A 1,153,433-nucleotide genomic window follows, 5' to 3' on the forward strand; every position below is an offset into this window, starting at 1 on the left:
TACACCTATGGTTTCTGTTCAAAGAAACCTACGGTGGTAAGGGATTCGGGCAAGCTCCGTACCATCCTTGCCGCCTCTGCGGACAGGACACCGCACACTGGCAAGGTTGTTTTTATTGCCGAGTGCGTGTGGCAGCCGCACCAATGAATCTACAACTGGTTATGGAGGCCGAATGCATACATCCCGAACATTTTATGCTCCATAATGCTCCTTGCACCGAATATATCGGCAAGGAGGTTCTGCCTAGATTCCAGCGAAACCTGTAAGTTCACCGCTTAGAACTATTGTATCTTCTCCCTACTCCTTTCTATTCTTAATAAACAAATAAATAATAAAAAAAACATCAAAAAACACAAAACGAAACAAAAACAACAAATAAAACAAAAAATAAATAAAAAATAATAAGATAAAATAAAAGGTAATAAAAACACCAAAAAAACTTATACAGTAGCGCTCGGAGAGCGCTAGTCCCTTGCTTTATTAGCAAAGGACTTCAAGGAGTGGGCATGTCACGTCGATACTAAGAGAGCGCACGTGACGGATCATGGTAACTAATCAAGTGTCACGAGAACGCACGTGATGGGCTATGGTAACTAATCGATTATCGGTAATTTAACTTCCTATCATACCAATTGTCAACCTTCCCGGGAAGATTTGTAAATCTATCTCGCTAGATAGATTTACAAATCTTAGGCTAAGCACATTAAAATTAGGCTAACCACGTTGCCCATAATAAGTCCGCGAATATTATTTACCGCATATTAATTTAGCAAAAAACAAGGGAAGAGGCACGTCAGCCTATGGTATAAAAAGGCTGGATCAGGATCCGCGATATCTCATTGACTCACTCAGTAAGAGAGTAGTAACTCAGTAATTCTGTAGTTTAGTACGGTTATTTCTAAGTTTCGCTACTCGGCTACTCAGAACCAGAATTTTACTGTGCTGAGACTGTTTCATAAAATCTCCTCTGAAGCCTAGTCCTAACAAGGTAAGAAACTAAGTTATCTACCTAAACACACCACATATAATAAAGGCGTTATCCCTGTAACCAACCTCTGCTTACTTCCTGACTAAGATCCAACCTTTACCAACGCGACAGTATTTTAAACATTATAACATCTAGCTATAACATGTAACGGTCCTATATATGAGCTATTTATTAAATTATTAAATGACTGCAACTAGTCTAACGTATTTATCTGTTTAGTCAAAACAATACATTAAGCGGCGCTACCTCACTGTTTACGCGACTGTATACAAATAAGAGTCGAGTCAAAACAAATAGCGTGACGTCACAAATAATAGACATAGATATAATGATCCATAATATTGAGAAAAATATGTTAATTATAGATAATTTGAATATAACAAAGTATCGATTATATAGATTTTAACATATAGATTCACAACATCTCATTCAATTATAAATTAATAATGAATATCAATATGTAAAGTTAATTTATTTATTAACATATGAAATATTAGAAAAATATAAATAATTTATATGTAAAATGAATAAGCATAGAACATGAGTAAGAATTGGTTTCATTAATAACAGCTAAATAACAACTGTTATTAATAAATAAACAATTAATAATTTATTTAAACAATATATAGAACGAAAATATTAAGTTAATACATGATAATGACAATTTTATGATTTAGAAATCTTAGATAATTAATCTAATAATCGCATATTAAGATTAGAAGAAAACCGTTACAAATATGAAAAATTAATCATAATTCAAATGTTATTAATTAATTTAAATAATTAATTGTGGAAAATACTTCCAAAATTAATCAACTTTAAGGTTATATGAAATTTTAACAATTTTCTATTGTAAATAATGTAATATCACGTTAATTAACTTTATTAGTTAATAACTTTTGACGACACTATTGGCGATAATTGTATACTGTATAAAATCAACAAATAACTAATTCTGTAAAATTTACATGTGTTAAAAACTTAATATTAATGGCTATTTACTTGTAAATTAAGAAAAATCATTTCTCAAAATTCGCGAATGTCTCTCGAATTTTCGATGAAATCTCTCCTGCAATAATAAGCGGGAAAATCTGTGTATAAATAGGCCCACCTTTGCACAGGCTAGATTCATTCACTTCTAGCCTTGCAAAGTGAGCGCATGAGTCTGAATAAACTTGGATTAACACCTAAGTTCTTTCTCTCATTGTGATTTACTAAGCAAGACTAACCTTTCCTTATAATTTGAGCTCGACTTATAGAACATCTCGCGCTATAAGAAACTTGGGCCGAATTATATCCTATCAAAGAAAGACTTTAGCTCTGCTTATGGGACAATTCGCACCATAAGAAACTAGGGCATTGTCTGACTTTCCTCGATATATCGTAATTCCTTATATATATTTGATTTACTTATTTATTATATTTGTTTCATTTATCTATATTCTTGACAATTAGAGTAAAATCATCGGAAACAAATTCTTACTCATTAGCTACATTACGGAAAATACTTCCAAAATTAATTATTTAAATTAATTAATAACATTTGAATTATGATTAATTTTTCATATTTGTAACGGTTTTCTTCTAATCTTAATATGCGATTATTAGATTAATTATCTAAGATTTCTAAATCATAAAATTGTCATTATCAAGTATTAACTTAATATTTTCGTTCTATATATAGCTTATTGTTTAAATAAATTATTAATTGTTTATTTATTAATAACAGTTGTTATTTAGCTGTTATTAATGAAACCAATTCTTACTCATGTTCTATGCTTATTCATTTTACATATAAATTATTTATATTTTTCTAATATTTCATATGTTAATAAATAAATTAACTTTACATATTGATATTCATTATTAATTTATAATTGAATGAGATATTGTGAATCTGTATGTTAAAATCTATATAATCGATACTTTGTTATATTCAAATTATCTAAAATTAACATATTTTTCTCAATATTATGGATCATTATATCTATGTCTATTATTTGTGACGTCACGCTATTTGTTTTGACTCGACTCTTATTTGTATACAGTCGCGTAAACAGTGAGGTAGCGCCGCTTAATGTATTGTTTTGACTAAACAGATAAATACGTTAGACTAGTTGCAGTCATTAAATAATTTAATAAATAGCTCATATATAGGACCCATACATAGCCCCCCCTTGAGACTGAATGATTTCTGATAAGAAGTCTCATGAATGAGTTCCTTATGAGCTTTTTATTATATATGTGTTTTAAAATTTATATTGAGGGAGGAAGATAAAGTTCTTTACATCGGACAACCATCCAAGTTGATTTTATCTCTCCTTGTCTCAAAATTATTAGCACATTTTCTCCAATATTTACATATATTGTAAATTTGTTTGGAGTGAAGATAAATCTTCTAGTAGCTAAAATTGGTATGGATTTACAGGTAATATCTGTTTTGTGTAATACTTCGTGTACTGATATACATCGCAACGATTTATTGTTACAGCTACTTTTTTACGAAGTTTGTAGATATAAAAATTTTCCTGTAACATCTTTGTAATTTTTCTTTTTCCAATATGATCATATACTTCATGTATTTTTTGGACTAATTCTTGAACAATTTTTTCTGGTAGTAATAATTTATTGTTAATTTTATCTTTTTTATATACTAAATTGTTATAAACTATATATCTATGGTTGAAATTTTCTTTATTTCTTAAATTTTGTATAAATCCATCATTTTGTTGTAATGACTCCATATTCTTGAAGTATTTCATTAAATTTTGTGAAGGTTCTTTCATCAACATAGCAATTTCAATTTCATCTGTATAATTATTACTGCAGTCTGTGATATGTCTAGATAGAAAATCGGCGGCTTTATTCTTATTTCCTGGTAGATACTCATACGTAATGTTGTAGTCTTGAAGAAACAAGCACCACCTCACTAATCTCGCATTTGTAAATTTACAAGTCGTTAAAAATTTCAACGCTTCGTGATCAGTACGAATAATTATTTCTTTCGCACCTCTTAGATACGTTTCTAATTTTAAACATGACCAAGCTACAGCTAATAATTCTTTTTCAGTAGTAAAATAATTTAATTCTGCTCCTTTTAGAGTTCTAGATATAAATGTTATAACTTCTTCATCACCTTCATTATTTAATTGTGACAAAGCAGCGGCTATTGTATGATAACTGGCATCAGTAGTTAATATGTAAGGTTTATTAGGATCAGGAAATTTTAAAGTGATTGTATCAATAAATATTTTTTTCACATTATTAAAAGCTGATTCATGCTCATGTAACGATTGATAGCCTCTACTTTGTTGCAATAAATTCATTAAAGGTCTACATATTTCAGCATAATTTTTTGCAAATTTTGTATAGAAATTAACAAAACCAAGAAAGCTTTGCAAGCTTTTCAAATTTTTTGGAGCTTTATAATTTTGAATTATTTCTAATTTGCTTTTTTGAGCTTTTATACCTTGTGGAGTTATAATATGTCCCAAAAATTCAATTTCTTCTTGAACTAATTTAAACTTTGAAAATTTCAATGTATAATTATCTCTTCGACAACATGTAAATAATGTTCTTAAATGATAAATATGTTCATTGAAGGTTTTATCATCCACAAATCATCCACAAATGGTATAATGAATTGTTTTAAATCGCCAATTGACAAATTTAAAGCTCTCACTAAAGCTGCTGTACTAGTACATGTACCGAAAGGAACTACATTAAATTCGTATGTATTGCCCTCGATAATAAATGCTGTATATTTTTTACTTTCTTCTTCGAGAGGAATCTGCCAAAAACTACTTGTTAAATCAAAACTAGAAATAAACTTTACTCCAAAACAATGTTGAAAGATATCATCTATATGTAGTGGGGCTTCATAATCTTTAACTAATTTTTTATTCAATTTTCGAGCATCTAAACAAAATCGCACTGATCCGTCTTTTTTAATGCTTATAACAATTGGATTAATATAATTACTAATTGATCGACGAATAACGCCATCTCTTAGCATTTCTTTGATTGCAATTCGAACATTTTCTCGATAATTTAACGGTATAGGATACTGTTTTGAGAAATATGGCTCTTTATCTTTTAAAATCAATTTATGAGTATATACTTTCAATAAACCTAATTTTTTACGAAATACATCTTTAAATTCGTACACAAGCGAAGCTATCTCATTTTTTTGAGCATCGGTAAGGTTAGAGCTTTCATCAACTTTCTCATTAATTTCCCCTCGAGTTAGATTATCAGAATCATCATTTGTGATGCCTGCATCTATTTCATTACGAGTTAGATCAATGAGTGATGGAATGTCATCCCCAAAATCCGAGACAGTATCATACTGAATAGTTAAGCTTTGATATGTACTTTCATCTATAAATGCATCGTTATATTTCATGTTTTCCAAAGTATTATTAATTTCAAAATAAATTTGCACTTTAAATGTGTCAAGTTTGAGCTTTATATTTTTCATAGTATCATAACCGATAATACAATCTTTTATTAATCTAGGAATAATTATGAAGATAATATCAATGTATTGACTACCCCATTTTACATTCAAATAAATTTGTTTTTTCAATCTCACCGATTTTTGGCCTGTAGCTACCTTAATAACGTGTCCACTAATCGGCAAAGTAGGTTTATCTTTAAAATTACTTAAGTTTTGATTGTAAAATTCTTCTGAAATAGCAGAAACTTCACTACCCGAATCAAGTAGAGCTTTTACTGGAATGTTTTCTAATAAAAGAAATATTTCAGGACAAGTTCTGCCCCCATTGCTATTATCGTTATTTGATAATTCACCGTTAATTTCATGTCTAGGATCTTCAAAAATAGTTAATAATTCTTTTGGTAATAAATCGTTACTTGATTTTATTGTTGCAACTCGTTGCAAGCTTTTGCATTTATCCGATTTCCGAGAAGCAACATTTACTCGTTTCCCGAGGAAGTACTAGGTACATCTTGTAAAATCGGTTTTGCAATATTCTTATTTTTATTTGCTTTATTATTTTTATTATTCGACTTACTATTTTCAATTATTATGCTATTAATTTGTTGTTCTCCGCCGCTATCTTTTTGAGCATGGCGTGAACTAATATAATCATCATTATCCAAAGAAGATAAAACTTTAATAAATTCTGATATCTTTTTTATATGTCTAGCTTGAACTAATAAACGCACATCTCTATCGAAATGTCGAGATAATTTATCTATTAATTCTTCTTCATCTAGATTTTCATTTATATCAAAAGCTAAATTAATTTTACGTATAGCATAATTATAACGTGATAATTTTCCACCAAAATATTTTCCAAATTCTATTTCGCGAGTAATATTTCTACGTATTTCAGCGTTCCAAAATTTCTCTTTAAATAACATTTCAAAATCTTCAAAATTTCTAATTTCCCGCTGTACTAAATCATACCAAGAAGAATTTACTCCCGTCATAGATTGAGATAACAAACATAACAATTGAGCGGTATTGTAATTACTTGCTTGCAAATAACGTTTGAGATCATTTAAATATTTTACTGGTCGATATTTATAACTATCGTCAAAAACTGGACACGTTAAAGCAGGTTGCTTAATAGTTTCAATAATAGTTTCATTAACAATTGATCTATTTTGTTCATTATTCTTAATTTTATCAATATTCTCACGAAGTACTGAAAATGTTTCATTCATTTCCATAGTAACATTATTTTTCGCTCGAACAATATCATTAAAATTATCTTCACATCTATCTTTTAAAATAGCAATAATTTCATTTGACTTTTCTAAATTTGATTCTAAACTCTTAATTATTTGATCTTGTTCAACCATTTTATTCGTTAATCTATCAACTTTATTACTTAAATTGTTGATAGTTTCACAAATTGTCTTAAAATCATTTTGTAATTTAAATTGATCAGTATGAAATGTCTTTAATTCATCTACTACGGCTTTTTCCCATTCGTGCGTTCTTTTTTGTTGCACGGTCAATTCTTCACCAATTAGTGATTCACTAAGTTCGTTGAGAATTGTTTCGGGAGCACATTCAGTAGAATTATACATTGAACGTTTTTCGTTTGACATTGTAATATCAACAAAAAAAAATCCAAAGCATACAATTAATTCAACGCCAATAATAAATAATATATATAGATGATATTAATCAATCAATTTTCAATAATAAATAGGATTTAACAAATAATTGAACAAATTCAAATTATATATCGTAGTAATCAAATTTATTATAAATAATAATACAATTTATGCGCCTGGAGCAGGCCTAGATACTAACATATGTTCTACGGTGTCAGCCAAATGATTTAAATCAGAGCTCATATTTCTCAAACTAGTATCAAATAATTTCATGTTCTTTTTGTAATTATTGCCTAAATTAACAAACGATTCCGCAAGTTCCATATACAATGTACGCAGTTCACTTATTTCTTTTTCCAGTGACGCATTTTTACATAGTACTGCTCGCATATATTCACTTCTAGCCTTGCAAAGTGAGCGCATGAGTCTGAATAAACTTGGATTAACACCTAAGTTCTTTCTCTCATTGTGATTTACTAAGCAAGACTAACCTTTCCTTATAATTTGAGCTCGACTTATAGAACATCTCGCGCTATAAGATACTTGGGCCGAATTATATCCTATGAAAGAAAGACTTTAGCTCTGCTTATGGGACAATTCGCACCATAAGAAACTAGGGCATTGTCTGACTTTCCTCGATATATCGTAATTCCTTATATATATTTGATTTACTTATTTATTATATTTGTTTTATTTATCTATTTTCTTGACAATTAGAGTAAAATCATCGGAAACAAATTCTTACTCATTAGCTACATTACGAGAGTTCGAATTATTTTTATTTATAAGTGATACGAACATCACATTTGGCCAAATGTGATGTTAACATCACAAACACCTCCTCGTCTAGGCATAACACTTGTAAGTTAACATCATAATTCTTAAGAAATGTTATATCAGATAATTTTCTTATAAAGTTCTTCCATAATCTAAATCCATATACGTACATCAAGAGGTTGTATCTGACTAGTTATGCCTTCTGGTATTGTTTTCAATACGATACTTCTTTCATTTGGTATAGCTTCGTTAACAGTTTTTTTACATTGTCTGCTCTATAAATCTAATAGCAATATGAGTGCATTGTTATTGTGGACTAAAAATATATTTTCAATCTAATTTTAAAATAGGTCCTTGGATAATTTTCCAAGGGCAGATGACGCTTCTAGGTATATATTTCGCGGTCTAAATAATGTTTGTACTACTCTAGGTCCAAATTCGCCTTTACTCTCCTTATAAAGGGGACACGAGCTTTCCCTCTGCAGATATAGTTGGCTGTTTCTCACCCCTTTGATATATTTGGATCCCTGAACTGCGCCTGAATACTTACTATAAGAAATAAATAAGCGATGATTTTATCAAGAAATTGTTGATCCAATCTCGAAATATTAAAAAAATTGGTTTTTGGGGGTGTTTAGAGTTCTCGCCCCCTAAACATATTTGGATCACTAATTTCTGCTTGAATACTCATTTTTTTATAAGAAAAAAACAGGCATAGATTTTATCATCAAGAATCTCATCAATTCTCGAGATATTAAAAAAATCTATTTCAGGGGTGAGTTTTAAGGGTGGTTTCCCCCCTAGATATACTTATACATGAGCATTCGGACTCCTAAACTTCATCCAAATACTTGTCTTTTTAGAAGAAATAAGTAGACGTTGGATTTTGTAAAAAATGTTGATTCAACCTTGAAACATTGAATAAAAACGAGTTTAGGGGGTTAACTTTAAGGGTGGTCTTCATCCTTTAAATATGAATACCCGCAAATAAAAAAAATACGTCTCAAATATTTTTCAAAACTCTACCTCTCTGTGATGTTTCAGAAAAATCGGTATCGGAGGGCAATTATCTCTCCCTTGTGAGTAAAGAAGTTGATGCACATTAAAGTCATAGCAGTCTGGCCATATAATTCTTCCACTCTGGCTACAAATTTTTTCAGAAACTTATTAACATAATCAAGCTCATCATAAGATATTGAAGTTTTCAGTAATATATGAATTGATTCGAGAAATAATTAGCAATGATTTGCATATATTACAAAATCTAACATCAACTTGAGTATTGGCTAACTGTGAAATAACAACCAGTCTTCCCACTCTCTTGATGTCCAATTTTCATTCAACTATCATTCAAGAAACAAGATAAGCATGTCATTTCACTAGGTGTTTGAATTTTTAATAAGATATTGTTTATTTCTCTCATTTTATTCTTGAGTGAAAATAGTGTATTAACCATTATCGCTCACAGGATGGTTTTCCGGAAGCTGAGTTCAAATTAATACCACGTAACGAATTTGAAAGCCAAAATTTCGGAAACCACTATTCCTAATATTTTTAAAGGTGCTCTTTCGAATGATATAGGTTAAAAATCCTGCCACGAAAGTTTTCCCATAAAAAATCGAAAATAAATAAAAAAAGCTTAATTTTTCGTTCAAATCAAATTTTCAATCCTGTAACATGTTTTTATATGCTCTAATCCCCTATAGATCGGCCTCGATATCTGAAGTAAATATTAGTAAGGTTACTCGACTATGAAAAATAGTTGTTTAAACAAAATAGCGTCCGATATGAAATTTTTTTTTATAATTTGATGATTTTTTTACTCATTAACCAAGCATTTTTGTAGAAGTCTTCTAAGAACATAATCATCTTAAACTTCATCAAAGAATATCCTCAAATTTTTTTAGAATGGTCTGGAAAAGTTTTTGAATTTTTGAAAAGTGCCAAAATCAAAAATTTCAAAATTATATCGGAAAATTCTGAAATAATCCCAGGATATTCTCCGATCAATATTAAGACATTTTTGTACTTGGAAAATTTTGGAAATTGGCAACATTTGTATAATACGAGGTGTGTTCAAAAAGTAAGGTAAATTTTTATTGTTGTGAAAAATTATTTATTTATTCATCAATATTTATATTGTCCCCTTCAAAGTAATCCCCCTCAGATATTATACACTTGTAACAACGTTTTTTACAATCCACGAAGCACTTCTGGTAAGCACTTTCTGGTATAGCCTTGAGTTCTTCCAGCGATTTTTACTTTATCTCCTCAATCGTTTCAAACCTCCATCCTTTCATGGATTTCTTGAGTTTTGAGAACAGAAAAAAGTCGCAGGGGGCCATATCCGGTGAATATGGTGTCTAAGGTATGATTGTGATTTTGTTTTTGGTCAAAACGTTCGACACAAGTAACGCTGAGTGAGTAGGTGCATTATCGTGATGCAAAATCGATGAATTGTTTTTCCACAATTCCAGACGTTCTTTTCGTATTGCTTCTCGCAAACGGCACATAACTTTATGGTCATAATCTTTATTGAACGTACAACCTTATGGTAAGAACTCTTAATGTACTACGCCACGATAATCAAAGAAAACAGTGAGCAAAACCTTGACATTTGATCGAACTTGACGTACTTTTTTCGGTCTTGGCTCTTCTGGAGTCTTCCATTGGGACGATTGGGCTTTAGTTTTGACGTCATAACCATAAACCCATGATTCGTCACTAGTTATGACTCTTTTGAGTATATCAGAATCATCATTGACGTCGTTTAACAGCTCTTGAGCGATGCTCCTTCAACGGTCCTTTCGTTCAAAATTAAGCAGTTTTGGAACAAATTTTGCTGCTACACGTTTCATTCCCAAAACTTCGGAAAAAATTACATGGTACGAGCCAACAGAGATGCCGACGTCTTCAACCACTTCTTTAATAGAGATTCGACGATTTTTCAACACCATTTGATTCACTTCTTCAACACTTTCATCAGTTATTGAAGTTCTGGAGCGTCTTGAGAATGTCAGTGATAAGTGACAATTCGCGCAAGGCGAATTAGTCTCGTATGTAGGCCTTTCAACAGCCGAGCGGCCTTTAACTCGGACGGCAGTCAGACTCTCGTAAGATATTCGATCGGACGTATATATATATATATATATATATATTTACGCTCGTTTATATAAAAAAGAATGTAATAGAATTGTTTTTAATATAACGGGGAAACATATGAATACACCTAAACGCGTTTATAATAATTTATAATATTTATTTTAGTAAGTTTAAGTGCATAAATAAATAAACCAAAAATAGAAAGAGATATATATAGACGCGTAATCTTCGCCTCACGTTGTCTATTATTTTAAAATAAATGGTACTCACTTAGTATCAATAAAATTAGTGCTATTCGGTCCTTGGTGTTATATGATTAATTTATGAATGTGGTCTTCCTTCCTTTTCGATCAAATTTACTGGTCCGTTAAATGTATATATTTTTATCCAATTGGTAGCGGCGATTTCTATATTTTTGAGCTTATAGTGGTGGAAACAAATTATCTAAACGGTTGCGCTCAACGCCCTTTCTTTATTTTCTATTAAAGACTCAAACTCTGACGAATCAAACGTCAATAAACTCAAACTTTAATAAACAAGATACTGAATAAACTCTGACGAATCAAACTTTAATAAACTCAGATAGATAAACTTTGATATAGTAGGAAAAATCGCAGCCTTCTTAGTCGGGCGCTCAGTCCTAACTAACTAATATGCTCTGGTCGTTCTCACCAGTTTGTTATATATCCTTTGTTTTCCTCTCATCTTTCACACTCCATCTCTCTCTAGTGCATACGTTTTAGTCGTTTATGCGTTTCTAATCGCTTCATATTACTTAGACTAACACACTAAGTGCAGCATGCTGTCACACTCTAAAATGGCAGCTATAAATTTAGGGCAGGCTAAGGCAGATGGTTATGATCTAAATGCACTGAAAATCCTATAACTTTAGAACCAGCGACAGATTAACTCAAGTGCGCTATAACCTGCAAGCTCAAAACCATGACAGGATTGCTTAAGTGCGCTATAACCTACACTCAGCTTAAAACCACGACAAGTTAACCTAAGCGCTCTATGACCCGCAAGAGGTTAAGCTAAGTGCGTTATAATACGCGGCTGGTTGACTCAAGTGCGCTATAACCTGCAAGCTCAAAATCACGGCAAGTTAACCTAAATTCGCTATAACCTGCTACAGGTTAATTTAAGCGCGCTATAATCCGCAACAGGTATATTGAGTACGATATATCTTGCAAACTAGAATCCACGACAGTATAACCTATATACGCAGTAACCTTCGAGCTCTAGACCACTACAGGTGAACTTACGTTCGCTATGATCTGCGAGCGCTAAACTCACAACAGGTTAAACTAAATGCAGTGAACAGTGAGGGTCAAGCACAGGACAAATTAATTTAAGTGGACTTTAATTTAATTGACTGAGAAATGTTTTTGTTCGTTAAAAAAACTTTGCAATTATTGATTTTTCATCGTAAACAGTAAATTTCTAACGCTCGTGACGTGAGCGCCGCTACTTCACATTATTACGCTATTAGCCAACTACTGTCCCATAAGCCTTCAAAATATGTGTTTTGGGAGATAAGAATTTGGTATGGTTGTTATCGATTACTTTTAGTTCAGCATAACATTCGTCTCCTTGCGATACTTTCACATCAACGGGTATACACTTAACGATGTACACTACCTCTCCTGCTGTTACAGCCATGTATCCGGGTCCTTTCATGAGATTATAGGCAAACTGATCGGGAGATTGACTAGCAATTGCAAGTGCATTTTTCAAAATTTCGCTTTCTTGCTTACAGCGATGTACGACAACATCCTTGTACATACGACTTAATTCTACTTTTATGTGACGTTCTACATATACAAACTTAGAATTTACATATGCAAATATATCTAGGTTATTCATTGATATTTTCTTACTTAGAAAAAATGCATTATTTTCGACAACATAAACAAATAATTTTGGGTGTTCGGTAACTATAATTTCGTAACTACATAGATTACGTTTAGATTTGGATATTAAAGAGAAAGCAATGTCTTGTGTTACTAACGAGTATAAAGTTTGTTCTATTTCACCTTCAATTTGATTAGCTGCTACTTCATACAATATTTGATACCGATTAAATTTGCATATATCTTTAGGTATACTTTCCCAAAAAGTGTATCCTCCTTCAGAATCTATACAATGTTCACTACCTAAAATACATCTAATGCCACTACGTAATATTATTTGGTTATTATCTAAGTCGACCGAAGCGGTATATTCTTGTAAAGATACTTTTATTTTAGCTTGGACAACTACCGAACTCCAGCTTCCATAAGCATCGGAATAACTACCATAGGTACATTCTCCATTATGATCTACGCTTCCTGCAAGTATAGCGGGTCTAACTGTGGTTTGATTAACTTTAATATCTCGAAATACATGTGAATTGTCAAAGTAAAATGTACCGCTTTTGTGCAAATCATAACACGTTTGTTGGCTTACATCCATTAAATATTCTATTGCGCCATTCTCTATTATGGAATTGTGTGAATGCATTCCACAATAATAAACAGTACGGTCTCCTTGGACTTTACATTGAATCACTTGAGCAGTTTCATAGTTATTTAACTGTAATAATTGAATGTATTTTCTTGTTACGTTTATTTTTGTAGAAGGCATTTCACATTCTTCCACGTTTAATAAAGATATAGTGGTTATATTAAGAGATCTTGCTCCGCAGTTGTATCCTATGATGGCTGTAACTGGATTAGTTATTGTTAAGAATATCAGTCATAACAGAGAAGAATGCATCATGTTTTCGGTTCTGTAATCAGAAAATATTTCATTATATGTTTCTTTTATTCAATTATCTATTGTTTGTTTCATAATATATATATTTTATGATTTATCTTATTTTATTTTATATTATATTATATTTTTCCTCTTTCCTTTTTTTTTCTATTTTGGCTTATTTTCTTTGGTTGATTTGTTTATATGTGAAATTCGGAGTCTATTTGAATGAACTATTTTTGTGCCCTTTTTAGTCTCTATTTTTATATTATGTTTTGGAAGAATACCAACTATTTTATAAGGCCCTGATTTTAAGAAAACGTAATCACCTAAACTAAAGTCTTTTGGATTTATATGTCTATCATAATATTTTTTTAATTTTTCTTTAGAGCTAACTAAATTTTCGTAAGCGAATTTTCGTATACTATATAAACGCGCAACTAAATCTATTACATATCCTTTATAAGTAGTTAACGTATTGCTTTCACGAAGGGAATTATTTGAGAGCATTCTAGCTAAGCGGCCAAATACAACTTCATACGGCGTATGTTTGGTACTTTCTTGTACACCGGTATGGTAGTTTAGGATAGCTAGGTCGAGCCAATCATCCCAATCGTTGTCAAGATCGGTGTATTGCTTTAAGTACTCAATTAACACGTGATGAGATCTCTCAAGGGATCCGTTTGACTGAGGCATGAATCCTGTGGTTTTTAGTTTCTTTATTTTGAATCGCTTGGAAATACGCGTCATTAGTGAACTCAAAAAATTTCTGCCTTGATCAGTAAGCACAGCTTTCGGACATCCAAAAACACAAATGAATTTCTTAAAAAATGCGTCCGCTATTGTTGATGATAAGGTATCTGCTAATGGGACAGCTAGACAAAATTTACTTAATTGATCCTGTAAGGTTAAAATGTATTCATTTCCTTTTCTTGTTCTTTTTAGAGGGCCTACAATATCCATAGCAATTTTGTCAAACACTGTAGCACATGTATCAGTTATTATCATGGGTTGTTTGGTCTGTAAATGAGTTAATTTCTTCAATTGACATTCTAGACACTGTTGGATTCACCTTTGTATATCGTCTTTTAGATTTTCCCAATAATATTTTTGTCTGATCCGGTGAAAGGTTTTTGAAACGCCACGATGTCCTCCAATTGGAGATTTATGGAATTCATAAAAGATTCCGTTGCGTTGTTCTAAGGGTACATACTCTAACTTATCCGTACAAATTATTAATTTTATTCCACTATTTCTAAAGACGCTATCTAATAAATACTCTATTTCTGATCAACTTAAATTCTCTATATGTTTACTCTGAGCAATACAGACTTCAGTTTGATTAGTATTAATTAGCAAATCTCTTAATATTTTTAAAGTAATATGTATATAGTCCTTAACATGAGTTAACGATTCTGGGCGGTCTCCTCGTATGCAGAGTCCAAATTGATGATAGTTCTTCTTCTTATCTTTTTTTTTTCTTCTTCTTTTCTTTTGAGACTTCACCCACTTGTAAGATTAGTTTAGTATTAATTTTCTTATTTTCTATCAATTTTCAAGCGCCTTCTTCACAACAATATCCATTGCTGCTTATAAAATAAGCAACATTGTCGTTGCGCACATGTATGGCTTCTTTAACCTTAACTATATTAGCGGTGTCATTGTCGTTATTTACGGACTCATCCGAACTATTATTCATTGAGTCTTCTTCGGTATCAGTCTCTTGTATATTGTGAGGTAGATTCTGATTGGGTTGCACAGGTATTTCGGGTATAACTCGTGCCTCACCTTCAAGTTCACTGTCGTCTAGATCACTTTCTACGTAATCAGGTATCTTATTTCGAGTTCTTTCGGGGTAACGTTTTGAAACAACTTCGACAGATTCTGGTATGGACAACTTCTCGACAGGAGGTGTTCTTGGGTGTGGAATAATATTTTTATTATCATTATTAACAGGAATTTTCCGGGGTCGTCCACGTGGACGTTTTATTGGTTTGATTTCTTCAGTTTCTTTTTGAACTACCACAGGGTCAGATGACTGTTCCATTTGTTGTCTTTGCCTTCTAGTAACTACATTTATTTCAGGAATTTGATGAGTTTTGTTTGCTTCGGTGATTACTGATATGTAACTATCATTCTCTTGTGTTGGTATTTTCCGTCTTCTAAAAGGAATGTAAGTGTCTCCTATTTTTATTGTCTTTGTGTCAAAATTAACACTTGCTTTACTAGAAAAAAGGAAATCAGATCCTATTATGCCTTCACAATTTACAGGAAAGTCATTTTGTACAATATGGAATTTCATTGGTATTTCTAATAATTTCAGTGTTATTGATCCTAAAGTTCTATGGGTTAAACCATTAATATCTATTAGGTCAATTTGATCGGTCTCATCACGAATTCCTAAGCATACCTTTCCTTTATTAGACTCTGTTCAGATAAACTATTAATCATATACTGTGTCCATCCGTATTTTGGATTAAATATATTCAATAAAGGAGGTTCTTCGTCAACGAGAGGCGTATATAGATTATAAATTTTCCTATATTTTTGCATGTTACTCTCACTAATAACAGGTTTTACTGCGTTACTTTCGTTTATGCTATGGTTATTATAGTTTATCCTCGTACTGGTGTTGTACAAGAAATTTTTACCTATGATTCCGTGATATGGCATTTGACAATTTGCAACAACATAAAATACTATTTCATTTCCGGCTATTGTTAACTTGACAAATCCACATTCTTGATAACCATCTTCAGCAAAAATACTCTGCATGGGTAAGATATTGGACATTTGTATGGGTATATCGTCTGGTACACAGCAGGATTTAATGATATTGGTAGTGGAAGTAGAATCAATTAAGAATTGAAACTCTTCACCTGTCTGTTTGCTAATGTAAGAGTAAACTAGATTCTTAATTTCTCTATCATTCTGACGTATATGATTAAAATAACTGGTTCTATTGGATTTCGTGATAATGCATCGGCTGTCGCATTGACTTTACCTGGGTGATAAATTATCTCATAGTCATATTCAGACATTTGAAAACGCCATTTCAAAACCCTGGTACTGAGGTCGGCTGACTTAAACCAAACTAAAGGTTGGTGATCAGTAATAATAGTGATTTTCCTTCCAAAGACATATGATTTGAATGCTTTGATACTGTGAATAATCGCAAGCGCTTCTTTTTCGTACACCTCGTAATTCAGCTCCGGACCACGTAGTACTCGAGAGGTGTATGCGATAGGTTGGTCCGATCCAATAGTGCCTTGTGAGAGTATTTCTGCTATTGCAATTCCAGAGGCATCAGTACGAATTATGTAATCTTTATCAAGGTTTGGGAATTGTAATAATGGAGCGCTACACAGCAACTCTTTAAATTCACAAAATAAACTTTCGATTTTGTCTGTCCATTCAAACACCGTATCTTTTTGCAAAAGCCTGGTCAAAGGTTTAGCAATTTTCGCAAAATCTTTAATGAATCTACGATAGTAACACATAACCCTAAAAATTGACATACAGCTTTAACCGACTTTGGTCTTGGGAATTCCTTAACTGCTTCAATTTTTTTCGGATCTGGCTCTAGACCATTTTCACTTATTATATGACCTAAGTAATTAACTCGTCGCATTAAAAACTTGCATTTTCCAATCTGCAATGTCAATCCTGCCTTTCGTAATCTTTCAACCAACATTCGGAATTTGCGATCATGTTCTTGAAGTGTATTTGCATATATAACTATATCGTCTAAATACACGAACAGATTTAGCTTTTGAAGTCCGCGGAGCAACGTATCCATTAAACGTTGAAAAGTCGCGGGTGCATTCTTCAAACCGAATGGCATTCGCACAAATTCATAGTGGCCGAAAGGAGTACTGAAAGCCGTTTTATGTGCATCTTTTGGGTGCATCTTGATTTGGTAAAATTCCATGGCGAGATCGAGTACGGAATAGAATCTAGCATCTCCTACTTGGTTAAAAATTTGTGTAATGTTAGGTATTGGATACGAATCAGCAATTGTTTTTTCGTTCAATCCTCTCATGTCTAACACCATTCTTCCATTACTGTCTGTTGCCTTAGGTACGATCTATATAGGGATATTGTATGGTGAAGTAGATTCTTGAATTATACCAGCTTTTAGTAATTTTTCGACATGATAGTTAATCTTATCCTTCATAGCGTCAGGAAATTGATACTGTCTACTATTTACTAGTACGTCATCGATTGTTCTTATCTCATGCAAGACAAGATCGGTTCCCGGTAACTTGTCGCCAAGAAGATAGAAGACATCTCGTACTTCCTTAATGAGATTAACAATGTAACTCTTTTCAGTATCGTTCAGGTGACTTAAATCTAAATAATCTTCTATGCTTTTATTACTATCATCGTTGGTTTCATCTAAGATTACGTCGGCTATCCCTAAATTATTGTCTATATCTTCTATATCTAATTCCTCGTTAACGCTGTCTTGTGCAATACTATAAACGTGTCTGACGGCCGAATTAAACGGTACTCCAAAATCTAAGGGTATCAATTCGTTTAATATTCTGCCAAACTCGTCAAGACTAAGCTACACCTTATTGATTTGTGGTCTTGGCATGATTTTTCCGAGGTCTCGTTCTAATAATAGAGGTACAACAAAGTTTTCTCCTCTAAAATTATTGAACCTAAAGTCTATAATAGCTTTAGCTTCTTCGAGAAATAAAGAGCCTAATATTCCTTCATAAGTCATTCCAAAAGCATCATCGACTACATGAAAGATAGTGTAAGTGTCAAATATCCTTATTTCGGTTGTACCAAGGGTTGATATTATTTCTTTTCCTATTCCTCGGACTTGCGTTCTTTACGTGGTATCAATTTCATTTCCAGGTGACAGAAAACGTTTCTTTATTAGATTGACTTCGGACCCGGTGTCTATTAGGAAGTATTCTTTGGTCCTAGTTGATGAATTCAAAACTTTGACTTTTGGAGAAACGTTTTGTATTGCATTAATACTAACTTCTTCTATTTCTTCTGTACTATGTAAATAACAAAAATTGCTACATTGAACATCATTTTCTTGAAAATGTATAACATGATCTCCTACAATAAATTGTCACGTTGCGAAATTTATTACAGAATTGCTTTCTGAAAAACATGTAGCCCCTAAAACTACTTCACAAGGTATTGGAAAATCATCTGGTACTAATTGAAATTCCGTCGGTAAACCAAATATCGATAGTGTTATTGTTCCTAACATGATAAAGACCTCTGAGCCTATTCCCTTTAACTGTTTGCATCTAGTACTATTTATATGTTCTGTGTAACTTTGAATCATTCCTATTTTCATTATGTTAGCTTCTGAGCCTGTATCAATCATAATTTGAAATTTGATATCACCTAAGAAGTTTGCATTAATTATTGGGACTTTAGCTGAGATTTTTGGTTCATTTTTTACGGTATAAGACTGAGCGATACCTCTGCCTCTTGTAATTGATGCGCCTGATTCGAATTGGTCCTCTGCATCGCGCTCTGATGAGAGGACTGCTGACCATTTCCCTGAAACTGATGGCGATATGGTTGTCTTTTTGGACAATTAGCGATAGAATGGCCTGGTTACTTGCAATAAAAACAATTAGTGTTTGGAGTAACACTATTACTATTATAACATTCTTTCGCTGAATGGTCTGACTTACGACAAATTTGGCAAATAACTTCTGTATCACGGTTGTTGCTTAAATCTCTGTGACACTCTTTCGCTGAGTGGCCAGGTTTATCACAAATTTGACAAATAACTTGATTTATCATTCTTATTTGTGTTCGAGTTTGGCAGTCTGCAGCTATGTGACCGTTTCTATTACATATTTGACATTTGAGATATCTTCGACAATCACGAGCAACGTGACCTTTCCTATTGCAAATTTGACATGTTGTAGTATTATTCCTTAACTTGGAGAAGCATGAATTTTCTTCGTGACCTTCCTTTTTGCAGAAATTACATCGTTTATTATTACTTTCTCTAGTTATACTATTGCAATTTAGGGCCTTCTTTATTGCAATTTTGACAGAGGGTTATTGATCTGAAAGAACGAGAACTATTAGAGGCTCGTGCTCGCAACGTTGATTGTAATTCTAGGTCCTTTTCGACTTTTATGGCATTCTTTAGCGCTTTTAGGATGGTGGTGTCACTAGGTAAATTTAACCGAATTTCAGGCCTTAGTCTTCTTCTAAAGCATTAAAATATATTTTCAATTATCTGTTTTTGTGCAGGCGTTAAAGACTCTAGATTCTCTTCTTACTTTTTGGCTTCAATAATTTTACTACTTAACAGTCGTAACCTATTTTCAAAAGTTAATACCTTTTCCTCATTCCTTTGGAATTCATTGTCTAAATCACCTAATAATTGATTTAGTGTTTGAATAGGACCGAATATCTCAGCTAAATGGTTTAATAATTCATCTACACTAAAAAATGTTTGTCCTACTACTGTAGCACGTGCTTCTCCCTCTAATTCCGATCTTACGCGTTTGGTTAGATTTTCCTCTATATTTGGTGGTATTATACTTAGTGCTTCTTTGCATCCTTCTACGAATTACGTCCACTGGCTTGGTCTTCCATCAAATATTGGCACTACACTTAATGCATCATTTAATGATACTACATGTCGTGGAACTACTTTCATTTCGGCATGTGTAACTCCCTCGGCATTATTGCTATTATCTAATTTTGGCAGCATTTTACTATTATTCGACGGGACTAAAATATAAGAAGGATTTGGTGGACTTATACTTGTATTAATATTAACTAAGGACTGTGTATTGGACACAGCTTCGGTCCTTTTCTTTTCTATTCTAGTTAGTGAATTGTTTCGATGTAGATTTTTATTTGTATTCCGATCTGAAGTAAAAACGTCTTCACTTTTCTCTATATTAGGAAGTGACTCGGTTGATCGTCTTAAATTTCCGCTAGTTTTACCTATAGTCCAACTAAAACTTTTATGTTTCAATTGACTACGCGTATAACGTTTATTATCTTCGTTATCGCTCATAAATATTACTATATGTGAAAAAGAAAGGACAGAGGAAAGGAAAAAAAATTAAAAGATAAAGTTCTTTTCTATTTTCGTAATATTGAATTTTTTTTTAGGCTTTAGGTCACAAAATAAAAATTTATACAAGGAAATTAATTTTACTAGTTTTATTATAAATTTATATTACACAACTTACAGCGATTTTTTGAATTGCAAAATATTATTTAAATTAGATGTTCGCTAAGGCTTCTGGGAATAGAGGGCCTTCAGGCTTCATAATTTTTTTTATTTTCTGATTTTCTATTGCGCGTAAAGATTTTTGTATAATTTTGTAAACCTCGAGGCTTACTTTTGTACCATCCTTTAGTATTTTAAGTTTCTCGTCACTTTTTACAACTTTAATAACAGCATCTTTAATATTATGCTTTTTTTTCAAACTTTGATTTTTGCAAAACAGTATTTTGTATTCCCTCCTAAATGTTCGTTGACAACGAACACACCTTTCCGGGATAACAAAATGTCGACATAAACATCTTCGAAATTGGGTGACCTTTTCTTCTAATGTTGTAGGCAAGTTACTTGATGAAGGTGCAAGTTGTTTGGATGGATCCTGTACCTTGTTTTTTGGTGTTGACCAAATCTCTATCGGACAAGCTAATTCTATTTTATTCTGCGTAAATATCTCTCTTAATCCATTTTCATACTCGTCCTTTGGCAATCCTAACTCGTGCTTCCGAATCTCTTTGCCGAGAGCTCTTCGTTGTGTTTTAGTTAGCCGTTTTCTAGTTGTTCTATATCCTAATTCCACTAGAACAATATCGAAAATACCAAACACTTAAATTTAATAGGAATAAATTTAACTATTACGCACTAAATTCTTAATCTCGACTTTATTTTTGGGCTAACCCTCACACTTACTATTTTTCTTAAATAAAGATTTATTAATCTAATGGATTTTAATAGCTAAATATTTTATTTCCCTTTATAATTATACTTTTTGTAATTTATTTATTATTATTTGACGTTTAAGAGTGTTAACCTGTCTTTTTAATGATTTATTTGATTTAATTAAGTCAACACAAACATTAGCTAAGCTAGCTATTTGATCGATCCTATTCTTATTTTCAGATTCTAATTCAACAACGCGAAAAAGATTATGACCGTTAGAATTTATTTTTGCAATTTCGGAATCGTGTTTATTTACTACGTCAATAGTTGTTTCTAAGCCTTCGTTTATAGACACGATATCTTCAACTGCTTGTTCAACCGTATCAATTATACCGTTTGTAGAATTATGAAAACCGACAAATTGTGGCATAGCTAAACGAAAAGAGAGAAGAAAAAACTGTATGTGAACATTTTATCAAAATCTTATTTTTACAGATATATTACGGCAATTCATTCCTTAAATATAAATTTTGATTCTTAAAAAAAGATATTCATCTTTATTTTTACTTAAACTTTGTTTAATTTGAATAGTGAAAGATTGCTGAAATTAACTGATCTAAAACAATCTACACAAAAAAAGGTTTTTATTAGAGAGCAAGGCACGTCCGACTTCTTCGGCTATTAATTTCAGAGAGAGCTACACAGCAGCGAGACCACCAGTGGCACGCGTGTGGCGCATGCGTCATATACATACGAGGTGTGATCAAAAAGTAAGGTGAATTTTGAAATTTAGCGGGCTACGTCCGTTCGATCTTCGACTTTTTTATTTGGTTATGTCGGTACACTCGTCTAGAACATACGTTCCAAATTTCAGCTTTGTAGTATGTTTGGTTTGTTTGTGAGAGGCATCAAGGTTAGAAGTGTTTTGCGTGCTCCACGATTTGCTGCTGTCTAAAAACATGGATCAAAGAGTTTGCATTAAATTTTGTGTGAAAAATGGAATCAAATGTTCCAAAACACTTGAAATGCTGAAAGTGGCATACGGTGAGTCTAATTTAAGCAAAAAAATGTTTACAAGTGGTATAAACTCTTCCATGAAGGCCGAGAAGACACCGACGACGAACCTCGTTCTGGACGCCCCAGCTCATCAACAACTGATGAGAATGTTGAAGAAGTGAAGAAAATAGTGTTGGGAATGCGTATATTTCTCTTATCTCATATTGATTTGTATCTTTAAAACCTCTAGCTACGATTCTACATTTAAATTATTGCTTATCGTCTGTATCTAATTTTATTTTTAAAAATCCATCTACTGTTAATAATAATTGGTTTTCTACCTTTTGTATCTACCTTGGGTCTTATTACAAAGGTCCAAACTTTATTTTTATTCATTGAGTCTAATTCCTTTTTAGCTCCAATTTTCCAAAATTCTCTACTATCGCTTTTCACGGCTTCTGAGTAATTTAGAGGTTCTGAATTTATTAGAAATTCATTAGAATATACGTTTTATCGTTTTCATCTAACTCATCTACGAGGTGTGTTCAAAAAGTAAGGTGACTTTTCAAATTTCACGGGCAATGTACTTTCGATTATCGACTTTTTTGTTTTGTTATGTTGGTATACTCTTCCCTAACATCTGTACCAAGGTTCAAGTGTATAGCATTTTTTGTTTGGTTGTGAGAGGCGTAAAGGTTATAAGTGTTTTGCGAAAGTTTGTGTAAAAAATAAAATAAAGTGCTCCGAAACACTTGAAATGTTGACGGTGGCATACGGTTAAACTGTTCTGAGTAAAAAAAATGTTTACAAGTGGTACAAACTCTTCCAAGATGGCCGGGAAGATGCCAATGACGAGCCTCGCTCTGGACGCCCAAGCACGTCAACAACTGATGAAAACGTTCAAGCAGTGAAGAAAATTGTTCTGGAAAATCGTCGAATCACTATCAGAGAAGTTGCTGAGGATGTTGGTATATCGCTTGGCTCGTTCCATGAAATTTTTTCTAACGTTTTGGGCATGAGACGTGTGTCAGCGAAGTTTGTTCCGAAATTGATCAATTTCGACCAAAAGAAACGTTGCATGAGCATCGCCCAAGAGCTACTGAATGACGTCAACGATGATCCAGATTTACTCAACAGGGTTATAACAGGTGACGAAACATGGGTATACGGTTATGACGTCGAGACTAAGACTCAATCGTCCCAGTGAAGGCATTCTGGATCACCAAGACCAAAAAAAGCACGCCAAGTTCGATCAACTGTAAAGGTTTTGCTTACAGTTTTCTTTGACTGCAGGGGCGTGGTGCATCATGAGTTCTTGCCACAGGGTAGAACAGTAAATAAGGAATATTACCTGCAAGTTATGCGCAATTTGCGCGAAGCAATCCGCCAGAAACGTCCGAATTTGTGGAAAAATAAAAATTGGCTTTTGCACCATGATAACGCCCCTGCTCACACATCGTTGCTTGTGCGCGAATTTTTGGCTAAAACCAACACAGTAACGATGCCACAGGCACCGTATTCCCCAGATCTGGCCCCCTGTGACTTCTTCTTGTTCCCAAAACTGAAGAGGCCCATGAAAGGATGGCGTTTTGCCACGATTGAGGAGATAAAGACGGCATCGAAGGATGAACTAAACAAGATCACAAAAAATGATTTTTTGAAATGCTTTGAGGATTGGAAAAAGCGTTGGCACAAGTGCATTATATCCGAGGGGGATTACTTTGAAGGAGATAAAATAAAAATTGATGAATAAATAAATATTTTTTGAGAAAAATAAAAATTCACCTTACTTTTTGATCACACCTCGTATATCAAGAGGGCTCGGAAGCCTTTATTTCAACACTCCCTCCCTTCTGAACATTCTTGATACAATTATAAGTGCTTATACTATATACTAATACAATTCAACTTAACATAATAGTAATACAATCTTTCTTGTTTGATCACAATTTCAATGAACTGCAACGGTAGTCGATTCAATTAATCGAACCGTTCGCGATTCTGATTTTCACGCGTTAGTTCTAAGTATTGAGAGAGAGAGAGGGGGCGCGCGATCTTTTAAATTAGCCGTTACATCTCAGCTGTTACGTGTGTAGTACCGCCAAAATAGTTTAGCACAGTGTTTCCAACGATTTGCCAATAAAAAAAGTTTACTTGGATTTTGGATACGTGTGCAAGGGTGAGCGAGGAAGCAGCAACAGTAGCAGCATCACGAAAGCAGCAGCAAAAGTGACAGCAAATATACAGCAGATTTGCGAACGAGGCAGCACAGCTGATTCGGATCTGAGGAGCACCTTTAATTTGCTTCAACAATTACGGCTGATCACCGTAATTGCACCGCAGGGTAGGTGCACCTCCCTTAATTACCGCGTGACAAAATTCATTTAGTATTTTGTTCAACCGTGTTAGCGTTGACAATTTTTGTATTCGCGTCGAGCGTTAGATCGCGCCAATTTTCGTATCTTCTCTCTCTCTCTCTTTCTCACCGAAAGTTATTTATTTGTAAATCCTATTCGCGTGCGTCAGTCTTTCGGCCCGACAAAGACTGTAGAGATTTTTTATTAATAAAATCTATTAAACATATTCGTCGATTTCGTCATATAATTTTTCCCAATAGTTTAAACAATTGAAAAAGGGTTAGGTTTTAATCCGATTATAGCTAGGGGATTAAGTGTATTAGGAGCAAAGTCGATTACACTTAAAACTCATCGAGTATCACAAGGCACGTTACTTAAGGTGTGTTCAACTCTGCTTGATCGAAGACAACTAAGTTAAGTCAGCTGACGTTAAGGCGAATATACGTATTAACATACGTGTTAACGGAGCGGCGGTTTGCTCTGCATCGTGGGAGTTTGCTCTTAAATAAATTTCTCATTTTGCAGCTGTACCCCCCCGTTACAGAACACATATGTGTCAATCTGTCTTAATAATAGTGTAAATAATACAAATAATTAAATCAACATATCATCTAGTTAAATCTTTCAATCTAATTGAAGAAACAAAAGAAACATAATTTTTTTATTTTATCATCTGTTATCAAAAAAAAACTCTAGTATCAAATCTATAAAAAAATCTAAAAATAGTCTATTCCTTCATATTTAAATCTTGATTTTGGTCTTCGGATTCTGGAAAAATAAACACACATAAATTACATCTATTGTTAATTACACATTTAGTAATTTATCTCTAAATGTTTTGAATGCATCAAAAGGAAGAGGCTTTGTAAATATATCCACTATATTTTCTTTGGTTGAAACCCAGTTTACTCTAATTTTTCCTTCAGATACACACTGCTTAATATAATCACCATGAGATTCTGTAAGATTTGCCTTCACACCTGATTTTTCACGCTCTTCTAATTTCATTCTAATAGTTGTCAAGTCATCGTCAAAGTTTTTAAGTTTATGGCTACCCTCTTTCTGTGTGCAATCTCTAGCTGACTCATTGTCACAATACAGAGTTATGGGATACATTGTTTTACCTAACATGTCTCAAAGTGCTTTATCTAATGAAATAGCTTCGTCACATGCCTCACTCATAGCATAATATTTAGTGTGACATGTGGATGCCAACACTCTATTTTGTTTGTGACTTCTCCACATGATAGTATCACCAAACAAATTTATAGCCAATCCACTTGTTGAAGTGGAATCAATGTTATCTTTGAAACTGGCATCAGTATATATTTTCAAATCATCTTCTTTACTTCTAAAAATCAATCCTAAGTCTGACGTACCTCTAAGATATCTAAATATTCTCTTAACATCAGTTCAGTCATCTAATGAGGGATTAGATTGCTTTCTAGAAAGATAATTTACTGCAAATGCGATATCAGGTCTAGTGCCATTTGCGAGATAAGCTAAGCTACCTATTGCTTCTCTATATGGGGCGTCTATTTGTCTGTTCTCTATTTTCTTATTTTCACTCTCATTGTTTCCTCTGCTTCGAACTTGTCTAGTGATCATAAGAGTACTTTGTGGTTTGCTTTCGTTCATATTAAATCTCTCTAGAATTTTCTCTATATATTTACTCTGTTTTAATATCATTATTTTATTCTTTCTATCTCTAGTTATTTGCATTTCAAGGTATTCTTTGGGTTCACCTAAATTTTTCATTTCAAACATTTTGCTAAGATGGTCTATGATTTCTTTTAACTTACTCAAATTGTTTCCTGCCAATAAAATGTCATCTACGTATAATAGTAAGATAATAAGAATACCAAGTTTTCTATAAGTGAATAAACACGGTTCATTAATATCTCTTCGAATGCCCAGTTTTTCTACTTCTTCATTAAATCTTTGGTTCCATTTCTTAGGACTGACTCTAAGTCCATACAGAGCTTTACGTAATTTACAAACGTGCGTTTTTCTAAATTCTTCATTAACTTCTACACCTTATGAAATTTCCATATAAATTTCTTCATCTAATTCGCCATTAAGAAAAGCAGTTTTTACATCTAGTTGATAAATTTCTAAGTCTAACTTATTTACTATTGCTAACATTGCTCTAATTATTGAAAGTCTGGCAACTGGTGCGTATATTTCTCTTATCTCATATTGATTTGTATCTTTAAAACCTCTAGCTACGATTCTACATTTAAATTATTGCTTATCGTCTGTATCTAATTTTATTTTTAAAAATCCATCTACTGTTAATAATAATTGGTTTTCTACCTTTTGTATCTACCTTGGGTCTTATTACAAAGGTCCAAACATTATTTTTATTCATTGAGTCTAATTCCTTTTTAGCTCCAATTTTCCAAAATTCTTTACTATCGCTTTTCACGGCTTCTGAGTAATTTAGAGGTTCTGAATTTATTAGAAATTCATTAGAATATACGTTTTATCGTTTTCATCTAACTCATCTACGAGGTGTGTTCAAAAAGTAAGGTGACTTTTCAAATTTCACGGGCAATGTACTTTCGATTATCGACTTTTTTGTTTTGTTATGTTGGTATACTCTTCCCTAACATCTGTACCAAGGTTCAAGTGTATAGCATTTTTTGTTTGGTTGTGAGAGGCGTAAAGGTTATAAATGTTTTACGAAAGTTTGTGTAAAAAATAAAATAAAGTGCTCCGAAACACTTGAAATGTTGACGGTGGCATACGGTTAAACTGTTCTGAGTAAAAAAAATGTTTACAAGTGGTACAAACTCTTCCAAGATGGCCGGGAAGATGCCAATGACGAGCCTCGCTCTGGACGCCCAAGCACGTCAACAACTGATGAAAACGTTCAAGCAGTGAAGAAAATTGTTCTGGAAAATCGTCGAATCACTATCAGAGAAGTTGCTGAGGATGTTGGTATATCGCTTGGCTCGTTCCATGAAATTTTTTCTAACGTTTTGGGCATGAGTCGTGTGTCAGCAAAGTTTGTTCCGAAATTGCTAAATTTTGACCAAAAGAACCGTCGCATGAGCATCGCTCAAGAACTGTTCAATGACGTCAACGATGACCCATATTTACTCAAAAGGGTCCATAACTGGTGACGAATCATGGGTATATGGTTATGATATCGAAACCAAAGTCCAATCGTCCCAATGGAAGAGCCCAGATGAGCCAAGACCGAAAAAAGCACGCCAAGTTCGATCAAATGTCAAAGTTTTGCTCACTGTTTTCTTCGATTACCATGGCATGGTGCATTAGGAGTTCTTACCATATGGACGTACGGTCAATAAACAGTATTATCTTGAAGTTGTGCGCCGTTTGCGAGAAGCAATACAAAGAAAACGCCCAGAAATGTGGAAAAACAATTCATGGCTTTTGCATCACGATAATGCCCCTGCTCACTCATCTTTGCTTGTGAGAGATTTTTTGGCCAAAAACAACACCACAATCATGCCTCAGCCACCATATTCACCGGATTTGGCCCCATGTGACTTTTTCTTGTTCTCAAAACTAAAGAGATCTATGAAAGGATGGAGATTTGCAACGATTGAAGAGATTAAGACTGCATCGCTGGAAGAGCTCAAGGCTATACCGAAAAGTGCTTATGAGAAGTGCTTTGAGGACTGGAAAAACCGTTGGCATAAGTGTATTGTACCGGGGGGAATTACTTTGAAGGGGACAACATAAATATTGATAAATAAATAAATATTTTTTCTTAAAAATTCAAAGTCACCTTACTTTTTGAACACACCTTGTATATGATAAATGGAACCTTTTCTGCTCGTTTGAAATTTAAGAATATTATTTTTAAATAGCTCAATCGTATATGTATATATTTTCAAGCAATCTATCTCATAGTTCTTCAGCTTTGCTTTTTCTTGAAAATAGTGTAGACAAAGATATAATTTGTTATGATTTTTTGTAATTTGATTTCTAACTAATACAGACAAATTTTAAATCCATACGTAATGAAATTTTAAACTGGAATTTTCATCATCATATAGTCCATTTTCTTTATCTTTACTTTCTTCATCAATATAAGAATTTTAAATTAATAAAAGATTAACATGCTTATTTCGTTTTAACTTTATTATGTGACACGAAGACTTTTCAAATCATTTACCATTTATTTTAGTATATACAAATTGATTGATATGTTATTTAGTTTCTTTAATTTCTTGATATGTTTGATTTGAACTGGAAAACTTGTGATGTTACCTTTTACCTATTATTTGTATTTAATTTGTACTCTGGTGGTTTGTCGTGTTATTAAGTAAAAATTCTTTTGAAATAGAAGTAATGATATTAATAATAGAAAATTAAACTTTGTAACAGGCTGTCATTTAGTCAATAAATCGTTGAATCCACCTAAAAGTGACTATACGACGCCTTGTTATCTAAGTGCACGAAGCACAATCACCTACCTTGCCCGAAGTGCGCCTGCGCAGAGTCTCCTCGATGTTCCGAGTTGGGTTCCCCCAACTCGCCACTTGGCGGCGCTGTCGCTCGTCCTAGTAGCGCTCGTGCGGCCGCCTCCGGAACCCAAGTCGTCGATTCGTGACTACCTATACTCGCGCGGTTCGTGCTACGTAACCGGCGAATTCGAATCGAATGTCAACACTGGCACGACCTCCGGACAAAGGCAAAACACAATAACGGGAACTCGAAATAATGGTAAAGATTCACTTTATTACGCTAATCAATTTACACGGGAAATTGGCCGAGAGACTAACGCGCGCACGCGTGAATGACAATACACGCTTTACGAGAGAGAGAGAAAAAACCGCGATGCCGCGAACTACCTGCTCGCACGCAAAACAATAAACTCCTCGCGCTCGCTGCGCGGATTCGCACGCAAAATCAACAACAATTGACAAAAGGGGAAGGTGCACCTACCGCAATACCGCAGGGGATACGGTGGCCAACCGTATCCAAAAGACGAGGGCTGAAACGCCGCTACGCTGCTCTGCCTCTGATGCTGTTGCCGGTGTTGTTGTTGCCGCTACTGTCGCTGCTGTTATTGCCGTTGCTGCTGTTGCTGTTGCAGTTGCCGCTGCTACTATTGCTGCTGCTGCTGCTGCTGCTGCACCTCACCCACGCACGCTCACCAGGAACAATGTCCAAAACGAAAACGACAAAAATACTCGGGACGGATGGAGGTTAGGCGCACGGATCGACTGAGTAGCACAGTCATACTGGCGCTCGGAGCCTCCCCTCCCGGTCGTTGCCCCTTACGCGCTCTCTCTCTCGCGAACCGAACGCGGCTCACCTCGCTTAACCGCTAATTACATCGCGCGAGTCGAACGATTTTCGGCAATCGTTGCAACTTATGCAATGAAATATATATATCTGGTTGTTTGAAATGAAATTAAGGATAGATAGACTACTCTAGTTTCTTATGGTGCGAAGTATTCCATAAGTTGAACCTAAGCCTTTCTTTGAAAAAGGATGTGATTCAGCCCAAGTTTCTCATAGCGCGAAGTGGTCTATGATGCGAGTATGAATCACAATAGGAGAGGGAAGACTTGCTCAGCTAATCACAAGAGAAAAACAACTTAGGTATAAACCAAGTTTATTCAATCTCAAGTGCTCACTTTGCAAAGCTAGGAGAGAATACCTCTCACTTATGCAAAATCCAGCCTATTTATATACGAATTTTAGAGTCCCATTTACGCAGGATAGCCCTTTTTACGCTGTTTATGCAAATGTGCAAAATCATTTTCTCTTGTTTACAATAAAATAGATAGCGCTAAAAAAATTTAAATAATGTAAAAAATACATAATGTAATATAGATAATTTAAGCATAATTTGCACTTATCGCAAAAATCGTAGCAAAAAGTTATTAACTAACAAAGTTAGTTGATTCAATAGCGCAAATTCTACAATAAAATAATTAAAATTCTTTACATATAAAAATAACTTATCGCTTATAGACATAATATATAAGAAATACTCATATTGTTTAATAATATTTGAATAATAATTAATTTATGTTTTTGGCCAAATTTTATAATGTAAACATAAAATTAGCTAATTAAAAATTATCAATCCTAACAATTTTGTCAGTAAGTACAAAATCAACACTTTCGATTAATATACTTTTATTTGTTTAAATAAATTATTAATTATTTATTTATTGATAACAATCGTAACTAAGGTGCTATCAATAAAACGAAATCTTACTTATGTTCCTAGGATTGCCATCTCGAGCTCAGAGTATTCGTTTTATTACAATAATTAATATTTGTAAAGTTATAAATAATTTAAGGGAAGGGAGAAGAAGGGGAGGCCAAAAGCGAAAGAGAGCTGCAAGTCGCTGATAATGGCTGCAACTATAGCTGCTGCTGTTGTCGCTGCCTCTCCTACGCGGTAATTCGATCGTGAAAGCTACTGGGGAGAGGTAGGGTATAGGCTACGCAAAGAAAAAAACGCAAATTATCGATAAAAAGAAATCCATTTACTAATAATTTGAGGAATTTCCTAGATGGTCTACTCAAGGTCAAGTTAATATTTCCGAATTAATTAGTCCTATGTTTCTTTACTACTTAGTCTGCCCAAGGTCAAGCTATGCTACATTCTTAGCTGTTACAATGCTCCTATGCTAAGTGATCTGCCAAGGTCAAACTACTTAATATTCCTATCTATTACTGTTTTCTATCCAACTAGTCTGTCGAAAGTTAATTTATCCTATACTCCTACATTCGCGTTATTTATATTTTATTAGACGACGCGGATCAATCTAGCTATCTGCGACGACCCTATCTCCGTTGCAGCACATGAGTCGCTTCTTTGTTAGGTGCACCGTGACACGATCGCAGCGCGCACTTGCGATAATTGCAGGTTGGTCGATTGGTTGGTCTGAGAACGAGCGAGAATAAAGACGACAGCTTAACACGTACCGTGGATTTACCGAGGGCCGGTCGGAACGATTTGTAAGTCCGCGAAGCCGATTATCTTTCCGAGCACTTCCATTTACGATTTAATCGTAATGGGTACTCACGTGTGTTTCAGAACCTCCCAGTCTGTAGCTCTCGCCTTTGTTTCTCTGGCTCACGTTCATTCTAATGGCACTTGTCACTTAGTCGGCTCGTACTTGCTAGTCACTTCCGTCCTTGGCTGCAGTTTCCAGGGGAATATGCCGCGGTTAGCGAGGCGTCGTATCACGTTCCTCCGATTACCTATCCTCTTTTCTTGCGGATTTTTATTCTATTGGTCGCAGGTGTCATCAACCCGATCATCAGCGCCGTCTATTTTGTTACTTTATCCCGCGTAATTTTGCTACTGGCTAGTTCAGTATTGTCGATTTTATCCTATTTGTCAATATACCCCTATCTCTATTATCATTGGTTAGTTGAGAGTATGTGCGCCAATCGGTCTAGCGTTACCCGCATCGTTATCGTCTATGCTTTACTCTCTCACGCTCATTAACCCTATCGGTTATCCCTACTTAGCATCTCTGTCTCTCTTTTTTGCTCTCACTCACTCTCTCTCTCTCTCCGCTCTCTCTCTCTCTCTCTCTCTCTCTCTCTCTCTCTCTCTCTCTCTCTGTGGCTCGTGCTCTTTATCGATCGAGTTGCAACATGGCCGCCGCTCAGTTCACGCGTCAACGTCGCGTCCCATTGCCCCTCTTCGTAACTACCTGTTAGTGCCTGGAAGGTCGGTTAGTGTATGCGTGTATGTGTGTGCATCGGGCTGTATTTCGGGTGTGTTGATTGAATGGCAAGCGGTGTTAATGTACGTGCGGTGTTTCTTACGAAGTCAGCTACTAGGATCAGTTGATTTCGGCTGTGAACTTCTTCGTGGTCTAGCTTCCTAGGGGAGCGTCTATGTGTGAAAGTGCGTGTGCGGGGGTTGGGTGTAAGGGTGGTGCGTATCAGTCGGGCGGATCCTGAGAGGTCGTGATTCGCGGAATAGAAGCGTATGTGAGCTAGTAGGATCAGCTGATCGGTTAGTTGCGTTTTCTTGAGCGAAGAGGATTTCCTGAGTTAGAAGTAGCATAGAAAATAGCGGGCATGTGATTTTCTAGTGATAACACATTATTACAAAAAAAATACTTTGGTTCATTAAAATTATTCTTAAAAACGCATTTTACTTTAACAATAAAAATTGGCACACCTATATCTATAAGTAGAGTGATGTCACGCTCCTTTTATGGTCCTAAGATTTGACTCTTGCTTTAATACAATCATGTAATACGTGAGGTGGCGGCGTTTAATATACCATACAGTGAAAATGAGAAAATAATCTAGGAGCTCATAGATAGGACTGTTACAATCTTATACCATGAAACTCCAGTTCATTTTCATACTTTTTATATTTATTCACATTATATCCACTATTACTTAGGTGAAGTGCAGATAGAACAGCCCTTTTATCACACTCATTGTCATCATTTTTAACGTTAATTCAAGCTTTTTTTATTTATTATATACGATGGTAATGGAAAATATAAACCAGGTTTGATAGATTATGCTTATTTATATTGATCGTTAATCAACTATTGTTTTCAGAGTCCAACCTGAATCACATTTCAAATTCTTCCATATCGTTTAGTATTATTTGTTTGATATCATTTTCAAAGCAAAAATTGCGGTCTACATATATCGGGTGGGCCATGTTAAGTGGACCGGTAGGTTTTCTCGGTAACTATGAGAGATAGCGAAATATTTTTCAGACAAAAGTTGCTTAATTTCGAGGAGGTCAAAGTTCCATGACCTTACCTTTAACCTTGGAGGTCATGTTCAAGGTCATTTGAAGGTGAACTTTGTTTTTTTAAATGGGAACCTCTATTTTTGACCCCGGATGCAGAAAGAGCGGGAAATTCTACGTTCAGATGATGTAACATATGTGGGGTCCGATTCACCACCCAAGGTCATGTGAATGTCAATTTATTTTTTTTCTTAATTTTTCCACCCGAATGACTGGGTAAGGGTAATGTTAACCAAAAAATATTTTAGAAAAAAGTTGCTCAACTTCGACGGAGCCACATTCCCATGACCTTACCTTTAACCTTGGAGGTCATGTTCAAGGTCATTTGAAGGTCAACTTTGTTTACTTACATGGAAACCTGATGGACAGGATCAGGATCACATGTCAGAGTATACCGGAGGATGTACTACTGAGGACAGTAGATAATTTTCATCGGAGAATCGAGTTATGTATTCAAGGAGATGGAAATGTTTTTGAACACTTACTGTAAAAATTCACTAATTCGGTAAATAAATGTAATAAATGTTATTTTGGTAAATAAATAATAAAGCTAAAATACTTTAATCCCTTATCTTTTTTATTTATGACATTGAATAAATAGAGCAAAAGAGACCGCGCACATGACGCCTAAACAAAAAATTGGGTAGAAATTCCCGCTCTTTCCGAATCCGGGGTCAAAAATAGGGGTTCCCATGTAAAAAACAAAGTTGACCTTCAAATGACCTTGAACATGTCCTCCAAGGTTAAAGGTAAGGTCATGGGAATTTGACCCCCGCGAAATTGAGCAACTTTTGTCTGAAAAATATTTCGCTATCTCTCATAGTTTCCGAGAAAACCTACTGGTCCACTTAAAATGGCCCATCCTGTATAAGAGATACAGATATTTTTAGTATTAAAATATTTTATCTGAATCTCCTCTTCATACTGTTTTCGAACAGTGAATCGAGCTCCCATCTCAGTATTTATTTTTAAAGAATCATAAATGGAAAAAAACTTTTTCACTTGTAGTTTTAATAGCTTAAACGCTTCAATTGAAAAAGAATTGCAATCTAAATGAATATGATTAACTATGATAACTGTTTGAATTCGATTCTTGAAAGCATATTGTATAGGTCGCCATACAACTCCATCAATTTCTTCAAATTATTGATGAGAAGTAGAAGACTGTGTTACTGATTATTACCACCGACTTGAATGAAATGTGATGAAGTTGGATATTTCTCAGCAATTACTCTTCTAAAATTAGCATTGGTTTAAAGACATTTCCTAATATTATTTAATGTAGCCTTAGTTATATCTCTCCATCGAATGAAATCTTCAATATAAAAAAAATTTCGTTACAAAAGGTGTTCTCCATAAGTTTTTTATCGTATATTCAATATATATAATAGACGGTATATTATATAGATATATAAAATCATAAAAATATCACAATTAAATGCACGATATATGTGTGTGTGTGAGTATGTGTGTGTGTGTATGTGTGTGCGTGCGTGTGTGTGTGTATGTATGTATAATGTGAATGAAAAATATATTAATAAAATATTCAAGAGCACAGTTCTCAGTCGAGTGACTTAAAAAATTACGTTGTCTAGGAATGAGACTTACCTTTTTATAAAAAATGACGGCGCTAGAAACAGCGGTTTCGGCGCTGCTCATCCTGGAAATGAAATTAGAATGGTAGGATGTGAAGTAGTGGGAACTCTCCCTTTTCCTCCCCTTCTCTCTCGCTCTTTCTCACTCAGACATTATTTTATATTTTTTCTTTATTATTCAATATTATATGTTATTATTTTATGTTATTTTATTTATTTTTATTTTATTTTTTACTTCACATTTTACCGCTTTTTTTACTAGTACTTTTATTAATATTTCTTTTGATGAAAGAATAGTCTTCTGATTATTTAATTGTAGTGTTAGTTGGATCGTCGATAAATAATCTCTATGCATCTGTAAAAAGAAAAAATAGAAATAAGTATTTCAATGTATATATATTGAAATTTAAGTGATATTTCAAATATTAGTAGCAATCTCAAATACATCAAAATTCAGACAGAAATCTCTAAGATACATAGTTGTAAAGTATACTAAATATCAAAGTTTGCGACGATATAGATAAGATAAGAAGGGAAATCGTAAGGGAACCGACTTAACAGCAGTTATGGGTTGCCGAGAAAAAGGTGCGCATTATAATTGATAATAGATATAGTAGAACTGTTAGCTTTTTCACAGTTTACGAAAACATATTGAAATCTTCAAAAATACTTAGCTATAGATACACTACCGTCCATAAAGATTTGCCATCCCCTTGCTGAAATCATCAAAACTTTAGAGTTTTATGGCTCAGTTTCTATAAGAGCTAGAAAATCCTGCGGGGTCTCATTTGAAAGGTCTTGCCTAGACCTTTCAAATGTTGTAAAACATAATTGATTTTATTTGTTTTTTGTACAACTTGTGACGTCATAAACAGATTGTTTTTTTTTAATTTTTTCACATCAACTTCGACCCCGATTTATTTATATAACGGATTCTACGATGGAAAAACTGTATAAGCCATTCGATAGAGCTTTCAAAAAGCTACAAAATCCATATTCGGAAAATTTTTTTACCTTTATTTTTTATGAGCTATATGGTATTTTATACAAAAACAAAGATTTTCAAAAAATGGGCTGTATTTTTTTTATTTTCAACTCTAAAGAAAAAATGTAGTTTTTTGCAAGAGCTATCAAATACGCTACTCAGAATTAAAAAAAAAAAATTTTTTTTTTCACGTTTTTTAGAATTGAAATTTTTCTAGAAAAGAAACTGAAATTACATATATTTAATAAAATTAGTAAGTAACTAGTATTTATAACTGAATGGGCTTACAAACAATGATAACAAGATATATTTATTGTATTCGACGTTTGTAACAGAGGAATTTGCATTGTTTTCATTTTTAATGACTTTCTACAGTATTGTGCTCACCGATAATCACTGTGATAATCACTGAGTGTTTACGTGGTATGATTTACTTGACTTTCATGAATGTATACATATAGCAGAGAATATGTATGGAAATTCAGTCTCTTATCAGCTTTAATGAGTGAAATATCAATGTGTCCAATCTAGTCAGTAAATTATGCATGTATTTTTTGTTCATTAAAAATGACGAAAAAAAGAAACTTAAGCATTGAAGAGCGATATGAGATAGTAGCCTTGCATAAAGTGAATAAAAGTAATAATGAAATTTCGAAAATTTTGAATATGCCAAGAAGAACAGTTGATTATAACATTAAAAAATTCATAACTCAAGGAAATATCAAAAACAAAAAAATTTCAAGAAGACCTAGGAAAACTACGAGCGCTGCTGATAAACGCATTTGTAGTACAAGTACACATAATCCAAGACTCACGGCACCCGAACTTGCTGTTGAAACTCAAAAAGCGTATGATGTTAAACTTAGTGTTACTACGATAAAGAGACGACTTCATGAAGATGGACTATACGGTCGAATAGCAATTAAAAAGCCTTTACTAAAACCGATTAATAAAAAAAAACGATTGTCTTAGGCCAGAAAACATAAAATTTGGACCATTGATGATTGGAAAAAAGTTTTGTGGTCTGATGAGAGCAAATTCGAGGTTTTTGGTAGTAAACGCAGATGTTTTGTGCGGAGAAAAAATAAGCAAAAACATTTAGAGAAAAATATGTGTGCTTCGGTTAAACATGGTGGCGGCTCAGTAACGGTATGGGGTTGTTTTGATGGTTCTAAGGTTGGTGACCTTCTTAAAATTGAAGGCAAGTTGAAAAAAGAAGGTTACAAAAAAATTCTTGAAAAAAATGTTGTATCTTCCGGAACAAGAATAATTGGTCGCAAATTTACGTTCCAACAAGATAACGACCCAAAGCATACTTCAAAGTTATGTAAAAGTTATCTTGCTCAATTGGAGAAGAAAAAGAAATTAGTTGTGATGGAATGGCCACCGTACTCTCCTGATCTTAACCCTATCGAACTGTTGTGGGATGATCTAGATAGAGCTGTAAGGAAGGTAGGACCTACTTCCCAGAAGGATCTTTGGAATATCTTAGAAAATGAGTGAAAAAAAATAAGTGCAGAAACTTTAGAGAAACTTGTAGCACGAATACCTCGAATTTGTAAAGTAGTTATAGCAAACAAAGGTGGACATTTCGATAAAAAAAACGTATAAATAATTAGTATTGTTTCGTTTTTGTTTACAACTGAAATTTATATTCAGATTGTGATAATATATTAATTACAAGCGTTATTAGTATTATAAAAAATGAAATTATTATTGTTATGTTATTATTGAAACGTTGTAATAAATAAATTTTGTAGAAAAATTGTAACCAAATTATGTTAATCTATTCTGAGTAAGTAATAAATTATGGTTCAATAAATGTATCTTGTTATCAGTGTTTATAAGCCCATTCAGTTATAAATACTAGTTACTTACTAATTGTATTAAATATATGTAATTTCAGTTTTTTTTTCTAGAAAAATTTCAATTCTAAAAAAAGTGAAAAAAAAATTTTTTTTTTTAAATTCTGAGTGGAGTATTTGATAGCTCTTGCAAAATACTACATTTTTTCTTCTGAGAGTTTTTTCTTTAGAGTTGAAAATAAAAAAAATACAACCCATTTTTTGAAAATCTTTGTTTTTGTATAAAACACCATATAGCTCATAAAAAATAAAGGTCAAAAAATTTTCCGGATATGGATTTTGTAGCTTTTTTAAAGCTCTATCGAATGACTTATACAGTTTTTCCATCGTAGAATCCGTTATATAAATAAATCGGGGTCGAAGTTGATGTGAAAAAATTAAAAAAAAACAATCTGTTTATGACGTCACAAGTTGTACAAAAAACAAATAAAATCAATTATGTTTTACAACATTTGAAAGGTCTAGGCAAGACCTTTCAAATGAGACGCCGCAGGATTTTCTAGCTCTTATAGAAACTGAGCCATAAAACTCTAAAGTTTTGATGATTTCAGCAAGGGGATGGCAAATCTTTATGGACGGTAGTGTATATGTATTGTATATGAACGCATTAAGGGTTTTGCTGGCGACATTCTGCTAGACATTATGATAAGAAGGGCCTTACTATCCATATGGAAACTTCAAATACTACTATAGGGTATTAAAGCCGCCTCAACTAGTCAAACGATAGTCGAACGATCACACTTATCTCTATCTCTCTATTTCTTTCTCTCTCTCGCTCTGTCGCTCTCTCAAGATCTCCGAATCAATGAAGCTAGCTCTACAGGGCCTCCTTCGTCTGCCGCATACTATAGGTCGCGTCGTCTTCAACTCTGTTGTAGCACTATGCTAGCGTCATCCTCTCTTCTCCTAATCTTACTAGCTCCTCTAGACCTATAGGACCCTATACACTCATGCTACGCTGTCATCGCATATATTACAAGGACGCTATCAATTTATCGCCAGCTCCCATCATCGTATCTTGATGTCATCGCCACCGCGTCTAACTTTCCCTCCCCCCACCTCCGTTATATCAAGTACATCACTCATCAACTCCCGCTATATCTTCATGTCACCGCCACTTCTCACGTGTACCACTTGCGCCATGGGCTAGCTCCCATCGTATGATTACGTTATGGACCAGTACCTATCGTATTATTACGTTATAGACCAGCTCCCATCGTATCATAACGATTATTAATTGACTATTTTTTTGTAGTATAATTATTGTCTGCAATTACATTCCTAATATTCGTTCTTTTTTCAGAATATGTTGCAGTAAAAATCTCTTATTGTCAACTATTGTTGTATTAATTCAACTCTACCCTTTTCATACAAACAATCAAATATTTATACTAATCATTTAAATATAAACTTATAACGTATAAAAAAGATTGGTTCAGCTTAACAATAGTAGAGAAATGACAGTCACAGTAAATTTAAATATTAAATATTTAAATTTGCCGTGTAATGCAAAAATGTAGTGAATATCACGTCGCCTAGGGCACGAGTTACTTATACATACCGATGTTATCGTATCCTTCTCTTCATCTAAGTAGTGCTTGCCCTTTCACTAACTTATACCTGTAACCCTTTTTATGTATTGCTTTTGTTTCATTAAACTAATTTATTTTGATACTAATTTATTACTTTCGCTATTGCCGATTTTTTTGAGCCACATATGTATACGACACATTATCGTACAGAGCATGAAATATTTAAAAATGAATCTTTCAAGAAACATTTTCCTGAAATATTTCTGGAAGGGTTTTAGAATATTTCAAGAATATTTTTAAATACATATTATTTTAAACAAAATATTCTGAAAGATATTTAAAATATTTTCTGAAATATTTCTAGAAATCTGACTGAAAGCTCTCATGAAATATATTTGAAACCTATTTAGAAACAGTTTATATTATCGTCTATAGACGTTGACCGATAATGCTCTTTCTATTACTAATTGTTTTAAAACGGGAAAGGTAAGGAAGGCGGTAAGTCGTTTTCAGCAGAGGCAGATAGGAAAGGTGGACACAAAAGACAAGAACAATTTATAAAACTCACTTTGCATTACATGCGTACTTTCTTAAGTGTCGAAGGAACATACATGCTCACATAACCTAATTAATAATTCAAACTTATTCTAAGACTAGAGGACCGACACGTGACCACCTTGTCCTCTCGTAGATGGGCCCAAAAAAATCGCGATTAATCCATAAGTAGTAGCTGCATCGGCTCGAGAGGAGCCTTGCGCAGTAAACGAATCGTAAGATGCCAGAGAGATTTATTAAAAGAGAGAAAATGACCTGATGAGTAAGGCAGCGAAGATAGCAGTTTGGCAGAAAGGTACGTCGTTGTCTAACATCAGGAATTGCTGTCGCACGATGATGGTAAATTCTATCTACTTCAAGGTCGGTGACTTGCGACGATCGTGATGGTGCGGCTGATAGATAGCGTTTTACCTCCTCGTTTACAATGACGAGAGTGTTCGCCACGGCTTTTCACGCTTTCTCTCCCCACTCTATTGCCTAGTCGGCAGTATACGATACAGCTGAGCTCGGCTGTTGCCGCACGCCTTGCCTACCGCCGCTCTAGTTGCGACGCACACTCTCTCTCTCTTTCTCTCTCTCTGGTAAGCATCACAGCATCTTTTCAACGGCTCTTCAACAAATTCAGTTTATTTAATCATCTGGCATCATACCTTCGAGCAAACTGTTCCAGGTAGTGCATCTTCCACGGGGCTAACAAGTGTACGCTGTTTCATGCATAATTATTTGCATTCTGCCCTGGAATTTGCATTACTTGTGCAACCAGCATCACCTAACCTCTTTCACCTGGATCAACACTGCATACGTTACTCTACTAATTGAATCAATTTCTGCATCACAATTGCACCAGGACATCTCATCACCTACCTGGCCGTTCTAGCTCTACCAACAACGAATATCATCGCTAGAACAACTATTTTCTCGTCGGTTAAGTGAGGAATATCTTGTGCTGCCTACATTTTGCCACTACTTGTATTGTTCATTTTTCTTTATTATTTGTCATTACTGCGAACCTGTAATCGATCACTTTAATTTTTAAGACTACATTTCATCTCGATTCATCTAGTGTAATTTACATCTTCATCTTTATTGTTATTTTCATAATCATTCATTTTAATCTTAAGTTATAACGTATATTTAAGTCGGGTTGCGTCATCTTGCGAATTTTCCGCGCCAAATTTTCCCCCTAATTTCTATTTCGCGTTCCGCATTACTGAGAGCATCATCTTCGCGCGCAATTTGATTTTCCCGCCACACCCTCTGTGATAATTCGCTTTTCCTCGGTAGAGGTCACTCTACCGAGTTTATCATAGCTGGTTGGTTGCGTGCGCATCCGCGCCACTTGAAATTGCGCGCGAACATTCAAATTATTATAGACACTTCATTTCTTTCTAAACCTATCTCGCCTATTTATGTCAAGCCGCGTGTGTGCCAAGTGTGGATTGATCGTGCGACGACCTGATCAACTCCTCCTCTGTAACTCCTGTAATTCCCTGTACCATAACTGTTGCATTTCACCCAACTCAAGACCAGCCAATCACAACTCTGCAGAATTTAACTGCTGCCTCAACCGCTCGCCGAAGGTTGATACTGCCTTAGCCAATACCGTCTTGGATATCTTCGCTACGCCAACAGGACACTCCCCCTCTATTATTACACACGCCAGGAAACGTCTAGCCTCACCAACTCAGCCATCATCGCTGCCGATCACCAAAGCCTGCAGATCTGAGCTACCTCCGACTACAGGTCGGAACTTCGATTGTTCGGCAATGTCTGAGGCACCTGAGTGGTTCCGCAGGGAGTCGCAGCTTAACGCGGAGCGGCATGCGAGGGAAGCCCAACTCAATTCTGAGCGCTTTGAGAAACTTTGCGGACTCTGGACTAAAACGCAGGATGAGTTTCGCGAGCGTGACGTCCATTTCGCAATAGTCGACGAGCCTGAAATCTTGGTCCATGGGTTACCAGCGGAATTTCAAGGTTCCCTCTTCCAGGCCGCTACTTCTGTCCTCATTGCGCTGGGCTTTGGCGGAGAGCACAACCTCCCTGCGATTATTGCGACAAGGGAGTGGAATCCCACCGCTGCCTCTCGCTCTACTGCGCCCACGGATCAGTCGCAGTCCTTCTCTCACTCGACCCAAAGTGCACGAAAGAAGTCCTTCACCTTCCTGCTGGATTCGCCATCCTCTCGGGACAGAATAATCAAGCTTTCGTCCAGACTGAAGGGGCATACTGCCCAGACGATCTTTGGCTGTGGAGGTGGTATACGAGTACTACTGCGTCCAATCTACCCCAAGCCTGTCTTCGAGCTGCTATCCAAGGCCAGAAAAGTGAGTGATGACCTCGGATACGCGTGGCCTGTGGTGCGAAACTTGCGGGTCTTCTGCCGCGCCACGCCGCAATCAGAGCTGATCCCTATTGTCTCTGAGGCTGATCTACGTGGTTTGCCGAGGCTGGCATCTCGCCAACCAGTCGCATCCTCGGCGGGAGCCCCAGGCCACCCTCACCCTTCGGCCGCGCCTTCCGCTCCTCTTAGCGGTCCCCTTCACGATCCCCGACTCCCTCGCTCTGATCTTCATATCCGACCGCCTGGAAATACACCAAGCTTCACTTTATCTGCCTCCTCTTCTCAGTCGCCAACCCGTAACCCAGCTCAAACTTCATGACATTCAACGGTCCCACTAAATAATTCTGTTACCACCTCCATCCCATCTCGATCTTCCCTCACCGTTGCGCACATCAACATAAACGGCCTAAACGTACCGTGGCATTTCTCTCTCTTAGAAGCACAGGCACATACAAGTTCATATGACATTATTGCCATCTCCGAAACCAAACTTTGTAATGTCATCTCTGATGACCACCTCGTACTAGCCAATTACAATTTTTTCCGACTGGATCGCGAGGGCAAGGAGGGTGGTGGAGTTGGCTTCTATTGCCGCAATAGTTTGACAGTAAAATTACTCGCTGCCTCTGATCCCACGTTTAACAACTCACCCGAATTCATGATAGCCGAAATCCAAAATAAATGCCACCTAAAACTTTTATTTGCAATTGTCTACCGCCGTCCATCCGCCAAAATCCCATCATTTTTCTTCAACACCATCTCTTCCTTTCTTCCTCTCTTCAATGATGTCATCATCACTGGTGATTTCAACTCCGACCTTACATCACATCTTCCACACGTCCTGGCATTGCGCGATCTCATTGATTCACATGCACTTAGGGTTGTCTCCACCGAGCCTACACACCATCCCATTACTGAGAGTGGAGTGACCACACATACAGCGTTGGATCTTTTTATAACAAATCCCTCAACTCACATCCTTAGCTTCACCAAATCTCTCTCCCCATTTGTACCTTATCATGACCTAATTGAGCTATCCATACTTTTTTCCTCGCCCCAAGAACAACCTAAAACCTTTGCTTCCCGCTCTCTCCATCGTCTTAATAAATCTGTCCTGAACTCTCTTATCACCACCAAGCTCTCGGTCTCCCAGGATTACCTGGGTGATTTTCTTCGTCGAGATACTCCCTCAGTCGATCAACTTGAGCGAACTTTCACCCTTGCGGTTTGTGGAGCTTTTGACGAACTAGCCCCTTCTCGTCTGGTTACCATCTCCTCCAAAAAGAAGCCGTGGGTGACTGATAAGCTGCGTGTCCAAATGCGGATCCGTGACGCAGCCTACAAACGCTTTCGAGCCTCCAACTCATCCTTAGCCCTTCAACAATATCGCTCTCTAAGAACTGCCATTTCAAACGAGCTCGATACTGGGAAAAATAACCATATCCGTCATAATATTGAACACGCTAATAGCTCCAAATCCAAGTGGAGGACTCTCCATGACATCGGCCTAACCAAACGACTTCTGCCGTCACCACTGCTCTTTTTCTCAGCTGACGAACTCAATAAATACTTTGCTACAGTTGTCAACAGATCTCCAGCCCTAACCCTCACTACATTTGACAATATCTGCAGTTCCCCCTTGCATTTGACCTTTACTTTTCCTCCTTTTGTCTTTTCAAAAATTAAACAGGCTGATGTTGAGAGCGAGATCAGGGTGTTGCGTTCTAGGGGCAGGGGTTGTGATGGACTTACGGGAGGGATGCTTCTCCTTGGACTTGACACCGTAGCTTGCAACCTTACTGATATATATAACAAGTCCATTGAAACATCTACTTTCCCAGCCACGTGGAAGCGCACCCTTATTCGTCCTCTTTCCAAGGTCAGATCACCCCAGTCTCCTTCTGATATTAGGCCCATAGCACAGTTGTCTGAACCTTCAAAAATCCTTGAACGATTATTGCACCGACAATTTTCTGACCACCTGGAAGCTAATGACCTTCTGGATCCCAGACAGGCTGGTTTCCGTAAGGGACACTCTACGGAGACTGCTTTAGTGGGCGTCCTTGACGACATGCGGTTTGCCATTGATAGGAGGCAAATTACCATCCTTGTCCTTTTTGATTTTTCAAAGGCCTTCGACGGAATTCCACATGACTTGCTTATTAATAAGATCAGAGCTTGTCACGTTGGTGACTCCGTCTTACGATGGTTCTTTAGCTATCTTGTCGACAGGGTGCAAGCTGTCATTGAACATGGGGACACCGGTGGGAGCGTGCCCGGACGGGTGTCCCGCAGGGAAGCGTCCTTGGTCCGCTACTGTTTGCCATCTTCATTAATGACCTCCCACGAGTTCTTTTTTTCTGCAAGCATCTAATTTATGCTGATGATACTCAGATTTACCATCACTGCGTCCCTTCCCAGATTGTTGAGGGGCTTGAGAAGGTCCAATTGGATGCGCAGGCGGTGGCGGATTGGGCGCGAGCGAACGGTCTCCAACTCAACGTCGCCAAAACAAAGGTCATGATCGTTGGTAGCGAACTTCACGTCCTCGCTATTGACCTAAACTCGTTGTCCAGGCTCAAGATTGATGATGTTGAGATTCCATTCTCATCATCGGTCAAAAGCCTTGGACTTACTATCACCTCGACCCTTCAATGGAAACCCCACATCTCCGACATTGTTAAGAGAGTTCACCTTGATCTAAATTCCCTTAAATTTTACAGAAAATCACTCACCATTGAAACAAGGAAATACCTGGTTCAAACATTGATCTTTCCCCACTTTTCTTACGCCTCCATAGCCTTCATGCACCTTGATAAGTCCAGAACTCTGGCCCTTCAAACAGCTTTCAATGCCTGTGTCCGATTTATTACAGGCTTTATACCTTTCATCCCCACACCAAACATTGATTCCCATGTGTCCTTCCATAGATTGCGTCTAGGCTGGCTATCTCTTGAGAGTCAGCGCAACATCTCTCTCATCCTTCGTACATACAAAACCGTATGCTGTCAACACCCGTGCTACCTTACGACTTATGTCAAAACCCCAAATCCTCCTAATCTTAAGCACTCCTCCCGCAATCCCCCGATGGCCTTCTCCTATCCCGCTCCAAGAACTGAGGCTTGGAGGTTCTCGGCGGCGGCCTATGGCATGTATCTTCTCAACCAGCTGGCCATAACTGAGTTTGATATTACTCGCTATGTAGAGCTCAGGCGCTGGCTCTATGACTATTTTATGGTGATCGAACAGCTCCTTTTTCGCCACAGGGTGGACGCCGAGCACCTCACAAATCTCCTCTTGCTCCTGAAACTTCCTTCTATCCCTCTTCCTTTCAACGTCTCCGCCTTCACTTTCTCATCAGAGTACCTCTTATCACCTGGTCGCTACCTGGTCTGTAATTTTCCCCCATTCAATTCCAAGTTGTAACACCGACCGACACTTCCACCCTGATCCACAATCTACCTTCACAGTCACTTCATCATCTCTCCAGGCTTTACGAGTTAGTTCTTAGTCTTGAATCTGCTTGACCACCATGCTTATTAACTTGTTTGCTGGCTCCAATTACCCTCTTTGGCCGGTGATTTTATTTAGTGTTTATTCTGGCCTCTTCAGCATAACGTACTGTGTTATGCTTGCCTGTTCACCACTAGTCACTTAAGTTCATCACATCGCATTTAGTACGCCCTGCTCTGTGATCTCATCTATCTTGTCACCTAACCTATTGTCAATCAACATATCTCTATTCTTTCCATCTCATGCGAATATTGTATCATTTATTGCTATGTATGCTTCATAATCTCACACTCATTCTCCTAATTATATTGTTTAACTTATGTTCATCTTAAATCACAATTTATTCGTATAACTTTATCTCTTATTACTGCGCTCTAAATTAATGTATCTGCATTGTATTCTGCTCATAGCCTACGGGGTTATACCCCACGGCTTAATAAAGCTTATTCTATTCTATTCTATTCTTGAGCGATACTTTCTCTCTTTCTCCCTTTCTTGTCGCCCATACTCGCTGCACTGTCTTTCTCCGTCTTGCTGGTATTATAGCTAGCTCTAATATTGAAAACAAAGGCAGGCATCAGGCACGTGATCACAAACATGCATCTGACGCCGGCCGTGAGCGATCATCTGACGTTAGAGAAAGAGAAGGACTCAGGGTGTAGGCAATGATCAACCTACACCGTCACAAGTTCGGAACTTTTCCAATAAATATTGTTTTTTTGCTTTCACGAAACATTCCATCTAATATTTTAAAAATATTTCGGAAAACATTTGGACAAGATATGAGATAATATTTTAGAAATATTTCTAAAAATAGAGTTGAAAGATTTCGTGAAGTATTTTTGAACCATTTACAGGAAAATTCCACTTTAAAATTTCTAAATGATTATAGTAACGTTTTCACGAAATATCAATTTTTCCTTTTATGAAATGTTTCGTGTAATATTTTCTAAAGGTGTAACGGAGAATTTTGGTTAGGCCAATTTCGTCCGTTTAACTCTTGCCAATGTACGCGCGTCGCGCCAAGCGGAAAGTGTGTGCGTGTACCACGCACACTCATGCTTGGATTTTGTTTTCGAGGTGATGTGTACGGACTGAGCTGACGGCTGGAGCGTTCGAGATGGCGCGGAAGAGAGAGATTAGATTAGATTAGATTAGTTCGTTTATTGCGCCAATGAGGTGGAACCCCGTCTGGCAGTTTGGAAAATGTACATAACAAAATAATAACAAAATTTAAACATGACAAAAGACGAGATGCAAGGATGAAAAGTGACGCATTTGACTATTTGAAGGAGATGAATTACGTGAAGCTATGTGAGTAGTATATACGGTGAGCAGCGAGTTTCCAATGGCATTAACAGTAAACACTAAGAGCATATATGTAAAAATAAAATAGAATTAAATATGAAAATATAGTAAAATAAAATATGTAAAGAACAATATAAATGAGTTATCAGATAAAACGACAAAGTTAACAATAATAAAAGATGAAAAATAATACTAAGATAATGAAGACAATAAAGGTAATAGAAAACAATAAAAATAGTAACAACAACAAAATACTAAAAGTAGTAAAAAATAATAAAAATAGCAAGACTAGTAAAGACGCGAATGGCTCCTGTTTTACAGAAGGAAGGTCTGAAAAGAGGAAATGTATAAAGACGGATCGACGTGCGTTCGGCTAGAAAATAACCATTCAATTGGCTATTTCATGAACCATAGGTCGATAGAGGGGTAAGTGTGGGACGATGGATAATTTTGGGAGAACGCGGCTGGATTGACCCTGTTTGGTATGCGAGTATAATCGGACAGTGCCGGTACCGGCATTAACTTCTCACGAGTCGCCCTCTCAATCCATGCTCTAGCCTCGTAGTTCAAGAATAGATCACGGGTCCAATCCCTGAAGTTAGGGATCCGATCGGTGGAGAACAGGGTCACGCTCAGTGAGTTGAGTATTCTCTGAGCAAGGATAGCAAAGGAATGGTTCCATGCCTCGGTTCGAGGGGCCTTGTATTCGAACGCCGACGGCGGGTGGCGACCCGAGCGCCGGATAATGACACCATCGAGCAGGACAGACAGGTTTTTAGCCAGGTAATGCGGCGATTTTCTGGACACAACGGAGTAGGCCAGAACGGCAAGGGCTCTATAACTATTTAGGGTGAGGGATAGCCAGCCCAGGGCTAGTCTATGGTGCGTGATGTGGCTGTTTATGGATAGAGACGGTATAAAAGGGATCCATCCTATTACGAAGCGTACGCAGGCGTTTTGCGCAACTTGAAGCTTAGACGAGCGCTCTCCATCAAGCTGAATACAAACCACTAAGAGGTAATCAAAATGTGGGAAAACGAGTTGCTCGACAAGAACTTTTCTGAGGGTAGTCGAGAGAGATTTCCTGTGGAAACGAAGTGAAGCCATACAGCTGTATGCCCTCCTCGTCACGCCTCTCACATGTTCGGACCAGTTTAATGTGGGAGTAAGTGTCACGCCCAGGTTTCGAGCACTGGTAACATAGTCGAGTGGAACCTCGTTGATGGTGATCTTCACGATGTCATTCAAGTTAATAGCCCTAACGTACTGTTCGCTGCCCAGTATCATGACCTTGGTCTTGGTGAGGTTCAGGGAGATACCGTTTCCTAGTGCCCAATCCGCTATAGCCTGCACATCAAGCTGCACCCTCCCCAAAGCCTCCGCAAGGCTGCCAGGATGACAGTGGAGATAGACCTGCGTGTCGTCGGTTCATTTCTCTTTTCTCTTCTCTCTTCTCTTTTCTCTTTTTCTTGCATGTTTGGGCGCCAGCTGATGGTGATAGTGTGGCAGATCTACCGGCTATCCCGTTGACGAAACGACGGTGGAAATTGTTTATTGGGTATTCATTGTAATAAGTAGAAAAGGGAATCGGTAGACTGACAAGCCACTGTTTCACCTTTGCGTTCGCATTTATTATTTTACCGCTAGTAGTATATCGGCGTGAGATAGCCGTCTTGTAGTCGATTGTTGGACAAGTAAAGGATTAGTGTGTTAATCTGGTGTTGTATTTATTCGCCGCTGTATCACTCCTCATCTCGATTTCGAATCCGTGCGGCTAACATGGTTTTGTTCTACGCGTTATTCAGTTGTGGGAAAGTCTTTTGCTTTCCGAATCTTCAAATAAATAATTTGTGCGGATGGCCACGAGCTACCCAGATGGGAACGGCTGCTAATCTCCGTTACAAAGGATTAGTGTAATATTTCAGACAATATGTCAGAAATATTGCTAGAAAAATGGCTGAAGGCTTTTCTGAATTATTTCTGAAAGATTTTAGAAACGTTTCTTTTAGAAATAAAATGTTTCTTGCTTTCATGAAACATTTCACTTAATATTTTAGTACTACGTATTTTGAATGGTACGGTACCTAGATATTTATCAAAATACTATTTTAATTCTTGAATATTTAATTAGTTTTTAAACATAGTTATTATTTATATAAATGTAATTGAAGTATTATTTAGAGTAATTACCATATAAAACATTTATTTATATGAAATATCCATTTGAGTTTGATAAAAAAATTTTGTAATAATGCAAAGATATTTAAAAACATTCAGTGGTTTAATATTTCTTCAGTATTTTTAGTATTTCATGTTAATACAATTATTTATAAGTAGTATAGCAATGTATGTTCCAGCACACCTGCGGGGGGTCTGTAACCCTTTGACCCCACCGGGCTTAACCCTTTGGCCCCCCTGGCTTAACCCTTTCATGTTAATAATAATTGTTATTGTTAACAATTATTATTAACAATATTCGTGGGGGGTCCCTTGGTTTAACCCTTTGATTCCCTGGCCTCTATCCCTTCCATGTTAATTATTATTATTAATGTTAATAATTATTTATAATTTTTGAGGAAGTTTTCTAGGGCTCCTAGTCCCTAGGGACCCTATACCTAGTGCTTTCAGTCTAATTAAATTTAAATGTTTTTTTTTTTAAAGTTATAAATATATATTATTAACAACTTATTTTCTACATTGAGAATGAAACGAATATAGAAAATAGCGACGATTTTTTGAAAAAAATGAAAAGACAGACCGGAGAATCGAACCGGAGTCCTCTGGGTTGGCAGGCTAGTGTTCTACCACTAGAGCCAATGCCACATGTACCTTAGAGGATGCATATTGTGTATATTAGCTACACACGTATACATTTAGTATAGGGCCCGAGCGTGCGGAGGAGGAGGGGAGGGCATGCTGTCTATAGTTCTGGTCTGATGGGGATGCGCTACTATAGTAGTAAACGTATGCTCTCTCTTTCTTTCTCTCTCTCTCTCCTACGCTCTGACTCAGCGTGGACCACAGTGCGTGGAGGAGGAGGGGAGCGCATGCTGTCTATATTTCTGGCCTGATGGGGATGCGCTACTATAGTAGTAGTAAACGTGCGCTCTCTCTCTCTTTCTCTCTCTCTCTCTCCTACGCTCTAGCTAAGCGTGGACCATGGTGGGCGGAGGGGAGTATGCTGTCTATAGTCAATACGTGCTCTCTCCACGAAGGGAACTGTTTTCGTGAGAATGCTAGAGACTACGAATGCAGTCGCTCGACTGACACCTCCTTGAGATGTTTCTCCTAAACATCTCTGCTAGGAGAGAACCTTATTCCCATACATTTCACGCTTTCTTACAATCGTTATAATTATTTTACTATTTAAAAAAGCACACATTTATTGTTTATTTAATATTTATTATTTTTAATTATACATTGAATAGAGTACACTTTGTCTATAATTTTTATGTTCAGTGTCTGACAGCTATTTTTAAATATTCAGTTGAATTTTTATATGAATTATAGTCATCTGTAAATCTTTCGACTGTGTCGATCCCTTTTGATTTTGCTTATTTTTTTCTTTCCATCATCCAATCGTGTATCTTTTGTGTATTTACTGCAGCACATACTATATTCTCGCGATTTTGTCTATGATATATGCATGATGGTTTAAATTTAAGACTTAAATCTTCCAATCGCGGACATCTCATTTCAGTTTTGATATCTAAAATATTTCTGTAATTAAAAAAAAAAACTAATTAAATTCGAATTTAGAATTTTGTACTGTTGTATATTATTTGAACCTACTTTTCAGGAATAATTTTTTTGAGCCATTGCTTCTTTTGTAATCCTTTCACATAAATATTTCTACAATTATGTAAATGACTGCGTATAGTACAATTTAAAAAATTATATGGTAAAATACGATTATATTATTAACAACTTATTTTCTACATTGAGAATGAAACGAATATAGAAAATAGCGACGATTTTTTGAAAAAAATGAAAAGACAGACCGGAGAATCGAACCGAAGTCCTCTGGGTTGGCAGGCTAGTGTTCTACCACTAGAGCCAATGCCACATGTACCTTAGAGGATGCATATTGTGTATATTAGCTACACACGTATACATTTAGTATAGGGCCCGAGCGTGCGGAGGAGGAGGGGAGCGCATGCTGTCTATAGTTCTGGCCTAATAGGGATGCGCTACTATAGTACTAGTAAACGTGCGCTCTCTCTCTTTCTCTCTCTCTCTCCTACGCAGCTATACTTACTACCTACCCTCTTATCTTAAGTTGACTATGTTTATCACAAATGTAGATCACAACTAGTTTGAGGGTGATGAAGCTTCTCCACTACTTTCTGGAAGAGAGAAAAAGAGAGCAGCTATGTTTTACTACCAACCCTCTTTATCTTATACTCATATTGTAGAAAAAATATTACCTGTTAATATTACGAGCGTTCGGTAGAATTTTCAACGGTCAGTCTCAAGGGAAACTTTGAGTTGGTCACAGCACATTGTGAAATAAGTTTTCTCTATTTATTTGTAAACAAATTTTTGTTGGTGAAAAAGAAAAATGGAAAATATAGTTAGTGTTTGTCAGCTTATAGAAACCGTAAGTAAACATTTTAAAAATAAAAAATAATTTATGTATATAATTTTAATAATTTTTATTTATAATTTATAGAATACTAATGATATCCCACGTTAGCTGCTGTATCGGCTGCTCATTGTTATTTTAAACGCAGTAAGGTCTTTTTTTATATTATTTAATATTTAATATTTGAATATTTATTTATTTATTTATTTTCAGTTGCTTAGGTGTGCAGGCAACGCACAACACGTTGCCCAACTAACTCAAATTATAGCGATTATTCGTGAAGTAAGTATATTAATATTATTATTTAATATACATGTACATATACAGATTTTTCATTTTTCAGTGGATCAAAGAATCAATGACGGAAAGATTGGTCGCACAACAATTGGCCTATCAGATTGAGAAGACCGTAGAAGAGCGAGTGAGGGCGCAGCTATGTCGCCAGAAGCGCGCTGAAATAATGAGGAAAAAACAAGAATTCTCACGATTGGAGCGCAAGAGAAAAGCTGAGCTGGCCAAGACGGTGCAGGATGAATTAGCGGCGGAAATAAAAAAAAGATTAGTTGCAGCAGAATCATCGTCATCAGCGTCGCCCTCATCTGCATCATCTTTAGTATCGGAGACGTTGTCATCGTCGTCTACGTCAGCATCGTCTACGTCTGCGTCATCTACGTCTGCGCCTGCAACATTATCGATGCCTTCGCTCGACATTTTACCTCATGATGAGGCAATTGATTTGTCTACTAAGGTAAGAAAACTATATTATATAATAAATTTTATAATAAATATATAAAATATATTTATTATAAAATTTATATATTTCATACGTTTATTTTAAACAAAATTAATTAATATTTTTAATATTTTACAGAGAATTGTGCCGAAGAAGCCGCAAATCAAGAGTAGTGAGGCTATTCGGCGTAGAATAATTATGATTCCGGCTGAACCGACAACGAGAAAGCCGACTCGTCCCCTCAAGGTAGTAGGAACGTATAAGAAGAAAGAAGACAAAATAAAATAAAATAATATTGTTTGTAATAATTAATATAAATTTTGAATAAAATAAATTAAAATAAATAAAATGCTTAATTTTTTTAATTAGAGAGAAAGAAGTAAGAGAGTGAGAGAACTAATGGTAGAGAGATAGAGAGAGGGAGAGAGAGAGAGAGAGAGACCTTCACATCATGAAGAGAAGATGTGAAGTCACCGCTGATTGGATCTGCCAGTGGGCCCTCCGACAGAGTGCCTTCCCCAACCACCCATCCACCTACTCCACCCACCCACACTCTCCCACCCACCCACACCCGTCAACCTACCCTCACCCACTCACCCACCAACATTCACCTACATAGGTTGGTAAGGTAGGATGCTGTAGAAGTTGGTAGGGTATTTAGTAAGCTATATGATGGTTTCTCTCCTTCTATAGTAGGGAGCATAGTAAGCTTATGCTGGCTAAGTTTGGGCCCTCGGAGAGGGGGTAGCGTCTCTAGCTTACTAGGTGCGTACGCCGTTTAGTGTGGATGCTGTTCTCTCTCTCTCTCTCTCTCTCTCTCTCTCTATGATTATAGGTAGTTTGTATTAAATTCTAACAATATATAGTGTATATGTATATATATATAATTTTATTTTTTTATTGAAAAGCATTGTGTACATTGATCATATAATGTCTTGTTAATTTTAAACTAATTTTTTAACATCACCACTAATTGGATTATATTGTACAATACGATCATGTAATATTAAGCAGTAGGCTGCAGTATCTTCAGGAAAATCGGTTCGAGTTTCAAATTCTAGGCGAACATCGACTGGAGCGCTTTTTAATGTTTCATTTTGTTTGGAGCAGTCTATAACTATTAACGGCACTTTATTAATGAAATCCTTTTTATTGAGTAACAGCTCGTTTTCTTTATCATAGTAAGCGTTTTGAAAATTAGTATACATATCGTAGAGAACAGCAAACTGATTTTGATTGATATTTGAATTGAGATTTCCATACGGATAGCATTGTGAATTGAGGAATAGCTTCACATTACTAATATTACAATGATCAAAATTACTAGAATTAACACTTGCTGAACTTTTACGTTTAGTTTGAAAAGCTAAAATAACAAAGCGAGGCTTTTCCAATTGATTGGAAGTCTTAACACTCCAAACATGCTTTGATGTACGAGGTAATTTTGGATACTCATACATTTCCCAAGTACGATAACTCATAGTAATTGCACGATCTCGTCCAATCTGATTGAGTAATTTGATTTTTTCTTTGTCTGCAACCATCACATATGGCATCAACCATTCAACCTTAGTTAAAGTAATTTTTTATTTTTCTGAAGCAGCAGGATTCCCTATTGGAGCACACAAAATAGCATTCAAATCATCTCTTGATCTTGTGAGAATAAATTCATGCTTGACATTGACTACAATTTTCCGATAATCTTCAGTAAAGCCCATCAACATACTGAGAGGTGTAGTAACATCAAAAAAACCTAGAGCATTACATATTAAAACTTCATTGTTATCACCATGCCATCCGGCATTTTCAGCGATAGAGCCATGACATGGATTGAGTGAAAGCTAATTTTTTATGAGAGTTGTTAAGCCTACATTTTTCACTTTATCAATTTCAATAGCATTTATTTCATATCGTATTTCCTAGAACAAATGACAGAGGGCGTTGTTGACTAAAAGTTCTCCACTGGCGTAGTACCGTCCGGCTTGGTCAGCCGACCACAAATATGAATCATCCTGCGTGATGGAATCAGAGATAAAGCTTGATGTTGAATTGCTATATGGATTTCATCACTATTATTGAAATATGATAATGAATAAGACTGATGCGTATGAACTTCATAATGAGCTATAGACTCATCGAAAGCGACACCTGAATGAATGTCTAGAATTCCCTCCATATTGTTGTTGTTTTTTTATACAGCACACTAATATGCACAATATTTTCTTCCACGATTTTCTACGACTTTCAGTCCCAAGCTTTTCAGGAATTGACAGTTCTGAGGTGTGAGCGGTCTGATAGCTCGCTGTTAACTGATTGTTGATTGACATTTTTGTCTCTTAATATAGCCTCGACCGGACTTTATATTGTAAATGATACCCATTACTAAGATATGGTCTTTATATGTACTCGCACTGTGATGACTTCTCCTCGAAAGTCAACTAGGTTTCCGTCTTGATCAACTATACGAATTTGAAAATGATCAATGCTCCTCACAGCGACTGGAAGGTAAGTGACTTGAGAGGGAACTTCTATAATCTTAAATCCAGGTGGGACTGCAGGGAAAAATTCATGTATAGTATGTACTTTGCGATCGTTTATGTAAGAGCCTGTAGTAATATTACACTCTACACGTAAAGCGTTGACTTTGAGAATAGTGACGGGTAAGTCAGAACTATGTGTTTTGTTTTCAACGAGCGTACGTCTAGTGAAGCCTAAAATTGTTCCAATAGAATCTTCTGGTTCAAAATGTATTTTTTGACTGCACTGAATGACACAACGTAAAGTATTATTATTTGGTTTCAGGCTAAACGATATACCTTTAGATGCTAATGCTTCTTGGAGAAAGCTTTCAATATCTTCTATTTCGTAGCTACCAGTTGATAAAGTGATAGCTTCTTGACCTTCAATGTAAAACTTATTATAACCAACGTCAATGTTTGGTATTGAATTAAATGTTAATAGCTCAACTAGACCAAGAACGTATTTTTTGTTTGGTATCAATTCGATCGGTGGAAAATAATATGTTTCGAGTACGGATGATGTTCCTGAGAGACTCAATGTCAGTGTATTCTCCATGACAGATGCATGTCAAATGATAGTCATTCTTTGAACGAGTATTTTATATACTAATCGTCTTTTCTATAGTTTGTTTAAAAGAAATTTGAGACAAAGATGGCCGCAATTATAGGTATTAAAATCTTGATATCTAATATAATTATACATGATTCTATTAACTTTGAGATAAAGCAATAGATCTATAGGTGGTTGTAGATTACCAAAACTATCAAAATACATAACCTCATCGCCTTTCTTTTTGTATGCTACCCAATGAGTACCTGGTCCACGTTTATCATCTAAATTTACAATAGCTGCCTCTTTATATCGTGGTCCATCAGCTGGCAGAGCATTACGCATGAAAACACCTCGAAAATTTGCAATTTTTAGTATTTTAGCATATTTTCTTAGATCATGATCTGTCAGTGCTCGATTAGGTAAAGTTATTTCGAGCTTTTTTTTTTTAAACCTTTTCCACTTGAATATGTTTTCAAATGAAGACCATAACCTTTACGATATGGTTTCAAATAAAGTCCTTTACCAATAGCAATAGCGTCCATAGTTTTATTATGTCTATGAGCTTCTTTCAATTGATTTTGAGCGGCCTTAGCACTGTTAACGGCTTTTGCTATTGAAGCAGCTCCGCCAGCTAGAGCTCCAGTGGCGCTTAAAGCAGAAAATAATGGAATTGAAAAAGGAATCGCTCCACCAACTTTACTGGTAATAGGTAAAATACGGGATATATTTATTTTACTTCTACCGCCAGCCTTTTTCACAGCTTCATTGGCTCCTTTTATAGCCGAACGAATAACTACAAGAGCTCTATTGTTAGGCACACTACTTTTCGAGACCGTCTTAATAATTTTATTCAATGTAACTGACGGCTTTTTGATTTTTCGACATTTCTTTCGTGCTTGACGTTTTTTAAATCCTCTACCTTGTTTCTTACTACCTTTCTTCATAGCAACACCCATACCAAGCTTACTTTTAACTTTCATAATGTTGGCTACAGTGACGGCAGCTGCCTTCTCACCAAAACTGCTATCTTTAGCTTGTACTCTTTCCCAAGCTTTGTTAGCTAGAATTTCGTCAGCTTTATTTCTTGTCGCAATATCCTCCAGATTTTGCGCATAAGCAATATCGTGTTCTTTACAAGCAACGTCTAGTGGATTTTTACGAGGATCTCCACGTGCCAATCATTTGTTCAATTTTGTACCAGGACTACAATACTGATATCCAGGTAAGTGAGCTTCAATAGGCAAGTTATTTATAATCTCGTTCACTAGATCACCACCAGTCTTTCTTTTATAGTACGTGATCATACTTCTTCGAAAGACAGCATGTTAATGAAATAAAAGATATATAAGCAGACTTTTTATACCTAACAACTCATTCATTGAGGTGTCAATGATGAGTAAACAACATGGATTTCCAAGAACAACCTCTTAAGCTTCAAGTCATTAATTTCGATAGAGTGGTGGAGACGGAAAAACAAGAAAAAAGACATGGTGAACCTAATAGTATCCGTGCCGTTTTCTGCGGACCTAGTAATTGTGGAAAAACTAATTGTTTATTAACATTAATAACTCATCCTAATGGTCTTAGATTTGGAAACGTATATGTCTACTCAAAATCCCTTAATCAGCCTAAATATACATTTTTGAAAGATTTATTAGAGCCTATTAATGATATAGAGTATCATGCTTTCAGCGAGCATGAGACAGTTGTTTCACCAGATAAAACACGACCAAATTCTATCATGATTTTTGACGATATAGCCACTGAGAAGCAAGATAACGTAAGAGCATTCTTCTGTATGGGTAGACATAAAAAAGTAGATAGTTTCTATCTCTGTCAATCGTACGCTCGCATTCCGAAGCATCTCATTCGAGATAATGTGAATTTACTTGTTTTGTTTCGACAAGATGGCGTGAATATTAAGCACATTTACAATGATCATGTTAACTCAGATATGTCTTTTGAGAAGTCTAAAGCAATTTGTTTAAAATGTTGGAGAGACGATAATCATGGGTTTTTGGTTATCGACAGAGACAGACCAATAAATCATGGACGATATAGAAAGGGATTTGATTCTTTTGCTATAAATATAGATGAGTGAGTGGATGAAGATTATTTAACTACAGAAATTAGAAGCGTAAACATGGCTGACTTTGAAAGAGAAAAGAAGGTGCTCGAGCAATTATCCATGGCTCTTGATGCCATAAGACGCAAGTATCAACTAATAAAACGTGGTAAAGCTGATTTAGAAAAGACATTGCATGAAACTTTTAAACCTATGGTTGATCCATTGAAGAAACTCGTAGAGGCAACTACTGATAAAAGTAACACTACTACTGCTGAACAGCCAACGAAAAAGAAAAAGAAAATCGAGTTCGATAATGTTTTCAAGTCAGAAGTAGCAACTGACACTCCCTACAAATATAAATATTTCAATAGTACTGCTAATGAATTAAATTCTACATTACAACCGCTTGATACTACATTTGAGTCGGCTATTTCTATTGATGATAATGATGATGATCATGATGAATCATCACTTGATACAACTGCTAAAAATTTGAACAAAAGTAGTTCAAATGTAACTACAGAACAGAGGCAACAGCTATTGGATGATTCGATTATACGAAACTATGTTCGACTATTGCATGAACCTCAGCAGAAAAGTAATTTAGACAAGACATTTGGTGTTCGCTTACATGAAAATACATATGTCATAGGCAATTCTCCAGTTTCCTTCCAAAACGATAACGTGACTGTGAATGATAAAGCATACAGCAAGACGCTTGGTTTAATGGAACTTCTCTTTCGTAAAGAACCTGATTCTAAATTAATCAGTTCATTGGATATTGAAAATTATATAAAAATTCTCGAAATCACTAACGCTCATCGAAAGAGATACGAAACAAATGGAGAATATCGCAATAAGCATGTAAATAAATTCAAAAAGTATATTGGACCAAATTTATCTTTGAGCAGTAGCGCTAAAAAGCGAAAATCGACTATTGATGGAAGAGTTCTTTTTCCTAACTATAAAATAGCTAGAAAAGGAACGTTATTTGATTATGTATATTGGAATGATCCAAACGAGCTCGTTGATCGATTGAGATTGCTTATCGCCGAACAAACCGCTGGTAATCCTAGTCACATTAATGAAATTCATTCAATCATTGAAGAATTACGTGAAGCTGGCTATATATATTAAGACAATTCTAAATATTCCTCAGTAATAAAATAAGTGTTGATGTGTTTGGACGTACATTGAAAAAAAAAAAGGAGGATAATAGAGGTCCTCCTGGTATAGGGTATAATATCACTGAAGACGGACAATACGACGCGAATGACAAAAGAATTTGTTATATAGCCGATCCTCAGGAGAGTAACGATGCTGTAAACTTACGAACGTTGCGAAAAACTAGTGAAGCTAACGTTATTGCGCTTACGAGTATGATAAATGATCTCTCAAAATCATTGGATACAATAAGATTAGAATTAGTAAAGCATCGAGTAGTTATTACTCAGTTAGAAAAAGATAATAATAGTAATCATAAAGAGAAAGAAAAAACTATTGGACCGTTTGACATTTTAAAAAAAACTTTAAAATGAAACATCAAAGAGTGGTGGGTGAGTTACATAAACCAGCACGTCGAAACTATCCCCGTAGAAAAGTTGATGTACGCGGAATAGATGAGACATGGCAAGCTGATCTTGTAGAGATGCAAGGCTACTCGAGAGAGAACAAAGGCTTTCGATATCTATTAACTGTCATTAATATATTTTCAAAGTACGCTTGGGCAGTTCCTGTGAAACAAAAAACTGGTATAGATGTTGCTTATGCAATGAAGTCTATATTAAAAAAAGGACGCACTCCTAGAAATCTACATGTGGATTATGGCAAAGAATTCTACAATTCAAATTTTCAAAGACTAATGACAAAGTATAAAATAAATCTATATTCAACCTATAGCAATCTTAAGGCAACTATTTGTGAACGTTTCAATCGCACGCTAAAAAATGTCATGTGGAAAAAATTCAGTCTTCAAGGAAATTACAAATGGATCAACATTCTAGCTGATTTATTGAAATCTTACAATAATTGAAAACATCGTACGATAGATATGAAGCCAAAAGACGTAACTAAAGATAATGAAATGCAGGTGTTGAGACGATTCTCTTACGACCGACGTCTTTTCGTTAAGAGCCCTAAATTTCAAGTAGGCGATAAAGTACGTGTGAGCAAGTCTAAACACGTTTTCGAAAAAGGATACACTCCTAACTGGTCTACTGAGATTTTTACTATTCAACGAGTTGCGAAGACAAAGCCTATCACTTATCATTTAAGAGATTATAAAAGCAATCCAATTGTTGGAAGTTTTTACGAGCAAGAACTACAGAAAGCTATGTATCCTGATGTATATCTCATTGAAAAAGTTTTAAGGAAACGTGGTAATCAAGTATACGTTAAATGGTTGGGATTCGACAATTCGCACAATTCATGGATAGATAAGACTTTATACGTATGAAAAAATAAAGACGTTTATGTAAAGTAAATTTTATTCAAATAAATATCACAATAATAATAAATAATTTTTGTTTTATTTTAATGGTAAGAGCCCCAACCTTCGCTCTCACCTGTGAGGTACTTCCATTTGAGCATCATCACTTGTGAGTCCATTAGAACAAGTCGAAACTTGCTTTAGTAGAAACATCTGTGACTCATTTACCTCTCCACAATATATTTTATAATAAATTTATTGTACATACTTTATTGAAATAAAGATACATTGATGTTACATTAAATAATAAATTGAAATCTACCAGCGCTATGATATTCAATCTGTAAACAATATTTTTGTACATGATCTGAAAGTAATATATAAAGATCATTATGTTTCATGATGGCTCTTGAAATTCGATCTGGTAAAATAAGTTGGAATTCACAATCGAGCTCGAGAATGATTCGATTGTTATCTTCTTCCTTAAAGTTTGTTACTAAATAACAATGATTTTCTTCAAGTTCATAATGATTTTTCTCCGGTAGTGGATCAAAGGGCTTCATAGCTATTTTATTTAACATTTCTAAGTCCATATTGCTATCGAAGACTTGAGAATAGTGGAGAAGGAAGTGGATACTGCTGGTAATGATTCTTCTAACAGAATGACGTTTTCCGAGCTCTTCTCTCTCTCTTAAGACCTTTACCCCACCTACACTTTTTCTAGCCGGCACGGCCGCCTCCCTCCACTTGCTACTTCTTCCACCTCGACTTGCTGCTTCTTCCACCTCCACTTAGATTTTTAGTTTGTTAAGTGTATATACTATACAATGATTTTTTAGTATAGGTTCAAGAATATGATTCATCATTATTATACGTTTTTTAAATAGTGCTCGCGATATTATACTACTTAGTTGCATAATACGACGTTGGAAGCGTTTTCGATCTCGTGCAAGCTGCTCCCACACTCCTTTTCTCGAGTCTTTGTCTTCAATAGGAAGATGATGAATTTGAATATTATCTGAGAACCATACGAGTACATACTTCGAAGCGCGAATGCTCTTCTTGTTTCTTCTAATAGGCGCCATGATGAACCACAAGAGGATAGTATTGCTATAGCTATTTCTTCTCACTGAATGATGGTAAAGCAAACTGTGCAACCTTCTTATAAATATATTAGAACTCGAATGACTGCCCTCTATCGGAACTTAAGGTTAATTATAGGAATAGTGAGAGCCCCAACCTTCGCTCTCACCTGTGAGGTACTTCCTTTCGAATGAACGCTCATGAGTCACCTTTACATTGAGATAAAATTCAATGGAAAGGGCTACATTAAGAACTTTTTTTTTACCTCTCCACAAAAGGAAATAAGAAGATAGTTAAATAAAGGAAAAAAGGCTATTTAATTAGATATATTTTTTTTATTATTCATAGTGTAGCTATTTACATTAGTATTATAATACATTTAATTACTATTCGTTGAAAATACAATTATGTTTAAATTCGAAGTTTGAATCGACAATATGGTAAATAAATAACTCATCCTTCTCCTAGTCTGATATAGGTTGTTCAACATTTCTTCATCTTTTTCGAGTACTATGTTAACCCTTTTAGGCAGGAACACATCAAATTCGTCGTCAATTGTAATAACAACGCTAAATCCATATTTCGTTGTTAATGATCTAACTTTAGTAATTTGATATAATGTGTTCGATGTTAGTTGGGACATCGCCTTCCGAGGAAGGAAAGACGTCTTGAAAATTTTATTTATTGCTGAGAAATCCATTCTGTAAAATAAAAAATCAAAGAATTAATTATTTATTTATTTATTACTAAGGTATTAAAAAACTAAAATTATTTAAATATCTTACTTGTTTCAATAGTTAGTGGAAGACGTATTAGAGGTAAGAATGTTGCTTGAGTGAGAGCTGAGCAACTATTTCGAACAAGAGTGAGCTCTTAGTTTTATAAGTGGCATCCCCACTCTTAAAGCTCAAGCCGCCGTCGCCGCTTCCCTCTCTTTCAGTCTCCCCTCTCTCGTGATTCTTCATCTACAACCATTCTCCCACTCTGTAGACTCAGATATCCATTGTTTTTCCCTCTCTATTACTAGTTATCAGCGCCATCTAGTAACTGTCGAAGGAGTAGAATTCTTTCGCTAGTGCTGCCCTCTAGAATTATTTTCTTCAAATCTGAATCTTTTCATATTACTATTTTGTTCTATCACTTCGTCTTCTTCTCTATACCTCTTTCTTCGTAACTGTTCAACTCTTTCTTTCATTTCAGCAATTTCGAGAGTTTTATAATGCCTTCACGGAAGTGTGTCCGGATTATTATCAAAAATACATCGTTTACCATCGTGAGGGCTTAGTGCTGTCTTTTCCTCTCTCTCTGTTAATACTTGATGTAATTTAGATCGAATATTACATTGAGTACGTTTAATAATTTCCATTTCGTTTAAACACCTTCGATAATCTGAGTGAGTTATTGTATTTTCTACTGTATGTTTTTTCACTCCTTTTGCCTTTTTGAAGGGATCCTTATTTATTATTTCAATACTGTATAGTTTACTTCGTAACCCAATGTACTCCCTCATAATAGCAGCATTACACTCATTCTTCATAACACCAAGAACTTTTTTGTTAGCTAGAGGCATTCCAAATTGATTATCAGCAGGATAGTATTATAATACATTCCTAAATCTATTTTCTTCCAAATACTACCGAAAATATTCCATACGTTTTGAGCATGCTTATATTCTTCAGTAGGAATATCACTATCTGTCAATTGACTATGAAATTTTTGAATAGATGGTAACTCTGTCTCAGTTAGTCTATTTAAATTTTGTATGTATTCATATGGGAAAACTCCTTTTCTTTTGAGTAAATTAATCTGTTCTAAAGTGTAATTATCTTTCTGAAATTCTCTCTGTACAATATCTAGCTGAGGTAAATAATATGTTAATTTATCTAGAGATGTAGGCATAAATCGGAAGGAATCAATGAAACGAAAGCTAATTCGACTGTTTGCAACTTTTTTTGTGAAGGATATGTATCGCTCCTTGTTTTCAGAGAGAACAGAGATCTTTCCTTCAATTTCTGAGTTAGTAGCAATTTCTGTTATAATAAAATGTGAGTCATAGCCTGTAAAGTTATGAAATACGACTGGTATGAAAGCAGCACTTTTATAATTCAAATTGCAATGATTGTGAGCTGCACTTCTAAATTTTCCTGTTAAATGACAATGATCACGAACTCGTTTTTGGTTATCTTGAAAATATTGGTTGCAAATATGATATTTTCTTGCCGTTTTGAATGTCTGTTCATTAATAAATGATAAATCCATTTTTATTGCATTATTATATATCTTTTCTAACTCAATCACTAGGGACTTCAATTGCTTTATAAACCATGATGGTGGCGATTCGTCTTCATTTAATTTTTTTCTATATGACTTATATATCGACTTACATATAATCCAATGCTATAGGCTTCATGTTCTTGGAAACTATGTCTCTTAACATTGAGATTTCTATTCGGATCTTCTATAGGTTTTAACAGACATTCAAAATCCGCGTATATAATAAATGGAACTTCCTCTTTATGTTTAAAATTTTTAAATTCTAAAGTAGCATCGTCAGGTAAATTAATCCGACACTTATTTATTTTGGAACAGTCAACTTCATGAGATTTCAAATTTTCCTTGTTAGTAAAATAATGAAGGCAACGTTCGCGAAGATAAATTTTTTCAGTATGTTGAGTAACTTGTCTACGAAGGAGAGCAGATAAAGTTTTAATCCATACGTAGTGAGTTTCTAATTTGAATTTTTCATCATCTATTGATATTCGTGGTCTATTAGTCTCATTTTCATCAATTAATTCGTTTTGTATTAAGAGTAAGTTCACATGTTTAGTTTGTTTTAATTTCGTTATATAGCACGGTGAGACTTCATATTTCGATCCATATTTTTTTAGTATATATAAATTTACACTTATATTATTCAACTTTTCAAATTTAGGAATACTTTTTATTTTTACAGGGAAGCTTATACCATCAAAATTCAGTTCATTCTCATAGGGCTTGTACTTAATTACTCTGTTTGGATTTCTTGCAACTGGATGAAAGCATGAAAGTATAGCCCATTTAAAACATTCATTGTCTTCATTTTTTACATTAACACAGGCTCTTTTATTATCTATGCTTGACGGCAATGGTATATATGAGCATGGTTTAAATGGATTATACTTATTTATATCAATAGTGAGACCGACAATAGTTTTTAACGACCAGCCTGAGTCTCTTTCTTGAAATTCTTCGATTTGTTTAAGTATAATATCTTTAACGTGATTTTGAAACCATCTATCAAGATCAGTAGTCTTATAAATGCAAACATTTTCTGTATTGAAGTACTTGATTTGAATATCTTCTTGATTTTTCTTTATGATAAATTGTGATGCCATTTCTGTATTTATTTTTAAGTTATTATGGATAGCAAGAAATTGAGGTATTTTAATTTGTAATAGTTGATTTGCGGCAACTAGAAATGTTTTTATATCTAAATGATGTTGATTAACTATACAGACTGTACTAATTCGATTTTCAAAGGCTGAATGAATTGGTCTCCAAACAACTCCATCTCCTAGATTTTCATCCTGAATAGCTGTTAATGGTTGTATACTTCCACCAACTTTTACAGTTTTACTTAAATTGTCTTCAATAGAATTCAAATGACAAGCACAAGTTTGACACCTTTGTCGAATTGCTCTACTTAAATCAGATCGTTTCATAAATTCATTAATTGAAATTATAGCATTAACTGTTAGATTTCTCCATCTAATACAATCGTCTATATCTAAATCGTTCGAATGGTTATAAGCTTTCCATAAATTTTTAACTGTTTCTTCAAAATAGGCGATAGAAGTCATGTTGTTAGTTATCTAGTTTTATTGTCTTGTACAGTCACTTGTCTATAGTTGTATAAAGGATTATTATGATGAAAGGATGGAAAAGGTAGTGAACAGCCCTTAAATGAACTTGTTCTCAGTTAGTAATGAATATTGATTTGTTTAACAAATCAATAAGGATTCAACTAACTACTGAGGAACTACTTGCAAATGGTGTAAGGTAAGGCAAGCTTAGCTCGCAGGCTGTCTCGAGAGACTGCACTCTTTTGCTAGGCCAAAGCTACTTTTAAAGGTTAAGTGAGGGCGCTGTCAGCAAACTGAGGGCGCTGCCAGCAAACTGAGGGCGCTGCCTACAAAGTGTGGGCGCTGTAGGCAGTATATGGAAGGGTTAGCTCAAACGAAAGAGTGGGGGTGAACCGACTGTATCACCATCTAACTTATTAATTTAGTATTAAAGGGTTTATATATAGATCTTCAGAATAAAAATATAGTCATTATTGCTTTGAGATACGATTCAACTCACACATTATAGAGAATAATGCGATTTATACTCTAAGATGGACTATATTTTAGATATTCAAGGCTTTCAGAGTCTTAATATTACTTTTATTTGTAAGGAGTTTGCCTATTTACCAGTATGTTCTAATACTTCACCTACAGTACTACTTTTTAAACCTCCATATCATTGGCTCAAACTGTCTATTGAATATCAAAGTGTTAATAAGTGGTTGGCATTACATCATCATGGTATTTATTTTTATTATCTTTAATTAACATTGATTTTATTTGAAATATTTAATATAATCAATTTTATCGGTATGTTATAGAGAAATCGTATTTTACCATATAATTTTTTAAATTGTACTATACGCAGTCATTTACATAATTGTAGAAATATTTATGTGAAAGGATTACAAAAGAAGCAATGGCTCAAAAAAATTATTCCTGAAAAGTAGGTTCAAATAATATACAACAGTACAAAATTCTAAATTCGAATTTAATTAGTTTTTTTTTTTAATTACAGAAATATTTTAGATATCAAAACTGAAATGAGATGTCCGCGATTGGAAGATTTAAGTCTTAAATTTAAACCATCATGCATATATCATAGACAAAATCGCGAGAATATAGTATGTGCTGCAGTAAATACACAAAAGATACACGATTGGATGATGGAAAGAAAAAAATAAGCAAAATCAAAAGGGATCGACACAGTCGAAAGATTTACAGATGACTATAATTCATATAAAAATTCAACTGAATATTTAAAAATAGCTGTCAGACACTGAACATAAAAATTATAGACAAAGTGTACTCTATTCAATGTATAATTAAAAATAATAAATATTAAATAAACAATAAATGTGTGCTTTTTTAAATAGTAAAATAATTATAACGATTGTAAGAAAGCGTGAAATGTATGGGAATAAGGTTCTCTCCTAGCAGAGATGTTTAGGAGAAACATCTCAAGGAGGTGTCAGTCGAGCGACTGCATTCGTAGTCTCTAGCATTCTCACGAAAACAGTTCCCTTCGTGGAGAGAGCACGTATTGACTATAGACAGCATACTCCCCTCCGCCCACCATGGTCCACGCTTAGCTAGAGCGTAGGAGAGAGAGAGAGAGAAAGAGAGAGAGAGCGCACGTTTACTACTACTATAGTAGCGCATCCCCATCAGGCCAGAAATATAGACAGCATGCGCTCCCCTCCTCCTCCACGCACTGTGGTCCACGCTGAGTTAGAGCGTAGGAGAGAGAGAGAGAGAGAAAGAGAGAGAGCGCACGTTTACTACTACTATAGTAGCGCATCCCCATCAGGCCAGAACTATAGGCAGCATGCGCTCCCCTCCTCCTACGCACGCTCGGGCCCTATACCAAATGTATGCGTGTGTAGCTGATATACACAATATGCATCCTCTAAGGTATATGTGGCATTGGCTCTAGTGGTAGAACGCTAGCCTGCCAACCCAGAGGACTCCGGTTCGATTCTCCGGTCTGTCTTTTCATTTTTTTCAAAAAATCGTCGCTATTTTCTATATTCGTTTCATTCTTAATGTAGCAAGTAAATTGTTAATAATATATATTTATAACTTTAAAAAAAAAAAAAACATTTAAATTTAATTAGACTGAAAGCACTAGGTATAGGGTACCTAGGGACTAGGAGCCCTAGGGACTAGGAGCCCTAGAAACCTTCCTCAAAAATTATAAACAATTATTAACATTAATAATAATAATTAACATGGAAGGGATAGAGGCCAGGGAATCAAAGGGTTAAACCAAGGGACCCCCCACGAATATAGTTAATAATAACTGTTAACAATAATAATTATTATTAACATGAAAGGGTTAAGCCCGGTGGGGTCAAAGGGTTACAGACCCCCCGCAGGTGTGCTGGAACATACGTATGTTTGAGCACACCGGAGACCCCCCGCAGGTGTGCTGGAACATATATTGCTATACTACTTTTATAAAGTTTATTATAATTTTTCAATATTTAGTTTCCTTTTTTATTGTTGTAAATTTGTTTTCTGGATCTTCAATGTTAAAAGTTGACTACTAATTCTAAGTGTTGCGTTAGCGTAGTTAGTAACTGTGAACTACTTCTTGCGATTGTAAATGTTTAATTTAAGAAATTGATTTCGTTGTAAGAATAAGAATGAATAAATGTTGCAACAGAGCTTTCGGCGGTTTACCATTTACCTGTTAGGAAAAACTTCGAGGGATTTTTCGGTTTGCAGAAGGCACGTAAAGGGACTGCATTTGACTTGGATCTGTTCGGTGTTTCGCGTGCAGCTCATGCTCACGTGGCCAATATACAGTATGATTCTGTTGAATGCAGTTCCTGTGACGTGCTGTTTGTTCTATCGCGTTAATAAAAGAGCGATGGGGAGATGTTACGCAGAACAATAGCTCTAGACTAAAGACTGACTAAAGACTGGACTAAAGATTTAAATTTAAAGATACTGTCGCAATCCTTGCTTTCTTATTAATTAGTTTGAACAGAGATACATCTTTAATATCTTTAGTATTGAAAAAGAAATTAATCTTAAAAAAAGTATAAAAGACACGGATAACAGTTTGGCACTGGAATCAAAAACTGGAACATGGAGTAGACGGAAAATAAAATTTACAAGACTAACTTCATCAGATATTTTAGATTTTCCAGAAATGATAGAAAATGATTTGAAAATTTTTTTTCGCCGGGACATATCAATTAGGACAAGCGATTTCCTATTTAGCTGGATTGATTGATAAGATTGATGTGCTGAATATTAATTATCTAAAGGAATCACAATGTATACTCAAACTTCAAGTTCAATCTTGCCATAGAAATGCAAAAAAGTATAAATTTTACATCGAATACTAATCTGATGTAATAGGATCTGGTGGAATCATAAGATATTACTCCAGTAATAAGCTATAGCAGTTCTAAAATATTTGAGTGCTCCCGATGACGCCATCCATGTTTTAGAACCGCCACCGGGTTTACACGAAGCCCAATACAGTTCTTTATGAAAAAACTGTATATAATAGTTCGTGAAGACGCCCCTATCCTAAAAATGCAATAACAAGACAAAAATTTATTTATTATTATAAATAAATGACAATGATAATTCCGCACTGAAACAGCTTTCAGACTGTATCAGCTATTTGATATGCCTTTGAGAGGAATCTTGTCTCTATTTATAAAATTAATGTTAAAATTTATTTATAAATAAATTATATAAAGAATGTACCAGAATAAGACGTTGAGTTGAATTTGATCAATACGTTAGTTGATGAATGAATATTAATTATTTTTTGTTTTCAAGGAGTTGCAGAATCCTTTTTACGGATTCCCCTTAGACTTGCTGACTAAGGGGTTATGTGGAACTCTCAAAAAAAAACAACAGGCCTATCCACTAAACCGCCACCTCCTTGATGTCCTGCCCCCCGCCAGGTACTATGTTGATATTACTTCTGACTGGAGGTTCTGTCTGTGTTCGTCCGTTTGTGTTATTTCTTCGTATCTCGTTAAGTCACGTCACTCCGTCTGCTCAGTCATCTGTCATGCAGTCATCCGCGTTCTTACATCTCAGTATAGTTTCCGTATAGGTAGCGACTAAGCGCTACCATTTGGGTTCATGCAGCATCACCTCCACAATGTTATCAGGGGTGATGCTGCCGATCGTTGTTTCTAGTTCTCGTCTGTGTCTTGTCCAGCGGTCACACGCGAAAAACGTGTGTTCCGCGTCGTCTCGTTCGTGTCCACAGTACTTACAGTCGGGTGTTCGTACTCTGTTCATATTGTGAAGGTACCGTCGAAAGTACCCGTGACCCGTCAAGACCTTGGTGACGTAAAAATTTACATCACAAAATTTCCTTCCAAGCCTCAGTCTCAAGTCCCGTATTAGTCGTCTCGTCCAGTAACCACCTCGTTCTTCTATCCATCGGTCTTGCCACATGTCAATTGTCCTGTCACGCACGGCGATTGCCGCGTTCTTTCGTCCTGTGTCCGTGCTGCTCCCGTAGATCCTTTTGCGTTCAAAGGCTAGGAGATCCACGGGTATTACACCAGTCACCACCAAAATTTTTCAGAATAATTCTTTCAAGTACTTTTAACTTCACCTTGTTTTCTTCTTCCTACTTCGTATTTATCGTTGAGTTTTGTATATCTATTACTCTGGTTTTGTCCTATTTTATTCGTTGATTGGCTGCCAGTTCATATGTATGTTATCAAGATAGAACTATATTATCAACTTGGCGCTGTGTAGTACACACTGAGGTTTGAATGATCTATTGTGATGTGAATACAATATAACTGATTTAGCTTCTTCTGCGGTTCCGTAGCCGAGATCGTCAATGTTGCGAACAGGCAATTGAAATCTCTCTAGCCACTCCTTATTTACATTTCCAGAGACAAACACTTTTTTCGCTTTTTCCAAAGTTCCTTTGATGATTTTACCAATTACGTTGTAAGGCCAGTTACCCGAACTCCAAGAGATTCCGTAAAGATGACGTTCACACCAAGAGTTCTCTTCCTATATTTCTGTGTTAGTCTTTTTCAGGAAAAGGGCGGCTCGAAGAGTGACACTAGAGGTTCTGCGTCGTACTTGAAAGGAATAGTGGCTTGAGAGAATGGCTTTAGAATGAAATCACTTTCGGAGTGCATGAATCCTTGCACGTCCACCACGAAAGACATTTGAAATATAAATGTTTGCTCGTGCTGCATCTGATTTTATACCCTTATCCCTTCCCATCGAGCTACCATTTCAGTCAATCATTACACCATTTTTTTCACATCTCCACTAATATGATTGTACTGTACAACGCGATTATGTAGAATCAGACAGTAGGCCCCTGTATAATCGGGAAAATTTTCTTTGTTCTCAAATTTAAGTCTTACGTCAAACGGCGTACTTTTGAGAGATTTGTTTTGTTTCGAACAATCAATCACTATGAGCGACGCTTTCTCAAAGAAAATTTTCTTGTTGAGGATAGGCTCCGTATCTTTACTGTAGTAAGAATTTTGAAAATTCGAAAACATACCGTAGAACCTGGCGTATTGATATTGATTGATGTTAACATCAAGATTTTTATATGGATAGAACTGCGAATTGAGAAACAGTTTGACGTTCCTGATATTGCAGTGATTAAATTTGCTAGCATTGACAGATTTTTCATTCTTCTGTTTGGTTTGAAAAGCGACGAAGTGTGGTTTTTCCAGCTGATTGAAACCTTTGACGGTTCAAACGTATCTCGATGCGACCGGTAACTTTGGATATTCATACAAGTTCCAGAAACGGAAACTTATAGTAACTGATCGATCCTTGCCTATGCTATTCAGCAGTTTAATTTTTTGTCTGTCTTGTGACAGGGTTGATAGCGATACTCGCTAACCCTGTGTGCGGCACTCTCCTCGCACGAATGTAGCGGCCGAGCGTGGCTATGGTTGACATAGCATTCACGCGCTCGTGTCGTTGCAGGGCCTGGAGAGGGGAGAGCGCGACTGGCGGAGAAGACGGTGCGAGAAGAAGCGAGAGCGCGAAGAGCGTGAGAGAGAGCGAGAGAGAAAGAAGAATAGGCGAGAACGCGGAAAGCGCGGCTCGCGCCGCGAGAATTATGAGAGCGGGAGAGAAATTGAGGACAGTTGGAGAGTGACCGTACGCTAAAGAGGTCACGGCGCGAGAGAAGTCTGAGACGACGCGCCAGGAGAGAGGAACCCCAGGACGAGAAGTCTTCGCGTGCTAGATCTCCGGCTGCTGTTCGAGCAGCCCTTCAGCGATCATCATCAGGCGATCGAGAAGCCGATCCCGGCCGCTAGCTGCCAACCAGCCGCCGCCGGTGATCCAGCGAGCCTCGCTGCCAGCCGGACTGCGATTTCGCCGTCGTCGCCTTTCCACCAGCGAGCCGCGGGAGGAGCCACCCGGTGGGTTTGTTCCCTCATTATTGTTTTGCGGATCTCTCTCTCACGTACCAGCTCTCGCCCGGTACAACGCCGCGAATTGAGTTGTCGCGATTATTAGTTGAGCGAATCCGCTCCTAATCATTGTATAATTGTCGCGTATAATAGTTGAGCGATTACGCTCCTAATCGCCGTTTGTTGTCGCGTTTTGAGGATTGAGCGAGCGCGCTCACCATTTCGTTTGTAAGAAACCGTAGCTGTGACTTTTATTGGCGTAAATAAAAGGGATCGCCTCTTTGTACTTATTTCGATTCTGTCAGTTCACCTTCCCCGTCATCGCGGTAGGTTTGCTCCTGTGGAAGTCAGCGCCGGCTTCCTTCACCGGAAAAGGACCCTTAAATAACTCGCAGGGGGCATAGCAGTGGTGCACTTCGCTATGTTCCGAGGATAAATCCCCCCCTTTGCATGGCATCCCTTGTGTTCTTTCGGCGGGAAAATCTTTCGCATCGCTTTGTTTGACGGGAGGTGAAAGTGATCGCGAGTGCGGTTGGGAAAATCGCGTTTTCATTGTGTCAGAGGCAGTGCGGTATTTTGGTCGTCTTGTGCGTTTTCGGCGAGTTCACTGAGTTGCGGGTAAGTACCGGTGAGACGCTGAGAGAGGCCAGAATTGTATTTTGAAATTAAAATTTCTTTGTTGCTATGTCGTCAACATGCTAGGCTCGAGTTACGCCAGAGTCCGAACGTTCCAAGAAGGGCAACAGCGAGAGTCGCTTTGTTTACATTGCGCGATTAGCGCTGGTAATTTGAAATATAGCCTGGAGTTCGGTGCGACGAGGCGAGCCTGGTGTTTTGGCTAATGTGCGTGATTGGTTTGTAATGTGTGTTGTGTGATTGAAGCGTGTGTTTGGTATCATCACTTCTGGCTGTTTAAATTTGAGTTTGTAGGGATTAAGCGATTAAGACTTTGTGTTGCGTGTTCGCACCAAAGTCATCTGTTAAGAGACTTAGCGCGCGCACGGATAACTGTTGCGAGTCGCAGAGCATTTCTTAGCGGGTCTGTTTGTTTACGCCGGACTAGGCGTGTAAGACGATGCCTCTGGCAAGGTCGCCGAAACGGCCGAAGCCAGGCGAGTCGCGCGCGCGACCGGAAACCTTTAGGCGACGAGTTATGAGAACGCCGGAGATAAAGGAACTATGGGAGCGCGTGCGCGAGACACGTTTAAGCGACCTGCTAGCATGGATGGCGGCCCAAAGTCTCGCGACGGAGGGGACAACAGCGACCGTGCAGGATAGGGCATTTCGCGTATTTTTATTTAGCGCGCGCCACGAATCGGAGCCCCCAGTAAAAGCAGAGGACTACGTAGCGGGTGAAATCCCGACTACCGTTGACGCGACGCTCGCGTCAGCGGCGCGGGATGGCGCGTTGTTGGAAGCTTGGGAGGCGGCGGTGCGCGCAGCGGTGATCGCGCGGCGGACGATGGTCGAGCACTCACAACGCGGCGACGCGGAGCCGTCGGAAACGCGTATTCGCGTAACCGACGGTATCACTGCGAATGAGAAGCCGCTGGAAACAAATGTGAGGTCGGCGCTGAATCGGTCGGCTCCGGTGGGCCACGCGCGACCAGAGGGTCTCGCCGACGGACAAACCGAGGCGGCGCGGGTGCGCGGACAGCAGCGACCGACGAGCTTTCATGGGCAGGAGCCGTCGATTTGGCGGCGTGCAGTTAGCTTAATTTGGCCAGTGCGAGAGACATTGCCGGCGCGCGAAGCGCGAAACATCGTGGGCCAGGGCGAGATGAATAACGCACTAGAGTACGAGGGGGCGCGCGGCCCAAAAGACACCAGTACTCCGGCGCGTGGAACGCTCAACGCGAGGCCCGTGGCGAGGCGCGAGTCTGCGCGGCTGACCGCCCGGGCGCGCGAGAATGAGCGCCCGGCACCGATGGGAAATGCCGCGATGAAAATGCGTCAGTACAAAGACGAAGAGGAGGAGTCAGAGCATTCAGAGTCCGACGAAGCGAGTTACGACTTAGCGCTCGAGGACGATGAGGCGTGGAAGTATGACTCCGATGACGATAGGTGCGTAGGAAGGCCAAAAGCTCGTTATATCGATGGCCGGCCGGCAGACGCGGTGTCAGCGTTGAAAAACTGGTCGGTGGTATTCACTAAAAAGGGCGGGCTGACGGCGGAACAATTCCTCCAGCGACTGCACGAAGTGCAAGCTTTTTATAGATTTCGCGACGCGGAGATGTTGTCGGCTTTGATGACCGCGTTCGTAAGCTCGGAAATGATGCTCTGGTGGGAAACAAATCGTCCGAGTTGGCGAGCGCTGCGCGAATTCAAGGATGAGTTTCGACGACAGTTTTGCTCGCGACGCTCGCGCGAGGACGTATACGACGCGCTGCGCCGCCGTACCCAAGGCGAGGGTGAGCCGCTGGGCCAGTATCTGACAGCTTTTCTGTATATCGCGGGTAGGCTGGAGCCGGGACTCTCGGAGCGGCGACAGCTCGAGCTGATAAAAATTAATCTATATCCGACGCTGCGGAAGTTTATCAGGTCGAAGAAGGTTAAAACGTTGGCAGAGCTGCGTGCGTGGGGAGAGAAATTTGAACGTCGGCGCGACATTGATGATGTGTATCGGCCGCCTCCTACGCCGCAAGAATCATTGATGCCGGAAGTAGCGTACCGAGGATATACGGCGAACGAGAATGCGAAACCGGGTATCAGAAACGCGGGCCCTGCGGTAAAAGAGTCTGTCGCGTCTGTCCAGTCTGCGAATGGGAAAGGTCAACGCGGCAAGACGGCAAGGCCGGCGTCGAAGTTTGGAAGCGACAACGGAGGCCCGAGCAAGGAAAGCCCGTCACAACAGGATCCGGCGGCTTCGCCAGACATGTTGCCGACAGATGTGGTGGCTGCGTTGTCGCGGCTGCTGCGGATGCGCGGCGGGACGCCATCGGGAAGCGCAGCCCCGGCGGCGAGTAACGCAGCCGGCGGAGCAGCGTTCCAGGGCGTATGCTATAAATGCGGGGGGCGCGGACACCGTAAATCTGAGTGCGCGAGCCCGCAGGATGCGCGGATTCCGCAACAGGCCGCGGGTGGGCCAGCAACCGCTGAGGCAAGCGGTAGCGCAGGTCTTAACCAAGCTGCGAGACGCGGCGAGGATAAGGGCCCAGTGCGCTGCTATAAATGCCAGCGGCTTGGTCACTATGCCAACAAGTGTACGTTGGGGACGCGAGCCTCGCGAAGGTGCCAGGGTTGCGGTTCGGATAGTGGAACCCTTGAAATATGCCCGGAATGCCGAGGATGGATCAGGGCGATGGGAAACTCCAACGCGGGCTCCGCGCGCCCAGCGGGCCCCGCGTAGTGTCGCATGATAGGGCACTTCATCCGGGTGAGATCGCGTTTAATAGATTGTTAGAGGGCGGACTCGCGGAGTACCGCAGACTGACTGAAACACGTCGATCAGAGCATCCGGGAGGTGAGGACGCGAGCGGTGCGCGGACAAGTACTCCAGAATATCGCGAGTACACAGGACGCGAAACGGAGAGTGTAAGGAAGTCGTTCGATTGGACTGGGTTTAATGAGCAGTGGCTGAGGATGCGTGAGACCGAGTCGGCGCGCCAGAATGAGAGACAGGCTGCGCAAACGCTGAATGCAGACCGAGGGAATATCCAAGGGTGTTCGAGGGATGGGCGCGGGTCAATCGGGAAGGATTTGACGGGAGCGCCAGTATCGGACGATGGTATTCGAAACTCGGGGGAAACCGTGGAAACCACGCGGTCTTTGAGTAGTCCGGGAGTAGGTGCGAAGCGCGTACTACAGGCCCCGGAGCAGGCTCAGGCCGCGAAACCGGGTCAGCACGACATGAGACGAAAGGTAGACGACCCTGGCAGTGTAGACGAGACGTCGTCGCGATCTGCCACCTCGTCGAACGAATTCATGGTGCTGAGCGGTACGGTTGCGGTGAAAGCATCTTTGCCGGGAGCGTTAGGCGGACCAGGGCGTGAACCGATGCGTAAGGAATCGGTGGGAAACGCGGTTACTGGAGCCAGCGAGGAAGTCTCGCGCTTATGCGTGCGCGTGTGCATGGGTGAACCGAAGGCGGACGCCGTGGAAAACCGCGCGCTTTTGGTAGTGCACATCGCGGGGAGACCGTATAGTGCGCTTTACGATTCTGGTGCGATGCTGACCATCGTAGGATCGCGCGTACGAAGAGAGTTTGTGGACCACATAGAGCCGTGCGATGTGGCATTGTTTGGTTTCGCGGGAGCAAAAGCGAAAATTATAGGGAAACTTCGTCTCAGAATTGAAATTGACGGAGTAGTACGCGAGGTAGAAACGCGAGTCGTGGACGCGCCAATGCAGTACGATATGATAGTCGGGATGGACATCATCGAGAGCTTCGGTATTGGCACGGAGCATGCGGAAAGGCGTTGGCATATAAGGAATGGCCCGTGGCACTCGTTTGCAGAGTTGAAACGCGAGAGGGTGGAATTTCCGAGCGACTCGGGATTCACGCGTGCTCGCGTCAGGGCTGAGGTCGCTGGACTTTCTGAGTTGCGACCTTCGCAGCGCGAGGTGATAGAGCAGCTAGTGCGGCGGATTGTACCCGAGAAATCGCCGGCATGCACGCATTTAATCCGGCACGAAATAGACGTGCAAGGTGCGCGGCCGGTGAAGACCCCTTTGAGGCGATACTCGCCGCAGGTAATGGACTTCATGCGCGGCGAAACGAAAAGGTGGTTGGAATCCGGGTTGATTCGAAGGTCGACTAGCGATTGGAGCAGCGCGCCGGTGATCGTGAAGAAGCAGGACGGCACAAACTGAATGTGTATCGATCTGAGACCGGTGAATAAAGCGACAAGGGCAGACGCATACCCGATGCCGAGTATCGATGCGATCCTTGATCGTTTGCGAGGGGCGCGATTTATTTCGACGATCGATTTGAAAAATGCATATCTACAGGTACCGTTGAGCGAGGAAAGCAAGAAGTATACGGCATTTGCGGTTCCAGGGATGGGCCTGTTTGAATGCAATTATATGATCTTCGGGTTGATAAACGCGCCGGCAACATTCATGCGTCTGATGGATGCGCTATTCGGTCCGGAATTTGAGCCGTTTGTATTTAAGTATCTCGACGACGTGATAGTCGCGACCGAGACTTTTAGCGATCATCTGGTGTGGCTCGAGCGGGCATTGGAAAGACTGGTTAACGCGGGACTCGAGGTAAACGTAGGGAAATGTGAATTCGGATGCTCGGAGGTGACATTTTTGGGATACCGTCTGGATAGCCAGGGGCTGCGACCTGACGCAGACCGGATTCAGCCGGTAGTTGACTTTCCTCAGCCCAGAAATGTCAAACAACTGCGACGCTTCCTCGGCATGTGCGGATGGTATGCGCGATTTATTGAGCACGAGAGCGAAATGAAAGTGCCGCTAACGAAGCTCACGCGCAAAAGCGAACGCTGGCATTGGGGATCGGAGCAGGCCGAAGCATTTGAAAAACTGAAGAAGGCGCTAACGGAAGCGCCAGTGCTGGCGAGACCCGACTTTGCGAAAACGTTCTATATCCATTGCGATGCGTCGTCATATGCGCTAGGAGCGTGTTTGATGCAGAAGGACGCGGACGGTTTCGAGCACCCCATCTGCTACGCGAGCAGAATGCTCAACACGCATGAGCGAAATTACTCGGTATCAGAACTGGAGTGCGCGGCAGTAATAATGGGTATAAAGAAATTCCGCCCGTACGTTGAGGGAACGCATTTCGTGGTGGTTACTGATCACACAGCGCTCACGTGGCTGCGGAATAAGAAAGAGCCCGCAGGTAGACTCGCGAGATGGATTCTAGAGCTTCAGCAATACGATTTTGAGATCGTGTATAGGAAGGGTCGCCTACATCATACGCCGGACGCGTTATCGCGCGCGTATGAGGACGGCGAGGAGGTAGCGTCATTCGCAATCATCACGGACCCAGACTACTTACAGCGCATGAGAGATGTTCTTGCGAGACCGGATAAATTCCGAAATTGGCGAGTAGAGGACGGAATGTTGTATAGATTCTCTTCCGATAAACTACTCGATCCAGTCACAAATCGCGAACAATGTTGGCGCTTAGTAGTACCGCTAGAGCATAGGGCTCGAGTGATGCGAGACGCACACTGCGAGCCATCGGCAGGACATTTCGGTAGTGATAAAACGTATGATAGGGTTGCGAGGGAGTACTCCTGGCATGGGATGTATCACGATATCACGGAGTTCGTGCGTTCGTGTGAGGAATGCCAGAAGTACAAGATCGAACAGAAGCTACCGATGGGATTGATGAGCAGACGTGTAGTCGAACGACCATGGCTAGTGGTAGCGGCGGATGTAATTGAACTGCCAAGAAGCAAGAATAGGTTTAAGTATCTAGTCGTATTTCAGGACTTATTTACGAAATACGTGGAGTTTAAACCTCTCGTGTCGGCTACAGGGAAAGCTCTTGCGCAAGCTCTTGAGGAACTGATTTTATTTAGATGGGAGGTTCCGAGCTACTTAGTCACGGATAATGGAAAGAATTTCTGTGGAAACGAATTTCGAGCGACGTTGGACGAGTACAAAATCGAACAGGTACTCTGTCCGCCATACCACCAGCAGGCGATCTTCGCCGAGCGAGCGATTAAGACGCTGAAGCTGATGGTGGCGATTTTCGTGGATCAGGACCACATAAATTGGGATAAATATTTGCATGAATTCAGACAAGCAATGAACACAACAATCCAGGCGAGTACGAAAGTCTCGCCGGCGTTCCTAAACTTCGGGCGTGAGCCGCAGCAAGCTAAGAGTCTGCGACGCGAAGTGGAAGCGCGAGCGCCGATCATCCGCTCGTCAATAAAAGATTGGAGCGAGCGAATGGCGAGGCTCGACGCGCTGCGCGACTTGGTTATCAAGCATATTGAGGAAGCGCAGACACGCCAGAAGAAGCATTATGATAGGAAACGGCGTGAAGCGGAATTTTCCGTCGGGGACTTGGTTTTGTGACGCGCGCATACGTTATCAAGTGCAAGCGCGGGGAGAAATGCTAAGTTAGATCCGAAGTTCATAGGCCCGTATAAAATTTTGCGTGTGGTTTCACCGGGAGTGTATATTTTAACCACGGACAATAAGAAACAGGTACCAATGGTTCACGTGACCGAACTTAAGAGGTATATACCTCCGCGTAATGCGGGTAGGGACAGCCGGAAGTAGATGTTACTGTGTGGAGTGATTGTTGTGTGTGAGTGTAATTAGCTGGAGACAGGACTATTGACGACGGGACTATCATGGCGATACGAAACAATAGTCATACGTTTTCGGAATTGTTTGCTAATTTTATATGGAATTTTATTACAGAGGACACAGCGATGCATACGCTGGAAGGTGTGGCGCCGGAATCAGTGGAAATGGCTCGGCCAGAGATCGCGTTGGTAGACGCGGATAGAACCGCGAGCGAGGATACGTCGAGGCGGAGTGAGGGCGAAGTCGCCGAACTCCTGTCCGACACGGGGACCGAGGTGGAGGTCGTCGCGGATGCGCGAATCGCGGTGGGGCAGTCGAGCACGGACAGCGCTGTCCGTGTGCCAGGTCGTAGTGCCGCTGTTGCTGCTGTCGCCGCGGCCGCCGATGCGAGGGCGAGAGACACGGAGCGCGCGCTTGATCCCCGTGTCAATATGGTAAAACCGTCGGTGAGGCGCGGATTCAGCAATGAAGTCGCGATGGCGGAGCCGCGGGGCCAGATCCTGCCGGTGGATACGCGACCACTTACCACAGGGGCGAGTTCGCCGAGTGTGTGGGAGGGTCGCGAGACGATTTCACCGTTGGTTATCGCAGAGGTCCGACGCGGAGTCCCGACTCGGGAACAGCGAGACGAGCTGCGTGGACGTATCGGGTCGGTGGTGGACGAGCTCATAACGCCGCGAGACCTGCTGCCGCAGCGTCCGCTGCGATTCGGGGTAGCGGAGACCTCGCCCACATCGGATCGCCAAGATTCGGGGGCCCGGATGCCGCCGAGTACGGCAGCTCGCGCTGGCTCGAGCGGGGCGCCGCCGCCAGAGTACCTGCAGGAGCTCCGGAAGGAGGAAGCGGCGGAACGCTAAGGTACTTCCAAAAAGAGACGTCGCAATAAGAAGACGCCGGATTTCGGGGGTTATGAGCCCGGGTTTCTAACCGTTGCTCCGGTGGCTCATAGTACCCCTATGGTGCGGGACGTGACGTGGGAGTTACCAGCGCTACCGTGGGAGCCCCAAAATTTGTCTCCGATAGCGGAGGTGACTGATAGTCACAACGCGTCGGGTTCGGTTGCCGGTTCGCAGAGCGAAGATCGCGGGACGACCGTGGAGGATGCGGTGTCGGCGGACTCGCAGGTAGCGGAGCAATCGCTGACTCCAGGACCTTCGGAAGTGGTGCCGGCTAAGCCATATAACGTGGGAAAGGGCAAGGACAGGTACCGTGTGTTCCCTGATGGAACACGCGTGCCTGCTCCGCGAGCAGGAGTTAGGGTGCGCCGTCGCCGCGAGATGCGCGAGGCGAGAGGGGCTGAGGCAGCGTCAGCGAGATCGCAGCCGCGGCCTCAGAGCGTCGATCGTCGCGCAAGCGAGCCGACGCATCGGCAGCGTCAGGTTGAGCATGGTACTCGAGAACGTGATCCTGTCGCGGCAATTCTGGCTGAGATGGCGAGACTCACACCATCCCAGCGCGAAGAAGTTGCGAGGGCGGAACGCCAGGCGCGCGAGCTCGCCGCCTGGGCGTTAAGCCGTAGCGCAGCTCAGGAAGACGCGCAGGGTGATTAAGGTACCAACATGGATGACACTTATAATTATGTTCATTTTATTTTTATATAACTATTTTGATTTTATTTTCGTGATTGTGCTATATTTGGTTTCTTTCTTTTAGCATTGGCGAACCGTTGTTTGTTTTATTTGGTTTTATTTTGTTTTATGTTCTCGTACTGATATGTGTTTTAGTCAAAACCTCGGCCTTGTGTCCGGGCGAGGGGAGTTGCGTGGGGTAACCCTCGGGTGCCTCCGGCTCCCGTGGCTTAGCGGGGGGCTGTGACAGGGTTGATAGCGATACTCGCTAACCCTGTGTGCGGCACTCTCCTCGCACGGATGTAGCGGCCGAGCGTGGCTATGGTTGACATAGCATTCACGCGCTCGTGTCGTTGCAGGGCCTGGAGAGGGGAGAGCGTGACTAGCGGAGAAGACGGTGCGAGAAGAAGCGAGAGCGCGAAGAGCGTGAGAGAGAGCGAGAGAGAAAGAAGAATAGGCGAGAACGCGGAAAGCGCGGCTCGCGCCGCGAGAATTATGAGAGCGGGAGAGAAATTGAGGACAGTTGGAGAGTGACCGTACGCTAAAGAGGTCACGGCGCGAGAGAAGTCTGAGACGACGCGCCAGGAGAGAGGAACGCCAGGACGAGAAGTCTTCGCGTGGTAGATCTCCGGCTGCTGTTCGAGCAGCCCTTCAGCGATCATCAGGCGATCGAGAAGCCGATCCCGGCCGCTAGCTGCCAACCAGCCGCCGCCGGTGATCCAGCGAGCCCCGCTGCCAGCCGGACTGCGATTTCGCCGTCGTCGGCTTTCCACCAGCGAGCCGCGGGAGGAGCCACCCGGTGGGTTTGTTCCCTCATTATTGTTTTGCGGATCTCTCTCTCACGTACCAGCTCTCGCCCGGTACAACGCCGCGAATTGAGTTGTCGCGATTATTAGTTGAGCGAATCCGCTCCTAATCATTGTATAATTGTCGCGTATAATAGTTGAGCGATTACGCTCCTAATCGCCGGTTGTTGTCGCGTTTTGAGGATTGAGCGAGCACGCTCACCATTTCGTTTGTAAGAAACCGTAGCTGTGACTTTTATTGGCGTAAATAAAAGGGATCGCCTCTTTGTACTTATTTCGATTCTGTCAGTTCACCTTCCCCGTCATCGCGGTAGGTTTGCTCCTGTGGAAGTCAGCGCCGGCTTCCTTCACCGGAAAAGGACCCTTAAATAACTCGCAGGGGGCATAGCAGTGGCGCACTTCGCTATGTTCCGAGGATAAATCCCCCCCTTTGCAGTCTAAGAAAACGATATAAGGATTTAACCACTCCAATTTTGTCAGTATAATCTTGAAATCGTCGTAGATCACAGGATGAGTTGCTAAGAGACTTGATGTAGATTTTATGATGACAGTATTCGATTCTGTTCTTCATCATATGATAATTAGTTTATGCTTTATATGGACAACAATTTTCCGATAGTCTTCAACAAAATCCAGCAACATACTAAGTGGAATAGTGAAATCAAAATATCCAGTGTTATTGATTAGATTTCTCGTATCATTATTACCACACTATCTAGGATTTTCGCTAATTAAACTTTGACTTGGATTGAGTGAAAGCCAATTCTTTATAGCACTAGTCAATCTCACATTCTTTGACTTATCAATCACAATGGTATTGATCTCATAGCGAATCTTCTCGAATATATGACAGATGGCATTATTGACAAATTTAGATTTATTCGTTATTGTTCCATCCGGTGTTGTAAATTTGCCAAAGACATTAAGAATGTTGCATAATAGTAGAAAACACAAATCTTGAAGTTGAATTGAAATCCAAATTTCGTTGCTGTTGTTGAATAACGACGATAAGTAAGATTGGTGCGCATGAATCTCATAATGAGCGATAGATTCATCAAACGCGACACTCGATTGAATGCTTAGAATTTCTTGCACTTCGTTAGAAACGACAAAGTAGTATACAGGGTATCTTCCACCATTACTTATGACGTTTAGGCCGAGACTTCTCAGGAATTATATGTTTCGACGTGTTAGCACTCCAGTTATTCGCTGTCGACTAATGTATCGTTGACATAGTGGACTACTTATATAGCCACTCTCAACATTTCTATTGAACACCAAGCCCTGAGCCCATTACGCTATCATCTTGATATGAACTCGTATGGTGATGACTACTTCTCGAAAATTTACCAAGTTGCCGTCTTCATCAGCAAAACGTATTTGTAGATGATTAATGGACTTGCAAGTTATCGGATAAATTATATGAGAAGGTACTTCACTGATTTTATATTCCGGTGGGACAGCAGAAAAATTCGTGAATGCTATGTTCTTTATGTTCATTTATATTTGCTTGTGACGAGAGCAAGCGACGCGCGACGCATAACCAATTAACGCATTGGTCGCGCGCCGTCTGATATGTAGGTCAAGTGGGGAAAAAGAAAGAATAGCGGTAGGAAGCTGTTGATTGCGGAAGCGAGTGGTAGATGGGTAGAAGTCGGTCAGCAGTGTAGAGAAGCACAAGTCATTTAGCCGAACACGCACACGCCACCCCAAGGAGCTGAGACGAAAGCTACGAGACAAAGGACGAGTGCCCTTTTACCAGCACCTCTACGAGGAACGCTACCGGAAGAAGCCGGCTATGAGTTGCCCAGCGACGGCCAGCAACACTATCAGCAGAGCGCAGCCAGGCCGCCTCAACGTCCCGTATAGTAAAAGTCAAGACTATTTTTATTTTTTATTTTTCTCTCTCTCTCTTTAGCGCATAATTTTAGTTCATTTTTCTCTCCGTTCTTTGTGTGTTATATGCGATAATAAATTAGTTGTGTTCAATATTATCTAAGGTTTTGTAGTGTTTGTGTTAATAGAGTTAGACAAAATAATTTAATAATTTTTCTGAGACGCGAGTGCAGTGTATTACTTGACCTTTCCTTCCCCCTCCCCCAATGCTATGAGCGAGTACGCCTCACTTGCCCATCCAAAGAATTGGTTACGTGCAATATCGTTATATAATAATACATATAATAATAATAAAGATACAAGGAACTAGTATCTCTCCTCAGGGAGTTCTTTTCTTTATTGATGAAAAACTTATTTTATACAGACGTCTGCCATTTCTTGTTGACGTTGAGTTACGTAGTTGACAGGTTTATGCTTTCTGATCCACTTTAGAATTGGAAAAAGAGCTAAAATTAAAACTAAGCTAATATTTAACAGAATGAAAGAAAGAGAGAGAAGGCTATATTGCGATGTCTGCGATGAAGTTGTTTGTCCAAGATAGTTTTGAAATTGATTATATGATGATTATGTCTCTGTAATGTTTGACTGGAGCGGAATTCGCATATGTAGCCTTGTCCTCACTTTTTTTTCTATTTGATAGTGCTAAAACCGCTGCATAGATGTAGTCCCCACTCTTGCTATATCACCGAAAGAACTATTTTTTTTCAGGTGATGAAAGCCCTAACCTTGCTCTCATCTGTGGAGCACTCCATTTATTATTGCTCCTTCAATCATTTATTTACAAGCTCACAAAACTACTGTACAGATAATAAAAAGGACCCCGCACTATCCTTATGGGAAATGGCTTTCGGTCAAAAATTTTGAAACTCAGCTATTTGGTAGATCTTGGCACATAGATCAAAAGTGTCCATGGGCTCAAAGCTCAGAAGTTAATGGTTCAGGATGTACAGGTCCCCGAAGTTGAACTTTCCAGGATATTTTATACACAGTAAGAAATAGGTGACTCGGGTTTATTAAACTATGTAAATATTTACGTACGCGAATATAGTTATACATGCGTCAGTGTGGTCTCTCTCATTCTCTATTATATATGTATATATAATAGAGGATGAGTATATAACATGTGTGTGTGTGTGTGTGTGTGTGTGTGTGTGTGTGTGTGTGTGTGTATAACGAATGATCTCTGTATAATATATATATATATATATATATGTTTAATGTTTATTGACCAGACAATATATATATACATATATATATATACATATATACATATATATATATATATATACATATATATATATAACGATTGGTCTCTTCAGGATAGTTGGTCAGAGTATCTCTCAAGAATTGACAAAAATGCAATGTTATGTGTGCAATAGACGACTAGATGCTAGGCAACTGGCGTTTATGAATGGCGATCAAAATATTATTAAGCGACAAAAAGCTATCACAAGACGTGACGAGCACCACCATCTTTCTCTAGAATTGGATGAGAATTCAAGAATATGTATTAATTGCAATCGGTCAATCATTGATGAGATAGCTTTAGAAGAACGAGATCCAACATGCCTACGGCTAAATGTCCTGACTCAAACCGCCTCTCAAACGTGTCTCATTTGTCAAGCACAAAATGACGTTCATAGACTTACATTGCAATGTAGAGTTCAGGTAATATTAAAAGAAATATATTCATCCCAGAAAATGTGCGATGCTGCGTACATCATCTTGATCAGAATGGTTTTTTCTTCAACATACTTTTGCTTGGTTTACAGTAAATCAACCAACCGTATGTTATCAGAGGACAGCAATTACAAGTATTTTTTGAAGAAATGAGAAACCTCGCGTTAAATAGAGGTTCGGGTATTGATTATAACAACCTATCTGATGACGATTTTGAGTGCATAGCTCCAATTAATAAAAATCAATTCGAAGACCTCCTGACCTATTACGATCCAGTAGTATTGCATGGAGTGCTGAGGCATATTACTAGGAAAGATTTATTGATTTTTTTGTGTAAGATGAGACAGGGACTAAGCGATGAGTTTTTAAAAGTGATTTTCAATGAATCTAGTAGACAAAATGTCAGTTTGATTGTTGATTATGTTAGATTGTCACTATTGCAAAGATTTGCTCCAGAAAATATTGGACCTGAATCTATAACTAGAGATCAGTTCATTGACCAACATGTAACCGAGTTTGCCAACGAGCTCTACAATCCTGTACCTGGAGAGAGAAGAGCAATTGCAATAATTGATAGTACATATGCCTACGTACACCAGAGTATCAACTTTCGAGTGTTTTCAACATGGGATGCTATGTTAAAGTGTACAAAAATTGAGCTAGAACTTTTAACCGATATAGACATGGTTTTATTCATCCAAAAAGGCATTCGAGGAGGTATTAGTCAATGCTGTAATAGATACTCAAAAGCTAATAATCGATATATGGGCTCAGAATATAATGAAAAAGAACCTAGCAAGACTTTGATGTACTTTGACGTTAACAATTTATATGGATGGGCGATGACGCAATCATTACCATATAAAAATTTTAAGTGGGTCTCTAACATCGATGAGCCTCATTTTTTCAATGTTTCCGATAACAATGAGGTTGGATATATTTTAGAAGTTGATCTAGAGTATCCAAAAGAACTACACGACGAACATAAGGACCTTCCACTTTGTCCTGAACACAACACACCACCTGGATCAAGTCAAAAAAAACTTTTAACAACACTGTATGATAAAGAACGATATGTCATTCATTATAGAGCGCTAAAGCAGGCTAATAAATACGGACTCAAAATAAAACAAATACACAGAGCACTTCAGTTTAATCAAAAGCCTTGGTTTAAAACTTATGTAGATTTGAATACAGAAAAAAGAAAACAAGCTAAAAATGAATTTGAAAAGTTATTCTATAAACTCATGATTAATGCAGTATACGGAAAGACTATGGAGGATGAAAGGAAACGAAAAGACGTTAAATTAATTAGTACATGGAGTGGTAGATATGGAGCAGAAGCACGGATCGCACAACCCAACTTTCATAGTAGTTCAATCTTTGATGAAAATTTAGTAGCAATACAGTTATCATGGACGTCTATTAGTATTAAAAAACCAATATATATTGGACTTTGTGTGCTAGATCTCTCAAAAACATTAGTATATGACTTCCACTATGGCTACATAAAAGACAGACTACCTCATAAAGCAAAATTACTTTATACTGATACAGATAGCCTCGTATATGAATTTAAAGATGTTGATATACACTGCCGGCCAAAAGTTTGGAAACAGTGTTGAAAAAATATGTATTCATGAATTAATTAGGAAATTTATTGATTCACTTGTTTGAAACATAGTATAACAACAAAAAATGTATATTTTACAACAAGAAAAAATATATCTAGACAACAAGAAAAAGTGTATCTAGACATAAAAAGAAAAATACAAAAGTCTATAAAGAAAAGTTATTAATATATCAGATTTTTTTTTCATCAAAAAATCCACCCTTGCTTTTGATGACTGCTCTCACCAACCGTGGCATTCTTTCGATAAGTTTGTCCATAGTTTCCTGTTCCAGAGAAGCTCACGCCTCTCTTAGCTTCTCCCATAAGTCTCCAGCGGATGTTGGACAACATGTTCTTATTTTTCGATCGAGATCTTCCCACAGAAGTTCGATCGGGTTGAGGTCTGGCGATTGCGGCGGCCATGTCATATTTTCCAAGACACCATCAGCTTTTTTTTGCTCTAAATAACTGCGGCAGAGGATCGACGTATGTTTTGGGTCGTTGTCTTGCTGGAAGACAAAACCACGGCCGGGTCCTCTTAATCCAGAGGGAATCGCATGACGAACGAGAATATTTTTATATTGCTCTTTTCTCATTATTCCATCAATTTTCAATAAATCTCCGGTTCCATGGCCAGAAAAACATCCCCACACCATCACTGAGCCACCTCCATGCTTCACAGTAGGCACTATACACTGAGGTGTCATTTTTTCGGACGCACTTCTTCTCACATAAATTCTACGTCGAGAGCCAAATATTTCATACTTGGATTCGTCACTCCAGAGCACATTTTTCCATTGATCCATCGTCCAGTTTCGATGCCTTTTAGCCCATTGTAGTCTTTTCTTTTTATTCTCTTTACGTAGTAATGGTTTTTTCACTGCAACACATCCTTTGAGTCCGGCAGCGTTTAATCTTCTTTTTACAAATGTTAGTGAAACCGGTTTTTCACGACTTCTGTTGATGTCTGCGCATATTTCGGGAGCTGTTAACCGTCTATTCCGTTTACTGGTAACCACTATATGCTTACCTTCGCGAGAAGTAGTTACTTTTGGACGTCCGGTTCGAGGACGATCGTGATGATTACCCGTGTCTTCAAATCTTTTGATCGTTGAATTCACACCTTTCAATGAAATTTTCAATTTTTTGGCAATTTCACGATATGAGATACCTTCATTATGTAATGCCAATACAGCTCCCCTTTTTTCAAGTGGAATTTCTTTACGTTTTCCCATGACTGAGCCGTATAATATAAATATGTAAGCCAAAACTTTTACAAATTCCTAAATAAAAAAAAATATTCGAGACAACTTAAAGACGCTTACAGTTTTGACTCAAATGAGGGAAATCAAATACAAGACTTATAAAAAAACAATACTGACAAACCAAAGTAATATGGATAAAAGTTTAAAGCCAAAAAAGGAAACAAAAGTAGAACATCACAATAAATTTCTCATCGATAATAAACTCTCATATCGTCAATATTATGAAAACAAACGGACTGGCAAAAATTCTAAGTTCATACTACTTTTATCTAAAACCTTAACCCTCAAGTTACCTGGAAAGGCTTGATTCTGTGTCATTATGAGCAAAAAATACTTTTTTCGAGGCAAAACTCCTGGAAAAATACATATTTCGAAATCCGAACGAAGTGTTTCCAAACTTTTGACCGGCAGTGTATATGAAATAATGAAAGAAGATATCAATAAATTTGATACATCAGATTACTCAGAAAATAATCAGTTTAATATGCCGTTAGTTAATAAAAAGGTTCTCGGTATTATGAAAGATGAATGCAATGGTAATATTATGAGAGAATTCATTGGACTTCGAAGTAAAATGTATAGTATACTAATAGAAAACCATCAAGCAATAAAGAAAGCAAAAGGCGTAAAAACACATACTGTCATAAAAACAATAGATCATGAAGATTTTCGAAACTGTTTATTGGATTTAGAAATTATTAGGCGTGAGCAATGTAATATACGAAGTGTATTACATCAAGTAAGAACAGAAAGAGTGCAGAAAGTAGCACTAAGTCCATATGATGATAAACGATGTATATTCGATAAAAATCCTGATACACTTCCATGGGGTCATTACAAAACTATTGAAACGTCAAAGCTTAAAATCAAGAGTGCGGAAGAACGCAGGAAAAGAAAGATCATAGAAATGGAAGAAAATCCTCAAGAAAGTTGTAAGCTTCCTCTAACCTCCGACAGAAGTCGCTCAGAACAGAGTAGTATGAAAGAAAGTTGTAAGCTTCTTCCAACCTCCGACAGAAGTCGCTCAGAACAGAGTAGTAATAGTGGGGAGGAAGAAGGCTCAGTTAGGAAAAGACTAAGGATAGAATAGTGAGAGAGTGGGGACAACGGTAGAGTGGGGGACAACGGCAAACATGGCGACTGAAGTCTAAGGAGTATGGGCAATGGAATCATATGAGAAATTACTCAAGTGGGGATAAGGCGAAAAGAGAGGGAAATTACGGCGGCTCGAGTTCTCCGAGAGGGGACGCATGGTACAAAACGGAGAACACACCTCAGTCCGTCGCAGTTCTTCAGCAATAGGTTGAAGCAACAGCAGTAGTCTCTCTTCCTAGTTCTCCTATTAAACTTCTAGAGTTTCTCTTAAAAGTAAGTTTCTTGTATACTAGTAGCTCTCTAACTATATATCCTAGTAGTATTAATTATTGATTGATTTTTTGTTATTGTAGAATGGACTTTTCATCAATTAATAGAATAGCCAAATCGGCATTTTTACCAAGAAAAACGATGGCACAATTAGAGAATAACTGTACCTACATGATAACGAGATTAAGATGGCTTAATACTCGTTATGGATTTAGTGTAGTTATAACAGTAGACGACGAATTCGAAATACTTCTACCTAAGCGAGTAAGCTTAGAATTAGAAAAAGATGAAGATGAACTGAAAAAATTATTCGAGACGATGGAAAGAAAGGAGTTGTTTATTTACCATCGAGAAGGCTCGAATTTTGAATTTAAAAATTAATCTAGCATAATATTTAAATGTATAAATAGTAAATAAATTTATATTTAAAATTTTAATTATCTCTTTATCCTAATTTAATTATTCCTTCAAATCCTTTTTTTTTTTTGGAGAGGTTGAAGTAATTCCTTATGCGTTCTTTCTGCTGAGTTTCGACTTAGTGTAAAGGTCTCATAAGCAATGTTAGTAGTGGAAGCACCTCACAGGTGAGAGCGATGGTTGGGGCTCTCACCATTCCCTAATAAAACATAAGAAAGAAAGAGGGGGGGGGGATTTCGGCGGCTCGAAAAGCGAAGTAGTGGGGTTATATTCTAAAATATCGATAAGATGTTAATAGGAATACCATTCTGTTCGAAGCATTGGTAAGAAGAAGAAGTAGTAGTAATAGTAGAAGCTTAGCCATGCCAGCTATAAAAGACAACAGGAGATCTCACTCCTCTTCTAAGCATGTATGGTTTGCGAAGAATGTTAAAATACATCATCTTCCATACTAAGAAAAAGACTCTAGAAAAGGTATTTGAGAGCAAATAGCACGAGATCACGAACGTTTCCAAAGACGTATTGCTGAATTGAATAAAGTTATATCACGAGTATTACTCAAGAAACGTATATTGATGATGAATAGAATGCTTGGTCCTATATTAGAAAATCATCACACTATATACATGTCAAATAAAATGGAAATCTAATTTAAAGTAGAGGGAGGCGGTTGTGGCGGCTCGAAAACCAAAGTAGTGGGGAAAGGTTTTAAAAGAGCTGTGAGCCTCGAAGAGCTTCATTCTGCCTCAAGAATCGAGTAGTAGCCGTAGTAACAGTAGTAGCAGTAGTAGCAGTAGTAGCAGCAGCAGCAGCAGTAGCAGCAGCAGCAGCAGCAGTAGCAGTAGCAGCAGTAACAGTACAAACAGCAGTGAGAGCAGTAGTAGAAGTAGTAGTAGAAGTAGTATTAGAAGAAGAATACGTAACATTCTAGATTTCTTTACCTACAGCAAGATGAATTTTGAAATGTTGAATAACATTGGAATGAAGCTTTTCGATATACTTCCTGAAAAAAGTCATTATGAATTGCATGAAGATGAGAATTATCTAATAACATTCATGAGACAAGATGAATCTCGAATTATTCTTGAACTCGATTGTGAGTTCGAAATTGTTCTACCGGACCGAATGTCAAGAGCGATAATTCATCATTTGGATCTTTTTATTTATCTTTCTGATAGAGTACAAAAATATGCATTATTTATTCAATATTATGGATGTGATCGATTTCAATTTAATATTAAGTAAATGTATTTGTATATCTTATTAGATCTCAATAAAGATTGTATTATATAAATTTATTTTCTGGAGAGGTAAATGAGTCATTAGTGTTTCTATTAAAGCAGGTTTCGACTTGTCTTAATGGACTCACTAGTGTCGAATATAAAAAATGGAAGTACCTCACAGGTAAGAGCGAAGGTTGGGGCTCTTATCCTTAAAATAAAAAAAAATAATGTAATATTTATAAATGAAAACAATTATTTAATTAAATACAAGCTAGATACATATAAATTTATATTTGTAATTCATTGTTGTATAGTCTCCTTATTTATCCAAGAATTGTGAGTATTATCAAAGCCAAGCCATTTTACATAGACTTCATTACCCCGTCTTCTGAGAATTTTTTCTACAAGATAAATATCAGGATACATAGCTTTCTGTAGTTCTTGCTCATAAAAACCTCCAACAATGGGATTTTCTTGATAATCTAGTAGGTGATATGTTACAGGTTTAGTTCTCGAAATACGATGAATAGTAAAAATTTCTGTAGACGAATTAGGCGTATATCCTTTTTCAAAAACGTGTTTAGACTTGCTTACTCGCACTTTATCTCCTACCTGGAATTTCGGTTTTTTGAAAAGACGTTGATCGTAAGAGAATCGTGTCAAGACCTGCATTTCATTTTCTTTAGTCACGTCTTTAGGCTTCATATTTATTGTACGGTGTTTTTGATTATTATAAGATTCTATTAAACTGGGGAGAAAGTCAATCCACTTATAATTTCCTATTAAACTGAATTTTTTCCACATAATATTTTTTAGTGTTCGATTGAAACGTTCACAAATTGATGCTTTAAGATTGCTATAAGTAGAATAAAGGTTTATTTTATATTTTTTCATTAAACTTTGAAAATTTGTATTGTAGAACTCTTTGCCTCTATCCACTTGGAGATTTTTAGGAATGCGTCCCTTTTTTAATACAGACTCCATTGCGTTAGTGACATCTGTAGCAGTTTTCTGTTTTACTGGAACTCCCCAAGCATATTTAGAGAACGTATCTATAATAGTTAACAGATAGCGAAAACCTTTATTCTCTCTAGAATAGTTTTGCATCTCAACAAGATCAGCTTGCCACGTCTCATCTATTCCGCGTATATCGACTTATCGACGAGGATAGTTTCGACGTGCTGGTTTGTGTAACTCATCCACCACTCTTTGATGTTTCATTTTAAAGTTTTTTTTTTAAATTTCAAACGGTCCAATAGTTTTAAAAATGTCTAACGGTCCAATAGTTTTTTCTATCACTTTCTCTTTCTCTTTCTCTTTATGATTACTAATATTATCTTTTTCTAACTTAGCAATAATTACTCGATGCTTTACTAATTCTTATCTTATTGTATCCAATGATTTTGAGAGATCATTTATCATACTCGTAAGCGTAGTAACGTTAGCAATAATAGTTTTTTGCAACGTTCGTAAGTTTACAGCATCGTTACTCTCCTGAGGATCGGATATATAACAAATTCTTTTGTCATTCGCGTCGTATTGTCCGTCTTTAGTGATATTATACCCTTGTTATGTCGCGACTACGTAGCCGTGACGTGTATTTTTAAAATATATATGATCATTCATTTATTAGTAAATATTATAGTGACAGGAACTTACCTGGGTTATTATCTCGAGTTAAGTTGGCTGTTTAGCTTTATCTTGATAAAGTATATATGAGGTCGGTCGGTAATGATGCACGAACACTCGATTTAAGTAATTATTTATTTATTCAATGACAGAAGTGGTTTCTCAAAAATAACAGTAGGTGAATTATACGTTGTTCGGCTGTCGCGCGTCGCGAATCAGTCCGTAAGAACTTTAACAAATTTTAATGTTATTGAGCAGTCGCGCGTCGCGAATCAACTGCCAAATAGTCGAGTCTTCTGTTTTTATATTGACTCTTCGGCCCATATTAATGTGTTGAGTAATCAAAAAATCAAAATGTCGGGCGCCCCAGATTTTCGGACTACTCATCTTTTAATTTCGCTGAGTTTGTATTTCGTAAAAATGCCGTTCGTTGTTTATACATTATTTCGTTTTTCAATTGATTGCTGATGAAATCAAAATGAAGAAATAGTTACGTCTCGGGACGTAACACCTCCGTGGCTAGATCGTTGTATATCGGTGTGATATCAACGCAAAATAAACAGAGAGAAATGAGAGAGAAAAAAATAAATAAATAAATAAATAAATAAGTAAATAAATGTGCGTTACTCTTAGTTATTCGGCAATCGATTGAATACGCTTTAATTTTACCTTAATAGTACTTTTAATGTTACGCGGACAATAATACTCCGTATCACGGTATAGTAGAGCTTCATTTCAGGATTCGATATGTATATATATAACAGATTTGTGTTTTTAACTAATGTGATTCTAATGTGAAAATTGGAATATGTTGCTTCTTTCTGGTGGAAATTTCTTTAGGAGTAGAGACGGGGGATGTGGTGTTTAAGGTCTGATTCGTGAATGGAGTTATTGCTTGTGGGTTCTCATTTTTTTGTTTGTCTATTACTATTTCATCCAATGCATATTCTTCCTCTTTTGACGGAGTTTGGTTTCTCTGTTTGAGCAGCGGTTTGTTCAGTGCCACCAGTAATTGTGTTATTGAACTAAATATGGCTCCTAGCAAGTATGCAGAAATTCCATATATAGAGTGTAGAGTATAGCCTCTGATTATTACATTGATTAGACTTTTACCGCATTGAAATATAATGGCGGTCATTATGATGGCAGAACTTATAGAACCAAATTTAGTTAGTTTGGTGATGAACTTATTCCATGTGCTTCCAGCGATGTTGGTTAATGTTTGTTCTGTCTGTATTAGATTTGATACTAATCCTCCCTCTACACTTTCGTCGCCTCGTATACTTCTCGCGATTACGTTGAGGAGTGATGCTTTCTCCATGGGAAAGAGGATGAAATTTTGTAGTTTTTGTAGGTCTTCTTGGGAGTAGATCCCACTGGTTGCCAATGATTCTAGTTCCGTCGGTTTCCATGTTATTTTGGTGGTCGTTCCGTTCGTATCTATTGTACGTTTCGCGTCTTTGCAAATACTCTCTTCGTTACAAATACCACCAATGTCTGTGTATTCGTTATTATTAAATGAAAATTCGTAATTCTGATCAAGAGTAAAGTCCAAATCTAGTAATGAATTTGAGTGTTCAAAATTTTGTGTTAATCGTTTAAGTGGATTTTCTACAGAGTTGTTTACGTCCAATGTATTAAATACTTGTACTTCTTGTACCGTGTTTTCGTTAGGTGTTACTATATTATTTAATGCTTTTTCCGTATTTTCCCTACTAATTCCTTTAGGAGGAGAGTGTACTAATTTCCTTGATCGTTTACAAGGATCTATAACGGATGTGCTCGGTTGTACTATATCACTTTCCAACTCTGGTTTATTTTTTACCTGAAGCCGCGTCAGTCGTTTTGCTTCAATAGGGCTAGAGAGGTTTTTGTTACTCATTAAAATGTGATTTCATTTAGAATGTTATTTTATATAAAACAAACACCCATTTAGTACCGGAACCAATTTGTTATGTCGCGACTACGTAGCCGTGACGTGTATTTTTAAAATATATATGATCATTCATTTATTAGTAAATATTATAGTGACAGGAACTTACCTGGGTTATTATCTCGAGTTAAGTTGGCTGTTTAGCTTTATCTTGATAAAGTATATATGAGGTCGGTCGGTAATGATGCACGAACACTCGATTTAAGTAATTATTTATTTATTCAATGACAGAAGTGGTTTCTCAAAAATAACAGTAGGTGAATTATACGTTGTTCGGCTGTCGCGCGTCGCGAATCAGTCCGTAAGAACTTTAACAAATTTTAATGTTATTGAGCAGTCGCGCGTCGCGAATCAACTGCCAAATAGTCGAGTCTTCTGTTTTTATATTGACTCTTCGGCCCATATTAATGTGTTGAGTAATCAAAAAATCAAAATGTCGGGCGCCCCAGATTTTCGGACTACTCATCTTTTAATTTCGCTGAGTTTGTATTTCGTAAAAATGCCGTTCGTTGTTTATACATTATTTCGTTTTTCAATTGATTGCTGATGAAATCAAAATGAAGAAATAGTTACGTCTCGGACGTAACACTCTATACCAGGAGGACCTTGATTACCCTCCTTTTTTTTCAATGTACGTCCAAACACATCAACACTCATTTTATTACTGAGGAATATTTAGAATTGTCTTAATATATATAGCCAGCTTCACGTAATTCTTCAATGATTGAAAGAATTTCATTAATGTGACTAGGATTACCAGCGGTTTGTTCGGCGATAAGCAATCTCAATCGATCAACGAGCTCGTTTGGATCATCCCAATATACATAATCAAATAATGTTCCTATTCTTGCTATTTTATAGTTAGGAAAAAGACCTCTTCCATCAATAGTCAATTTTCGCTTCTTAGCACTACCACTTAAAGATAAATTTGGATCAATATATTTTTTGAATTTATTTACATGCTTATTGCGATATTCTCCATTTGTTTCATATCTCTTACGATGAGCGTTAGTGATTTCAAGAATTTTTATATAATTTTCAATATCTGATGAACTGATTAATTTAGAATTAGGTTCTTTACGAAAGAGAAGTTCCATTAATCCAGGCGTCTTGCTGAATGCTTTATCATTCACAGTCACATTATCGTTTTGGAAAGAAATTGGAGAATTGCCTATGACATATGTATTTTCATGCAAGCGAACGCCAAATGTCTTGTCTAAATGACTTTTCTGTTGCGGTTCATGCAATAGTCGAATATAGTTTCCTACAATCGAGTCATCCAATAGCTGTTTTTGTTGTTTTGAACTAACATTGTCTAAATTTATTGCGGTTCTATCAAGTGTTGATTCACTAGTCTTACTAAATTCGTCTTCATCACCATCATCAGTAATAGACATAGCGGATTCAAATGTAGAATCAAGCGGATGTAATGTTGAATTTAAGTCATTAACAGTACTATTGAAATATCGAGATTTATAGGGAGTGTCAGCTGTTGTTTTTGACTTGAAAACTTTATCGAACGTAATTTTCTTTTCCTTGTTCGTTTCCTGTTCAGTATTATCGTTAGTTTTATCAATAGCTACCTCCACAAGTTTCTTCAATGGATCAACCATAGGTTTAAAAGTTTCATTCAATGTATTTTCTAAATCAGCTTTGTCACGTTTTATTAGTTGATACTTACGTCTGATGGCATCACGAGCCTCAGATGATTGCTCGAGCATCTTCTTTTCTTTTTCAAAATTAGCCATTTGACGCTTGCAATTTCTAAAGTTAAATAATCTTCATTCGTTCACTCCGTTATATTTATAGCAAAAGAATCGAATCCTTTTCTATACCGTCCATGATTGATTGGTCTATCTCTATCAATAACTATAAATCCATGATTATCGTCTCTCCAACATTTTGAACAAATTGCTTTAAACTTCTCAAAAGTCATATCTGAGTTAACATGATCGTTATAAATATGTTTAATATTCACGTCATCTTGTCGAAACAAAACTAGTAAATTCACATTATCTCGAATGAGATGCTTCGGTATGCGAGCGTATGATTGACAGAGATAGAAACTATCTACCTTTTTATGTCTTCCCATACAGAAGAATGCTCTCACGTTGTCCTGCTTTTCAGTGGCTATATCGTCAAAAATCATGATGGAATTTGGATTAGCTTTATCCGGTGAATCAACTGCCTCATGCTCGCTGAATGCATAATACTGTATACCATCAATCGGTTCCAATAAATCTTTTAAAAACTTATACTTTGGTTGATTGAGGGACTTTGAATAAACATAAATGTTTTCAAATCTAAGTCCATTAGGATGTGTGATTAGTGTTAGCAAACAGTTAGTTTTCCCACAGTTACTAGGACCACAGAAATCTGCTCGTATACTATCAGGCAGTAGTTCACCATGTCTTTTTTCTCGTTTTTCTGTCTCAACCACATTATCAAAATTTATGACTTGCAACTTAAGTGGTTGCTCTTTGAAGTCCATATTGTTTTCTAATCACCGATCGAAGGACGAATGAGACTACTAACTATAAAAAGACTGTTTATATATTTTTAGTTTCATTAAGACTTTGTCTTCTGATGACGTATGTTCATTTGTTACAAAAGAAAGACTGATGGTGCTGGCTTAGTGAATAAGATCATTAATAACTTACCATTCGAAGCTTATTTGCCTGGTTATCAGTATTGCGGACCGGGAACTAAATTGAAATAACGACTTGCTCGTGGTGATCCTGGAAAAAATTCGCTAGACGCTGCTTGTAAAGATCACGATATTGCTTATTCTCAAAATCGAGAGAACATTGAGGTGAGAAACGAAGCCAACAAAATTCTAGCTAAACAAGCCTGGGATAGAGTGCAAGCGAAAGATAGTAGTTTTGGTGAGAAAGTTGCTGCATTTGCTGTAGCCAACATAATGAAAGTTAAAAGTAAACTTGGTATGGGTGTTAAAATTTTAAAACGAGGAAAGAAACGAGGTAAGGGATTAAAAAATCGCCAACAACGACGACAGCGACAAAAGACACATGTAAAAAGTAAAAATCTATTGATTGCATTGAAAAAAATTATTAACGCTGCCTCGAGAAGTGTTGTACCTAGTAATAAATCACTCTTTGTCATTCGTTCGGCTATAAAAGGCGCTAAAGAAGCTGTGAAGAAGGCTGGAGGAAGAAGAAAAATAAATATTCCTCGTATTCTGCCAATTCCTAGTAAAGTGGGTGGAGCTCTTCCTTTTTTAATTCCATTATTTGCCGCTTTGAGCGCCACTGGAGCTTTAGCTGGAGGAGCTGCTTCAATAGCAAAAGCCGTTAACAGTACTAAGGCCGCTCAAAATGAATTGAAAGAAGCTCATAGACACAATAAAACTATGGAAGCTATTGCTATTGGTAAAGGACTTTATTTGAAACCACATCGTAAAGGTTATGGTCTTCATCTGAAACCATATTCAAATGGAAAATGTTTAAAAAAAAAGCTCGAAATAACTTTACCTAATCGAGCACTGACAGATCATGATATAAGAAAATATGCTAAAATAATAAAAATTGCAAATTTTCGAGGTGTTTTTATGCGTGATGCTCTACCGACCGATGGGCCTCGATATCAAGAGACAGCTATTGTAAATTTGGATAATAAACGGGGGCCAGGTACTCATTGGGTAGCATATAAAAAGAAAGGCGATGAGGTTATGTATTTTGATAGTTTTGGTAATCTACATCTATAGATTTATTGCTTTATCTCAAAGTTAATAGAATCATGTATAATTATATTAGATATCAAGATTTTAATACATATAATTGCGGCCATCTTTGTCTCAAATTTCTTTTAAACAAACTATAGAAAAGACGACTAGTATATAAAATACTCATGCAAAGAATGACTGTCATTTGATATGAATCTGTCATGGAGAATACACTAACATTGAGTCTCTCGGGAACATCATCCGTACTCGAATCATATTATTTTCCACCGATCGAATTGATAGCAAACAAAAAATACGTTCTTGGTCTAGTTGAGCTATTGACATTTAATTCAATACCAAACATTGACGTTGGTTGTAATAAATTTTACATTGAAGGTCAAGAAGCTATCACTTTACCGACTGGTAGCTACGAAATAGAAGATATTGAAAACTTTCTCATAGACGAATTAGCACCTAAAGGTATATCGTTTAGCCTAAAACCAAATAATAATACTTTACGTAGTATCATTCGGTGCAGTCAAAAAATACATTTTGAACCAGAAGATTCTATTGGATCAATTTTAGGCTTCACTAAACGCACGCTCGTTGAAAACGAAACACATAGTTCTGACTTACCCGTCACTATACTCAAAGTCAATGCTTTACGTGTAGAGTGTAATATTACTACAGGCTCTTACATAAACGATCGCAAAGTACATACTATACATGAATTTTTCCCAGCAGTCCCACCTGGATATAAGATTATAGAATTTCCCTCTCACGTCATTTACCTTCCAGTCGCTGTGAGGAGCATTGATCATTTTCAAATTCGTATAGTTGATCTAGACGGAAACCTAGTTAACTTTCGAGAAGAAGTCATCACAGTGCGAGTGCATATAAAGACCATATCTTAGTAATGGGTATCATTTGCAATATAAAGAGCGGCCGAGGCTATATTAAAAGACAAAAATGTCGAACAGCAATCAGTCAACAGCGAGCTATCAGACCGCTCACACTTCAGAACATTCAATTCCTGAAAAGCTTGAGACTAGAAGTCGTCGAAAATCGTGGAAGAAAATATTGTGCATATTAGTGTGTTGTATAAAACAACAACAACAACAACAATATGAAGGGAATTCTAGACATTCATTCAGCTGTCGCTTTCGATGAGTCTATAGCTCATTATGAAGTTCATGCGCATCAGCCTTATTCATTATCATATTTCAATAATAGCGATGAAATTCATATAGCAATTCAACATCAAGATTTATCTCTGCTTCCATCGCGCAGTATGATTCATATTTGTGGTAGGTTAACCAAGCCGGACGGTACTACGCCAGTGGAGAACACTTTATTAGTCAACAACGCCCTCTGTCATTTATTCGAGGAAATACGATATGAAATAAATGCTATTGAAATTGATAAAGTGAAAAATGTAGGCTTAACAACTCTCATGAAAAATTGGCTTTCACTCAATCCATGTCAGAGCTCTATCGCTGAAAATGCCGGATGGAATGGTGATAACAATGAAGTTTTAATATGTAACGCTCAAGGTTTTTTTGATGTGACTATACCTCTCAGTATGTTGATGGGCTTTGCTGAAGATTATCGGAAAATTGTAGTCAATGTCAAGCATGAACTTATTCTCACAAGATCAAGAGATGATTTGAATGCTATTTTGTCTGCTCCAATTGAGAATCCTGCTGCTTCAGAAAAAACAAAAATTACTTTAACTAAGGTTGAATGGCTGATGCCATATGTGATGGTTGCAGACAAAGTAAAAATCAAATTACTCAATCAGATCGGACGAGATCGTGCAATTACAATGAGTTATCGTACTTGGGAAATGTATGAGTATCCAAAATTACCACGTACATCAAAGCATGTTTGGAGTGTTAAGACTTCCAATCAATTGGAAAAGCCTCGCTTTGTTATTTTAGCTTTTCAAACTAAACGTAAAAGTTCGGCGAGTGTTAATTCTAGTAATTTTGATCATTGTAATATTAGTAATGTGAAGCTATTCCTCAATTCACAATGCTATCCGTATGGAAATCTCAATTTGAATATCAATCAAAATCAGTATGCTGTTCTCTACGATATGTATACTAATTTTCAAAACGCTTATTATGGTAAAGAAAACGAGCCGTTACTCAATAAAAAAGATTTCATTAATAAAGTGCCGCTAATAGTTATAGACTGCTCCAAACAAAATGAAACATTAAAAAGCGCGCCAGTCGATGTTCACCTAGAATTTGAAACTCGGACTGATTTTCCTGAAGATACTGCAGCCTACTGCTTAATATTACACGATCGTATTGTACAATATAACCCGATTAGTGGTGATGTTAAAAAATTAGTTTGAAATTAACAAGACATTATGTAATCAATGTATACGATGCTTTTCAATAAAAAAGAAAATAAATTATATATATTGTTGGAATTTAATAAAAACTATCTATAACCATACTATATAGTGTCTATGACGCCCTATACTTTCGATTGGTGAGGTATGGTGACTATGGCGCCCTCTACTTTCGAATAGTGAGGTATAGGCTTTATATAGAACAAACACGTGCCTCTACTCTCATAACGGTTTTGGGAACTAGTAGAGTTCACATTAACTTCAGCATCTTTTCAAATGGATTTCGTAATAGATTTTGAAGGTTTTCAACGTTTAAACGAGACTTTTGTTTGTAAAGAACTAGCATATCTACCATTAGATATAGATACTGTTCCAACTGTGTTTTTCTTCGAACCACCATGTCATTGGTTTCAACTTCCTATCAAGTATCGAAAAGTGAATCATTTCTTAGAAACGTGTTATCATGGTTTATTATGGAGATCCGGTCTTATTCCATATAAAAATTTAGCACGTGTACTAAACAATCATTTAAATAATTCTAGAAATATTTATGTAAAAGGATTAACAAAGAAACAATGGTTACAAAAAATTTTACCTGAAAAGTAAGTATTTTTATTTATTTATTTTTTTGTTAGAAATTAAAATCATTATTAATTAAAAATTTTTTTCCTTTTTTAGAAAAATTTTAGAACTTGGAAGCGAGATGAGATGTCCGCCAATGAGCGCATTACCTTACCCATTAGAAACAATATGTACATATCATTATAATAAACCAGCTAACTTTGTATGTGCCGTTACAAATGCACAAAGATTGTTTTCATGGATAAAAGCTAGACTGAAGCAATCTGAAATGGAAGGTATTGATGAAGTGGACAATATTACCTATAAAAATTCAATTCAATATTTCAATATAGCGATGTCAACTACTGAAAATAAAGATTATAGACAGACTGTATTATATTCAATGTATAGTTGAATGAACAATAAATTAATAATTAAACGAAAATACTATAAGTTTTATTAATTAATATTCGAATAAAATAATAATCGAGGTTGAAAGGTTCCCGAAATCTAATGAAAATTTTATAGCGCTTGCTTAGAGAAAGAGAGAGAGAGCAGCATATAGCTTACCAAGCTATATGCTACCCTCTCTCCAAGGGCCCAAATACCCTACTATTAAAGGAGAGCGAGAGAGAGAGAGCAGCATCTACACTATTCAGCGTATGCGTCTAGCAAGCTAGAGACGCTATCCCCCTCTTCAAGGGCTATACGGAGCACGCTCCTAGCAAGCAGCTAGAGACGCTACCCCCTCTCCAAGGGCTATACGGGGTACGCTGCTAGCAAGCAGCTAGAGATGCTACCCCCTCTCCTAGGACATGCATCTAGTCAGCATGTTTACCGTTGAAGGAGAGTGAGAGAAGAATGGAGAGAGAGAGAGAGAGATATTTTTTTTAAATTTAAATCAATTTATTTAATTTTATTACATTACATTTAATTTAATTAGATTACAAAAATTTTTTAATTTTCAATTATTTTTCCTACCATATGGTTTGGTAGGTCGTGTTGGTTTCCTGCTAAAACAGGAAAATACACTAGGGTCCTCGATTATTTTAATACATTTTACTTTAGGTACCACTTTTTGCTTGCTCGTGGTAGGTAAAATTATACTGTTGCTGCTGCTGCTGCTGCTGCTGCTACTGCTGGTAGCGATGACTGCCGGTGGAAGGGCATTTTCGATGCTACTCATGGGGCATCTCGATGGTCCATTTCGATCCGCAGCATCAGTAGCAACATTCATCTAAAAAATAATATTTATTTTAAAAAAAATTTAGTTATTAAATAAAAAAATGTATTTATCTATAATAAATAATCTTACCTTAAGAAATTTCTTCTTTGGCGGAAGAGATGTAAACGCTGCTAACGGAACAGCGTTTAGACATCTTTTCTTGGCTGCTTTTACGGCTGTCGTTTCGTTCGCAGCCCTCGCAGCCTTTTCGGCTGCAGACTTTGCAGCCCTCGCCGTCTTCTCAGCCACAGCTTTATCAGCCCTTTCAGCCCTTTCAGCTGCATATTTTGCAGCCTTTGCTGTTCTTTCAGCCGCGGCCCTTTCGAGCTCAGCGGCCCTCTCGCTTGCGGCCCTTTCAGTTGCAGCTTTTTCGGCTGCAGCTCTTTCGGCTGCAGCTCTTTCGGCCGCAGCTCTTTCGACCGCAGCTCTTTCAGCCACAGCTCTCTCGACTGCAGCCCTTTCTATTCTCTGAACATCGCTCTGTAACTAAGAAAACAATATATACTTATTTAAAAATACTTATTTAAATATAATTATTTATATACATATCTTTATGACTACTGTTAATATCTGTTGAATATGTCGCCTATGCGACGGCTCCGTCACGATTATATTTAGCTGAAAAGCAAAAATAAAAAGATTAAAAATAAATATATTTAATATTATATAAAAAATACTTACCACTCTTAAAATGGCAATAATTAAGCATTAAAATATGCTAGTTGGTAAACTAGCTAGCAGGATCGGAGGAGTCTGAAAAAATAAAAAATTTATTATAAAAACTGTCTTAAATAATTAATAGAATATATAGATAAAAATACTTACATTAACCATGAAAATAATCATGGCATTTATTGTAATTATTATTTGTACACTATCCATTTTAATTTTTTATAAAAAGCAAAGAATAGTTACTAAAAATATTAAATGCTTCGTCGATGTATACTTCTTGAGCACTACCGAACGATTGACTCCGGAAAAGATTTTCGGAAAAATCAGGATGATTCCTACTCTCCAAAAGAAACTCTAGTCAAATTGATAAAAATCTTTAAAGGAAGAAGAACATTGATTTCGCTTTAGACGCTCAGCATGTTGGAGGATGTTAACGCAACTAAACAAGGCTAACTCAAAAACCTTATCTCTAAGGCAAAAAAAAAAAAAAAAAAAAAGCAATAAAATGACTAACAGACAATTCATCATTAAGATTACTCTATCTCCAATCACCTGCTGCGTACATACTTTCGAACGCATCTTCATTGAAAAAGGAACATCGAATGCGTTTTAACCCTCAGCATGAGGTAAAGCGTTATTGGAGAAAGTGCAAGCTGGTGTGGGTGGTCGAAAGTTTCCTAAATTATATGTGTGTCCCTGAAAAAGGATAGTGCACGCTGCTAGAACGCATCTTTATTTAAAAAAGGAACATCAGTTATGCTTTAGACTCTTAGCAACGACTTCTACAGCAACCTACCTTAACAACCTCTGTAGGTAGGTGGGAGAGTGGGTGAAGTCAAAGGTACATCAAATGCCTTTTAGACACTCAGCATGGGGTCTCACTCTGTCGAAGGGCCCCATAGCGCCCTACTATCGAAGGAGAGCGAGAGAGAGGGATAGAGAGAGAGAGAGAGAGAGTGAAAACAGCATCCTCACTATACGGCGTACGCGCCTAGCAAGCTAGAGACGCTACCCCCTCTCCGAGGGCCCACACTCAGCCAGCATAAACATATAGTTTACCAAACACCCTACCGACTTCTACAGCATCCTACCTTAACAACCTCTGTGGGTGGGTGGGTGGGTGGGTGGGTGAAGCGCCCTACTATCGAAGAAGAGCGAGAGAGAGGGATAGAGAGAGAGAGAGAGAGAGAGAGAGTGAAAACAGCATCCTCACTATACGGCGTACGCGCCTAGCAAGCTAGAGACGCTACCCCCTCTCCGAGGGCCCACACTCAGCCAGCATAAACATATAGTTTACCAAACACCCTACCGACTTCTACAGCATCCTACCTTAACAACCTCTGTGGGTGGGTGGGTGGGTGGGTGGGTGAAGCGCCCTACTATCGAAGGAGGGGGGGAGACTGGCCCCCTCGAAGGGCTCACTGGCACGCGGGGGGTGTCGAACGAACATCAAATGCAACACTCGGCATGGGGTCTCACCTTATCGTGATTAAAAGGTGTCACTACCTTCACAACTTCATCGGGCGGCTCCTTTCTGTCCTAGAACATACACGTATCCTTATACATTGGCGGCGCGCGCGAGGTGTCAAACCAACATCAAATGCCCCTTAACACTCAGCATGGGGCCCACTGGCACGCGGAAGGTGTCAAAGGTACATCAAATCCCTTTTAGACACTCACCATGGGGTCTGACCATTAATTAAAAGGTGTCACTACCTTCACACCTTCATCGGGCGGCTCCTTTGTGTCCCAGAACATACACGTATCCTTATACATTGGCGGCATCCTTTGTCGGCTCCTTTGTGTTCCAGAACATACATTGCTTATCTACTCCCGAGTCACCTATTTCTTACTGTGTATAAAATATCCTGCAAAGTTCAACTTCGGGGACCTGTACATCCTGAACCATCAACTTTTGAGCTTTGAGCTCATGGACACTTTTGATCTATGTGCCAAGATCTGCCAAATAGCTGAGTTTCAAAATTTTTGACCGAAAGCCATTTCCCATAAGGATAGTGCGGGGTCCTTTGTCTCCTTCGATGTAATCGATGAAGAGTTTATAGTGGTGCATCTTCTCGAGCAGTTGTGACAGGGCGAACAGCGATAATCGTTGGCCCTGTGTACGGCACTCTCCTCATACGGACGCAGCGACCAGGCATGGCTGTGGCAACATGGCGTTCATTCTTGGTTTATTGCAGGCCCTGGAAGATGTGAGCGTGACTGGAGGAGGGGGTGATGAGGGCGAGACCGAGAAGAGCTGAGAGAGAAAAAGAGAGCGACTAATTAGCGGAGAGAGGGGGTTAATCGGCGGATTCATAAGTAAGGGAATTCGCGAGAATCCAGGGAAAGAGGAGTTAGAGAGAGAGAGTTAAGAGAAAAGCCAGGAGAAAGATCCAGCAAGATGCAAGCAAGAAAGTCCGGAAAAAAGTTGGAGAGAGAGAGAGACTTAAGAACTGTTGTATGTTCGAGCTACCTAGAATACTTTCTGGAGGGGCAGTGCCGTGAAACTCCAAGACACGAGTCCGGCACATGTCCATCGCTGCCGAGGCAAAGGTGCTCTTTCCTGAATCTTCGAGGCTGGACAGCGACGTGGGTGTTATCCTTCCTTGAGCACCTCTGCCAGTTGAGCTGTACTTCCGTCGTCTTTGGGCTGTCATCTGCGAGTGGTATACTCGTACAATGGAACCTGGTGGGTCACTTTCCAAAGCATTTGGATTTCTTATCTCTCTGTACCACTTCTCACTCGGAAATACGCGGCCGTAACTTCATCCGTTTGCGTCGAGGATACTGAGCGAATTTGCTCGTGTTCTCTTTGTCTAAATTACGCTTGATTGTCGTATTTTCGCGAGTCAGCGAATACGCTTACTCTTTGTAATTTTTATTTATTAATTCGAATTTGGTTTATTTGTTAATCACGAGTCCGCTCACTTAACCTATAAATAATTGATTCATTTTATAATTAATATTATGAAGGCGTAAAAAGAAATCGCCGTTTGTATGTATATACATAAAATCGACGTGTAATATTCCTTAATTGCCTGGCTTCAATTTTTCAGCCATTCGCAGTGAATTTGTGTTTGTGGGAGTTATCACCGGCTTCCTTAACCGAGATAGGACCCAAAATCACGGGTCATAGCTGTGGCGCACCGTATTTAATGTTCCCCTTGCACAGTTCATCGTAGAGATAGTTATTCTCCACCAATGCTCTGGAAACACAGTTTGGGAGAGACTTGAAACTTTCTTTTCAGTTTCACCACAATCTTAGTTCCAAATCGGGTAGCGACCTGTCTCAGTATGGATACGATGTAGAGGGTACCATTCTTCATATTACTTAAGTCCTTCTTGGGGAGGAACGGACCAATAGCCACTTTATTCAAGCTTTGAAAATCCATTCTATAACGAGAGAAATTTATTAGAGCTCTGCTTATTGTTCTCAAAGCGTTCTCGTAGTTGACGTTGCCTTATTCTTATTCAGAGTTTGTATTCACATTTAGAATCTCCTTCTTGAAGGTTCTTTACTGTGCTACTGCTGCTGTTGCTGCTGCTGCTGTTGTTACTGCTGCTGGAACTTGTCCTCACGGCTAGAGTTGCTTTTCGAGCCAACCCCCTACTCCTAAACATCGAGCCGCCGAATCCATTTCTTGCTCTTCATCATTCTCTTTTATCTTGCCTCGAAAGTGAGCGACAACATTCTCTTTGAGCTCAGAGGACAGATGACTCCTATAGCACTCCCAGGGAAGTATATCTGGATAACCGAGCATTAAGAACGCTTTACATTATGCGGACTCAGCTCCACCTTTTTTCCCGTTCCATCCGAAACCGATAGCATTTACTGCGGACAGTAAATTACTCTATTTTGATTATTTCTTTCTCCTCCAAACAGCATCGCTAATCTTCGATGTTAATGCTGCTCTTTACGGTGTGCGAGTTGATTCCCTTGATCTTCTTAATGGAATCCTGACCTTCTATGCTGATAGCATACACTTTTTTTATTAATATCAACGGAAGTAGTTTCCTGTACAAAATAAAAGATATAAAAAAATAACAGGTGAAACAAAAATACAGCTAAATTATACAGGGTGTCCAAAAAGTAACGATACACCTGAGAAATTTTCTAAGCCGGTTATTTTTTTAACCGGGTGAAGGCTGTTCTTGAAGTAACTTTTTACGAGGAATCCGATGGTAACCTTGGATTTGACCTTGAACCTCATTTTGGAAACCCCTATTTTTTATGGCGGAATCGGAAAGAGCGGAAAATTTTACGTCCAGATATGTATTGAGGTATGAGGTTGAGGTAACCCCTAGAGGTCAACTAGAGGTCAAAGTATGAATTCTTAAAAATCTCGCGAATTCAGTGGTTAAACAAAACAAACAAAAGGATAACCCCAGGTAACTTTCAACGGTGCTTTTTAATTTGTCCTTGAACCTGATTTTCAAGGTTATTTTGAGGTCAACCTCATTTTTTTTAATGGGTACCCCTATTTTTTATGGCGGAAACGAAAAAAGTGAAGACTCACGTATGGATGAGTTGAGGTTTGAGGTTAATGTGACCTCTAGGGGTCAGATGAAGATCAAACTGTGGCTTTGTAATAGTACCGGGATTTTAGTGGTACAAGGAAGCAAATAAAGGTCATGGAAACCCCCATTTTCGACAGCGGCAATCGAAAGAGCGGAAAATTTCACATCCAAATATCTACTTAGATCATAAGTCAAGGGCGAACTTAAAGTTTAAGGTCAGTCGAAGGCCATCCAAACTTAAAGACGCCCTAAAATTTTTTAAAGTTTTTTTCATAATGGAGAAGGGTATTTATTTAGTAATTGCCCATCGGAGATCCGTGACCTTGAATTTAACCTTCAACCTCATTATCAAGGTTTTTTCAAGATCAATTTTTTTTACTTTTAGCGTTACCCAGGAACAACGACGTGGACGTAGTAAAATCTGTCCCTTTGGGGTGCTTTATTTTCGTGAGTTCCCCTCGCCTCTCACGATCGGGGTGCTTGATTTTCGTGAGTTCCCCTCGCCTCTCACGATCGGGGTGCTTGATTTTCGTGAGTTCCCCTGGCCTCTCACGTATGATTTATCTTACATCAGCACATCTTATTTTAAGTGCTCGAATTGTTCACCGTTCACTTCTTGACAGTAAGCTAATCGGTGGTAAAAAGCATCAACAGCATTTTGGATCATTTCAGTGGGAATGAGAGCTGATTCGTCTATGATCCTTTGACGTAATTCGTCCATGTTTTGGGGTTTAGTTTTGTATACCCGATCCTTTAGATAACCCCAATAGAAATAATCTAAAGGCGTCAAATCGGGGGACCTAGCTGGCCATTCAATTGTGCCTCTCCTTCCTATCGACCGATTATCAAACACCTCATCTAAGTAAATTCGAACGTCTCGTCCATAGTGAGCTGCAGCACCATCCTGCTGATACCATGTATTTTCGAAGTTGTCTCCGACTATTTTTCTAATTGCTGGAACTATTTGATTACGAAGCATCTCTTCATAATTTTGAGCGTTTAAGTTACCATCAATAAAGAATGGCCCTATGATTCGATTATTCACTATTCCAGCCCAAACATTCAACTTCTGCGGATATTGCAATTTATCTTCTCGCATCCAGTGTGGATTTTCCGCAGCCCAGTACCTGCAATTATGTCGATTTAATGTTCCGTCAAGTTGAAAAGTTGCTTCATCAGAGAAAACTATGTTTGATGGAAGATTTGGATTTTCAATTATGCGTGCCATCATATCTTCACAAAACTCAACACGACGATCGAAATCGTCTTCATTCAACTTGTGAACCAGGTGTACGTTAAACGGATGGAATTTTGCTGTTTTTAAAATGATATGTACGGACGATGTACTTATGTCATGCTCTTGAGCAACTCTGCGGATGGAATTATGTGGATTTTCAGTGAATGATAATAGAACATTTAATAAATTCTCTTCATTTGTTGCTGAGCGTGGTCTGCCTGACTTAGGTAGATTTCTGACATGACCAAAATTTACAAATCTTGAAATAGTATTCTGAACAGTAGACACAGCAATTGGAGTTCTATTAACCCGAAATGTCTCATTAAAAAGATTTCTCACTGCCCTGTAAGATCTTTCTACTCCACCCAAGCCTCTCATCATAAGAAGTGATATTCTTTCTCGTTCAGTGAGGCGTTCCATTTTAAGTCAGCGAATCGAAATTTACTCAAAAATCAATCAGAATTAAAAACAAAAAGTTTGCAACCCAAATAAATGTTTTCAAAAAATGAAAATTATAATTTGAGTACTTTTACAAAAAAGTTCTACTACAGTCCAACTAATGCACTAATGCTTTATGGAGATTTTCGAATGGTAAAATCTTTTCAAATATGTTGCTTTTTTAAATATTAATTTTTGAAAATGCAATTGTCCCGAAGAATAAGCTCAAAACGATAAAGTTAGGCATAGTACATTTCCTAAGGATAGAACCAAGTGAAATTGTTAGTGGATTATCAATGAATAGGTATGGGATAGTAACCTTAAAAAGTTTAACCCGCTAATCAAGTTATTAAGAAAATAAGCGTAAAAAATCATTGTTGATAGGCGAGGGGAACTCACGAAAATCAAGCACCCCGATCGTGAGAGGCGAGGGGAACTCACGAAAATAAAGCACCCCAAAGGGACAGATTTTAGTACGTCCACGTCGTTGTTCCTGGGTAACGCTAAAAGTAAAAAAAATTGATCTTGAAAAAACCTTGATAATGAGGTTGAAGGTTAAATTCAAGGTCACGGATCTCCGATGGGCAATTATTAAATAAATACCCTTCTCCATTATGAAAAAAACTTTAAAAAATTTTAGGGCGTCTTTAAGTTTGGATGACCTTTGACTGACCTTAAACTTTAAGTTCGCCCTTGACTTATGATCTAAGTAGATATTTGGATGTGAAATTTTCCACTCTTTCGATTGCCGCTGTCGAAAATGGGGGTTTCCATGACCTTTATTTGCTTCCTTGTACCACTAAAATCCCGGTACTATTACAAAGCCACAGTTTGACCTTCATCTGACCCCTAGAGGTCACATTAACCTCAAACCTCAACTCATCCATACGTGAGAGTCTTCACTTTTTTCGATTCCGCCATAAAAAATAGGGGTACCCATTAAAAAAATGAGGTTGACCTCAAAATAACCTTGAAAATGAGGTTCAAGTACAAATTAAAGAGCACCGTTGAAAGTTACCTGGGGTTATCCTTTTGTTTGTTTTGTTTAACCACTGAATTCGCGAGATTTTTAAGAATTCATACTTTGACCTCTAGTTGACCTCTAGGAGTTACCTCAACCTCATACCTCAATACATATCTGGACGTAAAATTTTCCGCTCTTTCCGATTCCGCCATAAAAAATAGGGGTTTCCATTTAAAAAAATGAGGTTGACCTCAAAATAACCTTGAAAATGAGGTTCAAGGTCAAATCCAAGGTTACCATCGGATTCCTCGTAAAAAGTTACTTCAAGAACAACCTTCACCCGGTTAAAAAAATTGGCTTAGAAAATTTCTCAGGTGTATCGTTACTTTTTGGACACCCTGTATGATAATTTACAAAGAAAAATTAGTACGAATAATGAGAAAAAAATAGAGAATTAATAAATACAATAACATATAAAGAAAGTGAAGGAAGGAAAAAGAAAACAGCAGCCAATAAACGACAGCCTTAAAAATTAAACTATAAGTAAATAGGATGGAAAAATGAGGAATGGGAATCAAGATACATATATACGAGGGTCGTTTGAAAAGTCCGTGCAAAAATAAAAACTGCTTGATTTTTTTTAATAAATCTTTTTTATTTTTCAACATAGTCTCCTTTAATGCAGCCTTTAATGGTTTTATCCTTTTCCAGATAGTCGATGAAGATTATTCCTTGCGAATCCCAAAAGACAGTCGCCATAACCTTCCTGGCTGAAGGAATGGTCTTCGCCTTTTTCGGAGCAAATTCCCCCTTGGTAACCCATTGTTTAGACTATTCTTTGGTCTCAGGAGTGTAGTGATGTATCCATGTTTCATCTACAGTGATGAAACGATGCTTAAAGTCTTGCGGATTTTGCTGGTACAGCCGCAAACCATTCTTGCAACACTTCACACGATCTCGTTTTTGGTTAATCGTGAGCAATCGCGGCACCCATCTGGCGGATAGCTTTTTCATGTCCAAATATTGGTGCAAAATATTATGTACCCGTTCGCTCGAGATGCCTCCAGTACTAGAAATCGCACACACCTTCACTCTTCTGTCAGCCATCACCATATCATGGATTTTATCAATGATTTCTGAAGTGGTAACCTCAACAGGGCATCCAGAATGTTCAGGGTTTTTTGTGCTCATATGGCCACTCCGAAAATTTTGAAACCACTTACAAATCATTCTAATCAAAGGTGCACAATCACCATAATGTTTATCAAGCTTCTGTTTAATCTTCTGAGGCGTTTTTCCTTTGAAAAAGTAATGTTTAATCAATACACGAAATTTTTTTTCGTCCATTTTTTTACAACCACTCAAATTTCTTTGATAGAAATGAATGTAAAACGCAAAGTAATTGGCCGATCTGGCTGAAACTTGGTGTGTGCTCTTCCAAGATATGCCACTAACAGAAAATAACCTTGATATGCAATAGTAGCGCCATCGCTCTGACTTTGCACGGACTTTTCAAACGACCCTCGTATATACGAGGTGTGTTCAAAAAGTAAGGTGACTTTTCAAATTTCACGGGCAACGTACTTTCGATTATCGACTTTTTTGTTCTGTTATGTTGGTACACTCTTCCCGAAGAATATCTGTACCAAGTTTCAAGTGTATAGCATTTTTTGTTTGGTTGTGAGAGGCGTAAAGGTTATAAGTGTTTGCGTGCTCGGCGATTTCTTGCTATCGAAAAATATGGATCAAAGGATTTGCATCAAATTTTGTGTAAAAAATAAAATAAAGTACTCCGGAACACTTGAAATGTTGACGGTGGCATACGGTGAAACTGTTCTGAGTAAAAAAAAATGTTTACTAGTGGTACAAACTCTTCCAAGATGGCCGGGAAGATGCCAATGACAAAACATGTAACATATGTTCGAAAATGATATTAAATTACCTCTGAATACAAAAGGCATAGCTGTCTACAGTGTGGATAAGGTCGACAGTCTTAGCAGAATATCATTTTTGCTGATTTAATAATGAGTTTAAACTATTTTTAAACGTATAATACATGTTTTCGATGTATTTTTTTCCGTAAAATACAATGGTGGTATTTATTTTATCGTAGGTTTAACCTACGCGGCTCTAGAGTAAAAAAACTGTATTTTTTATCGGTTTTTATTTTTTTGAGGGGGTTCCACCACTTTTAAAAATCTGAAAAAATTCACAGACATTTCTGGACTATAAATACATAATATATATTTTTTTCAGAGATGAGTCTGTCTTTGTTTTTGAAATATCGCATTTTGAAATATTCGAACGGCTCTAAAAATTTGAATTTCCCGCCAAAATTTTTTCGAGTTACCCCGTTTTATAGGGTTTAAAAAACTCTACAATCAAAAAAAAAAAGAATTTTCTATCTCAAAAATTGACTGAGATATCGTCGAAAAACTGAAAATCACAAAATAGGGCCTTATACGGCCCCATTTGAACTTAGGGGTCTGAAAATTGGGGAATCTTAGTTGTTTTTCATGCTGAACAAGATAGTTGATCCACTTTTTCAAAATCGTTGGGGGCACTTTTGACCATCTTAATAGGCTAGACCCTTTATCGTCCTGTAACGTCGGGCCATTTATTAGCAATAAATTATTTTTTTTTCCTCATGTACTTTTGCGTAGCTTAAATTTTAACTCGGTAAACTAGCAAAGGAGAGCCTTCAGCTGAAGCAGCTGGAGGACACGTGAAAATAGCCGTCCCTTTGTCGCGCGCTTTCCGAATTTTACCTCGAACGATCGTAAAGTTTTTTTTGAGTAGGTTTAGATATAGAGTAAAGGAGCCGCGGAATTCCGCCTGCATCCTGTTATTCGATTTCACCCAAAAGTTTTCCACTTTTAGAAGCTAAAACTTTTGCTATATAAAAAAAAATCTTAATAATTAATTTTACACAAATGAATCGGGAAAATAACAGCATGATAGGAAAATTTCGCAGCTTCTTGAAACCTCCCACACACTTTTTGATTAGAAACATAGGTACCGCGCAATCATTGAAAATAACTCAAAGTTTTAAAATTATAAATTAAAAAATTAGGTAAATAGTCGAAAACAGTTACTTGAATGAATTTTTAGCAAATCAGTTATACAGTCAACAATTAAATAATACCCCTTTTTCGTTCCATATTATTTAAACAACGAAGTGAGTTAATTAATTAAGTTACTAATTGTAAACATGTAGGATCAAAAGATTTTCGCGTAAAATATGTTAAATAATAAGGAACTTGCGTTATTTTTAAGAATTAATTGTAATAATTTTATGTAATAAATAAATTAATAATTATAAGAGAAACTGTAATAAAAATGGTACTTGGAGAGTCATCTAACGAGATAAGGCCCAAACTCTTGAACGCGCGCCCCCAATTCTCACCACGCCCCTGAACCAATTAGGGCCCGAAATCCGAAAGAGAAAAGGAGGGAAAATCTCGGTTGGCCAATTAGAATTCACTGGCATTTCCACTCTTCCCAAATTTTGAGGGACTGAAAGAGGGATTTTCCTCCCAACCACCCCCAGGGTTTAAAAGGGCGTGCGCAAGCGAAAATCGCTCTCTCTCGCTCCTCGCAAGCTTCAAAGTTTACCTCGGTCGACCAAGTGCCAGGTCCAGATTCATCTCTCCAAGTACCAGTCAATTATATCAGTCAATTGTAGTCAGTGTCCAAGTATCAGTACATCGAATAAAAAGAAAAAGTAAGTTGAAACTAAAAATTTTTATAATTATCTCTCCTTTTCCTCTTCTTGTTAGAGTAGCCGATCGAAACTCGTGAGAAATAGGTCTTCAAAAAAGTATTTCAGCAAGAATTGGGATACTTTTTCAATAAGACAGTCGCGCCGTTAAACAAAATTTAAAATACTTTTTATGTGATAATTCCGGCAAGGTTTGGGATTTTCACATCCAAGTCCCAATTCCATTGGACCCTGGTGTTTGATGGAAGGCTTGTAGTCAAGTTTATTTTTCACTCTTTTTACGCGAAACGCGAAGTAGAAAAGCTCTAATTCTCCAATCGCTCGTCCCGGTTTAAGCGTACGCACGCAAACCAAATAGAGCGCCTGAGATTACGTCCGCCTCAGACGTACCTGAGATAGTGACCCGGACGTCACAGTCCTCTGCTGCAAAATGTCTCAGTCTCAATTCAGCTTAGCTTGAGAGAGGACGTATCCGGATTACAGCTTGGCTTCATGTATTTTGAATCCACAAGTAATGAATGTGTGCGAGCCGAGATATTTTTCTTGCCGTACTAAAGGTCCTATCAATACCAGTGATGCTATACGTAAAATTTCTGTGGTATAAGTCATATTTTCATCGAAGCATGCAAATAAAACAGCAAACTAACTAGTGATTCGTTTAAAAAATTTTGATTCGCAAGCCAGAACAGTTTCGACATCTCCAGCTCTTTCGATTTCACGTAATGGTTTAGTGGATAATCCTACTAATCCTCCTAATCCGCCTAATCTAAGCACTAATTAGCTAATCAGATTAGTGCTGCTACGTTGTTGTTGGAAAATATGAATTGCTATTTCGATCCAAAATTTGAGGCTCTGGCTGCAAAATCCAACAAACTAGCCGATATCACCGATAATCTAATGACTCTTTCTGACACTATCGAATCGAGGATTGCCATTCTGCATCATGATATGACAACGAAGACCCATCAACTATCTCTGGAAATTTCTTCTGTCCTTTCGGAGCAAACTTCGCGTATCGAGGATAGAGACAGCAGAATCTCAGCAATCGAGAGAAGCCTCTCAGGTTTGTCATCCGTTGACGAGAATGATATTCTGGTCGAGATAAACGACCGCAGGAAAAGAGAGCGTAATGTCATACTTTACGACTTTCCTAAACGCTCATCTGCATCATTTGACACCACTAATTTTACGTCGCTCATTGTTGAAGCAGATTTTAATGTCTCAAAGATCTCCATGCTCCGCCTTGGCAAGCGGGACACAAATAGGATCAGACCACTTGAGGTTTTTCTTCGGCCTCCTGACGATGCCTTATGAAATACACACCAAGCTCCGGGTATTTGTGAATCGATCCCTGGTGTAAAGTGTGGACTAGACAGGACTATGAAATACCGCCAATAGCTTCGCAATAGGATAACGGAACGGAATGCTTGAATACACGCACTCAAGCAGGACAAACGTTCCTCAAAATTAAATATGTTAATGGCATGCCGAAGTTTGTCGCGCCAAAAAATCAGTAGTTGCAGCCAATAAAATTCATAGTTAATCAATTTATTACCAAAACATAGGTAGTGTAAAATCCAAAATCGATTCATTTCTCCAAAATGGCATTACTAATTCCTAAAAATTCCGGATAGTATGTTCCCTAATAACGTCACAGTGAATCATGGTCGGAATATGGCTAATCTTTTCACCGCGTGATTCTCTTCTGTTTTCAACTCGCCGTCAGTTTCTATCGATTTGTTTGATACGATTGACTCAGTTATTGGCACTACTGTGTCTTGCTATTGAGGAAGTCAAGAATGGTCATAGTCTTATCATGTCTTCGTCTGGTGCCGGCTCTGATGGCTTTCCATCGGTTCTTTATATATTATATTTATTTTTTATAAATTATATTTATTCTTTATAAATTATATTTATTCTTTATAAATTATATTTATTCTTTATAAATTATATTTATTCTTTATAAATTATATTTCTTCTTTATCAATTACATTTATTCTTTATCAATTATATATATTCTTTATAAATTATATTTATAAATATATTTATAAATATAATATATTATTCCGGTTTACAAAAATCGTGGTAATAAGCCCAATATTTCCAACCATCGCCCAATAGCAAAATGGCACGTACTTTCTAAATTATTTGATCGCATCGTTTCCATTAAGCTTTCATCCTTCCTCATCCGTACAATTAGTTCTTTGCATCAATAGTTTTTTCTCAAACGCTCAAACACTAATAATCTTGCTATATTCATGGAATGCTTGGTCGATGCATTTGTTGATGATACCCAGGTAGATAGAGTCTACACTGATCTTAGCAATGCATTCGACTACGTCAATCACCCTTTACGGTTATCTAAACTCACGTTCTATGGTGTTTATGGTTCCATTCTTTCATGATTTTCCTCATATCTATTTGGATGTCAGTACTCTGTCAGGCTTCTGTAGTTCGTCTCATCCGCGTATACGGCCTTATCTGGTGTATCACAAGGCACTGACCTTGGTCTACTCTTTTTTATCATTTTCAGTAAAGATGCAGTTAATGTCTTCTAGGATCTCCTTTTACACAGACGATAAAAAATTGTTCAAGCCTGTCAATTCTCTAGCCGATGCAATGGACTTACAATCAGACATGGAAAGATTCCGTATTTGGTGTATGCGTAACAGGTTGATGCTGAATGTTGCTAAATGTGTCACTCTATCTTTTTAGCATAATAAGGCACCTGTGATCTACAATTATGTCATTGATAATAAGGCTATTAACTGGGTTTCTGAGTTCAGAGATTTAGGAGTGCTTTTTACCGACACACTAAGTTTTGTTTCACATTTTAACCAATCGTGCTCGTCGGCCTCGCACGCCCGCTCTCTTGTCTTCAGAAATACCGCGCCTTTAATGAGTCAAGCTCTCTTATTGCTATCTATAATGCTTTTGTTAACACAAGACTCACGTATGCATCCTTGGTTTGGGCCTCTCAATACAAAATTCAATCTAGATCGCTTGAGGTCATTCAGCATTGCTTTTTGCGTTTTTTATCCAGTAAGGTTGGTCGTCTATAAATTTATTTTCACACGACTATATTAGCACAGTCATATAAAATACCATCGATATCAACATTTATTCAGTACCAATCCGCTCTGTTCATCTACAAATTATTCCATAATTTAATAGATTCATGCGACCTTTCCAATCGTATCTTTTACGTAGTTCCACGTCGTTCTTTTCGGTCTCGTCACGCAACCATCTTTATCCATTCCTACAAGTGTCCCCAGTCATATTTCTGTCACTGATCGTTCCTGAAATATCGTCAACAATATCTCATCCCTCATAGATATCCATTTAATTAGTATTGGCGCATTTAAGGCTATTGTAAGATCAAATATCTTTATACGAAGTGTATTCAAAAAGTAAGGTGACTTTGAATTTGTAAGAAAAAATATTTATTTTTTTATCAATATTTATGTTGCCCCCTTCAAAGTAATCCCCCTCAGGTACAATACACTTATGCCAACGGTTTTTCCAGTCCTCAAAGCACTTCTCATAAGCACTTTTCGGTATAGCCTTGAGCTCTTCCAGCGATGCAGTCTTAATCTCTTCAATCGTTGCAAATCTCCGTCCTTTCGTAGATCTCTTTAGTTTTGGGAACAAGAAAAAGTCATATGAGGCCAAATCCGGTGAATATGGTGGCTGAGGCATGATTGTGGTGTTGTTTTTGGCCAAAAAATCTCTCACAAGCAAAGATGAGTGAGCAAGGGCATTATCGTGATGCAAAAGCCATGAATTGTTTTTCCACAATTCTGGACGTTTTCTTTGTATTGCTTCTCGCAAACGGCGCATAACTTCAAGATAATACTGTTTATTGACCGTACGTCCATATGGTAAGAACTCCTGATGCACCACGCCATGGTAATCGAAGAAAACAGTGAGCAAAACTTTGAGATTTGTTCGAACTTGGCGTGCTTTTTTCTGTCTTGGCTCATCTGGGCTCTTCCATTGGGACGATTGGACTTTGGTTTCGATATCATAACCATATACTCATGATTCTTCACCAGTTATGGACCCTTTTGAGTAAATATGGGTCATCGTTGACGTAATCGAACAGTTCTTGAGCGATGCTCATGCGACGGTTCTTTTGGTCAAAATTTAGCAATTTCGGAACAAACTTCGCTGACACACATCTCATGCCCAAAACGTTAGAAAAAATTTCATGGCACGAGCCAAGCGATATACCAACATCCTCAGCAACTTCTCTGATAGTGATTCGACGATTTTCCAGAACAATTTTCTTCACTGCTTGAACATTTTCATCAGTTGTTGACGTGCTTGGGCGTCCAGAGCGAGGCTCGTCATTGGCATCTTCCCGGCCATCTTGGAAGAGTTTGTACCACTAGTAAACATTTTTTTTACTCAGAACAGTTTCACCGTATGCCACCGTCAACATTTCAAGTGTTTCGGAGTACTTTATTTTATTTTTTACACAAAATTTGATGCAAATCCTTTAATCCATATTTTTCGATAGCAAGAAATCGCCGAGCACGCAAACACTTATAACCTTTACGCCTCTCACAACCAAACAAAAAATCCTATACACTTGAAACTTGGTACAGATATTCTTCGGGAAGAGTATACCAACATAACAGAACAAAAAAGTCGATAATCGAAAGTACATTGCCCGTGAAATTTGAAAAGTCACCGTACTTTTTGAACACACCTTGTATATAAATAGTTTTAGTAGATTAAACGAGCCTCAATTACCTTCGATAAAAGCATTTTGTCACGTCGATACGTAAGAAAAAGTACGTGACGAATTATAAGTTATGGTAACAAATCGGGTATCGATAATTCAGTTTTCTATTATACCGACCCTCCCGGGAAGATTTGTAAATCTATCTAGCGGGATAGATTAGTCTAAGCACGTATCTATAATATTTCCGCGAATATTACTCACCGCATATTAAATTGGCGAAAACACAGGAAGGGGCATATCAGCCTACGGTATAAAAAGGCTGGATTGGAATTCGCACAACACAGTACGCAGTACACAGTTGACGATTCAGCAGTTTGGTAGTTTCGCAAAGTTATTTTTTAAGTCTAACTATCCGGCTACTTAGAACCGGGATTATACTCTGTTAAGTATTATAACTAACTTTAAACAATAAACCTTAAATCAAGCGCAAACACCTGAGACTGTTCGTAAAAAACCGCTTCTGAAATCCAATCCTAATAAGGTAAAAAACTATTTTATCTACTTAAAACGCCCTACGTATAATAAAGGCGCTATCCCTTTAACCAACCTCTGCTTAACTCCTGACTAAGATCCAAACTTTACCAACGCGACAATACTTGAATATATTATTACGTCTGGCTGTACCATCTCCTCGCCTAGACATAACAATTTTATAGTTAATTAACAAATAGGGATATCTATGAAGTCAAAGATCATTATGCATAAAATGTTTTGAATACTTTTAATATTACAGATTTGTAAATGTACTCTGACTTATATTTACAAAGCGATGAACTATTATTATCTGATATTTTTGAAAATTTTCGTAAATCGTGTATGCAATCATATAAACTTGATCCAGCAGATTATTATACAATACCCGGTTTAACAAGGAATGCAATGTTGAATTATTTAAGAATTGAGCTCGAACTTCTGACTTATATTGATATAGTATTATTTATTCAAACGGTATACGTGGAGGTATTAGTCAATGTTGTATTAGATATACAAAGGTTAATAATAAATGCATCGGGACACAATTCAAAGGGGATGAATCAAGTAAAATTTTGATATATTATAACGTTAATAATCTTTATGGTTAGGCTATAACACAGTCTTTATCATACAACAATTTTGAATGAATTATGAGTATCGATAATACAGACTTTTTTTATGTTTCGGATGATAATAGTGGATACATTTTAGAAGTAGACTGAGAATATCCAAAAGAGCTACATGATACTCATAAAAATCTACCTATGTCTCCAGAGCATAGAGCGCTACCTGGTTTCAATATGAAGAAACTTATGACAACACTATATGACAAAGAACGCTATGTCATTCATTATCAAGATTTAAAACAGACTCTGTAATAAGGATTTAAGCTAGAAAAGATATATTGAGCTTTCGATTCAATAAAAAATCTTGGCTTAAGCCTTATGTAGATTTTAATACCGAAAAAAGAAAACTAGCTACACATAAATTTGATAAACTGTTTTATAAATTTATAGTGTTTTATAAATTTACGGCCCTTTGCCAACTTCGACTGGAGGAGTCAAGTATATTTTGCCCACCATTGAGGCTTTCAGTAAGTTTGTCGTAATATATTCAATACGACGTGCGACTACCTATACAACTATTCAAAAGATTTTTGACGAATTCATCATTGCTTGCTCCCCCCAATTGATCCGATTGGATCCAACGAAATCAATAATCTCCGTAAAAAGGTGCATGAGAAACTCAACAAGAGAGCTTTAGCACATAACATCAGTTCATATCATAAACCATACAGAATAAACGACATAGTATTGCTGAAAAGCCTTAGTTCAACGGATAAATCGGAAGAATGATTTAAGAAATTCATGAAATTATATTAAGGTACGTACATCATACACTTAAGAAAAGGTTTAGATATGTATCTACTCCGTTACAAGAATGGAAGAATTCGAGGAGTAGATCAGGAGGTTGAGAGAAGGTACCACCATCAAGGACGACCTGTCACTATAGCCGACGAGACCACCGACACCAGGAGCAGAATGGCCCAAATAATATAAAAAATGTAAATAAATGAAAAAAAAAAAAAATTAAACAACAAATCAGACACCATTGGAAACATTAGAATGGCTTGTCTTATTTGCAAGTCTAATGGGCGGCTATGTAACGGTCCAGTTTGATTTGCTTTTTCTTTCACTTCCCACTACAATACAGCAACACGTCATGAATAGGAAAATTGAAGAAAAGCGTCATTAAAACTACGGCGCTACTTCACATGTACGCATAAATGTGTTAGGACAGTTCTTCGAAAATCAAAACCATATAAGGAGCACGACGTCACGAGCGTTAGAAATTTATTGTTTACGATGTAAAATCAATAATTGCAAAGTTTTTTTAACGAACAAAATATTTCTCAGTCAATTTCTATGCGCTAATCTCGAATCTCGAGTTATTATAATCATTCCATATGTATTTGTTAACTTAATATAATTTGCAAGTAAATATCGCTAGTAGTTTTGCAATAAATAAATATGATGCGAATTCGAATATACAACAGCGATCCTGGCATCTTAAAAAAGAGAAGCAAGAATTTGATACTTTGATTACTGATTTTTAACTGAGTTATCAATATACGTATATAATATACGTAATGCATTCTGGCCGTTCTTTAGCACTTGAAGGAGAAACGCAAGTACAGTTTCTTGTACAATCTGTCTCGTCAACTACACACAGCTATACAGTACAACCAATGATATCAGCAGAGGGACAGTTATTATCATCTTTATTCTTAATTTTACAAGAACGAACCGGAGATTTTGGACCAACTGTCTCACAAAAAATATTTAATCCTCCAAATATGTATGTTGCCGCTTCAAAGTTTGGAAAAATGAATTCAGATAAAATCATGTTTCACATACTTGTAAATATAGCAATTCAAAAAGGACAAATTTACAGATCTCTTCAAAACATGGTTGAGGGAAATATATTTTTCAAATGTTGGATCTACAATAATGCTATTACATGATTCATGGAGCGGACACTGTCCAGAAGCTCTACATCATGCCATGCCACGTAATAAAACGGTCCATCTGAAACGAATACCTACAGGAACCACTAGAAATATTCAACCATTAGATGTTTTTGGATTCCGTGTTTGGAAAAATTTTGTCAAGCAATTTTCAGATAGTATTATGTATTGTAACGGGGTTGCTACCGTTTAATTAATTTTATCCGCGTAATCGTATTGAATAACGCACGTAATTACCTATGTTTAATACGGAAGTTGGAGAGCAAGAGGGAACAGGTATCAGTCAACCAACAAATCTACAGGAGTGGAATCAATACGGAATAAACACGTCGAAAGTACTGGTTAATATCACGAACGAAAACTCTTTATTGTCCTCTCTGAATGTTACACTAGAATTGGCCCGCGTGTTTATGTTTACGGTGGCGCTCGCAGTGTCGGATCGCTCGCTGCTCTTTGTTAGCAGAGCTATTACATGCACGCTTCGCTTCAAATACGGAAAATTAGTTATCATGCATGCAATCGCGGTCGCGAGATTAAGCTGGCCAGCTTACCTTTATTCTGCAGACGCACGAAGACGAAGGGAAGAATTCGCACTGCGGGAAAGTCTGTCTGTTCTTTTTGTCGCGGATCGCGAATTCGCGCGCACGTGGTTTCGCCCTCGATAGCGAAACCTCTCACACACACATTCTTGATGTCGCAGGTAACGATGCTCTTCAGCTGGCTCAGATCTGCACGCCGTGTAGCTCGATGACAATTATCCTGGACTCTGGGACACGTATATGGGCAATTAGTTCGAGATTCTCGACTTTTGTGGCTTCCGCACCGGTAGCTGGTTCTCCACTGGTTCGTTTTCAATCGCGCGTGTTCCGTCTGCTCGAGTGCCGAATTCCGTTGTTACATTTTTCGTCTCCCGGTAAGTGCTGCCCCCGCAGGCAGCTACTAGGTTAGGCAATTAGCGCTAATTTGACGTTTACGGTCACAATATATAGATCATGATTTAGAGTTGCATAAACGAAATAACATTATCAAATTACAGTCAGTCGTTCATAACCAGTTTTTATCCTCACATTATAAGAATCTATACAGGTATGCGTGGTATAAAAGTGGGTATCTTGTAGATAAACCAGAGGCATTTGAAAATCCCGTAGATTTGAGTTCGGAGATTCATGTGGAATGTATTGTGAAATAGACGGTTGTAAAAAAGTGGCGGTTGTGCGTTGCGATTGATGTAAAAAATCTTTATGTTTCAAGCATTTGTTTGAATAATATCATTATTGTTCTGCTTATAATCCATAAATTTATATGGATATTCTTAATGCATTTTGAAAGAACTGTTTTTATTTAAAAAAATTAATAATGTTGATAGATAAGTTTCCCAACAATAAGAAGTAATATGGAATATTATCTAGTGTAGTATTAAAACTTAATTCTGCTTGCTTATCGTAGCTATCTATTGTAATAAAAATGAATATTCAACTTGAGAGGATGGATAATAAATAAATGTTCAAGTAAATATTTATTTTCTCTTTACCCTCTAATATATAATTTAAAAAGAAAATTAGAAATACATTACCTGTAGTTTTCAATGTCCTTCCGAATAAAAGAAGTTTCATTTAGTTTGCAAGAATAAAATTAAAAAAAAAATACTTTGACCCTTGTGAAAAATAAGAGATGCAACCCCCTGGATCCGTGGTATAACTTATAACATTATGACATGGTAACAACTGATTGTCAATTGGTTTCAAGAAAAAATGTCTTATAGTAAAGGAGATATACTGAAAGAACGGTTCTTGGGGGTGAACATGATGAGTAGTTTCCACCCCTTAAATGGTTTCTTCGCCTCACGAATGAATACTTCTGGCTTTTTGTTAGTCGTGCATAGTATATTATAAAGATTCAATGTTAGTTACATCAATTTCATTTATACAGTTAACTCAAAGCGCTTAGTTTCAATGAAAATTAAAAAAATTAATTTAAGGGTTTAACCTTAAAGTAGAAAATAATAAAAAACACAACTTTGATTCTTGATGCCCTTCTAAATAAAAAAAGTTAGGAAAGGATCGAATTCAATTCACAATTTTAGCAGACAAAAATTTAGGAAAAAAATCACTTTCACCCTTATAAAAAGTAAGGGTTGCAGCCCTCTGGAGCTTTAGTACGCTAGATGACACTGTTATTGAGTAACAATGTATATCCAGTTGATTCCAAGAGATCTGATTTAGAAGAAGAGATATATTTTTTGTGCTAAAATACTTCATTTTAATTTTCATTAAAAGCAGTGCTTTCTTTGCCACTTTTTGAATAATAAAGTCTTCTTTTAGCTCAGTATTTATCTTGACAGAACTGTACCTGTTGAGCACTAGCTTGATTTCTATTTCGAACATAAGACATACTGCATTTATGAAAGAGATTATGCCCAAGTGTCCACGATTAATGATAACTCCAGTGCGAATTCGATTGTTGAACGCTGATTGGATGTCTTGGCAAATGACTCCTCTCTCATCTAACTATTGTTGTGATGCTGCGCCACATCTTAAGCCATCTAGTCTATTTTGAATAAAGAGAAAATGACTCATGTAGTTCTGATATCTTTGCCTTTCCGATCTGTTCAAGTCAGTGTGTAATATAAACAGACGAAGGGCTTTGTGAGCCTTCTCCAGGATATTAAGCCATCTCGTGTAATCTTCAGAATCAACTTCTTTCATCCTCGCTAACTTCCAGAGCTGCTTTACCGTCTTCGAGTAATAGTTCATAGTTGACATCTTGCTGCTCATGCTGATGCTGCTAGTTCTGGTGCCGAGACTGGAGCTGTTCTAGTGACCTGAAGCTAATGATCTCTGAGAGCTTCGGCTCGGCTTTTTATTCCCAAAATCCGCATCTACTCGGCGATCTAGCGGCGACGGCGTTGTAAGCTGGAGTGGAAGTGTGCATCTGCGGAGTGAGCTAGTGGTTAAAAGCGTCGTGAATTTTGCTATAAAAGGCAGCTCGTGCAGTCAAAGTCTCATTTACAGCAGTCGATTGAGTTGGAGAGGACCCTCTTCTTTATAGCATCGGCAACGATAGTAGCATCAGCAGAACCAAATCTTTCAGCACGAGATACATCATTGATATACAGGATATCCAAAGTCCAGCAGTTGAATTTATCTTTAAGGAGTTTGCTTTAGTTCCTATTAAATGCAATACTATTTTGAAGGTGTACCGTTTCTTACCACCTGAACCACTCAATACACTACTTTTCATTACAAACACGATTAAGTGGATTGAAAGAAAATATTACGGCATATCTTGGCAAGCGAGAAACATTTCGTACACGGAACTTATCATCGTGCTGCAATTAAATTTACTGCATTGCGAAAAGGTGTACGTCAAGGGTGTGCAAAAAATAAACTTGTAGAGCCTACATCTGCGTGGATGTATATAATTATAATTTCAAAGGTGATCAATTAATTTACTAATCGATGCAATGTTGTCTTTTTTTTATTATAGATCAGTTGTAGACATGGAAGCTAACATGGATTGCTCATTTCTCAATAGTCTTTCTAACGATGATATGACATTTTGTGTATATTATCGCAATTGCAAATGTAGTTCTCTGCCGATGTGTGTATTAGAGAATGTCAAAAAACTGTTGACATGGATGCTGAATAAGAAGGAGGAGAAGGAGGAGAAGGATGAGGAGAAGAAGAAAAATACGAAGTGGAGCTGCTATCAGTGTGATTGTCCTCTGCATGACCGACGTTGCACCGATACCCCTAGCACTGATTTCACGGGAGTCAACGAAACCAACTACTATCACATTTGTATAAAAATAATAATAAATAAAAAGGTAAATGTATGTTTGTGCCTCATAGATGGCAGCGAGGTCGGGGCTGCCATTTAAAAAAAGGAAAAAAACGAATTAAAATTTTAACACACTGACTAAATGAATTTTTAAATGGCGCGCCTATAAGAACATTCCATTAAAAAAATCGAATTTTAAATTGTATGTTAAGACCGAACATATTTTCTAAAATGAATATTGAAATTGCACGCCTATAAGAAAACTCTACTAGAAAATCGATTTTTAAAATACGCGCTTAAAATCAAATGATGTTTCAAAAATTATATTTCATAAATACGTACCAACAGGATCCAATTTTCAAAAAAGAATCTAAGATGATCTATATTTACTCACCCAGCCTCTAGCTATTAGAATCTTAGATGATCTGGATTTTCTCAGTTAGCCTCTCGCTGTTCTCGCTAAATATGTCTCTGACTGCTGCATTATCCCATGCTATACGTATATATCTCCGACCACTACACCTATCTAACTAAAATTTTGACTACGTCGCGCTCGCTTTTAAACTCTTAAGACCCAATCAGCGTGCGAGTACTTATCTTTATTAGCTAAGGAAGAGAGGGTGTTTGCTTTTTGTGCGCGCCTCTAACGGGCGAACTTGAAAAAAATTTTCGACAAGCCTATTCAAACAGATTTTCGACTTCTACGGTTACTGTCTGTAACATCTGTTACGGCTCGTATTCAGTGTCATCCTCAATTATACGTAAGGTATGTTTAATTTCGTCTGCTTTTAAAACCCCGTAGTGCGCGCATGTGCGATGGTTTCTTTTTATAAATTTATTATACAAAAGATAAATTAGAGCTAAATCGTTATGAATCGGTCTTTGTTGGGCTGATTTTTTCTTTTTTCTTCTTTTTAGTTTTGTCGTTGTTGATGCTGTTTTGTTGCTGCAAGCATTACTGTTGCTGCTATTGTTCGTATTGTTTTTTATTGTTCCTATAAGTTGTTGTGATGACAGTAAGTCATATTTTATATTTATTATTATTTCGAATATTATATATATATTTCCTTTGTTCACTTTCCTTTTTGCCGCTGCTGCTGTTGTGTCTTTTGGTGTTATGCTGTGCTCGCTGCTGGGATTACTGCTGCTTGTGTTGATACTACTGTTGTCCCTTACAGTTTATTTCAGATAAAGTGAATACATATTTAATATATATGAATAATATAAAATATATGTATAATATATATAGACAGTCGCGATGTCGCCGTCAAGCGGTGCGGAGGTGCAACCGCCTGACGCATCATCGCTACATAAGCATTTCAAGTGTCATCCAAATACAAAAGTTGGAGCAGTTGTGTGTTTAGTATGTGGTAATTTCTATCATACAAGTGAAATAGTAGCAAAAATCAATGCAGGAAATGCAATCAAACTAATAAACAGCTCATTCATAATATGCCAGGAGCATCCAAATTTTGCACTAACATCAAACTTGCCATATGGGGACTTAAGTGAACAAGCTAGTGCTTTTATAACACAATTCAAACTTGTAAGTAGAGAACAATTAAAACAGGAAATATTAAATGAGCTTGTGCATGAAAAGCAAATTTTAAATGAAAACGATGTTAATATGGATGTAACACAGATCAGTGATTTGGATGAATTACAACAATTAAAAGCCGAAAATAACCTATTGAAAGAACTGTACAAAGAAACAAAAGAAAAAAATGAATTGCTCAATGAACTACTAATTAAAGAAAAACAAAATAAAAATGCAAATACTAACATTATGAGAAAAACATATGCTGAAACAATTGCACTACCAAAACCTAAACCCAAAAGAATACCAAGACTAATAATAAAGAAAAAGAGTAATGATAACATAAACTTAGAAAATCAAGTAGCACATTACTTAATTAAAGACAAAAACATACAAACAAAAAGTGTACAAGTTAAAAATACTGACACAATAATTGTCAACTGCATGACCGAAGAAAATGTCACAGTATTAGAAAAAACTTTACAAAAAAAACTACCGGCACTTACTGTTCAAAAAGAAGAAATACGTAAACCGATAATTAAAGTAGTAGGAATTTCTAAAGCTTTCACAACAAATGTAAAAGATATAGAAACTGATATTAATGCAAGAAATTTTAGTCAATACGAAGAAAAATGCAAAGTAAACCATGTATTTACAAATGAAAAAAATAAAACAGTAACTGCAATAGTAGAAGTTCCATCTATTTTATATAAACATATAAAAAACAATAGTAACAAATTATTTATTGGTTGTCAAAACTGCAGAATCTTCGACGTCATCAATACATATCCGTGTTATAACTGCTCAGGTTTTGGCCACGGCGGCGGAAAGTGTGAAAAAGCAAAAAAAGAGCCAACGTGTTATAAATGTGCAGGCAAGCACCAAGCAAAAATGTGTAGTAGCAGCATACTCCAATGTCCAAACTGCATTTTCCACAATGAAACATATAGTAAAAACTACAACGTAAACCATAGTGCAATCGACAGCGAAATGTGTGAAGTTTTAAAAATGAAAATAAAAAGGTATATTGAAATGACAGATTATCCAATTCAACCAACTTATCAAAGATATTTTGGTAGAATAAACTTTGAAACAAACACCCGCAAGATATATAACCGTCCGAGAATAAATAACAGTTTATCGTTATCATCGTTATCTACACCAAGTCCAACAGGTAATAAAACCAGAAATACTAAATAGTTTTCTGCAATATTACAATATGGATAACAATTTATATGATATTATATTTGAAAATGAACATAAAACAGATAATATTGATGATCTAAATAAATATATATGTAAGGAAAATAATATCATTCTATGTATAAACATCAGAAGCCTAAAAAAAAATTACAATAAATTGCTAGTATTTCTGAAGAACCTCGATAAAAAACCATGTATAATAGTATGCACAGAAACATGGTATTTAGAAAATCATGAAATGTTCAATATTCCAGACTATAAAATATATTATAATGAAAGTAAAATAAACAAATCAGATGGTGTTGTTTTGTACATGAAAGAAGAAATCATCGAAATTACAGAAATTCTTGAAATAGATAAATTAAAAATAATTAACTCTAATATTACACTAGAAAACAACAAAAATTTGGTGCTGTCTGCAATTTACAGATCCCATGATTTATCTAAATCTGAATTCCTTTTGAATCTCAAAGAATTATTGAAAATAAATAAAAAGTATAAAAACAATATTTTAATGGGAGACTTTAATTTTGATATATTGAGAGAAGAAATACTAGATCAAGATTTTCTACAAGTACTGCTAGAAAATGGATATTGCCCAGGTCTACATACCATAACAAGACCATCCAATATTGATATTAACAAAGGTACATGTATAGATAATTTTTTTGTTAGGCTAGAAAAAGTCAAATATAAAACTTACGTCCTCAACATACCCTTCAATGATCACTACCCAATAATGATGAGTCTAAGGAATAATTATAAATGTACACAAAAAACCCATTTCAAAATAATAAACTATTTTAAACTAAAAAATAAAGCCAAAAGAACTGTTTGGGCTGACATACAAATAATAAAAGACCCTAACCTAGCAACGAACAAATTAATAGAAAAAATACAAACATGTATCAAGGCATCATCTAAAAACAATAAACACAATAAGAATAAAATGAATCCAAGGAGTAATTGGATAACTAAAGCAATAATGATATCATGTGCACACAAAGAAAAACTTTATAATAATTGGAAAAAAGATCCCAATAATACAATAAAAAGAGAAAAATATAAAAACTATGTAGAAACTTTAAAAAAGACCATAGATCTAGCTAAAGAAAAATATGAAAAAAATCAAATCAAAACAAATCAACACAATCCACGAAAATTATGGAAAATAATCAACAACAAAATTGGGACGAAAACCAATAAAAACAATAACATAAATCATCTACTAATAGGTAATAATAAAATTACAAACTCAAACGACATTGCAGAACAAATGAATACATTTTTCAGTACAGTAGGCAAACAGATATATGATAATATTAGACAACCAATAAATAGTAACATTACTCTACCATCTATGAACAACAACAGTATTTTTCTACATTTAACAAATAGAATAGAAGTTCAACAAACAATAAGAAAAATGGGCAACAAAAATGGAGGATCTGACGGCATCAACACTCAGGTACTAAAGATAATAATAAATCACATAAGTGATCCGTTGACCTATATCTTTAATTTATGCTTACAAAAAGAAATATGGCCTGATGAATTAAAAAGTGCTGAAATTATTCCTATCTATAAAACTAAAGAGAAGTATCTACCAACAAATTATAGACCTATATCTTTAATATCAAATATTGCCAAAATTTTTGAAAAATTAATACAAATCAGGATTACAAGTTTTTTCAACAAACATAATTTATTTTCTAATAAACAATTTGGTTTTAGAAAAGGTCTTAGCACCAAAAATGCCCTATACTACCTAACCAACTCAATATACAATCAACTAGACAAAAGTAAATCAATAGCAGCAACTTTCTTGGATCTAGCGAAAGCTTTTGACACTGTGGACCACAAAATTCTACTCAAAAAACTTTATAGATATGGAATTAGAGGAAGTGCGTATGAACTTATCAAAAGCTATCTAAGTAATAGGAAACAAAGAGTTAAAATCAATGGTGAATATAGTCAATATCAACAAGTCAACATTGGCGTACCACAAGGTACAATATTGGGACCTTTATTTTTCATAATCTATATAAATGATATGTTACAATTGCTACCAAATGATAGTGTGTCGGCTTTTGCTGATGACACGGTAATTATCGTGAAAGGCGAAACATGGCATGAAGTCGAAAGAAATATGAATTTCTACTTAAACAAAATATCCATTTGGCTAGCATTGAATAAACTGTCACTAAACATTGACAAAACAGTTTATATGGCTTTTGGAAATAACTGCAATAGCAACTCAACATATCTACATATAAATATAAAGGGTGCACCCATTCGAAAAGTTGATAATACTAAGTACCTAGGAGTGCATTTCGATAGCCATATGAGATGGGACCTGCATACAAACATGCTATACAATAGACTAAAATATCTAACTTATATTTTCCACAAATTATCTAGGATAATGAGCACAGATAACCTACGTATGATTTACTATGCACTTTTCCATAGCATAACAACCTATGGTATTATAGCATGGGGTGGAGCATACATTGGAAGACTCAAATATATACAAACTCTACAAACGCGACTATTACAAATAATAAATAAAAACAAGTTTATAAATGAAAAAAATCCACTAAACATAGATCAAACATTCACCATGGAATCTCTAGTGTATCACTATGTCAACCTGCAAGATATGTTCCTAAAGAAAAATTCCGTAACAAGGAAAAAAACTATACAGCCCCTTAAAAGAAAATTAACAATCAGCATTAAAGATAGCTATACAAGAGCTTTGGCCACCTTCAATCAACTACCTTCTCACCTCAAAACTTTAAACAGCAATATAAAAACAATAAAGGACAAAATAAAAAAATGGATCAAAGGCCATCCATACTAGATTCTAGATACAGGAATACAATGAACCACAAAATACACTGCAACAATTTACAACAAATCTATTACAAACTAAAGCAACAAGGGAACTTTGATAGTCTAAATTCAGCATTGGAAGTCCATGTGGATGAGGATAAGGATAAGTTTCTCTTGGATGTAAGGACATATTTGTGTTCACAAGGCACTTGTACACTTCATCAAAATCGTTCTCATCGTCGAATGTCTGAATATAACATGAAAAAAATGAAAGCATCAGATAACTACAGAAAAATAATTGAAACAATTGCAAATGTGATTGACATAGCATGGAACTCACAACGGATAACTATTAATACCAAAACAAAAAACGGATTCAAAGAGGGAAAAAGAAACGAAACTTACATTCTAACAAAAACAGATACAACCAACATACATTTCATTAATAAATGTGAATACTGCACATACAAACAATTAATTGGTAAAAAACATATACATTTCATAAAAGAAGAAAACAAAGAAGTTCTCAAAGAACCAAATATAGATAAAGTAAGATATAAACCCATAGAAACAGTATTTAAACAAATAGATGACATTGCAGACAACAATAGTATGCAAATAGAAACAAGTAAACCAAAAAATACATCAGGAAAACCGATTCAACAAACAAATAATATTCGAATGACCTATGGAGACATCAATTATCTTGGAAACAATAAAGCATTATTATACTTTTATAGAGGTATCAGAGGATATCAAACTTTCACTAATTCATTGCACTCACTGGAACAACAACCTAAATATAAAGATTTGATAGTCTTAGATGACATAGTATTCACAGCAACATGTAAATGCGATTCACATAAACAACATACTGAATTATTCCCTCATTATAGAGTCACGTGTGCTACAGGACTTACTTGTCCAGCTAGACTAAATACATATGAAAGAATATCATATGCAAGAAAAATGAAAGCATCAATGACGACAATCGTAACGGCCAGACAAATGTTAATCAGATATTGGAGATAGAAGAACAAAATTTAAGATATTAGTGAAGTAAGCTTTTATTGGAAGCATTCTTGCTACCAATATTAAGCCATACTTCATTTGTGAAATAGTATAATCTATTATACAAACCAACTCTTAGTTTTAAGTTTTTTGTTTTTTTTTCTTAATTTTCTTTAAGTGTTTAGTAGTTTTAAAATACCAGACCAGCGAACAGGTTTATCCTCTGCCGGGTTACAAATTTGTAATGTATAATTGTATAATTATTACTACTTGTTGTAATATTTTGTACTATACTCTGGTTAATAATAATAATAATAATAATAAATTTAACTTTTCTTTCTTTTCCAGATAATAAGAGCCATTCTGGAGGAGATAACATTGCCTCATCCTCCCATGGAACAGCCAATAGGGAGATCAATTTTTGATCCCCACTTTGTAGATTTCCGACTATACACAGGATGTGGTCGGATCTTATGTGATCTCCCGCTACCATCCTTTGCTTTCTACCCGGAACTTATAAAGTTGGCGGTATAGAAGCAAAAGCTGCTGCACGAGAAGCAGCAATTGGCGGAGTTAAATGTAAATTTTACTTTGCTTTGTGTGTGTGTGTGTGTGTGTGTGTGTGTGTGTGTGTGCGCACGTGTATATGTATGTATTTTGCTATTATTGAAGATAATAATTCTCTTTTTTTTCTTTTACAGACTGACGCTTCCTGCTTTGGCTTCTTCTGCGCGCTGAGGTTGACTTGCATACTGATGAAGCTACAGCAGTCCCGAGAGGAGAATCTTGTGCGTTACAACACGTTTGTTATCGTGTGCAAGGCCGAAGTTGTCACCATGCATAGCAGGAGAACACTACGCAACAGACGGACTCGGTGGGATACGTGTACAAGCGCTGTTCTACCGATTCATGCTCCTCTCTTCAATCATTGAAAAATCATTGAAGATCAGGAGTAAGACAAGAGAGCACTGTCTGATGCAACAGTGGAAGAGGCGATTCCGCAGCAGCAGCAGCTGCAAAAAAAATGCAGGATAAGTCCAATCAACGACTCAAACAGGCGGCTGCTCCCTCTCCTGGACTCTACTGAGGCAAATGTGAAGAACTTGCTTTCTTCTCCATCACCACCACCATCGCCACGACCACCACGACCACCATTCCAACGAAAACGTAGCCTAAAGCCCGTAGCTGTTCGTTTTAGCCTATAATAAATTGACTACAAGAGAAATCAGGTACACACATATACATATAGTTTGTCTTCTAAATGACATTTGCAATTTTATTGCTAATAATTTGTTGTTTTTCTGTTAATAAAGCCTGAAGAGGTCAGCAAATGTGCTGACGAAACGTTGCTGAATATAATTAAAATTAAGTGAATTTCCATCTTTCACTATTTCCCTTCTTTCCATTAGTATAAAATTTATCATTGAAGAAAATTATAAGAGAATCAAGACAGTATGTTACGTATTACTGAAACACTATCTGTTTCAGTGCGGAATCAGCATTGTCATTTATTTATAATGCCCAAATCCATCTCAAATCAAGTAGGCCGACGGGTCGCCTATTTCAGAACAATTTGGGATTGAAATAAGTTATTCTTCTTGCAAAAAGAGGAAACCCCTATTTTTTTATTTTTCGATTAGACTAAAATTGTATCCGGTCGATGCAATTAAAGTAAAGCAGGGAAAAGTGCATTTTTAATGGCGTTTTCCTTGAAATAGCTGTGTTTTAGCCATTTTTTGAGTTAAATTTGGTTGGTGGCAGTAGACGGGAAATTACTTGCTCTTTCTGATAAAAAAATTTAATTTGAGAAATATTAAAAAATGACGATAAAAAACACATTTAAAAAAAAAATTCAACGTTAAAAATCTCAAAAACATCATCGTTTATTTGGCTGAAAATTTTATGGGGGGTAGATAATTATAATACCTTTATACGTATAAAAAGCGAATTTGGCATCTTTTCGTTCCCACGGAGAAAAAAATTTTTTTCTTTTTTTTCATTTTTGTTGATGAATGGATTGCTTGTAATAAATAAGTTTCAATAATGTTTAAAAAATGTTTTTATGATGTAAATAAAATATGTAATGTATATTTATATATAGATATTTATGTACATGTAAGTGTGTTAATAATCTAATTAACGTGCTTTTTGGAAGGCTTTTTTTTTATTTTCTTCGTTTTAGTTTTTTTCTTTTGTTTCTTATCTTTAGCTGACTTTTTTTTTAATTTTTTTTACTGACTAGTACTGTACGTTCCTTTTTCGATTTTTTCACTTTCTTAATGATCTTTGGCTTCATGTCGTTGATCACACAGCTCCACAAAAAAAAATGAAAGTCGAGTGTCAGAAACCAAACCCACCCTACCCTATGTTTTTCGGGTCGCTGAATACGAATCCGAAGTCCGTTTCACCCCATCAGGTCCTGATTTCCAATAACCTCAAAGTTCAACCCTAAAAACCACTTAAATCGTGATCTATGTAATTCTCAAGCATATTTACCCACATAACAATATAATTAATCAATACACATACCATAAGCCCTCAAACCATAAGATCCTGTGTCGCCGTAACTTCAAAACCCAGGACCCCCGTAACGCCATAACCCCTTAACCCCCATGAACTCGTTTTACAGGCATTCCGGAAAAAAAATTCCGGAAACCAAAACCTACTTACCCCATAGTTTTCGGGTCGCTAAAAACGAATCTTGTGCTCGTTTTACCCCATCAGATCAGGATTTCCCATAATCTCAAAAATGAAGCCCACGACCAATTGATCCAAATGTCGGAATCTGAAATCGAATGTCGGGAAGCTGGCGTAAACGAATTGATAGTGAGACAAATCTAGTAATTTTCTACGCGTGTTTGCAATCCAGGGCACCTCCACGTGGTTGACGGTGGGCAACGGAGTTGTTTCGCCATCCGGCAGAGACCCTGGATAACGGCGTCTGAGCCGTCATGGCAAACACACGTAGTAAAGTTACGATGCAGGGATTGGAAACCCCAGTATCGGCGGCTGGTCAGGGTGCGAAAGCGGGCCCGCAGGCGTCGTCATCAAGCAACCGCAATTCCAAAAAGGTCGGTGCACCAGCATCGACGAAGACGAAAGTATCGATACATGTTCACGACATTCCCAACAAAGTAAACAATTTCTGTTATGTGTGCGGTCTTTTCGTCGTACCAAGCTGTCGGAAAACCATAACAGATGCTATTCAGAGTTCATACCTCTATTGCTTCGATCGTAATATGTCGAATCAAAATGAAGACTGGGTCCCTCACATTGTATGCACTTATTGTCACAAAATGTTACTTACGTGCCACAGAACTAAGGCCAAATCAAATTCAAAATTCAAATCACCAGTCGTATGGGGCAAACCAGAATCAAGAGATGATTGTTTTTTCTGTTTAACGGAAACCAAGGGATTTAATTCGAAAAATAAATCTAAAATAAAGTATAGGTACCCATCAAATGTTTCGCCTGCTACCTTCCTGGAAACCCCATACTGTCGCCCCATGGAATCAAACAACGTTAGTAAAGAAGCGATGGTAGAACAAGATGAAAATAACGTGAGTACCAGTGGCACTGAAGAAGATGAAGAATCGAACGAAGAATCTAGTTTGAGCGATGACGTCTGTAAAATGACTAAAGTTCCACAACAATTCAGTCAAGATGAGCTAAATGATTTGGGCCGAGAATTGGGTTTATCAAAAGAGGCACATGAACTTTTAGCTTCTAGGTTAAAAGAAAAGAATTTTTTAGAACAAGGTACTAAAATAACGATATACAGAAATCGCGAAAGCGAACTAAGACAGTTTTTTACATATGACGAATTTAAACATTTAGTATATTGTAACGATGTCGCTGGTCTTATAAACAGTTTAAAAGCTGATTTTTACAGGCCAAAAGATTGGCGCCTTTTTATCGACTCATCACTTCGTAGTTTGAAGGCAGTCCTCCTCCATAATACAAATGTCTTTGCTCCAATACCAATCGCTCATTCCACAGTTCTCAAAGAAAATTACGAAAATGCTCAGAATCTTTTGAACAAAATTAAATATTCGGAACATGAGTGGCAGATTTGTGGTGACTTAAAAATCATTGGGATTATTTTGGGGATGCAAAGTGGTAATGTAAAATTCCCTTGTTTCCTTTGCCTTTTTGATAGTAGAGCTCGTAATAGTCACTACAAGGTGAAACATTGGCCCGAACGATCGTCGTTAAAACCAGGATCCGTGAATGTTACGAATCAACCGCTTGTACATCCATCGAAAATCATAATACCACCTTTACATTTAAAACTCGGGCTTATGAAACAGTTTGTAAGAGCTCTTGATAAATCAGGAGACTGTTTCAAGTATATTGCACAGAAAATGAACAAACTAAGTGATGCAAAATTGGAGGCAGGTGTATTTGATGGTCCACAAATCCGGAAACTTTTCAACGATTCATTGTTCATAAATAATATGACGAATACAGAGAAAGCTGCATGGACAAGTTTTTACAACGTCTCAACAAATTTCTTCGGAAATATGAAAAGTCCAAATTATAAGGAACTGGTGAGTGATCTTATTCACAATTTTGAAAGTCTAGGCTGCAACATGAGCGTTAAATTACATTTTTTAGATTCTCATATTAATTTCTTTCCAGATAAATTGGGCGACTTTAGTGAAGAGCAAGGAGAAAGATTCCACCAGGATATCAAAGATATGGAAAAAAGATACCAAGGAGTTTGGGGAGTAAATATGATGGCAGATTACGTTTGGAATTTGAAACGAGATGTTCAAGTGGATAGCCAAACTCATAAGCGACGTTCACTTCATCGATCCTTCGAGAGTAAGCAAGTGAGATATCATAAAAGATGCAAAACAGAATGAAAAACTTTACTTTTATTCTACTTACATTTGTTTTTATTAATTTATATTCATATTTCTATTTGTGAGAGGCAAGGGGAACTCACGAAAATAAAGTACCCCGACTGTGAGAGGCGAGGGGAACTCACGAAAATAAAGCACCCCAAAGGGAACGGAATCCTGCTATGTCCACGTCGTCGTTCCTGGGCTCGGCTGAATGTGGGTATTATATCGAGACACATTAAACACATGAGAAAAGAATATATTTCTCGCTTATCATAAACTAATAAAGTTCCTCACATAATAAGATACAGGACATTAGTTTAGCGTTGGAGACGCAAATATCTGTTGCAACCTCGCGTTGAAGATCTCTGTTGCTGATTAGGCTTGAACGTTTCAGAGTTCTTCGATTTTTGGGTTTGCGGCTCTGGAAAATGATAAAGTTGGGGAGTTTTCAGATTTTGAGCTGATAAATATTACTACACTTCAAAGAGTAGCGCGCATATTTCAACCTCGCAGTGTTTGAGACTCAATTCTTTGTTACAAAGCGAGCTATAAGGTTATACAGTAACCGAGTCACTGAAACTTAATATTCATATTGTCGGGAAATGCCTGTAAAACGAGTTTATGGGCGTCACGGGGTTATGGCATAACGGGGGTATACTGGGCTTATAGGTAACGGTTTTACGGGGTCTAAGGAGTTCAGGGCGTATGGTTTGTGATTCATTCGTGTGTCACGTGGATGAATATTCTTGATAATTACATAGTCACGAGTTATGGGGTTTTGGGGTTGATTTTTTTAGGTTATGGAAGGTCCTGATGTGATGGGGTGAAACGGTCCTCGGATTCGTATTCAGCGGCCCCAAAAACATAGGGTAAGTAGGTTTTGGTTTCCGGAATTTTTTTCCCGGAATGCCTGTAAAACGAGTTCATGGGGGTTAAGGGGTTATGGCGTTACGGGGGTCCCGGGTTTTGAGGTTACGGCGACACAGGGTCTCAGAGTTTGAGGGCTTATGGTTTGTGTATTGATTAATTATATTGTTCTGTGGGTAAATATGCTTGAGAATTACATAGATCACGATTTTAGTGGTTTTTGGAGTTAAACTTTGAGATTATGGGGAATCAGGACCTGATGGGGTGAAACGGACTTCGGATTCGTGTTTAGCGACCCGAAAAACATAGGGTAGGGTAGGTTTGGTTTCTGACACTCGACTTTCATTTTTTTTTTGTGGAGCTGTGTCATTATTAAACTTTGTTCTGCAGTTCGGGCGATATATAATCTTTTGGGACCGTCGTTCTGGGACAAATATCACAAATGAGTCCTCTGAATCCTGTTGTAAGCTTTTACTTGATTCCATTCTTGCTTTTTCTTTTCCCTGAGTTTTTCTATATCTTCACTTTTGAGAACTAATAATTTTATCAATGGTACATATTGTTGAACTCGAGTCACAAATTCTTCTGCACAGTAAATTGATTCCATTTGATCTTTTTTATTTATGGTTATGTACTGTAGCATAATGTTTGAGAATTCCTCCAATAGCATCTACAGGCCCTTTACCATGACCGGTACCAGAAAATAACCACTTAACCAATACTTCAACTATCATATTTTTTATTTCGTGCAGCTGGAATCGTCTGATATTATCGTAATTTTATGTATATCTTCTTCCAGAAAGCAATTTATAATTTTACATAGAGCTAATAGCGCATGAGCTGAATCATGTTTTATATCATCGCTAATGACAGCGTAACTTTTTTAATATTACCTTTATAACATACTACTGTAAAAATTGAGATCTGTTTCTTTTTCTAATGATTACCTTGTACAGCATTTTTCAAAAAAACCACCCAATTTTAAGCGAAATCTATGTGTATAACGAGGTGATAAGAATCAGTTTCTGCAAGCTTCTTCTCCACTCGAATTGCATTACTTTGAATATTTTTTACATAAAGATGTGTCAACATTTTCATACTCCATTCTGCTACTTGTTTTCGAAAGTCTACAATATTTGTTGTTATTCTTACCAAGTCACCATTGTTCCAAAACGCAAAAAAAATTTCTTCATAGTTATCGTAATTATCCAATCCTAATAATTTTAAAGTGATACCCTTATCACCAGGACAGGATGAACATTCTTTTAGAAAACATAACTGCGTGGGAGAAATACAAACAACTGCTGCAAGTAATTGAGATTGAAATTTTTTTACATCAAAACTGCGAGTTTGCAGAAAGTTTTTCACGCCGACTGCATAAAGATCAAAATTTTCGCAGTAGTTACATAGACACATTCCATTGGCGGGAATCTGGGAAACAAATTTTGGCAATAAACTATAAAATTTTGATTTACCAATTTTATTATTAGGTTTTTCTTGGCGAATCAGATCAAATATTTCCTTCATACTACGCGGAAGAAAGCGTTTAACTTTTTTAATTTTGTGGTCGTTTTCTTTTATTGTTCGAAAATCACTTTTGTTTAGACTTTGTACTGTACAATTGAAGTTGTCGTTTAATAAATACTCCATAACAATTTTTTTTGTCTCATTAAATAGGGATGACCCTGGTATGTTTCAGGAACTGCATAAACTCGTTTTTCTGCTTTTATTTTTCTCGCTTTATCAATCATATATTCTGTAACTCCAGGAAATATTGATAAAATCTTGATAAAGTCTTACTTACAGAGGAAGGAATTATTGTTAAAATTTGAATCTTTTCCAATATAGATGAACAATTCTCTAGAGCATTTTTAACTTCATCTATCCACTCATCGTGACTGCAAGTTTTGTTATCTTTTTCAAATTCATTTTTATCAACATTATAAATCTTACATAACTTATTATACGTAGCTTCCAAAAATGACGAAACAACCGCTTTTCTCTTTTTTGAAACATAATTCTCAATAGAAAAAACATTAATATTACCTTTTGAATTCAAAGGAGAAACTTGCTTTAAAAATTCAGTAAACACCGTTCTATTCAATTCTTCTATTTGTACTGACTTATCAGGTCTGTATTCTACTTCTTGATTATCACAATGAATATCAGCACCTAATACTTTTCGATCTTCATCGGAAACTGAATCAGTATCAGAGAAACTATTTTCAGATATGGATTTTAAAGTAACGAAGCATTTTCGACACGCTTCATCTGAACTGTCAAACTTTTTTTCTTTATATTTTTGTCCTAGTTTAACAGCTATATCCTTAAGCTGCCTGAATTTAACACTGCCTGAGTTTTGACACAAGTTTTGAGACGCCGTAGAAAATTCGGAAATTTTACTCTCTTCGTTGAAAATAAGTTTCTTGTAGACATTCTGGTAGTTAGAAAGAAATCCTTCAAAATTACACATGAAGTGCTGTCGATCTTACTACTCGGAGGGTTACCGTGTACTAAATACTATAATAGTAGACTAGGCCTCGAAGTTAGATTTGTTTAGAAACATTACATACGTCGCGTGATCGTTCTCAAGAATGCTGGAATCTTTCTCGAATACTATCTCGAAAATATTTTGCTGTTACACATGCTTTAATGTAATTCAATGGCAGCAATGTATGGAATATAATAGAAAATTAGACTTTCTATCTATTTATCGGCGTTATGAATCAAAAATGAAAAAAAAAAAAAGAAAACAATTTTTTTTCTCCGCGGGAACAAAAAAATACCAAATTTGGTTTTGGTATGTTTGAAGGTATTGTAATTGTCTACCCTCCATACAATTTTCAGCCAAAAAAACGATGGTGGTTTTGAGATTTTTGATGCTGAATTTTTTTTTTAAATGTGTTTTTTATCGTCATTTTTTAATATTTCTTAAATTAAATTTTTTTATCAGAAAAAGCAAAAAATTTCCCGTTAACTGCCACCAACTCGATTAATTTAACTCAATAAATGGCTAAAACACAGCTATTTCAAGGAAAACGCCATTAAAAATGCACTTTTTCCTACTTTTCTTTAATTGCATCGACCGGATGCAATTTTAGTCTAATTGAAAAATCACTCTTGGGAGGTGACTATCTTAGTAGGCTAGGACATTTAACTTTTTTAGCAAGCCATACATGCTTTGAGAAGCAATTTCTTCTACTTATTTTCACAAGTGGCATGATGTTGAATTTCTAAAGATTTGGACAAGGGTTTAGTTTAGGAAGGAGATACTAGTGGTCTCAGTCGATTCTTGTTAGAGAATGATACGAATCTCAACTTTAGCTCATGCCCATCGTCCCTACTCTGAGATGTTTTTCTGCCGCAATCCCGCCTCCCAATTCTTTTCTTCTTTTTATAAATTTTTATTTCTTAGCAAAAATTTTAGCTTCCTGTTGAGAAAAACCGTCTTTGCATTGATATGTTTTACAATAATACCTTTTTAATCTGCGAAAATGAAAAGTTTTAGAAAGATTGATTTACAACAAGGGCTAAAACCTTGTCATATTCTATTCCCTACTTTTAAAAGAAATCTTGAGCTACGAGGTGAGCTTTACATCTCTCTATTTCTTCTTATACATTGCGCTTTGACTTAAACACCTATTTGCAGCTAACAGTGTTTTGGTCGCTAAGTCGCAGCATCATTTCCTACGTACCATTTGATCGTAAAGAATTGATCTCTTCATTCATGGCCCTTTACCAATACTTATTATCTGACTTTGATAACAGTTGAACCATAGTTCACAGATCGGAATCTTCTTTGACTAATTTTACTGTAGCAACATTACTGTTGGGCGACATATCTCTATTTAACCTGTTGAAACGCTTGACCGCTTCTGAATCTGCATTAAGTATACGAACAGTGGGTGTATATTCACTGCGACTGCTGCTGCTTGTTGCATCTGGCGAAATAAAATCCTCAGAATTTGAGCCGTCTTTGCTACGACCTGTACACTTGCTGAAACTGCTCACATTGTTTTAAATATTCTAGATATCTTGATCGCATTGCGGTGTTTCAAAAATTTAATTTCGAACTCTGAAGCATCATTTCTTTCTAAAATATCACTAAGGTGCATATCTTGGCTTATCTTTGTTCCATTAGTCTTTATGTCAAGGATACGATAAGATTTTCACTCTTTTGAATAACCGATGAAAATGAATTTATTGGTTTTAAGGTCCAAAGTTCTGCATTACTGATCATCAATATGTATATATGCTACGCAATCGAAAATGTGTCAAAGCTTTACATCAGGTTTACTGATGGACCATCGTAGGTAAGGTGTCTTCTCTGTTGCTTACGTAGGTAAGCTGTTTTGAGAATAACATGCAGTTTGAATTGCTTCACTCCAATACTTATTGACTAGCTGAGCATTCAAAAGCATCGTGTTGCATCTATTGAATATCTATTTTTCGTTTTTCCTCTGACGTTTTGCAATCGAAAATAGAGTGCTGTATACTTTAGGTGAATCTTTCTTTTTTGGATATTCACATAAATTCTGGTTATTCACGACCTCTCTCTAACCTAATTATCTCTACCGTTATCGTGCATATTAGGTCACTCTAACCAAATCAACAAAGGTTTATGTTTCGAGTATCGAATGCCTCGGGAAGAATGACCAAGATCGCAACCAGCGACAAGTTATGAACTGCAGAAAAGTGCTGCTGATTAGCCCGAGTTACCTGACTCATCTTCACCAGAAATGTTGCCAGGTAATTCACGAAACAATCAGCAGGAGAAGCATTTAAGACAGCTTCGTGTATGTTGACCAACGCATGCTATATGGAGGTTCAGGGAACAACCGATCCTCCTACTGATATCACTAGCAAGATATCAGGTAGCAAAAATACTACTACTACTAAAAAACAAAGGACTACAAACATTTTTTATATTGTAACGAGGTGGCTTAGCTAGTGCATATTGGGTTTATTAAAGAATAAACTCCCACGATGCAGAGCTAACTGCCGCTCCGTTAATCACGTATAAGTATACGAGTATTCGCCTTTACGTTTGATACTTTCTTTCCAATGTCTCCTTTTCGAACAGAGTTGAACTCACCTTAAATCACCTGACTTGTGATACTTGCTTACTTTTAGGTGTACTGAGACTAATGTTCCTTTCCAATATTCTCTAGATGAAATCGGTTTGAAAAAATATCTGGTGACGGATCCGTTAAACTAAAGAGAACGAAATAACGTAATTCGGCGAATAAAATCAAGGTGTTTATAAAAAAACTACAGTCTTCGGTGGACCGAAAGACTTGTGCACGCGTATAGAATTTACAATTTTACAATAATACGAGGAGAGAGTGAGGGAGAATTCCAAATTCTGCAGCGAAATCTAAGGCTCGGCGCGAATACACAAACGGTTGCGATTGACAAAATACTTTCGCGCAGAAAATGGGCGGTGCACCTACCCTGCGGTGAAATTACGGTGATCAGCCGTAATTGTTAATTAGTAAAATAAATGGTGCTCCTGGAGAACTAACTGCGCTGGTTCGGTCACGGAAATCGGTTGCTGCTCCGCTAAATGCTGCTGTTTCACTGCTGCTCTGAGTGCTGCTGCTTTTGTTGTCTCCTAGCTATCACTCGCGCACCTATTAAAAACCAATAAATCTTCTATTAGGCGATCGGCAAAACACAGTAAAAAATATTTGGCGGTATTCTAACGAACAGCTGAGACTTAACTGAAAATTGAACTCTCGCGGGCCCTCTCTCTTTCCTAGACGTTCGCTCTGTGACGGGGCCCTGACTAGAATAACCGGCCCTGTCTGGCTCGTTCTCTCTCTCTCTCTCTCTCTCTCTCTCGCAGCCTCGCTCCTTCGCTGTTGCCCTGGCGAGCGTTTGAAAATTACGAACCGGTACCGATGCTCGCACCGCTTTATTTCACGGCCAATACCTAAGCAAGGCATCATCATTGGGAGCCAATTAAGAGCGAGAGCGGCTACGGCAAGAAGAGAGAGAGAGAGAGATTGACGCGTCGCGAATAGAAAAACCCGCGAAGATACACTCGCGAGAGCGAAGCCGCCGGTGTTGCTCGAGCCGGCGCGGGAACAGTTAGGGAAGAGAGTTCGAGCCGAGATCTTGAGATAGACGGATCGATTGGACGGCCGAGCGTGCGCACGTGAGAGATAGCCGAACAGACAACGACGAGCAGAGTATAGTTCGGAGAGGATTTCCAACGACCCTTGGAGCATCGTAGAATCCATCCGAGGCTGCCACAAGCCTGCCAGCAGTTTAGCCGCACTTCCTGCCAGCAGCTCTAGCAGCAGTTCCTGCCAGCAGCACTAGCAGCGATTCCTGCCAGCAGCCTTCACCAGGTCAGGTCGTCTCTCTCTCTTTCTTACTTTCTCTATTCGCAAGATCGCGACACGATCTTCCGCAAGCACGGCGAAATTAACGAACAGAACGAGTCCCTCCTTTGTAATCCTCTCAAATTGTTGTACTTTGCCCCCGTGCAATTCTCCGCACGAGCGCAGGTACGCGGCCGTCGAGGATGACGCGTGAACTCGCGTCGTCGCTCTTTTATTGTTAAACGTAGAGGAATAAATATTGTTAACGGTTATCGAGAGTAATGATTGTGTACGCCCGTCATTTCTTTCTTCTCAATCCCAAGCCCAAAACGCCAATTTAGTGACTAGGCCCTTAAATAATTTGTGATACGGCGCTTGAGCATGGGCTCTTGAATGGCTCGTGGGAACTACTTTTCCCCAAAACGCGTTAAATTTTATTCATTAGTGTCACATGGCATCCCTTGTGGGGAAACCTGAAAAATTGGCAATTTTTGGGCTGAGAGGAACGGAGTGCGGATTGAAACGCACTTGTTAAATTTCAATATCGAGAAATTTGAGAGGACAAAGGCTCGATAGAAAGCGCGCGTCGAAGCCGCGCGAAGGTCGAACCGCGTGAGTGAGCACTTGTTATGAGCCGCAAGTGGTCGAATAGTGCCGGTTAGTAACCCAAGCGGTTTCTTTACATTCACGGAGGATGGCTGCGCCTTCGAAACGAGGCAAGCTAAGAGCTGGGCGGGCCGTCGATATACCGAGTTTGAATGTGAACGACTGTTGTTTTTTATTTTACTTTGATAGCAAACATCACCGCTTACTTTCGTCGCTGCGCTTGGGCCTGGACGGGTTTGCTTTCGGACTAGTGTTCCGAAGGTCAGTACAACAATTAACTAGTCGTTAATTGTTTTTGTTGTGAGGCGCAAAGCCGAGTCGAGTAGTATTGTTGCTAAGCAGATTAATTATCGCTGAATAGTTGACACGTCTTTGCCTGAGATCCCGGCTAATGCGCATGTTATGAAATTTGACTTTGTCGTGTAGTGTTTGTTGCTAGAAAGAGGGAACTATAGGATACAGGGTAAACACTTGGCGTAAATGCGCCGAATGTGCCTAGTGCGAGAAGGAATTGCGTTAACCCGCAACCTTCTCGAATAGAGTTTTACATAGCCCGACAAGAGGTAAGTAAAGCCGCACCTGAATAATTGTAGAAAGCGTTTTGTTGTGTAGGGTCAGCGTATCTGTACCGAAAAGTTTTGGTCGCGTTATTGAAGGTGTAGGTCACGGATCTAGCCGGTGACTCGCATCAGGAACGGATCATTGCGTCGAGAGGTGTCGCAGTACGGTGACGTCACGATGCCGCCCCCGCGACCGATAAATCCAGTCATGCGCGAGATCTTGAAAGAGCGAGGCGTGCGAGCGTTGAAGCGGCGCATCACCACAACCCCACCGGCTGAGCTTATGGCTCTGTTACAGAGGAGCCAGTTAAGCGTGAGTGGCACGTAAGAGGACCTGCAGGACCGCATGCTGCGGTATATGATCGCGAGCGAGATACCTGAGTTGAATCCGCCGTTGGTTCCGTAGAACCGTGTCGCGCAGCGGGGCGTAGCCGAGGGGCCAGACTTAGCTCGGGGGACCGACGGACAAGAAGCGACGAGTTGACGCGCGCGAATGGAACGTTGGCGACGAGCACCGAAGAGGAGCCGGCTCAAAATTCCGGTGTCCGGTATTACGGACAAGAGGATGAGCCTGGCATCCTAGGTCAGGTGTGGGGCGCGTTTGCGCAGTTGCTGCGCTTAGTGATGCGTCTAAAAGTCCGACAGGCCCTGTCCGGTAGCACTAACAACCTTTGTCGTTTGCCCACTCTGCGCAGTCGCCGTTAGACAGACCGGGATTCGCGACAACCCTACTGGCCTTACCCCCGACGATCGCCGTAATCAGCCGACGGTCTGGCGCCCTAAATAATCGATGGTAGAACCTTACAGGCCTTGTGGCGGAAGAACTCGGAGCGCGGTCAACACCCCCGAAATTCCCCGCCACAAGTGGCAAAGGAGTGCAGCCCCATGGACGAGCGCAACGGGCCTCCGCCGAGCCGTCCCCCCCCCCAACCGTTAGCGAAGCGGAGTCGGAGGAAGAAGACGAGCAGGAATTCTTCTCGGATGAAGAAGCGAGTGAGGCCGCGAGCAAAGTCCCGATTAACGCCGGACAAGAGTCGAGCACGCCGATTGCGGTGGGAGCGCTGGCGGACCCGGCTAGAAGCTTGAAGAAGGTTTTCCGGGAAATTTTGTGCGAGTTAGGCGGAGAAAGGTGAACGGTCCGGGTTAAGGACGAAGGAATCGATGGCGGAGCATATGACCACCGCGAAGAGCGCGCTCGGCATAAGACACGAGCCAGAGCTGGGGCAGAAGAAAGTACCGACCCGCCGGGCTCGGATACGGATGACATGCGCCCGTCCAAGGGGTATAGAGTGAGCCAGGCGAGACGTCGGGTAAGAGCGAGCGCCCGTGCGCCGCGCCGGTACATAGGAGGTAGGCCGGCGGATACGGTGAGCGCGTTCCGTGCCTGGTCGCTCAAGTTTAGTGGGGAGAGTATCGCGGACGCGGACGAATTCGTGAGAGAATTAACGCGATGTCAAAGATTTTACGGATTTACGACGATGAGATCTTGGAAGCGGTGGGTGTGGTACTGTCGGGGAAAGCGGCGTTGTGCTACCGAAATAACGAGCTTAATTGGTGTAACCTTGACGAATTTTTAGAAGAGTTTAATGATGAATTTGGTAAGCATTGGAAGCGATCGGATTTATATCGGGAGCTGCGCTTATGCACGTAAGCCGAGGGAAAGTCCCTAAGTGATTACATCAGCGCGTTCCAATCTATAGTTAGGCGTTTTGACCGTCCTCCGTCGGAATAGAGGCAGGTGAGCATCTGCAAGAAGGGCTTACACCTGAAATTCGCGAGAGTCCTGTACCGCAATTCTTTCTCGTCTATTAGAGAACTCAAACGCAAAGGCTGCGAGTATGAGCGGTAGCTCGACCGAGTGAAGTGTTGGCAGCCACCGCCGGCCCCCGATTGTATATTGGTGGCTAACGCGGCCTATAAGGGCGCGACGAGATACGGGAAAAGATCTGCTAATGCAGCCGCGGCGGAGGCGGAGGAAAAGGCCGAAATCGCCCCGGTCGAGCGATCGGGGAATGCTCGGTCGCGGGCGCGAAATAAATGGAGGAAGAGTGCCTCTCCTTGGTTGTTTGGTGAGGCGATGGCACCGGAGGTTCGAGTGCGGTGGACGCCGCACTCTCGGCTGCCCAGGCGAATGATTAGGGATAGGCACAACAGTAGGGCGCGACGCCACCGAGTTTGATTCCGCAGCAAAGAGGAGACTAAAGGACTGTAGGGTCGTTGCCAAAGACGTTAGTGTATCGGAAAAGGTGGGAGAAGCACTTTTTGTGTTAGTGGAGGGGAAGGTCGAGACAAGCTCGGGAAGCTCTACTACAGGGAAAACGAGTCGTAAGGATGTAGCGCATATAGTAGTAGTCGAGAACAGCTTTTTCGTCACGATTAATATCAACGGTACGAATTACACGACTCTGCTTGATTCGGGTGCGCAAGTGACCGTCGTAGGTGATCGTTATTTCGGTAGCACAACGCCGCTTTCCCCGACAGTACCACACCCACCGCTTCCAAGATCTCATCGTCGTAAATCCGTAAAATCTTTGACATCGCGTTAATTCTCTCACGCATCCGTCCGCGTCCGCGTTACTCTCCCCACTAAACTTGAGCGACCAGGCACGGAACGCGCTCACCGCGTCCGCCGGCCTACCTCCTATGTACCGGCGCGGCGCACGGGCGCTCGCTCTTACCCGACGTCTCGCCTGGCTCACTCTATACCCCTCGGGCGCGCGCATGTCATCCGTATCCGAACCCGACGGGTCAGTACTTTCTTCTGCCCCAGCTCTGGCTCGTGTCTTATGCCGAGCGCGCTCTTCGCGGTGGTCATATGCTCCGCCATCGATTCCTTCGTCCTTAACCCGGACCGTTCACCTTTCTCCGCCTAACTCGCACAAAATTTCCCGGAAAACCTTCTTCAAGCTTCTAGCCGGGTCCGCCAGCGCTCCCACCGCAATCGGCGTGCTCGACTCTTGTCCGGTGTTAATCGGGACTTTGCTCGCGGCCTCACTCGCTTCTTCATCCAAGAAGAATTCCTGCTCGTCTTCTTCCTCCGACTCCGCTTCGCTAACGGTAGGGGGGGGGGGACGGCTCGGCGGAGGCCCGTTGCGCTCGTCCATGGGGCTGCACTCCTTTTGCGGCCTGCTCTACTCGATAAAGGTTGTTAGTGCTACCGGACAGGGCTTCTCGGACTTTTCGACGCATCACTAAGCGCAGCAACTGCGCAAACGCGCTCCACACCTGACCTAGGATCTTATAGGAGTTCATCCTCTTGTCCGTAATACCGGACACCGGGATTTTGAGCCGGCTCCTCTTCGGTGCTCGTCGCCAACGTTCTATTCGCGCGCGTCAACTTGTTGCTTCTTGTCCGTCGGTCCCCCGAACTAAGTCTGGCCCCTCGTGATAGTGAGTACGAGTTTCGAGGATCACATGGCTTAGTTAGGTCGAGTGTTGTGCAGGTTTGTGGAGATAGACCTAGAGATAAACTTAAAAATGTCGGACTTCTTTTGCACCGAAGTTACATATATCGGCTATCGATTAGACTGCGAGGACCTAAGCCCCCACCCGGAAAGGATTCAGCCGATCCTAGATTATCCGGCGCCAAGGAACATAGAGTAATTGCGTCGATTTTTAGGTATGGTCGGGTGGTATGCGCGATTCATCGAGAACGAAAGCGATACCACAGTTCCGCTCACGAAATTGATCAAGAAGAATCTACCGTGGGTGTGGGGCGAAGCAGCAGAAGACGTTCGAACGGTTAAAACGAGCGCTCACGGTGGCTTTTGTGCTTGCACGGCCAGATTTTGAACGAACATTTTATCTGTACTGCGATGGACCTTCGTACGCGGTGGGGGTGTGCTTAGTGCAGATATTTGCAGACGGTGAACACCCGATTTGTTATGCGAGTCGCATGCTAAACCCGAATGAACGTCAGTATACGGTTAGCGAGATCGAGTTTTTAGCGGTTCGCTTTTCAATTGTGACAGGGCTGATAGCGATGTTCGCTAGCCCTGTGCGCGGCACTCTCCTCGCACGGATGTAGCGGCCGATCGTGGCTATGGTTGACATAGCATTCACGCGCTCGTGTCGTTGCAGGGCCTGGAGAGGGGAGAGCGCGGCCGGCGGAGAAGACGGTGCGAGAAGGAGCGAGAGCGCGAAGAGCGTGAAAGAGAGCGAGAGAGGAAGAGGAATGGGCGAGAATGCGGAAAGCGCGGCTTGCGCCGCGAGAATTAAGAGAGCGGGGGAGGTTGAGGACGGTTGGAGAGTGACCGTACGCTAATGAGGTCACGGCGCGAGAGAAGTTAGAACACGCGCCAGGAGAGAGAAACGCCAGGACAGGAGTACGTCTTTGTGTGGCAAGTCTCCGGCTGCGGTTTGAGCAGCCCTCCCGGCGATCACCATAAGACGATCGAGGAGCCGATCCCGGCCACCAGCTGCCAACCAGCCGCCGCCGGTGATCCAGCGAGCCCCACTGCCGGCTGGACTGCGATTCCGCCGTCGCCGGCTCTCCACCAGCGAGCTGCGGGAGGAGCCACCGGGTGGGTTTGTTACATCTCTATTCCGCGACTCTCTCTCACGTACCAGCTCTCGCCCGGTACGATGCCGCGAATTGACTTGTCGCGATCATTAGTTGAGCGAATCCGCTCCTAAATATTATATATTAGCCGCGTATGATAGTTGAGCGATCGCGCTCCTAGCCGCCGCCTGCTATCGCGTTTGGAGGATTGAGCGAACGCGCTCACCACCTTTGTACTTATATTCGTGGATGTACTTTCGTTGGCGTAAATAAAAGGGATCGCCTCTTTGTATTCATATCGATTCTTTCTGTTCACCTTTCCCGTCATGACGGTAGGTTCGCTCCCGTGGAAGTCAGCGCCGGCTTCCTTCAACGGAAAAGGACCCTTTATTAACTCGCAGGGGCATAGCAGTGGCGCACTTGGCTATGTTTCGAGGATAAATCCCCCCCTTTGCACAATCAAGAAGTTTAGGCCGTATATCTAGGGGTTTCATTTCGTGGTGGCAACAGACCACACCGCATTGACTAGATTGTTGAGTAAGCGAGACCTCGTGGGGCGACTCGAGCGATGCAATAACCGTGGTGGACGAACTTTCTGCGCTCCACGTTGCCCGCGTTGAGCCAGAGCTCTTGTTCCCCAGTGGAGTCCCAAATGTAGTAGAAGATATAGCTATGGAAGCGGACAGTGTAGTAATGGAAGACGGGCTGGAAGAACTTCTATTGCGAAGTCCGGTAGCTCCCTCCGCGCTGAGGTTGTCCCTCCGATGGAAGGTATTGAAAATGTTCCAGTGAATGAGGCAACTAGCCGGAGAACGGCGAAGATCCCGCTTCAAGAAATTACGGATAGCCGCCTCGAATTTATTGAGGAAGAAGAAGAGGATACTCAGAGGCCTGAGGAAGTGGTGAAAGTTTTGGTTTCTGTGAAGCCTGTGGAACATGTTCCTGGTCCGCTGGAGTGGAAGCCTCTCCATCTTCTAGCTTTGGACCCGCGATTCTCTTTCCGGCGGCTACCTGCAATGTCATTCCGCCCGTACATTTGCCTGGTATACCCGACGCTCTCCAACCTCGAGCGATCTTAGAGTCCCTGGCTTGAGCGATAGCCACTCGGCATTACGAAAAGGCTGAAAGCGACCCTTTTGCGGAGCGGATGAGGAGCGATGCTCGGGAAGAGCATCGGGCCTCTAGCTCTAACCGCAGGGATGAGGAGGTCGCTCGCTGCCGTACTCCTCCCGTGTTGGAATCACAGAAAATGGTGGTCGATTCGCCCTCCGTCGAGTTGGCCCCGAGCTCTGGTGACCCGGAAGCAGGGTCCTCCCAGGATCAGGTGTAGTTTGACGTTTGTGAGTAGAGTGTTGTTTGTTAGACTTTTATTTATTTCATTGTTTTGATTATTCTCGTGTTGTATGCATGTGAGGGTTGAATGGAGACCGAAATACGCGTAGCTTCGACGCGTGCAGATGAGGCGGAGAACTCTTGCACTCATATTATCCTGTCCTTTTAATGAGCGAACGTTCGATTTGGGCACTCGCAGAGAGAAGCGAGATGATCGTCAGTCGATCGTCGGGAGAGATTGATGACTTGGGGAGGGGGGGGCTGTGACGGGGCCCTTGCTAGAATAGCCGGCCCTGTCTGGCTCGCTCTCTCTCTCTCTCTCGCAGCCTCGCTTCTTCGCTGTTGCCCTAGCGAGCGTTTGAAAATTACGAATCGATACCGATGCTCGCACCGCTTTATTTCAGGGCCAAAACCTCAGCAGGGTATTGTCATTGGAAGCCAATTGGGAGCGAGAGCGGTTGCGGCAAGAAGAAGAGCGCGAGTGACCCGCGACGGTCCGCTCGCGAGAGCGAAGCCGCGGCGTTGCTCGAGCCGGCGCGCGAACGGTTAGGGAAGAGTTCGAGCCGAGATCTTGAGATAGACGGATCGATTTGACGGTCGAGCGTACGGACGTGAGAGAGAGCCGAACAGACAACGATGAGCAGAGTACAGCACGGAGAAGATTTCCAACGACCTTTGGAGCATCGTAGAATCCATCCGAGGCTGCCACAAGCTTACCAACAGTTCCTGCAGTATTTTCTGCCAACAGCAGAATTAGCAGCACTTCCTGCCAGCAGCTCCAGCAGCAGTTCCTGCCAGCAGCACTAGCAGCGATTCCTGCCAGCAGCACTAGCAGCGATTCCTGCCAGCAGCCTTCACCAGGTCAGGTCGCTTCTCTCTCTTTCTTACTTTCTCTATTCGCGAGATCGCGACACGATCTTCCGCAAGCACGGCGAAATTAACGAACAGAACGAGTCCCTCCTTTGTAATCCTCTCAAAGTATTGTACCGTGCCCCGGTGCGATTCTCCGCACGAGCGCAGGCACGCGGCCGCCGAGGACGACGCGTGAACTCGCGTCGTCGCTCTTTTATTGTTAAACGTAGAGGAATAAATATTGTTAACGGTTATCGGGTGTGATTATTGTGTACATTTGTTACCTATCAGAGGAGCGAAAGAGCCTCTCTTTTTTTTCCCCTGTTTAAATAATTTATGATACGGTGCTTGGGCACGGGCCCTTGCATGGCTCGTGGAAAATATTTCTCCAAAACTCGTTAAATTTAATCATTAGTGTCACAGTTCTAGCATCGCGAGTGCTACCGAATCGCGAATGTATCGATTGATCGAATCGACTATCATTGAGATATATATTATTAATTTATTAATAATATAATATTTATAATGTATTATTAATAAAATATAAAAAAATAATATATTATTTTTTAACAACCTATACATTGTATAATTTCAGTGGAGATTGAAAATGATCAAACCCCTATGGCATAGGTTAATTTAATCCCCACTTTTGTTTGAACTCGTAGTATTAGTCGCAAACGCCTCGTACAGAGGATTAGAGAAACTTATGTTATTGATCTCACAGGCAAGATTATTCATAATTTCGTCTTTTCAGTCTACCTATTCGGATTGCTCTCAAACAGCTTAAAATAATATTGATGGACTATGAGTGCAATCCCTTGCTTTGAACGCAATCGAAAGACTTGACACTACCATAACAAAATATATTTTTACCAGAGAGAGAGAGAGAGAGAGAGAGAGAGAGAGAGAGAGAGAGAGGGAGTAGAGGCTATTTACGTTAGCCCTACATAGTTTTGTTTCAAGCTAACCTCATTCTGGTCCGCTCTTGTACATGATTCGTCGGCTTTACTCCCGGGATTCCGATATTCTGAGAAGGGCAATTATTTTTTTCGCAGTACAAAATAACAATCTTATTGAAAACAGTAGTAGCTTTGAGCACACAGAGGAGATCATGAACGAGTACACGTATTAAGTAAAACGAGATGAAAACTCCATCCTTGCTTCGCGTCTTCACTTAAACTATTCGATGTTTATCAGCTATCTGTCATAAAAATTTGTTTTTCGTACTCATGTACACGTTTCTTTGTAAAGTTGCTATCCAACGATGTGATTTTAAGACGCTACTTGCCTCTTTATAATAACAAATATTTTTATTTAAAACGTACAAAAGTGTATGTATTAACTGGTTTTATTGATGTAAAAAAGGAAGCATATGTATCTTTGCGTTAATGTCGAGTAATATGGCTAAAATGAATTATACTAGAGGTAGAGCGCTTACATAATCTTGATATACTTGTCATAGAAGTATTTAATATATATGAGAGGAATCTCGATAATGAATGTCAGTGTAAACAAGTAGCTAAGAAAGTTTATTATTATATTTTGAAAAGTAATATCCAATATTTATTGAAAAAATACATGTATAATATAAATAAGTAACAGTTTCGTCAATAAATGTATCTTTGCGGTTAACATAAGCATGGTTTATTTGTGATTTGTGATGCTTGATGAAGAGAAATTTTTTCTCTATCTATTTGTTCTTGAAAAAAATTCTTTTTTACTAATTGATCATTCTGAAGAATCTGAAACAAATATGATATCGCTTTGTTTACAAATGGATATTAGAGAATACGATAAAAAATAGTTTGTATAAGAATCAAATGAATGTATCTATGTACATGCCTTTCTTTATCTATGTTAAAATTCTCAACAAGAAGAGTATCAGGGTGAGAGGGTACCGATTTTTCGTAAACTTCTATATATTGTTTATATTAACCCTAAGTGTATAAAATAACGTATTTACATTATATACTATATTTTACATGATATCGAGTTTTGAGATTCAAATTTATGTCTTAAATTAAAACAAAAATGACTGATAAGGTATTATCACACTGATTCTATCAAATAAAAAAGTGTATCACTTATAGTTTTAAATATTGAAAAAGTTGATTCAAGAAGATTCTATCATCTACCGGGAGACAGATTTTTTTATAGAAAAAACAATTTAATATTTTTTGTGTTGTTTAAACAGCTATGAGCTATTAACCTCTTCAAGCTTATTATTCGAAAATATAGAAATACTTTTTATGTGTAATATGGATGTACTTATAACAAATAATCAAGTAACTTATAATATATTTACAAAATAGTATTTGAAAAATTAGAAAAATCGATGTATTTTGAAAATATTTGAAAAATGTAACGGGGAAGCTAGTGACCATTCCCTTTTCGAGTAGCTCGTAGCCGTTCGTACAAACTATTTAAAAGGAGGGAATTCGGAAAGCGCGAACATTCCCGCGACTATATGATCCACCAAGGCAAAACGGATCAAAATATGCGTTTCTAAATTCGGAATGAGAATCAGGCAAAAACGACGAATAGGAGTGAACGGGCAACAATTATAATTATCAATAAACTTAACATATAAACAAATAAGATAATATATCCGCAGTAACAACAATTTTGTCGCTAGTTGGTCTACGCACAACAAAATCCTTGGCGTTTGCGACGAAGCACGATTCGATGGTAGGGCTGCCATCCGATCCACTTTCTCCACTCTTCCCGTACTCCGCAATATAATTCAAATGCACCCGTACAAACTCACAAACAGTCACGGTTGATGAGGTAGCTGGCAGATGATGAGGCTACCGGCGTAGTAATGGGGCACGAAACATACTAGAGAAAGAGAGAGAGAGAAAGAGAGAGAGAGAGAGAGAAAACGCAGTACCGACTTCGTCCTCTAGATCTCCTTTTCCCCTCTGTCGTTGTCTCCAAAGTTGCTGTTGATATTGTTGTTGATGTTATTGTTGTGTATGTGGGTGTTGCTGTTGGTCAGTATTGGTATTGTTGTTGGTGTAATTGCTGCTGTGTCCTCTTCGCTGTTATGCTATTGTTGTTATTGTTGTCACCGTGCTTCTCCTTATCCAGGTAATTTTTAGCAAAGTTCCGATTGCTTGGCATACTCCGCCATTGCGGCAATAGCCATTCATACATCTACCAGTGTCACCACGCTGGAACCTGACGCACACCGGAGTCAATTCACTATAATGAGTAGCTGGGTGCAATCCAGCCAATATACATAAAAAACTCCCGCACACCAAACGCCTATCTAAAAAAAACCACAATAACTCGACGAGGGTGCGGGAAAACTCTTTTTATAATGAAGGAATCGGTGAAGAAAAATGGCACGCATGGCGGCCTATGGTAACTCCTAGTATATATTGCCAAATAATCAGCACGAAGTTGCACGCGCAACTTCTTTCTTCATCTCTACCTCTCGTTCTATCTTTTCTCTCTCTCTCTCCTCGCTCTTCTTCCTCTGCCACCTGCACACTCCTCCGCTTAACAAGTAAGAGTGTATGCTTTCAGTACACCCACTCGCAGTCTGGCACAACGCGCAGATTTCAACAAGAGACCGACGGCAGAACGATGGTCATGCCACGATTCATTGTCACAAAAGTCTGAAAATTAAATGTTTATCCAGTATTTTATTCTGTAGCGTATTTAACAACTAAATCTTAAATATTGGAATTCGTTAGTGCGCAATAGATAATAGAAATTTGAAGTGAAAAGATTAAATTTTTAAGATTTTTTTATAATATAAACTATAAGATTTCCTAATTATATTTACGAATATAACTAGGAACGGTGAGACTAGGACTGTCTGCCGACCGTAACTGCTTCAGTTCAACCCATTTTGTAAATATGTCTTGAAATGCGTGGCAAGCTATCAATTAATTTTTGCAACACATCTTCTCCAATGCGGCTCCATTTTTCTTTTAATAATTCCCATAGCTCATTTTTATTCCGTAACTTTTTGCTCCTAATGCTTCCATCCAAATGATCCCATAAATACTCGATAGGTTTACAGTCAGGACTCTCAGAAGGTCACTCCATGATCTAAAGGCTTTTTTTGTTTTTCTTTTGACATTAAATAATTCATACAAAATTTCGAAGTATGCTTCGGGTCATTGTCTTGTTACATTACAAAATTTGCACCAACAAGACGATTACCCGATGGAATCGCATGGTGTTGTAAAATTTTATGATACACACTTTTATCCATTATGCCATCTATTTTAACAAGGTCGCCAACTGACGTTCCAGAAAAACAGTTCGAATTATACAATTTTCACTAATTTTTTCATGAACTTGTCTTCCTACATAAACACGGCGCTTCGAAGAAAATGATTCGAATTTTGACTCATCAGTGAAGAGAACTGTCTTCCAATCTTCGGGTGTCCAATTCTTATATTTTTTTTCCCAGACTAATCTTTTTTTCTTATTAACTTTCCTCAAAAGAGGTTTTTTAGGATCCACCCACCCATTCAAGCCAGCATCACAAAGACGGCGTTTAATTGTAGTAGCTGACACAGTTTGCATATTATCAGCTGCAATACTCGTAATCTCACTACTTATATCTCGCACAGTTTTGAAACGATTTCGTTTACACCTAAGAATAATATGCTGATCTTGTTGTGAAGTGGTTTTATGAGGCCGACCTACGCACTTGCGATCTTTTATGCTATATCCTTGCTTGTACCGGTCTACTGTATATTTAACACCATTATAGGAAATATTAAATGTTTCAGCAATTTTTCAGTACGAAAATCCACTTTTTTGTAATACAAGAATAGCTGATCGTATTGTTTCAGAAAGTTCTAATTTTCGAGCCATCTTAAAGAGAGCATTCCGAGTACTGTACGAGATGTCTATTTCGTTTTCAAAAAGTAGGTAATTTCAAACATATGTGGATAATACTTAGTTGAATTTCTAAATAAAATAAACAAAATCATACGCAGCGGTCAACGTATTAAAAGTATGTTTTATTCCTTACACATGTTCTAAGAATAGAATTATTATGATACAAACGGAAGATTTTGCTATTTGAAGATTACATTTTCAGTCATATATTATTATTTAATTTTGCTCTTATCAAATACGCGTTCTATGTATATATAATACTCCTGTACGATTTTTCATGACTTAGACAGAGCTGGCTAGAATAGTAGAAAAATAAAATTCTTTTCATGAGTTTTGGATTTTATTATTCTATTCTCCTTTGAAAATGGAACATATTCTGTAAGTATCATTTTTTTGTACGGTGGATAATTACGGAATTGTAAACTTCAATTTAGAAAATAGGCTATTCTTTACAAAAATACCTATAACTTGATGAAAAATGGACTTAAAAGAACTTTCCTTAGTTCATTTTGAAACTTTTGTATTCTACTTTGTGATACAATTAGTTTTTTAAAGATACGATAACTTTCGGCTAACATACAAGAAGTTGAAGTGGAATAAAAAATTTTCGAATTTTCGACTTTTCCAGACATGCGCAAAATGAACTGAGTGGATCGTACAAAACATCTGTAAACACAACTTTTGGAGTACTCAACAAGAGCTTAAAAACGAGTTAAGGTAAAGTCTTCTATGATGTTTAATTCCTGAGATATCGAACTTTTAAGATTTCCCTTTTCTTTTCTAGGTGAGCTCAAACTTTCGGATGGTAGTGTAGCTCTACCATGTCAAATAAAGGTCGCCAATAGTACTCCCTAGCCACACAATTATAAGTCTTTTCTCATCCGAAGTGTCCCGATGCCGGTATACAATTAGCATCTTTCAGGACACATTCTCTCCGTTCGAGCGGCATTACCATAAGCCAGAACTTCTCGTAGTTAATCACTGGATCGAACAAGTGATTGCCCACATGATGGTGCACTTCGTCAAACGCGCCGACCTCAAGCTCATCGTCGAACCCGCGGGGAAGAACGTCCGGCACGTGATGCAGCGCTCCTTTCCGCTTCACAATTTCACTGTTCAACTGCTGAAATTCGAGCACCTATCTCTCTAGTCTTTTCGCTAATTCGCGCTTATTAAGGATCATAGTTAACGAGCTGTGATCCATGACAATAATAAAATGCGATTCTTTTATGTAAGGCCGAAACTTCTTAACCGTAAAAAGTACCGCCAAAAACTTGATTTCACTTACCGTATAATTCTTCTCGTGCGCATCTAGCATACGACTGGCGTAGCATACAGAATGCTTGCCATTGTCGAATACTTCTATCAAATAGGCGCCTACCGCGAAGGAAGAGTCATCGTAGTGCAAATACAAGGGACAGAAGAAATCAGGGCACGCAAATACTGGCATCTCTGTTAATGCGCATTCCAACCTCTTGAATGCTACCTGCTGTTCGTCCCCCCATATTCACGGTTAGTCCTTGCGAGTGACTTTAGTCAACGGGACTTTAATCTCATTTTCGTGTTTGATAAAACACGCGTACAGTTCTACTATACCAAGGAAACGACGTCAGTGCGCGATATTACGCGGCGCAGGATATTCGGCTCAACCTTCTCGTCGTCTGGACGCAAGCATTTGTTATCTAACCGGTATCCTCAACATCTGTACAGAAGAAATCGGAGTTCTCTAAATTAATCTTTAAACCTACCTTAACCAAATGTGTCAATACCCTTTCTAGTGATACCATATGACTATCAAAATCCGTGCTAACTACCAACAGGTTGACTAAATATCAGAAACCATACGGCTCATACTCTGGCCCGAACAGCGCATCCATAAAATGTATGAACGTGGCCGAAGCGTTCATCAGCCGGAACGTCATCCGTTCAAATTCCCAAAGACCTAAGCCTGGAACAGCAAATACCGTATATTGTTTGCTTTTCTTCGATGAGGGAATTTACCAAAATGTAGTTCACAAATCTATTTTTGACAGGTAAACCGCACCGCCAAGCCTGTCTAGAATAGCATCTATCTCGGTATTGGATATGCGTCTCTATCTTTGTTACCTTATTTACCCAACGAAAATTCAAACAAATTCTACATCTACCATCTGATTTACGGACTATCACCGGTGCGTTACACCATTGGCTATTTAACGGCCTCATTATTTCTTCCTTTCAAAGGCGCATTTTTTCCTTCTGCGTAAAGGCTAAGATCGGAGGCGATATGCGGCGTGTTGAAGTTTTAATTGGGCGCGCTTTGCCTACATCGATGATACGAGGGTGGTCCGATAAGTACTTAGCCTACAAAAGAAAAACGAAAATTTTGGAAAAGTGACGTTTTATTTTTCAACATGGTCTCCTTTTAGTTCAATACACTTGGCCCAGCTATGCTCCAACTTCTTTAACCCGTCTGAAAAATACGTTTCCTCGAGGTCTGAAAAGTAGACTTCCGTGGCAGCGATTACCTCCTCATTCGACTCAAATTTCTGCCCGGCGAGTGACTTTTTCAAGTTTGCAAACAAAAAGAAGTCGCACTGGACTAAATCTGGAGAATACGGTGGATGGGGCAGCAGTTCGTAGCCTAATTCGACCAATTTGGCCATGGCGACGGCGGAGGTGTGAGCTGGTGCGTTGTCATGGTGGAAGAGCACTTTTTTCTTCGCCAAATGGGGCCGTTTTTTCTGCAATTCGACGTCGAATCGGCCCAATAATTCGGCGTAGTACAGCCCTGTGACCGTTTTGCCTCTCTCCAGGTAGTCGATGTAGATCATACCTTGTGAATCCCACAAAACGGTGGCCATCACCTTTCCGGCCGATGGGGCAGTCTTCGCCTTCTTCGGAGTAATTTCGCCGGGTAAAGTCCACTGTTTCGACTGTTCCTTGGTCTCTGGAGTATACCGGTGGATCCATGTTTCGTCGACTATCACGAAACGACGCAGAAATTCCTATGGATTGCGCTTAAACAGCGTCAGACATTGCTCTGAAGTTGTTTCTCAGTTGCGCTTGTTGTCCGGAGTGAGTAAACGCGGCACCCATCGCGCCGACACACAGTGGGGATTGAAAACGGTCTTCACTAAATTCAACTTTCAAGGCGAACCATATGTGGAAATTCGATGAATTTTTTTTTAAATAACTATTGAATGATTCTGCAGAGATCTCTCGAACCCAAATATAGATATTGTTTTTTATCGTCTCTAACTGACTATGAAAGTAAATAAAAGCAGAAATTCGTGGCATAATTAATTTTTTTTTACGCTAAAACTAATAGTGATCGATCAAAATGTGGCTTAAAATCTCATCTTCTATGAAAGAATACGTGAAAATTTTTTTGACCCAAAATCTAACATGTATTTCTTTTAAAGGTCACTTGAAGGTCAATACTATTTTTTATATCAAATTTGCGGCTCATTGGATTTCAAACATGCTAAATCACTAACTTAGAGTATAATGTATTCTTTTCTCAAAGTAACTGGAAGGTAGGTACTTTTTTCAATATTATTTGAAGGTCAATACTATTTGTTACGATTAAACGACTATTCTTCGAATTGGAAATATACGACATGACTAATTTGGTGTGCAGGAAATGATTTTCTTCAATGCAACAAACCCATAAACCCATTGTTGCATCATTTTTAGCACATTAATGTGACAAATTCTTTGATATTATATATATATATATATATATATATATATTGCAGGGAGTTGGTTTTAATGAGTCAATAAACTGTGTTTCGAAAAACATTCTTTTTATTTTTTATAATTACATTTAGTTTTACGAATTTAAAATTTACAATTTCCACGTATACAAAGTTCGATGTGCATAATAATGAATGTGAAAAACAAGAATGTCATTTCTCCCCATTTTGAAAGGATTCACATTACTAATATTCAAAGTTTAATACAAAAATATATAAATACACATTTTTATACAATGTTTCAATAGCAGTTTTGACCTATAAACCTCAAATCCTCAAATCTCAAATCCGCAAGCGCTACAATTTTTGGGTTAAACCTACTAACCCCAAAGTTTGTGGATTATTCGTTAGGGTTTTTAGATTTGGGATTCCTAGAGTTAGGGTTTGTGAGGGTTTGTAGATTTGTGGTCTGTGATTTGGAGTTTGGGGGTTGGGGTTTGTGGGTTTGTTGCATTGAAGAAAATCATTTCCTGCACACCAAATTAGTCATGTCGTATATTTCCAATTCGAAGAATAGTCGTTTAATCGTAACAAATAGTATTGACCTTCAAATGATATTGAAAAAAGTACCTACCTTCCAGTTACTTTGAGAAAAGAATACATTATACTCTAAGTTAGTGATTTAGCATGTTTGAAATCCAATGAGCCGCAAATTTGATATAAAAAATAGTATTGACCTTCAAGTGACCTTTAAAAGAAATACATGTTAGATTTTGGGTCAAAAAAATTTTCACGTATTCTTTCATAGAAGATGAGATTTTAAGCCACATTTTGATCGATCACTATTAGTTTTAGCGTAAAAAAAAATTAATTATGCCACGAATTTCTGCTTTTATTTACTTTCATAGTCAGTTAGAGACGATAAAAAACAATATCTATATTTGGGTTCGAGAGATCTCTGCAGAATCATTCAATAGTTATTTAAAAAAAAATTCATCGAATTTCCACATATGGTTCGCCTTGAAAGTTGAATTTAGTGAAGACCGTTTTCAATCCCCACTGTGCGACAGCTTTCTCATGCCCAAAATTTTATGCAGGACAGGACCCACGCGGTCTTTTGAGATGCCTACGATCTTAGCTATCTCGCGCACCTTCAATCGTCGATCTACCAATACGAGATCGTGAATTTTTGTTACGTTATCCTCCGTGGTAACCATTTTCGGAGCACCTGGACGTGGCTCTTCAAAAATTGACGTCCGACCAGGTTGAAACTCGTTAAACCAATTTTTGACGGTCGCCATCGAAGGAGAAGAGTCACCGTATACAGCATCAAAGCGCTTTTTGATTTCGTTGCACGATTTCCCTTCCAAAAACAAGAATCGAATCACCGACCAATACTGCTCTTTTTCCATTTTTCAAAAATCAACGGACACACTTGCTTTCACACGCTCTCAAAAATAAACTACAACTCCGATCCGGCTAAAATCCTGACAGTAACCATCGAGAAGGTTGTACTACGTGATAGAATATTTCTTTTGCGAGAGTAGCGCCATCGGGCGGTGAGGCTAAGTACTTATCGGACCACCCTCGTATGCTCGATAACTCGTGTAACCGATGGCGATTCCCCAGGCTCCGGAATAATCCGGGGTACGAGCGTCATGATTGTCTTTCATTGAGCCTGTTCGTAATTGCTCAGACCGGCGCATTCGGCGAACACATCTACTGCATCATTACGGTTTTCCGCTAATTGATACCAATCTCATTGGTTAGCCGAGCACCACGTGCTTATAATTGATGTTGATATTCCAATTGTTCCAAAAATCCGCGACTAATATCAAGTTGTATCTCATCGTAGACACGGCTGTCGCGATCAGCCAATCTGCTTTTCCCCAATTTCAATATTCAATTTTAGGTCGCCTAATGTTCGCGGTCTCTCGCCTGTGATACCTTACACGAAAAACGAATATTTAAACGATCTTTAAAGTGCGAACTAAACACGGCTCTGCTACCGATACCTGTGCACCTGAAACAAGAAGCGCTGTATAGATCTGTTTGCCTATACTTACGTTGATGAAAAATCTGTTTTCAACAAACAAGATAAACACTTTACCTAGATCCCTTTTGGAGGGCCTAACTAACATTGAGCACCGCTCAGGCTCTCCTCTCGACGAAATGGAAGGTACGTTAGTACCGACGATCGTACAACTTCCCAACAAATGGCTTTCATCCTCAATCCAATATATATACAACATTTTCGCGGCTAGAGGCCATGCCTGATCCACCAAGAGTGTGTCTTCGCCCGCTTTGTTGCGTATCCGACTAACGTAATCGGTAGATCCATCTTTGTTTTCTCCAGCGACAGCTTTTGCTGTAGCCTGTGCCGCTGTGAGCGAAAAACTTGGACCTGCTTTCCAAAAACTCACTTTCGGATGCGGCATGTTTTGTATCGAGCTTTCCCTATGTAGGTTACGTCGTGTACCATCCTCGGTAGACGAACTTACCGCTACACGCGAGTCGTCGAACCTGGCCGCTTGCCGTGCGCGGTATGTTCGAACCTTTCACGTATTTTGTTTCTTAACGCGATCATTTACCTGTTCGGTCCTATTCTCAGGATTAAAACCTAACGTTCTGAGCTCATCAAACACTGGAGAAGTGAGTCCGCCCCCGTACTCATTCTTTACTAGCTTCCCTCGTCGTGTATCCGAATCATCGTATTCGACAAAAATTATTCATTTAAGTCTAGGCCTTTTACCTAAGCATTCCCCATCAGCCCTTTCTACGAGAGACGGCGTACAACTGGCAACTTGTGCCGAGTTGTCGCTTTTCTCTGTAGCTAGCTTCCTCTTCAAAGTGCCGTTCCTCTCTAGTACTCTTTCAATTTCTAAAGCCCGCTCGATCCATTTTAAGCGAGAGTCGTCGAGCGACCGACAGCTCCCGCGAAGGGGTTTTCCTGTCTTACTTGGTTGCAAGAGTCGGACAGTCCCTAAGAATAAAATCGACGGTTCCACAAACCTTGCATACTGGAGTAGTCTCTGCCGAACGCCTAGAGCAATTGTTAGCATAATGCCCGAGTTACCGACATATATAGTAAACTACATTTTGCCCTACTCCAGCTACTGGACACTGTGCCCTCTTATGCACTACCTGGTTGTAGTGGAAGCATGCACTTGCAAACGGATGATTCTAGTTGCCTCTGTACGTGCCGGACCTAAGGTCGCGCTGCTGAGGAATCAGGCTCGGGGCTACCATGGTAACCGAGGAGATTAAAGCCTGCACCCTCTGTTGAAGAGGGGCGGCTTCTTTTGCAGGTTGGCTCGTCGTCGGCGGCTGCTGCTTTTCGGCTGCTGCCGCGGCAATTTCGCTTCCTTGCTTTTCACTCCTTTTACCTGCCTTATTCTTCGGTTGCGCTTTCCTTTCTGCCGGAACTAGTGCGAGTACTTCCTCTATCGAGTCATTCAGGCCCTCTATTATATCTACCGATTTATGTTTACCAGAAAGCTTCATCTATTACGTAGAAGCTGATTCTAAAATCAGCATCGCGTCGGCTGCCGGTGGCCGCTGCCACAATTTTCAGCCGGCCATACAGTCTTCTAACGCCATGCCAGCTTCTTTGAACTCGTTAGGTCCGTAAAGATTTTTTTTAAAGCCGGGCTGGTCCAGTGAGTGGTAACACCTCACTGGGCAAATGCTAGCTTCCAACGTCCACGACGTGCCCGGTGGAAACGTTGTCCGTCGCGTCAATGCTCTAAGCAGCAACGCTATAACGGACATGGCCAAGAGGAAGATATGGCTCACAAATGACGCAAAAGATAATGGTATTCTGCCGATGTGTCCAACCATTAATCACTTATACACATACACACACACACTACGCAAACACTCACACACACACGCCTTCTGGCAAACCGGAGAAGTGAATGCTCGGTTACCCTATAAACGAGTCTTACCGAAAAGCGAATGGTCGGGGACTCCTATAAACGAAGCCGCCCGAAAGCGAGAGAAGGGGATATCTCTAAACGGACTCTCCCCGTGAATGAAGCCCGGTTTCGCCTATGGGCACTCACATACACGCACACACCACAGGGGGGAACACTGAACACACAGGGTATACATACAGGAGGGGGACCTCAGGGGCCGTGCGTTGTCCCAGCGCGGTTCGTGGAGTCGCGACCACGAGGGACCTTCAGCACAACGGGACAAAACCAACAACATGAATATGCACAATGAAAACATTGATGTACCTCAAGTGGTAACTCCTTCTCAGGAGGAATCCACCCCGGGTTCCGATCGGGTGAAAGCCCCGGTGGCCACGGGCAGCGGCACGGATTTTGAGGGCCGTACTTTGTGCACGGGAATGGGGAGAAAGACAGGAAAAAACGACACGAACCTACTGAACATACCGAGACGACAGAGGACGGACAGTGGGTCAAGCGGCGGCAGCGGGGTGAGCTACGTCTCTGCCGCTGAGGGCCAAGAACCGACGACAGGACGAACACCGACAAGAACTAATGATACACGAGACGTGACGGTACCGCTGCGGTGCATACAAGTGCCACCTGCGCGGAAAAACGAGGGCTCCGAAAAGCAGACCTCTAACACTGACGCCGACATGAAAGACGTGGACAATAACAACGGACATATGACAGAAAATCTCCAGCTGTTTCGCACGCAGCTCAGGCGCATTGATGCCGCGCTCGGAAAGATGGAGGCACGGACTAAGATACAGAGAAATATTAGTACGGACATAACGACTGGTATGGCTGTAATAAGGGAGGCGGTGGAGATTGCATGGAGTGAATGCGACCGCCTAAATCCTCCCCTGGAGTCCGTAAACGATAGGAGGACAGAAAGACAGAAAAGAAAGAGGGAGGACACGGGGGCCAGCCCTGAGCAAGCCGTGGCCTATCAAAGGGTTGCGGTCGAGTCGGGCTGGACCACGGTGAACTCCGCGAACAGAAAAAAGAGGAAGTCTAAACAGAAGACTAATGACCAAACGACGGAGACGACTTCTCTCAAACAGAAGACGCAAAAGACTACCCCTGTGGTGGCGCTGGGCGCGCGGAGGGAGAGGCCACTAGCTTCGACATCCGCAGCGGCGACGCCTACCCACGGGAACAAACGGTCCGAACTAGACAAGAACCGGCCCAGGGCGGCTGGTCCTCGCCAAACGACGGACGAACGTACGCGGATACCTTGCGCCGATTAAAGACGGAGATTAATCCCGAGGGCTCTAAAGTGAGTATCTCGGGATATCGAAAGACTAAGGACGGAGGACTCCTCATGCGTTTTCGCTGTTACGCAGACGCAAGACGGAAGTTCCAGGAGAAACTTTAGGTTACTCTTGGAAATGAGGGTAATGTACGAGACATGACACACGGACAGACGCTAGAGATACTAGACCTCGACTGTGTTACAGACACGAATGATGTACAGAACGCATTGAAACGAGAAACAGGACAAGATGCGGACTATAAGATCCACATTTTCGGACCGAATAAACACGACGTTTGTATGGCAGTGTTCGAAGCAGACAGAGACACGGCCTACAAACTGCTCAAGAAGGGCAGAATCAAGATCGGCTGGGTCAACTGTCGGCTGAGAGAAAGATTGACGGTCCCGAGGTGCTACCGGTGCCTCGGATACGGACATAGACGAACGGATTGCACAGGACCTGACAGAGGACAGTGCTGTTGGAGGTGCGGGGGGACCGGCCATGTCGGGAGAGTCTGCCCCACCAAACAGCCGACGTGCTTCCTATGTTCCGAGGCGCGTGCAACGGAGAGGGCGCACGTCCCGGGAACAGGAGCGTGCGCGGCCTACCGGGCAGCGCTGGAGGAGTGCCGGAAGCAGACACGACAATGACAGGAATCTTACAAGGAAACCTGCGTAGGTGTGAGGCAGCCCAGCTGCTTGTATCGCAGACAGCGAAGGAACGAAACGTAGACATACTGATACTGAGCGAGCAACTGTGGGACTTACGAGAGCAGAACGGCTGGTTCTCGAATACCCTCGGTACGTTGGCCATATGGGTCAAAGGCAAACCGGCTAGGAGAATACAAGCGTCTGGCAGGGGGGAAGATTACGCGTGGGTGAGGGTTGATTCCGTCACCTACGTCAGCGTATATTTGACCCCAAACTGCACGATGGCAGTGAACGAGGAAAAAGTCGGTAAGCTGGAAGACGCCCTCACAGGTCTCCCGGGTGACTTTGTCGTCGCGGGAGACATGAACGCGAGAGCGGTCGAGTGGGGTATGACAACGACGGACAAACGAGGAAGGCTGCTTCTGGAGATGGCCGCAAGGCTTGATCTGGTAGTGGTCAACCAAGGGACGACAATGACCTATAGACGACCGGGCTTCGGATACTCAATACCCGATGTGACGATGACGTCAGACAGGATCTCGTCGCGGATAAGAGGATGGCGGGTGACCGAGGACTATACAGCCAGCGATCATCAGCACATCGTCTTTGAGGTGACAGATCAATCGACGAACGTACGAAACGGACAAACTAGAGACAGAACTTCAACGTATTGGAACCTACGACGACAAGATAGAGAGCTGTTTGACAAACTGCTAAGGGAGGCACCGTTACCCGCCGAGTCTGTCCCGGCAGAGCTTGGTCTGCGGGAGCGTGCCGAATGGATAACGGACAAGACAATGGAACTGATAACGGAACTGTGCGACGCCACGATGACTCGACGCAAGGGCCGAACGTACAAACGAGCAATGTACTGGTGGACGGACGAGATTGGCCTCCTCCGTGGGGAATGCATTGCCTGCCGCCGGAGGATGAACCGTGCACGGAAAAAGAGCAGACCAGACGCGGACGAACTATCGACAGCGTAAGAGACTGACTACTAAAATAAAGGACAGTAAAAACTGATGCGCTAGACAGTTGTGTGAAGAAGTGGATCGAGACCCTTGGGGACTTGGCTACAAAATTGTGACCAAGAAACTGGGGGCCCTTGGCCCTTCTGAACCAAAAGACAAAGACACCATGAAAGCAATAGTAGATGGACTTTTCCCAAACCAACCAGAGACGGAAGAAATGACGAACGAACAAGAGACGACAGTGCCAGAGTTTGTCGGGGCAGAGCTCACTAAGGCTGTGTCCACGATCAAGCCTGGTAAGGCACCCGGACCAGACGGTATCCCGGGAGAGATCCTCCAGCAGATCGTGGGCGTACGTCCAGGACTCCTCCTGGATAAGTATAACGCGGTCTTACGTGCGGGCATCTTTCCCAGACGATGGAAGACTGCTAGACTGGTTCTCCTGCATAAAGGAAAAGGAGAGCCGAATAGTCCGTCTTCCTATAGGCTCCTGAGTCTTCTAGACACAGCGGGTAAACTTTACGAAGCGTTATTGAAACCAAGACTGACGAACGCGGTAACTGCAAACGGAGGACTTGCAGGAAACCAGCACGGATTCAGACGGGGCTGCTCAACTATAGGGGCGATTCGACAAGTGACCGACGCCTTTCGGCGGACGGGGCGCGTGTGCTACGGAGCGAGGCCAATAGTACTTCTCGCGACTCTTGATGTCAGGAATGCCTTCAACTCCGCTCGGTGGGGGGATATTCTGGAGGCCCTACAAACTTTCAGGGTTCCTGAATACCTGATGCGGGTGATGAGGGAGTACCTACACGACAGATGGATTCGATACGAGACGACCGACAGAACAGTGACCAGACGAATCACAGCAGGAGTCGCTCAAGGTTCAATCCTTGGACCCGACTTCTGGAACATACTGTACGACGCACTACTAAGACTACCGATGCCACCGGGGGTGGAGCTGGTTGCCTACGCCGATGATGTGGCTGTGGTGATAATAGCCCGTACCCCGGAGCTGGCGCAAATGCTTCTGAACCGCGCGATGTTACGAATCAATAGATGGATGACTAAACGCGGACTTAGCCTTGCCCTGGCCAAGACAGAACTCATCCTTCTGACGGGAAGCAGGATTAATACCCTGATTCCCATGACAGTCGGAGAGGTATCGCTGCGGACCAGTAGGGCGGTCGAGTATCTGGGGGTGACCCTAGATACGAAGATGACCTTCTGGCCGCACATACAACAGACAGCGAGGAAGGCGGCAGAGAGGACTTCCGCTCTCAGTCGTCTTATGGCAAATACATTTGGACCGAGACAATGGAAGAGACGACTACTGATGACAACGACCCACTCGATCATGCTCTACGGGGCGGAAGTGTGGGCCGATGCGTTGGGGGTCAAGAAATACTGCAAACGACTGACAAACGTACAAAGACAGGGAGCACTGAGGATAGCCTGCGCCTACAGGACAGTCTCGGCTGAGGTTGTCCTGGTGGTGGCGGGGGTTATCCCGATAAACATGCTCGCCAGAGAGCGGAAACGCGTGTACGAACGAAACAGTGACATGACCAGAACGGCAGCCGCCCAGGACGAAAGAACTAGGACGATGACGGACTGGAACAAACAATGGAGGATGAGCACGAACGGAGCATGGACTAGACGACTCATCGACGACCTGAGACCGTGGACGGAGAGGCAATTCGGGGAAGTGAATTTTTACCTGACCCAGTTTCTTACCGGCCACGGGTACTTCAGGAAATATCTGTTTGACAGAGACAAAGTTAACAGCGCCGACTGTAAATACTGTGGACACAAATGTGATGACGCAGAGCATACATTTTTCAAATGCTCACACTGGAACGACGAAAGGCAAAGACTGGAGACGACACTTGGAAACATCACGCCCAACAACATTGTGGCAAAGATGCTACAAGACTACTGGACGGTAACGGCAACGTACGTTGAGACTATCCTACGAGGGAAAAAGGCGGACGGTTGCCTGGAAGTCGAGTGTTAGACGAGAAGAATGCGAGAGTAAATGGTATGAACAAATGGATGAATGTGAATAAACGGACGTAACGAAACGATACAGGACCCGTGGACAACGAGAGGACTTGACGCGGTTCTCGAGCGGGAAGTAATGCTTACGCGGTTCCCCGCTGAAGAATGGTGTAGGTGGACTTTACTACTCTTCCCCGGACGGTTTACCCTCCGGTTGAAGAGAAGCGGGATTTAGACGGTCAGCTGGTCTTCGACGACCCGGAGGCTCCTTGCGCTCGATTGATAGATCGCTTGAACAGCTTGAACAACGTCACACGGCGGGTGGGAGAGTGTAGATGGGTAGCTTCGGTGAACTGCCGTCACACTCCAACCGTTATGGTCCATGAGGATTTATCCTGTTTTTTTACCACCATAAAAAAAAAAAAAAAAAAAAATGCTACCAACGTTCTGGTAGTAAATAGAAAGAAGATTGGGTATCTCGGCTGCACTTATGTGTTTTTTGTTGAGGTGACGGAGGGTACGCCATTGAAAAATTTAATTTTGAGATCCTTCTCCCCGGCCTGCATTCTAGAATTGATGTCGGCAATGGTCTCACGTAACAACTGCCGCTGAAAAGCGGATCGGTCCGGGCCACACTTCGCGTTCGGCACCGATTTAAGCAAATCCGGTGAGTGACGCAAGAACCACCGCGCCTCAACAGCAGACCGAAGAATGAGTTTCAATGGACGAGTCCTGTCCTCAGCCCTCTTTCCAAGGCGCAAAGTGGTGAGCAATGAAGCATCAATATTCGCCCCCACAAGTAGCGCCGTCACCACCGCTATGTCCTCGGCCGACGAGACATGTTCAGGGAAATTGTATATAATACAATTACATTCCCTTCTCCGCTGCTCGTTCATCTCCGCGAGAGTAACCGTATCAATCTTTGTGGAGGACTCGCCGACACAACTTTCCACCCTTGCCAGCCTAACCTCGTGGTCGTCAACTCGAGTGGCCTGCTCCGAGATAGAATGGTTGACCGCCTGAAATTGTGAGGCAATGGAGCTAGTGACCACCGAAAGCTCATGCTGAATGACGCCCATCCTGGCATCCATGGCATCAGAGCGCGCGACAAGACCATCCGTCACGCGCTGAAGCTCGTCACACCTTCCAGAAATCAATGAGACGATGCTGTTCAATTTCGAATCGAAATATTTCACAACATCGTCCCATGATTCGCAATGCGAGTCATTGAGGGGCTTAGGCGGACACGGATTAGACACTAATCCGGCTTGCGCGGCACTCATGATCGGAGACAACACTGGAGACAACAATGATGCTCTCGAAGATATCTCAAGTCCTCCACAACACTTTTTGAATGACCCATTAGAAAGTTTGGCTGTCTTGCTCGCACAACTCCTGTGATAGAGTGATCGGCAACCCGGACACTGCACGGCATCACTAACGTTGATAGGGCCCTTAGACGGGCACGAAAAACATCTATTGTCAGACATAACTGACGCACCAAACAGTAAGACTGTCAACTGTCACTCACAAAAGTCAAACAAAACAAGTCTACAACAAATTAAGTGGAAAAACAACACAAAATGCAGCACAACAACTGATTTAATTCAGCACGGTAATAACGAAACTCAAGGATTGATTGGCTAATACTTTAACTTTTCGAGTAGAGTGCAACACAAACACGTCTGTTCTCCTCAAGGATCAAATGCCGACTGCATATCATCATTTTCCTCAAAGAGCAGCGGCTTATTTATTGTACTGTTACAGTTCTTCGACCATTATTTTTTTCAACTAGTAAAATAAATTTTTAATAATCTTCTTTTAAATTTTCAAATATTTTCAATGCAAAAATTTCGGGCGCTTTGCGATTATTTTATTCGCCAATACTTCTCCTTAAATCGTGTAAACTGACGAAACAGTAAGGATTCGGATACATTGATATAGCTGTCTGCTGTCTATTTATTATAAGTAATATTATGTCTGTATGAAAATTATCTAAATTTTCTAACGAAAAAGATACGTCAATTTGTTTCTTCTTTACGCTTTAGACAACCTTTGATATGAAAATGAGGGTATCTTTGCCAACAACTGAAACTTTTTCATTGATAATTTTTGATACAATATATTCTTTTTGTTCATTACTTAATGTATTGAGAAGTACCATCATATTGGTGCGAGCGGGAGCATTTCGATTACACTTATTACATATATGTTTTTTACCCTTACACAAGTGAGCCTTACATACATTACACAGTTTTATTGTTACTGAACTTTTTGATTTTGAAACAATTTTAGCAGGCTCTTTATAGTTCTATGAAGTAAAATATTTTCATAATTTGGCATGTCCTAGATTGACCTGTTGTTGTTATTTTGTTTTCGTTCAGCTAAATTCAGGTGACATGTTCTGCATATGTTTAAAGGGAACCTCGTGTCGTTTCCGTCATAATTAGCATTAATAAATATTCTGATAGATTTTTCATGATTTGCTGTTAGTCGATAATTATTAATATTTTTCTTTTCTACTCTTATTTTGTTTCCGTACAGCCCACAAACTTTTCTTTTATTCTGCTTATAAGAATACGCATTATTTTTATATGTTGGCATTATGGATGTATGCATATTTAATTTGAATTGATGTGCTTAACGTGACTACTAAATAGCAACTAATTATAAACTAGATGAGAGAAGGCATAATCGATAAATAGAGGATATTTCGAAATAATTAAGTCATAATTCTTGACTACAACGCAGACTATTTGCAAATAATGATGTAAGCAAACCGTTCAATATTTTAAATATTTAGTCTTGATTGGAATTTTTAATAAAGCTTTCCCCAACAAAAAGGAAATCTTTATTTTTTAATTATAAAATGGTTACATTTAGACGTACAATGGTATATTTGTAGAACATTTAAAATTATAAAGTTGTAATTATTATGTTTGAATTAACTAAAAATCATATAGTGAACGTTTAATAATCGTTATATAGAAGACAATGTTCTCCCACCGATATCGCTAAAAATTAGCAGATATGATTTTAAGAAAAGCATTTTAGAGTGTTTTAGAACTCTAGAAAATCACCGTGTGGAATCTGTCATGAATTCGGAGAATACCCTTTTGGATTCTGTATTTCTTAGCCTGTCAATGTTGCGATTTTTTCATAGTCCAACGATTATGTCTCGGTCCAACGTTGAATTTGCCGAAATTATAACCCGAAAATAAAATAATATTATCATAAATAGATAAAAAAATAATATAAGTTTTAATTTATTGTTACATCATGACGCGAGATCCACCTTGCCTCAAGTGTGCCATGCACAATCAATCACACAGTACAAGCTTTTCAAGGAATCGATGGATATCAATTATAGATATTTAAATGAATAAGAGCGTATATGTCTCAACATTCTGGCTCAATTTATTTCTTGTTTTATATAGAAAAGAAAGAAAAGAAACAATTCAATTTAAACGCAGTTAAAAAGTTATCAAATTGTGACGAGAGCAGGCCGTGTGCCGGTTTCTCATCTGCGTTTCTCCCTCCTCTACTCGGCAAGGCGTGGTGGCCAACGTTAGGCGCATTAAAGTATCCTCCTAACACTTGGCCTTTTTGTTTCAGCGCCGAGAACGAGCCAGCGAAATTGAGTGCAGAAAATTGAAGAGCGCGGAGAGAATGAGAAAGAAAGAGAGAGAGCGAGCATTAGGCCTATGCAGGGATAGGCAGGCGCACGACGCGTGACCAATAAGCGACGCGTTGCGTGCCGCCTAACTAATAGGTCAGGTAGGGAGAAGAGCGAGTGCCGCTGAGCGGCCGCGAGACGAGCGCGAGAAAAAGTGCGTGCTCGAGGCCAGTATAGTATGGTCGTGAGAGAGTGCAGAGAGTGCAGTTTTGGGGATAGCTGAAAAGAAAGCCAACTCCATCGGCAACAGCTTTATCTGCGACCACAGCCAGCCCCACCTGCAAGGAGAGCCAACATCTCCTGCAGATACATCGGCTGCAGATCTTGGCCAGCATCGTTCGGCAGCAATCTGACCAGCAGCGACGACGGACACTCCCTGTAGCAGTGCTTCGTTGGAGGTTCTCTACGTTGCGAGGAACATTAACCGGAAAGGTCAAACCTTCATTTCTTCTTTTTCTCTACGCTCTCTCTCTCTCTGGTGATGCGACGACCGGTACGCGTTGAATAAGATAGCCAGGCATTCACGTGCCGGCTATCTAAAGGTTGGCGCTTAAGTTTAATTCGTAGTAGTGTAAATGGTGACCGGCGAATTGTCCAGGCGCCCACGTGCCGGGCAATTCATCCGGTATAGGTTCGCGTAATTTTTAAGTAAATTTGTAATGGGTTAAGTGCGCGATAAGGTATTAGTTAGGATGAAATGCGGAATATTTATGTGTGATTATCTTAAGTAGTTTACTGTTCTATTTTGTAGTTAGTTGGTCAATAATTTAGATTATGTTATGCGCGCGTATGTTTATGTAATTAGGTATTAATAATAATATGTTGTAAGTTTAATTTGATTCTTGTTTTTGTATAATTTATTTATGACCTGTCCTCTCTTTTCTCCCTCAATTACCTTGAGCGAAAGTGCCTCACTTACCGCGCAAAAGAATTAGTGACAAGGAGAAAATTTTGTCACAAAATTTACAAAAATCTGTTTTTCGAGAATATTTAAAAAACTATTTTTCTAATTTGAAAACTGTAAACAGATAAGTTATAAGCATTAAAACAATTTATCGATTGACGTATTTATTTATTTGAACATTTTTGTTAATTATTAAAAAAACTTTCAAAATACTGGATTTCATAAATTCTCAACACTTTTTATCTGTTTTTTGTATATATAAAACTCTTATTAAACTAAAAAAAATGTTTTCTTTCGCAAAATTTGAAAATATTGATTATATTTTTAGAGATAACGATTTCTGTAAAAAAGTCACTCTGGCAATATACAAACTTGCTAATCGGACGTGCTAATAAACAGTGGTAATTATTGGAATATTTTTTTCATTGAGAGTTGTATTGTCATAACAATGGTTATTAACTGCGGAATTATTTGGTTAAACTTTTAAAAAGATTTAAAAATTTAGACTTCTCTTCGGCACGTTTATTAATCTTGAAAACTTTTTCGAAATTTATTTTATATAATTTTTCTTTTCAATACAATATTACTTACATATTTTAACGGAGCTACATTCAACATCCAATTTTCTCGTCGATAGTCGAGTACATTTTACTTTGGATATGACCTTACTCTTATCGCATTCGTGTACGAGGCACTTAAGCGGCATATACTCCACGTTGTCCTTCTCTTCATCGCAAAATCAGCAATAGGATAATACCTTCTCTTGATTAGATATGTTACGAAATAGCCATACCCACTAAATCTCCTAGTCAGTCAATATTTCATTTCAATGTGATTTTGTAGTACCTACTTCTTAATTTGCTGTATGTTACGTCTTGAGTTGGAAGTATAATAAGTCACGAACAATGTGCGAAGTGAAAGAAAAATTCAGTAATATATAAGACTTGTCTAGCGTAGTAATGATAAAAATAAATAGATATAAAAAAAGTTAATTAGACAACGAGATAGAAAAAAGAATATCAAATTTAACCTCGGGTAATGAGAGTCGTTAGCTCTAATTATTTTGCAATATACTTGCAAAACTCCTGGAGCTCGGTGATATTATTCCCGTTTTACAGATCATATCGCTGGACTAGTAGGCAACTGCATCTTAGCCTTCTCTTTGTTGACGTTATGATTTTTGTGTCACTGTATATATATCCATAGCACGAAAATTCTTGTACAAGTATGCAATTCTGTGCCAATGAAATAGCACAAGCTCGTTGGAGGATAGGCGGAATATCAATTAGTGAAATTTAAACGAATAAAAATGTATCCGTTTCAACACATCTGCTTATTTTATTTCTTGTTATATACAGAAAAGAAAGAAAAGAAACAACTGAATTTAACAGATGAATTAGAAAGTACGCGAGACTTCGTGAGATTGGAGTGAGAGATTGCGTTTAAGAGCTTCAGGTCTGAGTCATCACTCCATTTTATTGATAATTCTCCTCGAAAAAAGTTCATTTTACTGCCTTGGCAGTGATTATTAAAGATCGGAGGTAGAAAATGCAGAATGTGAAAGAGAAAATATAACATTCAGTGCATATTTAAGTGGAAAAGTTTTATAATAGTGAATAAGGAAGAGCATAGTAGATTTTAATAGGAGATAATGTAATAAGAAGGGGTCAAGTGTGGATATAATAGGTGCGAAAGGAACAAAAAAAATTGTGGAATTTTTATTCCAACCCATTCAATTTGTGGCTATGGGCTTTTCATATACTTACCTCAATGCATCGTAAGTTATAGAGTCTTGATTTTTTGGGCCGTGGTAGAAGTGCGATCCATTCATGTCGACGTTCGTTAGTAACAAGGTCGGTTTACGTCTAGGCTACGCTCGTATGTCAATTTTGCTTTTCGCGTAGTACGTTGATTTTGCCTGTCTGATATTTATCTTTATAGAAACTCTTTTCTAAAAAGCTTCCTTACAGTGTGAGTGGCCAGACACTTGCATTGACAGCTTCCTAGTATCGAATTTGTCTATAATTGTTTTTTTACGCTTAATATCGAAGAAACTTTAAAAGCGAGGGAAAGACGATTTTGTTTCATATCATTAAATAAAAATTTTTTTTATTTCCTTTTTTTCTCAGGATGTAAGAACATCGAACATTTATCCATTTAAAGAATTCTAATTCGCTCACCATCTTTCGAAAAGCATCTCCAGTGCTTTTGCTTGTATATGTTTTCTCTTACGTTCATTAAGCGGTCCATGCCTTTCAATCTTTCTCTTGAAACTCTTGGGGTACTAATAGTGTGATGGCATTTCTGTAAACACATTAACCGTATTTCAGGACAGCGAACGCCATACGTTTATTATATACACAGGTGATCTGTTTAAATACCTATGTTTGAGCGCGCATCTGATATTTTATTACATGATATCATTTGTGCGTTGGATAGTCACCCGAGCGTGATATTTATTTTTACTTTTATTTGTTGGTTAATAAAAGAGAGAGAAAGTGAAAGCACAGTACACGCGTGGAGAATTCTGAAAAAGAAAAAAGTCGAGTGCGCGCAGGAATTTTGAGAGAGACAAGATCACAGTAATGAAATTTGAGTACAGTTGTTCGCGGCGACTCCGCTCCCTTATTTTTACAATTACGCGTTCTCTCGCTTCACCTTTTACTTTTATTTCTCGCAGCAAATCACCTTTTCAAAATACGTGCTTATTCTCTAATTGCGCTGGGGATTCCCCAAAAACTTTCTCTAAATGTGCTCATTGTTTTCATCGTACTCTACTTGCAACCGTAAATATTCCGTTTGCTACCTCAGTTTAGGACGAGTTATAAATTGTCTCGGTTCAGAGGAAAAAACTCTCGTAAACCTTCCAAAACACCTTTACGCTCATCCCATCATAAACGAGTTCGGCAAGTCCGGGTTTTCCCTAATTGCCCGGGCCGCTCCGCCCGCAGCGTTGGGCAATAAAAAAGGGGACTCTCTCTCTCTCGCTCGCCGCTGGCCCTCGAGTTGCCGAACTCCGCGCGGACTCTCTTCGCTACGCTCCCGCTAATCTCTGATTGGATCCTGCGAAAGGGGCCCAAAGAGAGAGGGTAGTTTTCACGCCTTTCCGCGCTTTTCGCCATAGTAGCATTCCCAAGAAGACGCCACGTCAGAACTGAGTCTTGGAAAAGAGTTCGACCGGAACGGTAGCCAACTATTACGCTCCTTCTCGTGCGCATCTCTTTTTTTCTGCAGATATACCGACGCGCGATCGCTAACATATTTGTTTCGCGTCGTCTTCGACCGCTTGTATTCTTGTATTCTCGTTTGCTTCGAGCAAAACGCGTGTGTTGTACCGCAGTGTGTGTAACCCTTTGACGACCACCGCAAAGAGACTAGCGACGAATCAACTCGCTGCGCTAGTAGAGGCGACTTCAGTTTCCTCTGGGGTGCTGTCAAACCCCGCGCCCTCAGATCGGCAACTCGGTGACATAGCAGTAAGGGCTGTACCCGTGTCCAAGGCATTGGAGCTGCATGCACCTTTCCTACCAGGCAGCACCTTCTCCCTTCGCTCGCTCAATCATTGTGTGTGTGTGCGTCGTCCAAAGGTAAAAGAGCTCTCGAATTCTAACAAGTGAATGGCCATTCCACCGCAACGTTTGTAAAGGCTCTGCGAGCCTTATCACTTCGCATCAGCGTAATCCATTTGCTTACTCACTCACCCTAGTAATAATAATAGTGCATTATTTTGTAATTCTAATCCCTTATCAATAACTGTATTTATAATTTGCTTCGCCTTTGCGGCTTTTTTCCTTCTCACTTCGAGGAGGTTTTTTTATGCCATTAAACGAAATCAATTTACTCAAATTTTATCCTATTATTTAGCACAACCCATACACGCTGCCTTACCTCACCTAATTTCATCATCATTAAATTAATTTTATTTATTACGTCCTACGCAAACAACAGTGGTTACGAGAGCCGGTGCGTTTATTTCGAACATCCATTTTAAGGTCAAATTTGACTGTTACATGAATTAAGCAGAACTGCTAAGTTTAACATATATTCACGGTTTTGTGTCTTGTTGTCGTCGACGTTTTGAGGTTCCAATGTGTGTTTTGCTTAATACTAAAGAAACAACCACACGCAACAACTGCTGTTTGTTTGATAAAATTATAAATCCAATTAGGTTTTAAGACAAATTGAGAGAAGAAAATAAGGGCAATTCTTGGCTATTTCAAACAGTTTAAAACTTCAAATCACCAATTTTTTTCAAAGTTGGTAGACTTGTTATCTATACAGAGGTCAACATCTGTGCAGAGTTTTAGATCAAAATATTGATAAGGGGCCGACTTATCAACTGTTCAAAAAATATTGGACTTTTTTTTATTAATTCGATTTCTCGGAGACTAATAAAGATATGGACATGATTCTTTTTTTATAATACGCGGAAAGAGTTTCACTTTTAAAATGAAAATAATAAAATACCAAATCAATTATTTATGCCATTGTTATAAACAATTTTATCAAAAAATCGACGATATCTCAAAAAACGATATTTTTTTTTTGTTTTAATTTTTGTACCATCGTGTTCCTTGTCATTTTTTACATAAGAAACCGTTGAGAAAATCGAGTGCCCGCTATTAGGATTAAGATAGCACTAAAATGAAACGAACGGCGCGCTAGCCGCTCGGCCGCCCGGCCGTCTGCTACTCGTGCAGTTCCAACGTTGCTTGCTGCAATTGCCTTCTTTAAAGAATAAATAATTTTATATTCTAACAGTCTATATGTATTTATTTAAATAATATATAAATGTATTAATTAAGTAAGTAATGTAAATGAACTATTTTTTTATACAATCTGATATAATATTGAAATTAAACATTTGCTCTCTGCGTTTGAGCGGGCTTGAGACCGACGCATATTTAGGATGCGGCTGCATGAAAAATGTTTTTTTTGTCGTACCTACACCATAATACTCTTAATAAGCGACCTGCTAATATGGATGGCGGCCCAGAGTTTCGCGACGGAGGGGACAACAGCAACCGTGCAGGATAGGGCATTTCGCGTATTTCTATTTAGCGCGCGCCACGAGTCAGAGCAGTCAGAGTCCGACGAAGCGAGCTATGACTCAGCGCTCGAGGACGATGAGGCGTGGAAGTATGACTCCGATGACGATAGGTGCATAAGAAGGCCAAAAGCTCGTTATATCGATGGCCGGCCGACAGACGCGGTGTCAGCGTTAAAAAACTGGTCGGTGGTATTCACTAAAAAGGGCGGGTTGACGGCGGAACAATTCCTCCAGCGTCTGCACGAAGTGCAATCTTTTTATAGATTTCGCGACGCGGAGATGTTGTCGGCATTGATGACCGCGTTCACAAGCTCGGAAATGATGCTCTGGTGAAAGACAAATCGTCCGAGTTGGCGAACGCTGCGCGAATTTAAGGATGAGTTTCGACTACAGTTTTGCCCGCGATGCTCGCGCGAGGACGTATATGACGCGCTGCGCCGCCGTACTCAAGGCGAGGGTGAGCCGCTGGGCCAGTATCTTACGGCTTTTCTTTATATCGTGGGTGGGCTACTCTCAGAGTGACGACAGCTCGAGCTGATTAAAGTTCATTTATATCCGACGCTGCGGAAGTTTATCAGGTCGAAGGTCTAAACGTTGGCAGAGCTGCGCGCGTGGGGAGAGAAATTCGAACGTCGGCGCGACATCGATGATGTATATCGACCGCTTCCTACGCCGCAAGAATCATTGATGCCGGAGGTGGCTTACCGAGGAAATACGGCGAATGAGATTGCGAAACCGAGTATCAGAAACGCGGGCTCCGCGGTAAGAGAGTCTGTCGCGTCTGTCCAGTCTGCGAACGGGAAAGGTCAGCGCGGCAGGACGGCAAGGCCGGCGTCGAAGTCTGGAAGCGATAACGGAGGTCCGAGCAAGGAAAACCCGTCACATCAAGACCCCGCGGGTTCGCCGAACATGTTGCCGACAGATGTAGTGGCTGCGTTGTCGCGGCTACTGCGGACTCGCGGCGGGAAGTCATCGGGAGGCGCAACCCCAGCGGCGAGTAACGCAGCTGGCGGAGCAGCGTTCCAGGGCGTATGCTATAAATGCGGGGGGCGCGGACACCGTAAATCTGAGTGCGCGAGCCCGCAAGATGCACGGACTCTGCAACAAGCCGCGGATGGGCCAGCAACCGCTGAGGTAAGCGGTAGCGCGGGTGTTAACCAAGCTGCGAGACGCGGCGAAGATAAGGGCCAAGTGCGTTGCTATAAATGCCAGCGGCTCGGTCACTATGCGAATAAGTGTACGTTGGGGACGCGGGCCTCGCGAGGGTGCCAGGGTTGCGGCTCGGATAGTGGAACCCTTGAAATATGTCCAGAATGTCGGGGATGGATCAGGGCGATGGAAAACTCCAACGTGGGCTCCGCGCGCCCAGCGGGCCCCACGTAGCGTCGCATGATAGGGCACTTCATCCGGGTGAGATCGCGTTTAATAGACTGTTAGAGGGCGGACTCGCGGAGTACCACAGACTGACTGAAACACGACGATCGGAGCATCCGGGAGGCGAGGACGCGAGCGGCGCGCGGCCATGTACCCCAGTATATCGCGAGTACACAGGACGCGAAACGAAGAGTATAAGGAAAAATTTCGATTGAATTGGGTTTAAGGAGCAATGGCTGAGGATGCGTGAGACCGAGTCGGTGCGCGAGAATGAGAGACAGGCTGCGCAAACGCTGAATGCAGACCGAGGGAATATCCGAGGGTGTCTGAGGGATGGGCGCGGGTCAATCGGGAAGGATTTGACGGGAGCGCCAGTACTGGACGATGGTATTCGAAACTTGGGTGAAACCGTGGAAACTACGCGGTTTTTGAGTCGTCTGGGAGAAGGTGCGAAGCGCGTACTGCAGGCCCCGGAGCAGGCTCAAGCCGCAGGACCGGGCCAGCACGGCATGAGACAAGAGGTAGATGACCCTGGCAGTGGAGACGAGACGTCGTCGCGATCTGTCACCTCGTCGAACGAATTCATGGTTTTCAGCGGTAGGGTTGCGGTGAAAGCATCTTTGCCGGGAGCGATAAGCGGACCAGGGCGCGAACCGATGCGTAAGAAATCGGTGGGAAACGCGCATACTGGAGTCAGCGAGGAAGTCTCGCGCTTATGTGTGCGCGTGTGCATGAGTGAACCGAAGGCGGACGCGGTGGAAAACCGCGCGCTTTTGGTAGTGCACATCGCGGGGAGACCGTATAGTGCGCTTTACGATTTGGGAGCGATGCTGACTATCATAGGATCGCGCGCACGAAGAGAGTTTGCGGACCAAGTGGAGCCGTGCGATGTAGCATTGTTTGGTTTTGCTGGAGCAAAAGCGGAAATTATAGGGAGACTTCGTCTTAGAATTGAAATTGACGGAGTAGTGCGCGAGGTAGAGACGCGAGTCGTGGACGCGCCGATGCAGTATGATATGATAGTCGGAATGGACATCATCGAGGGCTTCGGTATTGGCACGGAGCATGCGGAAGGGCGTTGGCATATAAGGGATAGCCCGTGGCACTCGTTTGCCGAGTTGAAACGCGAGAGGGTGGAATTTCCAAGCGACTCGGGATTCACGCGTGCTCGCGTCAGGGCCGAGGTCGCTGGACTTTCTGAGTTGCGACCTTCGCAGCGCGAGTTGATAGAGCAGCTAGTGCGGCGGGTTGTGCCCGAGAAATCGCCGGCATGCACGCATTTAATTCGGCACGAAATAGACGTGCAGGGTGCCCGGCCGGTGAAGACCCCTTTGAGGCGATACTCGCCGCAAGTAATGAACTTCATGCGAAACGAAAAGGTGGTTGGAATCCGAGTTGATTCGAAGGTCGACTAACGATTGGAGCAGCGCGCCGGTGATCGTGAAGAAGCAGGACGGCACAAATCGAATGTGTATCGATCTGAGACCGGTGAATAAAGCGACAAGGGCAGACGCATACCCGATGCCGAGTATCGACGCGATCCTTGATCGTTTGCGAGGGGCGCGATGTATCTCAAAGATCGATTTGAAAAATGCATATCTACAGGTACCGTTGAGCGAGGAAAGTAAGAATTATACGGCATTCGCGGTTCCAGGGATGGGTCTGTTTGAATGCAATTATATGATCTTCGGGTTGATAAACGCGCCGGCAACATTCATGCGTCTCATGGATGCGCTGTTCGATCCGGAATTTGAGCCGTTTGTATTTAAGTATCTGGACGACGTGATAGTCGTGACCGAGACTTTTGGTGATCATCTGGTGTGGCTCGAGCGGGCATTGGAAAAGCTGGTTAACGCGGGACTCGAGGTAAACGTAGGGAAATGTAAATTCAGATGCTCGGAGGTGACATTTTTGGGATACCGTCTGGATAGCCAGGGGCTGCGACCTGACGCAGACCGGATCCAGCCGGTAGTTGAGTTTCCTCAGCCCAGAAATATCAAACAACTGCGATGCTTCCTCGGGATGTGCGGATGGTATGCGCAATTTATTGAGCACGAGAGCAAAATGAAGGTGCCGCTAACGAAGCTCACGCGCAAAAGCGAACGCTGGCATTGGCGACCGGAGCAGACCGAAGCATTTGAAAAACTTAAGAAGGCGCTAACGGAAGCGCCAATGCTGGCGAGACCCGACTTTGCGAAAGCGTTCTATATCCATTGCGATGCGTCGTCATTTGCACTGGGAGCGTGTTTGATGCAAAAGGATGCGGACGGCTTCGAGCACCCGATCTGCTACGCGAGCAGGATGCTTAATACGCATGAGCGAAATTACTCGGTATCAGAACTGGAGTGCGCGGCAGTAATAATGGGTATTAAGAAATTCCGCCCGTACGTTGAGGGAACGCATTTCGTGGTGGTTACTGATCACACAGCGCTCACATGGTTGCGGAATAAGAAAGAGCCCGCAGGTAGACTCGCGAGATGGATTCTAGAGCTTCAGCAATACGATTTTGAGATCATGTATAGGAAGGGTCGCCTACATCATACGCCAGACGCGTTATCGCGCGCGTATGCAGACGGCGAGAAGGTAGCGTCATTCGCAACCATTACGGACCCAGACTACTTACAGCGCATGAGAGATGTGCTTGCGAGACCGGATAAATTCCGAAATTGGCGAGTGGAGGACGGAATGTTGTATAGATTCTCTTCCGATAGACTACTCGATCCGGTCACAAATCGCGAACAATGTTGGCGCTTGGTAGTACCACTAGAGCATAGGGCTAGGGTGATGCGAGACTCGCACTGCGAGCCATCGGCAGGACATTTCGGTAGGGATAAAACGTATGATAGAGTTGCGAGGGAGTACTTCTGGCATGGGATGTATCACGATATCACGGAGTTCGTGCGTTCGTGCGAGGAATACCAGAAGTATAAGATCGAACAGAAGCTACCGATGGGATTGATGAATAGACGTGTAGTTGAACGACCATGGCCAGTGGTAGCGGCGGATGTAATTGAACTGCCAAGAAGTAAGAATAGGTTCAAGTATCTAGTCGTATTTGAGGATTGATTTACGAAATACGTGGAGTTTAAGCCTCTCGTGTCGGCTACAAGGAAAGCTCTTGCGCAAGCTCTTGAGGAACTGATTTTATTTAGATGGGAGATCCTGAGCTACTTAGTCACGGATAATGGAAAGAATTTCTGTGGAAACGAATTTCGAGCGACGAGTACAAAATCGAACAGGTACTCTGTCCATCATACCATCAGCAGGCGAATTTCGCCGAACGAGCGATTAAGACGCTGAAGCTGATGGTGGCGATTTTCGTGGATCAGGACCACAGGAATTGGAATAAATATTTGCATGAATTCAGACAAGCGATGAACACGACGATTCAGGCGAGTACGAAAGTCTCGCCGGCGTTCTTAAACTTCGGGCGTGAGCCGCAGCAAGCAAAGAGTCTGCGACGCGAAGTAGAAGCGCGAGCGCCGATCATCTGCTCGTCAATCAAAGATTGGAGCGAGCGAATCGCGAGGCTTGACGCGCTGCGCGACTTAGTTATCAAGCATATTGAGGAAGCGCAGACCCGGCAAAAGAAGCATTATGATAGGAAACGGCGTGAAGCGGAATTTTCGGTCGGGGACTTAGTTATGAGACGTGCGCATACGTTATCAAGCGCGAGCGCGGGTAGAAACGCCAAATTGGATCCGAAGTTCATAGGCCCGTATAAAATCTTGCGTGTGGTTTCACCAGGAGTGTATATTTCAACCACGGATAAGAAGCAGGTGCCAATGGCTCACGTGTCTGAACTTAAGAGATACATACCTCCGCGAAAGGTGAGCACGGGCAGCCGGAAGTAGATGTTACTGTGTGGAGCGATTGTTGTGTGTGAGTGTGAGTAGCTGAAGACAGGACCATTGATGACGGGACTATCATGGCTATACGAAATAATAGTCATGCGTTTATCAAATTATTTGCTAATTTTATATGGAATTTTATTACAGACGACACAGCGATGCATACGCTGGAGGATGTGGCGCCGAATTAGAAGAAATAGCTCGCGTCGGTAGACGTTGGTAAAACCGCGAACGAGGGTACGTCGATGCGGAGTGAGGGCGAAGTCGCCGAACTCCTGCCCGACACGAGAACCGAGGTGGAAGTCGTCGCGGATACGCGAATCGCGGCGAGGCCGCCGAGTTCGGACTGCGTTGTCTGTCCGCCGGGTCGTAGTGCCGCTGTCGCTGCTGCCGCCGATACAAGGGCGAGAGATGCGGAGCTTGCGCTAGATTCCCGTGTCAATATGGTAAAGCCGTCGGTGAGGCGCGGATTTAGTAATGAAGTCGCGATGGCGGAGCCACGGGGTCAGATCCTACCAGTGGATACGCGACCACTCACCACAGAGGCGAGTTCGGCGAGTGTGTGGGAGGGTCGCGAGACAATTTCGCCGTTGGTCATCGCAGAGGTTCGGCGCGGGGTCCCGACTCGGGAAAGGCAAGATGAACTGCGCGGACGGTTTGGGTCGGTGGTGGACGAGCTCATAACGCCGCAAGACCTGCTGCCGCAGCGTCCGCTGCGATTCGGGGTATCGGAGAGCTCGTCTACATCAGATCGCCCGGATTCGGGGTCCCGGATGCCGCCGAGTACGGCGGCTCGCCCTGGCTCGAGCGGGGCGCCGCCACCGGAGTACCTGCAGGAGCTCCAGAAGGAGGAAGCGGAGGAACGCTATGGCATCTCCAAAAAGCGACGCCGCAATAAAAAGACGCCGGATTTCGGGGGCTATGAGCCCGGGTTTTTAACCGTTGCTCCGGTGGCTCGTAGTACCCCTATAGAGCGGGACGTGACGTGGGAGTTGCCGGTGCTGCGGCGGGAGTCCCAAAATGTGTCCCCGATAGCGGACATGACTGGCGGGCAGGACGCGTCGGGTTCGGTCGTCGGTTCGCTAACGAAGATGGCGGGATGACCGTGGAGGATGCGGTGTCGGCGGACTCGCAAGTGGCGGAGCAATCGCTGACTCCGGGACCTTCTCGTAACGTGGAAAAGGGCAAAGACAGGTACCGTGTGTTCCCTAATGGAACACGCGTGCCTGCTCCGCGAGCAGGAGTCAGGGTGCGCCGTCGCCGCGGGATGCGCGAGGCGAGAGAGACTGAGGCAGCAACGGCGAGATAGCAGCCGTGGCCTCAGAGCGTCGATCGTCGCGCAATCGAGCCAACGCATTGGCAGCGTCAGGTTGAGGATAGCGCACGAGAACGTGATCCTGTCGCGGCAATCCTGGCTGAGTTGACGAGACTCACACCATCCCAGCCCGAAGAAGTTGCGAGGGCGGAACGCCATGCGCGCGAGCTCGCCGCCTGGGCGTTAAGACGTAGCGCAGCTCAGGAAGATGCGCAGGACGACTAAGGTACCAGCATGGATGACACTTATAATTATATTTATTTTATTTTATTAACTATCTTGGTTTTATTTTCGCGATTGTGTTATATGGGCAAATCCCAGAAACTTTTGATTTTTGTGTTACTCGCTTCTACAGCTGCGTAGACATGAGTTTGGTCAAGTTGTAATGGCTTAAATTGAAAGGTCTGCAACGTGTGTATCAGGAAAAAAAATATTATTTGTTCAATAATAACCTTTGCATGCAAATCTGAAGGTCAAAAATCCAAAAAGTCAGAATATTGATGAATTTTGCATGTTACTTTGCAAAAAAAGAAATTTCGAATTGCTGTAAAACGTGGAGCATTGTTTGAATTCTATTGAAACTTTTAGAAGTTGTTCTATGTACTATGCCCTTGAAGAAATATCTTCATTTTTTCATGTGCCCATAATAAAAAATAAATGGGAGTAGCTACAAGTTTTGTTACTGGTTTTTTGCCGAATTTGATAATTGTCGATTTTCGCTTATAGCGATTGGAGCATTGAATGAATCATAATATAACAAATTTTTATGTTTAATTGATGCTTAAGTAAAGCTATTTATGTGCCAAAAAAGTGTGTGCTCGTTAAAACTAGCTTTTTAATCGATGTCAAAGATCGGAATATCTCGCGAAACTTTTTTCCACTATCGTCATATTTTAGTAGTACAAAAATAGTAACATGTTAAAACCGTCGACGATCACTGTGCTCTATTTAATATCACCAGTGGAAGCTTATAACAAAATGCTAACTTGATCACTCTTTTTATTAAAAGAATAGGGCTATTATAAATTTTAATGTCAAAAATCATGGGTATCAACTTTTTTATATTAGTGATTAGAACATTGTAGATTAATTTTACATGTTTTAAATATCTATATTTTGTGTTCTATAATGAAAAATAAGTATAAATAATTAAATTAATAAATTGATAATAATGAACATAATAAATTATTATTAATAATTAAAATAATTAATTATACATGATTAAATGAAAAGTTCATATCTGTATTGTTGAAAATATTATGTCGATGACAAGACTATTCTATTTAAAAGTTTAGTAGATTCGAATTTGTAAATATAGTCTGTTTATCAACACGAATACAAATCTGATTTCGGGCGCGAAATATTCGTCTATTAGTCGGGAGTGAGAAATCAAAGTTGAATGAATGAATGAATATGAAACAGTGAATAATAGCAATGAAAAGCTTCGAAAAAAAAGATTGCAGATGCAACAAAAGCGTTTGAATAAAGGCTTGAAACGCGAGCGAGAGAAAATTAGGAAAGATCAGTACAATGAAAATAAGCGAAAGGCAAGAGTGTCCAAAGAAAAAAATGAGTGAGTATGCTAACTATCATAAAAACACACGAATTAAAGAATTGAATTAAAATATTTATTTTATATTTTATTTTATTACGTTTGTAGATCATCACTCGGAGTTGGTCAAATTAACATCACGACATCTACCCGACTGCGTAGTTCGTCAAGAAAAATTAGTTCAACGGAAACTGCACCTTCAAATGGGCAATTCTCAAGTCAAGCGCAGAATTTTATTCCTGAACTGAACGTCCCACCAGGTATTTTCGGTGAGTCTGAAAATTGTACTGCTGACAATTCTATTGCCAATAGCCGTTCGCCTTTTTCGAACGTAAACGAAAGTAACCCTGATCTGCAGGACAGTTTAATAAATATTGTCGAATTGTCAACAAACAATTTTCTTGACTCTAATTCTATTACGAGTGCAGATGATTCACACGATTCTCATCGAGATTTAATAAATTTGCCATGCAAATCTAGCGTAAATCGCGAGGAACACGAGTGCTCTGGCGCAAACGAATCATGTTTATCAAGGCAAATTAAAACTTTGAAAAAAAGAGAGATGAAATTACGTAGAACACATGCAAAAGAAATTGAACAGTATGAAAATAAATTTAAAACGCAAAATCGGCAAATAGCTCGTTGGAAAATGAAGTATTTTCGCTTGTTGAAATCAACATCTGTCGAAGACGAGACTTTACGTCAAGTAAAAGATATTGAACTGAAGGGTAAAAAGGTTGTAAGGCAAGAACTACAGAGTTATATAATTTTAAAGAATCAATTAATAGAGAAAAGAAAACTCTGTAAGACTGAAAAGGAAAAATCTATTTTTGCCCAAATTGTATCTGGAAAAATTTCACGTAGATACCGTAACTTAAAGAAAAGTGCGGCTGAAAATTTAGTAAGCAAATACTATGCAAACAAATATTCTTCTGCAAAATCGCTAATATTCCAACGAAAAGAAAGAAAAAATAAATTTAATATTTTGCAAAACAGCGTTATTAAGTTTTTCGAAAGTGATGATAATTCCTCACTAACACCAGGAAAAAAAGATTTTATTGTTAAAAATAAAATCAAAAAGCGCAAAAGGTATTTATGTGATACTATAGATAATTTGTTTGCTAAGTGTATGCGCGAAGGTTTGTTAAAAGTGTCTCATACTATGTTTTTTAATCTGAGACCTTTTTGGGTACTTGATAAACCTGAATCAGCGTGAGACACTTGCATGTGTGTAGTTCATACTAATATGAAATACATAATTATCAGATTAGCGTATTTAAAAATTATAAATTTTTCATCAGCTAGTAAATTAATTGCTTCCATGGCTTGTAATTTGCACGAGCGAAATTGCTTCCTTAATACGTGTTTACAATGTAATCAGAAGTCTCTTCCTATTGATAAGTGCTTTGAAAACCAAAAAACCTGGTATTATAAATGCGTCACTCGAGAAATAGAAAGGCCAGGTGCAAAAGGACAGTTATATAAAGTAAAAATTACCAAAAAAGAAAGAATAGACTGTTTTGTTAGTGAACTGATAGGAGAATTTAATTCACAATTGCCAAATTACTTAAAACACGTTTATGATACTGACCATCAATATAACGCTTTATTTAATATGATAGAAGATTTAAAAGAGAATGAAGTAGTGCTTAGAATAGATTTTTCACAGAATTATGTTGGTAAGTATGCTGAAGCAATTCAAAGTGCACATTTTGGAGCTTCGCAAGCGCAAATTACATTACATACAGGAGTTTTTTATTATAAAGATAATTGAATTAATAAAAACTATTGTTCCTAATGTAAACACTCTTCATTTCCAATCAGACGGCCCATCTACACAGTACAAAAATAAATCGAACTTTTTTTTATTTAGATATTTTTGTGAAATATTGAATTTAGACCACGCTACTTGGCATTTTACACCCCCCGGGCACGGGAAAGGCCCGGCAGATGGAGTAGGTGGTACTATTAAAAGTATGTGTGATACGGCAGTTTCACATGGAAAAGATGTTATTTGCGCTAGCGACGTTAAAAATGTTGTCGAATCAAGTAACTGTAAGGTGCATATGTTTTTAATTACCGAAGATGATATTAAAAAAGTTGACTCGATTCTCAAAACAGACTTAAAAATTGTACCGAATACAAAGAAAATTTTTGAAATAATTTGGACTAAAGAAAATTGTAAAGCTATTTATTTGAATTCTCTGTCTTGTTCTTATTGTTTGGCTAATCGATTATATAATCCTTCGTGTAAACATTTTGCTTTAACTCCAAACATTTGGTTAGAAAACAATAGTAAAAATGTTAATGTACAAAAAGTCTCAACCAAAAGGCAAACAAAAACTTCAAAGCAATCTGTTAGGAAAAAGGTTTCACCTGTGAACAAGAAAACTTCACGTAAAGTCATAAAAACTACTCGAAAGAGAAAAAATGGTAAAAATCCAGATAAAAATCCAGGTGTAAAACCACCTCAACGTAAAAAAAGAATTACTAAAAATAGCGCCAAAAGAAATTGAAAACTTAGAGACTGAATATTGTTAAATTGGTTATTTTGTTTAAATAAGAAATATTTATTGTAGTTTGTTATCGTTCTATGTTCATTGCAACTTCTTGATGTGCAAAAAGTGATAAATATATTGTTGATGGCTCGTGTTTTATCATGTATTTTCATTTAAGAATCATTTCCAACATTATTGTTAATGAGTGGTGTGTGTGTGTGTGTGCGTGTGTGTGTGCGTGTGTATATGTGTAAGTGTAAGCATGTGTTTGTGTACAAATAGGTATGTATTATATGTCGAGAAATACAGAGATATATGTAATATTTTGAGTACTATTATATTGTTAATGGAGAAAGGGTTGCAGCTGGTGGAGCATTGTATAAAAAATTAAGCACAACTATTCTATCAATTCTTACACTAGTTCCTGTGATCCTGACCAAATTTCACAGGTGTGCTCCAAAAATTGGCCAATTCTACTTTTTTTGACCAAAAATCAAAAGTTTTTGGGATTTGCCCATATTTGGTTTCTTTTCTTTTAGCATTGGCGAACCGTTGTTTATTTTATTTTGTTTTATTTTGTTTTATTTTGTTTTATGTACTTATACTTATATATGTGTTTTCGTCAAAACCTCGGCCTTGTGTCCGGGCGAGGGGAGTTGCGGCTTAGCGGGGGGCTGTGACAGGGCTGATAGCGATGTTTGCTAACCCTATGCGCGGCACTCTCCTCGCACGGAGGTAGCGGCCGAGCGTGGCTATGGTTAACATAGCATTCACGCGCTCGTGTTGTTACAGGGCCTGGAGAGGGGAGAGCGCGGCTGGTGGAGAAGACGGCGCGAGAAGGAGCGAGAGCGCGAAGAGCGTGAGAGAGAGCGAGAGAGGAAGAGGAATGTATGAGAACGCGGCAAGCACGGCTCGCGCCGCGAAAATCAATAGAGCGGGAGAGATTGAGGACAGTGAGAGAGTGACTGTACGCTAATAAGGTCACGGCGCGAGATACGCTAGAGCACGCGCCAGGAGAAAGACACCCCAGAACGAGAGATAGAGTTTTGTGGCGAGTCTCCGGCTGCTGTTCGAGCAGCCTTCCCCGGCGATCATCATCAGACGCCTGAGGAGCCAATCCCAGCCGCCAGCTGCCAACCAGCCGCCGCCGGTGATCCAACGATCTCCACTACCGGCAGGACTGCGATTTCGCCGTCCCCGGATCTCCACCATCGAGCCGCGGGACGTGCCACCCGGCGGGTTTGTTGCATCTCTATTCCGCGACTCTCTCTCACGTACCAGCTCTCGCCCGATGCAGCGCCGCGAATTGAATTGCCGCGATTGTTAGTTGAGCGAATTCGCTCCTAAATGTTATACACTCGCCGCGTATGATAGTTGAGCGAATTCGCTCCTAAATGTTATACACTCGCCGCGTATGATAGTTGAGCGATTACGCTCCTAGTCGCCGCCTGCTGTCGCGTTTGGAGAATTGAGCGAGCGCGCTCACCACCATTGTACTTGTAACATCCGTAGATGTACTTTCGTTGGCGTAAATAAAAAGGGATCGCCTCTTTGTACTCATACCGATTCTTTCTATTCACCTTTCCCGTCATCGCGGTAGGTTCGCTCCCGTGGAAGTCAGCGCCGGGTTCCTTCACCGGAAAAGGACACTTTATTAACTCGCAGGGGGCATAGCAGTGGCGCACTTGGCTGTGTTTCCGAGGATAAAATTTCCCTCCTTTGCAATTTTGATAAATAATTAGGTAGGTAAACGATTTCCTTTTTTTTAAATAGCAGCCTGCGTGGTAAAGGTACGAGATGGTCCTCAACACATGGTTATGAAATTTGAGTCGGTTTTCGCAGAGGTGGGTCTTGACGCACAGTCTTAATCGTACATTACATACAAGGTTTTCGCAAGGATGATGCCGCTTGCATATATATGAGAGTTGCAGATGAGCAACATGTGCGAAAATAAAGACGTTGACATCCTCAAATGGTACGTTGACGCGGCCGGGTTTGAGAAGATCAATGAAATCGTGAAGGTCTTCGGGTTGAATATGGCAAGGGGAAAAAAGCAGTGAAAGATAAAGATTTTAGGGCTATGATTTAAAAGGGTAACCCAATTTATCCGAGCTTATCCTACAAGACGTGTCGGTTGAGCGTAAATTTAAGATAAAGATTAACGTAGACAATTGAATTTAGGAGCTTCAGTCCAACAAAGAGGACATATGAGCAACAGACCTGTCCGAGCCTAAGGGAAACCATAGATCGCCTTGAGCTGCACGCATGCGCGTGAGTCAACGAAGGAGCCCGTCGTGTCTTTCGATGAATATAATCGCTTTTTCAAGGAAATATTTATGACGAAGAAACAACGCGAAAAAAATGCGATAACATTGAACACATCAAAACAAAGAGTGGAGAGGACCCACGATAGAAAACAAGGGATTAATTGAAAGAGGATAATCTAGTGTGCCGAAGTTGTGCGTTTCGCTTAGTGACGTTGTGATTGGTGTTCTTGATGACTGGATGGGCACGGCTACGGCGTCATCCATGAAGGGATTGAATGTCATGGCAAACATGGCTTATGAAGTCGAGGTATCATTTGAGAAACCGGATTCTGTATTCCGCTATAGAGAACCATCAAATATTGATTGTAAGTAATTGCAAGCTTTCCTACAATTTGTATCTCGGCTGCGGCTTTTACAAAACATTCGGTATAGAAATTGATTGTAAAAAACATATCTGATGCGTTATCGAATTGAATGATTGGATCAGAGTGTTTGTGGAGTAAATGGGTAGTTGAGTATTTTTTCCGTTCAAGTCAAGACACAAGCAATCATAATTATCATCGGAGATAGCGAGGTTAACCGCATATGATGAGACGGAGACGAGACCACTGAGGAAATTAGTTAACGGAGTAGTACTGAACAAATTTCCTGCTTACATGAGCTTAGTCAGCCACAGAATCTAGGTAACTGATCTCCGTGTGCAAAAATTCGAATTTGAGGGTATTCCCAATTGATGCTCGATTTTATCTGTAAAGAGGTTAGTAAATGGTCAGAGCGAATCATCATCCGACCTTCATGATAAGTGTGAAGAAAAGCAATCTTTGGATGCCTATCAGTCACATTTTTAGAGTATTTGCTCGACTGCGAGGGACTACGACCGGACCTGAATAGGGTTGAAGCAATATTGGAATACCCGGTGCCCCTGAACGTCAAGCAAATACAACGGTTTTTGGGTGTAGTGGGTTAGTATACCAGGTTCTTCAAACATGAGAATGACATAAAATTCTTCCTTACAATAGTGATATATAAGGATCAGCTGTGGGTATGGGAGGGACCGCAGTAAGAAGAGTTTTAATGTCTAAAAGAGGCTCTCGCAAGTACTCCTGTGATTGTGTGCCCGGTCTTTAATCGCGCGTTTTATGTGTATTGTCACGCGTCGTTAGTTGCTCTGGGGACTTGTGTAGTGCAGAAAGACAATAACGGTTATGAGCATCTGAATTTCTACGCAAACTGAATATTAAACAAACAGGGAAAGAACTGCACGATGACTCAACTAAAATATCTGGGCTTATTGTTTGAGATAAAGAAGTTTAGGCCATACATTGAAGAGGCAAAATTTGTTGTCATCACAGATCATAGCGCATTGACCAGCTTAAGAAATAAGAAGGAATCATCAGGTTCGCAATTAAAGCAGTGAAACTTTAAGATTGAGTACCGGAAAGGTACGAATTACAGCTGCTCGTGTGTGCTGTTACGACAGTTCGAAATTGAAGCAGAAGTAGCTCTGTTTGATATCAATTGTATCTGCAAAGGAAATAAGATATGGTGCCACGATTGGAGAAGTTTAGAAATTGAAAGAGGAAAGACGAACGGTAGAAGGTAAACAAGGGAGGCATTAGCTCAGGGGGTATCAGATCACTGAGCTGATGCCCATGCATCTTTAGCTCAGCACTGTCAACTCACCTCCCCTCCTCTTACGTGCTTTGACACTGTTGACTCACCCCCTCCCCCTATACTGAGCTGATGCTGTTCGGCACTGTCGACTCACTTCTATCCCTCCCCTCCTCCCTTTACTGAGCTGGCCGTGCGTTCTATGTTCTGCACTGTCGCCCCCCCCCCCTTTACTGAGCTGATGCCCGTGCGTTCTATATTCCACACTATTGGTTCATTGTACCGCCCTCCCCTATTGAGCTGATATGCTCTCTGAGCTGATGCTCATGCATTTGCATGCTTTTCGTTCATCGTGTGATTTTTTAGACGTAATAAGGTAAATTTTTATCGAAAAAAATCCGCGGCCCTGGATCTGCAGGTCAATGCTCTACCACTAGAGCCACTGCCACTAGTACCCCGAACAGTTGTTATCGTGTATATTAGCTACACGATTGTTATAGCGCCCAAAAGCGCTAATATATAGAACTTATAATGCTATTATATATATTTATTATAATTAGTATAAAATGAATTTTTTTGCTGTTCAACGTATATGTGCGTGTGTGTGCGTGTGTGACTCATCTACCGAAGATGGTTTAATAAAGAAAGTGCAAGTACCTGTGAAGACCAATATGAACGAAATGCAACACAAAATCCTGCTTACTTTCTTTTATTTGTAGCCTTCGTGATTGTAAGCTACTATAAATAGCACAGTGTAAGAATTATCGAATCATTCATCAACCAGTATTCTAATAAAGTGGATCGCTACCCTAAAATAAAGTACTCTCATCTTCCCCAGGAAGACCCGGATGAAAAGAAGAACAAACAATCATCGACATGGAAACAAACTATTTCCAAATTTTCGAGCAATACTAATAATTTTCCTGGACAAAAAGGCAATCAGCAGTTCAATAACGAAAAGAAGGACTAATAATTATATGTACACATGTTATCATTATACATCACCTCAACTACAATAAATAAACATTTCTTTTCATCTAAATTCTATGTTGTATACATTTTTTTTTTGTTGATAAAAATACAAAATTTATCATAGAAAAATGAACTGTTGCTGCTGCTGCTGCTGCTGCTGCTGTTGTCATCGTCAAAGTCATCGAAGACTTTCGCTGTTGGTTTGGATGGTTTAATAAAAAAATAAAAGAATATTTTTTTTTAATAATTGAACAAAAATTTTTATTGATAAAAAATATAATTTATTCCACGTGTTCTTAAAAAATATATGTTATTCTACAAATTCTTTACTTAAAAAAAAACAAAATCACTATACAAATCATACGACTCCATCACTCTCTTCCCAATCCATACAACAGCCATCAATGTAAAACTTTTTCATTAATTTAACGTTTTGATGTGCTCATGTCGTTACGTATTTGTCGTTATGATTATGGCACACGGTAACTGATTTTAATTTTTTGAAAGGTGAATAGCCCTAATCATTCAAATTGGAAACTTTGAGGCGATATCGTTTTAACCACTCTTTTTTCAGATCACCGGAAACGAAAATTTTTGTGGCATCATAGAGTGTATTTGTGATGATGAATTTATGCTCTTCGAGTATCAAATCACCAGAGTTCCATGTTAATCCATGATAGTAGAGTGATAAACAGAGATTTTCTCGCTTATATTATTCTCCGTTAGTCTTCGCCATGGAAAGGGAGGTTTGAATAAGTGTACGAGTGGTTCTTCGTTGTAGTTAAGTGGAAGTATCGCTAACTCTTTCACAGCATAAGTTTTGTCAGGCATCATGAAGCCTTGCATATCCACTACGTACTCCATTGCGATAGAAAGCTATTATTGAGCTGCTTAAAGAAAGAGTCAATACTTTAATACCCCCTTCCCTCATAAATAAGTTTCTTCACATTTCCAAATATCGGATTATATTGAACGATGCGATTGAGTAGAATAAGATAATACGCTGTAGTTCCTTGGGGAATATTTTCTCTGGTTTCGAATTCCAAGCCCACATCTACTGGAGCAGTCTTTAATGATTTGTTTTGATTTGAACAGTCAATCACTATGAGTGGCATGTAATTTTTATATTCGAGTTTTTTTTTGAATATCGGTTCGGCATCTTTACCGTAGTATACGTTTTGGAAATTGGCATACATATCGTACAATATTGCGTACTGGTTTTCACTAAAATCAATATTGAGATTGCCATATGGATAGCACTGAGAGTTGAAGTACAGTTTTATATTTCTGATATTTAAATGATCAAATATACTAGCGTTAGAGTTTGGTTCATTTTTCGATTTGTTTGGAAGGTTAAGATGACGTAGCGTGGTTTCTCCAACTGATTTGTCGTTTTAACTGTCCAGACGTGATTTGTGTTTGCAGGTAGCGCAGGATATTCATAAAGTTCCCAACTACGAAAACTCATTGAAATACTCATTGAAATCGTTCGTTTTTTAGAAATAGGAGTAGACGTATTTTCTATGCATTCGATGCAGTCACATAGGGCATAAACCATTCGAGACCTGTTACATCAATCTTGAATTCTTCGTAAGCTTCAACGTCGTTGATGGTCTTCTTCGTTTGATAAACTGTATTTACATTGGTACTTGATCTTATGAGAATTAATTCATGTTTCATATTCACTATCACTTTGCGATTTTGAAAAAAACATAGGCACTAACACTAGTTCCCAGTGAATCTAAGTATTAAGCTCAGAGGTATCGAAATATTAAACTCGCCATTTGCATTAGTTATTTTACGGTCCTCTTGTTCTATATTTATCCATCTGGCATTTTCGGCAATTAAAATTTGACTTGGAGTGAGAGATAACCAGTTCTTCATAACTGTTGTGAGACCAAGGTTCTTGCATTTATCTATTTCTATAGCGTTCAACATGTGACAAACATGTGACAAATGGCATTATTAACAAAACTAGTATTCGTTAACAAAGTGATATTATTGCTACATAATCGTCCAAAAATTTGTAATGAGCCGCGAGATGGTAAAAGATACAAGTCGAACGATGAATTGGTATAAGGTTGATGAGCGTGGATCTCGTAACGAGCCAAAGATTCATCAAAGACGATAGATGACTGTATTTCTAGAATGTTCTCCATTGTTTCCTTGAAAGTAGCAAAAAAAATTAGGTAATTTATTTTTCACCAGGAACTACTCTTAGCCCAAGACTTTTTAGGAACTTCATGCTTTGTCGCTTGAAAAGCGCTTTGAAAGCTTTCGCTTTCCCACGACGATTGATAACTGGAGTTTGCCATGATAACGTTTCCAATTTCAGTCGACGACCACTCTTTAAATCGTAAACAATTCCCATCATACGCTTTTGAGCTGTAATCTGATGGTTATGACTTCACCACGAAAATTAATTAAATTTCCGTCTTGATGGACGATGTGTAATTGTAAATAATCTAGAGACGTTTTCGTAACTGGAAGATAAATCACGTGAGAGGAAATTTTAATAATTATATATCCAGGCGGTAATGCTGGAATAAATTCATAAATATCGTGAACAGTGTTTCCGTTCAAATAAGCGTCAGCGGTTATGTTACACTGGACTCTTACTACGTTGGCCTTGAGAATACTGATGGGAAGATCAGAGTTGTGAGAAACGTTTGCCTTTAATGTACGTTGTGAAAAATCGAATAATCGTACAAGGGAATTCTGTGGACGAAAATTGATTGGTTCAGAACACTTGATTGTACAATGCAAGGTGTTGTTGTTTGGTTTTAAACTTAATGTTATATTAGTATTATCTATGCAGAGATACTGCACAGCTCTGTGAAGAAATTTATCAGTGTCTTCGATCATGTAGGTTCCGACAGGTATGTCGATAATTTGATTTGCGATGTAAAATTTATTATTATGTACGTCAATATTAGGTATTGAATTAGGTATTGAACGTTAGGAACTCGACTAAGCCGAACTTGTAATATTTATGCAGTAATAATTCAATTGGTATGAAATAGTGCGCTTCGAACAGTGAATAATTACCCGTGGGAGTCATAGCTAACGAATCCTCCATGACTGTCAAAACATGACTATCAATATTTTCACGTTACTTTTACTTTTATACCTCCGCACAAAAACTGTAAACAAACATGACCGCATACGTGAGATTTGACATATTGATATCTTTGCGTATTATATTTTATCTCGATCTCACCAATATACATCATTAAATCAATAGACGTCCTAAGATCTCCATAGCTATCAAAATATGTGACGTTTTTTCCGATTTTGCGATAAACCACCGAGTGCGTCCTTGTTCCTTCGACGTCATCAAGATTGACTATAGCTGATTCGTGATAATATATTCCAGAACTCGCTTAGTCGTTGCTCATGAAGACTCAGAGAAAATTTAGTATATTCAAAACTTTTTTATATTTCATTAATTGAGTGTTTCTGAGGGCTCTATCCGGTAAATTTATTTCGAACTTTTTTTTAAGTCTGATCCCAGATGAGGTTTGAGATAAAGTCCATAGTCTTTTATATAAGGTTTAAGATAGAAGTCTTTTCCCAAAGTAATGGTCTCCATCGTTTTGTTCTGTCTCTTGTTCTATTTCAATTTCTGTTTTGCATTCTTTGCATCGTTCACAGCTTTTGCGATTCCCGCGGCACCGCCAGCTAGAACACAAGTTGCACTCAAGCCTGTAAAAAGTGGTATGAGGAAGGGTAAAGCTCCATTCATCTTAGTTGATATTGCCAGAATTCGTGGAACGTTGATGTTTGTTTTTCCACCAGCTTTTTTAAGGGTTATACGAGCTTTTTTTAAAGTAAATCCAAGCTGATAGATGGAGTAAAGTAATTTCCCATCAAGGGGCACGAATCCGTGATCGATCCCGATCATGCACTGTCTAATTCAATTATGATTTTCGACGACATCGGATAAATAGAACCGAATTTAAAAAAAAATGGAAAAAATGAAAAGAGTAAAACGAGAAACTATGTAGACTGAAGAATTATTAAATAAACACATACACAGATTTGATTTGAAATATATAAAATAAGTGTATTTTTTGTTTTTTTTTGTTTTTTTTTCTGAAACGTACATTCATACATATTTATGCAGTTGTCAATTCTATACAGCTATTACCTGTATAGATGAGAAATAATTGAAGTTTTTTAGCGTAATCTGCCATATAGGTCAGCAGCTTTTTATTTACGATCAATGCAGTCGATACCTTGTTTGGTAAAAACAGCTGGAACTCATCGTTCACTTCAACTACGACTTTTGCACCGAATCGTGTTTCAACTTGTTTCAATCTGGTGATCATATACTTGGATTCTGTCTCCAATTCACGAATCTTGTTAGTGGTGTGACGGGGCCCTAGCTAGAATAGCCGGCCCTGTCTAGCTCGCTCTCTCTTTCTCTCTCGAAGCCTCGCTCGTTTGCTGTTGACCTGGCGAGCGTTTGAAAATTACGAACCGATACCGATGCTCGCATCGCTTTATTTCAGGACCAATACCTGAGCCGGGCATCATCATTAGGAGTTAATTGGGAGCGAGAACGGCTGCAGCAAGAAGAAGAAAGAGAGAATGGCGCGTCGCGAGTAGAGAGTAAGCGAGCGCGAGTGACCCGTGGCGATTCGCTCGCGAGAGCGAAGCCGCCAGCGTTGCTCGAGCCGACGCGGGAACGATTAGGGGAGAGAGTTCGAGCCAAGATTCTGAGTTAGACGGATCGTTTGACGGCCGAGCGTTCGCACGTGAGAGAACGCAAATCAGACAAAGAAAGCAGAGGACAACGAGCAGATCATAGCACGGAGAGGACTTCCAGTGACTTTAGCATCGCAGAATCCACATTCGAGCCTGCCACGAGCCTGCCTACAGTTCCTAAAATATTTCCTGCCTGCAACGGAATTAGCAGCATTTCTTGTCAGCAACTTCAGCCACAGTTCCCACCAGCAGCATCAGCAGCGATTCCTTCCAGCAGTCTTCACCAGGTCAGGTCATCTCTCTCTCTCTTTCTCTCTCTATTCGCGAGTGCGCGACGCGTCGGCGAAGTGCTCGTGATCTTCTGCGAGAACGGCGAATTCCACGATTAGAACGAGTCCCTCCTTTGTACCCTCTCAAATCATTGTACCATGCCTCCGTGTGATTGTCCGCACGAGCGCAGGCACACGGCGTTGAGAACGACGCGTGAACTCGCGTCCTCGCTCTCTATTGTTAAACGTCGAGAATAAATATTTTTAACGGTTATCATGAGTGATTACTGTGTGCGCCTGTCATTCCTTTCCTCTCAAACCGAAGCCCAAAACGCCAATTTAGTGACGATGCCCATCGTCATCGTTCAGAGGAGCGAAAGAGCCTCCCTTACCTTCCCCTTTAAAAATAATTTGTGATAGGGTGCTTGGGCACGGGTCCTTGCATGGCTCGTGGGAATTACCATTCCCCAAAACGCGTTAGATTTTAGTCATCAGTGTCACAGTGTGTTCGAATTAATGACAAGCTATATTATTCAGCTGCGTGAGATCCATCTGTAGAGAAAATAATATTTAAACTTAATTGACTTAAAGCAAAAAAAGAAACAAAACAAAAATTCATCAAAATCATAATTACCTCGAGTACTTTCAAGCACGGAACTTTTTCTTTTAATTTTAACGACAAAACGAGTTTCCAGTAACTTTCTTTTCCTTGGAGCAAGTTGACTCAAAATGAAATTAGAAGACTGCTGTTGCTGCTGCTGCTGCCGCTCACTGCTACTGCTACGCGTCGTTGTAGGTAACTTTTTCTCGATGAGAATGAGCTCTGCAGCCTCGGGTACTGATTGATATAACCCGTTTCTCATTCCAGTCTTTTTCGGCGGCTCGACCACGACCATTCCCAACGCTTCTATACCCTCCCGGTCCACCAATGGAATACCGTAATAATCCCAAAGAAGTGTATCGGTGGTTCCAAATAGCAAGATGCGTTAATCGTCATGCGCACAATTGTAAGTGCGAACTTTGTTTGTCTCTCGCTGTACAACTGATGATGACGTGACTTATAGTCTTTTACTCTCGGTTTAGAATCACATTTTCTCGAAGACATTTGACGTAGTCCTTGAATGTAATCGTAGCATTCAACACCGAATTTTTTATACCTTTTGCCTTCTTTATTAGATTTTTTTTCTGAACTCTCACACTTTACATTTTGCTTCCGAGTCCAAGCATAAGTAGCTCCGGTATTCTCTTCTTTTATTTTACCAATCACTTTCTTATTGGCTCTGGGAATATCGAAGCGATTTGGTTCTGGAAAATCCTATGTATGAAATATCTCGTCGCATGACGTCATACATGTCTACATTGGTGATATCGTACATCAGATTGTCCGTATCGGTGTACAGAAGTTTGCCACGTTCACCAACAGCACTGGTCATGTAGTCGTAGTGGAATCAATACACGAGAGTTTTGGACAAGTCGAGAACAGCGAGATCTATGTAAATGGGTTTTCTCACTGTGATTTCCGTTCGAAATAGTTGGCTCGCCACCAGTTCGTTGTTGAAAATGTCGCTATTGTTAAAATTTGGTCGAGCTATTGCTCCGTCTCACTATTTGTGAGGGGGAATTTCTAATACATTTCAGGCTGTGATTTCTCACTTTACCCGGGTAACGAAAGATTGGTGTTGGCTAAAATACAAAAAATTTGATGTGTACAGCGCGTGTGCTTTTCTAATCCCTCAATCTAAATCAATTATTCTAGCCTTAATCTTTTCAGAAGGCACAAAGAATTTTCAATTATAGATTCCACTCAAACCTATAAAGATCCTATTGATCCAAGTTCTGAGTGTTAACCTAAGTATCAATTATATCTAACTTGTTTTGCAACAAAAGGGCCGAGCGATACGGATTTGGGAAAATTTTATTTAAAGACAGGTTACAAACAGGAAGTTATGTGATCTATAAGATTAATTTGAACTTACTTTTATTGAAGATTTAAATCATTCCTCACAATTTGAAAGTTAAAGTTAAAACTTTGAAAATTGAGCCTTGCATGCTCACAACTTAAAAGAATTAAATTATGTTTGACTCTAAACTAGTCCTTGCCACTGAGAGAGAGAGATCTGGAGAGCGTGGCAGTCCTGACTATGGATGGCTTAGCAGTGGCAAACAGTTCGCGCACTACTTAACACATTTCCTCAGGATGGGCTCTTTTTAAAAATAAGGTCGCAAGAGACTCTGAAGGATTTGGGAATGAAAACTCCGAAAGTGATTGGTGAAAATTTTCTCTCAAGAGTGACACTGTAGATTGCAATTTTCTCTCAAGTTTTCCAACACAGATGGAGTTACTCATGCCCAATCGTTTACAAAATATGCTATTGTTTAAACTTTTAACGTGCAAGAATTTAACATAATTTTTTTACTTAACTATTATTTATTTTTATTGTCAAATGTATAAATAATAACATGAGAGTTATTTTTAACTTTCAAATGTTATTTATTTATAATCTAACTTAAAATTGATTTATTTTCGTCTTCAATTTTGCTTAATTTTAGTAACAGAAGTGAATATATAAAATCAAATTACTATTGCTTAACGGAAGTCGATTCTTAAACAGAAAGTAATTTGAAACTTAACATTTTACAAATTAATTTTGTCTATTTACGCGAAACTTTACATTGGATAAAAATGATTTCTCTAACTTTATTATTACGACTAATTTCACCTATAGAATGTCTTCATCTAAATGAACAAATTCATAATTTTGTTATCGTAAATTTTAATATAATCGTAAACGGAAAAGTAAAACTCTAAGAGAAACACGTGAGAAGAGTTATATCATATTATATAGTATATTATATTATATAAGGTATTATCTCTTTTTTTTCTGTCTGCGCTCCACATGGTGTTTAAGCGTTGGCACCCCATGCCATAAATTCAAGGACATATGGAAGCGTCCAACGAAGTACTACTCGTAGATTTTTTTCTTATAGCTTTTTTCTAAATTCCAGGCTGTTGTCAGCTTGTCTTCTCTAGGAATCTGAAAGAACCTTGAGAAGAAAAACTTTTCAACGTATTTTCGCTTTCACATTGTGTTACAAATTTTGTACAATTTAATGCGCTTTAGTCGTAATATAAGTAAAAAATAAAATTCAGAATTAATATTATTTATCCGACGTTACACTATCAGCGCTTCGGCACCATATTGCCCCTCCCACTTATTCACCAACTTAACATCGATGCGATTCTTTTCGTTTTCCATAGTCTTGCTGTACACTGCATTGTTGAACAGTTTGTATAGCATTTTTTTAAATTCGTTTTTGCTTCGCTTGTTTACGTATCTCACTATTCAAATCAATGTATGTCTTGAGCCATGGGCTCTGATTAAACTTTAAAACCCGATGTATCTTGGCAAGGTACAAGCCGTGTCTTATTGCTTGTTTCAAAGTTTTATAGTGGATTAGGTAACGCTCCTTATCATCGAGAGTAGTCATGAGCTTTTTCTGTTTGGATTCCTGAGCAGCTTAGTGCTCCGGACAAAATGGCATATCTTTGTGCGCATCGCGAATTTTTTTTTTTGGATATTCCAAATCTACCTTGAGTATGTAACCAAAGAGTTAATCATCGGGAATATCAAAAGTTTGAGACAATCTCGTACCGTTCAAAATCACCGAGTGGAAGAGGCTCGGGCATACTCTAACCTTATAGGTTATTGACGTCAAAATACATCAAATATTTGTCATCTTTCTCTGGATCATAGTCGTTTCCCATGTATGGATTGTTCGCGGCAGTGTATCTGTTGCAACACTGGCTGATTCCACCGCTAATACCCCTCTCGATAAACATAAGCATATCGATATCTGTCAAAAGCTCTAACCTTACACCCGTATAGTTCAACATGGTATTTCAACTTAATCCGGGTGTTGTATAGTAGTGGGCTAAATCCAAGCGATACGCCATTCAACATTTGGCCCTGAAGTTTTCAAAAACTTCGGCCAACAAGAAAACGTCCATCTTGAGATTCAAATTCGAATAGTTGCCCAGATCGGTGATATCGAACGTTGTTCAAACATTTTCTGCGTGACTGTACTCATCGTCACTAATATCTGAATCGTACAGATTGCTGTAAAAATCTTATTTTCGTGGAAGAGTCATCTCCGCGAGTTTTGTCAACGAGGATACATAGTCATACGGAAATAGGAAATACTTCACATCGAGCGATTCATCGCAATTATTATTATTATTCTTTTCGACTACATACTCGGCGTCTAATACGGCATTCACTTTTAAAGAACTATGTTTCTTTAAGGTCTCCTTAATTTGAGCATGGAAAAATGGTTTAGCATGCCTCAAAAATGTAGTTATCCTTACAGAAGGGTTATTTTTAAAAAAATCATGACTTGATATAATAAATAAGTAATTTGATGAGTTTAAACTTGAGCATTTAAATTTCACAAGTAAAATGTCGATTATTTAAAATGCCACTCTTAGCTTTTAACCCAGGATCAACGACGAGGACGTGGTGACATGGCTGATCCCATAAAAAAAATTTTTAAATAAAAAAACAAGTCAACAAAATTAATTTTCATGGAAACAAAATGCTTAACACACTTCATATATGAAGTGATGAAAATTCAACTGTCGCTTCTTTCAATCTTTGCGGATATGAAACGTGTGAAATCAAATTAACTTTTCGTCTTTCCCAAAATTTAAGAAATTCTCGATGTGCCGATTCACTTGCTTGTTCGGACCACAGCCCTAAACCTTGCTTTGAATCTATTTGTTCTAAGCACTGATTGAGATGCTCCAAAAGAACATGGATTTTAAGAGTCTCGGATACTGCTGTGGCCAATAATGCTTTGTGTAAGTCTGTGATTAATGTTCTTATATTCTCAATCGGTTCAAGTCTTTTTAACGAGAAGCATGAATTCACAATCTTGTTCATTATCTTGAATGCAGTAATATATGTCATCAAAGCAAATATTCTGGTATCTTTGTAAATTTCTTTATCATTAAGTTTGTCAGCTTCCTTCAATAATATCCTACAAGCATTTCCTTCAAAAATTTCGCCATGATATTTCTTTGATATTAGATTCAATTTCATAGGCCAAAGCAGAGCTTTTTCTCGGCCGACAAGAGAGACCAGACCGTCCCAAAACAAATGATTAACAAAACCTTGCATTACATGAAGCTCTGGAATAATACATTTCTCTAGAATTCGTAAGTCTTTGTCTTCTGTGAAAAGAGGCTTGTTTATTGTACTATAACAGTTCTTTGATAAATTTTTCTTTTTACCAAGATCCACAAAATTTTTATAATCTTTTTCTAAGTCTCCAAAAGTTTTCAACACAGGAAGTCGAGACTCATTAGGAACATTTTTTTCATCAGAATTTTTTCTCAACTGTTGGTAACTGACAAAACAATAAGGACACGGATACGTCGATGTCGCCGTTTGCTGTCCTTTTATGATTAAAAGCAATTTGAAATCAGAAACAAATTTGAAGGAAATATTATTAATTTTTATCAGTTCAAATAACATTTTGACATTTTCATGTTTCTTTGATGTCAGGCACTATGCATAACATGATCAACTTTTTAACACTTGTTTCTGGACTAGACGCATGAATCTTTCGAGATAATTCTTTTTTTAGTGGGCACATTGACATATAAATCTTCATCAGGTTCAGAAGTTACAGGAATGATCGATAAACAAACCTTAAAAAACCCTTGGCCACCATCTGCCATTACTTTGATCGTATAATTACCAACAAAATTTCGTTTTTCTAATACAGATTCTACGATCTTTTCAGCGTTAGTCCAGATAACAGGCCTTTTTTCTTTTACTTTCGTATTTTTGGTATCAAATTCTAAAGTACTAATTTTATAATTATCTTCTAATAGCTTTGTTCTTTCACTAATATGACTTGAATAATTCGAAGGCACAGATTTTCTGCCAGCAGAGTGTCGAATGAATTTTGCCAACCTATTCATCTGTCGAGCTGAATGGGCAGTATCAGTATGATAATTGTCTAAATTTTCTAATGAAAAAGATAAGTCAGTCTTTTTTTCCGTGAGATATATACGTTTTTGACGACCTCGGGTACGTAAAGTGAGAGAGTCTTCGCCAACAACTGCAGCTTTTTCATTAATAATTTTTGAAGCGACATGCTCTTTTTGATCATCATTCAATGTATCTACCAGCTTCGTCACATTAGCTCGAACAACATGTACACGTGTGCTACAAACGTGCTTTTTACCCTTATGTATTTCACTCTTACAAACATTGCACAATTTTAACACGTCCGATTCTTTTTGATTCGAGTCGGAGGTACGGCTTTTAGGTAGTTCTTTTACTTTTGAATTACGAGAACCTAACAATCCGTTTGAAACTGTTATTTTTGTTGCCAAATCTTTTTTAACTCCTGGTGCTACTGTATTATTGAAATGGCTCGTAGATTTACCTGTCAAACATATGTAGCAGTTGCATACTTCTTCTGATGCACTGGATGATCTTGTACTTTTAGGAAGTATGATGTTTTCATAATTTGGCATCGCTTGTAGTGGCCTGCTGCCATCGTTTTTTGCTCTTTCGGATAAAGTTAACCGACATGTGGTGCAAATGCTTGTAGGAAATCTGCAGTCATTTAAGTCGTACTTTTTTTCCCAATAACTTGCCGATCAATTTCACATGATTTTCCGTTAATCGAAAGTTACTAATCTTTTTTTTTTCCAAGAATCAGTTTTTTTCCACATAGCCCACAAACTTTGCTTCGATTTTCTTCGTGAAGGCATTTTCTACTTGGATGTGCAGGCATAACAGCAGTGTTATCACTATATTGGTTCGATACACATTATCACTGTTGACTCGACTGACAAATAATAAACCAAAAAATATTCAATGTCGGGTATTTGTAAACAACACACTTCATGTAATTTGTATCCGCGTGCTCATGACGACTGCGGGCGAGCAACTGATCGTAAATGTGAACGAATATAATAGTCGAAAAATATAGACAAGGTTCACACGTTTCATATCCGCAAAGATTGAAAGAAGCGACAGTTGAATTTTCATCACTTCATATATGAAGTGTGTTAAGCATTTTGTTTCCATGAAAATTAATTTTGTTGACTTGTTTTTTTATTTAAAAATTTTTTTTATGGGATCAGCCACGTCACCACGTCCTCGTCGTTGATCCTGGGTTAAAAGCTAAGAGTGGCATTTTAAATAATCGACATTTTACTTGTGAAATTTAAATGCTCAAGTTTAAACTCATCAAATTACTTATTTATTATATCAAGTCATGATTTTTTTAAAAATAACCTTTCTGTAAGGATATCTCGAAAGAAGGAGCAGTTACGATTTTGGGATTAACGATTTTGAGTTATTTGAAGCTCAAGGAATGAAACTACGTACGTACTTTTTAGCGTCAAATCCGGCAAACTTTTTGGTCGTATAAAAACACCGTGTAATATAATTACTCCATTTTTTTTGTTTTTGGAGTTATCTTAAGGCTAAAGTGTATAAAGTGAAAGGAAATATCATTCAATTCTCCCTAATTTTTGTATTGATTATTTAAATATTAACCAACTTTAACTTAAAAATATGATATAAGTTCATCATAGTTACGGATTCTTCTTCCGTTAGACAAAAGTTTTGAACTTTTTAAATAAATAATACCAACCTGAAGAATAAAGCAATAAACGCGTGAACTTTGGACCATATTTGTTTTTTATATTAGAATATAATTATAGATTCCTATGTTTAGTTTTAAGTAATTTAATTGATTGTAGCTTTGCGCGCAATTATTGTTAATAATAATTGCTAAAATTTTGACCAAAACGATACGAGTTGGTCCATCTTTTAAGAGAGGCCCAAACCTTCATTCTTGCTCCGCCGCGCTTGCCTCGGAAAACCCACGTCTCTAGTCCAATTAACATGGCCAAGATTGGAGAAGAAAATCCACCTGCCAATGAGGAAAGTAGGGCCAAATTCACAATGAAGTCCTGGCGAAGGGTTGAGAGAGGGAAAAACCACCCAACTATCCCCAGCTAATAAAAGGCTCTGCACAGCCCCAGAGGGCAACACTTTTTCGGACGCCCGCTCTCCAGCCTAGCACCAGACTAGGACCAAGCTCACACCATCGTACGCCAAGGGAACTTGAACTCATCGCAAACGCACAAAGCTGCGATTAACATTGTGTAAAAGAGTCTAAACAACGAAACAAAAAGAAAAAAATTAATAGTAAGTCAAAACCATTTCTGTATCTTTTCTTTCTTTACCTAGTATTCGTGAAACCGTTCCCCCTTCTTCTAACGTCGTTGGCAAGAGTCGCACTTCGTTTTCCCTTTTTTTTTAATCGTGGTACTGTTACGCTTGAATTGAACTTTACCCCAGTTAAAATCACGAACGCCAAAACTTTTTCTACAATACACACGCTTATCCCGGTTTGCACGCGCAAGCGTAGACCAAAAAGAGCGTACCTGAGAAGTAGACCACGACGTAACATTTTTGGAGGGCCCGGAGGGATAGTATTGCAAGAGAAAGTAGTATTAATATTTCCTCTTCATTTTTTTTTCAGTTATTTCAAAATCACATAGAAATTTTTGTGTTACAAGTTTCGAAAAATCTTGAAAAAAAAAGTTAAAACCGTATATATATATATGTATATATATGTATATATATATATATATTTATTTATTTATTTATTTATAGTATATTAATTATTAATTATTTATAGTATATTATTAATTTATTTATTTATTTATAAGTACTTAGCCTCACCGCCCGATGGCGCCAGTCTCGCAAAAGAAATATTCTCTCACGTAGTACAATCTTCTCGATGGTTACTGTCAAGATTTCAGCCGGATCGGAGTTGTAGTTTATTTTTGAGAGCGTGTAAAAGCAAGTGTGTCCGTTGATTTTTGAAAAATGGAAAAAGAGCAGTATCGGTCGGTGATTCGATTCTTGTTTTTGGAAGGGAAATCGCGCAGCAAAATCAAAAAGCGCTTGAATGCTGTGTACGGTGACTCTTCTCCTTAGATGGCGAACGTCAAAAATTGGTTTAACGAGTTTCAACGTGGTCGCACGTCGATTTTTGAAGAGCCACGTCCAGGTAATCCGAAAACGACTACCACGGAGAATAACGTGACAAAAATTCACGATCTCGTATTGGCAGATCAACGATTGAAGGTGCGCGAGATAGCTAAGATCGTAGGCATCTCAAAAGACCGTATGGGTCATGTCCTGCATGAAATTTTGGGCATGAGAAAGCTGTTGGCGCGATGGGTGCCGCGTTTGCTCACTCCGGACAACAAGCGCAACCGTGAGACAACTTCAGAGCAATATCTGACGCTGTTTAAGCGCAATCCGAAGGAGTTTCTGCGTCGTTTCATGACAGTCGACGAAACATGGATTCACTGGTATACACTAGAGACCAAAGAACAGTCGAAATAGTGGACTTTACCCGGCGAAAGTGCTCCAAAGAAGGCGAAGACTGCCCCATCGGCCGGAAAGGCGATGGCCACCGTTTTCTGGGATTCACAAGGTGTGATTTACATCGACTACCTGGAGAGGGGCAAAACGGTCACAGGACTGTACTATGCCGAATTATTGGGCCGATTCGACGTCAAATTGCAGAAGAAACGGCCCCATTTGGCGAAGAAAAAAGTGCTATTCCACCATGACAAAGCACCAGCTCACACCTCCGCCGTCGCCATGGCCAAATTGGTCGAATTAGGCTACGACCTGCTGCCCCATCCACCGTATTCTCCAGATTTAGCCCCGTGCGACTTCTTTTTGTTTCCAAACTTGAAAAAGTCACTCGCCGGGCAGAAATTTGAGTCGAATGAGGAGGTAATCGCTGCCACGGAAGCCTACTTCAGACCTCGAGGAAACGTATTTTTCAGACGGGTTAAAGCAGTTGGAACATCGCTGGGCCAAGTGTATCGAACTAAAAGGAGACTATGTTGAAAAATAAAACGCCACTTTTCCAAAATTTTTGTTTTTCTTTTGTAGGCTAAGTACTTATCGGACCACCCTCGTATGTTATTCGTCTAGCATATTAGTGTGTTACAGCAATATGAACGAAATTCTAAACATTCATTCAGGTGTCGTCTTCGATGAGTCGATAGCTCATTATGTAAATTATAAACCTTATTCTTATTTATTTTTAGTTTATTAATATTATTATTTTACAAATTTACAAAGAAATTATATTTTAGAAAAAACTTAATCACTTTTTCTATTTAAATAATATTTCTTGCAACGGTAGTCGATTTGATCAATCGATACGTTCGCGATTCGGTAGCACTCGAGATGCTAGAGCGAACATCTGAGAGAGAGAGGGGGTTCAACGCAAAAGTTCAAAGTCTTAGTTAAGTCTCAGCTCTTGCTTGTGAAAGAGTACTGACAAATAGATTTCCACTGTATTTTGCCGTTATTTCCATTCGAAAGTTTACCTGGGATTCTTTAATACGTGCGCGAGTGATTGTAGAGACAATCACAGCAGCAGCAAGCGAATAGCATTATATTGTTTTAACTATAATACGAGAGGTATTCAAAAAGTAAGTTTCTCTATGTTAGGACAAAAATAAACAAGTTGTAAGTTAAAGAATACGAGATCTGTCCGGAAAGTATCGGGCCTACCTTTATATTTTCGTGCTAGCGTTATTCTTTATCATCTAGTGGGTGGCATCCTTCAAAGTAATCCCCACTTGATTGAATAACATGGTTCCATCGATGTTTCCACATTTCAAAACAGTCCTGGAACTCACTTTAGGGATAGCCTTAAGTACTCTCGTCGCATTGTTTTCAACCGTTGTTTTGTCATCAAATCGGTGTCCTTTGAGTGGTTTTTTTAGTTTTGGAAACAGCCAAAAGTCACAAGGGGCTATGTCGGGACTGTATGAAGGTTGTCGATGCAATCCGATATTGTGTTTGCTCAAAAACTGCTGCACAAGATTGGATAACAGCGCCGGCGCATTATCGTGATGTAGAAGCCAGTCACCACTTTCCCAAAAGTGCGGCCGTTTTTTTCTTACTGCATCACGCCAACGTTTTAAAATTTGAACGTAGTATTCTTTATTGATTGTCTGACCTGTTGGTGCATATTCGTGATGTACATCACCTTCACAATCGAAAAAACCATCAACATTGACTTAACATTACTCCGACTTTGACGTGCTTTTTTTGGTCTTGGCGATTCAGAATGCTTCCACTGTGAAGATTGTTGTTTTGTTTCAGGATCATAACCATAAACTCATGATTCATCACCTAATAACTTTTCTAAGCACATTATCATAACTCATGATTCATCACCTAATAACTTTTCTAAGCACATTATCATTATTATTGACCATTTGCAGATTGTCCAGAGCGATTTCTAAGCGAATGTTCTGCTCTGCTGTGAACAATTTTGGGATGAATTTTGCACACACGCGTTTCATTCCTAAATTTTCGGTTAAAATTTCTGAAATGATAGTTTTTGGTATCCCAAGACTTCTTCTAGTTCTCGCACAGTCATACGACAATCTTGTTCGATTGTAAGTCGCAGCCGCTCAATATTATCTGCGATTTTTGTCATCGAAGTTCGACCGGAACGAGAATCACTATCGACAGAAGTGCGACCATCCTTGAAACGTTTATACCACTCTTTTATTCGTTTTTTGCTCATACACTCGCTTCCGAAGGCCTTTTGCATCATTTCAATAGTTTCCGAACTCGTTTTTCCGAGTTGAAAGCAAAATTTGATGCAAACTTGTTTTTCAGTCATTTTTGACCATATCAAAATCCGACGAACGCGAAAAAGGCACTGTAAACAAAGACAGGCTGTGCATGAACTATAGTACGTCTGGTAGGTGTCAGTAAGTAATCAATAGATTCGTGAGGCTTTACTGTTGACGTTTCTGTCCGGTAGAGGTCGCTCGAACACTATGGCGCGAAGATATAAACGTAGGTCCGATACTTTCCGGACGGACCTCGTATATATTTATTTAATCTTTGTTTCTTAAACTATTTTTCTACATAGATGCCTAAGATTTGAATAAATTTTTCGCATCTGTTTAAAAGTTTAAATAATCCTTGTTTAAAGAAAGTCATGTCCTGTTTTTGGAGCGATCATTTGGTGAAGTTCTAGGATTCTTTGTTAGAAAAGAAGTGAGGGCAGCCAATCTTTCTTTCAACTTTAGGAAAAGATAATAATCACTCGGTCCGAGATCCAGGTGAATAGGGTGGGTGGGTCCAAAAAGTAGAGTGGGTGCTAAAAAAATTCTCACTTGTTTTTAGTCGTCCTGCACGCTGCTCATCGTGCAGTTCTGTGCGCCCCTCGAGAAAATATGTGCGCCACCTTCGCACCATTTGCACACTCATACAGACACTACCGTAAATACTACCAAATTAACCGTAAATCTCATTTCCATTTAGTCCTTTTGAACTTAAAAAACGGATAACTGTACGTAATTCACAAGTGGACACGCTCTGTAATGACACCTCCATAATTGTTGTGCTCTTACTGCGGAGAAAAACATTTTCGGTCACGAATATCACTTTCTATCTTATCTGTAAATCCTAAGCTACATATATGTTCGGTACGAGCCCGCTAGGTTGTACCCAAGTGAAACGCCAGGCTACAGAAACTTAAATTTTGAGTACCCCCAGCGATGAGCTTTCGGTCATCCATCCGAAACATCTTTTTTTCCTATTCGTAACGCATCTAGGTCTGTTGTACACTTGTGGCTATTCCATCATCATACGGTGTCCGAATTCCGCGTTTTAAGTTCGTTTTGTTTAAAAGAGAGAAAATATGAAAATTCTCAATTGTACAAAATGTAGCTATTGTTTGATATAAATTGATGTCAGCCTCGGGAAGTACTGATTATTTATTTTAATGTAGCCTAGTAATATGAGCAAAAGTCCACAGAAAGAGGTACTTTAACAAATATAGTGTTTATTCTCATAATATTTTTTAAAGAATTAAGAAAAATGTAAACATGTCATAAATTGTCAAATCCTAATTAGTTTATTCTTATTTGAGCTCTGTAAGTCCATAGGTTATATGGTAAATTTAGTAAATTATAATTCTTATTTGAAACAGTTTTAAATTCTTTATTATAGCTAGACAGTGTCTAAAGCGTAACTCTGAACTAAAATTTCTAGAGCAAATTGAACAGAATATAAAGAGTTGACTTTTTTACTGTTATCGTCAGCAGTATGTTTTGACACTTCAGCATTTGGTTCAGAGCTGTAATATCTAAATTAAAAAAGAATTAAAAACAATAAATATAAATCTATAAAATTTTAATAATTAAACATACTTTGACACTGTTTCACAATTACTTTCAACATTTTCAGTGTTAGACTCTGTTTGAACCGAAGTCAACTTTTTCCATTCTGTTCAATTTGCTCTGGAAATTTCAATTCGGTATTACGCTCTAGATATAATTATCTTATATATACTTGTATTAACTCATTTATTGTCAGCTGTTCTAGCTATAATAAAGAAAATGTTTCAAACAAGAATTATAATTTACTAAATATACCATATGACATATATGAATTTACAGAACTCAAATAAGAATAAGCTAATTAGGATTTGACAATTTATGATATGTCTACATTTTTCTTAATTCTTCAAAAAATAGTATGAGAATATAAATTATATTTGTTACAATACCTCTTTCTTTGGACTTTTACTCTTACTACTAGGCTACATATCGAATTGTACTAGAAAATATATAATTAGTACTTATCGAGACTGACATCAATTTAATATGCTGATGACCATACAAGGGGGGGTTAACTGCACCCCACACATAATACGTTATCTGAACGTAGAATTTTCTGTTCTTTCCGAATCCGGGATCAAAAATATGGGTTCCTATTCAAAAAATGACTTTGACCTTCAAATGACCTTGAAAATCAATCTCAAGGTTAAATCGGATTTCAGAGAAAGATTGCCCCCATTGTCCCAAACAACTGTTGTCTGAACAATTTTTTTGTACAACGCCAATCGTCGAAAATTTCGGGGTGGTTCCTTTAAAATGGAACACCCTGTATATCTACAAATTTCAAACATGAAATATTACAAATAAATTCAATATTCATTAACAAAACAAAAAAAATAAATAATATACTATGATATATTTTCAGTCATTTATTAGTAATTTTATATTCGATAGGAAGTTTGAGCCAATGATATACAAGTTTAAAGATTAGTACTGTAAGGTTAGTGTCACGACATACTGGTAAATAAGAGATCTATTTACAAATAAAAATATTTTTAGGAATCTAAAGCCTTGCATATCTAAAATATAATCCATTTTGCACTATTAATCCAATTGTTCTCCACGATATGTGAACTGTATCGTATCTCCAAGTAACAATGACTATATTTTTCGTTTTACAAGTCTATATAAATCTCTTTCAAAAAAAATTTTAGGAAGCTTTAGAGTCGGTTCATCCCCACTTTTATTTTATGCCTCCCGCCCCTCGAACATCCTACCCACGTTATACAGTACTGTTATAGTTACATGTAGTACCATCTACTTGCGCCACCGCTCAGCCTTAAAACCGCCTTGCTCTAACGAAAGAGTGTAGTCTCTCGAGACAACCATCGAGCTACACTTGCCTTACCTTCTCCATTAGTAAGAATTCTCAGTAGTTACTTAAACTAGTTAAACAAATCAATATCCATTGATAATTTAGAACGAACTCATTTTAGAGTTGTTCGATACCTATTCCACCTCCTCATAATAATAATAATAATCCTTCATAAAACGACTCACAAGTGACTTTACAAAACAAATAACTAAATAACTGACAATATGACTTCTATTGCTTATTTATGGAAAGCTTATTATCAATTGAAAGATTCGAACATAGATGATCGTGTTAAATAGAGAAATCTAGCAATAAATGCTATAGATTAACTTAAGGAATTTATGAAACGGTATGATTTCAATAGAGTAATTCGACTAAGATGTGAAACTTGTAATTTCATTTGAATTCTCTGGAAGTCAATTTGTGTACACTACCGTTCGAAAGTTTGAGCTCACCTAGAAAATGAAAGGAAAATCTTAAAAGTTTGATATCTTAGGAACTAAACATCATATAAGACTTTACCTTAACTCGTTTTTAAGCTCTCGTTGAGTACTCCAAAAGTTGTGTTTACAGATTTTTTGTACGATCCACTCAGTTCATTTGGGGAAGTCTGGAAAAGTCGAAATTTCGAAAATTTTTTATTCCACTTCAACTTCTTGTATGTTAGCCGAAAGATATTGTATCTTTGAAAAACTAATTGTATCACAAAGTAGAATACAATAGATTCAAAATGAACTAAGGAAAGTTCTTTTAAGTCCATTTTTCATCAAGTTATAGGTATATTTATGAAGAATAGCCTATTTTCTAAATTGAAGTTTACAATTCCGTAATTATCCACCGTACAAAAAAATGATACTTAGAGAATATGTTCCATTTTCAACGGAGAATAGAATAATAAAATCCAAAACTCACGAAAAGAATTTTAATTTTCTACTATTCTAGCCAGCTCTAACTCATGAAAAATCGTACAGGAGTATTATATATACATAGAACGCGTATTTGATAAGAGCAAAATTAAATAATAATATATGACTGAAAATATAATCTTCAAATAGCAAAATCTTCCGTTTGTATCATAATAATTCTATTCTTAGAACATGTGTATGGAATAAAACATACGTTTAATACGTTGACCGCTACGTGTGATTTTGTTTATTTTATTTAGAAATTCAACTAACAATAAGTATTATCCACATATGTTTGAAATTACCTACCTTTTGAAAACGAAATAGACATCTCGTACAGTACTCGGAATGCTCTCTTTAAGATGGCTCGAAAATCAGAACTTTCTGAAACAATACGATCAGCTATCCTTGCATTACAAAAAAGTGGAATTTAGTACCGAAAAATTGCCGAAATATTTAATATTTCCTATAGTAGTGTTAAATATACAGTAGACTGGTACAATCAAGGATATGGCTTAAGAGATTGTAAGCGAGTAGGTCGGCCTCGTAAAACAAATTCACAACAAGACCAGCTTATTATTCGAAGGTTTAAACGAAATCGTTTCAAAACTGTGCGGGATATACGTAGTGAGATTATTGAAGCTGATAATATACAAACTGTGTCAGCTACTACAATTAAACGCCGTCTTCGTGATGCGGCTTGAACGAGCGGGTGGCTACTAAAAAATCTCTTTTGAGGAAAGTTAATAAGAAGAAAAGATTGGTCTAGGCAAAAAAATATAAGAATTGGACACCGGAAGATTGGAAGAAAGTTCTCTTCACTGACGAGTCAAAATTTGAATTATTTTCTTCGAAGCGCCATCAAGTTCATGGAAAAATGAGTGAAAATTGTATAATTCCAACTGTTAAGCACGGAAGAGCTTAAGTAATGGTTTAGGGCTATTTTACTGGAACGTCAGTTGGCGAACTTGCTAAAATAGATGGCATAATAGATAAAAGTGTATATCATAAAATTTTACAATACCATGCGATTCCATCAGGTAATCGTCTTGTTAGTGCAAATTTTGTAATGCAACAAGACAATGATCTGAAGCATTCATAGAAATTTTGTATGAATTATTTAAGGTCAAAAGAAAAACAAAAAAGCCTTCACATCATGGAGTGGCCTTCTGAGATTCCTGACTGTAATCCTATGTATTTATCGGATCATTTGGATAGAAGCATTAGGAGCAAAAGATTACGGAATAAAAATAAGCTATGGAAAACATTAAAAGAAGAATGGAGCGGTATTGGAGAAAATGAGTTGCAAAAATTAATTGATAGATTATCGTGCATTTGCAATGCTATAATAAGAATTCGTGGCAGATACTTTGCTGAAACTGAGATTTAAAATAAAGTGATTAGTGACTGAATGAGTTAAGACTGAAAAATAAAGAGTTTATTTTATAGCGTTATGGGTGACTATTATAGTTTGAGTGATCTAATTATTTAAGTTATATTTTTATATAAAACTGATTCAATCGACGTATTCTTATAAATATTTATGATTCGTTAATTTCTGTTAGAATATGATGATGAAAACTTCAAATATATTTGTTCATTTCATTCTGTTTACAATTGATTTTTATACCATTTGTATATAATACTCCTGTACGATTTTTCATGATTTAGACACAGCTGGCTAGAATAGTAGAAAAATAAAAGTTGTTTTCCTGAATTTTGGATTTAATTATTCGATTTTCCTTTGAAAATGGAATATAGTCTCTGAGTATCATTTTTCTGTACGGTGGATAATTACGGAAAGAAACTTCAATTGAGGAAATTGGTTATTCTTCACAAAAATACCTATAACTTGATGAAAAATAGGCTTAAAAGAACGTTCCTTAGCTCATTTTGAAGATTTTGCATTTTACTTTGTAATAGAATTAGTTTTTTTAAAGATATGATATATTCCGGCTAGCTTACAAGAAGTTGAAGTGGAATAAAAATTTTTCGAAATTTCGACTTTTTCAGACATGCGCAGAATAAAATGAATGAATCTTACAAAAAAAATGTAAACATGACTTTTGAAATACTCAGTAAGAGCTTAAAAATGAGCGAAAGTAAAGTCTTCTACGATGTTTAGTTCCTGAGATATCGAACTTTTAAGATTTCCCTTTTCTTTTCTAGGTGTGCTCAAACTTTTGGACAGTGGTGAAAGTATAGAATTATTAGAGATTATTCCAGATGAAATTCAAGGAGATGGAGTTATTATAAGACCAATTCATTCAGCATTTGAAAATCGCATTAGTACAGCATGCATTGTCAATTAATATCACTTGAACATAAAATCATTTCTAGTTGCTACAAACCACCTCTTACAAAATCAAATACGAGGGGGGGTCAATAAGTCTTTACAAAAAGAAGGAAAAAGAAGTTTTACGTATGTAATTTTTTTTTATTTTTCAACATAATTTCTTTGAAGTTCGATACATTTTATTAAACGGCCTTCCAGTTTTTTTTAAGCCATCAGAAAAATATGATTTCCGAAAACCCTCAAAATAGTCATTTGTTTCGGTGCTTACTTCTTCATTCGACGTGAATCGTTGTCCGGCAAGCCATTTTGTGAAGTTAGAAAATAAAAAAAAGTCACTAGGAGCCAAATCAGGCGAATATGGTGGATGGTCAAATAATTCGAACTTTAAATCGTTAATTTTTGCCATCGAAACTGCACACGTGTGAACTAGAGCATTGTCTTGAAGAAAGAGACATTTTTTTTTGCAAGCGAGCACGTTTTTCTTTGTTTTTTTCTTTCAGCTAACCTAATAATGACGCATAATATTGTCCAGTTATCGTCTGACCCTTTTCCAAGTAGTCGATGTAGATGATTCCATACGCATCCCAGAAAACCGTGGCCATAATCTTGCCAGCTGACTTTACTGTCTTTGCCTTCATTGGGGCTGGTTCTCCTGCGGTAATCCTTTGTTTGGACTGTTCTTTGGTTTCATGAGTGTAGTGGTATATCCATGTTTCGTCTACAGTTACGAGTCGACGCCAAAAGTCTTCCGAATTACGCCAAAAGAGCTTCAGACGTGACTATGCGGGTTCGTTTGTTTTCAACAGTAAGCAAACGCGGCACCTATCTTACTAATATTTTTATCATCCCCAATTTTTCATGCAAATGAAATGATTGTACCCTTTGATACCCCTGTGGCCTCAACTAATTCTCGCAATTGAAATCTTCTATCACTCAACACCATATCGTAGATTTTGTTGACCATTTCGGGCGCACTCACTTCTACGGGGCGTCCTGAACGACGTTCATCTTTTGTTGTTGTACGGCCGCGTTTAAATTCATTTACCCAGTTATAAACAGTCTTAAATACATTGGCAGACTTGCCATGAACGGTGTTCCACTCAACTGTGATTTCTTTTGGTGTAAGGTCTTTCAAATGAAAATGTTTTATCACCGCTCGAAACTCTGTTTTGTCCAATTTTCAAATAAATCAATAACTTTTTGTTCAACCAACGCTCACAAAAAAACGACTTAATGAATCGAACTGAAACTTTGTACGATATTTAGTTAGTAGTATTGCTTGCCAAAACATCATAATTTAAGCGTGAATGGAACAATTAAAGTAACTTTCATTCAAAAGTTCTGAAACTATCATCAAAGTGTGTTAATTTTCAAGAGAAAGTTCAAGAACGTCATATATTTACATGGGCATATGCATGTACGATATCTAGTTAGTAGTATTGCTTGCCAAAAACATCATAATTTAAGCGTGACGAGCACCATCTCTTGGATTTTGTAAGGACTTATTGACCCCCCCCCCCTCCTCTCTTATATTTTATAATATTTTTTCCCCTATAACAAATTTATTCCTTGCGGGCCAGTCTTATTTCCTATAATGATCATCACGAGCTCTGCTATTCCTTTTATATAGAAAACATGGGATTTTGTAAAATTACTCTCTTAGCCCAAAACGATTGCCCCCGTCGTACTTCAATCTCTAGCTATTTATAATGCTTTAAAGGTAAATAAAGAAATGGCAGCACAATTTATCGTATAGAAAAAACAAGAAGAAAATATTCAAATCAAGTATTTCAATACTGAAAATGTTTGCATTTATAAGACTGCTGACCTTAACAGAATGTTTGAAAATAGTGTAAAAGACGTTATACTTAAGAATATAGGAAAATGTTAAGTAAGAGACTCAGGCTAGTCATTAAATACTATCGTTTGACTAACTATTAATATTTATAAATAAGTACGATCCTCTTAAACCATGCTCATATATTCCATTACCAACAAGCTTAAACAATAGAAAAGAATGTATTAATGTTCAAAATAAAGAAAATGAATGTTTTAAGTGGGCTGTACTTACATGTCTTCATTCAGTTAAGGAACATAGTTATAGAGTAAATAATTATAAGCCTTATAAGAAAGAATTGAATTTTAATGGTATAAGCTTTCCTGTAAAAACTAAAAGTATTTCTTAATTTGAAAAGTTAAATAGTATATCAATTAGTTTATACATACTTCAAAAATATGGAACAGAATACGAAATCTCACCATGCTATATCACAAGTTCAAAATGAACTGAACATGTCAACTCACTATTAATACAGAATAAATATATAGATGAATATGACAATAACAGAACTTGTAATCAAATAGATGATAGAAATTTTACATAAAAATCGCACTGTGTATGAATTAAGAATTTATCTGCTCTCCTTCGCAGTCCAATTATTCAAAATACAGAAAAAATTTATTTATGGGAACGCTGTCTTCGTTATTTTACTAATGAAGAAAATTTTAAATCTCATGAAGTTGTCTGTTCGAAAATAAATAAGTGTCCGATTGATTTAACTGTCGACTCAATTATCAAATTCAAAAATTATAAACGAAAAGAGGAAGTTCCATTTGTTATGTAAGCCGATTTCGAATGTTTATTGAAACCTATAGAAGATCCGAATAAAATCTACCATATTAAGAGATACACTTTTCAGAACATGAAGAACATGAAAATGAAAATTAGACTAGGATTGTATATAAAATGGCATTATGACGATAGTAAGTGTATATATAAGTCTTATAGAAAAAAATCAAATCAAGACGAATCGCCAATGCTATAAAGCAATTTAAGTTTTTAGTGATCGAATTACAACAGATATATAACAATGCAATAGAAAAGGATTTACCATTTATTAATGAACAAACGATTAGTATGGCTAGAAAATGTAATATTTGTAATAAATATTTTCGAGTAAGTAAGAGTTCGAGATCATTGTCAAGAAAATTCAGAAGTGCCCCTCATAATTGATGTAATTTCAACCATAAAAATGCTGCTTTTATCCATTTCGTATTTAATAACTTTAAGGACTATGACTCTCATTTTATTATAACAGAAATTACTACTAATTCAAAATCTGAGGAAACATCTCTGTTCGCCGAAAACAAGGAGCGCTACATATTGTTATATGTCGGACCGTCGAACGTCAAGAAACGAAGATCAGAATGTTGCCAAGCAGTTGTTGTTGTCGTAAAGTTAGTTAGTTGTCGGGTAGCCTTAAATCGTGTCGCTAGGGTTATGTAGTAAATAAAGTTACATCCTTTTTTTATAATTATTTCGTGTTATTTCTTATACGGGAGTTGGAGACCGTTACATTTTGGGGGGCTCAGCCGGGATTTTCTTGAAGACTACTATGTCCGGAAAAACGCCACGAACACCGTCTCGAGTACCATTTCAAATAAAAACGAGATCTCGGACTGCTGCTGACGCTACTCCTGCTGAAATCGAGGCCGAAACTGCTGCCGCTATTGTTGATGTTGAAACTTCTGCTACTGTTGTTGTTGATGTTTTAAAAAAAGGATCGGGAAAGAAATAGATGAGATTTGGACGTTCTTCGGCTATGATGCGTTACGCTGGCGGACCGGAGCTGACAGTATTGCTTTAGTAGCCCCATTTTTTTTAGGCGTGGACGAAAACCAGCTAAGTTAATTTTTATATTTTAGATAGATTGTTAGGGTTACTTGTTAGATTATTTGTGATTTTCGTAATTTAATGAGAAAGATCAGGTTAAGTTTGTAAAGCGTAGTCGATGTTAGTCAAATTTTCCTAGGTTAAGTTATCGCGAGTCACGTATCTTAACTAGATAGGATTTTGGCGAGGCTAGTGACTGGAAATAACACCTCCAAACTTGTTCTCTCACTATTTTTCGATTTTACAGATCTGAAAGTCGTTTGGTGTTCGAGGTCGTTGGGAGCACTCTATACATGTTGATGAGCTTGTCTATTAGTTGATGTGAGGCTTTTTCCTAGAAGTAGACGATTAGGCTTTGCTCGATTGATTGGAGATAGAAGATTCCATTTTATCGATTGGCTGACAATTGAATGTGACGATTTTTCTGCTCTGCTCACGGTTGTTTTGAGTCGTGATTTTTCCGTGAGCCACAGGACGAATGTCGGAGCAGGGATAGAGATGTGGATCCACAACGTGTCAATTCCCCACTCTTATCCAAACAGATGATGCGACGACGATGTTGACGGCGTGTAAAAAGATGTCAATAATGATGATGATGATGTTGATGATAATGACGATGATAACGATGATTATGAAATTATTCTACTATCAAGAGACGGCCCCTTCGATGAGGTGATCGAGTCAAGGATCAGGCCGCTTGTAAGTCAGAAGATTTCGAGATGATTTCAAGAGCAGAGATGAATGCCTATTCAAGAGACGGGCCCTTTTGGCCATGAGCGAAGAATCAGCTCGCTTGGAGAAGATTTTATCTTTGCTTGGATTTGGAAGAAGAGGTTAATTTTTCAAGAGACGGGTCCTTTGGCATGGTGAGTCGAGGATCAACCCGCTTGAAGAAGACAACCTTTCCTTCAGTTTTGAGATTGTCGGGACGACAATCTGAAAGAAGAGGAGATAATGTTAGATGTCGGACCGTCGAACGTCAAGAAAAGAAGATCAGAAGGTTGCCAAGCAGTTGTTGTTGCTGTCGTAAAGTTAGTTAGTTGTCGGGTAGCCTTAAATCGTGTCGCTAGGGTTATGTAGTAAATAAAGTTATATCCTTTTTTTATAATTATTTCGTGTTATTTCTTATACGGGAGTTGGTGACTGTTACAATATATTTCACAAAAGAGAGATTTCTCAAAACTTTAAAGTTTAATATCTCACGAAAAAATTGATGTACAGAGACCAGCCAGGACGCGTTTGAAAGGCTTTTCTAAGACCTTTTATATAATATGTATAGCAAATATGATTAGTTCATTCTCTAATTGTTTCTAACGATAACTCGTCGTTGAAAATTCGTCTGACATTCAAAAAAATTTCAAAGAATCGATAAGCGAATCAACTATCAGAAGAAGACTTCCAGATCAAAGCCTTTTTGGTCGAGTAGCTGTGAAGAAACCTTTGCTCAAAGAAGTGAACAGTGTCACACGTCCATTAATAATTTTGAATTGCGCATGGGAAATAAGCCCGAACAACGTCGCGTCACAAATTATTTTAAGGGGGAAGGCTCGGAAGGCGCATTCGCTTCGTCGCGGAAAATTAACGAGGGCTTATGTCGTCCGGTAGTGTTGATAATCGCGATTTACCTAGTTACGAGAGAGACAGGTTGCACAAAGAAACTCATCATTTCGGATATTTATTTACACTTTATTGAAACAGCAATGTACGTGCTGCGTTTGACGTGTGCATCAGCCAAGTCCGGACTAGTCCATTCCGTGCGAATTAACGCACAGGAAACAGAACATCGCCTTACAACTGTCCCGCGAATTCCCGCGAGTGCAATGCGAATTCACGCAAGCAGTCACTCATCCGCGTCCGGCCGATACGATGCTCAGAGAGAGAAATCGAAGTGCGCACCGAGAAACGAAAAAGGGTACCTGACCTTAGGAGGGAGCGCTGCTGTGGAAGTCTACGTCCGCTGGGCCAACTACGTCGTCCTCAAAAGGTGGAACTCTATGTGGATGCAGATGGTCCTCCTCTTCGATTCCGTTCACTCGGTGGCAATTAACTATTCACGCACTTCTTAGTCGCGAGGCTTAACTAGCTCGAAATTAGTTGCTGGTCAAAGCCATACTGACTGCGCGATCTCGCGCTTTCCGCGATGTCTTACGCGGCCCTCCCTATAGGTACCCAATCGGCCGAGCGCCGCCGGCTATGCACACATGTGCGACTCATGTCGGTGACACTATTTCTCTCTCTCCTCCTCTGCTCCGCGCTCTCGCTCCATCCTTCCAACGCCAGGCTTTATCTTTTCGCTTTTCTCTCGCGTTGATAAAATTTTAATAATTTATTGAATAACTTTATAAATTTATTTCATATTGATTTATATAGGTATATTGGCTAGCACGTGTAATAAAGCAATTGGTATTAATACACTATACCTGTTGACTAGTGTGTAAAATACGAGGTGTGATCAAAAAGTAAGGTGAATTTTTATTTTTCTCAAAAAATATTTATTTATTCATCAATTTTTATTTTATCCCCTTCAAAGTAATCCCCCTCGGATATAATGCACTTGTGCCAACGCTTTTTCCAATCCTCAAAGCATTTCAAAAAATCATTTTTTGTGATTTTGTTTAGTTCATCCTTCGATGCTGTCTTTATCTCCTCAATCGTGGCAAAACGCCGTCCTTTCATGGGCCTCTTCAGTTTTGGGAACAAGAAGAAGTCACAGGGGGCCAGATCTGGGGAATACGGTGCCTGTGGCATCGTTACTGTGTTGGTTTTAGCCAAAAATTCGCGCACAAGCAACGATGTGTGAGCAGGGGCGTTATCATGGTGCAAAAGCCAATTTTTATTTTTCCACAAATTCGGACGTTTCTGGCGGATTGCTTCGCGCAAATTGCGCATAACTTGCAGGTAATATTCCTTATTTACTGTTCTAACCTGTGGCAAGAACTCATGATGCACCACGCCCCTGCAGTCAAAGAAAACTGTAAGCAAAACCTTTACATTTGATCGAACTTGGCGTGCTTTTTTTGGTCTTGGTGATCCAGAATGCCTCCACTGGGACGATTGAGTCTTAGTCTCGACGTCATAACCGTATACTCATGTTTCGTCACCTATTATAACCCTGTTGAGTAAATCTGGATCATCGTTGACGTCATTCAGTAGCTCTTGGGCGATGCTCATGCGACGTTTCTTTTGGTCGAAATTGAGCAATTTCGGAACAAACTTCGCTGACACACGTCTCATGTCTAAAACACTCGTCAAAATTGATTGGCACGAACCAAATGAGATGCCAATATCATCAGCACTTTCTCTAATGGTAATTAGACGATTTCCCAACACTATTTTCTTCACTTCTTCAACATTCTTATCAGTTGTTGATGTGCTGGAGCGTCTAGAACGAGGTTCGTCGTCGGTGTCTTCTCGGCCTTCTTGGAAGAGTTTATACCACTTGTAAACATTTTTTTGGCTTAAAGTAGACTCACCGTATGCCACTTTCAGCATTTCAAGTGTTTTGGAACATTTGATTCCATTTTTCACACAAAATTTAATGCAAACTCTTTGATCCATGTTTTTAGACAGCAGCAAATCATGGAGCACGCAAAACACTTCTAACGTTGATGCCTCTCACAAACAAACCAAACATACTACAAAGCTGAAATTTGGAACGTATGTTCTAGACGAGTGTACCGACATAACCAAATAAAAAAGTCGGAGATCGAACGGACGTAGCCCGCTAAATTTCAAAATTCACCTTACTTTTTGATCACACCTCGTATATATATATATAGTTACATAGTGTTAGTATATGTGGACGCGTATTAATTAATATTGATACATATTAATTAATCTGCCGTCATTATCATTAGTATTAATATTTTATTTTTTTTTATTTCATATATTGTTTCCCTTTAATTTTGTATAATATTTAAGTTATATTTAATTATAATCGCGATCGGAAAAATATAACTTCTTTCCTGTGCTGGTGAAATGCGATACGGGTGAATAGACGCTCGTTTCACCAGCAGGCTAAAGGCCACGTCGGAGACGTGGAAAATTGTTTTTCACACGGAATTTCGGACGCTCCGGAATTCAGCGGAGTTTCGTTTTTGGTCGCGTGACTGTAATTAGAGTTTTTGTTTCTAAGATCGGGTGTGCGCTTCTTCCGTTCCCACATTTTGTGCTTAGTTGACTGACTAGTATTGGAAACGGGAATTTTAAACGCGGCTTAGCAAAATTTCTTTGAGATATTATTTCATGAACGATCGTTCGAAATTTGATGTGCACGTTTGCGAAATATTTCCCTTCTGTGAATTAGACGAATTTATTTTTTTTATTATTCTGTTCTAATATGTAGGTGATTGATACTTGACATTATACCGTACCATCCTGCTATTAAATTTCTCTTAACCATTTTACCCATTTTATTATAGATATACACTGCCGGCCAAAAGTTTGGAAACAGTGTTGAAAAAATATGTATTCATGAATTAATTAGGAAATTTATTGATTCACTTGTTTGAAACATAGTATAACAACAAAAAATGTATATTTTACAACAAGAAAAAATATATCTAGACAACAAGAAAAAGTGTATCTAGACATAAAAAGAAAAATACAAAAGTCTATAAAGAAAAGGTATTAATATATCAAATTTTTTTTTCATCAAAAAATCCACCCTTGCTTTTGATGACTGCTCTCACCAACCGTGGCATTCTTTCGATAAGTTTGTCCAAAGTTTCCTGTTCCAGAAAAGCCCACGCCTCTCTTAGCTTCTCCCATAAGTCTCCAGCGGATGTTGGACAACATGTTCTTATTTTTCGATCGAGATCTTCCCACAGAAGTTCGATCGGGTTGAGGTCTGGCGATTGCGGCGGCCATGTCATATTTTCCAAGACACCATCAGCTTTTTTTTGCTCTAAATAACTGCGGCAGAGGATCGACGTATGTTTTGGGTCGTTGTCTTGCTGGAAGACAAAACCACGGCCGGGTCCTCTTAATCCAGAGGGAATCGCATGACGAACGAGAATATTTTTATATTGCTCTTTTCTCATTATTCCATCAATTTTCACTAAATCTCCGGTTCCATGGCCAGAAAAACATCCCCACACCATCACTGAGCCACCTCCATGCTTCACAGTAGGCACTATACACTGAGGTGTCATTTTTTCGGACGCACTTCTTCTCACATAAATTCTACGTCGAGAGCCAAATATTTCATACTTGGATTCGTCACTCCAGAGCACATTTTTCCATTGATCCATCGTCCAGTTTCGATGCCTTTTAGCCCATTGTAGTCTTTTCTTTTTATTCTCTTTACGTAGTAATGGTTTTTTCACTGCAACACATCCTTTAAGTCCGGCAGCGTTTAATCTTCTTTTTACAGTTGTTAGTGAAAGCGGTTTTTCACGACTTCTGTTGATGTCTGCGCATATTTCGGGAGCTGTTAACCGTCTATTCCGTTTACTGGTAACCACTATATGCTTACCTTCGCGAGAAGTAGTTACTTTTGGACGTCCGGTTCGAGGACGATCGTGATGATTACCCGTGTCTTCAAATCTTTTGATCGTTGAATGCACACCTTTCAATGAAATTTTCAATTTTTTGGCAATTTCACGATATGAGATACCTTCATTATGTAATGCCAATACAGCTCCCCTTTTTTCAAGTGGAATTTCTTTACGTTTTCCCATGACTGAGCCGTATAATATAAATATGTAAGCCAAAACTTTTACAAATTCCTAAATAAAAAAAAATATTCGAGACAACTTAAAGACGCTTACAGTTTTGACTCAAATGAGGGAAATCAAATACAAGACTTATAAAAAAACAATACTGACAAACCAAAGTAATATGGATAAAAGTTTAAAGCCAAAAAAGGAAACAAAAGTAGAACATCACAATAAATTTCTCATCGATAATAAACTCTCATATCGTCAATATTATGAAAACAAACGGACTGGCAAAAATTCTAAGTTCATACTACTTTTATCTAAAACCTTAACCCTCAAGTTACCTGGAAAGGCTTGATTCTGTGTCATTATGAGCAAAAAATACTTTTTTCGAGGCAAAACTCCTGGAAAAATACATATTTCGAAATCCGAACGAAGTGTTTCCAAACTTTTGGCCGGCAGTGTATATATTAACTATTAATAATTAGTATTTTGTTAATAATTATTATTTGAATAATTTCATTAAATTATTCATTAGTAAATTGATCGTGAGTAATTAGTTGAATGATTATTATTCCAATAATTAAATAAACTAATTATTACCTTGTTAGGAATTATTATTATTATTTTTTTTTATTGACAACGAAAAATGTTAATGTATTGTCGTCTTTATTCTTTTTTATTATTACTTTTTTTTTCCTTTCTACAATATTAAAAATAAAAATAAGACCCTGGGCCACATATAATCCATAAACTACTGCCGGGAAAATTTAGTGCGACCTTATATGAAAAAGAAAGCAACGTACATAGGACCGTAACGAAATGGAGTCGGCTACTTTACAGTTATTGACTAGTATATCGGCCAGTTTTACCCTAGAGAATATAGTACAAGGAATTACGGAGTTCGATGGAAAAAATGTGCCGCTTAAAGACTTCATCCAGGATATTGTCAATGGAAGGGCAAAAGATTCACAGGAACAAAATTTTGTCCGTTTAATAATTGCTAAACTATGAGGACTCGCACGTGACTGCATTTATGGAAAATCCATTAAGACAGTTGATGACTTAATCAGAATCTTAAAAGAACGGTTCGCACCTTGCAAAAACTTCGCATACTACGATTCCAAAATCCATAGTCTGCGTATGAAGCAAGGGGACACTGTTGGAGACTTTCACGACAAGATAAACTTCCTGTTGAACCGTGCACAGAATGCGCTGAAAGAAGATCTCGGAGAAGAGTACACCGAGATGATGATGACTCAAATGCGCAACTCGACTATTAAGAGTTTCATAGATGGATTGCCAAAAGAAATTGGAGACTTAGTGGACATTTAACAGCCTAAAACCTTGGAGGATGCTTACAAAGAAGCATTGCGTATAGAAACAAGAAATAACTCAAGGGCAAGGCATGGGGAGTCGAACCCTAACAAATGGACAAATTTATTGCGCAGCCTCAATGTTAACTTCGTACAAGACCAACAAAATGATTAAGAGGAACAACTAGAGGACGCGTGGGAGAAATTACCCGCAGAAATTCAACAATTGTTCGTATAAAGAAATAACGGATAGCAGTCGTATACGAATAATGAGAATAACGAAGGACAGCGACAGAATCGATTTCAAGGGCAGAGACCGTACCAAAGTAAGAACTGGAAACCTCGTACAAAAATTATCAGGATCATGGACCGCATGCAGGACGGTTATATAACCCGGACACAGACTCGTATCACCATACCTCTGGAAAACGTTATGGGACAATAGCCTATGACTAGCAGCAAAGAGGCGAGCTCAGACCTAATCCAAAGTACCAGCAACAGAATAATGCAAATAATTTAAACTCGGATGGGGCTCGCCCAGCAGCGAGTGGAACGGGCCCCTGTTAGAAGTGCCGCCAGAACCAAGACAAAATTCAACACCAACAACCGAATGTGAAGACGATGTTGACCGACATCCAGGAAGAATCAACGTCCGAAAAACCGGGAGTACCTCCAGCAAAAGTGATGACGATACTAAGGAATCCGCAATCGTTAATGAACCAGTCATCGCAGTTGCCTCAAATTGGGAACTTTGCACAGGAAATAATCAGATCTATGCGCCAACAAGAGTAAGGTTTCGCATACCAGACACCTGTAAAAAGTGGACCGTGTTCATGGTTGATAATGGATCAGCCGTGAACTTAATTAAGTTTAGTGCATTAAATTGGACTACGAGGTTTGATCCGAGGGAGGTCACTATCTTGAGCGGTATTACGGCACACTCCGTTCCAACCATAGTTACGGCAATATTAACCATTAATGGAAAATCCGCAAAATTCCACATAGTATGGAACAATTTTCCTATTGAAGAGGATGGAATATTAGGCAGAGATTATTTGATCGATACCGACGCAGTGATTTCGTATTATCTTAACAGCCTAATGGTAAATAGTGATGTAATTAACCCGATACCGTTCTTACCGAATGATGTTCCCATTGACCGACTACAAAATGATCTGATACAAACAATGAGTATTAGAGCTCGTGAGGATGAAATATCGGATATTGAAACTGCAGTGGACCTAGATAGAGGAATAGAACGACTGGCTTTCAAAGAAAGTGTGAGTAATAAGATTACAGATAGCAAAAAGAGATCGGCGGTTGGCACGGTACGATATACATTAGTACCAAGGACTCGTCAAGTTATACAGATTAATTTGCTGAAGAGTACGCTCGCAGAAGGGTATCTACCTAGAATAAATATGGCCGACGAAAAAGTATTTCTTGGGAAAGGTATAGTCATTAATGATCATGAGACCTGCAAGATTATAGCCATCAATACCCATGAGAGAGAAGTAACCATAGAAGTGGACCCAAAGGAAATTATTCCATTAGAATATTACAAATCGGAATTCTTTAGTGACACGAATTCAGATCAGAAAGGTAGCCTTCAGGGATCACGGACTATGGATCAACCCGAGAAACGGCGTAATCAATTATTGCAATTGATTAGAACAGGACACATTAACTCGCATGAACTCAAAGTGTTAAACGCTTATTGAAGAAATATCCGAATGTGTTTTTACTCCCTGGAGAATCTTTACCATGTACTAACTTGATAGAACATAAAATACACTTAGAGAACAGAGTACCAGTTAATACCAAACAGTATAGGCATCCTCCTGTGGACCGAGAATTTATATCGGAGCAAATTAAAAAACGTTTAATGGAAGGAATAATCGAAGAATCTAACTCACCTTATAATTCGCCACTCTGGATTATCCCTAAAACCCCGGCGAGTGATGGCACACCATGGTGGAGGATAGTTATCGAATGTAGAGAATTAAATAAAAAGACTATTGGTGATGCCTACCCTTTACCTAATATTGCTGATATTCTAGATCAGTTGGGAGGTTCGATGTATTTCTCGACGTTTGACTTAATCAGTGAATTTCAACAAATTCCCTTAACAGTTGAGGACAGGGAGAAGACGGCATTTTCAACTTTTCATGGACATTTTCATTATATCAGAATGCCGGAAGGACTAATGAACGCGCCAGTGACCTTTCAACGAATGATGAATGCGTTGCTGCGAGGACTGTTGAACGTAGAAATGTTAGTGTATTTGGATGACGTGATAGTTTTCGCTAAGAATTTACACGAACATGAAGTTAAAGTACGGAAATTGTTTGAAAGACTTACAGACGTAGGATTAGTCTTACAACCGGACAAGGTAAATTTCCTATGTCGAGAAGTAAAATTCTTGGGACACATTGTTAGTGCGCAAGGAGTTGAGCCGGACCTTAAATTGATTGAAGCCGTAAAGAAATTTCCAACGCCCAATGGAGTGAAAAGTGTCAGATCTTTTCTTGGACTCTCCGGATATTACCGTCGCTTTATCCAGGACTACTCGAAGATAGCCAAGCCTCTCAGTGATTTAACGAAAAAAGACCAAGCATATAACTGGGGACCGCCACAGGAAGAGGCTTTCGAAAAGCTGAAGCGGATGCTTTGTGAGGCTCCTATTCTAGCTTTTCCTGATTTTGAGAAGACCTTTATCTTAACCACAAATGCTTCGGATTATGCAATAGGAGCGGTTTTATCACAAGAAGTGGATGGTCATGAAAGGCCTGTAGCGTATCTTTCCAGGTTGTTGAATAAAGCAGAAAGAAACTATACTACCATGGAAAAGGAGTGTGTTGCAGTTTTATACGCGATGAATCAGTTTAGACCTTATCTCTTATGCAAGAAATTTACCCTAATTACTGATCATGAACCTTTAAACTTTATGCATAATCGCAAGGATCCAGGACAAAGTCTAATGAGGTGGATGTTTAATTTCACAGACTACCAATATACATTCAAATATAAACACGGAAAATTAAATTGCAACGCAGATGCACTCTCAAGGAATCCGATTAACTTACAAGAGTATTTAGACGAAAAGGTTCAGAAAGAAAAGGAGCTGAATGAAAATATCCCGAAGATTCAGGTAATGATGCTGAAGCGTAAGACTGGAAGAAAAGAAACAGATGAGAAAGAGAAAGTAGAGCCACGGGAATCGATTGGTAAAAGGAAGAGGGCTCATACTATCTCGAATGAACCAAGGACAAAAGGAAGGCCTGTTGGGAAAGACGAATAACGAAAAACCAAATTTAGATCACAGTACCATTGCTGAAAGAACTCGAAGCAAGAAGTCTATGAAAACCGCAGAAAAAACTCTCCGACTACCGAATGAACCTAGACCCGGCACTTCTTAACTTAAATTGGAAGTTGAAAAATGGGCCAAATTAGACAAGGATAAACCCTTACCCATGATGCTAAAGGCGTTACGAAAAACTACATCTAATGCGGCAATAGATGATTCCGGATTGAAAACTGGTGAATTGGACAAGGAAACCCCGCCTAAAGTTACAGAGCGGGAAGGAGTAACGTCGACTGATGAATCTGCTATCGAAGTTGTCGTGAAGGAGGTCGATAGCAACGAGTTCGTTAAAGATTCGTCTTTTAGACAATATCTGCCGAGTGGACTACACAAACGGGTACAGGATATTTTGGACTGGAAAGGGAAAATATTAGCGCCAGTGTTTTGAATTCTGATAGCGAGATCGGATTGAAACAGGCAAGCTCCTCTCGGGTACCTTTGTTATCCTTAACTAGGATGGAGGATAAAGATTCAAAAAATGTCCAAGACAGTACGGATGACAGACCCCCGATAGAAGATCCGCGACATAGTGGGCTGAGAAAGGAAACCGAAACGGAAGGGGACCTCAAGCGATGAAGTTCAGAGTGATAAATTGGAATTTACTGAACGAATAGAGCTAGAAGTTAGTGGACCTCAAACCAGCGAGAACTCTGGAGAAGACGATAAATTAACAGAAAATGAAAGTTCTACTAAAAGATGGGAAGAACGAGCCCCGGCACAGAGGACTAGTTTATCGGCAAACGAAGCGTGGGAATCAGCAGAAAAATTCGAAGCCAGTTTGCGAAGAGATAAAAGTTCAGATAATGAATCGTACTATTGGAACGACATGGGCCTTGCGCGAGACAACCGAACCACAGAAATGCCTTCTCATTTCTCAGATGGAGACGACCCCCCCCCTCCCCCCCAAGAACTACAAGAGACACTATGGAGGCTTTACCCATATGACGAAATAAATGATTCTGATGAGGTAATGGCGAATAGAATAACGAAGCTAGTGGAAGATTCGCAAAAATTAATGAAAACTCACGTAGAACACGACAGTGGCTCGGACACAGATCGCCCGGATGAAGATGAAAATCAACGTCTCTCGGATAGGACTAAAAAAGAAAGTCCCGAAAGAATTAAGGATGTTGAAGAAATTTTGAGGCAGTCACGATATCGAGAGATATCAGTAACCCCCACTATTCAAACAGGAATACCGGGAGCCAGAAGTACTCCTATGGTTAAAGGACCTCGACTTATGGTAAGATTCGAAGGGCTTGAGGGCATACCCGAAGAGGCATATCCTAAAAACAAGAGCCCTGTAGAATTACACTTTTCAAAAACATCGGTAAATGATGAATTATTCTTCTTGTTACCGCCGACAGGACCAATTAACTAATATCGAAGACCGGAAGGTTATAAGAACCCAATCTCAAGCAGTGAAACCGGAAGCGGAAATTCTTCAATAGGACCTGCAAAATACATCTTACAAAATACTGTAAGCACGAGCCAACAATGTTTAACCTATCGACGATTTAATATTGCTCATTTTATATCACGAGACTGTAATGACCAAACTGCTATCTCGAAATTATTAAGTGAAATTGGGGCTATAGACCTACGCAATATGAAATCTTTGAAACCTAAGGTCGGACAAATACTAACGACCAAATACGGGATGTCCTATTTTAAAGGAACTACCCCAAAATTTTGGACGGTTGGCGTTGTACAAAAAAATTGTTCAGACAACAGTTGTTTGGGACAATGGGGGCAACCTTTCTGTGAAATCCGATTTGACCTTGAGATTTATTTTCAAGGACATTTGAGGGTCAAAGTAATTTTTTAAATAGGAACCCATATTTTTGATCCCGGATTCCGATGGAGCGGAAAATTCTACGTACAAATAACGTATTATGTGTGGGGTGCGGTTAACCCCCACCCCTCTCGCCGAAGGTCATGTAGGGGTCAAATTTATGATTTTCTTCATCTATGCACAGGGATGATCGGGCAAGGGTAAGGTTAATTGTAATAACCCAATAACTTCAATACTCAATAACTCGATAACCCTAATAACCCCAATAACCCAATAACCAAAAGATATTTTGAATAAGGGTCCCCATTTTTTATCTCGGATTTGAAAAGAGCGGGAAATTCTACGTTTAGATAAAGTATTATGTTGGGGGAGCGGTTCACCCCCCCATCCCACCGGGGCAAGGGTGAGGTTAATAAGGTATTGATTACCCAGCCAGTGAAGGCAAGGTATTGATTACCCAGCCAATGAAGGCAAGGTATCGATTACCCGGACACTGAAGACTAGGTATTGATTACCCAGCCAATGAAGGCAAGGTATCGATTACCCAGCCAATGAAGGTAAGGTATCGATTACCCAACCAATGAAGGCAAGGTATTGATTACCCGGCGAAGACAAGGTATTGATTACCCAGCCAGTGAAGTCAAGGTATTGAATACCCAGCCAGTGAAGGCAAGGTATTGATTACCCAGCTAATGAAGGCAAAGTGTGAATTCTTAGCCGATCAAGACAAGACGTTGTCTACAGATAGAGTTATGGTTAAGATTGTAACACAAACATTTATCCCATAAGATGTTCAAAAATACCCCCGTTCAAATTTATGCAGTGTTGAATTCTACGTTCAAAATTTTCAACTATGGACATCAAAACGTGAAGCGGAATAGCTCTGCAAGCTTGTATGATGCGTTGCATCATATCTTACCGGGTTGTTGGTTGCTGTGCATAAACATTTTTCAAATAGCCCCATAAAAAGAAATCTGGACTTATCAGATCTGCTGATCTTGGACACCACTCAGTAATGTCACTACCAATGCCTATCCATCGTCTTCGGTATCGTTGTTTCAAGAAGTGAGGAACCATTAGTGAGCGATGACACGGTGCACCATCCTGTTGAAGCCATAATCGTCTTCTGGTTTCCAAATCCACATCTTCCAATAATTCTGGTAATTCATTCTGCAGAAAATCAAGATATGCTGCGCCGTTGACATTCCCATCGAAAAAATAAGGTCCTATCAGATAACCATTTATTATACCGCACCAAACTACGCGGCTCCATCTATGCTGATTATCAACATGACGTACCCAATGAGGGTTCTGGATAGACCAATAATGACTATTATGGCGATTGAGTAACTCATTACCATGAAATGTAGCTTCGTCCGAAAACAGGACGTATCTGAAAAATTCAGGATCTTCACGAATCCTTGCTTGTGCCCAATTGCAGAATTCGAGACTGCGGCGGAGATCATCTGGCATCAAAGCTTGAGTCAAAGTTATATGATACGGATGAAATCTGTACAGCCGCATAAATCTAGCGGCTGTTGATCTTGGGATTCCCGTACGTCTCTGAATTTCACGCAACGAGATAGGATGATCCAAATCAACCATTGCTAAAACGACGAGAATTCGTGTTTCATCGTTGTTCTGCATCATAATGCGACGACGATTTCTGCGTATTCGGGGTCGACGTCTCTCTCTTTGCTCGATGATTCGGATCCTCACGTGGTTCGGGTAGTGAAGCCTCCCTGGGTAATTTTGGCGATAATACCTTGCCGCAGCACGATATCGGCCTTGACATGCCCCGAGAGACAACAGAATATCAACAATTTCGTTTCTCGAATAATCCGGCATATTCCCTCCTTTTAAGTCGGCTAAGAAAATTACACTTGAATTATCCTGAGAAGGACTGTTCGCAAATCACTATTGTCATAAACAATACTAAAAAAGTGATATTAAACAATTTAGTTGAAACGTTGTAGGCTTGTGCGGAATTACACTAGAAAAAAGAATGGAAATAACATGTTATCCCACAAAATGGAAAATGACATTTCTCATGAAGGCTTTGAATACATGAAGTCGACTTTGAAAATCAAACTGAAGTTTAAGCTCAAGGTCACTGTTGTTTGACCCTACAATTTTTTTGGGATATTGGGGTTATCGGGTTATTGGATTATTCGGATATCGAGTTATTGGGTTATTGGGTTATTACAATTAACCTTACTCTTGCCCGATCATCCCTGAGCATAGATGAAGAAAATCATAAATTTGACCCTTACATGACCTTAGGCGAGGGAGAGGGGGGGGGGGGGGGTTAACCGCACCCCACACATAATACGTTATCTGAACGTAGAATTTTCCGCTCTGTCCGAATCCGGAATCTAAAATATGGGTTCCTACTCAATAAATGACTTTGACCCTCAAATGTCCTTGAAAATGAATCTCAAGGTCAAATCGGATTTCACAAAAAGGTTGTCCCCATTGTCCCAAACAACTGTTGTCTGAACAATTTTTTTGTACAACGCCAACCGTCGAAAATTTCGGGGTGGTTCCTTTAAAATAATATGTATAATACAAGTATACGTAATGGAACTGGTTACACCCCCTTTGAACTAGTTTACGGAAGTAGCGCTCGTTTCCCCATGAAGATACCTAGGGAGGAAAAATTAGGGACCTATAACTAAAACCTAGTCTTACGTTTGAGAGAACTAAAGATAGCGGCGGGTGATAATCAAATTAAAAGTGAAATGGAAAAATCTAAAAACCAATATGATAAACATGCTAAACCCTTTAAAGGGAAAGTCGGTGATTACGCCTGGATATTAAACGAACCTCGGGTAGAAAAAGCCAATAGTTATTATAAAAAACCCCTAAAAATCGTCGAAATTTTAAATCATAAGAACGTTTTATTAGAATTACCCAATGGAAAAACAATACGGAAGCATATGGAAAAACTTAAACTTCAGGCGTAGCTATATAAATTCAATTACTCACTTATCTGTTCTATATTCTTCGTCTATACTATTTACTTTGTTCTGTTCTTTCAGGTACTATTTCTTTTAATATACTTCCTTTCATTTAATATGTATCTAATCTTACTTTCCTTTCTCTCTTTATTCGCCCCGTCTATTATGGACCCCCAAGCTTATTCTATAGAAAAGTTAGACAGCAACCCAGGAATTTACTACGAAAGAACATATCCAATGAGAATAAAGATGGCAGATTGGAAAGTATACATATCCATCAACTTCAATTTGTTCCTGGCGAAGACCACTGCTATAATTGACCTACGCGGTCACTACTACAAAATTGTACTGGGCATCTCAATGAGGAAACTTGCAGTAATATAATCGTCAAGGATCACATTGATCTGAAGACAATCGCTCTTGAACAAATACGAATGAAGATTCAAGGAGCTATTGAGAACATGGGACATATTCAGCCACCCGATGTCCAAGGACCTAAAAATATCAGGCCAAAAAGACTCGTACCTTTTGAAGGCATAGGAAGACTGAGTCATAGTTTATTTGGATTAGTGACCATTGACGAAACTGATAAAATAGAAGCCAACATAAATCAATTATATGCAGACCAAAAAGATATCATGAAACTCTTTAATGATAGGACCCATATAATTACCACAGGAATGGATAAACTATACAAAATGATGGACGTACACGGGGACAGAATTTATAATTTAAACCTCCAAATGCGACAAAAATTCAGGAAATTAGAAAATGAAAATGCCTGACTGGAATACATGTTTTCAGTAGATTCACTTGGAAGAATGCTAGAGGCAAAATTAGATCATTTTATCAAAAGCTCGGAAAAACTTCTTGAAATTATTCATGCGTTGAAAAGGGGCAAAATATATCCGGAGCTTATAGATTCTAATATGTTGCACCAGATAGCAAATGATATAAAATTCATGGTAACGGACCTCAATTTCCCAATTCCAACCAAACACCTCCGAATTGAAGAAATTATTAAAATTTCCAGCATTGACGCGATCCAGCGAGAAAGGAAGACATATATTGTCATTCATTTATCCGTAGTTCACAGAAATTACTATAATCTATACCGTTTGCACTCAGTATTGATACCGCAATCACCAAGCTCAACTGGAAAATCTGCATATATTAGACACGAATACCCGTACGTGGCATTAAATTCGGATCAAAAACAGTATATACAGATGGACCACCATTTATTGCAAGGTAGGTAGGAGGACCTGTTTTAGATGCTAATCTAAATAGTAAATTCGAACTAGGACTGCTATTACAATCATCTAGTCATGAACTATACCATTGTCACATAGTTCTGAGAATACAATGAATTACCAGGTGGAATTATATATCAACGGATGGATCATGGATATACTCAGCCAATCAACAAGATACAATCCCAATTGTCTGCCCGAATCAAGTGGACCATAAAACCGAAATACAAGGGGTAGGGAATATTAAGAATTATCCCGGGGTGCATCGGTTGTACCAAGGATGCGACCTTGTTTACGGAAATGGGCAAAGACAATACAAATGTTTACTTATATCAACCATACTTAACCCTTAACCTAACGAATCTTTACCCAACACTAACCTACTTTTCTGAAACAGATATTAAATTGGAAGAATGGACTCCACCATAAACTGAAACCTGGACCAGCCAACAAAAAACATTAAGCGACATCATGGAAAAGACGGAAATAATAAGAAATCATAAAAAAATCATAACAACACACAATCAGGACTGATTTATGGAGGATGCAGTATTAATATCCTATTCATAATAATTATATTATCAGTATAATGTATAAATGTTGCATCGTACGCACAAAAGCGTTAAATAATACCATAGTACACGAATCACCTCACGTGCATACACCGGATCCTCGACACAAATCAATTCTTCATAGCCTCGGACTGATTACGAATAAGCAAACGCCTGTCCGGATGTCTGAAGAACGATCTAAGAAACAAGCTCAAATAGAAACCCTTTACATTCAACCCTTGAAGAAACCGAAACCCTCCGCGACTATACCTAATCCGTTGATAAAATCTGAAAATTCTTCGGGTTTACAAAGCCAGACAGCGGAATCTGTATAAATTTTTTTTATTCAATAAATTATTGATTATTTGTTTCAGTACCCAATATCGTCATGAGTGACATGTCCGAGCACTTGATAATAGATCCGACTTGCATCAAGATACGGTACTTGAAGCATAAGCCGCTGAGCGAACTCTTGACATAATTAGAGAGTATCGGACCTATAGAGGAGTTTCATTCGCTACAAAATCTCACAAACAACAGTACAAGAATTATTCTCTGCAAATTTACTAGAATTAACTATGTAGTTGAAGTAAGAAAAATAAAAAATTGGAACATAAGCGAGATAAATCGTGCACGTATTGGAAAATCGAAACTGTTACGAACAAACGATTCTAGCCCCACAGAGAAAACTCGACTATTTTGTCGACTTTCCTGGACAATCGAAAAGAGTTATAGGGAAATCTCATTTTTCCAACACTTCGTACAATTCGGACCCTTAGTGTATCATAAAGTGGTGCGAGATAATAAAGAAGCCCTTACTATAGGCTACGCTCAGTATTACAAAGCTGCTGATGCCGCAACAGCCTTAAAAGAATGCGACCTGATTTACGGCGCTAGATATGCTGACATAAGGAAAAGAAGATGGAACCACAGTGATGAAACTAGGAACCACTGGCTTTGCGACGAATGGATAGACGCATCAATCTATGAGGATCACGATACCATCTGCAGGTGGCAGCACCAAAATAAACTCAGGGAAGGAAAAATGAAAAGACAATACCCTAAATCAGAAGTGAGAAGAGTGTAGAAGGTGAATTCTACTAAAACAAGCCGACCTAACATAGGATTAGACAAAAATGGATCCTCTACAGATCTTGTTACGCTCACGGAAATTAAATTAATGGACCCTACTCCTAATCCACGGGCAACCTTACGAAAAGCCCGACGAATTGACCTAACGGAAGAAGACGTGATAACAGGAATTGATCCTGAAGAGAGAAAATACTTCGAATCAGCTGTATAAATTATATGTCGTAGGATAAAAAAAAATTATTGAACCATTCATTTATATTATTATTATTTTACTGAACGGACCCATAACTCTTTAATCTTTGACCTACTTCTTTACTCTTGTTTATGTCTAGTCTTAAATCTTTGTACTTTTTTTCTCTCCCCTCGACCACGCAACTAACTGGACCATATTTCTACCTTAGGATGGAAGAAATTAACGGAATTCGCCTCCGAGTTGTGGCACCAGTAGATGACTCCTCCACTGCAATTCGAGTCAAATTTGATGACCCTTAACAAGAAGCTGCGGTCATCAAATTATTTAATACTGTGGGGACCATACGCTCTACTACAACGATAGCAGCCCCATCCTCCTCACATTATGGAGAAATCATTATAGAATTATAGAGCAACTTAAATAAACGTTATAAGGCGAAACATTCGCCACCTCGACGTCTGACAGCCAAACTCCGGAACAGGTCCATGTACGTTTATCATAGTTACTGCAGACAGTAAGTTACCAAGACAGAATTGGAAGCACATAGGACCATTTGCCAATACCAAAACAGAAATGTGCTGAGAATGCATTGGTTCTGTGGAAGAGCAGTGTATCTTTCCAATTGGGACCAACATTTGCAAGACTGTAATCTAGATACCTACGGGTCCCCCTTTGATAGTATAAACAAGCTGACCATGTTTTTGCAAATCCCCTCAGCCAAATCAAAGGACCAAATTTTGTTACTCCAGGACAAAAATTCCTGTCTACAAGACTTAGAGGGGCTAGATCTAACAACCGGACAGGATAAGCGCCAACTTGCGTTGCGCAAATAAAGAGTGGACCAAATTGACGAGCTTTTACCTGCTTTTATTAACTATTTTGTTTGTATATCAATAAAGAGGACCATTTATATTATTTTACTATTATTATTAATCATTGTTATGTATATTATTATTTTCTTCCTGTACTACCCTAATTGGACCCAAAACGTTACCGAGGACGGCAACGATTATAAGGGGGGAGGGATGCTACGTGACGTTCCATTATGTTATAATTATATTTTACGATTAAGATTTCGCTTTCGAAAATTCCGTTCGGACATAGCAATAAAACACTATAGCTAGCAGTATTCGTGTACGCGGCTCGGTGGGAGTAGTATAGCAATGTATGTTCCAGCACACCTGTGGGGGGTCTGTAACCCTTTGGCCCCACCGAGCTTAACCCTTTGGCCCCTTGGCTTAACCCTTTCATGTTAATAATAATTATTATTGTTAACAATTATTATTAACAATATTCGTGGGGGGTCGCTGGTTTAACCCTTTGATTCCCTGGCCTAACCCTTCCATGTTAATTATTATTAATGTTAATAATTGTTTATAATTTTTTGAGGAAGGTTTCTAGGGCTCCTAGTCCCTAGGGCTCCTATTCCCTAGGGACCATATACCTAGTGCTTTCAGTCTAATTAAATTTAAATATTTTTTTTTTAAGTTAAAAATATAATAAATTGACAATTAACTTGCTACATTGAGAATGAAACGAATAAAAAATAGCGACGACTTTGTAAAAAAATGAAGAGACCGACCGGAGAATCGAACCGGAGTCCTCTGGGTTGGCAGGCTAGCGTTCTATCACTAGAGCCAATGCGACATGTACGTTAGAGGATGCATATTATGTATATTAGCTACACATGCATACATTTGGTATAGGGCCTGAGCGTGCGGAGGAGGAGGGGAGCGCATGCTGTCTATAGTTCTGGCCTGATGGGGATGGGCTACTATAGTAGTAAACGTATGCTCTCTCTTTCTTTCTCTCTCTCTCTCTCTCCTACGCTCTGACTCAGCGTGGACCATAGTGCGTGGAGGAGGAGGGGAGCGCATGCTGTCTATAGTTCTGGCCTGATGGGGATGGGCTACTATAGTAGTAATAAACGTGCGCTCTCGCTCTTTCTCTCTCTCTCTCCTACGCTCTAGCTAAGCGTGGACCATGGTGCGCGGAGGGGAGCGTATGCTGTCTATAGTCAATAGGTGCTCTCTCCACGAAGGGAACTGTTTTCGTGAGAATGCTAGAAACTACGAATGTAGTCGCTCGACTGACACCTCCTTGAGATGTTCCTCCTAAACATCTCTGCTAGGAGAAAACCTTATTCCCATCCGTTCACCCTTTCTTACAATCGTTATGATTATTTTACTATTTAAATAAGCACACATTTATTATTTATTTAATATTTATTATTTTTAATTATACATTGAATAGAGTACACTTTGTCTATAATCTTTATGTTCAGTGTCTGACATAGCTATTTTTAAATATTCAGTTTAATTTTTATATGAATTATAGTCATCTGTAAATCTTTCGACTGTGTCGATCCCTTTTGATTTTGCTTGTTTTTGTCTTTCCATTATCCAATCGTATATCTTTTGTGTATTTAATGCAGCACATACTATATTCTCGCGATTTTGACTATGATATATGCATGATGGTTTAAATTTAAGACTTAAATCTTCCAATCGCGGACATCTCATTTTAGTTTCGATATCTAAAATATTTCTGTAATTAAAAAAAAACAAATTAAATTCGAATTTAGAATTTTGTATTATTGTATATTATTTGAACCTACTTTTCATGAATAATGTTTTTGAGCCATTGCTTCTTTTGTAATCCTTTCACATAAATATTTCTACAATTATGTAAATAACTACGAATAGTACAATTTAAAAAATTATATGATAAAATACCATTTCTCCATAATATACCTATTAAATTGATTATATTAAATATTTCAAATAAAATCAATGTTAATTAAAGATAATAAAAATAAATACCATGATGATGTAATTCCTACCACTTATTAACACTTTGATATTCAATAGGCAGTTTGAGCCAATGATATGGAGGTTTAAAAAGTAGTACTGTAGGTGAAGTATTAGAACATACTGGTAAATAGGCAAACTCCTTACAAATAAAAATATTATTAGGACTCTGAAAGCCTTGAATATCTAAAATATAGTCCATCTTAGAGTATAAATCCCATTATTCTCTATGATATGTGAGCTGAATCGTATCTCAAAGCAATAATGACTATATTTTTATTCTGAAGATCTATATATAAACCCTTTAATACTAAATTAATAAGTTAGATGGTGCTACAGTCGGTTTACCCCCGCACTTTCGTTTGAGCTAACCCTTCCATATACTACCTACAGAGCCCACACTTTGTAGGCAGCGCCCTCAGTTTGCTGGCAGCCCCCTCAGTTTGCTGACAGCGCCCTCACTTAACCTTTAAAAGCCGCTTTTGCCTAGCATAAGAGCGCAGTCTCTCGAGACAGCCTGCGAGCTAAGCTTGCCTTACCTTACGCCATTTGCAAGTAGTTCCTCAGTAGTTAGTTGAATCCTTATTGATTTGTTAAACAAATGAATATTCATTACCAACTGAGAACAAGTTCATTTTAGAGCTGTTCACTACCTTTTCCATCCTTTCATCATAATAATCCTTTATACAACTATAGACAAGTGAGTCTACAAGACAATAAAAACTAGATAACTAACAACATGACTTCTATCGCCTATTTTGAAGAAACAATTAAAAATTTATGGAAAGCTTATAATCATTCGAACGATTTAGATATAGACGATTGTATTAGATGGAGAAATCTAACAGTTAATGCTATAATTTCAATTAATGAATTTATGAAACGATCTGATTTAAGTAGAGCAATTCGACAAAGGTGTCAAACTTGTGCTTGTCATTTGAATTCTATTGAAGTCAATTTAAGTAAAACTATAAAAGTTGGTGGAAGTATACAACCATTAACAGCTATTCAGGATGAAATTCTAGGAGATGGAGTTGTTTGGAGACCAATTCATTCAGCCTTTGAAAATCGAATTAGTACAGTCTGTATAGTTAATCAACATCATTTAGATATAAAAACATTTTTAGTTGCCGCAAATCAACTATTACAAATTAAAATACCTCAATTTCTTGCTATCCATGATAACTTAAAAATAAATACAGAAATGGCATCACAATTTATCATAAAGAAAAATCAAGAAGAAGATATTCAAATCAAGTATTTCAATACAAAAAATGTTTGCATTTATAAGACTACTGATCTTGATAGATGGTTTCAAAATAACGTTAAAGATATTATACTTAAACAAATCGAAGAATTTCAAGAAAGAGACTCAGGCTGGTCGTTAAAAACTATTGTTGGTCTCACTATTAATATAAATAAGTATAATCCATTTAAACCATGCTCGTATATACCATTACCGTCAAGCATAGATAATAAAAGAGCCTGTGATAATGTTAAAAATGAAGACAATGAATGTTTTAAATGGGCTATACTTTCATGCCTTTATCTAGTTAAAAGAAATCCAAACAGAGTAATTAAGTACAAGCCCTATGAGAATGAACTGAATTTTGATGGTATAAGCTTCCCTGTAAAAATAAAAAGTATACCTAAATTTGAAAAGTTGAATAATATAAGAGTAAATTTATATATACTAAAAAAATATGGATCGAAATATGAAGTCTCACCGTGCTATATAACGAAATTAAAACAAACTAAACATGTCAACTTACTCTTAATACAAAACGAATATATTCATGAAAATGATACTAATAGACCACAAATATCAATAAATGATGAAAAATTCAAATTGGAAACTCACTACGTATGGATGAAAACTTTATCTGCTCTCCTTCGTAGACAAGTTACTCAACATACTGAAAAAATTTATCTTTGCGAACGTTGCCTTCATTATTTTACTAACGAGGAAAATTTGAAATCTCATGAACTTGACTGTTCCAAAATAAATAAGTGTCGGATTAATTTACCTGACGATGCTACTTTAGAATTTAAAAATTTTAAGCATAAAGAGGAAGTTCCATTTATTATATACGCTGATTTTGAGTGTCTCTTAAAATCTATAGAAGATCCGAATAGAAATCTCAATGTTAAGAGACATAGTTTCCAAGAACATGAAGCCTATAGCATTAGATTATATGTAAAATGCCGTTATGATGATAGTAAGTCGATATATAAGTCATATAGAAAAAAATTAAATGAAGACGAATCACCAGCATTATGGTTTATAAAGCAATTGAAGTCCCTAGTGATTGAGTTAGAAAAGATATATAATAATGCAATAAAAATGGATTTATCATTTATTAATGAACAGACATTCAAAACGGCTAGAAGATGTCATATATGCAACCAATATTTTCAAGATAACGAAAAACGAGTTCGTGATCATTGTCATTTAGCAGGAAAATTTAGAGGTGCAGCTCACAATCATTGCAATTTGAATTATAAAAATGCTGCTTTCATACCAGTCGTATTTCATAACTTTACAGGCTATGACTCACATTTTATTATAACAGAAATTGCTACTAACTCAGAATTTGAAGGAAAGATCTCTGTTCTCGCTGAAAACAAGGAGCGATACATATCCTTCACAAAAGAAGTTGCAAACAGTCGAATTAGCTTTCGTTTCATAGATTCCTTTCGATTTATGCCTACATCTCTAGATAGATTAGCATATTATTTACCTCACCTAGATATTGTACAGAGAGAATTTCAGAAAGATAATTACACTTTAGACCAGATTAATTTACTCAAAAGAAAAGAAGTTTTCCCATATGAATACATACAAAATTTAAATAGACTAACTGAGACAGAGTTACCATCTATTGAAAAATTTCATAGTCAATTGATAGATAGTGATATTCCTACTAAAGAATATAAGCATGCTCAAAACGTATGGAATATTTTCGGTAGTATTTGGAAGAAAATAGATTTAGGAATGTATTCTGATGTCTATCTGAAAACTGATGTACTTTTACTAGCTGATATTTTTGAGAATTTTCGATCAACCTGTAAGAATGCATATTATCTCGATCCTGCTATTATTACACTACCCCTAATATATTATTACACTACCCCTGGATTAACATGGGTCACGATGTTAAAATATACAAATATGAAGCTTGAACTATTAATAGATATAGATATGGTTTTATTCATTTAAAAAGGTATTCGTGGAGGTATTAGTCAATGCTGCAATAGATTTTCAAAAGCAAACAATAAATATATGGGTGAAGAATTTAATCTGGATGAGCCAAACAAATTTTTAATGTATTATGACGTAAACAACCTTTATGGTTGGGCTATGACTCGATCACTACCATTTGAGGGCTTTAAATGGGTTTCAAATGTGGATATGTCAAATTTTTTCAATATCTCTGATGATAGCGATGTAGGCTATATTTTAGAAGTAGATCTAGAGTATCCACAAGAGCTGCATGATGATCATAAAGACCTACCTCTTTGTCCTGAACATACTAAACCACCCGGATCAAAACAGAAAAAACTTTTGACAACGCTTTATGATAAAGAACGATACGTTATAGAGCGTTAAAACAAGCTCTCAAATATGGACTAAAACTCAAAAAGATATATAGAGCGCTAGAATTCAAACAAAAACAATGGCTGAAACCATATATTGATTTAAATACTGAAAAAAGAAAGCAAGCTAAAAATTAGTTTGAAAAATTATTTTACAAGCTTATGATTAATACAGTATATGGAAAAACAATGGAAGACGAAAGAAAACGAAAAGATGTCAAACTGATCCATCAATGGGGTAGTCGATATGGCGCTGAAGCTTGAATTGCCCAACCAAATTTCCATAGTAGTTCCATCTTTCATGAAAATTTAGCTGCTATTCAATTATCCTGGACAACTATCAGTATTAAAAAACCTATATACATCGGTCTATGGGTATTAGATCTTTCAAAAACATTAGTCTATGACTTTCATTATGGTTACATGAAGCAACGAATTGGTGAAAAATGTAAATTACTTGATACTGATACTGACAGCCTCATTTATGAAATTCAAGATGTCGATATGTATGAGATCATGAAAGTAGATATTGATAAATTTGACACATCGGACTATCCTACTGATAATCAATTTGGAATGCCTCTAGCTAACAAAAAAGTTCTTGGTGTTATGAAGGATGAGTGCAATGCTGCTATTATGAGGGAGTACATTGGGTTACGAAGTAAACTATACAGTATCGAAATAATAAATAAGGATCCCTTGAAAAAGGCAAAAGAAAGAAAAAACATACAGTAAAAAATACAATAACTCACTCAGATTATCGAAAGTGTTTAAACGAAATGGAAATTATTAAACGTACTCAATGTAATATTTGATCTAAATTATATCAAGTAATAACAGAGAGAGAGAGAGGAAAAGATAGCACTAAGCCCTCATGATGATAAACGTTGTATTTTTTATAATAATCCGGACACACTTCCATGGGGACATTATAAAACTCTCGAAATTGCTGAAATGAAAGAAAGAGTTGAACAGCTACGAAGAAAGAGGTATAGAGAAGAAGTCGAAGTGACAGAACAAAATAGTAATATGAAAAGATTCAGAATTGAAGAAAATAATTCTAGAGGGCAGCACTAGCGAAAGAATTCTACTCCTTTGACAGTTACTAGATGACTAGTATTGGAGAGGGAGAAACAATGGATACCTGAGTCTACAGAGTGGGAGAATGGTTTTAGATGAAGAATCATGAGAGAGGGGAGACTGAAAGAGAGGGAAGCGGCGACGGCGGCTTGAGCTTTAAGAGTGGGGATGCCACTTATAAAACTATGAGCTCACTCTTATTCGAAATAGTTGCTCAGCTCTCACTCAAGCAACAGTTTTACCTCAACCTCTAATACATCTTCCACTAACTATTGAAACAAGTAAGATATTTAAATAATTTTAGTTTATTAATACCTTAGTAATAAATAAATAAATAATTAATTCTTTGATTTTTTATTTTACAGAATGGATTTCTCAGCAATAAATAAAATTTCCAAGACGACTTTCCTTCCTCGGAAGGCGATATCCCAACTAACATTGAACACATTATATCAAGTTACTAAAGTTAGATCATTAACAACGAAATATGGATTTAGCGTTGTTATTACAATTGATGACGAATTTGATGTGTTCCTGCCTAAAAGGGTTAACATAGTACTTGAAAAAGATGAAGAAATGTTGAAAAACCTACATCAGACTAGTGAGAAGTAGGAGTTATTTATTTACCATATTGTCGGTTCAAACTTCGAATTTAAACATAATTGTATTTTCAACGAATAGTAATTTAATGTATTATAATATTAATGTAAATAGCTGCACTATGAATAATAAAAAAAAATATATCTAATTAACTAGTCTTTTTTCCTTTATTTAACTATCCTCTTATTTCCTTTTGTGGAGAGGTAAAAAAAGCAAAAGTTCTTAATGTAGCCCTTTCCAATGAATTTTATCTCAATGTGAAGGTGACTCATGAGCGTAGATTCGAAAGGAAGTACCTCACAGGTGAGAGCAAAGGTTGGGGCTCTCACTATTCCTATAAATAACCTTAAGTTCCGATAAAGGGCAGTCATTCCTGTTCTAATATATTTATAAGAAGGATGCATAGTTTGCTTTACCATCATTCAGTCAGAAGAAATAGCTATAGCAAGACTATCCTCTTGTGATTCATCATGGCGCCTATTAGAAGAAACAAGAAGAGCATTCGCGCTTCGAAGTATGTATGGTTCTCGGATAATATTCAAATTCATCATCTTCCGATTGAAGACAATGACTCGAGGAAAGGAGTATGGGAGCAGCTTGCGCGAGATCGAGAACGCTTCCAACGTCGTATTATGCAACTACGTAGTATAATATCGCGAGCACTATTTAAAAAAACGTATAATAATGATGAATCATATTCTTGAACCTATACTAAAAAATCATTGTGTAGTATATACACTTAACAAACTAAAAATCTAAGTGGAGGTGGAAGAAGTAGCAAGTGGAGGGAGGCGGTCGTGCCGGCTAGTAAAAAGTGTAGGTGGGGTAAAGGTCTTAAGAGAGACAGAAGAGCTCTGAAAACGTTATTCTGTTAGAAGAATCATTACCAGTAGTATCCAGTTCGTTCTCCACTATTGTCAAGTCTTCGATAGCAAGATGGACTTAGAAATGTTAAATAAAATAGCTATGAAGCCCTTTGATCCACTACCGGAGAAAAATCTTTATGAACTTGAAGAAAATCATTGTTATTTAGTAACAAACTTTAAGGAAGAAGATAACAATCGAATCATTCTCGAGCTCGAATGTGAATTCCAACTTATTTTATCAGATCGAATTTCAAGAGCCATCATGAAACATTATGATCTTTATATATTACTTTCAGATCATGTACAAAAGCATTGTTTACAGATTGAATATCATAGCGCTCGTAGATTTCAATTTATTATTTAATGTAACAACAATGTATCTTTATTTCAATAAAGTATGTACAATAAATTTATTATAAAATATATTGTGGAAAGGTAAATGAGTCACAGGTGTTTCTACTAAAGCAGGTTTCCACTTGTTCTAATGGACTCACATGTGATGATGCTCAAATGGAAGTACCTCACAGGTGAGAGCGAAGGTTGGGGCTCTTACCATTAAAATAAAACAAAAATTATTTATTATTATTATGATATTTATTTGAATAAAAGATACTTTACATAAACGTCTTTATTCTTTCATACGTATAAAGTCTTATCTATCCATGAATTGTGCGAATTGTCTAATCCCAACCATTCAACGTATACTTGATTACCACGTTTCCTTCAAAGTTTTCCAATGAGATATACATCAGGATACATAGCTTTCTGTAGTTCTTGCTCGTAAAAATCTCCAACAATTGGATTGCCTTTATAATCTCTTAAATGATAAGTGATAGACTTTGTCTTCCTACTTGAAATTTAGGTCTCTTAACGAAAAGACGTCGGTCGTAAGAGAATCGTCTCAACACTTGCATTTCATTCTCTTTAGTGACGTCTTTAGGCTTCATATCTATCGTACAATGTTTTCGATTATTGTAAGATTTCAATAAATCAGGTAGAATGTTGATCCATTTGTAATTTCCTTGAAGACTGAATTTTTTCCACATGACATTTTTTAGCGTGCGATTGAAACGTTCACAAATAGTTCCCTTAAGATTGCTATAGGTTGAATATAGATTTATTTTATACTTTGTCATTAGTCTTTGAAAATTTGAATTGTAGAATTCTTTGCCACAATCCACATGTAGATTTCTAGGAGTGCGTCCTTTTTTTAATATAGACTTCATTGCATAAGCAACATCTACACCAGTTTTTTGTTTCACAGGAACTGCCCAAGCGTACTTTGAAAATATATCAATGACAGTTAATAGATATCGAAAGCCTTTGTTCTCTCTCGAGTAGCCTTGCATCTGTACAAAATCAGCTTGCCATGTTTCATCTATTCCGCGTACATCAACTTTTCTACGGGGATAGTTTCGACGTGCTGGTTTATGTAACTCATCCACCACTCTTTGATGTTTCATTTTAAACTATTTTTAAAGTTGTTTTTCAAATGTCAAACGGTCCAATAGTTTTTTTCTTTCTCTTTATGATTACTAATATTATCTTTTTCTAACTGAGTAATAACTACTAGATGCTTTACTAATTATAATCTTATTGTATCCAATGATTTTGAGAGATCATTTATCATACTCGTAAGCGTAATAACGTTAGCTTCACTAGTTTCTCTCGTTACTCTCCTGAGGATCGGCTATATAACAAATTCTTTTGTCATTCGCATCGTATTGTCCGTCTTCAGTTATATTATACCCTATACCAGGAGGACCTCGATTATCCTCCTTTTTTTTATTCAATATTCGTCCAAACACATCAACACTCATTTTATTACTGAGTAATATTTAGGATTCTCTTAATATATATAGCCAGCTTCACGTAATTCTTCAATAATTGAATAAATTTCATTAACATGACTAGAATTACCGGCGGTTTGTTCGGCAATCAGCAATCTCAATCGATCAACGAGCTCGTTTGGATCATTCCAATATACATAATCAAATAACGTTCCTTTTCTAGCTATTTTATAGTTAGGAAAAAGACCTCTTCCATCAATAGTCGATTTTCGCTTTTTGGCGCTACTGCTCAAAGATAAATTTGGACCAATATATTTTTTTAATTTATTTACATGCTTATTGCGATATTCTCCATTTGTTTCGTATCTCTTTCGATGAGCGTTTCAAGAATTTTTATATAATTTTCAATATCCAATGAACTGATTAATTTAGAATCAGGTTCTTTACGAAAGAGAAGTTTCATTAAATCAAGCGTCTTGCTGTATGCTTTATCATTGACAGTCACGCTATCGTTTTGGAAGGAAATTGGAGAATTGCCTATGACATATGTATTTTCATGTAAGCGAACACCAAATGTTTTGTCTAAATTACTTTTCTGCTGAGGTTCATGCAATAGTCGAACATAGTTTCCTACAATCGAATCATCCAATAGCTGTTGTCTCTGTTCTGTTGTTACGTCATGAGACGTAAATATTTCTTCATTTTGATTTCATCAGCAATCGATTAAAAACGAAATAATGTATAATGGACGAACGGCATTTTTACGAAATACAAACTCAGCGAAATTAAAAGATGAGTAGTCCGAAATTGGGGCGCCCGACATTTTGATTTTCTGATTACTCAACACATTAATACGGGCCGAAGAGTCAATATAAAAACAGAGACTCGACCTTTCGGCACTGGATTCGCGACGCGCGACTACTCAATAGCATTAAAATTTGTTAAAGTTCTTACGAGCTGATTCGCGACGGGCGACGGCCGACGGCCGAATAACGTACAATTTACCTATTGTTATTTTTTGAGAAATCATTTCTGTCTTTGAATAAATAAATAATTACTTGAATCGAGTGTTCGTGCATCATTACCGATCGACCTCACATATACTTCATCGAGATAGAGCTAAGCAGCCAATTTAACTCGAAATAATAACCCAGGTAAGTTCCTGTGACTATAATAAATTCTAATAAATGAATGATCATACATATTCTAAAACTACACGTCACGGCTACGTAGTCGCGACATAACACTATAGTTACATTTGAACTACTTTTGTTCAAATTTATAGCAGTTGTATCAAGTGATGATTCATCATGATTATCATCATTATCATCAATAGAAATAGCAGACTCAAATGTAGTATCAAGCGGTTGTAATGTAGAATTTAATTCATTAGCAGTACTATTGAAATATCTAGATTTGTAGGGAGTGTCAGTTGCTACTTCTGACTTGAAAACATTATCGAACTCGATTTTCTTTTTCTTTTTCGTTGGCTGTTCAGCAGTAATAGCGTTACTTTTATCAGTAGTTGCCTCTACAAGTTTCTTCAATGGATCAACCATAGGTTTAAAAGTTTCATGCAATGTCTTTTCTAAATCAGCTTTACCGCGTTTTATTAGTTGATACTTGCTTCTTATGGCATCACGAGCCATGGATGCATGCTCGAGCACCTTCTTTTCTTTTTCAAAGTCAGCCATGTTTACGCTTCTAATTTCTGAAGTTAAATAATCTTCATCCACTCACTCATCTATATTTATAGCAAAAGAATCAAATCCCTTTCTATATCGTCCATGATTTATTGGTCTGTCTCTGTCGATAACCAAAAACCCATGATTATCGTCTCTCCAACATTTTAAACAAATTGCTTTAGACTTCTCAAAAGACATATCTGAGTTAACATGATCATTGTAAATGTGCTTAATATTCACGCCATCTTGTCGAAACAAAACAAGTAAATTCACATTATCTCGAATGAGATGCTTCGGAATGCGAGCGTACGATTGACAGAGATAGAAACTATCTACTTTTTTATGTCTACCCATACAGAAGAATGCTCTTACGTTATCTTGCTTCTCAGTGGCTATATCGTCAAAAATCATGATAGAATTTGGTCGTGTTTTATCTGGTGAAACAACTGTCTCATGCTCGCTGAAAGCATGATACTCTATATCATTAATAGGCTCTAATAAATCTTTCAAAAATGTATATTTAGGCTGATTAAGGGATTTTGAGTAGACATATACGTTTTCAAATCTAAGACCATTAGGATGAGTGATTAATGTTAATAAACAATTAGTTTTTCCACAATTACTAGGTCCGCAGAAAACGGCACGGATACTATTAGGCAATAGTTCACCATGTCTTTATTCTTGTTTTTCCGTCTCCACCACTGTATCGAAATTAATGACTTGAAGCTTAAGAGGTTGTTCTTTGAAATCCATGTTGTTTACTCATCATCGACACCTCAATGAATGAGTTTGTTAGGTATAAAAAGTCTGCTTATATATCTTTTATTTCATTAATATGCTGTCTTTCGAAGAAGTATGATCACGTACTATAAAAGAAAGACTGGTGGTGATCTAGTGAACAAGATTATAAATATCTATTGCCTATTGAAGCTCACTTACCTGAATATCAGTATTATGGTCCTGGTACAAAATTGAACAAACGATTGGCACGTGGGGATCCTGGTAAAAATCCACTAGACGTTGCTTGTAAGGAACACGATATTGCTCATGTGCAAAATCTGGAGGATATTGCGACAAGAAATAAAGCTGACAAAATTCTAGCTAACAAAGCTTGGGAAAGAGTGCAAGCTAAAGATAGTAGTTTTGGTGAGAAAGCAGCTGCCTTCACTGTAGCCAACATTATGAAAGTTAAAAGTACGCTTGGTATGGGTGTTGCTATGAAGAAAGGTAGTAAGAAACAAGGCAGAGGATTTAAAAAACGTCAAGCACGAAAGAAATGTAGAAAAATCAAAAAGCCGTCAGTTACATTGAATAAAATTATTAAGACGGTCTCGAAAAGTAGTGTGCCTAACAATAGAGCTCTTGTAGTTATTCGTTCGGCTATAAAAGGAGCCAATGAAGCTGTGAAAAAGGCTGGCGGTAGAAGTAAAATAAATATACCCCGTATTTTACCTATTCCCAGTAAAGTTGGTGGAGCGATTCCTTTTTTAATTCCATTATTTGCTGCTTTAAGCGCCACTGGAGCTCTAGCTGGAGGACCTGCTTCAATAGCAAAAGCCGTTAACAGTGCTAAGGCCGCTCAAAATCAATTGAAAGAAGCTCATAGACATAATAAAACTATGGAAGCTATTGCTATTGGTAAAGGACTTTATTTGAAACCATATCGTAAAGGGTATGGTCTTCATTTGAAAAAATATTCAAGTGGAAAAGGTTTAAAAAAAAAAAGCTCGAAATAATTTTACCTAATCGAGCACTGACAGATCATGATATAAGAAAATATGCTAAATTACTAAAAATTACAAATTTTCGAGGTGTTTTCATGCGTAATGCTCTACCAGCTTTCAAGATATTGAAAGCTTTCTCCAAGAAGCATTAGCATCTAAGGGTATATCGTTTAGCCTGAAACCAAATAATAATACTTTACGAAGTGTCATTCAGTGCAGCCAAAAAATACATTTTGAACCAGAAGATTCTATTGGATCAATTTTAGGCTTCACTAGACGTGCGGTCGTTGAAAATGAAACACATAGTTCTGACTTACCCGTCACTATTCTCAAAGTCAACGATTTACGTGTAGAGTGTAATATTACTACAGGCTCTTACATAAACGATCGCAAAGTACATACTATACATGAATTTTTCCCAGCAGTCCCACCTGGATATAAGATTATAGAAGTTCCCTCTCAAGTCATTTACCTTCCAGTCGCTGTGAGGAGCATTGATCATTTTCAAATTCGTATAGTTGATCAAGACGGAAACCTAGTTAACTTTCGAGGAGAAGTCATCACAGTGCGAGTACATATAAAGACCATATCATAGTAATGGGTATCATTTACAATATAAAGTCCGGTCGAGGCTATATTAAGAGACAAAAATGACAATCAACAACCAGTCAACAGTGAGCTATCAGACGTCTCACACCTCAGAACAGATAATTCCTGAAAAGCTTGAGACTGAAAGTCGTGGAAAATCGTGGAAGACAATATTGTGCATATTAGTGTGCTGTATAAAACAACAATAACAATATGGAAGGAATTCTAGACATTCATTCAGGTGTCGCTTTCGATGAGTCTATAGCTCATTATGAAGTTCATATGTATCAGCTTTATTCATTATCATATTTCAATAATAGTGATGAAATCCATATAGCAATTCAACATCAATATTTATCTCTGCTTCCATCACGCAGTATGATTCATATTTGTGGTCGGTTGACCAAGCCGGATGGTACTACGCCAGTGGAGAACACTTTATTAGTCAACAACGCCCTCTGTCATTTGTTCGAGGAAATACGATATAAAATAAATGCTATTGAAATTGATAAAGTGAAAAATGTAGGCTTAACGAGCCTCATGAAAAATTGGCTTTCACTCAATCCATGTCTAGCTCTATCGCTGAAAATGCCCGATGGAATGGTGATAACAATGAAGTTTTAATATGTAACGCTCAAGGTTTTTTTGATGTGACTATCCCTCTCAGTATGTTGCTTGGCTTTGCTGAAGATTATCGGAAAATTGTAGTCAATGTCAACCATGAACTTATTCTCACAAGATCAAAAGATGATTTGAATGCTATTTTAAGTATTCCAGTAAGGAATCCTGATGCTTCAGAATAATCAAAAATTACTTTAATTAAGGTTGAATGGTTGATGCCATATGTGATGGTTGCAGACAAAGAAAAAATCAAATTACTCAATCAGATTGGACGAGATCGTGCAATTACTATGAGTTATCGTACTTGGAAAATGTATGAGTATCCAAAATTACCTCGTACATCAAAGTATGTTTGGAATGTTAAGACTTCCAATCAATTAGAAAAGCCTCGCTTTGTTATTTTAGCTTTTGAAACTAAACGTAAAAGTTCAGCAAGTGTTAATTCTAGTAATTTTGATCATTGTAATATTAGTAATGTGAAGCTATTCCTCAATTCACAATGCTATCCGTATGGAAATCTCAATTTAAATATCAATCAAAATCAGTTTGCTGTTCTCTACGATATGTATACTAATTTTCAAAACGCTTACTATGGTAAAGAAAACGAGCCGTTACTCAATAAAAAGGATTTCATTAATAAAGTGCCGTTAATAGTTATAGACTGCTCCAAACAAAATGAAATATTAAAAAGCGCTCCAGTCGATGTTCGCCTAGAATTTGAAACTCGGACCGATTTTCCTGAAGATACTGCAGCCTACTGCTTAATATTACATGATCGTATTGTATAATATAATCCAATTAGTGGTGATGTTAAAAAATTAGTTTAAAATTAACAAGACATTATATGATCAATGTACACAATGCTTTTCAATATAAAAATAAAATTATATATATATTTACATATACACTATATATATTGTTAGAATTTAATACAAACTACCTATAATCATAGAGAGAGAGAGAGAGAGAGAACAGCATCCACACTAAACGGAGTACGCACCTAGCAAGCTAGAGACGCTACCCCCTCTCCGAGGGCCCAAACTTAGCCAGCATAAGCTTACTATGCTCGCTACTATAGTAGGAGAATGAGGGAAACCATCATATAGCTTACTAAATACCCTACCAACTTCTACAGCATCCTACCTTAATAACCTCTGTAGATAGGTGTGGGTGGGTGGAGTAGGTGGATGGGTGGTTGGGGAAGGCACTCTGTCGGAGGCAGAGGCAGCATTGGATCTGCCTACTGGCAGATCCAATCAGCGGTGATGTGAAGAAATTAGTTTTATATAGTTTACTCTCTAAATAAATTGGAATTAATACAATTAAATATAAGCTAAATAAATTTAAATGTGTAACATACAGTACATCACGTTAAATTTTATGAATAAAAGCATTTAATTTTAAATATAATAATAATTTAATTTTAAATATATAATACCTAATCATAACAGCAGATGTAACTCTCTCTCTCTCCCTCTCTCTATCTCTCTACCACTAGTTCTCTCACTCTCTCACTTCTTTCTCTCCCTCTCTCTAATTATAAAAATTAAGCATTTTATTTATTTTAATTTATTTTATTCAAAATTTATATTAATAATTACAAAAACACTATTATTTTATTTTATTTTGTCTTCTTTCTTCTTATGCGTTCCTACTACCTTGAGGGGGCGAGTCGGCTTTCTCGTTGTCGGTTTAGCTGGAATCATAATTATTCTACGCTGAATAGCCTCATTACTCTTGATTTGTGGCTTCTTCTGCACAGTTTTCTGTAAAATATTAAAAATATTAATTAATTTTTTTTAAAATAAACGCATAAAATATATAAATTTTATAATAAATATAAGTGTTTTCTTACCTTAGTAGACAAATCAATTGCCTCATCATGTTGTAAAATGTCGAGCGAAGGCATCGATGATGTTGCAGACGCAGACGTAGATGACGCAGACGTAGACGATGCTGACGTAGACGACGATGACAACGTTTCCGATACTGAAGATGATGCAGATGAGAGCGACACTGATGACGATGATTCTGCTGGAACTAATCTTTTTTTTATTTTGTCCGCTAATTCATCCTGCACCGTATTCGCCAGCTCAGCTTCTCTCTTGTGCTCTAATCGTGAGAATTCTTGTTTTTTTCTCATTATTTCTGCGCGCTTCTGGCGACATAGCTGCGCCATCACTTGCTCTTCTACGGTCTTCTCAATTTGATAGGCCAATTGTTGTGCGACCAGTCTTTCAGTTATTGATTCTTTGATCCACTGAAAAATGAAAAATTTGTATAAGTACATGTATAGATTTAAATAATAATATTAATATACTTACTTCACGAACAATCGCAATAATCTAGGTTAGTTGAGCAACGTGTTGTGCGTTACCTGCAGACCTAAGCAACTGAAAATAAATAAATAAATAAATATTTTAATATTAAATATTAAATAATATAAAAAAAGACCTTACTGCGTTTAAAGTAACAATGAGCAGCCGATACAGCAGCTCGCGTGGGATATCATTAGTATTCTGCAAATTATAATTAAAAATTAATAAAATTATATATATATAATTATTTTTAATTTTTAAAATGATTACTTACGGTTTCTAGAAGCTGACAAACATTAATTATACTTTCCATTTTCACTAACACAAATTTTTTGTTAAAATTATATATATATATATACACACATAAATTATTTTTTATTTTTAAAATGTTTACTTACGGTTTTTAGAAGCTAACTATATTTTCCATTTTTTTTTTCACCAACAAAAATTTGTTCACAAATAAATAGAAAAACTAATTTCACTATGTGCTGTGACCAACTCAAAGTTTCCCTTGAGACTGACCGTTGACAATTCTACCGAACGCTCGTAATATTAACAGGTAATATTTTTTCTACAATATGAGTATAAGATAAAGAGGGTTGGTAGTAAAACATAGCTGCTCTCTTTTTCTCTCTTCTAGAAAGTAGTGGAGAAGCTTGATCACCCTCAAACCAGTTGTGATCTACATTTGTGATAGACATAGTTAACTTAAGATAAGAGGGTAGGTAGTAAGCATAGCTGCGTAGGAGAGAGGGAAAGAAAGAGAGAGAGCGCACGTTTACTACTACTATAGTAGCGCATCTCCATCAGGCCAGAACTATAGACAGCATGCGCTCCCCTCCTCCTCCGCACGCTCAGGCCCTATACCAAATGTATGCATGTGTAGCTAATATACACAATATGCATCCTCTAAGGTACATGTGGCATTGGCTCTAATGGTAGAACGCTAGCCTGCCAACCCAGAGGACTCTGGTTCGATTCTCCAGTCTGTTTCTTCATTTTCTTCAAAAATCGTTGCTATTTTCTATTCGTTTCATTTTCAATGTAGCAAGTAAATTGTCAATAATATATATTTATAACTTAAAAAAAAAACATTTAAATTTAATTAGACTGAAAGCACTAGGTATAGGGTTCCTAGGGACTAGGAGCCCTAGAAACCATCCTCAAAAATTATAAACAATTATTAACATTAATAATAATTAACATGGAAAGGTTAGGCCAGGGAATCAAAAGGTTAACCCAGCGACCCCCCACGAATATTGTTAATAATAATTGTTAACAATAATAATTATTATTAACATGAAAGGGTTAAGTCCAGTGGGGCCAAAGGGTTACAGACCCCCCGCAGGTGTGCTGGAACATACATTGCTATACTACTGGTGGGAATGAGCGGCAGAGGCTGATTCACGCTGCTGCAGCATGCTGCGACTGCATGCTGCAGTTAGCGTGCTTAGCTAAGTAATACGAGCCGATTAGCGAAGTGTAAACGTCTAAAGCATACGTGCGAGAGAGAGTCGGAATGCGAGGGACAATGAATATATAATAAACCGGTGAAAACAACGGAGCTCGGATTAGTCACGACTGAGCGCCAGAGCAATTAGGCCGCAGTATAGAGTTTATCTCGCCGACTAAAATATAAATTAAGTTTGATTTGTCCGTGTTATTCGGCATCATTATTTTAGTTAATTGGAAGTTTAATTGAAAGCTTCAGTTCAGATCACGTCAGCAGAGTTCTAGTGTTAATAAAAACCCCAGGAAACACAACCGTTATACAGGAAATTTGTTCACGCTATTAGGACCGAAGAAAATATCTTAATCCACTAGACACATAATTATAATATACATACATATAACGGACCATACGATCCACTTGAAAACAGAAAGGAGAAAGGACCAATAAATAGGAAATAATATTAAGATATAAAGGACCAATTGTCAGTAACACTATTTAAAAAATAAGTGAGTACCATATAGTTTATAAATTATAGACAACGCGAGGTGAAGGACATGCGCCTATATTTATTTATATCTTTTTCTATTCTTGCTCTATCATTTATTCATGTACTCGAGCATTAAACAATAAATTTTATAAGTATCATTAAATGCACTCGAGGGTTTCCATATGCTTCCCCATTGTTTATTCTATATATAACTGATTACGGATAAATATGTAACGGTCCTATATATGAGCTATTTATTAAATCACTGAATGACTGCAACTAGTCTAACGTATCTATCTGTTTATTCAAATCAATACATTAAGCGGCGCCACCTCACTGTTTACGCGACTGTATACAAATAAGAGTCGAATCAAAATAAACAGCGTGACGTCACAAAGTAATAGACATAGATATAATGATTTAGGATATTAAGAAAAATATGTTAATTATAGATAATTTTAATATAACAAAGTATTGATTATATAGATTTTAGCATGTAGATTCATAATATTATAACAAAATTCACATTCAATTATGAAATAATAATGAATATCAATGTGCAAAGTTAATTTATTTATTACGTTAACATATGAAATATTAGAAAAATGTAAATAAGTCATACGCAAAGTGAATAAACATAGAACATGAGTAAGAGTAGGTAAACTAGAGGGGCATCAACTCAGAGGGGTATCAGCTCACTGAGTTGAAGCGTGTGAGTTGAGGTGTGTGCATGTTCACCTCACCCCCCCCTCTGCTGATCGGCCCGTGCGCTGTCGACTCACCTCCCCCCCCCCTCCTACTGAGTTATACCGGTGCGTTCTACGCACTCCCCCTCCCCTACTAAGTTGATCTGATGTGGCGTATACCGGTGCGTTCTACGCACTCCCCCTCCCCTACTGAGTTGATCTGATGTGGCTTGATCTGATGTGGCGTGCGTTCTCTGCATTTCCCCCTCTCCCACTGATTTGATTCCTATGCACTGCGCGCGCGTTCTGTGTTACGCGTTTTGATTGTTTTATTGTGTGTGTGTGTGTGTGTGTGTGTGTGTGTGTGTGCGCGCGCGCGTGTTAAAAATTTTTAGATTTATCTGAAAAAAAACGGACGGATCGGGGGATCGAACGCGCGACCTCCGGATCCGCAGGCCGATGCTCTATCGCTAGAGCTACAGCCACTGTTACCACGGGCAATACCGTATTGTGTATACTGGCTACACACGCGATTGATATGTGGGGGGCGGCGGCGCCGGCGGCTGCTGCTAATGCTGCTGCTGCTGCTGCTGGGGAGGGCCCAAGCGCTAATACATACAAATGATAATAAATTTTGATAAATATTTATTATAATTGGTATATAATGAATAATAATTTTTTTATGTTCGATGTGTGCGCGCGTGTGTGCGTGCATGCGTGTCTCATCTACCGAAGATGGTTTAATAGAAAAAAACGTACAAGTACCTGCTTACTTTCTTTTATTTGTAGACTTCGTGGTTGTAAGCTACTATAAATAGCACAGTGTAAGAATTATTGAATCTTTCATCAACCAGCATTCCAATAAAATGGATCGCTACTCTAAAGTAAAGTACTCTCGTCTTCCACAGGAAGACCCGGACGAAAAGAAGAACAAAGAATCATCGACATGGAAACAAAGTATTTCCAAATTTTCGAGCAATACTAAAAATTTTCCTGGACAAAAAGGCTATCAGCAGTTCAATAACGAAAAGAAGAAATAATCATATTTATACATGTCATCATTGTACACCACCTCAACTAATAAATAAACACTTTTTTGTCTAAATTCTATGTTGTATAAATTTATTATAAAAAAGATGAACTGCTGCTGCTGCTGCTGTCATCGTCAGAGTCAGCGAAGAATTTCGCTTTTTTTTTTTTTTTGTTGGATGGTTTAATAAAAAATAAAAGAATATTTTTTTGTATCAATTGAAACAAAATTTTTTTTTATTGATAAAAAATATATCTTATTCTACATGTTCTTAAAAAAATACATATTATTCTACAAAGTATTTACTTAAAAACAAAATCACTATAGAAATCCTTCAACGACTTCATCGCTCTCTTCCCAATCCATACAACAGCCATCGATATAAAACTTTTTCATTATTTTAACGTTTTGATGTGCACATGTCGTTACGTATTTGCCGTTATGATTAGGGCACACGGTAACTGATTTTAATTTTTCGAAAGGCGAATAGCCCCAATCATTCAAATCGAAAACTTTGAGGCCATATCGTTCTAACCACTCTTTTTTCAAATCTCCGGAAACGAAAATTTTTGTGGCATCTTTGAGTGTATCTGTGATGATGAATTTATGCTCTTCGTATTTATAATCGCCAGAGTTCCATGTTAATCCATGATAGTAGAGTTCTAACCAGAGATTTTCTCGCTTATATTTCTCCGTTAGCCTTCGCCATGGAAAGGGAGGTTTGAACAAGCGTACGAGCGGTTCTTCGTTGTAGTTAAGTGGGAGTATCGCTAACTCTTTCACGGCATAAGTTTTGCCAAGCATCATGAAGTCTTGCATATCCACTACGTACTCCATTGCGATAGAAAACTACTACTGAGCTGCTTAAGGAAAGAGTCAATTCTTTAATACCCCCCCCCCCCCCCTCCTAAATAAGTTTCTTCACATCTCCATTTATCGGATTATACTGAACGATGCGATCGTGTAGAATCAGACAATACGCTGTAGTTCCTTCGGGAATATTTTCTCTGGTTTCGAACTACAAGCGCACATCTACTGGAGCAGTCTTTAATGATTCGTTTTGTTTCGAACAGTCAATCACTACGAGTGGCATGTAATTTTTATATTCGAGTTTTTTGAGCATCGGTTCGGCATCCTTACCGTAGTATACGTTTTGAAAATTGGCATACATATCGTACAACATTGCATACTGGATTTTACTGAAATCAATGTTGAGATTACCGTATGGATAGCACTGAGAGTTGAGGTACAGTTTTACATTTCTGATGTTACAATGATCAAATATACTAGCGTTAGAGTTTGGTTCATTTTTTCGATTGATTTGGAAGGCTAAGATGACGTAGCGTGGTTTCTCCAACTGATTTGTCGTTTTAACTGTCCAGACGTGATTTGTGTTTGCAGGCAGCGCTGGATATTCGTACAGTTCCAAACTACGAAAACTCATTGAAATACTTCGTTCGCTTTTTAGAATGTCGAGTAGACGTATTTTCTTTGCATTCGATGCAGTCACATAGGGCATAAGCCATTCGAGACGTGTTACATTAATCTTGAATTCTTCGTAAGCTTCAACGTTGGCCACGGTCTTCTTCGTTTGATAAACTGCATTTAAATCAGTACTCGATCTTACGAGAATTAATTCATGTTTCATATTCACTAGCACTTTGCGATAGTCCTCAGCGAATCCAAGTATGAAGCTCAGAGGAATCAAAATGTCAAAGTCGCCATTCGCATTAGTTATTTTACGGTCCTCTTGTTCTAAGGTATTTATCCATCCGGCAATCAAGGTTTGACTTGGAGTGAGAGATAACCAGTTCTTCATAACGGTTGTGAGACCAACGTTCTTACATTTATCTATTTCTATAGCATTCAGCTCATACCTAATTTCTTCAAACATGTGACAAATGGCATTATTAACAAAATCAGTATTCGTTAACAAAGTGTTATTGTTGCTGCGTAATCGTCCACAAATGTGTAACGAGCTGCGAGATGGTAAAAGGCACAAGTCTTGATGTTGAATTGATATACGAATCTCGTCACTATTTTTGAACGATGAATTGGTGTAAGGTTGATGAGCGTGGATCTCGTAATGAGCCAAAGATTCATCGAAGACGACAGGTGACTGTATTTCGAGAATGTTCTCCATTGTTTCGTTGAAAGCAGCAGCAAAAACAAAATATTAGGCAATTTATTTTACACCTGGAACTACTCTTAACCCAAGACTTTTTAGGAACTTTATGCTTTGACGTGTTAAAGCTTTCGCTTTCCGATGACGATTGATGATTGGAGTTCGTCGTGTTGACGTTTTCAAATTCAGTCGACAACTGATGATGGGTTTGCATTTTTCAATGTTTATATAGTCCCTACCACTCTTTGAATCGTAAATAATTCCCATTATACGCTTTTGAGGTGTAATCTGATGGTTATGACTTCACCGCGAAAATTAATTAAATTTCCGTCTTGATCGACGATTCGTAATTGTAAATAATCTATAGACTTTTTCGTAACTGGAAGATAAATCACGCGAGAGGGAATTTCAATAATTTTATATCCAGGCGGTACTGCTGGAAAAAATTCGTGAATATCGTGAACGGTGTTTCCGTTCAAGTAAGCTCCAGCGGTTATATTACACTCGACTCTCACAGCGTTCACTCTGAGAATACTGACGGAAAGATCAGAGTTGTGAGAAACGTTTGCCTCTAATATACGTTGTGAAAAACCCAACAATCGTCCGATGGAATTCTGCGGACGAAAATCGATAGGTTCGGAACACTTGATTGTACAATGCAAGGTGTTGTTGTTTGGTTTCAAACTAAATATTATATTATTATTATTATCAGTACGGAGAGGCTGCACAGCTTTGCGAAGAAATTTATCAATGTCGTCGATCTCGTAGGTCCCAACAGGTATGTCGATAATTTGATTTGCGACGTAAAATTTATTATTATGTACGTCGATATTAGGTATCGAGTTGAACGTTAGAAACTCGACTAAGCCCAACTTGTAAAGTTTATGCTGTGATAGTTCGATTGGTGGGAAATAGTGTGCTTCCAACAGTGAAGAATTACCCGAGAGCGTCAGAGTTAACGAATCCTCCATGACTGTGTGAACATGACTACCGATATTTTCACGTTGCCTTTACTTTTATACCCTCGCACAAAACTGTAAGCAAAGATGACCGCATACGTGAGAATTGAAACCTTGATATCTTTTCGTATTATATTTGATCTCGATATCGCCAAGATACATCATTAAATCAATAGGTGGTCTAAGATCTCCAAAGCTATCGAAATATGTGACGTTTTTTCCGATTTTGCGATAAGCCACCCAGTGCGTTCCTGTTCCTTCGACGCCGTCAAGATTGACTATAGCTGATTCGTGATAATATGGTCCAGAACTCGGTAAGTCATTTCTCATGAAGACTCCGCGAAAATTTGGTATACTCAAAACTTTTGCATACTTTATCAAGTCGGCATTTGTAAGGGCTCTATCTGGTAAATTTATTTCGAACTTTTTTTTTTTTCTCAAACCTGATCCCAGATAAGGTTTGAGATAAAGTCCATAGCCTTTTTTATAAGGTTTGAGATACAGACCTTTTCCCAGAGTAATGGTCTCCATCGTTTTGTTGTGTCTCTTGTTCTCTTCCAATTGCTGTTTTACAGACTTTGCATCGTTCACGGCTTTTGCGATTCCCGCGGCGCCACCAGCTAGAGCGCCAGTTGCACTCAAGCCTGCACAAAGTGGTATGAGGAAGGGCAAAGCTCCACCCATCTTAGTTGATATTGGTAGAATTCGTGGAACATTGATGTTTGCTTTTCCACCAGCTTTTTTAACGGTTGTACGAGCTTTTTTCAAAGCAGAACCGATGACTTTGCGCGCACATTTACCCTTGGACCATTTGAATGTGGCCGCTTTGATCACGCTTTTCAAATTAACTAACTTTTTCGTTTTCTTGCGTCCTTTCGTCTTGGTTTTCTTTCTTCTCTTCGCGAGACCCATACCAAACTTTGATTTTAATTTCATGGCGTTAGATATAGCGTAAGCAGCTGCTTTCTCATCAAAACTAGAATCCTTAGCGAAGACACTTTTGATCGCTTTTTCAGCTAAAATTTTGTCTGCGATATTTCTAGCCTGGATATTTTCTCGATTTTTCGAGTACGCTATATCGTGTTGCTTGCAAGTTGCGTCGAGAGGATTGATTCCTGGATCGCCGCCAGCTAAACGTGTCTGTAACTTAGTTCCTGGTCCGCAATATTGATAGCCTGGAATATAGAGTTCAAACGGAAGTTTATTAATGATATTATTGACGAATCCTCGTCCTTTCTTTGCTCTTTAACGTTTGCATATGATCATCCCTCGACCAAGTCCAACACACGACTAACGTTTTAAACTATAAAAACAGGTATATATATAGCCATGTGGTCAGTTATCGTTCGAACTCTGTCTCGTGAGTATGAATTTCAAGAAACAAAATGTGAACCTTCCCGTAGAAAATTTTGACGTCATCGTGCGGGAGTATAAGCAACCAAAGCGTCACGGAGATTTACTGCCGAATAGCATCAGAGCTATTTTTTGTGGTCCTTCCAACTGTGGCAAGACCAACTGTCTTTTGGCGCTTATCACTCACCCCAATGGCGTTAGATTCGAAAATGTTTACGTGTACTCGAAATCGCTCGATCAGCCAAAGTATAAATTATTGGAAGAGATGTTAAAGCCGATAGACGGAATGAAGTATTTTCAGTTCAAAGAGCACGAATCCGTGATCGATCCCGAGCATGCATTGCCTAATTCAATTATGATATTCGACGACATCGCCTGTGAGAAACAGGACAATGTACGCGCTTTCTTTTGTATGGGCAGACATAGGAGCGTCGACTGTTTCTATCTCTCGCAAACGTACGCGCGTATTCCTAAGCATCTCGTGAGAGATAACGTCAATTTATTGGAAATTTTTCGACAAGACGAAGCAAATATGAAACATATATACGACGATCATGTGAATTCAGATATGAGTTACAATCAATTTAAAGAACTTTGTGCAAAATGCTGGTTGGATGATAAATATGGGTTTTTAGTGATCGACAAAGACAGAGCTATAAATTGTGGAAGATATCGAAAGAGCTTTGATTGTTTTGTTACAAATATATCACGATAGTAATGCGGTACACAGTCTCTCGATGATCGTCGAAGCGTTAACATGGCTGATCATCAAAGGGAAAAACATGTGCTTTCTCAACTCGTAAAAGCGCAAGACGCGATAAGACGAAAATATAGTTTATTGAAGCATAACCGAGAGTATACCGACGAAGTCTTGAATAAGACATTCAAACCAATAGTCGATCCTCTTAAAGTCATAATAAGTGAGAAGGAACAAAAAAAAATCTTCCCCCCGAAACTCCCGTTACAGTTATTAAAAAGCCGAAATTTCTAAACAAAAAAAAATTAAAATACGAAATCAATTCGGCTGATAATGTCGACAAGTACGAAACCGCTCAGTCTAGTGGCGGAGATAGCGATGCTACTGTCACGTACAATACTACACAATTTTATAACAGTTTATCCGACGAACCGAGCGAGGATGAGCATTTAGCTGGCGACAAGTACACGAATGCATTGGATAAAAGTGATTCGAATTTTGTGGACTTGATTTATGGAGTACGTAAAGAACGAAATGGATCATACACGCTTGGTAAATCTACGGTGATTTTTGACAAAGATAACGTAAACGTCGATGATTTCAAGTATCCAAAAACACAGGGTTTGATGGAGTTACTGGTTGCAAAGCAACCTGATCAAAGTTTAATCACTTCCAATGATCTCAAGAGCTACAAAGAAATCTTGGAGATTTCTAATATTCATAGGAAGAAAAATAATCCAAACGAGGCTATACGAGCGCACAATAGTAATAAATTCAATAACATAATTGGTCCGTTATTTGGTTTGACTAAAAAAAATACAAAAGGAGGCGAGGGGCTGCTACAGACGACTGATACGTCTTTGCCTACCTACAAGATTGCTCGAAACAATAATTCTATGGATTACGTATACTAGGATGATCCGAATGAGCTCGTTGATCGTCTTCGATTGTTATTGGCTGAGCAATCAGCTGGTAACAATAATCACATCAACGAAATTCATTCGATAATCGAAGAATTACGCGAGGGTGGTTATATATATACTAAGAGCACACCTATCGTTCGAGCATTATCAAAATGAACGTCGACGTATTCGGACGTAAATATAAAGAGCAAGGAGTTCACGGTCTTCGCGGTCCGCCCGGTATTGGGTTCAAGCTCACGAGCGAGTACCATTACGATCTAGAGAATAAAAGATTGGAAAATCTTGCTCCTCCGCGGAAGGCTAAAGATGCTATAAATTGGGAAACTGCGGAAAACATTGTTCAGATGGCAATCAAATCTACGAGAGACGTGATCGCACGATTAAGGAGTGATCTTGAGGATTTGGATGCAATTATCAAAGAGGAATTACCACGAATAAAGTCAAGTGTTGAAAATTTAGAAAACAGTCGATTAGATGGAAGCGGTGGTGGAGGAGTTGCACAAACCAACGAGACGTAATTATCCAAGACGAAAGTACGACGTTCGAGGTATCGATGAGACGTGGCAAGCCGATCTCGTTGATATGCAGGCCTATTCTAGACAAAATCGCGGCTATAATTGGCTTCTCACGATAATTGATAATTTTTCCAAGCACGCGTGGACTGTGCCAGTGAAAAGGAAAACCGGTCGCGATGTGACAGCGGCCATGAAATCTATTTTAGCGAAAGGTAGACGGCCAAAGAATCTTCATACGGATAGAGGCAAGGAATTCTACAATACAGATTTTCAAGCTCTCGTGAAAAAATATAATATTAATCTGTATTCTACCAATAGTTCGCTCAAAGCTTCGATATGCGAACGATTTAATCGCACGTTGAAGAACGCTATGTGGAAAAAGTTTAGTCTCCGTGGGAACTACAAATGGTTCGACGTACTACCGGAGCTCACAGCTGCTTACAATAATCGCAAACACAAAACTATTGGTATAAAACCTATCCAAGTTACAGCGGAAAATCAAGCTCAAGTATTAAAAAAATTTATACAATACGTGGGAAGAAGAAAGCCAAAGTTCAAAGTTGGCGACAAAGTCAGAGTGAGTAAAGCGAAGCAAGTATTTGAAAAGGGATATACACCAAATTGGTCAACGGAAATATTTACAATTGTGCGCGTGGCACCAACAAATCCAACTACTTATCATTTGAAAGATTATCAAAATAAGCCTATCCTAGGTGGCTTCTACGTACAGGAACTTCAGAAAACCAAATATCCCGACATCTATCTAGTGGAAAAGGTTATTAAGAGGCGTGGTAATCGTAAAGGATTTGATGATTCGCACAATAGTTGGATAAATAGAACCGTATTGTAGAGAAAAAAAAGAAAAACTATGTATATTGAAGAATTTATAAATAAACACACACACATATTTTGATTTGAAAAAAATATAAAGGAAGTTTATTCTCTTCTTTTTTTTTTTTTTTTTCTTGTTATGCGTACATTGATATACATATATTTATGCAGTTGTAAATTCTATACAACCATTACCCTTATGGCTGAGAAATAATTTAAGTTTATTAGCGTAATCCGACATATCGTTGTACAGCTTTTCATTCACAATCAGCGCACTCGATACCTTGTTTGGTAGAAACAGCTGAAAATTCTCGTTCACTTCGGCTACGATTTTTGCACCGTATCGTGTTTCAACTTGTTTGAGTCTGGTGATCATATACTTGGATTCTGTGTCCAATTCACGAATCTTCATAGTGGGTTTGAATTGATTACAAGCTAAATTATTCAGCTGCGCGAGATCCATCTGTAGAAAAAAACAATGATATTTAAACTCAGTCGACTTGAAACAAAACACACACACACAAAATCACAATTACCTCGTGTAATTTTTTTAATTTTTTTCTAATTTTATCGACGAACCGGGCTTCCAGTAACTTTCTTTTCCTCGGTGCAAGTTGACTAAGAATGAAATTCGAAGACTGCTGCTCGCTACTCGTCGTCAACGTTGCTGGTAACTTTGTCTCGATGAGAATGAGCTGCGAAGCCTCGAGCGTCGATTGATATAACCCGTCCCACACTCCGCTCTTTTTCGGCGACGGCGGCGTCGGCCGGCGGCTCGACGGCGGCGGACGGCGGCTCGACGGCGGCGGTTGGCGGCTCGACGGCGGCGGTTGGCGGCTCGATGGTGGCGGCGGCGGCGGCGACCGTTGGCTCGACTGCGATCATTCCCAACGTCTCTATCCGCCCCTCCCTCTCCACCAATGGAATGCCGTAATGGTCCCAAGGAAGCGTATCGGTGGTTCCGGGCAGCAAGAAGCGTTTATCGTCGTGCGCGCTGAGCGCGATCTTTGTTTGTCTCTCGCTGTACAATTGATGATGACGCGATCTGATGAACTTTTACTGTCGGCTCAAAATCACATTTTCTCGGAGACATTTGACGTAGTCGGCGAACGTAATCGTGGCATTCAGCACCGAATTCTTGATCCCCTTTGCCTTCTTTATCGCATCTCTATTCCGAACTCTCACGCTGTACATTTTGCTTCTGAGTCCCACGAACTCGAGCATGAGCATTCCGGCGTTCTCGTCCTTCATCTTGCCGACCACCTTCTTATTGGCTCTGGGAATCGCGAAGCGATTCGGCTCTGGAAAATCCGACGTATCGAATTCGCGAATATCACGACGCATGACCTCGTACATGTCTACATTGGTGATCTCGTACACGAGACTGTCCGTGTCAGTGTACAGAAGCTTGCAACGCTCCTCGCCAATGGCGGCACCGAGCATGTAGTCGTAGTGGAATCGATACACGAGCGTCTTGGACAAGTCGAGAACAGCGAGACCTATGTAAATGGGTTTTCTCACGGTGATTTCCGTACGCAACAGTTGAATCGCCACCAGTTCGTCGTCGAAAATGTCGCTACTGTGGAAATTTGGTCGAGCTATCAGAGCCTCGGCACCGTATCGCCCCTCCCACTTGTTCACCAACTTCACGTCGATGTGTTTCTTCTCGTTTTCCATGGTCTTGCCGTACACCGCATTGTTGAACAGTTTGTACAGCATTTTTTCGAATTCGTTTGCCGCTCGCTTATGCAACTCGCTATTCAAATCGATGTACGTCTTGAGCCATGGGCTCTGCTTAAACTTTAAAACCCGATGTATCTTCGCGAGGTGCAAGCCATGCCCTATTGCTTGTTTTAGAGCTCTGTAGTGGATTACGTAACGCTCCTTATCATGGAGAGTCGTCATGAGCTTTTTCTGCTTGGATCCCGGAGCGGCTTTGTGCTCCGGACAAAATGGCATATCTCTGTGCGCATCGTGAATTTCTTCTGGATACTCCAAATCCACCTCGAGTATGTAACCGAAGGCTGAGTCATTGGGAATATCGAAGGAAAAGTTGGCGGCGGCGTCAATGTCGCACCATTCGAAATCACCGAGTGGAAGTGGCTCGATCATACTCCAACCGTAAAGGTTATTGACGTCAAAATACATCAAATATTTGTCATCTTTCTGTGGATCGTAGTTGTCGTCGTCGTCGTCTATGTATGGATTGTTCGCGACAGCGTACCTATTACAACACTGGCTAACTCCACCGCGAATGCCGCGCTCGACAAACATGAGCATGTCGATATCCGTCAAGATCTCCAACCTTACACCCGTATACTTCAACATGGCGTCCCAACTCAATCCGGGCGTCGTATAGTAGTGGGCCGGATCCAAACGATACGCCGTTCGACACTTGGCTCTGAAATTTTCAAAAACTTCGGCCAACAAGAGAACGCCCGTCTTGATATACAAATCCGAATAGTTGCCGAGATCGGCGATGTCGAACGTTTTCCAAACGTTCTCCGCGTGACTGTACTCCTCGTCGCTGATATCCGAATCGTACAGACTGCTGTAAAAATCTTACTTTCGTGGAAGCGTCGTCGTCTCCTCGAGTTTTGTAAACGACGACACATAGTCATACGGAAATACACCTTTTCTCTTGAGTAGGGCAATCTGCGGCAGTGTGTATCCGTCATCTTGCTGAAAATGTCGCTCTAGAATATCGTGTTTTTCCAAGTACGACGATAGTTTGTCGAGCGAGGACGCCGTAAATCGAAACGAATCGACGAAACGCAGCTTTATATCGGTACCTTCCACGTACTTCGTAAAAGATATGTATTTTTCCTTGGTTTGAGGAATGAGGCTCACTCGACCGGGAAATTCGATCGCGATTTCCCGGATAAATAGATGCGCATCGTATCCGCTGAGATTGTGAAAAAAACGGGTATAGTTCGCGATTCTTGATAAGCAATGTTACACGTGCTGTGAGCAACTCCACGATACTTTCCCGTAAAGTGACAATGATCGCGAACTTTTCTGTCTTTTTTTTTTTTTTCATTCTCGACAAAAGGCCTATTACATATATGACATAGCGTAGCACGAAGAAAGCTAAATGTCTCTTGAAACGTTAAATTTTCCATAGGCTGCGGGCTTCTGTACAACTCTTGCAGATACTTGGCCAAATCGTGAAGATTGCGAACGAACCACTTGGCCGGACCAACGTCATCGACGGTTTTCTGTCTGTAGCTTCGATAACGCGAAAGAGAGTCATCGTAGCTACACTTGACGAAAAAGCCAACGCTGTACGGTATGTGACGTTGATAGATCCGCTCGTCGTTGGACACCGCTTCCAAGAGACTCTCAAAATCGGCGTACACGACGAACGGTACCGCGCACTCATTTTTAAAGTTTTCAAATTGTAAATATTTATCCTTGACACTGGGAAGCACAACTTTACACATATTCACATTTCTACAGTCGATCTCGTGCGTTTTCAATCTCTCTTCAGTTAGAAAATAGTGCAAGCAACGATCGCATATGTACGACTTACATTTGCGAAATGACAACTGTCGATACATCAATCGACATAAGTCTTTTATCTAAACGTAGTGCACTTTGTATGGTATACCGGGACGTTCCATTTGCTGCTGCTGCTGCTGCTGCTTTTCGTTTACATCGATATAATAATTTTCCACTAGAAGAAGATTCACATGCCTATCTTTTTTCTCATCGGTCAAATGTTGCGGCAACACATCGTAGGATCCATTATTCAAATTTAAAAAGTACACGTTCACTGAAACGTTGTTTTGCTTTTCAAATTTCACGATTTCTTTCGGGTGTACCGGAAATGATAGATTTTTGAAATTATATTTATCTTGATGAGCAGTATAGGCAGTGACACGGCATGCATTCCTTGCGACTGGATGTAACGCCGAAAGGATGGTCCATTTGAAGCATTCGTTATCGTTGTTCCGCACGTTCACACAGGCTTTCTTACTTTGAACAGGCTTTGGCAATTCAACGTAAGAACCAACTCTCATAGGATTGTACTTGCTGATATTTACGGTTAAGTTTAATATAACGCGAAGAACCAGCCTGAGTCTTGCTCTTGAAATTCTTCCGTGCTCTTACTAATTGGTTGTAAAACGTTTTTGACGAACCACTCATCTATGTCTGTGGTTAGGTATATCGGCGCCATCTTCGTATTGAAATGCTTCACATCGAGCTTTTCATCGCAATTATTCTTTTCGACTGCATACTCGGCATCCAGTACGGCATTAACTTTTAAAGAACTATTTTTCTTCAAGGTCTCCTTAATTTGAGCATGGAATAATGGTTTGGCATGCCTCAAAAACGCATTCAAATCCAGATGTTTCAGATTGGTTATCACACCAGTCTTTATTCTGCCTTTGAACGCACTATTGATGTCGTTCTAGTGAACTGTTGAGTCTTGAGCTGGATTAACAACAGCCGGTGTAGTGGTAGTAGTAGTAGTAGTAGTAGTAGTAGTAGTAGTAGTAGTAGTAGTAGTAGTAGTAGTAGTACTAGCCGGTTCGAGACCTTCACCAACTACATCTAAAATAACGAGAGGTTCGTATATGGATTGTTCGCTATGCTTGCTCACCACAGGTTCGGCAATCGATGAGGTGGCAATGGGGGGCTGTGCCAACAGCCTACTCTTGTATTCGTTTAGCAGATGTAAAACGCTTCTAATCATGCACATAGCTGCCTGCAGCTTCTGTTTGCCAGACGCGATCAAGCTAGGCGAACGAGAAAGCTCATCGGCTTTGCGTAAAGCCAATGAACTCAGTGTCAACCATCTTTCGATGTCTTCGACACTAGCATAACCTGCATTCGCTAGACGATGTGCGCGCAAGAGCAACAAAGCTGTGTTCTTGAAATACTCAGCCATGATGCTAGTTACTCAACTGAGCAGATTTGACAAATCCATCGTCAAATCTGCTCAGTTGAGCCAGAAAAGGGAAAAAATACTTACCTTATACTTACCTGCTCGTTTCGCTGAAAATGGAGGGGGGGGGGTTAAGAATAAAGAAAAACACAAGGTTGAATTTATTCGTAATTTCAAATTGTTATTGTTTTAGTACTTACCTTTGCGGCTACGATATATTTGCACATACGTTTGAATAGCACTTAAAAGTGCTGATTTTTTAAAAAAAATTATATAAGTTTTTTTATTAAACAAATAGTTAGTCTATGTTATATTTAACCATACGTTTGAATAGCACTGAAAAGTGCTGCTTTATAAAAAAATAATATAAATTTTTTTTATTGAAAATTTAGCACTGAAAAGTGCTGTTTGAAATTGATCATGATATCGATTAACTGTCGGGATTGTACAGCTTCGTCAACTTGAAAAAAAAAAATGTGGCCCAGAAAAGGGCCGATCGTTCGTTCGCTGCAACTTGTCACTACCAACGGCTTGCCACCACCTACTCTTCGTCCGTTGCGTGAGAAATAAAGAGCGTACGCGCTATCGCGATCCTATATTAATACACATTGGCGTCTCTTCTCCGCACTAATCACATTTTCATTAGCTTCTCCCACCACTAATTATGATTGTCTTATACGTGCGACAAAATCAGTGCTGTCGCGTAGTCTCGCATCCCTACTCCCATATCTTCGACCAATGACCGAAACGCGGCTAGTGTTTCAAAAGATGAATAAAAATTCGAACGCCTTGCAACGATACGTCATTGTGATTTTTTTGTCGTGGAGTTAAGTGAAGTGTTTAGTCAAGTTTAGTTTAGTGTCAAGTTTAGTGAAGTAAAATGAGTGAAAATTTGTTTTCGTTGGACGATGCGTCGTGGCAAGACGCACTGAATGAAGCAATCGAGGCGTTGGGCGAGGACATAGATCTTTCCGAAGATGAAGTCTTCAGATTGATCGATTTACCGGTGCAAGAAGCAGCGGTGGACGAAGTCGTCGTCGAGCAGCCGCGAACACCTTCGCCGAGGAGGAGGAACGACGACGACGACATCCACGAAGCGGCAACCATTCGGATGTCGCTGACACCTCCACCTTCAATATTGTAAGTACATTTTTTTTCATTCTCTTTTACCCTCTCTCTCTCATTCTGTTTTTTATAATTAATACCATTATACTAATAACACAATTATATTTAAATTTTATTAATTTATTAATAAAATGGTATTAGTTATACATAAATTTTTTAAAAATAATAAGAGCATATATGTTCTTAAATTAAAAAAAGAGGTTCTGTTCTTTTTTTCTGTATACTAATAACACAATTATATATCTAATAATATTGTATTAATAAATTGATAAAATTTTATATAGATAATAATTTATCAATTTATTAATGTAAAAGTATTATTCGTTATATAATATGTATGTACGTGTGTATATGAGAGAGAGAGAGTATATACTCCAATTTTAAATTTAACATTCTTTTCTCTCACGTACTTAAAATATCTTATTTTGCGATGTCCGGTTTTCGTCGTCGTAGTCGCGTTATCGGCATAATATAAATACAAGTGTTTCCGATTACAGCAGGCATCGGACAGCGCCACTCGAATTACCGCCATCGTCTCCACGCTCCCGATCGTCTTCAACGGTGAATGTGTAAGTTGAATATTTATTATACAGATAGATATATGAAATGATTTTTTTCAAAATAATCTTTTTTTTTTTTTTTTGCAGGTCTGATGACGACGACGACGATGACGTGGAGATGGTCTGCGAGGTGATTGTCTCGCGTCGACCACCACCACCACCACTACCACCACCATCACGACGCGTAACATGCGTCTATCTGGTGACGCCTCGAGGAGCACCCGTGATCATCGACATCACAACGCCACAACAGCCGCTCTTGGTGAACTTAGTTTCACCACCAGCGATACAAGAGACGTCCTGCCACCAACGAGAACAGGTATGATTCTTTTTTTCTCTTTTCTTTTTTTTTTTAATCGGCAGTAGTATGTTCTAAGTCTTTTTTCATTTTTTTTGTTGCAGGTCGGCGATCACAACAACACCATGCCCGTATGCAAGGGCTGAGAGTGCGCACACTGCGCCGCTGGTCGCTGCAGTCGGCAGCCGCAGTGGGTGGAATCACCACCGCAGCGCGGCAGCAGGCGGCACGTCGATCGGAACAGGCCGGTCAGACAGGTGGTGCGAAGATTATTCGCATCGAGGTCGTGCAGTCCCGAAGATTCCCCCGCTGTGCGCCAGCCTTCTCGGTCGCCGTCGCCAGCTCCGTTGAGTAGGCAGCCTTCTAGATTGCCCGCGGAATTACCCACAACGGCGCTCATGCAGAGTCTCCGCATCGCGGGGAAAAAGCGCCTGCGCGTCACGGACGAAACCGTCGACGGCGCCCCGCGGTATAAAATTGCAAAATTTTTCACCGCTGACGACGACGACGATGGCGACGACGACGACGGCGACGACGTCGACGACGACGACGACGACGACGACGACGATGATAATGATGATGGCGAAAACTAAGCGTCATTTTTTTTTATAAATTTTTATACATTTTTTGTATTTTTTTGTAGATTTTTTATATTTTGTTATATAATAAATAATTATTAATAATAATGTCTTTTTTTATAAATAATTATTAATAATATATCTTTTCTTATTTCAGCGATCAGACACACACACACACACACACACACACATTGATAATATATCTATATAATAAATATCTATTTATAATATTTATTAAAATTTATTGTATTAGCGCTTGGGCCCTCCCCAGCAGCAGCAGCAGCAGCAGCAGCAGCAGCCGCCGGCGCCGCCGCCCCCCCCCACATATCAATCGCGTGTGTAGCCAGTATACACAATACGGTATTGCCCGTGGTAACAGTGGCTATAGCTCTAGCGGTAGAGCATCGGCCTGCGGATCCGGAGGTCGCGCGTTCGATCCCCTGATCCGTCCGTTTTTTTTCAGATAAATCTAAAAATTTTTAACACGCGCGCGCGCGGGCACACACACACACACACACACAGTTAGTGTATGTGTGTCTTCCACACTTTTCCGCTTTGAGGGTGGCGCGGCGTAATCAAACATTACCACCCCTCTCTCTGGGCGCCAATAGGTTGGCATAGCCCACTGTCTTTCACCCCTTCGCTTTCAAATATATTGGGGATCCGGAAGTCAAGTTTGCTACGACATCCCTGGCGCGACTCAGCGAGTCGGAACCTTTTTAATCTAAGGCGGCGACCTCCTCGGAAGGAGTACCGATCTTTTCACGGTTCAACGCTCAAGGAGAGCGGAACTAAAGGTTTGACCCTCGGTTTGGGCGCGACGGGACTCTAGTTGCCCCAACGTCTACTACGTCGGAAGCACGCAGCATACAAATCTTACGAGATTTGCTTGACCTGGTACCACTACCCCGCAGAGGCCAACCCAAATTGGGATGTCAGAAAGGAGATTCAGCCAGGACAGCCAGAGGAAGATTCCTAAGACGATCAACCAACTAAGTCCCCCCTCCTGGGCTCGCTTTCAAAATACATCCCACCCTGCGTACCTGTATTAAGGGATTTCTCCCACGACTCACAGGTCCATCGCTTCGACATACCGAGGTATGTCTCCCCATTGCGTTTCGGTCCAACCCGCTCACGCTGGTGGGTATCCGTCATTCGAAAGGTTGTTTTTACCCCGTTCCGTCCCAAAGTCAGATCTTTCAAAACTTTCAAAACTCTGTCTTTGGTTCAAAACAGGGTTCATCGCGTTCGAAATTTAGCCAGAGCCGCCATTTGGCCACCCTTCTGGGTGTTCACCGCGTCACCCCGTTGAGGCGGAGCAGTTGGCACTTGTGAGATCTGCCGTTCAAAGAGACCTCACTTTAAAACGCGGACACACACACACAATAAAACAATCAAAACGCGTAACACAGAACGCGCGCGTAGTGCATAGGAATCAAATTAGTGGGAGAGGGGGAAATGCAGAGAACGCACGCCACATCAGATCAAGCCACATCAGATCAACTTAGTAGGGGAGGGGAGTGCGTAGAACGCACCGGTATAACTTAGTAGGAGGGGGGGAGGTGAGTCGACAGCGCACGGGCCGATCAGCAGGGGGGGGGGAGGTGAACATGCACACACCTCAACTCACACGCTTCAACTCAGTGAGCTGATACCCCTCTGAGTTGATGCCCCTCTAGTTTACCTACTAGTAAGAATTGGTTTCATTAATAACAGCTGTATAATAACTGTTATTAATAAATAAACAATTAATAATTTATTTAAACAATAATCTATATATAGAACGAAAATATTAAGTTAATACTTGATAATCATAACTTTATAATTTAGAAATCTTAGATAATTAATCTAATAATTGCATATTAAGATTAGAAAAAACCGTTACAAATATGAAAAATTAGTCATAATTCAAATGTTATTAATTAATTTAAATAATTAATTTTGCAGAATACTTCCAAAATTAATCAACTATATAGTTATATGAAAATTAAATAATTTTCCATTGTAAATATTGTAATATCACGTTAATTAACTTTATTAGTTAATAACTTTTGACGACACTATTGGCGATAATTGTATATTGTATAAAATCAACAAATAACAAATTCTGTAAAGTTTACATGTGTTAAATACTTAATATTAATGGTTATTTACTTGTAAATTAAGAAAACTCATTTCTCCAAATTCGCGAATGTCTCTCGAATTTTCGATGAAATCTCTCCTGCAAAAATAAGCGGGAAAATCTATGTATAAATAGGCCCACCTTTGCACAGGCTAGCATTCACTTCTAGTCTTGCAAGGTGAGCGCATGAGTCTGAATAAACTTGGATTAATACCTAAGTTCTTTCTCTCATTGTGATTAACTAAGCAAGACTATCCTTTCCTTATAATTTGAGCTCGACTTATAATAGAACATCTCGCGCTATAAGAAACTTGGGCCGAATTATATCCTATCAAAGAAAGACTTTAGCTCTGCTTATGGGACAATTCGCACCATAAGAAACTAGGGTATTGTCTGACTTTCCTCGATATATTGCACTTACTCATGTATATTTGATTTACTTATTTATTACATTTGATTTATTTATCTATTTTCTTGACAATTAGAGTAAAATCATTGGAAACAAATTCTTACTCATTAGCTAGATTACGAGAGTTCGAATTATTTTATTTATAAGTGATACGAATATCACAAATATATACGTCCGATCGAATATCCCATTGACGTGCGAACGGGACGGGGTGCCGGAGAGGCTGATTGCCGCCCGAGTCAAGGGCCGCTCGGCTGTTGAAAGGCCTTCGCACGGGACAAACTCGTCTCGCGCGAGTTTGTCACCCATTAATCACTAATACACATTTTTCGCTGTGATATGGGTTTTTAAAAAAATTTTAAAATCTACTTTTGAAAAAAAAAGTAATTTGTTAAATATGTTAATATTGATATAAGAATAAGAAATAAAAAAGAAGGTAAAAACGCGTAAAGTTTATCTAAACCTATATATTTTTATTTTCCTATATGATAAAGTGATGCTGAGTGACGTAATTTTATTTCTGACCTGATTAACTGAATTTCGTCACGTGTGTCACAATTATGAGTAAATCGGTCATAATAATAAATCGAACTACTTTACATCTATCAATACAAATAAGTATAATAATTTGTAGCCATTAAACTGTAAATAACTTCCACATTCTCTCAATGGCCTAACCTCAAAAAAAATACAATAAAGTAATCTTAATGCACTTCAATTGCATTTATTTATTGGACATATAAATTAATTGAATATATCTTTATTGTAAAGTTTAACTTCGGATTAATATGATCAATATTGAGAATAACGGTAAATTGATATTTTATATGAAATTCTGCGAATTTATTTCGGTGCAGTCGGCACCGTTAATTTATTTTAAATAAATTTTGAAATTTAATTTATAAATGTGACGGCGGACAATTTTTAATTTTAATTTTTATAAGAATATTTTTTTTTGTGTAGCATCTAAGCCAAGCACAGAATGAGAACAGTTGCTCAATAGCGAGGGGGACCGGGATGAGTGTCGCGATAAGAATTTCCCTCGAAAAGCAATAAAATCCATACTGCATCCGAGCCAGCGTTCTCTCACGCATGCAGATAGCGCGTAGCCCCCTTAGTACATGTTTAACGAGCATCAACATGTCGATGAGAGGAGAGAATCGTAAAACCGCGACTGCATCCTGTATGTAACTTTTCCCAACGGATTTTTCCTCCTTTTAAGATACTCGAAAATTAACCATTGAGGTGAAATAAAATTTAAAATTATCCAAACGTAATTATTTAACTTTCGCAATACATCCCGGATAATTATGACTTCTCAAACCTCTCAACGAGTTCTCAATCTGAAGTACTGATTAGCTAGAAAATAAGAAAAACAGAGAAAATAAAAAAAAAGGAATTATATATGCGCACTATGTTATTACATGAAATTTTATCGTAAGAAATTAGGAAATAATCGCCTTATTAAATTATATAATTTTTTTGCATTAATTCGCCGATTAAAACTTAAAATAAATAAAATTGCATGATTAGAGAATAATTTAATAAACCACCCATAAATCTGTACAATACAGCGTGCGAAATAATAAGATTATACTTTATTACTTATTTTCAATACAAATTATAATCAACTGTAATTGCGAAAAACCCTATGATATTGTCCCTAGTACTAAGTAACTTGTAAGTTATCGAGTTTATACAAAAAAAATAAATTTTAAGTTATTGTAAACCCGCTTATTGGATAAATCTTGGTTGAGAACGGTACTGAAGGAGCCATCTCGCGACCCAAGGCCTGAACCTTTGCGTCCGCTCCTCCGATTTTCTCCACGCCCCCGCTCCAATTAGGGCCCGAAAACCCAGCGAGGAAAATGAGGAGAGACAAACGAGCCAAAGAACGCATCATCGCTTGCTCCACTCCTCCCGAAATCAAGACGCTGAGAGAGGGACTTACCACCCAGCCATCCCCAGTGTATAAAAAGAGCTGTACGAGCCTCGAGAGGCAGTGAGTGGAGAAAAAAAGTTAAGTGAAATGGAAAAAAATCAAGCAGTTGAGGAAATACAGGCAGTGTCAAGGAAAAATCAAGGAATTGAAGAAAAATCACGCAATGCTATCAGTAAGGAGCAGGAAGTCAAACAGCTAAGCGGAACGAGAAAACAAGGGAAAATCAACCAATTTAAAATAAGGACGCGCAGGCCGAAAAAGGCGTTTTATTCAATAAAAAACAGTAAGCAAACGAAACAATTTTTATTTCCTGTTTTGTTAATCTTTCTTTCTTCTAGTTAAGAAATAGCTCGTGCTTGCCTTTTTCTTTTTTTATTATCTGGAGACTACTTTTGATAGGCTCCAGGAATTAATTTTGTTAGGAAAACCCGGGTACTACTATTGATAGGACCCGTGGTGCTTCTCGCCCAAGGATTACGACTTTCGATAGGAATCTAAAGGCAGAAGTATAGGCTCTGTGGCACTATCCCCCTCGGTTAAGCATATTTCTTGACAAGTGATCCACGCCAGTTTAGGCGAGAAATCGCAGTTCTGGCGACATCGAAACCCTGAGACTGCGCTAAGCCTCAGGCCCACCTGAACTGTGGCGTTGCCACGACGTCCCATAAATGTAAACAAACTCTCCAAATGGTTTCAGATGAACAATGGAAAAAACAGTTAAATTAAAATAATATATCTGTTAATATGGAGAAATCCTATGGAAAGTTTGATACCATGAACCAATACGTTAAAAAAGAAACAAAATTAAATTGTTAGGCGCAGCTGACGGTTCTATCCTATCCTTATCCTTGCCTTATATTTATTTTTATTTTTTATTTTTATACTTTTTACATATTTTATTCCTATTTTATCTTTAAAAAAAGATGAGTCGCTGACATCCAAGCGTTGTGATTTGTTGATGCAAAAATAGAACGCGAAATTTTGAATTTTCCTATACTTTGAAATATTATTATTATATATCAAAGAGTGTATGATTTCTATTTTAGCAATAAATTCAATTTATGAATAATTAACATGGATAATAAACTGCAAAAATAGAAATATGTTAGTAAATTGGTTTAAGAACATAATACGTTATGTTTTGAAATTATTGGTACAAATTGTTAATTTTATAACCATCTCCGATACTACAATCAATATCGTTGTGTTAAAATTTGGTAGAAAGAAAAAGAGAATGAATAAAAATAAAATAGAGACTACATATTTATCTTTTGTATATTTTAAATTAAAACGTATGCGAACAAAGGAAATTATTTATCAAAATATTAAACCCGTTAAATTAGAAGAATATTCACGGGTGTTTTCACAGTAGCAGCAAAAAGTACACGATGTTAAATGTATTACTCATACTAATATAACATTGGAGCCATAATCACTACTATTGAATATGTAAGTTTAGTGTTGTATAACAGTGTAATAGTATAATAGCATTATTGATCTTAGGTCGAATTAATCTTTTGTATAATTTTTCCGATATATCTTGAAATGAGTAAAAGTTCATCGATTTTTGAGAAAAATTGGGTGCATGTTCTATTTTTATTCATCAATATATATTGACGTATGTAGTCTATTTTAAACAACATGACTTATTCGTGTCTATATAAATGGCACAATTGGCTATAGAGTGACATCAAACTAGACCTTAAACTCTATTTTCAAGGACATTTCAAAGTCAACTTTATTTTTTAAATGGGAACCACTATTTTTGATCCTGGATTCGGTTATGGCGGGAAATTCTACCTTAATATAATCTATTATGTGGGGTGTATAGGAAATTTTTCAAGGTCATTTCTTCTACATCACCCAAGCGTGTGTTGGGCTGTTTGTTGGTTCACTCTAACATAAGTAGTCAAGTAGGGGCCTGATTCATAACTGACTGCTTGCCTCAGTAACAATTGAAGCTATAATTCACATAGCATAAAAGCCGTGGTTTCCATTCTCTAAGTTAAAGATTGCAGTGGAGAAGGAAATCATCAGATGTAGTCGTCACGCGGGACTTTCTTATATTATCTATAACTTGAGAAGTTACGTTCGAGAAGAGTAAAGGACTTTTTTTTCAACGATTAAAAAATTTTTCACTCGAGAATAGTTTAGAAAATTGTATGTTTTATTGATTATTATTGACACAGAATTACCGATGATCAATTTACCTTATAAAATGCTTCTGTATGTATGTATGCAGAATGGCTAACTATACTCCCAATGAAGTAGTTGACATTCTCATGATGATAGGTGAATGAAATAGGATTTACAGGTTTACTGTTCTGACCTATGCCGAAAGATATCCTAACTAACGCCATCCTTTCTATGAAGAAGTGATAAACATCGAAAGAAGATTATGGAATAATTCACTGCATCGTTAAGGCGAAGGAATACACTCCAAAATAAAAACGATCCAAGGTTACTTCCAATTTTATTGTTGGTACATTTAAATCCACATATTAGTATGCATCAGATTGAAAGGCAAATAAGAATCCCAAAAACTACAGATATAGATTATTAAGATCTGTACGATACTATCTTTATCATATTCATCTAGTACAGCAATTAAGCTCAGAAGATCATGTACTCAGGATACAATTTTGTAGGTGGGCTCTTGACATGTTAAATGAAAATCCCGATTTCTTTTGTTTCTTTGGAATGTTTATTTCAGCGATGAAGCTACATTCAATAGTCATGGAAGTCTGAATAGGCATAGCAGCCATTATTTGTCTCTAGTAAATCCGCATTGCTTTCGTGAGGTGCTCAATTAACATCGTTGGAACTTACATGTATGGGTTGGCATATGTAATGGTCAAGTGATTGGGCCTCACTTTCTTGAACGAACTATTAATGGTCCAATGTATTTTGTACTTCACCAGAATAATTCGCCATAATACCTTGAGAATATTTCGCTTTTATTTAGATTGAATTTATGATTTCAACAAGATGGTGCTCCTACTCACTATGCTCATATCGTACGAGTGTTCGTAAATCAGGAATTTCTAGATCGATGGATAGGGCGAGCTGAACCAATTGCGTGGCCTCCTAGGTCTCCGAACTTGAGCCCCCTTAATTTCTTTTTGTGGAGATATGTGAAAATGTTGTTTTTATGAACCTCCAACAAAACCATTGGATATGATTGATAGAATTAGAACTTGTGGAGCGGTAACTCCTAAAATACTTACAAATATGCAGCAAAACATTCGCCGGTGATTACAGCTGTGTTTGGAGAATAATGATGGATACTGAATATTTAATTCATAATTCAATTTATGCATCTCTACAAGATCTTGCCTCAACTGGTTGGATCTCTACATGACGTTGCCTTGACTGGTTGAATCTCTACATGATGTTGCCTTGACTGGTTGGATCTCTACACTATGTTGCCTTGACTGGATGGATCTCTACATGATCTTGCCTTGACTGGCTGGATCTTTACACGATCATGCCTTACTTAGATTATTCATACATCGATGCATACACACATATACACACAACTTTCACTAGGGGCTGTAAGACCTTGTAGTTAATGGAAAGGCTTCAACACTGAACTTAAGCAGCCAGGACCAGGGATTTTACGCTATGTGAGTTACTCGTTACTGAGTAAGTCAGGCCCCTTGGCTGCTTAGGTCAGAGCGAACCAACAAAGAGCCCAATATACGCTTATGCGATGTAGAAGAAATGATTTATATCACTTATGCAAACTCAAAAACAGGATGACTAGAGTTTGCCGTGCAGTAATAAAAAGTAAAGGCAGACACTTTGATAAAAGTAATGTTTGATTTCTTTCAAAGTTTTATGTTACTTGTTATTAATATTTATTTATTATTATGTTACGAAGATTTATTATATAAGTTTATGTGATTGCTACCTATTCGTATGTCAATTTATGATTTCAGTTAAAAAAAAATTTGTTTAATGAAATAATGCTTATTTTTTTCTTTTGGAAAACTATTATGGTGACTATGAAAATAATAGTTATAAGAGAAATACATTGTTGTATGTGTGGTGAATGTGATAATCTATCAATCTTGTTTAAATAATAAATTTATATGAATATTAAATATTTGTACATCAATACAACAAATCAATACTATATTTATCGAGTGAGTATACATAAAACTAAATTTCATATACATTAAAAAAGTGCAAAGTTAAAAAAAAATCATAAAATATACGTCCTCTTATAATTATGAATTTTTTAATGTCTTTTTTAAGTTATTTCAAGATGTTGCGTACCAAAATCAATTAAAAGTCCTTAAGATGTTTCTTTACCTTTTCACATTTTCACGTTATATTTTATAGTAGTTTACAGATTAATGACTAAGATTTTACAGTAGATATAATATATATAATTAAAATATTATGTAAGATATTTGGCTGACATTATTATAGAAAACCTTTTCACGTAAGAGAAAAAATCTAATACAGGCATTATTTTTCTGATATTTAGTCAATTTTATTTACAAGTAAATTCATACAATAAATTTAAAAAATAACTAATTGAAAATATAATCGAGCAAACGTCAGCGAGCGTGATATTTCCAGTTAGTTCAAAATTAATGTAGAACCAAGTTATGCTGAGTTCTATATTTGTAACTGATGAAGCAATTGTGCAGGTTCACCTGTTATAGAAATACAAAATTTCTAAAATAAAACTAAACTAGTAAAACATATATTGTTAAAGAATCAATAAAGTGAAAGTAATTTGTCAAAAATAACATGAAGTTCAAATATAATATTTAAATAAAAAGTTGTAAATTAATTTACCTTCTTTTACAATAGTCGCTCTCCTCGTACAAAATTAATGTTGGACCAAGTCATCTTGAGTTGTATAATTATAAGTGATGAAGCAATTCTCCAGGTTCACCTATTATAAGAAATGTATATTAACTATTGTTATCGAACATTTCTATAATTAAGAGAAAATATTTTTAATAAATTCTTTTCAATTTTCTGAATTTTAGCTTATTCATTGCTAAAATAATATTGAAATTACTATTTTGTGTTATTAAAAGAATATTAAATATTCATATATGTAAAGTATTCAGTAATGTAATAATACTATTGGATGTCTATCACGCTTCACGCACTTATCGATTTCTTCTTTTTTTGCATTCATTGTAATTACAAATGGTAATAAAAATTGTTATCGGAAAAACTGAAAATTAGAAAATTTAATATACATTAAATATTCCCTTTATATGATTTGAGATCTAGCCATTAATATTATTTATTGATAAATAAATATGCAGTTACGTTGATACTTGTGACTTAAGAAGGTTATAAATGAAGTTTTAAGTTTTTATCATGTAGTTTGCTGAAAAATCATAATTAAAAATATAATTACTAAAAATTTAGTTTTCTTTATATCCTTCACGACGTAAATAACATACATACGCAAGACGTTCACGGTAATTAGTGTATTTTCATAAAAAATTGCTATTATTTTATATATCTTGATAAAGTCTAAATTACTGTATAATATTTTATCCCAATAATTTATCGATTTATAACTTTCATTGCCCACATTGTGTATTCGAACTTTCGTATATAACTAATTTCTTATCGAGGAAGTTGGTTTTTATTTTGAGGTTAGATTGAATCAATTAATTCATTTTTAATTCATTTTAACTACATTGATATACTGTTTTGTACATTTAATTATCTACGATAATCTTTAGCAATATTTCTCAGGGAACACAATTTATACATACTATTTCAGAACAGCTGATCACGTGACTATCATTTAGCCAACTAGCCAATTAGCATATCGATTGTTGCAAGCCTTAGTCGATGTGAGCTGACGCCAATAATGGGTGGTACGTGTTGCTCAGTTCGATACTTCGACGCTCAGTTTAGCTAGAGTATATTTATTGTTTGCTCAATTAAATTTTTCTACCTGTGTTTTTCATTTTTTGTTATATTTTCAAGATAAACAATGTTAGTGTAATAACCTAATGTATTTGTTCTACTGTAACAAAATCAAATAGGAGGGCGCGTGTGTGAATGGATGCGCATGAGTTAATTTACATGAGCGTGAAAGTGTAAGTGGTAGCCTGTGACACCCCGGCACTTCCGTCATGCTCGTGAGAATTGCTGCCAAAAAGTTTTGATACCGAATTGAACGTTCGTATATAGTTTTCTTATAAGCATAGTTTTAACGATTTTTCCCCAGTGACAACAAAAAAGACGCAGCGAAACGTACTGTGCAATCCTTTGATTGTTTTCTCGTTACAAATTTTCTCTCGTTACAACCGATAGTGAGTGAGTGAGTCGGTAATCCACTTTTTTATGTGTATTATGTATAAATTATTGAATAAATAAAAAAATAAAAACATACAGACTGTACGACTTACTGCCGAACCAGCCAAATGACCAATACGTTTTATAAGGATACTCGTAGTTAGCGAGTTTATTTATATCGCAAGCAATTTTGATGTTGGCATAGTCAACATCCACAGTTAACACAATAACCCGCTTCCGAGTATCGCGCTGTTCTTTTCCAAGTACATATACAAATATTTGTCTAAAATCAAGCCTAATTAGAACTTTAAATCTTATGGCAGCCGATCAGAAGACATACGGGCGTTTTTCTGAAAAATTAAACAAATGTAGAAATCGACAGGTTTAAAGGACGAAAACGTAGCTCGAGGCGTTAATATTTTTCTGGACAAAGGCACAACAGCGTAATCTTAATTTAATAAAAGGAAATGGCCCACGTGGCACAGTAATATATGATAAAGCAATACATCAATATAAACGGAAAAGAAAAGTCACAAGGAAAGAGTTAAAAAATATAAAATAAACTAATTTATAGGCAAGTATATCGACGGGCTATTATTAATTTAGGATGAAATGAATGAAGTAATTATCGACGATGAAAAAGAGCGCATATACATACAACATTCTCCCTGAATATGCCATTGTCACGAGGACATAAGAGTAAGATCTTGCAAGAAATTATCGAGCTTGCAGTGAAGCTTGACAAAGTAAGATCTCAATAAGTAGAATGACAAAGATCGTAGAAACAAGAACAGACATGATGGCAATAAACAACGCAAACGAAGACTTAAAATAGATGGAGCAAGTGCAAGCATTGCTTCATCCGATACAAGTTCACGAGCTCGACATATGGGCAAATTCATAAAGTTAACTTTCTTGTCACTCGCGTTTGTTGACGAGAAAAAAATTTTTTCAAGTAAAATTACTGGGAGTATTTGAAAGAGTATTGTTTCAGCAACATTTCTAGTAAATAAAAAATTAAAGTTGAACACAAAATAATCAGTTTTACGAGGATCTACATCGAAAAATAATGAAAATTTGCAAATTTAGCGTGTCACTCGAAAAAATTTGAATTTTCAATTGTTTCATAACTTTTTGAACATTTGGAATATGATTTTGCGGTTTGAGATGGTCAAAGAAGACATACAAACACATCTTTTGAGTGGAGTGGTAAGTATGTGCCATCAAAATATTAAGAATAGCAGCCTATAATATCGTTGTACCTTTTTTTTTGAAATTTCAATTTTTTTTACTTTTTTGTGTATAAAAAATTGAACATTGCCGTGATACTAATTTTTATTTTTTAGAAGTATTCCTCCCCTCCAAATAAATGATTCTTTTGGTCGCTAGTGAGTGTGCCTTAACAAATGAAAAAGTTGCAAGTCCTTAAATTTCCTATAGAACTTGTTTCCTGAAAATTAAATTTATCATTTTCCAACGGTACATGGATAGACTTGACTAAACCATGTTAATAACTTGTTTGCCTGCTGACTTAAGATGTGCAAATCACTGTAAAAAAATGTTCAATAGCTATTCTTTTTTTTTCTGGATTTACGACTTGAAAAATACAATATCGTGTCTCCTTCACTTGTTACTGTTAAACTTTGTTTATAGCGTATTAAAGCTTTTTGAATGCGTTTTATATTTAAATCAATAGAAGCATAGTATTCTGAATCGAAAAATACATTGAAAATATACATAAAGTTTTCGGAAATATTTTTTTTTCTTTTTGGTGTGAGAAAATGAATAGTTACACTGTTAGTCGGGCCTACCGCTGTAGTTACTAATACTACCGGTGCAGTTACTCCAAATAGTTTTGATGCTATAGGTAGCAAAGAACAATCAAAACAAACAGCGATCCAATAACAAAGTCATGATCTTCGTAGAGAAAGCGAAAAGTTATTCAGTGTGCTGGTGTCAGCGTTGTCGTGTGTGTCATGCCTCGATTAAAGCAACTATTCCAGGATTATTTAGCGTTAGTTTATAATTTGAAAGATTGTTTAGCTCGATTTGTATAATTTTGAAGTTTTTTTTTGAAGTGATTTATATTATTTCAAGATATTGTTCGATTTCAATAGCCATTTTGTGATAGCATCTTATAAGAAATGGTATGGAATGTCAAGTACTATTCTTCAATTATTATGGTAATTGATAATAGAATATCTATGGCCCAATCAAAATGTGAGAAAATCAGAGAAAAGCGGGCATAAGCTGCTGAAAAACGACAACAGGAATTGTTACGTGTGAGAAATTACAATACAACACGTAAAACAAATAAAAGTATATCGCCTGATAGTAGCAATGGCAATTCGTAAGTTGAACTTATACGTAATAATATATATTGTTGCAAAGAACCAGTGTTAATAAAAAGTTTATTTCAAGAAACGTGGTTCAGGATACAAGCAACGAACAAACTGACAATCCGACAGCTTCACGCACACGTTCGTCGCTGTGTAAACAAAAACCGCCAGCGGTCACGTCAGCGCCAAGGTTTACAAAAAAAAATGTGTAAGTAATATTGTCCAATAACTGAATTACAATTACATTAAATGGTTTTCATATTATCTTTCCGTGGACATATCAAAATAACAGCGGATAAAATATTTAAAGTATATTACGCAGTACAGATAATAATGAAAACTTGTATTGGCTTTTAAACTTTTAGTATTAAATGTTTATCCGTGATTTAAAATATCTTGTCTTGAATTCTCAGGCAATATCGTGCAAAAGAAGTTGATTTGGTTGGCATGGAAGTCGAGAGCCTTTTGCCTCAGAATGATCTGCATACATCTACATTTAGCAGTGCAAGAACTGAACAACAAATTGTATCTACATCTCAAATTAACTCATTGAATTTAACAGATGAAATCGATTTACCGACTGATGCTCCTAAAATACTATCAAATCCCAGTACTTCAAAAAAACGTAAGTCAGTAGTTGAGAGATTAAAAACGACGATCCGGTATATGAAGATAAGAGAAGTAAAAAGAAATCGATTAAACAAAAAGTTAGTTATTTAGTTAGAAGAAAAAGATAAAGCAATCAATAAATGAAAAAAAAAAACTATAGGTTGTTAAACAATAAAAAAGCCGATGATTCCATTCTTAGTCGTGTCGAAGAAATAAAAAATTCTGGGGCGAAAGAAGTAACAAAACATTTAATATGGGGTGAATTCTATAAAAAATAAATGAGAGATATAATGGAATCCTTACAAACCAAAAGAGAAAAGTCTATCATCAAACAATGCTGTGCAAACAAAATAATTGAAAAGTAAAAATATTTAAAAAACAACCAATATTGGTTTCGAAATATATTAAAATAAAATATGCTACTGCAAATACCATTGTTACAAGTATATCTAGAACTAAGACTAAATCCAAATCATTAAAGAAGATCAGTATAATACATGCATTTTTTGAGAAAGACGAAAATTCGTCATTAGCTCCAGGAATTAAAGACACTATCACCAAAAATAAAGTATCGAAACGTATAAGATACATAAATTATACTGTAGACGATCTTTATGAAAAATTTAATAAGGAAAACCAACTGATAAAAATCTGTCGTACATCTTTTTATCAACACAAACCATTTTGGGTATTAAAACTGAAAACTAATGGACGCAATACATGTATGTGTAAACCTCATGCGAACATGGAGCTGTTACTTGAAAAATTGTTTCTATTGAAGTTAATATCCAGTAAATCTAGTTTTTCACTTATAAAATCGAAAGTTTGCCATATTGAAAGCAAAGAATGTTGTTATGGGCAATGTGGAAAATGTAAAGATAAATGTTTGAATTTTGAAATGAACGATACTGCAACTCATTATTACAAATAGATGATTAATAAGATAACTAGACCGGGTGCTAAGGGTTTAAACTATACTGTCAATATTACGTCAAAAGAGAAAATAGATTGTACTATAAATGATCTCGTCGTTGAGTTCAATAGCCAAATTAATTCATTTGTCAAACATGCTTACGACGCTGGCCATCAACACAGAGCAATTGATAATATTAAGAATAATTTAAAATCCAATGAAGCACTGATTGTTATTGATTTTTCGATGAATTACGAAGGAAAAAGCCATAACGAAATTCAAAGTGCTCATTTTGGTGCTTCCAAGAAACAGTTATCATTACACACAGGAACGTTTTATTATAATAAAAATAATCAAATTCTATGTAAGTCATTTTGTTCAATATCAGTGTATTTACGGCACGATGCGGCGTCGATTTGGGCACACCTAGAACCAGTATTAAACCGAATTAAAAGTACTGTGGAGCAAGTAGATACATTACATTTTCAAAGTGATGGGCCATCTACGCAGTATAAGAATAAGAGTAATTTTTGGTTATTTGAACATTATTGTAACAAAATGGGTTTACGTGTTGCTACTTGGAATTTCACATGGGCAGGTCATGGGAAAAGCGCTGCAGATGGTATAGGTGGGTTAGTAAAGAGTATGTGCAATGGGGTAGTTGAAAGAGGAGGGGATGTCTCTTCTGGTCAACAAATGATAGACGTTATCAATTCTAGTAAAAAACAGAAAATCAAAGCATTTTTGATTGAAAAAGCCGACATAGACTGTGTAGATAAAATGTTACCAAAAACCATAAAAACTGTTCCTAATACAACAAAAATATTTCAATTATTATGGGTCAGTAAAATACCTCATATCTTTCATTTAAACTACCTGTCTTGCTCTTGCATTTATAATAAACTGTATAATTTTGCGTGTAAACATTTTTATTTAGTTCCTACTATATGGTCTGTTTCTCTTAATTCAACTATAAAAGCAAGTCCGAATAATAATTTATTAAAATGTAAGCTCACAAAAAATTTGAAGGCGACAAATAAAAAAAAGGCAATTAATAGCGTCGCGTCAAATAAAAACAAGAAAAAAGTTGTCAAGCAGAAACTGGTAAAAAAAAAAGAAAAACAAAAGAGGGTCAAAAACTCACTTAAACAAGATAATAATAGAGGTACTATTATTAGTTTGAGACCTCGGAGAAAATGTGTTAATAAATAATAATTTTGTTAATAGTTGCTTAAGAAATTTATATACAAGTATATACACATATCTGTACGAATGTTTACTATGTTGTTTTGTTTGGTATTAGTGTTCATTGTTGACTATTATTATTAATATTGCAATAAAATGAAATGTCATTTTTTGTTCAGAAAAAGGTTACAACTTTCCATTCATTTCATCGAAATGAACGATTTCATTTATTTAACCTACTTCCTAATAATAATGATAATGTAATAAAACTTACAGTTTTAATATTTTACAATATTTTTTAATTATGATGCAGTGGTACTAGTATAGATAATTATAATTTTTGAAAAGATAATGAAATGCCTGTTATTTTTTTATTTTTAATTTTTTATTTATTTTATCTCTCTAACATTTTGAACATTAGTTTAAAACGAGATAACGCCTCAAAATCTTGATTTTATGTCCATTTGAAGGTCAAGTATCAACTAAAAAAAGTGTGCCATCACTTTGAAAAAAAAATTTTTTTTTCGTAAAAGTTAACAACTTTATGGATTTGCCCATATATAATAATAATAATATTTCAAAGTATAGGAAAATTCAAAATTTCGCCTTCTATTTTTGCATCAACAAATCACAACGCTGGATGTCAGCGACTCATCTTTTTTTAAAGATAAAATAGGAATAAAATATGTAAAAAGTATAAAAATAAAAAATAAAAATAAATATAAGGCAAGGATAAGAGTAGGATAGAACCATCAGCTGCGCTTAACAATTTAATTTTGTTTCTTTTTTAACGTATTGGTTCATGGTATCAAACTTTCCATAGGATTTCTCCATATCAACAGATATATTATTTTAATTTAACTTTTTTTCCATTGTTCATCTGAAACCATTTGGAGAGTTTGTTTACATTTATGGGACGTCGTGGCAACGCCACAGCTCAGGTGGGCCTGAGGCTTAGCGCAGTCTCAGGGTTTTGATGTCGCCAGAACTGCGATTTCTCGCCTAAACTAGCGTGGATCACTTGTCAAGAAATATGCTTAACCGAGGGGGATAGTGCCACAGAGCCTATACTTCTGCCTTTAGATTCCGATCGAAAGTCGTAATCCTTGGGCGAGAAGCACCACGGGTCCTATCAATAGTAGTACCCGGGTTTTCCTAACAAAATTAATTCCTGGAGCCTATCAAAAGTAGTCTCCAGATAATAAAAAAAGAAAAAGGCAGGCACGAGCTATTTCTTAACTAGAAGAAAGAAAGATTAACAAAACAGGAAATAAAAATTGTTTCGTTTGCTTATTGTTTTTTATTGAATAAAACGCCTTTTTCGGCCTGCGCGTCCTTATTTTAAATTGGTTGATTTTCCCTTGTTTTCTCGTTCCGCTTAGCTGTTTGACTTCCTGCTCTTTACTGATAGTATTGCGTGATTTTTCTTCAATTCCTTGATTTTTCCTTGACACTGCCTGTATTTCCTCAACTGCTTGATTTTTTTCCTTTTCACTTAACTTTTTTTCTCCACTCACTGCCTCTCGAGGCTCGTACAGCTCTTTTTATACACTGGGGGTGGCTGGGTGGTAAGTCCCTTTCTTAGCGTCTTGGTTTCGGGAGGAGTGGAGCAAGCGATCATGCGTTCATTGGCTCGTGGCGTGGAGAAAATCGGAGGAGCGGACGCAAAGGTACAGGCCTTGGCTCGCGAGATGGCTCCTCGAGTACCGTTCTCAACCAAGATTTATGCAATAAGCGGATGTTCAATAACTTAAACTTTATTTTTTTTGTATAAACTCGATAACTTACAAGTTACTTAAGTAGATGAGCAATGTATGTTCTGGGACACAAAGGAGCCAACAAAGGATGCCGCCAATGTATAAGGATACGTGTATATTCTGGGACACAAAGGAGCCGCCCGATGAAGGTGTCACGGTAGTGACACCTTTTAATTTATGGTCAGACCCCATGCTGAGTATCTAACGGGCATTTGATGTTCGTTTGACACCTCCGGCGTGCCAGTGGGCCCCTTCGACAGTGCCTCCCCCCCACCCACCCACAGAGGTTGTTAAAGTAGGATGCTGTAGAAATCGGTAGGGTGTTTGGTAAACTATATGATGGTCTCTCTCTCTCTCTCTCTTTCTCTCTCTCTCTCTCTCTCTCTCTCTCTCTCTCTCTCTCTCTCTATCCCTCTCTCTCGCTCTCTTTCGATAGTAGGGCGCTTATGCTGGCTGAGTGTGGACCCTCGGAGAGGGGGTAGCGTCTCTAGCTTGCTAGGCGCGTACACTGTATAGTGCGGATGGATGCTGTTTTCTTTCTCTCTCTAAAAGGTATTTTATGTACCTTTGACACCTCCCGCTGAGTACCTGAAACGTAGTCGATGTAGCTTATGGGGCCCCTTCGACAGAGTGAGACCCCATGCTGAGTGTCTAAAAGACATTTGATGTACCTTTGACACCTCTCGCTGAGTACCTAAAAGGTAATCGATGAAGTAAAATTAATTCCAATTTTGAGAGCCAATCCGTTGTAAAAATAAATCAAACACTCGTATTAGGTTACACACGTATGTTTCGTTGGCAGATATCCAACCTCATCAGATCTTTATTAACAATAAATGAAAAAATGGTTACAAAAACAAATATATATAAAAAAATTTTTTAAAAATCAAACTAACAAACATTTACCTCAATTTATTAATCACAATCCAATTAACAAAAATTAAAGTATCAAAATCGTAATATATATAGATGAACATAGTAAAACACCTATAGAAAAATCTCTTCCTATTCCGATGTATTTGAAAAATTATCCTTCGCATGCGTTTGATTGGGATAACACAATAATTTTAGATAGAGAGTCGAATTATAAGAGACTGATTTCGGAAATGATATACATTAATTTATCTGACAACACTATAAACAGACAAGAAGATAGTAAGTTGCTAAGTAAGCAATATAAGAGTTTGTTTGATATTTTATCTGATTGACTTGATTGAATGTTTTTGAATGTTATTTTGATGTGCAGTGATGCTGACTGTACCGGTTCTTCTCGACATATGAGAGGGGATACATTTAAGTGTGTATATATTTGTGATTTGTTTTGATATAAAAGGTAACAGACACCGGTCGGTTTGCATTATTTCATAGTTGTTGTCGGAGTTGAAATTTGAATATTTGTGTGAGAGAAAGTCAGAAGATGATTTTGATACTTTAATTTTTGTTAATTGGATGGTGATTGATAAATTGAGGTAAATGTTTGTTAGTTTGATTTTTAAAAAATTTTTTTATATATATTTGTTTTTGTAACCATTTTTTCATTTATTGTTAACAACGAAACATACGTGTGTAACCTAATATGAGTGTTTGATTTATTTTTACAACGGGTTGGCTCTCAAAATTGGAATTAATTTTACTTAATAAATGGAGAGTGCTACATATAATACATGTAATCGATGAAGCTTATGCATTGAAGATGCGCCGCCAATGCATAAGGTATATGCGTATGTCCTGAGACAGAAGCCAGTGGGCCCTTCGACAGTGCCCCCCCCCATTCACCCACTCTCCTACCCACTTACAGAGGTTGTTAAGGTAGGTTGCTGTAGAAGTCGTTGCTAAGAGTCTAAAGCACAACCAATGTTCCTTTTTAAATGAAGATGCATTCTAGCAGCGTGCACTATCCTTTTTCAGGGCCACATATATAATTTAGGAAACTTTCGACCACTCACACTAGCTTGCACTCTCTCCAATAACGCTTTACCTCATGCTGAGGGTTAAAATGCATTCGATGTTCCTTTTTGAATGAAGATGTGTTCGAAAGTATGTATTACGCAGCAGGTGATTGGAGATAGAGTAATCTTAATAACGAATTGTCTTTTAGTCATTTTATTGCTTTTTTTGCCTTAGAGATAAGGTTTTTGAGTTAGCCTTGTTTAGTTGCGTTAACATCCCCAACATGCTAAGCGTATAAGCTTTTTTTTTTGCCTTAGAGATAAGGTTTTTTTTTTAAGTTAGCTTTGCTGTAGTATGCTTTGGATGTAGAGTTAGTACTCTCTATTGTTTTGGCTAATGCACCAAAGGTCTGGTTTATTTGATTACCAATATCGGTAGTAAAGCTGTTTCGGTTGATCTCTGGATACGTTGCATCAGGGTTAGTTACAATGTCTCGATCAGTTAATTCAGGAGCTCTAGTGTTATTATTGTTAGATGTTGCATCGATATCAGGGTCTAAAATTCTTTCGATGGAGAACGGATGGTTTCCACCACTTGATAAAGGCGAGGAGGTTATCACGCTAGTATTAATATGGACGTCTTTATGTTTTGATCCTACCGTGAGTTTTTAGATCTCGAGTCGCTTTGACTCGAGTGATGCGTCCAGTATGATTCTGGCTTCTTTGATGGCCTCGTTGATTTGAGGCCAGGCTTTGGCCTGCAGCTCGGCCACCTTTTCAGCGGAGGCCATTATGGACTCGAGTCGAGTGGCGAGGACAGCGTTGGGATCTTCCCTAGGCGGTGCGCAGGTCGAGCTAGCCCTTTGAGGATGTCGAAGGGGCATTATCATGCGGGGATTACGCGCCCTCGCACTGGTTGTTGCGGTGAGTCGTGAGGAGTTAGATGGGACGACGAACTCGGGGCCCCGGTCGTCTGTTGCCGTATCGGAAGCGGATGATGCAAGGCTTGACGACAATGCGTCACTAGTAACTGTTGAGGGTGCTAAGGAACAATATCTCTATTTAAACATTCGGTACTTAACTCTGATTAATCGCGGATCCGCACTCTATTACTCTAGGATTGTTCGATAGCTATCAAAGCTCTAGAAATTATCATATTTGTTAATATTTATGTATATACCTGTCTCATCCGCCCCCGTCTCCTGACCGACGACGCGGTCCCCCTCCATTGCCTCTCCCATCTCCTGATTAGCCTCGCTGTTCATCTATAAATAAAAATTGACCGAATGTTTCTTCTAACTGTTTATAAAAAAGCGGGCTAACAATAGGCTCCTTTCTTATATCTGTCGGGTACATCCGACAAATACAGTTAGAAAGCCAATAATTAATTGTCCAATAAACCGGTACTGCTCCCGTGATCCCTCCTTTTCTATTGACCATACATAGCGCAAATTACTGGGGAGGGGCGATCGCTCACGTTTACAATACCAGGCTCATCACACAATTAACCGTTAAAGTCGCAAGAGGTGTTGACTATACGTAGTGCAACAACCTCGACTTTATCAGGAGATATCACGAAATATATATACAAATTTTTGGCTCTTAATATCTCTAAAACGGTAAACTATTCTTCTAAGAATTTAAACTAATTTTAAAATTATAATTTGCAAGTACATACATAATTTAATATAATTATTATATATATATATATATATATATATATATATATATATATATATATATATACATATATATATATATATATATATTAGTGTTATATTTATAAATATTAAATGTTGATATTATGTGTATTTAATTTTATTTTGCATATGGTATTAGTTTTATTTTGATCTACATTAGCTTAATCGTAGTACATGTCATGTACGCAGGCAGTCCCATACCGGGTCACTGTCTGGTATTTGACAATTCACTCCAAAGTTGCAGCAGACCTTAGGTTGTGTCACGAGTACCGTTGTGAACACACCTTAGTAGCGCGCGCGTTTACTACCGTTATACTATTCGTTTAGCGCATGCGCGATGCTACTCTTTTATCGCGCGCTTTCTTGTTGCCTCGTGTTTTAGCCGGGTGTCATGGCGTCGAGCCCTTTGTTCAACTGTCACTCATGATACCGACTTTCAATTGCGTTTAATTCACGAACAAAGCTATGTCACTCGCGAGAAATCTAATGTTGCTGTTTCTCTGTATTTACGTTGTTACTTTTAACCTTGATCCAAGCTATGCCTTTACGCCACTGCACGATAAAAAGAAAAACGCGACAGAAAAACCGCACTATTCTGCAATTTTATTCATGTCGTAAATTTACTCTAGAATTCCAGCCCTCTCTTATTAATTCGCTCTAATATATTATGCCGTTTCTTTTCTAATGATTACGCGCTCGATATTTTTATTAGTCTACGACTGACTAAGTGATAAATAAAAAATATTTGTTCTTCGAATACTTTGCGTACTCGGAATGCGACACTTTCCGTGTGCTTATTAGCTCACTTTGCTTTTGTTTGTTATTTATCGCGAGCTCGTGTTGCTCAGGTGAATTCTTTTCAGCTCACATTAATAATTTTTAACATACCTCTATGATTTATAATTTTTGCTGCGCAGCGGAAGCGTGGCAGGGCCGATAACCTGTTGGAATATTAGGATAGATCGGAACAACAAACACTTTTAATTAGATATATATAAATGAAACTATACAAATGATTTATTCTAATGTTACAGCAGTCTCTAATTATTATTACAAGGTAAGTCACAACTCAAAAAAAGGTGAAAAATAGCAAAATGAATAAAAAAGGAAGTTGCAGAGCTCCTCGTCGAAGCGAGGGCACAGCTGGAATGCAGCACTAGTTAGGGCGGCAGTGCAGCAAAGTGAAGATGGCGTGGTGAGTGCCCGCGTACATGCGCACAGTATTTCGAACACGAGGGAAATTCTTATCGCGACACTCATCCCGGTCCCCCTCGCTATTGAGCAACTGTTCTCATTCTGTGCTTGGCTTAGATGCTACACAAAAAAAAATATTCTTATAAAAATTAAAATTAAAAATTGTCCGCCGTCACATTTATAAATTAAATTTCAAAATTTATTTAAAATAAATTAACGGTGCCGACTGCCCCGAAATAAATTCGCAGAATTTCATATAAAATATCAATTTACCATTCTTCTCAATATTGATCATATTAATCCGAAGCTAAACTTTACAATAAAGATATATTCAATTAATTTATATGTCCAGTAAATAAATGCAATTGAAGTGCATTAAGATTACTTTATCGTATTTTTTGAAGGTTAGGTAATTGAGAGAATGTTGAAGTTATTTACAGTTTAATGGGCACAAATTATTATACTTATTTGTATTGATAGATGTAAAGTACTTCGATTTTTTATTATGACCGATTTACTCATAATTGTGATACACGTGACGAAATTCAGTCAATCAGGTCATAAATAAAATTACTTCACTCAGCATCACTTTTTCATATAGGAAAATAAAAATATATAGGTTTAGATAAACTTTACGCGTTTTTACCTTCTTTTTTATTTCTTATTGTTATATTAATATTAACATATTTAACAAATTACTTTTTTCAAAGGTAGATTTTTCAATTTTTTTTAAAAACCCATATCACAGCGGAAAATGTGTATTAGTGATGAAACACGTTTTCAAATTTATGATTTATTATATCAAAAACTGCAATAAATATAATCTTATACTATTTTTTTCTCAACGGGTTAATTTAATATTAAACTTTTATTCTACTTTTATTTTACACATGCAAAAACCAAATTTTCCATTATTAATAAAAAATATTTAGAGCAATTTCAACCTATATTATTTATATGAAACGATTTTTTCATTGTTAGTTTCATATTATGAATGTATAAACAATATTACCGTCTACCTTTTTACTTCCTTATCTGCAAAATTATCCGTATGATAAATTATGATGATTTGAATTTTTATTAGTAAAATCTCAACTCAAAACCACACCTATATGCTTATTTTCCGCAACATAAGTATATCACGCAATTATATCTGAGCCATCAGATCATTATATGCTTCAACGTGGCATCCATCACTTTTTTATAAGGGATAAAACTGAAAAAACAATGAACTACATTATGATTATAAACGATGAATGAAATATTATATTTTTATATTCTATTTTTTTGCTAAAAACCAATTAAATTAAATCTAAAATAAAAAATCAACTAAAATCAATTTAAATTCTCGCGGTTTTATTCATTTGGGCTAATCAGGTCACGAATAAAATACTTCAATATGGCCTCCATCACTTTTTTATAAGGGGAATATGAAAAGAATGAATAATGATCTTTCATAATACTCATAATAATAATAAATTATTTGTTATAAAAATACAACGACAGTAGTCGTCGTACTTTCTTGCAGAGATAAACTCGTTATCTATTTGTAAGTAGACGGAATAACAACTATAAAATTAACAATAACACAGGCCTGCAAAATAGAGAGTCGTCACTGTTCTTTTACAACTTACGGTCATTTCCGAAGTAATTTTTGGCGTAGAATTAGAATCCGTCGTCAGAATTGCTTCATCACGTGAGGTTTTTGAGTAATCTTCCCCTAAAGGTCGAAAAAACACGTTTTTTGGCCATATTCAAGGCTTGATTACATCGTGAGTTTATATTCTTTTCAAAAACGGTTAACGGCATCTTAAAGAAACACTCTTACCCTTTAAAACCCATTTTTCAAATTTAAGATATCATTTTTTTCATCAAGATATCATCAATTGAAGTTTGCCATTTTTGAGGTTTCACCATGAGCTTAAAAGTTCGGCCAATTTTCCTGGAAGAATACGATATATTTCTTGGTTTTTTTTTTATAATGATTCTAGAATCATTATCCAAAAAATACTAAGAAATATATCGTATTCTTCCAGGACAATTGGCCGAATTTTTATGCTCATGGTGAAACCTCAAAAATGGCAAATTTCCATTGATGATATCTTGATGAAAAAAAATGATATCTTAAATTTGAAAAATGGGTTTTGAAGGGTAAGAGTGTTTCTTTAAGATGCCGTCAACCGTTTTTGAAAAGAATATAAACTCACGATGTAATCAAGCCTTAAATATGGCCAAAAAACGTGTTTTTTCGACTTTTAGGGGACGATTACTCAAAAACCTGACGTGATGGAGAAATTCTGATGACGGATTCGAATTCTACGCCAAAAATTACTTCGGAAATGACCCTCAGTTGCAAAAGAACAAAACCTTGCAGGCCTGTGTAATGAATACAATTTTGATCAGCTTGAAATATAGTTAGCAAGCAGCATATATAACTAAAATTTATGCTTGTCTACTTTAATTTAGCCTATAAACCAAAATTGATTTTGTATTCTTATTTTTTAATAATATTAATTTAGAATTTTAAGGCAAATAGATAATGCATGGTTAAAGGCAAATGCAATTGAAATTGCATGCATTGAATAGGTCCAAAGTTATTATAATTAAAATTTATTACGTTTTCAATAAGCAATCATAAAAATATCACAATGATATAAAAATCTGTAAACGACGGTGATAAATTACAAATTATAGTAAATTAACATAGATTAATAGATAATTAAATAAACTTTGAATAAGAAAGGTAAGTGAACGAAAAAAATTGTTGAAAACATCTATTTTCAGTAAAATTACTTTGCAACAGTGGAGATAGTCTCGGCACAGCTTTTCTGACTTTTACAATAACTTTGGATCTAATCTATATTTTTTAATGTGTGACGATTCGTTTTGTATGTTTCAGAAAGATCGTCAATTAAGTACTTTGTCATTTTGTCATGGGATCATTAGGAATAAACATATTGGTAAAAAATCGATAAGATACGGATACCATCAACGTCCTTAGTCATTAATTTTCTATTCCTTTCTTAAAAGAATGATGGATAAAATGTGTCGCCGACATCCGGCATTCTGATTGGTTGAGATTTAAAATGGTGCGGAAATTTTAAAAGTTAGATGTTGTTTGATTTTTTTCATTTTTTAATTTATTTATTATTATTATTTACATGTACGTAATAGCTATAAGTGATTTTAATTAGATTATGCATAAACGTATTTTTCTACACATGGAAAAACGTAGTAATCGAAATTCGAATTTAAAAACTGCAAATAGATTATGCATAAACGTATTTTTCTACATCTGGGAAAATGTAGTCATCGAGATTAGAATTTAAAAACTGCAAATATATAGAAATCCTGACCTAACTCTATGATTGGCACACCTTGACCTTAACTTAAATTCTTTTTCTATTAAGCTAAAAAATGTTTAGGACTCTAAGCTAAAATTGTAGGATCAATTGTAGGATCAATAGGAGAAAGAAGGAAGATGCCTCAAAATAAGAGGAAAGTGTGTCTCTTTATTTAATATTAATAAAGTTTACAATAAACAATGTATGTGTAAAATTAAAATGTATGATGTATGAAATTAATGTGCACATAAATAAAGCCATCTTCAACCATGATCGTACCAAGCCGTTCAATCACGTTCTATAACGTTTAGTTCAAGAAATCTACATCTGAATAATCTTGAAAGATGATTCGAGATTGAAGAATATCAAGCCTCCTATTATATAGCAAGAAATAGTAATCGTTTTTAACCATGTTAGCATTTGTGATTCTAATAACCTGCAATATATTATTTTTCATAATTAAATGCTTTCTGTACGCATATTTATGATTATTAATTACGTAATACTCACGTGATTGACCTTTGCATTTTTGAATAATAAAATTGAATAATCCCACACTTCACGCTGGATTGTACAGCCTGTGCCGTTACTTAAAATAAATTTGAATAACTTGTAGTGCTTATCTTTAACCCTTTCAGGGGCGGGTGCCAGCCAGTATTCTGGCACCCTATTTTTCCTCAGTTTTCCTTTATAGCTTGAATAATCTGAGCTCTAGATAGCTTTAACCTTTTTTGTTTGAACACTGGATACTTAGGGAAAAGGTTTCTTAGGTTGAAATACAGAATAGCACTATATATAATTTTTTATAAACAATTATATATATATATAGTGTTTATAACAATTTATAAACACTATATATAATTCTTTATAATAAACAAAAAAAGGAGAGATTTTTAATAAAATTTGGTTTTGAGCTGACTTTACGACTAAATTCGCTGATAATTGGTATACGGTGGTTTTCAAGATCGCTGATTATGAATCTAGTATCAGATTTTGAAAATTCAAAATGTCGGATCCAATATGGCAGCCTGATTGTAAGGAAAATTCACAAAATTCTGTTATCTTAGCTGTTATCACTTGTTTTTGAGGTCGCCGATGATGAAATGAGTCTTGGGTATAGAAAACTCAAAATAGTGATTTAAATATGGTGGTAAAGTTTTCATAAAATGTACTTATTATTATGTATTTCTTTTCGGCTAGATATTTGATTGCATCCGAATTATCCCAATAGGATGGATTAAATTTTTTTTATTTAAAATTTTTTTAATAACTCAGAAATAAAAATGTATCTACATATTGTGAATTTTCCTCCAAAAACATGAGATCCCATTGTTGGTCAGTAGCATGAAAATCCATTTTACAAATCTTCTAAAAGTGAAAATTCATATTATTAGTAAAAAGTTCTTATTATGTTATTATATTTAGTTCATTTCCCACCGTTATCTACGATATTTCTACGATACAAAATATTTTTTTAGAGAAAGTAAACTAATTATTAGAGTCTGAATGTGTAAAGTATTATTATCTTTTCACGGTTTACCAATTAATATAGTTCAATGGATGCATATATACTTTGTTTTTCTTATCTCCCTCTGATCAATTGATTAATTAATTCAATTACATGATCAACCCGATAACTCAACAATAACAGTACTTCTGTATACATGTATTTTTTGTGAACAAGCCAGAAGCACATTGCTGACATCTGTAGAAATATTGAACGATATATCGAATGCCTTCGATAAGCCCACATGGTTTTCTCTTTGCCTGCGATCTGGGATGCATCTCAAAATCTCAATATTGATTGCTATTAGCAATAGCAATCGATATCAGTGACGAAAACTTCCTAGAATCTTTCATTAAGATAGGTAAAGAGAATGATAAAGACGATGAAGAAGAAGACGGTGTCGAAGATGATGAAGAAGATGACGAAGAAAGGAACGAAGGAAATGACGACGAAACTGATTCTGATGTTATTACAGTGGGTTATCCTACAGTCCCTTCAAAATTTTATCAGAGCGAATTCAACGATTTGGTCAGAGTTTTAGGACTATCTAAGGCGCAATCAGATCTAACAGCATTACGACTAAAGAAGAAAGAATACCTACATAGGAAAACAAAACTTACATCCTATAGAAACAGTGATAAGCCTTTTAGAAAGTATTTCATTCAAGATGATTCTTTCATATATTGCAATGATATAGATGGATTGTTTAGCGTATTCGGCGTTGAACATGATCCTAAAGAGTGGCAGTTATTCATGGATATTTTCAAAAGAAGCCTCAAAGCTGTGTTACTAAACAATAGAAATAAACTAACTTCTGTTCCATTGGCTCACTCAACGGCAATGGATGAAATTATGTAAATATGAAATATTTACTCAATAAAATTAATTACCAGACATACAAATGGAAAATCTGTAGGAATTTAAAGTTGTCGCAATCGTTTTTGGCTAAGAGAGTAATTTTACAAAATTCCCATGTTTTCTATATAAAAGGAATAGCAGAGCTCGTGATGATCATTATAGGAAATAAGACTGGCCCGCAAGGAATAAATTTGTTATAGGGGAAAAAATATTATAAAATATAAGAGAGGAGGGGGGGGGGGTCAATAAGTCCTTACAAAATCCAAGAGATGGCGCTTGTCACGCTTAAATTATGATGTTTTTGGCAAGCAATACTACTAACTAGATATCGTACATGCATATGCCCATGTAAATATATGACGTTCTTGAACTTTCTCTTGAAAATTAACACACTTTGATGATAGTTTCAGAACTTTTGAATGAAAGTTACTTTAATTGTTCCATTCACGCTTAAATTATGATGTTTTTGGCAAGCAATACTACTAACTAGATATCGTACAAAGTTTCAGCTCGATCCATTAAGTCGTTTTTTTGTGAGCGTTGGTTGAACAAAAAGTTATTGGTTTATTTGAAAAAAGGGAAAAAACAGAGTTTCGAGCGGTGATAAAACATTTTCATTTGAAAGACCTTACACCAAAAGAAATCAGAGTTGAGTTGAACACCGCTCATGGCAAGTCTGTCCCTGTATTTAAGACTGTTTATAAATAGGTAAATGAATTTGAACGTGGTCGTACAAAAAAAAAGATGAACCTCTTTCAGGGCGCCCCATAGAAGTGAGTACGCCCGAAATGGTCAACAAAATCCACGATATAGTGTTGAGTGATAGAAGATTAAAATTGCGAGAATTAGTTGAGACCACAGGGGTATCAAAGGCTACAACCATTTCAATTTTGCATGAAAAATTGGGGATGAAAAAAATATCAGCAAGATGGGAGCCGCGTTTGCTCACTGTTGAAAATAAACGATGGCTTTGAAGAATAAAAATAGCACAGCCTCTCAGTATCTTCTTGTAAGTTACCAGAAGTAAAAATTAAGGAAAGAATTTTCGATGGACCTCAAATAAGAGAATTGAAAATCTAGAATTTTCGAAGAAAATGCTGGTGGATGGATAACAAGATTGACAAAGCTTTGTCGATGTTTGCATACAATTTTTAGGCAACAACAGAGATCTAAATTATAAACAAGTAGTTAGGGACTTGATCGTCAATTACAAAGCTGCTGAACGCCTGATGAGTATGAAACTCCATTTTTTAAATTTTTATTTGGATAAATTTCATAAAAATCTTAGAAATTACAGTGAAAAGCAAGGAAAAAGATTTCACTCTATTCATTAGCGAATTCTGAAGATGTTAGTAGTAAATAAAACTTCATAATATCAACACATCCCATTCGTCAAACTTCCTAGATTGGTCAAAAATCAAAAAAGCGACGCGCTACGAGACAAACGACTCTATGAGCTATAGTTTCATGGGCAGTGGTCATATCATCAATGAAAAATTCATTTTTTTATAGTCTGACAATAAATGCTCTCGTATCGTTGAAATCCGGTGTTACTAGTTGACTTCACATTTGACATAATGAAACGACATTCCATTAATGTAACCTTAGGAAAACTCATTTTTATATAAACTACTGATGGTATTTTTCATCTCGCTGAAATCTGGTCCTACTATATCAACTGTAACGGTGCCGGTGGATTCGACCTGCACCGTGTGTTCCCCATCTCTCCCTACCATCGGCGTGGACTCATGGCAGACCTATAGCACATAATTCACGTGCCTGATGCATGCCTGTATGTTTTCAGCATCGCCACCGCAACGAGCAAGAGAAAGAAGGATAGAGAGAGGCAATGGCATTGGTCGGCAAGAGCGCCTGTTACTATGCGCTCTTGTAGGAGAGAAAGAGAGAGAGTGAGAGAAAGAGAGAGATAAGAGGGAAAGAAAGAACGCGATTAGTGTAGGCAGGCGCGTGACACTAGATGCACTTGACGGTGCCGCGTGCCGCCGATTAGGCAAGAGAGTGGGGAGAGCGTGAGAAGCAGTCTCTCACGCACTCGGAAGCGTACTCGCGACGGGCAGTAGAAAGTGGCCATTAGCAGAGAAAGGTGTGCTGACCCCCTGCAGTCAACCGCAAAAAGATTAGAGGAAACCGAGACGACATCAGTATCGGCTACGGATCTAGCTAATCTTCCGCCGAGTTCTTCCGACCACGGACAGATTTGCCTGTAATCAGACGCCATCACCATCTTCGGCGAGGCCCTGCATCGAAGATCTTCAATCGTCAGGTCAATTTTCTAATCTCTCTCTCTCTAATTCTCACTCTAAGGCTACTCACGGCTTGTGCGCTGCGCCAGGCTCTCACGGGCCGGCGCGGCTGGTTTGGTTATTAGCCTAAGTTAAATTATATCGAGTCGGTATCGAGATGGCAAGGCGCTAACGTGCCGGCCATCTCCTTTCAGCGATCGTAGATTGTAGTGTAGATAATAAGACGCGCGTTTAATTGTCCGAACTGTATGCTCAGGGTAGCATGATGTAATAAAGGGTTTACTAAGATATGAGGAATGATTATTGCGTCCACCTTTCTCTTTACTTTGTCAGGAGCGATATACCGCCTCCCTTGCCCTCCCCCTTCTAAATAATTGGTAATAGCGATAGGTGCATCGGCGTTGCAAGCCGACTCTATTACATGGCATCCCTTGTGGGGAAAGGGGCAAGGTAAATGAGAAAGAGTGATTTAGAAAGTGCGCGTAAAATTTAGCTAAGTGTGTGCAGTGCAAAAGTGTGCGCATTCCTTGTGAACAAGGGCAAAGTGCGTAGAACAACGCTTCTTTGTTCAGAGGTGTCGGGTCCCGGCGCGGCGGGTCATTTGGGCAGTGGCGTGATCTTGTTGTGGAATTTGACTGGTTGAGGTATTAAGTTACACCGTATGACGCATTCCTTTATGTTCTTGTGCGAGGCGATAACTTGCCAGCACATGATCCAAGGAAGGCGCGGCTAGTCCAATCCACTGTGTTTATCAGTATTTTTAGTTTCTTTTTTTTTCTTTTCTCGCATGTTATCGAATTCTTAGCCTGTCAGTTACCGCGTTCCGTGCGTTTCTTTGATTGTTTGTTGCCATTGCATTTACGCTGTTGAAAGGAGAAGAATAATAAAATAATTTTTTTTCTCTTTTGACAACATGCCGCTCGCGTGCAAAGATCGGCTTGCGATGCGCAGGTTGCTTCGCGATGTCTGCGTTAAAGAAGTCAAGCGCCGCATCGATTCGACGGAGCCGGTTGCCCTACTTGAGTTAATGCGTTACCGTGGGTTAGCGTTACACGGCGACATGGACGAACTTAGGGAGAGGTACTTGCGCTTCACGATCGCGTCGGAGATGCCAGAGCTTGGGTCGCCTTTACAGTCGGGCGATTTTGCGTCGGGTCGCGTGCCTGATGTAATGCGCGACGAGTCAATGCATAGGGTAATTAATAGCGACAAGAGCGAGAATAGGACGGTCGAATCGGCTAAGGTTGCGCCGCCAAAGGCGGCAGAATGGCGATCACCAGGACAGGCGACGCGATCACCTGACCGCGTTGCCGTTCTGCCTGAGCCAATTCGGCCGCCGGGAGAAAGGGTTATCACTCCCATCCCAGAGGAGGAAATTTTACCCGCCACCGCTACCGCTAGTGCGATAACACCAGAGGTAGGCGTACGCGCTGCGACTGCGCCCGAGTTAGAAAGACGCAGCAACGGTACTTTTAGTCAGGTTTGGGACGCGATAACAGCAGTCCCACGATGGATTTACCGGCGGGAGGTGCAGCAAGGTATCACTGACGGTACTAAGGCATTATATAGGGTAGAGAGAGAAGCTGTGCAAGGAGGAGTAGATCAGGCCTTGCAACAGGCTCAACGGCCGTTGCAGGCCGATCCGTCGGCCGGCCGCGCGGCGCTGAACGTGCCAGCGGCCGCCGGCCCCGTCTATCAGATTCATCCAGGCGTTCCTCCGCGGGGAGAAAGGCCGATGAATCAGATATTATTCCCAAACAGCTCTCTCGAAACTATCTATAGATCGCCCCCGCAACCTGACACAGAGACCTGGGTTCGTGAATGGGAAAGGGCTGTACGCGTACCCTGTAGTAAATACGCGCTCGCATCAGGTTTAGACAAAGTAGGCTCGGGCTCGGAGTCTAGAGCTTCCACGAGAGTGTCGAAGAGCAGGCCGGTCAAGACGAAAATAAAAGTTTTGCCGGACCATGGCAGCACGGTTGACCTCTCGAGCTCCTCCGAGTCAGAGATCGGGGATCGCAAGGAAAGCGTATCGCAGCATAGCGACAGGCCGATTAAAACTAAAACAAGAGAAAAAAGCCCGAAACGCGTTAAGTATATAAATGGCGTGCCGGCCGATGGCGTTAGTGCGTTGACAGCATGGTCGCTTCGTTTCTCGGGCGATGATGACATGAACGCGATGAGTTACTTATCAGGGTTAGAAGACTGCCAGCGTTATTATAGTATTTCGGACGAAGAAATGCTAAATGCTATCGGCACTACCTTCCGGGGCAAGGCGCGTTCATGGTACGAACTTAACCGTAAACAGTGGGCAAATTTCTTAGGATTTAGAAAGAGTTTTTCGGCTAACTTTTGTCGCCGGCTTACTCGAGAACAGCTGTACCGAGAGCTGAGACAGAGGTCGCAAGGAGAGCGCGAACGTATTTCGGATTATGTAGCTGCTTTCCAATCAATTTTAAGATGCTTCGATCCTCCGGTATCCGATAAAATACAGGTATCTATAATTGTGGAAGGGCTACACCCCCAGTACAAGCGCTTTCTAGAGACAAAAAGCTTTAAAAATTTAAGTCAATTTAAAGAGGCAGGATTAGCTCTAGAAGACCGTATGGCGGGCTGGAAAAGGTGGCAGCGTCCACCGAGCGCGGACGTTACGCTCGTGCCGGAGTCCGCTTATTCCGAGCCTAAGAAGCCGGCTGGAAAGAAAGCGATCGGGGCAGTAGAACAGGTCGCGGGCGAATTAGAAGAAGTTTTAACGCTAGAACCGGCTAAAGATACGCGCGCTAGCAGGAAAAGGGCAAAGGCCAAGGGCAAAGGCCCGAAAAACGAAGTTGCCGCGGCTAATGCCCAAAGCACGAAGCCGCAGGCGACGAACCGTTCTTCGCCGCAGGCCGCGCAACCGAACGTTGCAGCGCAACGAAATGTTGCAGCTCAACCGAACGTTGCAACGCAGCTGCTGGCCGCCCAGGTGCCGATGTTCTCCGCGCCGAGCTTGATACCGCAGCGACGTGGGCAAGCGAACGGTGCCCTAGTAGGCAACGCGAGAGGACAACGTCCCTTTGCTGGCGCGTGTTTCGCGTGTGGTCTGGTTGGCCATCAGAGGTCTCAGTGCCCGGCCGCGCAAAATGCGCAGCCGATTGTCTGCTACAAGTGCAGACAACCAGGGCATTATGCAAATAATTGCCCACTGAGACCGACGGGGGCCAAACCAGTATGTCAGGTGTGCGATACCGTCGGGTTTGTTTTCCGAAACTGCCCAGTCTGCAATCAAGTAAGACAGGGAAACTCGGACGAGGGAGCCGTCGACCGCTCAGCGACTTCTGCTTAAAGCAAATTGAACGGGCGGTATGGGTAGAGGAGCAGTTAAAAAGGGAAGGTAGTTGGGTTGGCGCGTCGAAAATAAGGAATTTCGATCGCGTTGAAAGTAGCGTATTGAGTGAGAAGTCGGATACAAACGAAAGTAGGCAAGTCGTTTGTAGGCCGGGTAGTGGAGTCGTTTTTGATAAAGCTGACGAGAAGCTGGGGAGACCAGACCTCGCGGTTAGTGGAGAGTTCATTTCCTCGGCGTTGGACGGGCCCCTAAAGCCAGAGAACCATGAATCGAGCATTTCGCACGGCGCAAATACCTCGGTTCAACGTGTTAGTGCTAGGGCCGGTCATGAACAGCGGGACGAGGCGACAAACGGGATTTTGTCTAAGTACGATGCGTGGGATGCGGACGGAAAGAACAAAACTCAACCGAACGCGGACTCTTCCACATCGAATGACGTAGTGGGCTCAATAAATTCGCGTATAGAAGATACACAAGTATTTAACGAACCCGCTAACACTACAGTTTTGAGCAAGCGTCCGGTTGTCTGTACAGACGCACCGTCCGTTTCGGTGAGGGGGGAGACTGAGGATAGCTCAGTGCCTTTACTAAAAACTGGAGAGTCAGATGAAGCGCTAGTAGCCGTGGTGGAGAATAGATTTTTCCTAAAGGTAAAAATAGGCAATGAAGTCTATACCGCGCTATTAGACTCGGGTGCTCAAGTATCAGTTATAGGACCGAAGCTTGCACAAAGGTTTGAGGAACGTTTAAGGCCGCCTACGATATTTATTCAAGGTATTTCAGGTGAAAAGTCGCGAATATTAGGCGATCTTAGATTGTGCTTTGAGATCGGTGGTAGATTCGCTTGGCTTACCGCGACGGCCGTGTCAACTCTAAAACACGACCTTATATTAGGCGCGGATTTTTGGAATAAATGGGACATTAACATTAATTTCGGAAATCGTACCTGGCGGTCAGGCGATCAAAACGACTGGTGTCAACTAGCCGATACGAATAGCGAGGCAGTTGACGTGTACGCTGAATGCGCAGGTTTAAATAGGTACAAGGAAACTCAGCGCGAGACGATCATGGCGCTCGTTCGCCGGATCGTCCCTGAGCCCGGAGACTCGCCGGCTGTCACAAACGTTATCGAGCATATTATCGATGTAGGTGATGCGCGCCCGATTAAAACGCCAATGCGTCGAATGTCGCCGAAAATCTTGGCCTTCCTGCAGGAAGAAACGATGCGCCTGTGGAAGGCAAAGATAATCAGGCCGTCGAACAGTCAATGGTGTAGCGCGCCGGTAGTCGTACGTAAGCAAGACGGCGGTTATAGATTTTGTCTAGATTTTAGGCCGATTAATAAAGTGACAAAGATTGACACTTATCCAATGCCAAGCATGGACTCAATCTTAGATAGGTTGCGCGGCGCGATTCATCTTTCGAAAATCGACTTAAAGTCAGCGTTCTGGCAAATTCCTCTCTCGGAGATAAGTAAGCAATATACGGCTTTCGTAGTTCCGGGGCTAGGTTTGTGGGAGTTCGAAAGAATGCCCTTTGGATTGGTGAACGCGCCAGCAACGTTCATGAGGGTAATGGACGCACTTTTCGGGCCTGAATACGAACCGCACGTTTTTTGGTATCTGGATGATTTACTAGTGGTTAGCGCGGACTTTAAAAGTCATGTCTTTTGGCTAGAAAAGGCGCTGAAAAGGTTAGCGAGCGTAGGTCTAGAAATCAATCTCGAGAAGTCGGATTTCTTCTGCACAGAAGTAACGTACTTGGGCTATCGCTTAGACAGTGAGGGTTTGCGTCCGGACGACAATAAGGTGCAACCGATTGTAGACTATCCGGCTCCGAGCAATGTAGCTCAGTTGCGTCGCTTTCTCGGGATGGTAGGCTGGTACGCTAGGTTTATCGAACACGAAAGTGATATTAAAGTTCCCCTAACAAAATTAATTCGTAAAGATCAACCGTGGGACTGGGGTGAAGCTCAGCAAGTCGCATTTGAAAGGTTGAAGCGCGCGTTGACTGAGGCGCCTGTTCTTGCGCGCCCGGACTTCGCGCGCCCTTTCTACTTGCACTGCGACGGTTCATCTTTTGCGGTAGGCGCGTGTCTAGTTCAAATATTCGACGATGGCGAGCATCCGATATGCTACGCCAGCCGAATGCTTAACACTCATGAGCGTAACTACACGGTTAGTGAGATAGAGTTTTTAGCCGTTCTATTCGCGGTAAAGAAATTTAGACCGTACATAGAGGGGTCACACTTCATAGTAGTTACTGATCATAGCGCGCTTACGAAAATTTTGAATAAGAGAGAACTTACAGGTCGGTTAGAGAGGTGGGTACTCGAGTTTCAGCAACACGATTGCGAGATAGTACATAGGAAAGGGGCATTACACCACGTGCCAGACGCGCTATCTAGGGAATTCGAAGATGAATATGAGGTATGCGCGTTTGAGGACACGAGCGATAAGTGATATCTGCAACGAATACAGGATGTGTTGTCTAGGCCGAAAAAGTATAGGACGTGGAGAGTAGAAGGTAACATGCTCTATAAGTTTATGCAGAACCATTTACTCGATCCGATCACTAATAGAGAAGAGTGTTGGCGCATGGTAGTGCCGGTCGAGCATAGGGAACGCGTGTTGCGCGACGCTCATTGCGAGCCCTCCTCCGGACATTTAGGCCGGGAAAAGACGTACGATAGGTTAGCACGAGAGTACTACTGGCCGGGCGTTTGGTACGACGTTAGTACCTTTATTGCCGAATGTAAAAAGTGCCAGGAGTACAAAACAGTACAACAGGCGCCGCTCGGCTTAATGGGAAAACGTGCAGTAGAACGCCCGTGGGCCGTAGTAGCCACAGACGTAGTCGAGCTACCGCGTAGCAAGAACAGGTTTCGGTACATGGTCGTGTTTCAAGATCTATTCACCAAGTGGATAGAACTGAAACCGCTTAGATCGGCAGACGGGCCTGCTCTCGCCGCTGCCTTGGAAGAATTGATTCTATTTAGGTGGGAAACGCCAGAGTACTTGATAAGCGATAATGCGAAAGCATACAAGAGCGTGATCTTCCAGGGTATATTGCGAGAGCATGGCATTGAGCACGTGTTGTGCCCTGCATATCATCAGCAGAGCGATCCAGTTGAACGCGTCAATAAGACGCTGAAAACTATGATCGCTATGTTCGTTGATAAAGACCACCGGAGCTGGGACCGTTATTTGCACGAGTTTAGGCACGCTTTGAATACCGCGACGCAATCGTCAACTAAGGTATCGCCGGCGTTCTTAAACTTTGGTAGAGATCCTCGGCCGGTTAAAAGTCTTAGGAGAGAGTTAGAAAAGAAGTTGCCTATCACGAAAATTGATACGCAAGCTGATAAGCAAGATAGATCGGCTAACGCGATTGAACGCGCTTCGAGACCTAGTGGCGAAACATATTGAAGAAGCTCAAGAAAAGCAAAAGCGTCAATATGACAGAGGTAGGAAGCAAGTACTTTTCCAAGTCGGAGACTTAGTCTGGCGGAAAGTCCATTCGCTCTCTAACGCTGCCGCGGGTAAAAACGCGAAACGACCCTAAGTATGACGGTCCGTATGAAATCGTTGGAGTACTCTCACCTGAAGTATACGATTTGCAAACGGATAGCAAACATCGTAGTGCGCGAGTACATGTATCTGAATTAAAGCGATACCTTGCACCTCGAAAGGTTAAAGGAGATTAAGTATAACGTTCACGCTGAAATTAATGAGGTATGTAGTTCGTTCGAGAGGTAATAACTTAAATGTCCGTTGTTTCATTTGAAGGTGACGGTAACTACGTTGCAAAGGAAAAGGGGCGACGGATCTGGCAGCCACAGCACCCTTGGAGCCTGACCGAGCCGCACAGTCATCTACCGCGATTGAGATGAACTCCCCGAACGCGTCGCGGCAGTCGATGGAGTGGGAAGCTGAGGAGTTGAGCCAGACCGAGGGGCTAGCCGCTTTTCCTTCACAAGAAAAGCAGGCGGCCGCTATGGTCGAGGCTCCGCCACAGCTTCCTGGCGCCTCAAGCGAAACGGTCGTTAGTGCCAACCTCGATTCGCAAGGAGTGCCGACTCCTCCACCGTTACCGGTGAGTCCGCTCCCCTATGAGGCGTTGGGTCTGGTAAGCCTCAAGAAGGGTAAGGCTGCCTCGACGACGTTGCGTTTGGCCGCTCCAGTACGGTACTGGGGAGAGGCCGTGCGCAAGTGCGCGTCGTATCGCCTCACGTCTCTCGCGATACGCGAAGCAGCGGAGAGATCGCACGTGGCCTCCGCCGCACAAGGCCTGTATCAGCCAGCGGTCGTGGCTGATGTCCCTTTGGAACCGTCACCGGATCGACGACATCTTTCGATCGGTCGCGCCCCAAGACCAACTTTCGGGAGGGCCGTCAGGACGCGCGCGAATTCGCGGGGACGGGTCGGACGCCTTAGCCCTTCGTTGGGTCCTTTGGGCACTAACGGGCTGCTGGAGATATTGGACGAGGATGGCGATTCGGCAAGGGAGATTCCGCGGGTCTCTGAGGTACCTCGATTGACGCCTCAGAGGCACGTGCATGATCCCTTGCCATGGAAGCCTCTTGCGCTCCAGAGATTGGATCCGGCCTATCAGTTCGTGAGGACTGGCAGACCGGGTGATTTTGCACCTGCTGGTTACTCGGCTGATGAGAGGAGGCGCGAACACGAGGAGCGTGTTAACGCGGGAAGGAGGCGACGGCGGGCACGATTCGACATGTCGTCCTGCAACATCGAGTCGCCGTTGCACTCGCGAAACCCGGTGCCTCCGCTATCGACTCCCTTGGTTGCGGACGTTGCGTCGTTAGAAATCGACCAACCCTCCGTAGCCGGCGCGAGTCGGGTGACAAGCCGGCCGTCGTCTTCTCCTGCCTCGTTGCCCGTCCTCCCCGTGCCGACAACTGAGCATGCCTCTACATCATCCGAGGCTGCCCAGCCTGTAAGGCGCGGGGAAGGGCGCTAAGCCGAGTTGATCCCGGCGAGTGTGCCGGATAGGGCTGGCGCTCAAGGCGCGGGGTTCGGGCTTGTGAGGGGAGCCTTCCTTCGAGGGTTGACGCCTGTGCCGTGGGATGATCGTCTAGATCTCCCACCGTTCAGGTGCTTCAATTGCCGGACGGGCTCCCATCGCAGGGCCGACTGCGCGGAGCCGCCGCTCAGGCGCGATTACTGCCGCAATTGCGGGCGGTTGGACACAACCGTCAGCGATTGTCCGCGGTGTCGCCTGGCGTACTCGCTGGAGCAGGCGAGAATCAGTGCTGACCGGGATGCCCTGGCTCCGGCTTTGAGTGAGCCGCTGTCCAGCGGGCCGTCTGTCCCACAAGACAGACCGGCGCTACAGCAGGCTCCTCAAGGCCAGGAGCCTGTAACGACGGGACGAGCGGCCTCCCTGGCCACTACTCCTGAAGTCGCGCGGAAACCGCGTCATCGTTCGGGAAAGGCCTACCGGAAGAGGCTGGCACGCAAAAGCGCCCGTCAGCTGACGAACGACGCGGAGTCGCGGTCGCGGAGTGATTCCGATCCGGTTTCGTCGGGGGTCGCCCCGATGGATATATCGGAGACTGCTCCGGTGGATACGTCGGAGGCGCCTCCGGCAACGGAGACTGCTGCGGTTGGTCATCGGCTCAGTGGTGTTGGCGCTCTTACACCTGTAGCCGAGGAGCTTAGAGCCCTCAGGCTCAAGTACCTGGAGGCCAAGAAATAGTCGTCGAGCTTTAAGGTATAGTATCCCTTAGGGATGAACACGTGCACGGTTCGCCTTGGCGCGTTGTCGACCCGATAATTTAACTCGTTTTCTTTAAACCATGTGGACTCCGCGTTTGCCCTTGTGATTAACCCTTGTAAATTTAGTCGTTGTTATTAAGTTAAACCTTAGTTCGTTCTTACGTTAACCTAGAATTAAGCTAGTCATAAGTTTGTTAAATTACATTAAGTTAAGCTATTGTTGCGCCGGGCCATGTCGTGAGTCTATGCCGAGAGGGAAAGAGAGAGTCTGGAGATCGGAGTAAGGCCTTGTTGTCCTGAGGACAACTTCGGCCTTCGGAGGGGCTGTAACGGTGCCGGTGGATTCGACCTGCACCGTGTGTTCCCCATCTCTCCCTACCATCGGCGTGGACTCATGGCAGACCTATAGCACATAATTCACGTGCCTGATGCATGCCTGTATGTTTTCAGCATCGCCACCGCAACGAGCAAGAGGAAGAAGGATAGAGAGAGGCAATGGCATTGGTCGGCAAGAGCGCCTGTTACTATGCGCTCTTGTAGGAGAGAAAGAGAGAGAGTGAGAGAAAGAGAGAGATAAGAGGGAAAGAAAGAACGCGATTAGTGTAGGCAGGCGCGTGACACTAGATGCACTTGACGGTGCCGCGTGCCGCCGATTAGGCAAGAGAGTGGGGAGAGCGTGAGAAGCAGTCTCTCACGCACTCGGAAGCGTACTCGCGACGGACAGTAGAAAGTGGCCATTAGCAGAGAGAGGTGTGCTGACCCCCTGCAGTCAACCGCAAAAAGATTAGAGGAAACCGAGACGACATCAGTATCGGCTACGGATCTAGCTAATCTTCCGCCGAGTTCTTCCGACCACGGACAGATTTGCCTGTAATCAGACGCCATCACCATCTTCGGCGAGGCCCTGCATCGAAGATCTTTAATCGTCAGGTCAATTTTCTAATCTCTCTCTCTCTAATTCTCACTCTAAGGTTACTCACGGCTTGTGCGCTGCGCCAGGCTCTCACGGGCCGGCGCGGCTGGTTTGGTTATTAGCCTAAGTTAAATTATATCGAGTCAGTATTGAGATGGCAAGGCGCTAACGTGCCGGCCATCTCCTTTCAGCGATCGTAGATTGTAGTGTAGATAATAAGACGCGCGTTTAATTGTCCGAACTGTATGCTCAGGGTAGCATGATGTAATAAAGGGTTTACTAAGATATGAGGAATGATTATTGCGTCCACCTTTCTCTTTACTTTGTCAGGAGCGATACACCGCCTCCCTTGCCCTCCCCCTTCTAAATAATTGGTAATAGCGATAGGTGCATCGGCGTTGCAAGCCGACTCTATTACACAACTGACTATTTACTATAATAAAATATTCTCGAAGACGTAGAGCTATGGTTACATTATTAATATTTATATCTCCCCGGAAATTCTCTATTTCAGATAAACAAAGTATGAAGCTTACCGTGTAGACGAAATCTGGTCTTACTGATAGATTTGACTTTTTAGTCTATAAGGTAAATTTCTAGATGTTCAAAAGTTAATGATACACTATTACTATGTATGTTAGCCCGTGAAAATCATTTCTGCATTGTCCGATGATAAAATGTCTCGTATCACCAAAATCCAGGCCCACAAGATAACCTAAGTATTCATTCTAACAAGAAAATATTCTCAACGATGTAGAGCTATGGTTGCAATATCACAATTCATATCACCTCTGTCAAACTCTGTAGTCTGTCAACTATAGAGAGAAAAGTTCTTTGATTCCTTCACGGGATTTTTCAAAGAGAGTAAAAGCTGGCTGCGAGCGGGGCTGCGGGCGAACGAAGAGAGTACACAACGGAACAAAAAGACAGAACGGTTAGTGCCTATAATTATAACATTACCATACATAACATTACCATACACACCTCTGTACATAACATTACCATACATAACATTACCATACACACCTCTGTAAAATTTATTTTTTATAGTCTGCCAACAAAAGTTCTCATGTCGCTATAAACTATTAATCCGGAAGGATGTCGAATCTCCGCCAGAACTGGTTTCCAAGAAAATCGGGAATGGTGAGGTAGTGAAGCTGAAAAAAGACCTTTTATTTTCATTTTTTTATCCGTTGACTATAACTAAATCCTTAGTATCATTATATATTCTACTATTTGTTCCACTGATAAATCAATGTCGTAATACGTTTGAAGGGAGTTCGCGGTGCTTAACATTTTTATAAAAAGTAAAGAAGTTATTAAGTTATCTGTAGATAGCTCTCAAGTATCAATATAGACAATGTAAGACAAAATTATAATTCTTAATCGGGCTGCATGCATTGGAACTATACTATATCATTACAGTCTCCTTACTGCATGGCTTTAATTAATTAGTGATGTCGGTCCTGTAAGTATATATTCTCAGCAAAAAGTAATGAAAAATATATATATTTAGTTCAGCAGTTAAAAACGGTGATTCTATCTCATTTCTTGTAGTACTTTTTTATTCATTTAGACTCAGGTAGTGATTTATTCAGTAAAATGATAAGAAGTTTCTTCGTGAAAAAAATCTGTAAAATTTACTAAATGTTAACTTATAGTACAAGAAATGGACATGTTAAATGTTTGGAAAGTACAGCTCACGAGATCGTTTATTTACAAATTTACAATAAAATCATAATTAAAATACGAACGCATATATACCCTCGCGATAATGAGACAACGTATTGACTAACAAAATAACCTACTTAACTCATCGGAACAATCAAAGATGTCACACGTGCGCTCAGATGATCAACTCGCAGAGGATCGCTCGCAACCGTCTCGTCGCACCGGGATTCACCATACTCCGTCTCCCCTTAGAGTGCTGCTCAGATGCTCAACTCAGTGTCGCACGGTGCAGGGCGAGATCCAATAACGACGCGAGTAGCGAGTTGTCGTGATGACCAGCGACAACGGCGGGAATCCAAGACAAATCCGTATTTTCTGTTGTTCTCCGGTCAACGGTCGCCAAACGAGTGCCTCAGCAGCGAGCCGTCTCAATCATCCAGGCGCGAGACGCGGCGAGTCATTTGACTGTCAAAAGTATCGATACTGGGGACGCAAACGGTTCAATTTATATTTGACCGTTACAAATCAGAGATCTGATTAACGGTTACAAGTAATTAGAGTAGTATATTATAGCGTAGGTAAGTAAAAGCACCATTGTCGCTGTATTGCAGTAGTACACAAGTCCAGACCTGGACTAAATAGTGAACATAAATTTATAAATAATACAAACTTTTAGTACTTATCCTACGAAATACCATATCATATAAATAATATAAATATAATATAATATATAATATAAATAAACACGCATCATTCCATATGATATTCATCTACAGCAATCGTTGCCGAGAAATACGTATAGCATATTAGTGATAAGGACCCGTTTTGTCATCATTATTAGCAATTAAAATGTGCACCGATATATAATATTTTCAACGCTTACCTATGATGAAGATATGGAAAATAATAACTACACAATTTAGAAATACTCACCTGAAATGAATGATAAATATATCATAATTGAATTGAAATATGAAATAATTTTATCAATTGTATCATTAATACAGTGTTTGAGCAAGATGATATTTATATAAATATATATGTATTCAAAATAAAAATTTTTTCCTAGAAAAACAACGAACTGTGATAAGGCATCATAAATGAATACTATCAATAAATAAAATAAAAATATTTCCCCCTTCTTTTGACAATTTGGACCTTTATTGTACCTTGGAGATGAGATAGCGTATGACATAGAGGGTAAGCTTCTTTGAAAAGTATATTATGAGAATACAAATTGACGAAATCGTTAAGAATTTATATACAAGCTAGGTAGAATAAATTTTATAAATCAAGTTATGCTTAGCACGTGCCTCGTTGTTTGACAGTTCCGTGATCCGTCCTACATTGATACCCGAATCGCCATTAATATATACAGGGTGATTCAAAAACATGTAAACCCAGATATTTTCAGATTCGTCTAAAAAAGTTATATAAGATGGAATTAATAAAAAAGTTTTATAATAATTAAGTATTGAGATAATTAGCGATTAACAAAAACCAATCAACAGCTAGCTTGCGCCCGGCGGCTGCTTGATGCTTGATGGTGAGCGGGAAGGGGAAGCAGCACGAGCGCGCTGACGGCGATGCTTAATTCGCTACCCAACTAATATATTAGTATATCTATAGCAATTGTTGATACAATGCTAATTATTAAGTATTGGTTTTATTTTCATATTAGGGGCAGGCGTCTATGGAATTCACGTTTAGAAAATAGATTGTGTATAAATCGACAATATAAATCAAAAATATTGAATAGTCGTTGAGATATTGTCGTTTAAAAAACAAATCGATGTAAGCGATCGGAATGCAAATGAATCGCGCAAGGGGCCAGCGAAACTATTGTACAAAAATTATAATATCTTAACGATTATCGCATTACCATCGGTACAGTGCACCTATACCTGTTAGCCTTAGGATTGGCATAATAATCAAGTAGTCTATTCACAGCGCTTATAACAAACAGCTACCACAAATTTTTTACCACATGATATTAATATATTATTGAAGCAAAGCTCTTTTTTTTCATCCAGGGATCATATGTTAGCCATAACTTAGGACCATGACAATGAACATAAATGTGATATTATCACATTTATGTTCATTGTCATGGTCTTAAGTTATGGCTTATGAAAATATGGGAAAATGCCATTTTCGGATTGTCGCAGATTTATTCGGCAGTTCTTTTGACCAATCAAATTTAGGAATTGTACGTCTTGAGGGATAGTATCTAGTCTACCAGTGAGTCATCGTAGTACGTGGACATCCGGTTCTGGGTTAGTCAGTTTTTTCCCACAAGATCCCTATCTATCTGCTATACGTATTTGGGGATGGTCTCCCGTCAACCAGAAAGGAATCCTGGCACCTCGGCATTGGGTAAAAGATCAGGCTCAATCGCTGGTTCAAACCTACATCGACATAGATCTTACTTTCTTTCTCGTCCACTCGTTCACATAAAAAAAATTTATGCTTTGAACATTATTAAGACTTCTTTATTACAAACAATCCATTTATCAGTTCAAAATGAAAAAAAAAACAAAAATTTTTTTCTCCATGGTGTTACGTGACACTTCATTGTGTTATATTTGTATTTTGTCGAATAATATTTCGGACCCAAGATTTCCGTTCGGACATAGTATAGCTAGCAGTATTCATGTGCGCGACTCGGTAGGAATGTGCGGCAGAGGCTGATTCACGCTACGGCAGCATGCTGTGATAGCATGCTTTGGTCAGCGTGCTTAGCTAGATAAGACGAGCCGATACAAGAAGCGTAAACGTCTAAAGCGTATGTGCGAGAAAGACACGGAATGCGAGAAAAAAAAGATATACGAGGTGTGATCAAAAAGTAAGGTGAATTTTTATTTTTCTCAAAAAATATTTATTTATTCATCAATTTTTATTTTATCTCCTTCAAAGTAATCCCTCTCGGATATAATGCACTTGTGCCAACGCTTTTTCCAATCCTCAAAGCATTTCAAAAAATCATTTTTTGTGATCTTGTTTAGTTCATCCTTCGATGCCGTCTTTATCTCCTCAATCGTGGCAAAACGCCGTCCTTTCATGGGCCTCTTCAGTTTTGGGAACAAGAAGAAGTCAGAGGGGGCCAGATCTGGGGAATACGGTGCCTGTGGTATCGTTACTGTGTTGGTTTTAGCCAAAAATTCGTGCACAAGCAACGATGTGTGAGCAGGGGCGTTATCATGGTGCAAAAGCCAATTTTTATTTTTCCACAAATTCGGACGTTTCTGGCGGATTGCTTCACGCAAATTGCGTATAACTTGCAGGTAATATTCCTTATTTACTGTTCTACCCTGTGGCAAGAACTCATGATGCACCACGCCCCTGCAGTCAAAGAAAACTGTAAGCAAAACCTTTACATTTGATCGAACTTGGCGTGCTTTTTTTGGTCTTGGTGATCCAGAATGCCTCCACTGGGACGATTGAGTCTTAGTCTCGACGTCATAACCGTATACCCATATTTCGTCACCTGTTATAACCCTGTTGAGTAAATCTGGATCATCGTTGACGTCATTCAGTAGCTCTTGGGCGATACTCATGCGACGTTTCTTTTGGTCGAAATGGAGCAATTTCGGAACAAACTTCGCTGACACACGTCTCATGTCTAAAACACTCGTCAAAATTGATTGGCACGAACCAAATGAGATGCCAATATCATCAGCAATTTCTCTAATAGTAATTCGACGATTTCCCAACACTATTTTCTTCACTTCTTCAACATTCTCATCAGTTGTTGATGTGCTGGGGCGTCCAGAACGAGGTTCGTCGTCAGTGTCTTCTCGGCCTTCTTGGAAGAGTTTATACCACTTGTAAACATTTTTTTGGCTTAAAGTAGACTCACCGTATGCCACTTTCAGCATTTCAAGTGTTTTGGAACATTTGATTCCATTTTTCACACAAAATTTAATGCAAACTCTTTGCTCCATGTTTTTAGACAGCAGCAAATCGTGAAGCACGCAAAACACTTCTAACCTTGATGCCTCTCACAAACAAACCAAACATACGACAAAGCTGAAATTTGGAACGTATGTTCTAGACGAGTGTACCGACATAACCAAATAAAAAAGTCGAAGATCGAACGGACGTAGCCCGCTAAATTTCAAAATTCACCTTACTTTTTGATCACACCTCGTATAATGAACCGGCGAAAACAACGACCCCAGACAGAGAGAAATTAGTCAGTTAGGAGTGAGCGCTCAACTAAGAAGCCTGCATTTTTCCTACTGAAGTTAAATCCATAATAAGAGTTTGAGAATATAACTGTTCGAGTTGCGATTAAATATTATAAGGTCGAATACAATTGTTTTAATAAATTTGTGTAAAGGAAAATCATAGGAATTATCATTTTCTTGTGTGTTGTTACACTGTTGTATAAAAAATATATTGGACCACGAAAATCATACGAATTATCATTTTCTTGCGTGTTGCTGCACTATTGGATAAAAATATATTGGACCAGTTGATCTGATCAGATTCAAAGAAAAAGTGATTGGCCACATCACGAAGCAAATAATATTTTGGACCAATTTATATTTACAATATTAATACAAAGTGAGTAATACTTTTTATGTAACCAAAAAAATAATAGACATCGCGAGGCGAAAATTACGCGTCTGAGAATTTATATATATATATGTCTATTCTGCTTAACTTATTTATGCTGCGAAAGAGACTAGAATAAATATTATAATTATAAACGCCTATAAGTGTATCCATATGCTTCCCCACTATATTAAAGAAAATCGCTATTACATTTTCCCTTTTAATAAATAAGCGAAAAACGTTATAAACGTTCAATTATTTATTTTACAAAAACGATATCGAGTGTCGAATTATAATTAACGGGGATTTCATTATTGACGCGCGAACGGGCCGGGGTGCCCGAAAGCCTGACTGCCGCCTGAGTCTAAGGCCGCTCGGCTATTAAAAAGGCCTTCGTACGGGACAAACTCGCCTCCCGCGAGTTGTCACCTATTAATTGGTACCAGAGCGTGGTTTCTCAGGCTTTATCTTTTCGCTTTTCTAGCGTTGATAAAATCTTAATAATTAAGAGAATGACTTCACAAAATTAATACACATTGATTAATATAATAAGTATTAATACACTATATTATTAGTATATATATATATATATATATATATATTATTGATTGGTGTGTAATATATAGTATTACATAGTGTTAATATATGTTGATGCGTATTAATTAATATTAATACATATTAATTAATCCGCCGTCTTTATCATCATTATTAATATTATTTTTTTTTTCCTCTCATATCTGACACCTTAGTCTTGTGTAATATTTACGATTAGAAAAATATAATTCCTTTCCCGTGCTGTACGAAACGCGATACGGGTGAATAGGACGCTCGTTTTTGAGCAGGCTAAAGCCACGCTGGAGACGTGGAAAAATTGTTTTTCACACGATCGAGCGCTCAGGAATTCATCGGAGTTTAGTTTTTTTGGTCGCGTAAGCGTGATTAGAGTTTTCGCGTCTGAAACCGGGTGCGTCCTTTTTTATTCCGTTCCCACATTTCACGATTAGTTGACGGAATAGCATTGGCATCGTGATCCTTTTGCTTAAAAATATTTGAAAGTCGAAATGCGGCTTAGGAAAACTCCCTTGGGGTATTATTTATCAACGATCGTTTGAAATTTTGATGTACGCGCTTGTAAAATATTTTATTCCTTTTTTTTTTATTCTGTTGTAATAGGGGACTGACACTTGGCATTATCCCGTACCATTCTGTTATTAAAATTTCCCTTAATTATTTTTACTTTTACTTTTATTACTAAACGATAGATATACATTGGTTAATGGGATATATATTTTATTGGTTAATAAATTAATTTATTAATTAATAATTTATATATTTTATTAATATAATTTATTTATTGATTAATGGAATAATATAAATTAATTATTAAAATAAAAAATTTATAATTATATATTGTAACGGGGTAGCTTACCGTTTAATTACTTTTATTCGCGCGAATTCATTGGAGGGCGAATATAATCATCTATGCTCAATACATAATCCGGAGAGCATGGGGAAACAGGTGTCAGTCAACCAATAGATCTACTAATCTACGAAAATGTGAGTGGAGGCAATATGGAATAAGCGAGTCGAAAGCACTTGTTGACAACAAGAACAGAATCTTTTATTGCCTATCAAATGTTACACTGGATCGGCCCGCGTGTTTATGTTGACATCGGCTCGCTCATCGACAACAACATGCGGTGTCGGGACGCTCGCTGATCTTTGTTGAAAGAGCTATTACATGCACGCTTCGGATGCCGGAAATTAGTCGTCACTCATGCAATTGTATCGCGACCGCGAAATTAAGCTGGTCAGCTTACCTTAATATTGCAGGCGTACGAAGCGGACGATAGAGAGTCACACTGCGAGAGAACTGTTTTTTTTTTGTCAATGCCGCGGATCGCGAGTTCGCGCACACGTGTTTTCGCTCTCAATGGCGAAACCTCACGCACACTCTGCCGGTCTCGTGGAAGGTGATGCTTCTCTGCCGGGTCGGGTCTCTCCCTTTGGCAGCTGTACAGCACCTTGGCAACTGCGATCGCCCCTCTAGATCCCTGGCGCGGACTATTTCCTTTCGATTTCCGATATTGGTGGCTTACGAATCGGTAGTTGTCTAGTAAGCGGACGAGCACGATGATGGAAGAATCCTCACTTACGGGCAAGCGTGATGGTGGTTAGAGCTTCACTGGTTCAATTTCAAGCGCCTGCGTTCCGTCTGCTCGCGTGCCGAATTCCTTCGTTACGTTCCTAATCTCCCCAGTAGGTGCTGCCCCCGCGAGCAGCAATCAGGTTATTTTATTAGCGCTAATTCGACGTTTACCGTCACAATATATATATAATAAATTGTTATTGATTGATAATAATAATTAGTATTTTACTGGTTATTATTATTTGAATAAATTATTATCTTGTTACGAATTATTATCATTGTATTGTCGGCTTTATTCATTTATTATCTGTAATATTAATATATATATATATATATATATATATATATATATATATATATATATATATATATATATATATAAAGGGACCCTGGGCCATATATAATTCGTAAACCACTGCGGGAAAATTTACTGCGACCTTATATAAAAAAAAGAAAGCCGAATGCCTCGTCTTCCTATAGACCCCTGAGTCTGCTAGAGACAGCGGGTAAACTGTACGAAGCGCTAATAAAACCGAAACTAACGGATGTGGTAACATCAATGGAGAACCGCGGACAACCGGCATGGTTTTCTAAGGCAATGCTCGACAATAAGGGTAATACGACAGATCACGGATAGTTTTTCGTAGACAAAGCGCATTTGCTACAGGGCGAGACCAATAGAGACAGTGGACATCAAGATGCCTTAATTTAGCCAAATGGAGTGATATACTTGAGGCCCTTGAAAGCCTCGACTCTCCGTATACCTCATGTGTACGCAGGGATCTATCTTGGATCTGAAATTCTGGAATATAGTATATGACGCATTACTGAGACTGAAGACGCCGTCGGGAGTGAAGATGGTTGCCTACGCCGGTGACATCGCAGCAGTGATAACAGTACGCACCACAGAGTTGGCATAAATGATACCGAACCGTACGATGCTACGAATTAACAGATAAATGTCTAGATATGGGCTGAGGCTGGCCTTGGCTACGAGGCAACTGATCCTTCTAATGGGAAACAGAATTAACACACTATACCTTTATATGCCCGGTAGGAGGACCTGTTTTAGATGTTAATCTAAATAGCAAATGCGAACTAGGACTGCTATTACAACCATCCAAGCATGAACTATACCATTGTGACATAGTTCTGAGAATACGATGAATTACCAGTTGGAATTATATATCAACGGATGGATCGTGGATATACTCAGCCAACCAACAAGATACAGTCCGAATTGCCTGCCCAGATGCCTGAAGAACGACCTAAGAAAAAAAAACAAGCTCCAATTGAAACCTTTCGCATTCAACCCACGAAGAAACGAAAACCCCCGTGACTATACCTAATCCGTTGATAAAATTTGAAAATTCCTCGGGTTTACAAATCCAGACAGCAGAGCCTGTATGAATTTTTTTTTTATCAAAAAAAAAATTATTGATCGTTTGTTTAAATACCCACTATTGTCCAGAGTGACATGTCCGACCACTTGATAATAGATCCGACTTGCATCAAAATACGGTACTTAAAGCATAAGCCGCTGAGCGAACTCCTGACACGATTAGAGAGTATCGGACCCATAGAGGAGTTTCATTCATTACAAAATCTCACGAACAACAGTACAAGAATTATTCTCTGCAAATTTACTAGAATTAAATATGCAGTTGAACCAAGAAAAATAAAAAACTGGAACATAAGCGAGATGAGTCGTGTTCGCATTGGAAAACCAAAACCGTCACGAACAAACAACTCTAGGCCCACAGAGAAAACCCTACTATTTTGTCGACTCCCCTGGATAATTGAAGAGAGTTATAGGGAAATCTCGTTTTTCCAACACTTCGTACAATTCGGACCCTTAGTGTATCATAAAGTGGTACGAGATAACAAGGGAGCCCTTGCTATAGGCTCCGCTCAGTATTACAAAGCTGCTGATGCCGCAACAGCCTTAAAAGAATGCGACCCTATTTACGGCGCTAGATATGCTGATATAAGGAAAAGAAGATGGGACCACAGTGATGAACCTAGGCACCACTGGCTTTGCAACAAATGGATAGACGCATCAATCTATGAGGAACACGATACCACTTGCAAATGGCAGCACCAAAATAAACTCAGAAAAGGAAAAATAAAAGAAAAAACGATACCTTAAATCAGAAGTGAGAAAAATATATAAGGTGAATTCTACCAACAATAGCTTACGACCAGCAGCAAAGAGGCGAAGCTTAGACCTAATCCAAAGTACCAGAAACATAATTATGCAAGTAATTTAAACTCAGATGGGGCTCGCCCAGCGGCAAATGGAATGGGCCCCTGTCAGACGTGCCGCCAGAACCAAGTGAAAGTTCAACCGAATGCGAAGACGATGTTGACCAAAATTCAGGAAGTATCGACATTCGAAAAACCGGGAGTACCCCCAGCAAAAGTAATGACAATACTAAAGAATCCACAATCGTTAACGAACTAGTCATCGCAGTTGCCTCAAATTGGGGACTTGGCACAGGAAATAATCAGATCTATGCGCTAACAAGAGTAAGGTTTCGTATACCAGAGACCTGTAAAAAGTGGACCGTGTTCATGGTTGATAATGGATCGGCCGTGAACTTAATTAAGTTTAGTGCATTAAATTGGACTACGAGGTTTGATCCGAGGGAGCTCACTACCTTGAGCGGTATTACGGCACACACCGTTCCGACCATAGGTACGGCGATATTAACGATTAATGGAAAATCCGCAAAAATTCCACATAGTATGGAATAATTTTCCTATTGAAAAGGACGGGATGTTCGGCAGAGATTACTTGATCGATACCGATGCAGTGATTTCTTATTATCATAACAGCCTAATGGTAAATAGCGACGTAATGAACCCGATATCGTTTTTACCGAATGATGTTCCCATTGATCGATTACGAGATGATCTGATACAAGCTATGAGTATTAGAGCTCGTGAAGATGAGGTATCGGATATTGAAACTGCAGCGGACCTAGATCGAGGAATAGAACAACTGGGTTGTAAAGAAAACGTGAATAATAAGATTACAAATGACGAAGAGGGACTGCCGGTCGGCACGGTACGATATACATTAGCACCAAGGACTCGCCAAGTTATACAGATTAATTTGCTGAAGAGTACGCTCGCGGAAGGATATTTACCTAGAATAAATGTGGCAGCTGATAAAGTGTTTCCTGGGGAAGGCATAGTCATTAACGAGCACGAGACCTGTAAGATTATGGCCATCAATACCCACGAGAGAGAAGTAACCATAGAAGTGGACCCAAAGGAAATTATTCTATTTAAATATTACAAGTCGGAATTCTCTAGTGACACGAATTCAGATCAGAAAGGTAGCCTTCAGGGATCACGGACTATGGATCAACCCGAGAAACGGCGTAATCAATTATTGCAATTGATTAGAACAGGACACATTAACTCGCATGAACTCAAAGTGTTAAACGCTTATTGAAGAAATATCCGAATGTGTTTTTACTCCCTGGAGAATCTTTACCATGTACTAACTTGATAGAACATAAAATACACTTAGAGAACAGAGTACCAGTTAATACCAAACAGTATAGGCATTCTCCTGTGGACCGAGAATTTATATCGGAGCAAATAAAAAAACGCTTAAGGGAAGGAATAATCGAAGAATCTAACTCACCTTATAACTCGCCGCTATGGATTGTTCCTAAAAGCCCGGCAAGTGAGGGGACACCAAGGTGGAGGATGGTCATCGACTTTAGAGAATTAAATAAAAAGACTATTGGTGATGCCTACTCTTTACCCAATATTCCTGATATTCTAGATCAGTTGGGAGGTTTGATGTATTTCTCGACGTTTGACTTAATCAGTGGATTTTAACAAATTCCCTTAAGAGTTGAGGACAGGGAGAAGACGGCATTTTCAACTTTTGATGGACATTTTCATTATATCAGAATGCCGGAAGCACTAATGAACGCGCCAGCGACGTTTCAACGAATGATGAATGCGTTGCTGCGAGAACTGCTGAATGTAGAAATGTCAGTGTATTTGGATGACGTGATAGTTTACGCTAAGAATTTACACGGACATGAAGTTAAGGTAGGGAAGTTGTTTGAGAGACTTACCGACGCAGGATTAGTCTTACAACCGAACAAGATAAATTTCCTACGTCAAGAAGTAAAATTCTTGGGACACATTGTTAGTGCGCAAGGAGTTCAGCCGGACCCTAAATTGATTGAAGCCGTAAAGAAATTTCCAACGCCCAATGGAGTGAAAAGTGTCAGATCTTTTCTTGGACTCTCCGGATATTACCATCGATTTATCCAGGACTACTCGAAGATAGCCAGCGACTTAACAAAAAAAAATCAAGCATATAACTGGGGACCAGAGCAGGAAGAAGGCTTTCGAAAAGCTGAAGCGGATGCTTTGTGAGGCCCCTATCCTAGCTTTTCCTGATTTTAAGAAGACCTTTACCTTAACCACATATGCTTCGGATTACGCAATAGGAGCGGTTTTATCACAAGAAGTGGATGGTCATGAAAGGCCTGTAGCATATCTTTCTAGGTTGTTAAATAATGCAGAAAGAAACTACACTACCACGGAAAAGGAGTGTGTTGCAGTTTTATACGCGATGAATCAGTTCAGACCTTATCTCCTATGTAAGAAGTTTACTCTGGTTACTGATCACGAACCTCTAAACTTTATGCATAATGGCAAGGACCCAGGACAAAGGCTTATGAGATGGATGTTTAAATTCACAAATTACCAATATACATTCAAGTATAAACCTGGAAAATTAAACTGCAATGCAGACGCACTTTCAAGGAATCCGATTAATCTACAAGAGTACACTGAGACGATGATGACTCCAATGCGCAACTCAACTATTAAGACTTTCATAGATGGATTACCAAAAGAAATTGGAGACTTAGTGGACATTAAATAGCCTAAAACTTTGGAGGATGCTTATAAAGAAGCGTTGCGTATAGAAACAAGAAATAAGTCAAGGGCAAGGCATGGGGACTCGAACCCTAACAAATGGACAAATTTATTGCGCAGTCTCAATTTTAACTTCGTACAAAACCAACAAAATGATCAGGAGGAAAAATTAGGGACCTATAATCAATACCTACGCGATCTAGTCTTACGTTCAACAGAACTAAAGATAGCGGCGGGTGATAATCAAATTCGTGAAAAGGAAAAATCTAAAGACCAATTTGATAAGCACGCTAGACCCTTTAAAGGGAAAATCGGTGATTACGCCTGGATACTAAACGAACCTCGGGTAGGAAAAGCTGATAGTTATTATAAAAAACCCCTAAAAATCGTTAAAATTTTGAATCATAAGAACGTTTTATTAAAATTACCCAATGGAAAAACAATACGGAAGCATATGGATAAACTTAAACTTCAGGTGTAGCTATATAAGTACAATTACTCACTTATCTTATCTGTTCTATATCCTTCGTCTATACTATTTATTTTGTTCTGTTCTTTCAGGTACTATTTCTTTTGATATATTTCCTTTCATTTAATATGTATCTATTCTTACATTCCTTTCTCTCCGTATTCGCATTATCTGTTACGGACCCCCAAGCTTACACGATAGAAAATTTAAGCCAAAACCCAGGATTATATTATGAAAGATTGGACCACATGAGAATAAAAAGAGCGGATTGGAAAGTATACATTACAGTTGATACGAAGTACTTCTTGGCAAGGACAACCATAATACATGACCTTCATATATTACTTGGGAATTGCACTAAATACCTAGATGAATGACGTGCAACAACGCGTGTTAAACAAAGATATTTTGGATGTGAAAGAGCTCACGCTTCAACAACTACAAACGGAAATTACTGAATCAATCGGAAACATGGGAAACATCCAACCACCCAGGGTTCGGGGACTCGGAAGCATCAGGAACAAAAGACTAATACCATTTGGAGGGATAGGAAGCTTAAGCCACAATTTGTTTGGATTGGTAACTGTGGACGAAACGAATAAAATAGACGCAAACATCGATCAATTATACCAAGACCAGAAATCGTTAATCAACCTCTTTAATAAAAGGACACACATTATTACCACGGGAATAAACAAATTATTCAAAATGATAGACATACATGGTGACAAAATCTTTCAGCTTGGAACCCAGCTGCAGCAGAAATTCGAAAAATTAGAAAATGAAAACGCACGCTTAGAATATATGATTTCTGTACAATCTTTTGGAAGAATGTTGGAATTTAGATTAGATTATTTCATTAAAGGTTCAGAAAGATTTCTAGAAATTCTCCGCGCATTAAAAGAAGGAAAAGTGCACCCAGATTTAATAGACACTGATATGCTGCATCAAATAGTTAATGATATCAAACATACTGTAATGGACCTTGATTTTCCCATTCCAACGGAGCATCTTAGAGCGAAAGAAGTTGTTAGAATTTCAAAAATTGATGCATCGCATCTTGAAGGAAGGACATATATAGTGGTGCACTTGCCCCTTGTGGACAGAAATTACTACAATTTATATAGATTGAATTCTATATTAGTACCACAATTATCGATCTCTAAAAGAAGGTCGGCATATATAAAATATAATTACCCTTACTTAGCCTTGAGCTCGGATCAAAAACAGTATATGCAAATAGACCATCAATCTCTATCAGATTGCATTCAAACTCACTACACCTTTGTATGCTCAGTAAAAGGACCCCTTCTAGATGCTAATCTGAATAAGAATTGTGAATTAAGAATGCTAATACAACCATCCATCCATGAGTTGTATCATTGTGATATAGTACTGAAAAGTCAGGAAACGACGCACTGGAATTATATTTCGATGGACGGGTCGTGGATTTTCTCTGCTCATCAACTGGACACTATACGAATCGCTTGTCCGGATCGAATGGACCAGATGATCCACATACAAGGGCTAGGGATACTCAAAATCACACGAGGCTGTATTGGATACACGAGCGACGCGACTCTGTTAACAGAAGTAAAAAAAGAATGATACAAACATTTATCTATATAAACCAAATTTGAACCTCAACTTAACGACTCTATATCCTACCGTACATCTCTTATTCGATTCAGATATAAAATTAGAAAAATGGGTCCCGCAAATTGGAATGTGGACTAGCCAGGAAAAGGCTTTAAATGACATTATGGAGAAGGCAGAAACTATAAGTCAACACAATAAAATTACTACCTATCAATCCGGACTGATCTACGGAGGACTAAGTATCAATATTATTATGATAATATTACTAATTGCACTTGCGTATAAATGGTGCACTAACTGCACATGGACCTCACATAGCACTAAAACTCACAAATCACCCGACGTTCGTAGACCAAATTGAGACCCTATCGCAAGAACCACATCGATTTTCCAAAGTCTAAAAATGACTAACAAGGAAGGTACCCGAGGTGTACCTCACCGATTTTCTTGAAATTGTGATATGTTGTAGAACATCAAAAAATATTCGACGCGTATTATTTTATACGTGCCCATAAGCCTATTTAAGGGGTGAAACCCACCCTTGAAGTTCACCCCTAAAAACAAATTTTTTTTAATTTCTCGAATACAATTCGTAATTTTTTACTGAAACAAAGTGGGTAACACTTGTTATTGAAAAGCACATATTTATGCATTGTTTTTAGTCATCAGACTCGTAACCCCCGTTTTTTATTAATGAAAAACTATATTTGATGACCATTTTTTTCACTATACACATTCCAAAATCTGTTAAATCTTGACAAAATTAATTGTTTTATGCACAATAATCAAAAATAAAGTTGACCTGTTCCGGCATTTTCAAAAAAAAAATCCCTTGAGGGGGTGAGCTACCCCTAACATTTATACTATTATATTTCATTATTCCATTACGATATCATGGTGTAAATCTCTTGGATACTATTAAAATTGTTAAGTAGTTGATGTAGTTTGAAATTTTCTGAAATCAGCCCTTACAAATGAATTCATCCCTAAAACTCAATCTCAAGTATTATTTTTTCATTACTTGAAAATACCCTAGGACTATTCAGTGGCGTAAAACGTGTAATAATATTAGTTCACATCCTTGGTATTGAATTAGAATTCTTCACCCCACTAATGTATCAACCCCTATTTTTCAATAAAAAAATGACACCCTTTTCCATATGAAAATACTAGTTTCTTGAGTTTGACGAAAAAAATTTTGGCAGTATGCACAATATTCAAATACGAAATCGACTGTTCTCACCTTAATAAAAATAACCTGTAATAAGGGGTGTACCAGCCCCACAGGAGATATTGTCGTATCTCTATGATTTTATTCTTTTTCTATCGGACTTTCAAAAGTAATAAAAAATTAATGATTCAAAGTACAAAAAAATTTTAAATTTAATATTTCAATAGTTTCGAGTTTTAATGTTACTTTTTATAATCCTGGCAATAATGATAATTATTAAAAAAATGTTTCAAGCATAATGATTTCTTACATCAAGAGCATCTTACAATTGCTGAGTTAGAGCAACCAGGAACTTCACAACGCTCATTACAATCATTACCAAAACTAAAATCTACGGGGTTATCAAATTTATCTGGCTTTGATTCAACGTTGCCACTTTTATACCCTGAATATTTGAATAGGTTATTGTATCGAGGAGATGACAATTGATTATGTACCAAGGATTGGAGTTTTATAATGTTATTTCTTTTATGAAGTTCTATATCCTCATTCATTAATGTTACACTGTCCTCGAAGCGACGGACGTAATTTTTCCACACTCGGAAGCCGAAAGCATCTAGTGGCTGAATTTTGCCTGTTGTTCCTTTTGGAATTATTTTTACATCAACAATTTTGTTTGGAGGTGCTGCTTCCTTTACAGCATCAGGACAATGCCCACTCCACGAATCAATTAATAAGACACTTGAATGCCCAACATTGGGAAAATACACATCCTTCAGCCATGTTTTGAAATGTTCTGTAACCATTGAAAAAACTCATTTTTATTCACATGACATAAGTTAAAAACTGTAATCATCAATAATAAATATCATACCTGAAGTCAGTTTGCCAGAAGCGGAAGGCATCACGTAAATATTTGATGGCTTGAATAATTTGGATTCTACTACCGGTCCAAAGGTTCCTTTACTTTCTTTTAAAACAATGAATAATGGGGAAAGCAGTCTCCCATCACCTGAAATGAGTCGTTGAATTGTGTAACTATGAGTCGTCGAACTTACAGATTCTACAAGACATTCAATTTGCTTTTCGCCTTCAATAGCTAGTGTTCTTCCCGAGTGCATTTCAATTTGAAATCCACTCTGAATTGTAAATTGATTCCAAACCTTTGCTTTTAATTATTTTTTTCACATCTGAAACAAAATCATCAGCTGTTTTTTGTAAATATTCTCTCCCTTCAACAGTCTTTTTTGTTACGAATTTATTTATCTTTCTGCTGACTATTCTGTGAGCCTTTTTAAAATTTTGTAGCCAATGACGTGACGCTTTAAACCTTATATCTTCATGTCCAACGATTTTCTGAGCTTGTAATGCCCATTTTTGTAAATCTCTATCGTGAATTATATAACCGGCATCGGAAGCCGACTGAAAATTATCTAATACAAATTTATTGATTCTTCCAATTTTTTCTTTATAAGTGCCTCCTTTATTCAAAGTATGCGCCCATCGTTTCAACTGTGTAATTGATTGGACTTTTCGAAATCTATGCTGCACAGTTTGCAGAGCGAGATTTTTCGTAACTCCGCTTCTCCAATAGTCCACAGCTTTTCGTTTGTAATCCCAAGATAGATCTTCTGTATCCGCTGTACATACTAGTGAGTGTTCATCAACATCCGCTGACCAGATTTTATCAATATCTTCAACAATATGCATTTCAGTATCCTTAAATGGTTCTTGAAAAGCTAATGTAGATTCCACAATGAATTCTGGATCCTCAAAGTTATTTATACAATCAAGTAATAGTTTTTCTATATTATCCTTCAAAGCAATTTCATCTTTAGTAATGGGACTTTCTTGTATATTCATAGCTTGAAAAGATAATAATAATAATTGTATAACATTTATAGGATTAATAGTCATTTTTCCAATACCTAGAAATAATAATTATTATTTGTTTTTTATATGATGAAATCCGAAGCGCATTAATTTGAATATTTTTTTACAAAGTCAGGCAATAATTTTTAATATCATTTAAATCAACATTACACTGACAATTACGTATCAATTTCATTTCTAATTTCTTCGAACGATAATTGAATATTGAAAATTCCAAAATTTCTTGTCCATCTTTAATCCCTCACCAATTCTGGAAAAAGACCACATAAAAATATGAAGTATTGCATTTTATAACTCTTTATAAGCTATATCTAAATCACTAATTAAAAAATTATTTTCGTCAAATACGATGTGAGTATGAAAATTTTTGAGCTTTTTTCTTCGGAAAAATATTTAATTCAAAAATGTAGAGTAAAAAAAATGATGAAAATAATTTTTTATGGTTTCTTTAGATAGGGCTTGTAAAGAGCTGTAAAATAGAGTACTTTCAATTTCTGTGCGTTTTTTGAAAAATGGCGAGGGCATGTATACAATATCTATCAATTACCGCGTTAAGAAATTTTACGCAAAAGGAAATTTTACTTACAATCAGGAAATAAGTATTGACCAAAAATTATATGGTAGAATTAATATGTACGAATTCCAAAATACTATGTTATACTTTGATGAAATTTGAAGTTTGAAATTTGGTTGCACATTTATTGGATTCCAATGTAATTTCTTGTAAATTCAACAAACACTGCACTCACAATTAATATACTGATTCAAACGAGCTCGATGAAGCTCTGACTAAAGACTGATGATGAGAGGTAATATCGAGTATTCGAGTGTTGTTTTGGCGAGCTGATTGTGAGTTCAAGAGTGTGATCGCATCGTCGAAAAAGGTCTTATCTATCCAAAACATAGCAAGACGATAATTTAACCGTTGAGGTTTTTCCCACCGTCCGATCTCGACAACAACAACAAGAAAATGATAAATTTAATCTTATCTTGTTATTTTAAGCTGTTCACTTCTCTTAATTTGTTTTCCAAGCGTTTATACGTTTATTCTTTGTATGCATTTATTCGATAATTAGTTAGTTCTTCTTGCTTTGAATCATTAATTTTTTATTACTTTTGAAAGTCCCATAGAAAAAGAATAAAATCATAGAGATACGACAATATCTCCTGTGGGGCTGGTACACCCCTTATTATAGGTTATTTTTATTAAGGTGAGAACAGTCGATTTCGTATTTGAATATTGTGCATACTGCCAAAATTTTTTTCGTCAAACTCAAGAAACTGGTATTTTCATATGGAAAAGGGTGTCATTTTTTTATTGAAAAATAGGGGTTGATACATTAGTGGGGTGAAGAATTCTAATTCAATACCAAGGATGTGAACTAATATTATTACACGTTTTACGCCACTGAATAGTCCTAGGGTATTTTCAAGTAATGAAAAAATAATACTTGAGATTGAGTTTTAGGGATGAATTCATTTGTAAGGGCTGATTTCAGAAAATTTCAAACTACATCAACTACTTAACAATTTTAATAGTATCCAAGAGATTTACACCATGATATCGTAATGGAATAATGAAATATAATAGTATAAATGTTAGGAGTAGCTCACCCTCTCAAGGGATTTTTTTTTTGAAAATGCCGGAACAGGTCAACTTTATTTTTGATTATTGTGCATAAAACAATTAATTTTGTCAAGATTTAACAGATTTTGGAATGTGTATAGTGAAAAAAATGGTCATCAAATATAGTTTTTCATTAATAAAAAACGGGGGTTACGAGTCTGATGACTAAAAACAATGCATAAATATGTGCTTTTCAATAACAAATGTTACCCACTTTGTTTCAGTAAAAAATTACTAATTGTATTCGAGAAATTAAAAAAAATTTGTTTTTAGGGGTGAACTTCAAGGGTGGGTTTCACCCCTTAAATAGGCTTATGGGCACGTATAAAAAAATACGCGTCGAATATTTTTTGATGTTCTACAACATATCACAATTTCAAGATAATCGGTGAGGTACACCTCGGGTACCTTCCTTGTAAGACTAGGAGGGATTCTAAACGGACGGATGAACCAAGAAAACCCGTTGGTCATACGTTAAGCGACGGCTCATTGGACCAAAATGAAACAAAATCAAAAGCATCATCTACACCGAAACCTAACCCCCAAAAGCGACACGACAATACTCTTGCACTGCAAACCCAAATCGCAGAATTAACTTAATGACTACTAACATACTTATATGACCAACTCATGATCTGTTTCAGAAAAAAAAAGAGAAGAAAACACGACATGAGTGAAAAAACCAGTAATACGGTACAGGATCCTAAAAGTATAAAAATTCTTTACCCTAACCACCTGCTATTAAATGTACTTCTACGCAGATTGGAACAGATCGGACCAGTTCAGGAGTTTCATGCACTGAAAAAAATGGCCAATAGCAGCGTAAAAATTGTGTTATGTAAATTCGATCAAATCGAACATGCTAGAATAGCTAGGAGGACTAAATCATGGACCCCTGACCCTATAACTAAACATTCATCGCGTATAGAAAGGACCAGAGTCTTTAGGAAATCTTCACCAAGACCAACTGATAACACACGCTTATTCTGTAGACTACCGTGGATTATCGAAGAAAATCAAAGTGAAGTGACCTTTTTCGAGCATTTCGTAGACTTCGGACCGTTGCTAAATCAAAAAGTATTGAAAGATTCGAGAGGATCATTGGCCTTGAGATACGTCCAATACTACGGTGCAGCTGACGCTAACAGGGCAGTAGAAAGGTGTGATCCAATATATGGCGCAGAATTCGCACAGGTACGGAAACGACGTTGGAATCGGGATCATGAAACCAAACACCACTGGTTATGTGATGAACAAATAGAGCTTACGATTTACGAAGACCATGATAGGACTTGCATGTGGCAGCATCAGAAAAGGATAAGGGAGAAAAAGGCTAACGAACGTTATCCAAAATCAGAAGTTAGAAGACCACCGTCTCACCTTATAGTCGTAAGCACAACTAAAACCACAATTGATCCTGAACCCAAGGTAAATACACAATCGATCTCTTCAACCGGTACCAAACAATTAACCACCTTGATTCAGCAGCCCGCGAAAAACGCGAAGTCCATGGACCAAGCTCATACTCCACCTGAAGATGAAATAAGCACAAACATTGACCAAGAGCGAGAATATTTAGAAACTTATGTATAAAATGGGGCAAAAAGGAGAAAGTTGATTACACCAAAACGTTATTTTTTTTTTTTTTTTTAATATAAGCTTTATTAACACTTTTATAGAGGTTATTTAGCTAATACATATTACTACTGTGGGCAAAAAGTAAGGTGAATTTTCAATTTAAACTTCGCGGGCTTAACATTTCGGGCTAGTTCTTTTTTTCTTGAGTTGGTAGGACTGCGAATGACATCTGGGACAAATTTCATGTCAATGTCATCATCAGTAATATATTTACGCTTGTGTTTACCAAACGACCAAGAGTGCATGTTTCGATTTTTACAATGTCTGATTTAATTGAGCAAAGAAGTGCCATCAAATTTTGTTTGCGGAATGAAATTTCGGCTGCGGAAACGTTGAGGATGTTGCGGAAGGCCTTTGGTGATTCTACCATGTCGCAGAAAAATGTTTATAAGTGGTACAAAGACTTCAAAGAGGGTCGAGAACGTGTTGATGACTTGGAGCGCTCCGGACGACCATCGACGTCAACAGATGACCAACACCTCAATAAAGTGAAGGAATTAGTGCTCGAAAATCGTCGGTTGACTGTTAGAGACCTTACTGATATGATTCGTCTAAAAAGACCAGAATTATGGGCCAACAACTCTTGGTTTTTGCATCACGATAATGCACCATCTCACACTGCACTCGTTCTTCGTGACCATTTCGCCAAAAATTCGACGCATATCGTTCCGCAACCACCGTATTCGCCTGATTTGGCTCCGTGTGACTTCTGGCTATTCCCAAAACTCAAGAGACCACTCCGGGGAACGCGTTTCGAGTCGATTGAGGAGATAAGAGCTGAATCGAAGAAGGCGCTGATGGTTATACCGGAAAGGGACTATTTGGCATGTTTCGAGGATTGGAAAAAACGTTGGCATAAGTGTATTTTATCGGGAGGGGATTACTTCGAAGGGGATGACATTGATGTAGAAGAATAAATAAAGATTTGTCATTTTACAAACAAATTCACCTTACTTTTTGCCCACAGTAGTAGAAAGAATTGTAGTACAAAAGCTATAGTAAGAATATAAATAGTATGACTAAAGATAATATACAAATGGACGAATGCTGGAGCATCGGGCCTTATCGCTTGGCTATACGGCTATTTTACATTTCTTAATGAAATTAAAAACAATATCCATAGGTACGCTGTTAGGCTGACTAAGTATACATTTAACATGTAGTGGTAGGTACATTTTCTTTTTATATAATGCTGCCAGCATAACTTTACGTTCATTGTCAAAAATTGGGCACTGCCATAAGACATGGTTGAGGTTTTGAGCCTCTTGTCCGCAGTCACAGCTTGAATCATCAATAATTTTAATCCTTGCCAGGGATTCTTTTAAACTATTGTGATTGCTGCGGTTTCTGAAAATCGTAACAATATAATCTCGACTATGAGTAAACCCCACGAACCATGGTCTAATCGTTTCTATATGGTAGTTTTGAAAGTAAAGCGTTCCTGTAGTTAGACTTTTGTTTTTAATATACTTTGACGTCTCACGGCCTGAAATTGTTTTAAATATTTGTTTTAGATCTGTGAAAGGGATTTGGCGGATTAATGGCTGTTGCTCTGATGCCTCTTTAGCGTATCTGTCCGCAAGCTCGTTTCACGTTATGCCAGTGTGAGATGGGATCCAATATATCGTGATTGAAGTGTTTCGGCAGTTGTTGTTGTAAAAGGTTAAATTCTTTTTGCGAATTTCTAAAAGGTGAAAATTAGAGTCGACCTTATTTTTGGGAAAACTGAGTGCTAAGACTGCACTAAGTGAGTCAGTAAAAATCTCGATATTGCGATCTTTATGCATCAGTGCAACGTCCATTGCGTCAGAGATGGCTGTAAGTTCAGCGGTATAGATTGAAGCTTTGTTTATGATGCTTTTTGTTATAATAAGATTTTCCTCAGGGCATACGCACGCGGTGCCTACAGAAAGACTTTACTCGCTTTTACTGCCGTCAGTGTATATTTTAATGGCCCCGGAATTGTCGAACAACTGTATAAACAATTTATTAGGATTTCCACTTGAGAGTATTTTTCTTCCGAGTTCATGGTTGGTGTTGATATAAGTATTATTGATCGCGTAGTCGTAGTTGTACAAACAGGGAAGCTCATCTACGTGTATCAGTTTTTCTATACCCACTAAGCTTTTAATACTCTCTTTGAGTACATTAGTCTTTTTCCTAATATCTGTAATTATCGATGGTACTAGTTTTTTAACAGTTTCCTTGACTATAGAATTAATAAAGCTAAACGCTTTTAATAAAAGGTTTTTACAATGGGTTTTGACTCTGTGTTGGAGCATAATAATTTTTGATTCATCCAACAAAACATTGATGGGTGTACTCATTCTAGCGCCTAGTGCCATTCTGATCGCCGCATGTTGAATACTTTCAAGCTTTTTTATTTTCGTTTTTTGAGCAGGGAAGTAGGCGAATGAGCCGTATTCAATGATAGGCCTAATAAAGCTTTTGTAAAAAGTGGGGAGAGTGGCTGGATGCGCTCCCCACCAAACACCCCTTAGAAATTTAACTACGTTCAGTGCTCTGTTACTTTTTTCCAGTAGGTATTTAATGTGTCTATCGAAACTTAATTTATAGTCAAAGTACAGTCCCAGAAACTTAACAGATTCGATCGACGTTAGAGTTGTGTCTGACAAATTTATTTCTAAATCACCAGGGTAGAATCCTATATTATTGAAATGAACTAAACTAGTTTTGGCTGGAGCTGCCTCTAGACCTAGAAATCTCAACCTCTGTACTACAATTTCTAGAACTTTTTCTATTTTTATTTTGGCGTTCTCTAGGTCGTCGGAAACTATACAGGGTGTTCCAGACCACCCGTACACCCCCTCTAGAATCCAAAATTTGTTCAGAACAGAGTGGGCCACCCAATGCACCAAAAACCTTTGACCTTTAACCTCATTTTGAAGGTCATTTCAAGGTCGAAGTGTTTTTTGTAATGGAAATCCCTCTTTTTAACCCCGGATACGCACATAGCGCGAAATCCGACGTTTGGATAAGGCAGTTTTTCAAGCATTTGACCTTAAATCGACCTTCTAAAGGCCATGAAAAAAAATTTAAAAATACCGTTTTGGACGTAAAATTTCCCGCTCTTTCCGAATCCGGGGTCAAAAATGGGGGTTCCTATTTAAAAAAACAAAGTTGACCTTGAAATGACCTTGAACATGACCTCCAAGGTCAAAGCCAAGGTCGTACGGATATGTCCCCCTCGAAGCCCAGCAACTTTTGTCTGAAGCAGTTTTTGATTAATCCATTATTTTGGATTCTAGAGGGGGTGTACGGGTGGTCTGGAACACCCTGTATAAAGAACAAGATCATCAGCGAATTGTAAATCTTTGATATCAGGGTCAAGATCTGTCAGTAATCCCACCACATATAAAATATACAGCAGCGGGCTGAGAACTCCTCCTTGGGGAACGCCTTTGTAGATATGCGTGGGAGAATCTTGGTTGCATTCAGAAAAGAGTAGTCTATGTTGAGTTAGAAATTGGATAAATTTTAGTACCTTTTGTGAGAAGCCATTTTCTGCGAGTATGTTTATCAGTATGTGACTGAGTACGTCGTTAAAGGCATTGCTGACATCTAGAAAGACCGCTACTGCGTGCTTTTGGTTACTGATAGCATATTCTACATCGAGCTTGAATTTTGTTAAATTGTCCGCACAAGACATGCCTTTCCTAAATCCGGTTTGGGTTCGTGGCAAGATATTATTTTTCTCTACCCAAGATCTCATTCGGTAGGAAAGCATGAGTTCAAATAGTTTACTAATGCATGAAGTTAGTGCCAGAGGTCGTAGGCCATTTCCGTTTGGTTTGTCCACAAAATGTATATAAGTGCTGATCCAGCTTTCCGGGTAAATGTCATTGTCGTACATTTCATTTAGAATGTCTAAGAGAAGTAAGTGGAAATTTATTGGAATATTGTGTAGGGCTTCATAGTTTATGCCATCAGTACCCGGGGCAGATTTATCACCACCAGATCTTAATGCTGTGTTTAATTCAATATACGTAAAATGCTGATCAAAGAAATCTTTATCGGGAGCAAGAGGTGTAGGGATATCGTCCGGGTCTGTGGGTACCCAATCAGGGCACAAGTTATCTAATGCAGTTTCGATACTTTCTTTTTTAGGTATAAATGCGTTCCGACTTTTAGGGGTGATATTTGTCCAATCATCTTTAAGGATTTTCGCTTTGTTCCAAGTGTAAGTTAAATTGGAGTGAAGATTTATTGTCCCAGCAAAACTTTTAAAGTACACTTTCTTTTTATTTTTGAAAGTCCACTTGGCAACGGCTCGCATCTTTTTATATTCGATATGGTCAGCACCATTGCCGGAGTAAGCCCATTTCTTATACGCCACCTGTCTTCGCCGTTTGGCCCGATCGCAATCCTGATCCCACCATGCGACTGGGTTTCGATACTTAGTTTTACTAAAGGTTTTTTTCTTAGGGGTAGCTTTCAATACCGCGCCTGTGACTGTTTCAATATAGAATTCGTATTTTTCAATGGGAGAGAGGGAGTCGTAATTTGGAGAAAGAAATTCGTTGTATTTAATTTCCAATGATTCAATTACTTTAGTCCAATTTGTGCGTTGGGATTGTATTTTATAAGTTTTTTTATAGTAGCAATATTTACTTGTGTCATAGTCAATAGCTATTGGAAAATGATCGGAACCTAGAGAATCGTCCTAAACTTTAACTTTTAATAGGTGTGCGATATTAGTTGTTGAGAAAGCTAGGTCTATGTTACTTTTACAGTAGTCATCCGATCTTGTACGAGTGACAGTGTTGCTATTATGCAGGAATAATTCGAGTTTTTCAGTTTGATCTAGTAGCCGCTCCCCATTAAGATCCGTTTTAGAGCAGTTCCACGACTGGTTATGGGAATTGAAATCACCAATCATCAAGCACCTGGTATTTATTTTTGAGTTTTCCATAATAATGCTCCACAGGGATTCATTTAAAATGATTTCTGGCGGTTTATAGCACGCGATGATCGTTACAGGTTTTTTGAGGTTTGTAATTTCAATTCCGCACAATTCAGTATGACAGTTCGCTTGTTTTATACCTTCTATTTCCTTATAATTATACGTTTTCCGAACTAAAAATACAATTCCGCCGCCAGTCGCATGTATCCTGTCTTTACGTTATGTATTAAATCTCGGAAACTGAAAATTTATATCGTCCTTAAGCCAGGATTCGACACAAACAAGGACATCAATATCCAAAATAATCTTTGCAATTTCCTCTATTTTGTTACAGACGCTACGAGGATTCCAGTATAGGATACGTAATTTATTAGAACAAAAGGTATTTGGATCCGACGCTTTCATGTTGCAAAAAATTGTATACTTAAACAGTTAAATGGAGCTACTCGATTCGTATTGTTGATCGTCCTGGCTATTGGAGACCGACGATCCGGCGTCTTCAAGTTCCATGTCCTCCCCTGTGTTGTTTTTCATTAGTTGGTTAGTGATTCTGGTAAATCTTGCTTTAATAGTGCTGCAGGAAAGGTTTTTGCGAACCTCGTTAAGCATAACAACAAGTGCCTGCTTATTTTCAATTGAGTGTTGCTCGAGAACAGTAGAAATGTCGGCAATTTTATAACTATAAGAATCGGCTATGAATTTACTGAGGTTATCAAATGACAGAGGAAAGGTGGGTACAAGTTCAGAGGATACTTTGTTGGCAGCCTCTTTAATGAGAGTAACGAGGTTATCCGGAGGTAGATTCTCGTGGGTGGTTTTCTTCTTTTTCGTCGTCCATTTCTCTCTTTTGTTTGTTTTTGCCTCAGTCTCATCTGGAGGTAGCAAATCTGAGTTTGTCGTAGAACTAGGAGGGGCCGTTCTTTTCATTTTCGGAGCAGTTTCAGGTAAGTTTGGTTTTTTGAACAGAGTCGTTCCGTTGAATTCCAATGTTTGCTTGGTAGAATCCGTATTGCTTTGTTGGTTGAAATCAAATTTGTTTACATTAGTCAGTGTGCTGGGTGTAATACTTTCATAATTCCCCGGTTCATTTTCGTCAGTATTTGAAGAGAGTGACTGCTGATCGTTGGTATCTTGAGTGCTATGTTCTTGACTTTGGGTATTTTTGGCGATAGGGCAGTATTTAGCGGTGTGTCCTTCAGCGTTGCAAATAAAGCAGGTTATTTTATCCGTGGATATATATATATATATGGTGAACGGTGTCTTCATGATTTACTGTGAGCTCCTTTGGTAGTTTATTTACATCGGCTGGGCTTATGAACAATTAACGTCGAAAACTAAGAATTTGAGTGAAGTCAATGCCAAGTCGAATAAAACTCATGCTAGACTTGGAGGAGATGCCTTGGAGTTTCAATCCTTCAATAATAAGATCGTGTGGGATACATGGGTGCACATTGGAGAAAATTACCCTTTTAGACTTCAGCACGTACGGCCTCATTTTCAAAGTCTGCCCGTTTATCACGATTTCATTATTTCCCTCTTTTGTTAACTGATCTACTAATTTAGCGTCGTTCAAATAACAGCAAAATCTGTTTTGGGATATTCTGGAGGCTGCAACAATGTTTGTAGAAACAGTTTTCATGGCTATGGCTTTCAAATATGTTTTAATCTCGACTTCTTCTAGAGAGTCCACTATGATGGCTTGATTCTTCATGGGGAACATACTATTAGTGACAACTTTGGAGAACGAAGGGGCTTGCTTCTTTTGGCCTTGGATGCCTGATTGGGTTTCACCACTATTTGGCATTTGGGTAGGATACCCATTGCCGTTTACACTATCATTTTCAATCATCTTGAGCTACAAAACCTTTACGAACAATTCACAAGATAGAATGTATGTACGAGAAAAGCACGCCGCGGTCAAGCCGCGGCGCAAGTAAACAAACACTTACAGCGCCTGGCAGAGCGATCGACAACACGTCTCACTCGCGCGACAGCTAAAACCGTACTGACTAAAACGTTATCTAAAAATAAATATTTTATTTATTTACACTAAAACGTTATCTAAAAATAAATATTTTATAGCTTAAAGGGAATTCTTTCAAACTAAGTATGATCATCTTTGTCACTTTTGTTAATCTTAGTTATATACACGCGCCGACAATTAGATAATACCTTGAATAACTGCATGATTGTAGATACTACCCGTGAAATAATTGTAATACCCCGTCTAACGCTTCTCGTAGTACATTTCGCTTCCGATTTATCTATATTTTATCATTCATCTTTCTAAAGGACCATACTTAAAATTTACAGAAGATCTTTAACATGGACCCACGGCTCAGATATGACGTTGAACCGATGCTTAATGAGAACTATGGGCTTACAATGGTATACATGGACCCAAACAGGAAAGCGGAAGCAATGTGGCTCGCTTGCCAATATGGACGTCTAGAGAAGATGATCGACGTGGCGATTCCCGAGAAATTCAGGGAAAGCCTAGGATGCACGGTCTTCTACTTTGTGAACCCCATTCATGCCCTGGAGGCAATCGAGCAGTTATTCAACGATCGAAAACCGTTTTCCAAGGCAGTTCTAGGACTGGAAGAGGAATTGCCGACTTATTATCAGCTTGAGAAGGCAATATTTGACGACTACAACCTCTCGAAAACCGCCAATGTACCAGACTCATCTAATGACGAGGATGGGTAAAACACCGGCCTGAGTAGTGCCGCTCTGGTCCCCCAAACAAAAAACCTTGGTCCTAAACACGATCGCTTAAATAGGATTAACTTCTTGCTACCCTATAATTGGACCGAAGTAATGGCAAATAAGGACTTACTAAAATTTGGCCCTATGGACTAAATAAATTACGTACCAATGCGGAATGGGAAAGGTTCAATGGGGTTCGCCGCATTTATTTATACCTCCGACGCACAAAAGGTGGTCGCGAATAAGCTTGGCCAGTATTTAAAAGCCAGACTTATTCGCCCCAGGATCGTAAGGTACGGTGAAAACGCGTTGGACCTCTACGAAAAACACAATCTCTGCGGCCACTGGATCACCTCGAATAAACGTAGCAAGCACGTGTTACTCTGCGATATGCAGATCGGAGGTAATTTAAGAAAGCATTACTTCTGCGGCAGGTCCATAGAATTAAGAGAATGGGACCAGCACCTGGAGGGCTGTAGTATTAGGAATTTTGATTATGTTAGTAAAGTAAAACCAGAACAAACATTAATCGACCTCGCTGGACCTACAGAATCAGCGGCAAGGACCAACAACACGGCGCAGGCCATCACGGATGATTTAGCGCGGATAGTAATCTAAGACCGGGTTATTCCCTTATTAAATATATGTACACATCCCCTTCTTTGTACGCTATCATCAATTATAATAATGGACTAGGAATAAAGGACCTATATATTTACTAATTTAGTCACTAATTTATTCCTTACCGACCCATTGCAGACCCTGTGGCACATTGCCGAGGACGGCAACGATTCTAAGGGGGGAGGGATGATACGTGACACTTCATTGTGTTATAATTGTATTTTGTCGAATAATATTTCGGATCCGAGATTTCCGTTCGGACATAGTATAGCTAGCAGTATTCGTGTGCGCGACTCGGTAGGAATGTGCGGTAGAGGCTGATTCACGCTGCGGCAGCATGCTGCGACAGCATGCTTTGGTCAGCGTGCTTAGCTAGGTAAGACGAGCCGATACGAGAAGCGTAAACGTCTAAAGCGTATGTGCGAGAAAGAGACGGAATGCGAGAAAAAAAAGATATATAATGAACCGGCGAAAACAACGACCCCAGCCAGAGAGAAATTAGTCAGTTAGGAGTGAGCGCTCAACTAAGAAGCCTGCATTTTTCCTACTGAAGTTAAATCCATAATAAGAGTTTGAGAATATAACTGTTCGAGTTGCGATTAAGTATTAGAAGTGTCGAATACAATTGTTTTAATAATTTTGTGTAAAGGAAAATCATAGGAATTATCATTTTCTTGTGTGTTGCTACACAATTGGATAAAAAATATATTGGACCACGAAAATCATACGAATTATCATTTTCTTGCGTGTTGCTACACTATTGGATAAAAATATATTGGACCAGTTGATTTGATCAGATTCAAAGAAAAAGTGATTGGCCACATCACGAAGCAAATAATATTTTGGACCAATTTATATTTACAATATTAATACAAAGTGAGTGATACTTTTTATGTAACCAAAAAAATAATACACATCGCGAGGCGAAAATTACGCGTCTGAGAATTTATATATATATATATATATATATGTCTATTCTGCTTAACTTATTTATGTTGCGAAAGAGACTAGAATAAATATTATAATTATAAACGCCTATAAGTGGATCCTTATGCTTCACCACTATCTTAAAGAAAATCGCTATTACATTTTTCCTTTTAATAAATAAGCGAAAAACGTTATAAACGTTCAATTATTTATTTTACAAAAACGATATCGAGTGTCGAATAATAATTAACGGGGATTTCATTATTGACGCACGAACGGGCCGGGGTGCCCGAAAGCCTGACTGCCGCCCGAGTCTAAGGCCGCTCGGCTGTTAAAAAGGCCTTCGTACGGGACAAACTCGCTTCGCGCGAGTTGTCACCTATTAATTGGTAGCAGAGCGTGGTTTCTCAGGCTTTATCTTTTCGCTTTTCTCGCGTTGATAAAATCTTAATAATTAAGTGAATAACTTCACAAAATTACGATTCTTCAAAAAAGACGATAATGGAGAAAATTTAAATTTTATGTTACCAATAGAATTTTTTAATTCATCAACTCGAAACGGATTACCATCGCATAAGTTAAAGCTGAAAGTTCAGGCTGCTGTAATACTATTAAGAAATTAAAATGTTGATGAAAGACTTTGTAATGAAACACGATTGATAATTAAACATCTGTACAAATTTACAATTCAAGCACACATTACAGGTGGAAAAAATATAGGTAAGACTGTTCTTATTCTTATAATATCTTTATCGCCTGCTAAAGAAGATGAACCATTCAATATGCATGTAAAGAATTTCCTGTGAAATTATGTTTCGCAATGACAATATATAAATCATAAGGACAATCGTATCGCTGAGTAAGGGATCATCTACCATCTCGTGTTTTTAGTCATAGACAATTATATGTTGCCTCATCTAGAGTAAAAAGTAGAGCCGATTTGAAGATTTTATTACTGAATCATGCTCTCATTAAAAGGGATGGTGATAAATATAACAATAAAATTTATACCAATAAAATCGTTTTCAAAAAAATTCTATAACATTTACTTCGATTCTAATAATATATCAGCAGGTTCGGAATGAAACAGCAGCAGCGCAATCAAATGTACTTGACTGAAAAAGATCTAAAAAAATCACAGGTCAACGAGACACGATCCTCGAGAACGCTCACCTAGTATATAGTGTGTTCATCGGACAATCCCAACTCACCCTGGAGACAATGTCCAAATGTCAGGATGACCATCCAGGTTGACAATGTATAGGTCCAGAGTACCTCCCCAGGTTTACGGGAAGCAGGTGTCAAAGTGACTCCCAGATCGTCCAGATATCATCCCCAAGAATGTACACCAGGTATATAGTTTTTCTATAGGAAAACTACGACTTATCGGAAGATAATGTTTAGATGCTAGGATGTCTTCCTTAATGGACGAGGTACCGGTGTCAGGATGACCCTTCAGATATTGCATTACGGTAATATGCAACTCTAATTACAAATAAATTGTGCGCCTTACTTAACGTCGAGTAGACGGACGTACGGATATAAAAAGGGCTATCACTTTAATATAATATAAGATAAGATAGGCCCGGGTTCGATTCCCAGTCCCTGCTAATTGATACAAGCACCCCTGAAAAAAGTTTCATGTGCTTTGTTTTCAAACACATTGTAAGCCTCCGTCGCTGATTAGCACTAATGGAGCATAAATAGAGCGACGTTAAATAAAAAAAAAATATATAAGATAAGATAGGGTGATAAATATGAACAGAAGCACGGATTATATAATCCAACTTTCATAGCACCTCCATCTCTCATGAAAAATTAGTAGCCATACAATTAACATAGACCTCTATTTATATTAAAAATCTATATACGTATATCGGACTTTATGTTCTTAATCTCTCAAAAACCATAATGTACGAGATTTCCATTATGGATATATAAAAGAAAGGGTAGCTGATAAAGTTAAATTACTCTATGTGAATATAGACAGCTTCATGTACGAAATTTAAGATGTTAATTTTTATGAAATTATGAAAGAAGACATTGATAAATTTAATACATCCGACTGTCCAGAAAGTAATCAATTTAATATACCCTGAGCCAATAAAAAAGTGCTTAGAATAATGAAAAATGAATGTAATGGAAACATAATGAGTGAATTCATTGGTCTTCGAAGTAAAATGTATAGCATACAAATAAAAGTTTAGCGAACAATAAAAAAAGCAAAAGGAGTTAAAACGCATACTGTTAAAAAAACTATATCTGATAAAGATTATCGAAAATATTTGATGGAATCAGAAATTATAAGGCATGAAAAATGCTGCTTACGTAGTGTACTGGACCAAGTAAGTACTGTGATAGAGTAGGAGATAGCACTAAATCCTTATGACGATAGACATTGTATGCTTGAAAATGATCGAGATACACTTCCATGAGGTCATTATAAAACTGAAATTAGCAAATCTCAAAGTAAACGCTGCAGCAAAGTAAAATAGCAGATTCAACTGTAGTATCTATCGGTGATAGAGTAGTATCTATCTCGTTTATAGTACTATTAAAGTATGAATGTCTCTTAGAACTGTTTGCTTTAGATATGAATATCTTTTCAAAGGCGATTCGATTCTTTTTCATTGATGATTCGTTAGTAGTAGTAGTAGTAGTAATAGCAGCAATATTAGCTTTCTCAGTAGCTCTCTCTAAAAACTATTTTAATAGATCAACAACTGGTTTAAGCGATTCATTCGAAGTCTTTTCTCAATCTGCTTTTTCATGTTTTAATAACTGATATACGTATGCGTCTAATCATACTCTAATCTAATGTAATCACAAGATTAGTTAATTGTTGAAGTACTGTAGTTTCTCGTTCAAAATTTGCCATGCTGTTAGTAGTTGTATTGATAAAAGAGGAATAACACTCGTTCACTCAGTCTACATATTTATAGCAAAAAAATCAAATCCTTTTCTATATCTTCCATGACTTATTGGTCTATCTCTATTAATAATTAAAAATCCGTGATTATCATCTCTTTAACATTTTGAACAAATCTTCTTAAATTGTTAGAAATGCATGTCTGAGTTAAAATGTTCATTGTAACTATGTTTAATATTAACATTATATTGTGAAAATAAAACTAGTAAATTCACATTATCTCTGATAAGATACTTTGAAATGCGTAAATACGATTGACAAAGGTAAAAGCTATCTAATTTTTTTAATTTTCCCATACAAAAAATGCTCTTTCGTTATCTTGTTTCTCGATTGCGATATCGTCGAAAACCATAATGGAATTTGGATGTGCTTTATCTGGCGAGATAACTGACTCATGCTCACTAAATGAGTAATATTGCACTCCTTCTATCGGTTCGAATGAATTCCTTAGAAACTGATACTTGGGATGGTTTAGTGACTTTGAATAGAGATACATATTTTCAAATCTAAAACCATTTGGATGAGTGATCGAAGTTAGCAAACACTTGGTATATCCACAGTTACTGAGTCCACAGATAACTGTCCGTATACTATCTAGTAGTAGTTCGCCATATCTTTTTTCTTGTTTTTTCGTCTCCGATACCCTATCGAAATTTATAACCTGAAGTTTGAGAGGATGCTCCTTAAATTCTATGTTGTTTACTCGATGAGCCACAGACGAATAAGTCTAATACTATAAAGAGAATACTTATATAAGATTTCATTAAAGTGAATACTTATTTAAGATTTTATTGAAGTGTCGGTTTTTGAAGTAGTATGATCACTCATCATTAGCAAAGAAAGTGAAGAAGATCATCAATAACTTATCTTTCGAAGTTTATTTGCCTGGTTATCAGTACTGTGGACCAGCAACTAAATTGAAAAAATGATTGGCTCGAGATGATTCAGGTAAAAATGCACTAGATGCTGCTTGCAGAAATCACGATATTGCATATTTTCTCATTAGAGAGAACATTGTATCAAGAAACGAAGCGGATCATGTTTTAGCTAAAAAGGCTTGGTATAGAGTGAGAGCTTAAAATAGCACTTTTTATGAGAAAGTAGCTACTTTTACTGTAGCGAACATTATAAAAGTGGAAAGTAAATTTAGTATAGAAATTAAAATGTCTAAAAAAAGCGGCAGTAATAGCAACGTGGAAAGAAACGAAATAACAAAGAACGGCAATGACGAAAAAAATGTAGAAAAAGTAAAAAACAAATGACATTTTACAAAATTATAAAAATTGCTAAGAAAAGTATTGTATTTAGCAATCGTTCGCTTTTAGTTATTCGCTCTGCTATAAAGGGTGGTTAAAGAAGCGGTAAAGAAGTTGAGAGATAGAGAGAGGGAGAGAGCGAGAGAGAGAGCGAGAGAGGATGGAGTAGCATGTCCCCCGAACTATCTACTATAACTATATACTAGATATGTAGGACCCAGTATACTATGCACTATAGGTATATTCATACTAGCTTTTCTCAGCTCTTAGATGCATAGCTAATATACCTGGATCAGAACGAGAAAGAGAGAGAGAGAGAGAGATAGATAGATAGATAGATAAAAATTTATTCACCGTGATGGCAAAACATAAAATACAATAATATATAAATATATACAGTAATTGTCACAGCTTTAGTTGACATTATGCCGTACCGGCATCACATTTCATCACAGTTCGATTACAATTTTAGTTCCTCAGTCAATAAATAAAATTATGATAGTAGTTATTACATTAAAATAAATAGACTAGGATTTGACTAGTTCACAGTTCGATATTCCAGAGGAAACAATAATTCTTATCACTACAGTCTAGCTTGCTTATAACTAGTAATGCAGTCAAAAGTTTAGGCTAGTTTTCGTCAAACAGACACAAAACAGCACAAAAAATAAATAAATAAATATAATTCACTACAACACGAAAATAAATAACTGTACAAACATTTATACAGTAATCTAATACAAATAAAAATACTCCAAGGTACCACCCTACGCCCTTAATGACGGAAAGTATCCCCGCGCCCCCCTCTTAAAGCTGCTAAGCGACGGCGCGTGCCGCAGGTCAGATGGAAGAGTGTTCCAGAGATGGGCACCCATCACCTGGAAAGACCTGCGAGCCGTCTCCGTTCTAACCTTAGCAACTCTAAGCTCAGCCTGCCCCGCCCTACCCGGATACCTTGACTTGTGCCCTATGAAGAGCTCAGCCAGGTAGCCAGGCTCGCGCATGGTCAAGCACCTGTACATTAGCAGGGACATGAAATATTCCCTGCGTACGTCCACGCGAAGCCAACCTAACCGCGACCTATATGAAGAGACCGAGACATCACGCGGGATACCATAGATGTATCTTAGAGAGAGAGAGAGAGAGAGAGAGAACTAGCACATGATTTAACCCTACAAAAAAATTTGTTTACAAAGTTCTTTTTTATTATATTTGTTATTACATTTATATTACATTATTACATTCTTTATTACATTAATTGTGTTTTGTGTGTGTACTAAACATTTTTCGTGATTTCGTTAGTTTTTTAGTTGTTGGTAAATCTATAATTTTAATAGATCTTCTAACTGGCTCTATTTTTTTTATTTTTGACTGTCTTTTATTTTTTTCAGTAGATAGCGGCGATTGAGATAATTCGACTTTCTTGTTCTGCAAAAATTGTTAATATAATATATTGGATGTTCGTTATTGTAAAATATAAAAATGAAATACATACCGTTACAAGTATGATGGTAGCGATTGTAAAAGCTGATTATGAGCTTGGTGGCATTATACGGATGCTGGTTATCTCTTAAATTTTTTGGTTAATTCTTTTCAATTTTTGTGCTCATCCTGTTCTTTCACAGCTTTTCTTTTTCAAAATTGATCCATTCTGAAGCGCACAGAATCGAATATTCGTTGCTGAATATGCTCAGTTATTTGGTGAGCTTGCTTTCTATGATTTATTAGGTCTTGCTGCCACTGTAACAAGCCAACAAATTCTTATTACAACATATTACACACACACACACATATATATATATAATATAAAAGCAATATATAACTACTATATCTCTTGAAGTATCTTGATAATAATTAAAATATGAACCTTTTCTGGGTTCACCGCTTTTATTCGTTGAAGCATCTGAAAAAAATGTAAATGATTATGAGCAACGAAACAACTTTAAAAAAGATAGAAAAAAAATACTTACCACAACGAAAATGCTAATTAGTATCTCATATAGTATCTCCAATGAAATCATTCGCGCTGCAGACTAATCCGAATGTAGAATTTCCCGCTTTTACCGAATTAGGTTGAAAGACAGGAGTTCTCATTTAAGAAAATGATATTGACCTTCAAATAACCTTGCAGGTGCTCTTAAGGTCACATTCAAGGTCTCTAATGGATTCCTCGTAAAAAGATACTTCAAGAATGAATTTGACTATTTTCAAAAATTAATTTTTCTGGGAAATATTTAGCTGTTTCCAAACTTTTCAGACATCCTGTATTTAAAAAATGGAGTTTATTAAACCATTTCTGAATTTTCTGAAGAGTATAAGTATATATTTACGTTTTATATACAAATATATAATATATAATAATTTGAAAAAAACAAATAAATATTTAGTCTGCAGCGCGAATGATTTCATTGGAGATACTATATGAGATACTAATTAGCATTTTCGTTGTGGTAAGTATTTTTTTTCTATCTTTTTTAAAGTTGTTTCGTTGCTCATAATCATTTACATTTTTTTCAGATGCTTCAACGAATAAAAGCGGTGAACCCAGAAAAGGTTCATATTTTAATTATTATCAAGATACTTCAAGAGATATAGTAGTTATATATTGCTTTTATATTATATATATATATGTGTGTGTGTGTGTAATATGTTGTAATAAGAATTTGTTGGCTTGTTACAGTGGCAGCAAGACCTAATAAATCATAGAAAGCAAGCTCACCAAATAACTGAGCATATTCAGCAACGAATATTCGATTCTGTGCGCTTCAGAATGGATCAATTTTGAAAAAGAAAAGCTGTGAAAGAACAGGATGAGCACAAAAATTGAAAAGAATTAACCAAAAAATTTAAGAGATAACCAGCATCCGTATAATGCCACCAAGCTCATAATCAGCTTTTACAATCGCTACCATCATACTTGTAACGGTATGTATTTCATTTTTATATTTTACAATAACGAACATCCAATATATTATATTAACAATTTTTGCAGAACAAGAAAGTCGAATTATCTCAATCGCCGCTATCTACTGAAAAAAATAAAAGACAGTCAAAAATAAAAAAAATAGAGCCAGTTAGAAGATCTATTAAAATTATAGATTTACCAACAACTAAAAAACTAACGAAATCACGAAAAATGTTTAGTACACACACAAAACACAATTAATGTAATAAAGAATGTAATAATGTAATATAAATGTAATAACAAATATAATAAAAAAGAACTTTGTAAACAAATTTTTTTGTAGGGTTAAATCATGTGCTAGTTCTCTCTCTCTCTCTCTCTCTCTCTAAGATACATCTATGGTATCCCGCGTGATGTCTCGGTCTCTTCATATAGGTCGCGGTTAGGTTGGCTTCGCGTGGACGTACGCAGGGAATATTTCATGTCCCTGCTAATGTACAGGTGCTTGACCATGCGCGAGCCTGGCTACCTGGCTGAGCTCTTCATAGGGCACAAGTCAAGGTATCCGGGTAGGGCGGGGCAGGCTGAGCTTAGAGTTGCTAAGGTTAGAACGGAGACGGCTCGCAGGTCTTTCCAGGTGATGGGTGCCCATCTCTGGAACACTCTTCCATCTGACCTGCGGCACGCGCCGTCGCTTAGCAGCTTTAAGAGGGGGGCGCGGGGATACTTTCCGTCATTAAGGGCGTAGGGTGGTACCTTGGAGTATTTTTATTTGTATTAGATTACTGTATAAATGTTTGTACAGTTATTTATTTTCGTGTTGTAGTGAATTATATTTATTTATTTATTTTTTGTGCTGTTTTGTGTCTGTTTGACGAAAACTAGCCTAAACTTTTGACTGCATTACTAGTTATAAGCAAGCTAGACTGTAGTGATAAGAATTATTGTTTCCTCTGGAATATCGAACTGTGAACTAGTCAAATCCTAGTCTATTTATTTTAATGTAATAACTACTATCATAATTTTATTTATTGACTGAGGAACTAAAATTGTAATCGAACTGTGATGAAATGTGATGCCGGTACGGCATAATGTCAACTAAAGCTGTGACAATTACTGTATATATTTATATATTATTGTATTTTATGTTTTGCCATCACGGTGAATAAATTTTTATCTATCTATCTATCTATCTCTCTCTCTCTCTCTCTTTCTCGTTCTGATCCAGGTATATTAGCTATGCATCTAAGAGCTGAGAAAAGCTAGTATGAATATACCTATAGTGCATAGTATACTGGGTCCTACATATCTAGTATATAGTTATAGTAGATAGTTCGGGGGACATGCTACTCCATCCTCTCTCGCTCTCTCTCTCGCTCTCTCCCTCTCTCTATCTCTCAACTTCTTTACCGCTTCTTTAACCACCCTTTATAGCAGAGCGAATAACTAAAAGCGAACGATTGCTAAATACAATACTTTTCTTAGCAATTTTTATAATTTTGTAAAATGTCATTTGTTTTTTACTTTTTCTACATTTTTTTCGTCATTGCCGTTCTTTGTTATTTCGTTTCTTTCCACGTTGCTATTACTGCCGCTTTTTTTAGACATTTTAATTTCTATACTAAATTTACTTTCCACTTTTATAATGTTCGCTACAGTAAAAGTAGCTACTTTCTCATAAAAAGTGCTATTTTAAGCTCTCACTCTATACCAAGCCTTTTTAGCTAAAACATGATCCGCTTCGTTTCTTGATACAATGTTCTCTCTAATGAGAAAATATGCAATATCGTGATTTCTGCAAGCAGCATCTAGTGCATTTTTACCTGAATCATCTCGAGCCAATCATTTTTTCAATTTAGTTGCTGGTCCACAGTACTGATAACCAGGCAAATAAACTTCGAAAGATAAGTTATTGATGATCTTCTTCACTTTCTTTGCTAATGATGAGTGATCATACTACTTCAAAAACCGACACTTCAATAAAATCTTAAATAAGTATTCACTTTAATGAAATCTTATATAAGTATTCTCTTTATAGTATTAGACTTATTCGTCTGTGGCTCATCGAGTAAACAACATAGAATTTAAGGAGCATCCTCTCAAACTTCAGGTTATAAATTTCGATAGGGTATCGGAGACGAAAAAACAAGAAAAAAGATATGGCGAACTACTACTAGATAGTATACGGACAGTTATCTGTGGACTCAGTAACTGTGGATATACCAAGTGTTTGCTAACTTCGATCACTCATCCAAATGGTTTTAGATTTGAAAATATGTATCTCTATTCAAAGTCACTAAACCATCCCAAGTATCAGTTTCTAAGGAATTCATTCGAACCGATAGAAGGAGTGCAATATTACTCATTTAGTGAGCATGAGTCAGTTATCTCGCCAGATAAAGCACATCCAAATTCCATTATGGTTTTCGACGATATCGCAATCGAGAAACAAGATAACGAAAGAGCATTTTTTGTATGGGAAAATTAAAAAAATTAGATAGCTTTTACCTTTGTCAATCGTATTTACGCATTTCAAAGTATCTTATCAGAGATAATGTGAATTTACTAGTTTTATTTTCACAATATAATGTTAATATTAAACATAGTTACAATGAACATTTTAACTCAGACATGCATTTCTAACAATTTAAGAAGATTTGTTCAAAATGTTAAAGAGATGATAATCACGGATTTTTAATTATTAATAGAGATAGACCAATAAGTCATGGAAGATATAGAAAAGGATTTGATTTTTTTGCTATAAATATGTAGACTGAGTGAACGAGTGTTATTCCTCTTTTATCAATACAACTACTAACAGCATGGCAAATTTTGAACGAGAAACTACAGTACTTCAACAATTAACTAATCTTGTGATTACATTAGATTAGAGTATGATTAGACGCATACGTATATCAGTTATTAAAACATGAAAAAGCAGATTGAGAAAAGACTTCGAATGAATCGCTTAAACCAGTTGTTGATCTATTAAAATAGTTTTTAGAGAGAGCTACTGAGAAAGCTAATATTGCTGCTATTACTACTACTACTACTACTAACGAATCATCAATGAAAAAGAATCGAATCGCCTTTGAAAAGATATTCATATCTAAAGCAAACAGTTCTAAGAGACATTCATACTTTAATAGTACTATAAACGAGATAGATACTACTCTATCACCGATAGATACTACAGTTGAATCTGCTATTTTACTTTGCTGCAGCGTTTACTTTGAGATTTGCTAATTTCAGTTTTATAATGACCTCATGGAAGTGTATCTCGATCATTTTCAAGCATACAATGTCTATCGTCATAAGGATTTAGTGCTATCTCCTACTCTATCACAGTACTTACTTGGTCCAGTACACTACGTAAGCAGCATTTTTCATGCCTTATAATTTCTGATTCCATCAAATATTTTCGATAATCTTTATCAGATATAGTTTTTTTAACAGTATGCGTTTTAACTCCTTTTGCTTTTTTTATTGTTCGCTAAACTTTTATTTGTATGCTATACATTTTACTTCGAAGACCAATGAATTCACTCATTATGTTTCCATTACATTCATTTTTCATTATTCTAAGCACTTTTTTATTGGCTCAGGGTATATTAAATTGATTACTTTCTGGACAGTCGGATGTATTAAATTTATCAATGTCTTCTTTCATAATTTCATAAAAATTAACATCTTAAATTTCGTACATGAAGCTGTCTATATTCACATAGAGTAATTTAACTTTATCAGCTACCCTTTCTTTTATATATCCATAATGGAAATCTCGTACATTATGGTTTTTGAGAGATTAAGAACATAAAGTCCGATATACGTATATAGATTTTTAATATAAATAGAGGTCTATGTTAATTGTATGGCTACTAATTTTTCATGAGAGATGGAGGTGCTATGAAAGTTGGATTATATAATCCGTGCTTCTGTTCATATTTATCACCCTATCTTATCTTATATATTTTTTTTTTATTTAACGTCGCTCTATTTATGCTCCATTAGTGCTAATCAGCGACGGAGGCTTACAATGTGTTTGAAAACAAAGCACATGAAACTTTTTTCAGGGGTGCTTGTATCAATTAGCAGGGACTGGGAATCGAACCCGGGCCTATCTTATCTTATATTATATTAAAGTGATAGCCCTTTTTATATCCGTACGTCCGTCTACTCGACGTTAAGTAAGGCGCACAATTTATTTGTAATTAGAGTTGCATATTACCGTAATGCAATATCTGAAGGGTCATCCTGACACCGGTACCTCGTCCATTAAGGAAGACATCCTAGCATCTAAACATTATCTTCCGATAAGTCGTAGTTTTCCTATAGAAAAACTATATACCTGGTGTACATTCTTGGGGATGATATCTGGACGATCTGGGAGTCACTTTGACACCTGCTTCCCGTAAACCTGGGGAGGTACTCTGGACCTATACATTGTCAACCTGGATGGTCATCCTGACATTTGGACATTGTCTCCAGGGTGAGTTGGGATTGTCCGATGAACACACTATATACTAGGTGAGCGTTCTCGAGGATCGTGTCTCGTTGACCTGTGATTTTTTTAGATCTTTTTCAGTCAAGTACATTTGATTGCGCTGCTGCTGTTTCATTCCGAACCTGCTGATATATTATTAGAATCGAAGTAAATGTTATAGAATTTTTTTGAAAACGATTTTATTGGTATAAATTTTATTGTTATATTTATCACCATCCCTTTTAATGAGAGCATGATTCAGTAATAAAATCTTCAAATCGGCTCTACTTTTTACTCTAGATGAGGCAACATATAATTGTCTATGACTAAAAACACGAGATGGTAGATGATCCCTTACTCAGCGATACGATTGTCCTTATGATTTATATATTGTCATTGCGAAACATAATTTCACAGGAAATTCTTTACATGCATATTGAATGGTTCATCTTCTTTAGCAGGCGATAAAGATATTATAAGAATAAGAACAGTCTTACCTATATTTTTTCCACCTGTAATGTGTGCTTGAATTGTAAATTTGTACAGATGTTTAATTATCAATCGTGTTTCATTACAAAGTCTTTCATCAACATTTTAATTTCTTAATAGTATTACAGCAGCCTGAACTTTCAGCTTTAACTTATGCGATGGTAATCCGTTTCGAGTTGATGAATTAAAAAATTCTATTGGTAACATAAAATTTAAATTTTCTCCATTATCGTCTTTTTTGAAGAATCGTAATTTTGTGAAGTTATTCACTTAATTATTAAGATTTTATCAACGCGAGAAAAGCGAAAAGATAAAGCCTGAGAAACCACGCTCTGCTACCAATTAATAGGTGACAACTCGCGCGAAGCGAGTTTGTCCCGTACGAAGGCCTTTTTAACAGCCGAGCGGCCTTAGACTCGGGCGGCAGTCAGGCTTTCGGGCACCTCGGCCCGTTCGCGCGTCAATAATGAATTTTCTCCATTATCGTCTTTGGCTATATCTACAGTCGAACCTACGGCACTGCACGCTTTTGGGAGTAGCCGACCTAAGGCACTGCATGCTGGCCGTAGCTAATCACAGCGCTGCGCCAGGTACGGGCATATGTAGCACTTCCAAGAGCCCCAAAAAAATTTTCGCTCAATTGTTCGTAGTTGTTTAATTAAGCAGGATAATTTTTTTATTTAATAGAACAATATTGGATTTTGTCGGCATTAAAATAATTCAATTAAAATTACTTTTTTTAATTTTAATAAAAAATTTGAAAAGTTGAATGAAAAAAACCATTTTAAATACAAAAATATAGGAGTTAAAGCTCGGTAAAGAGGGCCCCCCCCGGTGAGTGGGCTACTAGTGACGGTACTGCGCGGCGTGCAGTTTCTAGGGTATAGAGGCGCGCAGTGACTCGGGCAATGCAGTGCCGAAGGGTGTAGTGCCGTGGGATCGACTGTATACTTAAATATTCATGGCAATCAGCATCCATTATATCTAAAACTTCATTGTTGATCTTCATCACAGTATTATTTGTAGGAGCTGTAATTTACTTTTCAAACAAGACTTTATAAAAGAAGGTTTTTTCAAAGTAATATGTTTTATAACCAATTCAATTATTCAGATAGTAGGTTGCACATAATAAGTTAGGGTAAAATATATTTTACGGCTGATTCCACCTCAAATCATGCAGGGCACCGGGTGACCGGTAACGAAACAACATCAAAATACTTGGATAATGTTCTAGGCCCAAAATAAGACGACCCCTATTTTTTCTTTTCCCCCCAAGATGCATAGGTGCATCAACAACGTACTTGAAAGATGCACTTTCAGAAAACAGACTAACAAAAAAAAAATATCGTATTCAATTTCAATCGATTTGCGCATGCTTATTTATCATCGGAATCGAATAAATCTTTTTTTATACGATAGAGAAATACAGAGCCTTCAAATCTATGCATTAAAATAAATGCACGAATGCATTTCCGAGAAGATTATGCACTTTTTCCAAAAAAATGCATCTCATAAAAAACTCGATTTATTTAAAAAACCCCACTTTTTTTTGCGCTCATAATTTTTATGGAGATTCTCTGATACGCTACCTTCAATCTAGTATAGGTCCCATTTTCGGTTTCTACTTCGTTACTGAGAAAAAAAAAAAATTTTTCAACTAGAAAAATTTTTGTGTTGACAATCATGCACTCATACTCGCAAGCTTATGAATAAAGAAGTACAACAGCTTTTTATTGATTATATCACATTTTTTTATTGTTTGTCTTGTTTCTTTTTACATTCTTTTTCTTTTTAGCCTTCTTGACATTCTTAGGTTTCTTAGACATTTTTCCAGCTTTAACCGAAACTTTCTTTGTTTTACGTTTCCTTTGATTTTTTTTCTTTTTATTTTCTTCTATTTTTACCTAAGAGTGAACAGCAGTGCGAGCTATGAACGATGTCGATTTACCTTCAGATATCACTGACTTCCACATATGACATCGTTGAATGCCTTCAAATTTGTTTGACACCATTCGTTCTGCCATTTTCTGATTACGAAAGTTTTGAACCTCAAATGCTTCCATATAAATCAATTTAATCGACGTAGTGTACTTTTGAACATGTTCAACGAAGCACTTCGCATCTTGAATGGCTTCAAGTTCAGAACTACGTAAATTATGCACTGTGACATAGTGCTTCACCAAACCTCCTATACCATCAACAGCACCTTTACCATGTCCAGTCGCAGAAAATAACCATTTCTTAAATATTTTTGAATTTTTGAATTCGTGCATTTGAAAGCGGTTTTTAAAATGACTCGCAGCTCCATCAGATACTATACTAATAGAATTGATTGAACCACCATTAATTTCCTCCAGTTCTCAGCAAAATCTATATGTATTAGCAAATGTTGGGGATATAATTTTACTCTTTCTTTTTCATTTTTAATTGCTAACCGCTGTACTTCTTTGATTCGTAAATGTGATGTTACTGTAATTACATGATTTGTAAATTCTTCTTTGAACGTAGCGACGGATAATGTTCTAGTTTCTAAGTTTCCTTTATTTCACAGCGCAAACGTTATATTATTATCATTCTCTGTTTCATCTATATGCAAAACGTCAAATGTGACACTCGCAGCACCTGGACACAACTCGCATTCTTGATAGTAACACGTTTCTTGAAGTGCTGGACATACTACAGAAGATAAAACTGTCGAACGTAAACGGCAAACGTCAACACTACTTTTACCAATAAAGTTTTTCAATGCAATTAAGTACAGCTCAAAGTTGGCACAATAAATACATAAGCATACGTCATTCATTGGTTCGATTAGAACATGCTTTGGACGCATGGAATAGAACTTAGATTTGCTAATTTTTATACCCGGATTTTCTTCTTTCAAAGTGTGATATACTTCCTTTAAACTTCGGGTTAAAAAACGCTTGACTTTTTTAACTTTCGTGCCATTTTCTCTTACTGTTATAACATCTGCTTTATTAGGACTTTGTCTCGAACAATTGAAGTCATCATTCAAATAATATTGCATGACAATATCGCCTGTTTTTTTATCCAGTGGATGACCATTGTACTGCTCTGGTTTAGTATAAATACCTGGATTAGAGATAATATAACAATAGCTATAAAAATAAAACACGCAAAAAAATTATGCATTGATTGTTATTACATAACAAAAAATTTATATTTTTACCTTGATTTGAAACAATTTTTCTTGCCTTATCAATCATGTAAATAGTAACTTCAGGAAATAACGTCAAAATTTCGAACTTTGTTAACAAAGGAACGATAATTGTTAAGAGTTTGATCACCTCTGAAAAACATGAGCAATTACTGAAGGCCTTAGAGAAATTTTCTCTCAATTCTTGAGGGAAATAATCATTTAACTTTTTTACAGGCTTCTCAATAGGTACATCATAAATCTTTTGTAATTTACAATTTGTAGCTTCAGAGAATGATGATACAAGCTCTCTCTTTTTTTTCATAACATATTTTTCAACACTTGTATTTTTTATGTTTCCTTTCTTACGCAAAGGAGATACTGGATTTTCTAAATTAGCAATTATTTTATCATTAAATTCATCCATGAAAATTGAGGTGTCTATAAACTTGTCTTCTTCGTCATTCCCTTCCATTGAAATATTGTCATCTGACATTGTTTCTTCTTTTTTTTCTGCTTGTATTGCATCGCAAGCTTTAACGATACGTTTATAGCAGTTACTACACACACTGTCACTAGCTTTTATATCAGGATTTGTAAATTTTCCTTGTAAAAATACAGCATAGTCACCAATTTTTTAAAAATTCACTTTGTTGCTATTATACACCACTTTAGTATGTACTTTGAAATAATTGGGGCATTTTAATCTTTGCGTAGAATACGTTAACATAGCTGACATGTTGTCAAGCAGAAATTCAAACACGCACTGTCGCTACTTACTGAATAAATGATAAGACTATTTATAAGTATCATGGAATTTGTATACACAAACAGGACTACACACATAAAGGTCTATGACAACAGCTGACATCATAACAACTCAATACTCGCCGATTATCATGTTATTTAAATGCTCGTGAGTGTGAATGCAAGATAGTCAACATAAAAAATTTTCTAGTAGAAAAATTTTTTTTTCTCAGTAACGAAGTAGAAACCGAAAATGGGACCTATACTGGATTGAAGGTAGCGTATCAGAGAATCTCCATAAAAATTATGAGCGCAAAAAAAGTGGGGTTTTTTAAATAAATCGAGTTTTTTATGAGATGCATTTTTTTGGAAAAAGTGCATAATCTTCTCGGAAATGCATTAGTGCATTTATTTTAATGCATAGATTTGAAGGCTCTTTATTTCTCTATTGTATAAAAAAAGATTTATTCGATTCCGATGATAAATAAGCATGCGCAAATCGATTGAAATTGAATACGATATTTTTTTTTGTTAGTCTGTTTTCTGAAAGTGCATCTTTCAAGTACGTTATTGATGCACCTATGCATCTTGGGGGGAAAAGAAAAAATAGGGGTCGTCTTATTTTGGGCCTAGAACATTATCCAAGTATTTTGATGTTGTTTCGTTACCGGTCACCCGGTGCCCTGCATGATTTGAGGTGGAATCAGCCTTACGTATGATAGAAATAGAGAACATATAGAATTTGTGCGTGTATAAGAAAAATAATCATATTTGCGTATTGATAAATTAATATTTATATGTTTTATATAATTTTAAATCGTACGATAAGAATTTATTTATTATTATAAGACATTATTCTATTATGATGTAAACTTCAATAATTTATATATTCTTGTCTATTAATTGTATTTCCATTGGAGTTTCTACGTAACTTTTGTGCAATCCGTTTTTTTCTGAATTTATGTACCCGAACAACAATTCTTATGTTATAAAATTTAATTTGTCATACTAATGATTTTATTGATTCCTTTGTTTTATATATTTTTTACATAATTATTTACAAATTTTAACATTCCACACATATATATGTTTTACTTATACACACGAACTCTATATATTATCTCTTTGAATCATACCTACTTTTACATGTACATACGTATACAGGTTGATTCTGAAACATATGAAGAGTTTGGTACCATTCGATTCGTTTTGAAAAATGGAATAAGATGGCAGAGTTAAAATTTTTTTTTGATAATTAGTCAATTAGATAATCGCGATTGAATGTCAGCCAATGAGCGGCTGGCTACGGCCGACGGGCCGCGCGACGGCGAGTCGCGACGGAGAAGGGAGGTCGACTCGCGCATGTTATTCAACAGGTGACAGAGGTGCTCAACTCTTGACCTGTTACTGCTAGCAGCCGTTATGTTGGCGTATTTTGATATTATGAATATCAATAATAATATGGATAAAATTATTAAAAAATACGTTGCAATGTAATAATGCATTACATTGTTTTGTATCGTAAAAAAACATGAATTTTATGAAATCAATAAAAACATGTGTACTTCATGCGCTTTTACGAAAATATTGCACATTGTGCAATTACTTGCATGTTTAATAAACGCATATTAAACTATACGAATAGTTACAATAGGCATTACTTACATTGTAGCTACATACAATACAATACGTGAAATACATTTTTCAAACACACAATCAATCAATCAATCAATAAATTGATTAATTAATGGTCTGCATTAGTTGCAATAGGGTAATGGATTTAACGCTATTTATTTAATTATCTCAACTTAAGCATCGAATTTTCGATAGTTCAAGGATTTGAATATTTTGTAATATGCAAACTCTCAAACAGTCAAACATCAATAGTTCCAAACAAATGAATAGTAATGTTTTTTTTTGCTATTCATTTGTTCATTACTATTGATAGACTTAGTTGCAAAATTTTCTTGACACGGTGTACTCCATCGTTGCAAAATAGCAAGAAGAAATGCTTATTCCAACGAGGAGTACACCGATATGGTGTTGTGCTTGGGCTGGGCTGAGGGTAATGCGAATGCAGCTGCTCGACGGTACGCTGAGCTTTACCCTCTCAGAGCACAACACCCCAATCCTCGGACGATAGAAAATACCGTGAGGAGGTTGAGGGAAACGGGCAGTGTCGTGATCAGGAATCCTGATGGAGGACGCCAACGCCAACGCGATCGCCTTCATGATCCTATCGTCGCAGCTTTCGCCACCGATCCGACAGACAGCTTGCGATCTGTTTCGCGGCAAGTCTCGGCGGCGTTAGGTGTGGCGTGTTCGTACAGCACTGTACAACGGGTCATGAAGGATGATGGTCAACATGCGTATCATCTCCGGCGAGTGCAGTCACTAGGTAAGTGCATAATTTGTTATTTATAGCGGTTATGTATTCGCATGTAACGACAGGAGGTCGATCCTGTAGTAAGTTTGATATGCTGACGGACACAGTATTTATTTTTATGTTTTGATCAATTATATCTCGGTTTGTATTAAAGACAATGGACCGTTTAATCATTTATTAGAACCTGGAGATCCGCAACAGAAATTGAGGTACTGTCATTGGCTTGTGGACGCGGTTGACGAAGATCCTAACATCTTGGATCGCATTTTATGGACGGATGAATCCACTTTCGGGCGAATCGGAATGTTCAACCAACACAATGAACATGTGTGGGCCCACGAGAATCCATTTGCGGTGCGAGAAGGTATATTTTAAGAATAATATTGTATTTGCTTGCACAACAAAATATTTAACAATATTTTTCAACATAATTTAGATCGTTCGCAGCATAGATATGCCGTAAATGTATGGGCTGGTGTGATTCGTGACCGAATTGTGGGTCCATTCCGTCTACCGCGAAACCTCAATGCTGGTGCGTACCTCGATTTTCTGCAACATGATCTGCCAGCTCTTTTAGATGACGTCCTCCCAGATCAAAATAACATCATTCTGATGCACGACGGAGCACCAGCCTACTTTGCGCAGCCTGTCCGGGACTATCTCGACGAGGTAATTGATTACTGTTTGTTTTTTATTAATTTATAAAAAAAAGTATACTGATTTCTATGTTTTTCCAGTCTTACCCTGAGTGGATAGGCCGTGGTGGTACCGTAGAATGGCCAGCACGTTCCCCAGATCATAATCCTTTGGATTATTATGTTTGGGGAACGTGCAAAGAGGCCATCTACTCTAACGGTCCACCTGGCAACGCAGATGGATGCTGGCAGGCTGTTCAAGAGTGGGCAGAAAATGTGGCCCCCGATCAAATACATAGAGCGACGCTCCAAGTTTTACGAAGAGCTCGCCTATGTATACAAATGGATAGGGGCCACTTTGAACAATGCATGAAGGCAGGGGGGGATCCTGGTGATGGAGTAGGCGACGAGGAGCTTGAGGGGGATCCAGAAGATGATAACGATCCAGACTGGGAGATGGACGAATAGAAAGAGGTAAGTCGTAGAAAAGTCGTAAACAAAGTTGTTGGGTTATTGGGTTATTGGGTTCATAGAAAAGTCGTAAAACAGTCGTAAAAAAAGTCGTAAAAAAGTCGTAAAAAAAGTCGTAAAAAAGTCGTAAAAAAGTCGTAAAAAAAGTCGTAGAAAAGTCGTAAAAAAAGTCGTAAAAAAAGTCGTAAAAAAAGTCGTAAAAAAGTCGTAAAAGTCGTAAAAAAGTCGTAAGCAAAGTTGTTGGGTTGGGTTAAAGAAAAAAGTCGTAAAAAAGTCGTAAAAAAGTCGTAAAAAAAGTCGTAAAAAAAGTCGTAGTAAAGTCGTAAAAAAGTCGTAAAAAAGTCGTAGAAAAGTCGTAAAAAAAGTCGTAGAAAAGTCGTAAAAAAGTCGTAAACAAAGTTGTTGGGTTATTGGGTTCATAGAAAAGTCGTAAAAGAAGTCGTAGAAAAGTCGTAAAAGAAGTCGTAGAAAAGTCGTAAAAAAGTCGTAAAAAAAGTTGTTGGGTTATTGGGTTATTGGGTTAAAGATAAAAGTCGTTAAAAAGTCGTAAAAAAGTCGTAATAAAGTCGTAAACAAAGTTGTTGGGTTATTGTGCTTATTGGGTTCGTAGAAAAGTCGTAAAAGAAGTCGTAGAAAAGTCGTAAAAGAAGTCGTAGAAAAGTCGTAAAAAAGTCGTAAAAAAAGTTGTTGGGTTATTGGGTTATTGGGTTAAAGATAAAAGTCGTTAAAAAGTCGTAAAAAAGTCGTAATAAAGTCGTAAACAAAGTTGTTGGGTTATTGTGCTTATTGGGTTCGTAGAAAAGTCGTAAAACAGTCGTAAAAAAAGTCGTAAAAAAGTCGTAAAAGTCGTAAAAAAGTCGTAAGCAAAGTTGTTGGGTTGGGTTAAAAAAAAAGTCGTAAAAAAGTCGTAAAAAAAGTCGTAAAAAAAGTCGTAGAAAAGTCGTAAAAAAAGTCGTAAAAAAAGTCGTAAAAAAAGTCGTAGTAAAGTCGTAAAAAAGTCGTAAAAAAGTCGTAGAAAAGTCGTAAAAAAAGTCGTAGAAAAGTCGTAAAAAAGTCGTAAACAAAGTTGTTGGGTTATTGGGTTCATAGAAAAGTCGTAAAAGAAGTCGTAGAAAAGTCGTAAAAGAAGTCGTAGAAAAGTCGTAAAAAAGTCGTAAAAAAAGTTGTTGGGTTATTGGGTTATTGGGTTAAAGATAAAAGTCGTTAAAAAGTCGTAAAAAAGTCGTAATAAAGTCGTAAACAAAGTTGTTGGGTTATTGTGCTTATTGGGTTCGTAGAAAAGTCGTAAAACAGTCGTAAAAAAAGTCGTAAAAAAGTCGTAAAAGTCGTAAAAAAGTCGTAAGCAAAGTTGTTGGGTTGGGTTAAAAAAAAAGTCGTAAAAAAGTCGTAAAAAAAGTCGTAAAAAAAGTCGTAGAAAAGTCGTAAAAAAGTCGTAAACAAAGTTGTTGGGTTATTGGGTTCATAGAAAAGTCGTAAAAGAAGTCGTAGAAAAGTCGTAAAAGAAGTCGTAGAAAAGTCGTAAAAAAGTCGTAAAAAAAGTTGTTGGGTTATTGGGTTATTGGGTTAAAGATAAAAGTCGTTAAAAAGTCGTAAAAAAGTCGTAATAAAGTCGTAAACAAAGTTGTTGGGTTATTGTGCTTATTGGGTTCGTAGAAAAGTCGTAAGCAAAGTTGTTGGGTTATTAGGTTAAAGAAAAAAGTAAAAAAAATATAATATTTTCCATTTATTTGCAGTGTTTGGCGGAATTGCGGTCCTGGCTGGAGATTTCGTTAAACTTTTTGTTATTGTTGTTAATTTTTTTTTCATTATTTATTATTAATTTATCTTATTATTATGTTATTGTTATTATTGTTTAAATTATTGTGTTAAAAAATGTTATTGTTCAGAAATTGTTTATTATTAATAAGTTTTACAAATAAAAATTAATATAAATAATGTAAAATTATTTTTTAATTCGACGCGCGTTGTCGCATATCTGCGTCAGAGCTAGCCGATATCTATCCGTCGCCATTTTTTCCGCCCCCGTCGAAATCTTGTTAACCAATTCTGGAAAACAAAAACAAGAATAATTACTTTTCAATGATTATATTATTAGATAATATCTTACCGAGTACGCCTTCATAAATGGCTTGCGGAATGGCAACCGTACCGGCTATCCCGGTAGGTGTCATGCGACGAAGCTCATCTTTGATCACCAGCATGTTGATGAGCTTCGTTACCAGTTTTTGTGGGTCCCCTTTGTATTTTTCGGTTATGTTGTCCAATTCAATTTGGACAACATAAACCGAAGAACCATCACAAAGCCGTACCTATAACAATAAGTATTGTTATTTTTATATTAGTTGTATGTATCGTGTGCGTATGAATGTATGTTTTTTTAAGCGTTATGTCCGAGTGTGCTTGGCAGTGTGTGTGTACCTGTGTGTGAGATTGCAAGAGTGCGTGAGCGCATGCGAACTAGCGTGGTTGTATGTGCGTGGGCTTGTGAGCTTGCAAACGTGCGTGAATGCAATGTGCATGTGAACGTGTATACGCATGCATCGGTGTGTGGGTAGATGAGCTTGCAAGCGTGCGTAAGTACTGGCTGTATACAGCGGGTGTGCGTGTGTATGTTTATAAGCTTGCAAGCGTTAGTAGGCATGACCCTGTACGTCTGTAAGAGCTGTGTATGTATGTTTTTTATTGTATGAGTATATGAATGTATGTATGTATGTATGTAAGTTGCCCTACCTTGCCATTTCGGGGTTCCAGTCCGGCAAACTCCTTTCTCAAAATCCTCTTCAAAATAGCCTCCTCGTCATTATCTCCCGAATCTAAAAAATAATCATATTTTTATTAATATAATAGATTAACAATTTTTTTATTTAAATTACCTTCACTGCGCTCATTTCCAAGAATCACCTTACCATCAGTCGAAACTTCCAATTCGTTTAAATATTCCCTGTCATCTAAATAAACATTAAAGGTTAATAATGTGTATATGATAATTGTACTAACTTACCATTTGCTGCCACCAAATCCACTGCAAGCCATTTACGCCCGTATTTTGCCTCGTGCAATACTCCTACACGACGCAAATTCTCGGACGCCACGACACTGCACTATTTACTATTTTTCCACAAGACCAACGAAAACATTCTTGCATGCGCATGTAGTACACAACACTTATTTGTTTTGAAAATATTGTTCAATAAACAATATGAAGTTATCGTTGCTGGCATTTAGTTATTCTTTTATGCCTCGTTCGAAATTTCATCAATGTTTTTATTCATTTTGTACAATTCATGTTTTTTACAATACAAAACAATGTAATGCATTATTACATTGCAACGTATTTTTTAATAATTTTATCCATATTATTATTTATATTCATAATATCAAAATACGCCAACATAACGGCTGCTAGCAGTAACAGGTCAAGAGTTGAGCACCTCTGTCACCTGTTGAATAACATGCGCGAGTCGACCTCCCTTCTCCGTCGCGACTCGCCGTCGCGCGGCCCGTCGGCCGTAGCCAGCCGCTCATTGGCTGACATTCAATCGCGATTATCTAATTGACTAATTATCAAAAAAAAATTTTAACTCTGCCATCTTATTCCATTTTTCAAAACGAATCGAATGGTACCAAACTCTTCATATGTTTCAGAATCAACCTGTATAGTACAAGGTGTCTTCAGAAAGTAAGGTGAATTTTTATTTTTATGAAAAAATATTTATTTATTCATCAATATTTATATTGTCCCCTTTAAAGCAATGCCCTTTAGATATAATACACTTGTGCCAACGTTCATTCCAATCCTCGAAGTACTTCTGGTATAGCCTTAAGTTCTTTCAGCGATTTTTTCTTTATCTCCTCAATCGTTCCAAACCTCCGTACTTTAATGGGTTTCTTAAGTTTTGGGAATAGCAAAAAGTTGCAGGGAGGCCATATCCGGTGAATATGGTACCTGAGACATGATTGTGGTTTTGTTTTTGACCAAAAAGTTCGACACAGGTAACGATGAGTGATCAGGTGCATTATCGTGATGCAAAATCCATGAATTGTTTTCCCACAATTTAGGACGTTTTTTTCGTATACTATTACTTCATATTACTTCAAGGTAATACTATTTATTGACCGTACGACCTTATGGTAAGATCTCTTGATGTACTACGCCACAATAATCAAAGAAAATAGTGAGCAAAACCTTGACATTTGATCGAACTTGACGTGCTTTTTTCGGTATTGGCTCTTTTGGAATCTTCTATTGGCATGATTGGGCTTTAGTTTCGACGTCATAACTATAAACCCATGATTTGTCACCAATAGTGATTCGACGATTTTTAACACCATTTATTTCACTTCTTCAACACTTTCATTAGTTATTAAAGTACTGAAGCGTCCAGAGCGAGGTTATTCGTCGGTGTCTTCTCAGCCATCTTGAAAGAGCTTATACTACTTGTAAACATTATTTTGACTTACGAGTAAAGTAGACTCAGCGTATGCCACTGTCAACATTTAAAGTGTTTTGGAGCACTTAATTCCATTTTTTACACAAAATTTGATGCAAACTCTTTGATCTATCGTTTTCCACAGCAGAAAATCGCCGAACACAAAAAACACGTCTAACGTTTCTGTCTCGCAAAAAAAAAGTAAATATACAAACTGGCTGAAACTCTGAGCATATGTGAGGGATATGCATACCAATATAATAAAAAGATATATCGATAAGATGTTTGATATTTTAATGTATGTTTTTGATGTTATTTGATATTAAGAATTGTTTTTTATTGTGACTATTTTATTTGTTTACCATACATATATGTTGATTTATTAAGTTTTATCTAATTATATTATAGGTGTTTCCACTAGAATTTTTTATTTTAAACTTTTATTGTTTTATAAAATTTTGTGTTTGAATAAACAGTTTCTGAACATGTTGACAAACAGATCATCGCTATGTTGGAATACTTTCAAATTCTTTGTTTGTGTTATTTTAATTTTAGTCTTACTTTTCCATTGTTATTGATTCTTGTACTTTCAATGCCCTATTATATTACTTCTATTATATTTTCAAATTTTTGTTATAATCCACCTAAAAATATAATATAATATATTTATTATACAATTGTTTTTATTTTTTATGATTCTATTAAACCTTTCTGAGACGTTATAAAATTAGTTTTATATTGTTATACAAAATTTATATATATAAATTTATAACAATCGAAATCAATAAACGAACTACTTGCAACGACGCTTGGGAGGTTCTTATAGCTCCCGAATTTCGTTAATTTTTTTACATTTGCAGTTTTAAATAAGTCTTACTTGCGACATCGTAATTTGCAGAGTAAGATATTAGATTGTCGCATATCTGTTTGTGGCGAGAGTTCATGAGAGTGCAATGATTTTTTGCTGATGTGTACAGAATTTGAGTTTCTTTAAAAACTTGAGTTTAGGAACTTCATAATGAAAGTTAACAGACGTTGTAAAATGTACCAGGATTGCAAATGAAACTATGGCTTCAAAAAATACTATCTGAGAAGTAAATATGAAAACATTTATAGAAAAATTTTTGATCTTATAAGCGATATGAGATGTCCACGATTGAAAGAATTACCTTTGTCATTAAAAACGTCCTGTATATATCATTATGGTAACCAAGCTAACTTTCTGTGCCGTAACAAATGTTAAAAATTGTTTACTTGGAATAAAGATAGTCTATAACTTGAAATTGAAGGTATGGATGAAGATGGATGTCAACTACAAAAAATAAAGATTATAAACAGACCTTTCTATATTTAATGTATAATTTAACAATGAATTAATAGTAATTAAATGAAAATTCTGTGAATTCTAATAATAAATATTCAAGTAAAATGAACCATTGGATCGGATTAAAAGGCTTCCGAAATCGAATAAGGCTACGATGCCGCTTGCTCAAATATATATATAAAGAGAAAGAGAGAAATGTTGTAGTCTATCTAACTACAGGATTTTGGATGAGGAGAAAACGTGCAATATTAAGACAGGAGTAGTGCAGAGACTGAACTAGGGCAGCAATAGCGCCTTGAAAATATTAGCTGTCACCCGGCAAACCGTATCCTCACTACGAGAGAGAGAGAGAGAGAGAGAAAGCGAGAGAGAGAGAGAGAGAGAGTAACATCATCTTTCCATCTCGAAGCTATCTACTGTAACTACACACGAATTCTCTAGGTCCCGGTATGAACTATAGGTATATTTACGCTACTCGTCTGAGTCCTTCGATACATAGCTAATCGACCTGAATCAGAATGAGAGAGAGAGAGACAGACAGACAGATAGCACGCGCTTATTAGTAGCTCAGCCGAACACGTGACGAAGCATTCTTTTTATATTCATTATTTGTTACGTGACATTCCATTATGTTATAATTATATTTTACGATTAAGATTTCGCTCTCGAGAATTCTGTTCGGACATAGTAATAAAACACTATAGCTAGCAGTATTCGTGTGCGCTACTCGGTGGGAATGAGCGGCAGTGGCTGATTCACGTTGCTGCAGCATGCTGCGACAGCATGCTGTAGTCAGCGTGCTTAGCTATGTAATACAAGCCGATACGAGAAGTGTAAACGTCTAAAGCATATGTGCGAGAGAGAGACGGAATGCGAGGGACAAAGAATATATAATAAACCGGTGAAAACAACGAAGAGAGATTAGTCAGTCAGGACTGAGCGCTAGAGCAACTAGGCCGCAATATTTCCGAATTCAGATTTCATCTCGCCAATTGAAATTTAAATTTAGTTTGATTTGTCCAAGTTATCCGACATTATTCTTTTACTTAATTAAAAGTTGAGTTCAGTTTGAGTGTTAATAAAAGCCAAAGAAACACAGCAACCATACAGGCAACATGTTCACGCCGCTAGGACCAAGGAAAAATATTTTAATCCACAGTATTAATTGGGCATTTACAAATATACGTGTACATTTGACGGACCTTACAATCCGTTTAAAAAGAAACAGAATGGAGAGAGGACCAATAAATAGAAAATAATATATAAAAGACCGATTGTCAATAACTTTTTTAAAAAAATAAGTGAGTACCATACTGTTTATAGATAATAGACAACGCGAGGCGAAGAACACGCGTCTATATATATATATATATATATATATATATATATATATATATATTTATTTATCATAATTATTATAAAATGCAAGTTTTGCAGTTCAACGTGTGTGTGTGTGTGAGTGTGTGTGTGTATGTATGTATGTGTGTCTCACCTACCGAAGATGGTTTAATAAAAAAAGTGCAAGTACCTGTGAAGACCAAGGTGGAAATAAAAATGCGACACAAAATCCTGCTTACTTTCTTTTATTTGTAACCTTCGTGGTTGTAAGCTACTATAAATAGCACAGCGTAAGAATTATCGAACCATTCATCAACCAGTATTCCAATAAAATGAATCGCTACCCTAAAATAAAGTACTCTCCACAAGAAGACCCGGATGAAAAAAAGAACAAGCAATCGTCGACATCGAAACAAACTATTTCTAAATTTTCGAGCAATAATAATAATTTTCCTGAAGGATAACGAAAAGAAGGACTAATAATCATATGTACACATGTCATCATTATACAGCCCTCAAATACATTTTTTTTCATCTAAATTCTATATTGTATAAATTTATTTTTATTGTTAAAAATATAACATTTATTATAAAAAGATGAACGTTGCTGCTGCTGCTGCTGCTGCTGCTGCTGCTGTCGTCGTCAGAGTTAGCGAAGAATTTCGCTTTTTTTTGGATGGTTTAATAAAAAATAAAAGAATAATTTGTTTGTATCAATTGAAGAAAAATTTTTTATTGATAAAAATATATCTTATTCTACATACTCTTAAAAATACATGTTATTCTACTTATTTATTTAAAAAAAATAAAATCACTATAGAAATCCTTTAATGACTTTATCGCTCACTTCCCAATCCATACAACAACCATCGATGTAAAACTTTTTCATTAATTTAACGTTTTGATGTGCACATGTCGTTACGTATTTGCCTTTATGATTACGGCTCACGGTAACTGACTTTAATTTTTCGAAAGGTAAATAGCCCCAATCATTCAAGTCGAAAATTTTGATGCCATATCGTTTTAACCATTTTTTTCAGATCTACGGAAACAAAAATTTTGGTGGCATCTTTGAGTCTATCTGTGATGATGAATTTATGCTTTTGGTATTTAAAATCGCCAGAGATCCATGTTAATTCATGATAGTAGAGTTCTAACGAGAGATTTTGTCGCTTATATTTCTCAGTTAGTCTTCGCTATAGAAAGGGAGGTTTGAACAAGCGTACGAGTGGTTCTTCGTTGTAGTTAAGTGAAAGTATCGCTACATTTTTCGCAGCATAAGTTTTGCCAGGCATCATGAAGCCTTGCATAAGTACGCCATTGTGATTCAAAGCTATTCCTGAGTTACTTAAGGATAAAGTCAATTCATCAATACTTTTCCTCCCTCCTAAATAAGTTTCCTCACATCTCCAGTTATCGGATTATACTGAACGATGCGATCGTACAGAATAAGACAATATGCGGTAGTTCGGGAATATTGTCTCTGTTTTCGAACTCTAAGTGCACATCTACTGGAGTAATCTTCAATGATTCGTTTTGTCTTGAACAGTCAATAACTATAAGTGGCATATAATTTTCATATTCGAGTTTTTTGAAGATCGGTTCGGCATCTTTACCATAGTATACGTTTCGAAAATTGGCATACATATCATAAACATTACGTACTAGTTTTTACTGAAATTTATGTTGAGATTACGATATGGATAGCAATGAAAGTTCAGGTACAGTTTTGCATTTCAGATGTTACAATGATCAAGTACACTAACGTTAGAGTTTGGTTCATTTTTTCGAGAAGTTTGAAAGGCTAAAATGACGTAGCGTCGTTTCTCCAACTGATTTGTCGTTTTAACTGTCCAGACGTGATTTATGTTTGCAGGTAGCGCAGGATATTCATAAAGTTCCCAACTACGAAAACTCATTGAAATACTCATTGAAATCGTTCATTTTTTAGAAATAGGAGTAGACGTATCTTCTAGGCATTCGATGCAGTCATATAGGGCATAAGCCATTCGAAACGTGTTACATAAATCTTGAATTCTTCGTAATATTTAACGTCGTTGACGGTCTTCTTTGTTTGATAAAATGTATTTACATCGGTACTCGATCTTATGAAACTAAATTCATGTTTCATATTCACTAGCACTTTGCCATAGACCTCAATGAATCTACGCATGAAGCTCAGAGGAATCAAAATATCAAAGTCGCAATTCGCATTAGTTATTTTATGTTCCTCTTGTTCTATAGTTATCCATCCAGCATTTTCGGCAATCAAAGTTTAACTTAGAGTGAGAGATAACCAGTTCTTCATAACTATTGTGAGACCAACGTTCTTACATGTATCTATTTTTATAGTATTTAGCTCATACCTACTTTCTTCAAACATGTGATAAATGGCATTATTAACAAAATTAGTATTCGTTAACAAAGTATTGTTGTTGCTATATAATCATCGACAAATTTGTAACGAGCTGCGAGATGGTAAAAGACACAAGTCTTGATGTTTAATTGATATACGAATCTCGTCACTATTTTTGAACGATGAATTGGTGTAAGATCGATGAGCGTGGATCTCGTAATGAGCAAAAATTGATCGAAAACGACAGCTGACTGTATTTTTAGAATGTTTGCCATTGTTTCGTTGAAAGCAACAACAAAAATTAGGCAATTTATTTTGCACCAGGAACTACTCTTAACCCAAGACATTTTAGGAACTTAATGCTTAGACGTGTTAATGCTTTCGCTTTCCAATGACGATTGATGACTGGAGTTTATCGTGTTTATGTTTTCAGTTTCAGTCGACGACTGATGGTAAGCTTGCATTTTTCAATGGTTATATAGCCGCTACCACTCTTTGAATCGTAAAAAATTCCCATCATACGCTATTGAGGTGTAATCTGATGGTTATGACTTCACCACGAAAATTAATTAAATTTCCATCTTGATCGACAATGTGTAATTGCAAATAATCAAGAGACTTTTTTGTAACTGGAAGATAAATCATACGAGAGGGAGTTTCAATAATTTTATATTCAGGAGGTACTGCTGGAAAAAATTAGTGAATATCGTGAACATTATTTTCGTTCAAGTAAGCGCCAGCGATTATGTTACACTGGACTCTCACAGCGTTCACCTTCAGAATACTGACGATAAGATCAGACTTGTGAGAAACGTTTGTCTCTCATATACGTTGTAAAAAAACCAATAATCGTCCAATAGAATACTGCGGACGAAAATCGACAGGTTTAGAAAACTTGATTGTACAATGTAAGGTGTTGTTTGATTTCAAATTTAACGTTATATTATCATTATTATCAGTGCCAAGACGCTGCACAGAAATTTATCAATGTCGTCGATCTCGTAGGTCCCGACCGGTATGTTGATAACTTGATTTGCGACGTAAAATTTGTTATTTTGTACGGCAATATTAGGTATCGAGTTGAACGTTAGGAACTCGACTAAGCTCAACTTGTAATGTTTATGCTGTGACAGTTTAATTGGTGGGAAATATCTAACAGTGAAGAATTACCCGAGAGAGTCAGAGTTAACGAATCCTCCATGACTGTCCGAACATGATTACCAATATTTTCACGTTGCCTTTACTTTTATGCCCTCATACAGAAACTGTAAATAAAGATGATCACATATGTAAGTATTGAAATCTTGATATCTTTTCGTATTATATTTGATATTGATATCACCAAGATACATCATTAAATCAATAGGTGACCTAAGAATCCCAAAGCTATCAAAATATGTAACGTTTTTTCCGATTTTCCGATAAGTTGTTACGTCTCGTGCATCAACTACGAATAGCTAATGAATGAGACGTTCCAATATGTTGACTAGTGGTCGGATATGTCTCACTTATAATAAATATATGTAGAAATGTATGTCTGATGATTGTACTACCTTGATAATTGTAGCTTTTAATTGTGGATAAAATGTAGCAGGCTCTAACTGCTTGTTGGATTGTATGAGTGTAGCAGGCTCTAACTGCTTGTTGAATTGAATAGGATAGGTTGTTGAATAATACTTGCACGATATTACTTTGTAACAGTCGTGAGTTTATTAAGTAAAATGATCACCAATTGTCGGACCAGTGTGTACGGAGTTGAGTCTTACAGGTACTTATTGACTGACTGACTACTGATCAACTGACTCGTAATGATGTTCATTGCTTTTTATATGTTAATTTTCAGGTCAGTATTGAATTGTGACATTTTGTTTTTTGCTGAATATACATTCTTGTGCTCGGTGGCTTTATTTCGGAGTGCTATTTGTTTTGCGTTTTGTCAGCTTTCTGCTGACGTGTGAATATTTTAGCAGTTTTGAATTTCACGAGTGTGCAGTTGTTACAAAAAGGATGCGTCGTAAGACGTAACACCCCAGGGCCTAAGACATTGCAATATGATTGCAATGTTTTGCATAAAAATACTCCTGAAATTCAAAGCTACTAGTTTGCGGTTTATACAGAGATTTTGTGGTATGTACATTTTATTTAGTATATAAGGAGTGCAGTTGCTCGACTTTGTACAGTTCAAGTTTTTCAGTTTACGATGTTCGGGTTCCCAAGGAAACGTTATTTCATGGTCTGTGTAAGTATCAAAGATTGATTGTACCTCTTATTGCCATGCTTTTTTTTTTTTTTTTTTTTTTTTTTTTTTTTTTTTTTTTTTTTGTTGTTATTTTTATTATATATATATATTTTTTTCTTTTTTAGTTTGCGGATTGGCAGCATTCACGTGCTGTGAAGAAAGCCAGACGAGAGGGCTTGCCCCTTCCTGCCGGGCCGAAACCCGGAACCCGGAAGTATGTGAGGATAGATGTAAGTATTTTGTAATGTATATTGGTATTTTTATATATATGGATTAATTTGTTTCCTGTTTGCTTTGTTAGTTTCAGAGATGGCAATTGGTGCGGACTCTACGGCATTGCGACCGAGTGACGCGCACGGCCTTCTTCCTGGGGGAGTATGGGCCAGACGAAGATACTTGGGGTCTTCGTGACTTATTTTTTTATGATTTGTTAGTTTATTGCAATGGTTTCCGTAGGGTATGCGTAGAAGTGTTTAGTGATTTTTATAATGTGATTGTAGGTCCAAGTGTGGACCACCGGTATGATTGCAATTGTATCTGAGTGTGATTATATTTGCGAATATGCTTGTAATTTTGTAAAAATAAATATATATTTTTTTTCTGTTTTTAGATAAAAAGAACAAATCTTTGTTTTTTTTTATTTCAATTCCTTTGTCATCTCAGCCTAATATCCTAGAGCGAATATCTCGCTTCCCTCCCCGCTTAAAATGTGGCCATGACGTAAAGCATTTGGGGTACTGAACGACATGACAATTAGATTTTTGTTGAAAATAGGTCATGTTTGTATTTGATTATTGTTGTTTCGAGAGGTAAGTTTTGTTGAGGAATAGGACAGTGGGTATCAGGGTAGATTTGTATCTTGACGTCTGTGTCGTTCAGGTTTGTTTGTATTGTGTCTAGTTCAATTTCTGCATTTTGTTTATTAATTTTTGTCATACTGTTGTGGTTTTGTCGTCCTAGTGTCACTAACAGGTGGGTTATTGAGCTAAAGAAGGCCCATAGTAGGTTCATAGACCAGCCATAAACCATGTGCAGCGTATATCCTCTGATGATGGTGTCAATTGTCAATTTTGTTATTTGCAGTATTATTAATATCATGATGATTACTGATGAGATTGATCCGCACATGACTAGTTTGTTGAACATGTGATTCCATGTGCTTTCTGCCAATTTTGCAAGTGTATTTTCTGTAAAAATATTCCCTGTTGTTCCTTCTCCTGATATCTCTTTAGCTATAATATTTAGCAGAGATGCTTTTTCCATGGGGAACATTATTTGTTGTTGTAGTTGATCTAATTCTTGTTGTGAGTATATGCCGCTAGTTGCTAATGACTCTATGGATTCAAATTTCCAATTTATGTTTGTGTTTGGTTTGAGTGTTTGTGGTGATATTGTTTCCGTTGGTTTCGGTGTTAGTTTTATCCATTTGTTATTTACTTTGTAGTATGTAGGTATGATGGAGTTGCAGTTCATTGGAGTACCTCTTCTTTTGAGGATATGCGTTTTTGGAGTAAGAAACCAGGTTTCATTGCCTGAAATTACTGGTAATTCGCTGTAGCATTCGCTAAGGTGCTGTGCCTTCACTACAGTAGGGATGCATTTTATGATATGAACTGCTTCTCCTGCGATCCTGGCAATGTATCCAGGTCTTTTCATGATATTGTATGCGAATTCGTCAGGGGAGAGGGTTGCAAGGGATAGGGAGTTTTGTAATGTTTTCCTCTCTACTTCACACCTATCTGTAATGATTTTTCTGTAAAGATCGTTCAGTTGTCTGCCCAAATGTTTTTCGACATATACAAATTTAGAATTTACGTATGTGAATAAATCGATGTTAACCTTGCTTTTGCTAGTAACCGTATCTTTATCGAATTTGTATCTGTTGAAGTTATTATTTTCTTCCGCGATAAAGAGTTTTGGGTGTTCTGTTCTAGTGAACTCTCTGTAGCATTTCAATATTTTGTCTTTAGCTGTTAAAGCAAAGGTCGTGTCGCTAGTGTTTACCATGTATATTATGTCGTCATTGTGTGTGTTAAAGTATTTTGTTACTGGACCTTTATATAAAATATCGTAAGTGTTAGTAAAACATTCTTCCTGAGGTAAAATGTCCCAAAATGTATAACCCCCGTCAGAGTCTACGCAAGTTGTGTCTGAAAATTTACATATCGTTCCTGAGCTTAAATATAATTTATCATTATTCAGACTAATTTTCGCATAGGCTTGTATTAATGTGATTTTAATTGTGCCTTGAACAAGTACCTTACTCCATGATCCGAACCTATCTGCGTAGGCTACGCCGCTGCAGCTTCCTGCATCGCCAGCGAAGTCTATGCCTTTGGTTGTTGTGGCGTTTATTTTTAAATCAGCAATCGTATGAAAATTGTCATACTTAAAAATTCTCGTTTCGTGGATAGTTTGGCATTGTTCATGGCTCAATTCATACAAGTATTCCTGTTCTCCATTTTGTTCAGGTTCGAGGCGTCCGAATAGTCCGCATTGGTATACTGTCCGATGGATTTCAATTTTGCATTGATGTACTGGAATATTTCTAAATTCGGCTGCTTGGATAAGTTCTATATTTGCTATTGTTGAGTTTATTGTTTCGGTTTTAAAGTCGCATTCGTCAGCGTCCAGTAGAGAGAATGTTGTGATGTTTGTGTTTGTGGTGCCGCAGTGATATCCAATGTATGCATAAGTAATTTGAAAAAATGTAATGAATAACGTTATTTTTGAATACATGATTTGTTTGTCCTAAAACAGAGAAAGGTTTATCATTTTATATACTTTTGTGTAATATTAATTTATTTGCATGAACTGTATTCGGTTTTCCACCCTTATTTATTGTTACATTATGTTTGTCTGTGATATTTAATATTTCAAAAGGACCCAGGTTTTGATTCTTTTCTAATTTTCCCGGTTTAGGTTCTTTAATGAGCCACACTTGATCTCCTATTTTGAAATTGCAAGGGTTTATGTGGCGATCATAATATTTTTTTGATCTTTCTTTAGCTATTATGAGGTTTTCCCGCGCTAAGCATGCAATATCCTGCATGTTTTGTATAAGTGTGGATAGATAATTATTAAATGTTGGCAATTGTTCTGAAGTTTTTAATGGTTCACTAGATGGTAATCGTGGTGGATAAGCGAAGACCAGTTCATGCGGAGTAAATCTATGTGCGTTGTGAATGCTTGTATTGTAATGAAATTGGGCTAATTCTAATAAATTATCCCATTCAATTTTTTTACTAGAAAAATTTTTTAAACATTCACAAAGAGGGTGATGTGCTCTTTCTAGGGAGCCGTTTGATTGTGGTGAAAATGCGGTGGTTTCTATTTTTGCAAATTTAAATCTACGAGCAATGGCTTTTAAAATTTTACTTGTAAAGTTTGCTCCTCTGTCGGTGAGGACTACTTTTGGTGAACTGAAAATACATATAAATCTTTTAATTAGGGCATCTGCAATTGTTTCTGCCGTTTGATCACTGAGTGGAACAACTATTATGAATTTTGAGAGGAGGTCTTGGATAGAAAGAATGTATTTATTTTGATTATTAGTAACGTTTAGAGGTCCTACTATGTCCATTGCGATTTTGTCGAATGTATTCATGGGAGTATCCGTTATTATCATTGGTTGTCTAGTTTTTATTCTTTTTAGTTTGTTTCTTTGACAAATTTCACAATTTTTAATACGGTTCTCTATATCAGTTTTCAGATTTTCCCAATAGTATTTGTTCTTTATTCTATTCCATGTTCTGTTGATTCCCGAATGTCCTCCTAGTGCGCTTGAGTGATATTGGTCGAATATATTGTCTCGGTCTGTGAGTTTTACGTAGTCGATGTAATTTAGGCAAATGATAATTTTAGTTTTAGAGTTTTCGAATGTTGTCGCTAGAATGTTTTCTATTTCAGTCCAGTGTATGTTTTTTAATTGTAGGTCTTTTGAGATGCTGAATGTCTTTATTCTCTTGCAAATTATTAATGTTCTTAATAATTTGAAGAGACTTTTGAGAGTTTCCTTTATTCTCATAGCCGACTGTCTTGTGTCAAGACAGGCTATGAAGATGTTTTTTGTTCTTGACTGTTTTATTTCAATTTCTTGGGGCTGTAGATTTTTGTCTGGTTGTATATGTTTGATTTTCATTAGACTTTCTGTTGTGTTATCTAATGATTGATGTTTGTAATCGATAAAATGTATGATGTTGTCTTTTCTTGATTCGATGGGTTTTTTCGTAAATCTTATGTTATGTTGTTTCCGTGTTGTATTTTCGTCATCTATATGTACTTGTGTTTGTGTAATATTTTTATTTCTATTTCTTTTTTCTTTGTCTTGTTTTCTTATTATTTTGATTTGTTCCTCTTGCGTTTCTTGTTTATTTGTTACTATTTCTTTTGATTCTTGTTTTGCTTTTTGTGCTCTGGTAACTGCGTTTATTTTTATATTTTCTATCGGATTTCGTGAGAGTGCATCGGCATTTGTATTTATTTTGCCAGGTTTGTAGATAATGTCATAATCATAATCTGCCAGTTTTAGTCTCCATTTTTGTACTCTTGAATTGTTGTCTGCTGATTTAAAGGATAACAATGGTTTATGATCACTAACGACGGTAAATTTGTTTCCATATATGTAATTCTTAAATGTTTTTATTGCGAATACTATGCCAAGTGCTTCTTTTTCGTATGTATGGTATTTTTTCTCTGCTGATTTTAAGATTCTTGATGCGAATGCTATTGGTTTGTCGTCACCGATCTCTCCTTGAGAGAGTACACAACCCAGCGCGTAGTTTGAAGCGTCTGTTGTAATGATGAATGGTTTTTCCATATCTGGGTATTGAAGAACTGGAGTTGTGCATAGGGCGTTTTTTAATTTTTCAAAAGCTTCTTGTCTTTCTTCGGTCCAAATAAATGGTTGTTCTTTTTGTAGTAAATCTATGATAGGTTTTGCTATTTGTGAAAAGTGTCCAATAAAGCGTCTATAATAGCTTGTTAGGCCTAAAAATTCTCTGATATTTTTGATAGTTTTCGGGATAGGAAATTTCTTTATTGCTTCTATTTTCTTTGGGTCTGTTTTGATACCTTCTTCACTTATGATGTGGCCTAAGAATTCTACTTCCTTTTGGAAAAATTTGCATTTACTCGTTTCAATTTTTAATCCTGCTATTCTTAATTTTTCTGCTATGAGTTTGAATCTTTCATTATGTTCTTCAACCGTATTTGCAACGATAATTATATCATCGATGTATAGGTAGCAGAACCCTTTTTCCAATAGGTCTCCGAGTACTTTTGTTAGTGCTCTTTGGAAGACTCTAGGTGAATTTATTAGTCCGAAAGGTAATACTTTGAATTCAAAACGTCCCATGCCAGGGATACTAAATGCCGTTTTATGTATATCTGACTCTTTCATTTTTAGTTGATGAAATCCGGAAACCATATCGATAGTGATAAAAACTTTGTTTTTTCCTATGCAGTCGAAAATTTCCAATATATTGGGTATAAGATATGGATCTGGAATAGTTTTTGCATTCAATTTTCGATAATCTATCACCATTCTCCATTTTTTCTTTCCGTCTTTTGTTAATCCCTTTTTTGGCACAATCCATACTGGCGCGTTAAATGCACTTGTTGAAGGTCTAATTAAGTTATTTGTAATTAGTTTTTTTGTCTCATCACATGCGATTTGCTTGAGTGTATATGGCAGAGGAAATTGTTTAACATATACTGGTTTATCATCAGTTAAATTAATTTCGTGTTCTTCTATGTTGCATTGGCCAAGTTTATCTCCTTCTAACCAGCATATGTCTTCAAATGACAGTATTAAATTTTTTATGTTTTCTTTTTTTCGTTGAGTCAGGTGTTCTAAATTTATTGTATCTATCAGTTGCTTTCGTCGTATTGTTGTTTCATGTTCTTGTGTCTCTTTTTGTGTAATTTCGTTGTGCGTAGTTGTAAATATATGTGCTGGTTTTAAATTAGTTTCTTTAGGTGTGAATTTTTCATTGATGTTTTTGAAGTTATTTTCTATATCATTTATAATGTGAAGGTTCGTCATTTTGTCATATTTTCTATCGATCTCTCCTGTAACGTTATCTCTCAATGTGTCGCAAAAATTTGAATAATCATTAATAGTATAGTTCTCCTTGGTTTCATTGGATTCGTCTTCCAGGGCTTTATTTATATTTCCAATAAATTGTGTTACGCTTGAGTTATAGTTAGGTTGAGATATTTTTGTTTCTGGGTTCCCATATATTTGATCATTCGTACTATTTTTCGTTTCTTCTTGTATGTCGCTTATTATATTTAGGATTTGAATTACATCTTTATGTATTGATACTTCTTTGCTGTGTGTAATCGTATTTATTTCAATATCATTTTTGCTTACTATGTATCTTTTATCAAATGCTATGGGTTTCCATGTGTCATGATGTTCATTAATTTCTTTTGAGGTTTGTACTGTAAATGTGTTTGTTTGATTTCTGCTAGTGATTTCTTTTAATGGCACTTTTTGATTATTTATTTCCAAGTATCCTCTGTCTAATCTTAATTTGTGTTTGGATAAGGCATTTATTCCTATTATTCCATCGTAAGGAATAGAGAAGTTATCCGGTGCTACATGGAAATCAAATGGTTCATCTGCAATATACATTTGTGTTGAACCTATTGTTCTTATTGCGTCTTCTGTGATTCCTGATATAGATATTTGTTCATTTCTGTTTAACTGCTTTTGTGGAATGCTGCTATTTTTGATAATATTTAGTTGTGCTCCACTGTCTACTAGTAGTTGCAGTTTATTATTCGAATTTGGTTCGGCTATTTCTATGTACTTGAGCAGGTTTTTTAGTTTAATAATGTATATTTTGGTACAGTCATTTGTAATTTGTTGGTTAATATCAGTGCTATTTTTAGCTATATCTGTCTGTAGCATGGTACTCTCTATTTCCTTTATATTTTCTTTGAATTTGCTGTATGTATCTATGTGATGTTTTGTTTGTGTTGGGAGAGTGAGTGTTTTGTCCTGGAACGTTTTTATTGTCTGCTCATTCTTTAGGCGTTCCTTCCCAAAGGAGCTCCAGAGTTTTCCGAGTTTGTTCCATGTTTGCGACATTGTTCTGTTGTATGACCGACACCTTTACAGATTCTGCAAAATATTCTTTCTTCTTGTAATCTTTTAATTTTTTCACAGTTATCTATGTTATGTCCAGTTTCGTTGCAACCTTCGCATGTGATTGAAATATTTTGAGTTGGATAATTTTTTAGTGCTTGTAATTTCCTACATTCACTTGCTATGTGACCTATATTTTTGCAGTAAGCGCAGAATTTTTTTCTTTGATCATTGTTAAAATTGTTTCTGTATCCGTTGTTGTGGTTTCTATTGTAAATGTTATAGTTTTGCTGATTTTGCTGAGGGTTTGCAGATTGTTGTGTATTCGCGATTTTTCTGCAGTACTTTGCTGTGTGACCTAATTGATCACATAATTGGCATTTGTAACTTGATTTATTTCTTTGTTCTGTGAAATATATTCGCGCCTCTTCACAATCTTGTTCTTCGTGTCCCTGTTCTTGGCATAGGGTGCATATTCTATAAGGTGATCTATTTTTACCTGTTGTGCAAAATTTGATAGAGTGACCTTTTTTATTGCATTTTTTACAAAAGACCTCAGGGCATTCTTGCGTTGAATGACTTCCTTCGTCACAAATATCGCATTTATTTACCTTTTGTGTGATCTTATTTTTACACTTAATGGCTTCATGTCCTGTTTCTCCACATTTCCAGCATTTTATGTAGTCGGCAATGTAGGGGCATTGACCTACCTCATGTCCTAATTCTTGACAGTATTGGCAATGGATATTTCTTCGTTTATTCAGTGGGCAAGCGCTTATTGAGTGTCCTTTTTGGCTGCAGTATTTGCATATCAAATTGATTTTGTCTAATGAATTTTTACAATTATTAGAAAAGTGATCTGATCCCTTACAATAGACGCATGCTGCAGAATGGCAAAATAGTGCTTCGTGTTGGGGGTCATGGCAAATTTGACATATCATGATTTTTTTTGGTAATTCAGGTCTATAATAATCATTGTATTCTGCATATGTGTTATTAATTGTTATACTATCTGTTGTTTTTCTAATATTTATGTCATTTTCAATTTCTATGGCTTTTTTGGACATTTCTTGTAATGTTGTCTTATTACCCAGTTCGTATTTTATTTCCGTTCGCATTCCTTTTTTGAAACATTTTGCTGCGTCCGCATCTAATTCTTCGTAGAAATTCTTCCTGGCTATTTCATTTGTTTCTTGTATTTTATATATTTCTTTTATTTCTAATACCAATTGACATAATCTATTTGTGTATTGGATAATTGATTCTGTAGTTCCTTGTGTTATTTTGCGTATCCTAGCACGCAGTTCGTGTATGTCTTCTTGAATTGGGTATAGACTTCGTATTGCTGTAATTAATTCGTCTATTGTTTCTACACAGCTGTTTCCTAAAGCTTCTTCTGCCTCTCCCTTCATTCTCACTTTCAATAGTTCTACTACATTATGTTCATCTTGGTCTTCTACTAAATTTTTTACTCGTCGTAATCTTCTGATGTACTTTGCGGGTGGCATATTTTTGCCATCGAAGTCCGGAACATAATTTACCAATTCTTTAAGTGATAATTTGATTGGGTGTGAATTTGCCATGTTTATTGGGTTTGTTGCTGGACTTGTGATACGTTGGTTTTCTTGAATTTGTCTTTGAATTTGCTGAGTGTTTCTTTCACTCTCCTTTTCGTTTATGTATTGTGTTTTGTTTGTTTTTCTAATGTCTTTTTTTGAATTTTCGATGTTCTGTTGTTGGTTAATAGGTTCGTCAGAGTTTTTTGGTAATGAGTATTTTGTGTAGACAGATTCTTCGTTTGTGTTTATGCTGAATAATATATCTTTTGGTGTCCCTAATATTAGGCTTTGTTCACCTAAAAATCCTCCAATGTCTGAATATCTATCGTGTTTTTCTGAGTCAAATGTGTCAAACGTCTGGTTTAATAGTGAATATTTGTCTGAATCAGTGTAGTCGGTTTTATTTGTTTGTTTTTCTGTTAAATCAACTAATTGGTCAACTGTTGGTATGATTTTCTTTATTGCTCCTGTGTTTTCCTCTTTTCTTACGATTTCTTCTTGGGTCTTGGTCTTAATAGGCGATCTTTGCAGCTTGTTACTCTTTTTGAAAGCTATCTCATCCAGTCCTTTTTCTAAAAGGTCTTCTAATTTTGGATTCTTGTCGATTTGTGATCGCGTAAGTTTCCTAATTATGGATGATGTGTCCTTCGTTGTGCTGGACTTCTTGCTCATTTATTGCACTTTCGTAATAAACGGGATAAGCAAAGGGAATTCGACAAAATCAAAATAGATGAAGTAGGAAAAATATATAAAATAAGGTAAATTATTGTTAACAAAAAATTATGGTAGAAGTATATGGAAACACAATTTCTTATTGAGATGACAAAAATAAAAGGGGAAAAAGAAAAAAGGAAATTCTATCTACGTATGGTATTTGACCTACTGTCTGAAAATTATTTTTCGGTCACTTGTTTCTGCTGTTGTCTTAGTTTCATAATTTTGCAAAATTGCAATTTTGAAATTCGGTTACTATGAAAGAAAGTGACGTGTGCTGCTTACTTCTGTAATACGACGCCTACTCGTATATCCGCGGTTTTCAAACTCTTTCTTTTATGTTTGATGTGTTAATTCATTAATAAGAACTAAGTTTTAATATGTATAAAAATAATTTCCTTTATCTCAATCGAATGTATTTTTCGTACCGGAACCAATTGTTACGTCTCGTGCATCAACTACGAATAGCTAATGAATGAGACGTTCCAATATGTTGACTAGTGGTCGGATATGTCTCACTTATAATAAATATATGTAGAAATGTATGTCTGATGATTGTACTACCTTGATAATTGTAGCTTTTAATTGTGGATAAAATGTAGCAGGCTCTAACTGCTTGTTGGATTGTATGAGTGTAGCAGGCTCTAACTGCTTGTTGAATTGAATAGGATAGGTTGTTGAATAATACTTGCACGATATTACTTTGTAACAGTCGTGAGTTTATTAAGTAAAATGATCACCAATTGTCGGACCAGTGTGTACGGAGTTGAGTCTTACAGGTACTTATTGACTGACTGACTACTGATCAACTGACTCGTAATGATGTTCATTGCTTTTTATATGTTAATTTTCAGGTCAGTATTGAATTGTGACATTTTGTTTTTTGCTGAATATACATTCTTGTGCTCGGTGGCTTTATTTCGGAGTGCTATTTGTTTTGCGTTTTGTCAGCTTTCTGCTGACGTGTGAATATTTTAGCAGTTTTGAATTTCCTGAATATGCATTTGTTACAAAAGAGGATGTGTCGCAAGGTGTAACAACTTTATTTCGGAGTGTCATTTACCTCGCGTTTCGTCAGCTTTCTGTTGACGTGCGAATAGTTTTAGAAGCTTTGAATTTCACGAGTGTGCAGTTGTTACAAAAAGGATGCGTCGTAAGACGTAACAAAGTCACTCAGTGCGTCCCTGTTCAATCGACGTCATCAATATTGACTATAGTTGATTCGCGATAATACGATCAAGAACTCAGTAACTCATTTCTCATAAAGACTCCAAGAATCTTTGGTATATTCAAAATTTTTGCATATTTTATCAAGTCAGTGTTTGTGAGGGCTTTATACGATAGATTTATTTCGAACTTTATTTTCTTAAATCTGATTCTATATAAGATTTAAAATAAAGCCCATAGCCTTTTTTCAAAAGTTTGAGATACAAACCTTTTCCTAGAGTAAGGGCCTCCATCGTTTTGTTGTGTCTGTTGTTCTCTTCCAATTGCCGTTTTGTAGACTTGGTAACGTTCACAGCTTTTTCGATTCCTGCGATGCCGCGAGCTAGAGCACCAATTGCACTTAATCCTCCAAAAAGTGGTATCCGGATGAGCAAAGCTCCACCCATCTTGATTGATATTGGTAGAATTCGTGGAACGTTGATGTTTGCTTTTCCACCAGTTTTTTTAACGGTTGTACGAGCTTTTTTCAAAGCAGAATCGATGACTTTGCGCAAACATTTACACTTGTACCATTTAAATGTGGCCGCTTTGATATCGCTTTTCAAATTTATTAACTTTTTAGATTTCTTGCGTTCTTTCGGTTTAGTTTTTTTTCTCTTTTTGAAACCCATACAATAATTTAATTTTAATTTCATAGCGTTAGATACAGCGTAAGCAGCTGCTTCTCTCCGAAACTACAATCCTTATCCAAGACTCTATTGAACGCTTTTTCAGCTAAAATCTTGTCTATAATATTTCTAGCCTGTATATTTTCTCGATTTTTAAAGTACGCTATATGCTTGCAAGCTGCGTCGAGAGCATTGATTCCTGAATCACCGCGAGCTAAACGTGTCTGTAACTTAGTTCCTGGTTCGCAATATTAATAGCCTGAAATATGGAGCTCAAATGGAAGTTTATTGATGATATCATTGATCAATTCTTTCTTTGCTCTTTGTCGTTTGCATATGATCATGACTCGATTGAGTCCAACACGCGATTAACGTTTGAAACTATAAAAGCAGGTATATATATAGCCATGTGGCCAGTTATCGTCCGATTTGCTTTTTCTTTCACTTCCCACTGCGAAACAGCAACCCGTCATGCATGAAAAAAACAGAAAAAAGCGGTATCAACAAAGGCGTTACTTCACATGTACACGTAAATGTGTTAGGGCATTTCGTCAACAATCAAGACCATATAAGGAGCGTGATATTACGAGTGTGGAAAATTTATTGTTTACGATACAAAATCAATAATTGCAAAGTTTTTTTAACGAACAATAACATTTTTCATTCAATTTCCATGCGCTAATCTCGAATCTCGAGTTATTATAATCATTCAATGTGTCTTTATTAACTTAATCTAATTTGCAAGTAAATATCGCTAGTAATTGAGAAAAGTAAGAATTTGACACTTTCATAACTTATTTTTAACTGAGTTATCAATAAATAAAAAATTAATAATTTAGTTAAACAATTAAAATTCTGTTGCTAGATAGCGATTCAACTGTACATACATATAAAATTACTGATAACGATTGTTACCCGTTTGTTGATTTTATAATGGCTAAAAAAGTAATTTCCGAATTCATTATTTAATTATTATGCAAAAGCGGTTTGGTGGTTTTTATTTTAAATAATGTTCCGCATATCACGAGTGATTTTTTTATAAAAAAATTTTCCATAAATTTGTTGTAAATTTCGTGTTATTCACTTATCTAACTTTAATCACTTATAACTTTAAGAGGCGATTTTTTCTTGAAAAGCGATTTATACTAAAAAGTTCGTCATCTTCGACTTGTTTTTTTAAATCACCAAATTTTAATTTCAAGCCAGCCATTTCGCGACAAAATCTGTGCAAAATTTATGCAAATATAAAAAATAGCCTCGTAGAGCTACCAAGCATAAAAAGGAGCCTTTTTTGCGAGTATAAACTCACTGCGGTAAGAGGATCTACAATCCTGCCTTGCTTAGCAGCGTGAGCACTGTTTGAAATAAAGTCTCCACTATTTTCTGAAATCGAATTTCTTTATTCAGTGGCTAGCCCAGCTATTCCTTTCCTATATGATGATCTAAGCATTCAACTCATAAGAGTTGAATGCTTAGATCATCTCTTTCCCTCTTTCTAACGAGAAAAAAGCAGCTTTAGACTATCTCTTCTCTTGATAAAATTAATACCGTATAGTGATTCGACTGAGTATTTGTTGCGACGCTGTTGGACGTTTCCTTGATAGATGCAACAATACTTAGCAGCATTTCAAAGGGCTCGTCGAAGTAGCAAACTCCGCAGATTAATACTATGTTCGCTGTTCGATGATTGATTCAATAGCGATTCTTAAATACGCCAACAATTGTTATTTCGGTCATTTCAAGCATTTACTGCTACGTGTCAACTTCTTGCTTGCTCTCGAAAATGCGATTTGCAAATATGACTTAAAGTCCTAACGTTATTATAACGTAGCATAAGACAAAACATTACAATATGAATAAGCATAGAACTGCATTCCTAGGGACAAATCTATTCAGAGAAATACATAGTTATTTACTGAAGTAGGCTATCATGCCCTAGATAGCATCTACGCCTAAAATTTGCTATCTTATATTAACTTTACTGAATTTTCTTATTCAATTCTTTGTAAATCTCGATTTAATCTAGGTGTAAATGAATTTGTTTTATAGTAGGTATATTTAATATTTAAATTATTTAAATAAGTTAATAGGAGAAAAGCCTCATCAGCATAAATACACATTTCTTAGTTAAGTTTAGTATACAAGGAAATAAACTATGGAATCGGACAGAATGACAACGTAGTGACACACACTCACATAGTATATATCCTGGTGGTATTCTAAGATCTCCTATTTCAAAATTAATATTGCCTAGAAATTGAACTAACAAGAAAGTACCTCAGTTGTCCCTCTTCGATTTCAATAATACTAAGATATGTTATAGTGCATCAAAAAATAAAAGACACGTATTTTTTCTTATCGGCGAATATGCCCTTTAAGGGGGTGAAGACCATCCCCGAAAGTCACCATCAAAATCACATTTTTTTCAATATCTTCGGTTCTATTCAACATTTATCAATGAAACAAAATGGAAAAGAATTGCCATGAAAAACGCAACAACAGCATATAGGTTTCGATAATAAGGGTTGGAACCCTTAGATTTAATATGTAACATACACTTAACCGAACTCGGTAACACAAACATAGGATAAGAGAGCAACGACCCGCCGTAGTTCGCAGATTCATAATACGCTTAGGGAAAAATGTAAATAACAATCGCACGCGAAGATAGGATATACAAGAGCTTGGTTGGGCACTCTTACTTTCGCCATCCCAGCAAATTGACGTGATAATCTCTGCTAAAGCGCGATTGAACTTCGTCTTTAAACTATAAGAATCACGTTTAAATAATCATAATACATCCTATCCTATTGGGCCAAAGTGGAGGCAGTTAGAATATTGTACTCCGATGCATTACTCTAACCAGTAATACGTATGAGCACAATAATAAAAAACACATAAATTTCCTAAAATCTAGTTATTTGGAAATTCTCGACGCAAACGACAAGGCTGTTCGTTTGCTTGTCGGAAATCTGTTTAATTGTCCGAATCCATTACATTGAATCCACGAAAACTTCGGGTCTTAAACAACCCTGACTTACCAAGAATAAGTCACAAATTGGTGCCCGATAAGGGACCCGAAGCATAGCTCATTGCGGATGTAGTATTACATTAAGATAGAATATTAAGGATTATTGTAAATATTATTTTTCCGGATACGTTGTATAATTTGATATTGTGAAGAAATAAGTTTGGCAGTAAAATTGCATTTAGTATTGTTTGAAGCGTTTTTTTTCTTATTTAAAGGCAGAAGGTAATTTAGTAAAAACAAAAGAATATCAAAACAGAAACCTAGACTGTAGCACTGTGTAATGGCTAATTTGCATATTTGCGCGACGTGTTGATATACGAGTATCAATGACGGAGATCATACGTAAACAAAACAGAGTGCAAACCGACTGGAGATTTCAATTTGTGAAAACATAGGCATTCAAAAAGTATATACTTTTACATGGCTAGACAAACGACTGCCGAATTCATCGCGCAAAGTGTATCACGGTTAAATCGTCGTATAAATGTAGATGAAAACTGGAAAATAAACACTTTGATTTATACGGTGAGGGTACAGAGTAATAAAATTCGTAAATTGGAATTGGAATTAGCTATAGCGCAAAATCAAACGAACAATTGTAATGAGGAAATAGAAAACTGGGGGAAAAATAGAAAAACGGGATAATATTATTTGGGAGGAAAATTAACTAGAATTAGTTACGCGACAACAATTGTAGGTTACGCAAAAAAGCTGGAATTATCGTTATCTAAGGAAGAATTGGCAAATAAATTGTACACTTAAACACTTTGAAAAGGGAATTCGTCATGCTTTTTCGAGCCAGAGAGTGAAAAGTAAAAATACTCTATTCCAAATATTATTAGATTATGATAATGATGATAGAAAATTTTTAGATAGAAAGCAAAAAAAAAATGTTTAAAAAAAATAAAACAGAACAAAATGACGTAAAACAAGAAAAAACAGATGTTATTGATAAAAATGGAAAACCATGTAAAAAATGGGTAAACGCGGTTAAATGCAAAATAAAAGTATAAACCCGAAACAAATGAAGGAGCAATTAATACCTCCGGTTAGTAAGAAAATAACGAGACAAGCTCATGACATGATTGACATTTTAAGTATTGATCTCGGATCAACATCGAAGGCAAACGATTCTGAATCGGAAAACTAAATACAGTTATATCTCGGGACTCGAAGAGCATGCAAAACAAATGTATGCGAGATACAACTAAGCGATTATTTCCAAACAAAATAGAAGGATTAACGGTTGCGTTGATAGAATCGTGGGCAGATCTAAGCCAAGATATCGATCCAGAAATTAGCCGTTGTCAACAAATACAATGTCCAGAGATCAATATACCCCTAAATAACAACGCGAATGCATTGATTGACACGGGTAGTGAAGTAACTGCTATATCCGAAAAATTCTATTATGAAAATTTAGCATGTTTTCAAAATTGTGCAACTTTGCCATTATGCGGAAAATTTATAAAATCAGCCACGGCCAATAAATCAGTAAGATTAAAATTACGGGTAATGATACCGACACAATTAGGTAAAATAAACACTAATTTAATATTTATAATCGTTCCGTAATTAATAAAACATGTATTATTAACATGTATTATTAACATGTATTATTAACGGAATAGATACACAAGAAAAGTTAAATATGATTATTAACACCAAGCAAAAAACTTTAACAATATCAATAGATGATCAATTTGAAAAATTATCATATAATGATTGTATAGAGATGAAAAATTATGTTTCTTTGATAGTATAATAGAATATAATGATGGTGAAAATGACCATAAATTATTAAATTCAGATAGTGATATAGGCGAAAATGACCAAAGTATATCGCAATCAAAATCTTTATTCGATTGTACAAATTATATAGATAACTAATACAAAATATCAAATGAAGAAATTAAAATTAAACTTGAATCACATAACAATCTAAGCTTTGATAAAGTTGAAAAATTGAAAAATCTGATATTAAAATATAGAAATGTTTGCAAAAACACCAGGTTTAATTAATATTCATATATTCATGAATTACGTATAAAAGACGATAAACTCTTTTTTACAAAACCGTATACAGTTCCTATACACTATATCATATCATCCTATATCCTATATCCTATACACTATATGTCAAGCTTAGATTTAACGAGTAGTTATTGGCAAATCGAGTTATCAGAATAAAGCAAAAAATATACAGCTTTCATGATTTTAAATTGTGTATTCGAATTCAATGTTTCTGCATTTGGTATCAAAACAAGTTCAACAGCATTAATTAGAGCATTTAACGAAATTACCTCCAATTTGCAAAAATTCTTATTGACATTTGTGGATGATGTGCATATTAGATCGGATTCATTTGAAGAACATTTAGGTCATTTAGAATTATTATTTAAAAAAGCAGAAAAACATAATATCACATTTAATTTCGAAAAATCAAAATTTTGTCACAAAACAATTGAGTTTTTAGGATATATTTTAACTCCGAACGGTATAATCTCGGATCCGAACAAAATAACATCTATAAAAAAATTCAAAGAACCAACGAAAGTCAAAGAATTACAATCTTTTTTAGGCTTCATAAATTTCTATATGCGATTCCATTATTAAATCTTTTAAGAAAAGGAGTTAAATTTAAATAGTCGCAGGAACATAGAATAGCATTTCAGAAGATTATTACAGCATTTAAAAAAGATATCGTGTTGATATTGTAACGGAGTGTGAATTCCGTTTTAATTTCTTTGTCTCGCCCAATGCGCAGTCGTACCGGAATGCGCGCGGCGAGATCGAAATACTCAATTCTATTGACTGACCAGCGAGCAGAAGAGGACAGGTGTCAGTCAACCAACTTACTAATAGCAACGACAACAATAGATTAACGTTTCAATCATGCATAGAATAGTTTATTCATCTTGTAATCTACAACGCACTTGGCCCGCGCATTTACGCTTATACAAGGTGCGCGACGATCTTACTTATCCTCAACGGACCTAAAAATTTACCGGGCCTCAGTTTTGCGACTACAATTGAAATAATCTAAACAAAAAAAGAAACTTTTGTACTTATGATTTCTTCATATATTTTCATACATTCTAGTCCACTAAAAACATACTCGTATAACGCATCATGCGAATGAGGTCGCATAAAAACAATCGCTATATTTATTTATTAAGATGGAAACAAATCGCTAAATCACTTATATCTCAAGAGTAACTATAAATGACCATAATAGAATAGATTTTATCATTATTTTATAACTTTATCGAAGTGAAACTCACGTTTAAAAAAAAAATCGACTAGTAAAATTTGCATTTTTTGTAAAAAACATTAAAACTATTGTTTAAACTATTTCTTGCGTTAATTTGATTCGGAAAGAACGTTAGGAAAGATTTATTATAATAATCTTTTATAATTAATTATAATTATAATAATCGCAATAATATTAAATGAATTTTTCGTTAAAAAATATTAGGCCGAAGCTAGCGATGAATTTTGGTCAAGTTGGGCATTAAAGGCTTATAATTCCGTTTTGAAAAAAAACAATTTTGTTTCATTTTTTTTATCGTAATTTTATTTTTTTCATTTTAAATGGAATTGAAAAAAAAAATTTCTTTTCGATGAATCTATTGCTCATTATGAGATTCATACGCCAATCTTCCTCATCGTCGTCATTCAACAACAGCGACGAAATTCGGATTCCAATGCAACATCAAGATATGCGTCTTCTACCATCACACACCATGCTTCATATCTTGGGAAAATTCAACGTGAATACCAGCCCCCATAGGATAGTACTTGCTGATATTTATGGATAAATTTAATATAACACGAGGAGACCAGACCGAGTCTTGCTCTTGAAATTCTTGCGTGCTCTTACTTATTGGTTCTGAAACGTTTTCAATGAACGACTCGTCTATGTATATAGTTAGGTATATCGGTGCCATCTTCGTATTGAAATGCTTCACATCCTGCGTTTCATCACAATTATTCTTTTCGACTGCATACTCGGCATCTAGAACAGCATTCACTTTTAAATAACTATGTTTCTTTAAGGTGTCCTTAATTTGAGCATGGAATAATGGTTTAACATGCCTCAAAAACTCATTCAAATCTAGATGCTTCAGATTGATTATACACCAGTCTTTATTCTGTCTTTGAACGCACTAATGATGTCGTTCCAGCGAACTGTTGTATCTTGAGCTGGATTGACAACAGCCGGTGTAGTACTAGCCGGTTTGAGACCTTTACCAACTACATCCAAAATAACGAAAGGTTCGTATATTGATCGTTTGCTATGCTTGCTTACAACAGGTTCGGCGATCGACGAAGTGGCAATAGGGAGCTGTGCTAACAGCCTACTCTTGTGTTCGCTTAGCAGATGTAAAACGCTTCTTATCATATACCTAGCTTTTGCAGCTTTAAAATGAAAAATCAGTGCGACAACTGGTGGTTAGCGAGAAATTTTCATGGTATTCTGTGGGAATTTGGCGATTTACCGTACGATGACCTTGAAAAAATAATGAAACACTTTTCACAGCAACTATTTTTGTCAAAGTTCTTGGAAAAACAAAATGGTTCAGAAATTTGTTAACCAATGCACAGTAAGTTTCTTTTTGACGCCTATTATCGTAAAAAAAATGAAATTTATATATCTAATGATTAATTTTGCTTTTTTTTTTACAAAACGACTGTGGTTAACGTTGAAGATTTGGGTTGTCCATCACTCAAGAAACTTTCAAACGATAGCATTTTCGTATGCTACATCCACAACTCGTATCTATAAAATCCACCATTTGCCTTCAAAAACGCGCTGGCTATCAGCAGACGAATGCTCGTTCGTAAAAGTCGTGATGTGTAATTTGGTTTTTATATTTAAGTTATAATTTATATCTATATAAAAATTTTAGTGATTTTATTTTTAAATATAAACATATATATATATATATATATATATATATATATATATATATATATATATATATATATATATATCTTGCAACGATAGTCGATTAGATCAATCGATACGTTCGCCATTCGGTAACACTCGCGATGCTATAGCGAACGTCTAAGAGAGAGAGGGGGCGCGCGAGAGTTCAAAGGCTGAGGCTTAATTGAAACCTCAGATGTTGCTTCTAAGAGTACCGCCAAAAGTTTTACACTGTGATTTACCGTTTGCTATAAAAAGTTTTCCTGGATTTTTTGATACGTGCGTGAGTGATAGTAGAGACAATCACAGTAGCAGCAAGCGAATAACAGAATTAAATGTAGCAACAGCAGATTGGTAGCGAGCTGAACCGGTGCATCCTTTCCAGGGAGGAATTCGTTGGCCTACAATTAATTTCTTCAACATGTAATAGCGTCAGCCTCTGATAGCCAAAATTTTAATAATATCACCAATTGTTTAGAAAGGGAAGGCAAGGGAGGCAATATATCGCTCCCAGCAAAGCATAAAGGAAAGGTGAACATAATAATTTTACGCAATTTGAAAGAACGCACTTTATTACAAAGGCACTACCACGAGTACAGGCGAAAATCACTCATATATATATATATATACATACATATATATATATACGAGGGTGGTCCGATAAGTACTTAAACGAAAATTTTGGAAAAGTGGCGTTTTATTTTTCAACATAGTCTCCTTTTAGTTCGATACACTTGGCCCAGTGATGCTTCAACTTCTTTAACCCGTCTGAAAAATACGTTACCTCGAGGTCTGAAAAGTAGGCTTCCGTGGCAGCGATTACCTCCTCATTTGACTCAAATTTCTCCTCGGCGAGTGACTTTTTCAAGTTTGGAAACAAAAAGAAGTCGCACGGGGCTTAATCTGGAGAATACGGTGGATAGGGCAGCAGTTCGTAGCCTAATTCGAACAATTTCGCCATGGCGACGGCGGAGGTGTGAGCCGGTGCGTTGTCATGGTGGAAGAGCACTTTTTTCTTCGCCAAATGGGGCCGTTTTTTCTGCAATTCGACGTCGAATCGGCCCAATAATTCGGCATAGTACAGCTCTGTGACCGTTTTGCCCCTCTCCAGGTACTCGATGTAGATCACACCTTGTGAATCCCAGAAAACGGTGGTCATCACTTTTCCGGCCGATGGGGCAGTCTTCGCCTTCTTCGGAGCACTTTCGCACGGGTAAAGTCCACTGTTTCGACTGTTCCTTAGTCTCTGGTGTATACCAGTGGATCCATGTTTGGTCGACTGTCACGAAACGACGCAGAAACTCCTTTGGATTGCGCTTAAACAGCGTCAGACATTGCTCTGAAGTTGTCTCACGGTTGCGCTTGTTGTCCGGAGTGAGCAAACGCGGCACCCATCGCGCCGACAGCTTTCTCATGCCCAAAATTTCATGCAGGACATGATCCACGCGGTCTTTTGAGATGCCTACGATCTTAGCTATCTCGCGCACCTTCAATCGTCGATCTGCCAATACGAGATCGTGAACTTTTGTCACGTTATCCTCCGTGGTAGCCGTTTTCGAAGCACCTGGACGTGGCTCTTCAAAAATCGACGTGAGACCACGTTGAAACTCGTTAGACCAATTTTTTACGGCCGCCATCGAAGGAAAAGAGTCACCGTATACAGCATCCAAGCGCTTTTTGATTTCGCTGTGCGATTTCCCTTCCAAAAACAAGAATCGAATCACCGACCGATACTGCTCTTTTTCCATTTTTCAAAAATCAACGGACACACTTGCTTTCACACGCTCTCAAAGATAAACTACAACTCTGATCCGGCTGAAATCTTGACATTAACCATCGAGAATGTTGTACTACGTGATCTTTTGCGAGAGTGGCGCCACAGTGTTCCCAATCAGAAACAAATCTCCAAAATGAAATAAATCGCAAACCAATACCCCTAGCGAAATGAACCCAACGGCATTTTAAAGCTGAAATGATGTAGAATAAAGGAAAAATGGTCGCGTATGAATCACTTAAACTTTTGACCTTCATTTTGAAGGTCAAAGTTCAAATTTTCTCAAGAAAAAATTTTTTCGAGTTTTAAATGTAGTTCAGTAATTTTTTTTTAAAAAGTAAATAGGCCATTTTGTGGCTTTTTCAATAACAAATAATAACCTGTCATTGAAAATTTTTTTTTGTTTATTTTTGAATAAAAAAAATTAGGTCAAAGTATCAACATTTTCAACGAGTCTATAATCTCAGCACACAAGACAGAAAATATCTATAACAAGCATATTATATAGATTATTTCTATGTAATTTTTCCCGCTGAATACCACTCCGTAGTCAGAAGTGGCCTACCACGTTCCAGCCGAGCAGAAGAATGACTGGTAATAAATTCCAAACTACTACAGTAGCCAGCGAATGGAAGGGGCGTGTAAAGAAGGAGGGAGATCTGCAGTGCGGACAGGAAGTGGAAAACCCTGCCAGGAGGCCTACCGAGCAAGCAACGGTATCGGCTGCGTAAACCTCTACATCTGATAAGAAGATGGAGGAACGACTGGAGGGCATAGAGAGACTACTGCGCAAAATGGCCACGTAAAGACAGGACAGCCCTCCAGAACAGCGCAAAAGCCGATGGCGTGGGAGAAAGAAGAATTCGCCTCCTCCCAGTTCTGGCGAGCGGCGAGATAGACAGAGGTGGAAGATCGACTTGACAAAGCCTCTTCAGTGTTCCGCTTGTGGCAAACTGGGATTCAGCCGTAAGTTCTGCCCAAATTGCAACAAGGGAAATGGCAAAGAGAGCGAAGAGAAGAGGTCATCGCGCTCCAGTGAATTCGACCTCTCGCTGCGGGTCGTCGACTGGAAAGAGCAAGTTGTTGGCGACCTCGGGATCCAAACAGGTCCAAGTAGGGCATTAAAAGAGCCCGGGACCTAGCGGTACGGTGGAGCAGAAGGCGATCGATCCCTATGCCAGCCCTCGGCAGAGTAAGGAGGTAGTCATCTTGGAAGGACCAGGTGTCCACATACAAGTTGTGGAGAAGGGAGAAGACTCGATTAGTATGAGGATCGAGCAACCCGAAGACCTGAAAGGTTCGGGTCCCTCCTCACAAGAGCTCCCCTGTCTAATGAATCCACGAGTACGAGCAAGCCCATCGTCGTAGCAGCAACGTAAGTAAAAAAGCTGCTGTGATGCACGAAAGATAGAAGAAAGGATGCGACTCGTAGATACGACCCACAGGATGAGACTAGATGGTGGTTGCGGGTAGACATAGGTGACTTTAAGATTAGAGCACTCTATGATACCGGCGCCTCATCTACGGTAATGAGTCAGTTAGGGCTGAGATTGGCATCGGAGATGGAACTGGGACTTAATGTAACCAGAGCGGATGATGCAAGGCTCGCCGACGGGCACTCATGCCCTATCATTGGTCATGTGATATTCCTATTTGAGGTAGGGGAATCACAAGGAAGATAAGAGTTGCCATTACGCCACTGCTCACGGGTGACTGTTACAAAGGCGTGAACTTTATAAGAGAGTTCGGCGCAGTTTTGGATCCCGATAAGGATGAATGATGGCTAAGGACGCCCAGGTAAAAGTACCTATGAAAGTGGCGGGAATTGATGGTACGGCATTTCTCGCACCGGTAGGACTGTGGGAGGCCACGAAAACACAGCTTGAGAGAATTGAGGACCTCGTCAGAAAATTGATTCCTGATGAAGGAGAGTTTATAGGCTATGCCGTGGGGGCTGAGCACGAAATAGATGTTGGAAGTGCTTGACCCATCAAACAGAAGTACTACCTAGTTTCTGACAGGGTGCGAGAGGAAATACACGTGCTGGTCAAGGATATGCTGGAAAAAGATGTAATCGAACCAGCTACCAGAGGGTGGTCAAGTCCAGTGGTAATGGTAAAGAAGGCTGATGGAAAGTATAGGTTCTACGTAAATTACCAAAAGGTAAACGCAATAACTAAACCAGATGCCTATTCTTTGCCATATAGGAGCGACATCCTAAGACGGATAAGGGATGCCAAGTTCATATTCACGCTGGTCTTAAGTAGTGCGTACCATCAGATTTCCCTAAAGGAAGAATCGCGACCAATATCGGCGTTTAAATTACAAGGGTTGGGGCATTTCCAGTTGAAGAAAATTTCCTTCGGACTGTCAAATGCGGGAGCGACCTTCCAGAGGTTTATGGATAAGGTAATAGGCCCGGATATGGATCCATTTGCTTTACCTTACCTCGACGACGTAACTGCGGTTTTCGTCGTCATTTGAGGAGCATAATTGGCACCTGGAAAATGTATTAAAGAGAATTCTGGGTGCGGGCTTAACCGTCAGCAAAGCCAAAAGCCACTTCTGTAAGATGGAAGTAAGGTACTTGGGAGTTCTCGTGAATCAGGATGGAGTAAGACCAGATCCCGAGAAGATACGACCGATACTGGAGTATCCAACACCACGGACAGTCAAACAGATAAAGCGATTCATAAGCATGACTTCGTGATATAGAAGTTTTATATCCGATTTTGCCATGATCGCTGAACCTATAAACCGCCTGGGGAAAAAAAATGTACGTTTCTCTTGGGAAGAGGAGCAAGAGCGAGCTTTCACGAAGTTGCAGGAGGCAATGACTTCCGACCCAATACTACAACCACCCGATCCTAGCGGTCAGTTTTTACTACAAACTGACACCAGCGACAGTGGAATCGGGGCGGTCCTAACGCAGAATGTCGATGGAGAGGAGCCTGTTATTGAATACGTCAGCCGATCACTCAACAGCGCTGAGAGGAATTATACAATCTCTGAGAGAGAGTGCTTGGCAGTGGTATAAGCCATTGGAAAATTTCGACCGTACATTGAAGGGCATCACTAATCATAGTTGCCTGAAATGGGTCCATAGTATGAAAAATCCCACGGAAAGACTAGTGAGTTGGGCGCTAGTATTGCAAGGCATTGTCTTCAATATTAAATATCGAAGAGGAGATCTCAATGTAGAGCCGGATGCATTGTCTAGGGCCTATGAGGAGGAAGTGACTGAAGTTAGTATCATAAATAATCAGCCGGAGACCACTGATGCCTGGTATTTACAGCAATACCAGGAGGTATGCCAGGACCCACATTCACACCCTACATGGAAGGTAGTTGGGGGGAGGTTGTATCACTATCAGTCTGATGAGGACGGTGAAGGATCCATCGACAACGAGAAAGCGTGGAAGCTTGCGATGCCTAGAGAGAAAAGGCACCAAGTGCTCCAGGAGGTCCATGATGCTCAGACAGCAAGGCATCAGGGACGAGAACGTACGTTCTCCAGAGCTAGGTGCTTGTACTATTGGCCTAAGGTGTATTATCAGGTCAGAGAGTACGTAAGGAGTTGCGCGGTGTGTCAGCAATGCAAGATGGAACAAAGGGCACCTTGCGGGCTGATGGGTAGTAGACAATTGTCACGACCCTGGCAGGTGGTGGCCGGTGATATCACTGGCCCATTCCCTAAAAGTCTCGAAGTTTTGAGTATGTCCCAATCTTTGTAGACCTTTCTATTCGCTGGGTGTAGTGCGTTGCGATAGGTAAAGCCAATGGGCAGACGATCGCAAGGGAATTACACGAGCGGATTGTCACAAGGTTTGGCGTTCCAGAGGTATTCTTATTGGATAACGGGACGGAATTTAAGAATCAGGAAGTCGATTCATACCTCCAGATGAACGGCATCCAGCGCGCCTTGACTCCCGTGTATCATCCCCAAGCGAATCCCACAGAGCGAGTAAACAGGACGCTCAAAACCATGATCACGTCGTTCGTGAGCTGTAATCATAAGAGCTAGGATGAACACATGTCAAAGTTCAACTTCGCATTGAACTCGGCAACTCATAGCGCCACCGGGTATAGTCCTACGATGCTCATCTTTGGTCGTCAGCCGGTACCTTCTTTGACATTCAGAATATCCCAGGAACAGCAGGCCCTTGAATGTTCGGAGGGTCAAGCTGTGGTAGATTGGGCTGAACATATGGAGAAGCTCCCTAATCTATGGGAGCAGGCCAACTCCAAATCAAAGGAGGAAGCTGCGCGTCAGTCGGCTTTTTATGACCGGAAGAGACGGCAACCAGAATTTAAGGTCGGAGAGTCGGTATTGAAGAGAAACGGGGTTCTCTCCTCGTCTGCCCAAGGCATATCAGCGAAATTGGCGCCGAAATACGTCGGTCCGTACGTAATTGAAGAGATATTTGGTTCCAACTGTTGAAATATTGCAACGACATGCACACACCTACATTTTCTCTATCTGCGAGGAAGGAACTTTTATGGTCCCCTCGAGGGCCCGAACTTTTATTGCTTGCCCCTTCCACTCAAGGAGTCCCGAAGGATGCATTTTTACGAATGCAAGCAGTTAGTCCGAAAGTAGCCGATGCGAGAGACAGTCGCATCTTGACTGATAATTCCAAATGAAGTGACATTCAATGTTTTTAACGTTATAGAGTGTTTTATATTATTAACTATTTGAGTAAAGACATTACATTCAATTTGTTCATTAAAAAGATTCATAGTGTGTGAACACGTATGGCATTACGTGCTACTTTTATTGTGTATTATCCATCCACTGTATTTTATATTGATTCTGTATTATTAATAAAGTTCCATTTAACAATACATGTATTTATCAATATATAACAACACCAACACGTACAGACTGGATAATCAGCTAGAGATTCTGCCTGAACTCTTCCATGCCAAAGACCTTAAACCATACTATGGTCCGGGCGAAGAAGAAAGCGAGGAAGCAACCGACAACGAACTTTGCAAGCCGCGCGAAAAAGGACCATTGGAGGCGAGCGATTCCGAGAAAGCGTGTGAAGTTCCGGGCGGGGATTTATCAAGCAAGCGGATCGAAATAGCAGCCCCACGGCCGTATAGAACAATCCCAACGACGGTGACGGACGTTCTCCGGGACCTAACGTGGGACACCCCGAAGAAGGCTTCCAGGGACGCTTCGACACAAACAGAAGACCAGGAAGAAGTCAAGCATCCCAAGTCCACCGTGGACCAGGGGGTGCAGACCCTTAAGTCCGGCATACCCCTGATATAGAACAGTTCGAACCAGTGCCCTGGACGTGGACACTGCCCTGGATACTGCCCTGCGACCGCCACGGTGGGAAGCGTGAAGATCACCGCCTTCCAGGGAGTCAGCGCCCAGTAGTCCCCTCGGTCTACCGAGCAGATCAGACCAGATCGGGAGGCTGCTCAGTCTCGATCGCAGCTGAGGGGCTGCTGTGGGGAGTCTTGAGTGACCAACTCCCAGCTGTGCTCGAAGAAAGCTACACACTGGCGCTACCCGAAGCACAGAGCGCCAGGTATAACCAAGAAATAATGTAGACCCTGGATGGCAAGAAATAAAGTAGGATTACAGAAAAAGAGGAAAGGGTTTTTGATCTTTTGGTTCCATTCTTCTCTTCTTTCTCAGGTTCCCGATGACGGCGAATCGCGGATATTCGTCCTGTAAGAGTAGTCAGAACTTGAAGGGGGCTGCAACGGTAGTCGATTCGATCAATCAATAGCGATTCGATAGCACTTGCGATGCTAGAACAAACGTCTAAGAAACAGAGGGGACGCGCGAGAGTTCAAAGTTTCAGTTAAGTCTCAGCTGTTTCTTGTAAGAGTACCGCAAAAGTTTTACACTGTGATTTGCTGTTTGCTCTAAAAAGTTTACCTGGATTTTTTTATATACGCGTGAGTGATAGTAGAGACAATCACAGCAGCAACAAACGGATAATAGTATTAAGTATAGCAATAGCAGATTGGTTCGAGGTGAACCGGCGCAGCTTTTCCAGGGAGGAATTCGTTGGCCTACAATCAATTTCTTTATCAATTACGGCTGATCACCGTAATTACACCGCAGGGTAGGTGAACCTCCCTTTTTCTGCGTAACAAAATACTACCGATAGTATTTTATCAACCGCGACCGTTTTTGTATTCACGCTGAGCGTTAGTTTCGCGGTAGAATTTTGAATTCTCTCTCACTCTCTCTCTCGCCGTATTATACTTACAAATTATAAATTCTATTCGCGTGCGTAAGTTTTTCAGTCCATCAAAGACTGTAGTTTGTTAGATATAAACGATATTAATTTTATTCACCGTATTACCTTATTTCGTTCCCTTTTACTTTAACGGATCCGTCACCGGCTAAGTTTTAAACCGATTTCATCTAGGGAATTAGTTTGAGTAAACATTAGGTCACTCACACCTAAGATAGATCGAGTGTCGCAAGTCAGGTGACTTAAAGTGAATTTACTTCTTTTGGAAAGAAGACATCGGAACGAACGTATCAAACGTAAAGGCGAATACACGTATACTCATACGTGTTTAACGGAGCGGCGGTTAGCTCTGTATAGTGCGAGTTTGTTCTCTAATAAACCAATTTTGTACCAGCGGATCCATTATATATATATATATATATATATATATATATATATATATAAGAATCATAAATCACATTTCTAAAATTTTCAATTAACTTGAACAGATTTTTTTATTAAAATAAATTCAACATTAAATACAAAATATTAGATTAAGAGAAAAAAAGTACACAAACGTGTTTGAAAACAATAGGCACTTTATTAAAAAAATGATTAAATCTAAGTAATTAAGTATAAACACACTTGGTAATACTTCGACAACATGTTGGATAATCATGAATTCTTGATGCACATTCCATGCATACAGCGATATGTCTACAAGGTAAAAAAATTACGGCAATCCTATCTTACAAACTTGTAGTGTCTTACCAACTCCTATCTTACATCTAGTAATTTCAAATTGATGTAAAATATTGACTATATCTCGCTGCGACTATTCAACCTTTTTGTTAATCGACGAAAACATAGGCTCGTCTGTACTTGAAGGTGGATTGACAGTAGGTGGGCTAATCGTTGCGTGCGCTGTCTCTATCCACGTTCTTGCTGCTCAATACTCGAGCTCATATAATCTACAATCATCTCTACTTCTTCAAGAATGTACTGATACGACGCTCGATCCGATCCGCACATTACCACAACTTCGCTCGTATCGCCTTTTTCTTCCACACTTTAAACTACTTGACGCTCAATGCGAATGCTACTGCTAATGAGATGCAACTCGTTTTTTATAGCGGACGATTGAGATTTTCCCCTTCATTCTCCATTAAGAAAATTTCATACATGCCATATATGCCATACAATCCATAAAAGAATTCAATTGATTTGTTATGAGCTATACATAGACGTGCGCACGCGTATGTGTATGTATGTAAAGCATACAACCGAACGATTTATATATACATCATTCAAAACTGCCAGATATACGCATTGATATTAGAGAACATTTTTTTGTTATTTTGAATTATTTTGAATTATTTTGTAATATTATTTAACGTTTTTCTTGTAAAAAAGATAAAAACTTTAGTAGATAAGCAATGTATGTTCTGGGACACAAAGGAGCCGACAAAGGATGCCGCCAATGTATAAGGATACGTGTATGTTCTGGGACAGAAAGGAGCCGCCCGATGAAGGTGTGAAGGTAGTGACACCTTTTAATCGCGATAAGGTGAGATCCCATGCCGAGTGTTGCATTTGATGTTCGTTCGACACCTCCAGCGTGTCAGTGGGCCCTTCGAGGGGGCCAGTCTCCCCCCCCCCCTCCTTCGATAGTAGGACGCTTCACCCACCCACCCACCAACCCAACCACAGAGGTTGTTAAGGTAGGATGCTGTAGAAGTCGGTAGGGTGTTTGGTAAACTATATGCTTATGCTGGCTGAGTGAAGGACCCTCGGAGAGGGGGTAGCGTCTCTAGCTTGCTAGACGCGTACGCCGTATAGTGAAGATGCTGTTTTCACTCTCTCTCTCTCTCTCTCTCTCTCTCTCTATCCCTCTCTCTCGCTCTCCTTCGATAGTAGGACGCTTCACCCACCCGCCCACCCACCCACAGAGGTTGTTAAGGTAGGATGCTGTAGAAGTCGGTAGGGTGTTTGGTAAACTATATGCTTATGCTGGCTGAGTGAAGGACCCTCGGAGAGGGGGTAGCGTCTCTAGCTTGCTAGGCGCGTACGCCGTATAGTGAGGATGCTGTTTTCACTCTCTCTCTCTCTCTCTCTCTCTCTCTCTCTCTCTCTCTCTCTATCCCTCTCTCTCACTCTCCTTCGATAGTAGGGCGCTTCACCCACCCACCCACAGAGGTTGTTAAGGTAGGATGCTGTAGAAGTCGGTAATAGTGCGGATGCTGTTTATCTCTCTCTCTCTCTCTCTCTCTCTCTCTCGCTCTCCTTCGATAGTAGGGTGCTTATACTAGCTGAGTGTGGACCCTTGGAGAGGGGGTAGCGTCTCTAGCTTGCTAGGCGCGTACGCCGTATAGTGAGGATGCTGTTCTCTCTCTCTCTCTCTCTCTCTATCCCTCTCTCTCACTCTCCTTCGATAGTAGGGCGCTTATGCTGGCTGAGTGTGGGCCCTCGGAGAGGGGGTAGCGTCTCTAGCTTGCTAGACGCGTACGTCGTATAGTGTGGATGCCGTTCTCTCTCTCTCTCTCGCTCTCCTTCGATAGTAGGGTGCTTAGTAAGCTTATGCTAGCTGAGTGTGGGCCCTCGGAGAGGGGGTAGCGTCTCTAGCTTGCTAGGCGCAGCCACCACCCACCCACCCACCTCCTACCTTTTGTCTGACTACTCCCTCTTCAACCTACAGCGCCGAAACCGCTGCTTTCAGCGCCACCATAGTGCTTAAAAGCCGTGCTCGATGGGAAAAGAGCGCAGTCTTTCGAGACAGCCCGCTTCACTAGCTTTCTTAGCAGTGACAAGCAGTAGTAGTAGTAGTAGTAGTAGTAGTAGTAGTAGTACTAGTAGTAGTAGTAGTATTACTAGTTGACCTACGTGCATTTTCATTACAATGGCTTCTATTGCTTATTTTGAAAATACAGTACGCGATTTATGGAAAGCCTATTACAACTCAGACGTTAATAAGGATGATTTTATTAGATGGAAAAATATAATAATTACCGCTTTGCATTCTCTTGAAGAATATATGTTATGTTACGGCCTAACTTAAGTAGAGCAATACGACAGAGATGTCAAACATGCGCTACTCATTTAAATTCAATCGAAATTAATTTAAATAATTCCATAAAAGTCGGAGGAAATGTTAATTCATTACGAGTCATTCCAAACCAAATTGAAGGGGATGGAGTTATTTGGCGTGAAATAAATTCAGCATTTGAAAAACGTATCATTACTGCATTCATAGCCAATCAAGAACATAGAGATATAAAGTCATTCTTAAAAGCAGCAAATAAATTATTACAACTACAAATACCAAAATATCTTTCAATTCATAATGCTCTAAAAATAAATATAGAAATGTCAGCTCAATTTACCGTAATAAAAGATAATGTAGAGGACATTCAAATAAAGTATTTCAACACCGAAAATGTTTCTATTTATAAAACGACAGATCTTAAATTATGGTTTACAGAAAATATTGAAGATGTTATACTTAAAAATTTAGAAGAATTTCAAGAAAAAGATTCCGGTTGGACATTAAAAACTATCATCGGTATTACTGTTAATATAAATAAATTTAATCCTTTCAAACCTGGCTCATATATTCAACTACCAAAACAAATAGCAGATAAAAAAGCAATTATCAACGTTCAAAATACAGATAATGAATGTTTTAAATGGGCTGCGCTTGCCTGTCTTCATCCAGCTAGATTTCATAGCGAAAGAGTTCAAAATTATATGCCCTTTGCGAATGAATTGAAATTCGATGATATAAACTTTCCTGTTGAGGTAAAGAATATTCCTAAATTTGAAAAATTAAATAGTATTTCAATAAATCTATACATACTAAAAAAATACGGTTTGAAATTCGAAGTCTCACCATATTATATGTCAACATTAAAACAAGATAAGCATGTAAATCTTTTGTTACTACAAAGCGAATATATTGATGAGAATGAAACAGAAAAATCTAATAGATCAAATAACAAAAATAATTTCAAATTAAAATTCCACTATGTATGGATTAAAAACTTATCTGCTCTTGTTAGAAATCAAGTAACGAAACATACTGCACAAATTTATCTATGTGAACGCTGTCTCCACTATTTTAATAATAAAGAAAAATTGAATACTCATGAGACAGATTGTTTAAAATTAAATAAATATAGAGTTAATCTACCTAATTTTCCTCTTCTGAAATTTAATCATTATGATCGAAAAGAAATGGTTCCGTTTATTATCTATGCTGATTTAGAGTGCTTATTGAAACCAGTAAATAACGGACGATCCTTCCAAGATCATGAAGCCTTTAGTGTGGGGCTTTATATAAAATGTAGTTATGATGATTCCAAATCAGTCTTTAAGATGTATAGAAAAAAACTGAATGAAAAACAATCACCCGCACAATGGATTATCAAACAATTTCAGATTTTGTTAGATGAAATGAATCAAATATATAAGAATGCAATAGAAATGAATCTTTCATGGCGTAATCAAATGGATTTCAAGATGAGCAAAATGTGTCATATTTGTAGAAAATATTTTCAACCTGATGAAACAAGAGTCAGAGATCATTGTCATTTGACGGGTCGATTTAGAGGTGCTGCTCACGCATCCTGTAATTTAAATTATAAGAATCCTTATTTTATACCAGTTGTCTTCCATAACCTTACTGGATATGATTCTCATTTTATAATAAAAGAAATAGCTACTAGCTCTGATCTTGAGGGAAATGTGACTGTTTTAGCTGAAAACAAGGAAAGATATATAGCTTTCACAAAACATGTGGACGGTAGTACTATAAATTTTCGATTTATTGATTCGTTTCGTTTTATGCCATCATCTCTCGAAAAACTGTCTTCATACTTAACCAAACTAAATATCGTAGAGCATGAATTCAAGATAGATAAATATACAAAAACACAAATAGAATTATTGAAGAGAAAAGGCGTTTTTCCATATGAGTATGTTAACAGTTTTGAAAGATTAAAACAGACTCAATTACCACCTATCGAATATTTTCATAGTCAATTGATAGATAGCAACATCTCTGAAGCTGACTATGAGCATGCTCAAAAAGTGTGGAATGCATTTGACATCATTGATTTAGGACAGTATTCTGATTTATATTTAAAAACTGACGTATTACTCTTGGCCGATATTTTTGAAAATTTTCGTAAAACGTGTATGGACGCGTATCAACTCGACCCGGCACACTATTATACTACTCCTGGATTAACATGGGATGCTATGTTAAAGTGTACAAAAATTGAGCTAGAACTTTTAACCGATATAGACATGGTTTTATTCATCCAAAAAGGCATTCGAGGAGGTATTAGTCAATGCTGTAATAGATACTCAAAAGCTAATAATCGATATATGGGCTCAGAATATAATGAAAAAGAACCTAGCAAGACTTTGATGTACTTTGACGTTAACAATTTATATGGATGGGCAATGACGCAATCATTACCATATAAAAATTTTAAGTGGGTCTCTAACATCGATGAGCCTCATTTTTTCAATGTTTCCGATAACAATGAGGTTGGATATATTTTAGAAGTTGATCTAGAGTATCCAAAAGAACTACACGACGAACATAAGGACCTTCCACTTTGTCCTGAACACAACACACCACCTGGGTCAAGACAAAAAAAACTTTTAACAACACTGTATGATAAAGAACGATATGTCATTCATTATAGAGCGCTAAAGCAGGCTATTAAATACGGACTCAAAATAAAACAAATACACAGAGCACTTCAGTTTAATCAGAAGCCTTGGCTTAAAACTTATGTAGATTTGAATACAGAAAAAAGAAAACAAGCTAGAAATGAATTTGAAAAGTTATTCTATAAACTCATGATTAATGCAGTATACGGAAAGACTATGGAGGATGAAAGGAAACGAAAAGACGTTAAATTAATTAGTACATGGAGTGGTAGATATGGAGCAGAAGCACGGATCGCGCAACCCAACTTTCATAGTAGTTCAATCTTTGATGAAAATTTAGTAGCAATACAGTTATCATGGACGTCTATTAGTATTAAAAAACCAATATATATTGGACTTTGTGTGCTAGATCTCTCAAAAACATTAGTATATGACTTCCACTATTGCTACATAAAAGAAAGACTACCTCATAAAGCAAAATTACTTTATACTGATACAGATAGCCTCGTATATGAATTTAAAGATGTTGATATATATGAAATAATGAAAGAAGATATCAATAAATTTGATACATCAGATTACTCAGAAAATAATCAGTTTAATATGCCGTTAGTTAATAAAAAGGTTCTCGGTATTATGAAAGATGAATGCAATGGTAATATTATGAGAGAATTCATTGGACTTCGAAGTAAAATGTATAGTATACTAATAGAAAACCATCAAGCAATAAAGAAAGCAAAAGGCGTAAAAACACATACTGTCATAAAAACAATAGATCATGAAGATTTTCGAAACTGTTTATTGGATTTAGAAATTATTAGGCGTGAGCAATGTAATATATGAAGTGTATTACATCAAGTAAGAACAGAAAGAGTGCAGAAAGTAGCACTAAGTCCATATGATGATAAACGATGTATATTCGATAAAAATCCTGATACACTTCCATGGGGTCATTACAAAACTATTGAAACGTCAAAGCTTAAAATCAAGAGTGCGGAAGAACGCAGGAAAAGAAAGATCATAGAAATGGAAGAAAATCCTCAAGAAAGTTGTAAGCTTCCTCTAACCTCCGACAGAAGTCTCTCAGAACAAGAGTAGTATGAAAGAAAGTTGTAAGCTTCTTCCAACCTCCGACAGAAGTCGCTCAGAACAGAGTAGTAATAGTGGGGAGGAAGAAGGCTCAGTTAGGAAAAGACTAAGGATAGAATAGTGAGAGAGTGGGGACAACGGTAGAGTGGGGGACAACGGCAAACATGGCGACTGAAGTCTGAGGAGTATGGGGAATGGAATCATATGAGAAGTTACTCAAGTGGGGATAAGGCGAAAAGAGAGGGAAATTACGGCGGCTCGAGTTCTCCGAGAGGGGACGCATGGTACAAAACGGAGAACACACCTCAGTCCGGCGCAGTTATTCAGCAGTAGGTTGAAGCAACAGCAGTAGTCTCTCTTCCTAGTTCTCCTATTAGACTTCTAAATTTTCTCTTAAAAGTAAGTTTCTTGTATACTAGTAGCTCTCTAACTATATATCCTAGTAGTATTAATTATTGATTGATTTTTTGTTATTGTAGAATGGACTTTTCATCAATTAATAGAATAGCCAAATCAGCATTTTTACCAAGAAAAACAATGACGCAATTAGAGAATAACTGCACCTACATGATAACGAGCTTAAGATGGCTTAATACTCGTTATGGATTTAGCGTAGTGATAACAGTAGACGATGAATTTGAAGTATTTTTACCTAAGCGAGTAAGCTTAGCATTAGAAAAAGATGAAGCTATGCTGAAAAAATTATTCGAGACCGTGGAAAGAAAGGAGTTGTTTATTTACCATCGAGAAGGCACGAATTTTGAATTTAAAAATCAATCTAGCATAATATGTAAATGTATAAATAGTAAATAAATTTATATTTAAAATTTTAATTATCTCTTTAATCCAAATTTAATTATTCCTTCAAATCCTTTTTTTGGAGAGGTTGAAGTAATTCCTTATGCGTTCTTTCTGCTGAGTTTCGACTTAGTGTAAAGGTCTCATAAGCAATGTTAGTAGTGGAAGCACCTCACAGGTGAGAGCGATGGTTGGGGCTCTCACCATTCCCTAATAAAAAATAAGAAAGAGAGGGGGGGGATTTCGGCGGCTCGAAAAGCGAAGTAGTGGGGTTATATTCTAAAATATCGATAAGATGTTAATAGGAATACCATTCTGTTCGAAGCATTGGTAAGAAGAAGAAGTAGTAGTAATAGTAGAAGCTTAGCCATGCCAGCTATAAGAGACAACAGGAGATCTCACTCCTCATCTAAGCATGTATGGTTTGCGAAGAATGTTAAAATACATCATCTTCCATACGAAGAAAAAGACTCTAGAAAAGGTATTTGGGAGCAAATAGCACGAGATCACGAACGTTTCCAAAGACGTATTGCTGAATTGAATAAAGTTATATCACGAGTATTACTCAAGAAACGTATATTGATGATGAATAGAATGCTTGGTCCTATATTAGAAAATCATCACACTATATATATGTTAAATAAAATGGAAATCTAATTTAAAGTAGAGGGAGGCGGTTGTGGCGGCTCGAAAACCAAAGTAGTGGGGAAAGGTTTTAAAAGAGCTGTGAGCCTCGAAGAGCTTCATTCTGCCTGAAGAATCGAGTAGTAGCAGTAGTAGCAGTAGTAGCAGTAGTAGTAGCAGTAGTAGCAGCAGTAGTAGCAGCAGCAGCAGTAGCAGCAGCAGTAACAGTACAAACAGCAGTGAGAGCAGTAGTAGAAGTAGTAGTAGTAGAAGTAGTATTAGAAGAAGAATACGTAACATTCTAGATTTCTTTACCTACAGCAAGATGAATTTTGAAATGTTGAATAACATTGGAATGAAGCTTTTCGATATACTTCCTGAAAAAAGTCATTATGAATTGCATGAAGATGAGAATTATCTAATAACATTCATGAGACAAGATGAATCTCGAATTATTCTTGAACTCGATTGTGAGTTCGAAATTGTTCTACCGGACCGAATGTCAAGAGCGATAATTCATCATTTGGATCTTTTTATTTATCTTTCTGATAGAGTACAAAAATATGCATTATTTATTCAATATTATGGATGTGATCGAGTTCAATTTAATATTAAGTAAATGTATTTGTATTTCTTATTAGTTCTTAATAAAGATTGTATTATATAAATTTATTTTCTGGAGAGGTAAATGAGTCATTAGTGTTTCTATTAAAGCAGGTTTCGACTTGTCTTAATGGACTCACTAGTGTCGAATATAAAAAATGGAAGTACCTCACAGGTAAGAGCGAAGGTTGGGGCTCTTATCCTTAAAATAAAAAAAAAACAATGTAATATTTATAAATGAAAACAATTATTTATTTAAATACAAGTTAGATACATATAAATTTATATTTGTAATTCATTGTTGTATAGTCTCCTTATTTATCCAAGAATTGTGAGTATTATCAAAGCCAAGCCATTTTACATAGACTTCATTACCCCGTCTTCTGAGAATTTTTTCTACAAGATAAATATCAGGATACATAGCTTTCTGTAGTTCTTGCTCATAAAAACCTCCAACAATGGGATTTTCTTGATAATCTAGTAGGTGATATGTTACAGGTTTAGTTCTCGAAATACGATGAATAGTAAAAATTTCTGTAGACCAATTAGGCGTATATCCTTTTTCAAAAACGTGTTTAGACTTGCTTACTCGCACTTTATCTCCTACCTGGAATTTCGGTTTTTTGAAAAGACGTTGATCGTAAGAGAATCGTGTCAAGACCTGCATTTCATTTTCTTTAGTCACGTCTTTAGGCTTCATATTTATTGTACGGTGTTTTTGATTATTATAAGATTCTATTAAACTGGGGATAAAGTCAATCCACTTATAATTTCCTATTACACTGAATTTTTTCCACATAATATTTTTTAGTGTTCGATTGAAACGTTCACAAATTGATGCTTTAAGATTGCTATAAGTAGAATAAAGGTTTATTTTATATTTTTTCATTAAACTTTGAAAATTTGTATTGTAGAACTCTTTGCCTCTATCCACTTGGAGATTTTTAGGAATGCGTCCCTTTTTTAATACAGACTCCATTGCGTTAGTGACATCTGTAGCAGTTTTCTGTTTTACTGGAACTCGCCAAGCATATTTAGAGAACGTATCTATAATAGTTAACAGATAGCGAAAACCTTTATTCTCTCTAGAATAGTTTTGCATCTCAACAAGATCAGCTTGCCACGTCTCATCTATTCCGCGTATATCGACTTTTCGACGAGGATAGTTTCGACGTGCTAGTTTGTGTAACTCATCCACCACTCTTTGATGTTTCATTTTAAAGTTTTTTTTTTTAAATTTCAAACGGTCCAATTTTTGTAAAAATGTCTAACGGTCCAATAGTTTTTTCTATCACTTTCTCTTTCTGTTTCTCTTTATGATTACTAATATTATCTTTTTCTAACTTAGCAATAATTACTTGATGCTTTACTAATTCTAATCTTATTGTATCCAATGATTTTGAGAGATCATTTATCATACTCGTAAGCGTAGTAACGTTAGGTATAATAGTTTTTTGCAACGTTCGTAAGTTTACAGCATCGTTACTCTCCTGAGGATCGGCTATATAACAAATTCTTTTGTCATTCGCGTCGTATTGTCCGTCTTTAGTGATATTATACCCTATACCAGGAGGACCTTGATTACCCTCCTTTTTTTTCAATGTACGTCCAAACAGATCAACACTCATTTTATTACTGAGGAATATTTAGAATTGTCTTAATATATATAGCCAGCTTCACGTAATTCTTCAATGATTGAATGAATTTCATTAATATGACTAGGATTACCAGCGGTTTGTTCGGCGATAAGCAATCTCAATCGATCAACGAGCTCGTTTGGATCATCCCAATATACGTAATCAAATAATGTTCCTTTTCTTGCTATTTTATAGTTAGGAAAAAGACCTCTTCCATCAATAGTCAATTTTCGCTTCTTAGCACTACCACTTAAAGATAAATTTGGACCAATATACTTTTTGAATTTATTTACATGCTTATTGCGATATTCTCCATTTGTTTCATATCTCTTACGATGAGCGTTAGTGATTTCAAGAATTTTTATATAATTCTCGATATCTGATGAACTGATTAATTTAGAATTAGGTTCTTTACGAAAGAGAAGTTCCATTAATCCAGATGTCTTGCTGAATGCTTTATCATTCACAGTCACATTATCGTTTTGGAAAGAAATTGGAGAATTGCCTATGACATATGTATTTTCATGCAAGCGAACGCCAAATGTCTTGTCTAAATTACTTTTCTGTTGCGGTTCATGCAATAGTCGAATATAGTTTCCTACAATCGAGTCATCCAATAGCTGTTTTTGTTGTTTTGAACTAACATTGTCTAAATTTATTGCGGTTCTATCAAGTGTTGATTCACTAGTCTTACTAAATTCATCTTCATCACCATCATCAGTAATAGACATAGCGGATTCAAATGTAGAATCAAGCGGATGTAATGTTGAATTTAAGTCATTAACAGTACTATTGAAATATCGAGATTTATAGGGAGTGTCAGCTGTTGTTTTTGACTTGAAAACTTTATCCAACGTAATTTTCTTCTCCTTGTTCGTTTCCTGTTCAGTATTATCGTTAGTTTTATCAATAGCTACCTCCACAAGTTTCTTCAATGGATCAACCATAGGTTTAAAAGTTTCATTCAATGTATTTTCTAAGTCAGCTTTGTCACGTTTTATTAGTTGATACTTACGTCTGATGGCATCACGAGCCTCAGATAATTGCTCGAGCATCTTCTTTTCTTTTTTAAAATTAGCCATGTTGACGCTTGCAGTTTCTAAAGTTAAATAATCTTCATTCGTTCACTCCGTTATATTTATAGCAAAAGAATCGAATCCTTTTCTATACCGTCCATGATTGATTGGTCTATCTCTATCAATAACTATAAATCCATGATTATCGTCTCTCCAACATTTTGAACAAATTACTTTAAACTTCTCAAAAGTCATATCTGAGTTAACATGATCGTTATAAATATGTTTAATATTCACGTCATCTTGTCGAAACAAAACTAGTAAATTCACATTATCTCGAATGAGATGCTTCGGTATGCGAGCGTATGATTGACAGAGATAGAAACTATCTACCTTTTTATGTCTTCCCATACAGAAGAATGCTCTCACGTTGTCCTGCTTTTCAGTGGCTATATCGTCAAAAATCATGATGGAATTTGGATTAGCTTTATCCGGTGAAACAACTGCCTCATGCTCGCTGAAGGCATAATACTGTATACCATCAATCGGTTCCAATAAATCTTTTAAAAACTTATACTTTGGTTGATTGAGAGACTTTGAATAAACATAAATGTTTTCAAATCTAAGTCCATTAGGATGTGTGATTAGTGTTAGCAAACAGTTAGTTTTCCCACAGTTACTAGGACCACAGAAAACTGCTCGTATACTGTTAGGCAGTAGTTCACCATGTGTTTTTTCTCGTTTTTCCGTCTCAACCACATTATCAAAATTTTTGACTTGCAACTTAAGTGGTTGCTCTTTGAAGTCCATATTGTTTTCTAATCACCGATCGAAGGACGAATGAGACTACTAACTATAAAAAGACTGTTTATATATTTTTAGTTTCATTAAGACTTTGTCTTCTGATGAGGTATGATCATTTGTTACAAAAGAAAGACTGGTGGTGCTGGCTTAGTGAATAAGATCATTAATAACTTACCATTCGAAGCTCATTTGCCTGGTTATCAGTATTGCGGACCGGGAACTAAATTGAAAAAACGACTTGCTCGTGGTGATCCTGGAAAAAATCCGCTAGACGCTGCTTGTAAAGATCACGATATTACTTATTCTCAAAATCGAGAGAACATTGAGGCGAGAAACGAAGCCGACAAAATTCTAGCTAACCAAGCCTGGGATAGAGTGCAAGCGAAAGATAGTAGTTTTGGTGAGAAAGTTGCTGCATTTGCTGTAGCCAACATAATGAAAGTTAAAAGTAAACTTGGTATGGGTGTTAAAATTTTAAAACGAGGAAAGAAACGAGGTAAGGGATTAAAAAATCGCCAACAACGACGACAGCGACGAAAGACACATGTAAAAAGGAAAAATCTATCAATTGCATTGAAAAAAATTATTAACGCTGCCTCGAGAAGTGTTGTTCTTAGTAATAAATCACTCTTTGTCGTTCGTTCGGCTATAAAAGGCGCTAAAGAAGCTGTGAAGAAGGCTGGAGGAAGAAGAAAAATAAATGTTCCTCGTATTCTACCAATTCCTAGTAAAGTGGGTGGAGCTCTTCCTTTTTTAATTCCATTATTTGCCGCTTTGAGCGCCACTGGAGCTTTAGGTGGAGGAGCTGCTTCAATAGCAAAAGCCGTTAACAGTGCTAAGGCCGCTCAAAATGAATTAAAAGAGGCTCATAGACACAATAAAACTATGGAAGCTATTGCTATTGGTAAAGGACTTTATTTGAAACCACATCGTAAAGGTTATGGTTTTCATCTGAAACCATATTCAAGTGGAAAATGTTTAAAAAAAAAAGCTCGAAATAACTTTACCTAATCGAGCACTGACAGATCATGATATAAGAAAATATGCTAAAATACTAAAAATTGCAAATTTTCGAGGTGTTTTTATGCGTGATGCTCTACCGACCGATGGGCCTCGATATCAAGAGACAGCTATTGTAAATTTGGATAATAAACGGGGGCCAGGTACTCATTGGGTAGCATATAAAAAGAAAGGCGATGAGGTTATGTATTTTGATAGTTTTGGTAATCTACAGCCGCCTATAGATCTATTGCTTTATCTCAAAGTTAATAGAATCATGTATAATTATATTAGATATCAAGATTTTAATACATATAATTGCGGCCATCTTTGTCTCAAATTTCTTTTAAACAAACTATAGAAAAGACGACTAGTATATAAAATACTCATGCAAAGAATGACTGTCATTTGATTTGAATCTGTCATGGAGAATACACTAACATTGAGTCTCTCGGGAACATCATCCGTACTCGAATCATATTATTTTCCACCGATCGAATTGATAGCAAACAAAAAATATGTTCTTGGTCTAGTTGAGCTATTGACATTTAATTCAATACCAAACATTGACGTTGGTTGTAATAAATTTTACATTGAAGGTCAAGAAGCTATCACTTTACCGACTGGTAGCTACGAAATAGAAGATATTGAAAACTTTCTCATAGACGAATTAGCACCTAAAGGTATATCGTTTAGCCTAAAACCAAATAATAATACTTTACGTAGTGTCATTCGGTGCAGTCAAAAAATACATTTTGAACCAGAAGATTCTATTGGATCAATTTTAGGCTTCACTAAACGCACGCTCGTTGAAAACGAAACACATAGTTCTGACTTACCCGTCACTATACTCAAAGTCAATGCTTTACGTGTAGAGTGTAATATTACTACAGGCTCTTACATAAACGATCGCAAAGTACATACTATACATGAATTTTTCCCAGCAGTCCCACCTGGATATAAGATTATAGAAGTTCCCTCTCACGTCATTTACCTTCCAGTCGCTGTAAGGAGCATTGATCATTTTCAAATTCGTATAGTTGATCAAGACGGAAACCTAGTTAACTTTCGAGGAGAAGTCATCACAGTGCGAGTGCATATAAAGACCATATCTTAGTAATGGGTATCATTTACAATATAAAGAGCGGCCGAGGCTATATTAAAAGACAAAAATGTCGAACAGCAATCAGTCAACAGCGAGCTATCAGACCGCTCACACCTCAGAACATTCAATTCCTGAAAAGCTTGAGACTAGAAGTCGTCGAAAATCGTGGAAGAAAATATTGTGCATATTAGTGTGTTGTATAAAACAACAACAACAACAATATGGAGGGAATTCTAGACATTCATTCAGCTGTCACTTTCGATGAGTCTATAGCTCATTATGAAGTTCATGCGCATCAGCCTTATTCATTATCATATTTCAATAATAGCGATGAAATTCATATAGCAATTCAACATCAAGATTTATCTCTGCTTCCATCGCGCAGTATGATTCATATTTGTGGTAGGTTAACCAAGCCGGACGGTACTACGCCAGTGGAGAACACTTTATTAGTCAACAACGCCCTCTGTCATTTGTTCGAAGAAATACGATATGAAATAAATGCTATTGAAATTGATAAAGTGAAAAATGTAGGCTTAACAACTCTCATGAAAAATTGGCTTTCACTCAATCCATGTCAGAGCTCTATCGCTGAAAATGCCGGATGGAATGGTGATAACAATGAAGTTTTAATATGTAACGCTCAAGGTTTTTTTGATGTGACTATACCTCTCAGTATGTTGATGGGCTTTGCTGAAGATTATCGGAAAATTGTAGTCAATGTCAAGCATGAACTTATTCTCACAAGATCAAGAGATGATTTGAATGCTATTTTGTCTGCTCCAATTGGGAATCCTGCTGCTTCAGAAAAAACAAAAATTACTTTAACTAAGGTTGAATGGCTGATGCCATATGTGATGGTTGCAGACAAAGAAAAAATCAAATTACTCAATCAGATCAGACGAGATCGGGCAATTACAATGAGTTATCGTACTTGGGAAATGTATGAGTATCCAAAATTACCACGTACATCAAAGCATGTTTGGAGTGTTAAGACTTCCAATCAATTGGAAAAGCCTCGCTTTGTTATTTTAGCTTTTCAAACTAAACGTAAAAGTTCGGCGAGTGTTAATTCTAGTAATTTTGATCATTGTAATATTAGTAATGTGAAGCTATTCCTCAATTCACAATGCTATCCGTATGGAAATCTCAATTTGAATATCAATCAAAATCAGTATGCTGTTCTCTACGATATGTATACTAATTTTCAAAACTCTTATTATGGTAAAGAAAACGAGCCGTTACTCAATAAAAAAGATTTCATTAATAAAGTACCGCTAATAGTTATAGACTGCTCCAAACAAAATGAAACATTAAAAAGCGCGCCAGTCGATGTTCGCCTAGAATTTGAAACTCGGACTGATTTTCCTGAAGATACTGCAGCCTACTGCTTAATATTACACGATCGTATTGTACAATATAACCCGATTAGTGGTGATGTTAAAAAATTAGTTTGAAATTAACAAGACATTATGTAATCAATGTGTACGATGCTTTTCAATAAAAAAGAAAATAAATTATATATATTGTTGGAATTTAATAAAAACTACCTATAACCATACTATATAGTGTCTATGACGCCCTATACTTTCGATTGGTGAGGTATGCTGACTATGGCGCCCTCTACTTTCGAATAGTGAGGTATAGGCTTTATATAGAACAAACACGTGCCTCTACTCTCATAACGGTTTTGGGAACTAGTAGAGTTCACATTAACTTCAGCATCTTTTCAAATGGATTTCGTAATAGATTTTCAAGGTTTTCAAAGTTTTAACGAGACTTTTGTTTGTAAAGAACTATCATATCTACCATTAGATATAGATACTGTTCCAACTGTGTTTTTCTTCGAACCACCATATCATTGGTTTCAACTTCCTATCAAGTATCGAAAAGTGAATCATTTCTTAGAAACGTGTCATCATGGTTTATTATGGAGATCCGGTCTTATTCCATATAAAAATTTAGCACGTGTACTAAACAATCATTTAAATAATTCTAGAAATATTTATGTAAAAGGATTAGCAAAGAAACAATGGTTACAAAAAATTTTACCTGAAAAGTAAGTATTTTTATTTATTTATTTTTTTGTTAGAAATTAAAATCATTATTAATTAAAAATTTTTTCCTTTTTTAGAAAAATTTTAGAACTTGAAAGCGAGATGAGATGTCCTCCAATGAGTGCATTACCTTACCCATTAGAAACAATATGTACATATCATTATAATAAACCAGCTAACTTTGTATGTGCCGTTACAAATGCACAAAGATTGTTTTCATGGATAAAAGCTAGACTGAAGCAATCTGAAATGGAAGGTATTGATGAAGTGGACAATATTACCTATAAAAATTCAATTCAATATTTCAATATAGCGATGTCAACTACTGAAAATCAAGATTATAGACAGACTGTATTATATTCAATGTATAGTTGAATGAACAATAAATTAATAATTAAACGAAAATTCTATAAGTTTTATTAATTAATATTCGAATAAAATAATAATCGAGGTTGAAAGGTTCCCGAAATCTAATGAAAATACAATATCGCTTGCTTAGAGAAAGAGAAAGAGAGCAGCATATAGCTTACCAAGCTATATGCTACCCTCTCTCCAAGGGCCCAAATACCCTACTATTAAAGGAGAGCGAGAGAGAGAGAGAGAGAGAGAGAGAGCAGCATCTACACTATACAGCGTATGCGTCTAGCAAGCTAGAGACGCTATCCCCCTCTTCAAGGGCTATACGGAGCACGCTCCTAGCAAGCAGCTAGAGACGCTACCCCCTCTCCAAGGGCTATACGGCGTACGCTGCTAGCAAGCAGCTAGAGATGCTACCCCCTCTCCTAGGACATGCATCTAGTCAGCATGTTTACCGTTGAAGGAGAGTGAGAGAGGAAGGGAGAGAGAGAGAGAGATATTTTTTTTTAAATTTAAATCAATTTATTTAATTTTATTACATTACATTAAATTTAATTAGATTACAAAAATTTTTTAATTTTCAATTATTTTTCCTACCACATGGTTTGGTAGGTCGTGTTGGTTTCCTGCTAAAACAGGAAAATACACTAGGGTCCTCGATTATTTTGATACATTTTACCTTAGGTACCACTTTCTGCTTGCTCGTGGTAGGTAAAATTATACTGTTGCTGCTGCTGCTGCTGCTGCTGCTACTGCTGGTAGCGATGACTGCCGGTGGAAGGGCATTTTCAATGCTACTCATTGGACATCTCGATGGTTCATTTCGATCCACAGCATCAGTAGCAACATTCATCTAAAAAATAATATTTATTTTAAAAAAAATTTAGTTATTAAATAAAAAATGTATTTATCTATAATAAATAATCTTACCTTCAGAAATTTCTTCTTTGGCGGAAGAGATGTAAACGCTGCTAACGGAACAGCGTTTAGACATCTTTTCTTGGCTGCTTTTACGGCTGTCGATTCGTTCGCAGCCCTCGCAGCCTTTTCGGCTGCAGACTGTGCAGCCCTCGCCGTCTTCTCAGCCGCAGCTTTAGCAGCCCTTTCAGCCCTTTCAGCTGCATACTTTGCAGCCTTTGCTGTTCTTTCAGCCGCGGCCCTTTCGAGCTCAGCGGCCCTCTCGCTTGCGGCCCTTTCAGTTGCAGCTTTTTCGGCTGCAGCTTTTTCGGCTGCAGCTTTTTTGGCTGCAGCTTTTTCGGCTGCAGCTTTTTCGGCTGCAGCTTTTCTGGCTGCAGCTTTTTCGGCTGCAGCTCTTTCGGCTGCAGCTCTTTCGGCCGCAGCTCTTTCAGCCACAGCTCTCTCGACTGCAGCCCTTTCTATTCTCTGAACATCGCTCTGTAACTAAGAAAACAATATATATATATATATATACTTATTTAAAAATACTTATTTAAATATAATTATTTATATACATACCTTTATGACTACTGTTTATATCTGTTGAATATGTCGCCTATGCGACGGCTCCGGCACAATTATATTTAGCTGAAAAGCAAAAATAAAAAGATTAAAAATAAATATATTTAATATTATATAAAAAATACTTACCACTCTTAAAATGGCAATAATTAAGCAATAAAATATGATAGTTGGTAAATTAGCTAGCAGCATCAGAGGAGTCTGAAAAAATAAAAAATTTATTATAAAAACTGTCTTAAATAATTAATAGAATATATAGATAAAAAATACTTACATTAACCATGAAAATAATCATGGCATTTATTGTACTTATTATTTGTACACTATCCATTTTAATTTTTTATAAAAAGCAAAGAATAGTTACTAAAAATATTAAATGCTTGGTCGATGTATACTTCTTGAGCACTACCGAACGATTGACTCCGGAAAAGATTTTCGGAAAAATCAGGATGATTCCTACTCTCCAAAAGAAACTCTAGTCAAATTGATAAAAATCTTTAAAGGAAAAAGAACATTGATTTCGCTTTAGACGCTCAGCATGTTGGAGGATGTTAACGCAACTAAACAAGGCTAACTCAAAAACCTTATCTCTAAGGCAAAAAAGCAATAAAATGACTAACAGACAATTCATCATTAAGATTACTCTATCTCCAATCACCTGCTGCGTACATACTTTCGAACGCATCTTCATTGAAAAAGGAACATCGAATGCGTTTTAACCCTCAGCATGAGGTAAAGCGTTATTGGAGAAAGTGCAAGCTGGTGTGGGTGGTCGAAAGTTTCCTAAATTATATGTATGGCCCTGAAAAAGGATAGTGCACGCTGCTAGAACGCATCTTCATTTAAAAAAGGAACATCGGTTATGCTTTAGACTCTTAGCAACGACTTCTACAGCAACCTACCTTAACAACCTCTGTAGGTGGGTGGGAGAGTGGGTGAAGTCAAAGGTAAATCAAATGCCTTTTAGACACTCAGCATGGGGTCTCACTCTGTCGAAGGGGCCCCATAGCGCCCTACTATCGAAGGAGAGCGAGAGAGAGAGGGATAGAGAGAGAGAGAGAGAGAGAGAGTGAAAACAGCATCCTCACTATACGGCGTACGCGCCTAGCAAGCTAGAGACGCTACCCCCTCTCCGAGGGTCCTTCACTTAGCCAGTATAAGCATATAGTTTACCAAACACCCTACCGACTTCTACAGCATCCTACCTTAACAACCTCTGTGGGTGGGTGGGCGGGTGGGTGAAGCGTCCTACTATCGAAGGAGAGCGAGAGAGAGGGATAGAGAGAGAGAGAGAGAGAGAGAGTGAAAACAGCATCCTCACTATACGGCGTACGCGTCTAGCAAGCTAGAGACGCTACCCCCTCTCCGAGGGTCCTTCACTCAGCTAGTATAAGCACCCTACTATCGAAGGAGAGCGAGAGAGAGAGAGAGAGAGAGAGAGAAAACAGCATCCGCACTATTACCGACTTCTACAGCATCCTACCTTAACAACCTCTGTGGGTGTGTGGGTGAAGCGTCCTACTATCGAAGGAGAGCGAGAGAGAGGGATAGAGAGAGAGAGAGAGAGAGAGTGAAAACAGCATCCTCACTATACGGCGTACGCGTCTAGCAAGCTAGAGACGCTACCCCCTCTCCGAGGGTCCTTCACTCAGCCAGCATAAGCATATAGTTTACCAAACACCCTACCGACTTCTACAGCATCCTACCTTAACAACCTCTGTGGGTGGGTTGGTGGGTGGGTGGGTGAAGCGTCCTACTATCGAAGGAGGGGGGGGGGGGAGACTGGCCCCCTCGAAGGGCCCACTGACACGCTGGAGGTGTCGAACGAACATCAAATGCAACACTCGGCATGGGATCTCACCTTATCGCGATTAAAAGGTGTCACTACCTTCACACCTTCATCGGGCGGCTCCTTTCTGTCCCAGAACATACACGTATCCTTATACATTGGCGGCGCGCGCGAGGTGTCAAACCAACATCAAATGCCCCTTAACACTCAGCATGCGGCCCACTGGCACGCGGAAGGTGTCAAAGGTACATCAAATTCCTTTTAGGCACTCACCATGGGGTCTGACCATTAATTAAAAGGTGTCACTACCTTCACACCTTCATCGGGCGGCTCCTTTGTGTCCCAGAACATACACGTATCCTTATACATTGGCGGCATCCTTTGTCGGCTCCTTTGTGTCCCAGAACATACATTGCTTATCTACTAACTTTTATTAAAAATATGCGACTTACCATTGAAATTCATCTAAGAACAAAACAAAAACATAAGAAAACAATAGAAAAAATAGACATACAGGAGAATCGAACCTAGCTTCCTTTCATCTACACAGCAAAACTATTCCGTTTGAGCTATTATCACTCTTTCTAAAACTAGTGCGTACTAACTATATATTACTTTATGATTTAGAAAAAATTATCATTTTTTATCATTCTTAATATTAAAAATAACTATTTTAACATAATAATTTTTTAACTAATTAAAAAATACTCACCATACACTTATCTACTCATATCGCTGAAAATAGGATACGAATAAAGAAAAATGCAAGGTTGATTCCATTTGTAATTTTGAATTGTTTTTTTTTTGTTGAAAAGTTTTTTTTTTTTAATACTTACTGTAACGTTTGAGTCTATCTCGCGTTATCAAATAAATAGTTCGGACTCTTTCTATTGTATTTGTAATCGCGTTTCCGAGAGTAGCAAGAAATTGACATGTATATATTCTACAAGAAATGAGATATCAAAATTCATCGAATAGCAAACGCAAAGTTATATATTTCGATGAATCGTTTTGAAATACAATTGAGTGTGATTACATCTATCGGAGAGAAGCCCGACAGCGCCGCAACCAATACTCAATTCAATTTCTTAACAGTTAATAAATTTGAAGAGAGGATATATCTAAGGCTACTTTTTTCTCATAAGAGAGATAGTCTTAAGAGTTGAGCGCTTAGGTATCGAAAGGAGAGGAATTAGCAGGCTAATCCCTTAATAAAGAAATTAGTGTCAGGCAATTGCCGAGCCTTTATTTTCAATCAATGCTCGCGCTGCTAAGCAAGGTAGGATAGTGAATCCTCTTGCCGCAGCGACGAGCGAATTTATACTTGCGAAATCGGCTCCTTTCTACGTTTGGTAGCCCCTACAACGCTATTTTTGAAATTGATACAAACTTTACACATGTTTTGTCGCAAAATGGCTCGATTGAAATGGCAATTTTATGATTTGAAAAGTTGAATATGAAATAACGAATTTTTTAACATAAATCGTTTCTCGAGGAAAAATCGCCTTTTATAGTTATAAGTAATACAATTTGATAATCAAATAACGCCAATTTTACAATAAATTTACGGAAAATTTTTACATAAAAAAATCGCTAGTGATTAGTGGAACATTATTTAAATTAAAAACAATTAATATAGCTATCCACTTTTGAATAATAATTAAAAAACGAATTTGCAAACTTCTTTTTTAGCCATTTAAAAATCAGCAAATTAGTGACAATCATTATCATTAATTTTACGGATATATATAATCGAATCGCTATCTAATAATGCAATTTTAATTGTTTAAATAAATTATAAATTTTTGATTTATTGATAACTCAATGAAAAATTAGTTACCAAAGTGTCAAATTCTTGCTTCTCTGTTTCAATACGTTACGAACGCAATCGCATATTCGAATTAACAATATAATTATTTATTGCAAAATAACTAACACTATTAACTTGTAAATTAAATTAAACTAATAAATACAGATTTGAGAACTATAACAACATGAAATTCAAGATCAGCACATCAAAATTGACTAAAAAAGTGCTTTTGTTCATTTGAAAAACTTTGCAATTGTCGATTTTGCATTGTAAACAATAAATTTCCCACGGTCGTGACGTCACGCTCCTTATATGGTCTTGTTTTGGCTGAGTTGCCCTAACACATTTACATATATATGAGAAGAGCGCCTTCACTCAATTACCGCTTTTCTTTGATTTTGTCGTGCACGACGGGTTGCTATTTTGCAGAGGGAAAAAGGGACAAATCAGACTGGACCGTTACTTTGCGGCTACGATATATTTGCACATACATAAGTTTGAATAGCACTTAAAATTGCTGATTTATTGATCTTTTCGAAGATCATGTCTTCTGAGTGCTACTATCATCGTATGAAGCAGTAGTAGATGATTGTCGCCGAACCGCCTCGAACACCGTTACCGAAGAAGAAACCACATATACCAAGTTGCGACTATCCGGATGCTACTGTCACCTTCACGGTCAATATTGTATGTACCTATTTGCATTCTTGTTTACTATCTCATTCTCTCTCTCTCTCTCTCTCTCTCTCTCATTTCAATTAGAAAGTGTAAAAAGAATCTATTTAAGAGGAGGAAGTGCGTTACGTATTGCAGCGTGTATAGGTTTGGCGGTGATTGTTAGGCAGTACTATATTCCATAAATTAATAAATTTTTTTTATATTCGTACATAATTTATCAATTTATTAACGTAATAGTATGATTAGTTATTCATTGTAACAGTCTACCGATTAGTCGCTAAACCCAAGCAATTATTATTGCCGCAACGGCCAATTGGTGCTCTGTTAACTGCGTGCTTGGAGCACGCTAACTCACCTTATGCCGGTGTGCGCTTGCGCCGAGTTCTCGTCACGAACTAACTCTGATGCTCGTACTGAAAGCTAGAGGTGCTGGTGCGCTCGCTTACCAGCGCACCGCCGGCCGCAGCTGATAACTCGTTTGACGAACGACTCTAACTATCGCACTCGTGGTCTATGAAAAATTCTCGGCGCGTTCAAATCAAAACATAAATACCGGTGTAAGGTGAGACGAAATAATAACGTCGTCTCATATTATGCACGAACCACTTTATTATGATAACTAAATCTTCTACAAGGGATGAGTAGCCGAGAGTCTTAGACGCACGCTATGTATACAAAACTAATTTAACGGGGAGAGAGAGAGAATTAATTTCGCAGACGCCGCTAACCAATCGCACGCGCAACAATAATAACGTAATTCACCGTGCACGCTGCGCGGGATCGGACGCAAAACAAACTCAAAAGTGCAGTGCACTTACCGCAAAGATGATTCGGATACGATGGCCAACCGTATCCGCTTACAAAAACGATGAGCTGCCGCTGCAACCTACTTTTGCTGCTGTTGCTGGGCTGCGCTGCGGATGCTGCTGAAAAGTTGTTGTTGCAGTCGTTGATGCTGTGCACCAGGTGCAGGAAACACACTCACTCACAACACTCGGCACAGAATATCTATTGTCATCCCTGTAATCCCTTGACACTGCTGTGAAGTACTTGGCGAAAAACACGATGTAGCAAGGCTGACGAACACTGCTATACTGACTCGCTTGCCCACCCCTCTCGGTTATCGCCCCTAACGCGCTCTCTCTCTCTCTCTCTAACCTAATCCGATCACGGCTATTTCGCATAGCCACGCTTGACGGTACACGCGAGTCATAACGATTTTCGGCAATCGTTGCAATATTTATATATTTTTTTACTAATAAGGACATATCCAGTCATTATATTAAGACGATTCTCTTCTCATTTAAATTTCACTCTCTTGTAGTTACAAGTTCATATTTTGTTCTATTTCGTATTATTTTCACGATCTATTTGACACCTCAATTTCGTCAGTTCATACACTTGCTTCCTTGTGCACTCTCATTCTCTTTTATATAATTTGAATGATATCATATTTCTCTGGAGCGCTCTATTTCGCTCTGCAATAATTATTTTATTATATTATAGTAGGAATCGGCTGTCTCTCCGACCACTATCGTCATCGAACAGTTCCTGGACATCAAATAAGGCGGTGACTTATGAGACGTCGCCAGATGTGTAAGTTTTCATCTTTTTCATGTTTTGTAGACACGCAAACACACACACACACACACACACACATATATCGTTTTATTAATTTCTTCTACATTTTTTTATAGGTCTGATCACGATGATGATCACGATGTGGAGATGGTGTGCGAGATAATTTAACCAAGGTTCATCATAACTGTCGAACTTGGAAGTCATCACACACCGGTGGTCGACCGTGTCACACCTCAACCGATCATGATAGATCTTGCATCACAAGAAGCAAAGGTATAAATTTTTGTTAGTGTGGGTGTGCGAAGGTTGGGATTGCGCCTACTGCGCTGCTGCTCATTGCATCCAGCGGCCGCAGTAGGTAGAATCTCCACCACACCTCGGGAGTAGACAGTACATAAATCGGATCGGAGACGTAAGGCATGTTGTGCGTCGATTATTTCAATCGAAGTCCTCAACTCCTCAGAATATCCCTGCAGGATACATATACACACAATGAAATGAAAGCGTAGAACACAAAACGCACGGGCATCTTGTCAGGGAGCACATCAGCTTAGTAGGGAAAGGGGAGGGGGACACAATGAACTGAAAGTGTGGAACATAGGTACGGGTAGGAAAATAAGTTGACAGTACCGAAGCGAAAATGCACGGGCATCAGCTCAAGGAGGACATCAGCTGAGTGAACTGATATCCCCTGAGCTAAGGCCTCTCTAGTTTACCTACTTATATGCTACGATAAATACACAAAAGATATAAGATTGGATGATGGAAAGATAAAAACAAGCAAAATCAAAAGGAGTCGTTACAGTTGGAAGATTTATAGACGACTATAATTTGTATAAAAATTTAACAGGATATTTGAAGTAGCTGTGTCGGATACTGAATATAAAGATTATAGACAAAGTGTATTCTACTCAATGTATCATTAAGAACAATAAATATTAAGTAAACAATAAAAATGTAAGCTTATTTAATTAATATTGAACTAATACTTAACTAATTACAATAATAAAATAGTCATGCGTGAAAAGAATAAGGTACTTTCTTAGTAGAGACATTACATCTCAAGGAGGTGGCAGTCGAGCGACTGCGCTCGCAATCTCTAGCTTTCTCACGAAAACAGCTATGGTAGTAAGTGAAGCTCCATTCGCGTAGAGAATGAATGAATGAATGATACAACTTTATTCGCCATAATAGCAAAATATAAATACAAGATATATACAATATTTGTCAATACATATAATAATTATTTCTAAAATCATACGGTATCGCAACGTATCCCAAAACTATCACAACTAAGTCTCTTTAGACAATAATTCTAAAGTCTGCAAACAAGTAAACAGACTTATAAATAAATAGACTAGATTTTGTCTAGCATTATATAATTATTTGTCACTACAGACTAGCTTACGTTTTTTAAAACTAGTAATGCAGCAAAAAATTCATTTTCGACTAGTTTACGTCATGAAACCTTAACTAAACCACACAAATAAATAAATAAATGCTCCTGTGGTATCCCCGTGTTCTACGCGCTTAAAGACGCAAAGTTCTCGCGCGCTTTTCTCTTAAAGCTGTTAAGGGACGGTGCATTACTATGGTCCGAGGGAAAGATGTTCTAAAGACGGGCATCCATCACCTGGAAAGACCTGCGGGCTGTCTCCATTCTTGCTTTGGCAACTCTTAGTTCGGCCACCTTACCCGGACACCTTGCCTTATGTTCTTTGAAGAGCACAGCCAGGCAGCCAGGCTCCCGCATACGCAGGCATTCCCTGTGCACGTCCTCGCGAAGCCAGCCCAAATTTAGTGTAAATAGAGAGACCGAGACATCATGCAGGATACCAAAGATGTATATCACGCATGCATTGCTCAGTCTCTGCAACTGCTCCCTCTGCTCCCTCAAACACACCACAGTATTGTAGTCCAGGTGATACTGGACCAGCGACTTCACTAATTTACACCGGAGTAGCTCTGTACACGGTCTAACAAAGCGTAAGCCGTACAGACCCCTTCGATCGACGTGTAATCTCAACGACAGCTTACTGTCGAGCACGACCCTAAAACTAATCACCTCTTCACTGAAGGATACAAATACCCCTTTCTGCACTTCAACGCCAGGCAAGTCTTCCGCATATTATTATAGCGAATATTATTGCTTTAGTCTTGCCGTAAGAAAACGAAATCTGACCTAACTGCTTAAGCAGTACGTCCCGTTTGTTTGGAGCGAACCTCACTAAAGTTTCTTCGAGTATTTGAAGCATTGTCTTATTCCCACACCTATATTGATACACCCTAATTTCGAGGAATAATTTTTCGTAACCACAGATACCTCGAATTATAGGAGGATTTTTATGCCAAATGCGGGAAAATTTGTAGTTACCAATTTGCTTCGCTTCTAGAACACTCACCAAACTCGAAGTTAATTATAGCACAATAGAATAGTCACTGCTCGCGATAATATAGTGTATAGAACAATTTCAATACTATATTTTCGCTGGAGAATTCACCGTGATTACAGATCATCAGTCGCTAGTCAATTACGAAACTTCAAAAACCCGAACTCACGTTTAAAGAGATAGGAATATAAAATATCGGAATATGATTCTACTATTACCTACAGTCCGGGTAAGGACAATCGCGTTGCCGATCCACTATCATGGTACCCATCGTTACTCGAAGATGTGTTTGTGTTCAGGAGAGGAAGTAAAATCGAGTCAACAAACACACAGCCATCAGTAAAATGTCCAAAACAAATCAGTCAGGATAACGAACTAATATACAAGAAAGGCGAATTCATCGGAGCCAGAATAACAGATGAATCGTTTTACATATGCAAAGCTAAGCAGGACATACGCAAGGGCCAATCCCGAATTAAAATTCAATGGTTACCTCAAAACAAAACCAACAAAGCCCTGTTCGACTCAGACTATGAAGACAGAATAGATTTTGACCGCATTTTGACGAATGTATATCTTTAAAAAGTTCCTGGAACGACATACAGACTTCCAGCCCAAGAATGTAGTAGAATAGAAGAAATCCTGAAGGTCTCCATTAACAGTGAGTTATACGGGAAACCTAACGATGCTACTACTCAGAACAAGAAACAGAGGGACAAACGACTTGATAACCCCACTATAGCCCCCGAGCGTGACTCACCTACGCCAGAGATTGATTTTATGGACTTTGCCATAAACCAAGAAATATCGATCAGTCCTGATTACCGACCAAAAACTAAAGACGATCCTATAACGGGTAATGAGATTCCGATCGAAAACAGACCTTGCACAAGTAATCCAACTTCCAAAACGTCAAGCAATACAAGCCGCGATAAAACAGACGATTGAACTGATGAATAGTCTCACGACAATGATTCATCTGAAGTAGAATATGAATTCGGTCGTAGTGAAATAAATAGACCGAGACCAGCTTGCAATATTATTGAATCTAGAGATAACTTCTTTCTCGCGACAGACAATCTTACTTACATCGTAACCGTCAAAAATCAACCTTTAGATTCTAGAGTCCTTACTCTTCAAAACTACGGTAGACTTCTATCTCATTAAGAACTGACACTTGGTAAGGCAAACGTGTATCAAGACAAAAAAAGTATCTTATAGCGCTGCCTATAAAGGAAAACCTCAGGATAACAATACACCCAGAAATTTTGAAAAGTGTGATAAAATTCCTTCTAGACGTACGAGTATGTCTTTCGCTTAGTTTAGCCTCTATCAGAATAGCAAAAACAAACTAAATTTACGACACAGATTGGAACAAGATCGTCGATCTTCTCAACATTTATTTTAAGGATACTCAAACTAAAATTTTGTAGGAATCTAATACAACTACCAGATAGTACCATGAGAACAGAGATAGTCCGTAACATTCATGAATCCCCGATCAGTGGTCACAAAGGCGTCACGAAAACCTATAAACTCATTCGACAAGACTACTGCTGGCGGAATATAAAAAAGCAAATGCAGGACTTTATTGGCCTCTGTAAAACTTGCGAAATCAGTAAACTCCGTTGACAAAAAACAAAACAACCAATGATTTAGACGGATACGCCAGGAACCTGCTTCGAAAAGGTAGCATTGAATATGGTTGGCCTGCTGCTAAAAACAGGGTAAGAATTCTTATATTCTAACAATTCAATGCTTACTAACAAAACATATTACGTTAGTATCACTCCCAAAAATAACTTCGAAAATTATAGCAAGTGTGTTTTTAAGAAAATTCATTTTTATTCACGGCTGCTCCAAATTAATTTTAATAGATGAAGGAATAAATTTTACTAATTCTATGATAAAATATATGGCAAAACTCTGTTGCATAAAAACATGTAATACAACAGCGTACCAACCACAGTCAAATGGCAGCGTTGAACGGATGCACCACTCAACAACTAAATAGCTGATTAACTACACTAATAATATAAGAGAATGCGACTCATAGTGCAAATGCGCCGCCTTCTCTTATAACACAAGTGTCCATGAAGACACGAAATTAACACCGTATGAGTGCGTCTATGGTAAATTGGCTTGCGTGTCTGACTCAAAAACTTCACTCGAAGAAGACTGTAAACGCGTATTGCGATTACGTAGCCAGACTTAGAGGGCGACTGGCCGATATGTAGAAACTCGCTCGGACAAATTTAATAAATGCAAAGAAACGTTCCAAACGCTTGTATGATAGAAGGTAATCCTTGTATTTTTGAAGTTGGAGATTGCGTCATGCTACGTACTGAAACGTTTGAATCTATCTCGCGTTATCAAAACAATAGTTCGGACTCTTAATATTGAATTCGCAATCGCGTCTCCGAGGAAAGCAAGAAGTTGACACGCGTGTAATCTAAATAACATATGAAAATCTTTCGAGTAGCAAACCACAAGGCTTTCTAACTCGATTAATTGTCTCGAAATGCAATTGAGAGTGGTCGCATCTATCGAGGAGAGACCCGACAGCGCCGCAATCACTACTCAACTTAGTTTCTCAACAGCAAATATATTTTGGGTAGGAAGATGTCTAAGGCTGCTTTTTTCTCATGAGAGAGATAGTCTCATGAGCTGAGCGCTTAGATATCTGTAGGATGGGAATTTAGCAGGCTAACCACTGAATAAGAAATTTATCTCAGGAAATTGCTGAGGCTTTATTTCTCTAACAGTGCTCGCGCTGCTAAGCAAGGTAGGATAGTGAGTCCTCTTGCCGCAGCGACAAGCGAATTTATACTTGCGAAATGGGCTCCTATCTACGCTTCGTAGCCCCTACAACGCTGTTTTTGTCATTGACACAAATTTTGTACATGTTTTATCGCAAAATGGCTCGATCGAAATTGCAATTATACGATTTAAAAAATTAAACTTGAAATGACGAATTTTTTAACATAAATTACTTCTCGAGGAAAAATCACCTTTTAAAGTTATAAGTGACACATTTCAATAATCAAATTACGCCACTTTTACAATAAAATTATGGAAAATTTTTACATGAAAAAATCGCTTGTGGTTAGAAGAATGTTATTCAAGATAAAAATGATTAATGCAGCTATCAAAGTAGATCATTAATTTTATATCAATGTATGATCGATTCGCCATCTAACAATGCAATTTTTATTGTTTAAAAAAATTATAAATTTTTTATTTATTGATAACTTAGTGAATAATTAGTTATCAAAGTGTCAAATTCTTGCTTTTCTGTTTCAATACGTCGAGGTTGTAATCGCATACTCGAAAGAACAATATAATTGTTTATTGCAAAATAACTAACAATATTAACTTGTAGATTAAATTTGACTAACAAATATCGACTTGAGAGTTATAACAACATGAAATTTAGGATCAGCGCATCAAAATTGACTAAAAAATACTTTTGTTCATTTAAAAAACTTTATAATTGTCGATTTTCTATCGTAAACAATAAATTTTCCCACGGTCGTGACGTCACGCTCCTTATATGGTAATGTTTTCGCAGAGTTGCCCTAACACATTTTCATATACGTGAGAAAAGCGCCTTTGCTCCATTACCGCTTTTCTTTGATTATCTTGTGTATGACGGGTTGCTAATTTGCAGAAGAAAATAGGAGACAAATCAGACTGGACCGTTACAGTACTATTAGAATCAAGGGCTGGAAAATACGTGCCACAATATCGAGGCACCTACAAGGTTCTGGAAGTGGAAGATGAATCAGAAAACATAAAGATTACGTACAAAAACGGTAGTCGTCTAATACACCCCAACAAATTGCGCTTGACTCGCTTAAGATGTAGTGAAATCGGTATTACTGCCCCAGATAGTTTCTGTACATCACCCAGCCATGAAGACAATCCAAATACTCTTTCTACCGAGAATGACTATAGCATGCATAATGTCATTACTAATACCGACGCCTCAGTGACAAGTAGATCGTAAGAGTATCTCGTGAAATGGTAGAATTAGTAATTATCGTAATAACATTTTATTGTAAGACCGAAACTTCAAAGAAGTTGAAATAAATAAAATTGAAGTATTACGGCAATATTGTAAGAATACCAAGTATATACTAAAACAACCGGAGATTTTAAGTAGAACTACTGTAAAGTGAATAAATAAAATGGAATGTTTATTTATTTTCTCTTTTATATGTTTCTCTCCCATTTAGATCGCAGAAAGAACGAGAAAATATTGCGAGATGAGAATCGTAACGGCGGTTGTCCTCTTCCCATTCGTCAACATCGCTATTACGCTTACTGCCTACAGATGTGGTGAGGGAAAACCCAATGTTACGACCGTCTCTCTTGTTGATATTGGATCTTGTGATTTGATGATATCAAGCCAGAAAAAACCTCAGTGTACATCCAGTTACTACAGTTAGTTAAATACGAAAGAGTCTTCCTAAGACAATGCAAGATCAGCGTTAAGCGAATCGTACATCACTGCGGTATGTTCTTTCATAATTCTGATGTTCAACAATGTGTCGAGAACTACAGCACAAGGATCTCATCGGATGAATGCTTCGACATAGCGCGGTATGGAGAACATAATATTGGAGAAGCCACCATAAGAAACATCAGAGTAAACACAGCAACTTGTGAAACAGTTACCAGCTATGACTCCTTGTTCGACCGAGGAAAATGTCAAGGAATACATCTAGTAGTGAACGGCATTGAGTATGAGGACGCGTATGCGTACTCAGAGCTTACGATCACAGTACAAGAATTTTACGTTAGTGCAAAAAAGGAAAGGAACGAAATATATCTATCTCTCGGCACACAATGCATTTATACAAACGGCCACTGTTTCACCAACGATAAGTACTATGCCTTTTGATTGACAAGTTTAGAACCTATGTACGATTACAATAGATACGAAGCACTGGACCAAGGTTATGGCGTCAAGATCTCTGACAATCACACACATGCTCTAAACGTTTACTTCGTCAACTCCACTGGAAATATACAGTACAGACTAGCGACAGAAGATTCACTTGATCTATGTGGATATCGCCTTATCCCCACCGAACAGATCAGACTTTTCATTGTAGAGACTCAACCAGATCACCTTTTTCCCGCTAAGCAGAGAACTGATATCAAAGAAATACTACTATCGGCGTATTTTAACATCAAAATGACTTACTTCGCACGGCATGTAAAACTTCAGTTTTTCCAGGTATATAAGGACATAGTAAAGCACAAATGTGAACTCGAACGTTGCGTCATATTAAATTCACTATCGCTGGCATACACTGCACCCGACGAATTTGCCATGGTCATCATGCGACAACCGGAACACACGACAGTTACAGTCGTTGAAGTCACATACATAATACAGTACCAACCCGTCAAATGTCGCCTCCATACATCCGCAAGTTGCTTCTACAAATTGCCAGATTTCTGCAAAGGTGGAAATTTTTTCCTGAAGCCGGAGACGCACATACTACAATTATGCGGAACTGCAAGGGACTGTAATTCGATACTGCCTGCAGCATTCAAATTGAACAACGTGTTGTACTCTCCGCAAAATAAACAATCACTACTCACCAATCCAGTTATAATCCAACCAATCAAAAAGCTAACTTGGCACTACAAGAATATTAAGCGTTTCATTAACGATGGGATTTACTTCTCGGAAGACCTTGATCGCTTGCATCAACATGCAAACTTCCCTATCGAGTAACCAGTACTATTGAAAACGTAGCAAGAAGTTTAAAAGACATGCTGGTCCTCGCAGATACAATAAACCTGAGAAATCTACTAAAAAAAGATACCATAGAAAAATTTATCTAGTCAGCAATACAAAAAACTTGGGGAAATTTCATGAAATTCGGCACTATCTCAGCAAGAGTTCTTCTTTTCTGAAAGCTTGAAACGACAAGTCTTCAAGATCTCGTTAAAAGACAAATTATATTGATTAATCTTGCGATAAGTGATCCTAGTAGTTAAGCGCCGGAAAAATAATACAACACCTAAATCTTAAAGAAAGAAGAAAGGGTTACTCCTCTGGAAGATTTGTCGCCATTCGCGCATTACTTAACGAAACATCACTTCTGTGAAACGTTACAGTTCCCGCTGATAGTTAAGACAGCGGTTTTGGATGTCATGCGGCTCGAGCTATGGATAAATACGAGTATATATAGCTATATAAACACTCACTAATAAAGTTGTGATAAAATTGCCTTATATCTATTTAGAAGTAGTACACCTTTATAGTATCCACCTAGCGGTGGATCTGTCAGCGATTGTCCATACAATACGTAAATAGAGAAGCTGTGTTGGTAGTTTCAAAGTGGGAGCTTCTTTAACAAGCTCCACACTTTCCAAATAGCGAGGGAGGTGTTACGTCCCAAGCTATAGCAGATTACAGACGCTGAGGTGTTACTAAGCGACCACTTGTGTGAGAAATCTCATTTCAAGATTTCTCACGTAAGAACGCCTAAATGTCAGATTTATTACTTTCCGCGATCACGCGATCACGAAAAGGCACACATTTGTCTGCGAGTCAAGGCTGTCTTTTGCAGAAGCAATAAACCTACATAATAGTGCTTGATGTGCACTTTTTGAGTAGAGCACCGTGAGGCCGAGAGAGATGAAATTCTTCCCTCTCTCTCGGACTCTCGTCTCTCTCTCCCTATCCATCTCTTGGATCTCATCTGATCACTCTCTTTAACTTTTGAATTTGCTCTTTCTTTCTCGCTTTCCCGAGAGTCGTCATATGAAAGGAGAAATACGTGGCTTTCGCTGTTGATTTAACAGCGAGGAGAGCGGAGTAATTAGCTGGTTGGCTAGTGATATTGGTTGTGGCGCCAATGAGCGACTGACCTTTTTTTCATTATTGGGCTTGAAGGAAGCTTCGTGTTTTCCGAAACAACGAGCAAAAAAAGGCAAATAGAGTCGAAACGACAGAGTGGATACATTGTCCCAAGTCTCGAGCGAACAGTTTTGCATGAACAAAAAAGCAATGAGTGAAGTTTTTCTGAAACAATTTTAGAGAAATTTATTTGAAAAACCTAAACTCTTCGCCAATTCCTCTCGACTTTTTTTAATTCTGCTAACGTTATTGATTTTTTTAACCTTTTCTTTAATCGACGTGCATACCATCGGTAGCATGTACGTATTAGTTTAAGACTTTTCATATCTTGTTAATCAATTGTGAAGAAGGAAAATGGAACATGTTATTTCGTAAAAAATTAAAACTTGAATTTATTAGAAAATGAGAACATGTGAATCGTGTTGTGGTGCAAAAAATCTTTCGTTACTGAAAATTAAATAGTAGTTCAATAATATCCTATGATTTTCGACCGAAGTTCTTCTTACTAAAAGGAGAGGACTAGGATGTATAAAAGATATTGCGTTCAACTAGCTCAGAAGAATGCCTATCTGCCAAGTGCTGACTAGCTTGCGGATGCAGCGGATTCCACGGATTCTATGGATTTTAAGAAAAATCTACAATGATAATGTAGGCCGCACCTAACGCTATAAACGATTCAGCTGAGATACAACTGTACTTCGTCACTTTATTGAACTTTACTTACTACTTGAAGCACACCGACCGTTGGGTGAGAGAGAGACAGAGAGAGAGAGAGAGAGCTGCTTTCAGCGGAAAGGTTTTCATTGTACAGGATCCGAATTACAGATTTGCTAGTTCATCGCACGCGAGAAATGAATAAGTCATAATCTGATCGGGCATACTTTGCTGTTTCACTGACATTGGAAAAATGTACATAATAACATAGTATAAATACACGTATCCAAAAAATGTTAGCTTCCGTTGGAACGCAATCTTGTACTGTACTCTACAAGTTTTTAGGTGACATGATAGTTTGTAGTTTCGACTATATACGGCCGTTCTTTTTCTCTCTCGTACTTGATGTATTGCATTTATGGTGTATCTCCTGACAAGTTCGCTTTTATGTTGTGCTTTGTTTCATAATACAAGCATTTTATATTTACGAATATTTGTTTTTTTAACTTTATTATAGTTTTTATTAATATATTTTTCATATTATTCGTCTTTGAATATAATTTTGTAAATTTGTTGAATTTAATAATATAATAATTTTCTTCAACTTTTAACATGTCTAGTAGTCATAGACTCAAAATAATAAAGATCGAGCATTCGCTTAACTTAGCCAATGTTAGTTTGAATCACTTATTTCGATGGAGAAAATTGATTTCATAACATTCTCTCATTAGTGCAGCTTTTGATTGAGCATAAAATTTACTTAAAATAACATGACATAAAATTTTGTCTCATACTGCCTTTTTATATAAGGGGCATAGGGTACGGGAAAGTGTTCAAGGAATATCTTTATCTTTTTTCCATGAACGTAACTACCAACATTCTTAATTATTAAGTCATACCACTGACGGAGAGAATCCTTATAAATAAATTAAAAAGATTGCATATTTATGAACATCAGATCTATAGACAAAACAATCATTGTCAGTAATTGGAAACTATTAATACAAATATTTGCTTTTATAATGATAAGTTAAACTTACTTTATCAACTAAAAAAGTTGCAGCTTGCTCGATATTTATATTTTCTTTTGCAGATGTCTCAAACCACCCCACGAAATTGTTCTCTTTACAATACTCTTCGATTCTATTCGATGATATTAAAGATCCATCTTTTTGTTGATCGCATTTATTCGCTAATAATATACATGGTATAGGTGTTCCATCCGGTAGCTGAACTTTTGAATCTAAATCTTGTTTCCACTTTACCACTGCATCAAGTGTTGTACTTCTAGTAACATCAAATACTATGAATGCCCCTACTGCTTCTTTGTAATATACTCTGGTCATATTACCAAAACGCTCCTGCCCTAGGTAACATAAAATTTTTCATTGGAATTAATACATTTCATTGGAATTAATACTGATTTGTGACGGTGCAGGCAGTAAACCTGCTGCTCGTCAGCCTCTCTCCCTCTACCCTCTGCTCTCCGACAAGACATGCTGGCCAGCGTTGGGCGTACAATAAGAATGCACTTAATTATTGGCCTGAGAGTGAGAGAGAGAGAGAGAGACAGACAGACAGACAGACAGATAGAGTAGTAGAGCGGGGTATATGCAGGTCGAAGCAGGCGTGCGATGTTTTTGACTTATTTTGAACTGCATCGCATACTTTCTAAAAAGTGGACTAACTAGAGAAATCGCAAGTGAGTAAGTAACCGCGAACCAGTCGACATTAGTGTGAGCCCCACAATGCGACGTAAACAAGAAAAAAGAAAATTAGACCAACAATGGTTACGAAGAGCTGAGAACAGACGCAGAGTGAATTCTTACTCGGCTGCCCCTGGGTACAAGGTAGGCTTACCATTGCTGCAAGGTAAGCATTTAGGACGCCCGCTGGCTTTCTCCTCGTTCCATACCTGATAAGGAAAAAGGGGCATTAACGTAATATTGCTTGACCCCCTACTTCACCCCATCAACCAGCCAAAAGAAGATAAGGTTTTTGTTCTTTCTTTTCTCTAATTTATCTCCCGTCATGGCAAACCTGTTGCCGCGTTAGTTTAGTTCAATAACACTCGGTAGCTAGGCGTACGTCCGCCAGTTACCTAAGTTTTCTTTGTGTAATCGAGCAGCGTCTTGGTAGGCGTAGTATGGGCGATAGATAGTGAACTGCGAGGGTGCTCATCCGCCTGATAGTTCACACCCAAATTATTAAGTGTAGGCGTCAGGTAACAGTCGGGTAGTTCGTACCTGGTTAATCCAGTCCCGAATACTGCATTCGTATGCGTTCGTTTCTGTTCATTCTTAATAGTAAGATGTATATATATATATATATATATATATATTCGTTCGTTAATTTTGTTATGGATTAGAAAGAAGATTGTGAGTTCTGAATATAAAAGGAGTATTAATTATTACATTCCTCTTTTCTTTCCTTCGATTGTTGAGAACAAAAGTGTTTCTTTTATCCCTCTAAAAAGAATTGGTGGAAAAGCGTGAAGACGCGCCTTTTTGTTACATGGAATCCCTTGTGAAGAACAGCAATTGAAGAAGGAAGAGGAAAAATGGTTAGGTTAACTAAGTTCACGCATTATTGTGTATGAAAAAAGAAGTTCTTTGTATGCTAAAGACAAAGATTTCGGTATTTCGAGCATTTTTGTTATTGCCGTCAACGACTTTTTCTTGGTTGAAGAATCAGGTGACCGCGTATGCGTTATCGAATTACATTGCTCCTTGGTACGAACACATTTTCCATGTCAGTTTTTCTTAACTTAGAAAATTGAAATATTACTATTTTGCTTATTTTATATGATGATTTCTGACGAGTGAATATGCAGTATTTATGGTTTTTTTCTATAGGTTTAAGCCAGGCTATGTCTCAGACCAAGAGCCTAGAAAAAATTAATTTATGGTATTCCAGTTAAGTTTTCGGTTACGTCCCGCGTAATAATTTGACCTATGGGTAATATATTGCCAATATATTTCCCACACCTATGGGCAATATATTGCCAACATTTTGGATCAGGTATTGGCAACATATTAGCAATATGGTGCTTCAGACCACTTAGCAACATTTCGGCAACATGTTACAAAAGTATTGCAAACCTTGCGCCAACATATTGCTAATATATTGATATTTGATTTGAAAAATATTGCCAACAGTTCAGTTTTTATTTTGATTCTAAATATTTCTAAGTTATTATAATACATCGGGAGACGAGAAATACAAGGCACAAGTGATTAAAGGAACTGTAATGCTTTATTTTTATAATTTTTTGAATACAATATATTATTTAATTTTTAAACCTTAATTTAGTTTTTATTTGAACGATTACGTTTCATAAAAAATCCGTGAAACTTGAAATAGTAATTAACACTAATTAATTAACTATAACGAAAAGTAATCGAAATAAGACTCACATTGATTCTTGAAAGGCGTTCAAAAAAAAGTAACGAAAAATAATAGAAATGAAAACATTTATCTTTCTTTGGGGTGGCGTAGTGTGCCACACATGTAATTGACCACGTTTGTGAATTCTTGTGGTTTCAATCTCCTGCTACACTTCTTATTGACATAATCTAAAATTTTTTTTAAATTTGAAAAATTTAAAACAATTATAATTAATACGCATGTAAAATAGAAAGCTATAAAACTTACACTCAACGCATTTCATTATGTCCTCAGGAACTCCTCTGCGTCCTCTAGACTTTCCTCGTGCACATATGTTTTTCAAGTTTTCTTTTCCAACAAGAATTGTTAATAAGCTTCTTGTCATTTGTTTAGGATCCTCCATGTATCTTTGGATAAAGTCCAGTTCGCCTTTGTCAACCCATATGTTATAATTTTTGCAAACAAGAACTCGTCCATCTCCTGGTCCGCGATACATTTTTAAAGGATTTTCCTTAGGAGTACTAGTCGGATTCTGTGGAATAGAATAGAATAGAAAATAATTTTTAGTATTAGTTCGCAAAATGCTCATTTTGCGCACTACTCTAACCTGAAAACATACCATAATTTTGAATTAACCGCACGTCGTACTAAAAAATACTGTTTAACATAAGTGTGAAAATTGATTAAACCTCCGTGCAAACATTTTGCACTCGCTTCGCTTGTGTAAAAACGTTCGCACTAGAATTTAAAAGGTAAAGGTACTATTAAATGCACTTTAAGTGGCGAAATTTTGAAATGAGTTAGAATCCTCGAAAAATAGAAAAATCGCTACGGATTTCCGTTTCACGAAAAAGCCTCGTTTGGAAAATGTTAGTATACCCACCAGTTCCACAGTTTCTTCATAATCTTCTTCTGATAGCATAGAGGGAGAACGATCTCGTGGACGTTTTTTATTTACTTCATCTGCCCTTGATAATGCAGTGGCAAGATGTCGTTTTTGCAAATTCTCTATTTGTGGTGGACTGGTAATTACGTGAAATTGAAGATTGCTCTCCTGCAAAATAGTAGGTAAACTATAGCGGTTCTGCGATGTAAAAACCTATAGCGGTTTTTACTTCTGGCTCCTCCTTTTCCCATCACTCTGGCGCGCAAGTAATCCAGACTCCAGACTGGTCGTGTCAAACTGATGGGAAAAGGAGGCGAAAGTCCAAACTCAAAGCAACTTTCGTGTCTGCAGGTGTCAAGGTGTTAGGAAAGTCAAAGACCGATCAAACTTTTTGCGCGGGTAAAACACTTTTTCTTTAGAAAATTTTCTCTGGCACCCAAAACGGAGCTCAATCGATTGGGTGCTATGCGGGCCCTTTTCAGGGCTAAGTAATCCAGACTGTTTTGTGATCGCTGAACCGCTATAGCTTTTGAGGTCGCAGAACCGCTATTACTTACTCAAAATAAAAAAATAAATGTTGTTGTCGCATTTTTATAGAAAAATAAATTTAAACAATAAAAACAGATAAACACGTGATTAATGTAGTATAAATTTAATCTCATATAAAATATAAACAATCGATTACCTTATTGGCAGTAAAAGTTGACGCGATTGATTCCTTGATCCTTGCACGATCTTTCGATTTTCTCAATTCCTCTATTTCCCTCTGTAATCTTTTTATTTTTTCCTCTGGCGTTTCATTTCTCGCAGTTGATGTCAATTCATTTAATTCAGGCTCCGAATCTTCTGAATTCCACTCGATCGTTTTGTTTAAAGCGTCAGGTTCAGCCTCCGAATTATCGTCACCGCTGTCATCCTCGAAAATTGACCTTTCCTTCATCAAAGTAGCTTTTGTTAGCTTTTCTTTTTCGGCTTTATTTTTTGCAGCTTGTTTTTCTTTATTCTTTATCTGCATACTTAATGCTTCTGCTTTTGAATCTGTTGTGTTTTTCCCTTTCTCCATTATTTCTCCATTGATAGTTACAGGTAGGCACTCTAAGTAATCTTTATCAGCTGTCAAACATAAAATTATTTTCATTTGTAATAATATTATCACATTAGAAAAGTCGTAAGAAAGAAAAAAGAAAATGCATCCTCATGCGAGATAAACAAAATATTTGCGCCGTTCGCTAATAGAACGTTACAAGCCAGAGTTTGTCGTTTCGAGGAAACGTGATTTAGATTAGCACAGGTAATAACGAACGAACGGCTCATTGTGCGAATTTCCAATTTGCGTATGTACTACTATGAAAGCTTGTAATTCTACCGTATTTTCATTGATCAATTCGCTATGCGATGAAATTTATCATGATAATGAAAAAGATATTTTACTTACAACTCTTTCGCAAAATTTTCCCTCGATACAACTTTTTATTTGTGTATCGCACGCTTGTTTCTTCTCCTTCAGCTTTCTCAGGACACAAACTTTCGATGGGCACTATACTAATTTTTTGTATGCCCTTCCAAAAAATCAGAGCAAACATTTTGTTTGTCTTTACCTCAATGCAAAATATAAAACTTTTTCTCAATGCAAAATCTATTGACAAGCGAGCAAAATGTTAACCTGTAAGCGTAGCAAGATACATAACAACAACGTGACGTTTGCAGCTATGATGTGTTCGATAAAGTTTGTTTATTGACAGGCATTCACACATAAAATAAAGAATGTTGTAAAAAGTACACATACTTACTCGTTATAAAAAATGCCAAAGCGTGCTTTAAGTTTTAGTAATTTTTCGCTTGAAATCCAAAAACGTTCCAAAAAGCTATTTTTCAATACTCTGCATGAACCGATTTTCGAACAACCCCTAAAAAGCGAGTGCACTTAACTAGATGTAGATGTAAGTCGTTTTGAGATTTAACAACAAATAATGACTGACTATATACTTATAAAATTATACTTATATTTGAAAAATATTTCTATAGAATCACTCACATCAAGAAAATCTACTAGTAGAAGAAAACATCGAGCAAAATGTCGCTGATAATTTCGATAACCTTTGTAATGGGGAAAATAATGAAATAATTCCACAAATGAATCGTTTTAATTACGGTGTGTACTCATTATTTTACTCACGTGCACGTATTCGCTACTGCTCGCGATTCGTTATTTTATTAGATGCATTCAATACTGCCTTATACTCATAACGCAATTATTTTAAAACAACTTTATTTACAACTTACACCTATAAATTTTATTTTATTTATAATGAAAATAACCAAACAAAATTTAAATGCGCTCATGCAACCATAATCGCGCGCTTGATCGCGCGTATGTATGTACCCATCGAGAAATTCTATGCACACATGTAAACTCCGCTGCGTCCTTATCAATTATGATTATATTATAATTTAACCTTGCTATTATTATTTTTATGATAGATTTATACAGAGATTGTGAGAGTGATGAAGATAGTGTTGACTGTAGTGATGAAGACGGGAATGAAGACGATGAATGGAGCGATGCGCGCAGTACTTTCGATGAAACTGAAAAAAGAGAATATTTAAACTCCGAGCTTTACCCTGGAGCACCTATTACAGTCGCCGAATTTCTTTTATGCGTTTCTGCGATAAAACTACGACATAAGGCATCGGATGAAATTATCAAAGATTTTCTTGCGTTAGTAGATATAATTTGCATAACACCGCATAAATGTCCTACTAGCTTATACAAATTTAAACAGTTTTTTTATAGTACAGACGTACCGATAAAAAAACATTATTACTGTCCAAAATGTATTACATTGATTAATAATTCCGAAACTGATTTACATAATGATGAATCTATCGATAATGAGGCTATTTTAGACAATATTTATAATTGCGGTTGTACTGATTTTGACAAAGACAGTTATTTTATAGAAATCCCGTTAATTTCTCAACTAGAGTATTTTTTTAAATGTTCTGGTAATTACGGTAAAATTAATCGTACTCGAGTAACAGAGTCAACAGGCGTAGATTTACAAGAAAATGTCGATGAAATTACGTACAAAGATATTGACGATGGAAGTATATATAAAGAACTATCGCAAGAAAATGGAATTTTATCTTATGAAAATAGTCTTGCTTTTATGTGGTATACAGATGGTATTCAGATTTTTAAATCATCGAAATACAGCATTTGGGCTTTTTATTTAATTATTTTAAATCTTCCTTTCGAAGAACGTTACAGAATTCAAAATATGATTTTAGCTGCTTTGTGGTTCGGAGATAAAAAGCCTGATCCTAATTTATTTTTAAACCCGTTAAAAAAACCGTTGAAAAATTTGTTTAAAGGCGTAACTATGTACGTGAAAGATTTGAATGATATAATAACATTTCGAGGAATCATTATTTGCGGTACAGCAGATTTACCAGCTAAATCTCTATTTCTACAAATGAATCAATATAATGGTAAATTTGGCTGTCAAGTGTGCACTGATGAAGGCGAAACAGTTGATCGTAGACGCGTTTATAAGCATACGGACAATTTTAAAATTAGGACAGAAGCTGATACTTTTGAACATGCACAAGAAGCGTTAGATAGAAAAGTAGCAGTTTTCGGTGTGAAAGGACCAACTGTAATAAGTAAAATTTGCTATAACTTTATTACTTCCACAATCGTCGATATTATGCACTGTCTTTTTCAAGGTCAAACGAAAAAAATGTTAGAATTGTGGTTCGATCCTAAGTACAAAAATGAAAATTTTTCGATTTACGCATTTTTAGATGTAGTTGATTACAGATTATGTTCTATAAAGCCACCCTCGCATGTACAACGACGACCTAGGCCTATAAAAACACACCTTAGTTATTGGAAATCATCAAATTTGAAAGATTGGCTACTTTATTACGCTCTACCTACTTTAAATGGCATTTTACCCACTCAATATTACGATCATTTTAAATTATTAGTATTCGTTTCATACGTTTTATGTCAAGAGAAAATTACAAGCCGCGCGTTACGTTTGGCTGAGACAGCCATAAACAAATTTTCTTTGCAATTCGAATATTTATATGGGCTTACACACATGTGGTGCAATTTACACAGTCTTCGTCACTTACCTGCCGGAGTTCGAAAGACTGGTCCTTGTAAGGTTACATCTTGCTTCCCTCTCGAAGATTTAAATGGAAAATTAAAAGCATTAATACATGGGAGTAAATCGCCACATTTACAAATAGTATTTAATTTAAGTTTGTACATAAAAATGTATGTTATGAAAAATGATTGGCTAAACAAAAATAGCAGAGCGTCTGCCTTTTGTAAATCGCTTTTATCACCAATGAAAAAACTAATACTGCATAATGTAAATAGTATATATAGTATCGTTGGTCCTGTTTCAAAATTGAAAGAAAATACTCCTTATAAAAATCTTATTACAAACTATTTTGTTCACAGTAATATTTTTGTTTTTAAAAGATTATACAAAAAAAGAATATTATACAGTTCAGAAGTATATCACAATGAGAAAAAAACGCAATCTTACTACGTAAAGTATTTAAGTAAAGATGAACTTAGGCTAGGTATAATAAAAATTCTAGTACGTGTGACTACTTGTAAATGTAAAAATTTTTGTGAATGCAATGCAAGGTGTTTTGCTCTAATAGAAAATCTTGAATTTACGCATCCATTTTCTGTAAACTTACAGAACGCAGAATTATTTTTCATCCATGCGTGCACACGTACTTCGAATACCGTAATCGTAGATGTAAGAAACTTAAAATATGTATGTTTTCAGGTATTTATAAAAGATAGAAATATCTCTTATGTGATTGACCCTGTAAGCACATTCGAATACGAATAAATGTTAATAAAAGGTTGTAAAATAAAAATTAATTTATAAGGTTGTCATGCAAAAAACATTAAAAAAATTAACTAATATTACAAAACGAAGCATTACGGTTCCTTTAATCACTTGTACCTTGTATTTCTCGTCTCCCGATGTATTATAATAACTTAGAAATATTTAGAATCAAAATAAAAACTGAACTGTTGGCAATATTTTTCAAATCAAATATCAATATATTAGCAATTTGTTGGCGCAAGGTTTGCAATACTTTTGTAACATGTTGCCGAAATGTTGCTAAGTGGTCTGAAGCACCATATTGCTAATATGTTGCCAATACCTGATCCAAAATGTTGGCAACATATTGTCCATAGGTGTGGGAAATATATTGGCAATATATTGCCCATAGGTCAAATTATTACGCGGGGTAGTTCGCGATTGAGGTACGTTTTGTCCTTTTTAATTGAAAAATTGAAACTTCATTCATTATAATTACATTAATCAAAACAGTAAAGTTATTTATAAGACACTTTATACATCGTTATTTTGATTCTACTAGAACCATCAGCGCGCGTCGCACGCCTTTATTTTCATTGCTAATTAAGATTAGAGTAGATAAGCAATGTATGTTCTGGGACACAAAGGAGCCGACAAAGGATGCCGCCAATGTATAAGGATACGTGTATGTTCTGGGACACAAAGGAGCCGCCCGATGAAGGTGTGAAGGTAGTGACACCTTTTAATTAATGGTCAGACCCCATGGTGAGTGCCTAAAAGGGATTTGATGTACCTTTGACAACTTCCGCGTGCCAGTGGGCCCCATGCTGAGTGTTAAGGGGCATTTGATGTTGGTTTGACACCTCGGGCGCGCCGCCAATGTATAAGGATACGTGTATGTTCTAGGACAGAAAGGAGCCGCCCGATGAAGGTGTGAAGGTAGTGACACCTTTTAATCGCGATAAGGTGAGATCCCATGCCGAGTGTTGCATTTGATGTTCGTTCGACACCTCCAGCGTGTCAGTGGGCCCTTCGAGGGGGCCAGTCTCCCCCCCCCCTCCTTCGATAGTAGGACGCTTCACCCACCCACCCACCAACCAAATTTGATACATCAGATTACTCAGAAAATAATCAGTTTAATATGCCGTTAGTTAATAAAAAGGTTCTCGGTATTATGAAAGATGAATGCAGTGGTAATATTATGAGAGAATTCATTGGACTTCGAAGTAAAATGTATAGTATACTAATAGAAAACCATCAAGCAATAAAGAAAGCAAAAGGCGTAAAAACATATACTGTCATAAAAACAATAGATCATGAAGATTTTCGAAACTGTTTATTGGATTTAGAAATTATTAGGCGTGAGCAATGTAATATACGAAGTGTATTACATCAAGTAAGAACAGAAAGAGTGCAGAAAGTAGCACTAAGTCCATATGATGATAAACGATGTATATTCGATAAAAATCCTGATACACTTCCATGGGGTTATTACAAAACTATTGAAACGTCAAAGCTTAAAATCAAGAGTGCGGAAGAACGCAGGAAAAGAAAGATCATAGAAATGGAAGAAAATCCTCAAGAAAGTTGTAAGCTTCCTCTAACCTCCGACAGAAGTCGCTCAGAACAGAGTAGTATGAAAGAAAGTTGTAAGCTTCTTCCAACCTCCGACAGAAGTCGCTCAGAACAGAGTAGTAATAGTGGGGAGGAAGAAGGCTCAGTTAGCAAAAGACTAAGGATAGAATAGTGAGAGAGTGGGGACAACAGTAGAGTGGGGGACAACGGCAAACTTGGCGACTGAAGTCTGAGGAGTATGGGCAATGGAATCATATGAGAAATTACTCAAGTGGGGATAAGGCGAAAAGAGAGGGAAATTACGGCGGCTCGAGTTCTCCGAGAAGGGACGCATGGTACAAAACGGAGAACACACCTCAGTCCGTCGCAGTTCTTCAGCAGTAGGTTGAAGCAACAGCAGTAGTCTCTCTTCCTAGTTCTCCTATTAAACTTCTAAAGTTTCTCTTAAAAGTAAGTTTCTTGTATACTAGTAGCTCTCTAACTATATATCCTAGTAGTATTAATTATTGATTGATTTTTTGTTATTGTAGAATGGACTTTTCATCAATTAATAGAATAGCCAAATCGGCATTTTTACCAAGAAAAACAATGGCACAATTAGAGAATAACTGTACCTACATGATAACGAGATTAAGATGGCTTAATACTCGTTATGGATTTAGTGTAGTTATAACAGTAGACGACGAATTTGAAATATTTCTACCTAAGCGAGTAAGCTTAGCATTAGAAAAAGATGAAGATATGCTGAAAAAATTATTCGAGACCATGGAAAGAAAGGAGTTGTTTATTTACCATCGAGAAGGCTCGAATTTTGAATTTAAAAATTAATCTAGCATAATATGTAAATGTATAAATAGTAAATAAATTTATATTTAAAATTTTAATTATCTCTTTATCCTAATTTAATTATTCCTTCAAATCCTTTTTTTTTTTGGAGAGGTTGAAGTAATTCCTTATGCGTTCTTTCTGCTGAGTTTCGACTTAGTGTAAAGGTCTCATAAGCAATGTTAGTAGTGGAAGCACCTCACAGGTGAGAGCGATGGTTGGGGCTCTCACCATTCCCTAATAAAAAATAAGAAAGAGAGGGGGGGGGATTTCGGCGGCTCGAAAAGCGAAGTAGTGGGGTTATATTCTAAAATATCGATAAGATGTTAATAGGAATACCATTCTGTTCGAAGCATTGGTAAGAAGAAGAAGTAGTAGTAATAGTAGAAGCTTAGCCATGCCAGCTATAAGAGACAACAGGAGATCTCACTCCTCTTCTAAGCATGTATGGTTTGCGAAGAATGTTAAAATACATCATCTTCCATACGAAGAAAAAGACTCTAGAAAAGGTATTTGGGAGCAAATAGCACGAGATCACGAACCACGGGTAGCCTGAACTGAGTCCAACCTGAAACTTCTGTCACGACAGAAATTTCAACGGAGCTCCATTCCCACATGTTTACTGAGCCTAAATCTGCTCGAACCAAAATCGTAACACGTGCCCCTCGGAAATGCGACCACATTTTCATTTTTTTGTCAAACAAATTTTCAACTTCGTAAAATAATTATATAATTAAGTTTGAATACCAAATAAAAACATAATGCACACACTCACGTACGCACGCGCATGCAGAGACGCTTAAGCATACATATATATACACCAAACAGTAAGTAAACAAGAGTAGAACTATTTTTAATTTTGTTTATTTCTAACAAAAATTTCAATAAATAATACAATTTTTAAAACAAAAAATGTGGCTAGTATATTAATTGAAACAACAATAAATAAACAATATAATTTATCTACCAAAAAAATTATTCTACACGATTTTAACCAAAAATGAACAGCCGATTCTTACAGTAATTTCTCTTTGGCGTTTCGTTAATTTTTTACTGCGTTTAAACGTGCTTGCTATTGTAGTCACAAACTGATTTTAGTAAGTGATTTTCGTACTCTGGATTGTTAGATGATACTTTGAATCTTGCCCACGTTGCTAAGTAATCAAAGTGCACAGATTCCATGGCTTGTTCAGAGTAAAAGCCAAGCCCCATTTTCGTCTGTTCACAAAAGTCTTCTACGTGATAAAAAACTGCGTGAACCTTTGGAGTAACACGTATTTCCAAGCTTAAATAGCTCTTTTTGAATTCATCGATGCTTGATTTATATCCTGTCTGGAGTTTGTTTCCAAAGCATTTCTGTACAACGTTGTTAAATCGTTCTAATACATCAACATATTTTAGACAACTCAAGGTACATATTGCTCGAAGAATATCAGTCTTGTCCAATAAGATTTTACACGAGTTTCCTTTGAATCCAGTACCACCATACAAAAATTCTCGTTGAACAGCACACTTTTTAATCCATTCATTTGTTTTAACTTCAAACTTTTTAGACATACTATCAACAATAGTATTTACGACTCCTATCATCAAGTGCAATTCAGGGGGAGTGACAATATCCAAAATTTTTGTATCACTTTTTCCAGAAAAGAGAGGAGGATGAATACAATTTCCAAATTGTTTAGCCTTTTCTTTTTTCGATCCTGCATTGTACCAATTTCTATAATTACTTTCACAATTGCCAATTGTACGGAATTCGCCACGCCTTTCTAATTGATCCTTCTTCACGTAACACCAAGTACAGGGGTATGTTGAAGAATGGCTCATTATTCCTAATAAAATATTAGCAAGTTTCAAATCAGTAGACAGGGTATTGGAAAATTGATTGATTCCTAACAATTGCCATAATTCTGACACGTTTTGATAATTCTCTTGCGTGCACGGTGATAACGAAATAATGAATACTTTTTTTACTCCAGAATCTTTGAAGTTGTCCTGACCTATACCATCTACCAATTTCCGCCGTTTCCTAACAGTAGCAGAATCAGACTTGTCTTTACATTGAATTGATAAGCAAACCTTAAGAAAACCACCACCACCATCGATCCCAAATTTATAATGCAGATTAGTAGCATTTCTTTCAGTATTAACGTATGAAATAAATGCAGCAAGATTTTTGCAGTAAACAACAGGTTGATTATTAATAGTTTCTTCGTTTTTTAGCACATTGTGAAAATTAATCCTTTTCACATCAAAAAAACTGTCCACCTTATGGGCATTGTTTATTAATGAGTTTTTTAATCCTGGTTCAATTATTTTACGTTTTCGAGTTGCTGCACGAAGGTCTGATGCTATTCCTGCCGTAGTTTTACTACTCAAATTGTATTTGGTCTGAATCGTACACATATCGCTTGTAGATATCACTTGAGGGTCACTTTTATTTTTGGGTTTCACTGTCACTGGCAATGGCTGTCCTCCTTTTGGTTGTGAAAGCTTGAGACACACATCCGGATCCTTTTTGGAACTATTACTGTTTTTCAGAATATCATTTTTAAGCATTCCAGAAACTACTTGTTGTTTTTGCTGTTCATTCAAACCACTTTTGATATAATTTGTAATGTTATGAACTTGATCAGACTTAGTGCAACGATGAGTATGACCTTTTTGCACTTCAACGAAGCAATCATTACAACGTCTGACTGAATTTTTTTTCGTTTTACCTGGAACATATTGAAAGCATATATTTATTTACTAGAAACTTATTTGCAGAGGAATCTTTTTGGCGTAATGATTTTTTGCTTCAAAAGTTTAACTTCAAATGTCTATATATGTTTTTATCAAATGCTACAATAACAATAATAATGTACGTAATATTCAGAACTCAATTTGCAACGCTACTCACTTGCTCGTTTCCTTTTTTTGCATTTAGAATTTCTAGCTAGCTCACACAAGTAACAAAAACATATTCCTTTTTCATTGGATCTTGTAATTTTTTCTTCACCTTTAAATTTGGATAAATTTGGCAGTTTTAATTTTGTGTTCGACCTTGAATTTTCACTTGACTTCGAAAAATACACTTTTCTTCTACACGCACTACACAAAGCAGCAGGGTAACGATCATCAATAAACTTATTAGGTTTCAGCAAATTTTCTAGAAGTGTTAACAATTTTCCTTCAATTTTGAACATAGTTCTAGTTTTACCACAACACAGTAAGCAAATTTTGTGCCGATTCGCTTCGTGAGAACATGCATGCCTTTTTGATATATTGACTTCCATTTTAACTTTGCACCAGAATGATAGTAGGTCTGCACTCAGACAAGAAGAATCGAAATGTGATTGAGAATAAAAAGCACACCTTACTGAGGTTCGCAAAACATAAACAAAGGCTCTGCCGATAAGGCCGACTTAATCTAAGCAAGAACACACATGTGTGTTTGTATACAAACACCGTTTTGGAATATACTATCAGCTCCGATCAATTTGATATCGGTAATCAAGGTATCGCTTTCAAGCTATTGAATTATAAATCTTAATTTAATTTCTTTCACGTGTGCGTGTGTGTATTCGTGTGTCTAAATGTGTACCTGCATGTTGCGTATATATTAAGTTTTTATTTGGTATTCAAACTTAATTCTATAATTATTTTACGAAGTTGAAAATTTGTTTGACAAAAAAATGAAAATGTGGTCGCATTTCCGAGGGGCACGTGTTACGATTTTGGTTCGAGCAGATTTAGGCTCAGTAAACATGTGGGAATGGAGCTCCGTTGAAATTTCTGTCGTGACAGAAGTTTCAGGTTGGACTCAGTTCAGGCTACCCGTGGAACGTTTCCAAAGACGTATTGCTGAATTGAATAAAGTTATATCACGAATATTACTCAAGAAACGTATATTGATGATGAATAGAATGCTTAGTCCTATATTAGAAAATCATCACACTATATACATGTTAAATAAAATGGAAATCTAATTTAAAGTAGAGGGAGGCGGTTGTGGCGGCTCGAAAACCAAAGTAGTGGGGAAAGGTCTTAAAAGAGCTGTGAGCCTCGAAGAGCTTCATTCTGCCTCAAGAATCGAGTAGTAGCAGTAGTAGCAGTAGTAGCAGTAGCAGCAGTAACAGTACAAACAGCAGTGAGAGCAGTAGTAGAAGTAGTAGTAGTAGAAGTAGTATTAGAAGAAGAATACGTAACATTCTAGATTTCTTTACCTACAGCAAGATGAATTTTGAAATGTTGAATAACATTGGAATGAAGCTTTTCGATATACTTCCTGAAAAAAGTCATTATGAATTGCATGAAGATGAGAATTATCTAATAACATTCATGAGACAAGATGAATCTCGAATTATTCTTGAACTCGATTGTGAGTTCGAAATTGTTCTACCGGACCGAATGTCAAGAGCGATAATTCATCATTTGGATCTTTTTATTTATCTTTCTGATAGAGTACAAAAATATGCATTATTTATTCAATATTATGGATGTGATCGATTTCAATTTAATATTAAGTAAATGTATTTGTATATCTTATTGGATCTCAATAAAGATTGTATTATATAAATTTATTTTCTGGAGAGGTAAATGAGTCATTAGTGTTTCTATTAAAGCAGGTTTCGACATATCTTAATGGACTCACTAGTGTCGAATATAAAAAATGGAAGTACCTCACAGATAAGAGCGAAGGTTGGGGCTCTTATCCTTAAAATAAAAAAAAAAAAAACAATGTAATATTTATAAATGAAAACAATTATTTATTTAAATACAAGCTAGATACATATAAATTTATATTTTTAATTCATTGTTGTATAGTCTCCTTATTTATCCAAGAATTGTGAGTATTATCAAAGCCAAGCCATTTTACATAGACTTCATTACCCCGTCTTCTGAGAATTTTTTCTACAAGATAAATATCAGGATACATAGCTTTCTGTAGTTCTTGCTCATAAAAACCTCCAACAATGGGATTTTCTTGATAATCTAGTAGGTGATAGGTTACAGCTTTAGTTCTCGAAATACGATGAATAGTAAAAATTTCTTTAGACCAATTAGGCGTATATCCTTTTTCAAAAACGTGTTTAGACTTGCTTACTCGCACTTTATCTCCTACCTGGAATTTCGGTTTTTTGAAAAGACGTTGATCGTAAGAGAATCGTGTCAAGACCTGCATTTCATTTTCTTTAGTCACGTCTTTAGGCTTCATATTTAATGTACGGTGTTTTTGATTATTATAAGATTCTATTAAACTGGGGAGAAAGTCAATCCACTTATAATTTCCTATTAAACTGAATTTTTTCCACATAATATTTTTTAGTGTTCGATTGAAACGTTCACAAATTGATGCTTTAAGATTGCTATAAGTAGAATAAAGGTTTATTTTATATTTTTTCATTAAACTTTGAAAATTTGTATTGTAGAACTCTTTGCCTCTATCCACTTGGAGATTTTTAGGAATGCGTCCCTTTTTTAATACAGACTCCATTGCGTTAGTGACATCTGTAGCAGTTTTCTGTTTTACTGGAACTCCCCAAGCATATTTAGAGAACGTATCTATAATAGTTAACAGATAGCGAAAACCTTTATTCTCTCTAGAATAGTTTTGCATCTCAACAAGATCAGCTTGCCACGTCTCATCTATTCCGCGTATATCGACTTTTCGACGAGGATAGTTTCGACGTGCTGGTTTGTGTAACTCATCCACCACTCTTTGATGTTTCATTTTAAAGTTTTTTTTTTTAAATTTCAAACGGTCCAATTTTTGTAAAAATGTCTAACGGTCCAATAGTTTTTTCTATCACTTTCTCTTTCTGTTTCTCTTTATGATTACTAATATTATCTTTTTCTAACTTAGCAATAATTACTTGATGCTTTACTAATTCTAATCTTATTGTATCCAATGATTTTGAGAGATCATTTATCATACTCGTAAGCGTAGTAACGTTAGGTATAATAGTTTTTTGCAACGTTCGTAAGTTTACAGCATCGTTACTCTCCTGAGGATCGGCTATATAACAAATTCTTTTGTCATTCGCGTCGTATTGTCCGTCTTTAGTGATATTATACCCTATACCAGGAGGACCTTGATTACCCTCCTTTTTTTTCAATGTACGTCCAAACACATCAACACTCATTTTATTACTGAGGAATATTTAGAATTGTCTTAATATATATAGCCAGCTTCACGTAATTCTTCAATGATTGAATGAATTTCATTAATATGACTAGGATTACCAGCGGTTTGTTCGGCGATAAGCAATCTCAATCGATCAACGAGCTCGTTTGGATCATCCCAATATACATAATCAAATAATGTTCCTTTTCTTGCTATTTTATAGTTAGGAAAAAGACCTCTTCCATCAATAGTCAATTTTCGCTTCTTAGCACTACCACTTAAAGATAAATTTGGACCAATATACTTTTTGAATTTATTTACATGCTTATTGCGATATTCTCCATTTGTTTCATGTCTCTTACGATGAGCGTTAGTGATTTCAAGAATTTTTAAATAATTTTCAATATCTGATGAACTGATTAATTTAGAATTAGGTTCTTTACGAAAGAGAAGTTCCATTAATCCAGGCGTCTTGCTGAATGCTCTATCATTCACAGTCACATTATCGTTTTGGAAAGAAATTGGAGAATTGCCTATGACATATGTATTTTCATGCAAGCGAACGCCAAATGTCTTGTCTAAATTACTTTTCTGTTGCGGTTCATGCAATTGTCGAATATAGTTTCCTACAATCGAGTCATCCAATAGCTGTTTTTGTTGTTTTGAACTAACATTGTCTAAATTTATTGCGGTTCTATCAAGTGTTGATTCACTAGTCTTACTAAATTCGTCTTCATCACCATCATCAGTAATAGACATAGCGGATTCAAATGTAGAATCAAGCGGATGTAATGTTGAATTTAAGTCATTAACAGTACTATTGAAATATCGAGATTTATAGGGAGTGTCAGCTGTTGTTTTTGACTTGAAAACTTTATCGAACGTAATTTTCTTTTCCTTGTTCGTTTCCTGTTCGGTATTATCGTTAGTTTTATCAATAGCTACCTCCACAAGTTTCTTCAATGGATCAACCATAGGTTTAAAAGTTTCATTCAATGTATTTTCTAAATCAGCTTTGTCACGTTTTATTAGTTGATACTTACGTCTGATGGCATCACGAGCCTCAGATGATTGCTCGAGCATCTTCTTTTCTTTTTCAAAATTAGCCATGTTGACGCTTGCAATTTCTAAAGTTAAATAATCTTCATTCGTTCACTCCGTTATATTTATAGCAAAAGAATCGAATCCTTTTCTATACCGTCCATGATTGATTGGTCTATCTCTATCAATAACTATAAATCCATGATTATCGTCTCTTCAACATTTTGAACAAATTGCTTTAAACTTCTCAAAAGACATATCTGAGTTAACATGATCGTTATAAATATATTTAATATTCACGTCATCTTGTCGAAACAAAACTAGTAAATTCACATTATCTCGAATGAGATGCTTCGGTATGCGAGCGTATGATTGACAGAGATAGAAACTATTTACCTTTTTATGTCTTCCCATACAGAAGAATGCTCTCACGTTGTCCTGCTTTTCAGTGGCTATATCGTCAAAAATCATGATGGAATTTGGATTAGCTTTATCCGGTGAAACAACTGCCTCATGCTCGCTGAATGCATAATACTGTATACCATCAATCGGTTCCAATAAATCTTTTAAAAACTTATACTTTGGTTGATTGAGGGACTTTGAATAAACATAAATGTTTTCAAATCTAAGTCCATTATGATGTGTAATTAGTGTTAGCAAACAGTTAGTTTTCCCACAGTTACTAGGACCACAGAAAACTGCTCGTATACTATCAGGCAGTAGTTCACCATGTCTTTTTTCTCGTTTTTCCGTCTCAACCACATTATCAAAATTTATAACTTGCAACTTAAGTGGTTGCTCTTTGAAGTCCATATTGTTTTCTAATCACCGATCGAAGGACGAATGAGACTACTAACTATAAAAAGACTGTTTATATATTTTTAGTTTCATTAAGACTTTGTCTTCTGATGAGGTATGATCATTTGTTACAAAAGAAAGACTGGTGGTGCTGGCTTAGTGAATAAGATCATTAATAACTTACCATTCGAAGCTCATTTGCCTGGTTATCAGTATTGCGGACCGGGAACTAAATTGAAAAAACGACTTGCTCGTGGTGATCCTGGAAAAAATCCGCTAGACGCTGCTTGTAAAGATCACGATATTACTTATTCTCAAAATCGAGAGAACATTGAGGCGAGAAACGAAGCCGACAAAATTCTAGCTAACCAAGCCTGGGATAGAGTGCAAGCGAAAGATAGTAGTTTTGGTGAGAAAGTTGCTGCATTTGCTGTAGCCAACATAATGAAAGTTAAAAGTAAACTTGGTATGGGTGTTAAAATTTTAAAACGAGGAAAGAAACGAGGTAAGGGATTAAAAAATCGCCAACAACGACGACAGCGACGAAAGACACATGTAAAAAGGAAAAATCTATCAATTGCATTGAAAAAAATTATTAACGCTGCCTCGAGAAGTGTTGTTCTTAGTAATAAATCACTCTTTGTCATTCGTTCGGCTATAAAAGGCGCTAAAGAAGCTGTGAAGAAGGCTGGAGGAAGAAGAAAAATAAATGTTCCTCGTATTCTACCAATTCCTAGTAAAGTGGGTGGAGCTCTTCCTTTTTTAATTCCATTATTTGCCGCTTTGAGCGCCACTGGAGCTTTAGGTGGAGGAGCTGCTTCAATAGCAAAAGCCGTTAACAGTGCTAAGGCCGCTCAAAATGAATTAAAAGAGGCTCATAGACACAATAAAACTATGGAAGCTATTGCTATTGGTAAAGGACTTTATTTGAAACCACATCGTAAAGGTTATGGTTTTCATCTGAAACCATATTCAAGTGGAAAATGTTTAAAAAAAAAAGCTCGAAATAACTTTACCTAATCGAGCACTGACAGATCATGATATAAGAAAATATGCTAAAATACTAAAAATTGCAAATTTTCGAGGTGTTTTTATGCGTGATGCTCTACCGACCGATGGGCCTCGATATCAAGAGACAGCTATTGTAAATTTGGATAATAAACGGGGGCCAGGTACTCATTGGGTAGCATATAAAAAGAAAGGCGATGAGGTTATGTATTTTGATAGTTTTGGTAATCTACAGCCGCCTATAGATCTATTGCTTTATCTCAAAGTTAATAGAATCATGTATAATTATATTAGATATCAAGATTTTAATACATATAATTGCGGCCATCTTTGTCTCAAATTTCTTTTAAACAAACTATAGAAAAGACGACTAGTATATAAAATACTCATGCAAAGAATGACTGTCATTTGATATGAATCTGTCATGGAGAATACACTAACATTGAGTCTCTCGGGAACATCATCCGTACTCGAATCATATTATTTTCCACCGATCGAATTGATAGCAAACAAAAAATACATTCTTGGTCTAGTTGAGCTATTGACATTTAATTCAATACCAAACATTGACGTTGGTTGTAATAAATTTTACATTGAAGGTCAAGAAGCTATCACTTTACCGACTGGTAGCTACGAAATAGAAGATATTGAAAACTTTCTCATAGACGAATTAGCACCTAAAGGTATATCGTTTAGCCTAAAACCAAATAATAATACTTTACGTAGTGTCATTCGGTGCAGTCAAAAAATACATTTTGAACCAGAAGATTCTATTGGATCAATTTTAGGCTTCACTAAACGCACGCTCGTTGAAAACGAAACACATAGTTCTGACTTACCCGTCACTATACTCAAAGTCAATGCTTTACGTGTAGAGTGTAATATTACTACAGGCTCTTACATAAACGATCGCAAAGTACATACTATACATGAATTTTTCCTAGCAGTCCCACCTGGATATAAGATTATAGAAGTTCCCTCTCACGTCATTTACCTTCCAGTCGCTGTGAGGAGCATTGATCATTTTCAAATTCGTATAGTTGATCAAGACGGAAACCTAGTTAACTTTCGAGGAGAAGTCATCACAGTGCGAGTGCATATAAAGACCATATCTTAGTAACGGGTATCATTTATAATATAAAGAGCGGCCGAGGCTATATTAAAAGACAAAAATGTCGAACAGCAATCAGTCAACAGCGAGTTATCAGACCGCTCACACCTCAGAACATTCAATTCCTGAAAAGCTTGAGACTAGAAGTCGTCGAAAATTGTGGAAGAAAATATTGTGCATATTAGTGTGTTGTATAAAACAACAACAACAATATGGAGGGAATTCTAGACATTCATTCAGCTGTCGCTTTCGATGAGTCTATAGCTCATTATGAAGTTCATGCGCATCAGCCTTATTCATTATCATATTTCAATAATAGCGATGAAATTCATATAGCAATTCAACATCAAGATTTATCTCTGCTTCCATCGCGCAGTATGATTCATATTTGTGGTAGGTTAACCAAGCCGGACGGTACTACGCCAGTGGAGAACACTTTATTAGACAACAACGCCCTCTGCAATTTGTTCGAGGAAATACGATATGAAATAAATGCTATTGAAATTGATAAAGTGAAAAATGTAGGCTTAACAACTCTCATGAAAAATTGGCTTTCACTCAATCCATGTCACAGCTCTATCGCTGAAAATGCCGGATGGAATGGTGATAACAATGAAGTTTTAATATGTAACGCTCAAGGTTTTTTTGATGTGACTATACCTCTTAGTATGTTGATGGGCTTTGCTGAAGATTATCGGAAAATTGTAGTCAATGTCAAGCATGAACTTATTCTCACAAGATCAAGAGATGATTTGAATGCTATTTTGTCTGCTCCAATTGGGAATCCTGCTGCTTCAGAAAAAACAAAAATTACTTTAACTAAGGTTGAATGGCTGATGCCATATGTGATGGTTGCAGACAAAGAAAAAATCAAATTACTCAATCAGATCGGACGAGATCGTGCAATTACAATGAGTTATCGTACTTGGGAAATGTATGAGTACCCAAAATTACCACGTACATCAAAGCATGTTTGGAGTGTTAAGACTTCCAATCAATTGGAAAAGCCTCGCTTTGTTATTTTAGCTTTTCAAACTAAACGTAAAAGTTCGGCGAGTGTTAATTCTAGTAATTTTGATCATTGTAATATTAGTAATGTGAAGCTATTCCTCAATTCACAATGCTATCCGTATGGAAATCTCAATTTGAATATCAATCAAAATCAGTATGCTGTTCTCTACGATATGTATACTAATTTTCAAAACGCTTATTATGGTAAAGAAAACGAGCCGTTACTCAATAAAAAAGATTTCATTAATAAAGTGCCGCTAATAGTTATAGACTGCTCCAAACAAAATGAAACATTAAAAAGCGCGCCAGTCGATGTTCACCTAGAATTTGAAACTCGGACTGATTTTCCTGAAGATACTGCAGCCTACTGCTTAATATTACACGATCGTATTGTACAGTATAACCCGATTAGTGGTGATGTTAAAAAATTCGTTTGAAATTAACAAGACATTATGTAATCAATGTATACGATGCTTTTCAATAAAAAAGAAAATAAATTATATATATTGTTGGAATTTAATAAAAACTACCTATAACCATACTATATAGTGTCTATGACGCCCTATACTTTCGATTGGTGAGGTATGGTGACTATGGCGCCCTCTACTTTCGAATAGTGAGGTATAGGCTTTATATAGAACAAACACGTGCCTCTACTCTCATAACGGTTTCTGGAACTAGTAGAGTTCACATTAACTTCAGCATCTTTTCAAATGGATTTCGTAATAGATTTTCAAGGCTTTCAAAGTTTAAACGAGACTTTTGTTTGTAAAGAACTAGCATATCTACCATTAGATATAGATACTGTTCCAACTGTGTTTTTCTTCGAACCACCATATCATTAGTTTCAACTTCCTATCAAGTATCGAAAAGTGAATCATTTCTTAGAAACGTGTCATCATGGTTTATTATGGAGATCCGGTCTTATTCCATACAAAAATTTAGCACGTGTACTAAACAATCATTTAAATAATTCTAGAAATATTTATGTAAAAGGATTAACAAAGAAACAATGGTTACAAAAAATTTTACCTGAAAAGTAAGTATTTTTATTTATTTATTTTTTTTGTTAGAAATTAAAATCATTATTAATTAAAAATTTTTTTCCTTTTTTAGAAAAATTTTAGAACTTGAAAGCGAGATGAGATGTCCGCCAATGAGCGCATTACCTTACCCATTAGAAACAATATGTACATATCATTATAATAAACCAGCTAACTTTGTATGTGCTGTTACAAATGCACAAAGATTGTTTTCATGGATAAAAGCTAGACTGAAGCAATCTGAAATGGAAGGTATTGATGAAGTGGACAATATTACCTATAATTATATTAGTAATCTTGATCTTAGGAGTCGTCCCTATAAATAAACTAAACACTTATTTTATTATAAACGTTTCGCAATTTTATTTATTGCCACCTCAGTACATCTGTTATATTACCTATAAAAATTCAATTCAATATTTCAATATAGCGATGTCAACTACTGAAAATAAAGATTATTAACAGACTGTATTATATTCAATGTATAGTTGAATGAACAATAAATTAATAATTAAACGAAAATTCTATAAGTTTTATTAATTAATATTCGAATAAAATAATAATCGAGGTTGAAAGGTTCCCGAAATCTAATGAAAATACTATAGCGCTTGCTTAGAGAAAGAGAAAGAGAGCAGCATATAGCTTACCAAGCTATATGCTACCCTCTCTCCAAGGGCCCAAATACCCTACTATTAAAGGAGAGCGAGAGAGAGAGAGAGAGAGAGAGAGAGAGCAGCATCTACACTATACAGCGTATGCGTCTAGCAAGCTAGAGACGCTATCCCCCTCTTCAAGGGCTATACGGAGCACGCTCCTAGCAAGCAGCTAGAGACGCTACCCCCTCTCCAAGGGCTATACGGGGTACGCTGCTAGCAAGCAGCTAGAGATGCTACCCCCTCTCCTAGGACATGCATCTAGTCAGCATGTTTACCGTTGAAGGAGAGTGAGAGAGGAAGGGAGAGAGAGAGATATTTTTTTTTAAATTTAAATCAATTTATTTAATTTTATTACATTACATTAAATTTAATTAGATTACAAAAATTTTTTAATTTTCAATTATTTTTCCTACCACATGGTTTGGTAGGTCGTGTTGGTTTCCTGCTAAAACAGGAAAATTCACTAGGGTCCTCGATTATTTTAATACATTTTACCTTAGGTACCACTTTCTGCTTGCTCGTGGTAGGTAAAATTATACTGTTGCTGCTGCTGCTGCTGCTGCTGCTACTGCTGGTAGCGATGACTGCCGGTGGAAGGGCATTTTCGATGCTACTCATGGGACATCTCGATGGTTCATTTCGATCCACAGCATCAGTAGCAACATTCATCTAAAAAATAATATTTATTTTAAAAAAAATTTAGTTATTAAATAAAAAATGTATTTATCTATAATAAATAATCTTACCTTCAGAAATTTCTTCTTTGGCGGAAGAGATGTAAACGCTGCTAACGGAACAGCGTTTAGACATCTTTTCTTGGCTGCTTTTACGGCTGTCGTTTCGTTCGCAGCCCTCGCAGCCTTTTCGGCCGCAGACTGTGCAGCCCTCGCCGTCTTCTCAGCCGCAGCTTTAGCAGCCCTTTCAGCCCTTTCAGCTGCATATTTTGCAGCCTTTGTTGTTCTTTCAGCCGCGGCCCTTTCGAGCTCAGCGGCCCTCTCGCTTGCGGCCCTTTCAATTGCAGCTTTTTCGGCTGCAGCTTTTTCGGCTGCAGCTTTTTCGGCTGCAGCTCTTTCGGCTGCAGCTCTTTCGGCTGCAGCTCTTTCGGCTGCAGCTCTTTCAGCCGCAGCTCTTTCAGCCACAGCTCTCTCGACTGTAGCCCTTTCTATTCTCTGAACATCGCTCTGTAACTAAGAAAACAATATATATATATATATATATATATATATATATATATATATATATATATATATATATATATATATATACACACTTATTTAAAAATACTTATTTAAATATAATTATTTATATACATACCTTTATGACTACTGTTAATATCTGTTGAATATGTCGCCTATGCGACGGCTCCGTCACGATTATATTTAGCTGAAAAGCAAAAATAAAAAGATTAAAAATAAATATATTTAATATTATATAAAAAATACTTACCACTCTTAAAATGGCAATAATTAAGCAATAAAATATGCTAGTTGGTAAACTAGCTAGCAGGATCGGAGGAGTCTGAAAAAATAAAAAATTTATTATAAAAACTGTCTTAAATAATTAATAGAATATATAGATAAAAATACTTACATTAACCATGAAAATAATCATGGCATTTATTGTACTTATTATTTGTACACTATCCATTTTAATTTTTTATAAAAAGCAAAGAATAGTTACTAAAAATATTAAATGCTTCGTCGATGTATACTTCTTGAGCACTACCGAACGATTGACTCCGGAAAAGATTTTCGGAAAAATCAGGATGATTCCTACTCTCCAAAAGAAACTCTAGTCAAATTGATAAAAATCTTTAAAGGAAGAAGAACATTGATTTCGCTTTAGACGCTCAGCATGTTGGAGGATGTTAACGCAACTAAACAAGGCTAACTCAAAAACCTTATCTCTAAGGCAAAAAAGCAATAAAATGACTAACAGACAATTCATCATTAAGATTACTCTATCTCCAATCACCTGCTGCGTACATACTTTCGAACGCATCTTCATTGAAAAAGGAACATCGAATGCGTTTTAACCCTCAGCATGAGGTAAAGCGTTATTGGAGAAAGTGCAAGCTGGTGTGGGTGATCGAAAGTTTCCTAAATTATATGTATGGCCCTGAAAAAGGATAGTGCACGCTGCTAGAACGCATCTTCATTTAAAAAAGGAACATCGGTTATGCTTTAGACTCTTAGCAACGACTTCTACAGCAACCTACCTTAACAACCTCTGTAGGTGGGTGGGAGAGTGGGTGAAGTCAAAGGTACATCAAATGCCTTTTAGACACTCAGCATGGGGTCTCACTCTGTCGAAGGGGCCCCATAGCGCCCTACAATCGAAGGAGAGCGAGAGAGAGGGATAGAGAGAGAGAGAGAGTGAAAACAGCATCCTCACTATACGGCGTATGCGCCTAGCAAGCTAGAGACGCTACCCCCTCTCCGAGGGCCCACACTCAGCCAGCATAAGCATATAGTTTACCAAACACCCTACCGACTTCTACAGCATCCTACCTTAACAACCTCTGCGGGTGGGTGGGTGAAGCGTCCTACTATCGAAGAAGGGGGGGGGGGACTGGCCCCCTCGAAGAGCCCACTGGCACGCGGGAGGTGTCGAACGAACATCAAATGCAACACTCAGCATGGGGTCTCACCTTATCGCGATTAAAGGTGTCACTACCTTCACACCTTCATCAGGCGGCTCCTTTCTGTCCCAGAACATACACGTATCCTTATACATTGGCGGCGCGCGCGAGGTGTCAAACCAACATCAAATGCCCCTTAACACTCAGCATGGGGCCCACTGGCACGCGGAAGGTGTCAAAGGTACATCAAATCCCTTTTAGGCACTCACCATGGGGTCTAACCATTAATTAAAAGGTGTCACTACCTTCACACCTTCATCGGGCGGCTCCTTTGTGTCCCAGAACATACACGTATCCTTATACATTGGCGGCATCCTTTGTCGGCTCCTTTGTGTCCCAGAACATACATTGCTTATCTACTGATTAGTATTATTGTTATGAGTATTTTGTTTAAAATTCATTAAATTATTATATAGATATGTGCTTGCGTAAAGCTAGACAATAAGCTTTTCACGAATAGAGCTCTTTGAAAACATGATTTTTGACTTTATAATTATTCCGTTGTTGGTTTCCAAGGTCAATTTTAAGTGTATCCCATGAGCGTACTCTCGACATTGCTACGTACAATTGACCATGATTAAAAACATCCCTACGAAGATCAATAGCAATATTTTCAAACGTTTGACCTTGAGCTTTATTGATTGTCATTGCAAACGCTAACTTAACTGGAAATTGGCGTCTTTTGAAAGTAAATGGATACTCATTTGTACAAAATAATGAAATACGATTCAAGAATACAATATTATTTGATTTGTCTCCCGTCAGAACTTCGCATTTCAATAAATGATTAGAAAAATCTAACACCCTTAAACGTGTACCATTGCATAAACCTTCATGAATACTTATATTTCTAATTAACATTACAATACAATTTTTTCTTAATCGTAATTCATGTGGAGGCAAACTGGAAGGATTCAATGAGTTTAAGTATTCCGGCAAAAGTACTTCGTCAAATTCACCATTGTCAAAATTTTCGGTGCTATCAATGCCGGTATAAATATGTTCAGTAGATCTATCTAACAAATCAATAACTGATTTATTTAATTCATTTACGTCAATATTTCGGGCGGACAAAATAGCACATTTACTCATTATATCGAATTTCTTGTCTATGATCAATTGTTGAAACACATTACGAACTATATCATTATTTTTAAGAATACAATGTTCAGGTAAAAATAAATTGTCGTGTTGGTCATTCAGAGTTCCATCACCAACTAATAATAAAAATTTAGCGAAATCAATTACATGAGGTAAGACTTTCATATTTGTGGTAGGATTATATTTAATAAAATACCGCCATACTGCACTGTATTTAATAGAAAGGTTTAACGTTTCAGCTCTTGTTCCATTAATTTTGATGGGAAAAAGTTGTCTAAAATCACCGCCCAAAATCATAATTTTACCACCGAAAGGTAAGTCATTGTTCATGATATTTTGTAGAGTTCTGTTTACAATTTCTAGAGCATATCTTGGAGTCATAGGTGCTTCGTCCTAAATAAAAACTTTTGTTTCCATGAGTAGAAGACCTTCCTTAGATGGTGCTGTTATGTTTGATGATGAATCGCTAAACATTTAAACAGGAAGACCAAATGTTTTGTGTACTGTTTTTCCTTTTGGAAGTAATGTTGCTGCAATACCAGTGAAAGCCATTGAAGATACTTTAATATTTTGTGAGCATAATAAATTGTAAATAGTAGTATAAATAAAAGTTTTTCCGGATCCTCCTGAGCCATTGATATATATATATACTATTAGTATCGTGATTATTAGTATCAATAGCTTTATCCAAAACAATATCAACAATTTTTTTTTGCTGTTCATTCAACAGCTCATATTGTTTTTTACCGATATCTCCAAATTCTGTTTGTGATAATTCATTATCGTTTTCTGTCAATACATGTGTAGTCACTGTTTGATCCATGGAAGGAAAATCAGACAAACTTTTACCTTCATAATTTAGTAAATTATTTATCTCAGCGTATGCCATTTGATGACTCAAAACACTATTATTCGTCCGTGCAAAATCCTTAGATAATACATCTTTAAATTTATCGCACAATTCTTCAGGGTGTATCGGTTAGCAGTGTATTAAAATTCTAGTAAATAATTGTCTAAGTCGACGTGGCATCATCCACATTGCTGCTTCTTTCATTGCTTAAGCCCATTCATGATCATCTTCTATTAAGCCCAGTTCTAAGTACGCTGCTGTAAATGTAGGTTGGACTATGCCATTAACTGTTTTTAATGAATCAAAGCTTGTAGCTCCTTTTACGTGCAACAATAATAATCGCTAGTGAAAGAGCTCTACTTGTGTAGGACTGACAGAAAACATTCGTCCAATACAGTTAAACTGTTTTTTACGTGGAACCCATTTAGATGTCATGATCCTATTAATTTTTATTTTGTTATGAGTAAAAAAAGATGGAACATCGCTATAGAAGTACTGGCGTGCATTTTCATTTTCAATGTTTAATTGGAAAAAATCAAGTAACTTACTACTTGCTTGATTCAGATTTTCTACAAAGTTGTCTTCATTAAAAATTATAACACTCTGTTGATTTGGTAAATGAACTGGTAATCTTTCTACAATGTGACTTTTACCTTGTAATGATTTACTCAAAATACGATAACATGCTTCAACGGGTCCAACATATCGAGTTTCAATAAAATTAGAAACCTCATCATGGTTGATAATTTTAGATGAATTTTCAGTTCCAATAGTTACAGTAGCTGCGTCATGACCTTTATAAATATATTTATATAAATACTTGACACCTCGAATACTTGAAACAATTTCCACATTTATATGACAGTTAAACATCTTTAATAAATCACGGCAATGTGGTACAATCCATCGATTATCAATGACGTGGCCATTAGGTAGTTCATGAGTAACACCGTCATTTTTCCTTTGGTAATGAGGATATCTGTTTTCATCCATTGTTATTTCATTTTGAAAATCTTTTGGAAATTTCTTTGAACACTTGTTATCTGTAATACACCAGTCACCACAAGGTCCATGAGTCATGTTTTTTACAACGATGCCATATAAAATAGGATCACGTTCTTTATCGGGAAGTTCAGCTGATATAAATTTGTTAATAATTTCAGGTGTGGTTATTTTATAAGAATGTTTTAAAGTTAACAATAAATGCATATGTGGTAGTCCACGCTTTTGAAATTCAACAACATAGACATAGGATGCTACTTCTCCAAAAAATCTATCCTTTATGATTACATCAAGCAAACGATTTTTTTTCAAATGAAATACGCGAGCTACAATATCAGGTCTATCAGATGCCTGCTGACCTGGTAAAAGATTTTCTTGTATCTCTTTCCATCTAGGATTGCAAGTCATTGTAAGAAAAATGTCCGGTTTACACGTTTTACCGACTATAGCCATTGCATCTTGGTAATTTTGTTGCATGTGGCGAGGGGATCCTATAAAAGTCGAAGGTAAAATGATAGTTTTTCCGACTTGACCATCAATGTCATTAACAGAATTCTGCAAATAATCGTGTAGTCCTTTGTACGTATCTGACTTTATCTGTCTTTGATTATCTTTGCACCGCTGAATTCTGTCTTTTTCAATTTTAACATAAGCATCTACTACCCACAGATTAACACATATTATTTATTTCTTGTTTCATCATCTCATAAGACTGTGCAAAAATATTATTGTCTCTTATTACTTTATCTAACATTGAAAGTGTTTCTTGATCAAGATGAGGATTTTGAGTTATTCTAACATTAAGGGCTTCTTCTTGATCAACAAAAAACAATTGTCCATATGCAGGATTTTCATTTTCACAAGGATACAAAGCTGTATTAATTTGATAGTATATCTGACCATGAATTTTGAAACAATATGGTCCAGGGCGGCGTGATTGAAAATTAACTAAATTAGCATTAAAAGAGGCGAATGAAAGTGAATTGTTATAAAAACGAATATGTTCAAAAAAATTATTTGATTTATAATGACTTCCATCAAATAAAGTGGATAGTTGTGGAGGAAAATCTGGTGTACTTTCTAAAGTTACAGCCCCATGGGAACAACAATCATTAAAAGAAAAACCTTTATTTGCAACCTTCTCTGGTGCAATATGTTTTGCATTGCAATGTACACATAATATATCCATTTGTCCTAAGTAATCTTCCACTACAGCATTTACTTACTGATTATTTACACCATTGTCACTACATACAACTTGTTCATTATTTAGATCAATATGATGATTTGTAGCGTTACGTCTATTTCTCGCATTTTTAGAACGTCTTAAACGCTTTTGAATTTGATAATTTTGTTCCTCTTCTGGAGTACGTATTATTTCTCTTCTACCCATTTTTTGTTTCAATGAAAAAAAAACAAAAAAGAATTACTTGTATGATTATATGAAATAAATAATTATACTAATAAATAACTTATTAATTGAGAATTGAGACGTGATAAATAAAAAATTTTTTTGACCTATTAATTACTTTCAAGTTATTTATTTTTGAAAAAAGCAACACGAAATTTTGTATAGTACAGAACAACTGTCTAATACATGGTTCTAAATACAAATAAAGTTGTATCTATATATCTTATTTTCATGTATATAAAAAGTTCATATTATGCTCATGCGTAATGATAACGAAAAAAAAAATAAAATGCTGGGCTGAGTGTATACAATGAACGTTATTAATACTTTAATGTTTTTTACATAAATATATACAATACTGTATTTAAAATGTTGAATTTGTAAATAATTACTGGATTTGATTTTTTTAATTGTGTAATTTTTTGTGAATTTATGCTAGATTGAATTTTTAGCAAAGACAAATATTTGGTTTGGTTTCAAAGTTTCGGTTTGGTTTGGTTATGTATATGTTGATGGCAATAGTTACGAGCAAAGTTTTAATGCTGAATTTTATACGTTTTCAATATCTATGTAAAATCAATTCAACAGCGATGATACCACGGCAACCTGGAAAAAAATGAACATGGAATATTAAAAAATGTATATAGAATCAGAGAAATTTGAAAATATGATTAGATTATATGATTAGATTATTATTAGATTTAAAAGTTTATTATGTCAAATGAGGACATAATCATCATATCATATATTTTTGGAAAACGTTAACTGTCAACAATATTTATAAGCAATTGCTAAAGCATGTCAATAGATAGAAAGTATAAAGCATGCAGTAAGTAGTAAAAAGTATACCTTCGAAGGAGAGTATCAATTTACACAATGATCGACTCAATCCAGATACAAATAACTAGACAGCTTTGAAATTTTATCATCCAGTGTATCTCTAATATAGCACTTGTTTAATAGTGGAACCCTGTAAATTATAAATGCACTGACATTTTGCAGTAATAACATAAACAAAAAATAAGTTGTACCTGTACACATACATTTCAGTAAAAAATGAAGAAATTAACGATTGAAATATAACAAATATTACATATCAATATTTCTACAAATAATAGGAGGACTAATACATATAATTGATTAACTTAATAATTAAGGGGATGCCATAACGTAACCAAACCTATAAATTCATAAAAACCATAAACCATAAACGTTCTAATCATATATACTCGAAGAATATTGACTTTTCATAGAATGTAACAGTTTTTTATTATTCTTTAGATTGTTCCTCAAGGTCGATGACCTCAGTAATTTATTATTAAAAAATGAGTATTGAATGAATATTGACAATTACAACATCATGCAGCGTAGAGATACTTCGCCAACACGATATCGTAGTTTTCGTTATGCGTGTTTATTATTCAGTTTTTAACAAGAATAAGGACGATCCGCGTTTTGGCATGATTTAAAGAAGTGCGGATGACTGCGATATTTATTGTAAACTATAAATTATTCGCGTATAACGGAAACTACTGAGGTGTGAATTTTATTATGACATTCCCTTAATGTTTAGATAACGCAAAAAATAATTATTTACATCGTGAATTATGATTTTAATATATTATTTTCAATTTAAATTTATTGTTGAATATTGATTGATTGATTTAGTTATTACAAAGCAGGTTAAACTTTTTTTTCAATATAAAATTATATATAGTTTGTCAAGCAGGTTATTCATGCTATTCAGTAAAACCAAGTCATACTCACTGTAAGCTACAGCTATTGAAGAATTGTATTTCTTCTTTTTTTATTTAAGCTAGGATCAATATTTTAATAATGTACGTAATTAACAACGTTTTATCAATGGAAAATAGCGTGGTTGATTGCCGCCATCAGCCTTACTATATATAGTCTATATTATCGATGAATGCGTCTATATTCGTTGATATTATATACAATATAGGTTGGCTCATATAGATCACTATACGCCTGCACAAATGTTATAACTGATGATCATTAGAATAAATTAATTTACGTATCCTATTTATTAATAGATTTTCTTGTTACGATAAAAAAAAGAATTCACCGTAAGAATTTCGATGAAATAATGGAAAATTATTGTTAAAAAAACAATAAGTTTGAGTATAACTTTGGAATAGAAATGTCAGCCGTAATATTTTTTTATTAGAAAAATATTTTCAATATTTTCTGTTATTCATTTTTTATTAAAACAAAAAAGAAGGAGAAGGTGAGATTTTTATTTATGAGTAATGAGATACATATAATGAAGTTTTAAATTCTAGTTATTACACCTTAGTATTAAATCCTTGCACATACTATTTTTAACATATACTATACTTTACATGTCAAAATTAAATTAACATTTGCTCATTGGTTGCAGCATCATTTAAATCACATTTTGAAATCTTAAATCGTTTGATTTTAAAAATAGTAAATTACATAGATAATGAACTATCAAATTTATAAATTATTTGACAACTGTTTAAAAAAAAACATTATATTATACGTTGAGCTTAAATCTGGTGTTTTCTTAAATTAAAAAAAAAATTTATAAATAATCTTTTTCCAATAATAATAATATCAATCTTTTCAACTACAATTAACATCACATATTTTTATTTGGAACTGATTAATAGCATAACGAAGTTAATACTGCTCAACTTTAAGAAGCAAAATATATTCTAATATATTGGGAGTACAAATAGAAAATCGCCGTTTTTTCTAATAATTTGAGGTTTTATTGTAAAAAACTCGTTACAATCTCATTCTTCAAAATAATTTCCATCCTTAGTCACAACTTTTTCCCATCTTTCTGGCAGCTTCTGAATTCCTCTTCGAAAAAACTGTTCGTCTTTTGACGCGATCCACGAATCGATCCAATTTTTGGTTTCTTCGTAAGAACGAAAGTGCTGTTCGGCCAGGTCATGCGTCATCAATCGGAACAAGTAGAAATCAGAAGGGGCGATGTCAGGAGAGTACGGCGGGTGCGATAGGATGTCCCATTTCAAAGTTTCCAAGTATGTTTTCACGACCTTGGAAACATGTGGCCGAGCGTTGTCATGCAGAAATATGACTTTGTCGTGCCTTTCCGCGTACTTTGGGCGTTTTTCCTTCAACGCTCGACTCAAACGAATCAATTGCGTCCGATAGAGGGCTCTTGTGATGGTTTCGCGTAGTTGCAGGAGTTCATAGTAAATTACGTCAAGCTGGTCCCACCAAATACACAGCATCAGCTTCGAGACATGAATGTTTGGTTTCGCTGTCGAAGTTGATGCATGGCCGGGAAGACCCCACGATTTTCTCCGCTTTAGGTTGTCATAGTGTATCCACTTTTCATCGCCGGTCACAATGCGATGCAAAAAACCCTTCCTTTTTTGCCGTTGGAGGAGTTGTTCGCACGTGACGACACGCCGTTCGATGTCCCTCGGCTTCAGCTCGTACGGCACCCAACATCCCACTTTCTGGATCATTCCTAAGCATTTCAAGCGATGGGAAACGGCTTGCTGAGTTACGCCCAATAAATCCGCAAGTTCCTGTTGCGTTCTGCAAGAATCTTCATCCAGCAAAGCCTCCAATTTCGCATCCTCGAACTTTTTTACGGGTCCGGGACGATCCTTGTCATCTACGTCATACTCGCCATTTCTAAACTTTTGGAACCATTCCTGACACGTTCTTTCACTAATACAGCTGTTACCATAAGTTTCTACAATCATTCGACGCGCCTCAGCTGCATTTTTTCCCGAATGAAATGCAAAAAGCAAGACTTCCCGCAAATGTCTCCTGTTCGGCTCGAATTTTGCCATTTTTGCGCACGAACAAAACAAAGCACAGTAAAAATAGACAAGCGAGGTGATGAAGAGTTGTTAACAAATGCCTCAGCTGGCTATGTAACGTTCCTGTTAACAATTTTTTACCGACGTGCAATGCTGACGCCACCTATGGGAAAACGGCGGTTTTCTATTTGTACTCCCAATATATTAGAACGTTTCATCTTAAAAAAAAAAGAACTTTTAAAACGTTGAAAGAAAGAAATAAATAGTAAAACAAAAATAAATAAATAGTAAAAAAAATAAATAAATCTGAACTTCATTAATTATCCTTTTTTGTGCGGTCAACGGTGATCTCGAAGTCCATTTGAGCAGATTTCCTTGTTGAATTGTGCAAGTTATCTGTATTATCCTCTTGCAAGAGGGCTAATGGACGGCGAGGAGATTTTACACTTTTACGCACCTGTTTTGATGTCATTGGTTTTTCACCAAGAAGGACAGAGATATCTACCATGCTCATGCAATGGATTGTAGTGGGTGGTTGTGATGTTCGTATCACTTATAAATAAAATAATTCAAACTCTCGTAATATAGCTAATGAGTAAGAATTTGTTTCCAATGATTTTACTCTAATTGTCAATCAAATAAATAAGTAAATCAAATGTAAGTAATTCGAATATACATAAATAGGTATAATGTTTCGAGGAAAGTCAGACAATGCCCTAGTTTCTTATGGTGCGAATTGTCCCATAAGCAGAGCTAAAGTCTTTTTTTTATAGGATATAATTCGGCCCAAGTTTCTTATAGCGCGAGATGTTCTATAAGTCGAGCTCAAATTATAAGGAAGGGACAGTCTTGCTTAGTTAATCACAGTGAGAGAAAGAACTTAGGTATAATCCAAGTATATTCAGACTCATGCGCTCACCTTGCAAGGCTAGAAGTGAATGCTAGCCTGTGCAGAGGTGGGCCTGTTTATACATAGATTTTCCCGCGTATTTTTGCAGGAGAGATTTCATCGAAAATTCGAGAGACATTCGCGAATTTTGAGAAATGAGTTTTCTTAATTTACAAGTAAATAACCATTAATATTAAGTTTTTAACACATGTAAACTTTACAGAATTTGTTATTTGTTGATTTTATACAATATACAATTATCGCCAATAGTGTCGTCAAAAGTTATTAACTAATAAAGTTAATTAACGTGATATTACAATATTTACAATAGAAAATTCTTAAAATTTTATATAACTTTATAGTTGATTAATTTTGGAAGTATTCTCCAAAATTAATTATTTAAATTAATTAATAACATTTGAATTATGACTAATTTTTCATATTTGTAACGGTTTTTTCTAATCTTATTATGCAATTATTAGATTAATTATCTAAGATTTCTAAATCATAAAGTTATCATTATCAAGTATAAACTTAATATTTTGGTTCTATACATAGCTTATTGTTTAAATAAATTATTAATTATTTATTTACTAATAACAGTTATTATACAGCTGTTATTAATGAAACCAATTCTTACTCATGTTCTATGTTTATTCACTTTGCATATGACTTATTTATTTTTCTAATATTTCATATGTTAACGTAATAAATAAATCAACTTTGCATATTGATATTCATTATTATTTCATAATTGAATGTGAATTTGGTTATAATATTATGAATCTACATGCTAAAATCTATATAATCAATACTTTGTTATATTAAAATTATCTATAATTAACATATTTTTCTTAATATCCCAAATCATTATATCTATGTCTATTACTTTGTGACGTCACGCTGTTTATTTTGATTCGACTCTTATTTGTATACAATCGCGTAAACAGCGAGGTAGCGCCGCTTAATGTATTGTTTTGAATAAACAGATCGATACGTTAGACTAGTTGCAGTCATTCAGTGATTTAATAAATAGCTCATATATAGGACCGTTACATAGCCCCCTCTTGAGACTGAATGATTTCTGATAAAGAAGTCTCATGAATGAGTTCCTTATGAGCTTTTTATTAATGTTTTTATTTGTTTTTTATATCTTTTTTATTTATTTCTTTATTAATACATTATAATAAAAATTTTCCAGGAGTTGGAGGTCGCTCTGGTTTTGTAGATGAAATAGTTTCTTTTATTTCCTTAATTTTTTCCTTCGTCTTGATAATTTTTTCAGCCAGCTTCTTGATTTTTTTCTGGATCCTGCGCTTTTGCTTTCTTGAAGTTGTTGGTAAAGCTGCAGAAGGCACGAGAGCAGAAGGACGTGGTATGTTGGAAGGCAGGAACGTAATTGTAGACTGGTTCCTAGATTGATTTTTATTTTTCGCCTTTGCCACCCAAGCAGGCTTGGATGGTGTCTGTGTGCTTTTGCAGATTTTGAGATGGCACAAAAGGTCTGGCTGATGGTGCTGGAATATAGTGCTTTAGGTCAGACCTATTGGTCTGAGTGCTTTCACTCTTTCCTACCATCTTTCCAGATCGATGGTCTACTCTCTCCAGTGTTTACATATATCATATCAATATGTAAATTTGATTAGAGAGAGAATATATCCCCTAGTGGCTAAATTTGGTACGGTTTTAGTAGAGAAGTATGAAATACACCTCTATCTTTACCATTTTTGTATTTCAATAAATATGCATCTAAGCCAATTATAGATTTTATCATGTACGGGCCTTCATATAATTTTAAGAATTTTTTAATAATTTCTTCTTCTTTATTACTTATATTTTGACTCCGTAATAATACATAGTCATTAACTTTATATTGATAATGACGTATATTTTTATTAAGATTATTTGCACGTTTTATAAGTTTATTGTGCGTTTTTTTCTTGATATCTTCTATTTGATTATAATTTGTTGGTACCTTTGTTTTGATGTCAGGTATCCATCGATGCCAAAATCTATCTGGTTTTATATGTAGGTGAGCTTCTATAGGATTTGTTTCAATTGTTTCATGATACACACAATTCATTATTTGTTGTATTTTGGGAATTAATGGAGCCCAACCTTTATGATTATCGTTTGCATATGCTCTTAAAAATCTTCCCAGTTCTCTATGAATTCTTTCCACGATATTGCTTTGAGGATGACGAATACTAGAAAATATTAATTTTATGTTGTTTGTTAAAAGCTTTTCTTTCCATGCTTTAGCTGTGAATTGTGTTCCATGGTCACATATGATTGCTAATGGTTTACCATAATTTGGTATATAATGTTCAAATATCTTTTTTATAGTAGTATATGTAGTTGATCTTTTTATAGGATACATAACTACAAATTTACTAAAACAATCTATTGTAGTTAAAATATATTTGACTCCACCTTGTGAAGTTGGCAATGGTCCATAAAAATCTATAGACAATAGATCATTTGGTTTTTCAACTAATACAGGCTGCATTATAGTAGATATTTTCTTCGTATAATATTTTGTGCGTTGACAGAGATCGCAACGATTTATAGTTTTAGCTACTTTCTTGCGAAGCTTATAGATATAGAAATTTTCTTGTAACTTTTTAGTAATTTTTTTAGATCCAATTGTAATGCGGTACATTACAAGGCCTTTCCTGAGTGCTGCATTATTTGCAATACCTCAGAAAGGCCATCCCCGTCCTTGCCGCCCCGTAACCGGTTGCATAAAATAAAGATAAGCACGCCCTATTCAGAACTATTACTCTTTTTTATGTCCGAACAACCACGCCGGAGATATGGATGAAACAAACTTGTCAAACGCGATCCGACGGACGCTCAAAGAGCAAACAGAAAAAAAAGGAGCGCACCACAGAAAAAGAGAGCGCACGCACACACTCACTCACATACACTCCCGACCACGTGTTGCGACCGGCAAAAGAAAAATGTAAAACTTGACTGGGAAATGCAACGGAAATGCATGTTGATGACACATGCAGATCCGTTACACTCCCAGACACCAACACGAACACTCACGAGGCACTGACACTCCTGGGGCGAGCACAAAATCGCCGATGAAGTGGCAGCCGGCAATCAGCTGTGTCGGGCTGCCGAACACCATCAGCGACATCCTGAGCGCCACACACACGAATACCAGCAACCACACACACAAACACCCTGGAGAACATCACAGAACCGACACGGGAGCGCCCCAGGAGGCGCTCCAACAACCGGCACAAGGACACGAGACGTACGCGCTAGAAACTGAGCGGCCATCTTGAAGCGCCGATATAGACTGAGAGCGAGCGAGCGAGACAGACTGAGACAGAGCGAGCGAAATAGACGAAACAAGAGCGAGAACAGACGATACAAAATAATAGATAGAATAATATGCAAGTACGAAGATGAGGGCGCTACAAATGAAACGGTGTATATTATATACGTATCTATGACAATAAAATTAAATTATAATTGGAAAATAATGAGCGTGGAATAAATACCGAATTGTAAAATTCGCACGCGACCGACACCCCTATTATGATAGCGAACGACAACTACCCCCTTTAGATTTAAATAATAATTTAACTGACCGAATTCGAACTTCTGACAAAATTCGCTAGTGACGTCACGACCAATGAGCAAATTAGAATAAAATTTGATTTCCGTGCGGATAGACAAATAGATAAGAGTAGTGGTAGATCTTTTCCAACAACTAACGATAGCTACCTTAATGGGGGGTGAGAGAGGGTAAATAACGACGACAGTAGGAGAGTTAAGGAGGGCGCTGTATCCTTCTAATTTACATACGGACCAATAATAAAATATTCGGAGGGCGCTACCGATATCCGAATTAGCATACCGACTAATAATAACATTTCTTCTCGGAAAGAGGAGAAGAAAAGCGATCTTTGACCGCGAGAAGCCGATTCTCGTCCATTTTGCCACTGGATATCTGGATAGAAGGAGCCTCTATCAGCTAATCTCGCTGCCGAATTATTAGCGCTAGATGCCGTTCAGATTCTTTTTGCCAATTTTGTTTGCTAATACCGCAAGGAAAAATTGTAAGTAGGCAAAATGCCATTCATTTTATTTAATCGCGGAGTGCGGGAATAAATCGTTCAGTGCCGTAGGTCGTCGCGACGCGTGGATCCGTCGACGCCGGTGCCTATCGGATCGTGCTGATCTGTCCGCCATTCCGTAGATATAAAGTGAGTGTTAGGTTTTAGGAAAGAAAATTGCGATTTAGGATTCGCGCTGACCTTTTGTTAACTATTTATTAAGTGTTAGATGTTACGAATAAAAATTGCAATTTAGGATATTCGCGTTGACCTTTCGATAATTATTTATTGCGAACATAGGTTTAATAGAATAAAATTGTCTTGATTAGCTATTTGTGTTGACCTTCCCGCCATTTCGCAAACCGAATTTGAGCGTTAGGTCTTACGAAAGAAAAATTGTGAGTTAGGATTCGCGCTGACCTCTCGTTAGCTATTTATTACAAACGTAGGTTTAACCGAAGAAGAATTGTCTTGATTAGCTATTTGTGTTGACCTTCCCGCCATTTCGCAAACCGAATTTGAGCGTTAGGATTAGCCAATGAAAATTGAGATCTAGGATATTCGCGCTGACTTTTCGCTGACAAATTGCCGCGAACGTAGAATTAGCCAAATAAACTCACCCTGCCTATTTAATCGCGCTGACATTTCCGCCATTTCCTGAACCGAGCGTGAGCGGTAAGATCAGACAAAAGAAATTCGCGACTAAGTTATTTACGCTGACCCTCTCTCTTTGTTAATCGAAGATCGACCGGAAAATTATTAACGTTCCGATTAATTTGTATCCTTACGGATTTATGAATATTCAGAATTTTACCGACCATATTCACTCCGACCTCGTATGTGAGAATTATTAATGCATCAATAAAGTGATTAATTATCTTTATATATATAATTTACTTTGATATTCTACCTCTATTGCATGCTAGTGGTTTTCAGCCGCGAGCGGTTACATACGGGTATCACTAATTCGCTATATTTTCGAGACACTCGATAGGTAACATACGCGCGAATTCGAACGTCCTCACGACCTGACTTAAGGAGTCATCACCTGAGCTGCCGGCATACCCTAGTCAAGGAGAAATAGAAGGAGAGTTGGACACCAAGACCTGAAGTGAGGATACAACGCGTATCCCCGATTGCCCACTCTGCGCAGTCGCCGTTAGACAGACCGGGATACGCGACAACCCTACTGGCCTTACCCCCGACGATCGCCGTAATCAGCCGACGGTCTGGCGCACTAAATAATCGGAGTAGAGCCAAACAGGCCTTGTGGCGGAAGAACTCGGAGCGCGGTCAAAACCCCCGAAATTCCCTGCCACACAATATGACCATATACTTCATGTATTTCTTGGATCAATTCTTGAACAATTATTTCTGGCAGTAATAATTTATTATTAATTTTGTCTTTTTTATAAACTAAATTGTTATAAACTATATATCTTTGATTAAAATTTTCTTTATTCCTTAACCCATTAACGTCCAAAATGTCAAAATTTCTTGCACGTTTTCAAAGTAATTTTTTCCTATGTAATTGGCGTTGAAAAAATTCTTGAACCACATATTCTGATGTAAAATTGCATGCTCTTTCAGAATCCGTTGCCAGAATCATGATAAAACTCACAGAAAAAGAGATATGCTCGATTGAAACATAAAAAATACCTAAATTTTCGAAAAAAAAAATTTTTAGGATTTTTTTTCGAAGTGTTACGGTGAAGATATCACCTTGCGACCGTGATCAAAGGTGATCATGGGATTTGAAGTTTAACAGGGAATTTTTTTGTTTACCTTGAACCATCGCTTCTTTACAAAATGGCGGAAAAAACGAATTTTTTTTTTTTCAATCTTCATCAATTTTTTTCTCAAAATCTATGGACTTTAGAAAAAAATTCATAAGAACAAAAATGCCTTAGAATCGCTTGAGGAATATTGTCAAATTTTTTCAGAATTTTTTGAGACATTTTTGAAAATCCCATTTCCCAAGTTTCCCGGAAAATCAAAAATTGTCTCAAAAAATTCTGAAAAAATTTGAGAATGTTCCTCGAGTGATTCTGAGACATTTTTGTTTTTATGAATTTTTCTCTAAAGTCCATTGATTTCGAGAAAAAAATTGATAAAGTCGAAAAAATAAAAATTCGTTTCGGCCGATGTTTTGAAAACCTATTGGTAAAAAAACGTTCTGTCTACGAAAACTCGGAAAAAATTTTAATATTGCTCGAATGATTCTAACTTATTTTCATTCTTTTTTCAAAGACTTATAGATTCCGACAAAAATTTCATCCTTTATTTCCATTTCATTTCGGCAGATAAGCGTAATTTTTGATCTCATGTATTCATGAATATTCGTCTTTTTTTGTTCTCTTCTTTCGTGTTTTTGTACATACGGATGAGTGATAAATAAACGAAATCATTAATTTCATACATTATGTCGCGGAAACGTGTAAGATCTTCTGAATATGAATCAGATTCTTCAGATAGTGATTCAGAACGCAACGTATTGATTCCGGATCCTGACTATTCAGGTTCCGATGATTCTGGTTCCGATTTTGATTCAGATTGCGAACATGAAATACCCAATATCACTTACAATAAAGCTCGTGCAAATTATTCTGAAAAACAAGATAAACTTGAAGAAGGTCATGAATTCACTTGGATAGAGGGTGAAAAGTTACACCCTGATTCTTGTGAAGATAAAGTATTATTGTCCGAATCGCAAAAAAAGAAAATACGTAGGAGCGAACCTTTTCAATTGTTTGAAACCTTTTTTTCTATTCAAATGAAAAAATATATTATTGATGCGTGTAAAGACAATGGTTATGATCTGAAATTGAAAGATCTTGATACTTTTATTGGAATAGTTGTTTTTTCTACATTCAATCCCAGAAAATCACAGAGAGATTACTGGTCATCTGATCCGTATTTATCTAATAAAGTAGTTTCTTCTGCAATGTCTCGCCAACAATTTGAAATCACAAAATCTAAATTGAAGTTTTCAAAAAACAAAGACAAAGATTCAAATGATCGAGGATGGCGCGTTCGTTCTCTACTGAACCTTTTTCAAAATAACATCATGAAATTCGGAATATGGAGAACTGCTCTATCTGTTGATGAGATGATGACCAAATCCTATTCAAAAACTGTTTTGAAACAATTTATTCGAGGAAAACCGATAAGATTTGGTTTGAAATTTTGGGGCTTGTGTACTTCAGACGGCTATCTACTGAATTTGGATCTTTATTGCGGCAAGAATTCTCAAATGGGAGATAAGTTATCTAAATGTGCTTTAGGTTCACGAGTAGTATTATATTTATTACAACCATTTTTTCAAATAATAAGTTATAACTAAATTTCTCAATTTCATCTGTACTTTGACAACTTCTTCACGAATATGGATTTGGTATTACATTTGAAGAAATTGCGTTTGAAATGCACTGGTACTATCAGAGATAATCGAGTCAAAGAAAAAAATGTGCTTGATAAGAAAGCTCCAAGAGGGACATATGGTGAAGCACGACGTAAACAGTGGCATAAATTTCATTACTATCATGGATTCGAAGCCCGTCTCAATAGCTTCAACTGCAGCAGGTGTCAATCCTCTATCTATTTCAAAAAGATACAGCGCAGAGGCTAAATCTAAAATTGAAATACCTTTTCCGCAAGCTTTTCACCTATATAACAAATTCATGGGAGGTGTTGACCTGCATGACGGACATTGCAATGACATACTCCCAAGTATACGATCAAAAAAATGGACATGGGTAGTTTTTATGAGACTTATACAGGCGTCTATTACTAATTCTCTTGTAATTTTCAATGCTGCTAACGATGGAAAGAAAAAAGTTGGAATAAAAGAGTTCACTATTTCGATTGCCAAATACTACTTACAAAAAAGTAGTCGCAAAAGTAAAGCACATGAACGATCTAATAGTGACAAATTGAGGATTTGTTCGAATGGAAACTGTCCAATAAGAACAAAAATTTTCTGTAAAACATGTAATTTAAATATTTGCAATAAATGTTGGCTAAAAAAGCACAGCTAAAAGTATGAATAAGTGAGAGGCAAGGGGACTCACGGAAAACAAGCACCCCGAGACGTAAGAGGCAAGGGGACTCACGAAAAACAAGCACCCCGAGACGTGAGAGGCAAGGGGACTCACGGGAAAAAAGCACCCCAAAGGAGACAGAATTTTACCACGTCCACGCCGTAGTCTCTGGGTAACGCTAAGAGTAAAAAAATGTTCCTAAAATTTGCACAGAAATCGTTTTTTACCAATAGGTTTTTAGAACATAGCGGCCGAAACGAATTTTTATTTTTTCAACTTTATCAATTTTTTTCTCGAAATCTATGGACTTTAGAAAAAAATTCATAAGAACAAAAATGTCTTAGAATCACTCGAGAAACATCCCAAAATTTTTTCAGAATTTTTGGAGACATTTTTGAAAATTCCATTTCCCAAGTTTCCCGGAAAATCAAAAATTGTCTCAAAAAATTCTGAAAAAATTTGACAATGTTCCTCGAGCGATTCTAAGGCATTTTTGTTTTTATGAATTTTTTTCTAAAGACCATAGATTTTGAGAAAAAAGTTGATGAAGATTGAAAAAAAAAAATTCGTTTTTTCCGCCATTTTGTAAAGAAGCAATGGTTCAAGGTAAACAAAAAAATTCCCTGTTAAACTTCAAATCCCATGATCACCTTTGATCACGGTCACAAGGTGATATCTTCACCGTAACACTTCGAAAAAAAATCCTAAAATTTTTTTTTTTCGAAAATTTAGGTGTTTTTTATGTTTCAATCGAGAATATCTCTTTTTCTGTGAGTTTTATCATGATTCTGGCAACGGATTCTGAAAGAGCATGCAATTTTACATCAGAATATGTAGTTCAAGAATTTTTTCAACGCCAATTACATAGGAAAAAATCACTTTGAAAACGTGCAAGAAATTTTGACATTTTGGACGTTAATGGGTTAAGTTTTGTATAAAACCATCATTTTGTTGTAATGACTCCATATTCTTGAAATATTTCATTAAATCTCGTGAAGGTTCTTTCATCAACATAGCAATCTGAATTTCATCTGTATAGTTATTACTGCAGTCTGTGATATGTCTAGATAGAAAATCGACGGCTTTATTCTTATTTCCTGGTAGATACTCATACGTAATGTTGTAGTCTTGAAGAAACAAGCACCACCTCACTAATCTCGCATTTGTAAATTTATAAGTTGTTAAGAATTTCAACGCTTCGTGATCAGTACGAATAATTATTTCTTTCGCACCTCTTAGATACGTTTCTAATTTCAAACATGACCAAGCTACAGCTAATAGTTCTTTGTCAGTAGTAAAGTAATTTAATTCTGCTCCTTTTAGAGTTCTAGATATAAATGTTATAACTTCTTCATCACCTTCATTATTTAATTATGACAAAACAGCGGCTATAGTATGATAACTGGCATCAGTTGTTAATATGTAAGGTTTATTAGGATCAGGAAATTTTAAAGTAATTGTATTAATAAATATTTTTTTCACGTTATTAAAAGCTGTTTCATGCTCAGGTAACCATTGATAGCCTTTACTTTGTTGAAATAAATTCATTAAAGGTCTACATATTTCAGCATAATTTTTTGCAAATTTTGTATAGAAATTAACAAATCCAAGGAAGCTTTGCAAGCTTTTCAAATTTTTTGGAGCTTTATAATTTTGAATTATTTCTAATTTGCTTTTTTGAGCTTTTATACCTTGTGGAGTAATAATATGTCCTAAAAATTCAATTTCTTCTTGAACTAATTTAGACTTTGAAAATTTCAATGTATAATTATCTCTTCGACAACATGTAAATAACGTTCGTAAATGATAAATATGTTCATTGAAGGTTTTAGAAATACATAGTATATCATCCAAAAATGGTATAATAAATTGTTTTAAATCGCCAATTGACAAATTTAAAGCTCTTACTAAAGCTGCTGTACTAGTACATGTACCGAAAGGAACTACATTAAATTCGTAGGTATTGCCCTCGATAATAAATGCTGTATATTTTTGACTTTCTTCATCGAGAGGAATTTGCCAAAAACTACTTGTCAAATCAAAACTACAAATAAACTTTACTCCAAAACAATGTTGAAAAATATCATCCATATGTAGTGGGGCTTCATAATCTTTAACTAATTTTTTATTTAATTTTCGAGCATCTAAACAAAATCGCACTGATCCGTCTTTTTTAATGCTTATAACAATTGGATTAATATAATTACTAATTGATCGACGAATAACGCCATCTCTTAGCATTTCGTTGATTGCAATTCGAACATTTTCTCGATAATTTAACGGTATAGGATACTGTTTTGAAAAATATGGCTCTTTATCTTTTAAAATTAATTTATGAGTATATACTTTCAATAAACCTAATTTTTTACGAAATACATCTCTAAACTCGTACACAAGCGAAGCTATCTCATTTTTTTGAGCATCGGTAAGGTTAGAGCTTTCATCAACTTTCTTATCAATTTCCTCTCGAGTTAGATTTTCAGAATCATCATTTGTGATGCCTGCATCTATTTCATTACGAGTTAGATCAATGAGTGATGGTATGTCATCCCCAAAATCCGAGACAGTATCATACTGAATAGTTAAGCTTTGATATGTACTTTCATCTATAAATGCATCGTTATATTTCATGTTTTCCAAATTATTATTAATTTCAAAATAAATTTGCACTTTATATGTGTCAAGTTTGAGCTTTATATTTTTCATAGTATCATAACCGATAATACAATCTTTTATTAATCTAGGAATAATTATGAAGATAATATCAATATATTGCCTACCCCATTTTACATTCAAATAAATTTACTTTTTCAATCTCACCGATTTTTGGCCTGTAGCTACCTTAATAACGTGTCCACTAATCGGAAGAGTAGGTTTATCTTTAAAATTACTTAAGTTTTGATTGTAAAATTCTTCTGAAATAGCAGAAACTTCACTACCCGAATCAAGTAGAGCTTTTACTGGAATATTTTCTAATACAAGAAATATTTCAGGACAAATTCTGCCCCCATTGCTATTATCGTTATTTGATAATTCACCGTTAATTTCACGTCTAGGATCTTCAAAAATAGTTAATAATTCTTTTGATAATAAATCGTTACTTGATTTTATTGTTGCAACTCGTTGCAAGCTTTTGCATTTATCCGATTTCCGAGAAGCAACATTTACTCGTTTCCCGAGGAGGTACTTGGTACATCTTGTAAAATCGGTTTTGCAATATTCTTATTTTTATTTGCTTTATTATTCTTATTATTCGACTTACTATTTTCAATTGTTATGCTATTAATTTGTTGTTCTCCGCCGCTATCTTTTTCGGCATGACATGAACTAATATAATCATCATTATCCAAAGAAGATAAAACTTTAATAAATTCTGATATCTTTTTTATATGTCTAGCTTGAACTAATAAACGTACATCTCTATCAAAATGTCGAGATAATTTATCTATTAATTCTTCTTCATCTAGATTTTCATTTATATCAAAAGCTAAATTAATTTTACGTATAGCATAATTATAACGTGATAATTTTCCACCAAAATATTTTCCAAATTCTATTTAGCGAGTAATATTTCTTCGTATTTCAGCGTTCCAAAATTTCTCTTTAAATAACATTTCAAAATCTTAAAAATTTCTAATTTCACGCTGTACTAAGTCATACCAAGAAGAATTTACTCCTGTCATAGATTAAGATAACAAACATAACAATTGAGCAGTATTGTAATTACTTGCTTGCAAATAACGTTTGAGATCATTTAAATACTTTACTGGTCGATATTTATAACTATCGTCAAAAACTGGACACGTTAAAGCAGGTTGCTTAATAGTTTCAATAATAGTTTCATTAACAATAGATCTATTTTGATCATTATTCTTAATTTTATCAATATTCTCACGAAGTACTGAAAATGTTTCATTCATTTCCATAGTAACATTATTTTTCGCTCGAATAATATCATTAAAATTATCTTCACATCTATCTTTTAAAATAGAAATAATTTCATTTGACTTTTCTAAATTTGATTCTAAACTCTTAATTATTTGATCTTGTTCAACTATTTTATTCGTTAATCTATCAACTTTATTACTTAAATTGTTAATAGTTTCACAAATTGTTTTAAAATCATTTTGCAACTTAAACTGATCAGTATGAAATGTCTTTAATTCATCTACTACAGCTCTTTCCCATTCGTGCGTTCTTTTTTGCTGCACGGTCAATTCCTCAACCAATTAGTGATTCACTAAGTTCGTTTAGAATTGTTTCGGGAGCACACTCAGTAGAGTTATACATTGGACGTTTCTCGTTTGACATTGTAATATCAACAAAAAAAAATCCAAAGTATATAATTAATTCAACACCAATAATAAATAATATATGGATGACATTAATCAATTAATTTCAACAATACATATAATTCGACAAATAATCAAACAAATTCAAATTATATATTCCAATTAACAAATTTCTTTCATAAATAATAGAACAAGTTAGGCGCCAGGTGCTGGTCTAGATGCTAATATATGCTCTACTGTATCCGCTAAATGATTCAAATCAGAGCTTATATTTCTTAAACTTGTATCAAATAATTTCATATTCTTTTTATAATTGTTACCTAAATTAACAAATGAATTCGCAAGTTCCATATACAATGTACGCAGTTCATTTAATTCTTTTTCCAGTGACGCATTTTTATATAATATTGCTCGCATATGTCTATTTCTTTTTGGCATAATAAAAGAAAAATCTATATATAATTACAAACTAATACTAAATAAATAACAAACACTTAACACTAACTAACGTAACAAGAGTCCTGTCACGGTTGCCAAATGTGATGTTCGTATCACTTATAAATAAAATAATTCGAACTCTCGTAATATAGCTAATGAGTAAGAATTTGTTTCCAATGATTTTACTCTAATTGTTAATCAAATAAATAAGTAAATCAAATGTAAGTAATTCGAATGTACATAAATAGGTATAATGTTTCGAGGAAAGTCAGACAATGCCCTAGTTTCTTATGGTGCGAATTGTCCCATAAGCAGAGCTAAAGTCTTTCTTTTATAGGATATAATTCGGCCCAAGTTTCTTATAGCGTGAGATATTCTATAAGTTGAGCTCAAATTATAAGGAAGGGACTGTCTTGCTTAGTTAATCACAATGAGAGAAAGAACTTAGGTATAATCCAAGTTTATTCAGACTCATGCGTTCACCTTGCAAGGCTAGAAGTGAATGCTAGCCTGTGCAGAGGTGGGCCTATTTATACATAGATTTTTCCACTTATTTTTGCAGGAGAGATTTCATCGAAAATTCAAGAGATATTCGCGAATTTTGAGAAATGAGTTTTCTTAATTTACAAGTAAATAACCATTAATATTAAGTCTTTAACACATGTAAACTTTACAGAATTTGTTATTTGTTGATTTTATACAATATACAATTATCGCCGATAGTGTCGTCAAAAGTTATTAACTAATAAAGTTAATTAACGTGATATTACAATATTTACAATAGAAAATTCTTAAATTTTTATATAACTTTATAGTTGATTAATTTTGGAAGTATTCTCCAAAATTAATTATTTAAATTAATTAATAACATTTGAATTATGACTAATTTTTCATATTTGTAACGGTTTTTATTAATCTTATTATGCAATTATTAGATTAATTATCTAAGATTTCTAAATCATAAAGTTATCATTATCAAGTATAAACCTAATATTTTCGTTCCATATATAGCTTATTGTTTAAATAAATTATTAATTGTTTATTTACTAATAATAGTTATTATACAGGTGTTATTAATGAAACCAATTCTTACTCATGTTCTATGTTTATTCACTTTGCATATGACTTATTTATTTTTCTAATATTTCATATGTTAACGTAATAAATAAATCAACTTTGCATATTGATATTCATTATTATTTCATAATTGAATGTGAATTTGGTTATAATATTATGAATCTACATGCTAAAATCTATATAATCAATACTTTGTTATATTAAAATTATCTATAATTAACATATTTTTCTTAATATCCTAAATCATTATATCTATGTCTATTATTTTGATTCGACTCTTATTTGTATACAATCGCGTAAACAGTGAGGTAGCGCCGCTTAATGTATTGTTTTGAATAAACAGATAGATACGTTAGACTATTTGCAGTCATTCAGTGATTTAATAAATAGCTCATATATAGGACCGTTACATGGTTCTAAATAAAATCGAATATATTAGTAAAATATTCTGTAGATAATAAGATAAATAATAAAAGATTATATACTTACCAATGTCTTTTATGAAACCACTAACAGATATTTTGGTCCCTTTCTTAATTGAAGACTTCTCAAATTGCGTAATTTGTATGTTTATTTTAAATACACCATCAGTGATGGCTCCGATTCCCCAACTTGATATTTTTTTGACGTTCGTTACCAAAGCAAATTCGGTTTTCAAATATCCTTCGATCACTAAAAATAGAAATAACAGACATAAAATTAGTTGCATGATTATAAAAAGAAAATTAATTAAAAGTATTTGAATATTTAATACATACTTATTGGTCCTGTATAACCAACCGTACCCACGAAATCCAATTTTTTTGTAGGCACCTTTGCTGCTTCACCATTTCGTTGACCATGGTATCCACGGAATTCAATGCTAGTTGCGTTTCCAACAATGAGTTCGAAGGGGACAAATAAATCGTCCTTGTGATAATTAGGATTCACAGCCTTGGAGGTAGCTCGTTCAACATGTAGAATCTGAAATTGAAAAATATAGTTCCATTTATATTTTTAAGAGTTTAATATTTACATTTTTTTTTACACTTACACGATTCAAATCAATTTCAGATTGGTGTTTATCAATCACCTCTTGATCCCAAAAAAGTAGAGTAATTTTTCTAGTGCCGTTGCTTAAGTTTATCTTGAATAATTTGAACTTCTTATGTCCACTACCCACATCAGTTGGAGCAACTATAGACTCCACATAGCCAACCACTTCACTGAAACTAATTTATTAAGAGAGTTACGCAGAGTAATACACTATAGAGTATATTTTTCATTATACATCATATAGTATGTACTATAATCATATATAGTATGTTTTTCAGGTAATAAAAATATTATTTTTTCAATACCATTAATAATTATTATTATATTTAGGATAAAACAAACTACTGAAGATTTAAAAAAAACAAAATGAGAGCATAAAATTGATGCAATTGATTTTGTTTTTAAAATCAAACTACTGAAGGTTATAAAAAAAAATCAGAGCATAAAATTACTCTGTAAATAATCACTGAGCATGCTATTTAAAACTTTTAACGCTAATAAAGAAAAGTCAAAAGTTGAAAATGTCGCGAAATAAAATAAAAAAAGAACTCACACGCTCTTGTCATTGTTGGATATTTCTAAAAACTCATCGTCTGTTGTGTATGAAATTGAAGCGTCGTTATCCTGCATGTTGAATTGAATGCTGCCGTTATTTCAAATAGCTGCAATATAAAAAACAGATGACATATTACAAGATAAAAAAAGTTGTGCGTGTTTTTCTTTCTTTCGTCACTGATCATCGTGTAAATTTCTAATGATTTTCAAATTACGTTGATACGAATATTAAAAGCAATTATGTATGCACTTAAATGCACACAACACCTAACCTTTAGTTCGGCAAAGCATTCCATGGAATATTTTTTTCTTTATTATAAAAATTATACAAAAATATTATAGATTAATTACTGTTCTAGATTTCTAAATACAATATTTAAATAAATAAGCTCCGTTCAATTAATAATCACTCAGATCACGATAAATTAATAATGGATTAATCAACTTACCTATCCCTCGTGTCATTAGTCGTACAACCTTGTTGAACTCAAATCTGAAGTGTCACTTTTCGTCTTTTTCTATCTATCTCTCTCTCTCTCTCTCTCTCTCTCTCTGTCTCTCTCACTCACTCACTAACAGATGACGACAGTTTCAACCAATCAGATCGCGAATAAAAAGGCTACAATATGGCTTCCATCACTTTTTTATAAGGGGATAAGGGGATATTTTAATAACAATTGATTCATGAGGACTAAACCAAGCTGTTAACGGTAAATTATATCTATAAATAATATATGGTCTTATCTATATTTGTGGTAATCATGGATACAGATAAGATCGTATATCCTTATTAGGTTTTATACTAAAAAAGTGAGAATAGTTGGATATTTAGATATTCCATGGGCTAATAATAATTTATAAGTTTCTTTGAAATTATATAGTCTAATAATAGATCTCAGTAGGTAAACTAGAGAGACCTTAGCTCAGGGGATTATCAGCTCACTGAGCTGATCTCTTCCCTGAGCTGATGCCCGTGCATCATCAGATCAGCACTGTCAACTCACCTCCTCCTACTAAGGTGATGTCCGTGCGTTCTATCCTCCATATTTTCGGTTCTTTGTGCTCCCCCTCCCCTATTAAGCTGATGTACTCTCTGAGCCGATATCCGTGCGTTCGCATGCTTTCCGTTCATCGTGTGTGTGTGTGTGTTAAATTGTTTAGACGTAATAAAGTAAATTTTATCGAAAAAAAATGAACGGACAAATCGGAAGATCGAACCCGCTTCCTCTAGACCCGCAGGCCGATGCTTTACCGCTAGAGCCGATGTCACTAGTACCCCGGACAGTTCTTATTGTGTATATATTATTAACTCATTTTGGTGTGCTCATATATTTAACAAATAATTCTATTATTATAATTTGTGTGTGTGTGTGTGTGTGTTCACTGAAATGAAAGATATATTATTATTCGTCATTTATTACTATATATATCTACATAATTATTGTAATAAACTTAAAAAATACAAAAATACAAAAGAACAATATATACAAATATACGTACAAAATACAAATATAAATACTAAGTACACGCTCAGTTGTCATGATCGTTATCGTCATCGTCGCAGTTGTCGTTATCTGCGAGGAAAAATTTTGCTATTTTATAGCGTGGCACTATAGGAATTTTCGCCCAACTTTGAACGAAATCAAATAACTCAAGATCTAAAAGGGTTAGAGAAAATCGGGGAACGGCATTTTGAAGCTTTTGTTAAGTAGATTAAGGGAAAAATAGTCCAATTCGAGAAAAAAAAAATTTTGAGCTCCAAATCGAAGGTCAAAACACGAGTTTTTAGGAAAATAAAGCTTTTTTATTTTTTCTAACATACTTACACCATGAAATTTGAAAAAGCAATGCAACAGAAGTGTAGCTCTTGAAAAAACAAGGCAGATAGCATTTTTTGTTTTTTTTTTTTACTTCAAGGTCAACGAAGTAATATTCGTCAAATCATCCACTTACCTATCGTGAGTGATTTAATTGACTTAACACAGTTTTTAGTTCTAGTACGGGTTACGAAGCTCTTGATGTGTGGCAAAAGTTCAAGAAACCATTAATAATAATTTGAAAGTCATTAATACGTTGAAGTACACACACAATTTGAGATAGCTACATTTTTTTACATGAAATAATTTGTTACAAATTCTCGAAACTCGTTGCTCATAAGACTGCGCGCCTGTAATGAACTTATAACCCTATTCATCTTCAGTGTCAGAGTATTCGTCGGAATCTACAATTTCAATTGATGACTTGAGAAGACTGGAAATCATATTTATTCATTCATTTATTGTTTCCATAAAAGTATTGTATCTCTGATTCAATGTTTGATACTCACTTCTCTTGAATATACTTTCGAATATTTGCTGGGATTCCATGTTTTCTGAGAATGGCCTTTCTTCTGATTATTCTCTTCTTTATGCCCATCAGAGATATTGCAGGATCACTCATTTCAATTGCTCTATTGTATAAATCTTGGGTACGATTTTCACGAGAACTTTGACGACAATGATGAGTTGTGTTTGATCTGAAGTATTTATGCCATGATTCCAAACCATCTTCAGCAAAATATGCGATTGGAAGAGGAAAATTTTCTGCTATTTGACATCCATGAATCAATAACTTGTGCGTAGTTGGATTCATTTTTGCCCAGGGGTACAGCGAATAGTATAATTTGTAAGTATCGAAAGTAAAATTTTTCATTTTATCTAAAACGAGTACTTTTTTACTTTTGAATGTGGCAAGAACAGTTGCTATATTTTCGACTAATTTTTCGTCGAGTTCTAAGGCTTCTGCGAACGCTGCTGGATTTCCAAAGCATATCCTAGCTAAATTTCCAGTATTTGTCGTTCCAGTACCTTGGAGCAATTGATCCGCTCGAATCGTTAACTTTTTGTACAAGTTTTCTTTGACAACATTTTCTCTGTCCTTGTATTTATCTGTAAAATAATAGTATTTCATTGCTAGCAATCTGCTTTACAAAACTATTAATCTGTATGTAATCTGGAGAGTGCTAAATGACTCGTGACTTTTTCCATCAATTATAAAGTTTAAGTCATGTTAAACAGTTGAAACGCTGCCCCAAAATATTGAAAACTTATTTATGATAAAAAATACACGTACCTTTGTCTTTGTCGATTCTTTTCCACTGTTGAAAAGGCTTGCGGTAACTCAGATTCATCAAATGCTCAAATGCTTTTATTTGACAGTGTAAAATACCTAATCCGAAATTTAGTGTATCTCCTTTTGATGTAAATTTATTCTTCAAATTACTAAATGTAGATGTTGTGAGCTGACAGCAAGGGCATCTTGACGCAGATGGATTGTTAGTAATAATATTCAAACACTTTCCATCGAACAAAGTAGGGTACACTTCAAACTTGACACGAACTTGTTTTTCATTTGATAAAATGAATTTATGAGCAGTGAGAAATTGTATCTCTTTGATCAACCGATCATACTCGACTTTCACGCTATCAGTAGTTTCTTGTTGATAACAAATTCTCACTGGTCTAAAAAATCTCACACTCATGGGAGTTGGATTTATCCAACTGTGCTCGCCATTTTTCGAGTCAAAAAGCTGAATTACTCCGATGCACGTTACGAATAGTGACAGTTGAGCATTTTTGTTTTCTAATTCTCCATTTTCAAATTTTTGTTGAGGATTTTTATGACCCGAAGAGCTGTCAAAGCCTATCGATACACGCATGTGTAAGTTGCGATATGTATTATTAGGCCATCCGAGCGCTACAGCTTCACATAATCGCTCAGCAGTTATATTGAGTAGCTCTTGCAAACGTACACAAACCTCAATGTCACTCTCAACTTGATAAGCTCGCGGATGACACTTTTTTTTCTCTTGCAGTAGTGCTTGATAGCTGGGATAAATATCGTATCCTAAGCTTTTTGTATCAGATATTAATGCTTCGTATTGATTTTTACTGTAGTCATTTTCTAAAAAAAAACCCAAAGCCGAACTAAGTGTATGTTTTCTTGCCAGTACTTCTTTTTCTCCTTCTTCTTCTGTCTGATCTTCTATGATCTTTTTTGCATTCATCTTTTCTGCCATCGATATCACTTCATCATTGTACTTGGGATCATTCAACAAATCTTTAGCTCGATTTCTTAAAGTAGTTCTTGAAACACGCATCTCACGCACATTGATTTTTTTCCGACCACTGTTAATGACATCTCGTCGGACTTTTTTTGGTCTGCCTCTTCCTTTCGGTTGTTTATTTTTATTCTTTCGGCCCATGGTGAGTTACTACTTATTTGAAAAAAGTCGTGTCTTGAAATACCTGGTGATGTAAGTTTCGTATCGTACAATATTCAGAATACTCATCACGAATTTTCCATTCGTTTACCGTATTACGAGCAGATTTCTTACACGAGATTGGCGAATAAAAATCATAGAAACGCTAATTTAAACTTACCATCAGTTTATGAAACGTCAAATTAGACCATACAATTTTACGGAATTATTACACTCTATTGAACACTGGAAATTATTGATAATCGCAGTTCAATCGTAATGAATATACGTGCTGTAAAACTATTCTCGTACAAGTTACTCACTTGAATGAATGTAAAATGTCTTACATCAGTTTCATCAGGACAGAGGTGAATGATAAAGTCAAGCATGTAAACATTGTATACATTACGATTTCATTCTACTGACCTACTGTTGTACAGTGAAAGAGTTTCTAAGAGAAACTATATAGATTGTGACGGAGAATTTCGGCTCGCCGACTTCTCTTTCGTCTCTCTCTCATCCGTTCGCTACGCCCGGGCTGAGAGTGTGTTGGTATGCACTCTCATGCCTGGTTTTTCTCTGTTTGAGGTGCGGCGAACGGGCGTTGGCGGAGCTGGATGCGGCCGACGAGCTGGCGATCCGTTGCCAGGATCGTCATGCGGGGGAGCGAGCGGAATGGGGAGAGCGCGGCCGAGGGGGGAAATCGGCAGTTTCGTTTGGGCTGGCCGATCGCGTGCGCGCGTTTGTTTTTCGTTTGTCGCCGTTTCGGATCTTCCGTTGGTTTTTGGAAGCGGTGCGGTGCTTCGCCACGTTTTTTGTTTTGTGGATGCGCACCCGGTGTGTGGGCGCGCATCGGTGGTTCATTTTTGTTGTGAGTGAGGAGTGAGTGGCTGGGTCGCGCCCAGCCAAGCCTTGCCGCCCAGCACCGGTGTGCGTGGGTAAGGGCGAAGCCCGTACCGCCGGCGCGCGCGTGTTCGGCGAGCGAATCCGGCGAGCGGCTGAGCAGTGGGACCAGCAGCAACAGCAGCCGCAACAGCCGCAACAGCAACAACAGCAACCGCAGCAGCAACAGCAGTAACAGCAACAACATCAGCAGCAGCAGCAGCAGCAAGCCGCATCCGTTGACCGGGAGCGGCCATCTCCACCTGAGGTCGTCGTTGGCAAGGTCGGTGCCGGTTTTCTCTCTCTCTCTTTCTCTCGCTCTCTTGCATGTCCGGGGTGTTCGCGGGTGCAACGGTGCAGGTCGGGCAGTGATGCCGGCCCCCGTTGCCGGGTTTTGAGTTCGCGGGCGCTTAGGCTTAAGCGGATTATCGGGCAGTGATTGCCGATAATCCGGTTAAGCGGATTAGCGATTTTTGTATTAGGCCGATTTGCGAGACGGAGTGTGCGTGCTCCGTCTAATTATTAATTTGTGTGTTTTTCCTTTCATTTTCTTTTATTGTGTTTATATTAATAAATTAATAATATATATATATGTGTCATATATTATTGCGTTAACCCGTTCGTTTTCCCGATTTTCCTTCAATTCGTGCGCGATTGGCACACACGCTCGGTGTGCCATTCAGTCGTGGGAGCATTCGTGCCTCCCGAGCCCTCCTTTGATAAATATTGTGCGGACGGCCGCGAGCAAGTATTCTTCAACGAATAGTCGGCTTATATAACTCCGTTACAAGATATACATTTTTTCAGTAATTTATTTTTCTATTATAAATCTTTCAATTATAAATATCAGTCTATATTTTATGAATCAGGTTTTCAACTATTATTTCAATACTCATTTCGATAGCATCATATAATTTTGTGTATTTTGTAAATCTAAAATTATAGTTTATGCAAGATTTGAAAATGATAGGAGTTTGTGAGTTTGAGATATTTTTTTGATCAAATTAAAAAAAAATTAAAAGTGGTTCAATAAAGGTTCGAATTTCGAGAATTTGTAACAAATTATTTCATGTAAAAAAATGTAGCTATCTCAAATTGTGTGTGTACTTCAACGTATTAATGACTTTCAAATTATTATTAATGGTTTCTTGAACTTTTGCCACACATCAAGAGCTTCGTAACCCGTACTAGAACTAAAAACTGTGTTAAGTCAATTAAATCACTCACGATAGGTAAGTGGATGATTTGACGAATATTACTTCGTTGACCTTGAAGTAAAAAAAAAAAACAAAAAATGCTATCTGCCTTGTTTTTTCAAGAGCTACACTTCTGTTGCATTGCTTTTTCAAATTTCATGGTGTAAGTATGTTAGAAAAAATAAAAAAGCTTTATTTTCCTAAAAACTCGTGTTTTGACCTTCGATTTGGAGCTCAAAATTTTTTTTTTCTCGAATTGGACTATTTTTCCCTTAATCTACTTAACAAAAGCTTCAAAATGCCGTTCCCCGATTTTCTCTAACCCTTTTAGATCTTGAGTTATTTGATTTCGTTCAAAGTTGGGCGAAAATTCCTATAGTGCGTGGTGCACCGACGACTGCGTCGTCTATGAGCGACTATCTTTTTTCCCCGCGATAACGAGATCGCACAGTAAATCTGAGATGTTCCTAGATGTGGACGCTACTGCGGGGGTATTTTGAAGAGTTGGCGACCTCGATTGAAATAATCGACGCACAACATGCTTTACGTCTCCGATCCGATTTATGTGCTGTCTACTCCTGAGGTGTGGTGGAGATTCCACCTACTACGGCCGCCGGATGCAATGAGCAACAGCGCAGTAGGCGCAATCCTAGCCTTCGCACACGCGCAGTTCATCTTCACAGTCGACCTGCAATAAAAGAAAAAATAAATTATAATAAATTACCGATGAGGAAAAAAAGAAAAAAAGTATTATTTACACTAACAAAAATTTATACCCTTGCTTCTTGTGATGCAAGATTTATCATGATCGGTGGAGGTGTAACACGGTCGACCACCGGTGTGTGAAGACTATCAAGGTCGACAGTTATGATGAACCTTAGTTAACTTACCTCGCACACCATCTCCACGTCGTAATTATCATCGTCATCAGACCTATAAAAAAATATAGAAGAAATTAATAAAACGATATATGTGTGTGTGTGTTTGCGTGTCTACAAAACATGAAAAAGATGAAAACTTACACATCTGGCGACGTCTCATAAATCACCGCCTTATTTGATGTCCAGGAACTGTTCGATGACGATAGTGGTCGGAGAGACAGCCGATTCCTACTATAATATAATAAAATAATTATTGCAGTGCGAAATAGAGCGCGCCAGAGAAATATGATATCATTCAAATTATTCAAATTATATAAAAGAGAATGAGTGTGCACACGGAAGCAAGTGTACGAACTGACGAAATTGAGGTGTCAAATAGGTCGTAAAAATAATGCGAAAGAGAACAAAATAAGAACTTGTAACTACAAGAGAGTGGAATTTAAAAGAGAAGAAAATCGTCTTAATATAATGACTGGATATGTCCTTATTAGTAAAAAAATATATAAATATATAACTAATCATACTATTACATCAATAAATTGATAAATTATGTACGAATATAAAAAAAATTTATTAATTTATGGAATATAGTACTGCCTAACAATCACCCCCAACCTATACACGCTGGAACACGGAACGCACTCCCTCCCCTTAAACAGATTCTTTTTACACTTTCTAGTTGAAATGAGAGAGAGAGAGAGAGAGAAAGAGAGAGTATATCTCGGTTTCGTCAGTTTATTTACTTGTTTATCATCCCCTCTCATTCTTTATTTAATATAAAGAACAGAATCTTTTTAAATATAAAGAACATATATTTTTTATTATTATAAAATTTATGTATAACTAATAACATTATATTAATAAATTCATAAAATTAAAATATAATTATTTTATTAGTATAATGGAATTAATTATATATAAATTTTATAATAATAAGAACATATCTGTTGACATTGAAATGATTCTGTTCTTTATACCATATTATAATAAAAGAATGAGAGAAAGAGAGAGTAAAAGAGAATGAAAATAGGTACTTATAATATTGATGATACAGGTGTCAGCGGCATCCGGATAGTCGTAGTTTAATGGATGTGGTCTCTCCTCGGTGACGGTATTCGAGGCTGTTCGATGACATCGTCCACTGCTGCTTTCTTCGGTGACATCAGCATTCCGAAGACATCATTTTCGAAGAGATCAAAGTCGACATCTTCAAGTGCTACAATGGCTTCATTGAGAGCGTCTTGCCACGGCACAGCGTCCGGCGAAACCAATTGTTCCAAATCTCCAAGCACTACGCTATCGTCTTCACGCTGCATTTTCTTCACATCACTGACTTAGCGCGATAAAAAAATCACAATGACGTATCGTTGCGTGGCGATCGCATTTTTATTCATTTCCGCAAATACTGGCCGTACATCGGTCATTCGTTAATGAATTGGGAGTGGGAGTCTACGCGACTGCTCTGATTTTGTCGCGTGCAGAAGACGATTATAATTAATGGTGGGAGTAGCTAAAATAATAGCGATTACTGCGAAGAAGAGACACGAGTGTAAGTATTTTTTAATTAGTTACAAAATTTACTATATTAAAATAGTTCATTTAATCTAGCGTATAAAATAATACGAAAAATAATAATTTTTTCTTAAATTATAAAGTAATATGTAGTTAGACGCACTATTTTTAGAAAGAGCAACAATGGCTCAAACGGTATAGCACTGTTGTGTAGATGCAAAGGAGGCTAGGTCCGATTCTCCTGTATATCTATTCTTTTTTTTTTTATTTTTTCGTTCTTATATGAATTTTAACGATAAGTAATATATTTTTACTAAAAGATTATTACGAGAAAAAATTGATAAATAATGTTCCTAAATTTTTTCTTATAAAATATTAGATTTAGACAATTAATTATTTATATCTATATATATCAACAATTAAATTCAACAGAAAGGACAGGTAAGTTCCTCTCAATTAGAATAGTTGAAATATCATTATTAAAAACAACAACAATAAAAAAATGTCTCTAAAATCAGTGCTTATATATGTTACGTCGAGGATGAGTCCGACTATTTTATAGCGGTAAAATTTGAATTTTTTATGAAAGGGGAGTTCCCGTAATTAAAAGTAATAGTCATTTAATAGCTGACTTTAATCTCAGTGACGCACTTACCCCTTCTGGAATTAACCCTTTATTGATTAGTTTTTATGTATTTTGTACTATAAAAGACGATGCAAAACAATTGTAACAGACATTCTGTATTCGACTCTGTAACACTATGCACCTTATGTAATTTGATCAATAAATATTTTGTGACTTTGTAATATTTTGTAATATTTTGTAATATTAGTAATATTTTGTAACTTTGATCGTATGCCACATAGTGCAACGATTACCGAAAATCGTCAGACTCGCGCTAGGTTAATGAGCGGCTAAACGAGAGGAGCCGCGTTCGGTTCGCGAGAAAGAGAGAGCGCGTAGGGGCAATGACCGGGAGGGGAGGCTCCGACCGGCAGTATGACTGTGTCACTCAGTCAGTGCGTTGTCCTAACCTCCGTTTTCCCGAGCCGTTCAAGTTTTCGTGTGGTGGTGCGAACTTAGAGGTGACTTTGCGAACTTGCGTGCGGTGTGCTAACAGCAGCAGCAGCAGTAGCAGTAGCAGCAACTGCAGTAGCAGCAACAGCAGCAGCAGCGATAGCAGCAGCAATATCGGCGGCAGCCCTAGCAACAACAGCAATTGAGCGACAGCAGCAACAACAACAGCAGCAACAGCAATCGAGGTGGTGCAGCAAGTAGCGGAGCAGATTATTAGCAGCGTGTTAATCGGATACGGTTGGCCACCGTATCCTCATCGTTCTTGCGGTAGGTGCACCTTTTCCCCCTTTTGTTATTATAATTTGCGTGCGATCCCGCGCAGCGTGCGCGAGGAAAATTAATTGTTGCGTGCGAGCGGTTAGTTCGCGGTAATCGCGGTTTTCTCTCTCTCTCAATCTGCGTGTTGTCATTCGCGCAAGCGTGCGTAAGTCTCTCGGCCAAACCCTCGTGTAAATAAGTTGCAGAAATAAAGTGCATATTAATCGTTACATTCAAATCAAATAGTCGTTATTTAGTCTTTCCTTTGTCCGGAGGTCGCGTCAGTGTTTGTTTACGGTCGATTCGAATTCGCCGGTAACGTAGCACGAAGCACGTGAATCGTTAGGCGGGAATCTTCAACTTAGGTTCCAGCGGCGGCCGCACGAGCGCTACTAGTAAGGGCGACAGCGCCGCCAAGCGGCGAGTTGGGGGAACCCAGCTCGGAATAGTAAGGAGACTCTGCGCAGGCGCACTCCGAGGCAAGGTAGTTTGCTGTGCTTCGAGCACAGAGATAACAAGGCTTCGTCTAGTCGTAATAAAGGCACTTTCAAGAGATTATCGACTAAATGGCAGCCTGTTACAATAGAAAATAAAACAAACTAAAATCTAACTCGCGAAGGCCCACCGCGACGATAGTTTGTAAACATTCAGTGTAAGCGCGTGCGAGTGCGACCGAACGACTCTTTGTGAATTGCCTTGTAATCACCAATACGTTTTGAAAGTTATCGAAGAATAACAACATTGTACCCGTTGGTCCGGGGACTAACACCGGCAACATTCAAAACAAAGTAAACATAATTCAAATGTTCTCTTTCGTTTTGATTTCAATGTAGTCTTGTTTTTCATTATTGCTAACTGTAATTATTGGTGATTGCGCAGAGATATGCTCGCTATATTAATTTAGAAACTAACCAACACAGCCGCGCTAACAAACAGTTAGTGCGCCTGATAGGCAGGATTATTATATTGCGCGATAGCGAGCAAAGAGTTTTTCGGATAGCGCAATAGTAAATAATCTGTGCTGAGCCTTTCGTTGGCTAGTAAAATCTAAATTTTTGTTTACAATACATTGATTGTAGCACTCGCACTCGCATCGTCATTCAAAGAAGTGTATAATCCATTAATAAAATTAATCGCGGCAATAATAAACAAAGCGCGAAATAGTAAACAAATTAAAATGGAAGACACTCTAAAAGAAGTTGAAAACTGGATATTGTCGCTTCAAGAAGAAGAAATTAACTAGTATCTCGAGCAATTGGAGCTCAAGAAAAACGGAAGTAAGTTTTTGCGAGCTGGACGTTTGCAAAATTGGTTGCTAGGCGACTACTCTGCAGCAGATTTCGTCGAAGTTGGCAACAAACACAGCAACCCAGCAAGAAGGGCAGCCGTACGCTCAGAGCTGATTACGTACATCTGCGCGGAACATACAGCATCTGAAGAGGAAGGAGAGCATCCGTTATCCCAGCTGATGCAAAGTGCAGAAGTCATATCGCGGGTACAAAAAACAGCGATAAATGTTACAGATGTATTAGACAACGGCGGAAATGATAATAGTAATAAAAATATTACTATAACGGTTAATGATGGCAGCCAGTTTCAACTCGCGCCTGCATTCGTTGTAATGATTCAGGACCTCATCTTCCGGTCCCGAGAGAACGAAAAGAAGCTCGAACTGCTAGACTTGCTAAGAGTAAATGTTTCAAGTCTAACAAAGGTGTTAGACAAAATATACAATAATTGCAGCAATGTTAGCAGCCAATTTGATGACTTATCCGCAAGAATAAGCATATTGGAAAATGCCGAAAACAGGAATGCCCAGCAAGATGATGCGAACCATTCGAGTAAATTACGGCAGCAAGAAAACACGGGCAGGAGCGTCGCATTTCAAGATACCTTCACCTACCATTATGACACGCGATTACCTCAAAGTACTTCAGCTGGACCCGGGCAGAGGTCCACGGGGGCCACCGGCAGGACCCCCCGCCGGACGCTCCCTTTCGGAGAGGGTAGACAGCATCAATTTAATGGAGTTAATGCTAAAGCGGATAACCACCCACCGAGCACCTGGTCACCTCAACAAACAACAAGCCCTTGGTCGACTACAAGGGTTGTTGGTCACATTGTCCGGGGATGGAAACTGAAGTTTTCCGGAAAGGGCAACGCGAGTATAGACACCTACCTGATCATTAAGGTACTCGGAGTCAACTCGTATGGCCTTGCCAACCAACAGGAAGAGGTCAAGGAATTAGTTCACGCCAAAGACTTCAAACCCTATTATGGACAGGAGGACACTTTATCAGAAGATGAAATCCGACGGCGAGATGACGACGATACACCTACCACCGAGGAAGCTTGCGCGACGAATAACCCGCCTATTGCGAGTGATGCAACACCGCGCGAAAACGAACGCACCGTTACGAAGGATAACACACCCCGGAACGATAACGCGACGAGTTTGAGCCACCCTCATCACACCCCTTCCAACCACCTTGATAAGACCTCGATAATAGCCCCATCGAATAGTGCGGTAAAGCGCCCGCGGGGACGACCTCGCAAGAACGCGCTGACTATTCGAGCCCCATCGTGTCAACAGAATCCACGTGTCTCCTCTCCCGTCGCCGTGAAAAGGAAGAAAGGGAGATCACCGAAAACACCGACTATTGACGCATGATGCTCTGTGAGCGAAGGACCTGGGAGACCGACGCAAAGGATCCCATCTTCAATCCCAGCGACGAAGGTCCTGGGCAGTTGAACAGGCACCCACCTTCGATATCCGAGGAAAAAATTACCGATATTGACAGTTAGTGTATGCGTTGTTCACACTTTTCCGTTTTGAGGGTGGCACAGCGTAATCAAATATTACCACCCCTCTTTCTGGGCACCAATAGGTTGGCATAGCCCACTGTCTTTCACTCCTTCGCTTTCTAATACTTTGGAGATCCGGAAGTCAAGTTTGCTACGACATCCCTGACGCACACAGTGAGTTGGAGCCTTTTTAATCTAAGGCGGCGACCTCCTCGAAAGGAGTACTGATCTTTTTAAAGTTCGACGCTCAGGGAGAGCGGAACTAAAGGCTTGACCCTCGGTTTGGGCGCGATGGGACTCTAGTTGCCCCAACGTCTACCGCATCGGAAGCACGCGGCGTACAAATCTTACGAGATTTGCTTGACCTGGTACCACTGCTCCGCAGAGGCCAACCCAAGTTGGGATGTCGGAATAGGGACCCAGCTAGGACAGCCAGAGGAAATTCCTAAGACGATCGACCAGCCAAGCCTCCCCTCCTGGACTCTCGTTCAAAACATCCTACCCTGCGTACCTGTATTAAGGAATTGCTCCCACGACTCACAGGTCCATCGCTTCGACGTACCATGGCGCGTCTCCCCATTGCGTTTCGGTCATCCCCGCTCACGCTGGTGAGTATCCGTTATTCGAATTGTTGTATCCTGATTTTCGCCTAAGTCTCGGATTTCGCTTTCTATGGAAGGATTTTATGACTCGCTGATATTGATCTCTGCTCTTTCGATTAATATTTTCTGACTTGGATCAGGGGCGGGGTCTCGCTTAACCGACAAGGCGACTCCCCAGGCAGTTTTCAATATTGGTGCCAGTCATGCCACTCATTCGAATCAATTTCCGAGATCCAGGCCTAAATCAGGCGTTTTAGCGTTCGAAAATAGCGTTCAAATTGTGTTTTCTCACACAAAGGTGTCGGGCCTTACTCCAGGAGCTCGAGGCAAAGAACTATGGGTGGCTGCTATGACCACGGCCGCGACTCTTTACCCACAATAGTGGCACCTACCGATTACCAGTCGATAGGGTGTAATTTGTTATCTACCCGAATTAAATTCGGATTACCGGGACCATTGGTCCTCTGCAACTAGTTCCCGGAGCAGTCTCCCGTCCTCTAAGAGGGCGCGCGATACCACAATCCCGAGAGATTTCCCCTCAAGTAACTCCCGGATTTTGGCTTTTCTAGGCTCGAGTTGAGCTCTTGGGGTGTGGTAGACTCCACGTTGAATGTTTGGGCGTTTACAGGCCGCACCTCACCACGTGTTGTCATGGTCCTAGTTGTTTATTTTATTTGACCAGTTGGCCTTTTGCCCTAGGGGCAAGCGTTGTGTGTTTCGCCTACTTTTTCTTTACAGAGACAGCATTTTCAGCCCCACCACGTGAAGGAACACACATCCGCACTTGTGATTGCAAATCTACGTTCAAATATACATTGCATTCACTTCGGGTCAACTAGCATTAGTTGCATGTCGAGGGCAATCGGTGACGCATTTTGTACTTCAATATTTGCATTTGCATATGCCTGTACAGGAAAGAGAAGTTTACGACATCCTCTCCCAAAAGAACGAATTGTTTGTTTGAGAAGTCTCCATTTTCTGTTGAGGAATTTTTTGCACAAAGTGACCTGGCCAGCCTCGTGACTGGCCATATGGTGCACTATGTGCATCATCTATGTTTTTGCTGAGCGGACCATAATCGAGCTTCCTGAGAGCGTCGTGATTGCAACCGCCTACCGATATTGATATATAGAAATGTTACAGGATGAAGATCACGCACGAACAAATTGAATAAGCGGCAGCCGCTCTCATTGGGCTGGACCTAGGCCCCGCAGTCAATGGGGTCGTGCACACCGCCTTCCACATCATTAGTAAAAAGAAGAAAGAGGAGGAACAAGCACGGATGCGAGCTCACGAAAGCTCGTCATCCGTGCTGATCGAGGAGGTCAACGACGAGGAACCCCAACGCCCATCGTCTGTCCCGGGCATCGTGCGTGAGGAGACCGCACCGTTACCTGGACCACCAGCTGGAGCCATTCCAGCAGCGGCGCCAAAAGTGTCAACGGGCACTCAAACCGATGATAATTCAAGGGAATATTTCCAAACTTTGACAAACTCGACAAGTGATAATGATAACGAAGACGAAATAAATAAAACAAGAAACTAAATTCCTATTATAAATCATACAAACGTTAAATTTTTAATACCAAAAATTACTGAAAAAAGTCAAAACGAGAAAAGTAGTAATTCAGAATACTTTACGCCAAAGTCAACATGCAGATCATTTACCAGCACAAGACCGATGTATCATTCAACTCCACAAGAAGTAACCCGTACAATACAAAATTTTACAATTAGCCCTTTGAGAAATGTAGGTTTGAAAGATATCGTAGATTTCATTCCTAAATACGATGGATATTGCACTCCACTACATGATTTTCTTGACGGTTGTTGGGAAGCTTATAATGTTATTCCACCCGGAAATGAAGCGGATCTAGCAAGATTAATTAAAATGAGATTATATGGGAATGCATTAAAAAGTATGCGTGAAAAGCATTTTGAGACAATCAGCGAGATTGAAATGTACTTAGATTACCTTTTCGGATCAGACAAAACTTTCAACCAATTATCAGGTGAGCTGGCTATGCTCAAGCAAAAAGCTTCAGAAAATGTAGTAAAATTCTCAAACAGAGTTAAAACAGTAGCGTAAGAATTAGAAGGCGCAGCAGTGCGCGAAAAAAGATATAATGTTGGATTCTTAAATCAATTAGAAAAGGATAAAGTCAAGTTTTTCATCCGCGGTTTACACTAGGTAATTAAAGCGCGAATGGGACAGGCAAAAAATCTCGAAGAAGCAACAGTAAAAGCGGTAGAGATTGAACGCGATTTCGCAATGAACCCAATGATTTCAACCAGACTGTAAAAGTACTTGCAGAAGCAAAAAAAGAATTAACAAACATTAAAAGTATAAAAGTAGTAAAATCAGATAACTTGCAAGTATGTCAAATTTGTAAGTTGTTAAATCATTTAGCAGATACGTGTTTTTACCTTAACAATAGCAGTACGAAATTTAGAAATGAAAAATTCAATAGTAACGAAGGTCGAAAGCAAATGAATAGTCAAAATACAGCCAATAGAGAAAGAATGAGCCAGCAAGTAACTCCGCCCCAAGCAAATCAGAACTCTGCATCAAAAAATCAATACCAGGGAAATTTTAATTCTAATGATCGCGGACCAGGAAATCCAAACAGAGATCCGACTATTTGTAATTATTGCGGTATTAAAGGTCACTGAGAAATAAGATCTAACAAAAGGAGTTTTAATGAACAAAAGAAACAACAACAGGAAAACACCGGTGGTTTCCAGGTGAAAGGCGCGACCGAGGAAACGGCCAGCCAAACGAAGCGCCGAGCCTAAGTAAGAATACAAAGAAATTAGAAGTAACGAAAAGACTAGTATTGTTAAACTTGAATAGTAAGTCACCAACTTTCATTTTAGAAGATAAAAATCAAAATATCAGTCTTTCTATCATGCTAGGTATTGGTGCTGGACCATCTCTACTGAAATGGTCTAAGAAACCAAACGAAGCATATCTGAATAAATTGAATATTTTAGAGTTGCGAGGTATTACACATAACAGTGTAGTAACATTAGGAAAAATAAATATTACAATAAAAGATTTAGAATTCGAATTTCATACGGTACCCGATGATTTACCTATTGAAGAATACGGACTAATCGGCAGTGAATGTTTGCGTAAATTCAACGCTAAAATAGATTATGAAAACAATATTTTGAAAATCGCTGAGAAAGTATTTTCTTTATCCACAAACGATACAACTGCTGATAATCAATATATAACATCGCAAGATGATAATAGTTATACAAAATCATTAATAAACTGCGAAACTTACGCTGGAGTAGTCAGAAATCAAGTAAAAATTTGTAACAATTTAGACAGATTTGCGAGAAGAGTTCCCAATAATAAAGAAAGCGATGAAGAATCGAAGATAGATCTGGAGCCAGATAAAAACTATGTCAAGAAAATTAGATAGAGCGGTTACGAATACAATCATTCAAATAAAATTGGAGTAAAATTGCAAAAATTCGAAATTTGTAAAATGCCACACAAAAAATCTGAGATTTGTAATTCCGAAATTGGATTGGAAAAAGCTAGCGAAGTTAAAATTAGTGAACCTGAATTCTGTACATTCGAAATTAGAATACTCAGTTTGTAATTTAGCATTAGCCAACAAAGAATGCGGGAGTGCACGCCCAAGTTTCGCGAAAGCTAATTCATTATTTATTCAGAACAATATAATAAGTAGGGCTGAGCAAAGCCATAATGAAAGCACTCTCCATAAAAATTTTGTAGATGATAAAATTCACCCCACGAAATTCTCAATGACAGAAAATAAATTGAGTATACAGCCATATTATAAGTCGAAAATTAGAGAAAGTCGTAGCAACGATCGCAAAAATATAGATTGTTATGATAATGCTGACGAAACTGCCCTATTGGAAAGGGTAATAAAGGTATTAACCTATTAAATATTACGAATTCATACACAACTAATAAACCATATTCCGTGAGCAACTTTTTATCAGTAATTAATTCTGTAATCACCCTGCTTGAAACATTGGACGAAATCAGAGATAAAGAATACATTAAAGAATTATTAGATGGAGTGGCACAAATAGCCGAAAAATATAAAACTATAAGCCACCTTCAAATGTCCAATAAACAACGAATGGTTTTACAACTTTTGGTCGCCGTAAAGTTTTTATCGAAGGGGAAGACACGAATGCCTTCTACTATCAACGAAAACGTACGAATAGCCAAAATAAGTATGAATCAGAATACGGAAGATAGGGCATCAAGAATAATCGGTATGTCACAACTAGATCATTTGAATTTAAATGAAAAGGAACATATAGTTGATATAATAAAAAAATTCAACGACAGATATTACTTACCTGGAGATAAATTAGGATATACTCATCTACTCCAACACGAAATTCCATTAACGTCGAAAGTACCTATTCACTTAAAACCTTGTAGACAACCCAGGAGTTAAGAAAAGAAATAGTTGCTCAAGTTTTAAATGTACTGGACCAAAGTATAATTGAAAGGTCTTTTAGTCCTTCCACGTCAGGATACCATCAATGCCTAGTTAAAAAAGAGGACATGCAGGTGACAGCATTTCAATGCGACCAAAGCCTTTTCCAGTTTACAAGGTCGCCTTTCAGATTGAAAACAAGCGCGCCGGTCTTTCTATCATTAATTCACCTTTTAACGACAGGAATGAAAGGAGTATCTTCGTTGATATTTGCGTAAATAGTAAGACTATCGAGAAACATTGTGAGAGTATTATTGAATTAATGGAACGTCTAAGAAAAGCAAATTTAGTTTAAATACGGAAAATGCAAGTATTTTAAATCAGAGGTAGTATATCTAGGTTATGTAATCTCGAAAAACGGTTTCCTACCTCACAACGATAAAATTTTAGCCGTCCAACAATTTCCCACGCCGAGAAACCCAAGGAATATTAAACAATTTATCGGCCTGTGTAGTTACTACAGACGCTTTATTGACAAATTTTCTGACATCGCGCAACTCTTAAACAAACTGTTAAAAAAAGATCAGCAGTTTATATGGGAAGAAGAGCAGCAGAAAGCCTTTGAACTGTTAAAACGCAAATTGTGTGAGCCACCTATATTGAATTATCCGAACTTCGAAAAACCATTTATTTTAACAACAGATACTAGTGGATACCGTGTAGGATGCATTTTATCTCAAAAACAAGATGAGGACGACTTTGATAAGCCAGTAGCTTATGCATCACGAGAGTTAAATGACGGGGAAAGACGTTACAGCACTTTTGAGAAAGAAATGTTAGCAATTGTTTTCGGAATTCTTAAATTTCAACCGTCATAATTGATCATAAACCTCTAGTTGGATTAAGATCGCACAAAGATCCCAACTCACGAGTAACTAGAATGAGACTGAAGGCAGCAGATTTTCAATATGAAATTAAATATAAAACCGGAGCTACAAATATAAACGCAGATGTTTTGTCACGTAACCCAATAGAATTACATACATTAGATCCGCAATTAATTCAAGAACCAATCAATATAGTAAAAGGATTAGAAGAAAATTATGATAAAGTACCGGAACCGGAAGAGATGATCACACGATCGCGCACTGGACGAAAGCCTAGCGCTAAATACGAAGAAGCTATAAGCGCACTGAAACCTAGTAAACAGAAAAAGAGACGAGACCAAAATGCCACTGAGGTAACAACACAACAAAAAGGAAAAAAACAAGAGGTCAGAAACCCCTGAAAACACCAATAGCAACACGCCGTGTACGCAACAAGTCGAGAACCTAGCAACAGACGTACAAAACAAGAGGATAGGTGTGCCATTAAAAACCAGTTTAGAAACTATCAAAGAAGAGGATGAATACGAATCAAACGAAACTAAGATAGACGCAACAGAAGAGATTGTAAATAATGAGAACGAAATAGAAAATAAATTACCTCAAAGCAACATCATTTATTATCGCGAAAAATTGTTTATGAGAAAAGATAATTATTTGTATTTTGTCAATGATAAAGGAGAACCTTTCGATGAAGGAGCTCGTCTATTCAAAGAAGTATATAAATTACCAAGATTAGAAAATTTAAAAGTAGTATATCCTAAACTAATTAAATAAAGTTTGAAAAAGATATCATTTAGTGATGCCGCTAAGGCGCGAACAACGAGAAAGTACCGAGGATATAATTATTATGCTAAAAGCATTACTGATGAATTTAAGAAACATCATTGATGAAAACAAGATAGTCACTTTTAGCTTAGCCAAAAGTGAAAGCATAGAGAACGTGTTATTCAGTAAAATTATTAACTGTATACGAGATAAACTTAGAAAACTAGATGTCAAGGTCATTGTATGCACCGGACAGGTAAAACATCCCCTACCTAACGAGAGAGCGGAGATTATACAAGAAGCACATTATTTATCAGTCGGGGGACACGCGGGAGTTAATAAAACATTTTATCGTATTCAACACAAATCACACTGGGAACTTCTTAAAGAAGACGTACTTACAAAGTTTCATACAACAATGTCTTGATTGTCAAACAAAAAAATTAGTACTTGAAAAAACTAAACAGAAGTTGATCGTCACAGATTCTCCGCCAGTACCATTTTTCAAAACAGCAATGGACATCGTGGGACAGGTACCAACGACCAAACTAAATAATGGTTACTGTTTAACATTTCAGTGCATGTTTACACGTTCCGCTATAGGTATTCCAATACCTGATCAAACGGCTATTACTATAGCAGATGCTTTTATTAAACGTGTGGTCTGTGTATTCGGAGCACCAAACGGCTTGCTTACCGATTGCGGGCAAAATTTTTTGTCAAAATTAATAAAAAAAGTTACAAAAAGATTTTGTATTAAATAATTTCGCACAAGCGCTTTTCATCCTGAATTAAATGGAGTAAAAGAAAGACAACACTCCTCATTAAACGAATATTTAAAAGTTTTTACAAATAAGTTTGAAGATTGGGATGAATTTGTAAAAATAGCAATGTTCAATTATAACACTAGCAGACATGAGGCTACGCATTATACTTTATATGAACTGATGTTTGCAAGATTTGCAAGAGTACCATTAGCAACTACGCCAGAACCGGAAGATCTTGTGCCTACTTATGCCGATTTTATGTCACAACTAATTAACCGGTTGAATGCTTTGTACCAAATTGCTCGTGAAAAAATTACACTTGCAAAGATTAAGTCAAAATATTATTACGACAAAAAAATCAATCCGAGAGAAATTAAGGTAAACAATTATGTTTGGCTTTTAAGTGGCCCCGAACCAAAAAAATTCGATGACCAATACTCTGGTCCATATCTGGTATCGGAAGTATGGCCCAACGGAAATGTACGAATTGAGATCGGCAAAAATCGCAGCAAAATTGTACATACAAACCGTTTACGCATATCACATATAAGGCCAACCGAATAATTGTTTCGCAAAATTGTATGTTCTGATTAAGATCTATTAAGAAATAACTTAAATTTATTGTTTACAGATGACGAATCTTCTAATTTGCCTACTGCTCTTGGAACTTGTCACGAAGGCGACGGTCTTCATTGATTATGATTGTTCGCAGAAGTTCGCAAATATTACATCTTTTTCTTTGGTAGATATTGCAGACTGCGAATTGCCACCACCAATCGTCAATTCTACGCGGATCGAAGTATCACTATTGCAACTAAATGAATATTCGTCGGTGCGAGTGTGCTATTGCAAAATACAAATAGATAGGGACGCTAAAAGATGCGGCTATAATAATCATAATATGGAAGTTGGATTAGGAAGAACAAAATTTTTACGCGAAACATCAAGAGACGAATGCGAAAAAATGCACCTACATAGATCAATATCTATAGGAGATCGCTTCTTTTAATCCTTACTAGTGAATAATTCAGTAGTACACGCTGCAACTTTCGCAGGATTAGCTGGTAGCACGGGCGGATGCAGTAACGCAAGCTACTATAATGACCCATATGGCGAGTTTCAAGACGTTTTTGTGACAGGATATGATAAAATTTCGTTCCAAGAACACTGGGAAACAATATCGCTAGATAGTAATAAAATCACATTATCAACATATACGGTTTGTAAATTCAGTGACGATAAATGCATAGATAACGTTCTCGGTTACGCTTTCTGGGACCCAATTCCCATGCACGAGTGCCAAGAAAATAAGTTCACAGAACTTTACACCGGATACGTAGATAAAGTCATGGAACAGGGTAGCGAAAGGCTACCACTATATGTGTTAGACACACAAGGAGTGTCCTTCGTATTTAAAGATTTAGGAGCATTACTTAAATGCGGGTTTGTCTTAACCAGAAGAGAACATCCGAGAATTTTTATCCTAGACGATGAAAATAAACATACCTTCCCGGCAATAAAAGATAAAAACATTAAAAACATCGACTTATACGCATATTTTAATGCAAAGATACTTTTCTTTGAAAAACACGTAAGAAAAAGCTTACAAACGTTATATTATGACGTGTTATTTCAACAGTGCCAGTTAGAAAAGAAAGTCATAATGAATACACTAAATATCGCAACAATTAGTTCGGATTTATTGGCCTATTATTTGATGAACGGACCAGGCTACATGAGCCACTCGCAGGCGGGGTCATTCACATAATTAAGTGCTTATCAGTAGACGTACGGACAAGAAACTCTTCAGAGTGCTATCTAGAACTACCTGTAGAGCGCGACGGCAGACCTATGCTTATGAGACCTCGCACGCACATATTAAAATTTTTCGGTACAGAAACAGCCTGTGATAAGACACTACCAGTAATGTTTAAGGTGGGAAGTGGATGGTTTAAGATGTTACCACGACCGACCTATTTGAGCGATGGACCAGGAGTTTTAAAGCCTCAGACAAAACAAACATCGAAATTTCTAGCACCCATTAACATAACTAACAGCGGAATTTATAGTTTGTCAGATATTAAAAAATTAAAAAGCTATATCATGTTTCCAAACGAACAAGCCGCGATTTTGTATAAAGTAGCAAAAAGTGTATCTTTGAACGGACGTCTCGGAGCAGAATTATCAATTTATCATATGCTCGATGAAAAAGCGCTAGAGAAATTAGCCGAATCCACATGGTCGAAATTATGGGGAAGATTTATGAGTTTTAGTTCGGTAAGCGTAGGCGTTATTTCCGTAATTATGCTTTTTCGCGTGATTAAATTTATATTCGATACAATCATTCATGGATACACACTCTATTCGCTTTTCGGATGGTCTATCAAAATAATAGGTGTAGTGTGGAATTCACTTACAAATTTACTTTTCCATTTAGCTAGAACTCCTACTAAAGAACGGGAACAAGATAAGAATCAAAATAAAATCAAGTGGGGATCAGTGGCCAATAAGAGTTATATGAACGCCCCTCCAAATTCCCCATCTGCTCCAAGTTCCCCGGACGCACCAGAATTGAAAGCGAAAGTAATCGAGTGTACCTTTAAACCCAACACACAGCAGGTAGAAAATAGATTAATAGATACTAGACTCTATCCCGTATTACAGGAGCCTTGCATTTGATCAATTCTTACAAGGAACAAACGGGCTCGTTCAGATAGGGACGAATAAATGAAAAAATTGGTATTAAAATTAGATTTGTCATCGTGATTGATTAAGAAAAAATCGAAGTATTAGAAAATCTAATTTGTATAAAGATAAAATTAATATGTATGGCCCAAAGAAATAACGAATCAACTCATAAATTTGGAAAAAGAGACATAAACTTATTAAAGTCATACAAGATTGCAGACCTTTTAGCTCAGTTACAGTTAGACGAAGTAACAGACACTATGGAAAAAAGAGAACAATTAGCAACGATGTGTTTTGTTGAATACCTAAACAAAGGCATAAAAAGATATATATGTGAATACAAATTTTATAGTTCATTACAGCAGGCAGTTGCGCACACTGAACAAATTAGCAACAATCTAAATGAATTAGATAATATTGCAAACACAACAGATTTAGCAATTAATCTATATCAAAACATTCAAAGATCTTTTTTTAATCACATAATGTACGAGGTGTGATCAAAAAGTAAGGTGAATTTTTATTTTTCTCAAAAAATATTTATTTATTCATCAATTTTTATTTTATCTCCTTCAAAGTAATCCCCCTCGGATATAATGCACTTATGCCAACGCTTTTTCCAATCCTCAAAGCTTTTCAAAAAATCATTTTTTGTGATCTTGTTTAGTTCATCCTTCGATGCCGTCTTTATCTCCTCAATCGTGGCAAAACGCCGTCCTTTCATGGGCCTCTTCAGTTTTGGGAACAAGAAGTAGTCACAGGGGGCCAGATCTGGGGAATACGGTGCCTGTGGCATCGTTACTGTGTTGGTTTTAGCCAAAAATTCGCGCACAAGCAACGACGTGTGAGCAGGGGCGTTATCATGGTGCAAAAGCCAATTTTTATTTTTCCACAAATTCGGACGTTTCTGGCGGATTGCTTCGCGCAAATTGCGCATAACTTGCAGGTAATATTCCTTATTTACTGTTCTACCCTGTGGCAAGAACTCATGATGCACCACGCCCCTGCAGTCAAAGAAAACTGTAAGCAAAACCTTTACATTTGATCGAACTTGGCGTGCTTTTTTTGGTCTTGGTGATCCAGAATGCCTCCACTGGGACGATTGAGTCTTAGTCTCGACGTCATAACCGTATATCCATGTTTCGTCACCTGTTATAACCCTGTTGAGTAAATCTGGATCATCGTTGACGTCATTCAGTAGCTCTTGGGCGATACTCATGCGACGTTTCTTTTGGTCGAAATTGAGCAATTTCGGAACAAACTTCGCTGACACACGTCTCATGTCTAAAACACTCGTTAAAATTGATTGGCACGAACCAAATGAGATGCCAATATCATCAGCAATTTCTCTAATGGTAATTCGACGATTTCCCAACACTATTTTCTACACTTCTTCAACATTCTCATCAGTTGTTGATGTGCTGGGGCGTCCAGAACGAGGTTCGTCGTCGGTGTCTTCTCGGCCTTCTTGGAAGAGTTTATACCACTTCTAAACATTTTTTTGGCTTAAAGTAGACTCACCGTATGCCACTTTCAGCATTTCAAGTGTTTTGGAACATTTGATTCTATTTTTCACACAAAATTTAATGCAAACTCTTTGATCCATAACCAAATAAAAAAGTCGAAGATCGAACGGACGTAGCCCGCTAAATTTCAAAATTCACCTTACTTTTTGATCACACCTCGTATATGATTCATTAGATAAAATTTGTAAAAAGTATTATTTAAGAAAATTTGTAATAACGATAATACCCGATCTAACCTAAGCATGGATTAACAATAGTGTATTTGACGTTAATGGTCCTATAAGTTTGTATAAAAAAAGTATAATTTCTTGAATAATAATTGTAATCTATATCGAGTTACGATTTGCAGAACACACAAAAAAAAAAAAAACAAGATGAAAAAAGCAGCAATCTGCCTGTATTTTCTTCTCGGATTTATGGTAGTTAGGGGACGAGAAGAAAACCCCGTCGTACATCTGATTGAAGACAATCCAGGGATTGCGTTTCATAAAATTGATCGTATAGCCTTTACGCGTAAAAATTGGAGTTTACTAACAACCATTGACATGCAACACATTTTCATTTGAAACGAGGTGCTTATTAATCAAGTAACTACTTTAAATAACATCTTCATACAAGATAATGTATCCAACATAGAAGCAAGTTCGATTATACAGGGTGTCCCATTTTAATTTACCACCCCCTAAAACAGGTTAATAATTTGCTCTGAGAAAAAAATGTTTCAAATAAAATTTGTTGTGTTCGAAGGAAGGCGGATTCGGATCTTTTGGCTATTTCAGCTACGGCCTTGAACATGACCTTCAAGGTCATTTGAAAGTCAAGACCAAATTTTCATATGAAATGTGCATATTTTATGGCGGATTCGGATTCTACTAAAAAAGAGAAACACTTTTTGTCTGAATCATTTTTTGATCATCAATAGGTAGGTAGCTCTCCCTTTAACTGAAAAGAGAATTTGTTCTAGAAATAAGAAATAAGTTTTAGATGAATGTTACTAGCTTCAAACAAAGACAGAGGTATCCTTTGGATCACTTAAGGCAAGACCTTCACGTCCAACCACTTAAGGCAAGACCCCTTCGTTCAGCTAGTCACGGAAATTTCAATGTCTCAAGTGCTCTATCAATTGCCCATTTTGTTGAATGCACATTTGTATTCTTTGCCGAAAACTTCTTTGGACATCTATTAATGTTTGTGGGGTTAACGCCTGGAATGCTGCAACAATTCTCTCCATCATATTTTGTGCCGTCGTCGGAGCTTCCGCGTAAACTCTCTGCTTCACGGCCCCCCCACAGAAAGAAGTCCAATGGGGTCAAATCTGGCGATCGCGCAGGGAATTCACAGATTGGACTACCAATTCCAATCCAACTATTTGGGTATGTCGCGTTCAGAAATCTCCTGACAAGTAGTCGACGATGAGCGGGAGCACCATCTTGCTGGAACCACATGTCTCGCCTTATTTCTAGCGGAATGTTTTCTGGAAGAGGAGGAATTTGGTTCTCGACAATATCTAAATAAAGCTCGCCGTTTAAATTACGGTCATAAAAAATTGGACCCACAACGTATTCCCCAACTATGCCCGCCCAAACATTAATTGACCACCGTCTTTGTGTACGATGATCTCGCTGCCAATGTTGATTTTCTTCTGCATAATAATGCGCGTTATGAAGATTAACTCCTCCCATATTGTCGAACTTTGCCTCGTCTGTAAAGAGAGTCCGATCAAAGAAAAATGGATCTATGCGCATTCGTGTTTCCGCCCATTGACAGAATCTAAGTCGCCTGGCAGGATCACCAGGCTCAATGGCATGTGTAAGGTGCAAGTGATATGGATGAAATCTAAAATAACGCAATACACAGGAAACTGTTGATCTGGATACTCCATGCATTCGCTGAATTTGTCGCGTCGAAATATGAGGATCCTCGGCAATTACAGCACGAACCCCAAGCGCAATATGCTCTCTTGGGCCCGTCCGTCGCCTCTTCCTTCTTAAGTTACCTTCTTGAGCTCTTATCGTTAGAAGTTTAATATTCCTCCTAGTAGGATGACGAGCCTCCTGATACCTTTCAGCGTACAGCCTCGCTGCAGCCTTGTAATTGTCGTGACATTCTCCCAGAATCTTGATCATGTTGACTATCTCTACTGGCGTGTAGTCAGCCATTATCTGTTGTAGGTAGATTTTTTAGGGAATATTTAATCTTAAATTAATAATTTAATTTTTATTTAATCTGAAATTCAGAAAGTCAATGAAAACCTAATGATGAGAAGCTTTGAGGAGCTGTAAGAATTTACAAGCCTTACCAATAGAACGATAACGAAGCAAAAAAATGTCTTTTAGCGAGAAATAAAGCATTTACGAGAAAAATATTCTAATTCTAATATTCTAATTCCTCGGATAAAATGTAATGGTTACCTGTAAATAAACATTTGACCTTCAAAAAATCTTGATGACCTTCAAATGACATTGATGGCTCTTAAGCAAGTTCGTGGTGAAGGTCACTACAGTATGTCCCTCATTGAATCTAGTAACATTCATCAAAATCATTCTTAACTGTGGGAAAAATTCTAACCTCAGTTTAAGGTAGAGATATCTAGTGATTTTTTCTACTTTTTTAAATCCGTTTACAACAAAAATTTGGGATTTTTTCAAAAAATGATTCATACAAAAAGTGTTTTTCTTTTTTAGTAGAATCCGAATCCGCCATAAAATATGCACATTTCATATGAAAATTTGGCCTTGAAGGTCATGTTCAAGGTCGCAGCTGAAATAGCCAAAAGATGCCCCCTTCGAACCCAACAAAGGGTCTAGCCAGGTAAGATAGTGAAATCTGCCTTTAAACGGTGAGGGAAACGGAATATACCCTTTCATTCCTCATGTATAGAAACCCCTTTTCCCAAATTTTCAGACCCCTAGACCCCAGGGGGGCCGGCTGAGACGTGACTATACGCTTTTCAGTTTTCTAACGATGTCTCGGTCAATTTTGAAGCTAGAAAAAAAACAAAAAAACCAAATTGTAGGATTTTTTGAGCCCCACAAACCTATGTGACTCAAAAAATTTTTAGCGGGAAATTCAAATTTTCACAGCCTTCTGAAAACTTTAAAAATTCGTATTGAAAAAACAAAGACCGACTCACCGCTGAAAAAAATATATCTTACGTATTTTTTGCACAAAAATGCCTGTGATTTTTTTCAGATTTTTAAAAGTGGTGGAACGACCTTGAAAAAAAAAAATCTCTAAAAAACACCTTTTTTCGACTCTAGCTCCTTATATATCAATTCTATGCTGAAATCGACTACGCCATCGTATTTTACGCAAAAAAATACATCGAAAACATATATATATTTTTTTTCTAGGATTTTTGCATCCCTTCAATATTTCGCCACATACCTTTGATCACTCGCCGTCAGGTGGGACACTTTTGCTTGTACATGTGGATTGGCATAAAAATCATTTTCAAAAGAGTAATTCATGTTTCCAATGTATTTATTTTTACGTAGACTAGAATGACGCAATTTCTTCATAATAAAATCTACCCAATTTTAAGATTTTGAGCCTTTAAAGACTTGAACATATCGTTTTATGTACATGTCATATAATATGTCGGAATTCGTGTCACCTTATGAATGTCAGAATCGTTCCGTGAACACCCTAAACATCAAACAAACCCGACAAACCGGCGTTTGTTTTATGCGAAACAGAGACGAAGCAAACCTTCCTACAACGAACCCGTCTGTGATTAATTACGGGGAAAGCTAGTTGATTGTTACTGTTCTGCAATAAATGTGAGTATAATTTCATTTTTGATCAATGTATTCTTGCTGTGAATACAATTTAATTTCAAATGAAGTCTGGATTGGGCTAGGTTGGATTTGCAGCTAAACATGACAGAGTTGTTATGTTTACAATTGAGAATATCGATAAAAGATTTTCTTTATTTAATAGAGAGCAGCAGAAATTATTGTTTTCATTGAATTATAAGCGTGATAATGTTTCTGTCTATTTTTGTGAGAGATAAATAGAACTGTATTGGTTTAATAGGTATAAAAACCGTGGTTATCGCCGAAGAGGTATACGTTCTTTCTTTCTGGGTCTTCGATTCCCAGCTTATTCATTTTTTTTTTTTTTTTTGAAGACCATATGGGTTTGGTCAAAAAATGAATTTTCCGTGGACTTGGAACATAAGTTTGACAACCAAAAACAAGTATTTTTCCACTGGTAAAACTTGCCCCACTGATCTCTTTAGACTTTCCGTCTGTATCACACTCATTATTCAATATCACATGGATTACCCGAGTACATCATTAGCATAACATACACTGCTAATTTAGTAACCGACCACAACAGAATCATAATTGAAGCCCTCCATCATGTTGAACTAAATTAATATTTGGACGTAACTTTGATAAATAAATTCAATATATTGATATTCTAAATGCTTCTGTGATAATCAACAAATAATATCAACCTGTGAGCCAGCTGATCCAAATGTATTTTTCATTCTTTATCCTTTAATCTACTCTATATTATAATACTTAATACATAATATGTATATATATATATGTGTGTGTGTGTGTGTGGGTGTGGGTGTGGGTGTGGGTGTGTGTATTAATCATTAATTGGATAATTGATAAAGTCGTTTATTCCAGGTCCAGACTATTCCATGTCTACATCAAGTGTTAATGATAAATGTCCGAACTGCGGTTTATCGAAGAAGAAGATGGTCAGGAAAAAAACAAGAGTTGATACAGAGGATGAAGCTATTGCGCTGTCCGATTATTTTGCTACGACAGTCGTAGTTGGAGATACTTTCTGTCAGAAATGTGGAGGCGCAGCTCGTTTTGCAAAGTCAAAAAAACGAAAAGTCGAAGAAGCGCCAGCCAAAGAAAATACTCTGCAATCCAGCAGTCAAGAATCAACTGCATCTGAGTAATCACAACAAAGCAAAATTGATCCAAGGTATAGCCCAATTAAGAAAGAAGTTATTGAACAAGAATTTATTCAGTTACCTTTGAAAAGAGTAGTTTCCACTCATGATTATTGTTGCTTATGTTCACTTAAATCAGGACTTATTGTTGTTCCTTTCGAAGCTCGGCGGCAGGCCCTTACTGAAAGAGAGATATTTATCCCAGAGGGTAACCGCTGTTGTCGTAAGCACTTGATAATGAAAAAGTTTTATAATGATGAGTTACTGAACTTGAAACCGATATTCCACTCGAGCAATGTAACAGTTGCAGATGTAGCCAAGCTATTCAAAGCTCTAAGTGTAACATCCGACAGAGAATTAGACGACAGAATCGGTGATTTTACTATCTCTGAAGATAGAATTAAAACCTTTACTGGACTCAATTGGGAACAAATCATAGAATTGCGCGAAATGGCAGTTTCCCTGAGGAATACTGATAATCGGACGGTTACGCAGGCACTCGTTGTTTTTTTATTTAGATTGAGAACTGGAAATTCCAATGAAATGATTTGCTCTGTCCTTGGCCTTGATCGTCATCAACAAGTCTCGGAATTTTCAAAATCTGTTTTGAGTTCTTTTGAAAGAGACATATTGCCTTCACGTTTTGGTTTGAGAAGCATCGACAGAGATGATTTGATTAAAAATCATTCGACAGTGCTACTTCAAAATCTTCATGATGTTAGTGATGATAACCTTGGGCTAGTTGCCGATGGAACATATTGAAAGCACCAGAAAAGCTCAAATAACGAATACCAACGAAGATCATTTTCAGGGCATAAAGAAGTTCCTCTGTGCAAGCCGTTCACTATATGTACGACGGATGGTTATATCGTAGATGTACTAGGACCCTTTTATGCTAAAGAAAATGATGCAAAAATTCTGGAAAAAATTTTAAACGCGAATGACAGCGATTTGAAGAAGGTGATGTGCAAAAAGGATGATGTTTTTATTCTCGATCGCGGCTTTCGTGACATAGTATCGCAATTAGAAAGTGATGGGTACAGGGTTCTCATGCCAGCGTTGAAAGATAGAAATCTTAAACAACTATCCGCGGAAGATTCGAATAAATCTCGACTTGTAACGATGCTTCGATGGATTATGGAAGCTGTTCATAGTAATGTAGCTCAGAAGTAGTAAGTTCAGTAAGTTCTTTCATCAGCAATTGGACAACCGTTACTTACCCGAAGCTGATCTCTATTGCAGAATAGTTTGCTTTTTAATAAATGAATTTGGTAAACGACTTATCTCAAGAACTGCTACAGATGACGAAGTACTGAATTATATACTTAACAGAAATTCCAATGAAAATAGCCTAGCCACAGAAGTGATTTCAGGAAAGTATAATCGAAGGAAAAGCTTATTCCAAAAGTTGACGTCTGCTGACTTACAAGATTTTCCTGAAATGACGGAGCAGGATTTAGTAAAACTATACAGTGGAACGTATCAACTCAAACAAGCTATATCCTACTTAGCTGAAATGCTGGGCGAGAATAATGAGATAAATGTTAGTTACTTCAAAGAATCTGCTGATCTTCTGAAAGTACGAGTTAGATCGAGACACATCGAAAGTAAGACGTATAACTGCTACATCCAGTACAAACCCAATACTATTAGCTGTTCCGGTATAGTCCGTTTTTGCTGTGAGTGTGCTAATGGAATGAGAACAATCGATTGCTGCTCTTACGTGGCTGCCGTTATTTATTATTTAGCGTATGCTAGATTTCAATCCTGCATTATTAAACGTGCTGAACATCTCACAAGGATTTATGAACAAGATCATGTGGTTACTTCTATCAAAGAAGATAGCGATGATGATTAACATTCGAAGCGTGGTCACAGATTATATATAATTATATAGCTAATTTTATTTTTTTTAAATATTATATTATTGAATAATAATTTATTCCATCCTACTTTATTCATCCTTTTATTATTTATTGAGTACACACAAACATGAACTTCAAATATAGTAAAAAAAATATGATGACGCGAACGGATTCATAGTAAAATCTCTCTACAAAGCGTCAGCGGCCAAATACATAATTTTTTTACTTCCAATGTTTTCTGGGTAAGTTCAATGATAGAACAAATTGCTCCATCGTATTTCATGTAAAAAGGAACAGTATAAGTATATATTACTTTTTTTTTAAATTACATTCTAAGCTGACAATAATTTCAAACATTACGAGCCGGTCCGATCAACTTTACTTGGCGAATTATTGAAGGGATGCAAAAATCCTAGAAAAAAAATATATATATGTTTTCGATGTATTTTTTTGCGTAAAATACGATGGCGTAGTCGATTTCAGCATAGAATTGATATATAAGGAGCTAGAGTCGAAAAAAGGTGTTTTTTAGAGATTTTTTTTTTTTCAAGGTCGTTCCACCACTTTTAAAAATCTGAAAAAAATCACAGGCATTTTTGTGCAAAAAATACGTAAGATATATTTTTTTCAGCGGTGAGTCGGTCTTTGTTTTTTTAATACGAATTTTTAAAGTTTTCAGAAGGCTGTGAAAATTTGAATTTCCCGCTAAAAATTTTTTGAGTCACATAGGTTTGTGGGGCTCAAAAAATCCTACAATTTGGTTTTTTTGTTTTTTTTCTAGCTTCAAAATTGACCGAGACATCGTTAGAAAACTGAAAAGCGTATAGTCACGTCTCAGCCGGCCCCCCTGGGGTCTAGGGGTCTGAAAATTTGGGAAAAGGGGTTTCTATACATGAGGAATGAAAGGGTATATTCCGTTTCCCTCACCGTTTAAAGGCAGATTTCACTATCTTACCTGGCTAGACCCTTTTATTTGAAACATTTTTTTCTCAGAGCAAATTATTAACCTGTTTTAGGGGGTGGTAAATTAAAATGGGACACCCTGTACAGCATGTTATGGATCATTTGAGAGATATTAAACGTGTCGACGATTCCCTGAATCGTCTTGTCAACACTATGCATGTTGACAAAATTAAGGGGGGAGGAAAAGCTTTATCTTTTCAAAACAGTTACGCATTGAGTAACACAAAAATTTATAGAAAAAGCAACTAACATGCGTATAAACGATCTATCTTACATTGGGGGCGATGAACCGAACACTTATTACTTTGATAATGGCGTGTACGATCAAATTAGATCAGTAAACTCGAAAACTGACTATATAAAAAGATGTGTGCAACTGTTAAAACAGAACCCGAACATAACAGACAAAAATCAAGCCGTTAATTTCCACAAAACAATTTCACTCATCAAAGAACTACAACATAAAAGTAAAGAAATTATGTTATTAATGGTTGAAATGTTTAAATATAACAAATATTTATTAGCTATTCACACTTTACAAGCAGTAGTCATGAAATTGAAAAGACATCATTAACAACAAAAGTAGAATCAAAAACTGAAAATCAAAAAATTAACTTGTCAATTTGGAACTTTATTTGTATCAGCATTGCAATTTTATATTTAATTATAAGCTCTCTAATTATGTTAATTGTATATCGCTATGTCAACAAAAAACGAAATAGAAGAAGCATTACAGTAAGCGAAATATATATACCAATGTCAAGATTAGATACGGAATTTAGATACGATTTTACGGGGCCATCGTTTTACGAGATACCCCGTATACCTCCTAAAAAGGGTCATGAATATGAAAATATGTTACCAACTCTATTAGAATCAACCCAGGATGAAGAATTAAAGGAAGACTCGTCAGAACAAATAGGAATCGAAAACTCAGAATCAATAAATACCAAAGAATAAATAAGTATACCTGTTATTGAGGGAGTCAGTCAGCCAGTTGCAGTTTTAGCATTCATATGAAACACTTAGCTTTGCGGGGGAACGTTATTCGTAGTATTAGGCCAGGTGTGGGTAATAAAGCTTTACTCGTGTGACTAGAGTAGGTCATGGATTGTAAAATGGAAATTATCCAGGAACATAAATGTAGAAAGAAAGAAGTAGGGAATTAGAAAAAATCACTATTAAAACGAATGGAATAAGAGGAAATTAGTTAGTCTATAGAAAACAACAGAGCAAGCAATTAATATAATCCAGCGAAAAATGTACGCTCAGTGTGTTTCAATCAAACTCATAAGTGAAAAAGGATTTTGCCACGGTTTTCTCTTTAACGAGGAAGGTGTTGTCCAACAAGACCCTCTAGGACTGTTTGAAACGAGTGAAAACTACTGTAGGACACCCGAACCGTTCCATATTTATCGCTAGGGAGCTTGCCGCTGGTTGAACAAAACAACAAGTGAATACGGATACAAAGTGCGGACTTTCCAGCCAACCAACACGTATGAATTAATCGGGTAAATACTATATAATAACTCATCAGAATTTTAAGAAATATGCAAGGAAAGTGTAACGAAAATGGGATATTCACTGCAAGGTCCAGTAATATTAGGACTCATAGTGGCACAACAAGCCAGAGGCAAACGTTTTACATTAAGAAACAATAATGAGATATTTCAATATCCTGAATATCCTACTCTACCAAAAGATAATTTGTTCAGGAGCCAAAATTTTCTGTCTCAAACTGTGAGTGAAAGTACTGACATCTTTATTCAGCATCTGTTTAAGATAGATTATGGTAGTCTTAATACAGAAACAAAACCGCCTTACGTTTAGATATTGTGCAGTGTGTCAAGTACCGTTATTAGCAGTACGTAATTGTCGTTACTGCACAGCTTTACATTTAAGCAAGCAATTTAAGGACGTTTTGGTGCAAATTTTCGAGTGCCCCTTTGCAGAACATCGGAGGTCATTAGAAAATGATGACGAAAGGTGCCGGTTCCATCAAGGAGGTAGTGAATTTATTCAGTCGTGGAGTAGGCAAGTAGATCAGTTATATTCAGAAAACAGTAGCTATTGGCTAAATCTTAGTAAATAAATTTTTTTTTAGGCTATTTTTATATAAAAATAGAAATAAATAAATAAATTATTATTAGAGTGAATTTATACTGCAATTTCCCGGCAAGGCTCCTCCAAAAACTATTGACATAGAATACACTAAATTCGACACCTGGTGTTCGAATAAATTAAGTAGTATCTAGTAGTAAGAAAGAAATAAAATTAGAGTTTTATAGCTCGATTAGTGATTTAGCTCCCGGTTTGAAAGGTAGAGTAAAATAAAAGGGACTTAGTTGCCAGTAAGACAGCATCGTGTCAACTAGTTTTATGTCTGTGCCTCTACAAGTGATAGTATAACATGTTCATGAGAAGGTCTTGCAAAAGTTGGAAGAAGCTTATGGAGAAAATCAGGGATTTGTGATCACCGAAGAAGGAGTGATAAGTAATCCCTTAAATTTTTTCTACAGTCCGAAACTATAAGACAACGTGGTTTTACCTGAAATGTATCGACGACGAATCGTCATGTGGTTGAACAGTGAAGCAGTGAAAATAGGGCGACCATCTATAGCGGGTAACCCTACAAATCAAGCCCAAGTCTTAGGCCTGATTTGTTATGAGAGCTGCGCTCGTATGATGGGATACGACCTAATCTTACCGATAGTACCCGGACCAGATGTAACAAACGAGCAGCTTCAAATCATCATGAAAAGGTGTTAGTTAAGGTATAAGAATGATGAATTACAGTATGTAGAGTATATTCCTCGACCACATGATGAATGTACTAAAGAAGATATGCAAGTATGGATAGATTATCTTGTAGCATATTTTCATGGAGAAAGGATAGAGCGGAAGAACATACGCCGAATTTGTGCATTTGCCTTATGGAGGTAGAGGTTTTGCGGACCTATTAACCTTTGATAATTGTGTGCAATGCTCTCGGCCTCTACCTGTGTGGCGTTTTTGTAAGCTATGCATTTTTAAATACTAACGCCACGAACCAAAAAATATTTTCTTCATCTGTTGGGAGTGCTAGTCAACTGCTCATTAGAATGCCCTTCAACCTGGAGAAAAGTGCTGTATATGTAAACCTGACACCATAGGAGAAGAAATATTTTTAAGAAGATGGCGGTGGAGTGGTGGTTTCTTGCCTTTTGAAAATTAGAGACATTATTTTAAGTAGTGCTTCGAAACGTTTCTCTTTCAAACATATATATGTGTAAAATTACTTTGTGTTTAGTACGTAGTGTTTATTGTAACTTCGTTATGTGCAAGGTATAAGTATAAGTATAATATTTTTATGTACGAAATTTCAAATAGACAGGTGCATCTTGCGATCTCCCTGCATCGCTAGTCTTCAGGGGCGGGCGTGTTACGTCGAGGACGAGTCAGACTATTTTATAGCGGTAAAATTTGAATTTTTTATGAAAGGGAAGTTCACGTAATTAAAAGTAATAGTCATTTAATAGCTGACTTTAATCTCAGTGACAAACTTACCCCTTGTGGGATTAAACCTTTAGTTTTTATGTATTTTGTACTATAAAAAACGACGCAAAACAATTGTAACAGACACTCTGTATTCAACTCTGTAAAACTACGCATCTTCTGTAATTTGATCAATAAATATTTCTATAATAACTTATTTGAGAGTTATACCAAATTCTTATCTACGTTACATCTCTGACTTCTGAAGTACGAGTTTCTGGACCAGTTAAACTGCAGGTAAATTATTTAATTATTACTTTTTCACTCGGTACTTTAGATACGTTGCCGACCTCCTTTCATTTGAGTCTCGCACCAGTGGTAAAGCAGTTACGCGTTGACCGAAACGAGACAGTCGCGTTTGAGTAATTCTTGTCAATTCGCGACCGTTACGTAAGACGTAACATATACGATAGTTTTGAATGACATTACTTGTATAGACCGTTGAGTCGATTTCCCACGAATTGTGTGCTTTAATTTTTTAATCAAGAATGGCGGCTCTGACCGAGAAAGTGAATAGAAGAATTTTTATTCCAAATTTCACGTAGAATACGATTGTAATTTTTATTTTTCCTGAATTGCTACTTTTGAGTTTGCAGTCCGTCATCTTGGATCCGCCATTGAATTTTGATAAGATAATAATGAATTTGGATCTAATGGTACTGAGAGTTCATAAAAATATTGAATAAAGAGGATTGAAGACTATACAGTGTCTATAAAACTGTGTAAGTACGTTATTTTAGCTGACTCATCACGGTCGTCATCTTGAAAATCAATTTTCTGAGTAAATTTTGCTAATATGCATCCAACTTATTGACACAAGACTCAGAAAAGTTATTTTTCCCGTTAAAACTATGATTATACTTTAAAAGTGCATATTACTGTGATTTTGCAATAATTTCAGGCATTCGGACACCATTTTGGATTGGTTAACAATAAAAATCAAAGTTTATCAAAGTATATTTTTGAAGTACACCTTTCGGGTCCCATATCCTAATGGGTTAGAATGTTCTTGAGTGCCGAGAACATAGTTAAAAATCTCCATTTTTTTATTTATTGTTAAAAATAAATAATTTGTGCTCATTTATTGATAAATCTGATGATGCCATTCGAAAGATGAGACTTTTATACACAAGAATATGTATTCCAATATTTTTTCCACACGGGTTATAATTGAAATGCACGAGCTTGAAATTGACGTTAAAATTTTGGCCATTTGCACGTTGAAGGGTTAAGTTATCAACATACCTGTCGGGACCTACGAGATCGGTGACATTAAGAAATTTCTTCGTCGAGGTGTGCAGTGTCTCGACACTGATAATAATAATAATATAACATTAATTTTGATTCCAAACAACAAAACATGACATTGTACAATCAAGTGTTCTGAACCTGTCGATTTTCGTCCGTAGAATTGTATTAGACGATTGTTGGGTTTTTTACAACGTATATTAGAGGCTAACTTTTTTCTCACAACTCTGTTTAGGAGGGGAGGGGATATTATTGAATATTTCCTTAAGCAGCTGAATGGCCTGAAAATTTTTTATTTGAATTATTCGGGCCTTTTGAAAAATTAAATTATGACATGTGCACATCAAAACGTTAAATTAATGAAAAAGTTTTACATCGATGGTTGTTGCATGGATTGGGAAGAGAGCGATGAAGTTGTTGAAGGATTTCTATAGTGATTTTGTTTTTAAGTAGATAATTTGTAGAATAACATGTATTTTTAAGAACATGTAGAATAAGATATATTTTTAACAATAAAAAATTTTTTTCAATTGATACAAAAATTATTCTTTTATTTTTTATTAAACCATCCAAAAAAAGCGAAATTTTTTGCTGACTCTGACGACGACAGCAGCAGTAGTAGTTCATCTTTTTATAATAAATTTTGTATTTTATTAAAAATAAATTTATACAACATAGAATTTAGATTAAAAAAATGTTTATTTATTGTCGTTGAGGTGGTCGTATATGATGACCTGTGTACATATGATTATTAGTCCTTCTTTTCACTCTTGAACTGCTGATAACCTTTCTGTCCAGGAAAATTATTAGTATTGCTTGATAATTTTGGAAATAGTTTTTTTCGATGTCGACGATTGTTTGTTTTTATTTTCGTCCGGGTCTTCTTGTGGAAGACGAGAGTACTTTACTTTAGGGTAGCGATCCATTTTATTGGAATACTGATTGATTAATTATTCGATGATTCTTACGCTGTGCTATTTATAGTAGCTTACAACCACGAAGGCTACAAATAAAAGAATGTATGCAGAATTTTGTGTTGCATTTTTTTTATCTTGGTCTTCACAGGTATTTGCACTATTTTTTATTAAATCATCTTCGGTAGGTGAGACACACGCACACACACACACACACACATACACACACATAATGAACAGAAAGCATGTGAACGCATGGACATTGGCTAAGAGAGCATATCAGCCCAGTAGAGGAGGGGGGGGGGCACAATGAACCGAAAATGTGGAACATAGAACGCACGGGCATCAGTTTCGTAAAGGGGCGAGGGAGGTGAGTCGGCAGTGCCGAAGCACGACATAGAACGCACGGACAACTCATGGAGGACTTCAGCTCAGTGAGCTGATGACCCTCTGAGCTGAGTCCTCTCTAGTATATCTACTGACCTCTCAGACTATCAATGTTAGCTGATTCTGGATACTGACTATCAGACCCATCAGCAAGAGAACTTCATAGAAATTTAAGAATTTTACGCAACTGAACAGCTACCAAGTCTTTATCAGAAATAGCTCTCCTATGAAAGTTAGGTTTTGAAATTATAGTTTCTACACCATATCGTCCATCCCACTTTATTAAAAGTTTTACATTAACATGTTTGCAAATATTTTTCATAGTTTTACCAGATATACTATTACTTATGAGTTTGAAAAAATTTTTTTCAAACTCATTTTAGCTTTAGCTCTCATCGAAATGTTCAGGTCGATGTGTGGCTTTAACCATGCAGATTGCTCGAATTTTGAATACTCTATGAATTTTTACCAGCTTGAGTCCATGTTCAACAGCTTGTTTGAGAGCTCAATAATGTATCACATAATCTCTCTTATTCATGAGAGTCGCACATAATTTTTCATGCTTAGGAACAGGGAGCTTGATGTGCTCTGGGCAAAATGGAAAATTATTATGCTCATCGTAAATCGATTCCGAATAATCTAACTCGACTTATAAAATATAACCAGTTGGAGCATCATTTGCAATCCGTAGAAAGTCAATTTTATCAAAATTTCCTTCCCACTCACTTTTATCTCGTGGCAAATATTGTGTCATCGCATATCCGTACAAGATAGTAGCATATAAATAAGCAAGATACTCCTCTTCTACGCTACTATCACATTTTTCTTTTATATATCTTTTGTTAGCTGCACCATATCGATCTAAGCACTGACTCAAATCACCTCGAATATTTGATTCCATAAATAAATGCATAACTATATCCGTCAAAAGTCTTAATGATATCTTTGTAAACGTGAGCATTGAATCTCATGAAAAACCTGGAGTTGTATAATAGTAGGCTGGATCTAGACCATACGTTGTTAGACATTGCTCATGAAATTGTTCAAAAACTTCTACGAGTAATAGAATATCGATTTTCTTGTACAAATCGCAATATTCACCCAGAGTTTTCATATTGAATGCTTTCAAAACTTGAAGGACATGCTCGTAATCAGCATCCGATGCTTTTGAATCAGTGAGACGAAAAAGTATTTTTTTCAGGCAAGCTAGTTTCATCAAGTTTTTTTCCATCAATCGATGTATTCATATGGAATCCTTTCCGCATCAACAAATTTATTTTTTCTTTTCCAGTATCTTGAAATTCTGAATTTACAATTTCATAACTACCTAAATAAGAAGCCATTTGTTAAGTGACGAAGCCATAAACTTAAATGAATCAATGAATCGTAATTTGATTCCAGTGTCTGCAACAGACTTTGTGAATGCAATATACTTTTCTTTCGTCAAAGGTAAAATTTCAATAATTTCAGAAAAGTGCTTAGATACTCGTATATCACGAATAATAAAATAAGTATGCACTAAGATTGTGAAAAACTACAGGTACTATACGAGAATATTGTGAAAAACTACAGGTACTATGCGAGAATCAAGTAGTTGTTTATGCTAAACACTTCATGGTATTGAATGGTGATGATATTTTTGTGAACATCTTGTTTATTAATTTTTGGTATTTTAAATAGGCATTCACAGTCTCCATAGATAATGAATGGTGATTTTAATTTGAATCTATAGTTTTTTAATTAAATCATATCTTGATCTTTTCTTGGGATCTGTTCACTATACTTATTTATTTGTTTACAGTTCCTTTCCTGTGCAACGAGTTTCTCTGAGGTGTTAAAATAATACAAACACTGACCACAAATAAATTTTATAGTTTTGCAGCGCGATAGGCAGCTTTCTATTAATCTTGCAAGGTCTTTTATATAAGTATAATGATAATTATTTTATATTTCATCATTTATCAATAAAAGATTGACATGATTTAATTTTTTATCATCTGTATGATGAAGAGGAATGATTTTTTTATCCTCTAAACCAAACACATTGATTGATATACCGTTTTGTTTTTCAAATTTTGAAATTTGATTCAAAGAGACTTGATATGATATACAATCCAAATGGAGTTTATTCTAGTGTGATGTATAATATAATATATAATAATAATATATAATATATTATATAATGACTTACTCTTTGAGGAGATTTGTATTCAATCTTACGTAAAGCTGTTAAGATTGCCTATATAAAGCATTTCTTATTATTATTTTCTACATTGATACAAGCATGCTTGTTTTTTAAAAATTTTGGTAGAGGTATATAAGAATTTTCACTTCACATGGGATTTAATTTATTGATATTAATTTGAAAATTTATAATAGAATCCAAAGACCATCCTGACTCGTTACTTTCAAATTCTTCCACCTCGTTTAATAATGGACTTTTAATATTATCGTCAAATCATTTCTTGACAGGGTTTGAGGGATATAATTCAATGTTTCGTGTAGTAGAATGCTTTGACTCAAAAGATTTTTCCAATTCATCTTGGTTAGTTGAATATTTCCAAAATTTGCATGATAGTACAGCATTAATTTTACAAACTTTATTCACTCTTAAAATACTTTTGATATGTCTTGCAAACGCATCGCAAGCATCTTTTAAGAATAATTCAATAATAATATGTTAAATATTGGCTACAATACTTGTTTTCAAACGGTTCTTGAATGCGCTTTCCAAATCCATCCATTGTACATGATTTTATTATACTATTATCCGAACCTCTTCCATGAACTCTATAATTTTCTAGTCTTGAATAAATACATTTAAGTTTACCAATGGTACTGTGCAATAATTATTTTTGTGGTACACTAAACAATAATCAATGTTTCAAAACTTTTTTCAAAGTTCGTAAAGAAAAGACACATTGTTTTGTAATGATCGGATGGATCGACTCGGGAGGTAACAGGGGAGAGGATATAACAAAGATTATAACCCTCTCCACTGGAAATTTCTGAGTCGAACAGCTCCGCGCAGCTCATGTTAATTGTGAGCTTGGCACGGCACTCTTGTTCGGTCCTCCTAACAGCATAGACCTTAGAAATCTCCGCAGAAATCCTCGAATTGTGCCGATTCTCCAACAAGACCAAGGATCAAATCGACACCTATTCCCATCCTAGACCGAACTAGACGCCTTAGGTAAGAGAGCTCTGCGATAATGAGCAATGTGTTCATTACTTCAACGAGCGATCTTCTAGAAAACAAAAGATTCCTTTCCTACAAAATTTTCGAACTCATTTTCGAGTTGAGTGCGCAAAGCGCGTGCTCAATATTTGAAAGAGTCTACAAATTCCTGATCCCTCACCAACGAGCATGTTTTCGCAATAGACTTGGATCCATGAACCTGACACTAAATCAACGTGTCAGAGTTTTTTCCATTGATTTATAATTATTTCATCTCGTAGATTTTTCGAAATAACAAGATTAATAGCTTCTTCATTCAGATGAAAATGTTCCAAATAGTTTTGTAAAATTTCCATTTTTCTTTTTAGAATAGATATTGACTGTTGCAGGTATCAATCACGAATAAATTGAGATCGACGTCATCTATTTTATATGTACCTGTTTATTAATCTTCTTCACCACATGTACTACACGTATCTGAAGTTTCTATCTCTGACGAGTATAGTGAATTTATCACTTCTTCAGACTCTTCATTTTGAATATAATCATTATACGCTTTATTGATTAATTCATCAAAATCGCTAAGCACTTCTATATCGGATTGAGCTTCTTCTTCTTCCATCTCCATAAGCATCTGCTAACATTCTTTCAGTTGGAATGCAGAATTTATCGAATGTTTTTTTTAATTCAGATGCAGTAATACTCGGATTGAAGCATCATGTCAGACCATAGATAAATATTTCAAAGTATTCTTAGCAATTTTTTTCTTACAAATCTATTTTTTCCAGATCTGAACAATTTAAGCTGCAAAGCTTTGACAACTGACCATGCTTATATGTACAGCCTAAAGATTTAGCAGCTGCAGAATTTTACTTTGTGAATGGAATTGATAAAGTCCGATACTTCAAGTGAAACATATAGATTTGTCGTTGTGAAGAGGGTGACGATCCGAAGACGGAACAGCAGCGATGGGGTGGCCGTTGTCGATTCATTCGCAACGTGCCTTGTGGTAATATTCCGATTGGAGTAGAGCGGAGTACCGTACCTATACCAAGTCCACCAAGTTTTGATAGATGTGGTATATACGAGCTTGAGTACCGACCGATTGCAGAGTTGTATAAGTGTACTAGTAAAACAATAAATACAGATTTAAACATAACATCATCACTACAAGGAAATATCGATGGAGTTAGGGATGACAAATTTGCAAAATATGCTTCCCAGAGGAACTTGGAAAAATTTTTCTACCATGTGGACATATCGGAACATGCTCTACGTGTGCAATCAGATTAAGCTCTTGTTCCATTCGTCGCAAGTTTATAATGCATATTTTGTTTAATTTAAAAATGAAATGAATACTTTGTAAAAAAATATATTAACGCAAGATTTTAATATCTTCTTTTTATTATAAAAGTAATAAATCATAATAATTCTACATAAAAAAAATATTCACATATTAAAATATAAGAACACATTTAGTTCAATCATTTTCAGTTGCTTATTACTTATATATGAACATGAACTCGATCGTTTAGGAGGATATGATTGAACTAGTTTGGATGGAGAGGTGTTAGTGTCTGGTGGAGTATGTTCGTCAGTCAAGTCTAGTATTTGTGGAGATTTTTCGGAAGAGGAGCTGCTGGAAGAACCACAAGAATTAAAGAAACTTGAGGAACTTGCGGAACTTGAAGAGCTTAGAGCTTGTGTTACAATTTTTTTTTGGAGAAAGTTTTGGTGAAGATTCCTTAGAAGGTAGAGATTTATTTTTTTTTGGCGGAGGTGATCTATCAGAATTCGTGATACTGATAATCGATTTTGAACGAGAAGTGTGTCTTCACTGTCTAATTTTCAGTCTCGAGAGGTAGTCGTCGCGCTCGATTTGTAATTGTCCGTATTCTTTCTGTTAAAGATCGTTTTGGCTGATTCCACCTCAAATCATGCAGGGCACCGGGTGACCGGTAACGAAACAACATCAAAATACTTGGATAATGTTCTAGGCCCAAAATAAGACGATCCCTATTTTTTCTTTTCCCCCCAAGATGCATAGGTGCATCAATAACGTACTTGAAAGATGCACTTTCAGAAAACAGACTAACAAAAAAAAAATATCGTATTCAATTTCAATCGATTTGCGCATGCTTATTTATCATCGGAATCGAATAAATCTTTTTTTATACGATAGAGAAATACAGAGCCTTCAAATCTATGCATTAAAATAAATGCACTAATGCATTTCCGAGAAGATTATGCACTTTTTCCAAAAAAATGCATCTCATAAAAAACTCGATTTATTTAAAAAACCCCACTTTTTTTTGCGCTCATAATTTTTATGGAGATTCTCTGATACGCTACCTTCCATCCAGTATAGGTCCCATTTTCGGTTTCTACTTCGTTACTGAGAAAAAAAAATTTTTCAACTAGAAAATTTTTTATGTTGACTATCTTGCATTCACACTCACGAGCATTTAAATAACATGATAATCAGCGAGTATTGACTTGTTATGATGTCAGCTGTTGTCATAGACCTTTATGTGTGTAGTCCTGTTTGTGTATACAAATTCCATGATACTTATAAATAGTCTTATCATTTATTCAGTAAGTAGCGACAGTGCGTGTTTGAATTTCTGCTTGACAACATGTCAGCTATGTTAACGTATTCTACGCAAAGATTAAAATGCCCCAATTATTTCAAAGTACATACTAAAGTGGTGTATAATAGCAACAAAGTGAATTTTCAAAAAATTGGTGACTATGCTGTATTTTTACAAGGAAAATTTACAAATCCTGATATAAAAGCTAGTGACAGTGTGTGTAGTAACTGCTATAAACGTATCGTTAAAGCTTGCGATGCAATACAAGCAGAAAGAAAAGAAGAAACAATGTCAGATGACAATATTTCAATGGAAGGGAATGACGAAGAAGACAAGTTTATAGACACCTCAATTTTCATGGATGAATTTAATGATAAAATAATTGCTAATTTAGAAAATCCAGTATCTCCTTTGCGTAAGAAAGGAAACATAAAAAATACAAGTGTTGAAAAATATGTTATGAAAAAAAAGAGAGAGCTTGTATCATCATTCTCTGAAGCTACAAATTGTAAATTACAAAAGATTTATGATGTACCTATTGAGGACCCTGTAAAAAAGTTAAATGATTATTTCCCTCAAGAATTGAGAGAAAATTTCTCTAAGGCCTTCAGTAATTGCTCATGTTTTTCAGAGGTGATCAAACTCTTAACAATTATCGTTTCTTTGTTAACAAAGTTCGAAATTTTGACGTTATTTCCTGAAGTTACTATTTACATGATTGATAAGGCGAGAAAAATTGTTTCAAATCAAGGTAAAAATATAAATTTTTTGTTATGTAATAACAATCAATGCACAATTTTTTTGCGTGTTTTATTTTTATAGCTATTGTTATATTATCTCTAATCCAGGTATTTATACTAAACCAGAGCAGTACAATGGTCATCCACTGGTTAAAAAAACAGGCGATATTGTCATACAATATTATTTGAATGATGACTTCAATTGTTCGAGACAAAGTCCTAATAAAGCAGATGTTATAACAGTAAGAGAAAATGGCACGAAAGTTAAAAAAGTCAAGCGTTTTTTAACCCGAAGTTTAAAGGAAGTATATCATACTTTGAAAGAAGAGAATCCGGGTATAAAAATTAGCAAATCTAAGTTCTATTCCATGCGTCCAAAGCATGTTCTAATCGAACCAATGAATGACGTATGCTTATGTATTTATTGTGCCAACTTTGAGCTGTACTTAATTGCATTGAAAAACTTTATTGGTAAAAGTAGTGTTGACGTTTGCGTTTACGTTTGACAGTTTTATCTTCTGTAGTATGTCCAGCACCTCAAGAAACGTGTTACTATCAAGAATGCGAGTTGTGTCCAGGTGCTGCGGGTGTCACATTTGACGTTTTGCATATAGATGAAACAGAGAATGATAATAATATAACGTTTGCGCTGTGGAATAAAGGAAACTTAGAAACTAGAACAGTATCCGTCGCTACGTTCAAAGAAGAATTTACTAATCATGTAATTACAGTAACATCACATTTACGAATCAAAGAAGTACAGCGGTTAGCAATTAAAAATGAAAAAGAAAGAGTAAAATTATATCCCCAACATTTGCTAATACATATAGATTTTGCTGAGAACTGGTCAGTGATTTCAAAAAATCCAGTTCAAGGCAATCACTGGGTAAATAAACAAGTCTCTCTCTTCACTGCTGTCTGCTATGTAGGCAATGTCACAAAAAGTTTTGTGGTAGTAAGCGATGACTTAAAGCACGATTATTCCCACGCTTTACTAGCGATGCAAAAAATTATCGAAATTATTAGCGAAATGGAGGAAATTAATGGTGGTTCAATCAATTCTATTAGTATAGTATCTGATGGAGCTGCGAGTCATTTTAAAAACCGCTTTCAAATGCACGAATTCAAAAATTCAAAAATATTTAAGAAATGGTTATTTTCTGCGACTGGACATGGTAAAGGTGCTGTTGATGGTATAGGAGGTTTGGTGAAGCACTATGCCACAGTGCATAATTTACGTAGTTCTGAACTTGAAGCCATTCAAGATGCAAAGTGCTTCGTTGAACATGTTCAAAAGTTCACTACGTCGATTAAATTGATTTATATGGAAGCATTTGAGGTTCAAAACTTTCGTAATCAGAAAATGGCAGAACGAATGGTGTCAAACAAATTCGAAGGCATTCAACGATGTCATATGTGGAAGTCAGTGATATCTGAAGGTAAATCGACATCGTTCATAGCTCGCACTGCTGTTCACTCTTGGGTAAAAATAGAAGAAAATAAAAAGAAAAAAAATCAAAGGAAACGTAAAACAAAGAAAGTTTCGGTTAAAGCTGGAAAAATGTCTAAGAAACCTAAGAATGTCAAGAAGGCTAAAAAGAAAAAGAATGTAAAAAGAAACAAGACAAACAATAAAAAAATGTGATATAACCAATAAAAAGCTGTTGTACTTCTTTATTCATAAGCTTGCGAGTATGAGTGCATGATTGTCAACACAAAAATTTTTCTAGTTGAAAAATTTTTTTTTTCTCAGTAACGAAATAGAAACCGAAAATGGGACCTATACTAGATTGAAGGTAGCGTATCAGAGAATCTCCATAAAAATTATGAGCGCAAAAAAAGTGGGGTTTTTTAAATAAATCGAGTTTTTTATGAGATGAATTTTTTTGGAAAAAGTGCATAATCTTCTCGGAAATGCATTAGTGCATTTATTTTAATGCATAGATTTGAAGGCTCTGTATTTCTCTATCGTATAAAAAAAGATTTATTCGATTCCGATGATAAATAAGCATGCGCAAATCGATTGAAATTGAATACGATATTTTTTTTTTGTTAGTCTGTTTTCTGAAAGTGCATCTTTCAAGTACGTTGTTGATGCACCTATGCATCTTGGGGGGAAAAGAAAAAATAGGGGTCGTCTTATTTTGGGCCTAGAACATTATCCAAGTATTTTGATGTTGTTTCGTTACCGGTCACCCGGTGCCCTGCATGATTTGAGGTGGAATCAGCCTTTTACAATTTTTTTAAGAGTCTTTTATTGTATAACGAGGAAGAAGTTTCCGTTCTTTGGTTTTCGTGCTCGATTTATCATTTTCGTCCATGTTTTTTTCTGTTGTTGTCGATTCAATCTTATTTGGAAGTCTGTTGCATATAACATGCGATTTAATATTAGTTATTATTTTTAACATTTCTTCTTTGGTTATTGGTTTGTCATCAGCGTACGACAAAGAGCTAATGGAGCTATGTCACTTCGTACAACTCTAAGTTTTTTTCTGCTGGCATGGTGTAGAGACGAAGTGTCGAGAATAGAGAGAGATGAAACTTAGCCATGTGCGCATTGGAAAGAAAAGCTTGCGACGGGGGAGAGGGAGGGGAAAAATAAATGGTAGACAATTTCTCCGGTCTCGACTGCCGTCAGCGGCGCAGTGAGCCGACGATGTGTATACAGCTTTATTTTTGTTCGTTGGGCGCCAGCTACCGTGCTCTCGCGTTAGGAGAGCGGGTAGCGCTGCAACATCGGCTGTCGGGTTCTAGGCCCTGCTGGTCGCTGTGATTGTCGGGTGGTTTCCCCGTTGTCTCCTTCCTTGCTGGAGTCGTCGTCGTATGCCGATTTCGCGCGGCTATCACCTATGGAAGAGGAGAATGGGAGCGCGAAATCCTATTCGCGGGTTCGTTCGAGACCTAGAGTACCGAATCGAAAGAGAGAAGGGACAACGGGTGGTTTTTACAGGCCATCCACGGCTGCAGCTCGTTCGGCTAGTCAGGTATGGTCCGGGGCACGGTGGCTCTTGGCTCAGAAGCGGGTATATCGAGGGGGACGTCACAGGGGCGCCTCGACTAACGGATCAGTAGTCTGGAAAGAGTTTTCCTCCGGTCTTTCGTCGACTGGTAGCGTGGTTCCCGCGACAAAGGCTATCTAATGAAATAGCGATTAAGTCGCTCGCATACGCGCTTGCTAATCTCGAACCGATCACAGTGACTGCGGGGGATGAGGTGATCAAAAGGGCAAAGTCAATAAATAGACCATGGTTAATAAGGACTCGTTTTTATTAAATCAGCTATTCCCCTGGTCAGCCCAGTAGTCAACCCCTCGCGATGGTAAGCCTAATCTAGTTAATAGGGGCACGAGTGGCGCACCTCGACGCAACGTCGACCTAGGCGGGCGATCGTGGATACGAGCGGTCTCGATAAATCGCGAACGCGTAGTTATACCGTATTCAGCCGTTTACTTTGCATGCTAGCTCAGGAATTCGCTCGAGTAAACACACACGCGCGGAATCGGTCGGTCGCACGAAGTTCGGGCTACTCGATCGGCAATGCTAATATTTCAGACGATAATCCTATAGTGAAAACAAGCTAGTAATGCGCGCACAAAACTCGTCGGTCGAACGAAGGTCAGACGCGACTCGCGCAGTATCCGATCGGTTTCGGCAACGGGATTTGTCGACGCGCGTAAGACTTGTTGCCCGCGCGAAGATCATGCGGTATCCACTCTTGTTTAACGATTAACAAAACCCAAAAGGAAGAACGTTTGTAAATAGACGCGCGCACTGGAAATCCGTTGTCCGCGCGAAGGTCGTACGGCACTCGACAATCTTATTTAACGAGTACGTCACATAAAGGGAATCAACGACACTGATGCACGTACGGGGAGTTCGTGCCCGCGCGAAGGCCAGAAACTCGTCAAGTCTAATAACTTAGTCGGGGGGACTCGCGTAAGAGAAAATCGGTAGTCAACCTACGCACGCGCAAAGAATTTACGAATTTACGAATATGCGTGCGCGCGCGTGAAGAATTGGTCGTTCAAACGGTACTTGATGTGACAGAAACAAGAAAGGCGTCCGAGAGGTCCATGGCAAAGGTGCGCGCTCGAGAAAATCGTATCGGACGCGCGAAGGTCATGCGGCACTCCCGAGGACGCGGACGTTCGACAATCACGTGACTCATAAACGGAAAAGCTCGTTTCAAATCAATGACTCGTTAAGGTTAAGCGGGGATTTTGCGACACATAGACGCGCGCACGCGAAAACTTGTCTTTCGGGCGACGGATAACGTAACAGCGCGACAAGGAAATTGCTCGGAAGGTCGATGACGAAGATTCGTACAAAAGGATCGGTCTGACGCGCGAAGGTCATACGGCACTCCTGAAAATCTAGCGTTTAAGTAATCGCGGAGGTCGCGCGGCACTCCCGAGAACGCGGACACGGGCAATCACGCGATCTATTAAAAGAAGAGCGTACTCACTCGGGCGCTTCCTTGGTATGGTCGCGAGCCGTTGAGGTTTTCGTTTGTGGCTTGCGGGCGTTACTGCTGCTCCGCTTCTGCTGTTGCTGCTCTGAATCTGTTGCTGCTGCTGCTCTGCTTCTGTTGTTACTCTGTTCTGCTTCTACTGCTGCTCTGCTCTGCTCTGCTTCTATCGCTGCTTTGCTCTATCGCTGCTCTGCACTATCACTGCTGCACTCACGGTACTCGCGCTCTGAAGTCTCGCTCGTCTGGTCGACACCAGGGCTGAACGGGTACTGGCGCGCCGTTTTTCGGCGACGCGCCGCTTCTCCTAGCTTACTTCCCCTTAGTTATTGTTGATTGGCAGATTTGTTGCTAAGCCGGGTCTCAGCGCCGTCTATACCGATATTTTTCGCCCGCGCAATTTGTTTATTGGTCGGGTCTTGGCGCCTAATTTGCCTACTGGCTACGGAGATAGCGTCGGGTTCGTCCTATTAGCCTAGCTACCCCTAAGCCGATAACGATTGGCTGGTCAGTTAGCGTCGCTTGTCTATCCTTTTTCTATCTATTGCTCGGAAGGTCTTGCCGATTCCCCTCACTCGCGTCCGATCGGTCTTGTATCGACGGTCTCGCTTACTCTCACGCGCTCGGTTGCCCCTACTTTAGTCTAGCTAAGTCTGCCTTAGTTAACGGAGGTTTGCGATCAGCTGATCACGGCTGGAAACTTTAAGGGCTTCCAGCTTCCCGAGGGAGTGTCGGATCGGGTCGTGAGTGCGCGAGGGGTTGTACGCGGGCGTTTAAGTCGTGCGCATCGGTCAGGGAGACTTCTGGGGGCCATAGATCGCGAGATCCGGACGTGCGTGGGCGGGTGCATGCGGCCGTAGCTGTTCGGTCGCATTTTCTAGCCGGAACGGGGCTAGCACAGGTAGTGTGTTTTTCGCGTGATGACGCATCATCACAAGCTATAGTATAAGTTGTGACGGGTGAGGCAATCGTTGAGATTGCTCGCCCTGTTTGTCTCTCTTTCTCTTCCTCGTGCCCTTCCCTTCGCCTCTGCCACATCGATATCTTGGTGATTCGGACCAACCAATTATCGACGCTCGATGTGGCTTTGTTTCAGGTTTAGTTCCTGATCGGCGTCGATGGTTGGAGCCGTGCGAGGAAAGGACAGAAAGATAGAGAGAGAGAGAGAGAGAAATAGTGTTGCTGGCGTGACTCGCACGTGTGTGCGTAGTCTGCGGTGCTTGGCCGATGTTGAGTACTGAGGAAAGTGTAGGAATGCCGCGAGAAATAGAAAAGCGCGAGCAGTACTGGCCAAGCCAGCGTCCTGAACGATAGTTGAAAAAAGTGTGAAGCGAGAGAGTAATCTATTGCATTCATCGGCCCTCCTTTTGGCGACGGAAAGCAGCGAGAAGACTGCGAGAGGCAATCAGCCCTTCCTGGACTTTCCTAAGAAATCGAGAGGACATGCAGCCCAGCGAGAGGAACGTCGAAGAGTGGCAGAGCAATACCGTCTGAAGCTGATCGTCGGGTTCCCAACGACGCCCCTTTCCTCAGGCCAGGTACTCTTCTGTATTATCGTTGCGTCCCTCGGTTTCCCTTTTCTCTTTCGGAAAAATCGTCAGAACGTGGACAGGTAGGTGCGTGCATTTAACTTGCACAGTATTTGCCGGACGATCGGACGAGTGAGTGTGAGGTGATGCTTTGTCTCCACTGCGTTCACTCACAGGGAGACAGACTCGCATGGCCTTTTTTCTAATGCGAAGTCGCATCTAGCCTTGTAACGATTAATGAATAAAAATTGTTAATGATAAATGATTTAGATCATTCATGCCTCTTCTTCTGCCTCTCAATTACAGCATCCGGACCGCCGAACGACGAAAGCACATCATTGCCTTCCGCGGCGAAGTGAATGCGCCTTCCGTACTCCCTCTTTTATAAATAATTAGTAGCGCGACGTTATTTTGGGCTATTGACTTGACGCGCGAATCGCAAACCGAGTTAAAAAACGAATCGTGTTACAAAGTCGTGAAAGTCTTGGCGGTAAATAGTCGCGCACCACACAAACTCATCTAACGGGACTTAACTATATTCGTTCAGAGCTAGAGTTCTTGTAGCATATAAAAAGAATTTAGCCGCGTTCATAAAGGCTCTTGATTGGAAATAGACGAGTGAGCAAATTTTGTTTGTCACGTTGTTACTAACATATACGAAAAAGGAACTTATACATCCAAAAGTATGCAAAAGTGGAAGAGGGTAATTTATAAAATGTGTATCAACATCAATGCTTCATCACATTTAGTTGAGCACAGCGATCATGGCACGTTGTAATCCTTTAACAAGGTATTGGAAAAAAATTCCAATCAATGAACTAACTAAAAGAACTTGCATTGATAAATGTCAATGACAATATTGAGCCCGCATATTAGATTTCCGAACCACCATGTCCTTGAAAAGAAATTCCCAGTCATTCCAAGCATGAAAATTCATGGCTTACAGTTAACCTCCATGGGCTTGATTGGAATACCGATAATTTACCATACGATCGCCATCCGCAATTATGCAAGACCTAGGTCGCTTAGCAGCAGGCGCTGTCGAAGTTCTTATCTATCTAAAGGGGTGTCAAAAAGTGGAGTGGCTCACTAAATTTATTGATCATATCTTCGATCTTGAAGATCTGAGTTGCCCTTCCTTACATGATCCAGAATTTTGTGAACCTGTATTTGTGATTATCATCCTCCAGGCTGGACTGAAAACTGTGCTATTCAAAATGTTATGGCTCATAAAATCTGGTTGAGAAACAGTTATTATCGACAATTGGATCAGTCTTGCGACCGCTCTGACAGTGAGTCTTCAACGTTAGAGTCGAATAGTGATGATGATGATATGTACTGAGATGTGATTAGTAAAATAGAAATGTTGGATTTAGGCGTTGAGGAAGATGAAGTGGAAGTAGGGGATTGGTACGACACCTTCAACTAAAATGAGGAATTTAACCCTATTTATGCGACAGTATCAAAGTACAGATTTATTCGCTCACACAATGCTCACAGTAGATACTTCATATAGATTTCATTCTCTTTTTAATCAAAAATTTTTTCCAATTTTTATATTTCGAGTTTAACATGTTGCAGGTTTTTCTTCATCATGGAAGCTATCAACGCTGTAACTCGTACCCCATGCTACTTGCCGACAAAGAAACTAATAGACTTAAATATTTCTATCCTACACACATTCACTGGCATGAAAAAAGTTCAAACGAAATTTGCAACAAGAGTCGTCATCAAACTGGAGGCTGAGTTTGACGTTTTCCTTCCGAACAAATTAAACGAACATTTCGTTGCTAACCCGGCATCATGCGACACTCTAATCAGTCAACTTTAAAAAAGAATTGTTAAGCTTTAGTACCTTGGCGGTAACTTATTAGAATTTATTTAAGTGACAATAACTCAATAAATAAAAAAAACTTAGCTGACGAAGTAATTTTAAAAACTTCACATGAGATTCTTTTAACAGAGATTAAAAATATTAAAGATTTTATTTTAAAATTGAAATCTGATTTACAAGAAACTTATATATTGATTGATTTTCATCGAGAAGAACTTGATATGAAATTCATAAAAGTTTTTTCTGGCATTCACAAGTTGAAAGAATCATTTACCCTTTTCATGACTCAGTTGCCATTACAAAAGTACCGCGATTCATTCGCTGCAGCAAATTCACAGTCTGCAGCAGCATCAGGCACATTATAAATTCATTAAGTAATAACATTCAAAGTCGGGCTATGGTCTGCGTGCGTCAATGTCTCACTACACCGTTCAATGTGAATGATCCTACGCTTCAAACAGTGATGGATTATGTACAGTCACTCATTGACGAAGGTGCGGAGCTGATACATTTTCCAAATATTTTCAACCTATCAACGAATGATCTCAAAGTAATTGAATACTCTGTAGCTTTATTGAAAGGTATCTGGTACATGACAAAGGATAAAAAAACGAACATCTCGTCTGAATATTTAATGGGTCTTTGTCATAAGTTTACTCAGGAAGATATTCCTAGTTCTAGTACTAATAAGTTGGCTACAAAAGTAGTGATCAATGTTAGTCATTCTATACTAAACGTTTTTATACAATATGTTACTGAATGTGTTCGCATCACCATTGACTAGTATCTCCGAAACGAATTGGTTATGGATGTACGTTTGATATTTACAGTTTTATATCTACATCGTGAATATACTGATTCCCATCCAAAATTAAACTTTTCAAAGTGAAAATTATTCTTCTTTACTCGGCTTACATATATCGAAGATGGTTCTGCGTAAAAGTGCTACAACCTCTAAGAACCATGATTGAAAATTATCAAACACGAAATCAAGATTACTTTCTTGGCTGTGTAACTATCGTAATTTTCAACTATTATAAATAATACAACATAAGGATTAGATCATTCATCAGCCAGCATTCAAATAAATTGGACCGTTACCCTTGTGTTAAGTACTCTCGTGTTCCTCAAGAAAACTGAAATGAAAACAAAAAGCAATCTACATGGAAACAAACCACTTCCAAATTTTCAACCAACACTAGTCATTTTCCAGAACAAAAAGGCTGCCGGCAGTTCGACAATGAAAAGAAGAAATACAAATGATCATATGTTCACATATTGTAATTAATGATTAACAATTAACATAATTCCAAATATTCTCATGTTTGTACTCAATTATATACTATAATAAATAGACAATTTTTTTCATGTACATTCTATCTCTAATTTTTATTTTCAATAAACCTCATCCCACCGGAGCATGCGCATGGGGCTACACAAGAGTACGCCGGTAACTCCGGAACTTTGCACAAAATATACTGATTAGGCATGCCAGTATGCCGTCGACAGCATTAGTCATATATTTTTTCAATCGATTCATCGATCGGGGGCATGGGGCCCGGGGCATCCATCCACGTCGATACAAGAGTCGTAAACTGCCGGTGGGGCCTGCATATCGGTACACACAACGGTCGGCTATAATACCGGTTAAACAGGTCGATTGTCGATTAAAATCTGCCGATAAAACAGCCTATAGGTCGGTAACATGGGATTGATAACGTTACTGAATGCTGGTAAGGAAGGAATTAAATCTCGCATAGTAAGTGGCTTAGAACCCTTATAGCCCTTACTACTAATACTCTTCGAAATTTTATTATTGTATTCTTGTAACGTATTTTTTGTAATTAGTTCTTAAGCTTTGAAAATAATTACTTTAGTAACTTTGACAATTGACTTAATGATTTCTTCTGTAATTACTGTTTTGTCTAAAAGCATTCTTAAATGTTTGTTCATGAACAGAATTATGCAAAGCTGTAATGCTATCTTTAGAAAAAAATCTAATGCTAATGCTTGAATAAAAAACTTCATCTCTTTACATCTTTGTTTCATTAGAAGTTTGGAAATCAATAGAGAATCAACATAACCTTTCACTATTGATTACAACCCATTCAGTTGTCTAACATTTGATGCCAATTTTAATATTCTCGTTGTATCAAATATGTAATTAAAAATAATTATTTTATCAAAATGTAATATTATAAAAAAAATTAAAATTTCAGAAAATCAATATACCTAAAAGCATTGTGCGCTAGTAAAATAATAGGAGATTGAAAACATCGTAAATTATCTAAAAATTTTGCAAAAGTAACTCTAGCAGAAAAGGCCTCTACTTTTTCGTCATGTAAATATAAATCACCATTTACCATGTGTAGGCCCGTGATGTTATAGCTCCTTGCGATATAATTTTCGATGGAATTAATAAATATCGAAGGATGTGTTTTCCGTGCATGTTGCGATCTAAAAAAAATATTATTTACCTTTCATGGTTTATTTAATTATTTATTTTGCAAATATACCTGGCATATCTCGTTATTTTTTGACAATTCGATTGTCTCTAAGTCAAAGATAGTTACTTCGGAGATATTTATGTATTCTTTTGATTGATCAGCAATGTATGCGCTGTATTAGATAACCTAGTAGACAGATCGTCGAATGAGCAACCAGTTTCATAAGATAACCCTTCCTTTTGAGAAGCAGCAGCCGTCTTGTGACTTCGATTTTTTTTTAATTAAGTCTTCTGTTCTTTTTCAGAATGCTATTTAAATTAGATACTTTCTGTATATAAAAATCATTTTTATTACGAAATTTTGTTGTAAATCACCTGTCAAAATCTTAATTTTTATTACATACATTGTATATATAATTACAGCCCATATTAATTTAACATACTGACGCAGCCACACGATAGCTTAATGATTCTGATCCATTGTAATGTTTTGCTTTAGGGTTTTTCGAAGCAATCACACTGTTTGCAGATTTATTTCTCTGCGTCGATCCACAATTTGCAATGTTTCTTGCATTGTTAGCAAATCGAGAAAATATCTCAGTTACTAACGTGCGTATATCTAAATTGTCCAGTGGATTTCCATTAGGAAGATATTTGTATAAATGATTATCTTGATAATTTTTAGCTTCACACCATTCTCCGCACAACGAATAACCGCCAAAAGCATAAAAAACTACTCTTTATAATGCACGTTGAATTTCAGCTGCATTGTCTATATTTTGTTTTATGACGATTGAAAAATTAATAAAATACTCAATTAACTAGGAAGATGATTTAATTGTATACAAGGCAATTGTGAGCGATTTCTTTGAATGGTCAAAGTCTGACCGCTTTTTGGTTTGGAAAACACATACATTAGCAACTACACAAACTGGACACGAGACACAAATAGTGAAGCAGGAAATGTAAAGCAAAATGTAACAAAAGTTGAAACAAAATTATATATATATACAGTGCCGGTCAGCCACTTTTACCCCCCACGGGCAAAATCAGTCTAACTTCAAAGTTTTATATCTCTGGTAGAAATTAACGTACAGAGACGCGCGTGGGTGCGTTTGAAAGGTCTTTCGGAGAGCTTTCAAATGATATGACTCACGGTTGCCATCTATTGTTTTTTTAAATTTTGTAACAATTATGCAAAATTGAAAATTCTGAAATTTTTTTATTATTTTTGACAATTAGCCAATTTTGGAAAAAAAATCGTACGAAAATTTGAAGTACACCATTTTTTAGCTATTACCAAGCCCTATCTGAATCACTCATCAAAAATTTATTTTCGTCAAATATGACGCGCGCACGGGCATTTTTTCCTGGAAGTCACAGTTTTTTTCAACATTTTTTATCTCCGTCAAATTGTAACAATCGAAAAAAATTTATAGGAGAAAAAATGTTTGTTTTTTCACGTAGAATACTGCAATAATTTTTTTTTCGGTTCTTCGAAAATTTTTTTTTTCGGTTTAAATTATTTTTTAAGGTCGAAAAAAAAAAAGATTTTTTTTTTGATGTAATTTACGATACTTGTTATGTAGTATTATTGAATGGGTGGAAACAAATTTTTTTTTGTGGTTTCTCATCTTTTTAGCGTACCGACTGTGAGAAAAAAAAATTGAAAGAAACCGAAAAAAAAAATTTTTCGAAAAACCGAAAAAAAAATTATTGCAGTATTCTACGTGAAAAAACAAACATTTTTTCTGCTATAAAATTTTTTTCGATTGTTACAATCTGACGGAGATAAAAAATGTTGAAAAAAACTGTCACTTCCAGGAAAAAATGCCCGTGCGCGCGTCATATTTGACGAAAATAAATTTTTGATGAGTGATTCAGATAGGGCTTGGTAATAGCTAAAAAATGGTGTACTTCAAATTTTCGTACGATTTTTTTTCCAAAATTGGCTAATTGTCAAAAATAATAAAAAAATTTCAGAATTTTCAATTTTGCATAATTGTTGCAAAATTAAAAAAAACAATCGATGACAACCGTGAGTCATATCATTTGAAAGCTCTCCGAAAGACCTTTCAAACGCACCCACGCGCGTCTCTGTACGTTAATTTCTACCAGAGATATAAAACTTTGAAGTTAGACTGATTTTGCCCGTGGGGGGTATAAGTGGCTGACCGGCACTGTATATATATATATATATATATATATTGATGCAGTTGGTCTGTTTGTGAAGCCATAAGACACAAGAATAAGTTGTTAATGGAAGGAAAGGCCAATTTCGAGAAGACACTAGATGAGACCTTCATACCGATCATTGGTCCTCTGGAAAAATTTATTACAACGAATAGTGGTTGTATTAGTAATAGTATTAATGAAACAAAGAAAAAGAAGTTAATTACCAAAAATAGCAACAAATCTAAGTTGAATGTAACCTTTGATACCGAGGACATTTTGAAGCCCAACGATTCTAACTACTTGAATGAAACTTCTGATGTCTTCAACACCACTATTCAAGCACACGATACTACTTTCGAAACTGCTGACAGTAAAATTGACGATAATGATGATGTTATTGCTGCTAATGATGATGACAATGAGAATCGTTATTTTTTTGACCTAGATTCAAGGATTCTATATCGAGAAATATACTATATACTTGCGATTACTGAACACTAATAAAAAAAATTTGTGAATAGATCATACGGAATGCGTAAGCTGGGTGTACTCGTAAAATTATGTAATTGGTAATTCTCCAATCACTTTCGAACGAGACAGCATTAACGTCAATGGAAAATAGTATCCGAAAACACTTGGTCTAATGAAACTTTTAGTAACGAAAAAGCCTAAGATTACTTTGATTAACAATAAAGATAATAATAATTACATTTAAATTCTTACAAGACACAATTTAAAGAAAATGTAGATTTTAAAAATAAATATAGGAAGAAATTCAAAACGTATGTTTCCATATGTGAGTTTAGCAAACAAAAAAAGAAGTTAAATCACTGGAGATGGTATGCTACCTCGATATAAAGTATCCAGAGTCAACACGTCAATGGATTATGTTTATTGGAACGATCTTAACCAGTTAGTCGCTCGACTTAGATTGCTAATCGCACAACAATCAGCTTGTAATTCAAATCACGTAAACGAAATTCACTCGATCACAGAGGAACTAAGCGAGAAAAGATATGTATATTGTAACGGAGAATCACGGCCCGGATGTCGGCGACGGGGAGCTGGACGGAGAGCCCGAACCCAAGCATCGAGTAGAGAGCCAGGAGACACGGGAAGAGAGAGAAACAGAAGAGAAAAGAGAAGAGAGAGCTAGACGCTAGGAAAGCTGTGCGCGCATCCTGCTGTGGCGAAGAAGAGAAATCGGCAGTTGAGCTCGAGTGCTTGAACGATCGCCGTGCGCACAGTTTGTAAAAATATTTTCCCGAGCTTTCCCGCGCCCTTGTCAACGATTTCTTTGTGTGCATACGCGCCCGGTACACGGAAGTGTTTTGTGATAAAAATTGGTTTTTGGGTCGCGCTCAACTGCAGGTGAAGCGAGACCGGCACTGGTGCGCGTGGGGAAATCGGTGAGGGGTTGCGGTTCGTGCACGCGAGCGGCCATTTTAAGTCAAGGTGAAGTGAATCGGCGAGCAAAACAACAAATAACAATAACAATAGCCACAACACCAACAAATAACAATAACGATAACCACAACAACAAATAATAATAATAATAGCCACAACAACATTAACTATAGTAACAATAGCCACGACAACAGTATCAACAACAGCAACGATAGTTAGATTAACAACGAGAGCAGGGTGTACGAAGCGGCAGGTGAGTAAGGAGGAAGCACAGCACAATAACAACGTGTAGTATGGAGAAGGTCAGTGCCGTATTATCTCTCTCTCCTTCTCTCTCTCTCTCTCTCTCACTCCCTCTCTCCTTCTCTTTCTGTCTCTCTCTCTCTCTCTCTGTTCGAGGTGCCGGCTGAGGTGTGCGTAGCTCAGCAGCCTTGCCAGCTACACGATCGAGTGTATTTTTCTTTTGTCGCAAGTAATAAATATTCTTTTTCTTCTTTTGCTCGATCAATCAGCGGATCGGTGAGCCGACCTGCAGCCGATTCATTGCGCGATTCGCGTAACTTTGTGCCATCGATTTAATGTTACTGGTTAATAATGTTTGTTTTGAATTATATTGATATTAATAGAAATTTTATTATTATTGTTGTCGTCTAACTTACTTCTGATCCCGAATAATTTCTTTCGTGCGTTTAACGCGTTTGCTCGGCGCGTTATTTAGTCGCGGGAACGTTCGCGCTTCCCGAACCCTCCCCTCTCTTAAATAATCGATTTGTGCGGACGACCGCGAGCTACTCAGGCGGGAATGGCTGTTATCTCCGTTACAATATTAAGACTTCGTAGCATTCTAGTCATTATTATCATGAGCATTGATATGTTTGGAGGTCAGTTGGAATAAAAGGAAGGCACTCGAGGTCTTTTAGGTGTTGGATTCAAGGTTACTATAGATGGACAGTATAATGTAGACGACAAGAGACTCTACAATACAGCTGATCCTAAAGAACTAAAAGAAGCAGTAAACCTGAATACTGTTCAACGAGTGATTAATCTGATAGTCAAGAAAATTGCTAATATTATAACAGCATTACAACAGAAATTGAACGAATTGAATATTCAAGTGGATTTTCATAGAGACGAGATTGATCAGCAGATATTCAGAATCAACAATGACATTACATCTATAAAAGAAAAATTGGATGGTGGTGGTGGTAAAGTAGTGAACGATGGAGCATCAAAGATTAGTTGAAGAGTTACACAAGCCAGCTCGTCACAACTATCCGCGTCGAAAATTTGATAACTGAGAGATAGAAAAAACTTGACAAGCAGACTTCGTTGAAATACAGTCATACTCTGGAGAAAACAAGAGATTCCGATATTTATTAACATAATAATAATAACGATATCTATTGACGATTGTGGATATTTTTTCTAAGCATGCATGGGCAGTTCCAGTGAAGAGCAAGATAAGTCAAGACGTGTCGAAAGCCTTTGAATCAGTGCTGAAGCAAGATTATAAACCAAAGAATTTCTATACTGATCGAGGAAAAGAGTTTTACAATAAACATTTTCAGAAATTGATGAAAAAGCATAAGATTATTTGTTGGAAATATAAAACGATATGCGTATTCAGCGACTATAAACTTGGTTCTGCTAGAAAGTGCATCATCTTTTTTTTGTATCTGAATTTTATTGCACCCCCTGCGATCCCAAGCGCTGCAGACTAGAAGTCCACAGCGACAGTCCTAGACTGATCAGCAGCCAGAGCAGCATGTCAACTACGCTCTTTCTATCCACCCATTTGTCATATAGCGTTTTTTCTATTTTGTTCACATTAATTAACGATTCAGTTCTTCAATACATTTTATATTGTGACTCTTTTGTTTTTGTTTCTATCGCATTAATTTACTGCGAACTTTATATATGTGTGCGTTTGATTTAAATAAAGAACATTAGATAAATATACATATATATTCATTATAAACTCTAACAGGTTATGGGCCCAGACTCTAGCACGTGAAAGTTTATGAACATTGACATTCGAGTGTAAAAACTGAAAGTGAACAAGATGGTTGAAAATGTGCGCGCCGTTATCCAGAAATTCAATGGTGAAAATTATGCGGTGTGGAGTTATAAAGTGCAACTGCTGTTGATGAAAGATGACAACTGGGAAGTCATCAGAGATACCGCTCCGACTTCAATTGATAAAACATGGATTAAGAAAGACGAAGCCGCTCAAGCTACTATCGGTCTACTCGTCGAAGACAGCCAGTTAAGACCTATACGTGGAGCAAAGCAAAAACGGCAAGGGAGCAAAGGTCTATACTGAAGGAATATCACCAAAAGGCGACTCTATCATGTAGAATGGCACTGAAAAGTAATTCCTTTCGTACAGTACTTAAAGAGAATGATGATATGATGGACCACATTGCTACGATGTCAGAATATGTTGAAAGATTGACTGGCTTCAGACAAGTTATTTCAGACGACGTTATTGTCGAAGTGCTGCTAAGCAGCGTACCAGAATCGTACGATACTCTCACAATGGCTTTAGAGAGTAGGTCGGATAACGACCTTACAGCAGATTTTGTGAAAGGAAAACTAATCGATGAGTACACGCGACGTAAAGATTGAAAAGAAGCGCAATAAGATTACGAGATAAACGAATCGGTAATGAAGACAACCTATAAAAGAAAAGAAGGTACAGAGCCGAAGAAAATGAAATATTTTTTCTATAAAAAGTTAGGATATGCGACAGCAGAATGCAGAAAATTCAAGGCCTGAAAAGAGAAACATCCAGAGAAAGTTTCAGAAAAGGCCAATAAAGCATCTTACGAAAATAAAACAGCCGCAAATAAAAACGGCTGTTATTTAGCAAATTTGCTTGAAAATAAAGAGTGTCATAAAAGAAAATAGCTGAATTATAGATTCAGGAGCAACGAGCCACATGCTGCATAAAAAGGAATTTTTCAAGGATCTCGACAATAGCCAGACCGGCCATATTCGCCTTGCCGATGACAAGAATCGTGTAAAAGTAAAAGGCGTGGGATCTGCAGCTATAAAGTGCGTAAACAGCGATGGAAAAATGTCGATAATAACGTGCTGTACGCGCCCGGCTTAGGAGCAAATCTATTGTCCGTAAGGAAGCTAGTTAAGGAAGGGTATCGCGTCATTTTCGAAAAGAACGCCTGTAAAATCATAAATAAAAAAGATGTATCACAGGCTGCCACAGCGAACTTAGTTTCGAATATTTATGAGTTGCAAACAGAGAAAGTCCTTGTAGCTCAAGGAGCATTAAATAAAGGCCGCGCCGAGGATTGCTACCACCTGTGGCACAGACGTTTTGGACATCGCAGTACAGCTGCAATAAAGTAATTAACGGAAAAACAACTGCCGACAGGCATCAAGATTTCGGACTCCAGCCGGATAATGGACTGCGAGGAATGCATAAAAAGGAAAATGGTTCGCACAAGGTTTTCGAAGGAATCGCAAACTCAAACGCAGGCAACTCTTGATTTAGTGCACACAGATGTCGGTGGATGGATGCAAAAGCAAACTCTAGGCGGAAAAAAGGTATTACTTGACCATCATCGACGACTACTCCAGGTATACGTTTTTATATTTAATGGCCCATAAAGGAGAAGCGGCCGAGCTCATTAAGTAGTTCGTAAAAATGACAAAAACGCAGTTCAATAAAGTTCCTAAGATCATCAGGTCAGATCGAGGAAGGGAATACGTTAATAACGATCTTCGAGCATTTTTAAAAAACGAAGGTATTCAGATACAGTACACAGCACCATACTCACCACCGCAAGATGGAGTCGCAGAAAGAAAAAATAGATCTTTGCTGAATATGTCAAGATGTATGTTATTCGGCGCTAATCTCGACATAAAGTATTGAGGTGAGGCTATCCATACAGTAAACTATTTACAAAATCGATTACCAAGTAAAGCAACAAGCAAAACTTCTTATGAACTGTGGCATTCAGTAAAGCCCGATTTGAATAATTTGCAAATTTTTGGTAGCGGTGCGTACAAAAAGGTTCTTGATGAGATTCGAAAAAAGCTTGATGCAAAAGCAATAAAATTAACTTTTGTCGGATATTCAACGAAATTTTTAATTCTTTCTTTAAACCAAGAAAAGGCCCTTGATTATCAAGAGAATGATAACAGCTCAACTGAATCATCGATCGAAGATGATAGAGACTATGAAGATACCAGTTCAACGAGTTCGGACACCAGCAGCATCACGGAAGAAAATGCACCTACAGAAAATGGACAAGCTGCTACAAAATCGATCACCAGGCGCTCAAAAAGGTCAAATAAGGGCGTGCCACCGAACAGATATATGGCTACACTAAAACTGGAAAAAGCAGAATCCGAACCAGCGAACGCAAAAGACGCGTTATCAACGCAAGATGCAAGCAGCTGGAAATTGGCCATGGACGAAGAAATAAAGTCCCTCGAAAAAAATGGCACATGGCAAATAGTGCCAAGTCCGGAAGGCAGACATATCATGACCTATAAATGGGTCTTTAAAACGAAAAAGAATGCCGAAGGCCAAGTAGAAAGACATAAAGCAAGGTTTGTCGCGAGCGGTTTTTCACAAAAATATGGAACCGACCAGGATGAAGTATTCGCGCCCGTCGTAAACGAATTGACCTTTCGCACACTTCTGACAATCTCAGGTAATACAGGCATGCACTTGAAGCGTTTCGATGCGAAGACCGCGTTTCTCAACGGCGAGTTAAAGGAAGTCATCTACATGCAGCAATCCGACGGCTACGTACAAGGAGGAAAGGAAATGGTCTGTAAATTGAAAAAGGGAATCTATGGCCTAAAACAAGCGGCAAAAGTTTGGTATGATCACTTGAGTGAGTACTTGACAGAATGCGATTTCGTACAGAGCAAACACGATTTGTACCTGTACATCAAGGACGACGGCGGGGAAAAAATATATCTCATCGTCTACGTCGACGATTTTCTCATTGCATATAAAGATATGAGCAAAATTGATAAAGTCGCAAAACGCTTAGCCCTCAAGTTCCACTTGAAGGACCTCGGTCACTTAAAACACTACTTAGGCATTGAAATAAGGAGAAATGAAAGCGGCTATTTATGTATGAAGCAATCCAAGTATATTGACAAAATTATAAACAGATTTGGATTACAGGATGCAAAAATTTCTAGCGTGCCACTCGACCCAGGATACATGAAGAGCAGAGATAACAATCAAGAGATAATGCCAGAGAGCGAAATATATAAGCAACTGACTGGAGCACTGCTATATATCGCAATAAATACGATGCCTGATATCGCTGCCAGTGTTACTATTCTAAGTCAACACAATAAAGCACCTACTACAGCTGACTAGCATGAAGCAAAAAGGGTCGCCCGATACCTGCACGGAACAAAGGGCGCTGAGCTGGTACTAGGAAAGCAGGGCGGTGTCACTGTGCTTACCGGCTATGCGGACGCAGATTGGGCTGAGAATCGGCTCGATCGAAAATCTAACAGCGGCTATTTATTTCAGTATCACGGCTCACCAATTAATTGGACTTGCCGCAAATAGCCGTGTGTCTCACTATCTTCGACAGAAGCAGAGTTTATTGCCCTCGCAGAAGCGACTCAAGAAGGCTTATGGATTCAACGTCTACTTGAAGATTTTGTTGGAAAAATACAAGAAGAAACTATAATATATGAAGAAAACCAAAGCTGCTTGAAGCTTCTTGATCACAAGAAATTTAATCACCGTACCAAGCACATTGATACGAAATACTACTTCATCAAGGACATAAGAAAAAGCAGTTCATGAAGTACATCTACTACCCAACAACAGATATGATCGCCGACATGTTGACGAAACCACTGGGAAAAATTAAATTGAGATTCTTTTCTGAGATATGCGGCTTGTTTTTTTAATTAATTCATCGCTGGAATTGCATCATCGAGGAAGGATGTTGGAAATATACAACGATATGCGTATTCAGCGACTACAACCTTGGTTCTGCTAGAAAGTGCATCATATTTTTTTCTGTATCTGAATTTATTTGCACCCCCTGCGAACCCAAGCGCTGCGGACCCACTAGAGGCCCACAGCGTTAGTCATAGACTGATCAGCAGCCAGAGCAACTCGACAACTACGCTTTCTCTATCCGCACATTTGTTATATACTGTTTTTTCTATTTTGTTCACATTAATTAATAATTCAGTTCTTCAATACATTTTATATTGTGACTCTTTTGCTTTTTTTTCTATCGCACTAGTTTACTGCGAACTTTATATATGTGTGTGTTTGATTTAAATAAAGAACATTAGATAAATATACATATATATTCATTATAAACTGTAACATTATTTTATATTCGATGTTCAGCAACCTCGAGGCAGTTATCTGTGAAAGATTCAATCGCACCCTTAAGAACAATATCTGTATAAAGTTCAGTCTTCATGGCAACTATAAGTGGCTGGATAAGCTATCTGACTTGCTAGAAGACAACAATAGAAAGCATCGAACGATAGGAATGGAAGTCAACCCATAGATGTCACTTTAAATAATGAAAACGAACTGAAAAGAAAACTTATACGCGATAAGCGTTTGTTCAGTAGAGTAAATTTCAAAACTGGCGACAAGGTTCACGTGAGCAAGTCAAAACATGTATTTGAATCAGGCTACAGACCTAATTGGTCCACCGAGAACTTCAGTATTGATCGAGTCATCATAACGGAAACTTATCATCTGCGAGATTATCAAGATACACCCATCACTCGTACGTTTTATGAACAGGAACTCCAAAAAGCCATGTATCCAGATGTGTACCTAGTTGAAAATGTTTTCAAGAGCCTTGGAAATAAAGTCCATGTGAAATGGCTTGGATTCGACAACTCTCAATAGCTGGATCACGAAAGAATTAAGCAGCTGAAAAAAAATTCCTTTTTTTAGGAAGTTGAGAGCTCCATCCTTCGCTCTCAACAGTTAGGTACTATCATTCTAAAAAATCTCTTCTTAGGTAGTTTTTTTTTTAACCTTATTGATAAAAAACTTATTTTATACAGACGTCTGCCATTTCTTCTTCACCTTGAATTGCATAGTTGAGAGGTTTGTGCTTTCTGATCCACTCTAAAATTGGAAAAAGATTTAAAATTAATACTAAGCTTATGTTTAATAGAATGAAAGAGAGAGAGAGAGAGAGAGAGAGAGAGTGAGAGATAGAGAGAGGGGGGCAGTATTACGATGTCTGCGATGAAGTTGTTTATCCAAGGTACTTTTGAAATTGAATATGTGATGATTATATCTATGTATCTTTGCTTTTTTGATCGTACGCCCTTTTTTCCTACGTATCTTTGATATTTCAATCGAGGCATTATATAAAGGCATAAATACGTATCTTTAGCTTTGTTCTGTAAACGTAATTGCAAAAAATCTTTCACTAAATTAAATATAAAAATAAAGTGTGAAAGAACACACGATAAAATCATACAATGCATCGCAAACTGTTGACACGTGATACTTTGGTACATAATATCATATGAATCAAAAAGCCCTGAGAATCTTAACGTATTTTAATCACGTATTTTTTACAATGTGGGTATAGCATCAATAGGAGTTATGTAATATAATCACGTAATTTGAACAGGTGATTCGCCCCTTCTTCAATGCGTAAGAATGTCAAAATCATATACAATAAACTTAAATAATTTAAACACGTGTTTTTTCATTAGATGCATGTGATTATAGAAATTATAGACTAAACAGAAATTATAAAAACCCGTAATTTAAATAACGAAAAATCATAATTATTATTTTTTACATTGTTATGGTTTTGTTACTCGACAAAAATTTATCCGTCGATCTTAGAAAAACCATAATACGATGTAACGAAGTTGACGCATCACCTCCGCTCTTTGTCACCAATTCTTTAAAAGGGAGATAAGGGATCGTTGTCAGCGATCAAAGGAGAGAAAAAGTACAGGCCATTAAATGATTGCGTACTATCATTTTTAATTTTATATTTTACAACGAACGAACAAAATAAATCGCAATCTTAATCTAATGAAGATAACTATGAAAAGAAGAACCAAATATAAATCGCAACTTTAACTTAACGAACACACTATTACCTTAAAATTATTACCAAACGCAAGCTTGCTCGACAACGGAATCGCCTTGGCAAGCATTCTTTATAGAAGCCGCTGCTCGAACTACAAGTTGAGTAGCCGGTGGATGAACGCCTTGCTACTCAACTACCTAAATCGAACCTAACGCGATCTTGTAGTTGCTATGAAGAAAATTAGTAAGGAGAGAGTATTTGTATGTGGAAAATATAGTATTTGTACATACGAGAGAGAGAAATAGTCAAGAAAAGGGACACTTGATCTTGCTTCTCTGTTCTCTGTCCTTACTGCTTGTGTTTCCGGCAAATGCAACCCACAATGTTAGTTAGGATCTGCTCTGCTGTAACCTCTGACTGTCTATACACTCTACTTGCTCACAACTGCTTCCTTACTCTCTGCCGACTCGTCTCACACTCCCTCTCTGTCGGCTTCCTTGTCGCCCCTCGCTTTCGCTCTACTGCATCTCTACTTGACCTACTTATTATTTTTTTTGTTTCACATAAAATAAACAAAATATTTTTTTAGATATATTTCATATAAATATATAAATATATAAATATATGTGGTTGGTGTGGTGTGTGTGTATGTGTGTATTTGTGATCAAGAATCTTATATAATAGATATTTATAATCAAAAAATTAAATATTCATCATCATATTTGGTTTTTAACGCTCCATAGTCGTTACCAACTAGACAAAGGAAGTTTTTCAAACGTTTCTCTCAAACGAATGAACTAATCAACTTGAAACTTTATCAGAATATTCGTTGTATAGTATATAATGTACGCTAGAACTACTTGTAGTTTTTATTTCGTTCTTGATTTCTATGAAAATTATTGTAAACATAACAGATAAGTGCACTTTATTTATGAACAATGGGTGTTTTGAAATACGAGTAGTTTTAAGTTGATAAATTTATTTGTATAATAAAAAAATTTTTGAAACTTCTTTAACTCAGTGGGTAAGAGTAACAAATCGAGCGTTAATATGATGAACTTAAATAAAAATTGCTACATATATAATGATATTCTAGATAAATAATATAAAAAAAATGTAACAAAGAACATAAATAGTTTTTTATAAAGAGCTTAATAAAAATAGATTACTAAAAAAATTTTAAAAAAGTTAGTATCGTCTGATTTAAAGAAACTAGTAGAAGTAGACGAATCGCTTGAAGAATTCAAAGATTTTTCAATAAATTTGAGCAGAGTAAGTTTGTGTATCTCATAAATTTCTTTCTTCCGATTTCGGCCTCTTTCTGTTTTTCTTCCTCCTAGAAAATCTTTCTTTCTTCTTCTTCTAAAGTTTTTTTCATTTTTTTTTCATTTGTCTACGTATCTCTTTTTCAATGTTCTTCTGCTTTTCTGTTTGAAGTTCTTGTTATCTTAGTTGATCAAATTCTGTAATTATAGTTATACAGTATATGAGTAACTGATATTGAAGGTATCATACCAAAACACTGTGGTTGCAAGTAGTAGGTAAACTGGAGAGGGATTAGCTCAGGGGAGTATCAGTTCACTCAGTTAGTGTCCTCCCTGAGCTGATACCCGTGCATATTGACTTAGACACTGTCCACTCACCTTACCCTCCCCACCTTTACTAAGCTGATGCCCGTACGTTCTGTGTTCCACGCTTTCGGTTCATTTCATGTGTATGTCTGTATATTAAATTTGTTAGGCATAATAAAGAAAATTTTATTTATTTAATAATTACTTATATCGTTAATTGACGTATTGAAAGAAAGCTTTGTTATAATTGAAAAAAAACGATCGGTCGGGGGATCGAATCAGCGTCCTCTGGATCCGCAGGCCAATGCTTTACCACTAGAACCATTGCCATGGACAATTCTTATTGTGTATATTGGCTACACACGATTGGTATAGGACCTCAAGCACTAATATATATATATATATATAATCCTACTTATATATATATATTTTTTTATGAGTATATAACGAATTTTTTCGCACTACAACGCGTATGTGTGCGTAGCGCGCGCGTGTGTCTCACCTATCGCAGATGGTTTAATAAAAAAAAGTACAAGTACCTGTGAAGATAAAGATGAAAAAAATATGCAACACAAAATCCTACTTACTTTCTTTTATTTGTAGCCTTCGTGGTTGAAAGCTACTATAAATAGCACAGCATACTATAAATCACTCATAAACCAGTATTCCAATAAAGTGGGTCGCTACGCTAAAGTAAAGTACTCTTGTCTTCAACAAGAAGAACAAATAATCATCGACATGGAAACAAACTATTTCCAAATTTTCGAATAATACTAATAATTTTCCTAAGTAAAAAGGCTATCTGTAGTTGAATAACCAAAAGGACTAACAATCATAAGTACAAATGTCATCATTATACGCCACCTCAACTACAATAAATAAACATTTTTTTTTCACCTCAATTCGATATTCTACAAATTTTTTTTATTGATAAAAATACAAAATTTATTATAAAAAGATTAACTGCGGCTGCTGTCGTCGTCAGAGTCAGCGAAGAATTTCGCTTTTTTGGATAGTTTAATAAAAAATGAAAGAATATTTTTTTTTATATCAAACGAAAAAAAGTTTTTTATTGATAAAAATATATTTTAATCGACATGTTCTTAAAAATACATGTTATTGTACAAATTATCTTAAAAAAAAATCACTATGAAAATCCTTCAATGACTGCATCGCTCTCTTTCCAATCCATGCAACAACAATCGATGTAAAACTTTTTCATCAATTTAACGATTTGATGTGCACATGTCATTATGTGTTCGCCGTTATTATTAGGGCGTACAGTAACTGATTTTAATTTTTGAAAGGTGGATAGCCTCAATCACTCAATTCGAAAACTTTGAGGCCATATCGTTCTAACCACTCTTTTTTCAAAATCTCCGGAAACGAAAATTTTTGTGGCATCTTTGAGTGTATCTGTGATGATGAATTTATGCTTTTCCTATTTAAAATCGCCAGAGTTCCATGTTAATCCATGATAGTAGAGTTCTAACCAGAGCTTTCATCACTTACATTTCTCCGATAGTCTTCGCCATGGTAAGGAAGGTTTGAACAATCATACGAGTGGTTCTTCGTTGTAGTTAAGTGGAAGTATCAGTTACTCTTCCACAGCATAAGTTTTGCCAGGCATGATGAAGCCTTGCATATCCACTTCGTACTCCATTGTGATAGAAAGCTACTACTGAGCTGCTTAAGGAAAGAGTCGATTCTTTAATACCCCTTCCGCTTCCTATAGTACATTACGATACAAGTGTAGGAAAATAGATTCTTGTTTCGTGTGGCGTTTACGCCCAAGAGAAGCGAGGGTGGAAAGGTACACAAGACGAGAAACTCTTCCATGAACATGTACCGTACCGTATTTTTTGATACGATGTTTGGAAAGTGCAATTTTCAACGCACGTTTTCTGCCGTACGTGCGGGAAAGACGCACTTCGCGCACGGAGTATCGAGAAAGAAGTTTCTTCACATCTCCATTTATCGGATTGTACTGAACGATGTGATCATGTAAAATAAGATAATATACTGTAGATTCTTTAGGAATATTTTCTCTGGTTTCGAAGTAATAGCGCAGATCTAATGAAGCAGTATTCAATGAGTTGTCTTATTTTGAACAGTCAATCATGATGAGTGGCATGTAATTTTAATAATTGAGTATTTTTTGAGCATCAGTTTGGCATCTTTACCGTAGTATACGTTTAGAAAATTGGCATACATATCGTTCACAATGTGTATTAGTTTTACTGAAATTAATGTTGAGATTACTATATGGATAGCACTGAGAGTTAAGGTATAGTTTTTCTTTTCTGATGTTACAATGATCAAATATACTAGCGTTAGAGTTTGGTTCATTTTTTCGAATAATTTGAAATGCTACGATGACGTAGTGTGGTTTTTCCAACTGATTTGTCGTTTTAACTGTCCAGACGTGATTTATGTTTGCAGGCAGCGCTGGATATTCGTACAGTTCCAAACTATAAAAACTCATTGAAATACTTCTTTCGCTTTTTAGAAAGTCGAGTAGAGGTATTTTCTTTACATTCGATGCAGTCACATAGGGCATAAGCTATTCGAGACGTATTACATTAATCTTGAATTCTTCGTAAGCTTCAACGTCAACGATGGTCTTCTTCGTTTGATAAGCTGCATTTAAATCGATACTCGATCTTATGAGAATTAATTCATGTTTCATATTCACTAGCACTTTGCCATAGACCTCAATGAATCTACGCATGAAGCTCAGAGGAATTAAAATATCAAGTTCGCCATTCGCATTAGTTATTTTGAGGTCTTCTTGAACTATATTTATCCATCCGGCATTTTCGGCAATCAAAGTTTGACTAGGAGTGAAAGATAACGAGTTCTTCATAGCTGTTAAGTGTGACCAACGTTTTTATCTTTATCTATATCTATAGCGTTCAGTCCATACCTAATTTCTTCAAACATGTGACAAATGGCATTATTATCAGAATTAGTATTCATTAACAAAGTGTTATTTTTGCTATATAATCGTCCAAAAATGTGTAACGAGCTGCGAGATGGTAAAAGATACAAGTCTAGATGATGAAATTGATGTACGAATCTGGTCACTATTTCTGGTCATGAATTGGTGTAAGGTTGATGAGCGTGGATCTCGTAATTAGCCAAAGATTCAACGAAGACGACAGGTGACTGTATTTTTAGAATGTTCTTCATTATTTCGTTGAAAGTAGCAACAAAAATTAGGCAATTTCTTTCCCACCAGGAACTTCTCTTAACCCAAGACTTTTTAAGAACTTTATGCTTTGATGTGTTAAAGCTTTCGTTTTCCGATGACGATTGATGACCGGAGTTCGCCGTGTTAACGTTTTCAATTTCAGTCGATGACTGCTGGTGGGTTTGCATTTTTCAGTTCTTATATAGCCACTACCACTTTTTGAATTATAAACAATTCCCATCATATGCTATTGAGGTGTAATCTGATGGTTATAACTTCACAACGAAAATTAATTATATTTTCGTCTTGATCGATGATTGTAATTGATGCGTAATTGTAAATAATCTACAGACTTTTTCATGACTGAAAGATAAATCACGTTATCAAAATTTTCAATAATTTTATATCCAAGCGGTATTGCTGGAAAAAATTCATGAATATTGTAAATAGTGTTTCCGTTCAAGCAAGTGTCAGCGGTTACACTGGACTTTAACGGCGTTCATCTTGAAAATACTGATGGGAAGATCAGAGTTGTGACAAATTTTTGACTCTAATATACGTTGTGAAAACCCAATAATCGTCCAATAGAATTCTACGAACGAAAATATACAGGTTCAGAACACTCGATTGTACAATGCAAGGTGTTGTTGTTTGGTTTTAAATTTGTGATAGTTCAATCGGTAGGGAATAGTGCGCTTCCCATAGTAAAGAGTTACCTGAGAGAGACAGAGTTAACGGATCCTCCATGACTTCCCGAACATGACTATCAATATTTTCACATTGCCTTTACTTTTATATCCTCGTAAAAAAACTGTAAACGAAGATGACCGCATTAGTAAGTATTGAAATCTTGATATCTGTTCGTATTATATTTGATCTCAATATAACCAAGATACGTACATCATTGATTCAAGAGGTGGACTAAGATCTCCAAAGCTATCAAAATGTGTGACGTTTTATCCGATTTTCCGATAAGCCATCCAGTATGTCCCTGTTTCTTCGACGTCATCAAGATTCACTATAGCTGATTCGTGATAATATGGTCTAAAACTCGGTAAGTCATTTCTGATGAAGACTCCGCGAAAATTTGGTATATTCAAAATTTTTGCATACTTCATCAAGTTAGTGTTTGTGAGGGCTCTATCCAGTAGATTTATTTCGAACTTTTTATCCGAGTTATATCGGCGAATCAATCTCAAGTATTGAAAAAAAAAATTTATACATGACGTTGGACGAAGAAAAAGAAAGTTAAAATTCAAAGATGGTGACAAAGTCAGAGTGAGCAAAGCGAAGCAAATATTTGAAAAAGGATAAACACCAAATTTGTCAGCGGAAATATTTACAATTGTGCGCGTGGCACCAACAAATCCAACTACTTATCATTTGAAAGATTATCAAAATCATCCTATCCTAGGTGGCTTCTACGAACAGAAACTTCAGTAAACTAAGTATCCTGATTCTATCTAGTAGAAAAAGTTATTAAAAGGCTTAGTAATCAAGTTCTGATAAAATTATTGGGATTTGATGATTCGCATAATAGTTGGATAAATAGAACTGAATTGTAAAAAGAAAATTATATAGATAGAAGAATTAATATATAAACACACATTTTATATAAAATATAAAAAAAATGTATTTTTTTATACATACGTTAATACATATTTATGCAGTAGTAAACTCTATTCAGCCATTACCTTTATGGGTGAGAAATAATTTAAGTTTATTAGCGTAAGCTGCCATATCGTTCAGCAGTTTTTCATTTATAATCAACGCAGTCGATACCTTGTTTGGTAGAAATAGCTGGAACTTGTCGTTCACTTCAACTGCGACTTTTGCACCGAATCGTGTTTCAACTTGTTTCAGTCTGGTGATCATATACTTGGATTTGGTTTTCAATCCACGAATCTTCTTAGTGGGTTTGAATTGATAACAAGTTATATTATTCAGCTTCACAAAATTCATCTTACTGAAGCTGCTCACTATTTGCCGTTGCAGGTAACTTTTTCTCGATGAGAATGAGCTCTGCAGCCTCAGGTGCTATTTGGTATAACCCGTTCACCACTCCAGTCTTTTTCGGCGGCTCGATGGCGGTGGCAGTGATCAGCTCGACGACAGCAGCCGCTGGTGGCGTCAATCTGACCATTCCTAACGCTTCTATCCCCTCTCTTTCCACGAATAGATTACCGTTATGACCCCAAAGAAGTGTATTGATGGTTTCAGATAGCAAGAAACGTTTATCGTCATACACACTGAGTGCCATCTTTGTTTGTCTCTGGCTGTGTAACTAATGATGACGTGGTCTGATAGACTTTACTATCGGCTTAGAATCATATTTTCTCGGAGACATTTAACGTAGTCCTCGAATGTAATTGTAGTATTCAATACAGAATTCTTTATACCTTTTGTCTTCTTTATTGGAGTTTTATTTTGAAGTCTGAAGCTGTACATTTTGCTTCTGAGTCCAACAAACTCAAACCTGAGCAATCCGGCGTTCTTTTCTTTCATCTTAGCGACCACTTTCTTATTGGCTCTTGGAATATTGAACTGATTTAGTTCTATAAAATCTGATGTATTGAATTCATGAATATCTCGACGCATGACGTCATACATGTCTACATTGGTGATCTCATATATTAGATTATTATTTACTTTTTATTAAATATTTAAAAAGTACACATTCACTGAAACGTCGTTTTGTTTTTGAAATTTAACAATTTTGTTCTAGTGTACCGGAACTGAGAGATTTTTAATATTATATTGATCTTGATAAGCAGTATATGCAGTGACACGACATGCATTCTTTGTGACTAGATGTAACACTGAAAAAATGGCCCATTTGAAACATTCGTTATCATTGTTCTGCACATTTACACAGTCTCTCTTTCTTCTAATAGGTTCAGGCAATTCAACGTAAGAACTAACCCTTATAGGATAGTACTTTCTGATATTTACGGGTAATTTAATATAACACGAACAGATCAGTCCGAGTCTTGCTCTTGAAATTTTTCCGTACTTTTACTAATAGGTTTTAAAACTTTTTCAAATTTATAATAAATCTTTCGTCTATGTCTGTAGTTAGGTATATTAGTTCCAACTGAGTATTGAAATGCTTCACATCGAGCGTTTCATCGTAATTATTTTTTTCGACTGCATACTCGGCATCTAGTACAGCATTCACTTTTAAGGAACAATGTTTCTTCAAGGTCTTAATTTGAGCATGGAATAATGGTTTTGCATGCCTGAAAAACGTATTCCAATCTAGATGTTACAGATTGGTTATTACGCCAGTTTTTATTCTGTCTTTAAACGTACTATTGATGTCGTTTCAGCGAACTGTTGAATCTTGAGTTGGATTGACAACAGCCGGTGTAGTACTAGCCGGTTCGAGACCTTCACCAACTACATTTAAAATAACGAGAGGTTCGTAAATCGATTGTTCGCTATGCTTACACACAAAAGGTTCAGTAATCGATGAAGTGGCAAAAAGGAGCTGTGCCATCAGCCAACTCATCTGTTCGTTTAGCAGATGTAAAACGCTTCTTATCATACACATCGATTCTGCAGCTTCAAAATGAAAAATCAGTGCGAAAATTGGTGGTTAGCGAAAAATTTCCATGGTATTCCGTGTGAATTTTGCGATTTACCGTACGATGACCTTGAAAAAATAACGAAATAAACGCTTTTCCGAGCAACTATTTTTGTCAAAGTTCTTGAAAAAATAAAATGGTTTAGAAATTTTTTGACCAATGCTCAGTAAGTTTCTTTTTGTTGCCTATCATCGTAAAAAAATGATATTTGTATATCTGATGATTATTTTTGCTTCTTTTTTTTCCAGAACGACTGTGGTTAACGTTGAAGATTTGGGTTATCCATTAATCAAGAAACTTTCAAACGATAGCATTTCCGTATGCAGCATCCACAACACATATCTATAAAATCCACCATTTGCCTTTAAAAACGGACTAGCTGTGAGCAGATGGCTGCTCGTTCGCAAAAGTTGTGATGTGTAATTTGGTTTTTATATCTAAGTTATAATTTATATCTATATAAAAATTTTAGAAAAGTGCATTATTGATTTTTTTCTTTGTTATATATATACGTGTGTGTGTGTGAATCATAAAAAAATCACATTTCCAAAATTTTCAATTAACTTGAACAGATTTCTTTATTAAAATAAAAATCAACATTAAATACAAAATATTTTATTAAAAGAGAAAAAAGTACACAAACATGTTTGAAAAAAATAGGCACTTTATTAAAAAAATTAATAAATCTACGCAAATAAGTATAAACACACTTGGTAATACTTTGACGACATATTGGATAATCATGAATTCTTGCTGCACATTCCATGCATACAGCGATATGTCTACAAGGTAAAAACAGTACAACAATCATAGCATCCAAACATATTTTACATCTAGTAATTTCAAGTTGACGTAAAATATAGACTATATCTCGCTGCGACTGTTCAACCCTTTTGCTAATTTTATTCATTTATTCATTCTGTTTGTCAATACTTTTCATTTAACCGCGTATAAATTTTTCATAAACAAATACCAAACTAATGGTTGCATTTGATATAGTTTTCAAAGATAAATTTCTCCTTTAAATGTAAATCAGAAAAAAGCTTTGTCACAAGACTCTCTATTGAATAAACGCAGGCTCGTTTGTAATTGAAGGTGGGTTAACAGTAAGTGAGCTAGTCGTTGCGCGCGCTGTCTCTTCCGACGTTGTTGCTGCTCGATATTCGAGCTCATACCATCCACAATCATCTCTACTCCTTCAAGGATGTACTGGTACGGCGCTCGATCTGATCGAGTTTTCGCTCCGGAACTTAGTTTAAGCAAAAATAGAGGAAAATGAAACAAATATAAGTTAATTTTAATAAGTTTTCTGTTATTTGGTAAACTCCTAAGAAATTAGGAAAAAGCAGCTAGTAAGCGGCCAGTTAAGTCACGTAAGAATTTTTGTTCTCCGATTAAAATTTTGACTAAATAAAACTGCGTAATTACCAATTAATTTGAATTCTTGAAATGATAATAGATAGTCCACGAATTTGTACAACATAGCGTGCGAGATAACAAGCGTTGCCTTATTTTTATTATTTTTTATTACTACACAATTAATAATTAACTGTACTTTGCGGCGGATATTGTTCTTAGTATTAAGTAGTATATAAGTTATATACGGTCGATTAGATTTGTTCCGAATTCAATTATTAAACAATTTAAGTTTCGATTATCAAAAAAACAAGTTTTTTAACAAATCTTGGCTGCGAAGGGTACTCGAAGAGCCATCTCTCGAGCCCCTGTGTCCGCACCCCCGATTTTCTCCACATCCCCGCACACCCCCGCTCTAATCAGGTCTCTAAAATCCACCGAAGAAAAATCTGAAGAGACAAACAAGCCAATTAGCGCACCATTGCCTGCTCCACTCCTCTTGAAACTGTCAGGCTGAGAGAGGGACTCATCACCCCACCACCCACCGAAAATAAAAAGGACTATACAAGACCCAAAGATCAGAGTGATTTTTTTCGTACTACTAGCAAGGAGCAAGTTAAGGAAACGAACCAAGTCTGAAGCCATCCAAGAAAAGTCAAGCAGTCAAGCAGCCAAGCAGTCAAGCAGCCAGTACGGAAAGGAAGGCGCTTGTCCAGAAACTTGAAACTTTTAATAAAAATTAAGCAAACAAACAAAAAATTTTTGTCTAATTAATCTATCTTTCCAATATCTTAAAATCAGCTCGTAACTCAAAATTCTTTCCTTTTTTCCGTATCTGAAGATTACTTTTGATAGGTTCTAGCTACGATTTTGATAGGAAAACCGGATACTGCTATTGATAGGACCCAGGGTACTTCTCGCTCTCAGATTGCAACATTTGATTGAAATCTACGGGCAGAGGTATAGTTTCAGTGGCACTAGGTCCCTCGGTTAAAATAATTTTCGACTAGTGATCCCGCTAGTCTAGGCGAAAAATCGCACTTCTAGCGACAACGGAACCCTGAAAATGCGTCAAGCCTCAGGTGCACCTGAGATGTGTCGTTGTCACGACGTCATAACCACTTTTGAAAATTATGATAAATTACATGCATTAAAACTGAAAAATAACTTATTAAAATAGCTTTACAAAGAAACTAAAGAAAAGAATGAATTATTACAAGAATTGCTCGCTAAAGAAAGATAAAATAAAACAAGTAACAATTTGAAAAACACATATGCAGAGATTATTGCAAAAAATAAACCAAAAAATAAAAGAGTACCTCGATTAGTTATAAAAAAAATAAACAATGTTGATAATTTGAATCTAGAAAATACAATTGCTCGTTTTCTGATCAAAGACAAAACAATACTCGTCCAAACTCAAAAAGTAATTTCTAAAAACAAAGATACTATAATAATTAACTGTACGAATTAAGAAAATGTTAACAAATTAGAAGATACTTTAACTAAAAAACTTTCCAAATCATGCAAACTAGAAAAAGAACAAATTAAAAAACCAACAGTCAAAGTCACAGGTAAATGTAAATCATTTACAACTAATGAGAAAGATGTTGAAATAGATATAAACCAAAGAAATTTTACTAATTATGAGGGGAAATGTAAAGTTTTACATTTACACAAATGAAAGGCAAAAACCAGTACAGCAATAATTGAAGTACCAGCCAATCTATACATAAGAGACATACAAGAGACAAACACATAAGAGAAAACAAAAATAGAATTTTCATAGGCTATCAAAAATGCAGGGTTTTTGACATCATTAACACGATATCATGTCATAAATACTTCACACTTGGACATAGTGCAAATAAATGCAGAAACGATGCCACATCTATGAAATGCGCTGGAAAACACTCAGTAGATAAGTGCAGTTGTGACACACCCAATTGCCCGAATTGCACTTTTTACAATATCAAATTTAAAAGCAATTATGATGTTACCCACTGTGCGAATGACAACCAGAACTGTAAGATTCTTAAAAACAAAATTAAAGAATATATAGCAATGACAGATTATCCAATGTAACCTGATTATCTAAGATTTTCTGGTAAAGTAGAGCGCAATAATTTACAACGCGAGGTAACGAATATGCAATTCAGAATTAACAGCACTGCGACAATCGCTTCTTTATCTACACCAAGTCCAACAGGTAACAATAAAATAATCAAAACGAAATAATTAAGTGCGACAATGTAATTATCACGAACAAAGTTAAGGCCAACCGTACAGCCACTCTAAATAAATTGTTAAAAACAGACAATGTTGTAATACTTTGTGTAAATATATATATATACTTTGTGAAAAAAAACCGAATATTATAGTATGCACAGAAATATGGAATTTTGATTATCATCAGGTTTTCAATATAAATGGTTATGTTGTATCCCTGCTAAAAATAATCCATTCGGAATCATTAAAATTGATTGAATTTCAATAATATTCAATGATTTTCAATGAAATTGATGATTCGCAATTGAAAGTGCGATTAATACTGAATGATTTTTAATCAGATTCAATGACAATTCTAATTAATAGTAAAATGTACCATTAATCTCAATAATTTCCAATCACTTTTAATATTTCTTTGAAACACAATTGGTGAATCATATATAATTCAAAACTTTTTTATATATTCTAATAATTTTTTATTGGTCATACTGTTGAATCACATTTAATGTAATAACTTTTAATATATTTCAATGAATTGTCAGTTCTAAAATCTTCAATCACATTCTATCTTATACTTTTTAATAAATCCCAATAAATTAGATGAGAAGAATTCGGTTAATCGCATTCAATGTAATAACTTTTAATATATTTCAATGAATTGTATATAAGTAACACTTTATTAGTTAAAAAACATAATAAAAACTATTTTTACAAAAATATAAAAAACTATATCAATTTGCTAAAAAATATAGCTAAAAAGTAGGTTGCTATTGAATTTCAAAATTATTAGGCATTCTACATAAATACCTAGCATTCCTTGCATTCACTAATAAAACTTTACATTCTATATCACTGATCTGTATAACAATGTCATTGTCTCCCTCAGATTCAATCTTTTGTATATGTCTTACACCTGGGAATGAATCTTCTGGGAACATATTAAATATTCGTACCTGAATGTATGGTTTTAAATTTCTTTGACATTCTATAACTTGCACAATTGTTGCATATGCTCCTGAAGTAAGCTGTATCATACAATTATTAGTTCTTTTCGCTTGGGCGTATTTTTCACTATGATAAGCAGTATTTTTGTATATACATCTCTTGTATACCAAACATTTTCCAAGCCCGTCTATGTTTCTTGACTCGCTTTTTTCGCAATAAACGATATCTTGCCCATGGCGGAAAGATTTGCTGTATTTGATGGGATTGAACAAAGCAGAACAAAATCTTATAGCTATTTCAGACGGAGCAACTATTCCAATATTTTCGGTTTTTAAAAGTAAATATTGCAAATATTTTCTGGCTATTTGTCTATCCATACCTTTCGGTCCATTAACATATAATTTTAATCTGTAGATGTTACTTTCGAACGGGAATGCTGAATTATAACATAAAGATCCAGTTTTTTTTATAGAACTAACAACGTGCCTGAGAGTGTGATTATTGAATGTCATTTTTTCTTTACCGTAATACCTTTCATAATCAACTTCAAAAGATAGAAGATCCTCATCGCATTTATTCAGCTCTTCAGCTGTCTGTGCAGGCTTTAACGCAGTGAAGGCGCTCTTTACTAACAAACTGTAATGATTTAAAGCATCTTCATGCAAAACATTTTTCAAACAAGGTAAGCTGTAATACAGTAACCAAGATTTTAGTTCAGAGGCCTTTGGTTTAGCTGACCCTTTTATGATTCCACTTCTTGGAAGTCTGTGGATTTCCTGGGTGGGTGTCATGCGCAAAAATCTTTTTTCAATGAAGTCGATTTGTTGCTTGCTGAGCTTGAAGTCGGAATCACCATTTTTCCACTCATTTACAATTGTAAGTGTTGTTCCAAGACATAGCCCGTGTAGATATTCATAGCAAAGTGACCAAATCATATCACATGGTGGTTGTAATTGCGACATTACAGAAGCTCCTCTCACTCCGTTACTTATTTTTCCCGTTGTTATAGCTTTTTCAACGTCTTTTTCATGACTGAAAGGAGTTCTTTCAATACAACTTTGATTGACAGGATAGCGTATACCACGTACACTTGTAACGTATTCTCCTAATTGGTAGCCCCAACTGCAACCGTTATAGCCGTTGAATTGGATTCGATTTTGAATAATCGGACGGCAGACTGAATCAACTGGGCAAGCATGAGTACAAAATTTAAATATAATATCCCGTTCTTTGTACGTGACTTCTATACCCTCCGTGTATAATAGATTAATTTGTTAGCAATAAACTTCCGAAAGATACAAATTAAGCAGATCACTTTTTGGTTCAACTTCGGTCAATAACAAGCCACCAAGTAAAACAATTCGAAACCTTAACTTGGGAGATAAATCATTCAATATTATTTGCACAGGCCAAAATCCTCTTTTACCGCTTTTTGTGAGCGGTGCTCCATCGGTATTCATATTTACCGTACATATGATTTCGGATTCGTTCGTTGAGTTGAGAGCAAAATTCTTGAGTAAATCTTTGTGAATGGATCCGGCATTTACGTCTTCGATATAATCACTATCAGGATCTCTTGATTCTACATTACTTAAAATATCATCTATCATGACCGAATCAGATAGTAATTGATCTATTTGATACTTTAAATCTATGCTTAAAAAATAATTACTCGACTGTGCATTTATTTTACTGCTAAAATTGCAATTAGGGCAAACAATTTCTGTATTTCTATTCTTTTCATCAGCTGTTATAGAACAGAGCTTTGAAGCAGTGCAACTAGTACAGTAATAATGATAAGTTACTTGTTCATCTTGCGAGGAAAAACACTTATCCATCATATACTCTGATAAGTTCAAGCGATCAAACTTTTCGCCAGCAAGAACTTTAGTAAATTGTCCTAATTTCAATTTACCTTCATCAGATAGCTTCAAATCTAGTGATAGCGCAGTTATCATAGCAATTACATCACATACCTTCAGCTTAGACTCAGGAAACATAACTTTATCGAAGAAGTCAATTTTTTTATTTGTTTGGAAAGGAACATCTTCATCATCGTCGCTACTACCTTCGAGGTCCGAATATTCCGATTGGTTATCACCAAGGGAACTGTAATCGGAGTTGTTTTGTTGTTCAAAATATTCTTCTACATTTTCTCTATTAGGCTCATCATAATAAGGAATGTGCTCGTTAAATGGCGCACTATTGTTATCGATCAAAGTAGTATCAATTTCCTTTACGATGTCTCCTTCAACATCACTAATATGATGACCCACAGATTCCGGCGAAGAATTGGAAATTATTGGACTATTACAAGCTTGAGAACATGTTGCTGTTGGAATAGACGATCTTGACTCTGTAACATAAAATTAGTAAGTCTCGTCAGATGATGTTGCTATATATAAAAATACAATTACAGGTGGGACAATTGATTTCTATTTAAAAATATTCAAGCTTATTCAATACGATTAAAAATTATAAAAAATTTATAAACTGTTATATGATATTATTAATCATTAATAGTAATATATGACTGACGATGTTATGAATTAATCATAAAAAATTTTTAGTTACATAAGCACCATATTTTGCAAAACAAAATGAGCTGTACACCCGCTTGTGCACATACATTTTTGTTAACTTCACCTGCAAAAAAAACTCATCTATTTCAGGACACACACAATGCACTCTGACCAGCCGGTAATTGTTGATGTGAAAAATGATGCCAAAATCGCGATTACGAAACATATAATCAATCAATCGGCAAAACCAAAAAGATCGTGGTAATACTGGTTTTCAACTCGATATCTGATACCAACATTATTTCGTTAACATTAGTAACCATAATCATCTAATACCAATCTAGATATTTTCACGCGGTTGAGTGCGAATAATATATATATATATATATATATATATATATATATATACACACTGCCGTCCATATTTATTTGCCCACCCAGAGAAAAAATTACATAAAATTAAAAGTTTTGTTACTAAGGAAGTATTCACCCTATCGAAGCCTCCGGGAGCTCATTTTGTAGGTTCTGGCGAGTACTTTAAGATACATGTCCTCCCGAATCGATTAATAATTTTTTTCCATGTTTTATCAAGACATAAAGGTAAGTAAAAAATCAAAAATTTTTTGCCCACTTTTAAGTCCGAACATTTTTATGGGAAAAATTTCCACGATAAATCTAAAAGGAGTATTTCGAAGCTTGTTCGAAGAGCTTTCGAATGCGAGGTAACAGGATGTTTTTTCATAATTAGCTTAAAAGTTACAGACGTTTGAAAGAAAAAAAAACACTTTTTTTCGAGAATTATTATTTTGGTACCATCTACTCGCATGGAAAAACTTTACTCGGAAAAAACGTGTAATTTGTAGCGTAGAATCAACCTAAATTTTCTCAGATTTATTTCGTAAAATTTTTTTTCCTACATTTTGGAGTCGATTATTGTACGACTTTGTGGTATTCTGTAATAACTGGAATACTTTATTATAGATTGAAATGATCATTTTCTTAACAAGGAACAATAAAAAAATCAATAGTATAGAAAATATCAAATATTCAGTTTTTATTAGTCCATTATCGAAATAAATATAATAAATAAATAAATTATCAATCCATACGTTTTGATAGCTTTAGAAATTCATGTTTCTTGGTAGTAATAATAATAATAGTAATAATAATAATATATATATGTATATATAAATATTAAGAGAAACATCTAAACAGTCAAGTCACTCCTAATAACATAACAGTATGAGAATCTCACAAAAAATTATCTATTTGAATTTGATTGAACTATAAAATTATAATACTGTAATTAAATGTTTTTTTCATTAAAATGCCAACCTTTGTTCTTGATAACTGCTTTGCAGATTCTTGGCATTCTCAGGATCAAATTTTCCAAGGTGGAAGCTGGAATCTTTTTCCATTCTTCTTGCAGGATCGTCCATAAATGTTCTCTAGACGTAGGGCAAATTTTCCGTACTGCTCGGTCGAGTTCTTCCCATAATAATTCAATAGGATTCAGATCAGGTGATTGAGGAGGCCATGTCATGACTTGTAGTATTTGCCGGTTCTGCAAGCTCTCCAAATAATTTTTACAAATGTTCGAGGTATGTTTCGGATCATTGTCCTGTTGGAAAATAAAATTGGGACCGAGCAGACATCTTCCAGAAGGCACTACGTTCCTTTGAAGTATACTTTTGTATTTTTCTTTATTTAATATTCCTTCAATTCGGATGCAATCCCCTACTCTGGACCCTCCAAAACATCCCCAAACCATCACAGATCCTCCACCGTGTTTGACAGAAGGTACAATGCACTCCCGAGAATGACTCTCATTCTTGCGCCTCCTAACATAAACTTTTCTTTTTGAACCAAAAACTTCAAATTTCGATTCGTCACTCCACAATACTTTCCTCCAATCGTTCACAGTCCAATCCTTATGCTCTTTGGCCCATTTCAATCTCTTAGCCACATTTACTTTTCTTAAAAGTGGTTTTTTGACTGCTATTCTTCCATGAAGCCCTTTTTCTGCGAGCCTTCGTTTGACTGTAGTGACACTAATCGATTTACCAATACTTTTACTTACTTCTGATGATAATTCTACAGCTGTTAGGCGGCGATTTCGAGTACTCAAGTGAACTATATTATCATCTTGTTTCTTCGTCGTTTTCCTCGGTCTGCCTGCATTTTTTCTTGTGGTCACTGTGCCAAATTTTAAAAACTTTTTTACGTTATAATCAACCGTACGCCGTGATAACTTGAGCGTTTTAGCTATATCCCTATTGCTCTTTCCGATTTTGTGAAGAGCCACGATCTCACTACGGCTCTCTATTGATAAATTCGCAGTTTTTCCCATGCTGGCGACTAAAGAGATTGTATGAATGAACTGGCAGTTTATTAACTGAGTTTACCTAGAGTATTACGGTGTCATCGTATGTTTATAAACAAAGCTGAATTACGCTTGAAGTGAAGTGACCAATTCTTAGAGTCTATCTTATTTTTATGATTCCGAAAGAATTCAACGTTGTTGATTCATTGGATATGATTTTATATTACTTATACTTTGTAATTTAGAGATGATAAAAACCTTTTGTGATAATTTTCTTGCTGTATTTATGAAAATTCCTAGATTGCTTTCGGCTTCAAAGAATTGAAAAACCGTAGAAAATAAAAATAACGATTTTTTCATTCATGGAATACCACAAAGTCGTACAATAATCGACTCCAAAATGTAGGAAAAAAAATTTTACGAAATAAATCTGAGAAAATTTAGGTTGATTCTACGCTACAAATTACACGTTTTTTCCGAGTAAAGTTTTTCCATGCGAGTAGATGGTACCAAAATAATAATTCTCGAAAAAAAGTGTTTTTTTTTCTTTCAAACGTCTGTAACTTTTAAGCTAATTATGAAAAAACATCCTGTTACCTCGCATTCGAAAGCTCTTCGAACAAGCTTCGAAATACTCCTTTTAGATTTATCGTGGAAATTTTTCCCATAAAAATGTTCGGACTTAAAAGTGGGCAAAAAATTTTTGATTTTTTACTTACCTTTATGTCTTGATAAAACATGGAAAAAAATTATTAATCGATTCGGGAGGACATGTATCTTAAAGTACTCGCCAGAACCTACAAAATGAGCTCCCGGAGGCTTCGATAGGGTGAATACTTCTTTAGTAACAAAACTTTTAATTTTATGTAATTTTTTCTCTGGGTGGGCAAATAAATATGGACGGCAGTGTATATATATATATTATTAATATATTTCATACAATGAAAACTATTTTAATAATTTATGAAAGCATGCATAATTATGTATCTATTATCAATATATGAATTCAGTCATATATTTTTAATGTAAATAAAAAACAAAGAACTCAATCTAATTATCATCTGGATTGGTGAATACATAACAAATAGAACTTTAAAACGAATGAAAGCTATAGTGCATCAGTCATGCATATAGACGTATAATTATAATTATAATTGTATATTATGGAAGACTTCATATTCGTGTTATAATGCATACTAAATTTCTTATACAATAATTAGATTGAGAACTTTGTGTTTTATTCACTTGCAAAACATATATGTCACAATCAATTAAAAAGTTATATGAACGATTTTGTGCAGCCACTTCATAAGAACAAAATTTAATATGTGCCTACATAAAATCGGTTTATGAAATCAATAAAAAACAAAAGCGCGTGAACACATATATGCCAATGACAGCTGAATTCATTTATAATTTTCTAGTTTTTTTCTTGTTCAACGGTCGTGTTGCACAGAATCGGTTGAAGGCGCGTAGCGCAAAAACTACGTAATATAATTTGTTTATGTTATTTTTTTGTTAAGAAGAAGCAATAATAAGTATACAAAATCACATATATATATTGTATTCAATACAGCATTTATACACATATTTTATACATTGAAAACTATTTTAATTCATGACCGCGCGTGCTTTATATATCTATTATTATCAATGCAAGTCATATATATTTTTAATGTAAATAAAAACAAACAAGGAACTCAATCTAATTATCATCTGAATAATTGGTAAATGCATAACAATTAATAGAACTTTATACAGTATGTCACGCATAATATAGCCGTTATATATTACAATTGTATTTGGAAGACTTCATATTCGCGTTAAAAATGCATACTAAATTTCTTATACAATAATTAGAAATTATTCACTTGTAAAATATATTATGACACTATCAATTATTTAAAAGTTATATTTATAAAGAAACCACTAACCATTGGCCCTTTGTGATCGCTTGAGTTCCCACCTCCTTCTTGTTTGTCGACTGACATCACTAGGCTTATATCCTAGATCCAAAGGTAATTTATACCGCTTTGATGGTCTATTATTTACATCATTGTCACTGCTATAGCTGCTGCTCGAAGTACAATTGGCCATGATGTAGTTTTTATCTTTAAATTAATTAATAATAATATATACATACACATATCATATATTAGAAGGTGCGATATATACTATTCAATATGTGAATTTATATTATATCAATCGATATATATATATATATATATATATATATATATATTACTCACCTTATGCAAATTGTGTTTATGTTGTGGTCACAGAGTATACTGATGCAATAATGATATTAAGGCTTCGTTTATAATGTTTTTGCTCTTGCACCGTACGTGTAGCAGCAGTCGGTAAGTGTAATTATACGTGTCAGCATTATAATAAAGAGAAAATCCTAAATTGTACTTGTTCATAATATCCATTGATATTTAAAACTTTTAATTTCCAACTATTTTTATAATTTATTAAATAATAAAAAACAGCACTAATACCAGCAGGTCCCATAGACCCGGTGTGGTGGTCAGAGAATGGGGGACATTGTAGACATAGCCGTAATAATACAGCCTTGCGTACCGGGCATCGGCGTTCAGCCTGCATTGTTGACTTGAGTGAATTAATAGTGCAGCAACCGTACAGATTAGGCATGCAGTTAAAGCTTTCAAATTTGCGAGAGAAAATCTAACTGTGCTCGCGAAAAATTGTTTAAATTAAACACCTGATCGTGTACATATTAGCTGGCACGACATTTTGCTTTTTGTCCTACTTAGCCTGAAAACTAACCTGCATAACCAACGTGCAACAAGTGGTCGCGCCAAAATCGACTTTTTTTTGTAGCGTGTAGGAGTAATAAAAATGTCTAGTTTAACTGATAATCATGATGCTGCTAAAGTCAGGTACATTCGTGTGAAACATCTAAATGGTCAACGAAAGTCGTCTGAGGACAATATCACTACTGACATGATCTATGACAATCACAGCTTTGCAAACAATGAGTTCTTGAAAAACCATAAGTACAAACTTATAGACAAAGATAATTCTACCAAGAACCCAAAGTTACTGACAAGAGTATTAATTTTAAGCATTGCAGGTATGTAAATAATAAACAGTAAATCAATCATTTTCAAGTAAAAAAATTTATATTGATAAATTTTTATTAAATTAAATCAAACCACATTTTGTTGTCAAATTCTATAATTTATATAAATAACATCTCATTAGTTGATAAAAAAAATATATAATATCAAAACTATATTCACAATATAATATTTATATTTACATCATCAGAAACTATATTATCTTGCGTCATAAATTTTTATTAGTTTTGTATATTATAGATACACTAGAAGAACTGGAGCAAAATTTGTCTACTATGTCATCTGTGCGTATACCTTGTCTGAAAAATATAGACACAGCTACAGACTCACAAGTCGACTGCACTGCCCAAGCTCATGCACCCTTGACCAGCAAAAAGAAATTTCAGGTAATTTTGTAATAAATATAAACAATTTATCTGAAAGAAGAAAAGTGTGAAGGACATGCATAATTTTTTGGCACATATCAGTAATTTTTTCAAATTAGTCTGACATAAATCTTAAATTATAATAATTGTATAACTTACTAGTCTATATTGCACAAAAGAACATGTTATAAAATGTTATCAATTGAAGTAGATTTGACAATCAGTTGTTTATACTCGTACTGAAAGATCCAATGAAAGTTGTAGAATTGCTTTGTGAATGGAACCATACAAAGTACGTATGCACAAGTTGAATTTAATTTTCTAGTGTATCCTTGTAAAAATCTTTGTAAATATTAACGTGTATAAAATTAGAATATATATATAGCAATATATCTTTGCACATTACACTATGAAATCAAAATGAACAAGTAATTCTAAAGCTAATGACTTGCGAATAGAATTCGGTAAATTTTCATTTACTAAAAACAAAAAATTATGTACATCTTCTCAAGTTCTAATTTAATTTGTAATAAATTTGTAATGCAATGAAATATTTTTTCAATTCAAATCATTACTAAACTATAGAATAAGCATATCTTTTCATAACAAAATGATATTTCTAGAAGAGGATATTTTGATTTTACCGGTATATATAGCTGAATTTGTTTAACAATGTATAAATTTTTATTAACAAGTAAAATAATCTGATAAGAAAAACTTGGCAATCTAAATTTCATATAATTTCTTAGAATATCATTTACACTGTTAGATTATTAAAATACATCTTTAAAAAAATTTCTTTCTAAGATAGTTATATACTAAGTTATATATACTATAGGGATAGTATACCCTTCAGCTCTTTTCCATAAACTCTGCTCAAAATACTAGAAAATTTTAACAACATAATTTTTGTTAGCGCACAGGATCCTGTTACCAAAAACCAACTAAACTACTTCTGCCGAGGCTTAAAATTGTCCTTAAAACTTAAACAATGGAATGATGCTATGGAACTCGATTGTTTCATCCCTCAAGTACTGTATTTCATCAGTTTAAGGCAAAAAACGTGCATCAAAAAGCTAAATTATGAGATTTCTGTACTATTTGATGTATTATTGATCATTAACATATTCTGGGCATAATATAAATAGCTTCACATTAAAGAAAATTAAAACACACAAAAACTGAGCCCTTGTAAAAGTTGTTTCATTATAAAATCACTCTGGGAGACTGTGCGCAAGACATTAAAATCACAATTCCCAAAAACAAAATGAAAATAAAAGAACTGAATTCATCAAAGCATTATATTTCAGCTGTGGAGTCAAATTCTTAAATTTTTATTGACAATATATTGCACATTTTTTACACAATAAACAAATTAGTAATACTGATTATATGAAATTTGACTAGAAAACTGGTATATACAGAATATCCCTTGCAGTACCGTTCCCTTGCAGATGTTACTTTCAAGTCATACACACTGCATCATTATTTAGTTATAACATTTACTTTTATGTTATGTAGTTGTTTTTCTCTGAATTTCATACAATAGCCCACATAAAAATCACATAAGCTTCTTGATTGTAGTAACTGATCAAATTTTGTATATTTTATTCGCTAATTCTTGTCAATAATTAGTTTCAACTTAATTCAAATTTCAAAAAGTACTGTAAGCTTATTGTGTACCTGAATCAACAGCGTGATTATACTTAATATTCCTTATATTTAATATAATATAAGTTGTATTGACAGGACATACAACTATTTCTAATTTCCCTCAATTTTGAGATTAGGTTCTGTCATTGGCTGCTCAAATTTTATTTAAGCCAATTAGATGGGCTTTTTCTAAAGGCGCTAAACACATGATTTTTTTCAATAAAATTCAATATTTTTCAATCAAATTTAATATTTTTTTAAATAAAATTCAATATTTTTCAATAAAATTTAATATTTTTTAAATAAAATTCAATATTTTTCAATAAAATTTAATATTTTTTAAATAAAATTCAATATTTTTCAATAAAATTTAATATTTTTTCAATAAAATTCAATATTTGTTAATAAAATATGTCTAATTCATCCCGTTACTTATACTTATTCTATTTTAATAGTACACAGAGAGAATTTTGGAACCAAGATGGCATCGAAATTTGATATATTTTTTTACTTTTTTGTTGAAAGTTGTTATAAAGGTGTCTCTGGAGTCACTAATGACGAATGTAATCCGAAATTTTTAAAATTCAAAATGACGATACAAAAAATGAATCAACAGCGACTGTTTTAATTCGTTGTATGAAGGTAGAGGTCAGTGTATTGTTCAAATTTGTCATCAGTGACCTCAAAAACACCTGCATATCAACTTTCAATTCCAAACAAAAAAATTAATCAAATTTCAACCGCCATATTGTATCCAACATTTTGAATTTTTAAAATCTGAGTTCAGATTCGCAATCAGCCACCCTAAAAACTCCTTTACACTATATTTTATCGTAATAGAAAAATATCAGATTTGGTCCGCCATCTTGTATCCCTCATTTCGAATCTTAAAAAGCTTCCAGTTCAGATTCATCATTAGCATCTTCAAAAGACCTTATGTATTAATTAATAAAAACAATAATACAAATAATGTAAATGATTGGTCCCCATTTTGAATCCGTCATTCTAAATTTTTTAAATTTGAATTTAGATTCGTAAAGTATTGTCTATAAATTTTGATAATAAAAGTTCCTATATAAAACTACGAAAAATTTCTATTCGATCGATAAAAAACGACCGTAAAATCGCAAAAAATGTTATGAAAATTGCTAGGAAAGAGTATTCCTGCTGTGCCAGAAAGGGTTAAGTACGAACTCGAATACTAGCACAGGGGTGTAGCTGTATATCTCCAAATCTTTGCTTTCTGCACTGATAGCTACTTTCGTACCTTCGCCGCCAGAGAGCGCAAGCGACTCTATAGCAAAGCACAAAAGTGCCGCATTCCGAAGCAAAATCCAATCAGAAAGTAATAATTAATTACTTACAGAAAAATAATTTACAATTTTCTATAGGTCAAAGAATCTTCGAAGTACTGTAAAATCAAGATAGAGAGACTCATGGAGAAGCAATTAGTTGCAAAAAGAGGACTCGAGGATGAACAAACAGCTAAAAATGTTAACAAAAAGAGAAAAACTGCTTCTGAATCTGAAAGTAACTTTTCTGATAACGAAAATCAACGTGAAAAAGGATTAGAGAAAAAGAGAGATGAAAACGAAAAGGTTGAAATATATTACTATACACATAATAAATTATTTATGCATCTTAATCCTCTGTCACAACATAACCTAACTTTGTGGTTAGAATAATAAGTGCGATGCACAGAGCGTACGACCGAACTTAGGCTGATTACAGAACGATTCCGACACTTTCAAACAGATACAAATTCTGACACAAAGCCTATACTAAGTCTATGGAGCTTCAGTATCAGAATCTTTCTGTAAAAATTAGCCTTACACATTTTAATCTCGCGCATGGCTGTTTATTTACCATTCCGTTTCGCTAATAGGTGCCCCTCCGTGCATATCCGAAATACCGACCAAGAATCTAAGCATATCCAAGGATTAATTACCCTGTTTTGTTCTGAACTCAATACCGCCCAGGAGCTATCCTCTCCTCTGCCTACTATAGTCTGAACAGCCCAGGCGTTCCTCGCTCGTAAACGATCTAGTCACCGATTGAGCGTCCTCGTGAAATTATATATACATATCTGATGATATACATCTATATTTATCGCGTGCATGTATTTCAAAATTGTAGGATGGAGTATCTCAAACGAATGCGAACGCCAATCTTGATACCAATCTTAAAGAAAGTTCAGAAGAAATTATAGTTGTTGATGAAGAAATTTCAGACTCCAAAAACCAGGCAAAACCAAAGCAGAACAGAAATGATACTGCATTGCCTGTCATTAAAGTAAGATTTGACATGTATGATATCTAAGAGTCGCGGTCGCAGCTCGCAGACTAGTAGGCACAAAGTAGCTTCGAAGCTGCGATAGTAGATCGGATTTTCGTCTCAGATTTTGTAATATACTCGTACGTTAAGTATCCCGCGTTTTTTGTAGGTATAATACCTAAGTCTACATAGAATCGGACTTCGAGCCGCGTAATGTCGGTATGTATATAACCTGCAAATACGCGCCTAAATGTAGAGTGCAGACTGATCAGCTGTTTCTATTGTATATTGATTTAAGTACATATGTACCGTGACCGCGACTCTTGATCTAGAAGGTTCATAATTCTGATACGTTGAGTTAAATCTGCCTTCCTCCGTCATACCTTTTGAAAGAGGTCAGACTTAGCAGGAAAGTAGGCTGTAGATATACCTTAAAACTGTTTTTAAATGAAATATTTCCGAGTGAAAGCAAGTGCATGAAAATTAAAATTTTTAATGATTATGAAATTTTGAATTTGAATTTTACAAGATAAAAATCGATTGATTTGATTCAATAGCAGTCTTTAAGTATCTACACCATAGTTGCCTACTACGTTTTACCTTTTTCAAAAGATATGTGACAGTGGAGGACAGATTTTCCTTTATATTTATTCTGAATATTTTCTTAATATTGTAAATATTTCTTACATATTCAGGATGTTACCTATGTAGCTTCTGACATTAATACAAAATTGAAAGACCGCCAGATTAGGAATTTAGCTGCAGACAAGAAGGAATTAGAAAAAAAAAAACAAAAGCTTGAAGGAAGAAAATAAGAAATTAAAAAGTAAAATATTGGAGTTGCAATCTAAAAATGAGAAATGGGAAGAAAATACTCAAGCAGATATAAAAAAAATTCTTGGTATGTAAATTTAAAAATTTTAATAGTTCTTTTGATGGTCCTTTGCGGCATACGTTTTTTCCTACAATTACTTCTTTTACAATCGTTATACTGGTGTTTTCAAATTCCTAAATTACGAATCTTAACTCAAATTTTCAAAATTCAAAATCTCGGAACGATCACGCACTGAAAAGTTGCAGATTAGATTTGTAATTAACGACCCTCGTAAATCTTAAAAATATTTCTGGAATCTTCCTTTATCACAAAAAACGCTATTTTTTGGACGTTGTTCATAATTATCAACAAAGTATTAAAATTTTGAGAGGCATTGTATACACATTTTAATTTCATATCATCCCACGGCTATTAAACTCTAAGAAATATATCGGAGAAATTCATTTAATATTACTTTGATATCGCAAAAAACAGTATGGAAAAATGTGTCATGCAGGAAATACCACACTATGCCGCAAAGGGTTAAATATAATAAATTCCAAGTGAAGTCAACATAATATTTTGATAGCTTAGATTATCAAAATAAATATCTAAAACATTTCAGCGTCAGATGGAATGCTAGACGTTCCAGTGCCATTTGATGCATTTCAATATGATTGGTAATTAACAAAAGATAAATCACATTGCTCTTGGTTGTGGCAATTACATTTTCATGTGCTTGTGCATGTTTGAAAAGCGCAATTTTTGTATTTTCTTTAATACATTATAATTTTATTTTAATTTCGATCACTGTATGTCCTTCCTCCAGTGTCATTTCATATTCATACAGCTTAATATTTACTTCGTTAGATATTATTCTAGTTATAAGAATAGAAACACGCTTGAAAAGAATTAAGTCCTATGAAAAAAAAAGTTCAAATCCATTAAATCTTATTAATTATTATTTAATTATCAAGCATTACAAAATACTGCTGATAATCCAGTATTATCAGCAGTATAATATATGTATATAATATAGTAGTAATAAAGTCGATTCAAAGTTAGTTTGATAATATGATGATACATTATTCTCCGAAAATCTTCCGCTTTTGTATATAATCGTATTAATTTTAAACTTTTTGATAAATTTTTTAATTTTTTCTAACACTTCCATTATTACTTCTTTATCAGAATTTCATTTGGTTTTCTCGTCATTCCTCATGGACCATCTTAATTTATCACGGTAAGGTAGCCCAATCATGTGCAACAACTAGATTGCTAAATTAATTTTTGTATTATAAAAAGATATTTTCTATGATTTCATAGTTGGGTTACCGCATAACTAATTTCCCTTGAAAATATCCATTTTGGACATAAACTTTTGACTACGTATCAATTTCCATTTTCACCCGCCCGAAAAACTGCTAGAGCAATAGAAACTATCTTCAAGGTCGCTCTAGCTACCAATGCTATTTAGAAAACGAAAAACAGTCTTGAAATTTGGCAATAATTCAAAAAATCAAAATTGCTTTATTTCCAAAATACTGCCAACAATCTAATTTAAAAACCTGACCTTAATAATATGAGATTATGGCTCTAATAAGTTTTTTGTTAAGGAAAGGGTGGGAGGAAATGGACATTGATTCGTGATGGAAAGTTGATGTCGAAAATGGACATTTTGTGGAGGAATAGGTTAAGCTCTTTCATAACATTGAATATGGATGAGGGTTATTCAAAGAATTGAGCTGTTAATGACTTTTCTACTGGTGGATTTTTCCATTAGAAAGAATTATCTGGTCGAATGTACTCATGCAGTGTAAATTTTCAGTACTTTTAGAACAAAAGAAAGCTATTGCAGATTGTGGGCAATCAATGGATTCAAAGCTCAACCACATGCCCTGTGGTTATGTAGAAAAAGATAGAGTGAGCCAATAAAAAATAATTTACGCGATTTTCTCTATTTTATTACAAAGAAAAAACATATTTTTTCATTTGTTAATAGGTTCACATTGGTCAAGGAGTTTTCATTACTTGTAGTCAAAACGATGACCTCATAGCAAATTCCAACTCTCCTTCTACATTTGTTGGCAGTGTATTGTTGGTAGTTTTTGGGTCTGAGGTTCTGAAAAAAAGTGCGATCACAGGTCAAATAAGTAACAGAACTATTGGAAAAAACAGCAAGAAAGAAAAGAATGAAGAACAAAACGAAAAGAATGCTGATTCTGCAGAAGGACCATCAAAGTTAGATGCAAAATAATTGAATGCTTGCAAAGGTATGTATGACAGAAAAATATTAGAAAGTGTTAAAATATAAGAATTTTGATTAATTATTAAAATAAATCAAAAACTGTTGAAAAATATTCAAAAGTATTGGAAAAAATTTAACACTATTGAAAAATATTTAAAAGTATTGGAAAACATTTAACACTATTGAAAAAATTTTAAAACTATTAAAAAAAATAAAAACTTACTATAAAAGTGAATGATTGAGGAGTGCCTTGATTAATTCTGATTACAATATCTGCATTTTTTAGAGTATTATGATCATTGGCTAGAATTCCATTACGAAAAACAGTTATCAAAACCCAAATTAAGAGAGTATGATAGAGCATGCGAAATTAGGAATTTTCGAGACTATGCGACGCACAAAATTTCTAGTTTGAAGAAATCTTCTTCAAAAAAATTGAAGAATATTAACGATGACATTGATCCATTGGCTTTGGGTGAATTAGAGGGAATGGAGAATCATAATACCAGCCAGAGTAATGACTTGCATCAATTAGACACTGATGTGCAGGCCTCGAACGATACCGATGAAACCTTTTTTGATGAGTCGATTTTAGAATCGTCTTCTGATGAAGATATATTTAATTAGAGTATTAATATTTATATTATCTTAATTGAAGTTTAATTTTAGTTTATTTAATTACTTAGTTAAGTATTCATGGTATATTCATATATCATCACAATTGAAGTTTTTGTAAAGGTGAAAAATTCCTAAACGTTTCGTTCATATCTTACTAATATTTATTTAATATTTATTTAGAAATTTCATTTGAAAAAGAAATTTTACAAAAGAGAATATTATAATTTTTTTAGTGATCTGACGATTATAAACTAATATTTATTTCATATTTATGTAAAAAATCTATTTGAAAAATCAATGTAAGAATGAAAAAAATGCAAATTTGAATAAACAAGATTTTCGTCAATATTTAACTCTTATCTTTTATATCTGTAATATTAGTTTTATTGTTTTATTTAAATTTACATATATTATATAAATATCACAAATAATGCAGGTAAGTGTAGCATCATGAAAAAATAAAGTCTATCGAGAACACATATAATTACTATGTTATTTTTTTAACATACTAACGATTACTTTGCAATAACATCGAAGATTTACACGAAATCAATAACTTTTAATTCAAATAAAGACTGCTAGTTACGTTACATGCTATTTTAATTCCGAACTTATTCAAGACGGAGTCTTGATTAAAAAAGAATCATTATATTATTTGTATAAGTCTACGATTTTATACTGTATATTTCGATCGTGACTGTTAGTATTAAAATGTATTATAAAGGATTCGTTATAATGATATTAAAAATACACCTGATGAGAGTAGGACTTGTGATTCGATTTTATTGAAAGTGATTCGTAGGTAAATTTTATAATCCATTAAAAAGTATTAATCAAATGCATATCAAAATATTGAATGTCATTGAAAATAATTCTCATTTAATTTATTGGGGTATATTAAAAAGTATATGATAGAGGAATGTGATTGCACGATTTAGTGCTAGATAGCTTATTGGAGTATATTCAAAGTTATTGAATTAAACATGATTCAATATTGTGCCTAATCAAAGATCATTGAAAAATATAAAAAAGTATTATTTTAAACATGACCAACCGTCCGTTTTTAGAAATGTTTTTAAAAGTGATTAAAAATTATTAAGTTTAATCGTAAATGTGGATATTAATTATGATTCTTATTGAATATCGTGTGGCAGGGAATTTCGGGTGTGTTGACCGCGCTCCGAATTCTTCCACCACAAGGCCTGTTTGGCTCTACCCCCGATTATTTAGGGCGCCAGACCGTCGGCTGATTACGGCGATCGTCGGGGGTAAGGCCAGTAGGGTTACGCGTATCCCGGTCTGCCTAACGGCGACTGCGCAGAGTGGGCAGATGGGGGGGGATACGCGTGGTATCCTAACTTCAGGCCTTTGGTGTCCAACTCTCCTTCGATTTCTCCTTGACTAGGGTACCCCGGCAGCTCATATGAAGACTCCTTAAGTCAGGTCGTGAGGACGTTCGAAATCGCGCGTATTTCACCTAACGAGTGACCCGAAAATATAGCGAATTAGTGAAACCCGTATGTAACCGCTCGCGGCTGAAAATCGCTAGCATGCAACAGGGGTAGGTTATCAAGTAAGTTATATATATATAGATATAAAGATAACTAATCACTTTATTGATGCATTAAAATTTCTCACATACGAGGTCGGAGTGAATATGGTCGGTAAAATTCTGAATTTTCATTAATCCTTAAAGGTACAATTTAATCGGAACGTTAATAATTTTCCGGTTGGTCTTCGGTTAATAAAGAGAGAGGGTCAGCGCAAATAACTCAGTCGCGAATTTCCCTTGTCCGATCTTACCGCTCACACTCGGTTCCTAAAATGGCGGAAAGGTCAGCGCGAATAATAAATCGCAATTTTCTTCCGTAAGCCGAACACCCAATTACTAGTAAACGAAAGGTCAACGCGAATACTAAGTCGCAATTTTCTTTCGTAAAACGAATAATTAATAAAAGTTGACGATAGGTCAGCGCGAGTACTAAGTCGCAATTTTCTTTCGTAAAACGGAACTTAATAAACGTTGACGAAAGGTCAGCGCGAACACTAAGTCGCAATTTCTTTTTTGTAAGACCTAACGCTCAAATTCGGTTTGCGAAATGGCGGAAAGGTCAGCACAACTAATTAATCAAGACACTTCGATTTGGTTAAACCTACATCAACGAAAGGTCAGCGCGAATACTAAGTCGCAATTTTCTTTCGTAAACTCGAACACTTAACAAAAGTTGACGAAAAGTCAGTACGAATACTAAGTCGCAACTTTCTTTCGTAAAATCTTCACTTAATAACTGATGAACGAAAGGTCAGCGCGAATCCTAGATCGCAATTCTCTTTTGTAAAACGGAACTTAATAAACGTCGACGAAAGGTCAGCGCGAATACTAAGTCGCGATTCTCTTTCGTAAACCGAACACTTAACAAAAGTTGACGAAAGGTCAGCGCGAATACTAAGTCGCGATTTTCTCTCGTAACCGAACACTCAATTTATTTTCACGGAATGGCGGACAGGTCAGCACGATCCGGTAGGCACCGGCGTCGACGGATCCACGCGTCGCGACGACCTACGGCACTGAACTAAATAAGTTAACTAATCTAACCCGCACTCCGCGATTAAATAATATAAGTGGCACTTTGCCTACTTACAATTTTCTCCTTGCGATATTAGCAAACAAATTGGCAAGATATCTAAGGCGTCTAGCGCTAATAATCTGATAGCGATTAGCTGATAGAGAGGCTTCCTTCCTTGCGGATATCCAGTGGCAAAATGGACGAGAATCGGCTTCTCGCGGTCAAAGATCGTTTCTCTTCTCCTTTTTCCGAGATGAAATGATATTATTGGTCGGTATGCTAATTCGGATATCGGTAGCGCCCTCCGAATTTTTATCATTGGTCCGTATGTAAATTAGAATAATACAGCGCCCTCCTTAACTCTCCTACTTTCGTCGTTATTTACTCTCTCTCACCCCCCACTAAGGTATCTATCATTAATTGTTGGAAAAGATCTACCCCTACTCTTATCTATTCGTCTATGCGGACGGAAATCAAATTTTATTCTAATTTGCCTATTGGTCGTGACGTCACTAGCGAATTTTGTCAGATGTTCGAATTCGGTTAGTTAAATTATTATTTAAACCTAAAGGGGGTAGTTGTCGCTCGCCATCATAATAGGGGTGTCGGTCGCGTGCGAATTTTACAATTCGATATTTGTTTCGTGTTCATTATTTTCTAATTTAACATTTTAATTTTATTATCAGAGATACGTATATAATATACGCCGTTTCATTTGTAGCGCCCTCATCTTCGCATTTACATATTATTCTATCTATTATTTTAAATAGTCTGTCTCGCTCGCTCTTGTTTCGTCTATTTCGCTCGCTCTGTCTCGCTCGCTCTGTCTCAGTCTGTCTTGCTCGCTCTTGTTTAGTCTGCTTCGCTCGCTCTGTCTCGCTCGCTCTGTCTCAGTCTGTCTCGCTCGCTCGCTCTCAGTCTATATCGGCGCTTCAACATGGCCGCTCAGTTTCTCGCGCGTACGTCTCGTGTCCTTGTGCCGGTTGTTGGAGCGCCTCCTGGGGCGCTCCCGTGTCGGTTCTGTGGTGTTTTTCCGGGTGTTTGTGTGTGTGGTCACTGATTTTCGTGTGTGTGGCGCTCAGGATGTCGCCGATGGTGTTCGGCAGCCCGACACAGCTGATTGCCGGCTGCCACTTCATCGGCGATTTTCTGCTCGCCCCAGGAGTGTCAGTGCCTCGTGAGTGTTCGTGTTGGTGTCTGGGAGTGTAACGGATCTGCATGTGTCATCAACATGCATCTCCGTTGCATTTCCCAGTCAGGTTTTGCATTTTTCTTTTGCCGGCCGGCAACACGTGGTCGGGAGTGTATGTGAGTGAGTGTGTGCGTGCGCTCTCTTTTTCTTTTGTCTGCTCTTTGAGCGTCCGTCGGATCGCGTTGGGCAAGTTTGTTTCGCCCATATCTCCGGCGTGGTCGTTCGGACATGGAAAAGAATAATTGTTCGGTATAGGGCGTGTTTAGCTTTATTTTAAACAACCGGTTACGGGGCGGCAAGGGACGGGGATGGCCTTTCCGAGGTGTTGCAAATAATGCAGCACTCAGGAAAGGCCTTGTAATGTGCCACATTACAATTGTTAAATATAATTCAATTTTAATCGCGCTTTCAATTACGAATCATCAATTTTATTGAAAGCGATTGCATTTTATTATAAGTCAATCAATATTAATGATTTCTAATGCTACTTGAATTGCGGGAAAACATTGAATAGTTTTTAATCATAAATCTGAATACCTAATAGTACTATTGATATCAATAGAATGTAATCTAAATAATTATTAATTGAATTTCATTAAATATTATTGATTTATCACTATATTTCTTATTAAAACCCAAAGAATGTTATTAGATTCCTAATAAATTTTAATGAAATTTTATGTTATCCATTTCAATAGTTTTTAATCAACTTGGTTCACTGGCACGGGAGAAATCGTTTTGAATAGAATTTTAATTGGCATATGAGGGATTCAGATTTATGATTAAAAATTATTCACTTTTTTTTAATAATTTTCAATGGATTATTTTTAGCAGGGATACTACAATAATAGTAAATTGAATTAATCAGATGGTGTTGTAGTCTATATAAACAATGAAATTACAGAAACCACTGGAACCATCCAAATCAATAAGCTAAAAATTGTAAATACTAGAATTAAGCTCGAAAATAAAAAAGAAGTAGTATTATTAGCTACCTACATATCACACGACATATACAAGACAGAATTTTTAGCAAATATAAAAAACCTTTTACTAATACATATAAATAAAAAAAATATTATATTATTTGGCGATTTTAATTGTGATATAGTAAGTCAAGAATTATAAGACCAAGAATTTCTACAACTTTTACTAGAAAATGGTTACTACCCAGTATCACGTCGATACTCAGAGAACGCACGTGACGAGATATGATAACTAATCAAGTGTCACGAGAACACGCATGACGGGTTATGGTAACTAATTGGGTATCGGTAATTTAACTTCCTATTATACCAATTGTCAACCCTCCCGGGAAGATTTGTAAATCTATCTAGCGAGATAGATTAGACTAAGCACGTTCTCCATAATATTTCCGCGAATATTACTCACCGTATATTAATTTGGCAAGAACAAGGGAAGGAGCACATAAGCCTATGGTATAAAAAGGCCGGATCAGGATCTGCGATTACTCATACTCATACTGATTCTCACTCACTCAGTAAAAAAGTAGTAACTCAATAATTCTGTAAGTTAGTTATTATATTATTTCTAAGTTTCGCTACCTGGCTACTCAGAACCAGAATTATACTCTGCTAAGCATTATAAACTTATCTTTTCAACAATAAATCTGAATCTAGTGCAAACACCTCAGACTGTTTCATAAAATCTTTTCTGAAGCCCTGTCTTAACAAGGTAAGAAACTAAGTTATCTACATAAACACACCACATATAATAAAGGCGCTATCCCTTTAACCAACCTCTGCTTACCTCCTGACTAAGATTCAACTTTTACCAACGCGATAGTATTTTAAGTATTACTAGGTCTAGCCATAACACCTCCTCGTCTAGGCATAACAATTAGGGGCCCCTCATTCTTGATAATTAGGAGTTTATCGCAAAAAGAAATACAATGGTCGAAACACCTTACGAACGAAAACTAATTACACTTAAAATACTAATTAAAAAAATTAGCGAAATAGAACCAAACTTTGCGACAAATAGGGAATCTACGTTTGCAGAATGTCTCGCATTTCTGCATCAAAGATATCCACCCGCCGAAACAAAGTAAATTACCCGAGTCGAGGAATTACAAAGATTAAAATTTAATGTACAAGAGTACATTGATACAAGCCCATTGGACTTCCTATGCAAAGATGACTTAATATTGAACATTCTCATTGAAATGACTAGAAAAAATTGAAATCCAGCATTTCTCCTAAACGCTATTACAGATATAAACTTCGAAAAATTAAAATTAGATCAAACTGAAATTCCCGTACTTAAACTCATTGAAAATCAAACAGCTTACGAAACAGCAACTGAAAATTCAGACACGTACAACGCGCCCACTACAAACGTGTCTATGACAAATACACCATCCATTTTCAAATCACTAAAAATAACTCATAATAAATCGGAAAAAGTTAATTTCACTCCAACTCGACATTTTGCCACAGCAAACAAAATTAATTTTGCAAGTAGTCTATTTACCACGTATTATACGCCGGGGACTTTCAGAATAGGACTAATAAATTCCACACAAAACATAGTATCACGAATAAAAAATTTTAGCTTGAAAGGTGCTGTTAATTTCGTACGTAAATTCGATGGATTCAACATACGTATCTTCACACTTATTTATAGAAAATTTCATAGAAAATTTTGCTAAAATCGCTAAACCACTTACTATTCTATTAAAGAAACGTCAATCATCCGTTTGAGTGGAAGAGCAGCAAAGAGCTTTCGAGTCTATCTGTGATAAATTATACGAACCTTCGGTGCTCAGACACCCGGATTTCGACAGGACATTTTTTCTTACCACTGACGTATCTAAAATGGGAATCGCAGGGTCGCTTTCTCAATTTGATGACGAAGAGCGAGAACACGCTGTCGAATATTTCGCACGTACCATCACACTTGCTGAAAGTAATTACCCTGCTATTCGACTCGAACTATTAGCAGTAGTATGGAGTATTTCATAATTCAGACCATATCTGTACGGCCGAAAATTCATCATCATTACTGACCATTGGTACATCTATACTCGATAAACGACCCAAATTCATAAGCAACTCATCAGCGACTATTGTTACAAAATTATAATTTCGAAGTCAGATATAAAAAAAGCGCGTCGAATGTCAAGATAAAATTGATTTATTTGTCGAGACGTTTAATTCTTATCCTAATAGACTACAATTTACGTTTGAAATTGAAATGGATAATTTTATTCCATTTCTCGACATAAAATTGATCAGAAATAATAATAAATTAGAATTTGACTAGTTTAGAAAAACAACACAAACTGACAGAATTTTAAATTTTAACTCAGAACATACAATTCATGGAAATGTTAATATAATTTAAATTTTAGTTGACCGGGTGTTTTTACTTGCTGATAAAAAATTTTGTTGACGCAATTGAAATATAGTTACTAATATCTTGATAAAGAATAATTATCCATCTGATTTTATCAAAAAACACATACACAAACGGATTAACAAATATAAAAAAAGGGACAATAATTCTAACAAATTAATAAATCAAAAACTACCTACAGTCGCTATTCCAAATAATTACAACATCTTTAAAAATGTTCTTCTATGTTAAAAAAAACATGACAATACTCCAATCCCTTTATTATAAAAACCATTACAAGAGTTCATTCGTTTAGGAAATGACCGATCTGATTTATTAGACAACACTGCTATTGTCTACAGTTTTAACTGCAAACAATATTCAGTTATCTACATAGGTGAAAGTGAGCGATCCTTAAAAATTACACTAAATGAACACAAAAAAACATTGTCTCAGATACAGAAGTAGCTATACATAGGAGAACTCTCTCGCACGAATTTGACTGGGACAAAACTAAGATATTGAATTAAGCTAATACATAAAGTGGCCTTCGTTCATTTACTTCTGTTACTTTAGTGGCGGGTCCGTAATATAGGTTAGTATATTTGCTGGCTTGGCATGCCTGAGACTCGTTTCTGTCCCAGAATGCGTATCCGAATATGTTATCAATGCAGCATTCTTCTATAAATTGACATGAAGTTCCGGATTCGAGTTTAATTTTATTTGTTTCCAGCGTTACAGAATTAAATCATTTCTCGAGTAATACTTTAACATAGCCAGTAACGTGTACATTGCTGAAGTGCCGTAAGGGTCGGAGAAACTTTCCGTGTTAGTGCACGAACCGTTGGGGGCAATGTATCCTGCTAATTCTATCGGGTGTACGATTGTTTGATTAATCATTAAGTTTTGTATTAGATTATCTCCGATAGTCATTATTCGATAACTGCATTTTAATACATTCTTCTTATGTTAATTCCTTAATGTATTCAATTTCGGAAAAAGGGGGAGACCATTCATGAGAGAGTGCGCCGCATGTTTTGGCTGATCGTTTAACCTATACTTTGCAATAACGAACTTTGACAGTTGCAAAATCATTAAGTTGGGGAAGGGATATTTCAGTTACAATAGAATTGATTATAGGACTAGGAATGTCGTATTCAGCAATATCTACAAGAGAGAAGGTAGTAAAGTTAGTAAAACGTTGAAAACAATCGTAGGCTATGAAAGGAGTAACTATTTTGAAATATTGTTGGAAAAAGATGCTGAGAATTACTGATTTCATCTGAAACATAATTTTTCAATTACTACTTGTTTCGATGTATGATTTTCTTTGACGATTGGCGTGAACTGATTGAGTTTCTTTTTCGTTTATTTTATTTTAATATTTTCTTTTTCTCCCACTTCCAGGACCAAGTAGGGACCGGCAAAGTGACTGCCAGTGAGTTTATGTGGCTTCGGGTCACCTTTTAGAAAAGTCCATTGACCCACTTTGAATTTGCTAGGATTTGTTTTTTTATTGTATTGTATTTTTGCTTTTTCTTTAGATGTTATTAATTTTTCTCTAACTATTTAACGTACGAGTATATTATGTAATTGTTTGACCAAGTTTTCTACGTAGCCTTCGTAGGTCGGTAATAAATCTTGCTCTAGCAGGGACTTTGCGCTTGGTAGGCGTGGCTTACGAGCGAACAGCAGTTCCCATGTCGAGAATTGGTGGCTGCTGTGCCAGCTTGTATTATAATTAAATATAGCAAGTTCGACATACGTACACATCCCAATTTTTGATCTTGGAAGTGAACATTTTTAGATATTCAATTAATGATAACTGAATTCGTTCAACATTGTTAGCCTGCGGCTGATAAGCCGTTATAGTAATATGCTTAATTTTAAAGCGAGCTGCAATATGTTTCATTAGTTTTAAAGTGAAGATAGTGCCTCTGTCATTTACTAGGACGTTAGGTGCTCCAAAGGTATATATTAGTTTTTTAATAAGGTTACCTATACCAAACAGCTACAGTAGTAGCTGTTTGGTCTGGCATGGGTGCCGCTATGGCGTATTTGGTAAACGTGCACATGCAGGTACTATAAGTAAGTAAGCGTTCGCAGTTTCAGTAGGTTTGAGTGGACCTACTACGTCTATGCTTACCTTAAAAAAGGGAAACGGCGGAGTATCGGTTATGACCATTTTTTGTTTTACATTATGTATATTTTATTTTCTCAACAGGCATGGTAAGCATTTTTGAATGAATTCTTGCACATCTTCCTTTAAATGTACCCAGTAGTATTTATTCTTGATACGTTTGTATGTTCTATTGCAACCGTTATGACCGCCTATCGCTGAACAGTGGGCTTCTTCGATTATTTGTTAACGATGCTCGATGGGGGCGAAAACAATATATCTCTGACATACTATAATCTTGACTTCAGAAGGACCCAGTGTATTTTTTATCATTCGTAAAATTTCAAAGAATGCGACGAGTTCAATTTTGTTATTTTGGGCTATTCTTATGGTTTTAATTTTATTTTCAGTTAAATTCATTATTAATTGCTTAAGTCCCAGGTATATATGATTTTTAATGTTTTCCGTAGTCTCTCTATTTTCATGACGGATTGGGATAATAGAATCCATCTTGTTTCCTATTTTAAATACAATGGAAACGGCTAATTGTAATTTGTGCATTTGTGGTAATTTATCATGTTTAAATAAGCTGATGCACCTTCATCTAGGGGTTACCAAAGGTGTCAGTGAAGTATAAGTGATTGTCTCGCCTCATAAATAGTACATGCCGACAATAGATAATGTTTTCATTAGGTAACGTAACGAGTTCGGTAGGGTAGTTGACTGAGTCACCAAACATCACGTCTTTTAAAAAGGTCATATCCTGTTTTGGTTGCGTCTTAAGTTAAGTCTTCCATTACAATATCAGCTAATAAAGGACAGATGGGGGAGCCCATTGGGCTTCCAAATATTTGTTTATAATAAATTTTGTTGAACACAAAATATGTGTTATTAAATAAAAATTTTATACCTCTCCGAATCTCCTCTATTGGAATCTCACAATTTTCAATTTGAACATAACATTTGTCCAATCTCTCCAAGACTAAATCACAAGATATGTTCGTGAATAAGAAACTTACATCTAATGATATGAAAACGTGATTGTTTGGAATAAAAATATCTTTTAATTTCTGTTTTAACTGTCCACTGTTTAAAATGTGAGAGTTAGGCTTATTTATAATTGTTTGGGAGTATTATATAAGAACTTTGCTAATTTGTGAGTAGGGATATTAATTGATGAAATTATTGGTCATAGTAGCATATTTTCTTTATGTATTTTTGGTAATCCATAGCATATTGTTATAGATATATCGGTTTGAGTCAAATCATTATTATGCCAATATTTATTCAGAAAACCATTATCATTCCAATTATTTAAATTTATTTTTACGTCTCCTTCTAATTTTTTCAGAGGGTTTGATTTAACTTCGATATAATAAATAGTATCATGTAATAAAGTATTCATTTTTTCTAAATATTCTTTTTTCGACATGACTACTGTGACATTACCTTTATCAGCGTTTGTAAACATAATGTCTGGATACATTTTCAGAACATTTTTTGTTGATTATATTTTTTTGTTGAATTCTTTTTGTTCAATAGATATGTTTTATGTTTTTATTAGCTGTTTCTAATATTCTCGTTATTTTACTGCGGATATCTTGTTTATCATAAGTTGTTTTTATATAGTCTGTTTCTAATAGCCCTTTTACATTTTTCATAGTAGTTAATATCTGTGGTTTATAAATTTCAGTGGAGTAAGTGGTCTACTTATTTTAATTTGATGTCAAAGAATCATACCAAGAAACAACAGAAATTCACTGGTTGCAAAATTTTGATACAAAATTTAACACACATCGAACTTCTTAAAGAGGTTGCTCAAATAATTTCACTTGTCCAAAATTTTGTTATTCCACTCAGATTTATAAACCACAAATATCAACTACTATAAAAAATGTAAAAAATAAAAACAGAATATATAAAAACTACTTATGATAAACAAGATATCCGCAATGAAATAACGAGAATATTAGAAACAGCTAATAAAAACGTAAAACGAGGTGTGTTACTTTATATGGTGTGTTACTTTATACACATTTGAAGTGTGTAACTTCAAATAAATTATCCGCTTTAAAATAAACGCTTGAACTGTGTAATACATATTTTTTACACGCTTCTAGCGTCTAAAAAACACGTTCTAGCGCGTAAAAGATATATATTACACAGACAAAAGTTATTAATTTAGAAGTTTTTTTTTATTTTATTACAGATTTAGTACAGAAATAATGTAAGCTAGACAGAATTTTTACCTTTCACTACAATATTAAATAAAATTATTGACTTGTGTGTGAAACGTTATTTAGCTCCCTGTTAAACTTGGCTGCTACACCATTCTGTTTTTTGAAGTTGACATTAAAAATTTTGTAAGCCAGGTAATCTAAATTCGAAAAATAAGCTAGCGTATAAGTCTAATGCCACGTGTAGTACGTTGCTATTAGAGTAAGAAGCACTGAAGCAGTAGTTGGGTTAGTTACTTCTATTTTCACCTTCGTATCTGCAAGTATGAATGCTTGTGATAGTAAAGCTTCATCGATGAAGTAAACAATTGGTCATGGTGCAGCGAGCTCTGGATTAATCATATTGTCAGTAGATTTTAAACACGGTAAAACTTTAAAATCCTATGTGTTTAAATGTAAACGTTTTAAGTGTGTTATTCTGACGTCACCCATAAGAAATACATTGTCGATGAATTTAAACGTTTAGAAGTGTTTAAAATTGAGGACAATGTATTTCTTACTGGTGACGTCATATTAAACGTTTAAATTTAAACACATGGGTTTACCGTGAAAACATCAATAAAAAATTGAATATTAAATTGAAAGTTGAACCAGTAATTTAATTGCATTAAAAATGGTAAAGTACCTGACAAGTGGTCCACAAAGGATTTAATGATTTATTTAAGTTTTGACGAGCATGTCCACGGTGGGTCTGAGCGACATTTAAATAAAAGTGAAAGCAGGTTCCAATTTTTTTGCATATTTCGGTAAAAATACTAATAATTAGAAGATCCCAGAAAGAATTAAAAAAAATCCCTGAGCCCTTTTTGAAAAAATCGATTTTTAAAAATTTTTATCAAACAAAAAAAATAAAAAAATAATTTTGGTTGTGGTTGATGGTATTAATAAATAAATCAATATTTTTTCGATATTTCCACAGATGCACATTTAATAATAAAAAATTCAACACCAGCATTTTGAAAATTAATTTTTTTTTATTTATTGACTGTTTTTACTAATTTTTATCTCTCTATTCTCCCATACACAATCATATTAATGGAGAAACACATGTATATATAAATATCAGTGTTTATTAATAGTATGCATACGATAAGGACATAGCAGTATTGTAAACATGTGTGTTTACAGCGCGCACCTGTATCTAAGGAAGTAGTAGCTAGAATAGCGTGCTCAAAAGTTTTCACAGTTGTCCCAGCTTGATTGACCGATCAACAATGAAATCTGCCAGTAATAGTGTTCTCGTGATAAGAAATACAATAAGAATTTTGTTGTAGTTAACGTTCTGTGTTTCTTCAAAATAATTGAATTAGCAACATGAAGCGACGTGCACTAACGCACTCTGAGAATCGTTCGAAAATTTGTTTGGTTTGTCAGAAAAAGAAGGCTAAACTGAAAAAAATTTGTGGAAAGTTTCTCGAGAAATTGGAGAATTTAGTGAGTTACAACATGTTGTAACTCACTAAATTCTAACTAACCTTCCACAAATTTTTTTCAGTTTAGCCTTCTTTTTCTGACAAACCAAACCCACCGTGTGTCTCTATATAATTGTTCTAAAATCATAGAATCTACTTTATCAGTACGATCTATTATAATATTGAACAATTTGTTCGAACATTTTTTAATTGGATCACTGGTATAATAATGAAAGTTCGTCGATTACATCATCGACTTTCAAAAGAACATCATCTACTTCTTTTTCCAAAATGAGATGAACACACTCGTAAATAATCTGTAAACAACAATAAATTGAAATATTTAACTTGAAAAATGTAAATCTTTTTTAATTTTTTTTATTAATAATTTCAAACATTTCATACCATATGGTAATCAGCTAAGGCTGGATACTTATGTAGGACGTCTGTGATCTTTCCAGAATTTTTTTTAATCCAAATTCTCCTGTGATTCTTGGTGTCCTCGAGTAACCTTTTTATGTGGGACACATTTTTACCAGTCATAAAAGGTTTTACAAGCTCTTTAAGAGCACTTTCAATATCACTTGACGTTAAAGCACTGTTGATACACAAATAAATAATAACCTATAAACTATTTTTATTTTGTTTCATAACTGACCTTTTCTCCTCTATTGAAATACACTCTGTTGATGTTTTTTGTTGGCCACTGGCAGGTATTTTCATAAGTTTTGTTGAGTTTGTATCCTCGTTTTTTAATTTCAAACTGGATCTGTGATTTCTTATCCATGTACTTAATTGTGTACGTACAATTACCTATAAAAATACAACAGCTTCTATAAACTATATAATTCAATAAAAGTACAATTTTGTTATATCTTAAAGTAATTATACTTACACTGTTTGACGTACCGCCAGCTAGCTCAGGATAAGTATCAGTAATGATAGCAGCAAACGTAGCATAATCGTTCCTTGAAGGTGTGCCTCCAGTAACTTGATACAAATATTCCCTCCAGTGTTTAAAAAAGTCTTTGCTATCGGCAGGATTGATCTTCTGGTTTACCAATTTACTTTTCAAAGTAAAAGTCAAATCTGGCAGCACATTCAGTTTCAAGGGTTGTTTTGCAACTTTATTTGCAAATATCTTTTCTACTTTTATTTTTTTGATCATAGGCTATTGATAGAAACAATACAAATAAATTTTAATCGAAAATATTGAATGTAATAAGCAAATATTAGTTTCATAAATACACAAATACTTTTACTTATAGTTCTTAATAATTTTATAAATACGTATAACAATTTGTCATGCTTACTTCAAAATTTTCTTCTACTTGGTTTGAAACATCCTTAATATTTTTCTCTTGGCTAGCAAAATCAATGTCAGAGTTAAACTCATTACTATCAGGCTGTTTTTGTGATTCCTGATATAGTACATTGATGTCAAGGGGTAGAACTTCACCAGGTTCCAAGTCATTGAGATTTTTAGTAGTAACAGCATAGATTTCAGTAGTCGAATCCATGGAGGGAATCAAAAAAACATTAACCTCACTTAAATGTTGAATCTCGTCGTCCAACTCGATATCGCACCATTCCCTAGTTTCATCGCGTAGTTGAAATACTATTAGTTTGTTTGCTGTCATAAGCTTTAAAACAGAATCTACTTCGCAAGTCTTTAAAAGACTTTAGCGTAATACATCGGCGTCTGCCACGCCTATCTGTGAAGTAAGCTTGATAGCTTTTCGGCGAGGCGGTATTATACAGAAAACTTTTTTCTCTATTATGAGCACTGATGAAAATTTCGCAGAATATATAGTAAAATTGAATGCGATTGACTAAATCAGTTATTAAGATCGTTTTAATATTGTGCGTTTCAGGCCGCCCAAAAATTCTCAGCTCTAGCCTATTTTTAAGTTAAGCCAACGATCAAATTCGAATATGTATTCTCAGAAAAGCGGTAGAGGTCTTTCTAACCAAGGTGCCGATACAAAGGCTGATATACCACGAATGCGCATGCGTGATTCCGAATATGTAGCTCTGATCAAACTACCAACTGCGGATAATGAAACAAATCACGCCAATTCGATGTTTGTGTCAACACTGTAGATAATCGACAGATGTTCATAACTTTTGAAAACTATACAAATTTATCATGAAGAATATAATTAATGACAGTTTTACGTGTGGTCTTTGCTTTTTTAAAAGCAATTCGTATAGTATTTTAGTACGTCACTATCCCAAAAGCCATAGATTCGACCCAAATTTTAATATAGCATGCAAATTTAATGGTTGTGGAGCTTCTTTCAAAAAATTAGATTCGTTTTCTAAACACATCATTCGAAAACACCAAGATTATGCAGTAAATATTTTTATCGAAAACGATAATTTTCAAGAGCAAATTATACCTGACATAGCAGATGACGATATGGTTAATCATAGTGAAATCGCAGAATTATATCAAGAGAGAGTTATCGAAAACGTACAATTCAGTATCGCAAAATTTATTATTAATATCAAAGAACACTGTAGAGTATCACAAAATACTCTTGATTATTTTATCAGTGGTAGTCAAAATATATTTACAATTTACATAATTAACATTATTGTAAGTACAGTTTCGTCATCATTAGATACTACGAGGGTCTTTTGAAAAGTCCGTGCAAAAATAAAAACTGCTTGATTTTTTTTAACAAATCTTTTTTTATTTTTCAACATAGTCTTCTTTTAGGCTTATACACTTCATCCAACGCTGCTCTAGTTTATTAATCCCTTCCAAATAATAGGATTTGTCCAAGTCTGTAAAATAGGCATTTGTTTCTGCAATCATCTCCTCGTTTAAATAAAATATTTTCCCCGCCAGCCATTTATTCATATTAGGGAACAAATAGTAGTCCGACGGAGCTAAGTCTGGAGAATAGGGGGGATGTGAAACGAGTTGGAACCCTATCTCCATCAGATATGCGACCACAACTGCTGAGGCGTGAGCTGGCGTATTATCGTGGTGGAAGAGGACTTTTTTGTGGGCCAATCGTGGACGTTTTTCTAGCAACTCGGTTTTCAAACGATCCAATAACGATGAATAATATTCGCCTGTAATGGTTTTAGCCTTTTCCAGATAGTCGATAAAGATTATTCCTTGCGAATCCCAAAAGACAGACGTCATAACCTTCCCGGCCGAAGGAATTGTCTTCGTCTTTTTCGGAGCAGATTTCCCAATGGTGACCCATTGTTTAGACTGTTCTTTGGTCTAAAGAGTGTAGTGATGTATCGATGTTTCATCTACAGTGATGAAACGACGCTAAAAGTCTTGCGGATTTTGCTGGAACAGCTGCAAACCATTCTTGCAACACTTCACACGATCTCGTTTTTGGTCAATCGTGAGCAATCGCGACACCCATCTAGCGGATAGCTTTTTCATGTCCAAATGTTGGTGCAAAATATTATGTACCCATTCGCTCAAGATGGCTACAGTACTAACAATCTTACGCACCTTCACTCTTCTGTCAGCTATCACCATATGATGGATTTTATCAATGATTTCTGACGTGGTAACCTCAACAGGGGGTCCAGAACGTTCAGCGTCTTTTGTGCTCATATGGCCACTCCGAAAATTTTGAAACCACTTATAAACCATTCTAATCGAAGGTGCACAATCACCATAATGTTTATCAAGCTTCTGTTTAATCTCCTGAGGCGTTTTGCCTTTGAAAAAGTAATGTTTAATCAATACACGAAATTCTTTTTCGTCCATTTCTTTACAACCACTCGATTTATTTGATTGAAACGAATGTAAAACGCAAAGTAATTGGCCGATCTGGCTGAAACTTGGTGTGTGCTCTGCCAAGATATGCCATTAACTGAAAATAACCTTGATACGCACCAGTAGCGCTATCTCTCTGACTTTGCACGGACTTTTCAAACGACCCTCGTATTCATAATTTATTCAAAAGCAATACATTTCCTAACTTATACAATCCTTAGAGGGAATTACAAAATAAAAAAGATCAAGAAACGAATTTGATTAATATAGAAGAAGTCGAAGCTATGTTACTAGAAACAAATTCTCCTACTTGAATATTCAATTTTGTACGAAATTTTTCATGCAAAATTGACATCATTGTACCCTTTGTTACCCCTGTGGCCTCAATTAATTCTTGCAATTTTAATCTTCTATTACTCAACACCATATCGTGGATTTTGTTGACCATTTCGGGCGTACTCACTTCTACGGGGCGTTCTAAAGGAGGTTCATCTTTTGTTGTTGTACGGCCGCGTTTAAATTCATTTACCCAGTTATAAACAGTCTTAAACACAGGGGCAGACTTGTCATGAACGGGATTCAAATTAACTGTGTTTTTTTTGGTGTAAGGCCTTTCAAATGGAAATGTTTTATCACCGCTCGAAACTCTGTTTTTTCGATTTTTCAAATAAACCAATAACTTTTTGTTCAACCAACGCTCACAAAAAAAACAACTTAATGAATCGAGCTGAAACTTTGTACGATATCTAGTTAGTAGTATTCCTTGCCAAAAATATCATAATTTATATGGGTAAAGTGATATCCTGCAGAGGATATGTCCAAGCATCGCAGCCCACAGCTGCCAGGTACGAGGATGGAGGTGAGAAAGAGAAACAACTTGATCTAAAAAGAAGAAATTTATTTTAGTACCAAGTTAGATGTACAGTTGAGCATGCTCAGTGTGAGCAGCAAGTTCGGACTGACTCGTGCGCGCAAGCCACGGCACAGGCGCCGAGCCATGATCGGTCGGGCAGAGAGGAGAGTTGCCGACTCTGGCCGTGAGAAAGCTGTGTGCCCCCACAATTGAAGCGTGACGAACGCCAGCTCTTGGATTTTGTAAAGACTTATTGACCCCCTCTCGTAAGTGATAGTATTATCTAATAAAGTATCCATTTTTTCTAAATATTCTCTTTTCGACATGACTATTGTAACATTACCTTTGTCTGCGTTTGTAAACATGATGTCTGGATACATTGACAGAAAATTTGTTATTGATTTTATTTTTTTTATAGTAGTTGATATTTGTGGTTTATAAACCTGAGTAGAATAACAAAATTTTGGACAAGTGAAATTATTTGAGCAACCTCTTTAAGAAGTTCGATGTGTGTTAAATTTTGTATCAAAATTTTGCAACCAGTGAATTTCTGTTGATTCTTGTTATGATTCTTTGACGTCAAATTAAAATAAGTAGACCACTTACTCCACTGAAATTTATAAACCACAGATATTAACTACTGTGAAAAATGTAAAAGGGCTATTAGAAACAGACTATATAAAAACAACTTATGATAAACAAGATATCCGCAGTAAAATAACGAGAATATTAGAAACAGCTAATAAAAACATAAAACATATATCTATTGACAAAAAGAATTCACTAAAAAAATATAATCAAAAACAATTTCCTGAAAATGCATCCAGACATTATGTTTACAAACGCAGATAAAGGTAATGTCACAGTAGTCATGTCGAAAAAAGAATATTTAGAAAAAATGAATACTTTATTACATGATACTATTTATTATGTCGAAGTTAAATCAAACCCTCTGAAAAAATTAGAAGGAGACGTAAAAAAAAATTTAAAAGATTTATTGGACAACACTGCTATTGTCTACAGTTTTAACTGCAAACAATATTCAGCGATCTACATAGGTGAAAGTAAACGATCTTTAAAAATTGCAAGAGTGGTCAGCCTCCGTGCGCCATGGGCTGGTCTCTGCTAATTTTTCTGGGTTCTTTCTCGGTAAAGAAAGCCGGCGCTGACTTTCACAGGCCGAAGTTCGCGCTGGCTGGGGAAGGTTGACACAAAGAAACGGACACTCTAATTTAATGATATTACATATGGCGATCTCATTTATTGACGCCTTTTCACAAATATCGCTACAAGATTAACTTCGCCGCGGCGAGCGCGCTCGCTCAGCCTTTCCGCGACAAGGGTTCGCGAGATCACGCGAGCGAGATCGCTCAGCGTGCGCGATAAAACCAAAATACGCTAATGTCCGTAATCGAGCGAGAGCTGGCGCGAGAGAGATAAACAGGCTTTCGACCCACCGGATGCCGACGGTCCGTCGGCAGAGAGACGACGCTGGCGAAAGCGCAGGCCCGCTGGAAACGGCGCCCTGGCGATGACTGGGACTGCTGCAGGAGAGGCCGCAGCACGGCCTTTGCCCCGGGGACGGTGAATGGTCGCTGCGTGTCCGGGCTCGGCTTGGACCTTCTGGCTCTCCTAGCAAATGGCAGTCGCACTTCTGGCCGTCGTTCCTCTCTGGCCGAAATGTCCTCTCTTTCAGACTCTCCTTAGGCGGCCCTAATTACTTGAGAGCTCGCGCCTAACTGCCCTTCTTCTCTCTTAATTTCCAAGCCTCGCGCCGCTGCGCTCCCACTTCTCTCGCCGTCAAAAATCAGTCAAAATCGCTCTCTCTCTCTCTCTCGCTCTTCTCGCTCTCACTCGCACTCACGGCGACATCTCGCCGATCGTTGCGTTCCTCTCTCCAGATCCTGCAACGACACAAGTATGTAGTCGCTATGTAGCGTACACTTGGTCGCTGCGTTCACGCGAGGAGAGTGCCGCACACAGGGCCAGCGAGCATCGCTATAGCCCTGTCACAAAATTACATTAAATGAACACAAAAAAAACATTGTCTCAGATACAGAAGTAGCTATACATAGAAGAACTCTCTCGCACGAATTTGACTGGGACAAAGCTAAGATATTAGATTATGAAAATAATTATATGAAACGCAGAATATCCGAAATGTTGCACATCAGCTTACATAAAAACACTTTAAATAGAAAAGAGGATATACAATATCTTAATCATATTTATAAGCCTTTATTAAGATCGATGAGGAAGGGATGATAGATGAAGAATATATATATATATATATATATATATATATATATGTGTGTGTGTGTGTTGAAATACTTGATTTCTTACTGTATTGTAACGTGACTGGCTAAGAGCAATTCGTTTTAGCCTAGAATAATTTGACTACAAGAGAAATCAGGTACACACATATACATATAATTATTTGCCATTAAATTTACATTTGCAACTTTATTGTTAATAATTTGTTGTTTTTCTGTTCATAAAGCCTGAAGAGGTCAGCAAACGTACTGACGAATCGTTTCTGAATATAATTAAAATTAAGTGAATTTCCAGTTCTCACTATTTTTCTTCTTTCCATTATTACAAATTTATAATATAATGTTATGTATTATATTATTTATAATATAATAAAGTGTATAATTATACACTTTTATAATTTTTTTCAATTTCTCAAAATAGTAATTTTTCCTAATTTCTCAAATGTTTCGCCAATTAACGAAGAACTTATTAAAATAAACGTATAATTTTTTCATCATTTTTTCACATTTCTGCTTAAACTAAGTTCCGGAGCAAGAACTCGGTAAGAAGTTTTAAAAGGCCAAAATTATTTGCGACATATTACGGAAGTTAAATATTCAAATAGGAAAAAAATGATATTATCAATTCCAATGCTGAATTTATAAATCAAAAGAGAAAAATTCGTTAGTCATGATTAGAACAGATTGTAGTTGCAGTTTTATAGCCCTCTCCTCTTAACGACATGTTGGCGCTCTCCGAACACGTGTCGAAGGCTGTGACACTTATAACGAGCGGCCAGACCCTCGTTATGTCTCTCTCTCTCTCTATCCATACTATATCCTCTCTCTCTCTCCGGTACGTACAGCGCCTCTTTTTTTTCGCTCCGCTGTTTCTTTATTTTACTCATCTAGTTTTTCCTCCTCGGAGTGAAAACTCATTTTGCAGGGCGGTCGCTAACTGTGGCTCTCATGCTTGGGCAATAAATCGCAATTTTTATTGCCTTTTTCGAGCCACAGTTGCGATTAAACACCTGCTACACAACATAACCTCCAAGCTACACAACATAACCTCCAATCTACGCCTCACACAACAGCACAATCAACGCTACACACGTAAACGCAAACAACGCCTTACACCTACGCTTACAACGTTTCTCGCTGCATCTTCTACATGCCTTAACATCGAGCCTCAACCTTAACCTGGACAACGCCGCATCCCCTGGTGTTTTCATCTTGGTCTCGTACTGCTGAAAATTGACTTTTGTTTGCGGTTGTGCGTGTTATTGCGGTTTTTCGCTGTATCTATTGCCAGTGTGTGCATGTACTAACTTATAAGTATTTAGCGAGAGAGTTTTCATATTCAATTTTTGTGCAGTGCGTGTCAATGGTCTTTAATTAATTATTGTAATTGGAATTTGCATTTTTCAAGGGCATTTCTTTTCAGTTCCATCATTGTATACCGCTCAGTAGCCCTGTTTTATCGACTGATTGCATTTTGTTATCTGCGTTACCGACTGTCTAATTGCGCAACTAATTAGTTCTCTCTGTCGCCACTGATCGCGTTGTATTATTACTGGCGCGCATTTCAAACTGCTTATTACGAAAATCTGCGTATCTCTAATTTTTATCGACGCCTTTAATGGTTACATTATGCGCATTCTGTAACTCATCTATTAATTGTAAGACTGACCGCTCAGTTCAGTGCACTGTTTGTTTTGAATTGTTTCACTCGCATTGTGTTAGCCCAGTTGCGTCGGCGGGCGCTATTATCTGTAGCGGTTGTCGCCCTGCGTCTAACATTATTCCTAGGAATACCCTATCACGTTCTCCGTCTTTTGCTACAACTTGTTCGCCACCCGCTACATCTAACGCGACCTCCATTACTCCTGTTGCGTATTTCGCATCAAAAAAACGCAAGGTAACATCTCCTCAATCTCCACATTTTCGCAACGTGAAGCAACTCTGCTCTACTCAGCCATCACCGCTTGTTACCCCTGTAAACATGGCGGACTCATCTGCTCCTCCATCGTGGTTCGTTAGCTTTCGTCAGGAATTTCTCGCTGATATGAGAGACCGAAAAGCAAATGAGAAATTCCAAAATGAATTCATGTCTTCGATCCACCATACTGTCTCTCAAAATGCCACTGACAACCAACGTCGAGACATGTTCTCATCACTTGCCGACGAATGTGAAATTCTTGTTTTTGGCCGTCCATTAACGTTCACAGGCACACACTACCAAGCTGCCAAAGCCCTCTTGTCGTTCCTTGGCTTTGGTCAAGGCTGTGACTGCCCTTCCATCTACGCCTGTCGGGAGTGGATTTCGGCCACTCGCCAAGACACTCAAACTCAATTGCCTCCTCGCAACTCGGCAACCATCGCCACCCACTCCTCAGCACCTCAAATTAACAATGCAAATCGGACAAACACTTCCGCATTTGTATTTCAATTTGGCAGCCCACTGCTGCGAGACAAAGTGGTCAAGTCTTCTTCAAAGTTGAAAGACAAGACCTCTCTGGATGTCTTTGGTTGCGGTGGCAGATCGCCTATTTACATCCGTCCGCTCTGGCCCAAGCCTGTGTTTGACCTATTCTCGTTAGCCCTCTCTTTTAGCAACAAGCATAACCTTGCTCGCCCAGTAGTCCGGAATCTTCGCGTATGCATGCGGAAGAATCGTCGTGCTACGCCCATCCCAATCTTGTCTTCTGATGATTTTCCACGATTCCTCCCATCTCGTACCTCAAACTCTGGAGAAAATCGTACTTTTTCTGCTGCTCCACTTCAACATCAACCTGAAGCCTCCCTGGCTAACCCACTACAACAGACCAGTGATGAACCATCTGACACAATGTCTTCATGACAGTCTGATCTCAAATCGGCTGCACGCGTACAACATCGACTTTCCATCGGTCACATTAACATTAATCGTTTAGACTCATTCACACACTTTTCCCTACTACAAGCCAAATGTTCCTCCACGTACTTCGATATCATTGCGATAACCGAAACCTATTTACAACCTGATTTCTCCGATACTCATCTAGCCATCGAGGGTTTCAAATTTTTCCGCCTCGATCGTGTCGGCAAAAAAGGCGGCGGGGTTGCGATATATATGCGAAATCATTTCAGCGTCAATATTCTAGTCACTTCGGACCCACAGTATGATAACACTCCTGAATTTATCCTTTGTGAAATAAAGTATGCCAATTATAAACTGCTATTTGCCGTCCTTTACCGTCCTCCCCATGCTCACGCTCCTTTTCACTTTTTCAATTGTTTATCTGCCTATCTTCCTCACTTCCAAAACGTTTTAATCACTGGCGACTTTAATGCGGACTTATCATCTTCCTCCCTTTCTGATGCTTGTACACTCCGCACTCTGATTGTAAACAGCGGACTAAGTGTAGTCTCTCTTGAACCTACTCACCATATCATAGGCAAGTCTCCTCCCTCCCACACCACGCTTGATCTTTTTATTACGAACGACATAAGCAAGGTTGTATGGTTCTCACAATCGCATGCGCCCTTTATCGCGGGCCATGACTTCATTGAGTTACACCTTGCTTACGCTCGTACTGAACACTTTAAGAAAACCATTTGCACACGACAACTTTCCTCCATAAATACTGAAAATCTGTTAGGTACCGTGCATGAGAGTTTCAACTCCCTACCTATACTCTCTACCAACGCCAGTCCTTCCCTATCTCTATCTTTAGACTATGTTGACAATTTTCAACGCTTGATTGCGAAGAACATCTCCTCGTCCTTTGACCTTGTTTCTCCTATTCGCACTATTGCTTTATCATCCAAGCTTAAGCCATGGGTCTCCCCCCAAATCCGCTCCCTCATGCGTAAACGTGACTGCGCATATACCATCGCAAAATTCACGCAACATCCCACTGATGTTCGTATTTATAAATCGCTTCGCTCGAAAGTCTCTAACGACCTATCTGCAGCAAAAAACTCTTTTATAAAATCGAGAATTGATTCTGCTGCTAACTGTAAATCTAAGTGGCATGAAATAAATGCCCTTGGAGTCAGCAAACCCTCCCATCCCTCTCCTCTTCTTTTTTTCGATGCCGATGCCCTTAATCGGCATTATGCGTCCGTTGCCAACAAACTCCCGCCTATCACCCTGGATGAGTTTCAAGCCATCCTATCTGAACCCCCTCCTCATACTTTCAACCTTCCCACGTTTTCTCTGTGCACCTTCTCCGTCAACGAAGTTGAGAATGCGCTCATTAATAGCTTGTCTCGTGGCCAAGGACTGGATGGTATCTCGTCCAAAATGCTTAAACTTGTTGCACCTGTAATTTCTCCGTATGTTACTTCACTTTTCAACAAGTCCATCACTTCTGGTTCTTTTCCCTCCGATTGGAAACGCACCCTCATCTGTCCCCTCTCCAAGGTATGCAACCCCCTATCTCCCTCTGATACTCGTCCGATCGCCAAAATTTGTGAATTGTGCAAGACATTTGAACGTCTTATACATGCACAACTCTCTCACCACCTTGAATCCCATAATATTTTGTCCCCTCGTCAATCTGGTTTTCGTCGTGGCCATAGCACCGAAACTGCTCTCCTTACAGTTGTTGACGATATTCGTCACGCCATTGACAAGCGCAAACTAACCATTATGGTTATGTTTGACTATTCCAAAGCGTTTGATTCCATATCACATACCATCTTGATCAGGAAGCTGCGCTCCATAAAGGCCAGTGACGCCACATTCAAGTGGTTTTTCAGCTATCTCGCTGATAGACTTCAGGCTGTAGTGGATGCTGGCGGTAAAGCTTCGGAGTGGCTGCGCACTGCTACTGGTGTGCCGCAAGGCAGCGTCCATTAACGACCTCCTCCCCTGTGTCCTCCGTTTTGCAAATTATATGTTGTATGCGGATGATCTTCAAATTTACGTGCACTGCGACTACGACAGTCTTGCTGAGGGGATTGCCCAAGCTCAGTACGATGCGGATGAGGTTATCCAATGGGCTCTCTTAAACGGCCTATCCATTAATCCCTCTAAAACTCAAGTCATCATCTTTGGCAGTGAACTCTATATCTCGCGCATCGACTTCATTAATCTCTCACGTATCTCCGTGCTTGGTACCTCCATTCCCTACTCCAGGACTGTCAAAAATCTTGGTGTCACGTTAGCCAGTACCCTCGACTGGAAGTTCCATGCCGCAACCACCGTTCGCAGAGTCTACTCTTCCCTTCACTCACTCAAGCACTACAAACGCTCTTTGCATCAGCCCCTCCGTAAACAACTTGTTGAGTCCCTTGTTTTTCCACACTTCGAGTATTGTTCAACTCTCCTGCTGGACCTTGATAAAACTCGGATCTCTGAACTTCAAATCGCCCAAAACGCCTGTACCCGTTTCGTAGTCGGTCATATCCCTTTTATTCCGACAAACAGTATATTCTCTCATGTTACCTACCACAGGCTCCAACTAAAATGGCTTTCATTAGCAAACAAGCGACTTCTTGCTCTTGGTACTCTTGCGTATAAAGCTCTTTCCCATAAAACTCCTTCTCAGCTCCTGAATCATTTCTCAGACCCAATTTGTGTCACGTTCTCAAATAGGTCAAAACGGAACCCTCCTTCCTGTCTTAACTATGGTGCTCCCCGCACCCAGGCTTGGAATAACTCTTTCACCATCAGTGCCTCTCGCTTACTAAATCGTCTCAGTGTAACAGATTTTTCTCCCGATCGCCTAACTGAATTTAAAAATTGGTTTCGCTCACTTTTGTTCACGCTTGAAATCACTGCTTGGAGTACTCTTGCTCGTTTCGAAAATTTTGTTCCACTTGAAGCCCTCTACCACCTTCCTGCTCCCATACTACCTTTCCACGCCTCGCAATTTACTACCTCCAATCTCTACCTGGAAGTTCGTGGTCGCTATCTAGATATCTACTTGCTTCATCCCTCCCAACTCCCAGCAGTCTTGCTCGCAAGGCTATAATTCTTATGTGTTGTCTGTCTCATGAGGTGTTGTCATACTGTTGATCCATGACCATTGTTCGATTATTTTTCATAGGCCTTTTCGAATTACGATAGTACTCGGCTTATAATACGCTATGTTTTATTATCATCACTGTTATTATTTTTCGCCCTACTATATATTTTATTAGTTTTAAGTTACGTTTATTCTTTATTTGATCTTGTAATTGTTAAGTTCAATTTCTCGCTGTTATTACTACTTAAACCTATACGGGATATCTTGTTCTCGTATACCTGCATATCGCCTACATACGGTTAATGGTTGCATGTTAAATTGTTTGCAACCCTTGATAAACTTTTGTATTTTTCTTTGTAGCCAGACGGGGTACTACCTCAAGGCAAATAAATGAACTCACTCACTCATACATAATTATAATTATCCTCATATATATACAGTGCCGGTCAGCCACTTTTACCCCCCCACGGGCAAAATCAGTCTAACTTCAAAGTTTTATATCTCTGGTAGAAATTAACATACAGAGACGCGCGTGGGTGCGTTTGAAAGGTCTTTCGGAGAGCTTTCAAATGATATGACTCACGGTTGCTATCGATTGTTTTTTTAAATTTTGCAACAATTATGCAAAATTGAAAATTCTGAAATTTTTTTATTATTTTTGACAATTAGCCAATTTTGGAAAAAAAATCGTACGAAAATTTGAAGTACACCATTTTTTAGCTATTACCAAGCCCTATCTGAATCACTCATCAAAAATTTATTTTCGTCAAATATGACGCGCGCACGGGCATTTTTTCCTGGAAGTGACAGTTTTTTTCAACATTTTTTATCTCCGTCAAATTGTAACAATCGAAAAAAATTTTATAGGAGAAAAAATGTTTGTTTTTTCATGTAGAATACTGCAATAATTTTTTTTTCGGTTTTTCGAAAAATTTTTTTTTTTCGGTTTTTTTCAATTTTTTTTTCTCACAGTCGGTACGCTAAAAAGATGAGAAACCACAAAAAAAAATTTTTTTCCACCCATTCAATAATACTACATAACAAGTATCGTAAATTATCGCTGGGACTCCTCTCCTGGCTGTAATCTACTCGGCGTCGTTTGCTTCTTTGTCTCTGCTTGGCTATTCGGTTAATAGCGTGCGCTCGCTCGGCCGTCACAATTGAGCCTTCTGTTTCAAGATCTCGGCTCGAACTCTCTTCTCAACCGTTCTCACGTCAGCTCGAGCAACGCCGGCGGCTTCGCTCTCGCAAGCGGATCGCCGCGGGTCGCTCGCGCTCGTTTACTCGCAACGCGCGACGCGACAAACTCTCTCCCTTCTTTTTGCCGCAGCCGCTCTCGCTCCTAATTGGCTCTCAATGACGATGCCCGGCTCAGGTATTGGCCCTGAAATAAAGCGATACGAGCATCGGTATTGGTTTGTAATTTCCACCACGCTCGCCATGGCAACAGCGAAGGAGCGAGCTGCTAGAGAGAAAGAGAGCGAGCCAGAGGGAGCCGGCCATTCTAGCCAGGGCTCCATCACAAGGCTGCCTGCCCTTTGTATGCAAGCGCGAAGGCGCGTTGGGCGGAAGAATGCACTAAAAAAAGACCGCACGCTTACATCAATGCGGAGTACAAATTTTATCGCCATTTGGAGACTATTAAGGAAAATTTTTCCTGTGATGTTCAACTCGGTTCCCATCACTAGTGGGCAACGGTTCTCACTCCGTTTTCTGTTATAATACTAAAAAAAAATTTATTTCTTTTTGAAATTATACGGCCCGTCGTCACATAAAAATTCTTGAAAACACTAACACTAATGGGAAGAGATGTGAAGCAAATGGAGAATATCTTAATAAGTACGTAAATAAATTCAAAAAGTACATTGAACCAAATTTATCGCTTAGCGGAAGTGCTAAGAAACAAAATCGACTATTGGTGGAACATGTCTTTTATCTAACTATAAAATAGTAAGAAAAGGAATATCATTTAATTATATATATTCGAATAATCCAAATGCCCTCGTTGATCATTGCTTATTGCCAAACAAACCGCTGATAATTTTAGTCATATGAATGAAATTCATTCAATAATTGAAGAATTACGTGAAGCTGGTTATATATATTAAAAGATCCTAAATATCCATCAGTAATAAAATGCGTATTGATGTGTTTGGTCGTAAACTGAATAAAAAGGATGTTATTTGAGGCCTTCCTGGTATAAGGTATATAATCACTAAAGACGGACAATACGATGCAGATAACGAAATAATTTGCAATATAACCGATCCTCAGGAGAATAACGATGCTATTAACTTACAAATGTCGTGAAAACTAGTGAAGCTGACATTACTGGGCTTACGACTGCAATCAATAATCTTAGAAATTGTATAAAGATAATAAGAACAAAATAGGCAGTGTATCGAGAAGCGATTATAAATTTACAAGAAAATAACAAAAAGAAAATAATAAGAAAAGAGACTGAGAGATTGTATCGTATGGCTTTCTATAACGTTAATAATAAATATATTGAAAATGAAAGATCAAAGGAAGTTAATGAGTTACGGAAACCAGTATGTCGTAACTACCCATATTAAAAAATCGATACACGTGAAATAGACGAGACCTGGCAAGCTTATCTTATTGAGATGCAAGAGAGGGGCTATTCCAGAAGGGACCAAGGTTTTCACTATCTATTATCTATTATAGATACATTCTCAAAATATACTTGGGAAGTTCCAGTACAACAGAAAACTAGTACAAATGTCGTTAATACAATGGAATCTGATGATAAAATATAAAATAAATCTGTATTCTACCAATAGTAATCTCAAAGTGTCTATTACTCAAAGTATTATGTAGAAAAAATGTAGTCTAAGAGGAAATTATAAGTGGATTAATATGGATATAATAGAATCCTGATTTATTATAAGATACTAATAGAAAACATCGTACAATAGACATAAAGCCTAAAGATGTGGCTATAGAGAATAAAATGCAAATTTTGAAACGATTCTCTTACGACCAACGTTTTTTGATCAAGTAACCAAAATTCCGAATAGGCGATAAAGTAAGAGTGAATAAGTCCAAACACGGTTTTGAAATAGGATATACTCTTAACTAGTATACAGAAATTTTATTATTGAAAGGATCACAAAGATAAAGCTTGTCACACATCACTTAAAAGATTAGAATGACGATCCAATTGTTGGAGGGTTTTACGAGCAAGAACTACAGAAAGCTATGTCCTGATGTTTATCTTATTGAAAAAATTCTAAAGAAAGATGGTAATTGAGTATACGTAAAATGATTAGAATTCGACCACTTGTACAATTCGTGGATAGATAAGAGTTTATACACGTGAAAGAATAAAGAAGTGTATGGAAAATAATTTTTATTTAGATAAATATCATAATAATAATAAATAATTTTTGTTTTGTTTTTTATGGTAAGAGCCCTAACCTTCACTCTCACCTGGGAGGTATTTTCATTTGAGCATCATCACTTGTGAGTCCATTAGAACAAGTCGAAACCTGCTTTAGTAGAAACACCTGTGACTCATTAACTTCTCCACAACATATTATATAGTAAAATTTATTGTACAAGCATTATTGAAATAAAGATACATTTGTTATATTAAATAAGTAGTAAGTCAAAGGACTTCATAGCAGTTTTATTTAACATTTTAAAGACCATCTTGCTACTGGAGATTTAGTTTGAGTGTAACGAGAGCCATGGCTCGTGCCATTAGCTCCGTCAACGTCTCTCTCTTCCCGGTGGCAGAGAGAGCGAGAGAGGGAACAACAAGGAATATGATTTGGAAGCCGGCAAGGTTGGCACGCGTGAGTTGCCGCTGATTGCCCGCTATTCAAGAGTTTTTGTTGGGAGGCGCTCGGTGCCCGGCAGTAGATTGCGACAGCGATTGAGTGCGACACGCTTTGTCCGCGCTGTCTTAGTACTTAATTTTTTGCCTTTTGAAAGCGAGTGAGAATTATTATGCAACGCGTGTACAACGTAGTGCGACTGTTCGTCACGAGATTTGTGTTACGAGAAGGAGTGAACGAGCCACCAGCATTTATACAACCCGGGGACACCGAGCAGCTTTCCCTTAAGGTAGGTCAAGTTTTCTCTCTCTTTCGTAAGATCGCGTCGCCGGCAACCCGTGAGGATAGGGAGGCTCAGCGGTTATTTCGCTCGAGGGCCTATGGAAAAACGCGGAGAATAGCTCGTAACCGTCGCGCCAGCCGGGTTCCATGCGATTTTCCGCAAGAACTCGCGGCTGCGGTAGTGCGAGAGCGCGATTGTTACGTAGAATTACTGATTGTAACTGTTGAAATGTGTAGATAAATATATGTGTTAAACGAGTTTTGAGTGATTATTGTGCTGACCATTCCTGCCTATTCCCTTTTGTGCGCGTCGAAATGTTGCCTTTCACGTCCCCCGCGAAGCAGCTTGTCCTTCCGGGCCAATTTATAAAGAATTCGTCGTATTCTCTGGTAACGGGAGAGAACTTATGACATGAGAATAGAAGAAAAGAAAAAGGATACTATTGGTGACGATTTTTCTAACAGAATGACGTTTTTCGAGCTCTTCTCTCTCTCTCTCTCTCTCTCTCTCTCTCTCTCTTAAGACCTTCACTCCACTACTAGACTTTTTCGAGCTGCCACGACTGCCTCTCTCTTCTTGTTTGATCTTTCACCTTCAATTAGATTTCTAGTTTGTTAAGTGTATATTCTGTACAATGATTTTTTAGTAAAGATTCAAGAATATTATTCATCATTATTATACGTTTTTTAAATATTGCTCGCGATATTATACTGCTTAGTTGTCTGATATGTCGTTGAAAGCATTCTCGATCTCGTGTAAGTTGCTCCCATACTATTTTTTTTGAATCTTTGTCTTTAATAGGATGATAGTGAATTTGAACTTTATTAACCATACATATATGCATGAGAACCATACATGCTTCGAAGAACAAATGTTCTTCTTGCTTCTAATACGTCCCTTGATGAATAAAAAGAGTATAGTGTTGCTGTAATTGATTCTTCTTATTGAATGGTGGTAGCACAAGCTATTGTTTAACTCGAAACTCGTTGGAAAGGGCTACATTATTGACTGCTTTTTCCTCTCCATATAAAGGAAATAAGAGGATAGTTGCATAAAGTAAGAAAGCTATTCAATTGGTTAGTAATTTTTTAGAATTTTATTTAGTAATTTACATTTATTACAAACTATCTTATAATAATAGTAATACAAAAATATTATTATTACTTAATCAATCTATATTAAAACTACTTTTAAATTCGAAGTTAGATTCATTGCGATGAAAAATAAACAGTTCTTCCTTCTCACTGGTTTGGTATACAACTTTAAGAATTTGTTAATCTATTTTCAAGTAGTATGCTCACACTTTTGGGGAGAAATACCTTAAATTCGTCGTCAATAGTAATAACAATGCAAAATCCATATCTTGTTATTAACCATCTAACTAGTGATTTGATAGAGAATGTCCCTAGCTGGAACATCGTCTTCCAGGAAAAGAAAGTCGTCTAGGCAACCTTGTTTGTTGTCGAAAAATTCATTCTATAACAAAATTACTAATGAAATAATTAGTTGATTGTTTATTGCTAGGGTATTAATGATTAGCAATTCTTCAAGCAACTTACTTGTTTTATAGGTTGGTAACGGATATACTAGAAGTTGAAAGTAAGATTGTTGTTTTGAGCGAGTCCTGATCAATTGTTCTTAACAAGAGCGAGCTCTCGGATTTATTAGCGGTAATCCCACCCTTAGAGCTTCAGCGGCTGCGTTTGTTTTCTTCTCTTTTAGTCTTTGATGGTTCTTCATCAAAAGCCATTCTCTCACTCCGCGGATTCAAGCAGTCGTTGTTTCTCCCTCTTCATTCTTTCTTTCTAAACTTCCTATTAGCTTCAGTCTCCTCCTAGGCTGCTCGTCCTGACCGCTACTTACTTCCTATATGCCTCTTACTTCGTAGTTTTGTAACTCTTTTTTCAATTTTACGATTTCGACAGTTTTATACTCGTAATGGTCCTATGGAAGTGTGTTCGGATTATTCTCAAACATACAACATTTGTCATCATAAGCGTTTTGTGGAGTCTCTTCCTCTCTCTCTTTCTCTCTGCTTTGCCAGACGGGGTTCCACCTCATTGGTGCAATAAACGAACTAATCTAATCTCTCTGTTAATACTTGATGTAATTTAGTTCGTATATTATACTGAGTACATTTAATAATTTCTTCTCTATTTAAACATTTTCGACAATCTGAATGCGTGATACTATTATTATCTGTATGTTTTTTTCACTCCTTTTACCTTTTTCAGGGGCTCCTTATTTGCTATTTCAATACTACATAATTTACTTCGTAATCTAATATATTCTATGAGAATGGAGGCATTGCACTGATCTTTCATGATTCCAACAACTTTTTTATTAGCGAGAGGCATACCAAATTGATTAGGAACTAGATAATCTAATATGTCAAATCTATTAATGTTTTTTTTCATGATCTCATATATATATCGACGTCTTGAATTTCATACATGATGCTGCTTATGGTGCTTCAGCGCCATATCAACCATCTCACTGATTAACACTAGTTTGACATCTTTTCGTTTCCTTTCGTGCTCTATCGTTTTTCATATACTGCATTAATCATAAGCTTGTAAAATAATTTTTCAAACTCATTTTTAACTTGCTTCTTTTCTTCTGATTTAATTAATTTATTAATTTATTAATCATAGTTTGTAACTGTTTTCATTTTCATTACCTCACTAGGATCCCTAGGGCTTTCTGCAACCTCGTGGCCCTCTTTTGGTCTAGAACATACGTATGTTCTAGGGCACTTTCATCGAGCAGAAAGTGGCCCAGAAGATACATTGCTATAATAATGATATATTATTTAGTACTGATATAATATTCATATTAAACAACCACCGAAACATAAAGATAAAGTGATTTGAGGGTGGTAATCTTCGCAAAACTGTATTATTTTGGCAATTTTTACCATATTTGAGAATATGGATTAACAATGACTACATAAAATTAATATAATATTAGATTTGTATTCAGTGTCCCGAAAATATAACGGTAAGGTAATTTGAGCATGTTAATTATCGTAACATAGCGTAATTTCGTCAATTTTAGTCATTTATTAATTAGGATCGAACAGTGATTAGATAGGATTAATTTGACAGCTGATTTCAATTCAACGACCTCAAAGACATACAGTCTGAAAATCTTTAGGTGTAAAAGCAATTTTTTCATATTAGCTTTACTTTAATAAAACGTCTTCAACACGATTTTTCATGCTTTCAGGAGCCATATTAATACCGCTATTTTGATTTTTTTCAAATCAAACGTTAGTCGATAGAGTTTAAAATTACGAAAATTTTGAACAATATAACTTTTAAATGCGAAATGTACGATATAAATATATATATATATATCTAAGAGATTATATTATTATATGTATAAAAGAGAGAAAGAGAAAGAGAAAGAGGGAGAGAGAGAGAGAGAGAGAGAGAGGCAAAGGGAGAGGAAAATATAAATTTAGTAGAAAATTATTTGATAGTATAACTGTACATTTCTGTAGTCATGTTGTAGCTTATAGTTCCGATCCAAAGAACCGATTCTGTAAATCATCGATGGTCTAGTTTTCGCTATTTTAGGTAAAGTTTTAGCTTCACATACAAAAGATCAAAGATTCGAATTCCGGTAAATACGTAGGAAGCTGAGATTAAGAGAGAAGTTTGAATACTTAATATTTATTTTTTAATTTCTATTAGAAATAATTGAAGATAAATTCCGTATTCAATAATTTTTTTACGTTGTTTTTCACTTCATTCATCATTAATAATTGTATGAATTTGAAAATTTTTCTATCTAATCATTTGGAATAATTTTTAACAATCTTGCTTCTTAATACGTTCTCTATTAATTTTAATTGGTTTATCTAGGACTAAGATTTACTACTGATCAGTTTCAATTACATATTTTTAGCAGAATCAGGATTCCTATAGCTCTAACTAATTTCAGACTCATGTTATCATGACTTACGGAAATAATATTTTATAACTATGCTATGAGAATATTTAATTACAGTATTATACTAATACTTAAAGTAGCAAGAGTGAGAATACTACTTATAAAGGATATAAAAATTATAATATGGATATAAATCAATTATATCAAATATATTAAATATATCATATCATTAAACAATAAATCACCTGCAATATCCCACAACTGCAGTCTTATTATATTTTTAGCGTCCCAATTTAGTACTTTTAAGGCGAAATCGACCCCGATTGTAGCACGATAATGCTGGGAAAAAAACTGATGAACATAGCGTTTTATAATAGAAGTCTTGCCAGCACCAAGTTCACCAATAACAAGAATCTTGAAGAGATGTTCCTTTTTATCGTTAGAATTCATATCACTGATATCCATATCTAGTAACTAAAAATAATATATGATTAAAACTTTCATTATTTTATAAACCAATTTTTTCAAAAATAACAGCTTCAAAAAGATATATTTTTAGGTAGACTATATGAGTAAATGAAAGATTATATATCCATTCATATAAAAGAAAATCAATTGTTAAGAAATCAAACTACCTTAAAAGGTACCCTTAGAAAGTCGAATCAATATATTTTTTGTTTAAAAAACTATTAAAAACTAATATAATAGGTCCAATATACATAATGTTACGTGACGCTTCATTGTATTATAATTGTATTTTGTTTAATAATATTTCGGACCCGAGATTTCCGTTCGGACATAGTATAATCAGCAGTATTCGTGTGCGCGACTCGGTGGGAACGTGCGGCAGAGGCTGATTCACGCTACGCCAGCATGCTGCGACGGCATGTTTCGGTCAGCGTGCTTAGCTAGGTAAGACGACCCGCCACGAGAAGCGTAAACATCCGAAGCGTATACGCTTCGGAGAGAGACGCTATGCTAAGGACAAAGGCTATATAATAAGCCAGCGAAAGCAGAGCACCAGAGAATTAGTCAGTCAGGAGCGAGCGCTCAACCAAGAAGCCTGCATTTTCCTACTAAAGAGTTTTGAGAATATAATTGTTCAAGTTGCGATTAAGTGTCGAATTCAATTGTTTTAATAATTTCGTGTAAACGAAAATCATAGGAATTGTCATTTTGTTGCGTGTTAGTACACTATTGGATAAAAATACATAAGACCACGAAAATCATAGGAATTGTTATTTTATTGGGTGTTGGTACGCTATCGGATAAAAATATATTGGACCAGTTGATCTGATCGGATACAAAGAAAAAGAATATATTGGACATATCACGAACCAAACAATATTTTGGACCTAGGCAACAGAGTGAGTACTTTTGGGCTCTATTCTCGATAAGCTGAAATCTCTTCTTCCTTGTAATTTTAATTGTCTCTCTCTCTCTTCGCTCTAATTCTACTAACAAGGAAACCCCCCCAACCCGACCTCACCGATTTCAATAATCTTTTGATATGTTATAGTTCATCAAAAAATAAGACATACGTATTTTTTTTTATCGGCGGAAAAACACTTTAAGGGGGTGAAAACAACCCTCAAAGTTCACCCCCAAAAATAGATTTTCCAATGTATCTCAGCATCTAATTGATATTTTACGACCAAACAAATTTCATATCACTTCTCATGTGAAAAGCAAACTAGCACATGCAATTTCGACCACAAGGGATGCAACCCTTATTTTTTTTATTTAAAATACTATCTATTTCATGGCTATTTTTATGAAAAAAATTAAAATAACCCGAAAAAAATTGGAAAAAATATTACCCTACATAAAATACAAAAATAAAGTTAATCTATTCAAGCTTTTTTTCAAACTACTCCCTTAAAGTTGAAAAACCACCCCTAAAAAATTGTTTTCAATACATTACAGGTGGTGTTGATAATTTAGTGTAAAATACGTTGCTCATCATTTATACTGTACAAACACAACTATCTCGTGCAGTTTCGACCACAAGGGTTGCAACCCCTAATTTCTGTCATCGAAATTTTTACCTTCTTTGTATCTATTTTTGAAGAAAAGTTCATAATGAGCTTAAAAAAATTAGAAAAAATATTACCATGGATAGAATAAGAAAAAAAAATTTACTTCTCATTTTTAAAACCACCCCTAATTTCGAAAAACCACCCCCAAAAAATTGTTTCCAATACATTACAGGTCCTGTTGATAATTTACTGTAAAATACGTTGCTCATCACTTATAATGCACAAACACATTTATCTCGTGCAGTTTCGACTACGAGAGTTGCAACCCCTAATTTATGTCATCGAAATTTTTACCTTCTCCATTCCTATTTTTGAAAAAAAGTTCATAATGAGCTTAAAAAATTGGAAAAATTATTATCGTGGATAGAATACGAAAAATATGTACCAATTCAAGATTATATCACCCAACAAGACCCAGAACTGGGACAACGTTTTTCCAAAGTATTTTGTTGCGCCGATTCCGAATCTGTCCGGAAAAATGATCCATCACCCAGTAGCAATTTCTAAAACTCCCCTTATATCCCAATGGCAATTTCCCGCACTAACCCGCACTATCAGAATGCTTACAACCCCCCCTAATAACCCCCTAAAAACCTCCAATGAAAATGCCGTTAGCCCCCCACTAATAGCCCGAAGACATAGCTGAGCCCCCTTGCAACTTTATGGCAATGCTTGCAACCCACCGAATAACATAATGGCAACGTTATCAACCCTGCTAACTACTGGGGTTATTAGGGGGTTATTAGGGGGAGAGTCTTATTGGGGGGGGGGGAGTTATTAGGAGGTTAATGGGGGGTTGTAAGCAATGCTATTGGGGGATATTAGGAGGGTTATTAGGGGGAGGTTTATTACCATCGCCATTCGGTTATTAGGAGGGTTGATAGCATTGCCATTGTTTTTGTTGGTTGAGTTTTTCTCCTTTCTTGTGACTAAAATTGTAAACTGCCAAGTAATATATATTTAATTGATTTTTATATGCGTTACTATAACTCATTCAGTTACCAATTAAAAACAATCAAAAAAATTAGGACGGATTTATTGTTCATACTTCTTACAATAATGATATTCTTCATAGAAGTGCTCGAAACATAATGATTTTTTGCACCAACCGCAACGTATAATAGCCACATTTTTGCATCCTTCTATGTCACAATGTGTATTGCAGGAATCTCCACAACTGTAAGCAACAGGATTGTCAAAATTTTCTGGTTTTTTAGTGAGGTAACCACTCTTGAACCAGGAATATTTAAAAAGATTAGTATATCTTGGTGAAGATAATTGATTGTGGACTAACGACTGAAGTTTAATGATGTTGTTTCTTTTATGTAAATCCAAATCATAATTCATCAAAATTATGGTATCTGAAAATTGGCGGACAAAGTTCTTCTATATGCGAAATCCAAAAACATCAAGTGGCTGAATTTTTCCCGTTGTGCCAGTCGGTATTTTTTTAAAATTTATAATTTGATCACGTGGAGTTACAGTTTCTATGGCACTGTCACAATGACCGCTCCAGGAGTCAAGCAACAGTATCGTATTGGAACCTAAATTAGGGAAATATACTTTTTGCAGCCATATTTTAAAGAGATCTAAAATCAAAAATCTTATTTGTTAAATCATTTATAATGACATTAATTGTAACTAGATGGGATTATGTATACCTGTAGTCAACTTTCCAGATTTAGATGCTTCTACGTAAACATTTTCGGGTCTAAATAAAGTGGTTTCAACAATGGGTCCAAACTCACCGCTAGATTCCTTCAAAACTAAAAAGAGTGGTGACAGTAATTCTCCTGCGGCTGATATGAGTGGCTGTATAGTATAACTGTGGGTTGTTGAAGAAACTGACTGTACTAAACACTGTATCTGCTTTTCTCCTTCAACCGCTAGCGTTCTTCCGGAGTGCATTTCCAGTTGGAATCCGCTCTGATCAGAATTAAACACATTATGAATTCCAATTATTCTTATGCCTGCTTTAACATCAGCAATAAAAGTATTTGCTTTAATCGTTAGTTCTGAATTACTTTCTAGTGTTTTCTTGGTTATAAACTTATTTATTTTCCGGGATACTATTCTATGAGCTTTCTTGAATTTACAAAGCCAGTTATCCGAAGCTTTGAATCTTACATCTTCTGATCCTATAATCTTTTGAGCTTGCAATGCCCATCGACGTATGTCACGATCATGAATGATGTAACCAGCGTCTACTGCTGCTTTAAAATTATCAAAAGTGTACTGTCAAATTCTTGCAATTTTTTCTCTATAAGTACCACCTTTGTTGACTGTATGAGCCCAACGTTTCAACTGACTCACAGATGAAACTTTCTTAAATTTTTGACGTACACTTTCAACACTTAAATTTTTTTTTTGTAGTTAGTTTTTTGTAATTAGTTTTTTTTCAGTATTCTACGGCTCTTTGCTTATATTCAAAACTGACATCTTCATTGTCTTTGGTACAATGGTCGGTGGGTGCTTCGAAATCGTCAGGAAAATGGTGTTGAATTTCATCTTCTACTATTTTTGCAGCATGATCTTTGTAATCTTCTTGAAAATCTAATGTATCTTCAACGATCATATCAACTTCATTGAAATCATTCACGGAATCTATTAAAATGCTTTTAATTCTTTCCAACAATTGAATCTCTTTAAAATTTGTCTCACTTTCAGGTATTTGTAGAGTTTGAAAGTAAGCTAATAATAAATTTCAAACGTTCGGAGCGTTAATTTTCATTTTTTAATCTGAAATAAAAAAAAAATATATATATATCTTATATATCTTCTATTATATTAAACAGAAGGCGCGAAATTCTCCGTGCGTCCGTCCATCCATGCGGCCCCTTTTTTTCCTTATTTTTCCTCTGTATAGGTCTCTCCTGATATCGCTGGGGAATAAGAAATAAACTGAATAACAAATAAACAAATTAGGATAAAAACAAATAAATAAACAAATTGATAAGTAAACAATAATGATAAACAAACTTATAGAAAACATTCATGAAAAAAATTAATTAATAAATTAAAAAGTAAACATATTAATTAATAAACAATAATAATAAACAAATCAATAAGTAAACAATAATTATAAACATCATTAATTAATAAATCCTCATAATCAGTGTAATTTCAATTTTTTTAATAACAAATATTAAAAAGCCGTAAAATTATTTGCATATAAAAAATAATTTTATAATTATACTTACGTAGCAGGTACTACGAAATACGAATTAACGAAATAGTATCTTATTATTATTTGTACTTATAATCTTATATTCTTATTACTATTTATTATGCTGTTAGTTCAATAGTCGATACAATACGTCCAACAACAAGAAAGTTGTGTTGGCTACTGATGAAGAATTACTTACTCATATTTATCAATCATGAAAATAACAAACAATCGTCAGAGACGCTGATAGTAGGACGTAAATAAAATTCTGATAATACTATCATTCATATACCAAAATTTTTGCGCATCCGAGAAACTATACTTATCTTCTAGGTATACTTATAATATTATATTATTCTTGACTTGTTTTTTTGTATAATAAAAGTTATTTATTTTTTGATAGAATTAATAAACGATAGAACGTAAAAAATTTAAAAGAGAGCAACAAAATAGCTATGGAATCATAGCTTATTTGATTTAGAAGAGATTGCAACGATATGTCAGAAACTTTTTTTAGGATGGTTTTTCAAAATTGAGGGTGGTTTTGAAAATAAGTTTGAACAGGTAAATTTTTTATTCTTATTCTATCCACGGTAATATTTTTTCCAATTTTTTTAAGCTCATTATGAACTTTTTTTCAAAAATAGGAATGGAGAAGGTAAAAATTTCGATGACATAAATTAGGGGTTGCAACCCTCGTGGTCGAAACTGCACGAGATAAATGTGTTTGTACATTATAAGTGATGAGCAACGTATTTTACAGTAAATTATCAACAGGACCTGTAATGTATTGGAAACAATTTTTTGGGGGTGGTTTTTCATTATTAGGGGTGGTTTTAAAAATGAAAAGTAAATTTTTTTTTCTTATTCTATCCATGATAATCTTTTTTCTAATTTTTTTAAGCTCATTATGAACTTTTCTTAAAAAATAGGTACAAAGAAGGTAAAAATTTCGATGACAGAAATTAGGGGTTGCAACCCTTGTGGTCGAAACTGCACGAGATAGTTGTGTTTGTACAGTATAAATGATGAGCAACGTATTTTACACTAAATTATCAACACCACCTGTAATGTATTGAAAACAATTTTTTAGGGGTGGTTTTTCAACTTTAAGGGGTAGTTTGAAAAAAAGCTTGACTAGATTAACTTTATTTTTGTATTTTATGTAGGGTAATATTTTTTCCAATTTTTTTCGGGTTATTTTAATTTTTTTCATAAAAATAGCCATGAAATAGTAGTATTTTAAATAAAAAAAATAAGGGTTGCATCCCTTGTGGTCGGAATTGCATGTGCTAGTTTGCTTTTCGCATGAGAAGTGATATGAAATTTGTTTGGTCGTAAAATATCAATTAGATGCTGAGATACATTGGAAAATCTATTTTTGGGGGTGAACTTTGAGGGTTGTTTTCACCCCCTCAAAGTGTTTTTCCGCCGATAAAAAAAAATACGTATGTCTTATTTTTTGATGAACTATAACATATCAAAAGATTATTGAAATCGGTGAGGTCGGGTTGGGGGGGTTTCCTTGTAAGCATATTCAAGGTTCCCCTTTTTGGTGAATCCACGTGATTGCGTACCTGGACCAAGTGTGTAAACACCACTGACCGCGCGAATTAAAATACTTATTTAATAAATCGCGAACCACGTAGTAGCGCAACATTATTACTAGAAGTGTTATCCGACGTATTAAAATATATATCTATATAAACCTATCTAACGTACCGGTGTAAGTTCATTTAAGTAAACCGGCGAAGCCCCTCCCTTTTTCCTTCCCGATTACTGCCGCCTGCCCCTCGGAAGGACGAACTTCGGATATTATCGGTAAAGACGCGATCCATTCGGTGACACGGTCGGGGTACCGTACTGAAGGTCTAGTCCGTCCGAGTCAGGACCACTCGGAGCTAAAAACGGTCTAACACGTGCCCGTTTTGAAGAGACATCAAAACTGTCACGTAACACATTAAAAATTATTAAAACCATCCAATTAAACTCAACAGCAAACTTTTTGACAACGATGACTTCTATTAGACTTAAAAAATACAAATTGATTAAATAATTTTGAAAAGTTGTCATGCCTTTGGCATTGATGCCTGTTTTTTAATTAATTTTATTTAAAAATTTGTTTATGGTTTTCGGTTATTAAAAGTAATAAAACGGTAGGATAAATAAAAATCAACACTATTTAATGGGAAAAAGCAGTGCAGTAAAAAATCGATGTTTATTAAAAAATGAAAAGAAATATTTACAAGATGATGTAATAAAGATTGTTACATCCGATATTTACAAATATTTATTTTCCTTTTAATTTACCTGAAAAATCAGTCTAGAGCAAACGAAGCTTTGCAAAATTATCGAAAAGACAAAAGAACCTATCGTAGCGGGTTACCCTTCGCCATCTTTTGGCCTGTTGTTTCCCTTGCGATTTGTCGAACTGCAATCCGGCGTTTGACAAGTAGTGGATGTGCCTAAAGCACTGCTCACAGCCAGTTACATTTTACAAGTCAAGAAGGATTAGCGGAATGTTTCGGTTTGAGTTGAACTTCACTGATTTTTAAGAGGTATGGTTTCCTTTATTAGACTTACACCTTTATACTTCGATGCTTCGCGCAGCTCGTTACCGTTTCACTCTCGGTCGCTGAGTGTTCCCAGTCCTCTCTGCAATCGAAAAAAAAAACCGCCATGGCCCGCTCACTAGAGTACTAACTAATGTCACCGGCCAATAGGCTAATTGCTCAATAAGCTTCACGACTCATTCCTTTTCCTATTCAGCAATTCTCGCGAAAGCGTGAGAAAAGAGGATTGTCTCCCCCACTTTCGCGACGTGCTGTTATCAGATCGCTTATTAAACAGAAAGCTATACGTTACTTTCATTCTCCGCGGGAAACGGCATCGGCTTACATGCATGTTCTGGAGGTCGATCCATACCAAAGCTGCCGAAAGCGAGGAATCGAGCAGTTAGCCATTTGCGTGAGAAAGTCTGAAAGTCACACGCAAATTGCTGGTTCGACGACATTTCAGCGCCTGATATCTAGTTTGCTTAGGACGTAACAAAAACAAAAAAGAATGAAAAGAGAAAAATGAATTACGTAATACCCGTGGATCTTCTGGCCTTTGAACGCAAAAGGATCTACGGGAGCAGCGCGGACATAGGACGAAAGACCGCGGCAATCGTTGCGCACGACAGGACAATTGACATTTGGCCAGGCTGATGGTCAGAGGAACGAGGTGGTAACTGGACGAGACGATTGATACGGGACTTGAGGCTGTGGCTCGGAAGGAAATTTGGTGATGTAAATTTCTACGTCACCGAGCTCTTGACGGGCCACGTGTACTTCCGACGGTACCTTTACAATATGAACAGACTACGAACATCCGACTGTAAATACGTACTGTGGACACGAACGAGACGACGCGGAACACACGTTTTTCGTGTGTGACCGCTGGACAAGACTTAGACAGGAACTGGAAGAAAGGGTCGGCAGCATCATCCCCGATAACATCGTGGCTCTGATCCTGCGTGAACCCAAATAGTCGCACTTAGTCGCTACCTATACGAAAACTATACTGAGACGTAAGAACGCGGACGGCTGCCTGACAGATGACTGAGCAGACGAAGTGACGCGACGTAACGAGATACGGAGGAACGACACGAACGAAAGAACACAGACAGAACCTCCAGTCAGAAGTAATATCAACATAGTCCCTGGCTAGGGGAAGGACACCAAGGAGATGGCGGTTTAGTGGGTGGCCTATTTTTTTTTCGGGGAGTCCCACATAACCCCTCAGTCAGAAAGACTAAGGGGAATCCGCAAAAAGGATTCCGCAACTCCTTGTAAAAAATAATAATAATAATAATAATAATATTAATGATAATAACACAATACCTAAGATAAATAAAAGTTCGGTTATCAGGTCGGTTTTTATTTAATCATTTCGTGTGTTCGTGCCACATTTAGTAACGTGAACCAATCTAACCAATGTATGCAAAGAGGGAGTGTCCAATCTATTTAGGCAAGGTGAGAATACTGAGCCGACCAAGACAAGACGTTGGCTACCCAGCAAATTAAGTCCAGGTATTGATTACCCAGCAAATTAAGGCAATGTGGGAATGCCCAGCCAATGAAGACAATACGATGACTACAGATAGAGTTATGGTCAAGGTTGTAACACAAACATTTATCTCGTAAAATCTTCAAAAATACCGCCGTTCAAATTTATGCAGTGTTGAATTCTACATTGGAAGTTTTCAACTGTGGACAACAAAACGTGACGTGGAATAGCTCTACAAGCTTGTATGATGCGTCGCATCATATCTTGCCGTGTTGATTGCTGTGCATACACACCCCTCCCCAGCGGGTTTTAAGACTTGATAAAATGGCGAAAAAAATTATCTCGATAGATCGATAGAAAATCATCTAGAGAATACATTTATGCAAACCAGACCTCCAGAGAAGCTCGGTTTTATTAAATATTTACAATTTCCAATTTTTTTATAGAAAAAAAATAATAAAGCCATTAATTCAGTGAATTTGTTTTACACAGAGAGAAATTAATATAGATTGAATTCTTATATATACAATTCGATCGGAAAACAAATTTTAGTATAAATATGTAACAATACGCACAAAAATATACGAATATCACGAAACCCATCTATCTATTTGATGTTAGTAAACAACGCACAAATCGAGTCGAGCTTGCCACAGCTTTACTCTAAACACTGCCGATATATACAAAATCGTAAAAAATTTATCCCAGCTCAATGTTAAGTTAGTGCTCAATGTTTGAAAATTGACATGTTTAAAACATGACTTTTATGAGTAGTCATGAAGAGAACAGAAGTAAAGTTTGTGCTTGTTGCGGAAAGAAAATATTTCCCGGTAAGAAGAAAATACAGGAATTTAAAATAAGTGAAAATTGTGCCAAATTAATCAAACAGCATGTAGACGAAAAGTTCGATATCAACGATTTAAGGTTTCCAAACAGTATTTGCAATACTTGCCGACATACTGTTTTCGACTGTGATAAAAATGGTGAAAAACATCCTCCGTTGAATATGCCAAAGTATGAAAGTATTGTTATTCAAAAAGAAACAAGAAACAAATTTAATCAGTTATGTAATTGTTACATTTGTTTGGAAGCAAGGAAAAGTAAAAATAAGAAAAATAAACGAGGTGCACATAATAAGCGTGATTAGGGTATTGATATTAATCCCTCGAACGGCCAATATGCTGCGTCTAATGTTAACGCTATGCCAGTTACAACAACGACGTCTTCTCAATCACTCAAAAATGAAGACATTATTCAGATTTGTAAATTATGCTTTGAAAAAATCAGAGGGTCTGGTAAACATCACAAGTGCATTAGTGCTCCAGGTATGCAGAATAATTTAAACGCACTAATAGAAACAGCACCTGAATCTGTACAAGAAAAAGTGGTAAGCCATTCAATAAAAAGAAAGCTCGAGAGTACAGACAATTCCAAGAAATCGTGAAAAGAAATAGAATTATCAACTAGAAGTTCAAAAAAGCTAAAGCTTCATGTCGGCTCAAATAATAAATCGGACGTTACATTTTCTAGTCAAGACTTAGATGAGTTTCAAAACCAATTGAACATGTCAAATACCAATATGAAAAAAGTGTCCAAATTTTTAAGATCTCACGCTGGGAAAGATTCTGTTCCTAAACATTACAGAGAACATGTTTCATTAAAGACAAAAATATTTGAAAAAGTATACAATTATTCAATTTGTGATTTTGATGTTGAAAATTCAAAACTCAAAGAATTGAGACCTGTCATTTGGGCCGATGCCGAGAAGTTAGTGGAAATTATATTGAGTGAAAGAAACATAATTGGTTATTATAAAATTAAAGTGATGGCTGATGGAGGCCAAGGATTTTTCAAAGTATCACTGTCTATCCTACCGGAAGATTATATTGAAGATTGCAAAGATAAGTATGATGGACTGCCAAAACAAAAAAGTGCCAGCGAAACCGCACTACCGTCAAGTGTGTATAAAACTATCTTATTATGTATTGTTCCGAAAATCAAAGAGACCTACGAAAATATTAAAATATTGTTCGATTTGACTAAAATCAATAATATAAGCTTTCAATTTGTTTCCGATTTAAAACTTTTGTTAATTGTTAATGGACAGCAAACTGCTTCATCGACATTCCCGTGTCCATATTGCTTTGTCACTTTGTCAGATTTGAAATCTGTTTGTAAAGAATATACTTTTGAAGACGCCTGTGAAAAAAAATAATTATAAGCACTGATATTAATTCTTCGAACGCGGACGATGAATCAAAAAAACTAAAGACTTATGGTGACTTAAATGCGGATTATATCAAATTTTGTGAAGCTGGTAAGAAAAATAAAAAAGAAGCTAAATTTTTCCGCAGTACAATTAATGCTCCTTTGTTCGTTGAAGAAGCAGGTCTTACTGTGTTGCATAAATGTCCTGTACCAGAACTTCACCTTTTACGAGGTTTCGTCAACCATATTTTTTGGAATGGTTTGTTCAAAATAGTTGGAAGAGACCGAGCATTACTTTGGCCAAAAAATCTGAAGGTAATACCAAAGAATTATCACGGTGAGATATTCGAAGGAAATGCATGTCGCAAACTTCTTAAAAATGCTGATATGCTTAATGATCCAAAAATATATTCAGACCTTGGAATATTCCGGCTACAACCCATAATTTCTGCTTTCAAAGCGATGAACAAAATTGTAGAATGCTCTTTTTCAAGTATGAGTGTAAACAGAGAAAATTTGACGAGCAGTATAAAAGAATTGAATAAAATTTTTGATGCAACTGACATTTCAGAATCTTTGAAAATACATATAATACTAAATCATGTTGAACAAAGTGTGCAATACTTAGATTATTCAGGGCTAGGACTATGGTCTGAACAGGCCGGTGAATCTCTACATCGAGAGTTTATCAAGTTCTGGGATCGTTATAAAATCAATTTAATGGATGATCCTAGCTACGCTGTAAGATTACGGAATGCAGTCATTGATTTCGCATCAAAAAATATTTGATAATTGTACTTTTTATTAGTATACTACGTATATTTTTCTATGTATTAAATATTTATACCAAAATTATTTGTAGTTTGTTATATATTTGGGCTAAATAAAATATATTTCGTTTTCCAATCGAATTGTATATATAAGAATTCAATCTATATTAATTTCTCTCTGTATAAAACAAATTTACTGAATTAATGGCTTTATTATTTTTTTTCTATCAAAAAAATTGAAAATTGTGAATATTTAATAAAACCGAGCTTCTCTGGAGGTCTGGTTTGCATAAATGTATTCTCTAGATGATTTTCTATCGATCTATCGAGATAATTTTTTTCGCCATTTTATCAAGTCTTAAAACCCGCTGGGGAGGGGTGTGCATAAACAACATTTTTCAAATAGCCGCATAAAAAGAAATCTGGACTTGTTAGATCTGGTGATCTTGAACACCACTCAGTAATGTCACTACCAATGCCTATTCATCGTCTTCGGTATCGTTGGTTCAAGAAGTGATGAACTATAAGTGAGCGATGACATGGTGCACCGTCCTATTGAAGCCATAATCGTCGTCTTGTTTCCAAGTTCACGTCTTCCAATAATTCTGGTAATTCATTCTGCAGGAAATTAAGATATGCTGTGCCGATGACATTCCCATCGAAAAAATTAGGTCCTATCAGATAACCATTTATTATACCGCACCAAACTACGAGGCTCCATCTATGCTGATTATCGACATGACGTACCCAATGAGTGTTCTGGACAGACCAATAATAACTATTATGGCGATTGAGTTACCTCTTACTATGAAATGTAGGTTTGTCCAAAATCATTACGTATCTGAAAAATTCAGGATCTTCACGAATCCTTGCTTGTGCCTAATTACACAATTCTAGTCTGCGGCGGAGATCATCTGGCATCAAAGCTTGAGTCAAATTTGTATGATACGAATGAAATCTATGAAGCCGCAATATTCTACCGACTGTTGTTCTTGGGATTCCAGTACGTCTCTGAATGTCACGCAAAAAGTATGATGATCCAAGTCAACCATTGCCAAAACAACGAGAATTCGTGGATCATCGTTGTTCTGTCTCTTCATGCGACGACGATTTCTGCGTATCCGTGGTCGACGTCTCTCTCTTCGTTCAATGATTCGGACTCTTACATGATTTGTCCGGAATCACATCAGAAAAAAGAATAAAATTAATTTGTTTTCCTACAAATTTATTTTCAAAAATTGATTCTACGGGAAAAAATATGAAAAAACGTATGTAATGTTTTTTTTATCAGACTTCAAATGATTACCTTTCGATAATTTGTTTAAATAGCTTTTGATAAATAATTGTAAATGGCAAAAGAAAAAACACGGGTATTTCTTTTCGATTTACGTACGATTGGCATAGTTAATTTGGCACTATCTTGCCCAGGTTTGGCAAGGGCCTTAATGGATTAAAACAATGTGGGAGTGAGCAGTTTAACTTTCTTTCCAAATTCGAAACAAAAAAATGAGGTGTTTTGAGTAGTCGACTTGGTAGCCGGCCAAGTTGGCAAACTTGTTAATAATAACGGAAGCTTATTTTCCATTTTTTATCCATTTTTCAAGGCTTTATTCAAGGATTCATTAAAGATTTATTGAAGATTACGTACAATTTTATATCATTTAATTAACAAAAGCTTATTTTCCATTTTTTAGCTTAGACACCGTGTAAACTTCCTAATTATTAATATTCTGTTATCTATCGGGGCGTATTCGTGGTCGACGTCTCTCTCTTCATTCAATGATTCGGATTCTCACGCGGTTCGGATACCGAAACCTCCCTGCCTAATTTTGACAGTCAAGGCCGATATCGTGCTGCAGCAAGATATTACCGTCCAGTTATTGGGTTGGGGGGGGGGGGCAAGATATTACCAGCAAGTTATTGGGTTATTACAATTAATCTTACCCTTGCCCGATCATCCCTGTGCATAGATGAAGAAAATAATAAATATGACCCCTACATGACCATACGCGGTAGGGGGGGGGGGGGAGGTTACCGCACTCCACACATAATATATTATCTGAACGTAGAATTTCTCGCTCTTTCCGAATCCGCGATCATAATTATAGGTTCCTATTCAAAAAATGACTTTGACCTTCAAATGACCTTAAAAATAAATCTAAAGATCAAACACCATTTCTGAGAGAGGTGTCCCTTATTGTCCCAAACAACTTTTGTTTGAACACTTTTTTTGTAGAACCCCAACCGTAGAAAATTTCGGGGTGGTTCCTTTAAAATGGGACACCCTGTATAATATACTTGTATTATGTAACCGGGTGGATTATCTGGTACAAATGGGGCTTATTGAGGATCAACCTTCCACGATGCAGAGCTAACCGCCGCTCCGTTAATCAGGTATGAGTATACGTGTATTCGCCTTTATGTTTGCTACTTTAATTCCAACTTCTCCTTTTCCAACAGAGTTGAATTCACCGTAAGTCACCTGGCTTGTGACACTTGATTAATCTTAGGTGTGAGTGACCTAATGTTTACTTCAACTATCCCCTAGATGAAATCGGTTTAAAAAAAATCGGTGATGGATCCGTTATAAGAAGATGCGAAATAACGTAATGCGGCGAATAAAATCAAAATCGTTTTTCGCTAATAACTACAGTCTTCCTTGGACCGAAAGACTTACGCACGCGAATAGGATTTACGAATTTTCAATATTACGGGAAGACAGAGAGAGAGAGAATTTAAAATTCTTCCGCAAAAACTAACGCTCGACGCGAACACACAAACGACCGCGATTGACAAATACTTTCGTAAGTATTTTGTCACGTAGAAAAAGGGAGGTGCATCTATCCTGCGGTGAAATTACGTGATCAGCCTTAATTGGTCAACAAAATTATTGTTGGCCAACGAATTCCTCCCTGGAAAGGCTGCGCTGGTTCACCTCGCTACCAAATCGGCTGTTGCTGCACGATGCTGTTCCACTTGCTGCTACTGTGATTTCTGCTGATTTTTATTCTAGCATACTTGCGCACGTACAAAATCAATAACTTTTCTGGATCGGCAAACGGCAAAAACATAATGGAAAACTTTGACAGTACTCTAACGAACAGCTGAGGCTTAACTGAAAAATTGAACTCAAGCGCGCCCCCTCTTTCTTTTAGACGTTCGCTCTAGCATCGCGAGTGCTACCGAATCGCGAACGTATCGATTGATCGAATCGACTACTGTTGCAGCCCTCTCCAAGTTCTGATTACCTGGATAGGACGAATACCCGCGATTCGCCGTCATCAGGAGCCTGAAGAAAAAGTCAAAAATCAACGGACACACTTGCTTTCACACGCTCTCAAAAATAAACTACAACTCCGATCCGGCTGAAATCTTGACAGTAACCATCGAGAAGGTTGTACTACGTGATAGAATATTTCTTTTGCGAGAGTGGCGCCATCGGGCGGTGAGGCTAAGTACTTATCGGACCACCCTCGTACATGTCTGAAATCGAGGAGGAGAATCTGCTGCTCGGGGATACGGGGGTGGTTGCAGACCCAATACTGAGTCCCACAGGTCTCCTTGAATCCAAGACACTGGCTCGCACTGTCCGACGTCTGGGGTACGCCGGACTTAAGGATTTAAGGTCTGCACCCTCTGGTCCACAGTGGACTTGGGACGCTTGACCTCATCCTGGTCCTCTGTTTGGGTCGAAGCGTCCCGGGAAGCATTCTTCGACTACGTAACACGGAAGCATACATGTATCCCGGGTAAGAGCTACTTCTCGAATATTCTAGGCATCTTTATTACTAAAAATATCACCCTCATAAACGATCCATGGACCCTCTCCATACTAAGTTCGAACCACCTCCCAGTCATATTAGAAGTCCTGGGATATAAAAACACAGATCCCATCTCCTCCTCAAAAATCGATTGGCTTTCCCTCCAATGCCACTTAGAAAACTCCTACTTGAAATATCAGACAATCAATTCCACCTTGAAGCAGCCATAACGGTAATAACCAATGAAATCTGAGACAAAATCTCTATTGCTAGCACTCACACCCCTATTTCCTCTTCCAGGAAAGGCGCCCTCTGAGCTAGTATACGCTCCCTTATCAAGGAAAAGAACCTGATGCATTAACGCTTACAACGCACAGGTGATTCCACACTCTGCCACATTCTAAACTCTCTCAAACAAGAGCTTAACTATGCCCTAAAAACCCTCCAGATCTCTGTAATTTAAAATTACACATCGGAAGCGGAACAAAACTCTAGAAGTTGTTAGAAAGTTTTTAAAGCCCTTAGGAATCGGAAACAACACTCTCCTCCTCTCCTGTTAAAAGGCTTCTACTACTCGGCAAACACAGACAAAGCCAAAATCTGCGATGAAACTCTACAAAACTAATGTTCCCCTTTCTCACATGAGGGATTTACGAAGACTTCCACAAAAACGTTACGGAAACTGTCCGCGCTTTTCGCTTCACCGACTTCCCACCAGCTACCCCTAGAGAAATATTCGAATCCATCAAAGTCCTCAAAAATAACAAAGCCCTAGGAATGGATGGTATCTCCAACAAGATATTAAAAATACTCCCCCGCATCCACATCGTAGCCATTTGCAATATTGTAAATGCAGCTATACTATTTTTCGCCCATGTGGAAGGAAGTAGTGTTACCTTCATCTGCCTCGCCAAAGTCGGCAAACCCCTAAACCTTGCTTCTAGCTACCGTCCTATCAGTCTCTTTTGCATAATGAGCAAAGTGGTAGAAAGTATCTTCTTCACCCGCTTTAATAAATTTATAACCGAAAAGAACATTCTTCCAGAATTCCAACATGGCTTCCATCATCAATATGGTACCTGCCACTAACTCCTCCAGATTACAGAATTCGTAGCTAATAACAGCAACAAAAAACAACACACCTCCATGTTACTCTTAGACGCCAAGCAAGCATTTGACAGAGTCTGGCACGATGAGCTAATTTTCAAACTCATCGAGCTAGATTGCCCCCACTACCTAATCATCACAATTCAATCCTTTCTCTTCGTCAGAACATTTAAAGTCCGGGTATGAAAAACCCCCTTTGAAAATACCCTCAACCCTATAACAGGGGGTGTCTCCCAAGGCTTCAAGTTCTCACCCTCCTTTTTCAACATACCATATACTACCATGACATCCCAACACAAAATAACATTATAACAGCCCAATATGCTAACAACATTCCAATACTTTATGCATCAAAATACAAAAAGTTCTACGCCTCTGTCACAAACAAATTCATCCCCAAACTTCTTAATTGATACCTCAAATGAGGTTTTAACTTCAATGAGATCAAGTCCGAATCAATATTCGTCTCTTATCATAACATCCCTCCAGACAATATTGTTGTTGATGGCTACAAGATTACACTGCAATTGGACGCGTAGACAAATACGGTTTCAAGTGTACCAATGTTAACGCAGTTAAGACTATTGCATGATCTTATTCCGGTTTCAATACAATCTCGTTGCTACACGATAATTACGAGGACATTCACCGAGCATCAAAACAATATCAACTATTTTATTACGAGTATAATCTTACATTTTTTTAACAATTCTAATTAAACGTTAATATCACATATGTAGACAATAGATGTTACAATAAGACTCAGGTTTTAAAAAACGACATTTATGTAGACGATATATTGACAGGTACAGACACAGTCTAAGCTGCCTTAAAACTAAAAGAGCAATTAACTATATTGTTATCACTTGGAGGCTTCAAACTCTATAAATGGGTATCGAATGAGTCATGTTTGACAAGCTCATTAGACGATAATTCAAATAATGAAAATAGTTTACTTAACAATCAGCTTAAAAAATTGTTAGGTATTCATTGGAATGCAAAAAATGATTCTATATCTTATTTAATTAAACCGTTGGTTGAAAATAATACTTTAAAACGCGATATTTTGTCTCAAACTGCGGAATTGTTTGATCCACTAGGACTTTTAGGACCGCTAAATGTAGTTGCTAAATTGATTATGCAAGAGTTATGGAAATTACAGTTAGAGTGGGACGAAACAATTCCCCAGAACTTGAGCACTGCTTGGATTGTTTTGAAAAATGAGTTACAAATTATTCAAAATTTCAAGGTTTCAAGAAAAATTATATTATCTAATGCTATCAATTTGCAACTACATGGATTTGCCGATGCTAGTCAGCGAACGTACGAGGCATCAGTTTATTTAAGATCAATTGACAAAGATAATAATTGCTCTATTGAATTAATATGTGCCAAATCGCGAGTCGCGCCAATAGAAACAATCACAATCCCAATATTAGAGTTGTGTGCAGCCTTATTGCTGTCTCAATCAATACAAAAAGTGACTGAATCGTTAAAATTTAAATTTGATAGTGTTTATTTGTGGTCTGATTCAACTATAACGTTGCAATGGCTGAAAACATCGCCTCACTTGCTTAAGACATTTATTGCTAATCGAGTAGCTGAGGTTCAAACTCTTACGCAAAATTACAAATGGCAACATATTGCAAGAGAGAAAAAACCAGCAGATTTTATCTCTCGCGGGCAAACTCCTTCTAAGTTTATGAAAAATCAATTTTGGCTTCATGGTCCCTCATGGCATTCGAAAAACGAAGAAAATTGGAAAGCGTTACAATTATCGAAAATTGAAATTCCAGAGCGAAGGGTAAATATTGATCTTGCCTCCACCTTAATACAATCAAAACAAGTAAAAAACGACACATTTGAACGCTTTTCATCGGTCAAATTGGTCCGGTTTATCGCTTTTTTCCATCGAGCAATTGTTAATAAGAAATTCAATGAAAAAATTACGGGAAATTACACTACCGAAGAGTTGAAAAATGCTCACATTCAATTAATTAAAGTAGTGCAGTCGAGTGATTATCCTAGAGAAATAAAAAATCTTCAGGGAGGCTTAAATATCAATCCGAAAATCGAAATTTTGAATTTGAGTATATTTTTGGACAAAAACGGAATAATACGAGTCGGTGGTAGGCTAGGTAATGCACCACTCACTTGTTCTAAAAAATGCCCTATTGTAATTTCAAGGGATAGCTTTTCGACTAAACTTATTATTCAAAATGAACATACAAAAAATTGGCATGCAAGAGCGCAATTTACCTTGAGTGCAGTTAGGCAAACTTACTGGTTGATTAACGGTAAAAATAAGGTTAGGCATGTTATTTTTAAATGCATTCGCTGTTGTAAATTGAATCCCAAAATACCGAATTACATAATGGGTAATTTACCTAAAAGTCGAGTCCATCAAACAAGACCGTTTGAAAATATCGACCTCGATTACTGTGGTCTCTTTTTTATCAAAGAAAAAAGTTTAGAAACACATGTAACGAAGGTTCATTCGTTACTATTATTTAGAGGTGGGCAAGTGAGGCGCACTCGCTCATAGCAATTGAGGCGGGAAGGCGGGAGAGGCAAATCAACAAAAGGTTAATAACTTTATACACACAAACAATATTCGCATTTAAACAAATATAAATTCATTAATTACACTTAAACTTCGCAAATACCGCACATTAACAAACCGCATTACACACTCTTTAATCGACTAACACAACGACGTCCTTAACAACTATTACAAAGAAGGAACAAATTAACCATCTAATCGCGCTTACAAATCTCTAGAAAACACAACGCGCGTCGCCCAGCAGATGACCGCCTTGACGACGAACTGACTTAAGCTAGTTGGCTAAAAGAGAAAGTCGTCCGGCGAGGGATCGCCAGGACGATTTCTCTTTGAGCGATTTACTGCCCTACCGTCATTAGGGCAGGTAGCCGGCGTGTGCACGCCTTGCTACCCACCTAATGTTAAAATTTGCGTACAGTGCCGTCGATGACGAGAGAGAGAGAAAGAGAGAGAGATTAAATTGAAAACTAGACCTTGGTTCTGGAGCGGGAGTTCTGGCTGCGCCCTGCGCACGGTGTTGCAGGTCGTCGCTGGGCAACTCCTGTCGGCTTCCTCTCGGCCCTCTGTCCTCGGCTAAACTTCTTCGCCGCTGGCCGTCCACCGTCCTGCTCTGGTCGACTCCGAAAACCTTCTGAGTCTCTCCTCGACTTACTAGCGTCTGTGTCGCTCGTTTTTTCTCGCGACCTACAGCTTCTTCGCCGATCTTTTCTCTCCCGACTTGACCTACTTATTAGGCGGTGCGCGACCAACACGCTAATTGGTTCTAAATGCGCGCCTGCCTAATATTGCGTAGGGCACGCACGCCCCCGACTATTTCTCTCTCTCTCTAACATTTCTATACTCTCTCTGTCGCCAGTGCAGCCGCTTCGGGCCTGCTCGGCCCCGCTCGGCAATCTCCGTCAGCTGAAACATAGACCATACATTAGACGTATTCATAAATGCGCCAAACGCTGGTCATCGTGCTTTGCCGAGAGAGAGGGGAACTTGGGAAAATTCCGACGAGAACAAGCTCATGGCTTGCTCTCGTCACACACAAAATCGATAAAAGCTTATGTAGCCGTGTTTGTTTGCTTCGTGACGAAAGCTGTTCATTTTGAGCTTCTAACTAAGCTAACGACTGAGTGTTACTTGAAGTCTATTAAACGATTTACTGCAAGACGCGGTAAACCAAAAAATATTTATTCTAACAATGCTACCTGTTTTGTAGGAGCCAAAAACGAAATCTTAAAAATTAGAGCATTTTTTTCTTCAAATGAAAACAATAATAAATTTTCACGTAGTCTCGCGATTGAGGGTATCAGCTAGCACTTTTCGCCTCCATGATCGCCACCTCTGATCCGAATGATTTTATTGCTCTTACTCTTCCTCACTTCCTTATTGGAGATGCTCTAGCTAGTATCCCCGAATACAACTATCAAGATGTGCCTAACAACCGCTTGTCATTATGGCAACACATTCAAAAAATAAATCAGCATTTCTGGAGCAGATGGCATAAAGAGTATTTAAACGAGCTGCGTACTTGCAGTAAATGGCATTCAAACGATGGTAAATAAATCAAAATAGGTATTCTGGTCACAATAAAAGAGAATGATCTTCCTCCGATGCAATGGAGCCTCGAACGTAGGATTGCAGTTCATCCAGGAGACGACAATATAATACGTGTGGCAACGGTCAAGACTGCTAGCGGAACATACAAACGTTGCATTAAAAAATTAGCACCATTACCTATCGACGTAGAATAACTGATTATTAAAAATTTTATTTTTTTTATTTTTTTTTAATTACAATAACTCATATCATTTTATTTGCCTTTATACTGTTATTATCATTTTCTTTTGGTTCAATTGTATTAATACTTATTACTTACTTTTATTACTAAGTCAATTTGTTATACTTATATAAATATTGCAATTTTTCTATTTTCATTAAATACCACATAATTTCTTTGAACATCCAGAGAGTTTAAAGCGGGGAATATGTTTCGTCCTCGATGCGAGTCTCACATAAAAAAAAATAACTGTTCTCTTCTAAAAGTATGTTTAGTCACGTTCGACCAATAATTATTAGTAATATTTTTTGTAACTATCTGTATAGTTTATGTTTGGCCGAGGAGTAGAGTATTCTAATCCCTTTCAAGTGTACAGCGCATGTTGCACAGCTGTTCATGACAATCGAGCCCTCGTCCCTCCGGACGTTTATGATACCCATTATAAAAAAAAGAGGTCTTCACAGTATCTCAACTAATAATTTTTGTGCCAAACTGACCGTTTCCCTTTCCAACAAATACATCCTCGATTGTGACAGCGTACCTCCTTTCTACTTTACTATTTAGCCAATGACAAATGAATTTTCTCAAAATTCATAAACTAAAAACACTCACTGAACTATCATCGAGTCTGCTGTGACAGGCAAGAACTAGATTCTTACCAAACATTGAGAGTGCAATAGCCGCAGCATGTCTGCTCTGCTCTCTTATATATTTTCAATGTTCACTTATATAATTTTTTTCCTTTTCTTTTATTAAATTAGTTTTAGATTAAATTGTGTTATCTTTACTCTATCTTATCCTCTACCTCGTCCGTTCGTCATTAATATTAACGTACGGCTCGCGGAATAAATAAAAATAATATTTCAAAAAATAAGATTTTCGCTCAATAAAAAACAAGTAGCAATACGAAATAACATCCTGAGACCCTTTTACCCTTATTTTTGTAATCATTAAGGTTTATGGTACTATAACCCTGGAACTTTAAACCTCAAATTCTTTACCTCCCAAGCGCTGTAACATGTGGCCATATGATCTCAAACCTATATACCCTAATTTTCTTGACCTCACAGTCCTGTAAACTTCGGTGCTATAACCTTCGACCCTTAAAATTGAAAAATTCATAGCCCCCGAGCCCTGTTATCTGCAAGACTATAACTATAAACTCTCACACATGAATTTTCTGCACCCTCGAGGCCTGTAGCGTGCAACTATATAACCCCCGATCCTTAAACTCAATTTCCGTAATCCTCAAATCCTGTAACCTGTGATGCTGTAACTTAGCCCGCTTAACCCCAAATTCCTTAATCTTCGAGCACTGTATACTGCACCCATATTAATCCATACACACACACCTTAATTTTTGTAACCCTCGAGCCCTGTAACCTGCAAGGGTACAATCTCAAATCCTCACACACTAATTTTCTTAACCTTCAAAGCTTGTAACGTAAAACCATATAATCCCCGAATCGTTAACCTAAAATTCTCTAAACATGGAGCTCTGTAATCTGCGGCGCTATAACCTCTGACTCTTAAATATCAAATTCCGTAACCCTCGAGTTCTATAATCTGTATGCTATAACCGTAGTCCCTTAAGCACAAATTTCTTAACGGCTAAGCTCTGTAATCTGCATTCATTTAAATCTAAACTTACATACTATAATTTTCTTAACCCTCGATCCCTATGAGGCTATAAATACAAGCCATTACGGCTCAATGAAAACGTTTTCTTTTCTCATTGAATGACCGTTTTTGTCAAATACATTTGTCATGAATGGATGTGTGATATCTTTGAAGTCTCCAGTAGTAGTTGACCATCATTCTCTCATTCCATCTACCTTAACAAATTACCTTGAGAATATAGTTAAGATTAGCAACACATATGCCTTCCGAAGTCGAGATAATTTTTTTTGAATGTTTCTTCATCTTTACTCAGAGATCTTAAGCCGCCACCGCATCCTAATTGCAAAGCTGATCGTAAAATTTTTCCTTGCATGAATTAATTTGATGAAAAGATTGATCTGTTCGTGATCTTTAGCAGACAAATGGACGCCACGCATGATTCCTAATTTTAATCTATCAAAGTTATATAGAGTTCAAAGTGTTCCTTGATCTGCAAAGTCATAGTCGTGATTCTAATGAAATGGATTTCTAACTAGAAAGAGCGGACAAATTCATATTGAAATATCTTTCTATAAATATCTTTTTCTTGACTTCTTAAGGTCATCAGGAGGTAAAAAGATTTTGAAGGTCAAAACTATCCGCTCTTTCCAGTTCCGGGTTCAAAAATCAAGTTCACCGACAAAAAACACATTTGACCTTTATTTAACCTTGACCCCGACGAGATGAGATCAAAAAAAAATCGGATCCAGAAAATTAAGAGACTTACAAATTTATAGAAGTAGATGCGAAAAGTTAAAAATCCACTTCATTAGAATCAGAACTATGAATTTGCAGATCAAGGACACTTTGAGCACTATATCACATTGATAGGTTGACAAAAAAACATTTATAGATACTTATTTTGATGTAACATTTTCCGTTATTTCCAAATCCTTGGTCAAAAAAAAAGTTCATCTATAAAGACCCATTTATCTTCATTTTACCTTAACCCTGATATGAGAGGCTCGAATGGACATCAGAATCAAATTCAGCCACTTTAAAATCACGTAAATATAATATTAACTAATAATGAACAAACGTTCAGCGGATTTACATTCAGCGACCCCGAAAACATAAATATATTTTTTTTTCCGGGAACAACTCACTTTTTTGTTATATGTGCCTGTGTTTTCTGGACAACACTAAACTCTGCATATAGACTACGAACGTCGTTCAATAAGTCCGTGACTTCTCGGAAGATGGTGGTGTTATCACGTGTATTTCACACTGTTAGAGAGTCCCTACTAGTACAAGTACAAGTACTTATACAAAATTTCGTTAGTTTGGAAATTTTTATTTTACTTTTTCATTGTGTAAATAAATTCATGGGAAGAAATGTGTTTCGTGTGCTTATTAAACAGTATTTGCTATGGAAAAAAACCAAGAAAAGAAATTGAAGAAAAGCTCATGAAATATTATAAAGACTCTACTTCATAGCATGGTATGGTTCAAAAGTGGTTTACTGAATTTCGTTGTGGCCGTAAGAGTACACATGATGCTGAGCGTCCTGGCCATCCAAAAGAAGTGCTTACTCAAGACATGATCGATAAAGTTCATGATATTGTACTCACCGATCATCGAGTCAAAGTGCGTGAGATAAGAGAAGCTCTCTACATTTGAGTAGTATGTACATGGAATATTTTATATGAATGTTTTACATAGCATCAGAAAGTTCCCTGCAAGATGGGTACCGCGCTAGCTCACAGTTGATAACAAGCGAGCTCGTGTGGTTGCGTCTAAGCAATGTTTGAGTATGTTTTAACGTAATCCGGAGGAGTTTCTGCGACGCTACATTACTATTCATCAACATGAATTTATTATTATACGCCAGAAATGAAAAATTAGTCGAAAATGTGGATTGGGCCCGGTGAATCTGCCCAGAAAAAAGTGAAGACGTTACGATCAGCCCAAAAAGTCATGGCTACAATTTTTTGATACGCAAGCGGTATAATATTTATCGATTATCTACAGAGTGGAAGAACTATTACAGGAGAATATTATACCTCATTATTAGACCGATTTGATGCCATACTGAAGGAAAAGCGGTCCTATCTGGTGAAAAAAAGTTCTTTTACGCCACGTCAATGCGCCAGCTCATACGAGTTCCATTGTAACGGCCAAATTATTTAATTTACGCTACTAATTACTTCCTTATCTACCTCATTCTTTAGAATTGGCCCGATTATTTTTTGAAGATGAAACATGAAAAATTGGCTTGCGGGTAAAAGATTTTCATTAAATGAAGAGGTGATTGCTCCGACAAATAAGTATTTGGAAGCATTTGATAGAAATTACTTTTAAGAGGGTATAAAAAAGATTGAGTACAGTTATAATAAATGTATAGAGTGAAAATATGACTATATTGATAAATGAATTGGAATTATTTAAATAGTGTTTTTTTAATTTAAAGTCCCTTGACCTATTGAACGACTCTAGTATATCCTCCATCGTGGAAGTAAAGTGATACAAAGATAAGGAGGCTAGTTATTTTTATTAAAAAACTTCTACTTTTTTACATGAGTTTTTTCATATCATCGCTCATGCGATCGTATTGAATGATACGATTATGTAAAATGAGACACTATGCCGTAGTTCATGCGGGAATGTTTTCTTTCCAAACTTTAAGCGCACATGGACTGAAGCGCTCTTGAATGATTCATTTGCTTCTGAACAAACGATTACATGAGCTGCATATCATTGATAATGTCTGATTTTTTCAGCAGTAGTTTAGACATTGTAAGTAGTATAGGAATGTATCTTTTAGGACACTTTGTCCCTGGGGAAGTGATCTAGAACATACGTATATTCTAGGCTAAGAAGAGACCATGTGGTTAGAGAAAGTTTCTAAGGACCCTAGTACTTTTATTTGGTAATTTATATCAATGTATTTAAATTGTTTTTTATTACTCCAAGACTATTTATAATCTATCTCACCTATAGAGACAATAAGCAAATTTTATTGATATTATACATATCTATATAATAAACAGCAGTATATTCTAGTAAGTATACTGATTTTATTTTACAATATGATTGAAATAATTAAGTTAATTTATTAGCGCATTCATTGATTTATGTTTTTTTAGTCTGGTGTTGGCAATCGATGTTGTAACGTCACCGTTACTATCCGACGGTTCCTCAAACTACCATAAGGCGGTCACACACGCCCTCATCTGGAATAATCATCCATAAGGGAACACGATAAATTTTGTAATAATGGAAAGAAGGTAAATAGTGAGAGATGGAAATTCACATAATTTTAATTATATTCAGCAATGTTTAGTCAGCAAATTTGCTAATCTCTTTAAGTTTTATTAACAGAAAAACAACAAATTATTTAAAACAAAGTTGTAAATGTAATTTTAATGGCACATAATTATATGCATATGTGTGTACCTGATTTCTCTCGTGATCAAATTATTATAGGCTAAAACAAATAGCTCATAGCCAGTAACGTTACAATACAGTAAGAAATAAAGTATTTCAACACACACACACACGCGCGCGCGCGCACACACACACACACACCCACACACATATATATATATATATATATTCTTCATCTATTATCCCTTCCTCATCGATCTTAATAAAGGCTTATAAATATGACTTAGATATTATACATCCTCTTTTCTATAGAGCCGATGTGAAACATTTCGGATATCCTGCGTTTCTTATAATTTTTTTCATAATCTAATATCTTAGCTTAGTCCCAGTCAAATTCGTGCGAGAGATTTCTTCTATATGTAGCTACTTCTGTATCTGAGACAATGTTTTTTTGTGTTCATTTAATGTAAATTTTAAAGATCGCTTACTTTCACCTATGTAGATCGCTGAATATTGTTTGCAGTTAAAACTGTAGACAATAGCAGTGTTGTCTAATAAATCAGATTGGTCATTTCCTAAACGATTGAACTCTTGTAATGGTTTTTGTAATAAAGGGAATCGAGTATTGTTATGTTTTTTAACACAGAAGAACATTTTTTAAATATGTTGCAATTGATTGGAATAGCAACTGTAGGTAGTTTTTGATTTATTAATTTGATAGAATTATTTTCCCCTTTTTATATTTGTTAATCCGTTTGTGTATGTGTTTTTGATAAAATTAGATGGATAATTATTCTTTTTCAGGATATTAGTAACTATTTTGTAATTGCGTGAACGAAATTTTTTATCAGCAAGTAAAAACACCCGGACAACTCAATTTGGACCTATATTAACATTTTGATGAATTGTATGTTCTGAGTTAAAATTTAAAATTCTGTCAGTTTGTGTTGTTTTTCTAAACCAGTCAAATTCTAATTTACTGTTATTTCTGATCAATTTTATGTCGAGAAATGGAATAAAATTATCCATTTCAATGAAAAAATGAATAATTTATTAGATGATACTATCACTTATATCAAATTTAAATCAAACCCTCTGAAAAAATTAGAAGGAGACGTAAAAATAAATTTAAATGATTGGAATGATAATGGTTTTCTGAATTAATATTGGCATAATAATGATTTGACTCAAACCGACACACCTATAACAGTATGCTATGGATTACCAAAAATACATAAAGAAAATATGCTACTATGACCAATAATTTCATCAATTAATATCCCTACTCACAAATTAGCAAAGTTCTTATATAATGCTCCCAAACAATTATAAATAAACCTAACTCTCACATTTTAAACAGTGGACAGTTAAAACAAAAATTAAAAGATAATTTTATTTCAAACAATCACGTTTTAATATCATTAGATGTAAGTTTCTTATTCACGAACATATCTTGTGATTTAGTCTTGGAGGGATTGGACAAACGTTATGAACAAATTAAAAATTGTGAGATTCCAATAGAAGAGATTTGGAGAGGTATAAAATTTTGTTGTATGTTTTTGTGTTTAACAAAATTTATTATAAACAAATATTTGGAAGTCTGATGGGCTCCCCCATCTCTCTTTTATTGGCTGATTCTGTAATGAAAGACTTTAGTCCGGGAAAGTAAGGTCGAAAAATCTGTTACCTATCAAAACTTTCCCATAACTGATTTTTCATTTTTAAATGAAAATATATTGACCCAGCATCACTCTCCTAGATTATCTAATAATTTCCACTGGAGCTTGCGAAGCAGCTTGCAAGCACATCTCAGACCACCTAAAATTCAAGTGATTTATGTTCGTGTCATTTCTGGATATGTTCTTAGAAAAAAATTGTAGAGATAAAAATTGAAGCAAGTCTTATGCTCTTGAAGGTGACGGAAATAGTTTTATCAAAAAAAAATTTTCCGATCTTAAATTTTCCAAAAATTGAAAAAATTTTCGAAAATTATATTTTTGGCTGTTAATTATAAATAAAATATTAATATAGAGGTCAAAACAGAAATAAACATAGAGGGCAAACTTCTAAAAATTTACATTTTTTCAGATTTGGAAACTTTAAAATGGCGGCTGCGCAAATTGGACACAAATTTTTTTTTTTTCAATCGCGTCTAAATTTATAAACATTAATGATATTGAGAAACGGTTTGTTGCAATCGGCAGAGTGAAAGTTATATTTTTATAAATAACATAAATAAAATTAAAAACAATTTTTTTACATAATTTTTTAGAACATTTACCAAAAATAAAAAATTTTCCATCTAGTTTTTTCTCATTTTGGCGTTGAACAATTTGTTTAAAATATGTTTTCACATTATAAATATGTGTGTCATTGAAAGACGAGTATTTTGAAAAAAAATTTTTTTAGATTCGACTTTTACAAGCTGAGATAAACAAATTCAAAGTTTGTTAGATTCTGTGATAATATCGATTGAAATGATCAAATTTTGATCACTTCGCTAGGTTTTCCAAACCCAACTCAACTTAAATACAAATTTTCACTTTTCTACCGTCAATTGGTCCATTCAAAAGAGAATATTAATCCTAGCTCGCTCGGCCAAACGGTGCGGCGGCAGCTGCTTGGCGTTGTGGTGGGGGGTCAGTGCTAGTTCGCAGTTGAACGAAGCTCAAGCTTTTATTTTGGTTTTCATTGTAAAAATTTTGCATTTGTGGTTTGCTAATAGTATGGTTATTATCAACCATTACATATTGCTAGAAATAAGGTACAATGATATTTATAATTTATATCTATAAATCCATTTATTATACAGGATGTCCCATTTTAAAGGAACCACCCCGAAATTTTCGACGGTTGGCGTTGTACAAAAAAATTGTTCAGACAACAGTTGTTTGGGACAATGGGGGCAACATGTCTGTGAAATCTGATTTGACCTTGAGATTCATTTTCAAGGTCATTGGAAGGTCAAAGTCATTTTTTGAATAAGAACCCATATTTTTGATCCCGGATTCGAAAAGAGCGGAAAATTCTACGTTTAGATAACGTATTATGTGTGGGGTGCGGTTAATCCCCCCCTCGCCTAAGGTCATGTAGGGGTCAAATTTATAATTTTCTTCATCTATACACAGGGATGATCGGGCAAGGGTAAGGTTAATTTTAATAACCGAAAAATTTAAATAACCCAATAACCCCAATAATCAAAGAACCAAGTAATTTTTTTAATAACAACCTCCATTTTTTATCATGGATTCGGAAAGAGCGAGAAATTCTACGTTCAGGTAAGGTATTATATGTGGGTGCGGTCAACCCCCCTCCTATCCCATTGGGGCAAGGGTGAGGTTAATAATAATAATAATAACAACAACAACAACAAGAACAACAACAACAACAATAACAACAAGAACAACAACAACAACAATAATAATAATAATAATTCCGGGCTGGTCCAGTGAGTGGTAACACCTCACTGGGCAAATGCTAGCTTCCAATGTCCACGACGTGCCCGGTGGAAACGTAAGGTTAATTGTAACTGTGGAAGAAGTAAGGTTAATTGTAATAACCCAATAACTCGATAACCCAAATAACTCAATAATCCAATAACCCGATAACCCCAATAATTCAATAACCCCAATATCCCAAAAAAATTGTAGGGTCAAACAACAGTGACCTTGAGCTTAAACTTCAGGTTGATTTTCAAAGTCGACTTCATGTATTCAAAGCCTTCATGAGAAGTGTCATTTTCCATTTTGTGGGATAACATGTTATTTCCATTCTTTTTTCTGGTGTGATTCCGGACAAGCCTACAAAGTTTCAACTAAATTGTTTAATAACACTTTTTTAGTATTGTTTATGACAATAGTGATTCGCGAATAGTCCTTCTCAGGATAGTTCAAGTGTAATTTTCTTAGTCGACTTAAAAGGAGGGAATATGCCGGATTATTGGAGAAACGAAATTGTTGTTATTCTGTTGTCTCTCGGGGCATGTGAAGGCCGATATCGTGCTGCGGCAAGGTATTACCCACAGCACCCGGCTAGGTAATCGATACCTTAACTTCATTGGCTGAGTAATCAATACCTTGCCTTCACTGGCTGGGTAATCAATACCTTATTAACCACATCCTTGCCTCAGTGGGATGGGGGGGGGGTGAACCGCTCCCCCAACATAATACTTTATCTAATCGTAGAATTTCCCGCTCTTTTCGAATCCGGGATAAAAAATGGGGGTCCTTATTCAAAATATCTCTTGGTTATTGGGTTATTGGGGTTATTGGGGTTACCGAGTTATTAGGTATTGCAGTTATTGGGTTATTACAATTAACCTTACCCTTGCTCGATCATCCCTGTGTATAGATGAAGAAAATCATAAATTTGACCCCTACATGACCTTAGGCGAGGGGGGGGGTTAACCGCACCCCACACATAATACGTTATCTAAACGTAGAATTTTCCGCTCTTTTCGAATTCGGGATCAAAAATATGGGTTCCTATTCAAAAAATGACTTTGTCCTTCAAATGACTTTGAAAATAAATCTCAAGGTAAAAACGGATTTCACAGAAAGGTTGCCCCCATTGTCCCAAACAACTGTTGTCTGAACAATTTTTTTGTACACGCCGACCGTCGAAAATTTCGGGGTGGTTCCTTTAAAATGGGATACCCTGTATATTATACATAATTCGAAACGTAAATACTAAGAATAATATTTATTTACAAATTTTCATCTATTTTCTACAAATTCTCGCCCTTTTTGGTCTCTGAGGAAGTGGCTCTACAATTTTCCTCGTCATTATCATTAGCAAACAAATCCTCATCGATATTACTACTACTATCAATTGCAAGTTCACAATCGAGTAATTGACTCATATCAAAATTCGGCTCATCACTCAGAGTTTCATTATCATCCTTGTCATTGTCAAGTACCGTACTTACAATTTCGATGTTACAACAGTTTTTGTCTTCGCAATTTTTAGATAATATCGTGCAATGTATGCCAACCTATTTACAACCACTCCTGGAAGTAGAGCACCCAGTGGTACAAGAACACGAAATAATTTTCAATAATTCGTCGGGTACAAGTACGTCGTCAGTCATTTCTGGTGCGAGGCCATAATTATCCATGAATTTCCAGCCCCAGTCAGTAGTCTTCATTTTGTCAATAATGGTTTTATCCTTATCCCACAACCGGAGTTAATAAAACACTCTAAAAGAATAAAATTTCATTGCAGCTTCCGTTGGTGGCAAAGTTGCTAAATTAAAAGTTTTTTTAGCTGAAGATTTTAAAAAACATGTAAATCGTATCATGTTTAACGATTAATTGTGTTTTTGTTTCGACACATATGCATATTTTATAAATTCTGTGCCAGCTTTTTCGACTTTAGCTTTCGTTGCTGTACTGTTGTAAAATATTTTTAGTTGATCGAGCAGTTGCATGTTGTTCCTAAGAAGATCTACGAATTTGAGTTTACCTTGGTTATAAAAAGCAGACGTGGTATCACAGCCGCTAAAGGCATGTAATAGTGACACGTAATTTCGAAGCATTGGGTATTTGAAGCTGTCGCATCGATACCATTTTTTCGCGTCTTTACCTTTGCCTAGTTGTAGAAAGTAAATATTAGTTTTTCCATGAGCCAGCTGACTTAATATAACTATAACGTCTACATCCTCAGCAACGATGCAAGCAAATGGATAGTTATTGGAATAGTTTATAGCCGACTGAACAAGCTCTGCATCGACATCTTCTTCTGCTTGGTTTACCAAAAATCCAGCATTGGCAAATTTTCTTTTCAATAACTAAATAAAATTGTTCTTATTCGTATCATTGCTTAAAAAGTTGCGTTGGTTAATTGTTGGACTATCTTCAGTAACAGCATACGCAGGTGATGTACACTTTTTTTTCGCCGGATTCGTTCTACATTTTTTGTTCCCCGGTCATTTACACTTTCAGGATAACCATCAAAATATAACATGCAAGTGTTACCATTTTGAGCATAATTTTTCTGGATATAATTAACGTACTAATCACCTACTTTTCCATACGTCGAATTCCTATTCCAAACCACTCGATGTAACAAAAAACCACCATCTATAATAAATATTGAGTCTTTGAATGTCGGAGGTTTGACTTCTGGCGTAAAACAATCACAAAAATGTGATTTCTTGTTTTTACGCATACCAGTTTCATCAAAAATTGACAGTGGGTATGGGGCCAACTCGTGTTCTAAATACTTTTGCATATCTTCGTCGTTTCTTTTTCACACGCAAATTCTTTGGAATAGTAAAGCAGGATCTATCGCAAGCTCATCTTTCTTCTTGTCAGTGTTGTAGCCTTGCAAAGTCACGACTCGATTTTTCCATTTTAATTTAATATCTTTCCAATTGTTGCCGTATGTTTCTTTCATTAATTCGGAGCCTATTTCAATTGCAATGTGGCAATTCACTTGTTCCTTATCTGTGATCAAGCCAGTGCTTATACACATAATTTCTTGTGTCGAAGAAAACGGACACAACGCCAAGCAGCTGCCGCCGCACCGTTTGGCCGGGCGAGCTATAGGATTACTGTTCTCTTTTGAATGGACTAATTGACAGGAGAAAAATTAAAAATTGTGTTTACGTTGAGTTGAGATTCGATAACCTAGCGAAGTGATCAAAATTTGAAAATTTCAATCAATATTATCACAGTATCTAACAGACTTTGAATTTGTTTATCTCAGCTTGTAAAAGTCGCACCAAAAAAAATTTTATTTTATAATACTCGTCTATCGAAGACAAACAAATTCATATCGTGAAAAGATATTTTAAACAAATTTTTCAACGCCAAATTGAGAAAAAACTAGATGGAAAAATTTTTATTTTCGGTAAATGTTTTAAAAAATTATGTAAAAATAATTTTAAAAATTTTGTTTATGTTATTTATAAAAATATAACTTTCACTCTGCCGATTGCAATAAACCGTTTCTCAATATCGTTAATGTTCATAAATTTTAACGCGATTGAAAAAAAAAATTTGTTTCCAATTTGCGCAGCCGCCATTTTTAATTTTCCAAATCAGAAAAAATGTAAATTTTTAGAAGTTTGCCCTCTATGTTTATCTATGTTTTGACCTCGATATTAATATTTTATTTATAATTACCAGCCAAAAATATAATTTTCGAAAATTTTTTCAGTTTTTGGAAAATTTAAGATCGGAAAATTTTTTTTTGAAAAAACTATTTACGTCACCTTCAAGAGCATAAGATTTGCTTCAATTTTCATCTCTACAATTTTTTTCTAAGAACATATCCAGAAATGACACGAACATAAATCACTTGAATTTTAGGTGGTCTGAGATGTGCTTGCAAGCTGCTTCGCAAGCTCCAGTGGAAATTATTAGATAATCTAGGAGAGTGATGCTGGGTCAATATATTTTCATTTAAAAATGAAAAATCAGTTATGGGAAAGTTTTGATAGGTAACAGATTTTTCGACCTTACTTTCCCGGACTAAAGTCTTTCATTACAGAATCAGCCAATAAAAGAGAGATGGGGGAGCCCATCAGACTTCCAAATATTTGTTTATAATAAATTTTGTTAAACACAAAAACATACAACAAAATTTTATACCTCTCCAAATCTCTTCTATTGGAATCTCACAATTTTTAATTTGTTCATAACGTTTGTCCAATCCCTCCAAGACTAAATCACAAGATATGTTCGTGAATAAGAAACTTACATCTAATGATATTAAAACGTGATTGTTTGAAATAAAATTATCTTTTAATTTTTGTTTTAACTGTCCACTGTTTAAAATGTGAGAGTTAGGTTTATTTATAATTGTTTGGGAGCATTATATAAGAACTTTGCTAATTTGTGAGTAGGGATATTAATTGATGAAATTATTGGTCATAGTAGCATATTTTCTTTATGTATTTTTGGTAATCCATAGCATACTGTTATAGGTGTGTCGGTTTGAGTCAAATCATTATTATGCCAATATTAATTCAGAAAACCATTATCATTCCAATCATTTAAATTTATTTTTACGTCTCCTTCTAATTTTTTCAGAGGGTTTGATTTAAATTTGATATAAGTGATAGTATCATCTAATAAATTATTCATTTTTTCTAAATATTCTTTTTTCGACATGACAACTGTGACATTACCTTTATCTGCGTTTGTAAACATAATGTCTGGATACATTTTCAGAAAATTTTTTGTTGATTATATTTTTTTATTGAATTCTTTTTGTTCAATAGATATATGTTTTATGTTTTTATTAGCTGTTTCTAATATTCTTGTTATTTTACTGCGTATATCTTGTTTATCATAAGTCGTTTTTATATAGTCTGTTTCTAATAGACCTTCTTCATTTTTTATAGTAGTTAATATTTCTGGTTTATAAACCTCAGCGGAGTAACAAAAGTTAAGACCAAGTGAAATTATTCGAGCAACTTCTTTAGGAAGATCAATGTTAAATTTTTTATCCAACTTTTGCAACCAGTGAATTTATGTTGTTTCTTGTTATGATTCTTTGACATAAAGTTCTGGAATTTCATTTTATGTGAGAAGTCAAGCATTTTTCTAAAATTGTTCAAGTTCAATTCAGTCATGTAGAAATAATTGTCTAAAATTTTATTGTCAATTTTTGATTTCCTTAATAAGGACGCCGTTTTGTCTAATTGTTTTTCAAGAATTTAATATGTCTATTTATATTTTGTATTTTAATTTTTAAGATTTTTGATGCTAGAGTTAACAAAACTGTAAAAATTCATTTTTGGAATGTCTATTTACGAGAGAGATATTCTTTAGTTTTGTCATATATTTAAAAATGTGCAAGAGTGGTCAGCCTCCGTGTGCCATGGGCTGGTCTCTGCTAATTTTTCTGGGTTCTATCTCGGTAAAGAAAGCCGGCGCTGACTTTCACAGGCCAAAGTTCGCGCTGGCTGGGAAAGGTTGATACAAAGAAACGGACACTCTAATTCAATGATATTACATATGGCGATCTCATTTATTGACGCCTTTTCACAAATATCGCTACAAGATTAACTTCGCCGCGGCGAGCGCGCTCGCTCAGCCTTTCCGCGACAAGAGTTCGCGAGATCACGCGAGCGAGATCGCTCAGCGTGCTCGATAAAATCGAAATACACTAATGTCCGTAATCGAGCGGGAGCTGGCGCGAGAGAGATGAACAGGTTTTCGACCCACCGGATGCCGACGGTCCGTCGGCAGAGAGACGACGCCGGCGAAAGCGCAGGCCCGCTGGAAGTGGCGCCCTGGCGATGACTGGGACTGCTGCAGGAGAGGCCGCAGCACGGCCTTTGCCCCGGGGACGGCGAATGGTCGCTGCGTGTCCGGGCTCGGCTTGGACCATCTGGCTCTCCCGGCAAATGGCAGTCGCACTTCCGGCAGTCGTTCCTCTCTGGCCGAAATGTCCTCTCGTTCAGACTCTCCTTAGGCGGCCCTAATTACTTGAGAGCTCGCGCCTAACTAACCTTCTCCTCTCTTAATTTTCCAAGCATCGCGCCGCCGCGCTCCCTCTTCTCTCGCCGTCAAAAATCAGTCAAAATCGCTCTCTCTCTCTCTCTCTCGCTCTTCTCGCTCTCACTCGTACTCACGGCGACACCTCGCCGATCGTCGCGCTCCTCCCTCCAGATCCTGCAACGACACAAGTATGTAGTCGCTATATAGCGTATACTTGGTCGCTGCGTTCATGCGAGGAGAGTGCCGCACACAGGGCCAGCGAGCATCGCTATAGCCCTGTCACAAATGTGTGACGGTAGAATGTCATTGCTTCTGCATCTTAATAAAAAGTAGCGTTTGAAGATGAAAACCATTAATTGTTTCTTAGTCAACTTCCATTGTTTAACCGTTCTTGTAAATTATTGTACGAAATTCGATTTTATGAATTCAAAGAAATTAGGTGTTCTGTTTTCTTTGTAGCCGTTATCTAATCCAAGGCTATTTTTAAAAAGTAACATACTGTTTTGATTCCCTTATAATTTTTATTCCTAACCAACACGTTTTAATATCATTGGATGTAAGTTCCTTATTCATGATCATTTCTTGTGATTTAGACCCCGGTCCCATAGCTACGTATGAATGCGGATGGATACGGACGTGAATCGCAACTCTAGTAACATCAATAAAAATATCTAGTTCGATTATTTAGTACCAACACTACCGGTAGTGAGCAAAAGTAACTGTTGTTTAAAACTGTAGCGCCGAACCTACCATATTTTATGTTCAAATGTCAGGTCTACAATTTACTTTTCAAATTCTCATGAACATTGCTTATTGATGAGTATGCTAATGTAAAAATAGCTTTTGGGATGATTAATACATATCATTTATATATATTTTCTTCTTCTTCTCATATATTCAAGTAATTCCATAAAATTAAGGCCTCATTCCACTAATTATAGTTGAAAGTCTATCAATTCTCTTTCATTTGCCATCTTATAGACTGCAATAATGTAAAGGTTAGATAAGCGTTCATTAAATGTGGTACGTTCGGCGCTACAGTTTTAAACAACAGTTACTTTTGCTCACTACCAGTAGTGTTGGTACTAAATAATCGAACTAGATATTTTTAGTGATGTTACTAGAGTTGCGATTTGCGTCCGTATCCGTCCGCATTCATACGTAGCTATGCGACCGGGGCCTTAGTCTTGGAGGGATTGGACAAACGTTATGAACAACTTAAAAATTGTGAGATTCCAATAGAAGAGATTCGGAGAGGTGTAAAATTTTTATTTAATAACACATATTTTGTGTTCAACAAAATTTATTATAAACAAATATTTGGAAGTCTGATGGGCTCCCCCATCTCTCTTTTATTGGCTGATATTGTAAAGGAAGACTTAGAGAAACACTGCCTGAATGTGTTGTAGAATAAATATCAAATTAATCCTGTTTTCTACTACAGATATGTTGATAATACTTTGATGTGCGTTCCGAAAGATAAAATTGACTTATTTCAATTCTTATCATAATAGTCTACAATTTACGTTTGAAATTGTAATGAATAATTTTATTCCATTTCTCGACTTAAAATTGATCAGAAATAATAATAAATTAGAATTTGACTGGTTTGGAAAAACAACACAAACTTACAGAATTTTGAATTGTAACTCAGAACATACAATTTATTAAAAAGTTAATATAATTACAAATTTAGTTGACCGGGTGTTTTTACTTGCTGATAAAAAATTTCGTTCATGCGATTTAAAAATAGTTACGAGTACTAATATCCTGAAAAAGAATAATTATCTATCTGATTTTATCAAAAAACACACACACAAACGGATTAACAAATATAAAAAAGGGGAAAATAATTCTAACAAATTAATAAATCAAAAACTACCTACAGTTGCTATTCCAATCAATTGCAACATCTTTAAAAAATGTTCTTCTGTGTTAGAAAAACATGACAATACTCCAATCTCTTTATTACAAAAACCATTACAAGAATTCATTCGTTTAGAAAAAGACAAATCTGATTTATTAGACAACACTGGTATTGTCTACAGTTTTAACTGTTGCAACGGTAGTCAATTCGATTAATCCATCCGTTCGCGATTCGGTACACTCGCGATGCTCGAACGAATGACTAAAAGAGAGAGAGAAAGGGCGCGCGAGGGTTTGAAAATAGTCAGTTAAGCCTCAGCTGTTACGTGTGTAGTACCGCCAATTATTTTACACAGTGTTTCGCCGTTTTTTTTATAAAGTTTTCTGGGATTTTCGATACGTGCGAGTGTAGCGAGGAAACACCACAGCAGCAGAATTTACAGCAACAGCATCTAAAGCAGCAGCAGATTTGTGAGCGAGGCAGCGCAGCTGATCTATTCGAGGAGCACCAACAGTTGATTTTGCTGATTCAACAATTACGGTTGATTACCGTAATTGCACTGCAGGGTAGGTGCATCTCCCTTTTATTGCGTGACAATATACTATCGAAAGTATTTTGTCTATCGCGAGCGTTATTTTTTGTATTCGCTTCGTGCGTTAGTTTTCGTGGCAAAAGTTCGAATTCTCTCTCTCTCTCTCTTTCTCCCACCGTATTATTATTAATCATTGTAAATCCTATTGGCGTGCGTTAGTCTTTCGGCCCGTAAAAAACTGTAAATTAGTTAAATTAAACATTATTAATTTTATTCGCCGTATTACGTCACTTCGTTTCCTAATAGCTGAACAAATCTATAAAGGATTAAGTTTTAATCCGATTTCACCTAGGCGATTAGTCGGATTAAGCATTAGGTCACTCACACCTAAGATAGATTGAGTGTCACAAGTCGAGTGACTTAAGGTGAGTTCAACTCGATTGGAAAGAAGACACTGAAACGAAAATATCAAACGTAAAGGCGAATACACGTAAAACTATACGTGTTTAACGGAGCGGCGGTTAGCTCTATATCGTGGGAGTTTGTGCGTTAATAAATTTCTATTATACTAGCTATCCACCCCGTTACACTATAAACAATGTTCACCGGTTTACGTAGGTGAAAGTAAGCGATCCTTAAAAATTAGATTAATTGAACACAAAAAAACATTGACTCAGATACAGTAGTAGCTACGTATACAATATCTTAGTAATATTTACAAGCCTTTATTAAGATCGATGAGGAAGGGATGATAGATGAAAAATATATATATATGTGTTGAAATACTTGATTTCATGCTGTATTGTAACGCGATTGGCTGCGAGCTATTCGTTTTAGCCTATAATAATTTGACTACAAGAGAAATCAGGTACACACATATATAATTATATATATATAATTATGTATGTGTGTATAATTATATATATATATATATATATATTAAAATTACATTTGCAACTTTATTGTTAATAATTTGTTGTTTTTCTGTTATTAAAGTCTAAAGAGGTCAGCAAATGTGCTGACGAAACATTGCTGAATATAATTAAAATTAAGTGAATTTCCATCTCTCACTATTTACCTACTTTCCATTATTACAAAATTTATCATTTGAGAAAATTATAAGGGAATCAAGACAGTATATTACGCATAAGGGAAGACGATACTTCAAGCCTACGCGACTGGGTGGTTTCACCCTCTCTGCCAATTTTAACCATTCTTAGGGAGTTGATCCTCTGACTTCCTCCTTGCGCACGATCACTCACGTGGCCATCTCATCGGCGGGCAAGCCTTATTTTACCGTACTGACTCACCCTCTCACTCTGAGAGTGGGCGAGCCCGTGCCGGTCAGCTGCTACGAGTCGTTGCCGACGATCGGTGCGATACTGATCCTCGGCGTGGTCACGCTCTCGTACTTAGGCGCGCTTTACCGATTTCTCAGTTGTGTGACATCTGGTTTCTTTTCTCTGTTACCGTGACGCACCAGATAAGTGAAAACGATTTATTTTTTGTCAACAAAGCATTCAATTCCTATTAATATATACTCTGCTTTGTTATTTATTTAAACCCAAATTATCCTCTTCAGAGTCAATAGCAGTCCAAGTGGACTCACGACTGTGGGGGTCACCCCGCGCGTGGAGATACGCTGCATTAGACACGCCACCTCTACTGCATGATTATCTCTATCGTTACTATATCTTGAGAGGTTTCTTGACAAATTTATTTGGGTGGTTTTGAAGTCTGGAATTATATTTGGATAAAATTTTTTAATTTCTTCTTTAAGTATCTGTAAATCATTCCGGATAATTTCATTCGGTACAAACCATGGGGTAGTACTATACTACGTACGAATTTAGATTGGAATCTTTCTAGGATTTCGGTATTTAAGTTAGAAGCAGTACCCCATAGTGAAATGTCATATGTTCAGACTAGTTGAAGTACAGCTTTATATAGCAGCAGTTTGTTTTCAATTGACAGCTCCGATGTTGTTTCGATGAACCAGTATATTTTCCTCCATTTTAAACACCACTGTTCACGTTTAGAGATTATATGTTTTTTATACGTAAGTCTTTGATCTAGGTAAATACCTAGATATTTTACTTATTGCTTTGCGGAATATATAGGAGGACAGGTATCTTTTCGAAGTGTGAATGTCGTATGTATCGATTAGCTGTCATTTACTATTTTTCTCCAGGAGTTAATCCAATTTTGAAGGTGATTTTTTTATGTAGTTTTGTAATGTTTTGGTTGCTATTGGTGCCTCTTGATGTAAAAGACATAGACCTGACCTCTAATACACGTGATGAAATACAGAGTGAATAGGTAGAAGTGGTTATTGCACAAATAAAAGCTAAAAACGAAAAATAAAGAAAACAGTCTAGATAAAATAAATAAACATGTATCGCATTACTTAGCTTAAAGACAAAACTATACAAACAACAAAGATCATAAGAAAAATAGAATTGAATTAATCATAAGTATGAATAATGATATCACAGAGAAAGCAATGACAACACTGGATACCAAATTAAAATATATATGTGAAATAAAAAGAGAACAAATCGAAAATCCAAAAGTTAAGGTAATTGGAATAAATAATTTTGAAAATATGTCAAAGAAAGGATTAGAGAAGTATATAAATAGAAGAAATGTTAGGAACTGTAATAAAAAAAGTAAAATATTAGACATGTATCCGAATAAAAAATTTACATTTGGTAAGCATCATTTTAAATATAACATCAGAGGTGCATAAACAAATTAAAGAGAACTATAGCAAAATCTTTGTAAACTATTAAACCTGCAGAGTTTTTGATAAGATTAATGTCAGGCCATGTTATAACTGTGGCGATTTATGGCATAAAGCATCAAAATGTAGAAATGATCCTGTTTGTCTGACATGTGCTGGTAAAAATAAAAAAATATATTGTAGTGAATAAAATCAATACAAGTGTGGAAACTGTACTTTCAGTAAAAGCAAATACGGCATCATATACAAAACAGATCACATAGCAACAGATAACCATAAATGTGAAATACTAAAGGCTAAAGTCAGTAAAGTCATCGACTTTACCGATTATGACATAAAACCTATCTTACCTAGATACCTTAGTAAGGTAGAAAACTTTGGAAATGTAATTGATAAGAATAGTGATAGCAAGACACAGAATATAAAAAAAGCTGCAATAGAAACATTCATTGAGAAAACAAAATTTTTAAGCATCACATCAAGTAGAGAAAATAAACAAAAAAATACTAAAAACCACTGTATCGTGGGGGATTTCCATATAGACATACTAAACAATAGTAATAAGAATAAGTCCAATTACGATAGAGTACTAAAACAAGAGTTTATAAGTAATTTTTTAGAATACAAATATATACCTGCTTTCTTGACATTACTAGACCTACGATAGATACTATAGGACGTTCTTGTATAGATAATTTCTTCTTTAAAACTAATAGTATTGAATACACTGCTCGTAAAATAGAAAATACTTTTACTTATTACTTCCTACTAATTATTATCATAAATAAAATAAAGTCTATAAAAAGAAAAAAAAACAAAGGAAAAAATAATAAACTATAATAAACTGAAGCATAATTCCCAGACAATTAAATGGTATACAGTGCTTTCAGAACAAGATAATATTAAAGCATTAAATACTTTGATAGAACTAATAACAAAATGTAAAAAGAGTGCAATGGTACTGAATAAATCCAAATGTTCAAACAAAAACACGAAAAAGAAAAGTTGGATAACTAATGCGATAATAATCTCTTGTAACAAAAAGGAAATACTGTACAATTTATGAAAGAAAAATCCAAAACATGAGACACTTAAAGAAGAGTACAAACAGTACATTAAGATACTTGACAAAGTTGTTAAAGATACTAAAATAAGATATGAAAAAGAGCTAATCAAACGAAACAGTGATAGCCCAAAAAGTCTATGGAATGTAATAAACACAAAATTAGAAAAAGTAATAAATAATAGAAAAAAAATCCAAATGATAAATGAAAGTAACAGAAAAATAACAAAGGAAATACAAATCACAATTTGTATTAATAAGTATTTTTGTCAAATTGGAACAAATCTAAGTTCAAAAATAGTAAAACCTAAAAATGAGAATCTAAAACCACCAAAAAAAAATACGAGATCTGTCCGGAAAGTATCGGGCCTACCTTTATATTTTCGTGCTAGCGTTATTCTTTATCATCTGGTGGTGGCATCCTTCAAAGTAATTCCTAGTTCATTGAATAACACGGTTCCATCGATGTTTCCACTTTTCAAAACAGTCCTGGAACTCACTTTTAGGGATAGCCTTAAGTACACTCGTCGCATTGTTTTCAACCGTTGTTTTGTCATCGAATCGCTGTCCTTTGAGTGGTTTTTTTAGTTTTGGAAACAGCCAAAAGTCACAAGGGACTATGTCGGGACTGTATGAAGGTTATCGAAGCAATGCGATATTGTGTTGGCTCAAAAACTGCTGCACAAGATTGGATGAATGCGCTGGCGCATTATCGTAATGGAGAAGCCAGTCACCACTTTCTCAAAAGTGCGGCCGTTTTCTTCTTACTGCATCACGCAAACATTTCAAAATTTGAACGTAGTATTCTTTATTGATTGTCTGACCTGTTGGTGCATATTCGTGATGTACAACACCTTCACAATCGAAAAAACAATCAACATTGACTTAACATTGCTCCGACTTTGACGTGCTTTTTTTGGTCTTGGCGATTCAGAATGCTTCCGCTGTGAAGATTGTTGTTCTGTTTCAGGATCATAACCATAAACCCATGATTCATCACCTGTAATAACTTTTCTAAGCACATTATCATCATTATTGACCATTTCCAGATTGTCCAGAGCGATTTCTAAGCGAATGTTCTTCTGCTCTGCTGTGAGCAATTTTGGGATGAATTTCGCACACACGCGTTTCATTCCTACATTTTCGGTTGAAATTTCTGAAATGATAGTTTTTGGTATCCCATGGTCTTCTTCTAGTTCTCGCACAGTCATATGACTATCTTGTTCAATTGCAAGTCGCACCCGCTCAATATTATCTGCGGTTTTTGTCGTCGAAGGTCGGTCGGAACGAGAATCACTATCGACAGAAGTGCGACCAACCTTGAACCGTTTATACCACTCTTTTATTCGTGTTTTGCTCATACACTCGCTTCCGAAGGCCCTTTGCATCATTTCAATAGTTTCCGAACTCGTTTTTCCGAGTTGAAAGCAAAATTTGATGCAAATTCGTTGATCTTGTTTTTTCAGTCATTTTTGACAATATCAAAATCCGACGAACGCGAAAAAGGCACTGTAAACAAAAACACGCTACGCATGAACTATACGTCTGGCAGGTATCAGTAAGTAACCAATAGATGCGTGAGGCTTTACTGTTGACGTTTCTATCCGGTAGAGGTCTCTCGAACACTATGGCGCGAAGATATAAACGTAGGCCCGATACTTTCCGGACAGACCTCGTATTTTTTTAGTATACTTATTCGACGTTATAGCTAGAATAAGTAGGGTTATTCACGTATATTTACATATACTTTGGATAAAAACATAAACAAGTAGCAATGAATTTGATTGTTCTTATGATTACAGCATTATATTTAACAAAAAAGTCTGGAATATAATTGTTCAAGGAAACCAATATAGCATGCAAAACTATTGAAGATTGAAGAGCAAGTTTGAGTATAATAAAAAAAATTGTATGATTATCATGCCTACTCGCCTGCAGCAACGGTGTAGTGGCTGGGTGGGGGGAGGGGGGGGGGTATCTATTTATAGTCTAGTAGATTTATTCCTTTTTATGTTTTGGCCATCTGTTGACTATAACTCACATTTTGCTATCTAAGATAGAATGTAACTCATTTCATATTACTTCTAATCAACCATTTGTCTTTGATAATGAGTGATTGAATCTTTATTTATAGATGCGGTCATTGTGACTATTTTTTTTTACTTTTATTACTTTGAATCTTCTATATAAATTATGCATATCTTTTTGGAATATTATTTTTGCTCTTCTTTTTAGAAATTTTGTCATTTAGGTTCATTATACTTTTCTTTCTCATGAGTTGTTCTTTTTTTATTTGCATGTATTGCTTCTAACTTTGTCCTGTCTGTGGTTCTTAGATTTTTATTCTCTGTTAACTAATTTTGAATTTTTCCTGTCGTCTACTGGATTTCATAAATGCAATAAAATAATTGAAAGACTTAATTAATTATTCTTCATATTACTCCTAATACAGAATAAGAGCCTGGTGGCATTAGAAATCTAATTACTCCACCAGACTTATGTCGATACGATGATTAGAAAAAAATATATTCAAATAATTATAAAAAAGACAATATATTCCTAGTAAAATTAAATATTTAATTATAAACATTATTCCGACATCTCTCATCGTCCAAAACTATTTTTCCTATTATGTACACATTTTTCCGTAAGAGATTATATTCGTTTCATAAAGTTAAACACCATCTATGCTTTGATATAAATACTACAATTTATTTATAAAATGGAAATATTCTTACTTATCCGTAAGCAACTAAATGAATATATATAAACGAATATCTTCAAGAAATATTTATAAATTCTTTCGTTTCATTTATGTACATATATAATGAAAATTTACCAAGGCATCGCTGTAAGTTGAAGAACTCATATTTTTTCAAGTCGGTTTTTCAAATTTATCTCTTATTCCAATAAAATAACCTGTAAGAGTACTTTTTTCACAAATCAAAGATATATTAAATTTCTAAGTGCTGAATTATCTTTATCTTTGTCTAATCTACATTATAATTTAATTTCTTTCTCTCTTTTATTTTTTTTATTTGGTAAAATAAGTTCTCTAAAATACATCGACTGAATCAAAAGAATTTCTGTCAAGAAAGGAATATAAATCCAGTATTACTTTTGAAAATAGACCTTCATACCTTAAACGAATGCCATAAGCCTTCAGTAAATTTAATTTGAAATATATAAACAGTTCGGAGAGAATGCAACTTCTTTTGAATAGAACATTCTAGTTTATGAATGACTCTTTCGTAAGAAGTTCAGTATCACCTTCTGTCAACTAATGCGGTGAGTCGTACGACCATCATTGGCTGCTCGAATGATTACAATCATTAACTCCATCAGGTCCGTCACAATAACTCGGGATATTTTTTGGTACAATAAATATATGAAATGTCTTACTTATTCTTGCATTAGAGATTATACTGAATACCGAATACCAGACATCTATATATTCGACGAAAGCATATTATTGATGAAAAAATTATATTTCTACATTAATATAATTAAATTTGTAATTAACCTTACTCAAAAGTATTAACTCTTAGAGTCACAGCTTTATTTGAATATTTAGCATTTGCAGTTTTATCAAAACAATTAACTCGAATTTAACTCAAAGAAATTCGATATTTGACTTCTCAAGCATTTAAACTTGCAGAATATTAGTCGATTTGTGTTATTTAAAGAACAAATTTGATTTTTATTAAGCTGGTATTTTGAAATATTGTCCACTTTAAAGGACGATATCACTAATAAGGGTCAATGAACTTTAAATGAGTAGGTATTATCATGCTTTATTTCACTTTACCTCTTTACGAATTTCAAAAAAATCGTTACCACAATTCTCCTAACTTTGATTTATATTTCGTGTTTTTTTAATAATTAATATGTCTTGTTGTCAATCCTAGTTTAATATTCATAATTTGTATCAGAAGTGTAACAAAATTACTAAAACCGGCTTCCGTAACAGAGAAACCTTATTAAAGTTAATCTAGTTTTAAAAAGTTTCTCACTACTAAGTTCACCGTCTTTCAATTAAATTATAAACTTAATAATTGCTTCTAATTAGATAATCTAATTTTGATATTAGTTATTATATTTCAAATAGAGATAGAATTAAGAATATTTACTAAATTATATATATACATACACGCATACACACACACAAAATTTATAATATTATTCTTTCGATATTTAGCTAAACAATTTTTTGTAAACAGGTATTTTTGGCAATACTTGGTACAAGCGGTATATTGTTATAATTATTATGTCTTCAAGAACTACACCCATGTGGAATGCTACAAAGGTAGACTAGGTACCTGTAAGCATTAAGCTTGGTTCCCTATAGTCATGAGTAGAGTCACCTCCCCCACTATCTGTGTCTGTGTGTGTGCGTGCGTGCGTGCGTACGTCTGTGCGTGTAAACTTTGCATTTGATTTTGATCTGAGAAAATTTTTTATTGAATAAATTTGATTTTCGTAGAGGAGAAGCTTTATTTTATATTTTTTTCAAGTTTTTGCTATTCGCTACATTTTTTTGTTTTCGTTAGATAGTTACCTTGGCTTATTAATTTTACGGAAAAAACTAAAAATTCCTGAACAGAGAATGCATGATTTATTTTCTTATGCAATCATAACTAGATACACATTTATATTTTTTATCGTTGTATATAAAGGGGTTTAATATACTCTTACCTTTTTGTTTCTGAAACAATGTAATTATTTTGAATCTTCAAGATTTATTTGAAAAAAAAATTTTTCAAAGAAAAACATGTCCAAGAATGCTTTTATAATAGTCATGCTCTTTTGTATTAAAAATAAAAAAATAATAATCTGTAATTGAATAAAGTAAAAGAATATTATATATTTTTATATTTATTATTTTTTCTGAATCTCACTCTGTGTCTTAATTGTATTTTATTAATATTTTAAAATTGTTTTTAAATTTTTGAAATTAGAGAAATTTATTGTAAACTATCGTGGTTACTATTTTGTTACAGATACTTTAGATAAATTATATTAAATATATTAAATGGTAATAGCAAAATCTTTAGCATATTAAATAATCAGGAACAATTCGTAGTCCTGTATTAAAAATAAAATTTATATATATACAACACAATTCTGAAAAGGAAAATTTATGTGGAGTCTTAACAAAAATATAGATACATCCTTAAAATGTATTTAAAAAAAAAATTACCTTATAATTCTATCCAACTTATTAACCCGTTAACGACCATCGGCGTCATTTTTCGGATATGTTTTTGATCGCAAAATTCATGTGTAAAACGAAATAATAAATTGATCCAAGGTACCGTTCCTTATGTTTTTAGGTATGCTGAATCCGTGCTCACTATTCAAAAAGTTTGCTTGCAAAATTAAATATAACGGGATTTTTCACAAAAAAAATAGAGAAAAATTAAAAAATATTTTCTCATCAATTTTTTCTAATCATCAGTGTACGAAATTATTGAACTTTAACAAATAATTCGTATATATGAGCTTTTTTTCGAAAATGAAGGATAAAATGCAAAAACCTAATAAAAAGTTATTTTTCGTAACTTTTTTTCTCAAGAAATGTGAGGTTTAGAAATAATTTTTATAAAAGAAAAATATTTTACAATATATCGAGGAACTCTCTTGAATTTTTTGGAGATAATTTTTGATTTTTCAAAATAACGCCAAATTAATATTTTCAAAAAAGTTATCAGAAAAATCTGGAAAAGTTCTAAAGTATTTTTTGGCTAATTCCAATACTTTTTATTCTTATAAATTAATTTCCAAAGCCTATAGTTTTTGAGCAAAATATTATCAAAAATTGTTGTCAAAGAATTTCACAAAATAAGTTAGGTCTAAATGTCCGGTATTTCCATTTTCCAAAAGGCTCGAAATAAAGATAATTACCCAAGTGCCTATGAAATATACCTACTTTTAGTTTATATTCAGATCTTACTCTAAACGTACCTTAAAGATAACGGTGTGGACGTGGTAAAGTTAGATCTCCTTCGTGAATTTATTATAGTGAGTACCTTTCCCTCTCACTGTACGAGGTGCTTGTTTTCAGTGAGTCCCCTGACCTCTTCGTATCATTCAGACATTCTATTCCTTTTTTTTCATACTTGGACTGTAAGAGTAAAAAAAATTGCAGTGCTTACAGTAAATACATATACTTATTGAGCAAATGGAACACATATTTTGTTTATCTTATCAAATTGTTTTATGTTTTTCCTGATTATTTCAGCATTGTGACTGTTACTTTTTGCTACTGATATTGTGAATGCTTTAATCCCCACTTTCTTTTTACTATGATCGGCAGCATTGAATATTACAACTGCATTTGTAATTACTGCTTGGGTAAGTCTAATGAAAACTGCCTATGTTCATTTTTTTGAACGAATACTTGGCAACAAGCTATTACAGTACCTATGTCGGGCGGACAATCGTGCACTTTATTATTACATATATGAAATAGTGTTCACAAAAATTTCCATCTATTGGATTATGCATAAAAAACTTTAAATAATATCATATTGTGCACTTTACATTTCAATAGAGAAAAGTGCTTATTTTATTCTGTAAGAATTTGGCAACGAATTTGCTTCAGGAAGTTTAGGTGCAAAATATGATTGTAGTGCTAGAACTAGACTAAACTAGACTGCCATATTTTTATATTTTTCGTCTCGTGCATAGGTAGGTTTTGGGTTTTTATCGTTTTTGTACGCTTGAAGTCATATGCCACCCTAAGAAGGTAATAGTTTGGGTTGCATAATAGGTGCACTGCAGTGCACAGATGACGAAAAATTTCATGTACCAAAAAAACTTGTCATCGATGATAAATATTATAGAATAATAAATGCAAGATTCCGTTGTGCCATAAATTAGAATGTGGAGAATATTTCAACGTATTGCCCAAAAATAATGACTGGTTCCATGTTTCCGATTCTAAAATCATTAAAAAACCATGGCCTCAAGGGTTGGAAGATATATATATATATATATATAATACTTTTGGAATAAGACTTAATTAAAGCCTCTAAAAAAAGCGATACTGATAATAATATTCATTCAAATTTTAAAAAGATAATTGTCAATTGACAACTATTTTATTTTGCTATTTCAGATAAGATGAATAATGCATACTTTCAAAATAGTATTTTATTATCATTTTGGCATTATTATTTTTGATTTGTTGAAATTTGGTTGGTAATTATAAATTATATATAAGCAACTATCATATGATTTTTTGTTTTTGAGTAGTATAAGCTATGGAGATCCTGAGCCACTTACCATGCCAGTTATTATTAATTTATTAAGTATTAATTCCTTCTTTATTGGCAGTCGGTGATGTAATCACCCTATATGTTACCGTCTTGTGGGCTGCTTCATCGACGGGTGTTTATCGACGGTCGACCTACTTGTCCGACATCGCTTGTTACCGACTGTTATGTACTGATATGCAAGTCCCATACCCCCGGGCGGCAGTTACCGACTGTTGTGTATGGACGTGCATAGGCCCATGATCAATGTCAAAATAAAAAACGTGATGCCTTGTATTGAATAGAAAGTGTAGGGAGGGATAATTAATTGTTTTATGATCTCAGTCAAAGTGAAAGAAAAAATATATAGGTCTGCGTAAGTAGAAAAGGTCTTTTTATTATCAAATTTCAATTATCTACACAAATTCAATCAAACATTCTCCAAGAGATTTTAATTTTATATCCCGTTCTTCCACCACTTTCTTAAAAGTCTCATATGAAGATTCGTTATGAACGAGAAGTTCGTTGACTTTTTTGGGAAGGAAAATATCAAATGACACATCCAACTTTCAAACGATTTTCATCCCATACTTAGTGTTTACTTTTTTACGCCTATAATAGCATAGAGAACATTTTACTGCAAATCTTTAATTTGTTTTGGTTGACATGGACTTGGATCTTCAAACAGATTAAAGAAAGAAAAAAAGTAAACTATATGTATTATAAAAATAATGTATTAAGTATTTAAGTATTGTAATTATAAAGTCAAACTTTTTACATACTTATTATTTTCTTAATATTGAATGAATGTAATTATGCTTGATACTACACAGAATGTAGAAATCTGAATGCATGCTCACCTGATCGATGCTTTGTATATATGATCCTTTTTCCACCCCTAATTCACGGTGTCATACCCCTGCTCTTCATTCTCTAAATATAATCTATCCATCATATCAAAATACATTTAATCATCACTATTGGTGATGATAATGCTAAAGTTACTGAAATACTTTCTGATGTATAATATGCTTCGTCAACATAAACATCGTCGTCGGAGTCGGGTCTAAGACACCGAAGCGAGCAGACGTGTTTACTCACAAGCTTAGTGGTATATCTCCTGCTTGACATTGCTAATCCAAATTGTGCGCGAACTGTTTAAATTACTCGCTTAATCCTAGTGTAAAAGTGAAGCCGTCCTCACATTTGACTTCAAAAGCCCTCTTGCACTCAGACTGCGGTTACAGTTTGTTTTGCCCAATTAACCTCCTGCAATGGCGCTAAATAACGGCGCTGCCATTGCGGGCTCACTCTCCAGTTCTTCTTTCACACAGTACCCAAACAGCTATGCCTCCGCGACGGTTCAACCTCCTCTACCAAGAAAAGACCACGCGATCATCACCGATTCGGTCGAAGGCGCCACAATAGACGACTACATCGACGGCCTTGAAACTCTCACAGACGCGAGCAACATAAAGTTTATATCCAAAATCTCTGGCAATCGAGTGTGTGTCTATCTCATCAACTCCAGCCTAGTAGAAACCTTGTCTGATAAAACATTCACCGTGAAAGACACCAATCTCAAAATCAGGCCCCTCGTCGGAAAAAACAAAAGGGTAGTTATCTCGAATGTCTGTCCGATAATTCCGCATGACCTATTATTGAACTGCCTCAAAGAAAGAGGAATCACACCAGTCTCGGGCATAAGCCACATAAGAGCAGGTCTCTCTAAACCAGGAAGGTCGCACATTCTTTCGTTCAGAAGACAGATATATATCAAGGAAGAAGAAGTAAATTTGCTTCCCGAATCTGTACAGCTCACCTACGACAACACTACCTATTGGATTTATTTCAGTACCGACTCAATGTGCTGCTTTGTTTGCAAAGAAAGCGGGCACACAGCTAAACTATGCCCAAGTCTACCTACCACTGCTACTACTCCTACCACTTCTTCTACGACGCTACCAACTGTTCAAACCAAGCCGACTAAGAATGACAACGCAAACACTTTAGCACCGAATGTTACCACCTTCAACAAACCTTCTGCTCAAAAAAGCCCTCCTCCTTCAACATCTTCTTCATCTGAGTCATCTTTCCCACAACCTGCCACTCCCACTACCGTATTCACTGACAACGCCACTATCGCAGCCAATACTACCAAAATATTTAAAAGCCCCTCTCCAAAGAAACTAAAGAAGACCTCTCCCAAACCTGTTACTGACTCCCTTAGTGTTGAAGACCATCTACAACCCGTGCTTGAAGCCATCAAAGAAAATCGAATTTCTATTTCCGTCCATATAAATGTATTCCAGAGCGTCTTAGAAAAAAATTACGGGCAAAGCAACGCTCTCTCAATTGCTCTCTCAGTCACGGACAATATAGAAGGCATAATTAACACTATCGACGAAGTATATAAACTTATCAATAGTAGTTCATTCAAAGGGCGTCTAACCAGGCTGAAAAAGAAACTCTCCAAAATGAACATCACCGGCTCGGAATCCGATCTTGATACAGAAAGCGACTCTTCTCAACGCAATACTCAAATACTCAAATTTCTAAAAATGGCGAGCTCGAAGAATAATAGCAACTCTCAAATAAACGCAACTGTCAACACCTCTACTGACGCCAAAACTTTGAGGCTAATGTTCTGAAATCCAAGAAGTATTGTCAACAAACAAGAAGACCTTATAAACGCCCTATCGAAACTTGACATTTTTGCTTGTGTTGAGACATGGCTCTCCGAAGCAAACAAGAGTTTTCACTTTGCCGGATTCAAAACCTTCCGCAAAGATCGCACACACTCCATGGGTGGAGGTGTCCTTCTTCTACGCAATAATGTCGCGTATACAGAAATCACCGATCTCATCAGTCCGGATCCATCAGTCGAAATCGCAGGTGTCCGTATAACGAACGTGTTGCCCACCCTAAATTTAATCATTTGTTACCGCACACCTGATAGCTCTCTCTCCGAAGCCCAATGGGATATACTACTCCGCAACACTGACAGAAGCGACCCCACTATTTTTCTAGGAGATTTCAACTCGCACCACCAAGGCTGGAATTATCGCAACAATGACGTAAATGGTGAGAGGTTACTGGAAAGCATATACAAATCTAACCTTTATTTACACAACTTTTACTCCACCACTCGCGTCCAGGGCTCTTCCTCCTCAAATCTCGATCTTATTTTTTCTAGCCCCAACATAACTCACAAAATTAAATTTGAACTCGCAAAAGATACCTGAGGCTCGGACCATTTCCCCATCTATATTAATGTACTCATTACCAAAGCTATTTACCGAAAAAAATCTTTTAATATAAAATCAGTTAGAACGAACTGGGGAAAAGTTCACGATAACCTACAAAATAACTTAGATCAACTTCTCACATATCACTACGTCACGTCTCCTGCTAAAGTAAAGTATAATATTTTCACTGACATCCTAACCGAGGCCATCGTAAAAAACTCTCCCAAGAAAAAACAGGTTAATACCAAATTCATCGTAACCCGGCGAAATGGTGGGACGCTGAGTGTGACCAATTTAAGCGAGTTAGAACCTCGACCTTCAAGCGCTGGCGCTTCACTAAAATACTCACTGACTTTATTTCTTATAAAAAATCATGCGCCCAGGCTACCAAATTATTTAAAAAAAAAGAAGAGCCCACTACAGAGCTTTTGTTAGCAAAATTAATTTTAGAACTAGCAATAGTTATGTATGCAATGCTAGCAAAATATTAAAAAATAAATGGGCTAAAACAAAGCCGGACAGCTCATCCGAAAACCTCCAAACTCAATCAAAAATTGAAGAAGCTCTCGATAAAATTTGCCCCCCCTGGGGCTCATCGAACCTTGCCCACCTGCCCGACTGCGTTGAAAATGAATTTCTAAGCGAGGCTTTCACCTTTACTGAATTTAATGTAGCCCTTGAAAACAAAAACTCAAATTCTTCCGCTGGCATGGACGGTATCGACTTTGAGGTAATTCAGCGTCTTCCGATCAAATACAAACTCGCTCTTTTAGACATATCAACGAAATGTACACGACAAACTGCTATTCAGTCAGCTGGAAAAACTCTTATGTTCATTTCATTAATAAATCCGATGGCATTAATGTACGCCCAATAGCTCTCACATCGTGTATGTGTAAGCTTTTTGAAACAATGTTAAAGAACCGAATGCAGTGGTGGATTGAACATTTCAATCTCCTTCCTCGCAGCCAAACGGGCTTCCGGAAAGGCCAATCGACCCACGATAACCTTACAAACTTTCTTGTATATTCCGAAGAAGCTTTCGCCAATAAAAACAGTGTCTTAGCAGCTTTCCTAGACGACAGCGGTGCCTTTGACAAAGTAATAATTGATATTCTCCTTGCAAAACTGTCAAAAATGGGCTGCCCTGCCAATGTCATCGTATTTATCTTGTTTCTACTGATTGACAGAATTGTTCACACTGATAGTCTAGGAACAACATCTAGGATAGCAAATCGTGGCGTCTCGCAGGGCGGCGTGCTTAGCCCTCTCCTCTACTGTATCTACATTTCCGACATAATGAACGATCTACCAAAAAGCGTAAATATCTTACAGTTTGCTGACGATATAGCCGTTTATTACAGTCAAAAAAACAAACCGCGCAATAAACTCCTAGAAAAAGCTGTAAACAAAATCCACCAAAAACTCTCCGAACTTGGCCTTGAATTCTCCGCGACTAAAACAGTTTACATACAATTTAACAACCAAAACATTCCCCCTGGCTCCTCCGAAATTTCTGTAGATAACGTCACTCTACCTTCGAGCAAATCCGTAAAATTTCTTGGTATTATACTAGATTACAAATTAAACTTCAAAGACCACATTGATTCTCTTCTTGCTAAAAACCTGCGCTCCCTCAATATCATAAAATTTATAAGAGGTACGTGGTGTGGTGCGGACCCAGAAACTCTTGTAATCTTGTACAAGAGCTTCATACGCTCTTGCCTTGAAGACGGCTGCTTTATTTATTTTCCTACTCAGGTCAAACAAATTGAAAAACTCGAGAGAATTCAATACTCTGCAATCAAATTGGCCCTAGGTTTCTGAAAAAGCACCCCCGCCAATATCCTCCTTGCCGAATCAAAACTACCCTTAATCCAAGAACGAGCGAAGTATCTATGTCACATCTACTTACTCAAAATAAACTCAAACACCTCTCTCCCAACCTGCCAAAAAATCAATCGATACAAAAAAAAAACTACTAAATATCAACCACCGCCTCTCTCAAAACCAGCGCCTCATTTCCTCCTACATCAAAGATCTCGACTCTGCAAACTCCATTTAATCTAGCTCCGGATGTAAAATTTATACTCAAGAATATAACTCTATTGTACTCAACTTAAACATTATAACTGACTTTGGCAATTCCTTAAAAAATTCATCTAACCCGGACTCTAAAATCGAGAGCTTAACCGCTCAAAATAATTCGATCGCCATTTACACCGACGGAAGTAAATCTCCCCTCTCTCCCTCTGTAGGGAGCACCTGCATATGCCCCACCCTAAACAAAATTACTAAAGTAAGTCTTCATCCTGAAGCTTCCATATTTACTGCTAAGTGCTTCGCCATACTACAAGCTCTAGACATAGCTCTGAGTAACACTACACACAACTACTCTATTCTTTCAGACTCTCCCAGCGCTCTCCTCTCCCTCAAAAACTCCAATACGTCTGCTCGTTCTAATCAGTACATCCTAGAAATCAGAAGACGTTGTTTTGAATTCACCGAGCGCTGCTCAAACTCAATAAATTTCTATTGGATCCCTTCTCACTCTGGCATTCAAGGTAATGATTCTGCCGACGAGCTTGCCAAAGAAGCATCCCTCTCAAATCCTAACATTTCAATCAAAATCCCTTCCACCGATTTTCATGAAAAATACAAGAAAATGGCCATCTCAAACACCCACACCATTCTCATCTCCCAAGCACAATTCAAGGGAAAAGGTTACATTTCTAAATACTTCAAACCTGATCCTAAACCATGGTTTGCTGGCCGAAACCTTCCAAGAGAAGTCATAACCACGGTCAACAGATGCCGCTCCGGGCACTATAGCCTAAATGCATCACTCTGCAAGCTGAACTTAACGTCCCCTGAATGCCAATGCGGCCACGCCACACAAGACTTAGATCACATCCTCTGGAATTGTCCTCTGCATAATATTTCACGCACGACCCTAATCAGTGACCTACGCAAACTAAAATATTCCCCTCCATTTACCTTCTCCGTCTTTTTGTCCAACCCCAACGCAAACAACTGCAGGATTCTTTTCTCTTTCTTGAAAAAATGCAATGTCTCACTGTAATATCTGCCGAACCCAGCTTACTTAGCTTTGTAACGGCATTTTTAAAACGTTATTCTTTTAAACTTCTCTATAACACAATGTTAATCGAGCTCACGAAAACTATGTATCAAATCTGTGAAATATACACATCGAAACTATGTTAATATCTCTTTAAAAATATGTAAATTGAACTCATGCATATGCATTCCATACAAATATGTTAGTAGATAAGCTAATAAATCTTTGTAAGATTCCAAAGCTCAATAAAAAAAAAAAAAAAAACATCGTCGTTGTCGTCAGAAGTGTTATTCTGCGATAACATGACTTCTTCCTCGTCATTACTACTAGAGGCATAGGTGATAAATGAAAAGACATTTTTACCCACCTTTTGAGTGCCACCACATTTTCAAGTGATGGTAAGAACAAATAAGGGGCCTTCGAAATCCTGTCTCGCATAAAGACGGACAATCTATTTCCTCCAAATCGTGATCCACGTATCGGAAGAGCCACTCAATTTTCCGATGTCCCTTAACGTAGATCATGACTGAATAATCGTCAGTAGCTCGACCTAAGTCCTCTTTAAATTGTGGATGTTGATGGTATGGAATATTTCTTGAATTTCAATCAATTCCATAAAAATTTTGCATGAGCCAGGAGTTCTCTCTTTTCGAATGACTAGGAAGATCTTCCCAAGGACAAGGTAGTGAAAAAATAAAATGAGATGGTACAAATACTCATCGTAGAGATTGATGACTACCAGTTCTTTGAACACAGGTTCATTATTTAATTTGAAAGCTTGTACGTTAACAATAATTTTCATAGCGAATCTACAATGAAATGGTGGAAAAAATCAGTCTTTTTTTATGAAATGAAGAGTTAGAGTATGTATTTAATATTTTTCTTACTGTTTATAGGGTAAACAACGTGCCTTGATTAATATGCACAATCAAATGAATTAGTGATTAATACTTCAGTGAAATTTATATACTTCCCCACTCAATTCACAACCCCTACTACAGTCCTTGACTATATCCTTTCTCAAGCATGAAAACACACATCTAAGTTATTGTTATAGCATTCGTTGTGTAAGTATATTATGCACCCTGCGCGCGCATAAAACAAAGTTCTCTAGTTATGCGCGAAAATATCAGCTTTCACGCGCAAGGCGATGTCTCTTTATGTATGGAAAAAATTCTAAGTTCTCATTATAGTATTCACTGTGATGACTCAGTACTGCACGCTTTGTTCAAGCATGTCAGGCTGTTCATTTCAGCGACTAAGACCTTTTACGCTTAATGCGTACGCTTCTAAGTCCAGACTTAGTTTACACCGCTACATCAACATAGCGTAGCGGCTAAGTGACTAATTTTCCAATCCGCCTTCTTTATTCTTATAAAATCCATTCTTTTATAATATAGTCCTGGATCACTGTCTAGCTTCTCTGCGGTGTAAGCTCGGGTATCCGTTATTGATGAGGCGAATAAGAAGAGAAAAGAAAATAAAATCAGGTTCATATTAATTGAAAGGAAGAAAAGTACGAGTACCTGAAAGAGTAGTATGACGAGAGTGAGCGTTGCGCTTGCTCTTGCTCAGTTTTTTTTCTCTTTTTCCTCTCTCGGCGGGGCATAGTGGCCAGCATTGGGCGCATTTAGAATGCGTCTAATACGTGGCCTTTGCTTTCAGCCGAAGGAGCTCGTTGAGCGTGGCCGAGCCGGTCCGATGCAGCTGGAGTGGACGACGCTAGGTGTTAGAAAGAGAGAGAGAGGGGCGTGCGTGAGGTTTAGGCAGGCGCGACGCATAACCAATTAGCACCTTAGTCGCGCGCCGCCTGGTAAGTAGGTTAAGTGGGGAAAAGAAAAAGTCGAAGGAAGCTGTCGATTGCGGTGAAGCGTGCGGTCAGTAGAGTACAGTATGCCACCCCAAGGAGCAAGGAGCTAATTTTCAGAAGCTACCTTGGAACAGAGACGAAAAAAAGTACACCAAGAAATTGCCAATGCCCTTCATTAACACCTCTGTCTGGAATAAGCATTGACCCCAGCAACGGTCAGTATAACCATCCGCAGGGCGCAGCCAGGCCTTCCCAACATTCCGCGCAATCAACAAGATCAAGGCTACTTTTGTCCTTTCTCTCTCTCCCTTTCTTTGGCGGTATGGTGTTTGTGTAAAGATCAGGTAGGTGGCAAGGCGTTAGCGCACTGGCTACCTGCTGGTAATTACACGGCCAACGTATTAGTGTAAGACAGCGATCCATTAAGGCGATCTTTTGCCGGGCAGGTTCGTTTAGCGCAATTAGGCTAAGTCGGTTTGGCACCAAGGTGATTACCTGCCGGGCGATACGTTTCATTGTTCTTTAATATTTTGTAAGCGCGAGTAATTTATTTTTTTTTGTCTTTCCGATTCTTTTTGTGTGTTTGTATATTGTAAGAATTCCTATATGTTCTTTAGTGTTTAAGGTTTGTACGCGATTGAGCTGATATAATTTTAATATATGATTTAGTGGTTTTCTGAAACGCGATATCGATTTATTTTCTGACCTTTTCCTCCTTCCTCCCCAATTGCTTTGAGCGAAAGCGCCTCACTTGCCCACCCAAAAATTGGTAACGATGCAAATTCGTTACAGTAACACAAAGTGAATAGTATAGATAAAAGTGTAAAAATAGGTAAATATATATATATATATATATATATATATATGCTTGAAGCTTGAGTTTATCCACGTGTTTGCGTATTTTCTTTCCGTTAGGTAGTTCCAACAAAACGTTTTTATCATTCAGGATTTCAATAATTTTTAAGGTTTTATTGTAATAACTGTCAGCTTTTTCTAACCTGGGTTCATTCAATACCCAAACATAATCACCAACTTTCTCTTTAAAATGTCTAGCGTGCTTGTCGTATCGATCCTTAGATTTTTCCTTTTCGCGAATTTGGTTCTCGCCTGCTGCTATTCTTAGTTCTGTCAGACGTAAAATTATGTCACGAAAATATTGGTTATAAGTGCCTAGCTTTTCTTCCCGTGAAATCTTCATAGGGAAACGAGCAATTCATCCGTAAACTACCTCAAAGGGGCGTGTAACTGGTTCCGTTGTGTATTCTCATATTATATGTGAAAACCGCAAAGAGCGTAAACCGATCCCAGTTATCAAATCGTTCCGAGTACATGCGTAAAAAGTCAACTAAAGATGCATGGCTCTCTCTCTCTCTCGAGAATCATTAGTCTGAGGCCAATATCCGGAAGTCATTAAATAGTGAACTTTAAACAAGTGTAGCAATGACTCTATAATCTCCGAAAGAAAATTTTTTCCGCGATCTGATGGTATTGCTCGCGGAGCGCCAAATTGTCATATTAAATGTTTAGTCAACGCATCAGCAATAGTAATCGCCTTAAGATTTTTTATTGGTACAACAATGAGGTATTTGGTCAAATTACATTGTATGGTCAACAGATGACAATTTCCACTAGGCGCGGTCAATACTTTCTGTACGGTGTTTATCGATACTCGCGATAAATAATTCGCGCATTTCCGGACATGATTTAATACATCCCCGACAAATTATACCGTGCTCTAATCTTTTGGTATGCCTAATAACACTTTCGTGTCTGCCCACTAGGCTGTCGTGTAGGATCCTAATTATTTCCGGCCGTTATTCTAGCGGTGGGAAAACGGTCTTCCCATAGCATACAATTACCTTTGTTGGGCTATTTTCAAAGGTTTTTATCAGTATCTCCGTCAATAGTCCAGGTCCAAGATCATCATTATAGTCTCCTCGTCTAGTAATTAGGAAGCTCGTTACGTTTAACTCGAGCAATATCTTCCTCGGATTCATCAGTCTAACTTTCTTAGTTTTTATACTAGTAGGGTCATGATAATTATCTTTAATAACAATGGAGAAAATATTATAATTTTTGTATTTAATCGTTAGAATTTCTCCTATTGTTGGTTTCAAAAATGTATCATTCAAATACACTAACATTTCTACATGTAATGGTCCCCACAGAAACGTATTCATTATTCGTCATTAAGCCTTCCGGCATTCTGAAATAATGAAAGTGTCTATCAAAAGTCGAGAAAGCCGTTTTCTCTCTGATCTCAACTCTTAAGGGTATTTGTAGAAATCCACTGATTAAATCGAACGTCGAGAAGTATATTGAGCCTCCCAACTGATTTAAAATATCGACAATATTAGGTAAGGGATAGGCATCGCCGATAGTCCTTTTATTTAATTCTCTGAAATTGATGACCGTTCTTCATCTTGGCATACCGTTGATCACTGGGTTTTTGAGAACATTCCAAAGCGGTGAGTTATAAGACTCTTCGATTATTCGATTTTTATATCATTTCTTGATTTGGTTCGATGTGAACTCTTTGTGCACGGATGGATACCTATATTGCTTTGTATTGATTGGAACTGTATTTTCCAGATGTATTTCGTGTTCTATCAGTTAATACACGGCAGGGGCTCATCGAAAAGTAAAAACACATTCGGATATCTTTTTAACAAGCGTTTCACACTTTGAAGTTCGCTCGGGTAAAGATGTCCTGTCCTTATCAATTGCAACAACTTATTAGGTCGTTCCTTAAATTGATCAATAGCTTGTGTAGATCCTCGGAGGCTACTTTTCCGGTTCGAGTTGGTATCGCTGGAAATTTCCGATTTATAGTATTCAAAACTATATAAAATACTATATAAAAACATGGAATAATTTCCTTCTGGTCTACTTCTGTCGTTATATCTCTTTTGTCAAGTGGGTTTATAGCCATGATTTTACACCTTTCATGGTCATTGATAGTAACGATCTTTCCACGGAAGACTTTATCATCGCCTACGTCTCTTTTGATACCCTTCCGTGAGTGTACTCTTCAGCAAGTTATTTTATATGAATTGTCGAGTCCTCGGCACTAACAAGAGAACCACCCCAACCCGACCTCACCGATTTGAATGATTTTGGGATATGTTGTAGTACTTGAAAAAAAATATCGGCCCATAAGGACTTTTAAGGGGTGAAATACACCCTGAAAATCAACCCCTTAAATCAGTTTTTTTAATAATATTTCTCGGCATCAAATGAATATTTTTCAGTAAACTCAACGTTAAAAAAATTCCTTATAAAAAGGCGCTTTTAAGGATATAACATTTATACCGAAGGGTTGCAACCCCCTTTGTAATAGGGGTAGATACACTATTTTTTGTACTGTTTTACGACATGTAATATAGTAAATCAGCTCGAGTGATTTAAAAATCGCACTGATAATGAGAAAATACCAAAATTAAATTGACGTGTTTCCGGATTAAAAAAAAAAATGTTTAAGGGGTGTTTCACCCCCTAGCAACCACCCCCGTCTAACTATCAGCAGGTTAATTCACCTAACCCTGTGATAAACAAGTTTAGTCGTTTGTTATTCCTTGAAATAATTTAATCCTATGTATGAGCGAGCTACCTCAACTAACCGACCTGCCTCTAACCCACCAAACCCCCATAAACCACCCTTACCGAACCATATGCAGTCTAACCCACCCAATCCTGAGAAAAGCAACTTTAGTCGTTTGTTATTTCTTGAAATAATTGAATTTTACACCATAAGCCAGTTATCCAGCTGAATCACATACCTCTTATCCACCTACCCCTAACCTATCTAACCTCCCACACTTATAAACCATCCTTACAGAAACACAAGCAGGCTAACCTTATATTAATAGCGAAAAATAAATGTGAATAACATTCATGTTGCATAACAATATGTCCCAAGTATTACAAATTTTATGTAATAATTATTATTTTCTTTTCATTATAAATTGTAACGAGTGTCGCTCGTTAAAAGTAGAGCCTAAGCGCTTCCATCGCGTGGGACAATGCAAAAGTCGACCCGCGAGAACAAAGCGGAGAGGGGGAAGCGGAAAGCGCCCGCGAAACGAACGAACGAAAGAAAGTGGGAGAGAGGAGAGAGATTAGGGCAACGGTCACCGCGGACAGTAGGAAAAGGGGAAAGGGAAATGAGAGCGATTAGGCCGCCGGCCGGCGTGCGCGAGGAGCGCGTGGCGGTATTCGAGTCTGCACCTGCGGATAGATAAGCACGAGTGACAAGTGACTATAGAAAAGAGATCGAAGAACTCCTCGATAAGATCGAGCGCGGTAAAAAGGAATGAAACTGTAGATCTTGTGACAATTGGCTGAGACTTTTCTTTTCGAACTCCTTTTGGTTTTCTTCTCCGATCGCCCGTAACAAACCTGCCCGACCTTGAGTCACTGGGCAGCCCGAATTCGAATTCGTATTCGAAAAACGTATTCTCCACGTGCGGATTTCCACGGGCTCTAGGGCGAAAGGTCAGAAGATCGAGGCTGTCCGAACGAGCTGATCGAGGCGGCGGTTAGCCTCGCAACGCAAGGAATATCCTTTCTTTAACGGGTGAGATTTTTATTTGCACCCCGAATGAAATACCCCGTTACAAAATAAAAAAAGATAAAAATAATTAATAACGGCTTATAAATATAAGATTTGAAACTAAAATAAATTATAAATAATTATTAACTATTTTCTTTTTTCGAAATTAATAATAACAGTTATAGTATCAGTTTTTTTTTTAAATATTATTTGCATTCTATTATGCATTATGCATTCTACATATAGCTGTGTATAAAAGAGTAATGATAATAGTTATTATTTTTTAAACGTAAAGTTAATTCGTAATAAAGAAAAATAACAAGTAATAACAGTTACAAATTATTAATTTCAAAAGTGGAAGTTTAATATAATTATTATTTCTTTTTTAATCATTTACAATTTGTCAATGAGAAAAGAAATTATAACAAATAATTTATTATATTAATAGTTATAAATAGTTATTATAGTCTCAATTCCTATACTTAAAAACTGTTTACTTTTTTCAATTTTTACTTGTGGTTTAGTTTACTTCTATGCTGGTACTTTACTTTGCTGTACACTTTATCTTATTTACAATTTTGTCTTATCAATGGCTCGAAGAAGATAAGTTATATCAAATCTACGCCTCTTACGATAATAAGATATCCGATACATATTTCATTATTCATAGTAGTTGAAGAAAAGTCAAGTATTTAAAAAGTTAAAGTTTTTTTATAGTGCTGGATTTATAAATAAACTTATTTCTATATTTACATACAAATTTTCCGAACACGAAAATATAGTACATAACAAGAAGAAAAGTTTTTGTCTACTACGTAAGTATTTATGTCACTTATCATATATAATTTTATTCAAATATTTTGATTTGTAAACGTGTGAAATATAACTGTTAAAAACGTATGATCGAAATCTATCTATAGACTAGGTTTTCTTTTGTCTTTTGTAAAATTATTCAACTGAAAAAAAAAGTATTTATATCTTGATTTTGTTTTAGATTAAAACATGAAGATCAATCCTTTGAACGTAGTCAATTTATTATTAGCATATTTTTAAATTTTCCAAATACCAGATAGCGAGATTAATTTCAAAGAAATGAAATTGTCAGAAAAGTTGAAAGAAATATTAATAGATGCCGTGTATGAGTTTAATGATATTGATATGATTGTTGAAGAGACGTTAGATTTTCGTGAAGATTATAAAGATACTGATGCTAAAATAATCGAAGATGAAGTTCAACATCACTTTCCTGATCCTGATTTTGCACCAACAAATCAGTGCACAAATTATGATGAAGAAATCACATTTGATTATAAACAAAGACCCGCATAATTTTGGAGGAGCGGAAAAAACAAAAACTTAAAACTGGATACTGTACAACATAGATTCAAAAAAGTTTCATCTATAAGCTAACTTAAACGTTGGGCGAAAACAATTGATAAAAATGGAACTTACCGAGAAAAAATTGGGCAAATTTGCCAATACACGTTTCATAATTTAAAAGCCGCTATTGCAGCTGGTACGATAGTGCATGATCGAGATATACGGAAATGGGCATTGCAAGCTCAAAAAGTTGTTGGCCATGAAGATATAAAATTTAAGGCTTCTCAAAATTGATTACTAAAATTTAAAAAAGCTCATAGAATAGTATCTAGAAAAATAAATAAATGTATCACCAAAAAAACATTAGAAAGTAAAGAAGAACTACAAACTAATGCTGATGCTTTTGTAGCTGATGTTAAATCATGTATACCAGAAATCGGCATTGCAAACTTTTATAATTAAGATCAGAGTGGTTTCCAATTAGAAATGCACTCGGGAAGAACATTAACAGTTGAAGGAGAAAAGCAGGTGCAATGTTTGGTACAGTAGGTTTCATCGACAACGCACAGTTATACAATTCAGCCAACTATATCAGCAACCGGGAAACTTATCACCACTTTTTATAGTATTAAAAGAAAAAAGTGGTCAATTCGGTCTCATAGTGGAATCTTCATTATTTAGACCAGAAAATTTGCATGTGGAAGCATCTAAATCTGGAAAATTAACGACAAGTTAGTATATTTTTTTTTATTATAATGCAATGACAGAAAAAATTTTGACACTTTTTTATTTTATGTCATTTTTAAATTTGGTTGAAAGAAGTTTTTTACCAAAATGTTGAACCTCAATCTGTACTTTTACTCGACTTTTGGAGTGGACATTGCGATAAAGCTGTAAGGGAAACGATGCCAACAAGCAAAATTGTTAATGTAAAAAAAATTCCCACAGGAACGACAGGGAACATCCAACCACTCGATGTTTATGGATTTCGTATCTGGAAAAACTTCGTTCGACGTTTATCAGATCAAGTAATTTTGATGGACTACGAAATGAATCTACATTTAAGAAATAACATCATAAAAATGCAGTCTCTTTTCCATAACCAGCTTTCTTCACCAAGATATACAAATATTTTTAAATACGCTTGGTATAAAAGCGGCTACATTGCTGAAAAACCAGCTAAAACAGATAACCCTGTTGGTTTTGTTTTGGAGATTCTTGCAATATACATTGCGAAGTAGAAGCATGTAAAAATGTTGCCATAATACGGTGTGGTTAGTGTAAAAAATCATTATGTTTCAAACACTTTTTCGATGATTATCATTTCTGTAAGGAATTCGCTGAATGATACATTTCAATTTACTAATAAATAAAAAAAAGAAAAAGATGAAAATCATTATGAAAAATCATAATATTTATAGTATCGCGTACAATGGCTCTTACGTAAATATATTTATGTATCTACATACGAATTTAAATATATATGTATAGATCTATAAATGATAATTAGACCTCGTGTTATTCTCGTGTTTATTTTTAAGAGATATTTCTCGCCATTTTAGTACTATTAAAATAAAATGTATTAAACATATTTTTATTTGACATAAATTATGTTTGAGATACAGATATATTTTATTAAAAAAAAATGGGATACCCCCAGTAGTAGTAATCAATTATTTTAAGAAAAAGCAACTGATAAACTCAGTTCTCCCAAAGTTAGGTCTATTAGACTACATTTGGTTGGGTAAGGGTGGTTTATGGGGATTTGGTGGGTTAGAGGCAGATTGGTTAGTTGAGGTAGCTCGCTCAGGCGTAGGATTAAATTATTTCAGGAAATAACAAACAACTTAACTCGTGTTTCCCAGGATTAGGAGGTTTAGCCTACTTTTGTTTCAGTAAGGGTGGTTTATAAGGGTGGGGGTTAGATAGGTTAGAGGTAGATGGATAAGAGGTATGTTATACAGCTGGGATAACTCGCTTATGGTGTAAAATTCAATTATTTCAAGAAATATCAAACGACTAAAGTTGCTTTTCACAGGATTAGGTGGGTTAGCCTGCATGTGGTTCGGTAAGGGTGGTTTATGGGGGTTTTATGGGTTAGAGGCAGGTCGGTTAGTTGAGGTAGCTCGCTCATGCATAGGATTAAATTATTTCAAGAAATAACAAACGACTAAACTTGTTTATCCCAGGGTTAGGTGGATTAACCTGCTGATAGATAGTTACACGGGAGTAGTTGCTAGGGGTTGAAACACCCCTTAAACATATTTTTTTTTAAATCCGGAAACACGTTAATTTAATTTTGGTATTTTCTCATTATCAGTGCGATTTTTAAATCACTCGAGCTGATTTACTATATTACATGTCGTAAAACAATACAAAAAATAGTGTATTTACCCCTATGAAAAAGGGAGTTGCAACCCTTCGGTATAAATGTTGTGTTTAAAAGCGCCTTTTTATAAGAAATTTTTTAACGTTGAATTTACTGAAAAATATTCATTTGATGCTGAGAAATATTAAAAAAACTGATTTTAGGGCTTGATTTTCAGAGTGAATTTCACCCCTTGAAAGCCCTTATGGGCCGATAAAAAATAATACTCATCTAATTTTTTTTCAAGTACTACAACATATCCCAAATTCATTCAAATCGGTAAACTCGGGTTGGGGTGGTTCCCTTGTAAGGTGTATCTTATCATACCGACCGGCAGTCTTTTCTTACTATCTCTAGCTTCACTGCTCGCGTTTACTTCAGAAGCAAGTTCTATTCAAGTTCTATTCAACGAATTGATCTAAGTCCGCTGCAGTATCAGCGTCCGATATGTCGTCCTCACAAGCATTGATACTTGTAGTCTGTATCAGATCGTATTGTAATCGTTCAATAGACACATCATTCAATAAAGATGGTACCAGATTCATTGTATTTATTGGTTATTCACCATTAGGTTAGTATGGTAGTATGAAATTACAGCGTTGGTAGCCATTAGGTAATCTTTGCCTAATATTTCGTCCTTCTCAATAGGAAAATTATTCCATATTATGTGAAATTTTGTTACCCTTCTATTTATTGTAAGTATCGCTGTATCTATGATTGGAACAGTATGTGTTATACCACTTAAAATAGTTACTTCTCTAGGACCAACCCTCGTGGTCTAACTTAATGCACTGTATTTAATTAGGTTCACGGTCAATTCATTGTCGACCATGAACATAGTCCATTTTTTACTGGTCTCTGGTATCCGAAATCTTACTCTTGTCAGCGATTTGATTATTTCCTGCGCTAGGTCCCCAATTCGAGGTAATTACGACGACTGGTTCAACAAAGTTTCCGGATTCTTCAATATCGTCATCACTTTTGCTGGTGGTACTCCCAGCTTGTCTGTCATCGGTATGGTTTGTACTTCCGCCATCATTACCATTACACTCTCTTGCTGAGGCTGAGTCTTGTCCTGATTCTACCCGCACATCTGATATAGGCCTGCTCCATTTATCGCTAAGCGAACCCCGTCTCTCTGAGTTTAAATTACCTACATTCCCCTGTTGCTGGTATCTCGGGTTTGGTCTAAGCTCTCCCTTTTACTGCTGATCACATGTTATTGTCTCCCAGGGCTTTCCGGTGGGATGATGATATAATTCCGTATGAGGATTATATAAACGCCATGCATGTGGTCCATTATCCTGGTAATTCCCATAGCGAGGCTTCCAGTACCTATTCTGAAATTGTCTTTGGCCTTTAGGTAGATTTTGTTGTTATCTTGGTTATTTTGGTTACTTGGGTAATATTGTTGTCCGTTATTTCGCTGATCAAACAATTGCTGAATCTCTAGGGGTAATTCCTCCCATACGTCAACAGCCTATCCCTCTGGGTCATTTTGTTGTCTTGTACGAAGTTTACAATAAGCCGATGCAGGAGGATTGCCTATCTATTAGAATTCGGTCGAGTTCTGCATTGGGGTCATCATTGTAAAGTTATCGCCAAACTCTTCCTTTAGAGCATTCTATGCACAATTTAACAGAATGTTTATCTTGTCATGGATATCTCCAACCGAGTCTCCTTGCTTCATACGTAAACTATGAATTTTAGAATCATAGTACGTAAAGTTCTTGCAAGGTGCAAATCCCTCCTTTAAAATTTTAATTAAGTCATCAACAGCCTTGATTAATTTGCTGTAAATGCAGTCCCGTGCATTGCACAATATTCTGGAGAGTAAAGCTGGCCGACATGTTAATCAGGAGCTATAATATGTCCGCTTCGGTTGCCATCTTACTTATAGTTTAGTGTACACTCGTCTGATTGATATAGAGAATGCGGAGAAAATGAAATAGGTCCTGTTACATTTGATTAAATTCCCTCCTAATCTACAGACGATTTATATGCCCCAGGGTCCTTGATAGCTTATTATGCTTAGAAAGTGAAAGGAAAGGGACACGCAACAAAGGGTTTATGGTTGGTAAGCACTCTTTTTAAGTTACGGTAGCTTTCTATTTTTATACTTCTATAGGTTTTGCAAAGATTGTTCGGTAACCTTTACACTAAATAATTTAAATTAATAATAAAAATAAATAAAAGAAAACAAACAGAAAATTAGGAATATTAAATATTTAATCATAAAGCGAACAAAGAAAGGGAAAAAGAATATTCATACTTCCATGCGAAAGAACGTCTCCACGCGCGCCCATCAAATTCCAAATGCGCGCATCGTATGTAAAATAAAATTCAAATTTCATCTGATCTAATTTTGAATCACCTAAAGTTACATTGTTTACTCCACTCTCAGCTAACTAGGAAGAAAATGTGGAAACGTAAGGAAATAAAAGCCCGTCCCATAAGTGAGGTTTTCGATTACGTCTATGAGACCATCGTCGAAAGATGAAACATTGCTGAGTTTCTATGCGCTCAAACGCGCAAGCGAGAAAAACAATTTTCTCCTTCGCCGTAACTATATGCCGCTAATAGATAAGCGTATCCTTTAGCCGTGTCGCATGAAATGCATGAAAGCGTGACCAAAATTTTCTCACGCAAAAACACGTAATTAGGATAAAATACAAACAACGAAAGAAAATTAGGAAAAAAAATATTTTCAATATCGTACAAATAAATAAAATAATAATATATAAAAAAATAATCATAATTGTGATGTTCGTATCACTTATAAATAAAATAATTCGAACTCTCGTAATCTAGCTAATGAGTAAGAATTTGTTTCCAATGATTTTACTCTAATTGTCAAGAAAATAGATAAATGAATCAAATATAATAAATAAGTAAATCAAATATACATAAGAAAATGCAATATATCGAGGAAAGTCAGACAACGCCCTAGTTTCTTATGGTGCGAATTGTCCCATAAGCAGAGCTAAAGTCTTTCTTTTATAGGATATAATTCGGCCCAAGTTTCTTATAGCGCGAGATGTTCTATAAGTCGAGCTCAAATTATAAGGAAAGGATAGTCTTGCTTAGTTAAACACAATGAGAGAAAGAACTTAGGTATTAATCCAAGTTTATTCGGACTCATGCGCTCACCTTGCAAGGCTAGAAGTGAATGAATCTAGCCTGTGTAAAGGTGGGCCTATTTATACATAGATTTTCCCGCTTATTATTGCAGGAGAGATTTCATCGAAAATTCGAGAGACATTCGCGAATTTTGAGAAATGATTTTTCTTAATTTACAAGTAAATAACCATTAATATTAAGTTTTTTAACACATGTAAACTTTACAGAATTAGTTGTTTGTTGATTTTATACAATATACAATTATCGCCAATAGTGTCGTCAAAAGTTATTAACTAATAAAGTTAATTAACGTGATATTACATTATTTACAATAGAAAATTATTAAAATTTCATATAACTTTATAGTTGATTAATTTTGGAAGTATTTTCCAAAATTAATTATATAAATTAATTAATACCATTTGAATTATGACTAATTTTTCATATTTGTAACGGTTTTTTCTAATCTTAATATGCGATTATTAGATTAATTATCTAAGATTTCTAAATCATAAAATTATCATTATCAAGTATTAACTTAATATTTTCGTTCTATATATAGCTTATTGTTTAAATAAATTATTAATTGTTTATTTATTAATAACAGTTGTCATTCAGCTGTTATTAATGAAACCAATTCTTACTCATGTTCCATGCTTATTCATTTTGCATATAAATTATTTATATTTTTCTAATATTTCATATGTTAATAAATAAATAAACTTTGCATATTGATATTCATTATTAATTTATAATTGAATGAGATATTATTGATCTACATGTTAAAATCTATATAATCGATATTTTGTTATATTCAAATTATCTATAATTAACATATTTTTCTCAATATCATGAATCATTATATCTATGTCTATTATTTTGTGACGTCACGCTGTTTATTTTGATTTGACTCTTATGTGTATACAGTCGCGTAAACAGTGAGGTAGCGCCGCTTAAAGTATTGTTTTAACTAAACAGATAAATACGTTAGACTAGTTGCAGTCATTTAATAAATAGCTCATAAATAGGACCGTTACATAATAAAAGAATAATTTAAGTATTTCCTCTCTGAATTTACAAACAGAAATATATATATACTGCAACGGTAGTCGATTTAATTAATCGATCCATTTGCGATTCTGCTTCTCGCGCGTTAGTTCGATTTTGTGTTACACTTAGTTTTCGCCGATAATAAGTTTTGTCGGACTATTACGTGCGTGTGTGCAACAACGGCATTGCAGCAGCAAGCAGCAGGACAATACAGCACTAGATTATAGCAAATCAGACGCAGTGTAAGGTAGCGCAGCTGATTAATCGATGGGCAGGGGCATTTGATATTTTGCATCAACAATTACGGCTGATCACCGTAATTGCACAGCATGGTAGGTGCACCTTCCGTTATTATATGCGATACAAAATACATTCGGCAATTTGTCTAAACGTGTTAGCGTTATTTTTTTGTATTCGCGTCGAGCGTTAGTTCGCGGTAGAATTCGAATTTTCTCTCTCTCTCTTTCTCACCGAACATAGATAATTGTAAAATCCTATTCGCGTGCGTTAGTCTTTCGGCCCTACAAAGACTATAGTGATTTTTATTAATTAAAGTCTGTTAAATTTATTCGCCGTTTTTGTCATTTAATTTTCTTAGTAGCTTAAGTAACAGAAAAAGGCTTAGGTTTTAATCTAATTACATCTAGAGTATTAAGAAGATTAGGAGTAAAGTCGCTCACACTTAATACTCATCGAGTGTCACAAGACACGTGATTTTAGGTGAGTTCAACTCCGTTTGATAGAAGACAACTAAGATAAATCATCTGACGTTAAGGCGAATACACGTACTATCATACGTGTTTAACGGAGCGGCGGTTTGCTCTGCATCGTGGGAGTTTGTTTTTAAATAAATTTTCCATTTTTCAGATAACCTCCTCCGTTACATGGCGCCCAACTGGTATTAAGACCCGTTTAGTGCGAATAGGATTGTGCGTCGAAGGTAATCGACGCACGAGAGAGAGAGAGAGACGATTGCGCGAGCGCTTAGGAAGGTTTGAGCAGGTGGTAGAGCGTGATCGTGAGCGGTACGCCCTTTGTTGGGGGAAAAACGAAATCACCTCGAACTTTTTGCTTATAAATTGTTAAGTTGATTGTAAAAAGGGCCGAAAGCGATAATTATTGGTAGGTCGAAGTGATTTCAGGTCATTCGGAGTAATCAGGTGTTAACCTATTTCAGCCATAGTTTGGTGGATAAAGGGGAGTCGGAAGCACCTGATCGACGATAAAGGCAGAGAGTGCGACCCAAGCGTGCAGTCCAGAAAATATTAGCCAGGCGGAGCAAGCTAACTGCAGGCCTTAGGTAGGATATTTTTAAAATATTAATAGATAGTTTGCAGAGACTGCACGCGCTCATAATCTCACGAGTTTGTGCCTTCTAAAAAAGAGACATTAAGGGAAGTTACACTAAATAGTGTATACCCCGCATACCTTGGGTGATAGGAAGCGGTAGCGGTCGATTAAGTCGATAATTTCAAACCTCGATTGCATCCTACACCCAAGCGGAGGCAAGATGGCTCTGTTGTCAGCTCAAATCGACAATTGGGCATTAGAACTGACCTCCGCACAGCGTGAACGCTACTTGGCGGATTTAGAGCTGCGCAAGGATGGAAGTGTCATCCAGAAGGCGGCTAGGCTTGGGAGATGGTTGCTAGGAGAATACACCATCACAGAATTCGAAGAGACCACGCGCAGTAAAGAGATGGCGGGGCGCAGGTGGTGCACCCGACAAGCGTGGCTCGACACAGTCTGTGACGAGTTGGAAAACCACAGCGCAGACAAGAACAGCGACCATCCCCTGAGAATCATGAATAGTGGGGGAATATCCTTGACAGATACGTCAAGGATATTCGCCAGCCCAGATGAGAACTCTAAAGGTGAAGCCAGCCGCCAAGAAGAGGATGAACTCATCCACAAGGCCCTCCACACTCAGGAGCAGGAGGAGAAGAAGAGGAGACGGAGAAATCTGGATCTCAGGTCGCAGGAATCTTGCACCTGGAAGGAACCTCAAGAAGAATTATCAAGAGTGAAGCCTTCCGGGAAATAGAGTACCTGAAGCAGAGAGTCGACCGCAACCGCAAGCTGGTAGGTCGAATCCTAGAAATCCTTCAGACTCTGCAGGGAATACAGGTGTGTGCGGAGCGCGAGGCACAGGACATGCGCCTACGAATACGCGAGCTGGAAGACGCAATGCATGAGATGGCCAATGCCAGCCGTTCTTCTCAGCGCGACTCGTTCACCCGCGCTCCAGACGTAATGTGGACTTTCAGGACACATTCACCTGTCACTACGATTCTGGGATTCCGGAAAGCACACTGGCTTCTCCAAGACCACTACTCAGGAGAAGGGACGTCACCCCACCGGAAGCCCTCCATAGAAAAGGAAGTGAAGAGGATCCGGAAGAGTATGAGAGATCCGCACCTGTTCGACAGAGGAGTCGAAGCGGATCATCTGGCACCGGTACTCAACTATCCTCAGGGCTCACCACAACGTGAGATGTTGGAAAAATTGTCCGTGGATGGAAATTGAGGTTTGCGGGCAGTAGGGCACAGAGCGTAGATACGTTTCTTTCAAGGTTGGAAGATCTGCGTGTGGTCACAGGGCTAACTGATGACGAAGTCCTGGTTCCGTATCAGAGATCCTCGAAGGTAACACGAGGACCTGGTACGATAAAACAAGTACCAGTGGCTCAGTTATGCGGAATTCGTCGCTGACGCCCGGGATTGGTTCGGCACTAGTACGCAACAGCAACAAAGGTTGTTACAGGAAGCCCAGAACCGGTTCCAGGGTGAGGACGAACTAGTGCGAAACTACGTGTCCAACCTGGTGGCTCTTGTCAATAGACTGGAACCACCAATGCCCTTGGAGAGGTTATTAGACCTACTCCATGCAAACCTCCTTACAAACATTCAAATTCAGCTGCGTCGGAGCGAGATGAAGTCGATACGGAAATTCAACAGGAGGGCGACCGAGGTACAGAACACCTTATCTTACGGTCGTCGTCCACGTGTATTCGCCGACCCCAACTCGACGATCTTCCCTCAGCACGCCTACCAGCCGAGCAAAAGGACGGCTGGTAATAAATCCCAAACCGCTGCAATGGCCAGCGAAGGGAAGGCGCGTGCGAAGAAGGAGGGAAATCCGCAACGCGGACAAGACGTGGAGAACCCTGCCAGGAGGCCTACCGAACAAGCATCGGTATCGGCTACGCAAGCTTCCACTTCTGATAAGAAGATGAAAGAGCGCCTGGAGGGTATCAAGCGGATGTTGCGCAAGTTGTCCAATGAGAAGCAAGGCAGCCCTCGAGAACAGTGCAAGAGCCGATGGCGTGAGGGAAGGAAAAATTCTGCTTCTCCCAGGTCTCCTGGCGAGCGGTGAGAAGGACAGAGGCGGAAGATCGACTTTACCAAGCCTCTCCAGTGTTCCGCTTGTGGCAAATTGGGATTTAGTCGTAAATTCTGCCCAGATAGCAATAAGGAAAACGGCAAGGAGAGCGAAAAGAAGAGGTCATCTTTGCGCCTCCAGTAGATTCGACCTCTCACTGCGGGTCGCCGATGGAAAACAGCAAGTTGTCGGCGACCCCGGGATCCAAACAGGTCCTGGAAGGGCATCAAGAGAGTCTAGGGCCTAGCGGTACGTTGGAGCAGAAGGCGATCGAACCCTATGCCAGCCCTCGGCAGAATAGAGGGCTGGTCATTCTGGATGGACCAGATGGCCACATACAGGTTGTGGAGGAGGGGGAAAACTCCAGGGAAAGCCACTCCACACAAAAAGCTCCTCTGCCGAAGAAATCTACGAGTAGAAGCAAGCCCACCGTCGTCGCAGCAGCGGAAGGGAAGAAGCCGCTGAAAAGCACGACGAAGGGAGGCAAAGATGCGACTCGTGGATATGACCCTGAGGATGAGACCAGGTGGTGGTTGCGGGTAGACATACGTGACTTTAAAATTAGAGCACTCTATGATACCGGCGCCTCATCCACGGTCATGGGTCAATTAGGGCTCAGATTGGCATCGGAGATGGGACTCGGATTGAATGTGAACAGAGATGGAAGTGGCTGGAATTGATGGTACGGCATTTCTCGCACCGATAGGACTATGGGAGGCCACGGAGACACAGCTGGAGGAAATAGAAGACCTCGTTAATGGATTGATTCCTGACGGAGGTCAGGCTTTAAGCTGTGCCGTGGGGGTTGAGCACGAAGTAGATGTTGGAAATGCTCGACCCATCAAACAGAAATACTACCCAGTCTCTGATAGAGTGCGAGAGGAAATGCACGCTCTGGTCAAAGATATGCTGGAAAAAGATGTAATCGAACCAGCGACCAGCGAATGGTCAAGTTCAATAGTAATGGTAAAGAAGGCTGATGGAAAATATAGGTTTTGCGTGAATTACCAAAAGGTAAATACGATTACCAAACCTGATGCTTACCCTTTATCATATATGAACGACATCCTAAGACAGATAAGGGATGCAAAGTTCATATCTACTCTGGACTTGAGCAGTGCGTACCATGAAATTCCCCTAAAGGAAGAATCGCGTCCGATATCAGCGTTTACAGTATCTGGATTAGGGTACTTTCAATTCAAGAGAATACCCTTCGGACTGTCGTACGCAGGAGCGACATTCCAGAGGTTGATGGACAAGGTGATAAGCCTGGATATGGATCCATTCGCTTTTGCTTACCTTGACGTCGTAATTGTGGTTTCGTCGTCCTTTGTGGACCATAAGCGGTATCTAGAAAGGGTATTAAAGAGAATTCTAGGTGCGGGCCTAACCATCAACAAAGCCAACAGTCACTTCTGCAAGACGGAAGTCAGGTACTTGGGAGTTCTTGTGAACCAGGACGGAGTAAGACCAGATCCAGAGAAAATACGATCGATATTGGAATATCCAATACCCCGGACTGCCAAACAGGTGAAGCGATTCATGGGAATGACCTCGTGGTATAGACGTTTTATACCCGACTTTGCCATGATCGCTGAACCTATAAACCGCCTAACAAAGAAGAATGTACGTTCCTCTTGGGGGGAGGAGCAAGAGCGAGCTTTCACGAAGTTGCAGGAGGCGATGACTTCCGCCCCAATACTGCAATCTTCCGATCCTAACGGTCAGTTTATACTGCAAACTGATGCCAGTGACAGTGGCATCGGGGCAGTCCTCACGCAGGATGTCGATGGAGAAGAACGTATGATAGAATACGCCAGCCGATTACTCAACAGCGCTGAGAGAAATTATACGGTCTCCGAAAAAGAGTGCTTGTCAGTGGTATGTGCTATTGGAAAGTTCCGGCCGTACATTGAAGGGCATCACTTCAGGGTCATCACTGATCATAGTTGCCTCAAATGGCTCCACAATATGAGAAATCCTACGGGAAGACTAGCGCGAGGGGCGCTAGCTTTGCAAGGCAATGTCTTCGATATTGGATACCGAAGTGGGGATCTCAATGTGGTGCCAGACGCATTGTCTAGGGCCTATGAGGAGGAAGAGATTGAAGTGAGTGCCATAAATAGTCGGCCGGATACCACTAACGCCTGGTATTTGCAACAATACCAGGAAGTATGCCAAGACCCACACTCTTACCACACTTGGAAGGTAGTGGGAGGGAGGCTGTATCATTATCAGCCTGATGAGGACGATGAAGGGTCCATCGACAACGTTTGGCCCAAACTAATCAACAAGTCTTTCAAAATATTTAAAGTATGCAGGATATTTTCCCTAATTTGAGTTAAGGATTCAGGGTCTTCGTCTCGTATACATAAACCAAACTGGTAATATTTTTTATTCTTTTTATTTTTTAAGACATCGCCGACTTTCAAGGTTTCATTTAACACTAGTTTATGATATTTAATCAACTCGCGCGCTCTTTGGTCGCAAGGTTGCCCATTTGAGTTTATTAAATAAAGTACATTATTGTTACAATTATGTAAAGGATCGCGGATTTTTACAATATTTCTATGATTTTTCTTGATTCAAGTTTTTATCTTTCAAGTTCTGATTCTATTTATGGACTCTGGTAGGATTACGTCTTTCCTTTTTGGAATCCAACGAAGATTCGTCTTTTCCGGAGCAGACTACTGAAATAGCAGCAGGAACAGGTATCTTTTTAGGTCTGCCCCTAGGTCTTTTGGTTGGCAAAACTGGTTTTATAGCGTCTTGCGTATTTTTTCGCAGTCGACCTGGGGGTCTTTTGGAAGTTGTAATTTCGGGTGCCGTATTACGAATCGGTACAGGTGGGTTTTCGAGAGCTTATTTCTGTCGTCTCGTAATCACATTAGTACTAATATATACGTCTGATAATCTACTACCAAACTTTTTACATCAAATAACTTACTTTTTACAATAGCATCAATTAATTTATTCCGTTTACTTAAGGGAACAATTATGTCGCCTGTGCGCAGTGTTTTTGTGTTTAAATTAAGCAAAGCTTTACTTTTATATAAAAGATCATTTCCTATTATTCCCTTTGGGGAAATAGGAAAGTCATTTTGGACAACTTCGAACCTTGCTGGTAAAGAAAATATTTCGGTAATGGTATAACCTATCGTTCCGTAGGGTTTTCCACTAATATCTTTAATTATCAATTTATCAGCGGTTTTGACAAGTGCTTCTTCTGCAACAAATCGTCTCTTAATAAAGCTAATTTCAGAGATTGTACTTATCGAAAATTGTATAGTGCATTCAAATTCTGGATTATAGATGTCTATACAGGGTAGGACATCGTTAATTATATTTAGATCTATGCTTCTAATCTTTCTATTCTCCATGAAATATTCATTTACTAAAAATCTCAAAGGGCTAACACTTCTTGATGAAATTAAATGTAATTTGTCAAAATTTATTTTTCGTTGATTTAGTCCAGGAATTTATACGTAACTTATGACACCGTGGCAAGGTAAATCGTATTTATCTTCGATGGTGTAAAATTCTATTACATGTCCTAATATAGGCATTTCTACACTGTATTTCACTTCTATATCTTTTGTAAATAGTCCAGATAACATAATGCTTTTGTTCAAATGATTCAGTAATCCTTGCGGGACCACAGCACGTTTCAAGACATTTATTAAGGTAGTTGTGACAATCAAAAATTCTAGTTCATTGTTCGTTAAATGGTTATTTCCGGTTAGGATTAGATTTCTTGGTTCTAATTCTTCGTAGCAGTTTCTTATCGCATGATAAGAAACTGCTACGAACTCACTCTGACATGTTCACGGGATTGCGCAATAATGCACCAGCAACTGAATTAAAAGATCCAGGCTTGTAAATTATTTTATAATCATATTGCGATATCCAAAATCGCCATTTGTGTACTCTCGTATTTAAGTCGGCTGTTTTGAACCAGACTAAGGGTTGATGATCGGTTATTATGTTAATTGGCCTATCATATACATAGGACTTAAAAGCTTTTATGCTTTGCACAATGGCTAAAGCTTCCTTTTCGTATACTTCGTAATTAACCTCAGGTCCTCGCAGAACTCGAGAAAAGTAAGTGATAGGACGATCAGAACCTATGGGGTGCTGTGATAAAATTCCAGCTATTGCTATAACTGAGGCGTCAGTTCTAATGTTGTATCCTTTTGATAAATCCGGAAATTGCAATAAAGGAGCATTACATAGCATATCTTTTAATCTACAAAAGCTTTCTTCAGCTTTATCATTCCATTCGAATTTTACGTCCTTTTGTAGTAGTGTGACGTCGGGGTCACTCTCAGGTACGCTTGGAGTAAGCGTAAACTCAGGGTTGCTCTGATTTGGCTATCGTGTAACACATAATCCGGGACGAGCAATATTGTTGCGTTGAGAAAACTGTATGCTAACGCGGAATGTAATAACCAAATGTTATTACGAACACACCAGACTCACGCTTAATGTGTTCTTAAGGGACTTTAATGGAAATTCACCAGACTCACGCTTAATGAATTTCCAAAAGAAAGGCGGATTACTTAAAGAAAGAAAAGGATAGCCAGGGTTAAGATTTTACTTACTTTTATTTTATCAATTTAGTTATTATTAAAGTTGCGTTCTCTCTCTGCTCTTTGGCCTCTTTCTCTCTCTATATGCTCTGAATATACTTGGGTGATTTTTCTTCTTTGATGCTTCCTCCGGGACTCACTCACTGGTAAAACTTCTTATTAGGGACTTCCTGGTGCTCACTCCGCACTTACTCTATGTGAACTTAACTTCCTCTAACTCAACTTACTCTCCAGCCTTGTACAGAGCTTTTTATAAGCCGTGGGTGGTTGGGTGGAAATCCCTTTCCTCAGGCCCATGAAGCGATAACGGCTAAATTTTGTATTGGTCGGAAATTTTCTAATCATATCCAGAATTTCTTTATTGGTCTGTGGGCGTGAATTTTCAGAGAGAGAAAGGGCGGTTCCTTTTTAACTTGGGCCCTTTTCTCCAGAGATGGCTCTCGGAGTGCCACTTTTAAGAGCAAGAGTAACGCTATAGCTTATAATTACTTATACATAATTGTACTAAACTTAATTAATTATGACGATACATAGTGACTATTATGAACATTCAGAAAAATTCAAACCTTTTACGATTTATTATAACATACATTATTGTTCTATTTATTGGTTATTCGGTGACAAAAAGGTGCGCATTATAATGGCTTACAAAATTGATGAAAATCTATTTAATATTACGGATATTTTCTTAAAAATCGGTGGGAAAAAAAAAGATGGATTGCATTTTTATGGTCCCCTTCCATTATCAGCGTGATAACACTTCACGATGTATACGCGATGATCGTAGGCCCCTGTCAACACATACGTGTGGGACAAAGCAGGATAGAGCGTTGATTGTAAGCTTGAGTACGCAGGCTCGGGGCACTATCAAAGTTTATATTTCGAATGCGTTTTCATCGTGGGAAATCAGGAAGGTTCCCACTCCGTTCGTCATTTTTAATAATTAAATATAAAAAAAACTAAGTTACGGCTAGCCGTCACAGTAGTTTAGTAAGAGGTTTTGCTATCTTTGCAAAATCTCTTATAAATCGTCGGTAGTAACCCGAGAGGCCAAAGAATCCACGAACTCCTTTAACATTTTTAGGACTCGGAAAATCTCTTACCGCTTCGACCTTTTTTGGATCAACTTCTAACCCATGTTCACTAATGACATGGCCAAGATTTGCGCTTCAAAAATTTGCATTTAGATATTTGTAATTTTAGACCAGCTTTCTTTAGCCGATCTATAAGTAATTTGAATTTTTTATCGTGTTCTTCAATGGTGTCCGCGTAAATTACTATATCGTCCAGATATACGAATAATTCTATTCTTTGTAATCCTCGAAGAAGTGTATCCATTAAACGTTGAAAGGTAGCCGGTTCATTTTTCAATCCGAAAGGCATTCTAAGAAGTTCATAATGACCAAACGGCGTACTGAAGGTAGTTTTATGGGCATAGTCGGGGTGCATTTGAATTTGAAAAAATCCCATGGCTAAATCTAGAACGGTATAAAATTTAGCTCTTCCTACTTGATTGAAAATGTCATTTATATTCAGTATAGGGTAAGAATCTGCGATAAATTTCTCATTTAATTCTCTCATATAACGAACCATCCTGCCATTTTTATCATTAGCTTTCGGAACTATCCAAATAGGTGAATTGTATTCGGATTTTGATTCTCTAATGATTCCAGCCTTTAAGAGTTTGTCTATATGATATTTTAATTTGTCCTTCATTGCATGCGGAAACTGGTATTGCTTGCAATTGATCGCTTCATTGTCAGTGGCCTTAATCTCATGAGCAACTAAATCGGTACCCGGTAAATCGTCACCAGGCAGATAAAAAACATCTTTAGTTTCATTCATTAGATTGATAACATGACTCTTCTCTTCTTCCTCCAAATGACTAAGGTCTAAGAAATCTTCTATCTTTGTATTTGGATTTTGAGTGTCACTTTCCATTACTAGGTCAGCAAAATTGTGTTCATCGAGATCTTCAAATTCATTGATATCGAGTTCCCGAAACATTCCGCATTCTTCCATAGAGAATGTATGTTGCATAGCTAGGCTAATATCTTCTTGTGATTGGGAATTTATAGATGTGTGCGAATTTCGGTTGATTGCAACATTTTGAAAGTCAAGTATTGCTTTTGAGTCTTCAAAAAAAAAGGATCCTAGTATTCCTCCGTACCTTATGTCGAAGTTGTCTTCCACAACGTGAAATACAGTATACATCCCGCATAAATGGATTTCTGTAGTTCCTAAAGTTGTATGTACTTCATTACTAATGCTTTTTACGCGAGTTATTTTCGTGTGATTTATCTCATTGTCTCGTGGAACTAAATATTTCCTTATTATATTAATTTCTGATTCTGTATCTAGCAATAAAAATTCATTACTGTCCAACGAATTTAAAATTCTAATTTTTCGACAATATTTCTCGGATGAATTTGTTGCACAGTTGAAAATTGTGAAGTAGTGATTAGGTAATATATCATTGATCACTTGTAAATCTAGTACATGCCCTGGTAATATAAATTTTCTTTTGTCTATTGCAGCCTGGTTACAAAAAAAATAGTTTGTACCAAATAAACCATCACTTGGCATAGGAAAATTCTCAGGTACTAGATGAAAGTCCGTAGATATTCCTAATATAATTAATTGGATTACTCCCAAGATAGGAATAGGGTTCAGGCCAACACCTTTTAATAAACGTCGTTTTGACTGATCGATTTGATTCAAATGTTTTTGAGTGTTACGTGCCAGTTTTGATGTCTCTTCAAAACTGGTGCGTGTTAGACCGTTTTTAGCTCCGAGTGGTCCTAACTCGGGTGGACTAGACCTTCAGTTCGGTACCCCGACCGTGTCACCGAATGGATCGCGTCTTCACCGATAATATCCGAAGTTCGTCCTTGCGGCAGTAATCAGGCGGGAAAAAGGGAGGGGGGCTTCGCCGATTGACTTAAATGAACTTACGCCGGTATGTTAGATAAGTTTATATATATATATATTTTAATACGTCGAATAATACTTCTAATAATAATATCACGCTACTATGTGGTTCGCGATTTATTAAAATAAATATTTTAGTTTACGCGGTCAGCGGTGTTTACACACTTGGTCCCGGTACGCAATCACGTGGATTCACCGAAAGGGGAACCTTGATTATGCTTAGTAATATTAGAGCGAAGAGAGAGAGATAATAAAATAACGATAAGGAAGAGATTTCACCTTATCGAGGATAGAACTCAAAAGTACTCACTCTGTCGTCTAGGTCCGAGATATTGTTAGGTTCGTTTTATAGGTAATCACTGGTTTCGAATTAATTCAATAAGCTGGTCCAATATATTTTCTTTATCCAATAATATTCCAATAATATTCCAATAATATTCCAATAGTATACCAAGAGTATTCCAATAGTATTCCAATAGCAAAAAAAAAAGGTCGTTAGAAATAACGATACTCGGCACTTCGATATAATTTTATTATAATATTCTCAAACTCTTGCAGGGGGCTCTTAGTCGAGCGCTGATTCCTGACTGACTAAGGATTCGGTTTCGTTGTTTACGCCGGTTCGTTATATATCTTTTGTCCCTCGCTTTCCGTCTCTCTCTCGCACATATACTTTAAACGTTTACGCTTCTCGTATCGGATCGTCTTACCTAGCTAAGCACGCTGACCGAAGCATGCCGTCGCAGCATGCTGGCGCAGCGTGAATCAGCCTCTGCCGCACGTTCCCACCGAGTCGCGCACACGAATACTGCTGATTATACTATGTCCGAACGAAAGTCTCGGGTCTGAAATATTATTAGGCAAAATAAAAAAAAATAATACAGTGAAGCGTCACGTAACATCCCTCCCCCCTTAGAATCGTTGCCGTCCTCGGCAATGTATCAAGAGCCACAGGGTCTGCAATGGGTCGGTAAGGAATAAATTAGTGACTAAATTAGTAAATATACAAGGTCCTTTATTCCTAGTCCATTAGTATAATCGATGATAGTGTATAAAGAGGGGGGTGGGGGTGTGTACATGTATTTAACAAGGGAATAACCTGGTCCTAGATTATTATCCGTGCAAAATCATCCGAGATGTCCTGCGCCGTATTGTTGGTCCTTGCTGCTGATTCTGTAGGTTCAGCGAGGTCGACTAATGTCTGTTCTTTTACGTTACTGACATAATCAAAATTCTTCATACTACAGCCCTTTAGGTGCTGGTCCCATTCTCTCAATTCTATGGACCTGCCGCAGAAGTGGTGTTTTCTTATGTTACTTCCAATCTGTATATCGCAGAGTAACACGTGTTTGCCACGTTCGTTAGAGGTAATCCAGTGGCCGCAGAGATCGTGCTTTTCGTAGAGGTCCAACACGTTTTCGCCGTATTTTACGATTCTGGGGCGAATAAGTCTGGCTTTCAAATGGTGGCCAAGCTTATTCACGACCACCCTTTCCGCGTCGGAGGTATGGATAAATGCGGCGAACCCCATTAAACCGTTGCCATTCCGCATCGGGACGTACATTATGTAATCCATAGGGCCAAACTTTAGTAAGGCCTTATTTGCCATTACTTCGGTCCAATTATAGGGTAATAAGAAGTGAATCCTATTTAGGCGATTGTGTTTAGGACCAAGATTTTTTTGTTGGGGGACCAGGGTGGCACTACTCACGCCGGTGTTTTGCCCATCCTCGTTATCAGATAACTCTGGTTCATTAGCGGCTTCCGAGAGGTCGTTGCTGTCAAATATTACCTTCTCAAGGTGATAATAGGTCGGTAAGTCCTCTTCCAGTCCCAGAATTTCCTTGGAAAACGGTTTCCGATTGTTGAATAAGTGCTCGATTGCTTCCAGGGCATGAGTGGGGTCCGCAAAGTAAAAGATTGTGCATCCTATGCTTTCCCTGAATTTCTCGGGAATCACCACGTCAATCATCTTTTCTAAGGGTCCATATTGGCAAGCGAGCCACATTGCTTCCGCTTTCCTGTTCGGGTCCATGTATATCATTGTAAGACCATAGTTTTCGTTAAGCATTGGCTCAACGTCATATCTGAGCCGTGGGTCCATGTTGAAGGTCTTTCTGAAAATTTTAAGTATGGTCCTTTAGAGAGATAAATGATAAAATGTAGATAAATCGGAAGAGGGATGTACTACGAGAAGCGTTAAACGGGGTTTTACAATTAGTTCACGGGTAGTAGCTACAAACATGCAATTATTCAAGATATTATTTAATCGTCGGCGCGCGTATAACTAAGATTAATAAAAGTGACAAAGGTGATCACACTTGGTTTGAAAGAATTTCCTTTAAGCTACAAAATGTTCATTTTTTTTTTTTTTTTTTTTTTGAATAGATTTATATTTATATTTTAGTGTGATCAGCTTTCTCCCTTTTGCCCCATTTTATACATAAGTTTCTAAATATTCTCGCTCTTGGTCAATGTTTATGTTTATTTCATCCTCAGTTGGAGTATCAGCTTGGTCATTGAATTTCACGTGCTTGGATTCAGGATTAATCGTGGTATTGTTCGTGTTTATAACTATAAGGTTTGACAATGGTCTTCTAACTTCTGATTTTGGGTAACGTTCGTTAGCCTTTTTCTCTCTTATCCTTTTCTGATGTTGCCACGTGCAAGTCTTGTCATGGTCTGCGTAAATCGTAACCTCTATTTGTTCGTCGCATAACCAATGGTGTTTGGTTTCGTAGTCCTGATTCCAACGCCGTTTCTGTAATTGCGCCAATTTCTGCGCCATATATTGGGTCACAACCTTTTACTGCTCTGTCTGCGTCAGTCGCATTGTAGTATTGGACATATCCCAGAGCCAATGATCCAGACTTATCCTTCAATACTTTATGATACAGTAAGGGTCCGAATTCTACGAAATGCTCGAAAAAGGCTACTTCTCTTCGATTTTCTTCGATACTCCACGGAAGTCTGCAGAATAAGCGTGTGTTATCAAGCGGTCTTGGTGAAGATTTTCTAAAAACTCTGGTCCTTTTTGTGTGCGGCGAATCTTTAGTTATTAGGTCAGGGGTCCATGATTTAGTCCTCATAGCTATTATAGCATGTTCGACCTGGACGAATTTACATAACACAACCTTTACGCAGTTATTGGCCCTTTTTTTTAGTACATGAAACTCCTGAACTGGTCCGATCTGTTCCAATCTGCATAGAAGTCCATTTAATGGCAGGTGGTCAGGATAAAGAATTTTTATAGTTTTAGGTTCTTGTACCATATTATTGATTACTTCACTCATGTCGTGTTTTCTTCTTCCTTTTTTTTTTTTCTGAAACAAATCGTGAGTTGATCATATAAATATGTTAGTAGTCATTAAATTAATTCTGCGATTTGGGTCTGCAGTGCAAGGGTATTGTCGTGTCGTTTTTGGGGGTTAGGTTTCGGTGTAGATGATGCTTTTGATTTTGTTAACAGAGTCGCGTCACTCGAGTATCCAATACAGCCTGGGGCGATTTTGAGTATCCCTAGCCCTTGTATGTGGATCATCTGGTCCATTCGGTCCGGGCAAGCGATTCGTATAGTGTCCAGTTGATGAGCAGAGAAAATCCACGATCCGTCCATCGAAATATAATTCCATTGTGTCGTTTCCTGACTTTTCAGTACTATATCACAATGGTACAATTCATGGGCGGATGGTTGTATTAGCATTCCTAATTCACAGTTCTTATGCAGATTAACGTCTAGAAGGGGTCCTTTTACTGAACATACAAAGGTGTAGTGAGTTCGAGTGCAATCTAATAGAGATTGATGGTCCATTTGCATATACTGTTTTTGATCTGAGCTCAAGGCTAAGTAAGGGTAATTGTATTTTATGTATGCTGACCCCTTTTTAGAGATCGATATCATTAACTATTTGGTGCAGCACATCAGTGTTTATTAAATCTGGGTGCACTTTTCCTTCTTTTAATGCGCGGAGAATTTCTAGGAATCTTTCTGAGCCTTTAATGAAATAATCTAATCTAGATTCCAACATTCTTCCAAAAGATTGTACAGAGATCATATATTCTAAGCGTGCGTTTTCATTTTCTAATTTTTCAAATTTTTGCTGCATCTGGGTTCCAAGCTGGAAGATTTCGTCACCATGTATGTCTATCATTTTGAATAATCTGTTTATTCCCGTGGTAATAATGTGTGTCCTTTTGTTAAAGAGGTTGATTAATGATTTCTGGTCTTGGTATAATTGATCGATGTTCGCGTCTATTTTATTCGTTTCGTCCACAGTTACTAATCCAAACAAACTGTGGCTTAAACTTCCTATCCCTCCAAATGGTATTTATCTTTTGTTCCTGATGCTTCCGGGCCCCCGAACTCTGGGTGGCTGGATGTTTCCCATGTTTCCGATTGATTCAGTAATTTCCGTTTGTAGCTGTTGAAGCGTGATTTCTTTTATATCCAAAATATCTTTATTTAACAGGTTGTTACACGTAATTCCATCTAGGTGTTTGGTGCAATTCCCAAGCAATATATGAAAGTCATATATTATGGTGGTCCTTGCCAAGAAGTACTTCGTATCAACCGTAAGGTATACTTTCCAATCTGCTCTTTTTATCCTTATGGGGTCCAATCTTTCATAATATAATCCTGGATTTTGGCTCAAATTTTCTATCGTGTAAGCTTGGGGGTCCGTAACAGATAATGCGAGTAAAGAGCATAGGAGAAGAAGGAGAAAGTTTTGCATGTTGGAAAGGAAGAACTTTTTTCTGTAAGGTACGAGATAGTAAGTGTAGATTTATGGCCTTAAAGGGTAGAATTTAAATAGCATATAGTCAATGTTTCAATTTTAGCTTATCCACGTGCTTGCGTACTTTCTTTCCATTCGGAAATTCTAATAAAATATTTTTTCGATTTAAAATTTCGATGATTTTCAAAGGTCGTTTGTAGTAACTATCGGCCTTTCCTATTCGTGGTTCATTTAGGACCCATGCATAGTCTCCTACCTTCCCATTGAATGTGTTAGAATGTCTGTCATACCACCCTTTTGATTTGATTTTCTCACGTATTTGATTTTCGCCGGCCGCTATCTTTAATTCGGTAAGACATAAAATAAGATCTTTCAAATATTGGTTATACGTTCGTAATTTTTCTTCTCGCGGTATTTTCATTGGGAACCTAGCAATTCGTCCATATACTAATTCGAACGGGGTATAACCGGTTGCTTTACGAATACTAGTATTATAAGTGAAAACCGCGAACGGCGTCAAACGGTCCCAATCGTCAAAGCGCTCTGAATATATACGTATAAAGTCTATCAAGGGCGCATGGCTCCTTTCGAGTGACCCATTGGTCTGAGGCCTATAACCGGAAGTGGTTAAATGATGGATTTTGAATAGGTGTAGAAGTGATTCTACAATTTCCGACAGGAAACTGGTACCTCGATCTGACAATATTGCTCTAGGGGCACCGAATTGGCATATTAGGTGTCTGGCTAGCGCGTCAGCAATAGTGGTTGCTTTAAGGTCCTTTATCGGTACTACAATTAAGTATTTAGTCAAATTACATTGCATCGTTAGCAGGTGGGAGTTTCCACCAGGGGTGGTCCGTAGCTTTCCTACAGTATCAATTGATACTTTATCAAACGCCTCTATCGGCGTATCTGTAATTAACATTGGTTCTTTTGTTTTATGCCGATCAATTTTTTTCTCGAGGCATCTCGGGCACCTTCTGACGTAATCCAGCACATCATTGCGTAGTCCAGCCCAGTGATACCGGGCCCTTATCTTTTAATAAGTTTGATTGACTCCCTTATGTCCTCCAACAAGACTATCATGTAAAGTTCGGATAATCTCTTTTCTTTCGTTCTCTGGGGGTATAATGGATTTACCATAGCAAATTGTAACCTTTACAGGACTGTTTTCGAATATTCTTATTAATATTTCGGTTAATAGTCCGGGCCCTAAGTCATCAGTATAATCTCCTCTCCGGGCTATACGAAAACTATTCAGTTTTTTCTGCAGGAGCAATTTTTTTAAGTTTATTAACCCTATTTTAATGGCTTCTATACTAGTGGAGTCGTGGTACTTGTCCTTAACGATAATTGAGAAGATATATTTGTTTTTGTATTCGGTTGTTAAAATCTGTCCAATTTTGGGCTTCTGATTCTTCACGTTCCGTAGATCTATCGCTCCGATTTCCTCTAATAGTTTGGAGACGGAGGTCTTATTGTCGCAATTCCGTGAAATAAAATGAACAATGTTATCCCTCTTATAAGTTAAGCACTGTTGGCTCGTGCTGACATTATTTTGAAGGATATAATTCGCAGGTCCCAACGTTTGGTCACCGCTAGTTCCCTCGCTACTAGAACTCGGATTTTGATGATTTTCGGATCTTTTATATTGATTTAATGGTCCCAAGGGTGGGGGTATCATGAGGAACAATTCATCCTCTACGGGTGCTTGCGAAAAGTGTAATTCTACCGGCGTTTCATCTTTCGTAGCCGATTCCTCAGTGATAGCGTTTAGTCCCTTAAATTTCACTACAGGACGTCGCCCCTGAACCATGGGTGTACTTTTGGCAGTCGGCGCTCCTACCTTTATGCTTGGAGTCACTGAAATTTCTCTATGACGCGGTACTTCCGCCACCTCGTCACGGTTCTCTTCGTTGATTTTGTTCGGATACTCTTCATCGCTATCACTACTTTGTTCAATTTGTGAGGCAACGACCTTTTGAGATTTATCCACCAATTTTCTTATTCGTCCAGCCATTTGTTCATCAGTCTCGTTTTCGTCATCGTATGGGTCGAGTTCCCATAGTGTTTCCTGTATTTCCGGAAACGGTTCATCACCGTCTGAAAAATGTGAAGGCATCTCTATGGTTTTGTTATCTTGGGCTAGACCCAAATCGTCCCAAAAGTACGATACGTTGTCCAAGCTTCTATGTCGACGTAGACTGGCTTCGAATTTCTCTGCCGATGTCCAGACTTCGTCTGGTGTTAGACTGGTCCTTGGCCCCCTCTCTGAACCGTCGTGGTTCCCTTGACCTGCGCTGTTTGCGTTTTCTTCGGAGGTTTCATCCTCAGTTTCCTCAAAACTCGCGCTAGTTTGGGGTCCAGTGATCGGTATTTCAATTGACTCTTCGTTTGTTTCAGATAAAACTCCCTCAGTCGTCGTACCGCTAGCCTTATTTGTCTTCGGGCTCTTCATTTGAGATTCTTGATCCTCTCTCGCTTCTATTTCCGTTTCTTTACCTCTTCTTAGTCCGCTATATCGCGGGTCCTCTATGGGAGGCCGGTTGTCCGTACTGTCATGAGTTTCTTTCGCGTCCCTATCCTCTACACCAGTCGAGGATAGCACAGAACGTCTCGAGGAACTGGGCAGTAGTTTGCTCATATCCGCCTCAGAGTCCGACATAATCGAGCTTTGACTCTCTCGGTCCAATCGATTTAAAATTTCTTGCACGCGCCAATGTAATTTAGGATGAGCCGACTTTCGTTTCTCGTCCTCATTTGCATTTTTGTTTACAACTACTTCTATTTCGGAAGTATTTGCCACGGACTCATAGTTTTGGTCGGCCAGTTGTTTTCTCTGGAGGGTCTCCTCGATGGCTTCTGTACTTGAGTCGTCTGTAGGAAGTTCTGCTTCGCAATTCTTTGGCTCTTGGACTCTTTTCGATCGCATCTTTTCTTTATCAGCTGACGCCCAGGTTTTCTTGTGTATTCCAGTAGACTTTGAGGTCGTGGGTACAAGCTTTTTACTTCTCGTTCTTTCCGCTACGGTGCTATGGTCCAACTGTGGTCTTCCTTTACTCGTTTTGGCCCCTACTGGTCTACCTTTCGGTCTAGCCTCATTGGACGCGGTATGCGCTCTTCTTCGTATCTCTACCAGTTGTTCTGGATCTTCTTCGGTCTGTTCTTTAGTGATTTTCCTTTTAGTCGCTTTGTTTTTCAGCATCATTACTTGAATTTTCGGTATGTTTTCATTCAGTTCTTTCTCTTTTTGTTCCTTTTCATCCAAGTATTCTTGTAAATTTACCGGGTTCCTTGACAGTGCGTCGGCATTACAATTCAATTTTCCGGCCTTATACTTGAAGGTGTATTGGTAATCCGTAAACTTGAACATCCATCTCATAAGGCGTTGTCCAGGGTCCTTGCGCGTATGCATATAGTTCAAAGGTTCATGGTCACAGACTAGCGTGAATTTGTTGCATAGGAGGTATGGCCGGAACTGATTCATCGCGTATAAAACTGAGATACACTCTTTCTCAGTGGTCGTATAATTTCTTTCGGGTTTACTTAGCAGTCTCGACAAATAAGCTACAGGCCTATCGACTCCATCTTCTTCTTGTGAAAGTACCGCTCCAATCGCGTAATCTGAGGCATCTGTAGTTAGCTTAAATGGTTTATTGAAGTCCGGAAATGTTAGGATCGGAGCTACACATAGGAGTTTCTTGAGCTTTTCAAAGGCTTCTTCCTGTGCAGGTCCCCAATCATATTCTTGTCCCTTTTTAGTAAGATCACTGAGGGGTTTGGCAATTTTTGAATAATCTTGAATAAATCGCCTATAGTATCCGGACAGTCCTAGAAAAGATCTAACACTTCTCACTCCTTTTGGTCTTGGGAACTTCATTACAGCTTCGACTAGTTTAGGGTCTGGCTCGACTCCTCGACCACTTACAATATGCCCAAGGAATTTTACTTCCCTACAAAGGAAATTCACCTTGTCGGGCTGTAGGACTAGTCCCGCATCCGATAGTCTCTCAAAAAGTTTGCCAACCTTCACTTCATGTTCATGAAGGTTCTTAGCATAAACTATTACGTCGTCTAGGTACACTAGCATCTCTACATTTAGCAGCCCGCGCAGCAATATATTCATCATTCTCTGGAATGTTGCCGGCGCGTTCATTAATCCTTCCGGCATCCTTTTATATTGGAAGTGCCCATCAAACGATGAAAATGCTGTCTTGGGCCTGTCTTCTTTTCTTAAGGGTATTTGTTGAAATCCGTTCGCAAGGTCAAATGTTGAAAAATAAAGGGATCCCCCCAGTTGATCTAATATATCCCCTATATTCGGTAAAGGGTAAGCGTCACCGACAGTTTTTTTATTTAATTCTCGGAAATCGATGACCATTCTCCACCTCGGGGTTCCATCACTCGCCGGGCTTTTAGGTACTATCCAAAGTGGCGAGTTATATGGTGAATTCGATTCCTCTATTATTCCGTCTTCCAATCGTTTTCTTAACGTTTGAGAAATAAATTGTCTATGAACAGGAGGGTGCCTATACTGTTTGGTATTTACGGGAATTCTATTTTCAAGATGGATTTCGTGTTCTATTAAGTCCGTGCAGGGCAATGGTTCTCCGGGTAGTAGGAATACGTGTGGATACCTTTTTAGTAGTCGCTTAACGCTTTGGAGCTCGCTTGGACTAAGATGTCCGGTCCTGATTAATTGTAAGAGGTTCTCTCCCCTCTTCTTATATTGGTCATCGATCTGCCTGGTAACTTTAGATTCCGAAACACCTTCGCCGTCAGAGCTGGAAAACTGCGATTTAAACTGCTCGAACGGCAAAATTTCTCTCGGGTCCACTTCAATGGTAACTTCCTCGTCATCATGTGTATTAATTGTCATGATTTTACAGGTATTATTTGCATTTGCGACTACTCCCTCTCCAAGAAATACCTTTTCGTCCTTCACGTCAATCCTAGGCAGGTAGCCTTCTGTCAACTCGGTTTCGATCAAGTTGATTTGAATAATTTGACGAGATCTTGGTCCTATAGTGTATTTGACCGTACCGTGATTGACCACGTTCTTCACTCGTCCGGGCTTAGAGTTACTAATCCTTTCATTTGCAAGCTGCTCTATCGCATAATCCAGGTCCGAATCAGTTTCAAGTTCTGATATTTCATCGTCTTTCGGTACTATGCGCATAGTTTTGATAAGATTGTCTTGTAAGTGTTCCATAGGCACATTAGTAGGTAGGAATGGTATCGGATTCATTAAATCACTGTTTACCATTAGGGTTCCATTATAATACGATATAACTGCACTCGGGTCTATTAAATAGTCCCTTCCTAACATGCCATCTTCTTCAATGGGGAAATTATTCCACACCATATGGAATTTAGCAGGCTTGCCATTTATCGTTAGCAATACAGTGCCTAGAGTCGGAACAGTGTGTGCAGTTATCCCGCTCAGCGTAGTCGACTCTCTTGGGTCGAACCTCGTAGTCCAATGTAAGGCATTAAATTTTATAAGATTTACAGCCGATCCATTATCGACCATAAATACAGTCTACCGTTTATCGGTCTCGGGTATTCGAAATCTTACTCTTGTAGGCGCATGGATTTTATTATCTCTTGCGCCAGATCCCCGATCTGCGGCAACTGCGACGATTGACTCGAAAGCAACGTCTCCGAATTTTTCAGTATCGTCATCACTTTCGCTGGCGGTACTCCCGGCTTCTCCGCTTCCGGCGTCTGTCGAACTTCCGTTATCAGAGTTTTCGCCTGTTGCTGCCGATAATTCTGAGCCGGGGATGTCTGAGATGGGCCCGCCGCAGTCACTCCAGGGCGAGCCCCATCGGAGTTTAAATTACCAGGATTTCCTCCAAAGTGTTGATACGGTGGGTTCGGTCTCAACTCATTGAATCTCTGTTGTTGATCGTAGGCAATTGCCCCGTATCTTCGTCCCGTAGGGTTTTGATACATGTCCGTATCAGGATTGTACAATCGTCCTGGGTGACTGCCATTATCTTGAAAATTTTTATTCCGCTGGCGTCCCCTCCAATTTCTAAACATAAACTGCCTCTGCCCCTGGGACTGATTTTCCTGTTGTCGAGCCTGGCTTTCCTGGTTCTGATTTTGGTATTGTTGTCGTTGATTATTCTGATAAAATCGTCCGTTCTGTCGTTGGATAATAAATTGTTGCACTTCCGCAGGTACCTCTTCCCATTCTTCGTAGTATGGTTCCTCAGCTTCAACTTGCTGGTCCTGAATATACCCAACATTAAATCCACGGTTAATCGACAGCCACTTACTCATACTAAGGTCCTCATTTTTTGGCTTGTTCTTATTTCTAGTCTCTATGCGAAGGGCTTCCTTGTAAGCCTCCTCAAGAGACTTCGGCTGCTTAATATCGACTAAGTCCCCGATTTCTTTCGGCAGCCCGTCAATGAAGGTTTTAAGTATGGAATTCTTTATTGGGGTCATCATGACATCACTATAATCACTTCCAAGTTCTTCTTTCAGAGCGCTCTGTGCGCAGTTTAATAGAATATTGATACGGTCGTGAAAATCTCCGACCGTGTCCCCATTTTTCATTCGCAAATTATGAATCTTTGAATCATAATAAGAGAAGTCCTTACACGGGGCAAATCGCTCCTTAAGTATTTTAACTAGTCCCTCGGTTGTATTTACGGTTATACCGTAAATGCAATCTCTCGCTGGTCCCTTTAATTTCGCTATGATCAAGCGAATAAAATTTGCTTCTTGTGTATCAGCTATAAGTGCCCTTCCATTACGGATGTCCTGAATAAAGTCTTTTAGAGGAACATTTTTTCCGTCAAATTCCGTGATTCCTTGCACAATACTTTGCAAAGTGAAACTTGCCGACATACTAGTTAGAAGATTCAAGGTCGCTTGTTCAGTCGCCATTTTCTGTCGTTTCTTGGGGTCAGATGGTAAGAGACAAAAATACGCGAATGGGAAGAAAGAGAAATAGAGGGGAAAGAAACTCTAAAAAAAGAAATAATATAACACGCGGTGACTAAATTGCGACCAAAATGATTATATAATATAAGAGTAAATAGTAATTATTATTATAGCTAAGGAAAAGCAAAATTCGATTAATAATGATAATAATACTTAAATAGGATCTACACCAGGTAAAAAGTAAACTCAAATCTGAATCGTTATTTTGGGTCTGACCTCCCTAACAGGAGAGAATAATATAAATTTCCTAGTAAGGCGTAAGACAATAAAGCGGTCTAAACTTGCAAATAAATTTCTATCGGTCGCTCCCCATTAGTTAAGACTGTTGGCGTGTTACTGATCCCATCTAAATTTTTCGCTAATCCTTATTATTTAAAAGAAATAAGAGAAGGGTGAAATTAATCATTACAACCCACTTATCAGCAAAAAGAAAAATAGATAGAAAAAAACTTCACCTTCATAAAAGTATTAAAACAAAAGTACTTAGCGAAAGTAATTGTTTCAATTAAAATTGATGAATAGGCAGGTGACCGCAAAACCTCTAGCTCAATTTCGTTAATATTTGCAAGCTAATTAGAAAACACGAGGAATTTACTCGAACAGGAAGAATGCAGAAGAAAAGAAAGAGAGAAAAGAAAAAAAAAAAAAAATAAATAAACTCAGTCAGCAAAAGAAATTCGAGCGCGTTCAAATTTCCCGTTGGTTTCAGCTAAATCAAACGCGTGAGAAAGAGCGAAAATTTCTTCCTCGCTAAGCCTCAATTATACGCCGGAAGAAACGCTTCGGGTTTCAACTCCGCGTGCCGCTCCAAAAAGAAATTCCAGAGCCAATGTGTTAATTTATATATATATATATATATATATAAAAGAAATCAATAGAATTAAAAGTAGACACAATGATTTTACGGCATTTAATCGAAGGCACTAACCACGCTCTGCTACCATTTGTTACGTGCCAGTTTTGATGTCTCTTCAAAACTGGCGCGTGTTAGATCGTTTTTAGCTCCGAGTGGTCCTAACTCGGGTGGACTAGACCTTCAGTACGGTACCCCGACCGTGTCACCGAATGGATCGCGTCTTCACCAATAATATCCGAAGTTCGTCCTTGCGAGAGCAAGGCGGCAGTAATCATGCGGGAAAAAGGGAGGGGGGGCTTCGCCGATTGACTTAAATGAACTTACGCCGGTATGTTAGATAAGTTTATATATATATATATATATATTTTAATACGTCGAATAATACTTCTAATAATAATATCGCGCTACTATGTGGTTCGCGATTTATTAAAATAAATATTTTAGTTTACGCGGTCAGCGGTGTTTACACACTTGGTCCCGGTACGCAATCACGTGGATTCACCGAAAGGGGAACCTTGATTATGCTTAGTAATATTAGAGCGAAGAGAGAGAGATAATAAAATAACGATAAGGAAGAGATTTCACCTTATCGAGGATAGAGCTCAAAAGTACTCACTCTGTCGTCTAGGTCCGAGATATTGTTAGGTTCGTTTTATAGGTAATCACTGGTTTCGAATTAATTCAATAAGCTGGTCCAATATATTTTCTTTATCCAATAATATTCCAATAATATTCCAATAATATTCCAATAGTATTCCAATAGTATTCCAATAGTATTCCAATAGCAAAAAAAAAAGGTCGTTAGAAATAACGATACTCGGCACTTCGATATAATTTTATTATAATATTCTCAAACTCTTGCAGGGGGCTCTTAGTCGAGCGCTGATTCCTGACTGACTAAGGATTCGGTTTCGTTGTTTACGCCGGTTCGTTATATATCTTTTGTCCCTCGCTTTCCGTCTCTCTCTCGCACATATACTTTAAACGTTTACGCTTCTCGTATCGGATCGTCTTACCTAGCTAAGCACGCTGACCGAAGCATGCCGTGGCAGCATGCTGGCGCAGCGTGAATCAGCCTCTGCCGCACGTTCCCACCGAGTCGCGCACACGAATACTGCTGATTATACTATGTCCGAACGGAAGTCTCGGGTCCGAAATATTATTAGGCAAAATAAAAAAAATTAATACAATGAAGCGTCACGTAACATTGAGCTAATCCAATTTTAAGTAGGTTAGTCTCAGACTCAGTATCCAACATGATTTTAATTATTTCTCCATTTTCATGGTTAACAGAAATTAAAAATACCTTTGCGAATGCTCTTTTAAATGAGAAGTCGGGCAGTTGCTTTTTATTTTATCCTACAGTAGAAACTGGTAATTCTTCTTCTGATTCATAGTTTATTGGAACATAAATGTTTTCGTTGAAAGATATAAGTTCTTGTTATATATTATCGTTATATTGTTTGATTTGTAACCTTTTTAATTTCGGGTTTCGCTTTAGGATCAATTTTTAAGATTATCGGAATAAAGTGATTCTGTACTTTGAGTGTCCGTCCTCAAAGAATAGTGATCCAAAAATACTTTCATAAGGCATCTCAAAGTTATCATCTACTATATGAAATATTGTGTTCGTATCAAAGAGCTTTATTTCTGTTGTTCCTAGAGTTTTCTTTGAGTCGTTTCCAACCTCTTTTATAGTTATAGCCTTTGAACTATCAATTATATTACTACTTGGTATCAATGGTTTTTTTATTAAATTCACTTCGGATCCAGTGTCTAATAAAAAGTGTTCTCCGGATCTAGTTGGTGAATTTATTATTCAAATTTTTGGGGTGGCTTTTAAATCTGATTTTGTAGTTGCATTATACGAGGTGTGTTCAAAAAGTAAGGTGACTTTTCAAATTTCACGGGCAAAGTACTTTCGATTATCGATTTTTTGTTTTGTTACGTTGGTACACTCTTCCCGAATATCTGTATCAAGTTTCAAGTGTATAGCATTTTTTGTTTGGTTGTGAGAGGCGTAAAGGTTATAAGTGTTTTGCGTGCTCGGCGATTTCTTGCTATCGAAAAATATGGATCAAAGGATTTACATCAAATTTTGTGTAAAAAATAAAATAAAGTGCTCCGAATCACTTGAAATGTTGACGGTGGCATACGGTGAAACTGTTCTGAGTAAAAAAAATATTTACAAGTGGTACAAACTCTTTCAAGATAGCCGGGAAGATGTCAATGACGAGCCTTGCTCTGGACGCCCAAGCACGTCAACAACTGATGAAAATCTTCAAGCAGTGAAGAAAATAGTTCTGGAAAATCGTCGAATCACTATCAGAGAAGTTGCTGAGGATGTTGGTATATCGCTTGGCTCATGCCATGAAATTTTTTCTAACGTTTTGGGCATGAGACGTGTGTCAGCGAAGTTTATTCCGAAATTGCTAAATTTTGACCAAAAGAACCGTCGCATGAGCATTGCTCAAGAACTGTTGAATGACGTCAACGACGAACCAGATTTACTCAAAAGGGTCATAACTGGTGACGAATCATGGGTATATGGTTATGATATCGAAACCAAAGTCCAGTCGTCCCAATGGAAGAGCCCAGATGAGCCAAGACCGAAAAAAGCACGCCAAGTTCGATCAAATGTCAAAGTTTTGCTCACTGTTTTCTTCGATTACCATGGCGTGGTGCATCAGGAGTTCTTACCATATGGACGTACGGTCAATAAACAGTATTATCTTAAGGTTATGCACCGTTTGCGAGAAGCAATACGAAGAAAACGCCCAGAATTGTGGAAAAACAATTCATGGCTTTTGCATCACGATAATGCCCCTGCTCACTCATCTTTGCTTGTGAGAGATTTTTTGGCCAAAAAGAACACCACAATCATGCCTCAGCTACCATATTCACCGGATTTGGCCCCATGTGACTTTTTCCTGTTCCCAAAACTAAAGAGACCTATGAAAGGACGGAGATTTGCAACGATTGAAGAGATAAAGACTGCATCGCTGGAAGAACTCAAGGCTATACCGAAAAGTGTTTAGGAGAAGTGCTTTGAGGATTGGAAAAACCGTTGGCAGTATTGGCAAAGTATTGTATCTGAGGGGGATTACTTTGAAGGGGACAACATAAATATTGATAAATAAATAAATATTTTTTCTTAAAAATACAAAGTCACCTTACTTTTTGAACACACCTCGTATATGGAGCAAACCTTGGCGTTTACGTATTTTTCATCTATTTTAAAACTAATTTGATATTGTCCAATTTTAAGTTTATGGTTCTGATAATCTATTATGGCTTGATTATTTGAGAAGTAACTCGCTCCGAGTATGGCGTCTACCGATATAGGGAAGTCATTAGATACTAAGTGAAATTCGGTTTTATGTCCAAATACGGGAAACCAAGCCACTCCTAAAGTAGGAAAATCTTTTAGGCCTATCCCTTTCAACCAACGGCGGTTTGTATCATTAAGATGATGCAAGTGATCTTTTATTAGGTTAGCTTTCATTATGTTTACTTCTGAACCGGTGTCTAGCATGATTTTAAATTTAAACAAGTCGTTGAAATTAGCATTAACTACTGTTACTCTTGTAAGGATTTTAGTTTCCTTTAAACTATCGGACCGAAAAGCATCTCGTTCTTCTGATTCTCTTGGCGCAGTTGCGTTAAATTCATTCTCCGAGCTGCGCTTGCCTGAGAAGACACTTATTCGTTTCCCGATCGTTGCATATTTCCTATTCTTGTGAAACATTCTGACACCAAATGTCCTTTTCTTTGACAATATTGACACTGCATTTCGGATCTATTAGGCGGTTGATTACGAGGGGTCCTATCTCTGCAATCTTTAGCGATGTGTCCGGTTTTGTCGCAAATTTGACAAATTACATTATTTATGGTGTTCACTCGTGCTTGTAATCGGCAATCTTTAGCGATATGTCCGGTCCTACCACAGACTTAGCATTTTAGGTGTGATCTACATTCAGTTGCTATATGTCCTTTTCGATTACAAATCTGGCACATGGAATTAAATTTATTTCTAAAAAAACAATCCTTCTCTTCATGATCCTTTTTATTACAAAGAGAGCATTGTTTCTGGTTTCGCATAAATAAACCGCATTTCAGGACGTTATGCCCTTTTTGTTGGCAAATTTAACATTGATCAAATTTCATCTTTGTCGTTAATTCAGGTTTACGATCGTTTCTTAAAAGTTTGTGGAGCTCTAATTCATTTTCTATTTTAATAGCTTCCTTTAAAATGGTAAACATAGTAACGTTAGGAGGTAAGTGTACTCGTATTTCTTTTTTTAATCCTCGTTTATAGCATTCAAATTCGTTTTCGTTAATAGCTTGCTTTTCTGCAGTTGATAATTCCTCGATCTTTCCTTGTCTTTTTTTTGCTTCTTTAATTTTTGCGGTTAAGACACGTATCCTATTTGCGAATGTTAGCACTTTTTCGTGCTCTCTTTTGTATTCGTTATCTAGTTCTCCTAACAATTGATTTACCGTTTGAGGAGGAGCAAATATGTCTGTCAGATGGTGTATTATTTCTGAAATCGTGTTAAAATCAATGCCGATAATCGTATTACGGGCTACCCTTAAAAATTTTCCTTTGATTAATTTCACTAGGTCGGGTTCGCAAGCTTTAGGGAGCATAGATCGGGCTTCCCTGCAACCTGCCGTGAATGGTATCCACTGTTCCGGATTTTCGTCAAATGGAGGAACGACTTGTAGCGCGTCTTTTAGGTTTATGACTCTGCCGGCACCTTTAGTTATTGGGTTTCAACGGGATGCGGATTTGCGTTTGATTCTCTTAACTCTTCAGACTGTTTATTAATTTTATTATTACTCAATGAGTCGTCAGTGTGTTGGTTTTTCTTGTCCGAATTTGTAGAAGCGTTTGTTCTATCTAGTTCTAAGTTTTCTAAATTTGGATAAAGACTTTCACTTTTCGCGATATCAGTCGGGGTGCTTTGAGATTCCCTATATTTGCTTAATCATGGAAATTCACCTGAATGCCTTAGTCCTCCAGTATTACTGCCTATTGTCCAAGCTTGTGCTCTTCTCGCCGCTTGACTACGTGTCAATGGTTTATTTTTATTGTCACCGTTATTCATGAAGAATCATAGAAAAAGATTCTATTATTTAATGGTTGTGTTTTCGGGTCCTTTTCGCACGAAAATACTAATAATTTATTTACCCGTGTAGAGAGAATAATCTATTCCCTTTTATTTCACTCGTTTCTAGAGAAAAAAAAATTCATATAAAAAAAAAATTTTTTATTTTTAGTACTTGTAATCGAGTTATCAAGTTGATTATTCCAGCATCTCATGTTTTCATTTATTTTTTTATGCTTTACTAAAAATTTGTTGTTGCAGTAAAGATCCCTTTTTCCTTTTTAATTTATTATATCATTATTATTTTTTTTTTTTTTTTTTATTTAAGCATTTGAACTGTCGTGAGACAGTTATTTGGCTTTACATAGATATATTACATATATTTATACATACATAAATAACTTTAAATCTGTAGTTTACATTTTTTTAGATAGTTATAAATAGCTTTACATATACGTGTATTTGGGTTCGCTAAAAGTGTGGCGCAAGATGTAGGAAGGCTGAATTTAAGTTTTTGCAGTTTTCTAATGAATGGTTGACGTTCTTGATCGTATAAGGAACAATTCCATAGAATGTGATCGATCGTTTGATTTTCGTCGCCGCATTCGCAATGAGAGTTATCTTTGACTCCTATTCGTGCTAAGGAAAAGGCAAGGTTGTAGTGACCAGCTCTACATCTGTTGATGGTAGATATAATTTCCCGTGGTAGATTGATTTTGAAGTACCAAGGCTTAGAACTGTCTTTGTAGTAGTTTTTGAAGTATTCAGTGCCTTTGATTTGTCCTTGAGATTTGACTGAGTCTAATGTATTTTCTATTGATTTCTTTTTTGCTATTTCTTTGAAATCTATAAATGGGATCTTATAAATGTCAGTAGATGCAGAGTTGGCAGCTTCCTTGGCGAGTTGGTCTGCTTTTTCATTTCCATTTATCCCTACGTGAGCTGGTATCCATACAAGAACAATTTCGCAATCTTTGTGTGCTTTCTTTTGAAATTCATAAATTTTTTCTCGAATTTCTAGTTGGAGAGGATTAGTTTTGACGTTATTTTTGTAATTTTTGAGTCACAGAAGAGCACTAAGTGAGTCGGAGAATATAAAGCATCCTTGGTTAGGATACTCGAGCGCGATGTTTACGGCATCGTTAATGGCAAGGCATTCGGCGGTGAATATGGAAGCGACTTTATCAATGCTTCTTACAATAGATTTATTTTTATTTACGTGGAGGCAGGCACTACCCACTGATATTGAATCAGCTGATTTACTATCGTCGGTAAATATGATGTTTCCGTTCCGATTTTCACTTATTATTTTGTTGAGTACTGAGTTAGGGTCGTTGCTTTTTTTTAGTTTTTGTCCTATTTCCGTATTTACATTTACATTGATTGTTTGTACTGCATAGTTTGTTGTATATATTGGAAAATTATTTTTGGAGTAAATTTTATTTTTGGAAGGGAAGGTGTTTTCAATGCAGGTTTGGAGAATTCTATTACTAAATTTACGATGACTGGTGTCTTTATTTGTTAATAATCTATTGAAGTTGGTAATTGTCTGGTTAAGTGAAAGTTCCTTATTTGAATATATTTTGTTTAGATAACTATGACATAAGTATTTAGAACGCTCTATTAAAAGGGGTAGTTTTGATTCAGCTAACAGAATATTTGTGGGAGTGCTTGCTCTGTATCCTACAGCTAATCTAATTGACTTGTATTGTATTCGTTCAAGCTTTAGCAGGGCGTCAGCTTGAGTAGGGAAGTAAATAAAACACCCATAATCAATAATAGATCTTACAAAACTTTTATAAAATAGGGTTAGTATGTTGGGATGAGCGCCCCACCAAGTACCTCTAAGGAATTTAACGATGTTTAAGGCTCTAGAGGCTCTGTTAATAATTAAGTTGGTCTGTTGTTTGAAAGACAGTGTATAGTCAAAAGTGATACCCAGGAATCGGGCCGTTTCACTAGATTTTATGGGTGTGTTATTTACCGTTATTTCAGTTTCGCCTGGTTTTATGTTACGACGGTTGAAATGAATGAAAATAGTTTTATGCGCAGAGAGTTCAAGTCCTAAATTGTTTAGGTTTTGGTTAACTTTTTCAATAGCTTTTTCGAGTAGACGTTTGCTAGTGCTAGTGGATCCTCTTTTGCAATACAGGGCGATATCGTCAGCAAATTGAGAGACAGTGACAGTTTTAGGTAGATTTTCGCAAACTTGAGCAACATATATGTTGAACAAAAGAGGACTGAGGACGCCGCCTTGTGGAACTCCCTTGTAGATAATATTAAACTTTTTTCCATTAATTTCATTAAAAATGTACCTTTCTTGTGTTAGGAATTTGATAAATTTGACCAATTTAAGATGGCAGCCAATTGTTGCCAATTGTTGCAAGAGAATATTAATATTCACGTTGTCAAATGCGCCTTGTACATCCAGAAATGCAGCAAGGAGGTCTTTTTTATTACTAAAAGAATCCTCTACATTTAAGGTTAAACCGGTCAAATTGTCTGTAGTAGATTGCCCTTTTCGGAATCCAGTTTGGCTCTTGGGAAGGATGTTATTCAATTCGAGCCACCATTGCATCTTGTTTTTTACCATAGTTTCAAAAAGTTTACAACAGCATGACGAAAGACTGATCGGCCTGACATTTTTGCCGTCTGCTTTTTTAATGAAATGATTTTTAATTTAATGAAATTTTTTAATGATTTTATTTAAGGCTATGTCAATTTTTTCTCGTTCTTGGTGGTTCTCGGATACGTGTTGAGGATTATTTTTAATCCATGAATTTTTTAGTATTCGCGATGTTTGCCATACATAATTAGGATCGGTTCTAGCATTGAGTTGTTCTGCAAAGAGTATCAGATTTTCTTTTTTTTTTCTTTTGAATTCTTTTTTAGCTAGCGATAAGCGAGTGAGAAGAATTGGGAGAAATTATTTTCGAGTTCTTCGTGGAATTTTTCCAAATTCATTCTTTTTGATTTTAGGTTAAATGTTTTTTTGTAAAAAAAGTTCTTTTGAATGGACACGTCGATTATAATCGGGTAGTGATCAGAGCTCAGGGTATCTTCCATTACTTTTGTATTTATTTTGTACGCAAAATTGGTTGATGAGAAAATAATATCTAAATTGGAATATGTACAACTGTGTGGAGTGACGTTGGTAATTGTGTCAAAATTATGTAAGAACATATTTGAGTTGCTTAGACTTTCATACAGTCTTTCTCCATTAAGATCGGTTTTATTGCAATTCCAAATAGTATTGTGGGCGTTGAAGTCCCCCGAGAAAATGGTAAATTTACTTTTATCAATTTTATCAAATATTTCATCCCATACAGTTTGACTGAGGGTGATACCCGGAGCTCTGTAACAGACTAAGAGGTCAATTTGAGGTTTGATAATTGTAAGTTTTATACCTGTTAGTTCTATAGATTGTTCAGAGCAGGTAAGCTCTTCTATTTCTTTGTAGGCAATATTGTTACGTATTAAGATCAGAATTCCTCCTCCTTGTGCATGTTTCCGATCTTTTCGAAATGTCTTGAAGCCGGGGAAGTGGAGATGGTTTGCTTCTGTTAGCCAAGATTCGACACAAGCAAGAATGTCTACTTGATCGAGTAGGGCGTGGAGATCTTCCTTACGTTGGTTTATGCTACGGCAGTTCCAGAATGCTATTTTAAGATCCTTATTTATTAATTCCTCCATTTTTATTTATTTATTTATTATTATTTTTTTTTTAATTTATTCAGCGTCAGATTGGCTCAGTGTGTCGTTGGGAGTGATAGAGTAAGTGTTGTCGTTATTTTGGATTTTTTTTTAGAAGCAGTGTACATCTTTTTTTAATACTACTATTTTTAACGTTGGCGTGTATGTCGTCTTTTAGGAATTTAGAAAATGCTTCAAAGTCATTGCTGTATCGGGATATAATATCTAATGGATTTTGAGCTTGTTTTATTTCTACTAGTAAAGTTTTAAAATCGTCGTAGTTCAATAATGTATTTCCTTTGTTCAGATATTCTTTAATTGAGGACAGCTGTGTGTCTAGGCTATCTGTGATTTGAGACTTCATTTGGTTGTCTTGATTTGCAGTTGAGTCTTCAGATTGAGTTTTTTTGCCTTTTTTAACCGTATTTTTGTCAGTTGAGAGTATGAAGCTTGGGCTTGGAAAAGTGAATCCTTCTTCCGAATCGGTGGAGCTAATTACTGAATGGTCGCGTTTGGCAGAGCTTCTGGTCTCTCTTGTATGAGCCAGGTTGGTATTAGAATTAGTTACGTTGTTAGTCTTTGCATCATGTTGAGTAGTCACATCGAATGTTTTTGAGATAGACGGAAAATTTTCTTCTCGATCTATTTGTTGTGGTTGCGCGAGGGCTTGTGTACTAGAGCTTGGGCAGTGTTTCGCCAAGTGACCTTCAAGATTACAGGAGAAACATTTAAGGAATTCGGGACCGGCAAATATGTAGTAGTCTATTTCGTTAAAGTTTATTTTAAATAGCTCTGGAATTTTTAATACGTCGTCTGGATTAACATATACGTGTCTTTTGAAACTACCAACATGTCCGTATCCTTCTTTACTGATAGACGCTTTTAATGTAGAAACAGGAGATTGGCGTTTGACGGCGAGTTGTTCTAAAATATTTTCTAGAATATAGTTAGGAATATCTGGAGACACGTTTGAAAAGATGATTCTTTTACTTTTAGTTATTAGTGGTCTGATGGTTACGTTTTTGTCGTGAATTTTCAAGGAACTATATTTGTTCGTGAATGAGGAAGCGATTTCTTTGTTGATCAAATAGATACATACTCGATTATTTGATATGCGTGAGGCATAAATGACATTAGAAGGTTGAACTAGATCTCCAACGGCGCAGGTGAAATCAGTTAAAGTTAATCCTTCCACGCAGTCCAACAAGATGCCTTGATCCTTTTTCAGTAAATTTTGAGTAGCATTGGCGTACGTTTTTTGGTTCGGTATGACAAAGGTAGATAGATTTTTTACAGTTGATTGAGATTTGTCTTGGTTTTCTATTTTAATTTAGTTAATTTGTACACTATCACGTGCACACAGTTCGCGATACGAATTACACGATACGCGAAGACTTGGGCTAAGCCCGTGAACGATTTTGGAATTCGTGCAGAAGCGGAGCGTTTGTAAACACGTCTGCTCTCTAGCATCTCCCGATTGGAACTGATATCATTATTATAGCTTAGTTTTCGTTTGAGGATAGGGTTAGGTTAGGTTGAAAATTTATCCTTATTTAATTTATTTTAAATTTTTATTTATTGACATTTTGTAGGCATTCATTAAAAAATATTTCTTCTTATTTCTCTGCTATCTTTTTATCTAATTCTGCGATTTCTGTATTTGTCGTATTTTAGTATTCTTTTCCCTCAGTAAATTTGTCTTCTTTTGCTTCTTCTTTGCTAAGGCGTATATTTTTTCTTGCCAATTCTATTTCTTTTAATATTTGTTTCTTCGGTTTAAATAGTTCCCGGTATAATTTTTTTAGATTTTTTTCACCTAGTTTCTTTGTTGTTCCTTTCTTCTCATTTTCTGGCTTACTACCGGCGTGATTAATACGCTCTATTTTTACCTGTACTTCTTTTAGGATGTGTTTCTGCTCCACGGAATTTTTCTTTTTAGGGATAAGCCCAAATTCCCGAAAGATCCTCATGCAATCCTGGCATTGATTGGAGTCCCTCCCGCGTTTGTATGTTAAGCTAATGTTATTTGATAATAATAAGTTTATTCTATTGTCCAAGCTTGTTCTCGTTTCGGATTCTGATTTACTGCCTGATATTGCCGCGCGTTTCCTCTGGTCTTCTAGTAATTTATACCTACGCTGCTCCTCAGGAGTGCGTGCTCCCGGCGCACTGGCATAGTCTTGGGCAATTTGTCTCCTCCGTTTTTTAGAGTAGTTACACTTCTTGCCTTGAATTTTCGCATTTTAAAAAAGAGAAGAAAAACTTATTTGTTTAATGTAACGATTTTTCTCTAATCTAATCTATTTTCACTTATTTCCTATGCCAAACTTAATTTTTCGAGAGCTTCGGTTAATTTTTCTATTTTTATTTTTAAAACGTTATTGGACATTTTTTGTTGTATAGCTAACTTCTTATTAATTTTTGTCTGTTTTATTACCGTTCTAATTTGTTTTCTATAAATCTTATTGATTTTGATTAGATCTACGCAAATATTTCCTAAACTAGCTATCTGTTCGATCCTATATTTATTTTCTAATTCTAGTTTCGCGACGAGTGCACTCAACCTGCGACCGTTATTATGAATTTGTGAATTATCGGCGCTATGGTTATTTACTCTATCTATTACGGCTATTTGGTTGTCTTTTAATGATAGAATATCCTCGATTATTTCATCTAGTAATTAGAAAAAATAAAAGTAAGTAAAATCTTATATCTGGCTATCCTTTTCTTTCTTTAAGCAATCCGCCCTTTTTTTTGGAAATTCATTAAGCGTGAGTCTGGTGAATTTTCATTAAAGTCCCTTAAGAACACATTAATCGTGAGTCTGGTGTGTTCGTAATAACATTTGGTTATTACATTCCGCGATAGCATACAGTTTTCTTAACGCAACAATATTGCTCGTCCCGGCTTATGTGTTACACTGTTACGTCTTACGACGCATACTTTTTATAAAATGCACATTCGCGAAATTCAAAGCTACTAAACTATTCGCACGTCAGCAAAAAGCTAACTAAACGCGAGGTAAATGACTCTCCGAAATTAAGCCTTACGACGCATCCTTTTTGTAACATATGCACATTCAAAACTGCTAAACTATTCACACGACAGTAAAAAGCTGTCGAAACACACTCCGAAACTAAGTCATCAAAACGCAAGAATTTATAATCAGCGAAAACAAAATGTCACACAATATCGCAATACTGACCTGAAAAGAGCTATAAAAGATATAAAAAGCAATGAACAAATTACTCAGTCAGTTGATCAGTAGTCCATCAGTCAGTCAATAAGTACCTGTAAGACTCAACTCCGTACACACCGGTCCGACAATTGGTGATCATTTTACTTAATAAACTCGTGACTGTTACAAAGTAATATCGTGCAAGTAATTATTCAACAACCTACCCAAAACAATTCAACAAGCAGTTAGAGCCTGCTACATTTAAACAATTCAACAAGCAGTTAGAGCCTGCTACGTTTATTCAATTCAACAAGCAGTTAGAGCCTGCTACACTCATACAATTCAACAAGCAGTTAGAGCCTGCTACATTTTATCAACAATTAAAAGCTACGATTATCAAGGTAGTACAATTATCAGACATACATTTCCACATACATTTATTATAAGTGAGACATATCCAATCACTAGTCAACATATTGGAACGTCTCATTCATTAGCTATTCGTAGTTAATGCACGAGACGTAATAACACGATAGCCAAATCAGAGCAACCCTGAGTTTACGCTTACTCCAAGCGTACTTGAGAGTGACCCCGACGTCACATAAAAATTTTGGAGGCCCCGGAGGGATTAAATTGTTGCAATAAAACTGTTAGAGCTTTCCTTTCTTGAATTATATCAGTGATCAGTTAGAGAAAAAGAAAATTAAAAATAAATACTACTTAAAGTAGTTTGTTGAATTTGAAATCTGTGAAGAATAAAATATAGTAAAGAGATAAAATTTTTTTTTTGAATAAGAATACAAATTTATTAGTCAGAAAATCACTGATTTAATTGAGAAAATAAAAAAATAAGTTTTGTGTTAAACAAGGAGATAGCTTAAATTGAAAGTGAAAATTAATTGGAGTTTATTTGGATTGAACTGAGGAAAATTTTGCAAAATTAATGGGAATTTATTTTGTAATAAAGAATAGTGAAATAATTTAGAAAATTATTGAAATTTGAACGAGTAAATTAATAGAAGAGTTAGAGAAAAATAAAGAAAATTAAGTTGTTTAAGAAAAGGCTTTGAAAAGTATTTGAAATTTAAAGAAAATTTTCTGAGAGGAATCATTTTTTATGAAATTAAAATTATAAATCAGAATAGGAAAATTGTCAAAAAAAAAAAAAGTCTTTTGGTCTTGAAGAGAAAAATTTGAAAAAGTATGTTAACTACAAAAATTGTCTGAGCCGCTAACCAGAAAAGAATATATTAGTAATAAAAATTAACTTTGAGGAATTTAAAAAAAAAAAAAAAAAAAAATTTTTTTTGATTAAACGAATAAAACAATCAATATAGATAGAATAAAATAGGGAAAGATTAACGAATAAGTTTTAATAAAATTTTGTTGTTAGATAGATAAGATTTTTGGTCTTTTTTTTAGTTGTAATGCCACCGTTCGTAAGTTTTAATACTTTTTCTAACGAAATAGTCGACACGGTAGATGAATTAATCGAAGACATTATACATTTAAAGGACAGTCAAATATCCGTAATTAATAGGGTTAATAATCATAGTTCCGATATCACAAGAATGAACAATAACGGTCGTAGTCTTAGCGCACGTGTCACGAAACTTGAATTAGAGAATAAGCATAAAATTGAACAAATAGCTAGTTTGGGAAATATTTATGTAGACTTAATCAAAACAAATACTGCCCTAAAGAAACAAGTTAAAAATCTTAGGAAGCAAGTAAAAATTAATAACAAATTATTTAATAGGAACACGATTTCAAAAAGGGCTTTAGCAAATAAAGTAGATAAATTAGCAAAGTCATTTGAAAATTTAAAATTATAAGTAAAATAATTCCCGATAATTCTTAGTTTATACACAGAAATAGATAAGGTTTTACTACAATAAATTAGATTGAGATTTCTAGTAAAAGTATATGAAGTTCAGACTTATTTTTTAGAATAATTCTAATTATTGAAATATGGTATTAATATAAGTTTGGTGTCTTTTTTTCGATATTGTTCTAGTGGAATTAGGATATAGAACAACTAAAAAACGGCTAACTAAAACACAATGAAGAGCTCTCGGGAGAGAGATTCGAAAGCACGAGTTAGGATTGCCAAAGGACGAGTATGAAAGTGGATTAAAAGAGATATCTAGGCAGAATAAAATAGAATTAGCTCGTCCGATAGAGATTTGGTCAACACCAAAAGACAAGGTACAGGGTCCACCCAAACAACCTGCACCTTCATCAAGTAACTTGCCTACAACATTAGAAGAAAAGGTCACCCAATTTCGAAGATGTTTATGTCGACATTTTGTTATCCCGGAAAAGTGTGTTCGTTGTCAACGAACATTTAGGAGGGAATTATAATACAAAATACCGTTTTGCGAAAATCAAAGATTGAAAGAAAAGCATAATATTAAAGACGCTGTTATTAAAATTGCAAAAAGTGACGAGAAACTTAAAATACTGAAGGATGGTACAAAAGTAAACCCCGAGGTTTACAAAATTATACAAAAATCTGTACGCGCAATAGAAAATCTGAAAATAAAGAAAATTATTAAGCCTGAAGCCCCTCCATTCCCAGAAGCCTTAGCGAACCCTCCTACATCTAGTTTAAATAATATTTTGCAATTCCAAAAATCGCTGTAAGTTGTGTAAAATAAATTTATAATAAAACTAGTAAAATTAATGTCCTTGTAAACATTTATTTATTTTGGGACCTAAAGTCTAAAATAATTCAATATTTAGAAAATAGAAAAGAACTATATCTTTTAATTTTTTTCCTCTCCTCTGTCCTTTCTTTCTCACATATAGTAATATTTATGAGTGATAACGAAGATAATAAACGTTATACGCGTAGTCAATTGAAACATAAAAGTCTTAGTTGTACTATAGGTAAAACTAGCGGGAATTTAAGATGATCAACCGAGTCACTTCCTAATATAGAAAAAGGTGAAGATATTTTTACTTCAAACCGGAATACAAATAGAAATTTGCATCGAAACAATTCACTAACCAGAATAGAAAAGAAAAGGACCGAAGCTGTGTCCACTACACAGTCCTTAGTTAATATTAATACAAGTATCAGTCCACCGAATCCTTCTTATATTTTAGTCCCGTCGAATAATAGTAAAATGCTGCCAAAATTGGATAATAGCAATAATGCCGAGGGAGTTACATATGCCGAAATGAAAGTAGTTCCACGACATGTAGTATCATTAAATGATGCATTAAGTGTAGTGCCAATATTTGATGGAAGACCAAGCCAGTGGACGTAATTCGTAGAAGGATGCAAAGAAGCACTAAGTATAATACCACTAAAATATAGAGGAAAATCTAACCAAACGCTTAAGATCGGAATTAGAGGGAGAAGCACGTGCTACAGTAGTAGGACAAACATTTTTTAGTGTAGATGAATTATTAAACCATTTAGCTGAGATATTCGGTCCTATTCAAACACTAAATCAATTATTAGGTGAATTAGGCAATGAGTTTCAAAGGAACGAGGAAAAGGTATTAACTTTTAGAAATAGGTTACGACTGTTAAGTAGTAAAATTGTTAAATAAAGAAGAAAAGGAGCGCATAAGCTTAAGACATTTAATAATAGGGACTTTAGAACCGGCACAATTTTTGAGAAAACAATTGAAAAGCAGAATAGATATTGTAAATGCTAAGAGGTTTGAAAACATAGAAAATGGGATAGCTAGTTATAGAGCGTCGTTAAATAATAATTTAGAAGTAATATGTACAAAAGTTTGTAATAAATAAAATAAAATAAAATAGGGGTGAGAAATAATACTTAATTGGTTGTTCTCTTAGTTTTTTTGTCTCCGTCTCTATGTTTAGTTAAATCTCGCTTGATGAGTGACGACGAAGAAAATAGGCGTCTCACTCGAAGCCACTCAAAAAACAAAAACCTTAGTTGGGTTATTGGTAAGACTAGTAGAAATCGAAAGCGATCAACAGACTCACTTCCTGACTTAAATAATATTCAAGACAGTCCTGCTTTAGATCCAGATTTTAATCGAAACAGAGCTTTACACCAAGTCGAAACTGCGTTCACTTCACATATCTTAAACGATCCCATTCCAAGTACTAATTTACCGACCCCTTTTATTAATTATAACAAAATGCCGCCGAAAATCAATAATAATAGCGAAACAGAAATATACGCCGAAACCAAAGCATTACCAGGACATGTAGTATCGTTAAATGATGCATTAAGTGTAGTGCCAACATTTGATGGAAGACCAAACCAATGGATCCAATTTGTAGAAGGATGCAAAGAGGCATTAAGCATAATACCGCCAAACATAGAAGAAAATTTAACCAAACACTTGAGATCGAAACTAGAAGGAGAAGCACGTGCTACAGTAGTAGGACAAACATTTTCTAGTGTAGACGAATTATTAAATCATTTAGCTGACATATTCGGTCCTATCCAAACACTAAATCAATTATTAGGTGAATTAGGCAATGAGTTCCAAAGGAATGAAGAAAAGGTATTAACTTTTGGAAATAGGTTACGACTGTTAAGTAGTAAAATTATTGAAGCCAAAAAGAAAGAAGAGAATCTAGAATCTTTAACGCCTACACAAAAACAGATAATTGAACAAAACATATTTGAATGCTTTAGAAGAGGACTAAAGCCCGAAATTCGGCTAAATATACCTAGTGACACCACCATCCTAAATGCGCTGAAAAATGCCATAAAAGTCGAAAAAGACCTAGAATTACAATCAACATTGCGAGCACGAGCCTCTAATAATTCTCGTTCTTTCAGATCAATAACCCTCTGTCAAAATTGCAATAAAGAAGGCCACAATGCCCTAAAATGCAATAGTATAATTAGAGAAAGTAATAATAAACGATGTAATTTCTGCAAAAAGGTCGGTTACGAAGAAAATTCATGCTTCTCCAAGTTACGGAATAACATTACAACATGTCAAATTTGCAATAGGAAAGGTCACGTTGCTAGTGATTGTCGAACACATCTCAAATGTCAAATATGCAATAGAAACGGCCATATAGCTGCAGACTGTCGAACTCGAACACAAATAAGAATGATAAATCAGGTTATTTGTCAAATTTGTGATAAACCTGGCCACTCAGCGAAAGAGTGTCGCAAAAACTTAAGCATCAATCGTGATACAGAAGTTATTTGCCAAGTTTGTCGTAAGTCAGGCCATTCAGCAAAAGAATGTTACAATAGTAATAGTGTTACTCCAAACACTAATTATTTTTATTGCAAGCAACCAGGCCATTATATCGCTAATTGTCAAAAAAGACAACCATATCGCCATCAGTTTCAGGGAAACGGGCAGCAGTCCTCTCATCAGAGCGCGATGCAGAGGGCCAATTCGAATCAAGCGCATCAATTACAAGAGACGGAGGTATCGCTCAGTCTTATACCGTAACAAATGAACCAAAAATATCAGCTAAAGTCCCAATAATTAATGCAAACTTCTTAGGTAATATCAAATTTCAAATTATGATTAATACAGGCTCAGAAGCTAACATAATGAAAATAGGAATGATTCATAGTTACACAGAACATATAAATAGTACTAGATGCAAACAGTTAAAAGGAATAGGCTCAGAGGTCTTTATCACTTTAGGAACAATTACACTATCAATATTTGGTTTACCGACGGAATTTCAATTAGTACCGGATGATTTTCCAATACCTTGTGAAGTAGTTTTAGGGGCTACATATTTTTCAGAAAGCAATTCTGTAATAAATTTTGCAACACGATAATTTATTGTAGGAGATCATGTCATACGATTTCAAGAAAATAATGTTCAATGTAGCAATTTTTGTTATTTACATAGTACAGAAGAAATAGAAGAAGTTAGTATAAATGCAATACAAAAGGTTTCTCCAAAAGTCAAAGTTTTGAATCCATCAACTAGTACCAAAGAATATTTCCTAATAGACACCGGGTCCGAAGTCAATCTAATAAAGAAACATCTTCTGTCACCTTGAAACGAAATTTATACCACGCAAAAAACACAAGTCCGAGGAATAGGAAAAGAAATAATATCAACTCTTAGTACAACCGAAATAAGGATATTTGACACTTACACTATTATCTTTCATGTAGTCGATGATGCTTTTGGAATGACTTACGAAGGAATATTAGGCGCTTTATTTCTCGAAGAAGCTAAAGCCATTATAGACTTTGGATTTAATAATTTTAGAGGAGAAAACTTTGTTGTACCTCTATTATTAGAACGAGACCTCGGAAAAATCATGCCAAGACCACAAGTCAGTAAAGTGCAGCTTAGTCCTGATGAGTTTGACAGAATATTAAACGAATTGATACCCTTAGATTTCGGAGTACCGTTTAATTCGGCCGTCAGACACGTTTATATTATTGCACAAGACAGCGTTAACGAGGAATTAGATATAGAAGATATAGATAATGATTTAGGGATAGCCGACGTAATCTTAGACGAAGCCAACGAAGATAGTAATAAAAGCATAGAAGATTATTTAGATTTAAGTCAGCTGAACGATACTGAAAAGAGTTACATAGTTAATCTCATTAAGGAAGTACGAGATGTCTTGTATCTTCCTAGCGACAAGTTACCGGGAACCGATCTTGTCTTGCATGAGATAAGAACAATCGATGATGTACCAGTAAATAATAGATAGTATCAATTTCCTCACGCTATGAAGGATAAGATTAACTATCATGTCGAAAAATTACTAAAAGCCGGTATAATACAAGAATCTATTTCACCATACAATATCCCCATATGGATTGTACCTAAAGCAACAGACAGTAATGGAAGAATGGTGTTGGACATGAGAGGATTGAACGAAAAAACAATTGCTGATTCGTATCCAACACCTAACATTACACAAATTTTTAACCAAGTAGGAGGTGCTAGATTCTATTCCGTGCTCGATCTCGCCATGGGATTTTACCAAATCAAGATGCACCCAAAAGATGCGCATAAAACGGCTTTCAGTACTCCTTTCGGCCATTATGAGTTTGTGCGTATGCCATTCGATTTGAAGAATGCACCCGCGACTTTTCAACGTTTAATGGATACGTTGCTTCGCGGACTTCAAGGGCTAGATCTGTTCGTGTATTTAGACGATATGGTTATATATCGTCTTAAGTTATAGTTATATAGTTATATAATACACTTGAAGAACATGATCGCAAATTCCGAATGTTGGTTGAAAGATTACGAAAGGCAGGATTGAAATTGCAGATTGGAAAATGCAAGTTTTTAATGCGACGAGTTAATTACTTAGGTCATATAATAAGTGAAAATGGTCTAGAGCCAGATCCGAAAAAAATTGAAGCAGTTAAGAAATTCCCAAGACCAAAGTCGGTTAAAGCTGTACGTCAATTTTTAGGGTTATGTATTACTATTGTAGATTCATTAAAGATTTTGCGAAAATTGCTAAACCTTTGACCAGACTTTTGCAAAAAGATACGGTGTTTGAATGGACAGATAAAATCGAAAGTTCATTTTGTGAACTTAAAGAGTTGCTGTGTAGCGCTCCATTATTACAATTCCCAAATCTTGATAAAGATTACATAATTCGTACGGATGCCTCTGGAATTGCAATAGCAGGAATAATTTCACAAGGCACTATTGGATCGGACCAACCTATCGCATACACCTCTCGAGTACTACGTGGTCCGAAGTTGAATTACGAGGTTTACGAAAAAGAAGCGCTCGCAATTATTTACAGTATCAAAACATTCAAATCATATGTCTTCGGAAGGAAAATCACCATTATTACTGATCACCAACCTTTAGTTTGGTTTAAGTCAACCGACCTCAATACCAGGGTTTTGAAATGGCGTTTCCAAATTTCTGAATATGACTATGAGATAATTTATCGCCCAGGTAAAGCCAATGCGACAGCCGATGCATTATCACGAAATCCAATAGAACCAGTTAATGTAAAACATATACGTCAGAATGATAGAGAAATTAAAAATCTATTTTACTCTTATATTAGCAAACAGACAGGTGAAGTGTTTCAATTCTTAATTGATTCTACTTCCACTAGCAATATCATTAAATCCTGTTATGTACCGGACGATATACTTCCAAATGTCCAATATCTTACCCATGCAGAGTATTTTTGCTGAAGATGATTACTAAGAATGTGGATTTGTCAAGTTAACAATAGTCGAAAATGAAATAGTATTTTATGTTGTTGCAAATTGTCAAATGCCATATCACGGAATCATAGGTAAAAATTTCTTATACAACACCAGTACGAGGATAAACTATAACAATAATAGCATAAACGAAAGTAACGCAATAAAACCTGTTGTTAGTGATAGTAACATGCAAAAATATAGAAAAATTTATAATTTATATACGCCACTCGTTGACGAAGAATCTCCTTTATTGAATATATATAATCCAAAATACGGATGGACACAGTATATGATTAATAGTTTATCTGAACAGAGTCTAATAAAGGAAAAGTATGCTTTAGGAATTCGTGATGATACCGATCAAATTGACCTAATAGATATTAATGGTTTAACCCATAGAACTTTAGGATCAATAACACTAAAATTATTTGAGATATTGTACAAAATGACTTTCCTGTTAATTGCGAAGGCATAATAGGATCTAATTTTCTTTTTTCTAGTAAAGCAAGTGTTAATTTTGATACAAAGACAATAAAAATAGAGACTAAAAAGGGCACAAAAATAGTTCATTCAAATAGACTCCGAATTTCGCATATAAACAAATCAACCAAAGAAAATAAGCCGAAATAGAAAAAAGGGGAGAGAGGAAAAATATAATATAATATAAAATAAAATGAGATAAATCATAAAACAAAATATATATATTATGAAACAAACAATAGATAATTGAACAAAAGGAATATATAATGAAATATTTTCTGATTATAGAACCGAAAACATGATGCATTCTTCTCTGTTATCACTGATATTTTTAACAATAACTAATCCAGTTACAGCCATCATAGAATACGACTGCGGAGCAAGATCTCTTAATATAACCACTATATCTTTATTAAGCGTGGAAGAATGTGAAATGCCTTCTACAAAAATAAACGCAACAAGAAAGTACATTCAATTATTACAGTTAAATAACTATGAAACTGCTCAAGTGATTCAATGTAAAGTCCAAGTAGACCGAACTGTTTATTATTGTGGAATGCATTCACATAATTCCATAATAGAGAATGGCGCAATAGAATATTTAATGGATGTAAGCCAACAAACGTGTTATGATTTGCACAAAAGCGGTACATTTTACTTTGACAATTCACATGTATTTCGAGATATTAAAGTTAATTAAACCACAGTTAGACCCGCTATACTTGCAGAAAGCGTAGATCATAATGGAGAATGTACCTATGGTAGTTATTCCGATGCTTATGGAAGCTGGAGTTCCGTAGTTGTCCAAGCTAAAATAAAAGTATCTTTACAAGAATATACCGCTTCTGTCGACTTAGATAATAACCAAATAATATTACGTAGTGGCATTAGATGTATTTTAGGTAGTGAACATTGTATAGATTCTGAAGGAGGATACAGTTTTTGGGAAAGTATACCTAAAGATGTATGCAAATTTAATCGGTATCAAATATTGTATGAAGCAACAGCTAATCAAATTGAAGGTGAAATAGAACAAACTCTATACTCGTTAGTAACACAAGACATTGCTTTTGCGTTAATATCCAAATCTAAACGTAATCTATGTGGTTACGAAATTATAGTTACTGAACACCCAAAATTATTTATTTATATTGTCGAAAATAATGCATTTTAACTAAGTAAGAAAATATCAATGAACAGCCTAGATATATTTGCGTATGTAAATTCTAAGTTTGTATATGTAGAACGTCACATAAAAGTACAATTAAGTCGTATGTACAAGGATGTTGTCGTACATCGCTGTAAGCAAGAAAGAGAAATTATGAAAAATGCACTTGCAATTGCTAGTTAATCTCCCGATCAGTTTGCCTATAATCTCATGAAAGGACCCGGATACATGGCTGTGACAGCAGGAGAGGTAGTGCACATCGTTAAGTGTATACCCGTTGATGTGAAAGTATCGCAAGGAGACGAATGTTATGCTGAACTAAAAGTAATCCATAACAACCATACCAAATTCTTATCTCCCAAAACACATATTTTGAAGGCTTATGGGACAGTCGTTGATTGTAATGCTCTCCCACCCACATTCTTTTATTTCAATGATGACTGGTATAAGTTTTTACCAAGAGCAGTAGAAGCAAAACCTCCCACCATTCTTAGGCCTTTTTCTGGATTAACCTGGAAGTACCAGAATATTCCCTCACTAGCCACCAGCGGGATATATACAGAAAAGGATCTACAAGATTTAATGAACAGAATCCTGTTCCCCTTGGAGCAACCTGCAGTAATAAATGATGTAACCCGAGAAATTCGTGGATACACCATAAAAGACAATAACGAAATAATTGGAAGGTCAATGAACGAGAATGTAATGGAGCAGTTAGTAGTCAATACCTGGAACAAAATGTGGATGAAATTTATGACCTTTGGTACTTTCAGTGCCGGTATACTTGCAATTATATTAATTGTCCAAACTACAAAAAAATTAATAGAAGTCCTCATCAATGGAATAACTCTACATAGCATTTATGGATGGTCTTTTCATCTGATTGGAGCCATATGGAATAGTTTAACTACGTTTCTGATACATTTAGCACCAAAACCCACAGAAGCGAAAAGGGATGTAGAATCACCAGCAAATATTGCCACCGTTCCTGGACAGGAGTTATATCCAACTCTACGTACAACAGAAAATGAAATAACACAACACAACCAGAGTAATTCGATTCCAGCATCACAATCTCAAGCAGTTAAACCATCGTTTGGATTCCTCCCATGTTAGGGCAAGATCTTTGAGATTAATAAAATATCAAATAAAATGATAAAACCTTGATTACAGCATGATACGACAAGATCTTTATAATTAGAATAAAAATTTCGATTGCTCTTCCTCGTTGCACTCCTCTAGCAATCGTTTAAGTGTGGGGGTGTGACGGCTAGCCGTAACTTAGTTTTTTTTAAATTTAATTATTAAATATGACGAACGGAGTGGGAACCTTCCTGATTTCCCACGATGAAAACGCGTTCGAAATAAAGTGTTTATAGTGGCCCGAGCCTGCGTACTCGGTCTTACAATCAACGCTCTATCCTACTACTACTATCTACTTTGTCCCACGCGCATGTGTTGACAGGAGCCTACGATCATCGCATATACATCGTGAAGTGCTATCACGCTGATAATGGAAGGGGACCATAAAAATGCAATCTATCTTTTTTTTTCCACCGAATTTTAAGAAAATATCCGTAATATTAAATAGATTTTCATCAATTGAGTAAGTTATTATAATGCGCATCTTTTTGTCACCGAATAACCAATAAATAATTTTATATTAGAACAATAATGTATTTTATAATAAATCGTAAAAGGTTTGGATTTTTCTGAATGTTTATAATAATCACTATGTATCATTAAAATTAATTATGTTTAGTACGATTTTGTATAAGTAATTCTAAACTATAGCGTTACTCTTGCTCTTAAAAGTGGCACTCCGAGAGCCATCTCTGGAGAAAAGGGCCCAAGTTAAAAGGGGACCGCCCTTTCTCTCTCTGAAAATTCACGCCCACAGACCAATAAAGAAATCCTAGATATGATTAGAAAATTTCTCATTAATACAAAATTCTTCATGGGCTTCATGGACCTGAGGAAAGGGATTTCCACCCAACCACCCACTGCTTATAAAAAGCTCTGTACAAGACTGGAGGGCAGTAGTGGAGTGGGAACCAGGAAGTACCTAACAAGAAGTGATTACCAGTGTGTGAGTGCTGGAGGAAGCATCAAAGAAGAAAAAGTCAGCCAAAATTCAATTAAGAAGCCACCCAAGTATATTGAGAATATATAGAAAGAGAAAGAGGCTAAATAGCAGAGAGAGCGCAGCCTTAATAATAAGTAATTAGAAAAAATAAAAGTAAGTAAAATCTTATATCTGGCTATCCTTTTCTTTCTTTAAGTAATCCGCCCTTTTTTTTGGAAATTCATTAAGCGTGAGTCTGGTGAATTTTCATTAAAGTCCCTTAAGAACACATTAATCGTGAGTCTGGTGTGTTCGTAATAACATTTGGTTATTACATTTCGCGATAGCATACAGTTTTCTTAACGCAACAATATTGCTCGTCCCGGCTTATGTGTGACACGATAGCCAAATCAGAGCAACCCTGAGTTTACGCTTACTCCGAGCGTACCTGAGAGTGACCCCGACGTCATAGATTTATGGGTGGTTTATTAAATTATTCTCTAATCATGTAATTTTTATATTTTAAGTTTTAATCAGAGAATTTAATACAACAAAAAATTATGTAATTTAACAAGGCAATTATTTCCTAATTTCTTACGTTAAAAATTCGTTTAACAACATAGTGGGCATGTATAATTCTTTTTGATTTTCCCTGTTTTTCTTATTTTCTAGCTAATCAGAGCTTCGGAGTGAGAACTCGATGAGAGGTTTGAGAGGTCATAATCATCTGGTATGTACTGCAAATGTTAAATAATTACGTTTGGACAATTTTGAAATTTTATTTCATTTCAATGGTAAATTTTCGAGTATCTTAAAAGGAGGAAAAATCCGTTGGGAAACGTAGCATACAGGATGCAGTCGCGGTTTTATGACTCTCTCCTTTCATCGACCTGTTGACGCCTGTTAAACACGTGCAAGGGGGCTACGCGCTCTTTGCATGAGTGAGAGAACGCTGGCCCGGATGCAGTACGGATTTTATTGCTTTGCGAGGGAAATGCTTATCGCGACACTCATCCCGGTCCCCCTCGTTATCGAGCAACTGTTCTCGTTCTGTGCTTGGCTTAGATGCTACACAAAAAAATATTCTTATAAAAATTAAATTTTCAAAAATTGTCCACCGTCACACTGTGTATATGAATATACATGGTGATTCTGAAACATTGAATGAAACTTATATCATTAGATTCGTCTTGAAAATTTATTTAAAATAAAATTACTTAAAAATTTTTTTTGGTAATTAGGTAATAAGATAATCAACCTTAAACAGTATCCAATCAGCGGCCGACTTTAGAATGTAGAACGCGGCTTGACGAGCGCTAAGCGGCGTGAAAGCTGACATGCGCGCGCCGAATTCAACTGAAAACGGTGCTCAACTACATTTATGCGCGTAATGAATTTCGTTTGCAAACTACAATTCTCAGTAATTCAACAATTACTTGAATTTACTTGAATTATTTTACTCGACATCAAGTGATGAATTAAGAAGTTGAATATAAGTTACTCTAAAATACTAACGTTTTTGAAAATAATGCTACATAGAGGAATATAAACTATGCTATTCATAGGCAATTTGAAAAAATATTATATTTTTTTCTTTTGATATTTGCTAATGATTATAAAAATACTTTTAATAAATGGTTCAAAAACTTTTTATATCAAAAAAATTTTGTGTTATTTTTTATCTTGATGTTTTAATAATAAAATAATGCTCGAAAATAAACTAAAAAGTACAAGCTAATGAATGAAGTTAAATTAAATGCATGCATTTCAATTACGAAGTTTACGAGTTTGTTTTCTCGAGCGTGCGTAAATCGAGTCTTCGCGCACGGAGTATCGAAAAAATACAACAGCAGTACTGCTAACGATTATCATATTTAACTAGCAATATGAAAATAGTTCAAGTATAATACACTATACTTTATTCACGCGTATGATTCACGCGTATGTATAAATTCTATGGTGTGAATTGTGAATGACTAACTAAAATTATAACTCTCTTTATTCTTGATACAGGTGTGTTAATAAGCACAATTACAAGATTAAAGGTAAGTAAAACATTTTTTTCAAGTAAAGATTACTCTAGAAAAGATAGCTTAGTTAGTTTTTACACAAACTATGTTATTTATATTAACTTCTTTTTATTCTTATCTAACATAGTATAAATACTAATTAATACTAATATCAATACTAATGTGCTAAAATGGGTGTGTTAATAAGCCCAATTACAGTATTATAGTATATCAGTGTTTCCAAGAATTTTTTAACCTTTAGAATTAAGCCCCGGAACCCTCCAACCGCACGTTTTCTTTCATTTTCCGAGCTTTATTGAATGGTCTCACTCGTTTATTTTTTGTCGAGGTTATGTTTCATCATGTCGTAGACGTCCATTTTCTTTAATTCGTTGATGAAGTCAGTATCGGTATAGAGTACTTTACATTCATCGCCGAACGTGTCTTTCATGAATCTGCAATGGAAATCGTAGACTAGAATTTTAGACAAGTTCAACACACAGAATCCGACGTATATGGGTTTTCCAATGGAGATGCTTGTCCAGAACAGCTGGATCGCTACAAAATTGTTATGGAATATCGAATTGCAGTAGAAGTTAGGTGCAGTGATACGAGTGTAACGTCCCTCCCACTTACTGACGAGTCTGACCTCAACCCTTTTCCTCTCACACTCTATCGTCTTACCATATACTGTATTGATCATCAACTTATAGAAGAGTTTCTCGAACTCGTTCCGAGATTGCTTCTTCTTCTCTGTATTGAGATTAAAGTAAGTCTCTTGAGCAAGGGACTTTATTTGAAGCTGATCGCTCAATCTACTTTACGCAGCTTAAGTCGATTGGTAATAGCTTCCATGAGCGCTCGTGAATGGATGACATAGCACTCCTTATGATAGAGAGTAGTGAGAAGCTTTTTTTGTGTGGATCCAGGGGGTTCTCAATGTTCTGGAAATAAAGGAAGATCATACGCATCATATAGTTCCTCGGAATATTCCAAATCAACTTCCATGATGTAACCGATAGGACTATCGTCTGCCATGTAAAAGTCAAATATCTCTGGATGTTCAATCAATTGAAAGTCTGCATAGGATAAAAATTGCGTTATCGCCCAGCCGTAAAAATTGTTGACGTCATCATACTTTGTCTCCTTATTCTCATTTTAGTCTCTTCCTATATACGGATTGTTGACTTTGGCGTTTATATTGGAATGCTGACTAACTCCTTCTCGAATTCCCTTTTCGATAAACAATACCATATAGACGTCTGTTAGCAGTTCTAATTAAATGTTGGTACACTTAATCATAGCGTTCTAAGTTAGTCCAGGTGTTGTGTAATAGAGCACAGAATCGAGGTTGTAAACCTCGAGACTCTCGGAAGCTCTCAAGAACATATGCGAGAAACAACACGTCTATCTTGAGATAAAGATCCGAATTCTGCTGAGATTCTTAATATTGAACTTCCATACGTTCTGCGCATGCGCATAGTCTGCATCGCTCACATCTCCGTTGGTGAGTCGACTGTGAAATGCTTCCTTAACTGGTAGGTGTTCCTATTCCAGCTTATCGAGACTGCTTACAAACTCGTAGGGAAATACACCTTTTCTGCGCAATAGTTGAATTTGCTCAAGAAAATAGTCTTCTTTATTAAATTCTCGTTAAGCGATAATCGATTCATTCAAGTAGGACGATAACTTGTCCAATGATGATGGCATAAATCGAAATGAATCAATAAATCGGAATTGAACCGCCTTATTATCAATGTATTTGGAGAAAGAGATATACTTTTCTTTATTTTCTACGCGCGAGAAGTATAACTCGACCCTTGAAATTATTTGCAGTCGCGACTCTTTGTTAATGAAGTGCGAGTCTTGTCTGGTGAGAATATGAATTACTATGGAGATGAACGATAAGTTTCGATAGATGAGATTGCAGAAATTGTGTGCAGCTCCCCTGTAACTGAAATAAAGAAGATAGGTAAATAAGAATAAGCTAAGTAGTTTTCTTTTATTTTATTTACTTACTGATCCGTAAGATAACAATGATCCTTCACTTTTCTTTGACCCTCTTTAAGAGATTTATAACAAATGTGACAGGTCTTAGACACGAAGAATAAGATTGACTTCCGATCTGAGAGTCGCATCTTTTTTGCATTCTCATATGTCTCCTCTAAATCTGCCGATAGAATCTGAAGATGCTGAACTAACCATTCTGCTGGAGATAAATTGTCACCTGACACCTTTCTATAAGTTTTGTAAATGGAGCGATTGTTGTCAAAACAGCATTTGACATATAAACCAATGCTGGAGGCCTCATGTTCTTGAATATGTGTTCATCACCTTCGACTGGTTTCAAGACACTCTCTAAGTCAGTATCGATAACAAATGGTACTAATCCACTGTGATCGTGATTCTTAAACTGTAAAATATTATTCTTCTCCGTGGGAAGATTAATTCTACAGCTATTTAATTCTGAACAATCTTTTTCATGGACTTCAAATTTTTCATTGCTTCAAAAGTAATGCAAACAACGATCGCAGATGTAGTATTTATGCTGATGAGTAGATATTTGTTTACGAATCAATCATGATATATTATTAATTCACACGTAATAGAATTATAGAATGTATTCTCTATCGTTATCATCATCTAGTTGATTCTCAAGGTTCTCATCGATGTAGAAATTTTATATAAGCAATAAGTTTACATGATTCTCTCTTCTCAGAGAGGATAGATGACATGGCGAGACTTTGTATTATCTACCATACTTCTTGAGTATGTAGAGATTGATGGAGATGTTGCACGTTGTCTTGAACTTTTCGATGTCTTTGGGCTGTATGGGATATTTGACGTCTTTGAATCTATGACTGTTTGCATGATGAAGATAGTTATAATCTCGATCTGAGTTTAAATCAGTTGGATATAATTCTGAGAGAATGGTCCACTTGGAGCATTGATTATCATTGTCTTGCATGTTGCAATGAAAGATGGAAGTGGGATGAAAGCGTTTCCCTTGATAGGATTCAGCCTATTAATATTGACTTTAAGTTCCAAGATGGCTTCCATAAACCAACCAGAATCTCTCACTTGGAATTCTTTCATCTCTTTCATGATGATCTGCCTGATGTTATCTTCAAACCATTGAGTGAAATTGATGATCTGATAGATGATACTATTTTACGTGCTAAAATTTTTCACCGTTGTACTTTCTTCGTCACTTTTCTGAATAACAAACTCCATTGCTAGATCAGCGTTCACCTTGATAGCATTCAATCTAACGAGAACTAATCCAAGTCTCTATGATTGACAATAACCCCAGTGCGAATTCGATGATTGAATGCTGATTGGAGATCCTGCCATATTACTCTTTTCCCATCTAACTGTTCTTGTTATGCTCCGTAAAATCTTACAAAGTCATTGTGTCTATTTTAAATATAGAGAAGATGACTCATATAACTCTGACATTTTTGTCACTCTGATCTATTCAACTCAGTATTCAACATAAACTGACGTAGTGCTTTGATAGCCTCCTTTAGGGTATCAAGTCATCTCGTGTAATTCTTAGGCTTGAGATCTGTCAGCTCCACTACTTTTCAGAGATGCTTTACCGTCTCTGAGTAGTGATTTACCCATTTTGCTGTTGCTGCTGCTATTGTTCTAGTAACCTAAAGCTAGTGAACTCTCACTACTCAGGTTCGGTCTTTCATGCCCGAAATCTTCGACGGCGCAGTGAACTAGCAGTGACGGCACTGCGAGCAGGATCGGGAGTTCAGGGATCTAGCTATAAAAGGCCAAGATCGAACAGCCGGAGCATCATTTTCAGTAAATCTTCATTTTCAAATGCGCATCATTCTCAAAATTTGTCTAAATGAATTTCAGTCAGCCTCTCGCTAGCAGTATTTTAAATGACTACTTTTATCAATTAACATCTCAAATGACCAATACATATATTTTTCTCAGCTACCCTCTCTCTCTCTCTCTCTCTCTTTCACAAACCTCTACACCTTTCATAGCTGGTCACGACTTCATTGACCTATCATACTCATGCTCCCTTTCTGTTTCACAACCTAAAACCATTCTCACCAGAAAACTTGATACCATCGACTCCTCAACCTTGTTATCCTCCTTTCACAACAGTTTCGACTCCATTCCATATCTCTCCTTTAATAATTCCAAGCCAACTCCTTACCTCTCTGTATCTGTTGACGAACTTCAAAAAGATATCACCAACACTATCACCTCAACCTATGATTCAATTGCCCCTGTCCGCTCTATAATTCTTTCAACCAGACGCAAGCCCTGGATATCCACTCAACTCCGCTCATAAATGAGCCTTCGTGACCGTGCCTACTCATTAGCTAAATCTACTAAATCCGACCAGGATGTCCTCAATTACAAATCCCTACGTTCTGAGGTAACTAATAGCATTGCTACCTCGAAAAACTCCTACATAAAGACCGAGGTTCTGTCTGCTCCAAATAATAAATCGAAATGGAGAGTACTCAATTCTCTGGGTATCAACAAGCCTTCTAATCCATCCCTTCTACTTCTATTCAATGCTGATGACCTAAATCGCCACTATGCCTCGATTTCAAATCGGCATCCACCTCTTACCTTACATGGACTTAACACCATCCTTGCTGAGCCTTTGCCCACCCCTGTCAGCCTGCCAGTTTTCTCTTTTCGTCCTGTTACCCAGAAAGAAGTTGAGAATACTTTATCACTATCTACTTCTCCTGGCCATGGCATAGATGGTATAAACTCCAAAATGCTCAAGCTAGTCACTAGTGAAATATCTCCATTCTTAACAATGCTTTTCAACAAATCAATTTCAACCAATAGCTTTCCATCCAACTGGAAGCGAACTCTTATATGTCCAATATCAAAAAAAAAGAATCCTTCATCTCCCTCAGACACTAGACCAATTGCCAAAATCTGTGAAATGTCCAAGACCTTTGAACGACTTATACATTCTCAACTTTCACCCCATCTTGAGACCCATAACCTACTTTCCCCCCGCCAAGCTGGCTTCAGACGAGGTCACAGTACCGAAACAGCTTTGTTGACAGTGGTTGATGATGTGAGAAAAGCAATTGATCGCCGCATGTTGACCATCCTAATAATGTATGATTTTTCCAAGGCCTTCGACTGCATATCCCATACTATCCTTATTAAGAAAATGCGCTCAATAAACATTAGTGACCCTACCCTAAATTGGCTATTCACTTATCTAGCTGACCGAGCTCAGGCAGTAGTTGACTCTGGTGGGAGGCTCTCTGACTGGGTACGTACTTCCTCGGGTGTACCCCAAGGCAGCGTACTTGGTCCTCTACTCTTTGCTATTTTTATTGACAATCTCCCTCGTGTTCTTCAATTTGCAAACCACATACTATATGCAGATGATACCCAGATCTATCTACACTGTCAATTCCAAGACCTTGGTCACGCAATCTCTGTCATGCAGCTCGAAGCTGATGCAGTTTCCAAATGGGCTCTTGATAACGGTCTAGACTTGAATTCATCAAAAACTATAGTCATGATCCTTGGTAGCGAAATTTACATCTCACGCATTGATTTTTCAATCTTACCTCGGATACATGTACTAGGAACCCCCATACCCTACTCTTCCACTGCAGTTAACCTTGGCGTCACCCTTTCCTCCACTCTTAACTGGAAATTCCATGTCAACACAATAGTTCGTAAAGTTTATTCTTCTCTGTACTCCCTCAAACACTACAAACACTCCCTAAGTCTTAACTTACGAAAACAACTTGTTGAGACCCTCATATTTCCACACTACAACTACTGTTCCTCTCTCTTTCTTGACCTAGATAAAACTAGATTATCTCACCTACAAATCTCTCAAAATGCCTGCGTCAGATACGTAGTTGGCTTCATTCCACACATACCTACTTGCAATATTCTTACCCACGTCAGCTACCATCGGCTACGACTCAATTGGCTATCACTTGCCAACAAAAGAGTTCTGTCGCTTGGCACCCTCACCTACAAGGCCCTATCAACCCAACTTCCCTCTTACCTCATAGCCCACTTCTCTGACCCCATACACTCTCATCAATCAAGATCAAATCGTAATCCTCCCTCTATATTCTCCTATCCTGCTCCCCGCACTAAGTCTTGGAATAACTCTTTTACAATATCCGGTTCCCGCCTCCTTAACAACCTTAGTGTAACTGTCCTATCATTCGGCAGGTTGAATGAATTCAAACACTGGCTGAGATCTCTACTATTCATACTTGAGCTTTCCGCTTGGAGGTCTGTAGTAATTTTCGAAGATCTTACACCCGTTGAAGCCCTATCAAACCTTCCCTCTCCTATCTTACCATTTCATGCGTCCCAATTTTCATCCACCAATGAATATCTCCAAGTCAGAGGTCGATACCTTAATCCTCATATTCTTCATCCCTCCACTATCCCGGCCGTAACTCATTCTAAACTATAATTATACATAAGTAAATTTGTAACTCAAGCGCACTTTTACACACGTTATTGTACACCTATGTAATCTACGGAATATATTCAACCTAGTTCTTAATATTCGCATATAAGTTTGTTAACTATAATAAGTCATCTTTATGTAATAATTTACATGGTACTTTTTTACCATGTATCTTGCCTTTCGCCTAACTTCGTATACTGCTTGCATCACATATGCAAGCCACTGTAAACATAATGTACATCGTTAACCCCATACAGGGTTCTACCCAAAGGGGCAATAAAGTTCAACTCAACTCAACTCTCTCTCTCTCTAGATTGATGTTGCTCCTGCTATTCCTTTCCTCCGCTGTAACTACCTAACGAAGCTCTTTGTCTCGTTTGTACTCGCTTTTAAAAGCTCACGAACCAACCAGCGTGCTCCTTTGCTGAGAGGTAAAGTGACTGTTGACTGGTATTTGTCTAGCCTCTAGCGAGAGAAATATATAGTTACTGAAGAAACACGTGTAGAAAGAGAGAGACAGAGAGAGAGAGAGAGATAGAGAGAGAGAGAAAGACAGACAGAAAGAACATCTGACGCTGCTCATGACAGTCTCCCCACCTGTAAGAGTTGAATTTCACTGTCGTCTTCTTAAGGTAAGACAATTTTAGTTTGTTACTAGAACCGGTAGTATACGCGCGTATGATGGCTACTTTTTTATAAGTGAAAATTATAAAAACTTTTTTATGCTTGAAAATCATACTTTTTTATAATTGAAAATTATACTTTTTTATAATTGAAAATTATAAAAAACATAACTTTGTCATCGTCGTTCGTCAAACGATCTTGTTAGGCTGATTGTTTTTCTTTGTTTGAGTTTTTTCTGTATTGTTGCTCTTTTTTGCTGTTGCGGTTGTTGTATTTATAACGGTAAGAAATATCTTATTATTATTTATTTTACTAAAACTATTACCTTTATACTGATTCTGAATGAGAGAGAGAGAGAGAGCTTCTGACATCATGAATCAGGAGATAAAGATGACAGATTTAGTAAAATAAACAAACTATTTTGTAAGTTCTGTTTTTTTATTAATTAAAATTTATTTATTTATTTTTCATTGTTGCTGCTGCTGGATTAGTACTCGCTGCTACTGCTATTGCTACTGTTGCTGGTGCTTGCTGGTTTGGTATGTTCGCTGCTCTTAATTGTTCTGCTGCTCTGTTGTGTTGGGTTATGCTGCTACTATTACGGTTGGTATTGTGTTGGTGCTCGCTCCTGCTGATGTTACTGATGTGCTCACTGTTGGTGTTGTGCTGTACTGTGCTGTGTCGTGCTGATGCTGATGCTGATGCTGGTGCTGCTGCTGGTGCTGCTGCTGTTGGTCGCTTTCAGATCATGGGAGATAAAGTAAGTATATATATATATATGTATGTATATATAATTTATATATGATTTATATAATATCTTCCTTTTCTGTTTTAGGTGATTAGAGCCATCTTGAAGGAGAGGACGCAGCCTCCTTCTGCCATACGTCGTCCTCTAGGCTTAATTTTTAATCCACAGTGTGTGAATAAAAAAATTAAGCCTTTTGTGGTACAATATATAGGAGGTTCAATTGCCGATTCACATATTGTGGGTCCTCGACAATACAAAGGCTATTGCCGAAAAAAAATATGTTACTATCGGCTTTTGTTGCTTCTCTTCCTAAATTAATACATTTAGAGGAGACAGGCAAAAGCTACTTCAAGAACAGTAGTTGATAGATAAAGTAAGGAATTCCTTTTTATTCTTTAAAAAATTTTTTTGTAATTATTAATTTATTAATATTTTTTTCTTTTATTTGAGCAGGAACATGCACGATTTCCTCTGTACATTACGGTAAAGCAGCGTGTTGATGAAGTTGGAGCAGTCCAGGGAAGAGGACATCGCGTACTATAACAAAATTGCTGTAGTGCGCAGGTCTGAGCTGCTTGCCACGCGCAGCAGGAAGAGGCTCGTGAAAAGGAAAAGTCGGTGAGATATGTATGTAAGCACTGTCCCATCGATTCACACTCCTCTCTCCAATAATCGAGAGATCGTTGGAGATGAGGAGCACATCAAGAGACCTTTTCCTGCTGTAACGATCATCGACTTAGTATCTCAGCAGCAGCAGCTGAAGACGAGGAGGATGAGTCGTGTGAACGACTTAAAAAGAGATTTCCTCTCTCATTTCAGTACTACCAAGGATGAGGGAGGAAACCTCTCACCTCGTTATACTGCTGCTGCTGCTGCTGACCTGTAAAGGGCCTGTCGTCGATATTGACAACTATCAAACGGTGAGTACTAAACCATGGTGGTAGTGGTAGTTTTTTATTGTTTTATTAATTTATTTGTCTTGATTATGTTTAGTCGTGTTTTGTGTTTTTTCTTGTTTAGTTGTTTTTTATGTTATTTTTAATTTATATTTAGTTTTAGTTTTTATAATTTTGTTAAACTTGAAGATATATAAATAAATTTTTTTTATTCATAATAATATTGTTTCTTTTTTATCCCCCGTTAAAAAGCTGTAGCGGTTCTAGAACACAAAAATTGTGCTTTATGACGCAATAAGTATTCTAGAACCGCTATAGCTTGTTTACTCAACGGTAACTTCATATTGTTTATCCAACCTAATTGTCAAAACGCGGTTAGTGTATTGCAATCGCTGAAATCGAAATGTTTTCCTTGGTGTTGTAGAAGTCGTGTGATCCGGCGGAATTTAGTGTTATGGCGTCAAATAATGTAAGACGCATCAACCGGAAATACGAAGCCAAATTTGGGCGGAAATAATTCGATGTAGATCTGATGGTAACAAACGGTAAGTAAATATAAACATAATTGCGCATAACACGTAGGACACGTGTGCTTGGAAGCTCATATATAGCTACGCAACCGCGTAGGCTTGCACGCACGCAAACCATACGCACATTATTAACAAATTGAAACTTTTAATTGAGATTTTTATTTAGATTGTGACGAAACTAGGCTGTTGCCTGTTTCTCGTCGGTCCTTCTGTTTCCCCCCTTTGTCTTCGGCAAGGCTCAGTGGTAAGTATTGGGTGCACTTATCTATGCGCCTAATAATATACCTCTTTTTCAGCCGGCTTAAATTACCAGGCCTGGCTAAGATAGCCTAAGGAGAGCGAGAGAGAGCATTGCAGAAGGACAAACGTAAGAAGTCGCTGCAGTTTAAGAAAGAGATAGAGAGAGAACTAGAAAAGAGAGAGAGAGAACTAGAAAAAAGAGAGAGAGAACTAGAAAAGAGAGAGAAATAGAAAGAGAAAGAGCGCTCGCGTGAGCGCACTCTAAGCGGTTATTAGGCAGGCGGGCGACGCACGATCAATTAACGCTTCGTCGCACGCCATCGAAAAATGGGCTAAGTAAAGATAGTTTGGAGAGAGCGATCACTACCCGCGCAGGAGTATTGCATAGCGTCAGTCAGTCATTCACTCTACCTCAGCCAGCAATCGGGGTCAGTCGAACAAGGAATTAGTTCGCGCTGCCACAATCTGCCATTATTCCCTGGAAGAAGAGGTTGGCTGCCTTCCATCCCGAGCGGCCCCACGCCCTGGCCTTCGTTAGAGCGCGCACCACCTGTAGTAGCGACAACGATAAGAGGCCGGATAGTTGGCCAGCCCGAGTTGCCACCTACGCCTTCAAGGGATCATCGAGGAGAAGAACAAATGTCAGGTTATCTCTCTCCTGGTTATTCTCTCTCTCTCTCTCTCTCTCTCTCAGTGATGCGTGGCCGCGCGAATTATTAGGTAGCCAGGCAATCACTTGTCGGCCACCTTTGTTTAATTCGGTTTATTTACCTGTAATTTGTATTGCGTGTTTCGTTTAGTTATAAGTGTGCGGTAACCAGGCGATCACTCGCCGGCTACTTTACGAGTTTTATTGTATTAGAATAAGTCGCGTTTATTATTCCGCCAAAGTACAACTAATTTTGTAATGCATGTTTTGTTTAGTTGTAAGTACGCGGTAACCAGGCGATCACTCGCCGGCTACTTTAAGAGTTTCTTTGCATTGGAATAAGTCACATTTACCGTTAAGATGTTTAGGTTTTTTAATAGTTGTGTTGTAGACGTACGAATAAGGTGTTCATAGTTGATTAGTTTAAGCGCGCGCTTGTTTGGAATCATAAGATAATAAAAGGTTTGTCATTGGTATTAAATAAATTGCTTTATTTTCCCGCCTACTCTTCCGATTGCATCTAAAGCGAAAGCGCCTCTCTTACCTTCCCCTTTTAAAATAGGTAGCAGCGTGTTAAAACTGTTACAAGATGATAAGGTTTATTTAAACAGTTTTGAGATTTCGACTGCTGGAAAGATGATTCATTCAGATAGGCATAATAAAGGTAATTTAAATCAAAAATTAATATGTAAATTATTATAATAAAAAATTTTTATTATAGAAGTGCAAGATAATGAAGAGGAGATATTTTCGAGAAAAATTTGGAGGAAGAAGTTTGCCAGAATAGAACCCGGAAACGGCAAGGTACTAAGGCGCAAACTCGAAGACAGCTACGTACTTACTCACGCTCGCATACACATATATCCTCATGCACGATTGTAAGCTCACATACCAAACACACTTGCACACGGATCCGGGTACGCTTTTAAGCTCGTACACAGCAGCACACGCTTGCATGCACACACATTCTCACGCATGCTTGCAAGCTCACAAACATCAATTCCTGTTTGCATGCGCACACATGATTACGTACATTTAAGAGCTCATAAGCCCCCGCTCACGCAACCACTCAAGCTTGCATATGCACACGCATCCAAGCACTCTAGCAAGCTCGTACACACGCGCATAATCGGTACGCACACTTGCAGATTTACTTAGGCAAACATACGTACATTCATACATACCCGTTTACACATTCAACTGATATTGACAAAATAGTATGTACTATATCATGACAGAATATATTATTTATTGTTATAGCTTCGGCTTCGCGAAGGTTGCGTGGTTTATGCTATTTTATGTTAAAATAACTTATCAAATAATATTATTAAAAAAACATCATTATTCCTTTTCTTATGTTCCAGAGTTGATCAATGAAAAGGTTTATGACGCGGAGAAGATATTGGCAGCAACATATAGGCTTGTGCTGACAAGATTATGCGTTAATGCGCGGAGAAATAAAAAAAAATTTTTTTGTTACATACTTGTTTGTTAGTTTGTTTCCTTGTTTGTTTGTTCTAGAAAGTTTTATTTAACAAGATATACAAATTGTGATTATTTATTTTATTGAGTATTATTTATTTAAATTAATTTGTCGGTGTTGGATATGTGTAGGATTTCTACGACTTTTTAAAGACATTTTTACAAATTTTCTACGACTTTTTTGCGAATTTTTTATGACTTTTTCACGATTTTTTACTACTTTTTTGTAGAAAAATCGTAACAAGCTGAAATAATCGTAGAATAGTCGTTAAAAAGTCCTCGAATAATTCTTTTATTTAAAATTTATTTATTAAATCTGTGACGGCGGGCCAACTATGATAGAAATTTTTAAATTTCAAAAGAATAATTTTTCTAATATTGAGACCAACGGCAGAGTTGAAACCATTTCCCATGAGCTGTGGGAACCGAGCCAAGTGTCGCAAGGAAATTTTTCTTGATAGTCTCCAAGCAATAGAATCTATAGTCTAAATTTATAGAAGCGTGCAATCCTTTGATTACGCTCTTCTGCCCCTCGTACCTTCGCACTTACATATCAATCTCCGAACACGTGAGCGCTAAGATGCCGATGAGAGAAGAGGGCCGTGGGATCGCGTCTGCATCCTATTCACATCATAACTAATGAATTTTTCCCTTTCCAATTAGAAATTAGGCATTAGAAATTATGAAATAATATTTTTTGAACTTGAATATTTTTATTTAAACAATATATCAAAAATAATTTTGCCCTCTCGAAACTTCTTATCGAGTTTTCGCTCCGGAGCTTAGTTTAAACAGACAATAGAAAAAAATAAAAAAATATGTTAATTTTAATGAATTCACTGTTATTGAGCGAACTTTTATTATAAGAAATTAATCCACGAATTTATACAACGTGGCGTGCGAGATAACAAACATCGCTCTATTTTTATTATATTTTATTATTAGATAATCATTGATAACTGTATTTTGCGGCGAATTTAATTATAATATTGATTGTTAATATAAGTAGTGTATAAGTTATATATTGGTCAATTATGATTGTTCCAACTTCAATTAATTAATCATTACGAAATTTTTAATTAATCTTGGCTGCGAATGATACTTGAAGAGCCATCTTACGAGCTAAGGCTTGTACCCGTGTGTCCGCGCTTCCGATTTTCTCCACGCCTCCGCTCCAATCAGGGCCCGAAAATCCATCGAGGAAAATCAGAAGAAACAATTGGACCAATTAACACATCATTGCCTACTCCACTCCTCCCAAAACCGAGAGACTAAGAGAGGGACTCATCACCCAAACACCCAACTATTATAAAAAGGGCTGCACAAGACCCAGAGAGCAAGTTCAAGTCCTAAAAATTATTAGAGGAAGTTCAAGTCCTAAAAGTTATTAGAGGAAGTTCAAGTCCTAAAAGTTATTAGAGAAAGTTTAAGTTGTTAGAGTTAGAGTTAGTTGCAAGAGTTGTATTAGTTCCATTCAGTGATTGTAGTGACTGTGCAAAGCAGAGATTGAAGGAAGCACAGAAATCAGTAGTGTCAAGAAGTCAGCCAAGAAGTTAGCAATATTCAGTCAAGAAGTCAGTCAAAGAGCCAAGCAGCCAAGCAACGGAACAAGAAAAACAAGAAAAATAAGTTAATGTAAAATAAAGACGAGCAGTCCGAAAGATTGAATTACAAAATAAAAAAAAGAGTAAGCAATCAAATTTTTTATTTTTTACTTATCTATCTCTCCTCTCTTTTAGAAATAGGTCGCAAATCAAAAATTTTCCCTTTGTCGTATTTGGAGACTACTTTTGATAGGCTCCAAATACAAATTATATTAGGAAAACCGGGATCTACTATTGATAGGACCCTGGGTACTTCGCGCTCTCGGATTACAACTATTGATTGGAATCCAAGAGCAGAAGTACAGGTTTAGTGGCACTGTCCCCTTCGGTATTCTTAATTTTCTAATAGTGATCCCACTAATTTATGCGAGAAATCGTAGACTAGCAACAACAGAACCCTGAGACTGCGCCAAGCCGCAGGTGCACCTAAGATGTGTCGTTGCCACGACGTCACTCTTAGGAAGGGAAACAAACACAAAGTTTTTTATATTTTTACGAATTTTTTTATTAACAGAATAAAATGTGCAGGAAATTATAAATAAAATTTAAATATAATAACGAATACAGAACAATTATTATAAAATTGAACACAGAACAATTATTTACATACATACATACACACACACACTTACAGTTGCACGCTCGCTGCAGACTAACACCCGCAAGCATACATTCATACATTCATTCATTCATTCATTTTCCAGTCAGAATCGTCCTTGTCGTCGTCGTCAATGTCTTCCTCATCGTCATTGTTGTCATTTCCCTTATCTATCGGGCCGCCCAAAAATTGCTCAAAATTATCGCCGTGCTGTTTAATATGCATGGTAGCTCTACGCATTATGTCTCATATTAATCTCTGGATTACATCTGGATCAATATGTTCTGCGAAAGCCTCTATTTTTTAACACAATTCATTTATATTTTGAGGTACCTCGCCATGGTCAATCTATTCCGTCGATAATCTCTACAAAAAGAAATCGCAAGTATTACAGTCCGGGGATCTTGCAGGCTGTTCTATTGAACCATTGCGACAAATTTAGCGTCCAGAATATATCTGTACTCAATTCCCATGGTTCCAATTATGAAATTCATAAATAAGGTAGTATATTTATACGTTATATGTTACAAATAACGTGCAAGAGTTTATGTGTGTGAGATCAATATACAGTATTCGTATCTGCCACAGGCGCGTACGTACGTGCTTGTTTGGGTATGTGTTACGTGCATGTTTATGCTTGTATTGCATGTGTGTTATGTATATTGCGTATATGTATATTCGTGCATTATATAGGTGTGTTACATGTCTGTGTGTGAGTGTTGTGTAAACGAAATTTTACCAGATCAAAATGATTTCGAATATTCACAGCAAAATATGCTGGTGTTCCGTCATGCATGAAGATCATGTTGTTCTGCTGCTTTTGCGTTAAGTGATCATTCAGTAAACCCGGAAGTTCATTTTGAAAGAAATATCAATAATTTTTCCCACTTAGAGGTTAGGATAGCTCGTACGGACTAATTATTCGGTTACCGATCAATCCTGCCTAAATATTTAAGAAAAGAAAGATTCCATTGACAAAAATGCCTTGTTCAAGTTGGAGGAGAGATATTAGCAAAGAAATGTGTTCCTCTTAAAAATACTTGCATTCATTATAAAGCCAAAAAGCTTGTACAGCGTTAAGATTCGTTAAAAATTAAAAAGGTTACAGTTAAGAAGACTGTCTAGGAATTCTAAATGTTATTCAAGTAATTACGATTAACAAAAATGGAAGATTATACTGGACGCTTCAGAACTAAATAACTTTCATGATGATATTTTCATTATAATAATTTTTATACATAAATTATGTTTCCTTGAAAGTTTTCTTATACAACACTGGATGGTCTCGTTAATAGTTTAATGAGTTATGAGACGATATACCTTTTCTGATCAAATCAGGATTTTCATAATCCCACAAAAGTTTATTATGCTGGTTAAATATGCTAAGTCTTCCATAACTGTACTGATCCGTTCATAAAATCCCATCCAAAATACCCTCATCGATTTCGAATTCACCCAACAGTCATCGACTGAAAGCTATGCATCGTTCAGCATCGCCATCAACTTTAATTATATTTAAGTGCCTGTAAACGGAGTATTGACAATGTAGAATGTGTGTATGTGTCAGCGCGTGTGCGTATGAGCGTATATGTGTTTGGTGAATGTGAGTGTTAAGGCGCGCGTGTGGAAGTGCAATAATTCAATAAGAGCATGCCTGTCTCGCATAACCATCGTTCCGGCGCCACAATAGTTTTAGGTGTGGGCATATTCTCTTCCAAGCTTCCTCTTTGCGATTACCTTCCACCCAACCAAGACACAATACCATATCGGTATACTCCATAGCGGTATATTGCATACAAACCATGACAACGGATGTTAACGGGTTCACCGATAAAAGGAATAAACGACAACAAAGAAAGGTTCAAACAAATGAATAATAAGGAGAGGACTAAACTGCATTTTCCTGTGTGTTCTAGCACATTAGTATTCATATCAATATTAATTAGTTTTGACACCACGTCAGATAAGAATAAAAAAAGGTTAACACTTGTAACGGTCCAGTCTAATTAGCTTTTTCCTTCGTCTTCCATTGCAAAACAGTCACCGGATCCGCAGCAGGAACCAGATCGTACAAAAAATCTGTAAATATGATTTTAAAAGTACTCAGTAACAGCTTAAAAATGAGCTAAGATAAAGTCTTTTACGATATTTAGTTCCTGAGATATCGAACTTTTAAGATTTCCCTTTTCTTTTCTAAGTGAGCTGAAACTTTCGGACGGTAGTGTATATTAGAGGTAGTGTATATTAAACTACTAAAGGACAAAATCAGTGTCGGAAAAATATAATTGCAGCCTGACTATTCGGGCGCTCACCTGCCTTGGTCCTCAGTAAACACGCTGACTGCAGCATGCTACAGCAATGCGCTCGGTCTTTCTCACTCATTCTCGCCGAGACGCGCACACATGTGCTACTAACCATAGCATCTTATCGCTATACTCTTGGCCTTGGTGCGACGCAAATGAAGCTCTCGTAGACAACCTCTCTTTCTTTCTCTACATTTAGGCATATATAAAAAGAAAAATCGGTCCGTCACATAACCCTGGAAAATAATCTTTGAAAGTACCTATATCGTATATTTGTTTATCATAACATTATTATTATATACGCTATATACTCTTGTACCTGTACTCTCGACACCAACATTTATTAAACTATATACAAGTATAAAGTACACGCCAACATTTGAACAAAACCATTTAAATCATACAAAATCAGTTGTAACACAAAAAATGGACCCTCGGTCTATGATATATAAATTTTTTATGTATTGTTTAGACTTCTAAAGTAGTTGAAAATTCGTTAATAATGTAAAAATATTTTATCAACTGTACTTAATATGGTGTAACGTTGGGCCATAATTTTAGTTAAACAAAAATTCCTTTTTTTTGCCGCAATTTCATAATTATTACGGGCGAAATTTAGGTCTTAATTAAGCATAAAAATATTTAACATTTAATTACTTATTTTGATCAATGTTATAAAAAAATAAATTCGAACTTAGTGCAATTTAAATCGTGAATCATAAATTATTGTCTTAACAATCTAATTTATTGAATAAACGAAATTAACTCTAAAATTAAATAATTAAATAATAACATAAATTCTCGAATAAACTTAATAATAAATAAAATGAATGATAAATTATTCACTTAAGTTCGCTTTTGTCTCATGAGTTGTTTAGGCTCTGTGAGTTGGAACCCTTAAGATGAATATAGGATGGTAAACTAGATTGTTTCTTAAATTCGCATTTGACACTTTGAGATGTTTAGACTCAAAGAGTTGGAACCCTTAAGATAGATCTAGAAAAGGAATAAGGTAAGCTCTTAAGTTCGCATTTTCCTCTTGAGATAGTTAGATTCAACGAGTTGAAACCCTTAAGATTGACAAGACCGAGCGGAGCATGAAATAATTCTCAGACCATAGTTAAAATTAAATAAATAATTTATTTAATAACTGCTTCCGAGCACTATCTGATGCCTCTTGCTCAAGGTTCAAGTCACGACGGTGGCTATCAGTAGTGCTCTTATTACAACATGATACTTAATTTTATATAAGTTTTGATCACGCCATCGATACTTAGTTTTCGGAATTACATTATTTCGCTTAAATCATCTCAACTATTTTGATATTTATTTATTTTTTCTCTTACATATTTATTATTTATTTGTTTATTATTTTCATATAATGTTTATATAATCATAATGTTTATAAATAATGGGGGAGCGACTGGACCGTCACAAATAAGGAAACTATTTCAAGCTGAGACAAAGAAAAGGCTGGCAATTGGAAGCCAAAATAGATAGCCCGTGATACAAAACGCTCTTCTCTATGTCATGCACATGCCGACCTTCATAGAAAAGTCGTAAAAATTTTATTTTGATGGTTTAGAGATAGCTCAAGGAGACTGCAAAAGTTTATCTACAACCTGTTACACGATTTTCTTAACAGTTTCCGCTTATTAGAGATTTAAAATTTTACCATATGAAAGAAAATTATGGAAATTTGTTAAATTGTTAAATAAAAAGATTTTTAGGCCGATAGATAAAATTTCGAGCTTTCCGAAACTTTTCATGCATTTTTCGATTAAATGCGTAGTTTAATCAGAAAGAACGAAAATATTCCGAAGTTTTATTACTATTTTTGCTGGATAAAGTAAAAAAAATTATAAATTTTCGGGATATTCCTTACATTATTGTATAAATTTAGGTAAGGCCATTAAGCGACATGAGGTTTAATTTACTCATGTGATAATTTCGAATTTCTAAGGACTAAAATAATAATTATTAACATTCCGTATTAAAATAGCTATTCTTTTAAATGAACTCTTGAATCGACAGTAGGTAAACCAGAGGGGCCTCAACTCAGAGGGGTATCAGCTCACTGAGTTGAAGCGTGTGCATGTTCACCTCACCCCCCCCCCCCTGATCGGCCCGTGCGCTGTCGACTCCCCCCCCCCCTCCTACTGAGTTATACCGGTGCGTTCTACGCACTCCCCCTCCCCTACTGAGTTGATCTGATGTGGCTTGATCTGATGTGGCGTGCGTTCTCTGCAGCACTTTCCCCTCTCCCACTGATTTGATTCCTATGCACTGCGCGCGCGTTCTGTATTACGCGTTTTGATTTTTTTATTGTGTGTGTGTGTGCGCGTGTGTTAAAAATTTTTAGATTTATCTGAAAAAAAACGGACGGATCGGGAGATCGAACGCGCGTCCTCCGGGTCCGCAGGCCGATGCTCTACCTCTAGAGCTACAGCCACTGTTACCACAGGCAATACCGTATTGTGTATACTAGCTACACACGATTGATATGTGGGGGGCGGCGGCGCCGGCGGCTGCTGCTGCTGCTGGGGAGGGCCGAAGCGCTAATACATACAAATGATAATAAATTTTAATAAATATACTAATTATAATTAGTATATAACGAATAGTAATTTTTTTATTATTATTATTTTAGTCTCATTTACCGAAGATGGTTTAATAGAAAAAACGTGCAAGTACCTGCTTACTTTCTTTTATTTGTAGACTTCGTGGTTGTAAGCTACTATAAATAGCACAGTGTAAGAATTATCGAATCTTTCATCAACCAGCATTCACATAAAATGAATCGCTACTCTAAAGTAAAGTACTCTCGTCTTCCACAGGAAGACCCGGACGAAAAGAAGAACAAAGAATCATCGACATGGAAACAAAGTATTTCCAAATTTTCGAGCAATACTAAAAATTTTCCTGAACAAAAAGGCTATCAGCAGTTTAATAACGAAAAGAAGAAATAATCATATTTATACATGTCATCATTGTACACCACCTCAACTAATAAATAATAGTACATTACGATACAAGTGCGCAAAGTAGGCGATTCCCGCACGCGCGAGGGTTACCGACCGAGCGAAGCGAGGTCGGTAATGCGCGTGCATGATCGCCTACTTTTCGCACGCGTATCGTATACTATTTTCTCGTACGAGATGCGAAAAGTTCGATTATACTTTGAATTTGTGAGATGGGTGGAAAAAGAAGGTTTTATAATTAAGGAATAAATGTGGAAAAACACGCAAAACATTTTTTTCCCCATTGACAATGTAGATGGCGAAAAATATTGGGAAAACGAAGTCCTTTCCCACTCCACGCAACTCATTTTTAAAAATGAAAATTCAAAAACTATGATCTTGAGGTCCGACGGAAAACATTCTGCCAGTACAAATTTGGCGGTTGTCCTTTCGCGTTTGTCCTTTCTAGTTCCTTTCAATTCAACAAAAATGTCTAAACAAAAGGTGCTACAGAAATAAATTTGGCAAATACAATAGATTTAAATAAACATTAAATTTAAAAACATTTAAATTACATTAAATTTTTATAACTGTAATGTAATCATAAATATGTCTGGAGATAAAAAAGAAAATTGATTTTTCCTAGATTTTTTTCATTGGAGAAAATTTATCTTCCTTAATTACAGTAACTGGCGAAAATTTGTCTTCGCCAATTACAGTAATCGGGAAAAATGTATCTTCCCCAGTATTCCCTCGTTAAACTTTGTAGGCATTGACGCATTTTTTCCGTGCGCAAAGTATTTCCCCCACGCAGTTAGCGTGCGCAAAGTATTTCCCCGTGCGGGAATGGGTTTGCGCATGCGCAGTTCCATGTTACGATAAGCGTGCGGGAATCAAGGGTTTTGCACACGGAAAAGCGTGCGCAAAATCGAACTTTGCGCACGCTGTACGAGAAACATTTTTTTGTCTAAATTTTATGTTGTATAAATTTTTTTTGTTGATAAAAAAAATACAAAGTTTATTATAAAAAGATGAACTGCTGCTGCTGCTCCTGTCATCGTCAGAGTCAGCGAAGAATTTCGCTTTTTTTGGGTGGTTTAATAAAAAATAAAAGAATATTTTTTTTGTATCAATTGAAACAAAAAATTTTTTATTGATAAAAAATATATCTTATTCTACATGTTCTTAAAAAAATACATATTATTCTACAAAGTATTTACTTAAAAAACAAAATCACTATAGAAATCCTTCAACGACTTCATAGCTCTCTTCCCAATCCATACAACAGCCATCGATATAAAACTTTTTCATTATTTTAACGTTTTGATGTGCACATATCGTTACGTATTTGCCGTTATGATTAGGGCACACGGTAACTAATTTTAATTTTTCGAAAGGCGAATAGCCCCAATCATTCAAATCGAAAACTTTGAGGCCATATCGTTCTAACCACTCTTTTTTCAAATCTCCGGAAACAAAAATTTTTGTGGCATCTTTGAGTGTATCTGTGATGATGAATTTATGCTCTTCGTATTTATAATCGCCAGAGTTCCATGTTAATCCATGATAGTAGAGTTCTAACCAGAGATGTTCTCGCTTATATTTCTCCGTTAGCCTTCGCCATGGAAAGGGAGGTTTGAACAAGCGTACGAACGGTGCTTCGTTGTAGTTAAGTGGGAGTATCGCTAACTCTTTCACGGCATAAGTTTTGCCAGGCATCATGAAGCCTTGCATATCCACTACGTACTCCATTGCGATAGAAAGCTACTACTGAGCTGCTTAAGGAAAGAGTCAATTCTTTAATACCCTTCCCCCCTCGCCTAAATAAGTTTCTTCACATCTCCATTTATCGGATTATACGAACGATGCGATCGTGTAGAATAAGACAATACGCTGTAGTTCCTTCGGGAATATTTTCTCTGGTTTCGAACTCCAAGCGCACATCTACTGGAGCAGTCTTTAACGATTCGTTTTGTTTCGAACAGTCAATCACTACGAGTGGCATGTAATTTTTATATTCGAGTTTTTTGAGCATCGGTTCGGCATCCTTACCGTAGTATACGTTTTGAAAATTGGCATACATATCGTACAACATTGCGTACTGGTTTTTACTGAAATCAATGTTGAGATTACCGTACGGATAGCACTGAGAGTTGAGGTACAGTTTTACATTTCTGATGTTACAATGATCAAATATACTAGCGTTAGAGTTTGGTTCATTTTTTCGATTGATTTGGAAGGCTAAGATGACGTAGCGTGGTTTCTCCAACTGATTTGTCGTTTTAACTGTCCAGACGTGATTTGTGTTTGCAGGCAGCGCTGGATATTCGTACAGTTCCCAACTACGAAAACTCATTGAAATACTTCGTTCGCTTTTTAAAAAGTCGAGTAGACGTATTTTCTTTGCATTCGATGCAGTCACATAGGGCATAAGCCATTCGAGACGTGTTACATTAATCTTGATTTCTTCGTAAGCTTCAACGTTGGCCACGGTCTTCTTTGTTTGATAAACTGCATTTAAATCAGTACTCGATCTTACGAGAATTAATTCATGTTTCATATTCACTAGCACTTTGCGATAGTCCTCAGCGAATCCAATTATGAAGCTCAGAGGAATCAAAATGTCAAAGTCGCCATTCGCATTAGTTATTTTACGGTCCTCTTGTTCTAAGGTATTTATCCATCCGGCATTTTCGGCAATCAAGGTTTGACTTGGAGTGAGAGATAATCAGTTCTTCATAACGGTTGTAAGACCAACGTTCTTACATTTATCTATTTCTATAGCATTCAGCTCATACCTAATTTCTTCAAACATGTGACAAATGGCATTATTAACAAAATCAGTATTCGTTAACAAAGTGTTATTGTTGCTGCGTAATCGTCCACAAATGTGTAACGAGCTGCGAGATGGTAAAAGGCACAAGTCTTGATGTTGAATTGATATATGAATCTCGTCACTATTTTTGAACGATGAATTGGTGTAAGGTTGATGAGCGTGGATCTCGTAATGAGCCTGTAATAGCGTCGGCGTGCAACGCCGATATATTCACTACTATTACCAATTATTTATAAAGGGGGAAGGCAAGGGAGGCGGTATATCGCTCCAAGCAAAGCAGGAAGGAGAACAGCGGGCAAATGATTTCACACACAACTCGTTGACAAACCGTTTATTACAAATGCACTACCTCGAGTGCCGGCGAAAGTACAAACACTTATTAACAATAACGCGCAAACTTAATCTAAGCGAGATGATCGGCACGTTAGCGCCATGTCACCTCGTCAACCGGCTCAAACAATTACTTAAATTACACACTGCCGAGAGCTACGCCGGCTCGGAAAAGCCTGGCGTAGCAACGCGAACCGTGAGAATCGCCGAGGAAAGGAAGAGATATAGAGAGAGAGGAATCGGTGACCTGACCAAATTCTGGTGGACGTCGCTGTTGCTGGCGGCCTTGAAGGTGTCCCACCGGCGGCTAGGCTGGAAAACCCCTGGCTGCTGCGTGGCCGGCGACCTGGCAGAAAAGGCTGTCGGGTGTTGCCTCGATGACAGCTTCTTGCAGGGCAACTGCTGCGTCGCTGGCAGAAGAAGTCTCGTCCGGCCGATCTGCTGAGGAATGCTGACTTCTTCCGGACAAAGGGCAGGCAGCGATGGTCACCAACTACTCGTACGACTGATTGCTGTCGCGTGCGTCGCGTCACTCTCTCGCGAGTGCATGAGAGCCGGCTTCTCACGCTTTCTCCCACCACTCGCCTAATCGGCGGCACGCGGCAATGCCCGTCGCGACAAGTGCCGCGCGCCAAGCCCAACACTCAAACTATTGCTTTTCTCTCTCTCTCTCTCTCTCTCTCTCTCTCTCTCTCTCGCACTCTCAATACTCGAGCGCGTCGTCACGTCCACGGCTTCTCCTTCCACTCTCGTGCGTTGCTGAAAAATAAAAGGGCAGGCATCAGGCACGTGATAATAACGTGCGCTTGATGCCGGCCGTGCGCCTTTGCCTAGGAAGGAGAGGGAGGCAAGCACACGGTGCAGGCCATGACAGGCCTACACCGTCACAAGCCAAAGATTCATCGAAGACGACAGGTGACTGTATTTCTAGAATGTTCTCCATTGTTTCGTTGAAAGCAGCAGCAAAAAGAAAAAATTAGGCAATTTATTTTCCACCTGTAACTACTCTTAACCCAAGACTTTTTAGGAACTTTATGCTTTGACGTGTTAAGGCTTTCGCTTTCCGATGACGATTGATAACTGGAGTTCATCGTGTTGACGTTTTCAATTTCAGTCGACGACTGATGATGGGTTTGCATTTTTCAATGCTTATATAGTCCCTACCACTCTTTGAATCGTAAACAATTCCCATTATACGCTTTTGAGGTGTAATCTGATGGTTATGACTTCATTGCGAAAATTAATTAAATTTCCGTCTTGATCGACGATGCGTAATTGTAAATAATCTATAGACTTTTCCGTAACTGGAAGATAAATCATGCGAGAGGGAATTTCAATAATTTTATATCCAGGCGGTACTGCTGGAAAAAATTCGTGAATATCGTGAACGGTGTTTCCGTTCAAGTAAGCTCCAGCGGTTATATTACACTCGACTCTCACAGCGTTCACTCTGAGAATACTGACGGGAAGATCAGAGTTCTGAGAAATGTTTGCCTCTAATGTACGTTGTGAAAAACCCAACAATCGTCCGATAGAATTCTGCGGACGAAAATCGATAGGTTCGGAACACTTGATTGTACAATGCAAGGTGTTGTTGTTTGGTTTCAAACTAAATATTATATTATTATTATTATCAGTACGGAGAGGCTGCATAGCTTTGCGAAGAAATTTAGCAATGTCGTCGATCTCGTAGGTCCCGACAGGTATGTCGATAATTTGATTTGCGACGTAAAATTTATAATTATGTACGTCGATATTAGGTATCGAGTTGAACGTTAGAAACTCGACTAAGCCCAACTTGAAATGTTTATGCTGTGATAGTTCGATTGGTGGGAAATAGTGCGCTTCCAACAGTGAAGAATTACCCGAGAGCGTCAGAGTTAACGAATCCTCCATGACTGTGTGAACATGACTACCGATATTTTCACGTTGCCTTTACTTTTATACCCTCGCACAAAAACTGTAAGCAAAGATGACCGCATACGTGAGAATTGAAATCTTGATATCTTTTCGTATTATATTTGATCTCGATATCGCCAAGATACATCATTAAATCAATAGGTGGTCTAAGATCTCCAAAGCTATCGAAATATGTGACGTTTTTTCCGATTTTGCGATAAGCCACCCAGTGCGTTCCTGTTCCTTCGACGCCATCAAGATTGACTATAGCTGATTCGTGATAATATGGTCCAGAACTCGGTAAGTCATTTCTCATGAAGACTCCGCGAAAATTTGGTATACTCAAAACTTTTGCATACTTCATCAAGTCGGCATTTGTGAGGGCTCTATCCGGTAAATTTATTTCGAACTTTTTTTTTTCAAACCTGATCCCAGATAAGGTTTGAGATAAAGTTCATAGCCTTTTTTATAAGGTTTGAGATACAGGCCTTTTCCCAGAGTAATGGTCTCCATCGTTTTGTTGTGTCTCTTATTCTCTTCCAATTGCTGTTTTGCAGACTTTGCATCGTTCACGGCTTTTGCGATTCCCGCGGCGCCACCAGCTAGCTTTTCTTTCTTCTCTTCGCGAGACCCATACCAAACTTTGATTTTAATTTCATGGCGTTAGATATATCGTAAGCAACTGCTTTCTCATCAAAACTAGAATCCTTAGCGAAGACTCTTTTGATCGCTTTTTCAGCTAAAATTTTGTCTGCGATATTTCTAGCCTGGATATTTTCTCGATTTTTTGAGTACGCTATATCGTGTTGCTTGCAAACTGCGTCGAGAGGATTGATTCCTGGATCGCCGCGAGCTAAACGTGTCTGTAACTTAGTTCCTGGTCCGCAATATTGATAGCCTGGAATATGGAGTTCAAATGGAAGTTTATTAATGATATTATTGACGAATCCTCCTCCTTTCTTTGCTCTTTGATGTTTGCATATGATCATCCCTCGACCAAGTCCAACACACGACTAACGTTTTAAACTATAAAAACAGGTATATATAGCCATGTGGTCAGTTATCGTTCGAACTCTGTCTCGTGAGTATGAATTTCAAGAAACAAACTGTGAAACTTCCCGTAGAAAATTTTGACGTCATCGTGCGGGAGGATAAGCAACCAAAGCGTCACGGAGATTTACTGCAGAATAGCATCAGAGCTATTTTTTGTGGTCCGTCTAACTTCGGTAAGACCAATAGTCTTTTGGTGCTTATCACTCACTCCAATGGCGTTAGATTCGAAAATGTGTACGTGTACTCGAAATCTCTCGATCAGCTAAAGTATAAATTATTGGAAGAGATGTTAAAGCCGATAGACGGAGTGAAGTATTTTCCGTTCAAGGAGCACGAAACCGTGATCGATCCCGAGCATGCATTGCCTAATTCAATTATGATATTCGACGACATCACCTGTGAGAAACAGAACAATGTACGCGCATGTAACAGGAAAATCTTGCTCCTCCGCGGAAGGCTAAAGATGCTATAAATTGGGAAACTGCGGAAAACATCGTTCAGATGGCAATCAAATCTACGAGAGACGTGATCGTGCGATTAAGGAGTGATCTTGAGGATATGGATGCAATTATCAAAGAGTAATTACCACGAATAAAGTGTTGAAAATTTAGAAAACAGTCGATTAGATGGAAGCGGTGGTGGAGGAGTTGCACAAACCAACGAGACGTAATTATCCAAGACGAAAGTACGACGTTCGAGGTATCGATGAGACGTGGTAAGCCGATCTCGTCGATATGCAGGCCTATTCTAGACAAAATCGCGGCTATAATTGGCTTCTCACGATAATTGATAATTTTTCCAAGCACGCGTGGATTGTGCCAGTGAAAAGGAAAACCGGTCGCGATGTGACAGCGGCCATAAAATCTATTTTAGCGAAAGGTAGACGGCCAAAGAATCTTCATACGGATAGAGGCAAGGAATTCTACAATGCAGATTTTCAAGCTCTCGTGAAAAAATATAATATCAATCTGTATTCTACCAATAGTTCGCTCAAAGTTTCGATATGCGAACGATTTAATCGCACGTTGAAGAACGCTATGTGGAAAAAGTTTAGTCTCCGTGGGAACTACAAATGGTTCGACGTACTACCGGAGCTCACAGCTGGTTACAATAATCGCAAACACAAAACTATTGGTATAAAACCTATCCAAGTTACAGCGGCGAATCAAGCTCAAGTATTAAAAAAATTTATATAATACGTGGGAAGAAGAAGAGAAAGAAGAAAGCCAAAGTTCAAAGTTGGCGACAAAGTCAGAGTGAGCAAAGCGAAGCAAATATTTGAAAAGGGATATACACCAAATTGGTCAACGGAAATATTTACAATTGTGCGCGTGGCACCAACAAATCCAACTACTTATCATTTGAAAGATTATCAAAATAAGCCTATCCTAGGTGGCTTCTACGAACAGGAACTTCAGAAAACCAAATATCCCGACATCTATCTAGTGGAAAAGGTTATTAAGAGGCGTGGTAATCGATTTTTCGTAAAGTGGTTAGGATTTGATGATTCGCACAATAGTTGGATAAATAGAACCGTATTGTAGAGAAAAAAAAGAAAAACTATGTAGATTGAAGAATTAATAAATAAACACACACACATATTTTGATTTGAAAAAAATATAAAGGAAGTTTATTCTCTTCTTTTTTCTTGTTATGCGTACATTGATATACATATATTTATGCAGTTGTAAATTCTATACAACCATTACCCTTATGGCTGAGAAATAATTTAAGTTTATTAGCGTAATCCGACATATCGTTGAACAGCTTTTCATTCACGATCAGTGCACTCGATACCTTGTTTGGTAGAAACAACTGAAACTCCTTGTTCACTTCGGCTACGATTTTTGCACCGTATCGTGTTTCAACTTGTTTGAGTATGGTGATCATATACTTGGATTCTGTGTCCAATTCACGAATCTTCATAGTGGGTTTGAATTGAATACAAGCTAAATTATTCAGCTGCGCGAGATCCATCTGTAGAAAAAAACAATGATATTTAAACTCAGTTGACTTGAAACAAAACACACACACAAAATCACAAATACCTCGTGTAATTTTTTAAAATTTTTTTCTAATTTTATTCTTCTATTTTCTTTTCCTCGGTGCAAGTTGAATAAGAATGAAATTCGAAGACTGCTGCTGTTGCTGCTGCTGTTGCAGCTCGCTACTCGTCGTCAAAGTTGCTGGTAACTTTGTCTCGATGAGAATGAGCTGCGAAACCTCGGGTGTCGATTGATATAACCCGTCCCCCACTCCGCTCTTTTTCGGCGACGGCGACTCGACAGCGGCGGGGGCGGCGGCCGGCGGCTCGGCGGCGTCGGCTGGCGGCTCGACGGCGGTGGTTGGCAGCTCGACGGTGTCGGCCGGCGGCTCGACGGCATCAGCTGGGGTCTCGATGGTGGTGGTGGTGGTGGTGGCGGTGGCGGCGGCGATGGCGGCCGCGACGTTGGCAGCGGCAGCAGCGACCGTTGGCTCGACTGCGATCATTCCCAACGCCGCCTCTATCCGCCCCTCCCTCTCCACCAATGGAATGCCGTAATGGCCCCAAGGAAGCGTATCGGTGGTTCCGGGCAGCAAGAAGCGTGTATCGTCGTGCGCGCTGAGCGCGATCTTTGTTTGTCTCTCGCTGTACAACTGATGATGACGCGATCTGATGGACTTTTGCTGTCGGCTCAAAATCACATTTTCTCGGAGACATTTGACGTAGTCAGCGAACGTAATCGTGGTATTCAGCACCGAATTCTTGATCCCCTTTGCCTTCTTTATCGCATCTCTATTCCGAACTCTCACGCTGTACATTTTGCTTCTGAGTCCCACGAACTCGAGCATGAGCATTCCGGCGTTCTCGTTCTTCATCTTGCCGACCACCCTCTTATTGGCTCTGGGAATCGCGAAGCGATTCGGCTCTGGAAAATCCGACGTATCGAATTCGCGAATATCACGACGCATGACCTCGTACATGTCTACATTGGTGATCTCGTACACGAGACTGGCCGTGTCGGTGTACAGAAGTTTGCAACGCTCCTCGCCAACGGCGGCACCGCGCATGTAGTCGTAGTGGAATCGATACACGAGCGTCTTGGACAAGTCGAGAACAGCGAGACCTATGTAAATGGATTTTATCACGGTGATTTCCGTACGCAACAGTTGAATCGCCACCAGTTCGTCGTCGAAACTGTGGAAATTTGGTCGAGCTATCAGAGCCTCGGCACCGTATCACCCCTCCCACTTGTTCACCAACTTCACGTCGATGCGTTTCTTCTCGTTTTCCATGGTCTTGCTGTACACCGCATTGTTGAACAGTTTGTACAGCATTTTTTCGAATTCGTTTGCCGCTCGCTTACGCAACTCGCTATTCAAATCGATGTACGTCTTGAGCCATGGACTCTGTTTAAACTTTAAAACCCGATGTATCTTCGCTAGGTGCAAGCCATGCCCTATTGCTTATTTTAGAGCTCTGTAATGGATTACGTAACGCTCCTTCTTATGGAGAGTCGTCATGACCTTTTTCTGTTTGGATCCCGGAGCGGCTTTGTGCTCCGGACAAAATAGCATATCTCTGTACGCATCGTGAATTTCTTCTGGATACTCCAAATCCACCTCGAGTATGTAACCGAAGGCTGAGTCATCGGGAATATCGAAGGAAAAGTTGGCGGCGGCGTCAATGTCGCACCATTCGAAATCACCGAATGGAAGTGGCTCGGTCATACTCCAACCGTAAAGGTTATTGACGTCAAAATTCATCAAATATTTGTCATCTTTCTGTGGATCGTAGTTGTCGTCGTCGTCGTCGTCGTCGTCGTCGTCGTCCATGTATGGATTGTTCGCGGCAGCGTACCTATTACAACACTGGCTAACTCCACCGCGAATGCCGCGCTCGACAAACATGAGCATGTCGATATCCGTCAAGAGCTCCAACCTTACACCCGTATACTTCAACATGGCGTTCCAACTCAATCCAGGCGTCGTATAGTAGTGGACCGGATCCAAACGATACGCCGTTCGACACTTGGCTCTGAAATTTTCAAAAACTTCGGCCAACAAGAGAACGTCCGTCTTGAGATACAAATCCGAATAGTTGCCGAGATTGGCGATGTCGAACGTTCTCCAAACGTTCTCTGCGTGACTGTACTCCTCGCCGCTGATATCCGAATCGTACAGACTGCTGTAAAAATCTTGCTTTCGTGGAAGCGTCGTCGTCTCCTCGAGTTTTGTAAACGACGACACATAGTCATACGGAAATACACCTTTTCTCTTGAGTAGGGCAATCTGCGGCAGTGTGTATCCGTCATCTTGCTGAAAATGTCGCTCTAGAATATCGTTTTTTTCCAAGTACGACGATAGTTTGTCGAGCGAAGACACCATAAATCGAAACGAATCGACGAAACGCAGCTTTATACGGTACCTTCCGCGTACTTCGTAAAAGATATGTAGTTTTCCTTGGTTTGAGGAATGAGGCTCACTCGACCGGGAAATTCGTTCGCGATTTCCCGGATAAATAGATGCGCATCGTATCCGCTGAGATTGTGAAAAAAAACGGGTATAGTTCGCGATTCTTGATAAGCAATGTTACACGTGCTGTGAGCAGCTCCACGATACTTTCCCGTAAAGTGACAATGATCGCGAACTTTCTTTTTTTGTAGACAAAAGGCCCATTACACATATGACATAGCGTAGCACGAAGAAAGCTAAATATCTCTTAGAACATTAAATTTTCCATAGGCTGCGGGCTTCTGTACAACTCTTGCAGATACTTGGCCAAATCGTGAAGATTGCGAACGAACCACTTGGCCGGACCAACGTCATCGACGGTTTTCTGTCTGTAGCTTCGACAACGCGAAAGAGAGTCATCGTAGCTACACTTGACGAAAAAGCGAACGCTGTACGGTTTGTGACGTTGATAGATCCGCTCGTCGTTGGACACCGCTTCCAAGAGACTCTCAAAATCGGAGTACACGACGAACGGTACCGCGCACTCACTTTTAAAGTTTTCAAATTGTAAATATTTATCCTTGACACTGAGAAGCACAATTTTACAAATATTCACATTTTTACAGTCGATCTCGTGCGTTTTCAATCTCTCTTCAGTTAGAAAATAGTGCAAGCAACGATCGTATATGTACGACTTACATTTGCGAAATGACAACTGTCGATACATCAATCGAGATAAGTCTTTTATCCAAACGTAGTGCACTTTGTATGGTATACCGGAACGTTCCATTTGCTGCTGCTGTTGCTGCTGTTGCTGCTGTTGCTGCTGCTGCTGCTGCTGCTTTTCGTTCACATCGATATAATAATTTTCCACTAGAAGAAGATTCACGTGCCTGTCTTTTTTCTCATCGGTCAAATGTTGCGGTAACACATCGTAGGACCCATTATTCAAATTTAAAAAGTACACGTTCACTGAAACGTTGTTTTGCTTTTCAAATTTCACGACTTCTTTCGGGTGTACCGGAAATGATAGATCTTTGAAATTATATTTATCTTGATGAACAGTATAGGCAGTGACACGGCATGCATTCCTTGCGACTGGATGTAACGCCGAAAGGATGGCCCATTTGAAGCATTCGTTGTCGTTGTTCCGCACGTTCACACAGGCTCTCTTTCTTTTAATAGGCTTGGGCAATTCAACGTAAGAACCAGCTTTCATTGGATTGTACTTACTGATATTTATGGTTAAGTTTAATATAACGCGAAGAGACCAGCCCGAGTCTTACTCTTGAAATTCTTCCGTGCTCTTACTGATTGGTTGTAAAACGTTTTCGACGAACCACTCATCTATGTCTGTGGTTAGGTATATCGGTGCCTTCTTCGTATTGAAATGCTTCACATCGAGCTTTTCATCGCAATTATTCTTTTCGACTGCATACTCGGCATCCAGTACGGCGTTAACTTTTAAAGAACTATGTTTCTTCAAGGTCTCCTTAATTTGAGCATGGTTTGGCATGCCTCAAAATCTCATTTAAATCCAGATGTTTCAGATTGGTTATCACACCAGTCTTTATTCTACCTTTGAACGCACTATTGATGTCGTTCCAGTGAACTGTTGAGTCTTGAGCTAGATTAACAACATCCGGTGTAGTGGTAGTAGTAGTAGAAGTAGTAGTAGTACTAGCCGGTTCGAGACGTTCACCAACTACATCCAAAATAACGAGAGGTTCGTATATGGATTGTTCGCTATGCTTGCTCACCACAGGTTCGGCAATCGATGAGGTGGCAATGGGGGGCTGTGCCAACAGCCTACTCTTGTATTCGTTTAGCAGATGTAAAACGCTTCTAATCATACACATAGCTGCCTGCAGCTTCTGTCTGCCAGACACGATCAAGCTAGGCGAACGAGAAAGCTCATCGGCTTTGCGCAAAGCCAATGAACCCAGTGTCAACCATCTTTCGATGTCTTCGTCACTAGCATAACCTTCATTCGCCAGACGATGTGCGTGCAAGAGCAACAAAGCTGTGTTCTTGAAATACACAGCCATGATGCTAGTTACTCAACTGAGCAGATTTGACAAATCCATCGCGTTATATTCATTACTCGTCAATACTGATTGGTTGGAAAAAGTATAGAGGGGGGTGAACGATTGTGATTGATCGAAAAATTATAGTGGGACATCAACAAGTGCAAGCTCAGTATAAACAGACATTCATTCGTCTGTATTGACACAGTCGTCGACGTCGATTCCTTAGTTACTACGATGGATTTTGTTGTAGACGTACAGGGCTTCAAAACTACCTTAAACGAATTCATATTCAAGGAGATTGCTGTTTGTCCTCTGGAAGAAGATCCAACTCCATCGGTGCTTCTGTTGAAACCACCTTACCCATGGGAGTGGTTATTAAAGAAAAATCAGTGTGAAAACCGGTGGTTAGCGAGAAATTTTCATGGTATTCCGTGGGAATCTGGCGATTTACCGTAGGACGATCTTGGAAAAATAATGAAAAAAACACTTTTTGGAGCAACTATTTTTGTCAAAGGTCTTGAAAAAACAAAATGGTTGAGAAATTTGTTGACCAATGCATAGTAAGTGTCTTTTCGTCGCGTATCATCTTAAAGAGAAAAAATGATATCTAATGATTTTTTTACAGAACGAATGTGGTTAACGTTGCAGATTTGGGTTGTCCATCACTCAAGAATTTTTCAAACGATAGCATTTCCGTATGCAGTAACCACAACGCGTATCTATCAAATCCACCGTGTGCCTTTAAAAACGCGCTGGCTATCAGTAGATGGATGCTCGCTCGCAAAAGTCGTGATATGTAATTTGATTTTTTTATATCTAAGTTTGAAAATAAATTTAAAAAATTAACGTATTGATCAATCCTTGTTTTTTACTTACTTATAATATATAAATTTTAGAAATGTGTATTATTATTATATATAAGAAACAAAAAAAATTTAACATTAAAATACAAAAAAATATTAGATTAAAAGAGAAAAAAAGTACACAAACATTTTTTAAAAATACCTAATAGGAACTTTATTAAAACCAAACAAGAACAAATTTATGCAAAATAAGCACGAACGCTTTTGGTAATAGTTTGACGACATATTGCCAATCGTCAATTCTTGATGCACATTCCATGCATACAGTGATATGTCCACAAGGTAAAAAAAGTACAGCGACCCTAGCATCCAAACATATCTTACATCTGGTAATTTCAAGTTGACGCAAAATATTGCCTATATCTCGCTGCGACTTTTCAACCCTTTCGCGAATTTTATTCATTTTTTCATTTTGTTTATCGATACTTTTCTTATAACCGCGTACAAATTCTTCGCAAACAGATACCATACCAACAGTTGCATTTGCTATGGTTTTCGAAGCACATTTCTTCGTCAAATGTAAATCGGAAAAAAGCTTTGTAACAAGACTCTCAATCGATAACGATAACGCAGGCTCGTCTGTACTCGAAGGTGGGCTAGTTGTTGCGCACGCTGTTGCTGCCCGATACTCGAGCTTATACGGTCCACAAACATCTTTACTTTTTCTTCGAGGAGGAGGAAGTACCGGTACGGGGCTCGATCCGATCGGCACATTGCCGCAACTTCTGTTACGAATGAAAAGGCAGCCACCATCCCAGCGCTTATGTTCCGTCGTAGGGTCGCCACCTTCTTCCCAACGACAGACTCCATACCACATTCAAAACAATGCACTTGATCGATCTGCTCCGTATAATAAAAGCCGGCCGCAGCAAGATCTGCTGGTCGTACGTGTGCGCATGTCCATTGAGACGTGAAGCTACCCAGCCTCTCTTGCTCAAATCTGCACAAATAAAAAAATATTAAAAAAATATATAAAGTATGTTCTATAAACAATAAAACAAATAATTACCTATAGTCAATCTCGTTGGAGCTCATTGTAGAATGTTCGTATAACCTTTCACACTTTACACTAGTTCACTCTGGATACGAATGCGACTGCTGATGAGATGCAGCTCATTTTTATAACGGACGATTAAGATTTCCCCCTCCATCCTCCATTAAAAAAATTCTATACATGCCACACATTCCATTCATTCCATACATACCATACATTCCATAAAAAAAAAAATTTATTTAATTTTTATGAGTTATACATACACGTGCGCGCGCGCGTGCGTGTATGCGTATGTAAAGCATACAACTTGTGGGGAATTGATTCAACGACCTATGCGAGTGACGTCATTTAAAACTGTCGCATATACGCACTGATTTTTTTAGAGACATTTGTTGTTGTTGTTTTTAATAATGATATTTCAATTATTTTTAATTAAGAAGAAATTACCTGTCCTTTCTGTTAAATTTAATTGTTGACAATTTACATATAAATAATTAATTGCCTACATCTAATACTCTATAAGAAAAAATTAGTAACATTATTTATCGAATTTTTTTCTCGTAATAATCTTTCGGTAATAGACATACAGGAGAATCGAACCTAGCCTCCTTTGCATCTATACGAGAGTGCTCTACCGTCTAAGTCATTGTCGCTCTTTCTAAAGATAGTGCATACTAACTGTATATTACTTTATGATTTGGGAAAAAAATTATCATTTTTTTAATATTATTTTGTACACTGAATTAAACGAACAATTTTTAATTTTGTATATTTAAAATATTATATTGATTAACTAATTAAAAAAATACTTTTAACTAATTAAAAAAATAATTAAAAACTAATTTTTTAACTAATTAAAAAAAATACTTACCTTATACTTACCTGCTTGTTTCGCTAAAAATGGAGGGGGTAAGAATAAAGAAAAACACAAGGTTAAATTTATTCATAATTTCAAATTGTTATTGTTTTAGTACTTACCTTTGCGGCTACGATATATTTGCACATACGTTTGAATAGCACTTAAAAGTGCTGATTTATTAAAAAATTATATAAGTTTTTTATTAAACAAATAGTTAGTCTATGTTATATTTAACCATACGTTTGAATAGCACTGAAAAGTGCTGATTTATAGAAAAATAATATAAGTTTTTTATTGAAAATTTAGCACTGAAAAGTGCTATTTTAAATTTATCTGATCTGATCATGATATCGATTAACTGTCGGGATTGTACAGCTTCGTCAACTTGAAAAAAAAGTGGCCCAGGAAAGGGCCGATCGTTCGTTCGCTGCAACTTGTCACTACCAACGGCTTGCCACCACCTACTCTTCGTCCGTTGCGTGAGAAAAAAAGAGCGTATGCGCTATCGCGATCCTATATTAATACACATTGGCGTCTTTTCTCCGCACTAATCACATTTTCTTTAGCTACTCCCACCACTAATTATAATAGTCTTATGCGCGCGACAAAATCAGTGCTATCGTGTAGTCTCGCGTCCCTACTCCCAAATCTTCGACCAATGACCAAAACGCGGCAAGTGTTTCAAAAATGAATAAAATTCGAACGCCTTGCAACGATACGTCATTGTGATTTTTTTTGTCGTGAAGTTAAGTTCAGTGAAGAAAAATGCAGCGTGAAAACGATAGTGCAGTGAGTGATGAATTGTTGGAACAATTGTTTTCGCCGGACGATGTGTCGTGGCAAGAGGCAATAATTCAAGCCATAGAAGCACTTGGTGAGGACGTCGATCTTTACGAAGATGACGAAGTCTTTGGAGTAAATAATTTACCAGCACATGAAGCAGCAGTGGACGAAGTCGTCGAGCAGCCGCGAACACCTTCGCCGAGGAGAAACGGCGACGACATCCACGAAGCGGCAACAATACGGATGCCGCTGACACCTCCACCTACGATATTATTATTGTAAGTATCTATTTTTTTCATTCTCTTTTACTCTCTCTCTCTCATTCTGTTTTTTATAATGTAAAGAACAAAATCATTAAAATATAAATAGATATGTTCTTATTATTATAAAATTTTATATATAATTAATACCATTATACTAATAACACAATTATATTTAAATTTTATTAATTTATCAATATAATGGTATTAGTTATACATAAATTTTTTATAATAATAAGAGCATGTATGTTCTTTACATTAAAAAAAGAGGTTCTGTTCTTTTTTTTCATTGAATAATATTGTATTATTCGTTATGTATGTACGTGTGTATATGAGAGAGAGAGTATTTCCAATTTCAAATTTAATGTCCCTTTCTCTCACGCAGTTAGAATTTCTTGTTTTGTTTTTGGATCGCGTTCTTTTTTTTACGATGTCTGGTTTTCGTCGTCGTAGTCGTTATCGCTGTTACTCTCATAGTTTTATTATACATGTGTTTCCTATTACAGCAGGCATCGGTCGCCACTTGAATTACTGTCACCGTCTCCAAGCTTGCGATTACTTCCAACGGTGAATGTGTACGTTGAATATTGTTATATATAGATAGATATATGAATTGATTTTTTTTTTCAATTAAAGAATCTTTTTTTTGCAGGTCTGAGGACGACGACGTGGAGATGGTCTACAAGGTGATTATCGCGCGTCGACCACCACCACCACCATCATCACGACACGTGACACACGTCGACCTGATGACGCCTCGAGCAGCACCTGTGATCATCGACATCATAACGCCAAAACAGCCGCTCTTGGTGAACTTAGTTTCACCAGAGATACAAGAGACGCCCTGCCGCCAACGAGAACAGGTATGATTTTTTTCTCTTTTCTTTTTTTCTAATCGGCGGTAGTATGTTCAAAGTTTTTTTCATTTTTTTGTTGCAGGTCGACGACAACAACAACAACAGCCAGTATGCGAGGGCTGGGAGTGCGTATACTGCGCCGCTGGTCGCTGCAGTCGGCAGCCGCAGTGGGTGGAATCACCACCGCAGCGCGGCAGCAGGCGGCACATCGATCGAAATGGGCCGGTCAGACACGTGGTGCGCAGATTATTTTCATCGAGGTTGTGTAGTCCCGAAGGTTCTCCCGCTGTGCGCCAGCCTTCTCGATCGCCGTCGCCAGGTCCCTTGAGTAGGCCCGCGAGATCGCCTGTAACGGCGCTCATGCAGGATCTCCACATCACGGGGAAAAAGCGCCTGTGCGTCATGGACGAAACGGTCGACGGCGCCCCGCGCTATAAAGTTGCCAAGTTATTTCCCACTGATCACGACGACGACGACGACGAAGACGACGGCGACGATGATGACGATAACTAAGCGTCGGTTTTTTTATAAATTTTTGTACATTTTTTATATTTTTTTTGTATTTTTTTGTACATTTTTTAATATTTTCTTGTATTTTTTTATATAATAAATAATTATTAATAATAATATGTCTTTTTTATTTCACCGATCAGACACACACACACACACACGCGCGCGCACATCGAACATAAAAAAATTATTATTCGTTATATACCAATTATAATAAATATTTATGTATATAATTTATTATAATTAGTATATTTATTAAAATTTATTATCATTTGTATGTATTAGCGCTTGGGCCCTCCCCAGCAGCAGCAGCAGCCGCCGGCGCCGCCGCCCCCCACATATCAATCGTGTGTAGCTAGTATACACAATACGGTATTGCCCGTGGTAACAGTGGCTGTAGCTCTAGAGGTAGAGCATCGGCCTGCGGATCCGGAGGACGCGCGTACGATCTCCCGATCCGTCCGTTTTTCACTCCGTCCGCACACTCACACACGCACACACACACACGCACAAACACAATAAAAAAATCAAAACGCGTAACATAGAACGCGCGCGCAGTGCATAGGAATCAAATCAGTGGGAGAGGGGGAAGTGCTGCAGAGAACGCACGCCACATCAGATCAACTTAGTAGGGGAGGGGGAGTGCGTCAAACGCACCGGTATAACTCAGTAGGAGGAGGGGGAAGTGACGCGCGCATAGGAATCAAATCAGTAGGCTGGGAGAGGGAAGAACGCACGCCACATCAGATCAACTCAGTAGGGGAGAAGGGAGTGCGTAGAACGCACCGGTATAACTTAGTAGTAGGGGGGGGAGTCGACAGCGCACTGGCCGATCAGGGGGGGGAGGTGAGGTGTAACATGTACACGCTTCAACTCAGTGAGCTGATACCCCTCTGAGTTAAGGCCCCTCTGGTTTACCTACTATCGACTAAAATGGTTAAATTTTTAAATTAATTGTAGTAACCCTATAAGTCAGAAAGCTTAGAAAAAAACCACATTTATTTAACAATAGTTTTATTAAGTAATTTTAGTTCGCTAATTAGAAATTTGAGTTAAAAATAAATTCAATTCTAGCTAAAAGGTTTCAGTATGAATCATAATGATAATGCACAACTTTGTATATCTAAATTTTTAATGATTAATTAATTAATAAATTATTAAATTTTCTTCTCTCCTTTCTATTTACGTATTTAGCTTTAGAATACGGTTAATTTTCTTTATCGAAGGATATTAAAGCACGGTCGGAAATATTCTTATATAAGATATGGCGGTGTTTAATTTTTTTTTTCAAAGTAATTTTCTGTGGATATTTCGGCCAGGTCCGGGATACTCACATACAAGACACAATTCCATTGAATCACGGTATTCGATGAAAGTCTTGTAATAAGCACTTTTTTATATTTCGCGAATTTCGGAGTTAGAAGTTCTGTTCTCTCCAATTGCTCATCCTGGTTTAGGCGTCGAAGCGCAAATCACATCGAGTACTGGACGCAACGTCTGCCTCAGAAAGTTCCTGAGAAAGTGATCCGGACGTCACAATGGAGAATTTTAGACTTTATAAGATAGCCTTTAGATACAAGTTGAGTCACTCAGTTATGTTAATTATAAAAATGAATTAACGTTAAAAAATAATCTATTGATAAATTCCATTTCATACCGAAACCCTACTCGATTCAAAACCTACCTATTATTAAGCCGATATCTGCATTGATTATACAAAAAATTATGAAAAACTCATAAAAACAATGGATTGAACTTTTTCGAATCAATTCAGTGTATTTGCCAACATTACATAGTTGCAATGATAGTTGTCGTCAATGTGCCGGTGGTCACTGGATCTGCTGTTATTATAAAACTTAATTTATATACATCTTTGTTTTGATATATCAAAATGTTCTCCACCTTTGCATTGAATAGTTTTGATGCAATTATTTCGTGATAATGTTAAGAAATATTGAATACAATCATATTTAATTTATGTAAGCCGTTTATAAAACAAATTACCATCCTTGCCGTTATAAGATTGATTTCACTACTTTCAAAAGTTTAGATTCAAAATTAGAAAAAAAAAATAAAACTCAATTAAGATAAGTAAGAAGTAGCGATGATTTAAATAAAGATTTGAAAAGAGTAGTATAGTAAGTAATGATGTAATTATTTACGCATCATTTAGCTTTGTAAAATTTTTTATAGTGGTATTTAAATAATATTGATACAAAAATATTGTATTTGAAAGAGTATTAATAATAGAAAAAAACTGAATAGTATAATATAATTATAATTTTTATTATATTACAAAAGCTTTCATGCAACTTTTTATTGTGTAAAAAGTTTTTTTTTTAGATAATCAAGTACCCCGATAAGTGAGAGACAAAGGAACTCATTATAATCAAGCATCTTGATAAATGAAAGGCGAGGGAATTCACTATAATCAAGCACCACGATAAGTGAGAAACGAGGGAACTGAATATATAATTAAGCATCCCGATAAGTGAGAGACCAAAAGATCGCAAAAAAATGTTTCACGTTTTTTATGTTTTAATCGGTCATAGTTTTTTTCTTCAACTTTAATCGAAATTTTGAGCTCGGATTCTAAAAAAACATGAGATTCTACATGGGAGTATGTAAAAACAAATTTTTTTGCCGAAAACAGGAACTAATTCCGTTGAATCGGTACGCTTCGGTGTTAATGGGTTAAGTAAAAGCATTTCTAAGACGTTAATATATTTGAGAATCCCCTTATAAAAAAGTGATGTGAAGCCAAACTATTCGTGATCTGATTGGCTGAGCCATGGTCACGTGGTATTGATACATATGTGTAGTGTAACTGAGCGTTAGCATATACATGTGGAACGCATGTCGCAGTGTTGAAATCATAAGTGTATTTTAACCTGCATGTTAATCTAAGTTGTGGTTTGTGGTGGTTGATTTGGTGAGTAAAATTTTCATTTTCTTCATAGTTGCAATGGTAAAGCCGATTATGTATATCTATTTATTCCAATTGATTAATCCATTAAACTCGCGCCACTACGATTATCATCATCAGCGTATGCTAGCTATGAATAGAATTATATCGAAGTATTGACCTCGCAGCAAAAAAAATCAGTGTCCAGCTCCTATAATAAATACTTAAAAAAATATGCCTTGCTGATTCAATTTGATTTAAAAAAAGATTATAATAGGTATGTTTGCAATAACAACTCACAGATGTTCTGTTTTTATGGTAAGGAATAGCGCTTGGGGCATGCTTGGGAACTGAGAAAGAGAGGAGCTATATTGGCGCGACATTAATCACGTTATTTCCAGCCGACTGAGAAGTTTAGCCGTTGACATCCCTTCAATTTTTTGAGATATCGTATATTTTAATAACAATATTGCAAGGTAATATAATTTAATTGCTTATAACTCATATATTTTTATGCATTGAAGTTGCCCAGAATAATATTTAATATTTGTTATAAATTGTTGAAAGTACACAAATTTGGTTAATAGAGAATTTTAGCCGATTTTTAAGGTTACATTTGCAAAAACACGTGGTGTTTTTAAATTGATCATTGGCTATTTTTATTATATATAATTGTTATACGGGGATTTTTTATTATATAATTTTGATATATATATATATATATATATATGTGTGTCTATATATAATTAATACATTGACTACATTCTCTTTAGTATATGTATATTGTATACTAATCAAAATCACATGTTTTTTGTGAGAAATTTTGTTGAGAAGTTGATGATTTTGTTAAGATTTTTCCACAATTTGTATTGTTACATTTGTAATAATATAATATATTTTTGAGTTCTTTTATTCATTTAACTAATTGTAGATGGACGGTGTCACGTCGATACGAAAGAAAAAGTACGTGACGAATTATAAGTTATGATTTCAAACCAGGTATCGATAATTTAGTTTTCTATTGTACCAACCCTCCCGGGAAGATTTGTAAATCTATCTAGCGAGATAGATTAGTCTAAGCACGTTCCCACAATACTTCCGCGAATATTACTCACCGCATATTAAATTGGCAAAATCACAGGAAGGGGCACATCAGCCCACGGTATAAAAAGGCTGGATTGGAGTTCGCAATAGCAGTTACTCAGTATATAGAATACAGTACGCAATACACAATTTACGACTCAGTAGTTTCGCAAAGTTGTTTTTTAAGTCTAACTATCCGGCTACTTAGAACCGGGATTATTAAGTATTATAATTATCTTTAAACAATAAAATCTAAACTCAAGCGCAAACACCTGAGACTGTCCATAAAAAACCTCTTTTGAAACCCAATCCTAATAAGGTAAGGAACTATTTTATCTACTTAAAACGCCCTACATATAATAAAGGCGCTATCCCTTTAACCAACCTTTGCTTAAATCCTGACTAAGATCCAACCTTTACCAACGCGACATTACTTGAATATATTATTACGTCTGGCTGTAACATCATTTCGCCTAGACATAACAATTGGGGGCCCCTCATTCCTTGGTAATTAGGATCTTATCGCAAAATTACAATGGTCGAAACACCTTACGAACGAAAACTAATCACACTCAAAATACTAACAAAAAAAATTAGCGAAATAGAACCGAATTTTACAACAAACAGGGAACCTACGTTTACAGAATGTCTCACATATCTGCATCAAAGATTTCCACCCACCGAAACAAAGCAAATTACCCGAGTCGAAGAGTTACAAAGATTAAAATATAATTTACAAGACTACATTGATACAAACCCATTAGACCTTCTATGTAAAGATGACTTAATATTTGACATCCTCATTGAAATGACTAGCAAAAATTTAAATCCAGCATTCCTCCTTAACGCCATTACAGATATAAATTTTGAAAGATTAAAATTAGATAAAACTGAAATCCCATTACTCGAGCTCATCGAAAATCAAACGGATTACGAGACAGCAATTGAAAATTCAGACACGTACAACGCGCCTATTACAAACGTATCTATGACTAACACACCGTCCGCTTCCAAATCACCAGAAATGACTCATAATAAATCGGAAAAAGTTGATTCCACTCCAACTCGACATTTTACCCCTACAAACAAAGCTAATTTTGCAAGCAGCCCATTTACTATGTATTATACGCCAGGGACTTTCAGAACGGGACTAATGAATTCCACACAAAACATAGTATCGCCAATAAAAAATTTTAGCCTGAAAGACGCTGTTAACTTCGTACCTAAGTTCGACGGATTTAACATACCCTTACACTTATTTATCGACGGTTGCCGAGAGGCACGCAGCATAGTCCCGACAATAAATGAAAATGATCTCACCAAGTTAATTAAAATTAAACTAAGCGGTGAAGCACTTAAAAGCGTGCAAGGAAAAAAGGTTGGTAATGTTGAACAAATGATTAAATTTTTGGACCTACTGTTCGGATCAGCAAAAACTTGTAATCAATTAACAGGCGAATTAGCAACGTTAAAACAAAAACGTGGTGAGAATGTAGTCACATTTTCTAATAGAGTGAAAACAGTGGCTGACGAACTTTTTGAAGCAGCAGTAAGGGAAAATCGAAACTATGCTGGATTTAAAAACCAACTTGAAAAAGACAAAGTAAAATTCTTCATCCGCGGTTTATACTGGGTCATCAAAGCACGTATGGGGGAAGCCGAAAATTTAGAATTAGCTACTACGAAAGCAATAGAAATTGAACGAGAATTCAACGTACAGGAACCTGAGGAAATAACCGAAACAGTAAAAGCGCTAATCCAACCTAAAATAGAGCCAGTTCGATTAATGAAAGCTGAAGATAGTAGCATCTGCCAAATTTGCAATAGACCAAAACACACAGCTAAAGACTGTTGGTATCGGATACCGCAGAATCAAAATCAAACTCGACCAACTACGCAACAGCAACGGCAGCAGCCCAAACAGCAGCCGTGGGCGGAGCCTCGCACGGCAGCTAACAATAACACTAATCCCCGCTCCAGCCATCAGCCACTTTGGGCCGCCCAAAATCAAGTAAAAACAAGCGCCCCAGCTAATTTAAATTCGCAAGAAAAGTTACAACAAACTAATTCCTCGATTTGCAATTACTGTAAAGAAACTGGACACTGGAAGAGTGATTGCGAAAAACGAAAACTCAGAAATCAAAAATTACAACAGGCGGAAAAAGACAAGGGTTCCCAGACACTCGGCGCTACCCGGGAGCCCCTGTAAATACAGCGCCTCAAACGTCGCACGCACAAAAAATCATCCTTTTACATTTTAACAGTCAGTCACCAACAATTCAACTCGAAATAAAAACAAGTAAACAAAAATTTAGCTTCATCGTAGACACCGGGGCAGCAGTCTCTCTACTTAAAATCTCAAGCAAACCAAACGGTGTCCACGTAGATATTTTTGACAGATATGAACTACGGGGGATCTCGCAAGAAAGTATCTCGACATTAGGAAAAGTGTCATTAACCTTTCATAACTTTGTACTAGAATTTCACTTAGTACCGGAAAATTTTCCTATATTAGAAGACGGTGTAATAGGAAGCGGGTCATTAAAAAAATACAGAGCGTATATTGATTACGCCAAGAATCTCTTAAAAATTAATGACTTGTTTTTCCCAATTATCACCGAAAGCAAGTCCTGTTACATTGGAGCTATTCCCGTAACAAAAAAAATTAACCAGGCACCCAGCAAAATACCTCTCGCAAACGAAGGACAGGCACAGCCTGGCAATAACTCCTTGCATTCGGTCGACGACCCTACTGGAAAACTACTGAACCTAGCAGTCGAAACTCAGAGGACGAATGCACCTGTATACAAAACCCATGTTAAAAAAAATGGTCACGAGGCCATAAAACAAGGTGACATACTGACTCCTAAAGAGTATATACCTCAGCTGTCTGAAAACAAAATCCGAGAAGCACAAAAAAAATCAGATTCCGACAAACTGTACAACCTATCTGTTAATTACCTTTCCGAGAACTCAGAAAAAATTAACTCTGTACCTGTAACTTCTGGCATGCGCATGCAAACTCTGAAAAACGAATCCGATTTACTCTACGCTTTAAACAAAGCATCAGAAATGATTAAAAAATCAGAAAAATCAGAATCAGATTACCCGTCAATACAAGAATTAACTAACAGCATTATTAGTTGTTTAAATAATAAAGAATCTGAAATTAATAGCGATCGCTTATACCTGCTCGAAATACTAAAAAGGTACCTCGATCCAATTATTAAATCACAAAGTAACTTACAAAGGCCAAATATAGTTAATAACGCATTAAATGCATTATTAACGGCCCGCTCCATTATTAGGGGAAAAGTACCTAGAGCACATTGCACAGCACTGCTTGTTAACCCAAAAACTAATAATCGCCACGAAAGAGTCAAACAGTTACTTCAGTTGATTAAATTGGACCATATCAAACAAGATCAACGAACAAAAATTGAAGAAATCGTCGAAAATTACAGCGACAGATTTTTTGTTAAGGGCGACGAGCTCGGGGCCACGAGTATTATCGAGCACGAGATCTATACTACCTCCGAAGTACCTATCAAACTACGACAGTTTAGGCACCCCCCGCAGATCAGTAAATTTATAAATGAACAAATGCAGGAATTGCTAGAAAGAGGTATTATTGAAAAATCAACTAGCGCATATTGCGCACCAGTTTTTTGCGTGCCCAAAAAGAATACGGAAGATGGCGAACCGCAACCGCCGCGCATCGTGTTTGACTATCGCGCGCTAAATAAAATTATTCCAGATTATAATTTCCCAGTCCCTCTACCTGTCGACTTATTTGAACGAATGGCCGGTGCGCAACTATTTTCGTCATTTGATATGTATTCATCATATCATCAGATAAGTATTAAAAAGGAACACAGGCATAAAACGGCATTCCAATGCGAGTCAGGCCTGTATCAGTTTTGTCGCTCCCCCTTTGGACTTAAAACTAGCGCACCAGTCTTTCTGTCACTAATAAATGTACTAGTATCAGATTTAGAAAATGTAGTAGCATTTTTCGATGATATTTGCGTATATTCTAAAACATTCGACGAACACTGCGAGAGCATCATCGAGTTAATGAAACGCTTTCGTGAAACTAATCTGGTCCTCCATCCGAAGAAATGCAAAATTCTACGCCCAGAAATCGAGTACCTCGGTCATGTAATCTCGAAAGACGGACTACGCCCGTGCAACGACAAACTGCGCGCAGTAAAAGAATTCCCGGTCCCGCGCACGCCAAAGAATGTTAAACAATGGCTCGGCCTAGCAGGATACTATAGACGATTTATAGAAAATTTTGCTAAGATCGCCAAACCACTCACTATTCTATTAAAGAAACGCCAGCCGTTCGTTTGGGCGGAAGAGCAGCAAAAAGCTTTCGAGACGCTACGCGATAAATTATGCGAACCTCCGGTGCTCAGACACCCGAATTTCGACAGAACATTTTTTCTTACCACTGACGCATCAAAAATCGGAATCGCAGGGTCACTTTCCCAATTTGACGACCAAGAGCGAGAACACGCTGTAGCATACATTTCACGTACCCTCACACCTGCTGAAAGTAATTACCCCGCTATCCGGCTCGAACTATTAGCAATAGTATGGAGTATTTCGCAATTCAGACCTTATCTGTACGGCCGAAAATTCATCATCATTACTGACCATAGACCTTTGGTACATCTATATTCAATAAGTGACCCAAATTCACAAGCAACTCACCAGCGACTATTATTACAAAATTTTAATTTCGAAGTCAGAGATAAAAAAGGAGCATCGAATGTCAATGTAGATGCGCTCTCTCGAAATCCTATACAGGAAGTCGAACAGCTCAATAAGCATTTACAAGCAACTAGGCAAGATCCGGTTCAAGCACTGGTCTTGACAGCTCGACTAGATGATAATACAAAAAGGCCAGGAAATACGTACGCCATGACCACGCGATGCGCAAGGGGCCGACAACCAAGTGCAAAATACTTGGAAGCCATCAAATCCCTCCTGCCGCGTCAGAAAAAGAATCCGCCTCCTCAGGAAGTAGACACGTCAGTAACGGAAACCGACACGAATATTAATTATCCTACAGTTACTAAAAACACGTACTGCTCCGAAGGCAATAAAATTGGCACACAATATAATACGCATAATCAAGACTCTAAAAATAAACAGGACTCACAACCCAAACAGGATATGACCTCTTTAAAAGACGTGATGCTTGAAGACTCAGCCAACTCCCCTACCGCACCCGTGACTACGTTACCCAATGAAAACATTATCTATTGTCGGGATGCACTGTTTATGAGGCGAGACAATTACTTGTACTTCACTGATACCTTTGGTACCCCCCTGGATGAAGGCGCACTCAGTTTATTTAAACATGATAAACTACCACAAATGAACAAATTGCAATTAGCCGTTCCCACTACAGTCAAAATAGGAAACAAGATGCATTTTATTATCCCAATCCGTCATGAAACTAGAGAGACCACCGAAAACATTAGAAATTATACATACCAAGCACTGAAGCAATTAGCAATTGATTTAACTGAAAATAAAATTAAAACCATCAGTATAGCCCAAAGTAAAAAAATTGAGCTTGTCGATTTCTTTGAAATTTTACGTATGATAAAAAATACACTGGGACCTTCTGAAGTCAAGATCATAGTTTGTCAGGGACTTATAGTTTTCGCCCCCATCGAGCATCGTCAACAAGTAATCGAAGAAGCCCACTGTTCGGCTATAGGCGGTCATAACGGTTGCAATAGAACTTACAAACGCATCAAGAATAAATACTATTGGACACACCTGAAGGAAGATGTGCAAGAGTTCATTCAAAAATGCTTACCATGCCAATTGAGAAAATTAAATAGACATAATGTCAAACAAAGAATGATCATAACCGATACCCCGCCAGTCCCCTTTTTTAAAGTCAGCATAGACGTAGTAGGCCCACTCGAGCCTACCAAAACGGCAAACGCTTACTTACTTACCTGCATGTGCACGTTTACCAAATACGCTATAGCGGCACCCATGCCAGACCAAACAGCTACTACTGTAGCTGATAACCTTATTAAAAAACTAATATGTACCTTTGGAGCACCTAACGTCATAGTAAGTGACAGAGGCACTAATTTCACTTCAAAACTAATGAAACGTATTGCAGCTCGCTTCAAAATTAAGCATATTACTACAACGGCTTATCACCCGCAGGCTAACAATGTTGAACGAATTCATTTATCGTTAATCGAGTATCTAAAAATGTTCACTTCCAAGACCAAAAATTGGGACGAGTATGTCGAACTTGCTATATTTAATTATAATACAAGCTGGCACAGCAGCCACCAGTTCTCACCATGGGAACTGCTGTTCGCTCGCAAGCCACGCCTACCAAGCACGGAGCCCCTGCTAGAGCAAGATTTACTACCTACCTACGAAGGCTACGTGGAAAACTTGGTTAAACAGTTACACAATATACATGAAATAGCTAGAGAAAAATTAATAACATACAAAGAAAAAACCAAAATGCAATATGATAAAAAAACAAATCCTAACAAATTCAGAATCGGTCAATGGGTTTTTCTAAAAAGCGGCCCAAAGCCTCATAAACTCACAGGCAGTCACTTTGCCGGTCCCTACTTGGTCCTGGAAGTGGGAGAAAAAGAAAATATTAAAATAAAAATAAACGAAAAAGAAACTCGAACGGTCCACGCCAATCGTTTAAAGAAATCGTACATCGAAACAAGTAGTAATTGAAAAATTATGTTTCAGATGAAAGCAGTAATTCTCAGCATCTTTGTTCAACTATACGTCAAAATAGTCACTCCTTTCATAGCCTATGATTGTTTTCAACGTTTTACTAACTTCACTACCTTCTCTCTTGTAGATATTGCTGAATGCGACATTCCTAATCCAATAATCAATTCTACGATAACTGAAATATCCCTCCTCCAACTTAATGATTTTGCAACTATAAAGGTCCGTTACTGCAAAATAGAGGTCAAACGATCAGCCAAGACATGCGGCGCGCTCTCTCACGAATGGTCCCCCCCTTTTTCCGAAATAGAATATATTAAGGAAGTAACACGAGAAAAATGCGTTAAAATGCACTCTTATCGAATAATGACTATCGGCGATAACCTAGTACAAAACTTAATGATAAATCAAACAACCGTACACCCGATAGAATTGGCAGGATACATTGCCCCAGACGGCACTTGCACTAACGCAGGAAGTTTCTCCGACCCTTACGGCACATTCAGCAATGTACACGTTACCGGCTATGTTAAAGTATCACTCGAAGAAAGATTTAACTCTGTAACACTCGAAACAAATAAAATTAAACTCGAGTCCGGAACTTCTTGTCAATTTACTGAAGAACGTTGCATTGATAGCATATTCGGATACGCATTCTGGGACAGAACCGAGTCTCAGGCATGCCAGGCCAACAAGTATACTAATCTATATTCAGGACCCGTCACTAAAGTAACAGAGATCGGCAATGAACGAAGACCACTTTATGTATTAGATTCTGAGGATATATCTTTTGCTTTCAAAGACCTCGGTAAAATGATACAATGCGGTTTTGAAATTATTAAAACAGAACATCCGAGATTATTCATATTAGAAAATCGGCTCGGTGAACATTTCATTTCTAACAGAGTTAAAAATATGCACGATCTAGATCTTTTCACTTATGTAAATTCAAAAATATTATTTGTTGAAAAACATATCAAAAATCATTTGCAAAAATTATACCACGACGTATTACTACAGCAATGCGAATTAGAAAGAAAAGTTATTACTAATGCGTTAAACATTGCCACTTTATCCCCGGACCTTTTAGCATATTATTTAATGAGAGAACCCGGATACATGGCCATGATGGCGGGTGAAGTAGTACACATTATCAAATGCGTACCTGCAGAAGTCAAAGCTAGAAAGGCCGAAACGTGCTACCAAGGATTACCGGTCACGCGCGGTGAGACTCCGATGTTTATCACACCTCGTACGCATATAATAAAACAATACGGAATCAAAACCGCTTGCGATACTAAAATGTCGGTAATGTATAAGTTCGGTGACTCATGGGTAAAAGTTATTCCGGATGTCACTAGTCAGGAAACTCCACACATAATCAAACCACAGGCCAAGCAAAGTTGGGAATATAATAGCCCCATAAACACGGCAACAAGCGGAATTTACACATATAACGACATTGAACACCTTCGCACGTTCATAATGTTCCCTACAGAACGGAACGCGGTCCTTAATCAAATCGCGCTCGGTTTCGCTGGAAAATCCAATCTAGCCCCGGGAATATCCATAGCTAAACTACTCGACGAAGATACCCTGAACCGTATTGCGAATTCCACTTGGGAATCGCTATGGAGTCGATTCATTACATTCGGATCAGCGAGTGCCGCTGTTTTGGCCATCCTTATGATCTTTAGAGCAATTAAGTTTGTCCTTGATACCATTATACATGGTTATGCCCTTCATTCCCTCTATGGCTTTAGCATACACCTACTTGGCGCATTCTGGAATTCTTTGACTAACTTGCTACTTTACCTAGCTAGGAAACCTGAAAAAGAAACAAACCCAGACAAATTAAACAAGGAAGCCCCGTCGGCAATACAGCCTGAAGAGCGAACTACTATCTTTAAAATCGAACGTGACAATCAATCGACCCAGAAACCAAGCTACACACAGAGACAGATATATCCAGTATTATCAGAACCAGAAATTCCACCATTAATCAACAGAATATAAACGTCAACAATAGCTATATGTCTGAAAACATGGATCACCGAGCCAAAAGAAAACTACTAGAAGACTTGATAATAGAAAAAAAGAGATTAAGTATTTCAACTCAAATGCAAGACGAAACCGCAATAGAATTCGGACACAGAATAAATACATATTTACAAAAATACATTGTCATGGGGAAGACCGCGCAAATGTTTTTATTCGAAGTTACAGAAGACGAAACTCAGAGAGAAAAATTAGCTATTTATATTTTTATTAAGGGCCTCAAACATGAAATCAGACGCTACGTTTGCCCTTTTACCTTTTACAACAAACTACAAGACGCACGCTTACACGCCATACAAATAGAAAAGAATCTAATAGACATCAATCACATCAAAAGAAATTCGATCCGCCCCATATCGGAGTCTTTTAGAAAATAACAACACTGAACATTACATTATTTTCTTTTTTAGGATACTGACAAGTAACTACAAACATTGCAGTAGCCACCAGGTGCTAAACACCGAAAGACCTCACCCGTTACCAATCTCCTTCCACAAAAATGTACAAGAGTAACACTAATGAACCATCCCCCCCCAACAAAATACCTCACACTGAAAACACGTTGCATAACAAATCAAATTTAATAGAAGCAGAGGTTACCTATTATGTAAATAGTAACTTTTCACCTACTTGCACAAGTTGTCATTACACCCTACCCATACAACAACAATTATCATATAACCTTGTCTATGTCAAAATCATCGGTCCTCACAGACCACCATACGCCATACGATGCATTAAATGCACAGACTGCATACATCATGTCGTTCTACACTATCCCAACCTAGAGTTACCTACAGACTCAATTCCTAAACCGCCCGGCATTAACAGCCTTTTACCTTTCCGAACAAAAAACATCCGCTCTTTAAAGCAATTTCATGAACACTACTCTAACTGCTTACAAATAGCCATGAAATATATAGCAGAGATAAGGGATATCCTTGAGAGACACACTGACCAAAACACACCTACACAAACACATTACACCGCTAGTAATCATCGCGACATCCAAGATAAAAATACAATGCTCAACGAACTACTCAAACCCAGTACCACTTATCCTTCCGACTCGTCCCCACGAGTAGCACCGCTCCTGCTCCGTAGAAACCATAACACCTCCCCAACCACACTAATAAACATCTTTGACCAAATAGACAATTGGGAATGGATGGAGCTTTTTAACAAAATCGCTGTCAACGCTAGACAGAAATTCTAAAAAAAAAGGGAATATAAAAAAATCAACTCTTCCAGCTAACACCAGCAAAATGCCCTTACCCAGAGTACTTTTCGTCAGTCTACTAACTACCGTTATATGCCAAAATCAGCCAACTACAAAGCAATATGATAGTCAGCCTGGAATCGCTTTTGAAAAAGGACCTACCATACGATTTATTCAAGAAAAATGGAATATTATCACCGCTCTCGACATCAACTTAGTGCTTAACTCTCATCACAATTTCACCCAAACACTGGAAAAAATATCTGCAGCTTGCAACACAATCGAGATAAACGATTTCATCAAAAATGCTATATACACAGCCTACGAAGAAACAAAAAAACTCCAACACATCAACGAAGCAGTCAGCACCTCTCTCAACGCGTACGCTTTTGACACACCCAACGGGGGGCGGGATGCCCTAGCATCGCTGGACAGCCTCTTACTCGAACATGCCGATAAGGCCCTTAAAGATGTCATGAATATGCGCGAGAGTAATTCGACCGAACAAATGGGCGAGTATGACTTAACTTATATTACCGAAAATAATTTACAATCAGAGACAAATCTTCTGCTTTTTAGAAAATCTCGCGCAGATTTCATTACTAGCGCAATGAGCCCAGTATATAACTCTACACACATTAGCCTTATTTTAGCCGAAATTAACGACATTTTACATAAGTTTACTTACATATCAACCGAAGTACGTCAACTCCTGCAAAACAAACAATTTTCTTTCAATCCGCAATTTTTGCTAAACGCGATAAAAACTATCAAAGCAAGCACTAATTCAAAGTTGCCAGTACATATGTCAAAAATCAATATCATAACACTACAACAAATTGCAGAAGTTAACGTAGTCTACTTTCGTAAGAACATCATTGTCGAAGTAGTTTTTCCCCTTGTCGCAAGCAGCAATACACAAACTTACAAATTGTATTCACTGCCAGTATTCCAGTATCCAAACAAAACTAACCAAATCGCTAAATTCATTAGACCACAAAGTGATTACCTGACTGTGACAGAGGGAGAAGCTACCCATACCTTTGTAAGCAAGAATTTAATTGATAACGAGTGTAAACGTATTTTTTCCTTCTATATGTGCCCGTGCCCGACTATACGCAAGCCAAACAATAATTCCTGCGAGTTTAGCCTGTTAACATCACCGGAAGAGTCAAATCTCGTATTTTGCCAACTTGAAACTAGCTCCGAAACTAACTATTATCGTATACCAACGTTACAAAGTAATGTTTTGCTATACTCAGTGAATCTCAATACTTCCTTTGATATTAATTGTAACGGCATAGTACAACCTTTTCCTTTGAATGGTACCGGATTGATACAGATTCCCCAGCCATGCGAACTTAGAACGAGCCACCATATTTATTTAGGGGCTAAGAAAAAACTAAATGCGGAAAATTTTGTAATTCCAAAAATCTCTTTGGTAACTACAGACAAAATAGTAATGAAAAGCCCAAACACAAACAGTAGTCAGAACAGTCACGAGCACTCGGACCGAGCGAAGTTATTGCACGTATATTTAACTTTAGGTGTGACCATTGTAATCGTTGTCGTATCCGTAATCGCAATAAGTTGCATACTTTGCGCATACAGAGTGTGCAGTGACAGAGACTGCGGTTTCGAAAATATACCAATGCAAGAACTTAATCCACCCTTAACTCCTCAAAAAAGAATGATCTGCAAATCTGCACAGACATTACTTGACGGAAAATATTTTAGACTACCAAACAACTACGACACTCCTCACTCCCCACCCGTGGCCGTGCAAGCGGTCCCACTCCAAAAATCCGAAACAATAGACACTCCTCCAATTCTCCCCACTCCCTAAAATAAAGAAGGTACAAAAACACCAATATACCCTCTGTCATATCAGACACTCCATAAAATTAGCACGATGAAACGCACAGCAGCTACCACACTCGGCCCACCATGCAAGAAGGCAAACCGATCTTGGACAACGGAACAAATATGCAACAGTCGGACATCGGCATCAACCAGGACACGACTATTCGCAAGATGGGAAAACCGGGAGGCCCAGACGAGCATGCAGCATCCCGAACCGCCGCCATTAGACGACGATGGAAGCTGGAACTACCACGAGCTGACCCGGTATATTTTCCAGGAGACTCATCACGGGCATCTTCACTTAAAGTTCCTCTTCGAAGAAACCTATGGAGGAGAGGGATTCGGACGAGCCCCTTTCCATCCATGCCGTGTGTGCGGACAAGACACCGCACATTGGCAAGGATGTTTCTTTTGCCGAGCACGCGTTGCAGCCGCTCCCAAGGACCAAAAACTAGCCATGGAGGCCGAATGTGTCCGCCCTGAGCATTTTATGCTCAGCAATGCCCCTTGTGCCAGATATATTGGCAAGGAATTTTTACGTAGATTCCAGAGGAGCTTGCAGTTTCATCATTTGGAGTTACTATGATCCTATCCCCAGTCCTTCCATTTCTTATAATAATAAACAATAATGATAGTTACAAAATATATATGTAAAAACAAAAAAAAACACACACATACAAAAAACAAAAAAAAAAAAAAAAAAAAAACTATGTATCAAATAATTGCAGTAGCGTTCGGAGAACGCTAGTCCCTTGCTCTATCAGCAAAGGACTTCGAGGGGTGGGCATGTCACGTCGATACGAAAGAAAAAGTACGTGACGAATTATAAGTTATGATTTCAAACCAGGTATCGATAATTTAGTTTTCTATTGTACCAACCCTCCCGGGAAGATTTGTAAATCTATCTAGCGAGATAGATTAGTCTAAGCACGTTCCCACAATACTTCCGCGAATATTACTCACCGCATATTAAATTGGCAAAATCACAGGATGGGGCACATCAGCCCACGGTATAAAAAGGCTGGATTGGAGTTCGCAATAGCAGTTACTCAGTATATAGAATACAGTACGCAATACACAATTTACGACTCAGTAGTTTCGCAAAGTTGTTTTTTAAGTCTAACTATCCGGCTACTTAGAACCGGGATTATTAAGTATTATAATTATCTTTAAACAATAAAATCTAAACTCAAGCGCAAACACCTGAGACTGTCCATAAAAAACCTCTTTTGAAACCCAATCCTAATAAGGTAAGGAACTATTTTATCTACTTAAAACGCCCTACATATAATAAAGGCGCTATCCCTTTAACCAACCTTTGCTTAAATCCTGACTAAGATCCAACCTTTACCAACGCGACATTACTTGAATATATTATTACGTCTGGCTGTAACATCATTTCGCCTAGACATAACAACGGTAAGCAAAACCAAAGAGCAGGAGACAACCAAAATCAAACCGTACTAAATCCAGCTGGTGTTGCTGGTCAACCAGCTCAAGCTCAACAAAATCTATTTGATGACGCTAGCCAACAAGTGCAAGTTCAGCAAGATATACTTTGTCCTGCTGGTCGGCCAGACCAAGCTCAGCAAAATCAAGTCAGTAGGCCTTTGCCGATGGAAGTAGAGAAAACTTACAGACTATCTGGTAATGCAGTATTTGATAATTTTGTGGATAAAGATAATACTGTGTAAGGATTCTTTCTTAATGTATTTCATCTCAACCTATTTTTGATTTGTACGCTATTAATTTGGTTTGCCTTTTTAGTGATATAACTGCCTACGTCGATCAGTTGAATGCTCCTAAAGAAGTAGGACAAAATAAAAAGTTAAAACTTTTTAAATTTGTACTGACCAACGGCATCAGAAAGGTTGCAGTCTGCGTTTGGAACGAGCCATTGGTTACAACTTACGCTAACGAAGTCCAAGTTCATAAAGTATGTATAAATTATGTCAATATGTTTTTTATTCGAATGTTTGAAAAACTTCTTATTGTAGTATCTTATATTTTCATTATATTTTTTGTAAAAATTGTTTTCTATTTTATGAATCATTTTAATGCTGTTTTCAAAGTATACATGTATGTGTAATGTATATATAATCTTTACTTGAACAGGTAATGCATATAACAGGTTGCCAAGCCAAGTCAGTGAAGGCCAATTACTTCAGAGAAGCTGAAGGATTCGTTCCTCATGAGCTGACTTTTTTGTCAAGTTCTGTTGTTGAGTATTGAGGAATGCATCAACCATCCAATGGAGCAAGTGAAAATACTGCCATCCAAATCAATTTTAATGATATTAAGGATCATAAGACTGGGACAGTAGGTAAGCATCATTTCATTTTTTACTATTGTAGCTTATAATATCAAATTCAAAAGTAATGTTATAAACAAATTTTCTTTATAGTTGTCCGTGGATTTATTAAACAGACTTTCCGTGTCATAAAGAGCCGCTGGAACAATATGAGTTATGGAAGTGGCGCTATACGAGTATGTGATGATACAACCAAAGTGAATATTAATATAACGAACTTCACAGAAGCTCCCCCAAATTACACTCTTGGGGTTTCTGTTACAGTTACAGAAGAGATACGTGTGGATGCTATAAGTTTTTTTGTGTAGCACTAAATGTTTTCAAAATGTAGTTAAGTTTTTAGTAAATTATACATGTATTTTTAATTATTACAGGTGCTTTGACAATCATCACATGCAACGACATTGAGAGTATTGTTTTAAATCCTACTGTGACGCCAATGACTTTGGACCAACTAGAAGCTGTAGTCCAATTCCCAAAACGTACAGGTGAGTAAAGTTTGTATGATTCAAATCGAGCATATTTCCATAAGTTTTTTTAGTTATTTAGTTTTCATAAAAATAGAATATGAGTATTTTTTTTAATTTTTCATCGAAAATACAAAACTGAATTTATGAGATTAATATTTAGTATCTTAATTGAGTGACAAAAAAGTACCAATTTCTTTCTTATAACGACAAATTGTGTTAGGCATAATATATGCATTTATTTTCATAATAGATAAGATGAAGAAAACTTAAAGGTACATTTTTTTATTATTAAAAAATAATACAAACTATAGTGTATTAGTATGCAAAAATTGTGTTCTTTTAAGAAGATAAAAGTATGACGTAGGTTCATTTATGTTAGATATTGTAAGTTTATAAAGACTGTCTTATAAAGTTCACTTGAGTAATACACAAATAAATCCAAAACTAAGAATTTCTATAATATTATAATAAAAACAATGATTTTTAATAACTGATAACGTTATGTCCTGTCTTCAAAAATTTTAATAAAAAACTAGACAAAGTTCTTTTATTTGCATAAATCACTTCATAAATTGATTGTAAAATGTGTAAACTGACAATTATTTAGATACAGAGTAGTACGTTGATGACTTGAAAAGTGATAATGATATTTTTGTGATATTAGTTGTAGAGATGACATACCGTGGAGCAGTTAATTATGGTATTAACATAATTTTAAGGAAAGTCTTTATACTATTATAATTAATATAATTATATTATAATTATCATGACTGTGATGATTAACCTCCACGGTATTATATACTTAATAAATTTGCAAAAACGATATTTATACATTTGCAAGCTTTAACGAAAAAAAATCTAAATGTTGTCAAGTATTCTCTGTTCAATTAATGCATTCACGAAGAAAGTGCATTATATAATTTTATAAGACAGTTCTTAATACCAAAAAAAATGTTATTTAAAACAATTTCGTATAATAAGTGGTGATGATGTGTATAGAAGTATTATAATATTGTCAATCAAACGGTTTCTCAAGCCAACTAAGATAATTTCTTTTATAGAAATATTATTAATGTAATATTCTAATACTCAATGAGAACTGTGTAACATCCCGATATTCTTTCTAAAATGTATGTTTTTGCGAAATATTGTTTAATAAAAAACCATATCCCTGTCCTTTTTTTATTTAATTATGATGAGCAATAAAAATGAGTTCAAATATAATATTATTCTATTTATTCATAATATTATTATTGTATTATAGGTGCAATACCATACACTGTGAAAATGATTTATGATCAATATTTTATGGAAAATAAGTACTAATAAAATTCAAGTATGAGTTATATGTTATGACAAAATAATAATGTATGCATATGATCATTTTTTTCACATCAACTTCTTGAACGTTTCCAAATTTTAGTTTGATTTTCGTATTTATGTAGATATTATAAGTATTATTATACCTGAATATTTATAATAGTTTCTTTATAAATAATATTAATATTATAAACGATTAAGGTTCACAATAACTGCCAGAAACTTAATAATTTCAATTGATTTAGTTTTTAGTTTATAATATAAATGGCGATTGATTTATTTTGTGCATGCGTGTTTTACAATGAAAATATTCGTAACGTCTCTGAATTTTTGGTACCCATACCACGTTTTCTTTCTTTTGCTAAAAAAACCGTTGAAAGCAAAATAAATATTCAGATAGTCTCTTCATTTATCATACTATTATTTATAAAAAAAAACAGTGCAGGAAATACGACGAAGACAAGATTATTGTCAAAAAGCATTAATTCTACTTATTGTACTGTGAGTATTCATACAATTACAATATTAGCTTCAAACATAATTTATAACCTCAAAAATATAATTAAAGTAAGCACTTATTTTGCTTAAGAAATTAGAAATTAGAGTAACGTTATTATTTATAGTAATAGTGATATGCGGTTTGTTTGTGTATGATTATTTTTATATTATTAAAATTTATATTTATACATAGAGGTGTTTTGCATATCTTTAAATTGAGCCATCTTTGTTAAAATAAATAGTAGAATAGAATACTTTCAATTATTGGTCAATATTATTATTACAGCAAACTTAATAATGTATTGTTAATTAATATTTCTATGTACAATCAGTAGTGAGTATGTATGTAATTAAAAGTTTTATTATGAATGAGAACATGAACACAATGTCAAAATTGTCATTACAAACAATCGTTACAGATATTATATGATTTATTACAAAACTTCATTGATATTCTATAATTATATTACCAATGTTGACTAGAGAATTTTATGACTATTATTTCAGAGCTTCAGTTACCTACAAAGAAGCTGAAACCATATAACATTCCAAATTTGCTTTGACACCGCCACAATTGAAATTTTTGAGGACGACTTCAGAGGACTGTGAAGATGGCCCCCGGGTTTTTATGGGAAATTGCTAGCGAAAATGGGAAAACGGCATTAATTCCGTTAATTGTCTCTGATACTCGTAGTAATTTCCCATTTTCGATTAGTCAACGGGAAATGGGTGAAAATTGGCATTTTCTCCTGGCACCGGAAGTGGCCTCTTTCTCTAATAACTGTTGTTGAATAATTACGATTGATGGCTTAAAATTAAGATTTCAATATCCCCCGTCATCCCCCGTATTCGCATTTATGCTAAATGTTACTCATTTTAAATAAAAATTGTTCATAACTTTGATGCTTTGTATGGCGGGAAATCGATGTCAGTCCGTATTTCTTATTGAAGTATAGAAAATACTTCAATATATTGAAGTATTTTTATAATATGCTACAATGGATTATTACTTTATATTGTTAAGAAGAATGGAAGTAAAATTAAGTTCGTTATTAAATAATTCAACAAATATAAAACTAAGCTATAAGATTTTGATCAATGATTGTTTTTTTTCAATTTTAACTAGTCAATTCAATTTTTTTATTACTTTGTTCAGAATTATGTTATTTTATATAGTTAAAATATTAATTATAAAATTGGCATGTTGACAAACTTATAGAAAACCTTAGAAAAAATTATTTATGTATATGTACATAAAATGTGAATGGTTAATTGAGTAGAATTTGAATTACTTATTATTATAATTACGCAATGTAGAACTCATATAGGGATATCTGGTGATTAGCAAACGTTTGACCTGTTTTATCGACTAACTGCTGCATATTACTAATTTTTACATTTTCCTCAATTTTGGATAGAATATCGACAAAAGGAAAATTGTTTAAACGAAAACATGGCTTATGAGGTTAACTGTACAAGAAAGTATTATTATCAGATTAGGTATTATTATTGTTTAAGAGCAGACGACTCTAACAAGTGTCCAGTATATGTATGCGACACCAGCTGTGTTATCTGGACCACGGAACGCAGAAATACGGACTGACACCGATTTCCCGCCATTCAAAGCATCAAAGTTATGAACAATTTTTATTTAAAATGAGTAACATTTAGCATAAATGCGAATACGGGGGATGACGGGGGATATTGAAATCTTAATTTTAAGCCATCAATCGTAATTATTCAACAACAATTATTAGAGAAAGAGGCCACTTCCGGTGCCAGGAGAAAATGCCAATTTTCACACATTTCCCGTTGACTAATCGAAAATGGGAAATTACTACGAGTATCAGGGACAATTAGCGGAATTAATGCCGTTTTCCCATTTTCGCTAGCAATTTCCCATAAAAACCCGGGGGCCATCTTCACAGTCCTCGACTTCAGGCATTTTGCTGCCTCATCAAATTTGACTACGGTACTTTTTTAAAAATTAGCTTTTTAATCTACTTTTTATTCAAGCTTTATTATAAACATTTTCTGGAATTTTCATAACCGAGTCTTGATATCAATTTACCAAATATGTTTATCTTATCTTAAAACTTATAATTGAATATATCGGTTTATGATAGTATTATCTTATTGAACAATTTTTATTTGTTTAAATTATATGAAACTTGAAAATGTTCAATATTATTTACTAATATTTACATAAATTAATTAATTTATTTTTTTTACAGGTTTAACGAGCATCATCAGCTTTGTGGTTTTATTTATTTTTTTCTATTGTATGTGTTACAATTTTAATGCTATAGTTAAAAGTTGAAAAAGTTTGTTGTATTTTTAATAAAAAAGCTGATAAAACTTTATATTTGACAAATTATACAACATTTCTGACTTAACCATGTCTTCAAATTTAACTATTTGAATTTTATCTTCTATTTTTAAATTGAACTTATTGAATTATCATCATTAAATTATTACTTCAAAATTACTACACATGAGAATTGAACCATTAATGATATTTTAACCAATACAAAGAAAAAAAAAATTGAAAAAATAATTTTATTGAAAAACCAACCATTACCAAATTATTACAATTACAATATTAATAAAAAAATAAACAAAAATATATACCATACCCAATACTATTAAAACAACAAGGAACAACTTGATATCAACAATTACATAAATAATCATAATTCTTTAACATTTTTTTGGAAATTTGACTAACAATAGACTCTAGAATTCTGACTTACGATGGGTAGAAGGAAAATTGTTCGTACCCCAGAGGAAGAACAAGAGTTTCAAATTCAAAGACGCTTAAGAAATGCACAAAACCAGAGACGTCGCCGTCAAATTGCATGTGAGTCTGTATATGATGACTGTCAAAATAATGCAATACAGCAAGATTATTTAGGGAAAATGGATGTTGTATGTACACATTGCAATGCAAAACACTTCGAGGCTGAAAAAGTTGCTAATAGAGGTCTATCTTTTAATGATTGCTAATCTCATGGAGCAGTAGCTTTAAATGAAACACAAGATTTTCCACAAGAACTTTCATCTTTATTTGATGGGACTCATTCAAAATCTAATAATTTTTTTGAAAACATTCGATATTACAATAACTCACTATCATTTGCCTCTTTCAATGCTAATTTAGTTAATTTTCAATCTCGCCGTTCTTGACCATATTGTTTTAAAATTCATGGGCAAATTTATTATCAAATTAACACAGTTTTATATCCTTCTGAAAATGAAAACCCGGCATATGGACAACTGTTTTTTGTTGATCAAGATGAAGCTCTTGATATCAGACTGTCTCGAAATCCTCATTTTGATTATAAAACAATTTCAATTTTGGACAAGATAATACGGGAGAATAATGTTTTTGCACAATCTTACGCAATGATGAAACAGGAAATAAACGATTAGCGATTGTTAATGAATTCGGAAAATGAATCTGAATTAGAGTTATTATTTTCTTTAAAACCAGGAACTGACAGGGGTAGATTCAATTTTCAGCGAACGAATGAGGTTGCTGCTATTTTTTCAACCACTGCCGATGGTGAAATTCCGGAATCTTTTGTTACTATTAGAAACAAAAATACAAAATTTTTACAATGTGTTAGTACTATGGATCCAAACGTGGAACCATGGATATATCCATTATTTTATCCTTATGGATCACGAAGTTGACATAGAAACTTAGAGCGTATTAAGAGAAATGATAATGATCCAACTCGACGAATAACGCGATTAGCCTATACAAAATATAAAATCGCTGTGAGGCCAGACGAATTTAATGCTATTGTAATGGGTCGTCGCTTATTTCAACAATGGGTTGTAGACTCTTATGATAAAGTCGAAAAAGATAGGATTCAGTGGTGCAAAGATCATCAAACAGAAATAAAAGCGGACACGTACCAAGGATTGCATGATTACTTACAAAATTCTGCTAATGATATTGATGGGCAAGTAGGAAAAACTGTTATTTTACCATCAACTTTTTTAGGTTCCCCCGTCACATGTAACAAAGTTACCAAGATGCAATGGCTTTAGTTGCTAAAACTGGTAAACCAGACATTTTTCTCACCATGACTTGTAATCCTAAATGGAAAGAGATACAAGAAAATCTTTTACCAGGTCAACAGGCTTGTGATCGACCTGATATTGTAGCTCGCGTATTTCATTTAAAAAAAAAATCGTCTACTTGACGTAGTTATAAAAAAAAAGTTTTTTGGAGAGGTAGCATCTTACGTTTATGTTGTAGAATTTCAAAAACGTGGTTTGCCCCATATGCATTTGTTGATAACTTTAAAAAGCGGCTATAAAATAACGACACCTGAAATGGTTAATAAATTTATATCAGCTGAACTTCCAAATAAAAATACTGATCCTATTTTATATGACATAGTTGATAGAAATATGACACACTGACCTTGCGGTGATTGGTGTATGGTAGATAATAAATGTTCAAAAAAATTTCCCAAACAATTCCAAAATGAAACTGTTATGGATGAAACTGGCTATCCTCATTATCAAAGGTCAAATAATGGTGTTACTCATACGTTATTTAATGGTCACGTAGTTGATAACCGATGGGTAGTACCATATTGTCGTGAATTATTAGAAATGTTTGATTGTCACATAAATGTAGAAATCGTATCAAGTGTTCGAGCTGTCAAATATTTATATAAATATATCTATAAAGGACACGACGCAGCGACTGTAACTATTGGGAATGAAAATTCAGCTAGCAATTATATCAATCACCATTGAAGTCAATAATTTTATAGAAACTCGATATGTTGGACCTGTTGAAGCATGTTATCGAATTTTTAGTAAACCACTACAAGATAAAAGTCATGCCATTGAACGATTACCAGTTCATTTACCACAGCATCAATACGTAGTAATTTCGAGTAACACAGAAAACATTGTAGAAAACCTTAATCAAACGAGTAGTAAATTACTTGATTATTTCAAATTAAATATTGAAAATAATACTGCACATCAGTATTTATATAGTGATATTCCATCATAGTTTACTTATAAGAAAGAAAAAATTAATGGCATTATGGTAACGAAATGGACAGTACGTAAAAAGCATTTCAATTGCATCGGACGAATGTTTTCTGTAAGTCCTACACAGCCTGAGCTATTTCACTTACGATTGTTACTGTTGCATGTAAGAGGAGCTACGATCTTCGATTCATTAAAAACTGTTAATGGTATAATTCAACCTTCGTTTACAGCAGCTTGCCTAGAATTAGGATTAATAGAAGACGACCAAGAATGGGTTAAAGCAATGGAGGAAGCAATAATGTGGATGATGCCACGTAGGCTGCGACAATTGTTTGTTCGAATTTTAATACATTGTCAACCAATACATCCTGAAAAATTATGGGACAAATTCAAAGATGCATTATCGGAAGATTTTTCGCGAACACACGACGTTATTATGAGTCATCAAATGGCATATGCAGACATTAACAATTTATTGATTTATGAAGGTAAGAGTTTGGCCGACTACCCTACTATGGATCAAACAGTAGTTAGTCATTTATTATTAGAAAACGATAATGAATCATTACAATCAAATTTTACAGAAATTGGAGAACGACAATATCAGTTATTGAATGAACAACAGAAAGAAATTGTCGACGTTGTTTTGAACTTAGCAAATGATACAAATAATCATGATAATAATTGTATATACTACATCGACGGTCCAGGAGGATCAGGAAAAACTTTCATTTACACAACTATTTATAATCTACTGTGCTCAAAAAATATCAAAGTATCTTCAATGGCATTCACTGGAATTGCCGCAGTATTACTTCCACAAGGAAAAACAGTATATAAAACATTCGGGCTTCCTGTTCCTATGTACAGTGACTCATCATCAAGTATAACTGCACAATCTAAGGATGGTCTTCTACTAAAAGAAACAAAAGTTTTCATTTGGGACGAAGCGCCTATGGCTCCAAGATACGCATTAGAAATAGTGAATAGAACATTACAAAAGTTTATGAACAATGATTTACCATTTGGTGGTAAAATTATGGTTTTAGGGGGCGATTTTAGGCAACTTTTACCAATTAAAATCAATGGAACGCGTACTGAAACCTTGAACCTTTCTATTAAATACAGTGAATTATGGAGACATTTCATTAAATACAATCTTACCACTAATATGAGAGCATTACCTAATGAAGTTGATTTCGCAAAATTTTTAATATTAGTTGGCGATGGAAGTCTAAATGACCAACGTGACAATTTAACTTTACCCGAGCATTGTATCTTGAACTATAATGATGATGTTGTCCGCAGTGTATTTCAAAGACTAATTATAGAAAAGCAATTTGATGTTATGAGTAAATGTGCTATATTATCTGCTCGAAATGTGGATGTTGATGAATTAAATAAATTAGTTACCGACTTACTAGATATAGCGACAGAACATATATATACTGCAATTGACAGTACCGATAATTGTGATAACGGTGATTTTCAAGAAATAATCTTACCGGAATATTTAAATACGTTACATCCTTCCAGTTTACCTCCATATGAATTACGATTGAGGAAAAATTGTATTGTCATGCTCATTAGAAACATAAGTATACACGAAGGTTTATGTAATGGTACGCGTTTACGAGTATTAGATTTTTCGAATCATTTATTGAAATGTCAAGTTTTAACGGGAGACAAATCAAATAGTATTGTATTTTTAAATCGTATTTCATTAACGTGCGAAAATGAATACCCATTTACATTCAGAAAACGTCAAGTTCCTGTCAAATTAGCATTTGCTATGACAATCAATAAAGCTCAAGGTCAAACATTTGATAATATTGCTATTGATCTTCGAAGAGATGTTTTCAATCATGGGCAATTGTATGTAGCAATGTCTAGAGTACGTTCATGGGAAACACTCAAAAGTTACCTAGGGAATCAACAACGTGATAGTTTTACAGTTAAAAATTATGTTTACAAAGAACTTTATATATAGAAGAATTTATCTAACGTGCAATAATCATGTGTGTAATTAAATAATTATTGTTTGTTCAGTTCAAAATGTCATGATTAATCTATGGCGCGCGTAGCGCGCTAATGACTTCTAGTATTATTAAAAGCGATACGATAACATTGCGTGATATAAATGCTAATTGTTTTAATCAAGAAATTTTTTTATTTAAATTAAATCAAAATTTACCAAAAATCAGTTTCATAAAATTTTCTTGGTATGCACAGAAAACAGTAGATATTGATTAGATAGGAATGGTAACATTTAGGTAGTATTTGATTAAAATAGATTTTCATAAAATTAATCGATTCAAACCGTCTGTGGCAAATATGTCCTCGAATTAATTCAATCAAAAGATGTCTAAAAAATCTATGTGTAAATATTATATTAATTATAATAACAGACAATATTAACAGATTTTTTATTTCTCTCAATTTTAAATTTTATTCAATTCTCTGGATCAAATTTCGTTTCTCTAGTGTATAACAGATGGTGAATAGTTATTAATCAATTAATTAAAATATTATTAAAAATTAATTAAAATCTTACTAATATAAAATATTTATCATGAAGTGACAGAGATATCTTCTCTAAATTTTTTCCAAGTATGATAAGGACATAAAGTATAACAGTATCAATGATAAATAATTATTTTTGTTTTGCTGAATATTTTTCAGTTAGAATAATAATAAGAATTGAAAAAATGGTTTTTGTAAGTGTATTTGATGTTTTTCTCAGCCTATATTTACTATAAACGAAATAATTAGCTAATGCAATGATATAAGTTGAGAAAACGTTATAACATTGACAAATCTCACATGAGAAAACAATTATTACTGAAGAAAACTAGCAATGTATACGACTATAATATGTTTCTGATTAACTGTCACATATAGTTATAATAAACAAATTTGAAATTATATAATAATGATTATTACTATTAATGGATTCTCTTTTTCTTATTAATAGATAATTTTATGATTTTATAATGAAGTTATTATTACCTTATATAATTAAATTTTATACAAATTGTCGTATATATACATGCATTAATATAAAAATACTTTAGAAGCTCAACCAATTACTTTTTCAAATACTTGAAACAAAATATAAAATTCTTTATACCAGCTCTTTATACGTAGTTAGAAATTGAGTAGAATTTTTTAATTAGATCTAAGTCTGATTGAAGAAGGAAAATCTAGAGGATTAATTCTTTCAGTTCAAAAATATCACAACTTTTGTATTATGTAACCATATGTATGCATTTAATTTATTTCTTACAAACCTGTGTTGAAAATAGCACTACTAATCAAGAAGAATAAGACATTATGATTGTGTTTTTATATTATTAGATAAAATTCAATATAAAAAGGAAAAACTCATAATTATATTTTTATATTTGCTTCAAGTTTATTTATAATTCATCTAGCATATTGAGATAATAAGTAAATCTAATACTATATGGATATATCTACATGAAATTTAGTAAAATACTGCAGTAAATATTCTGTCTTTGTTTTAAAGTATGCATGTAACAAATAAATTAGAATTTATTAAAGCATTCATAAGCTTATAATTTTTGAGCCTGGTGTGTTGGTGATAGAAGACTTGGGAAGTTTACTGATAAGTTAATTTGGACGGTTTTGAGCCTATTTTTACTTGCGTAAAACTTTTTAGTTTCTTCTTTAACTACTGTGAGTTGTTGATCATTTCCGGTAAATTTGTTTGAGATAAATCGTGGGACCCGTGAGATATTATGTAGGACTATCTATTTAAACCGTTTAAGGAGGCTCCAGGGCGAAAGCCGAAGTCAAATGCAAGCTAAAAAATAAACTTGTGAACTAAAGTACGTGTTTATACTGAAAAATTTTATTATTAATTGCGAAGCAACATTACTGCCAGAAACTGCAACTTTTAATACTATTTATTACATACGAAAATAAATAGTTGTCAACTTGATTTTTTTTCTGCTCGCTTTTTTCACTGATCAATGAGGTAGTACCTTTACAAGAGTTAGTGACTTGTAAATCCTAGCGTGTATAACCTCTAAAACGTATATAGTATATAGTGTATAGTACATGGTAAGTCTGCGGTGGCTGAGAGATTGAGACGAAATTGCAATCGACTTTATACAAGGTTTTCTTTGATTTGTTTTGAGAGTGAATTGATTTCAATTAAATGAATGAAGAAGTCAATGACGCCGAAAAAAGCGAAAAATGGAGAAATACTGAGCGTATTACAATAGGCAGTCGCAAAGGTCAATTAAACAAAAATCATCAGTAATTAAGAGAGAAAAGAGACAGGCTATGAAGAGGTTATATGAGGTACGTATATAAACAAAGCGTTCATAGCAGATTGCATTAGAATTTAGTATGAAAATCTATGTCTTTACGTAACATTTATAGATAAAATATCACTGATTCTGATAATTATCGTTGTTATGGTTTTTAGCAAGACAGTGAGAGTATTTAAGATGAACCTGAAAATGCTATTCTCGCTGGGAGAGAAATACATGAACCCAGTGTACGAGTATTAGCCAAACAGATGTGGTGTTCTGAGTAAAATATTCCATTATCTTTTAGATTTGCAGAGGAAAAAGTACAAACAAAATTATGATACATTTATCATATCAAGTGCTATAAATGTTTTAAGATTCATAAGATTAAAACTGGTAAGCTGTTCAGAGAAGGCGATGACAAACATAATTTATTTGTCTTAAATGCCAAGGCGGCTGAAGTAATATATAGTTTTTCTTAAAATCGTTTATTAATTACATACGCTTTATTTTTATAATTAATAGACATTATAAATTCGGGTATTAGGAAAACTAAAATGAATTTATTACTGTCTACAATGAATGGTTGCACAGATTCAGACACATTGCTCAAGCGTTTTGAAAGAATTGTTGAACCCAAAATTGAAGAGGTTGCTATCAAATCTTGCAGTATCGTGTTACAGGAGGAAATTGCTTTGTCAAAAGAAGCTAATGACATTGTGTTAGATAAGTAGGTATTTTTTAAAGTTGAAATACGATAAATCAATCTTTTTTTTATTAATCAATATAAATTTGTTGAATATACGAGGTCTGTCCGGAAAGTATCGGGCCTACCTTTATATTTTCGTGCTAGCGTTATTCTTTATCATCTGGTGGGTGACATCCTTCACAGTAATCCCCACTTGAATGAATAACACGGTTCCATCGACGTTCCCACTTTTCAAAACAGTCCTGGACCTCACTTTTAGGGATAGCCTTAAGTACACTCGTCGCATTGTTTTCAACCGTTGTTTTGTCATCGAATCAGTGTCCTTTGAGTGGTTTTTTTAGTTTTGGAAACAGCCAAATGTCACAAGGGGCTATGTCGGGACTGTATGGAGGTTGTCGAAGCAATGCGATATTGTGTTTGCTCAAAAACTGCTGCACAAGATTGGATGAATGCGCTGGCGCATTATCGTGATGGAGAAGCCAGTCTCCACTTTCCCAAAAGTGCGGCCGTTTTTTTTCTTACAGCATCACACAAACATTTCAAAATTTGAACGTAGTATTCTTTATTAATTGTCTGACCTGTTGGTGCATATTCGTGATGTACAATACCTTCACAATCGAAAAAAACAATCAACATTGACTTAACATTGCTCCGACTTTGACGTGCTTTTTTTGGTCTTGGCGATTCAGAATGCTTCCACTGTGAAGATTGTTGTTTTGTTTCAGGATCATAACAATAAACCCATGATTCATTACCTGTATTAACTTTTCTAAGCACATTATCATCATTATTGACCATTTCCAGATTATCCAGAGCGATTTCTAAGCGAATGTTCTTCTGCTCTGCTGTGAGCAATTTTGGAATGAATTTTTCACACACGCGTTTCATTCCTAAATTTTCGGTTAAAATTTCTGAAATGATAGTTTTTAGTATCCCAAGGTTTTCTTCTAGTTCTCGCATAGTCATACGACGATCTTGTTCGATTGCAAGTCGCACCCGCTCAATATTATCTGCGGTTTTTGTCGTCGAAGGTCGGCCGGAACGAGAATCACTATTGACAGAAGTGCGACCATCCTTGAACCGTTTATACCACTCTTTTATTCGTGTTTTGCTCATACACTCGCTTCCGAAGGCCTTTTGCATCATTTCAATAGTTTTCGAACTCGTTTTTCCGAGTTGAAAGCAAAATTTGATGCAAATTCGATGATCTTGTTTTTCAGTCATTTTTGACAATATCAAAATTCGACGAACGCGAAAAAGGCACTGTAAACAAAGACACGCTGCGCATGAACTATACGTCCGACAGGTATCAATAAGTAACCAATAGATTCGTGAGGCTTTACTGTTGACGTTTCTGTCCGGTAGAGGTCGCTCGAACACTATGGCGCGAAGATATAAACGTAGGCCCGATACTTTCCGGACAGACCTCGTATATACAAGCATGCACGATTAATTTGCTGAGATGTGTTTTTTTTTAAATTATTGGATTCGTCAAATTGAGTTGTTGAATGTATATATACACGCATCACATAATATTAAAGTATTGAGGTTTGATCTTTATAAAACTGATTCACAATAGTAACAATAAAAGATTCAAATCGTCTATCTAATGCCAAATAATCAAAAGTTGATTCGATTTTCAATATAATAGCCTTTTTCGAAACGGATTTTTATATGTTAAATTTACATTGACTATTGTTTTAATTTTTACACATGTTATTGTTAATCTTGACATATCAGCCAATCAAACTATGATAATTTTTTAGACTATGTAAACTACGAAATGAAGTATTGAACAATTTTCTTCTCAACTAGTAATTTTTACATGATTTTTATTGAAAATAATTAAATAAATAACCGAAGAATGATTTTAAATCTAAGTAAATGAAATTCATTATCATGATATAAATTTATTTTACAATTTATTAGTTAAAATAACATAACCAACCTGTCTCTGAGATATACAAAGAAAAACTGTCTCCCGCCAGCTTTTTTCTCTTTTATATATGCTTTTGTTGCTATGGAGATAACAATGATTTATTTTTGTTTTACTTGTTTTAAAAGTTTTTGTTTCTAGTTATTTACAGATTATTTTATTATTCCCATAGCAATTCGTGACTTTTTACAATTATATTGTGACGGTAAGCGTCAAATTAGCGCTAATGGCCTAACCTAGTGGCTGCCGGCGGGGGCAGCACTTACCGGGAGACGAAAAATGTAACGAGGGAATTCGGCACACGACGAGCAGGAACGCGCGCGATTGAAAACGAACGAGTGAGGGATTAGCCATCGTCACGCTTGGCCAAAAGTGCAGGACTATCTACCAATACGGAGAGCCGCATATCAGAATAACTACCGATCGCAAAGCCGTGCCGTATGGTTATTGAACAAGCTCAGAAGATTTTCTGAGCTTGTTCCGAGTATTCCTGGGAGCGCGAAGACAGATCAGCTACGAGGATCGAGGGGAGATATTTGACGGAACTGAGTGTGTACGAGTGTGTGCGTGAGTGGTAAGTTTCGCCATCGAGGGCGAAACTGCGAGCGAGAGACACCGCAACCGACAATCGGACAATGCACAAAGACACAACGTGCTGTACGAGATCCCCCTTCCCCCCTTGCAATCCGTGCGAGAGCTGAAATAAAAAGGTAAGCTGGCCAGCTTAATTTCGTGACCGTGATATAATTGCTAAACAAAAATCCCTACATAATAAAAACATTATGTATTTGGAGTTAGATTGATTATGGACAATAATTACAATAGCAAGATTACGTAAAGCCAGTCCGCATGAAATTGAACTGTGGTCTGATGAAAACCTCTCCATTAAAGCATTTGCCAATGCTCGTCTAGACCAAAAGCTTAAGTTGACTATTTTTGCAACGCGTTGAGCGGCGTAATTGCAGAGTGTAAAGGACAACCTGCTTTTCGGAAAGAAAGGAGGAAAGAAATTATTCTGCATGCATTCGGCGATCATAGTCTGTGCACATTTCACACCCAGAAAGATAACTACGTATACAAAATCAAACCTGGAAAAAAAACTGCTTAAAACAATGACCTTGGAATAACTTTACAGGTAATATTGGATCGGTATATCAATTCAGTCGACAAATTAGCTCCTAATGCATCAACGCAGCAAAAAGAATCATCTAATCATAGTGTAGCTTCAAAATGTTCTAAATCGAAACGTTTTTCTGTATCTCAGTTTTCATGTCGTAGCACCAGTCAATACAAAAAATATAGGATATAGGTATGTTGATCAAGTATATAAAAAATCTGCTTCTAGTCCTATAAAAAAAAAAGATATACGAGAGATAAAAGAAACAAAACTGTCAAGAAAAAAAGCTGTTTTCAAGCCGGAAAATTAAGAAGAAAAGCATTGAAAACAGCTACAGCATTAAAAGCAAGCTATTCTCAACGGAATGAAGGACTCACTTATGAAAGTAACATAGGTCTTATCGGTATACTCGTGTTATGCCTAGACGAGGAGGTGTTCTGGCTAGACGTAATAATGTTTAAAATACTGTCGCGTTGGTAAAAGTTGGATCTTAGTTAAAAGGTAAGCAGAGGTTGGTTAAAGGGATAGCGCCTTTATTATACGAGGTATGTTTAGGTAGATAACTTAGTTTCTTACCTTTTTAGAACTAGGCTTCAGAGGAGTATTTATGAAACAGTCTCTGGTGTTTGCACTTGATTAAGATTTATTGCTGAAAAAACAAGTTTATAATGCTTAGCACAGTAAAATTCCGGTTCTGAGAAGCCGAGTAGCGATACTTAGAAATAACCGTACTAAACTACAGAATTACTGAGTTAATACTCTCTTACTAAGTGAATAAATGAGGTCTGTCCGGAAAGTATCGGGCCTACGTTTATATCTTCGCGCCATAGTGTTCGAGCGACATCTACCGGACAGAAACGTCAACAGTAAAACCTCACGAATCTATTGGTTACTTATTGATACCTGTCGGACGTATAGTTCATGCGCAGCGTGTCTTTGTTTACAGTGCCTTTTTCGCGTTCGTCGAATTTTGATAATGTCAAAAATGACTGAAAAACAAAATCATCGAATTTGCATGAAATTTTGCTTTCAACTCGGAAAAACGAGTTCGAAAACTATTGAAATGATGCAAAAGGCCTTCGGAAGCGAGTGTATGAGCAAAACACGAATAAAAGAGTGGTATAAACGGTTCAAGGATGGTCGCACTTCTGTCAATAGTGATTCTCGTTCCGGCCGACCTTCGACGACAAAAACCGCAGATAATATTGAGCGGGTGCGACTTGCAATCGAACAAGATCGTCGTATGACTATGCGAGAACTAGAAGAAAACCTTGGGATACTAAAAACTATCATTTCAGAAATTTTAACCGAAAATTTAGGAATGAAACGCGTGTGTGCGTAATTCATTCCAAAATTGCTCACAGCAGAGCAGAAGAACATTCACTTAGAAATCGCTCTGGATAATCTGGAAATGGTCAATAATGATGATAATGTGCTTAGAAAAGTTAATACAGGTGATGAATCATGGGTTTATGGTTATGATTCTGAAACAAAACAACAATCTTCACAGTGGAAGCATTCTGAATCGCCAAGACCAAAAAAAGCACGTCAAAGTCGGAGCAATGTTAAGTCAATGTTGATTGTTTTTTTCGATTGTGAAGGTATTGTACATCACGAATGTGCACCAACAGGTCAGACAATTAATAAAGAATACTACGTTCAAATTTTGAAACGTTTGTGTGATGCTGTAAGAAAAAAAACGGCCGCACTTTTGGGAAAGTGGAGACTGGCTTCTCCATCACGATAATGCGCCAGCGCATTCATCCAATCTTGTGCAGCAGTTTTTGAGCAAACACAATATCGCATTGCTTCGACAACCTCCATACAGTCCCGACATAGCCCCTTGTGACTTTTGGCTGTTTCCAAAACTAAAAAAACCACTCAAAGGACACTGATTCGATGACAAAACAACGGTTGAAAACAATGCGACGAGTGTACTTAAGGCTATCCCTAAAAGTGAGGTCCAGGACTGTTTTGAAAAGTGGGAACGTCGATGGAACCGTGTTATTCATTCAAGTGGGGATTACTTTGAAGGATGCCACCTACCAGATGATAAAGAATAACGCTAGCACGAAAATATAAAGGTAGGCCCGATACTTTCCGGACAGACCTCGTATGTAACAGCAATCAATGGGTGCACGTCAATCGATTAATAAGCAGCATTGGGGTTACATTTTCACACGTTCATTATTACAAATGTCCAATACTTTCTTTATCTAAATATAACAAACTACACCATGCATAAAACAAATAACTCGCTCAACAAAGCACACGGAGACACGACGATTAAAATTAAAACCAAATTCAATCATTTCATTTACTCACACACTAGCAAAAAAAGTATCAGCTGTTTATTGTCCCTTAAACAAAATAATAACAAAAGAAAAATAGACTGACTTTTTCAAAACGCTAAGAAATCCCTTTATAGTTGAAAGAGATTATAATGCGAAACATCCATTGTGGAGATCAAGATCAACAACTCCAACTTATAGAAGCAAGGTACTCTATGAAACTCTGAGGAAAATTAACTGTACATCAATATCCACTAGTGAATCAACAAATCATTTTCACTACAATACTATAAAAGTTAAAGAAAAGGACTACTTAGGAAGAGGTATCAGGTTTCTAGATCGAGCCAAGATAAAACAAAATTAAATAATGCAACTAAAGAATTAAAGCATGTGTGGTATGAGGATAAAAACATGAAAATGCAGAAGAAACTCAGAGCACTTAGTCCAACCGAAGCAACAGATTAATCATTATGAAAACTAATCAAACGGATAAACAGATCAACTTAATTCATACCGCCTATTCGAAAAAACTATGGAACATGAGCAACATCAGACGAGAAAAAATGGCAACTTTCACAAATCATCTAAGCGAAGTATTCAAACCTTATCAAAGGATGATCTCTGAACAAGGAGAAAAAAACCTTATTGCAAAATCTCAATATTCAGGACAGCACTCCAATTGAACCAGTTTAAATAAAGGAAGCATTTAAAATAATTAATAGTATAAATTATGAAAAAGCCTCAAGTTATGATAATATAATCGGAAAAATGATTAAAAACTTTTCACAAAAACAATTTCATACATAACAATAATATTTAATGCATGCTTATGTCTTTGCTATTTTCCTTCAAAATAGAAAGAAGCAGAGGTTATTTTAATAACTAAACCTGGTAAAGAAATTGTGAATTCATATAGATTGATTATTCGACTACCAGTACTTTTAAAAATTAATAAATAAATTAAACTAGCTAGAATAAACCCAATGATCATAAATAGAAAACTTTCTCGGACCATCAATTCGGTTTCAGTTGTTATCACACTACGCTCGAACAAGAAAACAAAATAGTATCTGTAGCGACGAAATCCATCGAAAATAAACAATACTATACAGGAATATTTCTCGACATTGCTCAGGGGTTGACAAAGTCTAGCAAAGTTAAGGGGTTTCTAAACAAACTGAAGGAATTTTTTCTTGAACGCTAGAGCTATCTGTTACAATTATACGTACAAGATAGAAGCTAAGTAAAACTTAATAAAAAGGTTTTGAAACGCCAAGTAATAAAAGCAGGAGTACCGCAGGGTATTGTTTTAGGCCCAACACTTGTTATACACATCGGACCTACCGTAGTCTCCAAATATTTTGACAATAACATACGCAGACGATACAGCGATGTTAACAACACATCAAGAAGCAACAATGCATCAGAAATACTACAAAATTACTTAAATAACCGTCTCTGAAATTGACTAAACTCATGGAGAATAATAGTAAATTAGAATAAATCAATTCACACTACATTTACTCTCCGCAAAGATACTTGTTCGCTATTAAACTGAACGATAAATACATTCTGGAAAAAGACTATGTCAAATACTTAGAAATAAACTTGGATAGAATATTGACATGAAAAGAACATATATTAACAAAATAAAAACAGCTAAGAGTGGAAAGAAATGTACTGGCTCATTGAAAGAAAATTGGAGCTAACAATCAAAAATAAACTTTTACTTTACAAAACTGTGCTCAAATCAATTTGGACCTATGGCATTCAATTTTGGGGGGCCGATTCGAATTCGAACGTTAAAATTCTAGAAAGATGTTAATCGAGAGTCTTACGTAGTCTTACATAGTATGTGCGCTGTGATTTATTCCAGTCGAAGTTATCCGAAATAATGTAATGATTGCATTAGTAAAAAAAGAAATTAAAAATTTACGTAAAATACTATATAAGACTACAAAGCCGCTCGAACAAACCTATCAGAAAATTTCTCTTGGATCAATTACGAACACTATACTCAAGAAACATAAAATAATGAAAGCATTATCAAACCTCAAGATAACAACCACATAAGTACCCATAAAAAGTGACCTCAGGTTTTGCTTGTTTGGCAGCCCTTGAAGCCTTACTTTAAATCTCTGCTAAATAATAGTTTATTATGAGACTTTTATCTTCTAATATTATAAATTGAGACAGTATTTGGTTCTTAAGATATTCTGCCACTCATTCTCATTTAGAGAAAGCATCTCCTCCACAAGCTTAGCATTTCGTTGTTACTTTCGGACTGCATCGTTATCACTCACTAATGTAACGTTGCGAATGAATGCAGTTTTTATTTGCTTCCCCGAAACATTGACCACGCATCGGTCGTTGATCGACAACTTTCAGGAAGGAGGATACGTATAATTACTGTTAGGGTTAGCGAAGATTAGTGTGGAGTAGATTAGCCAATTGGTATTAATACATGGTCATGATCGCGCATGCGCTGTTTTTTCCTTGTAACTTCAAGTTGTTCAAATCAGTGGCAACAAAGGAGCTGCAGAGATCGATTTTGGAGTCCATTTTGGAGCCTCATTTTCTTGTCGACAATAAATAAAAAAACAGCACTTATCAGTGCTACACGTATGAATAAACAAAAATTATAGATAAACTGTAATCTTAAGTTTTTTTTTATTTATTCCTATTAAATTTTTTTCAGCGGCAGCAGTAGTTAAGTATAACGTGGGTATCTTTTAAGTTATATTAAAGGTAATAATAATATTTTTCTTTGCAATCGCGCGTGCGTTTTTTTTCTCTTGCCACTGTCAAGCAGTGATCGGCTCATTTCAGGACCACTTCTTTTTGTCCACGTTTAAAACTTGTTAATAAAAAGTTATTGATAAATTTGACCTAACCATATATCTATATATCATAACCTATTAAAAAAAATGATGATTATTAATAATCTGTAATCTTGCGTTTTTTATTTATCCCTATTATATTTCTTTTCAGTGGACGCAACAGGTAAATATAAGGTAGGTAATTTTTAAGTTATGTTGATTATATAAAATTATATAAAATTATATAAATTATATAAAAATTATATTCATTATATTAAAGACAATCGATAATAATCATTTTTTAGTTGCTAAATCAAAAATTAATATAGTTAGCCTGTACTCTATCTATAGGAGTTGTCATAGGTCAAGCGGTAGAGCGTTAACGTGCGGATGCTTGGAGCGCAGGATTCCCCGTAATATCAAATTTTATTAAATTTGTTTTCAATTATTTAATCGATTTTCAATGATAAATATTATATAAATAATGAAAATTTATTTTAAAAAATGTTAAAAACAGCGACTTTTTTCCGTAATATATGCAAGAATTGTAATTTTCCAATAGAATGTATGGAATGTATGTCATGTATGGCATGTATGGAATTTTTTTAATGAAGGGGAAAATCTCAACCGTCCGCTATAAAAATAATCTGCATCTTTTTAGCGATCACATTCGTATCGAACGTGTACTACGTAGTGTAAAGTGTGAAAGAAAAAAAAGGTGATACGAGGATTTTACTATGAGCGGCAACAAGATTGACCTTTTTTATGACTTACATTTAAAGGAGAAATGTGCTTTGAAAATCATATCAAATGCAATCACTAGTATGGTATCTGTTTGTGAAAAATTTGTACGCGATTGGGGAAAAGAATTTTACACTAAACATTTCCAAAAATTATTGAAAAAGTATAAGATTATTTTATATTCAATGTTCAGCAACCTCAAGGCGGCTATATGTGAAAGATTCAATCACACTCTAAAGAACAATATGTGTAAAAAGTTCAGTCTCCGTGGGAGCTACAAGTGGTTGGATATATTACCTGACTTGATAGCAGCTTACAACAATAGAAAGCATCGAACGATAGAAATGCAATCAGTAGATGTCACTGCATATAATGAAAAAGAAGTGAAAAGTAAACTTGTAAGCGATAGACGCTTGTTTAGTGAAGTCAAATTCAAAACTGGCAACAAGGTTCGCGTGAGCAAGTCAAAACATGTATTTGAAAAAAGCTACAGACTTAGTTGGTCTCCCGAGATTTTCACTATTGATCAAGTCATCAAAACCAGGCCGGTAACAAATCATTTGAGAGATTATCAAGATACACCTATCACTGGTGGGTTTTACGAATAGAATCTTCAAAAAGCCATGTATTCGAATGTATACCTAGTTGAAAAAGTTCTCAAGAGACATGGAACGAAAGTCTATGTGAAATGGTTTAGATTCGATAACTCTCACAATAGCTGGATCGCTAAAAAATTGAATCACTGAAAAAAAATTTCTTTTTTGGGGAAGTTGAGAGCCCCAACTTTCGTTCTCTGTATTTTCTCTACAAATAATAATAAAAAAGATTCAAGGAACTAATACCTCTCCTCAGGGAGTTTTTTCTTTATTGATAAAAAACTTATTCTATACAGACATTTGCCATTTCTTGTTGATGTTGAATTACATAGTTGAGAGATTTGTGCTTTGTGATCCACTTTAAAATTAGAAAAAAAGCTAAAATTAATATTAAATTGATATTTAATAGAATGAAAGAGAAAGTGGTCTGTATTACGATGTCTGCGATGAAGTTGTTTGTCCAAGGTACTTTTGAAATTGATTAAATGATGATTATGTCTGCGTATCTATGCTTTTTTGATCGTATGCCTCATTTTCCTACGTATCTGTGATCTTTCAATCAAGGCATTTATAACTGCTCGAGCTGTTCGAGCAGTACAATCTTCATTTCTGCATTTTCGCTTCAATTGTAACAATCTCTTTGCATTCAGTCTTCTTTCCATCAATTATTGGATAATCGTCCTGATCAATATCTTTTAATTGATCAGATTTAGTTTCATATTCAAGTCTGGACGAAACTTTTTAATTGGTTTAGAAGCACTTTGATAGAGATATATTCGAGCCATAATGTAGAGATTGCTGCTGCTGCTGTTGTTGCTGTTGAAAGAATTATATTAGACTGCGTCGAAATTTGCTTATGTAACTTGGCCCCTACTTTTTTCTTATTTTTTACAGCGCCGAAACTGCTGCTGCGTAGATGTTATATTTACTGTTGCTACATCGTCGAAACCACACGCAGTTATTGCTATTTTTGTTAAATGTTAATACGAAGAAATATGTCTTTTTTTAAGATGATCAGAGCCCCAACCTCGCTCTCACCTGTGAAGCACTCCATTTATCATTGCTCCTCTAATCATTTATTTACAAGCTTATAAAATTACTGTACAGAGAATATGAATTTATCTCCTTCGATATAATCGATGAAGAGCTTGTAGTGCTACATCTTGTAGAGTAGCTCATCATAGAGGTTGTTGTTCTCTAACAACGCTCTGGAAACACGGTTTGGAAGAAAGACTTGTGTTGGGGACAGATGAGCAAAGTAATGAGGAATTGGATTTAAAGACAAATTTATGTATATGACACACTCTAATTGTAAATAGATGACAACAAACACAAATTACCAATACAAACAAATTAAACAATGAAAAGTACATTCACGCATGCATACACTTTGTTTTACAAACAACGAACGATACAAAAACTCGGGTAATCCTTAACTCGCACGCGCGCTAATTAGCCAAACTAATGACTTGCCTGGTCAAGCCCTGAGGTCAGTCTGACGTTGCTCCAAAAATTTTCTAGTAGAGGCCGCGCCCCTACCCCTTCTCCCACGCTTTTCCGTGCGGTCGGAAGTAGGTGCGACCTATACGGCCCGTTGCTAAATATCGGTGGCTCATTTTTTGTTCTATCTCTTTCTCTTTCTCCCTGCCTTTACTCGCGGGGCGCTGAATAGTCTCGGATTAACCCACGTGTTATGTCCGAGCCGTTAGACTGAATTTCCGTCTGTAGTAGCCTTATGACAGCCTCAAAACAACAATTGTTTTGAGCTGCTAGCGTGTACGGCCCTGGCTACTGCGAAGCATCAACCAGGCACGTTAGACGAGTCAAGCAGAGAGTAGATTAGAGCTCTCGCACGCCGAGGTGTCCATGGCTAAAGGTGCCATCACGGTCACGACGCTGGTGACAACAATTTCCCCTCGATACAACAACGCTTTACTTAACCATTGAAGGGCGAATCACCAGCTGACCCCAGACTCCCGACCAGACGATGCTTTAATCAGATCCCACTCCACTCCGCCAGGCAAGCCGCGCGCAACATTCAATTTTCCCTACAATTTCTCTGTAACGGGGGCAGCGCCTTATTCGGCACTGACGTCACTAATTTATTAAGGGGAGAATAAGAGAGGCACTTTCGCTCTTTAACAATCGGGGAACGAGAGGATAGGTCGAACGAATAAATAATTTTCTTTGCTTGGAACGTACAACTTAAATCTATTCAGACAAACAAATACAAAATCAGTTACAATAACGTTTACATCACGCGCACATATACAGAACAACTTAAACTAACGCGGGAGGACGAATGGCCCGGCGACTAAATCGCCTTGGCCATTTGCCTCCTCACGAAGGAAAGAATACGTTGAAACCTCTCTACCGCATTACGATGAGCGTAGCCGGCAAGTTATCGCCTGGCTACGTATCGTTCCTACGCGGCCGCGCATCACCATGAGAGAGAGAAATACCGGGTGAGAGAGATAACCTGACCTTTGTCCTTGGCGATGAGCCGGCAACGGGGAGTTGACCTGGCCGCAGGCTGGACGTCTTCCTTGGCGTAGCACGTGGTGGACCCCCTGGAAGTCATGCCGTGCATGGCGGCGAGGGCGACACTGAATGCCCTGCTGCAGGTGTTGCCTCCACACGTTACCTCGGCTCGCCCTGGTCTGGTCACTGCTGCACGTGTACTTCTTCTCTCATTGCGCTGTTACTTCCAACTTCTCTCCTCAACTTTCTTTCGGGAACTGCCTCACTCTAGTAAGGCTCGGCTGCGACTCTCTCACGCACTAATTCTTGCGCGCATCTTGCAGTCGCTCAGCGGCGCTCGCTCCTCTCCCTACCTTGACCTATTAGTTAGGCGGCATGCGACGCGTCGCTTATCGGTCACGCGTTGCGCGCCTGCCAATCCCTGCATAGGCTTAATACTCTCTCTCTCTCTCTTTCTCACTCTCTCTCTCTGTCTCTCTCTCTCTCTCTCTGTCTCTCTCTACCTCATAGTCGCTGCGCTATTGTTTCTTCGGGCGCTCTCAATCTTGCTCGGCAATCTTCGGCGGCTGGAAAAACATAAAGGCCAGTGGTTAGGCGCAATAAATATATACGCCAAACGCTGACCACGTCGCCATGCCGAGCGATAAGAGGGAGAGAGAGAAGAAGGGCAGACGAAGAGCAAGCGTACTGCTTGCTCTCGTCACATCTCTAATTTTATTAAACATATTTCAATCAAACTTTTGCCCGAGTTTGCGAGGAGACCCTCAATATCTGGTGCGCATAGCACGTTGTTTCTTTTTTTAAAAACTAAGTACCCGAAAAGTCCAGACCGTTTGTCCCGTACATATGTCGACCTCCTGACGGGCACGCCTGATGCCTCTGCCCGCCAGTTTACGACCGACAAGGATCGCCGTTTGTCGCGTACACATGTCGACCTCCTGACGGGCACGCCTGATACCTCTGCCCGCCAGTTTACCCAGTTTACGACCGACAAGGATCGCAGTTTAGCAAAAAACCGAAAGGTTTCCTGTCGTGATCGTCGCGGCCGCATTTGTTTGGCAGATGGGAAGCACGCGACCCATGCTTCGCTCTCTCTTCGGTTTCTTGTGGCAATGCCATCCGCAACATCCTCCCCCCGTCGAGATGTTTTCATTTCGACCTATTGAGTTTTGTAGATTCTTACGAGTTTGTGGGCCGGCCTTGTCAGCTCGCTTTTTCCGGTCAGTACTTTGACTACTCTCACTTCTCCGTCGGAACAGCTTGGAAAAATTTCGATTACTTTACCCTTTGGCCAGCTATTTCGGGGTGCTTGGTAATCAATTATAAGCACGATATCGCCGACTGTTAGTGATGGTTCAGAGATGTTCCATTTTTTTCTTGGTATGAGCGTCGGTAAGTATTCGCGCAACCATCTTTTCCAAAATGCTTTCGCGAGTTGCTGCACAACCTCGAACGTTTTGCGTGGGCTACAGATTTCTGCTTCGTATCGATCGAGTCTCATTTGTCCCGAAGATGACCCGATTAAAAAGTGATTCGGTGTAAGTGCCTCGGGATCGCGTGGGTCTACTGATACATGAGTGAGAGGGCGCGAGTTCACCATGTGTTCAATTTCGACTAATAGAGTGGCCAAAACTTTTTCGCATGGCACTTGCTCACCAAACAAATTGTGTAACGCTACCTTCACCGAGCGAATCAGCCGTTCCCAGGCTCCCCCCATGTGAGGCGCGTCCGGTGGATTAAAGTGCCACTTAAAACCTCGTTGATCCGCGAATTTTCCCTGTTCGAGCGTGTCTATGCCTGCGACTGCGTTTTTAAGTTCTTTACTGGCTTTCGTGAAGTTTGTCCCGTTGTCGCTATACATTTCTCTAGGAAAACCCCGCCTACCAGCAAATCTTTCTATAGCCAGTATCGCCGAACTTACGCTGAGACTGTTTGCTAATTCCAGATGGATTGCACGCGTAGTTAAGCACGTAAAAGACTCCCCACCGTTTTTCACGACGACGGCCTATTTTGACAAGCATTGGGCCGAAGTAATCAATTCCGCAATGCGTAAAAGGCCTAGACTCGTATGCTACTCGACAACGTGGTAAATCTGCCATTTTTGGTTGCTGCGGTTTTCCTCGGTGCAAACGACATCTAATACAATTTGTTGCAAGCGATCTAAGCCTCGATCTCAATCCAATTATATAGTATAAACCTATTAGTTCATTAACGACTGTTTCGTTATTTGCATGATCATATTTTCGATGATAAAACGCGATTAATAATTTAGTTATATCATGTCGCGCGTTTAAAATAATAGGCTGAATTTTGATTTCTTTTTCGCCTATCATTTTTATCCTACCATCCGCTCGCATAATTCCGTTTTCGTCGATGAAAGGTTGCAAGCCTATTATTTTGCTTCCTCGTGATATTGCTTTTCCTTTCCGTATAGCGTGCGTTTCGTCTGGAAAACACGACGATTGTATTGTTTTGTACCAAAAGTTAGCCGCGTCGCTCCACTTTTCTAATGTGGGTTTACTTTCTATTTCGCTTACTGGCTCTAAAGTCGGTTGCTTCCCTCGTTTTTGCATTTCTTTGTGATACCAACGATAAAGTATCTCTTTCATTCGACTTGCTAAAGTTAACGCACCAAACCACCCGAGCCTCCTTTCAGTTCCTGTCGGTTTTACGACTTGCGCGCTTATTGTCCCTATAAATTCTCGTCACGAGTCTAATTCGTTAATTTCTTGCCGTTCAGAGTCCCACAGCGCTTTTTCCACTGGCCAAGATTGCGCATTGCTACGGAGAAATTCAGGGCCCACTAGCCATCGATCACTCGAACGTATAGGCTCTTTCGATGGACGCGTCGCGTCGTCTGCCGGATTAAGTCGTGTTGGAACCCATTGCCATTCTGTCAGCTGTGTCACTTCTGCTATTTTTGCCAAACGATTTCGCACATACATTTGTTTTAAACGCGGTCCGTTTCGAATCCATTGCAAAACCGTAGTGGAATCGGACCAGAAAAATCTATCATTTATATTAATTCCGCACTCCTTACAAATTGCTGTTACTAACTGTGTTCCGAGTACTGCTGCTTGCAGTTCTAGACGCGGCACTGTTGTTGGTTTCACTGGCGCTACTCGACTTTTTGCCATTATTAGTGATAGATAAATTTTCCCATATTGTGACTCAGCCCGAAGATATGCGGCGGCCGCGTACGCCTGCAGACTTGCATCGCAAAATATATGCAATTGCACATTTGCGTAATCCGCTTCGCGAGGTATAAAACATCGGGGAATTTTGCACTTCTGTATGTCGGGTAAGTTCCTTAGCCACACTTTCCAATTCGCGAACTCCTCATCTCTAATTTTCGCGTCCCATCCTACGCCGCTACGCCAAATATCTTGTAAAGTTAGTTTGGCGGACAGAAGAAAAGGTGTTAAAATGCCTAGCGGATCGTATACCGACATCACAATGCTCGAAAATTCGCGTTTTGTTGGTTTTACGGCGAATTCCAATATTTCCTTTTTAATTTTTTGCAAACCGACATTGAATCGTAAACAGTCATTTTCTCGGTCCCAATACAGACCTAACACACGTTCTTCCCCGTTGCATAGGTTGGTCTTTTGCTCGTGGCTCAATATATCCTCTTTATTCACGTCCGCTACGATGTTTGCGTCATTTGAGGCCCAACCATGCATTAAAAAATTTGCTTCCTTGTTTATTGAAGTCACTTCTCGTACCAATTTTTTCATTTCGTCTACACTTTTGCCACTGGCCAAATAATCGTCCATGTAGCTATTTTTGACGATGCTTTTGGCGGCTAGTGGTTTTTCTTTCGCGAACGTTTCCGCGTTTTTGTTTTTCACGTACAGTGCGCTGCAGGGTGATGATTTGGATCCGAAGATTAAGCAATTCATTTGGTACACGTCGGGTGCGCGACGTCGTTCCGCTCTACGATAGAAAAAACGCTGCGCCGCCCTATCTCGCTCAATCACATTTAGGCGCAAATACATATCCCTGATGTCGGCTATTACGGCGAAGGGATATTGTCTAAAACGTAACAATACACCGACTAGAGACTCAAGGAAGTCCGGACCTGTATCGAGTAAATCGTTCATACTGATTCCGTTGGTTTTTTCGGCCGCGTCAAATGCTAAACGAACTTTTCCGGGCTTATTGATGTTTTCAACACCGAAATGTGACACGTAGCGTTCCCGTGGTGATTTTGTTTGGCTTAAGACTTTCACTGCGTATCCATTTTCAAGTAGCCGATCCATCTCTTTATAATATAAAGTAGCAAATGTCGGGTTTCGATTGAGTTTTCTTTCCACAGCGTGCAGTCTCTTTAGCGCGGTGTCTCGCGTGTTGAGATTCGGCAGAGTATCGCTCTTCCAAAGGAGCCCCGTTTCCCAGGATTTGCCTATCTTTTTCATGGTTTCGCGCAATATTTTTACTGACCGATCTTCCTCTTGATTGCCCTTGACGGCTACTTCAAGTCCTCAATTTTCCATTTCAAAATAATTTTTCATTAACAAATCGAGTTCATCTAAAGCGATTTTCTCCGCACATTCTACGGTCACTTTCGGAGGATGACATAGCGCTCCTCATGATATAGAGTAGTGAGAAGCTTCTACTGTGTAGATCCAGGGGGAGTGCGATGTGCTGGACATAGAGGAAGATTCTTGTGCGTATCGTGTAGTTCCTCGGGATATTCCAAATCAATTTTCAGGGTATAACCGATAGGACTATCATCTGCCATGTAAAAGTCGAGTGTCTTAGGTGCTCAATTCACTAAAAGTCTGCATAAGGTAGAAATTGCGTCATCGCCCAGCCGTAATGATTGCTCACATCATAATACATCAAGTACTTTATCTCCTTGTCCTCATTATGCTCTCTCCCTATATACAGATTGTTGGCTTTGATATATCTATTGGAACACTGACTAACTCCTCCTCGAATTCCCTTTTCGATAAAAAATACCATATCGATGTCTGTTAGCAGTTCTAATTGAATGTTAGCATACTTAAGAATAGCGTTCCAAGTTAGTTCAGGTGTTGAGTAATAGAGCATAGGATCGAGTTTATAAGCCTCGAGATCATTCTTGTGGAAACTCTCAAAAACATCCACGAGAAACAGCAGGTCCGTCTTGAAATAGAGATCCGAATACTGCCGAGATTCTTAATATTGACCTGCTATATGTTCTGCGCATAGTTGAGACTGCTCACGAACTCGTAGGGAAATACACCTTTTCTGTGCAATAGTTGAGTTTTCTCGAGAGAATAGCCTTCTTTCTCGAATTCTCCTTAAGCGATAGCCAATTCATTGAAGTAGGACGATAACTTATCCAACAATGATGGCATGAATAGAAATGAATCGATAAATCGGAAGTGAGCCGACTTGTCATCAATGTACTTGGAAAAGATGTACTTTTCTTCATTTTTTGCGAGAAGTGTAATTCGAGCCTTGAAATTATTTGCAGTCGTGACCTCTTTGATAATGCAGTGTGAGTCGTATCCAGTGAGATTATCAAATACTATGGGGATGAACGATGCGTTTCGGTAGTTGAGATTACAGAAATTGTGTGCGGCTCTTCTTTAACTGAAATAAAGAAGATAGGTAAGTATGTAAGAATGAGGTAAGTAGTATTTTTTTTCTTTTATTTACTTACCAGCCCATAAGATGACAATGATGTTTGACTTTCTCTTGACCCTCTTTAAAAGATTTATGACAAATATGACAGATCTTAGCCACGAAGAATAAAAAAGCGATCCATTTTATTGGAATACTGGTTGATAAATGATTTGATGATTCATACGTTGTGCTATTTATAGTAGCTTACAACCATGGAGGCTAGAAATAAAAGAAAGTAATCAGGATTTTGTGTTGCATATTTTTTTCATCTTGGTCTTCACAAGTACTTAAACTTTTATTTATTAAACCATATTCGCTACGTGACACACACACACACACACAGACACACACACACACACACACACGTTGAACTGCAAAAAAAATTCATTATATACTAATTATAATAAATATATATATAATAGCATTATTATTTATATATATTAGCGCTTGCCCCCTATACCAATTGTGTAGCTAATACACACAATAAGAATTGTCCGTGTTACTAGTGGCAGTGGCTCTAGTGGTACAGTATTGGCCTGCGGATCTAGAGGATGCGAGTTCGATCCCCCGACCTATCCGTTCATTTTTTTTTAATTATAACAAAACCATCTTTCGATACGTCATTATAATTCAGTACGTCAATCAACGATATAAATAATTATTAAATAAATAAAATTTACTTTATTAAATCTAAAACTTTAACACACATACACACACACATATACACACACACACACCGTGAATCGAAAGCGAGGAACACAGAATGCACGGGCATCAGCTCAGTAGGGGAGGGGCACAATGAACTGAAAGCGTGGAACATTGAACGTACGGGCATCAGCTCACGGATCACATGAGCTCAGTAAGCTTATATCCCTAAGCTGTGAGCTGTGGCCTCTCTATATTACTTACTTATTACTCCCTTTCCTCATCATCGGAATTATTTAAACATTTCATAGTTTGGTAAATCAATATAAATAAGGTTCAACATCAATTTCAACAATGGCAACCATCTTTGCGCGGAAAAAAGACGGAATTGAATAATATATTATTTTACTAAATGATCGTATTGTTACTTATAACGCTATTCATGAAATTGATAATATCATAAGCTAAAATATATGTATTTAATAAGGAAAAGGTCAACGGCCTATTTTAGTTTCATTCTTTCACCTGTAGTCGATTATCCTTGTTAAATTTTTTGTTCAATGTTGATTTAAAATACATTTTTTAAATAATCAATTATTTAAATAATTCATACAAAAGTAGAGAATATAATGCAATTCTTAATCTTAAAGAAAATCAAAAACATTATTAATTGTCCTAAGTTTATTGTTTTAAAGAAATTGACATTATTTTTTAATTTCACTTTTGAACTTAATGATTGATAGATTAATAATTGTTATAGTTTTCATCATTGTTATTGCAATTATTGTTATCAAGTAGGTTACCAATATAATAATATAACGTAATGGTTACGTTCTACAGGAGTTTCCTGCATGCGTCTAGGACCCAATAGATGTATTTGTTTCATACTACATTTACTCAAAGTATGATATTGAGACAATAAGCAAATGTTTTTGCTATCAGATATTTATATACAGGGTATCCCAAAAGCTTAGACACCCTTAACTACCTCGAAAAATGAGAGTGCTAGAAAAAAACTTTAAACATAACAGTTTTGGGAAATCAAAACGGCCATCTCACGGTGACCTTAATTTAAACTTAGGCATGACCTACAAGGCTATTTCAAAGTCAACTTTGTTTTTATTAATGGGAACTTCTATTTTTGACAACGGTAATTGAAAAAACGAATATAATTCCCAATAACATATCTCCATCTTTTCTCCTTACAACTCCCTCATTAACCTAGAAAATTTCTAGATTATGTTTTTGAAAAGGTGAAGGTCATGTTTTCTTCAATTTTTATGAGGAATTCATTGGTTACCTTGGGTTTGACCTTGAGCATGATCTTCAAGGTTATTTCAATGTCAACTTTATTTTTTTTAAATATGTGACGAGGAAAACCACTTACAAGGAAGGTAAGGAAAGTGTGTGGAACCGATTCCAATGAAACTGATATGTTGTAGAGAACTGTAAAATAAGCGACATGTACTTTTTTTATGTGCTAATAAACGATTTAAAGGGGCGAAAACTACCCCCACAGTTCCACCCTAAAAACCGTTTTTTCAGTATATCTCCTTTCATATACAAGATTTCTTTCTAAAAACAACTGGTAAATGTTTGTTACTGAATAACAATATCATACAGTACACCGAGGTCCACGGGGGTGACATCCCTTATTTTTCAAGATGACGAAAGTTTTTTTCTTGAATTTTTGTCTCGAAAAAATACAAATTTAATCCAAGGTCAACAAAACTTATATTGTACTAAAGGACGTTGAAAACTAAAGTTGACGTGTTTCGGCTTTTTTTGTTTTTATACGGTATAGAGGGTAAACTAACCTTAGATAATTTTCATTCTTATTCGAGTAAAGCGTCATAGATTTCAACAGAATTTCGGTCGATTACAATTTTTTAGAAAAATAACAGATGAACATTATTTTATATAGTGATAAATGTTTTAAAGGAATGAGAACCCCTGCAATTTGTCTTTAAAGTACATTTTTCAGGGTATCTCTACTTCTACGTATTAAATTTCCAAATTCAACTGGAATTTGATTGTTACTAGTCAACAAAATTATGCGCCGTACCAATTTTCAAGGGCTTACATGTCTTAACTAAGGTAGGGGTGGATGTGATTAAAAAATATTTTTTTTTCTAAAAAAAACTAAAAACGAAATTCAACACTACAAGTACTGTTTCATTTGGAATGACGTTGAATACTAAAGTTGACTGTATGCATAAACTACCCTTAATTTTTATTGAAACGAAATACCGCAGATCACTGATTTATATAATATATTGATATATTATAGAAGATCAAAACTTTTGACTCACACATATCTGTTTTTATAAGAATGACATGAACCGTTTATTGGATTAAAACCTACCCTAACGTTAATGTTTGTACATAGTTTTAGTAGTATCTTCATGGAATCTGATTTTTTATATCCTTACGTAATATGTTTTGAATTTTTACTCTCCTTTTGTTATGACAACTAAATAGTATTCTATCGATCTCAAAATTCAACAAAATTCGTTATACGGTCCAGTTGAATTCGAGCCATGGTAACAAATGATGCCTGTAAACAACTATTATTATTTTTGATAAATTAAAAATATTTTTTTTTCTTTGATTATTTAAATGTATGTTTATTGGTTTCCAGTATTTCTATTTATTAGAACTTTTATATGTTGATATTACATTGTAATTTTATTGATATAACATATTGTAATTTTGTTGTAAATAATGAATTTGCAAAATTCGTCAGAATCTTATGAATTATAAATAAAATATTAATGGTATTCTTCAAAAAAGTGCTTCAAGCACAAAGATTGTTTACACCATACCCATCGAATAATAGCAACGTTATTGCAAAAAATTGCGTTATGGTAATGCACAGTCTCTTTGGGCGGAGGCTGTGAACACAGCTGTCTACGCTATGAACCGGACTATATCCAACAGTACTGGTAAGAAGACTTCGTTTGAATCGTGGCATGGTACCAGGCCATCAGTTAGGCATATGCTGCCGTTTGGTACTATGGGCTATATGCACCTGCCAAAGCTGACACGACAGAAGTGGGATGCCAAATCTTCAGAGGTGTTCCTGGTTGGCTACTTTGATGAGGTATACAACTACCGGGTCTACGATCCATCTGCTAACAGGATTCGGATTGTCCGGGACGTTGATTTTGTGAAGACTGACTTCCAGGATGACAATCGGAGTATTGTCATTAACATTGGTAAGGCTAACAGAGTTCCTCAGAGACCTCAGGTATCTGTACTGAAACCACCGGATGTGTCGGGTTTGGGGGAGAAACCAGCCTTGGAACAATCCATTATGCAGTCTGAGCAGCCTTCTGATCTGGGTGATGGGTTGATCGAGCAACAGGTCACTGCAACAGCACCAGTCCGAGGCAGGAACATGAACAAAGAAAACTTTCCACCTTTGAAGAGTAAGATCAAGTCCAAGAAGAGAAACAACTCTGAGTCGCCTAGCCGAATGCGGTTAAGATCAAGAAAGAAGATTAAACTCCCAGGACACCTTCGGGATTATGAAGTCTATAATGCCTCATGTCCTCTGGAATCACAAGGAGTCCAGGAACCATCGTCATTCAAAGAAGCTCTGGAGAGTAATGAATCTGCCAGCTGGTCTCTGGCGATTCAAGAGGAGCTTGATGCTCACGAGAAGAATGGTACCTGGACGATTGTTGAGAGGAAGGAGGGTGCTAACATTATTGACTCAAAATGGACGTTCTAGCTCAAATACGATGCAGCTGGTAACGTTAGCAGGTATAAGGCGCGTTTATGTGCTAGAGGTTTCTTGCAGGAGTATGGACTACAATGAAACATATGCTCCGGTCGTTGGCTATGAGGCGCTGAGGGTCTTGTTTGCAGTCGCAGCCCAAGAGGACCTTGAAATGCAGGACTTTGATATCAAGACGGCGTTCTTGTACAGTGGACTGGATGAAGAAATCCAGATGAAGATTCCGGAAGGTGTAAATGTTGAAGACTCGCCGAATAAAGTATGTAAGCTGAACAAAGCGTTGTATGGTCTTAAACAGGCCTCCAGATGTTGGAACAAGAGGTTCACTGAGTTCCTTGATAAGTTTAGTTTTGTACAGTGTGCATCTGAATGGTCTGTGTATGTGTGTAAAGAAAGATCATTGTATTTGGCTTTGTTTGTGGATGACGGAATGTTATTCGGCAAAAGTCGTGAACAAATCGACACTGTGATAAATGCTCTTAAGTCTAAATTCGACATAACCGTAGGGTCGACTGAGATGTTCATTGGGATGCAAATTGTGCGTGATAGGATGAACAAAACAATTATATTACATCAGAGTGCCTATTCACAGCGCATACTTGACAAATTTTCCATGACAAATGCTGTCCCGGTGAGCATACCAGCCGACCCCAGTATCAGGCTACATGCGTCGGGTAGCACTGACTTTCCAGAGGTTCCTTATCGTCAATTGATTGGTAGCCTTTTATTTTTAGTTAATGTCACGAGACCAGACTTGTATTTTATTGAACTATCTTAGTAGATTTAACAACTCTTATGATGTATCACATTGGAAAGCAGCTAGACAAGTATTAAGATATTTAAAGAAAACTGTCCACTTTGGTATTCGTTTTGCTGGTAATGAGAAAGGCATCACAATCCATGCATTTGCAGATGCTGACTTTGGTGGTGACCTTGATACAAGAAAATCAACTAGTGGTTGTACTGTAGGAATAGTATCTGGTCCAGTTATTTGGTTATCGCGACGTCAGAATGTAGTTGCACAGAGTACTATGGAAGCTGAATATATAGCAGCAAATATTGCAACTAGGGAAGTAGTTTGGCTTTAACGTTTTTTATCTGAAATAGGATTAGCTCGGGATGATCCGGCTTTTATATATATAGACAACCAAAGTGCAATTACGTTTGCTAATCATCCGTCTCTTGCTCGTAGTTCCAAGCAAATAGATATTAAATATCACTACATTCGAAGTATTTTGGAAAGTGGAGCAATTGAAGTTTTATATGTTAATGGCGAAGAACAATTAGCTGATTGTCTTACTAAAACACTGGCCAAGCCCAGATTTGAATTTACGCGGGATCGAATAAATGTAGTGGATATACTCGAACACAGGGGAGTGTCAGATTAGGTTGAGTTCGAGCATATATGAGTGTGTGTGTCTGTGTGTGTGTGGTGGCGTGATCGTCGCATTCGTTGAGTGAGCATTGCTGCTCTCTCTCTTCCGCTCTCTAGTTACTTGGACTGTAGCATCCAGCCAGTCACCATGCTACACGCTCTCGCTGTCCGTGCTGTTTTATTTATACAATTGTCATTATAATAAATTCCAGTTTTACCAGTTAACCTGTTTATCTCTTTTATTCACGTGATAACCATGCATAATCTCAACATTACTCCTCTTATGCAACGCTAATTCATCGTCTATATAGCTAACACTATCTGAAAATTGCTTAGCAAAATTTTTCCAATTACGGAATCCAAAAACATCTAATGACTAAATATTTCCAGTAATTCTAGTGGGTATTTGTTTCAGATGTACCGTTTAATCATGTGGCGTAGCTTCTTCTACAGCTACTGGACAGTGACCGCTCCACGAATCAATTAATAGCATGTAGGTCCCACATTAGGAAAATATACTTCTTTAAACTATGTTTTGAAGAGACCTGTAATTTTTCTTTTGTCATTTCATATTTACAATACATAAAAAATTATTTTACGTGAATTCAGTTTTCCAGAGTTTGCATATCCAGCAACATGCATGTTTGTAGGCGTGAATATTTCTTGTGATACTATTGGTCTTATGTCCCCGATACGTTCTTGCAATATCAAAAATAAAGGTGCTAATAGTTCACCGTCTGTTGATATCGTTGGTTGCACGGTCTAGCTATGGTTAATGGATGATACAGATTGTATAAGACATTGTACTTGATTCTCCCCTTCAACTGCTAAGGTGGGGCCAGAGTGCATTTCTAAATGAAAACCGCTCTGATCTGAATTAAAGGTATTCTCAATACCTACTTGATTAATTAATTGGTTGACATTTGACAAAAATTAATAATATCATCTGGAAATGATCTTCGATTTTAATTTGCTTGAGATTGTAAGGACTTTCTTGGATAGAGAGAGTTTGGAAGTAAGCCAAAAGTATATTTATCACATTTAACCGATTAACTTTTATTTTCAATGCTGAAAATTTATATGGTGTTCATGAAAGTGTGGATACATATTGATAAAATCTTTCAGACTTAACAAATAAACGATCATAATTGATTTGGGAAGAATTTTAGATGCACCTATTATGATCTTTAAGAATTATAAATTGTCAAAAGTTATCTTTCTTTCTATACTTTTAGGCAAATCTTTTTTATAAGCACACAAAGAAATAAGCTCGTTATACTTATTCATATAGAACCATAATCTAACGTGCGAAAATCTATATTTCGTATAAGTATAGATACAAAATTCTACCCATAACTAACTTGTTTGTTCCAAAACTTTCATGTAAATCAATTTTTCTACTCAACCTTTCTTTTTTCTCAACAAATCCTCACAATAAATAAACTGTTTGAATACTATAATACGATAACTATTTAAACAGTATTCAGAATAATAGACAAAATAATGTTTTAAAAACAAATGGGCAACTGACTCACAACCAAATGTGCAACTCGCCCACGAGAAATCGTGGCACTGACAGCGACGAATGAAAATAGGCATTGTTTGTAAATATCTAAATATACGCAGCAAAAAAATATTCTATAAATACATGTATGTATATACATACGGCTGCTCGATAGAACCGAATACGCGATAATTGTATGGAAATTAAGTTAACATTGGATTCTTCATGTTTAAGTGTTACTATTACGAGTATCAAGATCGATAATTTACATAAAAAATCAAAAGCCAATCTAGACCTACCAAAATCACGATAAACACCTAATAAGTCAGTATTCTATATAATATATTATTCTAACTTTAAAGATTGTAACGGGGTTGATTAGCTGGTACAAAATGGGTTTATTAAAGAACAAACTCCCACGATGCAGAGCTAACCACCGCCCCGTTAAACAAGTATGATTATACGTGTATTCGCTTTTACGTTTGATACTTTCGTTCCGATGTCTTTTTTTCAACAAAGTTGAACTCACCTTAAGTCACCTGACTTATGACACTCGAACTATCTTAGGTGTGAGTGACCTAATGTTTATTCCAAATATTCCCTAGATGAAATCGGTTTAAAATTTAACCGGTGACGAATCCGTTAAACTAAAAGGAAACGAAATAACATAATGCGGCGAATAAAATCAAAATCGATTATGACTAGAAAATTACAGTCTTTGATGGGCCGAAAGACTAACGGACGCGAATAGGACTTATAATGTGTAACAATAATACGGGGAGAGAGAGAGAGAGAGAATTCAAAATTCGACCGCGAAAATTAACGCTCGGCGCAAACACACAAACGGTCGCGATTAACAAAATACTCTCGTTAGTATTTTGTCGCGCAGAAAAAGGAAGGTACACCTGCCCTGCGGTACAATTACGGTGATCAGCCGTAATTGTTGAAGAAATTACCTGAAGGTACTCCTCTGGAATCAGTTGCGCTGCCTGGATCACGAATATCGGTGACTGCTTCTGTTTTGCTGCTGCTTTAGTTGTTGCAGCTGATATAGCTGCTTGCTACCACTCAAACACATATCGAAATAATCGGAAAAACAATTTTCGGATTATCAAAACGACAAAACACAGTGAAATCTATTTAGCGGTATTCTGTCACAAGCAACAGCTGAGTCTTAACTGAAACTTTGAACTTTCGCGCGCCCCCTCTCTCTCTCTTAGACGTTCGCTCTAGCATCGCGAGTGCTACCGAATCGCGAACGTATCGATTGATCGAATTGTAAGAACCTCACACCTAAGATAGATTGAGTGTCACAAGTCAGGTGACTTAAGGTGAGTTCAACTCTGTTGGAAAAAAAACACTAAAACGAAAGTATCAAATGTAAAGGGAATACACGTATACTCATACATGTTTAAAGGAGCGGTGGTCAGCTCTGCATCGGGACCTTGTCGGGAGTTTGTGCTTTAATAAATTCCCTTTGTACTATTTAATCCACCCTGTTACAGTACAATGAATACAGTAAGTTATTATGTACAATTTATTTTCTATCGTGACCTCATGTGAACTTTAGATCAATAGTTTAACCCTTTCCTACCTGAATTTTCTTGAAGCATGCTATCACATAGAAAAATACTCCGGACTAATTTTCAAGCTATAAATAACTCATTTTTTCAATAAAATTGAATCAAATTTTTTTTTCATTTTTTCAAGTTTTTGAAAATATGTGTATAATAAGAATATTAATAAATTGTAATTGATAGAACTTAAATAATATTTATTTGTAATCATTCGATAATAATATTTTATCCACGGTGAAAAAACGGAAAATTTTTTTTTTACAAAATGCAATTTTGTTAGTGAATAATTATTCTACATTAACCCTTAGCTGCAACACTTCTGGCCCCAATCATAGCTGCCACACTGGGGCGTTTGTGACCCCAGCCACACAATCGTTTATTCTCAGTGAACTAAGCTGTTTTTCATCGTGGAAAAATTCGCAGTTGTACATTGACTATCCCTTTTTAAGGCACTATATGTGCCATGCAAAAATTGGTAAATTTAATTTGTTAAAAAAAATATAATTTGTAAAAAAATTTGAAAAATGACTGATTTTACTCAAAAATTCATAACTTTTTCAATTTTGCGAATTGGACGCTCAAATTTCAACAGCATTTTGTCGAAACATATTACTTTAGATAAAAAAATAGTGTGATAATGCCCGCTGAAAAAAAGGTATTTATTTTGAATATGAATGTTAGAATTTTAATGATTTTTCAAAACCGCATTTTTCTATTAAAAATGTCATTTAATACTGAAAATTCATTAAAAAAATCAAAGAATGAAGAAAAATAGTCAAGTTAATCGAAAAACATGCTTTATCGTAACTCAGCCGAAAGAAAAATTATTTATTACATTCCACGGTAGGTCTGAGCAACATTTAAATAAAAGTGTGGAAAGTTAGTTAGAATTTAGTGAGTTACAACATGTTGTAACTCACTAAATTCTCCAATTTCTCGAGAAACTTTCCACAAATTTTTTTCAGTTTAGCCTTCTTTTTCTGACAAACCAAACAAATTTTCGAACGATTCTCAGAGTGCGTTAGTGCACGTCGCTTCATGTTGCTAATTCAATTATTTTGAAGAAACACAGAACGTTAACTACAACAAAATTCTTATTGTATTTCTTATCACGAGAACACTATTACTGGCAGATTTCATTGTTGATCGGTCAATCAAGCTGGGACAACTGTGAAAACTTTTGAGCACGCTATTCTAGCTACTACTTCCTTAGATACAGCAGCGCGCTGTAAACACACATGTTTACAATACTGCTATGTCCTTATCGTATGTATACTATTAATAAACACTGATATTTATATATACATGTGTTTCTCCATTAATATGATTGTGTATGGGAGAATAGAGAGATAAAAATTAGTAAAAACAGTCAATAAATAAAAAAAAATTAATTTTCAAAATGCTGGTGTTGAATTTTTTATTATTAAATGTGCATCTGTGGAAATATCGAAAAAATATTGATTTATTTATTAATACCATCAACCACAACCAAAATTATTTTTTTATTTTTTTTGTTTGATAAAAATTTTTAAAAATCGATTTTTTCAAAAAGGGCTCAGGGATTTTTTTTAATTCTTTCTGGGATCTTCTAATTATTAGTATTTTTACCGAAATATGCAAAAAAATTGGAACCTGCTTTCACTTTTATTTAAATGTCGCTTAGACCCACCGTGATTCCAGCACAGGTTCTACAGAACATCAAACGGTGATCATCAGAAATCGGTCGCTCACAACTTGCGCAACCTTCATTTGTTTTCTTGTCGCTTTTTCGCGAGTATTCAGTACATCTCAGCCTTTTTGGAAATTTAACCCGTTCGTATTCTTTTTCTTTGTGAACATCGAAGCCCAGAATCCCAGCAATGCCGATTTTTATGTCACGACGCAAAGTGACCGTCTCATTGTATTTCTTCCCCAGATACGGTCTAATCAGGTGCAGTGAAAGTTTTTCAAGGCACTCGATCGCAAACACTTATCTCTGGAGTTATCGGCTTTCAGTTTACATTTCAGAAGAATTCGAGAGTTCACTGCAGCCTGGTCAAGCATTCCGTAAAAAATCCTTACTGGCCAGCGGTTCGTCCTTCGCGTCACCGAATAGGAATGACATAGCTGGTCAAAACAATCTATTCCTCCTTTAGTTGAATTATAGTAATGAATAATATTTGGCTTATCATCCGTAATCTCGGTTGTGTGATGTATGAAGAAAGTAGAAGTACTATTTTTTTTTTTTTTGGTGTGAAGCTCACCAGCGTCAAAGTATCTGTATGGCAGAACTTGGACTCGGCAGTGATTTGGAAGCAACTTTCATTTCTGCTGGCACCTCTCTCTTATTTTTTCTCTGCGATCCAATAATTGTCATATTGTAGGGCGCAGGATCCATACGTTGCAGTAGAGGTGTTCCGTCGTCACAATGTATGTGTGCGAATGTGTGAGTGTGTCGGTAGGCCCACGCAAAGGCGACTAGGCGGCGCACAAGAAAAATTGTTCAAAAGTTATAACCGATTTAATGTAAAAAAAATTTTTTTTGAAGTATTTTGAAATAATTTGTTTTTTTAAATTAAAAAACACAATTTTTTATTTAATAAAAAAATACTGGCTGGATATGAAGGGTATTGTTTACTCTTCAAAATAAGCTGTCACGCGTTCTTCAACGATCATTTTTGACGGAGTTGTAAAATTTTAAATTTTAGATGATTTTTTTTTTGGCCTGAAATTTATGCACGCCACTGTAATACTAGCTACATATTTGGTATAGTGCTTGAGTGTATGCCAGCTCTCTTTTTTCCTCTTTCTCTCTCTCTTTCGATTTGATTCAGCGTGGGTTGGTGGTGTAAATGCATGTTTCAGGATAGATTTGTTTGTAGGAACTAAGCCCTATGCATAAGCATATATGTTTGTTTGAGGACAGAGTATTCCCTAGGTACTAGAAAGCTTAGTGTTTTTATTACTAGAATTTATAGACAGAATAATTTGGAGGGCGAAGGGGGGCACTACTCTCTCTCTATCTTTAGCACAGGGGATACGGTTCCCCGTGCGGCCGCCAATGCCTTTAAGGCGCTATTGCTACCCTAGCTGAGGACTGGATACTGCTAGATCAGTCTCTAGACTAATGCTGTCTTGAGATGTTGCATACTTCTTCCTCATCCTAAATTCCGTAGTTAGCTGGACTATACGAGGTCTGACCGGAAAGTATCGGGCCTACCTTTATATTTTCGTGCTAGCGTTATTCTTTATCATCTGGTGGATGGCATCCTTCAAAGTAATCCCCACTTGATTGAATAACACGGTTCCATCGATGTTTCCACTTTTAAAAACAGTCCTGGAACTCACTTTTAGAGATAGCCTTAGGTACACTCGTCGCATTGTTTTCAACCGTTGTTTTGTCATCGAATCGGTGTCCTTTGAGTGGTTTTTTTAGTTTTGGAAACAGCCAAAAGTCACAAGGGACTATGTCGGGACTGTATGGAGGTTGTCGAAGAAATGCGATATTGTGTTTGCTCAAAAACTGCTGCACAAGATTGGATGAATGCGCCAGCGCATTATCGTGATGGAGACGCCAGTCACCACTTTCCCAAAAGTGCGGCCGTTTTTTTCTTACTGCATCACGCCAACGTTTTAAAATTTGAACGTAGTATTCTTTATTGATTGTCTGACCTGTTGGTGCATATTCGTGATGTACAATACCTTCACAATCGAAAAAAACAATCAACATTGACTTAACATTGCTCCGACTTTGACGTACTTTTTTTGGTCTTGGCGATTCAGAATGCTTCCACTGTGAAGATTGTTGTTTTGTTTCAGGATCATAACCATAAACCCATGATTTATCACCTGTAATAACTTTTCTAAGAACATTATCATCATTATTGACCATTTCCAGATTGTCCAGAGCGATTTCTAAGCGAATGTTCTTCTGCTCTGCTGTGAGCACTTTTGGGATGAAATTCGCACACACGCGTTTTATTCCTAAATTATCAGTTAAAATTTCTGAAATGATAGTTTTTAGTATCCCAAGGTTTTCTTCTAGTTCTCGCATAGTCATACGACGATCTTGTTCGATTGCAAGTCGCACCCGCTCAATATTATCTGCGGTTTTTGTCGTCGAAGGTCGGCCGGAACGAGAATCACTATTGACAGTGCGACCATCCTTGAACCGTTTATACCACTCTTTTATTCGTGTTTTGCTCATACACTCGCTTCCGAAGGCCTTTTGCATCATTTCAATAGTTTTCGAACTCGTTTTTCCGAGTTGAAAGCAAAATTTCATGCAAATTCGATGATCTTGTTTTTCAGTCATTTTTGACATTATCAAAATTCGACGAACGCGAAAAAGGCACTGTAAACAAAGACACGCTGCGCATGAACTATACGTCCGGCAGGTGTCAGTAAGTAACGAATAGATTCGTGAGGCTTTACTGTTGACGTTTCTGTTCGGTAGAGGTCGCTCGAACAATATGGCGCGAAGATATAAACCTAGGCCGGATACTTTCTGGACAGACCTCGTATATTGTAATGGAGATTTATCCCGTTGATATAAAGAATTACTAATAGTAAATGGAAACGAAATGAATCCGGGCTCGGTTAGGCTGAATGACTCGGCTCGTTTTTTACCTGGGACTTTCGTCCACAGGTTTTGTCAGGGTGTCGTGACTCCAATGCCAGGTTGGGGCGCTAGACCCGCATGCCTAAACGCGAAATTCGAGGGATCGACAGGATAAGCGAAATATCGAATTAAAACAAACACGTGTGAACAATAGATACAGTATTTATTGGCTATAACACGGACATTATATTAAACAGTACAGAAATAAATATAAGTACGGCTAAGCAGGGAGTGAGACAGAAAGCAAAAAGCCAATTCAAGAGAGAGATAAGGTACGCGATGGTATTTATAGATCACTGTCCTGTGGAAGTCGGTTCGCAGCAGGCATTCAATTTACAAAAGGAAAACGCCTCGAAAAGGCAGGGGCCGGTAGTAGAAGACCGTTACACAACACACACACAACACTCTCGCTCGCTTCCTCTATCCGGTGTCTCTGAGCTCCTCTCCCTTGGTTCTCGTCGTTACTTTCGTCGACGAAGGCTTCGGTGAATCAGACTAAGGGAACGGATTGCTAGCCGAGCACGTGTGCTCGTGTCGAAATCTAACAGCCGAATCTCTCGCGCCAAGAAACCGAGCTTCTTCGTCGAGGTCCACGCGTTCGATAATCGAATCCGTCTGTCTCTCTCTCCGACTTTCTTTCTCCCTCACCTACCTTACTTCAGCCCGCTGAAACTTAAGTAATACGTGTTCACATACATTTAATTTATAAAAGTACATTAGGACGTGGAACAGAGAGACATAACGAGTAGCAGTCGCACTCGTTATAATATCTCTCTTTCTCTCTTTCTCTATTTCTCTCTCTCTCTCTCTCTCTCTCTCTCTCTCTCTCTCTCTATTATATCTATCTAAGCAAGGCTTATTCAATTTTAGGAGCCTGTAGTTCATTTTACTTGGAATATTAAATAGTATAATTCAGAGAATTTTATTTTAATAAGTAATTAATTGTTCAGTTATACATTGAATACAGAAGGGTCTGTCAATAATGTTTATTTTCAGTAGTCAACTTAGTTATTTCGAAATATTTAGATGAATTTGTACATGTATTACTATCAACTTCATCCATGCCTTCATGTTCAGATTGCGTCAGTCTATCATTAATCTAAGTAAACAATATTTGTACATTTAACGGCACATACAAAATTAACTCAATTACCGTAATGATACATACATGACGCATTTAACGGCAAAGGTATTTCTCTCAATGGTGGACATCTCATGTTGCTTTCAAAATCCAATATTTTTTTATAAAAGGAGAAGAAGTTTCTGATGATTCTATTAATGATTTTAATGTTTAACTAGATGACAAAAATTTTTTTTTATCTTAGTTTTCAGGTAGTAGTTTTTGAAGCTATTATTTATTTTGTAATCCTTTTACATAAATATTTCTAGAAGTATGTAAATGATTGCTCAGAACACATGGTAAAATTTTGTATGATATAATGCCAGATCTCTATAATATACCATGTTGAAATATTTTTAACCATATATTCACTTTATGACATATGATAGGAAGTTTAAGCTAATGATATAGCGGTTTAAAGAAAAGCACAGTTGGAAAAAAAATCAATATTTAATGGTAAATAGGCGAGTTCCTTACATATAAAAGACTCGTTTGAGCCTTGAAAGTATTGTAACGATTATCAAAAATCGTTTAGATCCGCGTACCGGACTAAGAGCGAGCGAGAGTGAGAGCGCGAGAGAGAGAGCGCGTAGGGGCAATGACCGGGAGGGGAGGCTCCGACCAGCAGTATGACTGTGCCACTCAGTCTGTCAGCGTCGCGCTAACCTCCATTCTTCCGCATTTCTCGTTTTTGTTGGTGACATTGCGAACTTGAGTGCGTGGGTGTGTTGGCAGCAGCAATAACAGCAGCAGCCGCGGTAGCAGCAGCAATACCGGCGATATCCCTAGCAGCAACAGCAATAGTAGCGACAGCAACAACAATAACAGCAGCAACAGCAATCGAGGCGGTGCAGCAAGCAGCGGAGCAGCGTATTAGCAGCGTGTTAATCGGATACGGTTGGCCACCGTATCCTCGTTGTTCTTGCGGTAGGTGCACCTTCCTCCTTTTCATTTGTTGTTAATTTGCGTGCGATCCCGCGCAGCGAGCGCGAAGAATTTGTTTGTTGCGCGCGAGCGATTAGTTCGCGGCATCCGTGGTTTTCTCTCTCTCTCATTTACGGCGCGTATTGTCATTCACGCGAGCGTGCGCAAGACTCTCGGCAGATTCCCGGTACTTTGATTTTATTAAATAAATCATTCCTTAGTTTCATTTAAACGAGTTTCAGTTATTGTGTCTTTCCTTTGTCCGGAGGTCGCGTCAGTGTTTATTTACAGTGGATTCGAATTCGCCGGTTGCGTAGCACGAATCGTGCGAATACCGATAGACACGAATCGACAACTTAGGTTCCAGCGGCGGCCGCACGAGCGCTACTAGCAAGGAGCGACAGCGCCGCCAAGCGGTGAGTTGGGGAAACCCAACTCGGAATAGTAAGGAGACTCTGCGCAGGCGCACTCCGAGGCAAGGTAGGTTACTGTGCTTTGAGCACAGAGATAACAAGGCTTCGTCTAGTCGTAATAAAGGCACTTTCAAGGGATTATCGACTAGGCGGCAGCCTGTTACAGTATTAAATATCTAATATATAATCCATTTAAAATGATAATGAATTTAATGAGAACTCTATGAGATGCCAAACCTGCTATGAAAGTTTATGTATGAGTTTATTTTATACAATGCCCATATCTCCCCTCCATTCGAAAACAGAGTGTCACAGTCGCTATAGCCGCACTTTTCCAATTTATTACATTAAATCTTTTTAAGATTTCAATGTTCGAATTCAAAGAGATACGCCACAGTTGGATGCCAAATGTCTAGACTGGCTTGAGTACTGCTTTGTAAAGTAAGAGTTTATTTTCGGTTGTTAGCTCGGATTTTCCTCTAATGATCCAGTACATCTTTCTCTATTTTAGTTCTAGTTTTCGTTTTGGGAATATGTGTTTTTTCCATGTCAACCATATATCCAAGTTTATTTCTAAGTATTTGACGGCCTTTTTGAGGAATGTATTTACCTTTCAATGTAATAGGTGGACAAGTATTTTTACGGAGAGTGAATGTAGTATGAATTGATTTACTCTCATTTACTATTATTCTCCATGAATTGTTACTTTTTGATAAATTGTTAACATTTTTGTATCGTCAACATATGTTGTTATTAGAATATTTGGAAACTTTGTTAGGTCCGATATGTATAGGAGGTATAGTGTCGGATCTAAAACACTACACTGTGTAATTTCTGCTTGTATTTCTTGGTGTTTTGAGACTTCTTTATTAATTTTTACTTGAGTAATAGTGTCGGCCGCTGAAGGCCGACAATTTTAATATCATTACCAATTATCTAGAAAGGGGAGACAAGGGAGGCAATGTATTGCTCCCAGCAAAGCCTAAAGGAAAGATGAACACAATAACTTTACGCAATTTGAAAGAACGCACTTTATTACAGAGGCACTACTACGAGTACCGGCAAAAATCATACACATATATATATCATAACCTAATTAACCCATTAACGTCCAAAATGTCAAAATTTCTTGCACGTTTTCAAAGTGATTTTTTCCTATGTAATTGGCTCGATTGAAACATAAAAAATACCTAAATTTTCGAAAAAAAAAATTTTTAGGATTTTTTTTCGAAGTGTTACGGTGAAGATATCACCTTGCGACCGTGATCAAAGGTGATCATGGGATTTGAAGTTTAACAGGGAATTTTTTTGTTTACCTTGAACCATCGCTTCTTTACAGAATGGCGGAAAAAACGAATTTTTTTTTTCAATCTTCATCAATTTTTTTCTCAAAATCTATGGACTTTAGAAAAAAATTCATAAGAACAAAAATGCCTTAGAATCGCTTGAGGAATATTGTCAAATTTTTTCAGAATTTTTTGAGACATTTTTGAAAATCTCATTTCCCAAGTTTCCCGGAAAATCAAAAATTGTCTCAAAAAATTCTGAAAAAATTTGAGAATGTTCCTCGAGTGATTCTGAGACATTTTTGTTTTTATGAATTTTTCTCTAAAGTCCATTGATTTCGAGAAAAAAATTGATAAAGTCGAAAAAATAAAAATTCGTTTCGGCCGATGTTTTGAAAACCTATTGGTAAAAAAACGTTCTGTCTACGAAAACTCGTAGACAGAAACTAGAACTAGAACTAGAACCTACCTTGCCTCGGAGTGCGCCTGCGCAGAGTCTCCTTACTATTCCGAGTTGGGTTTCCCCAACTCACCGCTTGGCGGCGCTGTCGCTCCTTGCTAGTAGCGCTCGTGCGGCCGCCGCTGGAACCTAAGTTGTCGATTCGTGTCTCTAACTTATTTTCATTCTTTTTTCAAAGACTTATAGATTCCGACAAAAATTTCATCCTTTATTTCCATTTCATTTCGGCAGATAAGCGTAATTTTTGGTCTCATGTATTCATGAATATTCGTCTTTTTTTGTTCTCTTCTTTCGTGTTTTTGTACATACGGATGAGTGATAAATAAACGAAATCATTAATTTCATACATTATGTCGCGGAAACGTGTAAGATCTTCTGAATATGAATCAGATTCTTCAGATAGTGATTCAGAACGCAACGTATTGATTCCGGATCCTGACTATTCAGGTTCCGATGATACTGGTTCCGATTTTGATTCAGATTGCGAACATGAAATACCCAATATCACTTACAATAAAGCTCGTGCAAATTATTCTGAAAAACAAGATAAACTTGAAGAAGGTCATAAATTCACTTGGATAGAGGGTGAAAAGTTACACCCTGATTCTTGTGAAGATAAAGTATTATTGTCCGAATCGCAAAAAAAGAAAATACGTAGGAGCGAACCTTTTCAATTGTTTGAAACCTTTTTTTCTATTGAAATGAAAAAATATATTATTGATGCGTGTAAAGACAATGGTTATGATCTGAAATTGAAAGATCTTGATACTTTTATTGGAATAGTTATTTTTTCTACATTCAATCCCAGAAAATCACAGAGAGATTACTGGTCATCTGATCCGTATTTATCTAATAAAGTAGTTTCTTCTGCAATGTCTCGCCAACAATTTGAAATCACAAAATCTAAATTGAAGTTTTCAAAAAACAAAGACAAAGATTCAAATGATCGAGGATGGCGCGTTCGTTCTCTACTGAAACTTTTTCAAAATAACATCATGAAATTCGGAATATGGAGAACTGCTCTATCCGTTGATGAGATGATGGCCAAATCCTATTCAAAAACTGTTTTGAAACAATTTATTCGAGGAAAACCGATAAGATTTGGTTTGAAATTTTGGGGCTTGTGTACTTCGGACGGCTATCTACTGAATTTGGATCTTTATTGCGGCAAGAATTCTCAAATTGGAGATAAGTTATCTAAATGTGCTTTAGGTTCACGAGTAGTATTATATTTATTACAACCATTTTTTCAAATAATAAGTTATAACAAAATTTCTCAATTTCATCTGTACTTCGACAACTTCTTCACGAATATGGATTTGGTATTACATTTGAAGAAATTGCGTTTGAAATGCACTGGTACTATCAGAGATAATCGAGTCAAAGAAAAAAATGTGCTTGATAAGAAAGCTCCAAGAGGGACATACGAGGTGTGTTCAAAAAATAACGAGAATTTTCGTTTTATGAAAAAAATATTTATTTATTCATCTACATTAATGTTGTCGCCTTCAAAGTAGTCCCCTTCGGATACAATACACTTATGCCAACGCTTTTTCCAATCCTCGAAACACTTTTGAAACTCGATCTTTGTAATAGCTTTTAGCTCTTTCAGCGATTCGCTTTTAATGTCATCTATGCTTGTAAAACGACGGCCTTTTAATGTTCTCTTTATTTTTGGAAATAGAAAAAAGTCACATGGAGCCATATCTGGCGAATATGGAGGCTGAGGCATCCTTACAGTTTCGTTTTTGGCCAAAAATTCACGAACAAGCAATGAAGTATGAGCAGGCGCATTATCGTGGTGCAAAAGCCATGAATTGTTTTGCCACAAATCCGGGCGTTTTTTTCGGATTTCTTCACGCAAACGACGTTGAACTTGTAGGTAGTACTGCTTATTGATTGTTTGACCTTGTGGCAAGAATTCATAATGCACTATGCCATTAAAATCGAAGAACACAGTGAGCATAACCTTCACATTCGACCGAACTTGTCGAGCCTTTTTCGGTCTTGGCGATCCAGAATGCCTCCACTGGGACGATTGAGCCTTAGTTTCGACATTATATCCGTAAATCCATGTTTCGTCACCTGTTATAACACGTTTAGTAGTTCTGCATCGTTATTGACTTCATTTAGCGACTCCTGAGCAACTTCCATTCGCCGCTATTTTTGTTCGAAATTCAACAATTTTGGACCGAATTTTGCTGCCACACGTTTCATACCAAAAATTTGGAAAAAATTTGATGGCATGAGCCAACTGATATGCCAACATCATCAGCGACTTCTCTGATTGTGATTCGGCGATCGTTCATAACCATTTCTTTCACTTTTTTCACGTTTTCATCGGTTGTTGATGTGCTTGGGCGTTCGGGTCGTTCGTCATCTTCAACGTTTTCGTGGCCATCTTGGAAACGCTTATACCACTCATAAATCCTTGCTTTACTCATAGCAGACTCACTATATGCCTTTGTTAACATTTGACAAACTTTACTACACTTTATTTCATTTTTTACGCAAAATTTAATACAAATTCTTTGATCCATTTTTTTTCACAAACGAAAATCGCCGAGCTCGAAAAACACGTCTAACGTTAGCGGCTGCCACTTAAAAAGTAAGCAATGAATATTGCTGAAAATTTTATCGTACTTCAGGGGCATGTGTACCAACATAATAAAAAAAAATTTTATACAAGCGGACTCTCCAAACCCGCGAAATTTAAAAATTCTCGTTACTTTTTGAACACACCTCGTATGTGGTGAAGCACGACGTAAACAGTGGCATAAATTTCATTACTATCATGGATTCGAAGCCCGTCTCAATAGCTTCAACTGCAGCAGGTGTCAATCCTCTATCTATTTCAAAAAGATACAGCGCAGAGGCTAAATCTAAAATTGAAATACCTTTTCCGCAAGCTTTTCACCTATATAACAAATTCATGGGAGGTGTTGACCTGCATGATGGACATTGCAATGACATACTCCCAAGTATACGATCAAAAAAATGGACATGGGTAGTTTTTATGAGACTTATACAGGCGTCTATTGCTAATTCTCTTGTAATTTTCAATGCTGCTAACGATGGAAAGAAAAAAGTTGGAATAAAAGAGTTCACTATTTCGATTGCCAAATACTACTTACAAAAAAGTAGTCGCAAAAGTAAAGCACATGAACGATCTAATAGTGACAAATTGAGGATTTGTTCGAATGGTAACTGTCCAATAAGAACAAAAATTTTCTGCAAAACATGTAATTTAAATATTTGCAATAAATGTTGGCTAAAAAAGCACAGCTAAAAGTATGAATAAGTGAGAGGCAAGGGGACTCACGGAAAACAAGCACCCCGAGACGTGAGAGGCAAGGGGACTCACGGGAAAAAAGCACCCCAAAGGAGACAGAATTTTACCACGTCCACGCCGTAGTCTCTGGGTAATGCTAAGAGTAAAAAAATGTTCCTAAAATTTGCACAGAAATCGTTTTTTACCAATAGGTTTTTAGAACATAGCGGCCGAAACGAATTTTTATTTTTTCAACTTTATCAATTTTTTTCTCGAAATCTATGGACTTTAGAAAAAAATTCATAAAAACAAAAATGTCTTAGAATCGCTCGAGAAACATCCTAAAATTTTTTCAGAATTTTTGGAGACATTTTTGAAAATTCCATTTCCCAAGTTTCCCGGAAAATCAAAAACTGTCTCAAAAAATTCTGAAAAAATTTGAGAATATTCCTCAAGCGATTCTAAGGCATTTTTGTTTTTATGAATTTTTTTCTAAAGACCATAGATTTTGAGAAAAAAGTTGATGAAGATTGAAAAAAAAAAAATTCGTTTTTTCCGCCATTTTGTAAAGAAGCGATGGTTCAAGGTAAACAAAAAAATTCCCTGTTAAACTTCAAATCCCATGATCATCTCTGATCACAGTCGCAAAGTGATATCTTTACCGTAACACTTCGAAAAAAAATCCTAAAAATTTTTTTTTTCGAAAATTTAGGTGTTTTTTATGTTTCAATCGAGCATATCTCTTTTTCTGTGAGTTTTATCATGATTCTGGCAACGGATTCTGAAAGAGCATGCAATTTTACATCAGAATATGTGGTTCAAGAATTTTTTCAACGCCAATTAGATGATTTACGATAGTTGCTGTTTTTTCATCGTCTGAAGTGGCCCATGTTCCACAGTTTTTCGAATGGACGGAATGAATAAAGTAGGTCTATTTAGCCGTTCAGTCACTCTCCATAGTGAGTAGTCCGTTGCTTCGATTGGACTGAGTGCTTTGAGATTATTTTATATTTCTGCATTTTTTTTCTACGTACAATACTTTCTTCAGTTTTTTAATTGCTCTATTAATTACCGTTTTATTCTGACTCGATCTAGTAATCTAATACCTTTTTCTTAGTAGTCTTTTTTTGTAATTTTTTTTTCTACTGTATAGGAGATACTTTGTTGAGATTTTCTCTTCGTTACACTAGTAGAGTATTGATTAATGGCTTCAGTCAGGAGTGGGTTGAGTGTTTGAATACTGTTTTCTATATTAGTAGCAGATTTGAGAGGTACATTACATATTGTACATTCCTCTATAAATCGTGTATATTTTTTCCAGTCTGTTATTGTGACGTTGTTTACTGTTTACAGTTTCGTGTACTGTTGAGTGTAAAGTGACTAATATCGGGGAATGATCTGATATATGGTCTAAGCACGAGGCAGCTTTAATGTGTATTTTAGTCATACCTTTAACTATTGCGAAGTTAATCAAGTCCGGTTTCTTGTTTATGTTTGTTGGCTACTATGTTGGTTTGGCAGTAGATATTGGTATGTAGTTATTTTTAAGGAGAGTTTCATAAAGAACTGTAACGGTCCTATTTATGAGCTATTTATTAAATCACTGAATTACTGCAACTAGTCTAACGTATCTATCTGTTTATTCAAATCAATACATTAAGCGGCGCTACCTCACTGTTTACGCGATTGTATACAAATAAGAGTCGAATCAAAATAAACAGCGTGACGTCACAAAGTAATAGACATAGATATAATGATTTTGGGTATTAAGAAAAATATGTTAATTAGAGATAATTTTAATATAACAAAGTATTGGTTATATAGATTTTAGCATGTAGATTCATAATATTATAACAAAAATTACATACAATTATAAAATAATAATGAATATCAATATGCAAAGTTGATTTATTTATTACGTTAACATATGAAATATTAGAAAAATGTAAATAATTCATATGCAAAGTGAATAAGCATAGAACATGAGTAAGAATTGGTTTCATTAATAACAGCTGAATAATAACTGTTATTAGTAAATAAACAATTAACAATTTATTTAAACAATAAGCTATATATAGAACGAAAATATTTAGTTTATACTTGATAATGATAACTTTATGATTTAGAGAACTTAGATAATTAATCTAATAATTGCATAATAAGATTAGAAAAAACCGTTACAAATATGAAAAATTAGTCATAATTCAAATGTTATTAATTAATTTAAATATTTAATTTTAGAGAATACTTCCAAAATTAATCAACTATAAAGTTATATGAAAATTTAATAATTTTCTATTGTAAATATTGTAATATCACATTAATTAACTTTATTAGTTAATAACTTTTGACGACATTATTGGCGATAATTGTATATTGTATAAAATCAACAAATAACAAATTCTGTAACGTTTACATGTGTTAAAAACTTAATATTAATGGTTATTTACTTGTAAATTAAGAAAACTCATTTCTCAAAATTCGCGAATGTCTCGAGTTTTCGATGAAATCTCTCTTGCAAAAATAAGGCTAGCATTCACTTATAGCCTTGCAAGGTGAGCGCATAAGTCTGAATAAACTTGGATTATACCTAAGTTCTTTCTCTCATTGTGATTAACTGAGCAAGACTGTCCCTTCCTTATAATTTGAGCTCGACTTATAGAACATCTCGCGCTATAAGAAACTTGGGCCGAATTATATCCTATCAAAGAAAGACTTTAGCTCTGCTTATGGGACAATTCGCACCATAAGAAACTAGGGCATTGTCTGACTTTCCTCGAAATATTGTACTTATTTATGTATATTTGATTTACTTATTGATTACATTTGATTTATTTATCTATTTTATTGACAATTAGAGTAAAATCATTGGAAACAAATTCTTACTCATTAGCTAGATACGAGAGTTCGAATTATTTTATTTATAAGTGATACGAACATCACAGTACTTTGCGTCTATATGTTGGTGTAGATGATCGTGAACCCCACCATGGATGCTTCACATTAAAGTATTCTCTTATGAAAAAAGATATCCTAGTGTTTTGAAAAGATTCGTCCAATTTTCTTTCGTAATTGCTTTGTTTGGAGGGCAGTAGACAGCTGTTACTGTTATTAAACCATTGTTGTCATTTATCATTACACTAGTTGCTTGCAGGTAAGTTTCACTGATGTTTGAGTGGATGTAGTGTTTCATTTTGGTTTTGATTATAATTACAGTTCCTCCACGTGCTTTGTCTTACGGGTGTAATGTTTTATGTACCACGCAGTTTGGAATATTCAAATAGTTCTTACTAGTGAAGTGAGTTTCTGTTATTAGCATTATATTAATATTTTCGTGTATTAAAAATACTCTTAATTCCTGGTGTCTCTACATGAGTCCATTTGCATTCCAGATAGCAATTTTTAATGAGTTCATTATGCCATTTTATTTATTATAGTTGTTAATAAATTTAGCATGGTGTCCATCCTAATCACTAATTGCTCCAGCATTTTGTGTGCTCTTCTTCTGAGTGTTTACATGATTCCATTTGATCATTTGTTTGTTTTGATTCGTGTGTCTCATTTTGTTTGTTTTGATTTGCGGCTACTTGAGCGTATAAAGTGTTTGATATGACTGTGTATTGCTATTTAAATTGAAATTTGAATTATGTTGTTCTTGTATATTATTTTGGTTTAATGGTTTTTCTCTTAATCTAGGAAAGAGTTTTTGTTGTAACTGTATACGCAAGGACTATCCTTTAAAGCTTGCTGTATGATTTCCTTTACAGTTTGCATAAGTTACTTCTTTTATTTTTTCTTTTATTGGACACTCGGTAGTTGCGTGATATATTGCACATTTCACACATACTGCACTTTTAAAGAAATAATTTTTAATTGCACAAGTTATAACATTGTGGTATGTCTCTTGCAGTATGCAGAGGTTACAATTTTACTACTGTATTTAGTAGTTTGCTAATTTTGTAAATTTCCTGGCTCTTATAGTCCTGTTCTATTTCTACAGCGATAAGAGATAACAGTGTTTTTTGATCCGGTGGCATATGTTGCGGATGTTAATTATTTTATGCCCATGTGCTTCGATGGCGTTTATTAATTCCTCCGTATCAACTGTAGAGTGAATGCTGCTCAAGATCACCTTAAGCCCTTTTTATTCTTTGCACTGATACGTGTAAAAATAAGTATTTTTATCTTTTACTGTGTTGACTATCGTTAAATACTTTTCTGAAATTATAGGTTGAATTTTGACTTTGTTTTGTGCTAGTACTTTAAAGGTATAGCTATCTTTAGTTATATAATTTAGAAAGTTTTCTAGCCGGTGAATGTTTTCCACGTTGCACACGAATATTGAAAGTGATTTGTGTTCTTTTAAAATTACTGTTGCTTTGTTATCGTCAGCATCTTTTTTATCTTGTAAAACATGAAACTTGTTAGTGTATTGGCTTAGCCGATAATCGGGTAGATTTGCTTGTCGTTATTTTTTCTTTTGATCTATTTGTATTTTAATTATATCTGTCACTTCACTCGTTTGGCTATCACTTAGCTGTGAAAAAAAATTATGAATGGTATACGTCTGCTCTCCTTAGGAATCAAACGTTGATTGAGTTTATATTTGAGTTTATCTCATATAAAGCCCATACCTTACCTCCATTCGAAAGTAGAGGGCGTCACAGTTGCTATAGCCCCTATTTTTCCATTTTATCACCTCCTATACAGGTTACGGCACCGTAATCGCTGCTTACATTGCCATTATCTTGCTTAAATAGCCATCCTTGTTCGATAATCTCTTCTCGAGAGAACCAGCAAGCAAAACTTAGTATACCCCATTTTTCCTTAAATGTACTACTACTAGTAGTGGTAGTAGTAGTAGTAGTAGTGACTCCTTAATAGATATAAAATTCGATTTAAATAATATACAGCTATCCTATACAAACTAATAACGAGATTATTTCTATTTCGTACTCTCAAGATGCTGTGCGAAATATTTAAAAATTATTACGATACGAATGAAGATTTAATTGAATGTATTAGATTGAAAGTGATAACAATTGCTGCTATCAATCCATTAGACATTTATATACGAGTAAAATAATCTGATTTAACGAGACCAATACGACAGAGATATCAAACTTGCGCTTCTCATTTAAATTCTATCGAAGTTCAATAAAAGTTGCCGGAAATTTACATACATTACAAGAAAGTCCAAAAGAAAAATTAATTCTACATTTAGAACACGTATTATTATCAAGTATTTCAATACAATAAACGTTTCCATTCATAAAACATCCAATTTAAATGCGTGGTTTACCATATCGAAGACGTTAAACTGAAGAATATAGAAGAATTTCAAAATAGAGATTCAGGTTGATCATTCAAAAATATCATTAGAATCAATATTAATATAAATAATTATAATCCTGTCATAGCTGGCTCATATATTCCATTACCAAAACAAATAACTAATAAAAGAGCATGTACGTATTAATGTTCATAATACTGACAAAGAATGTTTCGAATAGTCTGTGCTTGCCCGTCTTGATTCAGTTAAATGTCATAATGAAAGAGTTAGCAATTATCAATCTTATTCGAGGGCATAAGCTTTTCTGTACAGATTAAAAGTATTCCTAAATATGAACGATTGAATTTTATTTCTATGCATTTATATATACTTGAAAAATATGGATAAAAATTCGAAATCTCACCTTGTTATATAAAAAAGGCAAAACAAACTAAGCATGTAAATCTTCTATTACTACAAAGTGATTACACTGATAGAAATTCTTATAGTCCAACTGACAATGAATATTTAAAATTAGAATTCCACTACGTGTGGATTAAAAAGTTATATGCTCTAGTTCATAGTCACTTAACGAAACATACTAAAAAAATTTATTTCTGTGAATGTTACCTCCACGATTTCAACGTTGAGGAAAAACTAAAAATCTATAACGGAGATTGCTTGAATATACAGGGTGAGTCATTTTAATTTCCCCAGTCTAATAACTTTTGAAACAAGCAAATTACGCAAAAATGTTTCAGACCAAAGTTGTAGGGGTTCAAGGGGGACATCTAGGGGTGACTTTGAAATTGACCTTGAGCTTGACCTTGACGGTTTTCTCAAGGTCATTTCTATTTTTTTAATGGAAACCCCTATTTCTGATCTCAGGATCAGAAAGAGCGGAAAATTTTACGTTCAAGTATCTATTTAGTTTTTTTTCATAAGAACATAAACAATATTTCAGTTTTTACTTAAGAAATTGAAGCCGCTTTCAAACATCAAAAGGTTTAACGAGCATCGAAGACCTTTGTCGTACTTCTATTCTCAATGTGAAGCAAAGGTCAAATTCTTGAAAATTCTCTTATTTTTGTTACATTTCGAGGCGAAGCTTTTATCGCATATGACCGTTGTTAAATAAACTTCCAAAGAATAAGGGACTGGCCATGTACTAACGATACTGATGTTTAAGATCATAAACTTCCTATCTTTAGCACTACCCAGAAACAACGACGTGGACGTAATAGGATTATGTTCCCTCTGGGGTGCTTTATTAACGTGAGTCCCCTTGCCTCTCATGATTCGGGGTGCTTTATTAACGTGAATCCCCTTGCCTCTCACGATTTGGGGTGCTTTATTAATGTGAGTCCCCTTGCCTCTCACAATTCGTGATGAAACTAGAATAAACTTATTTCCTATCGGTTTTGCTCGAAATTATTACCATTTACGTCGATGCATTGCCTGAGCCTCTGTTCGAAGCTTTCAATAGTGCGCAGTAAGATATCTCTAGAGATTTGTCTACATGCAACTCTAATCCTTTCTATCATATTCTCCCTTGTTGTGGGCGCTTCGGCAAACACAGTATTTTTTAAGTATCCCCAAAGGAAGAAATCTGGGGAAGTTAAGTCCGGTGATCGTGCAGGCCAAGCAACTGGACCACCTCTTCCAATCCACCTTTGTTGGAAATTTCTATTTAAAAACTCTCGTACAATTAAAGCGAAATGCGGTCCTGCACCATCCAGTTGTATCCACATTCGACGTCTAGTCTCAAGATCTACGTCTTCAAGTAAAAGTGGGAGATGATCCCTTAAAAGTTCTAAAATAGCATTGCCGTTGAGGTTTTCTTCAAAAAAGAATGGCCCGATGAGATGACCATTAACTATTCCACACCATACATTTACACTCCAACGATGTTGATTATCGACTGGTCTGTACCAGTGAGGATTCTGATCAGACCAATAATGACTGTTGTGACGATTTAATTGGCCAGTACTATGAAACGTAGCTTCATCAGAAAAAAGGACATAATTAAAAAAATTCGGATCCTGCAAAATCATCTGTAGAGCCCACCGACAGAAATTTACTCTGTTTCTCATATCATTAGCGTTTAATGCTTGCGTTAAGGTAATATGATACGGATGATATCTATTACTTCTTAAAATTCTAATAACGGTTCTCTGAGGTATTCCTGTTTCTCTCTCTATTTGTCGGCTGCTGATATGAGGATTTAGGTGAACCAATCCTAAGACAACCAAAACCCTAGCATCTCTATCATCGTAGAACGTATTGCGATTACTTTCTAAACGACTTCCAAATGTAATAGATTCTTCATTGAACATGAAATTTATCCTTATGTATTTAACTTTTACTCTTATTTCTTTGCAGAACATCAGATTGATACTGAAATAGTTTCATTAATTTAATAGACTTGTAATAGCAAATTATTAGCAACAACTTCCAATATTTGAAATTTATTAATAATAATCATACAGTCCGGTGAAAAATAAAAAAGGATAGGGAACGGAAACAAGAATAGTTCCGTAAAATTAAAAAAAATTAAATTTAAAAAATTTTAAAATTTAAAAAATTTAAATCCTGTAAAATTTTCCGCTCTTTCTGATCCTGAGATCAGAAATAAGGGTTCCCAATAAAAAAATAGACTTGACCTTGAGAAAGCCGTCAAGGTCGAGCTCAAGGTCAATTTCAAAGTCACCCCTAGACGTCCCCCTTGAACTCCTACAACTTTTTTCTGAGTCATTTTTTCGTAATTTGCTTGTTTCAAAAGTTATTAGACTGGGGAAATTAAAATGACTCACCCTGTATATCAATATAGAGTTAAATTATCTGATCATTCTATTTTTAAATTTAAACATAACAATCCACAAGAAATGGTACCATTTATCATATACGCTGATTTTGAATGCTTGTTAAAACTAGTAAAAAATGGACGAGCCTTTCAAAAGTATAAAGCTTTTAGTGTTGGTATTTATATAAAATGCACTTATGATGATTTTAAGTCTATATTTAAGTAAGATAGAAATATTATAAAAATGAAGAATCGTCAGCACAATGGCTAATAAAACAATTCAAGATATAGCAAGTTCAGATGCAAGAAGTATTTAAAAATGCTATAGAAATAAATCTTCTATGGCGTATCGTAATGGATTTCAAATCGCTAAAGTGTGTCACATTTGTAAAAAATATTTTCAACCTAGTCAAAAAAGAGTTAGATTTTAATTTTGACAGGTAGATTTTGAAAGACAGCGCAAAATATTTGTAAATTAAACTACAAAACCCTTTATTTTATACCTGTCGTCTTTCATAATCTTACTGGCTATGACTCTCATATTATTATAACTGAAATCGCTACCAACCCATACTTTGAAAGAAAAGTAAGTACTTGTAGAAGCGATCTGCGTGCAGCTGAGTACACTACCAGTGGCAAAATGGACGGGCAATGACTCTTCACGGTCAAAGATCTCTTGCTTCTTCTCTTTCCGACAAGAAATCATTATATTGGCCGATATGCTTATTCGGATATCGGAAGCGTCCTCCGAATATTTCCGTCATTAATCAATATGCAAATTAGATAAGTAACATCACCCTCATTTTATCTCCCATTTCATCGCTATTTACCCTCTCTCACCCCCTACTAACTAGGGAACCACCCCAACCCTCCGCCACCGATTATTCTGCAATTGAGATATGTTATAGTTCGTAAAAAAATAAAAGACGCGTATTTTTTTTCATCGACGGAAAAAGTTATCCAAGGGATGAAACCCACCCCCAAAAAACAGACCCAAAAGAGCAGTTCTATAACAATATATTTAATTGTAATAAATATTTTTTTATGAAACAAAAAAACACAAGATACTTATAAAAAAAGTAACAGACGCACAACAATTTGGACCCCGGGGGTTGCAATCCCTACGTTGTATAGAGGAAAAACTGTATTTTTAAGTGTATTTTTACCTTACAAAATCAAAAAATTATGTTAAAAAAATTTTAAAAATGATATTCTAGTAGAAAATGATAAAACAAAATTGACGTGTTTCGGAGTTTTTCTATTATCTATTATTTCGAGGGTGAACTATCCCTTAATGTTGATAAAACAATATAAGCAGTTGTTAATCGCAGATTATGCTGGTTATTTCATGTTCTATGACGCTCACAAAAGCCAAACACATGTATACGTTTGTTCTAGCGATTAAACTATTTCCTTAAACCTCGAGCTAGTTACCCTGCCACGCTATAACCCGTAACTCCTACACCTCAATTTCATCAATCCTTGAGCTGGTTACCCTGCGAAGCTATAACGCCGAACTCTTACACCCGATTTTGATCAACCATCGAGCTGCTTACCCTGCCGCGCTGTAACCCCAAACTCTTCATCCCAAATTCCTCAATCCTCGAGATGGTTACCTTGCCACACTGTAACCCCAAACTCTTAACGCCAATTTCCTAAATCCTCGAGCTGGTTACCCTGCCACGCTGTACCACCAAACTCTTAACGCCAATTTCCTAAACCATCGAGCTGGTTACCCTGCCACGCTATAACCCGTAACTCCTACACCTCAATTTCATCAATCCTTGGGCTGGTTACCCTGCGAGGCTCTAACGACGAACTCTGAACTCCAATTTCCTGAACCCTCTAGCTGGTTACCTTGTCACACTGTAACCTCAAACTCTTAACGCCAATTTCCTAAACCCTCGAGCTGGTTACCCTGCCACGCTGTAACCCCAATCTCTTAACAACAATTTCCTAAGCCCTCGAGCTGGTTACCCTGCCGCGTCGTAACCCCAATCTCTTAACAACAATTTCCTAAGCCCTCGAGCTGGTGACCCTGCCGCGCTGTAATCCGTAACTCCTACACCTCAATTTCATCAATCCTTGGGCTGGTTACCCTGCGAGGCTCTAACACCGAACTCTGAACTCCAATTTCCTAAACCCTCGAGATGGTTACCCTACAACGCTCTAACTCCGAACTTCTAAAACCGAATTTCATCAATCCTCATGCTGGTTATCCTGCTACGCTGTAAAACCAAACTCTTAACAACAATTTCCTAAGCCCTCGAGCTGCTGACCCTGTCACGCTGTAACACCAAACACTTCATCTCAATTTCCTCAATCCTCATGCTGTTTACCTTGCTAGGCTGTAACCCCAAACGCTTAAGAACAATTTCCTAAACCCTGGAGCTGATGACCCTGCCACGCTGTAACACCAAACTCTTAACGCCAATTTCCTAAACCCTCGAGCTGGTTACCTTGCCATGCTATAACCCGAAAATCCTACACCCGATTTTGATCAATCCTCGAGCTGGTTACACTGCCGCGCTGTAACCCCAAACTCTTCATCCCAATTACCTCAATCCTCATGCTGTTTACCTTGCTAGGCTGTAACCCCAATCTCTTCATCCCAAATTCCTCAATCCTCGAGATGGTTACCCTGCAACGCTGCAACGCCAGAATCTTAACAACAATTTGCTAAACCCTCGAGCTGGTTACTCTGCCGCGCTGTAACCTCAAACTCTTAACGCCAATTTCCTAAATCCTCATGCTGTTTATCTTGCCACGCTGTAACCCCAAACTCCTACACCCGATTTTGATCAATCCTCGAACTGGTTACACTGCCGCGCTGTTACCCCAAACTCTTCATCCCAATTACCTCAATCCTCATGCTGTTTACCTTGCTAGGCTGTAAACCCCAACGCTTAAGATCAATTTCCTAAACCCTGGAGCTGATGACCCTGCCACGCTGTAACACCAAACTCTTAACGCCAATTTCCTAAACCCTGGAGCTGGTTACCCTGCCACGCTGTAACCCCAAACTATTAACGCCAATTTCCTAATCCCTCGAGCTGGTTACCTTGCCACGCTGTAACCCCAATCTCTTCATCCCAAATTCCTCAATCCTCGAGATGGTTACCCTGCAACGCTGCAACGCCAGACTCTTAACAACAATTTGCAAAAACCCTCGAGCTGGTTACTCTGCCGCGCTGTAACCTCAAACTCTTAAAGCCAATTTCCTAAATCCTCATGCTGTTTACCTTGCCACGCTGTAACCCCAAACTCCTACACCCGATTTTGATCAATACTCGAGCTGGTTACGCTGCCGCGCTGTTACCCCAAACTCTTCATCCCAATTACCTCAATCCTCATGCTGTTTACCTTGCTAGGCTGTAACCCCAATCTCTTCATCCCAAATTCCTCAATCCTCGAGATGGTTACCCTGCAACGCTGCAACGCCAGAATCTTAACAACAATTTGCTAAACCCTCGAGCTGGTTACTCTGCCGCGCTGTAACCTCAAACTCTTAACGCCAATTTCCTAAATCCTCATGCTGTTTATCTTGCCACGCTGTAACCCCAAACTCCTACAACCGATTTTGATCAATCCTCGAACTGGTTACACTGCCGCGCTGTTACCCCAAACTCTTCATCCCAATTACCTCAATCCTCATGCTGTTTACCTTGCTAGGCTGTAAACCCCAACGCTTAAGATCAATTTCCTAAACCCTGGAGCTGATGACCCTGCCACGCTGTAACACCAAACTCTTAACACCAAATTTCCTAAACCCTGGAGCTGGTTACCCTGCCACGCTGTAACCCCAAACTATTAACGCCAATTTCCTAATCCCTCGAGCTGGTTACCTTGCCACGCTGTAACCCCAATCTCTTCATCCCAAATTCCTCAATCCTCGAGATGGTTACCCTGCAACGCTGCAACGCCAGAATCTTAACAACAATTTGCTAAAGCCTCGAGCTGGTTACTCTGCCGCGCTGTAACCTCAAACTCTTAACGCCAATTTCCTAAATCCTCATGCTGTTTATCTTGCCACGCTGTAACCCCAAACTCCTACACCCGATTTTGATCAATCCTCGAACTGGTTACACTGCCGCGCTGTTACCCCAAACTCTTCATCCCAATTACCTCAATCCTCATGCTGTTTACCTTGCTAGGCTGTAACCCCCAACGCTTAAGATCAATTTCCTAAACCCTGGAGCTGATGACCCTGCCACGCTGTAACACCAAACTCTTAACGCCAATTTCCTAAACCCTGGAGCTGGTTACCCTGCCACGCTGTAACCCCAAACTATTAACGCCAATTTCCTAATCCCTCGAGCTGGTTACCTTGCCACGCTGTAACCCCAATCTCTTCATCCCAAATTCCTCAATCCTCGAGATGGTTACCCTGCAACGCTGCAACGCCAGACTCTTAACAACAATTTGCTAAACCCTCGAGCTGGTTACTCTGCCGCGCTGTAACCTCAAACTCTTAAAGCCAATTTCCTAAATCCTCATGCTGTTTACCTTGCCACGCTGTAACCCCAAACTCCTACACCCGATTTTGATCAATCCTCGAGCTGGTTACACTGCCGCGCTGTTACCCCAAACTCTTCATCCCAATTACCTCAATCCTCATGCTGTTTACCTTGCTAGGCTGTAACCCCCAACGCTTAAGATCAATTTCCTAAACCCTGGAGCTGGTTACCCTGCCACGCTGTAACCCCAAACTATTAACGCCAATTTCCTAAACCCTCGAGCTGGTTACCTTGCCACGCTGTAACCCCAATCTCTTCATCCTAAATTCCTCAATCCTCGAGATGGTTAGCCTGCAACGCTCTAACTCCGAACTTCTACAACCGAATTTAACCAATCCTCATGTTGGTTACCCTGCTACGCTGTAACCCCAAACTCTTAATTCCAATTTCCTAAACCCTCGAGCTGGTTAGCTTGCCACGCTATAACCCCAAACTCCTTCACCCGATTTTGATCAATCCTCGAGCTGGTTACACTGCCGCGCTGTAACCCCAAACTCTTCATCCCAATTTCCTCAATCCTCATGCTGGTTACCCTGCTAGGCTGTAAACCAAAACGCTTAAGAACAATTTCCTAAACCCTGGAGCTGGTTACCCTGCCGCGCTGTAACCCCAAACTCTTAACGCCAATTTCCTAAACCATCGAGCTGGTTACATTGCCACGCTATAACCCGTAACTCCTACACCTCAATTTCATCAATCCTTGAGCTGGTTACCCTGCGAAGCTCTAACGCCGAAATCTTACAGCCGTTTTTCATCAACCATCGAGCTGGTTACCTTGCCACGCTGTAACCCCAAACTCTGACCTCCAATTTCCTAAATCCTCGAGCTGGTTACCCTGCCACGCTATAACCCCAAACTCCTTCACCCGATTTTGATCAATCCTCGAGATGGTTACACTGCCGCGCTGTAACCCCAAACTCTACATCCCAATTTCCTCAATCCTCATGCTGGTTACCCTGCTAGGCTGTAACCCCCAACGCTTAAGAACAATTTCCTAAACCCTGGAGCTGATGACCCTGCCACGCTGTAACACCAAACTCTTAATGCCAATTTCCTAAACCCTCGAGCTGGTTACCTTGCCACGCTATAACCCCAAACTCCTACACCCGAATTTGATCAATCCTCGAGCTGGTTATACTGCCGCGCTGTAACCCCAAACTCTACATCCCAATTTCCTCAATCCTCATGCTGGTTACCCTGCTAGGCTGTAACCCCCAACGCTTAAGAACAATTTCCTAAACCCTGGAGCTGATGACCCTGCCACGCTGTAACACCAAACTCTTAATGCCAATTTCCTAAACCCTCGAGCTGGTTACCTTGCCACGCTATAACCCCAAACTCCTACACCCGATTTTGATCAATCCTCGAGCTGGTTACACTGCCGCGCTGTAACCCCAAACTCTTCATCCCAATTTCCTCAATCCTCATGCTGTTTACCTTGCTAGGCTGTAACCCCCAAAGCTTAAGAACAATTTCCTAAACCCTGGAGCTGGTTACCCTGCCACGCTGTAACCCCAAACTCTTAACGCCAATTTCCTAAACCCTCGAGCTGGTTACCTTGCCACGCTGTAACCCCAATCTCTTCATCCCAAATTCCTCAATCCTCGAGATGGTTACCCTGCAACTCTCTAACTCCGAACTTCTACAACCGAATTTAATCAATCGTCATGTTGGTTACCCTGCTACGCTGTAACCCCAAACTCTTAACGCCAATATCCTAAACCCTCGAGCTGGTTACCTTGTTACGCTATAACCCCAAACTCCTACACTCGATTTTGATCAATCCTCGAGCTGGTTACACTGTCGCGCTGTAACCCCAAACTCTTCATCCCAATTTCCTCAATCCTCATGCTGGTTACCCTGCTAGGCTGTAACCCCCAACGCTTAAGAACAATTTCCTAAACCCTGGAACTGATGACCCTGCCACGCTGTAACACCAACCTTGCTAGGCTGTAACCCCCAAAGCTTAAGAACAATTTCCTAAACCCTGGAGCTGGTTACCCTGCCACGCTGTAACCCCAAACTCTTAACGCCAATCTCCTAAACCCTCGAGCTGGTTACCTTGCCACGCTGAAACCCCAATCTCTTCATCCCAAATTCCTCAATCCTCGAGATGGTTACCCTGCAATGCTGCAACGCCAGACTCTTAACAACAATTTGCTAAACCCTCGAGCTGGTTACTCTGCCGCGCTGTAACCTCAAACTCTTAACGCCAATTTCCTAAATCCTCGAGCTGGTTACCCTGCCACGCTATAACCCCAAACTCCTTCACCCGATTTTGATCAATCCTCGAGATGGTTACACTGCCGCGCTGTAACCCCAAACTCTACATCCCAATTTCCTCAATCCTCATGCTGGTTACCCTGCTAGGCTGTAACCCCCAACGCTTAAGAACAATTTCCTAAACCCTGGAGCTGATGACCCTGCCACGCTGTAACACCAAACTCTTAATGCCAATTTCCTAAACCCTCGAGCTGGTTACCTTGCCACGCTATAACCCCAAACTCCTACACCCGAATTTGATCAATCCTCGAGCTGGTTATACTGCCGCGCTGTAACCCCAAACTCTACATCCCAATTTCCTCAATCCTCATGCTGGTTACCCTGCTAGGCTGTAACCCCCAACGCTTAAGAACAATTTCCTAAACCCTGGAGCTGATGACCCTGCCACGCTGTAACACCAAACTCTTAATGCCAATTTCCTAAACCCTCGAGCTGGTTACCTTGCCACGCTATAACCCCAAACTCCTACACCCGATTTTGATCAATCCTCGAGCTGGTTACACTGCCGCGCTGTAACCCCAAACTCTTCATCCCAATTTCCTCAATCCTCATGCTGTTTACCTTGCTAGGCTGTAACCCCCAAAGCTTAAGAACAATTTCCTAAACCCTGGAGCTGGTTACCCTGCCACGCTGTAACCCCAAACTCTTAACGCCAATTTCCTAAACCCTCGAGCTGGTTACCTTGCCACGCTGTAACCCCAATCTCTTCATCCCAAATTCCTCAATCCTCGAGATGGTTACCCTGCAACTCTCTAACTCCGAACTTCTACAACCGAATTTAATCAATCGTCATGTTGGTTACCCTGCTACGCTGTAACCCCAAACTCTTAACGCCAATATCCTAAACCCTCGAGCTGGTTACCTTGTTACGCTATAACCCCAAACTCCTACACCCGATTTTGATCAATCCTCGAGCTGGTTACACTGTCGCGCTGTAACCCCAAACTCTTCATCCCAATTTCCTCAATCCTCATGCTGGTTACCCTGCTAGGCTGTAACCCCCAACGCTTAAGAACAATTTCCTAAACCCTGGAACTGATGACCCTGCCACGCTGTAACACCAACCTTGCTAGGCTGTAACCCCCAAAGCTTAAGAACAATTTCCTAAACCCTGGAGCTGGTTACCCTGCCACGCTGTAACCCCAAACTCTTAACGCCAATCTCCTAAACCCTCGAGCTGGTTACCTTGCCACGCTGAAACCCCAATCTCTTCATCCCAAATTCCTCAATCCTCGAGATGGTTACCCTGCAATGCTGCAACGCCAGACTCTTAACAACAATTTGCTAAACCCTCGAGCTGGTTACTCTGCCGCGCTGTAACCTCAAACTCTTAACGCCAATTTCCTAAATCCTCATGCTGTTTACCTTGCCACGCTGTAACCCCAAACTCCTACACCCGATTTTGATCAATCCTCGAGCTGGTTACCCTGCCGCGCTGTAACCCCAAACTCTTCATCCCAATTTCCTCAATCCTCATGCTGTTTACCCTGCTAGGCTGTAACCCCCAACGCTTAAGAACAATTTCCTAAACCCTTGAGCTGGTTATCCTGCGAAGTTCTAACGCCGAAATCTTACAGCCGTTTTTCATCAACCATCGAGCTGGTTACCTTGCCACGCTGTAACCCCAAACTCTGAACTCCAATTTCCTAAACCCTCGAGCTGGTTACCCTGCCACGCTGGAAACCCAAACTCCTACACCCGATTTTGATCAATCCTCGAGCTGGTTACCTTGTTACGCTGTAACCCCAAACTCCTACACCCGATTTTGATCAATCCTCGAGCTGGTTACACTGCCGCCCTGTAATCCCAAACTCTACATCCCAATTTCCTCAATCCTCATGCTGGTTACCCTGCTAGGCTGTAACCCCCAACGCTTAAGAACAATTTCCTAAACCCTGGAGCTGATGACCCTGCCACGCTGTAACACCAAACTCTTAATTCCAATTTCCTAAACCCTCGAGCTGGTTACCTTGCCACGCTATAACCCCAAACTCCTACACCCGATTTTGATCAATCCTCGAGCTGGTTACACTGCCGCGCTGTAACCCCAAACTCTTCATCCCAATTTCCTCAATCCTCATGCTGTTTACCTTGCTAGGCTGTAACCCCCAAAGCTTAAGAACAATTTCCTAAACCCTGGAGATGGTTACCCTGCCACGCTGTAACCCCAAACTCTTAACGCCAATTTCCTAAACCCTCGAGCTGGTTACCTTGCCACGCTGTAACCCCAATCTCTTCATCCCAAATTCCTCAATCCTCGAGATGGTTACCCTGCAACGCTCTAACTCCGAACTTCTACAACCGAATTTAATCAATCCTCATGTTGGTTACCTTGCCACGCTGTAACCCCAATCTCTTCATCCCAAATTCCTCAATCCTCGAGATGGTTACCCTGCAACGCTCTAACTCCGAACTTCTACAACCGAGTTAAATCAATCCTCATGTTGGTTACCCTGCTACGCTGTAACCCCAAACTCTTAACGCCAATATCCTAAACCCTCGAGCTGGTTACCTTGTTACGCTATAACCCCAAACTCCTACACCCGATTTTGATCAATCCTCGAGCTGGTTACACTGCCGCGCTGTAACCCCAAACTCTACATCCCAATTTCCTCAATCCTCATGCTGGTTACCCTGTTAGGCTGTAACCCCCAACGCTTAAGAACAATTTCCTAAACCCTGGAGCTGATGACCCTGCCACGCTGTAACACCAAACTCTTAATGCCAATTTCCTAAACCCTCGAGCTGGTTACCTTGCCACGCTATAACCCCAAACTCCTACACCCGATTTAGATCAATCCTCGAGCTGGTTACACTGCCGCGCTGTAACCCCAAACTCTTCATCCCAATTTCCTCAATCCTCATGCTGGTTACCCTGCTAGGCTGTAACCCCCAACGCTTAAGAACAATTTCCTAAACCCTGGAGCTGGTTACCCTGCCACGCTGTAACCCCAAACTCTTAACGCCAATTTCCTAAACCCTCGAGCTGGTTACCTTGCCACGCTGTAACCCCAATCTCTTCATCCCAAATTCCTCAATCCTCGAGATGGTTACCCTGCAACGCTCTAACTCCGAACTTCTACAACCGAATTTAATCAATCCTCATGTTGGTTACCCTGCTACGCTGTAACCCCAAACTCTTAACGCCAATATCCTAAACCCTCGAGCTGGTTACCTTGTTACGCTATAACCCCAAACTCCTACACCCGATTTTGATCAATCCTCGAGCAGGTTACACTGCCGCGCTGTAACCCCAAACTCTTCATCCCAATTTCCTCAATCCTCATGCTGTTTACCTTGCTAGGCTGTAACCCCCAAAGCTTAAGAACAATTTCCTAAACCCTGGAGCTGGTTACCCTGCCACGCTGTAACCCCAAACTCTTAACGCCAATTTCCTAAACCCTCGAGCTGGTTACCTTGCCACGCTGAAACCCCAATCTCTTCATCCCAAATTCCTCAATCCTCGAGATGGTTACCCTGCAACGCTGCAACGCCAGACTCTTAACAACAATTTGCTAAACCCTCGAGCTGGTTACTCTGCCGCGCTGTAACCTCAAACTCTTAACGCCAATTTCCTAAATCCTCATGCTGTTTACCTTGCCACGCTGTAACCCCAAACTCCTACACCCGATTTTGATCAATCCTCGAGCTGGTTACCCTGCCGCGCTGTAACCCCAAACTCTTCATCCGTATTTCGTTATTCCGCGAGCTGGTTACCCAGCAACGCTATAACCCGTAACACCTAAACCTCAATTTCATCAATCCTTGTCCTGGTTACCCTGCGAGGCTCTAACGCCGAACTCTTACACCCGATTTTCATCAACCATAGAGCTGGTTACCTTTCCACACTGTAACCCCAAACTCTTAACGCCAATTTCCTAAACCATCTAGCTGGTTACCCTGCCACTCTGTAACCCCAAACTCTGAACTCCATTTTCCTAAACCGTCTAGCTGCTTACCTTGTCACACTGTAACCTCAAACTCAACGCTAATTTCCTAAACACTCGAGCTGGTTACCCTGCCACGCTGTAACCCCGAACTCCTTCACCTGATTTTGATCAATCCTCGAGCTGGTTACCCTGCCGCGTTGTAACCCCAAACTCTTAACGCCAATATCCTAAACCCTCGAGCTGGTTACCTTGTTACGCTGTAACCCCAAACTCCTACACCCGATTTTCATCAATCCTCGAGCTGGTTACACTGCCGCGCTGTAACCCTAAACTCTACATCCCAATTTCCTCAATCCTCCTGCTGGTTACCCTGCTAGGCTGTAAACCAAAACGCTTAAGAACAATTTCCTGAACCCTGGAGCTGGTTACCCTGCCGCGCTGTAACCCGAAACTCTTAACGCCAATTTCCTAAACCATCGAGCTGGTTACCTTGCCACGCTATAACCCCAAACTCCTACACCCGATTTTGATCAATCCTCGAGCTGGTTACACTGCCGCGCTGTAACCCCAAACTCTTCATCCCAATTTCCTCAATCCTCATGCTGGTTACCCTGCTAGGCTGTAACCCCCAACGCTTAAGAACAATTTCCTAAACCCTGGAGCTGGTTACCCTGCCACGCTGTAACCCCAAACTCTTCATCCGTATTTCGTTATTCCGCGAGCTGGTTACCCAGCAACGCTATAACCCGTAACACCTAAACCTCAATTTCATCAATCCTTGTCCTGGTTACCCTGCGAGGCTCTAACGCCGAACTCTTACACCCGATTTTCATCAATCCTCGAGCTGGTTACCCTGCCGCGCTGTAACCCCAAACTCTTCATCCCAATTTCCTCAATCCTCATGCTGTTTACCCTGCTAGGCTGTAACCCCCAACGCTTAAGAACAATTTCCTAAACCCTGGAGCTGGTTACCCTGCCACGCTGTAACCCCAAACTCTTCATCCGTATTTCGTTATTCCGCGAGCTGGTTACCCAGCAACGCTATAACCCGTAACACCTAAACCTCAATTTCATCAATCCTTGTCCTGGTTACCCTGCGAGGCTCTAACGCCGAACTCTTACACCCGATTTTCATCAACCATAGAGCTGGTTACCTTTCCACACTGTAACCCCAAACTCTTAACGCCAATTTCCTAAACCATCTAGCTGGTTACCCTGCCACTCTGTAACCCCAAACTCTGAACTCCATTTTCCTAAACCGTCTAGCTGCTTACCTTGTCACACTGTAACCTCAAACTCAACGCTAATTTCCTAAACACTCGAGCTGGTTACCCTGCCACGCTGTAACCCCGAACTCCTTCACCTGATTTTGATCAATCCTCGAGCTGGTTACCCTGCCGCGTTGTAACCCCAAACTCTTAACGCCAATATCCTAAACCCTCGAGCTGGTTACCTTGTTACGCTGTAACCCCAAACTCCTACACCCGATTTTCATCAATCCTCGAGCTGGTTACACTGCCGCGCTGTAACCCCAAACTCTACATCCCAATTTCCTCAATCCTCCTGCTGGTTACCCTGCTAGGCTGTAAACCAAAACGCTTAAGAACAATTTCCTGAACCCTGGAGCTGGTTACCCTGCCGCGCTGTAACCCGAAACTCTTAACGCCAATTTCCTAAACCATCGAGCTGGTTACCTTGCCACGCTATAACCCCAAACTCCTACACCCGATTTTGATCAATCCTCGAGCTGGTTACACTGCCGCGCTGTAACCCCAAACTCTTCATCCCAATTTCCTCAATCCTCATGCTGGTTACCCTGCTAGGCTGTAACCCCCAACGCTTAAGAACAATTTCCTAAACCCTGGAGCTGATGACCCTGCCACGCTGTAACACCAAACTCTTAATGCCAATTTCCTAAACCCTCGAGCTGGTTACCTTGCCACGCTATAACCCCAAACTCCTACACCCGATTTTGATCAATCCTCGAGCTGGTTACACTGCCGCGCTGTAACCCCAAACTCTTCATCCCAATTTCCTCAATCCTCATGCTGTTTACCTTGCTAGGCTGTAACCCCCAAAGCTTAAGAACAATTTCCTAAACCCTGGAGCTGGTTACCCTGCCACGCTGTAACCCCAAACTCTTAACGCCAATTTCCTAAACCCTCGAGCTGGTTACCTTGCCACGCTGTAACCCCAATCTCTTCATCCCAAATTCCTCAATCCTCGAGATGGTTACCCTGCAACGCTCTGACTCCGAACTTCTACAACCGAATTTAATCAATCCTCATGTTGGTTACCCTGCTAAGCTGTAACCCCAAATTCTTAATTCCAATTTCCTAAACCCTCGAGCTGGTTACCTTGCCACCTTGTAACCCCAAACTCCTACACCCGATTTTGATCAATCCTCGAGCTGGGTACCCTGCCGCGCTGTAACCCCATACTCTTCATCCCAATTTCCTCAATCCTCATGCTGTTTACCCTGCTAGGCTGTAACCCCCAACGCTTAAGAACAATTTCCTAAAGCCTGGAGCTGGTTACCCTGCCACGCTGTAACCCCAAACTCTTCATCCCAATTTCCTCAATCCTCATGCTGTTTACCCTGCTAGGCTGTAACCCCCAACGCTGAAGAACAATTTCCTAAACCCTGGAGCTGGTTACCCTGCCACGCTGTAACCCCAAACTCTTCATCCGTATTTCGTTATTCCGCGAGCTGGTTACCCAGCAACGCTATAACCCGTAACACCTAAACCTCAATTTCATCAATCCTTGTCCTGGTTACCCTGCGAGGCTCTAACGCCGAACTCTTACACCCGATTTTCATCAACCATAGAGCTGGTTACCTTGCCACGCTGTAACCCCAAACTCTGAACTCCATTTTCCTAAACCGTCTAGCTGCTTACCTTGTCACACTGTAACATCAAACTCAACGCTAATTTCCTAAACACTCGAGCTGGTTACCCTGCCACGCTGTAACCCCGAACTCCTTCACCCGATTTTGATCAATCCTCGAGCTGGTTACCCTGCCGCGTTGTAACCCCAAACTCTTAACGCCAATATCCTAAACCCTCGAGCTGGTTACCTTGTTACGCTGTAACCCCAAACTCCTACACCCGATTTTCATCAATCCTCGAGCTGGTTACACTGCCGCGCTGTAACCCCAAACTCTACATCCCAATTTCCTCAATCCTCCTGCTGGTTACCCTGCTAGGCTGTAAACCAAAACGCTTAAGAACAATTTCCTAAACCCTGGAGCTGGTTACCCTGCCGCGCTGTAACCCGAAACTCTTAACGCCAATTTCCTAAACCATCGAGCTGGTTACATTTCCACGCTATAACCCGTAACTCCTACATCTCAATTTCATCAATCCTTGAGCTGGTTACCCTGCGAAGCTCTAACGCCGAAATCTTACAGCCGTTTTTCATCAACCATCGAGCTGGTTACCTTGCCACGCTGTAACCCCAAACTCTGAACTCCAATTTCCTAAACCCTCGAGCTGGTTACCTTGCCACGCTATAACCCCAAACTCCTACACCCGATTTTGATCAATCCTCGAGCTGGTTACCTTGTTACGCTGTAACCCCAAACTCCTACACCCGATTTTGATCAATCCTCGAGCTGGTTACACTGCCGCCCTGTAATCCTAAACTCTACATCCCAATTTCCTCAATCCTCATGCTGGTTACCCTGCTAGGCTGTAACCCCCAACGCTTAAGAACAATTTCCTAAACCCTGGAGCTGATGACCCTGCCACGCTGTAACACCAAACTCTTAATGCCAATTTCCTAAACCCTCGAGCTGGTTACCTTGCCACGCTATAACCCCAAACTCCTACACCCGATTTTGATCAATCCTCGAGCTGGTTACACTGCCGCGCTGTAACCCCAAACTCTTCATCCCAATTTCCTCAATCCTCATGCTGTTTACCTTGCTAGGCTGTAACCCCCAAAGCTTAAGAACAATTTCCTAAACCCTGGAGCTGGTTACCCTGCCACGCTGTAACCCCAAACTCTTAACGCCAATTTCCTAAACCCTCGAGCTGGTTACCTTGCCACGCTGTAACCCCAATCTCTTCATCCCAAATTCCTCAATCCTCGAGATGGTTACCCTGCAACGCTCTGACTCAGAACTTCTACAACCGAATTTAATCAATCCTCATGTTGGTTACCTTGCCACGCTGTAACCCCAATCTCTACATCCTAAATTCATCAATCCTCGAGATGGTTACCCTGCAACGCTCTAACTCCGAACTTCTACAACCGAATTTAATCAATCCTCATGTTGGTTACCCTGCTAAGCTGTAACCCCAAACTCTTAATTCCAATTTCCTAAACCCTCGAGCTGGTTAGCTTGCCACGCTATAACCCCAAACTCCTACTCCCGATTTTGATCAATCCTCGAGCTGGTTACACTGCCGCGCTGTAACCCCAAACTCTTCATCCCAATTTCCTCAATCCTCATGCTGTTTACCTTGCTAGGCTGTAACCCCCAACGCTTAAGAACAATTTCCTAAACCCTGGAGCTGGTTACCCTACCACGCTGTAATCCCAAACTCTTAACGCCAATTTCCTAAACCCTCGAGCTGGTTACTCAGCCGCGCTGTAACCCCAAACTCTTAACGCCAATTTCCTAAACTCTCTAGCTGGTTACCCTGCCGCGCTGTAACCCCATACTCTTCATCACAAATTTCCTCAATCCTCGTAATGGTTACCCTGCAACGCTGCAACGCCAGACTCTTAACAACAATTTGCTAAACTCTCGAGCTGGTTACTCAGCCGCGCTGTAACCCCAAACTCTTAACGCCAATTTCCTAAACTCTCTAGCTGGTTACCCTGCCGCGCTGTAACCCCATACTCTTCATCACAAATTTCCTCAATCCTCATGCTGTTTACCCTGCTAGGCTGTAACCCCCAACGCTTAAGAACAATTTCCTAAATCCTTTAGCTAGTTACCCTGCCACGCTGTAACCCCAAACTCTTAACGCCAATTTCCTAAACCCTCGAGCTGGTTACCTTGCCACCTTGTAACCCCAAACTCCTACACCCGATTTTGATCAATCCTCGAGCTGGGTACCCTGCCGCGCCGTAACCCCAAACTCTTCATCCCAATTTCCTCAATCCTCATGCTGTTTACCTTGCTAGGCTGTAACCCCCAACGCTTAAGAACAATTTCCTAAACCCTGGAGCTGGTTACCCTACCACGCTGTAATCCCAAACTCTTAACGCCAATTTCCTAAACCCTCGAGCTGGTTACCTTGCCGCGCTGTAACCCCAATCTCTTCATCACAAATTCCTCAATCCTCGTAATGGTTACCCTGCAACGCTGCAACGCCAGACTCTTAACAACAATTTGCTAAACTCTCGAGCTGGTTACTCAGCCGCGCTGTAACCCCAAACTCTTAACGCCAATTTCCTAAACTCTCTAGCTGGTTACCCTGCCGCGCTGTAACCCCATACTCTTCATCACAAATTTCCTCAATCCTCATGCTGTTTACCCTGCTAGGCTGTAACCCCCAACGCTTAAGAACAATTTCCTAAATCCTTTAGCTAGTTACCCTGCCACGCTGTAACCCCAAACTCTTAACGCCAATTTCCTAAACCCTCGAGCTGGTTACCTTGCCACCTTGTAACCCCAAACTCCTACACCCGATTTTGATCAATCCTCGAGCTGGGTACCCTGCCGCGCTGTAACCCCATACTCTTCATCCCAATTTCCTCAATCCTCATGCTGTTTACCCTGCTAGGCTGTAACCCCCAACGCTTAAGAACAATTTCCTAAAGCCTGGAGCTGGTTACCCTGCCACGCTGTAACCTCAAACTATTCATCCCAAATTCCTCAATCCTCGAGATGGTTACCTTGCCACACTGTAACCCCAAACTCTTAACGCCAATTTCCTAAACCCTCGAGCTGGTTACCCTGCCACGCTGTAACCCCAAACTCTTAACGTCAATTTCCTAAACCCTCCAGCTGGTTACCCTGCCACGCAATAACCCGTAACTCTTACACCTCAATTTCATCAATCCTTGGTCTGTTACCCTGCGAAGCTCTAACGCCGAACTCTTAAACCCGATTTTCATCAACCATCGAGCTGGTTACCTTGCCAAGCTGTAACCCCAGACTCTTAAATCCAATTTCCTAAACCCTCGAGCTGGTTACCTTGCCACGCTGTAACCCCAAACTCCTACACGCGATTTTGATCAAACCTCGAGCTGGTTACCCTGCCGCGCTGTAACCCCAAACTCTTCATACCAAATTCCTCAATCCTCGAGATGGTTACCCTACAACGCTCTAACTCCGAAGTTCTACTACCGTATTTCATCAATCCTCATGGTGGTTATCCTGCTACACTGTAACACCAAACTCTTAACAACAATTTCCTAAGCCCTCGAGCTGGTTACACCGCCGCGCTGTAACACCAAACTCTTCATCGCAATTTCCCCAATCCTCATGCTGTTTACCTTGCTAGGCTGTAACTCCCAACGCTTAACAACAATTTCCTAAACCCTCGAGCTGCTGACCCTGCCACGCTGTAACACCAAACTCTTAACGCCAATTTCCTAAACCCTCGAGCTGGTTACCTTGCCACGCTATAACTCCAAACTCCTACACCCGATTTTGATCAATCCTCGAGCTGGTTACACTGCCGCGCTGTAACCCCAAACTCGGAACTCCAATTTCCTAAACACTCGAGCTGGTTACCCTGCCGCGCTGTAACCCGTAACTCCTACACCTCAATTTCATTAATCCTTGGGCTGGTTACCGTGCGAGGCTCTAACGCCGAACTCTGAACTCCAATTTCCTAAACCCTCCAGCTGGTTACCCTGCCACGCTGGAACCCCAAACTCCTACACCCGATTTTGATCAATCCTCGAGCTGGTTATCCTGCCGGGCTGTAACCCAATACTCTTAACAACAATTTCCTAAGCCCTCGAGCTGGTGACCCTGCCGCGCTGTAATCCGTAACTCCTACACCTCAATTTCATCAATCCTTGGGCTGGTTATCCTGCTACGCTCTAAAACCAAACTCTTAACAACAATTTCCTAAGCCCTCGAGCTGGTTACCTTGCCACGCTGTAACCCCAATCTCTTCATCCCAAATTCCTCAATCCTCGAGATGGTTACCCTGCAACGCTGCAACGCCAGACTCTTAACAACAATTTGCTAAACCCTCAAGCTGGTTACTCTGCCACGCTGTAACACCAAACTCTTAACGCCAATTTCATAAAGCCTCGAGCTGCTGACCCTGCCACGCTGTAACACCAAACTCTTCATCTCAACTTCCTCAATCCTCATGCTGTTTACCTTGCTAGGCTGTAACTCCCAACGCTTAAGAACAATTTCCTAAGCCCTCGAGCTGCTGACCCTGCCACGCTGTAACACCAAACTCTTCATCTCAATTTCCTCAATCCTCATGCTGTTTACCTTGCTAGGCTCTAACTCCCAACGCTTAAGAACCATTTCCTAAACCCTGGAGCTGATGACCCTGCCACGCTGTAACACCAAATTATTAACGCCAATTTCCTAAACCCTCGAGCTGGTTACCTTGCCACGCTATAACCCCAATCTCTTCATCCCAAATTCCTCAATCCTCGAGATGGTTACCCTGCAACGCTGCAAAGCCAAACTCTTAACAACAATTTGCTAACCCCTCGAGCTGGTCACTCTGCCGCGCTGTAACCCCAAACTCTTAACGCCAATTTCCTAAAGCTTTTAGCTGGTTACCTTGCCACACTGTAACCCAAACTCCTACACCCGATTTTTATCAAACCTCGAGCTGGTGACCCTGCCGCGCTGTAACACCAAACTCTTCATCTCAATTTCCTCAATCCTTATGCTGTTTACCTTGCTAGGCTGTAACCCCCAAAGCTTAAGAACAATTTCCTAAACCCTAGAGCTGGTTACCCTGCCACGCTGTAACCCCAAACTCTTAACGCCAATTTCCTAAACCCTCGAGCTGGTTACCTTGCCACGCTGTAACCCCAATCTCTTCATCCTAAATTCCTCAATCCTCGAGATGGTTACCCTGCAACGCTCTAACTCCGAACTTCTACAACCGAATTTAATCAATCCTCATGTTGGTTACCCTGCTAAGCTGTAACCCCAAACTCTTAATTCCAATTTCCTAAACCCTCGAGCTGGTTAGCTTGCCACGCTATAACCCCAAACTCCTACTCCCGATTTTGATCAATCCTCGAGCTGGTTACACTGCCGCGCTGTAACCCCAAACTCTTCATCCCAATTTCCTCAATCCTCATGCTGTTTACCTTGCTAGGCTGTAACCCCCAACGCTTAAGAACAATTTCCTAAACCCTGGAGCTGGTTACCCTACCACGCTGTAATCCCAAACTCTTAACGCCAATTTCCTAAACCCTCGAGCTGGTTACCTTGCCACGCTGTAACCCCAATCTCTTCATCACAAATTCCTCAATCCTCGTAATGGTTACCCTGCAACGCTGCAACGCCAGACTCTTAACAACAATTTGCTAAACTCTCGAGCTGGTTACTCAGCCGCGCTGTAACCCCAAACTCTTAACGCCAATTTCCTAAACTCTCTAGCTGGTTACCCTGCCGCGCTGTAACCCCATACTCTTCATCACAAATTTCCTCAATCCTCAGGCTGTTTACCCTGCTAGGCTGTAACCCCCAACGCTTAAGAACAATTTCCTAAATCCTTTAGCTAGTTACCCTGCCACGCTGTAACCCCAAACTCTTAACGCCAATTTCCTAAACCCTCGAGCTGGTTGGCTTGCCACCTTGTAACCCCAAACTCCTACACCCGATTTTGATCAATCCTCGAGCTGGTTACACTGCCGCGCTGTAACACCAAACTCTTCATCGCAATTTCCCCAATCCTCATGCTGTTTACCTTGCTAGGCTGTAACTCCCAACGCTTAACAACAATTTCCTAAACCCTCGAGCTGCTGACCCTGCCACGCTGTAACACCAAACTCTTAACGCCAATTTCCTAAACCCTCGAGCTGGTTACCTTGCCACGCTATAACTCCAAACTCCTACACCCGATTTTGATCAATCCTCGAGCTGGTTACACTGCCGCGCTGTAACCCCAAACTCGGAACTCCAATTTCCTAAACACTCGAGCTGGTTACCCTGCCGCGCTGTAACCCGTAACTCCTACACCTCAATTTCATTAATCCTTGGGCTGGTTACCCTGAGAGGCTCTAACGCCGAACTCTGAACTCCAATTTCCTAAACCCTCCAGCTGGTTACCCTGCCACGCTGGAACCCCAAACTCCTACACCCGATTTTGATCAATCCTCGAGCTGGTTATCCTGCCGGGCTGTAACCCAATACTCTTAACAACAATTTCCTAAGCCCTCGAGCTGGTGACCCTGCCGCGCTGTAATCCGTAACTCCTACACCTCAATTTCATCAATCCTTGGGCTGGTTATCCTGCTACGCTCTAAAACCAAACTCTTAACAACAATTTCCTAAGCCCTCGAGCTGGTTACCTTGCCACGCTGTAACCCCAATCTCTTCATCCCAAATTCCTCAATCCTCGAGATGGTTACCCTGCAACGCTGCAACGCCAGACTCTTAACAACAATTTGCTAAACCCTCAAGCTGGTTACTCTGCCACGCTGTAACACCAAACTCTTAACGCCAATTTCATAAACCCTCGAGCTGTTTACCCTGCCGCGCTGTAACCCGTAACTCCTACACCTCAATTTCATCAATCCTTGGGCTGGTTACCCTGCGAGGCTCTAACACCGAACTCTGAACTCCAATTTCCTAAACCCTCGAGATGGTTACCGTACAACGCTCTAACACCGAACTTCTAAAACCGATTTTCGTCAATCCTCATGCTGGTTATTCTGCTACGCTGTAAAACCAAACTCTTAACAACAATTTCCTAAGCCCTCGAGCTGCTGACCCTGCCACGCTGTAACACCAAACTCTTCATCTCAATTTCCTCAATCCTCATGCTGTTTACCTTGCTAGGCTCTAACTCCCAACGCTTAAGAACAATTTGCTAATCCCTCGAGCTGGTCACTCTGCCGCGCTGTAACCCCAAACTCTTAACGCCAATTTCCTAAAGCTTTTAGCTGGTTACCTTGCAACACTGTAACCCCAAACTCTTAACAACAATATCCTTAACCCTCGGATTGGTTTTCCTGCCACGCTGTAACCCCAAACTCTTAACGCCAATTTCCTCAATCCTCGAGTTGGTTACCCTACAACGCTCTAACTCCGAAGTTTTACAACCGAATTTCATCAATCCTCATGGTGGTTATCCTGGTACGCTGTAAAACCAAACTCTTAACAACAATTTCCTAAGCCCTCGAGCTGGTGACCCTGCCGCGCTGTAATCCGTAACTCCTACACCTCAATTTCATCAATCCTTGGGCTGGTTATCCTGCTACGCTCTAAAACCAAACTCTTAACAACAATTTCCTAAGGCCTCGAGCTGCTGACCCGGCCACGCTGTAACACCAAACTCTTCATCTCAATTTCCTCAATCCTCATGCTGTTTACCTTGCTAGGCTGTAACCCACAACGCTTAAGAACAATTTCCTAAACCCTGGAGCTGGTTACCCTGCCACGCTGTAAACCCAAACTATTAACGCCAATTTCCTATACCCTCGAGCTGGTTACCTTGCCACGCTGTAACCCCAATCTCTTCATCCCAAATTCCTCAATCCTCGAGATGGTTACCGTGCAACGCTGCAACGCCGAACTCTTTACAACAATTTGCTAACCCCTCGAGCTCGTCACTCTGCCGCGCTGTAACCCCAAACTCTTAACGCCAATTTCCTAAAGCTTTTAGCTGGTTACCTTGCCACACTGTAACCCCAAACTCTTAACAACAATATCCTTAACCCTCGGATTGGTTTTCCTGCCACGCTGTAACCGCAAACTCTTAACGCCAATTTCCTAAACCCTCGAGCTGGTTACCTTGCCACGCTGTAACCCCAAACTCTTCATACCAAATTCCTCAATCCTCGAGATGGTTACCCTACAACGCTCTAACTCCGAAGTTCTACAACCGAATTTCATCAATCCTCATGGTGGTTATCCTGCTACGCTGTAACACCAAACTCTTAACAACAATTTCCTAAGCCCTCGAGCTGGTGACCCTGCCGCGCTGTAACACCAAACTCTTCATCTCAATTTCCTCAATCCTCATGCTGTTTACCTTGCTAGGCTGTAACTCCCAACGCTTAACAACAATTTCCTAAGCCCTCGAGCTGCTGACCCGGCCACGCTGTATCCCCAAACTCTTCATACCAATTTCCTCAATTCTCGAGATGGTTACCCTACAACGCTCTAACTCCGAACTTCTAAAACCGAATTTCATCAATCCTCATGCTGGTTATCCTGCTACGCTGTAACACCAAACTCTGAACTCCAATTTCCTAAACACTCGAGCTGGTTACCCTGCCGCGCTGTAACCCGTAACTCCTACACCTCAATTTCATTAATCCTTGGGCTGGTTACCCTGCGAGGCTCTAACGCCGAACTCTGAACTCCAATTTCCTAAACCCTCGAGCTGGTTACCCTGCCACGCTGTAAAACCAAACTCTTAACAACAATTTCCTAAGCCCTCGAGCTGCTGACCCTGCCATGCTGTAACACCAAACTCTTAACGCCAATTTCCTAAACCCTCGAGCTGGTTAACTTGCCACGCTATAACTCCAAACTCCTACACCCGATTTTGATCAATCCTCGAGCTGGTTACACTGCCGCGCTGTAACCCCAAACTCTGAACTCCAATTTCCTAAACACTCGAGCTGGTTACCCTGCCGCGCTGTAACCCGTAACTCCTACACCTCAATTTCATTAATCCTTGGGCTGGTTACCCTGCGAGGCTCTAACGCCGAACTCTGAACTCCAATTTCCTAAACCCTCGAGCTGGTTACCCTGCCACGCTGGAACCCCAAACTCCTACACCCGATTTTGATCAATCCTCGAGCTGGTTACCCTGCCGGGCTGTAACCCAATACTCTTAACAACAATTTCCTAAGCCCTCGAGCTGGTGAACCTGCCGCGCTGTAATCCGTAACTCCTACACCTCAATTTCATCAATCCTTGGGCTGGTTATCCTGCTACTTTCTAAAACCAAACTCTTAACAACAATTTCCTAAGCCCTCGAGCTGCTGACCCGGCCACGCTGTAACACCAAACTCTTCATCTCAATTTCCTCAATCCTCATGCTGTTTACCTTGCTAGGCTGTAACCCCCAACGCTTAAGAACAATTTCCTAAACCTTGGAGCTGGTTACCCTGCCACGCTGTAAACCCAAACTATTAACGCCAATTTCCTAATCCCTCGAGCTGGTTACCTTGCCACGCTGTAACCCCAATCTCTTCATCCCAAATTCCTCAATCCTCGAGATGGTTACCCTGCAACGCTGCTACGCCAGACTCTTAACAACAATTTGCTAAACCCTCTAGCTGGTTACTCTGCCACGCTGTAACACCAAACTCTTAACGCCAATTTCCTAAACCCTCGAGCTGGTTACCTTGCCACGCTGTAACCCCAAACTCCTACACCCGATTTTGATCAATCCTCGAGCTGGTTACACTGCAGCGCTGTAACCCCAAACTCTACATCCCAATTTCCTCTAACCTCATGCTGGTAACCCTGCTAGGCTGTAAACCAAAACGCTTAAGAACAATTTCCTAAACCCTGGAGCTGGCTACCCTGCCGTGCTATAACCCCAAACTCTTCATCCGTATTTCGTTATTCCGCGAGATGGTTACCCTGCAACGCTATAACCCGTAACACCTAAACCTCAATTTCATCAATCCTTGGGCTGGTTACCCTGCGAGGCTCTAACGCAGAACTCTGAACTCCAATTTCCTAAACCCTCTAGCTGGTTACATTGTCATACTGTAACACCAAACTCTTAACGCCAATTTCCTAAACCATCTAGCTGGTTACCTTGCCACACTGTAACCCCAAACTCTTAACGCCAATTTCCTAAACCCTCGAGCTGGTTACCCTGCCACGCTGTAACCCCGAACTCCTTCACCCGATTTTGATCAATCCTCGAGTTGGTTACCCTGCCGCGTTGTAATCCCAAACTCATAACGCCAATTTCCTAAACCCTCGAGCTGGTTACCCTGTACGCTGTAACCCCAAACTCTTAACGCCAATTTCTTAAACCGTCCAGCTGGTTTCCTTGCCACACTGTAACCCCAAACTCTGAACTACAATTTCCTAAACCATCTAGCTGGTTACCTTGTCACACTGTAACCTCAAACGCTTAACGCCAACTTCCTAAACACTCGATCTGGTTACCTTGCCACGCTATAATCCCAAACTCTTAACGCCAATTTCCTAAACCATCTAGCTGGTTACCTTGCCACACTGTAACCACAAACTCTTAACGCCAATTTCCTAAACCCTCCTGCTTGTTACTTTCCACACTATAACCCCAAACTCTTAACGCCAATTTCCTAAACCATCTAGCTGGTTACCTTGCCACTCTGTAACCCCGAACTCCTTCACCCGGTTTTGATCAATCCTCGAGCTAGTTGCCCTGCCGCGTTGTAACCCCAAACTCTTAACGCCAATTTCCTAAACCCTCGAGCTGGTTACCCTGCCATGCTGTAACCCCAAACTATTAACGCCAATTTCATAAACCCTCCTGCTGGTTACTTTCCACACTGTAACCCCAAACTCTTAATGCCAATTTCCTAAACCATCTAGCTGGTTACCTTGCCACTCTGTAACTCCAAACTCCTACACCCGATTTTGATCAATCCTCGAGCTGGTTACACTGCAGCGCTGTAACCCCAAACTCTACATCCCAATTTCCTCAATCCTCATGCTCGTTACCCTGCTAGGCTGTAAACCAAAACGCTTAAGAACAAATTCCTAAACCCTGGAGCTGGTTACCCTGCCGCGCTGTAACCCCAAACTCTTAATTCCAATTTCCTAAACCCTCTTGCTGGTTACCTCTCCACACTGTAACCCCAAACTCTTAATTCCAATTTCCTAAACCCTCTTGCTGGTTACCTTTCCACACTGTAACCCCAAACTCTTAACGCCAATTTCCTAAACCATCTAGCTGGTTACCTTGCCACTCTGTAACCCCAAACTCTTAACCCCAATTTCCTAAACCATTGAGCTGGTTACCCTGCCACGCTGTAACCCCGAACTCCTTCACCCGGTTTTGATCAATCCTCGAGCTGGTTACCCTGCCGCGTGTTAACCCCAAACTCTTAACGCCAATTTCCTAATCCCTCGAGCTGGTTACCTTGCCACACTGTAACCCCAAACTCTTAACGCCAATTTCCTAAACCCTCGAGCTGGTTACCCTGCCACGCTGTAACCTCGAACTCCTTCACCCGATTTTGATCAATCCTCGAGTTGGTTACCCAGCCGCGTTGTAACCCCAAACTCTTAAGGCCAATTTCCTAAACCCTCGATCTGGTTACCCTGCTACGCTGTAAACCCAAACTATTAACGCCAATTTCCTAAACCCTAGAGCTGGTTACCTTGCCACGCTGTAACCCCAAACTCTTAACGCCAATTTCCTAAACCATCTAGCTGGTTACCTTGCCACGCTGTAACCCCAAACTATTAACGTCAATTTCCTAAACCCTCGAGCTGGATACCTTGCCACGCTGTAACCACAAACTCTGAACTCGAATTTCCTAAACCCTCGAGCTTGTTACCTTCCACGCTGTAACCCCAAACTCCTACACCCGATTTTGATCAATCCTCGAGCTGGTTACACTGCCGCGCTGTTACCCCAAACTCTACATCTCAATTTCCTCAATCCTCATGCTTGTTACCCTGCTAGGCTGTAAACCAAAACGCTTAAGAACAATTTCCTAAACCCTGGAGCTGGTTACCCTGCCGCGCTGTAACCCCAAACTCTTAATTCCAATTTCCTAAACTCTCTTGCTGGTTACCTTTCCACACTGTAACCCCTAACTCTTAACGCCAATTTCCTAAACCATCTAGCTGGTTACCTTGCCACGCTGTAACCACAAACTCTGAACTCCAATTACCTAAACCCTCGAGCTGGTGACCTTGCCACGCTGTAACCCCAAACTCCTACACCCGATTTTGATCAATCCTCGAGCTGGTTACACTGCCGCGCTGTAACCCCGAACTCCTTCACCCGGTTTTGATCAATCCTCGAGCTGGTTACACTGCCGCGATATAACCCCAAACTCTACATCCCAATTTCCTAAACCCTCGAGCTGGATACCCTGCCGCGCTGTAACCCCAAACTATTAACGCCAATTTCCTAAACTCTCTTGCTGGTTACCTTTCCACACTGTAACCCCAAACTCTTAACGCCAATTTCCTAAACCTTCTAGCTGGTTACCTTGCCACTCTGTAACCCCAAACTCTTAACGCCAATTTCCTAAACCATCTAGCTGGTTACCTTGCCACACTGTAACCCCAAACTCTTAACGCCAATTTCCTAAACCCTCGAGCTGGTTACCCTGCCACGCTGTAACCTCGAACTCCTTCACCCGATTTTGATCAATCCTCGAGTTGGTTACCCAGCCGCGTTGTAACCACAAACTCTTAAGGCCAATTTCCTAAACCCTCGAACTGGTTACCTTGCCACGCTGTAACCCCAAACTATTAACGTCAATTTCCTAAACCCTCGAGCTGGATACCTTGCCACGCTGTAACCACAAACTCTGAACTCCAATTACCTAAACCCTCGAGCTGGTTACCTTCCACGCTGTAACCCCGAACTCCTTCACCCGGTTTTGATCAATCCTCGAGCTGGTTACCCTGCCGCGTGTTAACCCCAAACTCTTAACGCCAATTTCCTAAACCCACGAGCTGGTTACCTTGTCACGCTGTAACCACAAACTCTGAACTCCAATTTCCTAAACCCTCGAGCTGGTTACCTTGCCACGCTGTAACCCCAAACTCCTAGACCCGATTTTGATCAATCCTCGAGCTGGTTACCCTGCCGCGTTGTAACCCCAAACACTTAACGCCAATTTCCTAAACCCTCGAGCTGGTTACCCTGACACGCTGTAACCCCGAACTCCTTCACCCGGTTTTGATCAATCCTCGAGCTGGTTACGCTGCCGCGTGTTAACCCCAATCTCTTAACGCCAATTTCCTAAACCCTCGAGCTGGTTACCCTGCCACGCTGTAAACCCGAACTCCTTCACCCGGTTTTGATCAATCCTCGAGCTGGTTACACTGCCGCGCTGTAACCCCAAACTCTACATCCCAATTTCCTAAACCCTCGAGCTGGTTACCCTGCCACGCTGTAACCCCGAACTCCTTCACCCGGTTTTGATCAATCCTCGAGCTGGTTACACTGCCGCGCTGTAACCCCAAACTCTACATCCCAATTTCCTAAACCCTCGAGCTGGTTACCTTTCCACACTGTAACCCCAAACTCTTAACGCCAATTTCCTAAACCTTCTAGCTTTTTACCCTGCCACGCTGTAACCCCGAACTCCTTCACCCGGTTTTGATCAATCCTCGAGCTGGTTACGCTGCCGCGTGTTAACCCCAATCTCTTAACGCCAATTTCCTAAACCCTCGAGCTGGTTACCCTGCCACGCTGTAACCCCGAACTCCTTCACCCGGTTTTGATCAATCCTCGAGCTGGTTACAATGCCGCGCTGTAACCCCAAACTCTACATCCCAATTTCCTAAACCCTCTAGCTGGTTACCCTGCCACGCTGTAACCCCAAACTATTAACGCCAATTTCCTAAACCCTCTTGCTGGTTACCTTTCCACACTGTAACCCCAAACTCTTAACGCCAATTTCCTAAATCTTCTAGCTGGTTACCTTGCTACTCTGTAACCCCAAACTCCTACACCCGATTTTGATCAATCCTCGAGCTGGTTACACTGCCGCGCTGTAACCCCAAACTCTACATCCCAATTTCCTCAATCCTCATGCTCGTTACCCTGCTAGGCTGTAAACCAAAACGCTTAAGAACAATTTTCTAAACCCTGGAGCTGGTAACCCTGCCGCGCTGTAACCCCAAACTCTTAATTCCAAATTCCTAAACCCTCTTGCTGGTTACCTTTCCACACTGTAACCCCAAACTCTTAATTCCAATTTCCTAAACCCTCTTGCTGGTTACCTTTCGACACTGTAACCCCAAACTCTTAACGCAAATTTCCTAAACCATCTAGCTGGTTACCTTGCCACTCTGTAACCACAAACTCTTAACGCCAATTTCCTAAACCCTCGAGCTGGTTACCTTGCCACGCTGTATCCCCAAACTTCTACACCCGAATTTAATCAATCCTCGAGCTGGTAACACTGCCGCGCTGTAACCCCAAACTCTACATCCCAATTTCCTCTAACCTCATGCTGGTAACCCTGCTAGGCTGTAAACCAAAACGCTTAAGAACAATTTCCTAAACCCTGGAGCTGGCTACCCTGCCGTGCTGTAATCCCAAACTCTTCATCCGTATTTCGTTATTCCGCGAGCTGGTTACCCTACAACGCTATAACCCGTAACACCTAAACCTCAATTTCATCAATCCTTGGGCTGGTTACCCTGCGAGGCTCTAACGCCGAACTCTGAACTCCAATTTCCTAAACCCTCTAGCTGGTTACATTGTCACACTGTAACACCAAACTCTTAACGCCAATTTCCTAAACCATCTAGCTGGTTACCTTGCCACACTGTAACCCCAAACTCTTAACGCCAATTTCCTAAACCCTCGAGCTGGTTACCTTGCTACTCTGTAACCCCAAACTCCTACACCCGATTTTGATCAATCCTCGAGCTGGTTACACTGCCGCGCTGTAACCCCAAACTCTACATCCCAATTTCCTCAATCCTCATGCTCGTTACCCTGCTAGGCTGTAAACCAAAACGCTTAAGAACAATTTTCTAAACCCTGGAGCTGGTAACCCTGCCGCGCTGTAACCCCAAACTCTTAATTCCAAATTCCTAAATCCTCTTGCTGGTTACCTTTCCATACTGTAACCCCAAACTCTTAATTCCAATTTCCTAAACCCTCTTGCTGGTTACCTTTCCACACTGTAACCCCAAACTCTTAACGCAAATTTCCTAAACCATCTAGCTGGTTACCTTGCCACTCTGTAACCACAAACTCTTAACGCCAATTTCCTAAACCCTCGAGCTGGTTACCTTGCCACGCTGTAACCCCGAACTCCTTCACCCGATTTTGATTAATCCTCGAGCTGGTTACCTTGCCGCGTGTTAACCCCAAACTCTTAACGCCAATTTCCTAAACCCACGAGCTGGTTACCTTGTCACGCTGTAACCACAAACTCTGAACTCCAATTTCCTAAACCCTCGAGCTGGTTACCCTGCCACGTTGTAACCCCAAACTCTTAACGCCAATTTCCTAAACCCTCGAGCTGGTTACCCTGACACGCTGTAACCCCAAACTATTAACGCCAATTTCCTAAACCCTTTTGCTGGTTAACTTTCCACACTGTAACCCCAAACTCTTAACGCCAATTTCCTAAACCTTCTAGCTGGTTACCTTGCCACTCTGTAACCCCAAACTCCTACACCCGATTTTGATCAATCCTCGAGCTGGTTACACTGCCGCGCTGTTACCCCAAACTCTACATCTCAATTTCCTCAATCCTCATGCTTGTTACCCTGCTAGGCTGTAAACCAAAACGCTTAAGAACAATTTCCTAAACCCTGGAGCTGGTTACCCTGCCGCGCTGTAACCCCAAACTCTTAATTCCAATTTCCTAAACTCTCTTGCTGGTTACCTTTCCACACTGTAACCCCTAACTCTTAACGCCAATTTCCTAAACCATCTAGCTGGTTACCTTGCCACGCTGTAACCACAAACTCTGAACTCCAATTACCTAAACCCTCGAGCTGGTGACCTTGCCACGCTGTAACCCCAAACTCCTACACCCGATTTTGATCAATCCTCGAGCTGGTTACACTGCCGCGCTATAACCCCGAACTCCTTCACCCGGTTTTGATCAATCCTCGAGCTGGTTACACTGCCGCGATATAACCCCAAACTATTAACGCCAATTTCCTAAACTCTCTTGCTGGTTACCTTTCCACACTGTAACCCCAAACTCTTAACGCCAATTTCCTAAACCTTCTAGCTGGTTACCTTGCCACTCTGTAACCCCAAACTCTTAACGCCAATTTCCTAAACCATCTAGCTGGTTACCTTGCCACACTGTAACCCCAAACTCTTAACGCCAATTTCCTAAACCCTCGAGCTGGTTACCCTGCCACGCTGTAACCTCGAACTCCTTCACCCGATTTTGATCAATCCTCGAGTTGGTTACCCAGCCGCGTTGTAACCACAAACTCTTAAGGCCAATTTCCTAAACCCTCGAACTGGTTACCTTGCCACGCTGTAACCCCAAACTATTAACGTCAATTTCCTAAACCCTCGAGCTGGATACCTTGCCACGCTGTAACCACAAACTCTGAACTCCAATTACCTAAACCCTCGAGCTGGTTACCTTCCACGCTGTAACCCCGAACTCCTTCACCCGGTTTTGATCAATCCTCGAGCTGGTTACCCTGCCACGCTGTAACTCCGAACTCCTTCACCTGATTTTGATCAATCCTCGAGTTGGTTACCGTGCTGCGTTGTAACCACAAACTCTTAATGCCAACTTCCTAAACCCTCGAGCTGGTTACCCTGCCACGCTGTAACCCCAAACTATTAATTCCAATTTCCGAAACCCTCTTGCTGGTTACCTTTCCACACTGTAACCCCAAACTCTTAACGCCAATTTCCTAAACCATCTAGCTGGTTACCTTGCCACTCTGTAACACCAAACTCTTAACGCCAATTTCCTAAACCTTCGAGCTGGTTACCTTGCCACGCTGTAACCCCAAACTTCTACACCCGATATTAATCAATCCTCGAGCTGGTTACACTGCCGCGCTGTAACCCCAAACTCTACATCCCAATTTCCTCTAACCTCATGCTGGTAACCCTGCTAAGCTGTAAACCAAAACGCTTAAGAACAATTTCCTAAACCCTGGAGCTGGCTACCCTGCCGTGCTGTAACCCCAAACTCTTCATCCGTATTTCGTTATTCCGCGAGCTGGTTACCCTGCGACGCTATAACCCGTAACACCTAAACCTCAATTTAATCAATCCTTGGGCTGGTTACCCTGCGAGGCTCTAACGCCGAACTCTGAACTCCAATTTCCTAAAGCCTCTAGCTGGTTACATTGTCACACTGTAACCCCAAACTCTTAACGCCAATTTCCTAAACCCTCGAGCTGGTTACCCTGCCACGCTGTAACCCCGAACTCCTTCACCCGATTTTGATCAATCCTCGAGTTGGTTACCCTGCCGCGTTGTAATCCCAAACTCATAACGCCAATTTACCAAACCCTCGAGCTGGTTACCCTGTAGGCTGTAACCCCAAACACTTAACGCCAATTTCCTAAACCGTCCAGCTGGTTACCTTGCCACACTGTAACCCCAAACTCTGAACTCCAATTTCCTAAACCATCTAGCTGGTTACCTTGTCACACTGTAACCTCAAACTCTTAACGCCAATTTCCTAAACCCTCGAGCTTTTTACCCTGCCACGCTGTAACCCCGAACTCCTTCACCCGGTTTTGATCAATCCTCGAGCTGGTTACGCTGCCGCGTGTTAACCCCAATCTCTTAACGCCAATTTCCTAAACCCTCGAGCTGGCTACCCTGCCACGCTGTAACCCCGAACTCCTTCACCCGGTTTTGATCAATCCTCGAGCTGGTTACACTGCCGCGCTGTAACCCCAAACTCTACATCCCAATTTCCTAAATCCTCTAGCTGGTTACCTTGTCACACTGTAACGTCAAACTCTTAACGCCAATTTCCTAAACCCTCGAGCTGGTTACCTTCTACGCTGTAACCCCAAACTCTTAACGCCAATTTCTTAAACCGTCCAGCTGGTTACCTTGCCACAATGTAACCCCAAACTATTAACGCCAATTTCCTAAACCCTCTTGCTGGTTACCTTTCCACACTGTAACCCCAAACTTCTACACCCGATTTTAATCAATCCTCGAGCTGGTTACACTGCCGCGCTGTAACCCCAAACTCTACATCCCAATTTCCTCTAACCTCATGCTGGTAACCCTGCTAGGCTGTAAACCAAAACGCTTAAGAACAATTTCCTAAACCCTGGAGCTGGCTACCCTGGCGTGCTGTAACCCCAAACTCTTCATCCGTATTTCGTTATTCCGCGAGCTGGTTACCCTGCAACGCTATAACCCGTAACACCTAAACCTCAATTTCATCAATCCTTGGGCTGGTTACCCTGCGAGGCTCTAACGCCGAACTCTTAACGCCAATTTCCTAAACCATCTAGCTGGTTACCTTGCCACTCTGTAACCCCAGCCTCTTAACGCCAATTTCCTAAACCCTCGAGCTTTTTACCCTGCCACGCTGTAACCCCGAACTCCTTCACCCGGTTTTGATCAATCCTCGAGCTGGTTACGCTACCGCGTGTTAACCCCAATCTCTTAACGCCAATTTCCTAAACCCTCGAGCTGGTTACCCTGCCACGCTGTAACCCTGAACTCCGTCACCCGGTTTTGATCAATCCTCGAGCTGGTTACACTGCCGCGCTGTAACCCCAAACTCTACATCCCAATTTCCTAAACCCTCGAGCTGGTTACCCTGACACGCTGTAACCCCAAACTATTAACGCCAATTTCCTAAACCCTCTTGCTGGTTACCTTTCCACACTGTAACCCCAAACTCTTAACGCCAATTTCCTAAACCATCTAGCTGGTTACCTTGCCACGCTGTAACCCCAAACTCTGAAGTCCAATTTCCTAAACCCTCGAGCTGGTTACCCTGTACGCTGTAACCCCAAACACTTAACGCCAATTTCTTAAACCGTCCAGCTGGTTACCTTGCCACACTGTAACCTCAAACTCTTAACGCCAACTTCCTAAACACTCGAGCTGGTTACCCTGCAACGCTATAACCCGTAGCACCTAAACCTCAATTTCATCAATCCTTGTGCTGGTTACCCTGCGAGGCTCTAACGCCGAACTCTTACCCCCGATTTTAATCAACCTTCGAGCTGGTTACTTCGCCACGCTGTAACCCCAAACTCTTAATTCCAATTTCCTATACCCTCTTTCTGGTTACCTTTCCACACTGTAATCCCAAACTCTTAACGGCAATTTCCTAAACCATCTAGCTGGTTACCTTGCCACACTGTAACCCCGAACTCTTAACGCCAATTTCCTAAATCCTCGAGCTGGTTACCCTGCCACGCTGTAACCCCGAACTCCTTCACCCGGTTTTGATCAATCCTCGAGCTGGTTACACTGCCGCGCTGTAACCCCAAAATCTTAACGCCAATTTCCTAAACCTTCTAGCTGGTTACCTTGCCACTCTGTAACCCCAAAATCCTACACCCGATTTTGATCAATCCTCGAGCTGATTACACTGCCGCGCTGTAACCCCAAACTCTACATCCCAATTTCCTCAATCCTCATGCTCTTTACCCTGCTATGCTGTAAACCAAAACGCTTAAGAACAATTTCCTAAACCCTGGAGCTGGTTAACCTTCCGCGCTGTAACCCCAAACTCTTAATTCCTATTTCCTAAAGCCTCTTGCTGGTTACTTTTCCACACTGTAACCCCAAACTCTTACTTCCAATTTCCTAAACCCTCTTGCTGGTTACCTTTCCACACTGTAACCCCAAACTCTTAACGCCAATCTCCTAAACCCACTTAGCTGGTTACCCTGCCACGCTGTACCCCAATCACTTAATGCCAATTACCCAAAGCCACGAGCGGATTACCCTGCCGCGCTGTAACCTCAAACTCTTAACTACAATTTCCTAAACCCTCGAGCTGGTTACCCTGCCGCGCTGTAACCCCAAACTCTTAACTACAATTTCCTAAACCATCGAGCTGGTTACCCTGCCACGCTAGAACACCAGACTCTTAACGCCAATCTCCTAAACCCACTTAGTTGGTTACCCTGCCACGCTGTAACCACGAACACTTAATGCCAATTTCCCAATCCCACGAGCGGGTTACCCTGCCGTGCTGTAACCCCAAGCACTTTATGCCAATTTCCCAAACCCACGAGCGAGTTACCCTGCCGCGCTGTAACCCCAAACACTTAACTACAATTTCCTAAACCATCGAGCTGGTTACACTGCCGCGCTGTAACCCCAAAATCTTAACGCCAATTTCCTAAACCTTCTAGCTGGTTACCTTGCCACTCTGTAACCCCAAACTCCTACACCCGATTTTGATCAATCCTCGAGCTGATTACACTGCCGCGCTGTAACCCCAAACTCTACATCCCAATTTCCTCAATCCTCATGCTCTTTACCCTGCTATGCTGTAAACCAAAACGCTTAAGAACAATTTCCTAAACCCTGGAGCTGGTTAACCTGCCGCGCTGTAACCCCAAACTCTTAATTCCTATTTCCTAAAGCCTCTTGCTGGTTACTTTTCCACACTGTAACCCCAAACTCTTACTTCCAATTTCCTAAACCCTCTTGCTGGTTACCTTTCCACACTGTAACCCCAAACTCTTAACGCCAATCTCCTAAACCCACTTAGCTGGTTACCCTGCCACGCTGTACCCCAATCACTTAATGCCAATTACCCAAAGCCACGAGCGGATTACCCTGCCGCGCTGTAACCTCAAACTCTTAACTACAATTTCCTAAACCCTCGAGCTGGTTACCCTGCCGCGCTGTAACCCCAAACTCTTTACTACAATTTCCTAAACCATCGAGCTGGTTACCCTGCCACGCTAGAACACCAGACTCTTAACGCCAATCTCCTAAACCCACTTAGTTGGTTACCCTGCCACGCTGTAACCACGAACACTTAATGCCAATTTCCTAAACCATCGAGCTGGTTACCCTGCCACGCTGGAACCCCAACCTCTTAACGCCAATTTCCTAAACCCGCGAAATGGTTACCCTGCCACGCTGAAACCCCAAACTCTTGAAACCAATTTCCTAAACCATCGAGCTGGTTACCCTGCCACGCTGGAACACCAGACTCTTAACGCCAATCTCCTAAACCCACTTAGCTGGTTACCCTGCCGCGCAGTAACCCCTAACTCTTTACGCCAATTTCCTAAACCCTCGAGCTGGTTACCCTGCCACGCTGAAACCCCAAACTCTTAACGCCAATTGCCTAAACCCTCGAGCTGGTTACCCTGCCACGCTGAAACCCCAACCTCGTAACGCCAATTTCCTAAACCCGCGAACTGGTTACCCTGCCACGCAGAAACCCCAAACTCTGAACGCCAAATTCCTCAACCCTCGAGCTGCTTTCGCTGCCACGATTAAACCCCAAACTCTTAACGCCGATTTCCTAAACCCACGAGCTGGTTTCCCTGCCACGCTGAAACCCCAAACTCTTAACGCCAATTTCCTAAACCCGTGAACTGGTTACCCTGCCACGCAGAAACCCCAAACTCTTAACGCCAAATTCCTCAACCCTCGAGCTGCTTTCGCTGCCACGATTAAACCCCAAACTCTTAACGACAAATTTCCTAAACCCACTTAGCTGGTTACCCTGCCACGCTGTAACCCCAAACACTTAACGCCAATTTCCTAAACCCTCGAGCTGGTTACCCTGCCGCGCTGTAACCCCAAACTCTTAACTACAATTTCCTAAACCATCGAGCTGGTTACCTTGCCACGTTGGAACACCAGACTCTTAACGCCAATCTCCTAAACCCACTTAGCTGGTTACCCTGCCACGCTGTAACCCCAATCACTTAATGCCAATTTCCCAAAGCCACGAGAGGATTACCCTGCCGCGCTGTAACCCCAAACTCTTAACTACAATTTCCTAAACCATCGAGCTGGTTACCTTGCCACGCTGTAACCCCAAACTCCTTCACCCGGTTTTGATCAATCCTCGAGCTGGTTACACTGCAACGCTATAACCCGTAACACCTAAACCTCAATTTCATCAATCGTTGGGCTGGTTACCTTGCGAGGCTCTAACGCCGAACTCTTAACGCCAATTTCCTAAACCATCTAGCTGGTTACCTTGCCACTCTGTAACCCCAGCCTCTTAACGCCAATTTCCTAAACCCTCGAGCTTTTTACCCTGCCACGCTGTAACCCCGAACTCCTTCACCCGGTTTTGATCAATCCTCGAGCTGGTTACGCTACCGCGTGTTAACCCCAATCTCTTAACGCCAATTTGCTAAACCCTCGAGCTGGTTACCTTGCCACTCTGTAACCCCAAACTCCTACACCCGATTTTGATCAATCCTCGAGCTGATTACACTGCCGCGCTGTAACCCCAAACTCTACATCCCAATTTCCTCAATCCTCATGCTCTTTACCCTGCTATGCTGTAAACCAAAACGCTTAAGAACAATTTCCTAAACCCTGGAGCTGGTTAACCTGCCGCGCTGTAACCCCAAACTCTTAATTCCTATTTCCTAAAGCCTCTTGCTGGTTACTTTTCCACACTGTAACCCCAAACTCTTACTTCCAATTTCCTAAACCCTCTTGCTGGTTACCTTTCCACACTGTAACCCCAAACTCTTAACGCCAATCTCCTAAACCCACTTAGCTGGTTACCCTGCCACGCTGTACCCCAATCACTTAATGCCAATTACCCAAAGCCACGAGCGGATTACCCTGCCGCGCTGTAACCTCAAACTCTTAACTACAATTTCCTAAACCCTCGAGCTGGTTACCCTGCCGCGCTGTAACCCCAAACTCTTAACTACAATTTCCTAAACCATCGAGCTGGTTACCCTGCCACGCTAGAACACCAGACTCTTAACGCCAATCTCCTAAACCCACTTAGTTGGTTACCCTGCCACGCTGTAACCACGAACACTTAATGCCAATTTCCTAAACCATCGAGCTGGTTACCCTGCCACGCTGGAACCCCAACCTCTTAACGCCAATTTCCTAAACCCGCGAACTGGTTACCCTGCCACGCTGAAACCCCAAACTCTTGAAACCAATTTCCTAAACCATCGAGCTGGTTACCCTGCCACGCTGGAACACCAGACTCTTAACGCCAATCTCCTAAACCCACTTAGCTGGTTACCCTGCCGCGCAGTAACCCCTAACTCTTTACGCCAATTTCCTAAACCCTCGAGCTGGTTACCCTGCCACGCTGAAACCCCAAACTCTTAACGCCAATTGCCTAAACCCTCGAGCTGGTTACCCTGCTACGCTGAAACCCCAACCTCGTAACGCCAATTTCCTAAACCCGCGAACTGGTTACCCTGCCACGCAGAAACCCCAAACTCTGAACGCCAAATTCCTCAACCCTCGAGCTGCTTTCGCTGCCACGATTAAACCCCAAACTCTTAACGCCGATTTCCTAAACCCACGAGCTGGTTTCCCTGCCACGCTGAAACCCCAAACTCTTAACGCCAATTTCCTAAACCCGTGAACTGGTTACCCTGCCACGCAGAAACCCCAAACTCTTAACGCCAAATTCCTCAACCCTCGAGCTGCTTTCGCTGCCACGATTAAATCCCAAACTCTTAACGACAAATTTCCTAAACCCACTTAGCTGGTTACCCTGCCACGCTGTAACCCCAAACACTTAACGCCAATTTCCTAAACCCTCGAGCTGGTTACCCTGCCGCGCTGTAACCCCAAACTCTTAACTACAATTTCCTAAACCATCGAGCTGGTTACCTTGCCACGCTGGAACACCAGACTCTTAACGCCAATCTCCTAAACCCACTTAGTTGGTTACCCTGCCACGCTGTAACCACGAACACTTAATGCCAATTTCCTAAACCATCGAGCTGGTTACCCTGCCACGCTGGAACCCCAACCTCTTAACGCCAATTTCCTAAACCCGCGAGCTGGTTACCCTGCCACGCTGTAACCTCGAACTCCTTCACCCGACTTTGATCAATCCTCGAGTTGGTTACCCAGCCGCGTTGTAACCACAAACTCTTAAGGCCAATTTCCTAAACCCTCGAACTGGTTACCTTGCCACGCTGTAACCCCAAACTATTAACGTCAATTTCCTAAACCCTCGAGCTGGATACCTTGCCACGCTGTAACCACAAACTCTGAACTCCAATTACCTAAACCCTCGAGCTGGTTACCTTCCACGCTGTAACCCCGAACTCCTTCACCCGGTTTTGATCAATCCTCGAGCTGGTTACCCTGCCACGCTGTAACTCCGAACTCCTTCACCTGATTTTGATCAATCCTCGAGTTGGTTACCTTGCCACACTGTAACCTCAAACTCTTAACGCCAACTTCCTAAACACTCGAGCTGGTTACCCTGCAACGCTATAACCCGTAGCACCTAAACCTCAATTTCATCAATCCTTGTGCTGGTTACCCTGCGAGGCTCTAACGCCGAACTCTTACCCCCGATTTTAATCAACCTTCGAGCTGGTTACTTCGCCACGCTGTAACCCCAAACTCTTAATTCCAATTTCCTATACCCTCTTACTGGTTACCTTTCCACACTGTAATCCCAAACTCTTAACGGCAATTTCCTAAACCATCTAGCTGGTTACCTTGCCACACTGTAACCCCGAACTCTTAACGCCAATTTCCTAAATCCTCGAGCTGGTTACCCTGCCACGCTGTAACCCCGAACTCCTTCACCCGGTTTTGATCAATCCTCGAGCTGGTTACACTGCCGCGCTGTAACCCCAAAATCTGAACTCCAATTACCTAAACCCTCGAGCTGGTTACCTTCCACGCTGTAACCCCGAACTCCTTCACCCGGTTTTGATCAATCCTCGAGCTGGTTACCCTGCCACGCTGTAACTCCGAACTCCTTCACCTGATTTTGATCAATCCTCGAGTTGGTTACCGTGCTGCGTTGTAACCACAAACTCTTAATGCCAACTTCCTAAACCCTCGAGCTGGTTACCCTGCCACGCTGTAACCCCAAACTATTAATTCCAATTTCCGAAACCCTCTTGCTGGTTACCTTTCCACACTGTAACCCCAAACTCTTAACGCCAATTTCCTAAACCATCTAGCTGGTTACCTTGCCACTCTGTAACACCAAACTCTTAACGCCAATTTCCTAAACCTTCGAGCTGGTTACCTTGCCACGCTGTAACCCCAAACTTCTACACCCGATATTAATCAATCCTCGAGCTGGTTACACTGCCGCGCTGTAACCCCAAACTCTACATCCCAATTTCCTCTAACCTCATGCTGGTAACCCTGCTAAGCTGTAAACCAAAACGCTTAAGAACAATTTCCTAAACCCTGGAGCTGGCTACCCTGCCGTGCTGTAACCCCAAACTCTTCATCCGTATTTCGTTATTCCGCGAGCTGGTTACCCTGCAACGCTATAACCCGTAACACCTAAACCTCAATTTAATCAATCCTTGGGCTGGTTACCCTGCGAGGCTCTAACGCCGAACTCTGAACTCCAATTTCCTAAAGCCTCTAGCTGGTTACATTGTCACACTGTAACCCCAAACTCTTAACGCCAATTTCCTAAACCCTCGAGCTGGTTACCCTGCCACGCTGTAACCCCGAACTCCTTCACCCGATTTTGATCAATCCTCGAGTTGGTTACCCTGCCGCGTTGTAATCCCAAACTCATAACGCCAATTTCCCAAACCCTCGAGCTGGTTACCCTGTAGGCTGTAACCCCAAACACTTAACGCCAATTTCCTAAACCGTCCAGCTGGTTACCTTGCCACACTGTAACCCCAAACTCTGAACTCCAATTTCCTAAACCATCTAGCTGGTTACCTTGTCACACTGTAACCTCAAACTCTTAACGCCAATTTCCTAAACCCTCGAGCTTTTTACCCTGCCACGCTGTAACCCCGAACTCCTTCACCCGGTTTTGATCAATCCTCGAGCTGGTTACGCTGCCGCGTGTTAACCCCAATCTCTTAACGCCAATTTCCTAAACCCTCGAGCTGGCTACCCTGCCACGCTGTAACCCCGAACTCCTTCACCCGGTTTTGATCAATCCTCGAGCTGGTTACACTGCCGCGCTGTAACCCCAAACTCTACATCCCAATTTCCTAAATCCTCTAGCTGGTTACCTTGTCACACTGTAACGTCAAACTCTTAACGCCAATTTCCTAAACCCTCGAGCTGGTTACCTTCTACGCTGTAACCCCAAACTCTTAACGCCAATTTCTTAAACCGTCCAGCTGGTTACCTTGCCACAATGTAACCCCAAACTATTAACGCCAATTTCCTAAACCCTCTTGCTGGTTACCTTTCCACACTGTAACCCCAAACTTCTACACCCGATTTTAATCAATCCTCGAGCTGGTTACACTGCCGCGCTGTAACCCCAAACTCTACATCCCAATTTCCTCTAACCTCATGCTGGTAACCCTGCTAGGCTGTAAACCAAAACGCTTAAGAACAATTTCCTAAACCCTGGAGCTGGCTACCCTGGCGTGCTGTAACCCCAAACTCTTCATCCGTATTTCGTTATTCCGCGAGCTGGTTACCCTGCAACGCTATAACCCGTAACACCTAAACCTCAATTTCATCAATCCTTGGGCTGGTTACCCTGCGAGGCTCTAACGCCGAACTCTTAACGCCAATTTCCTAAACCATCTAGCTGGTTACCTTGCCACTCTGTAACCCCAGCCTCTTAACGCCAATTTCCTAAACCCTCGAGCTTTTTACCCTGCCACGCTGTAACCCCGAACTCCTTCACCCGGTTTTGATCAATCCTCGAGCTGGTTACGCTACCGCGTGTTAACCCCAATCTCTTAACGCCAATTTCCTAAACCCTCGAGCTGGTTACCCTGCCACGCTGTAACCCTGAACTCCGTCACCCGGTTTTGATCAATCCTCGAGCTGGTTACACTGCCGCGCTGTAACCCCAAACTCTACATCCCAATTTCCTAAACCCTCGAGCTGGTTACCCTGACACGCTGTAACCCCAAACTATTAACGCCAATTTCCTAAACCCTCTTGCTGGTTACCTTTCCACACTGTAACCCCAAACTCTTAACGCCAATTTCCTAAACCATCTAGCTGGTTACCTTGCCACGCTGTAACCCCAAACTCTGAAGTCCAATTTCCTAAACCCTCGAGCTGGTTACCCTGTACGCTGTAACCCCAAACACTTAACGCCAATTTCTTAAACCGTCCAGCTGGTTACCTTGCCACACTGTAACCTCAAACTCTTAACGCCAACTTCCTAAACACTCGAGCTGGTTACCCTGCAACGCTATAACCCGTAGCACCTAAACCTCAATTTCATCAATCCTTGTGCTGGTTACCCTGCGAGGCTCTAACGCCGAACTCTTACCCCCGATTTTAATCAACCTTCGAGCTGGTTACTTCGCCACGCTGTAACCCCAAACTCTTAATTCCAATTTCCTATACCCTCTTACTGGTTACCTTTCCACACTGTAATCCCAAACTCTTAACGGCAATTTCCTAAACCATCTAGCTGGTTACCTTGCCACACTGTAACCCCGAACTCTTAACGCCAATTTCCTAAATCCTCGAGCTGGTTACCCTGCCACGCTGTAACCCCGAACTCCTTCACCCGGTTTTGATCAATCCTCGAGCTGGTTACACTGCCGCGCTGTAACCCCAAAATCTTAACGCCAATTTCCTAAACCTTCTAGCTGGTTACCTTGCCACTCTGTAACCCCAAAATCCTACACCCGATTTTGATCAATCCTCGAGCTGATTACACTGCCGCGCTGTAACCCCAAACTCTACATCCCAATTTCCTCAATCCTCATGCTCTTTACCCTGCTATGCTGTAAACCAAAACGCTTAAGAACAATTTCCTAAACCCTGGAGCTGGTTAACCTTCCGCGCTGTAACCCCAAACTCTTAATTCCTATTTCCTAAAGCCTCTTGCTGGTTACTTTTCCACACTGTAACCCCAAACTCTTACTTCCAATTTCCTAAACCCTCTTGCTGGTTACCTTTCCACACTGTAACCCCAAACTCTTAACGCCAATCTCCTAAACCCACTTAGCTGGTTACCCTGCCACGCTGTACCCCAATCACTTAATGCCAATTACCCAAAGCCACGAGCGGATTACCCTGCCGCGCTGTAACCTCAAACTCTTAACTACAATTTCCTAAACCCTCGAGCTGGTTACCCTGCCGCCCTGTAACCCCAAACTCTTAACTACAATTTCCTAAACCATCGAGCTGGTTACCCTGCCACGCTAGAACACCAGACTCTTAACGCCAATCTCCTAAACCCACTTAGTTGGTTACCCTGCCACGCTGTAACCACGAACACTTAATGCCAATTTCCCAATCCCACGAGCGGGTTACCCTGCCGTGCTGTAACCCCAAGCACTTTATGCCAATTTCCCAAACCCACGAGCGAGTTACCCTGCCGCGCTGTAACCCCAAACACTTAACTACAATTTCCTAAACCATCGAGCTGGTTACACTGCCGCGCTGTAACCCCAAAATCTTAACGCCAATTTCCTAAACCTTCTAGCTGGTTACCTTGCCACTCTGTAACCCCAAACTCCTACACCCGATTTTGATCAATCCTCGAGCTGATTACACTGCCGCGCTGTAACCCCAAACTCTACATCCCAATTTCCTCAATCCTCATGCTCTTTACCCTGCTATGCTGTAAACCAAAACGCTTAAGAACAATTTCCTAAACCCTGGAGCTGGTTAACCTGCCGCGCTGTAACCCCAAACTCTTAATTCCTATTTCCTAAAGCCTCTTGCTGGTTACTTTTCCACACTGTAACCCCAAACTCTTACTTCCAATTTCCTAAACCCTCTTGCTGGTTACCTTTCCACACTGTAACCCCAAACTCTTAACGCCAATCTCCTAAACCCACTTAGCTGGTTACCCTGCCACGCTGTACCCCAATCACTTAATGCCAATTACCCAAAGCCACGAGCGGATTACCCTGCCGCGCTGTAACCTCAAACTCTTAACTACAATTTCCTAAACCCTCGAGCTGGTTACCCTGCCGCGCTGTAACCCCAAACTCTTTACTACAATTTCCTAAACCATCGAGCTGGTTACCCTGCCACGCTAGAACACCAGACTCTTAACGCCAATCTCCTAAACCCACTTAGTTGGTTACCCTGCCACGCTGTAACCACGAACACTTAATGCCAATTTCCTAAACCATCGAGCTGGTTACCCTGCCACGCTGGAACCCCAACCTCTTAACGCCAATTTCCTAAACCCGCGAACTGGTTACCCTGCCACGCTGAAACCCCAAACTCTTGAAACCAATTTCCTAAACCATCGAGCTGGTTACCCTGCCACGCTGGAACACCAGACTCTTAACGCCAATCTCCTAAACCCACTTAGCTGGTTACCCTGCCGCGCAGTAACCCCTAACTCTTTACGCCAATTTCCTAAACCCTCGAGCTGGTTACCCTGCCACGCTGAAACCCCAAACTCTTAACGCCAATTGCCTAAACCCTCGAGCTGGTTACCCTGCCACGCTGAAACCCCAACCTCGTAACGCCAATTTCCTAAACCCGCGAACTGGTTACCCTGCCACGCAGAAACCCCAAACTCTGAACGCCAAATTCCTCAACCCTCGAGCTGCTTTCGCTGCCACGATTAAACCCCAAACTCTTAACGCCGATTTCCTAAACCCACGAGCTGGTTTCCCTGCCACGCTGAAACCCCAAACTCTTAACGCCAATTTCCTAAACCCGTGAACTGGTTACCCTGCCACGCAGAAACCCCAAACTCTTAACGCCAAATTCCTCAACCCTCGAGCTGCTTTCGCTGCCACGATTAAACCCCAAACTCTTAACGACAAATTTCCTAAACCCACTTAGCTGGTTACCCTGCCACGCTGTAACCCCAAACACTTAACGCCAATTTCCTAAACCCTCGAGCTGGTTACCCTGCCGCGCTGTAACCCCAAACTCTTAACTACAATTTCCTAAACCATCGAGCTGGTTACCTTGCCACGTTGGAACACCAGACTCTTAACGCCAATCTCCTAAACCCACTTAGCTGGTTACCCTGCCACGCTGTAACCCCAATCACTTAATGCCAATTTCCCAAAGCCACGAGCGGATTACCCTGCCGCGCTGTAACCCCAAACTCTTAACTACAATTTCCTAAACCATCGAGCTGGTTACCTTGCCACGCTGTAACCCCAAACTCCTTCACCCGGTTTTGATCAATCCTCGAGCTGGTTACACTGCAACGCTATAACCCGTAACACCTAAACCTCAATTTCATCAATCGTTGGGCTGGTTACCCTGCGAGGCTCTAACGCCGAACTCTTAACGCCAATTTCCTAAACCATCTAGCTGGTTACCTTGCCACTCTGTAACCCCAGCCTCTTAACGCCAATTTCCTAAACCCTCGAGCTTTTTACCCTGCCACGCTGTAACCCCGAACTCCTTCACCCGGTTTTGATCAATCCTCGAGCTGGTTACGCTACCGCGTGTTAACCCCAATCTCTTAACGCCAATTTGCTAAACCCTCGAGCTGGTTACCTTGCCACTCTGTAACCCCAAACTCCTACACCCGATTTTGATCAATCCTCGAGCTGATTACACTGCCGCGCTGTAACCCCAAACTCTACATCCCAATTTCCTCAATCCTCATGCTCTTTACCCTGCTATGCTGTAAACCAAAACGCTTAAGAACAATTTCCTAAACCCTGGAGCTGGTTAACCTGCCGCGCTGTAACCCCAAACTCTTAATTCCTATTTCCTAAAGCCTCTTGCTGGTTACTTTTCCACACTGTAACACCAAACTCTTACTTCCAATTTCCTAAACCCTCTTGCTGGTTACCTTTCCACACTGTAACCCCAAACTCTTAACGCCAATCTCCTAAACCCACTTAGCTGGTTACCCTGCCACGCTGTACCCCAATCACTTAATGCCAATTACCCAAAGCCACGAGCGGATTACCCTGCCGCGCTGTAACCTCAAACTCTTAACTACAATTTCCTAAACCCTCGAGCTGGTTACCCTGCCGCGCTGTAACCCCAAACTCTTAACTACAATTTCCTAAACCATCGAGCTGGTTACCCTGCCACGCTAGAACACCAGACTCTTAACGCCAATCTCCTAAACCCACTTAGTTGGTTACCCTGCCACGCTGTAACCACGAACACTTAATGCCAATTTCCTAAACCATCGAGCTGGTTACCCTGCCACGCTGGAACCCCAACCTCTTAACGGCAATTTCCTAAACCCGCGAACTGGTTACCCTGCCACGCTGAAACCCCAAACTCTTGAAACCAATTTCCTAAACCATCGAGCTGGTTACCCTGCCACGCTGGAACACCAGACTCTTAACGCCAATCTCCTAAACCCACTTAGCTGGTTACCCTGCCGCGCAGTAACCCCTAACTCTTTACGCCAATTTCCTAAACCCTCGAGCTGGTTACCCTGCCACGCTGAAACCCCAAACTCTTAACGCCAATTGCCTAAACCCTCGAGCTGGTTACCCTGCCACGCTGAAACCCCAACCTCGTAACGCCAATTTCCTAAACCCGCGAACTGGTTACCCTGCCACGCAGAAACCCCAAACTCTGAACGCCAAATTCCTCAACCCTCGAGCTGCTTTCGCTGCCACGATTAAACCCCAAACTCTTAACGCCGATTTCCTAAACCCACGAGCTGGTTTCCCTGCCACGCTGAAACCCCAAACTCTTAACGCCAATTTCCTAAACCCGTGAACTGGTTACCCTGCCACGCAGAAACCCCAAACTCTTAACGCCAAATTCCTCAACCCTCGAGCTGCTTTCGCTGCCACGATTAAACCCCAAACTCTTAACGACAAATTTCCTAAACCCACTTAGCTGGTTACCCTGCCACGCTGTAACCCCAAACACTTAACGCCAATTTCCTAAACCCTCGAGCTGGTTACCCTGCCGCGCTGTAACCCCAAACTCTTAACTACAATTTCCTAAACCATCGAGCTGGTTACCTTGCCACGCTGGAACACCAGACTCTTAACGCCAATCTCCTAAACCCACTTAGCTGGTTACCCTGCCACGCTGTAACCCCAATCACTTAATGCCAATTTCCCAAAGCCACGAGCGGATTACCCTACCGCACTGTAACCCCAAACTCTTAACTACAATTTCCTAAACCATCGAGCTGGTTACCTTGCCACGCTGGAACACCAGACTCTTAACGCTAATCTCCTAAACCCACTTAGCTGGTTACCCTGCCACGCTGTAACCCCAATCACTTAATGCCAATTTCCCAAAGCCACGAGCGGATTACCCTGCCGCGCTGTAACCCCAAACTCTTAACTACAATTTCCTAAACCATCGAGCTGGTTACCCTGCAACGCTAGAACACCAGACTCTTAACGCCAATCTCCTAAACCCACTTAGTTGGTTACCCTGCCACGCTGTAACCACGAACACTTAATGCCAATTTCCCAAACCCACGAGCGGGTTACCCTGCCGCGCTGTAACCCCAAACTCTTAACTACAATTTCCTAAACCATCGAGCTGGTTACCCTGCCACGCTGAAACACCAGACTCTTAACGCCAATGTCCTAAACCCACTTAGTTGGTTACCCTGCCACGATGTAACCACGAACACTTAATGCCAATTTCCCAAACCCACGAGCGGGTTACCCTGCCGCGCTGTAACCCCAAACTCTTAACTACAATTTCCTGAACCATCGAGCTGGTTACCCTGCCACGCTGTAACCCCAAGCACTTTATGCCAATTTCCCAAACCCACGAGCGAGTTACCCTGCCGCGCTGTAACCCCAAACTCTTAACTACAATTTCCTAAACCCTCGAGCTGGTTACCCTGCCGCGCTGTAACCCCAAACTCTTAACTACAATTTCCTAAACCATCGAGCTGGTTACCCTGCCACGCTAGAACACCAGACTCTTAACGCCAATCTCCTAAACCCACTTAGTTGGTTACCCTGCCACGATGTAACCACGAACACTTAATGCCAATTTCCCAAACCCACGAGCGGGTTACCCTGCCGCGCTGTAACCCCAAACTCTTAACTACAATTTCCTGAACCATCGAGCTGGTTACCCTGCCACGCTGTAACCCCAAGCACTTTATGCCAATTTCCCAAACCCACGAGCGAGTTACCCTGCCGCGCTGTAACCCCAAACTCTTAACTACAATTTCCTAAACCCTCGAGCTGGTTACCCTGCCGCGCTGTAACCCCAAACTCTTAACTACAATTTCCTAAACCATCGAGCTGGTTACCCTGCCACGCTAGAACACCAGACTCTTAACGCCAATCTCCTAAACCCACTTAGTTGGTTACCCTGCCACGCTGTAACCACGAACACTTAATGCCAATTTCCCAAACCCACGAGCGGGTTACCCTGCCGCGCTGTAACCCCAAACGCTTAACTACAATTTCCTGAACCATCGAGCTGGTTACCCTGCCACGCTGTAACCCCAAGCACTTTATGCCAATGTCCTAAACCCACTTAGTTGGTTACCCTGCCACGATGTAACCACGAACACTTAATGCCAATTTCCCAAACCCACGAGCGGGTTACCCTGCCGCGCTGTAACCCCAAACTCTTAACTACAATTTCCTGAACCATCGAGCTGGTTACCCTGCCGCGCTGTAACCCCAAACTCTTAACTACAATTTCCTAAACCATCGAGCTGGTTACCCTGCCACGCTGTAACCCCAAGCACTTTATGCCAATTTCCCAAACCCACGAGCGAGTTACCCTGCCGCGCTGTAACCCCAAACTCTTAACTACAATTTCCTAAACCCTCGAGCTGGTTACCCTGCCGCGCTGTAACCCCAAACTCTTAACTACAATTTCCTAAACCATCGAGCTGGTTACCCTGCCACGCTAGAACACCAGACTCTTAACGCCAATCTCCTAAACCCACTTAGTTGGTTACCCTGCCACGCTGTAACCACGAACACTTAATGCCAATTTCCCAAACCCACGAGCGGGTTACCCTGCCGCGCTGTAACCCCAAACGCTTAACTACAATTTCCTGAACCATCGAGCTGGTTACCCTGCCACGCTGTAACCCCAAGCACTTTATGCCAATGTCCTAAACCCACTTAGTTGGTTACCCTGCCACGATGTAACCACGAACACTTAATGCCAATTTCCCAAACCCACGAGCGGGTTACCCTGCCGCGCTGTAACCCCAAACTCTTAACTACAATTTCCTGAACCATCGAGCTGGTTACCCTGCCGCGCTGTAACCCCAAACTCTTAACTACAATTTCCTAAACCATCGAGCTGGTTACCCTGCCACGCTGGAAAATCAGACTCTTAACGCCAATCTCCTAAACCCACTTAGCTGGTTACTTTGCCACGCTGTAACCCCAATCACTTAATGCCAATTTCCCAAAGCCACGAGCGGATAACCCTGCCGCGCTGTAACCCCAAACTCTTAACTACAATTTCCTAAACCCTCGAGCTGGTTACCCTGCCGCGCTGTAACCCCAACTCTTAACTACAATTTCCTAAACCATCGAGCTGGTTACCCTGCCACGCTAGAACACCAGACTCTTAACGCCAATCTCCTAAACCCACTTAGTTGGTTACCCTGCCACGCTGTAACCACGAACACTTAATGCCAATTTCCCAAACCCACGAGCGGGTTACCCTGCCGCGCTGTAACCCCAAACTCTTAACTACAATTTCCTAAACCATCGAGCTGGTTACCCTGCCACGCTGAAACACCAGACTCTTAACGCCAATGTCCTAAACCCACTTAGTTGGTTACCCTGCCACGATGTAACCACGAACACTTAATGCCAATTTCCCAAACCCACGAGCGGGTTACCCTGCCGCGCTGTAACCCCAAACTCTTAACTACAATTTCCTGAACCATCGAGCTGGTTACCCTGCCACGCTGTAACCCCAATCACTTAATGCCAATTTCCCAAAGCCACGAGCGGGTAACCCTGCCGCGCTGTAACCCCAAACTCTTAACTACAATTTCCTAAACCCTCGAGCTGGTTACCCTGCCGCGCTGTAACTCCAAACTCTTAACTACAATTTCCTAAACCATCGAGCTGGTTACCCTGCTACGCTGGAACACCAGACTCTTAACGCCAATCTCCTAAACCCACTTAGTTGGTTACCCTGCCACGCTGTAACCACGAACACTTAATGCCAATTTCCCAAACCCACGAGCGGGTTACCCTGCCGCGCTGTAACCCCAAACTCTTAACTACAATTTCCTGAACCATCGAGCTGGTTATACTGCCACGCAGAAACCCCAAACTCTTAACGCCAATTTCCTAAACCCTCGAGCTGGTTTCCCTGCCACGCTGAAACCCCAAACTCTTAACGCCAATTGCTTAAACCCTCGAGCTGGTTACCCTGCCACGCTGAAACCCGAAACTTTTAACACCAATTTCCTAAACCATCGATCTGGCTACCCTGCCACGCAGGACTATCAAACTCTTAACGACAAATTTCCTAAACCCACTTAGCTGGTTACCCTGCCACGCTGTAACCCCAAACACTTAACGCCAATTTCCTAAACCATCGAGCTGGTTACCCTGCCGCGCTGTAACCCCCAACTCTTAACTACAATTTCCTAAACCATCGAGCTGGTTACCCTGCCACGCTGAAACCCGAAACTTTTAACACCAATTTCCTAAACCCACTTAGCTGGTTACTTTGCCACGCTGTAACCCCAATCACTTAATGCCAATTTCCCAAAGCCACGAGCGGATTACCCTGCCGCGCTGTAACCCCAAACTCTTAACTACAATTTCCTAAACCCTCGAGCTGGTTACCCTGCCGCGCTGTAACCCCAAACTCTTAACTACAATTTCCTAAACCATCGAGCTGGTTACCCTGCCACGCTAGAACACCAGACTCTTAACTCCAATCTCCTAAACCCACTTAGTTGGTTACCCTGCCACGCTGTAACCACGAACACTTAATGCCAATTTCCCAAACCCACGAGCGGGTTACCCTGCAGCGCTGTAACCCCAAACTCTTAACTACAATTTCCTAAACCATCGAGCTGGTTACCCTGCCACGCTGAAACACCAGACTCTTAACGCCAATGTCCTAAACCCACTTAGTTGGTTACCCTGCCACGATGTAACCACGAACACTTAATGCCAATTTCCCAAACCCACGAGCGGGTTACCCTGCCGCGCTGTAACCCCAAACTCTTAACTACAATTTCCTGAACAATCGAGCTGGTTACCCTGCCACGCTGTAACCCCAAGCACTTTATGCCAATTTCCCAAACCCACGAGCGAGTTACCCTGCCGCGCTGTAACCCCAAACTCTTAACTACAATTTCCTAAACCCTCGAGCTGGTTACCCTGCCGCGCTGTAACCCCAAACTCTTAACTACAATTTCCTAAACCATCGAGCTGGTTACCCTGCCACGCTAGAACACCAGACTCTTAACGCCAATCTCCTAAACCCACTTAGTTGGTTACCCTGCCACGCTGTAACCACGAACACTTAATGCCAATTTCCCAAACCCACGAGCGGGTTACCCTGCCGCACTGTAACCCCAAACTCTTAACTACAATTTCCTGAACCATCGAGCTGGTTACCCTGCCACGCTGTAACCCCAAGCACTTTATGCCAATTTCCCAAACCCACGAGCGAGTTACCCTGCCGCGCTGTAACCCCAAACTCTTAACTACAATTTCCTAAACCCTCGAGCTGGTTACCCTGCCGCGCTGTAACCCCAAACTCTTAACTACAATTTCCTAAACCATCGAGCTGGTTACCCTGCCACGCTAGAACACCAGACTCTTAACGCCAATCTCCTAAACCCACTTAGTTGGTTACCCTGCCACGCTGTAACCACGAACACTTAATGCCAATTTCCCAAACCCACGAGCGGGTTACCCTGCCGCGCTGTAACCCCAAACTCTTAACTACAATTTCCTGAACCATCGAGCTGGTTACCCTGCCACGCTGTAACCCCAAGCACTTTATGCCAATTTCCCAAACCCACGAGCGAGTTACCCTGCCGCGCTGTAACCCCAAACACTTAACTACAATTTCCTAAACCATCGAGCTGGTTACCCTGCCACGCTGGAACCCCAACCTCTTAACGCTAAATTCCTCAACCCTCGAGCTGCTTTCGCTGCCACAATTAAACCCCAAACTCTTAACGCCGATTTCCTAAACCCTCGAGCTGGTTTCCCTGCCACGCTGAAACCCCAAACTCTTAACGCCAATTGCTTAATCCCTCGAGCTGGTTACCCTGCCACGCTGAAACCCGAAACTTTTAACACCAATTTCCTAAACCATCGAGCTGGCTACCCTGCCACGCAGCACTATCAAACTCTTAACGACAAATTTCCTAAACCCACTTAGCTGGTTACCCTGCCACGCTGTAACTCCAAACACTTAACGACAATTTCCTAAACCCACTTAGCTGGTTACTTTGCCACGCTGTAACCCCAATCACTTAATGCCAATTTCCCAAAGCCACGAGCGGATGACCCTGCCGCGCTGTAACCCCAAACTCTTAACTACAATTTCCTAAACCATCGAGCTGGTTACCCTGCCACGCTGGAACACCAGACTCTTAACGCCAATCTCCTAAACCCACTTAGCTGGTTACTTTGCCACGCTGTAACCCCAATCACTTAATGCCAATTTCCCAAAGCCACGAGCGGATGACCCTGCCGCGCTGTAACCCCAAACTCTTAACTACAATTTCCTAAACCCTCGAGCTGGTTACCCTGCCACGCTGTAACTCCAAACTCCTAACTACAATTTCCTAAACCATCGAGCTGGTTACCCTGCTACGCTGGAACACCAGACTCTTAACGCCAATCTCCTAAACCCACTTAGTTGGTTACCCTGCCACGCTGTAACCACGAACACTTAATGCCAATTTCCCAAACCCACGAGCGGGTTACCCTGCCGCGCTGTAACCCCAAACTCTTAACTACAATTTCCTGAACCATCGAGCTGGTTACCCTGCCACGCTGTAACGCCAAGCACTTTATGCCAATTTCCCAAACCCACGAGCAAGTTACCCTGCCGCGCTGGAACCCCAAACACTTAACTACAATTTCCTAAACCATCGAGCTGGTTACCCTGCCACGCTGAAACACCAGACTCTTAACGCCAATGTCCTAAACCCACTTAGTTGGTTACCCTGCCACGATGTAACCACGAACACTTAATGCCAATTTCCCAAACCCACGAGCGGGTTACCCTGCCGCGCTGTAACCCCAAACTCTTAACTACAATTTCCTGAACCATCGAGCTGGTTACCCTGCCACGCTGTAACCCCAAGCACTTTATGCCAATTTCCCAAACCCACGAGCGAGTTACCCTGCCGCGCTGTAACCCCAAACTCTTAACTACAATTTCCTAAACCCTCGAGCTGGTTACCCTGCCGCGCTGTAACCCCAAACTCTTAACTACAATTTCCTAAACCATCGAGCTGGTTACCCTGCCACGCTAGAACACCAGACTCTTAACGCCAATCTCCTAAACCCACTTAGTTGGTTACCCTGCCACGATGTAACCACGAACACTTAATGCCAATTTCCCAAACCCACGAGCGGGTTACCCTGCCGCGCTGTAACCCCAAACTCTTAACTACAATTTCCTGAACCATCGAGCTGGTTACCCTGCCACGCTGTAACCCCAAGCACTTTATGCCAATTTCCCAAACCCACGAGCGAGTTACCCTGCCGCGCTGTAACCCCAAACTCTTAACTACAATTTCCTAAACCCTCGAGCTGGTTACCCTGCCGCGCTGTAACCCCAAACTCTTAACTACAATTTCCTAAACCATCGAGCTGGTTACCCTGCCACGCTAGAACACCAGACTCTTAACGCCAATCTCCTAAACCCACTTAGTTGGTTACCCTGCCACGCTGTAACCACGAACACTTAATGCCAATTTCCCAAACCCACGAGCGGGTTACCCTGCCGCGCTGTAACCCCAAACGCTTAACTACAATTTCCTGAACCATCGAGCTGGTTACCCTGCCACGCTGTAACCCCAAGCACTTTATGCCAATGTCCTAAACCCACTTAGTTGGTTACCCTGCCACGATGTAACCACGAACACTTAATGCCAATTTCCCAAACCCACGAGCGGGTTACCCTGCCGCGCTGTAACCCCAAACTCTTAACTACAATTTCCTGAACCATCGAGCTGGTTACCCTGCCGCGCTGTAACCCCAAACTCTTAATTACAATTTCCTAAACCATCGAGCTGGTTACCCTGCCACGCTGTAACCCCAAGCACTTTATGCCAATTTCCCAAACCCACGAGCGAGTTACCCTGCCGCGCTGTAACCCCAAACTCTTAACTACAATTTCCTAAACCCTCGAGCTGGTTACCCTGCCGCGCTGTAACCCCAAACTCTTAACTACAATTTCCTAAACCATCGAGCTGGTTACCCTGCCACGCTAGAACACCAGACTCTTAACGCCAATCTCCTAAACCCACTTAGTTGGTTACCCTGCCACGCTGTAACCACGAACACTTAATGCCAATTTCCCAAACCCACGAGCGGGTTACCCTGCCGCGCTGTAACCCCAAACGCTTAACTACAATTTCCTGAACCATCGAGCTGGTTACCCTGCCACGCTGTAACCCCAAGCACTTTATGCCAATGTCCTAAACCCACTTAGTTGGTTACCCTGCCACGATGTAACCACGAACACTTAATGCCAATTTCCCAAACCCACGAGCGGGTTACCCTGCCGCGCTGTAACCCCAAACTCTTAACTACAATTTCCTGAACCATCGAGCTGGTTACCCTGCCGCGCTGTAACCCCAAACTCTTAACTACAATTTCCTAAACCATCGAGCTGGTTACCCTGCCACGCTGGAAAATCAGACTCTTAACGCCAATCTCCTAAACCCACTTAGCTGGTTACTTTGCCACGCTGTAACCCCAATCACTTAATGCCAATTTCCCAAAGCCACGAGCGGATAACCCTGCCGCGCTGTAACCCCAAACTCTTAACTACAATTTCCTAAACCCTCGAGCTGGTTACCCTGCCGCGCTGTAACCCCAAACTCTTAACTACAATTTCCTAAACCATCGAGCTGGTTACCCTGCCACGCTAGAACACCAGACTCTTAACGCCAATCTCCTAAACCCACTTAGTTGGTTACCCTGCCACGCTGTAACCACGAACACTTAATGCCAATTTCCCAAACCCACGAGCGGGTTACCCTGCCGCGCTGTAACCCCAAACTCTTAACTACAATTTCCTAAACCATCGAGCTGGTTACCCTGCCACGCTGAAACACCAGACTCTTAACGCCAATGTCCTAAACCCACTTAGTTGGTTACCCTGCCACGATGTAACCACGAACACTTAATGCCAATTTCCCAAACCCACGAGCGGGTTACCCTGCCGCGCTGTAACCCCAAACTCTTAACTACAATTTCCTGAACCATCGAGCTGGTTACCCTGCCACGCTGTAACCCCAATCACTTAATGCCAATTTCCCAAAGCCACGAGCGGGTAACCCTGCCGCGCTGTAACCCCAAACTCTTAACTACAATTTCCTAAACCCTCGAGCTGGTTACCCTGCCGCGCTGTAACTCCAAACTCTTAACTACAATTTCCTAAACCATCGAGCTGGTTACCCTGCTACGCTGGAACACCAGACTCTTAACGCCAATCTCCTAAACCCACTTAGTTGGTTACCCTGCCACGCTGTAACCACGAACACTTAATGCCAATTTCCCAAACCCACGAGCGGGTTACCCTGCCGCGCTGTAACCCCAAACTCTTAACTACAATTTCCTGAACCATCGAGCTGGTTATACTGCCACGCAGAAACCCCAAACTCTTAACGCCAATTTCCTAAACCCTCGAGCTGGTTTCCCTGCCACGCTGAAACCCCAAACTCTTAACGCCAATTGCTTAAACCCTCGAGCTGGTTACCCTGCCACGCTGAAACCCGAAACTTTTAACACCAATTTCCTAAACCATCGAGCTGGCTACCCTGCCACGCAGGACTATCAAACTCTTAACGACAAATTTCCTAAACCCACTTAGCTGGTTACCCTGCCACGCTGTAACCCCAAACACTTAACGCCAATTTCCTAAACCATCGAGCTGGTTACCCTGCCGCGCTGTAACCCCCAACTCTTAACTACAATTTCCTAAACGATCGAGCTGGTTACCCTGCCACGCTGAAACCCGAAACTTTTAACACCAATTTCCTAAACCCACTTAGCTGGTTACTTTGCCACGCTGTAACCCCAATCACTTAATGCCAATTTCCCAAAGCCACGAGCGGATTACCCTGCCGCGCTGTAACCCCAAACTCTTAACTACAATTTCCTAAACCCTCGAGCTGGTTACCCTGCCGCGCTGTAACCCCAAACTCTTAACTACAATTTCCTAAACCATCGAGCTGGTTACCCTGCCACGCTAGAACACCAGACTCTTAACTCCAATCTCCTAAACCCACTTAGTTGGTTACCCTGCCACGCTGTAACCACGAACACTTAATGCCAATTTCCCAAACCCACGAGCGGGTTACCCTGCAGCGCTGTAACCCCAAACTCTTAACTACAATTTCCTAAACCATCGAGCTGGTTACCCTGCCACGCTGAAACACCAGACTCTTAACGCCAATGTCCTAAACCCACTTAGTTGGTTACCCTGCCACGATGTAACCACGAACACTTAATGCCAATTTCCCAAACCCACGAGCGGGTTACCCTGCCGCGCTGTAACCCCAAACTCTTAACTACAATTTCCTGAACAATCGAGCTGGTTACCCTGCCACGCTGTAACCCCAAGCACTTTATGCCAATTTCCCAAACCCACGAGCGAGTTACCCTGCCGCGCTGTAACCCCAAACTCTTAACTACAATTTCCTAAACCCTCGAGCTGGTTACCCTGCCGCGCTGTAACCCCAAACTCTTAACTACAATTTCCTAAACCATCGAGCTGGTTACCCTGCCACGCTAGAACACCAGACTCTTAACGCCAATCTCCTAAACCCACTTAGTTGGTTACCCTGCCACGCTGTAACCACGAACACTTAATGCCAATTTCCCAAACCCACGAGCGGGTTACCCTGCCGCACTGTAACCCCAAACTCTTAACTACAATTTCCTGAACCATCGAGCTGGTTACCCTGCCACGCTGTAACCCCAAGCACTTTATGCCAATTTCCCAAACCCACGAGCGAGTTACCCTGCCGCGCTGTAACCCCAAACTCTTAACTACAATTTCCTAAACCCTCGAGCTGGTTACCCTGCCGCGCTGTAACCCCAAACTCTTAACTACAATTTCCTAAACCATCGAGCTGGTTACCCTGCCACGCTAGAACACCAGACTCTTAACGCCAATCTCCTAAACCCACTTAGTTGGTTACCCTGCCACGCTGTAACCACGAACACTTAATGCCAATTTCCCAAACCCACGAGCGGGTTACCCTGCCGCGCTGTAACCCCAAACTCTTAACTACAATTTCCTGAACCATCGAGCTGGTTACCCTGCCACGCTGTAACCCCAAGCACTTTATGCCAATTTCCCAAACCCACGAGCGAGTTACCCTGCCGCGCTGTAACCCCAAACACTTAACTACAATTTCCTAAACCATCGAGCTGGTTACCCTGCCACGCTGGAACCCCAACCTCTTAACGCTAAATTCCTCAACCCTCGAGCTGCTTTCGCTGCCACAATTAAACCCCAAACTCTTAACGCCGATTTCCTAAACCCTCGAGCTGGTTTCCCTGCCACGCTGAAACCCCAAACTCTTAACGCCAATTGCTTAATCCCTCGAGCTGGTTACCCTGCCACGCTGAAACCCGAAACTTTTAACACCAATTTCCTAAACCATCGAGCTGGCTACCCTGCCACGCAGCACTATCAAACTCTTAACGACAAATTTCCTAAACCCACTTAGCTGGTTACCCTGCCACGCTGTAACTCCAAACACTTAACGACAATTTCCTAAACCCACTTAGCTGGTTACTTTGCCACGCTGTAACCCCAATCACTTAATGCCAATTTCCCAAAGCCACGACGGATGACCCTGCCGCGCTGTAACCCCAAACTCTTAACTACAATTTCCTAAACCATCGAGCTGGTTACCCTGCCACGCTGGAACACCAGACTCTTAACGCCAATCTCCTAAACCCACTTAGCTGGTTACTTTGCCACGCTGTAACCCCAATCACTTAATGCCAATTTCCCAAAGCCACGAGCGGATGACCCTGCCGCGCTGTAACCCCAAACTCTTAACTACAATTTCCTAAACCCTCGAGCTGGTTACCCTGCCACGCTGTAACTCCAAACTCCTAACTACAATTTCCTAAACCATCGAGCTGGTTACCCTGCTACGCTGGAACACCAGACTCTTAACGCCAATCTCCTAAACCCACTTAGTTGGTTACCCTGCCACGCTGTAACCACGAACACTTAATGCCAATTTCCCAAACCCACGAGCGGGTTACCCTGCCGCGCTGTAACCCCAAACTCTTAACTACAATTTCCTGAACCATCGAGCTGGTTACCCTGCCACGCTGTAACGCCAAGCACTTTATGCCAATTTCCCAAACCCACGAGCAAGTTACCCTGCCGCGCTGGAACCCCAAACACTTAACTACAATTTCCTAAACCATCGAGCTGGTTACCCTGCCACGCTGGAACCCCAACCTCTTAACGCCAATTTCCTAAACCATCGAGCTGGTTACCCTGCCACGCTGAAACACCAGACTCTTAACGCCAATGTCCTAAACCCACTTAGTTGGTTACCCTGCCACGATGTAACCACGAACACTTAATGCCAATTTCCCAAACCCACGAGCGGGTTACCCTGCCGCGCTGTAACCCCAAACTCTTAACTACAATTTCCTGAACCATCGAGCTGGTTACCCTGCCACGCTGTAACCCCAAGCACTTTATGCCAATTTCCCAAACCCACGAGCGAGTTACCCTGCCGCGCTGTAACCCCAAACTCTTAACTACAATTTCCTAAACCCTCGAGCTGGTTACCCTGCCGCGCTGTAACCCCAAACTCTTAACTACAATTTCCTAAACCATCGAGCTGGTTACCCTGCCACGCTAGAACACCAGACTCTTAACGCCAATCTCCTAAACCCACTTAGTTGGTTACCCTGCCACGCTGTAACCACGAACACTTAATGCCAATTTCCCAAACCCACGAGCGGGTTACCCTGCCGCGCTGTAACCCCAAACTCTTAACTACAATTTCCTAAACCATCGAGCTGGTTACCCTGCCACGCTGAAACACCAGACTCTTAACGCCAATGTCCTAAACCCACTTAGTTGGTTACCCTGCCACGATGTAACCACGAACACTTAATGCCAATTTCCCAAACCCACGAGCGGGTTACCCTGCCGCGCTGTAACACCAAACTCTTAACTACAATTTCCTGAACAATCGAGCTGGTTACCCTGCCACGCTGTAACCCCAAGCACTTTATGCCAATTTCCCAAACCCACGAGCGAGTTACCCTGCCGCGCTGTAACCCCAAACTCTTAACTACAATTTCCTAAACCCTCGAGCTGGTTACCCTGCCGCGCTGTAACCCCAAACTCTTAACTACAATTTCCTAAACCATCGAGCTGGTTACCCTGCCACGCTAGAACACCAGACTCTTAACGCCAATCTCCTAAACCCACTTAGTTGGTTACCCTGCCACGCTGTAACCACGAACACTTAATGCCAATTTCCCAAACCCACGAGCGGGTTACCCTGCCGCACTGTAACCCCAAACTCTTAACTACAATTTCCTGAACCATCGAGCTGGTTACCCTGCCACGCTGTAACCCCAAGCACTTTATGCCAATTTCCCAAACCCACGAGCGAGTTACCCTGCCGCGCTGTAACCCCAAACACTTAACTACAATTTCCTAAACCATCGAGCTGGTTACCCTGCCACGCTGGAACCCCAACCTCTTAACGCTAAATTCCTCAACCCTCGAGCTGCTTTCGCTGCCACAATTAAACCCCAAACTCTTAACGCCGATTTCCTAAACCCTCGAGCTGGTTTCCCTGCCACGCTGAAACCCCAAACTCTTAACGCCAATTGCTTAATCCCTCGAGCTGGTTACCCTGCCACGCTGAAACCCGAAACTTTTAACACCAATTTCCTAAACCATCGAGCTGGCTACCCTGCCACGCAGCACTATCAAACTCTTAACGACAAATTTCCTAAACCCACTTAGCTGGTTACCCTGCCACGCTGTAACTCCAAACACTTAACGACAATTTCCTAAACCCACTTAGCTGGTTACTTTGCCACGCTGTAACCCCAATCACTTAATGCCAATTTCCCAAAGCCACGAGCGGATGACCCTGCCGCGCTGTAACCCCAAACTCTTAACTACAATTTCCTAAACCATCGAGCTGGTTACCCTGCCACGCTGGAACACCAGACTCTTAACGCCAATCTCCTAAACCCACTTAGCTGGTTACTTTGCCACGCTGTAACCCCAATCACTTAATGCCAATTTCCCAAAGCCACGAGCGGATGACCCTGCCGCGCTGTAACCCCAAACTCTTAACTACAATTTCCTAAACCCTCGAGCTGGTTACCCTGCCACGCTGTAACTCCAAACTCCTAACTACAATTTCCTAAACCATCGAGCTGGTTACCCTGCTACGCTGGAACACCAGACTCTTAACGCCAATCTCCTAAACCCACTTAGTTGGTTACCCTGCCACGCTGTAACCACGAACACTTAATGCCAATTTCCCAAACCCACGAAAGGGTTACCCTGCCGCGCTGTAACCCCAAACTCTTAACTACAATTTCCTGAACCATCGAGCTGGTTACCCTGCCACGCTGTAACGCCAAGCACTTTATGCCAATTTCCCAAACCCACGAGCAAGTTACCCTGCCGCGCTGGAACCCCAAACACTTAACTACAATTTCCTAAACCATCGAGCTGGTTACCCTGCCACGCTGGAACCCCAACCTCTTAACGCCAATTTCCTAAACCCGCGAACTGGTTACCCTGCCACGCTGAAACCCCAAACTCTTAAAACCAATTTCCTAAACCATCGAGCTGGTTACCCTGCCGCGCTGTAACCCCAAACTCTTAACTACAATTTCCTAAACCATCGAGCTGGTTACCTTGCCACGCTGGAACACCAGACTCTTAACGCCAATCTCCTAAACCCACTTAGCTGGTTACCCTGCCATGCCTTAACCCCAATCACTTAATGCCAATTTCCCAAAGCCACGAGCGGGTTACCCTGCCGCGCTGTAACCCCAAACTCTTAACTACAATTTCCTAAACCCTCGAGCTGGTTACCCTGCCGTGCTGTAACCCCAAACTCTTAACTACAATTTCCTAAACCATCGAGCTGGTTACCCTGCCACGCTAGAACACCAGACTCTTAACGCCAATCTCCTAAACCCACTTAGTTGGTTACCCTGCCACGCTGTAACCACGAACACTTAATGCCAATTTCCCAAACCCACGAGCGGGTTACCCTGCCGCGCTGTAACCCCAAACTCTTAACTACAATTTCCTAAACCATCGAGCTGGTTACCCTGCCACGCTGAAACACCAGACTCTTAACGCCAATGTCCTAAACCCACTTAGTTGGTTACCCTGCCACGATGTAACCACGAACACTTAATGCCAATTTCCCAAACCCACGAGCGGGTTACCCTGCCGCGCTGTAACCCCAAACTCTTAACTACAATTTCCTGAACCATCGAGCTGGTTACCCTGCCACGCTGTAACCCCAAGCACTTTATGCCAATTTCCCAAACCCACGAGCGAGTTACCCTGCCGCGCTGTAACCCCAAACTCTTAACTACAATTTCCTAAACCCTCGAGCTGGTTACCCTGCCGCGCTGTAACCCCAAACTCTTAACTACAATTTCCTAAACCATCGAGCTGGTTACCCTGCCACGCTAGAACACCAGACTCTTAACGCCAATCTCCTAAACCCACTTAGTTGGTTACCCTGCCACGCTGTAACCACGAACACTTAATGCCAATTTCCCAAACCCACGAAAGGGTTACCCTGCCGCGCTGTAACCCCAAACTCTTAACTACAATTTCCTGAACCATCGAGCTGGTTACCCTGCCACGCTGTAACGCCAAGCACTTTATGCCAATTTCCCAAACCCACGAGCAAGTTACCCTGCCGCGCTGGAACCCCAAACACTTAACTACAATTTCCTAAACCATCGAGCTGGTTACCCTGCCACGCTGGAACCCCAACCTCTTAACGCCAATTTCCTAAACCCGCGAACTGGTTACCCTGCCACGCTGAAACCCCAAACTCTTAAAACCAATTTCCTAAACCATCGAGCTGGTTACCCTGCCGCGCTGTAACCCCAAACTCTTAACTACAATTTCCTAAACCATCGAGCTGGTTACCTTGCCACGCTGGAACACCAGACTCTTAACGCCAATCTCCTAAACCCACTTAGCTGGTTACCCTGCCATGCCTTAACCCCAATCACTTAATGCCAATTTCCCAAAGCCACGAGCGGGTTACCCTGCCGCGCTGTAACCCCAAACTCTTAACTACAATTTCCTAAACCCTCGAGCTGGTTACCCTGCCGTGCTGTAACCCCAAACTCTTAACTACAATTTCCTAAACCATCGAGCTGGTTACCCTGCCACGCTAGAACACCAGACTCTTAACGCCAATCTCCTAAACCCACTTAGTTGGTTACCCTGCCACGCTGTAACCACGAACACTTAATGCCAATTTCCCAAACCCACGAGCGGGTTACCCTGCCGCGCTGTAACCCCAAACTCTTAACTACAATTTCCTAAACCATCGAGCTGGTTACCCTGCCACGCTGAAACACCAGACTCTTAACGCCAATGTCCTAAACCCACTTAGTTGGTTACCCTGCCACGATGTAACCACGAACACTTAATGCCAATTTCCCAAACCCACGAGCGGGTTACCCTGCCGCGCTGTAACCCCAAACTCTTAACTACAATTTCCTGAACCATCGAGCTGGTTACCCTGCCACGCTGTAACCCCAAGCACTTTATGCCAATTTCCCAAACCCACGAGCGAGTTACCCTGCCGCGCTGTAACCCCAAACTCTTAACTACAATTTCCTAAACCCTCGAGCTGGTTACCCTGCCGCGCTGTAACCCCAAACTCTTAACTACAATTTCCTAAACCATCGAGCTGGTTACCCTGCCACGCTAGAACACCAGACTCTTAACGCCAATCTCCTAAACCCACTTAGTTGGTTACCCTGCCACGCTGTAACCACGAACACTTAATGCCAATTTCCCAAACCCACGAGCGGGTTACCCTGCCGCGCTGTAACCCCAAACTCTTAACTACAATTTCCTGAACCATCGAGCTGGTTACCCTGCCACGCTGTAACCCCAAGCACTTTATGCCAATTTCCCAAACCCACGAGCGAGTTACCCTGCCGCGCTGTAACCCCAAACTCTTAACTACAATTTCCTAAACCCTCGAGCTGGTTACCCTGCCGCGCTGTAACCCCAAACTCTTAACTACAATTTCCTAAACCATCGAGCTGGTTACCCTGCTACGCTGGAACACCAGACTCTTAACGCCAATCTCCTAAACCCACTTAGTTGGTTACCCTGCCACGCTGTAACCACGAACACTTAATGCCAATTTCCCAAACCCACGAGCGGGTTACCCTGCCGCGCTGTAACCCCAAACTCTTAACTACAATTTCCTGAACCATCGAGCTGGTTACCCTGCCACGCTGTAACGCCAAGCACTTTATGCCAATTTCCCAAACCCACGAGCAAGTTACCCTGCCGCGCTGTAACCCCAAACACTTAACTACAATTTCCTAAACCATCGAGCTGGTTACCCTGCCACGCTGGAACCCCAACCTCTTAACGCCAATTTCCTAAACCCGCGAACTGGTTACCCTGCCACGCTGAAACCCCAAACTCTTAAAACCAATTTCCTAAACCATCGAGCTGGTTACCCTGCCGCGCTGTAACCCCAAACTCTTAACTACAATTTCCTAAACCATCGAGCTGGTTACCTTGCCACGCTGGAACACCAGACTCTTAACGCCAATCTCCTAAACCCACTTAGCTGGTTACCCTGCCATGCCTTAACCCCAATCACTTAATGCCAATTTCCCAAAGCCACGAGCGGGTTACCCTGCCGCGCTGTAACCCCAAACTCTTAACTACAAATTCCTGAACCATCGAGCTGGTTACCCTGCCGCGCTGTAACCCCAAGCACTTTATGCCAATTTCCCAAACCCACGAGCGAGTTACCCTGCCGCGCTGTAACCCCAAACACTTAACTACAATTTCCTAAACCATCGAGCTGGTTACCCTGCCACGCTGGAACCCCAACCTCTTAACGCAAATTTCCTAAACCCGCCAACTGGTTACCCTGCCACGCTGAAACCCCAAACTCTTGAAACCAATTTCCTAAACCATCGAGATGGTTACCCTGCCACGCTGGAACACCAGACTCTTAACGCCAATCTCCTAAACCCACTTAGCTGGTTACTTTGCCACGCAGAAACCCCAAACTCTTAACGCCAAATTCCTCAACCCTCGAGCTGCTTTCGCTGCCACGATTAAACCCCAAACTCTTAACGCCGATTTCCTAAACCCTCAAGCTGGTTTCCCTGCCACGCTGAAACCCCAAACTCTTAACGCCAATTGCTTAAACCCTCAAGCTGGTTACCCTGCCACGCTGAAACCCGAAACTTTTAACACTAATTTCCTAAACCATCGAGCTGGCTACCCTGCCACGCAGGACTATCAAACTCTTAACGACAAATTTCCTAAACCCACTTAGCTGGTTACCCTGCCACGCTGTAACCCCAAACACTTAACGCCAATTTCCTAAACCCTCGAGCTGGTTACCCTGCCGCGCTGTAACCCCAAACTCTTAACTACAATTTCCTAAACCCCCTTAGCTGGTTACCCTGCCACCCTGTAACCCTAAACACATAATACCGATTTCCCAAACCCACGAGCGGGTTACCCTGCCGCGCTGGAACACCAGACTCTTAACGCCATTCTCCTAAACCCACTTAGCTGGTTACCCTGCCGCGCTGTAACCCCAAACTCTTAACGCCAATTTCCTAAACCCTCGAGCTGGTTACCTTGCCACGCTGAAACCCCAAACTCTTAACGCGAATTGTCTAAACCCTCGAGCTGGTTACCCTGCCACGCTGAAACCCCAACATCTTAACGCCAATTTCCTAAACCCGCGAACTGGTTACCCTGCCACGCAGAAACCCCAAACTCTTAACGCCAAATTCCTCAACCCTCGAGCTGCTTTCGCTGCCACGATTAAACCCCAAACTCTTAACGCCGATTTCCTAAACCCTCGAGCTGGTTTCCCTGCCACGCGAAACCCCAAACTCTTAACGCCAATTGCTTAAACCCTCGAGCTGGTTACCCTGCCACGCTGAAACCCGAAACTTTTAACACCAATTTCCTAAACCATCGAGCTGGCTACCCTGCCACGCAGGACTATCAAACTCTGAACGATAAATTTCCTAAACCCACTTAGCTGGTTACCCTGCCACGCTGTAACCCTAAACACATAATGCCGATTTCCCGAACCCACGAGCGGGTTACTTTGCCGCGCTGGAACACCAGACTCTTAAGGCCTATCTCCTAAACCCACTTAGCTGGTTACCCTGCCGCGCTGTAACCCCAAACTCTTAACTACAATTTCCTAAACCCCCTTAGCTGGTTACCCTGCCACCCTGTAACCCTAAACACATAATGCCGATTTCCCAAACCCACGAGCGGGTTACCCTGCCGCGCTGGAACACCAGACTCTTAACGCCAATCTCCTAAACCCACTTAGCTGATTACCCTGCCGCGCTGTAACCCCAAACTCTTAACGCCAATTTCCTAAACCCTCGAGCTGGTTACCCTGCCACGCTGAAACCCCAAACTCTTAACGCCAATTGCCTAAACCCTCGAGCTGGTTACCCTGCCACGCTGAAACCCCAACCTCTGTAACCCCAACCACTTTATGCCAAATTCCCAAACCCACGATCGAGTTACCCTGCCGCGCTGTAACCCCAAACACTTAACTACAATTTCCTAAACCATGGAGCTAGTTACCCTGCTACGCTGGAACCCCAACCTCTTAACGCCAATTTCCTAAACCCGCGAACTGGTTACCCTGCCACGCTGAAACCCCAAACTCTTGAAACCAATTTCCTAAACCATCGAGCTGGTTACCCTGCCACGCTGGAACACCAGACTCTTAACGCCAATCTCCTAAACCCACTTAGCTGGTTACCCTGCCACGCTGTAACCCCAAACACTTAACTACAATTTCCTAAACCATCGAGCTGGTTACCCTGCCACGTAGAAACCCCAAACTCTTAACGCCAAATTCCTCAACCCTCGAGCTGCTTTCGCTGCCACGATTAAACCCCAAACTCTTAACGCCGATTTCCTAAACCCTCAAGCTGGTTTCCCTGCCACGCTGAAACCCCAAACTCTTAACGCCAATTGCTTAAACCCTCGAGCTGGTTACCCTGCCACGCTGAAACCCGAAACTTTTAACACCAATTTCCTAAACCATCGAGCTGGCTACCCTGCCACGCAGGACTATCAAACTCTTAACGACAAATTTCCTAAACCCACTTAGCTGGTTACCCTGCCACGCTGTAACCCCAAACACTTAACGCCAATTTCCTAAACCCTCGAGCTGGTTACCCTGCCGCGCTGTAACCCCAAACTCTTAACTACAATTTCCTAAACCCCCTTAGCTGGTTACCCTGCCACCCTGTAACCCTAAACACATAATGCCGATTTCCCAAACCCACGAGCGGGTTACCCTGCCGCGCTGGAACACCAGACTCTTAACGCCAATCTCCTAAACCCACTTAGCTGGTTACCCTGCCGCGCTGTAACCCCAAACTCTTAACGCCAATTTCCTAAACCCTCGAGCTGGTTACCTTGCCACGCTGAAACCCCAAACTCTTAACGCCAATTGCCTAAACCCTCGAGCTGGTTACCCTGCCACGCTGAAACCCCAAATTCTTAACGCCAAATTCCTCAACCCTCGAGCTGCTTTCGCTGCCACGATTAAACCGCAAACTCTTAACGCCGATTTCCTAAACCCTCGAGCTGGTTTCCCTGCCACGCGAAACCCCAAACTCTTAACGTCAATTGCTTAAACCCTCGAGCTGGTTACCCTGCCACGCTGAAACCCGAAACTCTTAACGCCAATTGCCTAAACCCTCGAGCTGGTTACCCTGCCACGCTGAAACCCCAACCTCTTAATGCCAATTTCCTAAACCCGCGAACTGGTTACCCTGCCACGCAGAAACCCCAAACTCTTAACGCCAAATTCCTCAACCCTCGAGCTGCTTTCGCTGCCACGATTAAACCCCAAACTCTTAACGCCAATTTCCTAAACCATCGAGCTGGCTACCCTGCCACGCAGGACTATCAAACTCTTAACGATAAATTTCCTAAACCCACTTAGCTGGTTACCCTGCCACGCTGTAACCCTAAACACATAATGCCGATTTCCCGAACCCACGAGCGGGTTACCTTGCCGCGCTGGAACACCAGACTCTTAAGGCCTATCTCCTAAACCCACTTAGCTGGTTACCCTGCCGCGCTGTAACCCCAAACTCTTAACTACAATTTCCTAAACCCCCTTAGCTGGTTACCCTGCCACCCTGTAACCCTAAACACATAATGCCGATTTCCCAAACCCACGAGCGGGTTACCCTGCCGCGCTGGAACACCAGACTCTTAACGCCAATCTCCTAAACCCACTTAGCTGGTTACCCTGCCGCGCTGTAACCCCAAACTCTTAATGCCAATTTCCCAAACCCACGAGGGGGTTACCCTGCCCCGCTGTAACCCCAAACTCTTAACTACAATTTCCTGAACCATAGAGCTGGTTACCCTGCCACGCTGTAACCCCAAGCACTTTATGCCAATTTCCCAAACCCACGATCGAGTTACCCTGCCGCGCTGTAACCCCAAACACTTAACTACAATTTCCTAAACCATCGAGCTGGTTACCCTGCCACGCTGGAACCCCAACCTCTTAACGCCAATTTCCTAAACCATCGAGCTGGTTACCCTGCCACGCTGGAACACCAGACTCTTTACGCCAATTTCCTAAACCCCAGAGCTGGTTATCCTGCCACGCTGTAACTCCAAACTCTTCATCCCAATTTCCTCAATCCTCGAGCTCGTTACGCTGCCAAGCTGTAACCCCAAACTCTTCATCCCAAATTCCTGAACCCACTTAGCTGGTTACCCTGCCACGCTGGAACCCCAAACTCTTTATCCCAAATTCCTCATCCTCGATCTGGTAACCTGCAACGCAGTAACCCCAAACTCCTACACCCGATATTCATCAACCATCGAGCTGTTTACCCTGCCACGCTGTAATCCCAAACTCTTAACTCCAATTTCCTAAACCCTCGAGCTGGTTACCCTGCGACGCTGGAACACCAAACTCATAAGACCAGTTTCCTAAACCCTCGAGCTGTTTACCCTGCCACGCTGGAAACCGAACTATTAACTACAATTTCCTAAACCATCGAGCAGGTTATCCTGCTACGCTGGAACACCAAACTCTTAACGCCAATTTCCTAAACCCTCTTATCTGGTTATCCTGCCACGCTGCAACCCCAAACTCTTAACGCCAATTTCCTAAACCTTCGAGCTGGTAACCCTGCTACGCTGAAACCACAACCTCTTAACGCCAATTTCCTAAACCCTAATAGCTGGTTACCCTGCTACGCTGTAACCCCAAACTATTAACGTGAATTTCCTAAACCGTCGAGCTGGTTACCATGCCACGCTGTAACTCCAAACTCCTACACCCGATTTTCATCAATCCTCGATATGATTACCCTGCGAAGCTCTAACGCCGTACTCTTACACCCGATTTTTATCAACCATCGAGCTGTTTAACGTGCCACGCTGTAACCCCAAACTCTTAACTCCAATTTCCTAAACCATCGAGCTGGTTACCCTGCCACGCTGAAACCCCAAACTCTTATCGCCAATTTCATAAAACCTCGAGTTGGTTGACCTGCCGCGCTGGAACCCCAAACTCCTACAACCGATTTTCATCAATCCTCGAGTTGGTTACCCTGCCATGCTGTAACCCCAAACTCCTACACACGATTTTCATCAATCCTCTAGCTGGTTACCCTGCCACGCTATATCCCCAAACTACTACACCCGATTTTCATCAATCCTCGAGCAGATTACCCTGCGAAGCTCTAACGCCGAACTCTTACATCCGATTTTCATCAACCATCGAGCTGGTTACCCTGCTACGCTGTAACCCCAAACACTTAAATACAATTTCCTAAACCATCCAGCTGGTTACCCTGCCACGCTGAAACCCCAAACTCTTATCGCCAATTTCATAAAACCTCGAGTTGGTTGACCTGCCGCGCTGTAACCCCAAACTCCTACAACCGATTTTCATCAATCCTCGAGTTGGTTACCCTGCCATGCTGTAACCCCAACCTCTTAACGCCAATTTCCTAAACCCGCGAACTGGTTACCCTGCCACGCTGAAACCCCAAACTCTTAAAACCAATTTCCTAAACCATCGAGCTGGTTACCCTGCCGCGCTGTAACCCCAAACTCTTAACTACAATTTCCTAAACCCTCGAGCTGGTTACCCTGCCGCGCTGTAACCCCAAACTCTTAACTACAATTTCCTAAACCATCGAGCTGGTTACCCTGCCACGCTAGAACACCAGACTCTTAACGCCAATCTCCTAAACCCACTTAGTTGGTTACCCTGCCACGCTGTAACCACGAACACTTAATGCCAATTTCCCAAACCCACGAGCGGGTTACCCTGCCGCGCTGTAACCCCAAACTCTTAACTACAATTTCCTAAACCATCGAGCTGGTTACCCTGCCACGCTGAAACACCAGACTCTTAACGCCAATGTCCTAAACCCACTTAGTTGGTTACCCTGCCACGATGTAACCACGAACACTTAATGCCAATTTCCCAAACCCACGAGCGGGTTACCCTGCCGCGCTGTAACCCCAAACTCTTAACTACAATTTCCTGAACCATCGAGCTGGTTACCCTGCCACGCTGTAACCCCAAGCACTTTATGCCAATTTCCCAAACCCACGAGCGAGTTACCCTGCCGCGCTGTAACCCCAAACTCTTAACTACAATTTCCTAAACCCTCGAGCTGGTTACCCTGCCGCGCTGTAACCCCAAACTCTTAACTACAATTTCCTAAACCATCGAGCTGGTTACCCTGCCACGCTAGAACACCAGACTCTTAACGCCAATCTCCTAAACCCACTTAGTTGGTTACCCTGCCACGCTGTAACCACGAACACTTAATGCCAATTTCCCAAACCCACGAGCGGGTTACCCTGCCGCGCTGTAACCCCAAACTCTTAACTACAATTTCCTGAACCATCGAGCTGGTTACCCTGCCACGCTGTAACCCCAAGCACTTTATGCCAATTTCCCAAACCCACGAGCGAGTTACCCTGCCGCGCTGTAACCCCAAACTCTTAACTACAATTTCCTAAACCCTCGAGCTGGTTACCCTGCCGCGCTGTAACCCCAAACTCTTAACTACAATTTCCTAAACCATCGAGCTGGTTACCCTGCCACGCTAGAACACCAGACTCTTAACGCCAATCTCCTAAACCCACTTAGTTGGTTACCCTGCCACGCTGTAACCACGAACACTTAATGCCAATTTCCCAAACCCACGAGCGGGTTACCCTGCCGCGCTGTAACCCCAAAATCTTAACTACAATTTCCTGAACCATCGAGCTGGTTACCCAGCCACGCTGTAACCCCAAGCACTTTATGCCAATTTCCCAAACCCACGAGCGAGTTACCCTGCCGCGCTGTAACCCCAAACACTTAACTACAATTTGCTAAACCATCGAGCTGGTTACCCTGCCACGCTGGAACCCCAACCTCTTAACGCTAAATTCTTCAACCCTCGAGCTGCTTTCGCTGCCACAATTAAACCCCAAACTCTTAACGCCAATTGCTTAATCCCTCGAGCTGGTTACCCTGCCACGCTGAAACCCGAAACTTTTAACACCAATTTCCTAAACCATCGAGCTGGCTACCCTGCCACGCAGCACTATCAAACTCTTAACGACAAATTTCCTAAACCCACTTAGCTGGTTACTTTGCCACGCTGTAACCCCAATCACTTAATGCCAATTTCCCAAAGCCACGAGCGGATGACCCTGCCGCGCTGTAACCCCAAACTCTTAACTACAATTTCCTAAACCCTCGAGCTGGTTACCCTGCCACGCTGTAACTCCAAACACTTAACGACAATTTCCTAAACCCACTTAGCTGGTTACTTTGCCACGCTGTAACCCCAATCACTTAATGCCAATTTCCCAAAGCCACGAGCGGATGACCCTGCCGCGCTGTAACCCCAAACTCTTAACTACAATTTCCTAAACCATCGAGCTGGTTACCCTGCCACGCTGGAACACCAGACTCTTAACGCCAATCTCCTAAACCCACTTAGCTGGTTACTTTGCCACGCTGTAACCCCAATCACTTAATGCCAATTTCCCAAAGCCACGAGCGGATGACCCTGCCGCGCTGTAACCCCAAACTCTTAACTACAATTTCCTAAACCCTCGAGCTGGTTACCCTGCCACGCTGTAACTCCAAACTCTTAACTACAATTTCCTAAACCATCGAGCTGGTTACCCTGCTACGCTGGAACACCAGACTCTTAACGCCAATCTCCTAAACCCACTTAGTTGGTTACCCTGCCACGCTGTAACCACGAACACTTAATGCCAATTTCCCAAACCCACGAGCGGGTTACCCTGCCGCGCTGTAACCCCAAACTCTTAACTACAATTTCCTGAACCATCGAGCTGGTTACCCTGCCACGCTGTAACGCCAAGCACTTTATGCCAATTTCCCAAACCCACGAGCAAGTTACCCTGCCACGCTGAAACCCCAAACTCTTAAAACCAATTTCCTAAACCATCGAGCTGGTTACCCTGCCGCGCTGTAACCCCAAACTCTTAACTACAATTTCCTAAACCATCGAGCTGGTTACCTTGCCACGCTGGAACACCAGACTCTTAACGCCAATCTCCTAAACCCACTTAGCTGGTTACCCTGCCATGCCTTAACCCCAATCACTTAATGCCAATTTCCCAAACCCACGAGCAAGTTACCCTGCCGCGCTGTAACCCCAAACACTTAACTACAATTTCCTAAACCATCGAGCTGGTTACCCTGCCACGCTGGAACCCCAACCTCTTAACGCCAATTTCCTAAACCCGCGAACTGGTTACCCTGCCACGCTGAAACCCCAAACTCTTAAAACCAATTTCCTAAACCATCGAGCTGGTTACCCTGCCGCGCTGTAACCCCAAACTCTTAACTACAATTTCCTAAACCATCGAGCTGGTTACCTTGCCACGCTGGAACACCAGACTCTTAACGCCAATCTCCTAAACCCACTTAGCTGGTTACCCTGCCATGCCTTAACCCCAATCACTTAATGCCAATTTCCCAAAGCCACGAGCGGGTTACCCTGCCGCGCTGTAACCCCAAACTCTTAACTACAATTTCCTGAACCATCGAGCTGGTTACCCTGCCGCGCTGTAACCCCAAGCACTTTATGCCAATTTCCCAAACCCACGAGCGAGTTACCCTGCCGCGCTGTAACCCCAAACACTTAACTACTATTTCCTAAACCATCGAGCTGGTTACCCTGCCACGCTGGAACCCCAACCTCTTAACGCAAATTTCCTAAACCCGCCAACTGGTTACCCTGCCACGCTGAAACCCCAAACTCTTGAAACCAATTTCCTAAACCATCGAGCTGGTTACCCTGCCACGCTGGAACACCAGACTCTTAACGCCAATCTCCTAAACCCACTTAGCTGGTTACCCTGCCATGCCTTAACCCCAATCACTTAATGCCAATTTCCCAAAGCCACGAGCGGGTTACCCTGCCGCGCTGTAACCCCAAACTCTTAACTACAATTTCCTAAACCCTCGAGCTGGTTACCCTGCCGCGCTGTAACCCCAAACTCTTAACTACAATTTCCTAAACCATCGAGCTGGTTACCCTGCCACGCTAGAACACCAGACTCTTAACGCCAATCTCCTAAACCCACTTAGTTGGTTACCCTGCCACGCTGTAACCACGAACACTTAATGCCAATTTCCCAAACCCACGAGCGGGTTACCCTGCCGCGCTGTAACCCCAAACTCTTAACTACAATTTCCTAAACCATCGAGCTGGTTACCCTGCCACGCTGAAACACCAGACTCTTAACGCCAATGTCCTAAACCCACTTAGTTGGTTACCCTGCCACGATGTAACCACGAACACTTAATGCCAATTTCCCAAACCCACGAGCGGGTTACCCTGCCGCGCTGTAACCCCAAACTCTTAACTACAATTTCCTGAACCATCGAGCTGGTTACCCTGCCACGCTGTAACCCCAAGCACTTTATGCCAATTTCCCAAACCCACGAGCGAGTTACCCTGCCGCGCTGTAACCCCAAACTCTTAACTACAATTTCCTAAACCCTCGAGCTGGTTACCCTGCCGCGCTGTAACCCCAAACTCTTAACTACAATTTCCTAAACCATCGAGCTGGTTACCCTGCCACGCTAGAACACCAGACTCTTAACGCCAATCTCCTAAACCCACTTAGTTGGTTACCCTGCCACGCTGTAACCACGAACACTTAATGCCAATTTCCCAAACCCACGAGCGGGTTACCCTGCCGCGCTGTAACCCCAAACTCTTAACTACAATTTCCTGAACCATCGAGCTGGTTACCCTGCCACGCTGTAACCCCAAGCACTTTATGCCAATTTCCCAAACCCACGAGCGAGTTACCCTGCCGCGCTGTAACCCCAAACTCTTAACTACAATTTCCTAAACCCTCGAGCTGGTTACCCTGCCGCGCTGTAACCCCAAACTCTTAACTACAATTTCCTAAACCATCGAGCTGGTTACCCTGCCACGCTAGAACACCAGACTCTTAACGCCAATCTCCTAAACCCACTTAGTTGGTTACCCTGCCACGCTGTAACCACGAACACTTAATGCCAATTTCCCAAACCCACGAGCGGGTTACCCTGCCGCGCTGTAACCCCAAACTCTTAACTACAATTTCCTGAACCATCGAGCTGGTTACCCTGCCACGCTGTAACCCCAAGCACTTTATGCCAATTTCCCAAACCCACGAGCGAGTTACCCTGCCGCGCTGTAACCCCAAACACTTAACTACAATTTGCTAAACCATCGAGCTGGTTACCCTGCCACGCTGGAACCCCAACCTTTTAACGCTAAATTCCTCAACCCTCGAGCTGCTTTCGCTGCCACAATTAAACCCCAAACTCTTAACGCCGATTTCCTAAACCCTCGAGCTGGTTTCCCTGCCACGCTGAAACCCCAAACTCTTAACGCCAATTGCTTAATCCCTCGAGCTGGTTACCCTGCCACGCTGAAACCCGAAACTTTTAACACCAATTTCCTAAACCATCGAGCTGGCTACCCTGCCACGCAGCACTATCAAACTCTTAACGACAAATTTCCTAAACCCACTTAGCTGGTTACCCTGCCACGCTGTAACTCCAAACACTTAACGACAATTTCCTAAACCCACTTAGCTGGTTACTTTGCCACGCTGTAACCCCAATCACTTAATGCCAATTTCCCAAAGCCACGAGCGGATGACCCTGCCGCGCTGTAACCCCAAACTCTTAACTACCATTTCCTAAACCATCGAGCTGGTTACCCTGCCACGCTGGAACACCAGACTCTTAACGCCAATCTCCTAAACCCACTTAGCTGGTTACTTTGCCACGCTGTAACCCCAATCACTTAATGCCAATTTCCCAAAGCCACGAGCGGATGACCCTGCCGCGCTGTAACCCCAAACTCTTAACTACAATTTCCTAAACCCTCGAGCTGGTTACCCTGCCACGCTGTAACTCCAAACTCTTAACTACAATTTCCTAAACCATCGAGCTGGTTACCCTGCTACGCTGGAACACCAGACTCTTAACGCCAATCTCCTAAACCCACTTAGTTGGTTACCCTGCCACGCTGTAACCACGAACACTTAATGCCAATTTCCCAAACCCACGAGCAGGTTACCCTGCCGCGCTGTAACCCCAAACTCTTAACTACAATTTCCTGAACCATCGAGCTGGTTACCCTGCCACGCTGTAACGCCAAGCACTTTATGCCAATTTCCCAAACCCACGAGCAAGTTACCCTGCCGCGCTGTAACCCCAAACACTTAACTACAATTTCCTAAACCATCGAGCTGGTTACCCTGCCACGCTGGAACCCCAACCTCTTAACGCCAATTTCCTAAACCCGCGAACTGGTTACCCTGCCACGCTGAAACCCCAAACTCTTAAAACCAATTTCCTAAACCATCGAGCTGGTTACCCTGCCGCGCTGTAACCCCAAACTCTTAACTACAATTTCCTAAACCATCGAGCTGGTTACCTTGCCACGCTGGAACACCAGACTCTTAACGCCAATCTCCTAAACCCACTTAGCTGGTTACCCTGCCATGCCTTAACCCCAATCACTTAATGCCAATTTCCCAAAGCCACGAGCGGGTTACCCTGCCGCGCTGTAACCCCAAACTCTTAACTACAATTTCCTGAACCATCGAGCTGGTTACCCTGCCGCGCTGTAACCCCAAGCACTTTATGCCAATTTCCCAAACCCACGAGCGAGTTACCCTGCCGCGCTGTAACCCCAAACACTTAACTACAATTTCCTAAACCATCGAGCTGGTTACCCTGCCACGCTGGAACCCCAACCTCTTAACGCAAATTTCCTAAACCCGCCAACTGGTTACCCTGCCACGCTGAAACCCCAAACTCTTGAAACCAATTTCCTAAACCATCGAGCTGGTTACCCTGCCACGCTGGAACACCAGACTCTTAACGCCAATCTCCTAAACCCACTTAGCTGGTTACCCTGCCATGCCTTAACCCCAATCACTTAATGCCAATTTCCCAAAGCCACGAGCGGGTTACCCTGCCGCGCTGTAACCCCAAACTCTTAACTACAATTTCCTAAACCCTCGAGCTGGTTACCCTGCCGCGCTGTAACCCCAAACTCTTAACTACAATTTCCTAAACCATCGAGCTGGTTACCCTGCCACGCTAGAACACCAGACTCTTAACGCCAATCTCCTAAACCCACTTAGTTGGTTACCCTGCCACGCTGTAACCACGAACACTTAATGCCAATTTCCCAAACCCACGAGCGGGTTACCCTGCCGCGCTGTAACCCCAAACTCTTAACTACAATTTCCTAAACCATCGAGCTGGTTACCCTGCCACGCTGAAACACCAGACTCTTAACGCCAATGTCCTAAACCCACTTAGTTGGTTACCCTGCCACGATGTAACCACGAACACTTAATGCCAATTTCCCAAACCCACGAGCGGGTTACCCTGCCGCGCTGTAACCCCAAACTCTTAACTACAATTTCCTGAACCATCGAGCTGGTTACCCTGCCACGCTGTAACCCCAAGCACTTTATGCCAATTTCCCAAACCCACGAGCGAGTTACCCTGCCGCGCTGTAACCCCAAACTCTTAACTACAATTTCCTAAACCCTCGAGCTGGTTACCCTGCCGCGCTGTAACCCCAAACTCTTAACTACAATTTCCTAAACCATCGAGCTGGTTACCCTGCCACGCTAGAACACCAGACTCTTAACGCCAATCTCCTAAACCCACTTAGTTGGTTACCCTGCCACGCTGTAACCACGAACACTTAATGCCAATTTCCCAAACCCACGAGCGGGTTACCCTGCCGCGCTGTAACCCCAAACTCTTAACTACAATTTCCTGAACCATCGAGCTGGTTACCCTGCCACGCTGTAACCCCAAGCACTTTATGCCAATTTCCCAAACCCACGAGCGAGTTACCCTGCCGCGCTGTAACCCCAAACTCTTAACTACAATTTCCTAAACCCTCGAGCTGGTTACCCTGCCGCGCTGTAACCCCAAACTCTTAACTACAATTTCCTAAACCATCGAGCTGGTTACCCTGCCACGCTAGAACACCAGACTCTTAACGCCAATCTCCTAAACCCACTTAGTTGGTTACCCTGCCACGCTGTAACCACGAACACTTAATGCCAATTTCCCAAACCCACGAGCGGGTTACCCTGCCGCGCTGTAACCCCAAACTCTTAACTACAATTTCCTGAACCATCGAGCTGGTTACCCTGCCACGCTGTAACCCCAAGCACTTTATGCCAATTTCCCAAACCCACGAGCGAGTTACCCTGCCGCGCTGTAACCCCAAACACTTAACTACAATTTGCTAAACCATCGAGCTGGTTACCCTGCCACGCTGGAACCCCAACCTTTTAACGCTAAATTCCTCAACCCTCGAGCTGCTTTCGCTGCCACAATTAAACCCCAAACTCTTAACGCCGATTTCCTAAACCCTCGAGCTGGTTTCCCTGCCACGCTGAAACCCCAAACTCTTAACGCCAATTGCTTAATCCCTCGAGCTGTTTACCCTGCCACGCTGAAACCCGAAACTTTTAACACCAATTTCCTAAACCATCGAGCTGGCTACCCTGCCACGCAGCACTATCAAACTCTTAACGACAAATTTCCTAAACCCACTTAGCTGGTTACCCTGCCACGCTGTAACTCCAAACACTTAACGACAATTTCCTAAACCCACTTAGCTGGTTACTTTGCCACGCTGTAACCCCAATCACTTAATGCCAATTTCCCAAAGCCACGAGCGGATGACCCTGCCGCGCTGTAACCCCAAACTCTTAACTACAATTTCCTAAACCATCGAGCTGGTTACCCTGCCACGCTGGAACACCAGACTCTTAACGCCAATCTCCTAAACCCACTTAGCTGGTTACTTTGCCACGCTGTAACCCCAATCACTTAATGCCAATTTCCCAAAGCCACGAGCGGATGACCCTGCCGCGATGTAACCCCAAACTCTTAACTACAATTTCCTAAACCCTCGAGCTGGTTACCCTGCCACGCTGTAACTCCAAACTCTTAACTACAATTTCCTAAACCATCGAGCTGGTTACCCTGCTACGCTGGAACACCAGACTCTTAACGCCAATCTCCTAAACCCACTTAGTTGGTTACCCTGCCACGCTGTAACCACGAACACTTAATGCCAATTTCCCAAACCCACGAGCGGGTTACCCTGCCGCGCTGTAACCCCAAACTCTTAACTACAATTTCCTGAACCATCGAGCTGGTTACCCTGCCACGCTGTAACGCCAAGCACTTTATGCCAATTTCCCAAACCCACGAGCAAGTTACCCTGCCGCGCTGTAACCCCAAACACTTAACTACAATTTCCTAAACCATCGAGCTGGTTACCCTGCCACGCTGGAACCCCAACCTCTTAACGCCAATTTCCTAAACCCGCGAACTGGTTACCCTGCCACGCTGAAACCCCAAACTCTTAAAACCAATTTCCTAAACCATCGAGCTGGTTACCCTGCCGCGCTGTAACCCCAAACTCTTAACTACAATTTCCTAAACCATCGAGCTGGTTACCTTGCCACGCTGGAACACCAGACTCTTAACGCCAATCTCCTAAACCCACTTAGCTGGTTACCCTGCCATGCCTTAACCCCAATCACTTAATGCCAATTTCCCAAAGCCACGAGCGGGTTACCCTGCCGCGCTGTAACCCCAAACTCTTAACTACAATTTCCTGAACCATCGAGCTGGTTACCCTGCCGCGCTGTAACCCCAAGCACTTTATGCCAATTTCCCAAACCCACGAGCGAGTTACCCTGCCGCGCTGTAACCCCAAACACTTAACTACAATTTCCTAAACCATCGAGCTGGTTACCCTGCCACGCTGGAACCCCAACCTCTTAACGCAAATTTCCTAAACCCGCCAACTGGTTACCCTGCCACGCTGGAACACCAGACTCTTAACGCCAATCTCCTAAACCCACTTAGCTGGTTACTTTGCCACGCAGAAACCCCAAACTCTTAACGCCAAATTCCTCAACCCTCGAGCTGCTTTCGCTGCCACGATTAAACCCCAAACTCTTAACGCCGATTTCCTAAACCCTCAAGCTGGTTTCCCTGCCACGCTGAAACCCCAAACTCTTAACGCCAATTGCTTAAACCCTCAAGCTGGTTACCCTGCCACGCTGAAACCCGAAACTTTTAACACTAATTTCCTAAACCATCGAGCTGGCTACCCTGCCACGCAGGACTATCAAACTCTTAACGACAAATTTCCTAAACCCACTTAGCTGGTTACCCTGCCACGCTGTAACCCCAAACACTTAACGCCAATTTCCTAAACCCTCGAGCTGGTTACCCTGCCGCGCTGTAACCCCAAACTCTTAACTACAATTTCCTAAACCCCCTTAGCTGGTTACCCTGCCACCCTGTAACCCTAAACACATAATACCGATTTCCCAAACCCACGAGCGGGTTACCCTGCCGCGCTGGAACACCAGACTCTTAACGCCAATCTCCTAAACCCACTTAGCTGGTTACCCTGCCGCGCTGTAACCCCAAACTCTTAACGCCAATTTCCTAAACCCTCGAGCTGGTTACCTTGCCACGCTGAAACACCAAACTCTTAACGCGAATTGCCTAAACCCTCGAGCTGGTTTCCCTGCCACGCGAAACCCCAAACTCTTAACGCCAATTTCCTAAACCCGCGAACTGGTTACCCTGCCACGCAGAAACCCCAAACTCTTAACGCCAAATTCCTCAACCCTCGAGTTGCTTTCGCTGCCACGATTAAACCCCAAACTCTTAACGCCGATTTCCTAAACCCTCGAGCTGGTTTCCCTGCCACGCGAAACCCCAAACTCTTAACGCCAATTGCTTAAACCCTCGAGCTGGTTACCCTGCCACGCTGAAACCCGAAACTTTTAACACCAATTTCCTAAACCATCGAGCTGGCTACCCTGCCACGCAGGACTATCAAACTCTTAACGATAAATTTCCTAAACCCACTTAGCTGGTTACCCTGCCACGCTGTAACCCTAAACACATAATGCCGATTTCCCGAACCCACGAGCGGGTTACCTTGCCGCGCTGGAACACCAGACTCTTAAGGCCTATCTCCTAAACCCACTTAGCTGGTTACCCTGCCGCGCTGTAACCCCAAACTCTTAACTACAATTTCCTAAACCCCCTTAGCTGGTTACCCTGCCACCCTGTAACCCTAAACACATAATGCCGATTTCCCAAACCCTCGAGCGGGTTACCCTGCCGCGCTGGAACACCAGACTCTTAACGCCAATCTCCTAAACCCACTTAGCTGGTTACCCTGCCGCGCTGTAACCCCAAACTCTTAATGCCAATTTCCCAAACCCACGAGGGGGTTACCCTGCCACGCTGTAACGCCAAGCACTTTATGCCAATTTCCCAAACCCACGAGCAAGTTACCCTGCCGCGCTGTAACCCCAAACACTTAACTACAATTTCCTAAACCATCGAGCTGGTTACCCTGCCACGCTGGAACCCCAACCTCTTAACGCCAATTTCCTAAACCCGCGAACTGGTTACCCTGCCACGCTGAAACCCCAAACTCTTAAAACCAATTTCCTAAACCATCGAGCTGGTTACCCTGCCGCGCTGTAACCCCAAACTCTTAACTACAATTTCCTAAACCATCGAGCTGGTTACCTTGCCACGCTGGAACACCAGACTCTTAACGCCAATCTCCTAAACCCACTTAGCTGGTTACCCTGCCATGCCTTAACCCCAATCACTTAATGCCAATTTCCCAAAGCCACGAGCGGGTAACCCTGCCGCGCTGTAACCCCAAACTCTTAACTACAATTTCCTGAACCATCGAGCTGGTTACCCTGCCGCGCTGTAACCCCAAGCACTTTATGCCAATTTCCCAAACCCACGAGCGAGTTACCCTGCCGCGCTGTAACCCCAAACACTTAACTACAATTTCCTAAACCATCGAGCTGGTTACCCTGCCACGCTGGAACCCCAACCTCTTAACGCAAATTTCCTAAACCCGCCAACTGGTTACCCTGCCACGCTGGAACACCAGACTCTTAACGCCAATCTCCTAAACCCAATTAGCTGGTTACTTTGCCACGCAGAAACCCCAAACTCTTAACGCCAAATTCCTCAACCCTCGAGCTGCTTTCGCTGCCACGATTAAACCCCAAACTCTTAACGCCGATTTCCTAAACCCTCGAGCTGGTTTCCCTGCCACGCGAAACCCCAAACACTTAACTACAATTTCCTAAACCATCGAGCTGGTTACCCTGCCACGCTGGAACCCCAACCTCTTAACGCCAATTTCCTAAACCCGCGAACTGGTTACCCTGCCACGCTGAAACCCCAAACTCTTAAAACCAATTTCCTAAACCATCGAGCTGGTTACCCTGCCGCGCTGTAACCCCAAACTCTTAACTACAATTTCCTAAACCATCGAGCTGGTTACCTTGCCACGCTGGAACACCAGACTCTTAACGCCAATCTCCTAAACCCACTTAGCTGGTTACCCTGCCATGCCTTAACCCCAATCACTTAATGCCAATTTCCCAAAGCCACGAGCGGGTTACCCTGCCGCGCTGTAACCCCAAACTCTTAACTACAATTTCCTGAACCATCGAGCTGGTTACCCTGCCGCGCTGTAACCCCAAGCACTTTATGCCAATTTCCCAAACCCACGAGCGAGTTACCCTGCCGCGCTGTAACCCCAAACACTTAACTACAATTTCCTAAACCATCGAGCTGGTTACCCTGCCACGCTGGAACCCCAACCTCTTAACGCAAATTTCCTAAACCCGCCAACTGGTTACCCTGCCACGCTGGAACACCAGACTCTTAACGCCAATCTCCTAAACCCACTTAGCTGGTTACTTTGCCACGCAGAAACCCCAAACTCTTAACGCCAAATTCCTCAACCCTCGAGCTGCTTTCGCTGCCACGATTAAACCCCAAACTCTTAACGCCGATTTCCTAAACCCTCAAGCTGGTTTCCCTGCCACGCTGAAACCCCAAACTCTTAACGCCAATTGCTTAAACCCTCAAGCTGGTTACCCTGCCACGCTGAAACCCGAAACTTTTAACACTAATTTCCTAAACCATCGAGCTGGCTACCCTGCCACGCAGGACTATCAAACTCTTAACGACAAATTTCCTAAACCCACTTAGCTGGTTACCCTGCCACGCTGTAACCCCAAACACTTAACGCCAATTTCCTAAACCCTCGAGCTGGTTACCCTGCCGCGCTGTAACCCCAAACTCTTAACTACAATTTCCTAAACCCCCTTAGCTGGTTACCCTGCCACCCTGTAACCCTAAACACATAATACCGATTTCCCAAACCCACGAGCGGGTTACCCTGCCGCGCTGGAACACCAGACTCTTAACGCCAATCTCCTAAACCCACTTAGCTGGTTACCCTGCCGCGCTGTAACCCCAAACTCTTAACGCCAATTTCCTAAACCCTCGAGCTGGTTTCCTTGCCACGCTGAAACCCCAAACTCTTAACGCGAATTGCCTAAACCCTCGAGCTGGTTACCCTGCCACGCTGAAACCCCAACATCTTAACGCCAATTTCCTAAACCCGCGAACTGGTTACCCTGCCACGCAGAAACCCCAAACTCTTAACGCCAAATTCCTCAACCCTCGAGCTGCTTTCGCTGCCACGATTAAACCCCAAACTCTTAACGCCGATTTCCTAAACCCTCGAGCTGGTTTCCCTGCCACGCGAAACCCCAAACTCTTAACGCCAATTGCTTAAACCCTCGAGCTGGTTACCCTGCCACGCTGAAACCCGAAACTTTTAACACCAATTTCCTAAACCATCGAGCTGGCTACCCTGCCACGCAGGACTATCAAACTCTTAACGATAAATTTCCTAAACCCACTTAGCTGGTTACCCTGCCACGCTGTAACCCTAAACACATAATGCCGATTTCCCGAACCCACGAGCGGGTTACCTTGCCGCGCTGGAACACCAGACTCTTAAGGCCTATCTCCTAAACCCACTTAGCTGGTTACCCTGCCGCGCTGTAACCCCAAACTCTTAACTACAATTTCCTAAACCCCCTTAGCTGGTTACCCTGCCACCCTGTAACCCTAAACACATAATGCCGATTTCCCAAACCCTCGAGCGGGTTACCCTGCCGCGCTGGAACACCAGACTCTTAACGCCAATCTCCTAAACCCACTTAGCTGGTTACCCTGCCGCGCTGTAACCCCAAACTCTTAATGCCAATTTCCCAAACCCACGAGGGGGTTACCCTGCCACGCTGGAACACCAGACTCTTTACGCCAATTTCCTAAACCCCAGAGCTGGTTATCCTGCCACGCTGTAACTCCAAACTCTTCATCCCAATTTCCTCAATCCTCGAGCTCGTTACGCTGCCAAGCTGGAACCCCAAACTCTTTATCCCAAATTCCTCATCCTCGATCTGGTTAACCTGCAACGCAGTAACCCCAAACTCCTACACCCGATATTCATCAACCATCGAGCTGTTTACCCTGCCACGCTGTAATCCCAAACTCTTAACTCCAATTTCCTAAACCCTCGAGCTGGTTACCCTGCGACGCTGGAACACCAAACTCATAAGACCAATTTCCTAAACCCTCGAGCTGTTTACCCTGCCACGCTGGAAACCGAACTATTAACTACAATTTCCTAAACCATCGAGCAGGTTATCCTGCTACGCTGGAACACCAAACTCTTAACGCCAATTTCCTAAACCCTCTTATCTGGTTATCCTGCCACGCTGTAACCCCAAACTCTTAACTACAATTTCCTAAACCCTCGAGCTGGTTACCCTGCCACGCTGTAACTCCAAACTCTTAACTACAATTTCCTAAACCATCGAGCTGGTTACCCTGCTACGCTGGAACACCAGACTCTTAACGCCAATCTCCTAAACCCACTTAGTTGGTTACCCTGCCACGCTGTAACCACGAACACTTAATGCCAATTTCCCAAACCCACGAGCGGGTTACCCTGCCGCGCTGTAACCCCAAACTCTTAACTACAATTTCCTGAACCATCGAGCTGGTTACCCTGCCACGCTGTAACGCCAAGCACTTTATGCCAATTTCCCAAACCCACGACAAGTTACCCTGCCGCGCTGTAACCCCAAACACTTAACTACAATTTCCTAAACCATCGAGCTGGTTACCCTGCCACGCTGGAACCCCAACCTCTTAACGCCAATTTCCTAAACCCGCGAACTGGTTACCCTGCCACGCTGAAACCCCAAACTCTTAAAACCAATTTCCTAAACCATCGAGCTGGTTACCTTGCCACGCTGGAACACCAGACTCTTAACGCCAATCTCCTAAACCCACTTAGCTGGTTACCCTGCCATGCCTTAACCCCAATCACTTAATGCCAATTTCCCAAAGCCACGAGCGGGTTACCCTGCCGCGCTGTAACCCCAAACTCTTAACTACAATTTCCTGAACCATCGAGCTGGTTACCCTGCCGCGCTGTAACCCCAAGCACTTTATGCCAATTTCCCAAACCCACGAGCGAGTTACCCTGCCGCGCTGTAACCCCAAACACTTAACTACAATTTCCTAAACCATCGAGCTGGTTACCCTGCCACGCTGGAACCCCAACCTCTTAACGCAAATTTCCTAAACCCGCCAACTGGTTACCCTGCCACGCTGAAACCCCAAACTCTTGAAACCAATTTCCTAAACCATCGAGCTGGTTACCCTGCCACGCTGGAACACCAGACTCTTAACGCCAATCTCCTAAACCCACTTAGCTGGTTACTTTGCCACGCAGAAACCCCAAACTCTTAACGCCAAATTCCTCAACCCTCGAGCTGCTTTCGCTGCCACGATTAAACCCCAAACTCTTAACGCCGATTTCCTAAACCCTCAAGCTGGTTTCCCTGCCACGCTGAAACCCCAAACTCTTAACGCCAATTGCTTAAACCCTCAAGCTGGTTACCCTGCCACGCTGAAACCCGAAACTTTTAACACTAATTTCCTAAACCATCGAGCTGGCTACCCTGCCACGCAGGACTATCAAACTCTTAACGACAAATTTCCTAAACCCACTTAGCTGGTTACCCTGCCACGCTGTAACCCCAAACACTTAACGCCAATTTCCTAAACCCTCGAGCTGGTTACCCTGCCGCGCTGTAACCCCAAACTCTTAACTACAATTTCCTAAACCCCCTTAGCTGGTTACCCTGCCACCCTGTAACCCTAAACACATAATACCGATTTCCCAAACCCACGAGCGGGTTACCCTGCCGCGCTGGAACACCAGACTCTTAACGCCAATCTCCTAAACCCACTTAGCTGGTTACCCTGCCGCGCTGTAACCCCAAACTCTTAACGCCAATTTCCTAAACCCTCGAGCTGGTTACCTTGCCACGCTGAAACCCGAAACTTTTAACACCAATTTCCTAAACCATCGAGCTGGCTACCCTGCCACGCAGGACTATCAAACTCTTAACGATAAATTTCCTAAACCCACTTAGCTGGTTACCCTGCCACGCTGTAACCCTAAACACATAATGCCGATTTCCCGAACCCACGAGCGGGTTACCTTGCCGTGCTGGAACACCAGACTCTTAAGGCCTATCTCCTAAACCCACTTAGCTGGTTACCCTGCCGCGCTGTAACCCCAAACTCTTAACTACAATTTCCTAAACCCCTTAGCTGGTTACCCTGCCACCCTGTAACCCTAAACACATAATGCCGATTTCCCAAACCCACGAGCGGGTTACCCTGCCGCGCTGGAACACCAGACTCTTAACGCCAATCTCCTAAACCCACTTAGCTGGTTACCCTGCCGCGCTGTAACCCCAAACTCTTAATGCCAATTTCCCAAACCCACGAGGGGGTTACCCTGCCCCGCTGTAACCCCAAACTCTTAACTACAATTTCCTGAACCATCGAGCTGGTTACCCTGCCACGCTGTAACCCCAAGCACTTTATGCCAATTTCCCAAACCCACGATCGAGTTACCCTGCCGCGCTGTAACCCCAAACACTTAACTACAATTTCCTAAACCATCGAGCTGGTTACCCTGCCACGCTGGAACCCCAACCTCTTAACGCCAATTTCCTAAACCATCGAGCTGGTTACCCTGCCACGCTGGAACACCAGACTCTTTACGCCAATTTCCTAAACCCCAGAGCTGGTTATCCTGCCACGCTGTAACTCCAAACTCTTCATCCCAATTTCCTCAATCCTCGAGCTCGTTACGCTGCCAAGCTGTAACCCCAAACTCTTCATCCCAAATTCCTGAACCCACTTAGCTGGTTACCCTGCCACGCTGGAACCCCAAACTCTTTATCCCAAATTCCTCATCCTCGATCTGGTTAACCTGCAACGCAGTAACCCCAAACTCCTACACCCGATATTCATCAACCATCGAGCTGTTTACCCTGCCACGCTGTAATCCCAAACTCTTAACTCCAATTTCCTAAACCCTCGAGCTGGTTACCCTGCGACGCTGGAACACCAAACTCATAAGACCAATTTCCTAAACCCTCGAGCTGTTTACCCTGCCACGCTGGAAACCGAACTATTAACTACAATTTCCTAAACCATCGAGATGGTTACCCTGCCACGCTGGAACACCAAACTCTTAACTCCAATTTCCTAAACCCTAATAGCTGGTTACCCTGCTACGCTGTAACCCCAAACTATTAACGTGAATTTCCTAAACCGTCGAGCTGGTTACCATGCCACGCTGTAACTCCAAACTCCTACACCCGATTTTCATCAATCCTCGATATGATTACCCTGCGAAGCTCTAACGCCGTACTCTTACACCCGATTTTTATCAACCATCGAGCTGTTTAACGTGCCACGCTGTAACCCCAAACTCTTAACTCCAATTTCCTAAACCATCGAGCTGGTTACCCTGCCACGCTGAAACCCCAAACTCTTATCGCCAATTTCATAAACCCTCGAGTTGGTTGACCTGCCGCGCTGTAACCCCAAACTCCTACAACCGATTTTCATCAATCCTCGAGTTGGTTACCCTGCCATGCTGTAACCCCAAACTCCTACACACGATTTTCATCAATCCTCTAGCTGGTTACCCTGCCACGCTATATCCCCAAACTACTACACCCGATTTTCATCAATCCTCGAGCAGATTACCCTGCGAAGCTCTAACGCCGAACTCTTACATCCGATTTTCATCAACCATCGAGCTGGTTACCCTGCTACGCTGTAACCCCAAACACTTAAATACAATTTCCTAAACCATCCAGCTGGTTACCCTGCCACGCTGGAACACCAAGCTCTTAACGACAATTTCCTAAACCATCGAGCTGGTTACCCTGCCACGCTGGAACACCAAACTCTTATCGCCAATCTCCTAAACCCACTTAGCTGGTTACCCTGCCACCCTGTAACCCTAAACACATAATGCCGATTTCCCAAACCCACGAGCGGGTTACCCTGCCGCGCTGGAACACCAGACTCTTAACGCCAATCTCCTAAACCCACTTAGCTGATTACCCTGCCGCGCTGTAACCCCAAACTCTTAACGCCAATTTCCTAAACCCTCGAGCTGGTTACCCTGCCACGCTGAAACCCCAAACTCTTAACGCCAATTGCCTAAACCCTCGAGCTGGTTACCCTGCCACGCTGAAACCCCAACCTCTGTAACCCCAAGCACTTTATGCCAATTTCCCAAACCCACGATCGAGTTACCCTGCCGCGCTGTAACCCCAAACACTTAACTACAATTTCCTAAACCATCGAGCTAGTTACCCTGCCACGCTGGAACCCCAACCTCTTAACGCCAATTTCCTAAACCCGCGAACTGGTTACCCTGCCACGCTGAAACCCCAAACTCTTGAAACCAATCTCCTAAACCCACTTAGCTGGTTACCCTGCCACGCTGTAACCCCAAACACTTAACTACAATTTCCTAAACCATCGAGCTGGTTACCCTGCCACGTAGAAACCCCAAACTCTTAACGCCAAATTCCTCAACCCTCGAGCTGCTTTCGCTGCCACGATTAAACCCCAAACTCTTAACGCCGATTTCCTAAACCCTCAAGCTGGTTTCCCTGCCACGCTGAAACCTCAAACTCTTAACGCCAATTGCTTAAACCCTCGAGCTGGTTACCCTGCCACGCTGAAACCCGAAACTTTTAACACCAATTTCCTAAACCATCGAGCTGGCTACCCTGCCACGCAGGACTATCAAACTCTTAACGACAAATTTCCTAAACCCACTTAGCTGGTTACCCTGCCACGCTGTAACCCCAAACACTTAACGCCAATTTCCTAAACCCTCGAGCTGGTTACCCTGCCGCGCTGTAACCCCAAACTCTTAACTACAATTTCCTAAACCCCCTTAGCTGGTTACCCTGCCACCCTGTAACCCTAAACACATAATGCCGATTTCCCAAACCCACGAGCGGGTTACCCTGCCGCGCTGGAACACCAGACTCTTAACGCCAATCTCCTAAACCCACTTAGCTGGTTACCCTGCCGCGCTGTAACCCCAAACTCTTAACGCCAATTTCCCAAACCCACGAGGGGGTTACCCTGCCCCGCTGTAACCCCAAACTCTTAACTACAATTTCCTGAACCATCGAGCTGGTTACCCTGCCACGCTGTAACCCCAAGCACTTTATGCCAATTTCCCAAACCCACGATCGAGTTACCCTGCCGCGCTGTAACCCCAAACACTTAACTACAATTTCCTAAACCATCGAGCTGGTTACCCTGCCACGCTGGAACCCCAACCTCTTAACGCCAATTTCCTAAACCATCGGGCTGGTTACCCTGCCACGCTGGAACACCAGACTCTTTACGCCAATTTCCTAAACCCCAGAGCTGGTTATCCTGCCACGCTGTAACTCCAAAGTCTTCATCCCAATTTCCTCAATCCTCGAGCTCGTTACGCTGCCAAGCTGTAACCCCAAACTCTTCATCCCAAATTCCTGAACCCACTTAGCTGGTTACCCTGCCACGCTGGAACCCCAAACTCTTTATCCCAAATTCCTCATCCTCGATCTGGTTAACCTGCAACGCAGTAACCCCAAACTCCTACACCCGATATTCATCAACCATCGAGCTGTTTACCCTGCCACGCTGTAATCCCAAACTCTTAACTCCAATTTCCTAAACCCTCGAGCTGGTTACCCTGCGACGCTGGAACACCAAACTCATAAGACCAGTTTCCTAAACCCTCGAGCTGTTTACCCTGCCACGCTGGAAACCGAACTATTAACTACAATTTCCTAAACCATCGAGCAGGTTATCCTGCTACGCTGGAACACCAAACTCTTAACGCCAATTTCCTAAACCCTCTTATCTGGTTATCCTGCCACGCTGCAACCCCAAACTCTTAACGCCAATTTCCTAAACCTTCGAGCTGGTAACCCTGCTACGCTGAAACCACAACCTCTTAACGCCAATTTCCTAAACCCTAATAGCTGGTTACCCTGCTACGCTGTAACCCCAAACTATTAACGTGAATTTCCTAAACCGTCGAGCTGGTTACCATGCCACGCTGTAACTCCAAACTCCTACACCCGATTTTCATCAATCCTCGATATGATTACCCTGCGAAGCTCTAACGCCGTACTCTTACACCCGATTTTTATCAACCATCGAGCTGTTTAACGTGCCACGCTGTAACCCCAAACTCTTAACTCCAATTTCCTAAACCATCGAGCTGGTTACCCTGCCACGCTGAAACCCCAAACTCTTATCGCCAATTTCATAAAACCTCGAGTTGGTTGACCTGCCGCGCTGTAACCCCAAACTCCTACAACCGATTTTCATCAATCCTCGAGTTGGTTACCCTTCCATGCTGTAACCCCAAACTCCTACACACGATTTTCATCAATCCTCTAGCTGGTTACCCTGCCACGCTATATCCCCAAACTACTACACCCGATTTTCATCAATCCTCGAGCAGATTACCCTGCGAAGCTCTAACGCCGAACTCTTACATCCGATTTTCATCAACCATCGAGCTGGTTACCCTGCTACGCTGTAACCCCAAACACTTAAATACAATTTCCTAAACCATCCAGCTGGTTACCCTGCCACGCTGGAACACCAAGCTCTTAACGACAATTTCCTAAACCATCGAGCTGGTTACCCTGCCACGCTGGAACACCAAACTCTTATCGCCAATCTCCTAAACCCACTTAGCTGGTTACCCTGCCACCCTGTAACCCTAAACACATAATGCCGATTTCCCAAACCCACGAGCGGGTTACCCTGCCGCGCTGGAACACCAGACTCTTAACGCCAATCTCCTAAACCTACTTAGCTGATTACCCTGCCGCGCTGTAACCCCAAACTCTTAACGCCAATTTCCTAAACCCTCGAGCTGGTTACCCTGCCACGCTGAAACCCCAAACTCTTAACGCCAATTGCCTAAACCCTCGAGCTGGTTACCCTGCCACGCTGAAACCCCAACCTTTTACGCCAATTTCCTAAACCCGCGAACTGGTTACCCTGCCACGCAGAAACCCCAAACTCTTAACGCCAAATTCCTCAACCCTCGAGCTGCTTTCGCTGCCACGATTAAACCCCAAACTCTTAACGCCAATTTCCTAAACCCCAGAGCTGGTTACCCTGCCACGCTGAAACCCGAAACTTTTAACACCAATTTCCTAAACAAACGAGCTGGCTACCCTGCCACGCAGGACTATCAAACTCTTAACGACAAATTTCCTAAACCCACTTAGCTGGTTACCCTGCCACGCTGTAACTCCAAACACTTAACGCCAATTTCCTAAACCCTCGAGCTGGTTACCCTGCCGCGCTGTAACCCCAAACTCTTAACTACAATTTCCTAAACCATCGAGCTGGTTACCCTGCCACGCTGGAACACCAGACTCTTAACGCCAATCTCCTAAACCCACTTAGCTGGTTACTTTGCCACGCTGTAACCCCAATCACTTAATGCCAATTTCCCAAAGCCACGAGCGGGTTACCCTGCCGCGCTGTAACCCCAAACTCTTAACTACAATTTCCTGAACCATCGAGCTAGTTACCCTGCCACGCTGTAACCCCAAGCACTTTATGCCAATTTCCCAAACCCACGATCGAGTTACCCTGCCGCGCTGTAACCCCAAACACTTAACTACAATTTCCTAAACCATCGAGCTAGTTACCCTGCCACGCTGGAACCCCAACCTCTTAACGCCAATTTCCTAAACCCGCGAACTGGTTACCCTGCCACGCTGAAACCCCAAACTCTTGAAACCAATTTCCTAAACCATCGAGCTGGTTACCCTGCCACGCTGGAACACCAGACTCTTAACGCCAATCTCCTAAACCCACTTAGCTGGTTACCCTGCCACGCTGTAACCCCAAACACTTAACTACAATTTCCTAAACCATCGAGCTGGTTACCCTGCCACGTAGAAACCCCAAACTCTTAACGCCAAATTCCTCAACCCTCGAGCTGCTTTCGCTGCCACGATTAAACCCCAAACTCTTAACGCCGATTTCCTAAACCCTTAAGCTGGTTTCCCTGCCACGCTGAAACCCCAAACTCTTAACGCCAATTGCTTAAACCCTCGAGCTGGTTACCCTGCCACGCTGAAACCCGAAACTTTTAACACCAATTTCCTAAACCATCGAGCTGGCTACCCTGCCACGCAGGACTATCAAACTCTTAACGACAAATTTCCTAAACCCACTTAGCTGGTTACCCTGCCACGCTGTAACCCCAAACACTTAACGCCAATTTCCTAAACCCTCGAGCTGGTTACCCTGCCGCGCTGTAACCCCAAACTCTTAACTACAATTTCCTAAACCCCCTTAGCTGGTTACCCTGCCACCCTGTAACCCTAAACACATAATGCCGATTTCCCAAACCCACGAGCGGGTTACCCTGCCGCGCTGGAACACCAGACTCTTAACGCCAATCTCCTAAACCCACTTAGCTGGTTACCCTGCCGCGCTGTAACCCCAAACTCTTAACGCCAATTTCCTAAACCCGCGAACTGGTTACCCTGCCACGCACAAACCCCAAACTCTTAACGCCAAATTCCTCAACCCTCGAGCTGCTTTCGCTGCCACGATTAAACCCCAAACTCTTAACGCCGATTTCCTAAACCCTCGAGCTGGTTTCCCTGCCACGCGAAACCCCAAACTCTTAACGCCAATTGCTTAAACCCTCGAGCTGGTTACCCTGCCACGCTGAAACCCGAAACTTTTAACACCAATTTCCTAAACCATCGAGCTGGCTACCCTGCCACGCAGGACTATCAAACTCTTAACGATAAATTTCCTAAACCCACTTAGCTGGTTACCTTGCCACGCTGTAACCCTAAACACATAATGCCGATTTCCCGAACCCACGAGCGGGTTACCTTGCCGCGCTGGAACACCAGACTCTTAAGGCCTATCTCCTAAACCCACTTAGCTGGTTACCCTGCCGCGCTGTAACCCCAAACTCTTAACTACAATTTCCTAAACCCCCTTAGCTGGTTACCCTGCCACCCTGTAACCCTAAACACATAATGCCGATTTCCCAAACCCACGAGCGGGTTACCCTGCCGCGCTGGAACACCAGACTCTTAACGCCAATCTCCTAAACCCACTTAGCTGGTTACCCTGCCGCGCTGTAACCCCAAACTCTTAATGCCAATTTCCCAAACCCACGAGGGGGTTACCCTGCCCCGCTGTAACCCCAAACTCTTAACTACAATTTCCTGAACCATCGAGCTGGTTACCCTGCCACGCTGTAACCCCAAGCACTTTATGCCAATTTCCCAAACCCACGATCGAGTTACCCTGCCGCGCTGTAACCCCAAACACTTAACTACAATTTCCTAAACCATCGAGCTGGTTACCCTGCCACGCTGTAACCCTAAACACATAATGCCGATTTCCCGAACCCACGAGCGGGTTACCTTGCCGCGCTGGAACACCAGACTCTTAAGGCCCATCTCCTAAACCCACTTAGCTGGTTACCCTGCCGCGCTGTAACCCCAAACTCTTAACTACAATTTCCTAAACCATCGAGCTGGTTACCCTGCCACGTAGAAACCCCAAACTCTTAACGCCAAATTCCTCAACCCTCGAGCTGCTTTCGCTGCCACGATTAAACCCCAAACTCTTAACGCCGATTTCCTAAACCCTTAAGCTGGTTTCCCTGCCACGCTGAAACCCCAAACTCTTAACGCCAATTGCTTAAACCCTCGAGCTGGTTACCCTGCCACGCTGAAACCCGAAACTTTTAACACCAATTTCCTAAACCATCGAGCTGGCTACCCTGCCACGCAGGACTATCAAACTCTTAACGACAAATTTCCTAAACCCACTTAGCTGGTTACCCTGCCACGCTGTAACCCCAAACACTTAACGCCAATTTCCTAAACCCTCGAGCTGGTTACCCTGCCGCGCTGTAACCCCAAACTCTTAACTACAATTTCCTAAACCCCCTTAGCTGGTTACCCTGCCACCCTGTAACCCTAAACACATAATGCCGATTTCCCAAACCCACGAGCGGGTTACCCTGCCGCGCTGGAACACCAGACTCTTAACGCCAATCTCCTAAACCCACTTAGCTGGTTACCCTGCCGCGCTGTAACCCCAAACTCTTAACGCCAATTTCCTAAACCCGCGAACTGGTTACCCTGCCACGCACAAACCCCAAACTCTTAACGCCAAATTCCTCAACCCTCGAGCTGCTTTCGCTGCCACGATTAAACCCCAAACTCTTAACGCCGATTTCCTAAACCCTCGAGCTGGTTTCCCTGCCACGCGAAACCCCAAACTCTTAACGCCAATTGCTTAAACCCTCGAGCTGGTTACCCTGCCACGCTGAAACCCGAAACTTTTAACACCAATTTCCTAAACCATCGAGCTGGCTACCCTGCCACGCAGGACTATCAAACTCTTAACGATAAATTTCCTAAACCCACTTAGCTGGTTACCTTGCCACGCTGTAACCCTAAACACATAATGCCGATTTCCCGAACCCACGAGCGGGTTACCTTGCCGCGCTGGAACACCAGACTCTTAAGGCCTATCTCCTAAACCCACTTAGCTGGTTACCCTGCCGCGCTGTAACCCCAAACTCTTAACTACAATTTCCTAAACCCCCTTAGCTGGTTACCCTGCCACCCTGTAACCCTAAACACATAATGCCGATTTCCCAAACCCACGAGCGGGTTACCCTGCCGCGCTGGAACACCAGACTCTTAACGCCAATCTCCTAAACCCACTTAGCTGGTTACCCTGCCGCGCTGTAACCCCAAACTCTTAATGCCAATTTCCCAAACCCACGAGGGGGTTACCCTGCCCCGCTGTAACCCCAAACTCTTAACTACAATTTCCTGAACCATCGAGCTGGTTACCCTGCCACGCTGTAACCCCAAGCACTTTATGCCAATTTCCCAAACCCACGATCGAGTTACCCTGCCGCGCTGTAACCCCAAACACTTAACTACAATTTCCTAAACCATCGAGCTGGTTACCCTGCCACGCTGTAACCCTAAACACATAATGCCGATTTCCCGAACCCACGAGCGGGTTACCTTGCCGCGCTGGAACACCAGACTCTTAAGGCCCATCTCCTAAACCCACTTAGCTGGTTACCCTGCCGCGCTGTAACCCCAAACTCTTAACTACAATTTCCTAAACCCCCTTAGCTGGTTACCCTGCCTGCCTGTAACCCTAAACACATAATGCCGATTTCCCAAACCCACGAGCGGGTTACCCTGCCGCGCTGGAACACCAGACTCTTAACGCCAATCTCCTAAACCCACTTAGCTGGTTACCCTGCCGCGCTGTAACCCCAAACTCTTAATGCCAATTTCCCAAACCCACGAGGGGGTTACCCTGCCCCGCTGTAACCCCAAACTCTTAACTACAATTTCCTGAACCATCGAGCTGGTTACCCTGCCACGCTGTAACCCCAAGCACTTTATGCCAATTTCCCAAACCCACGATCGAGTTACCCTGCCGCGCTGTAACCCCAAACACTTAACTACAATTTCCTAAACCATCGAGCTGGTTACCCTGCCACGCTGGAACCCCAACCTCTTAACGCCAATTTCCTAAACCATCGGGCTGGTTACCCTGCCACGCTGGAACACCAGACTCTTTACGCCAATTTCCTAAACCCCAGAGCTGGTTATCCTGCCACGCTGTAACTCCAAAGTCTTCATCCCAATTTCCTCAATCCTCGAGCTCGTTACGCTGCCAAGCTGTAACCCCAAACTCTTCATCCCAAATTCCTGAACCCACTTAGCTGGTTACCCTGCCACGCTGGAACCCCAAACTCTTTATCCCAAATTCCTCATCCTCGATCTGGTTAACCTGCAACGCAGTAACCCCAAACTCCTACACCCGATATTCATCAACCATCGAGCTGTTTACCCTGCCACGCTGTAATCCCAAACTCTTAACTCCAATTTCCTAAACCCTCGAGCTGTTTACCCTGCCACGCTGGAAACCGAACTATTAACTACAATTTCCTAAACCATCGAGCAGGTTATCCTGCTACGCTGGAACACCAAACTCTTAACGCCAATTTCCTAAACCCTCTTATCTGGTTATCCTGCCACGCTGCAACCCCAAACTCTTAACGCCAATTTCCTAAACCTTCGATCTGGTAACCCTGCTACGCTGAAACCACAACCTCTTAACGCCAATTTCCTAAACCCTAATAGCTGGTTACCCTGCTACGCTGTAACCCCAAACTATTAACGTGAATTTCCTAAACCGTCGAGCTGGTTACCATGCCACGCTGTAACTCCAAACTCCTACACCCGATTTTCATCAATCCTCGATATGATTACCCTGCGAAGCTCTAACGCCGTACTCTTACACCCGATTTTTATCAACCATCGAGCTGTTTAACGTGCCACGCTGTAACCCCAAACTCTTAACTCCAATTTCCTAAACCATCGAGCTGGTTACCCTGCCACGCTGAAACCCCAAACTCTTATCGCCAATTTCATAAAACCTCGAGTTGGTTGACCTGCCGCGCTGTAACCCCAAACTCCTACAACCGATTTTCATCAATCCTCGAGTTGGTTACCCTTCCATGCTGTAACCCCAAACTCCTACACACGATTTTCATCAATCCTCTAGCTGGTTACCCTGCCACGCTATATCCCCAAACTACTACACCCGATTTTCATCAATCCTCGAGCAGATTACCCTGCGAAGCTCTAACGCCGAACTCTTACATCCGATTTTCATCAACCATCGAGCTGGTTACCCTGCTACGCTGTAACCCCAAACACTTAAATACAATTTCCTAAACCATCCAGCTGGTTACCCTGCCACGCTGGAACACCAAGCTCTTAACGACAATTTCCTAAACCATCGAGCTGGTTACCCTGCCACGCTGGAACACCAAACTCTTATCGCCAATCTCCTAAACCCACTTAGCTGGTTACCCTGCCACCCTGTAACCCTAAACACATAATGCCGATTTCCCAAACCCACGAGCGGGTTACCCTGCCGCGCTGGAACACCAGACTCTTAACGCCAATCTCCTAAACCTACTTAGCTGATTACCCTGCCGCGCTGTAACCCCAAACTCTTAACGCCAATTTCCTAAACCCTCGAGCTGGTTACCCTGCCACGCTGAAACCCCAAACTCTTAACGCCAATTGCCTAAACCCTCGAGCTGGTTACCCTGCCACGCTGAAACCCCAACCTCTTAACGCCAATTTCCTAAACCCGCGAACTGGTTACCCTGCCACGCAGAAACCCCAAACTCTTAACGCCAAATTTCTCAACCCTCGAGCTGCTTTCGCTGCCACGATTAAACCCCAAACTCTTAACGCCGATTTCCTAAACCCTCGAGCTGGTTTCCCTGCCACGCTGAAACCCCAAACTCTTAACGCCAATTTCCTAAACCCCAGAGCTGGTTACCCTGCCACGCTGAAACCCGAAACTTTTAACACCAATTTCCTAAACAAACGAGCTGGCTACCCTGCCACGCAGGACTATCAAACTCTTAACGACAAATTTCCTAAACCCACTTAGCTGGTTACCCTGCCACGCTGTAACTCCAAACACTTAACGCCAATTTCCTAAACCCTCGAGCTGGTTACCCTGCCGCGCTGTAACCCCAAACTCTTAACTACAATTTCCTAAACCATCGAGCTGGTTACCCTGCCACGCTGGAACACCAGACTCTTAACGCCAATCTCCTAAACCCACTTAGCTGGTTACTTTGCCACGCTGTAACCCCAATCACTTAATGCCAATTTCCCAAAGCCACGAGCGGGTTACCCTGCCGCGCTGTAACCCCAAACTCTTAACTACAATTTCCTGAACCATCGAGCTGGTTACCCTGCCACGCTGTAACCCCAAGCACTTTATGCCAATTTCCCAAACCCACGATCGAGTTACCCTGCCGCGCTGTAACCCCAAACACTTAACTACAATTTCCTAAACCATCGAGCTAGTTACCCTGCCACGCTGGAACCCCAACCTCTTAACGCCAATTTCCTAAACCCGCGAACTGGTTACCCTGCCACGCTGAAACCCCAAACTCTTGAAACCAATTTCCTAAACCATCGAGCTGGTTACCCTGCCACGCTGGAACACCAGACTCTTAACGCCAATCTCCTAAACCCACTTAGCTGGTTACCCTGCCACGCTGTAACCCCAAACACTTAACTACAATTTCCTAAACCATCGAGCTGGTTACCCTGCCACGTAGAAACCCCAAACTCTTAACGCCAAATTCCTCAACCCTCGAGCTGCTTTCGCTGCCACGATTAAACCCCAAACTCTTAACGCCGATTTCCTAAACCCTTAAGCTGGTTTCCCTGCCACGCTGAAACCCCAAACTCTTAACGCCAATTGCTTAAACCCTCGAGCTGGTTACCCTGCCACGCTGAAACCCGAAACTTTTAACACCAATTTCCTAAACCATCGAGCTGGCTACCCTGCCACGCAGGACTATCAAACTCTTAACGACAAATTTCCTAAACCCACTTAGCTGGTTACCCTGCCACGCTGTAACCCCAAACACTTAACGCCAATTTCCTAAACCCTCGAGCTGGTTACCCTGCCGCGCTGTAACCCCAAACTCTTAACTACAATTTCCTAAACCCCCTTAGCTGGTTACCCTGCCACGCTGTAACCCCAAGCACTTTATGCCAATTTCCCAAACCCACGATCGAGTTACCCTGCCGCGCTGTAACCCCAAACACTTAACTACAATTTCCTAAACCATCGAGCTAGTTACCCTGCCACGCTGGAACCCCAACCTCTTAACGCCAATTTCCTAAACCCGCGAACTGGTTACCCTGCCACGCTGAAACCCCAATCTCTTGAAACCAATTTCCTAAACCATCGAGCTGGTTACCCTGCCACGTAGAAACCCCAAACTCTTAACGCCAAATTCCTCAACCCTCGAGCTGCTTTCGCTGCCACGATTAAACCCCAAACTCTTAACGCCGATTTCCTAAACCCTCGAGCTGGTTTCCCTGCCACGCGAAACCCCAAACTCTTAACGCCAATTGCTTAAACCCTCGAGCTGGTTACCCTGCCACGCTGAAACCCGAAACTTTTAACACCAATTTCCTAAACCATCGAGCTGGCTACCCTGCCACGCAGGACTATCAAACTCTTAACGATAAATTTCCTAAACCCACTTAGCTGGTTACCCTGCCACGCTGTAACCCTAAACACATAATGCCGATTTCCCGAACCCACGAGCGGGTTACCTTGCCGCGCTGGAACACCAGACTCTTAAGGCCTATCTCCTAAACCCACTTAGCTGGTTACCCTGCCGCGCTGTAACCCCAAACTCTTAACTACAATTTCCTAAACCCCCTTAGCTGGTTACCCTGCCACGCTGAAACCCTAAACTTTTAACACCAATTTCCTAAACAAACGAGCTGGCTACCCTGCCACGCAGGACTATCAAACTCTTAACGACAAATTTCCTAAACCCACTTAGCTGGTTACCCTGCCACGCTGTAACTCCAAACACTTAACGCCAATTTCCTAAACCCTCGAGCTGGTTACCCTGCCGCGCTGTAACCCCAAACTCTTAACTACAATTTCCTAAACCATCGAGCTGGTTACCCTGCCACGCTGGAACACCAGACTCTTAACGCCAATCTCCTAAACCCACTTAGCTGGTTACTTTGCCACGCTGTAACCCCAATCACTTAATGCCAATTTCCCAAAGCCACGAGCGGGTTACCCTGCCGCGCTGTAACCCCAAACTCTTAACTACAATTTCCTGAACCATCGAGCTGGTTACCCTGCCACGCTGTAACCCCAAGCACTTTATGCCAATTTCCCAAACCCACGATCGAGTTACCCTGCCGCGCTGTAACCCCAAACACTTAACTACAATTTCCTAAACCATCGAGCTAGTTACCCTGCCACGCTGGAACCCCAACCTCTTAACGCCAATTTCCTAAACCCGCGAACTGGTTACCCTGCCACGCTGAAACCCCAAACTCTTGAAACCAATTTCCTAAACCATCGAGCTGGTTACCCTGCCACGCTGGAACACCAGACTCTTAACGCCAATCTCCTAAACCCACTTAGCTGGTTACCCTGCCACGCTGTAACCCCAAACACTTAACTACAATTTCCTAAACCATCGAGCTGGTTACCCTGCCACGTAGAAACCCCAAACTCTTAACGCCAAATTCCTCAACCCTCGAGCTGCTTTCGCTGCCACGATTAAACCCCAAACTCTTAACGCCGATTTCCTAAACCCTTAAGCTGGTTTCCCTGCCACGCTGAAACCCCAAACTCTTAACGCCAATTGCTTAAACCCTCGAGCTGGTTACCCTGCCACGCTGAAACCCGAAACTTTTAACACCAATTTCCTAAACCATCGAGCTGGCTACCCTGCCACGCAGGACTATCAAACTCTTAACGACAAATTTCCTAAACCCACTTAGCTGGTTACCCTGCCACGCTGTAACCCCAAACACTTAACGCCAATTTCCTAAACCCTCGAGCTGGTTACCCTGCCGCGCTGTAACCCCAAACTCTTAACTACAATTTCCTAAACCCCCTTAGCTGGTTACCCTGCCACGCTGTAACCCCAAGCACTTTATGCCAATTTCCCAAACCCACGATCGAGTTACCCTGCCGCGCTGTAACCCCAAACACTTAACTACAATTTCCTAAACCATCGAGCTAGTTACCCTGCCACGCTGGAACCCCAACCTCTTAACGCCAATTTCCTAAACCCGCGAACTGGTTACCCTGCCACGCTGAAACCCCAATCTCTTGAAACCAATTTCCTAAACCATCGAGCTGGTTACCCTGCCACGTAGAAACCCCAAACTCTTAACGCCAAATTCCTCAACCCTCGAGCTGCTTTCGCTGCCACGATTAAACCCGAAACTTTTAACACCAATTTCCTAAACCATCGAGCTGGCTACCCTGCCACGCAGGACTATCAAACTCTTAACGATAAATTTCCTAAACCCACTTAGCTGGTTACCCTGCCACGCTGTAACCCTAAACACATAATGCCGATTTCCCGAACCCACGAGCGGGTTACCTTGCCGCGCTGGAACACCAGACTCTTAAGGCCTACCTCCTAAACCCACTTAGCTGGTTACCCTGCCGCGCTGTAATCCCAAACTCTTAACTACAATTTCCTAAACCCCCTTAGCTGGTTACCCTGCCACCCTGTAACCCTAAACACATAATGCCGATTTCCCAAACCCACGAGCGGGTTACCCTGCCGCGCTGGAACACCAGACTCTTAACGCCAATCTCCTAAACCCACTTAGCTGGTTACCCTGCCGCGCTGTAACCCCAAACTCTTAACGCCAATTTCCTAAACCCTCGAGCTGGTTACCTTGCCACGCTGAAACCCCAAACTCTTAACGCCAATTGCCTAAACCCTCGAGCTGGTTACCCTGCCACGCTGAAACCCCAAATTCTTAACTACAATTTCCTAAACCATCGAGCTGGTTACCCTGCTACGCTGGAACACCAGACTCTTAACGCCAATTTCCTAAACCCGCGAACTGGTTACCCTGCCACGCTGAAACCCCAAACTCTTAAAACCAATTTCCTAAACCATCGAGCTGGTTACCCTGCCACGCTGGAACACCAGACTCTTTACGCCAATCTCCTAAACCCCAGAGCTGGTTACCCTGCCACGCTGTAACTCCAAACTCTTCATCCCAATTTCCTCAATCCTCGAGCTCGTTACGCTGCCAAGCTGTAACCCCAAACTCTTCATCCCAAATTCCTGAACCCACTTAGCTGGTTACCCTGCCACGCTGGAACCCCAAACTCTTTATCCCAAATTCCTCATCCTCGATCTGGTTACCCTGCAACGCAGTAACCCCAAACTCCTACACCCGATATTCATCAACCATCGAGCTGTTTACCCTGCCACGCTGTAATCCCAAACACTTAACTACAATTTCCTAAACCATCCAGCTGGTTACCCTCCCACGCTGTAACCCCACACTCTTCGCGCCAATTTCATAAACCCTCTAGTTGGTTGACCTGCCGCGCTGTAACCCCAAACTCCTACACCCGATTTTCATCAATCCTCGACCTGGTTACCCTGCCACGCTGGAACACCAAACTCTTAACGCCAATTTCCTAAACCCTAATAGCTGGTTACCCTGCCACGCTGTAACCCCAAACTATTAACGCCAATTTCCTAAACCGTCGAGCTGGTTACCATGCCACGCTGTAACTCCAAACTCCTACACCCGATTTTCATCAATCCTCGATATGATTACCCTGCGAAGCTCTAACGCCGTACTCTTACATCCGATTTTTATCAACCATCGAGCTGTTTAACGTGCCACGCTGTAACCCCAAACTCTTAACTCCAATTTCCTAAACCATCCAGCTGGTTACCCTGCCACGCTGTAACCCCAAACTCTTTATCCCAAATTCCTCATTCTCGAGCTGGTTACCCTGCAATGCTCTAACTTCGAAATTCAACAACCGAATTTCATCAATCCTCATGCTGGTTACCATGCCACGCTGGAACACCAAACTCTTAACGCCAATTTCCTAAACCTCGTGCTGGTTACCCTGCAACGCCGTAACCCGTAACTTCTACACCCGATTTTCGTCAATCCTCGATATGATTAACCTGCGAAGCTCTAACGCCGTACTCTTACACCCGATTGTCATCAACCATCGAGCTGTTTACCCTGCCACGCTCTAACTCCGAAAATCTACAACCGAATTTCATCAATCCTCATGTTGGTTACCCTGCTACGTTGTAACACCAAACTCTTAACAACAATTTCCTAAACCTCATGCTGGTTACCCTGTCAAACTGTAACCCCAAACTCCTACACCCGATTTTCATCAATCCTCGATATGATTAACCTGCGAAGCTCTAACGCCGTACTCTTACACCCGATTTTCATCAACCATCGAGCTGTTTACCCTGCCACGCTGTAACCCCAAACTCTTAACTACAATTTCCTAAACCATCAAGTGGGTTACCCTGCCACGCTGGATCACCAAACTCTTAACGCCAATTTCCTCAATCCTCGAGCTGGTTACCCTGCAACGCCGTAACCCGTAACTCCTACACCTTGATTTCATCAATCCTTGGGCTGATTACCCTGCCAAGCTCTCACGCCGAACCCTAACACCCGATTTTGATCAAACATCGGGCTGGTACCCTACCACGCTGTAATTCCAATTTCATACACCCGATTTTACTTCACCCTCGAGCTAATTACCATGCCACGATGTAAACCCAAACTCTTAACGCCAATTTCCTTAACCATCGAGCTGGTTACCCTGCCACGCTGGAACCCCAACCTCTTAACGCCAATTTCCTAAACCCGCGAACTGGTTACCCTGCCACGCTGAAACCCCAAACTCTTAAAACCAATTTCCTAAACCATCGAGCTGGTTACCCTGCCACGCTGGAACACCAGACTCTTAACGCCAATCTCCTAAACCCACTTAGCTGGTTACCCTGCCACGCTGTAACCTCAAACACTTAACGCCAATTGCCTAAACCCTCGAGCTGGTTACCCTGCCACGCTGAAACCCCAAACTCTTAACGCCAATTTCCTAAACCCTAGAGCTGGTTACCCTGCCACGCTGTAACTGCAAACTCTTCATCCCAATTTCCTCAATCCTCGAGCTCGTTACCCTGCCACGCTGAAACCCCAAACTCTTAAAACCAATTTCCTAAACCATCGAGCTGGTTACCCTGCCACGCTGGAACACCAGACTCTTAACGCCAATCTCCTAAACCCACTTAGCTGGTTACCCTGCCAGGCTGTAACCCCAAACACTTAACGCCAATTGCCTAAACCCTCGAGCTGGTTACCCTGCCACGCTATAACCCGTAACTCCTACACCTCAATTTCATCAATCCTTGGGCTGATTACCCTGCCAAGCTCTCACGCCGAACTTTTACACCCGATTTTGATCAACCATCGAGGTGGTACCCTGCCACGCTGTAATCCTAATTTCCTACACCCGATTTTATTCAACCGTCGAGCTAATTACCATGCCACTATGTAACCACAAACTCTTAACGCCAATTTCCTAAACCCTCGAGCTGGTTACCCTGCCACGCTAAAACCCGTAACTCCTACACCTCAATTTCATCAATCCTTGGGCTGGTTACCCTGCGAAGCTCTCACGCCGAACTCTTACACCCGATTTTGATCAACCATCGAGCTGGTACCCTGCCACGCTGTAATCCTATTTTCCTACACCCGATTTTACTCAATCCTCGAGCTGATTACCAATACACGATATAACCCCAAACTCTTAACGCCAATTTCCTAAACCCTCGAGCTGGTTACCCTGCCACTCTATAACCCGTAACTCCTACACCTCAATTTCATGAATCCTTGGGCTGGTTACCCTGCCACGCTGTAATCCCAATTTCCTACACCCGATTTTCCTCAATCCTCGAGCTGATTAGCCTGCCACGCTGTAACCCTAAACTCATAACTCCAATTTCCTAAACCCTCGAGCTGGTCACCGTGCCGGGCTGTAACCCCAAACTCTTCATCCCAAATTCCTCAATCTTCGAGCTGGTTACCCTTCAACGCTCTAACTCCGAACTTCTACAACCGAATTTCATCAATCCTCATGCTGGTTACCCTGCTACGCTGTAACTCCAACCTCTTAACGCCAATTTCCTGAACCCTCGTGCTGGTTACCCTGCCACGCTATAACCCGTAACTCCTACACCTTAATTTCATCAATCCTTCGGCTGGTTACCCTGCCACGCTGTAACCCCAAACTCATAATAACAATTTCCTAAACCCTCGAGCTGGTTACACTGCCGCGCTGTAACCCCATACTCTTCTTTATCCCAAATTCCTCAATTGTCGAGCTGGTTACCCTTCAACGCTCTAACTCCGAACTTCTATAACCGAAATTCATTAATCCTCATGCTGGTTACCCTGCTACGCTGTAACCCCAAACTCTTAACTCCAATTTCCTAAACCCTCGAGCTCGTTTCCCTGCCACGCTGTAACCCGTAACTTCTACATCCCAGTTTCATTAACCCTCAAGCTTGTTACCCTGCCACGCTGTAATCCCGAACTCCTGCATTTCAATTTTCTGTAATCCGGAACCAGCTCCCTGTCATTCATAATCCCGCTTTCGAAATATTTATAGTATCTTCAAAGAAAAGGACATATGCACATTTTTTGTAGCAGTTAACGTTTAATTGATTACGTATTTTTATGTATAGGTAGGAAATAGCAAATGCAACTACGAAATCATGCAAATTTTTGAAGTTCGAAATAGCTACGAGAAATTTCATTTTTAAATTATTATGTTCAAGAAATATTACTACTATCCCTGAGGATATTCGATTATTATGTTATTACGAAAAAAATCATTAGAGAAACTGATATCACCATACTAATGGGTATATGTATGTGTTTCGCGAGGCGGTTTTTGACAATATAAAAATACTGACATGAGATAATGTTACTCTTATTTTCCACCTTAAACACACTCGAGTATGTACGTGGCAAAACAAAATCAAATTGTGGCATGACGTGGAAACCACATTCAACGAATGCGGTTCATGTGGTTCAAATAGTAAGATTGAAACTACAACTGTTTTTTTCTTTGATAGAAATCGCAATCGTTGACATATATGATAAGCTAAGATCTAATAGTGGAGGAACCTCGGATGCTTTGATTTGATATCGGTTTGTGTGGTGCCAACTTCAAAACATAAGTGCGGTTGTAGAAAGCATACCTATATTAAACGATGCAGAGAAGCAGCTACACGATTATGTTGAAGCTATATTGAGAAAAAGCATTGAAACGAATTCAGGTATTGAATGTGAGACAAGTGAGAACTTATGTTTCCTGGATGACGATTTTGATATTAATCCATAAGTAATTGACGATCAATTTGAAGAAATACATGGTGTAGACCATGCTGAGGTACCTACTTGTACGGTAACAAATATGGTACTCGACGATGGATATAAAAGAAAAGCTGTTGAATACTGGGAAAGTTGTAAGAAAAAGAAACTGTCTTTAAGTTTCGTCCAGAGTAAATATAAACAAGTTTCGTCAGAACGTTAGTTGAGAACATGGAAACAGCAAATTTTGACAGGCGGGGCCAAAAGAGAGAAACTGTTTAAAGTTTCAGAATATACTTTACAACAACTGCAAGATGCTTTAGATCGGAAGTTAACAGTGCATGATTTAGATCTTAAAAGATGGGCTTTACAAAAAAAGTATGACTTAGATATGCCTTGGTTTAAGGCTTCACACAATTGGATATTACTATTAAAAAAAAAGCATAGAATTGTATTGTGTAAAATAACTAAATATGTGACTAAAGTATCTGTTGAAAATTAGGCTACTTTAAAGTTAGATTGTCAAAATTTTATCAACCTCATAAAAACAGAATTATAACCATAAGTGCAAGTAACATATATAATTCCGATCAAAGTATATTCAATTTAGAAATGCATACTGGCAGAACATTGAGCGAAAAAGGTAAGAAGGCAGTCGAATCATTAGTACAATCAGTATCATCGACTACGTATAGTTATACGGTTCAACCGACAATATCTGCAGAAGGTGCAATGCTATCACCCTTTTTTATGGTATTAAAATAAACAAAGGAGAGTTTGGAATCATTCTTTCAAAAAAACTATTCGTTGCACCTAATATATTTTTGCGAGCAGGTGTATTAGGAAAGCTGTCGACTGCATTACTTCAAACATGGTTACAACATGTATTTTTTCCTAACTGTGGAAAAACAGTAGTTTTATTACTAGACTCATGGAGAGGACAGCGTGAACGAACTGTAAGACAAGTTACACCAGCAGATACAAATTTTCGATTGATTATAATTTCTAAGGATACGACAGGGTAAATTCAACAACTGGATGTATTCGGTTTTCGATTTTTGAAAAACTATGTAAGAAAAATATGCGATACCATTATTTTTTTCGGATCAGACATCAGTTTACATGAGAGGAATATGTGATGTTCGTATCACTTATAAATAAAATAATTCGAACTCTCGTAATCTAGCTAATGAGTAAGAATTTGTTTCCAATGATTTTACTCTAATAGTCAAGAAAATAGATAAATCAATCAAAAATAAATAAGTAAATCAAATATACATAAGTAAGTACAATATTTCGAGGAAAATCAGACAATGCCCTAGTTTCTTATGGTGCGAATTGTCCCATAAGCAGAGCTAAAGTCTTTCTTTGATAGGATATAATTCGGCCCAAGTTTATTAGACTCATGCGCTCACCTTGCAAGGCTAGAAGTGAATGCTAGCCTGTGCAAAGGTGGGCCTATTTATACACAGATTTTCCCGCTTATTTTTGCAGGAGAGATTTCATCAAAAATTCGAGAGACATTCGCGAATTTTGAGAAATGATTTTTCTTAATTTACAAGTAAAAGACCATTAATATTAAGTTTTTAACACATGTAAACTTTCCAGAATTAGTTATTTGTTGATTTTATACAATATGTAATTATCGCCAATAGTGTCGTCAAAAGTTATTAACAAATAAAGTTAATTAACATGATATTACAATATTTACAATAGAAAATTATTAAATTTTCATATAACTTTATAGTTGATTAATTTTGGAAGTATTCTCCAAAATTAATTATTTAAATTAATTAATAACATTTGAATTATGACTAATTTTTCATATTTGTAACGGTTTTTTCTAATCTTAATATGCAATTATTAGATTAATTATCTAAGATTTCTAAATCATAAAGTTATCATTATCAAGTATTAACTTAATATTTTCGTTCTATATATAGCTTATTGTTTAAATACATTATTAATTGTTTATTTATTAATAACAGTTATTATTCAGCTGTTATTAATGAAAACAAATCTTACTCATGTTCTATGCTTATTCATTTTGCATATAAATTATTTATATTTTTCTAATATTTCATATGTTAATAAATAAATCAACTTTGCATATTGATATTCATTATTAATTTATAATTGAATGAGATTTTTGTTATGATATTATGAATCTACATGTTAAAATCAATACAATCGATACTTTGTTATATTAAAATTATCTATAATTAACATATTTTTCTTAATATCATGAATCATTATATCTATGTCTATTATTTTGTGACGTCACGCTGTTTATTTTGATTCGACTCTTATTTGTATACAGTCGCGTAAACCGTGAGGTAAGGCCGCATAATGTAATGTTTTGACTAAACAGATAAATACGTTAGACTAGTTGCAGTCATTTAATAAATAGCTCATAAATAGGACCGTTACAAACAATATTATAAAACATAATCAATTATCGTCACATAGATTCAAAAGCGTATTTGAATATGCTTGGCCTAGAAATAGGTACGTGGATAAAAAACTGATTCGTACGATAATCCAGTTGAATATTGCTTCGAAATTTCAGAACAGCCTATCTGCGAGATATGTCAGAAAATAGCAATTATAAAATGTGCATGGTGCAAGGAACTAATATATCAACAACATTTATTTATAGAGTATTATTAATGATCACAATATGTACAGTGATAATGAGCGCGGATCGTCTTTTTATATTCGAAAAATTTAATCTCGATATCAGATGAAATGACGAATTAATATAAAGTAAATATAAGATAAAAATAAAATAAATTTAAGGTTATCTTCTACAATTATTTCGCCTATATTCTTTTTCTCAGAAATATTACAAATATGTCAAAATTGGGATTATGAATAAAAGAGAACCAAGTTTCGGACTCGAAAATTGGAAAAAGCAGGGTAACCAGATCGAGGGTTGATGGAATTGGGGTATAGGAGTTACGGGATACAGCGTAGGAGGGTAAGCAGGGTAACCATCTGGAGGATTGATGAAAATCGGCCGTAGGAGTTCGGGGTTAAAGCGTGGCAGGGAAACCAGCTCGAAGGTTGATGAAATTGGGGTGTAGGAATTAAAGGTTACAGCGTGGCAGGATAACTAGTTCGAGGATTGTTTAAATTCGGGAGTAGAACTTAGAGCGTGGCTGAGTAACACGCTCGAGCGTTAAGGAAATTGCGGTTAAGAGTTTGGGGTTCGAGCGTGGCAGGGTAACCAGATCGAGGGTTTAGGGATTTGGGGTTAAGAGTTTGGGTTTGCGTGGCAGAATACCATGCTGGAAGGTTGATGAAATTCGGCTGTGGGAGTTCGGGTTAGAGCGTGGCATGGTAACCAGCTCGAGGGTTTAGGGAATTGGAATTAAGAGTTTGGGTTTGCTGCGTGGCAGAGCAACCAGATCGAGGGTTAATGAAATTCGGCCGTAGGAGTTCGTGGTTAGAGCGTAGCAGGGTAACCAGCTCGATGGTTGATGAAATGCGGTTGTAGGAGTTCGGGGTTAGAGCGTGGCGAGGTAGCCAGCGCGAGGGTTGAAAAAATTGGAATGAAGAGTATGAGGTTAAAGTGTGACAGGGAAACCATCTCGGGGGTTTAGGAAATTGGAGTCAAGGAGTTCGCGGTTACAGTGTGGTAGGGCATCCAGTTATAGGGTTTCTGAAATTAGGGTTCAGATTTTGGGTTGGATTAGCTGAGTGGCAGGGGAACCAGATCGAGGATTTATGAAATTAGGGTGTATGAGTTGGGGGGATAGAGCGTCGCTGGGTAACCAGCTCGAGGGTTGATGAAATTGGAGTGTAGGATTTCGGGGTTCGAGCGTGGCAGGGTAACCAGATCGAGGGTTCAGAAAATTGGGGTTAAGAGTTTGAGTTTGCTGAGTGGCAGGGTAAACAGCTCGATGGTTGATGAAATGCGATTGTAGGAGTTCGAGGTTAGAGTGTGGCGAGGTAGCCAGCGCGAAGGTTGATGAAATTCGTGTGTAGGAGTTCGGGGTTAGAGCGTAGCAGGGTGACCAGCTCGAGGGTTGATGAAATTCGGTTGTAGGAGTTTGTGGGTTGAGCGTGTTAGGGTAACCAGCTCGAGAGTTCAGGAAATAGGGGTTAAAATTTTGGGGTTACTGCGTGGCAGAGCAACCAGTCCGAGGTTTTATGAAATTGAGGTTCAAAGTTTTGGTTTGTTGAGTGGCAGGGTAGCCAGCGCGAGGGTTGATGAAATTGCGATGTAGGAATACGGTGTTACAGCGTGGCAGGGTAACCAGCTCGAGGCTTGAGGAAATTGGAATGAAGTGTATGATGTTAGAGCGTGGTAGGGTTACCAGCTCGAGGGTTTAGGGAATTGGAGTCTAGGAATTCGGGGTTATAGTGTGGCAGGGTAACCAGCTCGAGGGTTGATGAAATTCGGGTCTAGGAGTTCGGGGTTAGAGCGTAGCAGGGTAACCAGTTCCAGGGTTCAGAAAATTGGGGTTAAAATTTTGGGATTTCAGCGTGGCAGAGCAACCACCTCGGGGGTTTAGCTAATTGGGGATGAAAAGATTCGTGTTACGGCGTGGCAGGATAACCAGCTCAAGGGTTGAGGAAATTGGAATGAAGAGTATGGGGTTACAGCGTGGCAGGGTTACCAGCTAAGGGTTTAGGGAATTGGAGTCTAGGAAATCGGGGTTAGAGTGTGGCGAGGTAGCCAGCGCGAGGGTTTAGGAAGTAGGGGTAAAGAGTTAGGGTTTGCTTAGTGGCGGGGTAACCAGCTCGAGGGTTGATAAAATTAGTCTGTAGGATTTCGTGGTTAGAGCGTAGCAGGTTAACAAGCTCGAGGGTTTAGGGAATTGGAGTCTAGGAGTTCGGGGTTACAGAGTGGCAGGGCATCCAGTTATAGGGTTTCTGAAATTGGGGTACAGATTTTGGGTTTGCTGAGTGGCAGGGTAACCTGATCGAGGGTAGATGATATTCGGCTGTAGGAGGTCGTGGTTAGAGCGTAGCATGGTAACTAGCTCGAGGGTTCAGAAAATTGGGGTTAAAATTTTGTGGTTAGAGCGCGGCAGGGTAACCAGCTCGAGGGTTAAGGAAATGGGAATGTAAAGTATGGGGTTAGAGCGCGGCTGGGTAACCAGCTCGAGGGTTGAAAAAATTGGAATGAAGAGTATGGGGTTAGAGCGTGACAGGGAAACCAGCTCGGGGGTTTAGGAAATTGGAGTCAAGGAGTTCACGGTTACAGTGTGGCAGGGCATCGAGTTATAGGGTTTCTGAAATTGGGGTTCAGATTTTGGGTTTGCTGAGTGGCAGGGGAACCAGATCGAGGATTTATGAAATTCGGGTGTAGGAGTTCGGGGTTAAAGCGTGGCAGGTTCGCCAGTTCGAGGGTTGATGATATTCGGCTGTAAGATTTTGGGATTGAAGCGTGGCCGGGTAACCAGCTCGAGGGTTCAGAAAATTGGGGATAAAATTTTGGGGTTACAGCCTGGAAGAGCAAACACCTCGAGGTTTTAGGAAATTGGGGATAAGAGAATGGGTTTGCTGAGTGGCAGGGTAACTAGCTCGAGGGTTGATGAAATTCGGCTGTAGGAGTTCGAAATTAGAGCGTAGCATGGTAACTAGCTCGAGGGTTCAGAAAATTGGGGTTAAAATTTTGAGGTTAGAGCGCGGCAGGGTAACCAGATCGACGATTTATGAAATTCGGGTTTAGGAGTTCGGGGTTAAAGCGTGGCAGGGTCACCAGTTCGAGGGTTGATGATATTCGACTGTAGGAGGTCGTGGTTAGAGCGTAGCATGGTAACCAGCTCGAGGGTTTAGGACATTTTTATTAAGAGTTCGGGGTTAAAGCGAGGCAGGGAATCCAGCTCGAGGATTCAGAATATTGGGGTTAAAATTTTGGGATTACAGTGTCCAAGAGCAACCAGCTCCACAGTTTAGGAAATTGTCGATAAGAGTTTGGGTTTGTTGAGTGGCAGGGTAACCAGCTCGATGGTTGATGAAATACGGGTGTAGGAGTACGGGGTTAGAGCGTGGCAGGGTAACCAGCTCGAGGGTTTAAGACATTTTTATTAAGAGTTCGGGGTTAAAGCGAGGCAGGGAAACCAGCTCGAGGGTTCAGAAAATTGTGGTTAAAATTTTGGGGTTTCAGCGAAGCAGGGAAACCAGCTCGGGGGTTTAGGAAATTGGAGTCAAGGAGTTCGCGGTTACAGTTTGGTAGGGTAAACAGTGGGAACGTTGATGAAATTCGTGAGTAGGAGTTCGTGGTAAGAGTGTGGCAGGTTAACCAGCGCGAGGGTTGATGAAATTCGGGTCAAGGAGTTCGTGGTTAGAGCGTCGCACTGTAACAAGCTCGTGGGTTTAGAAAATTGGGTTTAAAATTTTGGGGTTACAGCCAAGTAGGGTAACCAGCTCGAGGGATGAGGAAATTGGAATGAAGAGTATGGGGTTAGAGCGTGGCAGGGTAACCAGCTCGAAGGTTTAGGGAATTGGAGTCTAGTTCTTCGGGCTTACAGTGTGGCAGGGTAACCAGCTCGAGGATTGATGAAATACGGATGTACTAGTTTGTGGTTAGAGTGTAGCAGGTTAACCAGCTCGTGGGTTTAGGGAATTGGTGTCTAGGAGTTTGGGGTTACAGTGTGGCAGAGCAACCAGCTCGAGGATTGATGAAATTCGGGTGTAGCAATTCGGGATTGGAGCGTGGCAGGGTAAACATCTCGAGGATTGATGATATTGGGAAGAATAGTTTTGTGTTACAGCGAACCAGGGTAACCAGCTGGAGGGTTCAGAATTTTTGGGTTAAAATTTTGGGATTACAGCGTCCAAGAGCAACCAGCTCGACAGTTTAGGAAATTGTCGATAAGAGTTTGGGTTTGTTGAGTGGCAGGGTAACCAGCTCGATGGTTGATGAAATACGGGTGTAGGAGTACGGGGTTAGAGCGTGGCAGGGTAACCAGCTCGAGGGTTTAGGTAATTGGAGTCTAGGAGTTTGGGGTTACAGTGTGGCAGGGTTACCAGCTCAATGGTTGATGAAAATCGTGTCTAGGAGTTCGGTGCTAGAGTGCCGCAGGGTAACCAGCTCGAGGGTTGATGAAATTGTGATGAAGAGTTTGGAGTTATAGTGCGGCAGGGTAACAATCTCGAGGGTTTAGGAAATTGGGGTTAAGTGTTTGGGGGTACTGCGTGGAATAGTAACCAGCTGGAGGGTTGATGAATTTCGGCTGTAGGAGTTCGTGGTTAGAGCGTAGCAGGTTAACCAGCTTGAGGGTTTAGGGAATTGGGGTTAAGAGTTTGGAGTTACAGCGCGGCAGGGTAACCAGCTCGAGGATTCGGGGAATACGGGTGTAGGAGTTCGGGGTTACAGCGTGGCAGGTTAACCACCTCGATGGTTGATGAAATTGTGATGAAGAGTTTGGAGTTACAGTACGGCAGGGTAACCAGCTCGAGGATTCGGGGAATATGGGTGTAGGAGTTCGGGGTTACAGCGTGGCAGGTTAACCACCTCGATGGTTGCTGAAATTGTGATGAAGTGTTTGGAGTTACAGTGCGGCAGGGTAACCATCTCTAGGGTTTAGGAAATTGGGGTTAAGTGTTTGGGGTTACTGCGTGGAATAGTAACCAGCTGGAGGGTTGATGAAAATCGGGTGCAAGAGTTCCACGATGTCGCCGTCGAGCGGTGCGGACGTGCAACCGCCTGACGCGTAATCGCTACATAAGCATTTCAAGTGTCAACCAAATACAAAAGTAGGTGCAGTTGTGTGTTTAGTATGTGGAAATTTCTATCATACGAGTGAAATAGTAGCAAAAATCAATGCAGGAAATGCAATCAAACTAATAAACAGCTCATTCATAATATGCCAGGAGCATCCAAATTTTGCACTAACATCAAACTTGCCATATGGAGACTTAAGTGAACAAGCTAGTGCTTTCATAACACAATTTAAACTTGTAAGTAGAGAACAAATAAAACAGGAAATATTAAATGAGCTTGTGAATGAAAAGCAAATTTTAAATGAAATAGATAATCATATGGATGTAACACAGATCAATGATCTGGATGAATTACAACAATTAAAAGCCGAAAATAACCTATTGAAAGAACTGTACAAAGAAACAAAAGAAAAAACGAATTGCTCAATGAACTACTAATTAAAGAAAAACAAAATAATAATGCAAATACTAACATTATAAGAAAAACATATGCTGAAACAATGGCACTACCAAAACCTAAGCCCAAAAGAATACCAAGATTAATAATAAAGAAAAAGAGTAATGATAACATAAACTTAGAAAATCAAGTAGCACATTACTTAATTAAAGACAAAAACATACAAACAAAAAGTGTACAAGTTAAAAATACTGACACAATAATTATCAACTGCATGACCGAAGAAAATGTCACAGTGTTAGAAAAAACTTTACAAAAAAAACTACTGGCACTTACTGTTCTAAAAGAAGAAATACGTAAACCGATAGTTAAAGTAGTAGGAATTTCTAAAGCTTTCACAACAAATGTAAAAGATATAGAAACTGATATTAATGCAAGAAATTTTAGTCAATACGAAGAAAAATGCAAAGTAAATCATGTATTTACAAATGAAAAAAATAAAACAGTAACTGCAATAATAGTAGTTCCATCTATTCTATATAAACATATAAAAATCAATAGTACCAAATTATTTATTGGATGTCAAAACTGTAGAGTCTTTGACGTCATCAACACATATCCGTGTTACAACTGCTCAGGTTTTGGCCACGGCGGCGGAAAGTGTGAAAAAGCAAAAAAAGAGCCAACGTGTTATAAATGTGCTGGCAAGCACCAAGCAAAAATGTGTAGTAGCAGCATACTCCAATGTCCAAACTGCATTTTCCACAATGAAACATATAGTAAAAACTACAACGTAAACCATAGTGCAATCGACAGCGAAATGTGTGAAGTTTTAAAAATGAAAATAAAAAGGTATATTGAAATGACAGATTATCCAATTCAACCAATTTATCAAAGATATTTTGGTAGAATAAACTTTGAAACAAACACCCGCAAGATATATAACCGTCCGAGAATAAATAACAGTTTATCGTTATCATCATTATCTACTCCAAGTCCAACAGGTAATAAAACCAGGAATACTAAATAGTTTTCTGCAATATTACAATATGGATAACAGCATCTATGATATTATATTTGAAAATGAACATAAAACAGATAATATTGATGATCTAAACATATATATATGTAAAGAAAATAATATCATTCTTTGTATAAACATCAGAAGCCTTAAAAAAAATTACAATAAATTACTAGTATTTCTGAAGAACCTCGAAAAAAAACCATGTATAATAGTATGCACAGAAACATGGAATTTAGACAATCATGAAATGTTCCATATTCCAGACTATAAAATATATTACAATGAAAGTAAAATAAACAAATCAGATGGAGTTGTTTTGTATATGAAAAAAGAAATCACCGAAATTACAGAAGTTCTTGAAATAGATAAATTAAAAATAATTAACTCTAATATTACACTAGAAAACAACAAAAATTTGGTGCTGTCTGCTATTTACAGATCTCATGATTTATCTAAATCTGAATTCCTATTGAATCTCAAAGAATTATTGAAAATAAACAAAAAATATAAAAACAATATTTTAATGGGAGACTTTAATTTTGATATATTGAGTGTAGAAATACTAGATCAAGATTTTTTACAAGTACTGCTAGAAAATGGATATTGCGCTGGACTACATACCATAACAAGACCATCCAATATTGATAATAACAAAGGTACATGTATAGATAATTTCTATGTTAGGCTAAGAAAAGTCAACTATAAAACTTGCGTCCTCAACGTACCCTTCAATGATCACTACCCCATAATGATGAGTTTAAGGAATAATTATAAATGTACACAAAAAACCAATTTTAAAATAATAAACTATTTTAAACTAAAAAATAAAGCCAAAAGAACTGTTTGGACTGACATACAAATTATAAAAGACCCTAATCTAGCTACGAACAAATTAATAGAAAAAATTCAAACATGTATTACGGCATCATTTAAAAACAATAAACACAATAAGAATAAAATGAACCCAAGGAGTAATTGGATAACTAAAGCAATAATGATATCATGTGCACACAAAGAAAAACTTTATAATAATTGGAAAAAAGATCCCAATAATGCAATAAAAAGAGAAAAATATAAAAACTATGTAGAAACTTTAAAAAAGACCATAGATCTAGCTAAAGAAAAATATGAAAAAAATCAAATCAAAACAAATCAACACAATCCACGAAAACTATGGAAAATAATCAACAACAAAATTGGGAAGAAAACCAAAAGAAACAATAACATAAATCATCTATTAATAGGTAATAATAAAATTACAAACTCAAACGACATTGCTGAACAAATGAATACATTTTTCAGTACAGTAGGCAAACAGATATGTGATAATATTAGACAACCAATAAATAGTAACATTACTCTACCATCTATGAACAACAACAGTATTTTTCTACATTTAACAAATAGAATAGAAGTTCAACAGACAATAGGGAAAATGGGCAACAAAAACGGAGGATCTGACGGCATCAACACTCAGGTACTAAAGATGATAATAAACCATATAAGTGATCCGTTGACCTATATTTTAATTTATGCTTACAAAAAGAAATATGGCCTGACGAATTAAAAAGTGCTGAAATTATTCCTATCCACAAAACTAAAGAGAAGTATCTACCAACAAACTATAGACCTATATCTTTAATATCAAATATCGCCAAAATTTTTGAAAAATTAATACACATCAGGATTACAAGTTTTTTCAACAAATATAATTTATTTTCTAATAAACAATTTGGTTTTAGAAAAGGTCTTAGCACCAAAAATGCCCTATACTATCTAACTAACTCAATATACAATCAACTAGATAAAAGTAAATCAATAGCAGCAACTTTCTTGGATCTAGCGAAAGCTTTTGACACTGTGGACCACAAAATTCTACTCAAAAAACTCTATAGATATGGAATTAGAGGTAGTGCGTATGAACTTATCAAAAGCTATTTAAGTAATAGGAAACAAAGAGTTAAAACTAATGGTGAATATAGTCAATATCAACACGTCAACATTGGCGTACCACAAGGTACAATATTGGGACCTTTATTTTTCATAATCTACATTAATGATATGTTACAATTGCTACCAAATGATAATGTGTTGGCTTTTGCTGATGACACGGTAATTATCGTGAAAGGCGAAACATGGCATGAAGTCGAAAAAAATATGAACTTCTACTTAAACAAACTATCCATTTGGCTAGCATTGAATAAGCTGTCATTAAATATTGACAAAACAGTATACATGGCATTTGGAAATAACTGCAATAGCAACTCAACATATCTACATATAAATATAAAAGGTGCATCCATTCGAAAAGTTGATAACACTAAATACCTTGGAGTGAATTTCGATAGCCATATGAGATGGGACATGCATACAAACATGCTATACAATAGACTAAAATATCTAACTTATATTTTCTACAAATTATCTAGGATAATGAGCACAGATAATCTACGTATGATTTACTATGCACTTTTCCATAGCATAACAACATACGGTATTATAGCATGGGGTGGAACATACATTGGAAGACTCAAATATATACAAACTCTACAAACACGACTATTACAAATAATAAATAAAAACAAGTTTATAAATGAAAAAAATCCACTAAACATAGATCAAACATTCACCATGGAATCTCTAGTGTATCACTATGTCAACCTGCAAGATATGTTCCTGAAGAAAAATTCCGTAACAAGGAAAAAAACTATACAGCCCCTTAAAAGAAAATTAACAATCAGCATTAAAGATAGCTATACAAGAGCTTTAGCCACCTTCAATCAACTACCTTCTCACCTCAAAACTTTAAATGGCAATACTAAAACAATAAAGGACAAAATAAAAAAATGGATAAAAGGCCATCCATTCTAGATACAGAAATACAATGAACCACAAAATACATTGCAACAATTTACAACAAATATATTACAAACTAAAGCAACAAGGGAACTTTGATAATAGTCTACATTCAGCATTGGAAGTCCATGTGGATGTGGATAGGGATAAGTTTCTCTTGGATGTAAGGACATATTTGTGTTCACAAGGCACTTGTACACTTCATTGCAATCGTTCTCATCGTTGAATGTCTGAATATAACATGAAAAAAATTAATGTATCAGATAACTACAGAAAAATAAGAGAAACAATTGCTAATGTGATTAACATAGCTTGGAACTCACAACGGATAACTATTAATACCAAAACAAAAAACGGACTCAAAGAGGGAAAAAGAAACGAAACTTACATTCAAACAAAAACAGATACAACCAACATAAATTTCATTAATAAATGTGTGTATTGCACATACAAACAATTAATTGGTAAAAAACATATACATTTCATATAAGAAGAAAACAAAGAAGATCACAAAGAACCAAATACAGATAAAGTAAGATATAAACCCATAGAAACAGTATTTAAACAAATAGATGACATTGCAGACAATAATAGTATGCAAATAGAAACAAGTAAACCAAAAAATACACCAGGAAAACCGATTCTACAAACAAATAATTTTCGAATGACCTATGGTGACATCAATTATCTTGGAAACAATAAAGCATTATTATACTTTTATAGAGGTATCAGAGGATATCAAACTTTCACTAATTCATTGTACTCACTTGAACAACAACCTAAATATAAAGATTTGATAGTCTTAGATGACATAGTATTCACAGCAACATGTAAATGTGATGCACATAGACAACATACTGAAATGTTCCCTCACTATAGAGTCACGTGTGCTACAGGACTTACTTGTCCTGTTAGACTAAATACATACGAAAGAATATCATATGCAAGAAAAATGAAAGCATCAATGACGACAATCGTAACGGCCAGACAAATGTTAATCAGATATTGGAGATAGCAGAAAAAAATCGAAGATAATTGGTGAAGTAAGCATTTATAGGAAGCATTCTTGCTACCAATATTAAGCCATACCTCATCTGTGAAATATTATATTCTATTACAAACCGACTCTTAGTTTTAAGTTTTTTGTTTTTTTTTTTTTTTTGTTTTTTTGTTTTTTTCTTAATTTTCTTTGTTTTATTTAATTTTTTTTCTTAATTTTCTTTAAGTGTTTAGTAGTTTTAAAATACCAGACCAGCGAACAGGTTTATCCTCTACCGGGTTACAAATTTGTAATTGTAAAATTGTATAATTATTACTAAATGTTTTAATATTTTGTATTATACTCTGGTTAATAATAATAATAATAGTTCGGGGTTAGAGCGTCGCATGATAACCAGCTCGATGGTTGATGAAATACGGGTGTAGGAGTTCGGGGTTAGAGCGTGGCAGGGTAACCAGCTCGAGGGTTTAGGTAATTGGAGTCTAGGAGTTCGGGGTTACAGTGTGGCAGGGTAACCAGCTCGATGGTTGATGAAATACGGGTGTAGGAGTTCGGGGTTAGAGCGTGGCAGGGGAACCAGCTCGAAGGTTTAGGTAATTGGAGTCTAGGAGTTTGGGGTTACAGTGTGGCAGGGTAACCAGCTCGATGGTTGATGAAATTCGGGTGTAGGAGTTCGAGGTTAGAGCGTGGCAGGGTAACCAACTCGAGGGTTTGGGTAATTGGAGTCTAGGAGTTTGGGGTTACAGTGTGGCAGGGTAAGCAGCTCGAGGGTTTAGGACATTTTTATTAAGAGTTTGCGGTTATAGCGTAGCAGGATAACCAGCTCAAGGGTTGATGAAATTGGGGTTCAGAGTTTGGGTTTGCTGAGTAACAGGGTAGCCAGCACGAGGGTTGATGAAATTCGGGTGTAAGAATTCGGTGTTAGAGCGTTGCAGGGTAACCAGCTCGAGGGTTTAGGAAATTGGAATGAAGAGTTTCGTGTTACAGCGAGGTAGGGTAACCAGCTCGAGGGTTCAGAATATTGGGGTTAAAATTTTGGGATTACAGCGTCCAAGAGCAACCAGCTCGAGAGTTTAGGAAATTGTCGGTAAGAGTTTGGGTTTGTTGAGTGGCAGGGTAACCAGCTCGAGGGTTTAGGAAATTGGGATGAAGAGTTTGGTGTTATAGCGCGGCAGGGTAACCAGCTCGAGGGTTCAGAATATTGGCGTTAAAATTTTGGGGTTACGGCGTGACAGAGCAACCAGCTCTAGGGTTGATGAAATTCTGCTGTAGGAGTTCGCGGTTAGAGCGTAGCAGGTTAACCAGCTCGAGGGTTTAGGGAATTCGAGTCTAGAAGTTCGGGGTTACAGTGTGGCAGGGCAAGCAGCTCGAGGGTTGATGAAATGCGGCTGTAGGAGTTCGTGGTTAGAGCGTAGCAGGTTAACCAGCTCGAGGGTTTAGGGAATTGGAGTCTAGGAGTTCGAGGTTGACCGTGGCAGGGTAATCAACTCGATGGTTTAGGACATTATTATTAAGAGTTTGCGGTTAAAGCGTGGCAGGGTTGTAACGGGGGATCTCAGTCGTCCGTTTTGGATATCTCTCGACTGCCCGCACGAATTATTTAATTGAGGATTCGGGAAGCTAAAACCGTTCCCACGGCTGAACAACGCGCCGAGCAGGCGCGTTAATCGTACGAGGACCGTTGTATTCGGGATAGGAGTGACTGTATAGGTAAAAAAAGAAAGGGAGGCGGAAACTAGGTGAAACGGTAATCTTTAATAATAATTAGAGTTATAATAAAACAAAAGAATAAGCGAATGTCGACGCAAAATTAAACCAACCAAGGAACTTAAATCAACTCAGATAATCGGCTAACGAAATATAAAATAAGAAAATACAAAGGCAAAAGAAATTACAAAATAATGAGATCGAATAAATAAAGAAATACAAAACAAGAAGAAAGCTATAAGATAAAATGAAATTACAAATCAAAGAAAATTTAAATACAAAAAAAAGGTTACAGAGAAAATAAAAACGACCCGAGGTACAATAACACGGCCGCCCGAACACAATAAACGCGACCTCGCAATCGGCAGAACTGCTGAACTGCGAGGTGCTCGCCCGGCGCCTCGGATGAGAGAGAGAGAGAAAGAGAACACCGCACCAACCTTGCCCGGATCGACTTAGAGCTCCTACCACGTTCTCGTCCCCGCAGATTCCACAACACAAGTAAGCACTCTGGAAAGAGAAGAAACAAAGACGGCGGCTTAATGAAAATCTCCTTCTACTCCGTAGATCCTTTCTCGCCAATCTCGCTGCTCCGGTCGGTGTTGTTAGTCGTGTACTTGTTGCTCCTGTTATTACTGTTGTGTTTGCTACTGTTGTTTTCACTGTTATTACTGTTGTGTTTGCTACTGTTATTGTCGCTGTTATTACTGTTACGCCCGCTGCTGTTGTTATCGTTGTTATTGCTGCTGTGTTGGTTAGTACGTGGCTGCGTCCGTGTAAGTGTGTACGTGTTGGTGTGTGTGTATCCGTGCACGTGTGTGTGTGTCCGTCGGCGTTCCGCCTCACGCTACCGGCCGACGACGGAACTCACTCTCAAAATGGCCACGCGCGCACACTTCCGCGTCACCTCGCCGGTTGCCACGTGTACCGGTGCCGATCCGGTCGCCTTCACGAGCGATCTCCTCGAATACACTTTTCGCGCACCGGCCACGTGTCTCCAAACCAAAAGCGTAAACCGTCGGCGAGGGCGCGAGATCTCAAAGAAAACTCGGTTCGCAGCTCAGCAATTACTGCCCGTTCCCGCCTCAAGCCAGCGAGATGCGCGCGCAGGTCTGCCGACGCTTCACCGGCTTGCGGTTATCTTCTGTCTCTATCTCTCTCTCTCTTTCGTGGTACTCTCCGTGTCGGCTCTCGTTCTCCCCAAGTCGCTGCTGTCGCCGTCGCACCTCACGAGCAGAACAGAGAAAGAAACAAAGTAATAAGAGTGTGCTCAACTAATGCACACTCCCAGCCCGTCAGAGCGCACGGGGAAAAGGCGAGAGCCCGACGGAGAGCAACGGTCGAGCCGTGATTCTCCGTGACAGGGTAAACAGCTCTAGGGTTCAGGAAATTGGGGTTAAAATTTTGGGGTTACAGAGTGGCAGAGCATCCAGTTCGAGGGTTTCTGAAATTGGAGTTCAGATTTTGGGTTTGCTGAGTGGCAGGGTAACCAGCTCGAGTGTTGATGAAATTCGGGTGTAAGAATTCGGTGTTAGAGCGTTGCAGGGTAACCAGCTCTAGGGTTTAGGAAATTGGAATGAAGATTTTTGTGTTACAGCGAGGTAGGGTAACCAGCTCGAGGGTTCAGAATATTGGCGTTAAAATTTTGGGACTACATCGTCCAAGAGCAACCAGCTCGAGAGTTTAGGAAATTGTCGATAAGAGTTTGGGTTTGTTGAGTGGCAGGGTAACCAGCTCGAGGGTTTAGGAAATTGGGATGAAGAGTTTGGTGTTACAGCGCGGCAGGGTAACCAGCTCGAGGGTTCAGAAAATTAGGTTCAAAATTTTGGGGTGGACGCGGTTCACCTGCTTCTTGCTGTCCGTCGTCAGAATATACAGCTCTGGGGACAGCACTTCCAGCACTTTATACGGCCCGTTGTACAGGGGTCTAGCTTCGCGCTTCTACCCTTCGGCGCGTTAGAGAGAGTGTGTGACCTTCGCCACACCATGTCGCCCTCACGGAATTGGGCCAGTCGACGACCGCGATCGTAATGTCTCTTCTGGTTGTTTTGTGCCTGCTCGATGTGTCTGATTACGAGGCTCCGTAGGGCGTTCAGACGCTTCATTCGGTCGACCTATTCCTCGGGGGAGAGACGCACCAGCGGTCCCTTCTTCTCCACCTCGCTGGGTAAGCTTTTAGCTGGGCGAGGTTCTCTTCCGAAGTTCAGGAATGCGGGCGATACCCTCGTAGACGACTGTGCAGCCGTGTTCATCGCGTGCCGGAACTCGTGAAGGTGCTTGTCCCAGTCGCGATGGTCGTGATCTATGAAAATTGAGATCATGGTCTTTAGTGTCTTGATCGCCCGCTCGCAAAAGTCGGCCTGTTGGTGGTAGGGTGGGCAGGGCACATGTTCAATTCCGAACTCCTTGAGGGTGGCCCTGAATTCGGCCCCACAGTAGTTCTTGCCACTGTCGCTAACTAGGTAGTCGGGGACTTCCCATCTGAAAAGGATTAGCTCTTCAAGGGCGCTCCCCAGGGTCTTTCCGGTAGCGACTGTAAGTGGTTTGAACTCCACCCATTTAGTGAACAGGTCCTGAAATACCGCCAGGTATTTATACCGGTTCTTACTGCGGGGTAGTTCGATTACGTCCGTGGCAATGACTGCCCACGGACGCTCGACTACCCGCTTGCTCATCAGGCCCTTCGGTACGTCTTGTTCACCCTTATGACGTTGGCACAGTTGGCATGACTGCACAAATTTCTGCACATCGTACCACATGCCCGGCCAAAAATATTCGCGGGCGATGCGGTCGTACGTCTTCTCGCGGCCGAGGTGTCCCGCGGACGGCTCGCAATGGGCGTCTCGCATAACCCGCGATCGGCGCTCCTCCGGTACGACGAGCCGCCAACACTACTCTTTATGGGTTACTGGGTCCAGGAGTTCATTGGTACCATATTTGTACAACATCCCGGCCTCAACCTTCCAATGTTGGAATTTCTGTGGTTTTGACTCCACGTCCGTCAGTCGTTGGAGGTACCATGGGTCGACGATGGTTTCGAACGCTGCAATGTCCTCCTGGGCTCCCACCCCACGAGATAATGCGTCTGGAACGTGATGGAATGCTCCTTTGCGATACACCAGCTCGAAGTCCCATTGCTGTAGCTCAAGGATCCAGCGGGCCAACCGCCACGATGGATCTTTCTTATTTTTCAGACAAGTCAGAGCCGTATGGTCGGTGACTGCAATAAACTGCGCGCCCTCGATGTACGGTCTGAACTTGTGAATGCCGAACAGCAGAGCGAGGCATTCGAGCTCTGACACGGTGTAGTTCCTCTCGTGTTCGTTCAGTGTGCGGCTCGCGTAACACACCGGGTGGTCGTACCCCTCGTCGTCCTTCTGCATCAGGCAGGCTCCTAACGCATAGGACGACGCGTCACAGTGCACGTAGAACTTCCGGGTGAAATCCGGACGTGCCAGCACGGGTCCCTCAGTCAACGCTTGCTTCAGTGAATCGAACGCTTGCTGTTGTTCGAAGCCCCAGTCCCAGACTTGGTTCTTGCGCAGCAGCTTCGTTAGGGGTACCTTTAGATGCGACTCGTGCTCGATAAACCTGGAGTACCATCCACAGATTCCCAGGAATCGGCGCAGCTGTTTGATGTTCCGCGGGGCTGGAAAATCCAGAACGGGCCCCACGCGGTCGGGGTCTGACCGCAGCCCATTCTCGTCGAGGAGGTACCCCAAGAATGTCACGCTAGAGCAGCCGAACTCACTCTTCTCGACGTTAATTTCCAGTCCCGCCTGGACCATGCGCCTTAACGCCTTCTCGAGCCACACTAGGTGGTCCTCGAACGTTTCCGTGACTATGATCACGTCGTCGAGGTACTTGAACACGTGCGGCTCGAAATCTGGTCCGAACAGTGCCTCCATCAAGCGCATGAAGGTTGCCGGGGCATTGACTAACCCAAAGATCATCCGGTTACATTCCCAAAGGCCACAACTCGGTACCTCGAAAGCCGTGTACTTCTTGCTGTCTTCGTGCACGGGTACCTGTAGGTAAGCGCTCTTGAGGTCAATTTTGGAGATGTACCGGGCTCCCCGCAACCGATCGAGTACCACATCTACCCCCGGCATCGGATACGCGTCGATGCGAGTGATTTTGTTCACCGGTCGCAGGTCGATGCACAGTCGATAACTTCCGTCATGCTTTTTAACGACCACCGGTGCACAGCTCCACTCGCTCTGGGACGGGCGGATCAACCCCTTTTTGTGCCAGTCCGCGATTTCCTGGCGGATGAACTCGGTGACCTGCGGGGAGTACCTGCGCATGGGTGTCTTGATTGGCCTCGCACCTTGTACGTCGATGACGTGTTCAATCAAGTCCGTCTGCGCGGGTGACTCCTTCGGTAATACGGGTGTAGGAGTTCGGGTTAGAGCGTGGCAGGGTAACCAGCTCGAGGGTTTAGGTAATTGGAGTCTAGGAGTTTGGGGTTACAGTGTGGCAGGGTAACCAGCTCGATGGTTGATGAAATGCGGCTGTAGGAGTTCGTGGTTAAAGCGTAGCAGGTTAACCAGCTTGAGGGTTTAGGGAATTGGGGTTCAGAGTTTGGGTTTACTGAGTAACAGGGTGGCCAGCACGAGGGTGGATGAAATTCGGGTGTAAGAATTCGGTGTTAGAGCGTTGCAGGGTAACCAGCTCGAGGGTTTAGGAAATTGGAATGAAGAGTTTTGTGTTACAGCGAGGTAGGGTATCCAGCTCGAGGGTTTAGGGAATTGGAGTCTAGGAGTTCGGGGTTGCAGTGTGGCAGGGAAACCATCTCGAGGGTTGATGAAATGCGGCTGTAGGAGTTCATGGTTAGAGCGTAGCAGGTTAACCAGCGTGATGGTTTAGGGAATTGGGGTTAAGAGTTTGGGGTTACTGCATGGCATAGTAATCAGCTGGAGGGATGATGAAATTGGGGTAGTAATTTGGGGTTACAGCGTGGCGGGGTACCAGCTCGATGGTTGATGAAATACGGGTGTAGGAGATGGGGGTTAGAGCGTGGCAGTGTAACCAGCTCGAGGGTTTAGGTAATTGGAGTCTAGGAGTTTGGGGTTACAGAGTGGAGGGTAACCAGCTCGATGGTTGATGAAATGCGGTCGTAGGAGTTCGTGGGTTGAGCGTGGCAGGGTAACCAGCTCGAGGGTTTAGGTAATTGGAGTCTAGGAGTTTGGGGTTACAGTGTGGCAGGGTAACCAGCTCGATGGTTGATGAAATACGGGTGTAGGAGTTGGGGGTTAGAGCGTGGCAGTGTAACCAGCTCGAGGGTTTAGGTAATTGGAGTCTAGGAGTTTGGGGTTACAGTGTGGCAGGGTGACCAGCTCGATGGTTGATGAAATGCGGCTGTAGGAGTTCGTGGTTAAAGCGTAGCAGGTTAACCAGCTTGAGGGTTTAGGGAATTGGGGTTCAGAGTTTAGGTTTACTGAGTAACAGGGTGGCCAGCACGAGGGTGGATGAAATTCGGGTGTAAGAATTCGGTGTTAGAGCGTTGCAGGGTAACCAGCTCGAGGGTTTAGGAAATTGGAATGAAGAGTTTTGTGTTACAGCGAGGTAGGGTATCCAGCTCGAGGGTTTAGGGAATTGGAGTCTAGGAGTTCGGGGTTACAGTGTGGCAGGGAAACCATCTCGAGGGTTGATGAAATGCGGCTGTAGGAGTTCATGGTTAGAGCGTAGCAGGTTAACCAGCGTGATGGTTTAGGGAATTGGGGTTAAGAGTTTGGGGTTACTGCATGGCATAGTAATCAGCTGGAGGGATGATGAAATTGGGGTAGTAATTTGGGGTTACAGCGTGGCGGGGTACCAGCTCGAGGATTGATGAAATTCAGGTGTAGGAGTTAGGGGTTACAGTTGATTGGCCTCGCACCTTGTACGTCGATGACGTGTTCAATCAAGTCCGTCTGCGCGGGTGACTCCTTCGGTAATACGGGTGTAGGAGTTCGGGGTTAGAGCGTGGCAGGGTAATCAGCTCGAGGGTTTAGGTAATTGGAGTCTAGGAGTTCAGGGTTACAGTGTGGAAGGGTAACCAGCTCGATGGTTGATGAAATACGGGTGTAAGAGTTCGGGGTTAGAGCGTGGCAGGGTAACCAGCTCGAGGGTTTAGGTAATTGGAGTCTAGGAGTTTGGGGTTACAGTGTGGCAGGGTAACCAGCTCGATGGTTGATGAAATACGGGTGTAGGAGTTGGGGGTTAGAGCGTGGCAGGGTAACCAGCTCGAGGGTTTAGGTAATTGGAGTCTAGGAGTTTGGGGTTACAGTGTGGCAGGGTACCCAACTCGATGGTTGATGAAATACGGGTGTAAGAGTTCGGGGTTAGAGCGTGGCAGGGTTACCAGCTCGAGGGTTTAGGACATTTTTATTAAGAGTATGCGGTTATAGCGTAGCAGGGTAACAATCTCGAGGGTTTAGGAAATTGGGGTTCAGAGTTTGGGTTTACTGAGTAACAGGGTGGCCAGCACGAGGGTTAATGAAATTCGGCTGTAGGAGTTCGTGGTTAAAGCGTAGCAGGTTAACCAGCTTGAGGGTTTAGGGAATTGGGGTTCAGAGTTTGGGTTTACTGAGTAACAGTGTGGCCAGCAAGAGGGTGGATGAAATTCGGGTGTAAGAATTCGGTGTTAGAGCGTTGCAGGGTAACCAGCTCGAGGGTTTAGGAAATTGGAATGAAGAGTTTTGTGTTACAGCGAGGTAGGGTATCCAGCTCGAGGGTTTAGGAAATTGGAGTCTAGAAGTTCGGGGTTACAGTGTGGCAGGGCAACCATCTCGAGGGTTGATGAAATGTGGCTGTAGGAGTTCGTGGTTAGAGCGTAGCAGGTTAACCAGCACGTGGGTTTAGAGAATTGGAGTCTAGGAGTTTGGGATTGAGCGTGGCAGGGTAACCAACTCGATGGTTTAGGGCATTATAATTAAAAGTTTGCGATTAAAGCGTGGCAGGGTAACCAGCTCGGGGGTTCAGGAAATTGGGGATAAGAGTTTGGGTTTGCTGAGTGGCAGGGTAACCAGCTCGAGGGTTGATGAAATTCGGCTGTAGGAGTTCATTGTTAGAGAGTAGCAGAATAACCAGCGTGATGGTTTAGGGAATTGGGTCTAAGAGTTTGGAGTTAGAGCGCGGCATGGTAACCAGCTCGATGGTTTTGCAAATTGAGGTTAAGAGTTTGTGGTTACTGCTTGGCATAGAAATCTCCTGGAGGGTTGATGAAATTGCGGTAGTAATTTGGGGTTACAGCGTGGCAGGGGTACCAGCTCGAGGATTGATGAAATTCGGGTGTAGTTGTTCGGGGTTAGAAAGTAGCAGGTTAACCAGCTCGAAGGTTTAGAGAATTGGAGTCTAGCAGTTCGGCGTTACAGTGTGTCATGGTATCCAGCTCGATGGTTGATGAAATACGGGTGTAGGAGATGGGGGTTAGAGCGTGGCAGTGTAACCAGCTCGAGGGTTTAGGTAATTGGAGTCTAGGAGTTTGGGGTTACAGAGTGGAGGGTAACCAGCTCGATGGTTGATGAAATGCGGTCGTAGGAGTTCGTGGGTTGAGCGTGGCAGGGTAACCAGCTCGAGGGTTTAGGTAATTGGAGTCTAGGAGTTTGGGGTTACAGTGTGGCAGGGTAACCAGCTCGATGGTTGATGAAATACGGGTGTAGGAGTTGGGGGTTAGAGCGTGGCAGTGTAACCAGCTCGAGGGTTTAGGTAATTGGAGTCTAGGAGTTCGGGGTTACAGTGTGGCAGGGAAACCATCTCGAGGGTTGATGAAATGCGGCTGTAGGAGTTCATGGTTAGAGCGTAGCAGGTTAACCAGCGTGATGGTTTAGGGAATTGGGGTTAAGAGTTTGGGGTTACTGCATGGCATAGTAATCAGCTGGAGGGATGATGAAATTGGGGTAGTAATTTGGGGTTACAGCGTGGCGGGGTACCAGCTCGAGGATTGATGAAATTCAGGTGTAGGAGTTAGGGGTTACAGTTGATTGGCCTCGCACCTTGTACGTCGATGACGTGTTCAATCAAGTTCGTCTGCGCGGGTGACTCCTTCGGTAATACGGGTGTAGGAGTTCGGGGTTAGAGCGTGGCAGGGTAATCAGCTCGAGGGTTTAGGTAATTGGAGTCTAGGAGTTCAGGGTTACAGTGTGGAAGGGTAACCAGCTCGATGGTTGATGAAATACGGGTGTAAGAGTTCGGGGTTAGAGCGTGGCAGGGTAACCAGCTCGAGGGTTTAGGACATTTTTATTAAGAGTATGCGGTTATAGCGTAGCAGGGTAACAATCTCGAGGGTTTAGGAAATTGGGGTTCAGAGTTTGGGTTTACTGAGTAACAGGGTGGCCAGCACGAGGGTTAATGAAATTCGGCTGTAGGAGTTCGTGGTTAAAGCGTAGCAGGTTAACCAGCTTGAGGGTTTAGGGAATTGGGGTTCAGAGTTTGGGTTTACTGAGTAACAGGGTGGCCAGCACGAGGGTGGATGAAATTCGGGTGTAAGAATTCGGTGTTAGAGCGTTGCAGGGTAACCAGCTCGAGGGTTTAGGAAATTGGAATGAAGAGTTTTGTGTTACAGCGAGGTAGGGTAACCAGCTCGATGGTTGATGAAATGCGGTTGTAGGAGTTCGTGGGTTGAGCGTGGCAGGGTTACCAGCTCGAAGGTTTAGGACATTTTTATTAAGACTTTGCGGTTATAGCGTAGCAGGGTAATAATCTTGAGGGTTTAGGAAATTGGGGTTCAGAGTTTGGGTTTACTGAGTAACAGGGTAGCCAGCACTAGGGTTGATGAAATTCGGCTGTAGGAGTTCGTGGTTAAAGCGTAGCAGGTTAACCAGCTTGAGGGTTTAGGGAATTGGGGTTCAGAGTTTGGGTTTACTGAGTAACAGGGTGGCCAGCACGTGGGTGGATGAAATTCGGGTGTAAGAATTCGGTGTTAGAGCGTTGCAGGGTAACCAGCTCGCGGGTTTAGGAAATTGGAATGAAGAGTTTTGTGTTACAGCGAGGTAGGGTATCCAGCTCGAGGGTTTAGGGAATTGGAGTCTAGGAGTTCGGGGTTACAGTGTGGCAGGGAAACCATCTCGAGGGTTGATGAAATGCGGGTGTAGGAATTCGTGGTTAGAGCGTAGCAGGTTAACCAACGTGATGGTTTAGGGAATTGGGGTTAAGAGTTTGGGGTTACTGCATGGCATAGTAATCAGCTGGAGGGATGATGAAATTGGGGTAGTAATTTGGGTTTACAGCGTGGCGGGGTACCAGCTAGATGGTTGATGAAAATCGGGTGCAGGAGTTCGGGGTGAGAGCGTAGCAGGGTAATCACCTCGAGGGTTGATGAAATTCGGGTGTAGGAGTTCGAGGTCAGAGAGTGGCAGGGTATCCAGCTCGAGGATTGATGAAATTCGGCTGGAGGAGTTTGTGGTTAGAGCGTAGCAGGTTTACCAGCTCGAAGGTTTAGGGAATTGGAGTCTAGGAGGTCGGGGTTACAGTGTGGCAGGGCAACAAGCTCGAGGGTTACGACATTATTATTAAAAGTTTGCGGTTAGAGCGTCGCATGATAACCAGCTCGTGGATTGATGAAATTCGGGTGTAGTTGTTCGGGGTTAGAGAGTAGCAGGTTAACCAGCTCGAAGGTTTAGGGAATTGGAGTTTAGGAGTTTGGGGTTACAGTGTGGCAGGGTAACCAGCTTGATGGTTGATGAAATGCGGTCGTAGGAGTTCGTGGGTTGAGCGGGGCAGGGTTACCAGATCGAGGGTTTAGGACATTTTTATTAAGAGTTTGCGGTTATAGCATAGCAGGGTAACCATCTCGAGGGTTTAGGAAATTGGAATGAAGAGTTTTGTGTTACAGCGAGGTAGGGCATCCAGCTCGAGGGTTTAGGGAATTGGAGTCTAGGAGTTCGGGGTTACAGTGTGGCAGGGCAACCATCTCGAGGGTTGATGAAATGCGGCTGTAGGAGTTCGTGGTTAGAGCGTAGCAGGTTAACCAGCACGTGGGTTTAGAGAATTGGAGTCTAGGAGTTCGGGATTGAGCGTGGCAGGGTAACCAACTCGATGGTTTAGGACATTATTATTAAAAGTTTGCGGTTAAAGCGTGGCAGGGTAACCAGCTCGGGGGTTCAGGAAATTGGTGTTAAAATTTTGGGGTTTGAGCGTGGCAGAGCAACCAGCTCGGGGGCTTAGGAAATTGGGGATAAGAGTTTTGGTTTGCTGAGTGGCAGGGTAACCAGCTCGAGGGTTGATGAAATTCGGCTGTAGGAGTTCATTGTTAGAGCGTAGCAGGTTAACCAGCGTGATGGTTTAGGGAATTGGGGTTAAGAGTTTGGAGTTACAGCGCGGCATGGTAACCAGTTCGATGGTTTTGCAAATTGAGGTTAAGAGTTTGGGGTTACTGCTTGGCATAGTAATCTCCTGGAGGGTTGATGAAATTGCGGTAGTAATTTGGGGTTACAGCGTGGCAGGGGTACCAGCTCGAGGATTGATGAAATTCAGGTGTAGGAGTTAGGGGTTACAGCGGGGCAGGTAACCAGCTGGATGGTTGATGAAAATCGGGAGCAGGAGTTCGGGGTTAGAGCGTCGCATGATAACCGGCTCGAGGGTTGACGAAAATCGGCTGTAGGAGTTCGTGGTTAGAGCGTAGCAGGTTAACCAGCTTGAGGGATGATGAAATTGGGGTAGTAATTTGGGGTACCAGCGCGGCAGGGTACCAGCTCGAGGATTGATGTAATTCAGGTGTAGGAGTTAGGGGTTACAGCGTGGCAGGTTAACCAGCTCGATGGTTGACGAAAATCGGGTGCAGGCGTTCGGGGTTAGAGCGTCGCATGATAACCAGCTCGTGGATTGATGAAATTCGGGTGTAGTTGTTCGGGGTTAGAGAGTAGCAGGTTAACCAGCTCGAAGGTTTAGGGAATTGGAGTTTAGCAGTTCGTGGTTACAGTGTGGCAGGGTAACCAGCTCGATGGTTGATGAAATACGGGTGTAGGAGTTCGGAGTTAGAGAGTGGCAGGGTAACCAGCTCGAGAGTTTAGGTAATTGGAGTTTAGGAGTTTGGGGTTACAGTGTGGCAGGGTAAACAGCTTGATGGTTGATGAAATGCGGTCGTAGGAGTTCGTGGGTTGAGCGGGGCAGGGTTACCAGCTCGAGGGTTTAGGACATTTTTATTAAGAGTTTGCGGTTATAGCATAGCAGGGAAACCATCTTGAGGGTTTAGGAAATTGGAGTTCAGAGTTTGGGTTTGCTGAGTAACAGGGTGGCCAGCACGGGGGTTGATGACATTCGGGTGTAAGAATTCGGTGTTAGAGCGTTGCAGGGTAACCAGCTCGAGGGTTTAGAAAATTGGAATGAAGAGTTTTGTGTTACAGCGAGGTAGGGTATCTAGCTCGAGGGTTTAGGGAATTGGAGTCTAGGAGTTCGGGGTTACAGTGTGGCAGGGCAACCATCTCGAGGGTTGATGAAATGCGGCTGTAGGAGTTCGTGGTTAGAGCGTAGCAGGTTAACCAGCACGTGGGTTTAGAGAATTGGAGTCTAGGAGTTCGGGATTGAGCGTGGCAGGGTAACCAACTCGATGGTTTAGGACATTATTATTAAAAGTTTGCGGTTAAAGCGTGGCAGGGTAACCAGCTCGGGGGCTTAGGAAATTGGGGATAAGAGTTTTGGTTTGCTGAGTGGCAGGGTAACCAGCTCGAGGGTTTAGGTAATTGGAGTTTAGGAGTTTGGGGTTACAGTGTGGCAGGGTAACCAGCTCGATGGTTGATGAAATACGGGTGTAGGAATTCGGGGTTAGAGAGTGGCAGGGTAACCAGCTTGAGGGTTTAGGTAATTGGATTTTAGGAGTTTGGGGTTACAGTGTGGCAGGGTAACCAGCTTGATGGTTGATGAAATGCGGTCGTAGGAGTTCGTGGGTTGAGCGGGGCAGGGTTACCAGCTCGAGGGTTTAGGACATTTTTATTAAGAGTTTGCGGTTATAGCATAGCAGGGTAACCATCTCGAGGGTTTAGGAAATTGGGGTTCAGAGTATGGGTTTGCTGAGTAACAGGGTGGCCAGCACGGGGGTTGATGACATTCGGGTGTAAGAATTCGGTGTTAGAGCGTTGCAGGGTACCAGCTCGAGGATTGATGTAATTCAGGTGTAGGAGTTAGGGGTTACAGCGTGGCAGGTTAACCAGCTCGATGGTTGATGAAAATCGGGTGCAGGCGTTCGGGGTTAGAGAGTGGCAGGGTATCCAGCTCGAGGGTTGATGAAATGCGGCTGTAGGAGTTCGTGGTTAGAGCGTAGCAGGTTAACCAGCACGTGGGTTTAGAGAATTGGTGTCTAGGAGTTCGGGATTGAGCGTGGCAGGGTAACCAACTCGATGGTTTAGGACATTATTATTAAAAGTTTGCGGTTAAAGCGTGGCAGGGTAACCAGCTCGGGGGCTTAGGAAATTGGGGATAAGAGTTTTGGTTTGCTGAGTGGCAGGGTAACCAGCTCGAGGGTTGATGAAATTCGGCTGTAGGAGTTCATTGTTAGAGCGTAGCAGGTTAACCAGCGTGATGGTTTAGGGAATTGGGGTTAAGAGTTTGGAGTTACAGCGCGGCATGGTAACCAGCTCGATGGTTTTGCAAATTGAGGTTAAGAGTTTGGGGTTACTGCTTGCCATAGTAATCTCCTGGAGGGTTGATGAAATTGCGGTAGTAATTTGGGGTTACAGCGTGGCAGGGGTACCAGCTCGAGGATTGATGAAATTCAGGTGTAGGAGTTAGGGGTTAGAGAGTGGCAGGGTAACCAGCTCGAGGGTTTAGGTAATTGGAGTTTAGGAGTTTGGGGTTACAGTGTGGCAGGGTAACCAGCTCGATGGTTGATGAAATACGGGTGTAGGAGTTCGGGGTTAGAGAGTGGCAGGGTAACCAGCTTGAGGGTTTAGGTAATTGGATTTTAGGAGTTTGGGGTTACAGTGTGGCAGGGTAACCAGCTTGATGGTTGATGAAATGCGGTCGTAGGAGTTCGTGGGTTGAGCGGGGCAGGGTTACCAGCTCGAGGGTTTAGGACATTTTTATTAAGAGTTTGCGGTTATAGCATAGCAGGGTAACCATCTCGAGGGTTTAGGAAATTGGTGTTCAGAGTTTGGGTTTGCTGAGTAACAGGGTGGCCAGCAAGGGGGTTGATGACATTCGGGTGTAAGAATTCGGTGTTAGAGCGTTGCAGGGTAACCAGCTCGAGGGTTTAGGAAATTGGAATGAAGAGTTTTGTGTTACAGCGAGGTAGGGTATCCAGCTCGAGGGTTTAGGGAACTGGAGTCTAGGAGTTCGGGGTTACAGTGTGGCAGGGCAACCATCTCGAGGGTTGATGAAATGCGGCTGTAGGAGTTCGTGGTTAGAGCGTAGCAGGTTAACCAGCACGTGGGTTTAGAGAATTGGAGTCTAGGAGTTCGGGATTGAGCGTGGCAGGGTAACCAACTCGATGGTTTAGGACATTATTATTAAAAGTTTGCGGTTAGAGCGTCGCATGATAACCAGCTCGTGGATTGATGAAATTCGGGTGTAGTTGTTCGGGGTTAGAGAGTAGCAGGTTAACCAGCTCGAAGGTTTAGGGAATTGGAGTTTAGCAGTTCAGGGTTACAGTGTGGCAGAGTAACCAGCTCGATGGTTGATGAAATACGGGTGTAGGAGTTCGGAGTTAGAGAGTGGCAGGGTAACCAGCTCGAGAGTTTAGGTAATTGGAGTTTAGGAGTTTGGGGTTACAGTGTGGCAGGGTAAACAGCTTGATGGTTGATGAAATGCGGTCGTAGGAGTTCGTGGGTTGAGCGGGGCAGGGTTACCAGCTCGAGGGTTTAGGACATTTTTATTAAGAGTTTGCGGTTATAGCATAGCAGGGTAACCATCTCGAGGGTTTAGGAAATTGGGGTTCAGAGTTTGGGTTTGCTGAGTAACAGGGTGGCCAGCACGGGGGTTGATGACATTCGGGTGTAAGAATTCGGTGTTAGAGCGTTGCAGGGTACCAGCTCGAGGATTGATGTAATTCAGGTGTAGGAGTTAGGGGTTACAGCGTGGCAGGTTAACCAGCTTGATGGTTGATGAAAATCGGGTGCAGGCGTTCGGGGTTAGAGAGTGGCAGGGTATCCAGCTCGAGGGTTGATGAAATGCGGCTGTAGGAGTTCGTGGTTAGAGCGTAGCAGGTTAACCAGCACGTGGGTTTAGAGAATTGGTGTCTAGGAGTTCGGGATTGAGCGTGGCAGGGTAACCAACTCGATGGTTTAGGACATTATTATTAAAAGTTTGCGGTTAAAGCGTGGCAGGGTAACCAGCTCGGGGGCTTAGGAAATTGGGGATAAGAGTTTTGGTTTGCTGAGTGGCAGGGTAACCAGCTCGAGGGTTGATGAAATTCGGCTGTAGGAGTTCATTGTTAGAGCGTAGCAGGTTAACCAGCGTGATGGTTTAGGGAATTGGGGTTAAGAGTTTGGAGTTACAGCGCGGCATGGTAACCAGCTCGATGGTTTTGCAAATTGAGGTTAAGAGTTTGGGGTTACTGCTTGGCATAGTAATCTCCTGGAGGGTTGATGAAATTGCGGTAGTAATTTGGGGTTACAGCGTGGCAGGGGTACCAGCTCGAGGATTGATGAAATTCAGGTGTAGGAGTTAGGGGTTACAGCGGGGCAGGTAACCAGCTGGATGGTTGATGAAAATCGGGAGCATGAGTTCGCGGTTAGAGCGTCGCATGATAACCAGCTCGATGGTTGATGAAAATCAGGTGCAGGAGTTCGGGGTTAGAGCGTCGCATGATAACCAGCTCGAGGGTTGACGAAATTCGGCTGTAGGAGTTCGTGGTTAGAGCGTAGCAGGTTAACCAGCTTGAGGGATGATGAAATTGGGGTAGTAATTTGGGGTACCAGCGCGGCAGGGTACCAGCTCGAGGATTGATGTAATTCAGGTGTAGGAGTTAGGGGTTACAGCGTGGCAGGTTAACCAGCTCGATGGTTGATGAAAATCGGGTGCAGGCGTTCGGGGTTAGAGAGTGGCAGGGTATCCAGCTCGAGGGTTGATGAAATTCGGCTGGAGGAGTTCGTGGTTAGAGCGTAGCAGGTTAACCAGCTCGAAGGTTTAGGGAATTGGAGTCTAGGAGTTCGGGGTTAGAGCGTCGCATGATAACCAGCTCGAGGATTCATGAAATTCGGGTGTAGGAGTTCGTGGTTAGAGCGTAGCAGGTTAACCAGCTTGAGGGATGATGAAATTGGGGTAGTAATTTGGGGTTACAGCGCGGCAGGCTTACCAGCTCGAGTATTGATGTAATTCAAGCGTAGGAGTTAGGGGTTACAGCATGGCAGGTTATCCAGCTCGATGGTTGATGAAAATCGGGTGCAGGCGTTCGGGGTTAGAGCGTCGCATGATAACCAGCTCGAGGATTGATGAAATTCCGGTGTAGGAGTACGAGGTTAGAGAGTGGCAGTGTATCCAGCTCGAGGGATGATGAAATTCGGCTGGAGGAGTTCGTGGTTAGAGTGTAGCAGGTTAACCAGATCGAAGGTTTAGGGAATTGGAGTCTAGGAGTTCGGGGTTACAGCGTGGCAGGGTTACCAGCTCGAGGATTGATGTAATTCAGGTGTAGGAGTTAGGGGTTACAGCGTGGCAGGGTAACCAGCTCGAGGGTTTAGGAATTTGGGGATAAGAGTTTGGGTTTGCTGAGTGGCAGGGTAACAATCTCGAGGGTTGATGAAATTCGGCTGTAGGAGTTCGTGGTTAGAGCGTAGCAGGTTAACCAGCTTGAGGGTTTAGGGAATTGGGGTTAAGAGTTTGGAGTTACAGCGCGACAGGGTAACCATCTCGAGGGTTCGGGGAATACGGGTGTAGGAGTTCGGGGTTAGAGTGTGGCAGGGTAACCAATTCACAATTGCTGTCATCTGTATATCGAAATATCTGAAAATGTTCAAAGATATGCCTTACAGTTAGAGTATGATGAATGTGATAAATTTAATCTCTCGTTTCGTTGTAATTAAAAGTTCTTTCATTTCATTTGAATAAAGTTCATTCTTAATTTCTATTGTGAAGAGATAAATGAGTTATAGGTGGTTTTACTAAAGCATGTTTGAACTTTTTGTAACTGACTCATAAGTAACGTTAAATGGAAGTACCTTACAGGTGAGAACGAAGGTTGGGGTTCTCTCCATTAAAAAAACTCCATTAAAAATTTTTTATTTGAATAAAATTTTTTACTTATGATAAAATACAATTTTGTCTTTCATTCATTCATTTATCAACCCATGAATTATATGAGTTGTCAAATCCTAACCATTTCACATAGACTTTATTGTCTTGTTTTTCCAAAACTTTATCCACGAGGTAGACAGTGGGATACATAGCTGTTTTCAGTTCTTGTTCACAGAAACCTCAAATAATCGAATTTTCTTGGTAATCTAGTAAATGGTATGTTGTCGGTTTAGTTTCCAAAATACGTTGAATAGTAGAAATATCTGTAGACCAATTGAGGGTATATCCTTTTTCAAAAACGTGTTTAGACTTGCTCACTCGTACTTTATCGCCTACTCGGAATTTTGGTTTCTTGAAAAGACGTTGGTCGTAAGACAATCGTTTCAGCACTCATATTTATATTATTCTCTTTTATCACATCTGTAGGCTTCGTATCTATTGTACAATGTTTTCGATTATTGTAAGCTTTCAATAAATCAGCGAGAATGTCGAGCCATTTGTAATTTTCTTGTAAACTGAATTTTCTCCACATGATATTTTTAAGCGTTCGATTGAAACGTTCAGAAATAGATGCCTTAAGGTTTCTGTAAGTGGAATATATACTTATTTAATATTTTGTCATTAAATTCTGAAAACTTGAATTATAGAACTCTTTGCCTCGGTTCACGTAGAGATTTCTAGGAGTGTGTCCTTTTTTTAATACAGACTCGATTGCACTAGCGACATCTGCACTAGTTTTTTGTTCCATAGGAACGTCCCCAGCGTAGTTTGAGTTTATTTATTTATTTATTTACCAGAGCATATATACATTAATTACATAATCGCAATAAACATACATACATTACACAACTAATAAATTGTGTAATCCAGCAGAGGAAATAGTATTCCTGTTTGTCGGTCTGGACATACTTAAACTTAAAACTAATAAAATAAAAGTAACGAAACCAAAAAAAAATATATTTGCCAAAAAAAAAAACTATCAAGTCAAGCAAACTATTATAATTCAGTTAATGTACTTTCACAATATTATACACTCATCACCAAAATCGAATGAGCATTGTTCTGGTTGTAGTTCTATTGCTGTAAGTTGCTTTTCTATCACTTGCGTAGCAGATTTTCTCTATGTGATTAAGTCTATCCGGGCATGTAAGTTCGACTGCACATGTGACCCTATAATGGGAAAACATGCTTTGATGTTGTTGAGTAGATTAGCATTTACACTTTCATGTAAAGACTATGTCATCAACAACTATTGTATCTTTATGTTTAGGTTACAATTTTAGTCCGTAAACGGAATTGGTATAAATTTAGGTACCTTGTGCTCCTCTGCAGAATTAAAGAATAGCTTTATTATTCCCTAGAAAATTGATGTTACCATAAGTCATTCTAATGCAATTTGGTTATTCTATTGCCTTGCCTGGAACTGACTCAACTTTGTTTGTTATTGCTTTAATGTTGTTAACTTCAGCCAATTGATCTATATATCAAAAACCGTTTCTATAGGATTATATTTTGTAATATTTTCATCAGGTGGTGATCCGGTTCTGAGTGTAATGCTTTTAAAAAATTTATTGGTTTAAAACCCTTAATGTAGGGTTTATAGGAGTCGGTATTGTTTATATCTAGTATAGTTTTATTGGTTATTATATTATATGATTCAGTGAGTTTGTTCGTTAGCTTAATTATGTTTTCCGTTTCTTCAGTTGATCTGTTTAGCATTTTTTTTTAATTGTAAATGTTCATTCTAGAGTGTGATCTATCATTATGTAGGTTACAATTACCTTGAGCACATATGTATGTTCTAATATCTAGTAATATGTTGTTTGGGAAAATTGTATCCTCATGGACTTCCGATGTCGGATACTCAATTTCATTTTGCCATTTTTCCAAAGATATGAGTAAATTCTTGCAGTTGTAATTATCTTTCTTAGTTTTCTTGATCGATGTAATTAGTTTTATGGGTTCTGTTATATCCATAATTTAAGTTTTGTTTTCTTAGTGTGTAAATTTTCTATTGATTTAAGTTATTTAGGTAATTTATTAAATAATGTAATCGCCCTAATATAACTGTTTTTGATACTGATTTGTCTCAATCTTCTTGGTACTTATAGGCTGTTGTTTCTTGTTTTCTTATTTTTATTATTGTATGTTATAGAAAGTTCATCGGAATGGTACAGTAGTGATTCTAATAAGAAAGTTCTTCCTACATCAAGAGGTTGTTTCTCAATGATGAATTTATTTTTATTAACTATTTTAAGTAATCTGTATTGTAAATATATGTCTTTGTAAATATATCTGTTTTAAATGTATCGATAACAGTTAATACTTGTATATATCGAAAGTCTTTGTTCTCTCTCGAGTGGCCTTGCATCTCTACAAGATCAGCTTGCCACGTATCATCAATCCCACGTTTATTAACTTTTTTACGCGGATAGTTACAACGTGCTCTGGATTGGAACAACTAATTGGATTGTAGTTCTGCAATGAACTGATTTAAAAGCAGTTCTTAGAAGAACTGTTTAGATAGTAGTTCCAAAAAGAACTTATTAAACAACAGTTCTAAACGACCTCATTCAAAAATTGTCCTGTAACAACTGATACAACAGCAGTTTTGAAAAATCCGATTGAATAGTAGTTCTGAAAAAAATAATAGAAAATTAGTTTTGCAAAGAACTGGTTTAATAGCAGTTCTGAAAAGAACTGATTGAAAAGTAGTTCTATAAAAAACAGATTGGATATTAGTTCTGCAAGGACCCGATTTAACACAGCTCTGATAAGAACCGATTTAAGAACAGTTCTAAAAATAAATTATTCGATAGTAGCTCTCTAAAGAACTGGTTTAACAGCAGCTCTGAAAAAAACTGATCGGACATATGTTCTGAATAGAAATGATTGGATATTAGTTTTTAAAAAAAATGATTAGACAGTAGTTCTGAGAAGAGCTGATTGCATAGTGATTCTGAACAGAACTGGTTGGAAAGTAGTCCTGAAAGGACCGGATTCAACAATAGTTCTAAAAAGAAGTGGTCGAATTTTAGTTCTGAAAATAACTGATTGAAAGGTAGTTCTGCAAAGAACTGATTGAAATATAGTTTTATAAAGAACTAATTGGATAGTAGTCCTAAAAGGACCCTATTCAACAACAGTTCTGAAAAGAATTGATTGAAAGGTAGTTCTGAAAAGAATCGATTGAATAGTATTTCTAAAAATAAATAATTTGATAATAGTACTCCAAAAGAATTGGTTTAACAGGAGTTCTGAAAAGAACTGATCGGATAGTTGTTCTGAATAGAACTCATTGGATAGTAGTCCTGGAAAGAACTAATTGTGTAGCAGTCCTGAAAGGACCTGATTTAACAGCAGTTCTGAGAAGAGGTCATTGATATGTAGTTATGAAAAGAGCTGATTGAAATTTAGTTATGAAAAGATTAAACGGTAGTTATGAAAAGAACTGATTTGATAGTAGTTCAGATAAAAACTAAAGATAAAAGCAGTTCTAAGAAACCTAAATCAAAAGTAGTTCTGTAAAGCACATTGTAGTTTTGCAATGAATTTATTTAACAGCAGTACTGAAAAGAACTGATTCGATTGTGGTATCGAGAAGAACTGATTTAACAGCAGTTCTGAGAGACCTAATTCAGAAGTATTTCTATAAAAACCGTATCGATAACAGGTTTGAAAAAACTGATTGAAATTGATAGTAGTTCTGAAAAGAATTAATTAAAAAAAATTTTTTTAAATAAATCATTGGATAGTAGTTCTCCAAAGAAGTGGTTCAACACCAGGCCTGAAAAGAACTGATTGGATAGTTTGTAATACGGTGCATTACAAGGCTTTGCCTGAGAGTGTTGCATTAGTTGCAATAACTCATAAAAGCTATCCTCTTTCTTTGCCGCCCCGTAACCAATCGAATAATTAAGCCCTATTTGCGACCTCACTGAAACGCTACTTTCTTTTCAAATGCATTCAAGAGACCGGTAGCAAGGCAAGAGTTGTATACGCGGGAGCTGTGGCGGACATTTTGAGTCGCCGATACATACTGAGAGGGAGTAAGAGAGAGCGTGTAAGACAGACTAAGCGAGAGCGAGCGAGTCAGACCATGTGGGAGCAAGCGAGAATAACTATTAATAAGATGAGACGGAATTACGAAGTCGAAGAAAAATTGAAATTAGAATAACGGCGAAAAGTGAAATGAAACTAAGCACTGATTTTCTGTACATTCAATTTTAACACTCACTTTTTAATTCGGGGAGATAACGAAAGGTCAGCATGAATTATCTAAATCACTGATTTTATCTTCGGTCACCTTTTACTACTCCCGTCAATTCAGACAAATGGTGGATTGGTCAGCGCGAATCTCTCGAAGTACTAAAGAATGTCGGCGTCGACGGATCCACGCGTTGTGGCGATCTGTTAGATCAGGAAATTTACACCTGCACTCCGTAATTACTATTAATGAGTGGAACTTTGCTTACCTACGATTTTCTGTGGAAGATTCTGCGAGTGAAAATTGGAAATGAAGCTGCCTGGCACATATTACTCGTTCCAACTCGAAGGATAGCGGCAAAATGGACGAGAATCAGCTTTTCACGGTCAAAGATCACCTTTCCTCTCCTCTTTCCGAGAAGAAAACCTATTATTAGCCGATATGCTAATTCGGATATCGGTAGCGCCCTCCGAATATTTCATCATTGGTCAGTATGTAAATTAGAAAAAGGAATAGCGCCCACATCTTATCTCCTAGCGCATCGATTTTTACCCTCTCTCACCCCCACTAAGTCAGTCAGCATTAAATCTATGAGAGAGAGTTATCCCTACTCTTGTCTAAATTTTGATGAGGACAGAAATCAAATATTCTAATGATTTGTCTATTGGTCGTGACGTCATCAGCCAGTTTCGTCAGGATTTCAAATTTCGTTGGCTAGCTATTAAGTTTAGTGAATACGCGGCTTATCGCTTTCGAGTGTACATAAAAGAGTTTGAAATTCATACATTATTTGTTTTACCATCATCAGTGTCAATTAATTGGTAGCGCATTCATGATATAAGTTCATACAGAGATTATTGTTTGCAACTATATAAGTTTCAATTAAATTCGCATACGTGTACGATAAATTAAATAGTGCTGGTCAAATACATGCGCGCTTTTAGTTATTTCCTCTATCTTTTTCCTTTAAGATCGCTCGCTATCTATCTATCGCGCTCCCTCCCCTTTGCTCAGCCTATCTTGCTCGTTTCAGTATAGTCAATCTCGCTCCCACTTATGTTTAGTCTATCGCTCTCCCGCTTGATCGAGCTCGGTACTTCAAAATGGCCGCCCATTCTCTCACGCGTGCACCTCGTTTCGGTGCCGGCATTTGGAGCGCCTTCTGGAACGCACCTTTTTCGGTCGTATGATGTGTGTGTGTTCGAGTGATGTGTTCGTGTCTCCGGGTGCCACTAGTGGTCAGCATCAGTGTAAGTGTGTGGCGCTCAGGATGTCGCCGACAGTAGGCAGCAGCCAGACACAGCTGATGGCCGGCTGCCGCTTCATCGGCGATTTTCTGCTCACCCCAGGTGTCCAACGTTCTCCGAGTGTCAGTGCTTGTGTCTGGGAGTGTAATGGACCTGCATGTGTCATCAACATGCATTTCCGTTGCATTTCCCAGTTAAGTTTTCCGTGTTTTCTCTCCTGTCGGCAACACGTGGTCGCGAATGTGTGTGTGCGTGCGCTCTCTTATTTCATATAGTGCGCTCCATTTTTCAAATATTCGTCGGATCACGATCGTAAACTTGTTTCGTTAATTTCTTCGGTGTTGGTGTACGGATATAAAATAAAATAAGTGCTTGTATTAGAGCGCAATTAGGTTCGCATTATATGGCTGATTACGGGGCGGCAAGGGACGGGATGGCTTTCCTGAGGTGTTGCAAATAATGCAACACTCTCAGGCAAAACTTTGTAATATACCGCATTACAAAGCTTAGAAATTAAAGACATGAGGGTTGAACTCTTTAGAGAAATTTTGGTTTTGGGGATGGGTAAAAAGTTTTGAGGTTGAAGATCTTAGAGGTTAAGGGCTTTGAAGTTGAAAAACTTTGAGCTTAAAAACTTTAGAGTTAAAAGTTTTGTAGATTATGGTTTTGGGATTAAGGGCTTGGGGTTAATAGCTTTGAGATTAAACACTTCTGGTTCAATTGGAATTCTAGGGTTAATGGGATTAAGGGCTTTTATTGTGACTATGTCTATACGTAAATGTGTTTAGGTCGATTTTCGCATTCACTCGGAATCCTAATGTGCTAGAGTAATTCTAATTAAATATTCAAGGTTAGCGACTCAAAAAACGCATAGTTAACCTGTGGAAGTCCAAGTAGACTACGAAAAAAAATTTGTAGTCCTGTGTAATTATTTTCGACATTCTTAAATATAAATTTGTTCATTATAAAAAATTAATATATCAGTACCATTTTATTTATTTTTCAATATGTAAAATAACCTTATGTAGAATTTCGGAACTTAATTATCAAAAGAATAATATTCTACATGCTACTTTAATTATTTATATTTAAAACAAGTAAAGAAATAAAATGATACGTAAAATGTTACTTTTCTTTAATGAACAAATTTATATGTAGAATTTTCGAACAATATCATCACTAGAAAAAGCTATGTAGAATTAAGTCATATTATATATTTTGAACATTGTGACGAGAGGCAGACGACATTTTGTCGAGCGTCGCTCGCTCCCCTTCCTCTACTCACGGTTGGCTTAGCAACTGACGTTGGGCGCATTCCAAAGTATGCCTAATGCGGTTTGTTTTCTTTCAGAGACCAATAATGATCAGCGAGCCAAAAGTAGGGCTAACGAGGGCGACAACAAGAGTAAAGGAGAGAGAGCGAAGAAAGACAGAGAGAGAGAGAAAGAGAGATAAGGGACAAGTGCCGGTATTGGGCAATGATTCGCGACATTCCGCGAAATTAGGCGAAGAGGGGATGCGTTGAGCGTTAAGGGAGAACAGAGTTGAGCGACAGTTAGAAAGGAGGACTAAGGAAGTCAAGTTTAGGCAAAAGAGTTAGGCAGAGGCAGCAGTCGAATCAGGAAGAAGGACTCACGAGTTGAGAAGCAAGCAGCGAGTCAGCTGAAGCGAGTGCGAGGAGGCTGAGTACGAGGAGTAAAAAGCCGAGGAGAAGCTACTCAACGGAAGACGACGAGGCGCCTGCGAGGAAAGTGGTGAGCCACTTTCCTCTCGTTGAGGAGCCGCTGCAGTCTCAAGATCAAGTGCTCTTCTAGATTCTCTCCCTCTCTCTCTCAGACGTGGCCCATTACAGGAGCCACAATAGTTAAGCGTTTATCCGCCAACTATTGCGACGATCCTTGTCTCTCTTTCTCCTTAGTACGCCATACACGTACATTATTATATAATTTAGCTACTAGCTTAGCTAACAACAGCGTGTAAGAAGAGGCAGCCGATCACGGTAAGTGAAAGGGAGAGAGAGAGAGAGATATCTAACAAAGACCGCACGCCGCTGGCCTTCCACGGCTCGCATGGGCGATACGGCGGAAAAGGATAGAACAGATTTGACCACGAAATCGTGAACACGCATGTTGCGGGAGTCAAACTTTCTCAAGTGGACCACTTAAAATCGACTTCTTGGATCTTATTCTTTTTTGTGCATATTTCTGAAGATTTATGCGTTAAAAAAAATTTCCTAAAATATTTTTAAAAAATTTTAATTTTTATAAAAGTTATTAACAAATAAATTTTTATACGTCTTTCTGTTAAAATGACTATCTTTGAAATGAAAAAATAAAAATTAATGAAATTTGGTACAGATATTCCCAGATGTAAACACAGCAATTTAATAAAAAAAATTTTCAAAAAACAACAAATTATTTATAAAAAATTAATTTTGCAATTGAATCTTTTACTGACTTTTCGACACCCAAAGAACTAAATTCGAAGTGAATTTTGTTAAAATGATTACGAGCCCATTCGAACAGTTTCTGTGTCGTCACAATAGTATTATACTGTAAGCTTGCACGGTATGCGCTCCTTTTCACGCATCCACCGATTCCATCGCAAGTGCCATTCGGCTTTCACGCCAAAGTCCTTTTCATGGTACAATAAATTCAGCAAATTAAATCGATTTTTGGACTGTGACCCGGCTCCATAGTCTCCATACTCCAAAAGTAATAAATTTTCTTCACGTTTTGCTCGCCGAATTTCGATTTTAACATTCGTATCATCTTTGACTTGTACAGGTACACTCCGACAGCATTGTGATTTTCATACTCAGACAAAACAACATAATTTGTGTTGTGATTAACATTATCCATTTTATAATATATAACATATACATGTAACGTTGCCTAATTTTCACTCCAATGCTGTGATTGGATGGCATCTAGAAACTTAAAAAGAGTAGTTCTCCGAGAAGTCAAGGGTAAGCAGAAAATCTCCGTTTTCAAGTAAATTTTTCTAATTTTCCAAATAAGAAGCTAGAGATTTCGCGATAAAGTTGTGCTTTAAAACATTTGGTAAGTCTACTGCTAAGTTCTTTGTAAAAATGTGGATACTTTCAGTTTGAGTATGAAGAAGATATCTAAAAAATGAAATTTAAGAAATATTACTAAAAAAATATAAACAAAATTAAATATTATTACGATTATACCTGTCAGTTGTGAGCCATTGATTATAAGAAACTTTTTTGATTTTTTGTTTTTGCAATAATCTTTTTAAATCTTTAATAATCGTTTTTGTTCCTGGACAGTTCTTACAAATCCTTAAACAACAATCTGCAGATGGATCGTTACAAATCATACGTTTCAAGTAATCATGATAACTAATTTCAAAATTTAACTTATTGCGAATGAATTCTTCCTTTAATCCCTTTAACTTGAGCCTAATGTTACCATAAATTTTACAAACGTATACGTTATTATGTATGCCTTTAGCACCAACTGGCATACATTCTTGAGGTCTCAAAGCTATAAATGCTGACTGTGATATTTGTACATCTGGATGTTTATTTAGAAATTCCGAATACAAGTCTCGAATATTGCCCAACAGCAAGTGTTTCTAAAAAAAAGATTCTATTTAGTGCTTTAAAGAATAAATGCTGAAAAATGCACAAAATTTTTAAAATATGATTTTTATTTTTTGTTAATAATAAACATTAATTATTTTCGAAAATTCAACTGAAATTTTAAAATCGAAAAATTTTAAATGTTTTTGTATTTTTAGAATCATATTTAATAAAGTTAAACTAACAAATATTTATTTTTTCCCGAAAATAATTTATATTATTATTAAAATTGAATTATAACTCACTATTTTGTTTTGACGCTTCCCACCATTAATAACGGATTTAACGTCTTTTATGCTGGGCATAACTCGACTAACATTCTCTGATAAAAAAAATTCATGGACTTTTTCGATTAAATCTGCACTAATAGGTCGATCTTTTTTTATCTCGAGGAGATCCATAACCACGATCATCTTGCAAGCTTTTTGCGATAGATACCATACGTCTGCTTATACCGAATTCTCGTACTGTTTTCCGAATGGACCACTTTATTGGTATTGTTGTTAAGAGACCAATGCTCTTGCTTCGAGTAACAGCGCGAGACAAAGCCTCTTTCAAAGTACCAATCCAACTATTTAAATCGAACTCATAGCTCTTATTCAAAACACCATCGCCAAGAACCTGTGATAATGAGCGCACAAGCTCATTGTCTGCATTCCACAAATTTAAGTGCACTTTTTTAGCGGGTGATGCTGCAATTGCTTTTTGATCTGCAGCTGCAAGTTTTAATCTTTTGTTTATCGACGGATATACATAGATAATCACTGTCGTTTTTTAACGAATTCGATTCCACTTCTACTTCCTGTTCTTCTTCTTTTCCTTCAACGTCGAAATTCACATCCTGTTTCTGTATAATTGATTTGTTCAAATTAAAATGATGTTTTATTCCGATAGAGCTATCTTTTATACGATGAACACACATACAAACCATGTAAACTACTCAAACTAGCATCACAATTTTCCGAAATGAAGATTAAATTTTTTATAAAACAATCATGTTTTTTTCTTTTTTAACGGGTTGCAGCACTTACGTGGTGGTGACATGATAAGAAAAATAAAATAACTTAAATAAAAAAATTAGCAACAAACGATTCAAGAATTTACGATCGTCTTAAAAATATACTGACGAAGCACAAGCGCGGATAACTTTATTGAAAGCGATCGGTTCCAATCGTCCTGATGGAAACTCTATATGTAAGTTTGTGCAAGTTTCTACCAGTTCATAATCTAAGATTCGCTTGTTTTCGTTCGTGGTAAAACAAGCAAATATATATAGGGCGTAACAAAAGTACCGAAACGGTTCTATATTTTTTGAGGTAAGGTATTTTTAGGGTCAGGTCTTTCGTAACTTTTTGCAAGGAATTCACTGGTGACCTTGGATTTGACCTTAACCCTCACCTTCAAGGTTATTTCATGGTCAACATTTTTTCAAATGGAAACTTCTCTTTTTCATAGCGGCAATCGAAAGAGCGGAAGATTATACGTTCAAATATGTATCGAGGTCTAAGGTCAAGGACAACCCTAGAGGTCAAATAAAGGTCCAACATGTGTTGTTAGGAAAACATCTTAAAATGTCGCAGGATTAGTAAAGGACATAAATGACAAATTTTTTTCAATCAAAAACATCTATTTTGGATATCGGCAATGGAAAATATTAGTTGATTATAAAGGTCACATTCCCATGGTATCAGTATCGTTGGAAATACAGCTTGTACACTGATTTTTGGGATCACTAATCACGAACTTCATTTTCTGATGTTTTGGTTTTTACTTTTAGTATTACCTAGTAACAATGGCGTGGACGTAATATATACTGCTCCCTTCGGGGTGCTTGATTTACTTGAGTAATCCTTTACTAATCCTGCGATATTTTCAGATGTTTCCCTAACAACACATGTTTCACCTTTATTTGACCTCTAGGGTTGTCTGTCCTTGTCCTTGGACCTCGATACATATTTCAACGTTAAATTTCCTGCTCTTTCAATTGCCGTTATGAAAAAGAGGGATTTCCATTTGAAAAAAAGGTGACCTTGAAATAATCTTGAAGGTGAGATTCAAGGTCAAATTCAAGGTTACCATTGAATTCCTTGCAAAAGTTACGAAAGACCAGACCCAACCTTTTTCAAAAATACTTTACCTGAAAAAATACAGGACCGTTTCGGTACTTTTGTTACGCTCTGTATATATATATATATATATATATATATATATATGTATATATATATGTATATATATATATATATGTATATATATATATATTTATATAATAGTATTACCACGAACGAAAACAAGCGAATTTCAGCTCTAATTATATTATTAAAAGTATGTAAATATTTGTACTATTATAAATAAATGATATTTGGTCATACATGATTTAAGAAAATAAAGACAATGTTCAAAATATAGCGTGTAAGACAATGAAAAAAAAAATACCAACAGACTAGAGACCGGCGCGCACGGCGCTGCAGTAGCACCTACGTGGCAACGTTTAAACATCCATAACTTTTGTTCTTATGAATTGCACTAAAATTTTCTTTCAGATAATAAAAGCTTATGAAATTTTGAACCAAAGGAAAAAAAATTGTTGTCCTACCTAGCTGAGAAGTTATTAAAAGATTCAATTGTTTATTGCAAAATTAATTGAAAACAAAAGCATAAAGCGCGCGGATGCTGTGCTGACTTGTGCATTATAAGGAATAACGCAGAGAGGAAACAGTCAGCTATGGCTTATTGAGCATCATACCTTACCTTTTCAATGAATATAAAAATATCATTTTTATTTTTTTATGCGTAAAATTACAGTTATCGTAATCACGTAAAATAGTGTTATAAACGTAAAATATAACGCTCTTTCGATTGATCTGTCTTATGTTTACGTTCAATAAACCATTCCCGAGAATGGTACGTCACCAAAGTTTTAACATTGCAGAGCGCTCTAGTTCATAAACAATGAACATACGGAAAATCCAACGTATTTTGTATTATTCGCTTTAAGTCAATGTAGTTCTTGTGATAACATTTGTTAACAATTGTCAAATGTATGATTATTTGAACTTTTGAATAATTTTGCAAATTATATGCCTAATATTTTCATAACAAAATTAAATTAACCTCTTATCTTAAGTTAACTATAGCTATCACAAATGCGGATTAGTCAGTTTCAAATTAATCAATACAATCATTTTTGATGTTATTTATATTAAACCAAGGTTTCATGTGTTAGAATGGCAATGGTCAAATTAAGAATAAATGTCAAGTTTCGTAGGAATCTAGACGTGAATAAGCCTACATATTCATATAATTAAATAATCAAGTTTCTCCACTACTTTTAGGCGTATCTATAATATAGAAATGCACATAGCTTTTTTTATCTACATGGATAGAACACACTAGATAAGCTATGGCGGTTCTAAAACATTTTAGAGCTCCCGGATGACGCAATCGGTGTTTTGGAACCACCATAGGATTTTCACGAAGCTGGATGCAGTTATTTATGAACAAAATTTTTATTATACTTAGTGAACACGTCCCTAGCTTAAAAATGCAGTAAAAAAGACAAAAATGTATTTATTAGTAAAAATAAATGACAATGCTGTTTTCGCACTGAAACAGCTAGTATTATTATAGGCTGTATCAGCTATGCTATCTGGTATGCCTATAAGAGGAATGTCTTGTAAAATTAGTATTAAAAGTTATTTAATAAATAAATTCTGTAATAAATTGTAATTATTGCTAAAATTTATTCAAGAAATAAATTATATAAATTATGTGCATGGATAGGACGTTGAATCGAATTTGGCATTGTAAGGTCAGTTACCCGAACTCCAAGAAATACCGCAAAGTTGACGTTCACGCCAAGAGTTCTTCTTCCTGTATTTCTGTGTTAGTCTTTTCCAGAAAAAGGCGGCTCGAAGAGTTGCACTAGAAGTTCTGTGTCGTACTTGAGAGGAATGATTAGCTCCTTCAGGATGAAACGTCAGACTGCATGAATTCTTGCACGTCCGCCATGAAAAACATTTCGAATATGATGCTGCACCCGGTTTATATCCGTAACCCCTTCTGTCGAGCCACCTTTTTTAATCAATCATTACGCCATTTTGTTCACATCTCCACTAACAGGATTGTACTGTACAATGCGATCATATAGAATCAGACAGTAGGCCGCTGTATTATCTGGAAAATTCTCGTTAGCCTCAAACTCAAGGCTTACGTCGACCGGCGCACTCTTGAGAGATTCGTTTTGTTTCCAACAGTCAATCACTATGAGCAACACTTTCTTAATGAAATTTTTCTTGTTGAGTATAGACTCCGTATCATTATTGTCGTAAGAGTTTTGAAATTTTGTAAACATATCGTAGAGCATGGCGTATTGATTTTGATTGATGTTGAGATTCAAATTTCCATATGGGTAGTTCTGCGAATTGAGAAACAATTTGACGTTGCTAATATTGTAGTGATCAAATTCGCTAGCATTCTAGAATTCTCATCCTTCCGTTTAGTTTAAAAAGTCAATAAAACGAAGCCTTATTTTTCCAGCTGACTGGATCCAAGTTTTCAAGGTCCAAACGTGTCTCAACGTGGCCGGTAACTTTGGATATTCGTACAACTCCCAGGAACGGATACTCAAAGTGATTGGTCGATTCCTGCCTACGTAATTTAATAGTTTGGTTTTTTGTCTGTCTGACAGAACGGCGTAAGGTATCAATCACTCTTTTTTTGTCAATATAATCTTAAAATCTTTCTAGGTCATAGAATCTTTTGCTAAAGGGCCTGATGTAAAAATTCGACGATGACACCATTCATGTCTGTTCTTGATATTGTGATAATTAGTTCATGCTTCATATTGACAACAATTTTACGATGGTCTTCGGTAAAACTCAGCAACATTCTCAGCGAAATATTGAAATCAAAATAACCAAAATTATTTATAAGATTTCTCGTACCATTATTACTACACCATCCGGCCTTTCAAACTTTGACTTGGATTGAGTGAAAAACAGTTCCTTATAGCACTAGTCAATCCTACATTTTTTGACTTGTCAATTTCAATTGCATTAGTAAGTCAGCGTACAATGTAAACAGACGAAGTGCTTTTACAGCCTCTTTTAGGATATTACTGATGACCCATCTCGTATAATCCTCAGACTCGACGTTTTTCAGCCGCACTAACTTTCAGAGCTGTTTCACCGTTTTTGAGTAATAGTTTACGAGGGTGGTCCGATAAGTACTTAGCCTCACCGCCCGATGGCGCCACTCTCGCAAAAGAAATATTCTATCACGTAGTACAACCTTCTCGATGGTTACTGTCAAAATTTCAGCCGGATCGGAGTTGTAGTTTATTTTTGAGAGCGTGTGAAAGCAAGTGTGTCCGTTGATTTTTGAAAAATGGAAAAAGAGCTGTATCGGTCGGTGATTCGATTCATGTTTTTGGAAGGAAAATCGCGCAGCGAAATCAAAAAGCGCTTGGATGCTGTGTACGGTGACTCTTCTCCTTCAATGGCGACCGTCAAAAATTGGTTTAACGAGTTTCAACGTGGTCGCACGTCGATTTTTGAAGAGCCACGTCCAGGTGCTCCGAAAACGGCTACCACGGAGGATAACGTGACAAAAATTCACGATCTCGTATTGGCAGATCGACGATTGAAGGTGCGCGAGATAGCTAAGATCGTAGGCATCTCATAAGACCGCGTAGGTCATGTCCTGCATGAAATTTTGGGCATGAGAAAGCTGTCGGCGCGGTGGGTGCCGCGTTTGCTCACTCCAGACAACAAGCGCTACCGTGAGACAAATTCAGAGCAATGTCTGACGCTGTTTAAGCGCAATTCGAAGGAGTTTCTGCGTCGTTTCGTGACAATCGACGAAACATGAATCCACTGGTATACACCAGAGACCAATGAACAGTCGAAACAGTGGACTTTACCCGGCGAAAGTGCTCCGAAGAAGGCGAAGACTGCCCCATCGGCCGGAAAGGTGATGGCCACCGTTTTCTGGGATTCACAAGGTGTGATCTACATTGACTACCTGGAGAGGGGCAAAACGGTCGCATGGCTGTCCTATGCCGAATTATTGGGCCGATTCGACGTCGAATTGCAGAAAAAACGGCCTCATTGGCGAAGAAAAAAGTGCTCTTCCACCATGACAACGCAGCGGCTCACACCTCCGCCGTCGCCGTGGCCAAATTGATCAAATTAGGCTACGAACTGCTGCCCCATCCACCGTATTCTCCAGATTTAGCCCCGTGCGACTTCTTTTTGTTTCCAAACTTGAAAAAGTCACTTACCGGGCAGAAATTGGAGTCGAATGAGGAGGTAATCGCTGCCATGGAAACCTACTTTTCAGACTTCGAGGAAACGTATTTTTCAGACGGGTTAAAGAAGTTGGAGCATCGCTGGCCCAAGTGTATCGAACTAAAAGGAGACTATGTTGAAAAATAAAACGCCACTTTTCCAAAATTTTCGTTTTTCTTTTGTAGGTTAAGTACTTATCGGACCACCCTCGTATAGTTGACATGTTGCTGCTGATACTGGTGCTGCTGATACTGGTGCTGTAATTGGTACTGTTCTAATTACTTGAACCTAATGAGCTTTGAGATCATCAGTTTAGCTTTTTATTCCTAAAATCCGTATCTACGAAAAGACCTACCCGTTTGCCGGCGCCATGGATTTAACTATAAAAGGCAGCTTGTACAGTCAGAGTTTTATTTATAGCAGTCGATCGAGTTGGAAAAGACCTTATTATATAATTTATGCATGCACGATCCTTATATAATTTATTTATTAAATATATTTTAGAAATAATTATAATTTATTACAAAATTTATTTATTTAATAACTTTTAATATTAATTATATAAATAGAGGCGAGATTCCACTCACAGGCATATGAGATAGCTGATATAGCCTAAAATATTAGCGGTTTCAGTGCGAAAACAGCATTGTCTTTTATTTTTACTAATAAATACATTTTTGTCTTTTTTTATTGCATTTTTAAGCTAATGACGTCATCATTAACCATAATTCAGATTTTTTTTATAAATAATTGCATTTGACTTCGTAAAAACCCTGTGGCGGTGCTAAAACACGGATTTCGCTATAGGGAGCTCTCAAATATTTTAGAACTGCCGTAGCTTATCTACTCATTGTGTAGTGAAATTATTGCAATAAAACAATTTTCAATTAACTAACTCAATTGGACGTTTATTGAACTTTACTTCACGTAAATTAAAGTCACGTCTCTGACATACCTGTGGCCATTCTCAAAGGGAATGCCTTATACGTAGAATGTAAAATAACATTAAGAGCTTATATTAATCAACATAAAGATTAGAATATTCACGAGTTCTTTACTAGATCATTTACAATTGCGTTTGGTGGATCAAGATGGAAACTTGATAGATTTTTGAAATCAAGTTATCACGATTCATTTACATATAAAATGAGTAAAACAATGGTAATTGTTTATAATTCTAAAGTAGGTAATAGCTATATGTTCTTCATTACATATTCAAAAACTCAGTCATCGACTGATAATCAAAAGTCTAACACGACGAAACATTCAGTTGGTGAAGAGTTTCGACTTAAATGTAATCGTAAACGCCTTTCAAAAAAAATGATAAAAAAACGCAAAAACCGAAAAATATTCATATGTATATTTACTTTTGCTGTCATCTTAATGATGAAAAAAATACTTAGTATACAAACACCGATCCTCTTTGATAGTGTCGATCATTACGAAATCAGAATATCAATCCAACATTGAGATTTGTCTCTTGCCATAAAAAAGTTCTATTCACATAGTAGGAGGAATTCGTCGAGACTTTGATACTTATATAACTGGTACAAAGTTTATAAATAATGTCATTTGTTTGAGGATATTCGCTATAAAGTTAATGCTATGGTGATAGATGCCAAAATGTTAGATTGACGATACTTTGAAAGGTTTAATTTCATTCAATCATCATTAAAGTAGATTCTTTGAAATACTGGATGACTTGACATTGACACATATATCAGATAAGAATGACACTTTAATGTATCTTTACCACTCTCAATGATTTTTAGTTTTGCTAAAGATTATCAAAAATTCTCTTAAATAAATAATCTTTTCTTTTCAATTATACGAACCAAATTATTATTAAAAATTTATTCTACTTTTTGAAGAAAGATATTGACGTTACAATATTTATTTCAATCTCACGCGATTAGTTATAGAAAATGATGAGAACAGTGTCAAAGCATAATCTCTTGTTTTCTTGAAACAATTTACTTGCTGCTAATTTCATAAAATAACAATGACACTGCAACCGAATTTTATTAATTTTATTATATCTTCGAAATAAACTGAACCAATTATGATAAATTAAAATTTTATTTCTAAAATCTCAATTCGAAACCAAACATACATGTTCATTTGCACAAAATAGTACATCATAAGATCATATCTCTACCAATCAGATCGCGAATAAAATTTTCCAACATATACGTCAGCAACAACACAGAAACAAAAAGGAAACATATAAACATTAACTTTGCAATAAACTTAATGTTCTGGCTTTGAATATTAACTAATTAAAATTAAATGAGATTGATCTTAATAAATATCAGGACGAACTACAACCTAACACCTGTAATTATATATACAAACATAACGTATACATCTGTCACAGTATATCATGTGATTATTTTTCAGCTACTCAGATCTCGAATAAGTTGGCTTCACTTTCAGCCTATCCCATTTTATAAGTAGGATAACAAGGATAGTCTTTTCGTATTACTAATTGCAAGTTGCAATCATCAAGAGAACATATTATTCCGACATAATAATAATAAATATTGAAAGAACTTATTTTGCTTAGTAGCCTTCCGATTCATAAAATGTTAAAGTCAAGACTTCTACATGTCATGTTTACTGTAAACGTATCCGTCAAAAAAGTAGGAATTTGCTACTATGAAAACTTCGTAGTTTCGCCTCCTCATATATCTTTTTGAACTGCATTACATACCGAATTGCGTTGAATTTTGGCTGGTTCTGCTAATATCATATGGACATTTTAAATTTTACTGTGTTCTACCAAATTATCTGGATTATTATAATCACCGTCGAATAAAAATTTCTAAGAATGAAATCATGAATACCAATAACTTTTGTAAAATGATTTACAATCTGTGCATAAGTAAAATTATGTACTTCAAACATTAAGATATATTATATATCGATTGGCCCATAGCCGAAATAAAATCATATGTTTAGTTATTATATAAAGTTATAAATGAATTAATTCGTTTTGAAATCTCAATGCATTTTAATTTAAATAATTGCAAATAAATGTTACATAATTTCTTGATATCGATTCTATATACGACGATGATGATGATGAAATGTTTTTATTTCAATGTTTCAATAATTTGATTGGTTAACTCAAATGGCTATGGGCGAGTACTAAATTGAAAGTAAAGCCCACTCATAGCCCAGAGACAGTACCATTCGCTATGGTATCTCTCTTTCCAATCAAGAGTAGGGTTTGCCCTTCCCTTTTTGTGTGTGGCAATGATAGACACTAGGGGCGTGGCAAATGAATTATTGAAAAGAGAAGCAGATATTTACTCCAGTGTGAGGTGTACTCTTGTACCTTAGAAAGCAAGATAAAAATAATTCTCAGCTACAAAGTAGAGAAAATAGTCGTGATGGAACAATCTCTAGAAAAATATAGGCGGGGCATCATTTTCATCGAATGAAAGTAGATTTTAGCAAGTTCTTTTTCAAGCGGTAGTTTTCTTCTGTTATCCTCACTGAAAACATCATGCAGTATATTAAGCTAATTTATATTATATACTTCATAAAGTAATATATACGAAAAAATATATATAAAGTAATTATACGAACAAAAAGTTACAAAAAGATGTATATCGTTAATAAATGCATAATTATCATTTTTCTTATAGAAAAAGGAAATAGGAAGTGCTTGTGATGAATGTTCACGTTCAGAATACATTTAGAAAATTTGAACAGGAAATAATACATTCCCGCCATTTACAGAAACGAAAATTTGGTGCTAAAATGCAGCGTAATAATATTTTAAAACAGACAGATAAATTAACTCAAAAAGAATATACGATATGCTCAAAGACATTCGAATTGCAAAGCCACAATCATATATGTGAAAAAAGCTCTCTTATCAAAAATATTAAATGTTCTAATCCAAATAATTCACAGGATTTATATAAGGATAATTGTAATAAATCAAATGAGTACAATTTTTATGTACCTAATCAAACTTGCAATGCCGTTACTAAAACTTCTTTTTGTATTGATGTTTTACTAGGTAAAGATCAAATTTCGAAAGAATTAAAATCTTGCAATCATGTGAACGAAGTTAGTCATTATAATACTCAAAAAAATATAGAATATGTTGAATTACTAAAGCAGACTAATAAAATAAAACCAGATATAACAGACATGAAAGACAACAAATGTGATAATGTGATTTGTTGTCAACATCCAAAGAATATTTTATTTGAAGAATGTACTGAAGAATTTTTGAATAAAAATACTACAGATTCTACGCAAAATTATAACATTGTCCATTTAAATACGAATTCTTCAGAATATCCTAGTAAAATAGTTCATTTTAATAATGATCTCGAATTGGATAGACGAATAAGTACTAGCCCAGAAAGTACTACTAGTAGAAGCTTAACAAATAGCCCGCTAGTATCTTTATCCTTTGAAGATTCAGTGGATGTATCAATTAAAAATGAAGAAAAAATCAAATCAAATAGTGTTAATAATTGGAATCCAAATAATTTTCTTTTAAATCCTGAATGTACTTCATTTCAACCAGAAAATGTTTATTATTATTCAGGTAGTAGTAGTGCATTCCATTCATTACAGAAACAAGTGCACCACATTCAAATGGATTCGAATATACCTTGTCCTCAACAACGTATACAGACCATGCAAATCGAATGGTTAGCACGAGCTGGAATCCTATATCCAAAACTGTCGGTTGACTTTAATGGTAAATATTTATTGACATTTATTTCTTAAATTACTTTTGATAAAATTATACGTTTCTATTAGAAAATAATTTTATTTTTTGAACAATATCCGAGGTCTACTTGTAATTTATAGAAAAATATAATATTCTATAATATTATTAGTAAATTTCCATATCGTGCTTATAATCCCATACAGCTGTTAATGATTACGTTTTACATTCTTTTGCTCAGCAGTTATCGAAGAGGGTTCCGCATAATAAAAAAAGCAATTCATTTCAACTTGCTCGCATTTTGAAAATTATAGATGGATTATAGATAGAATATAAAAATGTGTAATCCATAATCACTTTCACATATATAAATTAATTTTTCATTAAATGTATCCTTTATAATTACAAATGCTTTCTTTTATGAAAAATTGATCATTACTATAATTTTATTTTTTTCTATTTTTACACAATTATTTTTACAATTGAAAAAGATAGTTGGATACAATGATCTTCGTATATTTTTGAATAATGCTTAAGAAAGATTAGTGCGTACCTAGATCTACGATGGTTGTAAGTTAAAATTAGCCCAGGAATAGCAATCACTGAAAAAGCTTTTTTTGTAAGAAATCAGTAAGCAAACTCATTTTTACTTTGATTGACAAATAGTAAGATTAAAAAAATTAATTCAAGGAATTTAGTATTGAATAATTTTCATAGTTGTCTGGTGTTATGATAAAAGTAAACGCTTTCAGTTTGAGTTAATTTTATCTTTAGGATTAATATTTCAATAAAAATGTACTATAGGTAAATTGATTTCAGTTTAAACTTGTGAATGTTAGAATTTCATTTCATATTCGGTATACCATTTCATAATATGGAAAAAGCATTTTCAATACAAATGCATACAATTTTGAAGAGATTAATACAATCTTGCAAGACTAAAAGGGTATTGTTAACTTTATTTCTCAAGATAATCTTATATCTAAATTATAAGATAAATGAGAAAAATGTGTAACTTAAAAATTGAGAAAATTGAATAAATAATAAACATCACTTGCTTACCGTTCAGAATGAAATCATACTCAGCTAACGTGATTGGTTCTTTCATTCGTTCACATCTTATTATGACAGCTAAAACATAGAAATCAGAACATTAAAAAATTGTATGATTCCAGTAAAGGTGGTAAATATCGTTCGAATATTTCGAAAATAAAATAAGAATGAAGATGTTAAGCCTAAATAATTAAGATTGATGAAATAAAATTGAAGCAAGTAAAATTGTATAATTACAAGTTCTTATCTTTCAACTTGTCAGGTCAACAATTTATTTACGGATAAATTAATTTTTAATAGCTGGTATAGTCCTATAATTCAGTGCTGCCCAAAATTTCTTTGCCGCAGACTTTAAAAATCTCTTTAAGCTAGATTAATGTAACTGAAGGGTTTTTACTTTAAATTAGAAAATAGTCTGTTTTTCAAAATTTTATAATTTTTTTCTTATCGATGATTTATCATATCAAAATTACTCACTTAAGCCATAATCAGGTCGACGTAACTAAATGTTAATATTTTATAGAAGACTGATAAGTTCAGTTACATAACTTAAAAACGGATTTCATAATCCTGCAGTAAAAGATCCACCTTTTTAAAAAATATCATGAACCGAGACAAAATCACTTAAAAATGTTTGGACAAACATTTAGTATTTTCAACTCTGAATGAGAATTTCACTAGTATAATTCACTCATACATCTATTTAACATTTTATACATTTGAAAATACTGACAAACACAATTGATCTAACATCTTATTGACACCGTGCACACAATGGTAGGAAATTCTTATGGAACCAACAAACTTCGCTTGAATTGGTGTAATGAGTTATGGTCTTCAGGAATTGTGGAAATTGAAGTTGCATTTATTACGAAGATTTCCTGCACTTTTTTTATTCCAGCGCTTTGAGTAGCTTTGGTACATAATAGTCGAAATAAGGTATTTTTCACGAACGTCATAACATTTTCTATATAATAATTCACAGTTTAGCGCTAAACGTGTTGCTTGAATCTAACACAAATAATAACGAATTTTTTTTTTATTTTTCACCGCCGAACATGATTATAAAGTTAGATTTAAGCTAAAACTAGTTTAAGTAGCTCATTTCTACCTTTATTTTTAAAAAAATCAATAAAATAAGCTACTTAATATCAGAAAAAAAGGACTCATAAAGTAAACCAAACTTTTGAATTTAGGTTTCTCTTCCCTGTTGAAAAAATCACCTATTATTATCAGCTGATGTCAATACCTAATAGCAGCTGCTACTTTGTTTCATATTATCAAGTACTGGCATAACCAGTTAACAGCAGTTGATAAGAGCAGCTGATAACAAGAACTAATTTTAGTAAAATTTTGTTTTATTAATTATAAGTTGATCGACAAATTTGGTAAAAACGAAAGACAACATAGTTCATATTTACCATATTAAAAATACACTACCATATATTAAGAGGATTGATATTATTTTATTGATAATAAATACATAGGCCAAATAAATATTACTTAAATACATAAGATAACATAGTTGGATATTTATCATATAAAAAAAAAACTATCAATATTAAGATAATTGATAAAGAAAGTTTAGATTTACGTTTAGTTAATAAAAATGGTGTAATACAAAACATTGAAATGTTGCTACTAAAAGTATTTATTTATTTTCATGAAAAAAAAACTAAAGCAGTAAACCAAATAACAAATAAAAAAGTAAAGACGTCAATGTAAAGGAAAATCTAGAAGTCAAGATAAATGACTAAAAAATGGAAGATGTTATTGATAACCATTCTGATTTAAAGACATTATATGAACGACATATTAGAATATCAAATGAAAATAAATATAAAATTATTCATAGCATAAATTGTATCACAACTACTAATTTCAGTTAAAGCTATCAAGAATGATTATAGATTATTAATTAAAAGAACAAACTTTTTTTATAAAAGGTAACTAAAATAAACGAAACAAAAACGTGATAGTCTATACTTATATTATGGTAAGTTTTAATTACCGTCTTAAAAAAGTTATAGTTATTCGTCAGACGATGAATTAGAGTAATTTTCTTCGTTAGTCATTTTGACTTTTCTCTTTTCTTCAGCCAATTTTTGTTCACGGTCAACTGAACATTTTTTTAATATAAATAATAATGTTGATATAAAATAAATATTGTAATTATTCATACTTACGCATAGTTTTTTGACTTTCAATCAAATTATTAATATGTCCTCCAACTATTTCCTTCTAGTTATTCTTGTAACGGTTTCTTTCCTTATTATCAGAAATAGACAAATCAACTTTTCTAAAGTAAGTTTCTGTATAATAAAAAATGTTTGTATAATCGTTTTAAATTCTTTAAAAAAATTTTTCTAATCTTTTTGTATGAAATAGCGTGATAAAAGAACAAAATAGGTTTTTGATCAATATTTACTTACTTCTTATGCACGCCTTATTTTCTGGCGTGAATCTTGACCTAACATGTCCTGGATATCTGCTTTTTTGTTTTTTTTTTGGCAGAAATGACTTGCCTCGCAATTTTGCATCAGAATATAATGAATGTAACAACATTTTAAGATATTCCATTAAGTTACAAATCTTTTTTAGTACAGACCAGGTACTGTATTTAATAGAAATATTGTGTTTCAAATGTATCATCTTGATCTAGAAGAAAAGCTTAAATTTAATAATATTCAATAATTTATTAATATTAATAATATTAATAACTACCTCTTTGATTACATTTCCATCGTCATCCAATTTTTTATATGTCCACGAGGTATAGTCTTCTCGAGATGATATAGATAAATCGTCGCAAAGATACTCATCATCACTAGAACGACGGAAACTTTTTTTCTTTGATTCTTTTTCATATTCACTATCTGATGATGTACTCAAGTGTGCGTTATGGTATTTTCTTCTATTTCTAAATTTAGTATAGACTGTAAATAATTTGCAATTTAAATTATATAATTTCGTAAATGCAAATAGAAATTGTAAATATTCAAAATTTTTTTAGATAATGCAACATTTATCAAGCTTACCGTTTACATTTTTAATCTGTTGACTATCACTTGCATGTCTTTTACTATTTGGTTTTTTACTTATATTTCTTTCATCCTCTGTGGCCTTATTCAAAGAATTTTCATCGTTGCTTGTAATATGTGATTTATCTTTTATATTGCTACTTAATTTGTCTCCTCTCATATAAATGATGTTTTGATCACTTTCTGTTCTAACAAGAATGTTTTGCTTTTTTTGCAGTATTGGTGTTGGTTCGTCATCATTATTTTGATATTCTATACTTGCAAAATTAATTATATTATACTATCACAAATATAAATTATATTATTTTTTTAAACCCACAGCTTCATCGTTATTTAAGCAATTATAATGAAATAATGATTTCCCAGTCATTTTTCTATTATGATTTTCGCAAAAACCTGTTTAACAATATTACAGTATATACTATGAGTATATACTGTATACTATGCTATAGTAGTATACAGTATATACTATATATATATATATATATATATATATATATATATCGAATTTAGAATGGTACATTTTTATAATTAATTAATCGAGCCGCTTATTTTGAAAGTGGCCTAACTCCATTCATCTTCAAATCGAGATATTGAAAGTTTAGGCCATTTTCAAACTACACGGCTCAGTTATTCAATTAATTCGGAAAACTTATGTGTAAAAAATTTATTATTTTCTCTGAATATAAGCAATCTGAAGTGCGTCACTGATAAATAATATGAAGGTGTACATGTAACCATTGTAAGCGGCAGAAAATTGAAAAACGGAGTTAGGTCACTTTCAAAATAAACGGCTCAATTGTTGGTGTGGCGGAAAGGTTCACCGTAATGTCCTATAAATAAATGTAATAGTAGTGCATAACGATTACTTTATCGTATTATTTTAAGATTCTGTCGTTGAGAGAATGTGAGCTTATTGTCGTTTCACGTCTATAAGTTGTCTTATTTATTTTAATTTACTTAATTAATTGAGTAAAAATTAATATAAAATACCTCGGTATATTACCTATATTTATGCCTATTTACTCGTTATAGTAATTCATATGAATACACAATTCACTCACAATCAGATCATCAATAAACAGATTTCATTTCAGACCCATCTACTTTAATGAGAAGGATAATCTTAGTGTTATTTGAATATTAACTAACTAAAATTATATAAGATCGATGTCAATAGATATCATGTTGAACTACAAACTACAATCTGCAACCTACAAACATTAAGAGAGAACGTACCTTGTTAAAATGAAGACATTGATCGCGATTGGATAAAATTCCATTCCGGATCCAAGTCTATTTTTGAATTCCAGAAATAACATTTGAATTTTATAAAGTACAATAGCATTGATCATACTATTGATAATGGTATTGAGATGGACTCATTGATTTGATATAGGATTTTATTACATTTTACTTAAATTTTATATGTGTGACGTCGTGGCAACGACACAGCTCAGGTGCGCCTGAGGCTTAGCGCAGTCTCAGGATTCGTTGTCGCCAGAACTGCGATTTCTCGCCTAAACTGGCGTGGATCACTCGTCAAGAAATTGTCTAAATCGAGGGGGGAAGTGCCACAGAGCCTATACTTCCGCTCTCAGATTCCGATCGAAAGTCGTAATCTTTGAGCTAGAAGCACCACGGGTCCTATCAATAGTAGTACCCGGATTTTCTAATAATATTAGTACCTGGAGCCTATCAAAAGTAGTCTCCAGCTAATAAAAAAAAGGGGAAACACGAGCTATTACTTCGCTAGAGAAAAGAGAGAGGAAAGTATAGAAATAAAGGATTTTTCTTATTCGCTTACTGTCTTTTTTTTTTATTAAGAAGTTTTGTTGAGTTTGGTGTTGGATGTCTTCTCTTTGTCCAATTCCAGATTTATTCTGTTATTTGGCTGCTTGGCTCTCTGCTTCTTCACTGATAGCACAATGTTGAATTTTCTTCTCTTGATTTTTTTCCACGACTGTCGCTCGAAGCTCGTACATCTCTTTTTATACACTGGGGGTGGCTGGGTGGTAAGTCCCTCTCTCAGCGTCTTGGCTTTGGGAGGAGTGGAGTAAGCGATGATGCTTTCATTGGCCCATTTGTCTCTTCTCATTTTCCTCACTGATTTTTCGGGCCCTAATTGGAGCGGGGGCGTGGAGAAAATCGGAGGAGCGGACGCAGAGGTACAGGCCTTGGCTCGTGAGATGGCTCCTCGAGTACCATTCTCAACTAAGATTTATCCAATAAGCGGATTTACAATAATTTAAAAATTATTTTTTTTTATAAACTCGATAACTTACAAGCTACTTAGTGCTAGGAACAATATTGTATTAAATTTTTCACTAATCATACAATTCTATTTCAGTTTTAATCGGAGTATTAATACAAAACTTATGTAACTTAACAAGGCGATTATCTCCTAATTTCTTACAATAAAAATCCGTTTAACAATATAGTGCGCGTATATAATAATTTTTTCTTGGATTTTTCTCTGTTTTTCTTATTTTCTAACTAATCCTAGCTTCGAAATGAGAACTCGATGAAAGGTTTGAGAAGTCATAATTATCCGGGATGTATTGCGATAATGAAACAATTGTATTTAGATAATTTTAATTTTATTTCATTTCAATGGTAAATTTTTGAGCATTCTAAAAGGAGGAAAAATCCGTTGGAAAAGTGGCATACAGGATGTTAGTCGCAGTTTTATGACTCTCTCCTCTCATCGCCATGTTGACACGTGTTAAACACATACAAGGGGCTACACGCTCTTTGCATGCGTTGGAGAACGCTGGCTCGGATGCAGTCGCGGTTTTATTGTTTTTCGGGGAAAAATTCTAATAACTTGTTTCGGTCCCCCTCGCTTTTGAGCGGCTGTTATCGTTTCTCCGCTTGTCTTAAATGCTATACAGAAATATTAAAATTTTAAGAAAAAAATGGTCCACCATCACATATGTATTAGTTCTTAACAATTCCTTTCAGTTACATTTTTTAATATTTAGTCAATGATTTTTAATATCTTTTTACTCTTTCCGATAAAATGAAGCATTTAATCGATTTAAATGGCCTTTTTCAAGATTCAGATTTAGTCTCAAATTGGATTAATAATTGATTTTAATCTATGTATAGATGTTGCTATTTAGATAAATATATACTTGAATTTTGACCATACGAATCCACTTTATTATCCACGAAAAACACCATAACTCGGTTACAAAACGCCGTAACTCGGTTAAAAAACATCGGATAGAACCCCGCGGGGGCTAATTTTAAAGGGAAAGATATTACCCTCTGGTCGATTTGCCCTCCATCGCCTGGTTCTAAATTAGCATTGATTTAAGTCGAGGTTAAAAAAATTGAAATTTTTTCAATCAGTTTTTTTACTGTAAAAAACACATATTTTCATTTTTAAGTCTCTGCACATCTTAAATGGAAGCTTTTGCAATTACCTATAAAATGCCCTGCTGTTTTTTGTGATACGATGATTTCCGACCGAGATACAAAACTTTCAAGTTTGCCTAATTTTGAGGTAAGCATGGCAAAAGTGATTGACGGGCAGTGTACATTAGATATATTTTATTGACTATATTATATTGAATATATTCTATTTATTCAATATTCTATTCTATTTTATTCAATATATTTTATTGAAGCGGTGCCCTTAAGAATTCAAATATGAGATATCATTTACCAATTAGGTACTACTTTTGAATTTATTTCGATTCATGTTAATATTTTCAAATTTTGGTTATGGTTTATTGTAAGTTTTAACCTGTGAATCACTTACAATAGTAATTTTGGATCCATGGTTTTATCATTTGATACAATTAGATATTTAATGCTTTTCTATTCATTTTTAGAAAATCATTGGAAAGTATTTATTACTAACTATATTGGTCTACAGTAAATTTTAATATAAGTGGTAATTATACACAAAGCCTAAGTACTGACGATAGCTTTCCAAAATTAAAATCAGGAGCATTCTCTAAAATCATACGAATTATCGACAACAATACCAACTGTTTTTCGAATTTTTCAATTATTTAAGAAACTTTCTTTTCCTTTTATTTCATATATTTGAAAAATGGTATGCGAGCACAACACCTGTAATATGAGAGTTAGAAATGAAGTTGAAAATAAGGCGTAATTGCGAATGCCCGGAATGCAAGATACGAATGTACAATGCCGAATAATACAACAATACAAAAATTATATATACAGAATGATCCATTTTAATCTATTATATGGAATATTTCAAAATTGTGGTTGGATACAGAAAAATGTTTCAAACAAAAGTTGTTCAGGACGAAGGGGACTATCTAATTGCAAACTTAGATGTGATGTTTATTTATTATGATGACTTTATTTTCAAGGTTATTTAAAGGTTAGAGTGTTTTTTTAAATGGGGATCCTTATTTTTGATATCGGAATCGGAAATAGCAGGAAATTCACGTCTAAAATCATATTAAAATTTTTTTTCCTATAACCTTTGTATGGTCATTTCAAGGTCAAATGCTAAAAAGTTCTATGGTTACTATTTGCTAATCTTTTCTGATGAATATCAACCCTAATGTTACAATGACCTTGAAAATGTAGACCTCTCAAAAGTTGTTCTTATTTTTAGCGTTACCCAGAAACAATGAAGTGGACGTAGTAAGGTTTGTTTCCTTTAGGGTGCTTAATTAACGTGAATTCCCTTGCCCCTCACTTTATGTTTTTAAATTAACCATTGAATATGTGTTCAAACTGACGATCGTTTGCCCCGATACACAATTGAATTCTTCTCAAAAAATGTGTTACAGTGGAAAGAACTTGTGGTTTGAACTTGCGAAAAATACAGAGGAATAGGAAACTTGTGTTGATGTGCCTATGAACTTTCGAGTTCTACCTGCTACGTAATAATAATAATAATAATAATAATAATAATAATAATAATAATAATAATAATAATGAGGAGCTCATCAGAGCAACGAATGCGATGAAGACGGGTAAGGCACCGGGACCGGACGGAGTACCATCCGAGATCCTCCGGCTCGTGGCTCGTCTACGGCCGGAGATACTTCTCGACCTGTACAATACGTGCTTGACGACAGGAACGATCAGCGATCGGTGGAAGGAGGCGAGGCTCGTTCTTATTCCAAAAGGTAAGGGCGACCCTGGCACTCCTTCGGCCTACCGACCGTTGAGTTTACTTGACACTACTGGTAAACTCTTTGAACAATTACTCAGACCGAGACTGACGGACGCGATACAGGCCGGAGGGGGTCTCTCAGATTTGCAATTCGGCTTCAGGAGGGGTCGGTCGACGATTGGAGCGATCCAAAAGGTGATTGATTCTTTCCTGGAACTAGAGAGACACTGCCATGCGGCGCGACCCATTGTGCTGCTGGCGACGCTCGACATCAGAAATGCTTTCAACTCGGCCAGGTGGGTGGATATCTTGAAGGCGCTGAAAAGCAACTTTCGGATCCCACCGTACCTGGTTCGGATTATGGGGGATTATCTGAGAAACAGACGAATAACGTACGAGACGGTCGAAGGACAGGTAACGAGACAGGTCACCGCTGGTGTGGCTCAGGGGTCGATACTGGGACCCGACTTTTGGAATGGTCTATACGTTAGTCTGCTTCGGCTTGGGATGCCACTCGGAGTGACCCTCGTCGCCTACGCTGATGACGTGGCGGCGGTGATCACGGAGAGATCTCCCGAACTGGCGCAGCTGACGTTGAACCAGACCATGAGACGAGTTGGACGATGGATGACAGAACACGGACTGCAACTCGCAACAGAAAAGACGGAACTTATGCTTCTCACGAGAAGACGCATACAGACGATACTACCCATGAGAGTGGGTACATACGAAACGGAGACCAAGGGGGAAGTCAAGTACCTTGTGGTAACCCTCGATACGAAGATGACCTTCAGGCCTCACATACAGAAGACAGCCCGAAAAGCGGCAGAGAGGATAACATCCTTGAGCCGCCTGATGGCAAACACGACGGGACCGAGACCAGGAAAGCGGCGACTGCTAATGGCGACAGCTCACTCGATCCTCTTATACGGCGCGGAAATATGGGCAGATTCCTTGAAGACAAAGAAGTACTGTAAGACAATGACGATGGTACAGAGACAGGGCGCTCTGCGAATCGCTTGCTCCTATCGAACAGTCTCTGCGCAGGCTGTCCTGGTGGTGGCGAGCGTAATACCCGTGGATCTTCTTGCCTCTGAACGCAAAAGGATCTATGGGAGCAGCGCAGACATAGGACGAAAGAACGCGGCAATCGTTGAACGCGAAAGGACGATCGACATGTGGCAAGACCGATGGAGAGAAGAACGAGGTAACAAATGGACGAGACGACTGATACGGGACGTGAGACCGTGGCTTGGAAGGAATTTTGGTGATGTGAATTTTCACGTCACCCAGCTCTTGACGGGCCACGGGTACTTTCGACGGTACCTCCACAATATGAACAGAGTACGAACACCCGACTGCAAGTATTGTGGACACGAACGAGATGACGCGGAACACACGTTTTTCGGATGCGACCGCTGGACAAGACTCAGACAGGAACTGGAAGAAACGGTCGGCAGCATCACCCCCGATAACATCGTAGCTCTCATGCTGCGTGAACCCGAATGGTGGCGCTTAGTCGCTACCTATACGGAAACTATACTGAGACGTAAGAACGCGGACGGCTGCCTGACAGATGACTGAGCAGACGAAGTGACGCGACGTAACGAGATACGGAGGAACGACATTGGAGGAACGATTATTGGAAGGATATCTTGGAGGCGCTGGAAAGCAACCGGGATCCAGCCATACCTGCTTCGGGTTGTGGAGGATTACCTAAAAAACAGACGGATAACATACGAGACGATTGAAGGACAAGTAACGAGACAGGTCACCGCTGGGGTGGCAGAGGGTCGATACTGGGACCGGACTTCTGGAATGCCTTATACGATAGCGTGCTTCGGCTTGGAATGCCGCTTGGAGTGATCCTCGTCGCTTACACTGATAACGTGGAGGCGGTGATTACGGAGAGGGGGGCGTAACGAGATACGGAGGAACGACACGAACGGACGAATACAGACAGAACCTCCAGTCAGAAGTAATATCAACATAGTCCCTGGCTTGGGGAATGACACCAAGGAGATGACGGTTTAGTGGATAGGCCTATTTTTTTTTTTATTTTCGGGGAGTCCCACATAACTCCTCAGTCAGAAAGGCTAAGGGGAATCCGCAAAAAGGATTCCGCAACTCCTTGTAAAAAAAAAAATAATAATAATAATAATAATACAATTTCTTAATTTTGTGTCGCAGTGTAGCTCCAACAGATTTGATAACGTATCGGGAAAAAAACTTACTTTTGTAATTGTGCATCCAAGTACAGTCCACTTGTACAAACATTACAGTCCGTGTTTGAGATCGTGCTTAAGCGGCGGATTAACGGATAAGTTATTCAAACCTCAAAATTATGAGAACACCCTTTATCTTTATTTAGTAATTCATTTCTTAAAAATACCTAAATGGTTAATTATTCTCCAAATGAAATTGTACACATAACTATGATTTTAGGAGAGTGCCGGGGTGTTTACGTTCATGCAGCCACATCTTGCGCTGAACGTTGTTCAAATAGACGACATCCAACTTACATTACTATTCAAGATTTCACAACGAGATCTCGAGAAGGACGATTATAACGTGAACGACGTCGTCAAGAGTATGGAGAAAATGACAATCGTATTTTAACCGTTCTTGCATGCGTTCACATTAATCCCCACATTAGTTCTCGAGAAATTGAAAGAGAACATGGAATATCCAGATCAACAGTTCTTAGAACACTGGCAACTCAAAGGTATCATGCTTGCCACATTACATTAACTCAAGAACTAACGCTTTGGCATTTTGCAGAACATCTTCAGTTTTGTCAATGGGCAGCACAGCATCCCAAGTTGTTTACATATGTTATGTTTTCAGATGAAGTAACATTTAAAAACATTGGAGAACTTAACAGACATAACTGTCATTACTGGTCAGATGTCAATCCGCACTGGCATATAACAATTGATAATCAACAACGATATTCAATGCTTACCAATATGGGGGCACTCTAAGAGCTGGCTCTCTTATATTTAGGATTTCTCATAAAAGTGATACATTCGTTGATAACCTAAAGTCATTGTGTTTATATTTTGATGGTTATTATTATTATTATTTTTTTTCTGAGAATTCCCATATTCTGTAACCAAAATTAATGGTTCAAGAAGTAACAAATTTTTATTTTTTGGATAATGCAAAGATATAATAATAGCTGTCAATTTGTCTGATGGAAGTCGTATGCTGATATATTTTTCTTGGTTAATGATATATATTAAATAGATTTGTTTTCTGAATCTGATTAATAATAACTCACATTTTTCCATTGTTAACAAAAAACAAAAATTGCCCACTTTGATCGACGATGAAAACGGAACTCCTGGATGGATCTGGTTGAAACTTCCGCAGCACTCTATTTAATAGTGACGCTTGCTGGTGTAACATAAGCTCGGATGCTTTGAGAGCCATTTTTTAGATTTTCTAAGGACTTATTTACCCGCCCTTGTATCTTTTAATAGAACACACTCTTAAATGTTACATTTTAAATTATTTCAAAATGCGTATATTAGTTGAAAATTATATAATTATAATGCAATATAGATATCTTTGTAATTGAGTAATTACGTAACATATATTGTTAGGTTCAATTTAATTATGATTCTATTAGGACTTGTAATAAAAATCTGCTTTGTTTAAAATATAAAGATTATACCAAAAATTATACAGAAATAAACCTATAAATTAGTATAATTGCATTAATCAATAAAACATTAATATATCAAGCATGCAAACAGTATGGAATCTTAAGAGTATCTTTGTAATTTACGTAGTATGAGCAATGTTTTTATAAAACATCTCTTGTTATAGAATCAACAAAGAAAAAGAATTGTTAAAGAAGATTTGCGAGTATCATGAAAATAGATTTTCTCGAATGAAAACAATGTAATAATAGGAAAAAAATAGTTTTTTTATCGTAAGTAAATTTTGTCCGTCGATGCAAGACTGATGGCTGCCTTATTCAGCCACTTGGTAAACAAGTTTTTTCTAAGAATTTTTAAAAATTGTGTAGCGCGTGTATTTAGCGTGACTGAAAACAGGCGCAAAATCAAATAACAGACAAATCAAATTCAATACTGGTGCTTCTACTCTCGTGGTCCTTATTACGTCTTCGTACTTACATATGTGCTCTCATTAAAGAATCGCTATAATGTTTAAATTCGTTATAATGTTTAAATTAGTTTGAATTCAGGAATTATTGTCCCAGAGAAGCATGGATATAATAACTTTTTTAAAAGACTTCTAAGTCTTGTTAAAGTTTCGTTAAACGCGTAACAACAGTTAGCTTATGTGTTAGGAAGAGTGACATACGTAATTGGTTCAAGTAAATCTATGACTAATTATCTAAAGAAAATAATTCAGATATTTAAAATAATCAATTACATGTATTTAATAATGATAAGATATATTTTCACGTTTACCTAAAGCTGAAATGTTTTAGCTGGTCGAGGGGCTTGCAACGTATATGTAGTTTATAAAGGAGCTAAAAAATTGAATGTATTAGTATTATTCATTTAAAATGCATTTACAGTTGGTCCATCAGTTCCAAACGGTTGACGTGTTAGAGAGTCCGTCATAATGGTTATATGTACAGTGCCGGTCAGCCACTTTTACCCCCCCACGGGCAATATCAGTCTAACTTCAAAGTTTTATATCTCTGGTAGAAATTAACGTACAGAGACACGCGTCGGTGCGTTTGAAAGGTCTTTCGGAGAGCTTTCAAATGATATGACTCACGGTTGCCATCGATTGTTTTTTTAAATTTTGCAACAATTATGCAAAATTGAAAATTCTGAAATTTTTTTATTATTTTTAACAATTAGCCAATTTTGGAAAAAAAATCGTACGAAAATTTGAAGTACACCATTTTTTAGCTATTACCAAGCCCTATCTGAATCACTCATCAAAAATTTATTTTCGTCAAATATGACGCGCGCACGGGCATTTTTTCCTGGAAGTGACAGTTTTTTTCAACATTTTTTATCTCCGTCAAATTGTAACAATCGAAAAAAATTTTATAGGAGAAAAAATGTTTGTTTTTTCACGTAGAATACTGCAATAATTTTTTTTTCGGTTTTTCGAAAAATTTTTTTGACGAAAATCATATTTGACGAAAATAAATTTTTGATGAGTGATTCAGATAGGGCTTGGTAATAGCTAAAAAATGGTGTACTTCAAATTTTCGTACGATTTTTTTTCCAAAATTGGCTAATTGTCAAAAATAATAAAAAAATTTCAGAATTTTCAATTTTGCATAATTGTTGCAAAATTTAAAAAAACAATCGATGGCAATCGTGAGTCATATCATTTGAAAGCTCTCCGAATGACCTTTCAAACGCACCCACGCGCGTCTCTATACGTTAATTTCTACCAGAGATATAAAACTTTGAAGTTAGACTGATTTTGCCCGTGGGGGGGGGGGTAAAAGTGGCTGACCGGCACTGTATGAAGAATTATTCTGTGATTATTTGAAAAACATTTTTTATACTTATTTTCTCTGAATGAATCAGTTAATCTTTTTTCTAAATAATAATGTCAAGGGTCGCGGTAGCAAGTTGCGGCATGAATGCAGAAAGCGCGGCTTTTACGCGATACTATACAGAACGGTTAGACATATTTCTTGGTTTAACTTGATTATTTACATATATAAATGCTAGTTACATTTTATAAGATAATAATCCCTCTGTTGATTTTTATAAACTTAATCCCATTCGCATAATTCTATGTGTTAAGTAGTAAATTTACGCTTTTATATATTATTTTCATGAGATAGTCAAACACTTTTTTCTTTTTTAGACACATTTTGTTCTACATGTAGTGTTGCGCATCTATGCGAAAACGTAAATACAATGTATCTGTTGGCAGTTACGATGGCTAATCGATCATTTTAATCATTTATTTATCTACTACTTTCTCATTTTGAGATTTACTTTTGCTATATATTACAAATTGCTAAGACTAAATATACTTATAATTGTCTAAAGAATACATGAGAATTATTTCGGTATTATTTCAGCAATTTTTTGATTTTGCGAAAATTAACTATTCACAAAAACAAAAAAAATGTTCTTGAAACTCTTTGAAAAAATTATCGTGTATTGCTTACATAAATCTAAAAATTTTTCTTTCATGATACTTTTTTCATAAGCTGATCATAACATCATTACACACTGAAAACTTTTTGAAAATTTAATGTAATAAAATTAAATTGTCATATTTTTTTAAATTGAATTTTACGCAGATGAACAATTTTTCCCAAAAATTTTGTTTACGGCATTAGAAATAACATCTCTTAAATTTTCAGAATATAGTCCTGACAATTTTTTTGTTACCTGTAAAATTACAGTTACTGTGCTTATTACTGTTACTTGTTACTGTTGTTAGTGTTGTGACGGCGGACGCCTTTTCTTTTTATGAATCTTTATGTATCCCTAAGTTTTAAGATTTTATCTATATTCAAAAGGCAAATAATAAATTGAGAGCCACTTTCAAAAAACTGTTAAATAGGAAACGAGATGAGAAAACTTTCCAAACGTATGTTCGAAAACTTTCCAGAATTCGAAGTCAGAAGAGAAACCAGAGGTCACTAAGAAACTCTATACGGAAAAACTTGGGCTGATACGTCTACACGCATGGTCGTCCCACATGCAAGTCGTAAAATTGCGAGCTGCATTCTGTTGCTACATTTTTTCTTCGAAAATTCGCTTTCTAAGCCTCCTAATTTTTCACATTAAAATATTTTTATGATATGTTATAGATCGCGACTATGCCATTTGATTATCTCTCTTCGAGTTTTTTATTCTAAGTATAGATAAGTCAGGAAAATAGGGAAACAAAAGCGTAATATTGACGTCATATTATTGTAAATTTTCAATTTTTGTATAATTGGAAGTTATCTTTAAGTTTAAATATAGAAAATGTAATGAGAATAGTGTTCAATCCTTCCTAATTTTGCGCTAATTATTTAAATAATCATTTATATGTTCTGTGACGGTAAACGTCCGGTTTGCGCTACCGTCTCGATCGTGTGGCTGCCTGCGAGGGCAGCACCTACTGGTCCGGGTAAGTCGAAAACGGGAACTCGGTCCGAAATGGGAAGGAACGCGCGCGAAGAAAAAAGGACCAGTGGGAAAACGCCTTTGACACCGGTAACAACGTGCAGGAGTGCAGGAGCACTAACGCTAGAGTTGCGCAGCTAATTGATAATCGCGAATAACGTGTCCGAACCCAGGAGCGTCTCTAGCATCGGCAACGGCGTGCGTGCGTGTGAACGCCACAAGGAGTGTGAACGTTAGACGGCCCATAGTTCTTTGTTGTTGCTGCGAGTTCGAGTGGCTAGCTGAGACGCCATCGGAGACCAGCCACGAGGTTGCTGAATCCGTCCGACGGAAGCAGCACGACGACAGAGAGAGCTTCGTGTTTAAGCGGAATAGTGGCAACCTGAGCCACGCGCTAAACTACGTTATTGAACTGCTCCCCTTAACAGCACGACTAATCACATAAAGTAACCTGGCCAGCTTCGCGTTATTGTTTCGATAAGCGACCACGCGTCGCATCTTAGCTCTCCCCTCACACTGCCGAATACAAGAAAATCGTAGTGAGCATGCAAACGAATATCGCAAACGAACTACTGTAAACGAAATGACGATACGTAAGATTGTCGCGCACATCGTACAAGCGTGGATGAGCGGGCCAAGTGCATTGTAGCTTATGTGACAGGGCTGATAGCGATGTTCGCTAGCCCTGTGCGCGGCACTCTCCTCGCACGGATGTAGCGGCCGAGCGTGGCTATGGGTGACATAGCATTCACGCGCTCGTGTTGTTGCAGGACCTGGAGAGGGGAGAGCGCGGCCAGCGGAGAAGAGCGCGAGAAGGAGCGAGAGCGTGAAGAGCGTTAGAGAGAGCGAGAGAGGGAGAGGAGCAAGCGATAACGCAGAAAGCGCGGCTCGCGCCGCGAGAATTAGGAGTGCGCTGGAAGTATTGAGGGCAGGTGAGAAGTGACCGTACGCTAAACAGGTCACGGCGTGAGATAAGTTAGACGACGCGCTAAGGGAGAGCAAGTCCAGGACGAACGACAGAGAGTCTTTGTGTGGCGAATCTCCGGCTGCTAATGAGCAGCCCCCACAGCGACCAAGATTAGACGTTCGAGAAGGCGATCCTGGCCACCAGCTGCCAACCAGCCGCCGCTGCTAGCAGGATTGCGATTTCGGCGACGCCGCCTCTCCACTAGAGAAGCGGGGGGGGAGCTACCTGGGTCTGATTCTGTTTGTTCCGCGATCTCTCTCTCACGTGCCAGCTCTCACCCGGCGCAACGCCGCGAGTTGAATTGTCGCGCGTGCTAGTTGAGCAAATCCGCTCCTAAAGTATTGTAGACTTGTCGCGTACGATAATTGAGCGACTACGCTCCTATTCGCCGCTTACTGTCGCGTTCCGTGAATTGAGCGTGCTCATCATCCTGATTTGTAAGACTCCGTAGTTGTAATTTCGTTGGCGTATTTAAAGGGATCGCCTTTCTGTATTTATTCGATTTCTTCTGTTCGCCTTTCCCGTCATCGCGGTAGATTCGCGCCCGTGGAAGTTAGCGCCGACTTTCTTTATCGGAAGAGGACCCTTAAATAACTCGCAGGGGGTACAGTATTGGCGCACTCGGCTGTGTATATAAGGATATTTCCTCCCCCTTTGCAATTACGATATGAATAAACTAGTCTGTGCATGACTGAAATGTTAATCTATTGTTGTCTTTGCTATTAGTAAGTTGGTTGACTGACAACAATCCTCTCCTGCTCTCCGGTTAGTTAATAGAATTAATTATTTCGATTTCGCCGCGCGCATTCTGGTACGACCGCTAAGAGTCAACGTATCAAGTCTAACAAAAGTGTTAGACAAGATATATAGTAATTGCAGCAACGTTAAAAGCCAGCTTGATGACTTATCTATCAGAATAAGTATATTGGAAAATGCCGAAAATAGGATGCACAGCAAGATAATGCGAGCCATTTAAGTGAATTAAGATAACAAGAAAATACGCGTAGGGGCGTCGCGTTTCAGGATACCTTCACCTACCATTATGACACGCGAATACCTCAAAGTACTCAAGCTGGACCCGGACAGAGGCCCAAACCTGAATCTCGACCCATCACTGCCTTAACTGTCCCCGGATTGGGACACTTCCAGTTCGTGCGAATGCCATTCGGTCTATTATACGCCGGTGCCACCTTCCAGCGGTTGATAGATAGCGTGATCGGATCTGAGCTTGGCGATTTCGCCTTCGCCTATTTGGATGATATCATCGTAGTGTCGTCCAAATTCGAAGATTACCTACGGCATCTTAGAATCGTGTTGGATAGGTTAAGCCAAGCCGAACTCTCGATTAATCGAGAGAAAAGCGTCTTGTGCAAGCCGGATGCTAAATATTTAAGTTTACTGATTAACCGAGAAGGAATCAGATCCGACCCTGAAAAGATGTGCTATATCGTGAAGTACCCCTGACCAAGAAAAGTACGATATCTGCGTACTTTCCTAGGGGTTGCTTCCTGGTATCGCCGCTTCTTGAGTGATTTCGCCACACACGCTCAACTGTTAACGAAATTAATGGGGAAAAGTGCGAATGTGTGTGCGGACCATATCAAGAAACAGCTTTCGCCAAACTTAAGGCACTCATGATATCCGCACCGTGCCTCAGATTACCAGAACCCGATGGACTGTGCGTGTTGAAGACAGCACTAGCGTTACGGGAATCGGCGCCGTCCTGATTTAGAGAGTACGGAACGAAGACCGAATCATCGAGTAGGCTAGTAGAGTCCTTAACCCGGCAGAGCAGAACTACTCTGCCACGGAGCGCGAAAGCTTGGCGGTCGTATGGGCTATACAAAAGTTCCGCCCATATATAGAAGCGTACTGATTCAAAGTTGTGATGGACCACAATAGTCTGAAATGGCTGTATCATTCCAATCACCCTGATAAGACCCCGATAACAGTCTCATCGAATAGTACTGTAAAGCGCCCGCGAGGACGATCTCGCAAGAACACGCTGACTATTCGAGCCTCGTCGTGCCAACAGAATCTACGTATCATCCCTCCCGTCGTCGTGAAAAGGAAGAGAGGGAAACCACCGAAAACGCTGACCGTTGATAAATGACACTCTGCAAACGAAGCACCTAGGAGACCGACGCAAAGGACCTCACCTTCAATCCCAGCGATGAAGGTCCTGGACAGCCGAACAGGCGTCCACCTTCGATATCAATGGAAAAAAATTACCGGTATTGACAGTTAGTGTATGCATTTTTCACACTTTTCCGTTTTGAGGGAAGCACAGCGTAATCAAACATTACCACCCCTCCCCCTGGGCGCCGAAGGTTGGCATAACCTACTGTTTTTTCACTCCTTCGCTTTCAAGTATACTTTGGAGATCCGGAAGTTAAGTTTGCTATGACATCCCTGACGCTCACAGGGAGTCGGAGCTTTGTTAATTTAAGACGGCGACCTCCTCGAAAGGAGTACCGATCTTTTCAAGGTTCGACACACAAGGAGAGCGGAACTAAAGGCTTGACCCTCGATTTGGGCGCGACGGGACTCTAGTTGTCTCGACGTCTACCGCGTCGGAAGCGCGCGACATACAAATCTTACGAGATTTGCTTCACCAGATACCATTACCCCGCAGAGGCCAACCCAAATTGCGATGTCAGAAGAAAGACCCAGCTAGGACAGTCAGAGAAAATTCCTAAGACGATCAACCAGTTAAGCCTCCCCTCCTGGACTCATTAAAAAACATTCCACCCTACGTACCTGTATTAAGGGATTGCTTCCACGACTCACAGGTTCATCGCTTTGACATACCGTGGCACGTCTTCCCATGCGTTTCGGTCATCTGGTGGGTATCCGTCATTCCAAAAGTTGTTTCCTGGTTTTCGCCCCGATTTCGGAATTCACTTTCTATGGCAAGGCTTTTATGACTCGCTGATACTGATCTTTGCTCTTTCGATTCAATAATTGTTGACTTTGGGTCAGGGTCGGTGTCTCGCTTAGCCGACTTTTCTAGCAAAATCTTCAAAGACTGTAGATTTTCCTACTAGATACTAGGGCTGTTTCCGGGCATGGCCATGTATGGCCCTCCTCTTCAACGGCCTCTATTAATGGCTTTCTTAGTTCCCTTACATCTTCGCAGTTAAAGAGAATATGACTTTCGCTTTCTATTTCTCCACAGTTACACAGTTGGTCTTCGTATAATCTTCTTTTATGGAGGTATGACTTAAAAGCACCGTGTTCAGTCATAAACTGTACTGTATAGTGATTAGGATTTAGCCATCTCTTCTTTAATCTATCTTTGATTACTGGGAAATAGCAGTACGTTCTCCTGCCATTTGTGGCTGACTGCCCTCTCTCCTGCCATACTCTTTCGATTCATCGTTGATGAGTTGTATGGCTTTCGAGATTTTTAGTGTGCTGGATCGAAGTTCTTCTGAGTCTATTCGGATGCCGTGCAGTGTTATCGATTTCCCTTTCCTGATGCAGTACTTTGCAACTCTCCCGTCGAGCTCGAGAGCTATTGGTCGGATGGCTGCAAGCACGTGCGCTGCTTCGTGAGAAATCGATTTGTAGGCTTTTAGTGTTTTGCAAAGAACTAATCGCTGCAATCTTTCTAAGGCAGATTGTTGTTTGATGTTTATTCTTTGCCACCAGCCCGCAACGGCGTATGTAATTTTCGATAGTAGGAAGCCATTGTATATCTTTTTCATAGAATTGAATTTTAAGCCCCAGCTCGCATTTGCTATTTTATTTAGCTCGAAGTAGGTACTGCTGGAGTCTTGTATCACGTTTCGAATGTGTTTTCCAATCGGAAGCCCTTTAAAATCGTGATACCTAGGTACTTGATTTTTTTGTGCGTTCTCATGTTGTCTTTCCCAATTTTGACTGTAGGGCTCCTATTCTCGCTTAGTTGGCCTTTTAGCCATATTAGTGCTGACTTTTGCACTGCCAAATTTAATTTGTCGGACTTGCACCAATTCGTCATTATATCGATGACTTCTTGGGCTTGTCTTTCAAAAACAATGCGCGTCGTCGCCTTAATGATGGGAAGTACGTCGTCTGCATAGGTTAGTACCTCATATCCTGCATCCATGATTGCCCGAAGTGGTTTGTCAAAGATGACATTCTAACCGACCGGTCCAAAGACTGATCCCTGAGGGCACCCCTTCTTTACTGTTTTTAGTGTTTCTTCGAAGTGAGCATATATGCCTACCTCTTGATCACTGAAGTAACTCTGGAGGAGCTTGTAGATGTTCTTCGGGCAATTTCTTTCTTTCAATTAAGAAAGCAGGCTTGGCCACCATAAGGCATCGAATGCTCCTGAGACGTCTAGCGGAATAGCGGCTACGCACTTGATCGACGGATCAGATTCTGCCTCTTCTACTGTTTTGTATAGTCTTCTGATGGCATCCTCTGTGAATCTATTTGCTTTAAAGCCAAATTGATCCTCCGAAGACCAGTCCGAGCTATTTAGAATGTTAGACATTCTTTGAACCATAAGCCTCTTGAGTGTCTTCCCAGCTATGGGGAGTAGACATACGGGTCTATATGATTTAATCTAGTTCTCAGATTTCTCAACCCCTTTGAGGAACGTGAATAGCATTCCACTTTTCCATCTTCTGGGGAACCTCCGCATTTTACCGGTATTGACATGTAGAAATCTTACAGGATGAAGATCACGTAGGAGCAATTCGAGCAAGCGGCGGATGCCCTTATAGGATTGGATTTGGTCCCCGCCGTCAACGGAGTAGTGCACGCCGCCCTCCACCTTATTGAAGAATCTAGGAAAGAGGAGGAGCAGACAGGAGCAGGAGCTCGCGAGACCTCGTCATCCGTACTAATCGAGGAGGTAGGCGAAGATGAACCCCAGACTCCATCGTCTGCTTCGGACATTGTATATGAAAAAACCACGTCGCTACCAGGACCACTAGCTGGAGCTATTCCGGCGGCAGCACCGAAAGTATCAACGAGCACCCAAACCGACGGTGCTCCCATCGATAACGACTGGCGTCCAAATTTCCTCCACCAGTCAATAGCATCGGGTAGTCACCGATCATGGAAGGAAATAGTTAAGTGCTTGAGGGAGATTGAGCAAGGCTGGACCACCCTCAACGCACTTCAGCAAGCAGTATACGCTGAATTTGACGCCTTCACGGCCAAGGGATACCGCCCCAGCGATCTATATCATTGGAGCAAGGTGGTATCTCGTCGTCGCCAGTTCGCAGCAGCGTTAAGGGAGGTGCAGCGACGGCACCACCAGGCCCTCGAGGGCCCGACTGACGACCGATCTTCGGCCACCGACCAACCTCTGGTAACCAAGACCCCAGTATCTACCCCCACGGCGACCGTCAACCGAAACTAACGGCCGTGCGGGATAAACCTGGTAGTCAACCTTAACAGCGGTAGCATGAACCAAGGCACGGGACCTATCCACATTAATCTAGTGATGAGGTCCACGGACGAAGCGCCTCCAGCAGAGCTACCGCTGTAGTTCGCGCCCAATCGGCGAGATGGGCTGCCATTGACCCCGCGAAGGCGAGGACTTCCACGAGGCACCATGTCGCGAGCACAATGGGAAGGCTGCAATATTTGCCATTACCCCAATGTGACCCGAAAGATCGGTGCCCCCGCGCTCGGCAACATCGGGAGATCGTGGCCGAGTGATTGGATTGGAAAGCGCGTGGATACCCCAATCAAAACGAGGACGGGTACGAAGAAGTAGCCCTTGGATAACCTCGACAGCCATTGTAAGGATACCTACCCCTGTGTAGACCTACCCCGGGTAATATCCGAATAATAAAGGGTATACCAATAAACACGATTCCGTGTTGCTCTTTATTTTCCTTACCTCGACGTGAGTAGCGCAAACGATTCTCTCGTCAAGGACCCTGTGGGCTGTGACGGTAAACGTTCGGTTTGCGCTACCGTCTCCATCGCGTGGCTGCCTGCAAGGGCAGCACCTACCGGCTCGGGTAAGTTAGTAGTATTGCAATGTATGTACCAGCACACCTGCGGGGGGTCTCCGGTCTGTAACCCTTTGGCCCCACCGGGTTTAACCCTTTGGCCCCACCGGGCATAAACCTTTGGCCCCCCTCGCTTAACCCTTTCATGTTAATAATAATTGTTATTGTTAACAATTATTATTAACAATATTCGTGGGGGGTCCCTGGTTTAACCCTTTGAATCCCTGGCCTAACCCTTCCATGTTAATTATTATTAATGTTAATTATTTATAATTTTTGAGGAAGGTTTCTAGGGCTCCTAGTCCCTAGGGCTCCTAGTCCCTAGGGACCCTATACCTAGTGCTTTCAGTCTAATTAGATTTAAATGTTTTTTTTTTTTTTTTAAATTTATAAATATATATTATTGACAATTTACTTGCTACATTGAGAATGAAACGAATAGAAAATAGAGACGATTTTTTGAAAAAAATGAAGAGACAGACCGGAGAATCGAACCGGAGTCCTCTGGGTTGGCAGGCTAGCCACATGTACCTTAGAGGATGCATATTGTGTATATTAGCTACACACGCATACATTTGGTATAGGGCCTGAGCGTGCGGAGGAGGAGGGGAGCGCATGCTGTCTATAGTTCTAACTTAAGGATGCGAGCTCTCTCTCTCTCTCCTACGCTCTAGCTAAGCGTGGACCATGGTGCGCGGAGGGGAGCGTATGCTGTCTATAGTCAATACGTGCTCTCTTCACGAAGGGAACTGTTTTCGTGAGAATGCTAGAGACTACGAATGCAGTCGCTCGACTGACACCTCCTTGAGATGTTCCTCCTAAACATCTCTGCTAGGAGAGAACCTTATTCCCATCCGTTCACCCTTTCTTACAATCGTTATGATTATTTTACTATTTAAATAAGCACACATTTATTATTTATTTAATATTTATTATTTTTAATTATACATTGAATAGAGTACACTTTGTCTATAATCTTTATGTTCAGTGTCTGACATAGCTATTTTTAAATATTCAGTTGAATATTTATATGAATTATAGTCATCTGTAAATCTTTCGATTGTGTTGATCCCTTTTGATTTTGCTTGTTTTTGTCTTTCCATCATCCAATCTTGTATCTTTTGTGTATTTACTGCAGCACATACTATATTCTCGCGATTTTGACTATGATATATGCATGATGGCTTAAATTTAAGACTTAAATCTTCCAATCGCGGACATCTCATTTCAGTTTCGATATCTAAAATATTTCTGTAATTAAAAAAAACTAATTAAATTCGAATTTAGAATTTCTACTATTGTATATTATTTGAACCTACTTTTCAGGAATAATTTTTTTGAGCCATTGCTTCTTTTGTAATCCTTTCACATAAATATTTCTACAATTTTGTAAATAACTACGTATAGTACAATTTAAAAAATTATATGGTAAAATACCATTTCTCCATAATATACCTATAAAATTGATTATATTAAATATTTCAAATAAAATCATTGTTAATTAACGATAATAAAAATAAATACCATGATGATGTAATTCCAACCACTTATTAACACTTTGATATTCAATAGACAGTTTGAGCCAATGATATGGAGGTTTAAAAAGTAGTACTGTAGGTGAAGTATTACAATATACTGGTAAATAGGCAAACTCCTTACAAATAAAAGTATTATTAGGACTCTGAAAGCCTTATATAAAAGATAGCCTAATATCTAAAAGATAGTCCATCTTAGAGTATAAATCCCATTATTCTCTATAATATGTGAGCTGAATCGTATCTCAAAGCAATAATGACTATATTTTTATTCTGAAGATCTATATATAAACCCTTTAATACTAAATTAATAAGTTAGATGGTGCTACAGTCGGTTCACCCCCACTCTTTCGTTTTAGCTAACCCTTCCAAATACTACCTACAGCGCCCACACTTTGTAGGCAGCGCCCTCAGTTTGCTGGCAGCGCCCTCAGTTTACTGACAGCGCCCTCACTTAACCTTTAAAAGCCGCTTTGGCCTAGCAAAAGAGCGCAGTCTCTCGAGACAGCCTGCGAGCTAAGCTTGCCTTACCTTACGCCATTTGCAAGTAGTACCTCAGTAGTTAGTTGAATCTTTATTGATTTGTTAAACAAATCAATATTCATTACCAACTGAGAACAAGTTTATTTTAGAGCTGTTCACTATCTTTTCCATCCTTTCATCATAATCATCCTTTATATAACTATAGACAAGTGACTGTACAAGACAATAAAAATTAGATAACTAACAACATGACTTCTATCACCTACTTTGAAGAAACAATTAAAAATTTATGGAAAGCTTATAACCATTCGAACGATTTAGATATAGACGATTGTATTAGATGGAGAAATCTAACAGTTAATGCTATAATTTCAATTAATGAATTTATGAAACGATCTGATTTAAGTAGAGCAATTCGACAAAGGTGTCAATCTTGTGCTTGTCATTTGAATTCTATTGAAGTCAATTTAAGTAAAACTATAATAGTTGGTGGAAGTATACAACCATTAACAGCTATTCAGGATGAAATTCTAGGAGATGGAGTTGTTTGGAGACCAATTCATTCAGCCTTTGAAAATCGAATTAGTACAGTCTGTATAGTTAATCAACATCATTTAGATATAAAAACATTTCTAGTTGCCGCAAATCAACTTTTACAAATGAAAATACAATTTCTTGCTATCCATAATAACTTAAAAATAAATACAGAAATGGCATCACAATTTATCATAAAGTAAAATCAAGAAGAAGATATTCAAATCAAATATTTCAATACAGAAAATGTTTGCATTTATAAGACTACTGATCTTGATAGATGGTTTCAAAATAACGTTAAAGATATTATACTTAAACAAATCGAAGAATTTCAAGAAAGAGACTCATGCTGGTCGTTAAAAACTATTGTCGGTCTCACTATTAATATAAATAAGTATAATCCATTGAAACCATGCTCGTATATACCATTACCATCAAGCATAGATAATAAAAGAGCCTGTGTTAATGTTAAAAATGAAGACAATGAATGTTTTAAATGAGCTATACTTTCATGCCTTCATCCAGTTGCAAGAAATCCAAACACAGCAGTTAAATACAAGCCCTATGAGAATGAACTGAATTTTGATGGTATAAGCTTCCCTGTAAAAATAAAAAGTATACCTAAATTTGAAAAGTTGAATAATATAAGTGTAAATTTATATATACTAAAAAAATATGGATAGAAATATGAAGTCTCACCGTGCTATATAACGAAATTAAAACAAGCTAAACATGTGAACTTACTCTTAATACAAAACGAATATATTGATGAAAATGATACTAATAGACCACGAATATCAATAGATGATGAAAAATTCAAATTAGAAACTCACTACGTATGGATTAAAACTTTATCTGCTCTCCTTCGTAGACAAGTTACTCAACATACTGAAAAAATTTATCTTTGCGAACTTTGCCTTCATTATTTTACTAACGAGGAAAATTTGAAATCTCATGAAGTTGACTGTTCCAAAATAAATAAGTGTTGGATTAATTTACCTGACGATGCTACTTTAGAATTTAAAAATTTTAAGCATAAAGAGAAAGTTCCATTTATTATATACGCTGATTTTGAATGTCTGTTAAAACCTATAGAAGATCCGAATAGAAATCTCAATGTTAAGAGACATAGTTTCCAAGAACATGAAGCCTATAGCATTGGATTATATGTAAAATGCCGTTATGATGATAGTAAGTCGATATATAAGTCATATAGAAAAAAATGAAATGAAGACGAATCACCAGCATTATGGTTTATAAAACAATTGAAGTCCCTAGTGATTGAGTTAGAAAAGATATATAATAATGCAATAAAAATGGATTTATCATTTATTAATGAACAGACATTTAAAACGGCAAGAAGATGTCATATTTGCAACCAATATTTTCAAGATAACCAAAAACGAGTTCGTGATCATTGTCATTTAACAGTAAAATTTAGAGGTGCAGCTCACAATCATTGCAATTTGAATTATAAAAATGCTGCTTTCATACCAGTCGTATTTCATAACTTTACAGGCTATGACTCATATTTTATTATAACAGAAATTGCTACTAACTCAAAATTTGAAGGAAAGATCTCTGTTCTCGCTGAAAACAAGGAGCGATACATATCCTTCACAAAAGAAGTTGCAAACAGTCGAATTAGCTTTCGTTTCATTGATTCCTTTCGATTTATGCCTACATCTCTAGATAAATTAGCATATTATTTACCTCACCTAGATATTGTATAGAGAGAATTTCAGAAAGATAATTACACTTTAGAACAGATTAATTTACTCAAAAGAAAAGGAGTTTTCCCATATGAATACATACAAAATTTAAATAGACTAACTGAGACAGAGTTACCATCTATTGAAAAATTTCATAGTTAATTGACAGATAGTGATATTCCTACTAAAGAATATAAGCATGCTCAAAACATATGGAATATTTTCGGTAGTATTTGGAAGAAAATAGATTTAGGAATGTATTCTGATCTCTATCTGAAAACTGATGTACTTTTACTAGCTGATATTTTTCAGAATTTTCGATCAACCTGTAAGAATTCATATGGTCTCGATCCTGCTCATTATTACACTACCCCTGGATGAACATGGGACGCGATGTTAAAATATACAAATATGAAGCTTGAACTATTAATAGATATAGATATGGTTTTATTCATTCAAAAAGGTATTCGTGGAGGTATTAGTCAATGCTGCAATAGATTTTCAAAAGAAAACAATAAATATATGGGTGAAGAATTCAATAAGGATGAGCCAAACAAATTTTTAATGTATTATGACGTAAACACCCTTTATGGTTGGGCTATGACTCAATCACTACCATTTGAGGGCTTCAAATGGGTTTCAAATGTGGATATGTCAAATTTTTTCAATATGTCTGATGATAGCGACGTAGGCTATAATTCAGAAGTAGATCTAGAGAATCCACAAGAGCTGCATGATGATCATAAAGACCTACCTCTTTGTCCTGAACATACTAAACCACCCGGATCAAAACAGAAAAAACTTTTGACAACGCTTTATGATAAAGAACGATACGTTATTCACTATAGAGCGTTAAAACAAGCTCTCAAATATGGACTAAAACTCAAAAAGATATATAGAGCGCTAGAATTCAAACAAAAATAATGGCTGAAACCATATGTTGATTTAAATACTGAAAAAAGAAAGCAAGCTAAAAATGAGTTTGAAAAATCATTTTACAAGCTTATGATTAATGCAGTATATATGGAAAACAATGGAAGACGAAAGAAAACGAAAAGATGTCAAACTGATCAATCAATGGGGTGGTAGATATGGCGCTGAAGCTCGAATTGCCCAACCAAATTTCCATAGTAGTTCCATCTTTCATGAAAATTTAGCTGCTATTCAATTATCCTGGACAACTATCAGTATTAAAAAACCTATATACATCGGTCTATGTGTATTAGATCTTTCAAAAACATTAGTCTATGACTTTCATTATGGTTACATGAAGCAACGAGTTGGTGAAAAATGTAAATTACTTTATACTGATACTGACAGCCTCATTTATGAAATTCCAGATGTCGATATGTATGAGATCATGAAAGTAGACATTGATAAATTTGACACATCGGACTATCCTGCTGATAATCAGTTTGGAATGCCTCTAGCTAACAAAAAAGTTCTTGATGTTATGAAGGATGAGTGCAATGCTGCTATTATGAGGGAGTACATTGGGTTACGAAGTAAACTATACAGTACTGAAATAATAAATAAAAATCCCTTGAAAAAGGCAAAAGAAGTGAAAAAACATACAGTAAAAAATACAATAACTCACTCAGATTATCGAAAGTGTTTAAACGAAATGGAAATTATTAAACGTACTCAATGTAATATTCGATCTAAATTACATCAAGTATTAACAGAGAGAGAGGAAAAGACAGCACTAAGCCCTCATGATGATAAACGATGTATTTTTGATAATAATCCGGACACACTTCCATGGGGGCATTATAAAACTCTCGAAATTGCTGAAATGAAAGAAAGAGTTGAACAGCTACGAAGAAAGAGGTATAGAGAAGAAGACGAAGTGATAGAACAAAATAGTAATATGAAAAGATTCAGATTTGAAGAAAATAATTCTAGAGGGCAGCACTAGCGAAAGAATTCTACTCCTTCGACAGTTACTAGATGGCGCTGATGACTAGTAATGGAGAGAGAGAAACAATGGATATCTGAGTCTACAGAGTTGGAGAATGGTTTTAGATGAAGAATCATGAGAGAGGGGAGACTGAAAGAGAGGGAAGCGGCGACGGCGGCTTGAGCTTTAAGAGTGGGGATGCCACTTATAAAACTAAGAGCTCACTCTTGTTCGAAATAGTTGCTCAGCTCTCACTCAAGCAACAGTCTTATCTCTAATACATCTTCCACTAACTATTGAAACAAGTAAGATATTTAAATAATTTTAGTTTATTAATACCTTAGTAATAAATAATTAAATAATTAATTCTTTGTTTTTTTATTTTACAGAATGGATTTCTCAGCAATAAATAAAATTTCTAAGACGACTTTCCTTTCTCGGAAGGCGATGTTCCAACTAACATCGAACACATTATATTAAGTTACTAAAGTTAGATCATTAACAACGAAATATGGATTTAGCGTTGTTATTACAATTGATGACGAATTTGATGTGTTCCTACCTAAAAGGGTTAACATAGTATTCGAAAAAGATGAATAAATGTTAAACAACCTACATCAGACTAGTGAGAAGGATGAGTTATTTATTTACCGTATTGTTGGTTCAAACTTCGAATTTAAACATAATTGTATTTTCAACGAATAGTAATTAAATGTATTATAATACTAATGTAAATAGCTACACTATAAATAATAAAAAAAATATATATTTAATTGAAGTCTTTTTTCCTTTATTTAACTATCCTTTTATTTCCTTTTGTGGAGAGGTAAAAAAAAAAGTTCTTAATGTAGCCCTTTCCAATGAATTTTATCTCAATGTAAAGGTGACTCATGAGCGATGATTCGAAAGGAAGTACCTCACAGGTGAGAGCAAAGGTTGGGGCTCTCACTATTCCTATAAATAACCTTAAGTTCCGATAAAGGGCAGTCATTCCTGTTCTAATATATTTATAAGAAGGATGCATAGTTTGCTTTACCATCATTCAGTGAGAAGAAATAGCTATAGCAAGACTATCCTCTTGTGATTCATCATGGCACCTATTAGAAGAAATAAGAAGAGCATTCGCCCTTCGAAGTATGTATGGTTCTCGGATAATATTCAAATTCATCATCTTTCTATTGAAGACAATGACTCGAGGAAAGGAGTGTGGGAGCAGCTTGCACGAGATCGAGAACGCTTCCAACGTCGTATTATGCAACTAAGTAGTATAATATCACGAACACTATTTAAAAAACGTATAATAATGATGAATCATATTCATAAACCTATACTAAAAAATCATTGTATAGTATATACACTTAACAAACTAAAAATATAAGTGGAGGTGGAAGAAGCAGCAAGTGGAGGTGGAAGAAGCAGCAAGTGGAGGTGGAAGAAGTAGCAAGTGGAGGGAGGCGGTCGTGCCGGCTAGAAAAAAGTGTAGTAGTGGGGTAAAGGTCTTAGGAGAGAGAAGAGCTCGGAAAACGTCATTCTGTTAGAAGAATCATTACCAGTAGTATCCACTTCCTTCTCCACTATTCTCAAGTCTTCGATAGCAAGATGGACTTAGAAATGTTAAATAAAATAGCTATGAAGCCCTTTGATCCACTACTGGAGAAAAATCATTATGAACTTGAAGAAAATCATTGTTATTTAGTAACAAACTTTGAGGAAGAAGATAACAATCGAATCATTCTCGAGCTCGATTGTGAATTCCAACTTATTTTAGCAGATCGAATTTCAAGAGCCATCATGAAACATTATGATCTTTATATATTACTTTCAGATCATGTACAAAAATATTGTTTACAGATTGAATATCATAGCGCTGGTAGATTTAAATTTATTATTTAATGTAACAACAATGTATCTTTATTTCAATAAAGTATGTACAATAAATTTATTATAAAATATATTGTGGAGAGGTAAATGAGTCACAGGTGTTTCTACTAAAGCAGGTTTCGACTTGTTCTAATGGACTCACAAGTGATGATGCTCAAATGGAAGTACCTCACAGGTGAGAGCGAAGGTTGGGGCTCTTACCATTAAAATAAAACAAAAATTATTTATTATTATTATGATATTTATTTGAATAAAAGTTACTTTACACAAACGTCTTTATTCTTTCATATGTATAAAGTCTTATCTATCCATGAATTGTGCGAATTGTCGAATCCCAACCATTTAACGTATACTTGATTACCACGTTTCCTTAAAATTTTTTCAATGAGATATACATCAGGATACATAGCTTTTTGTAGTTCTTGCTCGTAAAAACCTCCAACAATTGGATTGCCTTTATAATCTCTTAAATGATAAGTGATAGGCTTTGTCTTCACAACTCGTTGAATAGTAAAAATCTCAGTAGACCAGTTAGGAGTGTATCCTTTTTCGAAAACGTGTTTAGACTTGCTCACACGTACTTTATCGCCTACTTGAAATTTAGGGCTCTTAACGAAAAAATGTCGGTCGTAAGAGAATCGTCTCAACACCTGCATTTCATTCTCTTTAGTAATGTCTTTAGGCTTCATATCTATCGTACAATGTTTTCGATTATTGTAAGATTTCAATAAATCAGCTAGAATGTTGATCCATTTGTAATTTCCTTGAAGACTGAATTTTTTCCACATGACATTTTTTAGCGTGCGATTGAAACGTTCACAAATAGTTACCTTAAGATTGCTATAGGTTGAATATAGATTTATTTTATACTTTGTCATTAGTCTTTGAAAATTTGAATTGTAGAATTCTTTGCCACAATCCACATGTAGATTTCTAGGAGTGCGTCCTTTTTTTAATATGGACTTCATTGCATAAGCAACATCTACACCAGTTTTTTGTTTCACAGGAACTGCTCAAGCGTACTTTGAAAATATATCAATGACAGTTAATAGATATCGAAAGCCTTTGTTCTCTCTCGAGTAGCCTTGCATCTCTACAAGATCAGCTTGCCATGTCTCAACTATTCCGCGTACATCAACTTTTCTACGGGGATAGTTTCGACGTACTGGTTTATGTAACTCATCCACCACTCTTTGATGTTTCATTATTTCAATCTATTTGTTATAATTGAATGAATGAAAAGTCAGACGGCGTAATCCTTATTTCTTTCTCCTTATTATTATCATTATTATTTGCTTGTAAATATTGAATCGCTTCTCCATACGATCGTAATTCTATTCTTATTATATTTAAAGGTTTTTTAAGATTATTTATTGTAGTCGTAAGCGTATCGACGTTAGCTTCACTAGTTTTTTGTATATTATTTATTGTAGTCGTAAGCGTAGCGACATTAGCTTCACTAGTTTTTCGCAACGTTCGTAAGTTTACAGCATCGTTACTCTCCTCAGGATCGGCTATATAACAAATTCTTTTGTCATTCGCATCGTATTGTCCGTCTTCAGTGATATTATACCCTATACCAGGAGGACCTCGATTACCCTCCTTTTTTTTATTCAATCTACGTCCAAACACATCAACACTCATTTTATTACTGAGTAATATTTAGGATTCTCTTAATATATAGCCAGTTTCACGTAATTCTTCAATAATTGAATGAATTTCATTAACATGACTAGAATTACCGGCGGTTTGTTCGGCAATAAGCAATCTTAATTGATCAACGAGCTCGTTTGGATCATTCCAATATACATAATCAAATAACGTTCCTTTTCTAGCTATTTTATAGTTAGGAAAAAGAGCTCTTCCATCAATAGTCGATTTTCGCTTCTTAGCGCTACTGCTCAAAGATAAATTTGGACCAATATACTTTTTGAATTTATTTACATGCTTATTGTGATATTCTCTATTTGTTTCGTATCTCTTTCGATGAGCGTTAGTGATTTCGAGAATTTTTATATAATTTTCAATATCCAGTGAACTGATTAATTTAGAATCAGGTTCTTTACGAAAGAGAAGTTCCATTAAACCAAGCGTCTTGCTGTATGCTTTATCATTCACAGTCACGTTATCGTTTTGGAAGGAAATTGAAGAATTGCCTATGACATATGTATTTTCATGTAAGCGAACACCAAGTGTCTTGTCTAAATTACTTTTCTGCTGAGGTTCATGCAATAGTCGAACATAGTTTCCTACAATCGAATCATCCAATAGCTGTTGTCTCTGTTCTGTAGTTACATTTGAACTACTTTTATTCAAATTTATAGCAGTTGTATCAAGTGATGATTCATCATGATCATCATCATTATCATCAATAGAAATAGCAGACTCAAATGTAGTATCAAGCGGTTGTAATATAGAATTTAATTCATTAGCAGTACTATTGAAATATCTAGATTTGTAGGGAGTGTCAGTTGCTACTTCTGACTTGAAAACATTATCGAACGCGATTTTCTTTTTCTTTTTCGTTGGCTGTTCAGCAGTAATAGCGTTACTTTTATCAGTAGTTGCCTCTACGAGTTTCTTTAATGGATCAACCATAGGTTTAAAAGTTTCATGCAATGTCTTTTCTAAATCAGCTTTACCGCGTTTTATTAGTTGATACTTGCGTCTTATGGCATCAAGAGCCATGGATAATTGCTCGAGCACCTTCTTTTTTCTTTCAAAGTCAGCCATGTTTACGCTTCTAATTTCTGAAGTTAAATAATCTTGATCCACTCACTCATCTATATTTATAGCAAAAGAATCAAATCCCTTTCTATATCGTCTATGATTTATTGGTCTGTCTTTGTCAATAACCAAAAACCCATGATTATCGTCTCTCCAACATTTTGAACAAATTGCTTTAAACTTCTCAAAAGACATATCTGAGTTAACATGATCATTGTAAATGTGCTTAATATTCACGCCATCTTGTCGAAACAAAACAAGTAAATTCACATTATCTCGAATGAGATGCTTCGGAATGCGAGCGTACGATTGATAGAGATAGAAACTATCTACTTTTTTATGTCTACCCATACAGAAGAATGCTCTTACGTTATCTTGCTTCTCAGTGGCTATATCGTCAAAAATCATGATAGAATTTGGTCGTGTTTTATCTGGTGAAACAACTGTCTCATGCTCGCTGAAAGCATGATACTCTATATCATTAATAGGCTCTAATAAATCTTTCAAAAATGTATATTTAGGCTGATTAAGGGATTTTGAGTAGACATATACGTTTTCAAATCTAAGACCATTAGGATGAGTGATTAATGTTAATAAACAATTAGTTTTTCCACAATTACTAGGTCCGCAGAAAACGGCACGGATACTAATAGGCAACAGTTCACCATGTCTTTTTTCTTGTTTTTCCGTCTCCACCAGTCTATCGAAATTAATGACTTGAATCTTAAGAGGTTGTTCTTTGAAATCCATGTTGTTTACTCATCATCGACACCTCAATGAATGAGTTGTTAGGTATAAAAAGTCTGCTTATATATCTTTTATTTCATTAACATGCTGTCTTTCGAAGAAGTATGAGTAGGTAAACCAGAGGGGCCTCAACTCAGAGGGGTAACAGCTCACTGAGTTGAAGCGTGGGCATGTTCACCTCACCTCCCCCCCCTGATCGGCCCGTGCGCTGTCGACTCACCCCCCCCTCCTACTGAGTTATACCGGTGCGTTCTACGCACTCCCCGTCCCCTACTGAGTTGATCTGATGTGGCGTATACCGATGCGTTCTACGCACTCCCCCCCCCCCCCCCCCCCCCCCCCAACCCTATTAAGTTGATCTGATGTGGCGTGCGTTCTTCCCCCTCTCCTAGCCTACTGATTTGATTTCTATGCACTGCGCGCGTCACCTCCCCCTCCTCCTACTGAGTTATACCGGTGCGTTCTACGCACTCCCCCCTCCCCTACTGACAAGTAACCCTACCCAAGTGTCACTCACCGATTTTAACCAAACTTGGCACATCGTTAGAGCACTAAAAAATATTGAACCCGTGTTTTTTTATTTTGGCCGAATCCACTGTTAAGGGGTAGAAACCACCCCTAATAACCCCTAACCAGGCTAACCAACCTAACTCTGGGTAGAGCGAGTTTGATTAATTATTTTTTCACAAGAAAGTTAACTTCTCAACCCGGATAGTCTAACCCATTTATAACCTGATATAACCGATCCCCACAAATCACTATATCCCTTATAAACCATCCCTATCAACCCCTAAGCAGGCTAACTTACCTAGCCCTGGGTAGAGCGAGTTTCATCAGCTGCTTTTCTGTAAGAAAATTAAGATCATAACCACTGATAGGCCAACACAACCTGAACCTTGATGTACCTCATCCGCACAATCCTCATAAACCGCCCCTATCAATTTCCAAGTATTAAAATGCTTCTATCTTTCAATACATAAAAAATATAAAAAACTTAATTTAAATTAACCTTTAAGGTGTACTATCCTAAAGCTTCAGTTTGGTACACTGTGGATGTATTTACGGTCTCTTTTACAATTCGTATCTTGATTTAATTTTCTATTTTATTAAATTTAAATATATTTTATATTTTATTAAATATAATATTTTTTAACAAACGTAAATTTCTCTGGAAATATGACAAACATTTTTTTATTAAAGTATAAATATTATATTTAGAGATTTACAAGATCAAAAGTGAATTTTTCACACATTTTTCAATTTTACATCCGGGTATTTTAGTCCTGTATGTACCTTCAGGGTTAAGTTTACGCGCAATCAGATGATATTAATTGATTCTAAGGAATAATATCGAAACGTCAACCATAAGCATCATTTAAAATACCTATACCAACTAAAAACAGAACATAATTTAAATTTATCTACTATCATTTTTTATATCAACTTATAAGAAATAAATTCAAAGATAAACAGAAGAACCGTGTGGAATAAATAATTTGATAACTTACGAGTATCTTTTTCTTTCTTTTTATTCAATAATAATTCAACTAGCCCACCATGCTGATAAACCCAAAAAATATTTTGAATTTATTGTATTCTGCATTTAATGACCCAGCATATAATATCCAAAGTCAAATAACAGATGAAGAACGATCTTTTGCTTCGTATTTAACAGACCTAATAAAAGTTTCATCAAATACTCTAAATTTTGGTTGAAAATTACGAAACTTTATGTTACTATGATGATAGCGTAGAAGCTAATGCTATAAGCGTGGAAGATGAAGTAGAAGAAGATTTCGATGACTATGAAGAAAAAGAAATTTCTGACCAATCAGAGGATGTCGATTTGGATTATAAACAACGAGCAGTTACTTTTTGGCGTAAAAGTAGTACTAAAAATAGGAGAAGTTTGGATTCACTAAAGAAAAATTTTAAGATGGTAAAACATGAGAGAATGCTGTACAGATGGGAAAAAGAAATGGAAGAAGGAGGATCCAGATTAGAAAAGTTACGCAATGTTTCAAAATACGTTTTACAGCAATTCAATAATGCTACTGAAAATCGTTTACCTGTTCATGATATCGGTTTAAAAAGATGGGGGTTATTGGCAAAAGAAAGTGTACAATTAGCTTCAAAATATTTTAAAGCGTCGCCAAAATGGGTGCATAATTTTAAAGTGAAACATGGAATAGTTTCAAGAAAAATTAATAAGTTTGTTACTACTGCACAGTTGATAAATCAATACGAATTAAAACAAGCACCTTCTGAATTTGAATGAAAAACGTTTTTTTACTTGCAGCTGATACGGATAGTTTGTTAATTTTAGATTCTTGGACTGGACAAAATGAAAAAGTGTTTGAAAAATTGGATACAGGTATGAAAAATATTCAAATTAAAACTATACCTGCTGGAACGACGGGAATGATACAGCCTTTAGATGTCTATGGATTTAGACCTTGGAAAAATTTTGTAAAAAACTTTTCAGATATAGTTATGTTGTACAATTTTAGCATTAACTTACATTTACGTAATAACATTTTAAAATTACAATCTCTTACGCATAACCAGTTTTCTTCACCACGATTTACAAACATGTTCAAATATGGATGGTACAAAAGTGGTTACGTACTTGAAAAACCAAATAGTTGGCAAACCCCTGTTCAGTATTGTTTTCAACATACTGATGTTAAATGCCACTTTTGTATGCTATTTGGGATTGTTACAAGTGCATGGTGCACCAAATGTCTTTGTATAAACCACTTTTTTGCTCTTGACAATGTCGATAAACCACACTATTGTAAGCAATACGTTAATTCCACATAAATATTAAAATAATAATAGTAATTTCATTATGAATATTTTATATTTTAAATAATAGTACATTTTTTATTGTTTCGTGTTACTTTTGTCTTCACTAATTTTATGATATTTAAACGAACTCCACTTACTATAAAAAATCTTTTAAAATTCCAAACGGGTCTTTTCATGGCCAAATGATGTGCAAAATCCGATCGATAACCTCCACGCGGTGCACATTGGGTCACGCTAATGTCGACGGTTCTTCAAAAAGTAATTTCAAATCACAGTTACTGTTATTCTCAAAATATTTGAGGTCAAAAGATTTTTTTCAACTTTTTAAACCTTAAAAAAAATACAAAGATAATACAAGAAAAGTATAGTCGTTGTTACAAAAAAAAGCTTGCGAATGAACATTTTATTTGAAGAAGCTTACTTCCAACGAGTTGGCTGTGGTTTTATTTATTTCTATGAAATTTACAGGTTTTAACTCATTTTTTATATAAAAGTTTTATTACAAAGTAAAATTTTGTTGACCTTTCTCTGGTTATGATCTTTATTTTCCTATAGAAAAGCAGCTGATGAAACTCGCTCTACCCAGGGCTAGGTGAGTTAGTCTGCTTAGGGGTTATTAAGGATGGTTTCTACCCATCCCTAATAACCCCTTAACAGTGGATTCGGCCAAAATAAAAAAACACGGGTTCAATATTTTTTAGTGCTCTAACGATGTGCCAAGTTTGGTTAAAATCGGTGAGTGACACTTGGGTAGGGTTACTTGTGAGTTGATCTGATGTGGCTTGATCTGATGTGGCGTGCGTTCTCTGCAGCACTTCCCCCTCTCCCACTGATTTGATTCCTAAGCACTGCGCGCGCGTTCGGTGTTACGCGTTTTGATTTTTTTATTGTGTGTGTGTGTGTGTGTGCGTGTGTGTGCGCGTGTGTGCGCGCTTGTGTTAAAAATTTTTAGATTTATCTGAAAAAAAACGAACGGATCGGGGGAACGAACGCGCGTCCTCCGGATCCGCAGGCCGATGCTCTACCGCTAGAGCTACAGCCACTGTTACCACGGGCAATACCGTATTGTGTATACTAGCTACACGATTGATATGTGGAGGGCGTCGGCGGCGGCGGCGCCGGCGGCTGCTGCTGCTGGGGAGGGCCCAAGCGCTAATACATACAAATGATAATAAATTTTAATAAATATACTAATTATGATTAGTATATAACGAATAATAATTTTTTTATGTTCGATGTGTGCGCGCGGGCGCGCGTGTGTGTGCGTGCATGCGTGTCTCATCTACCGAAGATGGTTTAATAGAAAAAACGTGCAAGTACCTGCTTACTTTCTTTTATTTGTAGACTTCGTGGTTGGAAGGTACTATAAATAGCACAGTGTAAGAATTATCGAATCTTTCATCAACCAGCATTCCAATAAAATGGATCGCTACTCTAAAGTAAAGTACTCTCGTCTTCCACAGGAAGACCCGGGCGAAAAGAAGAACAAAGAATCATCGACATGGAAACAAAGTATTTCCAAATTTTCGAGCAATACTAAAAATTTTCCTGAACAAAAAGGCTATCAGTAGTTCAATAACGAAAAGAAGAAATAATCATATTTATACATGTCATCATTGTACACCACCTCAACTAATAAATAAACATTTTTTTGTCTAAATTCTATGTTGTATAAATTTTTTTTGTTGATAATAAAATACAAAATTTATTATAAAAAGATGAACTGCTGCTGCTGCTGCTGTCATCGTCAGAGTCAGCGAAGAATTTCGCTTTTTTTGGATGGTTTAATAAAAAATAAAAGAATATTTTTTTTTGTATCAATTGAAACAAAAATTTTTTTATTGATAAAAAATATATCGTTTTCTACATATTCTTAAAATTACATATTATTCTGCAAAGTATTTACTTAAAAAAACAAAATCACTATAGAAATCCTTCAACGACTTTATCGCTCTCTTCCCAATCCATACAACAGCCATCGATATAAAACTTTTTCATTATTTTAACGTTTTGATGTGCACATGTCGTTACGTATTTGCCATTATGATTAGGGCACACGGTAACTAATTTTAATTTTTTGAAAGGCGAATAGCCCCAATCATTCAAATCGAAAACTTTAAGGCCATATCGTTCTAACCACTCTTTTTTCAAATCTCCGGAAACAAAAATTTTCGTGGCATCTTTGAGTGTATCTGTGATGATGAATTTATGCTCTTCGTACTTATAATCGCCAGAGTTCCATGTTAATCCATGATAGTAGAGTTCTAACCAGAGATTTTCTCGCTTATATTTCTTCGTTAGCCTTCGCCATGGAAAGGGAGGTTTGAACAAGCGTACGAGCGGTTCTTTGTTGTAGTTAAGTGGGAGTATCGCTAACTCTTTCACAGCATAAGTATTGCCAGGCATCATGAAGCCTTGCATATCGACTACGTACTCCATTGCGATAGAAAGCTACTACTGAACTGCTTAAGGAAAGAGTCAATTATTTAATAGCCTTCCCCCCTCTCCTAAATAAGTTTTTTCACATCTCCATTTATCGGATTATACTAAACGATGCAATCGTGTAGAATAAGATAATACGCTGTAGTTTCTTCGGGAATATTTTCTCTGGTTTTGAACTCCAAGCGCATATCTACTGGTGCAGTCTTTAATGATTCGTTTTGTTTCGAACAGTCAATCACTACGAGTGGCATGTAATTTTTATATTTGAGTTTTTTGAGCATTGGTTCGGCACCCTTACCGTAGTATACGTTTTGAAAATTGGCATACATTTCGTACAACATTGGGTACTGGTTTTTACTGAAATCAATGTTGAGATTACCGTATAGATAGCACTGAGAGTTGAGGTACAGTTTTACATTTCTGATGTTACAATGATCAAATATACTAGCGTTAGAGTTTGGTTCATTTTTTCGATTGATTTGGAAGGCTAAGATGACGTAGCGTGGTTTCTCCAACTGATTTGTCGTTTTAACTGTCCAGACGTGATTTGTGTTTGCAAGCAGCGCTGGATATTCGTACAGTTCCCAACTACGAAAACTCATTGAAATACTTCGTTCGCTTTTTAGAAAGTCGAGTAGACGTATTTTCTTTGCATTCGATGCAGTCACATAGGGCATAAGCCATTCGATACGTGTTACATTAATCTTGAATTCTTCGTAAGTTTCAACGTTGGCCACGGTCTTCTTCGTTTGATAAACTGCATTTAAATCAGTACTCGATCTTACGAGAATTAATTCATGTTTCATATTCACTAGCACTTTGCGATAGTCCTCAGCGAATCCAAGTATGAAGCTCAGAGGAATCAAAATGTCAAAGTCGCCATTCGCATTAATTATTTTACGGTCCTCTTGTTCTAAGGTATTTATCCATCCGGCATTTTCGGCAATCAAGGTTTGACTTGGAGTGAGAGATAACCAGTTCTTCATAACGGTTGTAAGATCAACGTTCTTACATTTATCTATTTCTATAGCATTCAGCTCATACCTAATTTCTTCAAACATGTGACAAATGGCATTATTAACAAAATCAGTATTCGTTAACAAAGTGTTATTGTTGCTGCGTAATCGTCCACAAATGTGTAACGAGCTGCGAGATGGTAAAAGGCACAAGTCTTGATGTTGAATTGATATACGAATCTCGTCACTATTTTTGTACGATGAATTGGTGTAAGGTTGATAAGCGTAAATCTCGTAATGAGCCAAAGATTCATCGAAGACAACAGGTGACTGTATTTCTAGAATGTTCTCCATTGGTTCGTTGAAAGCAGCAGCAAAAAGAAAAAATTAGGCAATTTATATTCCACCTGGAACTACTCTTAACCCAAGACTTTTTAGGAACTTTATGCTTTGACGTGTTAAAGCTTTCGCTTTCCAATGACGATTGATGACTGGAGTTCGTCGTGTTGACGTTTTCAATTTCAGTCGACGACTGATGATGGGTTTGCATTTTTCAATGCTTATATAGTCCCTACCACTCTTTGAATCGTAAAAAATTCCCATTATATGCTTTTGAGGTGTAATCTGATGGTTATGACTTCACCACGAAAATTAATTAAATTTCCGTCTTGATCGACGATGCGTAATTGTAAATAATCTATAGACTTTTTCGTAACTGGAAGATAAATCACGCGAGAGGGAATTTCAATAATTTTATATCCAGGCGGTACTGCTGGAAAAAATTCGTGAATATCGTGAAGGGTGTTTCCGTTCAAGTAAGCTCCAGCGGTTATATTACACTCGACTATTACAGCGTTCACTCTGAGAATACTGACGGGAAGATCACAGTTGTGAGAAACGTTTGCCTCTAATGTACGTTGTGAAAAACCCAACAATCGTCCGATAGAATTTTGCGGACGAAAATCGATAGGTTCGGAACACTTGATTGTACAATGCAAGGTGTTGTTGTTTGGTTTCAAACTAAATATTATATTATTATTATTATCAATACGGAGAGTCTGCACAGCTTTGCGAAGAAATTTATCAATGTCGTTGATCTCGTAGGTCCCGACAGGTATGTCGATAATTTGATTTGCGACGTAAAATTTATTATTATGTACGTCGATATTAGATATCGAGTTTAACGTTAGAAACTCGACTAAGCCCAACTTGTAATGTTTATGCTGTGATAGTTCGATTGGTGAGAAATAGTGCGCTTCCAACAGTGAAGAATTACCCGAGAGCGTTAGAGTTAACGAATCCTCCATGACTGTGTGAATATGACTACCGATATTTTCACGTTGCCTTTACTTTTATACTCTCGCACAAAAACTGTAAGCAAAGATGACCGCATACGTGAGAATTGAAATCTTGATATCTTTTCGTATTATATTTGATCTCGATATCGCCAAGATACATCATTAAATCAATAGGTAGTCTAAAATCTCCAAAGCTATCGAAATATGTGACGTTTTTTCCGATTTTGCGATAAGCCACCCAGTGCGATCCTGTTCCTTCGACGCCGTCAAGATTGACTATAGCTGATTCGTGATAATATGGTCCAGAACTCGGTAAGGCATTTCTCATGAAGACTCCGCGAAAATTTGGTATACTCAAAACTTTTGCATACTTCATCAAGTCGGCATTTGCGAGGGCTCTACCCGGTAAATTTATTTCGAACTTTTTTTTTTTCAAACCTGATCCCAGATAAGGTTTGAGATAAAGTCCATAACCTTTTTTATAAGGTTTGAGATACAGGCCTTTTCCCAGAATAATGGTCTCCATCGTTTTGTTGTGTCTCTTGTTCTCTTCCAATTGCTGTTTTGCAGACTTTGCATCGTTCACGGCTTTTGCGATTCCCGCGGCGCCACCAGCTAGAGCGCCAGTTACACTCAAGCCTGCAAAAAGTGGAATGAGGAAGGGCAAAGCTCCACCCATCTTAGTTGATATTGGCAGAATTCGTGGAACATTGATGTTTGCTTTTCCACCAGCTTTTTTAACGGCTGTACGAGCTTTTTTCAAAGCAGAACCGATGACTTTGCGCGCACATTTATCCTTGGACCATTTGAATGTGGCCGCTTTGATCACGCTTTTCAAATTAATTAACTTTTTCGTTTTCTTGCGTCCTTTCGTCTTTGTTTTCTTTCTTCTCTTCGCGAGGCCCATACCAAACTTTGATTTTAATTTCATGGCGTTAGATATAGCGTAAGCAGCTGCTTTCTCATTAAAACTAGAATCCTTAGCGAAGACTCTTTTGATCGCTTTTTCAGCTAAAATTTTGTCTGCGATATTTCTAGCCTGGATATTTTCTCGATTTTTCGAGTACGCTATATCGTGTTGCTTGCAAACTGCGTCAAGAGGATTGATTCCTGGATCGCCGCGAGCTAAACGTGTCTGTAACTTAGTTCCTGGTCCGCAATATTGATAGCCTGGAATATGGAGTTCAAATGGAAGTTTATTAATGATATTATTGACGAATCCTCGTCCTTTCTTTGCTCTTTGACGTTTGCATATGATCATCCCTCGACCAAGTCCAACACACGACTAACGTTTTAAACTATAAAAACAGGTATATATATAGCCATGTGGTCAGTTATCGTTCGAACTCTGTCTCGTGAGTATGAATTTCAAGAAACAATCTGTGAAACTTCCCGTAGAAAATTTTGAGGTCATCGTGCGGGAGGATAAGCAACCAATCCGTCACGGAGATTTACAGCCGAATAGCATCAGAGCTATTTTTTGTGGTCCGTTCAACTGTGGCAAGACCAACAGTCTTTTGGCGCTTATCACTCACCACAATGGCGTTCGATTCGAAAATGTTTACGTGTACTCGAAATCGCTCGATCAGCCAAAGTATAAATTATTGGAAGAGATGTTAAAGCCGATAGACGGAGTTAAGTATTTTCCGTTCAAGGAGCACGAATCCGTGATCGATCCCGAGCATGCATTGCCTAATTCAATTATGATATTCGACGACATCGCCTGTGAGAAACAGGACAATGTACGCGCTTTCTTTTGTATGGGCAGACATAGGAGCGTCGAATGTTTCTATCTCTCGCAAACGTACGCGCGTATTCCTAAGCATCTCGTGAGAAATAACGTCAATTTATTTGGCAATTTTTCAACAAGACGAAGCAAATATCAAACATATATACGACGATCATGTGAATTCAGATATGACTAACAATCAATTTAAAGAACTTTGTGCAAAATGCTGGTTGGATGATAAATATGGGTTTTTAGTGATCGACAAGACAGAGCTATAAACTGTGGAAGATATCGAAAGGGCTTTGATTGTTTTGTTATAAATATATCACGATAGTAATGCGGTACACAGTCTCTCGATGATCGTCGAAGCGTTAACATGGCTGATCATCAAAGGGAAAAACATGTGCTTTCTCAACTCGTAAAAGCGCAAGACGCGATAAGACGAAAATATAGTTTATTGAAGCATAACCGAGAGTATACCGACGAAGTCTTGAATAATACATTCAAACCAATAGTCGATCCTCTTAAAGTCATAATAAGTGAGAAGGAACAAAAAAAAAATCTTCCCCCCGAAACTCCTGTTACAGTTATTAAAAAGCCGAAATTTCTAAGCAAAAAAAAATTAAAATACGAAATCAATTCGGCTGATAATGTCGACAAGTACGAAACCGCTTAGTCTAGTGGTGAAGATAGCGATGCTACTGTCACGCACAATACTACACAGTTTTATAACAGTTTATCCGACGAACCGTGCGAGGATGAGCATTTAGCTGGCGACAAGTACACGAATGCATTGGATAAAAGTGATTCGAATTTTGTGGACTTGATTTATGGAGTACGTAAAGAACGAAATGGATCATACACGCTTGGTAAATCTACGGTGATTTTTGATAAAGATAACGTAGACGTTGATGATTTCAAGTATCCAAAAACACAGAGTTTGATGGAGTTACTGGTTGCAAAGTAACCTGATCAAAGTTTAATTACTTCCAATGATCTCAAGAGCTATAAAGAAATCTTGGAGATTTCTAATATTCATAGGAAGAAAAATAATCCAAACGAGGCTATACGAGCGCACAATAGTAATAAATTCAATAACATAATTGGTCCGTTATTTGGTTTGACTAAAAAAAATACAAAAGGAGGCGAGGGGCTGCTACGGACGACTGATACGTCTTTACCTACCTTCAAGATTGCTCGAAACAATACTTCTATGGATTACGTATACTGGGATGATCCGAATGAGCTCGTTGATCGTCTTCGATTGTTATTGGTTGAGCAATCAGCTGGTATTAATAATCACATCAACGAAATTCATTCGATAATCGAAGAATTACGCGAGGGTGGATATATAAATACTAAGAGCACACCTATCGTTCGAGCATTATCAAAATGAACGTCGACGTATTCGGACGTAAATATTAAGAGCAAGGAGTTCACGGTCTTCGCGGTCCGCCCGGTATTGGGTTCAAGCTCACGAGCGAGTACCATTACGATCTAGAGAATAAAAGATTGGAAAATCTTGCTCCTCCGCGGAAGGCTAAAGATGCAATAAATTGGGAAACTGCGGAAAACATCGTTCAGATGGCAAACAAATCTACGAGAGACGTGATCGCACGATTAAGGAGTGATCTTCAGGATTTGGATGCATTTATCAAAGAGGAATTACCACGAATAAAGTCAAGTGTTGAAAATTTAGAAAACAGTCGATTAGATGGAAGCGGTGGTGGAGGAGTTGCACAAACCAACGAGACGTAATTATCCAAGACGAAAGTACGACGTTCGAGGTATCGATGAGACGTGGCAAGCCGATCTCGTCGATATGCAGGCCTATTCTAGACAAAATCGCGGCTATAATTGGCTTCTCACGATAATTGATAATTTTTCCAAGCACGCGTGGACTGTGCCAGCGAAAAGGAAAACCGGTTGCGATGTGACAGCGGACATGAAATCTATTTTATCGAAAGGTAGACGGCCAAAGAATCTTCATAGGGATAGAGGCAAGGAATTTTACAATGCAGATTTTCAAGCTCTCGTGAAAAAATATAATATCAATCTGTATTCTACCAATAGTTCGCTCAAAGCTTCGATATGCGAACGATTTAATCGCACGTTGAAGAACGCTATGTAGAAAAAGTTTAGTCTCCGTGGGAACTACAAATGGTTCGACGTACTAACGGAGCTCACAGCTGCTTACAATAATCGCAAACACAAAACTATTGGTATAAAACCTATCCAAGTTACAGCGGCGAATCAAGCTCAAGTATTAAAAAAATTTATACAATACGTGGGAAGAAGAAGAGAAAGAAGAAACCCAAAGTTCAAAGTTGGCGACAAAGTCAGAGGGAGCAAAGCGAAGCAAATATTTGAAAAGGGATATACACCAAATTGGTCAACGGAAATATTTACAATTGTGCGCGTGGCACCAACAAATCCAACTACTTATCATTTGAAAGATTATCAAAATAAGCCTATCCTAGGTGGCTTTTACGAACAGGAACTTCAGAAAACCAAATATCCCGACATCTATCTAGTGAAAAAGGTTATTAAGAGGCGTGGTAATCAAGTTTTCGTAAAGTGATTAGGATTTGATGATTCGCACAATAGTTGGATAAATAGAACCGTATTGTAGAGAAAAAAAAGAAAAACTATGTAGATTGAAGAATTAATAAATAAACACACACACATATTTTGATTTGAAAAAAATATAAAGGAAGTTTATTCTCTTCTTTTTTCTTGTTATGCGTACATTGATATACTGTGACGGAGAATCTCGGCTAGGCCGATCTCGTCCGTTTGGCTCTCGTAAATGTCCGTGCGCCGCGCCAGGCTGAGAGTGTGTACGTTTGGCACACACACTCATGCTTGGACCTTTTGTTTGCGAGGTGCTGAACACTGGCTGAGCTGACGACTGGAGCGATGCAGATGGCGCAGAAGAAGAGAGAAAGAGAGAGAGAGAGAGAGAGAGCGCTCGAATTGCGGATCGCCGCGGAAAATTCGAGGAGTCTCTGCTGAGCTATGAGCAGAGGAACTCGCGCGCGCGGATAAAACCGAAAGGTCACGGTTTTCCAAGTTGGCCTCGCGACCTCGTCGACGATCGTTTGTTTCGGAGACACGCCCGGTGCGCGGACGAGTATCGGAGTGTGAGGCTGGGTCGCGCCCAGCCGTGTCCCGAAGTATACCCGGCACCGGTGCGTGTGAGTTACCGGCGAGGTGCGCGGGTGCGCGCGCGAGCAGTCAGGACGTGCTGTCGTTCAGAACGATAAAGAGGCGGTGAAGACAACAGCAACAACAATTAACGAGCGGGTTGCGGTTGAGGCAGCAATATTGTAGAGCAAGCGAGAGGATGAGCGAGAAGACAGATAGCGACGACAAAAGAATATACCAGCGAGACGGTCAGCGAGGAGCACACCAGTGACGTCACGGTGCAGAGCGCTCCAGCCGTCGGAGAGGCTGAAGGTCGAGGTCGGTGCCGTATTTTTCTCTTGTCTCTCTCTCTTGTATGTTTGGGCGTCAGTTTATGGCTGGTAGCACAGCAGACCTGCTGACTACCCGTTGATAGTCTATCAGCGAAAAGTGTTTGTCGAGCATTTGTTATAATATTTAGTTCTTATACGGGAATCGGCAGGCTGACCGATTCATCTTCGCGTTCGCGTTTGTTATTGTGCCGCTCGTAGTGTGTAAGTCCGAGGTTACCGTATTGTAATCGTTTGTTGACAATTAAAAGACTAGCGTATTAATCCGCTGTTGTGTTTATTCGCCGCTGTATCACTCCTCATCCCGACTTCGAATCTGTGCGTTTAACGAGTTTATGCTCGACGCGTTATTCAGTCGTGGGAACGTCTTTTGCTTCCCGAATCTCCGAATAAATAATTTGTGCGGACGGTCGCGAGCAACCCAGACGGGTACAGCCGGAATTCTCCGTTACAATACATATATTTATGCAGTTGTAAGGTCTATACAACCATTACCCTTATGGCTGAGAAATAATTTAAGTTTATTAGCGTAATCCGACATATCGTTGAACAGCTTTTCATTCACGATCAGTGCACTCGATACCTTGTTTGGTAGAAACAGCTGAAACTCCTCGTTCACTTCGGCTACGATTTTTGCACCGTATCGTGTTTCAACTTGTTTGAGTCTGGTGATCATATACTTGGATTCTGTGTCCAATTCACGAATTTTCATAGTGGGTTTGAATTGATTACAAGCTAAATTATTCAGCTGCGCGAGATCCATTTGTAGAAAAAAACAATGATATTTAAACTCAGTTGACTTGAAACAAAACACATACACAAAATCACAATTACCTCGTGTAATTTTTTTATTTTTTTCTAATTTTATCGACAAACCGAGCTTCCAGTAACTTTCTTTTCACCGGTGCAAGTTGACTAAGAATGAAATTCGAAGAGTGCTGCTCGCTACTCGTCGTCAACGTTGCTGGTAACTTTGTCTCGATGGGAATGAGCAGCGAAGCCTCGGGTGTCGATTGATATAACCCGTCCCCACTCCGCTCTTTTTCGGTGACGGCGGCTCGACAGCGGCGGCGGCGTCAGCTGGCGGCTCGACGGCGGTGGTTGGCGGCTCGACGGCGTCGGCTGGCGTCTCGATGGTGGTGGTGGTGGTGGCGGCGGCGGCGGTGATGGCGGCCGCGGCGGCAGCAGCGACCGTTGGCTCAACTGCGATCATTCCCAACGCCTCTATCCGCCCCTCCCTCTCCACCAATGGAATGCCGTAATAGGCCCAAGGAAGCGTATCGGTGGTTCCGGGCAACAAGAAGCGTTTATCGTCGTGCGCGCTGAGCGCGATCTTTGTTTGTCTCTCGCTGTACAACTGATGATGACGCGATCTGATGGACTTTTGCTGTCGGCTCAAAATCACATTTTCTCGGAGACATTTAACGTAATCAGTGAACGTAATCGTGGTATTCAGCACCGAATTCTTGATCCCCTTTGCCTTCTTTATCGCATCTCTATTCCGAACTCTCACGCTGTCCATTTTGCTTCTGAGTCCCACGAACTCGAGCATGAGCATTCCGGCGTTCTCGTCCCTCATCTTGCCGACCACCCTCTTATTGGCTCTGGGAATCGCGAAGCGATTCGGCTCTGAAAAATCCAACGTATCGAATTCGCGAATATCACGACGCATGACCTCGTACATGTCTACATTGGTGATCTCGTACACGAGACTGTCCGTGTCGGTGTACAGAAGCTTGCAACACTCCTCGCCAACGGCGGCACCGCGCATGTAGTCGTAGTGGAATCGATACACGAGCGTCTTGGACAAGTCGAGAACAGCGAGACTTATGTAAATGGGTTTTCTCACGTTGATTTCCGTACGCAACAGTTGAATCGCTACCAGTTCGTCGTCGAAAATGTCGCTACTGTGGAAATTTGGTCGAGCTATCAGAGCCTCGGCACCGTATCGCCCCTCCCACTTGTTCACCAACTTCACATCGATGCGTTTCTTCTCGTTTTCCATGGTCTTGCCGTACACTGCATTGTTGAACAGTTAGTACAGCATTTTTTCAAATTCGTTTGCCGCTCGCTTACGCAACTCGCTATTCAAATCGATGCACGTCTCAAGCCATGGGCTCTGCTTAAATTTTAAAACCCGATGTATATTTCGCGAGGTGCAAGCCATACCCTATTGCTTGTTTTAGAGCTCTGTAGTGGATTACGTAACGCTCCTTATTATGGAGAGTCGTCATGAGCTTTTTCTGTTTGGATCCCGGAGTGGCTTTGTGCTCCGAACAAAATGGCATATCTCTGTGCGCATCGTGAATTTCTTCTGGATACTCCAAATCCACCTCGAGTATGTAACCGAAGGCTAAGTCATCGGGAATATCGAAGGAAAAATTGGCGGCGGCGGTGGAGGCGTCAATGTCGCACTATTCGAAATCACCGAGTGGAAGTGGCTCGGTCATACTCCAACCGTAAAGGTTATTGACGTCAAAATACATCAAATATTTGTCATCTTTCTGTGGATCGTAGTTGTCGTCGTCGTCGTCGTCGTCGTCCATGTATGGATTGTTCGCGACAGCGTACCTATTACAACACTCCACCGCGAATGCCGCGCTCGACAAACATGAGCATGTCGATATCCGTCAAGAGCTCCAACCTTACACCCGTATACTTCAACATGGCGTCCCAACTTAATCCGGGCGTCGTATAGTAGTGGGCCGGATCCAAACGATACGCCGTTTGACACTTGGCTCTGAAATTTTCAAAAACTGCGGCAAACAAGAGAACGTCCGTCTTGAGATACAAATCCGAATAGTTGCCGAGATCGGCGATGTCGAATGTTCTCCAAACGTTCTCCACGTGACTGTACTCCTCGTCGCTGATATCCGAATCGTACAGACTGCTGTAAAAATCTTGCTTTCGTGGAAGCGTCGTCGTCTCCTCGAGTTTTGTAAACGACGACACATAGTCATACGGAAATACACCTTTTCTCTTGAGTAGGGCAATCTGCGGCAGTGTCTATCTGTCATCTTGCTGAAAATGTCGCTCTAGAATATCGTGTTTTTCCAAGTACGACGATAGTTTGTCGAGCGAAGACGCCATAAATCGAAACGAATCGACGAAACGCAGCTTTATATCGGTACCTTCCACGTACTTCGTAAAAGATATGTATTTTTCCTTGGTTTGAGGAATGAGGCTCACTCGACCGGGAAATTCGTTCGCGATTTCCCGGATAAATAGATGCGCATCGTATCCGCTGAGATTGTGAAAAAAAACGGGTATAGTTCGCGATTCTTGATAAGCAATGTTACACGTGCTGTGAGCAGCTCCACGATACTTTCCCGTAAAGTGACAATGATCGCGAACTTTTCTGTCTTTTTTTTTTTCATTCTCGACAAGAGGCCTATTACATATCGTATATGACATAGCGTAGCATGAAGGCTGCGAGCTTCTGTACAACTCTTGCAGATACTTGGCCAAATCGTGAAGATTGCGAACGAACCACTTGGCCGGACCAACGTCATCGACGGTTTTCTGTCTGTAGCTTCGATAACGCGAAAGAGAGTCATCGTAGCTACACTTGACGAAAAAGCCAACGCTGTACGATTTGTGACGTTGATAGATCCGGTCGTCGTTGGACACCGCTTCCAAGAGACTCTCAAAATCGGCGTACACGACGAACGGTACCGCGCACTCATTTTTAAAGTTTTCAAATTGTAAATATTTATCCTTGACACTGGGAAGCACAATTTTACAAATATTCACATTTTTACAGTCGATCTCGTGCGTTTTCAATCTCTCTTCAGTTAGAAAATTGTACAAGCAACGATCGCATATGTACGACTTACATTTACGAAATGACAACTGTCGATACATCAATCGAGATAAGTCTTTTATCCAAACGTAGTGCACTTTGTATGGTATACCGGGACGTTCCATTTGCTGCTCCTGCTTCTGCTGCTGCTGCTGTTGCTGCTGTTGCTGCTGCTGCTTTGCGTTCACATCGATATAATAATTTTGCACTAGAAGAAGATTCACGTGCCTGTCTTTTTTCTCATCGGTCAAATGTTACGGTAATACATCGTAGGACCCATTATTCAAATTTAAAAAGTACACGTTCACTGAAACGTTGTTTTGCTTTTCAAATTTCACGACTTCTTTCGGGTGTACCGGAAATGATAGATCTTTGAAATTATATTTATCTTGATGAGCAGTATAGGCAGTGACACGGCATGCATTCCTTGCGACTGGATGTAACGCCGAAAGGATGGCCCATTTGAAGCATTCGTTGTCGTTGTTCTGCACGTTCACACAGGCTCTCTTTCTTTTAAGAGGCTTGGGCAATTCAACGTAAGAACCAGCTCTCATAGGATTGTACTTGCTGATATTTACGGTTAAGTTTAATATAATGCGAAGAGACCTGCCCGAGTCTTGCTCTTGAAATTCTTCCGTGCTCTTACTGATTGGTTGTAAAACGTTTTCGACGAACCACTCGTCTATGTCTGTAGTTAGGTATATCGGCGCCATCTTCGTTTTGAAATGCTTCACATCGAGCTTTTCATCGCAATTATTCTTTTCGACTGCATACTCGGCATCCAGTACGGCATTAACTTTTAAAGAACTATGTTTCTTCAAGGTCTCCTTAATTTGAGCATGAAATAATGGTTTGGCATGCCTCAAAAACTCATTCAAATCTAGATATTTCAGATTGGTTATCACACCAGTCTTTATTCTGCCTTTGAACGCACTATTGATGTCGTTCCAGTGAACTGTTGAGTCTTGAGCTGGATTAACAACAGCCGGTGTAGTGGTAGTAGTAGTAGAAGTAGTAGTAGTACTAGCCGGTTCGAGACCTTCACCAACTACATCCAAAATAACGAGAGGTTCGTATATGGATTGTTCGCTATGCTTGCTCACCACAGGTTCGGCAATCGATTAGATGGCATTGGCGGGCTGTGCCAACAGCCTACTCTTGTATTCGTTTAGCAGATGTAAAACGCTTCTAATCATGCACATAGCTGCCTGCAGCTTCTGTCTGGCAGACACGATCAAGCTAGGCGAACGAGAAAGCTCATCGGCTTTCCGCAAAGCCAATGAACCAAGTGTCAACCATCTTTCGATGTCTTCGTTACTAGCATAATCTGCATTAGCCAGACGATGTGCGCGCAAGAGCAACAATGCTGTGTTCTTGAAATACTCAGCCATGATGCTAGTTACTCAACTGAGCAGATTTGACAAATCCATCGCGTTATATTCATTAGTCGTCAATGCTGATTGGTTGGAAAAAGTATAGAGGGGGTGAACGATGATTGATCGAAAAATTATAGTGGGACATCAATAAGTGCAAGCTCAGTATAAAAAGACATTCATTCGTCTGTATTGACGCAGTCGTCGACGTCGATTCCTCAGTTACTACAATGGATTTTGTTGTAGACGTACAGGTCTTCAAAACTACCTTAAACGAATTCGTATTCAAGGAGATTGCTGTTTGTCCTCTGGAAGAAGATCCAACTCCATCGGTGCTGCTGTTTAAACCATCTTACCCATGGGAGTGGTTATTAAAGAAAAATCAGTGTGAAAACCGGTGGTTAGCGAGAAATTTTCATGGTATTCCGTGGGAATCTGGCGATTTACCGTACGACGATCTTGGAAAAATAATGAAAAAAATACTTTTTGGAGCAACTATTTTTGTCAAAGGTCTTGAAAAAACAAAATGGTTGAGAAATTTGTTGACCAATGCAAGGTAAGTGTCTTTTCGTCGCGTATCATCTTAAAGAGAAAAAATGATATCTAATGATTTTTTTACAGAACGACTGTGGTTAACGTTGATGATTTGGGTTGTCCATCACTCAAGAATCTTTCAAACGATAGCATTTCCGTATGCAGTAACCATAACGCGTATCTATCAAATCCACCGTGTGCTTTTAAAAACGCGCTGGCTATCAGTAGATGGATGCTCGCTCGCAAAAGTGGTGATATGTAATTTGATTTTCTTATATCTAAGTTTGAAAATAAATTTAAAAATTAACGTATTGATCAATCCTTGTTTTTTACTCAATTATAATATATAAATTTTAGAAATGTGTATTATTATTATATATAAGAAACAAAAAAAATTTAACATTAAAATACAAAAAAAATATTAGATTAAAAGAGAAAAAAAGTACACAAACATTTTTTAAAAATAATAGGAACTTTATTAAAACCAAACAAGAACAAATTTACGCAAAATAAGCACGAACGCTTTTGGTAATAGTTTGACGACATATTGAACAATCGTCAATTCTTGATGCACATTCCATGCATACAGTGATATGTCCACAAGGTAAAAAAAGTACAGCGACCCTAGCATCCAAACATATCTTACACCTGGTAATTTCAAGTTGACGCAAAATATTGCCTATATCTCGCTGCGACTTTTCAACCCTTTCGCGAATTTTATTCATTTTTTCATTTTGATTATCGATACTCCTCTTATAACCGCGTACAAATTCTTCGCAAACAGATACCATACCAACAGTTGCATTTGCTATGGTTTTCGAAGCACATTTCTTCGTCAAATATAAATCGGAAAAAAGCTTTGTAACAAGACTCTCAATCGATAACTATAACGCAGGCTCGTCTGTACTCGAAGGTGGGCTAGTTGTTGCGCACGCTGTTGCTGCCCGATACTGGAGCTTATACAGTCCACAAACATCTTTACTTTTTCTTCGAGGAGGAGGAAGTACCGGTACGGGGCTCGATCCGATCGGCACATTGCCGCAACTTCTGTTACGAATGAAAAGGCAGCCACCATCCCAGCGCTTATGTTCCGTCATAGGGTCGTCACCTTCTTCCCAACGACAGACTTCCATACCACATTCAAAACAGCGCACTTGAATAAAAGCCGGCCGCAGCAAGATCTGCTGGTCGTACGTGTGCGCATGTCCATTGAGACGTGAAGCTATCCAGCCTCGCTTGCTCAAATCTGCACAAATAAAAAAATATTTAAAAAATATATAAAGTATGTTCTATAAACAATAAAACAAATAATTACCTATAGTCAATCTTGTTGGAGCTCATTGTAGAATGTTCGTATAACCTTTTCTCTTTCACACTTTACACTAGTTCACTCTGGATGCGAATGCGACTGCTGATGAGATGCAGCTCATTTTTATAACGGACGATTAAGATTTCCCCCCTCCATCCTCCATTAAAAAAATTCCATACATGCCATACATTCCATTCATTCCATACATACCATACATTCCATAAAAAAAAAAATTCATTTAATTTTTATGAGTTATACATACACGTGCGCGCGCGCGCGTGCCTGTATGCGTATGTAAAGCATACAACTTGTGGGGAATTGACTCAACGGCCTATGCGAGTGACGTCATTTAAAACTGTCGCATATACGCACTGATTTTTTTAGAGACATTTGTTGTTGTTGTTGTTTTTAATAACGATATTTCAATTATTTTTAATTAAGAAGAAATTACCTGTCCTTTCTGTTGAATTTAATGGTTGACAATTTACATATAAATAATTAATTGTCTACATCTAATACTCTATAAGAAAAAATTAGTATCATTATTTATCGAATTTTTTTCTCGTAATAATCTTTCGGTAATAGACATACAGGAGAATCGAACCTAGCCTCCTTTGCATCTATACGACAGTGCTCTACCGTCTGAGTCATTGTCGCTCTTTCTAAAGATAGTGCATACTAACTGTATATTACTTTATGATTTAGGAAAAAAATTATAATTTTTTTAATATTATTTTGTACACTGAATTAAGGTAGGTCCCTACCTCAAACTCTATTTTTTTTATTTTATGACCAAAATCTTTGAAATTTTAACCACATATTCTACATAAAAAAACAAAAATTTTGATGCCCCCTAGAATTTTTTTCCATGTGTTATACCTATTTTATAAGCATTTTAACCCATTTTTAGACCTTATTTCAAAATGTTCCTTGCGCACTCCAGTTTGACCAAAATTATTGTTCGAGGTCTCATTCTCTTCCTTAAAACTCAGAGAACAAAAGTTACTTACCAAAAAATTTCCTCATCAGTGATATACTTAATTACACCACAAAACATTAATAATACCATAAAAATCTCAAAATTCCCATATTTTTCATCACAACTATTAAGCCACCGTACATCCAATCACATCTCACAATTTTTGGGTAAGTAACTTTTATTACTCATGTTTCAACGAAGAAAATGAGTCCACCCAGACTTATTTTCCTCAAAATCCAATGCGCAAGGAACATTTTGAACACTAAGAAACAATAAGCTGAGCAAAATGCATTTAAAGTTATGAAACACTATTTCACTATCGTAAACTACACCAAGCTATTCTTTGGCTCAATTTATATGAATATGAACATATAGTACACCTAACAAATAAATCACTTTTCTGAGAAACCAATACTTTTTATTTGAACTTTTGATCACAGATATTATTTTAAATCATATTTTTGCACTTTTCATAAAATACACAAAGTTCTTCAAACAGTCAATTTTTTTATCACTGATTTAATAAAACATTTTCTTATTAAAATCTTCTTAGCCATTTCAAAATCTGTTTAAAACAACCTCAAATATTGTCTTTTAAAATGTACTGTCTATGTATAAACACACGTATATTTCTAAAATTATATAAAAAGAGCGATAAAAACAATTAAAACAGATAATTAAAGCACTTTATAGAGCAATTAAGCACTGAATCACATCTTATAATCACATTTTATAATCACAGTATTATTTGAAACTATAATTCAAGTGACTATCACATCACTTGTAAGAAATAATTGTTCACTTTGTTTACACTTCAATGAAATTTTCCACTAGCGTAACTCACACCTTCAGATTGCACTTTTGATTTTTCTACATTTTTTTCTCATACTTGTTATCAATGCGTCTTTTTCTTTCTTCAATAGAACTCTTGATGTCACTCTGCCTCTGTCTTTTTAAATCTTGAGAATTGAAAATTTTTATTGCGTTGTCAGTCAAAGCTTGTTTTTTGTATAATTCAGCAGTTTTTAATGCACCTAAGTTGAAATGAACCACACCCTTAGCAGCAGCAATTTCAATTTTATCTTTTGAAACAAATATTGTTTTTGGACACAACCTCCACACTACTGAATGAAGCCCTTCATTGGCATTCTGAGTTAAACCTTGAGAACAGCCTGCTAACAATTCTGTTTTAGAGAGTCTTTCAAAAATTGGCTTCAACCGTTCATTCACTGTTGAATTTAAGAAAACAGGCATGTTGTTGTGTGTTGGAGGTCGAAGACCAAGAGCAGTTGCTTTATTAAAAAGGCACCAGGACTTTTCACCTGAAAGAAAAATAAAATATTCAAAATTATTTCATGAAGTAGAATAATCTAATTATACTGAAAAATTTATTATATATACCTTTAGGATAAAGCGAATGATCATGTTTTTCATCAGTTGATGAACAATGAGCTAAAGTAGCTAAGACTTCAGTTCTCATTTTCTCTACGTTGTTTTTGTTTCTTTTGATATAACTCAAGTAATAGTTACTCAAATGTTTAATACACTTATCAGTTAAGGCACCTTTTTTATTTCCACCAAGCGTTATTTCTGAAATTAAAAAGATGAGATTTAAATTTCTATCTGCAAAATAATATAATATACATTCTCAATAAAAGTAACTTACTTTGAGCTTTTGCTTTTTTAATTTCTTCATGGAGAGCAGTTGTCATCCTTTTTTTAACGTGATTTACACATTGCTCTCTAACTAATGGAATCCCATTGTAAATGTTTTGCTTTTCCAAATGAATAAATGTCTTTGAATCTCCATCACACAAAATAGTAGTATATCTAAAGTTGCCTTGTGAAATTGATCTTCGCCACATTATGTCAGCAGCAGCTACTTCCATAGATTCAGATGAACCGTGAAAGTTAATGCTACAAAATTTTTTATGAGGTTGATACCAGGAATCATATTTTGGTGAATCAGCTCCCAAATCATTACTAGCTTGCAGGCATTGATGACAATATTTGCTCAAAATTTCATAATCCACTACCAGTCCAGTAATAACATCGATAACAAATGCTATGCCATAATTGGAAACATGCCCTCTTCTATGCCAAGTGCCATCGTAAGAAACAGTTAAATTTATTGTCTCACCTTTTTTCAAATTGTATAAGTCTTCATGTATTTCTCTAACTTTCTTTCTACTTCTAGCGAGCACTTCTGTTTTCAAAACTCTTGCTTTTTCAATTACTTTTTCTAGATGAGTATAATAGGTTTTTGAACTCATACAATGCATATCTAATGCAGCAGTAAGTTTTTGCATAGCAGCATGACCAGCTCCTATTTCTGTGAATGCGTCAACTAACTTTTCATTGATATTAAAACTGGAATTATTTTGGCGTGGAGCAGTATACAACTTATTGATGATTTCATCACAATTATTACACACAATGTGAAACTCACTAGCAAAACCAAATCTATTAACAACTTTAAAATGAGCACCAATCTCTTTGCACTTTAAACAAAAATAATTCTTGAATGAACAGCTAAGGATACTCGAATGTAATAAAAAAAATTCATCTTGACTTGTCGGACTGAACACATTAGATTTCATATTTTTCGGCTCATGACTTTTATCATCTGTTACTTTTGTATCTTTTGTATTATTACTTTCAGTTTCATTATTAGGCACTGGATTTCTGTTCTTATTCGCTAAACTATCTTGCACATTGGGTTCATTAAAAAAATTTAATTTTCTCGTACTTGCACTAGCATCTAATGTATTTTCTGTTGGAGTTGCCTTCTTTTTTGTTTTTTTACTATTATTTGCTGCGCCAGCCAATCTTCTTCTTCTTCTACCTTTTACAGGTTTTCTATACTTTTTTGATAATCTGTGCATCTTACCAATTAAAACTTAAAACTAATCAGTATTTGATAATTAATAAATTATACTTATAAATAATTACAACTAATGGCCTGAATCAGGCTCTAAAATTATAATATCACATTGTTGTTTTTGTGCTGTTAGTCATGGAGGTTATATACTGTATATATAGCCTACATGGCTGTAGTCATAGTCCGCCAAGACCTACTCCAAGTTATGTTTGCGCATGCGCGTGGAACTCAGACTCGAATCTACACATAAGCTATACAGAATATTGGAACGGACCGTTTGTTTTTTTGTTTATAAAATTTCTTATTTATCAAATGTTTTATAAACATTTTTGTACAATTTTGGAGTACAGAATTACCCTAAATAATAAATTTTGCTCAAATATTGAAATGAAATGTTTAAAATACTAATCATAAACATAAAATATAAAAAACACAAAAAATACAATTTAAAAAAAAAAATTTTTTTAATTATTTATTCATTGATCCTGAAATAAATTTTTTCCTGCATTAGGATTTGGTTTTTCTTATTGTAGAATACACATAGAATACATTTCTGAAATAAAAAAAAATCGATTTTTTGGTCATTTTTGAGGTAGGGACCCACCTTAAACGAACTATTTTTAATTTTGTATATTTTAAATATTATATTGATTAACTAATTAAAAAAAATACTTTTAACTAATGAAAAAAATAATTAAAAACTAATTTTTTAACTAATTAAAAAAATACTTACCTTATACTTACCTGCTAGTTTCGCTGAAAATGGAGGGGGTAAGAATAAAAAAAAACACAAGGTTAAATTTATTCGTAATTTCAAATTGTTATTGTTTTTAGTACTTACCTTTGCGGCTACGATATATTTGCACATACGTTTGAAAAGCACTTAAAAGTGCTGATTTATAGAAAAATAATATAAGTTTTTTATTAAAAATTTAGCACTGAAAAGTGATGTTTTAAATTTATCTGATCTGATCATGATATCGATTAACTGTCGGGATTGTACAGCTTCGTCAACTTGAAAAAAAAGTGGCCCAGAAAAGGGCCGATCGTTCGTTCGCTGCAACTTGTCACTACCAACGGCTTGCCACCACCTACTCTTCGTCCGTTGCGTGAGAAAAAAAGAGCGTACGCGCTATCGCGATCCTATATTAATACACATTGGCGTCTTTTCTCCGCACTAATCACATTTTCTTTAGCTACTCTCACCATTAATTACGATCGTCTTATACGCGCGACAAAATCAGTGCTATCGCGTAGTCTCGCGTCCCTACTCTCAAATCTTCAACCAATGACCGAAACGCGGCAAGTGTTTCAAAAATGAATAAAATTCGAACGCCTTGCAACGATACGTCATTGTGATTTTTTTTGTCGTGAAGTTAAGTTCAGTGAAGAAAAATGCAGCGTGAAAACGATAGTGCAGTGAGTGATGAATTGTTGGAACAATTGTTTTCGCCAGACGATGTGTCGTGGCAAGAGGCATTAAATCAAGCCATAGAAGTACTTGGCGAGGATGTCGATCTTTACGAAGATGACGAAGTCTTCGGAGTGATGAATTTACCAGCACATAAAGCAGCGGTGGACGAAGTCGTCGAGCAGCCGCGAACACCTTCGCCGAGGAGAAACGGCGACGACATCCACGAAGCGGCAACAATACGGATGCCACTGACACCTCCACCTACGATATGATTATTGTAAGTACCTATTTTTTTCATTCTCTTTTACTCTCTCTCTCTCATTCTGTTTTTTATAATATAAAGAACAAAATCATTAAAATGTAAATAGATATGTTCTTATTATTATAAAATTTTATATATAATTAATACCATTATACTAATAACACAATTATATTTAAATTTTATTAATTTATCAATATAATGGTATTAGTTATACATAAATTTTTTATAATAATAATAGCATATATGTTCTTTACATTAAAAAAAGAGGTTCTGTTCTTTTTTTTCATTGAATAATATTGTATTATTCGTTATATAATATGTATGTACGTGTGTATATGAGAGAGAGAGAGAGAGAGTATTTCCAATTTCAACTTTAATGTCCCTTTCTCTCACGTAGTTAGAATTTCTTGTTTTGTTTTTGGATCGCGTTCTTTTTTTTACGATGTCTGGTTTTCGTCGTCGTAGTCGTTATCGCTGTTACTTTCACAGTTTTATTATACACGTGTTTCCTATTACAGCAGGCATCGGTCGCCACTTGAATTACTGCCACCGTCTTCAAGCTTGCGATTACTTCCAACGGTGAATGTGTACGTTGAATATTGTTATATATAGATAGATATATGAATTGATTTTTTTTCAATTAAAGAATATTTTTTTTGCAGGTCTGATGACGATGACGACGACGACGTGGAGATGGTTTGCGAGGTGATTGTCGTGCGTCGACCACCACCACCACCACCACCACCATCATCACGACACGTGACACACGTCGACCTGGTGACGCCTCGAGCAGAACCCGTGATCATCGACATCACAACGCCACAACAGACGCTCTTGGTGAACTTAGTTTCACCAGAGACCAAGAGACGCCCTGCCGCTAACGAGAACAGGTATGATTTTTTTCTCTTTTCTTTTTTTCTAATCGGCGGTAGTATGTTCTAAGTTTTTTTTCATTTTTTTGTTGCAGGTCGACGACAACAACAACAACAACAATAACATGCCAGTATGCGAGGGCTGGGAGTGCGTATACTGCGCCGCTGGTCGCTGCAGTCGGCAGCCGCAGTGGGTGGAATCACCACCGCAGCGCAGCAGCAGGCGTCACGTCGATCGAAATAGGCCGGTCAGACACGTGGTGCGCAGATTATTTTCATCGAGGTCGTGTAGTCCCGAAGGTTCTCCCGCTGTGCGCCATCCTTCTCGATTGCCGTCGCCAGGTCCCTTGAGTAGGCCCGCGAGATCGCCTGTAACGGCGCTTATGCAGGATCTCCACATCACGGGGAAAAAGCGCCTGTGCGTCATGGACGAAACGGTCGACGGCGTCCCGCGCTATAAAGTTGCCGAGTTATTTCCCACTGATCACGACGATGACGACGACGACGAAGACGACGACGACGACGATGATGGTGACGATAACTAAGCGTCGGTTTTTTTATAAATTATGTACATTTTTTATATTTTTTTGTATATTTTTGTACATTTTTTATTATTTTCTTGTATTTTTTATATAATAAATAATTATTAATAATAATATGTCTTTTTTATTTCTCCGATCAGACACACACACACACACACGCGCGGACATCGAACATTAAAAATGATTATTCGTTATATACCAATTATAATAAATATTTATGTATAATATTTATTATAATTAGTATATTTATTAAAATTTATTATCATTTGTATGTATTAGCGCTTGGACCCTCCCCAGCAGCAGCAGCCGCCGGCGCCGCCGCCGCCGCCGGCGACGCCCCCCACATATCAATCGTGTAGCTAGTATACACAATACGGTATTGCCCGTGGTAACAGTGGCTGTAGCTCTAGCGGTAGAGCATCGGCCTGCGGATCCGGAGGACGCGCGTTCGATCCCCCGGTCCATCCGTTTTTTTTCAGATAAAACTAAAAATTTTTAACACACGCGCGCACACACGCGCACACACACGCACACACACGCACACACACACACACACACACACACACACAATAAAAAAATCAAAACGCGTAACACAGAACGCGCGCGCAGTGCATAGGAATCAAATCAGTGGGAGAGGGGGAAGTGCTGCAGAGAACGCACGCCACATCAGATCAAGCCACATCAGATTAACTCAGTAGGGGAAGGGGAGTGCGTAGAACGCACCGGTATAACTTAGTAGGAGGGGGGGGGGAGTCGACAGCGCACGGGCCGATCAGGGGGGGGGGGGTGAGGTGAACATGCACATGCTTCAACTCAGTGAGCTGATACCCCTCTGAGTTGAGGCCTCTCTGGTTTACCTACTAGTATGATCACGTACTATAAAAGAAAGACTGGTGGTGATCTAATGAATAGATTATAAATAACTTGCCTATTGAAGCTCACTTACCTGGATATCAGTATTGTGGTCCTGGTACAAAATTGAACAAACGATTGGCACGTGGAGATCCTGGTAAAAATCCACTAGACGTTGCTTGTAAAGAACACGATATTGCTTATGCGCAAAATCTGGAGGATATTGCGACAAGAAATAAAGCTGACGAAATTCTAGCTAACAAAGCTTGGGAAAGAGTGCAAGCTAAAGATAGCAGTTTTGGTGAGAAAGCAGCTGCCTTCACTGTAGCTAACATTATGAAAGTTAAAAGTAAGCTTGGTATGGGTGTTGCTATGAAGAAAGGTAGTAAGAAACGAGGTAGAGGATTTAAAAAACGCCAAGCAGGAAAGAAATGTAGAAAAATCAAAATTACATTGAATAAAATTATTAAGACGGTCTCGAAAAGTAGTGTGCCTAACAATAGAGGTCTTGTAGTTATTCGTTCGGCTATAAAAGGAGCCAAAGAAGCTGTGAAAAAGGCTCGCGGTAGAAGTAAAATAAATATACCCCGTATTTTACGTATTCCCAGTAAAGTTGGTGGAGCGATTCCTTTTTTAATTCCATTATTTGCTGCTTTAAGCGCCACTGGAGTTCTAGCTTGAGGAGCTACTTCAATAGCAAAAGCCGTTAACAGTGCTAAGGCCGCTCAAAATTAATTGAAAGAAGCTCATAGACATAATAAAACTATGGAAGCTATTGCTATTGGTAAAGGACTTTATTTGAAACCATATCGTAAAGGTTATGGTCTTCATCTGAAACCATATTCAAGTGGAAAAGGTTTAAAAAAAAGCTCGAAGTAACTTTACCTAATCGAGCACTGACAGATCATGATATAAGAAAATATGCTAAAATACTAAAAATTGCAAATTTCCGAGATATTTTCATGCGTAATGCTCTGCCAGACGATGGACCACGATATAAAAAGACAGCTATTGTAAATTTAGATAATAAACGTGAACCAGATACTCATGGGGTGGCATACAAAAAGAAAGGTGATGTGGTTATGTATTTTGATAGTTTTGGTAATCTACAACCACCTATAGATCTATTGCTTTATCTCAAAGTTAATATAATCATGTATAATTATATTAGATATCAAGATTTTAATACATATAATTGCGGCCATCTTTATCTCAAATTTCTTTTAAACAAACTATAGAAAAGACGACTAGTATATAAAATACTCATTCAAAGAATGACTATCATTTGAGATGAATCTGTCATGGAGAATACACTGACATTGAGTCTCTCAGGAACATCATCCGTACTCGAAACATATTATTTTCCACCGATCGAATTGATACCAAACAAAAAATACGTTCTTGGTCTAGTTGAGCTATTAACATTTAATTCAATACCAAACATTGACGTTGGTTATAATAAGTTTTACATTGAAGGTCAAGAAGCTATCACTTTACCAATTGGTAGCTACGAAATAGAAGATATTGAAAGCTTTCTCCAAGAAGCATTAGCATCTAAAGGTATATCGTTTAGCCTGAAACCAAATAATAATACTTTACGTAGTGTCATTCAGTGCAGTCAAAAAATACATTTTGAACCAGAAGATTCTATTGGATCAATTTTAGGCTTCACTAGACGCACGCTCGTTGAAAATGAAACACATAGTTCTGACTTACCCGTCACTATTCTCAAAGTCAACACTTTACGTGTAGAGTGTAATATTTCTACAGGCTCTTACATAAACGATCGCAAAGTACATACTATACATGAATTTTTCCCAGCAGTCCCACCTGGATATAAGATTATAGAAGTTCCCTCTCAAGTCATTTACCTTCCAGTCACTGTGAGGAGCATTGATCATTTTCAAATTCGTATAGTTGATCAAGACGGAAACCTAGTTAACTTTCGAGGACAAGTCATCACAGTGCGAGTACATATAAAGACCATATCTTAGTAATGGGTATCATTTACAATATAAAGAGCAGTCGAGGCTATATTAAAAGACAAAAATGTGAAACAGCAGCCAGTCAACAGCGAGCTATCAGACCGCTCACACCTCAGAACAGTCAATTCCTGAAAAGCTTGAGACTGAAAGTCGTCGAAAATCGTGGAAGAAAATATTGTGCATATTTGTGTGCTGTATAAAACAACAACAACAATATGGAGGGAATTCTATACATTCATTCAGGTGTCGCTTTCGATGAGTCTATAGCTCATTATGAAGTTCATATGCATCAGCCTTATTCATTATCATATTTCAATAATAGTGATGAAATCCGTATAGCAATTCAACATCAAGATTTATCTCTGCTTCCATCACGCAGTATGATTCATATTTGTGGTCGGTTGATCGAGCCGGACGGTACTATTAGTACTATTGTAACACTTTATTAGTCAACAACGCCCTCTGTCATTTGTTTGAGGAAATACGATATGAAATAAATGCTATTGAAATTGATAAAGTGAAAAATGTAGGCTTAACGAGCCTCATGAAAAATTGGCTTTCACTCAATCCATGTCAAAGCTCTATCGCTGAAAATGCCGGATGGAATGGTGATAACAATGAAGTTTTAATATGTAACGCTCAAGGTTTTTTTGATGTGACTATCCCTCTCAGTATGTTGCTGGGCTTTGCTGAAGATTATCGGAAAATTGTAGTCAATGTCAAGCATGAACTTATTCTCGCTAGATCAAAAGATGATTTGAATGCTATTTTAAGTATTCCAGTAAGGAATCCTGATGCTTCAGAAAAATCAAAAATTACTTTAACTAAGGTTGAATGGTTGATGCCATATGTGATGGTTGCAGACAAAGAAAAAATCAAATTACTCAATCAGATTGGACGAGATCGTGCAATTACTATGAGTTATCGTACTTGGGAAATGTATGAGTATCCAAAATTACCTCGTACATCAAAGCATGTTTGGAGTGTTAAGACTTCCAATCAATTGGAAAAGCCTCGCTTTGTTATTTTAGCTTTTCAAACTAAACGTAAAAGTTCAGCAAGTGTTAATTCTAGTAATTTTGATCATTGTAATATTAGTAATGTGAAGCTATTCCTCAATTCACAATGCTATCCGTATAGAAATCTCAATTTAAATATCAATCAAAATCAGTTTGCTGTTCTCTACGATATGTATACTAATTTTCAAAACGCTTCCTATGGTAAAGAAAACGAGCCGTTACTCAATAAAAAGGATTTCATTAATATAGTGCCGTTAATAGTTATAGACTGCTCCAAACAAAATGAAACATTAAAAAGCGCTCCAAATGTTCGCCTAGAATTTGAAACTCGGACCGATTTTCCTGAAGATACTGCAGCCTACTGCTTAATATTACACAATCGTATTGTAAAATATAATCCAATTAGTGGTGATGTTAAAAAATTAGTTTAAAATTAACAAGACATCAATGTACACGATGCTTTTCAATAAAAATAAAATAAAATATATATATATTGTTAGAATTTAATACAAACTTCCTATAATCATAGAGAGAGAAAGAAGCATCCACACTAAACGGCGTACACACCTAGCAAGCTAGAGACGCTACCCCCTCTCTGAGAGCCCAAACTTAGCCAGCATAAGCTTACTATCCTCCCTACTATAGAAGGAGAATGAGAGAGACCATCATATAGCTTACTAAATACCCTACCAACTTCTACAGCATCCTACCTTACCAACCTATGTAGGTGAATGTTGGTGGGTGAGTGGGTGAGAGTAGGTAGGTGGGTGGAGTAGGTGAATGGGTGTGGGGGCACTGGTCGATCCTAAGTAAATTAAAACATTATTAATTTTTTATTTTAGTTTAATTTATTACTTTTTTTATAAAATTAAAAATACAATTTTTTTTCTTTTTAATATTATAATTATTTAATTTTTTTTGATCCGACGACCTTAGAGGGGCGAGTCGGCTTCCTCACTGTTGGTTGAGCCGGAATCAAAATCACTTTCCGTCAAACACACTCAACATTTTTCACCAACGGAATTTTTTTCTGTAAAAAAATTTTTTAATTATTATTTTTAATTTAAATTTATTAATTCTTTCTATTACGTAATTACTTACATTAGCAGTTAAATCGAGTGGTTTATCGATTTGGGTATCGTCTCCTCTTTGACAGTCTGCGGATGTTGCTGTAGATGAGGTTGCTGTTGACGTCGCTGGTGATGTTGACCTCGACGTTGCTAATGACGATGATAATGTCACCGACGCAGATGATGTTGACATCCTCGAAGATGGCACATTACCTTGATTTACCATGGCGGTTGTTGATGGTGCAGCAATCTTATGCTGGAAAGCCTTCGCTTAACTTCCGCAGCAAGTCGGCTTTCCGTTTCCGCTCCAATCGAGCGGATTCTTGCTGCCTTCTCATAGCGTCCGCACGCTTATGTTGCTCCAACTTTGCCTTGACGCGATCATTGACAATCTTGTCAATTTGATACGCGACTTGATGCGCATTCTGGCCGCCATAGATTCCTTGATCCACTGAAAAGAGATAAGACAATTAAATATTAATAAAATATAAAAATTGATATAATTTTATAATAATACTTACTTGTTGGAAAATCGCCTTTATTTCCTGGATTTGCAGTGCTTGAGGACTGCTCTCCTCCACAAATCGTTGCAACTGAAAAATAAATAATAATAAATAAATAAATAAATAAATATATGAGAAAAAAATACTTACAGTTATTAATATTAAAATTAAGAGCCGATTATACTTAAAATTATACTTACAGTTTCTAAAAACTCACACGCTTTGATAATATTTTTCATTGTTGTTGTTTTTCTTTTTTATTAATAAACTTTATAAAAAATATAAAAACTTACTAATGTTTAAATAATAAACAATCAGCACTTCACTGTGAACAGAAGTTTTCTTTAAGACTGACCAACGAAAATCCTACTGACAACTCACACTATTATCAGGTACGAATTTTCTACAATATATGTAACGCTACACACAAACGTAGACATTCTTTGAGTGAGATAGGACGTTTGGTGTACCCTTTCTCACCCCATGTAGGCTAGAAAGTTTGTCACTTTCTAAAAACTATAAATCTTGACGTCCCGCTGACTTTATGGTCATCCGCAAAAAAACACATTAAACGCAGATAGTCACGCGTCCGCGCTAATGAGTTTGTTTGACGATCCTTAAACCGTCTATGATCTGCATTTGCGATAGTCATAGGCAACATAAGATAAGAGGGAAGGTAGTAAGCATAGATGCTCTCTCTTTCTGAAAGTAGTGGAGAAGCTTGATCACCCTCAAACCAGCTGTGATCTACATTTATGATAGATATAATCAACTTAAAATAATAGGGTAGTTAGTAAGCATAGCTGATCATGCACTCCGCTTCTCCTCCACTCACTGTGGTCCACGCTGAGTCAGAGCAAAGGAGAGAGAGAGAGAGAGAGAGAGAAAGAAAGAGAGAGCATACGTTTACTACTATAATAGCGCATCCCCATCAGGCCAGAACTATAGACAGCATGCGCTCCCCTCCTCCTCCTATACCAAATATATACGTGTGTAGCTAATATGCACAATATGCATCCTCTAAGGTACATGTGGCATTGGCTCTAGTGGTAGAACGCTACCCTGCCAACCCAGAGGACTCCGGTTCGATTCTACGGTCTGTCTCTTCATTTTTTTCAAAAAATCGTCACTATTTTCTATTCGTTTCATTCTCAATGTAGCAAGTAAATTGTCAATAATATATATTTATTTAAAAAAAAACTTTAAAAAAAAAAAAAAAATTTAAATCTAATTAGACTAAAAGCACTAGGTATAGGGTCCCTAGAGACTAGGAGCCCTAGGGACTAGGAGCCTTAGAAACCTTCCACAAAAATTATAAACAATTATTAACATTAATAATAATTAACATGGAGGGGTTAGGCCAGGGATTCAAAGGGTTAAACCAGGGACCCCCCACGAATATTGTTAATAATAATTGTTAACAATAATAATTATTATTAACATGAAAGGGTTAAGCGAGGAGGGCCAAAGTGTTAAGTCCGGTGGGGCCAAAGGGTTACAGACCCCCCGCAGGTGTGCTGAAACATACATTGCTATACTACTTAAGTTAAAAACGAGAAATCGGTCCGAAATGGGAAGGAACGCGCGCGAAGAAAAAAGGACCAGTGGGAGAGCGCCTTTGACACCGGAGTCCAGGAGCACTAACGCTAGAGTTGTGCAGCTAATTGATAATCGCGAATAACGTGTCCGAACCCAGGATTACCTCTAGCATCGGCAACGGCGTGCGTGCGTGTGAACGCCACAAGAGTGTGAACGTTAAACGGCCCATAGTTCTTTGTTGTTGCTGCGAGTTCGAGTGGCTAGCTGAGACGCCATCGGAGACCAGCCACGAGGTTGCTGAATCCGTCCGACGGAAGCAGCACGACGACAGAGAGAGCTTTGTGTTTAAGCGGAATAGTGGCAACCTGAGCCACGCACTAAACTACGATATTGAACTGCTTCCCTTAACAGCACGACTAATCGCATAAAGTAAACTGGCCAGCTTCGCGTTATTGTTTCGATAAGTGACCACGCGTAACATCTTAGCTCTCCCCTCACACCTGCGAATACAAGAAAATCGTAGTTAGCATGCAAACGAATATCGCAAACGAACGACTGTAAACGAAATGACGATACGTAAGATTGTCGCGCACATCGTACAAGCGTGAATGCGCGGGCCAAGTGTGTTGTAGATTACGTTATGAATAAACTAGTCTGTGCATGATTGAAATGTTAATCTATTGTTGTCTTTGCTATTAGTAAGTTGGTTTACTGGCACCTATCCTCTCCTGCTCTCCGGTTAGTTAATAGAATTGATTATTTCGATTTCGCCGCGTGCATTCCGGTACACTGCGCATCGGGCGAAACAAAGAAATTAAAACGGATTCATACCCCGTTACAGTTCGTATAAAGTGAATATTTTATAATCTAGCATAGTTACCGTTATCCTTACAATTCTCTATCTAAAAGTTCTATTGAAAAATTAAGTTTCTAAATAACTGAACGTAGCTTTGTATGCAATTATTATTAATAATAATACCTATATTTTAACCGAAACGGTACCAGCGGATCAATTTTTTCAGAGAGGCCCAAACCTCATTTTTCACTCCGCTCAGCTTCCCTCGGAAAACTCATGCCTCCAATCCAATTAACGCTACCAAAATTGGACAAGAAAATCCTCCTGCCAATAAGGAAAATGAGGCCATCTTCAAAATAAAGCTTTTTTGAAGAGATGAGAAAGGGAAAAACCCAGCTAATAAAAGACCCTACACGGCCCCAGCGGAAGCATTTTGAAGTCCCCTCTCCAGCTTAGAAGCAAGTGTTGGACAATATCTGCAGCAATTACCGTTCAACAAACATCAACTCGATGATTTAAAGTAAGACTTATTGTAAGCGCGCAAAGCAACGATAAGTAAAATATCAAAAGCAAAAAGGAAATAATAAAAGTCAGTTAAAACAAAATAAAATCACATCTATTCTCTTTCTCACTATTTAGTATTCGCGAAGTCGCTCTTCTTTTTGTTTTATTATCGCTATTGTGGCAAGAATCGCACTTCGTTCCCTTTTTTGCATCCGTGGCATTGTTATGTTCAGTTCGCACTTTCCCAAAGTTAAATTCACGCTCGCCGAAAAATTTCTCTGTAATGTACACGCTCATTCCGGTTTATATGCGCGGGTGTAGACCAAAAAGAGCGTAAATGTGAAGACGTTACACTGTTCAACTTGTTACTGTTCTAACACCAGTGTTTTGAGCGTGACATTTTCGACCAAAACGGATTAATAACTGTTTCTAAACTGTTGATAGTGAAATCTATATAGAAATGACTATACATTACTTTCAGATACTTTACATAAATTATTAAATAATAAATGTATTACTTTTACTATTACTATTCATTTTACATGACAGTATTTCTAGCAATGCTATTTAAATATTTTTTCGAAATAGTTTTTAAACTTTTCCTAGAAGTGAATTTCTATTTACAAAACAACATGGATGCTCTAATTGATTTTGATATGAGTTCTATAAATTATTATTGTATAACCATAAAAAATATACTTTAATATAAGTAAATTCTCAAAAACACTATGATTTCTTATAAAAAAAACATGATCTCCAAAGTACCAAATATTTTATTTATATAAGAGGAACGTTGCACGTTATTATGTAAAGAGCATATTTTTTCCAATCGACTTTAATTTTATTGTTTACTTTATTAAGTACTTGGTGATGTAGAATAGTTATTTCCGGCGAATTATCTGATGATAAATTTAAGCATAATGACGGTTCAAAATAATTTTTGTTTATATCTTCTACTATAGTGAAGTGAATCAAATCAGGAAGCTTGTTTATATCTATAGGATAGTATATTGATTCTCCAGTGGATATCGGATTATAGGTATTTTCTTGTATTATTTCATAAAATACTCTGCCTTTGTATGTTGATGTTGATGATCTTGATCCCTATCACGAATGTTTAGCAGTATAATTACCTCCTACTATAAAGCGATTTCCTAGTGTATTGAAAAAGTCTGTCCAGTTTCCTTTCATAATTGATTTGTTTGGAGGATATTATTATCGGTCTGTTCTTATCCTTGATGATTACACTGGTTACTTGTAAATAGATTTCACTAGTATAAGTGTGGATGTAAGGTTTATTTTTGTTTTATTTATAACCGCAATACCTTTATGTGCTTTATTAAGCGGATGACTGGTTTTATGTACGGTATAGTTTGGTATAATGAGATATTTATAACTTGTACGTGTGTTTCTGATATCAATATGATGTCTATATTTTTATAGATTAAAAATGCTTTTAATTCAATGTGCCTCTGCACAATACCGTTTACGTTTCCAGCGAGTTTTAGACTACTCATTATGCCATTTTGTTTACTAGCACAGTTAAAAGATTTAACATAATATCCATTCTTTGTATCAACTGCTCCATCATATGTTCGAGTGTATTATTTATGTATACGTCATTGGTGTGTCTACTTAGATCTACTTGAACAGCTATCTGATATACTACCGTCAGAAAGTTTGAGCTCATCTAGAAAAGAAAAGGGAAATCTTAAAAGTTCATCGATACCTCAGGAACTAAACATCGTAGAAGACTTTATCTTAGCTCATTTTTAAGCACTTGCTGAGTACTTCAAAAGTAATGTTTATAGATTTTTTGTACGGTCCACTCAGTTCATTCTGCATATGTCTGAAAAAGTCGAAATTTCGAAAAATTTTTGTTCCACTTCAACTTCTTGTATGTTAGCCGGAACATATCATATCTTTGAAAAACTAATTCTATCATAAAATAGGATGCAAAAGCTCCAAAATAAGCCTAGGAACGTTCTTTTAAGTTAATTTTTCATCAAGTTATAGGTATTTTTGTGAAAAATAGCCAATTTTCTAAAAAACTATTTTGTTCGACATTGTTTTAATTAATATCGTTAACAGCATTTAATTTTGTAAAAAAAATTTTCTATTTTCATGTTCTATGATTATAGGAAATGTCGCATATTAATGATTGAACTTATTAACTTTCAATAAAATTTTTAAAAGTAGATACACCAACATAATTCTTACCTCGATGTGGACGACTTTCAAAGAATATTCCTAAATAGTTTCAGAGAATTTTGAATTGCAATCAATAAAACAGTTTTTTTTAAACTATCTCTTCTCTAGTGAAAGATAAAATAATTTTTTTTATTAAAATTACTTATGTTTTTTTTTTATCACGATGAGGTGGCATTTATTGGAATCGAAAATTGTTTATTTACTAACTGTGATTGAAGAAGGTTAAATTTAAAGTGCAGTTGCTGTACAGTTAATCAGTATTATCTTGTAGTTGTATCAGATACCACGATACAAACTAATACAATTGTTGCCGTGGACAAGATCGCAATCGTGCCACAACTCGTTACGATGATCACCTTTCATCAATACGAATATTAGGGCACAAAATTTCCGGAATTGAAGACAACAGCAGCAACAGCGACAATGACAATGACAACGACATCACGTGTGAAACAGTTCCTCTCAAACGATCCGTCTTCGTGAAAGCGGGTTAAATGTACTACATTCTAATCGTGTACGCATGCTGACAGCGAGATATCACCGAGCTCGTTTACCATATGCTAATGCTCACCAAAATTAGGCCTTGAGATAATAGGGAAATGTTTTATTCAGTGACGAATCGCGTTTCAACCTTAATAGGGGAATCAGCCATGGTGTGGGATGGCGTTTGCGAAAAATTAAAGAACGCATTTGGTGATCATTTGCGATATTTAGGGTCGTTCATTTTTATACAAGATAATGTACATCCACACGCAGCCAATATCACATTGTTGCGACACCCACCAATGAGTCCAGACCTCCACCCTATTAAACATGTTCGGGACATAATGAAACTTCGGTTGCACAGGGAGTATCCAAATTTGCACGATTTAACCGTATTAAAACGTGCTCTCCTACACATTTAGAACACTATCCCGCAGCCCGAAATTACCATCATTGCATCAATTGCATCAATATGGCTGAAAGTCTGAGAACGTCCATTATTTAAAATATAGATAGCAATACTGGCTATTTATCACATAAATTGCTATCAAAGCAAACAAATGGCTGATCAAACAGATCGACAGACAGACGCAGACACACACGCATGTACTGTTAGGAAAATGAATTTGGAGTCGTAAATATGGTGAAACTCACGAGCCACGAGCTCTCATTGCTCTTAAAGAACAATACACAAATACAAACATACACGCATGCATGGGTGTGTGGAAGAAGCATATATCCAACCATGCAAACTCCACGTGATACGCTTTGGGTAGTGCTAATGCCAGCGGTAATTGATTTCTCTAATTAAATGAAGTTATCTAAAAAAAGAATTGAAAAATTTTGTTTAAAAAATAGATAAACATATTTTTTTAACAAAATCAAACATCGTTTTCGATAACAACTTGAGGAAATGAGAAAAAGATTTTTTTCCATTTATTTCAAGATTATAGACATTTAAGAGCAAAAAAATGATTCTTTAATATTTCCAAAAAATTTAATCGAATAAAAGAAAGAGACTGCTTAATAAATTTAATTTAAACTGTAGGAAGCATTAAAAAATATATTACTAATTTTTGTGCAGAATTTCTGTGCGATCAGTTGGTTCTGAGATATCGATGATCAAAGATAAAATGATCCTTTTTCATTCAACTTCCAATATTTTTTAAACAAATTATCGTATCGAGCTCTAAAATTTCCTAAATTAAAGTTGAATAAACAAACTATTCGGTCCATAGAATCATTTAGATAAAAAAATTTTTTAACCAAAAGAAGGAACCAAACAAATTTCAAACAATTATTATTAACAAAGATACAGCCATTTAAAAAATTACTACGTTTTCTTTGATCTCTTAATTTTTCCACTAGTATATATATGCGTGTGACGTGTCAACGACACTTCTCAGGTGCACCTGAGGCTTGGCGCAGTCTCAGGGTTCTGCTGTCGCTAAAAGTGCGATTTCTCGCCCAAACTAGCTGAGATAACTTATCGAAAATTATTTTAGCCGAAGGGAAATAGTGTCAATGTACCTATACTTCCGTCTTTGGATTCCAATCAATTGTAGTAATCCAAAGACAAGAATTACCCCGGGTCCTGTCGATATTAGTACCAGGTTTTTTCTATAAATGTTGTACCTAGAGCCTATCAATAGTAGTCTCTAGATACAAAAAAAAGTATTTGGATCACGAGCTATTTCAATGATAGTGAAGAGACAGACAAATTAAATATTTTTGTTTCCTTACTATTTTATTGAAACTTGAGCAAATTAATCATACATTGCTTATATACTAATTAATACTAAGAATAATAATACAATTAAATCCGTCACAAGGTATAGTTAATTATTAATTGTTTAGTAATAAAAAAATAAAAATAAGGCGACGCTTATTGTCTCACACGCTGTGTTGTACAAATTTGTGGAGAGTCTATTATCATTTCAATTGTAAACACAAGAATTTTAAATTATCTGCTAATCATGCAGTTTTATTTATTAAAAATTTTAATCGGAGAACTCATACAAAAATTCTTATATGACTTAACTGGCCGTTTACTAGCTAATTTTTCCGAATTTTTTATAATAAAAGTTCACCAAATAACAGAAAACTTATTAAAATTAATACATATTGTTTTCATTTTCTTCTATTTGCTGTTTAAACCAAGCTCCGGAGGGAGAAATCGGTAAGACTTTTTGAGGGGCCAAAATTATTTGCGATTCATTGCGGAAGTTAAATATTTAAATTAAAAAAAAAAATATTATTGATTTTTTTCTTTCCAATGCTATATTTCTGTCTCGAAAGATGTTGGTCAGGATGAAAACAGGATGTAGCCGCAGTTTTATGGCCCTCCTTTTATCGACATGTTGGCGCTTTTCGAACACGAGTTCGGGCTGCATGCCCGTTGCATGCGAGAGAAAGACCACGATAAGCGGAAGAACGCACTAAAAAAAGGACGCGCGCCTGCACCAATGCTGAATACAGATTTTATGACCATTTGGAGACTATCAAGGGAAATCTTTACTGTGACGCTCAACTCGGTTCCCTTCACTAGTTGGTAAAGGTTTTCACTCCGTCCTTGGTTTTAATACTAGGAAAAATTTTTTTAAATTAAATGATACTGCCCGCCGTCACGTGTATATCTAGGAAGTAAGCTGTTTGAAAACTGCTAAAATACTTGACTTTAGTTAACGATATCTCGATCATAAAAAAGATGTCTGAAATCTGAACTAAGGATCTCGAAGATATAATTTAAATGAGAAGCGCAAGTTTGACATCTCTGTCGTATTGCTCTAGTTAAATCAAATTGTTTCATATAAATCTCTCATGAATTAATAGCAGCAATTGTTAAAATTTTCAATCTAATAAAGTCATCTATATCTGCATTTTGATCGTAATAATTTTTCCAAATATTTCGCACTGTATCTTTAAAGTACGAAATAGAAGTCATTTTGTTAGTAGGTTATATAGGATAACTGTATGTTATTTGAATCGAATATTTACTTCGATATACACTGTCGATCATCTACTTTAGTCCCCCCCACCGCAAAATTAGTCAAAACTTTAAAGTTCAATGTCTCTGGTAAAAATTAACGTACAGAGTCGCACGGGGTCGAGTTTGTACGTTATGTACGTATGAAAAAAATCATTATTTAATTGCGCAATAAAAATAATAATTACAATCAAATCAATATGCCTATAAATTAGTTCTACTCATCAAAAACTATCAGAACAAGAGCACCAGAATCTTTAGTCCTTAGGGACAAACCTGTCCTGAAACATACATATATGCTTAAGCATAAGGCCTAGTTCCTAGTGGATTTATCCTGAAACATACATTGCTTATCTACTGCTACAAAATTTATAGGTATTTAGATAGATTTGAAGAAACCTAATATAAAATTTTTCCTCAATTCATTAGTTAATAAAGTTAAGAAGACTTTGAATGGAATTTAAATATAGGATTGAAATTTTGTAAAACATGTAAAAAATTTCTCAGGAAAACTTATTGAATTGACGTTTGAAGAAAAGCAATATTTGAAAACTATAAGAAGTAATAGTTTCAACACTTATAATAGAATGATCAATAGTAGTATAAGATATACGAGGGGGGGGTCAATAAATCTTTACAAAATCCAAGAGATGGCACTCGTCACGCTTAAATTATGATGTTTTTGGCAAGCAATACTACTAACTAGATATCGTACAAAGTTTCAGCTCGATTTATTTAGTCGTTTTTTTGTGAGCGTTGGTTGAACAAAAAGTTATTGGTTTATTTGAAAAATGGAAAAAACAGAGTTTCGAGCGGTGATAAAATATTTTCTTTTGAAAGGCCTTACACCAAAAGAAATCACAGTTGAATTGAACGCCATTCATGGTAAGTCTGCCCCTGCTTTTAAGACTGTTTATAACTAGGTAAATGAATTTAAACGCGGCCATACAACAACAAAAGATGAACGTCGTTCAGGACGCCCTGTAGAAGTGAGTACGCCCGAAATGGTCAACAAAATCCACGATATGGTGTTGAGTGATAGAAGATTAAAATTGCGAGAACTAGTTGAGGCCACAGGGGTATCAAAGGGTACAATCATTTCAATTTTGCATGAAAAATTGGGGATGAAAAAAATATCAGCATGATGGGTGCCGTGTTTGCTCACTGTTGAAAACAAACGAACCCGCGTGGTCACCTCTGAGGATCTTTTGGCCTAATCCGGGAGACTTTTGGCGTCGACTCGTAACTGTAGACGAAACATGGGTACACCACTACACTCATGAAAACAAAGAACAGTCCAAAAAAAGGATTACCGCAGGAGAACCAGCCCCAAAAAAGGCAAAGACAGTAAAGTCAGCTGGCAAGATTATGGCCACGGTTTTCTGGGATGCGTATGGAATCATCTACATCGACTACTTGGAAAAGGGCCAGACGATCACTGGACAATATTATGCGTCATTATTAGGTTAGTTGAAAGAAAAAATCAGAGAAAAACATCCTCACTAGAACAAAAAAAATGCCTCTTTCTTCAAGACAATGCTCGAGTTCACACGTGTGCAGTTTCGATGGCAAAAATTAACGATTTAAAGTTCGAATTAATTGACCATCCACCATATTCGCCTGATTTGGCTCCCAGTGACTTTTTCTTATTTCATAACCTCAAAAAATGGCTTGCCGGACCACGATTCACGTCGGATGAAAAAGTCATCGCCGAAACAAATGCCTATTTTGATGGTTTTCAGAAATCATATTTTTCTGATGGCTTAAAAAAACTGGTAGGCCGTTTGATAAAATGTATCGACCTTCAAGGAGATTATGTTGAAAAATAAAAGAAAATTACATAGGCTAAACTTTTTTTTCCTTCTTTTTGTAAAGACTTATTGACCCCCCCCCCCCCTCTCGTATCTCGGTTGAATAATAATGAACTTAAGAAGTACGAAAATAAACGATTGTTTTTTTGAAAGTTAGTGTGCATTTCTGGGGTACATAGAAAAAATTCTTAGTGTACAAAAATAAATCAAAGTAGTAATATTAGTTTTATTTAGAAAAAATAAGAATTTATTCAAATTTAAGTAAACTAAAATGTAATAATTGATGTGTAACTAAAATGTAACCCAAGATACAGATGACACGCCTTAATACTCGCACAGCGTGTATTTGTTTATAATAACTTTTTTGCGTTCGTCGCAATTAGTTTATTGCTAAAAATGGCAAAACGAACTGAACAGCAAATTTGCATAAAATTTTGCTTTAATCTCGGTAAAAGTCGTACGTAAACTATTAAAATGTTGCAAAAGACCTTTAAAGATGAGTGTATGGGCAAAACTAATAAATAAAAGAGCGGTATAGGCGGTTCAAAAGTGGTTACACAGGCCAGATAATCAACAAAAAGTACTACGTTGAAGTTTTCAAAATATTGCGCAATGAAATCAGGAGAAAACGACCGCAACTTTGTGAAACCGGTGACTGACTTCTTTATCACAATAATGCTCCAGCGCACGCATTAAACCCTGTGCAGCAATATTTCTTAAAACACAGCGTTGCGCAGCTTCGCCAACTTCTATACAGTCCCAGTATAGCTCCCTGTAACTCTTGGCTGTTTCCTCGATTGAAAATGCCGCTCAAAAGACATCGATTCGTCGACAAAGAGACTATTGAAACTAATGTGACAAATGCACTAAAGGCGATATCGAAGTCTGACTTTTAAGAATGCTTTAATAAATGGAAACATCGATATGAGCATCTTATTCATTCATAAAGGGACTGAGGGAAAAATGTTACCCCCCCAAATGACGAAGATTAAATCAAGCACCGAGACATTGAGGTATGTTGGATACTTTCGGGACAGATCTCCTATGTTCGTTTCTGCAGGTTATAAAAATTACATATCAAGTATTTCTCAAAGGTGCTTACAAGGAAGGTACACCAAGTTTAAGTAACCGATTTCGATTAAACTTTAATATGTGATAGAGGAATGAAAAATAGTCGACACTAATTTTTTTTATGTGCTAATATGTGGTTTAAAGGGGTGAAAATTGCCCCTAAAGTTCACCCCCGAAAATCGTTTTTTTGATATATCTCTTCTTCTAAATGAGATATACTCTTGGAACCAACTGGATACCCATTGTTACTCAATAACAGTATCACGTAGCATACCAAAGCACCAGAGGATTGCAACCCTTACTTTTTATAAGGGTGGGAGTGATTTTTTTTCCTACATTTTTGTATGCCAAAATTGTGAATTTAATTTTATTTTTAATTTAATTTAATTTTTAATTTTTTTATTTAGAATTAATTTAATTTAAGAAAATTAATTTAAGGGTTAAACTACCATTAAATTAATTTTTTTATTTTCATTGAAACTAAGCGCTTTGAGTTAATCGTATAAATGGAATTGATGTAAATAACATTGAATCTGTTCAATATACTATGCACGACTAACAAGAAGTCAGAGGTATTCATTCGTGAGGCGAAGAAACCATTTAAGGGGTGGAAACTACTCATCACGTTCACCCCCTAGAACCGTTCTTTCAGTATATCTCCTTTTCTATAAAACATTTTTGATACCATGTCACAATGTTATAAGTTATACCACGGATCCAGGGGGTTGCATGTCTTATTTTTCACTAGGGTGAAAGTATTTTTTTTTAATTTTATTCTTGCAAACTAACTGAAACTTCTTTTATTCGGAAAGACATTGAAAACTACAGATAATGTATTTCGAATTTTCTTTTTAAATTATATATTAGAGAGTAAAGAGTTAAATATTTATTTGAACATTGATTTATTATCCATCTTCTCCAGTTAAATATTCATTTTTATTACAATAGATAGCTACGATAATCAAGCAGAATTAAATTTTAATAATACACTAGATAATATTCCCTATTACTTCTTATTGTTGGGAAACTTATGTATCAATATTAATAATTTTTTTATATAAAAAAAATTCTTTCAAAATGTATTGAGAATATCGATAAAAATTTATAGATTATAAGCAGAAGAATAATGATATTCTTCAAAAAAATGCTTGAAACATAAACATGTCTTACACCAACCGCAACGAATATTAGTCACGTTTTTACAACCGTCTATTTCACTGTTACGTCTCAAGACGTATCTTTACTCATTTACATTCTTTAAAAGTGCAATCCCGAATTTTGTAAAATCAAAACTATATACACGTCCACCAGAAAACGATACGGCAGCAAAACACAAAGACCATACTCAGCATTACACAACACACAATGAACTCAAAAAGAAAATTACTCAACTACACAAGAAACATCAGCGATTTATTAAGCACAAATTTATGTATATAAGATGAACCACCCGAAAGGTGATCAGCAATTATCGTTACTCCGTACACGTCAGTTCGACAATTGACGAATAAACTCTACATATCGACGATACAGTCGCGTGCAAGCCTGTTCGACAATTTGGCTAATTATTCAACTATTACCTGTCAAACTACATTATTTGATCTCAATAAATACGCGATCCATTAAAAGTGAGAACGTGCAAATTCATTATTGAACCTATCCAAATACCGAGATCTACATACATCGTATATTATTCATTACTTGTGAGCCTCAATCAGCCACTAGTCAACATATTGGAACGTCTCATTCATTAGCTATTTGTAGTTGATGCACGAGACGTAACAATTGGTTCCGGTACGAAAAATACATTCGATTGAGATAAAGGAAATTATTTTTATACATATTAAAACTTAGTTCTTATTAATCAATTAACGCATCAAACATAAAAGAAAGAGTTCAAAAACCGCGGATATACGAGTAGGCGTTGTATTACAGAAGTAAGCAGCACACGTCACTTTCTTTCATAGTGACCGAATTTCAAAATTGCAATTTTGCAAAATTATGAAACTAAGACAACAGCAGAAATAAGTGACCGAGAAATAATTTTCAGCCAGTAGGTCAAATACCATACGTAGATAGAATTTCCTTTTTTCTTTTCTTTTTCCCCTTTTATTTTTGTCATCTCAATAAGCAATTGTGTTTCCACATACTTCTACCATAATTTTTTGCTAACAATAATTTATCTTATTTTTTTTTCCTACTTCATCTATTTTGATTTTGTCGAATTCCCTTTGTTTATTCCGTTTATTACGAAAGTGCAATAAATGAGCAAGAAGTCCAGCACAACGAAGGACACATCATCCATAATTAGGAAACTTACGCGATCACAAATCGACAAGAATCCAAAATTAGAAGACCTTTTAGAAAAAGGACTGGATGAGATAGCTTTCAACAAGAGTAACAAGCTACAAAGATCGCCTATTAAGACCAAGACCCAAGAAGAAATCGTAAGAAAAGAGAAAAACACAGGAGAAATAAAGAAAATCATACCAACAGTTGACCAATTAGTTGTTTTAACAGAAAAACAAACAAATAAAACCGACTACACTGATTCAGACAAATATTCACTATTAAACCAGACGTTTGACACATTTGACTCAGAAAAACACGATAGATATTCAGACATTGGAGGATTTTTAGGTGAACAAAGCCTAATATTAGGGACACCAAAAGATATATTATTCAGCATAAACACAAACGAAGAATCTGTCTACACAAAATACGCATTACCAAAAAACTCTGACGAACCTATTAACCAACAACAGAACATCGACGATTCAAAAAAAGACATTAGAAAAATAAACAAAACACAATACATAAACGAAAAGGAGAGTGAAAGAAACACTCAGCAAATTCAAAGACAAATTCAAGAAAACCAACGTATCACAAGTCCAGCAACAAACCCAATAAACATGGCAAATTCACACCCAATCAAATTATCACTCAAAGAATTGGTAAATTATGTTCTGGACTTCGATGGCAAAAATATGCCACCCGCAAAGTACATCAGAAGATTACGACGAGTAAAAAATTTAGTAGAAGACCAAGATGAACATAATGTAGTAGAATTATTAAAAGTGAGAATGAAGTGAGAGGCAGAAGAAGCTTTAGGAAACAGCTGTGTAGAAACAATAGACGAATTAATTACAGCAATACGAAGTCTATACCCAATTCAAGAAGATGTTACGTCTCATGACGTATCTTTACTCATTTACATTCTTTAAAAGTGCAATCCCGAATTTCGTAAAATCAAAACTATATACACGTCCACCAGAAAACGATACAGCAGCAAAACACAAAGACCATACTCAGCATTACACAACACACAATGAACTCAAAAAGAAAATTACTCAACTACACAAGAAACATCAGCGATTTATTAAGCACAAATTTATGTATATAAGACGAACCACCCGAAAGGTGAGCAGAAATTATCTTTACTCCGTACACACCGGTCCGACAATTGGTGATCATTTTTTTTAATAAACTCGCGACTGTTACAAGTAATATCGTGCAAGTATTATTCACAACCTATCCTATTCAATTCAACAAGCAGTTAGAGCCTGCTACATTTATTCAATTCAACAAGCAGTTAGAGCCTGCTACATTTATTCAATTCAACAAGCAGTTAGAGCCTGCTACATTCATACAATTCAACAAGCAGTTAGAGCCTGCTACATTTTATCAACAATTAAAGGCTACGATTATCAAGGTAGTACAATTATCAGACATACATTTCCACATATATTTATAAGTAAAACATATCCGACCACTAGTCAACATATTGGAACGTCTCATTCATTAGCTATTCGTAGTTGATGCACGAGACGTAACAAAGACATACACGAACTGCGTGCTAGGATACGCAAAATAACACAAGGAACTACAGAATCAGTTATCCAATACACAAATAGATTATGTCAATTAGTCTTAGAAATAAAAGAAATATATAGAATACAAGAAACAAATGAAATAGCCAGGAAGAATTTCTACGAAGAATTAAATGCGGACGCAGCAAAATGTTTTAAAAAAGGAATGCGAACGGAAATAAAATACGAACTGGGCAATGAGACAACATTACAAGAAATGTCCAAAAAAGCCATAGAAATAGAAAATGACATAAATATTAGAAAAACAACAGACAATGTAACAATTAATAACACATATGCCGAATACAATGATTATTATAGACCTGAATTACCAAAAAAAATCATGATATGTCAAATTTGCCATGACCCCCAACACGAAGCACTATTTTGCCATTCTGCAGCATGCGTCTATTGTAAAGGATCAGATCACTTTTCTAATAATTGTAAAAATTCATTAGACAAAATCAATTTGATATGCAAATACTGCAGCCAAAAAGGACATTCAATAAGCGCTTGCCCATTGCCAATACTGTCAAGAATTAGAACATGAGGTAGGTCAATGCCCCTACATTGCCGACTACATAAAATGCTGGAAATGTGGAGAAACAGGACATGAAGCCATTAAGTGTAAAAATAAGATCACACAAAAGGTAAATAAATGCGATATTTGTGACGAAGGAAGTCATTCAACGCAAGAATGCCCTGAGGTCTTTTGTAAAAAATGCAATAAAAAAGGTCACTCTATCAAATTTTGCACAACAGGTAAAAATAGATCACCTTATAGAATATGCACCCTATGCCAAGAACAGGGACATGAAGAACAAGATTGTGAAGAAGCGCGAATATATTTCACAGAACAAAGAAACAAATCAAGTTACAAATGCCAATTATGTGATCAATTAGGTCACACAGCAAAGTACTGCAGAAAAATCGCGAATACACAGCAATCTGCAAACCCTCAGCAAAATCAGCAAAACTATAACACTTACAATAGAAAACACAACAACGGATACAGAAACAATTTTAACAATGATCAAAGGAAAAAATTCTGCGCTTATTGCAAAAATATAGGTCACATAGCAAGTGAATGTAGGAAATTACAAGCACTAAAAAATTATCCAACTCAAAATATTTCAATCACATGCGAAGGTTGCAACGAAACTGGACATAACATAGATAACTGTGAAAAAATTAAAAGATTACAAGAAGAAAGAATATTTTGCAGAATCTGTAAAGGTGTCGGTCATACAACAGAACAATGTCGCAAACATGGGACAAACTCGGAAAACTCTGAAGCTCCTTTGGGAAGGAACGCCTAAAGAATGAGCAGACAATAAAAACGTTCCACGACAAAACACTCACTCTCCCAACACAAACAAAACATCACATAGATACATACAGCAAATTCAAAGAAAATATAAAGGAAATAGAGAGTACCATGCTACAGACAGATATAGCTAAAAATAGTACTGATATTAACCAACAAATTACAAATGACTGTACCAAAATATACATTATCAAACTAAAAAACCTGCTCAAGTACATAGCAATAGCCGAACCAAATTCGAATAATAAACTGCAACTACTAGTAGACAGTGGAGCACAACTAAATATTATCAAAAATAGCAGCATTCCACAAAAGCAGTTAAACAGAAATGAACAAATATCTATATCAGGAATCACAGAAGACGGAATAAGAACAATAGGTTCAACACAAATGTATATTGCAGATGAACCATTTGATTTCCATGTAGCACCGGATAACTTCTCTATTCCTTACGATGGAATAATAGGAATAAATGCCTTATCCAAACACAAATTAAGATTAGACAGAGGATACTTGGAAATAAATAATCAAAAAGTGCCATTAAAAGAAATCACTAGCAGAAATCAAACAAACACATTTACAGTACAAACCTCAAAAGAAATTAATGAACATCATGACACATGGAAACCCATAGCATTTGATAAAAGATACATAGTAAGCAAAAATGATATTGAAATAAATACGATTACACACAGCAAAGAAGTATCAATACATAAAGATGTAATTCAAATCCTAAACATAATAAGCGACATACAAGAAGAAACGAAAAATAGTACGAATGATCAAATATATGGGAATCCAGAAACAAAAATATCTCAACCTAACTATAACTCAAGCTTAACACAATTTATTGGAAACATTAATAAAGCCCTGGAAGACGAATCCAATGAAACCAAGGAGTACTATACTATTAATGATTATTCAAATTTTTGCGACACATTGAGAGATAACGTTGCAGGAGAGATCGGTAGAAAATATGACAAAATGACGAACCTTCACATTATAAATGATATAGAAAATAACTTCAAAAACATCAATGAAAAATTCACACCTAAAGAAACTAATTTAAAACCGACATATATATTTACAACTACGCACAACGAAATTACACAAAAAGAGACACAAGAACATGAAATAACAATACGACGAAAGCAACTGATAGATACAATAAATTTAGAACACCTGACTCAACGAAAAAAAGAAAACATAAAAAATTTAATACTGTCATTTGAAGACATATGCTGGTTAGAAGGAGATAAACTTGGCCAATGCAACATAGAAGAACACGAAATTAATTTAACTGATGATAAACCAGTATATGTTAAACAATTTCCTCTGCCATATACACTCAAGCAAATCGCATGTGATGAGACAAAAAAGCTAATTACAAATAACTTAATTAGACCTTCAACAAGTGCATTTAATGCGCCAGTATGGATTGTGCCAAAAAAGGGATTAACAAAAGACGGAAAGAAAAAATGGAGAATGGTGATAGATTATCGGAAATTGAATGCAAAAACTATTCCAGATCCATATCTTATACCCAATATATTGGAAATTTTCGACTGCATAGGAAAAAACAAAGTTTTTACCACTATCGATATGGTTTCCGGATTTCATCAACTAAAAATGAAAGAGTCAGATATACAGAAAACGGCATTTAGTATCCCTGGCATGGCACGTTTTGAATTCAAAGTATTACCTTTCGGACTAATAAACTCACCTAGAGTCTTCCAAAGAGCACTAACAAAAGTACTCGGAGACCTATTGGAAAAAGGGTTCTGCTACCTATACATCGATGATATAATTATCGTTGCAAATACGGTTGAAGAACATAATGAAAGATTCAAACTCATAGCAGAAAAATTAAGAATAGCAGGATTAAAAATTGAAACGAGTAAATGCAAATTTTTCCAAAAGGAAGTAGAATTCTTAGGCCACATTATAAGTGAAGAAGGTATCAAAACAGACCCAAAGAAAATAGAAGCAATAAAAAAATTTCCTATCCCGAAAACTATCAAAAATATCAGGGAATTTTTAGGCCTAACAAGCTATTACAGACGCTTTATTGGACACTTTTCACAAATAGCAAAACCTATCATAGATTTACTGCAAAAAGAACAACCATTTATTTGGACTGAAGAAAGACAAGAAGCTTTTGAAAAATTAAAAAACGCTCTATGCACAACTCCAGTTCTTCAATACCCAGATATGGAAAAACCATTCATCATTACAACAGACGCTTCAAACTACGCGCTGGGTTGTGTACTCTCTCAAGGAGAGATCGGTGACGACAAACCAATAGCATTCGCATCAAGAATCTTAAAATCAGTAGAAAAAAAATACCATACATACGAAAAAGAAGCACTTGGCATAGTATTCGCAATGAAAACATTTAAGAATTACATATATGGAAACAAATTTACCGTCGTTAGTGATCACAAACCATTGTTATCCTTTAAATCAGCAGACAACAATTCAAGAGTACAAAAATGGAGACTAAAACTGGCAGATTATGATTATGACATTATCTACAAACCTGGCAAAATAAATACAAATGCCGATGCACTATCACGAAATCCGATAGAAGATATAAAAATAAACGCAGTTACCAGAGCACAAAAAGCAAAACAAGAATCAAAAGAAATAGTAACAAATGAACAAGAAAAACAAGAGGAACAAATCAAAATAATAAGAAAACAAGACAAAGAAAAAAGAAATAGAAATAAAAATATTACACAAACACAAGTACATATGGAAAATGACGAAAATACAACACATAAACAATATAACATTCGATTTACGAAAAAACCCATCGAATCAAGAAAAGACAACATTATACATTTTATCGATTACAAATATCAATCATTAGATAACGCAACAGAAAGTCTAATGAAAATCAAACATATACAACCAGACAAAAATCTACAGCCCCAAGAAATTGAAATAATACAGTCAAGAACAAAAAACATCTTCATAGCCTGTCTTGACACAAGACAGTCGGCTATGAGAATAAAGGAAAATCTCAAAAGTCTCTTCAAATTATTAAGAACATTAATAATTCGCAAGAGAATAAAAACATTCAGCATCTCAAAAGACCTACAATTAAAAAACATACACTGGACCGAAATAGAAAACATTCTAGCGACAACATTCGAAAACTCTAAAACTAAAATTATCATTTGCCTAAATTACATCGACTACGTAAAACTCACAGACCGAGACAACATATTCGACCAATATCACTCAAGCGCACTAGGAGGACATTCGGGAATCAACAGAACATGGAACAGAATAAAGAACAAATACTATTGGGAAAATCTGAAAACTGATATAGAGAACCGTATTAAAAATTGTGAAATTTGTCAAAGAAACAAACTAAAAAGAATAAAAACTAGACAACCAATGATAATAACGGATACTCCCATGAAAACATTCGACAAAATCGCAATGGACATAGTAGGACCTCTAAACGTTACTAATAATCAAAACAAATACATTCTTTCTATCCAAGACCTCCTCTCAAAATTCATAATAGTTGTTCCACTCAGTGATCAAACGGCAGAAACAATTGCAGATGCCCTAATTAAAAGATTTATATGTATTTTCAGTTCACCAAAAGTAGTCCTCACCGACAGAGGAGCAAACTTTACAAGTAAAAAATTTTAAAAGCCATTGCTCGTAGATTTAAATTTGCAAAAATAGAAACCACCGCATTTTCACCACAATCAAACGGCTCCCTAGAAAGAGGAATCCCTTTGAATCTCCCTGAACCCCCTTTGTGAATATTTAAAAAATTTTTCTAGTAAAAAAATTGAATGGGACAATTTATTAGAATTAGCCCAATTTCATTACAATACAAGCATTCACAACGCACATAGATTTACTCCGCATGAACTGGTCTTCGCTTATCCACCACGATTACCATCTAGTGAACCATTAAAAACTTCAGAACAATTGCCAACATTTAATAATTATCTATCCACACTTATACAAAACATGCAGGATATTGCATGCTTAGCGCGAGAAAACCTCATAATAGCTAAAGAAAGATCAAAAAAATATTACGATCGCTTCATAAACCCAACAGATTTCAAAATTGGAGACCAGGTCTGGCTCATAAAAGAACCTAAACCAGGCAAACTTGAAAAGAATCAAAACCTGGGACCATTTGAAATCTTAAAGGTTACAGACAAAAATAATGTTATCATAAATAAAGGTGGAAAAGCAAATACAGTCCATGCAAATAAATTAATTATGCACAAGAAAAAAATCTAACAATAATTTATGTTCTAGGACCACTCCAATATGTATCAACAATTCTTAATAATAATTACAATTATCAAAACAACATCAGCCATCATCGGATACGACTGCGGGACAACAACGCCAAACATCACAACGTACTCCTTAGTAGACACGGGAGAATGCGACTTCCACAACACTCCCGTAAATAAATCAAATGTATATATAGAATTAATACAAACCGCGAAATTCCGCGAAATTTCCGTACTACAATGTAAAATAGAGATACATAGAACTGTCTCCACATGTGGAATATTCGGGCACTTAATACCCACACCAACTGGAGAACAGGAATTTATTTACGAAATAAGTCATGAACAATGTAAATTTATCCATGAAACGGGAACTTTCGTATATGACAATATTCATAAAATTGTTAATCTAAAAATAAACGCAACTACTTCAAAAAGTATCGATTTTGCGGGTAGCGCAGAAGGAAACTCCTGCTATGGAGCAGCCTACGCTAATAGCTTCGGATCATGGAATAAGGTATTTGTTCATGGCTTTATCAAAATAACATTAATACAAAGTAGAGCTAAAGTAAACTTAGATAACGATAAATTAAGATTAAACACAGGGACCGTATGCAAGTTCTCTGACAAAACATGTATAGACATGGAAGCAGGCTATACCTTCTGGGATATTTTACCAGGAGAAGAATGCTTCAAAAACGAATTCGATGTACTATTTAAAGGCATAGCAACGAAATATTCTAGTGACTATGACCATGAAATAATCTACGCATTAAATCATAGTGGAATAACATTTGCTCTAAGTGCCAGAAACAAAATACAACGCTGCAACAGAGAACTTGTAAGAACGGAACACCCGAAACTATTCATCGTAGAAAAAGACAATTACATAAACACATACCAACTAGAAAATGATTTAGTAAGCACAAGAAACACCATAAACCTAGATCTATTTACATATGTCAATTCAAAATTTGTATACGTAGAAAAACATTTAAGGAGTCAATTGAACAAACTATACTTGAATTTAATAACAGAAAGATGCGAAGTTGAAAGAAAGGTAATACAAAATGCCCTATCCATTGCCACCCTCTCCCCTGACGAATTCGCATACGACATCATGAAAAAACCAGGATACATCGCAAGAGTTGCAGGAGAAGCAGTACACTTAATAAAATGTGTACCAAAGACAGTAAAAATAATTAAATTAGAAGAATGCTACAACGAACTCCCAGTAACCTCTGGAAATGAAACATGGTTCCTGACACCAAAAACACACATCCTCAAAAAGAAAGGGGAACAGATAAACTGTAACGCACTCGTCCCAACATACTACAAACTTGAAGAAGAATGGGTAAGACTCACACCCAAACCTCAACCATGCGTAGCACCAAACACACTCAGACCTAACACAAAAATAGGATGGAATTTCAAATCAATAAATTCATTAGCAACAAGTGGAGTATACTCTCAAGATGAACTAGACGAACTACAACAACAAATAATGTTCCCTATGGAGAGAACATCAATACTCAATGACATAGCAAGAGAAATAACGGGAGACGTGACAACGAGTGGGAGTATCTTCTCAGAAAATACCATAAAAAACATTGCAGTCAGCACCTGGAATATGATCATAAACAAAATGATCACTTGCGGATCAATCTCTTCAGTTATAATTATGACATTGATCTTAATAAACACAATGAAATTAATAATAGATACAATAATTAGAGGATATGCACTACACGCAATCTACGGCTGGTCACTCCACCTACTCGGAGCCATCTTCAGCTCTATTACACACCTCCTCATCAAACTCGAGAAACCCAGCAAAAACAGAACAGACAACGACAAAGAAAAACACATAGAACTGCAAGAAATCAAGATTATCCCCACAATACCTATCTCAACACCTAGATGCATAACACCACCTCCTCTACCAAACAGACCACCTTTTACCTTCAACAATGAAACCGCTCTTTCAACTACACATAAACATTTGTTTTCACTAGAATTAAACTAATACAAACATGACACTCCTCAAATGTTGCTACATTTTAAGCGGGGAGGGAAGCGAGATGTTCGCTTTAGGAATCTAAATTAAAAACAAATTCCTTATCTAAAAACAAAAGAAAAATATATTTTTACCAAATTACAATTATGTTTACAAATACAATTACACTTATATACAATTACAATTGTATCGATGATCTACACTTGGACCTATGATTACATTGTAAAACTGACTAAAAACCTCCACGCATACTCGACGAAAACCATTACAATACACTAATAAGTCATAAAAAAATAGTTCGCGCAGATTCCAAGTATCTTCATCTGGACCATACTCCCCCAAGAAGAAAGCTATCTGCGTCACTCGATCACAATGCCTCAGAGTACGCACTAACTGCCATTTCTGAAACTAACAAACAAATAGGAAACAAATTAGACATATCAATATACCAATATACAAATATACATTGTAAAACACTTACATCTATTCTCACATATTTTCGGGTCCCGGGCTTAGGTGCGACCGGTAAAGGCAAGCCCTCCCGTCTGGCCTTCTTTACCGCACGGGAATACTGCCAATCCGCAAACTAGAATAAAGAAATATAATGATAATAATAACAATGAATAAGAAATCAAATTGTAAAATACTTACGCAAACCATCAAAGGGCGTTTTCTCGAGAAACCATACATGTTGAATTCTGTATTTTCGTCACAAGCGCAGAGAACACTTTGTAAACTATTGAAACGACGCAGCCTTTATATACCAAATAATTTGTACACCTTGCAGAAAAATGATCCCACCGACGCAATCAAATTCCAACACTTCCGAAACTCGGAAATGCACATAACGAAATAATCTTTTCCACCGACAACCAACCATTGCAATCAATACATATTAATTGCAATATCTTATGCCCCGAGGTGTTACGTCTCAAGACGTATCTTTACTCATTTACATTCTTTAAAAGTGCAATCCCGAATTTTGTAAAATCAAAACTATATACACGTCCACCAGAAAACGATACGGCAGCAAAACACAAAGACCATACTCAGCATTACACAACACACAATGAACTCAAAAAGAAAATTACTCAACTACACAAGAAACATCAGCGATTTATTGAGCACAAATTTATGTATATAAGATGAACCACCCGAAAGGTGATCAGCAATTATCGTTACTCCGTACACGTCAGTTCGACAATTGACGAATAAACTCTACATATCGACGATACAGTCGCGTGCAAGCCTGTTCGACAATTTGGCTAATTATTCAACTATTACCTGTCAAACTACATTATTTGATCTCAATAAATACGCGATCCATTAAAAGTGAGAACGTGCAAATTCATTATTGAACCTATCCAAATACCAAGATCTACGATACTGAAAGTACTCTAAAAACTGAAAGTACAACATAATAAATAAATACATTCATTCTTATTCATACATCGTATATTATTCATTACTTGTGAGCCTCAATCAGCCACTAGTCAACATATTGGAACGTCTCATTCATTAGCTATTCGTAGTTGATGCACGAGACGTAACATCACAATACGTTGCACATGAATCTCCGAAACTTAAATCTACGGGATTTTTAAATGCCTTTGATTTATCTACAAGATACCCACTTTTATACCACGCATACCTGAATAGATTCTTATAACGTGGAGATGAAAACTGGTTATGAACTAGCAGATAAACAAGTTGAAAATATTCCAGTGACTCACACCAGAAAACTCGTTTCTTCCGAATATGAAACTTATGTTAATAATAATATTAATGTAATGGAACTTATGGTCATAATAATGTTGGACTAATTAATTGTTCGCGTAAATAATTGTAAACGTAATTCTTATTAACTTTACTGCTTTTTACAATTATAAAATTTAAATAATATAGAATATTGTAGGCTACAAAATGAGACCTTTCTTTTTTAATATTTAATTTGAAGGAATTATTTACTATTTAAGTGATCAAAAACATATTTTTATTATCTTTGAATATGTTTAATGATACGAATAACTAATTATTATGTATTGTTTTAATTCGACAAAACTTCGTTTTGATGTAAGAAATTTTTTAGAAAAGCATCATCGTATATGTATTGTGTATATAAAGGTTTATAAAATATTCTATAGAAATGGAATAATCTTATGAAAATCTGATTTTAGAAGTGAAATATGATGGTAGTTTTTACCGCTTTGAATGTGCTATTGACATAGAACGATATACATTTCTCATTATTTTAGGCCTTCTGCAGATTGAAATTTTATTCAAAGCGGTTATCGTAGCTAATTGTTAAAAGGAAACTATATATTTAACTGAAGAAGGGTTTACCCACTTATATAAAATTAAAAAATAAAATTCGAAATATATTATCTGTAGTTTTCAATGTCTTTCCGAATAAAAGAAGTTTCATTTAGTTTGCAAGAATAATATTAAAAAAAAATACTTTCACCCTAGTGAAAAATAAGATATGCAACCCCCTGGATCCGTGGTATAACTTATAACATAGTAACAAATAATTTTCAGTTGGTTTCAAGAAAAAATGTTTTATAGAAAAAGAAGATATACTGAAAGAACAGTTCAAGGGGGTGAACGTGATGAGTAGTTTCCACCCCTTAAATGGTTTTTTCGCCTCACGAATGAATACTTCTGGCTTTTTGTTAGTCGTGCATAGTATATTAAACAGATTCAATGTTAGTTATATCAATTTCATTTATACAGTTAACTTAAAGCGCTTAGTTTCAATGAAAATAAAAAATTAATTTAAGGGAAGTTTAACCTTAAATTAGAAAAAAATAAAAAATAGGTCAACTTTGATTCTTAATTCCCTTCTAAATAAAAAAAGTTAGATGAGGATTGAATTAAATACACAATGTTGGCAGACAAACATGTAGGAAAAAAATTACTTCCATCCTTATAAAAAGTAAGGGTTGCAACCTTCTGGAGCTTTGGTACGCTCCGTGACACTGTTATTGAGTAACAATGAGTATTCAGTTGGTTCCAAAAGAATATCTTATTTAAAAGAAGAGATATATGATAAAAATAGTTTTCGGGGGTGAACTTTAGGGGCATTTTCCACCTCTTTAAACCACGTATTAGCCCATAAAAAAAATAAGTGTCGACTATTTTTCAGTCCTTTACCAAATATCAAAGTATCATCGAAATCGGTTACTTACACTTGGTGTACCTTCCTTATTAGAAGATTATTACAATTATATAAAACTATCTTTTTAGTTATTTATTTATATTTTAGGTTGGTTACTACGCATGTAAAATTACGTTTCGTTCAAATATATGTAAACTATAACGAGCCGAGGCTCGTTATGTCTCTCTCGCCCCTTAAGTTAATCATAATCCGTTGATAATCCATATATTCTTTTCCGTATGTATTTTTGTCTTGCCGTAGCTGTGGACGCGGCACGAGGTAAGTCAGGGAGCACCGAGTAGAGAGAGAGAGAGAGACCCGTGTGTACGCGTGTAAGCGTGGACGCCCGAGTGTCGCGCACGTTGCTTAATTGGCTGAGACGCGCCGCTGCCGAATAGCTAGCGCGAGAGAAGGGGACCACGTCCGCGTGCGAGTCAGAATCGGCTGCCCGCCTTGGTGAGAGGAAGTAAGTTCGGCGAGCGACGCAAGGAAGAAGTGCTTTGCGCTACACAGCTCGGGTTTTTCTTACCGACAAAGACGAAGGGTGCAGCGTGCGTGCGTGCGTGCGTGGGTGTGTGTTTGCCGATCTCAGCCGGTCAGCCCGAGAGAGCTGCCTCGTGGCCCAACACCTGCGCGTGTAAAGCCTAAAGCCGAGGCCACTGCGAACTTGTCATGTAAGTGCCCGTTCGATCTTAAGACTCTCTCTCTCGCTTGCTTCTCGCTTGCCTCTCTCACTGCGAATGCTATTTGTATGCTTCCTTTGTTATCTTAGTCTTAATAAATATTCATTCTGCTAATCACTGCGTCTTTCCTCTCGGCACTTCCTCCCTCCCGTGTTGCGCGCACGCCGGCTTGCACCGTCCGCTGCTACCTGACCTACGACGCTCTCCGCAGGCCGAAGGCAAGAGTGCCTTCGAGGGGCATGTCTGAGCCGCTGGGCTGAATCCCGCGTGTTCCCCGTACGAGTTACCCGCAGGCCGAGTAACCACTTAGCATCACCCTTAACGGGGTAGCAGAAACCCCGTTATATAATGGCGCCCAACCGATATTGGGTCTGTAGCAGCTAAATACGCAAGTCAAAATATATATTCAAGCGTAAACGCGCGCATCAGAAGGCAAAAACGAGTAAAGACTAGTACGCGAGCCGCCGTGTTTACATTCCAAGCGCGACGCGCGAAGTAAACACAACAGCAGCTACAAAGCATCGTACACACTACGGAGCGACGTAAACAACGTCGCAACTTACGCAAGGCCGTACTGCGAATAAGGCAACAGCGAGAACTAAATCAAACGCCCGTATACAAATACTACGCGGCTCATTAGATAGAACACTTACAATTCGTGTTTAAAATCACTCGATGTAACTGCCCAGCGTCGGTTGAGAAGTTGCATAAAACTTCCCTTTCCCTTGGTTATTTGATTTTTTTTTACAAATCCCACGAGCGGACGAAATGGCAACCGACAGCTGGACAATCGAAAACTTAACAATTTTCAAAGACAACATCAACACTCGTTTAAAATCATGGATTCAAGGGCTGCCAAGCGATGTAATGGCAGACGCGTTAAACCGCTTAGAGCTGCGAAACGACGGTTCGATATACGAAAGAGGTAACAGATTGTACCGACGATTAAACGGCGACTACACCGGAAGCGACTTCATACAAACGCGCTTCGATAATCCAACACTAGCGGAAGAAAGGCGAAACGATTTAGCGCGCACCTTCTTCCAGTCAGAATTCCTACCGGATGATATAGCCGACGATATTCGTACGGTGTTAGAAGCAGAAATGACACTAGGCGCCAACGAAGAGAAAGAAGACGACACAGAGCAATCAGGCTTCGCGACAAGTTCGCCACAAGGAGCCGCAGGGCCGATCGACATGTCGCTCACCTTAGAAGAGAATCCGCAAATAGCACCGATTATTCAAAACAAAGCTCACGCGCAGACGCCAGCCAACGAAAGCTGGTAACCTAACCATCTCTTAAACTCACCGAACGTCACACAGAGCGAGCCGATCGTGACCTCCAAGCATGCAATCGGAGCCTCAGGTTACAGCAAGCGCAATGAGCTTAAAGCATAGCAGCGTGACGTATACTGCACAACATTACGTCACGCCGATAGCCGAACCGATCGCTTTTTCAGCTACAAACCGAACAATGCGCGTAATGTTCCCCGATCAAAGCGAACACTGGCTGAGTATGGCGGCAGCTGCAGAGCTAAAACGGGCGTGGCAAGCAGAGTTCCAGACACGTGCTTTAAAAGAAAATTTGAACGACCTCTGGGCTACGCAGCAAGCAGAAATGCAAGAATTAATGCTGCGTAATACAAAACAAGAAAGACGAATAGAGGAACTACTGCAAACCATCGCCACATTACGATCGGAAAAGAACAATCCAGAGCGAGTAAACAGCGATCTACAGGCGCAAATGAAAAGCGTAGTCGCTAACGCTCAACAGCAAACGGCCGAAAACCAAGCACGTTGGAACGCGACACGATCGAGCAAAGGAGTTTATTTCCAAGACACGTTCGATTTGAACTACTACGAGCTGTCAAGCCAGTTCGATGGCTCGATACGACCGTCGCCCTCAACACTGAACCCACGAGCGCCGATATTTCACTCAACCACGAGACCGTCCACGCAAAATCAGTAAGAGAGGCCGCAAATGGCAACTATAGCGGCAAGTACGCACTCACTGCCGTTTGGCCATTTCGTCCCCGCAAGCTCGAGCTGGGGGAGGGGGGTTGCGCCGAAGACGGCGGACGATTCGCTCGCGCTCCCGGTGTCGAGACAGGCAGCAAGCCACAGCACGGGGGGGCCCTCGCCTCACACTCTTAACACGATGGAGATGTCGCGCTTTATGAGCAAGCACCTCGGAAAGACGGTCCGGGAGTGGAAGATAAAATTCTCGGGCGAAAAAGGAGTTAGTATTGAGGAGTTCCTGGAGCAGGTAGAGGAGAATCGCCGGCTAGACTGAGTTGCGGAAGACGAACTGCTGGACTCGATGACGCCGCTGTTTGAGAAGCCTGCGCTGTTCTGGTTTCGGGCTTTGAGGCCCGCTACGGACGGCGTTACAGGAGTAGCGCAGGGGCTTCGCAGCCCGGCGGACGACTCCAGGCTAGCCTTGAGTAATCCGACCGACGCGCAGTCGCCATGCGATGGAGGTACTGTAGCCAGCGCCGTCGTGGAGAAGTCACCCCGGTGGTGGCTGACGGTAGACGTCGGCGGCTATCCGTTTAGGGGGCTGTACGACACTGGAGCTTCCCGCACTGTCCTCGGCCCAAACGCGTTACAGATCGCCTCGGCGCTTAACCGCAGAGTAAATCCGTACGTAGGCCCCGGGGCAAAAGCCGTCGATGGACACTACGTGCCAGTTTTGGGCAACGTAAGCCTACCTTTCACTTTAGGGGGGCTAACGCATTGGCTCGATGTTCTGATCCTGTCCGAAGTCGACACAGAGTGCACTTTAGGTGCCGACTTCACCCGCGCTTTTTCAGCGATGCTCGACCCGGAGGCGAACACGCTGAAGGTCAAGGGCTGTGACGAGCCAATCCCGGCCGCGCTTTCTTCAATGCGGGCTGAGGAACTCATCTCACTGGCCTCGCTCGGTATAAAGGAAATTACCGAAAGTCAGCGCAGAGAAATCGACGAGCTAATGCACAGTTTGCTACCCGATCCACCCTGTGAACAGCTTGGCTGTACGAGCTGGATCGAGCACGATATCGACTTGAAATGCGCACGTCCTATCAAGCAACGGTACTACCCCGTATCAAAGAAGATTGAGGACGAGATGCACGAGCAGGTGCAGAAGATGCTGCGCATGGGAATCATCCGGAAGTCGAAAAGTGAGTGGTCGAGCCCCGTCGTCATGACCCCGAAACAAGACGGCACTTACCGTTTCTGCATAGATTACAGGAAGGTGAACGCGCAGACGAGAGTCCCCGCGTATCCACTGCCCTATATGGACGTGATACTGCGGAAGATCCAACACGCCAAGTTCATAAGCGCGTTAGATTGCTCCGGAGCTTTTTGGCAGATCCCTCTCACAGAGAGGTCTATACCAATCACCGCGTTCACCGTCCCAGGACTCGGCTTGTTCGAGTTTGTCAGGATGCCCTATGGCCTGTCGAGCGGGCCCGCAACATTCCAGATGCTGGCCGACAAAATCATAACGCCGGAGATGGAGCTCTACGCTTTTGCGTATTTGGACGACCTCATCGCAACGGAAACCTTCTCAGAGCACATTAAGTGGTTGACGTGTATCGTAAAGCGGCTAAACGAGGCGGGCCTAACGATAAACCGAAAAAAGTCGAAGATTTGCATGACAGAAGTGCGATACCTTGGCTTGTTGGTGAACCGCGATGGTTGCCGACCCGACCCAGAGAGAGTCCGGCCAATCCTTGAGTACCCCGCGCCGAGAAACCTGAAGCAGCTGAGACGTTTCCTAGGGATGGCTTCTTGGTACAGGAAGTTTCTAGAGGGCTACGCTTCCTTGAGTGAGCCGCTCACCGCACTCACCCGCAAAGATTGCAAGTACACGTGGACAGCAAAGCAGGAGACATCTTTTGAGCAGGTGAAAGCTTTGCTGGCCTCCGCACCGGTGCTCGCAAGGCCAGACTTCTCCGCTCCATTCATCGTTGAATGTGATGCTAGCGACACGGGGCTGGGCAGCGTCCTCTTACAACACGTCGAGGGGGCGGATCGCGTACTCTGTTTCGCGAGTCGAGCTCTGACTGCTCCAGAGCGAAGGCTGTCAGTGACAGAGAGAGAGTGCCTCGCCGTAATCTGGTCGATCGAGAAGTTCCGACCTTACATCGAGGGTTACCATTTCACGGTGGTGACAGACCACCACAGCCTGGTGTGGCTGCGAAACTTGCGGAGCCCCAACGGGAAGTTAGGTCGCTGGTCCTTGCGTCTGCAAGCCTACGACTTCGACATCGTGCATCGGAGCGGCAAGGATAATGTAGTGCCGGACGCACTTTCCCGCATGTACGAGACAGACGAAGACGCGATAGCCGCCACGGCCTCTCTCAACGTTGGAGAAGGCACTAAGGACCCTTGGTACCGGAATAAGATTAAGAAGGTCCTGGCCGACCCAAAGGCCCACCCGTATTGGAAGGTCGTTGGGGGATGCCTGTGTGTGTGCCGCCCCGACCCGGTCATCGACGACGCGATGGGGCGAGACGACGATGCTTGGAAGCTGGTGGTACCGCGGGAGCGACGTGGACTGGTCCTCGCGGAATGCCATGACGAGCCGACGGCGGGACATCTCGGCCGTTACAAGACTCACCAGAGGACGATCCTGCGCTATTACTGGCCAAACATTTATAAGGATGTAGCTCATTTCGTGCGCAACTGTCACGTGTGCCAACAGGTGAAAGTCGAGCAGGTGGCCCCGGCGGGACTAATGGGGAAGCATGTAGTTTCACGACCATGGGAAATAGTTTGCGGAGACTCGATGGGTCCGTTCCCGAAATCGCCACAAGGCCACGAGTACCTGCTGATTTTCATGGACATGTTCACCCGATGGATCGAGTGCATCCCCATACGAAAGGCGAACGGCAAGACCATCAAGAGAGAGCTAAATCAGCGAGTTTTCTTGCGATTTGGCGTCCCCGAGAAATTCTTGTCGGATAATGGCACGCCCTTCAAGAACAAGCTCGTGGACGACTTCCTGGAGTCCCACGGCGTTTATCATGCGACGTGCACGCCCTACTCTCCGAAATCTAATCCAACGGAGCGCGTGAACCGGACTGTAAAGACGATGATGGCGGCATTTATTCAAGAAAAACACACTAAGTGGGACGAACACATCGCAGAATTCGCTTTCGCGTACAATACGGCCATCCACGAGGCGATTCGCTGGAGCCCGGCGTTCCTGAATTATGGGCGGAACCCAGAGCCGCCCCACACGGCGAGGCGCGAAGAAACCCTCAGGCCACGCGGAGACAGGAGGCCGCCGCGCTCGGGAGCTGGCAGGCAAAGATGGGAAATCTCGGCAAGCTCCACGCGCATGCCTCAGAAAGCTCCCAAGCTGCACAAGCCCGCCAAGAGAAATACTACAATAAGGGACACCGCGACGTTCGCTATGACGTTGGCGACAAGGTAAGGGCGAAAAATCGTGTGCTTTCCTCGGCCGCCTGGGCTATCGCCGCGAAGCTCTGTCCCAAGTATGCGGGACCATTTGTTGTCACCGCTCGATTAGGCCCGAATTCTTACCAGCTTCAAAACGAAAGCGGAGTCGACGTAGGTAAAGTGGCTGTGTGCGACCTGAAACCCTGCCACGACGCGGAGCAGTTGCCGGAGAAGAGCGGGTGTGAAGACCAACTAGTCTCGGACGGGGAGCAAGAGATGGCTCCTGATAGCGACGAACCCAAGCTTTCGGGCGATCAGGCTCCCACGTGCGAAACGTTGCCTCGACCGCCACTCAGCTAGGACGCCACCAAGCTGGAGCTAGCGCAAAAGGGGCGGCCCCCTCGAAAAAGGGGTAGGCCGCCCGGCTCGAAAAAGAGCGCTCCGCCGCCGATAGAAACGTCACCGAGACGCCTCCGCCAAAAGAACACCCGAGCGGGCGAACCGCGCGCCTAACCAGCCACCCTTCGCGGCCCTTACGCCTCCGGAGTGCCACCTTTCTTACCTTCGCTCCTCCGCTAACCAGCCTCAACCGCTAACCAGCTTGCTTCGCTAACCAGGTGCTTATCTCAGTCGCCTTCTGCTGCTAACCCGCTTGGACGACAACTCATCTCGAGTATCGCTCCTCATATAACCTTGCTCATATAACCCCAGAACTCTACGAGAATGCTGCCAGCAAAGACCGATAGAACGGTCAGGCTCGACGTGCCCGTGGAAGAGCAGCGCAGGATGCAGCTACTTATCAGCCAGATCCTCGAGGCACACGCCTCCTCCGTTCCTCCCAGTCCATCGGGAATGAGCCTGACGGAGCTACTGGGGGAGACCAGCCTCCTCCACATCGCTGCGCAGCCACCATCTGCTGCCCTTCTGGCGTTGCCAGCCTCGGATGCCGCCCAGACCGCAGCCCAGAAAGCGACCGACGCGCTCCCGTTGGGACGGCCTGAGGGCGCCCCAAATGAAGCCACTAGGCACCGGCCGGCACTGCCAGCCATTACGGCACCGCCCGCCAAGCCTTCGCGGGCTGAGGATTCGGGGCCCTCAGACCTCCCCTTGGAAACCCAGTGGGCGCAGCTCGAAGGCCGGGCTAGGCAGTGGCGTAAGACTCGCCAGCAGGCTGCTAAGGAGGAACAGCAAGCCTACTGGGAGGTATTAGCCTTCGCCGACCACCCCGACGCTCGTGCCAGAGCCTTGGTGCCCCAGGAGTTCCTGCAGCGGGTCGAGAGAGCCACCAGGCTGCGCGACTACCTGGACGCCGCGGAGGCCCAATTCGTGGCCAACGAAGAGGCCGACAAGACCAGAGCGGACCTAATGGCCCTTCAGCGGCAAAAGCTCCAAGAGCTGGAGGCCCTCCGAGCGGAACTGGCCGCTGTGGAGCAGGAGCGCCAAAACGCCCCAAGACTGCTTTCGGCGGAGCTGCCCCGTCGTGGGCCAGGGCCGACCGCGCTGCAGTACCAGGGAGCCACCGAGCCATGCGGCAGATTCGATGGCCCAAGGGTCGACCTCCGGTACAAGAGGTACTGTTGGGTGTGCAACCTGACCCAAGTGTCCAGAACGGACAACTGCCCCAACTACGCCCTGCACCAGTTGTTCCGGAACGGGAGATACCCGAAATACGAGTATCCGGAGGCCTGCAGCCCGGTACCGACCCCGGGACGGCGCGGAAGCTCTACCAGGGAATGAAGAACGGCGGCGCGATTAGCCTACTGGCCTGTCAGCGCTCTCGCCTCTCCAGCTCCCCCCCCCCCCTTGTTCTTTTCCTTACTGTCGCTTCGAAGCATCCCAAGGCGGGATTGTGTTTCGTTTTGTCCTTTTTTTGTTTGTATCGGCACCGACGCCCCTTTTTGTTTTAAAGATTCATCCTTATTCATCGGAAATTGTAAAGAGAGACAAAGCCTCGATGTTACCCCTCCTCAACAATTGCATTTTCATGCTGTAATCTGTTTCACCTTCCTAATAAAGAACGTATTCTCCTACACATTGATTGCATTTATTACCTGGTCGAGAGAGAGAGTGGGTCGAGCTGGTACCAACCTCGCTACCAGCGTCTGGGGAAGGGGAATATAACGAGCCGAGGCCTTCTCTCTCCCCTTAAGTTAATCATAATCCGTTGATAATCCATATATTCTTTTCCGTATGTATTTTTGCCTTGCCGTAGCTGTGGACGCGGCACGAGGTAAGTCAGGGAGCACCGAGTAGAGAGAGAGAGAGAGACCCGCGTGTACGCGTGTAAGCGTGGACGCCCGAGTGTCGCGCACGTTGCCTAATTGGCTGAGACGCGCCGCTGCCGAATAGCTAGCGCGAGAGAGGGGGACCACGTCCGCGTGCGAGTCAGAATCGGCTGCCCGCCTTGGTGAGAGGATGCAAGTTCGGCGAGCGACGCAAGGAAGAAGTGCTTTGCGCTACACAGCTCGGGTTTTTCTTACCGACAAAGACGAAGGGTGCAGCGTGCGTGCGTGCGTGCGTGGGTGTGTGTTTGCCGATCTCAGCCGGTCAGCCCGAGGGAGCTGCCTCGTGGCCGAACACCTGCGCGTGTCAAGTCTAAAGCCGAGGCCACTGCGAACTTTTCATGTAAGTGCCCGTTCGATCTTAAGGCTCTCTCTCTCGCTTGCTTCTCGCTTGCCTCTCTCACTGCGAATGCTATTTGTATGCTTCCTTTGTTATCTTAGTCTTAATAAATATTCATTCTGCTAATCACTGCGTCTTTCCTCTCGGCACTTCCTCCCTCCCGTGTTGCGCGCACGCCGGCTTGCACCATCCACTGCTACCTGACCTACGACGCTCTCCGCGGGTCGAAGGCAAGAGTGCCTTCGAGGGGCATGTCTGAGCCGCTGGGCTGAATCCCGCGTGTTCCCCATACGAGTTACCCGCAGGCCGAGTAGCCACTTAGCATCACCCTTAACGGGGTAGCAGAAACCCCGTTATAAAACATAACTTCTTCGCTAATAATATAATGAATCGTATAATTATGCGGAATCCCAATGAATTATAACTTTCGAATTCTTTTTTAAGACAATTTTATTTCCGTGAGAATATTTGTGATTTTCCAATAAATTAGCATTACGTGAAAAATGAAACCAAGCATTTTTAATCTTAAATGTGTATATAAATTTCAGTACATTGAAATATTTATAAAAAGTGATATTTCTAAAAATTGACAGTTATTAATAACTCAACATCAAAATTTTGGACAATTCCTAATCTTTTCAATAATTTTTAACAAATTTTTAAAAGCAAAGTTTTGCAAATATATAAGATAAAGAATTACATACGTCTAAACTACGTCTAAACTAAAAATATACATATAAAACTTGTACGCAACTACAAAAATCTTACGAGCATCCATGATTGGTAGAAGAATTGATCAAGTTTTCTACAAAATTTGTGCAAAACTTATTCAAGTTATACAAATTTTTTCCGAAAAACGTTGTACAATTCTGGTACGTATCTTATACACATCGCATTCCGATCTTATACAAAATTTTGCAAATTTTGTAACAATTTTGTATGAATTATTAATTTTTTTCAACAAAATAATAATAACTATTGTTATTATATTAATATTATAAAGTAAATTTTTATCGTTATATAATATACGAGTATACTAATAATTTTTTATTTAATGAATGTCTTCTTGAAAATACATGGTGATTTTAAAACATGTAAGGAGTTTGATATCGTTCAATTCGCCTCGAAAAATTAACTAATATGGCGTAATTAAAATATATTATTGTTATTATAAAAAAAATTTGTTGCAGTAAACCTGGACCAATTACGCGTATAATTTTTGCTCTTAATATTATATGCATAATTATTATTTCACATAATATATGTAGTTGTAATAAGCAACGAGGGTAATAGATTTCAGCTATAACGCTGTTTATTTATCTCAACTTAATCTCGAAATGTCCAGCAATTCGAGGATTAAATAATCTCGTAATCTGTTCTCTAATAGCCAAATATTAATAAAAAGTTATAAAAAAATGAATAGCAACCATTTTATACGCTATTCACTTATTTATTACTATTAATTAGTTTCAAAATATTTTGGCACGGTATACTTCGGTATGATGGTTAAACGAAATGTTTATACGAACGAGGAATATACCGATATAGTGTTGTGTTTGGGTTTGCTGAAAGCAACGTTAACGCGGCTGTTCGAAGGTACGCTGACCTTTACCCATTGAGAGAACGTCATCCTGATCTTTGGACCATCGAAAATACCGTGCAAAGGTTGCGAGAAAATCCAGATAGAGCTCGACAATGCGAAAGCGATCATCTTAGTGACCCCATTGTCGCCGCTTTTGCCGCAGACCCGACGAATAGTTTGCGATCGATTTCGCGTCAAATTAAAAGCTATTATTAGTAGATAAACAATGTATATCCTGGGACCCAAAGGATCCGCCATCGGAAGCCGTCAATGTATAAGGGATATGTATATACCCTGGGACACAAAGAAGTCGCCTGATGAAGCGATATCGCGATACCTCATTGTGTTATCGCGATAAAGCGACACCTCATGCTGAGCGTCTAAAACGCAATCGACGTACCTTTTCAGACCTCATGCTGAGCGTCTAAAACGCAATCGACGTACCTTTTCAGACCTCATGCTGAGCGTCTAAAACGAAATCGACGTACCTTTTGAGACCTCATGCTGAGCGTTTAAATTTTGAGACCTCATGTTGAGCATCTAAAACGCAATCGATGTACCTTTTGCATTAAAGTTGCGTTCCAGCAGCGCCAATGCATAAGGGATATGTGTATGTCCTTGGACATAAAGTGGCCGCCCGATGAAGGTGTTGCGTTTTCACCATAATGTGACACCTGTCTGTCTGCCAATGGGCCCTTTTGACGTGTTCTAGCACAGTGCACCCCCCCCCCCCCCTATAGAGGTTGTTAAGGTAAGACGCTTTACAAATTGGTAGGGCGTTTGGTAAGCTATATGCTGGCTAGGCGTGAGTCCTCAGAGAGGGGGTAGCGTCTCTAGCTTGCTAAGCTATGCTAGCTAGATGTGAGCCCCTGAAGAGGAGGTAGCGTCTCTAGCTTGCTAAGCTATGCTAGCTAGATGTGAGCCCCTGAAGAGGAGATAGCGTCTCTAGCTTGCTAAGCTATGCTAGCTAGATGTGAGCCTTGAAGAGGAGATAACGTTGCTAGCTTGCTAAACTATGCTGGCTAGATATGGGCCCTCGGAAAGAGGGTAGAGTCTTTAGTTTGCTAATCGCGTACATCTTATAGCGTGGACGCTGCTGTGGTTAGGGAGAGGGTGGTGTCTCCCGACGATCCCCCAGAGTCGTTTCTTGACCTAGTCGCGACCCTCCCCCCCCCTAGTTGTAAATAAAAAATTTTATTAAGTTAGATGCTAGCTAGACGTGAGCCCTCAGAGAGGGGGTAGCGTCTTTAGCTTGGTAAGCTATACGAGGGATGATCAAAAAATAAGGTGACTTAATGATTTTCTCAAAAAATATTTATTTATTGGTCAATATTTATGTTGTCTCCTTCAAAGCCATCCTTGTTAAATATAATACACTTTCGCCAGCGCTTTTTCCAATTATCAAAGCATTTTTGATAATCATTTTGAGGTATAGCCTTGAGTTCTTTCAGCGATGCAATTTTTATCTCCTTAATCGTTGAAAATCGATGTTCTTTCATGGGTTTCTTAAGTTTGAGGAAACGAAAAGAGGCAGTAGGAGCCAAGTCAAATCAATATGGAGGCTGAGGCATGACTGTAGTGTTGGTTTTGGCCAAAAAATTTCTCACAAGCAACGATGAATGAGCAGGTGCATTATCGTGATACAAAATCCACGAATTGTTTTTCCGAAGTTTCGGATGTTTTTTGCGTATTACCTCTCGCAAACGATGCATAATTTCAAGGTAATCCTCCTTATTGACCATACGACCTTGTGGTAAGAATTCCTGATGAACTACGCCAGATAATCAATGAAGACAGTGAGCAAAACCTTGATATTTGATCAAACTTGGCATGCTTTTTTAGGTGTTGACTCTTCTGAGGTCTTCCATTGGAACGATTGAACTTTAGTTTCGATATCATAACATGTAACAGGGTGGATTAACTGGTACAAAATGGGTTCATTAAAGCACAAACTCCCACGATACAGAGCTAACCGCCGCTCCGGTAAACACGTATGCGTATACGTGTATTCGCCTTTACGTTTGATACTTTCGTTCTGATGTCTTCTTTCCAGCAGACTTGAACTCACCTTGAGTCACCTGACTTGTGATACTCGATCTATATTAGGTATGAGTGACCTAATGTTTATTCCAACTATCTCCTAGATGAAATCGGTTTAAAATTTAACCGGTGACAGATCCGTTAAACTAAAAGGAAACGAAATGACGTAATGCGGCTTATAAAATCAAAATCGTTTATGACTAGAAAACTACAGTCTTGATGGGCCGAAAGGCTCGTACACGAATAGAATTTACAATGTGTAACAATATTAAGGGGGGAGAGAGAGAGAGAATTCAAAATTCTACCGCGAAAACTAACGCTCGGCGCGAATACAAAATTAGTCGCGATAGATAAAATACTCTTGTTAGTATTTTGTCGCGCAGAAAAAGAAGGTGCACCTACCCTGTGGTGCAATTACGGTGATCAGCCGTAATTGTTGAAGAAATTTATTGTACTACAACGAATTTCTCCCTGGAAAGGCTGCGCCGGTTCACCTCGCTACCAATCAGTTGTTGCTGCACTTAATGCTTCTGCTCGCTTGCTGCTGCTGTAAATTCTGCTGCTGAGTTTGCTGCTTGCGACCACTCGCACACGTATCTAAAAAATTCAGAAAAGCTTTGATATCAAAAGGCAAAACACAGTGGAAATTTATTTGGCGGTACTCTAACGTACAACAGCTGAGGCTTAACTCCCCTTTCTCTCTTAGACGTTCGCTCTAGCATCGCGAGTGCTACCGAATCGTGAACGTATCGATTAATTGAATCAACTACCGTTGCAAACCATAGACCCATGATTCATTACCAATTAAAACCCTTGTGAGAAAATCAGGATCTTCATTGACTTCATTAAACATCTCCTGAGCTATGATCATGTGACGGTTATTTTGATCAAAATTAAGCAATTCTGGAACGAATTTCGTTGACACACATCTCATGCTCAAAACATCCGAAAGAATATCATGACATGAGCCAACTGATATGCCAACATTTTCTGCAACTTCTCTGATAGTGATTCGACGATTTTTTAACACAATTTCTTTCACTGTTTCAACGTTTTCATCTGTTGTTGATGTGCTGGGACGTCCAGGGTGAGGTTCGCTTCGACATTCTCTCTGCCTTCTTGGAAGAGCTTATACCACTTATATATATTTTTCTTACTCAGAGTAGACTCACTGTATACAATTGTCAATATTTCAAGAACTTTAGAGCACTAGATTCCATTTTTACACAAAATTTAATGCAAACGCTTTGCTCCGTTCTTTTCGATAGAAGAAAATGGCCAAGCACACCAAACACTTCTAACCTCTAACGCTTCTGTCAGAAAAACCACACGTGTTATATATTCAAAACTGTGAATATATGATCGTGGTTAATGTATCAACACAACAACAAAAATTCCAAATTTGAATGTACGGAACCCGCGAAAATTGAAAAGTTACCTTACTTTTTGAACACCCCTCGTATGTTGCCTAGGTATGGACTCTCGGAGAAGCGGCAGTATCTCTAGCTTGATAAGCTATATGCTGGCTAGGCGCGTACACTGTATAACATGGATGCTGCTCTCTCTCTCTCTCTCTCTTGCAGTTATGACAATTTATCTATAATATAAATTATATAAAACCTTTACCCCATTCTTTCGGACTATCCCCTCTTCAGCCTACAATGCCCAAAGCGCTGCTTTCAGCGCTACCATAGTGCTTAAAAGTCATATTCGTCCGACAAATAGCGCAGCCTTTCCAGATAGCCCGTTTCACTAGCTTTCTTACCAGTGATAAACAGTAGTAGTAGTAGTAGTAGTAGTAGTAGTAGTAGTAGTAGTAGTAGTCGTAGTAGTAGTAGTAATTATTAAGAAATTAATTAAAAATAATAATAATAATAATAATATAGAATAATAATAATATATTATATATTATATTATTATTTATAATAATAATATATTATATATTATATTATTATAATTATTATAATAATAATAATATACTACTAATAATATTTAGTAGTAGTAGTAGTAGTAGTAATTATCCTACGCGTATTTCCAACGTAATGGCTTCTATTTCTCATTTTAAAAATGTGATTTATGGAAAGCCTATTACAACTCAGATGGATAAAAATGATTTTATTAGATGGAAAGATATAGTAAATACTGCTTTGAATTCTATTTAAGAATATATGTTGCGGCCTAACTTAAGTAGAGCAATACGACAAAGATGTCAAACTTGCGCTTCTCATTTAAATTCAATTAAAATCAATTTGAATAGGTCTTTAAAAGTAAGCGGAAATTTTAGCCCATTACGAGTCATTCCAAATTAAATTCAAGAAGATGAAGTTATTTGGCTTGAAATAAATTCTGGATTTGAAAAATGTATCATTACTGCATTGATAGCCAATAAAAAACATACTGATATAAAGTCATTCTTAAAAGCAGATAAGCATGTCAATCTTTCGTTACTACAAAATGATTATATTGATGAGAACGAAATAGAAAAATGTATGGATTAAAATGCATCGAAAAATATATATAGATTAAAAAATTTTCTACTTTTGTTAGAAGTCAAGTAACAAAACATGCTAAACAAATTTATCTATGAGGGTGGTCCGATAAGTACTGAGCCTAAAAAAGAAAAACGAAAATTTTGGAAAAGTGGCGTTTTATTTTACAACATAGTCTCCTTTTAGTTCGATACACTTGGCCCAGCGATGCTCCAACTTCATTAACCCGTCTGAAAAATACGTTTCCTCGAGGTCTAAAAAGTAGGCTTCCGTGGCAGCGATTACCTCCTCATTCAACTCAAATTTCTGCCCGGCGAGTGACTTTTTCAAGTTTGGAAACAAAAAAAAGTCGCACGGGGCTAAATTTGGAGAATACGGTGGATAGGGCAGCAGTTCGTAGCCTATTTCGACCAATTTGGCCATGGCGACTGCGGAGGTGTGAGCCGGTGCGTTGTCACGGTGGAAGAGCACTTTTTTCTTCACCAAATGGGGCCGTTTTTTCTGAAATTCGACGTCGAATCGGCCCAAAAATTCGGCATAGTACAGCTCTATGACCGTTTTACCCCTCTCCAGGTAGTCGATGTAGATCACACCTTATGAATCCCAGAAAACGGTGGCCATCACCTTTCCGGCCGATGGGGCAGTCTTTGCCTTCTTCGGAGCACTTTCGCCGGGTAAAGTCCACTGTTTCGACTGTTCCTTGGTCTGTGGTGTATACCAGTGGATCCATGTTTCGCCGACTGTCACGAAACGACGCAGAAACTCCTTCGGATTGCGCTTAAGCAGCATTAGACATTGCTCTGAAGTTGTCTCACGGTTGCGCTTGTTGTCCGAAGTGAGTAAACGCGGCACCCGTCACGCCGACAGCTTTCTCATGCCCAAAATTTCATGCAGGACATGACCCCCGCGGTCTTTTGAGATGCCTACGATCTTAGTTATCTCGCGCACCTTCAATCGTCGATCTGCTAATACGAGATCGTGAATTTTTGTCACGTTATCCTCCGTGGTAGCCGTTTTCGGAGCACCTGGACGTGGCTCTTCAAAAATCGACGTGCGACCACGTTGAAACTCGTTAAACCAATTTTTGACGGTCGCCATCGAAGAAGAAGAGTCACCGTACACAGCATCCAAGCGCTTTTTTATTTCGCTGTGCGATTTCCCTTCCAAAAACAAGAATCGAATCACCGACCGATACGGCTCTTTTTCCATTTTTCAAAAATCAACGGACACACTTGCTTTCACACGCTCTCAAAACTAAACTACAACTCCGATCCGGCTGAAATCTTGACAGTAACCATCGAGAAGGTTGTACTACGTGACAGAATATTTCTTTTGTGAGAGTGGCGCCATCGGGCGGTGAGGCTAAGTACTTATCGGACCACCCTCGTATGTGAACGCTGTCTCCACTATTTCAATGATAAAGAAAAATCGAATATTCATGAGATAGATTGTTCAAAATTAAATAAATATAGAGTTAATCTATTTTTCTCTTCTCAAATTTAAACATTACCATCGAAAAGAAATGGTTCCATTTATTATATGTGATGATTTAGAATGTTTATTAAAACCAGTAAATAGTAGACGAATCTTCCAAAATAATGAAGCCTTTAGCGTAGAACTTGATATTAAATATAGTTACGATGATTCTAAATCAATCTTTAAGATGTATAGAAAAAAATTAAATGAAGAACAATCGCCAGCACAATGGATTATAGAACAATTTCAGAACAAAAAATGTGGAATGCTTTTAACAATTACGATTTAGGACAGTATTCTGATCTATACCTAAAATCTGACGTATTACTCTTGGCTAATATTTTTGAGAATTTTCGTAAAACTTGTATTGATGCATATTAACTGGACTTCTAGATGAACATGGGATGCGATGTGGAAATGTACAAATATTGAGTTAGAACTCTCAACTGATATAGACATGGTTTTATTCATTCAAAAAGGTATTCGAGAAGGTATTAGCCAATGTTGTAATAGATATTTAAAAGCTAATAATCGACACGTGGGCGCAGAATACAATGAGAAAGAACCAAGCAAGATTTTGATGTATTTTGATGTTAACAGTTTATGTGGATGGGTGATGACGCAATCATTACAATATAAAAATTGTAAGTGGATCTCTAACATTGATGAGCCTAATTTTTTCGATGTTTCTGATAATAATGAGGTTGGTTATATTTTAGAAGTAGATATAGAGTATCCGAAAGAGCTACATGACAAACATAAGGACCTTCTTCTTTGTCCTGAACGTAGCACACTTCCCGGATGAACGCAGAAAAAAACTTTTAACAACGCTGTATAATAAAGAACGGTATATCATTCACTATAGAGCGCTACAGCAGGTTCTCAAATAAGGACTCGGACTGAAAAAAATACATAGACACTACAGTTTAATCAAAAGCCCTGGCTTAAAACTTATGTGGATTTAAATACTAAAAAATAAAACGAGCTAAAAATGAATTTGAAAAATTATTTTATAAGCTCATGGTTATGAAATATATGGAAAAACAATGGAGGATGAAAGGAAAGGAAAAGACGTCAAATTAATTAGTGGATAGGGTGGTAGATACGGAGCAGACGCACAAATTGCTCAACCTAACTTTCATAGTAGCTCCATCTTTGATGAAAATTTATTAGCAATACAGTTATCATGGACGTCTATCGATATTAAGAAACCAATATAGATTAGACTTTGTGTGCTAGATCTCACAAAAACATTAGTATATAACTTCCACTATGGCTGCATAAAAGAAAGACTAGCTCATACAGATAGCCTCGTGTATGAATTTCAAGATGTTGATATACGAGGTCTATCCGGAAAGTATCGGGCCTACCTTTATATTTTCGTGCTAGCGTTATTCTTTATCATCTGGTGGGTGGCATCATTCAAAGTAATCCCCACTTGATTGAACAACATGGCTCCATCGATGTTTCCACTTTTCAAAACAGTCCTGGAACTCACTTTTAGGGATAGCCTTAAGTACACTCATCGCATTGTTTTCAACCGTTGTTTTGTTATCGAATCGGTGTCCTTTGAGTGGTTTTTTTAGTTTTGGAAACAGCCAAAAGTCACAAGGAGCTATGTATAAGGGACTGTATGGAGGTTGTCGAAGAAATGCGATATTGTGTTTGCTCAAAAACTGCTGCACAAGATTGGATGAATGCGCTGGCGCATTATCGTGATGGAGAAGCCAGTCATTACTTTCCCAAAAGTGCGGCCGTTTTCTTCTTACTGCATCACGCAAACATTTCAAAATTTGAACGTAGTATTCTTTATTGATTGTCTGACCTTTTGGTGCATATTTGTGATGTACAATACCTTCACAATCGAAAAAAACAATCAACATTGACTTAACATTGCTCCGACTTTGACGTGCTTTTTTTGGTCTTGGCGATTCAGAATGCTTCCACTGTGAAGATTGTTGTTTTGTTTCAGGATCATAACCATAAACCCATGATTCATCACCTGTAATAACTTTTCTAAGCACATTATCATCATTATTGACCATTTCCAGATTGTCCAGAGCGATTTCTAAGCGAATGTTCTTCTGCTCTGCTGTGAGCAATTTTGGGATTCATTTCGTACACACGCGTTTCATTCCTAAATTTTCGGTTACAATTTCTGGAATAATAGTTTTTAGTATCCCAAGGTTTTCTTCTAGTTCTCGCACAGTCATACGACGATCTTGTTCGATTGCACGTCGCACCCACTCAATATTATCTGCGGGTTTTGTCGTCGAAGGTCGGCCGGAACAAGAATCACTATCGACAGAAGTGCGACCATCCTTGAACGGTTTATACCACTCTTTTATTCGTGTTTTGCTCATACACTCGCTTCCAAAGGCTTTTTGCATCATTTCAATAGTTTCCGAACTCGTTTTTCCGAGTTGAAAGTAAAATTTGATGCAAATTCGTTGATCTTGTTTTTCAATCATTTTTGACAATATCAAAATCCGACGAACGCGAAAAAGGCACTGTAAACAAAGACACGCTGCGCATGAAGTATACGTCCGGCAGGTGTCAGTAAGTAAGAAATAGATTCGTGAGGTTTTACTGTTGACGTTTCTGTCCGGTAGAGGTCGCTCGAACACTATGGCGTGAAGATATAAATGTAGGCCCGATACTTTCCGGGCAGACTCATATGAAATTATGAAAGATGATATCAATAAATTTGACACATCAGATTACCCAGAAAATAATCTATTTAATATGCCTCTAGTTAATAAAATTTTTTGATTATGAAAGATGAATGTAATGGAAATATTATGAGAAAATTCACCGGCCTTCCAAGCAAAATTTATAGTATACAAAGAGAAAACCAGCAATTAAAGAAAATAAAAGGTGTAAAAACACATACTGTCAAAAAACAATTGATCATGAAGATTATCGAAACTGTTTATTGGAAGTAGAAATTATTATGCTTAAGCAAAGCAGTATACGTAATATACTACGTATATTGCATTAAGTAAGAACGGAAAGAGCGTAGAAAGTTGTACTAAGTTCATATGATGACAAACGATGTATACTCGTATTTGATAAAAATTGAGATATACTTCCATGGGGTCATTATAGAACTTTTGAAACAACAAAGCTTAAAATCAGCAGTGTCGTACAATGAAGGAAGAGAAAAATCATAAAAGTGGGGGAAAGATCATAAAATCCTCAAGATGCTTTTACAAGTAGTAGAGATGATTATAAAAAGCAATACCAACAATGTTGTAAGATTCCTCCAACTTCCGATAGAAGTCGCTCAGGATAGAGTAGCAGTAGTGAGGAGGAAAATGGATCAGTCAGAAAGACTTAGGATAGAATAAATTGATAGAGTGAGGACAACGGTAAACATGGCGACTGAAGTCAAAGGAGTAAGGCAAAGGATTCAGACGGGAAATTACTCAAGTAGGGATAAGGCACAAAGAGAGGGAAATGACGGTGACTCGAGTTCTCAGAGAGGGGATGCTGGGCACAAAACGGAGAACACTCCCTAGTCCAACGTAGATATTCAACATTAGCTTGAAGCAGCCAGTCTCTTCCTAGTTCTCCTTTTCCAGTGGTAGATTTCTATTAAAAGTAACTTTTATATAGCTCTCTAACTATATCCTAGTAGTAGCAAACAGTATACAGGGTGTCCCATTTTTAATTACGCACCTGAATATCTCGAAAAGATCACGTTGTACGGAAAAATTTTTTATACAAAAGTTATTTAGGACAGTGGGGGTCATCTACCTGTCAGATCAATGTTCACTTTGAGAATGATTTTTATTATTATTTATTTATTTAGTTATTTGAAGATGAACTTTGTTTTTTTAAATGGAAACCCCTATTTTTTTATCCCGGATTCGGATAGAGCGGGAAATTTTACGTTCAACTCATGTAATATGTGTGGGGTCCAAATGACCCCCACTCCACCCCCAAAGTCATTTCGAGGTCAATCTTACTTTTTAAATGGGACCCCTCATTTTTCGTCGCAAATTTGAATTCTACGTGAAATTGTACGTTCAGGAGATGGGATATTTATAGGGTCTGAAAAGCCCCCCCCCCACCCCACCCTCATAGTCATTTCAAGGTCAACTTAATTTTTGAATGGGAACCCTATTTGGTGACTTTGGGGGTGGGGTGGGGGGGGTTTTTCAGACCCCATAAATATCCCATCATCTGAATGTACAATTTCATAAAGAATTCAAATCTGCGACGAAAAATGAGGGATTCCATTTAAAAAGTAAGATTGACCTCGAAATGACTTTGGGGGTGGGGTGGGGGTCATTTTGATTCCACACATATTACATGATTTAAACGTAAAATTTCCCGTTCTATCCGAATCCGGGAAAAAAATAAGGGTTTCCATTTAAAAAAAAAGTTGACCTTCAATTAACTTTGAAAATCACTCTCAAGGTGAACATTGATCTGACAAGTAGATGACCTCCGCTGTCATAAACAACTTTTGTATGAACAATTTTTTCAGAGAACGTGAACTTTTTAAGATATTCACGTTCGTCGTTTAAAATGGGACACCCTGTACATTTAATTAATGATTGATTTGTTTTTTTTGGTAGAATGAATTTTTCATGAATCAATAAGATTGCAAAATAAGTTAGAAAGACTATGTCACAATTAGATAAGAACTGTACATACATGGTAACTAAATTGAGATAGCTGAACATTCGCTATGGATTTAGCGTTGCAGCGACTGCAGATGATGAATTTGAGGTATTTCTATCAAAACGAGTAAGCTTAGCATTAAAAAAAGATGAGGACATGCTGCAGAAATTGTAGGAGGCCACTGAGAAGAAGGAGTTGTTTTTACACTATCGAGAAGGCTCCAACTTTGAATTTAAAAATTAATTTAAAATAATGTATCAATGTATATGGTGAATAAGTAATAAATTTATATTTTTAATTTTAACCACGTCTTTAATCCTAATTTAATTATTCTTTAAAATCCTTTATTTGGAGAGGTCGAAGTAATTACTTATGCGTCCTTTCCGCTGAGTTTCGAATTAGTACAAAGGTCTCATAAGCAATGTTATTAGTGGAAGTACCTCACAAGTGAGAGCGTTGGTTGGGGCTCTCACTATTCCGGAACAAAAAAAATAAACGAGAAAGAGAGAAAGAGGCGATTTCTGCGGCTCGAAAAGCGTAGTAGTGGGGTTGATTCACAAATAGTGATAAGAAGTTAATAGTAAGCTATAACAAGTAAGAATGTTGACTCGTTATGTCTCTCTCTCCTTATTAGTTAATTACTTTTCTATGTATTAATATTATTATGTTGCAATTGAGAGTATACCTTATTGAATAACATTCACAGCTGTATACGGATCAGTTAATTCTTGTTCACGATTACTAGCGCAAGGTAAGTGAGAGTAGGAAGAGAGAGAGAGACACACACACACACACATATGCGACGGAGTCCTAACACGCGTGAGTTAAACTGCGAGAGAGATACACGTGCACACGATGCGGGTTTATTACTGCGCACGCTGATTGATTGATGCAGACGCGCGCGTGGAGAGTTAGTGGGGCCCGTGAGTCGAGTAACTTAGCGGAGAACTTTGAAAGAGAACGGATGGAGACAGGATAAAGGGCTCGGCACTTCAGGATTTTCAGAGACAACGCATTGATATCAATCGCAGAGAAAAGGAGTAGATTCCTTGTCGTGCGTGAACCCTGTACACGTAGTGACTGTGGCGAGTGATGTGTACAGGTTGCGACTAGCAAGGACGCATTCGGTGGGGCCGACGTTTTGGATATAGTTGTGACTAGCGAGGACTCAAAACTTGTAAGTACCCGCTCGATAGCTATCTCTCTCTCGCTTAGCACGACGCATGTTCTCTCTTCCACTCTCACGTATCGTTGTTACCTCTGTATGAGAAATTACATTAAATATATGTTTATCGCGCATTTGTGGGTTGACTCTTTACCCTTTTACCTAGTCCCTCTATGTCCATTCCACTCGTGCTACGCCAGTTCGCGCCTTTTCAGCTACCGCGACGTATTCATCTGCCAGATTACCTGACAGATTACATTAGATGTATATCGTCTGAGCCGTACAGCAAACGACACAGACGCATTCCTGACGACGGACCTAATGTGCATGAGCTATATACTTATATCTCTTATATCAACGGGGTGAACCGGGCTGATTCCCCGTTACAACGCCCATTCTGTACAAAGCAGCGGCAAGAAGAAGTAGCAGACGCTTAGCCATGCCAGGTATAAGAGGCAACAGGAGATCTCGCGCTTGTACTAAGCATATATAGTTTGCGAAGAAAGTTAGATCATCTTCCATACGAAGAAAAACACTCTAGAAAAGGCATTTAAGAGTAGATAGCACGAAATCGTGTGCACTTCCAAAGAAGTATTGCCGAATTGAATAAAATTAAATCACGAGTCTTGTTCAAGAAATGCATATTAATGATGAATCAAATGCTTGGTCAGATATTCAAAAATCATGACACTATATATATTAAATTAAATAGAATAGAAATCTAATTCAAAGTAGAGGGAGGCGGCTGTGGCTGCTCGTAAACCAAAATAGTAGGGATACGTTTTAAAAGAGCAGTGAGCCTCGAAAAGCTTCATTCTATCTCAAGAATCGAGTAGTAGCTGTTATAGCAGTAGTAGTAATAGAAGACGTAACATTCTCTATCTCTTTTCCTGTAGCAAGATGAATTTTGAAACATTGAATAACATTGGAATGAAGCTCTCCCACGTACTTCCTGAACAGAGTCATCATGAATTGTATGAAGATGAAGAATTATCTAATAAGATACATGAGACAAGATGAATCTTGAATTATTCTTGAACTCGATTATGAGTTCCAAATTATTTTACCAGACCGAATTTTAAGAGCAATAATTCATCATTATGATGTTTTTATTGATCTATCCGAAAGAGTTCAAAGATATGCATTATTTACACAATATCATGGATGTGATCGATTTCAACTTATTGTAAAAATGTATTTTTTATATCTTCTTATATACCAATAAAGATTATATTATATAAATTTATTTTATGGAGAGGTAAATGAGTCATTGGTGTTTCTATTAAATCAGGTTTCGACTGTCTTAATGGACTCACTAGAGACGAAGATACTCATAAAATGAGCGTTAGTGATTTCAAGAATTTTTATATAATTTTAAATATCTGATCAACTAATTAATTTAGAATCAGGTTCTTTACGAAAGAGAAGTTCATTAAACCAAGCGTCTTGCTGTATGCTTTATCATTCACAGTCACGTTATCGTTTTGGAAGGAAATTGGAGAATTGCCTATGACATATGTATTTTCATACAAGCGAACGACAAATGTCTTGTCTAAATTACTTTTCTGTTGCGGTTCATGTAATAGTCGAATATAGTTTCCTACAATTGAATCATCCAATAGTTGTTTTTGTTGTTTTTGTAGTTACATTTGAACTAACTTTATCTAAATTTATTGCAGTTGTATCAAGTCATGATTCTCTAGTCTTATTAAATTCGTCTTCATCATCATCATTATCAGCAATAGACATAGCGGATTGAAACGTAGAATCAAGCGGATGCAATGTAAAATTTAACTCATTAACAGTACTATTGAAATGTCGAGATTAATAGGGAGTGTCAGCTGTCGTTTTTGACTTGAAAACTATCAAACGTAATTTTTTTCTTCTTGTTCGTTCCCTGTTCAGTATTAGCGTTAGTTTCATCAGTAACTACCTCTACAAGTTCATTCAGTGGATCAACCGTAGGTTTAAAGTTTAATTCAATGTATCTTCTAAATCAGCTTTGTCAAGTTTTATTAGCTGGTACTTACGTCTGATGGCATATCGAGCCTCAGATAATTGCTTGAGCACCTGTTTTTCTCTTTCAACCATCAGCCATGTTGACGATTGCAATTTCTAAAGTTAATAATTATCATTCGCCCACTCCGCTATATTTATAGCAAAAGAATCAAATCCCTTTCTATACCGTCCATGATTGATTGGTCTATCTCTATCGATAACTAAAAATCCATAACTCTCGTCTCTCCAGCATTTTGAACAAATTGCTTTAAACTTCTGAAAAGTCATATCTGAATTAACATGATCATTGTAAGTATTTTTAATTTTCACGCCATCTTGTCGAAACAAAACTTGTAAATTTACATTATCTCGAATGAGATGCTTCATATTATCTTTATACCGTCCACTATGTCTATTAAATTTTATTTACATATCTGTACCAGGCAAATTAGGATTAACTTTTGGGTTTGATGTAGGTTGGCAAAAAAGAGGAACAGATAGAGCCTATAATAGTTTATCTGGTAGAAAGTATTTTAAGTAATTTCGATGTCGATGAGATTTTTGCTATATGTACGTGGTAACTTAATTAAGCAAGTTTTAGTCGAAACGTTCAATATAATATTATAGCAATATGCAATATTACTTTATTAATTATAAATATATAGGTAAAAAATTTGCATTGAACCTAAAAAATTTGATATTATACAGGGTGATTCAGAAGGATTATAGTTCCCGAAAATGGGCTGTAGAAAAAAATTTTCTAAATCGATTGCCGTTTTCTAAAAATTTTTATCATATTACTTTCCGAGAAAATTAATTTCAAAAATTAATAATTTTGACCAATCAGAGCGCCGTTTCGGTCGACTACCAAATTTCGCCTCTTTTGCTGTTTTCCTCTCCACTTGGCCGTAGCAACCGAAGCGGTGATTGAGACGACGCGGTAACTAACATTGCAAAATATCATTGGTTGCTTAGCAGCGCATCGAAGAAAGAACCACCTTGTAAAGACGCCATTTTCTTAGAATAAACCGTCTAACAATGTCTTCTAATTTATTTTTTTTATAACTTTATAACAAATATATAAATTTAAAGTAATTTTTCTAATCATTAGAAAAGTGATTCTTTTAGTTATTATTCGAAATACAATTTATGAGCTTTTAAGTAAAAATTTAATACTAAGACTTTTTATTTTCAATTATTGCTTATTGAGTGAGATTAATTGTTTCTCGCTCACCATTCGATATTACTAACGGTGACATTACTATCCATGAAACTTTTGTCGACACTTTTGCTGACACTCGGAAAAGCCTTACGTTAGCTACATAGCAGAGGGGAAATACGCGCGGACAAGCGTACGAAAGAACGCGACTTCGATGTCGATTTAGGCAATGCTTTGTCACTTCTATCGGAATGAAACTTTTTTCATTCGATTGATCGTTAAATTGAAAATTTATGCTACATGGCGTTAAATATTCTATGCTATTTAATTCAATAATATTGAAAAATATCCTTATTTTTTCTTTTGTTGTTGGGAATATTCGAACAAATCGATGTCTTAGTAACTGTTCAATGTTTATAACCAAATTGCTGATAGCGAAGCGGTTAGTTGGCAATTATATTTTCTTTGGCTATGGCGGAAAATAAGTATATTTTGGTTCTGTGGAAAGGTGACCCGAAAGAGTATAGTGTTGTGCAAAGCAAAAACGTGAGACAGAATGGGAATAGAATCGAAATAAAACTTGGGAAGAAATGGTTTGAAGCGGAAATAATAGAAAGTAGTAGTGAGTAATTAAAGTTATTATTTTATTAAATAAAATTATGCTGAAACTGGAGCTTTATGCTTTTTACGGTGCAGTATATACAAGTTACTTGATTTAATATGGTATCTTCTGCATCGTATAAAAAAATAACAATTATATTATTATTTGGTGACATTATCCACATAAAAATATTCACCTTGCCCTACGAACTAGCAGATGACCTAAAATTGCTTCGCTGTCGCGATTCACCCGAGAATACCGAATCGCAGCGCGCTTTAATATACCGCTGCGACGGTTGTCCCGAGGAAACCCTGTGACGAAAACGTTAAATACTGCGCGTGGCCGCAAGAACTGCACACCATGTCGCAACAATGGCGCGATCCGGCGACTGTTAGTGTTCGCGAGATAGAGAGAGAGAGAGAGAAAGAGAGAGAGAGAGAGAGAGAGAGAGAGAGAGAGAGAGAACGACCAAGGGGCTCACCGTAGTTGAGGCTGTTAATACTGTTGTTGCTAAGCTGTTGCTGAGTTTTTGTTGCTGAACTGCGGCACTCGGGTCTAGTTGCCCTCTCAGATGTATCGCTCACGATACTTCGTCGTCGTCGTACACAAATCTTGTGTTGCTCGCTTGTTGCTGCGGGATGCGTCTGCTTGCCACCATCGCCGGATAGAGAAGAACATCTCCGCTCGCGGTGCGGACACGCGTAAAGTCGCCCCCTACGCGCGGACACCGCTGTATGCGCGTGGACCACACATGCTTTTCTCTTTTTCTCTCACGTCTTTGCTCTGCCCTCCTCATCGCCGTTATCGTTGCCGTTAGTCCGTCACCACATTGCCACTTCGCATCTCCAAAATGAAAACACAATGCATCAGCAAGAATTCTCCTTGCTCATGACCTTGTGGCGACGGACAGGCACTGTAGAGCGAGAAACTGGGCAAGCTCGTGAATGAGCATTCCCCGTTACATACTTTATAACTTAGATGTGTATGAGATCAAACCCGATCGCTTAAATGATTTTACGTCTTTGCAATCTGTAAATTTTATTTGCTATTAGACTCGATGATCACAAAGCAAGTCGACGCCAGAGAGTGTGCAGTGACGGGATTTAAAGTCAATTATGAAAGATAATCAGCGAGCACTTTTTCTTTCCAACTTGAATTTTATTTCGGCAAACAAAACATTTCATTTCTCATTTTCATTAAAATCGTGTGACAATTATATTAATCTCGGAGTCGAGTCTTGATCATCATATTCGGATTTCCGTAGCGCATTAATTCACAAACATTGCTAATTCACAGACATTATCAAAACCCCGTATTGGAAAGGTGATTTGATGCTTACGTGGCATGGAGATGTTGAGTCCTCTGTTACCCAAGTTAATCGGGTTCGCTGCGTTTCTGGCGATGATGCGATATTTGAGATATCGATAAGGGAAACGGTCTTTGTCCGATGTACGTCTTTTGACATAGCTCGCCAATAGTAATAGCGTTTCAGATAGCATGTTGTTTTATAAATACCGGGGTGTTCTAGTTGCAAATGCCTTATCTCTATTAAATCTTTTTCTAATTCGTTTGGGACTATTATGCGCCAACAGTTGTTTTTATTTTCTTTTATAAGTGGTATGACATTGTACTCGTTATATAACTACAAACAGTTAATTCCATTTCCTTTACTTTCTATTATCTCTAGAATCTTTTGACGGGCAACATCATTTGTTTACATTTTGCCGATGATTTTTATGATTAGTTTGAAATTGAGATCGTTTTCGAAAAGAGATATTTAAATAAGAGGTGAATTTTTGTGCGATTTTTCTGCTGGAAAGCTGTAATTATGTAGCGATGAAATAACGATTGTTTCCTTGGTGTGTTCATGTAACTTTACGTCGGGGTTTCTACTAAAAAAATCAATTATTGTGTTGTTCTTTCCACGGGAATGTACAATTGTGTATGTAAATTGTTGAAGGCAAAGCGACTACCTGATTAAACGAGAATTGTGAAAAATCGTAGAATTCAAAAATTACAATGATTTGTGATTTTTCACGATTTCAAAGTTCTGTCCTATCAGATACATACTAAATTTTGATATACTCGAAATGATTGCTAAAAGTTCCAGCTCTGTGATCGTACACCTTGTTTTTGTATCTGTCCAACATCTACTCGCGAGGGAAACTATGCATCTATCCTCGTTTTCGTCAATCTGAAAAAAGACTTCCAACTACACATTCGGCATAACATGACTCAAACAAACGGCGTTATAAAGTTTTGCTTGAAAACGTCAAATGTTGGTATGCTTCTTTGTACAAAACCAGCCACTATCATCCTTCAATAGATCAAGAAAAGGGGTAATATAGTCGTTATATCTTATTGCAAAACGTCTGTAGTAGTTGCATACGCCAAAAATATGTTGCAGCCGTTGTTTGCTTCTTGGAATTCAAAAATTTACTATTACCTGAATACGATCCGGATTAGTTTTGATCCCGTGAAATCATAAAACGAAACTGAGAAAAAGGATTTTGCTCAATAAGAATTGACATTTTTTCAAATTAATAGTAAATCCGCTTACCATTAGTTTTGAGTAAATCACTTGCAGAACTAATATTTGATGTTTGAAAGTTTGCGTTCCGATGGCACAGACATCAACGTATGTGTCTAATTCTTTGTGAATATTTATATCCTTGTGGCTAGCAATGTCTTTCTGGTCTTTATTAACATAACTCTTTAACTCCGGACGTATTTCAAAGATATCGATTATTTTTACTTCTTTAAGTAGCACCAAGGAAAAAGCGCGAAAACAAGCACTGCCCGCAGTACTAATTCCAAAAAGGACGCGAATTAATTAGTACATTTTACCTTTGAAAACGAACGCTGTAAGGGGACGAGATTGTTCGTCAAGCAAAATCTGCCTATAGCCCATTGTCATATCTACCTTCAGGAAAAATTTACATCTGTAAAAAAATTGCATTTTGTCATCTATGATAGGTTGGGCCTCATGATCAACTTCAAGTATTTGTTCAGATTTCAAGTATCAAGACGGATTCACACTGTGCCATCGTCCTTGCGAACAATCCGGAGCGGATTGCAGTACGGACTTATTGCTGGTTCGATTATTTTAGCTTCCATCATTTTGTTTAGGCACGCCTCGACTTTGTCACGCAGAGCATACAACACAGGATACTTTTGCTTTATTATAGGATTTTGATTTTTTACTCTCAGTTTGTGTGTAATTATTTAGGCATCCAGGTTTGTCGGAAAATAGATACTAAAACTGTCTTAACATGGTGAAAAAAATCTGTTTTTGTCTTTCGTTAATATTTGAGAAATTTTTTGTGACCGAATTAAGTTGCTTAGAAAGGCTGGTTCGCTCTTCACTTTTTCGCGTGCATGCATTTATTCCAACTTTATTTGTAATCATTATCCTGTCATTCCATTTATATGTTTATCAAGTTCAATTGATTTATTTCCTTGGATAATTCACCATTATGCTCTTCATTATTTATATCATTTAGTTGCAAAGTATCATCCTTTTCACTTCTTTCTTTTTCTAATATTTTTTCATTTTCGATGATTTCTCTATCGCAAATAATTATGTATATGGGTGTTTTATCTTTTTCCTTTATTATGCATAGTCTGTCTGATACGCCCGGTTCAAACAAAATCGACGAATTTGGTAATATTTTATTTTTTATGTGTATCGACATACGCCACCAATTTATGAGCAAGCCTATCGACGTGTAAATATTATTTCCTAATATGATTTAACTTGCTAAGAATGCAACAACCAAAAAGATAAATTCATAAATGGATGTTGTGTTTGCTTTTTTATTGTAGTTTATTTCTTTCCTAAAGCCACTAAAACTTGTATGCCTGTTACTGGAAGCTCTAAACATTTTTTTTATTTCACTAATTTCCTTATCAAATTCTTCAGAAATAACGCTGATATAACTCCCCGTATCGATAAGCGACCATACCGATATTTCATTTACCTTGCACAATAAGTGCCGTGAAGGTAGTATTGTTTTTTTCGGCGTTCCATCACAGGGGTCCTTATCGTTCATTCCCTTATGTATTTCGGAAACAACATCATTATGAAATTGACGCGCTGACGGACCGCACCTCAACGCGCCTATTTTGCGTTTAAATTATTTTGTTGCGTTTGGACGTTACTGGCTGTATGATGATTTGTATTGTTAAGTATTGGGTTATTGGGTTATTTATTGGAAGCAGAAAACGAGTGCTGGGTATTAATGAAGATAATGGCTGTGCGTTAATTGAACTGATGGATCTTGCTGGCTTGTGTACGTTTGAGTCGGATAGTTATGGCTTAGGGGGATCTGATTAAAAGCGTTTTCATTCGACAAATTTTGATGAGAAAACTTTCGATTGTATGAACCACGTGGCCTACCACGTGTCCAAAGTCTGTTATAATTTTGTCTACCTCTATAATTTGAATTATAATGCTTTTTTAATGATAAACTGGCTAATTCGAATATTTTCTTGCTTACTATATCCACGTCTATCTTGCCCGAATTCATAGTTTCTTATTCTTTCTGTAAACAATTTGTCTAAATTTATCATTGACTTTATTACATCATTTGAATTATTGCAATCGATAAGAACTAAGCTTCTTCTGACTCATATAGAGAGTTACCTGATTATAGCTATATTCTTATCTTATAAGGTCCATACGGGCCTTAGGAAATTAGCTTGTTTCAATTATATATAGTAAAATGTTTGTAAATGTGTATCCTCTCTACTATTAAATCTTGTGTTCGGCAATTAATTTTTGAAATCGATTTGAATGTTTGTATTATAAAATTCGTCCTAAAAGCTATTTAAAAAATATTCGTACGAGTTGAAAGGAAAATATAAATCGTACCAATGTCTAGCCTTCCCGTGCAAAGCAATGGTGAAACGATAGAAAGCGCTCTAAAGCGACTTTCCTCGTTACAAAGTGAATATTATTTCGTGTACACTAATAACTGAACGTGCTAGTTCGGGGACGAAGTAAATATTTTTATGTATTAATGGCATCGAAGAAAATGCAGTTGTTATTTTGAAAGTATCACTTCAGTACATTGATATTATTTGATTAAATCAATGTTAACATTATAATTTTTACATAGATAATAAGAAATATCTGGAGAGTCTCGAGGTATTTACAGATGGGACTACACAATCCAGTTACCAAGGTTCGTAAACATGTAGTTAAATTCATATAATTGAATAATTCGATTTTTGGTGTAAAGTAGGAAAAAGAAAAGGAAAGAAAGAAGAGATAAACAAGAAGAGTGAAGGAGAAGAAATCGAAGAACAAAGAGAAGACATGGAAGGAGGAGAAAGCAAAGGAAATGGAGGGAAAGAAGGAGTAATAAGAGATGAAATCGAGAAAGGAGAATCTATGGAAAAGAGAAAAAAGGGAAAAGACGTGGAAAAAGATAGTGAAGAACAAAGAGAAGGAAGGGTAGGTATGAAAGGGAAAAAAGGAGACAAAAATAGAAATGAAGGCGTGAATGAAAGAAAGAATATGAAAGGATCAGAATATTATGATGAAAATGAAGGTTTGAATCATATTTTGAGACGAGATTTTACAAGTTGCGAACCAAAGGCTGGTAACGTATGTATGGAGCAGCACATATGCATACACTTAAACAAAATCTCACCGAATCATGCGTACAATTATAGTCCTATTACACTGAAAATTACGATATTTCTATTACCATATTAAGACACGATTAACGCAAAAACTAGAAATTTACGTTTCGAAGGTGGAAATTAAACAAATTAAGGTAAAGTTTATGAAAAATAGCTACCGTATGGTCAGTAAACTGAAGAATTCCTTGATAAAACGAGAATATTTGATCAAGATGATGCCAACTGGCAAAGCAGATAGTGAACCAACCCCAACGTCGATATTCAAAGGAGTTCTTGATAAGCACTCATACCTCTTTTCATAATTTATTGTATTCAATTAAATGAAATCCGAAATGAAATCTGGAAATGATATATTTTTCTAGAATTTGTAAATGACGTAGTCGAAAAGGAATAGAGAATTTCAAGAAATAGATACATCCTACTCACTAAATGTTGCAATAAATTGTGTTGTCGTTAAAATTAAAATTATAACCTCGAAATAGTCCTAAAAAAAGTCCTCGAATTAGTCTTTAAAGAGTCCCCAGATAAGTCCTCGGAAAAGCGCTCGTATTAGTCCTCAAAAAAGTACTCTAAAAGTCCTCAAAAAAGTCATTTAAAAGTCCTTGAATTAGTTCTCGAAAAAGTCCTTAAATCAGTCCTCAAAAAACACCTCGAAATAGTCCTGAAAAAAGTTCTCAAAAATAGTCTTCAAAAATAGTCCTCTACTAAGTCCTCAAAAATAGGCCTCAAAAATAGTCCTTAAAAATAGGCCTCAAAAATAGTCCTGAAAAATAGTCCTCGCAAAACATCTCAAAAATATCCCTAAAAATGTCGTTGAAATAATCGTCAAAAATATCATCGAAAAAGTCCTCTATTTAGTCTTCAAAAATAGTCCTCTACAAAGTCCTTAAAAATAGGCCTTAAAAATAGTCCTGAAAAATAGTCCTCGTAAAAGATCTCAAAAATATCCCTAAAAATGTCGTTGATATAATTGTCAAAAATATCATCGAAAATGTCCTCGATTTAGTCTTTAAAAATAGTCCTTAAAAGTAGTCCTCAAAAAAGTCCTATAAAGGTCCTCAAAAAAGACCTCCAAATAGTCCTCGAAAAATTACTCGATTTAGACTTCAAAAGAGTCCCCCAATAAGTCCTGGGAAAAGTGCTCGTATTAGTCCTCTACAAAGTCCTCAAAAATAGTCCTCAAAAATAGTCCTGAAAAATAGTCCTCGAAATAGTCCTTAAAAAATTCCTCAAAAATAGTCCTCGAAAATCGTCTTCAAAAATAGTCTTCAAAAAAGTCATCTAAAAGTCATCTAAAAGTCATTAAATATTCCTCGAAAAAATCCTCAAAAATAGTCTTTAAGAATAGTCCTCAACAAAGTCCCCTAAAAGTCCTAGACGTCTTCCTCGAAAGGATCCTTGAAAAAGTTCTCTAAAAAGTCCTCGATTTAATCTTCGAAAGCGTCCCCGAAAATCCTCAAAAAATCCTCGAAAAATTCCTTAAAACAGTCGTCAGATAAGACTTCAATAAAGTTTCTCTTACTGCGTGAAGTCCTCGAAAAAGTCCACGGAATAGTCCTCGAATTAGCCCTCTAGAAAGTCGTCAAAAAGTTCGGCATAAAAGCTCTCAAAAAAGTCCTCTAAAAGTCCTCATAAAAGTCATTTATAAGTCCTAGAATTAGTTCTCGAAAAAGTCCTTAAATCAGTCCTCAAAAAACACCTTGAAATAGTCCTCAAAAATAATCTTCAAGAAACTCCTCTGAACGTCCTCAAAAAAGTACTCAATTTAGACTTCAAAAGAGTCCCCCCATAAGTCCTCGGACAAGTGCTCGTATTAGTCCTCAAAAAAGACCTCATAAATAGACCTCAAAAATAATCCTCAAAAATATTCCTCAAAAAAGTCCTCTAAAGGTCTTCATAAAAGTCATTAAAATGTCCTAGAATTAGTTCTAGAAAAAATCCTTAAATCAGTCCTCAAAAAACACCTCGAAATAGTCCTGAAAAAAGTTCTCAAAAATAGTCGTCAAAAATAGTCCTCTACAAAGTCCTCAAAAATAGGCCTCAAAAATAGTCCTCAAAAAGACTCCTCGTAAAAGTTCTCAAAAATATCCGTAAAAAATGTCGTTGAAACAATCGTCAAAAATATCCTCGAAAAAGTCCTCTACTTAGTGTTCAAAAATAGTCCTTAAAAGTAGTCCTCAAAAAAGTCCTCTAAAAGTCCTCAAAAAAGTCCTCGAAATAGTCCTCGAAAAAGTACTCGATTTAGACTTCAAAAGAGTCCCCCAATAAGTCCTGGAAAAAGTGCTCGTATTAGTCCTCAAAAAAGTCCTCTAAAAGTCCTCATAAAAGTCATTTAAAAGTCCTTGAATTAGTTCTCAAAAAAGTACTCAATTTAGTCCTCGAAAAAGTCTTCAAATAGTCCTCAAAAAATACCTCGAAATAGTCGTCGAATAAGTCCTCGAATTAGTCTTCGAAAGAGTCCTCAAATAGTCCTCAAAAAAGACCTCGAAATAGTCCTCGTAAAAGTCCTCAAAAATAGTCCTCGTAAATGATCTCAAAAATATCCTTTAAAATGTCGTTGAAATAATCGTGAAAAATATCCTCGAAAAAGTCCTCGATTTAGTCTTCGAAAAAGTCCTCAAATAGTCCTCAAAAAAGACCTCGAAATAGTCCTCGAAAAAGTCCTCGAAATAGTCCTCGAAAAATTCCTCAAAAATAGTCCTCGAAAATCGTCTTCAAAAATAGTCTTCAAAAAAGTCATCTAAAAGTCATCTAAAAGTCATTAAATATTCCTCGAAAAAATCCTCAAAAATAGTCTTTAAGAATAGTCCTCAACAAAGTCCCCTAAAAGTCCTAGACGTCTTCCTCGAAAGGATCCTTGAAAAAGTTCTCTAAAAAGTCCTCGATTTAATCTTCGAAAGCGTCCCCGAAAATCCTCAAAAAATCCTCGAAAAATTCCTTAAAACAGTCGTCAGATAAGACTTCAATAAAGTTTCTCTTACTGCGTGAAGTCCTCGAAAAAGTCCACGGAATAGTCCTCGAATTAGCCCTCTAGAAAGTCGTCAAAAAGTTCGGCATAAAAGCTCTCAAAAAAGTCCTCTAAAAGTCCTCATAAAAGTCATTTATAAGTCCTAGAATTAGTTCTCGAAAAAGTCCTCTAAAAGTCCTCAAAAAAGTCCTCGAAATAGTCCTCGAAAAAGTACTCGATTTAGACTTCAAAAGAGTCCCCCAATAAGTCCTGGAAAAAGTGCTCGTATTAGTCCTCAAAAAAGTCCTCTAAAAGTCCTCATAAAAGTCATTTAAAAGTCCTTGAATTAGTTCTCAAAAAAGTACTCAATTTAGTCCTCGAAAAAGTCTTCAAATAGTCCTCAAAAAATATCTCGAAATAGTCGTCGAATAAGTCCTCGAATTAGTCTTCGAAAGAGTCCTCAAATAGTCCTCAAAAAAGACCTCGAAATAGTCCTCGTAAAAGTCCTCAAAAATAGTCCTCGTAAATGATCTCAAAAATATCCTTTAAAATGTCGTTGAAATAATCGTGAAAAATATCCTCGAAAAAGTCCTCGATTTAGTCTTCGAAAAAGTCCTCAAATAGTCCTCAAAAAAGACCTCGAAATAGTCCTCGAAAAAGTCCTCGAAATAGTCCTCGAAAAATTCCTCAAAAATAGTCCTCGAAAATCGTCTTCAAAAATAGTCTTCAAAAAAGTCATCTAAAAGTCATCTAAAAGTCATTAAATATTCCTCGAAAAAATCCTCAAAAATAGTCTTTAAGAATAGTCCTCAACAAAGTCCCCTAAAAGTCCTAGACGTCTTCCTCGAAAGGATCCTTGAAAAAGTTCTCTAAAAAGTCCTCGATTTAATCTTCGAAAGCGTCCCCGAAAATCCTCAAAAAATCCTCGAAAAATTCCTTAAAACAGTCGTCAGATAAGACTTCAATAAAGTTTCTCTTACTGCGTGAAGTCCTCGAAAAAGTCCACGGAATAGTCCTCGAATTAGCCCTCTAGAAAGTCGTCAAAAAGTTCGGCATAAAAGCTCTCAAAAAAGTCCTCTAAAAGTCCTCATAAAAGTCATTTATAAGTCCTAGAATTAGTTCTCGAAAAAGTCCTTAAATCAGTCCTCAAAAAACACCTTGAAATAGTCCTCAAAAATAATCTTCAAGAAACTCCTCTGAACGTCCTCAAAAAAGTACTCAATTTAGACTTCAAAAGAGTCCCCCCATAAGTCCTCGGACAAGTGCTCGTATTAGTCCTCAAAAAAGACCTCATAAATAGACCTCAAAAATAATCCTCAAAAATATTCCTCAAAAAAGTCCTCTAAAGGTCTTCATAAAAGTCATTAAAATGTCCTAGAATTAGTTCTAGAAAAAATCCTTAAATCAGTCCTCAAAAAACACCTCGAAATAGTCCTGAAAAAAGTTCTCAAAAATAGTCGTCAAAAATAGTCCTCTACAAAGTCCTCAAAAATAGGCCTCAAAAATAGTCCTCAAAAAGACTCCTCGTAAAAGTTCTCAAAAATATCCGTAAAAAATGTCGTTGAAACAATCGTCAAAAATATCCTCGAAAAAGTCCTCTACTTAGTGTTCAAAAATAGTCCTTAAAAGTAGTCCTCAAAAAAGTCCTCTAAAAGTCCTCAAAAAAGTCCTCGAAATAGTCCTCGAAAAAGTACTCGATTTAGACTTCAAAAGAGTCCCCCAATAAGTCCTGGAAAAAGTGCTCGTATTAGTCCTCAAAAAAGTCCTCTAAAAGTCCTCATAAAAGTCATTTAAAAGTCCTTGAATTAGTTCTCAAAAAAGTACTCAATTTAGTCCTCGAAAAAGTCTTCAAATAGTCCTCAAAAAATACCTCGAAATAGTCGTCGAATAAGTCCTCGAATTAGTCTTCGAAAGAGTCCTCAAATAGTCCTCAAAAAAGACCTCGAAATAGTCCTCGTAAAAGTCCTCAAAAATAGTCCTCGTAAATGATCTCAAAAATATCCTTTAAAATGTCGTTGAAATAATCGTGAAAAATATCCTCGAAAAAGTCCTCGATTTAGTCTTCGAAAAAGTCCTCAAATAGTCCTCAAAAAAGACCTCGAAATAGTCCTCGAAAAAGTCCTCGAAATAGTCCTCGAAAAATTCCTCAAAAATAGTCCTCGAAAATCGTCTTCAAAAATAGTCTTCAAAAAAGTCATCTAAAAGTCATCTAAAAGTCATTAAATATTCCTCGAAAAAATCCTCAAAAATAGTCTTTAAGAATAGTCCTCAACAAAGTCCCCTAAAAGTCCTAGACGTCTTCCTCGAAAGGATCCTTGAAAAAGTTCTCTAAAAAGTCCTCGATTTAATCTTCGAAAGCGTCCCCGAAAATCCTCAAAAAATCCTCGAAAAATTCCTTAAAACAGTCGTCAGATAAGACTTCAATAAAGTTTCTCTTACTGCGTGAAGTCCTCGAAAAAGTCCACGGAATAGTCCTCGAATTAGCCCTCTAGAAAGTCGTCAAAAAGTTCGGCATAAAAGCTCTCAAAAAAGTCCTCTAAAAGTCCTCATAAAAGTCATTTATAAGTCCTAGAATTAGTTCTCGAAAAAGTCCTCTAAAAGTCCTCAAAAAAGTCCTCGAAATAGTCCTCGAAAAAGTACTCGATTTAGACTTCAAAAGAGTCCCCCAATAAGTCCTGGAAAAAGTGCTCGTATTAGTCCTCAAAAAAGTCCTCTAAAAGTCCTCATAAAAGTCATTTAAAAGTCCTTGAATTAGTTCTCAAAAAAGTACTCAATTTAGTCCTCGAAAAAGTCTTCAAATAGTCCTCAAAAAATATCTCGAAATAGTCGTCGAATAAGTCCTCGAATTAGTCTTCGAAAGAGTCCTCAAATAGTCCTCAAAAAAGACCTCGAAATAGTCCTCGTAAAAGTCCTCAAAAATAGTCCTCGTAAATGATCTCAAAAATATCCTTTAAAATGTCGTTGAAATAATCGTGAAAAATATCCTCGAAAAAGTCCTCGATTTAGTCTTCGAAAAAGTCCTCAAATAGTCCTCAAAAAAGACCTCGAAATAGTCCTCGAAAAAGTCCTCGAAATAGTCCTCGAAAAATTCCTCAAAAATAGTCCTCGAAAATCGTCTTCAAAAATAGTCTTCAAAAAAGTCATCTAAAAGTCATCTAAAAGTCATTAAATATTCCTCGAAAAAATCCTCAAAAATAGTCTTTAAGAATAGTCCTCAACAAAGTCCCCTAAAAGTCCTAGACGTCTTCCTCGAAAGGATCCTTGAAAAAGTTCTCTAAAAAGTCCTCGATTTAATCTTCGAAAGCGTCCCCGAAAATCCTCAAAAAATCCTCGAAAAATTCCTTAAAACAGTCGTCAGATAAGACTTCAATAAAGTTTCTCTTACTGCGTGAAGTCCTCGAAAAAGTCCACGGAATAGTCCTCGAATTAGCCCTCTAGAAAGTCGTCAAAAAGTTCGGCATAAAAGCTCTCAAAAAAGTCCTCTAAAAGTCCTCATAAAAGTCATTTATAAGTCCTAGAATTAGTTCTCGAAAAAGTCCTTAAATCAGTCCTCAAAAAACACCTTGAAATAGTCCTCAAAAATAATCTTCAAGAAACTCCTCAAAAAATTCCTCCAAAAGTCCTCGAAAAATTCCTCAAAAAAGTCTTAGAATTAGTTCTCGAAAAAGTCCTCAATTCAGTCCACAAAAAAGACCTCGAAATATTCCTCGAAAAAGTCCTCGATTTAGTCTTCAAAAGAGTCCCCAGATAAGTCCTCGGAAACGTGCTCGTATTAGTCCTCTTAAAAGACCTCAAAAATAGTCCTCAAAAATAGTCCTCGAATCTTCTTCGGTCAAAATCAGTAATAAAAAATAAACAGTTAAAAGAAGAAAAACGAAAATACGATCTAACCCGTCTACTTCGTTACCCGACGGCGGTCGGTCGCCGTCCGTTGCCCACACCGCGCGGCGGAACGTAACGCTTCAAGTCCTTCACGTGGACCATCGGGATCCGATAGTTATTGTCAGTCTCCAACTCGTATATTAGGTTCGAGACTTTCTTCACTATTTTATACGGTCCGGTGTATTCGGGGTCCAGTTTCGCGTTCCTGCCCGTCGCGGCACACGACAACGAGCAGTTCCTCCGCCAAACTAAATCGCCTACGCTAAATACTACGTCCCTTCGCCTCTTGTCATACTCTCTCTTCTGTCTCTCCTGCGCTTTCTCGATATGACGTCCCACCAAGTCTCGCAAAGCATTGAGCCTTTCTAATCGGTCCTGCCAAATTTCGGGTTTGATCCTGATCACGGGAGAACGCCGCTCTATTTCCCTCCTTAAACTTTTCACCGGCCGAGGATTCCGACCGAAGTTCAGGAACGCCGGCGTAACCCTCGTAGAAGACTGAGTCGCGGTGTTAATCGCGTGCCTGAATTCGTGCAGGTAGCGGTCCCAAGTCCGGTGATCGTTGTCCACGAACATAGCTATCATCGTCTTCAGCGTCCGGTTAACTCTCTCTACTGGGTCACTCTGCTAATGGTACGGGGGACAGAACACATGCTCAACGCCGTATTCTCGGAGCGTATCCTGAAACGCCTTGCTCTGATAAGCTTTCGCGTTATCACTAACCAAATACTCGGGCGTTTCCCATCGGAACAGGATCATTTCCTCAAACGCGTGCGAGAGCGACTTTCCGTCCGCGGAGCTCAACGGTTTGAGCTCGACCCATTTAGTAAAGAGATCCTGGAATACTACCATGTACCGAAGTCGATTTTTACTTCGCGGCAACTCTATCACGTCCGTCGCAACCACCACCCACGGGCGCTCAATCATCCGCCTTCCCATCAACCCCTTCGGTACTTTCTGCTCGACCTTATATTTTTGGCAAACCTGACACTGATTTACGAACGTCCGCACGTCATATCGCACCCCTGGCCAATAATATTCCCTTATGACCCGATCGCACGTCTTGTCCTGTCCAAAATGTCCGGCCGAAGGCGCACAATGGGCGTCCTGCAAAACTCTTTCCCGATACTCGAGCGGAACAACCATTCGCCAGCACTCCTCACGATTGGTAACTGGATCAAGCAGATAGTCTGTCATGTAGCGATACAACAGGCCGTCCTCTACCTTCCAATTTTTATTTTTCTCCGGCCGCTCCTGGACTTCTTGGCATCTTCGCTGATACCAAGAGTCCTTGATTGCCGTAAATTCGCCGACCTCTGCTTCGTCCTCAAACTCGCGCGAGAGTGCATCCGGGACATGATGCAAGGCACCCTTCCTATGCACTATCTCGCAATCGAGCTGTTGAAAATCCAGCACCCAACGCTCGAGTCGGCCGGTCAAATCTCGCTTGCTTAAAAGCCTCGTCAACGCGCTATGATCCGTCACTACTACGAAGTGAAATCCCTCGATATACGGCCTAAAATTCTGAACTGCGAATCGAACCGCCAAAAATTCAATCTCACTCACCGTATATCGTTTCTCATGCGCGTTTAACATACGACTCGCATAGCAAATCGGGTGTTCCCCATCCTCAAAAATCTGCACTAAACACGCTCCCACCGCGTATGACGAACCATCGCAATGCAGATAAAACGTCCGCTCAAAGTCCGGTCTCGCCAGCACAGGAGCCTCAGTGAGCGCTCTTTTCAGTCGCTCAAAGGCTTCCTGTTGCTCCTCGCCCCAAACCCACGACTGATCTTTCCTCAATAACTTCGTGAGCGGTACCTTTATATCGCTCTCGTTTTCGATAAATCGCGCGTACCAACCCACCATACCCAGGAATCTGCGAAGCTGTTCTGTCGAACGAGGCGCCGGGTAGTCCATAATCGGCTGAATCCGATCCGGGTCCGGGCGCAGGCCCTCGCCGTCCAACCTATAGCCAAGATAGGTCACCTGCGTACAAAAGAAGTCCGACTTTTCGAGGTTGATCTCCAACCCTACCTCAACTAAACGCCGCATTACTCTTTCTAACCACTGCATGTGGTCCTCGAAATTCGCGCTCACCACCAATAAGTCATCCATATACCAGAAAACGTTATGCGCGAACTCCGGTCCGAATAGAGCGTCCATGAAGCGCATGAACGTCGCGGGCGCGTTTACCAGGCCGAAGGGCATTCTTTCGAACTCCCACAGCCCCAACCCGGGAACCACAAATGCCGTGAATTGTTTACTGTTTTCGTCCAAAGGGATCTGCCAAAACGTCGACCTAAGATCAACCTTCGACAAAAATACGGCGCCACGCAATCGATCCAGAATCGAGTCGAGACTGGGCATCGGGTACGCATCGATCTTTGTCACTTTATTCACCGGACGGAAGTCCAGACAAAATCGATACGTCCCGCCTGCCTTTTTCACCACGACCGGTGCGCTACTCCACTGACTATCTGACGGCCGGACTACCCCTGCATGCCACATTCTTGTCGTCTCCTCGTGGGTAAACTTTAAGATCGGCGGCGACATCCGGCGTATAGGCGTTTTGATCGGTCTCGCATCCCCCACATCTATTACGTGTTTAATCAAATTCGTCACAGCCGGAGCAATTCCGGGTTCCGGTACGATGCGGTGCACCAACGCCAACACCCGCTCACGTTGCACGCTCACGTAACTCACGAGTCCCGCACACTCAGCGAATACGTGCGCCGTCCCGTCCTCATTATTCGCGAAAGGAATCCATTCTTGCGAGCCCCTCGGTCGCCATTCCCGTCTCTCGATGCTGATATCCTGCATCCACGCGTTCCTATCTCGAGGCACAATTTCAGATCGCCCAACGGGTCCGGTTCCTCACCCGACACTCCTCTTACAAATATCGTTGGCGGCCTCAACCGTGACCTAAACCTATTTGCCAATCCTGGGCCCACCACCGTAACCTGCGCACCTGAATCCAACAACGCGAGATAATTTTTCCCATTCATCTTGATAGCTAAAAAAAATCTATTCTCTACTACGGCCACCTGGGCCACGTCATCATCCTCACGCGGGCTCGCTAACCGATCATCCGAGCCGGGCTCGGCTCTTCCCTCCGCTACCACGGAAGGCGTCTCCGCCACCCTCACACGGCTCGCCGGATCCTCGCCCACCGATCCCTGTCGCATCACTCCACTGTACCGCTCACCGGTGTCCGAGAGCCTTGGCGAGGCTCGCGGTGGTTCCATTTCTCCGCGCCCCCCTCGCGCTCCATCGGACCCCTCTCCTACCTGAGGCGCACCCGAGGGCCCCAGGGAGCGTCGCGGCGACTCGTCGGCCACGCGCTCAACCCGCGCTCGCTCGGATCGCTCACTCATCTTTAGCACATCCGAGAGCAGCGGGAAGCGTCGTGGTGACTCCTCAGCCACGGGCTCAACCCGCGCTCGCTCGGATCGCTCACTCATCTTTAGCACATCCGAGAGCAGCGGGAAGCGTCGTGGTGACTCCTCAGCCACGGGCTCAACCTGCGCTCGATCGGATCGCTCACTCGTTTTTGGCGCATCCGAGAGCAGCGGGGAGCGTCGTGGTGACTCTTCAGCCACGCGCTCATCCTGCGCTCGATCGGATCGCTCTTTCACTACTCCGAACTTCTCTTCCCCGACAGTGCAATCTTCCTTTCTTTCGCTTCCTATCGCTTTTCCGAACTGGACATCCTCGAGATCCGACACGTTCAACCGCTCATAACGGTGCGACAGACTATCCCAAAATTCCTCTGACCTACTCTTAGCCATTTCCGGATATGCGCCTCCAACTCCGCGCGCCGTTCCCTCAACCGCGCCATTCTTATTCTGGTCAGGCGCCTCGGCCGCGAACAACAACGCAGCCTCCCCGGGCCCGACCTTCTCACTCCCATTGATTTTCCCGTTACCGGTTCTCGTTGCGCGAGCCACCCTGTTCCGGTGCAACTCAAGCGCCAACCGCGCTCGCCCGAGCAGACTCAAGCAGGGGTCGACGAGCGAGTTTCGGCCCCCGCCGGGCTTCGCGGCAGCCGTGAGTACCTCGCTCTTGGACGCGTCGCCACTCTTTCCTTTTGACCGCCTCTTAGAACGTCGCGCACCCGATCCGTCCTCCGGTGTCACCTCGGCGCCCTTTTCCGCCTCTAACACAGCGGTCCTTGCCACCTTTCTCGCTGGTCCCGCCGAGCTCCGATACGCCGCGTCCTGAACCAGCATGCTGTTGGCCGCCGGAGGTGGCCGCCACCTCTTCTCCCTTGCCCGCTGACGCTCAAATTCGCAGCCTACACTCTTCAGTTGAGCGTAGCAAACGACTTCCCGTACAAATACCTCGCGAAGGTGGGATGCAAACCTTCTTTGCAAATCGCCACCTGCCTTCTCTCCGAAGGAGGCCTATCAAAACGGCGAACGATACATTGGAAGGCGGTTAGGTAGTCACCCAGCGTCTCTCCCTCTGCCTGCGTCCTTAACCGTAACTCCTGATATAAATCCTCCCGCTTATAATGCCTTCCGAATTCCTCCTTTAAATCGGTAAGAAACTCCCCGAGGGTTCGCCAAGTATTTTCATTGTTACGGTACCAGAGCGCCGCCTTCCCCGTTAATATTATGCCTACTGCCCGAAGTACTTCCTCATTTCTCAACCTGTAAAAATCCTGGCATTTCCTAATATCACTTACGAAACCGTCCACATCCGCTCCCCCGTCCCCGAAAACTTCAGCGACCAAGAGCGAAAGGCCTTCACCGCGTCCACCGGTTTATAACGTCGGGGCTGACGCAGACCTGAGCGCCTGCAAGTACTCCGGCGCTTCGGTCTGCGACTGACCAACCCCGCCTCATCCGGCCCGTCCTCATCCGAACTCGGGGACTCGCTCCAACTATCTTCCCATTCGCTTGCCGATGGGCACCTCGGCCTATACTTCTTCCTAAATTCCCCTGGGTCGGCAAACCGTGGCCTGGCCCGCGGCGACGTTCCCTCGGTTTTCACAGCGTAATTCTCTCGCGCGCCGTCCTTCAACAGTTTCCTAACTAAATCCTCCCAATTCTTCATGGCCTGTCCAACCTCGCGTGGCAGTGCCGGGGTGCTCGTTCTCCGGTCGAACGACCCCAATACTCTCTCCTCGGTGGCGTCGCTCTCTACTTCGGAGAAAAATTCGTCTTCCGAAACCGGCTCTCGCGAGCTACTTTCCCTCCGCCGGCGCGACGCAGAGCGAGATCGTCGCTCCCCTCGCGCCCGTCTACGTGGTGTCCGAGTCGTCGTTATGTCCTCGGCGCGCGGCGCATCCCGCCTACCCGCCTGCATCTCCAACGCGGCCTCTTCTACGCGATATAAGTTATTCGCGCTTTCCGATAATGCTGCACGTACTTCCCTCCGCATAACTAAGCCAGGCAGGCTTACGACGATGTTCCACGCCTGTCCGAAAACGTTCGGTCCTCCCGCGGCACCTTGGAACGCCACCTCTCCGTGAGACGCCAACTCTCTCCTCGCATCGGCGAGCGCCGTCGCCCCATCATGTGATGCCATTCGGGCGTTATCCTGCCCGTCCTCGCTCCTATGCTCTAGCCCGCTTCTCTGCGCTGCTACCGGCGGCGGCCGCTCGTCCGAGGATGCCAAGCTTTCTCGCCTGCGAATTAACGCAGGCTCGATCTGGCCCTCCAGACGTCCGTGGCTCACCTCGCCTCTCTCAGGCTGCAGGTCCATGTTGACCTCACGCGATTCCTCCCGCAGAATAGCCTCCGGCGGGCCCGGCATAACGCCCGACTCAAAGTCACCCGGACTCAGGGGCGGATTAAGCTCCGGCCGTTCACGCGAGATCATGTAGCGCAGCATGCGCTCCTGAAGTTCCCCGAAGCTACCCGTCACGCTAAGGCCATAGCTCTTAAGGAGACTCAGCAACTCCGCGGGCGGCGTTTCATTGATTCGCCGCTTAAGAGCCCGCACCGACCTATCCTTTAATATTTCGCTCATAATCGCGCCTGCCGTCCCGCTTGGCGGCATCCTGACAAGCCCCCTGCTTCTCACACCGCCCGAACGCTCGATCTAATATCCCGCTCGCGATGTGAGCACAACCGACGACCGCGTCGCGCAACTGTCCAATTATAAAACGAAATTAAACAAACTAAAAAAAGACACTAACGACCAACACTAACTTGCCCTAAATTATTGTCCGGCCAATTCTCATCAACGGCGGATGCGACTTCTACGCATTCGCTTTCTTTCGTTCGTCCGTTACTCAATCAATAATATAAAATAAGCTTTCAGGCAGTGCGAATTATACGCACTGCTCTGCGTCCTTAATTTCAATATAAAACTCAAAATAAAAACACAAATACTAACTACTCTCTCTCTCGTCGCGGCTCCCAGGCAAGGGCGCACCTTTATAATCCGCTGATCAAAACAGATTAGTACCCAATGGCGATATCGTTTAAGTATCTAACTACGCTAACAACACCCGCTTCTTAAATGGACTCGTCTATCCGTCCTTTTACTGGCCGTATACCATGGGTATGATGAATAGTGGCCTTCGACACGTTAGGTCGATGACTCACTCGCCCGTGCCTGAGTATAGCGACGGCAACACAACTATGCTACAATTTCGGCCTCATATCTCTCTCTCGATCGGCGCTCTCTGTAAACCCGAGATGAGGAATGTAAACAAACGCCGCTCGAGCCGCGACTCAACGCAGTTCGGCCGATCGTTCGATCACCTCCCCTCTCGGTGTCAACCGACCTTTTCAAATTCTTTTGTCTACGCGAATTACTTTTCTATCTTAGAATTTCGCGTCCTGTCTCTCTTTCTCGCGATCATCTCAATCCCGATTTCCGCGATTTCCCCACAAGGCATGCCATGTAACACGTACGTTAATAATTTAAGCCCGAACAACGTTGCGTCACAAATTATTTAAGGGGAAAGGCTCGGAAGGCGCATTCGCTTCGTCGCGAAAATTTAACGAGGGCTATGTCGTCCGGTAATATAGATAATCGCAATTTAATCAATTATAAGAGAGACAGGTTCGAACAGAATAAACTCATCAATTCTAATATTTTTCTCTTTATTGCTACAATACTATACATTCGGCTTTTGACGTGTGCGTCGGCCGAGTCCGGGCTAAGTTCGTTCCGTGCGAATTAACGCACAGGAAACAGAACGTCACCTTACAATTTGTCCCGCGAATTCCGCGAGGGCGATGCGAATTCACGCATCTAACCACTCGTCCGCGTCCAGCCTATATGATGTTCGGAGAGAGAGAAATCGAGGCACGCACCGATAAACCAAAAAGGGTACCTGACCTTGAGAGGGAGCGCTGCTGCGGAAGTCCACGTCCTCTGAGTAAGCGATGTAGTTCTCGAAAGGCAGGATTCTCGATGCAGCCGGTCTTCCTTCTTGCTGATGGTCGCTATATGGTACTCAACCGCACAAACACTCGTTATGGTCGCGAAGCTTGACTACCTGGCAATTAATTGCCGGTCAAAACTCTACTGCCCGCGATCTCGCGCCTTCCGCGCTTTCTTACGCGCCTCTCCCTATAGGTACTCGAAACGGCCGAGCGCCGCCGGCTACGCACACATGTGCGGCTCATGCCGGCGACACTATTTCTCTCTCTCCTCCTCTGCTCTCCGCCTATGCCTATCCCTCCAGCGCCAGGTATCTCCGCCGATCAGGAATCAGACCTGCAACAAAGCCACATCGTGCGTCGATACTTGGTTTTACTCAACCAAGACCGATGTGGCAGCGGCTCAGGGGAAGGCACGCGGAAGAGAGAGAGAGGCGAACAGGGCGATCGAATCCAACGATCGATTCGCCCGTCACACATTTATAAAAAAACTAGAAACATTAAACTCTAAACATTAAACTCACTCCTAACTATAGCCATTAACCAATGCTCCACTACTGTAATGAAGACAATATCAACAAATCATCTTTATAGGAGTAGTAGAAAAAAAAATCAAAGAAAAACAACTACTGAGAAAAAGGTATTAGATTACAAGATCGAGCCAGGATAAAACGAATCTAGAATAGAGCAGTTAAAGAACTGAAGAAAGTATTGTTCGTACAGAAAAATGCAGAAATACAGAAGAAACATTTTGTCCAATCAAAGCAACGGATTACTCACTAAGAAAAGCGACAAAAAGATTAGATAGACCAACCTCATTCGTTCCACCCACGGTGTTTTTATACGACCAAAAAGTTTTCCGGATTTGACGCTAAAAAGTACGTACGTAGTTTCATTCCTTGAGCTTCAAATAACTCAAAATCGTTAATCCCAAAATCGTAACTGCTCCTTCTTTCGAGATATCCTTACAGAAAGGTTATTTTTAAAAAAAATCATGACTTGATATAATAAATAAGTAATTTGATGAGTTTAAACTTGAGCATTTAAATTTCACAAGTAAAATGTCGATTATTTAAAATGCCACTCTTAGCTTTTAATCCAGGATCAACGACGAGGACGTGGTGACATGGCTGATCCCATAAAAAAAAAAATTTTTAAATAAAAAAACAAGTCAACAAAATTAATTTTCATGGAAACAAAATGCTTAACACACTTCATATATGAAGTGATGAAAATTCAACTGTCGCTTCTTTCAATCTTTGCGGATATGAAACGTGTGAAATCAAATTAACTTTTCGTCTTTCCCAAAATTTAAGAAATTCTCGATGTGCCAATTCACTTGCTTGTTCGGACCACAGCCCTAAACCTTGCTTTGAATCTATTTGTTCTAAGCACTGATTGAGATGCTCCAAAAGAACATGGATTTTAAGAGTCTCGGATACTGCTGTGGCCAATAATGCTTTGTGTAAGTCTGTGATTAATGTTCTTATATTCTCAATCGGTTCAAGTCTTTTTAACGAAAAGCATGAATTCATAATCTTGTTCATTATCTTGAATGCAGTAATATATGGCATCAAAGCAAATATACTGGTATCTTTGTAAATTTCTTTATCATTAAGTTTGTCAGCTTCCTTCAATAATATCCTACAAGCATTTCCTTCAAAAATTTCGCCATGATATTTCTTTGATATTAGATTCAATTTCATAGGCTACAGCAGAGCTTTTTCTCGGCCGACAAGAGAGACCAGACCGTCCCAAAACAAATGATTAACAAAATCTTGCATTACATGAAGCTCTGGAATAATACATTTCTCTAGAATTCGTAAGTCTTTGTCTTCTGTGAAAAAAGGCTTGTTTATTGTACTATAACAGTTCTTTGATAAATTTTTCTTTTTACCAAGATCCACAAAATTTTTATAATCTTTTTCTAAGTCTCCAAAAGTTTTCAACACAGGAAGTCGAGACTCATTAGGAACATTTTTTTCATCAGAATTTTTTCTCAACTGTTGTAATCTGACAAAACAATAAGGACACGGATACGTCGATGTCGCCGTTTGCTGTCCATTTATGATTAAAAGCAATTTGAAATCAGAAACAAATTTGAAGGAAATATTATTAATTTTTATCAGTTCAAATAACATTTTGACATTTTCGTATGTTTCTTTGATGTCAGGCACTATGCATAACATGATCAACTTTTTAACACTTGTTTCTGGACTAGACGCATGAATCTTTCGAGATAATTTTCTTTTTTTAGTGGGCACATTGACATAAATCTTCATCAGGTTCAGAAGTTACAGGAATGATCGATAAACAAACCTTAAAAAACCCTTGGCCACCATCTGCCATTACTTTGATCGTATAATTACCAACAAAATTTCGTTTTTCTAATACAGATTCTACGATCTTTTCAGCGTTAGTCCAGATAACAGGCCTTTTTTCTTTTACTTTCGTATTTTTGGTATCAAATTCTAAAGTACTGATTTCATAATTATCTTCTAATAGCTTTGTTCTTTCACTAATATGACTTGAATAATTCGAAGGCACAGATTTTCTGCCAGCAGAGTGTCGAATGAATTTTGCCAACCTATTCATCTGTCGAGCTCAATGGGCAGTATCAGTATGATAATTGTCTAAATTTTCTAATGAAAAAGATGAGTCAGTCTTTTTTTCCGTGAGATATATACGTTTTTGACGACCTCGGGTACGTAAAGTGAGAGAGTCTTCGCCAACAACTGCAGCTTTTTCATTAATAATTTTTGAAGCGACATGCTCTTTTTGATCATCATTCAATGTATCTACCAGCTTCGTCACATTAGCACGAACAACATGTACACGTGTGCTACAAACGTGCTTTTTACCCTTATGTATTTCACTCTTACAAACATTGCACAATTTTAACACGCCCGATTCTTTTTGATTCGAGTCGGAGGTACGGCTTTTAGGTAGTTCTTTTACTTTTGAATTACGAGAACCTAACAATCCGTTTGAAACTGTTATTTTTGTTGCCAAATCTTTTTTAACTCCTGGTGCTACTGTATTATTGAAATGGCTCGTAGATTTACCTGTCAAACATATGTAGCAGTTGCATACTTCTTCTGATGCACTGGATGATCTTGTACTTTTAGGAAGTATGATGTTTTCATAATTTCGCATCGCTTGTAGTGGCCTGCTGCCATTGTTTTCTGCTCTTTCGGATAAAGTTAACCGACATGTGGTGCAAATGCTTGTAGGAAATCTGCAGTCATTTAAGTCGTACTTTTTTCCCAATAACTTGCCGATCAATTTCACATGATTTTCCGTTAATCGAAAGTTACTAATCTTTTTTTTTCCAAGAATCAGTTTTTTTCGACATGGCCCACAAACTTTGCTTCGATTTTCTTCGTGAAGGCATTTTCTACTTGGATGTGCAGGTATAACAGCAGTGTTATCACTATATTGGTTCGATACACATTATCACTGTTGCCTCGACTGACAAATAATAAACCAAAAAATATTCAATGTCGGGTATTTGTAAATAACACACTTCATGTAATTTGTATCCGCGTGCTCACGACGACTGCGGGCGAGCAACTGATCGTAAATGTGAACGAATATAATAGTCGAAAAATATAGACAAGGTTCACATGTTTCATATCCGCAAAGATTGAAAGAAGCGACAGTTGAATTTTCATCACTTCATATATGAAGTGTATTAAGCATTTTGTTTCCATGAAAATTAATTTTGTTGACTTGTTTTTTTATTTAAAAATTTTTTTTTTATGGGATCAGCCATGTCACCACGTCCTCGTCGTTGATCCTGGGTTAAAAGCTAAGAGTGGCATTTTAAATAATCGACATTTTACTTGTGAAATTTAAATGCTCAAGTTTAAACTCATCAAATTACTTATTTATTATATCAAGTCATGATTTTTTTTAAAAATAACCTTTCTGTAAGGATAACTCGAAAGAAGGAGCAGTTACGATTTTGGGATTAACGATTTTGAGTTATTTGAAGCTCAAGGAATGAAACTACGTACGTACTTTTTAGCGTCAAATCCGGCAAACTTTTTGGTCGTATAAAAACACCGTGCACCCATACGTAAAAACTATGGAAAATGGGCCAGAGCGGACGAGAAAAAAATGGCAACTTTTACAAATCATCTAAGCGAAGTGTTCAAATAACATCAACGTATAATCACTAAATAATAAAAAGAAATCTTACTAGAAGATCATAATGCACAGGATAACACTCCATCGAAACCAGTTAAACTAAAGGAAGTACTCAAAATCATTAATAACATAAATAATAAAAAAGCCCTCGGTTATGATATCATTACAGAAAAAATTATTAAAAAGCTTCCCACGATAGCAATTCGATATATGACAATAATATTTAATGCATGCTTCCATCATTGCTATTTACCTTCTCAATGGAAAGTAGCAGAGATTATCTTAATACCTAGACCCGGTCAAGAAAATGAACTTTTGACCTCATACAGACCAATTAGTCTACTGCCTGTACTCTGAAAAATCTATGAAAAAATCATATCAGCAAGAATAAATCAAATTATAATAGGTAAGAAACTTATCCCGGACCACCAATTTAGATTCAAAAGTCATCATTCCACGATCGAACAAGTGAAAAGAATAGTATCAACAGCGAAGAAATTCATAGAAAACAAACTGTACTGTACAGGTGAGGAGAATTAATGTATAGAGACTGATGTTGATGATTAGCTTTTATTATCATTAGTTTGTACGAAGCTGTCAAATCAACGACTGAAGAGAAAAATAATAAAACACTTTTTTAATGCGATAGTAACAAAACAATCATGCTGCGGCAACTTCAGCTTCGAACGAAGAATTCGCATCGAAAGGTGTAGAAATAGCAGTTTTGCAAATATCGTCTTTAAAAACAGGAATTTGATTGTAAGATTTTACGAGGTCTATTTTTGAAAAAAATATATTGTCGGCTAAATTGCACGTGAAGTCATGTATATGCAGAACCGGATATCGATCTGAAATAGTGCGACGATTAAGAAGACGATAATCACCACAAGGCCTCTAGTCCGACTCGCCTTTTGGAGCTAAGTGCAACGGCGATGACCAGCAACTCGATGAGGGGCGAGCTGTGCCAGCTTCGATCATATCGTTGAATTGCTGCTTGGCGATCTTGAATTTATCTGGAGCTAAACGTCAAAACGTGCTGGAGACTGGAGGACCTGGAGTAGTGCGAATGTAATGAACGGTTTCGTGCTTTATGTCACGATGTTTACCGCAAGGACAAGTCAAATCGGGAAATTTGGCGAGTATGTGCGAAAATTCAGGTGAAGAAGATAAATCAACCATTTTGACACTAAGCTGAAAAACTTTCTTTACTTGAGCATCTGTTTTTAAATTAGTAGTACCATCGACGAGAAGCTTCATATGACAATCAGGTAGCAAATGGAAGTGCGACAGAAAATCGGACCCGATGATTGGCACATCAACGTCAGCGATGACAAACTTCCATTTGAATTCCCTTCGCAAACGAAAGTTGAGATTGAGTAGGAGGAAACCGTACGTCTTAATTTTACTACCGTTTGTTGCAATCAAGTCAAAATTAGTGGCTGAAAAACGCTCACGAAGAAAACGACGAGGATAACAACAAATATCAGAGCCAGTGTCAATAAGAAAACTTCGTTTGGAGGTCTGGTCCGTCACAAAGAGATGGCTCCCCGGAGACAAACAGTTCGACGCCGTCCTTACGAACTGTTGTCGGCGTTTCCCGATTTCCAACTGCACGGGCTGATGTACTTCTTAGCCTTGTCATGGAACTTGTGATGGTACCAGCAGAGGCGTAAAGAATCAGAGCCTGAGTCTTGCCTAGACTGGCTGCGTTGACGTCGTCCACGACTGTTGCTGCGATTCTCATTTCTGTGAGAATTGCGCGTCGAAAGCTCTGCGACTTGTTTGCTCAGAGACTCGATGGCGCAAATCAGCGCGCTATGCGACGACTCTTGCTTGACGGAAGTTGATGAAGATACAGCTCTGACGGATAGAGGAGTTGCTGGTGATACCTCGATAATTTTGTCAGCGATTTCGGATTGATTATCGAGGGTCAAAGCAGGTTGGGCAGTTATTTGCGCAGTGATGATCGCCTGGACGTAAGACGGAAGGCGCTGGAGCCAGAATTGACGCAATAGGTTATCCGGAATGATCGTCGTGCCAATAAGCGTGCGAAGATAGCGAAGGAACTGCGAGGGTTTGCGGTCGCCGAGTTCCTCCTCACTGATCAGACGCTTCACGCGCTGCTCTTCTGAAGCAGACAGACGCTCCATGAGTTTACTGCGCAAATATGTGTATGGAGTCTCGTTAGGAGGATTGCTTATGATATCCTCGACTTCCACAGCAACGCGCGTCTCCAATTGCGAAACAACATAATGAAATTTTCGTTACTTCGTTGTTGTTGTTTGAGATGAAAAATGGGGAATCCGCTTGCGCAAACCACATGCTTGGTCGATCGGACCAAAATGGCGGTAGCTTGACAGCAACCCGATGAACTGCTGGCGCGGGGATGAGGTTAGCCTGGGCGAGCGCACCGCCTGCTGTGAGGCCTGCTGCAAGCGCTCCATTCTGCTGCTGCTGTTGTTGCTGCTGCTGTTGGGCGAGTTACTGAACGAGCCGCTCGTTGTCGGCACGAAGTTGATCGAGTTGCGCACGAATGTTGGCTGCTTCAACCTCGTCATCACGTGGGAATACCATTCTTCTTCTTTGTAGTATTTATTTTTTTGTAGTCGGGGTCACCAATGAGGAGAATTAATGTATAGAGACTGATGTTGATGATTAGCTTTTATTATCATTAGTTTGTACGAAGCTGTCAAATCAACGACTGAAGAGAAAAACAATAAAACACTTTTTTAATGCGATAGTAACAAAACAATTATGCTGCGGCAACTTCAGCTTCGAACGAAGAATTCGCATTCGAACGTACAACTCGGTTCGTCAAGCTCGCCACACAGGCATATTTCTCGATATAGAGGGATTTTTTTTCCAAATGTTACAGTAATTTACTACAATCTTACCTGCAAGACAGAATATTTCAGGTAAAAATCATTAAAAAAGTATCAACACGGCAAGTAATAAAAGCAGGTGTAAAACAGAGCAGTGTTTTAGGACCAACGCTATACCTGCTATATATGATTGATGCTATTACTGATTGTCCTTTTTATTTAAAGTTGACAGATTGTAAATAAACTTTGTAAATAAATGAAAAATATATATATTTATGTAGAAATATATTTGTATATACTTACAACTTTATTTTCCACAATTCCACACCAATAATTCAAGGAAAATCGATTCTGGTGCCTACTTATAATAACTAATCTGGGATTTTCTACAGCATAATAATGGTTATTATGCATATTGAACGTTTCGTCTCTCCCAAACGTCGATTCATCGGTAAATAAAATATTTTCTAAAAAATGTTCATCGTTTTCAATTCTTTGTAATAATCTTTGGCAAAATTCAACCCGCACATGATAATCTGCTTCGTTCAGTTGTTGAACTTTGCGAAAGTAATACGCATGGAGGAAGTTGTCCTTAATGATCCGTTGTACCTAAGTTAAAAATATAGAATAGTGATTAGATATAAATTATCGAATATAAATTAGATTAATCTAACGATAAATAAAACATGTATTAGGATTTACATTTACTGCTACTACTAATGTATTACAAATGAAACCATTTCACGATGATGCTGTAAATGTAATACTCAAAGACTCTACACAATAAAATTATTTGAGCAGCCGGCCACTTTCTCTTAATTGTTTTATTATTAAGTTTCTCGTTGGACATTGGAAAAACTACTAAACGGAATAGCCAAAGAAAACTATATTTTGAAAATATTGGGACAAAATAAGATAAATATTCAACCAACAGCATCTGAAAAATATCTACCAATAATAAATGGATTAAAAGAAAAAAACATAACAGCGTAAAGAATAGAAAGGATTTAAAGTGATATTGAGAAGTCTATGCATCCGTCGGTCATCATTGACGATTTGAAAACTGCCATACGGAACGTGGATATAAAGTCTTAAGCATTCGGAATATTCGGCATCGCATAACAACAATGCCACTACCATTATTCACTGAGTAAATTGAAGATGAATACGTTTTCTCCCTCTCCTCTCTGGTTAATGTCAGAGGCTTTT

The 1,153,433-nt window shown here is 38.3% G+C and overlaps 4 protein-coding genes across 9 annotated transcripts; 2 read left to right on the forward strand and 2 right to left on the reverse strand.

The window, feature by feature from the left end:
- Positions 1 to 153,187: 153,187 nt before the first annotated feature.
- On the reverse strand, positions 153,188 to 803,755 carry LOC131671558 (ras-related protein Rab-32). 6 transcript variants are annotated; one of them, XM_058948103.1, is made up of 6 exons: positions 664,343 to 664,469; positions 664,042 to 664,121; positions 619,373 to 619,601; positions 439,394 to 439,719; positions 284,140 to 284,239; positions 153,202 to 153,331 (listed from the first exon to the last, which is right to left on the reverse strand). In XM_058948103.1, exons 2-5 carry the CDS (start codon positions 664,069 to 664,071, stop codon positions 284,174 to 284,176), a joined length of 651 nt encoding a protein of 216 aa, XP_058804086.1. In that variant the 5' UTR covers positions 664,072 to 664,121; positions 664,343 to 664,469; the 3' UTR covers positions 153,202 to 153,331; positions 284,140 to 284,173. The 6 variants fall into 6 exon arrangements, with proteins under 6 accessions (XP_058804060.1, XP_058804045.1, XP_058804053.1 ...); XM_058948095.1 differs by lacking the exon at positions 153,202 to 153,331 and adding an exon at positions 283,751 to 283,994; XM_058948077.1 differs by lacking the exons at positions 284,140 to 284,239; positions 664,042 to 664,121; positions 664,343 to 664,469 and adding exons at positions 667,167 to 667,326; positions 803,603 to 803,755 and having other exon boundaries at positions 153,188 to 153,331.
- Positions 669,733 to 671,109, forward strand: LOC131671957 (uncharacterized). The gene has a single exon (XM_058948803.1). It carries the CDS (start codon positions 669,733 to 669,735, stop codon positions 671,107 to 671,109), a length of 1,377 nt encoding a protein of 458 aa, XP_058804786.1.
- On the forward strand, positions 800,646 to 802,583 carry LOC131671970 (ATP-dependent DNA helicase pif1-like). Its single transcript, XM_058948828.1, has one exon. It carries the CDS (start codon positions 800,646 to 800,648, stop codon positions 802,581 to 802,583), a length of 1,938 nt encoding a protein of 645 aa, XP_058804811.1.
- Positions 803,756 to 1,150,976: 347,221 nt separating the features above from the next.
- On the reverse strand, positions 1,150,977 to 1,151,960 carry LOC131671589 (uncharacterized). Its single transcript, XM_058948115.1, has 2 exons — positions 1,151,727 to 1,151,960; positions 1,150,977 to 1,151,633 (listed from the first exon to the last, which is right to left on the reverse strand). The coding sequence occupies exons 1-2, from the start codon at positions 1,151,958 to 1,151,960 to the stop codon at positions 1,150,977 to 1,150,979; spliced, it is 891 nt and encodes a 296-aa protein (XP_058804098.1).
- Positions 1,151,961 to 1,153,433: the final 1,473 nt, after the last annotated feature.

Source organism: Phymastichus coffea, unplaced genomic scaffold (assembly GCF_024137745.1).
Source record: "Phymastichus coffea isolate CEN01 unplaced genomic scaffold, Cenicafe_Pcof_1.1 PCOF00010, whole genome shotgun sequence".
NCBI lineage: Eukaryota > Metazoa > Arthropoda > Insecta > Hymenoptera > Eulophidae > Phymastichus > Phymastichus coffea.

Bases quoted from the DNA above. Each gene is read 5' to 3' on its own strand.
- LOC131671558 (XM_058948062.1), bottom strand. From the start codon at position 664,071: ATGAGTTCTTCAACTTACAGCGATGCCTTG. The intron at 619,602-664,041 runs GTAAATTTTCAT...TATTATTTTTAG, and splicing joins CAACTTACAGCGATGCCTTG to TTACTAGATATGGATATCAG. The intron at 153,332-439,393 runs GTAAGTTTAACT...TATTTGTTTCAG, and splicing joins CAACTTTTTTAGTTGATAAA to ATTCTTCAGAATGATCAATT.
- LOC131671957 (XM_058948803.1), top strand. From the start codon at position 669,733: ATGGCGCTAAATAACGGCGCTGCCATTGCGGGCTCACTCTCCAGTTCT.
- LOC131671970 (XM_058948828.1), top strand. From the start codon at position 800,646: ATGGTAACGAAATGGACAGTACGTAAAAAGCATTTCAATTGCATCGGA.
- LOC131671589 (XM_058948115.1), bottom strand. From the start codon at position 1,151,960: ATGACGAGGTTGAAGCAGCCAACATTCGTGCGCAACTCGATCAACTTC. The intron at 1,151,634-1,151,726 runs GCATGTGGTTTG...TCGCAATTGGAG, and splicing joins ATTTTGGTCCGATCGACCAA to ACGCGCGTTGCTGTGGAAGT.